Here is a 1,130,925-nt window from a genome sequence, read left to right as displayed (position 1 = left end):
AAGGATGAAATTAATTCCCTCCCAGAAGAAAAGGACACGTCTATACCCACAACTCACCAGGGCCCAGATGCTCACGAGGGAGGCACCACTGAGGTGGGAGATGTGCCCCTTGAACCAACCCCATGGGGGTCCTGGGGTTGCAAAGGCCGTCCTTCAGGTGTATTCACTGCTGCAGTGGCACCATCTATCCTACTGCTCACCCTGTGATTGTACAGAAAACGGACCCAAAATTGTCCTTGAGAGACTGGACATGACTCTTGCCAACTGGGTTTGGCTGGGAGCCCAGATAAGAATGAATAACAACCCAAGGCAGAGCGCCACAGTCGCAGGCTGGGCCAGACCCAAGGCCTCTGAGGCCATCGGTGCTACCTGGGAAGTGATGTCAGGCCATAGGCTGGGGGCGGGGATTGAAATGACTCCCACTTCCCAGTATTTTCTTTCCCCAAGAAAAGGAAGAAGAGTGATACTGGTACCTTTTTGCCTATATTCCTGGTTAGTGTGATTTTTGAACTACAGATAATCTCCATGCCATGGCTCTTTCATTATTAAAAATCATGGCCACATTCAGGACCTGGGACTTGGAAGAAATGCTAATCCAAGGACATTTAATCTGACCTAGGATAGTGTATTAGTTATCTATTGCTGCATAACAAATTACCATAAACTTTAGCAGCTTAAAACAATACATATTAGTATCTCACAGTTTCTCTGGGTCAGGAGCCCAGGCAGGGCCTAGCTGGGTCCTCTGCTCAGCGATGCTCACAGATGGCCATCAAGGTGTTGGCTGGGCTGCTGCCGTCTCAAGGTTCTAAGAGCGTGTAGTTGCTGGCAGGATTCAGTTCCTCACGGGCTGTTGGGCTGCGGGCCTCAGTTCCTCGCTGGCTGTTGACACAAAGGGGCCCTCAGTCCCTTGCCATGTGGGCCTCCCCACCATGGCGGCTTGCTTCATCGAAGTACACAAGCCAAGAAGGCAGTGGAGAGTCAGCTAGCAAGAAGTAGATCCAAATCCTTTGTAAATTAATCACAGAAGAGAGAGCCCATCACCTTTACCATATTCTATTGGTTAGAAGCAAGTCTCTAGACCACTCCCACTCAAGGGGAGGGGATTATACCACAAGGGTGTGCATACCAGGAGGGGGTCATGGGGGGGCCACCTAAGAAGCCTGCCTCCTGCAGATAAAAACAAGAATTCACCAGGGTAATCCACAATCGACTACAGTGGGTTTTTCATTTTTAATTTCAGTGCCTAATGAAAGCCTTAGAATAAAGATAATGTTAATAGAAAATATAGAAGTAAAACATTCCTCATTTATATGCAGGACTACCTATTGCTCCCAGTGGCTTTGGAGATAACAAACCAAACCAAAACAAAACAAAACAAAATCCCTGGAGTTAGGAACCAAGTCAGTGCTCTTAAGAAGTGAGGTGCAAAATCATGGCTGATTAGCAAAAATCAGTTCTCACATGTATTTATCCTTTCTCCCTCCCAAGACCCCACTAAAATGAGAGTGAATGAATGTCAAAGATTTCCCATTTGGCCCTTGCCATTTGGCCCAAGTTCAGAGGTAGCATCTGTGAGGTGGACAAGGGAATTCGACACATTTCTGGAAGGAGGAATGCAGGAGCACCGGCCGGGCAGCAGGAGCCCCAGCTTCAAATTCATGTGGAAGGAGCCTAGCCAAAAGGGTTCTGAGCGGGGAAAGGCTCAGGCCTAAGATCGGAGTTAGTGCCATGGGGGTAAACACGACAGCTTAGTCGAAAGTCAATATAATGAAACAGCCAAGCCCGCTTTGGGACCTCTCTGCACAGCTGCAAGCTGCCCACAGGCAGACCTATAGAAAGGAAAGGAAGCTAACTGAGAGAGCAGATGAAGCATCTCCTCTCCCTCTCTGGCCTCGCTAAAACACCAGTGAAGAAAGCTTTATGAAAGTCTTAATCCACAAAGGCAAAGAGAACATAAGAGGATTCAGCAGTGGACAAGGTTGTTTAACAAAGTGTTCAAAGGTGGAGTGTAAGCAACCAAGGAGAAGTCTTAACCTAAGACACTGCAGAGGGAGACGCAGACAGAAGATGAGCGAGTCCTCCCGGAGACTCAGTACTTAAGGGCAACAGGAAGGCAGGAGGGGAGCAGAAACTGGGGTAGGTAAAAGTTTCTACACAGAAGGGTGGGATACCAAGGTCCCCAAGAAGCCCCATACAGCTTGGCTACCTCCCCTCTGCCAGCTGCAGGAGACCAGGGGGCAAGTGGAGCCCCAGGCTCAGGGACCCGAATCAGAGCAGAGGGCCAGGGGGCGAGAAAAGGTCAGGTCAGTGGCCAGGACTCTGAGAGCCCCGGCTCCTTCCTGCTCCTTGTTCCCAGGAAGCCTACAGGCAGGTTACCTGGCTCAGGTATAGTCTCCCACTCAGGTGGGGACTCATCTCTGGAGAAACTGATCACCCCAGAGAAAAGACCCCTGAACAGTGATATTTAGGGCCCCATGAAAAAGCCCACTTGCCACCTAATACCCTTACAGCAGAGACCAGCAGGCAAGAGACCACTCATGAATGTCTTTCTCTGAAATATGGAGCCAAAACTTTTGAGTAAGGAGTTATTCTTTTCCTCCTTCTCCATCTGCGCTCGCTTTTTCCTGTCTAATGGTTTTGCAGCTGCCACATCCTGTCCTGCTGGATGGATATTCCAGAGTCTGGTCTTTGAATGGCAGTTTGGGGCCCTGGCCTAGGGGGACATAGGAATGTCACAGATCCAGGCCAGAACCAGTGTGATGGTTTGGCTTAATGAGTTTGCCTCCTTGGGCCTCCATCTTTCTCAAAGCCACAGCCAGGTACGCAACTGGTGCCCATCTCCCCTCCCTTCTGGAGCATATTTAGACCCCTTACCCCACGGCAGCTGAACTCTCAGCCACCACTGCCAGGCTCTAGGTGCAGCCGACCCACAGTTCGATCTTGCCCAATGTTCTGCATTTTTGTTTTATTTATAACCCATGGACTTATTTATCTTGTTTTTGAACCAGCCTTTTTTTCTGTCTTTTTATATTTTGTGTTCCCTTTTTATATTATACGTTTGGAGCCAAGAAGCTGATCAAGTCATGAGTTCATGGTACCATCTTGATGGAACCCCACATTTTGGTTTCTAGTACTATTTTACACCAAAAAGAACCAGGGCTCCTAGTGAGGTGGTTGATTCTGTGTTTGGGCAAGCGAACTAGTGTTGGGACTAGATGTCATGGAGACCATCAAGTATATCTGGAGAGGGGACAAGAGAGTCGAGTTGAAGAGGCCAAAACTGTGACAAGCATCAAAAAGAAAACAATGATCATTGTCACTGGGACCAACTGAGTTGGAGTGAGGCCCTGAGTCCATGATGACGTTCAGAAGGTACAAAAAACAGAAAGTGTGCCAAAGACAAGTCACGTGCTCCGATCTGAGTCAGCTGATTGGTGCCTGACTCGTGCAGCATGGACCACAGAAAAGTGACCTTGTGACTGTGAAACTTAAACCAACCTCAGAATCAGAGGGACGTGGAGAAAAGGGTATTGAAAACTAGACTCATGGGAGAGAGTGTAGGGAAATGAGCAGAGGTAATAACTTTGGGCACTGACTCAATTTTCTTCCCCAAGATGAGGCTGGGGCCTTGTTGTTGCCAAGTTTAGCTGAAGATCAAGAGCCTGCTATTTGTAATCATTCCTCTGAAAGGAAGCACATAGATCTTTAGTGTAAGTTTTTCTAGAAGGATGATGTGAGCCCCAATATAGAAGGGCAATGGGGTAGCAACAGCTGAGCTTTCCAGATCCAGTGAGGTCCCACCTTATATAAAGTCTTGAGCCCCACTGGGGACCTTGGGTGACAAAGGGAGTCATATTTGCTCTTCAGTTCCAAAATAATTTGTAGCTTTGGCTAATTTTATCAGGAACTTACTACAGCGTGTAGAGGTAGGGAGGCTTCCTGCTTGTCTAATTTAACTTGAAACACTTAAGAGTAAGAAAAAAAAATGAGGATACAGTAAAAACAAGGATCAGTAATTAGAATCCCTAGGGTGAAAGAGCTGTATGAGGGAGAAATAGTTGTACTACATTATACCATTTAGTTCTGGAGTAAACAGCATTTATATCATCATAGTGATATAAACATTTTTCTTGCTTTTCAGTTTTTTGAATAAACCTTTAGAAAAGTACAGACTTCATTATGGTTACAGAATAGAACATAAATGGGTTTTTTTAAAAAAAACACTACGATCATGTAAAAGCAAAAGGGCAGATGCCCAGAGTTAGGAGATGGAAAAGTGAAAAAAGAGCTGGAAGAACAGACAGGGGAGCTCATAGATCCAGTTCGCAGAGTGGGGAGGCAAGGGGTCCTCTCCATTGCTAAGGCTGGTAAAACAAGAACCTTTTTGAAGGGCAATTGAGTAGAATCTGTTGGGATTTTGAAGTCTATCTGGAGGGATCCAAAAGAAACCAGCAACAACAGTCGCCTCTAGAAGGTGATCAGAATGCCTGAGGAACAAAAGAGTGGGGCTTTTACTGTGGACCCTTCCTATCTTGGACTTCTAAACCTTTTTTACAACTTTGAAATAAAAATAAAGGTGCACAGTCAACCGTCCAACTCCAGGACTGCCCCCTCCCAGAAGAGCAGCATCGGTGCACAAGACCTGACCAAGAGCCTCCACCAGCAAACTGTTGGACACAAGTGCAATGCCCGTTAGGACAAAGATGGTTGTGTTACAGGACAACCATGACATGGGATATCACACACTAAAGAATTCACTGGACCTATGTTGACGAACATGGAAAGGTGTCCCTAATAATATCTCATTTAATGAGATGAGTTGCTCAATATGTGTAAGATCTCATCTTTAGTACATTTTAAAAGTATATGTACATATGATTTATACACACAAAAATACTCTGGAAGGACAGCAAACTGAAAAGCAGCTACTTCTGGGGATAAGAGCAGGGAGAACAATTTCAACTAGAGATGTCTTATTGGAATTTATTATGAGATGTCTGCATAATGTGTGGACTTTTGTCGATAGTTTCCTCAAAGTATAGCTTTGGTGCTAGGGATAGTGAGTTCAGCTGATGAACTCCAGGGAGGAGATGCTCTGCCACCTCTGCCTCCCTCGGGAAGAAGCCCGGTGAGAGCAAGGCCTGATCCAGGACAAAGTCATTTCCATGTCAAAAGCATCAAGACTGCACTGATGGGTCCTATCTGGACCTTCAAGTGTTCAAAAAAGTGGGCGGCAAGCCCTTGTCTGACCATGATGAGCTCAAGATCAGGGAGTCCCTCTATGATCACGGAACTCAAGAAACCCCAGGAAATGTTTCTCGAATGAATGATTGCCCAGAACACTGTCCCCAGGAGCCGGTGCCTGAAGCCGGTCCGACCTGCAGGCTCAGCTGTTGGTGCTCTGGCTCCACGGCAACTGCTCAGAGAAACCCAGGCCAAAAGGGTGCTGTGAGGCAACTGACCGAGGGCTGAAGCCTGTGACCCCCGGACGAGGACTCAGCCACCCACCAGAAGTGTGGCTGTCTTGGTTAATGACGCACACAATTCTCAAAACCAGCAAGGTCATGGAATGTCCGCCCCTGTCTGGACCTGGAGGGTCTGTGGGGCCTAGAAGCCTTTTGTCTGGAGGACAATAATTTTGGACACATCCACGCCAACACCACCCAGAGCTGCTGATTGTTTATTGCACAAGAAACTGGCAATACCGAGGCAAGGGGGTGGGCATTACAAAACAATCTGGTGACCAACTCAGAGCTACCAAAGGGCATTCCGTACAGACACCTCAGTTATATACACGTATGTACACACCCACACCCACATGACAACACTGCACACGCAAGAGCCTGAGGCTCCCAAAACCCGCAAGGCAGCTTGCACCCCAACCCCCAACATGGTGAGACACCGCAGGGAAGTACTGCCAACGATTCGAGGGAAGAAGAAAGGTTGGGCTGCAGTGAGCTGAGCCACTCGAATCAGCACACGCAACAGAGCCAACATGGGCCAGGGGGAAGGACGAAGACCTGGGAGCACGAGACTGTCTTCAGAAGACCCCACAGCCGGTCTGAGGGCCTGCACGGGGGCCCAGCGACAATCACCACTCCAGCATCCCAGAGGAGAGTATTCGCCTGGAAGATCTCAACACACAGCGGGATGCCCACGGCAGAGGCTGGCAGGAGCTCCAGCAATCAAGTCAGACTGTGGGCAGCAGCTCAGGGCCCTTCTGCTGGCTTCCAAGAGCATCGTTTCCTCTGTGCAGGTAAAGCTGCACTTCTAGGCAGAGTGAACACACTCTACAGTAGCTGGGGTGCACTTCATTCTCAACCCGGACGCATGTGCCGCCTGGAGGTCCGGGGGCTTGGCAGGTCAGCCCCACGTGCCCCGTCACCCCATCTAGCAAAGGGAGTTGTCTACTGGAGGCGGAGAGGTTGGGGTGCCACTCAGGACAACAACCCCCTTCCCTCTCTGTCAAGGGTCGGGGACAAGGCTGCTGGGAAGCTGAGCTGCCGGGTCAGGCCTGCCTGAGCTCATAGAACTGCTAAGCAGGTTCCTAAGGGGAGCAGCTGTTTGGGAAATTCTTGGACCAACAGTGCTGGGTCCCTCAGGGTCCCAGCCATGCCTGGCGCACCAGCTCCTTGACAGGAAGTGGTGACAGCAGCATACCAACAACAGAACGCAAAGCAGCCCTACACACAAAATGTTTCAAGTGTATGTAAAAGGGAAAAGAAAGTCTGAGGGGGTTTGCCGTTTCCATCCGCAACACCCAAGCAGCTGGTACAACCCTTTATCTGCTGGAAAGAACCAACTGGCCAGCAATGAGTGGAGGGGGGGGGCCGTGCTGCTTAGCCTCTGTAGCTGGAGATGGCTAGCGAGGGACGAGAGGTGACCTAGATCTGGAGCTCCGCTCCCTCAGACCGTCATTTATACAGATCACTGGAAAAGTTCTATACAAAACAGAACCTCTTTTACTGGCAAAGACCGTGGGCTTTGTCAGCCCAGAACACCTACCCCGAGTGGTCGGTCTCCTTCTCACCTAACCAGCCCATGAGGCCTAGGGCTTCGGCATGGCATGCCCCACCTTGCACACTCACACGCACCTAGGATTGGTCTCGGGGGAGAAGGAGGGTGAGCTCTACAGAGAGGGTCAGCCCTCCAGAATTTGCAGTGGTTGATGGGGCCAAGAGTGACATGGGGGCTTTATTCCAGACTGCCACCAGTGGTTAGGAGGGTGGGGTGGGCAGGGCCTCTTGAGGTCAGGCTCTGCTGCCACCAGCCTGATGACAGTGTGGTCCTACGCAGGGCCACCATCTGCAGGGGCCTCCCGGGCTGTGCGGCCAGCAGCTTCTCGGGCAGGCAGGACTCAAGACTACATATGTGCTGGGGGTGTGGGAAGGGGCAGCCTGAGTTACTCCTGTCCAAAGCCCTCGGTCTCCTCAACGGCATACAGCAGCTTCTCCTTCAGCTGTTCGTAGCTCTTGTATGGTGGCAGATCCAGCCGGTTGAAACTGTTGAGAAAGGAGAGCAGGGCAGTCAGCACAGGGAGGTCAGAGCTCTAACAGCCACAGGGTGGGGTCAAAAGAGTTCCCAGACTGTGGCTCGACCACAATGCCAGCCAGCCAGACACCAGAACAGGGTCCCTGAAGGCTGTGCTGTGTCCCTGGACCATGAAGCGGTCAGAGGAGGCAGGGCTGCAAGGGAAATGGGGAACTGCAGGGGGCAGGGGGTACTCAGGACAGCAGCTCTTTGCCGACTGGAATAGGAGCGTTTCAGTATTTCGTACCTGGTATGGCCGTCAGGGCACATAACTGCTGTCACAACTCCCAAAAGATCAGAGGCCCAGGCCCAGGCCCAGAAGCCCCTCCTCCCCAAACCCCAGAACTACACACAAGTTGCCCGGGTCAAGGCCTTGAAGCCACCTTGCCCACAGAGCTGCCCTCAGTGGCTCACCGGGTCTCAGGTTCTGGCCACCTCCCGCCAAAACCTGCGCACTCACCAGGTGTGGCTTCTGGGCAGCCAGGTTTCCTTGCCAACCTTGTCAATGCAAAACTTCTGTGGTCCGTTGCTACCTGTTACCCAAAGAAGAACACACTGTATGTAACAGGAGGGTCCGTTCCTCAGGCAGGGCCCTCCGACCGCACCGCAGATGGCTCAGCCCCCTCCCCCGACTTGCTTCCCGGACGACACCAGGTCCCGCTCCCGCTTTGAGCTGTCCTCACCGCCACCCAAGGGTGCCAGCAGGGCAAGGGAAAACATACCAATGAGCTCGGTGAATCCCCCAACAGGCAGGCGGCAGGTCCCAGTGACAAACTGCAGCAGCCGGATTCTCTTCTCGTTGTCCATCTCCTTCACCACCTGGAACCCCGCAAGCCAAGGCAGAGTCAGGGCCCCCATGGCCCAGCACTCCGCCCGGACCTGTCACTCTCCAGTCAGCCAGGGCCCCTCTTTAGGGCTGAGAACATGGAGCCCAGGCTGGGTGGGGAGGTGACAGCCAGTACCTGGGAAACCCCAAGGCTGCTCGAAGAGGCTGTGCTTACAGACCGTTCCCACCAATCTATGTGACATCTCTTGGTCTCAGGGACACCTCAGGCCAGGTAGTCTCCTTCCCATGCAAGTTCCACTTTTAAAAACACACTAAGGGGCTTCCCTGGTGGCTCAGTGGTTAAGAATCCGCCTGCCAATGCAGGGGACAGGGGTTCGATCCCTGGTCCGGGAGGATGCCACATGCCATGGAGCAGCTAAGCCCGTGTGCCACAACTACTGAGTCCACGCACCGTAACTCTGAAGCCCGCGCGTCTAGAGCCCGTGCTCCACAACAAAGAGTAGCCCCCGCTCACTGAAACTAGAGAAAGCCCGTGCGCAGCAAAAAAGACCCAACGCAGCCAAAAAATAATTAATTAATTAATTTTAAAAAAATTACTAAGGATGAGAGTGACTGCTTAATAGGTATGAGGTTTGTTTTTGTTTTTGTTTTTGTTTTTGGCTGCACTGCATGGCTTGTGGGATCTTAGTTCCCCGACCAGGGATTGAACCAGAGCCCTAATCTGGGCCCTCGGCAGTGAGAACTTGGAGTCCTAACCACTGGACTGCCAGGGAATTCCCTGTATGAGGTTTCTTTTAAAGGGAGATGAAATGTGCTGGAATTCGGTAGTGGTGATGGTTCCACAACATTGTCAAAAGCCACTGTAAAAGCCACTGAACTGTATACCTTAAAATGCTTAACATGGTGAACTTTTATGGTATGTGAATTTTACCTCCACAGAAAACCTATATACGCTCATTCTTTTTTATGTATGCTATACTTCAAAAGGACAACAACGGCAAGACCCACTCATATAAAGGAATCGATTCACTGTATCCAGGACATCAAGCTCTTTCAGCTTCTCTGGAGCAAGCCCAGGCTTTCCCACCCCACCTGGCGGGAAGGAGACCACGCGACCCACGAGAGCTCTCCCTCCTGCCTAAACCACCCCCTGTCCACACACACACACCAGCATTGGGAGCTGGCCCACCGCTGACACCTCCTGCCAAATGCAGTGGCCACGACCCAGCTGCAACAGCTCCTTTCGTCCCAAGGGTGGGTTTTTCATCTCCTTTTGCAAGTTGGGGGAGGTGAGGAGAGTGTCACAGACGAGGGAGGTGATAACACAAGCGTCCTCAAGTTTGCGGTCGAATTGGGTCTCGCTTTCTGTGGGGACTGCTCAAACATCCCTGGCCAGGCCCTCACCCTGACTGCAGGGACCAGACCCAGTACCCACCTGCCAGAACCACTGGATCTGCTTGCTGTTCTTGGTATAGTGCCGGTAGATAGTGTTCTTCTGCCAGTCGCTCATGTCTATCTCCTGCATGCCACACAGCATCAGCTGCGGTGGAGAGAGAGGGTGTCAGGCACCCGGCGCCAGCCCTTTCCCCATGCTGCGCCGTGCCTCATCCACTCCCTGGCAGATGAAAGCACCCCACACATCTTCAACTATTTCTGCTGGCAGTTTTAATAATATGGGTAACATGTGGACCCCCTGCAGACAAGGGCCCAGGTGAGGGCAGGTGCGAGACGCAAATCAATGTTATTCGCCCACTGCCACCGTCCTGGGAGAGTGCAGGGCTTTACTGGTGAGTCGCTGTGGGTGAGCGGCGAGGCTATCAAAGGGCAGGACAGGGGCAGGGGTTCAGGGTCCCAACAACCTCAGCCCTCACCTCCAGCTCTTTCTCGTCAAAGTAGCGCAACCACTCCAGGGGGGCCACCTCGTTGAAGCCATCAAGGAAGGCCTTGGTCTGCTCTTCCACGCCCCGGGTGAAACGCCAGTCAGTCAGCAGCCTGAAACCAAGACCGGCTGTCGGAGGAGCCCGAGACCCACTGCCTAGGAGGCCACCGCCAGGGCCTGCCTGGGGGCTGTTATCGGCAGCAAGGAGGCAGCTGAGAGTTGACCTCGGGCAGGCGGGACTCCCAGGCTGCGGCCGGCCCCAAGGGCACGGCCTTTAAAACCTCAGAGTAACCCGGAGACGCTTGAATCTTTGAAATCCCCCCCTCCTGCTCCTCTCACCACTGCTGCCTGAACCTCAGACGAGTGGAGGTTAAAAGACGAGACAAAGGGTCCTGAAGTAATGGGCACATTCATGCACAATCTCATGTGCGATAGTGGGTTTAAGCGGGCAGGACACAGACACCCTTTGAGTTAGGAGAAAGAAGAGGGATGCGTCGAAGCTTTATGCCTCTTCGAAGAAATTCAGCCTTGCGGTCTTGACGTCTACCACTTGGGAACAAAGGGCACCCAGGAGCTGGCACAGAGGGCCTCGGGCTCTGGCTGCCCCGGCTCTGGTCAGCACGTGACTGGCCATGGCAGCCATCTAAGGTCAGTGCAAAGTGAGAGGTTCTTTCCATCCCTGGTGACCCCGGGGCCACGCGTGGGGGCCTGGCTGAAGAGGGGGCCCCAGGATGAGAGCGGGAGACCCTTTCTCTGCAGCCAGCTGTGTCTCTGCTCCCCTTTCTCCAGGCCCCTGGCTCCCCAGCGCCTGAAACTCACATGATGTACTCTTCCTTGTTCTCCTCTGTCACTCGGATGCTCTCACCACCTTCCTTCAGCTCATGGGTTGTCACCTTGCCCAGGATCTCCATGTCCTGAATGAAGTACAGCTCTAGGCCGCACTCTTCCAGATTGTTCTCTCTGGGGGCACGAGAGACCAAGAGGGAAGATGTCTGTCTTAGAAGGGTCTTCCCTCCCTCCTGCTCCGTCACTCACTTTTAGTGCCCGTGGGACACGAGGACTCACAGGTGGCCTAGAACCCAGAAAGGTGTCACGGGACATCTCCCTGATGCAAGGAGAGAATTCCAGAGCTGCCCTGCAGGGGGACCTAGAAGCTGTGCCTCCACCCGCACTACTACCCACCCTGAGACTCCCTCTTCTCCCAGCACAGGGCGATGGAGGGGACTCACTTGATCCAGATGATCGATTTGTAGAATTCGGGGTCGATGGATTCCAGGTCTTTCAGGGTTGGTCTCTTGTTTAGCATCCGCTTGTAGAAAGGGAGGGTGAAGCCTGTATCGATGAACTTTCCATGGTACAGAGCCTGAGGAAGGAAGAGACATGGCAGAGAGATCTGGTTTTCCTAGGACGCCCCATATCAGCTACTGCCCAGCTACTGCTCCCTGCCCTCCTCAGCATCCGGCTACCCCAGGGGCCTGAAGGGAAAGCCTGCAGCACTCTTGGTCCCGCCTGCAGACCTCGGAGATGAGCAGAGCTGGCTGCTCAGGAACCCACCTCCGGCCCACTGCCTGCCTGCCGGCTCCCTGCTCTAGCAGAGATCTGCCCCCAGGCGTACAGAGACGACTCATTCAGCACAGCTCCAGGTGGCGGCCCTGACTCACTGCTGCTCTGAGCTGGGCAGCAGAGGCAGCCAAAAATAATGCAGACGCGGCTGCTGGCGGGCCAGTGGTGAGTAATAGTCTAGGGTTTTACTGGTCTGTCCTGTCCGCTGCAGGGCCAGGCGGGTCTCTAGACCGGGGAAGAATGTGCCCACTTCCTGAGCCCAGCACCTTGGCCAAGAACTTCCAGACAAAGGGAAGGGACATATTTAGTCATGGGCTCTTGGGTCCTCCTGAGAGGGGAGCGGGGCAGACACTCACTCGGGAAGTCAGGGGAAGAAGTGAAGGAAAGCTAGCAGTGAAACCTCTCAAACTATCAAATGTGGCAGCGGGACCGTGGCCCTCACGGGCTCCCGTCCCCATCCTGGTTCGTGATGCTCATGAGACACTCAACAGGATATTCACACTGTGCTCCTGTTTCTACGTAAATACAAATACCTAACTCCCCCCTTCCCTACTTTGCCATCCTCCTGACAGATGCCTCCTGCATCTTGCACCAACCGGTCTACTAGGGCTCTATTCTCAGCTAGTGTAGATTCCAAATCCCCTTCCAGAAGGCCTGAGTCTCAGTCGGACATTCCCAAACGCTGCCACCCAGCTTGTGGCAACACCCAGAGACAGGCAGCAGGTGGGCCGTGCCCGTCATGCCCCACCCTCAACAGAACATGTGCTGAATGTTAAGTGAAGACTTTGATCCAGGGACCCTCGGCTTTCGCTTGACAAATCCTACACAAATCAACACGAAAACCTTCTCAGCGCCCTGGGGTGGCCACTGAGAGAGCTCTGAACTATTTCCAGAACTCTCGCTAGCTTTTTGCATCTTTAGTGAGTAGTTCTGTAAAAGGATGAGGGTGGGGCTCAGAGAGGGGGGCGCCAGGCTGCAGCGGCTGCTGGTGGTGTATAGGGTCGCCGCCCTCCCTGGAGGGGTCGTGGCAGCGAATCTTACCATGGCAATGAATCTGCCAATAAAGCGGAAGTAGGTGAGGTGGTCGGGGTTGATGGAGGAGGCGGGGTTGATCTGCAGGCAGTAATTGTTCTTCCCGGCGTATTCAAATAAACAGTACATGGGGTTGAGCACCTCGTGGGACAGGAGGAAAAACCACTCTCTGTGAGAGAAGAGAGAGAAAAACGGAACTAATGGATCCCTCCCTGCACACCTGTTCTGGAGGTGCGACTCTCCTGTGCTGTCCTGTTTCACCTAGTCTGGAGACACGCGTCCTGGGGAGGCAGCCCCACTGGGATCAGCACCTGGGCTAACCTCTGTGAACAGCTGGTCAGTGAACGGGGCAGGGTCAGACCTAGGGTGAACCACAACAACTGCACTTGACGATGATGCTCAGGAAAACCTGCGTGCCTGCATGTTGGCTCCAGGTGCTGCATTCCAGGACTTTCCATCTGTTATCCAGAGCGCCTAATGGCAAAGGAGCTCCTTGCACCCGGAGCCACTATGCACAGTTGTGTAGGCTGTGCACTGCACAACGACACGATGTTACAGTATCACAGATCTGTACATTTATCACAACAATTTTCCTGCAAGTAGCAGTCAGGCTGCCTTTTTTCTGATAAAACCAGTATATCTCGGCCATATTCCAACACAGAAGTGTCTTGACAAAGGGCATCTTTTTCTAAATCTTGCAAAGGTGCTGTATGAACAGCAGTCACCCTGCTTCCACCCTACCTGAGTAGGCAGCATAATGTGAATACGAGGTAATACGTTACTAACTCCGTCTGCATGAAAACTCTGTAACCCGTGCGGTGTCTACACTTCACTCCCACCAGCTACCACGCAGGTATCTCACTGCCCTTGCACTTTTCCATCCCCTCACCCCAGACCCCATCAACCACACCCTTCCCCATATGTCCACGCATTCATCTGAACCAATGCCCACGCCTTAGCATCTCTTTGCTCCCTAGGTACAAGCCTCAAGCCAGAATTCAGAGTCCTTTGGGGCTTGGGCTAAACCAGCAGGGGGACGTCCCAAGGGGGCCAGTCCCTGGCTGCTGGGCTGTTTGTGGCCAGGCAGACGAGGAGTCCTTCGATGCAGAGGGTGCCCCGGTATCCTGTCCGTGGTTCTACCCTGTGGTAGAACAGCATGACGTAACCTACCATAGGGTAAAACCACTGGCAGGACACAGAGAGACAGACACACACGGGGCGGGAGCCACACCACCAAGCAGAGCCTAGAGAGGAGGTCACCACAGTCACCACGGAAAAAAGAGCAATCGATCCGTGGGTGCCAACACAGAGGGCAACGCCACCAGCACACAGAGGACCAGAAGCAAGTTAACCCAACACCAAGTGAGAAGACGTCCCCACACCATGAGAGGTCAGCAAGCTGAGCAGTCACCGCAGGCCAGGATGCTCCTTCTCTCTGCCGGGGCCCTTGTGCCCCATCGTCCAAGGCAACATTTTGCCAGAGAGTCTGTTAACTTTTGTAGGTGGGCTGGGGTAAGGGCAAGACAATGCTTTGAGCTCTTTTTAGGGTTATATCAGCTATTTTAATTTATTGACCCTGTGCACATGACACGCAGCTGAGTACTAATCAACGCCCTTTGGATTGTGACACAGTTTATACATGCCAGGTATACACCAAGACAGCCGACTTAACACGCCCCGGCTGCCTCAAGACGAAGTGAAGCCCAGGGTCGATTCTACCGGACAACCACTTAACACTGATATTTAGCCACTGACACTGGTGTAGCCGGAAATAATGACAGGTTGGTTGGTAAAGAGCCATTGTCCTGAGCCCCTCCCCCAGAAGCCCCCTAGCCTCCCCATGACCCAAAAACTAAAGGATTAATACCTAGCCCAGCAGGGGACCCCCGGACCCAGCTCCAGCGCCCCTTCGGACTGGCCACACCCCTGCCCACTCCTGAAGATGCAGGAGAGATCTGGCAACACTCTGAGCAAGAAGGAGGCAGCTTTCTGGGCGTGGGCCGTGTAGCCAGGGGAAGCGGGGTGCAGCGCAGCCTTCCAGGGCTCCCAGCTCACCTGGCAATGCCTCCATAGTCCAGGCCCTCCTCGCCGCGCATGATGATGTAGAGCCGGCGGCGCAGGTCATAGGGCTTCATGTTCATGATCTGGGGAGACAGAAGATCGTGGCCAGCCTGCCACTCTCCCTTCCATGGCAGGCTGGGGGGTGGGGGACAGGGGACTGCCAGGCCTGCTCTTCGGCAGATACCGGTCACCAAGGCCCACGCCTTGAGAACTCTACCATGTGGACTTAACAGACTACATGATAGAAGACAGGGTAGCAGGAAGGGACCTCCTGCCTGCCCCTGGTCTTAGACATGGTGATTATTCTCTAACCTGTTGGAAAGAATCCTCAAAAAGTGTCTGCCTGGAAACGCTGATCTTCACATGGCTGGGGAGAGCATTTGACTGATAAGAAAAGGAAAAAACAAACCTCAAATTGGGGTCTTGGTGGTAACTATTCAGTCTGGTCACCTGTCTGTCTGAACAGGCTTCCCCATCCCCCTGGGCTTGGGGAGAGAACTTGGCTGGCTTCCTAGAGATAACGTCACAAAACTGCTCGAGGTGAGACAAGTGACCTGCTCCCACCTAAGACACAGGCATTCCAACACCTGCTGCTGGGCTAGAAAATTGTGCTGAAATAACTCTACAACCCCAATCTCCGGGGGAGGTCCCAGTACCAGAACTCACATGGCAGAGGAAACGGAACTGGTGATACTTCCACCGAAAACTTCGGTCATAGGCACCAGGGGAACCTTGCTTCGTCCTGGAAAGAGCAAAGATTTCTGGAATCCATGTGATTTCTCAAAAATTAGCAACGCATCTTGTTAGTCCTAAGGAAAGCTGATGCTGTGTTAATTTAAAGACGAGTAAAGTAAGGCATAAAAGAAAGAAAGTGACTGCCATTAAGATCTTCTGAAGATTTGAAGACTAAAAAGAACTAGAAATAAAGCCAGGGGGACTTCCCTGGTGGCGCAGTGGTTAACAATCCACCTGCCAAGGCAGGGGACACGGGTTCGAGCTCTGGTCCGGGAAGATCCCACATGCCACAGAGCAACTAAGCCCGTGTGCCAGAACTACTGAGCCTGCGCTCCAGAGCCCATAAGCCACAACTACTGAGCCCACGTGCCACAACTACTGAAACCTGTGCACCTAGAGCCCGTGCTCTGCAACAAAGAGTAGCCCCCGCTCGCCGCAACTAGAGAAAGCCCACGTGCAGCAATGAAGACCCAACGCAGCCAAAAATAAATAAATAAATAAATTTATTTAAAAAAAAGAAAGCCAGACCTCTTGCTTTTAGAGAAAGACCACCAGTGTTATTCTGAGTAAATAGAGTAGCCCCTTCCCTCCACATCCCCACTAGTGTGACATCAAAACTGGTCACTAGAGGGCAGTAAGAGCAGCTATACCAGGCCTGTGCTAAGAGTGATGTCACCTGTGCAAAGTCCTTACCCAGACTCAAACCCTGGGCGAGGATCCTTAAAGGTGGTGGTGCGGGTATTGTGGTCCACGAAGTAACGCACCCCCTCGCTGGTGTACTTCATCTCCCACCCTGGGGGCAGAGCTGGTTCCTGGATCATCCTGGAAACATGGGAAGAGAGGGGCTAAGGGCTGGCCTCACCTTCTGGGCCTCCATGCTAAGGAGGCTGGGGTCCCTGAAGTGCTGCTTTCTCTCTGTTTTCACCCAGGCCCTGCAGAGCCCTTGAGGGTGGGCCTTGAGGAAATGTGCTTGGCAATACCCAAGTCCTGAGGATGGTTCTGCAGCAGAGAGAGGTCATCTACTGTCCCAGGGCCAAAGAACCAGCCCTGGGTGGATGGCCGTGGCCTGAGCGGGCACCAGCAATCCCAAGGCACCCAGTGCTCCATCCCAGACTAGCTTCTGGGGGGTGGGGAGTTGACAGTGCTGGGGCAGGGTTCTCAACCCTTCTGAAATCACACGATCGGCAGCCTGCACAATTGGCACAGAGACCAGCAGCACCTGCCAGCCAGGCCACGCTGTATCCACGAGGAAGGCCAACTTAAGGTGCCACTTTCAAGCTCTCAATGGGCCAACACCATATCATGAGGGTCTCAGGGCACCTGTGTGTGGCCGAAGGTCCCAGAACATCAGCCGTGGAGGACAAATGCAGTCCAAGGCCACCGGGCCAGTACTGGAGGTGCACAGGGCCCAGCCCAGACCCCTCCCGGCCTGAGTCCTTACCCCTGGGTCCGAGGGTCCTCCCACTGGGTAGTGCGTGTGTTATGGTTCACGTAATACACCCGTCCGTTGTCCTGTCTCTTCTCTGCCAGGGGAGAAGAAGGAGAAGCAGACTCTCAGATTGAGACGTCTTGAGCCCATGTCCTCTCCCCTCTGGCTCCCACCTGCCGGGTGCTGGGTCTGAATTTCTACCCCTGTTCCTAACCTGTTAGAGAAGTTTAACCAGCGCGAGCCTGGCTCACTCACATCTGTCACTGGCAAAAAGGACAAAGAGAATCTTGCCCTACTGGGGAGTAGGGGAGGGATATACACATTTTCAACTCCAGATCAAACACCATCTTTGGTTGGTTGATTTGCTGGAGGCCAGGGGGCGGTGTGGCGACACGAAGGGGGAGCAGCCCAGCTGAAACCAGAGGCATAACTGCATCCAGCTGTGTGCAAAGTGGAGGCACAGCCCAGCCTCCCCTGGATCCTGGTCCCCACCCCAGTCCATCATGGATGCTCTCTGGTTCTGCAACCCCTCCATCCACTGGATGTAGCCGACCCAGATGCCCCTGTCCCACAGGCAGGGTCACTGTGGGGTGGCTGCATTTTCCTTCATCCCTCTCTGATCAGCGCTCTGCACCACAGGGCCTACGTACCCCCCTGCTTAAAGGCAAAGTTTTGTTCTCAAACTCCTACATCCCAGCAAAACCTCTATGTTGCATACATGCCAAGAGACATCTGGGGTTGTGGGCACTTACAGTGCCATCTTGGTCTTATACCTAAGTGTGTGTTTCGAGATGGGGCAGTGTTTGGGGAGCTCAGACATACTTTCTATTCTCTGGACAACATTTACCCTCTTGCCCTTTTACTGGTGTACTAACAATGGCGCTGAGTTGTTTGAGGGAGAAACTCTGGGCTCCAGGGGCAAACTCAACTCCAGCTGGTGATTCTGATCTTTAAGAGGGATTGAAAGGGGCGCCCATCAGCTCCAGGTGGATGGCAGGCAAGACCGGAGCAAGACTCCGAACCCAAGAGCGGTCACCTTGCCCAGCTCAAAGTTCCTGGGCTTTCAAACCTGTTTCTGTCCTGAAAACAAACAATGCTCATGGCCCTCCCTCTTTTACGATGACAGGGAGAAATAAAGAAATAAAGAAATAAAAATAATTAGTTCCAGAAGCTACAGGGAAACCAAAAGCTGAAAAAGACACAGACTAGGGAGCCCAGCCCCCTCTCCTTGAGTAGCAGGCTGCAATGTTCACAGTATCAACCCCTGGTCCTGGTCTCTGTCTGACTTACCTGGTATCCACTACTTGATGGAAATTTCAAAAACAAGAGACTCGAAAGAAAGAAAAGAAGGTGACTGGGATTGCTACAGAGCTAGCATCACCTCAGAACAGCCTGTGGGACCGTCCCACAGAAGACCGGCTTCCCGACAGGGTTCTGAGGGGAAGAAGGAGCCGCTCCCAGCCCGGAAGCTTCTGCTTTGAACTAGATCCTCCCGCGTGTTCTCTGCCAAAGGCCAAAGCCGAGGTGGGTGGATCTGTCCCGCCGGGAAGTGCCCTTGTTGCTGCGTGGAGGCCTTTCATGGCCCACTGGAACCACCTTGCTGCATGCAAGGTCGTAGTCTGGGAGCTGGGAAAGTCCTTAGGTGACATCTAGCTTGACCCCATTTAGGAAGAAATGGACTCGGGAGCATTCAGTCACATGCCCAGGGTCAGAGCAGCTGAGACGATGTGGATCTTAAACTTCAGGTGCTCTGACCCCTGGGTCGGTGCTCAGGGAGAATGTGGGATCTCTCCTAGAGGAGTAGAAAGGGACCCAGAACTGAGCACAGGAGACTTGACAGCAGGCTTGCACTAAATGCAACTCTCCTTTGGTTTTGCTATACTTTCTGTTCAATCTTAACTCCCCCTGGGGAGATGACCCTGCCACAGCCCTGGGGAAGCTAACACAAAGCCCAAAGGATTTGATCAGGAAGGTTCCCTGGCCCTCGGCCAGATGTTCTTTTCCTCTCAGTTTCATATCATTACGGTCTTGTGTGTTCTCCTGATCATTTGTAAACAGCACTGACTCCGACCATGGCTCCTATTCCCATCTCAAATATTTCACACCTGGCTTCTAGGAGCTGTTTTCGAGACCCTATAAGCTGCTCTTACTTGGTGACCATCGATTAGCAGAACTGGTACAGAAATAAATCACTTGACTCAGATCCAGGAACAATTCTGGGTCCCCTGCTCTAGTTCACAAGGTCTGCCAGATAGCCTTACAGATTCTTATTTCATCTGATGAGTCTTCCCCTGCCCAGCCAGGGATCCTATGTTTGACCCTCTCACATTTGACTTGCTGCCGATCTCTGAGACAACAGTGAACAATGACCTTTCATCGGTTCAGGGAGCCGGGTGGATCAGCTGTGTGCCTAAGGGATTCCCCAGCTGAAAAGTCAAGAACTGTGTGGAGGCCTCGCTATCTGAGATTTTCCACTAGGAGGACCAGGAGGCCTTTCCAAGTGCCCTGGCACGCAGTGGTAACTGACTAACTGATACCCTGCAGGGCCATAGGGGTTGATGCAACCCTGTAAGTTACTACCAGGGAGTAGTTGTGTCTGTATGGAGAGATGGAGAGGATCCAGTTCAAAAGCTGCACTTTTCCAGGTGATGCTTTTCCTATCATTGTCAGCTTCTTCGTCTTTGTTGGGGAGCACGCCCCGGCCTATCTTAATACTATCTGTGAACACCATCAAACCAGCATTCGCTGTCTTCTGCTAGCCTAACAAACTAAACCTGACCCACAACAGTTCCTGCAAAAACGGCCCTCTTCAGCTCCCAGGGACTCCTGTCGTACATGCTGAACAAAACCCTGACCCAGCTCGGAGCTGCAGAATGTGCTGGGTCCTGCCATCTCTCATGACTCCTTTGTGCATGGCCACTCCTTCCCAGAATAGCCATAAGGCACACCATCTCACCCAAGTCATGGCTGTGCATCCCCCTAACTCATTATTGGCAAATCACACCAAGGACTTGGAGTTCTCCAGTGACAAGGAGAATCCAGTACAACATTATTAACTAGCAACAGTGCACTTTCATAACATCACCAGCCCGCACTCAACTCTCTTATCTGCTTCCCTCTGGCCCCCTTCACAGCCGTTATCATAAATAAAAAGGCGGCTGAAGTCAAAATCAGGCTGAAGTCCTCCAACATCTCAGCTGCAGAGAAAGGTTTGGTAAGGTGTCTAAGCAGACAGCCACGGACCTGAAACAAATGCATCTGGGAATCAGCCAGTGTCAAAATGCCTCCATCAAATAGGATGGATTCTTGAGGAGACACCTTGAAAGTCAGCACCACAACCCAACAGTCCCAAGGCTGCTGGGGGATTTCTCTCATAAGGTCACCCCCCTGGAGCTGTGGCAGGTGAGTGCTATAGGGGTGCAGGGGAACTCAGTTACTTTCCCAACCTTCCAGCTCCATCACCTGCAACTGCTCCAGCTGGGTATCCCCAGAGGGTGTGCTGGAGAGAATAGAAACGGGGAACCAAGGCAGGGAAGTGAGAAGATGTGCAGGGAAAGAGGACAGAGCACAACAGAGCATCAGCTGATGCAGCTGAGGGCACAGAAGGAGAATTCAGTACTTACCCCAGCCAGGAGGGAGGGGGCCCAGTGGGTCATGGTCAGTGGAAGCACTCGAAGACTAAACACAAGAAACACAGCAGAACACAGAAGTTAAAAAAAAAAAAAAAAAAAAGGCCACTGGTTAAAAATAAATCAATCGATAAAAGTAAAAATGCCAAGGACTGGTTTCCACATTTTAGCACTTTGCAGAGTATACGGTGGGGCCTTAGGTGGCATCTGCTCCTCTCGAAAGTCTTCAAAGAAGAAGAAAAACCAAAAAAGAACCCTGCACACTGAGGGCCCAGACGGGTTGTGGAGAGGGTGGAGCGAGGGGGAGGGAGAGGTGTGCAGAGGAAGGTGGGCCAGGACGCCCCCAGGCCAGGCCGGGAGCCGGCCCCAGGCGCGGCAGGAGGAGGGCAGGAGGAGGGCCCGAGCGGGGCTGCCCGGCAAAGCGCGGCCGGTTGGTGCGTCAGCCGCTCAGCTCCTGCTCAAGGCGGCCAAGGCAACTGCAATCACCACCACCTCCAACTTTCTCCAAGAACCACACACGGGAGGGGAAAAAATATCGCAGGCCTTTCCAATGAAATCATTCCCACAAGCCCTGCCCACGCCCAGAGCTTCCTGGCCGGGGGCTGGGCCCTCCTCCCTCCTGGGTGCGCAGGGAGAGGCAGCAGCGGTGTGTGACAGACTGAGGGCACATTCAGGCCCCGGGCCCCTCACCTCCCCCAGGAATGTTTTGCTTCCCTTCACAAAGCACCTTTCTTCTCCTCCGGCCTGAACCTGAAGTTGTTCAGTGTTCTGTGTGCGTCTGTCTGGGGAGGTGGGGCTGGGTCAAGATGACGAGAGAGAGACAGAGACAGAGAGAGAGAGACAGAGAGACAGAGAGAGACAGAGAGACAGAGATACAGAGAGAGACAGAGAGAGAGAGAGGGAGAGACAGAGAGAAGGGGAGACAGGAGAAAGAAGGGCAGCTGACTCCGGGCCTTCAGGGCCGCTGTTTACATTCGAACCTCCACCCCCAGCCTCATTCCGCTGCGGGGTCCCTGGGGCAGGGCTGCAGTGGCCCAAGAGTTCTCATAGCCTGCGGGGAACGGGGGTGCTGTCAAAGACTCTTCACACTGAAATAAAACAAGTATTGTTCCCCGCTGGCTTGCTTTCTCTCTCTCTCTCCTTTTTTTTCCTTTCTTTCTTTCTTTTTTTTTTTTTTTGTGCCAAAGCATTTTTATTTCACTTACTAAAATTTAATTGTTACATGAGGGGGATCAAGTTCTCACTGCAGACTTCGGGCTGCCTGGCGGGCCCCGTCTGGGGGCAGCGGAGCCACACACGGGCAGGAGGATGAATGGAGCTCAGTCTCGGCTTGAGAAAACATTGGTAGAACTCAACTGCCAACGAACCCCCTTCCACGGCCCTCCCTCCACTCCCCGCTGAAAGGACAGAGAAACTTTCTTTCCGAGGTGGCAGCCACAAGCGACTCTTCCAAAGCAAGTTCCAACAAAGACATTTCAGTCTTGAAACCATAGGTTCCTTGATGGGACGGAGCCCCCTTCCAGCAGAGGGCCTCCTAACCAGGCAGAGCGAAACTGCTCGAAGGTGCGGGAAGCTGGGCTGTCCTGGATTTAGGGCATGTTGCCCTCAGCCTCGAGGGTGTGCTTACGACCCCCCACCACCGTTCCGATTTGTCTGACGGCTGCTGAAAGAAAACTTCCCCAATTCACGGAGGTTATTATGGTGTGTGTGTGGAGGGGAGGCGAGGTGAGGGGAGTTGGCTTGTCATAAAACCCAAGCTCCTCCACCTTTTTCGTAGTTAATACATAACAAGAACAGTGGGTACAAAAAACACGCGGCAACAGAAGGGAAGGAACTACCTTGTGAAACAGGCACGCGCTTCAGACAATGAAGCCAAATAGAAGGCGGCGGGTGAGCGTTGAGCTGGACCAGTGTCCTCGCAAAAGGGAAGGGCTACAGAAAAGGTCATTCTAAGAAATTAAAAGAAGCAGCATTTGGTGCGATTTTTGGGGCTGATTCAGGCCTTTTTTCTCCCCCACCAGAGTAAGTGGATGATCTGCAAAGCATTCAGGAGCTCTGCTGGGAAATTAGCTCCCAACTGGTACCAACTGGGCTTCAGCGGGCTTACAGTCATCTCTTGCCTAACTCTACAAATCAACACACCAAAAGGTCTTTTTTCTGACAGCCTTCGTGACCTGCACTGAACTAGAAACAAAAAATGTTTAACGGCCCCTTTCTTAACCTTTGCCTTTTTTTTTTTTTTTTTTTTTTAATTTTATTTATTTATTTATTTATTTTTTGGCTGTGTTGGGTCTTCGGTTCGTGCGAGGGCTTTCTCTAGTTACGGCAAGTGGGGGCCACTCTTCATCGCGGTGCGGGGACCGCTCTTCATCGCGGTGCGCGGGCCTTTCACTATCGCGGCCCCTCCCGTTGCGGGGCACAGGCTCCAGACGCGCAGGCTCAGTAGTTGTGGCTCACGGGCCCAGCTGCTCCGTGGCATGTGGGATCTTCCCAGACCAGGGCTCGAACCCGTGTCCCCTGCATTAGCAGGCAGATTCTCAACCACTGCGCCACCAGGGAAGCCCCCTTTTTTTTTTTAATGTCAGAAATTAAATGTTCACACAGTGTTGGCTCTCTTTCATGAAGGTGGTTTTTTGAAAAATGCCTTTAGTATCCTCTCATTCTCATTCCTAGAGGTGGAGAGAAGAGGAGGCGGACAGGAAGGGAGAGAGACCAGAGACTCATAAACACGAGCGACACGTGAAATGGGTCAGTGGAAGTTGACGCTCATAATGATTTTACCTCTTACAGTTAAAGCAAAGCACTTGATTATTTTGGATATTTCTTCCCTAACGTATATAGTACAACTTGAAAAATGTTTAAAGGAAGTGAACAGAAGCCAAGAAGACACAAAAAATTAAAAGCTATATATCCTGGCCAGAAAACCAAAACCCAAAAACCCCACATCTCCAGTGAGCCAACCAACTTCCCCTTCTCTCCTGCCACACCTTCCCCTGAAATAAGAGATCCCAAGTGTTACCTGGAGCATGGCTGGAAAAGCACAGAGAAAGGGGTATGGCAGGGGAGGGGACTGCGGTCAGAAAAGAGATCCAGGGATGTGCAGGTGACTCTAAGAGACAAGACAGTTTCCTTTATTATTAAGAAGAGAAAGGAATGCTGTTGAATAGTTTTCCTGGTAACCGTCCCTGGGTTGGAAGAACTGGGGTGCAGGCCATGAGCCAGAGGGCTCACATGAGTTCAAGTCCCTTAGGGACTAAAAGCATTTAGTTCCAGTAATATTTTAAGATACAAACTCAGAAATAAAGAATGTCTAGCAAATACAGCCGAGGGCAAGACAAGCTCTGGGAAGGGCACAGAGGTTACAGTGTGGAAGGCAGGCTCCTTTTTTTTTTTTTTTTTTTTTTTTAAGGATGCACCCAGTGGGCACAGAACAAAACCCAGGTGCTTGAGAATTTGATCCAAGGGGCTCTTTGCAGAGCAAGAAACAAAGTTGTCTGTTTCTGGATAAAGCACTTTGGCGTCCATACGTTAGGAGCCGCAGGAGGATTTGCTTCAGTCTTGCCAACACTGGCTACACCTTTGATTATCAGGGGAGCATCAGGCAGGAGTGGAGGAGGAGTTGCCACAGAAATAGTAGTAGGCTGCAAGCAGAGTCCCGTCGCAATTACAAGATGCACACGACTGGGCTGGGCATGCTCGGCGGACCGCAGCAGGACCACAGAACAGAGGGCAAATCGAAACTGCAGCGGCCAAGCGCAAGTACGTGCACGATGATCGCAAGTAACAACGGCACACTGGGGCGTCAGGAGAGGGAAACGTGTCAGAGATAAGGGGATGATAACATCGAGACCGACAAAGGTATGCATTGAGGCAGGAAGGAATTGCAGGAGACTGCCATCTGGGATTCCCTTGATTTCCCATATTGAACTGTATTTCGTGTTCTCTGCAGGCAGCAAAGAAGAACAAGGTCTGGTTTCAGCCCAGCAGCAGCAGCAGGAGGAGGAGGAGGAGGAGGGGAAGCCAATGGTATAGTATCAGCTCTTAAGTCTTCCGAGTCAAACCCTGGGCCAAGGCCAAACCCCAAAATAACTCTATGAAAGCGACTCTTCTTACTTGTAACCAGGACATGGCACCATAGCAAACAAGAGGGGCAAACGAAACCCAGAGGGGAGGGAAATCAACAGACACACATTGAAAGCTGACCCAAAAAAGATTCCTACCACGTTTTTCAATACGAGTCTTGTTTCAGGAACAAAAGGGAACCATCACCTCCATCCAGAACCCTCCTGGATCCCCAGCCAAGCTGAGAAAACCATGTTAGAGGACTCAGAGAGAACATTTTCTTTCAAGCGCTGAATTTTTACTTTTAGGAGGCACTCCAAGTCAAAGTTCTACCTCTGCAGGCCTGGAATGATGTTGCTAAAATGAGAGAGACAGGAGAGAGGAATGAAGGCTCCAAAAGACCGAGCAGACGTGAGCTCCAGAATCTTCCCTTTCACACACCAAACATCTGGGTCAACTGACAGAACCTACACAGTGCATGGGAGGGTAGGAAAAAAAAAAAAGAGTCCTTCAATGGAGTTTTCTTTTTTAATTTAAGAAGTCGGGTAAACAGGGAGACAAAACCATGTGAGACTCCTAAAACGCGTCCTCGTCTCTAAGTCAAAGGACAAAGATGCCCCAGACCTTTCCAGTTTTGCAGCCATGACCACCCAAGAAAATGGCAGGGAAAGTCTTTGGGGCCCAGCTCAAAAGGAATAATTTCTGAAATGCAGAGAAGGACCAGATTCCACCCAATTTTGAAACATGCCAGAACCGGATGCCCGGCATGTATGAAGGGGGCTGTGGAGTGGGAGGCCAGATGCCCAGCAGTGCTGCACCAGGTAGACCACTGGGCACGGGTTGTAGACAGGCATCATAGCTACCTTGGAGGCAACTCAACGTGACAAACACCAGACTTTCTGCTCATCCATACTAAGGAAACACTGTATGATGAGCAATCAGCCCCAACAGACAGAAGAAGGAACAAGCCAGCCAAGGCCAATGCCACCATGCCTTCTGGTTGATGGGGTAGCTCCTGCTTTGGGTGAGCAGAGAAAGAGCTGGAAATGACGGCAAAGCTGATGATGAATGCTATTAACTGGAATTACAGGTTTTCTGAGCATTTAGAAATGGGTTGTGGGGTTAAAGTTCATTTCAAATAGAAACAATGTGAGTTAAACGTGGTGATGTCCTAGACCAGCTCAAAAAGTTTCCAACTTCCGACATACCACACCCTGTGCAGGTTCCACTGCAGGGGGAACAAAGCTTCATGTTCAAGGGGCTTTGAGAAAATGTAATCAGAGTTCCAACTTGGGAATCCCACTTCTCTCTGCCAAAGAAGTTGTGTGGCTGGGCTCCCCACCAAGCACCAGGCTGCTGGTAGGGCCTCTAATGAGAGAGAGACCCAGGAAGGAAGGTTCCTAAAGGGACCCAGTATGGGAGACCATTAGACAGTTAATTTGGGACCACAACACTCTGACTTCTGGACGAGAAGGTTAAATGTTATTCTGTAGGTAATGACCACAGAAGGTTTTGAGCCAGTGATTAATAATGTAGAGCAAAGCCCCATTCCTTAAATCTTCCACAGTGATTTATTTTAAAAGTGACAAAATGGGGAATTCCCTGGTGGTCCAGTGGCTAGGACTCCAAGCTTCCACTGCAGGGGACCCAGGTTCGATCCCTAGTTGGGAAACTAAGATCCCGCAGCTGCGTGGCACGGCCAAAAAATTAAAAAGAAAAAAAAAAAGTGACAAAATGACAGTGATATTTGAAGACTGCTCTGCTAGAAACAGGCAGTACAGATTGGAGGAGAGAGAATGACAGCAAAGAGACAATTCCAAGGCTGCCTTAACCATTCAGGTGGGAGGGACAGAGGAAAATCAGGAATCAGATAGAAGAAGGCTGATCTAGACCGGTGGTCAATACACTTTTTCTGTAAAGGGCCACAAAAATATTTTAGGCTTTATGGGCCACCTGGTCTTTGTTGTGGCTACTCAACTCTGCCATTGTAGCATGAAAGCAGCCACAGTCAATACCCTCACTATGGGGTGTGCTTGTGTTCCGATAAAACTTTATTTACAAAACCAGCTGGGGGCCCATTTGGCCCAAAGGCCATAGTTTGCCCACCCCAAATCCAGATGAACTTTAAGGTCCCTCCATCCTTCAGAACCTGTCAGATAATAAACATCTAAAGAAAACCAGTAGCAGCAATAGAAAGGGAAGGATTTGGGTGACTGCTTTGACTTGAAAAGGCAAGGTATGGGAGAGGTCACAGCAAACTTCAGGTCTCAAGTCTGGGTAAATGGACCTGGATGGAGGGACCAGAAGAGAAATCCAGTCCTGGAAGGAAGATGGGGGAATTCAGTTTCAGATACACGTCCTGAGTCCATAAACACAGAAGGTGGACATGAAGTCACTAAGTTAGAAACACTGGAGTTTGAGGAATTTCACTGTGATGAGTAAAATCTCCAGTGTCAGAGCACTGACATTTCTAGCCACCATTTTCCCTGCTCGCCAAACAGGTGGACGGAGAACGTGCGTGGCCGCTGGAAGGCTCCCCTCCCTCGCGGCTGGCCCCCGGCTCTCACCTGGTAGAGGAATCTCTGGCTGAAGTGCTGCATGGCGCCCTGGAGCTGGTTGCGCTGGGACTGCCACTGCTCATAGTTCCGCACGTACTCGGCCGTGGGGCGCTGCCACGTGGTGGTCCGAGTGTTGTGGTCCACATAGTAGAACCTGCCTCGGGGGTCTGTGCGTTTCTCCCAGCTGCAAACATCAAGCTCAGAATGAATACAGTGACCACCTCACCCCTCCGCTCAAATGCTAGAGAAATCTCAGGATGGCTGGCAAGGAGGAGGGTGAGGAAGGGTCTGGTGTGGGGTCTGGCACAGGAGTTTGGCTGCTCCGGGGAGGCACAGCCAGGTGGGCTCCAGTCACGGAGGCTTCCAGGGCTTAGATGATTCTAGCAGACATCTGTGGTTGCCCCCTCAGCCACCAATCCTTCTTTACCAACAGCTCCTGATTTCCATGTCAGAGATCCAAGTGGTTCTGGGGCACCTGACTGAACTCCCAACCCTGGAGTTGAACTGTTGACTGGACCAGGAGTGGGCAAGTGACCTATGCTGAGCCAATCAGGATGAATCTCATGGCTTTTGCTAGTTATGGTGGGAAGAATATAGTCTCTCTTCTTTGCCGGATATGACTGAGAAAGTATGCAGTCCTGGGACTGGCTACCATCTGGGACCCAAACACAATATGAAGTTGACCCAGTAGATGGCAGAGCAGAAAAATGGGAAAAAAGCCAGTCTCCTGGGGATACTTTGAGCCACTGGATCATGGTTCACTTGAAACCAGGATCTACATCTAGAATTTTTAGTTACATGAGGCAGTGAATTCTCTTCATTATTCAAGCCAATTTGGATCCCAATTTTTGTTCCTTGAAACTGAAATTATCCTGATATAAGGTGCCAGTGAAAATACGTTGCATGATCACGAGAAGAAGAGTTGGTGCAAATGACAGCAGGACTCTCCACATTATCTTTTGTTGAGGAAGCAATCTTTCCAAAGTTGGCCCTAAAATATCCATGGGCAAGGCAGGGCTAGAACAGAGAGTAAAAATCCTCAGCTGTGCTTGGTAGATGTAACTTGATTTCCACATACACAGGGAAGAAGTGATCAAAAGAAAGTAAGAAAGGGAACTCCGCAGGGTGATAGAAATATTTTACATTTTGATGGAGTGTGAGTTGCATAAGTGTACGCATTTGTCAAAGCTCAGTGAACTGTATAACTAAGATCTGTTTATCTCACTGTGTGTAAATTATATTTCAATTTTCAAAAATGAATTTGAATCTAATTAAGCCTCCATATCTAATGACCAGTTTACCAGGAGAGATAAGGAATAAAGGAACATATAACACAACACCAGGAGTCACAATCAGCCACATCCAGAATGTGAGAAATTCTACAAGACAGATGCCCAGGATCTTCGACAAATAAATAGCCAGAAAAAAACAAGGAAGGGTGGGGGAACTTATAGATTAAGAGAGACTTATGAGATCAGCCAAAAGCAATGTGTTGATCTTGAGTTTGGATCTGATTCAAACAAATCAAGTGTGAAAACATTTTTAAGACAATTGGGGAAAACGCAACACAGACTGTGTATGACATAAGTAAGGAAATATTGTTAATTGTGTTGGGTGGGATAATGGTATTTTGGTTATGTTTAAAACAAAACACTCATCTGTTAGAGGTGTATGTGATGTATTTATGGATCCAAGGATATGATGACTGGGATTTGCTTTACAATTCATTGGTCCCCTCCCCTGAAAAGTGGGAAGATCAGATAAAACAAAATGTTATTAACTGTTAGAACCAGGCAATGGTTACAAGGGATTCATTGTACTATTCCCTCAAATTTGCTGTATGCCTGAATTTTCCATTATAAATTTGAAAGGGTAAGGGGGAGAAAAGGAGTTTTAAAAAAATAAGAGAGAGATACCACTGAAGAAAACAGGGTTAACCCAACGGAAAAGGAACCCAAAATGGGTTACACTGTACGATTCCAAAGTGTTGGAGGGTCTTTGTTCCCTAACGACCTTCTCGTATCATCTCTGAATTCTGATCTTATTCACATGACTATGGCGCTTTGGTCTGATACTTTCCTCAGCTTTCAGGGTTAGCCTCCTAGCTGACTTTTGTTGCCACCCCTTCAACAATTCTTTCAAACTCAAAGCCTCCCTAAAAATGGCTTCTCCTCAAGTAGTTCCCAGTCCCTGTTCACAGACTGCGTCTGGATTCCTCTTGCTGGACTGCCTTGCCGTCCTGACCTGCTGTCACTTTGGATTCAACTAAATGCCATCCCTCTCGCCCCAAACCTGAGCCTTTCACCGTCCTCCCTGCATCAGTCCTCCTCCCAGGCATGAAACAACACCATCATTCCCGACTCTTCCTTTCCTACTGATGTCAGTAAGCCACTCAGCCCGAGGGCTTCATTTTATTTGTCTCCCTGCCCTTGACTTTCCATTTCTACGTCCAACTATCTCTGAACTAATCTCTTTATCCAATCCAGCCAACAAACTGCCATCAGGGTAACCCCAACAGACTGACTCCTTATGTCAGGCTCGAGTCAAAACCTTGAATCAGTATTCAAGGCTCACAATAATCTGGAACCTTCCCACCTTTCTCATAAATTCTCCCAACCAGTGATTTTTATTTATTTTTATTTGTTAGCAAAGGAATCATGTATCTATAGTTTGAAACACAAACAGTACTACAGGAGATACAATGAAAACCAGTGTCTCCTGCCTCCTTCTCCCCACTGCTGATTTCTGCTCCCCAGAGGCAACAACTACTTTCAGCTCTTGACTGCTTCTTCTATTGACAGTCGTACTTCTAAATAAATGCTTACTCCATAATTTCTTGATTTCTGCCAAATTAGATATTACTTATGGACTTTCCACTAGCAAAGCTGAGGATTTAGTTCTTGTACTCCACCCCACAACACACACAATGCTCTCTCCTCCCCCATCCTCCCAATTTAGAAAACCATCACTAACTCAATATTCAGAGTTTGGATTATGACTTTGTAGAATACTATACATACATTTCCTTACTTGTACACCTTTTTCTTTTTCTCTAGAGTTAAGAACTGCGTGTTTCATTCTGCTTGGTTTTCAAGGACCTATCACAAATTCACCCCCAGATTCTGACAGGGCTGGTGGCCTCCCAGGATCACTCAACTCTGGGCCTCATTTCTCCAGGCACCCTTTGTCCAGCGTGGACAGCTGTCCTCCAGGCCTGCCTGCTCTACATTCCTGCCCTGAGTCATCTTCCCTCACCCTCCTCTTGGCCCCTGAACTGAGTCCCCTGTGTCCTGCATCTCAGGACTTCTTTCTTTGTTTCCTCTTGTCTGGTAGAAGAAATCACCTAGGAGTTCCTGAGAAAGGATGCACCAAAGTTAATTTTTTGAAACCCTGCATGTCCGAAGATGCCTTTATTTCAACCCTCACACCTGAGTGTTAAAATGTCTAAAAGTTGATTTCTGGATTCACTCAGCTGTTTCACTAGAAGATCCCCAAATATCACAATCTGTAGTTTTCTTCCCTTAGACTGGTCACTTTCCCCAGCAAAAAAAACCTTCCAGTCTTTACCCTGGAGACAGCATCCTCACTTAATCCCTTTTTCCTGAGTTCATCTCTGCCTTCGGCTATGGCTGTGTTCTCCACGCTGGTTCTACTCTCCCAGGAACTTCTTACACTAGCAGCACTCACGTGGCTGTGCGTGCGTGTATGTGAACATGTGTGTGTGTGCATGTCTGTGTGTGCACACATACATATGGCAGAGGGTTGGGAGCGATGGCTGACAACCTAGAAATCTAGCTGTTCCCTGCACAAATTTTAAACTTCCAAGTTTTTTGTCTCATTACACATACACATACACATTCACACACACACCCCATATGTCTCTGATCGCTGAGGCTTTCCAGGGCTCCATGGTGCAAACTGGCTGCCTTCCGGGTGGAAACCCCACACCGGAAGCTTGGGTTTCAGCTTTCGCAACTCTGCCATTTATCCATCAGCAACTAAACTCAGATTACAATCTCCCATATGCTTTTTCTCCTCTTCCATTCCTTTATCATTATACTTTTTTATAACCTTTATTGCTATTTTAGTGGGTTTTCAGGAAGGAATGGAAATAAACACATGTTGGATCCATATGTTTCACTAGAAGTCCTCTGCACTGGTGAATTTCAAACCTCTACGCAGCATAATCACTCTTGGTTGCAGGTAGAATCTTACGCAGAGTTGCAGGTAGAATCTTACACAGAATCACAATCTACAAAAACAGAGCAGTGGCTGGAGGCCAGGTCAGCCCTTTCATGTTGTTTGGTTCCAGGGGGCATCTGCACCAAACCCAGGGGCCTTGCTGTACACACTTTGAGCATCTTTGTTTCACACAAACCCTCCACTCCAGCAAAACTGCTCCATGCATCATTCCCGAAACACAGCTTTTACATTCACACTGTCCTCCCAACCTGGATCACCCTCCTCTTCTCACTGAAGTCCACCGCTCAGCCTTTCCTAAAGACCAAGTCTAAGCCCCCTGTGAGGCCTCCCCAGTACCATGCTCTATGGTGATCACTCTCCCTGCTCACCTCAAGTTTGAGAACCACCTAAGAATGACTAAACAGCAAATTATTGCATTCATCCTTAACTACCAGGTCCAATACTTTTTTCTCCTGGATAAAACGACTGGTCTTCATACAAGTGTCCCATGGGTGGGACAGAAGGGGATGGCCATGATAAACTGAATCCTTTGGTTCAATCTCGCTCCTGGATGTCTAGGTCTGCTGATATAATGGCTCCATCTGTAGTTTCAAGGTTGCTCTCACCATGGTAATACTTCCCCAGGGCGGAACTTCTCCCATTAATTAACAATGAAACCTTGAGCATTCTGTTCTCTCTGGGTTCCCTATTACATAGCAGAACTAAGTGCCAGGGGCTTAAAGGTCTGGGTCTAAAACTCAGGAAGAATTCATAGGCTATAGGGGGTGCAGAGGCTGAGCCATCTCACAATAAAACATTAAAACTATCCTGAAAATAAGAAAGCTGGGTCTAGTATTCCACCTCAATACTTAAAGAAGAGTAAATCCTCAGCCATTCTTAGATGATACCATTAAATATCTTCATTTAGATTCCATTCAAATGTTCACCAGGTCAAGGTCTAAATAACTTATAGACCAGAGAGGTTAAGAGGCAAGCAACCAGCACACTTACAGAGTTACCACCGCTTTTAAATATGTGTGTCACAGGGAGATTGGTTCAAGATGGCGGAGTAGAAGGACGTGCGCTCACTCCCTCTTGCGAGAGCACAGGAATCACAACTAACTGCGGAACAATCATCGACAGAAAGACACTGGAACTCACCAAAAAAGACACCCCACATCCAAAGACAAAGAAGAAGCTGCAATGAGATAGTAGGAGGGGGCACAATCACAATAAAATCAAGTCCCATAACTGCTGGGTGGGTGACTCACAAACTGGAGAACACTTATACCACAGAAGTCCACCCACTGGAGTGAAGGTTCTGAGCCCCACGTCAGGCTTCCCAACCTGGGGCTCTGGAAACAGGAGGAATTACTAGAGAATCAGACTTTGAAGGCTAGCAGGATTTGACTGCAGGACTTTGACAGGACTGGGGGAAACAGAGACTCCACTTTTGGAGGGCACACACAAAGTAGTGTGCGCATCGGGACCCAGGGGAAGGAGCAGTGACCCCATAGGAGACTGAACCAGACCTACCTGCTGCTGTTGGAGGGCCTCCTGCAGAGGCGGGGCATGACTGTGGCTCACTGTGGGGACAAGGACACTGGCAGCAGAAGTTCTGGGAAGTACTCCTTGGAGTGAGCCCTCCTGGAGTCTGCCATTGGCCCCACCAAAGAGCCAGGTAGACTCCAGGGCTGGGTCGCCTCAGGCCAAACAATCAACAGGGAGGGAACCCAGCCCCACCCATCAGCAGACAAGCGGATTAAAGTTTTACTGAGCTCTGCCCACCAGAGCAACAGCCAGCTCTACCCACCACCAGTCCCTCCCATCAAGAAGCTTGCACAAGCCTCTTAGATAGCCTCATCCACCAGAGGGCAGACAGCAGAAGCAAGAAGAACTACAGTTCTGCAGGCTGTGGAAGGAAAACCACATTCACAGAAAGAGAGACAAAATGAAAAGGCAGAGGACTATATACCAGATGAAGGAACAAGATAAAACCTCAGAAAAATAACTAAATGAAGTGGAGATAGGCAATCTTCCAGAAAAAGAATTCAGAATAATGATAGTGAAGATGATCCAGGACCTCGGAAAAAGAATGGAGGCAAAGATCGAGAAGATGCAAGAAATGTTTAACAAAGAGCTAGAAGAATTAAAGAACAAACACCTAGAAGAATTAAAGAACAAACAAACAGAGATGAACAATACAATAACTGAAATCAAAACTACACTAGAAGGAATCAATAGCAGAATGACTGAGGCAGAAGAACAGACAAGTCACCTGGAAGGCAAAATGGTGGAATTCACTGCCGCGGAACAGAATAAAGAAAAAAGAATGAAAAGAAATGAAGACAGCCTAAGATAACCTCTGGGACAACATTAAACACACCAACATTCACATTATAGGGGTCCCAGAAGGAGAAGAGAGAGAGAAAGGACCCGAGAAAATATTTGAAGAGATTATAGTCGAAAACTTCCCTAACATGGGAAAAGAAATAGCCACCCAAGTCCAGGAAGCGCAAAGAGTCCCAGGCAGGATAAACCCAAGGAGAAACACATCAAGACACATAGTAATCAAACTGACAAAACTTAAAGAGAAAGAAAAATTACTGAGAGCAACAAGGGAAAAACGACAAATAACATACAAGGGAATTCCCATAAGGTTAACAGCTGATTTCTCAGCAGAAACTCTACAAGCCAGAAGGGAGTTGCACGATATATTTAAAGTGATGAAAGGAAAGAACCTGCAGCCAAGATTACTCTACCCCGCAAGGATCTCATTCAGATTCGATGGAGAAATCAAAAGCTTTACAGACAAGCAAAAGCTAAGAGAATTCAGCACCACCAAACCAGCTCCACAACAAATGCTAAAGGAACTTCTCTAAGTGGGAAACACAACAGAAGAAAAGGACCTACAAAAACAAACCCATAACAACTAAGAAAATGGTCATAGGAACATACATATCGATAATTACCTTAAATATGAATGGATTAAATGCTCCAAACAAAAGACACAGGCTCGCTGAATGGATACAAAAACAAGACCCATATATATGCTGTCTACAAGAGACCCACTTCAGACCTAGGGACACATACAGACTGAAAGTGAGGGGATGGAAAAAGATATTCCATGCAAATGGAAATCAAAAGAAAGCTGGAGTAGCTATACTCATATCAAATAGACTTTAAAATAAAGAATGTTACAAGAGACAAGGAAGGACACTACATAATGATCAAGGGATCAATCCAAGAAGAAGATATAACAATTATAAATATATATGCACCCAACATAGGAACACCTCAATACATAAGGCAACTGCTAACAGCTATAAAAGGAAATCGACAGCAACACAATAACAGTGGGGGACTTTAACACCTCACTTACACCAATGGACAGATCATCCAGTTAGAAAATTAATATGGAAACACAAGCTTTAAATCACACAATAGACCAGATAGATTTAATTGATATTTATAGGACATTCCACCCAAAAACAGCAGATTACACTTTCTTCTCAAGTGCACACAGAACATTCTCCAGGATAGATCACATCTTGGGTCACAAATCAAGCCTCAGTAAATTTAAGAAAATTGAAATCATATAAAGCATCTTTTCTGACCACGACGCTCGCTATGAGATTAGAAATCAATTACAGGGAAAACAACGTAAAAAACACAAATACATGGAGGCTAAACAATACGTTACTAAATAACCAAGAGGTCACTGAAGAAATCAAAGAGGAAATCAAAAATACCTAGAGACAAATTACAACAAAAACACGACAATCCAAAACCTATGGATGCAGCAAAAGCAGTTCTAAGAGGGAAGTTTATAGCTATACAAGCCTACCTCAAGAAACAAGAAAAATCTCAAATAAACAATCTAACCTTACACCTAAAGGAACTAGAGAAAGAAGAACAAACAAAACCCAAGTTAGTAGAAGGAAAGAAATCATAAACAACAGAGCAGAAATAAATGAAAAAGAAACAAAGAAAACAATAGCAAAGATCAATAAAACTAAAAGTTGGTTCTTTGAGAAGATAAACAAAATTGATAAACCTTTAGCCAGACTCATCAAGAAAAAGAGGGAGAGGACTCAAATCAATAAAATTAGAAATGAAAAAGGAGGGCTTCCCTGGTGGTGCAGTGGTTAAGAATCCGTCTGCCAATGCAGGGGACACGGGTTCGAGCCCTGGTCTGGGAAGATCCCACATGCTGCGGAGCAACTAAGCCCGTGCACCACAACTACTGAGCCTGCGCTCTAGAGCCCGTGAGCCACAACTACTGAGCCCGTGTGCCACAACGACTGAGCCCGCGTGCCATAACTACTGAAGCCCGTGCGCCTAAAGCCCGTGCGCCTAGAGCCCGTGCTCCGCAACAAGAGAAGCCACCTCAATGAGAAGCCCGCGCACAGCAACATAAGAGTAGCCCCCGCTCGACACAACTAGAGAAAGCCAGCGCACAGCAACGAAGGCCCAACGCAGCCAAAAATAAAAATAAAAATAAATAAATTTATAAAAAAAAAAAAAGAAATGAAAAAGGAGAAGTTACAATGGACACCGCAGAAATACAAAGCATCCTAAGAGACTACTACAAGCAAGTCTATGCCAATAAAATGGACAACCTGGAAGAAATGGACAAATTCTTAGAAAAGTATAAGCTTCCAAGACTGAACCAGGAAGAAATAGAAATATGAACAGACCAATCAGAAGCACTGAAATTGAAACTGTGATTAAAAATCTTCCAACAAACAAAAGCCCAGGACCAGATGGCTTCACAGGCGAATTCTATCAAACATTTAGAGAAGAGCTAACACCCATCCTTCTCAAACTCTTCAAAAAAACTGCAGAGGAAGGAACACTCCCAAACTCATTCTATGAGGCCACCATCACCCTGATACCAAAACCAGACAAAGATATTACAAAAAAAGAAAATTACAGGCCAATATCACTGATGAATATAGATGCAAAAGTCCTCAACAAAATACTACCAAACAGAATCCAACAGCACCTTAAAAGGATCATACACCATGATCAAGTGGGATTTATCCCACGGATGCAAGGATTCTTCAATATACACAAATCAATCAATGTGATACACCATATTAACAAATTGAAGTAGAAAAACCATATGATCATCTCAATAGATGCAGAAAAAACTTCTGACAAAATTCAACACCCATTTATGATAAAAACTCTCCAGAAAGTGCGCAAAGAGGGAACCTACCTCAACATAATAAAGGCCATATACAACAAACCCACAGCAAACATCATTTCTAATGGTGAAAAACTGAAAGCGTTTCCTCTAAGATCAGGAACAAGACAAGGATGTCCACTCTCGCCACTATTATTCAACATAGTTTTGGAAGTCCTAGCCACAGCAATCAGAGAAGAAAAAGAAATAAAAGGAATACAAATTCGAAAAGAAGAAGTAAAACTGTCACTGTTTGCAGATGGATTTGGATTGGAAGAATCAATATTGTGAAAATGACTATACTACCCAAAGCAATCTACAGATTCAATGCAATCCCTGTCAAACTACCAGTGGCTATTTTTACAGAACTAGAACAAAAAAATCTTAAAATTTGTATGGAGACACAAAAGACCCCGAATAGCCAAAGCACTCTTGAGGGAAAAAAACGGAGCTGGAGGAATCAGATGCCCTGACTTCAGGCTATACTACAAAGCTACAGTAATCAAGACAATATGGTACTGGCACAAAAACAGAAATACAGATCAATGGAATAGGATAGAAAACCCAGAGATAAACCCACGCACCTATGGTCAACTAATCTATGACAAAGGAGGCAAGGATATACAATGGAGAAAAGACAGTCTCTTCAACAAGTGGTGCTGGGAAAACTGGAGAGCTACATGTAAAAGAATGAAATTAGAACACTCCCTAACACCATACACAAAAATAAACTCAAAATGGATTAGAGACCTAAATGTAAGACCAGACACTATAAAACTCTTAGAGGAAAACATAGGAAGAACACCCTTTGACATAAATCACAGCAAGATCTTTTTTGATCCACCTCCTAGAGTAACGGAAATAAAAATAAAAAATAAACAAATGGGACCTAGTGAAACTTAAAAGCTTTTGCAAAGCAAAGGAAACTACAAACAAGACGAAAAGACAACCCTCAGAATGGGAGAAAATATTTGCAAACGAATCAATGGACAAAGGATTAATCTCCAAAATATATAAACAGCTCATGCAGCTCAATATCAAAAAAACCAACAACCCAATCAAAAAGTGCACAGAAGACCTAAACAGATATTTCTCCAAAGAAGACATACAGATGGCCATAAGCACAGGAAAAGATGCTCAACATCACTAATTATTAGAGAAATGCAAATTAAAACTACAATGAGGTATCACCTTACACCAGTTAGAATGGGCATCATCAGAAAATCTACAAACAACAAATGCTGGAGAGGGTGTGGAGAAAACGGAACCCTCCTGCACTGTTGGTGGGAATGTAAATTGATACAGCCACTCTGGAGAACAGTATGGAGGTTCCTTAAAAAACTAAAAATAGAATTACCATATGAGCCTGCAATCCCACTCCTGGGCATATACCCAGAGAAAACCATAATTCAAAAAGACACATGCACCCCAATGTTCATTGCAGCACTATTTACAATAGCCAGGTCATGGAAGCAACCTAAATGCCCATCAACAGACAAATGGATAAAGAAGATGTGGTACATATATACAATGGAATATTACTCAGCCATAAAAAGGAATGAAATTGGGTCATTTGTAGCGATGTGGACGGATCTAGAGACTGTCATACAGAGTGAAGTAAGTCAGAAAGAGAAAAACAAATATCGCATATTAATGCATATATGTGGAACCTAGAAAAATGGTACAGATGAACCAGTTTGCAGGGCAGAAATAGAGACACAGATGTAGAGAACAAACATATGGACACCAAGGGGGGAAAGTGGCAGAGGGGTGGTGGTGGTGGTGTGATGAATTGGGAGATTGGGATTGACATATATACACTAATATGTATAAAATGGGTGACTAACAAGAACCTGCTGTATAAAAAATATATAAAATAAAATTCAAAAATTCAAAAAAAAAAGACAAAAAAATATATATACATGTTATAAATTCACAAAGTACAAGTGTGCAATGTGTCCCGTTAAAAGTTGATGATTAATTTGTGAGACAACTGGAGAAATCTGACTACTCACTGGGTTTGATGGTGGTAGGTAAATACTGTTAATAATATAGTGGTTTTACTTTTAATAAGAGAACACTTTTTAGAAATATATACTGAAATTTGGATAAAATGATACGATGTCTGGGATGTGCTTCAAAATAATCTAGAACAAGGGTGGGAGAGGGGTGAGTGAGGATTACACAACAGGAGGTGGCAAATGTTTTCTACCAAGGGCCGAAAAGTAAATATTTTAGTCTTTGTAGGCTTTACAGTCTGTATCACAATTACTCAACTCGGCCAATGAGCACAAAAGCAGCCATGGACAATAAGTAAACAAATGAGAGGGGCTGTGTTCCAATAAAACTTTATTTACAAAACAGGTGGCAGGCTGGATTTTGTCCACAGGCCCACAGTTTGCCAACCGCTGGTATAGATGAAACAAGAGTGGCCATGAGTCGATAATTATTGAAGCTAAGTGTTGAGTGTGTGGGCATTCTTTGTCCCACATATTTGAAAAATTCAATATGAAAATTTCTATAGTTTCCATAATAAAATGCTTTAATTTTTTTCTAAGAAGTCAATGTTTATCTTTGGTAAGTTCCCTGGACTTAAAGTAAAAGGAGAAACAGAGTAAGAACTAAGGATGGCAGATTATGAGTGTGATTTCCAGAACGGTAAGGAAGAAAAGGAAAACACAAGCATTCCACTGGAAAACTGAAACTAAAAGCAGCCCATCCATGGAAACTTGTAGGACTGGAAAGTGAGGTGATATTTGCCCGGCACACGCCTGACAGGTGAACAAAACAGAGCACGGGGGTTCTCCCGATGTGTCCACCTCTGACATCCTCTCCCTCTGCAAGCTTCGGAGGGGGAAGTCAGCGTTCATGTTCTATGTAGGAGCCCTTCATGGCTGCTTTACTGGGAGGTGATTCTTTCCTGAGAGCAGAATGCATTCTCTTTCGAAAGCTCTCAGGACTGGGAGACACATGTGGAAAGAACTTTCTGTCCCTGGCAGACAGGGAACCAAACCCCTTCTCCTTGAACTTGGACAGTCTTCCCTCACTTGGAAGCCTCACTCATCCTCTGGTTTTGGAGAACTTAGCTACGTTCTCGCAAAGCCCGCTGAACGAGAAGCACACTGTCTCCAGGGGCTGGTTGGACACAGGGCGCTATGAAATGCATCAACACCCTCTCTATCTTGGCTTCCTTGTGCTCTTTTTTCCCCCAGAGATGCTCTAAATGTTCCTAGTCTGTCCTAGGAAATGAGAGCAGAATTAAAGTAAGTGAGTAGGAAAGGCAATCAAGGGACCCAGGATAAATGTCCCTGGACTTTGCTACCTCTGCAGAAAGAAACTGAAAATCGGGCCCTATAGGATATTTCTGTAGGTGAAATGACTGAGGCCAGTGAGACACCAAGGGCCCCGGAGGCCTCCCCAACCCTCCTTCCTCCAGAACCCAATATCCATGGGGGCTCTGAATACCACTTAAGAAAGCCCATGGCCAATACAACACATGTAGGAAGAAGGGAAAGTAGAAAGAGAGAGCAGAGAATGTAGAAGGGGATGACTGTAGGGGGAGGGGAAAAGAAAGAGAGAAAGGAGGAGAGTGGGGGAAAATAAAGAGATGGCCATGGCAGCGAGTGGTGAAGAAGCTGATGGGGGACTCTTGGTGCCAGTTCTAGAGCCTCGGGTCTTACTGGTCCAAGCCTTACCCTGGAGGAAGAGGCCGCTCCCAGGTGGTGGTCTTGGTATTGTGGTCAACATAATAGACACGCCCGTTGGGGAGCTCTCGCTGCTCCCATCTGCAAAATAAAGTCAAGGGAGGCATGAGACACACCGGTGAAAGGCATATGCCCTTGCTCAAAGGAGTCCTTCACTACTATTAGGCTAATATGAGAGGTAACATCAAAGTTGACATGCAAGACCAACCCGCTGGTCAGACAAGCTCCACGTTGTCATGGATGGTGGCACCCACGTCTGCTTCTTGAAAAAACTATAACAGTTCCCCTTTATGGATTCAAGGTACTAGATAACCCATAGATCATGCTAAATTCCCCTAAACAACCCATATGAATCTACATGGCCATGGATTTTTGTGAATCACTGTTTCTTGGCCATTTCGGGATCAAAGATCCCTTTAGGAATGTGATGAAAGCTTCCAAAATGCACTTACCAACAAAAATGTGTGTGCAATTTCTGGGACTCCTGGACCTCTCCTAAAGCTCATCCATGGGCCCTCCAGCCCTTGTAGCCTACTACCTCTTAAAGTCACAAATTATATGACTATCCCTGTTCTCCTAGAATCATATATATTCATGATCACATTTCTTTTTAAAATACAGGATTCATTTACAGAGGATCTTTAAAAGAGATCTGGATGAATCAAGAAACATAGCATACTGCTATTTATTGGCTGCTCTACCCCTAAGTCTGTGTGTGGGTTATTATGAGATCAGGGTGCGGAGGGTGGCTCATCTGTGCTAACGGCAGAATGACAAAGTAGCAGATGATCCAAAGAGTTAATACAAAGGCAAAATCACTACAAAATACAGCCAAGGACCACCCATCCCCACACTCCTGTTATTCCCACGTTCAATGCAATCTGACAATAACTCCACTTACCTAGAATACAGTAACCTACATATAAGGGATGCAAAGATTTATGTTTATAAAATGATTACCATTTTATGAAGGATGTTAATGGTCCCATTAGCCTTAACACTAGATGAACACAGAAGACTTCCCCCAGCTAAACCCAGTCATGTAGGAATACACAAAACCCACACTCATCTGCCGGCTACCTCACTTTACTGCGTGTTACACACCATACTCACCCACATCTGGTGTTACATCTCCCATCTGATTTCAGAAAACCCTCTTTGTACCACTTCATGACAACACTCACAAGCTCCAACCCTTCCAACACCTGCTTCCACAAGCAAACTTCAGGTCTTCTCATGGAAATGTGCCATATGTACTGTAGTGTTATGATCTCAACCATTTAACATGTGTAGAACTGTGCTACCATCGTTATTAGGTTCCTGTTTGTGTCACTGACAAATTTTTGACTGTTACACCCCTAACCCATTTTTCCCCATAAGCTCTGTGGTTTTTACTGCATGATTTGGCATAGCGTGGTGGTTTCTAGGAACACATATGTTATAGCAGAGTTGACTGTATACTGAAATAAATGTCCTAACTTCTGTTACTAAGCCTGGTGCGTCTACTCAAATAGACATCAGCTTTATTCGATACCATTTCTCACGTCTGATCAGCGGACTGCATTGATAAGCCCCTCTGAGGTTAATTCAGATACAGGTATACGCAAGGTTTTTAAGGCAAAATGGGAAGGGGGTAACCATCACCCACTGAACATCCACAATGAGCTGCAGGCTCATTTTTACTTCATTCAACCCTGCCTTCATCCTTCACGGTGGCACATGCCATCACCATCGAGGGAACTGAGGCTCAGAGAGGCTAAGTAACTCTTACGTGGCATTTAAACTCAGCTCTCTGGGACTTCCCCTGTGGTCCAGTGGTTAAGACTCCACCTTCCAATGCAGGGGGTGCAGGTTCGATCCCTGCTCGGGGAACTAAGATCCCACGTGCCTCGTGGCCAAAACACCAAAACATAAAAGAGAAGCAATATTGTAACAAATTCAATAAAGACTTTAAAAATGGTCCACGTCTGGACTTCCCCGGTGGTCCAGTGGCTGAGACTCCATGCTCCCAATGCAGGGGGCCGGGTTCGATCCCTGGTCAGGGAACTAGGTCCCACATGCCACGACTAAGAGTTCACATGCCTCAACTAAAGAGCCCACACGCTGCAACTAAGACCCGGCGCAGCCAAATAAATAAATAAATAAATATTTTTAAAGTTTTTTTTTTAAATGGTCCACATCAGAAAAATCTAAACAAACAAACTCAGCTCTGACTCTCTAGCCCATGAGTTTTACCACGTCACTCTGAAAGGAAAAAAGGAGGAAAAGGAAGGGCAACTGGAACTTATAAGGAACCCACAACCCAGCAGACAAGGTGCCAGGTGCCTTTCCAAAGCCCACCTCAACGTGAACAGCTTTCCCTAGCACAGGAGTCTGGGTAGGGGGACCTATAGGATCAAGACGACTGGGGAGAAATTATAGTAAGTCCACCTAGTTAATTTCTAGGCTCCATTTTAATCACAACCCTCTGCTCAGATACAATCTATGGGAAGAGGCTGCACATTTTGCACCACTGGGAGGCTTACGCCTCGGAGCAGTGAGGTCTGGTAGTTCCATACTCTCTCCTTTCAAAAGGGATCAACTACTGTGTTGAGGACCGGAGTGCTATAAACACCATTAAAATGAGCTCGAGAACATTTTCTCTCCTGGGTATTCCCACTCAAGGTTCTGGTTGAAGCAGATACTGGCGACTTGGCCCAGGTGCCCTGGGTTCCTCCCACTGCAAAAGGAAGATTCATGCACTTCAGTCAGTATTTTATTGAAAGGGCAGAATCTTCTGACAAAACTGACCAGGTGAAAATAAACACAGGGTAAAGTTAAAGCTCTTCTCCCTCTCGATGCCCTTCTGAATTAAGACAAAAGAGTAACAGATATTGCCAGCTCAAAAGACTGGTAGGGATCTGGAGGGGACCCTTCAGCAAAAAAGGCTAACATACTGTGATTTCACACCAGCTCTCTAAATTCCTCCTGTCTGCTGGGTGATCAAGCAGCAAATCCAATACCCTCTTTATTCATCTGAATTTGGAAATAAGGAAAGTCTTGAGAAAGATACTTGGCTTAAGGGTAAGTACTGAAATATGGAAGCTCCTCAGGGCAAGGGTAGCAAACCACTCTTTCATAACATTTGCTCCTAATAAAGACTTAAGGAGCTGAGAATTCCTCAGCATTTCCTAAGAAATTAGCTCTATCCTTCCTGTCCTTGGCAATTTTGTGGCACAAAAGCACCAATAAAACAACTTTGCTCATTTTGCAGTCACTAACTGGAAAACTGACCATAATTGGTGGGTGGGGCTGCCCCTTGAATGAAGACAAAATATGTGTTGTTGCAGTTGGAGAGAAAAGGTGCTAAAACACATTTTTTCTTTATTCCAACAATTCTTTTGTTACAAATTTCATCTTATAACTGGTCTCGACTTCTGGCTTCTTTTCTATTTCATTTGAGGCAAGGAGAAAACTTTGGTTTTATTATACTTTGGCTAATATTTTCATTTGAAGATGGAATAATTCTTAAAATTCCATGAATTAAAGGCCTTGAATTGACACAGTGGTCTTCCTGCACTGCCAGAAAGGAAATCGGTGTGAAGTCCTCTTTGCTTATATTCAAGAGTTATGATGGCTCCTCCCAAGCCTTGACAAGACCTGTCTATCCTGTCTTTGATCCCAGCTGATCCTAGAAATGAAAGGCTCTCTTTTGGGCACCGTTATTGTCCAGCGAATCTCAGTGTCCTTCTATGAACCCTCTCAACTGGCTTAGCTAGAAAAATAGTTACCAAGAGGAACGAGACCTTTCTTCCATTACCTTTTTTTTGATATCTACATTCTTCCTTTTAAAATTGGACTCCTGCTCGGATTAAATGTCCATGTGGGTCCTCCCTGATCCGTGACCTGGCCTAACTGCTTTTCTTAGAGAACTCTCAACTCCTCCCTACCTGCACGGCTCCTCAGAATTCATACAAATCCCTCCCCTCCATTTGTGTAGCAGAGTCGGTCGATTCTATCGTCAATCAAACGAGCCCCCGGATTCTCATTTCTCCTCTGTAACTGCTGACCCATATAGATTGAGCCTTCCGACTGTCTTGGTTTGGTCTCCCCATGCCAAGAAAGTGATACTGGCAGTGACCTTTCATCAGCACATCCCTGGCAGGGGTTAGGTTTCTGAACCTTATAAGCATCTTCTTCATGCTGAGATTAAAAGGCTTTTCAATCAAACTACCCATGGGTCTCGATACTGCATCCTGGTCACGTGGGTCATATCCTCTCCCACTGAATAGCTTTCTTTGATGCTCTCAGAAACAGTGTTCAAAGCACCAAGCTTGATTCAGGTCCCTTCCCAACACATTGCTCCTTGGCTTTCGATGTATAGCCTTTAGTTGGACCATGGACTACACAGGGTCTTTCTATTTTGAAAGTACTTAAAAAATCGTCTCCAATTTCAATTAATCTCTGTACTTTTTTTTTTAACCTAAATTCCCTTTGCTCCTATGGATTTTAACTGTCCTTTATTCAGCTTGTAATAGGGAAGAGCAAATCTGACTCCATATTAGATCAGTTTCTTTTACTTTAACCTTAGTGCTCTGTTGCCTGTGCTTAGTCATGCTGGCTCTGCACCTTTTGCAAAAGAATGTTGCCTATAGCCTAAAATATACAGGATAGCCCATTCTCAAGACTCTGACCTTTAAGAGGCCATTCATTTAGAGATTAAAAAAAAGTTGCAGAACAGAGAATAACATTTGTCTTGTTGGAGGTTTACAGGAACATTGTGACTTGACCTACAGGAACAGTGTGACTTGACCTAGCTGCAAAAACAAAGGATTCCAACACCAAGAAGCCTGAGACAACTAACCATGCCCCTCCCTCACCTTACCTTTAAAAGTGCTTTGCTGAAACCCTTTGAGGAGTTCAGGGTTTGCTGGGCACAAGCCACCCATCTCCTTGCATGGCCCTGCAATAAACCTTTCTCTGCTCCAAACTCTGATGTTTCGGTATTGTTTGGCCTCACTGTCCATTGGGCACACGAACTTGCGTTTGTTAACAAGTTGTGTATCTTCCATGCCCATGCCCCCATCCCCCCCACCATCATCGTTAAAAAGGTAAAGGATGGGCTTCCCTGGTGGCGCAGTGGTTGAGAATCTGCCTGCTAATGCAGGGGATGCGGGTTCGAGCCCTGGTCTGGGAAGATCCCACATGCCACGGAGCAACTAGGCCTGTGAGCCACAACTACTGAGCCTGCGCGTCTGGAGCCCGTGCTCCGCAACAAGAGAGGCCGCGATAGTGAAGAGGCCCGCGCACCGCCATGAAGAGTGGCCCCCGCTTGCTGCAACTAGAGAAAGCCTTCGCACAGAAATGAAGACCCAACACTGCCAAAAATAAATAAATAAATAGATAAATAAAAGATTACCATTAAAAAAAAAAGGTAAAGGATGAAAATCTCAATTCCATTATTAGGATGGCATCCAATCATTTCTCCCCTATGTTATTTGAAAGGAAATTGTCTGGTCACTTAACAGTGACCACACTTTTTTTTTTTTTGGATGCACCACGCAGCTTAACGGGACCCCGACCAGGGCCCTCGGCAGTGAAAGGACGGAGTTCTAACCACTGGACCGCCAGGGAATTCCCTGAACCACATTTTCTTGTGGAAGGTTTCCTAAAAGGTCTTCAGGAAATCAATTCTCAGTTACTTGCTGTTACAGTGTATATTCAACCATCCTGATCAACACACTTCTTGGTCAGATTCCCCTAAGTTTGGACAGAATCACAGTTTCACCAAGAGTCGGATTAAATTGGGAAGGAATTTAAAGCTGGACAATCCGAGGATTTCAGGCTAGTATCAGAGATGATATCACCACACTCACAAATTCTTAGTAAGAACATTATTAATTTGTATTATTTATAATTTGTTAATAAATTTTATTAACAAAAGCACTGGGCATTAGTAAAGCTGACTCTCATTCAAAATACACTCTCTCCATCAGAAAACAAAGTCATGCCAGAACACTTATGCACCAATAAAGAAAAGATGCCTTGCTGGTTACTTGGACAAAAACTAAACTTCAGAAAAATACACTGAAAGTATTTAGGTATTCTTAAAGCTGCCTATGTAGAAGTTCAACTCCCCTCAGGCAAATATTACAGGGAATTCATATTTTCTTACTTCATGCTCTTATAATAAATTCTAACTCTGAACCAAATCCTATTCCCCAACCTCTGGCCACTTCCTGGGTGAACGGTAAGATTTATTTCCCCTGTAGGGACATTGTCAGACTGTTTTATGAGTCAAAAATCTGTGTGCAGCGGAACACATCTCCTACTCACTGTTTTCATTGCTTCAGTAGGTCCTCTGTAAACTGGGTAGGAAGTGTGTTAAACTCAGACCTTCCCCCAAGAACCCTTCTTGAAATACTGAGCTTTCCTTTAAATCCAAGCACACTAACCCCCTTTTTAAAACTATCAACAACCAGCACTTTATGCCCCTTAATCACAGGGGGGCACAGTAGTAGCTACAGAGGACTCTGAATTAAGGTCTGTTTTTCTTCTCTTTCTTCTTCACCCATCCCATTTTCTTTGCCTTGGAAAAGTCCCCAAAGCTCTTCAATGGAAGATGGCAACTGCTTTCGGGACTTCCCTGGTGGCCCAGTGGTAAAGAATCCGCCTTCCAATTCAGGGGACGTGGGTACGATCCCTGGTCAGGGAACTAAGATCCCACATGCCGTAGGGCAACTAAGCCTGTACGCCACAACTATTGAGCTCGCACACCTCAATGAGAGAGCCTGCATGCCACAAACTACAGAGCCCATGCACCCTGGAGCCTGCGTGCTACAACTAGAGAGAGAAAACACACATGCCACAACTATAGAGAAGCCCGAGTGCTGCAACAAACAGACCGTACCCCGCAATGAAAGATCCTGAGTGCCGCAACTAAGACCCAACACAGGCAAAAAAATAAAGAAAAAAAAAAAAGATATGCTCTCACAGACAGGCAAGACAATTCCTAGAGACGGTGTCTATTAAAAAAAATTTTTTTAACATTATTGCCGATTTTAAAAACTGTGCAGATAAGTTTGGCAATGCAGGGAAATAGGCACTCTTAAAAATAGTGAGGGACTTCCCTGGTGGTCCAGTGGCTAAGACTCCAAGCTCCCAATGCAGGGGGGGCCCAGGTTCGATCCCTGGTCAAGGAACTAGATCCCACATGCTGCAACTAAAGATCCTGCACGCCGCAACTAAAGATCCCACATGCTGCAACTAAGACCCGACGCAGCCAAATAAATAAATAAATAAATATTTTTAAAAAATAGTTAGTGGGAGCAAAAATGGGTATACTCTTTCCTAAGGGTAATTTGGCAACTCAGTCAAAAACCTTTCCTACATGAATACCCTTTAATTCAGCAACTCTGTTTCCAGGAAATATCCTAAGGAAATAATTATGTGTCAAAGATTTAGCTTTAAGTGCATCCATCACAGTACATTGCAGCATGTTACAGAAAAACTGGAAACAACCTAAATGCTCCAAAGTGGAGGATTAGTAAAATAAATTATGTTCATTCTATAATGGGTATTCCATCATTTAAAATATCATTGTGGATAATATAGATTTGTACAGATGTTTACAATATATTGGGTAACAAAAATAAGTGAAAAAATAACATGCATAAGACAATCAAAATTTTGTTTAAAAATTATAAAAATATACTATTTTTCATTAAATCTAAAATGCCACCAATTGTTAAGATTTTTAACATACCACCAAGAAAGAAAAAAATGCTGCCAATTAAACTATGACACTCCAATGTTTGTAAATCACATCTTGATTTTAAAGAAGTTAAATGTGAAATAACATGCATATCAGAATCTACAAAACATGGGGGCAGGGGGATCATGTATGCGTGTAAAATTTTTACAACATCAGAGAAAGGAAGTATTTCAGACAGACACAAAAGGCACGTGAAAAAGATGAACAGATTTGGCTATCTAAAAATTTGAACTCCTGTACAATAAAAAGCAACATAAAAAAGTGAAAAGACAAGCCACAGACTGGGAGAAAATATTTGCAATGCACATAATTGAGAGGGGATTAGTATCCAGCATATATTAAGAAATCCTGCAGATTAAAAAAGACAGATAGCAAACAGAAAAATGGATAAAAATATATGAATAGACAATTCACAAGAAAGGAAACTCAAGAACCAAATTAAAAAAACATGTAAGAAGAGGTTTTCAAATTAAAACCAGCAAGAGATACCCTTTCACACCAATCAGACTGGCCAACATGAAAAAAAATCTGACAATTCTAAGTTTTAGCAGGAATGCTATGCGTGCTCACGGGAGCATGAACTGGTGAGCTGACTCAAAAAGCAATCTGGGGCTTCCCTGGTGGCGCAGTGGTTGAGAGTCTGCCTGCCAATGCAGGGGACATGGGTTCGCACCCTGGTCTGGGAAGATCCCACATGCCGCGGAGCAACTGGGCCCGTGAGCCACAACTACCGAGCCTGCGCGTCTGGAGCCTGTGCTCCGCAACAGGAGAGGCCGCGATAGTGAGAGGCCCACGCACCGCGATGAAGAGTGGCCCCCGCTTGCCGCAACTACAGAAAGCCCTAGCACAGAAACGAAGACCCAACACAGCAATCAATCAATCAATCAATCAATCTTTAAAAAAATAAAAAACATTAAAAAAAAAAAAAGCAATCTGATAGTGTCTACTAAAACTGAAGACCTTCATCTTCCTACAAAGAAGAAATCCTAGTTCCAGTACTTGCACTGAAGAAACGAACATGCACACAAAAAGGCATACACAGAAAAAACTTCACTGTAGCATTGTTTATAAAGGCAAAGATGTAATTATAATATAAATAAACACAAATATAAAATGTTATTTTTTATATTTTACATTTATATGATATAGAATATACACAGTAAATATAAATAAATTTTAATTATAACATAAATAAAATTTTACCTATTCATACAACAGAAGACCATATGGCAGTTTAAATGAATGTACCAAGTTCCATGTATCTCTGTATATAGGGAATGGGACCGGGGAGGGGTTCACAGGGACTTTCAACTTTATTGACAGTCTTCATCAAGAGGTTAAAAAACAGGGGGAAGGTTTATAGCAAATGCAGCATAATGCTAAAGTTTGATACGGCTGGGTAGGGGAGCCCACAGGTATTTCTTATATTACTTTCTATTCTTATCTGCATGCTTAAAATATTTTACAATTAGAAAATAAATTTTAAAAGCACATACCCTAAGACTGTCAAAAAATTTTGGTAGATGTGTGTTGACGTGTACATGTCTGTATATGTGGTCTTGGGCAAACTGCTTAAGGTTTCCTCATTTGCAAAATAAGGGTGAAAGTAGCTACTACACAGAGTGCTGTGAAGACCGAAATAACCCACGTATGAAACCTAGCACTCCCCAGCACTCTGGAAACATTTAACACATGTTAACTCTCACCAATGATCAGGCAAAAAAATACACAAGGTGCATGAAAAGCACCAGTGGTCAAATCTAGGTGGGTGTGTGTTTGTTATTGCTGTTGTTCTACTTCTTTCTTCTACTTTTTTTTCTAAGTTTTCCAAAAAAAAAAAAAAAAAAAACCTGTAAAAAATTGTAAGAGCTATTGAGAATGAAAATACTTATCCAGTCATTCAACAAACACTTCTCACTCCAGCTCCCTAGGAGCCAAATACTATGCTAAGTGCTGGGAATACAAAAACCCAATAATCCCAACTCCTGACGAGCTCTCAAGAAAGTGTAGTAAAAAATGAAAATTCCTAATTATACATGAATACATACATATAGCAGGGCGAGAACTTCTCACGGGCCAGCCCCAACAACAGTAGAATCTTTGGAAATAAGGCTTTTGTCCTGAGATGAGGAGGAGGAAGCCAGGAACATGTATTATCTGGCATTACCTAAGCATGTAATACTCCCTGCAGAGTCAAGAACTAAACCATACTACTTAGCAAAAAGGCACAGATTCTCCAGTATAATCCTTTAATCCTTTGCTACTAAAGTATGGTCCATGGCTCAAACTGTTACTATTCAGCAACCAGAAAAGTACAGAAGCTTCTAGATGTTTAGAAACTTTTGGACCAATTTGACATCGCCACAACATCCAAATATGTGATCTGTAGATCTGCCTCACTGAACAGAACAGAGGACAAAAGTAAAGGTTCATAAGAGATTGAAAAAAAAATTAAAACAGAACAAACAAAACCAGAAGGAAAAAAAAAAAAAAAACAAGGACTAGTTCTTCACAGACAGTTTCAGAAGCACTGCTTTAAAACTCCTTGGGTAAGGATCTTTGGCTAGCGCCAAAATTGAGTTTGGAATGAAATTCAATGGCAGCAGCTGGTTTATAACTTAGCAGAAAAGCTGCAAATTCCAATGTCTCTTAAAGTGTCTCTACAAAGAAAACATCAAAGAACTCTTACCAGGTTGTCATCCTTGATAGTGTGTCAAGGACCACCTGGAGAAAGGACCTCTGGGTCTCCATTACTGGGCCTGGGGGTAGGGGAAGATGGCAAATCAAACAGATCCAGAAATCACCCTCCTCAATTATTTCTACTCTGAGGCAGGAAACGGCCAGGGCAGCCAATGACTGCAAGAGGAGAGGGATGGTGTGAAGTGGCAGTGCTGAGGTAAGTCGGCAGAGTCCAAACACAACGGCCTCCCTTATGTAAGAAACCACAGCACAGCGCGGGCTGCCAGGGTGAAATAATGTGCCTCTGTGTGAGAGGGCCTGGGCGAGCTGCAGAGCCTGGGACGCACTTGGAGTTTATCTAAGCCATGTACACACGGTCTGTTAATGAGCATTTGGTCCCCAAAGTGGGCTCCCTGCTGATAAAAACCAGATGCAGGCCCAGCTGATCAAAGTGGCCTCCCTCCCCACTGCCCACTGCCTGGACCACTATCTCACCATGTCTCCCGAGCCTTCCTGGCACCCCCTCCTTTAACGGACATTTGCCAGCTGAAAACACCATGCCCTTCCAACTAGCTTCTTTCGTGCTAATTAAATTAAAAGGTAGGGAAAGCAGGAGGGTTTGGAGACAGGGAGAGAGAGGAAAGGGATAAAGGGTGTTCTATTTGGATTTATGTGGCCCAGTTTTTGGTGGCCTTCGGTCACTAAAACACACAGACAGACGTGACATCTTTATGTCCAGTCTCATCTGCTGCAAGTTTCAGAAAGGCAATGCAGCAACTGGAAAAATAAGCCCTTGGGATCCCCAAATGAACTGTGCCCGATCCCTCTGTAAAGGCGATTGAGAAGGTAAGGTTAGAAAGAGACAAAGTCAGCTGGATGCCATGAAAACGCAGTCTAGCATGGCTCAGAATGCCTTAGCAAAGGGGAGACATGGTCCACAGTGTCTCCCAGGGCGTGAGGACCCCTAGTGAGCAAGGAGGAGCATCCTGACCCTGTGAGAGATTCATACTTGAACCCAAAGCCAGACAACCTAGCCTAGTTAGTAACCCCTTAGGGTCTTGTTCTTGGGAAGAAAATGCAGTATTCCTGTCATAGTTCCTCTTTATTTGAGGCATCAAAGAAGCAGAAAACATTCATCCAGGTGGAGAAAAAAAAAAAAAGATGGCATTTAAATCGATTCATTAATTCACTACAAGTATGTCTTGGGGGCCGACTTTGTGCCAGGCTTCTTGCCATCTTGGCGTTTACAGCCCAGCAAGGCAGAGAGACGCAAAACACGCAATTACACGTGTGAGAAGTTACAGTACACAGGGTGGTCTGACCCTGTCTACCGGGGATCGAGGAAGGATTCCCAGAGGAAGTGCTGATTAATCTGAGACTTGAAAATGGATAGAAAGTAATGGACAAAATGGTGAGGAAGGTTTCAGAAAGGGTAACCAGCATGGCAGAGGGTCCCAAATCCAGAGAAAGTGGGGTACATCTGTCAAACTAAAATAAGTTATGGCTACAGCTTAGAGAGCAAAGCAAAGAATGTCTTCCATGGAAGGCTTGAGGGGTAGATGAGGTCCTACACTGCAGGGCTTTTTAGGTCTTATTAAGATTTGAGAATTTATCCCTGAAGACAATAGGAAGCCATTGCAGCATTCTAAGTGGTGAAATGTCATGCTCAGAGTTTTATTTAAAAAGGTTAAAAGTGGTCCCCTGACTCCTGAATGCAAGATACCAGAAATAACAAATATCATATATTAACGCATATACGTAGAATCTAGAAAAATGGTACAGGTGCACCTACTTGCAAAGAAGAAATAGAGACACAGATGTAGAGAACAAACATATGGATACCAAGGGGGGAAAGGCGGGGGTGGGGTGAACTGGGAGATTGGGATTGACATATACACACTACTAGGTATAAAATAGATAACTAATGAGAAGCTGCTGTAGAGCACAGGGACCTCTACTCAATGCTCTGTGGTGACCTAAATGGGAAGGAAAGCCAAAAAAGAGGAGATATATGTATGCATATAGCTGATTCATTTTGCTATACTGCAGAAACTAGCACAACATTGTAAAGCATGTATACCCCAATTTTTAAAAAAATTTAAAAAATAAAAATAAAATAAAATAATTTCAGAAAAGTAAAAAAAAAAAAAAGATACCAGGAAAAGAGGAATAACTCATCTTGTCTGAATCTCCTAAACTTGTAAATAAGCTAGGGCGGGGACGGTAGGTCTGTGAATTGGAAGGCTCACAGTGGAAAGTGCGCCCTTTCTGGCTTGCTGTCACAGAGCCGAGAACTGAAAGCCTGCCATCCTCACCGCCACACACTCAGCAGTGCCGGTGGCAATCTCCAGGCCCTGAGACAGCCCGCAAAGTACCCGAGCTTCCAGTGGGCACCTGGAAGTCCATCTGGGCTGGAAAACTGGGTCTCGGTACCCTTCTCTGGACCACTATACGTGTTCAAGTGGGGAGGGGCGGGGTGGGGTGGGTAGGAGAACAGGCTTCTCTGAGCTGCTCAATCGCCAGACTCAGAATAAAGGGTGTTTTCAAGGCCTGGAGTTTTCCAGCTGCCTGGAAACAGGAAGAGCCCAATCCAGGAGAACAGTAACCCTCACACACGCCCTACATAAAGACCCGTTGAGCCATTAGCCCTAATTGCCTGTGACTGACACCAGGAGTGAAGCCCGCCCTCCAGGCATTTGCTCAGTGGAAAGCAAACAAACAGCTCCTGGAGCACCCGGAGAAGCCATCTTCTCTCCTTTCTGCCAAAATGATTCTGCCCTGTTCCCCCCAAATTATATACAGATTTCAAATTATAAACCAAACAAAGGTCTTTCAAGTATTCCTTACCACGTAGGAAAGAGAAAAAAAAAAAAGAACGCCTCTGTAGGGAGGAGTTACACACAAGCAATTGCTTATGAATCTTTTCACAAAATCAAAAACTTCACAAAAGACTTTTTGGAGCCACCTCTCAATACCCCCAATTCTCTCCGGGTTTGAGGTATTAAAAACTATTTGCAATATTTTTCACGTGTTCATTGTGTTTTATTAAGAAATATAAGTTAAGTTGTGTGCCAAATGCTGGGGATCGCAAATGCCTTCGGATTTAGGATTTTTTGCTTAAACAACGGGGTTTTCTAAAGTGGTTTAAGAACAATACAGAATGTTATACATCAAGCAAGAAACCATCCATCCTTCCCTTTTCCTCTGTGAATCACCCACGCACCACCACCACTGGCCAGACCATGGTGACTGTGGTGATATGGACATTGGTTTCCTCAGTACCAACTGATAACCAGGATGGGCATTGGGACCAAAACGGGACTGGCCCTGAAAGTGAACAATAGTCCTGAGACAAGACTCTGTTTCCCAGTTCAGAACCGTCTGTTCCTTTATGGTTCCTTCATACCCACTTAAAAAATATCATTCACCAGGTATAACACCCACCATTGGGTGAGGGCTTCATATACACTGGCTTATTTGAGTCCCTTAACTTCCTGGGGAGAAAGATACGCATGATTATTACCTCCACCTTACCGAGATGGTAAGTCATGCAGGCAAAGTCATAAAGGGTTGAGTGGGCAGTTAAACCCAGATCTACTTGATTCCCAGGTCCATGCTTTTAATCTCCACTCGCTTTTGGCCTGCTGGGGCCGTCTTCTTGTCATCCAAGGCCTTCAGCATCAGATTTAATTCTGAACTAAAAGGTGGCTCCAAGAAAACCAGGAGCCCGCGCTAACGTCAGCCCCGGCCATGGGAATAACATACAGTAATATTCAGAGCCTGAAGTCCTCCATGGGCCGTTGAGATAAAATGCAAGGGAGAAAAGCTGTTTTCTAGGCAGGATCTAGGCAAATCCAGTGATGCTGGAGGGAAAAATGAGCTCCTTGTTCCATAAAAGCCACATTCTTTGAGTCAAGCTGTGCATTTCAAGTCACGGTATAAGGTACCATTGATTCTGCCCTAGATGATTTAGATCCTTTTCAAGATTTATGCAGAACGAGCAGTTCTCCCACACCTCCCTTGTTCCTATGCATGGCAGCCTCCCCAGAGACTACTAGCCACCAGGTAATAAATAACCATGTTGTTTCTGCCCTGGTGAAGGAGCCTCAGTTTTTTTTTATTTCAGGGGGTGGGGAGGGAGGTGCTGCTGTGGGACAGAAGGCTACTCACCCAGCAGGCAGAGCATCAGGGGCCTGGGCAGCCGCCGGGAGCTGCTGGGTGCCCGAAGTGCTGGCCTCCTCTCCTTCCTCCGGCGTGGCCATGGCAGGGAGAGTCGCGGTGGCGGGGTTGGGGACCGCACTGGATGCCACAGCAGGCGGGGACGCCACAGCAACAGCGGAGGGTCCTTCGGGGTCAGTGGCTGCAGTGGGTTCATCATTCACTGAAAATACAGGAACCGTAGTTTAGAGATCAACTCAGCGTTGTGTTCACATTCACCAGGTTTCTCGCTTAACGTGGTAACACAGTACCTACAAGGTGACTGTACATGTTACCTGGTGACGGCAAAAAGTTTTACAGAACGTAACTTTGGAAAGGACAGCAAGTCAGTGAGGGCCTGCCGGAAGAAAAGTGGGAGATGGAGCTGAAATAAATAGATTATTAAATATTACCTCTTTTATATAACTTCACTACATTTTTCTAACATGCCGTGGTTACGTTTACAGCGATAAAAGAGGAGCAGGAAAAATAATGTACCAGGCAAGTGTGTTAGTGCTACGTGGAGCAAGGCCAAGGCCAAAGCCAAGTTTATAGGGTTGTATACTTTTCTTTGTCACTTGTCTGCTAGGCACAAATAGCACCTTCCTTCAAAAAGCTCCATACACACTAAGAGGTAGAAAACTTCCAATAATGTGCTTGTTCTTTTAAAGACTCATGCTCAAAGTGGGGGGCAAGGATTAACACCCTAGACAGAAAAGATGGGGCTGTGAGAGAAGGGACTTGTCTCCAAGGTAACAACAGACAAAGAGACAGAAGTGAAATAAGCTGATTCCTGAGTCTCCTCATTTTTCCATTCCTTTGATGATCACTCATGTTCACAAGGATCCCAAGGCACTGCAATATCCTCTCACTCAGAAAGGGATCAAACATGGTTTCAAAGAATTAAAATTCTTTGAAAATGGATAAGCCATAAACAGAGAATTTTCTACATATGTGATTGCATATGTGTACATGTACACTAGAATTTCATAGGAAAACCCCTTGGTTTAGCCTCATCTTCCTAATTCAGAAACTCTTTTTGTGGTTCCCCTAACAAATGGCTATCCAGATTGAACATTTCTTCTGACAAGCACCTTGTTACAGAGGTTTCCACTGTTGAACAGATGTAGCTGCCAGAAAGATTTTTCTTATGTTAAGCTGAATTCTACTAGATGGTTTTAGTCCCCACACCCCAAGCAATACAAAGTAAGTATCCGGCCACCCTGTTTCTCATTCACCCTCTCTATTCCAGTAAAAGGCCTACTATTTCTTTAATGTCTCTAGGTTACTCTCTTCTTATGACCTGGCTGCCCTCTTGTAGATATTTTCTTCTATTGCCTCCCATTTCTAAATAATGGTATCATGAACTGAACGTAATAAACGAGATACCATCAGACCAGCAGGGTCAGATTTCCAATATAAATGATATTAGTTATAGTTATAGAACACCAGTATGTGCCAGCCAAAGTACACATCATTGCTTTTTGGATTATCTCATTTAAGCCTCATACACAAGCCCATTTTACAGTTGAGGAAGCTGAAGCTCGAAGAGGTTAAATAACCTGCCAAGGTCACAGGGCACCTAATTCACACCCCTGCTGTCTGCCTCCAGAGCCTGAACCCTCACTCACTACACTCTACTTCTCCCTCTCTGCGCATCCTCTAATGCAGCCCGGGATTATAATAACTCAGAAGCAACCACATGAGCCTGTTGGCTAACGTGAGACTGGTGGTCAGCTGAAACTAAAATTTCTTCACATGAGATGATGCCAAGCTTGATCTTAACAAACAGCAAAGAGCCTAGGAACTACCTACGATTAATTTAAATAATCTGCTTTCTCTTCAGTATATGAAATATTGTCTGGCACACAGACTAAATTAGTTGTTTAATAAATGACTATATTTTATGCAACTGATGTTTCCCCAACATAAATGCAAGAATTTTTATTTATATTCCTAGTCTATCTCGGCTGAGTTAGTAAAACACAACAGATGGCAATTCTTTTTATGCAAATCTATAAATTTTACTCAATTCCAATGAAAAAACCATCATGACCTTTTTGAGAACTAAATAAATTCATTCTAAAATTTATAAGTAAAACTAAACACAGAAGAATAGTCATAAAAATTCTAGAGACGAAGAGTCTTGTGTGCATGGGGTGGGGGAGAGGGGAGGAGATAGTTTTCTAAGGTATTAATTAACCCATATTATAAAGCTACAACAACTAAAACAATGTGGCACTGATACATGAATAGGCAGATGTCGATTAAATAAACAAGATAGTTCAGAAACAGAATTAAATACACATTGGAATTAAGGAATTTAGTATATGACAAAGGTCACATTTTAAATTCCTGCAGAAAAGACAGACTATTCAGTAAACAGTACTGTGACAAGTGGGTAGTGTACTGGACAAAAACTGAGATATATTCCTACCTCACTCCTTACATCAAAATAAATTCCAGATAGATCAGAGATTTTGACATAAAAAATGAAATCACAGAGGAACCAAAGAAAATGGAGGAGAACAGTTTTATAATCTCGAAGTGGAAAAGACAGAATCTAAAAGTCATAAAGTATTGATGAATTCAACTACATTAAATTTTTTTTTAAATCTAAATGGCAAAAAACCACCATAAGCAAAATTAAAATCAAAAGAAAAACAACAAACTGGGAAAGATTATTATCAATTCATATTACAGACCAGTTGCTAATTTCTTTGATATGAAAAAAGCCTCTACAAAACAGTAAGAAAGGGACTTCCCTGGTGGCACAGTGCTTAAGAACCCACCTACCAATGCAGGAGACACGGGTTCGAGCTCTGGTCCAGGAAGATCCCACATGCCGTGGAGCAACTGAGCCCGTGTGCCAAAACTACTGAGCCTGCGCTCTACAGCCCACCAGCCACAACTACTGAGCCCACGTGTCACAACTACTGAAGCCCACGCGCCTAGAGCCCGTGCTCCGCAACAAGAGAAGCCACTGCAATGAGAAGCCCGCGCACCGCGACAAAGAGTAGCCCCCCTCGCTGCAGCTAGAGAAAGCCCATACAGCAATGAAAACCCAACGCAGCCAAAAATAAATAAATTAATTTAAAAAAAAAAACACAGTAAGAAAAAGACCAAAAATATGCAGAGACACTTCACAGTTAAGGAAATACAAATTACCCCTAAACATACGAAAAGATGCTCAACCTCAATTATGAGACAAAAAATGCAATTTAAGACTATAATGAAATGTCATTTTTTAACCTATCACACTAGCAAGAGTGAAAAATATTCAACCACACTGATAAGAATGTAAGAAAAACTGGATTTTCACATGCTGCTGGTAGGAGGAGAAACTGCTAGAACCTCTGTGGAGTGCAGGTGGGCAATACCAAAAATTTAAATACAATAATTGGGAGGTGGGGGGAAGCTTGGGTGGGTACAGAGAAGAGAGGTTGGGGGGCCTACAGGTGAAATTAAAATGGCCATGAGTCAGTAACAGTCAAAGCTGGGTGATGGGTTCATTGTAATATTCCTTTATACTTTTGTACATATTCAATGTCTGTGGCACAGATGGAGTGTGTACTCCCATCAGGAGAGGCACATAATGTCTGGTCATTTCTCTTTTACAGTGTTAGCAGCCACTGATGATTATTGCCTAAATCCACTAACTGGTAAAGAACCGAAAAATAGTAATATTCTAATTCTATCACACCTCTAAAGAGAAATTTCCCCTATCAACTATCTGGTTACCTTGAGGTTCAGTTTGTAAAGAAAAGGCAAGAGAATTGCTTGAGTCTTTCCGTTCATTCACCAGTTTTCAGAAGAATGAGTTGATACTCTCATGTCCTCCAAAAACAAACAGTGAAATTCTGCTCTGCTTAAAAATCATTATGAGTTCTTGGATTTAAATATATTTAAAGCATTTCAACCTTTTGTGATTATTGTTCTTATTGAAACTAAAATTGTCCCCATCTTTGGCCGGGGTTAGCACAAGAGGGAAGGGCCAAAGATCTTCAAGTTGGCTTCAAGTTCTTTGGAAAAAATTCTAAGATAATAAGTGGGAAAGTGCAGAACACCATATATATTGTGCTACCATTTGTGTGTGTATGTTCAAAGAATATGCTTGTATATTCAAAGAATATCTTGGAAAGAATCATATGAAACACAACAGTGACTGCCTCTGGGGAGGGAAGGGGAAGCTGGAAGACCAGAATAGGAAGGAGACTTTCTTTACACTGTTTAAGCTTTTATACCTTTAAAGTGTTGACAACATATATGTGCTGCCTATTAAAAAATTTTTTATGAAATTGTCAACCAGGAAAAGAACAAAACCAGAGCCCTGCAGCGTGCCAGTGGAAAAGGCCGCCTAGTCAATACTATTTGGATCTGACCGTTCATGCCGCTGCAAATCTAGTTAGAAGGGTTCCCACCAGGACTGCATCTGTCCACAGAGCTATCCGAGAGCCTCTGATTCACCAGAGTAGTTCATCTGTTTAAGAGCTTTGTGGTATCTCGAGTTTAGATTTGGAAACAGAATGTGAAAGCCAGATATCCTAGCATTGAAACTCTATGTGTCCATGCTTATACTCTCTGCTCTCAAAGACTCTGTATGTGCGTGTGTACGGGCAGACCTCAGAGATATTGCAGGTTTGGTTCCAGACCACCACAATAAAGCAAATATCGCAATAAAGCAAGTTTTTTGGTTTTCTAGTGCATGTAAGTTTTGTTTACACTATATTGCAGTCTATTAAGTGTACAATAATAGCATGATATCTTAAAATACAATGTATACTTTATATTTTATTGCTAAAATGCTAACCATCATCTGAGTGAGTCGTAATCTTTTTGCTGGTGGAGGGTTTGAGATATTGCAAGAACTGGGGAATTCTATGGTGGTCCAGTGGTAAGGACTCCGCACTTTCACTGCCGAGGGCCCAGGTTCAATCCCTGGTTAGGGAACTAAGGTCCCACAAGGCACACGGCATGGCAAAAAAAAAAAGAACAGAAACATTGCAAGAGTTACCAAAATATGACACAGAGACACGAAGTGAGCAAATGCTACTGGAATAATGGTGCCGGCAGATTTGCTTGATGCAGGGTTGCCACAAACCTTCAATTTGTAAAAAACAAAAAAGAAGAAGAAAAAATGTAATGTCTGTGAAGCACACTAAAGCAAAGAGAGATAAAACAAAGGTGTGCCTGTATATACACACATGTTCTTAGAACATAAGGGCTTGAAACCTCAGAAGTTAAATCCAAACCATCGCAGCTTACAGTCAGAAGAAACCAAAGTTCAGATAATTCAGTTACTGTGCCATGGTCACCCTGGTAAAACAGTGACAGAGCGCCGCACTCGAGCCATGACTTCAAGTAGAGAGAAAAACTGGATTGACAAAGACGAGGAGTTACAATTTCATCGTGCCTTAGAAAATTGCTGTATTTTACATTTAAGCTCTGTTCAGTATAGCCAGTGTTCTCTATTAATCCTAATTATTTGATGTACACAACTTATCTCCCCCAAAAGACAGCATCCTTTTTGAGAATGAGGGCAAATTTGTTTTCCTTCATTTTTTGCTACTTCCATTCTCTACCTACTACATTCTTGTCCCCACCCCTTTGCACACTTCAGCCCTCCTTCCCTAGAGGCTCTCCCCACCACTTCAGCCCAGACGGATCCCTTTGCAGAGCCCACAGCACCTGTGGTCTTGGCTACTCAACCCCGTAGCCCCTGTGACATCTGCTGTGTTGGTATTTGGCTGACTGGGGCTTTTCAGCTTCTTCCCCTGAAACAGACTATAGGGCAGAGGCCTTATTTCATACTTTTTCACACTGTCATAGCGCTTAGCAAAATGGCATTCGATAAGTATTCATTGAATAAATACTTGTTTAATAGGCCTAATAATCTAGCAAAAGATATCTGAAATAAAACCGCCTCACATTTGGGTAACACTATCACTTACAAAGCAGGTTCTTTTTAAATTTTTTAAATTTTGGAATAGTTTAAAATTTACAGAAAAGTTACAAAGATAGTACAAAGATAGCATGCCTTTCATCCATGCCCTTCATCCATGCTATTACTACCTTGCTGAACTATGGCACATTTGTCAAAACTAAAAAGATAACATTAGTATATTACTATTAATTAAATTCTAGACTTTATTTGGATTTCACCAGGTTTTCCACTAATGTCCTTTTACTATTCCAAGATCCAATCCAGGATCCCGTGCTGCTTTTCACAAGTTCATTCTCATTAGCTCATTTATCTTCCTAATAACCCCATGAGGAAGGTAGTATTATTCCCATTTTACTGAAGGTAAAACTGAGGTTCCCAGAGGTACCACTCAGAGAGGTGCCAAGCAAGTAGCAGAACCAGCACTCAAATCCAGAAGACTATTAAACAAAAACAATGGAAGGAGGCGGGAGGAGGAGAAATGAAGATGGCTTAGATGGCTTCCCTGTGTGGGAAAGAAAAGCTGGGTACCAAGATGAGAGGCTAAATGGGGTAAAGAGGTAAAATGGCTGATTTCTGCAACTGTGGGTATTTCACAAGGTTCCCTCTGTGATGTTGGTTAAACATTCTAACTTTCTGAATCAGATATTCATTCAGGACTCAGACATACTCTAGTCACAGTTGGCCAAAAAAAGATCAGGAATTGGAAATTCTTCTTCTTAATCCTAGACAGGCTGCCAGCTCACTGTGTTCCAAGATCTTTAGGTGTGTGTGTGGTGTAGCACAGACTCTCACTGGACACACAGGTCTTTTCAGCCCCCTCACTCGGGCATGGAGAAGGCGACTGCCAACAATGGAAGCTTTTTAAACTGAAGATCAGCTCGTAACATATGATACATGGTAAAGCAGTCAGTATCTCTCATCCGTGAAACCCAAGCAATGCCTTCCAATGCAATCGATCAACTCAGCTCTTCAAGGGAGCGGACCAAAACTAGAAAAATATTTCATAATTAGCATGACACAGGGTGGGTGAGGATTATATTTTAAAAAGCAATTAACTTAGATGGAAAAAAGAAGAAAAACTTAAAAATGGATAAAGCCATACCATGTCACCTGATGGGAAAGTTCAATCTTTCCTTGGTCAATATGTAGATTCATACAGTTTCCACTTACATTCCACCACGCTTCTAAGCATTCAAAGTCTGAAATTTGTTTTGAAAATGTATAAACTATCAAAAAATATCATGGAGAAAAAGCAATAAGGTGGGACTAGCCCTTCCAGACATTAGAAAAACATCCTATAACATGTCGATAATCAAAATCACACAAGACTGGCTCAAAACCAGAAATAAATGGGATAAGTAAAGAGTCCAGAAATGAATACTCACTGCGTATAAGAATACAGTAAGTGATAAACACTGAGTAAAACCACAGAAAGAAAAAAAGTAATGAATGTTTACAGGATAATAGGACCCTGCTATAGAGAAAAATTGAAACCCAGCTTTCATTATATTTATGTATGTATAGATACAGATAAACCAGTATAATTTCCAGTGGGATATTTTTAACATGAAAAAAAAGTAAAGCAGAAAATATTTATTCCATCTAGAGACAAGAGAGAATCTTTTCACTACTGAAGCAAAAGTTAAAATTACAAATATTTAAAAAATGCTCAGGGACAATTTTTTTTAAGTTTTTAACTCCTTTGCTGCAAAAACCACAGAAAATGAGATAAAAGGCAAAACAATGATATAGGGGGAAAACTTATAATCATACAAATAATAGATAAAACTTGTACCTAGATACTTCACACCCATTAGGACGGCTAGTATGGGAAAAAAAACCAAAACAAAACAAAACAAAAAAAACAGAAAAAAACAAGTGTTGGCAAGGATGTTAAAAAATTGGAATGCTCATTCACTGCTGGTGGGAAAAGACAGTACAGCTGTTCTGGAAAACAGTTCAAGGGTTCCTCAAACGCTATACATAGAATTACCCTATGACCCATCAACTCTACCCCAAGGTATACAGCCAAAAGAATTGAAAGAACAGACTCAAACAGATACTTGGACACCCATGTTCACAGCAGCATTCACAATAGCCAAGGAGTGGACACAACCCAAATGTCTATCAACAGATGAATGGATAAATTAAACATGGTAAAAACATACAACAGAATATTATTCAGCCTGAAAAAGGATTGAAACCCTGACACATGCTACAACATGGATGAATCTTGAAGACATTATGCTAAGTGAAATAAGCCAGAGACAAAAGGTACCTAGAATAAGCAAATTCATACAGACATAAAGTAGAACGAAGGTTACCAGAGGCTGGGGCTGGGGGGTAGGAGGAAGGGAGAATGTTTTTGTGTAAAAGGTACAGAGTTTCAGTTTGGGATGATGAAAAGGTTCTGGAAATGGATAGTGGTAAAGTTGCACAACACTGTGAATGTACTCAATGCTACTGAATTATACACTTAAAAATGGTTTATATGGTAAATTTTATGTTATGAGCATTTTACCACAATTTTATTAAAAACCTGTACTTAGACTATATAAATCTCTAAAATAAACGTCTATAACTCCATGAGACAAATAACCGAACACCATGAAAAAAGTCGCTTAAGAGAAAAGCAACTGATAATTGTAGAAATGCAATGAGGTAAAACGATAAGGTGGCACCCAATACCTGTTAGCAAAATGACAAACCAGTATTTACAAGGTCAAGGGAAAAATAAACCTCATATGCCATGAGGAAAATTTTACAGTGCCCTGGGATGTATGATTATTTCAAACCTTTTGGAAGGCAACCTGGTAACACACTTCAGATTTTAAAAATTCGCATCCTTTGACTCAAAAGCTCCATTCTGGAAGAAACAAAGTTGTGTGCAAAGATGTTTACATCAGGATTTTGTTTTACAAAAGGGAAATACACAAGGACTGCAAAATGGTTATATGAGTTATGGCATATTAACTGTGAAACAGTATGAGGCCACTAAAAAAAGGTAAACCAGAAGACTGCTGATACATGGACACGTGTGACAAAAATAATGAAATGGAAAAAAGAATATCTATCCACGCTGTATAATTATAACCATATGAAATTATTCGTAGAGACAAAAGCTAACTTTGAGAGCTTACTGTGTCCCAGGCACTGTGCTAGACATGCTACATGTTTTATATAATTTATTCCTTATAACAACGCTATGAGATATATAATCTTGTCCTGATTTTATTAATGAGAAAACTAAGGCCCAACTAGTCCCCGGGTCTTACACACATGCTATACACCGGGGGCAGAATCTGACTGCAGTCAGTGTGACTCCCCACCTTACATGCATGGAAATCACATTTAAGGGAGGAGTGAGTGAGAGACGTAATTTTTTTGGGGGGGGGGGGTAAAGTTTTCAAGAAAAAATTAGAAAGTAAATCATTGCACACAAGTCTCAATAAAGTGCTATACCATTAGCCTAGCCCTTGATTCCACCACTTCTAAAACTCAGAAATATTATATTTATACAGACAGACCGCCATTCACTTTCTTTTTATAAAAACAGATACTTTACAGTTGTGACGTGAAAAAAACACCTGGAAGTCAGCTCCGTCTTTGCCCCAAATGTCTTTTTCATGCATAGCTGCAGAGCACAGCCAAAAAGGCTTGCTAAATAAATTCTGTATGTCTCTGGAAACGTTTCCTGGAAGCACGGCTCTCTACCACCACCATTCTGGAACTGGTCCTCGCAGTTCGAACAGCGGTACATGGAGGTGTCCATATACCTGTACGTCCACACAGGGACGGAGATGTCCTCAATCAGAGCCTCAACCCCCTTCTAGTTTTACGCTACCAAAGAGGGGGGCTTCTGTCTGCTCCCCAAAGGAAAGGTGAGATCTTTCTGTATCCCTTGGATAGACATTAAAAAGCCTACGAAGTCCAGGCTGGCTGTGAGCCAAATGTGAACCGTCATCAGAGCAGAAAGGAGAGAAACAAGATAGGGGCCAAGGCCTCAGTATTTTAAGAGGCAGAAATCCCTAACATGTAACGACTGTCCTTCACAGACAGGTTTGGGAACAGTTTGGGCATTCAGACACAGCACCACAAAACGTCTCCAAGGCAGTTTGGGGTTACAGATATTTGGCTTTCGGAAGACGCGGCTGGCACGTGTCTCGTCTGCTGAAATACATAATGTTCCTGGAGATGAGGACAATACACAAAGGTACCTAAAAATAAGAGTAGGGGAAACACAGACCTGTTTAAATGTCCAAGGAGAGTTACTCAAAGACCAACACCACAGAAAGGCAATTTACCCATAGGTTTTTTTTTGGGGGGGGGCGTGGTTTTTGGTTTTTTGGGGGTTTTTTTGGCTGTGCCGCGCGGCATGTGGGATCCTAGTTCCCCGACCCAGGATCAAAGCCGCGCCCCCTGCACTGGAGGCGTGCAGTCTCGACCACAGGACAACCCGGGAAGTCCTACCCATAGTTTTTGTAAGACAAGCAGAGATGGCTGGGGGAGACCAGCATCACAATAATGGAGGCCCCTGGAAGAACAAAGTGGCTGGTATCACGCGTGTGGCATCCAGGAAACAACGGGTTCCAAAGCCAGTTCCCCTTGCCCGTTTGTGAACACCGGCCCTCATCTATGAGTGACTTTTTGTTCTCATCACGCCACATGGCTTGTGGGATCTTAGTTCCCGGACCAGGGGTTTAACCTGGGCCCTGGCAGTGAAAGAGTCGAGTCCTAACCACTGGACCACCAGGGAATTCCCACAAGTGACTTATTTGCTTAAGAGAAACATGTTTACTGGTGCTTGCGGAGCTGCATACAGTATTCTGTAACTCAGTCCACGGCCACCACCTTGCCATCCCCGCCACACAAACGGGAAGCCAGGCCACCCCTGGCTTCTGTAACTGGCAGTTCCAGCACTTGGACACGGTGGTTGGCAAAGGAGCACCAGGCAGGCTGAGACGGCTACCGCTATGCTCCTCACCTCCAGCTCATCCTCGTCCTCAAGGCTCGGGGCGAGCTAGCTAACTCAATTCCTGCGGGCAGGTCCCGAACTCCAGGGAGAAAGTCAGGCCACTGCACACACAGTGAGCCTTGCAGGACACAGGCCACTCCGCCCTGCAGTCTGCCGCAGACAACAGTATAGCCGAGCGCCCTTAGCTATCAAAGGGGCTCTGCAGCCCTCATGCGCTGCTGCGACAGAACTAAAAGCCATCAGAAAGTAATCCCAATCGACTTCTCCTGCTCAATAAGTTTGTCACACAAAGGGCAGGAACAGTACCATGGTAACGCTTATGTGAAGAAGCTTTGTTGCTCTGAACTTCCCGTCCTTCCTGCCACACCTCTGCTATCACAAGCATCTACAAAATTATTTCAGTGTCTCTTACTGATTTAAACACCTGCATTTCCCCCACCTACAGCTTATCAAAGCAAACGCCCGAGTCCCTTCCCAACTGTCCCAAATTAAGACAAATTACCAAATGACCAGCAGTCACGAAAGATATGACAATCTTCAAGATGTTTAGGAAAAAAACCTTTTTTTTAGTCCTTTCCCCTTTTTGATTCAACACTGTCCGGATGAGACAGAAGGAAAGCATGACAAAAATGGATTTGTTCTGAAATAGGTCCTTCTCTTCCCACTTATGGGGAAGCAGGATCAAGTGCAGAGAAGTTCCATGTGGATGTGGACGCGCTATCTACTCTCAAATGGAACAAACACTCTCAATGGAACAGCCACAGGAGGCCCCCCAGTGGCAGCTGGGCTTTGCTCCTGGTCCGGCATCCCAACCTGCTCAACAGTGCCGCCATCTTCTCTAAGCCAGCTCTTCACAACAATACTTAGCCTTCTTTCTCCCTAGTCTGATTATCCCCTTAAATTAAGGAAATGAAAAAACGTGTCATGTGTAAGTAAGATATCGCCCCGCTCGCAAAGAAATCCAATGTTGATAAGAAATGAGTTTAACACTCTTGCACTGTTGGTGGGAATGTAGATTGATACAGCCACTATGGAGAACAGTATGGAGGTTCCTTAAAAAACTAAAAATAGAACTACCATATGACCCAGCAATCCCACTACTGGGCATATACCCTGAGAAAACCATAATTCAAAAAGAGTCATGTACCAAAATGTTCATCGCAGCTCTATTTACAATAGCCAGGACATGGAAGCAACCTAAGTGTCCATCATCGGATGAATGGATAAAGAAGATGTGGCACATATATACAATGGAATATTACTCAGCCATAAAAAGAAATGAAATGGAGTTATTTGTAGTGAGGTGGATGGAGTTAGAGTCTGTCATATAGAGTGAAGTAAGTCAGAAAGAGAAAAACAAATACAGTATGCTAACACATGTATATGGAATCTAAGGAAAAAAAAAAAGGTCATGAAGAACCTAGTGGCAAGATGGGAATAAAGACACAGACCTACTAGAGAATGGACTTGAGGATATGGGGAGGGGGAAGGGTAAGATGTGACAAACAGAGAGAGTGGCATGGACATATATACACTACCAAACGTAAAATAGATAGCTAGTGGGAAGCAGCCGCATAGCACAGGGAGATCAGCTCGGTGCTTTGTGACCACCTAGAGGGGTGGGATAGGGAGGGCGGGAGGGAGGGAGACGCAAGAGGGAGGAGATATGGGAACATATGTATATGTATAACTGATCCACTTTGTTATAAAGCAGAAACTAACACACCATTGTAAAGCAATTATACTCCAATAAAGATGTTAAAAAAAAAAAAAGAAATGAATTTAAATATCAATACTTTTTATTTCTGTACAAAGGAAGATTTCAGACGAGCACAGTCACGTGGAGAATGACCTTGGCTGTACACACTATGCCTGAGAGAAAAGAAGACGGGTCATGGAAAGACTGATGGATTCAAATTCCATCTTAGTGTGGGAGTCTCTCTCGCCCACCCTGCATCCTGACACAGCAGGCAGGGTCCCGACTCCATGTGAGAACAAGTCAGAGGCCATGCTTTGGTCTGGGCTGGTGCTCTGCGCTGTCACTCACCTGTGCCATTGGCCAAGCCACTGTGGCTTGGGTTCTTGAGGGGCTGGTGCTGCCGGCTGCTAGTACCGGGGCTCTGCTCACCGGTTGCTGTGGCTGTTCTGGCTGAACCACCTGAATGTCTGTGTGTCCTGGGGGTTCAAAATATAAAGCAGACAGACATAAGTCACTGTGAAAAAGACAGAGGTGTGCCCCACCTAAGTCACCGTATTCCCTCTCTTGCTATTTATGGGAAGTAAGCCGTGTAATAGTCCTTCTGGTCTTTGACTCGACAGAAGCTGGCCCTGAACAGAGAGACCCATGTAAGCTTCCTTCTTGGTAAAAGCACAGAAGGCAACTTTAGGTAAACTTTTCCATTTGAAGTAAACAAATCCAGAGTGAATTTCCCCCACATCTGAAATAATTGGCAAAATATCCTGTGACCATGACGTTATTTTTATTGGGCTTGAATGTAAGAAATAAACAAGAATCACTGAACAGGCTACAGATGACATGTTTCTCCCATTAGCCAAAAAAGAGTCCAAAACTTATCCAAATCCATTTTCTCTATGGCTAGAAACATGCTTGCCTTGGGAATAAAAGTCAAGGGGCATTAGACAACTTCAACCAATGTGTATGTTGACATGTTTTATCTAGAAAAGGTGATTCAACATCCATGCAAGTAAATGAGGAACAAATGCAGAGAGGGACCTGTACCACAAGGAGAATGGTGGAATCCAGCAGCAGAGGCTATCTAACATCTTCACAGGACACAAGGCAACAGGCAGTACATGTTCTCACGGTCCTGTCGTAGCTTGATTGCATTCACTCGATGGAAATGTCTAAGCTTCCCTGCCTTTCTCAGTTTTGTCACAGGAGATTATTCTACTTCCTACTCATTATATACTACTTTTCAACAGTGAGATGATTTAAGTACTACCCAGTGAAGAAAAGACCACCCCTCTCCAGGCAGAGAAACAGAGATCCAGAGAACAATTTACAACCACGGGACTCGGGGCAGTGACAATACCACCAACAATAAACGTGAAAACAATGACTATGGAAGAATTTAATATCCATGGAGCTGGAATATTATGTTCCAGGTACCTGTGGTGTGCTGTGCACTTTGCATATATTATCTCATTTAACATGGCAACCCTAGAGGTAGCTTACTATTATTATGCTCATTTTACAGGTGAAAACAGACACCGAGAAAGTGAGCAATGGAGCAAAGACTCGAAACCAGGTGCTCTAAGGTCAAGAGCCCATGCTCTCTGGTTGGAGGCTGGAGGTGGGAAGCCTGGACTTAAGCTGAATCTCTTCCAGGCTATTCATTGGTCACTTGGTCAATGGCGAGACGAAGACCTCTAATAGAAAGCTCCCAGAAATAGTCACAAATGTAAAAAATAAACTTATGGTTACCAGGGGATAAGCAGGGGAAGGGATAAATTGGAAGACTGGGATTGACACATACACACTACTATATATAAAATAGATAACTAATAAGGACCTGCTGTATAATAGCACAGGGAACTCAACTCAATACTCTGTTATGGCCTATATGGGAAAAGAATCTAAAAAAGAGTGGATAGGGACTTCCCTCGTGGTCCAGTGGTTAAGACTTCACCTTCCAATGCAGGGGGTGCAGGTTCGATCCCTGCTCGGGGAGCTAAGATCCCACATGCCTTGGGACCAAAAAACCAAAACATAAAACAGAAACAATATTGTAAGAAATTCAACAAAGACTTTAAAAATGGTCCACATCAAAAATATGAAAAAAAAAAAGATTGCATATATGTATAACAGATTCACTTTGCTGTACACCTGAAACTAATACAACTTTGTAAATCAACTGTACCCCGATAAAAATTTTTTAAAACATAAACAGCAACAATAAAAAAAAAAGAAAGACAGAAAGCTCCCCCCACTGGAAGGCTCCATACCCACCAGAACATCTCTGCTGGTGAGACATTCTGGTCCAGTATGTTGGGACAAACTTACAGCACAACAAACTGAGAGATTCCTAGAGGAATAAGAAGTGCCTCCACTGACTACCTTCTCCAACAAGATGAGTATAAACCAAAATGTTAACAGTGATTATCTTTGGACATGGGGAATATGGATGCCTTTAGTGTTTCCTTTTGTGCTTTTCTAGGTTTTTCTGATTTTCTTCATTAAGCATGTCTACTTTTGAGCAAGGAAGAAACACGATTATTTAAAAAGAAAAAAAAAAGTTTTTTCTTGGGGCCAAAACTGCAAAAAAGAAAAAAAAAGAAGAAGAAGAAAAAGAAACCTAGCAAACCCTGGAGTCCTTTGTACCTAAGGCTGCGTGGCAGTTAAAAACGGATAGAGAGAGTACGAGCTGTGGAAATAAAGATTTAATTTGGACTCTCTTTTTCCGTCTTATTTTTCCCTGAGCTAATTTCATAAATCAAAGCTGTCAGTCACACCTCAGTCAAGAAAAATATCTCAGAGTCCCCACTCCATGGGAAGGAATATTAATATTGAGCACTTCACCATAAGTCTTCTTCGAAAGCAGAATGAGTGCAGACTGGTTCCAAAGGGAAAGATGGTCTTTCGCCACTGGTGAATGTGCGTATATGTGTTGAGGGCAGAGAGCTTGAGAGAGACCAAATTGGTGAACAGAAGGTTTATTTCAGACAAGAATCCCCTTAAAAGGACAAAAGAAGGGCTTCCCTGGTGGAGCAGTGGTTAAGAATCCGCCTGCCAAGGCAGGGAACACGGGTTCGAGCCTTGGTCCGGGAAGATCCCACATGCCGCGGAGCAACTAAGCCCGTGCACCACAGCTACTGAGCCTGTGCTCTAGAGCCCGCGAGCCACAACTACTGAGCCCGCACGACACAACTACTGAAGCCCGCGTGCCTAGAGCCCGTGCTCCGCAACAAGAGAAGCCACCGCAATGAGAAGCCCGTGCACCGCAGCGAAGAGTAGCCCCCGCTCGCTGCAACTAGAGAAAGCCCACGCGCAGCAACAAAGACCCAGTGCAGCCAAAAATAAATAAATTAATTAAAAAAAAAAAAAGGACAAAAGGAAAAGTCTCTGTGATTTTGTACTCACAGCCCACAGCAGAGGGCTCACCCCCTCTGGGCGCAGCAGGCCACAGGGGGCAGCATAGAAAATGCGACACTCGTGTCACACACACGGGCTCTGACAGGCCCGTGATTCCTTCTAGGTCCTGGGCTCCTTGTCCCTCTGCAGAGCAGCTGGGCATGACAACAGGGTGGGTCCCATTACTCTCCTAGCCCCTCCCTCCCTTCCCCAAAGGGGCGTGCGGTCAGAGTTGACAGAGAATACTTTCAGAAATGTTCAACCACTAATGACAGCAGCACACCCTGAATGAGAGGCTGGTGCAGAGCCGGGATTAGCCTGTAAACCAGGGGCAGCTGGGACCACTTTGTGTGAATTGCCACCTCCCTGCCCGTGGCCCACGGCCACCCAGCTACCCACCCACCCCATACACACACACACACACACACACACACACACACACACACACACACACACACACACACACACACACACACACACACACACACACACACACACACACACACACACACACACACACACACACACACACACACACACCCTTCCCCCAGATTCTTCTCTTGCCCTAAATCTGGAGCTTCCACTTTTCCCCTCTTGAATTACCTTTAAAGTAAGACTCTTAGAAGGAAGAGAAGGCCTCAATGTTTGAGGACAATCTTCTCTTCAGCAGTTTCCTCTCTGGGAGGTCACTCAACCCTTAAAAGATGGGACTGTGTTGTGATTAAAAGCTGGCCCAAAAGCTGAAACCACACACCATAAGCCAAAATAGTACCAGGACACAAGCGGGGCGATGGGGTGGAGATGAGCTGGGCCCCACCACAGGCAGCCTGGCTTCGGCTCTGCCAGTGACTTCAACCTTGGCCTGATCCCTCCACCATCTTGGGGGTGGGAGGGAGGAGCTATGCAGCCCCTGGGGCAGTCAGAAGAAGGCGGAATGGCAAAATTCCACAAATGGTTTTAAGTCACCTAGTTACAGAGATTCAGCTCTCACTACACCACGTGCCTCTCAAAATGCTGGTGTGAAGTTACCTAAGTTCCTCCCTCAGATCAGAAACTAAGACCCCCCTAAGGAATGCCAGTCAAGGTCAGGGCCCTGGGATTCTCTCTCCACTCTGCAGAAAGAGAACTGATGCAGGTGAGGTCCCCAGGAGAGGGCTCTTGGCTGTCCCTTGCCATTCAAGCTTTGACATTCATAGCATTGGCCTCAGTCCTCAGCTGACCCTGAGAGCCACAGCCTCCAATGTTGTGGGACACCCTGCATTGCCCTGCATGAAGGCCAGAGAATTGCATTCAACCATTATTTTCTGAGCACTAGGCCCTGTTCTAGGGCTAGCAACAAAACAGAAAGAGTCGCTGACCTCAAGGAGCTTACATCTTAGTGGAAACGCAGTGATTTGTACTTCTGCTCAGAAACAAATTTGCATCACACCCTACAATGCCAGTGTGTGGGAGAGCCACTTGTCTAGTGAGTGAGCCTGCCTGATAACTTGGCATTGTCACCCAGTGCAGCTTTGTTGATCATCACATATGTAATAGTTTATGTGGAGTAATTAAACAAAACAAAACTTTGTTTAAAAAAAAAAGCCAGCCCTAGCATCAGTAATGCAAATGAAAACAAAATGAAGAGTCAAAAAAAGTGATGGCTCACAAGACATGAAAACAAAAACTTTTGCTAAATTAAAAAATGAAATTCTAAATTTGGTGGTCGCTCAGAATTTGGGATTGATAAATCTATCATATCCTTTATGAGGAAATGGATTTAAAAAGTAGTTGGTGGCTTCATCAAAATTTAAAACTCCTGCTCTTCCAAAGACACTATCAAGAAAATGAAAAGACAGTCCCTAGACTGGGAAAAATCATTTGCAAAATACCTATCTGATAAAGGATTTATTTCTAGAAAAAAAACCTCTCAAAACTCAATAATAAAAAGAATAAACCAATAAAAATAATCAAAAGATTTTAAAAGAGAAGATCTACAAACAGCAAATAAGCACATGAAAGATGCTCAACATCATTAGTCATTAAGGAAACACAAATTAAAGCGACAATGAGGTACCATCACAGAACTGTTAGAATGGACAAAGTAAAAACAAAACAAAACAAACCCAAAAAATCACACACACACAAACAAAAACAAAACAAAAAAAACCCTGACAGTAACAGTACTGGTGGGAACACTAAGCACCTGGGACTCCCAAACACGGCTGGAGGGAACACAACGTGGCACCATCACTTTGGAAAAGAGTTTGGCAGTTTCTTATAAAGTTAAACATGCACTTAGCATACGAACTAACAATCCTATGCCTAGGTATTTATGCAAGAGAAATGAAAACGTTTACACGAAACCTGTAGGCAAATTATAGTGACTTTATTCATAATTTCCAAAACCATAAACAACCCAAACTGGTGAATGAACAGACAGACTGTGGTACATCCACACAGTGAAATACTACTCAGTAAATAAAGGGATTGAACTACTGATGATGCAACAACATAGAGGAATCACAAACGCATTATGCTAAGTGGAAGAAGACAGACACAAAAGGCTACAGAGTATATCCATCCATTTTTATGACATTTAGGAAGAGGTAAAACTGTAGGGAAAGGAAGCAATTAGTATCTGCCAGTAGCTGGAGAAAGAAGTAGGGGCTGACTATAAAGGGGCATGAGGGAAGTTCTGGGAGAGATGAAACCTTCAATAACTTGATTATGGTAGTGGTTACCAGACACTATACTTTTATCAAACTGTACATTGCATAGGGGGCATTTTATTGTACACCTCCATAAACCTATCTTCATAATTTTAAAAAGCAATTTGTGTGTTTCAGTCACTGCAAAAACAACTCACCACGTGAGAAAAAATTAAAGTTTTAAAAGGCAGGTAACTTGGGACTTCCCTGGTGGTCCAGTGGTTAAGAATCCACCTTCCAATGCAGGGGACAAGGGTTCGATCCCTGGTCGGGGAACTAAGATCCCACATGCCGTGGGGCAACTAAGCCTGTGCACCACAACTAGAGAGCCCATGCGCCACAACTACTGAGCCCGCACGCTCTGGAGCCCACGCACCACAACTAGAGAGAAACCCACATGAGGCAATGAAGAGCCCGTGTGCCGCAATGAAAGATCCCGCGTGCTGCAGCTAAGACCCGACGTAGCCATAAATAAATAAATAAATATATTTTTTAAAAGGCATGTAACTTATGGTATGAGGATAGCCCCCTCCCAAAAATAAAACACCCAGAAAACAAGAACCTTGATGGGAATGTGATTCAGGCAATACTCAGTACTCTACAAACACTCTGTATTAATAAATATAGGGATTCTTCAAAGCCTGGGGACGCATCTCTCCCAAAGGTCAAGAATTCGTGGCTGACCGGATACCGGGTGCCAAGCATATTTTTCTATCTTGGTAAAAGAGGCCCAGGATACTAAAGGGAGGTTCTTTGACCTCAGAATTCAGGCCCATTAGCTCAGCAAAAGAGAAGTTTCAGGGTAGAACTACTGATAGTGGGGTTTTCCTCCATTTAAATTAAAAAAAAAACAAACCAAAAAACAGATACAGAAGTTAAAAATTGCCTAATAATCTTAAAACTCTTCTCACACTCCAATCCAGGGAATCAATTTTTGCCTGGATGACTAGAACCAAAAGGGCGGCCCCTCCTCCAAGTCCTCTTAACTGGGCATTGTCTTTTAATAGCAGCATGGAAACAAAACTGAGTGAGGCTGGGCTGGTTTCCAGTAAAAGAACCAGAAAAAGAAAAAAGAAAAAAACAAACAAAAAAAACCACCAGCCACTTAAAATAGAAGCATGGAGGGAAAAAAATGGGAAGCGGTGATGGGAAAAGAAACGGTTTCCACCATTCAGAGAGGCGTCACTAAGCAAACTTGCTCCCACCTACAGCCGCCTCAATTCTTCCTTCTCATTCAAATGTGGACGGGGGGGGGGGGGGGGGGGGAGGGGGAGGGGATAAAAAGGAGAGGTGAAAAGGGAAAGGCGCAATTAGAGTTAAAAATGGGGCCATTCGAGTCATTCCAAGGGTAATTTATGGCTCCATTCCACATCCTACCTCTAGCTGCCAGCCTCAGAAATGACAGGAAAGGTAAAAATAAAACTGCTGCAAGTCCATTCTACGTGACAGAAAGACAAGTGATTTACTTTTGCCCAACCTGGAATATAGAGCAAACTTCTCAATGGTGGCAGCTTTCTGAGACTAAAAAAATTCATTTTAAGAGAGAAAATACAATAAATTTTGACTCACCTCATCTCATTCCAGGTTGCATGTTGGGCTTCACTAAAAAGAACGCTCAAACGCCCTCCCAAACTTGAAGGAGAGATGAAGTCCAGGGGAAGTGGTCACTGTCTCGTTCCACCCCACCCCTGCTCGGGGCAGGAGGGGATGAGCTGAGGTTCCTTGAACACAGAGGGCAGCCCCTGACTTGTTTGTCCCGTGTCCTGAGATGGTACAAGCGCATGGGACGCTCTAGCGGCTCAGGAGACGAGCGTGGTGGACCATCAGCCTCCATTGACGCGCAGGAGGAAGCTGCGCAGGGCTGACCCTGAATACGGAGCTCCAGCTTCTGCTACAGGTGGGCCAGAAAAGTATCTCCACCTTCTTCCTCCCGGCATCACATCTTGTTTGAACCTGGCCCAGCCCAGAGTGTCCCTGTGCTACAGCCCCAGACCTGAAAGGACCACAGGGGACCCTGTGGTACCAGGGATGACAGTACACGGGGCGTTATTTCTAAGTGTTCTGACAACAAGTCGCAAAGGCAGGGATTCAGCAGGAGGGAGGTAAGCTCCTAAAAGAATATGTTCAACGGACATTCCTCCAAACCTCCCTCTAAACTCCTCCCAAGGAAAATTCAGAGCCTTTGCTGATCTACTCGCCTGGCATCCTCTTCTCTGGACTCTTCACCCGGTTGGCTTCTCATCCAAATCTTAGTCTAAATGTCCCTCACCTCTCAAGCTGCACTAAATTCCCTTGAATTCTTTTCACACAGCATTCTAAACTTTTCCTTTATGGCACTTCCATTTGTGATTATATGTTTATCTGTTTAATGTCTGACTTCAACAAGTCCCATGAGGGTGGGACCTTGTCTGTTTAGTGTACCTTTGTATAACCAGCACCTAGAATGTGCTTGGCCCCAGAGTAGGCATATAAAAACATTTGCTGAATGAATAAAAGAAGCAAGCTCTCAAGCACAAAAGCACTCTTGGGCCTGTAATCTCTAATACTTCCCATGTTCGTAGCAACCAGTCCTCTCCTCCCCATCTCCCTCCACCTTTTTAAAGAATGGAATCCGTGCTGAGAGATGGAATCCACAATCTACCAGGTATTGAGAAGTGTCAGAGCTAGTGTCTTCCAGAAAGGTTAGCCCTCAACATCATGTAAAAACATTCTCTAGCATCAGGGTCTACAAATAAAAATCATTTCATTAGACTCATTTCCTGCCAACACGTATACTAAAATTGCAAGACAATCTTCAAATCCAACCAAATTTTATTTACCATGGGTTTTTTTGTTCTAGCTATAATTTTCAAGTGCTCTCCAACAGGTGAAGACTAGGCAAGTGATTAAATATGGCATTTAAGAAAGATACCTTCTGTGGTCGGCAGAATTTCTAAAATGCCCCTCCTCCCAAAGACACCCCACCTTAATGCCTAAAACTAGGGAATATGATGATATATCACACCCTTGATTATATTATTATATGGCACATGATATTACCATAATAATATATGATATTATATGGCACAGCTGACCTTAAGAAAGGGACATGAGGGAATTCCCTGGTAGTCCAGTGGTTAGGACTCGGCACTTTCACTGCTGGGGCCCAGGTTCAATCTCTGGTCGGGATTGCCATGCGGTGTGGCCAAATAAAAAAATAAATTAAATGTATTTAAAAAAAAGAAAGAAAGGGACATCATCCAGATGGGTCCAATCTAATGACATAATCTCCTAAAAGCAGAACACTTTCTCCAGCAGTTGTCAAAAGTGGAGGGCAGAAGAGAAAATCAGAGAGATTCAAAGCACGAGGGAAATCTGACACACCCTTGCCAGCTTGATGATGAGTGGGGGTGGGGGGTACATATGAGAAGAAATGTGGATGGCCTTAATAAGGAGCTGTGTAAGGACCCAACTGAGAGCCAGCAAGGAAATGGGAACTCAGTCCTACAATGACTCAGTCAATGACTTGAATCAGCTTTGAAGCAAATTCTTCCTTGTCAGCCCTGCTGACACCTTGATTTTGGCCTTGCGAGACCCTAAGGAGACCAGTCAGCCAGCTATGGTGTCCTGGTCTTCTGACCTACAGAACTGTGAGCTCACAAATGATGCTGTTTTAAGCCCTAAATTTGTGGTGATTTGTTACACGGCAGCTGAAAACTAACAGATCCTCTCAGTACAAATAAATGTCAGTTTCCACAGAGGAAGATACTAATTTTCAAATATACGACTAGGTAATTCTTGCTGAGCACCCCACCTCACTCTGTTAGGCGGCCTTATACAGAGATGGAGATGCCCTATGGCATCAGTGCTCATCTCCTAGGGACGCATTTCCATGATCCAAATGTCCTTTATGAGACACGCATTCCTCACATTCAACCATCACTTGGGGATTTGAACAGCTATATATATGTGGGACATTACTGTTCTCAGAGGGTGAGTAAGTACCTCTCTTTCCTGGTAGAGTTCAGGCACATGGACTTCACACATTCTTTTTCCAAGCAAGACGTATTTATGTGTCAACTTATCCCTGATTCCAATGTTAACCTTAAAAGTTGCGAGGATTTGAGAAGAACAGTCCATGAAAAGGGTTCAAAGTGCAAGTATCAATCATGAAGAAAAAAACAGGAGGAACAGGAAAGACGGAGCAGGCAGTGGGAACCCACCACATTCTTGGTGGTCCGGCTAAGCCTTGGAAATCACAAGGCCATCCTGATAAAAAGTCTCCCCTGTAACCTGTGCCCCTGAAACCGTCACTTCTCAGGGAGTCAGGGTGCCAAGGAATGTAAACCAGTAGGAAGACCCACCCCGAAGTCCTGGCAAGTGAGAAGCAGGAACACAAGACTCTTTCAACTCAACAAGGATTTACTGAGCTGCTGCTACGTGCAGCAAAGCACTATTCTAGGCCCTGGTAGGGACACAAAGATGCATAAGGTCCAGATGAGTTTGGCTGAGAACTCAGCACCACTCCCCCTGTACCCCTCCCCACCTCCAAAAAAAGGAGTGCTGTAGATGGAAGAGGAAAAACTAACTCCTCAGGAGTCCCCAGTTCACCATTCTTTTCTAAGTGTAAAGCAAAATTGTATGATGTGATTTAAAGTAAAGCTTTTTGCTTACCTTTTTTAAGGTAAAATTTTTAAGGTAAAATTTTAAAGAAAAAGAACCATGTCCTCATCTCCCCTTCTCCTTCACAAAATAACAATTATTCATACCATCTCCTATTCTAGACTTTCGCTAATCTCATATTTAAAAGTGTTGTTGTTTTCTCATTTTAAAGTTGTACCTTCAAAGGCCATTTATAAGCACACAAAGTAGACCCAACACATAGATGTGCCATAAAAGTCCAAGTAAAGTCCAAGTCAAAACAGAAAATCTTCAGACAGAGAGCCTGGGTAGAAATTCTTGTTCTCTTTACACCGTTAGGTGCAGAATTTCACACTCCATTATCAAATAATCAGTGAGCCAAAGATACCTTCAACTCATCAAGACAAAGAAAAAGCAGGCCAAACACAGGCTTAAAGTGCAAAGTTAGCTTAGCAAAGGGAAACAACGAAGGCAGGACAGATAGCAATTAAAAGGCAAGAAGATAAAAAGACAGCATCTTTGGAGAAAACTCCAAAGATATCGAGAATCACAAGAAACATAAATGGACTAACCGTGAGAGCTTAAAGATAAAAGGTATCATATTGGTTTGGGTTTTTTTTCAACCTTGTTTTTTTAATTGAAATATAGTTGTCACACAAATTACATTAGTTTCAGGTATACGACATAGTGGTTCAACATTTACATACATTCCGAATTGATCACCAAAATATCTAGTTACCATCTGTTACCATACAAAGTGATTACAATATTATTGACTATATTCCCTACATCGTACATACGTCACCATGATTTATTTATTTTATAACTGGAAGTCTGCACCTCTTAATCCTCTTCACCTATTTTTCCCAACCTCCCACCCACCTCATACTATTTGTTAAAAATCCCATTAAATGCTGTTGCAAGCAACACCATCTAATATATAAGCATCCAAAAGGCTGAAACTAAATGTGTGGGGAAAAATATGCTGAGAAAATACAAAACAAAAGTAAGCTGGGGAAGCTATGTTAATGTCAAACCAAACAGATTTTTTAAATGATTTTTAAAATTCAGGCGTATTTATTAATACATATAGTCAAATTCACCCTTTTTAAGGGTGCAGTTCAGTGAGTTTTAACAAACGCATACAATCGTGTTACCACCACCACAGTCAAGACATAAAACATTTCCATCGCCCCCCAAAACTTCTTGGTGCCCTTGGCAGTCAATCCCTCCCCTCAATTCCCAACACCTGCTGACTGATTTCTGTCCTAATAATTGTGCTTTTTCCAGTATGTTATGTAAATGGAGTCACATAGAACGTAGCTTTTTGTGTCTGGCTTCTTGCACTTAGCATAATGCTTTTGAGAATCATCCATGTTGTTGTAGCCTGTTCCTTTTTATTGCTCAGAACAAATAAATTTTAAGAGAAAAAGCTCTAGAAAAAGAGAAGATCGTGAGATAAGGATAAAAGGTTCAATTCGCCCACAAGACGTACTTCAAATTTGTATTGTGGACAAAATAACCTTGAAATACGTAACGCAGAAATTCATGGGAATTCCCTGGCGGCACAGTGGTTAAGAACCAGCCTGCCAATGCAGAGGACACAGGTTTGAGCCCTGTTCTGGGAAGACCCCACATGCCGCAGAGCAACTAAACTCGTGCGCCACAACTACTGAAGCCCGTTTGCCTAGAGCCCAACAAGAGAGAAGCCACCGCAATGAGAAGCCCGCTCACCGCAACGAAGAGTGGCCCCTGCTCACCGCAACTAGAGAAAGCCCATGCGCAGCAACGAAGACCCAACGCAGCCAAAAATAAATAAATAAATTTATTTTTAAAAAAAGGAAAGAAATTCATGGATATAATCTGGCCCTACCTGTTACTGCTGTCACCTATTTTCCCTTCACTCCCTCCACTCCAGCCAGACTGGCCTCCTTCAACTCCAAAGGCACGCTCCCAGCTCGGTTCCTTTGCAAGAGCCATTGCTCTGCCCAACATTCTTCCCTGAGATAGCCTCATGGATAAATCTCTCACCTTCTTCATATCTTTGCTTATAGGTCACCTTCTTAATGATACCTCTCTTGACTGCATTATATAATTGCGCATCCTGCTATTGTGTAATACATTTATATATTTTTTTCACGTGGATCAAATTTGTTTTTTAAATAATGAACATCAATAAAACCAGAAAAATGAGGAACACTCTGGGATTCCACACTACTATAGATGCCAAGGCAGGTAACTTTTCCAGAAAGGACGAGTCCACAGGTGAAACCTGCAGACAAGTCAGCTGGGCTTTTGTGGCTGTAATTTTGGCAGAATGATAGAGGCGGATGCCAGAATGAAGCAAACTAATACACAAATAGAGATAAGGATGGGCGACCCAAAGAATATTAAGACTAATATCTTCATTATATTTTCAGTAAGTTATGGGTACATAACAACTTCAGGAACCCCTGTGGCATGTAGAGCGTAAAGCAATATAAATTATGTGCTTCAGTTCTGTGACTATTTTTACCTAACGCAAAATGAAAAACCTAAATATAGAATTGTTCCAGTGTTTGAAAGGAGTCGTTCTATTTAGGTTATGGAGCATGCCATCATAAAGACAGTCACTAAACCAAACCCCAAATCTCCACTTCCACAGACCTTGGCACTTTCAAAAGGAGACATCCAGTGCCAACAGAATCCTAAAGGAAAAGTCTAACCACCTCACCAAACCACAACCACAAACACCACGGCTTCAGCAACCCTTTCCCCCATCATCCACATCTGTCCAAAGCATTTGCAGTCAGTTCTATTCCAATCTTTGATCATCCCATACCCAAACTGCCCAAGCTCCCATGACTAAAAAATCCTTTCTCTGAGACCCATACTCTTTTTATTGGTTTCTCTCTAAACTCTTTCCCTTTCAATCACAATTTTCTGGGACTGAGAAGTGCTAAAATCCAGACACAGATCTAGTTAAAGTACAATAGAAATTTCACCCCGTCCCCTAAATCGTGGAGACACTTATATTGGCCCCGTTGTTCACCCTCAGGAATACACTTTGATTTGCTCTGTATCTCCTAAGTTTGTTTTGCTCTGCATTCCTCCTCCTATGGATACACTTTTAGAGGAATGACTCCGTCCCAGTTCCACAGAGCCTGCTAAGCACCAATCACAACCATCATGGGGGATGCCACCTTAAAGTGACAGCTTCATAAGCTGCTCCCCTCCTGCATTTCTTATTTCCATGAATGGCATCTCAATCCAAGAGGCTGGGAGTCCCCTATATGCCTCCTCATCCTCCACCCTGTCTCACTAGTGAGTCACCCAGTCCTGCTCAATGATTACACCTCCTAGGTCTTTCTCCTATTTCCTCCCTAATCTGCCACCACCCACAGCTAGTCATCCACTCCTATCTCACCAGTTCCCACAGCAGTCCTCTTATTGGTCCCTGAGTCTAGCCTCAACCACCACTGTGTCAGACATTCCTACCTTCTTCTATTCCACATGTGTCCCTTGTCCTGTCCCCTCACTGCATGAGCTAGAAAACTCTCAGACTACCATGTCCCTAGGTTCTGGAAGTGATTTAGGTTGCACCAATGAGAAGCTCTTGCAGGAGATTTGGAAAGCAGAAGAAAGGAAGAGACCACTCTTCTGGTGGCGGTGATGGCTGTCAGTAGTTCCAGCAGTCTCCCTGCTTCACTGCCTGGACACCACTTCATGCACATGCAATGGTTGGAGGGGCAGAAGTTTCCTGACATCTGTCTGGATTGCCACCACAGGACTATGACCCTGAAACCAAGGATGGGGAGGGGCTCATTTCTCCTCCAGCCCACCCAGTGACTTTTATAAAGACCTAATTCCCCATATTAAATCCCTTTCTGCTCAAAATACCTAGAGTGGTTTCTGTTTCCTGCAATGAACCCTAACTGATACAACTTCAAATTCATCCAGCAGATACTTACCTGAATAATTTACCACAGAAATAACACAACATGCCCTTGCTCAGAACTCAGTGGTTCCCTATCTCCAAAGAATAAAATCTGAAGTCCTCAGCAAAGCATAACCCTTTGTGAACTGGTCTCACCTTCTTACCATCTCCCACAGCTGGGATCAGCATTCTGTAAAGGGCCAGACAGTGAATATCTTAGGCTTTGCAGACCATATGGTCTCTGTCACACCTATTTAACTCTGCCATTGTAGCGTGAAAGTAGCCATAGATAATATGTAAATGAATGAGTATAGCTGTATTCAAATAAAATTTTATTTACAAAAAGAGGTGGTCAACAGAATAAGAAGACAAGACACAGACTGGAAGAAAATATTTGCAAAAGACATATCTGATAAAGGACTGTTATCAGAACTCTTAAAACTCAACAATAAAGAAAGGAAAAACCTGATTTAAAAAATGGGCAAAAGACCTGAACAGACACCTCACCAAAGAAGATATACAGATGGCAAATAATTATATGAAAACCTGCTCTACCGCGTACATCATCAGGTAAATGCAAATGAGATACCACTACGTGCCTATCAGAATGGCCAAAATCTGGAACACTGACAACACCAAATGCTGGTGAGGAATTCTCATTCATTGCTGGTAGGGATGTACAATGGTACAGCCATTTTGGAAGACAGCTTGGCAATTTCTTACAAAACTAAATATACTCTCGCACTCTTACCATACAACCTAGCAATTGCTCTCCTTGGTATTACCCAAAGGAGTTGAAAACACATCCACAGACAAACCTGCACAGGGATGTTTATAGCAGCTTTATTCATAATTGTCAAAACTCAGAAGCAACCAAGATTTCCTGTAGGTGAATGAATAAACCATGGTACATCCAGATAACGGAATTTTATTCAGTGCTAAAAAACAAATGAGCTATCAAGCCATGAAAAGACATGGAGGAACCTCAAATGCATATTACTAAGTGAAAGGAGACAAGTTTGAGCTACAAACTTTATGATTCCAATTATATGACATTCTAGAAAAAGGTAAAACTATGTAGACAGTAAAAGGATCAGCAGTTGCCAGGAATTAATAGGGAGGGAGGTATGAATAGGCAAAACACAGGAGATTTTTAGAGCCCCGAAAGTATTCTGCATAATACTATAATGGTGCATGCATGTCACTATACATTGGTCAAAACTCACAAAGTGTACAACACCAAGAGTGAACCCTAATATAAACTATGGACGTTGGGGGATAAAGTCCCTCATCATCGTTTGGGATAATGATGTGTCAATGTAGGTTCAACGATTGTAACAAAATGCACCACTCTAGTGTGGGATGCTGATAGCAGGGGAGGCTGTGTGTAAGTGGGGCAGGGGGTATATGGGAAATCTCTGTACCTCATACTCAGTTTTGCTATGAACCTAACACTGCTCTAAACAAACAAACAAACAGGTGGCAGCCTGGATGTGACCTGCAAACCATGGTTTGCTTCAGCTATCGTCCTGAATATCTATGTGTCAACATTACCAAATGACTAATATGTCCTCGAATATGCCAAGTTCTCTTTTTCTCCATTGCATTTTCCCACGCTGCTCCCTCAGCCTGAGTGACTTCCCTTACCCCCACTTCACTGGTCTGCGAACTCCTTACAAGTACAGCTCAAATGTGTGAGGTTTTCCCCTAAACCCCGCCAGGTAGATTTAGGTAAACTTTCCACTGTCTTCACTCACCATCACTATGGGGTCCATTGCACTAAAATGGAATTCTCACCTGTGTCTCTGTCTCCTACTGGATGCCAGTCCTCGATGTCAGGGGCCGTGGCTTTTCATCTTTTTATCACCGCAACCTAGCTCACAGCCTGGCACTCATGTCTGTGGAACGAATATTGCCTCCAATTGCAGATACTTCAGATACTTGCCTTACTTTCTGGCACATACCACACCTCTCTGGGCTCATACAGAAGAAATGCCCAGTAAAGACCAATGAAATAAATGGATCTGAATAAATAAACGTACAATAGAGAATTCCCTGGCGGTCCAGTGGTTAGGACTCTGTGCTTCCACTGCTGGGGGCCTGGTCGGGGAACTAAGATCCCACAAGCCTCGCAGCATGGCCAAAAGCAAACAAAAAAAATGTACAATAATGCATAATGCATAATTTTAATTAGCGCAGAATTAATAAGTTAATGTATAAATGAATGTGTAATTAATCTCCAGGATAACTTTTCGATGTCTGCCTTTGAGAACGCAGTGGGGCTCCTGTCCACAGTCTCAATCCTATTCCTTATACACCACCTGCTCAGAAGAGAGCCCTGAGAGCTCCTTGTGTGCAGGGACCGGATCTTAGTTATCAATGCAAGAGTAAATGAAGTACACGTATTCCTTTTCTTACTCCTTTCTCGTCCCCAGCAATCGTAGTGAGGCTACAGCTAGATTTTAAGTAACAGCTCTTGTGTGGGAGGCCTGAACTGTAAAGATGCTGGGTTCAATGTCATGCTGACAGGGTGACATCACCACATGACTACAGTTCCGAATCAAGTAGCCTTTAGTCATCTCAGTGGAAGGTCAGGTGACAGTGGCCAACAATGACAGAGAGTGCCTGAAGGCTCAGTTCCTATCCACCCCTCCTTACCCCATTAGCTTTGCTTCCCAGTCCCCGCTGGCACTCCCAGGACTCCCAGCAGTGTTCCCAGCAGTCTCAGGCCCCGTTAAGTTTATTTTTCTTTCCTTTCTGGGCTAGGCTGTCTGCAGACACAGCTGATGAGCTATTTAGAGCTCACCAGAGACCTTGCGCCTTTCTATGCCGCCGAGATTACAGCTCTTTTACATCTCAAGAGGTCACTGATGCCAAGGCAAGGGAGTCAATAAATCTGATATGTTTTCATCAAAGCAGGATAAAAAGGGAGAGAGGAAAGGAGGCTGGATGAAAACTTATTACAGGAGGGTCTGAACTTTCACATGTAAAAGAATCGTGTGGGAGCTTGTTAAAATCTAGATTCCAACCAACACTGCCCAGTAGTGACAGTTGATGGAGGACGGAGGCCTGCAGCCCTTCACACCAAACACATGCACACACTCACGCATTCACATATACTCTTACAGTAAATATGTACATAATACATAATAAAGAAAAATTAATTATTTAAGCCCCTATGTCTAGATTCTTAACCAAGATCCCTTTCACAGTTTTCAGACCTATTAATGAAAAACTTTAGGAACCTAAAAGCAAATTCAATGCATTTTTCCATTTGTTGGTACCATTTCCCTGTATGACGATGGAAAATCTACAGGGATTCTAGGTGGAGGAGCTAGTTACTCAAGTCAGAAGAAATCTTAAGGCTATGCTTGGAGCAGCAGCGGCGCTCGCGGGCAGTCCTATGGTTTCACCCATTGGGTGACATCACCTCAACTCCCTGCTTTCATGTAATAGTTGGGGAGGGGGGAAAAAAATCACAGGTCATGAAGAATCGGCAAACCACAGAGGGACTCCAAAGTCCTGGCTTTTCTAACCTAACGGTAGCTCTGAAGAGAGCTGCCGGTACCAGGGTGGATCCCCTTGCTGGGTTCTTTCCCCCTCCACGTCCACCACAGCACTAGCCTCTCTAGTTCACTAGTTAGCACCCTCACGAGTTAGCCCCTACGACACTGCACTGAACCGTCGGACAGTGGACAAGGGTCTCTCTGCAAAGCCACGCCCGCCCTCGCCTCAGTCTCTCCCTCTCCACACGCTCATCTCCCCTCTCTCTGAGCTTCCCGTGACGCGCACCATTTCATATACATCGTGTATGCCACGAAGGCTGCGCGCTCACTGTGGAGAGCAGACGCCATGCTTCTGGCAGGCCTCGTGCAAGGCGATGTGTGCACGACACCGGGCACACGTGAGAACTGCAAAGCCTGCATTGACTTAGGCACGGTTCCCAAGCTGGCCCTCATTCCAGCAAAATAAAATAAACACTGGGGGATTATTAAAGGGTGTGGTAGGCCCTCCCCGTGCCAACTAGCACACACTCTCCCAGGGGGCTCCGTAACACACTGGAATAAGGAACGCTGGCTGAGGACGCAGGGCAGGACGGCACACTCACAGACGGAGCCCTGGGTACACCACGTAACGGTCCCTGCTCCAAACACCAAAGGGTATCAGGCCGGCCCTCCTGGGCCCCCAAGATTAGTGCTGTTCTGACACATGATCTGGCAGTGACCAGCTTTCATCTGGAACCCTTTCCCAAGGCCCAAACTAAATTCTCCCACCTGAGATTTCTAAGTAACAGGAGCACAGCCGACAAGGCCAACGTGAAGCATCGCCTTAGAATCACTGGCTCCACTGCTATAAAGATAAACTGGGCAGAAGAGAAATGAGTGGTCATTATCGAGCCTGGAGAAACCCTAAGTTCTGAAATTTGTCTACCTCGATGGCACACAACAATTTCTCCAACCTAACACCATCACTATACAGTTTACCTAGGTTGGTGGATGACAGTTTTTGTATTATGAAATATACAGTGTAAACCAAAGAATATATTAAATATATAGTCAGTTGAAAAAAGAATAATAAAATGAACACCCAAGACCAAGAAATAGCATCCCCCATACCCAGAAGCTTTCACTGTGCTTTTTCCTCATTAAACCCACCAGTGACAACAGTCCTCCTGAATTCAGGGTTAATTAGCATTCCCTTCCAATTTTTATAGTTTTACCACCTATGAAGGTATCCATAAAAAATACATGGTTTCAATTTACATTTTTGAACTTTACATAAATGACATCATACTATATATTTTTTCTGTGATCTGCTGCTCTTGTTCAACATTATGTTTCTGAGATTCTACCACAATGATGCAACTATCTTTCCTCCATTTTTGTTATGGGACAGCATTTCAGTGTAGGACTAAACAACGATGTACGATATTAACTCTTTCTTTACTCAGCCAGACCCACCGACTGTATACGAACGTGGTCTGTCTGCTAATAAATTTATGCCATGGGTGGCGATCCCATGCTGGCTTCCATGTGGCAGCTCAGATGGCAAAACAACTAGAGATGTTTCACCTGATGATCCCTAAATAGTGAGAAAGATCCCAGTAAGAGACGGAGCTTTGAGGCCTTGTTTAGCAAGCACATGGTAGCTTTGCTGGATGAGCTTGGGTAGATGAACCTTTAAGATAAAACTCTTACACGGTTCCAGTTCTATGGCTTTATAAAGCAGGGGAAGGAGAGGAAAAGGCTGCTTTCACATTGTAATCTTCACCTTCACGGGCACATCAGAGCACCTTTGATCGTGGAGAATAGCACCCAAGTCCAAGAAAAACCTACCATTCAGACGGCGAAAGCTAAATATTTAGTCTGGGAGGCGGCAAGCAGAAGCCCGTCATTCTCTCTGCCACAGGAAACCAAGGACAGTGGAGGACTGTCCTTGAATCCTGAAGGTTAGATTCACCACCCTCCTAACTACAGTCTCCTGGACGGGAATGCTTCAGTAATGCTGTGCTTCCCGGGTTTGGGTGTGGGGATGTGGGGCGCAAAAGACAGTCTCCAGATGCAACTCCCGGCCACCTTCACTGAGCACTCCCAGTGTGCAAGGCCCTCAGACTGACAGAACTCATCTCAGTTAATTCCTACAATGACCCTGTGAGGCAGGCGATGTCCCCATTTCACGCTTGAAAAAACTGAGAGGCTGAGCATTTCAGTGACTTGTCCAATATTGTATAGCAAGTAAATGACAGGCCAGGATTCAATCTACATCTGATTCCAGAGCCTCACACTCATCCAGCAGACTACTCTGCTACCCCCTGTGTGCACGGTGACCTTCGTAAATGCGGCAACAATGGGGAAAGGGGGTTCTTAAGGATGCAGAAGAGACTGCCTTTGGGCCATACATCCAAAAGTGTTTGCTGCTGAATGGCAGCAGGTTCCATGCGAACACACAATAAATACTTAGCTGGCAGAGACCTGTGAAAATTCAGAGGCCATGCATGGAAAATGCTGCAGTAGCTGGGCAGGCGGAGGAGGACTCCCACACGGCTTCAGCTACCTAGAAGGAAATCTGCCCGCTAACAATTAACTAGCATTGAACGTCCGCCACGTGTTACGGGCAAAAATGCGTCCGATTTTCTGTTGAAGTCTGCCTGCTGCTGTAACACTCAAGAATCCTCAACACAAACATCAGCAAAGAAGGGCTATCCAGACATGTAAAGTTCAAGGTCTATCAACTAGAGAACTTCAGAGAGCAACAAATAGGTCAAGAACTTAATTAAGTCCAAACGTTAAGAGCTGAACACTGCCCTCCAGCCCCAAATTAAGTGACATCAGTTGTGTTTGACACCAATTTTCTAAGTCAGCTAAAAGACCAAGATGGTAGTTACTAACACCAGAGCTAAGAAGGCATCATTCTCAGAGTGAATGTCTGAGGTGTTCCTCTCCACCAGCTACTCACCACTGAAGAGATTTTCTTTTCTCTAGCTCTGGGCGCCAATCATGCCTTTCTTGACATAAGATTTGCCAGTTATATCGTTGGTCCTTACCCTGTGAAAGTCAACTACTTATCTCAACCTTCAAATCACTCTTCTCTGTGACTCACTAGATGACTAGTCTTCATGGTATGAGGTAATTAAGACCTTTGCAGAGGCTTGGCGAAAAGACGACAGGTAAATAGCACCTCTGCTTCTAATGATGCTATAGACAAAAGATCCAAACATCCAACCCTCTCTTGTTCCTGATGCCTGCCAAGCATCAAGACCTCACAAACCCTCAAAACAACCAAATCCAGAGAGGCTGAAGGCTGTCCTCAGAGGGGTCTTTCCAGACGTTGTGGGTATTGGCTAAAATATGCTTTGTTTCTTAAAGCATTATTCCCCCACTGCCCGGGATTTGTTTGGGAGGATTTTTACCAGTTATTCGCCTACTCTCTGCAGATACAAACTACATTCTGTATGATTCTTTTCCTTAAAATTTCCTTAAAATGTCTGGGGATTTTGTACATTGTAATAAACAATAAAACAGGTTCCCGGGACTTCCCTGGTGGCGCAGTGGTTAAGAATCTGCCTGTCAATGCAGGGGACACGGGTTCGAGCCCTGGTCCGGGAAGATCCCACATGCCGCGGAGCAACTAAGCCCGTGCGCCACAACTACTGAGCCTGCACTCTAGAGCCCACGAGCCACAACACTACTGAGTCCGTGTGCCACGACTACTGAAGCCCGCGCACCTAGAGCCCGTGCTCTGCAACAAGAGAAGCCACCGCAGTGAGAAGCCTGCGCACCGCAACGAAGAGTAGTCCCCGCTCGCCACAACTAGAGAAAGCCCATGCACACAGCAACAAAGACCCAACGCAGCCAAAAATAAATAAATAAATAAATAAATAAATAAATTTATTTATTTAAAAAAAAAAAGCAGGTTCCCAACCTCCTCCCCATCTCTCAAATACACTTAAAACTATTCCTCTGCCTGGGAATTCAGTGACCGTGGAGAGGAGTTTGCACCATTAACACAGGTAAAAGATGGGAATGTTGGTAAATAAAATTAAGTCATTTGGGATGTATATAACAAGTATAATACAGGTCAGACTCTGTGTGCAGGAGGTCTTAACTAACACTCCAAAGGGAATCATGGATCACCCCCGCAAATAGAAATGTACAGACAGAAAATTTCACATACAAGGAACCACTGCTCTAAGTGTTCCTATGTGCATCCTGGAAGGATAACTGTGGCTACCGTACCTGATGCATAAAAAGCCGTCAAGCTCTGTTCAACAGTTCCTCTCAGCCAAATAACCAACTGAGTCAGTCCCAACCTTTCTCAAGGCACCCTTGACCCTTCCGAGAATCCTGAGTTTTGTATTCCTCCCTGGGCCATCTTAACATACTTGTAAGTCTTATAAGTCAGTTATAAGCTTTCTGGAAATTTCCAACCGTTTCTAACATAAATTGTTCCTCGCCGTTTCCCAACATGTTTTCAAGAGCTCTAAGCAACTTCCAGGCTCCTCCTCATTCACAAGGAGGGAGGCGTCTTACCGGGATCTCCCACCAAAGCAGTTTGTGCTGGGGGGCTGGTGCCGGTTCTCTGGAGTGACAGCCGTCCCGCTGGATTCTCTCGAAGGTGGCTGTGAACCTGGAAAAGGGATCCATCACAAAAAAGACAGACACGTTGAGAAGCTCGCACCTCTGTCTGAGATGTGGGTACAGGAACAGCGCTAACTGCATGTTTTACAGTTACCCACCCCAGGGGGACACCAACGGTCCAGCAAGCTGCAGCCTCCAGCATGACAAGGACAGGGACGGCTGGGTGAGGTCTGATCGGGGCTGCGGAACAGAGGGGCTCAAACCTGGGAAACAGCTCTTCTTCCCCAAGACCTTCAAGAATGTCTAAGGCACTTACAAGCGTGTTGCCTTATATGTTAAATGAACCACACCCCGTGAGACAGAGGATAGATGCTGGCCCTGCAAAGTGGAGGCAAGGAATTGGGGCATCTCTCCACATCGCAGCAACCAGAGGGCTTTTAAAAAGCCAAATCAGATTCGATCCAAATCAAATCATGATACTCTCCTGATTAAAAACCCCTCGACAGCTTTCTACTTCTTAGGTTGAGGTTCACAATCCTTACCAAGGTCTTCGAGGCTGTGTGATCTGACTGGCCTCACCTCCCAGCCCTCTCCTTCTCGCTCCCCACGATCCAGCTGCCCTGGCTGCCTCTGTACCCACTGCAGGCCACGCTCGCTCCCACCTCAGAGCCTTTGCATGTGAGACCCCTCCACCTCTTACTCAGCCACCCCTATACCCCACACCCCCTCGCCTTGGCCTGTCCAACCTCCTCATACTCCAGCAGGACTCAGTTTCCTCAGGGAAACCTTCCCTGGCCCCCCAATTTAGATGAGATTCACCCTCAAGTAAAGGAATCTCATACCACCCAGTACTCTTCCTTCATAGATTTGTTCACAGTTACAGTTATATAATTATTTCTGCATTTACTCATTTGATATCTAACATCCCCTGCCCCTGCCAAGTAGATCACAAGCTCTAGGGAGTAGAGACCGTGTGAATTTTGCCCCTGCCGTCTGGCTAGCACCCGGTTCAAGAGCTAGTACATACCAGGTGCTCAACTGTGGATGTATGTGCTGAATGAGTGAATGATGCAGGTTTTTCTAGATGCACCAAAAGTACCCCAAGCACCATGCAGGCCAGTTGAGGGAGGATTCTCAGAAGTCAAGGCCCATCCAATCACTGAGACTCCACTCAAATGCCCTTCAGATAGAATTCAAACCCCACCCACTGAAGCTACAGAAAGACTGCTTGGGGCCTGGAAGGTGCCATAGTTACATCACGCTTAACAAGAAAAATTATGGAGAAAGCCAACCCGTTTTGGACCTCAGACTTCATGAAGTAATTTCCTGCTAGATCCAAAAGTGACTAATTTCAAACTAGATGAAAAGAAACAAACCGCCCACATTCAGGACAGAGCAGGAGACACTCCAATTTCCCCGCTTCTTGCCTGTATTCAGCTAGTGTGAATCTCTGAGACACACAGTTCCCCTTTTCCAACCAAGACCGTCTCATAAAAGACACTCTCAAGCTCTCCAGGAAGTTTAACTGGATTGGGAAGAAGAAAACCGGGCCCAAGTAACATTTAATAAAGATGTTTTATTTTACAAAGTCCGTGTGGGATGAAAACATGTGTTTCTCTGCTCTAGAACCAAAACAACAACACGCTTACAAAGGCTTGGTATTTATTTTGGTCCTTTAACAGAAAACAGTCCTTGAAAAATCATGTCCTGATTGTGATCCACAATGCTAAGAAGAGTCAGGGCTGGCTGTGCAGTACCCAAACCCAGGTACCTGGTAGAGAACCAAGATCTGGGCACCTCCCCTGCCCCGCCCTGCCCCGCCCTGCCCCATCCAGGCACAGCCCTGGGGAGCAGGGCGGCACTCACCATCCGTCACGGCGCTGCCATTAGGCACGCTTCCCAGATCAACAGTCGGCCCGTCCAGGAAAATTGTCAGCTCACCACCCGAGACAACACCGCCTTTGTTCTCTGTCTGCAGGTTCAGGGTCAGCTGTGTGTTCTCCACTGTTGGACACAAAAAGCAACATGGATGGACAAAAGCAAATGCACACCGAGTTCAGATTCTGTAAGTTATAAGCTCCCACTTCACCGACTCTGGCTTCCCTGGCAACTTTTTTCTACATCTTCAAACTTGTCTTGTGGCACGGAAAAAGGAACGGGAAGGAATATGCCTAATTGTCACCGCTGTATCAGGCTGGTGGGGAAGGCTGTGCTCATTTTTTTGTAAACATTTTATATAGTTAGGTTCACTAGGTAATTTCTACTTTATTTATTTGTTTGCTTATACCTGCAGGACTGTAAGAAAAGAATAAGAGATATTGATGGCATACAGAGGAAGAAAGCATTTACAAATAGCATCCCCCCCACCCATAGGAAGAGGGGTGGCAAAAAGAATCGAAACAGGTCAGGAGACCCTAAGGAAATGTTATCAGGAGTCATCTCTAGATAAAGGATTTCAGGGACTTATTATTTGGGCTAAAAAGTGGTTTTTAATTTTCAATCCGGAAAATGTTTCACTTTGAAATAAGGCGGAAAAAAGTTTAAAACAACAAAAGTTCAGCACAAGCAAGTCAGCCCCATAGTTACACGGTCCTGGGTAAGTCCCACAAGGAGAGACTAGTCAACACCTGGCTCCATCAGTGAGGTGAGAAGGCAGCTCAGAGTCACCCAGCCCCTGGAACACTAGGCAAATTCAGCCCTGTGGGCGAACAAGAAACAGAACTAACTGGCACGAGGCAGAAGCACCAAACCCTAGGCGGGCTGGAAACTGCTGCACACACACCCCTGACCCCACCCACCAAGCCTGCCGCACCGAATGGCCTCCGTCCAGTTACTGCTGAGGACCCGTAGCCTCCAGTTCAGAGCCGTTCAATAATTACCAAGAAAGAGCAGCGTTTATGAGGATTTCCAAAGAGTATGCAGCCCTTCCATGCCACCCCACATCTTACAAAGCCAGACCAGGAAAGTGCCACATATTCCAACCTCCTTCCCCACCCACACTATCCATCAAACCGCCACTTCATTTTCTCTCTTAGTTGCTACTGTATTATTATAAGCTGGTTTTCTAGAACAAGGCAGAGTATGTATAAATAACTACCTCCATGAGACAACCTCCCCTCACCAAAAAAGTCTGCCCTGCATCTCTCCAAGAAACAGACACAGCCCTTTAAGAACCTAGCAAAAAAAAAAAGTCTCGATCAATTCAAGGATCTACTATAATAAGGTAGAAACCAGTTTTCCCTCAGGTTTTCAAGCTTTTGAAGCATCTCTCCCTCCCCTTAACCTTTCTTCCGTGTGATGGATCTCTCCAAATCCTTTTGAGTCTGCTTTCAGTCAGTTTTACTAAGGGGCTTGGTGAGTTCCAAATATTTCTATAAAAGAACACTTGTAATCTGGAAACTAGCTCCTTCAAAAGTCCAAGAGAGGGAAAGAACTGAGGCCTTTCAACCAGCACCACGTGCCCGCCATGCAGATGAGCCACCTTGGAAACGGATCCTCCAGCCCTGGTCTAGCTCTCAGATGACTGCGGCCCAGCCAATGTATCGAGTGCAACCTCGTGGGAGATCCCAGGCCGGACTGCCCAGCTAAGCCGCTCCCAAAACCTGACTCACCGAAACTAGGAGGTAATAAATGCTTATTTATTTATTTTTCTAAAGTCAAGGAGCACCTCCCTACTCTATCATACCGAGATCCAGGGTATAAGTCCCTAGCAGGCAGGAAAGCACAGAGGTCGAGGGCGGGTACCAGTCAGACAGACTGCATTCAAATCTCAGTTCTATCTAGTACTATGCGGTACTACACAAATTACTTAACTTGAGCACTGGTCTCTCCACCTTGCAAAACAGGAGCAGTAAGAACACACTGTTCAGGGAAAACATGTAATGAATTAAACAGCACCTGATAAGTTCCCAATAAACTGTCATTTTTATTATCTCCCTGTTGACTCTCCTGTTTTTAGGCTGAAAAATCCTGATTTCTCTCAATCTAATTTGTTCATTGTATACTTGCTCTTCTCCTGACCTTTCCAAGCCTTTTTCAGCTTTCGACAACAAATTCCAAGGTCAGCAAAAATCTTCCAAGATCACCCACATACCTATCACAAGGACGTATGGTCCTCTCGTCTTGTACCTAGGACACTTCCTAAAGGTGTCCGGTACACCACTCTCAGGAACATGCCGGCATGAGAATTCTAGAAGGGCTCCTTAATTCCCTTCTTGATATCTCAAAGGCCATCACTTTACAAAGGGAGTGTGGGTACCTTTCCCCTCCTTTCTGGAAGAATGATAATGTTCAACAGGAAGCTGGAAGAGCCCAAGGCCTCTCGCTGCTAATTTCAACCTCCTAACAGCCACGCCGCCATGGTCCTCCAACAAAGCCAGGGGCAGAGCCCACATTTTCCTCTCCATGGTCTCAACTCAAAGCTCCAGCTCAGCTCTTCTGTCTGGTTTACCTGCTCATCATGTCCAGCGAGTCATTATATACATATAGGCTTGGAAGTTACCTGGCAACTCTTGGAGACACATCTGACCTTCGAAAAGAGCCAGTGACGGGGGAGGTTTTTTGTTTTTTTTTTCTTTAAACTAAGCTTTTGAGAACATAACCCTCTACTGTTCTATTTACTTAAAAGAGAAACAGTTCAGAGAGACCTCTATGCATCACTTCGATCGTAACCAAGTGATCGAAGTCAGAATCACTAAGAACAAGACAACCCAACACCCACATGCTTCCTGACATGACACAGGATGAAGTACACAACATCACTTTTAAAGTCTTCTTGCAAAAGCATTTAACCTGAATCCAATCAAGCCTCTAAACCTCCTTCCCAGTTTACATGAAATAAGGGGATAGAGGAATAAATTCAGTGATATCACAAGGAAGCAATCAGACCAACCCAGAATATGGGACATCCATACGGTAACCATCACAGACTCCTCGAAAAGTCAATGTCATTAAATAAATTTAAAAGGGGAGCGGGGGCAGGCAGGAAGAAGACTCTTTTAGATTTAAAGGAACATAAGTACCAAATGCCTTGCGTGAATTTTGACGAAACCTTGGTTTGAAAAATACATTCTTGGGACGATTGGAGAAATTTGCATCCAGACTGGATAGTGAATGATGTCTGAAATTACTGTTGATTTTCTTAGGTTCAGTAATGGTACTGTGGCTGTATTTAGGAATGGTCTCATTCTCGGGAGATCCTAGAGTATATTATAATGATACCTGCACTTATTCTCAAACTGTTTTGTAGGAGAATAGGCTGAAGTTTTCAGGAGTGACATGTCATGATGTCTGCAGTTTACCTTCAAATGGTTCAGGAAAAAACACACACACACACACCCACAGGCTCACACATACAGGTAAAACAAATGCAGCAAAATCTTAAGAAGTGTTGGCTCTCGGTGAAGGGCATTTGGGCATTCATTGTGTTATTCTTTCGACTCTTTTGTATGTTGGAAAATTGCATGATAAAACATTGGGAAAGGGTAGTTTTTTTTTTTTAATTGGCAAGGCTATTAAAGAATTAAACCTCTGAGAATAGAACACTCTATTAGTCTCTTAAAAAACAAAAACAAAAAGAACACACCTGAGCCAGGGGAGCACTACAGTGCATAATGGGACTAAAGAAACCATTAGCTAATTGAGTGACAGACTTGAGCATACAGGGGAGGCTGAAAGGAGCAAGTGTGGCTGGAAAACATATACTGGAATCTGAGCTATAAATAGCAGCATTAGCCACCTCTCCTCTGGGGCCCTCGGGTTTCACTGCAGCAACGCCATCAACTCTACAAAGGGCCTTTCTCTTGCACCAGGTCTTCCCCCGCTTTTTCAGGCACTGCTCAAAAATCAAGAAGCTGATGAAAACATGGGTGTAGTAAGTCAAGTTCCAGAACTAGAACCAGGTTGAGCGTAGGAGGCTCACCAACCTCCCTCCACCTCATCCGGCCCTGCCCCATCTGTAATCATGCAGTCCACACGTGCGTAGCGAGCACAGACTCTTCTGGTCAGTGAGATTCAACAGGCACAGAACAGACAAAAAGCTGTGCCCCTGGGTGTTTATATTCTAGTTGGGGCAAACAGACACTAGGCAGTGTTTTTTGTTTTTCAAGTAAATTGCATAATCTGTTAGTGGCAAATGCAGTAGAAAAAAAAAAATGAAAGGAGGGGAAGGGATGAAGAACGCTAGAGGTGGGAGGAGGGTCTGGGGTGGTGAGAAAGTCTCACCAGGAAAGTGACAACGGAGCAAAGACTTAGAGAAGGATGAGGCAGGGGAGCCACGTAAGTATCTGGAGGAAGGATACTCTAGGCAGAGAGAGAATAAGACACAGAGGCCCCAGATGGGGGCACGCCTGGCAGATCTGAGGAATGGCAGGGAGGTCAGTGTGGCTGGAGTGGATGAGGAAAGAGAGGAGCAGGAGATGAGGGTGGTAGGAAACTGGAAGCTCACAAGGAAGGCCTTGGAGCGCTGGCATGGTCGCTGGCGTTTACTCGGCGGGAGACTGGGAGCCACTGGAGGCTCGTGAGCAAGGAAGGGACGTGACTTCTGTTGCAGCGCAGTCACTCCAGCTGCAGGAGGAGCAAGAGATGAAGCAGACAAGACCAGGGAGGAAGTCACTGCAGTATTCCAGGCGGGAGCAGCTGGTGGCTTGGGCCAGGCGATGGCAGTGTCATCCGGGAGCAGGGTAGCAGAAGGGAGACTCGCCCTTTTCCCCCTTTCCAGCACGTGTTAGGAAAGCCCCATGGCTCCCCACCGAGCACACTGGTCAGTCCCCACAGGCCCACCGGGCTCTTGGAATCAAAGCTTTGGGCAAATCATAGGCAGGGGCTGCAAAAAGCACAAACGTAGAGCATGGCTGGGGGAAGTCAGATTCAATTACGACCAAGTGGAACATATATAATGAAAATATTCCGATGGCAAGAGACTTTAGTTCCTCCGAAAAAGCCAAAGTCCTGAGCTCATGCTAACTTCAGCAAATGCCCTTCTTCTCTTCTAAGTACCCACTGGTTACCAATACCTTGTTACGCTACTTTATGGAGGTCAACATACAGCAGTAGGGTTGGAGATGAGAAGCTAGGGGAAAAGAATTAGGAAAATCCTCAAGGACTGTGCCAGGAGATCCCTTTAAAAGCCGGCACACCAGAAGAGACAAGAAGACATAGCGTGCTTCCTGGTGGAAATACACACCACCTCATGAAAAAGAAAAAAATAAGAACCTGGATCAGATCAAGTCTCTAGATCTAGATCTCAACAGGTATGAGATTACAAGAAACACAGAGGGACAGAGGAACATGTTAAAACACATTTCAGGGACACAAACAGCAAAACCCAATATGTGGGAAACTACAGGACAAACTGTCCAGTTTCTTCAACAATGAATTGTAAGGGATAAAAAGAGGAAGGAGAACATATTGGTTAAAAGAGACTCAAGAAGAAATTCCCTGGCAGTCCAGTGGTTAGGACTCCGAGCTTTCACCGCCAAGGGCCCGGGTTCCATCCCTGGTTGCGGGGGGAGGGGGAGGGACTTAAGAGACTTATCAATCCTCTTTGGATCCTGATTCAAACAAACCAATGGTGGGGGGGAAATAATTTTGAAGACAGCTGGGGAAACATTAAAAACTCTCTGAATATTTGATGAGATTAAATAATTACCATTAAGCTTCTCAGGTATGAAGCTGGTATCATGGTTATGGTTTTTAAGAGCCCTTATCTTTTTTTTTTTTTTTTTAAGAGCCCTTATCTTTAAGAGATCTATCCTGAAATATTTGTAAATGAAACGTGTCTGAGATTTATGTGAAAATAACCCCGTGGAGGGTGGGGTGGGACTGGCCACCTGTAGCCCGCTGTCGATCTGAGTGATGGGCATATAGGGGTTCATGGACTATTCTTTCTACTTTTGTGTATTTTGACATTTTCCATAATAGTTTTTCTTTTTCAAGCCAGCATACCTAAAGAACAAGCAGTGTTCTTGTTTGTAAACTAAAACACTTACACAAATTCAATGTTACATACACATTTTGAAATATGAAAAGGTAGAAAATATACAATCCAGCTGCTTAGGGAGTAGCTCCGACGGTTATTTTCCCTTACTTCAAAGCCTCAGATTTGCAAGTGGCTTCAGTTAATAATTTCCTACTGGGAAGAGTTGTTACGTGCAACAGGGATGAGTAATATTTTTCTAAGACTTACTTTTTCCCTTTCCTGACATGGACTTTTTAATATGTTGTTTGCATATGGTACCAATAAGTATAGATAAATAGGGCATGGAAGCTGCCTTCCTCATTCCGACAGAAGAAAAAAACTACATAAACCAGAACTGCCAAACTGTGCCCCTATAATGCAATTCAGTTAAGTCCAGAAGCCCTGCCTGGACAGTTTCAATGCAGTGTATGAAGGAACTTTCTGCTTTAGAATCTTCTGTCATCACTGTCCCTCCCTGCTCTCACACCACCAAAATGTATGTGCATGTATACACTTATATCTTTTAAGAGAAAAAAAAATTTTCTTCCTCACTCAGAATACAAATGTAAGGATTTACCTGGAAATTTGAGAAAAACAAAACAGGACACAAAGTAGGATACTTTTAAGGGAGACCAAGTGCTCTCGGGCCAAAAGTCTCAGAAGCCCGAGGAAGATGTGATTGATTTGGCCTTAACAGAGCTGTTCAGTGGAACAAACAAACCTCCTTCTTCCGGCCTCCTTCTGCCCTCAATCCCATAGGCCCATCAAAAGAAAGTGAAAATAAACAGGGCATTCATTAACAGGTCAGTGTTCATTCTACACGTAGCTGTGAAACACTGGTGCACAGAGGAACGGAACGGGAGGAAATTCCAGAAGGGCAGAGAGTAAACAGTCTCCTTTCCCTTCCCTGGCTCCCCGTTAACGCAGACACACACAGGCTGGAGGCTACCCCAGGTTTAAAGAGAACACTCTTTCACGTTCCCTTCGCAGTAAAGAAAGCCACAGGCTTCCAGGATTTACTGTTACGATGTCTCTTTGGCTTCCAACCTTAGCCAGAGCCTAACAAGAGAAAGCCTCTTCTACCAAGCTAGAAGCAGGTTGTAGACACTGGAATTCTTGTTGGGGTACCAAGGTTGACTCTGCTTCACCCACCTTCCCTCGGCCCCCATCACTCAAGCCTTGGCAGAGTCTTCCCAGAACACATGGTGTAAGGAAGCGTCTACCTTGGCCTTGAAGCTTCTTCTGTAGGCTGCTGCTGGGAATCAACTCCAAATTAAAGTCTTGGCTGGGGCTTCCCTGGTGGTGCAGTAGTTAAGAATCCGCCTGCCAAAGCAGGGGACACGGGTTCAAGCCCTGGTCCGGGAAGATCCCACATGCCGCGGAGCAACTAAGCCCATGCGCCACAACTACTGAGTCTATGCTCTAGAGCCCGCGTGCCACTACTACTGAGCCCGGGCACTGCAACTACTGAAGCCCGCGCGCCTAGAGCCTGTGCTCCGCAACAAGAGAAGCCACCGCAATGAGAAGCCGCACACCACAACGAAGAGTAGCCCCCGCTCGCCACAACTAGAGAAAGCTCGCGTGCAGCAACAAAGACCCAATACAGCCAAAAATAAATAAATAAATAAAAGTTTAAAGTCTTGTTTGACTGAGAGTTGCATTAACTCCTCTAAAAATGAAAAGAGCTTCATTTTACAAAGCCAGTTTGTAAACTTTTATTTTTCTCCTTTTTTTCTTGTGCATTCATTCAAGAAGCATTTTCTGGGCATCCCTTATGTGCCTGACACTGTGCTAGAAGATGGGTTATAATGAAGAAGGAAAATAGACATGGTCTCTGCTTTTAGGAACCCCACAAGTCAGTGGCAGAAACAGAAGTAACTAAATAATGTCACAAAGAAATGTAAAGTTGCAACTGTGAAACAGATTTCATGCAAGAGACCTTACGGTCCCACCAGTGCTGGACATTTGGCCTGGTCAGGGTATCAGGAAAAGTTTCCTGAGGAACTGAAAGCTCAACTGTGATCTGAAGTTTGAAGCAAAGAGCTAGCACGTTGCGGGGTGAAGCAGGTTGGGGAAGAAGACCAGTCAGAGAGGCAGGAGGAAAGTCAGAAAGGAGTCCTGAGAAGGCAGGAAAGGGTGGGCTCCAAAGCATGGATGGAGAGTCTGCCCTTCACATGGGAGGAAGAGGGACGGCTTGCCTCCAACCACAAGAATGATGGAGGAGAGATTAGGCACATGCATCCTCGTGTCAGTACATGACAGATTCGTCAGTCATGATCGTCCTTATTTCTCTTGATTCAGGGTCCCAGTGTTCTACAGTCCAAACCCCTGCAGCTACACATGCTTTTCTTCATTTATTAAAAAAAAAAAAAAAAAAAAAATGCACTGACATAGACACTTCAGAACTGGCTATTCACCTGAGTCATCTATCTAATAAGGTTCATTATAGACAAAGAGTCCCTCTTGAATCAAGTGAGGGTCCCCTTCACAAAGGAAACGAAAAAAAGCCTCATCTGTCTTGGTGAATCTCACTGTCTGTAAAGCTATAGCCTATTTGTAAAGTGATTTAGAGGAAATAAATACAGATCTGGGAAAGTTGCATCTTTAGGATAAACTGTCAGTTCACATTAATTACTGCGGCCTTGTCATTAGAGCTCCTCTATCCCAAGGCGGGGGTGGTCCGCATCACCCATTAATTCAGAGGATTCCTAGACTAGGCCCATCTGAGCAGCTTATCCATTCTCTGCGCCCTCAGGGAACCTCGGTGACTATACCACCTCTCCCCCTTGCACAGAATTGAGAACATGTTTGTAAACACAGCAGAGAAAGGCTTTCAACGAACAAACCTCCTTTTCAATGGTCTCGGAATAGGAAAATCCAGGAGCCCAGCTAGAAGAGTGCTTTCATGGTTAAGGTTCTGCTTTTAAACAAATCAGCAGAATGGAGGAATTGGATGAAGGTAGTCAAAAAGCACAAACTTCCAGTTGTAAGATAAATAAGGACCAAGGATGTGATGGACAGCGTGGTGACTACAGTTAACACTGCTGTATGATCTACTGGAAAGATGCAAAGACAGGAAATCCTAAAAGTTCTCATCACAACAAAAAAAACCATTTTTTTTCCTTTATTCTTTTTGTATTTATCTGAGATGATGAAGGTTAACTAAACTTATTGTGGTAATCACTTCACAATAACAAAAAAGTCCCCCTTTTAAAAAATGGCTTTTGAAAAATTACAAATTTCAAATGAGTGAAATATTATGCCACAATTAAGATTTGGATTAATGATTACGAAGAGTGAACAACGTGGAATATCATTTACACTACAATGTTAATTCTAAAAAAAACAAGAACATGAAGTTATAAAAAGCACCCTATTATTAAAACCCTGTAAAAATAAGTTATGTAAAGGGGCAAAGAAATAAATGAAGCAGAGAAAATAAGTTGTGTTTGAAGAGTCAGATTATGAAATAAAGGTTTCACTTTTTAAATTTCCATTATCTGCACAGTGAATATGTATTTTTTCTCAATTTCCAATATCAGTTACACATGTATACAGAAGTGTTTACAAATGAAATGACATGATACCTAAGATTTGCTTTCAAATACATCCCCAAAAAGTGGGGGCTAGAGATGAAAGACAACTGGACACGTGGTCCTCATTGTTCAAAGTGGGTAATGGATACAGGATGATTCAGTCATTATATGATTCTCTCTACTTTTATCTACCTTTGAAACTTCCTATAATAAAAAGTTTAAAAATTTCCCCATTTATGCTATATAATATTTGCTCCACAATAAATAACATTAACTTACAATTTTTTAAACATGCTTATTATAAAAAATTCAAGCAGAAATTCAAAATATGAAAAAAAAAAAAAAAGAGATTCAAAAATGATGTAAGCACACACATTCCAAACCGTTTCCCCATGACATAGGTCACTGTCGTCAACTTTGTATGAAGTCATCAGACTTGCAAACACCAGCACAAAAACACACGTATAAACTACACATGCAAAAGTGAATTCACCCTGGGCCCACAAGTTGTGCCCTTTGACTTGTAAAGTATCCTAAGAATCTTTAAAAATATATACAGAAGCAATCTATCTGTTGAGGAGGGTTTTAGGATTGAGGGAGCAGCACGTTCTAAGGGAATTCAGCCTTTACCACAATGTCCCCGGCTCCAAAAGAATGAATTCATGTAATACACGTGGAAATAAACATGAATCAGTTAATTAAGAGCGGGAGGGAGGGAAGACACAGACATCATATTCTGAGAACTGTGTGCCTTGCTGTCCTGTACATAATAAACAGCATCCCCCAGGCCGGGCCTGACGCCAAGGTGAAAATCTCCGCTCTGTACCTGACCGTGGCACTGACCGCACCACGCATGTAACTGTGGCACTCTTACTCTGATCCAGGATCGCTTTCCCTCCCAACTCACCACTCTCCTACAAGAGTAGGTCTCCTGCTCTAAGAAAAATGCTCCTAGAATCCCAGAAGACCGAAGGAAAAGAGGAAATCATGTACTCCGATGAGCTAAAACGAGGTCTGATCTTCGTATGACCCCAGCAGCCGCGGTGTCTCCCCTGAAGAACCTGGGAGACTGGACGGGCAGGCAGGCGGGAGCCAGTCTCAGGGAACTGGCACAAGGAAGAGGCCCCGTCATCACATGCAATGCTTCAGGGTTGGTTTTTTTTCTGGCAAGCGGAAGGAAACTGCTCATATCCAGGCAACAGTCTCATTTTCCTATCTCCAGACTGAGATGTGCTGGGAGTGTAAATGACACACCAGATCTCATATGTTAAAATGATAACATTTGGTATATATTGGACTAAAGAAAATAGATCACTAAAACGAATTTCCCGTTTATTTCTGTTTTTACTTTCTCTAATGTGGCTACTAGAAAACTTTAAATTGTGTCTGTGGCTCACATCACATTTCTACCGGACAGCGCTGCTTGGGCGCCTCCTCCCTGCCGTTTTTGGTCATAATCTTGAGCAGCTGTCTGCCCAGGCCCGGCCGGTCCCGGGGGCCTTCTCTGTGTAACTTGACTGAACTAAGCTTTTTCCTGCCTCCAAGCTTCCTTCAGCCTGGAACGCTTTTCTCCTTGCTGGCCTGGATAATCGCTTGTCATCCTTCTGCAGTCCTGGTGTCACTTCCTCGGGGAAGCCTTCCTTGACACCCCCTGACCCCAGTCTAGGTTAAGTCCTGAATGATATACTCCCAGAGCACCCTGCACTTTCCTCCATCGTATCTGTCACAACTGGAACAGTCTGCACCAGTTATCTGTCCAACGTCTGTCCGCTTTCCTCTCTAGATCCTAAATTCCGACACTGTCTGCCTTAGTTCACGGCTGCATCTCCGGCATCTAGCCCAGTGCTCAAAGGGGTTTACTGTGCAAATGCTGGTAAATAAACTTCACACCCACCCTGCCCCCACCCCCGACCCCGCCGCAGGCCCCTCTCACAACCCTAAGAAAATGCCCGATAGAAAAGAAGGACATTTCCTGTCACACAAAACCCTGATCCAACACTGACAAATTCATAAGTCTAAAAAGAAAAAAAAAAGAAAGAAAGAAAGAAAAGAGGGGAAAACTGTCGGATCAAATACTATGGATTAAAATGCAAAAGTTTTCAATATACCATTAGAAAAAGAAAAAGGGGGACAGCCTCAGCCGGCGTTCGTGTTTTGAGGGGTGGAATCACTCTTTGTTCAAATAGGCATTCCCACGAGGCTGACGGCCCTCCAAAGCCAGTAAGTTTACAGAACACTCTGGAGGCGGCCTTAAACCCCAGGCCACACTGAGGCAGCCACGTACAGGGGATGGCTTTCCTGACAGAAAGCTTTTCTTCTTTTTTCAAGTGAGGTTTCACAAGGCAGCCTCTCAGCCGGTGACACAGAGAGCAGGTCTGTTTTACCCTGCGTTGCAGGGGCCTGTGTGTTTACTTTCGAGACTGCTGGCTAAAAGGACCTTTTCTTTCGACCAGCTCTCCACTGACACCAAAGCCGCGAGCTGGGACCAGCTGTAACTTTGAGAAGCTGGGGGTCTGGGGTCGGGGGAGGGGGTGGCTGTTGGCTTCTTCAGAAATTCCTTGAGGTTCCGGCTTGGCCGTATCTGCCTGAGGTGCACAATGATGGAAAGCAACACACAGGGAGCTTTTCAGAGACTATTAAAGATGGTTTTAAATCCCAATGCCTGGCATCTGGTGCCAATCAAGGAAGCAGTAGTCACTGATACAACTGCAACTGGATGGAGGTAAAATGAAACAAAGGCTTGCATTTGGAGGCTGGGGACGGATTCTGCCTGATGCCTCCCCAGAGAGGGCACCCAGCACTACCCTGGTCCTACCTCTGCCTCAGCGGTCAGCCACGACACTGGCCACAAAAACCACAGTCACATAAAAAGATGTTCATCCTCACTAATCGAATTAAATATGTATATCATATATATACTAATATCATATTATTACATTACATTGTATAATATATTATGTTTATATTATATTATATTATATTATATTATATTATATTATATTATATTATATTATATTATTAGTATCTTCTTTGTGTTCTGGGCACAGGAGTGAGGAGATGTACAAGAGTTAACAAAAAACCAAACAGGGCTTCCCTGGTGGCGCAGTGGTTGAGAATCTGCCTGCTAATGCAGGGAACACGGGTTCGGGCCCTGGTCTGGGAGGATCCCACATGCCGCGGAGCGGCTGGGCCCGTGAGCCACAATTGCTGAGCCTGCGTGTCTGGAGCCTGTGCTCCGCGGCAGGAGAGGCCGCGATGGTGAGAGGCCCGCGCACAGCGATGAAGAGTGACCCCCACTTGCCACGGCTGGTGGAAGCCCTCGCACGGAAACGAAGACCCAACATAGCCATAAATTAAAAATAAATAAATAAATAAAAAATAAATAAAAATTTAAAAAAAAAAAAAAAAAAAAAAAAACCAAACAGTGCCTGCCCCCATGGAGCTCACATTCTAGTTGTAGAGGCCAATAAGTCAGATAAATAAACAAAATATATATATACTACATGGGGATACTGCTAAAAAGAAAATAAAGCAGGGAAAGGAATAGGGAATGTTGTGTAGGGAGGAACTGAAATTAAGGTGGTTTGGTCAGGGCCACATGTATGATTCCATTTGTATAAAGTGTCCAGAAAAGGCAAATCTACAGAGACAGGAAGCAGCTTAGTGGTTGCCAGGGGCTGGGGGTGGGAACAGGAGCTAAGTGAGCAGGAGGGATCTTACTGAGGTGGTGGGAAAGTTCACGGTGATGTTGCACACCTTGGTAAAATTAAAAAAAAACAATCACTGAATTGATCAGGGAAGCCCTCACTGAGGTGACATCTGAGTGGGTTGGAAGGGGGTGAGGGAGAAAGGCAGGAGGACACACAAGGAGGAAATATTTTGGGAAGAAGGTCAGGGCGGTGCAAAGGCCCTGAGGCAAGAGCAGCCGTGGGTTGGAGGAAGAGCACACAGGCCTGTGGGCAGAAGGCGGTTTGGTGACGGTGGAATGATTGAGATGGGGTAACAGAGAGGTGACAGAAAGATCAGGGAAGGCTTTTTAGGCCGTTTGGGAAGGACTTCAGTTTTTACTTTTAGTGAGAAAGGCAACCACTGGAGGAGTGATGTGATTTGACTTATGGGTTGGATCATTCTGGCTGCTGGGCTCAAAAATGAAGTGTAGGGAGACAAAGGCAGATGATGCCGGGAGACCAGTTAGGAGGCCTTTGCCTCCTGAGTCGAGAAGTGGTGGTGAGGTGGACATGGGTGACAGCAGCTGTCAGGGTGAGAAATAGTCAGTTCCTCGAAGGTATCGTGAAGGTAATGAGGGCAGGACATGTTGATGGACCAGGTGTGGGTTGTAATAGAAAGAATGGCGTCAAGGAGGACACCCAGGTTTTCAGCCTGAGCAACACCAAATCTCCATCTCCGTTGCCTGAGATGGAAAGCTGATAGCTCAGCTTTTAACATGTTAATTCGAGGATGCTGATTAGACATCTAGAAACACGGTCTCAGGTTGCCCGGAGAAAGGCCCAGGGTGCAAGTCATAGGTGAACGGACCAAATTTAAAGCCATGAGGCTGGATGAGATCGTGAAAGGAAGAGGTATAAATTAACAAGTGGATGAAGGACTAAGCCAACTTGGGGTATCCCAATGCTTCTGGACCAGCGAGGAGAAAACCAGCAAAGGAGACTGGAAAAGAGTGACTGGAAAGATAGAACACCAGCCGGGCGTGGTGTCCTGAAAACCAAGTGAAAAGAGTAGGTCAAGGAGGAGGGATGGATTCCTTGTATCCAGTCTGCAAGGCAAGTGAGTTGGAAATGAGAACTGACCCTGGATGGAGTCACACGGAGGTGACCGGAGACCTGGTACAGCATTTGCAGCAAGGCAGCAAGGACAAAAGGTTACCCAGGAGTTCCTCAAGAAGGAAAGGGAGAGGAGAAAAGAAAAGAGATGCAAATTAAAATAACAAAGAGAAATCACTGTCGCGGCTGAACAGACTGGCAGAGGTTAAAAGACTAGCAATGCCCAGCGCCACTGGGGGTAAGGGAAACAAGTACACGTGCACACACACGGTGGGTTGTGTGAACGGGTCCAGTCTTTGCAGCAGGCCCAGGCCACGGATATCACAAAACTTGCAGCGTTGCCTGCCTTTTGACCCAGCAATGCATGCCTAGGAATTTACTACCCTAAGGGAAAAAAAGGACAGGAGAACAAAGATATCATTACAAGAATTTACTGAAAATTCTTGCTTGTAGTAGTAAAGACGCAGAAACGGCCAACAATAAAAGATCTGTTAAACTATGGTGCATTCATACCAAAAAAATGCTGTTGTAGCCATTAAAAGGATCTAGTTTCATTGAGGTAGAAAAACTGGGTGGAAAAAAAGCAAGTTATAAAGCAATATGTAGAGTGAGTTCCCAGTCTGGGGAAAAAGTTAGACACTCACACATACATATATATATATTATATATAGAATATATATAATATATATATAATATATATATAATATATATATGATTGACATACCCCCAAAAAGCTGAGTTGATATATAACAAAATATTAACCGGGTTAGCTCTGAATAAAAAAATTTCCATGTACCTTCTCAATTTTGCTGTGAACCCTAAAATTGCTCTAAAAAACTGTCTTTAAAAAAGGCATACATTCATTGGAGTTCATAATAACAGAACAAGATTTGCTAGCTTTGTGGGGGGAAAAAGAAGAATTTCCAGTGATTTTTAACCTTCTTCTTCTTTGGAAGGCAGTATATGCAGAGGGTGCAGGCAAAGGCCCTGAGACCAAAAGGCCTGGGTTAAATCCCAACTTGCCACCACCTACTATGTGATCTTGGGCAAGTTACATAACATCTGCCTATTTCCTCATCAAAGGGGATGGCAGTACAACCTACATTATAGGTATGCAGGAGGATTAAATGGAAAGAATAGATATAGACATAGATAGATAGATAGATAGGTAGAGATCAAGAATTCAGACTAATACCTGGTACATACTTAGCACTCCCAATGTTCTTTGTCTTTTTTTTCAATAAGCATAAAACAACAATAATAATCAGAAAAATAACAGTAACATTTTCGGTTTTAGGAGCATACGTTGCTTTTATTATCAGAAAAAATATTAATAGTCAGCCTCCCCCGCCACATATCCACATGCTCCATATTCTCAGATACAACCAAGTGTGGATCAAAAATATTCAGGAAAAAAAAATTCCAGAAAATTCCCAAAAGCAAACTTTGAACTTGCTGTGCTCCAGCAATTATTTACAAAGCAGTTACATTGTATTGGGTATTATAGGTAATCTAGAGATAATTTAAAGTATACGGGGGTATGTACATAGGTAATATGCAAATACTATGCTATTTTATATAAGGGACTTGAGCATCTGCGGATTGTGGTATGGGGGGTGGGGGGGGCACATCCCAGAGATACAATTATACTATTTTCAATTTGGGGAGCAAGAGAGAATTTCTCAGAAATCTTCTGTGAGTATTCCATGAGACTGAAATAACTAGGTCTTAGTGGTTTACCAGGTTCATAAAAGTAACTACTTGGCTATGCAGAACTGGTTTGGCCATTCTCCCATCAGGGCTAATCAAGGCACTGGAGTTTGTAGCTATGCCCTAAATAATAGCTCCCTACCAGCTTACAGGACTGTCACATCCTTCCTTTCACTTTTGTCTCTTGCCCGCCTCCTCCTCATCTGAAGAAACAGTGAATAATTTCTCAAACTTAAATTTAAAATTGTTTTTAACTTAGGAGCAATTTTTAAAAATTTTCTCTCTTCTCCCTCTGACTCAGGTTCCAAGGATCAGTGGTTTATTTCTCTTTCAGTTGAAAAACTGGAAAAACAGTGTGGTGTTTACTTTAAAATAAATGCATGCACTGTCTGTCATGCCTGCCTCCTTGAGATGCATGGCCCACCCACCAGAACACTCCATCCTCATGGAAGAGGGAGGGAGGTGGTGCAGCCCTCGTGACTGGCCTATCTGTTCTTGGAACATAAAGTGCAGTAACAACCCTCTGCTTATAAGATTTTTAAATAAATAGGGAGCTGTTTGCTTTTTCTCCCTCTCTCATTTTTTTTTTTTTTTAATATCTGGGAGACACACATGGGGAAAGAAAACAGACATGCATAGAAAACGAAGAGCATAAGCAAAAAGCTTTTCGAAGGTACTTCATTTTTCACAGTGGTCTGAGTACAGCAATTCTCTAACCGCCTCCTGTGCGTATAGAAATGAGTAAATATGTGGATGACGGTGAGAGCCAGGGTTCTCGTGTGGAAAGGAGGAAAGTTAGGAAGAACTCTGTGGGGTTGAATTAGAATTGGAGATTTCAGCATAAACTCATCACCTTGAATATACAGACACAGAATAGATATTTATGTGTGTGTGTGTATACATAAAGTCTTTCAGGAAAAATGAAGGCTCAAGAGCCAAGAAAGTTTTGAAGAAAAAGAGCAGTGAGGGGACTTCCCTGGTGGTCCAGTGGTAAAGAATCCGCCTTCCAATGCAGGGGACACAGGTTCAATCCCTGGTCGGGGAACTAAGATCCCACATTCCGCGGGGCAACTAAGCCTGCACGCCAGAGCTCGCGCACCTCAACAAGAGAGCCCGTGTGCCACAAACTGCAGAGCCCACACGTTCTGGACCCCCGCGCGCCACAACTAGAGGAAAGCCCGAGTGCGGCAACGAAGAGACAGTGCACCACAACGAAAGATCTCGCATGCCTCAACAAAGATCCCGCATGCTGCAACTAAGACCCAACGCAGCCAAAAAAATAAAAATTAAAAAAAAAAAGCAGTGAGAAGCGGTATGTCCAACCTGATACTGCCACTCCCTCTAGTGAAAACAGTGACACCGTAAAACCCATAAGGAAAAAATACAACTAGATCCTTGGCCTACACCATACACCAAAAAAAACTCCAGATTGATTAAAGGGTTAAACGTTTAAAAACTAAATAAAGAAAACCAGCACAAGTGTTAGTGTAAGGAAGGTATCTAACTGTATTTTTTCCCAAGTGGTAACTCAGTGGTTCTAAGACTTGAACCGGCATCAGAATGCCCTGGAGCATTTGTTAAAACACACATTGCTGGGCCCCATCCCCAGGTTTTCTGATTCTGTAGGACTGGGAGAGGGCCTGAGAATTTATGTTTCTAATATGTTTCCAGGTGACGCCTATGCTGCTGATCTGGACACCACACTTTGAAAACCACTGGGTTAACCAATGGTCCCAATTTGTTCACCTTTCTTTACTGATTTTAAATGCCACCTTTATCACATAGTAAATTCTATCTATGTTGGATGATGTTTGGAAAAAAATATATGATGGGGACATGTCAAAAGGATACAGGAGCAAGCTTGAAGAGGCATCCACTGGCCAAACCAGGGATAATTTGAGCATCAAAATAATGGCAGTAATAAATTATAACCCATGCATAAAATAAGAATCCATGAGTTGAGACTGATAATACATACCTACATAAAGGAAAAAGAAAAGCTCTTCCTTGCAGCAGTATGCCAACTAATAAATGTAGAAGGAATGACTAAATTGGAAAAACAATTTTGCGACCATCAGAATATTAACTGATTCAGACAAAAATCATTAATGAATGCAAAACTAGTAGGTGAAGGTGTGATGAGGAACAGATATTTACATAGTCTCAAAGTATGGTCTCTCCCCATAAAAACTTCTTAGTTATAAAGAGAAAATAGTCATTTTACAGTGGAGAACCTGGCAGACACAACCCTAAGCCAAGGGTCAAAGTTCACATCATCAATAATGAAACAAGCTGAGTTGTGTGCCCCCTGATCTGACACACTGAGAAGGACGCAACATCGCTTCTGGAATGCTCCTGCCAAAAATGTGTAGTACTCTGAATCCAAACTGAGGAGATTCTACAAAAAAGACAGCCTGGACTCTTTAACAATGACAGTGTCATCAAAGATAAAAATAGGCTGAGGAACTGACCCCAGATTTAAGGACAACCAAATGTAATGCACAATCTTGCATGGGATCCTGGAAACCACCTGAAGTGCATTTTTGCAACAATTAGAAAATACGAATTATGTAACAATACTGTAAAAATGTTAGATTTCTTGATTAGGTTCTTTATAGTGGTTAGGCAAGATAATATCCTTCTTAGGAAATACACATTTAAATATTCAGGGATAAAGACGTATAAGATTTATAATTTAAAATGATTCGGCAAATCACCATACATGCATATACAGACATACAGACGATGTTAAGGCAAATGCATCAAAATATCACCACATGGATGAAAAGTACAGGGGAGTTCTTTGTCCTAGCCTTGTAACTTGTCTCTGAATTTGAAATTATTTTAAAATAAAGAAGTTTGGATTTTTTTTTTTAATCTACTTCAAGCCATATTTCCCTCCTTGAAAGCAGAACAATCTGGCAGTGCCAAGATCTGCAGTGTTGATGAGTCCAACTACTAGAGAGGAGAGCTACAAGAGAAAAGTGGGTCTCAGCTCCTATCTGCTACCAAGCTAGAAAGAAATGAAGATCATCCAGTGGGCGGGTACGGATGAAACATGCTGGTGACTACTGGGGGATGGGGATTATGTTTGAAAATTCCCCTAATAAAAAGGTTTTTAGGGCTTCCCTGGTGGCACAGTGGTTGAGAATTTGCCTGCCAATGCAGGTGACACGGGTTCGAGCCCTGGTCTGGGAAGATCCCACATGCCGCAGAGCAACTAGACCCGTGAGCCACAACTACTGAGCCTGCGCGTCTGGAGCCTATGCTCTGCAACAAGAGAGGCCGCGACATGAGAGGCCCGCGCACCGCGATGAAGAGTGGCCCCCTGCCGCAACTAAGAGTTCGCATGCCGCAACTAAAGATTTTCCAGGCAGCAACAAAGATCCCACGTGCTGCAACTACGACCCAGCGCAGATAAATTAATTAATTAATTAATTAATTAATTTTAAATTGGTATTCATTCAATTTTTTAAAAAATAAATTATTTATTTATTTATTTATTTTTTTAAAGCATTGGTTCTTGCTTCGGGGACTTAACATTTTTTTTTAAGATTTATTTATTTTTATTTTTATTTTTATTTTTATTTTATTTTATTTATTTTTTCTTTATTTTTTGGCTGCGTCGGGTCTTAGGTGCGGTACACAGGATCTTCACTGCGGCATGAGGGATTTTTTGTTGCAGCTCGCGTGCTTGTCTCTAGTTGTGGCATGTGGGTTTTCTCTCTCTAGTTGTGGTGCATGGCCTCTGTAGTTTGCAGCATGCAGGCCCTCTAGTTGTGGTGTGCAGGCTCAGTAGTTGTGGCGTGTGGGCTTAGTTGCCCCGCAGCATGTGGGATCTTAGTTCCCCGACCAGAGATCGAACCCCTGTTCCCTGCATTGGAAGGCAGATTCTATACCACTGGACCACCAGGGAAGTCCCAAAAAAATAAATTTTAAGAAAAGCAATAGTCAAACTCAAAAGCTGGCTTCCACACAGAGATGACTAGAACCATCCTTAAGAGCCAAACCAGGACTTTTGGTCAAGTCCTCTGTGCAGCCACAGTCAGGTCAATGTCCCTGCGGAGTCAGCCAAGGCTGACCATTATGTAACTGCCGGACTTGAGTAAAACCCTCCACTGCAGCATCCCTCGGCCAGGGGGAGGCAGGAAACATCAGCTGGGTCTCCCAGTCAACCTCCAAGTCCACCCAGGGGAAAACAAGGGAGCAAATGAAAGAATGATGTCCCATGGAGCAGAAAAACACCAGGTGGGGCAACCGCTACCCGTCACTGCCTTTCCCAGGAAAAGTGGTTTCAGGAAGACCCGGCCACAATGAGAGGAGTCACCTCACCTACTGTGACCCACTACCCTACGAAACCGTATTCATACTTAGACACCACTCTGGAAACATTTCCCGCCCAGCAGCTCCCCAAGGAGAGCAGGCTCCAAGACCGTGGTGCTGAAAAATGTCCCATGTTAATAATGGCCTCCCCACTCCACACCCGCAAAGCTTTTGCATTTGTCCAGTCTTAGAATTCTCTCTTGGAACACCCTCAGGGCTGCCCCACATTTAGGCAAGGAGGTCCCATATCAGGAAACTGGGTCTCTGCTGTCCATCTCTGGGATTTGTACCTCCCAATCTTTGGGAAGGAAAGTATCAGAGGAGACAGAATAATAACTACCATTACTACTACTACTACTACTACTATAGTACGAACATGTGTCACATACTGTTGTTAGCTCGCTTAATCTCAAAACGATATTTTACAGACAAGGAAACAGAAGCACTGAGAAGTTAAGTGTCTGATGTACAAAGTTGGTAGAATCAGGATTCAAACCCCGGGAATCCGACTCCAGAGTCTACATGTTCTTAACCACTTCTCTACATGACAGATTTGCAATCATCAGAAACAGCCTTGCTCTATACAGAAGGCTTTAGGAAACACAGCCAGAATATTATCTATATTGTCATCCTAGATTTGTTTTTCTAAGAAAAAGCAGCCCACTGCCCAAATTTTCCATCAGATTCGGATCTGATGTGCCTCACTACTCAACCCAGCCACACAAAGTGCTAAGGCTGGCATCAGCAAGAGCACTAGAAGCTGCAGCCACTGCCACAAGCAACACAGCCCCTGGGAGCCATAGGAAACATCCTCCTGAATCACTCTGGGCTCAAAGAGAAAATCACAAGAGCAATTACAAAAAAGGAGCAGAACACAGCAAAATGTAGGGGATGGCAAATTGGTTCTCTACCAGACAGTCTCTACTAAAGCTAAACATACATCCACCCTATGAAACAAGTCCCCAAGATAGATATAGATAGATAGACACATTGATAGATTTAACAGAAGTGCATGTCTGTGTCTTCCAAAATACATGTATAAGAATGTTCACAGCAGTTTTCTCATGATGGCTAAAAACTGGAACTAACCCAAATGTCTACCAACAGGAGATGAGACAAATAAATTGTGGTATATTCATACAATAGGATACCATACCCCAGTAAAAAAAACAAACTCTCATTACATGCAAAAGCCCAGATGAATTTCACAAATAAAATGAAGAGCCAGGCACGAGAAAACATATTGATTTCACTGATATAAAATTCAAGAATAGGCAAAACTAATCAATAGTGATCAATAGTGATAAAATTCAGAATAGTTGTTATCTCAGGGCAGGGCAAGCAAGGGACATGGGGAAATTTCTGGGCTTCTGGGAATGTTCCATCTCTTGATCTGAGTGGTGATTATACAGATGTGAACACATGTAAATATTCATTGAGCTGCCTCACTTAAGATTCGTGCACTTTTCTTTAACAGAAAAAAATCTGAATACCAAGTGGGGTAAAAATCAAAGACAAATTTAAAGCAAGAATGTTTTTATTATTAAATAAGACAGGACAAAAATAAATGCACTAAGCTTTCAACTCAAAAAGCTATAAATGACTGACTATTGAATAAATAAATAAAGCAAAAAGATGAAAAAGGTTAACAAAGTTAAAAATAGAAATTAACATTAGAAAACATGGTATAATTGATAAATAAGTCCAAGTAGTTGTCCTGTGAAAAATAAATCAAAAGCCAAAAGTTAAAACAAAAATGTTTATGCCAGTCAAGAAAAAAAAATGGGGAAAAAACACACAAATACCAACATTTTTAAGTGAGAAAAATTTAAAACATTTTAAAAAATGAGAATGTTATCTCAAATCTTTATATTAATAATTTGAATATCTCATGAAACAGTTTTCTCAGAAAATATGAATTAACAAAATTGACACAAGATAAATCAGAAAAGCTGAACAAACCAATCATTATGGGGAAAAAACTGAAAAAGTCATCAAAGAATTATTTCAGAGAAAGCTGCCAGACCTAGTTGGTTTTATGCGTGAGCTCTTTCCTGCACTCATGGAACAGATAATTCCCATGTTATAGAGTCTATTCCCGAAGTTGGAAAGCACTTCAATTTACTTTATAAAATTAGCCTAGCCTTGATTCCAAAGCTGACAAAAATAGTACAAAACTACAAACAAATGTCACTTATGAATTAGATGGAAAACCCCCAAATAAAATATGAACAAGTAATTCTAAAAAAATTTTCAAGGAATAATCTACCATGAGCAATTAGGTATATTCCAGAAATTCTAAGGTTGTTACTACAAGGAAATTAATATAATACATTGAAAGGAGAAACATCATATAATTATCCCAATGGTTGCTTAAAAGCTATTTGCTGCATGCTGCAACTAAAAGATCTCACGTGCCACAACTAAGACCCAACGCAGCCAAATAAATAAATAAATAAATATTTTTTTAAAGATAAAATAAAAGCTATTTGCTCAAAATTCAACCCTTATCCTGATTTTTTAAAAAAGACAACAATGATTAGTAAATCAAGAAGACAGGTTACCAACTAATACCCAGCCTGACACCTAAAGAAGTCACTATAAGCTTGGTTATTAGGGGAGAATGCCCACTCCATCACCACTAAAACAGGAAGTTGTATACAAAGCAACTAACAAAGAAAAAGAAGTAAAATTATCTCCTAAGATGATCAAAATTATCGATCTTAGAAACCACATAAACGTCTACCAAGAAAATCCAAAAGAAACTGCTGAAAACCTATACTAAGAATTCAGCAAGTGACTGATTATATAAAAGAAAATACAGAAACTAATAATCATATACCAACAACACTAAGTTAGAAGACATAATAGAAAAAGATCCCACTGAAAATAATATCAAAGTTTCTTTAAAAACTAAAAGAATCTATCTGAAGATAACTTCAAAATGATTTGAGTGAATTTAGAGACATTCCATGTTCCTGGTATGAAAATTCTCCATAAAGAAACTTTACATATGATAGATTCCAACAAAAATCTCAAGGGATTAGGGGTAGGAGAATAGGAAGAGGGGAGAACCTGACAAAATAATTTAAAATTCATGTGATGGTGTCATCCACGCAAAGAAAAGAGGCAGGAAGATTTTGAAAAGAAGAGAAACTTGAACTGTCAGATATTAAAAACATAACAAAATGTTATACTAGCTAAGACAGAGTGATTTGAAAAGGCTGATAAAAAACAACAATGAATGGAAAGTCCCCAAACAGGCACAAATATACATATGTTTTTAATATATGCTTAAGGTAGCAACTCAGATCACTGGGGATATAGATAGGTTATTTAATAAGTAGTGCTAAAGTAATCGGTTAACTATTTACGAAAAATTAAATTAGATCCCTACTCACACTGTACACAAAAATAAATTCATTTGGATGAAGAATTAAATTAAAAAAATAAAATCACAGTGAACTAGGGGAAAATAGAGGTGATCATTTACCTGATCTCAGAACAAAGGAAAGCCTTCCAAAACGTAAAAGAAAAGGCTGAAACTATAAAAGGTAACAGACTTGACTACAGAAAGTTTAAAACATCTGTATGGAAAAAGGAAAAAAAAAAAAAGCCTGATAAATTAAAATGCAAATGAAAAACTGGGAAAACACAAATTACAAGACAAAGAATAACAGCCTTAACATATAAAGAGCTCTCTCAAAACCAAAAGAGAAAAATGCACATTTCAGTATAAAAATGAGCAAAGGACATTAATAAGGCAATAAACACACTTTAAAAACATTCAGTCTCCTTGAGTAAATTACAGCTTTAAAAAAGGTAGAGTGGAGGTGGGGGGACTTCAAAGACATAACCACCAAATGCCATGAGGGGACCTTGCCCAAATCCAGGTTGGGGCAAACCAACTGTAAAACAACACTTTGAGATAGATGGTGAAATAGAATACGAACTGGGTATTAGGTGATAATGAGGAATTCATGTAAATATTGCCAGGTGTGATGATGGTACAGTAATTATGTAAAAAAAGTCCTTTTTTAATGAGATGCATGCTGAAGAATCTATGATAAAAGGTTGAAACACCTGTAATTTACTTTAAATACTGCAACCAAAAAGAAATAGATGAAGCAAATCTGGCAAAATGTTAATTATAAAATAGGCTAAAAATATATATATATATCTTATATATATATATATATATATATATATTTTTTTTTTTTTTACAAATAAATCCAATAACTGCCAAAGTGCAATAGAAACCAGCCACCTCGGCTACAACTGATGGAAGGATAAATGGGTAGAACTTTTCTGGAGGGTAATCTGGCAATATGTGTCCAAAACCTTGAAAAATATTTCAATCCAGCAAGTCTATGTTCAATAATTTAACACAAATTTTTAACAATTGGTACAAAGATTTGTAAACTTATAAGTTTATCAAAATAGCATTATTTGTGCAATCTACAGATTCAATGCAATCCCTATCAAATTACCAATGGCATTTTTTACGGAGCTAGAACAAATCATCTTAAAATTTGTATGGAGACACAAAAGACCCCGAATAGCCAAAGCAGTCTTGAGGCAAAAAAATGGAGCTGGAGGAATCAGACTCCCTGACTTCAGACTATACTACAAAGCTACAGTAATCAAGACAATATGGTACTGGCACAAAAACAGAAACATAGATCAATGGAACAAGATAGAAAGCCCAGAGATTAACCCACGCACCTATGGTCAACTAATCTATGACAAAGGAGGCAAAGATATACAATGGAGAAAAGATAGTCTCTTCAATAAGTGGTGCTGGGAAAACTGGACAGCTACATGTAAAAGAATGAAATTAGAATACTCCCTAACACCATACACAAAAATAAACTCAAAATGGATTAGAGACCTAAATATAAGACTGGACACTATAAAACTCTTAGAGGAAAACATAGGAAGAACACTCTTTGACATAAATCACAGCAAGATCTTTTTTGATCCACCTCCTAGAGTAATGGAAATAAAAACAAAAATAAACAAGTGGGACCTAATGAAACTTCAAAGCTTTTGCACAGCAAAGGAAACCATAAACAAGACGAAAAGACAACCCTCAGAATGGGAGAAAATATTTGCAAATGAATCAACGGACAAAGGATTAATCTCCAAAATATATAAACAGCTCATTCAGCTCAATATCAAAGAAACAAACACCCCAATCCAAAAATGGGCAGAAGACCTAAATAGACATTTCTCCAAAGAAGACATACAGACGGCCACGAAGCACATGAAAAGCTGCTCAACATCACTAATTATTAGAGAAATGCAAATCAAAACTACAATGAGGTATCACCTCACTCCTGTTAGAATGGGGATCATCAGAAAATCTACAAACAACAAATGCTGGAGAGGGTGTGGAGAAAAGGGAACCCTCTTGCACTGTTGGTGGGAATGTAAATTGATACAGCCACTCTGGAGAACAATATGGAGGTTCCTTAAAAAACTAAAAATAGAATTACCATATGACCCAGCAATCCCACTACTGGGCATATACCCAGAGAAAACCGTAATTCAAAAAGACACATGCACCCGAATGTTCATTGCAGCACTATTTACAATAGCCAGGTCATGGAAGCAACCTAAATGCCCATCAACAGACGAATGGATAAAGAAGATGTGGTACATATATACAATGGAATATTACTCAGCCATAAAAAGGAACGAAATTGAGTCATTTGTTGAGACGTGGATGGATCTGGAGACTGTCATACGGAGTGGAGTAAGTCAGAAAGAGAAAAACAAATATCGTGTATTGATGCATGTATGTGGAACCTAGAAAAATGGTACAGATGAGCCAGTTTGCAGGGCAGAATTTGAGATGCAGATGTAGAGAATGGACATATGGACACCAAGGGGGGAAAACTGCGGTGAGGTGGGGATGGTGGTGTGCTGAATTGGGCGATTGGGATTGACATGTATACACTGATATGTATAAAATTGATGCCTAATAAGAACCTGCAGTATAAAAAAAACAAACAAAACAACTAATACTAAACTTTCATTGGGTTATTTGTATGGAAATATGTTAATATAAATGTTTCAGACATTACATGAAATTCCTAAAAATCTTATATTTGTATTTGTATGGAAATATGTATGGAAATATGTTAATATAAATATTTCAGACATTACATGAAATTTCTAAAAATCTTATATTTGTATTTGTATGGAAATATATATGGAAATATGTTAATATAAATGTTTCAGACATTACATGAAATTTCTAAAAATCTTATATGTTCTGGTATAATGTTATAAGTAATAATCCTAGTTATTACTTTAAAATGTATATCTCAGAAATAACTAATTTTCTTGTCAACTGCATTATTATGAACTTTCATCAAATCTTTTACCGTGGTCATTTTTAAGTCTTTTGTCATTTACAGACAGTTCTGGGTGTACTCTGATGATTTTGCAAATATGTTCCTATAAAAGGGTTTCATCTTCAAGAAATTCATGGAAAAGACTCTGACAAGTACAGGTTTCTGGTAACTGACTGTACTGCTGAACTGAATGAATAAGCATTTTCAGAACTCTGATGAAAAACTGATGAACTCATAAAAGTGCTAACAAAAGATCAAGATGAAAAAAAACAATTAATTACATGGGACTGAGTGAACTGATGAGGATGAGTATAATTTTTGTGACTTTCTGTCTGAATTAAAAAAAAAAAAAAATCCCACAAGGACTCAGAGGCAAAGAATATACAAATCAATTTTCACTGCAAAGTAAAGGAGCTGTTACAGTGGAGGATTACTGGACTGAATGTCAATATTATGACATAGTATGAGTGTGTTTCATGTTTGGTAATTGCAATCATTGTTGCTTTTGTTGTGGTCATCCATGTACAATGCTTGGTGTCAGTCTATTTATCTCTTGTAAAAATAAAATACAGTGTGTGTGTGTGAGAAAAAATAAAATAAAAAAAAAAAAAAAAAAAAAAAATAGCATTATTTGTGACTGTGAAATACTGAAAACTACCCAAATGTTCAACCTTAAATTTTCACACAGCCATCTGATAAGACTACTACCAGACAGTCATCAAAAACTGACTTTTGAGGAACAACTAAATATTTTATGGTACAACAGCTATGGAAAACAGTATGGCGGTTCCTCAAAAAATTAAAATAGAATTACCATGTGATGCAGCTATTCTACTTCTGAATATATTATCCAAAAGAATTGAAAGCAGGGACTTGAAGAGATATTTGGACACCCATGTTCACCAATGTCCTTGGATGGATGAAAGGATCAACAAAATGCGGCATACAATGGAATATTATTCGGCATTAAAAAGGTAATTCCGGGGACTTCCCTGGTGGCACAGTGGTTAAGAATCTGCCTGCCAATGCAGGGGACACGGGTTCGAGCCCTGGTCCGGGAAGATCCCACATGCCGCGGAGCAACTCAGCCCATGCGCCACAACTATTAAGCCTGCACTCTAGAGCCCACGTGCCACAATTACTGAAGCCCGCGCGCCTAGAGCCCGTGCTCTGCAACCGCAAAGAGAAGCCCGCGCACTGCAACAAACAGCAGCCCCCGCGCACAGCAACAAAGACCCAACGCAGCCATAAATAAATAAATATTTTTTAAAAGGGGATTCTAGGAATTCCCTGGTGGTCCTGCGGTTAGGACTCCGCGCTCCCTGCCGAGGGCCCGGGTTCAATCCCTGGTCAGGTAACTAAGATCCCACAAGCCGTGCAGTGTGGCCAAAATAAAATAAAATAAAATTTAAAAAGAAAGAAAAAAAAGGTGATTCTGATACGTACCACATGAAAGAGGCTTAAGGACATTATGCTGAGTGAAAGAAGCCAGACACAAAAGGGTAAATACTGTATGACGCCACTGGTATGGAGTACCTAGAGCAAGCAGATTCACAGGGACAGAGAGTTGAACGGTGTGGGTTGAGAGAAGGGAGGGAGTTACTGTTTAATGGGTACAGAGTTTGCGTTTAGCAAGATGAAAAAGTCCTGGAGACGGATGGAGGTGATGGCTGCAGAATCCTGTCAATGTACTTAATGCCACTGCACTGTACATTTAAAAATGGCTAAGATGGTAAGTTTTACATTATGTGTTTTTTTTATCACAATTAAAAATAAAGATATAGTAATACATTTTAAAGAGAAAAATGCATGTTGCAAAATAAGTTCATGTATGATCTCAATTTTGTTTCACTGATGTCTTAAATATTAATACACTGCACACAGGGAAAAAAAGCTCAGAAAGGCATATATCAAAATGCTAACAATAATTATCACTAGGTACTGTGCTTCTAGGAGAATTTTATTTTCTTTGTGTGTCTGTGTGCTTTTGTGTGATTCCCAATTTTTCAACAATTACTTTTGTAATTGAAAGCAAAAGTATGCCAACTGGACAAATGAAAAAGGAGAGAAAAGGACACTCAATGTCGGTTGCTGGTCCTAATGTGAGAATGCCCACAAGTCTATTTCCAAATGACATAGTAAATATAATCCCCCTTGAGAATCAAATTATAAAAGGCAGGCTAGCATTTGGGAAAATAAAGACCGACTCAGAAGACAGAGCAGCGGGGTGTTCCCTGCAGAATTAGAGTAGAGGCAGATCCTCATTTCAGACGATTCCAGAGTCCAGAGTGGGTTCACCACATCAGTGTGTGCCCAGCAGAAAGGAAAAGACCGGGGGAGCCTCACACACCACTCAAGAGGCCCATCAGAAAGGACAGGCTCAGAAAGGAAAGACCCTTGAATCAAGCAGCACTCTCCCTGGGACTCAGGGCTCCCCACCCACACATCTCTCTTAAACTAAATCCACGTTCAGAAAATATTTGCTAGACAGCACACGTCAAGAAAAGAAGGAGCCTTTCTTTCTGTGGCATTCCCTCGCCACATCTGGTACAGCTCTGAATAGAGGCTTTATGAGGGAGGATCCAGATACCTCGGCCATGAGTTACTCCACTGACCACAAACAGCAATAAACAGACGTGAGGATTCAGATTTCCGTGCAGCCGAGGCATGCTGAATAACCATGATAGAGCTTCCACTGCATTCCAACATCCAGGAAATGTTTATCGAGCGCCTTCTAAGCACAGGGCACCATTTGTAACACCATTCCACGCAGACAGGCAGGCACACGTGTACACACCCACCCACAGACGAAGCTCCTTTGTTGTGTTTGAGGGATCAGACTAGGAAAGTAATGATTTAGGCTGGAGGCATTTGACAGTTTGATTCTACACGTCACACATCAGGATCAGGAAAAGAGGGGCAGAGGGAAAGTATGCATCCCTGAGGAAGGATCAAGGGGGAGATATCAGTGCATCCCACCACTAGGGGCCCTGGACCAAGGGGCTGAGTTCTGCAATAGAGGCAGAGAGTAGCTCTCAGCCTTCCTAGAACTCCACGGACCACATCCACGGGGAGTACAGTAACTGCAGCCTCTGGTCCTGGAGGAAACTGCATCAGCAGGTTTAGCCACCATGTGAGAGAAATCCATGCCTTCACATTCTTTTCCCCACCCCCACAAATGAATGACGTCAGGTACCCCTTCCTTGTACATACTTTTGCCCCCATTGTTCTTCAGGACATTGGAGAGGTTGACAGAGGCGGTGCCTAGCAGTTCATTTCTCAAGGTGTGGCAGCTCCAGACCTTCAAATCTAAATGACTCTGGGCCGTGACATTCCTGGAAAACAAATACTTGATTCATCATACCCAAGCAGATCAGTCATTCCTGTAACTTAGAAGAAAACAGAGAAACTACACTGCTGACATCTTGAAGGTGGGGGGAACCCCAAAGAGGAAGACACTCACATATACCCTTTCCCCCCCAGAGCTGACCCTGTAACCATCCAGCTAACAATGAACACTCTGTGAGCTCGATGATGTAGAAACACCGGAAGAGAAGGTGCCTCGGGTACCAAAGGCGGAAGGACTAGAGGCGGCTACAGGGAACCTGGATCTCCCACAACCCCTTCCTCTATTCCCCCGGGGGGCTGCATTCGGAGAGAAGGGGTTTTCTCTTACAAAATGATGATCTCGTTCCAGAGAAGCTCCGAGCTCCCAATTCGCTTCCCAGTCTTCTTCGTCTCACTGGGGAGTCCATCCACTGCCACTTCCACAAACGAGTTAATTCGAGGTTGACGACTATGCACCTTGGGCTTTGCTGACACCACTGGACAGGAAAGACAGAAGTCAAGGATGAGTCAGAGGGCTCCCAGCTGCCCCCCTGTGGCAGATGTTCTCCCTCTTTTTTGTTGTTTCTTTTAAAAAAGAAATTTTGTCTTTTCCTCATTCTAAAAAGACTTCTTTTTTAATGTGAGGATATAAAAATAGCATAAGAAAAGAAGCATAAGAAAAAAAATCACTCCTAACCCAAAAACACTGGGATAATTATCATTAAGATGTTGGTAAATACAGACTTCCTAGACTTTCATCTTTTATGTCTCCAATTCTTTAAAAATTCCTCTCCCCCCAAAATCCATTTTAAAAAGCTGCAACATAAGCCCATTACAAGCATACACCATAATTTAGTCAACTATTCTTTCATTGTTGAATAAATTGCTTCCAACTTTTGGCTCGGGGAAAATGACCACAAACGTATATAGTATTTGCATGCATTTCTGAGTATTCTTCCAAAGGATATGAACATTTTTTAAAGTTCTTAAAACTGCTCAGTTCCTTTCTAAACCCATGTAGACACCTATCAGCACTATAGGAATATATTCATTTCACCAAACACTGCATAGCACTGAGTACTATGTTTTTTTCACCCTTTGCAAATCATGTAGGTAAAAAAAAAAATAGTATAAAGATAATAGCTAAGAGTTAATGAGCACTTATTACAGATACTATACTATGCACACATTATCTAACTGAATCCTTACAATGAGGCAAGAAATACATCGTCACTCCACTTCACCCACGAGGAAACATGCTTGGGGAAGCTAGGTCATTGCCCCAGGCTACACATCCAGGGAGCTTCGAACCGCAATGTGCACCCGGCAGCCTGACTCCACACCATGCTATATGCCATTTCCAGACTTTGCTTATTTGTTCTAATACTTTTCTTCAATTACTAGCCAGATTGAATAGTTTTTCCATGTACTTGTTAACCATCTGCATTTCCTCTTCTGTTCATTTCCTTCATGCGGCAGCATTTCTGATGCTTACACGGCACCAGCAAGCCAGGGGCTCAGCACCAACTAAGCAAGCATACGCCCAGGGCTGGATGCTAGACAAGCTCCTTTTGTAGCATTTATCAGTCATGGTGGAAACTCCAGATCACTAGGACAAAACCCATCTGGATGGTTTCTATCCTATGCCCTAAATCAGAGCATATAACTGACGTTCCTTACCCATGATGACAAGACTGCCTGAACCTTAGTTCCCATCAAGAGTTAGCAAACCTCTCTCTCCTAGACCCTTCTGAGGGATGACAGTCCTATAAGGGTCCACAACTTGGCAAAGGGCAAAGCCACCTCTGATTGTGTTTTAGCAATACGTGTCTTCTCCAGGACCAAAAGAACACTAGACAGAAAGTCAAGGAACAACAGCAACAAAAGCTGTCGTGAAGATTAAGAAGCAACAAGGGTTGGTATTAGGAAAAAAGGTCGTAGAGCTGGGAAATGTGGCCCAGAGTGGGAAAATGAAAATACTACACACATAGACCAAGGTTAACTGAGGCCACCTGGTGGTGCGAGAGCAGCTCTGCAGGCAGACCCTTAAATGTAAAAATACAGATAAAAAATAGGGACTAGTTATAGAGTCCTACCATTTTGAGCTAGACAGTTTCTTTGAAATCAACAAGTTCAAACCCTTTATTTAATAGTTGGGCCAACTAAGATCCAGGGAGGTGAGACATATCCAAAATCACAGAGCTAGTCAAAGGCAGTGCTAAGCCTGGAACCAAGTCTCCCAGCTCCCAGGCCGATTCTTTGAACTCTTCCATCATGTTTCCTTTTTGGTCCTTGTTTTTTTAGTATCTACTTTTTAAAAAGAATTTTTTGATATAATTTCAGACATTTAGAAAAGTTGCAAGAGTAATACAAAGAATTCTTATAAACCCTTCACCGGGGACTTCCCTGGTGGTCCAGTGGTAAAGAATCCCCCTTCCAATTCAGGGGACACGGGTTCAATCCCTGGTCAGGGAACTAGGATCCCACATGCCATAGGGCAACTAAGCCCATGCGCCACAACTACTGAGCCCACGTGCCTCAATTAGAGACAGAAAACCCACACAACACAACTAGAGAGAAGCCCACGTGCCACAACGAAAGATCCCACATGCCACAACGAAGACCCAACGCAGCCAAATAAATAAATAAATAAATAAATAAATAAAATAATTTCATTTAAAAAAACCCTTCACCCGAAGTCACCAAATATTAACTTTCTATGCTACTTGCTTTATTACTCTCTTTTTCTCTCCCTAAATACTTCAGTGTGTCTTTTCTAAGAACTAAGACATTTTCTAACATTACCATAGTATAATTATCAACACCGGGAAATTCAACATTCTTTAATACTATTATCTAAGGTACAGACCTTATTCAAATTTTGCCAATTACCCTATCAATGTCCATTATAGCAAAAGAGAAAAGATTTTTTTCTAGTCCTGGACTCAATCTAAGATCACATGGTGCAGTTAGTAGTTTTTTGTGAAGTTTCCAATTTACATAAAAATTGAAAGAATAGAATAAATAATTGCACATTATTTACTAACTGCTATCATTTTGCCACATATGCTTTTCTGTCTCTCTCTCAGCGTCTATCATCAATATTACCCAGAGAACTTCCGCAATAATAAAAATGTTCTACACCAGCGCTGTCCAATACATTGCCATGAGACACATGTGGCTATAAAGCACTTGATATATGGCTAGTGAGACTGAGGACTGGAGCTTTAAATTTTATTTAATTTTAATGTAAATAGTTCTATGTGGCTATACTTGCTACCCTATTGGATAGCACAGGACCCAGATATATATACGACATCTGTGTTTAAAAAAAAAAGTAAGTTGGAGACATCATGACAGATCAGCCCTGATTACTTTCAGAATGCAATTCCTAACAATAAGGGCATCCTTCCACCCACCACACCACCATTATTATACCTAAAAAAAAAAATGTATAGTCACTCCTTCCATCATTTGATATCCATTCCATATTCAAATTTTCCCAGTTGTTCCCAACTTTTTTTTTTTTTAATATTTATTTATTTATTTGGTTGTGCCAGGATTTAGTTGCGGCTCTCCAGCTCTGTAGTTGTGGCACGCAGGCTTCTTAGTTGTGGCATGCCAACTCTTAACTGTGACATGCATGTGGGATCTAGTTCCCTGACCAGGGATCGAATCTGTGCCCTCTGCATTGGGAGCGCAGAGTCTTAACCACTGCACCACCAGGAAGTCCCCCAAACATATTTTTATAGCTGTTTTTCTCCCAACCCAGGATCCAATCAAGATGAACAAACTGTACTCAACTGCTGTCTCCTTAATCTTTTAACACCTAGAATGCACTCCCTTCTTTTTCCATGACAATGATTTTTAAAGACTTCCACCAGCTGTCTTACAGAATGCTAAATCCTGCATTTTTCTGATTGTTTCCTCATGGTTAGATTTACAGTGAACATTTTTGTCAAGAATACTAACTACACAAGTTAGGTTGCATACTTCTTACTGTACACACCAGGCCATCCTCCTACTGGGGATACTAATTTTGATACCATGGTTAATGTGGGGTTTGCCAGGTCACCCCACTGTAAAGATACATTTTCCCCTCAGTAATTTATAATTAATAAGTGGGGTGATATTTTCAATGTTTCTTGTTCTTAAAAGACAAGCCAAAATAAAGGTCTCAAGTTTACCTAGAAAGTTTATTTACTATTTGATAAAATATAAATGCCAGTTTCTTATACATGGAGTCACATCTTCACATAGGATTTAGCTTTTAAAGTCAACAAATAAGGCAAAAAATCACATATTTCCAAAATTATACCCCTGAAAAGCTCTTAGGAAGGCAACAGAATAGAGTGTGGCATATTATCTTTCTATAGGTTCCAAACGGCCAGTTTTTTGCTTTGCTGTGCTGTGTTTTCAGTGTTCCTTCAGTTAAATATCAGATAAAATAGTTGGCTTACGTTTGAGGACCTTAGTGTATTTAAAAAGTGTATTGTAAAACTCTAGGACTGGGGGAGAGGGATAAATTGGGAGATTGGGATTGACATATACACACTATTACTATATATAAAATAGATAACCAGGGCTCCCCTGGTGGCGCAGTGGTTAAGAATCCGCCTGCCAATGCAGGGGACACGGGTTCGAGCCCTGGTCCGAGAAGATCCCACATGCCGCGGAGCAACTAAGCCCGTGCGCCACAACTACTGAGCCTGCGCTCTAGAGCCGGCGAGCCACAACTACTGAAGCCCTAGCGCCTAGAGCCCATGCTCCCCAACAAGAGAAGGCACTGCAATGAGAAGCCCCTGCAATGAGAAGCCCGCGTGCAGCAACAAAGACCCGACGCAGCCAAAATAAATAAATTAACTAAATTAATTAATTTAAAAAATAATAAAATAGATAACTAATAAGGACCTACTGTGTACAGCACAGGGAATTCTACTCAATACTCCTTAATGACCTATGTGGGAAAAGAATCTTAAGAAGAGTGGATATATGTATATGTATAACTGATTCACTTTACCATACACCTGAAACTAACACAACACTGTAAATCAACTATACTCCAATAAAAATTTTTAAAGATAAAAAATTAAAAAATAAATCTCTAGGACTGCACTATAAGAGGCAAAGGGAACTGAGGCAGAGAGAGGGGACAGCATAGCAACAGCTCCCAAATTACACCAGAGGCTCTATCCACGAAATGCACAGGAGGAAGAACCACCCACACTGTTTAAATGGTTGTTTCTCTCCTTCTCTTTCTCCCCCACCATTTTCCTGGATGGTATTATCAACTCCCTATAGCTTAAGTGCATATATAATGAGGTGCACCTGTATTATCAAGTTAGCTCTCTCCACACTAGTGAGAAAATACACATTGGGGAAAGGCAAGAGAGAAACCTTTGGAAGTCAGAGCATGTTCCTGAATAACATGGTCCCAAAACAGGGACCTCAGGATATCACCAGTTTCCATGGGCAGGCTTCTGTTCTGACCTAGCCCTGCTCATTATTAGATAAGGCAGTAAAGGCTGTAGTCTCAAGTTCAAAACCCTATCAGTTCACTCTAATCCTTCTCCCTTCTCAAAAGGGCTGGAGCAGCCATGAGACACCAAGAAAAGTAATTAAAATGTATGAAGACTATAAAAAAAATCAATAACTCAATAAGAAACAGGCAAAGAATAGACACAGGCAACCCACAGAAAAGGAAATACAAATTTACTTAAACATATGATAAGACACTAAACATCACTTATCATTTAATGAGAAGTAAAACTATGCTGAGAACACAATTTTTTTTTTTTAACCAACCAGACTGGCAAAGATAAAAAAAAAAAAATCTGACAACATATCATGTTGGTAAAGGTATGGGGACTACAGCCGTACCACCCTGAATGCCCCTGAACTCGGAAGCTAAGCAGGGTTGGGCCTGGGTAGTACTTGGATGGGAGACCGCTTGGCAATACTGGGTGCTGTAGGCTTAAAAAAAAAAAAAAAAGATGATGTGGGGAAAGGAGCACTCATTGATAACAATAGGTTCCCTCCAGGCGAGGGAACTGGGGAGCTGGAGGAACGGAAAGAATTGTAAACTATGTGAGTGCATTAAATAAATGAATAACATTTCCATTTTTAAAACAATAATTTTAAAATTTGGACCAAAGATACAATTTTGCCTCCCAATGATCACGTTGAGAGGCCTGAGCCCAGATACTGAATGCCACTCCTCTCTCCCCGAGCATCTTGTGGTCCCGTGACTCCTCCTCCTAAAGCTACTGGAGCAGCAGGCTTTCATCCGTGTGATATTTACTGAGGCCTCACTGTGTGTCAGGCACTGTTCTAGGCTTTGGGGCATCAACAGTAACCAAAACAGACAAAAACCCCTGTTCTCGTGGGGCTTACATTCTACAGAAAGAGACAGTGAATAAATGAAATAGATTCCAATAGGTCAAACATTAAATAGTGACAGGGGCTGAGAAGAAAAAGATAAAGTGGTGAAGGGGAGAGACATGAGGGAATCAGGGTAGGGAGTCTTTAGATGGGGGAATCAGGGAAGGCCTCGTTGAAAAGAGTGACTTTGGGGTAAAAACCTGCAGAAAGTCAGGAAGCAGACCAGGTAGATAACTCAGCCAAAAGAGCATTTCACTCAGCGGGAACAGCAAGCGCAAAGGCCCAGGGGTGGGAGTGTACCTGGTAGAGGCAATGAATAGCAAGGGAGGTCCATGTGGACCTGTGCATCTAGCCAGAGAGGAGTAAATGTGGAACAGGAAATGAGAAATGGAAGGGGTCGTATCAGGTGGGATCTTCAGCTTGTACGCAGAGTGAGATAGACAGTCCTGATGTGTTTGAGCAGAGGAGTGACAAGAGCTGGCTTACACTGTAACAAGACCACTGGCTGCTGTGTGATCAACAGAATGAAGCGGGGCAAAGGGCAGAAGTAGGAAGCCAGGTTAGGAGGCTACCGCCTTAATCTAGGGTGGAGATGATGCCAGCTGGTGGGTCAGTAGGGGTGGTGAGAAGTGGCTGAACGCTGCCCACATTTTGAATGTAGACAAAACCAGATTTGCTGAATACAGGATGTTGAGGAAAAAAAAAAAAAAAAATCAGGTCAGTTCCAGGCATGTCACATTTTAGACATTTACTAAGCCTTCAAGTGGAGATGCCAAGTGGGCTATTGGATATACAAACATGGAGTTCAGAGACAAGGCCAGGCTGGAGATACTAATGTGGCAGTGATCTTACTATTGGTGGTATTTAAAGTGATAAGGTTCGGATGAGCTCACCAAGGGAATGAGCGTAGATAGAAAAGAGCCCTGGGCAAGGAAGGATTTGCCATTTTATAGAATTCTTTCCAAAAGTTCCTTTTTTTCCCCCTCCTCTTCAAGAACTCCAGCTATAATATGACAACCCTATAAGAATGAATAGTTACGCTCGTAAGCCAAGGTGTGGTATAATTCCACCTCTTTCCCAAAGATGGGGCTGGACCTGAAATGACAAACTTCATACAGTGCCACTCACCTTTCAGAATAAGCTGAGACTTCTCAAAAGGCAGGGCCACTCCTGCCCGGCTGGAGCTGGCAGATGCCATGTCATCACCAGGAAACTGAAAGACAAACAAAGCAGCAGGTTTAGAGGATATCTGATAAAAAGAGACGGAGGAACTGAACCCAATTTTAATATCTGAGTTTAAAGAGATAGAAGCAAGAAAATATAAACATCCAGGACTTCCCTGGTGGTGCAGTGGTTAAGAATCCATCTGCCAATGCAGGGGACACGGGTTCGAGCCCTGGTCCGGGAAGATCCCACATGCCACAGAGCAACTAATAAGCCTGTGCGCCACAACTACTGAGCTCGTGCGCCACAACTACTGAGCCTGCGTGCCACAACTACCGAAGCCCGCGCACCTAGAGCCCGTGCTCCTCAACAAAAGAAGCCACCGCAATGAGAAGCACACGCACAGCAACAAAGAGTAGCCCCCGCTCACTACAACTAGAGAAAGCCCGCGTGCAGCAACAAAGACCCAACACAGCCAAAAATAAAAAAATAAATAAATAAAATAAATTTATCTTTCAAAAAAAGAAAATATAAACATCCAGGCAACTGCAGCCATGCTGCTTCAGGCAGAGTGGTGTCTGTCTCGTAATGACTACTGAATCTGGGTAGGACTTGGATGGACTAAGAAGGACACAGCACTGCTACGTCAACCTTTTAAGGAGGGAGAGCCTAAAATAATATCTCCAAAAAGAAAGTCACAGTTCAACAATTTTTTAAAAAGTAGGGACCTTCCTGGCAGTCCAATGGTTAAGACTACGAACTTCCACTGCAGGGGGCACGGGTTCAATCCCTGGTCGGGGAACTAAGATCCCAAATGCCTCACGGTGTGGCCAAAAAATAAATAAATAAAATTTTTAAACATTAAAAAAAATTTTTAAAGTAATATTAAACCAATTTTTTAAATGGACAGATTTTAATAAAAGTTTCTCCAAGAAGGTATACCAGTAAATGTGCTTATTGGCCAAGGAAATGACAGACCAGGATTCAATCTACATCTTCTGATTCCAAAGCCCAACATTCATCCAGTCGACTACCCTGCTATCACCTGCATGTGCACACGGACCTGGCCAACAAAGCACATGAAATAATTTTTGATGGACCTCATTAGCCATAAGGCATCCCCGTCACTCCATCTTGGCTAGAAGCAGAAGTCTATCTTGCATTTTGAGTGGCTCTTTTACTCATACATAATTGTGTAACATCGTCATTTGTCATTTAGAAAATATTTGGTTCACTGAGTTCTATAGATATTCCAAATGTTGACACATTTCATTATACCCTATCCAAAATATCACATTCGTGAATGTCACCACTGATCTCATCAGACAAGTTTTTGAATATTGGGAAGCTGTCAAGCTGTTTGTGGTAGATGGAAGTGTTCCAAAATTCTAATTTTCACTTAAAAAAACTCATATTTTATCATTGGCAACAAGCACTGTCAGTTGTTTTCCTTGAAGTGACAGGCTTACTTCATTCAACTTCAGGAAAATGTCTGCCAAACGCCCGAATCTATTAACGCTAGTTTATCTGTTGATTTTTTTTTAAAGTAAAAATGGTATTTCATGAAAAAAGCAACTATATAATACAGCTTTTAATTCAAACAGTCATACAAGTGCTTTTTCTCAACACAACAATTATACTTCAGTACGCAGGAGAAGTGCTTTAGGCGTATTTCCCATTTTCATCACATAGAATATTAAAAAGACATGCATGCACATGAGTAAAGACAATACAACCGGTAATTTTTACTGCTTCGTCAAGCACATTCTTAAGTGAAACTGGCTTTCTTTCCTTTTTACTGAGCGGGCCATGGTGAGGAACACAATGACAGCAGCCCAGGCCAGTGGTAGTGCCCTGATTCGTGCTATGGCACCAACAGTTTCACTGACCTTTGCTTTTGCACCATGAGTGCATGCGTCACAGTGAAAAAGGCAAAGTTATCATGAGAATAGTTTTGATCCTGCAAAACCCTAAAACTCTCGAGGGGCCACCAGGGGCCTGAGGACCACACCTGAGAACAGCTGCTGTAAAAACACTATGAAATTCCTGTTCTATTCAACATCATTTATACCTTCTTTCATTCTATTTGTATCCGATGTCTCTCCTAACTCCCGATTCTGAAGAGCAGTTCAGACTTAAAATGTGGTTATGAATGTACCATATTACTCTAAGAATGGAAGCCATTTGTATGAGAATTAAATGTAGCTACTGCTAAGTCACACTGATTTTGACATTTTCCACAGCTGAAGTCAAAGAATTCTATGCTTCGAGATTTTAGCCAAAACAAAACAAAACCATTTGCCTTATTTATGAGATTTCCAGTCCAAAAAAAATTTAAGGGACCAGTTTTTTCTGGACTAGTCCGTAACAGGCATTTTACTTACATATAAAGTAGCAGTGGAAACTTCTGAAATGTTATGGGTAACATATAAGAATACAATACTACAACTATTCTTATCAAGACTTCTAGAGACCAGACCTCCATGGTATTAAATCCAAGAGTGAATTCTCAATCCTTGTCTTAGATGACCTATTGGCAGCACCTGACACAATGGGTAGATGACTCTTTCTTCCTCGAAATGCTTTCTCCTCTTGGCTTCCAGGACACCACACCTGCCTCATTCTCTTCCTGCCTCTCAGGCTGCTTTTCCTCAGCCTCCTTTGTTTGCTCCTTCTCTGCTCCCGAACCTCTAACCACCCGAGTGTCCCATAGCTCAGGCCTTGCACGTCTCCCCTTGGTTATCTCAACCCGTCTCATGGCTTTAAATACTATATATTTGTGGACAATCCCAAATGGGTGTGTCCAGTACGAACCTCACCCTTGAACCTCAGGTCCTCTTTGCGCATTGACAATACTGAGCTTCTGATACTCGCCCTCAATCCTGTTCCGCATCTCAGTTAATGACAACTCCTTCCATCCAGTGGCTCAGGCCAAAATACTGGGGCTTATTCGTGCTTCCCCTTTCCCTCTCACACCCCACATTCAACCCATCAATAAATCCTATTGATTCTACCTTTAAAATATTTCCAAGCTCATCTGCCTGCCAATGCAGGGGACACGGGTTCGAGCCCTGGTCCGGGAAGATCCCACATGCTGCGGAGCGACTGGGCCCGTGAGCCACAGTTGCTGGGCCTGCGCGTCTGGAGCCTGTGCTCCGCAGCGGGAGAGGCCGCGATAGTGAGAGGCCCGCGCACCGCGATGAGGAGTGGCCCCCACTTGCCGCAACTGGAGAGAGCCCTCGCGCAGAAACGAAGACCCAACACGGCCATAAATTAATTAATTAATTAATTGATTTTAAAAAAAATTAAAAAAAATATTTCCAAGCTCAAACATTTCTCTCCATCTCCACTGTCACTGCCTTGCTCCAAACACCATCATCTCTTAGCTGGGTTATTGTTTTTCCTGCTTCTGCCCTCTGCCCCGTTCAAACGAATTTCTACGTTCAGCAAGAGTCCTGTCTTTTAATATGTAATCAGATCATATCACTGTGCTATTCAAAAGCTGGAAGCTATCCAGTGGCTTCCCATCTACCTCAAAGTCCTTGTAATGACCTTGGAGGGTCGGCGTGATACACTACCACACACCTCTCTGACCTTGCCTCCCATTTCTTTCCCCTCTCCCTACCTTCCCCATGGGCTTCCTCGCCGTTGCTTGAACATGCCAGCCATGTTCCCCCATCAGACTTCTACCCCTCTGTCTAGAACGCTCTTTTCCCAATTGTCCACATATACAGCTTATTCCTTCACTGCCTTCAGGCATTATCTCAAATGTTGCTTTCTTAAGGGGCCTTCCCTGACCGCCCTGTCAACCCCACCTCTCCACACACACTGTACCCATCCTTCCCTAGCTTACCTTTCCGCCTTAGCATTTATCACTGACACGGTTCATAGTGTATTGATTTCTTGTATTTATTGTCTCCCTCCTCTAGAATGTAAGCTCCATGAGGGCTGAGATGTGTGTCCCCCTCTTAGCCCTGTAGCCTACTATCTGGAATAGTGCCTGGCTCCTAGTAAGAACTCCACATTTATTGAATGATTGAAGAGGAGTATCAACTTTCTGAAATTCAAAAGGATAATGTTTTGACTCCCTTACAGTTTTTTTGGTAAAGCAATAAACATATCAACTCTTTTACCCATCAGATTAGCAAGAGATCAGAAGTCTGACAACAGTGTTGCTGAGAAGCCTCACAGGCTTCTGGAAGCAGTGCAAGTTAGATGGTACCTGGCAACCGCTGAGAAGTTAAAGATGCATATATTGTACTTCCCAGGATTCCACTCCTAGCTATTTGCCAATAAAGATGCATATATTGTACTTCCCAGGATTCCACTCCTAGCTATTTGCCAATAAAGATGCATATATTGTACTTCCCAGGATTCCACTCCTAGCTATTTGCCAGGGGAAAATCTTCCAACAAATGCAGAAGAAACCATGTTCAAAATGTTCATCATGGCAATGTTTATAACAGCAAAAATTTATAAATAACCTAAATGTCCATCAATGAGGGAATGAATAAATTGTGAAATAGTTATAAAATGGGATGCTATATAGTTCTTGAAATGTATGAATTCAACCTATATGTACAAACCCCAAACTATAATACTAGACCTAAAAAAAAAAAAAAAAGCAAGTGATAGCCTAAGCGTAGGGCAATGCCATTGGTATACACTTGAACTTTCACAAAACAATTGTATCTACTGTTGTGGACACACATGAATGGTATAAAAGTATAGAAGCATGGATGGGAAGGAACCACACCAAGTTCAGGACAGAAGTTACCTCTAGGGTAGCGGAAGAGGGAGCAGGGGAACTGGAGTGAACAGAGAGACCAAGGGAACTTCGACTGTATCTGCAACATTTCACGTTTTAAAGGAAGAAGTTCTGAAGCAAATACAGCAAAATGCTACTATTCATTAAATCCAGATGGTGGTTTTTATGACTGTTTGTTATCTTATTCTCTGAACCACTTCATATGTTTGATCTTTTTCATAATTTAACAATAATTTTAAAGGGGATAAAAAGATGATATCTTGAGTAATGAAGGAAAGATTAATGATTGTAAATTAAGCCTCGGGGCTTTTAGTAACAGAGGTTAAAGCACTAAAAGCTGGAAATCCATTATTTATAGACTTTAAAAAGAAAACAATTTAAAAATCTTTACATCTACTGGGACTCGTTCTAAGGGTAGTAGCAACTCGACTAAGGATAGTTTTTAAACTAGCTTGTTCTCCCTGAGCTTTAGCTGTTTTTAGCCTTTGCTCTGAACTAGAGAGAATTCTGGAGAATGAAACACAAAGCCCTCACATGGCCTGTTACATGGCAGAAAGACCAAACCTTTCGATCTATACTTCGTGGTTCCAAAACAAAATCAATCAGATAAATTCCAAAGGCGGCTCAGAACAAAACCAACAGGGAAAGCAGTAGAAATAGAGTAGATACGACTACCATGTTTTCTTCCTCCCATGTCTTTCATAATTACAGGCCACTGTTTACTAACAATAGCCCACGTTATTTATGCAGGGCTTTGTCTCCAGATCCATTAGCAAGATACTACCCTGACACTACAAGGTAGGTATCTTTTCTTTTCTTTTTTCTAAATAAATTTATTTATTTTATTTATTTATTTTTTGGCTGCGTTGGGTCTTCGTTGTTGCGCACGGGCTTTCTCTAGTTGTGGCGAGTGGGGGCTACTCTTTTGTTGTGGTGCGCGGGCTTCTCATTGTGGTGTCTTCTCTTGTTGCAGAGCACGGGCTCTAGGAGCGTGGGTTTCAGTAGTTCTGGCCCACGGGCTCAGTAGTTGCGGCTCACAGGCTCAGTAGTTGTGGCACACAGGCTTAGCTGTTCCACGGCATGTGGAATCTTCCTGGACCAGGGCTCGAACCCGTGTCCCCTGCATTGGCAGGCAGATTGTTAACCGCTGCACCACCAGGGAAGTCCGGCAGGCGGATTCTTAACCACTGCGCCACCAGGGAAGCCCCAAGGTAGGTATCTTGAATTGAACCTTTGCAATCCATGTATAAAGACAAATAACCATTACTGTTGAAGGGAAAGTACCCCAAAGTACCTACAATTTCTGTCTCAGGGCCCCATATTGGACAGGGCATGAGGTCCAAACTCCTACTAGTCACTTTAGGAAGCTTATGAAACCTGAGACCCAGATTTTACTCTACACCTGTCTCAGCAGCACAAATAGATGACTCTGTACATGCACACAAGTAATTTTTTCCCCTGCTAATAGTGATGAGAAGTATTTGCATTCAAATCATTTCCAAAAAAAGTGAGTTAGCAGAAGCCTGGGGCAGGCAGGGGGAGGAGAGAGAACATGTTTAAAACATCACCAAAGGTTATAGATGCACAATGAATTTCATTATTCAAGGAAGTCATGGATTTATCATGAGAAAAAGGGGGAAGCCAGAACTAAGTATGGTAGATCCACCCAAATTTCTTGAAAAAAAAAAAAAAATTATCCTCTGAACTTAACCTCTATGTAAATCTCGACAAGCACTTTTTAAAATAAAATATAAAATAAAAGAGTAGAAAATATTGAAGTACACCATACATAAAGGAAAGTATTATTTCATAAAAAGTTTGTTCAGATAAATGTACATTTACATCTTCATGTATACTGGGTCATGATATAAAATATGTATATGTCTTACTAAAGATTGTAGTCAAAACCTCTTGAGAACAACTGCTCTACAACAATCCTATCTTAGGGTTTTAGATTAGAGAGACACAAACACTAAGCAAACAGACAAACACTAGATTGGGGACTAACTAGTCACTCAGAGAAATGTCATCAGTTTATTATGATCATTTTAGGTCTGAGAAATTTTCCCACATCTATGTAAAACAGTATTTATTCAGTCATTCAATACGTATTGAGCATTTATTCTGTACCATTTACTGTTTTTGGTGCTAGTGATACATCAATGAATAAAACATTAAAAAAAATTCCTACCCTACAAGATTCTCCGGGTAAAGAGCCAAGAATGATCCTGGCTCTGGCAGGGGAATGGGAAAAGTAACCATTGTGATATATGCCCAGAGTGTTCTCGTAACAGCAGCCTTCACTCCAGGAAAAAGGCTCTACCAGGCCTTATGCCAACTGGGGGGAGGAAATTTCCCTGAGGCCCCCTCTAGACTTCTTATTACACTGAGAAAGGAAAACAGTTACTAAACACTTGTAAAGGTCACAGCCCAGGGACAGAGACCCACTAAAAGACTGAGATTTAATCATAAAATTATAAAATGCTTTCCCTCCCCCACACTCTGCCACCATATCAAGGGTCCAATAAAATAACAGTGGATTACAGCTGAAAGAGCTAAAAGGTGTATACTCTATTTAAGAAAGAGTTCTTAGGGAAGACCAGAGATTACAGGGGAGACAAAAACAAGGATACTAGCATAATTTGAGGCCTCTGGTACCTACAATTACATCAATCATTAAACACAAGCCAACTCCTAGCCAGATTACACAAAACTCCCAACTAGACAAAGGCCTATTCACCTCAGTTCCTATTACCTAATACATCCTGCCTGGCTTTCAATTAGAAATTATAAGTTATGCTAAAAGGTAAGAAAAAATAGTGTGAAGAGACAAAGCAAGCATCAGAATTAGACTCAGATAGGACAGATTTTGGAATTATCAGACAGGGAAATTTAAATAACTATGATTAATATGTTAAGGGCTCTAATGGAAAAAGTAGACAACATATAAAAACAGATGGGTAATGTAAGCAGAGACATGGAAACTCTAAGAAAGAATCAAAAGAAAATGCAGAACATGGTAACAAAAATGAAGTATGCCTTGATGGGCCATGAGTAGACTGGATGTGGCTGAGGAAAGAATCAGTAAGCTCGAAAATGTATTAACAGAAACGTCCCAAACTAAAATGCAAAGAGAAAAAAAGAATTAAAAAAAAAAGAAAAAGAAAATACAGAACTGCCAAGAACTGTGGGACAATTTCAAAAGGTACAAAATACACATGACTGGAATATCAGAAGAGAGAACAGAGCAAAAGAAATATCTGAAGTAATATGGTCAACAATTTCCCAAAATTAACGACATAACACCAAATAATAGATCCAGGAAGCTCACAGAACATCAAGCAGGATGAATACAAAAATCAAAAAATAAACTTAAAAAAGAAGCAAGGAGAGAGTGCAGTGAAATATTTAAAGTGTTAAAAGAAAACACCCGGGACTTCCCTGGTGATCCAGTGGTAAGGACTCCGTTCTCCCAATGCAGGAGGCCTGGGTTCGATCCCTGGTCAGGAAACTAGATCCCGCATGCATGCTGCAACTAAAGATCCTACATGCCACAACCAAAGATCCCGCATGCCACAACGAAGATCCCGAGTGCCGCAACTAAGACCTGGTGCAGCCAAATAAATAAATAAATATTTTTTAAAAGAAAAAAGAAAAAACCCACCAGCCTAGAATTTTGTATCCAATGAAGTTACCCTTTAAAGTGAAGGAGAAAAAAAAGACTTTCTCAAACAAAAACCTGCCCTGCAAGAAATGTTGAAAAGAAGTTCCTTAGAAAGAAGGAAAATGATAAAGGTCAGAAACTTCTATCTACACAAAGAAAAGAGCATGGCAGAAGGAATAAATGAAGCTCCAACCACTGGCTTCTTTATACAGTAAAATATTGATACTTAGGGGAAGGGCATATGTGGGAAGCGGATGCCAAATAGGGAACAAACGAGAACTAGAGAGGTGACGAGAGGTATGGGGAAAAACCATGCAGTGAAAGAACACAGGAATTTGGGAGGGGGTTGGAAGTAGAAATGTTAAACGTTGTGGACAAGGCAAGTCTCACTGAGAAGGTGACTTCTGAGCAAAGATCTGACACAGGAGAAGGAGGGAACTGAGGATATCTGCGTTAGAACATTCCAGGCAGATAAAAGGGCAAGAGCAAAAAGCTCTTGAGATGGTTGCATGTCTTGAAAGTGTAAGGAACGAAAGGGGGCCAGCGCGGCTGGAGGGCAGTGAAAGAGGAGGAGGAGGATAGTTGTAAGAGATGCACCTGGAGAATTCCCTGGCAGTCCAGAGGTTAGGACTCCGTGCTTTCACTGCAGGGGGCATGGCTTGGATCCCATAAGCCACACGGTGCAGCCAAAAATAAAAAAAAATTTTTAATTAAGAAAAAAAAATGCAACTGAATTTATCCTGTTAGGTAAAATCATCCTTAATCAACTATGAAATGCCTTGGAGCAGTGGTCCTCAATTCTTTCTACACATTTGAATACCTGGAGAGCAATAAAAACTAAATGCAACAAAAAAAACCCCACTGACAACCAAACCCTAACCTCAGAGATTCTCATTCGATTGGTCTGGAGTGGGCCGGGGACAGCTGTGTTATTTAAAAGCTACCCAAATGATTCCAAAGTGAAGTTGGGGCGAGAACCACTGGATCAGTGTTACTGAATCAGTTGAGGCTTCAACTAATTTGACTGCACTGAAAGTAGGACTTTACCTCTATCAGAATGCTCAAGGTTAAACTAAAATTATGTCCCAAAATTGCAAATGAAAAAGTGGGGGGGACTTCCTGGTGGTCCAGTGGTTAAGAATCCGCCTTCCAATGCAATGGATGCAGCTTCAATCCCTGGTCGGGGAACTGAGATCCCACATGCCGCAGGGCAAATGAGCCCACGTGCCACAACTACTGAGCCCTTGCACTGCAACTACAGAGCCCACACACTCTGGAACCCGCACGCCACAACTACAGAGCCCGAATGCCACAACTACTGAGCCCACGTGCCACAACTAGAGAGCCTGCATGCCACAATTACTGAGCCCACGCACTCTGGAGCCCGCATGCCACAACTAGAGAGAGGCCCGCGTGCCGCAAAGGAAGAGCTGGTGCACTGCAACAAAAGATCCCTCTTGCCGCCACTAAGATCCGAAGCAGCCAAAAAAAAGAAAAAGAAAAAGTGGGGTGACATGTAACTCTAGGAACAGAATACAGTGGAGGAGCTGTTCCAGGAGTGGTTCCAAGGAGACTAAGTATTGCACCACCTTCCTTGATGCCAACTTTTCCCACAGAGAGTCTTTCAGGGGCTCTCAATGAACATGACAGATTAAACACCTATATTTATCTCTGCTCCCTTCTCAAACCCTATCAAAATGTCAGGAAAGAAACACAAAGAACGTAAACCCACTAAAAAAGAATGGAAAAGGAAACAACAGAGATGGCAGCAACATTTTGGAAAGTGGCAAGTGAGTTGAAACTGAAATCTAACTGCCTGCGATGGGGGAAGTGGGGTTAAAAACAGGAGGGCTGGTAAAAACCTGCATGGAAAAGAGTCCCAGACTCCAGTCCCCACCCACTTCAGCTAGGCACTCATCCCTCCTTAATCCCAAACAGAGAGTTAAATTTTAATCTCTGGATAGGTTAAATCAGACCTGAGAACTTAAGGCATGGTTGAGAGTAGGGAAAAGGCACCATACTGATCCAGGGAGATAAGAGAAAGTCTATATCATGAACTATGAGAGGTTTCCCCATCCCCACTTACCTTCCCTCATTTGGGTCCTAGCACACTTAAACATATACAACTGAGGAGAGACTCAGACATAAAAGCCAAATATCAAAACAAAGAGAAAACAAAAGAACTCAATGGATAAGCTGATCCTCAAATTCATAAGGAAATGCAAAGGACCCAGAATAGCCAAAATATCTTGAAGAAGAAAGTCGGAGGCGTCACACTTGCTAATCTCAAAATTTACTACAAAGCCACAGTAATCAAAACTGTGTGGTACTGGTATAAGGAAAGACATATAGAGCAATGGTATAGAACTAAGAGTCCAGATACAAACCTGTTGCAGGAAGGGGGACCCCTTCCAGGGCCCGAGGGAGGGCTCTTGTCTCACACTCAGAAATGAATTGTCCAAGGAGACACACGTGCTGACAAAGCAAGAGACTATTGGGAAGGGGCACCCAGGTGCACAGCAGCAGGGTAAGGGAACCCAGCAGAACTGCTCTGCCACATGGTTCACAGTCTCAGGTTTTATGGTGATGAGGTTAGTTTCCAGGTTATCTCTGGCCAATCACTCTGACTCGGGGTCCTTCCTAGTGGCACACACATCGCTCAGCCAAGATGGATTTCAGTGAAAAGGAAGAATCCTTCTCACTGGAATCCAGAAGGGAGGTTGATAGGACATATGGACTGGAGTCTCCTCTCTCCTTTTGACTGGTTGCTGGTAGCTTGTTAGTTCCGTGTTTCTTACCAGGACCTCCTATTGTAAGATAACTCAGGCAAGTGGTTACTACTGTGCCTGGCCAGGGTGGGCAGTTTCAGTCAGTGGTTCCCTTAACAATCCCACACTGATGTTCAAGTGATTTTAGACACGAGTGCAAGATACAGTAAGTCCCCTACATACAAACGAATTCTGTTCCAAGAGCACGTTCGTAAGTCCAATTTGTTCATAAGTCCAACAAAGTTAGCCTAGGTACCCAACTAACATAATCGGCTACATAGTACTGTACTGTAATAGGTTTATAATACTTGTCACACAAATAATACATAAAAAACAAACAGACACAAAAAATAAAGAAAACATTTTTAATCTTACAGTACAGTAATCTCACAGACACGTGAACTAACTTACATGATTGGACATGCAAACGCACATTTGCATCTTTGAAAGTTCGCAACTTGAAGGTTCATATGTAGGGGACTTACTGTAATTCAATGGGAAAAGAACAATAGTCTTTTCAACACATGGTGCTGGGGCAACTGGATATGCATGTGTAAAGGAAGGAAGTTGGACCCCTCCCTCAAACCTTAGACAAAAATGAACTCAAAATGGATCAAAGACCAAAATATAGGAGCAACTATAGAAGAAACTATTGGTGTAAATCTTCATGACTTTATCTTGTTTTATTTTATTGAAATATAATTAATTCCATGACTTTATATTAAGAGATGGTTTCTTAGATATGATAGGAGAAACACAAACAATGGAAGAAAAACTAGATAAATTCAACTTCATCAAAAATTTAAAATGTCTGTGCTTCAAAGGATACCATCAAGAAAATGAAAAGAGAACCCAAAGAATGAGAGAAAATATTTGCAAATCATGTACTGATAAAAGACTTACATCCAGAATATACAAAGAACTTTTACAACTCAACAATAAAAGACAAATAATCCAACTAAAACAAAAATGGGCAAAAGATCTAAACAGACATTTCTCCAAAGAAGATATATAAATAAACAATAAGCACATGAAAAGATGCTCAAACACCATTAGTCACTAGAGAAATGGAAATTAAAACCACAATGAGATACCACTTCACACAAACCAAAATGGCCAAAATCAAAAAGCATACAATAATAAGCGCAAGCCAGAACTTGGACAAATTGGAATCCTCATACACTGCAGGCAAGAAATGAAAAATGGTGAGCAGCTTTGGAACAGTTTGTTCAAAAAGTTAAACACAGAATTACCATTAAGACCTAGCAATTCAATTTTTAGGTATATACCCAAACGAACTGAAATGTGTCCACACAAAAATTTGTACACAAATGTTCACAGCAGGATTATTTGTAGTAGTTAAAAAGTGGAAACAACCCAAATGTTTATCAACTGATAAATGGATAAACAAAATGTAGTATATCCATAAAGTGGTATATTATTTGGCCATAAAAAGGAATGAAGTACTGTTTCATGCTGCAATATGGATGAACCTTGAAAACATTATGCTAAGTGAAAGAAGCCAGAAAAAAAGACCCAATTATCATATTTCATTTATATGAACTATCTAGAATAGGTAAATCCACATAAACAGTAAGTAGATTAGTGGTTGTCCAGGGCAGAGGGTTGGGGGTCGGAGTGACCGTTAAGGAGTACACGTTTTCTTTTGGGTGATGAAAATATTCTGGAATTGGATAGTGGTGATGGTTGCACAACTCTGTAAAAAATACTAAAATCCACTGAATTGAACATTTCAAAATGGTGAATTTTAAGGTATGTGAATTATATTTCAATTTTTTAACTCATAGTTAAATGTAACCGCGGTCAGAGAAAACCTCAAAACAATTCAGATAGATAAGAGAAAATGTTGCATCCATGAAACAAGAACAGAATGTAATTTTAAAGGAAGAAAGGAGGGGAGAAAGGGAAGTTGGTTGGTTGGTTGATTCAGAGAATAAGAAAATGCTCTTGGAAAGGACAGTTCTCATAGCAGAAACGAAGTTGATAAAGTGAGGACATATTCTAAGAAATAGAACCAAAAGAAAAAGAAGATGGTAGATAGGAGAGAAAAGACTTTTTTTTTTAATTCTTCCTTTTTGTTTTTGTTTTGTTTTTTTGGCCATGCAGCTTGCAGGATCTTAGTTCCCTGACCAGGGATCAAACCTGGGCCCACAGCATTGGAAGCTCGGAGTCCTAACCATTGGACCACCAGGGAATTCCCAAGACTTTTTTAAAATAGTAGATTCGTTTAAAATGGCCAATGTCTGACTTAGTCCAGAAATAGAAAAGAGAAAAAAAAAAAAAGACAGCAAAGAAATGTTACAGATTTTTCTTAAGCTGAAGGATATACATTTCTAGACAGAAAGAACCTGAGTGCCCAGAACAATGAACGAAAAACAAAAACAAAAAAACACACTAAGACAAAACATCGTGAAAGTTCAGAACACGAGAACAAAGAGTATACACGCTTCCAGCCACATTTACAAAGAACAGGAATCAGAATGGCATCAGACTTCACAGTAATACTGGCTGCTACAAGACAATGCAATGCTTCCCATTTCAGATAAAATTATTTCCAATTATTAAATAAAATGATTAATCCCAATTTATAATTAAAATTATTTCCAATCCAGAATTCCACAACCATCAGTCAAGCATGACAGGAAAACAATGATATTTTCAGCTTTGTAAAGTCTCAAAAAAATTGCTTCCAAAGCTCATTTTCTTAGGAAGCTACTGAAAGATACGCTCTAGGGGAGTAAATGAGAAAGTTGGAGGACAGTGTGTATTCACATGGGAGAGGCAAAAGGAATTCCCAGATTAACAATGAAGAGAAATCCCAAGGCATTACTGTCCATGAGCCTAGAGAGCAACCAGTCCAGATGAGAGAGTTCATCAGTATCTCTTTCATCTAAAGACGACATAAGACGTGTCATCTTTAGATGAAAGAAAAAAACTGACAAAATAAATTAGATGAGGCATCTGATTGCACTGAAAGAAGTTATTATTTTAGCTCTATCAGAATGTTTAGGGCTGAGGTAGCGGTAGGTACACAGAAAATTATGCAAATGAAAAAATCAGGAAATACACAACTCTAGTAAAAACAAAAGCTATTATGAGAAAGGAAATGTAATCCTAATACACAGTGTGGCTCAGCTGTGAAAAATATTTATAACCAAAATAGCATGAACAATTTAATCAAAACTTGTGATACGGCTGTAATCAGAAGGTGGCAGTAGAAGAGTACATTTGTGGAAACTGGCCAGAAAGAGAGCTCAGTGTCCATCCTCAGTGGTTAAAAGGCAACAGATAAAACTGACAAGCTAAGAAATGATGGTGTACGGATGCCATTTAGAGAAACAGAAGTCTATACCAGAAAAGAGCTCAAAGAGTTAAAAAGCAATAGATAAAACTGACAAGCTACACTATTTACAACAGCCAAGACATGGAAGCAACCTAAATGTCCATCGATAGATGAATGGATAAAGAAGATGTGGTATATATACACAATGGAATATTACTCAGCCATAAAAAAAACAAAATAATGCCATTTGCAGCAACATGGATGGACCTAGAGATTATCATACTAAATGAAGTAAGTCAAACAGAGAAAGACAAATATCATATGATATCACTTACATATGGAATCTTTTAAAATGATATAGATGAACTTATTTACAAAACAGAAACAGACTCACAGAGATGGAAAACAAACATGGTTACCAAAGGGGAAAGGGCGAGGGCGGAAAGGGATTAAATTAGGAGTTTGGGATTAGCAGATATAAACTACTATATACAAAATAGATAAGCAACAAGGTCCTACTGTATAGCACAGAGAACTATATTCAGTATCTTGTAATAAACTATAATGGAATATATATATGTGTGTGTATATATATATAACTGAATCACTTTGCTGTACACCAGAAACTAATAGAACATTGTAAATCAACTATACTTCAATTAAAAAAAAAAACTAACAAGCTAAGAAATGACGGTATAAGGATGCCATTTAGAGATGCAGAAGTCTATACCAGAAAAGAGCTCAATGAGTTAAAAGTCATTGACTCTACAGAACAAGAACCAAGAACAAAAGGGAGTGAAACAAGGAAGTGCTGTTGCGTTATGAGCCGTGTAATGCTATTGGACTTTCTAAACTAAGTGCGTGTGTTATTTGGGGCATAAATAAAATTTAAATTCAAGAAAGGAAAAAGGGTCTCTCCAAATCAGGTCATAGGATGATGTCCTTATTTAATTTTTACAAGAGCATCCAGTCTACATTTAATTAGTGTAGTGGGTTGAACTGTGGTCCCCAAAAGATATGCCTAGGTGCTTACCCTCTTGGAACCTGTAAATGTGACCTTATTTGGAAATAGATGTAATTATGTTAAAGCTCTCAAGATGAGACCATCCTTTAGGGTGGGCCCAGTGTCCTTATAGGAGACAGAAGAGAGAAGACACAGACGCAGGGAAGAAGGCCATGAAGACTTGGACTGAAGAAATTCCCTGGTGGTCCAGTGGTTAGGACTCGGCACTTTCACTGCCATGGCCCAGATTCAATCACTGGTCAGGGAACTAAGATCCTGCAAGCTGTGCGGCCAAAAAAAAAGAAGACTGGGGCTGAGATTTGAGTCTCACAACCTCAAACCCACAAATGCCTAGAGCCACTACGAGAGGCAAAGCAGGATTTCTCCCCGAGTGCACAGAGGGATCTCAGCTCTGCTGACACAGTTGACACTTTGATTTCAGACTTGTGGCCTCCAGAACGATACAGGAACAAATTTCGGTTGTTTTAAACCACCAAGTTTATGATAATTTGTTACACACAGGAGGAATTGGAAATTAACAAGATTAAGGACAAAGGCTTTTAGAAGATGTGGATTTCATGACAGCAAGCTGAAACTGGAAAGCCTCTTCCAACAACACATCCTTGGGGCACTTGACTTCCATATCCACCTGGACCCAGGCCCCACTACAACCTCCCTTAAGAAATAACCCCTGCAGGGATTTCCCTGGTGGTCCGGGGGGGTAAGACTCCGTGCTCCCAATGCAGGGGGCCTGGGTTCGATCCCTGGTCAGGCAACTAGATCCCACACGCATGCCGCAACTAAGAGCCCATATGCAACTAAGAAGTCCACATGCTGCAACTAAAAGATCCCTCATGCCACAATGAAGATCCTGCATGCCGCAACTAAGACCCGGCACAGCCAACCAGTCAATAAAATAAATCTTTAAAAAAAAAGAAAGAAAGAACCCCTGCAGTCACAGGGGGCTGTGGTCTTGCTGAAATTGTCATCTGTTTCTTAACTGTGACTCCAGATACAAACCAGAATCCTAAATGTATCATTGTTTTATTTCATTACTTTTTAAAAAAACGAGTATTTTTCACACTCTACTCAGAACAATTTGTTGATGCCATTACTAACACCACCACAACTGATCAGCCTTTGAGAATTTGAGAAGAGTCTGTTTTAATGACAAGTGACAGAATGAAGCAAGAAGCGCCACAAGAGAAGAGTAAAAGGCAGCTTCTCTCTGGTCTTCACATGAAAGCTTTACCATCTTCCTCCTCCTCTTCACCTCTCTTTCCTTTTCTACTTTGCTAGGCCCTTCATTCTCTCTGATTTCTTCCTTTTTCCTATGACACAGGCATGCCCCAGGCCCTGCATGGGTACCAGAAGGGTAGCTGCCCTCAGCTCAGAGTTAGACTATGGTACAACCTCAACTACCAGCTGCCGGGGGCTTATCAGCTTTGCCCCAAAAGGAAGAAACAGTGCCCTTACACCTTTACTTTTAAACAAGAAAAAAAAAAAAACCAAAACTTTCTTTGCCTGTAATCCACTGGCTGTTAGAAGAAACTATTCTCTAGGGTAGTAATTCTTGAGTCCTTCTCATTAGCGAAATCAAGCATCTCAAGGGTCCACCTACTGGTTCGGTGTTCCCAGAGGCATCCAGAAAGACAACAAAGATCTATCATAGTCCTCTTTGGTTAAAATACTTGAAATGCCTGAGATCAAAAAGGCAGGGAGATTACTTTTCAACATATTCAACTGGGAATAATAGAGGAAGCTGAATAACATGTGGCACCCAGAAAATAAGGAGCTGCTGTCACCTGCATCAAAATATTGACTTGACCTGGACAGAACAAACAGGAGAGGATGCATGGTTGATTCTTTTTTATTTTTTATTTTTGTTGAAATATAATTAACACACTGTAAGGTCACCCTTTTAAAGCATACAATTTGGTGGGCTTTAGTATATTCACAGAGTTGTACAACCATCACCACTATCAGATTCCGGAACATTTTCATCACCCCAGAAGAAACCTCATACCCATTAAAAGTCACTCCTCATTCCTCTTGGCTCCCCAGCCCCTAACCACTAATCTACTCTCTGTCACTATGGATCTGCCTATTCTGGACATGTCAAGTAATTGGAATCATACAGTATGTAGTCTTTTGCATCTGGCTTCTTTCATTAGCATAATGTTTTCAACGTTCACCCACACTGTAGCATGTATCAGTATTTCATTCCTTTTTCTAGCTGAATAATATTCCAGGGACTTCCCTTGTGGTCCAGTGGGTAAGTCTCTGCTCCCAATGTAGGGGGCCCGGGTTTGATCCCTGGTCAGGGAACTAGATCCCACATGCATGCTGCAACTAAAAGATCCTGTGTGCCGCAACTAAGACCCGGTGCAGTCAAAATAAATAAATAAATAAATATTTTTTTTAAAAATAATAATAATATTCCATTTGTAAGGATAGACCACATTTTGTTCATCCATTCATCAGTCAATGGACAACTCAACATTTGTCTTATTAGGACGGGTTGATTCTTTTCTGTTGTTGTTGGCTGAGCCATGTGGCTCTCAGGATCTTAGTTCCCCGAGCAGGGACTGAACCCAGGCCACGACAGTGAAAGTGCAAAGTCCTAACCACTGGACCGCCAGGGAATTTCCAGTATGGGTTGATTCTTGAAGCCAGGGGACTATAACGGTCAAGGGCACCTTCAGCAAGAGGGCAGCCAGCCTTCTGACTGCACCTCTTCCAGACCCCTTTGATTCACCCCATCCAGTCCTGAGCCACGGTCAGTCTTTCAACAGATGCTCACAGACCCCACCCTCTGCCAGGCCCTGGAAATACAAAGCAGAATGCCACGGGGCCCCTGCCCTCTGGGAGCTCAGATATCTTACTCTAAGAGTCCCCCATTAAATAAATCCTCGAAGAGCTTCTGGCAGGAGAAAGCAAACACATGTCAGATTTAGCAAGTGACAGTTCTTACAATATCTGAAGTACCTGATTATTCTTATCACCCAACTTCGGCAAGAACCTTTCAGACCAGTAAATCTTTTGGAAACAAATAGGCTTCACCAGTCACTAGCCATTGAGTGGCACTACCTTATAAGATTATCGTAGGGAATAAATGAGTTCAGGTAAAGCAGCCAGCAAATACTAAGTGCTCTTCAAGTATTAACTACAAGCTAAACTTGTTCTTCTTTATGTTGAAATTCTAGGCTCTGAGATTCCTGAAATTCTTGACCCAGCTTTGAGTCAAGAAGTCACTGAACACTGATCTTGAGACGAAAGAACCTGTGTAGCAGATGAGGCAGGGAAGAGCAAAAACGACTCACCAGCACCAAGATTTTATTTCTAATTAGGCCACTGTGGAAACAGGCAGTGCTTCTTATTTATAAGTACAGATCTGCCCTGTATCCACTTCTTGAAAGATGTGGATGAGAAGGGTCTGTTCAAAAGATTCTTCCTTCCCTCCACCCTCTCATGCTTTTCCAACACTAATGCTTCTTTCTCCGCCTCTTTCCTCTGTTCAGCATTGAGTTACCTTCCATTCCCCGAAGGCCCATATTGAAAAACAATCAAACAGAACTGAACTTGGCCAAATGCCACCTGTACAAAGATCAAGCACATAAGAAGAGAGGGAGGGAGGGACATGGGAAGTCACAGCATTGGAAGCGCAGTGGAATTATAAGCTAGTAATAAAAGAGACTGGGGAGTTCTCTGGTGGCCTAGAGGTTAGGATTCTAGGCTTTCACTGCCATGGCCCGGGTTCAATCCCTGGCTGGGGAAGTGAGGTCCCACTAACCACACGGCACAGCCAGAAAAAAAAGAAAAGAGAGAGAGAGACTGGAAAAAAGAAAAGAGAGAGAGAGACTGGAAAGCAGTTCTAAGGACAAAACAGGAAGCAAAAGGCATGGGTGACACAGAGAGAAAGAGGACCTGCCCTAGGTCAGGGCTGCCAAGTCTTGATATTCGGCATATTCCTAGAAATGGTGATTAACACTTGACTGAAAGCACTGAATGTTTGTTTTCAAGCTGCTGGGGGTGAGGCAGGAACAGGGGACTACAACCTTCTCAAAAAGATTCAGTTGGTTCTTTTTAAGAGAAACAAGATCTTCCCTTTTGTCCCTACCTCTCAGAAATTCCAGAGTCTATATAATAGTCTGAAGCAACCCAAAGTCACTCACTGACTTGATTCCAGTGGAAGGTGATGTTCATGCATCCACTACTGCATATCTTAGTGACAGAAGCATCAGATCTGGGCTCAGAAGACTAAGATTCAAATGCCAGCTCCTCCATCTCTTGGCTACACGACCTCATGTGCTGGTCACTTCACCACAGTGAGGTTGTTTGTTTTAAATCTATAAAACAGCAGGATGCCTGGCAACAACATACATTCAATACATGTTAGGTAGAACCAATATTTTAAACATTAAAAAGCCATTACCCATCCTTCCAAGCTGTCTCTTTCCCATCCTTCTTGGAGGTCTCTAAATTGGTTGCCAACCCAGAAAGTCTGACTAATTCCAGAAACTGGGACTTAAATTGATTTCAGCGGCACTACAAAGATGCACGCTTGGAAAAGTAGCCTCCTTAGGAAGAAAAGAGACCCATTAGCTTGTGGTTTTCAAAACGGTCTTTAAATGAAAAGTGAAAAGGAGAGAAAACTAAGTTCACCAAGATATAATGCAATGCTTTGCTATACTTAAAATACCTACTAGTATAATAGTATAAACTGCAATTTTTGTCTCAAAATTGAACTTCTAGCACTCCTCTTGGCTATGTATCCACATTACGCCCTAAGTGACCTCCCTCAGTCTCTTAGCTCTAAATACCATCTTCGTGCTAACTGCTTCCACATGTACACCCCCAGCCCAGCCCGGCTCCAGACTTCCCTATCTAACTGCCCATGACACCTTCACTTGTTTTTCTACTGGGCATTTTACAATCAGTGTGAAAGAAATTCAGCCCCAGCCCTGTTCCTCCTAGTCTTCCCATTTCAGTTAATGGCAATTCCATTCTTCCAGGTGTTCACGCCAAAGATTGCAGGGTTGCCATGACTCCTTTCTTCCTCTCACATCCCACCTCCACACACCCTGTTGGCTGTACTTCAAAATATACCCAGGGCCCGACCGCTGCTGGCCACCTCCATCACTACCACCCAGGCCATCCTTCACCTGGATCACAGCAGGAGCCTCTAAACTTGTCTCCCTGCTTCTACTCCTCACTCCTCTTTGCTTTCTCCACAAGGCAACCAGAGTAAGCCTGTTAAAAGGCAGGATGAAACGCTCAAAACCCTCCAATGGCCCAGCTCACTCTGAGGGAAAATCAACATCCCCACGAGAGCCTTCAAGGCCCCCACGACCTGCCCATCTCTCCCTTACCCCCAACGCCTCTCTGACCTCATCCTCTCCATCCCCCCTTAACCACCCCCTCCAACCACCCCCTCCGGCCACACCGGCCTCCAGGCAGGTCCACCAACCTGCCAGGGGTGGCCCTTCCTTCGGGCTTTTGAGCTTGCTCTTTCCTCTGCCTGGACCACTGTGTCCCCATTTAGCCACATGGCTCATTTTCTCACCTCCTTCAAATCTTTGCTCAACCGTCACCTTCTCAGGAAGACTTTCTAAGGACCCTCTTCAAAACCGCAATGCCAGCCAACAACCCACATCCTGCCTCCCTCCTTTATTACAATGTAATGTGCATTTTACTTGGTTATTTTGTTTATTGTGCCTTTCCCCACTAAAATTTAAGATCCGCAAGGGCAGGGGTTTTTGCCTTCCTTGTGTACTATAGTCCTGGCGTTCATAATAGCACTGTCCAATATAATTTTTAATTTCCTAGGAAACATTTTAAAAACTAAATAGGGGACCTCCCTGGTGGCACAGTGGTTAAGAATCCGCCTGCCAATGCAGGGGACACTGGTTCAAGCCCTGGTCCGGGAAGATCTCACATGCCGCGGAGCAACTAAGCCCATGCGCCACAACTACTGAGCCTGCGCTCTACAGCCTGTGAGCCACAACTACCGAGCCCGCGTGCCGCAGCTACTGAAGCCCACGTGCCTAGAGCCCGTGCTCCGCGACAAGCCACCACAATGAGAAGCCTGCGCACCGCAATGAAAAGTAGCCCCCGCTCGCTGCAACTAGAGAAAGACCATGCGCAGCAACAAAGACCCAACGCAACCTAAAATAAATAAATAAATAAATTTAAAATAGGTACAGCTTTAAAAAACATTTTTTTATTAAAAAAATAAATAAAAACTACAAAGAAACAGAGGAAATTTCAATTCTATTGTATTTAACCCAATAAACTTTAAATGTTATGATTTATAGCATATATTTATATTATATTTATCATTTATTATATTTTTAAAAATCAATGAGATAGTTTACCTTTTTTTTTTCATATTAAGTCTTCAAAAATCTGGTGTGTATTTTATACTCATAGCCTACCCCCAGTGTTCAACACTGGAAAGTGACCACCATACTGGACAATGCAACTCCAGAACAATGCCTGGCACAGAGTAGGTATTTATAAATATTCATTGAATGAAAAAATGTTTTCCCAGGAAGAGGCAGCTATGATATAGCACAGGATTTTCTAAACTTCAGTTACACTCCATATTCACAATTTTTGCTGTAACCTGTACTATTTTTCCCTTAAAATGTCATACTTTGTCCACTTGAAAAAATATTTTAAAATAAAACTTTATGTTGCCTCTATAAATGGAAAAGAATGGGTCTAAGGATAAAATGCCTGGGCGTGAGTCCCTACTCAGTCACTCACTACTTCCAGACTCTAAAGCAAGGACTTCACTAAGCCTCAGTTTCTTCATCTGCAGAATAGGGACAATTCCAACCTTCACAGGATCATGGTGAAGATTAAATGAGATGCTGTCATAAGCTCTTTACAACTGGGAAAGTAGTCATTAAATAAAGGAGACCGAGAAGCCAACCCAAGCCTTTTCCTCATGCCTGTCATTTTCACATGGACCAATAACAGAAAATGGCAAGCTTGTCTGACAAGAGAAGAGCTAGGACTCAGGTTCAAATCTCTTGTCCTCCACTTACAGGTCTGTGACCTTTAGAAATTCATTTATTCACCAAACACCAAGTGCCCACAACATGACAGGCACTAGGCTAGGAGCCAAATAAGTCAAATAAGATATGAACCCTGCCCTTGAGGAATTTGCAGTCCAGCAGGGAGAAAGAGACCAGCAGACAAGAAAAAGCAAACAACTGTCAAAAAATCAAGTCATCTCTCTTAGGTCTGTTTGTTCACTGTGAAATGGGAATAACACCTTCCCAATCTAACTCACAGAGCTGCCACAAAAATCAATTTTTAAATGTTTGTCAAGTACTCCAAAAACCTGAACTCATTATACATTAGCAAAGTACTTTTCTTTTTCCTACTTGTAACCCAAAACAACTCCGGCTCCTGTAAATGTCCAGTTTGAACTTTCACTCCAATTGTACCACATCTGTGAAATTCATTCCACTTTTGCAAATGTTAGTAAACACAAGGAAAAAGAGGATAAACAGCTTTAGCACAGGTATTAAATCTCAAAATTATGATCCAGGTCACAGTTCTAAGGAACAAAACACAGACCTCTCAGTCAGCTACCTAGTTACAGTTTGTCAAGATAAGCAGTCACATGGTAAAGGAAACTGAATAATTTAAACTGAAGAAAGAGGAAAACTCATGAAGCAGGGTAGGTAGACAGTGTCCAAGGTTACAGCAGTCTCTGCATTGGTGAGGTAATGCTGGGATTAGGTCGTGCTCAACATGGTAGGCTAAAAGCCATTTTATGGCCAGAGCAAAGTGCCCACACTCTTTTTTTTAAGCCTAGAAGTTGATCTGATCTGAGAAAATCTCAAAGAAAGATGATCCCAAGGGCTAGGTTCCCAAGAAGTGGAAACCCTACCCAAGCAGGAGTAAGTGGGTGTGACGAAAGCAAGATGATCAAGATTCTGTGATCCTTCCTGAAGTTTAAAAACTGAATGGGACCAAAATCAAAGTCTCGGGTACCAATCATTTACAAAGAGGAAGGAAGGAAAAGACTCTCAGGTGCGGTTCCGGCTGCATCTTCATACTGATTTCTCCTTCTTTCCCTCCATGTCACTCGCCCAATCTCAGGCGACCCATTCCAACTCAGCCCCAAGTCGCCCCTTCCCCCTGTTCCGATCCCTGCACAAAGGTCACTCCTCTTCATCCCTGGCACCTAAGATGCTTTCCCCTTCCGGGAGGACTTGCTAGCCGCCGCACCCATGACTGCCTTCGCGCCCACCTCGGAGCAGCCCCCGCGCACGACCCGCGGCGAGCCCACCCCTCTCGGGCGGGAACCGGGACACCCCTCCTCGGAGGCCGGAACCGCCGCGCCAGGCCCCTCCCACAGGAAGCCGCCGCCCCCCAGCGCCCTGGCCGCGCCTCCCCCGGCCCACCCCGCGCCGCCCGCCACTCCCGGACCTCCCCGCGCCCCCGCCCGGCCGCCGCGCCCCCAGAGCCGGTGCTCGCTACCTGCTGCGGCCACAGAAGCGTCGCCCAACTCCTCTCCCACTTCCGCCTTCCACCGCCCGCACTCGGGCCAGGTCACGTGACCACGGGCGGTCACCTGACCCGGAAGAGGCTGGCCGGACCGCAGGTGTATGCAACCTAGGCCAGGCCTGAGAACCTCTGGCCAGAAGGCCTTCTTACCCTCTGTATGTTTAAAAGTGGGAGGGTTTTCCTCTCGCTAGATGGTCCCGGAGCAATCAAATAAATTGAGGGCTCGCTGAGTGCCAGGCGCTTTATATACTCCTCCCATCAACGCTGAGGGCGGGCCTGTCTTAGCCCCATTTTACAAGTGAGAGGAGGCGTTCAATCAAGTCAGCAGATATTTATTGAACTCAGGGTTACCATATAAAATACAGGACGCCCAGTTAAATTTGAATTCTAGATAAACAACCATTAATACGTAGGTGTGCCCCAAATACTGCCTGGTACAGTACATGTTTATACTAAAAAACTACTTGTTGTTGATACTCATATTTAATTAGTCATCTTGTGTTTTAATTTGCTGTATCTGACGACCCAAAGCCTACTATGTGCCAGGCACGGTTCTAGGCTCTAGAAACACAAAAGTGGCTTTTGTGGAGCATCCGTTCTTGTGACATAAAACAAAGGCAGAAAGGCTCCAAAACTCCTGCTGGGGGTCCACAAAGTGCCCCACCACACCAAACTAACCCCCATTTCCTTAGTATACAGAGTAGACAGACCTTTATGAACTAGAAAAAACATTTTAAATCAATATTCTTTACTGATGGTTGAGAACTTCAGCTTTGACAAGTTGAATGAAGGCTCAATTTTTCACTTTTAATCACCATTAACTAAAATTAATACTAATCACCTAATTAGCTCTAAGCACTGTGCACTAATTATTCTGTTATTTTTGGGTCTTCCAGTTTGGATGGATCCTGTTATGCGTACAAATGAAACTGGTCGAGCATTTAGTCTCTATTTTGCCATTCTAAATCCATCCAGGAGATGGCCTTTCAAGGAGCTACAGCCCTCTCTTAACACCTTAATTCCTATCTAAAAAACTATTAAAATTTCTCTAGTAACATTGATGGGAGTTGTACAAATTCTCTTCTAGGGGAATTAGGGAAGGCCTCTTTGATTGGTGGCATTTGAGTAGGTGTTGACCAAAAGGAAAAAAGGGACTAGGCAAGGCAGGCTCTCACTGTGCATTAAAGAAGTAAAAGCTAAATATATACCTGGACTTATAAAGGCCCTAGGTGATACCTCCCACCCCTCCCCTTTGTTTCATCTCATCTCCAACTACTCTTTCACTCAGTACCCTGCTTCAGCCACTCTGGCCTGAGGGCCTTTGGACTGGCTTTTCCCTCTTCCTAGAAAGCTCTTTCCCCAGGTAGTCAGTTGGCTCACCCCCTCATCTCTTTCAGATGTTTGCTTAACTGTCCCTTTCAGTGAAGCCTTTCCTGATCACCCTATTTAAAATTGCAACTCATCTCTTCCTTCCCCTCCTACCAGCCCCTTCCTGCTTTATTTTTTCTCTCCATATTTCCTCAACTTAGCACTATCTGACTTTCATATGAATATGTGTGTATGTATGTGTGTGTGTGTGTATATATATATATATATATATATATATATATATATACATACATACATATAAAGTCTGTTTCCCACTATAAAAATTATGAAGACAGGAGCTATAACCCAGCTCTCAAAGCAGTGCCTGGCTCATAGGAGGCCTCTTTAAACAATCTGTTGAATGAATAGACTTCATCAACATTTATTGAGCACTGAACTCATTGCTGTAGGTCCTACAATATAGGAGATTTTTTTTTAAGACACATAAAAAATCTGAAATATGTCATCATAAAAGTGCCCTGCAGGGGCTTCCCTGGTGGCGCAGTGGTTGAGAATCTGCCTGCCAATGCAGGGGACACGGGTTCGAGCCCTGGTCTGGGAAGATCCCACATGCTGTGGAGCAACTGGGCCTGTGAGCCACAATTACTGAGCCTGCGCGTCTGGAGCCTGCACTCCGCAAAAAGAGAGGCCGCGATAGTGAGAGGCCCGTGCACCGCGATGAAGAGTGGCCCCCGCTTGCCACAACTAGAGAAAGCCCTCGCACAGAAACGAAGACCCAACACAGCCATAAATAAATAAATAAATAAAAATTTTTAAATTTATTTAAAAAAAAGTGCCCTGCAAAAGTTAAAAAGTAGGGCTTCCCTGGTGGCGCAGTGCTTGAGAGTCTGCCTGCCAATGCAGGGGACACGGGTTCGAGCCCTAGTCTGGGAGGATCCCGCGTGCCGCAGAGCAGCTAGGCCCGTGAGCCACAATTACTGAGCCTGCGCGTCTGGAGCCTGTGCTCCGCAGCAGGAGAGGCCGCGATGGTGAGAGGCCTGCGCACCGCGATGAAGAGTGGTCCCCACTTGCCACAACTGGAGAAAGCCCTCGCACAGAAACGAAGACCCAACACAGCCATAAATTAAAAAAAAATAAATAAATAAATAAAAAATTCTTTTAAAAAGTTAAAAAGTAAATTGAAATGTTCATTTAAGGAGAAAGACCCCTAAAACACAGTCCCTGATTTCCAACCTACTTAAAGAAGACACACAATTAACTACAATGCAAAGCAGAAGTAATAACTGCTTATTGAGTGATAGAATCAAAATGTCTTAAGTATGGTGAGAAAGAAGGGTTCAAATCCGTCCTTGGAGAAAAATCTGATTTGGGTAATGAGGACCAGTTTACAAAGGAAACAATGGAGCTGCTTCTTGGAGACTAAGTAAGCAGGGATTGGCCAGCAGAGTTTTCAGGCAGAAGAGAAAACAAGGGCAAAGGCAGAGACAAGGAAGTCCAGGACACTCCCAGAAAAGTCTAGAGGAATTCTAGGGATACTTACTGATTGCATGTAGTTTTTCTCTCCCCTACCCCACTGTTTCAAGTTTTTATCTCCCCTACCCCACTGTTAAGCATATAGTTTCATAGCTTGTACATTTTCCAGTCCTGGAAGTGAAGTCAGCTCTTCACTGGCACACAAGCAAGACGTTTCTCTTTCATAAAGGGCCTCACATGTAAAAGTTGTCATTACCTCCAGATAAGTTATACATGGAGTTCTTCTACATATGTTTGAAAGTGTTAATTTGTTAAGGTAAACTGTTTCAAGTGACCATAATTTCATAACAATGTTTTAGATTTCTTCACTTTTTAAAAAACAAGGAGCTTCAAAAAATTGAAGTGTTTCAGGGTTCACTTCACTTCTGAGAGAACCTGTCCCCAGACACCCTGTGCTACCACAGGCACTACCCTCAACTCCCTGAACACTCCCTTTGGACTTTCATACCTCAATGCCTTTGCCCTACTCATCCTTCAAGATTTGGCTCCAAGGTCATAAACTCGAAGGTGCCCCTAGACACTATACAAAATATCACTTTGTTCATAACTGTTATATCACCCAAATTGTGGTGGTATAAATTAGCTCTCAGTACTTATTTGTTCACTAAATAAGAGTCCTTCTGGGCTTCCCTGGTGGTGCAGTGGTTGAGAATCTGCCTGCCAATGCAGGGGACACGGGTTCGAGCCCTGATCTGGGAAGATTCCACATGCCGCAGAGCAACTAGGCCCGTGAGCCACAATTACTGAGCCTGCGCGTCTGGAGCCTGTGCTCCGCAACAAGAGAGGCCGCGATAGTGAGAGGCCTGCGCACCGCGATGAAGAGTGGTCCCCACTTGCCACAACTAGAGAAAGCCCTCGCACAGAAACGAAGACCCAACACAGCCATAAATAAATAAAAAATAAATAAATAAATAAAAATTAAAAAAAAAAAAAAAAGAGTCCTTCTAAGGCTTCAGTGGACTTGAAGACTAGCGAGCCTTACAGGGAAACAGAAAAGGGATTGAAGTATTACAAAAAATGACAAAAACTACAAAATGTCAAGAAACCTTTTATAGTAACAAGTATTTTTAATATTTACTAGAAAGTGAATGGCTCAGAGCCTGATCTTTCTTTCCCTGGCTGTTCCCCTAAATCAGTGGTTCTCAAGTGTGGCCCCAGGTGAGCAGCATCAGCATCATCTGGAACTTATTAAAAATGCAGATTCTCCCGCCCTGCCCAGACCTACTGAATCAGAAACTGAGGATGAACCCCAGCTATCTAGTTTTCCAAGCTCTCCAGGTGATCCTATTTCACAGTCAAGTTTGAGAACACTGATCTAGATCATTCTTCACCCTAGTGTCTACAGAATTATTGCCGACTTCAATAAACCTCTTTTATTGTGGAGTCTAGTTTCTATATACTCCCTCCCTTTTTAGGCAACAGGAGCAATTGAGGAAGAACTTAGAGATAGGAATATTAGTGTTGAGTGGATTATATTTTCTAGGCTTGAAATAAAAACTTGATTAGAGTAATGAGAATGAATGGAGAGGAGACCCAGGCACCTCAAAACAATTCAGAAGTGACATCAGTAAAGTTTAGCAAGAGGAGTATGGGTTGAGACTGGGAATAAGGATGACTCAGAGATTCTTACCTTGAGTGCCTTTTTTGGTAATGCCATTCGTAAAAATAGGAACTCAACCAGAGAAGAAAGTTTAAGCGGGGGCAGGAGAGAAAACTACCTTAGTTTTAACCTTCCTCCTGAGTGATGATGCCAAAAATTTTCAGAAAGATGTGGCCAACGGCTAGTCTAGGGAATAAACAGGGATTGGACCTGTAGATTCCAAAGGCATTCCTATAATGCGATAATTGTGATAAGCCTTGGGGATAGATAGTATTGGTGAAAGAGAAAACTTAGACACAGCGGCCAATACAGTTCTGTGGTGGGTGCCCCGTGAGCAAGGCAGAAGAGATGGCAGTGAAGGAGGGCGAGAAATCATCAGAGACACAGGGGGACCAGGATAGTGATGTATCACCAAAGTGAGGCAAGGAGACAGTCCAGAAAGAGGAAATGGTCAGCATTGTAAAATTCTGCAGAGAAACTGAAAATATCGAGAAATAAGAACAAAAAAATTGATATGATAGGGAATTCCCTGGCGGTCTAGGCACTTAGGATTCAGCACTTTCACTGCTGGGGCCGGGGTTCGATCCCTGGTTGGGGAACTAAGATCCCGCAAAAAAGAAAAAAATTGAGACATCTGGGGAAGGAAAAGGGATTTGGGCACCTGTTAAAAGACCCCCCCCCCCAGGGCAGTGAACAATTTTTGGAGGTACGATGGATAAAGTATAACCAAGGGGTAAAAACTGGAGTGAAGACTTGACAAAGTTTAGAATAACTCAACACCTCTGAAGATGGATGACTGAAAACTCAAGTCATCATTCAGCCAAAATTCGCCAGCATGAATTTCTAACAGACCAGATCTCATAATTATGGAATCTCAGCAAGGAATTATGAGCCTTGTTTATGTAAGTCGCGTAAGAGATCCTGGACCCAAGTTGCTCAAAATGAAGCGGGGGTAAGTAAACAAGCAGCGGTCGGTATGGCACAGTAGTAAGAAAGCAACTCTGAGTCGGTTTGTTTCAGTGTTAATCTCGATACTCCACTAACTACCCATGTTAGTTGGGCCTAGTTTTCTTGAGCAGCTACCCCTTACCTGTAAAATAGTCCCTATTTCATAGGGTTGCTGTGATCTTTAAATTAGGGCATCTGTATTGATTGACTCGTAACAATGAAACTAATACAGACTATTTGCATTTAAGCGTAAAGAAGGCGCTAAGGAGCAGGCGCCAAAGCAAATTTCCTCGGGTGGCCCCCCCACCACTCCCAAGGTTTGACCCCGCCCACACCTCCCAGGCAGAGCTGGCGGCCTCACCGCGCATGCGCTGCGCTCGGGGAGCCCTGAGCCGGAAGATGCTGGCGCGGCCGCCAGGAGACGCCGCTTAGCCGCGGCTGCTCTTCCCGGCTCCCAGAGGCCCGGATTGGGACAGAGGGGCGGGCGCAATCTGCATGCGCACGCACGCTCCGGTCTCGATGGACCAACATGGCGCCGGTGGAGCACGTTGTAGCCGATGCAGGGGCTTTCCTGCAGGACGCGGCTCTGCAGGTACAGGGAGCTCCGGCGGAGAGGAGCGGGGTCTGGGCTGGTGGCCCCTAAAGGAGCTTGGGAAATCGGGCAGCCCGTTGCGTGGTGCGGGCGGGTGTGAGTTGGGCCGGTCTCCCCTCAGGACATCGGGAAGAACATCTACACCATTCGGGATGTGGTCAGCGAGATTCGGGATAAGGCCACGCGCAGGCGGCTCGCAGTCCTGCCCTACGAGCTGCGTTTCAAGGAGCCCTTCCCGGAATACGTGCGGCTGGGTGAGTGTCTCTGCCCGGTGTTAATGGCGAAGCTGGTTCCTGGGTTGCTGACTGAACCTGCTCTGGTTCTAGTCGGAGTCTGGATACTTTATCAGAGTTGATTTAGAAACTGCACGGTCGGTCAGAAATAGAGACACAGATGGAGAGAACAAATGTATGGACACCAAGGAGGGAAAGTGGCAGGGGGTGGTGGTGGTGGTGGGGTGAATTGGGAGATTAGGATTGACATGTATACACTAATATGTATAAAATGGATAACTAATAAGAACCTGCTGTATAAAAAAATAAATAAAATTCAAAAAATAAATAAGTAAATAAAAGAAACTGCACGGTCTAGGAGACCGTGGTGGGAGAGAGGAGTTCTGGGTCATAAGTCAGCCAGGCCTTGCCAGTTACTAGTTATGTGCCCTTGGGAATATCATTCAGACGCTCTAGGCCTTGGTTGCCTCCAACTGTAAAATGGGATTAACAATAGTACCTACCCCAGGGGTTGCTGGGAGCATTAAATGAGGAATAATGTCACTCAGCACAGTGTCCAGCGCTTTGTAAGTATTCGATAAATTTGTTTGGATTAAAAATAGAAGATGGGAGGGAGCTGCAAGAGGGAGGAGATATGGGGATATATGTATAGGTATAGCTGATTCACTTTATTATACAGCAGAAACTAACACACCATTGTAAAGCAATTATACTCCAATAAAGATGTTAAAAAGATTTAAGATTTAGAAGAATCCAGATCTCTTACTCTCGCCCATTTCTTTTCAGTAGACAAGAGTGATGACTGTTTTGGATATGGAGGCCAGCCTCAAGTCAGAAAAAGGGATGGCTTTTAGGCCTTACATTAGTCCTGAAAGAAAACTAAACAACTCTCACTTGGCTTAGGAGTCAGCGTTGTTCTCTTGTTAGGGATCAAGGCAGTGATCCTGCCCAGGAAAGGACCTAGGTGGTTGGAAGTGTTTTAGGGTTTAAAGGCTGATAATGGAGATGTTGTTACCTACACTATTTGTGACTTCTTTAGCTTTCTCCAGCATCCTAGCTGTGTGATCTTTGACAAGTTACTTAATCTTTTTGAGGAAATACTAACAGTACTTACTTCATAAGATTTGGCTGAAGCATTCCCACTCCTGGGCATATATCCAGACAAAACTATAGTAATTCAAAAAGATACATGCACTCCTATATTCATAGCAGCACTATTTACAATAGCCAAGACATGGAAACAACCTAAATGTCCATTGATGATGAACAGATAAAGATGATATGGTACATGTATACAATGGAATACTATTCAGCCATAAAAAAGAACGAAATAATGCCATTTGCAGCAACATGGATGTAACTAGAGATTATCATACTAAGTGAAGTCAGAAAGAGAAAGACAAATAACCATATGATATGACTTATATGTGGAATCTAAAATATGACACAAAGGAACCTTTCTGAAATAGAAACAGAATCACAGACATAGAGAACAGACTTGTGGTTGCCAAGGGGAAGGGGGTTGGGAGAGGTTGGGGTGAGCAGATGTAAGCTTCTATATATAAAACGGATAAACAACAAGGTGCTACTGTATAGCACAGACAGCTATATTCAATATCCAATGATAAACCATAATGGAAAAGAATATTTTAAAAAGGAATGTATGTATATGTATAACTGAATTACTTTGCTGTGCAGCAGTAATTAACAACATTGTAAATCAACTATACTCCAGTTTTAAAAAAAAAGGTTTGGCTGAAGGATAAAATGAAAAGTTTTAAACACAGTGCCTGATACATAGTAAGTGCCCACTAAATTTTAGCTGCTTTTAATTAATAGCTGCATTTTTAGAAAATGTGAGCCGTATACTTATTGTTCCTTGTGCTAGTGTAGCAGAAGACACCTTTCTGTTAATGTGTCAAGATATTATTGTACGTGTTTGTTATTGATGTCTCAGGAGAATAACAACAGCAACAGCTGGAGTTTACTTTGTGTTAAATAGGGATGTGGGTTTTCTTGTTGGGTGGGTTTACATAAAAAACTGTCTGATATTTGTTACAGAATAACCCAATATTTTTGTTTCATGATTGACAATTATTGGCTGAATCAGCTTTCCGTCCCATTTTGGAATCTGATCATTCTATTAATATGGATTGTTAGAATCAAAGAATTTTATTGCTGGGAGAGAAGAGACCTTCTATTCAAACATAATACCAAAGCCTAGATAAGGAACTCTCATTTGCAAATATTATGCTAACTTTTGTTGACTTTCTATTAACTTTGTTCTTCATCTGCACTCAGTGAGGACATCACTGTAAACCTAACTGGCCGAGATCTTGGTGATAGAGAATACAAATGTATCAATTGTGAATAGAAAAAGATCCGGAAAGGGATGAAAGTGTTAAGAGGTTTTTCTTGGGATACTGATCCTAAGTTCTTTTCATACTTCCATTATGGTTATCCAAGGTCATATAGCTCTTTGCTTTTAACTGAAGTTGGGAATCTCTTGTTTACAGTGACTGAGTTTTCAAAGAAAACTGGAGACTATCCCAGCCTCTCTGCCACAGATATCCAAGTACTGGCACTTACCTACCAGCTGGAAGCAGAGTTTGTTGGGGTGTCTCACCTAAAACAAGAACCAGAAAAGGTAAATAAGAAAGATTGTTGGTTTTATCTGTTTTAACTTTTTTATTATGAGAACTATCAGATGTACAGAAGTAGAGGGAATAGTATAATGGACCCAATGTCCCCATCATTCTGCCTCCACAGTTATCAACTCATGATCTGTTTTCATCTTTACCCAACCCCAGCCCTGAATATTTTGAACTCAGACATCCTAACATTTCACTGATAGATATTTCTTGGTGTGTCTCTAAAGATAAGGTATGTCTCTTAAAAAAATAACCACAAAACCAATATTACACCTGCACAAAATTAATAGTAATTCCCTGATATCATCAAATATCCAATCTGTGTTCACATTTCTCAATTATTTTATAAAATTTTTTTAATAGTTTACTTGTTTGGATCAGGATCCAGATAAGCTTCATACATTGCAATTAGCAAACATGTCTCAGTCGTGACCTGTAGGTTCTTGGTAAGGTTGGTTAAATTTAAAAATGCAGGGACTTCCCTGGTGGCACAGTGGTTAAGACTTCACGCTCACAATGCAGGGGGTCCAGGTTCAGTCCCTGCTCAGGGAACTAGATCCCCATGCCGCAACTAAGAATTCGCATGCCACAACTAAGGAGCCCGCCTGTCGCAACTAAGACCTGGTGCAACCAAATAGATAAAATAAAATAATAATAAATGCAGAAAGAGTAAAAACCAACTATATTCTCACTTTCTTTTTTTTTTTTTGTGGCTGCATTGGGTCTTCGTTGCCGTGGGCAGGCTTTCTCTAGTTGTGGCGAGCGGGGGCTGCTCTTCATTGCAGTGCACGGGCTCTAGGTGCGCAGGCCTCAGTAGTTGTTGCTCACAGGCTCTAGAGCGCAGGCTCAGTAGTTGTGGTACACGGGCTTAGTTGCTCCATGGCATGTGGGATCTTCCTGGACCAGGGCTTGAACCTGTGTTTCCTGCATTGGCAGGCAGATTCTTAACCACTGCGCCATCAGGGAAGCCCCTCTCACTAGTTTTTTAAAAATAGAATTCTTTTCCAGAAGCAAGCAAGAAAGAACACTTTAAATGATTACCATCTTTTTCAACTCTTGCTACCTTCAAAATTCTGGGTTCCTGTTGTGCTTTTAGGGACTTGTCCAGCTTGGCTAAGTTGAAGAGACTAATGGTTTTGTGCCTGGACCCCATTGCCTGTTTCCAGGCCAGAGGATTTTGAAAGATAGATTATTAACCTTATACTGTAATAAGTAATTTCAAGTAGTGTTTGCAAAGAATTACTTGATCTCCGCTGTCTAAGGTCATCAAAACTGTAGTGGGCTCATGATTCTATTCTAGTCAGAACTGCCTTCACTTGTTTTCAACCAAGTGTAGAGTCCTCCAATCCCAAGAAGTCTAAAAGTGATGCCTAAAATATAGACATCTGTGTGTCACCAGAATGTTTTGGGGCGATGGGAGTGAAGGGAATAGTTTTATATAAACTCTGACTTTGTGGCTCAGCTGGGTTTCTGCTTTGGCGTCTGTCAATTTGAGATTCCTAAAAATTGCCCTTTCCTGCAGTCTTTTGGGCAGGAGTTAGCTGTTTTGTATCGGAAGCTTTAAAACAGCCTGTCTGTTGACCCAGCAATTCCACTCTTAGGCATTTATCCTAAGGATATAACCAAAGATACTTCCAAGTTTTACACATAATGATGTTCATTAAACCTTTATGTCTAGGGACAAAAAAGAAATGTCCTAAAGTGGTTATTTGGTAGTAGTGGAATCCCTGAATAATTCTTTATGGGCTTCCCTGGTGGCGCAGTGGTTAAGAATCCACCTGCCAATTCAGGGGACAAGGGTTTGAGCCCTGGTCCGGGAAGATCCCACATGCTGCAGAGCTACTAAGCCCGTGCGCCACAACTACTGAGCCTGCGCTCTAGAGCCCGCGAGCCACAACTACTGAAGCCCATGCGCCTAGAGGCCATGCTCCGCAACAAGAGAAGCCACTGCAGTGAGAAGCCCGCACACCGCAATGAAGAATAGCCCCCCGCTCACCGCAACTAGAGAAAAGGCCGCGCACAGCAACAAAGACCCAACGCAGCCAAAAATAAAAATAAATAAATTTATTTAAAAAAAAATTCTTTACATATATTTTTATGTTTCCCACTTTTTAAAAAACATTGAATATCTTCTATTTCAATAACCAGGGGGAAGTATTTTGTTTTCTGTTTTTTAAATTACTCTTCCATGTTGAATTTTCAACCTGCATTTCTTTGCTTAGAGCTGTCACTTTTTTCTTTTCTTTTTAAAGGTTAAAGTGAGTTCATCGATTCAGCACCCAGAAACTCCTCTACACATTTCTGGTTTCCATCTGCCCTCAAAGGTAATTTCTTAGGCCAGGCTCTTCATGCTCTTTTCTGTTACATGTCAGATCTCCACAAATTGTCTGTTTAGAGGGAACCAAATTTACCTAGACAGATACCACAGTTTGTCCATCCTTGTCTGATCTGGCTTGTATATCGTATATCATTTCATCTATAACCCTCTCAATTTTCAGGTTTTAAAATTACTTTCCTTTTAACTTCAGCCTAAACCCGCACGAGGAACAGTAGAACATGGACACCCAGTCGGTGAGCCTGAGGACCTAGAATTCAGTTCCTTTGTGTTCTGGAGAAATCCTTTGCCTAATATTGATCATGAACTGCAGGAGCTGCTGGTAAGGCCCTGCTTTATGATCTCCTGATGACAACAGACTAGCGTCTCGCGGCTGCTCCTGTGGGCGAGAAGTTTGAATTCTGTTAACGTTTCAGATTGACAAAGGTGAGGCTATTCCAAGTGAGGAAGAGAACGAAGAGAATGGATATGAAGAAAGGAAGGACCAAGACAGTGATGAGGACGGGGGTGGGTGGATAACCCCCAGCAACATCAAGCAGGTCCAGCAGGAGATGAAGCAGTGTGCCATCCCGAAGGATGTGCAGGTCGGCTGTGTGACTACAGACTTCGCCATGCAGGTGGGTGGAATGGGCATCGGCTGGCCCTGGGCTTGGTGTCATACCTGTTACAAGCAGTGGTCCTTTGGAGGTTTGGGGGTGTGTACAGAGCTGTTGTGTAATGCTTCTTTTCCTGGCTCTGGAAACTTTGCCTGTGCTCTTTGGTAATTTTTAGTTTTGCTTGGAGGTTAGGGAATCATAGTATACCTACAGAATGTATATGGTCTATTAAATTTCTAATGTTCAATATTCATGATCTGTTGCTGCTTTTCTTTCAGTGTGCGTAACGTTCTGTGCTCAGTTAAGTATTTGGAGACTGTAGAGGTTTTCAGTCCAGAAATGAGTATACTTGCTCTGACACAATAAATGTCTCTGTAAAGAGAGATTGCTGAAGGAGGCCTTGGCGAAATGATGGTCACGGTCCATGGCACTTGAGATAAGAAAAATCTGGGTCCTTGTCCTAGTTTACGTGTCTTGAGAGGTATCCTAAGCTTGCTTTTCTTTAGCAGAAGCCCTTTATGAGCCAAACCAGGGTTTGGGAAGTTCTTTTAACTGTGATTATGCAGATATTAAACAATTCTTGGTTTTGCTATGAGTTCAGTTTCCCTTTATATTGTTGGCTGCAGAATGTCCTGCTCCAGATGGGGCTGCACGTGCTGGCCGTGAACGGCATGCTGATACGCGAGGCCCGGAGCTACATCCTGCGCTGCCATGGCTGTTTCAAGTATGTAGCCGATAGCCTGGGCTCAGTGCCCCTCTGTTGAACACCCCTCTCTTCCTAAACCTTCTACAGACTACTTGAAGGAGAGCCTTGCCTTGTGTACAGGCATTCCCTCCATCTTGTCATTGCTACTTGGGCCAGGTTCTGCCCCCACCAGGGCACTGAAAGCCCTGGGACAGAGGTGGCCAGTGACCTCCCACCTGACAAAGCCAGGGCGGGTGTTTTTTGTCCTTACCTTTGTGTATAGGATTAAGGGTGTGGGTTGTGGAGCAAAGAGCCCTAGTCGTTTAGCAGTAAGTGCCGAAATGTTTATGGATGGGATAATGTCTGGGACTTGCTTTGAAATAAAACAGCAGTGGGAGGAATGGGTGAGGGTAGAGATGAAGCTGGGTGATGGGTTCATGAGGGTTCATTGTGCTCTTTGGTTTACTTTATGTTTGAAATTTTCTATTTAAAAAAAAAGTGGACTCTGGATCCAGACTATGTGGGTTCCAATCCAGATTCTGTCTCCTAGTAGCTGTGTGACTTTGCAGAAGTTGGTCAGCTTCTCTGTACCTCAGATTCTTCTTATGTAAAATTAGAAAAGTAGTTGTGAGGAACTAGGGAGATCGTCACATAAAAGAGTGCTTGTTTGGCGCATAGGAAGTGCTCCGTTGAGGTGAACTGTTTAGTTCATTGACCATGCCCTCCTCCCCATTTCTTTTCTGCCTCATGAATTGGTTTTTCTCGTGGTGAGGGCTGGTGTTGTGTGGAGAGGCCCCCGGATCTGAGATCTGGTTGGAGTGGAAGAGACTATATTGCAGCCCTGCTGTTGAGTGAAGCGTGGCCCTGGGAACTTGGTGGCTTCCAGCCTTTCCACAGATTCAGTCTAGACATGGTGGCCATCATGTCGGGTATCTGGTGGAGCCCCTTACTGTGGAGGCCTGTGTGCACTGCTTTCCGAAGCAGTAAGGTGTCTCTCCCTGTGTCCCCAGTGCTGTTCCACTGACGGTGGAGTAGCCTGGATGAAGCCCTGCTCCCCAACGTGGCTCGGGGCGCATCTCTGTTACCGTCCTCTGCAGGTCTGCTGGGGAGCCACTCCTCAAAACTGCCTCTGCATTCTTTGAATCTTTAGTGTGTAAACGTGCCAGGCTCATGATGGTAAAGCTTTTTGCTTCATGAAATCTCATTTCCCCCATTGTCCTTTGTTACAAAAGCTCTAAGTTCCTCAAATTAACATTCGTTCTTAGAAACACTTGGAAATGTTCTCCATTCTTGTTAGATTAACCCCAGTGACTGAATGGTTTCTTGCACAAAATAATTATTTCCTAGCCCCTGTTGCTTAGTTCACTCGCAGAGACTTCAGGAAGGGGCTTGGCTTCTCTGGCAGTTTCACGCAGCGTTTGTGTCCTTACCACTGGGAACTGAGGGAGAATTCCTCAAGGACAGACACCAGGGCTCCTGCTTGGTCCCTGACAACAGCAGCTTTGCCTGTTCAGGGTCCATCGTTGGGCCTTGAGGGGGTGGGAGAGAGGCAAGGCCTGTGGGTCTGCCTCAGCACCCACACCCATTCAATCATAGCAGCTTTGATAGTGTTTCCTGTATGATTTGTTAGTAAATTCTCAGCACCTCCAGAGCCACCTCCTGGCTTAATGCCTAGGCTGATACTTGGGCACATGGTATTCAGAAGTAGTTGAGTAATGTAATAATATGACCCTTGAGAAAGTATGGTGGTGGTAAGAGCACTGACTCTGGAGCCAGATTCCCTGGGCTTATACCTGCCACTTAGTAGCTCTATGACCTTGAGCAAGCTACCTTACCTTGCCTCCGTTTCCCCATCCGTAAAATGGAGATATACCAACTTCATAGGGTTATTTTGACATTAAACTTGTGGAATAATGCCTAACAAAATTCAGTAAGAGCTCATTATTACTGTAACAACATTGTGCTCAGTTTTCTTACTAACTTGCTCCTTGTGTCATTTACCTTTGCCGTGGGAGCCGTGCAGCAGCAGTGTGCTTATATCAGCAGCGTGAGGGCAGGCGGCCTTGGTCTGGGATGTGTGCAATGCAGTTCAGCCTGTCCCCATTTCTTGTGTCTCCTCCTCTGAGGCCCGAGACTCGCCTTGCGCTCTGGGGATGGGGTTTGCTGCCTCTGGCTCCAGTGTGATGCACCTCCTTTGTTTCTGCAGGACAACATCTGACATGAGCAGAGTGTTCTGTGCACAGTGTGGAAACAAGACACTGAAGAAGGTGTCTGTGACCGTCAGTGACGATGGAACCCTGCGCATGCACTTTTCCCGCAACCCTAAGGTGCTGAATCCTCGGGGCCTCCGGGTGAGTGGTGCATCTCCTGCTCCCCTAACAGCAGGGCCCAGGTCGGGGAAGCGAGACCTTTTAGGACCAGGATCGAAATGATCAGAGAGGACAAACAAACCCTCCTGGTTTCTAAAGATAGTTATTGAAAGCCTGTGATCCAGGGACCAAGGCAGGAGGGGAGAGCTCACAACTCAACCTCCCTATGAGGTTTTTGAGGAGTTTGCAATCTAAGGAGAAATAACCAGTAATTCCACACGGTAAAAAGCAAGGGCCAAATATATGTGGGGTCACCAAGAGGGAGATGGTTTGCAGGATGGTGGAGGATGGATTTGTGTGGGAATTTGAGGATGGGTAGAATATCTAGAAGCTTCAAGAACCACAAGGGAAGGTTGTGTAAATACTCAGCACAAGAGAGTCCTGGGCTAGATACACAGTGGGGTTGATTTGTTTTGAGGAATCAGGAGAGAAGGGTTGAGAGACAGGCAAGTATGAGTGTGGTTGACCTGGCTCTGAGTTCTCCAGGTATGGTGCATGCCACTAACATGTGAGAAAGGTTGTTTTTTTTTTTAACTTTCTATTTTGAAATAATTTTTTTTAATGGTATCTTGTAGTTTTTTTTTTTTAATAAATTTATTTATGTATGTATGTATGTATGGCTGTGTTGGGTCTTCATTGCGGTGCGCGGGCTTCTCATTGTGGCTTCTCTTGTTGCTGAGCACGGGCTCTTGGCACGCAGGCTTCAGTAGTTGCAGCGCATGGACTCAGTAGTTGTGGCTCGCAGGCTCTAGAGCACAGGCTCAGTAGTTGTGGTGCACGGGCTTAGTTACTCCGCGGCATGTGGGATCTTCCCGGGCCAGGGCTCGAACCCATGTTTCTTACATTGGCAGGTGGATTCTTAACCACTGCACCACCAGGGAAGCCCCGAAATAATTTTAGATTTATAGAAAAGTTGCCAAAAATAGTACAAATAATTCCCATTTAGCTTTCACTTAGATTTCCCAATTTAACCATTCACTATATTTGCTTTATCATTTATATGTATATTTTTTCTTTTCCCCTAAACCATCTGAGAGTAAACTGTGCATGATGCCCTTTTGCACCTAGATACTTCAGTGTGTGTTTCCTGAAACAAGGACTTTGTCTTAGATACCCACAATACAATTACCAAAACCAAGAAGTTAACATTACTTCAATACTATCTAATCTATGGACCATATTCAGACTTTTTTTTTTTTTTTTTTTTTTTTCTGGCTGTGCCACGTGGCACGTGAGATTTTAGTTCCCCAACTAAGGATCGAACCCATGCCCCCTGCATTGGAAGTGCAGAATCTTAACCACTGGACTGCCAGGGGAGTCCTTAGACCATATTCAAACTTTGCCACAGATTTCCTTTACAGCAAGAGAAGGGGGTTTGTTTGGGGTCCAGGATCCAGTCTAGGATCACACGTTGCATTTCATTGTTGCATTTCATTGTCGTGTCTCCTTAATCTCTTTTAAACTGAAGTAGTTTCTCAGGTCTGCTGTCTTTCATGACCTTGACATTTTTGAACAGTTTTGAAGAGTACAAAGCAATTACTTTGTAGACTATCCTTTATCTTGGGTTTGTCTGGTGTTTCCTCCTGGTTAGATTCAGGCTGTGTCCAATTTACTGCTGATAACTTTGATCACTTAGTTGGAGGTTTCTCGTGTAACCACAATATAATTACCAAAACCAAGGTTACCAAATTTCCTGTAAGGTTATTATCTGTAATTAATAAGTAACTTAGAGAAAGATAGTCTGATACTGTGTGATTACTGTTTCTCATCAAACTTTTACTGGTTAAAGTCATCTGAATCAGTTTTTACAATGAAGGTTGCCAAATGGTGATTTTCTAATTCCATCATTTCTTCTCCATCATTCTGCTGTAAAGAGGAACTTTCCCATATATCATTTATATGAGTGTGGTCGCATGGATTTTTATTGTAGTCTGTAGGCTGTGATCCATTGCTATCCTTATTTATTTTGATACTCAAACTGTTCATGGAGCCCCTTCACGATGGCTTCTGTGTCTTTTTGATGTGCCCCAGTTATTCTTTGAACACTTTTACTTTCTGGCACAGCAAGCTGTTCCGACTCTTATACCTCCCTGCCTGTGCCCTCGAATCAGCCATTTCTCTAAGGAGCTCTTAAGTTTTTAGAAGCAAAGATCTGGGCACTGGACAGTGGGTGTGCTCATTGTCCTAGGGTGTCATTAATTCTAGGCCCACAGTGGACAAAGATGGGAAATATTGTATATAAATACACATATTAATATTTTTTCTCTTATCTGTATTAAAAATTGAATTTATAACTTCAGTTTCAGTTCCACACCACAGAGTTCATTCTAGCCCTCCCTCTAATATCCATAACACCCTTCATAACACCATTTTCCATAATTATAATTATTTGTTCAACTGGAGAGAGAGAGAGAGTGAGTGTGTGTGTGTGTGTGTGTGTGTGTGTGTGTAGTTATTTCAGAAGTGCTAACCTATACCATTATGAAAATGGTACCTGCCTACTAGGGTTCTGTGTTTTAGTGTAATTCTTTCTGTCTTTTGTTGAGGGAATGTAGTCAAAATACCATGTTGCTTTTCATCTGTGAGGTGAGAGTAGGCTCAAGTGGAAAGATGCTTGTCATGTACTCAGTGCACAGTAGGCAGTGACGATAGACTCCATTGGTGTCGTCTGCCCGCGTGCAGAGTTGTCAGGTAAGCTTTACGTTAACAGGATCTGATGTGTATAAATACGAATCCCCGTCCTCCTAATAGCCTTTCCTCGTCTTATTTGCAGTATTCACTCCCCACTCCCAAAGGGGGCAAGTACGCCATCAACCCCCACCTGACCGAGGACCAGCGCTTCCCTCAGCTGCGACTCTCCCGAAAGGCCAGGCAGAAAACTGATGTGTTTGCCCCTGACTACATAGCTGGGGTGTCTCCCTTTGCGGAGAATGACATCTCCAGCCGGTCAGCTACCTTGCAGGTCCGAGACAGCACCTTGGGAGCCGGCAGGAGACGGTTAAATCCCAATGCTTCCAGAAAGAAGTTTGTGAAGAAAAGGTGAAGTGTGAGCTCCACAGGCAAGCTGGACTGATGCTGTGACTGCCTGGGAGACCCATGTCTCAGGTCCCCAGCTGTGCCAACTCCACAACCACTTGGACACAGAAGAGGCCTGGCTTCCATAATGCTGCCTCAGGACTCACTGTGGTGCCTCGGGTTGGGTTTGTGGTGGAACCCGCCATCCCTTGGCCTGTGTGCATCCAGAGAGTCAGGATTACTGCCACGTTGAGGGGACTTTGATTAAAACAGAACAAACAGTGCCTGGAACAAATCTTCAACCTTTAAAGAAGGGAACTTCCAAGTGATAATGTATTTCTAGTAAATATAGTTGCAAGCTTCTGTGCATTTTCTTTTTTCTCTTTGTTTTTTTGTTTTTTTTTTTTTTGCTTCTTCTTAGGTAATTTGAGGCAAACACTTACTTAAGGTGTACACCAAAGATCAAGCATTTAGGTCTATCATCTTTTTGCGGGAAACTTTATCATAATAAAACTAAGAGCTACCATTTTTTAAAATAAATTTACTTATTTATTTATTTTTGGCTGCGTTGGGTCTTCGTTGCGACGTGCGGGCTTTCTCTAACTGCGGCTAGCAGGGGCTGCTCTTCATTGCGGTGCGCGGGCTTCTCATTGCGGTGGCTTCTCTTGTTGCAGAGCATGGGCTCTAGGTGCACGGGCTTCAGTAGTTGCTGTGCGTAGGCTCAGTAGTTGTGGTTTGCGGGCGCTAGGGCACGCAGGCTTCAGTAGTGGCTCGCGGGCTTAGGTGCTCTGCGGCATGTGGGATCTTCCCGGACCAGGGAATCAAACCCATGTCCCCTGCATTGACAGGCGGATTCTTAACCACTGCACCACCAGGGAAGTCCCTTTTTTTTTTAACTTATTTTGAACCATGTCAGTCATCCAGGTAAATTCAGTATTCAACTACCTAGAATCTCCCATTGTTAACATTCTCTCCCATTATTAAAACATTTCTCCTCATTTGCTTCTTCCCTTTCTATACACACAAGCACACAAAGGAAAACAATGTTCTTTTACATAATCACAACACAGTGATCAAATTTGGGAAATTTAACATTGATACTATTATCTAATATATAACAATTCAAATTTTACCAATTTGTCCCAATACTGTCCTTTCATAGCATTTTCCCCCAAATCTGAAGTTTCTCAGCCTTTGTCTTTTGAGAAATGGACTTTTTAATAGTATAAGTTGGGTTTTCAACATGTCCCTCCATGTGGGTTTGACAGGATGTTTCTTCAGGATTAGATGGAGGTGGTGCACACAGGGCAAGAAAGCTACATACGTGACCATTGGTCCTCAGTGCATCACCCTAAGTGATGGTAACTCATTACTTGTGAATAAACCTGCCAGGTACAAGATTTCTAAGTTCTTTACATCGACAGTGTATTCACAAAGTGGTAGCTTCAAAAGTTTCTTACATCGAGGTTTTCCTGTATGGTTGTCCATTTGGTATATAGTTAACTTTTTTGCTTTAAATTCAGTTTAAGATTTTTCCTGTCCTATATATTTTTTTAATTTGAAACTAACTCAGTTCCAAAAGTCAAAACTATATAACTGTATACAACAAAGGTATGCATAGAGCTAGATGCCCTTCCCTCTCATCCCGTTTCCCCTTAACCTCTAGATAATCCATTTCATTTGTTTCTGATTTATCCTTGTGTCTTCTTTTGCAAAAATAAGTGTGTGTGTGTGTGTGTGTTTGTTACATTTTGGAAGACACAAGGCTGGGCTGTATTTTGTTCACTGCTCTATATGCACGTAGATCAGTGCCTGGAACATGGCAGGTGCTCAATAAATATTTACTGTTGCATATATTTGGCATTTAATATTAACTTATTAAAAGGTGATATATATATCCTAACTCCCAACCCGTTACCTCAAAGTGTTTTGACTAGCTGGCCACGAATCACAACTTTCTACCAACTGGTTTAAGAATTCTATTTTCAGGGCTTCCCTGGTGGCGCAGTGGTTGAGAATCTGCCTGCCAATGCAGGGGACAGGGGTTCGAGCCCTGGTCTGGGAAGATCCCACATGCCGCGGAGCAGCTAGGCCCATGAGCCACAACTACTGAGCCTGCGCATCTGGAGCCTGTGCTCCGCAACAAGAGAGGCCGCAATAGTGAAGAGGCCCGCGCACCGCGATGAAGAGTGGCCCCACTTGCAGCAACTGGAGAAAGCCCTCGCACAGAAACGAAGACCCAACACAGCCAAAAAAATAAATAATTATTAAAAAAAAAAAAGAATTCTATTTTCAGTTATTGAAGACACAGCCAGAATACTAGCTTGGTTGTGGAGACATTTTAGGGTTGTCTTTAAACTTAGGATGGATTTTATAAGTCATAGAGTTTCACTCCTGGCCAGGAGGAAGTAAAGGGGTTCACATTTACCCTCTCACCCAAAACAAAAGATAAGGTACGGGAAATGACAGTTTTCAGCTTCTGGAGGTCAGGCAGGGCAGTGTGCTGATCCGTGAGAGAGGAGACAAATGAGGTGAGCGCCACAATTGCACTAGTTTGATGTCTAGAGAGAACTTCCAGAAGGAAGAGGTGTAGCCAGAAGTCTTGAGTTGCAGCAACAGAGCTGGGAGTCCAGGAGGGCCCAGACATATCGGAAAGGAGAGAGCATCACAGCACACGAGAGAGAGAGAGAGAGAACGCACACGCACGAGCACCGCAGGTTTGCAAAAGGGCCCCCACGAATCCTCAGGTAAGTACCGATCAGCGCATTATGTGAGGAGCTTCCTGAAGCTGGGGAAAGAAATACCCCAAAAAACAGGAAATAATCCTCAAAGTTCACCCAAGGCCAGGAACACTTCATCTTTCTGCTATGCAGAGTGGAAAACCTGCTAATTCTTGGGCATCAGGCAAGTACTCAGGAGCAGGAAACTATTATTTCCAGACTGAAGGCTCCTCTGGTCTAGCCCAAAGCAAACCTCAAAAGGATCCTACTCCTAGTTCAATGGCCAGAACTAGTCTTGTGGCCCCACCCAATCCCAGGGGAACAAGAAACACCATCCCAGTGTCTCGAAGGAGGGGTGCTAGAAATGCTGGGCGAACAGCACTAGTGACAACCACCATTGCAGAGATGCAGACATGTGGCCTTGAAACAAACTTGTGAGCAGGAACGTTATGATAAAGAGGGTTGTAAATGCATGCACAGCAAATTGTTAATTCCAGCTTTTCAATCCTAAGGACTAGAGGTTTTAAAAGCTTAGGAACTTCCAAAGGATTGCTTTCTTTCACCTGCCGATGGCTTTACTGTGCAGAAGGGGAGGGAGTTCTCTCCTAGTCCCCTTAGAGCTATATCTCAGAGTTGGGCCGCAGGGTTCATTTTTATCAGGAAGGAGCTAAGGCAGAGCACAGTTCTGATCTAATTCTGGAAAGAATAAGAGGCCCAAAGTAAAGAGAAGCAGAAGAAAACTTCATTAAGAAGACAAGAACAAAGTGGCCTCTAGAGTCTATTCCAGAAACACAGGAAATCCGAAACTCCCTGATTACGGCAGCATCAGCCAGGCGATGGTCACACGAGAGACCAACAAACCCACATATCCACGAACCCATTCACTTAAGTCTACTCCCCCACACAACCCATCTATTTTGCTTACATGCGAAGAAGCAAAACTCATACTAAAATGGTGTAAATAGTAAAAAGTGAACTATAGGGAGCTTTGTTTATATACGTGCCAAAACAGGGCTTGCCTTAACATCAAAGGACACAGGCAAATTTAAGTCCTCTGGCCTATGTGAGACACACATATGAGAAATAATAAAAGGCAATATTTGGGAGTCCCCTGGTGGCCTAGTGGTTAGGATTCTGGGCTTTCACTGCCGTGGCCCACGTTCAATACCTGGTCAGGGAACTGAGATCCTGCAAGCTGCGGGGCACAGCCAAAAAAATAAATAAATAAAAATAAAATAAAATAAAATTTGCTTTATAAGGGTGTAATAGAAAGATGCAAATGCTTGCCCTCACCAAAACCCACTAAATCAATCATCTAGGCAGGAATGACTGCCCAGAAATAAATGGATTGTTTCATATTATGTAGCCATATTTGAAAACAAAGATCTTTTAACTAAAAAATCTAAATTTCTAGCACACTATTATTTTAATTAAATGTGAAAAATGAAAACGAATCTTTGATTTGGGGTTTAATAGTAAAAAGATATAAACTGTGCTGATGTTCTATATTTAGCTTGCTTTCAAGAATACCAATGTAGGGGGCTTCCCTGGTGGCTCAGTGGTTGGGAATCCATCCGCCAATGCAGGGGACACGGGTTCGAGCCCGGGTCGTGGAAGATCCCAAGTGCCACAGAGCAACTAAGCCCATGTGCCACAGCTACTGAGCCTGAGCTCTAGAGCCCGCGAGCCACAACTACTGAATCCACGTGCCACAACTATCGAAGCCCACACGCCTAAAGCCTGTGCTCCGCAACAAGAGAAGCCAATGCAATGAGAAGCTCGTGCACCACAACGAAGAGTAGCCCCCGCTCGCCACAATGAGAAAGCCCGCATGCAGCGATGAAGACAAAATGCAGCCAAAAATAAAAAATAAATAAATTAAAAAAAAGAAAAAGAATACCGATGTAGGAAACACTTGTTAATGTAAGTAAGTTGTCCTTGAAAGCTTTGATTACTAGGTCAGGATATTCGGAACTCATATTTAACCAGAATTCTACTGAGGAACATTCCTTGCTTGACACTTCTGTACCGCTATCTTCTTTAATACGTGATATGGTTAAAAGCTCTGTGTCATCGACATTTCTGAAACACTCTCCCAAGGAAGCAGTGGCACCCTAATTCACAGCCAAGCAGCAAAACTATGGGGCATCTAGAAGAATACCCCACAATTATTAGCAAATCATTAGCAATTTTTACCCCAGTACATACAGACAGGAAGAAATCTAGAGTGGAAATGCTGAACATGTCCAGATCACTGTTTTGTTTTTTTTTTTTAATTTATTAACTTTATTTATTTTTGGCTGCATTGGGTCTTCGTTGCGGTGCGCGGGCTTCTCATTGCGGTGCCTTCTCCTGTTGCGGAGCACGGGCTCTAGAGCACAGGCTCAGTAGTTATGGCACACGGGCTCAGTAATTGTGGTGCACGGGGATCTTCCCGGACCAGGGCTTGAATCTGTGTCCCCTGCATTGGCAGGTGGATTCTTAACCACTGTGCCGCCAGGGAAGCCCCCTAGATCACTGTGTTTTTGTGTTCACGCATTCGGAGGTAAATTCTCATAAATGAAACCTTTTGCGTAATTAAGACAACGATGAGACTGTAGTTCTGTGAAGCACAGTGACAAGGAATTGTGCTGCACATTTACCAATAGCTGCTTAGACCTCTTCAAACGCTAGGTGTTTTCTTTCTACACTTTTCACAAAGCTCAGTGCCTGGATCTTGAATCATATTTAACAAATGCTTGTGGAACTGAATGTATGATTCAGACCAGTTTGGAGAAAATATTCAAGAGGCAAGAAATACTTTTTCCAAACTTTTCTTCTAGTTTGCTCTTGGAAATTATAAATGAGTTCCCTGTACTGGAGGTGTTCATGCAAAAGCTGAAGAATTACTAGTGACGTGAAAAGGATCAAGCATTGAAAATGGGTCCCTTCTGTACTTTAAGTTCTCTCATCTGGCACCAAAACTCAATTTGCTACATCAGATAAAATCTCTTCACAACACATGCATGCCATTTCAAGAGAAATTTGAGTTTAACTAAAGCGGTCTAAGCCCAACAGAGGGTGACCTACTTTACACAATATATAATATGACAAAATTCCAGCAGGACACACAGGAACACAGGGAGTCCAACATAACAGTGTGTGTTCTGGGCAGCAGTGATCGTGGCAGTGAGACAGGAGGGCAGGATGGGATGGAGTTTACAGTAGAAGAATTATCTCTCTCCTAATACCAAGGACCTATTCCCTCCAGGGATACTTGGATGGTAGCCACAGGAACCACTGAGGACAACAGATGCCCAGGTTCCCAGATAGGCCCAAGCACGGCTCTGAGCTGTTGTGCTAAGTCCATCACCTGCAGCTCAGAGAAAAGCATGGGGGCTTTGGGGACTTCCTGTGCAAAAAAGCAGCCACACGTGTGGATGCAGTGCCTTAGCAGGTGACTAAAATGAGGCTGTTTGTGTTCTTTCATCGAGAGGAGGAAGGGGACTCCTGAGGGTTCTCCTGCCCCTGCTTTTTATTTCTTGTTAATGAAGACAACAAAGCTTCCTACAGCTCCATGGTGCTGGCCTGCTCCCTGGGGATGTGGGGAAGGCCTTGAGGACACTGTTTTCAGTCAATACACAATGCCCAGGACATACACACACCTGGGACAGAGGCCTGCTCAGAGAAGATCATGGAAATTGTACAATCTTAAACTGACAGCAAATTAAAGCTAGAGGGACCTTTAAGAAAATGCAGCCCCAACCTGTATTTTTACAGATGAGGCAACCAGCCCTCAGAGAGATGAGCATTAGCAGTTAGCACTAGCACCTGGAGCTAGGTGCAAGATTTTGACCCTAGCTCTGATAACAAGGGGCTAGGAGCTGGCTCTGAAGTCCAAGGGCCTGAGTTTAAATTATGGACTACACCATTGACTAGCTGTATAGCTATGGACTAGCCAATAACCACTTGGTGCCTGTCTCCTTATCTGCAAAATGGGGGTATTAGTCCCTACCTCACAGTTTGGGAGTTTCTCAAATGTTAAAAATAGAGTTACCAGCAATTCTGCACCTAGGTATCTACCCAAGAGAGGGAAAAACATGTCCACACAGAAACTTGTATACAAATGTTCACAGTATCATTACTCATAATAGCCAAAATTGGAAACAACCCAAATGTCCTTCAGCTAGTGAATGGATAAACAAAATGTGGTTTATCCATACAGTGGAATATTATACAGTTGTAAAAAGGAAGGAAGTACTGACATGGATGTGTAACAGAGAAAACAAACCTGACTCCATCCTGGATCTATTCCTTTGTGCTTTGTTGCCTGTACTTAGTCATGCTGGATCTGCATCTTTTGTAAAAGCATGTTGCCTTTAGCCTGAAATATACAGGATAGCCCAATCTCAAGGCTCTGACCTTTAAAGGTATAACACTTTTCCATGCATATAGAGATAAAAAGTTGCAGAACAGAAAATAACAATTGTCTTGTTGGAGGTTTATAGGAACACTGTGATCTGACCTATGTGGACAGCTGCAAGAACAAAGGATTCCGTCACTAAAAGGTTTGCAACAACCGGCCACATCCCCTCTCCTTTTAGTGTAAAAGAAGCCTGAATTCTAAGTTGGGTAAGATGGTTCTTTGGGACACTAGTCCACCATCTTCTGGGCCTGCCGGCTTTCCAAATGAAGTCGCAGTTCCTTGCCATAACAACTTGTCTCTCCATTTATTGGCCTGTCGTGACAAGCAGTACCAGCTTGGAATTGGTAACAGATGAATCTTGAAAACATTACGCTAAATGAAAGAAGCCAGTCTCAAAAGACCATGTAATGTATGATATCATTTATAAGATACCTGGAATGGGCAAATCCACAGAGGCAGAAAGTAGATTAGTGGTTACCTAGGACCAATGGTTGGGGACAGGCAGGGATGGGGGAAAGGCAGGGGAAATGGAGAGTGATTGCTAATGGGTACGAGGTTTCCTTTGGGGAATATACAGGATAGCCCATTCTCAAGGCTCTGACCTTTAAAAGTATTACACTTTTCCATGCATAGAGAGACAAAAAGTTGCAGAACAGAAAATAGCAATTGTCTTGTTGGAGGTTTATATGAACATTGTGACCTGACCTACTTGGACATGGACAGCTGCAAGAGCAAAGGATTCCAGCACCAAGAAGTTTGTAACAACCAGCCACACCCCTTCCCTCTTTAGTATAAAAGAAGCCTGAATTCTAAGTTAGGTAAGATGGTTCTCTGGGACAGGAGTCCACCATCTTCTTGGTCTGCTGGCTTTCTGAATAAAGTTGCTGTTCCTTGCCCCAACAACTTGTCTCTTGATTTATTGGCCTGTCATGCAGTGAGCAGTAATGAGCTTGGACTCAGTAACTCCTTCTGCCTATAAAAGTCTTTTATTTTGTACAGCTCCTCGGAGCTCCTTTCTTTGTGCTAGATGGGATGCTGCCTGATTCATGAATCATTAAATAAAGCCAATAAGAGCTTTAAAATTTACCCAGTTGAATTTTAAGTTTTGGTGGTAGTGGTGGGATCTGAAGAAGACTCCTGATGACTTCATAGACAACAAGAAACACACGTGTTGATATCCACAAATGCTTTGAGGTTTTTTTTTTTTTTTGGCCACGCTGCGCGGTACGTGGGATATTAGTTCCCTGACCAGGGATTGAACCTGTGCCCCCTGCAGTGGAAGTGCAGAGTCTTAACCACTGGACCGCCAGGGAAGTCCCTGAGTTCTCTTTCTTTGTCACTGTTTCTGAGGGTCATGGGTAAGTTCCTCTTGATACGAGCTCCACTCTCTGCATTGAGCTCCCGGTCTAACTGGCTTTCCAGTCCAGGATTCATGGGTTGGTCTAGACTGACAGGAGTCTCTAACAGAGCACCAGTCCTTAGCCCTTGGTTAGTCCGTGGTCCCAGGACACAGCTTAATGGGTCAGTTTGAGCTGACACCTGGAACCCAAGTCCCCAGCCCTCAGTTAGTCTGAGGGCTCAGTTAGTCCCCCACCCCTTTTTTCTTTAAATTTATTTATTTATTTTGGCTGCATTGGATCTTCATTGCTTCGTGTGGTCTCTCTCTAGTTGTGGCAAGCAGGGGCTACTCTCTGTAGCGGTGAGCGGGCTTCTCATTGCGGCGGCTTCTCTTGTCGCAGAGCACGGGCTCCAGGTGCGCGGGCTTCAGTAGTTGTGGCACGCGGGCTCAGTAGTTGTGGTTCACGGGCTCTAGAGCACAGGCTCAGTAGTTGTGGCGCATGGGCTTAGTTGCTCCGCGGCGTGTGGGATCTTCCCAGACCAGGGCTCGAACCTGTGTCCCCTGCATTGGCAGGCGGATTCTTAACCATTGCGCCACCAGGGAAGCCCGTTAGTCCCCTTTTGTTGGGTTCTGCTGGTTCGGTCTGTAGTTCCACTTTGGGAACCATTTGTGATGAGCACCTAAGGCCTTCTCTTGGCCAGTCCACAGTGCCATCTCCTTGGTTACTGCAGTGTCCACAGTTCCGTTTCCTTGGTTACTGTTGGTTTCTGTTAATGTGCATATGGGGTAAAGGAATAATAGATCTATTGTTAATGGGCATCTTGAAGCCAAAACCACAAAATTGGTGGGCACAGGTTGAGCACTTAAAAGCTGTTAGAATGCTCGCCATCTAACTGTAAGAATCTTGTGTTAAGATAAATTGGTCATGGAATGGGATAGGTCAACACTAGGTCACCTGCCACCTCAAGAAAATTTCCATACAATGAGGTATATTGTAAAACACCACAAAATCCCCAGCCCCGTGGCACATCCCTCTTAGGTATTAATTTGGCTCCAAGAGACCCAAGGCTTAACTAAAGAAATGAGATCTTCACGTTTCAAAGAATTGAGCATGCACCACCTGGCACAACTGCTTGTTTTATGTCTAAGAACTGTGGTCCCAGAAGCTGTAGATATCTACTAAAATGGCAAAATCTTACTAAGGCAATTTAGAGTTGCAATGGCCATTATGGGCAATGTTCTAATTACACAAGTTTGTTCACTTTACGAAGTGCACTTGAAAGAATGGAACACTTATTTTAAGTGGTATGCAGAAGGCTCGGAAAGGCTTTAAGATTCCAAAATAACTTCACTGAAAGAGTCATTGCAAAAGGCTAATGAAAAATTAAAGGTGCAGTAGGTACTTAAAACAAAAGACTTTAAGACTGAGGTAGCTTCTACTACTCCTCTCTATCCTCCTTTCCCTGAGTACTCACAGTCTATTAGTCCTCTATCTGAATTGCCTTTCCACTCTGAATAAACTATAAAACTGTAACAAAAGTCGACCAAGTTAGTGACCTCACAGCTGCAACCAGTTCCAAGACCAGAAACCTGAAACACCTGGGACTCCCTCACTGCACCCTCCTAGGGGTCCATCAACAAAACACTGGCCCAGAATTGGTGTGTCATTTGCAATCAACCAGGACACTGGAAAAAAGATTGTCCTCAAAGGTTTTTGTCAAATCATTCATTCTACACCAAAGTGAATGGCCCCCATATCCACCCTTGAAGGAGGCCCCCAAGAGGGTGCCTCCCATGTGGATGGGACTCCAAGGGATTCTCTGGTAAACTCTACCAGTTATTCCCTTAAATATCCAAGGGGAAACTAAAATTAAAATTGGCGAAAAACCTTGCCAAATTCTGGTAGATACCTGGGCTACATTCTCTAATTTAAGCCCCATCTGCCCTGGAGCCTGCAGATGGGATCCTGGGAAAACTGACAGAAGTTGGCAAAAGATGAGAATTCTTACAAGAGCCAACTCTCCTGGATCTCTGTAGTGCCCAGTCAAGAGAGGAAGGTAAAAGTCCACATTGTCCCTTCCTTTCCAAATTTAGACTCTCATGAATTTGGTTTTGAGGTACCCATTGGTTACTGATCTTTCTCTCTCAGGGACAGCTATTGCCTTCTCATTTGTCTTGTTTTGTCCTGTGAACTTGGCTTGGCTTTCTGTCTGGTTGTCAGTCATTGCATAAGCAGGAAATTCAACCATCAGGTTGGGCGCCCCAAAATATGACTGGGCAGAAATGTGGATTTCACCCTGTTTTCTGCTAGACACGGCAGACAGATGTGGGTTGCACTCCATTTGCAGTGAGGATCCTACCAACTATTGGCAACTCTCAAGAGAATTGTCTTTCTCTCTTTGGGCTGTCTTTGGGAAGGTTCTGGATCTTGGGGGATGGAGGGGGGAGTACCCTTTGCACTCTCTTTGGAGACTCCTCTTGCATCCAAGTGGTTGTTTAATACTGACAGGAATATTTACTCTCTGTGCCGGCTGAAACCTGACAAAATATTTGAAAGGATTTTTTTTTTTTTTTTTTAAGGAGCGCTATGGTCAGAATTGGCCAAAACAGAAGCTGATATTCAGAGCCTGATAGGAATCTTGAGTGTTTTTTTTTTTTTTAAGGCCTTTTCCCCTAAGCTAAATGAAACTATGTACCCAGGGGGAAAGAAAAACATCCCAAAGACAAACAGCTCTAAATCTAGAACATAGGAATCCAGGAACCTTTTGATTTCCATCTTAGTTGAAGAGCTTCTCCTTGCTATAAAGAAGCAAATTAAAGATAATGTAGTTGGACGGGTGGATCAGACCCTTGGTGTCAAACAAGTTGCAACCCAATTTTTCCAGGAATTAAAAACAACTGTCCTTGTATTGAAAATTGGGGCTTTACAAGAACTGAAATGCAGCTCTAGAAGCAATTCAAAGCCCACCTTTCCTTTCTACCAATTCCCAAACCTCCCCTATCCATCTTAAAAGACTTACAGATATTGTAAAGCATCGGACTTAGGGAACAAAAGTCTTTCTGGGTGAAACTTACATTCTTTCTCTGTGCCTTTTGAGATGGAAATGTTCTACCTGGTCTCCTTTAGGAACCAAGGTAATTCTTATCAGAAGGGGGAAAAAGGTTATTTGAAAACTAGGCCCATGAAAAATCTTAAAAATCTTCACCACAAGTATTACTGAAAAGCTTTAGTTATCTGAGCAGGACACCTTAACTTATTCCATCTGCCAGAAATACAATTTAGATCCAATTGTTCTATTTTAAACTAGTAAATTTTGCATTATTGTACCTGTCCCATAGCTAAAATTATAAAATGAAATCTTTAAGATCCTATTCGCATCTGTCTGTATGTTTATGTATGTCTATATGTTATAAATGTGTAATTTTTTTCTACCTCCAGATGGTATTATTTGTAGAGTTCTATTCAAGTTCATGTGGTCTAGGATAATCTTTGGTAAATAAAAGCTAGTTTGTTTGTGGTTTAATTAAAACAGGCATGCCTTTAGAGTTGTCAGCATTAAATATAATACTTTTATTCTACCTAGGTTTATTAAAAGTCAAATAAGTTCATGTTATCTCTGTTACAGAATTTGTCAGCAAGAAAAAGAATTTAACATGATGGTTAGCTGTTTAATGTCTCATGAAATTTTCTTGAGTAATCTAAACATAATTTTTAAGAAAAAGTAAATTAAATAGATGTAAGATAAAATTTTAAAAATCCTCAAAAAACTAAAAATAGAGTTGCCATATGATCCAGCAATCCCACTCCTTGGCATATATCCAGACAAAACTATAATTTGAAAAGATACATGCACCCCTATGTTCATAGAAGCATTATTTACAATAGCCAAAACATGGAAGCAACGTAAATGTCCATCAACAGATGAATGGATAAACAAGATGTGGTATATACACACACACACACACACACATATACACACACAGTGGAATATTACTCAGCCATAAAAAAGAATAATGCCATTTGCAGCAACATGGATGGACCTAGAGATTATCATACTAAGTGAAGTTAAGTCAGAAAGAGAAAGACAAATACCATATGATGTCACTTACATGTGGAATCTAAGATACAACACAAATGAAGATATCTACGAAACAGAAACAGACCCACAGATACAGAGACAGACTTGTGGTTGCCAAGGGGAAAGGGGCATGGCGGAGGGAAGGATTGGAAGTTTGAGATTAGTAGCTGCAAACTATTATATATAGGATGGATAAACAACAAGGTCCTACTGTATAGCACAGGGAACTATATTCAATATCCTGTGATAAACTATAACAAAAAAATATGAAAAATACATATATGTAAAACTGAATCACTTTGTTATACAGCAGAAATTGACACATTATAAATCAATATACTTCAATACAATTTTTAAAAATTTATAACTGACCTTTTCAACAATAATTATGCTTCACAATATGTGTACTTAAAAATAGTTTCCAGGAATTCCCTGGCGATCCAGTGGTTAGGACTCCGTGCTTTCACTGCCGAGGGCCCAGGTTGATTCCCTGGTTGGGGAACTAAGATCCCACAAGCTGTGCGGCGCAGACAAAAAAAAACAGTTTCCAAAATCTTTTTGGTACTTGAAACCTTGAAGTTATGCTGAGATAAGTGATGGATATTCATTAAATATCTAGGTCATTTCCAAACAAGATAAAATACTGAAACATTAATTACTGGTGTATCCACTTTTGGTTTTCTTTTACAGAGAAACTAAAAATATTTGGGTCTATTAGTAAATACCTTGTGTGACACATAGAAAAATTTACTATGAGAAAGAATATACTTCTAGAAATTATAAAATGTATTCATAAATTTGCCAATTCATGGAATACTAGTGTAACAGACAGTCCACAGTTGCTTACTTCTTAGTTTCAGGAGGAATAAAAGATTCTAAGGGTTAAAAATTCTAATCAATATATGTAATTAAAATGACTTACTACAGCCATTATGAAAAACACTATGGTGGTTCTTCAAAAAGTTAAAAATTGAACTACCATATGAAACAGCAATCCCACTTCTAGGTACACATACAAAGGAATTCAAATTAGTATCTCAAGAGGATATCTGCACAACGATGTTCACTGCAGAATTAATCACAATAACCAAGATATGGAAACAACCTAAGTATCTGTCAACAGATGAAAGGATAAAGAAGATATAGTAAATATATACAATGGAGTATTATTCAGCCATGAGAAAGAAAGAAATACTGCCATTTGCGACAACACGGATGGACCTTAAAGGTATTATGCTAAGTGAGATAAGCCAGACATAGAAGGACAAATACTGTATTATATCACTTACATGTGGAATATCAAAAAACTGAACTTGTAAAAACAGAGAGTAGAATAGTGGTAACCAGGGGCTAGGGGGTGAGGGAATTGGAGAGATGTTGTTGAAGAGTACAAACTTACAACCAGGAGATAAATAAGTTCTGGAGATGTAATGCATAGCATAATGATTATAGTCAACTCTACTGTATTATAAATTTCAAAGTTACTAAGAGACTAAATCTTCACTGTTCTCAATACAAAAAGGAAATGATAAACATGTGACATTATAAAGGTGTTAGCTAATGCTACTGAATAATATTGCAATACATAAATGTACCAAAGCAACACATTGTACACCTTAAACTTACACAATGTCAATTACATCTCAATTTTTTTAAATTTTATTTCTATTTTTATTTTTTCATTTTTTGGCTGTGCCACACGGCATGCGGGATCTTAGTTCTCCAACCAGGGCTTGAACCTGCTTCCCCTGCAGTGGAAGTGCCAGAGTCTTAACCACTGGACCACCAGGGAAGTCCCTCAATTTTTAAAAACTACTTAGAAAAAATAACAGTTAAAGGGAACAACTGTATGAAAAGTAGATAAGGAAAGTAAAATGGTTCATTGTTTCAGAATGAGAAAAAGGAAAAAAAAAACAGGACAAGATCTGAATGGACATAAAAAAGTTATGAGGTTTATAAAAAAAGGAATCCTGGGAAAGGAACTTTATGTGTAGTCAAGCTGGCTAAGATAGGAATGAATTTAAGTTTTTCTAAAAAATAAGTTTTAATATCAACAGTACACTGGTGCAAAATTAGAATTTAGTTTTCTCTCTGTTAAAAGAAAAAAGTTTTATTGGACTTTTTGTCTGCTTTTGAAAGATTGTGGAAGTTTCCTTAAGTCTTAAGTAATCTGCCCAGACAGCAAAGATTTTGTGTCTTACCAAAATAATTTACTGTGCATGTTTTCTTAAGTAATCAAAGACCTGATAAAGACAACACTGTCTTCTCAAAAGAGCTAAGTTTTGTTTACATTTAGGTAAATTTCTGTATTTGCCTTTAACATCATCTATTGTCATTTTGGTTAAATAGAAAATTCAGTATTATTTCATAATGATCTGTGATCCTATTTAATCAAATGTTCAAACCTTTTGACATTTTCCCCAAATCAGATTCTAAACAGAACCACAGAAGACCCAGAATTGCCAAAGCAATCCTGAGGAAAAAGAACAAAGCTGGAGGCATAACCCTCCCAGACTTCAGACAATACTACAAAGCTACAGTAATCAAAAGAGCATGGTACTGGCACAAAAAACAGACATATGGGTCAATGGAACAGAACAGAGAAACCCACACACCTAAGGTCAATTAATCTCTGACAAAGGAAGCAAGAATATTCAATAAAGAAAAGATAATCTCTTCAGCGAGTGGTGTTGGGAAAGCTGAACAGCTGCATTTAAATCATTGAAGTTAAAACACTCCCTCACACCATACACAAAAATAAACCCAAAATGGCTTAAAGATAAATATAAGACAGGACACCATAAAACGCCTAAAAGAGAACATAGGCAAAACATTCTCTGACATAAATCGTAGCACTGTTTTCTTAGGTCATCTCCCAAGGCAATAGAAATAAAAGCAAAAATAAACAAATGGGACCTAATCAAATTTATGAGCTTTTACACAGCAAAGGAAATCATAAACAAAATGAAAAGGCAACCTATGGACTGGGAGAAAATATTGGCAAAAGATGTGACTGACAAGGGATTAATTTCCAAAATATACAAACAGCTCATACAACTCAATACAAAAAAACCCCAAACAACCCAATCAAAAAACGGACAGAAGACCTAAGTAGACATTTCTCCAAAGAAGACATACGATGACCAAGAGGCACATGAAAAGATGCTCAACACAGCTATCAGGGAAATGCAAGTCAAAACGACAATGAGGTATTACCTCACACCAGTCAGAATGTCCATTATCAAAATATCTACCGGGGACCTCCTTGGTGGTCCAGTGTGTAAAACTCCATGTTTCCACTGCAGGGGGAGTGGGTTCGATCCCTGGTTGGGGAACTAAGATCCCACCTGCCACGCAGCGCTGCCAAAAATATATATATATGTATATGTGTATATACATATACATATATATATATATATATATATATATATATATATATATATATATATATATACACACACACACACACATGCATGCACACACACACACACAAATAATAAATGCTGGAGAGGGTATGGAGAACAGGGAAACCTCCTACATTGTTGATGGGGATGTAAATTGGTGTAGCCACTATGGAAAACAGTACTGAGGTTCCTTAAAAAACTAAAAATAGAGTTGCCATATGATCTAGTAATCCCACTCCTGGGCATATATCCAGAGAAAACTCTAATTTGAAAAGATACATGCACCCCAATGTTCATAGTAGCACTATTCACAACAGCCAAGACATGGAAGCAACATAAATGTCCATTGACAGATGAATGGATAAAGAAGATGTGGTATATGTATATACAATGGAATATTACTCAGCCATAAAAAAGAATGAAAAAATGCCACTTGCAACAACATGGATGGACCTAGGGATTATTATATTAAGTGAAGTAACTCAGACAGATAAAGACAAATATCATATGATACCACTTCTGTGGAATCTAAAAAAAATGATACAAATGAACTTATTTACAAAACAGAGCCAGAATCACAGATATAGAAAACAAACTTATGGTTACCAAAGTAGAAAGGGAGATAAATTAGGAGTTTGGGATTAGCAGATACAGACTACTATATATAAAATAGATAAACAAGAAGGTCATACTGTAGAGCACAGAGAATTATATTCAATATCCTGTAATAAACTATAATGGAAAAGAATCTGAAAAAGTATAGAATGTATACACAAATTACTGAACCACTCTTCTGTACACCAGAAACAAATACAACATTGTAAATCAACCATACTTCAATTGAAAAAAAAAAAAAAACCTAAATGTAGTCTTTTGAGCTCAAACTTACTTTCAGGCTTTCCAAAAGGGCCCAGGAAAATCTAAAGGATTTGTCACTCACTGGATAAGATGTTGAGCTAATTATATTTATTTGACTTGTTACATGGGAAGCAGTATCAAATAAGAAGTGATGTTAAACCTTCTTAGATTACATTTGTATGGATGCATGTTATTAACATAGGTGTTTTAGAAATTATATGAAATTCTTAGAAATCTGTTATGTCCTAGTACATTATCAGTCCTAATTCCAGTTATGATCTTAAAATTTTCTATAGCACATAAATAACCAGATTTCCTTGTCAAGTCCATTATAATAAACTCTCATCCAATCTTTAAGCATGGGCATTTTAAAGTCTTTTGTCACAGACAGCTGTTTTACTCTGATGCTTTGCAAAAAAGTCTGATTCATGAAAAGGACCCTACCAAGTACTCTTGATCACTAATACCTCGGTCAAATTACAAGGTGTTGAAGCTTGGGTGTATATTTCACGACTGAAGAAGGTCCACCTGACATCTGGTCCTGTGCAAAGAGTGGAGACGTCAAAATCAAATTGACTAGGAAGAGAAGTAGCCAACTTCAAGGTGGACTGCTTCCTCCCAAGCTGTCAGATCAAGAACATTTCCACAACTCAACAACAAAAAAACAAATAACCCAATCACAAAAAACGGGCAGGAGGGACTTCCTTGGTGGCACAGTGGTTAAGAATCCGCCTGCCAATGCAGGGGGCATGGGTTCAAGCCCTGGTCTGGGAAGATCCCCCATGCCACGGAGCAACTAAGCCCATGGGCCACAACTACTGAGCCTGCACTCTAGAGCCCGTGAGCCACAACTACTGAAGCCCACACACCTAGAGCCTGTGCTCCGCAACAAGAGAAGCCACCGCAATGAGAAGCCCACCCACCACAATGAAGAGTAGCCCCCACTCGCCGCAACTAGAGAAAGCCCGTGAGCAGCAATGAAGACCCAACACAGCCAAAAATTTAAAAAATAAATAAAAATGGGCAGGAGTCCTAAATAGACATTTCTCCAAAGAAGACATAGAGATGGCCCAAGAGGCACATGAAGAGATGCTCAACATTGCTAATTACTAGAGAAATGCAAATCAAAACTACAATGAGGTACCTCCTCACACCAGTCAGAATGGCAATCATTAAAAAGTCTACAAATAACAAATGCTGGAGAGGGTGTGGAGAAAAGGGAACCCTCCTACACTGTTGGGAATGTAAATTGGTACAGCCACTATGGAAAACAGTATGGAGTTTCCTCAGAAAACTAAAAATAGAATTACTATATCATCCAGCAATCCCACTCCTGGGAATATATATATCTGGACAAAACTATAATTCAAGCACCCCTATGTTCATAGCAACACTCCATAATAGCCAAGACATGGAAACAACCTAAATGTCCACTGACAGATGAATGGATAAAGAAGATATGGTGTGTGTGTGTATATATATATATATATATATATATATATATATATATATATATATATATATATATATACACACACACACACACACACACACACACATACATGAATAATGGACTACTCAGCCACAAAAAAGAATGAAATAATGCCACTTGCAGCAATATAGATGCAACTAGAGATTATCATACTAAGTGAAGTCAGAAAGAGAAAGACAAATACCATATGATACCACTTATATGTGGAATCTAAAATATGACACAAATGAACCTCTCTATGAAGCAGAAACAGAGTTACCGCAGAAGAACAGACTTGTGGTTGCCAAGGGGGACAGGCGTGGGAGAGAGATGGATTAGGAGTTTGGGATTAGTAGATGCAAACTATTACATATAGAATGGATGGACGAGCTCCTACTGTATAGCACAGGGAACTATATTCAGTGTCCTGGGATAAGCCATAATGGAAAAGAATATAAAAAAGAATGTATATATATGGGTAACTGAGTCACTTTGCTGTACAGCAGAAATTAGCACAACATTGTAAATCAACTATACTTCAGTTAAAAAAAAAAACAAAACAGAACATTTCTTTCCATTCTTCCTTCCCTCTCTGTCCTTTTCCCAAATCTTTTTTTATTTTTGGCTGCACTGTGCAGAATGTGGGATCTTAGTTCCCTGGCCAGGGATTGAACCCATGCCCCCCTCAGTGGAAGGCCAGAATCTTAACCACTGGACTGCCAGGGAATTCCCTCCTTTTCCCAGTTCTTACACCATGAAGGTCTTTATGATTCTTTTGCCTTGCTCTGGCCTGGAAAGACAATACCACTATTCACATATCTCAGGCCATTGCAAAGGGGGATAATCAAACCTCCAAATGACTGTTAGACTTGCCATGCTGCTGGGGATCCTGTAGTTCTACCCTCACAAACGTCTCCCTAATTTCTTTTTTTTTTTTTAATTAATGAATTTATTTATTTTTGGCTGCGTTGGGTCTTTATTGCTGTGTGCGGGCTTTCTCTAGATGAGGTGAGCGGGGGCTACTCTTCACTGAGGTGCACGGACTTCTCATTGCAGGGGCTTCTTTTTGTTGTTGTTGTTGTTGCAGAGCACGGGCCCTAGGCGCGCGGGCTTCAGTAGTTGCAGCACGTGGGCTCAGTAGTTGTGGCTCGCGGGCTCTAGAGCACAGGGTCAGTAGTTCTGGTGCATGGGCTTAGTTGCTCCATGGCATGTGGGATCTTCCCAGACCAGGGATCGAATCTGTGTCCCCGGAATTGGCAGGCGGATTCTTAACCACTGCGCCACCAGGGAAGTCCCCTCCCTGATTTCTAATGCCTCAGTTTCCCTGGAACAAACTTAGCTCCCTCTCTATTGTGTCACACTCCCTAGCCCTGGTCCATTTCCCTGACTCTGGTTAACAACCCCAAACCTGGGGAAACTTGCATCCAGGCTTCATACAAAGACACAAGGTAAGGGTAACCAGAATAAAACTGCCTGTGCAGTCTACAGACCCTTAAATTTTCCTGGTTGTCACCTTTCCAGTCTCAAGTCACAGACTCATACAGAGATTACCAGGAGGCATCATGATTCAAACTTTGCTTCCTTTGGCAGATCCCTACTGCCCAGGCTAAGAGTAAGTACAAATGAGGCTATGATCAAGGATCTCTCCTTAACTCTTGAAGATATCACAGGATCTGCTGCTAAAGCAATATCTATCCAACAAAAATCCCTAGACTCTCTGGTCAAAGTTGTTCTTCATAATAGGAGAGTCCCTGACTATCTTTTGCTGAGCAAGGAGGTAATTGTGCTGTAGCCCATACCACGTGCTACACTTGGACTGACACTTCTGGGAAAGTTGAGACTCAGTCACATAAGACCATTGGATAAGCCAGTTGACTTTAAAAAGTGACTCCTTCTGGACTTCCCTGGTGGTCCAGTGGTTAAGAACCCACCTTCCAATGCAGGGGATGTGGGTTCGAGCCCTGGTCAGGGAACTAAGATCCCACATGCCGCAGGGCAACTAAGCCTGCATGCCACAACTAGAAGAGCCTGCACGCCACAATTAAGACCTGACGCAGCCATAAATAAATAAATGGATAGATAGATAAATATTTTTTAAAAAGTGACTCCTTCAAGAGGGTCTTTCTTTGACTTACATGATTCTGATTGGTTTGGGTCTTAGGGACCGTGGCTCTCAAATGCACTCCACTCCTGCTTATAAAAATCATAGTTGTCTCCTGGTGTACTGTATTTTCTCAGAAGTTTTTTTTTTTTTTAATTTATTTTTTATTTTTGGCTGCTTTTGGGTCTTCGTTGCTGCACGCGGGTTTTCTATGGTTGCTACTCTTCATTGTGGTGCGCAGGCTTCTCATTGCGGTGGCTTCTCTTGTTGGGAGCACGGGCTCTAGGCGCACGGGCATCAGTAGTTGTGGCGCACGGGCTTCAGTAGTTGAGGCTCACGGGCTTCAGTAGTTGAGGCTCACGGGCTCCAGTAGTTGAGGCTCACGGGCTCTAGAGCACAGGCTCAATAGTTGTGGCACATGGGCTTAGTTGCTCCGCGGCATGTGGGATCTTCCTGGACCAGGGATAGAACCCGTGTCTCCTGCACTGGCAGGCGGATTCTTAACCACAGCGCCACCAGGAAGCCCTCAAAAGATTTAAATGCATATTTGCAACTGCTAACCACCAAGCTAATGATTTCCCTAAGACTAGAATCTCAGAAGAGGATCAAAGTGAAAGACCGACTTTAAGAAAGTGAACATGATACAGCATTGTCAACTGTGAATAAATACCACACAGAGACTCAGCAAAAACTTCGAGCATTCCAGAGTTTAGTTGGGAGTAGCACTAAAGCCTGAACAATTTTTTTTTTTTTTTTAATCACATCTCTCAGGCTGAGAGTCTGATCAAAACGAGGCATTGTTTAAAACAAGACAACAGGGACTTCCCGTTTCTGAGGGCCTAGAGTGGAAGCATCCGGGAGCGGCTGTTTCCCTCTAGGCTATTCCTTCTTCAGCTGTCTGGAGGGCCCCAGTACCTCTCCTGAAATACTAGGGCGAAAACTATTTCCTGATTTTCTAATTCTACAGAATGTTCTGTATTTATTTGTAACTTAGACAAAAAAAGGGGGGGAGCTAGTGAGGGAAAATGGGAAGATGTAGATCTTGTATAACTAGTATTAGCCTACCCAGTTAACCAAATCTCGAGGTGAACTGAATCATCCAGATAATTTGTTTGCAAGTAACAGATGCATCCAACTGGCAGCACATTCCTTGAGGAATTCAGTGAGCCCAGAGGGTAGAAGCAGAATGCATGAAACTATTTGAGAGTCTGCCCTTATTTTATTTCCAATAGGTTTGCCTTGATTGCTTATTCTTCCTGCCAAAACGATCATGTGGGTAAGATGTCTATAACTGCTAGAGATCTAGACATGCTTTACATTGACGTGATGAACCACAATCCCTTTCTTTCTGTGCCAGCTTTATCTTTTTTGTTATTAAGTTCTATGTTGGTCATCAATGAAACTGCAAGTTGACAGAGTACAGTTTGATCTGAGAGGTTAGTAAAAACTCTTGGTTTCAGATTGGCCTGAGTATGAAGCCAGAGAATTGTAGGAATGTCAGAGCAATAGATGGGGCAGAGGTCAGCCCCCGAGAGACAGGATGATCTGGCCACCAGAATGTACTCTCCACAAAGACAAAGATTTGCGTCTCTTTTGTACACTGATATATCCCAAATGCCTAGAGCAGTGCCTGGTGTATAGTAGGTGCTCAATAAACCATGGTGGAGAGGCTGAGAGGATGGGTCAGTGAGAACATTAGCATTTCAAGGTGGGGAAAGAAGGTTGGCTTGTGTGGATGTGGGGTGGAAATAGAAAATGTAGGATGGTGGAGAAGGCACGAGGGCTTTCAGGACATAAAGAAGTGACAATGGATTGGGGGCATATTACTTAGGGCCTGAGACCTGAAAGGGAACCGGTGCAGGGAGAGAGAAGCACTAACAAGATGTGCTTAGCTGTGTTAGATGGTCGCTTCTGTCGACGTGCAGGATAAGAAAAACTGAATGATAAACTAGAGGTACTGGTAATAATCCCATTTGGTCTTTCAAGACAGCTCAAATGGCAACTCCTTCTGAAGGCCTTTGCTGAGGGGTCAGCCCTGAAGTGAACAGCTTTCCTCTATTAGTTATTAGTGTATGTGTCTTACGCCTTTCTTAGGGTAAATTTCAAGAAAGTAAAGCCTGTCATGTAGCTAGTTAAATGGCAGGAAGGGAAACTGAACCCTCCAAGTCCAAAAAAACTCAGATTTGGCCGTGAAAAATGACTTGGAAACAAGCGACTCAGGCTTGTGCTTTGGTAGTAAATCTCTTTCTTTACCCTTATCTCTGGCAAATACACATGACCGTTCTGTTAATTGCGAATGAATGCTCTGTTAATTGCCTATTCATAGCCTTTGACCATTTTTCTACTGTGTTGTTTTTAAGAATCTATATATTCCAGATACTGAACTTCGTTGGTTATATTTCTTGCAAATATATTCTTCCTGTTTGTATCTCGTCTTACTTTTTTCTTATTTTTGAAGGTAACTGTCATGCCTATACTGTAGTTAGTAGATGGTAAGCTCTTTGAAAGCAAGGGATAGATGTCCTGATTTTCTCATTTTCTAGGAAGCGCCTTTATGTTTTACTGCTTACAAAATGCTTGTTAGGGCTTCCCTGGTGGCGCAGTGGTTAAGAATCCGCCTGCCAATGCAGGGGACACGGGTTCGAGCCCTGGTCCTGGAAGATCCCACATGCCGCGGAGCAACTGAGCCCGTGCACCACAGCTACTGAGCCTGCACTCTAGAGCCCGCGAGCCACAACTACTGGAGCCTGTGTGCCTAGAGCCCATGCTCCGCAACAAGAGAAGCCACCGCAATGCACCATAACGAAGAGTAGCCTCCCACTCGCTGCAACTAGAGAAAGCTTGCACACAGCAACGAAGACCCAATGCAGCCAAAAATAAGTAAATTTATTTTTAAAAATGCTTGTTAATGTTGATAAGTGAAAAAATATATATATATAAATAAAAAATATATTTATATATATATATAGGTAAAGAGTAAGCCAAGAGAATAAAAATTGACAAAGCAGTATTTAGTAAACACTGATGTGACTAATGCAAAGATAAATCACAAAGAAAATGCATGTCAGAGCTTAATATACTCACATCGCTCTCAGTAGCGTTCAGTCCATGAGTTGATAAGAAAGGGGGGTGGGAATTTGTTGAGGCAGCCTCAGGAATTCCTTTCCATTTTCCCAGGCAGCGTCAGAAGCAGATATATCACTTCCGTAGCATTTAAATCCTCATCAAATTTATATTCCACCAAATCTGAGTTTATGGAGTCTGAAACGCCAGGACCAAGCTTGGAAATCCTCTTTTTTGGCAAGCGCCAAAAGCTTGCCTGAAGCTTACACGTGGCTGACGCTTACACGTGGCTGAATTTAAGCCAGTAGGAGCTGCCCACACCAGGTGTGGTTAATACTGAAAGCAGGGCGAGAACTGAAGGCTTACACATCCCTTTCTAGTTAATTTTCTTCAAACAATACCAAAAAAAGTTGCAGGTGCTTTCTCTCCCAGCTCCACCCACAGTCGCTGCTGTTCAGAGTTCTTAAGGTATGAAATTGTGGCACCAATTTTTGGGAGAACGGTGGTGGTAAACTTCCTTGCTCTGGTACTCCTCCCCACGCCCTACACGTTGTTGCATAGATTTACCTATGTCTATATATTTTTAAATTATTCCAGCTTCACCACTTAGTATGTACATTTGGGTAACTGCTTAAGGTTTCTGTGCTTGTTTTCCCATCCATAATATGAGGATACTAATTCTGTTTACCTCATAGGGTTGCTGTGACAATTGAAAAAGAATACAAAGCACTTAGAACAGTGCCTAGCATGTAGTTAGCACCCTTTACATGCTGTTATTGCAAAAGTAAAGCAGGTTCCTTCTAACAACTTTATTAACACAAAGAAGGTCCAAGAAAAAGTTCATCTTTCCCCTCTGCCTCTACCCTCTTGCCATCTCTTACTTACCTAAGGAAACTAGTAATGGTTTCATGTGATCATTCCACATCTTTTTTCCTCCTCATACCAATATACTGCAAATCTACCTACATATATGTAGTTTCTTTTTCTTTTTTTTTTAATAAAAGTGGATTCACATTCACTCATTTTATCATTTAACGATATATCCTGGATATCTTTCAGGGTGACTGTGTGTAGCTAACTCATTCTTGTTAAGGAGCATAATATTCTGTAGTATGTGTGTATCGTAATTTATTCAAATGTGCTCCAGAAATAGATAATTGGGGTTATATCTAATTTTTGCCAATGACTAGAATGGTTCAGTACACATCCTTGCTCCTTCATCCTGATGCTTTCAGTCTGTAGGACAGATTCCCCAAAGTTGGACAACTAGATCAAAGATTTATGTGCCTTTAAAATGTTTAAAGATTCAGCCTGATTACTTTCCCCAAAGGCTGAGGCAACTCATATTCCCACCAGCAACGTGACAGTTTTCCTGAAATCTTAATTGACCTTGATGTTATTTGTCTTAAATTGTTTTGCCAATTGATCGGTAAATAATGATGTCTCATTTTATTTTATTTATTTATTTTTTTGCTGTACCACGTGGCGTGTGGGATCTTAGTTCCCTGACCAGAGATCGAACCCGTGCCCACTGCAGTGGAAGTGTGGAGTCTTAACCACTGGACCACCAGGGAAGTCCCATGATGCCTTATTTTAATTTGCTTTTCCTTGCAGGCCTGACAGGGCACCTTCTCATTTGTTTATTGTTGTTTGCAATTTCCTTCCCTGAATCATGTGTTCATATCCTTGACTTTTTCTTCTATTGCATTGTCTTTTCCTAATTATTTGTAGGCATTCTTTGGGATTTTAACTCTTTGTGATGAGTTCTGGATATCTTCTCCTGATTGTCTTTTGATTCTGCTTATGGGACCTTTTGTTAAATACAAATTTTTGATGTTTATGTGGCTTTATCCTTCAGGCTTTTCCTTCATGGTTTCTGAATCTCTAGTCTTTCTTAAAAAGTAGCCTCTGTCCAGAGGTTATACAAATTCTCCCTTTCATCCCATACTATTCTTTTTTTTTTTTAAGGTTTTTAAAATAACATTTATGTCTTAAAAGTTAACATGTGCATAATAGGAAACCAAAAAACATTAGAAGCAACAAACAAAGTTATCCATAATCACAAATAGTTTACCGTTTGATGTGTCCTTCTAGGTCTCATTTATGTAGGTAGCTACACAACTAAGCATCCATTTTTATGTAAATAAGACCATACAGTTATGTATCATGCTTTTTCACACATCACGAATATCTACCATTTCAAAGTCCCAAAGCTATGAGTATTTTGACAACCAAGAATACACTACACCAACTCAGTCTGGAAGGGAAAAATGTAATCCTGCCTTACTTGGCAACAAAAATTTCATAAAAGACAAAAATGGCAACAGGCCTCTAGATAAAGATATTGGCAAGAGTTATGATTAAAATACTGCAGTCCCTTAATGTTCAATTAAAAATGAGACATAAAAAAAAAAGAGACATAAAGCAACAGAGTGCACAAAGCATCCTATACTATTCTGTTTTTTTTGGTGGGTTGTTGTTTTCTTTTTCTTTTTTTTTTGAATTTTTGAATTTTATTTTATTTACTTTTTTTTTTTTTTCTTTTTTTTTTTAATTTACTTTTGGCTGTGCTGGGTCTTCACCTCCGCGCGAGGGCTTCCTCCAGTTGCGGCAAGTGGGGGCCACTCTTCATCACGGTGCGCGGGCCTCTCACTATCGCAGCCTCTCCTGTTGCGGAGCACAGGCTCCAGACGCACAGGCTCAGCAATTGTGGCTCACGGGCCTAGTCGCTCCGCGGCATGTGGGATCCTCCCAGACCAGGGCTCGAACCTATGTCCCCTGCATTGGCAGGCAGACTCTCAACCACTGCGCCACCAGGGAAGCCCCTATTTACTTTTTTATACAGCAGGTTCTTATTAGTCATCAATTTTATCCACATCAGTGTATACATGTCAATCCCAATCGCCCAATCACACCACCACCACCACCCACCGCCGCTTTCCCCCCTTGATGTCCATACGTTTGTTCTCTACATCTGTGTTTCAATTTCTGCCCTGCATGCCGGTTCATCTGTACCATTTTTCTAGGTTCCACATATATGCGTTAATATACGATATTTGTTTTTCTCTTTCTGACTTACTTGACTCTGTATGACAGTTTCTAGATCCATCCACGTCTCAACAAATGACCTAATTTTGTTCCTTTTTATGGCTGAGTAATATTCCATTGTATATATGTACCACATCTTCTTTATCCATTCGTCTGTTGATGGGCATTTAGGTTGCTTCCATGACCTGGCTATTGTAAATAGTGCTGCAATGAACATTGGGGTACATGTGTCTTTCTGAATTATGGTTTTCTCTGGGTATATGCCCAGTAGTGGGATTGCTGGATCATATGGTAATTCTATTTTTAGTTTTTTAAGGAACCTCCATACTGTTCTCCATAGTGGCTGTTATCAATTTACATTCCCACCAACAGTGCAAGAGGGTTCCCTATCTCATACTATTCTAATAGTTTCATTTTTTTAAATGTAGATCTTTAATCTGCCAGCAAATTGTTGCTGTATGTGGTGTGTTAGTGGGATAGTTAAAACCCAAAACTTTAATACAATAGACACGCTGAAAAGCACACAAGTTCTAAGTGAATTTTCACAAATTGAACACACACTTGTGTAATCTGCACCCAGATCAAGAAACAGAATACGGCCAGCACCCCAAAAGCCCATTTGTCCCCTTCCAGTCACTATCCCCTGATGGAGGGTAACTGCTATACTGACTTCTAACACCTTACATTAGTTTTCTAAGGGGATAATTTTATTTTCATGCAGATGGCTGCTTAAGGATGCCAACACCATTTATTAAATTAGCTACTGTTTTCCCAGTGAGTTAAAATGCCTCCTTTGATTGCTGGTACTTGTAAGGAGAAAATATAGTTTTTGATGCAGTGGATGGATTGCATAACCCAATGTCTAACAAAGTCACGGCTTCCATTATGGATCCCAGCTGGGCTCCCCTGTAGCCGGAGCTTTGCTGGTTGGTGACTGATTTTCTCCATGTGCCTTGTGTGTGTCTAAATAGTTAGAAAAGCACTGATCCTACTGGCCCACTCAGAGAGGACATCCTTCAACTATGCCATGAAGGAGGCCGCCGTAGAGGCTTTGAAGAGGAAAGGATGGGAGGTCACTGTGTCGGACCTATATGCCATGAACTTCAATCCCGTCATCTCCAGAAACAACATCACAGGTGGGAGCAGCTCTCCCCTTCAATTAGGTCTTTGTGGAACTTCTCACCTGTGGGTTCTCTGGCCCCGCCTTGGCCCCTCTGGCGTCAGCCTCTCTTTTTCCTCTCTGCAGGTAAACTGGAGGACCCCGGGAACTCTCAGTATCCTGCCGAGTCTGTTCTAGCTTATAAAGAAGGCTGTCTGAGCCCAGATATTTTTTTTTTCTCTTTTTTTTTCTTCTTTTTTTAATTTTTAATTTTTTTGTTTTTTTATTGTTTTTTGAGCCCAGATATTGTGGCCGAACAAAAGAAGCTGCAAGCCACAGACCTTGTGATTTTTCAGGTGTGGTTAAGACATCAAAAGGGGTGTTGGGACACTTGCGTTCTTTTTGTCCTAGACCTGGCACCTAATTAGCTATGTAATCTTAGGAAAGTTAACATCCACTTGACCGCATTCTCTGTAGAGAAGGGTGATTACTTCAAAGGCCCAGTATTACACAGATTTACAGATGTCGTGAATCCGGCTGTATTATTACTCTTTGAAAATATGACTGTGATGGTAGAGATGACATGTGAGTCTTGAGCTTTTTTTCCCCAGTATGTTTAATCTTTTTCTTCAGTTAGTTATTTCTTGTGGAATCACTCAAGTTTGCAATTCTCCCCCGCCCCGTCTCCATAAGCATCCTGAAAATAGTTTGTGGAGCTGCTATCTGGAGGATTTGGACTCCATAGAAAGTTCAATTAATTAATTCCCCTGAAGGGTCACTGAAAACGAGATACCTGAATTGGGCAGAGAATGATATTCATGTCCCCGTGGATACCCTGCAGAGAGTACATGGAGCCACTGCCACCAGTGGAGATGGGAAGCACTGCCTTCTTATTCTGTAAAAGAAAAGTCATTACTTTCCACATCTCCTTGGTGACAGGAAGTTAATGAAACAGCCCCAGGGTAAAGAACACAAAGGTCCCCCTCCCATCTGCTGTTTATGTTACTTCATACATTGGCTCCTCTGAGCCTCACAGTATGACTCTGCAGAAGTACCAGCCTGGAAGATGGTACACAGAGGGGCAGGCCCAGGATTCCATACTCCTGGGTGTGGCAAATCAGGTGAAGGTTGTCATGGTAACACAAAATCAGTGCTGACTGCTGGTGTCTAGGTGGAGTTATTTGTTGTTTTTCTATCTATCTCCCCACACTGCTAGGCATGTATCTAGGCTTGAAATCCAGGAGGTCTCAAAATGTTTCTTGTATAGTTTTGGGTGTCTGGAAAATGAAGACAGACTGACTTTTTTATTATGGACAATTTCAAACATACATAAAGAAGAGAAAATAGTAAAATGATGCATCCACCATCCAGCTTTAACTCTCAGTATCCCCTCACCCCTGTTTTTTCCTGGAGTATTTTAAAGAAAATCCTGAACATCATGTCAAAATATCTATAAAAATATCTATTAAAAATTTTGGGAGAGACGTGCATCTCTCCCAAAGGGACCTGGAGCCTGATTTTGGTATCTAATTGTGCTCAAAACTCTGCCTCAGGACAGAATCTACCTAGAATCCAGGTGTTAGAAAAAGCAGAACCATCAACCTACCCGGAAAGGTCCCTTGTCATACACGGCAGCATACGAGTAAGCAAACTCCCCTATGAGCACTCGCTCAAACCAGCCTTTCAGGATGGCAGGGATTCCAAACCACTGCAGGGGGAACTGTGGGACAGAGGACAAAGAGGTCAGATGGGGAACACCCCCAAAATAGAAGACTTAGGGTGCTTAGCTGCTGCCCATGATGTCACCGAGGGGCAAACTTTCTTCAGGACCCGTCATCCCTTCTGGAGGAGTTAGCACATTCAAGAAAAGAAAATTTTAAAGAAAAGAAAATTATTGTCCTTGGTCAGTCAACTTGACACTCCTGTTTCTGCCTAAAAATACAAATATTGGGTGGGTGTGAAGAAAGCCACATGCAATAAGATTTGCTTCTATGAAATCACGTTTGGCAGCAAAGTCTGAACAGCAAGGATTGCAGGCAAAGTTGGCTTCAGTGTGTGTTGCCTAAATCAATATTTTCCCAAGAGCTTGCTTTTGTGGGTGTGCTTTCAAAAATATGAAACCTGTACCTTGTGCTCACGGATTTAAAATCCTATCATTTAGAATAAACAGAACCACTCACATATGCAAACAAATGATCAGTGTGACTTAAGTTCATCAGGGAATTGCCATGAGGAAGACCTATTGGGCCTCTTGTCCTGGTAAAAGCTAAGCAAGGACATACCAGTATTTCTTCTTTTCCTTGACTCACTTAAAGGCAATGACAACAGGAACATGCCCAGAGGTTAAAAAACAAAACTAGGACAGAGAAAAAATTTTTAAGACTTGATAGTTCTCTCTTTGAAGGGTGGTTGACCTACAGGAAAGGGGATAAGGAAGTAGAGTTTTAGGACACGACTGAGAATGAAACCTGTATTCTCACCCTGAATCTGACAGTAATTTGCCTCATCAGTAAAAAGAGGGGCTTGAGTTATCTCTAGTAGCTTCTCACATTCTCACATTTATGAGACTCCAATTGTGAGGGGCCAGATCTGCAGCTTTTAGGATAAATGTGCAGGTTGTTTAGGCAAGTAGATTTGGTCCCTTGTGAATGTTCTACAGTCAGGGCTGAAACAGAATTGGTTGGTTTGCCGGGTATTAAAAGTTTACTCTCTCAAGTTGTTCTTGGAGGGACTTCCCTGGTGGTGCAGTGGTTAAGACTCTGCGCTCCCAATGCAGGGGGCCTGGATTCGATCTCTGGTCGGGGAACTAGATCCCACATGCATGCCGCAACTAAGGGTGTGTATGCCGCAACTAAGGAGCCCGCCTGCTGCAACTAAGACCCAGCGAAACCAAATAAATAAATAAATATTAACAAAAGGGGCCACCTATAGGATTAGGGAATTAATATTAACATTGGAGAATAAATGGTAAGAATAATTTATTAAGACTTGTCTAGTAATGTGGGAAGGCAGAGAAATGCACATGTGCATGCCTTGGCAAGGGTCAGCTGCCAAGAAGCTGAAACTCACCCTTAGGTAATAGAACTTCGGGCACTTTTGGCAGAGAATGCCAGGCTGGCACAGTTTCAAGGTTTTCTTCATTCAAAGAAGAGCACAGCTGAATAGGTTAAAATAGGTAACAACTAGGTACAGAAAGCACAAGGTGAGAGGGTGGAGCTATGAACTAATTTTCCAGGGTGCCTCAGGCCTCCACATCAGGGTATTCTGTTGGGAAACCGAGATTAACTTTTGTTGTTTGTATATGGTACAAGGTCTGTGGGGTTTGATCTGTGACTCACTTCTGTGCTTTGTGTATCCTCAGAGTGGCACTCTGCATTTCTGTGGCTTCCAAGTCTTGGAATCTCAACTGACAAATAGCACTGGGCACACTCCCGAGGATGTCCGAATTCAGATCCTGGAAGGATGGAAGAAACGCCAGGAGAATATTTGGGATGAGATGCCACTGTATTTTGCTCCAAGTAGCCTCTTTGACCTAAACTTCCAGGCAGGATTCTTAATGAAAAAGGAGGTACAGGATGAACAGAAAAATAAGAAATTTGGCCTTTCAGTGGGCCATCACTTGGGCAAGTCCATCCCGACGGACAACCAGATCAAAGCCAGAAAATAAGACTCACAAGACTTGATTTCCTTCTAAAATATAGCCAAATCTAGATTTCTTTCTTGGGGTTCCTTGACTTGCTTTAGTTTTTAAGATTTGTGTTTTTCTTTTTCCACAAGGAATGGATAGAACAGACTATATTCATACATTTTTGTATAGTTTTGTTAAACATAACCGATTCTGTTTTTTTTTTTAATTAATTAATTTATTTATGGCTGCGTTGGGTCTTCGTTGCTGCGTGTGGGCTTTCTCTAGTTGCAGCGAGTGGGGGCTACTCTTCGTTGCGGTGCACGGGCTTCTCATTGCAGTGGCTTCTCTTGTGCAGCACGGGCCCTAGGTGCGTGGGCTTCAGTAGTTGTGGCACGCAGGCTCAGTAGTTGTGGCACGTGGGCTCTAGAGCGCAGGCTTAGTAGTGGCGCATGGGCTTAGTTGCTCCGCAGCACATGGGATCTTCCCGGACCACGGCTCGAACCCATGTCCCCTGCATTGGCAGGCGGATTCTTAACCACTACGCCACCAGGGAAGTCCCAAATGTAACCAACTGCTATCGTGGCAAAATCTGATTAGGCTCAAAAGGCCTCTCAGGCTTAGGACGTAAAGCCAGAGAGAAAGGTGTAGAAAGATTCCAGACAGTATTCTTTAAGGTCCTCTACACAATTTAATTCCTCTCTTTAGAGATACATTTTTAGGAATAAATCTGGCTAGAGAGCATTCAACTCCTCAATGATCTATTTTTCTTTTAATTACCTCTCTGTGGTTTATGGCAGAAGGGAATTGCTCAGAGAAAGAAATGACGAAATCTGTCTGACCTAAGGGACTTGTTTAGTAATTACTACTCTCTGCTTGTTTGTGATATATATTGGCTTTAATTACTACACAATGACTATTATGCCTAATATGAGTGTCATTCTCCTTCAGCTTCTGTTGTTTCTATACAGTGCACACAGACACCTTGAAATGAAAAGCTAAAAAAAACCTCTTTACTTCAATCTTCTAATTTAATGTCTGCAAATAAACCAACACCTCTAAACACTACATCTGCTACAATGAATGAATTCATAAAAGGAAACAGTACTCCCAGTACCTAAAAACAGCTTGCCACAAACAGTACTTTATTTCAGATCCATATAACTAACCTTCTGGAAGTTTTTCCTGTATCATTGCTAAACTAATGACTTGCCTTTTAAGGATGTGTTTTGGTTTCATGAATTTAGGGACAAAATTGTAAGCCTAGAGTTTCATTAACTTTGGTGAACAATTTTGGCGTAACATTCTAACTTCCTATTTAAATGATTGAGGTGCATCTCTACTCACTGTTGGTATAGCTTAAGTAGAAAATGATGAAAGAACACCCTCTTGTGGTGCATAGAAAGAAAACATGAGAAAATGATGCAAAGCAAGGTTGCATGAAACTGGGAACAGCCTCTTACCTGCCAAGGAAATAATGGTGTCAGGCTGGAGAACCTCATGTGCCAGATGCCAGCAGGCACTGGGTATTCTTTCCACAATATCCACAATGGCAGATGGCTGGGTGCTTCAGTTTGAAAACATCTGAAAATATTTACTGTTGCCTTCATCTTCACTGCAGTTTTATGTAAGTTTCTAAAAGTTCCAAATGAAATAAATAAAATCCATTTCTACAAAACAGACCCACACTCACTGGTTTCAGAGAAGCTAGTGACACAGGCATTCAGGCAAAAGTGGAATCTACTGGGGAAGAAGCGATCAGAGGATTCAGTGATAAATTGTGGCCAGAAGCCTATATGGTGACTTGGCTTGACAGCTTGCCCAATAGGGCTGCTTCATTCTGAATGGCAAGGGAACCTACTAAGATTCTCTCAGGGAATTTAAAGGACATTTAAGGAGATCCAGGAAAGAGAGTGGTATAGAAATCAAGAAAAACACAGAATGCAATAAATAAATGCCAAGGAGCAATATTTATTCTGATTTGCCTGATTTATTCTGATTTATCTAATCAATGGGCCAGGCATTCTTCTAGGCACTGGGAATACAGCAGACAAAAAACCTAGCCTCATGAAGTTTGCATTCTAGTAAAGAATGATAGAAGAACAAATGTCAGTCAGGTGGTGATAAACGCTAGGAAGGAAGAGCAGGGTAAGAGGGTTAGAGATGGGATACGAGTTTTATACAGGGTGGTCAAGAAAGATCTCTCCTATAAGGTTATATTTGGGCAAAGCCCTGATAAAGTGAGAGAGTGATACATGTAGGTCCCTGAAGGAAGAGCATGCCAGGAGTGATGTGAGTGCAAACCCATGAGGCAGCAGCATGATCAGTATGCTTTAGGGAGAGCAAGGAAGTTAGTGTGACTAAAGCACAGAAAGCAAGAGAGGGATAGGTCAGACACAAAGCTGGAATCAGACCACAAAGGGCATTACAAGCATTGTGAAATGTAGAGATAGGAAGTCACTAGAGGGTTTTGAGCAGAGGTGTAACATATGACTTATGTTTAAATCTGGCTGGTATGTGAAGAATCAAGTATAAGGGGCAATGATAGAAGCAGGGAGAATTGTTGGGAAGCTGTTATGACAATCTAGGCAACAAATGCTTTGGATCAAAGTGATAGCAATAGATGTATTGAGAAGTGGTTGGATTCTGGAAGTATTTCAAAGGTCAGAGTAACAGGATTTGATGATGGATTGGATCAAGGTCAAAAAACCAACCAACCAACCCTCAAAGGTATTTTGGCTTAAACAACTGGAAGAATGGAGATTCCATTTGCTCAGATGGGGAAGAATCTGGAAAGAGTACTGGAAGCAGAAGTTGGGAGTGGGAAGGGGAGAATCAAAATTTCACTTCAGACATGTTATTTCTGAGATGCCTGTTAAGACTGTCAAGTAGATAGTTCGATAGTAGGAACCTGGAGTTAAAGAACTTATGGCTGGAGATATACATTTGGAAATATTCAACACATAATCTATTAAAGCAATCTGACTGGATGAGTGCACCTAAAAATTGAGTTATGATAGAGAAGAGATCTGATGATTGACTTCTAGGGTTCTCCAATGTTAGTAGGTCAAGAAGACGAGAATGGAAAAGGCCAGTGAAGCAGGAGAGATGAGTGCGGTGTCCTGAAAGCCAAGTGAAGAAAGTGTTTCAAAGAGTGTCATATACTGTTGATAAACTGAGTGAAACAGCCCTCAGAATTGACTTTTGGGTGGCCATTGGTGATGCTGATGAGCTATTTCAGTAGAGCAGGGTGATAAAACCTGATTGGAATGGGTTCAAGAGGATGAATGAAAGGAGAGAAAGTGGAAATAGTATGTATGGGGGAATGTGTGGTCAAAGAAAATTGTTTCATATTTTTAAGAGATGAGGGACATTACAGAAAATTTATATACCAGTGGGTATGACTCAGAGAGAAAGGTTTTGATGCTGGAGAAAGAGGACAATTATATATGTATACGTATAACTGAATCACTTTGCTGTACACCTGAAACACAACATAAAATCAACTATAATCCAATATAAAATAAAAATTAAATTAAAAATTAAAAAAAGAAAGAGGACAATTAAAGGAACAGGAGCATGTATTTGAAAAAGCAAAAGGATATGGATCCAGTGCACCAGAGGCAGAAGAGCAAAGTAGCAACAGGACTGGTACACTTATTAGGCACATAGCTCCTGTGTGCCAGGAACTAAGTAGTTTTACACTGATTAATTTACTTAATTCTTGTAACAACCCTAAGAGGATCATTCATTTTTCTTTCCACTTTATAAATAAAGAAATTGAGGAATGGAGAGGTTAAACAGTAGGTATAGGAGCCAGAACTTCACCCAAGCAGGCAAACTCAAGAGCCTATGCTTTTGGACTTCCCTGGCGGCGCAGTGGTTAAGAATCCGCCTGCCAATGCAGGGGACACGGGTTCGAGCCCTGGTCCAGGAAGATCCCACGTGCCTCGGAACAACTAAGGCCGTGTGCCACAACTACTGAGCCTGCGCTCTACAGCCCCCAAGCCACAACTACTGAGCCCATGCGCCCTAGAGCCCGCGTGCCTAGAGCCCGTGATCCGCAACAAGAGAAGCCACCACAATGAGAAGCCCGCGCACCACAATGAAGAGTAGCGCCCGCTCGCCGCAAATAGAGAAAGCCCGCGCACAGCAACTTAGACCCAACGCAGCCAAAAGTAAATAAATTTATTAAAAAAAAAAAAAGAGCGTATGCTTTAAATACTATACAGGCAGGGACAATGACAACATGAAAGAGCACAAGAGTAGTAATCAATTGTCTTCCTGAGAGAAAGACCATTAAGTGTTGCTGTCGAGAAACTATAGCTTCTTTTATACTTCCAGAGTCCCTCTGTGTCCTGAGCAGGGATAAATGATGTTCGGTTCTTTTACAGGCCTAATTATATGGCTGCTGAGAATTGTCTGCTCCTCACAAGACAATACAGCAGGACTCTTACCAGCTTGGAGTAAAGCAGGACAGCTATCTCCCTTGTTCTGCACACTGTAACTTAAATTATGTAACCCAGGATTGCATCAGCCTTTCCGGCAGCCACTCATACGCAGTCCCATTTTCGGATCAGTCTTTTGCCCACATATGCTGTTTTTTGGACCCCAGTACTTTTGATATTTATACTTATTTAATTTCATTTGGTTTTTTTTAAAAAATAAATTTATTTATTTATTTTTGGCTGCATTGGGTCTTCGTTGCTATGCGCGAGCTTTCTCTAGTTGCGGTGAGCGGGGGCTACTCTTCATTGCGGTGCGCGGGCTTCTCGTTGCGGTGGCTTCTCTTGTTGCGGAGCACGGGCTCTAGGCGCGCGGGCTGCAGTAGTTGTGGCACGAGGGCTTAGCTGCTCCGCGGCATGTGGGATCTTCCCGGACCAGGGCTCGAACCCGTGTCCCCTGCATTGCAGGTGGATTCCTAACCACTGCTCCACCAGGGAAGCCCAATTTCATTTGGTTATTACTCCTTTCCAGTGCTGCTGAAGTCAATAAATGCCAAAAGACAACTTTTAAACATATTTAGAACAATGGCAGCATTGTTGTCACTTTAAACTCCTAAAGTGACAATTCATTTAGATATATACATTTGGATGTGTTAAAAAATTCAGTCACTTTCACAGAATCAACAGACACTGTCTATATTTGATAAGAAGGTATAAGCATACTGTTTAAAGCAGTGCTTCTGAAGCTTCAGTTATTTACATATCACATACATGATATTCATGTATCACCTGTATTAGTATTTATTTAGTATTTGTCTTTGACTCACATTTCCCCACAGTCTAGTAAGTAGACACATTATATATTTTTCTAATGTACATCCAAACCTTATATATATATGTTTAAAAATAATGTTTACCCACGTATCACCTGAAATCATTTTGGGTACCACTAGTGATATATGTACCACATTCTGATATATATAGATGTAAATTACTTACAGAAAAATAAAAAGAGATTGCCTCTGGATGTGGGACTGAGGGCTGGAGAGACTTGGTTTTCATCAAAAGTATCTCCATAATACAAGATTTGTCACCACATGTATATATTGTTTTACTAAACATGAAACATTTAAACTAAGTAAAACAAATAAAAATTCTATTACACTAAGTCACTTGGTACACTGCCTGGTACAATGTAACTATTCAAAAATATTTCTATATTTCATACCTTTTCCTACTGATTTTTTAAGTTCAATCACATACTCATGTCGCTCAAAACTGACATTCACGGATATGACTTCATTCATAAAATCTGAGGAAAAAAGACAGTTAACTACTACAAAATGAAAACTTTCAATGTTTTATTTTTGACTGCAGCTGTTTACAGAAATATAGTTGCAAGTATACAAATGTTCCAATAGAAGCAAAATATCTTTTTAATATTTAACAAGTTATCACAGATAGCTAAAAACATAGATGCAAATGAAATTCCCTCAGAGAATAAACTGAAAATATCTGGTGTCAGTGCTCTGAAATCCCAACTATGAAAGCCATATACACAAAAATGTAACCCTTACTTACATCATTGCAGGACAATGGAAGAAGGCAGTTCAGTGGTTGATCAGTGTGCTCAAGCAAATAAAATTAAATTAAAAAATTAAATGGCAGAATGGTAGCTAAACCACTTGAGAACAGGTTAATAACATAACTGTAGTATATTCATTAAAAGACTAAGTAAAAGAAATGAATGAACCAGTAAAAATTGTCAAAAAAAAGTAATAAATACTTGGAGCTTATCAATTCAGTGTAAGGGAACAAGGTGAGCAGATACATTCATTAGATCGAAGGAAATTAGCTCAGTATCACTGGAATCAGTTTGTCGCTATGAAAGTCATAAACACTTCCATGCAGGACAGTTCTTTATTGGACACAGTCTGATTCCAAAGCCACTCTCAAACATCTGAGATGTGTGTGTGTGTGTGTGTGTGTGTGTGTGTGTGTGTGTGTGTGTGTGTGTGTGTGTGTGTGTGCGCGCTGTCCTGAGGTTCGTTAGCTAAAATAATAATAATAATAATACAAACTATTTCAAATCAGGCAAGTTACTTCTGGAAAAAACAAAAAACAAAACAGGGTGATACGGTTAAACACAGAGCCTTTAAAGGAAATATTACAAGTCAGAGTTGAACAGAATTGTGGTATGGTATAATGCTTTGGATACACAAATACAGTATGCAATAAAGTGGGGAAGAGGGGAAGGGTAACAAGAAAGGAGGAATGTAGCTAGAGCATCTCCCAACAGCTTGCCTATGTATTTCCAGCACCAAAGTTTGCAGAGTAAGCCACTTGTATTTCCACCGCTAGTTTTAAGCAAAGACAGCAGTGGTGATTTTCATAAAGTGAGTATACAATTATTTTCATTTTGAAATGTTCACTATTCTTACATGAGTTTATTAATTGGTGATTTGTAAACACCAACAATTATGGAGGTACTGAATTATACAGGGAGATTAAAATGAATGAATAAATCTACTCATCTTATGGTTAGTTTACATTTAACAGGATGCATATAACTGGGAAGGGAGAAATGCTCAAATTAAATAATACAGTGTCTTGTTTAACATCTTGTCTGAAGCATAAGTTACAAGGATAGTTATATTTCTAGTGCATCAATTCTCATACAAAGCAAGCTATTTTAAAAGAAGATTTATCTATTAAAAAAAGAAATTAAATAAGGTGCTTTGTTGATCTGGCTAGCTATGTTGTTTAATAGCTCAGATACAAATGTAAATATAAGGAATGACAAATAATTTTGTTCTGAGAGTTGGTCTAGCTGGGCAAAAATTGTGGTCTGCTGGTAAAGTAAGAGGCAATGAAAAGAAAGCTTTTATTATCACTGCCCACAATGTATCCATTTCATGGATAAACAGGAGACTTTAGCACCCGTCAATTGTATTAGCTACTTAACTGTCATAATAGTTAAAATAAACACAGAACATTGCACCTATATATTTAAATCAGTCATTTAATGTAAACTTTTTAGTAAGTGGTATGAAAATGCCAAACTAAGTTAACTGAATTATCAATAACTAGACTAATTGTGTATGTACATAAAATATACTGTATTTCTATAGGCAGTACTGAGAATAAATTATCATTGCCAATAAATGATTATAGATAACCAGGTTAAACTGAATTTACATTAAAAACAATGTATAACTGTGTCTGTGTGAGTGGGAATAAAAAGCCCTTTCTAGATCTTACTGTATACAGTTTACACCAGTGGTTCTCAAACTTTAGCATGTATCAGAATCACCTGAAGGGCTTGTTAAAAAACAGATTGCTGAGTCCCACTCCAGAGTTTCTGATTCACTATGTCTGGGATAAGGCCCAAGATTTTGCATTTTTAACTAGTTCCCAGGTGATACGGATGTTGGCTGGTGGGCTGAGGACCACACTTTGAGAACCATTGGTTTATACATCCTATATATGTAGAAAACTATATACTATAATGCTATTAATATGAAACAAAAAATATAGGAAGAGGGCTGGTTTTAATTAACTCTCAAACATATAATTAGAAAGCTGAACATTTTAATGTTTCTAAAATGATTTTCTGAAGTGTAATAATTTCCCCTTATAGTCAGTTACATTTCAAAGTCTTAAGTCCTACTATACATTTTAGAGAATATTCCCATAACATACCAAGTTGGCTATCCAAAATAAAAAGGGACATAAATATTCTAAACAGTTAAGATATACTCATCAAGAAGGAATCATCACTATACAGCATTCCTGACTTCTTTGGAATGATTAAAGTGCATAATATCATTAGGGTATTGAGAATATTGCATAAAGGTTTGCAGTCTTTAGTGCCGCTAACAGTCACGGAAATACTCACATGGGGAAAGCAGCTCTATCCCTAAGCTACTACTCTCCTGACCTGTTTGTTGCTGATGGCTCTTTCTTCAGGCACCACCACTAAGGTAAGGAGCTGGAACATAGGCAAAATTAACAAAAAACAGAGGGATACTCAATCCAACTGTATTTGGCTGCAAGGAATTATTTTAGTTCTGGAGGGACTCAGATACAACTTCATTTCCTTTGACACTACTTTTCATAGGCAGATTTCTAAAGTTCTGATGGACAAGAAGTACACTATAATGAATTATTTGACTCCGTATGGTTAGAAAAATTGACCTTACTAAGCTTTACCTAAACTATGTGTTAGTGATTTATTTTCACCCATCTTATAATAAAGATCAGAGAAGGTGCTTCAAACACTTCCTCTCTGAAATACAACTATCCACATTTGTGTACATAGTCTCACATATAGTAAAATTTTTGATAGCATTCAGATAAGACCTATTATTAGTTGGTCAAGATGAAGACAAATTTAGCTAATTTCTATAAAGGCTAAATAGTATAATTTTGTGATCTTTTACTTAGCCTCCTTCAAAGAAACAATTCTAGTTATGTATCTTTTCTGTTCCTCTTATGCCAAAGGGCGTTAGAAAGTTATGAAGTTGTTTCTATTGTGATCAAGAATGGAGAAAAGAATGACTAAATAGAAAAAATGAAAGTTGAGACTATTAAAGTCATTTGCTATGTGTTTTTGGCAACAATGAAAAATGAAATTACAAGAAAGGGGCACTAACATGGTAAAAAGGCACTTTTCCATAAGCATTTAATCTAGATATAAAATATTAATTTAAAAAAATTTCCTGAAAGAGAAAGTGGAGTAAAAATAGAATTTTATTAATAAATGAGGCTAGAATGACACGAAAACAAATGGGGATTAAAGAAGTAATTAGAGGTCTGGGACAATTCACAAATGATATTCTAGGTATTATTCTGATATTTACTACAGTATGAACATTATCTTCATGATATAGCTCTAGTGACACAAATAAGCAGAGAAGAAAACCTTTTTTTAATACATGTTGTGAGATTCTAAAGCTGATGAACTATATACAGTCTCTCTCTCTCTCATTAAGGCTCTCCATATAACCAAAGGCATGCAGATATAATGTGGCTGTCTTGGTTAGGGATGAAGCCTGTGGTCATGAAGCAGAGTAAAGCTAAAAGGTCTCATATAATTTTCAATTAATTAGAAAAAAATCAACTGGAAAACAGATACTAGAACAGAAATTCTCACCAGAAAGATGAAACATTCTCAAATTACTCCTAGTGAATATTTATAAACCATGCTGAATTTGAGATTTTGATTATTAAAGCATTTAATTTCTGGTCTATAATTGTTGATGCATCTAAACAGATTTCACTTTTCCAAAATAAGCATTTATAATGGCTTAAATGGTCAAAAGGAATTATTATCTTAGTTCTGGAGGGACTCAAATATAACTTCTTTTCTCATTCCCTTTGACACAATTTTTCCTCGGCAGATTAACTGAGGTTCTGATGGGCAAGAAATGCACTATAATGAAATTCCCAACTACAGCATATATAGTATTACAAAAAAAAGAAAGGAAGGAAGGTCCCTCATTAATACTGCTTCTATAATAAACAAAGCCCTTTAAAAACCTGTTCTAGGGAGACTGGCGAAAACAGATTTGCATTGGTTAGATAACAACATGATACTCTATTTGTAATTAGAGTAAGGTAACATGATAAAGCTCAGAAGCAAAATATGACTTCTAATTATTTTCTCCCATGTTGGTGTGGATATATAATGGAATGACAATAAGGAATAAAACACACACACACACACACACGCACACTCATGCAGACACACAGGTAAGCTCCAAGCATTAATGTGAGTTGCTAAAAGCAAGAACAATTGAATGTAACAATAAAAAGGAATAAAATGTGGTTTATAGTTTATTTAGGTCCTTCTGCCGTAAGTAAATTTAATAAATTGTTGTTTCCAAGGCCTCTGTTGGCTCATGGAGTCTCTCCTGTATGTAGATAGAACTTGTAACAGTAATCTTGAAACTGCATTATTAGCACAAGTATCAACCACTGACCACTAAGCTAACTCTTCAATAAGAAGACGAACACTTTTTGTAACCAAATAGTATGTTCTGAACGCTATACTTAACATTGACCTTTTAGGGGTAAGGAACACTTAACAATGTAAAAAAAAAAAAATCCATCATTATTGAATAAGAATATGGTATCTTAGCACAGCCCTTGTACAAATAACCACAAAACTTATGAAAATAAAAATTGGGTTTTCTGCCTCCATCCAATCAAACCACTACAGTTCAGGTGTATGTTCTGTTCTAAACTTAGATATTATAAAACAGAAAATTGGTCCCTGGTGACTTGGCATTGGCAATCAGCATTTTACAATGATAAACTTCTTGCTAAATAACAGAAGTCAGCACCCAAGCCAGACTTCTTGCCACCACTTTATCCATACAGCAGTGTTAACATTCTAACTGGAACTTGATGAACAAATAGACTTCCTGAGTCTCCTGTATAATCTCTTGGGAAAAAATTCAGAAAACTCAGAAATAAACTTACAGCATTTTATTTCTACTTCTTATTTTTATACCAGTGGATAAGCTTACTGACATGAGTCAACCCTCTGCAGTTAAGAGTTTTACATTTTAAAACTGAAGCACTGGATTGTGTGGTCCTTCTCATACCCTGAACTATACTGGGTAAATTTTCCTGATGGGGTGGGGAGAGAGAGATATATTGAGGAAAATGCTTTTGGTTTAGAGAATTTATAAAGTAGCTCTGGATATTACAAGATGGGGAAAATGTTATTAAAATTCCAAACATGGGTTTTTTTTTAGTGTCTTTATAAATAAAAGGCATAGAATACAGAAAGCCAATTAATAATAACAATAACAACAATAATAAAATATTAAATATATAGTGAGCAAAGACTGAATGGCTCATTCTTGTGAAACTCCACTTGACACAACTGCCTGGATGGGTTTCCTTACTCTAACGTTTTGCTGAGTGAAAGATCCAGCGAACACACAGTGAGCTGCCTTTAGCCCACCAATCACATCAAGGAACCACCTGATGGAATGGCCACAGATGAAAAGGTCATTTGTTTCAAAAGATATTTAAATACTCAATAGAGACATAACAAACCCCCCCTCACTTTTATCAGACGCCACGTTGTGGTAGAACATCAGACAAACTCACAAATTTACCACAAAAATGTGTGGCAAAAAAAGAATAGTTTATATATATGTATATATATAAATTTCTATATTTATGCCAATGTACTCACTCAGTACAAATAGCAAAATAGTATACCATTTCCTAAATACAAAATATAGCTTTCCAAAAAAATGAAACACACATTAGATATAAACCATCCAAAACTTGAACGATTGAAAACTGTATTCAAAATTAAATGACCCAGAGTAGGTCTCTTTCTGAAAAGTTCCCTTCATATCGGCAAGAAGCCTGTACTACTGAAAACATAATTCAATGCCTCTCAATCAGAGAGAGAAAGAAAGGGTTGGGGGTGGAGGGAAGAATAAATGAGAACAAAGAGAAAAAACAAATTAAAGAAGAGCACAAAGAACTAAGGAAGACCATCACAAAAAGGGGGAAAAATCTGACTGTATAAACAAAACCAACACCACAATTCCACAAAGTTCAGCTAAATGTATTGGATAGAAAAAATAAAAATAAAAAGCAGAATTGTAGCCTTCAACAAACAATTAACAGGCTATTTTTTTGTACACTTAAAAAATAAATGAAACGGACAAGAATGCCAAAACATCTTATCTACATATAGAAGCCACACACAATTTGGCCTTAAACTGTATTAACAGCTTTCTACATGCCAGAAGGAGAGTAAGACATAAGCATGTGTCCAGACAACAGGTTGTAGAGAGAAGCAGGCATCCCATGGGTGGTGAGAACACCCAAATCTGTATAACTAATGCTACAACTGCAAGTTCTGGAGTGTGTTATTTTGCTCTCTATAGATGTAACACAAATTAATTCTTCATATTAAGTCAATGATATGACCCTGTAAAGCCTAAGGCTTGTGGGAACCATCAGGTAAGTGACCACTTCAAACTGTAAAGCACTGAGGTGACAAGTGAGTTACACTCACTGCAGCTCAGGGAGAAGTGATGTTTCAAGAAATTTTAGTTTGTCTTTTTTTTTCAGATTAACATTTATACTGTTTCCTATTAGAGGGAAAAATTTGAAGACTTCAGAACAGCACCGTTCATGGAAAAAAAATGCATTGTTTCTTGTTTCTCAGGAGTCAGCTCCCTTCATTCCTGAAAGGATACCCCCCGGCCTGTGCTGCAGGAGTTGCTGGGTTACCCCAGATCAAAGTGGTCTTTTCATTTAAGTTACTACAGGATCACAAAGCTAGTAGTATATTACTAATTGTCTAAAATAAAGTGAAGAAGAGGAGAAGAATAGTATCGCTGAACATAAAAAGGGAATACCAGTTCAAGACTGGGATAAGAAGAAAACAGACTTGAATTACTCTGTCAGTTTTAACTATTGTAGGAGGATATCAGAACATAATTTACCATATATTATCCCCTTCATTTTTAAATAGAGCAAGATGTTTATATTTTTCTACGCACAGTTATGGCTAAAACCCTTAACAGAAACACAGAGAATTAACAACTCTCTGAAAAATAAAATCAATAGCATTCCAGCTGTTCCCAGTTTGTAAGTGTGTTGTCTGTGATAAAGAGTCCTCTTATCTGTGTAGAGCTCTTAATACAGCTTACCTGTCAGAATGTTACCCCTTCAGTTTCTCTATTAAAAACTGAATAAAGATTGCTTCACTTTGGCCAATAGCTGTGCTTTTTATATTGAAAAATCACAGCCTAAGTTATGATTTGAACTTTCCTTTTTCAAAAGCCACTACTTGACTAAATGCAGGAAAGAAAATCTGAATGAAGAACAAAAGTAAACATGAAACATGAATTATTTTCTAATAGCAATAATAACTGAGTGATCCAGCTTATCAATTTAAACTGTATTTTTAAAGAAATAATGCCTAGGAAAATAGGAACAATTAATTCTGTCAGCTGGAAACTCAAATAGATTCTCAGTCATCACTGTTATTAGGAATATAAAATAAAAAGATGTTAACAATGGTGGTTAATCACTGCAATAGGCAGCATAGGTGTGCTCTTTTGCAGTCAGAGTAAAATCCATCCATTTATTCAATCACAGTTTTTCATATTTTGTTTTCTTTTTAAAGTAACAGTTCAATAATCCTCATGGAATCACAAGATCTCAGGGTATCTTGAAATTAGGATTTTCTTCATGGAATTTCTAAAAAAAAGAAGAAGTTTAATATAACTCAATAGGGAGGGAAAGCCTTTACAAAGTTCCCGTAGCCCTGAATGATCCCAAAGTATATTAAAGTACTACAAATGATACTTTATCATATTTATACTGTCAGACTTTTCAGATTCAATATTTATTTCCTGAGGAATAGAGATATGAGACATAATTATATCTGATATATAGTACATTCATCAGATGTTCTGTCATTCCAAGGAAAAGAAGCTTAGAGCCAGAAGGAATGCCCAGTATTAACAATATGACCTAAGCTATCATTCAGAGTAATTTATTTAGGGTAAAAAAGTACCACCTTGTGAGAAAGCCATATTTTAAAAGATCAGAGTCCTAACAGTGTTATTACTTAACTCAAATCTGCTAAGAATAATAAAATTTATTGATGCTTTTCAATAAGAAAGAAGCCAAAATGCAATACTCACATATCCAGTTAAAAGGAGCCAGTTAAGTTGTTCCCTTGGTTTTGCAATGAAACAAGCAAATCAATCTTTTCAATGTTCTGATTGGTGTTTATAGAGGATGCCAGTGGAGAATTCTCTGGCATTTGCTGAGAAAGAAGTGTTGTCACAGGTGGCTGGCCCTCGTTTTGTGGTTGGCCTGGCTGACTTATGGCCATCAACTGATCTGGCAATGTAGCTGGTCCAGAAGTTAAAAGCTGACTACAGTCTGCAGAGATATTTAAAATAGAGAAGCTACCTGATTAGTTATTTTCTGTTAAGATTCATAAGAAGGTATTTATTAGTGGCTGGGGTAAATTCATTACTGTGTTTGCTCATTATAGAGTTAAAAGCGAGGCACCTGACAGCCTCCAAAAAGGTTTTCATTGAACAGTAGTAGAATTCATCCTAGGTTTCCTCTAAGCAGTATAAAAATAAACAATGCTTAGTTATCACCATAAGTCCTATATAATTTCCTTGCTATATAAACATTTAAAGAAACATGGTTTTCTACCTCACTGGAAACTACTTACTTTAATTGGCTGAAAAATTTTCTGTCATTCTTACTTCATTTTCCTTTCAAGTTTATATCTTAAAATGGCAAACACATACATTTATATATGTTACCACATTTAATCCTTCCAATATCCTTTTCAAGTATGTAATATTACCACCACTTTAGATGTGGAAATTGAGGCTCATGCAGGTCAAATATCCTGTCTAAGGTCTCAGTCTGTAAGTGGTATAGCTGGGATTTGAAATCAATTCTGTCTAACTACAATCTGTGCTCTTAAAACCACTATGTTGTGCTTTCTTCTAGTAATAATAATGTGACCATTTCGACCAATAACATTTAAGAAATGAGAAATTAGAAAGAGTTTCTTACTATTTTGAATGCCAAATAAGAACATTCCTGAAGTCTGCTGAGAAGAGCCAGGAGAATTTTGTAGTTGGTTCATTGTGCCTCCTGTAGTGTTGTGAAATAAAGTAGCCTGTGGTTGAGGTGAAGATGTGGCTCCTTGGATTCCAGGCATGTTGTTCTGAGGGGAATAAAGGGGAGACTGTTGCATGTCTTGTTGGTTTATACTGTTCTGCAATGCAGACATGGATGCTGGAGAAAGGAAGAGTGTTACTTGCTGCTCTTGAGAACTGGGTGACCCTTGGACCAACTGAATCTGAGGAGAGCTATGGAACAAGGAGGTCTGTGATGATTCGGACTGGGCAGGGCCTGGGTTCTGAAGTGAGGAAACTGTAGGCTGGTTCTGAAATTGCATGGGCTGCTGTTCTTGATTCATTGGGGCCATATTATTTTGTTGATGAAAAATTGACTGGTTCTGCTGCTCTTGATTAGCCATTGGATTTTGACTTGGGTTGAATATCATGTTTGGTGGTGGCTGCTTCTGAGATGCCATTGGAGCCATGGTATTCTGATTGCTGAATAAAATGCTCTGCTGTTGCTGCTGCTGTTGCTGCTGTTGCTGCTGCTGCTGCTGCTGCTGCTCCTGGGATGCAGAGTTACTCTGGATGGCGACCATTGAGTGCTGTGACTGGAAGATTGTTCCTTGTTGGTTTTGAGGCATTGGATTAGGAGGAAGGGAGCCCAGGGAAACCTGAGGCTGAAATAGACCTTGCTGGGAGGGTTGTGCCTGTTCTTGGGAAAGCATAGGGGTCTGGATGTGTGATATTGGAGCCTGCTGTTGGAATGCAGCTTGCTGCTCAGTGTTTGATGTTGACTGAAGTGGAGAAATTGAATTCTGAGCTGCAAAAAATGAAATCTGTTCTTCTTGGGCTACTGTGTTAGTTTGAAGATTATTCATTGGACTCTGGGAAAGAAATATGTTGGCTGACTGCTGGTCTTGAGGAACAGAAGATCCCTGTAGCACAGCCATGGTATTTTGAGAGTGAAACATTGGAGGCTGCATTTGTTCAGAGGAGGTTGTAGAAGTCTGACTGTGGACAATAGGACTTGGACTATGAAAAATAGAACCTTGAGTTTCCTGGGAAAGGTTCTGAGCATCAGCAATAGGATTCTGAGGATGAAAGAGTTGAGCCTGTGAATGAGAAGACTGCTGCAAAAAATTCCCTGATTGGAGTGACATCATCTCATTACCTTGCTGGAATAAACCATTACCTTGCTGCTGGGTACCATTATTTTGAACGCTTATCATACTTTTCGTAGATGAAAAAAGGTTAACTTGAGGTTGACTGTCCCCACTATGCTGCATTTGGACCATGGTCTGAAAGACACTGTTCTGAATCTGTTTTGCTTGTGCTCCAGTTTCTTCTCCATCTGCTGAACTTGATGTCTGAAACATGGTAGTGCCAGGAGTTGCAACCTGCTGTGTGGTGGTTGTAGCAGTTTCATTACCAGAAACTGCAGGAGGAGAAGAAAACAATTCACATTGCATTTGCATGTCCTCATTGGCTGATAACGCACTCATCATATGAGAAGTCTGCTGGTAAACTGGAGACTGCTGAAGGTTTCCACTTGCTGAAGCAGTTGAAGGAAATAGCTCTGACTGAATCTGGGCAGCTGCCTGGCAGATACTCTGTTGCATCTCTATCACCATTGCAGCTGATGATTCCATCACTTGCTGTTGCTGTTGTTGCTGTTGTTGATTAGATAATGTGTTTTCATTCTGTGGGTGAACACTTTCAGCTCTTCCAGCTATTAAATTATCTGGTCTGGTATGGACTGCTGGCTCTGTTGAGGAAAACATTCCAGGGCTTACGCTATTTTGAATTTGACTGACTTGTTGAAAAATGTCTGCACTAAGCTGTTCTTGAACATTCTCATTACCATCTGGAGCAGAAAATAAAACTGAAGATAACTGTTGTTGTGCCTCTAAAACTTGTTGGACCAAGTCAACATTTCCATTGCTGCCACTAGTAGTACTGCCTGTAAAACTTCCTGCCTGCAGCTGTTGAATTGTATTCTGTAGCTGCTGACTCACACTATTTGGTGATGGGAAAATATTTGATGAAATCTGCTGCTGTAAAGTCTGTGCTTGTTCTTGTAGTGGTGACTGCTGCTGTTGCTGTGATGCCTCAGTCAGGTGTGACAAATTAACCACTGTACCATCTGACTGTAATACCTCTCTAGACTGAGTTTCTCTTGTCTGAAACTGTGTAGCCTGCTGCAGTAGTGCATCACTGTTGGGCAGCTGACTAGAAGCAGAAACTGCTGGAAAGGTACCAGGCTGTGAAATGTCCTGTGTTTGGATAGTTGTCAGGGTCTCTGGGTTGTATGCCTTGGGCTGAATCTGTTGTTGCTTTTCGTTTTCAGAAGGTAAGTGGGAAGATGATGATGATGATGAAAAAGACCCATTTCCTGCTATGTTAGAGATATTTTCTAATGTTTGTTGAGTGGATCCAACTGTCTTTGTAGTCTAAAAAATAAAAATCGCCAAATAACATGTACATATAAATATTAAATGAGCTCATATGATACTTCAAAAATTATTATTATTATAAAAACATATGCAGGGCCAATTTTCCCCTCTATATTATTATTTGGAAAACAGGAGTAAGACTGTGATTCTCAGTGATAACATTATGTCTTACTGTCATCGGGATTTTTAAATAAGTATTATAAGCAAAGATAGTCAAACAAGTAGAAGTAGAAGAATAATCAGCTGCTGGAGAGTAAGAACACAATAATTCTATGGCTCATGAATTAATAGCCAATTTAAAAATATCTCCATTTGTGGATCACTGGTAACATTATTGGGAGGGGGGAACAAAGGAAAAATGGAAAAGGAGTTATAGGAAAAGACTGGTGGAGAACAGGAAATAAAATGTCTGTAGTTTTGAAAATGCTAAAACCAGTACTTTCATTAATACCACACATCACAAAGGTCTAGCTAATGTATTAATTCCTCCCTTGTCAAAAATGTATATTGGCGTATAGCTGATTCACTTTGTGATACAGCAGAAACTAACACACTATTGTAAAGCAATTATACTCCAATAAAGATGTTAAAAAAAAATGTACATTGGAAGTTGCTTTGCAGGCTATTTTATTTGAATATAAAAATCATTACTCTGCAAAGCAAAATTCATTAAGTGAATCCGAAGAGAAACAGATATAAAAGAAATAGGAGAAGTAAAAAGCATAAATATGGGGAAAAGAAATCAAACTACTCAAAATACAGCAATTTTTATATTTGAGGTTAACATGTGGGGCACTAGTCAATGCAGCTCACCTTAAAAATAGGGGAAGATCTTTTCTCTGCTGTTACTTCCATTGGAGTAACATCTTCACTCTTAATCACACTGCTTGATATGAGTGGAGTGATCAGAGCATTAGGAAGAATATTTACCTGATCTAAGTTACATCCAGCAGTTTTCATTGCTGCACACACATCAAAAAAAGAAAGAAACATTTAAAATCACTGAAATCATCAACTATTTCATTCTACTGTGTGTTGACATTAGTCATGATTTAAACGTCTATTTTTTGATGCTATGATGGTAGCATGAGATACAAAACTGGTGTATCAAAATGTGCCCTCTTTTTTTTTTTTTTCTTGGTCATGCTGCGCGGCAGGTGGGATCTTGGTTCCCTGACCAGGGATTGAACCCAGGCCCCTTGGCAGTGAGAGCACGGAGTCCTAACCACTGGACCACCAGGGAATTCTCTGCCTTCCCTCTTTTTAAGTAGCAGTGCCCTGAGGACTCCTGGTAAGAGCCTGAGACTATGAGTTAAATATCAACAACTGAGCATTTCAGTTATCAAGTGATACTCCCCAGCACCCTTCCAAGGTGCCCTGAATTAATACACTGCTTAACATGACCATCATATATTATAGGATACAGCTTGGAAATCTCCAGGAGGTTCAAGCTACTCAATTACAACTGTTATGTTCTCTTACTATCTGGCTGCCTGGCAGTATAAAGCCAAACTTTTTAAAGGCCATAGAATTGTCTGAACATTTCTTTCCTCAACAAAACTCAAGTTTCTCATTAAAAGATGCCACCAATTAACCAAACAGATTTCACTTTTCTAAATTAATGTCTTAGAAAACTTGAATTTGCCAAGTTGACACATGAACACATTTCTCTTTTAGATAGTACTTAAACTTCTGAAAAGAAAAAATTTTAAGTCCTATTTTAGGTTTACCAATTAAATTTCCAAAGCAAAACCAGCAAGTATTTTTCTACTTCCATCTACTTCCATTTTCAGAAGTAGTTATAGATTAACAACCAAGGAAAGGCAATACATAGCAGATAGGTAAGTTCTACCACTTCATTATAACTATTTTTCCCCCTTGATGCTCTTTCTTCTTTTTTGTCTATTGAAGCCTGCCATTGGCACTTAGTGGAGCATACTGATAATCACTAATGGCAGTCTCCTAAATTGAACACAGAGCCAAATTCTGATCTAAAAGTTTACCACTACTTTGAGACCCTGTGTAAAGAAATATAGATTCCCCAGAAGGCTCAGCTGTTAAACTTCTTTTTCTATTGAATTATAATTAACATACAATATTATATTAGCCTTAGGTATACAACATAGTGATTTGATATTTTTATACATAGATTTCTTAATTTGATACTGAGAAGAAATCCTGGCTACAAAGAGGGTTTTAAAATGGAATATGGTATATGAGCAGGATAGTTATCTTTGTAAATATTTTGATTTCAAAATATTTGAAACCTTCTAGTCTTTATTCAACTTGTCTCACAGCCAGCTGGCTAGAAACAATTCCTATGGAAATTGATTATACTGGGGGAGGGAAAAGTGCCCATTTAACTTTCGATATTCTATGCTTTATTACTCTAAGAAATGAATTATTTACTCATGAGTTCTCTGGACCTATTTTCACCTAGATACTATCAATACCAATATGATTCAACTCACAATCCAATTCTGTCTGAGACAAAGCATCAGATCATGCACAGGGCAGGCATTTAAAAGTAATTCAGGCCCACCCCACAAGACAATTTGAAAGACCATTAGTGTTGTCTTACGTTGATCCTGTAATATCAACTGCTATTCTTGCTTTTGAATTCTATTAGAATGTGAGTTCCATGAAGGCAGAGATTTTGTTGTTGTTGACTGATGCATAGTACGTAATCAATAAATATTTGTTGAATGAAGAAATGAATGAATGAATTTTACTTTTCCTTTATCGTAGTCAATTTAGTTTGTTGTGGACTATTTGGTTAATCTTACAGTGTTACATATTTTCATTAATAGTATTTCTGGCCTAAAAATTTTCAGTATCTAAAAACAAGTTTATATTACATTTCAATTAGAAACTGCATATAAATATCCATTGACAAACAAATGCATCACCTACACAGTTACTGCTTAACAGATCTATATGCATATTTGCCCCAAATTTATTTAGGGAATAATTCTCTCCCTCTCCCTCCCCCTCCCTCTCTCTCTGTCCCCCCTCCTCTCCCCCTCTCTCCCCCTCCCCCCCCCTCTCTTGACCTCACTGCACGGCTTGTGGGATCTTAGTTCCCTGACCAGAGATCAAACCCCGGCCCACGGCAATGAAAGCCCAAGTCCTAACCACTGGACAGCCAGGGAATTCCCAGAGAATAATTCTTATTAGTGTGATTTTTCTTCTTCTGGAAAGTGAGAATAAGTGGAATAAGTTGAGCAGGAGTCTTTTACTTCTCCTAAGGAGACTATTCACAAATAGGTATGTCTACTAGCGTAGACAAACAAGGAAAGGACTTTTTGTCTAATGCTCACTCAAAGATACAAGTCTTTCTATGGCCATATGCACAAAGTCTTTGTATGGCCAATGATAATTTAGTTTTCTGAGCCCTATTCTAGTCTGTTTGTTGTGTTAGCTTTGCATGAGCTCCAGCTGGAATCCTGCTGGTGCTGCCTGCAGGAGTGGAAGGTGCTTCCCTGGGCTGCCTGGTGTCATTAGGTGGGGGTGAGGGGTGCTGGACCTGCAGGAGGGAAAACCTTTCTCCTGGTATGTTCTCTGGTCTCCTGGTACTAATGGGGTTCCCATTATATCACTGTTGGTGCTGTTGGGGAAGGGAAGCAACTACATGGGCTGTCTTTTGCCACTGGGTACAAGGTCAAGAACTGTGGGGTCTGGGCTGCATAGCTCTCTGCCACTGGGTAGAGGTTTGGGAGACCCTGGTCTAGTTTACCTTCTGCCCCTGGATTGCCTTCTGCCACTGGATGGAGGGTTGGGAGACACTTGGTCTGGATCTTACTATGGCCCTGGTGGAGGGCCAGGTGCTGCCAGGTCTAGGTCTCTCTCCACTGTTGGGGGAAGGATAGAGACACACAGGGCCTACTGGTACCACCAGTGCAGGTGGAGGGGGCCTGTGTGCTGCTGCCTGCTGTGGGATGGAGGATGGGTTGGCCCCCTGGGTTCTGCCCTTGCCACTCTTGCAGACATACTGACCTGCTGCTGCTGGCACATATGAGTTCTGTGTTTTGGGCCTCCTGGTTCCACTGTTGGCAGATCAGGTCCATTACTAGTTGGCGGATGTGGGGAATGGGGCAGGCTAACCCTTCCAAATTCTGCTGTTGCTATTGCAGGTTTGGGTAGGGGATGGGTTGGCCCCCAAACACTGCTAATGGGTCAGCTGCTGTCACTTGGTACGAGTCATCCCACTAAGTCTCTACTGGGCTTTCCCTTTCCTTATCTTTTGGCCAAAGAGAACAGGCTTTTCATGCTTATTTATAGATTTATTATTTTGTCTATGCCTGTTGCCAGTTCTGAGTTGCAACTGCTGCCCAATTCAGAAAAATGGGAGATAAAAAGAAAACCAGGTAACTCACTTGCTGTTGTTCTGTAAGTTCTAAGGTGTTCAGCCAGTCCTATTCCTTCTTTCTATATTTCAAAGTCCTTTTATACTGCTGAATATTTCCAAGGTATTAAGTAGATTTAGAAAGGAGGAACAGGGAAAAGTGAGTCTATACTATCTCCACCACCCACTCAGGAGAAACAGCTCTATTCGGACTGAGAGTTGGAGATGAGAGGAGGACCTGAGAGAGCATACTGAGCTAAGGAGTAGAGATTAGTTTCCAAAATGGCAGTCAGAGCTCATCAGCCAAATGGGCTCCACTTCCCAGCAGCCTTGCAGTAAGTGCAATCAATAAAAGGCCTGCTGGGAAATGTTTATTTGCCACTAAATCACCCAAGCATGCCACAATTACAAGAAAGGTACAGGTTGTTTTTTTGTTTTTTGTTTTCCATAATTAAATTTCCACAGCATCTCCTCAATCAAAAGTATTACAAAAAGAAGTAAAAAATCACATTTTACAGATCTTAGACTTGTCTTCAGCATTTTGCTCAAATTTCACCATCTTCAAAAAGTAAAACTCTTGTAAAACCATCAGCTAAAAGTTCTATCCAAGCAGTGAGAATACGGCCTTTGCTAGCCCATGGCAATTCTTTTCCCATTTTCCCTAGCCAGTTAGGGTTGAAAAGCAGAGTGAGGCTCAGACTGCACGGGTGCGGAGGGGAGAGACTCAAGGGCTAATTTCCCCCAGTACAAGATGGCATCTGAAGCTTGACGGGAGAGCACAACTGGAGGGACTTGAGGGAAGGGTCCAGGCCCTGTATTCAGTCAGAATCACTGCTGGAAGAGGAGGAGGAAGAGGAGAAATGCTTGCCATGTTTGTGGTTCTTTTTGTGAGCTTTCTTCATTTCCTTCTGCATCTTCTTGTCAATCACCACTCCTGGTCCTACCATGCCAGGAGCCAAAGGATTCACAGGATGCATGCCAGGGGAAGGTGGTGGGTATGCAGGGGGGTAAGGACCTGAGGGTTGGCATCCTGGATACGTGGTTGTGGCACAGGATGACAGGGTCCACCAGGGGGAAAAGCTGGATTCCCCTGGGGTGATCCTGGGGGATTGGGAAAGGGGCCTGGAGGAAAGGTAGGGTTGGCAGGTGGTGGATGGGCAGGATTGCAACCTCTAGGGTACCCGATGTTAGGGGGTATGGATTTGGTCCTGGCTGCCCAGCATTGGGATTCCACATGTTCAGGTGTTTCCTCCAATCCAGGAATGGAGAAAGAAGGAAACTGAGGAATCCAGATGTCCCGTCACCTTTACACCACCGCCTGGGCTAAGTCTGCACTATCTTGTCTCAGAACCCACAACTGTATCTTAACAGACTTGCAAATAATACTAAATGGCTTTTAGTATCTTTTCTTCCTACATTTTCACTATGTATTTATTGAGCCCTTACAAAGTTCCAGGCACTGTTCTAGGTTATGTGGATCCAGTGATGAATAAGATGGATAAAGCCCTACTACCTGGAGGTTACATTTTAGTGAAGGAGGAAAAACATACAAACAAGTAAAGTCTGTACTACCTAGAAGTTGGGGGAGAAGTTTTAAGCCAATTCAAAAAATCCAGAAAGTAAATTATTATTTTTTATTTTGGCCATGCCGCATGGCCTGCGAGATCTTAGTTCCCTGACCAGCGAATCAAACCCGGCCCCACGGCAGTGAAAGCGTGAAGTCCTAACCACTGGACCACCAGGGAATTCCCCAGAAAGTAAATTAGACAGACATATTTAACCATCCCAGTATCAATTTGAGTTTATGAAGAATACTGTTATAGATAGTTTATGCCAAATAATTTTTTAAAGAGTGTTCTCCTTCCATCCATGCCAAATAATAACAATTTTGGAAACTTAGAACAATCTTTGCTAAGTTTGTTGTCATCAAGCAGCACTTAGGTCATATACAAATACATTTGGTTAAAATATGAATTAAGATTTATAAGGGATGGAAATAATAGAGTAAAAAGAATATAGAGTTTTGGGGGAAATCTAAGTTGCAACCTCTGTCAGTTATTAGCTGTGTGACCTTGAGCAAATCACTTAACTTCTCTAAATTTTGGTTTATTTACCTGTAAAATGAGATTGAACTATATTATCTCTATGATTCCTACAAGCTCCTAAAACTTTTCACATAACTGCAACCAGTTAGAGAAAAACATATGCTGGCAACTATTTTTTCACATTCATCCAATTAACCACTTTTTACAAAGCTAAAACTGAGAGACTGCACATCAATACTCTATCCCTGGGTCCTAAACCTGCATCACAGAGTTTTTGAATGATCGATCTAGAACAATAGTTTACACTGTACACTTTATCTTATTTAATCTGTATTACTTTTGTATTAATATATACACAGTTGGGTAAAACTGAAAAATGAATCATGATGCTTTACCACTAGCCTTAATATCTCACTGAGCAGTTGTGCAGTTATCCCCCTTACTCTCCACCTCCCCCTGCAAACCCTCCCCAAGGAATGAGAAACTTGTTGCAGAGCGAAAGCTTTCAATGTCTGGCCATAATGTCATATTTGTGTATCAAGTTCTAAATCTTACTGTAATTGATGGCTATTTTAAAGAATGTTATGTGGAGGATTACGCCATAACACAAATTTAAAAGTCATTCATGTTGCTCAGTCTTCATCATTAAAGCATACCTAATTAAATCGCTCAGAGGGCACCTGGGCATTATACCAAAGCTCTGATTTCAAGGAATCACAAAAATAAGCTATTTGTCAAGGGAAATTCCTAGTTGAAAGTTATTGTTGGTTTAACTGATCAGGAATCTCCAATTAATGATACTGTATTTAAAAATGACAAATGAAAAATTTTAACTGATAAGATAGTTTAGTATTCAATTTAATTTTATATCTTCATAAAATTATTTTACATGATTTCAGTTGATAAAATTGTCAAAATAAGAAGGTCTGAATTGTGAAAAATAATATGTGTATGTGTGTTTCTTACCCATTTATTAGGCTTGTAAGATTTTGATCAAATGACTAAATCATTTTATTACCAAAAATTAAACATAGCATTTAAAACCTTTTAACCTTCATTATGAGAAATTTCACACTGGATTACATTAGTGTCCCACCAGCCTGATACTCTATGAAAGAAGCATGAAGGAATTTTTGGAGAAAAGCAGGAACACATCAAAGTTGGCAAAGGACAGACCACAAATGTCCCTGACTTTCTCTAATGATTGATTAATTATGGTACTATTCATCTAATAAACACCGTTTGAATTATTATTGCTTAGATGTTACCTTATACACTAAAGCTCGACCTGTCTTTTTAAATTCCTCTATGGAATCTTGATTTCCTCATCTGTGAAATGACAATCATAAATTTCCTACCTCATAGACTTTGGCAGATTAAATGAGATAAGGCTGGTAAAGAGTGTGGAATGCTGCCTAGCATTTAATATATGTTTGAGAAACATTAGCCATGGTTATCCCTAGCAGAGACTTGTAAATTTTCCTGTAGTTAAATCAGATAATTATGCACTTACTTGTGCATAATTCCTAATTAATCTATTTTGGAACTGTTGATAGAAATTATAATGGCAAGCTATACTGAACTGAATATATATATGAATGCTGAATTTTACTATGACAATAGGAAAAAAAATCCACTGTATTTGATAAAACGTATTAAGCATATTATGCCCCTTAAAAATATAAGTATACAAAATTTTAAAATTTAACTCATATGAATTTCATGGCAGAAAAATATAAGTAAAAGCTAGAATTACAGGAATAAATCAATGGCCATTATGCAATTGACATCTTCATATGTAATGGCACAAAAGCATCATAATTGAGAAACACATTATAACATCCTGAAGATATCTTCATTTTCTGTTTGGAAATAATGGTGTCAGAAGAAAGAATGGTACCTAAAGAACCTAAAGCAACTTTTTCAAATGCCAAGTTCCTATTTTGGTCTCTTTAGTCTCAATGTCAAGTACTACTCTTATTGGCAGCAAGAAGCTTTATAAAGCTATTTTATATACATTATTGTACTCTATATATACTTTTAAGATTTTTAATATTTGGGAATAAAAAACAAAACAAAACAAAAACTCCTCTACTCCAACATATGTTAAAAAAAAAAAGTTGTTTATATGGTAAATGAAGGGAAATATCAAGTTGGAAAGCAAATCTCTGCATTCAGTAAAGTCAAACAAGTATTTATTTTACAATATGGAAGATAACCTGCTAAGTGTTCTGAGTACACAAGAGAAAATAAAATAGTAAGGTTTGCTAGAGAAAATAAAGCATCACTAATTTACAATTTTTGAGCAGAATTAACTTGGTACCTTTCATGGCCTCTTCGAAAGAGCAAGGTCTTGCCGGACTAGATATTTCCTTCTTCACGTTTACATTCAAAGCAGCAGCTGCTGCTATTAAGACAAACAAAAAGGATTAATGTATTTATTTAAACTTATCCTAACAAAACGTGTATCTTAAAATTCTTTAACTGGAATATCTTCTCACAAAGCACTATTAAATTATTTGTTTAGCAGAAATTCTAGGTTCAGATGAGTTTTTATAATCACCAGTCTACGCTCTAAAATGCACCAGTCTCCCAGTGGGCAGAAGCATATGCTTACTTATTAAAACAAAATAAAAACAACCGCAACTTCAAAAAATCTTTCTTGTAACAGTACACATATTGATATGAGTAGAAGACTGATATGAGATTTTTTAAACTTACCAAATATACTGTAACACTAGCATGAAAAAAAAAATTCACCATTTACCTACATAAATGATTTATTTAAAATAATACTGATTCAGAGTCAATTGAGCTAAATTTTTTAAAAAACTGTGATGAATATACAAAATCTATAACATTATGATTATTCTTTTTAGCAAGCCCTGGAAAATATAATCTTTGCTATTATTTATGGAGAATTACTACACTACTATATCTATACATATCAAGTACATCTATTATGAAAACTTTAATGAGCGTGAAAGTAGAGATCAGTTCTGAATGGTAAAGTTAAATAAATTCCAAATAAACAGGTTTTTACTTAAAATGACTGTTTAATAATTTTATTTAAATAGATGTTAATTTCTATTTTTCATTGTATTAATTTTATTTATTTATTTTATTTATTCCCTAATTTATTCAAAATGGGAATTGAGTCAACTTATTTTCAATTTATTCTTAACATGACAATGCAAAATGATGGTTATAGAGAATATAAAGAGATAGTTGACTGTGAATAAAGAGACAAAATGTACACATCTCCTAAGAATGAAGTTAAAAAATTTATCTAAGCATGCTGTGCTGCACATGAGGTCCAACAAATGATAATTTGAATTAACTATCAATTGAATGAAATTATCAATTGAATAGAATTGATGAGAAAAGAAATCCATAGACAATTTTATATTTTTTTATTTTTTATTTTTTTATTTTTATTTTTTTAATTTATTAAATTTTTTTTAAATTTTTTTAAAAAATTTATTTATTTATTTATGGCTGTGTTGGGTCCTCATTTCTGTGCGAGGGCTTTCTCCAGTTGTGGCAAGTGGGGGCCACTCTTCATCGCGGTGCACGGGCCTGTAACTATCGCGGCCTCTCCTGTTGCGGAGCACAGGCTCCAGATGTGCAGGCTCAGTAATTGTGGCTCACGGGCCCAGCTGCTCCGTGGCATGTGCGATCCTCCCAGACCAGGGCTCGAACCCGTGTCCCCTGCATTGGCAGGCAGACTCTCAACCACTGCGCCACCAGGGAAGCCCTATTTTTTTAATTTTTATTTTACTTAATTTATATTTATTTTTGGCTGTGTTGGGTCTGCGTTTCTGTGCGAGGGCTTTCTCTAGTTGCGGCAAGCGGGGGCCACTCTTCATCGCGGTGCGCGGGCCTCTCACTATCGCGGCCGCTCTTGTTGCGGAGCACAGGCTCCAGACGCGCAGGCTCAGTAGTTGTGGCTCACGGGCCTAGTTGCTCCGCGGCATGTGGGATCTTCCCAGACCAGGGCTCGAACCCGTGTCCCCTGCATTGGCAGGCAGACTCCCAACCACTGTGCCACCAGGGAAGCCCCATAGACAATTTTAAAGCATAACATTAATTCTAATAATTACAGATTTAAAGATGGAAACTAATCTTTGAAAAATTTTTAAATTTCTACTTTTAAAACAAGTTTTAGTCATTTGTCTTTAGAGCAACAAAAAATTATGAATAAATATTTTATCCTCCATTTCTTATAGCAATTACTAATGCAGAGTCACTGCAAAAACTAAGGAGATTTCTGTGTCTTAATAGATGGAAGGGGCTTCCCTGGTGGCGCAGTGGTTGAGAGTCTGCCTGCCAATGCAGGGGACACGGGTTTGAGCCCTGGTCTGGGAAGATCCCACATGCCGCGGAGCAACTAGGCCCGTGAGCCACAACTGCTGAGCCTGCGCGTCTGGAGCCTGTGCTCCGCAACAGGAGAGGCCGTGATAGTGAGAGGCCCGCGCACCGTGATGAAGAGTGGCCCCCGCTTGCCGCAACTGGAGAAAGCCCTCACACAGAAACGAAGACCCAACACAGCCAAATAAATAAATAAATACATTTAAAAAAAAAAAAATAGATGGAAGTAAAACAAATTAATGGCTAAGCAATGCTTCAGTGACTAACTGGCAATGAAACAAAGGTTTTACGACTCTGCAAAGTAAGTGCCTAAGAGCATGTACATGCAATGTATTTTTGGCAGTATAGACTCAGAAGGCTTTAGAGGGGCTTGTGTCTGGCAGAGCATGCGGAGCCAGCCAGTTTATGTACACTTGAGCCCCGCCTCAATCCTACTTTTAGACCGTGTACCAAGTATACAAGATCCCAAAATTTTCTGCACAACTACTCTATAGACCATGTGTGAAATCTTAGGCCTATAGGGTGAACAGAGCTTACGAGCACTGGCCAGTGCATCAAGGCCCTCCAGGTAGAGGATGGAGCCAGGAGAGGGAAAAGAAGGATGCCAGCCTGGGGATTCCTCTTTCTTCATGTTGTCATATCCCAGTTTGGACCTCCAAGCAGTTTGAAAATCCTCAATTCGAATCTTCCAGGTTATTATGAAGGTATTTTGGTCAAATTAGGAGGATAGAATATACTTTATTTAATTATTTGTTATTTTTATCTATAACTTTTAAATATTTAGACAAAATGGTGTAGCAGTTGCCATTTCTACTCTTGACTTACAAAAATTATGCTGGGCCTTGTTCTAGCTGTTACAATTACTATACACCACTGATTATTCAAATGTTTAACCACAGTCCCTGGATGAATCACAAAAGCAATTAGTTTATCATAATGAGACAGTGCAAATTTTCTATAACCAAGTTTTCCTGAAATCATATTCTCTCACATGAACACCTAAAAAGATGCTCACATTTTATAAAATATAAAAAAGTGAAATTGTGGGAAGATTCTTTAATTAGCTATATCATAAAGGCAGAAACTAAAGCATTGGATCTCACTATAAAATTTGCATATTATATATTTATTCAAGTAAGAGTTTCTGAGGGCGACTGCTATCTATGATATATACGGTACAAGGGGGAAATACTTAAAAGAATAAACGTATGTTAGTGATTGCCTAAATGTGGCCAAATACAGCCAATTAGTGTAGGCTTTAAAACAGAACACTTAAAAGCTGTTTTATTTGGCAATTTATTAAAGGGAAATTTTTAATAATCAGCATTCATTACTAAGAAATGAAGATTCATAGTGCTGATGCTAAGCACTTCAAAGTTCTGAAGTTCTTTATTATTGATCATAAAACCAAACAAAAACAACAAAACCTCAGTATTTTCAGGATGGCGAAAACTTTAAGGTTATTCACACACACACACACACACACACACACACACACACACTTCCTTCTTCCCTTCCCACACAAATATTTTAATTACTGTATGCCATTTTTCTCCCCCTATGAGCAAACTCCTCCTCACATAAGTACTAAATGTTAATATTTAGTAACTAGCAGTTACTAAAATGCTTTAACTACCATTAGTTTTAAATCAAATTTTCTTGGATTTTTGAGGCCTTCTTAGAAAGAAAACAATCAACTATTTCATCTTTAAGTATAAACCAATATCCTCTTCCCTAGTTTTGTTGAAGCCAGTATATTATTTCCAAACTTTGTCTTTTTCTGTCTGAAATTTCTACTTGGGATCTTTTGTTCTGAGATAAATACTAAAAGGATTTCATTAGTGCTATACTGTGGCACACTTTTGTAGCAAACTGGTGGGAAATAACCAATGCTGTGAAACTCAGACATGATTAAAAAGAACAAAAAGGGAACAGATCGCATTAAGTGATAGAAAGTAATTATCAAGACTAGTTACAACTCTGTCCTAGCGACTGTTTCCATCACTTTTGTTGCCAGGGCTTTCTTTCCTTGCTACCATTTTTCACTTTGTACCTCACTGAATCCTGAACTATTTGGGAATAACATATCGGTAAATGTAAAGATATGGAAGAACTTCTACCTCTAAAGCATGCCTGAGATAGAATGGAGTAAACCATGGTAAGCATGGCAGAAACCAAGCCTAGGTCAACAAAACATGTGAAGGGTTTCCATTTCCAAAATGTTCTCTCTGCTTCTCCAGGAAAAGCCTTCTCTTCTTCAGGCAACTAAACTAATGCAGGCAAAAAACTCTTAGGACACTTCTTACCCAGAGAGCTAAATTTATAAGCAACTGCTCTGGTTTCTTAAGCACCTATTTTACCTAAATGCTTAAAATTATATATAAAATATTTATTCACCAGAAGTCTCTGATATTTTTGATAACACAAATTAGAAAATGTTACAGGCATATGATTCTATTTGTGATATTATCACTTATCATTCCAAGCTATCTCTCACCTCTCCCAAAATGCATCCTATAAGCCAGCCAGACTAAAAACTATTAGCAGTTTCTCAAAGTCGTCACTTTCATCTTTCTGCACATAAGAGGTACTCAATGAATGGTAATTCTTACCAAGGAGTAACTTGTATGACAACTCTGGAGAGCCTGACTTCAGAGCATTTCTAGCTTTTCTTTTATTATTAGAGCATAAGGCAGAAACAGTTCCCTTAATATAAGAGTAAAAGCAGTGTTTGGTGGCCATCTTCTTAGGAAATAATGCCATCTTCAAAAAATACTGATATCAATTCATCTTAGCACACAACTTTCTCTTTTAAGTTGGCTGGTCTTCTTCATATTCTTCCAAAGAACTAGAAGTTAATTATTCCTTTTGATTCAGAACTTTTTATTTTGACATACCTGGGTCTGGAGTGTAAGTGAATGGCTGAACATCATGAGATCTTCCAGCATTGGTCACTACGTATATTCCCACTGATACTGGCAAAGTTATATGTTGGTCATGATATGGGGGAACCTTCACAATAAGATGATTCTAATTGAAAGAAAATTACAAGAGTCAGAAAAGAAGTAATGTTTAAATTAAAATTTTGAAATAAAATATTATAATTAAGTACATTTCCTGTTAGTTGTAAAGTTTAAAAATTCTGACTAGGGGAAAAAATGTAGTATTTAAAAGCTCAGGTTCACGGGCATCAGGACATTAATCTTAAAACTGCTTTTAAGGTAAAATACCAATGTTTTACAATGGCTTACAAGGTCCCTGCCCTGTCAACTTTATCTCATTCCCCTTCTCCTCCAGCTTGTTACATTCCAGTCACACTGCCCTTCTTACACTAACACAGTAAATTCATTCTTTTAACACACTAAATTCATTTTTACCTCAGAGCCTTTACAACTTTCTGTTCTCTCTCACTGGAAAACTCTTCCTTTACCTCTTCAAATGGCTAGTTCCTTACCCATTTTCAGGTCTCATTCCAATGTCATCTCCTCAGAGAAGCCCTCTCTGACCATCCTATTTAAAGTAGCACCCCTCTCCAATCTGACCACATAATCTTGTTTATTTCTAAAATAGCACTTATCACCACCTGAAATTACTGTGATTATCTGCTTGTTTTTTGTCCCTCTCCAACCACAAGAATGTAACCTCCATGAGAACCTAGGATGTTCTGTTCTTCATTCTATCTCCATGGTTAAGCACCTCACACAAAATATACTCAAATATATTTGTCGAAAAAAAGAATGAATATATATTCAGGAAAAAAATATGTCCACCATGCATAATGTCAGTTACCATATGTTTTGTAAACCTTAACAGTGAGATGTATCAATACTTCGCAATGCAGTTCACTGCTTCCTAACCACTTTAATTCTCATTTAAAGTCAGTAGGGTTCAGCTTACCCAAACCTCAGGAGATTAAAGTCATTTTTTTGTATGTGAAAATAGTGGTAGAAGCATCCTTTTAAGAGAAAGGAAGAGTTCCATAAATGCTTCAGCAGCACTTATTCTTCTTAGAAGACACAATGAACCACATTTGACTTGTTCTCTTCTTCCCTAGTATGTTATAGTATTGGGAAGGAATATCAAGGGGTAGTGATTATCCTTTTTATACTGAGTATGTGATATGCAGGAGGCCAATGGTGATAGCTGAGGATGAAGTGAATGTGATGACATTTTTTACTTAGTTAGACTATGGTAGTTGGTTGACTCAGTTGAATAGAACATGTGACAAATGAGGCCAAGATTTTGATTTCTGAGCACTTAATTTGTTTCTAAGCCATCTTAAAACACTCTCTGAAATAGTCACATTATACATTTAAAAATAGCTTCTTATTTATGGCATTAATAGAATGCTTCCTGAGTCCAGTTAGCCATCTCAAAAAAAATCACACTTCGAGACACTGCCAGAAGCAGAGAGGAGCAGACACATTTCAGGAGACCACCTAATCTCCTGAATTCCAGCAAAGCAGAGTAAGTGCCAGCTCTCTTGCTCCTGGATTAGGCCCTGAGGCTGCAGAGGAAACTCAGAATAAAAATGGAGAAAGTGACATTTCAGGCTGAAATTACTAGACACCTCCAGGAAGTAGAGAAGGTAAAAGAAACCCAGGGAGAAGAACTGCCCTCAGACCAGTGTGTTAAACCTTGGAGCAACCATGAGATTAGGAGTTTCCTACAAGAATGGGAACTCCTTGAAGATGAAGAGTTAAAGAAGAATTATCACACAGCATCAAGAATAATTGCCAGGCATCTCAAGCAAACGGGCATAAATAAGAGCAGGAGAAAATGTCTCCAGATGCTAATAAACATGCAGGACTTATATTGGACCGTTCATGAAGCCAACCAGAGACCAAGGAGTGAACCCTTGCCATGTCCTTATGGAGAGGCCCTTCACAGGATCCTAGAACACAGAGGGGAGAACAAGGACTTCTCAGAAGTGGCTGATGTCCCACCACCCGAGTACCAGCCCCCTGCGTGTGCCATCCCTGATTGCTTTCAGGAGCTGCTGTGGGCTCCCCCACATATGATCTACATAGAGGATCCTCAGGTACCCAGATGGGAGCCCTGGAACATGTACCTTCCACAGTCAAGTCCATGCCTGTTTCCTGCATTTCTCCCCCTGGCCCCCAGCAACAGTGGTCAACTCTCTCTGACACTGAGTCAGATTGAGAACTTACAGTTGGAACCTGGATCCCAGTTTGATTCGAAGGACAGACAATGGACTAGCACAATTCTATACACTCATGACTTCTTTTTTCCTAGCCCAATGTAATGAGGGGAAAAAATGTGAAAATAAATGACTGTGACCCTCAAAAAAAAAAAATCACACTTCTAATTCAGGTGGAAAAACATATATAAATGTGTGTACATCCACAGGTATTAGGGGCCAAAAATCTGAATGCACATACTCAACTGCACATGAGGCCATCAAAAAATGTACCTGCAGTGATCCAACTTCTAAGAAACAGAATCTTAAAATCTTGCCCACCTGCCTTTGTTTAAACACTGCAACTACATCACAAAGCAGTCCTACCTACAGTTAAGGAGATGGTTGAATGGATGGACTTGTGAAGTATCTTCCCAATCTTAAAATTACATATTTGGCAAACTCAATAACTGAAATTATTCTTCTGAATAAAAACTTGTTTCTTGGTAATTAGTAACAGAATTAGTATCTAAAAGTCAGATGCATATTTTATTTAAACAAACCTTTTACTCCACTTGCTTTGGAGAGCATATTTAAGCAAATCTAATTTGAAACCTTTTATTTATTTATTTTTTTAATTTATTTTATTTTATTTTATTTATTCTATTTTTTGGCTGCATTGGGTCTTCGTTGCTGTGCGTGGACTTTTCTCTGGTTGTGCAGAGCAGGGGCCACTCTTTGTTGCAGTGTGCGGGCTTCTCATTGCAGTGGCTTCTCTTGCTGTGGAGCACGGGCTCTAGGTACGTGGGCTTCAGTAGTTGTGGCACATGGGCTCAGTAGTTGTGGCTCGTGGGCTCTAGAGTGCAGGCTCAGCAGTTGTGGTGCACGGGCTTAGTGGCTCTGTGGCATGTGGGATCTTCCTGGACCAGGGCTCAAACCCGTGTCCCCTGCATTGGCAGGCAGATTCTTAACCACTGTGCCACCAGGGAAGCCCCCGAAACCTTTTAAAAGCCAAATGAACCTATTTTCATACTAATTCTTCTTACTTCCTCAATCTGAATCCAGAAATTCTACAAGTGATTTGAATTAAAAACTAAGTAAATTGTAGGTAGTGATAGTAAGCTTTTTAAAAATACTACTCTCAAAAATTAAGAGCAATTAACTACCACTGAGCTAGGAGTACAATAGAGACAAAACATACAAAGGATTGGGAGACCTGTGGAGCAGGCAGAATGTTCTCTGAGGTAAAAAGAGAAGAATATTTGAAATTTAATTTCTTCATCTTTAAAAAATATTTATTTATTTATTTATTTTGCTGCACCGTGTTTTAGTTGCAACACGCGGGATCTTTTAGTTGTGGCATTCGAACTCTTAGTTGCAGCATGCATGTAGGATCTATAATACTTCCCTGACCAGGGACTGAACCAGGTCCCCTGCATTGGGAGTGCGGAGTCTTAGCCACTGGACCACCAGGAAGTCCCTGAATTTTAATTTCTTAGAAAAATCTGCTTGGATTCAAAGTAACGACTTTCTTTTTTCCAGCAGATAATCTTTTTCCGAGCTTATAAGCTCTGAAGTGGGAATGGTCTGATCAACAAGTTTTACAAGAAATCATAAAATGCCAGAGTTAGAAGGAACCTCAAATAATCTAGTAAAAGAGTTTATCTTATAGATTAGAAAACTGGGGCAAAAGAGAGACTTGTCTTACACAGGTAACACAGATTGTTAGTCACAAAGCAGGTACTAGAATTTCAGTTAAGACTAGTCTAGCAGACATTATCTGATGGTAAATGTGACAAAGGAATGGCTGCTGAGTCCTACTATCTCTTCTTGACAGCATGTAGTAGCATAGGCTAGAGGAGAACATTCTGCATAGCATTTGTCTAGGTATACAGGAAGCTCCACCTTACATGATACTATGTAGTGAAGAATTAATTTAACTCAAAGTGAGGTCTAGTCTTTTCCCTTGGCTACTGGGAGGTGATCTCTAGGCCCCTAGAATGTCCTGTCTGACAGAAGTATCTTTGTTTGTTTAGGGGCTTTGGCCACTGAAAAGTCTAACAATGTAATTTATGAAGACAGCTTTGAAACATGTCATATCATTTCCAACCTCTGGGGGAACTGGAGACTAAAGGTTAGCTGCACGGGCAGTATGTGATCCAACACAAATAAAAACTCTGAATACCAATAGCTTGGATGAGCTTCCTAATAGGCAGTACTCTGTATGTACTGCCTATGTTGTCACACATCAATGTGCTGAGAGGGTAAGGAATCCGTGAGGACAGGAAGCTTCACCTTCAGGACACTCCCAGACCTTACTTTATGTGTCTCTCCCTTTGGCTGGCTCTGATTTGTGTTCTTTTGCTTCTCTGTTCTTTATGAACTGTACTTATACATACCAGTCTTCTGCATATGCCTTATATCTGATTTACTCATAAGTTTGTCTTTCTCTTTTGTTAGTTTCAACTTCTATGAGGTTGGTCTTATCTGCTCTACATACTAATTCTTAAGTCAGTCCTTTATCCTTGTTTTCAAACTTTTTTCCTTGTTATTTGGAAAACAATATATAGCAAGGTCCTACAAATATAGACTCTTTAAGTGTAACAAGTAGCGCTTCTGAATGCAAAAAGGTAACTAACAAGTATAAAACACCTGGCACATAGCAGGTACTCAATAAATGTTTCCCTTTGATTTAACTAAATAGTACAGTTAAGATAATCCAAATCCTCAGAGCAAATAAATATTAGGAAAGAAATGTTTCATTCATTAACAATGGTAATTTGCTAACGCTCTTAACTTTTTCAAATAGAGAACTGTCATTTCTAGCATCAGTGGAATAAAACTATTTCAGTTAAAGAAACCCAAGAAAGAAACTTTAAATGATTTACATCAACCCCATATAAAGAAGAAATTTGTTAATGCAGGAAAATTTTGGAGCAAAACTCAATTTCTCAGAGAGTAAACAATCAAACTATAAAAAGTTTAAATTATACCTGATGAAATAATTCCATGTCGATTTCAGCTTCCGACTTCCAAGAGTTTTCATCTGATTGAAATAAAAACAGTGACTTACTAAAATTGTGAAAAATTTTTTACTTTGTAGCTACAACTATATCTTTATAACAAAGTGAAACACGCAACAATTTCTAAGGCAGTATTGTGCCTACTTACCAGAAACATTTTCTTGGAAAATAACTTTAGTTCCTTTCAGAAAGTTCTTGCCGATTAAAAATACTTCTTCCTCTCCTTTCACTGAACAGCTATGTAAGCTCTTCTTTAAGATTTCTGGCACTCCTGCTGGCTGAGCTGTAGATATATATAAGCATTCCATAAAAAGAACCACCAACACTTACTTCTTATCTAAAATCAACTCTCAATTATCCAGTTCTATAAGTTGTCTTTGTTGACCCCTGAATTTGACTTCTTTTATTCTGCATATTAAATTTTACCATAACAGAAAGCAAAGAAAAAACAGAAAAGTCTGTATTAATTTTTAATAACTATTGTAAGATTTTATAGGGATGGATTAATGTCTGTGATGACATTTTAATTTATTAGCTGTCATCTGTTTTCTCATTACATGAACAAAAAAAGGTGTAAAATATGAATTTGGTCATGTTTTTGTCTTAATATTTTTAAAAAATTCAATTTAGAAACAAATCTATCTCACAATCCTAACCTTAAAAATGTCAGCTATGCTATGCCATTACAAGACTTCTGAGGCAATGTGAGCCTATGGGTGGTATTGAGGGCATCTTTAAGGATCTAGACCCAGGACTCAGGCTCTAAACCAGAAGAACACCTGAAAACAGACTGAATGCAATTCAGAGTAATTCTTTCTACCAGGGTATCTCCTTGAACTAGGATACCCTGAGGTTAAAGATAAAATGCACTTGTTTTTCAATTACAAAGACTAACTAACCACTAGTACAATTAACAAATAGGTTGACTAGTACTGAGCAGGAGCCAGATCTAAGAAATTGTAACTGGCCTACCAACTTCCTCATGTCATGATTTCCTTAAGAAAATTTAATATGTACTGCTTAGTAAAACAGGTTCCAAAGTAAGTGTATCTGGGAATTACTGAGTTAAGCAAAGCTAAATGAACAATAGGATTTCTCCAAGCATTTCACATTCTGATGTACACTGTAAATATCCAAGAAGTGGGTATAGTACACAGTCCCCCCAACATATTTGACTCCAGAAACATTCTTCCATATTGACGCCTAAGGACTAGTTTTCCACCAGAATACTCTCTGGGATACTGGTTAATGCAAATACATACCTTTTAGGTACTCAAAAACCTGCTTCCTTAAGATTAAGCACTTTGAAATAGAATACACTATTTGTTGTTTTAGTACACCCTAACAACATATATACTGCAAAGGTAAACCTTAACATGGCTGTATAACTTATCAACTTCTAAATTAATGAGATAGTCTATTAAACTTTAGGAAAAGTTTAAGTTTTTTTCTCATTAAATACTTACATATTTAATACTTAATTTTATCTTTACAAGAAAGTAATATGGGAAATTATCCTTGTCAAAATATTTACTGCCCCTCTTTCCCTAGGCCTGCCGTTCCTTGTGGGAAGGCTCTTGCTCCACTCAACGTCATTCTTGCTCCACTCATGTAAGGACTGGCCATGTGACTTGTTCGTATAACGAAATGTGAACTGAAGTAATTAATGTGCCACTTCCAGGCTTTAAGAGCCCCACGTGGTTCTACCATCTTCCTCCACTACAAAAATGGCAATATCCCAGAAAGGGGCAGCTTCTAAAGCCTGGTTCCCAGAGTGAAGAAAATGGAGCTGCTTCCAAACTACACCCAATATTATCATAAAATGAGGAAGAAGTAAAACTTTGTTGTGTAAGCCACTTAGATTTTTTTGGTTGGTTGTTACCGTAGCACCATTTAGCCTCACTTGTTAATACAAACAAGTATCTTATCCTAATTCAATATCTGAATGGCAAATAATATTTTCAGCAATGTCTGAGTTTAAAAGAAATTGTGATTGAATAAACATATACACTGTCTGGAACCCACAGGGTTAATGTATGAACAGAATGGAAACAGTTACTGGTCGTACACTGGTAATTACATATCCTTTTAGAGAATTAAGTGAACTTAATTAAGTGAATTTATAACTTTTTGGAGTAACACTGGAACTAGATACTTGTTTTTATACAACATTCAAGAAAAATATGATAGATATTATTTTGATTAGAAAACAATAAGAGGTGCAAAATTATATGCACATATTGTATTAACAAAATGAATGGAAAGTCTATAACCTTTCCCCCCAACTTTCAAAATACTATATGGAAATTCCACTTCACTCATGATTATCAAAACTTTTTTCCTACCTCATTTTTTCCTTTTATGTATTAAAGGCTTAAGATGGCCAAATGAGGCCCCTCTGAAGGTACAATGTGTATTTATCTTTTATATATTTGTATTTACATTACACAAAGAACTAGTCTGTTCAAGATAATTTAACTTCTAACTTTTGACCTTAAAAGGTCTTTTCTATTAAAAAGTTTAATGGTTACCTAACAGGACATACTCCATACTAAACAGAACTGAAATCAGGATTATTTACGCATTAACTGTTTTATTTTTATCTTTAAGTAATTAGTAAGCTGACTCTTGAAAGTGATCACATTGCTTTAAAAAACTGTAACAAAAAAAGCAGGCACCTTTCTGGTATTATAAAAAACAATGTGCTTTTAGATGCTGTTCAAATAGTGGCCTCAAAAATAAAGCTGAGGGACTTCCCTGGTGGTGCAGTAGTTAAGAATCCGCCTGCCAACGCAGGGGACATGGGTTTGAGCCCTGGTCCAGGAAGGTCCCACATGCCGTGGAGCAACTAAGCCCGTTCGTCACAACTACTGAGCCTGCGCTCTAGAGCCTGCGAGCCACAACTACTGAGCCCTCATGCCACACCTACTGAAGCCCGCATGCCTAGAGCAGCCCCTGCTCGCCACAACTAGAGAAAGCCCTCGCGCAGCAACAAAGACCCAACACAGCCAAAAATAAAAAAAAATAAAAAGCTGAAAAAAATTAATGAACATCTGAATACTGAAAAATAACAAAGCAAATATTTCAACCTGTCAAAAGAATTAGTAAGGCTTTTTAATGTCTGTAAAGAGAAGAAAAGTTTACTCAATGATATTATCCCTTCTCTAAAGTTGTGGAAGAGCTAGAAATAAGGAAAGTAGGAACTCGTTAAATTCAGTAAGATTTAATACAATAAGCATTAGTAAGACAAAATCTAAAATACATTATATTGAAGAAAGCTATGATTAATTTTGCCACATTAAAAAAATTATTATAGAAGGGTGGATTCTAAAAAAGTATGAAAATTGATATTCTTAATTTGATCTAGTATATATGTATTGTCTGGAGACATCTAAAGGTGTGAAGAATATAAAAGGGGATGATTCTTCTATCCCCTTAACAACAAACAAAAAGACAATGGATCCAATGGCCACTGTTAAACCAACAAGTAGAAGCAGGACTGTTTTTCTAAGGTCACAAGGCACAACATGAATTCTGGCATTAGGCCTTCTTTCCATTGAATGTCTCTAGATGGAAGATCAAGTATCTGTTTCCTCTCCTCCCTTCCACCTCTAGAACCTTTTGGCCCCTCTTCCTTTTCTACCTCCCTCTCATCTTCCTGTTTCCTTCTACCTCCCATTCCAATTCTAACCCTTCTTACTAACCTATTTCCTTTTTACCTCTCATTCTACCCCAACTGCTCAAACCTGCCAAAAAGGTTATATTCACGGAAATAAACACAAACCATAAACCCATAATGGAACATAGAGTGGCTATGGTCATGCTCAAAGTATTAGATCATATAAAAGAAGAACTGCACATGCCCCACTAAAATTGAAACTCCATCCTAATAATATTCAAGTTGAGACATATTGTGATTTATAGTAAATTAGCACCTAAATTAGAAAAGCTTTATAACTCAATAAACCATCTACAGATTATTTATTCTGTCCCTATCTGAACATAATAGAATGGACATGGAATCTAGAAACTTTAAAAGCAGCATATTTATAACTGAACATTATCCAGAAATAGCCCAAGGAAATACTAGTATCAAAACAAATTTTTCATAATAATGAAAAATAGAGAAATCCAAATGAGCTCTCTTTACTTTAATTTTATTTTTTAAAAAATTTTTGGCTGCATTGGGTCTTTGTTGCCACGCGTGGGCTTTCTCTAGTTGCGGTGAGCGGGGGCTACTCTTTGTCGCGGTGCGCGGGCTTCTCATTGCAGTGGCTTCTCTTGTTGCGCAGCACGGGCTCTAGGCGCGTGGCCTCGGTAGTTGTGGCACGTGGGCTCAGTAGTTGTGGCGCACAGGCTTAGTAGCTCCGTGGCATGTGGGATCTTCCCAGACCAGGGCTCGGATTCTCAACCACTGTGCCACCAGGGAAGCCCCAAATGAGCTCTCTTGAGATCAGAAAGATATTTACTACTTTCTTTTTAAAATTAGGGTGTTTGCCAAGCTAACGTAGGGGTATAGTCACTTCTGAGATGAATTAGAAAGGAAGGGAAAAATAAGATTTACCAAGGGTGAATAATTTGACAAAACTAAGCTACAATTAAATAACAAAGGCTTTGTAGGTATCCTGGAGGTACCAAGGTCATAATACCCATAACGACCCAACAGGAAGTTCAAGTGAATGGAACTCAGTCTCTTCTGCTCTTTTGAATTCAGAAGCAAGGCCAAAGAAAATAATAGTTAATGAAAATCTTCTTAAGGGATGTACAAAGGAAAAAGTTTTCCTATTTATTACTTGTAATAATACTCATTACAGGGAAACCAGACTATATCTTGAAGCACATACAACATGACTGAATTTAAATACACACACATGGACTTCCCTGGTGGTGCAGTGGTTGAGAATCCGCCTGCCAATGCAGGGGACATGGATTCAATCCCTGGTCCGGAAAGATCCCACATGCCGCGGAGCAACTAAGCCCGTGCGCCACAACTACTGAGCCTCTGCTCTACAGCCCGCGAGCCACAACTACTGAGCCTGCACTCTAGAGCCCACGAGCCACAACTACTGAGGCCACATGCCACAACTACTGAAGCCCGTGCGCCTAGAGTCCGTGCTCCACAACAAGAGAAGCCACCGCAATGAGAAGCCCGGGCACTGCAACAAAGAGTGGCCCCCGCTCTGCGCAACCAGAGAAGAGCCCATGCACAGCAACAAAGACCCAACACAGCCAAAAAAAAAAAATTACACACACACATCATTTACTTTCTATGCCAAGGTTAGCAAAGTAAGAATTTCATTTCCCACTATACTATAATACTTTAATTTGTAATCAGAACTCCAACTGCTATATATTTACAAAGTTCTGCTTACCTTATTGTTTCTTACATTCTAATACAAAACACTTAGAATCACAGCGATTTATCACACTATGAAGATGCTGTGAAAATCCTGTGCCTTTGCAATTTACTTCAGGCAAACTGTTCAAATTACTTTTTTTTTTTTAATTAATTTATTTATTTTTGGCTGTGTTGGGTCCTCGTTTTCGCGCGAGGGCTTTCTCTAGTTGCGGCAAGCGGGGGTCACACTTCTCATCGCGGTGCGCAGGCCTCTCACTGTCGCGGCCTCTCTTGTTGCGGAGCATAGGTTCCAGACGCGCAGGCTCAGTAGTTGTGGCTCACAGGCCCAGCCGCTCCGCGGCGTGTGGGATCCTCCCAGACCAGGGCTCGAACCCGTGTCCCCTGCATTGGCAGGCAGATTCTCAACCACTGCACCACCAAGGAAGCCCCAAATTACTTTTTAAATCAGTATAGGATAAGAGGAAACTACAAAATGCTACATTCCTTTTGAATTTTATTAGAAATTACCCACCTTTAATTTAACCTAGAAAATTTAACTATAGCTTTGAAAATGTTTCAAATTTTTCGTGATCACAAGCTGGAGTATGAAAAACAACTGATATTTAGAGATATCAAAAGATTAACAGAAAAGGGAAAAAATTCCATATATTTAATATCTCCATATTTTCTTACTTACTACATAAAATCGGAGAAGAGGGTGTTTGCAGTGTCAAAGTGGAGCCATCTTTCCTTGTGATATTAACTCGAAAAACCAATCTGGCACGAGTGCTTTTTTTCTTGGAACCAGCAATTCCTATTCTGGCTTCAACATCAGCATTCCTCAATTTCAATATCCCTACGCAGTCCACCCTAATACAGAAAAAATATATTAACTGATATTTTCTGTTGTATAAATAGCACAATATTCTTAATCAAACAAGTTTTCTTTTTAAAAATAATTTGCTTCCTTGTTAATTTTTGAGTATGTAATATAATTATATGGTTCCAAATTCAAAAAACAGAGAAGGGTAAGTTCTGAATATTCATAACTTCTCATCTTGTCAACTTTTCATTTATAATAATAATGGAAAAAATAGTACAGAATTAAAATCACTATTTCAAAATCTGAACATAAGTAATGGTTTAAAAGAGGTATTTTTGCTTTAAAAAATTAAATTTATCCTCTTTCTTTTTGCACCTAATTCAGATATTAAAATAAAGAAATGGATTTTACTTGAAAAAAATTAGTAACTGTCTCCCCCCAAAATGTTAACGCTGCACAGCCATTAAAACATATGTTATAAATAATATTTAATGTTATGGGAAAATGCTCATGATAAGTGAAGAGCAGGTTACAAAGCAGTGAGTAGAGTATCATCGCAATTTCATCAGAAAAAAGGATGGAAAAAATAAATGTCAAAACAGTAATTAGTTCTATTAAGTTGGAAGTTGGCGTTTGAGGGGTATGTTTTTAGCTTTTTATTACTGCTCAATTTTATTGAGATTTTTATTAATCTGTATTTTCAACTTATAAGGAATAATTACTATTTTTATAATCAGTAACTCCCTATCTTCCACCATATACATTTATTTTTACAATTTCAAAAGTTAAAAATAAATAATCTTCACTAAATATGTTTCAAAATTTCCCTTTTCCAACTATACTCTTACTAACTTATTCAAATGGTTTTCCAAACAAAACAAAACAAAACAAAACAAACCTGAAAACCAAGTAGAGAAAAGTCTTTAGCTATCCAATACGGATAATTACAAAACAGGTCTATCCCATATCAATATTTGCTGCTGTTACGGTTACCATTAGAATTAAAGGTCCTTAATAAAAGGATTAAGGAAAAAAAATTAATTTAAATCATTTCTAATATATTTCAGGAAATGAAAATGCATAAGATGAAAAATAGGTAGTCTCAGGACATAATTTTTTTTTAACATAGGAAAACAGAAACAGAAGGTAAATTTAGACCAGCAATATGCTTTTTCATACCAAGATGGGTCAAGGTACCATGAATGATCTCTGTCAGTTTCTACTGCAAACACTAACAAAAGAGAATTTAGGAAAGCAAATCAAATTGTTTGTAATTTTATTTTTTAATGTTAATATTATTAATTCCAACATATAAGTCTGTATTATTTTCCAAAAAGCCAGCATTCCACCTGCCTTTTATATCCTTGTCTTTCACTATGGGAATTCTCTAGCAAAGGGCAAAAGAGTTCGTTTTCACCCATTACCATTCTGCAATAAACTATTATTTTTATTTGTTATGTTTAAAACATTTTAATACAATACTCAACATCTTTTATACATCAGAAACTAAAAAATTTTCCTGCCTACTGCAAAAGTGTAATGAATTAACAAAAAATATTTTTACTAAGTACTCACGCTAGTGTCATATTGTTGCTCGGATCAAGGCCGACTTCTATAACAGTAGTGCCTTCAATGTCCACTTCTTTGCAGGGAGTTGTATTTCGCCCAGTTACCCTGCAGGCCTGATAAAATCCATGTGGTTTCACTCGACCAGAGTCATTGCCCACAAACACCTGCAACACTACTGGCTCATTATGGCCTTCCAGCTGGAGTGAGATAACATGGAGCATAAACACTAATCAGCATTTCAAATAATCTAATTGTAAAATCAAACATTTAAGACCAAGTCCTATATTATTATATTTATAACTGGATTCAATAAAGAAATAACAAGTCTTCCAGAAAAACAGAGGTAAAATATTTTCATAAAGGAAAACTGGCTAAATTTTTGCAGAAAACTCTAAGTTTTAGTTCTGCAATAATCACATTTTAATTAAAATTTTAGATGTTTAATGATAAATTATCATTTGTAATTAATTTGTACAACCAGATGAGAATGAATACACAATCCTTTAAGGTATTTATAAATTTACGGACTGCCAAAGCACGTGGGTCACTCAGGATTTACCACCACCACTAATGGAAAATTCACTAAACTGTGCTAGTGGCATCATTATCATCATCAAATGAGAGTACATCTACTAAATTTTTACTCTGTTAAAGCTGTTTGAGTAGGAAAGTGTTTGAAGTGCAGCTATATAAATACTAGGGGGATGGAGCTCATTTTCATAGACTAGATACATATATACAACATCACAAAATCCTGGGCCAAAACATTATGGTCTGAAAAACTGCTGGTTCAAACCAGGACCTATGGGTCATTACAGATCTCTAGCAAGCCTTCATAAATTAAATTATAATTTGTATGCTGAAGAATAAATAAATATTTAAAAGAACACTTGGGAACAAATGTTTCCAATGCTGGTTCTTGATAAGGTTTGTAAACACTGAAGCTGCTAATACAGAATGCAGAAAATCACAAAATAACTTGTACAATCCACATCAAAGTGCTTAAAAAAAACGCATATATCTTTTCTATCCAAGAATAACTGTATCTCTGTATCTATGGGTATCATCATAATGAGTCAAATAAGCAGCAAATAAGCAGTCTACCCAAACTGTTAGCAGTACCTTAGAACAGTGTCTGGCACATAGAAGGGTACGATATTTGCTGAATGAGTGAATAAATAAACTTTTAAGATCAGCCAATTCACTCCTTATCACAGGCAATTAATCTAACTACTTCTGCAGACAAGTATTTAGACAAAGCATAACTTAAAGCCGGAGCAATTAGGTTAAAAATATTTACCAAACTATCAAAATGTCTGGTTAGACAAATATTTATACAAAGCATAACTTAAATTTCTCACTTGCCTGTTACTTGTCCTAAGATTGGGGGACTGAAGAAGGATTGGTGTGGTGAGTAGTAGAGGGGTAGGAATGATACTGTACATGTGACTATTAACAAACTGTATAATGGTCATGAGTAAGCTTCTTGATCCCAAGTTTCTACCATTATTTCTTTCAAGTATAAAACGAAAGGCAGTTCAATTAAATATTGTTCAACTAACACATTTACACAAACTGTATTTACAAGAATCTACCATGTGACTAGCCAAAATTCCTCCCTGTTTAGTATTTTGCAAGGGGTAGGAACATTTGTTAAATAAACATCCCCTACTCCACTTCTTTTGGTTTGTCTTCGAAGAGAAATAGTCTTTTTAATAAGGTATCCCAGGTGCTAAAATTTAAGTGCCCCCTCTTTTTTCTTTTAGTCTAAGTTCTGAAAAGATAAAGACTCAACTGATACCCTGTTTTTTAAACTGAAGACTTAAGTTACCTATCAACCAATTCTTTTCTGAGTTGAGTAGTCCTGATTGCTTTAGCCATCTCAAAAACCTTATTTTCTAAGTCCAAGATAATTTCTACAATATTTCTTTGGACTCACTTTAAAATTTCTTCTTAAATATAAGGTTTGGGAAGAATCTAAAACAGTTGCTACCAATGTCAAATATAAAGGGAAGATAATTCATGATTGCCATATATTTTACTTGTTAGAACACATTTTCATCTCTCCTTTCATTTAAACTAAAATTCAAAGGACATCAGAGTAATAATATTTGGCCTATAATTCAGTCAGACTTTTACTTTAATTTCTAATATACACAGCTATTAGTTTTATTTTAGGCAGCTCTTTTTTGGTTAAAAACAAAATAATAAGTAAAAGTAGATAAAATTCTTCATATATTGCTAACTAAAATAAGTACCTTTACTGTAGGAAAGCCTTGCTGTGTTCTGTCCTTTACTGAGCCACGACTACCCTCAGTTAGGTACCGAGCTCTGTGCTGGGTCTCAGGTTGTACAACTATCTTCAGCTCCTTTCCCTCACTTTTAACAGGATACTGTCCGCACAACATAGGGCTCTTCTTCACTCCAGTTCCTTTTTGGTTTTCCAATGTTCTGAGAAGTCAAAGCACAAAGTGGATAAAGTATCAAAAAGAGTTTTCTACAAAAGTCATCTAAGATAAAGGAAGAAAGAGAATAGGCAATAACATTAAAAACAACTGATTATCTTACTGACAAAATAAAAGACAGCCTAAGGGACACTACATTCCATAAGTAAAGTATCTTTAAAAATTTTGTAATTAAAAAGAATGTATATATGTATATAACTAAGTCACTCTGCTGTATAGCAGAGATTGGCACAACACTGTAAATCAACTATACTTCAATTAAAAAAAGTTGAAAATAAAATTTTGTGATAAAGTTGGACAGGGATGACAAAGAATGCATATGTGTGGCAGGAGGAAGGAAGACTGAATGCAATAAACCAAGAATAACAGGAAAGACAATAGCTAATGTCACTATAACCTTTCACATTGCACTTCATTCAAAATAAAGTTTAAAAATTACATATATGTGTGAGTGTTACATAAAGCTACAAGATTACTATTATTTTCTAATAGGACTTACAAAGCAAAAGAAAAGTGGGGGTAGCACAAAGACACAAACAAACAAAAAAACACAAAAGGCCTTAAAGAAACTGAAGGAACATGTACATATTCTTTTGGATATTTTCCTCAGTACATCAAACTGAGAAAATTATACTAAAAAAAAAAAAAAAATCAGTGATTCAATTTTTATTTGGAAATTAGCTTTACTCTAAACAATCTTTCCCAGAAGTTAAATTTTTCAGAGTATTTTAATTTGTGATTAATTAAATAATTAAAGCCCTTAGCATATAAAAAATTTATAATCTGGGCTTTACAGATAGGCAATCTAACTTATTTTTTTAAATTGGGTTTCTAATGTTTATTTGTATATCATGCATTAGCTATGCAGAATGTATGTTCAAAGAAAAATATTTCAAATGGTGGTTAGGACTTCAGGTCAACACATTTAATCTGAAGTACTGTAAATATGTGATAAAAATAAATAGAAAACAATATTATTAGTTTAAAAATTACCTATGTATATTTAAAAATAGAGTCAGGGCCTATAATGCTTTCTGTATGACTTTCCCAGTCCTAAGTTTACACTCACATTGAAAATAAAGGAGCCAAGAGATGACTGTGGACAAAATCCTGTCCAAAAGCAAACAGGTCCTAGGAGAAATATTATGACTTCAAACATAGAGGAGCAATGGTGGCTAAGTAGCCTTAAATCTTAAGCAGCTCTAATGTTTACCTCTTCATTTCTAACCAAGTTGTTGACTCAGTCATCAATAATAAAGAGAGAAAAGGCTATGCTCTCAATGGAATTTGGGATTGGGGTGAATCCATGGCTAGGATGCAGTAAGGTTTGCAGTAAGACTGACTGGGTGAGAGGGAAGGGTTCTGAAGGGAAGTACTTTGCTCAATCATCTTCATATTCCCTAAACCTTGCACAATTCCTGAAACAAAAGAGGCTGAAAAAGTATTTGTTGATGAAGGCAAACTTGTTGATGAAGTTTGACATAATTAAGTCAAAGATTACCTGTGTAAGTAATTTAAAAGGCCCTGGAAGAATAAATTCTATGAACAAAAGTATCAAGTCAAAGTCAGAACAAAGGGCAATAAATCCTATTTTTTCATCATTCTGGGTAGAAATTCAAATATTTGCACTGAATACAATGTGTAGTACTTTGCATACAAAATTCTATAATGATACTGTTTTATACTCATTAAAAAAAATCAAAGCAAAAATATTCACTTACTTAAACTATGTAAAAACATTCCCTAAATATGCACTGAAAGGGACTAAAAGAAAAAACAGCAAAATCTAATAGTTGTATTGATTTATTAGATTATAGGTTATTTATTTTCTTCTATTTTTCTGCATTTTTCAAATGTTTGTAATTAATATCTATTAATTTTATAATAGAAAAGGGAACACTTTAGTCTGAAAAATAAGGAAAATTTAGCATATCATTAATTTGGCAAGATGTGGCTTTTGTATTCATTTATGCTGGCCAAGCTAATATTTATGAGGGTAAATAGATGATATTGAGTTTTACTATTTCAATAAAACAAAATATTTCACTTGGGATGAAAACTTTAAGTTGATAAAGTATACACATTATGGCTTAAAGAAGAATAGCACATGTAATCAAATAATTTCTGAAATGATACTTTTAAAAGCCCTTAACATTAACTTTATTCTCTAGGCTTAAATGTAAAAATGGAATACATACATATTTAGATCCCTACCTGTGTAAAACAATAAAAACATCAACTAATTCTTAGAAAAGCAGTCATTCAAATTACTAATTTTTAAAGCATTATGGCTTAAGGAAAAAACAAGAAAATAGCAGCTAATTGTATGGGATTTTACTTCTAAGTGACTATCTAAAAAGAAAATCCACTGTCTTGGAATATTCTATTCAGAACTTAAAATGACACTAATTCCTTTGTGCTGCACATCCTTCTGGTTGCCTGTCACAAAAATAATTTTCACTATAAAATGCCTAAAACAGGTTTCACGTGCAGGTGACATCATATCTTAATTTCTAGGAATATCTAAAGAGACATTGGCTACTAATTCTCAGGACATTTAGGTGAAGAATTTAAGAAAAATATGGCTAGGAATGTTTAAATACTGAGTAGTTTTTAAAAAATGATTTTGTTCTCTTAATAAACTCTTTCATATAACATTTTATTTATATAAAAATGCTATTTCCCTCTCACCTGTCCCCAAAAAAAAAAAAAAAAAAAATGCTATTTCCATCTTGAAGATCAATAAAAACTGCTGTACTCAACATATTTGAGGGTACATTTTCTATAATTTAGCATTATATAAATAGAAATTTTATGGCAAAATTTCTTTCATGTTTCTAACATCTTTCTTATTGAAGAACATAGAACTTTAGTTTGAGATCCCCTTAACGATTGTTTTCAAAGGCCTATTTTTCTATATTTATATATGGTTTTATCCTTTCCTTAATATAGTTCTTATAAATTCAAAGTTTAAAATTCTTCTATCATTTTCATATGCTAGTGTCAAATATTTTTCCATTACCTAAGAAGCTGGACATTTCTTCTGCTGCTTGATGAGTTTCTGTTCCATGAATTATTTCATGAGAGATTTTGTCTTGACAAATGTTATTATACTTTCCCTGGGTAACCTCAAATCATTTCTAAGATATATCTATCATACAAAAGCAGAAGCAGAAAAGATGGAGGTCAAAATATCTCTTTAACAGCAACTGCAAATCATGTGTGTTGACTAACTGTAAGTCAAAATTTTATTTGTTCTTCATTCTGAACTTTAACATTTATTTCAGTATAAAAATGAAAATCTCTCTTACGGAACTTAAAAAAAAAAAAAAAACACTTTCTCCACAGAAGCCCGAATAAACACATACCTGTATTTAATGATAGACACATATGAGCCTTTTAAATCTGTGCTACTGCATTTCAGAGCATTTTTCTATAGGTAACAGTTCTACAGATATTGTTGACTCTGCTAATGGCAACACTTTAGGAAAGGGTATATGTTGTTTTCTTTTAGATAATTTCCTAATCTGGACTTTCTAAAAATGAAAAATATTTAAATGTGCATTTTAATTTACTATTATCACCCCAAAGGAGTTTTAAATGAAAGTAGAGAAGAAAGTAGTATAGAATAATCATTACTTAAATGGTAGATATTACTTTAAAAATATACTGAGAAAATATTTAAGGACAAGTTTAATACACATTAAGAATATTCTCTATAACTCTCAACCAGATTTTTAACTTAAAATATACCAATGATGTAATCAAATAGTGAAACAATCAAAAGCATCTCCATCATATTCTGTGACAACCTGAAATTGTAGGAGATCCTGGGTCAACTAAAGGACCATACATACCCTGCCACCCAAAAAAGTAATCTCTCAAGATCCAGTGAGTTAAATTCTATCAAACTATGTTGACTATACTGTAGGAAAATCTAATCAAAAGTCTAGCAATTAAATGTTACAATAAAAGTATTAAAGGAATTAGAAAGTTAAAAATAAGTCATAGTATTCTGTACTTCAGAAGTGAATATTCTGTAATACAGCTATTGAAATATATTTAGTGAGTGTTGTGAACTGGCAGAGATGAATGAAAACTCAAACAGGCACCATGATCCTGTTCTATCACCCTTTAGATATATAACCCAGAATCACAGAAAAAAAAAAAGTGATACATTTATTTTTTAAAAAATGCTGAATTGGCATAATACATTAAAGAAAAAGCTTAAAATAAATACATGAATCTAAGTCGATAATCAAACTATCAATTTAGTTTTTCTTGTTTTCATCAAATAAAAGAAAAAAGGGAAATAAAGTCTAAAATCTTCATAAAAATGGAAAATGACTGAATCATATGGGGAGACAACGTGAAAGGGAATACAAACTAGCCCTCTGTAAATGTTTGTTTTAGCTGGAGTCATTGCATCACTAGTTATTTCTATGAATAAAAATATTTTAAAATTCTTTTAAAGTATCAGTCCATTTGAAATTAAAAAATTATTTCTAAACAGATTATTTTCATTTTCTACTAAATCATACCCATACTAAGATAACTATTGGTAAAATCTACCGGTATTTTATTTTCTTCTCTAGTGAAACCTGATAATTTTAAGTTAAAATTTTCATGTTATTTCAATGATAATACTAGTATCTTTGCTTTAGATGCAAACTTGAGCTGAGCAATTAAGAAAAATGAGGAATGATTTATTTTTTTGTTTTGCATAATGGTGAGAGAACTTTAAAAAAATGTGAATACCAACCCATTTCCTGCTTTTGAGTTGCCTTTGTTGTCCGTGGTAAGCTGAGAAAGCACATAGTGAGGTGCTTTGGCACTGTCGGCATCAAATATATCCATATTAGATTCTTCACAATCTCGTCGTTTGACCCCCGGCCTCTGCTTTGGATTTCGTTTTCGTGATTTACGAGGTACCTCAGTGTTATCATTGTAGGAACTGGTGCTCATATTACTGAAGTTGGAGGGGGAATCCTCCATCCACATACTGCAGCTCTGCTCAGATTCCAATCCACACCCCTCATCCTGGCAGGACATCCGACTGTTATCCAGCAAGTCCTCAGGTGGTGGTGAGATGTACAAGACTGTGTGCCTCTTCGGTGTTGATGGATGCTGCTGAACTGTGTTACTGGTTAACTGCTTTTCACTTACCCCTCGGTTACTTACCCCCAAGGCTGAGGAGCAGCTCTCCACTTGCATAGCCTTGCTGTCGGTGACTGAGGTAGAATAAATGGTAGGGCTGGAAGAGGTGGTAAAGGAGCTGCAAGCACCGCCCATGGAGGAAGAGGAGGGAGCTGAAGAAGCATCTGCAGTGTACAATTTAAGAGTAAATACACTATACATGTTTTCACCTATGCTGGCTAGCAGTCCCATTGAAAATGTGATTTGTGAACTGATTGTTTTTCCCCAAAATGAATAGTTGGAATTTGGTTAAGTTTTCGAATATAAATGCTTCAAGCAATATAAGGCCTAAAAAATGCAATTTTTAAAAATGCCCAAATAGCATTATTTTACTTGTGTTATAATTGATAGATTTTTAAAAATCTAATTTAATGTTTTAAGCTGTAAAGCAAAAACAAAGCTTTTATTGCCTCAGCTGGATAGTTCCACTGAATTTTAATCATTTAAAATAATAAAAAAAAAACCCCAATATGAAATATATGCTTGTGGTCCACATTCAATGCCAATTAAATAATTCATTATAGAATTTGAAAAGTGGGACTGTGCTTAGCCACAAAATATTAAAATAAGTTTCTAACCTATGAAGCAGAGAACTACAGGTCATTTTTAATGCAGACACTCCCTGCTTCAGAGGCAAATCCTGGAATAAAAATATGAGAAAATAAATGAGAAAAGAGCTGCTGATTATTCCAGATATCAATTATAAAATGAGAAATAAATAGAAAAAATATATAATCAACTGAATTGGAGGCAAAATGGAACTGGTACCGTCACTATGATTGTTTTAAAATCTACAAGAATAAAAGTGAAGAAGGTTTGATTTGGAACATGCTGGGCTGTAGAAGATAAGCAAGTTAACCACTGAGGGTCTCCAGAAGTTGGAAGTGGCAGTTCAAAACCATGATCTCTAAAATAAATAAATCCATCCTTTATGGCAGAATGAAAAACAGAAGAAAGACGTATTATTAGATGGATTTTTCTTATTGGCAATTGGTTACCACTGTCCATTTCCTCTCTCTTTAAAAGGCCTCCTTGATTTTAACTATTAAGGGAATTTCTTCAGATGAGTAACAGTAAATTTTATTGGCTGAAGCCTAACAAAAAAGAGTTAAACAGAAAAAAATCTCTGGAGAGAACCAGAATTAGTTCTTATAAAAAGGTTTTTTATAAAACCATTTACCTATTATGCCTAACAAAAAAAGTCAAAAGTAGATCTTTTCAAAATGTGTGGCAACTGGCGTAACAACTCATTGAAAAATACTACTACTAAACCCTTAACAACATAATATCAAGAGGCACACTAATAATGTTAAAGTTGGAAGTTATCAGTCCTATACAATTTTATCTTGTATAAGATAAGGAAAGGTTTACAATCATAAACACATACAAAAATGAAAATAGGTAACGTGCCAAACAACTAAAAATATGTTTAAATCTAAAATTAATTTTTATCTATAGCCATGTATGCTACTGTTTTAAAGTGGTGTGATAAACTTAAAACTGTGATGTGCAGTTATTGGAACTGCAACATCCACATCAATTATATAAAGAGTGAAATGTCAGAATGCCAGTGTTTTGATAATCAAAAGCCAAGTGCCAAAGATCTATTTTTAAATTGAAAACATGCACCAAAACACTTAAATCATTTGAAAGAACTAAATTCACCCACAATTTTTCATTGCTGTCAAGGCTGAAGAGCACAGTTATTAATATTAGCCATCAATAATGAAATCTACATAATGCCACATGGAAAGATTTTTCTCAACTACCATGAGTTAAAGCACTTAGAGCATTTAGATGATACCAGTTCCATTTTCCAGTTTGTATCCTTGTCAAATGCAGTAGCTGAAATTGGAAAATTCAGTCACTTTAAACTGCATTCCAATTTAAAGAAAAATTTTTTATCAATTTCGTATCATGCATTAATGCAATGTTTTCTTAGTAAATAAATATTTTAAAAGATTTGTAAAAACTACAAAATCTAGATACTAATGTCAGTGACAGTTTAAGAGCTGATTTGTAGCCACTTTGGGTTTAAATAACAAGGTTTTTCCTTATTTTTTGAAAAATATTACAGAATTCATTTTAGAAAAAATAGAGAAGGTATTATGTCTAACATTCCTCCATCTGTTCCAACTATTGGCAAAAAAGAAACTAAACGTCTTTGTGTGTATGAGCCTATGTTCATCATTTTCAGAGAAATACAAGTATGCAGCATGCAGTATTTGCAGTGGAACACACAAAGCATGCAGCATGAATTCTGTGAACTTGTATTTCTATAAAGCAGCTTTCCCCCACCCACTCTTTTTGAATCTAAGTACCATGCACATGAGAATGCAGAATATGAACATCTCAGGGATCCCTGTCCATGACAGACGGAAAGTTAGGTGAAATGTAATCATGAACTCAAAAGCAAGTTATATATTTATGAATTTAATATGCAAGATATAACCTAGCATTGCTCTTTGAAGTATGTGTGATTTTTATCTTGCAAATCTTATTTAAAAATCATGGTTATAAAACCCAATTGATATAACTGTACATAAATATCTGTTCTGGGACAGGTATGCCAAACTGTGATCTCATACCCTACATAAGTTAAAATATTCTATACATTTTCCTTTGACACCTAACACACATTATGAATATTTTACCTGCAGTTTCCTGGATATACTTACTAAATAAAAAAGTTCATTAGCACAAAACTATAAAGCTGAAAACATAAACTCTGTCAAAAGACAGTAGTATCATTTAATTTTAAAAAAATTACTTTTTAAAGGTTACCTCAGTTTGATCCTAAATTACAAAAGTTCTACTCATTTTAAGAATATAATGAATATAAGACAAATTTTTTAAAACTATAAAACTCTTTACAATAGTATCATTATCCCTCTGATGATGATGAAAATGGTGTATAAAACCCTTCACATAAGCATGTTACATTCTGGTTAGCAAGACATCACCTAAGTGCATTAATAATGCCAGGTGAGGTGGTGAAGTAATAAGGGATAAGAACTATGGGCCCCTAGAGAGTATGGACAACATCTTTCTCATCTTAGACCCTCCTGACACCTAACATACTATGACTTGCATGTAGTAAAAATTCAATTTTTTAATTAAATTGATTTATGAGAAGCCAATATTTGATACGTATGTTGAGTTACATTAAAGTTAAACTGGTAAATAAATGTACCAATGTGTTCATAATGGACACATATCAGGTTAAAAAAAAAAAAAGATTTATACCTTACTATAATAGCATTAACTGATACAGGGAAGGTTCAGAAGTAACTTAAGAGTTTAATGGTAACTACTCACTATTTCTACAAAGAATGCGCTAATAACTTTCTTTCTTGAAACATACATAAGCCAAATTACCTACTTGTGTATTAATCCATAAATTCACTAAAAATAACAAATTCTTAATATTATCTATTAAAAAGTAAATGCATAAAATAATAGCAAGAACATTTTAGATTTCTAAACAGTAATTTGTCATTTCCAAGCATTCCCAGAAAAGCACAGTGAATTCCTGGGAATATTAGAAATGTTCTTAAAATATTTACAAAAACGTTTTAATCTATATATTATTAAATTTCAAGAAATAGCTTAACTGACATTCCATAGAATTAAAATGCTAATGTAATCCTGCCTCCTCTATATATTCCTTTATAAACAAAATATGCTAACTACCCCTCCCATCCCTTTTTGGTTTTGAATGTCCATCTTTATCTGTTAGGAATGTAGAGACTATGTTTAATTGCTGCTTATTAAAATAAAAAACTCCAGCATAAAAATGTTTTAATAATTGCTTTCATTTTCTCACCAAGCAGAATAGTCATAATGTATTCTATTTTATAACCTTATAATTTGTTTTTTAAATCCCTTACCAATCCTTCAGAAAGTTGAAAGTTTCTTCCTCTTAAAATTATTTTCTCACCTAAGTAATGTGTGAATAAATTTTTATTGATTATTTCTTTTATGAAAAAACTTATCTTTGAACTTAAAAGAATTTTATTATTTTTTTATATTTTTATAAGATTTTTCTTTCTTTTTTTTTTTTTGATGTGGACCATATTTTAAGTCTTTATTGAATTTGTTACAATATCGCTTCTGTTTTTTGTTTTGGGTTTTTTTTTGGTCACGAGGCATGTGGGATCTTAGCTCCCAGACCAGGGATCGAACCCGCACCTGTATTGGAAGGCGAAGTCTTAACCACTGGACCGCCAGGGAAGTCCCCAAAAAGAATTTTATTTTTCCATAGCTTTTTCTGTGACCACAGAGAGCACAGCAACACCAAAGAGAAAACTGATAGACCATTTTTATAACTTACTGACAGAAATTTATAAGCTCAAAAGAATAATTTTTAAATTTATAAGTGAAGAAAAGCATCACATCTATAGTGTTCTGTATCTAAATATAAAAATTTTAGATTTATTAGATTTATTAATTGGCAGTAGCCAATTACTAGGCCAAATGCCAGTAATGATGGTGAACTTAAACTGTATATTTGGCTTCTTTCAAGAATTGATGTAATCATTAAGGTTCACTATAAATATTCAAAGCACTTGGGATAAAAAGAATAGCTGATAATATCTTCCTGGATATTACAGAATTTGCAAGTGCAGTTTACCCTTGAACAACACAGGTTTGAACTGCGTGGGTCCACTTATTCACAAATTCTTTTTAATAAATACATACTACAGCACTATGCAACTTGTGGTTGCTTGAATCTGTGGATGCAGAGCCAAGGATAAGGAGGGATGAGTGCAAAGTAAGTAATACATGGATTTTTGACTGTGCTAAGGGACAGTACCCCTACCCCCCTTGACCCCGTGTTGTTCAAGGGTCAACTAGATTATTAATTTGATTGGAAAGATGAAAATGGAGTTTTAAATGGTACCACATACAGAAACCCATGTATAGTTTATAAACTGCTTTCTTAAACTGTATTTTAAAATTAAGAACTATTAGTTCTAGATTTGTAAACGAGAAATTATTTAAATTAGCATTATCATTTTAGTGCTTTAAATACCACAAAAAAGAGATGATACTTTATGTGGAACTAACTAAACTTTTAATAGAAAGCTTTGAAATTAGAAACATTCTTTAAAGTCCTCAAAAGAAACAAATACCTTTCACTGATTTAAAAAAATATGACAGAAATGACATTTAACTAAGCTTCCAAGATAAAAATGTGGTCCCTAGCATTTAAATATGCACTTATATTTTATAACTTCTCAACATAAGTGCAAAATCAGTTGAGTTACCTTAAAAAAGCTGTAAAAATTTGCAAGTGTGCTAAGTGAACCAATAGTGGAACGGAGAGGGAGTAAACTACTGACTGTTCAGAAAATAATAATAAAAATCAACACAGATCATTTGGAAACAATTTCTAGTCTAAAACCCTTACTATTCAGCCTCAGTAATTCTTTTTAAGTATTTCCATTTTTCTTACTGGTAACAATGACTTCAAATCTAAACATTTGTCTGATAAAAGTCACCAGATACAAGAACATATTTTCAGATCAAAGAAGAAAGACGTTGAGAGAAAAAAATTATAAGGCCAACATTCACGTTGCCAAGTGATTGAAAAATCTAGAACACACAAAGTGGCTGCAAACCTGCTTTGTCAACACCTTACATGCCAACCTTCGTTTTCTACTTTTCTTCTTCTTCTTCTTATAATATTAATGTAAAGTTTAAAACTTTACAAAAAAGTTTTAGTTTCAATCAGTATCAATCCACTATTTAGAAACAAAAAAAGAAAGGAAGGAAGGAAGAAAGAAAGAAAGAAAAAAGACTTAAGAAGAAGTCTGAAAACGAGACCGACCTATACCCTGGGTGAGATTGGATGGGTTAAATGTCTCTGGCACTATTTGTCTTCACTATTGACAGACACTGTCACACAACCCACCACACGATGCCTGTCTCTGAATGGCGAAGCTAGAATGCAAGTTAAGTGTATTAATAGAAAAAACAACTAGCATCCCAGCATATAAAATAAGCAATCCAGATTACTTTACCAAAAAACAAAAATAAAAACAAAACAAAAAAACCAAAAAACAAAAATTGTAGGGTCGATCATTTAATTTACATGTTTAAAACAGTTCCAATTTCCCATTTGTACTTTTCCCACCCAACATAAGTTTACATGCTACAATAAGCAACGTTTTAAAACAAACTTTAAAAAATTAAATTATTAACATCCAAATAAATGCATGTGGGTAAATTTCTTATTCAAAATTTTTGTTAACTCATATTCACCAATTTGTTCTCCTGCTTACTAATGCAATCTAATCCATAAGCCAGAATGTTCTCTCTAGGTGTTTTTAAACTGTGTCCTTACCCAAATTCCCTTAAAGAGTGTAAGACGATATGTTCTGACCAATACACTCAAGCAGTAAAAAATATCTACATTTTACCAGCAAAAGAGTAGTTTCATTTCTCAGGCCAACTTCCAAACACTTCCACATCCCACCCCCTCCAAAAAAGTTACTAATTTACACTTTTTAAAATTTTTTAAAAATTTTTGGCCATGCCACACAGCATGGGATCTTAGTTCCCTGACCAGGGATCAAACTCTTGCCCCTGCATTGGAAGTGAGGCATCTTAACAACTGGACTGCCAGGGAAGTCCTAATTTACACTTTCAAATTAGATATGTTACTGTGCATAAAACGTTTGATCCTAGAGGCTCTATTAAAAAAAAATAATTAGCACTATTGCTGAAGCTGAAAGGGTTGTTACTGATTTACTAGAGACCATCTTTCTCTCCTCCAGTCCATCAAACTGCCAGTCATAGATCTAATACTACACAATAATTACTCTCCCGCTTTTAATCTAAATTCTCCTAAAATAATTATTTTTACCTTGTCTGAGTGTCATTAATAAACATTCACAGAGTATTTATTAAAGAATGTTTCCTGAAAAATAAAATGCTTACAAAATTTGTAAGTGTCCTGACAGTGAGAGCAATGTTTTAAATATATATTTTGTCCTATTCAACCCTAAGTATTTAATCACAGTGTAAAATAGGTACTAGGTACATATTACACAATTTGTTTTTTAAATCCTTTCCTCTTAGAAGAGAAAGATGCTTTCTATGATCCAGTGATTTAAGTACTACAGGGTAGCATCAGTCACAGATACTGGGTGAAGAGACTAAAAAACCCAGAAAGAATCCTCACTCTCAAATTACTTAAACAAAAAAGGGAATAACTATATTAGCTGATGACTACATTTATTGTTGTCAAAGATCCCAGGAAGAACAGGGTTTTTTTTAACAAAAAGACAGCAATTATACTACTTGAAAGGTAATGTTTACTTTAAGACAAAAAGAGAGATTACCACCACATTAACTTAAGAACTGGAGAGAAAAAACAGTTCTGAGGGATGCTATTTGAAGGTCACTTCAATGCTTTATCATATAATACATTTTAAAATAGTTTAGATTAAATAATAAAGGCATTCCTGCCAACTCTAGTCCAATGTCTTCATATTTCTTCTTTTTTAGAGGTGACCAAAAAAGGGAAAATAGTATTTGTATCATTAAAATCTTCTGATATAATAATTCAGAATGGTTTTACAACTGGATCTGGATTACAGTGTACATTAGACCCAAATGTAGATAAAATGTCTAGACAAAAAACAGAAGTCATAAATTGCTCTACTAGAAGTTCTGATAATTGATCACGCAACTTTATCATTTCATTTTTTAAAAAGTGGGAAGAGAATTCTAGGAAGAATACTTAATCAGTCAACTTTACAGAATCGTCCCTTTGGGAAGTGTCTGTTCTCCCTATGATTCATCATCCTCTAGCAATGCTTCTTTTATTTACAAGGGCTCCTAGTGAGAGAGTGTCAACATTAAAGAGTAAGTCAGAAAGGAAATCCCATGGCCCATGTGTTGTCTGATATGCAAAACTTCAAAATGAGGTAAAAAACAGACTGAGAATGGAAAGAAAGAAGCAAAATAAAGCTAAAAAACTTGTTTTTATAAAAATAAGATCTATTTTTTAAAACCTTACTAACAAATGAAAGGAGAAATCCATGTGGGAGGGAGGTCAATGTTTACCAAAAGATCACTGATTATCAGGCAGTATTAAGTATTTTACATATTTACCTTCATAATAACCTTAAGAAAAAGTTGTTGTTACTGTCTACTTACAGGGGTAATACGAGAAATTTACTGAACTTCCACAAGATTCTGTCTATATGATAGAAATGATATGATAGCAATCAGATTCAAATTAGGTCTTTATGATTCCAAAGCTCATGCTAATTTTATTATATTTCACATATGGGAAAAGAGAAATAATGTCACAGAAACAGGTGAAGTCTTTTGTTGTATCCTACCCTAATCAATTCCCCTCACTCCAGTCCCAGCTGGAGTGTTTTTATACAACTTTATTACTATTATTTATACAACTAATTATTATAAAACAATTCGTTATGGCAATACTTTTTGCTTATTATCAATCTTATTGGTAGCATAAAAAAAGTAAGCCCACTTCTATGCATTAATTTCTTAATGTGAAATTCTACAAAACACATACATAAAAAAAGAAATTGTGTCTATTTGATGTATGTAATTTGTCTATGAATGGCTGAGAATCTGTGTGCAGTTTTAAAATGCTATTCTATAGACTAGGGTAATATAAAAATCTGCTTATTCTACCAGAAAATGAAAAAATCACAATATTTATAAAAGTTGCTAAAAATTAGTAAGAGGACCAAAAAAGGTAAACATTTAGGGAATAAACCATTAATAGGCCATGCGTACTTTTTTTGTCAGTGAAAATTTATAATATGGATAGTCTCCTGAATTGGTAATTGTTTCTGAATTAACCATCATGGCCCAAGTTTGCTGATGCTTTCCATTCTAATAACGCAGATGTTAGTAGTATACATCTATACATACATACATACACACATATTTCTATATGTATAAATGTATGTATTTAGATTTACTATGTAATTTTAAAAGTCAGAATGAGGAGTAGAGTTTTTAAACATGTTGCTTACTTGGCAACATGTTTGTAGCTAGGATCTGACTTCCTTCTGGAAGTGGTCCAGTTTTCCAGGAAAAGTAGGAATGACCATATGGAAGAACCAAGATCAATTCACACTTCAGCTCACAACATCAGTATGTAGGTTACATAGGTGAATTACTTTTCCTGTTAATGGGCTTTGGGTTTAATCTTCGGAATATATACTACATAAATGGCCAAAATTCTGAAATGTGTTAACCTAGTTAACCCAGGAGAGCAGTCAAAGGCAAATTTGCTCCTTAAATTTAGTCAACTCAAGAAAATAAGAATTACATAACTGCAAATATCTTCTAACACTAGTAAACAAGTTACAATAAATTCAATGAGCTAAGTACTCTGTTGCTGTAAATAACTTTTATAAAAAAATTTATATTCTTCTAGAAATAATATTCCTATCTTGTAGATCCTGAAACTTGCAGAAGAGAAGAAGGGGTATGGCTTTTTCAACTCAATATCCTACACACTGCCTAGTCCAGGATCTTGTGTTTCCCTAATTGAAATGACAGAACATTATGCTAAATTCCCTAAAGTATAATGGCAAGGAGAAAAGAACTTAGACCTTAGTGGGAAAGAAGAGAGGTATCTTGTGCCTGGAAGGATTGAGATATGATGATATGTAAATTGTCTAGTACAATTCCTATCACATAGTAGGAACTCAAAAATGATAGCTTATATTTTCTTCAACTCAGTTTTTGTATAGTTTTGTTGTTACGGATGGTCTACAAATTCCTATGATTTTAATTTAGGTGATTAAGGTGTCTGAAGTATTGGGATGGCCAAAAAGTTCATTCGAGTTTTTCTGTAACATCCTATGTATGAAAACCCCAAATGAACTTTTTGGCCAACCCAATAAATTAAAGCATAGCTGTTCTTTGATTATAGGACATTATTTAGTTCTCTAGTGTCCTCTCCTATAGTGTAAATAGCACACAGTTAAGTTCTTTCAGTATAGAAAATACCTGTTAGGTACTTGCTGTAAGCATAAAATTCAAAGCACTATTTAATAAGTCTCTTCCAACAGAAAAGTTTATTATATGGATCACTTGATGTAAAATTATTAACTTTAATTACAGCCTTTAAAAACTTTTGTATGTGCTTTATTAGTGTATATACCCATACATGTTAAAATCTGCTACCAAGTATTCATGTACTGAGATTATATTATTCCTGAACAGGACTAATATATAATTCCTGAAAGTAAAATAACAACTTTATGAAAACAAACAACAAAAGAATTACTAACTAGTTATTCCGAAGATTCTCTGGCTGAATTATAAAACCTATGGTTTGATTAATTCATTGTTTATTTCAAGAATTAGAATTAAAAAATTTTAAAGAAAACTGAAATAATTACCTTAGCAAAATATTTTGATATAAACTAATAAACATGATGCTACATCCCAAGATGAGGACAAACAAATAGAATTTAGGATAGAACAAGAAAATAATTTGATTTCTTAAAATGAAGATTAAAGTTTATTGTTCACTTCTGTGAAAGACTCCCTATTTTAAATAAATTAAGACAATCTAAGGATAAAACTGTAAACATATAAGTAGATTTTTAAAAATACTTGATTGGTATGTGAATTATACCTCAATAAAGCTGGTATTTAAGAAAAAGATCTGCCATATCTCTTTTCAAAAATCCAAAATTCTAGTGTAACTGTTTGTTTTAGTTCTCCTTAATAATACTTATATTTTAGTTCCTTCCAACCTATACTGTAGGATTAAAGAAACAAACAAAAAGAATACTTTCACAACTTTCATTTCTTCTTGGTCAACTCCTTATTTTGCCAGAATTTGTTATCAATTCATGTAGATAACTTTTTTTTTAATAAGTGATAATTTTTTAAAATATTTATTTATTTATTTATTTATTTGGGTCTTCGTTGTGGCGCACTGGCTTCTCTAGTTGCAGTGAGTGGACTCTAGAGTGTGCGGGCTCAGTAGTTGTAGCACGTGGCCTTAGTTGTAGCATGTGCGATCTTAGTTCTCCCACCAGGAATCGAACTCCGGGCTCCCTGCATTGGGAGCGCAGAGTCTTAACCACTGGACCACCAGGGAAGTCCCTGGATAACTTTTTTGTGTTAGGAAAACGGTCTCTGTCTTAATTACTAAGAACCTACAATATTCTTCAGAAAGTCTGTACTTCTAAAACTTTTATTCATTTACATATTGAACCTCAAACTCCTAAGAAACTTTCTTGTGGGACAAAAACAGATATCTTTTAAAAATGGGGAAGAGTACAGATTTCAGACTGTTGATTTTCAACTACACCTCCCAGATTGTGACATTTGGCCCTATGGAGAGGGGAGGAGTTGTGAGGAAGTAAACCTCTTTCCCCCATTCCCAACCCTGGGTCTTACCAGATAAAAGATGTTATTAATGAGAGTATGTAAAAGTGTGATTATTGTAGAGGCAGAAAAAAGGTTTAAGAGACATTCTTTTTACCCAGTATTCTGGATTGTGGATTAGCAGCATCATGTTTACTCATTCCTTCAGTAATACATAAAGGGAAAAAAATCTAGATTGGCGAATCTGAGAAACACATTTTTAATAATTAAATAATTTAAAATGTACATGAACACCTATATGCCCAGCCTCTAAATTTTAAAATTTAAATTGATTTAGAATTTGTGAAACACAAACCTTTATGGCAGAACTAGAAGTCTGTTCCCACCAGGCCCTCATACCTGATAGCAGCCAATCCGGCTCCTTCAAAACTCTGAAGAATTAACTACATCAAGAGTCATCATTTTTATGCATTTCATATTTAAACAGCAAATGCTATAGATTAAAAAAAAAAAATCAAAGAACTCTAAATTAATGTATCTTTCCCTAAACATCTAGTCTTTTGGCCAGGAAACACTGAGTAACTGGTAATTTACTCCAAATCTCTCTTTGACATCTATGTCACTAAGGACATTAATATGTCAAATAAGAAAAGCAACTCTAATTATACATACTAACTGATAGCCCTACTATAACTATTCGGCAATTTAAACTCTCTTACCTGTAACGTTACATGACAAAGACTCTATTCTACCAATAAGACATTAGAATTCTAGAATAAGACTAGGTTGGTTAAAAGTAAACGTGTAAAAAAGTTACAAATGACTTGGTTTTAGATCATAGAAACTTTCTGTTTGTGAATATATGAAAATTATCAAGGTCACCTCCTTACTCTCTTCACAATCTTTACAATGTCAATAACTTCTTGATCTAATAAGAATTCATTACTTCAGAATACTTCCTTTGGTTAATTCTTATTTTCATGATTTTTCAACTCAAGGCCTTCATTCTAATTTATCTGGAGAGGATTATGGAGGGAGGGAGAGAGGGAAGGAGGGACCTTCAACATTCCATTAGTGACTCAAATTCAAAAACTTTCAATATTTATATATAAAAACTTCTAAAATTGAGTTTGGTATTATTTCAAAGGAAGTGTCGTTTTTTTTCCAAACCTAGCTAACATTTTTTCAGCTTTTAAAAGGAACTGGATCTACTGTCAACAGATGTTAAAAAGCACAGAAGAAACAGACTTTTAGTTCTATACAGATTCAACATGTCTTTAAAAAAATCTCAAAAGATACAAAAGAAATCAGTTAGTCAATTTCTACCTGTGGATTTAAAGTGAAATATTTCATTAAAATTAAAAAATATATATTTTATTATCTGATAACTATTTTAAAACTGGATTAAATATTTAAATTCCAGAAAAAATATTCAGTGCATATAAAGTGAAACCAGGTCATCTTAACAATTCAATTACTAAAATGTTCACAATTAAATCCACAGAATTTGTTAGAAAATGTCTGGCAACACATGAACAGTGAGCAGGGCTGGTAAGTTTCTTGGCCATGTTTAAAGTTTTCCTGCCCTCAACCAGGAAGGCTGCACATTGCACTATACGGCTCAGGGGAAAGATTGGTACACAAGGTTAATTGGACTTAGGTTAATGCAAATAAGAAAAGTACCCAAAGTTCTACTATAGTACCAATATCCTCATTTAAATCACAACCTTCCGCTTCACTGTTCTTTTTGAAACAAAAAGAATTTACTGAAAACAATGTTCTGATGGATTTTAAGTACCATTTTAAAAGATGAGAGGTATCATATTAGGCAAGAAACCTCTAATTAGTAGAACAGATGAAACTTCAGAGTATATATATAATTTTCTAACTTTTTTAAAACACCAAACACACTTAGTAGTCTATAAACCCAACTAAAAAAAGAAATACAGTTGGGCAATCTAATATTACTGAAAGCATTCTTATTAATTTATCACTGATCAAGACATTTTTCAATTAGCTTGTCTGTCAATCTTTTAATTCAATCAAAATTTGAACCAATTTTATATAAAGTGTATGATTTGAGAGCTGATTAAAAATAAACTTGATAAATTTCAAACATTACTTTCCATACTTTTTCACTGACATAAGAAAATGTCTTTATATAAATATTACATTCAAATCTTCCATTTACTTTCAACTGAATTTAAAATAAGTATAAAGTCACATATGTTTCTAAATGTAGGGAAAAGGTTATAGTAACATGCTACAAACAGAAAAGACACTCGCGTGCTTGAGTCCTTTTTTCAGATTATACAAAATAAAACATTTTCCCCTTTGAGCAAATTTTTTAAAATAATTGTTTTATAGAGACTCAAATATAATTTTCTATCCATAGCTTGGTATTTAATAACCTTTTTATGTGCAGTCAACAAAAGAACTTTAAACTTGTTCCCATAGTTGAAGATAAGGTCCATTCTGGGAGACGGCACTAATAGATGTGCCAATGTGAAATTTTAAGAAATAACAGTTGTATCAAGAATATTGTATTGAAAGTTTTTAATGTTAAAAGTATGTAGTTTAAAACCTCCTAAAACAAACCCTCAAATCACACTCTTTGATATGAATTTTGCCAGCACTGTTCATGTTGACCAGATAATACTTTTTTTTTTTTTAAAGTAAAATGAAATGCATACCAGCAGCAACTACAGCTGGAGGAGGCGAGCCTGCCTCACCACCACTTGTCTGACTCATTGATGCTACAGATGGTTCTCTAGATGGAGGTAACTGTAACTCCTTTGGGAGAAGATCATAGACAGATTCTGTTGGGCGAAAGGGAAAAAACTTTTTTTAGAAAGAGTATAAGTCAATAACCTAATTATGAGCACAAAATTAATGTCTTTTCACTCTTAAGAAGAACTATATTATTCATACACACACACTAAACTTCATATAACTACTGTTGTAAAAGTTATTAGCAAATATTTTTCTTTTATTATATACTTTTATTGAACTGAATAATGAATTTTCCATTCATTCTAACCCCTGTTTTCTTCTTGGCTTTATCCCTCATACTTACAATGATGTACAGAAAAAGTTATTAAAATTTTAAAACTGTATAAAACTAGACAAAAGAGATGTCAAATAACCCAAGATGCTCCAATATCTTCCTTTGAAAAAAAAGAAAAAGAGGGTAACTTATCATCCTTTACATATGAGATGGCATATACTAGTGTATATCAGCTTTAAATTGGCTTCTCCAATTAGACCACTAGTCTACTGCTCTTTTACTCAGCACCTTTATCAAATATTTTAATTTGCTATCATAATGCATTTTTCCCTCCTAAAGAAGATAAAAAGAGGAATGTTATGGCTCAAGGAACTACTTCTTACTCTGAGGTATCTCCAACTCTGGAAAGGCACAAGTATAGGATACTCTTAAATCAGAAAGCACAAGTGCCTATATTAGATTATGATTACTTTTCTAACCCAGATTAAAGAGTACTGTATCTTTTTAATATATTTTATAATATTCTAATTGTCCATAAAATCAAATTTACATCTACTATTTAAAAATTATTTTATAGTTATTATTATATATGGTTTTTGGACAGAAATAATTATCAAGATATCCACTAAAGGTAGTAGAATCAATGTTGGAAGAAACTTCAAAAGACCAGTTAGAATCATATGTTTATTTTCTAAAGAATCGAGGCACAGAGTTTAAGGGACTTGCCTAGTATTCTAAGAAAAGCAACATTCCAACAATTAAAGAAGATTATTAACTATTTGTACTAAGTGATTAAAAAAATAAAGGTAGCACTGTAAGACATTTTATCCTTGGTAGCAAACAATACTGGTAGTTAACTGATTACTGAATTCATAAATACTTTGATCCTCCCAGTTAAAATATGTATCCTGACTTTCATGTGGATAGGAATAAGAAAGAATATCATGAAGGAAAGCTAAAATTAGAATTTGTAGTATTAAATGATCTTCGTTCACAGTAAAGAATCCACTTAAAAATTTTTCTTTCAAAAAACTATTACCTAACACTTGAAATTTTCATCTTCAAAGCATTTAGCAAATTTTACATCTGTCTGAATATAATATGCCCTGACTAAAATTTTTCAGCTTGTTAAAATGTTGCTAAAAAACTTAAGTAGATTACTTCCATCTTTCAAATAATATAGGGGGGATAGTACGGAGAACCTAATTAAAACAGAAATGCCACATCATCAAACATAGATTTTAATACAATTATTTTTCTCAATACATGTTGAAAACGAGACCCTTATACATAGAAGAAAAGCATATTCAAGACCTTTTTTTTTGGGGGGTGTAGGCAAATAAACAAAAAGGAAATATGAAAATAAAAATTAGCTTAGATAAAAAGAGAAAGGATCTATCAAAATGCATTTATGTCAAGGGAAAAAAAACTTAACCTCGTAAAAGCCCCATCACTAACCACATTTCACTTTCCCAAAGAAGGACATAGAGTCTAAATTAGAGGTATAAAAGCAATGTCAATAAAAATACATTGGGAAGTAACTAAATATAGAACTTGTTATATCTCAATCTTCCCTATAGCCTACCCCCAAACCAAAGAAATAAGCAAGTCAAGTGGAAGGTGTAGGAAGCATGGATTCATTCCTTCACCAAAGGGTATTTTCTGATTAACTGACTCAAGTATTTGGAAATTAGAGAAGTGAGAAGTTTCTTCCTATCTATCCAAGGAAAACAACAGGTAATACAGTCCTTACCATCACAGGCTCTGACTTCAGACAGAACTGTGTTGGCTCTGCTACTTTAAACAACTTCTCTAAGACTTAAATCCTCACTGAAACTCTTCTTTTACCCCATTATCTCAAAGAGATTCCCTCCAAGATATAACTGTACACCACGACCACATACATTGGTCTTACTCTCAAGCCTGCTTCCCATAAAACATAAAAAGATTAAAGGGATATAAATTATGCTGTTAGTACTATTGTCCTTTAGTCCTAAATTCAATCCAAATTAAACACTTATACAGACTCCACTAGCCAATGAGAGAACTCCTAAACAAGAGCATAGGTCCTTTAAATCCATGAAAACAACAAATAGTCCTCCCTCATGTTAAGTTGCCATATCTATTTTTCTTGTGTTATCTTTTAAATCAGTTAAATAGATAAGGGAGGAATGAAATTCTAGATTTATAAACAAAGAACATGAAGAAAGAGAATGGGAAATCTGTAATGGAAAGGCAGTTTCCTGAGAAAAGACTTCCTTAGAAAACAAAACTGTAACCTCTACTACATTTTTTTTTAAAAACCTACTAGATTTTAAAAGAATCTACTAGATTTTTTTTTTTTTTTAAAGAGAGAGAATGGTTACAAGGTTTCTTTTTGGGGTGGTAAAAATTCCAAAATTAGATTATGGCAATGGCTACACAACTCTATAAATATAAATAACTAAACACCACTGAATCTGTACATTTTATTTATTATTATTATTTTTTATTTCCTTACCTAGAGGAACTTACAGTTTAGCAAAAAGGAATATTATGTTCAACCCTCAGTGCTCAACTTTGTATAATTCCATTTATATGAAATGTCTAGAACAGACAAATTTATAGAGAAAGAAAGTAGGTTAGTGGTAGCCTAGGGCTGGGGGAATAGAAGAAAGGTGGGTGACAGCTAAAAAATATGGGCTTTCTTTTGGGAGTAGTGAAAATATTACAAAATTGATTGTGGTGACGGTTTCACAATGCTGTGAAGAGAATAAAAACCTTTCAACTGTATACTTTAAATGGGTGAGTTGTAGTACATGTGAATAAGATTGTTAACAAAAAACCTGCATAACCCAACATTTGTTATCTCATATTTTCTGTGGACCAGGAGTCTAGGCATGGCTTAACTGGGTACTTTGCTTAGGATCTCACAAAGCTGCAATGAAGTTGTTGGACAGGGCTGTAATCATATTGCTCAGTGTTCAACTTTATCTATTTTAAAAAATTTATTGTATTTTTTATTTATTTTTTTTATACAGCAGGATCTCATTAGTTATCCATTTTACACATATTAGTCATACTGACATACATATATGTCAATCCCAATCACCCAATTCATCACACCACCACCCCTCACGCCCCCCCCCATTTTCCCCCCTTGGTATCCATACGTTTACTCTCTACATCTGCGTCTCAATTTCTGCCCAGCAAACTCGTTCATCTGTACCATTTTTCTAGGTTCCACATATATGCGTTAATATACGATATTTGTTTTTCTCTTTCTGACTTACTTCACTCTGTATGACAGTCTCTAGATCCATCCACGTCTCTACAACTGACCCAATTTCACTCCTTTTTATGGCCGAGTAATATTCCATTGTATATATGTACCACATCTTCTTTATCCATTCGTCTGTCGATGGGCATTTAGGTTGCTTCCATGTCCTGGCTATTGTAAATAGCACTGCAATGAACATTGGGGTACATGTGTCTTTTTGAAATATGGTTTTCTCTGAGTATATGCCTAGTAGTGGGATTGCTGGGTCATATGGTAATTCTATTTTTAGTTTTTTAAGGAACCTCCATACTGTTCTCCATAGCAGCTGTATCAATTCACATTCCCACCAACAGTGCAAGAGGGTTCCCTTTTCTCCACACACTCTCCAGCATTTGTTGTTTGTAGATTTTCTGATGATGCCCATTCTAAATGGTGTGAGGTGATACCTCATTGTAGTTTTGATCTGCATTTCTCTAATAATTAGTGATGTTGAGCAGCTTTTCATGTGCTTCTTGGCCATCTGTATGTCTTCTTTGGAGAAATGTCTATTTAGGTCTTCTGCCCATTTTTGGATTGGGGTGTTTGTTTTTTTACTATTGAGCTGCATGAGCTGTTTATATACTTTGGAGATTAATCCTTTGTCCACTGATTCGTTTGCAAATATTTTCTCCCATTCTGAGGATTGTCTTTTCGTCTTGTTTATAGTTTCCTTTACTGCGCAAAAGCTTTTAAGTTTCATTAGGTCCCATTTGTTTATTTTTGTTTTATTTCCATTACTCTAGGACGTGGATCAAAAAAGATCGTGTTGTAATTTATGTCAAAGAGTGTTCTTCCTATGTTTTCCTCTAAGAGTTTTATAGTGTCCAGTCTTACATTCAGGTCTCTAATCCATTTTGAGTTTATTTTTGTGTATGGTGTTAGGGAGTGTTCTAATTTCATTCTTTTACATGTAGCTGTCCAGTTTTCCCAGCACCACTTATTGAAGACACTGTCTTTTCTCCATTGTATATCCTTGCCTCCTTTGTCATAGATTAGTTCACCACAGGTGTGTGGGTTTATCTCTGGACTTTCTATTCTGTTCCATTGATCTATATTTCTGTTTTTGTGCCAGTACCATATTGTCTTGATTACTGTAGCTTTGTAGTATAGTCTGAAGTCAGGGAGTCTGATTCCTCCAGCTCTGTTTTTTTCCCTCAAGACTGCTTTGGCTATTCAGGGTCTTTCGTGTCTCCATACAAATTTTAAGATTTTTTTGTTCTAGTTCTGTAAAAAATGCCGTCGGTAATTTGATAGGGATTGCATTGAATCTGTAGATTGCTTTGGGTAGTATACTCATTTTCACAATATTGATTCTTCCAACCCAAGAACATGATATATCTCTCCATCTGTTGGCATCACCTTTAATTTCTTTCATCAGTGTCTTATAGTTTTCTGCATACAGGTCTTTTGTCTCCCTAGGTAGGTTTATTCCTAGGTATTTTATTCTTTTTGTTGCAATGGTAAATGGGAGTGTTTCCTTAATTTCTCTTTCACATTTTTCATCATTAGTGTATAGGAATGCAAGAGATTTCTGTGCATTAATTTTGTATCCTGCAACTTTACCAAATTCATTGATTAGCTCTAGTAGTTTTCTGGTGGCATCTTTAGGATTTTCTATGTATAGTATCATGTCATCTGCAAACAGTGATAGTTTTACTTCTTCTTTTCCAATTTGTATTCCTTTTATTTCTTTTTCTTCTCTGATTGCCATGGCTAGGACGTCCAAAACTATGTTGAATAACAGTGGAGAGAGTGGACATCCTTGTCTTCTTCCTGATCTTAGAGGAAATGTATTCAGTTTTTCACCATTGAGAATGATGTTTGCTGTGGGTTTGTCGTATATGGCCTTTATTATGTTGAGGTAGGTTCCCTCTATGCCCACTTTCTGGAGAGTTTTTATCATAAATGGGTGTTGAATTCTGTCAAAAGCTTTTTCTGCATCTATTGAGATGATCATATGGTTTTTATTCTTCAATTTGTTAATATGGTGTATCACATTGATTGATTTGCGTATATTGAAGAATCCTTGCATCCCTGGGATAAATCCCACATGATCGTGGTGTATGATCCTTTTAATGTGTTGTTGGATTCTGTTTGCTAGTATTCTGTTGAGGATTTTTGCATCTATATTCATCAATGATATTGGTCTGTAATTTTCTTTTTTTGTAGTATCTTTGTCTGGTTTTGGTATCAGGGTGATGGTGGCCTCATAGAATGAGTTTGGGAGTGTTCTTCCTCTGCAATTTTTTGGAAGAGTTTGAGAAGGATAGGTGTTAGCTCTTCTCTAAATGTTTGATAGAATTCACCTGTGAAGCCATATGGTCCTGGACTTTTGTTTGTTGGAAGATTTTTAATCACAGTTTCAATTTCATTACTTGTGATTGGTCTGTTCATATTTTCTATTTCTTCCTGGTACAGTCTTGGGAGGTTAAACCTTTCTAAGAATTTGTCCATTTCTTCCAGGTTGCCCATTTTATTGGCATAGAGTTGCTTGTAGTAGTCTCTTAGGATGCTTTGTATTTCTGCAGTGTCTGTTGTAACTTCTCCTTTTTCATTTCTGATTTTATTGATTTGAGTCCTCTCCCTCTTTTTCTTGATGAGTCTGGCTAATGGTTTATCAATTTTGTTTATCTTCTCAAAGAACCAGCTTTTAGTTTTATTGATCTTTGCTATTGTTTTCTTTGTTTCTATTTCATTTATTTCTGCTCTGATCTTTATGATTTCTTTCCTTCTACTAACTTTGGGTTTTGTTTGTTCTTCTTTCTCTAGTTCCTTTAGGTGTAAGGTTAGATTGTTTATTTAAGATTTTTCTTGTTTCTTGAGGTAGGCTTGTATAGCTATAAACTTCCCTCTTAGAACTGCTTTTTCAGTGCTCTCTTGGTTATTTAGTAATATATTGTTTAGCCTCCATGTGTTTGTGTTTTTTACGTTTTTTTCCCTGTAATTCATTTCTAATCTCATAGTGTTGTGGTCAGAAAAGATGCTTGATATGATTTCAATTTTCTTAAATTTACTGAGGCTTGATTTGTGACCCAAGATGTGATCTATCCTGGAGAATGTTCTGTGCGCACTTGAGAAGAAAGTGTAATCTGCTGTTTTGGGATGGAATGTCCTATAAATATCAATTAAATCTATCTGGTCTATTGTGTCATTTTAAGTTTCTGTTTCCTTATTACTTTTCTGTTTGGATGATCTATCCACTGGTGTTAGGGAGGTGTTAAAGTCCCCCACTATTATTGTGTTACTGTCAATTTCCTCTTTTATAACTGTTAGCAGTTGCCTTATGCACTGAGGTGCTCCTATGTTGGGTGCATATATATTTATAATTGTTATATCTTCTTCTTGGATTGATCCCTTGATCATTATGTAGTGTCCTTCCTTATCTCTTGTAACATTCTTTATTTTAAAGTCTATTTTATCTGATATGAGTATAGCTACTCCAGCTTTCTTTTGATTTCCATTTGCATGGACTATCTTTTTCCATCCCCTCACTTTCAGTCTGTATGTGTCCCTAGGTCTGAAGTGGGTCTCTTGTAGACAGCATATATATGGGTCTTGTTTTTGTATCCATTCAGCGAGCCTGTGTCTTTGGGTTGGAGCATTTAATGCATTCACATTTAAGGTAATTATCGATATGTATGTTCCTATGACCATTTTCTTAATTGTTTTGGGTTTGTTTTTGTAGGTCCTTTTCTTCTCTTGTGTTTCCCACTTAGAGAAGTTCCTTTAGCATTTGTTGTAGAGCTGGTTTGCTGGTGCTGAATTCTCTTAGCTTTTGCTTGTCTGTAAAGCTTTTGATTTCTCCATCGAATGTGAATGAGATCCTTGCCAGGTAGAGTAATCTTGGTTGTAGGTTCTTACCGTTTATCACTTTAAATATGTCATGCCACTCCCTTCTGGCTTGTAGAGTTTCTGCTGAGAAATCAGCTGTTAACCTTATGCGAGTTCCCTTGTATGTTATTTGTCGTTTTTTCCTTGCTGCTTTCAATAATTTTTCTTTGTCTTTAATTTTGGCCAATTTGATTACTATGTGTCTCAGTGTGTTTCTCCTTGGGTTTATCCTGTATGGGACTCGCTGCACTTCCTGGACTTGGGTGGCTGTTTCCTTTCCCATGTTAGGGAAGTCTTTGACTATAATCTCTTCAAATATTTTCTCGGGTCCTTTCTTTCTTCTCCTTCTGGGACCCCTATAATGTGAATGTTGTTGCGTTTAATGTTGTCCCAGAGGTCTCTTAGGCTGTCTTCATTTCTTTTGATTCTTTTTTCTTTATTCTGTTCCGCAGCAGTGAATTCCACCATTCTGTCTTCTAGGTCACTTATCCGTTCTTCTGCCTCAATTATTCTGTTATTGATTCCTTCTAGTGTATTTTTCATTTCAGTTATTGTATTGTTCATCTCTGTTTGTTTGTTCTTTAATTCTTCTAGGTCTTTGTTAAACGTTTCTTCCATCTTCTCAATCTTTGCCTCCATTCTTTTTCCGAGGTCCTGGATCATTTTCACTATCATTATTCTGAATTCTTTTTCTGGAAGGTTGCCTATCTCCACTTCATTTAGTTGTTTTGCTGGGGTTTTACCTTGTTCCTTCATCTGGTACATAGTCCTCTGCCTTTTCATCTCGTCTATCTTCCTGTGAACCTGGTTTTAGTTCCACAGGCTGCAGGATTGTACTTCTTCTTGCTTCTGCTGTCTGCCCTCTGGTGGATTAGGCTATCTAAGAGGCTTGTGCAAGGTTCCTGATGGGAGGAACTGGTGGTAGGTAGAGCTGGCTGTTACTCTGGTGGGCAGAGCTCAGTAAAACTTTAATCCTGTTGTCTGCTGATGGGTGGGGCTGGGTTCCCTCCCTGTTGGTTGTTTGGTCTGAGGCGACCCAACACTGGAGCCTACCTGGGCTCTTTGGTGGGGCTAATGGCGGCCTCTGAGAGGGCTCACGCCAAGGAGTACTTCCCAGAACGTCTGCTGGCAGTATCCTTGTGCTCACAGTGAGACACAGCCACACCCTGCCTCTGTAGGAGACCCTCCAACATTAGCACGTAGGTCTGGTTCAGTCTCCTATGGGGTCACTGCTCCTTCCCCTGGGTCCTGATGCATACACTACTTTGTCTGTGCCCTCCAAGAGTGGAGTCTCTGTTTCCCCCAGTCCTGTTGAAGTCCTGCAATCAAATCCTGCTAGCCTTCAAAGTCTGATTCTCTAGGAATTCCTCCTCCCATTGCTGGGCCCCCAGGTTGGGAAGCATGACGTGAGGCTCAGAACCTTCACTCCAGTGGGTGGACTTCTGTGGTATAAGTGTTCTCCAGTTTGTGAGTCACCCACCCAGCAGTTATGGGATTTGATTTTATTGTGATTGTGCCCCTCCTACCGTCTCATTGTGGCTTCTCCTTTGTCTTTGGATGTGGGGTCTCTTTTTTGGTGAGTTCCAGTGTCTTCCTGTCGATGACTGTTCAGTAGTTAGCTGTGATTTTGGTGCTCTCGCAAGAGGGAGTGAGGGCACGTCCTTCTACTCCGCCATCTTAAGCCAATCTCCTGTACACTTTAAATGTGTGAATTTTATGATATGTAAATTATACATGGGTAAAGCTGTTTTTAAAAAAAGAGAAAGAGGAATAGAATAAGAACAACTGAGAACTGCACAAGAGTGAGCTAGGTCTCTCAATGTTCCTAATAAACCTCATGGACAGAAATATCTTTTCATTTAGTTTCTATTTGTGAAAAGTGAAATTATGAAGGCTAAACTGCAAACTAATCTAATTTGCCTTTTAAGGCTCATCTACTGTATCAGGAAAATGCTACAGGCAGAGGTATCCTATAGTCAGTAAAATATTTGATTAAAATCTTAAAAAGTTCTTACGAACAAGATAAGAAATGTAGATTTCATAAAACAGATGACTCTAAACAACAACACCCAAAAATGTATGGGTTCCCCCTTGAGGAATGTGGTTACTACATCAACAACTTGAACAAAGATACAGAATTTGCAAATGACATAGGCTTAAGAGGGATATATCATATGTCATAATTCATCACAGATAATGAAAGGCTGGAATACCTGTGCAAAGAAATAGTGAAATTTAATACAGATCAATGTAACAGCTGGTAAAAACTGCTCTTGTGCAATGTACTTAAACGCACTCACTCTCTTTCTCACTCTTTTTCAAAATCTAGGAGTGGTTTTACTTTTGTTTTCTAAAGAATTCTTTCCTTGGTCTGCCAGAATTGGGGTGACTGTTGTCTCATATTTTTTTCTATTAACGTTGCTAATAATTTGAGCAGTAATAATGCTTAATCAACTCACTTAATGGTTCATTATGAATTTTAGTTGACCAAAATCCCAATATAAGTGTACTGCTTAAGTACCCATGTAATAGACTTAGATAAAGTATGATAAAGTAAATAATTAGTTAACATAAATTATTATTTTTTTAAATAAATTTATTTTTTATTTATTTATTTTTGGTTGTGTTGGGTCTTCACTGCTGTGCGTGGGCGTTCTCTAGTTGCGGCAAATGGGGGCTACTCTTAGTTGCGGTGCGTGGGCTTCTCACTGCAGTGGCTTCTCTTGTTGCAGAGCAGGGGCTCCAGGTGTGCAGGCTTCAGTAGTTGCAGCACGTGGGCTCAGTAGTTGTCATTCGTGGGCTTCAGTAGTTGTGGCACGTGGGCTCAGTAGTTGTGGCTCGCGGACTCTAGAGTGCATGCTCAGTAGTTGTGGCGCATGGGCTTAGTTGCTCCATGGCATGTGGGATCTTCCCGGACCAGGGCTTGAACCCGTGTCCCCTGCATTGGCAGGCGGATTCTTAACCACTGCGCCACCAGGGAAGTCCCAACATAAATTATGAACATAAGTGTATGAAAAAAGCAATTAGGCAGAACAGGGAACAAGTTCAGATCAAGAATTTGCCTTATGTTGGTGCAACAGTGCAGAGCCTTGGGCGATTCAAGGAATGAAATCATTTTCAGATATTGAAAGCAAACTAATGCTTCCCAATGTTTGGTGGGAAGGTGAACAATGTAAAAATGGGCTGACTGGTTGGCGTATGTGTTCAGTCATTCAGTAAACTCTAAATGATCCTTTTATGTCACTGATTATTTCTCGGCGAATTTGGTCTTTTACTCTTCAACACTGACTATATGGGGAGGAGAGGGTGGGAGTCCCACCACACTGCATCAAATTCAAGGAGACAGAAATCCTATCCTGCCTTTCACAAGGCAGTGAAAGAGAAGGAAAAACTTGTAACTTAATACTGCAGCATTTTTTTTTTCTTCTCAATTAGAAATTCTGGTTCCCTAACTGCTGATCAACCAAATCCCACTTTACTGTTTTATTTTACATGTTGCTCAGTTCCAGAAAAAAATGAAAAGACCTCAAACCCCCATACTCCTTCACTTTCCCCCAGAAGAGTCCAGGGAGATAAACAAATGAAACAGCTGAGAAAAGGCATGCTTTTCTAGTTCTTCCCTTTGCAAAATAACAACATTAATAATACAGTTATAGCTACCATTTATTGAGCACTTGGAGGTGGGGACAGGCACTGTGCAAAAGCTCATTGTATACATATTCTCACTTAATTTCAAAACAATTATGTGAGGTCCATTTTACCCAAAATGTGAAACTTGTATAATAGTAAAAAAAAAAAGAAAGAAAGAAAAACACATGTGATAAAAGAAAAGAAGGGAATGATAAATATAAAGTTTAGGACATTAGTTTCCTTTGATGGTGAGACAAAGATACAGGACAAAGGAATAGCAGAAATAAATTGGTCTGGACACTGGGCTCATGAATGTTCTTTTTACTAAACTACATAATCTAGTCAAATCAATAAATACAATAAAAATTAAGGCTATGCATGGATAGTGCATAGCCTCACAGAGTTGCTATATAAGGCTTAAATAAGAAGATCTGTTAAAAAGAACTCTGTAGAGACCTCCCTGGTGGTACAGTGGGTAAGACTCTGTGCTCCCAATGCAGGGGGCCTGGGTGCGATCCCTGGTTGGTGAACTAGATCCCACATGCATGCTGCAACTAGGAGTTCACACGCCACAACTAAGAAGCCCACATGCTGCAAGTAAGACATCCACATGCTGCAACTTAAAAAAAAAATCCCACAAGCCACAACTAAAGATCCCAAATGCCGCAACTAACACCCAGCGCAGCCAAAATAATAAAAAAATAAATAAAATAAGTATTAAAAAAAAACTCTGTAAATTATTATTCCTTTTTTAGGAATTTTTATCAACACTTTACCTTTGTTGACCTGATAGCTAACAGCATTCAATATTTAGCTGCTTTAGGGTCAGAAAGTAAAGACCAGAATTGTCAGAGCCCACCTACTCTTTAACTTTTCTGAAGACTCTTATTAACTTTCAGGTAACATAACAATTCAAATGTACACAACTAATACCACAGACTTAACTTCATGCAGAGATGAGCAATAAAAAGGGCGGGGGGGAAGCTCTGTAAATAAATTGAATTCAATTGTCGAGCAAGCAGCTAAATGGAAGTATCTGTGGTAAAAAGGATGATACTTTGTGTTGGGAATGCTTAAAAAAACTAAAAAAAGGTGAATTAATGCTCAGCACAGATATTAGTTATTCAAATAATGAATGCTCCCTGATATTAGATGCAAACACTCTAATACTGGAAAATGTATTTATAAATGTTTGTATTCTGTTTTTAAAATGGGATATTACTTTTTTTGTTTTTTTTTAAAACTCTGTATACAGGGACTTCCCTGGTGGCACAGTGGTTAAGAATCTGCCTGCCAATGCAGGGGACATGGGTTCAAGCCCTGGTCTGGGAAGATCCCACATGCTGAGGAGCAACTAAGCCCATGTGCCACAACTACTGAGCCTGTGTGACACAACTACTGAGACTGCGTGCCTCAACTACTGAGCCCACGTGCCACAACTACTGAAGCCTGCACGCACCTAGAGCCCATGCTCCGCAATGAGAAGCCGCCTCAATGAGAAGCCTGCGCACCGCAATGAAGAGTAGCCCCCACTCACCGCAACTAGAGAAAGCCCGCTCACAGCAACGAAGACCCAACGCAGCCAAAAGTAAATAAATAAATGAATACATTTATATATATGTTAAGAAAAAGCAGCGCATTAAAGAATATTATAAAATAAATAAACTCTATATAAAAAGCTACTTTAGCACCCAAAAGAGTTAAAAGACTTTCAAAAAGTTCTTGCAAGTGGTTTGGGAACTAATTGCCTTACTGTTCCATGTCTCTATTAACTATCTCAATAAGCTGGTGAATCCCAAAGCTATGGTTTCACATCAGACGTTCTAAAACAAAATGCCTGGCACCTCCACTGTGCCAACATAGTTCTGCGTTGAAGAGAGACAGCAATCATTCTGTTAAAAACACTTTTAGGCTTGACAGTCATCATAGTTGGCATCATACTTGGAAAATGTACTGGCTGCAGGTCTACCGGATATTTGTTTTCTAAAAGATTAAGTCCGAAAATAACTTGTAGGTGATCTCTGTTTTAACAAATTTTTCTCAGCTAAGTTTAAGTCAATTTACTAGTTTGCTGTTACTTATTTACTTAATCACATCACCTCTTCCTGATTATATTTTATTACAGTTTTCCTCAAGCTGGTATTCTACAGTAATTTTAAACAATACACAGCAGCATAGATTACAACAATTTCAGGAATAAGAAAAATAAATTGAGTTCCACAATCATTTTAACATAGTACATCATATATTTTTTTCTAATAGGTATTACTTTTCACTTTAAAATTTCACAATTATTTGCTACATAACTTAACATTTATGATACAGAATGGAGTATACTATTTAACTAACCATTTTTGTTATATACTTTCTTAATTTATTTATATTATTCTCAGAAGATGTTATTACTTAAGTCTGTTCTAGACAGAACAAGACTTTCAAAGTCCTATCTATGATCTAACTATCGAGTAAAACCTTTATGGCTTATTAATAATTTTCAAAGATCTTACAAGAATACTTTTCAATAGAGCTTTAAGAACTGTAGCGTTCAGAGTCCAAGAGGAGTAAGGAGGACCAGGGTTGAGTGTCAGAAGCCCAGTGGAGTGAGAAGGGAATCCATAGTGGGGGTGGGGGTAGCAGAGGCCTGGCAAAGGGTTTCAGAGCCCAAGCAGGGTGAGTGGGAAAAGATAATCAGGTGCAGAATCCAAGAAATGTAAATAAAATATCCACAGCCTGGTGTGTGATGTCAGAGCCCAAGCAGAATGAAGAATATATCTGGGGGGAGTGGGGAGGGGTGGAGAAGAGTGGAAGGGTGGGATGGAGTCCAAGAAAGCAGGATGAGAAGAGGGAAGCCTGACACACAGAGGGAAAACCTACTGTGGTGGGTTAGAGCCCAAGCAAAGTAAAAGTCTCCTGGGATGGGTAGACCAAGCAGAATGAGGATGGTTATCTATGGGAGGGAACGCAGAGAAGCTAGCATAGGGTGTCAGAGCCAGAGCATGGTGAGAAATGTACCCTCAAGAGGATTGCACAGGGTATCACAGCTAAAGCAACTGAGGTGATGGAGGGTAGCCAGCACAGAGAAGCAGAGCCAGAGCAGGGTGAGAAGGGTATTTGTGCAGGGGCATTTGGCACTGGGTGTAAGAACCCAAGCAGTAAGGAGAATGTCCATATAGTAGGGCTGCCTGAGCTGGATGTCAAAGATTAAGCAGGAAGCAGAGTGTGCCCATGAGGAGTGTGGAAGTCCAGAACGGGGATTAGAAACCCAAGCAGGGTGAGGAGGGCATTCGTGTGAGGCCTTCGAGCCTGAGCAGGATGAAGAGGACATTCCCATGGATGGACAGCCCAGCATAATATGCTGGAGTTCCAGTGGGGTAAGCAAGACATCCATGGGGGTTGAAGGAGCAGGAGCAAAGGGCACCTTTAGGTAAGAGTATCAAAATCCTAGTAGGGTGAGAGCTATAGGATGATATCTGCCTAGCAGGGCTGCCCAGTGTGGGGAGTCAGAACCCAGGTCCTTTCTCAGGGTGAGGAGGGTGTCAACAGGTAAGCAGGAGGGCAGCTCTGGGTGTCATAGCACACATGGGATGAAGAGAGCATTCCTGCAGGAGGAAAGCAGTCACAGCCTGGAGGCAAGTCATGGGTGTCCAAGTTGGATAATTAGGTATCAACATGTACAAAAGAGGGAAGCAATGGCCATAGAAGCTTGATTACACAGAGGAAGATTGCTCAAATAAGTAAATATATTAAAATTAAAGGGAATCAGGTTTTGCAATGTTGAACAAAGGAGTTACAAACAGGAAGAAAAACAAGAAGGAACCCTATGGTACTGAGTTGCAACTGGAAGTATCAGTATGAACTCATGAGAGAAAGACAGAAAAATAAATAAAGACATAACTGTATGTATGTATATAAGCATACATATATTCCCTAGCTCTGTCTTCTGAAAGATTCTGTGAGCAGCAGTACTCCAAAAGCATACTCATGGAAAATAAGCACACCTAGTATCCAGATCTTGGTTTCTAAATACTCTTTTCTAACTAAAGTAGCTAGGACTTCTTTGAGAAATAGTTGATATCAGGACTGGGATACGGAAAGTACAAGATGAGCCTGAAATACATACTGTTTTGCTAAAAGTAAGGAAGTACTCAAAGAATTATGGGGGACATGTCAAAAGAATACAGAAACCATCTTCAAGAGGCTCTCACTAACCAATATGAGACAATACGAGCATGAAAATAAGTCATGGGAGTTCCCTGGCGGTCCAGTGGTTAGGACTCAGAGCTGTCACGGCCATGTCCCGGGTTCAATTCCTGGTTGGGGAACTAAGGTCTGGCAAGCTGTGCAGCACAGCCAAAAAAATAATAATAATAATAATAGTAACAGATTATAATCTAATGAAAACATAGGAGTCCATACTGACATAAAATAGTAATGAATAAACTGCACGTGTGATGAGGAATGAGATATTTAAATAGTTTCAAAGTACAACTCTTACAAAATATTGATACTTACTGATTACAAAGGAGAAATAGGGTACCTTTAAAGTAGAGAAGTTTGACAGATACCATCTTAATCAAGTGATCAAAGTGAGTAACATCAGTAGTGACACAAATCAAAATTTCATGCCACCCTAGAGGATTTGGTAAGAATACATCATTATTTCTGTGGTATTCGTGCCAAAGATGCATAATTTGAATGTAATCATGAGGAACATTCCACAAAATAATTGACTTGTAACCTTCAAAAGTATCAGAACCATGGAAGTCCAGGAAAGACCAAGGAACTATCTCAGATCGAAGGAAACTAACAAGACATGACAACTAAATGGATATGTAACTGTAAACTGAATGCTGATGTTATACAGCAGGGGTCCTCAACCCCCAGGCTGCAGACTGGTAGCGGTCCACGGCCTGTTAGGAACCCGGCCGCACAGCAGGTGAGCAGAGGTCGAGGGAGCAAAGCTTCATCTGCCGCTTCTCATCGCTCGCATTACCGCCTGAACCATCCGCCCCCCCCCACCAACCGCCATCCGTGGAAACACTGTCTTCCACGAAATCGGTCCCTGGTGCCAAAAAGGTTGGGGGCCACTGTTATATAGGACATTACTGGGACAACTGGAGAAACCTAAACGGGGGTCTGAGGATTAGATGGAAAAAATGTATCAATGTGAATTTTTTACATTTTGGTGGTTATATTGTAATTATGTTGGAGAATATCCTTGTTTGCTGGCAATACATACTAAAATATTCAAAGGTGATGGAGCAGGCATCATGTTGGCAACTTACTCTCAAATGGTTCAGGAAAAAAAAAGTTCTTTGCACTGTACTCACAACTTTTTTTTTTTTTAGTTGTTTTGTTTGTTTTTTTTTTATACTGCAGGTTCTTATTAGTCATCAATTTTATACACAACAGTGTACACATGTCAATCCCAATCGCCCAATTCAGCACACCACCATCCCCACCCCACCGCAGTTTTCCCCCCTTGGTGTCCATATGTCTGTTCGCTACATCTGTGTCTCAACTTCTGCCCTGCAAACCGGCTCATCTGTACCATTTTTCTAGGTTCCACATACATGCGTTAATATACGATATTTGTTTTTCTCTTTCTGACTTACTTCACTCTGTATGACAGTCTCTAGATCCATCCACGTCTCAACAAATGACTCAATTTCGTTCCTTTTTATGGCTGAGTAATATTCCATTGTATATATGTACCACATCTTCTTTATCCATTTGTCTGTCGATGGACATTTAGGTTGCTTCCATGACCTGGCTATTGTAAATAGTGCTGCAATGAACATTCGGGTGCATGTGTCTTTTTGAATTACGGTTTTCTCTGGCTATATGCCCAGTAGTGGGATTGCTGGGTCATATGGTAATTCTATTTTTAGTTTTTTAAGGAACCTCCATATTGTTCTCCATAGTGGCTGTATCAATTTACATTCCCACCAACAGTGCAAGAGGGTTCCCTTTTCTCCACACCCTCTCCAGCATTTGTTGTTTGTAGATTTTCTGATGATGCCCATTCTAACTGGTGTGAGGTGATACCTCATTGTAGTTTTGATTTGCATTTCTCTAATAATTAGTGATGTTGAGCATCTTTTCATGTGCTTCGTGGCCATCTGTATGTCTTCTTTGGAGAAATGTCTATTTAGGTCTTCTGCCCATTTTTGGATTGGGGTGTTTGTTTCTTTAATATTGAGCTGAATGAGCTGTTTATATATTTTGGAGATTAATCCTTTGTCCGTTGATTCGTTTGCAAATATTTTCTCCCATTCTGAGGGTTGTCTTTTCGTCTTGTTTATGGTTTCCTTTGCTGTGCAAAAGCTTTGAAGTTACATTAGGTCCCATTTGTTTATTTTTGTTTTTATTTCCATTACTTTAGGAGGCGGATCAAAAAAGATCTTGCTGTGATTTATGTCAAAGAGTGTTCTTCCTATGTTTTCCTCTAAGAGTTTTATAGTGTCCAGTCTTACATTTAGGCCTCTAATCCATTTTGAGTTTATTTTTGTGTATGGTGTTAGGGAGTGTTCTAATTTCATTCTTTTACATGTAGCTGTCCAGTTTTCCCAGCACCACTTATTGAAGACACTGTCTTTTCTCCATTGTATATCTTTGCCTCCTTTGTCATAAATTAGTTGACCATAGGTGCGTCGGTTTATCTCTGGGCTTTCTATCTTGTTCCATTGATCTATGTTTCTGTTTTTGTGCCAGTACCATATTGTCTTGATTACTGTAGCTTTGTAGTATAGTCTGAAGTCAGGGAGTCTGATTCCTCCAGCTCCGTTTTTTTTCCCTCAAGACTGCTTTGGCTATTTGGGGTCTTTTGTGTCTCCATACAAATTTTAAGATGATTTGTTCTAGCTCCATAAAAAATGCCATTGGTAATTTGATACGGATTGCATTGAATCTGTAGATTGCTTTGGGTAGTATAGTCATTTTCACAATGTTGATTCTTCCAATCCAAGAACATGGTATATCTCTCCATCTGTTGGTATCATCTTTAATTTCTTTCATCAGCGTCTTATAGTTTTCTGCATACAGGTCTTTTGTCTCCCTAGGTAGGTTTATTCCTAGGTATTTTATTCTTTTTGTTGCAATGGTAAATGGGAGTGTTTCCATAATTTCTCTTTCAGATTTTTCGTCATTAGTGTATAGGAATGCAAGAGATTTCTGTGCATTAACTTTGTATCCTGCAGCTTTACCAAATTCATTAATTAGCTCTAGTAGTTTTCTGGTGGCAGTTTTAGGATTCTCTATGTATAGTATCATGTCATCTGCAAACAGTGACAGTTTTACTTCTTCTTTTCCAATTTGTATTCCTTTTATTTCTTTTTCTTCTCTGATTGCCATGGCTAGGACTTCCAAAACTACGTTGAATAAAAGTGGTGAGAGTGGACATCCTTGTCTCGTTCCTGATCTTAGAGGAAATGCTTTCAGTTTTTCACCATTGAGAATGATGTTTGCTGTGGGTTTGTCGTATATGGCCTTTATTATGTTGAGGTAGGTTCCCTCTATGCCCACTTTCTGGAGAGTTTTTATCATAAATGGGTGTTGAATTCTGTCAAAAGCTTTTTCTGCATCTATTGAGATGACCATATGGTTTTTATTCTTCAATTTGTTAATATGGTGTATCACATTGATTGATTTGCGTATATTGAAGAATCCTTGCATCCCTGGGATAAATCCCACATGATCGTGGTGTATGATCCTTTTAATGTGTTGTTGGATTCTGTTTGCTAGTATTCTGTTGAGGATTTTTGCATCTATATTCATCAATGATATTGGTCTGTAATTTTCTTTTTTTGTAGTATCTTTGTCTGGTTTTGGTATCAGGGTGATGGTGGCCTCATAGAATGAGTTTGGGAGTGCTCCTTCCTCTGCAATTTTTTGGAAGAGTTTGAGAAGGATAGGTGTTAGCTCTTCTCTAAATGTTTGATAGAATTCACCTGTGAAGCCATCTGGTCCTGGACTTTTGTTTGTTGGAAGATTTTTAATCACAGTTTCAATTTCATTACTTGTGATTGGTCTGTTCATATTTTCTGTTTCTTCCTGGTTCAGTCTTGGAAGGTTATACCTTTCTAAGAATTTGTCCATTTCTTCCAGGTTGTCTATTTTATCGGCATAAAGTTGCTTGTAATAGTCTCTTAGGATGCTTTGTATTTCTGCAGTGTCTGTTGTAACTTCTCCTTTTTCATTTCTGATTTTATTGATTTGAGTCCTCTCCCTCTTTTTCTTGATGAGTCTGGTTAATGACTTATCAATTTTGTTTATCTTCTCAAAGAACCAGCTTTTAGTTTTATTGATCTTTGCTATTGTTTTCTTTGTTTCTATTTCATTTATTTCTGCTCTGATCTTTATGATTTCTTTCCTTCTGCTAACTTTGGGTTTTGTTTTTTCTTCTTTCTCTAGTTTCTTTAGGTGTAAGGTTAGACTGTTTACTTGAGATTTTTCTTGTTTCTTTAGGTAGGCTTGTATAGCTATAAACTTCCCTCTTAGAACTGCTTTCGCTGCATCCCATAGGTTTTGGGTCGTCGTGTTTTCATTGTCATTTGTCTCTAGGTATTTTTTGATTTCCTCTTTGATTTCTTCAGTTATCTCTTGGTTATTTAGTAATGTATTGTTTAGCCTCCATGTGTTTGTGTTTTTTACGTTTTTTTCCCTGTAATTCATTTCTAATCTCATAGCGTTGTGGTCAGAAAAGATGCTTGATATGATTTCAATTTTCTTAAATTTACTGAGGCTTGATTTGTGACCCAAGATGTGATCTATCCTGGAGAATGTTCCGTGTGCACTTGAGAAGAAAGTGTAACCTGCTGTTTTTGGATGGAATGTCCTATAAATATCAATTAAATCTATCTGGTCTATTGTGTCATTTAAAGCTTCTGTTTCCTTATTTTCATTTTGGATGATCTGTCCATTGCTGTAAGTGAGGTGTTAAAGTCCCCCACTATTATTGTGTTACTGTCAATTTCCTCTTTTATAGCTGTTAGCAGTTGCCTTATGCATTGAGGTGCTCCTATGTTGGGTGCATATATATTTATAATTGTTATATCTTCTTCTTGGATTGATCCCTTGATCATTATGTAGTGTCCTTCCTTATCTCTTGTAACATTCTTTATTTTAAAGTCTATTTTATCTGATATGAGTATAGCTACTCCAGCTTTCTTTTGATTTCCATTTGCATGGACTATCTTTTTCCATCCCCTCACTTTCAGTCTGTATGTGTCCCTAGGTCTGAAGTGGGTCTCTTGTAGACAGCATATATATGGGTCTTGTTTTTGTATCCATTCAGCGAGCCTGTGTCTTTGGGTTGGAGCATTTAATGCATTCACATTTAAGGTAATTATCGATATGTATGTTCCTATGACCATTTTCTTAATTGTTTTGGGTTTGTTTTTGTAGGTCCTTTTCTTCTCTTGTGTTTCCCACTTAGAGAAGTTCCTTTAGCATTTGTTGTAGAGCTGGTTTGCTGGTGCTGAATTCTCTTAGCTTTTGCTTGTCTGTAAAGCTTTTGATTTCTCCATCAAATCTAAATGAGATCTTTGCTGGGTAGAGTAATCTTGGTTGTAGGTTCTTCTCTTTCATCACTTTAAGTATATCATGCCACTGCCTTCTGGCTTGTAGAGTTTCTGCTGAGAAATCAGCTGTTAACCTTATGGGAGTTCCCTTGTATGTTATTTGTTGTTTTTCCCTTGCTGCTTTCAATAATTTTTCTTTGTCTTTCATTTTTGCCAATTTGATTACTATGTGCCTTGGCGTGTTTCTCCTTGGGTTTATCCTGTATGGGACTCTCTGCGCTTCCTGGACTTGGGTGGCTATTTCCTTTCCCATGTTAGGGAAGTTTTCGACTATAATCTCTTCAAATATTTTCTCTGGTCCTTTCTCTTTCTCTTCTCCTTCTGGGACCCCTATAATGTGAATGTTGTTGCGTTTAATGTTGTCCCAGAGGTCTCTTAGGCTGTCTTCATTTCTTTTCATTCTTTTTTCTTTATTCTGTTCCGCAGCAGTGAATTCCACCATTCTGTCTTCCAAGTCACTTATCCGTTCTTCTGCCTCAGTTATTCTGCTATTGATTCCTTCTAGTGTAGTTTTCATTTCAGTTATTGTATTGTTCATCTCTGTTTGTTTGTTCTTTAATTCTTCTAGGTCTTTGTTAATCATTTCTTGCATCTTCTCAATCTTTGCCTCCATTCTTATTCCGAGGTCCTGGATCATCTTCACTATCATTATTCTGAATTCTTTTTCTGGAAGGTTGCCTATCTCCACTTCATTTAGTTGTTTTTCTGGGGGTTTTTCTTGTTCCTTCATCTGGTATATAGCCCTCTGCCTTTTCATCTTGTCTATCTTTCTGTGAATGTGGTTTTTGTCCCACAGGCTGCAGGATTCTAGTTTTTCTTGCTTCTGCTGTCTGCCCTCTGGTGGTTGAGGCTATCTAAGAGGCTTGATGGGAGGCTCTGGTGGTGGGTAGAGCTGACTGTTGCTGTCTCACAACTGTTATAAATTGGCCTCTCTCTCTCACTTTTGCTACCATTTCTGCCTAAGATCAATCAAACAAACAAAACCAAATATTCTGGTAAAGAAAGGTAGTCTGGGTTACAAAATATATCACAAGTTATCTTCTCCTGGTCATACTCACTTGTTTGACACCTTATATGCCACTCACAGGCTCAGTATTTTTAGCTATGCCATCCCCTCTTCACTAACACCCTCAACCTGATAGAACAACAATTAATTTAAACATTCATTCAACATTTATTTCGCTCCTGTACTGGACTAAAGACACAATATAAGAGAAAATCACTCATGAAGTTCACAGTTGAGAGAAAATAAAATTAGTGAAGTTTAAAATAATGCAATATGCTATAGATGGGAGAAAATATTTGCAAATGATGTGACAGACAAGGGCTTAATCTCCAAAATATACAAACAGCTCATACAACTCAACAACAAAAAAACAAATAACCCAGTCCAAAAATGGGCAGAAGACCTTAATAGACATTTCTCCAAAGAAGACATACAGATGGCCAAGAGGCACATGAAAAGATGCTCAACATCACTAATTATTACAGAAGTGCAAATCAAAACTACAATGAGGTACCACTCTCACACCAGTCAGAATAGCCATCATTAAAAAGTCTAATAACAAATTCTGGAGAAGGTGTGGAGAAAAGGGAACCCTCCTACACTGTTGGTGGGAATGTAAGTTGGTACAGCCACTAAGGAAAACAGTATGGAGGTTTCTCAGAAAACTAAAAATAGAATTACCATATGATCCATCAATCCCACTCCTGGGAATACACCTGGACAAAACTATAATTCAAAAAGATACATGCACCCCTATGTTCAGAGCAGCACTATTCACAATAGCCAAAACACGGAAACAACCTAAATGTCCACCAACAGATGAATGGATAAAGATGTGGTACATATATACAATGGAATACTACTCAGCCATAAAAAAGAACAAAATAATGCCATTTGCGCAACATGTATGCAACTAGAGATTATCATACTAAGTGAGGTCAGAAAGAGAAAGACAAATACCATATGAGATCACTTATATGTAGAATCTAAAATATGGCACAAATGAACCTATCTACAAAACAGAAACAGACTCATAGTAGACATAGAGAACAGACTTGTGGTTGCCAAGGGGGAGGGAGGAGGGAGAGGGATGGACTGGGAGTTTGCGATTAGCAGATGCAAACTATTACATTTAGAATGGATAAACAAGGTCCTACTGTATAGCACAGGGAACTATATTCAATATCCTGTGATAAACTATAATGGAAAAGAATGTCTTTATGTGTATAACTGAGTCACTTTGCTGTACAGCAGAGATTGGCACAACACTGTACATCAACTACACTTCAATTTAAAAAAATGCAATATGTGCTTTAATAGAAATATGGGATGTTATGCAAGTGGAGAAGAGGGAATCCTTAACACTATCCGTAAAGGATCAGAGAAGGCTGCACAGGGTATGTGACACCTGAGGTCAATCCTGAACACTGAAATGGGTATTTGACAAACATATTTGTGAAGAAGGAGGGGAAACTTAAAAGCAAATCTGAACAGAGTATTTGTGTTTTGGTTACTTCGGTTTTTCAAGTAATTCAGTTAAATTAGAATACAGTAGTTACATGGAGGAGTAACATGAGATGAGGCTCCCAAAGACATGGAGGGGCTAGATCATGAAAGGCCTTGTATAATCATTCTAAGCAATAAAGATTTTATCCCTCAGCACATAGGGAGCTTTTGAGTGTTTCAAGCAAAGACATGATAAGCTCAGACTTATATTTGAGGATGATCATCCTCCCAGGTATATGCAAAATAGACTAGGTCCTAGAGGTGGCAAAGAGTAAGTTTTTTTACAATCCTCTAAGTCAGAAATAATGAGGTCCTGAACCAAGGCAGCTGCAGTGAGAATGACAAATAGGATACGAATTTAAAGGTGCTCAGAAAACTGATGAACTGAATTGGATGACTAGCGGCAAAGGGAGGGAGGGAGGGAGGAACGAAGGGAGGGAGAGGGAGAGAGGGAGAGAGGGAGAGAGGGGGAGAGGGAGAGAGGGGGAGAGGGAGAGAGGGGGAGAGGGAGAGAGGGGGAGAGGGAGAGAGGGGGAGAGGGAGAGAGGAAGGGGGGAGAGGGGGAGAGGGGGATGGAGAGAGTGAGACAAGAGAGAGAGAGAGAGAGAGAGAGAGAGAGATGGAGAGAGAGAGAGAGGGAGAGAAATAGTTCCAAACAGCACACAGGAATTCTGGCACGAGAAAATTAATGGAAGGTGGTGCAGTTTCCCATGATAGAGAGTTTAGGAGTAAGAGTAAATCTGGGAAGACAATGAATTCCGTTTTAAATGATGAGGCTGAGGTACCTATGGGGCATCCTAGTGAATGTATAAACAGGAGAGGGACCTAGCGATTGATGATGCTGGGTACATAGACTGCTTTACTTTTCTTTTTAATACAAATCCTATCCTAGAACTGGGGTAGAAAATTATTAATTTATTTAAAGTTATTGTTTGCTTGTAAAAATACAGATATATATGAAATAAAAATAAAATTTCCCATGATCTCACCACCCAAAACACTAGAATATTTATGTTTCCCTTCCCTATTTTTCTATGCATTTTTAAAAAGTTGAATAATAATGCACATAAACTTAATATCAAACTTTTCATTGAATATAACTTTAATTTCTCATATGTATGGTAACTTTGACACCCTCATATTGCTATGTATCATCTTTATGTCTATTTTCTATCTCTCCAATTAGTTGAAAACTCTTCAAGGGCAGAAACTGTGGTATGTCTTATTTGAATGACTAAAGTTTAGCAGTACCATACTTACAATAGGCACTCAATGTTTGCTGATGAGGTTATCAAAATACTAAAAAGTTACTGGGTCATAATTTTAAGTTATGAAATAAGCTTCAGGAAAATTTCTAATTTTCATATTATTTCAGAAACACTGCTAATAAATAAAAGAGGTAATAAATAACATATCAGTGGTGACAACACTGTACCCGCTAGAGAATGAAGCACAGTCAATAAATATTCTCATTCTTTTATTCATTCACTCAACAAATATCTACTGACTGCCTGATGTAAGCCAAGCACTCTCTTAGTTCCGGGGGATACATCAGTCATAAAACAGACAATCTGTGCCATGGACCTTCCACTCTAATGGACTTAAATTATGGTAACTGCTTGCTTGCTAAAAAGAGAAGGGGGCTCCAGTGTCCTGTAATTTTCTACCCTTACTAGACTCACATTTAATTGTAGCATTAGTAAAATAAGTTCATTTCTGGAATATAAGCAGTAGAAGCATCTCAACATACACTTATTTTAAAACTTTATAGTATATACAATATAATGTATACATACTTATAATTTAGCTTAATGTTTCCAAAACCAATACTGAACAGAGATCTGTTCCATTGCTTAACAGTCAACCATCTTATATAATCATATATTTAATAAACTAATGATGTACTTATCAATGTATGTAATAATCAATGAAAAGAAATAAATAGGATTTTTTTTTTCTTTTGGCTGCGTTGGGTTTTTTTTTTATTGTTGCTGTGCGTAGGCTTTCTCATAGTTGCGGCGAGTGGGGGCTCCCCCTCGTTGCGGTGCGCGGGCTTCTCGTTGGGGTGGCTTCTCTTGTTGCGGAGCACGGGCTCTAGGCGCACGGGCTTCACAGTTGTGGCTCGCGGGCTCTCGAGTGCAGGCTCAGTAGTTGTGGCGCACATGTGGGATCTTAGTTGCTCCGCGGCATGTGGGATCTTCCTGGACCAGGGCTTGAACCCGTGTCTCCTGCACTGGCAGGCGGATTCTTAACCTCTTAGCCACCAGGGAAGTCCCAATAAATAGGATTAATGTTATATTACTTTATGCATATTATTTTCATTTTGAACTTGAAAAGACAGTTAATAAATGATGATTTGCTCATTCATTCATAAAGCACATTATTTAACTGTTCATTATGTGCCAGGCAAAATAATAAAGTAAATAAAATAGAGTTCTTAACTTCAATGTTACTTCTAATTGCACAGACCTTGGATTACAAGGTACCTCAGGAGTTTATTTTCTAAAAGAAGAAAAACATAATTTAATCACCACTAATTCATTTTGTGTGCATAAGTGCAGACACTAAAGTGACCTGTATCTATCTCTGTTTTCAAACATTCACAGTCCAGTGAGGTAAACTGCAAGTAAATACATAAATAACCAATGGAATCAGTACCAAGCCACAGATGTTATGTGCAAAAAAGGAAAGTAAAAGAAAACAGATATAAAGATGGCAAGGGAAGAATGGTATGAATAGAATTAATGTAGTTTTAGGAGATTAAAGTTCACATAAAAAAGCATAGAGTTTTAGAGGTAGAAATGGTAAAAGTACTCAGTGTAACCCTCGGTTTTTACAAAGAAGAAATTATGTTCCAATTAGGTTATGATTTGCTTAGCACAGCCAAGACTGGTTAAAGCTGGGTCCTGAGCAGGAGACTAGCTGGCTGAAAGATAAATTCTTTATCCAGCATTCCTGTCTATGCAGTTAGAAAGAACACTGAAGTAGAAACTCCATCTCTTTTATTTATTATATTATTACTGTGTGTGGCACATAACGGGCACTTCAATAATGTGTTTAGTGAATGAATATACGAATGAATGAGTAAATCATCTACCTTGATTGATTCTACTCAAACAATTCTAAAACATCATTCTTATTTTTACACTCATAATCTTAGTGAGGGAAAAGAAAATAACAAACAAAAATCTACCTTTATTCCTTGCTATCATTACTAAAATGTCCTACCACCTCAACTAAAAATGTCATTTTTCTACATTATTTCTGACCCCAAATACCCTATTCCCTCATGTCCTTTCTTCCAACTTCTACCCTATCATCATCTAAACTACCATTTTTCAAATGAACAAATAAAAACTACTTTTCATGTTTTAGGGTATTCATTTTCAGTGATTAAAGTTATTTCCTATCAAATTTCTTCTCTTCTATTCATGTAACATGATTTTTTTTTTAATCTTCTTTTTTTGGGGGCTGCACCGTGCAGCATTTGGGATATTAGTTCCTCTACCAGAGATCGAACCCGCGCCCCCTACATCGGGAGCGCGAAGTCCCAACCACTGGACCACCAGGGAATTCCCCATGTAACTTGATTTTTTTCCTCCTTCAAGCCAATACTGAAGAAATCAACAAGGCTCACTTTGTCTTTTCTATTCTACACAAGGATTATCAACAACAAACAGGAGAAATGTGCAAACCTCATACTTTTAGACATAAGCTGATTGTTTACAAACATCAAAAATATCTGCCTACTGTTAGCGGCAATAAACAAATGACCAAGTTCATTACTTCTGCCTCTTAAGAGAGTGGTAATCAATAAGGAATATCAGAATTGCATATATAAATATGTTTTTTTTTTCCTGAATGAAGATGCCTGGGATTCCAGCATAGACCTACTGAATAAAGGTTTCAGTACGTAGGATCACATAATGCATATTTTTATGAAGCTCCACAGTTGACTCTGGCTAAGAGCCATTACTTTTTTATTTTATTTTATTTATTTATTTTTTAACATCTTTACGGGAGTATAATTGCTTTACAATGGTGTGTTAGTTTCTGCTTTATAACAAAGCAAATCAGCTATACATATACATATATCCCCATATCTCCTCTCTCTTGTGTCTCCCTCTTACCCTCCCTATCCCACCCCTCTAGGTGGTCACAAAGCACCGAACGGATCTCCCTGTGCTATGTGGCTGCTTCCCACTAGCTGTCTATTTTACATTTGGTAGTATATATAAGTCCATGCTACTCTCTCACTTCGTCCCAGCTTACCCTTCCCCCTCCCCGTGTCCTCAAGTCCATTCTCTACGTCTGCATCTTTATTCCTGTCCTGCCCCTAGGTTCTTCAGAATCATTTTTTTTTAATTCCATATATATGTTAGCACATGGTATTTGTTTTTCTTTTTCTGACTTACTTCACTCTGTAGGACAGACTCTAGGTCCATCCACCTCACTACAAATAACTCAATTTTGTTTCTTTTTATGGCTGAGTAATATTCCATTGTATATATGTGCCACATCTTTATCCATTCATCTGTCGATGGACACTTAGGTTGCTTCCATGTCCTGGCTATTGTAAATAGAGCTGCAATGAACATTGTGGTACATGACTCTTTCTGAATTATGGTTTTCTCAGGGTATATGCCCAGTAGCAGGATTTCTGGGTCATATGGTAGTTCTATTTTTAGTTTTTGAAGGAACCTCCATACTGTTCTCCATAATGAGAGCCATTACTTTAAAGCATGAAATTCAGCCTCAAACATACTGGCCTGAGTTTATTGTCTCTTTAAATATTGCTAGTGTTTTTTTTCCTAAACAGTATTTATATTTACATATCAAAAAGAGGAAGGAACGTTTATCTTTCCTGACTAAAATGACAATTGCTATTTCACATGGTGGTAGATAATTTTAGATATTTAGATTTGATACAACCATGTAGACTTTAATAGTACCTAAAATAATGAAACAGCTTAGCTCATCTGTCATTTTCAGCCTGAAATTATCTAGAAATACTTCTTAAGGGCAAAAACCAAAGAAATTCAATGGGTAAAACTCGCCCACTGACGGCATATGGTAGTCTTCCAGAACTCTCTTGGCTATTCTCTAATACAAATAATACTTGTTATTATATAAAAGTTTAATACTTTGTTTCTAGCAAAAAAAAAAAAAAAAAAAAAAAGCTTGATTGTGAGAACTGACCAGATGTCACTTTACTGATCAATGAAGCCACTCTTTTCATTAATTTTGATAATGATTTTCAATTGTCATTTTACAATAGCAAATGAAAGGGTAGCTTACACAAATCTTTGTGCCACAATGTGGTCCATAAACAGAAACAGCTCTAGAAAGTTGAAAACTGTTCTAAAAATAAATTATATCTAATAATATTACAGTTTAGAGCTTACAAAGTACTTTTATATTTATAATCATAGAATTGATATATGTGTAAAGTGCTTTGACTCTAAAGTATATATAAATAAGATGGATATTACTAATCTTAAAATTACTAATCATAACTTCAGAATAAATTCTTTTTTAGTGTTTTAATTTTTTATTAAAGCATAATATATACATATAGCAAAGTATACATATCTTAAATCTTGAACTTGAAGAATTTAAGCTAAGATTAAGCATCCATCATGCTTCCTCCCAGGAACTACCCCACGAGGTAACCAATCTTCTGACTTCTATCACTACAGATTATAGTTTTGCCTGTTTATAAACTTTATATAAAGAAATCATATAGGGTATACCTCTCTTTTGTACCTAGCTTCTTTCACTCAGAATTATGTTTGTTCAGTTTATCAGTGTTGTTATACTTACAGCAGTTCATTCGTTTGCACTGCTATATATTATTCTGTCAAGTGAATATTCAACAATTAAATCCATTCTGCTGTTAAACAGCTGAGTTGTTTACAGTTTTTACCTTTTACAAAAATACTGCCATAAACATTCTTGTATGTGCATATATGTACTTCCCTTGGATACATACCTAGAGTGAAACTGCTGAGTCAGAATGTATGTGTCTACTCAACTTTAATTGATACTGCCAAATAGTTTTCCCAAGTGGTTGTACCAATATACACTCCCAACATCAGTGTATGAAAGTTCTTGCTACTCTACAAGCTCAGTCATAAGAAAATGCTTTTATAATTTTTTTATAAGTGATCTGGTAGAGATGGAATGGTATGACACTGTGGTTTTAATTCACATTTCCCTGAAAACTAATGATTTTGAGCACCTTTTCATATGCCTATTGGCCATGTGGTTATCTTCTTTCCTGAAGTGGCTCTTCAAGCCTTTTACCCATTTTTAAATTTGGTTGTCCTTTTTTTAAAAAATCAATTTGTAGGAGTCCATTATCTATTCTAGATGCAAATCCTATGTCAAATATACATATTGTAAATGACTTCTCCCATATGTGGTTTGCTTTCCACCCCCTTAATGATATCTTTAATCAACAGGAGTTCTTAATTTTAATAAATTCAATCTATCAATCTTTTCATTTATGGTCAGTGATTTTTGTGTCCTGTTTAAGAAATCTTTGCATATCCCATGGACATGAAGATATTCTTCTGTTTTCTTCTGGAAGTCTTTTTGCTTTACCTTTCATATTCATATCTCTGATCCATCTGGAATTGGTTTTATTGTATTACTGAAGTCAAAGTTCATTGTTTTTCATATTGATACCCAATTGATTCATCAAGGAACATTTGTTTACACTCCAAAAATATAAGTCTCAGAGGCATTCACTTTCGGAAAGACGGAGTAGACACACTTTTCCCTATTCCTTCTACTAAGTTCAGCTAAAAACCTGGGACATTACATAGATTAAAAAAAAAAAAACACACCTAAGAAGACTGAAAGGTGGTGAAAAGAGGTAGACTAGCTAGGGATGGTAGGACCCAGGAATGATGCAGCAGTGAGTTCTCTGGGTTTTCTTTTTGCCTCATATATACCAGACTGGGTATCAGGGAGGCCAATAATCTGGAAATGCCAATGGGCACAAGCTAAAAAAGCCACAAGTCATTTTTAAATCAGTTTCAATTTATTGATTTTTCTCGTTATATTTTGTAATTTTCTGCCTCTTTCCATGACTGGTGATTTTTGATAAGATAAAACAAACTTTTAGAAACACGGTGATGATTTTTCATTGGATGCCAGACATGAGAATTTTACCTTGTGTGCTGGATATTTTCATATTCCTATAAATATTCTTGAGCTTTATTTTAGGATATGGTTAAGTTATTTGGGAATAGTTTGATCCTTTCAGTTCTTGCTTTTTTAAGCTTTGTTAGCCATGACAAGATCATGTTTAGTCCACGGTTAATTTTTCTTTACTACTGAGGCAAGACCCTTCTTAGCACTACCCAAGTCTTGTTTTCTCCTCTCGCTGGTGCAAACAGGCATCATATCCAGCCCTCTGTGAGGTCTAAGCACTGCTCCCTGGAATCCTTTCAGGTAGTTCTTTCCTCAGTCTTGGGTTGTTTTCCCACATGCATGTAACGATCACCACTCAGCTGAATACTCAAAGGACCCTCTGCACATCTCCAGAATTCTGTGTGTCCATTTCCCTCCTTTCTAATACTCTGCCCTGAGAACTCTAGCTATCTTGGCTTTCCCAGACTCTGAACTCTACCTCCTCAACTCAGAGAGACTACTGGGCTCTACTTGTACTTCCCCCCATTCACACCAAATCCTGGAACTTTCTCCAGGGAGTAAGCCAGGGCACTTGTAGGGCTCATCTCATTTGTTTTTTTCCTTAAGGATCATTTTCCTTCACTGCCTTATGTTAAATGTAAAGAGAACCATTGTTTCATGTATTTATCTGGCTTTTTAGTTGCTTCAGGCAAGAGGGTAAATCTGGCCCCTATTACTCTATCTTGGCTAAAAACAGAAGTCATTATATTATAATTTTAACCCATACTAGTTGTTCTTTACTTAGAACTTTTTAAGGTTATTTAATTAAATATTTGATAAATATTATATGTGCCCTATGTAAGAAATACTGGGTTAAGCCCTTTGAGGTTAAAAAAAAGAGAGTCTTAATCTTGTAAAAGTACAAAAATACTCTGTACATGAAGACACATACAAGTGTACCCTTTGTATTCTATGCACAAAGGAACATTTAAAAGAAATTAAAAACACGGTAGGCTATGCCCTCAAAAAACTGAAAATCTAGTTGGAATAAGGTAATAATATATATTAAACATTTAGAGAATAAGAATAGGTTATACATTATTGACAATGATTATAATTAAAGCTCAGAGATCAGAGGCCAAGGTTTTGAATAATCAATAAAAGAGTCTTTGAATCTTTTGCATCAGATCTAGTTATATAAGCAGCACAAACCTATCATAAGACCAGTCTACAGCAATAAGCAATTATCATAGACTCAGATATCTTCTAAAACCTAGTTTTGATTGTTCATAGCAGCAAGAGTGAAAACTAGGCTACTAAAGTCTATAATTATGTGGCAGTATAACTATAAAATAACAGCACTAATTAAATACTTGTTGAATGAATATTTATATGAGTGCTTACTTTATGGTCATGCACCCTTATCCCTCTCCAGTCTGCTCTTTCCCTCCACACTCTCAAGATACAATGATATTTCAATACTTCAGCAATGCACTCCCTTACCTTTATTTCTTTGCAAATGCTGTTGTTTCTGCCTGAAACACTGACCTTCCCACAGCCCCTTTCAACTATTACTTTTTCCAAAAAGCTTTTTCTAACCACTCCAGTTTTAGTTAGGTATCCCTCCTCTATTTCCTCTACCAGAACACTTATTATCCATCGTTCCACAGTTACCAGTTTATCTACCTGTATTTCTTATTATGCTACATGTGTCATGAGGACAGTGGCTATGTCCATCTCATTCACACTGTCTCCTCAGCAATAGCACAGTGCCTGGCACAAATAGGCACTCATTTGATGAAAGCATGAATGAGCAAGAAAACAGAAACTGGAAATACATAAGAATGCTGACAGACCATATAATGAATGAAGAGGCAGAAGGGTTAGAGTGAGAAAAAAAGCCAGGAAAAAAGCTAGAGAAGAAGAGTCAGAGGATAGCCTGGAGAATAGAGTGTCAAAAAGAAGAATCTTGGAAGTGGACGCCCCCAAATGAAAATGGCTCATTTAGTTCAAGTAAGAAAAAACTTGAACGAATGTGTTTACTTAATGTGGCAAAAGGTATTTCTTGATACCTTTGCCAAGGAAGTATCAAGGGAGTGACGGGGATAGAAGCCAGAAGGCAAAGAGTTGATGACCAAATGGAACTGAGGAAGTAAATGCAGTGTAAGCAGAAATATAGACTACTATTTCACAAAGCCCTTCCAAGGAGAAGGAAAAGAACACTTAAGGAGACAGGGCCAAATAAAGGGTTTGCTATTTTATTGTGTGGAAGAAGAAATTAGGTATGCTTGACGGTACAAGGAAAACAGCCAGTAATGAGGAAAAGCTTGAAGATGCAAGAGAGAACATATAGAAGAGATTTAATTAATTAAGATAACACCATCAGATCTGACAACTGTGAAATCATAACTGAATTTCCGAGAATGCCTGCGTGCTAATAAAGGGTTAAGGGACAATTAGATGGTGAAGAAGTTGAGATTAGCATAGCAATTAATATAATAAAACAGTTTTCTAGGGCAATGTTATAGAATTATACTACTATAAGGAATTTGTTTTCTTTCTTTTTAAGTATAATTTCTTTTGGAATTGTATCATGTGCAGTGGCAACTCCATAGAAATCATAGTTAAAGTTTGGCAACTACTGCTATGAGGAAACAAAAACATGACAGAAAATAATGAAAAAGAAGAGGTGAAAAATATTAAAGCAAGGTAAAGTATGTCATGAAATCAAGGCCAGGAGATTGAGGGTGCCTTAGAAAAAGACTGGGCGTTTCTTCTACTAACATGAAAGAAAAAGAAAACAGAAAATGAAAAGACCTAAACAAATTTTTGAGATGAAGAGGTAAAAAACTGAGGGACTTCGGTGGGAGAACATCAAAGTGCTCTAGAAGATAATTCAATTATATCTTTTTTGCCAATGGCTGTGCTCTAGAAGCAGATGCTTAAGAGGCATGTACAAAATCCTTCTATACCTATTAATGTTTAAAGGGCCAATTATACTATATAGAGGAATTAGGGATTAAGACTCAGGGTAGCCACAACTAAGACCTGACACAGGGACTTCCCTGGTGGCACAGTGGTTAAGAATTCACCTGCCAATGCAGAAGACACGGGTTCCAGCCCTGGTCCGGGAAGATCCCACATGCCGCGGAGCAAGTAAGCCTATGCTCCACAACTACTGAGCCTGCGCTCTAGAGCCCAGGAGCCACAACTACTGAAGCCCACATGCCTAGAGCACGTGCTCCACAAGAGAAGCCACTGCAATGAGAAGCCCGTGGACCGCAACAAAGAGTAGCCCTGCTCACCACAACTAGAGAAAGTCCACGTGCAGCAATGAAGACCCAATGCAGCCAAAAATAAATAAATAAATAAATAAATAATATTAAAAAAAAGACAGACTTGACACAGCCAAAAATAAATAAAGACAAACAAACAAACAAAAAAGACTCAGGGTATAAAACTTCTAATACTAGGGGGTGTTATTATTATTAAACAAAAGTACATGAATTCTCATTTGGCTTAAATCAGAAAGTCAGTGTCATGAGATACTATATATAGCAGATGGTTATTAGGTATTTCAAATATTATTGCAATCTTTTTTGCATGAGGGGGGTAGCGAGGAAGGAGAAAGCCACAAGGTTACATAGAAATGTATAAAAGCAGTATGATCCTTGTGTCAGGATACCAATTTGTTCACAACAAATAAGAGGTTAAGTAGCATGCCATAATGATAGAGCAAAGGTAGTGAGAACTGGGCTTTCATTACAGCTCTATCACTTATTTTCTGACTTTGGGCAAGTTACTCATCACAGTAAGCCTTTGATTGTCTCATTTATAATATAACAGTAATATCTATCTACCTTGTAGAGTTGTGAGCACTAGCAATAATGTGCGCAACATACCTAGAACAAATTGTCCAGCATAATGTAGGCATACAATATGATTACTATGCTGACAAGTAATTAACTCATTCAAAAGTAATTTACTGGGAGCCAAGGATACAAAATTGAATAACACAAAAAAGGTCCCTGTACTTAAGGAATTTTTCTGTAATGAGAGAAACAGAAAAACAAGGAAATAATTTTTAACAATTCAAAGTGGGATGAATGCTATGATGAAAACAAATAAGAATCTGTAATAAAGAATAATATTTTAAGAGAAGATAGTCAGGGAAGGCCTCTCTGAAAGGTTCCTGGAGATAAGAAGAATCAGCAACTCAAAGGGCAGGAAGAGAAGTAAAATAATCTGAGGTAACAACATGTACAAAAGTCCTTAGGCAGGAAAAGACATGGCATGTTTGAGTAACTGAAAGGTGCACAATGTGGTTAAAACATAGTAATCAAGAGAGTCTGCTTCCTAGCATGAGATAAGGTTAGTGGGGATGGTAGAGGGGAGATCTTACAGGGCCTTGGCCTCTTTGATAAGGTCAATATAATGTTTATTAAATGGATGGATAGATGAACAGATGCATAAAACAGAATTCAAACTTCATACAAAGGACTCAGAAGAGAGAAATACCTAATGATGTGGCCAGCACCTTTAAAAAACAAAAATAAAAACAATGAAGTTCGGGGCTTCCCTGGTGGCACAGTGGTTGAGAATCTGCCTGCCAATGCAGGGGACATGGGTTCGAGCCCTGGTCTGGGAAGATCCCACATGCCACGGAGCAACTGGGCCCATGAGCCACAACTGAGCCTGCGCGTCTGGAGCCTGTGCTCTGCAACAAGAGAGGCCGCGACAATGAGAGGCCCGCGCACTGCAATGAAGAGTGGCCCCCGCTCACCGCAACTAGAGAAAGCCCTCGCGCAGAAACGAAGACCCAACACAGCCGTAAATAAATAAATAAATAAAATAAAACAAAACAATGAAGTTCTACTTACGCAAATCAGTTCATTTTTTAGGGAAGCGAAACAAAGTAAAAAATACAGAAATAATTACTATCGTCCTAGTAAGGCTAAAAATATAAACGTGAGGGTAAACAAGAGCTAAACACACACTAAGAACACAGTACTACAGCTGTTTCCTCAACCTAAAATCTCCCAACCTAAAATGTGCCAAAAGTTTACACGTGAACTGGTTATAATCTGTGGTTGTTTCTGCCATAAATCTATAAACTTTGTTATGAAGGGAGCCACAGCTGCTAAAATTACATGCATTCAGTGAGGGATTACCAGGAACCAATGAGTTCTGGAGATATTAATTGGAGCTACTAACATAAATAAAAGTCATAATCCCTGTCCTCAACAGGGTGTGCAATGAGGAGGTGTTATTGAGATATTCTACGAGCATTATTTCTTTTACTCCAAAGGCAATCGGGTGAATACCTCATGACCAGTTCAAGGTGACTAATTTCACTTTGAAATGCACAGCTCTTCTTTCTGCAGGTCTTGCACTTTCTACAGTACATAACTGGACTTGCAGAAGTGTTCTGTCTGGCCTGCACAGTGTTCTAAAACATTCTGAATTAGTAGTCAACATTTAAAAACAGGATTTTACAAAATCCAGATTTCTGGCTTCTCTTGACAAATCACAAGATCTGGCAACATTAAGTATATATTCCCACAAGGAAAACTTATTTTTTTTTTTAGTCATCAATTTTATACACATCAGTGTATACATGCCAAACCCAATCGCCCAATTCATCACACCACCATCCCCACCCCCCCCACGGCTTTCCCCCTTTGGTGTCCATACGTTTTTCTCTACACCTGTGTCTCAACTTCTGCCCTGCAAACCGGTTCATCTGTACCATTTTTCTAGGTTCCACATATATGCGTTAACATACGATATTTGTTTTTCTCTTTCTGACTTACTTCACTCTGTATGACAGTCTCTAGATCCATCCACGTCTCAACAAATGACCCAATTTCGTTCCTTTTTATGGCTGAGTAATATTCCATTGTATATATGTACCACATCTTCTTTATCCATTTGTCTGTCGATGGGCATTTAGGTTGCTTCCATGACCTGGCTATTGTAAATAGTGCTGCAATGAACATTCGGGTGCATGTGTCTTTTTGAATTACGGTTTTCTCTGGCTATATGCCCAGTAGTGGGATTGCTGGGTCATATGGTAATTCTATTTTTAGTTTTTTAAGGAACCTCCATATTGTTCTCCATAGTGGCTGTATCAATTTACATTCCCACCAACAGTGCAAGAGGGTTCCCTTTTCTCCACACCCTCTCCAGCATTTGTTGTTTGTAGATTTTCTGATGATGCCCATTCTACCCGGTGTGAGGTGATACCTCATTGTATTTTGATCTGCATTTCTCTAATAATTAGTGATGTTGAGCAGCTTTTTATGTGCTTCTTGGCCATCTGTATGTCTTCTTTGGAGAAATGTCTATTTAGGTCTTCTGCCCATTTTTGGATTGGGGTGTTTCTTTAATATTGAGCTGCATAAGCTGTTTCTATATTTTGGAGATTAATCCGTTGTCCGTTGATTCGTTTGCAAATATTTTCTCCCATTCTGAGGGTTGTCTTTTCGTCTTGTTTATGGTTTCCTTTGCTGTGCAAAAGCTTTGAAGTTTCACTAGGTCCCATTTGTTTATTTTTGTTTTTATTTCCATTACTCTAGGAGGTGGATCAAAAAAGATCTTGCTGTGATTTATGTCAAAGAGTGTTCTTCCTATGTTTTCCTCTAAGAGTTTTATAGTGTCCGGTCTTACATTTAAGTCTCTAATCCATTTTGAGTTTATTTTTGTGTATGGTGTTAGGGAGTATTCTAATTTCATTCTTTTATATGTAGCTGTCCAGTTTTCCCAGCACCACTTATTGAAGACACTGTCTTTTCTCCATTGTATATCCTTGCCTCCTTTGTCATAGATTAGTTCACCATAGGTGCGTGGGTTTATCTCTGGGCTTTCTATCCTGTTCCATTGATCTATGTTTCTGTTTTTGTGCCAGTACCATATTGTCTTGATTACTGTAGCTTTGTAGTATAGTCTGAAGTCAGGGAGTCTGATTCCTCCGGCTCTGTTTTTTTCCCTCAAGACTGCTTTGGCTATTCGGGGTCTTTTGTGTCTCCATACAAATTTTAAGATTTTTTGTTCTAGTTCCGTAAAAAATGCCAATGGTAATTTGATAGGGATTGCATTGAATCCGTAGATTGCTTTGGGTAGTATAGTCATTTTCACAATATTGATTCTTCCAATCCAAGAACATGGTATATCTCTCCATCTGTTGGCATCATCTTTAATTTCTTTCGTAAGTGTCACAGTTTTCTGCATACAGATCTTTTGTCTCCCTAGGTAGGTTTATTCCTAGGTATTTTATTCTTTTTGTTGCAATGGTAAATGGGAGTGTTTCCTTAATTTCTCTTTCACATTTTTCATCATTAGTGTATAGGAATGCAAGAGATTTCTGTGCATTAATTTTGTATCCTGCAACTTTACCAAATTCATTGATTAGCTCTAGTAGTTTTCTGGTGGCATTTTTAGGATTCTCTATGTATAGTATCATGTCATCTGCAAAGAGTGACAGTTTTACTTCTTCTTTTCCAATTTGTATTTCTTTTATTTCTTTTTCTTCTCTGATTGCTGTGGCTAGGACTTCCAAAACTATGTTGAATAATAGTGGTGAGAGTGGACATCCTCGTCTTCTTCCTGATCTTAGAGGAAATGTATTCAGTTTTTCACCATTGAGAATGATGTTTGCTGTGGGTTTGTCGTATATGGCCTTTATTATGTTGAGGTAGGTTCCCTCTATGCCCACTTTCTGGAGAGTTCTTAACATAAATGGGTGTTGAATTTTGTCAAAAGCTTTTTCTGCATCTGTTGAGATGATCATATGGTTTTTCTGCTTCAATTTGTTAATATGGTGTATCACATTGATTGATTTGCGTATATTGAAGAATCCTTGCATCCGTGGGATAAATCCCACTTGATCATGGTGTATGACCCTTTTAATGTGTTGTTGGATTCTGTTTGCTAGTATTCTGTTGAGGATTTTTGCATCTATATTCATCAATGATATTGGTCTGTAATTTTCTTTTTTTGTAGTATCTTTGTCTGGTTTTGGTATCAGGATGATGGTGGCCTCATAGAATGAGTTTGGGAGTGTTCCTTCCTCTGCAATTTTTTGGAAGAGTTTGAGAAGGATGGGTGTTAGCTCTTCTCTAAATGTTTGATAGAATTCACCTGTGAAGCCATCTGGTCCTGGACTTTTGTTTGTTGGAAGATTTTTAATCACAGTTTCAATTTCACTACTTGTGATTGGTCTGTTCATATTTTCTATTTCTTCCTGGTTCAGTCTTGGAAGGTCTTTGGGTTGGAGCATTTAATCCATTCACGTTTAAGGTAATTATCGATATGTATGTTCCTATGACCATTTTCTTAATTGTTTTGGGTTTGTTTTTGTAGGTCCTTTTCTTCTCTTGTGTTTCCCACTTAGAGAAGTTCCTTTAGCATTTGTTGTAGAGCTGGTTTGCTGGTGCTGAATTCTCTTAGCTTTTGCTTGTCTGTAAAGCTTTTGATTTCTCCATCGAATATGAATGAGATCCTTGCTGGGTAGAGTAATCTCGGTTGTAGGTTTTTCCCTTTCATCACTTTAAGTATATCATGCCACTCCCTTCTGGCTTGTAGAGTTTCTGCTGAGAAATCAGCTGTTAACCTTATGGGAGTTCCCTTGTATGTTATTTGTCGTTTTTCCCTTGCTGCTTTCAGTAATTTTTCTTTGTCTTTAATTTTGGCCAATTTGATTGCTATGTGTCTCAGCGTGTTTCTCCTTGGGTTTATCCTGTATGGGACTCTCTGTGCTTCCTGGACTTGGGTGGCTATTTCCTTTCCCATGTTAGGGAAGTTTTTGACTATAATCTCTTCAAATATTTTCTCTGGTCCTTTCTCTCTCTCTTCTCCTTTTGGGACCCCTATAATGCGAATGTTGTTGCGTTTAATGTTGTCCCAGAGGTCTCTTAGGCTGTCTTCATTTCTTTTCATTCTTTCTTCTCTATTCTGTTCCGCAGCAGTGAATTCCACCATTCTGTCTTCCAGGTCACTTATCTGTTCTTCTGTCTCAGTTATTCTGCTATTGATTCCTTCTAGTGTATTTTTCATTTCAGTTATTGTATTGTTCATCTCTGTTTGTTTGTTCTTTAATTCCTCTAGGTCTTTGTTAAACATTTCTTCCATCTTCTCGATCTTTGCCTCCATTCTTTTTCCGAGGTCCTGGATCATCTTCACTATCACTATTCTGAATTCTTTTTCTGGAAGGTTGACTATCTCCACTTCATTTAGTTATTTTTCTGGGGTGATTTATCTTGTTCCTTCATCTGGTACATAGCCCTGTGCCTTTTCATCTTGTCTACCTTTCTGTGAATGTGTTTTTTGTTCCACAGGCTGCAGGACTGTCCTTCTTCTTGCTTCTGCTGTCTTCCCTCTGGTGGATGAGGCTATCTGCTCCAGGGCGCAGCGTGGAAGCGGCTGGAGGCAGAAGCGGCTGGAGGCAGAAGCGTCCAGGCTTTGTGTCGAAAAGGCTCATTTGCTCATCTTCAGGAAAACTCTTTTAGTGTGCTTTCCAATTACTGAAAGTACCATTCAGCCAATTTCACTGATTTAGATTACACTGAGTTCCGTAGGCATCTGAGTTTTCAGTATCTACACTAGGAGTTTTATGACTGAGATCTTCTTATGAAATAAGAGGAGGGAAAGATAAAAGATGAGTCTTTCCTGAAGAAACTTTGCAAGAGCTTAAAAGACTAGAACGGTGGTCTCAACTTTCTTGATCCTATAGATCATAACTTTCTTGATCCCTCTCCAGAGGCAAATTTAATATGAGAAAGACACTGTATATGATAGTCAAGGGCTGGGAAGTACCTGATCTTCCAGAGGGTGAAATAAAGATGCAGTACCAAAACATTTCGTATTTTTTTAAAAAGTATAGACTTTCACAGAACTTAAAAATCTGATTTTTAAAGAGTTTATTTAGTGTACTTCCTTATGTTATAGATATAGGAACTGTATCTATATAGTTCATAGATATATAAACTTTATCTATATAGGGCCAGAGATTAAGAATTTGCCCCAAATCAGATAGTTGACAGCAAAATCAGAATTAGAAAGCAGTCTCAAAACCAACATTTCAATTTAACATTTACTAAACATCTAATATTTGTAAGTCTCCATGAAAGATAATAAAGATATAAATATGCATGACAGCACTTTTTAATATATTGCTTTTCCACTTTCTTTTTTTGTTAATATTTTTATAGGATTTCAAAGAATCCTATAAAGGCCACTTTTTTTTAAAACAAAAACCCTACCCCAAAGAACTGAAAGCCAGTACTCAAACAAACACATGTACGTGCATATTCACAGCATGTGACTAGCAGCACTATTCACAACAGTCAAAAGGTGGCAACAACCTACCTGTCCATCAGAAAATGAATGGATAAACAAATTGTGGTATCCATACAATGGAATCATATTCACCCATAAAAAAGAATGAAGTACTAATAGATGCTACAAGGTGGATACATCTTGAAAACATGCTAAGTGAAAGAAGCCAGACACAAAAGGTCACATATTGTATGATTCCACTTTTGTAAAGTAACCAGGTAGATAAATCCATAGAGACAGAACACAGATTGGCAGTTACCAGGGGCTAGGGGGAGGCGGAGGTGGGGAGCAACTGTTTAATGCATACAGGGTTTCATTTTGGGTGATAAAAATGTTTTTGAGATAGATATATAGAGATAGTGGTTGCATAACACTGTGAATTGATCACTTTAAAATAGTCAATTTATGTGGATTTCATATCAATAGACTTTTTAAAGAACACTTCCTTATTTGACCACCAGGTGGAATATGCCACCTAAGTCAAAGTAATTGCTCATCCTATTAGGAAAAAATAAAACCAAAAAACAACAACCAGGGACTTCCCTGGTGGTGCAGTGGTTAAGAATCCGCCTGCCAGTGCAGGGGACACGGGTTCAAGCCCTGGTCTGGGAAGATCCCACATGCCGCAGAGCAACTAGGCCCATGTGCCACAACCACTGAGCCTGCGCTCTAGAGCCCACGAGCCACAACTACTGAGCCCGTGTGCCACAACTACTGAAACCTGCACGCCTAGAGCTCATGCTCCGCAACAAAGACAAGCTAGCAAAACGAGAAGCCCGTGCACCACAATGAAGAGTAGCCCCCGCTCGCCGCAACTAGAGAAAGCTCGCACGCAACGAAGACCCAACACAGCCAATAAATAAATAAGTAAATAAATTTATAAATATTAAAAAAAAAAAAAAAACAACCACCAAAAAATCCCACAACCACAGACCACCTACTAGGTACAAATGTGGTGCTAGATTTTTTTGTTGTTTTTAAGAGTTAGCTTTTATTTATTTTATTCATTCAATTTTGGCTGCGTTGGGTCTTTGTTGCTGCGTGCGGGCTTTCTCTAGTTGCGGTGAGCGGGGGCTACTCTTCATTGTGGTGCACAGGCTCCTCATTGCAGTGGTTTCTCCTGTTGTGGAGCATGGGCTCTAGGCGCACGGGCTTCAGTTGTGGCATGTGGGCTCAGTAGTTGTGGCTCACGGGCTCTAGAGTGCAGGCTCAGTGGTTGTGGCACACGGGCTTAGTTGCTCTGTGGCATGTGGGATTTCCCAGACCAGGGATTGAACTCCTGTCCCCTGCATTGGCAGGCGGATTCTTAACCACTGTGCCACCAGAGAAGCCCCAGTGCTAGATGTTTTAAATATAAATTATCTCAGCAAATCTCACCAATAACCAGGACAGATAAATTTATCATGGGGGGGAAGGGAGAGGCAGTTCTGGTACCAAATTGAGTACCATCTGAATGCCAGTTCTACTGCTTGCTACCATGTACCCCTGGACAAGTTACTTTCAGTCTGTTTTCTGATCTATAAAATAGATGAGTTATGATGCTATCTACACTTCACAGGGTTGTTCTGAGGATTAAATGAGATAATTCAAGAATTTAATGACCCAGCCTCTTTGAAAGAATTAAACAAATTTTAGCCATTGTTATTTATATAATTAGTCATTAATATAGTTAATCATTAATAGAGCTAATTGCATTAATTAATATTAATGCCATTGGAAATCTGTAACTGGTAGTTCCCTCAATCACCACAAGCTGCTTGTATAAAATGGTACTGACAAGTAAATTGTTCCAATCTCAAGTTCTTTTATTTAGAATATATACGAAGGAAATGATAATCCTGAAATTATTCACATAACAGAAGCAGACCTTAATAGCAAAATACATTCTAAGTCCTTTAATGCATTATATAAATGAAAAACATGAAGAGGACTTAGAGGGCTGTAATAAATGCAAACACTGAAAATTAAAATCTGTGAGGAAAAATTAAAAAGATGGTATCATAAAAGTTTCAGGTAGGGGTACTTCCCTTGTGGTCCAGTGGTTAAGAATTGGTCTTGCAATGCAGGGGATACTGGTTTGATCCCTAGTCAGAGAACTAAGATCCCACATGCCATGGGGCAACTAAGCCCGTGCACCGCAACTACTGAGCCCATGCCACAACTAGGGAGCCCTGTGCTGCAACTACAGAGCCCACGCACTCCGGAGCCTGCGCGCCACAAATAGAGAGAAGCCTGTGCACTGCAACGAAAGATCCTGCATGCCAAAACTAAGACCCAATGCAGCCAATAAATAAATAAATATTAAAAAGAAGATTTTCAGTTAGTTACAATGTTCTCTTGGGTTGGCCAAAAAGTTCGTTCTGGTGTTTTCCGTAACATCTTATGGAAAAACTGGAATGAACTTTTTGGCCAACCCAATAATACATGAAGCTTCCTATTTTAACGTTTTAATATTTCATTAAATTATAAAAGTGATAGACAAAAAAAGATATATAAAGGATATATCATTATGGAAAACGGGGATTTTTTAAGTATAAAGGAGAAAATTAAGTCACTTCAAATCCCAATTCTCCGAGATAACCATTCTAACATTTTAATCTATTTCCTACTAGACTTTTTTTTTTTTAGTAAAATTGGGATCATAGTTTCATATTTTCCTTTTTAAAAATGTAACATTCATCATGGACATTTTCTTTGATCATTAGCTATTCTTTGAATACATGATTTATAGTAATAGAATAGATCTTATGAACGTTTTATAGACAAAAGATAACAAAGATTTCTTTACCTTCCCTTAACTTAGAAAAGGAAATTCTAATATTAAATTGCATCCTGAAGGATTTTAATTAAATTTTTAAAAAACTAATTATTATTTCTTCTTAGTTATAAAATTTTCCCAAGAAAAAAAGGTATTCTGCTTTAAATGTCTTTCATTTAACAAACTGGAAAGCTAAAGTTTAGAGTCCTACAACTACAGTAAGTAGCACAGCAAGGATTTGAATCCAGATCTGTTCTGACTCCAAAGCCTAAGCACTTAACCAAAACATTATAGGATGGTCTGGGTGTGGTCTTATCTAATTACATGTGGGTAGTCTTATTTAGTTACTCCATTCTCAAGATGAAGCTAAAAGATGCACATCTGAAGGATTCCCTCGAAATTTAACAGCAGAACAAATTTAAAAATAAAAGTCAAATTTAAGTGCTTAGAATAGTGCTCGCCATAGACAAAACTCTACATAAGTATTAGCTATTATTACTCACAGGAAATAACCATACTAGTACAGAAAAAAAAGTATCCATGGTGTTCTTTATAGTGATGTTTATAACAGTTAAAAAGTAAAATAAAATAAAAGCCCATCATCAAAGATTGGCTGATTTAAGTATAATTTGTTATTACACTATGGAATACAGTCAGCTCTCGGGATCCCCAGGTTACACATCGTTGGATTCAACCAACCACAGTTAAAAAAAAAAAAAAAAAAAAAAAAAAAATCAAGAAAGTTCCAAAAAGCAAAACTTCAATTTGCTACAGGCTGGCAACTATTTACATAGCATTTACATTATATTAGATATTATAAGTAACCTAGAGATGATTTAAAGTATATGGGAGGATGTGTGTAGGTTATATGCAAATACTAGCTATTTTACATAAGGGACTTGAGCATTTAATTTTGGTATCCTTGGGGGTCCTGGAACCAATCCCTGGTGGATATTGAGCAACTACTGTACTTTGCAGCTATTACAATAATTATAATAGATCTATACATAATAATATCAGGAAGCAGATAAGAAAACAGGATGTACTGTATCCCATTTATGCAGAAATGTACAAATAAGTAGATGTGTATACATACATAGAGTACAGAGAGATATGGCTGAAAGAATAATTAACATGTTAATGGTGGTCATATCTAGATACAATGGGCTTTCATGTGATTCTTCCTTGTTTTGTACTTTTCTATATTTAAAAAATTCAAGATAAATAAAAATATAAATACATATTAATTATATAGATTAAACGTAAGGCAGCATTAACAGTGAAAAGAAACACAAATGAAAAAGACCAATGGAGGATAACTTCAAGGAATAGATGAGGTTGTATCTTGAAGAATTCCTTTACCCAGCCCTTGTTGTTTTTCTAACATATTCACCCTATTAATCATGCCCAATCCTCAATAACCGTAACCACTCATCTTCAATATTCCTGAATCATAGTGTCTATTCTTTTTTTTTTTTATTTATTTTATTTATTTTTGGCTGTGCTGGGTCTTTGTTGCTGTGTGTGGGCTTTCTCTGGTTGCAGTGAGCGGGGGCTACTCTTCGTTGTGGTGCCCGGGCTTCTCATTGCAGTGGCTTCTCTTGTTGCGGAGCATGTGCTCTAGGCGCGCAGGCCTCAGTAGTTGTGGCATGCGGCCTCAGTAGTTGTGGCACACAGGCTCTAGAGCGCAGGCTCAGTAGTTGTGGTGCACGGGCTTAGCTGCTCCGCGGAATGTGGGATCTTCCCAGGCCAGGGCTCGATCCCGTGTCCCCTGCATTGGCAGGCGGATTCTTAACCACTGTGCCACCAGTGAAGTCCTGGTCTATTCTTTAATGGAGAAAATAAAAACACACAGACTAGTACTACTATGAATTTATGATTTTCCTCAGAGTAGCTCAGGAAATCTTTTTTTTTTTTTTTTCTTTTTTTGGCCATGCCACACAGCTTTCAGGATCTTAGTTCCACCACCAGGGATCGAACCAGCACCCTTGGCAGTGAAAGCATGGAGTCCTAACCACTGGACTGCCAGAGAATTCCCTCAGCTCCCCCATCTTAAAGCCACCAACCTCTATCTATCATTCTTGGCAAATGAGTGTTTATTGCTCCAGAGAGAAAACAGGCAGGCTATAAGGCATGAATTCCCCATACTTCCTTTCCTAGACACGAATTATCCTTACCTGTGTCCCTTTAGGTCCAAGAGAAGAAGCAATCCTATGTACTAGATCCCTTTTTCTTCCTTGGTCCTTGAAAAGTTTCTTGTATTAATAAATTCCTATCCTTTATCTTCAACTCCCTCATTCCACAAGATTCCTATTCCTACTGTATCTCTTTCTAGCTTCCACTTTCCTTCACAACAACACTTAGTACAACAGCTGTCTTCACTAGCTACCTCTATTTTGTCTACTTAAAATTATTACTCAACCTACTACTACTTGGCTTCTGTTCCCACCAGTCCATTAAAATTTCTCTGTCATCAATAAACTCCTAACTGACTTATTTGCAACTTCTGACTCTACTACTGGAAACCCTTCTCTCCATTATCTTCTATTTCTTTTCTTCCCTCTTTGATTCCTCTTTAGTCTACTACTTTTTCCATTCCCCTTAAATATTTTGGGTGTTTTCCCCAGGGAAATGAATCCTCAACCTTCTTCTTTCCTATTTTTCTCCCTTGATTGTTAATTTCAACTTGAACCATAACTGCATGATATTCATAAGTTGACGACTATCAATGTTTGCTTCCAGTTCCAGATTGTTAGATATAAATACTGACTCAATATCTTCATTTGGATACTTATATAGACATTTCATCCTTAATGTGTCTAAAACCAATCTCTTCATTTACTTCTCCCCCACCCCACCAGAGTCTTTACCATCTCGTTAAATGAGAACTCCATTCTTCCAGTTTGCTCAGTTCAAAAATTTTGGTTATCATCTTTCACTTTTCTTTTTCTCTCACACTCCACACCTAATCCATGAGCAATTCCTGTCTACTTTTCCTACAAAATATATCCAGAACTCCACCACTTCTTGCTACCTCCACTACCACAATCCTGGTCTACTTGTCTCACCTGGACTAATGCAAGCGCCTCTTAACTGAATTACTATTTCACTCCTATAGTTTGTTATCTACACTGTAGCCTGAATAATCCATTTAAAACCTAATTCGGATCACTCCTCAGCTCCCATGTCAGAGTAAAACCTAAAGTCCTTACATGACCTCAGCACACCAACATCTCTCTCTACAACTCTCCTCTTTACCCACTCTGCTCCAGCCAAACTGACCTCCTTACTAGTAGTTTCTTGAACATGCCAAGCACCTTCCCAATCTCAAATCCTCTGAACTTACTATTCCTCCATCTGGAAAATTCTTTCCCTAGATATTACCATAGCTTACTCCCTCAATTCCTTCAGGTCTCTGTAAAAATGAGGCACCACTTCTTTGAGGCACTCTGACCACCCTATATAAAATAGCACCCACTAGCACTTTATTATCCTTCCTCATCCTGCTTTGTTTTTTTCACTCCCTGCCATTTTTTAAAAAATCGAGATATAATTTACATAACAAAAGGGCACCATTTAAACTGTACAGTTCAGTGGTTTGAGTTTATTCACAAAGTTTTACAGTCATCACCACTACCTAAAATTCCAGACCACTTTCATAACCCAAAAAGAAACTACATATCCATTAGCAAGTCATTCCCCACTCCTTCATGCCCCAAATCCCTGGCAACCACTGACTTTCTCTCTCTATGGATTTGCCTGATCTTACCCTCTGACATTTGATAATTATTTGTTTATTGTCTCTTTCCAACTACCAGAATATAAACTGGTGAAGGCAGGAACTTTGTTTTCTTTAATTCTGTGTTCCCAGCATCTAGATTAGTGCTTGGTACATAGTAGGTGCTCAATATCCCACAAGTGTCTTAATTTCAACATATCCAAAATGGAACTCATTATCTTCTGCTGCCTTATTTTTAGCATGAAACTATTTTGAAGTAGCACTTACTAAACTATGCTGAAATTGTGTCTGTCTGCCCTATTAACAATGGTAAGCCTCTTTAAAGCACTGAGCACAAAATATATTGAATAAATGAATAAATGGCCACCTCCCCAAATATCTTAATATTCAGTATATTAACGACCTAAATTCATGCTTAAAAATTAACTAAATACCATTACGGCAACAAATCATAATTTCCACCCCTCCATTCCTACTTTCTCCCTAACATCTTCTCTAGACAACAGAGATAACTATTAAGGTCTATCAAGGGTAATCCTCACTTACTTATTTATCCTCTATTAACTTTGGGTCCAAGACCTACTTTAGAAGACATTGGAGGAAGATTAACCCACACATACCATAGTAGGGAAGCCAGAGTAGAAATGGTTGCAAAAGAATCTCATAGCCAGAGCTGATCTCCAAGATTCACCATGGTGAAAAGTGCAGTTACCTGTTTTCAACTATTAGGATCATGTGATCTTCACCGTACAAAGAAAACACAAGACATATGTAATAACTGTATAAAATATCACTAGTTGACTATGATATCTCTATCACATTTATTCAGCTTTCTATGATACCTGAGGGTCTCTTCTCTGCATCGTGTTGCTGATTCAGGTTCTTATCATATCCACCCTTGGTTTACCACATCTTGCACAGCTATACCTTTGCCCTCCCTTATTCTACTCTTCCCCAATCTCTAGCTCTATGATCCAGCTATACTGAATTTCTTTCAATTCTCCAACATACTAAGCTCTTGCTCATCTCCAAATTTTCCAATATGATAGTCTCCCCTTTGCCTAAAACATTCTTCGTCCAACACAGCCCCTCCACCTTCACCTGATGAATTTTTATAATTTCAGGACTGAGTTTGGATGTCACCTTCTATCAAAAGCCCCTCTCTGATTCCCTGGCACATTGGCACCCTCTCATGTCCCACTTCATCAATCTGTATTTCCCTTTCAGAGCACTTAGCATACTATTTTTAACGGATTATTTATTAGTCTGTCTCCCCAACTAGAAGGTAAGTTCAGTTAGGGCAGGAATCATATTTTTGTCTTTTACTATTATATGTGCAGTCAGTCAGTAAATAAATGATCTTGGCCAAGGTTACAGAAAAAAAAAAGGAACAGATCAGAAGTCAGAATACCTTTTTTAAACCTAGCTGTTCTACTGATTAACAGTGCCAACTTGGGCAAGTCTCTTAATCATTTGGGGTTTTGGTTTTATCATCTATAAGATGTAGATGATAACTATACCTCTTAGGTGCAAAAAGATTAAATGAAGTAATGTATATCAAAGTGCTCTACAAAGTTGTGGGCGAAGTGTAATACAAAACTAATGTAAGCTATCTACTTGCCCACTCTCCTATAATAGAAATAATCCTACTTGTTGTTTATCATAACATGGTAAGTCAGTCTATTAAAGTTAAAAGGAACTTTTCTCAAAATGAAATCAGATTTGGAAGATATACTAGAAGCAGAGTAGTTCCAATTCCAGCTCTTAGCTGTTTCAACTAACAAGCAGTAGATTTTTCTGAACCTATTAGTCAAGTGCTAATAGGTTAATGAACAACTAGGTAGACTGGAATAAATTCAGCCCTCTAACAGCTACAGCTGAAAACAGCACCTGGGGAAAAAGTTCTAACATGAAAACAGGTTAAAATGCAAGTTTTTATATTTAAAAAATGCTGATAATCTTATATTCTTATACTGTACCAAAAAATGTCATCGTCTCTTATAATAATAAACTCATTTCAATTTACCATTTTCCTCCTCTAATTTGCTTCCTTTTCCTCATCCTATTCTACACACCTGCCAGTTTTAGGATTACAACCTTTATATCTATATTCTCAAAATTACTTTATTAAAAATGTAACTGTGCTGTAATACTAGAGGAGAATTAAAGTTATTGCAAATGCCATTCCAGTCTCCTTCTTAGATGTTATGTTTCACTATAACATCTTCTATAAAGACAGAGAGATATAGGAACTCAGTAAGAGTCACATTTTTAAAAACTTGACCAGTTAAAATAAAATTCTAAGATTTGTTGTTTAGGGACTTCCCTGGCAGTACAGTGGTTAAGACTCCGCACTTCCACTGCAGGAGGCACGGGTAGGATCCCTGGTCGGGGAACTAAGATCCTCCATGCCGCGTGTTGCAGAAAGATTGAATTCATTTATTCATATTTAGTAAAGGTATACACATATCTATAATCTTGAAAACACATTGGTAACCTAAAACTAGCTTATTCATTTTTGGCACTAATATAACTAGAAAAAAATGTAGTTAAATCTGGCATTTTCTCAACTCTTCACAAAAAAATAAAATTACCATTAATTTTGAATTTTAAAACTATGTCTGTCAAACACCCATTTCAGTGTTCAAGACTGACCTCAGGTGTCACATACCCTGTGCAGCCTTCTCTGATCCTTTACAGACAGTGTTAAGGATTCCCTCTTCTCCATTTGCATAATATCCCATATTTCTATTAAAGCACATACTGCATTACTTTAAACTTGACTAATTTTATTTTCTCTCAACTGTGAACTTCACAAAAATGATTTCCTCTTATTCTGTGTCCTTAGTCCAGTAGAGGAGCTAAATAAATGTTGAATGAATGTTTAAATTAATTGTTGGTCTATCAGGTTGACAGTGTTAGTGAAGAGGGGATGGCATAGCTAAAAATACTGAGCTTGTGAGTGTGACATATGTATGGTATCAAACAAGTTAAGTATGACCAGGAGAAGATAACTTGTGATATATTTTGTAACCCAGACTACATTTCTCTACCAGAGTATTTGGTTTTGTTTGATTGATTTCAGGCAGAAATGGTAGCAAAAGTGAAATGAGAGGGAGGCCGATGTAGATTACCTTTTTATGATCACGTATCCAAATATGAAGATGTGAAATAAGCTTGTTTTCTTTGATATATTCATTTCTTTGGAAATTGCAATTTTAAAGAGTAAAATTACTAGTTATGGAATTGAATATTTGGATTACATAGTAATTATTAAATTTTTAGTGAAAGTGTGTGCACATGTGCCTCTATGTACTTTTTGGAACAATCTTGAATTTATAAAACAGTTGTGAGTACAGTGCAAAGAACTTTCTTCTTTTTTCCTGAACCATTTGAGAGTAAGTTGCCAACATGATGCCACATCACCTTCGAATACTTTAGTATGTATTTCCAGCAAACAAGGATATTCTTCAAAATATTTTCTCCCATTCCACAGGTTGTCTTTTTGTTTTTTCTATGGTTTCCTTTGCTGTGCAAAAGCTTTTAAGTTTAATTAGGTCCTATTTGTTTATTTTTTGTTTTTAATTCCACTACTCTAGGAGATGGATCCAAAAAAATATTCCTGCGATTTATGGCAAATAGTGTTCTGCCTATGTTCTCCTCTAGGAGTTTTATAGTACCTGGTCTTATATTTGGGTCTTTAATCCATCTTGAGTTTATTTTTGTATATGGTGTTAGAGCATGTACTAATTTCATTCCTTTTTTTTTTTTGGCTGCGTTGGGTCTTCGATGCTGCGCATGGGCTTTTCTCTAGTTGCAGCGAGCAGGGGCTACTCTTCATTGCGTTGCATGGGTTTCTCACTGCGGTGGCTTCTCTTGTTGAGGAGCATGGGCCCTAGAGCGTGTGGGCTTCAGTAGTTGTGGCTCGGGGGCTGTAGAGCGCAGGCTCAATAGTTGTGGCACACAGGCTTAGTTGCTCCACGGCATGTGGGATCTTCCCGGACCAGGGATCGAACCCGTGTCCCTTGCATTGGCAGCAGGATTCTTAACCACTGTGCCACCAGGTAAGTCCCTAATTTCATTGTTTTACATGTAGCTGTCCAGTTTTCCCACCACCACTTACTGAAGACACTGCCTTGTCTCCACTGTATATTCTTGCCTCATTTGTCGTAGATTAATTGACCATTAAGTGTGTCGGTTTATTTCTGGGCTTTCGATCCTGTTCTATTGACCTATATGTCTGTTTCTGTGCCACCCCTATACTGTTTTAAAAATGAAAACATAACGATCTACTTGTATCTTAATCCTATAAAGCACATGTAAAGTACTCAAGATCTGTGGATCTTTGGAGTTGAAGATGATAACAAGCTTATAGACACTTTACCAATTTTTGACAGAAAAACATCAATGACAACTAATTACCACATTTCATGCAAAAGAAAATAATTATAATTTCCCTTTTTAGGAAATTTTAAATCAATTAGGAGGAAAATGAAGACTCCTATAGCAAATTTAGCAAAGGATAAGAACAGACAATTCAAAAAGATACACAATGGCCAATATATACATGAAAAATATTCAATTTTAATGGCTAAAAGAATAAGATAGCATAGCATATGAAAATGTAATAGTCTTTAAAAAATAATACTTGGTGCTGGCAAAGGTTCCAGGAAATTGGTATTGCTAATGGATATAAACGGGTAAAACCTTTTTGGAGGCAATAAGGCAACAGGGTCATTGTATTTCAAATGTGTACATGCTTTTTCCCAGTAATTATACTTTTATAAATTTAAATTAAGAAAAAAAATATAGTTAAGTTTGCAAATATATGCATATACAAAAAAGCTCTCTGCAGCATTGTTTATAAAAATGAAAACCAGAAACATCCTAAATGTCATCAATAGAGTAGTTAAATAAATGATGGCAATGATGGTACATCCATATTATGAAATGTAATGTAGCTATTAAAAATAAAGACACAGATCTATTTGGACCACAGAAAACATCTATAACATATTGTTGAGTAAAGGAAGCAGGCTATAAACAGTATAAAACCATATAAAAATAATTCCATTTACATAAAAAAATATATATATGCATAGAAATATAATAGTGGTTATCTATGAGAGGTGGGATCTTTTGTAACTTTTATTCTTTGTATTTGTTATATTGTTTGAAGTCTTTATAATTTAAAAAAAGCTACTTTATGTTCCATTTATTAACCTAGAGTGGTGTCCAAAACATTCTAAGAAAAAAAGCACAATATGATTCTATTTTAGAAAAAAATAAATAAATGTAAAGTGTCCACATAGCGCAGAAAAGAACAATACAGAATGACATACTGTATGTCAAAATGTGAACAGCTGTTATCTCTGTATGGTAGGATTATATATTATTTTCCTTTTCTACTCTATATGCTTTATACGTCATACAATGACCTACCTTTTTTGTAATAAGCATAAAAAGTATAATTGTACTATAATCTGAAAAAATTAAGTTTTCAATTTTTAAAAAATTTCTATTAAAAATATCTTAAACATCCCAAAAGAATAACTTGTCCTAAACAATTAACATTCTTTCCTTCAATATATCTTCGACTTTTCCTCAAAATATCCAGAGAGGGGCTTCCCTGGTGGCGCAGTGGTTAAGAATCTGCCTGCCAATGCGGAGGACACGGGTTCGTGCCCTGGTCTGGGAAGATCCCACGTGCCGCAGAGCAGCTGGGCCCGTGAGCCACAACTGCTGAGCCTGCGCGTCTGGAGCCTGTGCTCCGCAACGGGAGAGGCCGCGACAGTGAGAGGCCGCGACGGTGAGAGGCCAGCGCACCGCGATGAAGAGTGGCCCCCACTCGCCACAGCTGGAGAGGGCCCTTGCACAGCAACGAAGACCCAACACAGCCACAAATAAATAAATAAATAATTAAATAAAAGAAAAATCCAGAGAAAATTGGAGATTCACATTCAAATAATGTTTAAAAGCACTAGCATAATGAAAACCATTATTTCATATAAACTTCATAATAACCCTGTTAGATAAAGAGAAAATGAGGATAAAAGGATAAAAAGAAATACGACTAGCAAAACGTGAAACAGGTATTTTAAAATACTATGTTTCTTTTTTTTTTTTTTTAAAGAGCTTTAACTTAAGCCATTTAAAAAATATTTATTTATTTATTTATTTATTTATTTTGGCTGCACAGGGTCTTAGTTGTGGCCTGTGGGATCTTTAGTTGCGGCATGCGTGTGGGATCTAGTTCCTTGACCAGGGATTGAACCCGGGCCCCCTGCACTGGGAGCGAGGAGTCTTAGCCACTGGACCACCAGGGAAGGCCCAATACTATGTTTCCTAACTATAAATTCTGTACTTTTTCCCCCACCACAAAGGTACCTCTAGATTAACTGAATTGCAAATAAAATACAAAAGTAAGTTAATTTTTCCACAGAAGCCAGGCTGGTACCAACTATCTAAAGTTTTTTCCCTTCGTCTTATTCTCCCAGAATAAGAAAATGGAGCCTTAAAAAACAGACACTCTGGACAATACAATCATTAGTAAAGAAGAGATGGCTGGCAGCACAGTTTCTCTTGCACTGGCACAAATTCTTGTTTTCAAACCCAAGAAACTTTGGTACTCTTATAATTCCTAAAGTCAGATATATCAAGAAACCACCCAAAGAAATACGGCCATAAACACAGAATGCCAAAAAGACCAATACCAATGTTTATTCTGCTTTATTTAAGATGTGATGTCTTCCACTTTTTCTTGGCACTAATGACAGTAAAATAAAGGTATATTTTTTATTCCTTTCGAAAAAATATGTAGAAACTATATTCCAGTAATAATAACATCAACTTAAGTAGCCTATGCTAGGCACCCATTCTAAGTACTTTACTTCTATTAACTCATTTAATTCTCACAGCCCTATGCTGTAAGCTCTATTATCAACAGCACCTTACAGATGAGGAAACTGAGGCAAAGAGAGGTCAATGAACTTGTCCAAGCTGCCACATAGCCAGTGTATAATATAACCTGAACCTGAACCCAGGGAGTCTTGCTCCAAGGCCCATATCTTTAGCCACTATACACACTGCCCTCTCCATATTGTTAATATATTATTTTGGGAGAGAATATGGTAACAGAATGAGAAGAAAAGTTTTTTCAAATTGCCTTAATGTTTTTAAATTCTATATGGTCAGAGAACAAGAATATTGCTGTTGAACAAGAATACTGGCCCCAGGGGATTTCCCTGGTAGTCCAGTGGTTAATTAAGACTCCGTGCTTCCATTGCAGGGGGCACAGGTTCTATCTCCGGTGGGGGAACTAAGATCCCACATACTGCACGGTGCAGACAAAAAAGAAAAAAGGAAAAAAAAAAAAAAAGAATACTGGCCTCACAAAATGGGATATGAAATGTTCCTATGTAGTTGGGCATTAGACCTTGGAACTGGATCCGCTATAGAGAATAGAGTCTCACGACATAACTTCTGTGTGATCCTTATTTCAATGGAGAAATTGAGTGAGGCAATAGAGCACAACTACCTGACTGAAATGTTAGAAAACAACTCACCTTTGAGACAATGTCTCAAAGACTCAATGTCTTTTTATACCCTTGGCCCAAAGGCAGCCATTTAAAAATATGTTTAGCAAAACTGAAAAATAATTACAATGGGACAATCTTTATCCTGTCAGGCTAAGAGGGGAAAAGGCTAGAAAAAGATATAGAATACAACTTGAAATTTACAGAACATTAAACTTAAAATATGACTGTCTAAACTACTTTAGAAGTTATTTTCTCCTTTTAATCTTCTAACCTGAGACAAAATAACTGTGAACAACAACTTTCCAATATTTACAAGCTGAAATTCAACTGAGTTTTATTTTAATGATACGAAGAAGAAATAATACTGTTCTGTAAATGTGAAACACCTCTCCTGAAAAATCCTGAACTTTGACTAATATGGTTTTTTGTTTTTTAATAAATGCTCAAACCTAAAATTATTAGGAAACCATTCTGTTGTATATCATCACCTAATTGCCTAAAACAAGATTTGTCAATTTATTGGTTCATTCAGAATACTTGTATTAAGTCACCTGGTATTAAGCACTCATTAAAATCTGTACTGAGAAGACATACAAATGTCAAAGTAAGGTGCTCTTGAGATATCTGGGGTGTCAGAGTCACCTATGATGAAAGACAAAATACACAGAGAAAGAATAATGAAAAACAAAGTAACTAAGTATCAAAAAAAAACCCTTCCTGCTGCAGATTCAAAAAAAAAAAAAAGAAAGAAAGAAAGAAAAAAGACACTTCTCTTTTATTTCCTGGATTTGGAATTCAAGAGCCTTACCCTGAATACTCAAAGGAGAGATTTGAATCATCCTGAAGTTTCTAGTCAATCTTAGTTCAATACCAAAATTAGGGATATTGCTTTTTACTGTCTATTTATAGCTATTTTAACTCATAAAACTTTTTTACTCTCTTATTTTTATCCTTTGAATTTCCAAGTTGAAGTTTTATCTACATTTAAGGATCTTTAGGAATCCAAATGTGGATTTGCTTATCCGTCCTATTACAGCACATCCACATTTGGTTGTTACAAAGGTACTGTTCTCACAGGACACACCATCCAGTCCCTTCATGAAGAGCTATGCTTACTACAATCCATGATCTCTGCAATATGCAATTAATGGACAAGTAAATGAACAATATCCTACTAAAAAGGAAGCAGGAAAAGAAGAGGTCCAACACACTGGGAAGGACCCTCCCTGTAATGCTCTGATCTATCTTTGTTCCAGAACTAGACAGTGGTGAATATTCAAATAGTTCTTAATGGAAGAAGGCCTAGAACCTTTTTTCCCACCAATTTCCCTCTAAATTGGCATATCCAATGGATATGCTCTCTTCTGGGCAATATTATAGGGTCCAAACTACAATGATTTTTCCAAAAGACCTTACTTCTCATAGTTCACTTTTTCTGTTTTATTTTGCTCATATAATAAACGACTGCTAAATTTCACTTTTAAATCTATTTGATTTGGGAGATTCCAAAATATAATTTGTTTCTATGTTGGTTGACAGTTGATGTTTCTGAAAAGTCCTAACAAGTTCAAGAAATACTAGTATAGATGTATAGGAGAACAAAGCACATCTAAATTTAAGGGAAAATGCACTTTGGGTTTACACACAAATAAGCAAACAAGTATGGTGAGAACACAATGACTCGGTAGCTATCTTTCACCTCTAGGTTACCTTTCTATTTTTAGAATTAGCAGCCATCTCCCCTCTGAAGTTTGCCATCTCAAGCAGCCCACTGTAATTCCAACAAATGAGTAAAGGCAACCGTGATTACAGACCTAATCTTAAGTATTCTTAGGAGTAAGTTGGTTTCTATTATTAGGGGAAATATTAAGCTTATAGTGTACTCGAGGAATCTATGATGCAATTAGTACTCGGTAAGAGCGCTAGTCATTCTACAAAAATTATTGTATAAATTACCAAAGTGCCTAATTTATACCTAAAACGTTATTTATTCATAAAGCCTACTCATACACAGATTAATATGCCTTTACCAGTAAACATACAAGTACTGGTCAAGATAAATTTAACTTCACTAAACTGAAGTGATGTTCAACATTGAATCATGTTCAAGTTCTCTCACTTATTCTCAAACTTAAAACTTGAGCTGTGGCAATAATTTAAGAAAACATCCTTTTAAATAGAAAATATTTTAGCAGTTGAGGACCATAACAAAGAAAAATAAATTAAGCACTTTCATGTTCACACAAAACAAATACTAAACTAGCCAGCAATGCCTCTTACTCAGGAACTCTGATGAATACAGTTATACCTATATTTAATCTAGCAGTATGTGAAATAGATGCATGTATATGTATACATGAATCACTTTGCTGTACACCTGAAACTAACACAACATTGTTAATCAACTATAAGACAAAAAGTTAAAATAAATATATAAATAAAAGATACCATTAAGAAAATGAAAAAAAAAAATCAAGCAGTTATCCAGGGTCCTCATTATCCTCTACTAATGTCTAATTAATAATACAAAGAGAACGTTTCAAGACAGTAGGGTTTATAGTTTCCACAGCTACAGAAGTGCATCTCACTTCACTTATGCAGTTTTTCTTCCTCCTAGCTCACTGTCACAATTCTGTGACATTTATTAGAAAACTGCAATCCTCTTGCTACTATTAAATATAAACATTTGCTTTCAGGAAATCAACAAAATGAATCAACCATGCATATTAATAGTCAAAAAAATTTCCAAACTAAGCGAGGTTAATCTACTTCATGAATTTTTCAGTCATCTGTAGTCTAATCTTGCTCATCAAAATTTTGTTTTTGATTATTCAAGATGTAGCACACTCAGTATTTAGATCATCCTATCTACATTTAAATCACATTTAGATGATTTAGACAACTAAAATATACTGTTAAATGGGAAACTGAAAAATGTCTCCCTTCCATGTGCCACCGCACAATTACGTCTGTCTCAATAACTTAAAAAAAAAGTTAGTATATCTCAGTCTTAAAATTATTTTTTGTTTTTTTAACATTTTGTGTGTGTGGTAAAATATACATAAAATTTACTGCTGTATCCATTTTTTAAAGTCTACAATTCAATGGCATTAAGTTCATTCACAATGTTGTACAACAATCACCACTAGTATTCATTTCCAAAACTTTTTCATTGCCTCAAACATAAACTCTGTACCTAATGAAGAATAATTCCTCATTGCCCTCTCCCCATAGTCCCTGGTGACCACTATTCCACTTTCTGTCTCTATTCTAGATACCTCATGGAAATTTACAATATTTGTCCTTCTGTATCTGGCTTATTTCAATTAGCATATGTTTTCATATGCTGTAATCCATGTTGTAAGATGATATCAGAATTTCATTCCTTTTTAAGGATGAATAATATTCCACTGTATGTATATACCACATTTTATTTATCCATTCATCTGTTGGTGGACACTTAGCTTTTACTACACTCAGAGTTGTGCAACCATCATCACAATACATTTCAGAATATTTGTATCACTCTCAAAAGAAACCCCAAGCCCTTTAACTATAATCCCCCTCACTCCCCTCAACCCCAGGAACTACTAATCTACTTTCTGCCTCTCTAGATTTGTCTATTCTGTAGATTTCATATAAATAGAATCATACAGTATGTGGTCTTTCATGATTGGCTTCTTCCACTAAGCATACTGTCAAGATTCATCCATGTTCCAGCATGTATCAGTAACTGATTCCTTTTTATGGCCAAATATTATTCCATTAAATGGATATACTACATTTTGTTTATCCATCCATTCATTAGTTGATGGACATTTGGGTTGTTTCCATACTTTGGCTATTATGAACAATGCTGCTCTGAACATACGTATACAAATATACATGTATATTTTATGTGTACAGATGTTTTCATTCCTCTTGGGTATGTATCTAGAAGTGAGATTGCTGGATATGGTAACTCTATGTTTAACTCCTTGAGGAACTATCAGATTATTTTACAAAGTGGCTGCACTGTTTTATATTCCCACCAGCAGTGTGTAAGGTGATTTCTCCACATCCTTGCCAACACTTATTATTATCTGTCTTTTTGATTATAGCCATCCTACTAGGTGTGAAGTGGTATCTCACTGTGGTTTTGCTTTGCATTTCCCCAATGACTAATGATGTTGAAAATCTTTTTATATCCTTATCAATATTTAACATAGGGACTTCCCTGGTGGCGCAGTGGTTGGGAGTCTGCCTGCCAATGCAGGGGACATGGGTTCGATCCCTGGTCCGGGAGGATCCCACATGCCGCGGAGCAACTAGGCCCATGCGCCACAACTGCTGAGCCCGTGCTCTACAGCCCATGCTCCACAACAAAAAAAGAACATGATTCTGTTAACTCAGAGTAAAAAAAAAAAAAAAAAATTTAACATATTGTTATTACATCAGTGCTTTTATTTTAAAACATTTATATGTTTAGCAATATATTAAAGTCAATATGTTCTTAAATATAACAAATATGTTTAATAGCACAAGCAGTATTTTGCTGCTATTAAACTAAATATACAGAAATAGTTGTCCTAATCAATAAAATGAAGTACAGTCAGACTCTTCATATTGTATTTGTTTATAGCCAGTCACCTAAGTGTTTCTCTCATTTAACTGACATGTTTTTATTGAAATATAATCAATTCCTGTGCTCAAGAATGCCAATCAGGTGCAGCCACTACAGAAAACAGTATGAAGATTCATCAAAAAACTAAAAATAGAACTACATGATCCAGCAATTCCACTTCTAGGTATTTACCTGAAGAAAACAAAATCACTGTCTTGAAAAGGTATCTGCACCCTCATATTCACTGCAGCATTACTTACAACAGTCAAGACAAGGAAACAACAGAAGTGTCCATTAACAAATGAATGGATAAAGAAGATGTGATACACACATACACACACACACACACACACACACACACACACAGACATACAAGAATATTACTCAGCCATAAAAAAGAAGGAAATCTTGCCATTTAACACATGAATGGACCTTGAGGGCATTATGCTAAGTGAAATAAGTCAGAGAAAGACAAATACTATATGATCTCACTTATCTGAGTAATCAAAAAATTTTTTTCTTAAAAATTGAACTAAAAGATACAGAGAACAGATTGGGGGTTGTGGGGGCGGGGGAAGGTGAGGGTTATGAATGAAATGGGTGAAGGTGGTCAAGCTTCAAGAGAACCTTCTAATTTGAGTATTCCAGATTTAGTGAACAAATCCACCTCCATTTTCATCTTAATTACCTAAACCTTTGTCTTTACCGATTAAATAGTTCCAATTTTTTAAAGGTCTAGGTTTCCACCTATAATCATTTTAATCCAATTATTATTCCAATTAAAGCTTTCTACATGGTTGTATATAACTAAAGCACAATCCTCTCACACTTCCAATACCATTCCTTCCTTCTTTTCTGGATGTGGTATTCATTCATTCAAGCACATTTTGGATATAAGCGCTTGTGCCAGATGCTAAGAGAATGTGAGGTATAGTCCCTGTCCTTGAGAAAAATACCATCCAGTATAACTTTTTAAACAAAACTGGACTTTACTAAATGTTCTTTATGGTTTACTGCAGCTTTAATTCCATGGCTGATTCTAATATTGTACAATTACCTTACTGTGGTTTCGGTTTCATTTCCTGAACACACGCATAATCTAGTACTTTAATACCAAAGCTCGGGCTTGCCTGGTGGCACGGTGGTTAAGAATCCGCCTGCCAATGCAAGGGACAGGGGTTCGAGTCCTGGTCAGGGAAGATCCCACATGCCGCGGAGCAACTAAGCCCGTGGGCCACAACTACTGAGCCTGTGCTCTAGAGCCCGCGAGCCACAACTACGGAGCCTGTGCCCTAGAGCCCGCGAGCCACAACTACTGAGGCCTGCGCGCCTAGAGCCTGTGCTCCGCAACAAAAGCCACTGCAGTGAGAACCCCACGCACCACAATGAAGAGTAGCCCCCACTCAACGCAACTAGAGAAAGCCCGTGCACAGCAACGAAGACCCAACACAGCCAAAAATAAATAAATAAACTTATTAAAAAAAAATACTAAAGCTCTCCTAAGTTTTGAGAGACCTTTCTCCAAATTATTTCCATAATTTTATTAACACTTAAAAAAATGATTAAAAAGAATAAAATACTTAAATGTTTAAAAAGTGTAGAACTTATACACTGTTGAAAGAAATTAAAGACCTAAATAAAAGGAAACACATCCCACGTTCATAGAGGATAAGACTGAATACTATTAAGATGGCAATGCTCCTCAAGCTGACCTACAGATTCAATGCAATCCCTATTAAAATCACAGCTCTCTTTTTTGCAGATATTGAGAAGCTGATCCTAAAATTCAAATGGAAATTCAAAGGACCCTGAATAGCCAAAACAATCTTATAAAAGAAGAACAAAATTGGAAGACTCACTCTTCCCAATTTCAAAGCTACAGTAATCAAGACAGTGCGTTGCTAGCATAAGAATAGACATATAGATGAATAGAAAAGAACTGAGAATCCAGAAATAAACCCATATGCCTATAGTCAACTGATTTTCAACAAGGTTGCCAAGACCATTCAAAGGGAAACAATAGTCTTTTCAACAAATAGTACTGGGGGCAATTGGATATACACATGAAAAAGAACGACACACCACATACTGCACACCATAGACAAAAATTAACTCAAAATGGATCAAAGACCTAAATGTAAGAGCCAAGACTATAAAACTCTCAGAAGAAAACATAGGTGTAAATCTTTGTGACCTTGTATAAGGCAGCAGTTTCTTAAATATGACACAAAGCATAAGCAACAACAACAAAAAAGATAAAGTAGACTTCAAGAAAATTAAAAACATTTGTGCATCAAAAGACACTACCAAGAAAGTGAAAAGACAGCTCACAGAACAGGAGAAAATTTCAGCAAATCATATATCTAATAAGGGACTTGTATAAAGAATATATAAAGAACTCTTACAATTCAACAATGAAAAGACAAATAATTCAATTTTAAAATGAGCCAAGCCTTGAACAGACATTTCTCCAAAGAAGATATATTAATGGCCAATAAACATATGAAAAGATGCTCAACATCATTAGTCATTAGATAAATATAAATCAAAACCACAGGAGACTGCTTCATACCCAACTAGAGATGGCTATAATCAAAAAGATAAGAGTAAGTGTTGACAAGAATGTGGAGAAATCAGAACCCTCATACATTGCTGCTGAAAATGTGAAATGGTGCAGCCACTGCAGAAAGCAGTTTGGCAGTTCCTCCAAAAGTTAAATATAGAGTTACCATATGATCCAGCAATTCCACTCCTAGGTATATACCCAAGAGAAATGAAACACCTGTACACACAAAAACTTGTACACAAATGTTTCATAATAGCGAAAATAACCCAAATGTCCATCAACTAATAAATGAATGGATAAACATAGTAGTATGTATCCATCTAATGGAACATTATCCACCCATAAAAAGAAATGAGATACTGATACATGCTACAACATGAATGAACCTTGAAAACATTATGCTAAGTGAAACAAGAAGTCACAAAAGACCACATATTATATGATTTCTTTTATATGAAATGTCTAGAATAGGCAAATTCATAGAGACAAAAAGCAGATGAGTGGCTACCAGGAGCTGGGGATGTGGGAGGGAATGGGGAATGACTGCTAAATGAGTAAGGGGCTTCTTTTTGGGGTGGTGAAAATGTTCTGGAATTATATACTGGTGCTGGTTACAGAACACTGTAAATGGACTAAAACTCACTGAATTATACACTTTAAAACTGTTAAAATGGGGACTTCCCTGGTGGCGCAGTAGTTAAGAATCCATGTGCCAATGCAGGGGACATGGGTTCGATCCCTGGTCCAGGAAGATCCCACATGTCGTGGAGCAACTAAGCCCATGTTCCACAACTGCTAAGCCTGTGCTCTAGAGCCCACAAGCCACAACTACTGAGCCCATGAGCTGCAACTACTGAAGCCTGTGCACTCTAGGGCCTGCGTGCCACAACTACTGAGTCTGTGTGCTGCAACTACTGAAGCCCACATGCCTAGAGCCCGTGCTCCACAACAAGAAAAGCCACTGCAACGAAAAGCCCACGCACCTCAACGAAGAGTAGCCCCCGCTCACCGCAACTAGAGAAAGCCCGCACGCAACAACGAAGACCCAACGCAGCCAAAAATAAAAAATAAAAAAATTTTTAAAAACTGTTAAAATGATAAACTTTATGTGCTATGAATTTCACCTCAATTAAAATAAAAAGATAATCAGGAACCAAGTCTTTAAGAATGCGGATTTCACCCTAAAGCCCATGGACACCATTATAGGATTTTTAAGTAAGCAATATGATTTGATTTGTATTTTAGGAAGATTAATCCTGCACAACATAGTGCTGTGAATGCCTAAACCTTAGTATATAAATTTAGCAACATCTGATTTGGGTGTTCAGAAGCTTATGCATAGAAATAAAATCCTGGTTTCTTTTTTTTTTTTTTTTTTTAAATATTTTATTTATTTATTTATTTATGGCTGTGTTGGGTCTTCGTTTCTGTGTGAGGGCTTTCTCCAGTTGCGGCAAGTGGGGGCCATTCTTCATCGCGGTGCGCGGGCCTCTCACTATCGCGGCCTCTCCGGTTGCGGAGCACAGGCTCCAGACGCGCAGGCTCAGTAGTTGTGGCTCACGGGCCTAGTTGCTCCGTGGCATGTGGGATCGTCCCAGACCAGGGCGCGAACCCGTGTCCCCTGCATTGGCAGGCAGATTCTCAACCACTGCGCCACCAGGGAAGCCCAAATCCTGGTTTCTTGCTACATCTTGAGTAAGTATGTTTGCCAAATAAGTTACCTGTAGATATAAATTTTATTTTACTTATTTAACAAATACTTATATAGTGCTGTGTGCCAAGCATTATTCCAAGTTCTTTAGAAATATTAACTCATCCAATCCTCATAACAAATATATGAGTCTACTATCTCCACTTTATAGAAGAACAAATTGAGTCAAGAAAGGTTAAGGAACTTGCCTAAAATCACACAGCTATTAAGTAATGCGTGTTTTTGAAACTGGGTTTCTATTCACAAGCCAGATAAATAAGTGGGACTTTGATTTACTTATTATTACCTCTACCACTTTTAATTCCTAAGAAAAACTTCATATTCTTCAATTTCAACTCTTCTGTTTATTTGTTCTCAATTCACTATGCACTAAATTTCTTTTTCTGCGCAGAATTTACAGCGTTGATTCTATCCATTCTTGTGAAGTTTGACTGAAAAACAGTCTCAAGAAAGTTATTTTTTAGTTTTTATTTACTATACACTATAAACATGTTATTTATGTTTACTATAACAGAGTAGTAATTTGGTTAACTAATTACTTTCTGTTCTTCAACTACTTCATTACCCAGTTTTTTTTTTTAAGCAATGAGTTTTTTAAAGGAATTAAGTAGTAATTTTATCCAAAGCATGTTATTCAAATATTATATATAAATTTTCATCCTGTACTCAACATTATAGGTAAAAATAAACTAAGAAAATTTCTTCAAAAATAATTTTAAAATTATAAAATTCAACTATACGTTTATATTTCCGATTCATTCACTCTACATTAGCCTAATAGTCTAGAGAGTATGACCTAACAATAAAAATGAAAAAGGAATATAGAAAAAAGTCTTGGAGGTCACAATACAATTTTATAAAAACGTACTCAAGTAAACTTTTGATTTACAGTGTTTCCAAAGTACTTATAACTGCCCATTATCTAGGCGCTTATAAATTGAGCCTATAATGTTCACAAGTTATAAATTTATAACTTGTGAACATTAATTTATTATCATTAATTACCATTTACAGTAGTATTTTTACAGTTAAGCACAAGATAGTACTCACTTACATGGGACAGAAAGCTCATATTGTTTTTACCTAATTTATGCTTAACCTACAGAAATAATCAGAGTACAAATAAGTACATACCCCCTACCTACATACTCTTCAACTCTATAACCCTCTGAAGACTTAAACTATTTTAAAAAGAAAGTTTAAAGTTTTAAACTTCATTTTACAGTTATTAAGTATAGGGGCAAACTATATGCTCAGGTATACTTTGCACAAAAGTATTTTCCTATTAACAAATAGGAACTTCATATTAACTTCATTCTTCATTCCAGATTGAATTACAAAACCCTTTAAAACTCTGTGTTATCACTGTTTATTTACATACAATCTCTTTTACTAAACTATAAGCAATATGTGGCCAGGATATATGGGTAAATTCACTTTGAGTTAATGAATAATAATATTATATTATTACTATGTTATAACTATAATAATATTATGACTAAGCAACCTATAACCTTGCACATAAGCATAAAAAAATCATCTCTAAAAAACTATACTTGGCTACATTATAGAAAATAGGAATATATAAAAGAATAAAAAATGCCGTATTAACTTTATGTCCTTTAAAAAACTAGTTTTCCTTTCTAGAAGGTTATGGTGGTTGAACAACAAAAGTTAAAGACAAAAGAGTACACACTGTATACTGTAAATATAGTGTGTACTGTATAAATCCATTTACACAAAATTCTAAAAAAAGGCAAAACTAATCTTTGGTAAGGAAAAACAGATCAATTTTCCTGAGGGGCTGGAGTGGGCAGAATTTACTACAGAAGATCAAGAGGTAGCTTAGCTTAACGGGATGACTGAAATGTTCTGTATCTTGTCTGTAGTGATTACACACATGTATACACCTGTTAAAAACTCAAGGAACACTTGAAATGGGTGTACCTGTGTAGCTCTATAAGGATGGTTTGTTTTTCTAAAAGAGAGGGGAAAGACAGAAAGGATACAAGAAGTAACAGCAGAACCAACAAGCAAAATGTAGAGAGTACCATGAGAAAATGGAGACATGGGTAGAATGGGAAGATTGGGGAAAAAAAGAGAGACAGACAGTGGAAAGAAGAACCAAAGTAAATTAATAGGGCCTTATGCAAAATATCACTATTCGTATAGCATTTCATAGTTTTCAAAATCCTCTAACATTATTTCAGTTATTCTTCCTCACAACTCTTAGGTAAGCAAGACTGATGACAATGTCTCTGCTGAAGAAAAGGAATGCTAACATGATTTTCCACATGGTCTCAAGACTTAACTAGAATTAAAACGCAAATTTTCTACTGCCTAACAGAATTTTCAGGAAGTTCAGAAACAAACACCAACCACGACAATAAATAGAACTCCCAATGCTCTATGAGTAGTGCTTTTTCTGTTGCTCATCTCTTCTCAGGTTTAGTTACGCTCTGAAACGTACCAGCAGAAATAGGGTGCAATGACCTCTATGCTTCCATAAAACTACTGCCAAAGAAATCAAGAGCCCCATGGCATCTTCCATTTTTAAAGCAGTTCTCCTTAGGTGGTGGCTTGCTTACCCTTCCCCTTCCTTTTCACTTTTGAGCACCATCAACAGTCAAAACAGAGGTGGTTCAACCAGCAGTGTGCTTCAGCTAAATCTTAAAGACATGCACCAAAGCCAGGAAATGATTTGCTAATTTTGAGTGCTAAAATATTCCTAAAAAGGGTCATCATCATAATCTTTACTGATTTTTATGTGTGGCTTATAGAATTTCTCTCCTTACTTTATGGGAACTGTTAAGCTAAAGAAATCTACACAAAGTACTCTTTATATACCATCTGAACAGTGGTGTAATCTTGTTAGGGCCTGAAGTGTAAATGCCAATTATCAAATGTTTGTATTGTAAGAAAGTAAGTATAAACTCAAAACTCTGGGGTAAAATAGTCAAGTTTCAAATACCAGCCTCCTCCATTAGCTATGTAACCTTAAGAAAATTAGTGAATCCCTCTGTACCTCAGTTTCCTCATTTATGAAATAGGAATACTGATACTATCTCACAGGACTTTTCTGAGGATTAAACGTGGAAAATATCTGTAAAATGCTGGTACACACAAATTGCTCAAAAAATGACTTCAATTATTACTAACACTTAATTTATTATTCTTTCTTCTCTTTACCAACACTGTTTCTTTTGACATGTCCTACAAAGACTGCTTTACATAGATTTTTTAAAACTAAAACTAAATTTATAAAGATAAGAGTAATCAACTTGGCTCACTATTTATTAGTAACTTTTCTGTTCTTGTCTCACTTTCAAAACCAAGTACCAAATTTACTAAAGGACTAATAATAACATTTCTGAATGGGAAAGAAGTGATAAGGATTCATGGCTGGCCAGCAGTAATAATCAGTACCTACTTATCAAGTAAATATTAAAAATAAAAGCAAGAGAAAAAAATCTATTTTTAAGTTATTAAGAATAAATAAAAGTAACTGAAAAATCTCATGTATCACATCTTTAGTTCAAACCATCAAAAATATAGATCCTTCATCACAACATCAGGTTTTATTTACTTTTGGAAGCTGAAATCATTACCTGTAGTTAATCCATAGACTATTTCTACCTTTTCATTCAAATACATGTTTATAATTAGTGTATTATACCTCATTAGTTTTTTTAACCTTGATTTTTATTAAGGCAACAGGAAATAAAAGACATGACTCTCTTTCACGCAACTTGAAATAAAATCTTAGCAACAAGAAAAGAGCATAAGATAATAAGCAACATATCTACTGAAGAAAGTCTTTTATCTCTCATAAAGTTAGCAGAATTATCCTCTGTCACTACATAATCAGGCCCAACTGATATCTCAGATTAATTTGATCTTTATTTTTTTCTAATTACCTGTTATTCTTAATAGAAAATAATCTGATGGGTCAAGTTTTTCTAATAAAAAGTGGCTATTTTTATATATAACATTGATCACAATAAGAAATGTTCATTGTACTACCATTTTCAAGTTTTAGGGGACTCCTGGAATTAATACAGTAGAGTCAAGAATGAATCAAGAGCAGACCAAGGACCATCTGATTAAATATGAATTTCTATCCTCTTATTGTAACAAGCAATAGAATTCCAGTATTGAATAAAAATAAAAATTAAAAAAGCAGAGTTTAGGAAGAGACACAAAAACAAATGACAGGAAATCAGAGAGAGATGGATCCTAGAAACAAAAAGTTGGCATGAACTAGGTATGATTCTGTCACATGTTTGAAATTCATTTCCATAATTATTTCCTCAATAATATTTTTAGTTTATTAGGTATGGACCAACAGAGAATATTATAGATACTAAACAAGAAAAGAATCCAATAGATTACTTTTAATGTTGAATACTTTCAAAAAGTCCTTTCTAGTAAGATATCTTCATACATTTCATCATGTAAGAGTTAATGGCCTAACTACCTTACGAACACAGGCCCTAGGAAAGAAATAAATCAGGCTTAATGGCAATTCAGAAATATTCCATAAAATCAGTAAAAAAACTGTTACTATTTTTAGGATTTTCATTTTTGAACTATAAAGTAAAATTATGCATGGTACAACATCAAACAGATTGAAAGTAGTTAAAAAAAAAAGTTTATTTTCCCCTAACTCAATGTAATATTTCATATTTTCTTTTAAGTTGATCCATATGTAATTTCTTTTTTTTTTTTTTTTGAAGGCAAAGGAAGAAAGCTTTTTTGTTTGTTTTGTTTTTTATAAATTTATTTATTTATTTATTTATTTTTGGCTGTGTTGGGTCTTCGTTTCTGTGCAAGGGCTTTCTCTAGTTGCAGGGAGCAGGGGCCACTCTTCATGGCGATGCGCGGGCCTCTCACTATCGCGGCCTCTCTTGTTGTGGAGCACAGGCTCCAGATGCGCAGGCTCAGTAGTTGTGGCTCACGGGCCTACCTGCTCCGCGGCATGTGGGATCTTCCCAGACCAGGGCTCGAACCCGTGTCCCCTGCATTGGCAGGCAGACTCTCAACCACTGTGCCACCAGGGAAGTCCCACATGTAATTTCTTAACTCACACTTTTAAAAGCATTTAAAATTTTTAATCCATTGTTTTTATTACTTTATTTCTTCCAATTTGCTTATATTATTTTTCCTGTTTTATCTGATTTTTCTACCATCTTATCTTACATCTCTATAGGTATTTCTAGAATGACCTGTTATTATTTGCTTATTTAGTTTAATTTTTAATCTCCGTTTTTATATAGCAAACTATATATGCCAAAATCAACATTTTTTAATACAGAAAGTGTAAGAAATGGCACCTTTTTTTTTTTCCCTGTAGTTGAACATTTTTTCCAGGCACTCCAAAGTAGAACCCTAGCCTTAAAGTCTGAACACTGTAAGTGTAAACCATTTTATTTTTTTAAAAATATATACAAACTACCTTCTTTAAAGAAGGTAGGGAAAATGCAAAAATAGAATCAAAAAGTAAAAATCTGTAGTATATACTTTTGTCCAGGATTTTTTTCTATGCAAGCTATTTTTAATATAATTGCAACAATATCTTTTATTTACTTATTTTATTAGGAGTTTCACATGTAATTATGGGGTCACCAGAAACATTATTTTAATGGCTACATATCATTACATTAAATAGCTAGACCCTTTTCCCATTGTCAGGCAATCACCAAATTAAATAAAATGGTATTAGCAGAACTATGTAGGGTGATGGATGTTAACTAGACTTATTATGGTGATCACTTCCCAATATATATACGTATCAAATCATTGTTGTGAATTTGAAACTAACATAATGTAATATGTCAGCTATATCTCAAGTAAAAAAAAAAAAAAGAAAGAAAGAAACTAATTTCCTATTCTTGAAAAGGGGGAGAGGGAGTAGAAGGACCAGCATTGATATGAAAGATAAATGCGAACAAACTGAATAGTAAAGAGATTTTAAATCTATTTTTGAAGCTAAATACCCAACTGTAGGTTTTCCAACCTTGTCGTCCTTAAAAAAAAACAAAAAACAAAAAAACTGTAATTTGTAAAACCTGTGTTCTCTAAAAAGTTTAACAAATTGTATGATAATAATTAAATTCCCTTCACACTCGGCTGACTTTTTTAGTTATTAGATAGAAATCTAGACTACTGGACTTCCCTGGTGGCACAGTGGTTAAGAATCCGCCTGCCAACGCAGGGGACACGGGTTTGATCCCTGGTCGGGGAAGATCCCACATGCCGCGGAACAACTAAGCCCGTGTGCCACAATTGCTGAGCCTGCGTGCCTAGAGCCCGTGCTCCACAACAAGAGAAGCCACCGCAATGAGAAGCCCACGCACCACAATGAAGTGTAGCCCCTACTTGCCACAACTAGAGAAAGCCTGCGTGCAGCAATGAAGACCCAACGCAGCGGGGGGGGGGGGGGGGGAGGTTAAACCGTTAAAAAAAATACTTTGCTAAAAAAAAAAAAAAGAAAAAAGAAACCTGGACTATTGATGTAAAGCATACATACATAAACATTACTAGACAATACTTCATATTATATATCGTAGGGAGTCAGTACAGTATAGTACTTAAGAGCACAGATTCTGAAGTGAGGCTACCTGAGCTGGAATCTTGGCTCTACAACTTACCAGCTGTGTGACTCTAGGTAAGTTACTGAAACTCCCTAAGCCTCCTTAACTTCCTCATCTGTGAAATGAGGTAATAGTAACGATCTCAAACAGCTGTTATGAGGATTCAGTGAGTTCATATTTGTAAAGTTCCTGGCACACAGTAAGAACTATATAGATGGCTGTTTAAATTTTTTAAATTTTAAATTTAATTTTTAAAATTTAGCTAACATTTATAGAGCTTACTATACACCAGGTTAAATGCTTTCCATGAATTTGCCTCAAATAATCTTAACAACACCTCTGATGAAGATAATATTATTGCCCCCATTTAAAAAAGAGAAAATTGAAGCACAGAAAGATTAAATGACTAAGCTGAGGTCACACACAAACGTCAAACAAGGATTTGAACCCAAGTCTGACCACATAACCTACAAACTTAGCACAGATTGCTCTTATACACTAGGAGCAGTAGCCTCCTGCTGTACTATATCTTGCTGAAATAAATTAGAATTTTTTGTATTTCCTGGAATAGAGTATTTTAAACAGTAATATAAAAAATATCACTATAATACAGAAGTATTTATACATGAAATGATTATGATGTCTGATATTTGCTTTAAAATAATACAGCTTGGGCAGGGGGAGAGAGGATTAAAAAAACAAGAGTAGACATACTTTGCTAGCTATTAAAGTTTGGTGATGGGTACCACCAAACCCATAAATAAATAAATAAACCCATAAACCCATAAATAAATAAAATGATGTGTTCATCATTTTATTCTCTCCACTTCTGTGTATTCTTTAAAATGTCCATAATAAAAGGTTGAAAATAGAAATAGGGTACATAGATTAAATCCTTTCATCACACAAGCAAATAACTTTCTTATACCTTGTATCAAAGATATAAGAGAACATGACATATTTGATACTTATACATTTTACAATTTATATATAATCCATAAAGGGTGGTCTTACTTTAAATAACTGAGTATCCTCTCAACCAAAATGAAAAATCAGTGAAAGTATTTTGGCATAAACATGTAAATATACATACTAGATTGTTGCCTGCATTTCCATCAACTTGTTAAAAATATTTGCTTAAATAATTAACACTCGTTTTTTTTTCTTATCTTTCTCCTGCCTGATAATCTCTATGATTATAACACTCTGGTTTGCTGCCCAGAAAATGGATGAGTTTTTGTACAGACAAATATAACTCCACAACATGGTCACAAATTGAACAATACAAATAGAAACAACAAATCTGCTTCACCAAGAAACACTTCTAAAAATCCCTTGCCTCAAACTGTAGTTGATTTTTATACTAATATATACCATAGGTATATATATACCTATGGACTTTTTATAAGTATAAATATAATCAATAATTAATCTAAGAACTTTTATATGCTTTAAATTATAGTTAAAACAATTTAGCTGATACTTAAGGAAAAAAAATTTATTAAGCCAGACACTATACTAGGCATTTTCATACACATTAGCTCACTAAACTTGAGATTATATACATTTTTATAAAAGAACATTAAAGTTTAGAGAGGTAAAATCACTTGCCCAAGGTCACAGAGCTAAAGGTCACAAGTAGCTAAATTGGTATTCAAATTTAAGCTTAATTACAAAACCCACTTTTTCCCTTGACACCTACACTCAAGTCAAACAAATATTTAGGGCCTTTTTTAGTGGACCATAAAATGCTTACGTTACTGGTTACATATATATTTTACAGTGGCAGCTTGGGTTTGGGTAAAGAGCACCAACTACAACACAAAAGCACTGTTTGTTTCTACTATCATATGATTTTTTTCCCCCAAGTCTCTTAATTTCAGCCTCAGGTTACTCATCTTTATAATAGGAAAATTAATATTCTTGCTGTCCAGTTCCCAGGATTACATGATTCAAAAATGACATACGTGAAATCACTTCAAAAACTGCAAAAACAACAAGTAGTCCTTTTTTTGTCTTAAAATGCTAAAAACAACACAGAATAATGTTTTCTAAAGTAACTGTCAGCTGTTTAAATTATTCTACACATTCTAACATTTCCAGAACTTTCTAAAACCCTTTTTCTAAGCATAGCTCAATCATCATCTCTATTACTTGGCTTTCCTTATCCTTAAAAATGATGCAAGAGTAATGACATCAATGCTATTGTAATAAATAATTAATATGCCATTCTGAAATGCTCAGCATATTAAAGTTCTAAATTCTGACTTTCCAAACTAAATATGTGTTTGGTGTCACTCTTTTAGTTATGTTCATGATCTTAATGTTTGAGCCTTTTCATATTCAGTTTGTTTTGTAAAAAACTAGAATCAAGATATGGAATTTTAAAGTAGAACACCCAACACACAATTTTTAATAGTTTTGTGGGGTTTTTTCCCAAGGCTTCTCGAAACAGATACAATAGCTAACAAGGACATCAAACACACAAAATCCACTAAAACATTCAGCTGCTCTAAAAGAAGGATCAGGCTCTTTAGGAGAAAACTAGATTGTATGAGTTTGCAAAGTTTAACACTTTCTCATTTAAACTCCATTTCAGAGAAAGCCTTTGCATACTCACACAATATGCTTTAAAATGGCACTTTGCTGACCTTCCAATAGTCCAGCTCTATGAAAATTCTGTGATGGGTGTAACTTCAGAGAATCTGAAAAACACAAAAAGCATTAAGTACTTTTTATGCTGAATGACTTAAAAAAAAAAAAAAAAAGCCAAGGATAGCATACATCTCTTATATAATTGTCACGTATTTTTAAGAGCTAAAGTCCCTATTTGTGAATATATTCTTGGCAAAAGAAGGCTGAATTGCCTCTACACTGGTCTCTATACTAAACTTAGATTTTCATAAAGCATTTGTTTCATGGAAAATTATCTGGTGATTACTGCACAAACGGTGTTAATGTCTTGACTATTTTTAGCACCCAACTGTACCACATTAGCCCTTCTCTAAGAATCACCTCTAGATATCGTCTCTTCCTTTTTGACACTCAAAACTACAATATTTCCAAACTACTTCAGGATGGTGACTGCCAACTAAAGTCATCAGAGCAACAGACAATGGCTACAGTTACTAAGTAGGACTCTGTGTACAAACTCAATCGTCAGTCTATAAAGTCCAGCACCTTCCAGAGAAAACCACCTCACTCTGATTCACTTCAACGATTTTAAATACACGAATGTGAAGCTGAAGCCCCCCTTTTTGCAGGGGGGTGGAATCAGCGGATGGATACATCAAATCAAAAACTGAAGAAACCCTGAATTTCTCAGGAAGGAGGTTCACAATGGCACACAATGTTTTTTTTAACATGGTAAAATGAATAGCTAATAGCCCAGTTATGTCTTTTGCCCCCTCCCAGTGATTTAAAAAGTGACTAAGAGTGCAGTGGGAGCATTTTGGTTTGATGGCCCTTGCACAAGGAACCTGTTCTAACACATTCTTGTGGTGTCCAGTATAGGAATTTAACCCCAGTAGAGATCAGCTCAAGTGTTAATATTTTATATCCCGGGAATCCCCTTCAGGCCTTAGCCAAAAGAATTTTAAAACGGGAAACTGTGTCCGATGCCCCCTCCCTGCAAGGAGCCCTTGAACGGCAACGAAAGAGAAAATTCTCAAAGGACAGCGACTGTGCCTGAGCCGGTACCCCTGGGACAGGAGAGGAATAAAACTAATCCAGAGAGAGCGCCCCTCTCTTTGTAAAACAGAGGCAGAAGTAAGTAATTAGAATGCCACAGAAGTGCAAAGAGAGGGAAAAAAGAAAGAAAGAAAAGGAAAGAAAATTCGGGCTCTTTCCAGCCATAAGATGACGAGGAAAGAAGGACGTCTGGTCGAGGGGGGCCGTCCCAACAAGGGGAGGGAGTGGACTAGGCCGGAGGGAGAGGGGGGCAGAACGACGGCGCACAAACAACCTGGAGGGGGAGAAAAATGGTGACCCTGCACCCAGAACCCGCTACAGGCTACGCCACCCGTTTGGGGGCAACTTTGCCGGGGACGATGGTCCTGGTAAGAGGAGCCGCGGCGGCCGGATCGCGGCGGCCCCAGCGCGGGGCCCAGTCCGGGGTGATCCCCGAGCCGGGGAGGCCAGGGCCGGCCGCTCGAGGAGGGTGGCGGGGCCCGACCCGCCGAGGAGCGCTCAGAGCCACCGGGTCTGCAGAGACCTGGGGGCCGACGGCATTTGGGCCCCGTGCGGCCGGCGGCTCCGCGGGGGAGGGGCCGCCACTCCTCCCGGGCCCCTTCCACCAACCCCCGACCTCCTCGGCCTCTCCCCACCCCCCAAGACAGGCCATCCCGGCAGGGGCTCGGCAGCCGCCCCCGACCGGGACCCCTCCGGCTCCCCGGGGCTGGGCCTCCCCGCCCCCACGCCCCAGCCCCCAGCCTGACTCACCTCGCGAGTACAGGGACTTGGGCGACTCCAGGTCTAGGTCCGCGCTGAGCAATGAGATGAAGTCCGAGGGCATCGCAGCTCGACCCAGCCCGGCCCGAGGGCAGCGGGAGGGGGGGAGCGGCGGTGGCGGCGGCACCTCCTCTCCGGGACCGCGGGCACCGAACCGGGGGCGGCAGGCGAGGGCGGCTGCCGCTGCCTCCTCCTCGAGGGCAGTGACTTCCACCGAGCCGAGGACCGAGGAAACGGCGGTGGGGTGGAGGGGAAACTCCACGGGGACTAATTCTCGGCGAGCCAGGAGGGGGGTTCAGGGCGGGGAAAGGGAAGGGGAGAACCAACGGGTCCGTTTGGTGCTTCTCCTCAGCGAAAACTGACGGTCGCTGCCGCCACCGCCGCCGCCGCCGCCGCTGACAGGAATCTGAGCCCCGCCTCCCGCGGGGCACTGCGCAGGCGCGGAGGCGGGGGGCGCCCCAGAGCGGGGAAGAGCCCGGGCGGCGAAGGAGGGCGGAGAGGCGCACCACGGAACAGCATCAACAAGGGCTTCGCTTCCTGCGAACAGCGGCCTGGGGCTGCCGTTCCCGAGCAGGGAAAGGGCCCCGCCGGCAGGGAGAGAGGGAAGCTGGGAGGTGTCCGCGCCTGGGGCCCCGGGGAGGGAAAAGGTATTTACACCGACCTGGTGGCGGCGAGCCGAAGGCGGCCGGCCCAGCGCCGAGCTGAGCGCAGGAGGAGATAGACCTGGGGAGGGGGGGAGCCGAGGCGTCTTCGAGAAGAGGGGAAAGACCTCAGAGCCGGAACGTCCTGGGTGGGCAGGCTTGGGGTCTCGCAGGGGAATGGAGTGTCGTCGCTTGCACAGTCACCATCCCTTTGGGGTTTGCATAGCAATGTCTGAATTGAGTTGGTCAAAAGGCTGTCAAACTCATTTCTTAATTAGGAAATGACGGACCATATCCTGAAGACCTCGCGTTATTGGTTGTTTTTTAATTAAAGTACCCTTTCCCCTTACCTTTGCCTTTCCCCTTTTTTCTCTCCCCCCTCCCCCAACCTTTAGGAGCTGAAAAAAAATTTTTTTTTTTTAAGTCTTTCTGATTGTGCTGGGATGGCCGGGTTTATTCGGTGTGGGTGATAAAAGTCGATTTAAAAATTGAGTCATATGAATCCACGTGACTGTTGTAGAGGAAAAAAGCAAACTTAAAAACCATTCTTCCAAACGGTTTTCATTTTTTTACCTTTGCACTAGGCAAGGATGGGGGAAGAACACATTTGAGTTTTTGCTATTCTGTTCATGGCGGCCAAAAGTTTCCGTTGCAAAAACTGAAAATCCTCACCTACACCGCAGACCGTTTCCTGACTCTAATAGACTTATGAGAAATTTTTAATCAAGTTATTAAAATATCAGTTGGAGTGCAGGGTATGCTACTTGGGAAGTAATTTTAATCTTGTGTAGAATATTGATGCCAGCGGTCACTGGGGCAACATTTTTAAGCTATTTGAGTTGGTTTAGTTTCTCTTATTTTATCTACAAAGATAGTTACAAAGCTTAAAAATTAGTGTTTTATATATATGTATATATATATATATATGCATACATATGTATACACACGCACAATTTATAGAGCCTTTCCCCTAGGAATTTGAGCAGTTCATCTGGACTTGGAGTGGTGGGCATGGGGGAGAAGCTGTCAGCAAAGGAGGCCCCTGTGCAGGTGTATCTGCGGTGGGTCCCTCTGCAAAGCTTTACCTGCAGACTTAGAATTTAAACTTGTGTCATCGGAGTCTACCTATCTTTCCATCTGAACATCTGAGTCAGGTTGCCCAATTCTCTTTACTGCATTCTGTGTAGTAATCAACCCTGTGAACATTTTCTTCCTGTCAGAGGTAAGAAAGCTTTTCAGAACCACCCCAAGATGGCAAAGCAAAATAAGAAACTGTCCTCAAATCTACATCACCACTGTACGCTGTTGTAACAAGTCCCAACGGAAGTCCCTTCAAAACTGGTCCGAGTCCCACTCATTTAAGAGAGGAAGATTCAAACCCCACATTGCCCAACGGGCTAAGGCCTAGGCCAAAGCTTTTGAATCTGAGTAGGTGTAAACACCTGTTGGAGACCTCCCCCCTCCATTAGTCAATATATAATGTGAGGAGAGGAAATTGCAATGCACCAGGCAGAACCCCAATACAAAAAAAAAAAAATGGGGTGAGTCACTCTGAGTGTATCCCTCTTCCCCAGACCTATGTAATCATTCAACAACTTAGGGTATAGGAAATCCCCATTGCTGTTCTGACTCTAATTAACAAGTCAAGAATTGGCAAGGCCTCTTCCTTCCCCTTTCCCTCAACACTTCTCTGCCCTTTTGTGATTTTTTTTTTTCCCCAGGACTGATGCTTTGTTGTTTATGTTAATCAGATTTCCCCTGATTAAGTAAGAGCAAAGTGAATAGGGGTCTCCCAAAGAGTGACTTGACCTAGACTGAGAATTCCAAGGATTCTTTAAGCTCAGGCCCCACTCCATCAAGCCCTGCATCAAGCAGTGATTATATCTAAATGAATTTGAAAATTCAATGGTTAACTCCACCTCCCATCCTTTTACAGAGATACATTTTTTGGAAAAAACGCTTAAATGGATAGTTTTCATGGTCTTGCTTCACAATAGCATAGAGACCCAGATTTTCAGTTTGTACTTAAATTTTCAGTGACTGAAAACACACATAAATTCATTAGTAAACAGTGTTTGCTCTGCTCTGGTCACAAAATACAATATGATCTTCCTGATATTCAGGGTTACCAAAAATAACTATCTGATCATTGTGTCTTTAGTAAATTACATGCTACCTCAAGTTCCAATGATATTTCCTTCTCTGGTCATTAATATCTCATTTGCTTCCTTCTATATGATATTAGAAATAATCTTATTTTATACTTTAAAAACCACCCTATCACCAAATCGTATACCTTCATAAAACCTTATGCACAACAAAAAGTAAAACTTTAAGTATATAACCTTTGGAAATTTCCTCTCACTGAAAATTACAATAGAATCATGGAACAAAACATAAAGCAGATTTAGTAGTTTGTAGAATTTCTTTACATTACTTCCCAATTGTTGTATCACATTCCCTAGTTATTTGATTAAAAAGTCACAAGAAGCCCAGATTCAACTACAAGGTTGTGTAAATTATGCAATAGAGCGGCAGTTCTTATATTGATGGTGTGTTCTTTAACCCCTCCTGGACCTGTTTAGGCCCTTAGTGAATTGTGTAGCTGGTTCTGCTCTCAATGAAAGAGGTTCAAATATTAACCACTGAACAGGAATTAAACAAACTCATACAGAAGAGAGGAATGTGTTGTCACAAGATCTACAGAATCTTCATCATTGTAATACAGTTAAGGCTGTTGAAATAATTTTAGTCACATGTACATTCTAGAGAACCTGCTAAACAAACACAAAACCTGAAAGGAAAATTTCTAGAGAGATCCGAGTCATAGACCAAAAAAGCGTTTAGACCACAAATTATCTTTGCCCCACCTTGGGAGCACTCCTTAATAATGGAGAATTGGAACTTCCCTGGTGGCACAGTGGTTAAGAATCCGCCTGCCAATGCAGGGCACACGGGTTCGATCCCTGGTCCGGGAAGATCCCACATGCCGCAGAGCAACTAAGCCCATGTGCCACAACTACTGAGCCTGCGCTCTAGAGCCCGCGGGCCACAACTCCTGAGCGCGCAAGCCACAACTACTGAAGCCTACGCGCCTAGAGCCTGTGCTCCACAACAAGAGAAGCCCCCGCGATGAGAAGCCTGTGCACCGCAACAAAGAGCAGCCTCTGCTCAACGCCACTAGAGAAAGGCTGCGCGGAGCAATGAAAACCCAACGTGGCTAAAAATAAATAAAATTTATTTAAATTTTAAAAAAATAATGGAGAGTTGATGGTGGTGGGAAATAGCAGTGACTAAATTTGTGCTGAAATTGTAACCAAATTCTTATTTGATTGTGTTTATGTGTCTATCTTCACCCTTAGAACGTGTTCTAGCAAATATTTCTGAAGACGAAATTTGTTTCCATAGTTTTGCCATTGAGTTAAGAATATTCTCACCTCTTACATCTTTCAAAGTGCCGAAATCTGATAATCAAGCATCTAATTCACTTTGATGAAGTACTTTGGCACTTTATGAGTTGGTTGGTCTGAGTCGGAGTTTTCATTTGAAGTCTCATGGAGACAAAAGTCTCTCAAGATCTAGAATGATTTCAAGTCCTGAGATACAGTGCAATCAGTTTGAATCCAGCAGACTTAGCAGTGAGAAAGGAGGTAAATGCCAGAGGGATTCAAAGGGTGGATTAGGGAGGAGAAATTTTAATGGGAAAATAGAAACCCCTGAGTGCATTAAACCAAGAAAGGAAGACATCTCTAGGTCATCCCATCCCAACAGTAGGCGGGTTAGACTTATGCAAACTGCACAAGTTCTTATTCACACTGGTCTTGATACCACCACCTACGTTTGCTATGGTGCTCTTTCCACATCTAATTATAATATATGTTGAGTCTAGTAGCCCTACCTCAGCTGTAATATTAGTTTGACCAAGAGTACAAATTAGAAGTGGTTTTACAATTTGCCATTACCCTCTCTCAATTCATGGAGTTTTAACCTGAGGTCCATGTCCTTCAAGACATCTGTGATCTCCCTAAACTTGTATACAAATTTTTGCAACTGTGTACCTACATACATCTCTTTCTTTGGGATGAAAGTCTTTAACATTCATAAGCTTTCTTAAAAAGAAATCCATAACCTGGAAAAGATGAAAAACCATTCCTCCATATGAATCAAATCCATTCTTCCCTCTTTCCACAAATGGGCTCCTGGAACTATGCTAGGTACAGGAAACACGAAGATTTTTACAGAGACGAATATGAGAAGTTTACTCTCAGCCTGATGAGGGAGATGACCTGTAAGTAAACAAACTCGCATTGTGACAGGTGCTAAGCTAGAGTTCTGTACAGGTATCTAGAAATAAATTATCCTTTTGCTTTCTTAGCTGATAGAGGGGAAAATGAAGGAATGTCACCTAACACATCACTCTTTCTCCTCCGCCTGCTATACCCCACAGCTGATATCTCTTTACTCCAACCCCAATTTCCTAAAGTGGTTAAAAGAGGCTAGATAATTGCAGGGCAAAGTTCTAACATACAAATGTTTACATTGTGATGCATCACAGCTATTATGTGTTGATACAAATATTCCAAGAAATACCTGGGCTTCATTGGACTTTGTCAGTAGATGGTCAAAGAAGCAGTGTCTTTTTTTTTCAGCTTTGCTGAGGATTATGGCTAAATACTTAGGTTAAGGATGCAATGATAAAATAGTTGAATTGGTCATCCACAACTAAGCTCCAGAATTGAAGGGCTAAGTTGAAGTTATTGGATAAACTAGACTGACTTTAGAAATAATATATTCTACCTGAGAAACATTTGTTTCAGCCGAATAGAGAAAGGTGGACCGCTCCAGACATGGGAAGCAACACACAAGGGATCTACCCACAGGTGTTAGAATCTAATTATAAAATATGAGGCTTAGAGAGAATATTCATTTATTTATTCATTCAGTTTCTCTACCTGTAAAAATCCTACTTATCCTTCAAAGTCCAGCTCAGATATTAGTTCACCTGTGAATTCATCCTGAACCCTTCCAAGCAATATTAATTTTTCTCCCCTCTGGGTTCCCATAGCATTTTGTTCAAACTGTTAGTATAGCAATTATCACAGTGAATTACATTTCATGGATCCCTCTCTAATATATTGTGAACACTGGTTGTACAGTCTCTAAGAAGATCAAAATAAATAAAACACATCCTTGCCCTAAATAACTTATAATTGATTGTGAGCACATAATTTAGCACCAAGACAGAATGAAACAAACTCTCTAATAAGCCATTTGTAGATATTTTAATAGGAATTTGACACTGGGTACAGAGATGGATAGAATGAAAGGAGAAACTAAAAAAGTAAGAAAAGGGCAGAGGTGAAAGGCCTTAAATATTATGCCAAGGATTTTGTTCTTTATCCTATAGGCACTGGGGGGCCATTGAAGGTTTTTGAGGAGGTAAATGACCTGCCCGGAGCTCTATTTTAAATAAATAACAGAGGCAGCAGTGTGGAGAGTAAATTGGCATCTGAGAGCCTGGAAAGGGAACCCAGGCAAGAGTGAATGAGGCCCTAAAGAGAAGAGTCTGAAAAAAATGGAAAGAAGGCGTTATGTAGTATATATCGTGAAAGTGGAATTAGAGGAACTCAAAACTGCTTAAATGTTGAGTGAGGGAGAGAGAAATTCTGAGAATATTCAAGAAAAGGAGATAATGGGACAAAGGTTTGAAATATCCACCAATAGTTTCTTCATCGTTGGAGTCCAATAGCTTAACCTATCAAAAAAATATTTAACAGAGATGCAAACACCACTAAACATGAATTACCCCAAGAGACTTTATACTTAGTTATCTAGAGCAGCAAAAACTCTAACCAGAAAAGAAATTATCCTAGATTTACTTCTTACCAGTAGGAAATCCAAGTAAACAACTTGCTGAAACTCAGTAAAAGAGTAAACTGATAAGAAACAAATCTACATGAGCTTGCATTCCCAATTTTCACTCTAAACATACTTCAGCATTAACATTTAAGCCTTTAAATGCTTGCTTTCAGAGTAACTGCATGTGGAAGAATTTCAAGAATCCTAAAGGCCAACAATTCTTCCGAAAAAAAGAAAAAAAAAAGGCTTGTGGAAATAAAAAGCAGCCATGATGTCTTTAAAGAGGATCAGTTTGCAAACCTTCCATTCACGGAAGACTTGGGTAATAATGGACCTAAGGTTTACTCTGTAAGGCCTAGCCCAGAAGCATTTAAAAGCCAGGTAAAAAACAGGCTAAGGGAACTCTGCACTTAGCCCCAATTGTCTGAACTGGAGCCATAAGGAACAAATAGATCATCTGCCCTTTATAGCTATTAAATAAGTATCCTTTTTGGGTACAAGAGATATGAAAAGGGGGGAAATTCAGGAAGAGAAAAACAGAGAGAAAAACCCATGGAGGATTGATCTAGTAGATTTCCTTCAGAGGGAAAGAGGAAGATGTAACCTGTATCACTGCTCTTGAGCAGGTTCACCCTAAGCCCCAAATCTGACTTTGTCTGCAGAGTTGGGGGCCACCTTTAGAGTTCTCATTGCTTCTAGATAGACCTGGTATTTTCTCTGCAGTGTTCACATACCTCAGTGGTCAAAATCTACCCAAGGAGCATGTAATCACACGATCCAAGGAAATATCTGACAGATATGTATTACTCATGGATGCACACACCTGTTTATGATAAGTCTATCAGAGGCTATTTGATGAAGTGGCCAGTGAACTGACTCGGAACCAGGAGTCCTCTAAGTTCTAGTTCTAAGCACATACTAAGCAGAGGATGTGCACTTTTGGAATGCCCAGCAGGCAGTCACACTTCTCCTGAGTAGTGTGACTTTCCTCCAGGGAGGAGTTTTGGCTTTCCCTCTGGACTTAATCCTGGGTGGGGTAAGGCTGGACCGGCTGGCAACACCTCACCACAAAGAGGAAAGAGCCTGTCTGAAGTGGAGGGAGCAGAGGAAGCATTGCCAAGAGGTGGAGAGAGAGGAAAAACAGAACCTGAAAAAGTCATTTGAGTCTCTGGAGGAAGCCATGCCTGACTTCAATGATCTGAATGGATAAATTCCTTTTTTTTTTTTTTTTTCTTAAGAGGTTTGGGATTGGGTTTTCTGTCACTTCAAAGTGAGAAAGTCTTAACTTGATACAATCTGCCCAAGTTTATGGAACTTTTCTTGGGCTTTTGTCTCCTTTCTGTGAAATAAGTGGGTTAGATTACTTATCAGGCAGGCATTGTGTTTGGATGCTAGTAACACACACCAGTGGCTCACAGGTTTTATTTTTCTCATGCAAGGAGTCTGGATTAGGCAATCCAGGGCTAGTCTTGAAGTCCCATGATGCCATCAGGTACACAGGCTTTCTCCTCTGCTAGGGTTTGAGATTTGGGCCCTTGTTCTCATGTTTGCAAGACGGCTGTCACCTCCAGGCATCCTGTCTGCATTTTGGCAAGAGGAAAATGGAAGGGTAAAGGGCAAAAGAAACAACTCTGGTCCCTGGAACACCCACACGGTGGGTTCTACTTACATGTCACTGGGCAGGATTGTGTCACATGGTCATCCCAGCTAAAAGAAGGCTGGGAAATGTGTAGGTACATTAGATGGCTACACTGATGCTCTCTGAACACAACTGGGGGTCAGGTGGCAAGGAAGAGGGGGAGAACAGATGTTGGGTAGACATTTACAGACAATTACAGCACCTGCTGCAGACTGCATAATAGCAAAGGTAACCTCCCTTTCTGAAATTCTGTAATTCCAATCTTCTTTCTACTTCGTATTACCTAATCCTTTCTTTTTTCTTTTTTCTTTTTTCACCATGCCATGCGGCTTGTGGGATCTTAGTTCCCTGACAAGGGATTGAACCCGCACCTTGGGCAGTGAAAGTGCAGAGTCCTAACCACTGGACCGCCAGGGAATTCCCTCTAATCCTTTCTTAATGCAAAAGAGCTAAATATTTTGCATAAAGAGAGCACATTTTAAAAATCTCAAATTTTGGAGAAGTAGCGGTACATCTCATCAATGAAAAGACCGTAGGTACACATGAGATATCAGATTGTTAGTCAAAAACCCTTCACATTTATTTTCTCTTCTGTGAAACTTCCTTCAACTTTTAAATTTCAATCTTCAGGAAGCCTATTCCCACTCATCTCAACTATTCTGATGTCTTCTTTAATTGAACTAAGTTCTCTGATTTTTCCTTCATAGCTTCCAGTACTTCTCAAATGATTTAGAGCCTCATCTTTTATCTCTCCAACTAAATTGTAAACTCGTAAAAAACAGAGCCCAACACTTAGCACAATGCGGTGTTTGTAGAGAGCAATCAATAATGGCTGAATGAATGAATAATTGAAATCTGAATTTCTATGTCTTTTCTCTCCTCAGAACTCCTGTCCTCAATGCATGCTTGTTAACTGACTGCACCTCAGGGTCATTACCAAGGCAATTTGTATCCTAGGAAGCCAGCTTTAGAAAGCCTTTGATTTTCTACCTTTAAATCCTCTCCAGCATTGTACATTCAGGTCAGCCTCAGGAATCAGCACCCTAATCACCTCCCTTCGCCTAAGTGTTTCACCTAGACCCTTACTTTTTTTTTTTTTTTTTTTTTTTGCCACTTGGCTTGCAGGATCTTAGTTCCCTGACCAGGATCAAATCGAACCCGGGCCCACGCAGTGGAAGCACCGAGTCCTCACCACTGCACCACCAGGGAATTCTCTAGACCCTTAACATTTTAACAGATTAAAGGTCTTACCTTCAGGAAATTCTTCTTATATCTAAATTAAATTCTGTACACTGCCGTGTCCTCCCCCTTCACTCTCTAAGTTGACAGAGCATAGTAGGTAACATGTTCGCCAATGCTTTATACAGGGCTGAGTGGATTGTTTCTTTTTTTTAGTTAAAAAAAAAGTTATGTGGGGGTTTTATACTGCTAAAGCAATAAGTGTTCATTGTAAAAACCAAAAATAATAGCAGAAAATATAAATAAGAAAGTAATAAATAACAATTAGTCAAAAACTCCTAAACCACCACATAGAGACGATCACTTACCATGTATCTTCATGGAAATTTTCTATGTATATTTGCATTCTATATACAAAAATTGACTACACTATGTATACTATTATCCTGCCTTCTTGATGTAACTGTGGACATCAGTACACATCAATAAATATTTTTAATAATGTGTGACGGCAAAGGAGTACTTGACTGTAGAATCAATCTTAATTTATTAGCCAATCACTCACTTTTTTTTATGATTCTTTTTTTAAATTAATTAATTTATTTATTTACTTTTGGCTGCACTGGGTCTTCATTGCTGCATGCGGGCTTTTCTCTAGTTGTGGCAAGTGGGGGCTACTCTTCATTGTGGTGCACGGGCTTCTCATTGTGGTGGCTTCTCCTGTTGTGGAGCACAGGCTCTAGGCGCACGGGCTTCAGTAGTTGTGGCACATGGGCTCAGTAGTTGTGGCTCGCGGGCTCTAGAGCACAGGCTCAGTAGTTGTGGCTCACTGGCTTAGTTGCTCCGCGGCACGTGGGATCTACCCCGACCAGGGCTGGAACCCGTGTCCCCTGCATTGGCAGGCAGGCCAATCACTTACTTTTGTCATTTAGTCTATTTCCTTTCTTGAAAACGTTTGTAAATACCACTGAGATGAACATCCTTGTAGCTAATCTGTATTTATAGCCTTTTCTTAATTATTTCCCTTGGATATACCCCTCGATAAGTTTTACTTTGATGAGCAGTAAGGAAAAACAATGTATGAAATAAGAGAGAATGAAGCAAGTCCATAGTAGCTTTTCACCATTATTTTGGGACCTAAAATGTGTTTGGCTTGCAGGTTCGAGGGCTTACTCAGCATAACGTAACGCAGCGATTTTAAAATATATTCCTGTGGCTCAACACCTGGAAATCCGAGCTCTCTGCAAAACACTGCAGAAATGCTGATAGGGAAACTTAAAATCACAAAACACATAACTTCATGCTACATCAGAAACCATCCTATTCCAGCATCTAGTACAGACAAGCATGAGGTATCCAGTTAAGAAAAACACATCAGGGAGTTCCCTGGTGGCGCAGTAGTTCAGAGTCCGCCTGCCAATGCAGGGGACATGGGTTCAAGCCCTGGTCCGGGAAGATCCCACATGCCGCACAGCAACTAAGCCCGTGCACCACAACTACTGAGCCTGCTCTCTAGAGCCCACAAGCCACAACTACTGAGCCCATGTGCCACAACTACTGAAACCCGCCTGCCACAACTACTGAAGCCTGTGCGCCTAGAGCCCGTGCTCTGCAATAAGAGAAGCCACCGCGATGAGAAGCCCGCGGACTGCAAAAAAGAGTAGCCCCCGCTCGCCACAACTAGAGAAAGCCCGCGGGCAGCAACGAAGACCCAAAGCAGCCAAAAATAAATAAACAAATAAACAAACAAATAAATTTATTTTTAAAAAAAGAAAAACACATCAGAGAAAAATTTTTAACTGAGAAAGTTTGGCCCATTAATTAATTATTGTTCTACTCTAAACTGAAAAAAGGCTGTCATTATCTGATTTGGTGGAGCTCAAAAACTATTAGTGCAGATGGAAAAGCAGAATATTTTGTTTTGAGTCTCTACTCTGCCACTTATTAAATGCATAAATCTCTTAAACACTCTGAAGCCTCAATCTCCTCTTCTGCAAAATGGGTTTATAATAGTACCTTTGTCATTCACAGTGTTATTACAGAGAAAAAATGAGCTAAACTGTGAAAAAGCACTTTGTGAAGTGTAATATTGTAACACAAATGTCACCAGTAATGGTTATTGTAATTGATGAAGTGTTGAAAAATTCAGGCTTTCCTAGAACTGAGTTTGTTACAAAGATTGGACAGCATAAATATAATCCTAAATATAAGAATTTAATGATTTGAGAGCACTCTATCAAACCTGCCATAAAATAAATATCTTATAGAAAAAAATACTTAAATCAACCTTCAAAAGATGAGGTTAAAAAATTCCTTTCAGTTCTATAAGTTCTTTTATTCTGTGACTCAGGTGGGAAGGGACACTTATTCTATGAACTTTTATTGTTGTTCAGTAGTTTATTCTTACATGGAAACTTAAAGGACCTAAACTTTATAAAAATAAGTAGCTTTTCAGAATGGAAAAAATGTCTCTATACTAAAATCATAAGCGCAAAAAACAACAGTATATGAACAAGAACTGAAAGATAGTAGGCAACAATAAGAATATTTACACCAAGATGGCAGCTTTACAGATTTTTCTTTTCAAAATTCCTGTTATTCATAATATATCATTTGAAATAAATTTTTAAATGTATAAAGAATTGTCTTTCCTCTTTGTCTTATCTTTTTCCTTTCTATTTCTTTAAAGTTTTTAATTACATGGGCAAATCAATTTAAAGAAATTCATCCCATGTTAACAGTACTTAGATAGAGTTCTATGCCCCTGAATCAGTTTATTCTCATCCAACTTTCAAAATATTTATAATTAGGCAGGAAACATATCTTTCTAATCTATGTTCTAGAATAATAAAATCAATCTTCCTATCCTGGTTAGAAACAAGTTACAAGGTAAACAAATGTTATAGGTGAGGTGGAAAGAATATTGTAAAGGAGACAAAATTATGGTCATCTCAATCAATGTAGAAAAAACATTGTGTAGTATTCATTACTCAGTCGTGATGTAAAACAAAAGCTCTAAGCAAACTAGGAATAAAAGGGAATTTCTCTTATCAAATAAAGGTTTAATTAGGATAAGCTTACCTGCAAATGACAAAACAGAAACAGTGGCTCAAACAAGATAAGAGTTTATTTCTTACTCATGTGAATCTGGGTGATCCTGGCTAGCATGACAGCTCCAAGATCATCAAAAGATCAGCTATCTCCAATAAAGATGTTTAAAAAAAAAAAAAAAAAGATCAGCTATCAAGAAGATACAAGGGCTTCCCTGGTGGCGCAGTGGTTGAGAATCTGCCTGCCAATGCAGGGCACACGGGTTTGAGCCCTGGTCTGGGAAGATCCCGCATGCCGCAGAGCAACTGGGCCCGTGAGCCACAACTACTGAGCCTGCGCGTCTGGAGCCTGTGCTCCGCAACAAGAGAGGCCGCGATAGTGAGAGGCCCGCGCACCGCGATGAAGAGTGGCCCCCGCTTGCCACAACTAGAGAAAGCCCTCACACAGAAACGAAGACCCAACACAGCCATAAGTAAATAAAAATAAAATGACTAATACTCTTAAAAAAAAAAAGAAGACACACCTGTCGGGACTTCCCTGGTGGTGCAGTGGTTAAGAGACTGCGCTCCCAATGCAGGAGGCCCAGGTTCGATCCCTGGTCAGGGAACTAGATCCCACATGCATGCCGCAACTAAGAGTTCGCATACCACAGATAAGGAGCCCGAGAGCCACAGAGCTAAGGAGCACACTGCTGCAACTAAGACCCAGCGCAACCAAATAAATAAATAAATAAATAGAAGAAGAAGAAGGTATACCTGTCAACAGAAAGGAGGAGGAAAAGGAAGGGGGAGAGCATTTCCCCTTTCCTTCAAGGATATGTACCACCTCTGTGTGATACATAATTATATCTTCTTGGCTGAAACTTAGAGATAACCACATCTACTAACTGCAAGGGAAGCTGAGAAATACAGTATGCATTTCGGGTAGCTATATGCTCAGCTACAAATCTGGGGTTCTATCACTGTAAGAATAAAACAGATAATGGGAGACAACTATCTACCAAAAACCAACAGCAAACTTACAGCAAACATCATGGTTAGTGCTGAAAAATTAGAAACATTTCATAAAAATATGAAACAAGACAAAGATACGTTCCTTTCTGTGCTATTAAACATCGTCCTAGAAGTCCTACCCAATGCAATAAGAAAAAATAAAAAAGAGGAATAAGGATTCAAAAATAATACAGAAAAATCTTTGTTATTCGCAGTTGAAATGGCTGTCTATGTAGGAAGTCCAAGAAAAACATCAGAACAGTTCAGCAACTTGCTGGTAAAAACAACATCCAAAAATCAAGAGTGTTGTTAATGATAAAAAATATGATAAGAGCAACAAAAACTATGAGATACCCATGAATAAAGAGACAAAAGATGGACAAGACTTTTAAGGAGAAATTTACAAAACATTGAAGGATATACAAGACGATTTAGGTAAACACAGACTACACTTTGTTAGTGAATAGAAGGACTCAATATTAGTCTATAATTTAGCCTATAAATTCATTAGTCTATAATGTTAGTCTAGAAATTCATTGTAATAATCAAAATTCCAAAAGGCTGTTTTATGGCTCTTGATAAACTGATCTTAAATTTCACATGAAAGAACAAGTATGCCCAAAATAGCCAAGATTATTTTGAGGGAAAAAAACAAGGAGGAGGGAACTTGACTTACCAGACCAGATAAGAAAAATTTATCATAAAGCCATATTTAAAAAACAATTCGACTTTTGTTTAGGGATAGACAAACAGATTAAAGGGACAAATGGCCCAGAAACAGCTGAAATACATATGGAAACTTGGCATAAAATAGAAATCTCATTATAAATCAGTGGAAAAAGATTAAAAACTCAATAAATGATGCTGGAACAATTAGCTACTAATACAAAAAATAAAATCAATTTGTTTCCTACCTTACACTAGATAAAAAGAAATTCCAGTGTGATGAATTGGGTGATTGGGATTGACATGTATACAGTGATGTGTATAAAATTGATGACTAAAAAAAAAAAAAAATTCCAAGTGGATTAAGAATCTTTAAGGTAAAAACGTAACCTGTAAAAATTGTTAGAACAAGGAATATCTTTGTGACATCAGAATAGGGAAAGATTTTCTACACAAGACTCAAAAGTACAAAGATAAAGAAAAGCACTTGATAACATTAAAATTTTAAATATCTGCCAGACCATATTAATATAATACGATAATATACCATAGAAAATATCAAAGGATACTTATAAACTGAAGATATTTGCAACTCAACACAACAAAATTAATAGATGACCCAACAAAAGATTAATACACTGAATATATATAAATTCCAACAAACATTTAAAAAAAACAAGTAACACATTTTAAAAAATAGGCAAAGGTTGTGAACAAGAAATTCATCAAAGAGAATCCTGGATAGTCAATAAATATATGAGAAGATGCTCAATCTCACCAGTAACTAGAGGAATGAAAATTAAAATAACAATCAAATAACTGCAGGAGTAGAAAAAAATTAATAGACCTTATATTTTGAAATAGTTTTAGATTTACAGAAAATCTGAGAAAATAGTAGAGTTTCCATATACCTCATGCCCAGGTTCCCTGTATGTTAACATCTTATAAGTGTGGTACATTGTTACAATTAATGCACCAATATTGACACATCATTATTCACTGAAGTCCACAGTTTATCCAGATTTCCTTAGTTTACCTAATGTCCTTTATGTGTTCCAGGATCCCCCATCCAGGATACTACCTTACATGTGGTCCTTATGTCTCCTTAGTTTCTCTTGGCTTGACATTTTCTCAGACTTTCCTTGTTTTTGATGACCTTGACAGTTTTGAGAAATGCTGGACAGGTATATTGTAGGTTACCCCTCTACTGTAATTTGCCTGATGTTATTCTTGTAATTAGAGTGGGGCAATGTATTTTTTAGAGGAAGACCACAGAGCTAAAGTGCCATTTTCATCACATCATATCAAGGGTACATATCAACATGATTTATGATATTGATGTTGACCTTATTCACCTGGCTGAAGAGTAGAAACATTTAGGGACCTTAAAATTCTAAATTTAATTAGGACGAAAGGAAAGGAAATGAGAACTTTCATACACTGCTGATGCTGGTGGAAGTATAAATTGACAAAACAAAAAATAAGCAAATGAACAAACAAACCCCTCACTTTGGGTAGAAATTTAGCAATAGTGGTTGGAAAGTTGGAAATGTCTATACTCTTGACTTAGCAATTCCCCTTCTAGATTTGAGAAACTCTTACTCATGTATATAAGCATGCAATAACATGCTTATTGCAACATTATTTGTAATATTGAAAAACTAGAAAGTGGGAAGAGATGTCATCATTTAAAACGCTGGATCCATTGGTGCTTGAAGCCTGATCAGCTCCCCTGCAACCCAGAGTTTTTCAATTACATGGCCAAATAAAATTCCACCTTAAGCCTGTTTGAAATGATTTTTCTGTTACTTGCAAGCTTATTGAGTCCTAACTGATACGTCTAGATATTGTTGTCAAGTTCATTTAAATCCATGCCCAGTTTTTTAAAATAGGAAAAAGGCAACAACTATTAAGCAAAGCCTAAACGCCTAGACTCTAGACCCTAGAGGATAATTAAACCACAACAGCTAACATCCCTGGGTTTACAGTCTACAAACTATTCCAGACAAGTCTTGATCAAAGAGCAAAATCAATAAATGAAAGAAACAAAATAAAAATAATACTTGAAACTGAAGAAAATATTTTTATAAAGTGATGTCTTACAAAGTGGCATTCATATAATCAAGGTGAAGTTTTTCTTTTGTTTATTTTAAAATAGGAAATATTTCAAATATGCAGGAAATAGATGCCATGTATCCATCACTCAGATTTAACAAATTCAACTTTTCCCTATATTTCTCCATATTTTTTAGGAAGACAGAAGACATTATATATAACACTGAAGTCTCCTTTCCCATCCTTTTTTCCTTTTTCTCTTCCTATAATAACCACTATTCTGAAGTTGGAGTGTGTCATCCCATGCTTGGTTTTATACTTTTACTACATATATGTATCTCATTGTTTGAATTTGCATTTTCTTATTACTAATGAGTTTGGACATGTTTTCAGATATTTACTGACCATTAAAGGTCTTCTCCTGTTTGTTTCCTTGGGCCTTTTTTTTTTTTTTTCATTTGGGTTGTTTGTCTTTTGTTAGTCTTCCACATAGTCTGGATACAAATTCATTGTTGGTTATATGTGTTGCAAATATCTCCTCCTTATCCATAACTTGTCTTTGCCATGGTTTATGGTGTCTCAAGGACCTTTGAAAAACCTCAGACTTGAAAGCCAAGCCTTGGGTAAGGAGGGTCTCATCCATTATACAGAGACTTGCTCCTAGGTCACAAAACTCTGTCCAACATATGAATGATGAACGGACAACTGCCTCCAAAATAACTAAAGAAAGCTCTTTGTTACAGGACCAGTAATCTGTAGGGTACTCAAAACTGTCCGAGAATCTGAGAATTAGTAAATGGTTGTCAACACATATTCTAATTTATGCCAGTATTCTTACATCAGAGATTTTGGAGTAGCCAGCTAAGTTTCTTGAGTGAATTAGGCTTTCTTGAGTAGACACAAAAAAAAGGCCCCCAATTCAGATGCATTTATGTAATCTGAGGGAGTCATACCTTAAACCAATACTCAAAATGTGCTCCACATAGGACATTACTTATGGAGAGAGTTTTGCGATCAAGTATGTTTGGGAAATGTTGGGTTAAAACTCTTTTTCCCTTGGACTGGTTTACTTTTGATATCTTACTATGCACTGTGAATCAAGGGCTGGCTAGAATAGACAGGGTTTCCCAAACTCATTTGACCATGGAACATTTTTTCCATGGACTTATTTTCAGCCGTTAAGATTGGTTAAGCAGGATCAAGTTTTCGTTTTAAAGAATAAGGAGATAGTGGTAATGATAATAATAAAAGAACGAAATAATGCCATTTGCAGCAACATGGATGGACCTAGAGATTGTCATACTGAGTGAGATAAGTCAGACAGAGAAAGACAAATATCATATGATATTGCTTATATGTGGAATCTAAAAAAAAGGGTACAAATGAACTTATCTACAAAACAGAAATAGAGTTTCAGATGTAGAAAACAAACTTATGGTTACCAGGGGACAAGGGGGGAGGAGGGATAAATTCGAAGATTGGGATTGACATATACACACTACTATATATAAAAATAGATAACTAGTAAGGACCTACTGTATAGCACAGGGAACTCTACTCAATACTCTGTAATGGCCTATATGGGAAAAGAATCTAAAAAAGAGTGGATATATGTATATGTATAACTGATTCACATTGCTGTACACCTGAAAGTGACACAACATTGTAAATCAACTATACTCCAATAAAAAAAAGTTTTCATTTTAAAGGATAAGGAGATAGTAATAATAATAATAATAATAAATAATAATAATAATAGCTGTCAGTTCCTTAGTGTTTGCAATATTCCAGGTCCCATGCAAGGCACATTATTATCTCATGTCATTGTCACAACAACCTAGAGATATATATTACTATGATCTGCATTATAAATATGAGAAAAGCAAGGCTCAGGTATGCGGCTGAAGGTCACATAATTAGTAGTTGGACTGGAAACTCATCAAACAGCTGGAGAACTCTCAGTGCTGGAGGGAAATGGCAGGGAGCACATGTGCCAAGCACAGAGTGAGTCTCGATATTCATATTATCATTAAATCTCATCAATCATCACATCCACTCTGAGGCAGATACTATTACTGCTCCCATTTTACAGATGAGAGAACGGAGGTTTTATTCTCCTATGCTGCTCAGGATTCCTATTCCTCAAGATGGATATTAAGATAAAGAACAATGCTGTAGTATCAGTATTGATACATTGAAGCAACACTATATGTCGCCAGAAATTTTTTAAAAACCTATAACTAGGAATAAATTTTTTAAAAAGCCACTCAAAAGAATACCATATATTGTTCATATAAAATATACGTATGTATCTCTCTCTATATATGTATCTCTGTATATATATACTTACAAATACACACACACACACACACACACACACACACACACACACACACACACACATATTCAAGAATGAACTGAGGGGGCTTCCCTGGTGGCACAGTGGTTAAGAATCCACCTGCCAATGCAGGGGACACGGGTTCAAGCCCTGGTCCGGGAAGATCCCACATGCCGCGGAGCAACTAAGCCTGTGCGCCACAACTACCGAGCCTGCGCTCTAGAGCCCACGAGCCACAACTACTGAGCCCACACACCGCATCTACTGAAGCCCGTGTGCTCTAGAGCCCGTGCTCCACAACAAGAGAAGCCACCGCAATGAGAAGCCCGCGCACTGCAACGAAGAGTAGCCCCCACTGGTCACAACTAGAGAAAGTCTGCATGCAGCAATGAAGACCCAACACAGCCAAAAAAAAATAATAAGTAAATAAAAATAAAATTTAAAAAAGAAAAAAGAAAAAAGAATGAACTGGGGACTTCCCTGGTTGTCTAGTGGTTAAGACTCCGAGCTCCTAATGCAAGGGGCCAGGGTTCGATCCCTGGTCAGGGAACTAGATCCCGCATGCTGCAACTGAGAGCCTGCGTGCCGCAACTAAAGAGTCTGCATGCTGCAACTAAAAGACTCCGCACGCTGCAACGAAGATCCCGCATGCCGCAACTAAGAGCTGGCACAGCCAAATAAATAAATAAATAAATAAATAAATATTAAACAAAAAAAAAGAATGAACTGGAAGGGAAAATTCCAACCTCATGATAGGGGATGGTGGTTAAATCAGCCTTTAGCTTTATTTTCAATCTTTCTTTCTTTCAATAAAGAAACAAACAAAACAAAGATTGGGGGCTTCCCTGGTGGCGCAGTGGTTGAGAATCTGCCTGCCAATGCAGGGGACACGGGTTCGATCCCTGGTCTGGGAAGATCCCACATGCCGCGGAGCTACTAGTCCCGTGAGCCACAACTACTGAGCCTGCGCATCTGGAGCCCGTGCTCCGCAACAGGAGAGGCCGCGATAGTGAGAGGCCCGCGCACCCCGATGAAGAGTGGCCCCCGCTCGCCGCAACTAGAGAAAGCCCTCGCACAGAAACGAAGACCCAACACAGCCAAAATAAATAAATTAATTAATTAATTAATTTTTAAAAAAAGTGAACGCAATTAAAAATAAAAAGAAAGATTGGTAGCAAATATTACAAAATTAATGGTTATTTCTGAGTTAGCAGTGAGAATATAGGTCCGGTTTTTATTTTGTTACTCTTTGTACTTTTGTGTATTTTTGAAATTTCTCAAAATACAAAAGAATTTCTTAAAAAAATGGGAAGGAACTACACCAAAATAGTAATAGTGATCATCCTTTTATTCTTCCTTCTGCTTTTCTATCATAATTTCCAAAGATTTTGTAATAAGCAAATCTATAATGGGAGGGAAACCACCAAATCATTTTTGTCTTGTTCTAAAGTTTTGTTTTTAGCAGACATAATCCTAGTATCTGGAGGTAATGTCAGTACAGAATCAACACTGAGCTATCATCTTATGCATTTTTATATACATTCTTCTTAATATAATCCCCAGTACTGAGTAGCTACAATTAAATAGGTGATGGAAAAGCCCATACTGTCCTAATATATCCCCCACCCTGATCAGTGGGTTAAAGCCCTCTCATGAGCTTGGGAGTCATGAGGACATGAGTCATGGACAAGATATCAATGTCTATTGTGTCTTTAATTTCTAAGGAATATAATGTATATTTTCCTGCACAAGTGGTATTCTGATATCCTCAACTGAGGTTACTGACCAGAGACAATGGACACGTTCAAAATAAATAGAAGTAAGGTATTTATTGGAATTAGATAGGGTTCCTCTTACAAACTATTTTGTCATTCACTGCATTGATATTAACAGTTGGGTAACAGCAGGTGTGAGTGGGTAAAATGACTCTAAATCACAGTCACGTGGGACAAGTTAGAAAAATTGTGCATAGCATGGAAACCTTTTTACTTTTGTAACTCTCTGAACAAGCAAAGCTTGGGTTTCCAAGTCTAGTGACAGATTTATTTTAATGTAATTGAATAATTGGAGTTTTCCACTGTCAGAAACTTTTATCCACTTCATTACTTAGAGGATTAAAAGAAAATCTGATCTGGTGTTTTATGGAGTTTTCTCTTCCCAGGGACCTAGAGAGGGAACAACAGGGAACACATGACCCTGGATATTATCTGTTTCCGCTGCATCTGACTGAGCACAGTATATACGAGATAATTGCCAAGAGTTTAAAGTCTGCCTCTCCCCTCTATTGTCTCAGAATGATTGCGTTTTAGAGCTGGGGGGAAAGAAACCTTAGAAATCATTGAATCCCTCTCATTTTACAGGTGAAAAAATTACGGCATGATTTTGGAAGGAACCAATGAAATTAAACTTAGGCATTCTCTATGACCCAGCAATTCCACTCTTGAGAGCAAGCAAGGAGAAGCCTACAGAGACACTCAAAGATGTTCATTGCAGTATTGTTTGTAACAGAAATAATATTAATAATTAGAAACAACTAAAATATTCATCAGTAGGAGAGTGGCTAATAAAACATAAAATGGTCATATCATGAAGCACTATGCAGTAGATAAAAGGAATGAGCTGGAGTTAAGTAGACAGATGTCAAAACCAGAATGAATCCAAAAGCTAAGTTGCAGAAAACCGGAAAATTCATTTACATAAAAACTCATTAAAACAAAACAAAACAAAACAAAACTCATGGGACTTCCCTGGTGGTGCAGTGGTTAAGAATTCGCCTGCCAATGCAGGGACATGGGTTTGAGCCCTGGTCTGGGAAGATCCCACATGCTGTGGAGCAGCTAAGCCCGTGAGCCACAACTACTGAGCCCATGAGCCACAACTACTGAGCCCGTGAGCCACAACTACTGAAGCCCCTGCTCCACAACAACAGAAGCCATCGCGATGAGCAGCCCGCACGCAGCAACGAAGACCCAGTGCACCCAAAAATAAATAAATAAATTTATTAAAAAAAAAAAAAAACTCATACAACAAATGCATTTACCAGGGGCCTGACCTAATCTTTAAGGGGTAAATGAGGAAAGCTTTCCTGAGCATGTGACAATATTGCCTGCTCTTTTAGCCAAACATGGACGGAACATGCCTGCCATGGACACAATTCTGAATAAATAAGTTTATGCCAATGGTCTGCAGCAAAGGACATCAGATGTGACTTCTACTATCTAAAGCTCGCTCAACTGGCATAGCTTGGGCAGACTGCCATGAACTTAAGACTAAGCCAGCTGGTAAAAAAATGGAGCCCAGTACAGGTCCTGTCCTCCTCACCAGAGATCTGGAGGTCATAAATAATAAAGCAAATTGAGAATAGAGGATTTACCATGTTTCTTATTTCTCTAAGAATTTGGACAAAATCTCCCTCTCCAACAAAAATACATCCTAGTAGACAGAAATGGAAAAGACCTGTTAGATCACCAAATACCTCCATCCCCAGTGACCACGGGAGTCAGGTGAGTTCCCAGTTGGCAGATGTGATCAGATCTTTGTTCCTTTCCTTAATGAGGCCAAAAGGGACTCCTTGGAGCTAAGGCATCTATTTTAACATTTTGAGAAGTGTGTTTTATTTATTTATTTATTTTAAAAAATTATTTATTTATTTTTTGGCTGCATAGGGTCTTTGTTGCTGCGCGTGGGCTTTCTCTAGTTGCAGTGAGTGGGGGCTACTCTTCATTGTGGTGCGCAGGCTTCTCATTGTGGTGGCTTCTCTTGCTGTGGAGCACGGGCTCTAGGAGCGCAGACTTTAGTAGTTGCGGCACACACGCTCAGTAGTTGTGGCACAAGGGCTTAGCTGCTCCGCAGCATGTGGGATCTTCCCGGACCAAGGATCGAACCCGTGTCCCCTGCACTGGCAGGCGGATTCTCAACTGCGCCACCAGGGAAGTCCAAGATATGTGTTTTAAAAGTGCCTCTGCATCCCACTTTAACGTCCTGATTCTTTTCTCCACTGAAAAACGGTGTTACCTGGACTTAAGAGAGGGAGTTTAGCAATCTCTTGCCCTACGCATTTACTTTATACGTGAGAAAACTAAGGCCCAGAGAGGGGAATCATCTGACTCAAAGTTGCACAGCTATTTATGACAGAGGCATTCTCAATCCTCTTGATCTCCTCTTTCACCTACATTTGGGTGAAACATATATATTTTAACATATACTCTTTTGTTGTTCCCAAATTAAGAAGTGATACAGCTAAATGCAATGTGGGTGTGAGAGATCCTGGAACAGCAAAAAGACATTAGAGGAAAACCAGTAAAGTCTGAACAAAGTCTGAAGTTTAATAGTAGAAATTTACCAATATTGGTTTCTTAGTTTTGACAAATGTTCCATGATTATGTAAGATGTTACAGTAGGGGAAAGGGGGTAAGGAGTATAAAGAATCTCAGCACTATTTTTGCATGTCTTCTGTAAATCTTAAATAATTCCCCAATAATATTATTTTTAAAAAGTAATAAAGGTGCATTAAAATAAGTTCAAACAAAACAGAAGTATTTAAACAAAAACCAAAACAAGGCCTTGTAGAACCCCCTTACATTGTTGGTGGGACTGTAAATTGGTGCAGCCACTGTGGAAAACAGTATGGAGGTTCCTCAGAAAACTAAAAACAGAATTACCATATTATCCAGCAATCCCACTCCTGGGCATATATCCAGACAAAACTATAATTCAAAAAGATACATGCATCCCTATGTTCATAGCAGCACTATTCACAATAGCCAAGACATGAAAGCAACCTAAATGTCTGTAAACAGAGGAATGGATAAAGAAGGTGTGGTACATATATACAATGGAATATTACTCAGCCATAAAAAAAGAACAAAATAATACCATTTGCAGCAACATGGATGCAACTAGAGATTATCATACTAAGTGAAGTAAGTCAGAAGGACAAATACCATATGATATTACTTACACGTGGACTCTAAAATATAACACAAATGAACCTACCTGTGAAACAGAAACAGAATCATGGACATAGAGAACAGACTGGTGGTTGCCAAGAGGGGAGGGGTTGGGGAAGGGATGGAGGGAGGTTGGGGTGAGCAGATGTAAGCTTTTATATATAGAATGGACAAACAACAAGGTCCTGCTGTACAGCACAGAGAACTAAATTCAATATCCTATGATAAACCATAATGGAAAAGAATATTAAAAAAAGAATGAATATATATATATAACTGAATCACTTTGCTGTACAGCAGTAATTAACACAACACTGTAAATTAACTATATTTCAATTAAAAATAAATAAATAAAAATACAGACTTCCCTGGTGGCTCAGTGGTTAAGAATCCCCCTGCCAATTCAGGGAACACAGGTTCCATCCCTGGTCTGGGAAGATCCCACATGCCGTGGAGCAACTAAGCCCGTGCGACACAACTACTGAGCCTGCACTCTACAGCCTGCGAGCCACAACTACTGAAGCCTGCGCGTCTAGAGCCCGTGCTCCGCAACAAGAGAAGCCACCACAGTGAGAAGCCCACGCCCCGCAACGAAGAGCAGCCCCCGCTCGCCGCAACTAGAGAAAGCCCACGCGCAGCAACGAAGACCCAAGGCAGCCAAAAATAAATAAATAAATTTAAAAATTTAAATAAATACATAGAAATATAATATGTGCACAAAAAGAAGCCTTGTAATTCTGTCCCTAAATTCAAACCACTTTTAATAGCTCAGTGTGTCTCTTTCCAGACATTTTCTTTTATGTTTATTCAAACACACGCATACAGTTTTTAAATATTCTATCTCATTTAACCCTTCAAACAATTGCACGAAATTACAATCAAATGAGGAAACCGAGGCTCAGAGAGGGCAAGTAACTGTGCCCAGGGTCACAGCCAGTAAATATCTGGGACTAGCTTCAAAGCAGACGCTACCTAACTCCAAATCCATGCTATTCCCAGGGTCCACGAGGCTGTGCCCTGCACAGGGCACAAGGGCACTCAGCTCAGGGTTTAAGGGGGGCCCCCACTCTATGCTCTGTAAGTCATGCACACTGGCAAGAGCTGCATCTGCCCGGAGGGCAGGGGCCTCTTTTACTTGTTATTAAGGCTCCATATGGAGTAGCACCAGCCCTCCTTGTTCCCTCTCTCCCATACAAAGAGGACAGCGATGCTGGCCATGGCCATGATTCTTGTAGAAAATAGTGAGTGTAATTTTCGATGTGTTTTGTGTTGCCAGTGGTGAAGGGTGGGAAGAGAGGTGGATTCTGTAAATATCAGGAAGCACAGGGGCGTGGCATTCCATAATATGTACTGGCAAGCCCATATTCTGCCGATGATGGGCACACGTTTTGGGTCCTCTGATGTTAACTAATAGCAAAGGATTCAAAACACAAAATATGTTCAGCTGTCTTTCCCAAAGCAATGTGCTCCACTTGCCAGGAATGGAATTTTCACACATTTAAGGTCAAAGTGAAATTTCTGGGAGGGATCTCAGTGAATCATAAAGCCAGTCACCACGTGCAGGGGCTCTGAATAGGAGGAAATCGGAACAACAATATGCTGAGTTTTTCAACGCTGGCCTGTGGGCAGTTCCTGAGCCCTGTGTGACCTTCCCAACAGAAAAATCACCTTTGGTTACATTAGCACAGCGGCATTCTGAAAAATTCACTGGCAAAACAACGTGTAAGCGTTGCCCCTTAGAAAGGAAGAAACTACACCTCTGTGCCAAGTCCAGCATCAAGTGCTTTCATGTGCTCTCACTTAATCCTCACATCTCTCTGTGACGAATGTACTATTTTTTTTTTAAGTAAATGGTGCCTCATCACCAGCGGTTAATTTTTTTTAAATTTTATTTATTTTTGGCCGCGTTGGATCTTCGTTGCTGCGCGCACACGGGTTTTCTCTAGTTGCAGTGAGCGGGGGCTACTCTTTGTTGTGGTGCATGGGTTTCTCATTGCGGTGGCTTCTCTTGTTGCAGAGCACAGGCTCTAGGCACGTGGGCTTTGGTAGTTGTGGCGCACGGGCTTAGTTGCCCCGTGGCATGTGGGATCTTCCCAGACCAGGGATTGAAGCCGTGTCCCCTGCATTGGCAGGCAGATTCTTAACCACTGCACCACCAGGAAGACCCTGAATGTACTATTATCGTCCCCATTTTACAGGCGAGGAAACTGAAACCCAAAGAGGAGAGGTGATTCACCTAAATACCTCACAACTACTAAGCAGCTGAAAAAGGATTGCAATTCAGATGCGTTTGACTTGGAAGCAGGTACTTTTTTCTAAATGTTTCAAAGTAACTTTGCAAACAAACTATATATACATTTTTAAATCTCTGAAGCCTAAAAAAATAAACCACTTCTACAGCATATGCTATCCCCACACTGTGGTTTATATTCTGAGACCAGATGGTAAAATAACCAACAGTCCTTACCAGCACTCACACAAGTTCTGGTCACACTGTTCTACACTCAAGGAAGATCTAAATACATTGGATGTGGTACCCAAGGAACAGATTCCACATTTCAAACTTGGTATTATGTGTTTACCTTGCACCTGACTTTTTCTAAGATTTGCCCCATTCTCTCCTTAGTAAACAACCATGAGATCAACTAACATTACATTTATCTATGAAGCTTTCCTTTCCGAACATTTTATTATGAAAACCTTCAAACACATAGAAAAGTTGAAATAATTATATAGGGAACACATATACCCACCACCTAGATTCTACCATTGACATTTTACTATACTTAACATTTTTTACTGGTTTTAATAGGTGCCAAGAACTTTGCACGTCTCATCTCACTTATGCCATGAAGTTGGTACTATTATTACTCCCATTTAATGGATGAGGAAATTGAAGTTCAAAGAGTTAGTGACAGACAATGAGTTTGTCTACAAAACCACTACTCTGGTAGTAAAGAGGGAAGCCAACCTGAGCTGAATTTAATGGAATCTTATTAGTTCAGTTCATGTTGGAGGTTTTTTTTCTGAATCAGAGAAGGAATTTCCGGGTGTAAAATTCAGCAAAGGAGGCTATGTGTTGAGCAGGAAGAGTTTGTTCTTTTGAATTCTTTATTTTAAAAAGTGTACAGCAGAGATACATACACAAAGATGTTCACTGCAGTGTTATTTAAAATGAGAAAAAATTGAAAACGATCTAAATGCCCCAAATTAAAAAAACAGTTGATGAGGGTATGCTCAAAAGATGGCATACGATGCAAATGTTAAAAATTATCTTTCATTTGCCTCATAGAAATATTTGTCAGTCTAGCATAGGACATATGTGCACGATCCAAATGTAATGTGATAGTCAAGAATGTAAATGCTAAGATTTCATATTATTCTCTTTGGCATAGGAAAATAACAGATTGAATATCAGAATCTGAAAGGCACAGAACTCCAGGAAAAAAGGATCTGTGAAAGGCACTATCATCTAGGACATGTATTGGGTGCATTTAGTTCGGTCTTGAAAACCCTAATATAAGGTACAACAGCAAAAAGAACAAAAATCACCAGCATCTTTCATTGTGCACACATTTATCGAGTAATTATTAGATGCAGATCCTGGAGACTCCCTGGTGGAGAGAAAAGGTTCCTATCTTAGTGAGGACGACAGTCTATAAAGGAAGTAATTGTCCTACCTCATCTCTGGATCACATCAAATGACTGGTTTAGGAAAGACTCCTCCATCTGATAATACTTAGAGCAGTGGTTCTCAAACGGTTCTCAAACAGGGGCGATGTTCCCCACCACCACCACCCAGGGCATTTGGAAATGTCTGCAGACACTTTTAATTTTTTTTTTTTTTTTTTTTTGGCTGCATTGGGTCTTTGTTGATGCGCGCGGGCTTTCTCTAGTTGCAGCAAGCGGGGGCTACTCTTCGTTGCAGTGCACAGGCTTCTCACTGCAGTGGCTTCTCTTGTTGCAGAGCCCGGGCTCTAGGCATGCCGGCTTCAGTAGTTGTGGCTCACTGGCTTAGTTGCTCCGCGGCATGTGGGATCTTCCCAGACCAGGGCTCGACCCCGTGTCCCCTGCATTGGCAGGCGGATTCTTAACCACTGCGCCACCAGGGAAGCCCAATGTCTGCAGACACTTTTGTCACAACTTGGCAGGAAGTGCTACTGGCATCTAGTGGGCAGAGGTCAGGGATGCCGATTAACAACCTATAATGCACAGAACAGCTGCACACTCCCCTCCCCAAGCAAGGAATTATTTGGATTTAGAGAGACTCTCAGGATTCTTTCTTGGAAGTTACAGAGAAGGAGAAACATGGAAACGGAAGGATGTCCCAGAAGAAGATGGCAGCCTTTGGGGCATGTGTGTGCAGTGGGGGGAACAGGATTTAACTGGGTGATTTCAGAGATTGTTAGGCAAACTCATGGGTAGAGACAGCTCCAAGTTTTTGAGAATCCTACTCCAAAAGTTAATTTGTAAATGCTTCTTTGGCATATCTTGGATCCCCTGCCTGCCTCCCTCCAGAAGGAGACCATATGGTGAAAATGAAAGGCTCTAGAGATAAAATCAGAGGATCTGGGTGAAATCCCAATTTTGCAACAATGAAAATCACTTTTGAGAAATAGGGATGGAAATGCTCCCACCTCCCAGTACTGAGATGAGAAGAGGTGTTTGAACATGCCTGGCTCTCTGCAGAGGCTCAAAGGTGACATTGTCATCATTATTGTTTGTATGTCCACAGTGTATCAGTAAGTGAAAAGAGTGGTTATAGAACAGGACATATTGTATGTGTCCAATTTTTGCTCAATATGAATACCTACTGAGAATAGAGTCTAGAAATAATTGTATCAAATGGCTAACACACACTGTCCCTGAGTGAAGAGAAACAAAACAAAAAACAAAACAGAAACCAATCTATTACCTTTGGAATTAGATAGTGAATACATGTTGCTTAAACTCTTAAAATTCTTTTTCAAAAGATATTTTATGATATGAAAAAATACTTAGGATGCAATTTAAGCAAAAAACTAAGATAGAAATTTCATAGAGCTGGGCTGCCCAATAGGATTGCCACTAACCCCACGTGTCTGTTGAGTACTTGGAAGGGGCTAGTACGGATTGAGAGGTGCTATAGTGTAGCACATTTCTTTTTGGCTGTGCAGCAGGGCATGCGGGAACTTCCCCAACCATGGATCAAACCCATGCCCCCTGCAGTGGAAGCGTGGAGTCCTAATCCCTGGACCACCAAGGAATTCCCCAAAAAATATTTCAAAGACTTAAAAAGAATGTAAAATCTTTCATTAATAATTTTTATATTGATTGTATGGTGAAATGGCAATATTTTCGATTTACTGGGTTAAATACATTTTTAATTTTACCTGTTTATTTGCATTTTTCTTTAATGAGGCTACCAAAACATTTAAAACTACGTATGTGGCTCACATTTGTGATTCACGTATCTTCTGAATAGTGCTGTTTCAAATATAAACAATATAAACTTGACCGAAGAATGAAAAAAATACAGAGAAAAAAACTGAATGGAAAAATACCAAACTCATCACCATGACGGAGTCTAAATGATAGGATTATGGGTGAATTTTTTTTTCAGCTTCTTTACACTTTTCTGCGGTTTCCAAGTGTTCTGTGGTGGGCAGATATCTCTGTGATATCTAGAAATGGGCGCAAAGAGTCTAGACTCTCTCCTGTATTCCAGGACAAAAACTGTCCTTTCTTAAAATGATTGCATCATATGGGGACTGTTATTTTGTGGATTGGAAAATGACTTTGTAGCTAGCTGACCTCTCCTTCGGTCCTGGTTATAAAAGGGAAGGTCTGGCACACTGCTCCCCACTCTCCGGGGGGGCAGGGCGATCCTCCTGAGGTCTTCCCCACAAAAAGGGAACAGAGTGTGGAGACGTGAGGAGCAGCTCGGTGGATGCTCAGATCATCCCTGAGCAAGGAAATGAGTCAGCCGGTGAGTCGGCCCCGCTGCCCGGCTTTCGTTCTTCGTATTGTTCCACTTCACTGTTCCTCTCTGTCTATCACCCTTTCCCCCTAAGCCACACGTGCGCCTCGAGGTGGCCCAGGCAGAGCGGGCTGAGAAGGGTGCCTGGGTGCTGAGCACCTAAGGCGCATCCTTCACTGTGCTGCCTGTGGTCCCCACTTCATCTCCTCCCCCATTCACAACACAGGTGCCATCAGCAGTCTCACCTCAGAAATGAGGAAACTGAAGTACAGAGATCCTAGGTCAGGGGCTCACCGAGAGGAAGAGGCCAAGGTGAGATTCAAAGTCAGGCCTGACTCCAAAGCCGGTACACAAACATGGCAGACCCCACTGCTTGGCCCTTCCTGAAGCTCTCACCTAGGTCTACACCTGAGAAGACCAAGAAGTAATTAACTAGCGTCTTTCAATTGCCCTACATTTCAGGTGCCCTGAAGTGGCCCAGACACCTGAAATATGGGTGGTCTGCTTGCTCTCTTCCAAAATACGTCTCTGGGAAAGAGTCTAAGAGTCTGATATCATTTACACCAAAGCATGACTTCAGACCTATAATTACTCCTTCAGGGAGCACCTGTAGGTGAAGTCCTACTCCAGCTGTGGGGTGAAAGACAAAAAAAGGGATTTCTGCCACTGGGAGACACGTGGGGAGAGCGATCCGAGGGAGAACGAGAGTGTTCTCAGTTCTGCTCCCTCCTGAGAACAGGAGCCCACCGACCCAAAGAGCTAAGTCCTGCCTTCAGTCTATCAGCAGGGTGGGTGGGGTCAAGGCCGAGTAAGCAGATGCTCACGAGATGTGGCTGCCACAGAATGCCACCCCCTCACAGATTCCACTGGAGGACAGTCATGCCTAGGGATTAAAGATTTCCCCTTCTTTTAAGCCATTTTTACTATTTGTTTTGTAATTTAATGTTTTTATGGGTAATACGTTCACATAATTCAAAAACTTATACACCATTTATATAAATGTATATAAAATGATATACATTTTAAACCATGTGACTGTATTACACACACGTACACACACACACACAGAAGTTATACTGAAAAGTCTTTCTCTGATTGGGTCCCCCACCTGCCCAGTTCCTACCCCACTCCCACGGTCACCTCACCACTGTTATTAGTTTCTTGTGTTATCTTTTCATACACACAAATAAGTATAAATATACATTGGCAGGAACTGCCACCCTTCTTTCTCTACAAAAGTTGCAGGCTCTTTTTACAGAAGTAAAAATGCTGGAGAGAAGAACACACTGTTACTAACACTTTAGTGAAAAGGAGACTATAGCAATTTTCTTCCTGGGGGCACTGAGCCAGGCCCTTTTCCTTTGTTTTGACACAGAGCCCGTGCTCTGCAACAAGAGCAGCCGCCGCCATGAGACGCCCGCGCACGCACTGCAACGAAGAGTAGCCCCCGCTCGCCGCAAAGTCCTCGTGCAGTAACGAAGACCCAACGCAGCCAAAAGTAAATAAGTAAAATTAAAAAAAAAAAAAAAAGGTCTACTGAGGCATAACTTACATACAGGAAAATTCACCCTTTTCAGTGGACAGTCCTGTGAGTTTTGACAAATGCATACAGTTGTGTAGCCGCCACTGCCATCAAGATACTGAAAGGTTCTATCACCACCCCCCTCAAACAATTCTTTCATGACCCTTTGTACTCATCCACTACCCCCATCCCAGCCACTCAATTTACACTCCCCTCTCCAGCCCCTAGCAACCACTCATACATTTTTTGTCCCTATGGTTGTTCCTTTCCAAAATGTCATGCAAATGGAATCATCCAATATGTAATCATTTATGTCTGCCTTTTTTCACTTAGCAGAATGCATTTGAGACTCATCCCCGATATTGCTGTGTATGTGTGTGTATCAAAACAGTTGACTTTTTTTTTTAATTTATTAAATTTATTTATTTTTGGCTGCGTTGGATCTTCATTGCTGTGTGCAGGCTTTCTCTAGTTGCGGTGCGCGGGCTTCTCACTGCGGTGGTTTCTCTTGTTGCAGAGCATGGGCTCTAGGCGAGCGGGCTCAGTAGTTGTGGCTCGCGGGCTCTAGAGCACAGGCTCAGTAGTTGTGGCGCATGGGCTTAGTTGCTCTGCAGCATGTGGGATCTTCCCGGACCAGGGCTCGAACCCGTGTCCCCTGCATTGGCAGGGAAGCCACCAGGGAAGCCCCCAATACAGTTGACTCTTGAACAACACAGGGGTTAGAGGCACCAACCCTCTGCCCAGCTGAAAATCCGGGTATAACTTACAGTTGGCCCTCCGTATTTGAGGTTCCTCCGTATCCATGGTTCTGCATCCTCAGATTCTACCAATGGTGGTTAGTGTAATACTGTATTTACTATTGAAAAATTCTGCATGTAAGTGAACCAGCATAGTTCAAACCCATGTTGATCAAGGGTCAACTGTAGTTTATTCCTTATTTTCGGTGAGTTGTATTCCATTGTATGGATGTACCACAGTTTGTTTATGCATTCATCAGCTGAAGAACATTTGCGTTGTTTGCAGTTTGAGACAATTATGCATGAACTGCTGCAAACATTCAAACACAGTTTTTTTGTGTGTATGAACATGCATTATCATTTCTCTTGGGTAAATATATAGGAGTGGGATTTCTGGGTCGTATGGAAAGTATGTATCATCTCGTTTTTAATCCTTACAATAGCCCCGTGTCCTGGTCTTGTTATTCTCAGAGGGGAAGTCTGAGGGCCAGAAAGGTTTAGCAGCCTGTATCCCACATCACCCAACAGGTAAGTGGCAGAGCTGGGATCTGAACTCAGATCCGATCAAAAAAAGCCTCCTCTGGTAACTGTGAGATAATCCAGTTCTTTCTGCTCCTCTGTTAAAAGAGGTCAGAGACACATAAGGTATAAGGGCTCAAGGTATTAATGAAACACAAACCTTACTTTCTAATTTTGGCTCCTTTACAAGAATTCAGACTTCTAGTTGAGAGGAAATCCTAGCAGGGGCCCCTCTAGGGTGGTGGTACGCTCTATTGCCTCAAGAATACCAGCTTTCCCAAAGGGAATGATTCCTAATGTTTATGAGTGGGTCTGGAATGCTCTTAAAAGTTTATAGTTCACTTAACGTGCATCATCTCATCAGAGAACGATTTCATGAGGGGGTGGATCTGTCTCTCCCTGTAACCCACCCACAGAGCTACCGACAGCTGGCGAGCATTGTGCAGAGGGATCCTATTTGTGACCCTTTATTATTTCACTCTATCCTGAGTCGCACGCCCCTCCCTTTGTGCAATGACAACCTGGCAATTCCAAACACCCTCCTGGCATGCCTGGATTGGCAGGGTGGTGGCCTGGAAAGGGCATGGGTTTGGGACTCCAGTTCTTCCCACGGGAGTTTCTTGGGAGTTAGAAGGGCTATATGAGTGCCCAGCATGGGACCTGGCACCCAGGAGGCTGTCAGCAAATGTTGGTCCCCTTCCCTTTCCCTAATAGAGGAGACAGGTACCAAGTCAGCAAAGAAGACACTGGAGGTTAGCTTCTGCCACCAACATGCCGTGTGCTTCAAGCAAGTCACCTCCCAACTCTGCACCCTTGGTCTCCACATGCATACAAGTGGGCCAGGTCCAAGTTCACACATGTAATGTAATTATACATGGAGCCTTTCTTTCAGCCTAAAGAAGAGGGATTAAGGGGGAAACTCCTTAATCTCCTGGCTGCCCAGAGGGCCCTGTCTTCTCCAAGCAGAGATGAGATTTTACAGCCATGGAGAGGAAGCAGTAGGGAGAGGCCTCAATCTTATTGATCACATACTACCTTACTGGATCGTTCTGGGGTGAAATGAGGCCATGTGTGTGAGCCAGAGGTCTCACATGAGTTCTGTTTGGGCTACACATAAGTAACCAACCTGTCCTGGTTTACGATGAACGTTCCACACTCCCAGGAATCCCCTCAGTCCTAGGCAAACTGGGACAGTTGGTCACCCTACCTACACACCCACTTTTTAAAATCAAACTCATAGCCAAAGTTCAAAATTTAGAAGTTCACATTAAGCATCCCAAATGTCCAGAATCTCTTAAAAACTAGAGGATCTGGCAACTCTGTCCCCATATTTGTACATGGAAACAATGGGCTGGGGCTGAGTGGTAGCAGCCTTTTTAAGATGGATCAAGCACTCGCCACTTTGCCACAGTCCCCATCACTCCCTTTTGTCTTACACCATCCATCTACTTCACTCATTGATACTACCCTGCCTGGCTCCTGTAGCACTGAGGTATGCAACCCTTGGTGTAAATTCACTCTAACCTCTGAAGAAAAAAATTTAAGAGATGAAACTTGTAAACGTTGCCCCTAGATTGCTCCTTTTCAAATGGTCCAAGATAGGAACATTTTAGTGGCTACAAAGCACCATCAATCTTTTCACTAGTATTCTTTATTTTAAAACAAAGTAATGTAAACTGTAATAATCTATACTGTTTTGCCATAAAACAACGTATTGTCATTCTCTAATGTAAAAGAAAATGCAAACTCAGATGTTCTCCTCCTCAATTGACTCTCAAGCACAAATTCTAGTTGCAAGTAACAGAAATGTAATCTAAAGCAGTTTAAGGAGGAAGAGAGAATGGGAGGGGGGAAGAGCAAGAAAGGAAAGCGAGAATGAGAAAGGGAAAGAGAGAGAGAGAGAGAGAAATTAATTTAATGGCTTCTGTAATCAACCTACAGACAAGTGGGAGTGGGAGTTTGGATCCAGGGTCAACAGGATTCAGATACTCCAGCTCTGCCCAGCTAGGACTCTGGTCCAGATTCTCTCTGCAAATCAGCTTTAATCTCTCAGGCCAGCTTCTGTACACAGAGGTGGAAAGGAGGAAATGTAGCTCTGGGCTCCCATCTTTATCTTTTGAACCCCAAAAGGGGGGAGTGGTGAGTAATGATGATATTTGCTTTTCCACCAGTTAAAAGATCCAACTGGAAAAATCCTAGGGAAGAATTCTGATTGGTCTTGCTTGGTTTCTGTGGCTGTTCCTGGACCAATCATGGATCTAATCCAGAAGAAAAGAGGGATGAGTCTTAGGTCCAAATCACAGCCACCAACAGGTTGCTCTCTGTGGGTTTAAATGATCTCCAGGACTCTCCAGTCTGGGAAGCTCTTCTCTGCAGTCTAGTGTTTTGGTACCAATTATGGTAATAATGATTGCTTACTATGTGCCAGGTACTGTTTTAATTGTTTTTGCGTATATTCTCTCATTTAATCTCCTCATTGACCCTCTAAGGAGGGTTATTATTCCTGTTTTACAAATGAGGAAACTGAGACACAAAGTAGTTAAGCAGTTAAGCAACTTGCCCAAGTGGCAGACCCATGCTGTGAACCCAGGGGGTCAGGTCAGTAATCACATGGCCCAGTTGTATCACAGCTGCCTATCTGGAGACAGCTACCTACTAGACTATAAAATTTTTGTCACAAACGCCCATGTGCTGGCGGTGTTCAAAGGTGTGACCACTAATGGTGAGGCTTTCCATCTGTGAGTGTGGATGGGGACTGGGTGAGAGGTCCCCCAGATTCCTGCCATGCTTGCTGCCTGTGCTGGGGAAGCCAGGTTTGATCTGCCGCTGAGCCACTGGGCACAGGCTATCTGTTCATCTAGCCCTCTGCCAGGCACCTTGGCCCAGACTCTCCTTCTGCTGCATTTTTGCTTCTCATCAAGTCTTTATCCAGTGACCCAAGCCCTGAATCAGGAATCAGAAAAAATCATATTTTGATTTTTGTTTTGTTTTGTGTTCCTCGTCCTGGCTCCGACTTGAACAGAATACAAATAGCAATGTGTTCCTTGTTTGGGTTTTAGTGGAATTCTATTCAGTCCAACAAATGTGTAGTGAATTTCTACTCTGAGCCTAACTATGAGGCCAGGATTAGAGCAATTAAATGAGAAGCAGACTCTGCCCTTAAAAAATTTCAGGCTACATTTTTTTTTAATCCCTGTTTCTAAATTGCTCCATTCTGGATTAGGCAAAAGCTTTCTTGATGGTCTGGGTCCCTTCAGTTTCTCAACTTTTGGAAAAGTCCTGTGGACCACAGCCAGCCTAAACGCTCTAAAATGCTGCTTTCATCCACAGCTGGGGTGTCTTTTTTCCCCTAAGACTAAATCAGACCTTTAAATCAGGCCTTGCTTAAGAGGCTGATAGCCTTCTCTGTTTACCACCCCTACGAAGTGAGTTGATTTGCTCCCTGTATCTTTAACCTATTATTGCCTCCTGGTTCACATGCCTTCTTTGGAATCCTCCTTTATCCGCAGGTCTTGGTAGGCTTAGTCAAGTTTTAATCACCTACTTTGCCTCCTGACCACAGTTGATTGGTTCTGAGGGATCACCTGACCCAGGGTACCCATCCATAGGCTGAGCTGAGCCAATCAGCTTCTCTTTCCTGATGTTCTGACCTAAAAGGCTCAGAGAGCTGATAAGGATGACTGGCCCTGGAGTGGAAGGGTACTGTGGTGTTAGGTGTGAAGCTTGAGCCCGAGTAAAATCCTAGCAATCCTAGCAAGAGAGAGAAGCAAGGGAAGGGAGCTGCGCATGGAGAAAGTGGTAGACACAATCCAGGAGGCATTGCAGGGGGAAAGGAAGGGAGAAGAACCAGCTCAATTTACCACATCAAGCCTCCTGGTTTCCCTTTTCAACTCTACTTCCTAGCCTTGGATGTCTGGTACACCTTTCAATAGATACTCAATTAATTTGAGCAAGTTTGACACGGTCTCAGTTTCTCGCATCCCAACCAACTGTGATTAGAGCATCAAAAGATTTCTTCCATACCATCATTTGCACAGTTATTACAATAAAGTGCAGCCATTCTGCCCATCCCCAACAGATGGTGATGCCTTTTAATTCCTCTTTATATTTCCACTACTTTCCCTTGCCTCAGAACCTAGCAAATGGTCTGCGTTCAATAAAAGCTTGATGTGACCTCCTCTACATTTTTCTGCCTGGCTTTCCAGCCTTCCCCCGTCTGGCCCCGTATCTAACCTCATTTCCCACTACTCCTCACTACACACCCTTCACTGTGGTTAAACCGGTCTCACCAAGACATCTGACTCATTTTCTGGGCTTTTCCTCATGCTGGAATGCCCTCCTCCCTCTTCCTCACCTATTTAATCCTCCTAATATCAGCCCCCTCCTTCTTCATTCCTTTCCTTTACTATTTACTGAATGCCCACTCTGTATCAGGCATTATACTAAGTGCCAGACTACAGCAGAGAACAGAACAGATAGGCTTGCTTTCGCCATGGTGCTTCTGGTCTTGTGAACACTCTCTCTGAAGCCTTCTCCCACTCATCTCCCTCTTCTCTTACCTCTTGTAAGATTAATTCTTAGTACCTCACACTACTGTCAGTTCAGTTGCTTGGAGTTTGTTTTGCCCACCATGCCTCCTCCTGCTAACTGGATTTTATGTGCCCTGAGGGCTGGAGCCTCAATTTTGTACTTTTTCTATTTATATTTATGTGGCTCAGCATTGGGGACACCGTGGGCACCTCAAAAATAATTCTTCACTGCCTGGCTGCTTGACTGAAAGTGTCTCCTGCCCTCTTGGCCTGGAAGATGGAAGGACAGAGAGGTATTTGTCTGTCTTTGCAATCCCAGGAATAAACACCAGCCTGGGTTTCAGTTGATCCCAATAATCCTGGCCATAAAGCACCATCTAAATCCAAGGTAGAGACCAACAAATAGAGGTTTCATTTGTTCTGTTTAGTCCCAGATACTCTGGGGGGAGGGCTTCACCGAACTCCTCACCACAAACCCACGGTAACAAACAAGAAGCCACTTCTCTCTGGCAGCCTCCTCTACAGCGTCCTTTTACCTACGAGTAAACTCTCTCGTCTCCAGGTTTTCTGAAAGACACCTTTCAGCTCTGTGTCTTTACTGGGTGGGAGGGAAAAAAAATAGGGGCGCTAGATTTTATTCTCTCCCCAGACATAAGCAAAGGTGGTGGTTCATCCCAAACCGAGCCCAGCGAGCCCTTGCCACAGAATTTCTCTGTATAATGAAAGTTTTGAAACACAAAGTTACTCTTTTTACTCAGGAAGGGAAAAAATAATCCACCAACCAACCCCCAAACCTGCACTTGGCCGAAATCCTGAGGTCGATGGCAGGACCAAAGTGAATCATTTCTCTTTGCTCTGATTGCATCAGAGACAGGCGTCTGGGAGCTGCTTGGTCCCCAGCAGAGGCCTCACACCACATTTGTGCCTAATTCTGGTTCCCTTTTTGTTTGTAAGCAGGGCCAACTTAATCAACGCAGGACAGGAGTTAGGTTCAGCTCAGCTGGCTGAGTCCAGGGACAGAGAGTTCTGAGGAAGAAGCTGTTGTACACATTTGGGGTTGTTCCTCCTGAGTCTAAAAATCAAGCCCAGCTAGCTCCATCTCTCTGTCCCATTTGAGATGCTCCATAATGCCTTCAACATGACGTCTTAGTTTATAGGTATCTCTTCACAATAATAACAGCCAGCAATTTTTGAGCCAAGTGTTCCTAAGTATCCTACCCTTGCTAAATATCAATTGTATGTTATTTCATTAGTTCCTAAAAACAAACAAACAAAACAAACAACCCGCCCCCCCACACACACACACAAAAAAGCCCTATGAGGGGGGCTTCCCTGGTAGCACAGTGGTTAAGAATCCGCCTGCCAATGTGGGGGACATGGGTTCGAGCCCTAGTCCGGGAAGATCCCACATGCCACGGAGCAACTAAGCCCGTGTGCCACAACTACTGAGCCTGCGTGCCACAACTACCGAAGCCCACGCACCTAGAGCATGTGGCTTCTCTTGTTGCAGAGCAATGAGAAACCTGCGCACCGCAGTGAAGAGTAGCCCCCGCTTAGCACAACTAGAGAAAGCCCGCGCACAGCAACGGAGACCCAACACAGCCAAAAACAAATAAATAAAATAAATTTAAAAAAACAAAAACAAAACAAACAAACAAAAAACCCTATGATGTTCGTGCTATGGTTATCTCTACTTTACAGAGATAAAACTGACACCCAGACAAGTTAGGAGGCTTGTCTACAGCTAGTAACTGACCAACACAGGACTTGAACCCATAGCAGCTGACTCCAAAACCAAGTTCTTACTCACTATGATAATGTTTCTCTCTTTCTTCTTACTTTTCCAAGGACTCCCCATTCTTCAAAGAATGAAGAAAATTCCATCCCCTCCCAGGTATCTTCAGGCCTCTCTGGTCTTCCCTCATCTGACTTCCTCTTACCTGTTAGAACCTCTCAGGCCATTCTGAAGGAACCATTCACTCACGCAACAAATACTGTACACCTATGCAGACCAGGCACTGTATCAGGAGACTCAGCAGCAAGCAAAACAGATAAAAATCCCTGCCCTCGTGGACTTTACATTCCAGTGGGGAGAGACACATTCTAAAAATATAAATACATGAAAATATATGTATATTAGATGGCAAGAAGTGCTAGCGAGGCAAATAAGGCAGAGAAAGGAGAGACAGAGAAGACGTGAGAAAATGTACAATTTTAAGCAGGGTGGCCAGGGCAGGCCTTACTGAGAAAGGGATACCAGACTTAAGCTCTAATAGACAAGAGAATGAGCCATGGAGGGGGAAGGGCATTTGAAACAGAGGGAAGGGCAAGTGCAAAGGCACAGAGGCAGGAGTGTGGCTGGGGTGTTTGAGGAATGGCAAGGAGGCCAGTGTGGCTGGACCAGAACCAGTAAAGGCAAAGAGCAGTGGGAAATGAGGCGAGAGAGGTAAAACGAGGAGGCCAGGCTGTGCAGAGCCTTGCGGGTCATTGTAGGGATGCTGGCGCGCACGCCGAGTGAATCAGGAAGCCATTGGAGGGTTTCGAGCAGACGTGCATTTTAATAGTATCACCCTGGCTGCTGTGTTGCGATCAGGCTGAAGGGGGGATGAGGTTGGGAGGCTGTTGATAATCCAAGTGAGAAATGATGGTGGCTCGGATGGAGGGAGCGAAGGCAGTGAGAGCAGTCAGAGTCTGGATGTATTCTGCAGTGAAGTCAGCAGGATTTCCTGACAGATTGGAGGTGGGAGGTAAGAGAAAGAGAGGAGTCAGGAATGACACCCAAGTTTTTGGCCTGAGCATCTGGAAGAACGCAGTTGCCATTTACTGAGCTCACTGTGGGAGGAACAGGTTTGGAGGAGGGAAATCAGGAGCTCAGTATTGGATATGATAAATGTGAGATGCCTATTAGAGATCTAGGTGAGCAGGTAGTTAAATAAACAGTTCTGGAGTTCAGGGGAAGAGATCTGGCTAGAAACACAAATGTGGAAGTCATTAGGGTGTGGGTGGTATTTTTTAAGCCACAAAATTGAGTGAAATCAGGCTTCCCTGGTGGCGCAGTGGTTAAGAATCTGCCTGCCAATGCGGGGGACACAGGTTCGATCCCTGGTCCGGGAAGATCCCACGTGCCGCGGAGCAACTAAGCCGTGCAACTGAGCCTGAGCTCTGGAGCCCATGAGCCACAACTACTGAGCCCGCATGCCACAACTACTGAAGCCCGCATGCCTAGATCCCCTGCTCCGCAACAAGAGAAGCCATCGCAATGAGAAGCCTGCGCACCACAACGAAGAGGAGCCCCCGCTCGCCGCAACTAGAGAAAGCCCGCGCGCAGCAACGAAGACCCAAAGCAGCCAAAAAAAAAAAAAAAGATTATAAAATTGAGAGAAATCACGGAGAGTGAAAGTAACTAAAGAGGTGGGGTGTAAGGACCATGCCCCAGGGCGCTCAAACATTTAGAGGTCAAAGAGATGAAGAGGAACCAGCAGGAGACCAAGAAGGAACAGACAGGGAGATCAGAAGCCACCTGGAAGGGTCTTTCAAGGAAGAGGGAAAAATCAACTGTCAGACACTTCTGATGGGTCAAGTAGCAAGAATACTGAAAATTCACCCATCTGATCAAAAGAAGAAATGTTTAATTAAACAATTTTCTTGTTTTGTTTAGATGTGTATTCATTTAGACATCTCAACCAATCACAAGGGTGGGAGAAGCAGAGATTGATTTTCCCCGCAATATGCTTCTGTACCCTACTCCCCTCCCCCCATGCCTCTCCTCCCCTTCCCCCTGTTGTGCATCCCCACTCCTAACCCCACCTCTGACTTTGCTGGGGTCTAGGGGTTGACTCACCAGTCAAGGGAATCTTGGGCCTGACCTGAAACACCAGAACAATCTCTGAGGCAAGTCACTGCTTCACAGATTTGGTGAAGGGAGTAAGCTGCTGCCTCACTTTAAAAAGAAGGGGTATGAGGGATAAGGTGGCAGAAAAGGAAGATGCAGACACCTGTGTAAAGGGAAGACAATTTTGCTTGTAAAGGATGCCTGCAGCAATTTTGTTGTTGTTGCTATCAGGAAGCAAAGGAATTTATCTTGGGGCTGCATGGCTCCTTGGTTTAGGTAAAGTCATTAATGAGCCTTTTCTAGTTCGCTCCATTCTGGAGCCTAGAATAGGGTAGATGTAGAGAACTAAATTCCTCTGCACTGAGTTTTTCCCTGGCAGGTGAGGGAGACAGGTGTGTCAGAGCCTGGGAACTGAGAGAAGAGAGATGGGAGAAAGATGGCTGGCAATGAACTCCCAGGGGTGGGGTGGGGCTGAGGAGCCTGTTTTAAGAGGAGTGAGGTCTAACATTCATTTTTTTCTGGAACTTTTTTACCGAAGTAATAATAGATATAGAGATAAATGTGTACCACTTGATAACTTTTCACGCACCCATAATAACCAGCACTCCAGCCCTCATGTTCTCTTCCAATCATGACTCCACCCCAGGGCAATCACTATCCTGACTTCGAACAGCATGGACTAGTTTTACCTGTTTTTGTGTATTATTAAAGTGGGTCGCGCCTTTTAGTATCTGCCTTCTTTCCTTTTTTTAATATTTATTTATTTATTTTTATTTATCATCTTATTTATTTTAGCTGCGCCGGGTCTTAGTTGTGGCACGCAGGATCTTCACTGCAGCATGTGGGATCTTTAGTTGTGGCATGCGAACTCTCTTAGTTGTGGCATGCATGCGGGATCTAGTTCCCTTATCAGGGATGGAACCCGGGCCTCCTGCACTGGGAACGCGGAGTCTTACCCACTGGACCACCAGGGAAGTCCTGGTATCTGCCTTCTTTCACTCAACATTATATTTGTGAGGCTCAACCATACTGTTGCATACAGTTATATATCTTCATTGCTGTAGACTCTTCCATTTTAATGATTATAATGCAATTGATTTATCCCTTCGACTGCTGATGGACATAGAAGTTATTTCTATTTGGGGGCCATTGCAAACAGTGTCGTTACAAACATATTTGGAGAAATCTAGTATTCACTTTTTTTTCCAAGTTTTTATTTTGAAAATTTTCAAATATAGGAAATCGAAATAATTATATAGTGAACATCTATATATGAATTACTTTGGATGCATTTCAAAGTAAGTTGAACTTTCCCTAGCATTTCAGTAAACGTATCATCGACAAAAGTTTACTGCTTATTTATGGGTTTTCCTTTGAGGGAAGACTTGCACAAAGTGAAATGCATTCATGTTAACAGTATCATTCAGTGAGTTTGTGAAATGCATACACCTGTGTAACCCAAACCTCTAACAAAATCTAAGACATTATTGTCATCTAGAAAGTTCCCTCATGGCTTTTCCCGATTTTCCTGCACCATCATTGTGTTCTCATTTTTTTTCACCATAGATTAGTTTTGCCTCCTTTAGAACTTCATATAAATGCAATCACACAGCATGTACTCTTTTGTCTAAGGCTTCTTTCACTCAGCATAATATATCTGAAATTCATTCATGGTGTTGCATGAATAAGTAGTTTGTTCCTTTTCATCTCATGAATACACCACAATTTGTTTATCCATCCTCCTGTTGACTGACATCTGGGATGTTTCCAGTTTTGAGCTTTATAAAGAAAAATGCTATTACCGTTCTCATACTAGTCTTTTTGTGGACATAGGCTTTCATTTCTCTTGGGTAAATAACCTAAAACCAAAATTGCTGGGTCGTAGGGGTATGTTTAGTTTCATATGAAACAGCCAGACCTTCATTTCAAAGTGGTTGTATGATTTTACACTCCTACCAACAAGATAGGAAAGTTTATACTGTTCAACACCTTTGCTAACATTTGGTAGTGTTCGTTCTTTTTCATTTAAGCTGTTCTGGTGGGTGTGTAGCGGTACCTTACTGTGGTTTTAATTTGCATTTCTCTGATAACTAATGACATTGAGCACATTTTCAAGTGCTCACTGGCCATTCATCTAGCTTCCTTTGTGAAGTGTCTATTCAAATTTTTGCCATTTTTTATTGGGTTGTTTGTCTTTTTTGCTCTTGACTTATAGGAGTTCTTTCTAAGTCCCAAATACCAATCCTTTGTCAGATAAATGCTTTCTTTATAAATAATGTCTCCCAGTCTATGGCCTGCTTATTTGTTTTCTTGTCTAAAAAAAAAATCTTTGCTTACCACCAAGTCACAAAGATATTCTCCTAGGTTTGCTTACAGAAGCTTTATAGTTTTCGTTTCTATATTTAGGTCCATGCTCCATCTCAAACTAATTTTTGTACAGAAGATAATGTTTGAGGTTCTTTTTTAAAAATATGGATATCCAGTTGTTCCAGCATCGTTAACTGAAAAGACTCTCCTTTCTCTATTAGATTGCTTTGTTACCTCTGTCAAAAATTAAACCATCCTATAAGTGTATTTCTGAACTCTCTATTCTATTCCATTAATGTACGTGTTGATCCGTTTTTTAAAAAGATTTTTTATTTTATTTTATTTATTTTTGGCTGCGTTGGGTCTTAGTTGCAGCACGCGGGATCTTCGTTGAGGCATGCGGGATCTTTCATTGTGCCGCGCGGCCTTCTCTCTAGTTGTGGTGTGAGGGTTTTCTCTTCTCTAGTTGTGGCACACAGGCTCCAGGGCGCGTGGGCTCTGTAGCTGTGGCGTGTGGGTTCCAGAGCGCGTGGGCTCTGTAGTTTGCGGCACACAGGCTCTCTAGTTGAGGCACGCGAGCTCAGTAGTTGTGGCGCGTGGGCTTAGTTGACCCGCTTGCATGTGGGATCTTAGTTCCCCGACCAGGGATAGAACTCCCGTCCCCTGCACTGTAAGGAGGATTCTTTACCACTGGACCACAAGGGAAGTACCCTATTTGTTGATCCTTATGATAGAATCACACTGTCTTGATTACTATAGCTTTACAGTAAGTCTTGAGATCAAGTAGCATGAGTCCTTCTAACTTTCTGCTTCATCTTCTTTTTCTTTCAGTATTGCTTTGGATATTCTAGGTCCTCCATATAAATTTTAGAATCAGCTTGTCATTTTAAAAAGAAGTCTTCTAGGATTATGAAAGAGACTTTGTTGAATCTCCGTATCAACATGGGTAGAATTGACAGATTAGCAATATCAGGTCTTCCAAGCCATGACATGGTATATCTCTTCATTTATTAGGTCTTCTTGAATTTCTTTCAGCAATAATTTATAGTTTTCAGTGTGCAGGATTTGTCTTTTATTAAGCTTACTCCTAAGCATTTTATGATTTTGATACTATTGTAAATGGAATTGTTGTTTTAAATTTCATTTTTCCAATTGTTTACTGATGGTATATTAAAATACAACTGATTTTTAAAATAATAACACTGTATCCTGTGATGTCGCTAATTCCATTTATTAGTTCTGTTGTAGATTCCTTAGTATTTCTATATAGGCAATCATACTATCTGTAAATAGAAGTTTTACTTCTTCCTTTCCACTTTTTATGTCTCTGGTCTTATAGCAGTAACTAGGATCTCCAATACAATGCTGAAGACAAAAAGTGAGAGTAGACATACTTGTCTTATTCATCTTAGGGGAAAAGCATTCAATATTTCACCATTAAATATGATGTTAGCTCTAGATTTTTCATAGATACCCTTTTTCAGATTGATGAAATTATTTTCTATTCCTAACTTGCTGAGAGTTTTTGTCACAAATAAACGTTGAAAATTTTTTTTTACTACTTGAGATGCTCATATTTTTTTCTCTTTTTTCTGTTAATATGGTGAATTACATTGATTTTCCAATATTAGACCAGTCTTGCATTTCTGAGATAAACCCCACAGGTTATGACCCCTTCCTCCCCCTCTCCCTTTCCCCCTTTTTTTTCTTTCTTTTCCAATGTCTTTGCAAGTTTTGGTGTCAGAGTTATACTGGCCTCACAAAACAAACTGTAAAGCATTTCTTTCTTCTCTATTTTCTGAAAGAGTTTTTGTTACATTGGTAATATTTTTTCTTTAAGATCTGATAGAATTCACCAGTTAACAATCTGGGCATGGAGCTTCCTTTGAAGGAAGGTTTTTGATAATGAATTCAATTTATTTACTAGCTAAAGGGACATTCAGATTTTCTATTTTACCTTATGTCAGTTTTTGGTAAGATGTTATTTTCAAGGAATTTGTCCATTTCATCAACATGGTCTAATTTATTAACATAAAATTGTTTATGACATCCTGTTACTAGCCTTTTAATGTCTTTAGTATCTGTAGTGATAGCCTTTCTTTTATTTCTGATGTTGGTAAATTGTCTTCTCTTTTTGTGTGAGGTGGGAGGAAAGTTGTTGGTCCATCTAGGGGTTAATTTTGTTGGTCTTTTCAAATAACCAACTTTTGCATTTGTTAAATTTATTTACTGCTTATCTGCTCTCTCTTTTATAAATTCTGTCCTTCTCTTTATTATTTCCTTCTTATCATTTACTTTAGATTTACTTTGCTCTTCTTTTTCTAGGTTCTGAAAGTGAAACCTAAGCCTTTTTCTACTGTTCAGTTTTAAAGCTATAAATATATCTCTAAGAATTGCTTTGTTTTGTCTCACAGTTTGGTATGTCTTATTTTTATAATCATTCAGTTAAAATATTTTGTAATATCCCCTGAGGTTGTTTGGATTAATTATTTAGATCTGTGCTGTTTAATTTCCAAGTATTTGGAGTTTTCTACATATATTATTACTGATTTGTAATTTCATTGTGGTCAGATAACATTCTCTGTACAATTTTAGCCATTTTAAATTTGCTGGCACTTGTTTTATGGCTCAGCATACGATCTACCTTGGTGAATGTATCAGGGACACTTGAAGATAATGTGCATTCTGTTGCATCCATTGTTCTGCAAATATCAATTAGATCAAGATAGCTGATAGTATTGTTCAAATCTTCTATATCTTTACTAATTTTTGTCAAGTTGTTTTATAATTGCTGAGAAGCTGCTAAAATATCCAATTATGATAGTAGATTTGTGTATTTCTTTGAATTCTGTCATTCTGTTTTTCCTTCACACATTTTGAAACTCTGTTATGCATGATTGCTACATGCATAACATGGTGCTATTCCTATTTGTTATTATGAGATTCCCCTTTTTATCTCTGATAATAGTCTTTGTCATGAAGTTTACTTTATTTGATCTTAATTTAGCCACTTCAACTTTCTTATGCTTACTGTTTACAGGATACATCTTTTTCCATTCATTTCCTATCAATTTTTCTTGTGTGTCTTGTAGACAGAGTATAGTTGAAGCATGCATTTTTATCCATTCTGACAATTTCTGCTTTTTTTTTTTTTAAGGTTTTTTTTTTTTTTAAGTTATTTATTTATTTATTTTTGGCTGTGTTGGGTCTTCGTTTCTGTGCGAGGGCTTTCTCTCGTTGTGGCAAGCGGGGGCCACTCTTCATTGCGGTGCACGGGCCTCTCACTATTGCGGCCTCCCGTTGCGGAGCAAAGGCTCTAGACGCGCAGGCTCAGTAATTGTGGCTCACAGGCCCAGTTGCTCGGCGGCATGTGGGATCTTCCCAGACCAGGGCTCGAACCCGTGTCCCCTGCATTGGCAGGCAGACTCCCAACCATTGTGCCACCAGGGAAGCCCAATTTCTGCTTTTAATTGGAATGTTATAGACTATTTTTTAAAATAAATTTATTTATTTATTTTTGGTGGCGTTGGGTCTTTGTTGCTGTGTGCGGGCTTTCTCTAGTTGAGGTGAGCGGGGGCTACTCTTCCTTGCGGTGTGCGGGCTTCTCATTGTAGTGGCTTCTCTTGTTGAGTAGCACGGGCTCTAGGCATGCAGGCTTCAGTAGTTGTGGCACACGGGCTCAGTAGCTGTGGCTCACGGGCTCTAGAGCACAGGCTCAGTAGTTGTGGTGCACGGGCTTAGTTGCTCCGTGGTATGTGGGATCTTCCTGGACCAGGTATCGAACCAGTGTCCCCTGTATTGTCAGGTGGATTCTTACCCACTGCGTCACCAGGGAAGTCCCTGAAGTGTTACAGACTATTAACTTTTAATGTAATCATTGATTTGGTTGGATATAGGTCTACCATTTTACTATTTGTTTTCTCTTTGGCACCTGGTGTTTTTTTGTTTCTCTCTTCTTCCTATCTTGCCTTCTTTTGGGTTAATTAAATATTTCTTTAGAAATCTACTTTATCTTTTAGCTTTTTTTGTTATGCTTCTTTGCATTTTTAAAGTGGTCACTGTACCCTCCTACACTGTTGGTGGGAATGTAAGTTGGTGCAGCCACTATGGAGAACAGTATGGAGGTTCCTTAAAAATACTAAAAACATAACTACCATATGATCCAGCAATCCCACTCCTGGGCATATATCCAGAGAAAACCATAATTTGAAAAGATACATGCACCCCAGTGTTCACTGCAGCACTATTCACTATAGCCAAGACATGGAAGCAACCTAAATGTCTATCAACATAGGTATGGATAAAGAAGATGTGGTACATATATAACAATGGAATATTACTCAGCCATAAAAAAGAATACAATAATGCCATTTGTAGCAACGTGGATGGACCTAGAGGTTATCATACTAAGCGAAGTTAAGTCAGGCAGAGAAAGACAAATATCACATGATGTCAGTTATATGTGGAATCTAAAAAAAAATGATAAAAATGAACTTATTTACAATACAGAAACAGACTCACAGACTTCAGAAACAAACTTATGGTTACCAAAGGGGAAAGGTTGGGGGGAGGGATAAATTAGGAGTTTGGGATTTACATATACACACTACTATATATAAAATAGATAATCAACAAGGACCTACTGTATAACACAGGGAACTGTACTCAGTACTCTGTAATGGCCTATATGGGAAAAGAATCGGAAAAAGAATAGATATATGTACATGTATAACTGAATCACTTTGCTGTACACCTGAAACTAACACGACACTGTAAATCAACTGTACTCCAATATAAGATAAAAATTAAATTAAATAAAAAAAATAAAGTGGTCACTGTAGAAATTAAAATATATATCCTTAACATTTAACAGTCTATTTAGAATTAATATTGTGCCACTTTATATTAAAATATGTATTGTTACATTTTCATAAGTTGTAAACTTCACGATACAATGTTAAAAGTTTTGCTTTAAATATTCATAAGTATTTTAAAGAAATGAAGTATTTTCAAATGGTTTCTAATATTTATTCTTATATTTATTTGCCCTTCGTTCTTCCTGGAGATCCAAGTTTCTATCAGATATCATTTCCTTTCACCCTGAGAAATGTCCCTTTAGCATTTCTTACATAGCAGATTTGCTGGCAATGAATTATCTTAGGTCTTGTTTATCCAAACATATCTTTTAAAAATTTTAAATTGTTTCCTGTCCTGGACTGTGCTGTCATGCCCTTCTCTACTCCCCACAAACCTTCAGGAAAAGTCTGTTCCACAGAAAGGCTTGTTTCTGGTACCTTGGAGAGGTGGGGAGAGAAGCTGTCTGCATGGGGCAAAGAGCATTGCCCAGAGAGGACTACAGCTGCACGGGCAAGAAGTCCTGCAGGGTTAGAGAGTCAGTGTAGCACAAACTGAGAGCAGGAAAGGACAGAGACAGTGCAAACCATCCTCCTTTCCTCTCGGGAGCATCCCAAGTTTTATATGATGATGCCCAAGTCTCTCATTTGGTTGTTAGAAGAAAGGTAACCTCAGAAACGTGGAGCATTTGAGAACATTCAGAAGTTTAATTCAACTTGACAAGTATTATTAAGCTTATAGTGTGTACCTTTGGGCCTCCATTAGGACTTTCAGAAGCCTTACTTTTCATCCGGGGAATGTGAAGACTCAGCAGGAAGATTCCCTCCCGCATTGGTCTGTGGGGTCAGCTGACTTCATGACAACACCTGGGAAAGCTGCCCACTAGCCAGAGGCTGCCCCATGAACAGGTAAATGTCTCCAAACGGAAAGAGTTAAAAAAAGTTTCCTCTCACCATCAGTGATACCAGGGAAAGAAATTTTCCTGAGACATGTGTGGCTCAGCTCACCAAAGCCAGGCACATGTGGGGTGGGTGGTGTGCGAGCTTCTTTCCAGCTTTCCCTGGGAAAGGTATTCAGGGCTAGGGCGAGGCAAGAGAGGCATTCACCTCAAGTGCAGAATTTAAGGGGGTGCCAAAAAATTCAGCAATCAAGATAAATAATATTTTACTGCAATGTTTTCTTTTTAAAAAAGGAAATCTCTGTGATGAACAAAATATCAAAATTTTAAATAAGACAGAATCTGACTCTGCACTTGCAGAACTCACATCATTTGTCATCTCCTGATCCCAACTCTGCTGGGTCTTGCCTTTACTTATAATTTTAGCATTTTGTTCATCATGGATTCTTTGCATTAATTTTGATTTTTTAAAACTATTCCATTAAAATGGCATTTATCTTGATTGCTTTGGTTTTTGCCACGCCCTTAAATTTTGCACCTGCCTCACCCTCGTACCAGCCCTGAACATCAGTAAGAACCTCTTTAAAATCCTTCCTTCTAACACCCCCATCCCATCAAAAGAAATCCACCAGCATACCATGATGACAAGAAGGCATTTTTTTCATATACAAAAATAAAAGCTTTCCTGGTGACACCAATAACAGCCAAATGAGGAATCTGGGTAAGTTCTTGGCACAGTCGTTTAGCTGTTTTATAAGTGGGAACTCTGAAAGACTTCTGGATCCCAGAGTAAAAATTCATATTAAAATGATCCTAAATTTTCTCATTTCAACGTAAAAGACTAAGGGTTGAGGCTGAGAAATTAAAGAAATTTGAGTATATTTCATTACATTTCTTACAATGCACATTAATGTATTTGTTATGTATTCAAGGCTTCAGTTGGATAGAATAATTCAATCTCAGGTCAATACTTAGCGGTTGAGTATGGCCATCATGGGTGCCATTCATAACATATTGAGGGACTTCCCTGGTGGAGAAGTGGTTAAGAATCTGCCTGCCAATGCAGGGGACACGAGTTTGAGCCCTGGTCTGGGAAGATCCCACATGCCGCGGAGCAACTAGGCCTGTGAGCCACAACTACTGAGCCTGCGCTCTAGAGCCCGCAAGCCACAACTACTGAGCCCGCGTGCTGCAACTACTGAAGCCCACACACCCTAGAGCCTGCATGTCGCAACTACTGAAGCCTGAGTGCCTAGAGCCCGTGCTCCGCAACGAGAAGCCACCGCAATGAGAAGCCCGTGCACCACAACGAAGGGTAGCCCCCGCTCGCCGCAACTAGAGAAAGCCCGTGCCCAGCAACAAAGACCCAACGCAGCCATAAATAAATAAATAAATAAACAAATAGGAAAAAAAAGAGATATTGAATCCCTTTTATTCAATGCCATTACATGTGGGTATAGGCAACATGGAGTAACTGCAGAACTTGAGATTGAGAATCCCCACTATATTACCTGTATCAACTTGAGCAAGTCACTAAATGTCCTTAGGTCTCACTTTCCTCATCTGTAAAAGGCTGCTACAATTTACCTTAAATACCATGTCACTTAAAAAAAAACCAACAATAATACTTATCTATATGAGATGATGAATGTTAACTAAACTTATTGTGGTAATAATTTCACAATATGTGTAAGTCAAATCATTATACTGTGCACTTTAAACTTATACAGTGTTGTATGTCAATTATATCTCAATAAAACAGGAAAAACTTTTAATCTGAATGTTAATGATACCTAAATAAAAAAACCTCTACAAGAGTGTAAAAAAAAACCCTATAATTTCTCTGTCTTTTATTTATGCTAAATAATTACAGGCCATCTTGATTATGTCGATCTCTAAAATTATAAACGCTAATTTTGAAAAATAAAGAATTGTTTCTAAAAGAACATTTTGAAAAAGGAAACAGGAATAAGCAGAGCCAGATATTGTTTTAAAAGTAATGGGAGTTCCCTGGCGATCCAGTGGTTAGGACTCTGTGCTTCTTTCACTGCGTGGTCTCGGTTCAATCCCTGGTCGGGGAGCTAAGATCCTGCAAGCCGCGCAGCATGGACAAAATAATAATAATAATAATAATAATAATAATAATTTTAAAAATAAATAAAAGTAATGATAAAACTTTTTTGAGCCCAGCGTATAGGTCTGCATATGACAAATGGGAATAAATTTAATTAATTTATTTTTTTATACAGCAGGTTCTTATTATTTATCTATTTTATACATATTAGTGTATATATGTCAATCCCAATCTCCCAATTCATCCCACCACCACCACCCCCCGTCCCCCCCACTGCTTTCTCCCCTTGGTGTCCATACGTTTGTTTTCTACATCTGTGTCTCTATTTCTGCCTTGCAAACCAGTTCATCTGTACCATTTTTCTAGATTCCACATATATGCATTAATATACGATATTTGTTTTCCTCTTTCTGACTTACTTCACTCTGTATGACAGTCTCTAGGTCCATCCACCTCTCTACAAATGACCCAATTTCATTCCTTTTTATGGCTGAGTAATATTCCATTGTATACATGTGCCACACCTTCTCTATCCATTTATCCGTTGATGGGCATTTAGGTTGCTTCCATGACCTGGCTATTGTAAATAGTGCTTCAATGAACACTGGGGTGCTTGTGTCTTTTTGAATTATGGTTTTCTCAGGGTATATGCCCAGTAGTGGGATTGCTGGATCATATGATAATTCTATTTTTACTTTTTTAAGGAACCTCCATACTGTTCTCCATAGTGGCTGTATCAATTAACATTCCCACCAACAGTGCAAGAGGGTTCCCTTTTCTCCACACCCTCTCCAGCATTTGTTGTTTGTAGATTTTCTGATGATGCCCATTCTACCTGGTGTGAGGTGATACCTCATTGTAGTTTTGATTTGCATTTCTCTAATAGTTAGTGATGTTGAGCAGTTTTTCATGTGCCTCCTGGCCATCTGTATGTCTTCTTTGGAGAAATGTCTATTTAGGTCTTCTGCCCATTTTTGGATTGGGTTGTTTGTTTTTTTAACATTGAGCTGCGTGAGCGGTTTATATATTTTGGAGATTAATCCTTTGTCCGTTGATTCGTTTGCAAATATTTTCTCCCATTCTGAGGGTTGTCTTTTCGTCTTGTTTATAGTTTCCTTTACTGTGCAAAAGCTTTTACGTTTCATTAGGTCCCATTTGTTTATTTTTGTTTTTATTTCCATTTCTCTAGGAGGTGGGTCTAGGAGGTTGGCTGCGCCATGAAGCTTTCAGGATCTTAGTTCCCCAACCAGGGATGAAACCCACGCCCCCTGCAGTGGAAGCACAGAGTCCTAACCACTGGACCACCAGGGAAGTCCCACGACTACTTCTAATCTGTAACTTCAGAGAGTTCAGAGTACACACTCTAGGCTGAAACACCAGTGATCTGGATTGATTAAAAAAAAAGGGGAGAGGCTTAAAGCTTCAGCAGGGCTAAAGCTTCAGCAGGCAAAGGAAGAAGACTGCTCTTGACAGTGGTTGTCATTCTTAGAGGGTGGGAATATCACATTCTTAACAGGACTTAATTAGGAATCCAGGTTCTATTATTAATTTTCTCCCCAAAGTCTAATCTTTGTCAGGGTTACGAGTCATGATTCTGATTGTACAGCATTTGGTAGGTTAGAATGATTCTTTAATTATTTTAGCAGAACATTCCTTTTGCTCCTCCCTTTTAAGTCCAGCAGTTCTTTTCCACCATGTAGCCAGGTAAATCTCTTAGGACCTTCTCTAAGCACCTGGCAAAAGAGACACTAATATCTTAGTTGAAAAGAACAGGAACTAAACCCTTATGAGGTCCCTAGGATAGCTTGTCTCTTTATAATTTTTTTATAACAGCCTTATTGAGATATAGTTCACATATACAATTTACCTATTTAAAGTGAACAACCTCAATGGCTCACAGAGTTGTGCAACCATCACCACAACCAATTTTAGAACATTCTCATCACAACTCCACAAAGAAACCCTGTACCTCCGCAGCCCTAGGCAATGACTAATCCACTTTCTATCTCCATAGATTTGCCTATTCCGGACGTGTCATACAAATGAATCTTACAATATGTGGTCTTTTGTGGCTGGCTTCTTTCACTTAGCCTAATGTTCTCAAGGTTCATCCACGTTGTAGCATGTATCAGTACTTCATTCCTTTTTATGGCCCAATAATATTCCACTGTATGAATGTATCCCATTTCATTTATCTCTTCATCAGCTGGTGACCATTTGGGTTGTTTCCACTTTTTTGGGCTATTGTGAGTAATGCTGCAATGAATATGTTGTACAACTTTTTGTTTGAACGTGTTTCTAATTCTCTTGGGTATATATCTAGGAGTGGAATTGCTGGATCACGTGCCTCTTTACAATTTTCAATGGAATAATGTATCAATTATGTATTCCTGCACAGGAAATAACTCCCAAAGCTTCATGAATTAAAATAATAGTAGGGGCTTCCCTGGTGGCGCAGTGGTTGAGAATCCGCCTGCTAATGCAGGGGACACGGGTTCGAGCCCTGGTCTGGGAGGATCCCACATGCCGCGGAGCAACTAGGCCCATGAGCCACAATTACTGAGCCTGCGCGTCTGGAGCCTGTGCTCTGCAACAAGAGAGGCCGCGATGGTGAGAGGCCCGCGCACCGCGATGAAGAGTGGCCCCCGCTTGCCGCAACTAGAGAAAGCCCTCGCACAGAAACAAAGACCAACACAGCCATAAATAAATAAATTAATTAAAAAAAAAAAAAAAGAGAAGCCTCTGGCTTTTCCTATAAAATAATAGTAACTTATCTCTCTCAGTTTCTGTGAGTCAGAAATTTGGGAGCACCTTGAATAGGAGGGTCTGCCTCCAGGTCTCTCATGAGGCTGCAATTAGATGATGGTCTACGTGGCAGTCATCTGAAGGCTTGGCTGGAGCTACAAGATCCATTTCTAAGATGACACTCATATAGCTGGCAAGTTAGTTGGTTGGGGGCCTCAGTTCCCCTCTACATGGGCTTCCCCACTGGAATGCCTGAGTGTCCTCAAAGTAGCTGGCTTTCTCTAAAACAAGCTAGCCAGGAGACCAAGACGGAGGCTGCATTATCTTTTACGACTTAGCCTCATATGTGTCACTTTCACCGTATTCTACATAGGCCAGGCCTGATTCATGTGGGAGGGGACTAATTACACAAAAGGGGGGGATACCAGGGGAGGCAAGGTTGGAGCCATCTTGGAGGCTGGCTATTATGAAGAGGTTGACTTCAAAGCTCTATTCTCTGTTGTTCCTAAGGAGATGATCCAAATTTATAGACTCCAGGCAGGAGGTCAAAAAAATACATGTCAAAGTTTGTAGGATCCTAGCATCACTGTGATTCACTCCCTCCATGTGATGAATTGAACCTGCAATGGAGCTTCCTGACTCTCCTGCAGGGGAATTTGAGGAGGAGAGCGTTAGTGTACTTAGTGCCTAACAGAAATAAGATAAAGAACTCCAATCCTGCTGTTGTCCTTGGGTTAATGCCCCAGGTATTCACCTCTGGAAGTGCCAACACTTTGTCTCTCTAGCAAAACCTTCCTGGAATGTCGTTTGGGTTATTTAATCCACAAGTCAAATCCACTTTCTCTCCTGGCAAATCAGCAAGTACTTATTAGCATCTACTGTGTACCCAAGAGCAAACCCCAGGATCATTTGAGACCAGTGTAGATGGATAAGCCAAAAATGCCCAGGCGTTACCAAAATAGATTGTTGTCAAACCCACCTGTCTTGAGGCTTCAAAGGTAAGGAACTGAAAAGGTCTTTTTTTTTTTTCTTTTTGAGTTAGCATTTAGAGAAGTGACAGCCATGAGAATGTTTTTAGATTTAAATTCGTTTAGAAAACTCCTGAGGACATGAAAGACAAAGAAAGACTGAGGAACAATTCTAGAGTAAAGACGTTAAAGACACCTATCTATAAAATGTAATGCTTATCCTCGATGAGATCCTTGATAAAGGGAAAACAGCTATAAAATACATTATTGGAAACTGGTGAAACTGGAATACAAACTGTAGAGTAGATAATAGCATTGGATCAATGTTACCTTTTCTGAATTTGATACTTATATTGTGGTTACGTAATAAAATTATTTGTTCTTAGGAAACACAAACTGAAGTATTAAGGGGTAAGTGTGTCTACAACTTATTTTCAAGTTGTTCAGAAAAAAATTCTGTATATATACACACACATATATGTACACACATATACATGGAAAGAGATAGAATAAATGCAGCGAAATGTGAACAGGCTGAAGGATATATGGGACGTCTTTATATTATGTTTGCAGCTTTTCTATAAGTTTGAAATTATTTCAAAATAAAAAGTTTTTAAAAAGAAGGAAACTCCTAAGGGTCTTCTGTGAAGAACAGGATATACTGTGGTGTCATTGCTCCTTTGCAGAATATGGAACGGTAAATCGTCGAGGTCAGGTGGGTGCCAATTCCCCACATGACCGAGCCAACACTGTGTCTAGGGTGCTGGAGGTGACAACTGTCTGAATTGACATCTCCTGGCAGTTATTAGGAACCCCAGCATTACCAAAACTTTGCACGGTCCTTGTGACCCCACAGTCAGCCCCTGGAAGTGGAGGTCTCAGCTCACTCCACCCTTGACCTCTGGTCTGACAGCCATCTGTACAGCTCCTCCATCACATCCCAAGCTTGGAGAGTGGCACCACTTGGCCTCTTGCTCCCCAAGATTGAGTGCATCCTTCTGCTGAGTTGAGCCCTGGGTTGGAAGGCAGAAACGTCTCCTGTTCCCTCCAGATCAGAGGCAGCCTCGCCAGAAAGCCATAGTGCAAAATCCCGCAAGTTTCCAAGAACATCTCAGAGCCAGAGAGTTAGCCAAGTGTCTCTGAGCTGGCCCAGAGTAAGAAATGCTCAGTCTCAGATGTCAGGGTGCACACCCTGATTCCTTTTCTACTAGGTGGGTAGGAGGCAGCTGGGAGCTCCATTGACTTAGAAGAAACAGATGCAATCAAGGTCCAGAGGATGCCCAAGTTAAATGCATTGGCCCTTCGCCCTTGCAAACTCACTAAATCCGAATTCTACAAAATAGTTTCAATGCCAGCCAAGCCCAAGTATCACCATCTGCCTGCCAAAGCCAACCCACTGACTGCCGATTAGCAGTGAGAGGAAGTGGAAAGGCCATCAGTCCCAAGGGCTTCAAAGTGGAGGAGGTCAGGGAGCTTCCTGACAAGACTCAATCACAGAACCCACGATGGGGACAGGAGAAGAAGGTCTTTCTAGTTCTTATGAAAGTGGTTACTAGACTGTGATGGCCCCAGGCAAGCCCACAGCCCAGTGGCCACCTGCTGGGGACAAAGACCGTTTACCTCCAGCTTGAATTCTATGATGTGTGTGGGGCAAGATCAGCCTTCCTCTGTTCACCATTCTAGAGGATGTTCTCAGCCTTCCTGACTACCTGAGACCAGGCAAGTGAATCACAGGTCCAGCACACAAGTTGTCAAGAACAGCATACCTTTTCATAGTACTTACCAAGTGCCAGGCACTGTTCTAGTCGCTTTACAGATAACAACTTGTATAACCTCCCAGTAACCCTATGAGCATGGTAGTCTTATTATCCCTATTTGGCAGTTGTGGACACTGAGGCACAGAGAGGTAAAGTGACATGTCCCAAGGCACTGACCTAGCAAATAACGAAGCCAAGATTTGAACCTTGATGTCTGGCTTGCGTCTGTGCTTTTAAGCACTTCCTTATGTGAGGCCTCCTGGCTTGTTCTACATGCTGCTTCTAAAGAACCCATAAATGAGGAAATAATCATATTTCAAACATCACATATAGATAGGAAGAGATGGATAAGGGGCCTGTCCGCAAAGCAGGTTGATAGATGGCAGGAAGAAGGAGCGGGTCTCACCATTCCCTAGTACGCTTATCAACTGTACCAGATCATCCATCTGCCAACTCATTATTCACTCACTCTCTCATACTGAGGATTCAGGGCCTACTAGGTGTTACAGTGGGAGGGAACAAGAGGAGCCCAATTTAGTTAATGAAATGAAGTCTGGGCACACAAACAGTGAAATAATCAGAGAAGGAGGATTTTAGGCAGACTGAGTGGTGCTGACGTCAGGAGCAGCGTGGGATCGTGGGATCTTGGGATCGTGGGATCGTGGGATCGTGGGATCGTGGGATCGGGAAAGGAAATTTGGGCGAGTTGTACGGGCACAAGTCCAGGAAGTATACCCCAATCACCCCACCCCCCCAGGTTGGGGGACCTTCTTTAGTCCACCCATATCCACCCACGCTCAGCAACCTTTTTTTTTTTTTGGCCGTGCCACACAGCATGCAGGATCTTTAGTTCCCCGACCAGGGACTGAACCCGTGCCCCCTGCAGTGGAAGAGTGGAGTCTTAACCACTGGACCTCCAGGGAAGTCCCCACACTCAGCATCCTTATTTTAGCATTTCCCACACTGAGGTGAAGTTTCCTATTTGTTTCTCTGCCTGCTGTTAATTTCTGTATCCCCAGTGCTAGGCTTGGACTAGTCACTCAGTGTTTGTTGAATGACCTTCTGAACGAAAAAGGCACAAGGTCCCTGGACCTCACTTTGACTAGCAAGGTCCTCGATGATCCCTGGCCCTTTCCAGCCCCAAGAGCGCCTCATTCCACCCGAGGACTCCCTTTCTCTGCCCCTGTGCTTCTCCTAATGCCCTTCACACAGCCTTAGACACTGATCCCATTTTTCCTCCTCCTTCCCAAACCCAGACTTTAAGATAATCTACCAAATCCCTGCAGTTCCCACAAAGTGTGCTCCACTGGTCCCATGGGAGGTGTGGTGGGGTGCCCCCGTGGTCAAGGACATCCCCCAGATTACAAGTCACATCTCCCAGATTACAAGTCACATCCCCCAGATTACAAGTCACATCTCCCAGAACTCAGGGTCACAGCGCACTTTAGCATCTCCAAGAGGTTTCAAGAAGTCCTGGGAGGACAAAGGTTTGTACAGGAGCTGAAGGGATGGCTGAGATGGGGAAGAGACTTAATGCCCCCCATAATCCTCACAAGCACCACCCCCAGCTACTCAAATCTAAGTAAAGCCCCAGAGCTTGCTATGCAATAGCTATGGCTGTTTCCCATCCATTCAAATGACCATCCTTAGAGCCTTCTCATACGGACATTCCAGGGCCACCACTGGAAACAGGCAACGTTTGTTTTTTTTTGGGTGGGGGGATCATTTCCCCAGTCAGTGATGCTCTTTCCTTTCTAACACTTCAGCATCCTGGGCCTTAGTCTCCTTTCCCTCAGCTTCCTAAAGGATCTGATGCCCTTATTTATATTGAATTGTACATGACTGATAAAACTAGAATATGTCACCATTGAAGGTTTATTCTCGGTTTGCTCCCTCATTCCCACCCCAGATCCATTTTCTATCTTTCTTAGTTCTGGGGAGGCTGACCGCTGGGGACCGCGTTACCCAGGCCCCCTCACCCTGTGGTTTCTGGTTGGGTTGGCCAATGGAGCCACTGCCAGGAGATCTGAGGGCAAGAAGAGAAGAACATGGAGATATTTCATCTTTGGTGCAGCCTCACACCACTGGGCAGTGGCTGCATCTCTACAGCCTTGTCCCCCTCAAGGCGGCTCTTCCACAGCTCAGCTCTCACTGGGCTCCCTTTGGTTCTGCCACCCTAGATGCTAACAGCTGTCTGCTGTCGCAAGTCCCAGGGCGCCTTGCCATCCCTGCTGGTTCTTTCCATCCTGCCCGCTTCACTGTAAGTTGTCCTGCCATTAATTGCCTTATTTTATTTTTCAGTTACACCCTTTTGAGTGTACCGTCTGTTCCCTGCTAGGACTCTAATACAGAGTGTTCCATTTTTATCAGGTACAAGGTCCTAATTTGGCTTAAGCCAAAGCAATGAAGTTCTAATCGTAGAATCTGGGGCCAGAGGGAGTCCAGAGAGAGCAGGTATTTTTTGATGGGGGAAGTGTGCTAGTGTATCTCAGTGCCTTGAAATCCAACTATATCAAGGCCCGGAAGCTGGCTTCAGAATAATTTTATTCTGTTCCACTGCCATGAACTAAGAAGCTGCTGCGTTCCAGACACGGTGCTCAGGCTTATGGGAACCAAGGACGATGGAGACCAGGCCCTGTGTCCAAGAGCCTCACACTCAGAGACACTCGAGCCAGGGCAGAATGAAAGCCCTGGAATGGAATTGAATGTGACAGGCAGCCAAGCAGGGCAAAGCCGGCTGAGATAAGGACTTAATCAGAGTTCAGACAGAGAACAGTAGTGGAACAGCAGACGGAGGCTTTGTTCTAACGCTGGGGACCTGGGAGGACCTCACAGGGTGGAGGAGGAGGTCACACAGGACCTTGGAGAACCGTGAAGCCGGCCAATCAGCTGCCTCAGCACACAAGCCAGAGTGGGGCCCCTTTCTACAGCCTCCTGGGGGAAGCCTTCCTGGACGCTCAGGCAGTTTTATTTGCTCTGGATTCTAACTGCATATCTACTTTCCTCCTACGGCTCCCACTGATCGAGGGCTTACCCTGTGCATGCACTGTGCTGGGGGGCTTTGCACGCATGAGCCCATTCAATCCTCCAATCCCCCTTGCAGGGGGTGCTATTCATCCCATTTTATAGCTAAGGAAACTGAGGCTCAGTCCGAGGGACCAGCCCACGATTTTATGAACAAGCCCTGGAGGAAACAGGATTTGAAGCCAGACTGCCTGGCCCGGAAATGCACATTCTCAATCACTCTATTTTATCTGCATTGATTTCTAACTTGAGGCAGGGGTGGTACTGAGCACTTTGTATCAAGTGTCTCGTTTGCTCCTCACAGCGCCCCCATGAGGTAGGTCCAAGTATCACCCCCCACTTTAAGGAAGAAGAAACTGGCCACCAAGAGGGTCCTTTCAAGGTCATGGTGGAGTCAAGGTTTGAACCCAGGAGACCAACTAGGAATTCATGCCTCCAGCCACTACCTTCTTTGAGAGCAGGGCCTAGATTATTAACATTTTAATACACCTTATTTTGTAGAATGGTTTTAGACAGACAGAAAAATTATGAAGATAATACAGAGAGTTTCCTAATTGTTCTCGCTAGGACTTCCAATACTATGTTGAATAACAGTTGCAAGAGTGGGCATCCTTGTCTTGCTCCTGATCTTAGAGGAAGAACTTTCAGCTTTTCACCACTCAGTATGATGTTAGTGGTGGGCTTGTCATACATGGCTTTATCATGTTGAGGTACTTTCCCTCTATAACCACTTTGTTGAGAGTTTTCTTAATAAACGGATGTTGAATTTTGTCAAATGTTTCTTCTGCATCTGTTGAGATGATCATATGGCTTTTATCCTTCATTTTGCATCCCTGGAATAAATGCCACTTGATCATGGTGTACAATCCTTTTAATGTATTGTTGAACTCGGCTTGCTAATATTTTGTTGAGGGTTTTTGCATCTATGTTCATCAGGGATATTGGCTTATACTACAATTACCAACATTCTGCCACTCTTGCTTCATCTGTTCCTCTACCCACTTTCCACTCCTACTCTCTTCACTGCTTTTCTCTTACAGCCTCCACCCCCCGCCTTTTTTTCCGGGGAGAAGTCACACATATTACAATATGCAAATCTGAGGCTACACAGTTTTAACAAGTGGGCACAGCTGCATAACACACACCCCTTTCATGATAGGAAGCATGTCCATTCCCACTATTTTTTTTTAAGTTTATTTATTTATTTATGGCTGCGTTGGGTCTTCATTGCTGCACGCAGGCTTTCTTTAGTTGCAGCGAGCGGGGGCTACTCTTCGTTGCGGTGTGCGGGCTTCTCATTGTGGTGGCTTCTTGTCGTGGAACACGGGCTCTAGGCACGCGGGCTTCAGCAGTTGTGGTGCACGGGTTTAGTTCCTCTGAGGCATGTGGGATCTTCCCAGACCAGGGCTCGAACCCGTGTTCCCTGCATTGGCAGGCAGATTCTTAACCACTGCGCCAGCAGGGGTGTCCCACCCCAACTATTTTCTGTCCTATTTTCTAGGACCATCCACACCGCCCCCATCCAGAGATAACCACTGTCCTGATTTTTTCACCTTAGGTTAATTTTGCTTGCTCTGAAACTTCATGTAAATGGATGCATATAGTTTGCACTCTTTATTTCTTTTTTCTTTTCTGGCTTCTTTCACTGTGTATAGTGTCTCTGAGGTTCACCCACGTTGTTGTGTGTGTCGGTATTGTATCCCTTTCTATTGCCGAGTGGCACTGCATTGAATGCATTTGCTGCAACTTGTTTATCTGTTTTCCTGTTGATGGGCATTTGGACTGTTACCAGTTTGAGCTGCTGTGAATAAAGCTGCTGTGAACATTTTTGTCCAAGTCATTTTGGGGTGTATGTTCTCATTTCTCTTGGATAAACACCTTTTTGTATGTTTCTGTATCCATCAATGCTGACGATCTAGTCAGTACTCAGAAAAAGTGTGGTAAAATGAACTGAGTCATGGAACTAAGAGCTGCGACGTGGCAATAATCAATCACTTCACATAGTAAAGTGCATTTCATATAGTAAAGTTCCAAAGTTGAGGGTGAATGCCAACAGCAAAGGCTGGATAAAAAGAAAGGACATCTGAGGTAGGGACTGAGTGATTCAGTCAAGAATTTTGAAAAAGAACAGCCTTTGAAGAAGAGCCAAAATGTAGAGACAACAAGGAGACTTCCTCCTGCAAGGGACGGAGACTTTTCTCCGACATGCTGAGTGGACTGGAGTCCTGCAGGGTGTCTCTGCTGGGGTCAAAATGGTGCACTTGGAGCAAAATCACGACGCCCAGAGTTTGTTAGTGAGATTCTTCATGATGTTTTATATCTTGCTGAAGAGCGTTGATACCCTTTGTTTTGTCCTCCCTAAATCCACTGCTGAACTGCCACACTGAGAGACTTTGTCCTGCCAGGGATAGTCCAGAACAGGAGACCATCCAGCAATCTTTTCTCCTTGGCGCTGGGAGATGTTTGTGTGTAGCTGGGAAATCTGGGCTCCTGCCATTAATTAGCCATGTGCGCATTTGTCTCCAAAGTTCCTTCCAGCTCTGAAATATTACAACCTGGCAACTATACTTCTTTTTTCAATACATATTTTTTCTTATTACAAAGGTATATGAATTTACCATAGATAGTCAGAAAATATAAATAACAGAACCGAAGAAAATATAAAATCACTCACCATTTCACCACTCAGTGCTAACTCTTATTAACCTTCACTCATTCATTAACACATATTCATTGAGTGCCTACCATGTGCTGAGCAGTTTGAAGTGTGTCTTTCTAGACAATTTATATTTTAATGAAATCCTCCTGCTTTGTAACCTGCCTTTCACTTAATAGACAGTGGTGAACATAGTCTCACGTCAGTAAATATTTTTCTACAACGTTCCAGTTTTTCATGTTAATAAACACTCTCGGAGCTAGATTTTGAGAACCGTTACTTTAAGATAATTCCCACAAGCAGAACTCCCAGGTTATTAGTAATCACACTTATGAGGCTTCTGGCAGGTGATGCCAAAATAGCCTGCCTCCCCAGCCTCTCTTTACATCCATCCACTCAGACATATGCACTAAAAAGGGTCCAGAACTGCGCTGCCCATTACAACGGGCACTAGACATACAAGGCTGTATATATTTAAGTTAAAATTAATTAAAATAAACAATTCAGGTTCTCAGTTGCACTAGCCACATTTCAAGCACTCCATAGCATATGTAGCTAGTGGTTACTGTAATAATACAGAAAACATTTCCACTATTGCAGAAGGTTCTACTGGACATCACTGGTCCAGATGTGATGTTTTATTGATGTTAATTATTGTTATTTTGGGGTAGAGCCATTTGGGGTGATTTTCCTTTTTATTGCATTTCCTGACCCCTTTATTTTATTTATTTATTTTTCTGGCCGTGCTGCATCGCTTGTGGGATCTTAGTTCCCTGACCAGGGATTGAACCCAGGCCCCAGCAGTGAAAGTGCCAAGCCCTAACCACTGGACCGCCAGGGGACTCCCTCTTGGTCCCTTTATAATGAGCATTTATCAATTATTGTTTTACATATATCATGTTTTAAAGCCTTCTCCTCTTTGGAAAGGTGTACCTCGTGCCCACTGGCCCCCTGTAGATATGTCTGATTACTGGAAAACTTCAGAGCCCTTATGTCTGGTCATTGGGTTTGAATTCTAATTTCCAAATTAGAGCTCCAAAAAAGTTGCACTAAGAATCTCTATTCAAATTTACTTACATATGCATAAAGAAATTCTGGAAGGATACAAAAAAAAAAAAAATTAGGAACATTACTTACCTAAGGCACACGGAGTGGGTGTCTTTGCAGATGAGGACAAGAATGGGAAGGAGATTTTCCATGTGAATGTATCACCTATTTAAAAATAGATTAAAAATAAATTTAAAATATATCTCATTAAATTACACAAATAGCATATGATTGTAAAAAAAAAATTAATAGTAGACAGTGAAATTCCTTTCCCCGAAGGTTATTAACGGCAGGTTTGTGAGAATCCTTTCAGACTTGGGTCCGTTATGAACAATCACACATAATATCTTTTTTATATGAACAGGATCACGGGCACTTACGCTCTGCAGCGTGCTTCACACGTCTCTAAAATGTTATTCTGTCAGTGTGCTTTCATTCCTTAGACATCACCAGAGTCCTACCTCCCTTCCTGTTGATGACAGCTGGAAAAAGTGGGCTTTTAAAGCTCCAGGACTTTTTTCTCTTATGTCTCCAGGTGGCCCTTGATAACACCTCCACGTCTCCTTTGAAAGCCCGTGTGTCAGACCCGTTTCCAGATGACAGCAGAGCTGGCATCAGTCCGTCCAGGTCAGTCCCATCCTCACGGACGTTGCAGCTTCAGTTCCCTTACTTCTCACCCTCTCCCTTCCTCAGGTGTCTCCTTGTCTGCACCGTTCCCAGGCAGCGGGGGGGTGAAGGGAGTAAGAGCATTTCCAGGTGGAGCCTCGGGACAGGGAAGAGGCAGGGACATGGGGCACGAGTCACCTCCAGGTCCCCCTCTTCTTCTCCAGGCAGCCAGTAACAGTCCCCTTGCTTCCTCCTCCTATTTTTTTTTTTTTCTTCTTCATTTGTTTGGCTGCATCCAGTCTTAGTTGCAGCACACGGGATCTTTCGTTGCAGCGCGGGCTCTTCGTTGTGGTGCACGGGCTTCTCTCTAGTTGTGGCCTGCAGGTTTTCTCTCTCTAGTTGTGGTACGCAGGCTCCAGGGCACGTGGGCTCTGTAGTTTGCGGCACGCAGCTTCTCTAGTTGAGGTGTGCATGCTCAGTAGTTGTGGCGTGCGGGCTTAGTTGCCCTGCAGCGTGTGGGCTCTTAGTTCCCTGACCAGGGATAGAACCCACGTCCCCTGCATTGGAAGGCGGATTCTTTACCACTGGACCACCAGGGAAGCCCCCTTGCTTCCTCCTCTTGTCCACCCCCAGTTCCAAATCCACTTCCAGCCCCTACTGTGCTGGACACATTCCTGAACCTTACTTGCATCTTTTTTTGCAGTTCTGTGATGGGTTTCCCACATTGACCTTGGAGAGTCCGTTCCACACTCCTCCTTGGGTGCACCCTTGTCCAGATCTCCCACAGGAGGGGAGTGAGTGAGTAAGGGGCATTTCCAGAGGAGTGGGTGGGCCTGGAGTAAGTGTGGAGAAAAGTGGAGATGAAGGGTATGAGTCACCTACAGGAGTCACTGATGCTCCTGGAAGTCGCCCAATACCCGGACCTAAGAGAGAAATCCCAGTTCTGGGGCGGGGGGTGGTGAGTGTGCCCCTTCCCCCAGAGGCCCAGTAACTGGCCCAGCTTCAAAGACTCTGATCCTGGCCTCACAGGACTGGAACCAGCAAATCCATAGGGACAGAAAGTAGGCTCATGGTTGCCAGGGGCTAGGGTTGCGGGGATGGGAAGTGCCTGTCAGTGGGTACAGGGTTACTTTCTGGAGTGATGAAATGTTCTGGCTAGTGATGATGGTTGCTCTGTGAATATATTAATAATCACTGAGTTGTACACTTTAAAAGGTTGAATTTTATGGAATGTGAATTGTCTCAATAAAAAAGTAATTTAGAGGGCTGCAAATCTATTGAGATATAATTTACATGCACTAAAATGTAAACTCCCATCTTAATGTAGAGTTCAATGATTTTTGACAAGAACCCCCATGCCGCCACCACCACTCTAATCAAAATGTAGAACATGTCCATCACCCCAAAAGTTCCCCTGTGCTCCTTCAGCATTTTTTTTCAACAACACTGAATAGAGTAGAAACTATCAGAATTCATCACACATAGTAAGGGGTACTAGTTCATAAAATTTACATTGTAGTTATATTTAAAGATATACACACACACATAATAGGGTTGTGATGTGAGTCACAGTCAAAAGGACTGAAAGTTCCTATTGAAACATGCACCATGGAAGGCGTAAGGGGGTCGTGGCAGAAATGTCATGCACTTGCTCTGAGGGTTGCTCTGTGGCTGGGCTCTCTGCTCAGCACTTACATGCATCGTCTCACTCAAGCCTTACAGCCACTTTCTATGATGTGCCTCATCACCCCATGCTGCAGATGAGGAAACCAAGGCTTCACGATCTCTGCTGGAAGCCAGATCTGATTTCAAAACTTACTGCCCATAATGCCTCAGTTTTCTCTTTATGGGTTTATAATTCCAGCTGAAATGTCAAATCCTAGAGGATGAAGACAGTATCTGTCAACCTCCGTTCAGACATTCGAGAACAGCAAAAAAGATAAGAAGATGAAGAAGAGGACAAAAAGAGGACACAGTCCTCCCTGCATGGAGCTTGCAGTCGAGTCACAGGTGTGCACACCCACCGGAGAGCCTGAAGCACCAAAGACAGGAACACAGTGTCATGTTTCTCTTTGTAACCCTGGGTGTAACTCTGGGTGTGATGGGCTGGCTTTTCCTGTGTCCAGTTGCTGGGAATGTTGCCCCAGCCTTTCTCTGAGACACTCCTGGGCAGTCAGACCAGGTGGACCCTGCAAGGCCCATTCCCTTCTGGGTTGTTCTGGAAGGCCCAAGACCTGAAGGAGTCCTCGTGACACTAAGAGTCCTGAGGCTGCAAGGACCCCAGACCAGGGGTCTTGCTGGAAACACTGGAGCCCTCCAGAGCCCTCCTACCAAGCACTGGCCTCAGAGCAGCGGGGAGAGGATTACAGCACAGATTCAACATGAGGGTTTTTGTCCCTGAATTGCGCCTCCATGATACACTGGTAGCCGCCATCAGTCTCTCATTTCAAAAGTCAAGCCAGATGGCATAAATCCTACCTTCCAGTTAGCCCTAATTGATTTCACCCTTATTGATTTGTTGCTAGTTAATGAGCCTGTTTATCTCAAGACCCAAATCCTTCTTTCCCCCTTAGATTCTCTGGCATCATTAAATCTTCTAAACATTAGGAAATGTCTTTATTTTATTATTTTTAGGGAACGTCTTTAAATGCTAGTCTTGGACATCACTGTATTCAGCACACTGCATGTTCTAGAAAAGTCAGGGGACCCCCAACAGAGACCAGTTTTCATCCAAGGGGTAGCTAAAACCCTGGAGTCTCGAGGTTACTAGGGCCTCCTCAGTGTTTTCACCTGGGATGGTGTGGAAAGACTTGGAATAACACAGACCTGGATTTGGATCCCAGCTCTGTCACTTGTTAGCTGTGACCTTGGGCAATATACCTAACCTCTCTGAACGTGTTTCCTCATCTCAAAAACAAAACTAAACAAAAAACCCCAAGAGCCTTGTAGGGTTACTGTGGGATTAGATGAGATCAAGGTATGCAGTAGGCACCTAATACATACCAGCCCTCCTCCCCACCTCCTGCCTGCCAAGGAGATTAACATTCTGCAAAGACAAAAACAGCCAAGCAACTTTCTGTAAAGGAGGATTTATATCTTCGTTCTTGTTTTTCCTGAAAGGGCACGAACAGGAAACCTTGCACTGGTAAGAACACCCTAACTTTGGTCCTTCCGCGCAGTAAAGTAAGGTTCCCACGGGGTCTTAACCGCCGTGCATTGTCATATATTATGTGATATGAACCAAGTGTGTTCACTGGAAAACGGCTGTCTTGCCATCTGTACGGCCACCAAGAGGTCCGAGCCACCATCTCCCACTCACCTGGATCATTCATCAGCCTCGTACTGCTCCCCCTTCCGCTCTTGCTCTCCCAGAAGACACTTCTTTCCACGGAGGCCAGTTCTCAAAACGCAAATCCAATCACATCAGACGCCTGCCCCACACTCTCCGTTGTCTTTTCTGCAAAGCCCGACGCCGTCCATCCGCTGCCTACCTCTCCGTCCCAGCCCCGACCTCCCCTCTCCGGGAAGCTGCACCAGCCACACGTGTTTTCCTTTTCCTCAAGCAGCCCAACTGGTTCCAACCTCAGGGCCTTTGCAGCTGCTCCCTCCACCTGGAGCTCTCCTCCTCCTCCCAATGGATGCTTCATTTTCAATACGCAGGTTTCAGCTCCAAGGCACCTTCTCAGAGATATCTTCTCTGATCATGTCCCCACCGCCATCACGTCCATCACTTCACCCTATTTTATTTTCATCCTTGCGCTTGCCGCTAACTAAAACTCTCTGGTACCTTGTCTGTCTGACTCACCGTGCACCCCGGTGCCTAGAACAGTGCCCGGCACAGGACAGGGACATAATTCGTGCCTGTTAAATAAATTAACCCAGGGAATTCCCTGGCGGTCCAGTGGTTACGACTCCAAGCTCTCACTGCTGAGGGCCGGGGTTCAATCCCTGGTCAGGGAACTAAGATCCCACAAGCCACGCAGTGAGGCCAAAAAAAAAAAAAAAAAAAAAAATTGTCTTGCCATTTACAGTATAAATCAATGATCTTCGGGATGGTCTCTCCTCATATTAGAGCTTCTAGTGTGTAAGTGTCTAGACAGTCTTTTATTTTTGGCATTTTTGGCAAAGTGACTTGCTTCTGGAATTTAACAAAACCAGACAACGCCTGTCTCCCTAGTCTCATCCAAAGCTGTGCCACCTCTTCTAGAATCTGCCAAGACTCTGGCTGCCCGGCTCCTCCATAATAACCAGGCACGGATGAGACAGAGATTTTACAAATCCCACTGGAATATTCTGCTGCCTGAAAAATTGGAGCACCAGTGGACTAGAGACTTGAAACTGGAGACAGCCCAAATCTAGCCAGAGTCTCTGCTCCTCAGTGGGCTGGATACATGGGATTAATTCAGGCAGGAGCCAGGCAAGAAATGCTGGCCCCTGAGGACGGCTAAGAGAGGGAATTTTAAGATCCAGACGGAAAAGAAAGCTGGGGGCAGGGGGTGAGGGGTGGCGAGGTAGGGAGGACCCACCCCTCCGCAACCCAAGGGTTCTGAACCTGCTAGGACTGATATTAAATATTAAATTGGGCGTATTTATGTGCATGTGTATGTATGTACGTTTTGGGAAGAGGGTCCATAGTTCTTACCGGAGCTGCAATAGGGCCTATGCCCTGAAAGGTTAAGAACCATGGATCTGGAAGGCATGCAGTTAGGTTAGCGAGTCATCATCCTAAACATGACCTGAGCCGAGACAATCACGAGAAAGGAAAAGTGCTTTGTGCTCCAAAGAAAACAAAAGCTATTTCCAACAGGAACTGGCTGTCACATTCTCTGCACTTGGAAAAAAAATCAACAGAGCATCCGCCCAGCCTGCCCAAGGCCCATCCCTAAGCCCAGGTCTCCGGGGAAGGCTTTGAGCCTTTGTTTTCCAGTCTGCGGGCAACTGGCTGGGCAGAGAGCCAGAGGGGAGAGACCTTTATGGAAGAAAATACAGAAGCGTGCCATGTTGTGTGGGCTAGAAGCACCCGAAGGTGCTGACTGAAAGTGCTGACTGATACCGCAGGACCCACTAGGTGAGGAAGAATGTGCTAGTTGAGATTCAGTTCTCTCCTGACCCTTTGACTTGGCTCCAGCCACGATGTTGGGCCTGCTTTTTCCTCTGGGTGCCCTGGGCACCACAGTATTCATCACGGGCCTTGGTGCCTTTCTAAGTAGATTTTGGACCCTTCAGGGGTGGCAAGCCCACTTTTCTCCCTATGGCCACCCCAGCTATCAGACTGGAGCTCCTGCCTATTTAAGGCTATGTGTCACATCTGGTGTTCAGAAGGGACACTCCCTTCCCCTGCCCTTCTTGCCTTTGTAAGGGGAGGACCTGGGACGTGGCAGAAGGCCCAAAAAACGCTGGAAGGAGCCCCACAAGCAGGCGGGCGGGCCGGGAGCCAGAGCGCTGTGCCAGCACTTGGTGTAACCTCCAGGGAGGGTGCAGTCCACACACGTCCTGGCTTCCGAGAGGCAGGCACTGGGTGTCAGCCCGCAGCCATCACCTCTCCTGCTCAGCCTCTCCATGAGCCCCGTGGAGTCTCGCTCAGCCTTGTTATTCTTCTGCGTTTGTATAGGTTCTATCTTTAATATATCCCAGCGAGGTTTCTTGATTTCCTCCCCCAAATCTGATTCTCCTCCAAGCTTCCCCATTTCAGCCTATGGCACCTTCATCACCCTGGGGCTCATTCTTCAGGTCCCAGCTAAACAGCACCTCCTCCTTGGAAAGACCTTCCCAGGAACCAAATCTAAAGGTCCGTCCCCCCCGCCCAGCGCCACCAGCCACCCACCGCCCCAAGATGCCCTCCTTCATGTCATTCTGTTTGTCGATCATGTTTATATTTACAGTTCTATTAAGATATAATTCACATACCCGCTACGGCACACAATTCAGTGATTTTTGGTATATTCACAAATTTGTGAGACCATCTTCATCATCCCAAAAAAGAACCCTGTACCCATTAGGCTCACTCTCCGTTTTCCCTCCTCCCAGCTCCTGGTAAGCACTAATCTACTTTCTGTTTCCATGAATTTGCCTATTCTGGACATTCCATATAAGCAGAATGATATACTATGTGACTTTCTGTGTCTGGCTTCTTTCACTTAGCATAATGTTGTAGCATATATCAGTGTTTCATTCCTTTTTATGCTGAATAATATTCCATTGTAGGTACAGACCACATTTTGTTTATCCATTCATCAGTCGATGGACATTTGGGTTGTTTCCACATTTTGGCTATTATGAATAACGCTGCTATAAACATTCATGCACAAGTTTTGTGTGAACATATGTTTTCAATTCTCCTGGGTAAATACCTAGGTGTGGAATTGCTAGGTCACATGGTAATTCTATGTGTAACTTTCTGAGGAAGGATTCTGTGTTTTAAATGTGTGTCCCACAGCACTACACAGTACTTTCTTTATCTAGTAGCCCGAGGTATGGGCATCTGCATGGATAAAAACCCAAACTGACATGGATGTGGAGCAAAGAAAGTCTCAAACATAGCAGGTCTTCTCCCACTTACACATCCAAGAGACACCCTTGCACATATGCACCAGCATATACAAACAAGGATGCTCCCAGTCATACTGTTGGCCAAAAATAGGAAATAACCCAATGTCCATTCACAGTAGCTTGCATAAATACACTGTGGACTATTCATCAAAGAAAATAAATGAACTACAGCTACACATCACAGCATGGATGAGCCTCACAGTGTTGAAAGAAACAAGTCACAAGAAAATATGTATAGTACAATTTCATTTATATAAAGTTCCAAAACAAGTAAAATGAAATCATGTGCTTTAGGGATGCAAATGTGGGTAGAAAAACTATTAAAAGTTATTTCAACCAAAAAACAGGATATTGGTTACCTCTGGCACGGAGAGCGGGAGGGACACAGGAAGGTCTTCTGAGGGGCAGCCAATCTTCTAGTTTTTGTCCTGGGTGATGAATACACCAGGGTTCACTTTGAATTACTTTTAACTGTACATAGGTACTTACTTACTCACTATTCTGAAAGATTCATTTCACAATTCAAAGAAGAGACAGGGGACTTCCCTGGTGGCGCAGTGGATAAGAATCCACCTGCCAATGCAGGGGACACGGGTTCGAGCCATGGTCCAGGAAGATCCCACATGCCGCGGAGCAACTAGGCCCGTGGGCCACAACTACTGAGCCTGTGCTCTAGAGCCCACAAGCCACAACTACTGAGCCCACGTGCCACACTACTGAAGCCCATGCACCTAAAGCCCATGCTCCACAACAAGAGAAGCCACCGCAATGAGAAGCCCGTGCACCGCAACAAAGAGTAGCCCCCGCTCGCCGCAACTAGAGAAAGCCCACGCTCAGCAACGAAGACCCAACGCAGCCAAAAATAAATGAATAAATTTAAAAAAGAAAAAAAAAGAGAAGAGACAGAACAGAACCCAGATCTAGGGGTCAGGACACCTGGATTCCAGATCGTGTTACCACCAAAGAGCTGTGTGACAGAAGACAAATTGTCTCTCTGCCTCGACTTTCTTGTCTCTAAAATGGGAATGATAATAACAACTGACACTTATTCAGGACTTACTGTTCCCAGGTACCGTGCTAAGTGTTTTCACATGTGTCATCAGTTATCAGTAATACGTCCCATGAGCACAAGAAACACATAACTGAAGCCAGCTTAGGCAAGAATTATTACATGGTTGTAGAAATGGCCTCTAGAACCTAAAGGCAGGGTGCAGCGGGGAACAGACTCTGGGGACTCTGTCTTGTATTGCTGCTTTTCCCTCTGGAACTGTTGCATACTTCTCTTCTGCTATAAACTGGTTGTTTTTGCATCTCATTCACATGTGAGAAAATGACCACCCACAACTCCCAGGTTTATATCTTCTGCATTCAAGACACCAGCCAGACTAAGCCTGGCATCTCTCAGTACACATTACAAAGTTCATTGGGAAAAGAATTCTTACTGCTTTAGTTTGGATCCAGCCTCTGCTCTGATCCAATGAACTGTGGCCAAAGGGCAGAGTCATACCACGCAAAAAGGCTGCCAGGGACGAATATCATGAAACTGGGGACTACAGATGGTTGGCAGTTCAGCCCATGGAAATTTAACTCCGTAGCGATGTATATTCCTAAGACGGCAGCTCCTAGAATGGCAGGAAGAGGGGAAGAACCAACAACCCAACATCAATGGTTATTTCATCTACTCTATATAACAACCCAGTGAGGTATTGTGAAAATCCCCATTGTATGGATGAAGAGACTAAGAATCAGATTAGAGGCAGGGGTTTCCCAACAGCAGCGCTGTTGACCTTTTGGCCTGCGCAGTTCGTCGTGGTAGGGAACTATCCTGTGCATTGTGGTACGTTTAGCAGCATCCCTGGCCTCTACCCACTGGATGCTAATAGCACTCCTCCGTTTTGTGATGATCAAAAATGTCTCCATATGTTGTCAAATGTCCCCTGGAGGTGAGAAACACCGACACAGGCTGAGTAAATTTCACAACACCGCTCCACGGGTAAGACAGAGACAGGATTCAAATGCAGGTCTGTCTGACTCTAAAGGCTTCTCTTAGTCACTGTCTCTCTTATGATCATATCTAAATTACCTACCTCATAAGGTTTAGCGAGGATATACTGAATGTGCAAGCGCCTTGAAGAGTTAGGGGGAGCAGAAATAAATTATCATGTCTCCACATTCTGATGAGCTTCCAGTTCTGTGGATCAATACGACCCCTCAATCAGGACAGGGCTCCACAGCGCTAAGGAATTTGAATTCTATGGGTCTGACCACCAACCAGATTCCCTGTTTAGTATCGTGATGTGATTACTCTCCAAAGCCTCTCCCTCATGAGGATTGACATTCCCAATGACTTGCTATCCCATGTCCAATTCCACTCTCCAACCTACGATTTATGGTAACTTTTTTTTCCTTTTTTTTTTTTTTTTAACAGTAACTTTTCTTACCTGGTTTTCCCCTAGTGGTGCCAAGTCTTTTTCCAGATAATTTGGTCCCTAAAGCCTATATATTCTTCTTCCACAAACAACTAACTGAACATATTCCATCTCTTCCTCCGTGAACTAGAGGTCTTAACCTAGGCTGCATGAGGTTCCGTGGTGCATTTACCAAACTCCAGTGGTTTCCCTGGAGTGGACCCTCCCATAACTAGAACGCCTCTCTGAGAATGTTGCTTGACCAAGCCCTACGTGGACAGACGTCAGCCTGTTAGTTTTCATTTTGGTCTGTTCCTTTATATATTTATTAAATTTAATTAATTAATTATTTTTGGCTGCGCCAGGTCTTAGTTGCGGCGAGCGGGTTTCTCTCTAGCTGTGGCGCATGGGCTTAGTTGCCCCGCACCATGTGGGATCTTAGTTCCCCCGCCAGGGATCAAACCCACGTCCCCTGCATTGGAAGGCAGATTCTTTACCACTGGACCACCAGGGAAGTCCCTTCATTTTGGTTTTTAATAGTCATTGTGACTGAATTCTAAAAATGATGAAGTCCTTCATCTGCAAGGCTGTGAGGCCCTCCCATTGGAACCCTAAGGGAAAACATTTTGGCTGAGATTAGAGAAGGCTGGCCACACACTAGTGACAGGGGGTCTTTACAATGAGCTTCTGTAAGTCTATCAAAGAAAGCACATCCCTACAGCTGAGTTTGGCTGCCGAATAAAATGACCAGGGTATGTCATTCATATCCTTCCAGTCAAGATATAAACAGTCTGTTTGGAGGTCTGGTTACAATATAGTATCTTTTAGTAAACTTTTTTTTGTACTTGAAGTATAACCTACATGCAGAAAAGTACACAAATCGTAAGTCTACAGCTCAGTGAATTTACCCTGAAGTAAACACACCCATATAACCACCACCCAGATCAAGGAATTACCAACATTCCAGAAACCCCTCTCAGGCCCCCTCCCAGTCACCATCTTCACCCTCTCCTTAAATGTAACCACTCTAATTTTAATCTTATGACCTGCATATTTTTTGTGTATCTGATGGCCCAGATAATTATCTCTGGAGGCCAGAGTTAATCAGAAGCTGGGAGGACTGTTTCCCTATGAGTCATTCCTCTTAAGAATAGTTTATCAGCAAGGATGCTTCCAGCTGCAAGTAATAGAAAACCCAACTCAAATGGCTTAAACAATAAGGAAATTTATGATCTCCACACAAATGGAAGTCCTGCTGTAGGGTGTGCTTCAAGGTTCATTTCATCAGCAGCTGGAGGCAACAAAGTCTCATGTTCTCTCATTCTCCACTCAGCCACCTTCGTGTTTGCTTCATTCTCAGGCTGGAAGCAGGGCAGCCATAGCAGTTATTTCTGTGGCTCTGGAGAGGAAATGTCTTCCAGAGGTTTCATGCCACTGGTGAGAATTGGGTCACATATGTAACCATGTGAAATAGAACTGTCCCAACTGTCTCAGACTTACCACCTGGGATAGGATGGATGTTGAGAAGCCCACCCCAGTGCTCCCTACAGAAAGCCACAGAATAAAAACGGAAAACGTCTGGCTCCTCTAATGTATCAACATGCTTTATATTGATAAATGGTAACAAGGGTCATAAACAGCGGACATTTGTGGCTGAACATACTGTTGGAGATTCAAGGTTAGAGGTAAGTAACTATCTGGGAGGAGAGAATAAATTGACCGTGGCAAAATAAACACAGCCACTCCTGTCCCCCCTCCCCCGAACGTCAATGATCCTTCCTCTCTGAATTGCCCATTTGGGCACTGAGTCATAAACATATTCTTTAATGTTATTGGGATAGTGTCTGTTACCAGTGATGTTAAGCACAGAACATAATGTTTCAATATACTCTTAGTATACAAATCCTACCCCTTTACAAATCACATGATGACAGGCAGGGCACATGGAGCCCGTCATTTATTTTAGTTTAGTTTTTTAAATTTATTTTTGGCTGCATTGGGTCTTCGTTGCTGCACGTGGGCTTTTCCCTCGTGGTGAGGGGGGGCTACTCTTCGTTGCGGTGCGCAGGCTTCTCATTGCAGTGGCCTCTCTTGTTACAGAGCACGGGCTCTAGGCATGCGGGCTTCAGTAGTTGTGGCACATGGGCTCAGTAGTTGTGGCTCGTGGGCTCTAGAGTACAGGCTCAGTAGTTGTGGTGCACGGGCTTAGTTGCTCCACGGCATGTGGGATCTTCCCAGACCAGGGCTCGAACCCTTGTCTCCTGCATTGGCAGGTGGATTCCCAACCACTGCACCACCAGGGAAGCCCAACCCCATCATTTAAATGCTACAAAGTGAGTCAAGGCTCTTCAGAACACTCCAGTTCCTTCAGTTACCTCGATGATACCCCAGCCATTCGGTCCCCCTAGATGTCTGAATATTCTCTACACCACCAATTTTTGAATAAATATGATAAATATGAGACTCATATATATACATATGTATTAATATTCACTTGCTTACAGTAGCTGGAAATGTAACAGGTTTACATCCCTTTTTTCAATGTGCTAGTCACATATTATTCAAACAGAGATGAATACCTGTTGGTGAAATCTATCATCAGAGAAGATCTGGGTAGGTAAGCTATACACATCAGTGAAAAACAATCACAATAATGGGAGATACAAGAGTGATATTTTATGTTAAGTGGTAAAACATGTATGTCTGTGGATGATAGGACAGATAGATTTCAAAGATAAGGTATTAATTACACTGTATATGTATATACATTTTATATACATAAGTGTATATGTACCAATTATTTTATATTGTTTGAAAAAAAGGTCTCCAAATAATCATTCATACTGGATAAATACACAACTGATAACACTCTTAGCACCATCAAGAAAGGATGAATACAAGGGCAATTCCAACTGAAGAGTAAAAAACCCAGCATATCCTTCAGAAAAATATTTGCCACAAAAGTAACATTCTTGAGAAAATTTTTTTCTCACAGATGTTTCTAATTTTAATTGCTACTATATTTTACAAGGCAACGTATCAGCACAAATATTAAACTATCTAATATGCAAAGTTCTAATATAAGAAAGTACATCACTATAACGCACTAGATCTCAATGGGCTTAAACACCCTCATGTTTCAGAAAATGTACTTTTTACTAGAGTAAAAATATAATATCCTGTGAGTATCAATCATTTTACTTGCATTTTTGATATCTAACAGCCATCCAATATCCCCTGGATGTTTGAACATTCATTCTTGTTAGAATTCCAGTTTTCTCAAGAATGACACGAGGCAAATGTATTTTACTATTCCCCCTTATGTTAACTGGGAATGTATCTTATTTATAATCCAATATTACCCCAGTTTGCTTTTTGGTATAGGTTAGGCCATTTTGAAAGAAGTTGAATATGTCATGATGCCAAGACCCAATACAGTCAAGGATCTTCTAATGGGGACATGAAATGTTAGGAAAAAGCCTCTGTTAATTTGCTCCATAAAAATCATATCAAGGTTGTAGAGATTTTAAGAGGAATGCTCTTTTCCTTCCACACCTGCAGAGGGCACATTTTCCACTTCACTATTACTCCACCAACCAGTCAAATGTTTTCTGAGCATCTACTGTGTTAGAGCACTGTACTAGGTACAGTGGAGAAACACAAAATAATGCCAATTGCCCAATCTCTGTCCTCAAAGACACTCCACTCTAGCTGGGAAGATTAACAGAGGGACTCGTCTGATGCCAAAGAATGAAAATGGCCATAAGTGTGTGCCAGGCACTCAGAGACGGGAATAGTGAATAGTGAACTGGAGTGAGGTTTCATGGAGAAAGTGAGACTTGGGCTGGACTTTGCAGTCCGGGTATGATTCAGCTAGACCAACATGATAAATATGCTGCCTATCCCACTGCCACTCTTCATGCTTGCCAGTGTGGCTCCACTTCCCACTGAGCTTGGATCAAACACGGGGCTACATAGGGAGATCAGCCCGGTGCTTTGTGACCACCTAGAGGGGTGGGATTGGGAGGGTGGCACAAGAGGGAGGGGATATGGGGATATATGTATACATATACCTGATTCACTTTGTCATACAGCAGAAACTAACACAACATTGTAAAGCAATTATACTCCAATAAAGATCTTTAAAAAAAAAAAAACAAAACACGCAGTGCTACAAGCAAACAGTCTAGTCAACTGCAATCAAAACTCAGGACCAAAAAGAAAAAAAAAAACTCAGGACAAAACCCATTTGGGATGGGTGGGGGTGGAAGTTGGATATTATGGCTCATGGAAAAGAACTCTGAAGGGTACAAGAGACAGGAAAGGGCAAGGTGGAAGCAAAAGACAGTAGGAGGAGTGGCCAGCTGAGAGCAGATTGTCTAGGTAGGTAGTGTTGGGTCAAATCATAGAAGATATTGAAAACTAGGCAATTCTTGAATAAAGAATGTGTTTAAGAAAGAATAACTTGGGGTTTCCCTGGTGGTGCAGTGGTTGAGAATCTGCCTGCCAACACAGGGGACACGGGTTCGAGCCCTGGTCTGGGAAGATCCCACATGCCACGGAGCAACTGGGCCCGTGAGCCACAATTACTGAGCCTGTGCATCTGGAGGTTGTGCTCCGCAACAAGAGAGGCCGCGTTAGTGAGAGGCCCGTGCACCGCGATGAAGAGTGGCCCCCACTCGCCACAACTAGAGAAAGCCCTCGCACAGAAACGAAGACCCAACACAGCCATAAATAAATAAATTAATTAAAAAAAAAAAAAAGAAAGAATAACTTGGAAGGAATGTGCACAGGAGATACAGAAAATGACTGGGTACATCTGCTTAAAAAAAAAAAAAAATCTCATTTAGAAAAAGCCCAAGCCTCTGAACAGACTTATGGGTCATAATTTTTAATTTTCATGAACAAGAGATTTCTTAACTATCCAGAATTCTAGCTTAGAAGACATTTTCTTTCGGAAAGCATTGTTCCACTGGGTTCTTATTTACAATGCTGCTGTTGAGAAGTTGTGATATCACTTCCTGATTCTTCCAAAGTGATCTACTTTTTCTCTTTGGAAGCTTTTAGGACCATGGTTCTCAACCCTCACCATGCATCAGGTTCCCCTGAAACAGAGCTTTTGCTTTTTTAATTGATCTGTGGCAGGGTCAGATATTGGTATTTTTTAATGTTCCAAGGTGATTTCAAGATGATCCAAGATGTGGCCATGGTCAGTGGTTTTGGATTTTCTTATCCCTTCTGTTCTGAAATTCCACAATGATATGCCTTGGTAAGAGTCATTTTACATTATTGTGTTGAGCACTCAGTCATTTCAACCTCAAAAATCATAATTTGTTCTGAGATGTTTTCTTTACTTTTATTTTTTTATTTTTTGGCCACACCTCGTGGCTTGTGGGATCTTAGTTCCCCGACCAGGGATCGAACCTGGACCACTGGCAGTGAAAGTGCCGAGTCCTAATCACTGGACCACCAGGGAATTCCTTGGAATGTTTTCTTGTATTATTTCTGTGATAGTTTCTTCATTTTTCACTTCTAGATCTCCTCTTAATTGAGACAGGGTATCTCCTTGTATAAACTCTCATTTTCCATCTTTTCGTTTTTGTTCTACCTTGTGGGAGATTTCCTCTTTTTTATTTTCCATCTCTTCTACTGCTTTCTTTTTTTTTATTTCTGCTCTCATTAAAAGACTTTATTTTGAAATAATTTTAGGCTTACAAAGACTTGCAAAGGTAGTCCCCTAATGTTAACATCTTACATAATCAAAGTACAATTATCAAAACTAAGAAGTTAACGTTGCAACAATGCCATGAAGTACAGACTTCATTTGCATGTCACAAGTCATTCCACTAATGTCCTTTTTCTGGATCTAATCCAGGATCCCACACTGTATATGGTGGTCATGTCTCCTTAGCCTCCTCCAGTCTGTGACAGTTCTTCAGTCTTTCCTTGTCTTTCATGACCCTTGACACTTTTGGAGAATATTGGTTGAGGGTTTTGCAGAGTGTTCATCAATTTGGGTCTGTCTGATATTTTGTCATGATTAGATTGAGGTTACTAATTTGGGGGAATACAATAGACAGGATATGTTCTTCTCAGTGCATCATTTCAAGGGTACATGATATTGATGTGTTATTACTGATGATGTTAAACCGGACCGACTTCGTTAAGTCAGCCAGCTTTCTTCACTAAAATAACTGCTTTTCTCTTTTTAACTAGTAAATGCTTTGGGGGAGATACTTTTGACTATGTAAATATCGTTTCTTCTTAAGCTTTTGCCTACTAATTTTAGCAATCACTAGTAGCCTCAAATTTGTAATTTCTAGAATTCTTATCCTTTGTTCCTTTTTAAATAGCATCCTTGGTTTGTATTCATGGATATAATATCATCTCTCTGAAGTTGCAAGTTTTGTTTTCTTTTCTTCTGCATTATTTCTTCCTCTTTTTTTCCTATTTGTTTTGATCTCTATCTTTCGTACTAAAGCTTCCAAAAATGGTTGATAGCCCTTGGCTATCCGTTTATATTTAACTGTTAAGGGAGGCACTAAAAACCTTTTTGCATGCTTTACATCCGAAGAGCTGATTGATTGATTTCACTGCCAGGTGACCTTGTGGAAGCTGCCAGGTGTCAGCAGCTGTTGACCTCTTCTCTAGAACTGGTGGGTTTCTCCAGAGAGAAATCTTCCTAACCGCTGCCTGGGGGTATAATCTTGACTGTTAGTATTCTACAAGCCAAGGGGGTGCGGGTGGGGAGGTATCTCAGCAATTAGTATGAAATTCCACTTAATCCCCACTCACCATGGCCCTCAGCTTTGCCTTGTAATCAATCTCACATCAAGATCATCTCAGTTTACTGGTCTTTGATCTTCCAAAAATTTCCTGAGATCTTTCATTGACAGAGGTGTACTCTCTTATTCACTTTGTATCTTCGTTTATTCTTTACTCTCATTATTTATGTGGCTTTTGGAAGGGAACAGAGATAAGTTTGTCAAACTACTATGTTCAATCTGAAGCCCCTTACTGTTATTTTTTTTTAGGGTGGTCAAAACCCATCAATATTTATCAAGTATAAAATTCTATGAACCGAAAAATGGTACAGATGAACCGGTTTGCAACTCAGAAATAGACACACAGATATAGAGAACAAATATATGGACATCAAGGAGGGAAAGCAGGGGGTGGGGGGTGGAATGCATTGGGAGATTGGGACTGACATATATACACTAATATGTATAAAATAGATAACTAATAATTGACATATAACACTGTATTAGTTTTAGGTGTACATCATGATTTGATATATGTATATGTTGCGAAATGATTACCACAATAAGTTTAGTTAACATCCATCACCACACAGTTATAAAAATTTTTTTCTTGTGATGAGAACTTAAAGAAAAAAAAATTCTATGAACCAATCTCCCATACAGAAGAATTCCAAATGATTTATGTAGATACTCCACCCTCAAGGAGGTGGAGCGTGGGCTGCCCATAGTAACTTCCTCCTAATACGAAACAGTATGGAAAGTTCCTTTCAAAGAGTAACTTTATAGAAAAGAAACCTAATAAACACCTATAATGGAAAAGAATCTGAAAAAAGAATATATATATATATATATATATATATGTCAAATCATTTTGCTGTACACCTACAAACTAACACAATATTGTAAATCAACTATACGTCAACAACAAAAGAAACCCTAATAAACACTACCTCATCCTTTTGATCAAGGTCAGTCTCATAAATCGTATTGATAGTATATACCCTTGATATGATGCAATAATAACAAATTACATCTAGAGCCTTCCCCCACCCCAACCTCAGTCTAATTATAAGAAAAATATCAAGTTCCAGTTGAGGGCATCCTACAGTGTACCTGATCAATACTCCTCAAAATAGTCAAGGTCATCACAAACAAGAGTCGGAGCAACTGTCACAGTCAAGAGGAGGCAAAGAAAACATGATGACTAAATGTAAAAGTAGAACAGAAAAAAAGATATTAGGTAAAAACTGAGGAAGTATGAATAAATTGTGGACTTTGATAATAATGTACTGATACTGGTTCATTAACTGTAACCAATGTACCACACTGTTTAAGATGCTAGTAATAGGGGAAACCGGGTGCTAAGTTTATGGGAACTCTGTATTATTGTCCCAATTTTTCTAAATTTAAAACTGCTCTAAAAAATAAAGTTTATTTAAAATATTTCTAAGAAACCAATAAATACTGGCAGCTGAATTTATTTACAGAGAAAACAGAATGGGTTTGTGGGGATGCAGGAGTCAATGAGGTTTTTCGGTTGTTAGTGATGTGGGCAGCACTGGGATTCATCTCAGAATTCTACTTAGGAGTCCCAGATAATTCAACAAATTTGGATAGGTTGTTCGTTCAGACACAGCATGATAAACCATACTGAATCTGCTTAGCCCTTCCTATGGCCCAGCATAAAGCAGGGCACCCTGAGGGATGCAAAGACGCTTCCTTCAGAGGTTGTATAGTCCATTAATGAAGACACTTAAACAAAATACACAAAGTATGTGATAACAGTATCTGCCTTGGGTATCTGCTTTCCCTATGATCCACCCCTCCATTCAAAGCTGAGGAATGGGTCCCCCTGCCCTTGATGGGATCAGAAATGGACACTCTTGATACTATCTAGCCAATTGCATTCTCACTTCTAAGAATTAATTTCCATAAGAGGTTTGGACTGGAAACTAATGTAGCCACCTTGATTCCTATTGGTCTTCTGATTCCTGGTCCTAGTTCTCATGAGGTCCAGTTGTGCTTCCTAACCCTGAGTTCCATCAGATGCTCATTCGTAACTGATCCATAACAAGTAAGTTCCCTTTTACCTGTTAGCTTAAATAGGTTCCTTACTTATGTATCTTATTCTATGACAAAAATAATCTGAGTGTGTATCTTTTTTAAGTAAAGAATATTTCTTCTTTGCAACGAGACTTAGCACAGAATAAAAAAATGAGTCTCTGCCCTATGAGAGCTTAGGTATACTTGGAGAGGCAGAACCCTTTGTTACCAAGGCAGGCATTTTAAGGTCAGGTAAGCAGCAGGGGCCACTGTAGTTAGGATATGTTTTAAAAACTAAATCTGAACTAGCTTGAGACAAAAAGCAAATTTACTGACTCATACATGAAAAGGTCCAGTGGTAGACTTTTAGCCCTAAATGAAGGTCAATAAAGATGTTCAAACAGAACTTCACTAGTTTGCATGCATGGTCTGGCTTAAAAACAAATCAGCTTAATTTCTTCCAAATGTTTTCTACAACAGGCTAGTGGGTACATTTTTGGACCATAATACTTAAAAATGAAGAGGAGCGTGGCTAAGGGATCACTTATTGGTAAACCATGAGACAGAGTACTGCAGTTTAAAGGGGCAAGATGGAGTAGAATGAGTGTAGGAAAAATCCAAAAACTAAAAACAAACAAAAAACACCTAAAAAAAAGATTCAGAAAAGAAAAAGCGGGTCACATTGGAAGTCTAAGAAAGCTCATTTTCCTGTGCTGCTCCTTATTAGATTTCTTGGGTAATAAATCAGGGTGGGCAGGTTTGTGAGAAGATTCGTTTTTATTGTGGACATCATCCTATTGTTTTGTAAGTAATGCCACCTCCTTTTCTGAAAAACTTCAATGAGGAAACTAGAAAAAAAAGATCCCAAAAGTAAGCTTCTCTAAAGAAAAATGAAATTCAGGCACCCGGGTTTAAAAATTTTTCTCTTTCCAGGTCCATGGTGCTTCTAAAGTTAACACCAATGTTTCAGTCACAGATTAGAACCAGGAACAAACAGTAGGAAACTGCTCTGAGACTGGCACTGATGAATCAAAAATGCCACTTGTCACACTTGTAACAAACATTTGTATTTGCATTTGTTTCTTAATTTAAGGTAAGGTGTTTCTTACCTTAAATTTACATAATTGAAATGACAATCTTCGACCTCAAGTTTTCAGGAATCAACCAGGATTTGTCAAGTGCCTGCTAAATACTCAGCATCAGGAAGAGTGATGTGAATTATTATGACTGAAGGTTAAACATTAGATTCAAACACTAGTAATAAGAATGGGACTTTCCTTTCCTGTTAGTAATCCTCAATTCACGTGATAGTGAAATAACCAAGCCCTAAGGAACGACGTCTCATTGGTAATGTTAGAAGGCTATCAGTATGTTTTAAAGGTAATTATACAAATGGTTTATTTACCTTGTTTTATTAACATAGTCACTAGAACTTCGATCTCAATGTTTAATTTTCCCCAACAGTTTAGCTGTTTCCAAGAAAAACAACCATTTGAAGACTGGCATTACAGATAACAACATATTATTACCTTGAACTGGCTTCTCTTTACCAGATGGTTTCAGTAAAAACAGAACTCCCAACCTGTCTACCGGGTTGCCACTTCATATCCGTTAATACAGCAAAAGTCTTGATTTCTGCCTCTCAGGATTATCTAATGCGCAACTCACGTCAAGGAAAGAGCAGCAGTAAGAATCCTGAAAAACTGCATAACTCCCCATCTAGTTATACTAAACCCAGTAGTAGCATAGATATAGGTGACTTTTATGCTTCTCAAATTCTTTTCTCCCAGAACACCTGAGAATTACAGAACCAACATTTCTACTTTAAAAAAAAAAAAAAAATTTTTTTTTTTTTTTTAAATAACTGTAGGGATTTCCCTGGTGGCGCAGTGGTTAAGAATCCGCCTGTCAATGCAGGGGACACGGGTTTTAGCCCTGGTCCAGGTCGATCCCTGGACGTGGAGCAACTAAGCCCGTGAGCCACAACTATGGAGCCTGCACTCTAGAGCCCACGAGCCACAACTACTGAGCCCACGTGCCACAACTACTGAAGCCCGCGTGCCTGGAGCCCGTGCTCTGCAACAAGAGAAGCCACCGCAGTGAGAAGCCTGTGCACTGCAACGAAGAGTAGTCCCCACTCACCACAACTAGAGAAAGCCCGCACACAGCAATGAAGACCCAATGCAGCCAAAAAATAAAATAATAAGAGCAAAGCTAAATAAATGTAAAAAGAAAAAAATAACTGTAGTCAGGGAGAGAAAAAGAAAACAGTATCTTTATTGTGTGTAGTTCTAACAAACATTCACTGTGTGCACATTCCAGCAGAAAGAGACAAAGATCTTTGTTCAAAATATGCTGAAATAAAATAGGTAAACAAACTTCATTACTGAATACACAAAAGGAATGTTAATATTACTCGCTCAGAGGGTGAAGTCAAAAGGAAATTAAATAATCATAATAATGTTTTGCCTAAATAGCAAATGTAGAATATAGGTGTAGGCACAAAGCAGCTCCTAAAATTCATGAGTGGGATGCTAGATGTAGGGTAGGTGACTTGACAAATACCTCTCTACTTCTTGAAACCTCCCTTTGAGATCACCCCCGCAAATTCCAAACCCAAGCTCTTCCAGGGCACAACCATCAAATGTGACTAAACTTCCCATTACTTCTGTGGTATTTGGCAAAAGAACGAGATGGTTAAAAAAAAGAAGAAAAAAAAAAAGATCAATCTCCTGTTGAGACAAGACATGTCTGAATCCATTCCTCCTGGAGAAGGAAGTAATGAACATTCAAGTTCTGCGTTTCTAAAATGGAATTTCATCAGATAGGTATCACTTAAGATTTTGAGCATGAGATACTACGTAAGTAATGATATATCTGGCCTGTAAAGCATTTTTCACTGCTCCACTTGGGAACTGAGTATATACTCAACAATGTTCTTATTTCACAACGTGTGGATTTGTGACAACGGCTGAAAGAACTTTACGGCTCAAATTATAGGTTCCAATGGATTTTTGTTGCTGCTTAAGTGGTCAAATTAGAACTAAACACAGTATAAACTTTATCTGTACCACTTTCCTGTCTTTACAAATGTTAAGTCATTTGGAAAGCAAAACCAATTCCTGAGAGACAGGGGCAGGAAATTTTGGGACCCAGCACTAACATCCCTATTTTGGGGGCACTAATTTCCCCTCATCTCCTCCTCTTGTGCTCTCCAGCCATTATGTGTACAGTTTGGTGAGCGGCAGCAATGAGCCTTCCTTGGGAATAAACAACCGAACACCCCAGAGACATCCCAGGAGGCCCGGCTGGCCAACAGGGACTGGCTCCACTGTCTCTCCAGAGGGGTTTTCAGGACCCACCAATGTCGAGACTGTTTTGAGAATTCCTGTCTACTTCTTAAAACAAAAGTCCTTTTTGATGGATTCGGCTAACATACTATATTACTTTATTGTTTAGAAAAGAACCTCTGCAAATTCACACAAGCTCTACCTGGTTGTTTATGTAGGCAGCAGAATAATAGTAAATGGACCCAAAAGTGGTTTTTATAATACAAAGTGACATGATATTAGCAGGAGATCAAAAGAAGCCCTGGGTATTGGATGGATTTCATGGATGGTTGAGACAAAGTCTGAAAATCTTTTCCTCTGGCTCTGAACAAAAACAAGTCCAGATATAAACAGGAAAAGACAACCAATATGAAATAGAAAAACATACCTTTTGCAGTGGTCTTTACCCTAAAAATATCAAAAAAAACACAAATTTTACTTAAGAATATCGTTCTTTAACATTTCTTCTAAGCCAGATGTTTTTCATTCAATTTTGGGGACTGCCAACGCACTTTTAATTGACCCAAGTTATCTTCTGGCTTAGTTTTAGCTTGAATGTTCCCTTTCCAGCTCCTTAATACTCCTTTGTTCTTCTTCTCTACCCCAGTGTGGGCCCATGTGATCATGCAACTTAATGATTACAGCAATTATATACCAATTCTTATTCAAGGCAACCCTTCCTTGCCTTCCTGGAGGAGCATCAAGTCACACCACCTCTGTTACACAATAACCAAAGATTTTTCTTTCAATAAATTGTCTTACAGTGGCATCTTATAATACATACAAAACATTTTCTAAAGATATAAGTTTTAGGGACTTCCCTGGTGGTCCAGTGGTTGAGGCTTCGCCTTCCAATGCAGGGGGTGCAGGTTCGATCCCTGGTCGGGGAGCCAAGATGCCACATGCCTTGCGGCCAAAAAACCAAAACATAAAACAGAAGCGATATTGTAACAAATTCAATAAAGACTTTAAAAGATGGGCCACATCAAAAAAAAAAAAAAAAAAAAAGATATGTTTAAAAAATTTACCCATATCCCTGACATATAAAAGTCAGCCAGAAAGCCCCTAAAATTTCTCCATAATGTCATAACCAAGTGTGCGATTAGCAGGTTGACATGATTTTTACAAACTGTGAATTCATTCAACTGCTAAATCACAGGATACAAGACCTGGGTTGAACTTTTTCTTAAACAGTTTGCATGGGCAGACACTGGTGTGCTGTGTAGCCTCCTGTCCTGTCAAGTGCCTGGCAAGCAGGAACAGGGGAGGATGCTGAGCAGTGCCCGTGGTCCTTCCGGAACCACGCTGCTTCCTGCTGCATGTGACGATGGCTCAGAGTAGACTGGTCATCCTCAAAGGATGGGGAGAAAAATCACCACAGTTGTCGGCAGAAAACCCCCAGCAGACGGTCTCCTCAGGTGCTTCCACGGGGGCGGAAAAAGCAGTCAAATACACCAGAGCAAGTCCGAATCAAGGAGAAACAGTAACATAACTCTAAATAATAACCTACTCCTCAATGAAACAGTCATCTGAGAAAAAAAAAAAAAATACCAGTTTTTTATTCTCAATGGAAAAAACAACAAAACCACAAATTGGAGCCATGGAGGTAAAATACACATGAAATGGAAAACATTCTCTTGTCCTGATCTTCCCCCTCTGAATGCCGCTTTACCATGGGAGTTATTTTACTGGGGCAAACAGAAGATTAAATACTGTACCTTTGATCAATTTGGAGTCTCTTACTTCTGTAAAAAGGGGAATAAAAAATTACCAGTTGATAAACAAAAAAAGAGCAAAATCCTTTAACAAAACTGTAAAGCTCTAAACACATACTTATAAATTTATATTTTACCAATACAAGATGGTAAAGGGTTTAAAAAAAAGAAAAGAAAAAAAGATGGCTAGGAACTGGTGCCAAAGTAAAGGATAAAGTTTTTTGGTGCCTTTTCTAAACTCCTGTCCTAAAAGTAGTGTTTTTCAATATTTTTCAAAAAGAAAGATTACCATGAATTCACTCTATCATCCCAATTCATCTCTTCCTCTCCCTGTTTCTCTCCACTCCCCATAAACAAAAGGGAAGCAGAGTTCTGCCCAGCACCATTTGGTGGCCTTAGGAGGTGGCAAGGGCTCCCTGCTACACTCAGTCTTAACAAATATAAACAAGGAACAAGATCATTCTGCAGTTGTGTTTTAAGTCGCAGGTGTGCAACCTGACTTCATGAATTAAACCTCTTATGATAAATAATTAAGTCATAATTTTTAAAATAATATTTACTTAAAAGAAAAAGGGAAAAAGAAAAGCTTCAAAACCAGACTGTGATGTCCTATTAAGTATGTCTAATGTGCATTCAAAGTACTGGAAAGCAGGCAATTTTACCAAAGGGCAATGTCACTAGGACACGTAGACTATAATTATAAAAGAAAGTTTTGAAACATAAAGGTGCTCGTGGAAAAGAGTAAAGAGAGGAAACAAAGGCAAGGACACAATGAGCAGGTGTTTTGAGAATAAGGCTCTGAGAAATGACTTGGACACTGGCCCCAGGGCTGAGGTGGATGTCTGGCCAACAGTCTGGGGTCCGAGGGAGAAGAATACAATTGGCAGGATTCGAGAAGAGGGCACCGCTGCAGCCTCCAAACAAGTGTCTAGTTCTCACTCCCAAGTGGATGTGCTTTCCAGATTTCAACAAGGTCTCCTCAGGAGGACTTGCTCTCCGCCGTGTAGTAACGATACAGAAAACCTAAGAGAATAGCACCTACGATGGGGAAGATCCAATACGACCAGTAGCTAGACGTTTGGGGGGGGAGGGGGGAGAAGCAATAAAATCGTGAACATTTCATACCAAATGTTCCCTATCTTTCAACATTCACATTTTAGTATTTTAAACATTTTCCACATTTTAATATTTTTATAGCAAAGAATTTTATTTGGGGAAATAAAAAAATCCAAAGATCTGGACTGAAGTTAAACAATAATTTTAAAAGGATTAAAAACGGAATGTATGGTATAATACCAAAAAAATATATACATACACACCTAAGTATATATGTTTTCACAAAGACATAAAGTGGTTATTTCTGGGTTATGGGATTATGGAGAGCTTAAATTTTTCTTTATGCTTTTTCACATATTCTACAATTAACATCTTTAAGCAGGAAAAAGCCACCATTTTATGTATATAATTATAAATTTAGAACCAATGATACCTAATACAACTGTTGACGATATTACATCTGCCCCACATGTATTTTTAAAATTTAATCCTCACAACAATCCTATGAAATAGGTATTATTAGTCTCATTTTATATATGAAATACAAGCTTTGCACCCAAAATCACAAAGGGAAGTTGGTCAAGCAGTCTAATTCCTATCCTGATTCCCATCCTCTTAATCCCTACTTAAGTTCAGACACTAATAAGGACACACACACATGCACACACACAACATACTGATAGTTCTAATAAAGTTAAATAAATGGTAGTTGGCTTAAAAAGTCCTGTAAGAAACTTTCCTCAGAGTTTCAGGACAGTCATTATTCTCCTTAAAATAATCCTTCCTGGGGATTCCCTTGGCGGTCCAGCGGTTAAGACTCTGCGCTTTCACTGCGGTGGCCCAGGTTCAATCCCTGGTTGGGGAACTAAGATCCCGCAAGCCACACAGCTGAAAAAAACCTTCTTCTCTAACAGAGCTTATTAGTACTGCTGGTTTGAAGTTCTAATTCTTCCGTGATCCAAATGACCTGGCCGCCCCTCCACTATGACATACGCAGTCTAGGTATTAAAAGGCTCTGAAGCCCAAAAAACCAGCTGAGGCTCAACAATAAAAATGATTCTCTTTGCCTAAACATGTCTAGCACTTTGTACATTTAAGTATGGCAGAAAGCTGTTCTGGACAAGTTTAGAATGTCAGCCAGGCAGCTTTGTTTAAAGACACAAGCAAGTTGGTCAGTATGTACAACAGCAATATGGCACAGGGAAACTTAAAAAAGTAATCTCCCCAGAAGAGTAATGAATTCAGGTATCTTCCAGAACAGCCACAAGGGACAAAAGAGTTCAAAACACGGAAGATAAAGTCTACAGTGCACAAGACTGAGAATGGTTGACCACCAATCCTCATATAATCCTTTGTAACTTTACGGCCACTGAGAACAGAACCAGAGGAAATGCACCTATACTGCACCAAAGGAGATACAGGTTCAACGACAACTTCCTGGACATAGACAGAACTCTCTTCATTCAGATTTATTCAGGTTATTGCACATAGTTGTGACTCAGTTATTTTTATTGCTTTGAAGTATTCCACTATATGAATATCCCAGAATGAATTCATTCATTTTACTAATGAATGGCTATTTGGGTTGTTTCCAATATTTTAATATCTTGAATAATGTTGCTATGAGCATTCTAGTACGTGTTCACTGGTATACTTGTACACACATTTCTCTTGAGTATGTATATATCCCTAGAAATGGAACTGCTGGGTCAGAAGTTATTATATTGTCAAATTTACTTGATAATGCCAAATTGTTTTCCACAGGGATTGTACCCATTTACATCTCCCTAAGACCCTAAAGAGGGCCTAAGAATATTGGTAATACACTTCCTAAACAACTCCTCTTATTTTGAGAACTTTAAAAAATTTTCGCCAATCTGGCAGGTGTGAAATATACCCCATGATTTTAATCTGCATCTCTCTGATGACAAATGAAATTAAACCTTTTTTTTCCCATATGCTTATATTTGTGCTTCCTCTTCTGTAAGGTGCTTGTTTAAGTCTTTTTCTCATATTCTACTAAGTTATTTTTTAATTTATTTGTAAAAATTCTTCATGTATTCTACACAGTAATTTTTAATCAGTTTTAAGTGTAGTGTAAGTCTACTGCAAGTTTATGGCCTGTATTTTCAAATTCTTTATGGAGCTTTTGGCTGAGCATAAATCCTTAATATTAAGAAAGCTGAATTTACTAACAGTTTCCTTTAATTTCCACTTTTTAAAAATATTCTGTCCGTCACCTCAAACAAAAAAGACATGGTACTTTTACGGGGAAAAAAGACACATTTTCTCTCTCTCTATGAAATGCTTTAAGTGGGATCTCAGAAAGATAAAATAGCTCTATATAATCTCTATAAATTTTTACAAGCCAAGGATTCTACAGTTATCTCAAGTAGAGACACTTAAGGGATGATAAATGTATACCTTTCAGGGCTAATACTACTGTGTTAGTAACATTACTGCAAGGGATAAGTAAACCTTTGAGAAAACACACATTCCTGAACATGACTGCAATACACAATTTTTTTCTTCTGTAAAATGTAATAATACATTTTTACATTTATTATTACATTTATAATATGTAAGGTAGGTGCAGAGTGGTTGTGAGGATTAAATGAGATTAGAGAGTGGTTGTGAGGATTAACTGGGATTAAGTTTTTAGTGGAAGTTGTATAGCTTGGCTGAGCTGCAGAGACTGTGGGCCTGAATTAACAGTAGTACTTGTCCATGCATACTTACCTCTTACTACACGTGATTCTAATTTATGTCACAACAAGATTTAAAAATTACTCAAGGCAAGAACTTTGTTGAGATTACTCAAGATGACTAAAACTGTAAAAATTAATTTTGCTAAAGCTAAGGAACTACTGAATTTGCAGTAATTGTGACCAAAAAAGAATGAGCTGTCAAACTGTACTCTAAGTTATGTTTCACATGTATATTTATGGAAGAACCTCTTTGCCACACAGTAAGTTGAGCATAAGGAAATCTATTAAGGGAATACCAACCTTTTGCACGTATTATTTTTCGGAGGGTCCTGAAGAAGATGCATGTTCAAAAACAAACAAACAAACAAACAAGATTAACACAGAGTATATAAATCTCGAATAGTCATGCAAACTCTGAAGCTAATAGAACTTCATCTTTCATGCAATTTGATGTTTACAAATCCATCTGCGATGGGAGGACTAGGAATTCTTTTTCTGATAATATACTGGTATTCCCTAGTAAAGAACCACTAATGAAAGCGTAGAGAAATGACCTAAACTCATTTTATTTGTAAAAATCAAACAAACAAAAAAAGCCACTGGTACAAACTATATTGCAATGAATTAATTTGCAGTCACAATGGTAAGCCTGGTTCACTGGGGCTTGCCACTGGCAGTAGCTAAGATCACATTTTGTGAAAACACATTTAAAAAATAAAAACTTCTGTCTTGTAACATAGAGATCAACTGGGAAATGCTCAAAAGCATGCAGATGACTGCTTTGTGGCTTAGAGAAGTGAACTGCTTTACTCTCTGAAATCATAATAATTAAGATTAGAGACCTTAGGGCTTATTTCACAATGAAAACAGCAAGAATGGAGTTAGAGGAAAGAAAATACCAAAATAACCTTAAAAACAAAAATTTGGCAGTAATAAGTAACGAGGTATTTATACATGCGACAACACTGATGAACCTTAAATGTTACGTGAACTGAAAGAAACCAAAGACCATGTATTATATAAAGTCCATTTACATGAAATGTTCAGAATAGGCAAACTGAGAGGCAGAAAAGTAGATTGGTGGTTTCCTAGGGCTGAGAGAAGAGGAGCTGGAGGGAAATGGAAAATGACTGCTAAAGGTTACGTGGTTTCTTTTTGGAGTGATGAAAATGTTCCAAAATTAATTTGTGATTATGGTTGCACAGCTCTGAATATACTAAAAACCCTTGACTTATACATCTTAGGTGAACTGGATGGCATGTGAATTATACCTTAATAAAGCTGATACTAAATTTTTAAATTCAATTTATGTAAATAACAAATGAAGTTATGGATTTCATTAATCAGTTGTATAGTACAGAAAAGCCTGCTAACTTACTGCCACAGGACAATAACCCATTAGCGTAAGTTACTGCTGCCCGAAAGATCATCTCTGCCAATATGCAGTAATATGCCAGGGTATGGACACATAACTACAGACTGCAGTAACCTCCGAGATTCCCAAAAACCCTACATACATACTGGCCTAGATATTTTAGAGCAGACCATGAGGTAAGTTTTAATTTCATATATCCAAAACATTGTCATGCAAATGAATAACATGCCCCAAACCTGAAAGAAATCGCCTATAGGCAAGTAAAACTTCTAATAAAAAGTTTTAGATAAATCCTATTAATATACTACTACACTTCTTTGAGACCCCGATGATAACAATCTGGGACATTTCTCCTTGAATAGAATGAGTCAGGCTAGCTAAAACATGTTACGGTCAATCTTTGAGAAATACAGCAAGTGTTTTGCAGATTTGGAAGGCTGGGGTGGTAATGACGGTTGTGTGTGCATCTCACAACGTTGCCTTTTTAAAGCTTTTTTTTTTTTAAACTAATTTATTTATTTATTTATTTTTGGCTGCATTGGGTCTTTGTTGCTGCGCACGGGCTTTTCTCTAGTTGTGGCGAGCGGGGGCTACTCTTCGTTGCGGTGCACGGGCTTCTCATTGTGGTGGCTTCTCTTGTTGTGGAGCATGGGCTAGGCGCATGGGCTTCAGTAGTTGTGGCACGCGGGCTCTAGAGCTCAGGCTCAGTAGTTGTGGCGCAGCGTCTTAGTTGCTCCGTGGCATGTGGGGTCTTCCTGGACCAGGGCTCAAACCCGTGTCCCCTGCATTGGCAGGCGGGTTCTCAACCACTGCGCCACCAGAGAAGCCCAACGTTGCCTTTTTAAATATTCCACTACAGTAGCCAAGAAATAATTGAATTCTATCAAGAAAATTCCATGGTCTTTTATGCTTTCTTTATCCACACATATACCAATGATTTTATGAAACAAAAAATGCAGACTTAGTATTAAAAAAAAAAAAAGCAGAGGTAATCTGAAAGGCTTATGTGAAAGCGAAACGGAGTAATATACGTATTATGATGTTTAATCTATAACCACATTAAATCTGTTAGTTCATATAAATGGATTCCCTAGATTTCAGTTTTTAGCCTCTTTTACAACCAAAAGCACTGCTGTGTGCTAACTAGACTGAGCCTCAGACAACATAGTAAGCAAGTGAGAGAAGAAAGAGAGGGGGAGAGAGAGAGAGACCAGACGAATCAAGACCGTAATATACTGAAATTGTAATAGTTCCTAGTAAGCAATAAAAATTTTAAAATATACATGGTTTCCTTCCTTCCTTCCTCCCTGCCTCCCTCCCTCTCTTTCTTTTAACTAAGTACCTCAACCCCTGTTTTAAGAGCAATCTAGGAAAGAAAAGAGAAGGAAGCTTATCCTCTTTAGAATACCAAGAGCCAAATAAATGCCAAAGTGACTCCGCTTTTAATCAACTATAAACGAAAGAGTTTTTTAAGGCACTGCTCTTGTAGCCAAGTGTCTCAGCCAAGTTTGGAAAGAAGCCAAATAAGTTATTTTTAATTTAACAAAATTAAGAAGAAAAGGGTTCGATTAACACAAAACCTTCCTTCATCTTCACCCTGCCATTCTCTCCGTGCACAGCTCCCCTGTTCTCATTTCCACTCCAGAGCTCTGTGCTGAATCTAACAGATGCTTAGGTGAAATTCCTACAGTTTATGATTGACTTTAATTTACCCCTGTGGGTGTTCAGGCATATCTTGGCTGGTTATGTTCTTGCCCACATTTTAATTTACATGCAAGATTGGTCAGGAGAAGTGACTTCTCTCTATCTTTGGCATGGATAGTAGTAATTGCAATACTATATGATTTTAGTTACAAGAGAGCAGTTCAAATCCAGAGTTCTACCAAAAGCCTTACCAAGTGATTAATATGCATGCTTCTTTATTCTCCAATGAGTCTGGAATCCACTTCCAAACAACCAGATTGCTTTAAGTCTACTCTGATTTTAGTCCAAAATTAACGGAAATCAACTGTTTAAATACGGTGGTTCCTAAAGTTCAAGATTCATTAAGCCTTTAATTCCCTCATAAAATAAATAAGTAAATAAATATATTTATATACATACAAATACTAACATGGACTTTGTAGGACAAGAGGAAATATTTCATAATATTTGAGTAACCTTTTTATTAAAGCTGATTATAACTGAAATTATGTCTAATATCCTCAAGCTCAATGATAAATCAGTTTCCTCACCTGTGAACTGAAAGGCTCAAATCAGATGAACCTGAATTCTAAAGTCATATTCAATTAACTCAACACAATTTTCCGACCCAAGGGCATTTTAGCAAAACCTACAAGAGCAGACTTCTAAAGATTAGAGAGAAGTTAATACCATTCTCCCACGTCCAAGAAGGAAGACTGAAGGAGCACAACCACACAGAGATGTTTCTGTTTTCCAGCACGTACGTAAAGATGTGTTCTTCCAGATACTCTCCCGAGAGACAGTGTGCCATGAGCACTAACCCTCGCTGATGTGGTTAAAAGAATGACAAAGAAATGTCATAATTGGCAAACATACGGGAAGGGATTTGGGGGTCAGTGGGGGGTGATTTCACTATGAACCCTGTTTATGAAAAAACATGGGAGGAGGGCTTCCCTGGTGGCGCAGTGGTTAAGAATCCGCCTGCCAATGCAGTGAACACGGGTTCGAGCCCTGGTGCGGGAAGATCCCATATGCCATGGAGCAACTAAGCCCATGCGCCACAACTACTGAGCCTGCGCTCTAGATCCCACGAGCCACAACTATGGAGCCTGCGAGCCACAACTACTGAAGCCCACGCACCTAGAGCCCGTGCTCTGCAACAAGAGAAGCCACCACAATGAGAAGCCCACGCACCGCAATGAAGAGTAGCCCCCGCTCGCCGCAACCAGAGAAAGCCCACGTGCAGCGATGAAGACCCAACGCAGCCAAAAATAAATAAATAAATAAATAAATTTATTAAAAAAAAAACATGGGAGGAGAACACATGCTTAAGGAATGGCGTACTTTGTCACCAGAACATAAACGTAGGAAACAATGCGCCAAAATTATAGTTATGATGCATTCAAACATATAGACAGAGCGTTATGTGTATCTTCAGCCTAAACAGTTTATACTTAGACTTTCAGAGGTTTAAATAAAAGGGAAATATAAGGTATATAAGAAGCTTATGTTTTAATTCCTAAATTGAATGTTCGCCATTCCAAGAGGATTCCAAGTATTTAAAATTGGAAGAAGTGGATTTTAAACCACAGGACACCTTCAGCAAATTTAATGAGTATTTGGGTGGTCTGGTAGTTTTTGCAGCTTTTTATTTAGAATAATTTGGTTTCTATGTGGCCAGAAACTTACGAAAAACAACTTGGGAACTTTGGGCTTCAAACACTACTGCAAAGGATTTTTCCCCCATAATACAATGGACTGTGTAACATTAGCTAACACTATGTAAATTTTAGTTTTAGGTTCATCATACAACCTAAAAAGTCTGAGTTTTGAAAGTATATGATTTCAATATTTTCATGGCCATGTGGTGTGGATCTTGAGGACAGCCTTCTCATGACGCTCTAATGTACTAAAATTTCTTTCTAGATGAGAATACAGTTTAACAATTACTGTATTGTAAAGCATAAATCCCTAGAGTCAGCTCAGTCATATAAATAATATTTCCCTGTACATAAGGGCAAATTCAAAGATGAAAAACACCTGCTAAAACAAATTTCTATACAACTCTCTCAAGAACCCATTATGATAAGATACATAAGATATCACTGAAGAAAAAAAATTAAAACACTCAGACACTAATTTACTGGGACCCAAGAAGTGAAATACTTGTTATAACACTGGAGGGCTGATTTGCAAAAGATGTTACCTTGTCCTTCCGACATCTTGCTTTGCAAAACTACACATCATTTCTAAATAAAGCATTACAAGAAGACACTAAGCCTTCAGATTCCTCAGGAAAGGGTATTTTGTCTTTCAAGAGTGATCTTGCCATTACATTCTATGCTTTATTTCAAAAGATTACGTTACAAAATACACATGTTAGGGAAAAAGAAACAGGCAACAATGAAACCACCATACAAAATTCTTTGGTAAATAGCAAGCACTACTCATCTAAAGGGCATCTGCATACCCATTTTAAACGTTAATAAATTAGGTTGTAGATATGATAGGAATATTTAACAATTCTTAAAAGGAAATTTTTAGTATGGTGCAACCAACTAACTACATTACATAACTATAAAGCATGCATTCTTTTTAGTTTCCCTCCCATAAAAGAGAAGGTAAACTGAATGCTATGTATGTATAATACTTTACATACATGTAATAGAAAACTGTATAACAAAAGTCTGTAGCACCTGGGAGAAAAAAATGTATCTGCCTTTAAATGCAAGTTATAAATTGCTTCTAACACAGATGGAGTTCACTAAATTTCAAAAGTTAAATTTTTTAAGTTAAAAAATGAAGTTTAAGAAACACGTTAAGGGACTTCCCTGGTGGCGCAGTGGTTAAGAATCCGCCTGCCAATGCAGGGGACATGGGTTCGACCCCTGGTCTGGGAAGATCCCACATGCCGCGTAGCAACTAAGCCCGTGTGCCACAACTACTGAGCCTGTGCTCTAGAGCCCGTGAGCCACAACTACTGAGCCTGTGTGCCACAACTACTGAAGTCTGCGTGCCTAGAGCCTGTGCTCCTCAACGAGAAGCCACCACAATGAAGAGTAGCCCTTGCTAGCCACAACTACAGAAAGCCCGTGTGCAGCAACGAAGACCCAACGCAACCAGAAAAAAACCAAAAAAAAAAAACCCAAAAATAACCATGTTAAGCCTTTATAGAGACAATCTTACTTCCTTAAAAAAAAGAAACAGATCAAATCCTGTTATAGCAAATGTCATCTCATCAAAGCTTTTGTCTATGGAATACTAAGTATTAAAGAGAATGAGAGAGATCTTTATAAATTGATAAGGAACAATCACTAAGATAAAATTTTTTAGTAGAAAGAAGCAAGGGGCAGAACAGCACCTATGAGATGTTTAAAGGAAGGGATGGTTGGTCTGTCTACTGATCAATCAGTCTATCTATCCATCCATCCACCTATTTATATGTATGTATGCACAGAATCTCTTTGGAAGAGTAAACAAGAAAATGGTAGCTGGTTACCTCAGGAGAAGGGGAACTGGGAGACAGAGTTGGCGATGGCAGTCATTTTTATAGTACACTTTTTGTACTATTTGAATTTTTAACCATGTACACCATAAACTACCCATTCAAAAAAGTTAAATGGAAAAATGGTCAGGTTATTGGGTCTATGCACTGTAATGAGATTTGACTAGTGAAGCAGTTTAACTGTCACCTAGATAATATCTGTTGAATAAATGAATGAAATGGTGCCACTTTTTTTAGTCAGGTTAGCATTTGTATGTTCCTTATCTCCTGAACTGAAGGTAGACTGAGTGATAAAAATGTTAACCAAGAAGTAAACCCATAATCCAAAGAGAGACCTCATGGACCACAAATGTGTCTAGGTTACTTTAGCACAGTAGGCAGGCAGGCAAACTGGCACAGAAAACACTGTTTCTAAGGTGAGTTTCCATAACCCAAAGCAGACCAGAAAAGTGTTAACTTAAGTATGAATGGAAGATTGATGGCTCTCAGCATGGGGACTAATCCAGCCAGGTAGAGATTTAGAGACAAAAAGGTTTTTTAATTCTAGTTAGTTATCTTTGACTGAAGCAGGTAAGAAAAACATCTGTTGCCAGATCTGTAGTTTTTAAGCTTTTAAGTTTTAGTACTGTAACAAACATTTCAGGGTCTTGAACCTCAGGCATTATCAGTCTAACAAGGAAACAATGGTGACCATCAATTATTTATTTACTCATGTCATAGCAAAAGCAGTATGAAAGGTAGTTTCCAAAATACTGGGAAAAAGTTTCTGATTTACACTCTAGAATAGCATGTTTTGGGTGTTTTTTTTTTTTTAAAGTTTTTTTGAGGGGGTGGGGAGGTAGTTTCAGGCAGGGAAGAGACATGGAGCTTGGAGCTGTGGAGGGAGGAGAGAAGCAGAAAAATAAAGGAAGAATGAAAATGAAAACTGTCGCATAAGGCAGAAGACACCTCTTAATTAGGCATTAAAAAAAAAAAAAATCACTTCCTCACAGAGGTTCTGAAACCTTAACCAAAAGAAAGTATTAATGAAATGAACTTTACATTTACTTCTTCATGGTGAATGTAAAAAAAAATAAGAAAAGAGACACCTGCAGCCTAGACACAGAAGTGCCTCTTTAAAACCCATGTAAGAAATAAACGTGAAGGATCAAGAATTTCTTCCTGGAACTAAAATCAGGCTGGACTATAGCTCAATGACAACCTATGTAGGTGGTCTTGGATCTGCCTGAAGTACAGCAGTGTGACTGGAAACACTCAATCATCAGACTCACTATTTAATGGAGACTATCCTTTGGGTATAGCAGACAAGATAAAAACAGCCTTGAAAACACTGCCTTTAATCACTCTTTAAGCCAGGCTGGGGCCAAACTACATTTGGAGACTTCTAAATTTTTACAGAATTTCACCAAATCTCACCAGTTAAAAGGGTTTCTTTTTCTTTATTTCTTACAAAAAGTCCAAGGCTCAACAGTTTTAATTTATCTGAGACATCTCTAGTTAATTCTTTGGCCTATATATAGAAGGCAGACAGCGCTTTCCACAGAAGAGAACTAAAGTTCCCTAAGTTTTCAAACAAAAAGATGGGCATGTCATTCAGCACAGTCTGGTGTTTGGCTATCTGGGTTACTTTAAGCGCAAATTCCCACCTCCAGAGATCATGAATCAGTAGTAGTAATGGCAGCCCAGGAAATATACATTTCAGAAAACACGCCAAGAGATTACAATATAGGTGGTACAAGGAATAGAATTTGAAAAACACTGCTTGCTCTCCATTCCTAAGAATGGTCCTAACTACATACTACACTACCAAGGAAGAAAAATGGCAACAAGAAGCAATTGGTAGACTTCTAGACGTTATAACTCCCCCACAATTTTATTTGTCTTAAATATAATGGGTGCTCTCACAGTGCTGTGCAGAAGTGGGTTATGCCTCCTGGATACAAGGTGCTTCTCTTGTACAAATGGGAACATCCCTTGAATCAAATGTTGACCTCTGAGAGCAATGGTTTCTGGACATGTTCAATATACCAAACAAGCCATGCTTAGTTCAAATTTTACCTTAATTACACAAGTGAAGATTCAAGAATGGATAGCACATGTGTTAGGAGGGGAGGACAAAGAAACCAACAGTGCTCACAAAGCATTTAAAGAACTATTTCATGCCCCCTTCATAAATAATTCAACAGTTCAGAGTAGCAGAGTGCAGCAAGACGGAAGAGTTAATTTACACAAGCACTCTGGATGGCAGAGCAACAGGTGGCAGATACCATCAAGCAATCTCTTGAATTGAAAGAATTCTTGTGTCTAGGTCAACTTTAATTGCTGTGTCACACGTGTTCAGTAATACCAGCTCAATGAGGAAAGGGAAGCAAGAAGCTAGAAGGAGGAAAAGAGGAGGGAACATTGCCTCCATGATGTTCTGGGTGACAACTAACTGCTGTCCCTTTAAATTACAGGGTAGGGGAAGAGTCAAGGAAAATGGCGAGAAAAAAGTGGGGGAATAAGGGAGATGAACCATCCAGCTTGTGGGAAGCAAAAATGCTTTCATATTTTCTTCCTGGTACATTATGCAGTACACATTAAGGTTTTCAAATATTTAATCTTTTGTTTTTACGGTTATCACTGTGTGAATGGGAAGGGTGTGCAGGCCTATTTGAGCCTACACCATAGGGGAATAGGGACAGAAAGGCCTGTTCCAGTCAATTACTCAATTGTTCCAGTCTACAACTCATTCTAAGACTTGCAAGAGTAAATCGACCTTCCAATTCTTTTTCCAACACAGAAGCAATTATTATCATCTATACTATTAAATGTAAGAATAAGAAATACTTTTCTACAACTGAACCTATACACTAATTTCTTCCAAAGCAATACGGGGCATGGCTTTAGAGTTTCAATTTTTTAAAAAAGCAAATAGAAGCATGAACACAATGTTCCTACTGTTCAAGACTCAGCTATTCTTTTTTCCTGAGATGGTACTGAGCCCAAATTCCTGAAAAACAGGATTTTTGTTTGGGGGAAAAGTAAACACTTCTCTTGTTACAATACACTAAAAAAAAAAAAAAAAGCAATTTTATTTGAGTAAATAGAAATATAAACACTTGAAAGACACAAGAGAAATAGAGGACTTCTTACCTTGCCATCACTTCCGGGTTTAAGGTCATTCTGTTTAAAGAGGAAAACAAATAATATTTTAAGACACATCTAAACGAACTCTCACTACCTGCTTATTTATAACTTTGGAACATGAGACTACATTCTGGTAGTAGTAATTCCCTGGGAGATGCCAGGGTCTACAGAAGGGTACTGCCCACTCCCCCACCCCTGCATCCCTGACTCTGAGCATATCAGGGTCCCCTGTAAGAATGGTATGGTTTTAAAAGTCCATAGTTACCACTTTTAGCAATGAATTTGCAAGAACAACCAAACCACTATTTTAGGTAGAGATAATAACTGCATTACAAAAAAATCGATCAAAAATAACCCCACCTCCAAAATCAGTTCCTTTTCATAGACACTATATGTGTTGATTTACAGACAAGAAGCTCTATCTTAGCACAGTAAGGTTAGATGATTTTGGAGAAAATTTAGCCTGATGGCTGGGTTGAATGAATTTCCATTTTAGTAACTCATTCCCTCATCACGATCTGTGGCTGTTGGATAGCTTCCTCTCTCTACAAGCACTCCTAGAGCTCAGCTAATTCTTACCGGATGCACATCACCAATATAGTACTGTTTGAGCATTTCTCTGGCATCAGAGGAGTGGCCTACATCTTCAAAACTTTCAGTTGCATCTCCACCAGCTTGTTCCAGCAGAACCTCTTCTCCGCCAGGATGCTACAAGGAAAAGATATTTACTGAAGACAGGGCTATCTGAAAAGCTAACTAATGTAAGCTACTTCCCCTTCCCCTCTCCTCTTTTCCCTTTTCTCCCTTTAATGGCAGCAATGGGACGAATCAGCACTGCATAGCCCACGACAGGATGCAATGGGGAGAAAACAACGTAACTCCTGTGTCTTTTGGCCAAAAATGCATAATGTGGGTTTAACTGTGAGGAAACCTAGGACAATCGCAAATTGAGGGATATTCTACAAAACGACCAGCTGTGATCTCCAAAAATATCAAGGTTAGGAAAGCCAAAGAAAGACAATTATTCTATTCCTGCAACTTTTCTGTAAGTTTGAAATGGTTTCAAACTTTAAAGCTAAATAAATAAATAATACCAAAATAACTGCCTCTATACCTAGAAAGTAGATTCTATCTATAATTACATGCTATATATCTTGGATAAGTTATTAAGAAATTGAGATGTCTTTGTTTCCTTATTTGTAAAATGGAGACAATATGAGAAGCTATCTTAACTACTATTGTGAGTATTATATGAGATAAGGATAGGAAATACTCTGTACTCAACAAGAGAAAGGTATAGTTAGTATAATGTGTTATCATCTATCATTTTAAAAAGCAGATATACATATGCATGCATATGCATGCATATGCATAAAATCTCTCCAGAAACATTTAAGGGAACCTGGTGGCTGGGAGACAGGTGCAAGGAAGACTTTTCACTGTACACCCTTCCGAAATTGGTTTCCCAAGTACAGTATTACCTACTCAGAAAACAATTTTTTTTTTTTAAACATCTTTATTGGAGTATAATTGCTTTACAATGGTGTGTTAGTTTCTGCTTTATAACAAAGTGAATCAGTTATACATATACATATGTTCCCATATCTCTTCCCTCTTCCGTCTCCCTCCCTCCCACCCTTCCCTATCCCACCCCTCTAGGTGGTCACAAAGCACCGAGCTGATCTCCCTGTGCTATGCGGCTGCTTCCCACTAGCTATCTATTTTACGTTTGGTAGTGTATATATGTCCATGCCACTCTCTCACCCTGTCACATCTTACCCCTCCCCATATCCTCAAGTCCATTCTCTAGTAGGTCTGTGTCTTTATTCCTGTCTTGCCACTAGGTCTTCATGACTTATTTTTTTCCTTAGATTCCATATATATGTGTTAGCATACTGTATTTGTTTTTCTCTTTCTGACTTACTTCACTCTGTATGACAGACTCTAACTCCATCCACCTCACTACAAATACCTCCATTTCATTTCTTTTTATGGCTGAGTAATATTCCATTGTATATATGTGCCACATCTTCTTTATCTATTCATCCGATGATGGACACTTAGGTTGCTTCCGTGTCCTGGCTATTGTAAATAGAGCTGCAATGAACATTTTGGTACATGACTCTTTCTGAATTATGGTTTTCTCAGGGTATATGCCCAATAGTGGGATTGCTGGGTCTTACGGTAGTTCTATTTTTAGTTTTTTAAGGAACCAGTAGTTACTTTTTATAACAACCTTTTAAGCAGGAATAATATTATCATCCCTACTTTAAAGATGAATTCAACGGAAGCACAAAAACTCTAAGTGTAACCTCCCAGTCAGTCACTTGCCTCTGAGCTCCCTGAGGATAAGGAAACTTCTATTTTTGTCTCCTAAAAGGTCTCCACCCAGTGATGGGTCTCCCACCCCAGCATTAAGCATGCTGTTTTGAAGCAAGAGTTAGACAGCTGCCACTCAACTGTTGTTACATCTGAACCCTCTCAGCCCTGGTAAGCTATTATCTTTGGAATTGCGTCCCAACTTGCTCTATGTATCTAAACTATGGAAGATATTTTTTCCTTATGACACATCCCAACTATTATGCTGCCTTTCAGAGTAAAAGGATAACAAAATGTCTTAGTGGTTTGAGATACTCCAGAGAATGGATGAGTTTGACTCCCTACATAGCTCTTTCTACAACTATAAAGTATTTTCATTTTCACCAATCTCTCATCATAAATAAATAAGCAACCCTTTTATACTTTTTTTTCCTACTGTATGAGAAAAAAAAAGAATAACGAATCAACTATAGCTTTATAACAGAAATAATTACAGTTAGTTAACATTTTGGTGCATAAAACTATTTTTCCTGTCCATTCATTCAACCATTTCAATTGTTATGCTTCAATTTTTATTGAGTACTTACAATTTAATGTACTAGGCAGTGATGAAAGGTTTTGTGTCTTCATAAAAATGAATTCATATGGTATATACTGTTTTATAGCCTGCTTTTTTTTTTCACAGAGGCAAGGAGGATCAGAGTGGTCAAAAAAAAGGGTTTAGGGCTTCCCTGGTGGCGCAGTGGTTGAGAATCTGTCTGCTAATGCAGGGGACACGGGTTCGAGCCCTGGTCTGGGAAGATCCCACATGCCGCGGAGCAACTGGGCCCGTGAGCCACAACTACTGAGCCTGCGCGTCTGGAGCCTGTGCTCCGCAACAAGAGAGGCCACGATAGTGAGAGGCCTGCGCACCGCGATGAAGAGTGGCCCGTGCTTGCCACAACTGGAGAAAGCCCTCGCAAGAAACGAAGACCCAACACAGCCATAAATAAATAAATAAATAATTTTAAAAAAAAAAAGAAAAAAAAGGGTTTAGTAAAATAACTCTCACTCCAAAATGTGGTCTTAATACAGATGGTTTAGAGCAAGCAAAAATATTTCAGGGAACCCTTCGTTACTGTTTTAGAACTCTATAAACTTCAGACATTATTTAAAATCAAATAGCAGCCCAGCCAGAGGCAATGCACTAGGCCTGAGGCCACAGCAAAGCCCAGGCCAGCCCTGAGCCAAGATAATGCCCAGGCTGCAGGATGGAAAAGTCCCTGAGGAGAATCCCAAGAGGAGCCCCAGTGCCCCAGGGAGGAGAAGCCCCGTGACCCTGGTCGGACTGGCTCTCAGTGAGCTGCTGCTCAACTCCGACATGAGCCTCTGGGTGGTCCAGCCATCTTTATCATCACCTGGGGGTGTGATCCACCACTAGGTGTCTATCCTACTGCAGAGTGACAAGAAGCTCACCCAGGAGCAAATATCTGAAATTAGTTAAGTCCTAATTCACAGCACAGTCCTCAGGGAAAATGGAAATTATATTCCCAAACAGTCCTTGACATAAAAATGTTACTTCAACAACCCAGAGGATGGAGTTTTCAAAAAAAAAAAAAAGGGGGGAAAATAATACCACCTTCTCCTACAACTGATCCCACGATGCTCACAGACGTGATGAAAGAGAATGTCACAAATGTCCTCGCTGTGATTCTTATTGGTGGATGGATCAACGTGACATTCTTAGGCTTTATCACAAAGTGTTATTTCCAATGACCCTATGTAAGCCTACGCTACAGAAAGGAATCGAACTACCCATTATTGATAGCTGCATCCTGGTACTTCTGCTGTGTATCTGGGCTTCAGAGCATTCACTCTCCAAATGTGGGCCAAGATAATGCCAATGACCAATCAGGAATGATGGAGACACAGATGACTAGAGCAGCCATGGCCATGCCCACCACAGATACCAAGAAAGCTTTCAAGACAAAGTGAAAAGTGTTGGAGCTAACAGATCACCAGAGGGCACCAGGTGATGTCAAAGAGGAGCACATGGCCAAACGCCTCCACTTGGAAGGCATATTCAAAAATGAATTACAGACCTCTTTTTGAAGGCCAACCAGGGATTAGCTCTTGGGAACTTGGAGTAGTCCTTAACCTTTTAGCTTCTGTTTGCACTGGAGACTCACAGAATAAAAAGGAAAATGCAGGGCTTCCCTGGTGGCGCAGTGGTTGAGAATCTGCCTGCTAATGCAGGGGACACGGGTTCGAGCCCTGGTCTGGGAAGATCCCACATGCCACGGAGCAGCTGGGCCCGTGAGCCACAACTACTGAGCCTGCGTGTCTGGAGCCTGTGCCCCGCAACGGGAGGGGCCGCGATAGTGAAAGGCCCGCGCACCGCGATGAAGAGCGGTCCCCGCACCGCGATGAAGAGTGGCCCCCACTTGCCGTAACTAGAGAAAGCCCTAGCACGAACCGAAGACCCAACACAGCCAAAAAAATAAATAAATAAATAAATAAATAAAAAGTAGCTATAAAAAAAAAAAAAAAAAAACCCAGCCTTCTGTGAAAAAAAAAAAAAAAAAGGAAAATGCATGAACTGATGGGCATGCAACAAGGATCATTCTTGTCTGACCCAGGTTCTTTTTTATATTTGAAACTAGAAGAAACGAGGCCTGTGTGCTAGGTGACTTATAAGGAAAGAGCTATTTTTAAAATGTTTTAAAATTTCCTTCTGGTGCCTGTAGAAATGAAAGGCAGAGAAAGGGGGAAACTCAAGCTAGTGATAATATATAAAAACTTAGCAAAAATTCAATCTTTGGAAGAAACATTGCCCATTATAACTAATTATCATGTGCAATCAGCCTGACTTCTAGACCACAGTAAACTCCCGTTTTCTTGGGATCCGAATACCCTGTATTTTTATATTTAATTTATGTGCTAGTATTTTTATAACTTCCTTTAAAAAACTAATAATTTTCATTACTGAAAATTTAGAAACTATGTATGAGCAAAACAAGTCTCTCTGTATTGTTCATTTTGAGCCTACAGAATGACATAAAGAGCAAATGAGTCAAAACTTTATTCAAATAAACTCTTTTTCAGAGTGAATACTCAGGGCCAGGACAGACTTAGCAAACTTTCTATATCTCTTAATACTGTCCAGGGAAAGCTAATGACCCTGATATACTGCTGGATTCTCAAGTGCCTTCAGGATGACCAAAGATAGGTTAAATATGGGAGATTCTTGATCTGGATCTCAGAATATAGTAAATACACAGGGGTGGAAGAAAAAAAAAATCAATGGTTCTGTACTGTATGTAACCACTCAGCTGAACTAAAGACCCAGTTATTCTGGATATGAGAGTTTACATACTGTTATAAGAAGGAAGATAGGGCAATTGCTGGCAGATACAAATATAACGGTTGCCCAGGGATAATTCTGTCTGAATTAAATGTCCTAGGGAAGTAGCAGTGTGCCATTCTATACCAACAGTTAAATGTAATTTGCATGTTGAGTACTGTACTCAAGAATGAATGATTCTTGACTCAACAAATTAAACCATCTTGTTTTCTCTTTAAGATCAGTTCTATGAAAGTAAAACTGGGGAAGTCACAATAATATCTGTGGATTGTATCAGTATCAATATCCTGAGTAGGATATTGTACTACAGTTGTGCAAAATTTTACCAGTACGGGGAAATGGGTAAAAAGTACAAAGGGGGCTTCCCTGGTGGCGCAGTGGTTAAGAATCCGCCTGCCAATGCAGGGGACACGGGTTCGAGCCCTGGTCTGGGAAGATCCCACATGCCATGGAGCAACTGGGCCCATGAGCCACAATTGCTGAGCCTGCGCGTCTGGAGCCTGTGCTCTGCAACAAGAGAGGCCGCGATAGTGAGAGGCCCGCGCACCGCGATGAAGAGTGGCCCCCGCTTGCCACAACTAGAGAAAGCCCTTGCACAGAAACGAAGACACAACACAGCCATAAATAAATTAATTAATTAATTAAAAAAAAAATTATAAAAAAAAAAAAAAAAGTACAAAGGATCTCTCTATTATTTCTTTAATAACTGCATATGAATCTCGTTATCTCAATAAAAATTTCATTCTAAAAAAATAAAATCAATTCCCTAAGTATATACTCGAGAAATGTGTATAGATATATGAACTTATACACACATACACACACACAAATGATCATAGCATCATTATTCATTATGACCCTAAACCTGAAACAACCCAATATCCATAAGGAGAATATGAATAAACTGGGGTATAATCATACAATAGAATCCTAATCAGCTATGAAAAAGAATGAAGCACTGCAATATGCACAGAAGAATATAATATATTGAACCAAAGACGCCAGACACAAAACAATATATACTGTGACACTCATTTGTAAAAAAGTTCAAAAATAGGCAAAACAAGGGATTTCCCTGGCGGTCCAGTGGTTAAGACTCCGAGCTTCCAATGCAGCGGGCACAGGTTCGATCCCTGGTTGGAACTAAGATCCCGCATGCTGCACGGTGCTGCCAAAAAAAAAAAAAGAAAAGAAAAGAAAAGAAAAGGGCAAAATGAATCTATAGTGATAAAGTCAAGAGAGCCAGTACCTCTGGGAATGAGGAAGGAGGCAGTGATTGGAAGGGTCTACAAGGAGAGGTTCCAGGATGTTATAATGTCCTAGATGGTGGATATCCAAATGTGGTCACTTACTAGAGTGACACCATATGGCTAAATCTTAGGAATATATAAATAGTGGGAAAATAATTTCCAAAATATCATAGACACAACTACCTTTGCGTATACTCTATGTATAGTCAAATGATCTTTGACAAGGGTGCCAGGACCACTCAACAGGGAAAGGACAGTCTCTTCAACAAATAGTACTGGGAAAACTGACTATTCACATGCAAAAGAATGAAGATGGACCCTTACCTTATATCATATACAAAAATGAACTCTTAATGGATTAAAGATCTAAACGTAAGACCCAAAACTATAAAATTAGGGGAAAAGCTTTTATGACATTGGACTTAGTGATACTTTCTTGGATATGACATCAAAAGCAAAGGCCACAAAAGCAAAAGTTGACAAATGGGATTACCTCAAACTTAAAAAGTTTTATACATCAAAGGACACAATCAGAGTGAAAAGACAACCAACAGAACAAAAGATATGTAAATCATAAGGGGTTAATATCCCGAGTATATAAAGAACTCCTAAAATTCAACAGCAAATCAAATAACCTGATTATACAATGGGCAGAAGAGTTGAATAGACATTTCTCTGAAGATGACACACAAATGACCAACAAGCATATGAAGAGATGCTCAACATTAGTAGTCACTGGGGAAATGCAAATCAAAACCACAATGAAATACCACCTCCCGCCCATTAGGATGTCTATCATCAAAAAAACAGAAAATAACAAGTGTTGATTTGGATGTAAGAAATTATAACCCTGGGAATGTAAAACAGTGCAACCACCAGCACCATCTATTTCAGAACTTTTTGTCTTGTAAAACTAAAACTCTATGGGGACTTCCTGGCAGTCCAGTGACTAAGACTCCTTGCTCCCAGGACTTCCCTGGTGGCGCAGTGATTAAGAATCCACCTGCCAGTGCGGGGGACACAGGTTCAATCCCTGGTCTGGCAAGATCCCACGTGCCGCAGAGCAACTAGGCCCGTGCACCACAACTACTGAGCCTGCATGCTGCAAGTACTAAAGCCCACATGCCTAGAGCCCATGTTCTGCAACGAGAAGCCACTGCAATAAAAAGCCCACGCACCACAATGAAGAGTAGCCCCTGCTTGCCACAACTAGAGAAAGCCCACGCACAGCAACGGAGACCCAACACAGCCAAAAAAATTAATTAATTATTTAATTTTTAAAAAGCCTCTGTGCTCCCGATGCAGGGGGTATGGGTTCAATCCCTGGCCAGGGAACTAAGATCCCACAAACCACAGGGCATGGCCAAAATAAAACAACTCTCTGCCCATTAAAAGCTTTTTTTTGATTTAATATCTCTTTCATCTAATATTAGTATAGCCACCTCTACTCTTATTTTGTTATTATTTGCATGGAATATGATTCCGTTCTTTCAATTTCAACCTATTAGTGTCTCTGAATCTAAAGTGAGTCTCCCACAGATGGCATATAGTTAGACCATGTATTTTTATCCATTCTGCCAATCTCTGTCTTTTGACTGGAGAGTTTAATCCATTTACATTTAAAGTAACTGCTGATACGGAAGGACTTACTCCATCAAAATGTCAGAGGACATTATCAAGAAAGTGAAAAGACAACCTACTGAATGGGAGAAAATATTTGCAAGTCACATATCTAATCAAGGATTAATATCCATAATATATAAAGAAATCTAACTTAACAACAAGAAGACAAACAATCCAATTTAAAAAGGGGCAAAAAACTTGAATAGTCATTTCTCCCAAGAAGATACACAGAACGAATAAGCACATGAAAGGATGTTTAACATCATTAGTCATTAGGGAAATGCAAATTGAACCACAAAAAGATACCACTTTACACCTGCTAGGATGGCTATGACTGAAAAAAAGAAAAATTACAAGTGTTCCATGGAGAAGTTAGAACCCTCATCCATTGCTGGTGGGAATGTAAAATGGTACAGCTGCAGTGGAAAACAGTTTGGAGTGTCTTCAAATATCTAATTATAATATAATTACCATACGACCCAGCAATTCCACTGCTAGGTATATATCCAAATGAACTGAAAACAAAGACTCAAACAGACACTTGTATGCCAATGTTCACTGTAGCATTGTTCACAATAGCCAACAGGTGGAGACAACCCAGATGTCCACTGAAGAATGGAAGAACAGACAAACAAAACGTGGTATACACATATCATGGAATACTTACTATTCAGCCTTAAAAAGGAGTGAAATTCTGATACATGCTACAACATGGATGAACCCTGAAGACATTATTCTAAGTGAAATAAGTCAGATACAAAAACAACAAATACTGTATGATTCCATCTACATGTGGTACTTAGAACAGTAAAATTCACAGAGACATAAGGTAGAACAGTGATTACCAGTGGCTGGGAGGAGGTGGCAATGGGAAGTTATTGTTTAATGGGTACAGTTTCAATTTGAGATGATGAAAAATTTCTAGAAACAGTTGATAGTGATAGACACACAACAGTGTGAATGTACTTAATGCCACTGAACTGTACGCTTAATGTTACGCTTAATGGTTTTAAATGGTTAAAATAGTAAATTTTATGTTATGTATGTTTTACCATAATAAAAATAAAAATTTAAAAACCTAACCATGCTAAGTAAAAGAAGCCAGATACAAAAGGACAAATATTGTATGATTCTACTTATATCAGGTAGCTAGAATAGGCAAATTCATAGAGACACAAAGTAAATTAGAGGTTGTATCAGGGGCTTGGGAAGAGTGATGAGAGGGTAGTTATTGCCTAATGGTTACGGAGTTTCTGTTTGGGGTAATGAAAAAGTTTTAGAAATAGACAGTGATGTTGGTTGCACAAACTGTGAATGCGATTAATGCCACCTAATAGTACAGTTAAACATGGTTAAAATAGCAAATTTTTATGTTATATATATTTTACCCACACACAAAAAAAGCTAGGTTTACATACCTATAATTAACGTAAGCCCAAAAGTTTACCTTTGTCTGAATCACAGCAAAACAAAACAAATAAGACCAAGGAGTCTGGAGGTTATCCTCAGTCACCTAGATTGGTTGGTTATCAGTGCTACTCAAATCTATTGGACAATCATAAGTTTCTCCCTGTTTTTATTAAGTAAACGTAATATAAGGCAGTACACATTTCCCATTTTTTCTAGAATCTGCTTTGCTTTTAAATCACATATGAATTTGCAAAAACGATTCTTCTGAACTGGACAGCCTTTGTGTTTTAAGACTAATGGATCTTGTCTCAGCTTTTAATGCATAAGCAATTATATAACACTATAAATATTTCAAATAAACTATATGGCAACCAAGATCATAAACTTTCAATTGATGAAACAATGCCTGTGATCGATTCATTTCTATCTCAGTCCAGCAATAATCAAGTGAAATACTTTACAGATACAAAGGAAACTTTGTAATGTCCCCTTGGGACGGGTTTTAGTCGGTCAATTGTCCACGGAACATGTGGTAGGGAGCAGGGGAAGCCTTTTGGCTTGTGGTAGGGAGCAGGGGAAGCCTCTTGGCTTTTCCTTAAGTTCATTTACTAAGTATTACTGAAAGGAGGACAGAAACTTTATGTTTTAATATAGAAAAGAAAGAGGACAAATTGCTAACAGAAAATAATACTTCCAGATTACTAATTCTATGGAAAGGATAGGGGACAGATGGGCAGAAAAGAGGAGAATGTGAAGAATGACAAACAGTTACACAATAAAAATCTTGCTGGGAAAAAATTACACAAATTCTCTGTGAATGGAAATTCCATGCTGATGTAATAAAAATGTAACAAAAGGGATATGCTAAAGATCACCTGACTTGGAAAATGAAATCTAGAAACATTAAGATCATGGAAGCTGCAAAATTAGGCCAGCCTACCCAAACAGATTAGCAGAATACCTCATCAAAATAAGATATGGATGTGAAAGTTTTGGAGAGGAAAAAAACTACTTCCTAAAAAAACGGTCTGACAACACAGAGAAAGATAATAGACCTGGGTGGTGAACAGCAGGAAATGGTGCAGATCCATAGGTATTTGCATTTGGATTAGAAAGAACCTAGTAAGGCAGGGGTGTCACCTAGGAGAGGTTAACTTGATGGCTGCCAGAAATGGTATAACCTTGGCAGTCACAATTGCTCACGGTCTGAATTTCAGGTCTGCAGATCCAAACATAACTTATTCCCACCAGATTACATACCCTTATCCCCACTATATTAGGTACCACTGCTACAGATTCTCACAATTCCTTAGGCATCTTCATGGTACTATCACAATTGCAATTATTTATTTAATATCTTACTTCTTCCACTAGACTATAAGCTCCCTAAGAACAGGGACCATGGTTGTCTTATTCATGGCTGTATTCCTGAACACAGCACAGAACCTGGAACATAGTGAGATCTAGGGGGCACTCACTCTGCCCTCCTTCCCGCCCACCTGCCCTCTCTCCCTCTCTGGCATGAATAAACCAAGGTCGATTTGTGATCAGGGCAGCTCACCTGGACAGTGCTGGAGGTTAAATTTTGCCTCATCTTATTTCTAGCCTTCCCTAGGACCAACCACTTGAGACCGTTCAAGGAAAGAAAGCATACTTGCTACAGATTTGGTAATTCCACAAGCTAGATAACAATCAAATTGCACTTTCTTTTGACCAGCCTTGGAGAAATCCAGTAAGAATTGTTATTAGTTAGACACTGAAGCTTTCAAGGGGTACCCTAGCGTGGCACCAAACAGAGCCTGCATTCTCCATCTTTCCAAAGGCAAGACCACTCTACCTTGCACGACAATTGCTTGTACACAGATCTCATCCTCCCAGCAAGGCCAAAGCATCTAATTCACCTTTAAATCTTCAGAGCATGTGCTAGTTAGTAAGCACTCAAAAGATGCTACAGGAAACAATTTTTTATTATTAATAAAAATAACCACTAACACTTACTGAGCTCTTTATGCCAGGTACCATGATAAGTCTTTATATGAATTACCTAAATCAACTGTCTCAACAACAACCCTGTGGAGTAGGTACTATTATCTCCCTTGAAGAGATGGGAAAGGCCTTTACAGAGCACAACTGCCCAAGGTTACGGTAAAGTAGGAAACTAAACAAGACTCTTGAACCCCAAAGCCCACACCCAGCCATTAAAATGTGTTATATATATATCACCAAATGTGTGTGTATATATATGTATGTATGTGTGTATATATATATATATATATATGCGTGTGCGTATATATATATATATATATATATCACCAAAATTCTCTTCAAAAGACACTTAAGAAAATGAAAAGGCAAAATACAGACTGTAAGAAAATATTCGCAATACATATTTCTGAAAGGACTTGCATCCAAAATATATAAAGACTGCTTTCAAGTCAATAATAAGAAAACAAACCAATTAAAAATGAGCAAGACTGAACACACACTTTACAAGACATGCAAATGGCCAATTAGCCCATGAAGATACTCAACATCATTAGTCATCAGGCAAATGCAAGTTAAAACCATTATTATATACCAGCACACACCCATTAGAACGGCTAAAAGTAAATCACTGACAAAACGTGTCAATGAGGATGTGCAGAAACTGGAAAACTAATGCATTGCTGGTGCGACTGCGAAAAGGTCTGGCAGTTGCTTAAAAACAAAAACAAAAAAATATGACCCAGCAATCTCACTCCTAGCTATTTACCCAAGAGGAATGAAAACATATGTCCACACAAAGATTTGTACATGAAAGTACATAGCAGCTTTATTCATAATAGCCAAAAATTGGAAACAACCCGTGTCAATCAACAGGCAAACAGCTAAATTTTAGTATGGTTACAATGAAATAAGAAGCACTAAATAGGAATAAATTGGTGATACACAGAAAAAATATAGATGAATCTCACAGATATGTTAAGTGAAAGACGTTAGACAAATAATACATACGGTTCTGCAGTGTTAGAAATCAAATCAGTGGTTGTATGAGAACATAGATGGTAGAAATGTTCTATACAGTGATTGTGATGGTGATTACACAGATGAGACATTTTTCAAAGCTCACTGAACTCCACATATAAAATCTGTACATTTTATTGTATGTACATTAGATCTCAATAGAGTTGACTTAGGTGGGGGAAAAAAACCTAGATAGCAAAATATTACTAACAACCCAAATGTTTATAAATATGAGACTGCTTGAATAAATTATAATCAGTCCAACAAATTCTATGAAGAATAAAGGAGTATTCCAGGTATGGATATGGAAAGACTCCTGAGACATACAGTTACATGAAAAAAGCAAGGCATATTTCAGCGAGTATTGTATGCTGTTACCTTATGGGTGAAAAAAAAGAGTGGGAGGAACTACATTCACTTTTGCTTGTATGTGCAAAACAAAACTCTGGAAGAATTCACAAACAACAGTAGTTAACTTTAGGAGGAGGTCGACCTGGGCAGATGGGAGGAAGGCTTTTCACAATGTACCCGTATGACCTATTCAAAAAATGAAAAAATTACCTGGGTTCCAGAAAAAAGGTACTAGTTCTAACTTCCCTCTATCACATTCCCAATCCTTCCAAATTATATCTAAGATGTGGAAGAAGGTGGTTGTAAAACAGACCTAATTCCATACTCTATAGCCATGAAAAAAAATTGAGGCAAATCCTAATGTAATGGGCATAGGTTATCTGGTCAGACTGCCTGAGTTCAAACTCCACCTGTACCACTTAACATTATGACTTTGTGAAAGTTATTTCTCTGCTCCTCAGTTTTCTAATCTCTAAAATGGGTTGTTAGGAGGGTTAAAAAAGAAATTACATGTAAGCCGTCAGAATAATAAGCACCCAAGAAATACTATTACTATTAAACCAAATCAATTAATAGACACTCTAATTCAATTAAGGAATACTATGATTCTATTTCTACTTATACATATCTGTATACATTGGTATATGCGTGGAAGATGTAGAAGGATTCAAACAAATTCTTGGGGTTTAAAGAGTTTTACTTTCTTCCCTTCTGTATTGTTTTTCCCTACAACCTAGTATTCCCACTTACGCCAACAGTCACTAAAAATTACATAGAAAGCTTTAAAACAGCACTATGTGTTAAGCTTATTACTCTTTTCAGAAATGGTTAATTATACATAAAACAATGGCTTCCAAACTTTTCTCACTTGTGATACAGTAAGAAAACAAGAATATTAACTGAAACAAAGGTTCACAAAAACATGCTTTGTGAAACAAAGGTTCACAAAAACATACTTACCCTTGCTAAGAGAGATGCACTTTGATATGTTTTAGTCAATGTCGTAAGATATTGTAACCATTTTTATGTGATTTTCTTTCTAAACAGAGGTTCACAAAAGCTGTACTTGACCTGTCCCCTCCTTGATCATGCTGACCTCATCTAATACTCTCCAGCCACCATAACCTCCCTCACTGTTCGTCAAACACACTAGATATACTTGTACCTCAAGGGCTTTGAACTTGCTCCCTCTGCCAGGAAAGCTCTTCCTGCAGATATCCACATGGCCAGCTCCCTTAACAGAAGGCCTTTATTCTAGTCATCTTCTTAATCAAGCTATTTCTGGCCATCATACCTAAAATTTCAACCCCTCATCTTCACGCCCTCACCCCATACATGTCCACAGCCCTCTTCTCTGCTTTATTTTTCTTCTCAGCACTTACCTCTTCTCTGCTTTATTTTTCTCCTTAGCACTTAACATAGCATATATTTTAGTTATTTACTCTGCTTATTTTCTGCTTCCCATAGATGGTAATCTCCACGAGGGCATAAATGTTTAACTATCCGCTGCTGCATCCTCAGCACCTAGAACAGTATCTGGCACTTAGTAGACACTTGATAAATATTTGAATGAGTAAGTGAATGAATGACTAGACTTGGAGTGAAGAAGAACACAGGGACAGAGACGCTGGAACAGGTAAGTTAGAATGGCTAACTGCAGGTAAAGATTGGCAACTCAAGCTTGAAGGGCCGCCCCTGGCACACCTGTGATGTCTCTGGCTCCATCAGCATGTGGTAAACCAGGCTGGCAACCACTATTCAAGATTAAACTAATGTCCACTACACGCACTGAGTGTTCCTTCCAAGTTCATTATCTATTCTGAATCAATCAAGAAGAAACTGGGGGGGAAATGAAACCACAAATGAAAAACATTACTGGCCCATTATGAACTATGCTTTACCATGCATGCTACAAGCCACACTTGAAACTTATTATGAGGCATACCTCAAAGGACATACCTAAGTCTAGAATTCCAAAGTAATACTGTGTAGACAAGAGAAACCAAGGTATTTATCTAAAGCACACCCTGCCACTAATCAACTGTCTGACCAAAATCTCTCTGAACCTGTTTCTTATATCCCTGTTAAAATAAGGCTCACTACTATCCAACTTACTCTCAACTAGTTATTTTGAGGCTGAAATAACGGGAAAGCACTTTTAAAAGCATAAATGCCATACACCCCACAAATACAAGAAGTTACTAAATTCTAAGATGTTAACTTATTGGCCACTAGAAAGATTTACTTAAAACAATGTCCTTAAAAAAAAAAAAGGGGGGGACCAAAAAAAAAAGGGACTTCCCTGGTGGCGCAGTGGTTAAGAATCCGCCTGCCAATGCAGGGGACACAGGTTTGAGCCCTGGTCCGGGAAGATCCCACATGCTGTGGAGCAACTAAGCCCGTGCGCCACAACTACTGAACCTGTTCTCTAGAGCCCGCAAGCCACATCTACTGAAGTCCACGCACCTAGAGCCTGTGCTCCGCAACAAGAGAAGCCACCACAATGAGAAGCCCATGCACCACAAGGAAGAGTAGCCCCCGCTCTCCTCAACTAGAGAAAGCCGGCGAACAGCAACGAAGACCCAACGCAGCCAAAAATAAATAAAATTTTTAAAAAATTTATTTAAAAAATAATAAAATAAAACAATGTCCTTTTCGGGAAACTTTACGTTTTAAAAGTTTTTATAGATTTATGAATCAGGATGTAGAGCTTTATCCCGTAGGCCCCAAATTAGTAGAAAACAAATTTTACTAGTACATTTGCTTCAGAAAGAGAACGAAGAGAAATAAAACTTTTTCTCAGTTATAGTAGAGTTATATTATGCAAAAACGTACAAGAAATTAACCATAAGATTGTTAATCTATTACTCAAAATAAAATAATACACACCATAAATAAATAAATAAGCATTTAAAATATCCTAAACCCTCAGGGATTGGGAGTGAGGGGAATGACTGCAAAAAAGCAAGAGGGAACTTTTTAGGGTGATGGAAATGCTCTTTCTTAATTGGAGTTGTGATTACATGGGTGAATACATTTGTCAAAACTCATCAAACTGTACATTTTAAATGGGCACAATTTATTGTACGTAAATTACACCTCAGTAGAGTTAAACAAATTGAAAGTCTGTTTCCTTGCAAACAAAACAAAACAAAAAAAATCACTCAGTTGTACCAGGGTCTTGAGAACTTGTAAAACCTAAAAAAAAAAAAAAAAAACCCTAATACAACAGGCTTGATTTACAAAAGAGGGTGACAGAACCTGAGTCAATGGCCAAAAAAAAAAAAAAAAAAAAAAAAAATCAACTCATAACCTCTGGACTCAAGGTCAACTCAAAATAGAAAAAAGAAAGGCAGCATAATGGGGGGAAAGGAGGAGGCATCTCAGCTTCTTCTCAAGAAAATGAAAAGCAAAAATGGTATCACTTCAGAAGGCATAGTGGAAAGAGCAGAGGTTTGGAGCTTTCAGACCTGGGTTCGAATGGCTCTAGGTTGTTAGGTGAGAGGCCCTGAGGCTCAGCTTCCCTTTCCGTAAAGTGGGCATAATGGTGACTCAGAGTTTAGCCAAGCACACAGTAAGTGCTCAATATGTGACGGAGGCATGGTATTACTGAACACACGAGAGTTTAGTGACGGCTGGAAATGCATGCACACCTAAGGCCCCCCAATCTCCGTCTCGGAGTGTCGTGCTCCCTTCCGTACGCCTCTTCGCCCTCAGCCAGGCCTCACTTCCCTCCCACACACACCCTAGCAGCGTTTCCGGGCCCGACCACCCTCGCCGCTGCAGCTCCCAGGGGCCGCCCACCTCCCGGGCCCCACCTCGTTAAGGAAGCCGGTGACATCGTAGACTCGCCCGTGGATCACCAGCCAAATCTCCTTCGGGGAGTTGCGTTTCGCCACCTCCTCCAATCGGTAATACGTGACGCAGGTCTCGACCCCTCGCCCTTTCCCATCGCTGCCACTTGCTTCCACAGTCGCCATGGGCCTGAGGTACCTCTTCTCCACCGCTATCCCGGTTGCCGCTGCCAACTTCCTGCAGGTAGACCTCGCGCTTAGTCCACCCCGGCTTCCGTAATCCGGGCCCATAAGGCCAGCGGCGGCTCTTGGCAACAACCAATTACGCTTCCTAATAGTTCCTGGTTCGTTTTCTTTTCACCAATGAAACGGGGGATTCAATTTCAAATCCCACCCACTCCTCGCCCGACCCTAGGGGCGTAGGCCTGGTTCGAGGTCCAATTTACCAATCAGGACCATCCATCCCCTCTAATCTCACCAATCAGATACCGTGATTTTGGAAAGGCGCCTAAGAGAGACACGTCGTCTGAAAGAGAAGTTTCTAAACTCGTCGTAAGGACCTGCAGAATTCTGGAAGATGGGGCCGAATCACCATTTTCACGTTTCCCTTCCCTTTGCCGTGGATCCCTCCTGAATCACGCGGAACTCGTTTCCCACCCCCCCACTTCCGGCGCAGCCTCTGTTCCAGCCCCAGATTTACATTTTTGCAGCCTCCAGGCTGTGATATGGCAAATCCATTCTAAGGCTCAGTTTCCTCCTCACCAGTAAAATGGGCATGATACACTCTACCTTGTAGAGAAATCTGGCCGATTAAGTGAGAGAGAGTGTATACACATACATGCAGAGCGCTTGGCACATAGTAATCAATACATAAATAACAGGCGGTGGACCGAGGCCTAGAGACGGTGATTGGGGGTACGATATGTAGTATCCCAAGTTTGTGCCACTACTAAGAATCTGATATTGTTGTATGTCAGTTTTATCTTAATAAGGCTCAGGGCGGAGTGGGAGTGGGGGGATCTGATTTTTAAGCGAATTCTTCAGTGATCAGGACAATGTACACTGTTTTTGTTTCTATGTGTTCTAAAATAGTATTCGCCTCAACTGTCGCTGGCTAGAGGTTCCGGCATTTTCGAATTATGAGTTTGGTTTCTATGCAGTGTTGTTAGCTACTCATTTTTAACTGCCATTGCAACTGACAAACTGGTCATGGTGAGATGTCATTTTCACCGTGTCACTCTCGCATACCCATAACCCATCCCCAACCATTTCAACCATTCCCTTTAGTCTTGTGCACCAGGCACTGACCCCTAAACCTACTGGTATAAGCCCACATCTGTGATCATGCCAGGTCCACCCACTTAAGATACCCCCCTTCCTTCCAATGCCTACTCACCTTTCAAGGTCCTGAAATTCCTTCTTTTTCACAAACTGCTACCATTCTGAGCTCCGGTGATTCTATCTCCATATAGTACCTAAGCACATTACTATTTCAGAAATTTCTGAAAGAAACAAAACATTTACATATATATAAATTTAAGTGCTAGCAATACAGATTTGTAGCAAATGCAAAGGGACACAGCTCTGTACACATATATGTGAAATGAACAATTCACACTTAACCCCGGTGTGCGTGAGTCAACTGAGAAGGCTATGTTAAAAAAATGCAGATTCCTGGGAATTCCCTGTCGGTCCAGTGGTTGGGACCTGGCGCTTTCACTCCGGGGCCCAGGTTCAATCCCTGAACGTGAAGATCCCGCAAGCCACGCGGCACGGCCAAAAAAAAAGAAGAAAATGCAGATTCCCTCCTGCCCAGACGTGGAGTGTCTTCCTCACCTTGAATGTTGGCTTGCTTTGTTACTTACTTTCGCCAGCAGATTGTGGCAGAAGTGATACTGTGCAAGTTACGTCTAGACTTCAAGAGGCCTTGAAGTTTCCATCTTAACCATCTTAGAACGCTTCATGATGCTGTGAAGAAGCCTGGGATTAAAGATGTCACCTACAAATTGGCATTTGCCATCTACCTCTACAAGGATCAAATTATGAAAGTCAGCAGCTGCTGACCTTCAACACCCATTGAAAGGAGTTAGGCTGGAGATCAGGAATGAGGCACTCTGTGCTCTGGGAAAAACTGGCAGAACAGGTCTTCAGATAGATATTTTCAGGAGACAATTTTATGAGCCCAATTCTTGCATCTCCTCGAATCTAGAAAAGCACTAAAATCCTTCATGGTGACGTCTGCTCCTCATGACTAACAGTAATCTTCACGAGACTAGCAGAAAACTTCTGCAAAAAATATGTGCTTGATTGCGTGTACTCCCCCTTCACCAAAATCACATATATACTGACCTTCCCCACTACCTCTTTGAAGCAGTTTCTCAGAGCTATCTGAAATGCTGTCTCCCAGGCTATAGTCCTCATTTTGCCCCAAATAAAACAACTCACAACTCTCACCTTGTGCATTTTTTTTCAGTGGACAAAAATCAGCCATTTAAGCTGTCTCAGCTGAGCCCACCCCTTAATCAACTTGTTAGCTGAATGCCAACACATGAGTGTGTTCAGGCTATATCAGCAGAATGGCCCCATCAACCCAAAGAATCATGAGAAATAATAAAGCATTGTTTTAAGACACCAAAAAATTTAAAAACCAGATTCCTAGCCCCATTTCCAGAGATTCAGGTTCAGTGGGTCTGGATATAGAATCAGAATTTAACATTTTTAGCAAGTATTTTGAATGACTCTGACGCAAGTGGATATGGATAACGTTGGGAAACACTGAACTTTTTTTGGAAGCATTTTTTATACAATTTTTAAAGGTTACACTCCATTTACAGCTATTACAAAATATTGGCTATATACCCTGTGGTATACAATACATCCTTGTAGCCTACCTTACACCCAATAATTAGTACCTCCCACTCCCCCCCCCATATTGCCCCTACCCTACCCACCCAAGGGTTACCACTAGTTTGTTCTCTATCACCTGTGAGTGTGTTTTGTTTTTTTTTTAAAGCCTTTTTTTTGGCCACCAGGGATTGAACCTGGGCCCTAGGCGTGAAAGTGCAGAGTCCTAACCACTGGACTGCCAGGAATTCCCTGTGAGTCTGTTTTGAAGCATATTTGATGTCTTTTCTCTCACACAGTGAATTAGTAAAATCACACAGCATTCCCTTTTCTACTTCCACCTCCAGGAAACTGAGTCCAACAGCTAAGAGGATAGCATGGAGGAAACTCTCAGCAAAGGGAGGGGTTGGACAAATATATCTGGAGTACCATGAAAGCAAAATCGGGCTTTCTGAGACTTGGAAGAGGAAAGTGGTTTGGGACTCCTCCAACAGCAGGAACCCCACAAGCGCTTTCCTCAGAGGGACCTAGGCCAGTGACAGGATTTTGGAGGGGAAGGGCTACATGATACATGCAGAAAGATTGGACCCTCAGTGCCAGGGCTCCAGCTAGCAGACAGACTCAAGCTACAGTGTGGAGGCTGTCAGCTCTGCAGCAGATCTTCCAGGAAGTGACCAATGTGGACTGAAGACCAGAGGGCCCTTCCTGAATGTTTTGCACTATTACGTAAAACCCCTAAGGAGGAGGAGAGGAATGCTCATAAGTGACTGAGACTGAATTTGCCACCATCGTGGCAACTGGAATTAGAATCAGATGAAAGTGGTTTTTTACAATGAACATTTATGGACTTCCCTGGTGGCGCAGTGGTTAAGAATCCGCTTGCCAATGCAGGGCACACAGGTTCAAGCCCTGGTCAGGGAAGATCCCACATGCCGCGGAGCAACTAAGCCCGTGCGCCACAACTACCGAGCCTGCGCTCTAGAGCCCGCGAGCCACAACTACTGAGGTCTACACACCTAGAGCCCGTGCTCCGCAACAAGAGAAGCCACTGCAATGAGAAGCCCGTGCACCGCAACGAAGAGTAGACCCCACTCACTACAACTAGTGAAAGCCTGCACGCAGCAACAAAGACCCAACGCAGCCAAAAAAATAAGTAAATAAATAAATAAATTTATTTTAAAATAATAAAATAAAATAAATATTTAAATTTCTTTTTTAGGGACTTCCCCAGTGGTCCAGTGATTAAGACTCCGCGCTCCCAATGCAGAGGGCCTGGGTTTGATCCCTGGTCAGGGAACTAGATCCCGCATGCCGCAACTAAGAGCTCACATGCAGCAACTAAGGATCCCGCATGCCACAACTAAAAGATCCCGCCTGCATCCACAACTAAGACCCGGCACAGCCAAATAAATAAATAAATATTAAAACAAATAAATTTCTTTTTTAAAATTTCAAACAAATAAGTTGAAAGAATAATACAATGAACTCCCATTTTAACTTAGATTCACCGATTGTTATTTTTCCATATTTGATTTCTTCCATATATGTTTACTTTTATTGTGGTCATTAGTAATGTTAAACCAATCCATTTCAGAGTAAGGTACAGACATCATGACCCTTTACCTCCAAATAATTCAGTATCTTCTATGAACAAGAACATACTCTTACATAGCCTTCGTATGATTTTCAAGTTCAGGGAATTTAACATTCATATAAAACTATTATCTAACATGCTGTCCATATTATTTTCCAATTATTTTAATAATGTCCTTTGTGGAATTTTGGTGTGTCTGTGTGAGCCAAGATCCAACTCAGGATAATGTATTGCATTTATTTATGTCTCCTTAGTTTCTTTTAATCAGGTGCATTTCTTCAGCCTCTATTTTTCTTTCACGACATTGACATTTTTGAAAAGTATGGCTTCAAATTGAATTTGATTCAGGAAAATACTGTGGCCTAAATGTATTATAAATTCATATTCATAATTTATAACACATGATAGCCAGAAAGTCTAGCTTGGAATCCCTGTCCCGGCTACTCACAAACTTGGTCACCTTAGCCAGCTTTCTCGGTCTCTTTTTTTCCAAGTGGATACCCACTTGTTCCAACACCATTTGATGAAAACAGTTCCCCATTGAATTGTTTTCATGTTTCTGTTGAAAATTGATTGACCATGAAAGTGTGGGTCTTTTTCTGAACTTTCTATTCTGTTCCAGTGATTTATTTGTCTATGCTTAATGCCAATTCCACACTGTCTTGGTTACGATTGCTTTATACTAAGCCTTGAAGTCAGTAATGTAAGTCCTTCAGCTTTGCTCATAGGTTTCAAAATTGTTTCTGCTACCCTAGATCCTTTATATTTCCAAATAAATTTTAAAATCTGCTTGTGGAACCAAGTGATCAAGGTTAACATCACCAGCGATAAATCATGTTGATAGCATGTACTCCCTGGTATGTGCTACAAGGGCACTTCCCCACTGTGGCATTCTTCCCCCAAACCCATAATCCCAGTCTAAACATGAGAAAAACATTAGGCAAACCCAAATTGAGGAACATTCTACAAAATACCTGACCTGTATCAATCGAAACTGTCAAGCTCATTCAAAAAACAAAAACAATTGGGCTTCCCTGGTGGCGCAGTGGTTGAGAATCTGCCTGCCAATGCAGGGGACACGGGTTCGAGCCCTGGTCTGGGAAGATCCCACATGCCGCGGAGCAACTAGGCCCATGAGCCACAACTACTGAGCCTGCGTGTCTGGAGCTTGTGCTCCGCAACAAGAGAGGCCGCGATAGTGAGAGGCCCGCGCACCGCGATGAAGAGTGGCCCCCACTTGCCGCAACTAGAGAAAGCCCTCGCACAGAAACGAAGACCCAACACAGCCATAAATAAAATAAATAAATAAATAAATAAACCCAAAGTTTTTAAAAAAACAAAAACAAGGAAACAAGAAATTGTCACAGACCCAATTTGACTAAGAGACACAACAACTCAATGCAAAGTGGCAACCTGGATTGGATCCTAGAACAACAACAAAAAAAGACATCAGGGGAAAAAACAGTGAAATTCAGATTAAAGTAACAGTAATGTACCAGTGTTGATTTCTTAGTTTTGACAAATGCACTATAGTATATTTACGATGTTAACTTTATGGGAAGTGGGGTGAGGGGTATATAAGAACTCTGTACTATTTTGCAACTTGTCTGTAAATCTAAAAGTATCCCCAAAATAATAAGGTTACTTTTTAAGATCAGCCTGTTAATTTCTGTACAAGAGCTTATAGATGAATTTATAAAGAATGAACACCTTAACAGCCTTGAGGCTCACAATCCACAAACATGGTATACCACTCCATTTATTTGAATCTTTTTTCAATTGCTGGTTTGCAGAATAGAGGTATTCTACATCTTTTGTTAATATTATTTCTAAATATATTATGGTTTTTATGCTATTATAAATGGAATCATTTCATTTTCCAATTGTTTGCTGCTATAATAGAGAAATATAATTGATTTTGTACATTGACTTAGTATCCTGTGACCTTGCTAAATTCACTTACAGTTCACTTACAGTGGTTGTTTTGTAGGTTCCTTAGAAATATCTAGGTAGCAATCATGTCATCTGCTAATAGAGACTGTTTTACTTGTTCCTTTCCAATCTGTATGCCTTTTTTTTTTTTTTTTGCCTTATATCACTGGCAAGGACTATTTTACACTAGCATTTCTAGTAGAACACTGAATAAAAATGGTGAAATGAGCAACTCTAGCTTGTTCCCAATCTTAGGAGGAAAGCGTTCAGTCTTTCACAATTAAGTATGATGTCTAGATTTTTCAGTAGATACTCTTCATCTGAGAGAGGGAAGAATTCCCCTATCTACCTTGTTTCCTGAGGTGTTTTTTTTTTTTCTCTTTAAATCATAAAAGGAGATTGAAGCCTGTCGAACATTTTTTCTGCATCTATTAGGATGATAATCGTTTGATTTTTCTCCTTTATTCTGTGAATATGGTGAATTACTTTGAATAGTTTTCCAAAACTTAACCATCTTTGCATTTCTGGGATAAACCTCACTTGGTTACAATGTTAGTCTTTTTTATATATTGTTGGGTTCAATTTGCTACAATTTTTTTAAGGATCTTTGGGCTTATACTCATGAGGAATGCTGTTCTGCAGTTTTCTCTTCTTGACTGTCTTTGATAGTTTTTTTTCAAGCTCTTTGATAAATATTTACTGAGTAAATACAGCTAAGTACTGTGTCAATATATTAAACAAAACTCAGCACAGTGCCTGCCACAGTGTCCTCAGTAAATGCTGGCTAGTTTGGAGCTATAATTTCTAGGTGCTATAAATGAGACCCAGCTCTCAAGGAAATTTACTAAGAGGAAGATGGCATTTACCATATAAAACATTTTAACATTAACATTTTACTACCATATAAAACATTTCAACATTAACATTTTACTTTCACTGTTTTTACATATGTATTAGAAAATCCTCTCCCCATTGCTGTCCAACTGTGTGCTCTGAAATTTATCTCAGATAACAGGCTGGTGTGTGAGATGCTGCTCCAGGGGAGTCGTTATTTACCTTGCAAGCTCATTTTACTGCTTTTGTATAAATGGTGGAAATGGAACAGGAAACTGTCAAGAAAGACACTGTACATGCTCCTTGAGAACAGAGCAAGGAACGAGGATTCTGTCCCATTTTTTTGCAGACGTCAAACACACTTCCTGGGTTCTCACACTCTTTTTGAGGGGGAAGTTCCCCTTTCCTGTTCCAAGAATGGAATACAATAAGGTAGCCCTCAAATCTGTTCTCGCCCTTCTCAAGGTATTATGTCCCCTGGCAACCTATTTTCATCCCCTGCCAGTGGGAAGACAAACTCTTAAAGCCATCACAGTCCAACACTCTCCTTCCCTTTCCAGAGCCAGGCCTGGCCATCCAGTATCAGGGAAGCTTCAGGAAACTGCAAAGTTAAGAGCCCATATTGTCCAAGATGTGGCCTCAGGGAGAGTTACTTGATTCCAAGCATCCTAGTGTTGTTCCAACCCCCAGGCCAGCCTGACCTCACTGGCCTGTTGGGCAGCCTCTTCTGGAGCTTCCCCCAGAACCATCCTATTGAGTTTCATGACTGTGGGGCTCAATCCCCGCAGCCCAGCCCAGTTTCTAGAATCAAAAGAAACTGTAGCTGTGCAAACAGCCATCCATAAGGATGCTTTCTACCCTGGATTTTGGTTCCTGGCTTCAGTACACCCACTTTTCTTCCTTTTAATGTTTATTTGTTTTTAACACGTAGTAAATATTCATATGTTTCAAAAACAAAATTTATGTATATCTATATATATATGCACATAAATATATATATCTATGTGTGTCCTTACAATGAAATATAATTCAGCAGTAAAAATAGCATGCTAAAACATGGATGTACCTTGAAAGCATCATGCTAAATGAAAGAAGCCAATCACAACAGACCACATACTGTATGATTTCATTTATGTGAAATTTCGAGAAAAGGCACATCTGTAGAGACAGAAAGTAGATTTAGTGGTTGTACATGGCCGAGGGGGTTGGGAGAAATGGGGAGTGACCACTAATGGGTATGAAGTTTCTTTTTGGGGGGCGGTGACAATGTTCCAAAATTAGACTGCAATGATGGTTGCACAACCCTGTAACTATGCTAAAAGATACTGAATTGTATACTTTCAATAGGTGGTTTGCATGGTATGTGAGTTATATCTCAATAAAGCTGTTGAGGAAAAAACAGACAAAGCTTAGAGTGTTAGAAGTCTAATTCAGTGGTTAGGGGAAGGGCATAAGGAGGGGACTGAAAAAAGTAAAAAGGCTACAATACTTCCCAGACGTGGAGCCAATGAAAAACATGGATGTGAAAAGACGTTAACACTTAGAAGTTCTTTATCCTGTGAGAGGTTCTTTTTGATAAAGATGATCTAGTTCAGAGACTGGATGATGCCATTGTTTTTACTACAGTCTGCTGAGCCAAAGGCCACTTTGAAAAATTGTAATGTTTTATCCATAAACACAAAGTTTTCTTTAGGCTGGTTTTGCCCTCAGGATGCTTCAAGTTGTCTTTGGTCAGTGACCTTTATCTAGTCTGTAGAGGATGAGTAGCAAGGCACAGAAAGCTCCTCCATGACTATATTAATCTCTTCGTTGCTGCGCGCGGGCTTTCTCTAGCTGCGGTGAGCGGGGGCTACTCTTCGTTGCGGTGCGCGGGCTTCTCATTGAGGTGGTTTCTCTTGTTGCGGAGCATGGGCTCTAGGCGCGCGGGCTTCAGTAGTTGTGGTACATGGGCTCAGTAGTTGTGGTTCGGGGGCTCTAGAGTGCAGGCTCAGTAGTTGTGGCGCATGGGCTTAGTTGCTCGGCGGCATGTGGGATCTTCCCTGACCAGGGCTCGAACCCGTGTCCCCTGCATCGGCAGGTGGATTCTTAACCACTGCACCACCAGGGAAGTCCCTAAATCAGATTTTTAAAGATATAATTTATATGCACTAATGTACTTTTTATAAACCATCATCCACATTCATTTAAGTAGACACTTTCTCAGGGGAGTGTCTGAGAGGAGTGAACAACGGTTATAGATTAAGTGATAAATTAATAAAGATAAGGGGTAGTAGAGGGAACAAGTTTTAAATTTAATTTTTTAAGTCCTTAATACTTCACAAGGCTCAAAACTAAAAAAAAAAAAAAAAAAAAAAATTAAACATCTCAATAAAAAGTCTCTTGGGGCTTCCCTGGTGGCGCAGTGGTTGAGAATCTGCCTGCCAATGCAGGGGACACGGGTTCGAGCCCTGGTCTGGGAAGATTCCACATGCCGCAGAGCAACTAGGCCCGTGAGCCACAATTACCGAGCCTGCGCGTCTGGAGCCTGTGCTCCGCAACAAGAGAGGCCGCGATAGTGAGAGGCCTGCGCACCGCGATGAAGAGTGGTCCCCACTTGCCACAACTAGAGAAAGCCCTCGCACAGAAACGAAGACCCAACACAGCCATAAATAAATAAAAAGTAAATAAATAAATAAAAATTAAAAAAAAAAAAAAAAGTCTCTTGACCACCTTTTCTATATACTTTCCGTTCCCTTCCACTCACCCACCCCAGATAATCACTTAATAATTTTTTGTGTATCCTTCCTGAGTTTCTCTATGCAAATGAAAGTAAATATAAATATTTATACTTAGTTTTACTCACATATATAAAAGGTGCTAAACATCACAGTTCTGCATCTTGCTATTTTTACTTAATGACATCTTAGAAGTGTTTAGATAATAATACATAAAGTGCCTCCTCATTTACTTATTTATTTATTTAAATTAATAGCTACTCTATTTATTTATTTATTTATTTATTTTTAGCTGTGTTGGGTCTTCGTTTCGTGCGAGGGCTTTCTCTAGTTGTGGCAAGCGGGGGCCACTCTTCATCGCGGTGCACGGGCCTTTCACTATCACGGCCCCTCCCGTTGCGGGGCACAGGCTCCAGACGCACAGGCTCAGCAGTTGTGGCTCACGGGCCCAGTTGCTCCGCGGCATGTGGGATCTTCCCAGACCAGGGCTCGAACCCGTGTCCCCTGCATTGGCAGGCAGATTCTCAACCACTGCACCACCAGGGAAGCCCACCTCATTTATTTTTACAGTTGCATAGTTTCCCATAGTTCAGTATTCATAGTTTGGTATGAATGTATCATAATTTAACTAGTCTCCTACTGATGGAGATTTGGGTTTCCAGTGTTTTGGAATTACAAATAATGCTGTAATTAATAACTTTGATCTTATATCACTGTAGACATGTACAAGAAGAAATAGGACTTCTAGGCCAAAAGCATATGCATCCGTACTGTTAGCAACTGCACCAATTTATATTCTCACTGCCCTCCATAGCAATTGTACCAATTTATATTCTCACTGGCAATGCATATGAGTGCCAGTTTCCTCACAGCCCCACAGAGTGTGTTATCAAAGTTTCTGGAGTATAACAATCAGACATTTTTAAAACTGTATCACACTGTAGGTCTGACTTGCATTTCTCTTATGAGTGAGGTCAAACAACTTTTTCTATACTTTAGAGTCAGAAAGGAATTTATCAACCTTCCATCTAGATCAATCTGAAAAATAATCTTAATGGCCAAGAATCTCTTTTGAGTTGCAATGGTTTGATTTCTACATGCCGAGCACAAGCTTACTTTAGGGGTATTCTCTCCGCCCAACTTCACATTTAGATTTTATCATTCTAATCTCTGGTTAAGTGTCAACCCCTGGGTGAAGCCTCGGTGAGCCACCACATCCTAAGTGGAAACTTGGTCTAACGCATCATCCTGTTTTCTTTCTAGAGAGTTCATGGCTACATGATATTTTTCTTTTCTTTTTTACTCTCAAAATCAACTTTATTGGCATTCTGGAAACTAAGCAAAAGATTATAACAACCAGGTGAATGCTTAATCAAGGAAAAAACAGTTGAATCTCAGAGAGCTTTGTGGTGTTTTAACTTACCCTGTCCCATCCCCTACTCTTCAGTTTGGCAGAAGCTTTGACAAAAACAGCCCCCATTCCTAGTACAAGTTCTTAGTCCTGGAGGTAGTAGAAGTGACCTCATTCTTAAAGAATTGTGGTTGTTCATTTCAACCAGTCTGGTGGCTCCCTGAAGGGCCAGCTCAAAAGGCTTGCCCTCATTTTGCCTAACTCAGAACTCTCCCAAGTCTGAGGCAGCTACTTGGGGGGCATTTAATAGATTTAAAGGCAAATGTATCAGCCACTGCCTCCCAGGACAAGGACTAACGGTTGGGCAAACAACAGACCAAACAAAAACAATAATATTTAGGTGTAGGTCTCTTTGAGACCCTGATTTTAATTCTTTTGAGTACCTGGAAGTGAAATTGCTAGATCTTATGGTAATTCTATTTTTAACTTTTTGAGGAACTGTATACTGTTTTCCATAGCAGCTGTACCATTTTACATTCCCACCAACAGTGCACAAGGGCTCCAATTTCTCCACATTCTCACCAATACTTATTATTTTTTTATTTTTTCATAGTAGTCATCCTAACTGGGGTGATGAGAAAAGAATTTGGCCTTGCCACTGGCCTGCTCAGGCAGCCCCAAACCCTGAACCTTTATTCTTAAAGCATTTTAACTTCGCATTAACTTTGAGCAGTGGACGTGAGACCCACCCCCGGTTAAGTTCAGGTTAGGTTTGGGACACTGGGATATTTTCTTTCATCCATAATCATTGGATCTGGGCCTATAAATCAAATAGTTAAGACACAAAACACAAACAAGGTCGTAATTTGTTTCTTCCTGCCCTCTGTTTTTCTTGGCATGGAAAAACTCAAGCTTTTCCTGACTGGGGATGGGTAGTGACACTGGGGGGTGATTCATTAAAAGTGGTCTGAGTAACTGGCCTTTCATTTCTTCTCATTCTTTCCCCTTATTGTCCCAACTAATGTAAGGAAACACATTGAATAAAATAATTCTCCTGCTGATAAAGAACTTTCCCCTGACTCTTTGTTCACTTGCAGCTATATGCTCCCAGAATCAAAATCTTGGAGCTGGGGAGGCCACTGTGGTAGATGTGATGGGTATTTCTTTTTATTTATTTATTTTATTTTTGGCTGCCTTGGGTCTTCATTGCTGCGCAAGGGATTTCTCTAGTTGCGGCGAGCGGGGGCAACTCTTCGTCGCGGTGCGCGGGCTTCTCATTGAGGTGGCTTCTCTTGTTGTGGAGCAGGGGCTCTAGGCGCGCAGGCTTCAGTAGTTGTGGCACGCAGGCTCAGCAGTTGTGGCTCACGGGCTTAGTTGCTCCGCGGCACGTGGGATCTTCCCGGGCCAGGGCTCGAACCTGTGTCCCCTGCGTTGGCAGGCAGATTCTTAACTACTGCACCGCCAGGGAAGCCCCTTGATTGGTATTTCTGATAGAGAAGGAAGGTCAAGACCCCTGGCGTATGGAAGCCACCTTTTTCACTCCCTTTTCTCAACAAAGGTATCGATTATGTTAGGAAATTGTTTCTGTCCCCTGTGATCCTGGCCACACAAGCAGGAGTTGGGTGTGGCTATGGGTAGTCACAGTTCCCTGTCTCTAAAATGGGTCTCATGACACCAGTACTTTCCTCTCAAATAAGTGCCATTAATGTCAACCATTCCTAAGGCCAGGAGAGACAAAAGGAAGTGGTAACAATAAAAAATATTCACTTAATAGTACACATAGATCATAGTATTAAGAGAAATAGCATAATATACTATTTTCATCTTTTACACTACATGCCGCTATTTTATTTAAAATATTTCTATAAATTTTTTAAAGAAATAAAGAATACATTTAAGGACTTCCCTGGTGGTGCAGTGGTTGAGAATCTGCCTGCCAATGCAGGAGACGCGGGTTCGAGCCCTGGTCTGGGAAGATCCCACATGCCGCGGAGCAACTAGGCCCATGAGCCACAATTGCTGAGCCTGCGCGTCTGGAGCCTGTGCTCCGCAGCAAGAGAGGCCGCGATGATGGGAGCCCTGCGCACCATGATGAGGAGTGGCCCCCACTTGCCACAACTAGAGAAAGCCCTCGCACAGAAACGAAGACCCAACACAGCCAAAAATAAATAAATTTTTTAAAAAAATTAAAAACAAACAAACAAACAAACAAAAAGAATACATTTAACATTATGTAGAGAGAGAGAAGGCTGGACAATAATAGACTAAAAAGCTAACAATAGCTATCTCAGGGTTGAGGGCTTCGAGTTGATTTTAGTTTTCATCTTTATAATTTTCTGTATCTTTTCAGTTCTTCTCACAGATTGTGTATCACTTTTGTAATCAAAAAGAAATTATACTATAGTGTTATTTAAGTTGATTTGTGTGCCTCCTACACCTCTGTGGAAGTGGAACAATTTATTTTCAAAGAGGTGGGCGTAGAAGGACACAAGTGGGATGGGAGAGGTAAGAGACAGATGTGACTATGCTCAGGGTCAGGGTGAGGCTGTGGAAAAATACCAGTGATGCCACACCCTCAGCATGGTTCTGGTCAAGGCTACCCCTGAATCACCCCACCACTGGCTTTTTTTTTTGGCCCCTCCAAGTGAAATAATCCCAGTTTCTCTCACCTATTGTGGTAAACCTAGCTGCCTTGCCTTTGATCATTTTTGTGGCCTCCCTCTGCGCCTGCTCCCAGCACTCCACGATCTCTGTGGATTCCCAAGGAGACAAGCTCCTCCTGTGGGGGACCAGCCAGGAAGGGGAGAGTGAGAGGATGAATCTGTGGGTCCCTGATACCCTAAGTGGATGGTTCTTGTAGACTTTTGAGAAGGGGCTCAATAAACAGCATGCCTCCTCCCTATTCAGGCTCTGAATCAATTGGCGGTCTGGGTGGTCAGGAGATGAATTATCTTCTGATAAGGCTATCCGTTGGAGAATGTAGCTGAGCATGTGAGCTCAATAGGCTTCCCTGAATCCTAGTTCAACACACTTTCCCACAGTCCCAGGCAACAGTGGACCAGGGTGCCCTCCCCATGTGGAGGAAGAGAACTTGTGTTCCTTCCCAGCATCTCAATCCTAAGAGACCAGGAAGAGGATGACACTGGGAGACGCATGCCCAGCTTCTCCTAACGCTCTCCTTCCCCTAAGTGCAGGAGAGGGAAGGCATGAAGAGGAGCCTGGAGCATGATGACCCTCTACAGGAAGGAAATATTTGGAGTGAGGAAAAAGCATTTTCCTCTCCCAAAGTTCTTACTATTTCTTGGATTATAGAACATTTTGAGGATAGGAAGCAAGCTATAAACCACCACCTCAGAAAAGTGCATATAAGTGCTGGGCTTTGGTATTAATGATTTATATCTGCCTGCCTTTCCCTTTCTTCTGGTCTCTGTGCCCCATCTTCCCTGCGAGGAATTGTTCCTATTCTAGCGTATGTGAAGCTAGTGGGGCTGCCAATCAGATGCTCTGCCTCCCCTCCCTACAGATGGGGCATGTGATCCAATCTGTCCAGTGAGAGAAGCTCATTTCTCTGGCCCTGTTGTTTTAGAAATGGGCACTTGATTGAAGGCAGCCAATCAGGGAACAGGACTAAGGGCAGGAAGATTGCTTCTTTATCTGAATACTGAACTGGAAAAAAAGTAAAGCTTGGAGCTCTCCACAGCTGTTTCGTCTGCCAAGTGGCAAGACTCTAAAGAATGGAGCCCAACAAAGCAGAAAGATGCCCTGGGGATGTTTTTGACCCTTTGATCTAGTCAGAAACGAAATCTAGTCTTGTGGTTACATAAGCCACTAAATTTGCCCTTTTTTGGCTCAAGCTAGTGTCAGGTATGTGTCTATTCCTTGCAATGTATGTGCACACACAGAACTTGGCCTCCACTTTCCAGGGGTGCTTAGGCTATGAAGCCCAAACATCCATTGGATGTTCAGAGCCCCTTCTGTTAGTGGTGCCCTTTATAAATTTGAAAATTGATCAAGTATTATTCTAAAAGATTCAGATAGCTCTGGCTACTGCATTTGGGGCACCAATACTTGTTTCTTCATGTTGGCGCCATTTCTGCTTGCCAGCAACTTGGAAACCATACTAAAAGCACAGGCTGGAGGGCCTATAGCTTGAGAGAAGACAAACAATATGGGTGTGCTGGAATGCAGAAAATGCTAGGAGAAAGTGAAAGTGACTGACCCTCTTTTCCTTTATATGTAATGGATGAGAGTTGGAGGTAGAAAGAAGAGAAAGACAATCCCACCCAACCCAAAGAGGATGTGTGGGCATGTTAACATGCAAAATGGTGATAGGAGATTGATGCAGGGTGGTATAGAAAAAGCTATGGAAAAACAACAGCTCACTTTTTTTTTTTTTAAATTGGTTAATGGTTTGGGGTTTTTTTGGTAAATTTATTTATTTTAATTTTTGGCTGCATTGGGTCCTTGTTGCTGCATGCGGGCTTTCTCTAGTTGCAGCGAGCGGGGGGCTACTCTTCGTTGTGGTGTGTGGGCTTCTCATTGCGGTGGCTTCTGTTGTTGAGGAGCACGGGCTCTAGGCGCGCAGGCTCAGTAGTTGTGGCACGCGGGCTCAGCAGTTGTGGCGCACGGGCTTAGTTGCTCCTCGGCATGTGGGATCTTCCTGGACCAGGGCTCGAACCCGTGTCCCCTGCATTGGCAGGCAGATTCTTAACCACTGCACCACCAGGGAAGCCCAACAGCTCACATTAAATTAAATTAATTAATTTTATTTATTTATTTATTTATTTTTGGCTGTGTTGGGTCTTCGTTGCTGTGTGCAGCCTTTCTCCAGTTGCTGCGAGCCGAGGCTACTCATCGTGGTGGTGTGCGGGCTTCTCATTGCGGTGGCTTCTTTTGTTGCAGAGCACAGGCTCTAGGTGCACAGGCTTCAGTAGTTGTGGCACGCGGGCTCAGTAGTTGTGGTTCGTGGGCTCTAGAGCACAGGCTCAGTAGTGGCGCACGGGCTTAGTTGCTCCGTGGCATGTGGGATCTTCCCGGACCAGGGCTCGAACCCGTGTCCCCTGCATTGGCAGGCGGATTCTTAACCACTGCACCACCAGGGAAGTCCTCACATTTTATTAAGCATTTACTCTAGGCTAGACATTAAACACTTCACATGCATTTTAACAATTCTAGGTGGGGGGTACTACTATTATTCCTACTCTACACAAGGTTAAACCGAGATGAGAGAGTTAGAGGTTGTAAGAGCCTTCCACAGCCCCTGGAGGCAGGATTCCACATCAGGGTCATGGGAATCCTGCACTTCCTAACCACCATGTTCCCTCTCTAGTTAAAGACCCGAGTTAGAACCTAGCTTCTGTCACTTGCTCGTTGAGTGACCTTGGACAAATCAGCCTCTCGTAGCTTGTTGCCTCACCTGGAACATTCAGATATTATACTAGATAACTTTTTTCTTAAAACTCTTTCAACTCAAAAATTCAAAAAAAAAAATTCAAAAATTGCAAAAACTTTTAAAACACCCCAACTCCCCAATCTAGGATTTATATTCTTGGCCTGAGCTTTGCCCCTAAAGACTGTATAGATTGGTTTTTCCCATGGATTTAGGATCAAAGGGCTCCTTTGGGTTATGTGTTCCTTTGAAATGGATTCAAAGGCATGCGTTTTCAAAGTGAAGGGGAAACTGGAAAGCCTTCATCCTTGCTGAGTGAATCAGCATCCCAGAGCACAGGTGACAAGTCCTGACCTATCCCTTCACTGTCTGATAAACCCACAGGTCACGGTTCTGAACTCAACCCCACTTTTCCTTCTTCCTGCCCCCTTTGTGGGCTTTCTGATAAGGTGCCCCAAGTCAGCTGTGACAGTGTTTTCTCTCTCTGCAAACAGTCCCCAGGGCGTGCACTCTGCCTGCAAGCTCCCCAGCTGCTTCCAGCTCTCCCTCTGCCCAGAGCCCTTTAATTGCTGCATTCCAACAAATTAGCCATGTGACAGAAGATTATTTTTAACTTCAATAGAGCAGCTCCCTCTCTTTTAATATATCATGCTTGGCCCGCATTCCCTCGGTGAAAAGGGCACCATCGGCTACTTCTGAGAACTTTTAATTACTCCAATTGTTTGCAAAACCCTTAGAAGATTAAAAAATTTTTTTTTCTTTCTCCTTTCCCAGTTTTCCCATTTGCTATTTAATGAAAGCTGAGGCTGAGTCCAACTTGGGTATTTACCAGCTTTAATGGATCTCCCCAAATCCTCTCTAGCTGCCCCCATTCTCTGCAAGATAGTTTTTTTAAAGTGCGAACCCGCTGGGGGATGAAGGGAGGGCAAGTTCCAGAGGAACAATCCCACATAGAGCCCCAGAAGGTGGCAGGACGGAGGTGGCGGGTGGCCTCAGGAAGACTGAGCGCTAAACATCTCTTAGGTCTTGGGACCCTCCAAGAGGATCCTGATGATCGAGCCCAACACTGAATCTGAGCCTTTCACCTTCAAGTAAACCACACAGAACAATGAGCATCTCAGGGACCACCATGTGGACCAAAGGCCCTGCTCCAGTTTTTCTGAATTTCCTAGACCCCAGATACTTCTTTAATCTCATGAGGCCAAGTGGGCAGTGTGGCCAAAAATGATTGAGGTTGTATCACCCACCATCACCTGGAAAGGTAGAGATAGAGTTGTATTTAAGTTTGACTCCTGCAAAATTGAGAAATCTGCGTTTTCTTATACCTGAGTTTTGCAAAGTAATTCATACAGGTTATAACAGTATGCATATCATTCCAGCCATTTTCTATGCTATCCCCATCCGTTATCCACGGTTTCGCTTTCCACCGTTTCAGTTACCCGCAGTCAACCAAGGTCCGAAAATATTACATGGAAAATTCCAGGAATAAGGAATTTATACGTTTTAAATTGTGCACCATTCTGAGTAGCTTGATGAAATCTCATGCCATCCTGCTCCACCCCGCCAGGGTCGTGAATTATCCCTTTGTCCAAGTATCCACTGTCTATATGCTACCTCGTTAGTCGCTTAGTAGCCGACCCTGGTTATCAGATTGACTGTCATCGTATTGCAGTGTTCAAGTAACCCTTATTTTACATAAAATCGAATGTCGACAATTTAGTGCAGGTCAGTGAATCTCGAAAATAGCAAACACTCGTGTAAACTACCACCCAAATCAAGATATAAGTGTTTGCATCTCTTCGGAAATTTGCCTAGTACCCCTTTCCAGTCAGTGCCCCCGCAACACTGGGCAGCCGCTCTTCTGATTTCTGTCACTTGGTTTGTCTCGTTTGATTTTGGAATCACACAGGGTGTACGTCTGTCTTTCTATGTTGTGTTTTTGAGATGCATCTGTTGTTCCAACAGTGTCAACCTGGGTGGTGGTTTTCTGTTGGATTTGCAGGAATAAGTGGAAGTGGTAAATTCAGGCCTAACCGGAGCAATTTCATTAATGACAGATTTCCTTAGAACAGGCTTACATCGACTGCCATGCACCACAGTACCATAGTTAATGCTATTTAGACATGGCAAGGTGCTTTTGATTAAAAAGAAGTCAGCAAAATGTACCTCACAGCTCGCCCTTTGACCCAGCTCTTCTGCATTTAGGAGTTTCTCTTACAGATAGATATAATCACACATGTGTGACATGATGTTTGTACAAGGACATGAATGTCAGGACTATTTTTCAGAGCCAAGGATTAGAAACAAACTAATGTCCATCAGTAGGAATCTGATTCAATAAATCATAATGAATCCAGACAATGGAACACTATCCAGTCATGAAAATAAGTGAGGAGGCTCCCTATGCACTGAAATGAGATGATCTCCAAAGGGAAAAAAGCAGGAAGTGGAACAGTGTGTGTTTATTCACTATTCAACAAATATTTATGGAGAAACTATCAATACAATATGCCAGGCACCACTCTACACGCTGAGGATATAACATTATACCACATAAAATCCCTCCCCTCGTGCAGCGTCCATTCTAGTGGCAAGAGTAGAAGAAAAAAAAACAAATGAAAATTATATTTGTATGGTGTGTTATCATTAATATAAAATAAAAGAATAAAAGGGGAAAGAAAACAAAAATATCTTATTTTATTTTATTTTTTTGGCTGTGCCTCAAGGCTTGGGGGATCTTAGTTCCTCAACCACGGATTGAACCTGGGCCCTGGCAGTGAGAGCGCTGAGTCCTAACCACTGGACCACCAGGGGATTCCCAGTGTGTTCTTTTAAACATGCATAAAGTCTCTACTTTGGAGAAGATACTCCAGAAACTGGTAGCACTGGGGAAGGGAACTGGGAAGCTGGGGGACATGGACAGAGGAACAAATGTCACTTTATGCTCTTTGTATCTTCTGAATTTTAAAATTTTGAATATGTTACCTAACCCAGAATTAATGGGTTAGGTATTAATAATAATAATAATTATTAATATAACCCATAATTATAATCCAGGATATAATTACATTTTTTTAAAAGTTGGAAGAAGTATTTGGCAGTATTTCCAAGCACCTGGGCCCTCAAGTTGTGGGAAACGCCCTACTGTTTTTTAATCAGGGCAGGAGGAAAGGGCTAGCTCCTAGCTGTCACTCACTGCAGTCATGAACCGAAGTCATAGCATCACTCTGGGAAGATTAAAGAGGCACCAGGAGGACAGAAGGAAATAAAATCAATCTTGAGTATTTATAAAAGGCTTAAGCAGCTCTTTCCTAAATGTGAATTAATGTCAAGAGAGAATCATCTCAGGAAATGCGAGTTCCTCTCTTCAAACTTTTTGGGACCATCCCATTCGGGAATGAATTGCATAGAGCCAAGTTCTTTCACAGGGAACATCTGTGTGTAGGGAAGTGGAGGGATGGGGAGAATAATAAAAAGACCATCTGACACTAAACTTGGACACCTCTTATCTTTTTTCTCAGCTTCCCTTGGGTTGTATGGGAAGGAAGTTCTGTAAAACACTTACGGTTTATCGTTTGGATTTATTCATATAACATGTGAAAGTGGCAATATGGAAGAGGAGCCTGATTGAAATCTGTACTCTTTGTGAATGTTTGTATTCCAGAAGCTTCCCAGAGTTGTTGGATGATGGCTCTATGATTACTGTCTCCTTGTGGCCTCTAGTCAACCAAAGTGGAAAAAAAAAAGTTTGGCTTTGAATAACAGGTCTATAATTATTTATCTTCTCTCACAATAAATTACCCCTTTTAAAATCCTACCATTATTTTTCTTATATTTTTATTAACTTTTAATTACTAGTTAATATAGGAATACATTCTTCTTTTTTGAAAAAAATTAGAGTATTGCAGATAAAGTTTTGGTTGTCTTTAATCATTTCCTACAACGCTAATTTAATTGGTCTGGAGTGTGGCTGGCAAGTAGTTTCTTTCTTATAGTGATTCTAATACACAGCAAAATATGAGAACCACTTGTCTAACTGATACAGGACCCCAATATTTTTGGAACTCAATACCTAGATGTTATGGGAAATATGTATATGTATTTTTAATACAATAAATGGTTTTCTTTCTCTAAGTGAAAGCTGAGATTTGCCTGTCAAGACAGATTGCATTTTAGCAAAAGCACTTCCATAAATGTTTGGGTTTTGCAAATAAAAAGCCAATTTGCAATCCTGGAATGGAGTTTGGGACAATGAGACCCTAAACTTGTGTCAAAGTTGTCATGGTTGCAGGCATGTTGAACCTCTGTAGATTATCAAGATGTGGCCTGAGAGTGGGGATTGAGGAAGAACTGATGAAGAAGTTTCTTGGCTAGAGACAGAGAAGGCTGTCAAGACCCTTCTGGAAGGTAAGGCTGAGACACTTGAGGACTATGCTGTCCAACACAGTAGCCACCAACTTCATGTGTTATTTATTTTTTAATATAAGTGAATTAAAATAAAATAAAATTAAAAATTCAGTTCCTCAGTCATAGTAGCCACACTTCAAGGGCTCAATAGCCACATATAACCAGTGGCTACCATATTGGGTGCAAATATAGAACATTTCCATCATCAAAGAAAGCTCTTTGGGACAGTGCTACTGTAGAAATCATTTTACATGGTCTTATCCAGTTGCTAGTTTAAAATTTCCTTCCTGGGGCTTCCCTGGTGGCGCAGTGGTTGAGAATCCGCCTGCCAATGCAGGGGACATGGGTTTGATCCCTGGTCCGGGAAGACCCCACATGCCGCGGACCAACTAAGCCCGTGCGCCACAACTACTGAGCTTGTGCTCTAGAGCCCGTGAGCCACAACTACTGAGCCTGCGTGCTTCAGCTACTGAAGCCCGCGTGCCTAGAGCCCGTGCTCCACAATGAGAAGGCACCACACTGAGAAGCCCGCGCACCGTAACGAAGAGTAGCCGCCGCTCGCCGCTACCAGAGAAAGCCTGCGCACAGCAGCGAAGACCCAACACAGCCAAAAATAAATAGATAAAATAAATAAATTTATAAAAAAATAAAATTTCCTTCCTGAAATGTAATTACTTGCTCTTATTACCAAGTCTTCAACACGGTATTAAAATAATAGTAACAGCTAACATTTATTGAGCACCTACATAACGGTCAGTTTTCTTGGTCACAGACAACAGGTTCCACTCTTGCTAATTTAAGCACAAAGGGATTTATTAAAGGGTATGGCTAGCTCACAGAATCAGTAAGAAAGTTAAGAAATAGACTCTAGGCTAAACATCCAGGAATGACTCCTAAAATTATACTGCAGAACTCGTTGACAAGCAAGCCACAGGCTCTGTCACCATCCAGAAGCTTCAGAACTGCTAAGCTGCCACCACAGCTGACGTTCTAGGATCACGTTGCCTTTGCCATGATCGGCCTCAGCAAAATGGATGCTTCACACCTGCCTGTCCCTCCACGTAGCTCATAGCTCTAAAGTCTCACACAAATGGAATCTAAGTCATAAACAGAACCAGAGCCGCAAGGGAGTTTGAGAAATGTCGTGTTTATCTCTCCAGCCTCTGCAATTCGGGAAGCAAGCTAGGACGGGGCTGGAATGGATTTGGAGCAAACCAGTCAGTCCAAAGTATCTGCCATGACCTGCTGTATGCCAAGTCCCGTGAACATGCGCGATCGCATTTCTTTCTTACAAGAATTCAGGGAAGAAGGGCCTATAAATCAACCCTCCTTGACAGAGAAGGACACTACAGGAAATGGTGGGGCACACGTATGGTCTTAGCTGTGCTTGGGGAAGTTAGAAGAGGGCCCTCTGTCCACTCTGGGAGAGAAGGAAAGTGGAGCAGGGAGGGGACAGCTGCCTGGAGAAGCCAGGATGGAAGACGACTTCACAGGAGAATAAAGCAGCAGTCCCAAGGTGACAAAGGACAGCCAGAATGAATCTGAGAACTCACGAGTGGTGCTGCTGTACAAATTCATGCCAGATTCCGGAGGCCCTGCCCTCTCCACAAATCCATGCTGCCTCTGGTGGAAAGAACCAGAACTTACACACGCAACAAAGACACAAGAACACTTGCCTGGCTACATCCCAACAACCCCAGTTGCACCTGTGGCACGGAACAGGACTGCAAAAGTAAAGAACTCAGCAGGAAAGGCTTCCAGAAGGAGGTGAGTTTTTAGTGGGTTTGCGAGGAGAGGTGTTAGCGTATGCATGGCTGTCAAGAGGCAGAGGGTTTCAGATGAAAGAACTCATCTGTCCTCACGCCAAGACTCATGCCAAGGCTGAAAGGGGCAGCCACTGTAGCATATCAAAGCAGTGTCCTTGACTCAGGATGAAGGAGGTGAGTCAGTGTTTGGGAGAAAACAGTAAATAAATGTGCTGGGAAGGGAACTGATTGCAGGATAAAATCATGTGAAACCCTTCCTACGATTACAATTATATTCAAAAATTAGTAAAGTATGTATCAAAAATCAATTTGGAACAAAATGAAAATCTCGGGAGTGGGTCCTAGACATCTTCTAACAACCACTCGGGGTTGATTCTCCTGAGTTGCCTGTGTTGAGGGCTGTTCCCAGTCTCAGCTCTCCTCCCCTGTGATGTAGCTCAAGCTTTTGGTGTATGGGGGCTGGGGCCCCTTTGCCACATCATTCCTTCCTGGAGACATCCTAGTAGGATCAAAAGGTACCTAAGCCAGGGAAAACAATAAATCTCAAGGAAATGGGACTCTTGGAGCTGGGAAATTCAGAAGAATTTGAGAAAGGGGCATCAATACCCCAGAAACGTGGTGGCATGCATGATTCTTATTTTGCTTAAGCTTTATCAAACAATATATTTTAACAAGTCTTTCCATCTGCCAGGTTCAATGTTAAGCAATTTAATAATACATTATAAATAAATAAGTAAATTCTCTTTCAGTTTAAAAAAAAAAATACATTACATCATTTAACCCTCAGAGCAATTACCTAGACTAAAGGCTATCCTCATTTTACAGATGAGAAAAACGAGGCTTAGAGGTCCCACAGCTAAGAACTGGACTCCACAGCCCACTGATTTAACCATCCTGCTATGCTGCCTTGATCTCTTCTTCCTTATTTGTGTTTTCCTATTATTTTGCACATGTTATGTTTGTATACTTGTCAGCTCCAAAAACTAGAAGTTTCTTAAAGTGCAATGATCAAGTCTAATTCATCTTTTGACACCCTTACCCCCAGCACCTGATGGAGACTAGCAAGCACATAGTAAGTGCTTAATATACGTGAGCTAGACAGAGCTTTGTGACACAATAATCATTCACCTTGTATACTTAAACCCAACAATTCTTGCAGGTATTCAGTTTCCAGCTAGCAAGTAGATGAAGTGAATCCTTTCATTAATACAGGACCATGGTCAAGTGTGAGGGTCTTGGAGCCCAATAGTCACAGGTTTGAATCCTGCCCCAGCCACTTCTTAGGGGTGTAATCTTAGGCAAATGTTAAAAGAAAACAAAATTTTTTTACAATTTATTAAGGGTTATCCATTAAAAAAAAGCACTGGTGTTGGGGCATGAAAAATAGCTGAGAAAGTTTATGATTCAGATGCTTAAATATATATATTAAATATGTATTTTACAAAAGTGGTAGATGCGTTGTTTCCCAGAAGAGTTCAGTGTCTTGCTAGCAGGCCTGCTGACCCTCTCAGGCCCCGCCTACTGAGAAAGACCCAGCAGCAAGAACAGGGACTAGTGGTTAAATGTTAACTTGTGTTTATTTCTCTACAACTGCCTGCTGTTTAATTTGGCCAACCCAGTGAAGATTCTTTCGTAAGCCTGTGTGTAATTTCTAAACACCAGACCTTCGACCTTTACACACATGCTAAACATTTATAGAGTGGGAGAGTTCTCCTTTTTCTCCATCAGTGGAGTGAATAAATACCAACATCCTCCCCTCCCCCCCGCAAAAGTATTCTTTGATCTACACTACAGATAAACCGATAATAATTCATCCTGATCAGCTAAGGGCTGTAAAGCAGATTCTTTGATAAGCCAATTAATTTCAGAGGGCACTGGGGCTTGTTTCTTCCTGATGCTGATTTAGATTCTTAAAGTCATAGAACTTTAGAGCTGGAAAGAGATCTTTTAAATTAGCTCGTCAAACTGTCCGATTTTAACAGACAGTTAAAATCTGTTAAAACCAGATGAGAAAACTGTGAGCTGCAGGGAGGGAAAAGGCAGTGTAGACACATGTACAGATGTTAAAGAAGAAAGAGCCATATAGGAATTGCTTTGTCACAACAATTTCTACAGCATTTTAAGTTTTCTGTGGGATTGCTTTTTGTTTTCCTTTATAATCTGGTGATGCAAGTATAGTGTTTGAGCCTGGAATTGGAAATCCGTGGACACTGATGCTGTTTTGCACTGACGTCAGAAATATCTGAGAATCACTGCTGCCCCCTGCTGGAAATTTAAAATCTCCAGGTTATGTGGACTTGCTTTGAGTCAAAAAAATTAGAAAAGTAATATTTCCTTAGGTTAAGAAGTTTAAAAAGCATGAAAGGGTATTAAGAGAAATATGAACTCTGCCTCCTTTCAATCATATTTCCCAGTGATAACTGTCGTTAACAATTTTTTTGGAATATTCTTCCATATTTTTTCTACTTATGTGTATTTGTATATATCTATGCATAAGTATATATATTTTACACACAAATAGGACAATACTATATGCACTGTTTTGTAACATGCTTTTCTCTTTTTTCCTTAATTTATTTTACTGATTTTCAATAGGTAATACATTCAAACTAATCTAATCTAATGTTATTTCAATTATACCTCATTATATTTATTTCTATTTATTTATTTATTTATTTTTTGCCGCGTTGGGTCTTTGTTGCTGCGTGCGGGCTTTCTCTTTGTTGCGGTGCACAGGCTTCTCATTACAGTGTCTTCTCTTGTGGCTGAGCACAGGCTCTAGGCGCGCGTGCTTCAGTAGTTGTGGCACATGGGCTCAGTAGTTGTGGCTTGCGGGCTCTAGAGCACAGGCTCAGTAGTTGTGGCGCACGGGCTTAGTTGCTCTGCGGCATGTGGGCTCTTCCCGGACCAGGGCTCGAACCCATGTCCCCAGCATTGGCAGGCGGATTCTTAACCACTGTGCCACCAGGGAAGTCCCCTCATTTTTTTAAAAAAAAGACATATATCTTGAACATCTTCTCAAAGCAGTATATATTGACCAACCTTGTTTCTTTCAATGACAGAATAATATTTCATTGCTTGGGTGTATCATAAATTATTCATTCAGTCCTCTTTTGATGGAATAAAACGTAAATCTCTATAAAAGTAAGGACTTTATTATTTTTCTTGTTGTTACTGCTGTCTCTTGTAATGAGAATAATGCTCAATAAAATTTGTTTAATGAATGAATGGACATTCTCCTAGTTTCAAGTATTTTTCTGTTTCAAAAATGCCGCCCCGAGCCAGCAAGCCGCAACTAAGGAGCCCACTGGCTGCAACTAAGGAGCACAAGTGCCGCAAATAAGGAGCCCACCTGCCACAACTAAGACCCGGCGCAACCAAAAAAAAAAAAAAAAATGCTGCCCCAAATAACTTTGTGTCTATATTTTGGGGCATAGGATAAAATCTAGGAAGAAGTGTAGGTTCAAAGGCATGCAAATTTTAAATTTTGATAGATGGTCAAATTGGTACTTTTAATGAAGAATGGGTCCAGAGGTTTAATAATCCTATCATTCCCATCCCTGACTGGGCATCAAAACCATAATCTCCCAGATAATTTAATTTAAAATAACTCCTTTCTGCACATTCCTTCTCTGTTCTAATTCATTAGCTGGGGGGAGGGAATCTGTATATTTAACAGCCCTCCCCCCCCCACCGTGATTCCAATGCACACTCAGGACTGGGGACAGCACATTACCTACCCACTTCTTGCTACACTGCAGCAGATGGAAATGTGCTCCTCTATCCTAATCTTAATATGGTTACTCATTTGTTATTCACCTGATGCTTATCGAGTGTCTACTGTGTGCAAGACCCTATGCTCTCTCTCCCAGAGGTAAGATTGTACAGGGGATGTGGTATGGATTTCGCCACTCCCGTGGGTGGTAGTGCTGGGGGTGAGCGGGTGAGTTCCTTGGCAGTATGTGTGTTGGCTGGTGGCTGGGGTTTGGGGAGGGAGCAGTGTGTGGGTGAAACTCAGGAATCCTGCAGCACTACAGTGGCAGGAATTTTTAAAAGGCCCAGCCCTGCCCTGGGCGACATGTCTGTGTCTAACAAACATGGAGCCAGCCCAATTCTAGGTCTTCTTAGGCAACTGCTACTGGGGGTCCCCACAAGCGACGCATGGGGCAGGGCACAGTGCTTTCCCTCTGGGCCCTTCTAAGCCAGATAAAATATAATGCAGATGAAACACACATGGGAAATGCGCCATGGACAGCCAACAGATTGCGGTCATGAAAAAGGATGACAGATTCCACCGTCATTCGCGACCCACCCAAATGTCACATCCTCTGGCAGTTCCTGACACAAGCAGGTGTGGTTTCCATGTACTCCATAGCACTTGAAATATAACAACAGAAAGAAAAAAGGAAAAAAAAAAAACCAAACCTGCTACTACTGCTACCTGAGGCTTATTATGTCAAAACTTCTAGCTGTTTTACTGGGCGACCCCATTATATTCTCCCAATAGTGCAGGGAACTCAGGGAAGTTAAATGACTAGATAAAGGCCACACAATTTGTTTAACAGAGTGGTCTTCATAATTTTTCTGCTTGCACATGCCATCAAATGATTTTGAAAAATGGTGTATCCCTAGAAACAGACACACTTATATGGCCATGTAATTTATAACAAAGGAGGCACCATAGAGAGTAGGAAAAGATCTTTTTAAAAAATGGTGCTGGGATCCCTGTATACCTACTGGGAAAAAAAAACGAAATTGGACCTTACTTCACGCCATACACAAATATCAAATCCAGGTGGATAAAGACTTAAATGTGAAAGGCAAAAATCTACAGCTTTTTAGAAAATAGTATATATCTTCATGACTTATGAAGGAAAGGATTTCTTCAACAAGCCACTGACAGCGCTCATGATATAGGAAAAGAATGATAAATTCAATTACACTAAAATTACAGAGTGGTTCTTAAGTATACTCCATAAAGAGTATAACAGATAAACCATAGAGTGAGAGAAGAGATTTGCAACAAATATAACAATATGCTCAACAGACGGCTGCAATATTAGGCTTAGGCACCAGTGTTAAATGGAACTGCTTTGGAAAGCAGCTCGGCATTCTTTGAATGTATATTATATTTTACAAGAAAAAAAAGAAAAAGAAAAGAAACTACTGCCTAAGAATATGTATCTCCTTGCACAATTTAAAGTTGACATCTAAAAGTTTTTCATCTTATTTACTTTTTTTTTTTAAACTTGTTAAAAGAATGCCCATAGCAACCTTATATGTAACTGCCCCAAGGTGGAAACAGCCCAAATATCTATGGAGAATGGATAAATTGTGTATTTTCATACAATGAAACACTACTTAGCAATAAAAAGGAACAGGGATGAATCTCAAAAACATGGTTATGCAAAAGAAGTCAGACACACAGAGTACCTACTACATGATTCTGTTTATATTAAATTCAAGAACAGACAAAACTAAGATGTATGAAACCCAAAGAGCAGTTGAGGATGCAGATTGACTCGAAAGAGGCATAACAGAACTTTCTGGAGTGGTTCATCATGTATTAACTAGATACAAAAGATGTAATTTCTGCACATTACAGATCTTAACATTTAAAAATAAAATTGTTATATCACTGTCATAAATATATCCAATGAAATATAAATACCATAGTGACTTGATATCCACTATCCATTTAAAAATAAAAAGATATGGACAGGGACTTCCCTGGTGGTGCAATGGTTAAGAATCTGTCTGCCAGTGCAGGGGACAGGGGTTCAAGCCCTGGTCCCGGAAGATCCCACATGCCGTGGAGCAACTAAGTCTGCGCACCACAACTACTGAGCCTGCGCTCTAGAGCCCATGAGCCACAACTACTGAGCCCGTGTGCCACAACTACTGAAGCCCATGCGCCTAGAGCCCGTGCTCTGCAGAAGCCACCGCAATGAGAAGCCCACGCACCGCAACAAAGAGTAGCCCCCACTTACCGCAACTAGAGAAAGCCTGCGTGCAGCAACTAAGACCCAATGCAGCCAAAAATAAATAAACAGATAGATAAATAAATAAAAAGATATGGACAAGCCCTTATTGAACAGTCATTTGGTTTTCTGTTGTTGTTGTTTTGCTGTTTTGGGGGGAGTTTTTTGGCCTCGCCGCGAGGCACGCAGGATCCTAGCTCCTGGACCAGGGACCGTATCCGTGCCCCCTGCACTGGAGCGCAGAGTCCTAACCCCTGGACTGCCAGGAAATTCCCCTTTTCTTTCCAGGTGTTTTTTTTCCCATACATTTTAAATCATTCTTTTTCTCCTTGAAATCCATGTCTCCCACCAAATACTACTCTGATGTAATATATTTTTCTGTTTGAAAGTCCCTTATTCATCACCTTATTATTCTGCAACAATGTACAACTTAACCTTAAAAAATATATTATGCCCACAAGGCTCTAAATATCAACAATCTTCTTTGGGCTTAAGTTAGCATTATGATTATTAGTTATACATTAATAATATTGATCAAAGCAGCATAAAATTATTCCCACTGAAAATTCATCTCTTAATGAAATGAATAAGAGAGTAGTTAATGGGACCTTAGTTAGTCTTTTGAATTATGCCTTTATTTCCATCTAAACTCGGATTCTAAGCTAATAACATACATCACAGTAAAATTTAGATGGTAATGCCTTATCTTTTGCAAAGTGAGAGAAAAGATGATTGGGACAGGGAAACACTCAGGATCTCTGACCTTGGTGTGTTCTCAGATAGATTAGTTTTAAGAATGAGAAAATATGAAGGCTGATCCCTCTTGAAAAGGCTTCATGCCCAGGGATACATGAAATTCCAGTCTGAAGACCTCCAGTTTAGAGTGCAATGGAGATGGAATTCTAACCCAGGTATGTCCGACTCCCAGCCTAGATTCTTTCAACCTGCCCCATACAATCATAATTTATTCCTTATCACTTTGGGTTGAAAAACCATTTCAGAAGAATTTATTTGCAGGGCATGGGGTAGTGGTGGGACTATAGAAATAATACATAACCATTGCTCAGAATTAAAATATAGTGTCATTATTTTTACATGTTGGTCCCCCCCATCCAGACCTTGAACTCCCTGAAGGCAAGATTAGTGTTTTATCTATAGAGTTGTATCCCTAGAACCTACAGAGCTTCTACTCACAAAGTAAGACCTCAATAAACGTAGAGCAAATGCCCGTGGAGGACAAGACCATTTTTGAGTCTCTGACCTGCATGGATAAGAGGTGAAGCCAATGAGTAGCTTGGCTTTGCAGTTTAAGCTTCCCATTGTTTCCAACAGTTCCTTCCTCCATTCTTGGTTACGGAGAGTGTTTTCCCAAGCTAACATCCAATGCTTGGTGCCCTTGGCTTCAAGACAATTCCCTCGCTTAGCCTCCCAACTAGACTGCCTCTAATCCCACCTCAATGCCCCCCTCTATTGAATTTCTGTCACTCTCACTGTTGACCACAGAGAACTTTGCCCTGGGGGGGTTGGGAGGGACTAGCCAGGTGTGTGCTTGACACAAACGTCCCATGTGCTGAATCAAAAGGCCTGAAGAACTCCAGTCCACGCTGGGCTTCATTCCCTCTTGCTGTTCTCCAGCCCACAGAAGGCAGAACAGTATTTTGCAGACCTTTAGCACTCACATGTCACCTTCACAATATTTGGTACCTCCACAGGCCACCTGTACTCACATCACATTTTCTTTATATTACTCATTTTTTTTAACCTAAATACCTACTCTACTTAAGCTTTGTCCTGAGCAATAATATCCAACAGTAACAGGCTTGATTGATATGTACATTTCAAGTGCATGTTTTCAAAAATTCATCATTATTAATACTTTTAATGTTGGTGCACCATGCAAGACAATCTCATGTAACATATGACAGAAGATGCTGTCCTAGACAGGAAGTTAGACTCTGGAGCTCTCTTGAGCTTCTTCTATGAGTCAGGCACCATACTAAGGCTTCATAAAAGATAACATTATTGGAGATCTTTTCCCCCTACTCATTGTAGAAAATTAGGAAAACACAGAAAAGTCTAAGGAAGAAAAACTTGAAACCTCTTGTCATTCTATCTTGGTTAATAGCAAACATATCTGGATCTAAAATCTGACTCAAACATATTCATTATGATATCTTAGACAAGTCACTTAACCTCCTGGAGTCTCAGTTTATTCATCTTTAACACTGGTAAAATGAGACCTCTTTTATAGGATTTTGGTGAAAATTAAATGAAATGACAGATGTAAGGCACCCTAGCATAGTAAGTGATAAGTAGTAAATGTGCAAAAAAATTTTTATATGATTATTATGTCCATAAATTTGTTGTCACATTATATGTTTCTACCTTTTTCTCTTCTCATTATATCTTGAGCATGAAATAATCTTTGGGTCCATAATTATTTATTTATTTTATGGGGGCATAGTTTTTATTACCGAGTAAAATTCCTTACTATGAATGACTTAGTAAATAATTTTATTATCAGATTGTTTCAGTTCTAATTTTTTGTACATAATAAGTAATGCTGTGATGAAAAATCCTTGTACTTAAATCTTGGTGCTCATTTATGATTTTTCCATAGGATAAGTTTCTAAAAAATGGAATTTTTATGGCTCTTGCTTTTTTTTCTTTTTTCTGGGTTGGTCTCCGGAAAAGTTGTACTGATTTACCTTCTCACCGGCGTTGGCTGAAAGTGCCTGTTTCACAGCACCCTCCCTGACACTGGGTATTATTTATTTGTTAGAACCTTACTGATTTAACTGGAATATATCAGGCATTGTTTATAGGCCTTATTTCATCTTCACCACAACCCTCTGAAGGGTCCATTTGGTAGCCTCTTGTCCTTGATTGGGAAAACAAGGCTTCCAGAGGTTAAATTCTTACCCAAGCCAGTACAGGTATACATCGTTTTATTGCGGGTCACAGATATTGTGTTTTTGGCAAATTGAAGGTTTGTGGCAACCCTGTGTGGAGCAAGGCTACAGACATCATTTTCCCAAGAGCATTTGCTCACTTTGTTTCTCTGTGTCACATTTTGGTAATTCTTGCAATATTTCAAAAATTTTTATTAGCATTATATTTGTTATGGTGATCTTTGATGCTACTATTGCAAAGAGATTATGACTCACTTAAGGCTCAGATGACAGCATTTTTTAGCAATAAAGTACTATTAAAGGGGATTTCCCTGGTGGCGCAGTGGTTAAGAATCTGCCTGCCAATGCAGGGCACAAGGGTTCGAGCCCTGGTCTGGGAAGATCCCGCATGTCGTGGAGCTACTAAGCCCGTGTGCCACAGCTACTGAGCCTGTGCTCTAGAGTCCTTGAGCAACAATTACTAAGCCCACATGCCACAACTACTGAAGCCCGCGTGCCTAGAGCCTGTGCTCCGCAACAAGAGAAGCCACCGCAATGAGAAGCCGGCGCATCGCAACGAAGAGTAGCCCCCGCTCGCCACAACTAGAGAAAGCCCACACGCAGCAACAAACACCCAATGCAGCCATAAATAAATAAATAAAATTAAAGAAAAAAAAGAATGCATTAAAAAAAAGTACTATTAAACTAAGGTATTTTTTTTTTGGCATAATGCTATCGCACACTTAATAGATTACAGTATAGTGTAAACATAACTTTTATATGCGCTGGGAAACCAAAAAATTCGTGTGACTCACTTCATTGCAGTGGTCTGGAACCAAATCTGCAATATCCCTGAGGTACTCCTGTTAAGTTGTTGGGCCAGGATAAGCCTATTTGGTCCTTAACATGCTGACTGTGGCTTTTCCCCTATACCACACTGCCTCCTGCTGGTGCCCATGGAGAGGGCATGAAGTCCTGAAATTCCTCAAATCAGATTCCTTAGATGAGAGTTAGGTATTTGTGATAAGGAAGAGAGTGATGTTGGGACAACCATATAATGGTCGGACTTTGAAAAATGGGGAGAAAATTCATCAAGCTTTTCACTTAATATTTATGCAATTTATGTGAGTTATACCTTAACTTAAAAAAAAAGAAAAATGAGAAGATTTTTGATAGAGAAGAGGAGGAAAGACTTTCCAGGCAGGCAATGGGTGAGTTAATAAAAATAGCTCACACTTACTGAGTCCTCACAACAAGCCAAGCCCTTCACTAAGGGCACTGGAAATAGTAATTCATTTAATTTTCATACAATCACCATGAGGTACCTCTATTATTTGTACTTGACAGATGAAGAAACAGGGGCACAGAGATGGTTAAGTAACTTGCTCAAAGTTACACGTCTAGCAAATGGAACAGTCAGGATCTGAGGCAGGTAATTTGGCTCCTGGTTAAGGCAGGCAGACTGGGATCACAAAGTAGCCACACTCACCAAAGATCTGTCAGACTGACAGGCCTCTTCCCCTATTCTGGAATGTTCACCATACAAAGATTTTGTCAGATCAGGAATACTGTACAGATTAAGGTCCGTGTCTAATTCATTCAAGGATCCATCATGTCATTTCACGTCCTCATTGATGCTGCCACTTGCCCTCCTGAGTTGTCCTTTAGTGACCCCAAACTTGATCTTTGCTGATTCTAGTCCAGTGGGGTTGGTAGAACAGCTTTTGAAGCTAGACCAGTTACTGGGCCTCCCATGGAGGGGGCACACCCACCCACCAGAAATGGGATTTCTCTCTTTAGTCCAGATACTGGGTGGTGAATTCCAAGAGCATCAGACATACTGATAGTTGGCTTACATCCTATGTCCCTACTTCCTTCCTACACCACTCAAGGCCTATCCAGTCCTTTGGAAATGCCCCTTACTCACCCACTCTTCTGCCTGTGGAAGATATGGTAGATGTGGAAGATAAGTGATACACACAATTAAGAAGTGGGGAACAGGCTCTCCAAGGTCAGTGTGGCAAACCCATCACAGAAATGCAAAGAAGTAAGTAAGGCTCAGGAACACGTCCAGTAAGGTGGAGGATGGAAGTGGATTTGGAACTGGGGTTGGACAAGAACAGACTTGAAAAGGAGAAAGGGACCTCTCCAGGCCTATCTACAAGGATAGAAAGGGAGAAAAGAACTCAGGGAAAGTATCCTGTGCAGTCATAAGATTATGTAGTCAGCTGTTCTGTATCTAGAAAATCATGACACAAACACCTAAGAAATGGGAAGCAGCTGTAAGAATGTTCCTGTTTGAGTAAATGTAGTTTGTTGGTGGACATGAAATTAAATTTCAGTAAATATAATTTGCTGGTGGTACGGTTTTTCAACATGTATCAAAATCCTTACTCACGTGCCTATTCAATTCTATCCAACCTCAAGAAATGTGACAGGCCCGGGCCTAGGTTCTGGGATGCAGGGTAAAAAAGAAGACAGAGTACCAGCCCCCAAAGAAGCTAACTGTGAAGAACGTATTTCAGGAAGGGTGAAGTAGGAGGTGCTAAGGAGGGAGCAGCAAGGGGATTTAACCTAATCCAGAAAGTCAAGAAAGGGTGAAATGTCTTTTAAGTGAGGCTTGAAAAACGAGAAGGATTTAGTTAGGCTGGAATGGACAAGATGAAGGCTCTGGGCAAATTGAGTAGTAGGTGAAAAGGAAATGATAGAAGTTGTATACACACACACACAAAACGTGAGCCCAAAATGAGGTTGGCAAATAGGCGAATTCTTCAGGCTTTAGAAGTCATTTTAAGGAGTCTGCACCATGTTCAAAAGTAAAAGGGAAGAGTGATGAGTGATGAGTGAATGTTCTGATCCGTGTTCTACTGTGTATTCTTCGACTCAGTAATTCTACTTTAAGGAAATTATCCTAAGGAAATAATTATGAATTTCTGCAATGATACAGTTAAAAGGATGTTTCTAATATTGAGACCGTCTAGAATTGCAAAATTTTGAAATAACCTAAACGTCTTACAGTAGTGGTTTAGATAAAGAAGACGTTGGTTCATCCATATATTGGAATGCTATGTAGCTGCTAAAGATACTGTAGAAAAAAAAATTAATGACATGGAGAAATGCAAAATGAAGGTTATATAAAATATACATAGTATAATCTCAGTATTGCGTGCGCACACGCACACACACACACACACAAATAGGTATACAAGACACTGGAATGCTATAAACCTAAATGTCAACTTACCTTTTCATGTGGGATTATGGCTGATTTAAATGTTAACGTGTTTATTATTTTTTCTAACTGTTCTAAATGTGCTATTTTTGTAATTTAAAAACTGTCTTAGAAAAAAGAATTAAAAAAGAAAAAACAAAAAACAAAAATTTAAAAAGAGAAAAATTTTAAGAAAAAAAATTTTTTTTCTAATTATACATCTTATATGTCTTAGAGGTTCCTGCGGTGCCGGCCATATTCTATTTCTTGACCTCGGCTGGGTTAACACTGGCCTTTTGCTTTACTTGTTAAAATGTTAACTTGTTTAATAAAGTTTCCTCTCTGCATTTTACATTTCACGATTTTAAAAATGTTTAATAAGCTTCACACATTTATCTTTCAATATTTTATACACAGCCCAGCGTCTCTAGTATAGCGTTCCACAATTTCGGAGCAAAGTTGACACCGCCAACCGCCGTTGGTTTACCCGTCTAGGCAGCATGGACTTCAAGTCCCAGCAGGCATTGCGGCCGACACACCGGGAACTACGGGGTCCGAGAGGAAGGCTGGGAGCGACCGGTCCTTGCCCTCCCAGAAGCCCGCGGGCGGCTCGGAACGCCGTCCATATCATGGCCGCGGGAGCCGGGACGGCGGGCTCCGCTTCCGGCCCGGGCGTCGTGCGTGACCCGGCGGCGTCACAGTCGAAGAAGCGTCCCGGCAGGGAGGGCGCGCAGCGATCGGACGCGATGGCGGGAGGAGGCGGGAGCAGCGACAGCAGCGGGAGGGCTGCAGGCAGGCGGGCGTCCCGCAGCGGCGGGCGGGCTCGGCGGGGGCGCCACGCACCGGGGCTGGGGGGCGCCGCGGAGCGGGGCGCGGGGGAGGCGCGGCTGGAGGAGGCAGTCAACCGCTGGGTGCTCAAGTTCTACTTCCACGAGGCGCTGCGGGCCTTTCGGAGTAGCCGGTACGGGGACTTCAGGCAGATCCGGGACATCATGCAGGGTGAGGGCCGGGCCTGGGGAAGGAGGCTGGGGCTCCTGGGAAGGTGATCTGTGGGGCCCGAGTGTAGCGGCTGGGGGTCGGCGAGCCAACGATGTCTTCTTTCCCAGCTTTGCTTGTCAGGCCCTTGGGGAAGGAACATACCGTGTCTCGGCTGCTGCGAGTTATGCAGTGTCTGTCGCGCATTGAAGAAGGGGAAAATTTAGGTATGGCTATTTTTTATGTTCTTCTCTGGGCTTTACTTATTTAGGGTTACGTTGTTTTCAAACTTACATCCTAGACTGAAGGGTTCAGGGTTAAGGTGGGCTACTATGTTTCAATCACGGTGTTTATTCTCTGGCCTTAGTTTTCTCCACTTAGTATTCTGTTGGCTGCTTTTCTGTGTTTTTTATTTCCTCCCACCTGTTTCTTGCTCGCCCCAACTTTGTTGCTATCTAAAGTGAATTATGTGAAGATGGCCATTTTTCCTCCATAGTAGAGTGTTTTTAAAGTACGAGCACTTTTTTTTTCTTTTCCTAAATTGAACTTGACAGCTGTTTAGCAAAATGATCTTTAGCTTCTGGCCGTTTGTATCTGATCCTGCCATTTGAGATACAGATGCATGTATTAAAAAATAACTTTTTACTTGTCTTGAAAATTAATCACTTGAAATTCATGGATTTGAATTTGGACCCTTAACATGTTTGTAAGCCTGTAGCCAGTATGTCAGCAAATTAAATGCAAATCTTACTATATTTGCATGTTTCTTTTCTATATATATATACATATATATATATATTTGAACATAATTCTTCTGCTCTTTAGAAAATAGGTTAAAGTGAAAATTGTGCTCTTTGTCCTAGACTGTTCCTTTGATATGGAGGCTGAGCTCACACCACTGGAATCAGCTATCAATGTGCTGGAGATGATTAAAACGGAATTTACACTGACAGAGGCAGTGGTCGAATCCAGTAGAAAACTGGTCAAGGAGGCTGTAAGGCTCTATTTTAAATTTTTTTTCTTTTACCAAAGATCAGAGGTCTTTGAGGATCAGTGCTTATCTTTTTTGTGTGGGGTGGAAGACAAACAGGGATGGAGAGAGAGCAAGTGAGCACACTCAGAACACATAACTCACACACATAGATGTTATTTCATCAGGTGACCCCTTCCTAGCCCAGACTTGGAAAGAACTGTTAATGGCAGGTGCTCAGCTTTTGTGATTTTGGTGGTCTCCCTAGTGGCCCTGGCAGGAGGGGCCACAGTACACAGGAAGTGAGTTGGCATTGAAGAATGGCATTTTGTAGGTTATTATTACCATTCAGAGCAGCATCGTGAAAGGGCTAAAAGTAACTGGCCTAGGATCTTGTCACCTTTGTTTATTATAGACCAAGGAGAATAGCTGGTGCCTTGGGAAATGTGGGACTGCTTTGAGCTCTTTCATGCAGTTGCAGAAAGAGGCTTAGGGAACATTCCCCTTGAACAGACAGAATCAGAGGTGCTGAGATATCAGCCATTTCGAAAAACAGTAGTGGTAGAAGGCTGGCGCAGGCAGTATTCTCGACAAGAAAAAAGCTTGTAGAGTGTCTAGGAATTTGGGACTGGAACTATGTCATGGCTCAGGTAGCTTCAAGTAGTGGAACTTATTTATATTTAAAACATTGAAGCAGCCATGGAAACCAGTCAGAAAAAGCTTTTTCTTCTCCAATAACCAAGGCTGGGGGTGTGGAAGCAGATGCAGAGGTGGGGACTGAAGGACAACAGCTCAGCATTGCCTTGGCGGTAAAAGTAAGGAAATTGGTAAGAAAAGATAACAGCACCTCGTAAAAGGATGGGATCTTGGGGGCGGGGGCGGGGGTAAGGGACAAAACCTTGTTTAGCAAAGACTTTCTGTCCCTTGGCTATGTGCTGGGTAGTCAGACACCCTGTTTAAAAAAACAACAGTTAAAAAACTGTGTGTGGGGTGCAGATATTTTATTTATTCAGTTAAGGACCTTGGGCAGGAACTACTGTTGGTCTTACAAAGAATGCTTAGAAAATTCCAATTCCAAGGAGGAATGATTGCAAGAATAGATTTTTAGTATAGGTAAGTCAGGTTTGTGTTAGAGGTAAAATACCAGAAAAGACATATTAGCAAGGGAGGAGAAATCCAGGGCTACTTTCAGAATAGCTAAGGATATTTTGGATGGGAAGAAATGGTACCAGTTCAGGGTAATTCATGTAACTACTGTTAAGTAGCCAGCTAATTCAGAAATGTAACTCCTTCAGAACACAAGGGGTATAGATCTGTCTTCTGGCTGCTCTTCTGGTAGAGTCTGTGGGCTTTTATCTTTCAGTTGAATATTTATTATTTAAGTTCATAGATCTCTTGTTTGGGGGCTTCATTAGGAAAAATCTATTAGCAAAATCCAGATTCCCTTAAAATAGTCAACCATTTTCTTATGTTGACTCCCTTCTGCTTTTTCATTTTCCACCAGGTACCAGATCTCTTGTTACTATATTACTGTTAACTGCTGTGTAACAAATTAACCCCAAATTTAACAGCTTAAAACAAATATTATCTTTCAGTTTCCAAGAGTCAAGAAGCTGGTAGCGATTTAGCTGTGTTTCCTACTCGAGGTCTCTCATGAGGTTATAGTCAAGCTGCCTGCCAGGGTTGCAGTCATCTCAAGACTCAACCAGGGCTGATGGGTCTGCTTCCATGCTCCCTCACATGGATGTTAGCAGGACTCACTTCCTCGCTGGCTGTTGGCTGGAGACTTCAGCTCCTCGCCTCTCCGTAGGGCTTACAACGAGGTAGCTTGCTTCCCCTAGAGGATCCCAGAGAACAAGAGCCCAAGACAGAAAGCTGTAGTCTTTTATAAACTAATCTCAGAAGTGACATACCACTTCTGCCATATGCTCTTGGCCACACAGACCTGACCAGCTGGATTTGTGGGTGGAATGGCACTATGCAGGAGGTGGGTATCATTGGGAGCCATCTTAGAGGCTGGCTACCATAGTTACCTTGATATCCAAGTTATTAAATGATACCGTATCACATGTCTCTTTGATTTATTTTTTTTTAAATTTCTCATTTAGTCATAGAATTTGTTACCTTGGAATGCATAGGCTCATTGAGGCTTTTTGATGCATTTTTAAGATCTCTAAAGTATCACAGCAATTTATCTTAAAGTTTATTAAATTTTTTAAAAAGTTTATCAAATAAGTTGTTTGTTAAGTTAGAGCTTCTCAATGTATGATCCAGGGATCTTTTGCAGGTCTTCAGGACCCTTTCAGGGGTCAAAACTTTCTTTATAATAATGCCAAAATGTTAGTTGAGGTTTTCAGTGCACTGACATTTACACTGATGATGCAAAAACAGTGATGGGTAAAATTTCTGGTGCCTTAGCGTGACCGTGACCAAGGCAGTGGTAAATTGTACTGGTAGTCATTGTATTCTTCATTGCCACATGCTTGCAGTTTAAAAAATAAAAAACAGCCAGTTTCAATTAAGAATGTCTTTGATGAAGCAGTAAAAATTACTAATTTTATTAAGTCTCGAGCAGACGTTTTTCCAGTATTTCGTCTGACAATATAGGAAGTTTTTCTGTAGCATTTCTGCTGCGTACCAAAACATGATGGTTTTCTTCCGGATAAGTACTTCTGTGATTGAGTTGCATGCTGCTGATCTAGCTGCTTTTGTAATGGAATACCATTTTTACTTGAAATAACTGACAAACTTTGGTTATTCAGATGTGGTAATCTGGCAGTCACTTCAAGGAAAACAAGTGACAGTATTTGTTGGCAGAGGTAAAATTCAAGCTTTCAGGTGAAAATTAGAATTTTGGAAAACTTATATTCATGTGCTTGGTAGCTTCCCAATATTCAGACTTTTCTGATATGACTGATGGTGATATTAACAACTGTGATTTTAAAAAGATTTTTAACGAATGTATCAACATTTGGAAGATCATAACTCAGTAAACCAGTAATTTCCAAATGATCGATGAATTGTATTGCAAAATCATTCATGGGTAACAGATCCATTAAAAGTGCAAGACAGACTAACAGATTCTAGTGTAATAACGATGAAGAGTTCACTTGCCAAAGTTTGGTGTAGAGTCAAAGAAGAATGTCCACATTTTCTGAAAGAGCTATTAAAATACTACTCCCTTTTCCAATTTTATATCTGTGTGAGGCCAGATTTTTTAATATATTTCAACCAAAACAACATATCACAACAGAAGAAATGCAGAAGCAGATATGAGAATACCATCTTTCTTCTATTAAACCAGATATTAAGGAGATTTGGAAAAATGTAAAACAATGCCACCCTTCTCATTAAACTTTTGTCTCATTAAATAAGTAATTTTTCATAAAGATATGTTATTTATGTTAACCTGTAATGAGTTTGTTATTTTTTAATGAATAATAAATATTTTAAATTTTTCTCAGTTTTATATTTCTAATACAGTGAATACAACGGATATAACCCACATAAACAAAAGCTCTTTGGGGTCCTCATTAACAGTTTACAGTATAAAGAAAGAGTCCTGAGACCAAAAAGTTTGAGAATTGCTTCTGTAAGCTGATAATAATATTGAGACTACGTTGGTTTTCTTTTCATAACGAAAAGAGAGATGCCTCAGATTTCTGTGAACGGGAGAGAGTAACATATATGGCATGTTCTTGGGAAGCATTTAGGTGTTGCTTTTGCTGTGCACCTTTGGTAATAGCACCTTGATTTTCTTTGAGGACCTTACCACATTTGAGAGGCTGGTGCATCAGACACAATGTCTTAAAACTTTAATTCTTGAAACAAAAAGCTTTGTCAAGGCTTTTTGAGCATCTGTGCTTCCCATAACAGCCTGGTTTCTTTGGTGAGTTTGCTTTTTTAGCCTTTCTTCACTTCTGTGAGTTTGGTTTTCTCTTCTTATGTCCTTTCTGGCCTTGCCTCCAACATAAACCTATCTCACCTGTATTGAAAATCTGTGCTTGGAATTTCCCTTTTGTTTAAGTTAGCCAGAGACCATTGCTATTGCTTAGATGGTAAGAACCTTAACAGAAACATAAGAGAAGAAATTATACTTATTTCAAAAACTTTCAAGTTTTCAAAAAGCAAAGTTTGATCTCTTAAAAAACAAAAACGAAAAAACTTCCCAGGAAATTAATGCATAGTTTTAAAAAAGCTCACAGTACAAACTTCGGAGGCAGACTTTCAATTAAGATTTTGAAAGCATTCACATTTCCTTTCTTGTTTCACAAATTAAGCATAGTAGGAGCTGTGTTCCAGTTCTGGGAAAGATAGATAAGCATATTCTTCTTTCTTTTTTTTTTTTTTGGCCACACCACATGGCATGTGGGATCTTAGTTCCCTGACCAGGGATCAAACCTGTGCCTCCTGCAGTGGAAGCACAGAGTCTTAACCATTGGACCCAGGGAAGCCCTTCTTCTGTCTTTCTTAATGCAAGCATAAATCCTGGACAGAATGAATGGAGAACTCAGAAATGTAAAGGGCAGTAAGCAAATGGAGAAGACCAGAATATGAAGGTCCACCAAACTGGTGATGAGTAGATTACCATTTTTTCCCTTTCCAGTATCACCAGGCCTAGACTTGAAGGATCCTGAAACCTGGAAGTACACCCCAGGTGTGGATAGAAAGAACTCCAAGAGAGGCTCTCTCTGGTCTGAAGAGCAGGAAAGGGTATCTGCTAAGGGTCAGAGAAGGTGGAAGAAATCTCTTTTTTTTTTCCTTTTTTCCCTTCTCTATCCTAGCACCCAGGCAATACTACACTGGTAGCAGCAGTGACCCAGTGATGACAGAGGCAGGAGGGCAGGCACCTAAACGTAAAGGAAGAGAACCCTTTCTCTTTAGCAGTGGAGCTGTGATTCCCAGAAGTTGAAGTGGATTCCATTCCTTTTTTTTTTTACTGTCTATCCTGAAGCTTAGTCCTGGATGCAGATGCAGTTAGTGTGTGGCAGAATAGGGAAACTAAGGCCCCAGGAATGCAAGGCTGGTTCAATATTTGAAAATCAGTGAATGTAATTTACCCTGTTGGTCCAAAGGAAAAACCATATGATCATATCAATTGAAGCAGAAAAAGCGTTTGACAAGATTCAACATTAGATCATGGTAAAAACACTCAGCACACCAGGAATAGAAGGGAACTTCCTCAACCTGATAAAAGGCATCTACAAAAAAAACTACAGGTAACATCATAGTTAATGGTGAAGAATGGAATGCTTTGACCTTAAGATCCAAAGTAAGGCAAAGGTGTCCGTTCTCACCACTTCCACTCTACATCATACTAGAAGACCTAGCCAGTGCAGTAAGTCAAGAAAAATAAATAAAAGGCAACAGATTGGAAAAGAAGGAATAAAATTGTCCCTTTTCCCAGATGACATGGCTATCCATACAGAAAATTCCATGGAATATACCAAAAAAGCTATAATAAGTAAGTTTAGCCAGACTGTAGGATACAAGATCAACACATAAAATCAATCATATTTTCATATGCTAGCAGTGAAATGAAATGAAAATGAAAATTCTGCAATGAAATTACCAAAACAGTCATTTACAATAGCTCAAAAAAAGAAAAGAAAAATACTTAGGTATAAGTCTAACAAAACGTGTAGGATCTGTATGTGGAAAAAAACAAAATGCTGATGATGAAATCACAACCTACTAAATGGAAAGACATACCCTGTTCATGGATTGGAAGACCTAATATAGTTAAGATGTCAGTTCTCTCCAATTAATCTATGGATTTAATATAATTCTAATCACAATCTCAGCAGGATTTTCTGTAGATACAGACTGATTCTAAAAGACATATGGTAAGGTTAAAAAAAAGACTAAACTAACGAAAACAATTTTGTAAAAGAAGAATGAAGCTGGAGGACTCACTACCCAATTTTAAGAATTACTATAAAGCTACAGTACTCATGACTGTAGATATATAGATTCGTGGAACAGAAGAGAGTCCAGAAATAGACCCACACAAATATGACTGATCAATTTTTAACAAAAAATGTGAAGGCATTTCAATGGAAAAAGATATTCAATGGAAAAAGGATAGTCTTCAACAACTGGAATTAAAACAATTGGATGTCCCTATGCAAAAAATAAATGAACCTTGACCTACAACTCATACCAAAATTGATTCAAAGTGGATCATAATCTGAATGTAAAATGTAAAGCTATAAAACTTTTAGAAGAAAACATGAAAAAAAAATCTTCATGTCCTGGACTTAGGCAAAAAGTTTTTAGATATGACACTAAAAGCAAGATCTACAAGAGCATAAAGTGGACTTCATCAAAATTAAGACTTCTGAGAAAAACACTGTTCAGAGAATGAACTCTCAAAATGAACAAGGAAACAAACACCCCTATTTAAAAAACAACAACCAAAGAGAATACACAGATGGCAAATAAGCACATGAAAAGATGCTCATCATTTAGTCAATAGGGAAATACAAATTAAAACCACAGAGAATACTGGGACATATCTATGAGAGGGGCTAAACTTTAGAAACTACTAACACTAACAAGTGCTAGTGTGAATGTGGAGCAACTGGAACCCTCATACATTGCTGATGGGGTGCAGAATGGTATAGCCATTCAGGAAAACAGTTTGGCCTTTTCTTATAAACATGCATTTTCCAAATGACCCAGCAGTCCCACCCCTGGGTATTTACCTTAGAGAAATGAAGTTATGGTCACACCAAAACCTGTACGTAAATATTTTAACACCTCTATTCATAATCACCAGAGTTGCAGACCACCCAACTGTTTTTCCAGTGGGTGAATGGATAAACAAACTGGTACATCCATACAACAGAACACTGCTTCATCAATAAGATAGCAGGAACTACTGATAATGCAACAACACAGATAGATCTCCAGGACATTATACTGAGGGAAAGAAGCCAGACTCAAGGCTACATCCTTTAAAAATTAAGCTGTGTGATTTCATATATACTGTATGATTCCATTTATATGACATTCTGAAAAGATGAAACAGTGAAAAGATCAGGGGTTAGGGATGGGGAGGAGGTGACTACAGAGTGCAGCACAAGGGAGGTTTATTGGATCCATGGTTTTCTGGTATCATTGTGGCGGTTACAGAAGTTGATACATGTGTTAGAACAGTATGCCAAAAAAGAGTTAATTTTACTTTATGCAAGTTAAATAACATTTTAAAACATAATAGGACCTGGGACTTCCCTGGCGGTCCAGTGGTTAAGACTGCCTTCCAATTTGGGAGGTGTGGGTTCGATCCCTGGTTGGGGACCTAAGATTCCAGTGCCTCGTGGCCAAAGAACCAAAACATAAAACAGAAGCAGTATAGTAACAAATTCAATAAAGACTTTAAAAATGGTCTACATCAAAAAAAATCTTAAAAAAAAAAAAGTAGTAGAACCTAAATGATTTATAAAAAGTAAAACCTTTGTATGCTTCAAGAAAGTAAGTATAGTCTTAGTATCGTTTTTCTGCTGAAAATGATGTAAAAGTGAATATGATGATCTGATTACAATGAAAAGACTTATTTACTTTGTTCCCTCCCTGGCAGTAGGAACTTAGTGTTGTGCCTGTTCTTCAGAAGCGTTTGACATCACTTTCCTTTGCCCTTTATGGCTGTGTTCAGCATGTGGAGGACAGAAGCACCAGAGATTTGTACTTTCTGAATTCCCTTGCTAGTCCTCCTTCTCTTGGTCTGTATGTTTCTCCTTAAATTCTTCCCTGTGAAGACTGAAAATATCTATGGACCAGTTTTCCTTCGCTTTTTCATGTGTGAGATAGGTTTCTTTGAGACTGGATTTAAGGTAGCTACTTTATCCTGTTAGATAACTCCAGGTGGTCCCAATTTTTCCTCGCTTTTCTAATTTTTAAAAAAAGTGCACATATGTTTTTTAAATATCCTTTTTATTTTCAATCACTGTTACTTGCCCTCTACATATGTTCTCTTGGGGTTTCTTGACCGAAGGATTCTCCTTTTTCTCTGTGGCTGATGAGACCTTCTCATCCTACCTGAAACTCTGTCCTCTTTCTTTGCTGCTTGTGGCTGAGCTGGGTTTGTTTGTCTCAGCAATTCCCTGCACACTTTAACTGGAGTTGGCCCGCTGGGGTTTACAGTCATGAGAGGCTGTGCTGGTTCTCCTAGCGAACTGGCCTCAGGCCTTTCCTGAATGGAACTAACAGAACTCTGTGGTCAGCAAATTATTCCCCTCCCCCCCACCACCCCGCAACAGTATCTCCTCCTCTCATTCCCCCCATTACATCAAAGCTTTTGCATCCAAAAAGAACAAAACCAATTGTTCTGGGGACCTGGGATGACTCCTGTCCATTTTGCCTTTCCTTAGGAGGCCCTATTCAGATTGGGTAAATGGTCTGTAATCCAGGAGATCAGATTTTGCTTTATCAGCTATTTTTTTTTTTAATCCAATGTAACGTTGAAAATCTACTATCTTACACACTGAAAGAGAGGGTACGGTTGTTCATACGCTTGAATAATAATTGTTAGTTTTTAAATACAGGAATTTGATAGAATATGAAAAAGTTCTTGGGTATGTAAGACTCAGTTTTACTTTTTAGTTGAGCTTATTTTGATATTTGATATTCTAATTACACCTTTCATTATTACAACAGTTTAAAAAAAGTCTTTTTCCCCCTTTTGTAGGCAGTCATTATTTGTATCAAAAACAAAGAATTTGAAAAGGCTTCAAAAATTTTGAAAAAACATATGTCCAAGGACCCCACAACTCAGGTAAGTTTGATATATTTTTGCTCCCATGACCTAAATCCAGCTCATTGCCTCTTGTGGGGAAACAGGGAAAGGGTTCTCTGTCAGGAATGTTATCTAAATATTCGCCTTTAAACATTCAGCACCTTAAGCATGTTGCCTTTTATATCCAGGATAACTTACTGTTAGAATGGCTTTTCAAAAATTTGTTTGAAAATTTACATAAATCATTTACTTGCCCATTTCTGTCAGGTTTCTGACTGAACTTTAGTAATCAGCACTGGTATTAACACTTCTGACTTCACATAAACGCTGATCCTGCAGACTTAAGAATCTGCCTTGGTGAGGACTTAACTCCTCTATTTTCTGGTGTCAAAAGCTCTGTTGGTACCCTGCTATTATTTTTTTTCCCTTATAAATATAAATTTTCAGTTTTTGAAAAGGTAATACATATATGTAATACAACATTCGAAAGGTACAACAAAAGAGCTTAGTGAAAATTCTCTCATGTCTGACTCAGCCGTCTCGTTCCTCTCCTTAGAGGCAACCAATGTTTTTTTCTTTTATTCTTAACAGAGATATTCTGTGCATATGCAAGCAAATAAGTATGCATGTGTGTATATATACAGACATACACATATATCCATTCTTCCTGTTCTTCCCATATACATATGTGAGCATATTCTACACACTAATTTGAGCATTTTGTGAATTGCTTTTTCCCTTAATATATCTTGGAGATCTTTTTATATTAGTACATAGGGAGCTTTTCATCCTTTTTGGTTTTCTTTTTTGGAAGTTTAAAAATCTTTATGTAAAAGTATAAAGGTACTTTAGATCCTAAGTTCTTCATCCTTTTTTTTTTATAGCTATATAGTAACCTACTGTGGCTGATCAGTAATTTTTTGACCTGTTCTACATTGTGGTAGGCTTCCCTTCTTATATGTGTACCAGTGATATTCATTGACAGCATTGTGAAAGTTCTGATAGCATTGTTTTAACTCATCATCATTGAATTTTTACTGGAGTTTTTCTTTCTCACGTTGCAAAAATTGGTCCTTTGTGTAGAAGCTGAGAAATGATCTCCTGAACATTATCCGTGAAAAGAACTTGGCCCACCCTGTTATCCAGAACTTTTCCTACGAAACCTTCCAGCAGAAGATGCTGCGCTTCCTGGAGAGTCACCTGGATGATGCAGAGCCCTACCTCCTCACGGTGGGGCTTGGCCTTCTCTTCCCATAACTGTGATGTAGCCTGGAGGATGTGTAGGCAATTAGAAAAGGACAGCTCTTTTTTAAAGTGAAAAGAGTAAATGTGTAGAAAAAACTGAATTATATGTGCTATCTTTCTTAATTAAATGCCTTAAATATTCAGAAGCAGAGATCCTGGCAGAGGCAAATGCAACATTCCTGGTTTCCCTCACCTCCCATTTTTACTTCCTCTATGTGTGATTCATCTGTGTGGTTAAAGTAGGAGAACATTCAATTACAATTGATGGTGGTTCTCAAAGGAGATGAAATCTGAGTTAAGTTTGGGAGAGGAAGAGTGGTTTGATAGATGTGGTATGATGGGGTTGTTAACAGGAAGGAGGCATAACTGGAGAAAAGTGTGACTAGAGTATGATTAGCAAGAGAGGCCAAATGAAGACATACTTTAACTGGATCAAAGGGATAAGCACAAAGAATGGATGCAGTGAGGCTCAAGACAGCACAGGGAAGAATTAGAACCTAGTCTGTCATAGAAGGTGGACCATGAACTGAGTGAGAGGGTTTTTTTTTTTAAACAAGGATTTTGAGAGTGTTCAAATTATCCTAGTTCCTAACAGTAGATCTGCAAGGCCCATATCAGGATAGTGTCAGTGATCCTAGCAATCATTTGGCAACTCTCAAAATTATTTGTAAAGCAGATAGTTTGGAGTGTTCAAGGAGCAAGTGTCAGGATACTTGAGCCGGCCTAGGAACCCTTCCTTCATATTCAGGTAACTGGAAAATAACCTGTCACTGTTTCTGTTGAGAACAGAATTCTCAGCTCTTAAGATACCACTCCTTACAGACATGCGATCTAAAATGGAATGACACTGGACTGACTGGAAATGTGTAAAACTCCAGTCTGAGGGTGACAGAGGAGCAGCTGGAGTTAGAGTAAGATTGGCCTACTCAGGGCTTCATGTGGTACAAGTAAGGATTTTCAAAGAGTTGTTAATAGGCAAAACATCTGTGGAAACAGAGTCATGAAAAATTCTATACACAAACTAAAAGACATTAATGTAGACATCAGTCATCCCTAAGTTTCAAAAAAAAGAAGATTTGACTTTTGCATATGACCCCAAAGGTCTATTAGGTATTCAGAAACTAAATTAGGGATGAGATTGGAAGGATGGAAGAGGAGATACAAAGTAAAATCATTTAAGTATTTGTTGTCCAAAATAACCTTTCGGAATTCTTGTAACGTCAAGATGCTTTTAGCACCACTCAGATTGAGTTCTCCTTTAGTACAGAAAACTGTGAGCCATTTTTTGAGGGAAGGAAGGGAGGAAGAAATTTGGGATAATTCTTGTAAGTTCTTTCCCTTTTTATGTCCTCCTCTAGTCTATGCCTAAATTGGATTTGTAAGTGAACATGCTTGCATATTGAGTATGTTCATGGTGAAAGAAGCAGAGTTAATGAAATTCTGTGACTTCCTCTTCCTCACGACATCTTTCCTTTCCCAGATGGCCAAAAAGGCTTTGAAATCTGAGTCTTCCACCTCAACCACAGTGAAGGAAGGTAAACAGCCAGCACCAGAGCCTGTGGAAAAGCCACTCAGAGAACCTGCCAGGTGAGAGAGATGCCCTTTTGTGATGTTGGCTGAGACACTGGGGTGATGTGTGGGAAGCATAGTTGTCTTCTTGGAGCAGGATTAGTGGTTTGACCTCTTAACATGTTACTGGGTTACTCGTAGAAGGCACTGTGGGATATACGGAGAACATCCTGGGAAGATGGGAATATTGAAAACGGGATGTCAGATCCTTGACAGAAGTTCCTGACTGGCTATTCCTCAAAGGTTCTTTCCTTCTGTTTCTCTCTCCTTGCCTCACCTGTATCTACTCAGTACTTCCCTGTTGATACCTTATCTCTTAATGCAGTGTTCAAACTTGTGAATCAGATTCCCAGGACCAGTTAACAAAGCAGAGGCCACACGTTTAGATGTCTTTGGGGGCCCAGTAGGAGATGTAAAGGAGCAAAGTGGGTCTAGGATAATACAGTTGAGAGCATGGGACTGGGACACAGAGAGGGCATGCTTTCGAGCTTCGTGTGATTGTTGCTATGTGAGATGTCCAAAGATGTCCAAACTTCAGTTCAAATTTTTATGTGAGACGTCCAAAAAAAATTTTTTGAGATTTCCCAATTTTTGAATGTTGGCAGTTAGTCCAATTTAAAAAAAAAAAAAAACTTGAATAGCTTAGACAAGACACATCTGCCAGCTGGGTTTGGCCTGCAGGCTGCCAGTTTGCCCTCTCCTAACAGTTTTTACTTAAAACGTCCAAATGATAGATGAACTTTATTTTGAAAAGGCAGTTTCTCATTGTTCCAAGACTGTGTGGCACTATTCTCACTCTGAGAAGTCTCAAGATCCCATTTATAAGTGCATTGTAGGAGAAAGAGGGCAGAATGGAGACCAGTCTTTTTTACTTCTGTCACATGAAGGTTGGACTAGGACAGCTGGAAGAAGAGTTTAGACTTCAAGGTGAGATTGCTGGATTATCAGTTGGTTGTCCAGATGGACTTGTAGTTGTTAGGCACTACACAGAGTTCTTGCATTGTGGAAAGCACCGCTTTAGTCCATGCAGACTAATGGGTTAGACAGCACACAGGCTGAAGCGGTCTCTGGAGGGAGTATCATTGGCCCTAGTTCCTTTAGGGTTCTCTTACTTGAAGTTTAAGCTCCATAGTTCAACTTACATATCATATTTAAAGCCTCTGCTTAACACACTTATAAATGGAAGCTTTTATAAATAAAGCTTTTATCACGCACCCTCTCTGTTTTTTTTTTAAATAAAGAGTTCTCAACGTGAGGAATTTCTAATTTGAAGCTTCCCACTTTGAAAAAGTTGTGGCTGCTTGGACAAGCATCCACAACGGTGAAACTGATCTCTGTTATGTTTGTATTATTTGTAGGCAGCTACAGAACACTCCAACCACCATTGGAATTATGGCTCTGAAAGCAGCTTTCAAGACTCTGTCCAGTGCACAAGATTCTGAGGCAGCCTTCTCAAAACTGGACCAGAAAGATATGGTATTTCCTAATAAAGTGTGCCCACCATCACCAGCCCTCAAAAACAAGAGACCGAGAAAAGATGAAAACGAAAGTTCAGCCCCTGCTGAGGGTGAGGGTGGCTCTGAACTGCAGCCCAAGAACAAGCGCATGACAATAAGCAGATTGGTTTTGGAGGAGGACAGCCAGAGCACTGAGCCGAGCGCAGGCCTCGACTCCTCCCAGGAAGTCATTCCTGCTTCACCATCCAAGCCCACCATCCTCAACCAGCCCCTCCCTGGGGAGAAGAATCCCAAGTATGAAGACCTTCTTTGTAGAAGTTTTGGGGCTGGTTGGTGGTCCTGGTTATGCCTGGTATTGCTTCCGGGAATGAAGTAACTTTCAGCTAAGTTATTCACCACCAAGGCTTGCTCAGACTGCTAGAATGTGACTCAGGGTGGGGAGTGACGTCGTAGCCATCCTGCCAGTTCTGATGCCCCGCATGTGGGCTTCCAGGCATTGCACTAGGCAGGAGTGAGGGTGAAAGGGTGTCCGAGCCTCGTACTCACCGCTGCTTCCATTTTTAGCAAAATTCTGAGTGCCTTGACTACTAAATATTAGTCTTGTTTGTTAAAGGAAGTTTGTTTGAATTGGGCCACGTTATACTTTGATCCTTAAAAGAGATTTATGAATATTTATAGTTTTGCACGTTCTATGAGCATTTGAGACTTGGCAAATTCAGTAATTACTAATCTCTCACATTCTGCTAGGTTCTGTGGGGCAGTGGTTAGAATGCTTTCATTTTGCTCCCCATCATGACCCCCAACCTGGCTTTCAGTTTTGCTACCCTTTGTGCCCTCTTGTGGATCTTTCCTCTAGGCAAACTGGTCTGCTTGCTCTCCCTGGAACCCTGTTTCTACTACTGTACTCTTCTTGCTGCCTCTCATTCCCCACATTCGGACTATCATTCCTCCACCATTGCTTGTCAGAATCCCATCTGTCTTTCAAAGAGAAGAGAAGCTGATGTTGACTAAATACTTTCTGCGGGCCAAGCACTTTCACGTATTATCTTACTGAATATCTACACTCCTCAGTCTGTGAGTGATTTACTAGCCCCACTTTATAGGTGAGGAAGGTTCAGAAAAGTTACTAACTTAACCTGAAGTCACACAGATAAAAAATGGCAAAATTGGGCTTTGGGATTTTTAATCCCAGTCTTGACACAAAAGCCCATGGCCTGTATGCCATGTACACCAAGCTGCCTCTTAAAACTCTGCCTCCTCCATAAATTTCCCCTGGTCACCCTGCTGTAAGTGATCACCTCACTGATCTCCCAAGGTCATTGCCATCTCTACTGCTGCTCTCTGTTACAGCTGTTTGGGGACCTGTGCCCTGGCATGCTTGTGCTGGGTGCCCTGTAGGGCTGTGGCCTCTGATAAATGATTTATACTCGGGCACAAATCTGCACTATATGCACCACTTCCTGCATTTGGAAGTGAGTGAGTCATTGGCTGGGCAGGCAGATGCAGTCAGCACACTATTACTCTCATTTGATACCTGATCTCCTCTACCCCTCACAGCAATTCTATGAACTATAAGTATTGCTCCCATGAACAGACAAGGAAACTGGAGAGAGTGCATGATTACAGTGGTTTTATAAATGGGAGACTCTGTGAAGGTTTCAGACATATTCACCTCTCTCATGTGTCAAGGGTATGAAGTATGATGGGTACTCTCAAGCAGAGGTTGGCAAATTATGGCCCCTTGGCTAAATCCACCTGCTGCCTGTTTTTGTGAATAAAGTTTATTGGAACACAGCCACACCCATGAATTATGTATTGTCTGTGGCTGCTTTTGATGCTACGTTGAGTTGAGTAGTTGCAACAAAGACAGTAAGGCTTGCAAAGCTGAAGGTACTACTGGCCCTTTACCAAAAAAAGGGATCCTATGACCCCGGCTCTAAACGAAGCATATGTGAGGTGCCTTGGGTGCTGCAGGGAAGAAGAGCTGGGCCTGGGCAGCAGAGTTGTGGGTGGAGCAACCTTGCAGAGGAGCAAGTGTTGAGCTGGCCTTGAAGAATGAGTAGGAGGTCATCCAGCAATATTGGGAGGTCGGTTCTAGGAAACAGGAGCCTCTTGAATTACAGCACGAGAAAGCCTGGTATGAGCAGGAAAATGTCATGTAGTCTGTATGGCAGAATACAGGACACAGAGAGGATGAAGGGAGAAAAGTCTGGATCGGTAGATGGGCCAGATTTTGAGTTCCTATTATATTCTATCAGGCAGAGGTTCTCAGGGGGGCTTCATATCACAATTACCTGTGCAGTGTTTAAAAAATATATATTCCCAGGCTCCTGTCTACTGAATTAGAAGGGACAGGGGAGTGTTCTCTAATCTGCTTTGCTAACTGTGCCCCAGATAAGTCTAATACACCTAATCAGAAAGCCTCTGAGCAGACACCACTGAGGGCTTTTGAACAGACACTGAGGGAAAGGAGAAGAGGAGGGTGGCTGGAGACTGCTGCCCGGTGAGCAGTCAGGACCCAGGGGAAGCTGGGCCAGTGGAATCGGAGGAGGGGAAGGCAGGATTAGGGTCTATCACCTAGACGGGAGGGCCACCACTACTAGATTTTTATATCCCCCACAGCACAGAACTAGTGCTTACTAGATAGTTTATTAACCAAACAAAGTAACAGTTCTTGGTTCTTGCAATTTAAGGGGCCACATGCAAAACTTCTATAAAAGGCTAGCAAAGGGTAAACATTTTAGGCTTTGTGTCTCTGTTGCATATTCTTCTGTTTTGTTTTTTTTTTTACAACCTTTGGAAAATGTAAAAACCATTCTTAGTTCAAGGGCTATACAAAAACCAGCAGCCACAGGCTGTAGTTTGCCAACCCCTCTAGACCACTAAGTTTTAACTTCACCAGTTAGGAGCGCAGTGAGCCAGGAAGTGACCCAGCTTGCCCGCACGGCCACCTAACAGTTAAGATGAGGACCGAGGTCTCAGCCCCTTCCACAACATGAGAAGTTAAGAAATACCAAAATGTTTATACATGTAATAAATGCTGAGTTCAGAGGAGGAGCAGAAAGTTACCAAGTGATCTGCAAAGATTGTCTGCAGGAAGAGTGAATAGCCACTTAGGTGAAAGTGATGGACCCTGAGGTTAAAATCAGTTTTTATCCCAGGACTTGGATAAATAGATGGAAAACTTAAACTGTAATGCTGTCTGACCTGTATTTATGAATAGTAATTGACACAGCTAATATCCTGAGAAGGAAAATCCTCGTGTAATTTTTTTTTTTTTTTTTTTTTTTACTTTGTCTCAAGCAAATCAGTTATTCTTAGAAATAACCCTTTGGGGGATATGATCCAATTTAAAATAAATAAAAGTAAAGGGTCCACCATTTGTCCCAGCCACTTAGGTAACTGCATAGAAAACTCATGGAACTCAAGGAATTTTTTCCAAGTTTATGCACTTATTAAGCAAACTGCTTTCATTACTCATTTGCAAAATACCCAGACAGCCTTAAAAATAAATTTTTTTTATAGCGGGGAAGGAAACAGCACTTTGTCTCTACTCTCTTGGTCAGGTTTTTCGGTGACTTTGATCTATGTAAATTCTTCAAAACTTAGTTCAGATACTTTCCATGTTTGTTTTGTAAAGGATGTTATAATTCTGAGGTCAGATTTGTGCTATGTTCTGTAAGAGTGACTATAATTTTCATTTATTTAATAACTTGGGTTTTGGATTATTTTTCAGGTTTGGGACTGTTTTTGGTTGCACCCAAGTACTCAAAATTTCATGTTCACAGGAATGATTCTTGTTTGCTTACTATTCTAATCTTTGATGGTATAAGTCCTTTACAGCTCTTTGATAATCTCATTATTAGTTTAGCTAGTATCTCTCCAGCTTCTATGAGGGTGTGTGTTACTGTGCCCGGTGTTTGGAGTAGACAAATGAGGATATGGTCCCTGCCGTCAAGGTGCTTATGGTTAAGGGTATGTCGTGATACGGTTGTGTAATAAAGTGGAAGCACTATCGTAAGGGCAGAGGAGCGGGGGCTTTTTGTATGTGTTGGGCAGGCTTCATTGAGAATGATGGCCTTGAAAGATGGGCAGGACTTCACCTGGCAGGGAAGGGAATCCCAAGGAGAGAGAACAGCAAATAGAGAGGCAGGAAAGCACAGAACTTATAGGAGGAAGCAGGAGCAGAGGGCAGTGTGGGTGTTGGTGGGGACAGGAGGAACTGATGAGAAATTGATGGGCCAGACTGCATGATCTTGATTCCCCCATATGGGCATTTAGGCTTCACTGTTTAGGCAATGAGGAGCCATCACTTAATAGAGGAGAGATGTGATAATTTTAGGATGATTGTTCAGGTGGCTTTGGAAGGGGAAGGGGCTGGGGGGACAGACTCCAGTTAAGAGGCTAGTGTAATACTGGTGAAAGGAATTGGACCATGGGCTTGGACTAGGGGAATGGGGAGGGAAAGGAGAACAGTCCAGAGATAGGAATAGAGCATGTCTGTGATGGAGGGGAAGGAGTTTGCAGCTCTAGGTTAGAAGAATGCTGAAATCTGTAATAGAGTCCAAACCAAACAACCAACCAACCAAACAAACAACAGGAAAATGAACAGATCGTTGAGGGGGATGGTGATGTATCCAGTGCTGAGTGTGAGAGATGGTCCTGCAACCTGGGGGATGTTGACATGGAGAGGCCTGGCCAGGTCAAGATTTGGGAGTTGTGTGTAGGTGAATCTCGAATGTGGTCACAGCAGAACAGGGAGGAATACAAGGCCACGAGTAGAGCTAAGGACAGAGTATGGGATGACCTGGGATGACTTTGTTTTACACTTTGTCCTCTCGCTGATGTTCCCTCAGAGTACCCAAAGGCAAGTGGAACAACTCTAATGGGGTTGAAGAAAAAGAGACTTGGGTAGAAGAGGACGAACTGTTTCAAGTTCAGGGTAAGCCAGATGATTCTCATTGGTCTCTCCTTGACACTTGCTGAAGTATAGGTGCATGTTACTGTCACATCAGTGTTCCAGAAATTGCTTGTCTCCAAACTAGAAAAAGTTTAAAAGTTCCTCATTGTGATTCATGAGGAATCAGTTTTATGTCTTTTCCCATTAAACAATGGAGACTATCAAAGCAACGCTTTATATTTAAAGAAAACTCCCGGTTTGGTTTACTAAATCCTATATTTAATTGTAGTTGATGTTCTTCCTAAGGTTTTTTAATTAGAAAAGGTAGAAGTGGTCATTCCTTACATATCTTACTTAAGTAAATAATCTCTTACCAGTTTCTATATATAAGTGTTTTTTTCTAAGATGAGAAACTTTACTTTTCCTTAATTAATATTGAACTTCATAGTATTTGCATTAGGATCTCTCCCACCACATATTTTGCACTCTGATGGAAATATATACATGCTAAACCTTAGTTTTGGAGATTCTGAAGACTTTTGTAACACAGCAGCAACAGTAATCCTTTGCCAGCCTCAAAGGTTTTGCCCTTAAAAATTACCTTTCATTGGCGAAAACATAGTTGGCAAAATCAAGATTACACAGAAAATGGGAGAAGTAACAATAAAAGTGGCATTAAATATTTTAAAAACAGGATATAAAAGTTCTAGAAAACATCCACTTCTGATGCAGTCCAGATTTGTCAGTTTCAGAAATCGGCTTCTACTATATTATGAAATACTTCATAATTTAAAAATAATGTGCTCCTGTAAGTATCCCTTTTCCTGAGTCACCTTTCTTCACTTTTCAGGAAGCATTACTGGGACAGTGGCGTCTGCTGAGGCAGACACTGTAGCAAGTTTCACATTTATGCAACTTTGCCTTTTCTTGCAGCTTTTTAACTGGCTCTTGTTGGCTTGAGATGCCATGTCCATTATACTTGTATACCCTACTGTAGCCCTCTGGTCCTTTAAAATATTATCTTGGTCCCTGTTTTTGAGGCCTGATCTATTTCCATAGGATGAGAGGGTAGAGTTTGACCAGATCTCACATGGTCTGTTGGAGTGGGAAGCAATAATTATTACCCCGTTCTTTTTGTTTGAAGAATTGAGCCAAATTTTTAAAAAATGTATTTATTTTATTTATTTATTTTTGGCTATGTTGGGTCTTTGTTGCTGTGTGCGGGCTTTCTCTAGTTGTGGCGAGTGGGGGCTACTCTTTGTTGCAGTGCGCGGGCTTCTCATTGTGGTGGCTTCTCTTGTTGCGGAGCACGGGCTCTAGGCGCACGGGCTTCAGTAGTTGTGGCTCATGGGCTCAGTAGTTGTGGCTCATGGGCTCTAGAGCGCAGGCTCAATAGTTGTGGTGCATGGGCTTAGTTGCTCCACAGCATGTGGGATCTTCCCGGACCAGGGCTCGAACCCATGTCCCCTGCATTGGCAGGTGGATTCTCAACCACTGCGCCATCAGGGAAGCCCCCATATTTTACTTATATCTAACAATCAGGGATTTGGAAATTCAAAAACAGTAAAACTGTGTTATTTCAAAGCAGTAATTAACAAGGGGTTATGAGCAGAAATTATATATATACACACACACACTCAAATATGTGTGTATATATATACACATAAATACATATATATATTACATACACATGCATATGTATATATATGCGTGTGTATATATATATTAGGATTTTAAATACCACAGTTCCTCAGTAAGTTTAGAAAATGATAGTGGTTTTACTAAAGAGCCTGAAATCCATGATTAACCAACATTTATTGAATGCCTGATTGTAAAGTATTTGTTTTGTACAGATTCTCATGGACTGAAATGATTGGTATCTTGCAAGCAGAGGACAAAACCAAATTATCCTTTAGTGATGTCCTTTCTTTTCTCAAAGTTTGTAAAATTTGAATCAAGTTTTCCCTTTGGGGACGCTCTATGTCTTTTTCTTGTGGTTTGTGCCGAGAAAGGTAAGCTCTGAAATGAGTCTACTTTTAATGTTTTCCAGCAGCACCAGATGAAGAGAGTACAACCAATATAACAAGAAAGCAGGTAATTTTAAATTCTCTTTTCTGGTTGTGTAGGCACAAGAGAGAGAAAATAAGTACCCACGTCTCACAGGCATAGACTACCCATGCACCTGGTAAAAAATTTTATTTGTAATTTTCAGATAATCCAAACTAAGTTAAATATTTACTCTCTGGAAGAAAAATCTAGGTGGTCAGAAAGCTGACGCATTTCCTAACCATGAACAACACACGTTTGAAATTTTGAATGCAGAAATGGTTATCAGTTGAGGATGAAATGGCAGGACACGAAAATTAGGAAATGTCCAAATCCATGGTGTTAACTTATATTCTATATCATGTTTTAAAAGTATAAATCCTTCCTTTGGGTTCAGATCATTCTCCTAGGATTGAGTTTACCTCTTTACTATATGAAAATATAAATAAGTGGAAAGACAGGTTGTGATAAATCCTTTGCTTTTTTGTTTTTTTTGCAGAAGTGGACTGTAGAGGAAAGCGAGTGGGTCAAGGCTGGAGTGCAGAAGTACGGGGAAGGAAACTGGGCCGCCATTTCTAAAAACTACCCATTTGTTAACCGAACAGCTGTGATGATTAAGGATCGCTGGCGGACCATGAAAAGACTTGGCATGAACTGAAACAGGCCTTCATTTCCACAGAATTCACAGGAGCATGGTTCCTAATAATAGCCCCTGGTAGTCTGCTGTTTCTTTCAGAAGCTGGGCTGGGATGAGAATTTTGGGCATCTTCCTCCCATGTGGGGGAGGTCCCAGTTCCACTTCATCACAGTTGGAGATCATGGAGCTGAGAAACAAAGCCAAGTCCACCCCATGTCCTTGACAGAGATGACAGGCACATAGCTTGTACAGTGCCAGAATACCATTAGTATTTCCCTTCTTTAGTGGTTTGCTTGAATTTAAATCCCTGGTAATCAGTAGAACCTTCTCCTAGGAAATGGTGGAGTCTGTTAGGAGTCACTTTTGACTCCATGACCTGTTAAAACCAGCAACATGAGCATTATTTGGAGCAAACTTGTTCCAGGTAAAGCTTTGGCCTTCTGATGCACATGCAAAGGAACTTCATCTGTCATGAACCCAGGTTGATGAGAGACCAGTCCTGGTGGAATCAGAGTCCCTTTAAAAACTGTTTAGCCAGTTGTGACATCAACTCCTAGACGTGACTGCCTTGGCATTTGCTCTATTTGCTGGGCTATGTAGGCAGGTTTAACCTCCACTTCTCACGTGGTTGAACCAGTGTGTTTTTTGGTAAAATGGTGATTGTAGATAAGCTTAGCCCCTCTCCCCATCCTCTCTTCCCAATTCCCCTCTTTATGCTGGACTTTTAAAGCTTAAAAAAATCCTGATTGAGTATAAATGCCTAATTCCATTCTTTGTGAAATGGTTGCTTCCGCCTGATTCCCTAATTGTGCTGTGTTAGTGTCTTGCACTGGAATTCAACATTCCCTTCTCCTTTTGTACTGTGTTGTGCTTGCTGTCTCTCAGACATCCTTAAAGACTGTCTTTTTAGGAAAAAAGAATTTCAGTAAAGTGTTTTCTGTAATTTTTTAAAAATGAGAACTAATTATTGTCCATAACTTGTAGCATTCTTCATTAAAGTCTTGCTTCTCTCAAATTTAAGTAGCTGTTTAATTGCAGCTGAAAAGACGGAGGTAGCAAAATGTTGAACAAGCTTTGCTAAACCATATTGTTCATGTTAAGAAGCTGATGTCAAACTGTATTGGATGTTCTAATCCTTGGAAGCTGTGCCATACAGAGATGTGAAAGTTTCCCCTTAATTTGTCCATTTCCTCATATAACGTACCTCCGGGGACAAAAGAATTCCTTTTTTCTCACTTTTGAGTGAGTGAAAGGCAAGATGTAAAGAAATGCTAAAGTTTAAAAATTCATCCTGTAGTTGAAATTTGTAAACTTTGTACAGCTTTATTACCTATTAACTACGTGTTTGGGGGTTGGGTACTGCTGTTTTTCTAGCAATTAACCCCAAATGAAACTACAGTGAGAAGGCAAGAACTTGATCTCCACTCGATCCGGTCGTAGCTACTTGTGATCTCCCTCCAAACCAAGCTTTAGGATCCAGAAGCTTTTTACCTTCAACTCTCACATTGTTAGATGGCGCTCTCCAGGTAGAAGAATGACACTGTGATACATTTAAGGAAGCAAAATATCCTAATCGTGTTTCTCAAAATTTGAGACATGCATAGATCCATTAACATTTTTTAACATAACTTCGATGCTATCTTTATTATAATGTTATAAAATGTGTACAGACATAAAACTCTGCCTACGGTTTCTATAGAACTATACAACTTACCATGAACTGATGACTGTTTTGCTGAATCTAAGTCACTGCTCACCACATGAGTAGTGCTAGGACTGTGGCAGTGGTGGGACTCTGGTGGGGATGCCTGTGCCACTATGTACTGAGAAATGATCCCACTCTCTCCCACCTTCACCTTAGTGAGACTGCTGCAGAGCCACTGTGCCTCCAGACTGCTGTGATGTCATCTGGCCTTTGCTGGAACTGAACACAATTATGAAGTGTGTTCTTCATAACATAACACATAGCTTGTGACAGTTAAAGTATTACCACTTGGAGTCACTGTGATGCCTTCTGAAGCAATACTTGGTTAGAAGGTACTCATGCTGTTTTAAGATTATGGCTGAGATAAAAACATTTAGACACTGTCAGAACTCAGAGACTGACAGACACACTGTCCTGATGGGTAAGAGTGTGAGGCCCACTCAGGGCCCCAGCTGTGCCAGCTGTGCTTGGAGATGGTGGGTTAGCCACTGGAATCTCTGGATGTCCATTTCCTCATCTCTAATGTAGTAGGTAATGGTACTTCCCTTGTAGGCTGTTGTGAGAATAAAATAAAATGCACGTAAATGTCTCCGCCATGAAGTCAGCCTTTTTCCCCCTGTGGGTGCTGAAGAAGCCACAGATAAAAGAAAGATCAAGGGTTTGAACAATATAGTAGTCTTTTTTAAATTTATTTATTTATTTATTTATTTATTTATTTATTTATTTATTTATTTTTGGGGGCTGCACTGGGTCTTTGTTGCTGCATGCGGGCTTTCTCTAGTTGCGGCGAGCAGGGCTACTCTTCGTTGCGGTGAGCGGGCTTCTCATTGCTGTGGCTTCTCTTGTTGCAGAGCACAGGCTCTAGGCATGCGGGCTTCAGTAGTTGTGGCACGAGGGCTCAGTAGTTGTGGCTCGCAGGCTCTAGAGCACAGGCTCAGTAGTTGTGGCTCACGGGCTTAGCAGCTCCGCGGCATTGTATCAGTCAGGTGGAAGGTAGCAGAATGAGGAGGATTATCACTGTCTCTTGCTCACTCTTCATCCATTTAAATTTTTACACACACTTCCATGCTGTGCTCTGCTCTCCTAAGCTGTAGCACCGGGCAGAAGGAGGTCTGTTGAAACAGGTGTTGCCCCTCACATCTTATAGGAGCGACAGGTATCATCTAGCAATTTGATACGAATGAGAAAAATCTCCCCAGCCACTGTGTACCGAGAAATGAGTCCGTACATTCAGGTGGTTGTAAATAAATTTGCCGAATGTTTACCCCCAAGAGGCAAGAACGGAAAAACGACAGCCCAAAGGAGGGGTGGAAATCTCTCTTCTGAAGTAATAGATTCTACCTAGCACCCGTGAAGTAGGTCTGGTAAGCCACTGAGTTTTTGAGGTGAAAGCAAAAATCCTTCCTGTGAGCCAAACGTGGGGTACCATGCCAGTTCTCTTCTGGAATATCTATGTGTGGCCCTGAGACTGGCCTACGTGTGACTTGCAGAGTTAATGATTATCCCAGCAGTTGTCTGAACTGCTTGCTTCCACTGGGCTGCTGCAAGCAGTTAGAGCGGTCTCCAGAGAGCAGCATGTTCCCCTTGCTCTTTGGGGCTGGACTGGTGGTTCTGAACCTAGTGAGCTCTGCAAGGAGCCAGAAGACAGAACCTCTTAGTGGCTCTGGGGACCAGCCCCTCTTCCGTGGTGCGGATCGATACGACTTTGCCATCATGATCCCTCCAGGAGGCACAGAATGCTTTTGGCAATTTGCCCACCAGACTGGATACTTCTATTTCAGTTATGAGGTGGGTACTTGGTCATACTGGGGGCTTGTTTTTCTTGTTTGTTCATTTCCTTTTGTAAAGGGGGTCAGGTTTTAAATGAACACAAGGTTCTAGTTGTCTTTATTATGCTGTGACTCCCCACCTGTTAATGAAACAGACCTGCAGCTAAATGGAAACTCTTGATGGATGAATAATCACTAAAACATATGGCTTGGCTTCTCAAATTGGGGGCTGTGGAAGTGTGCTCAAAGTCATGGGACAAACCGGGTGCCTTTTCCTGGAGAGGTAATCATCACACTTACTCGAGTTTAGAGATGAGAGGGGAAAGAATCCATTTTTTAAATATTAAAATAATATGGATATGGTACCAAGTTGAATGAAAAGTCACATGAACTTTGGAGACAAACCCAGAGATTTCAAAGACGCTTCAGTTTATGAGGTTGGGGGAGCAACATTTACTCTCTTGCCTTTAGGGGTAATTCCAGCAAATTGGAGAATCAGTAACTCAAGGCTTCTCTATGCAGTCAGACAGACCTGTTGCTTTTAGGAAGGTAAATGTTTTCAAGTTGCCTGTTCACAGGCCAAGTACTTTAATCCATGCTGTGCCCAAGGATGGTCTGCTCAACAGTCAACTTGGAAGCTGTTCATTTCCTTTGTTCTTTATCTTAGAAACCTATTAACTTTCTAAATTTTGTTTACAGAGTAAAAGACTATGTTGATCTTATTCCACTCCAATGTAACTTAAAATTTGTTTTAAATTAACCTATCAGAGATTTTTCTTATCTCTGAATTTATAATAGAATAGTAGCTACTAGTCAGCTCACTGTAGCCTGGGCTTATCAAGACGCAGCTTGGAGGCAAGTACCTATTGAATGCCTTATTTATTTACTGTCAAGCATCAAATAAGCCCAAATCTGGTATACCACTGGGGAGGTCAAAACCAAGTGAGTTCAGCCAAGAACTCTACAGCCAGATTCATACATAACCAACATGTCAGCTGCATGGTCTGAGACATGTTTTCTTACCAGGGGTGCTATTGGCATTTGGGTCATTTCTTTGTCCTGCTTACTATTCTAACACGGCAGGATGTTCAGCATTGCTGTCCCCGCCCCCCTTCCCCTACTCGCAACACCAGGGCAACGTCTCAGCCCAAATTCAAAGTGGGGGTTGGGCAGTACCATCCCTGATTGAGAACCACTGTGCTGATGGTCACTGGATGTCAATCTTACCATTCAGCTAGCTTCCTGATGATGCAGCAGGAGCTTTTCTCCCTCTTTAATGTGTCTCGGCAGGTTCAGCGGACACTGGGAATGTCACATGACCGGCATGTTGCTGCCACTGCACATACCCCACAGGGTTTCCTTATAGACACCTCTAAGAATGTTCGGGGCCAGATTAACTTCTCTACCCAAGAGACAGGTCTGTTTTCGTCATCATGGCTATTATAATAATCATACGTTTCTTTGAAATTGGGAAAATAATGAGGAAATATTGAAATTAATTAAGTACCTGAGATGTAAAAGCTCTGGCTTTTTCACATATGGATGGTGAAATAGTAAGAAAAAGATTTAGCCTTCAACACCAAAAACCAAATTTCCTGGAGACTGCCAATGGCCAAGGACATTAATCAGCGGTCCACTGGCAGTTTGGAAGCGGTCTCCAGGTGACTAACTATTATAACTCCAGGGTCCAGAAGCTCGATTTTATCTTATCATCTCCAACGAACCAGATTATTGGAAAGTGATCAAAACAGGCAGACCCATTTATGATACAGAATTCCAATTAATAAACTTTATTATGCGATAGTATTTCTTTCCAGCCATGAAAACACTTGAGCCAGTTATCAAAAAGCAGAACACAAGGAAATGCATGGCCATGAAAAATATCCACATTCTACAACAAAGCACTTCTCCAGTCACCAGAAAATTCCTACAGCCAGATCGAGCCTGTCCTCACCCCGGACGGCACCAGTTTGAACTGTCCTCTCTACCAGCCAGGTGCACAAAAAAAGACTATTTCTCAACAGGGACATAAGAGAATCCTTCACTGCGTGGCACAGGATGTTCAGCATTATTATGCAGCATCTTTGGCCCCTACGTGACATGCCAGTAGTGCCTTCCAGTCATTTCGACAATCAAATACACTGCCACACCTTTCCAACCCTGCTCCTCCGCACTCCTCCCCCATCACCACACGCGGGGAGGTGACCCCAGTTGAGAACAAGCACCAGTACATACCCCAACCATCAGGCCCCGTACAGACCACCTTGCAGGAAGTTACTCCAGTAGGATAGCTTCTTTCATTCACAAAGCATACATTTTTTCCCTACTTTCAAATTCAAGATGATATCCCAGCTCTAACGGTATGCAAGGAGCAAACACTATGCTCTTAATATGCTCTTGATCAGAAATTCCTTAAGAGATGTGGGAACTATACGCTGAAAAAGAGGAAGAAAACATTTTCTATCCAACACAGAGCTAAAGCTACTAATATTTGGCAAAACAATATTATTGCAAATAATATTTAGTAAAATAAGTTTCATGTAAGATCAGTATCTTCCACATCAAAAACTGGATTTTGTACTTCCTAAGTAAAAAGAAGGTGCTATAGTAGCACATTTAACACTGGAGAACAGTTATCTCCAGGGAAATCTAGAGGGTGGGAGGATGGGAGACCAAGACTTGGTAATGATCTAGGGATTCCTACAGGTTTTTATCAGCTTTGTCTAACAAATCAGCAAAATCGCTTTGGTTCTGTGCAAGTATACCTCAATTTTGGAGTCTTCTATGAGGGGCCTGAGATGGACCACAAAGAGAAGAATGAAAGAAAACAACTGAATGATACTTTGGATGCAATTGAGGTAATTGTTTTGTGGGAGAGAAACATCCATGGAAACTGACTTTAAATTTGGAGGAAAGATTAGAATTATGGGAGTAATATCATCTGAGTGAGGGCTCATTTGGGGAGAAAACAAACAGGCAAAGGGATTTGAAGCCTTTAATTAATTTTGTGACTTGGAGCTCTTGAAATTCCTCACTTGTTTTATACCAGGAATTGGCAAATAACGGTTCACAGGCCAAATCTGGCCCACTGCCTGTTTGTTTTTTAACTTAGATACAATTCACCACTTTAAGTGTACAGTTTAGTGGTTTACAAGGTCCTGCAACCATTACCAGCATCTAATTCCAGAATAGTTTCATCACCCCAAAAAGAAACTGCAGACCTATTATTCACTCTGTGTTCCCCATGCCCCTCAGCCCTGGGTAATCCCTCACTAATCTACTCTGTTTATATAGATTTGCCTGTTCTGTACACTTCATGAGTGGAATCATACAATGTGGCCTTTTGTCTTTGGCTTCTTTTATTTAGCATGTTTTCAAGGTTCATCCACATTGTAGCATGTATTAGTACTTCATTCCTTTTTCTGGATGAATAGTATTCTATTGTATATTTAAAACACCACATTTTGTTTATCTACTTATCAGCTGGTAGACATCTGGGTTATTTCCACTTTTTGGCTATCATGAACAATGCTGCTGTGAGCATTTGCCTACAAATTTTTGTGTGAACATGCTTTCATCTCTGTACACATATAAGCGGTATACTCTGCTGGCACATATGGTAACTTTTTACCTTCAGTGAGGAACTGTTATATTCCACAGTGGCTAAACCATTTTACACTCCCACCAGCAGTGTATGAGTGTTGCAATTTCTCCATATCCCTGCAAACATGTTATGGTCTTTTTTGCTATAGCAATCCTAGTGGGTATAAGTGGTATCTTGTGGTTTTTGAGTTGTGTCCCCCTAATGACATTGAGCATCTTTGCATGTGTTTTTTGGCCTTTCAGTTATCTTTTTTGGAGAAATGTCTATTCAAATCCTTTGCCCATTTTAAAATCTGGTTATTTGTCTTTTTATGGTTGAGTTCTAAGAGTTCTTTATATATTCTGGATACAAGTCTCTTATCAGATATATGATTTGCAAATATTTTCTCCCATCCTCTGGGATCTCTCTTGACTTTCTTGATAGTTTCCTGGATGCACAAAAGCTCACTGCCTGTTTTTGTAAGTGAAGTTTGACTAGAACACGGCCATGCTCATTTGACAATTACAGCTGGCCCTCTGTATCTGCAGATGCAGAACCTGCAGATGTGGAGGGCCGACTATGGGACTTCAGCATCCTCTGCAGGTCCCGGAACCCATCTCCCCACTGATAATGAGGGACGGCTAACTGGACATAATGTCTATGGCTGCTTTTGTGCTACAGTGGCAGAGCTTAGTAGTTGCAAGAGACTGTATGGCCTGCAAAGCCTAGAATATTTACTGTCTGGCCCTTCAATAAAAATTTGCAGGCCCTTATCTTTTACCATATACAAAGAACAGAAGACATCACCCAAAAGGGCAATGATGTGCTGAGTACATGTCTAAATCTAGAGATAATCTGGAGGAACTTTCTAGTTTCAGCACTGAAGTTTTTCGTTACAAAAATTATTTTTTTAAAACTGAAGTCCAGGCCATTTTTTCATAGACAACAAAACTAGCATTTATCAACAACTCCAATAGCCAACTTATTACATGTCATAAAATCATATGTTACTCAACTTCCAGATAAACTAGGTTAGTGCTGGTGGGTACCCAGGTGAGGCTAGATGAGGTTAGGGAGGAACCCTTTCTGTATTTCATTTTCTGTCCTGCAGAAGAGTACACGAAAGGTGCAGAACAATATCTTTCACATGTGGCGATACTACAACTTCGCTCGCATGAGAAAAGTGGCTGACTTTTTCCTACTCCAGTCAAACTATAACTATGTGAATTGGTGGTCGACAGCCCAGAGCCTTGTTATTATTCTTTCTGGGATCCTGCAGCTATATTTCTTGAAGCGTCTCTTCAACATCCCAACGACTACAGACACAAAGAAGCCAAGATGCTAAGCTCGAACAACTACAGTGCCCTGGCTCTTTTCTTCTGGGGCACAAGCTCTCTCAAATCTTTGTAAAGTTATTGGGAAAAAATCAATTTTTCTTGTTAGAAAGTTGTAGCCTATTGCTCTCATCTACACAGGCAAAATCGCAATAAATAAAAAGCTGTAAAATTTTGACGTTGACTGTTTCTAAAGTACACACTAAATGCTACCATCAAAATACCGTCCATCGTACTGCAGCCCCTTAACCTTCACTATGTCTATTTAGAAATTAACAGAGAACCTTGGAAGGGAGACAAGTTGAAAAAAATGGGACAAAAACATATAAAACTGGGTTTTATATGTTGCATACAAAAACAGGAGTTGATAGAGTGCTTTTTTGTAATTGAAAAATGATTTATTTTTAGAGATGTCACCTTTAGAATTTAAATTAAGCAGTATATGCACTAAAGAAATTGCTTTACAATACAGGTACTTAAAAATTTTTTTGTCTGTGATATGTTTTTCACTAAAAAATATTTTAATAATTCTAAAAATAATTTTGGAAGGCATGGGAGAAGGATGGAGGAGCTAAATTATTATTTCAGGGTCTCTGATTAGTGCTTTTTGTCCAGTCCAGTCAGGTAATTAAAGATTTGTAAGAATATATGTATAAATGAATCACTTTGCCGTACACCTGAAACTAATCCAATATTGTATGTCAACTATACTACAATAAAAAAATTTTTTTAATTAAAAAAAAAAAACAAGAGATTTATAAGAGAAATTGTTTTAGAAATCAAGGTGATAAAAATAACATTCAGCCTGGGATCATACCATTCAAGAAAAAGAGCGAGAAAACTGCTTGTAAAAGCCAAGATAATATAATCAAATTATATTCATAAGATCCTACTCTTAGTAACAGAAATACTCAGTATAAACATTACAGAAATAATTCTTACCATTTATTCAACACTATCACTTGCCAGGCACTGTGCTAGGTGCTTTACGATCATGATTTCTACTTCTAAAAACTATTCTTAGGAAGACGGCTAGGCTGCTTTTTGAAACAGAAGGAAATGAAGCTTATTAAAGTTTAATGACTCATCTAAGGCCATACAGCTGGTAGATGTGAGAACTGGTATTTGAATCCAAGTTTTTTTTCCACACTACACAGAACCTACCGTAAAGAAAATTGGCAGAATAAACTGCTCTTACTGTTTTATCCAAATTTCATTTGTAAAATCCCACACATGACCTACTATTCTGATGGCAATATCTATCTTTCATAGTATTAATAAATAATTAAGAAAATTCATTAGGTTCTTATCATGTGTTTGGAAAACAGTGTTATCACAGATAACAATAATACGCTATTCTTGTCCTCAGTTCCAACAATTTAGAACCTGTTACTCAAAACAAGAAGCCCTCTGATTCAAATATAAAACACAGTATTCTAGTTAGTCAAAATCACAAAGATCCGAAACCCCGTTTTTGAGCCACTTCTGCATAATAAGAATCCAGCCTGCATTTGTCCATAATAGAATATTAAACTAAGAAGTCCCTGAAGAGGTCACAGTGTTGACAAAATTCAACATGATGGTGGAGCCTACACAGACACAGGAAACAAAGCTAGGCCCTTCCACACAGCCACAAGTCCTCGCGATGATTTCGTTTTAAGTCAATGTCTCTTCATGCCGCACATATTCCCCAATGTCTGCTTGATGAAATACCACAATCGCCATGGGGTCTACTTTCCTGCAGTCTTGTGTAGACTTTGCTGCCACCCCAAAACCCTGGGATTCAAAAGAAGAGACACTGATTCACTCAAGTCATTCCATAAGTACGTATTGAGGTCTGGAAACAACAAAGACGGAAAGATACAGTTCTTTGAAGAATTCGAAAGGTGCTGAGAATTTAGTCTCTCAAGCGCAGACTGAAAATACATCCATCTTGAATAAAAAGATACTTGATTTTTTAACAGCAACCATCTCTACTCACCAAAGGGATGTCTGCCATGGAGTACACGACGACTCCCTGGTACTGAGAAGTATTTTCGGTGATTCGACCAAGTCCAGATTTCAGCACATGGTTCCCATACAGGAAGGATTGCTCTGCTCCAGGTTTTATCCACACTTTATACTGTAATAAAGAGAATTAAATCCAAGAGACATAAAAATGCTAAATAGTTAGACCCCTGCAGATAGGCTAACTGCTAGATCTATGGTTAATTTCTTTCTTTTTTTTCCTTATGAACTAAGTTTTTTTGGTTCTTTAATTTACTTTCTTTTCAGCTGAAGTATAGTAGTCTACAATACTATGTTAGTTACAGGTGCAAAACATAGTGATCTGATATTTCTATACATTACAAAAGGATCACAATGATACAAAGTTATTGTATCTGTGTCGTGTCATCTGTCTCCATACAAGATTATTAAGATATTACTGACCATATGCCCCGTGCTATATATTTCAGCTGTGAGGTTCGTTTGTCTTGTAATATGAATTTTAAAGAAAAGAGAGAAAGACTCATGCTTCCCTTAATATGTTCACCCCCTTTAGACACCTGCCAGGATGTTCTTACCTCGACTCTACAATCAACTTCTCCCATGGGCAGTTTAACAGCTCTTTTTCTGTACCCCACTACGCTCCTCTTCACAGCCACCTATTTGCTTTTCGGTCTTGAGCTGGGTCTGCATAGGCTTTTCAGTTTCTGCTGGAGATAACTACCACTACGCGGCCACACAGGGCTCCTACTCCTGAGCCCCGACCACGCCCAGGCAGCAAGATGTACACACATCTCCAGGTGCTGGCACTGACCCTAAGCACCGTCAGGGACTCCGTCCCAGAAAAGGTGCCCAATTCTGCCTTCTGATGTGGCCCTCAGCCTAGACTTCCTCCATCCCTAGTGGCGGACTGAAACCACCCCACAAACCTTGGCATACGGTGCCAGGTAATCCAGAGCTGTGATGTGCAACCGAAACCTGTGGGTCTTCGTGAATTTTCCGAAGCACGTCCCCAGCGACACCAGCTTGTCACCGGAGATATTGGCGGCCAACTTCAAAATCTTCTCACTGAAGGGATAAAGAAAAAAGCAGTGTCAGATGAGGCAGGCTGGAGGGACCCAGACCCCCACCCGGCTCCATGCTGCCTACCCGGCCCCGCGCCGCCTCACCTCACGTAGTACACCCGCTCGTTGTGCAGCCTGAAACAGTAGGTGCCGTCGGGCCTGTCGACCAGCAGCTGCAGATTCTCCCCGATGCTGAGAGCAAAAGGAGGACTGGAGGCCGCGCCCGGACTCGTCCCGGCACCGCGGCCCCCGCTCCACCCACGCCCCTCCCCGCCACCCACACACTCCCGCTTCTGCCCCGCGCACTCTTACTATTTTGCTATCTTCTCAAACATTACACGCGTCTCCTCTTCAGTCAGAGGCCGCATTTTCCCGCTGAGTTGGAACGCCGGATCCTCGTGCCTCAGTTACCGGAAACGGAAGATCAGCCGCCAGCCGCTCCTTGGCAACCTCAAAGCCTGCCTCTCTAGCTGCTTTCCAGTCGTTCCCCACGCTAGCGCCCCGTAACCTGGACGACTATCGGAGAAAGAAAGTGGGCCTGATGAGAAACCATAGAGACCGGAAGTGCGCCCCGGCTGCTTTGGGTTCTACGGAGTCAGCGCCCTCGCTGAGCGGGAGGGGAAGTGACGCTGCTGCTGAGAAGATGGCGGCGACGGCGACTCTCCCACCCTCGACTACGGCCTCGACTACGGCCTCGGCCTCGGCCACGGCGACGGCCACCGCGGCTGCTCTCGGGGAGGTGGAGGATGAAGGGCTCCTGGCGTCGCTGTTTCGGGACCGCTTCCCGGAGGCCCAGTGGCGGGAGCGGCCCGACGTGGGCCGCTACCTACGGGAGTTGAGCGGCTCGGGGCTGGAGCGGCTGCGGCGCGAGCCCGACCGCCTGGCCGAGGAGCGAGCGCAGCTGCTGCAGCAGACGCGCGACTTGGCCTTCGCCAACTACAAGACCTTCATCCGCGGCGCCGAGTGCACCGAGCGCATCCACCGCCTCTTTGGCGACGTGGAGGAGTCACTTGGCCGCCTGCTCGACCGCTTGCCCAGCTTTCAACAGAGCTGCAGGTGCGGCGGGTCCGGTGCTAAAGGGGCTTTTAATACCTGTAATCGCTATCATTTACGACGACAGAAATAGCTAACACTTAGATAGCGCTTACGATATGCCAGGTTCTCCTCTGAGCATTTCATTAATCCATTTAAACTGCACAGCAGCCTTCGAGGTAGGTATTGTTATTTGCATTTTGTGTATGAGGAAGTTGAGACACACAGGTTAGTGACCGTCCCAGGGCACAGCTAGTAAGTTTCGAAGTCAGAATTGGAACCCAGCAGGACGTCCCCCCCTCATAGGGCTGTTGTGAGCACTAAATAAAGAGAATCCATGCAAAGCACTTATCATTGGGTCTGACATAATTAACAGTCTACAATTGTCAGCTTAATATATGTGCATATTTATGTAAACCTATACACACAACAGACACGTACACACAACAGCTTGGACCAGAGGTCATCTGCTCTAAACCGTTCATTGATAGGAGGCTGACAAGGAAATCCTCCCATTTGGGGGCAGTAAAAATCATCATCAAAAAAAAAAAAAAAAATCTTCCTTTTTGACCCATATTCTCCCTCCCTCGACCCTCAATCCATTATCCCTAATTCTGCCTTCCAGCCTTTTGTGATAAAAGTTTAAGTTTTCTTTTGAGTCTTTGCATATTTGAGAATAGCTTTAATACTCTTCCAATCCCCTAGAATAGATGGAGGCCTTCACAAAGCAGGTGTCTGCAGTTACGGAGAAGAAATGGAGACTGTAGCAGGAACTGAGGTTGGACCATAGTATAGGAGAAGATTAAGAGGCTGAAGGAACTTGGGGGTAAGGCTGTAGTTCTAGGCTAGTTAGGGCATTATGAAAATAATAAGAATAGCTGTTATTAAAGGAACATTTACTCCATATCAGGTCCTGTGTTAAATGCTTTATACACGTCATCTCATTTAATCCTCACATCCTTATGAGGTGGGTCCTGTTACTATTTTACCAATGAAGAAACAGTTCAGAGAGCCTAAGTACCTTGCCACAGCTTGTTAAGTGGCAGATCTGGGTTCAAATCTTTTTATCACTTATTAGTTGTGTGATCTTGGACAAGTTGCTTAAAATCTCTGGGATTAAAATTTCCTCAAGGGTAAAAGTACTTACCTAATGGGGTTGGTGTGAAGATTAAATCAGATAAATCAGCCCAGTGCTCAGTTCATTGTAAGTGCTTGGTATTTGTAGCTAAGGTTTGGATACAGAGAAGTGAACCACCAATGTACTCGTGATTGTTACTAGGAATTTTGTGAAAGAGGCTGAGGAGATCAGCTCCAATCGCCGAATGAACACCCTGACTCTAAACCGGCACACGGAAATCCTGGAAATCCTGGAGATCCCTCAGCTCATGGACACCTGTGTCCGGAACAGCTATTATGAAGAGGCCCTGGAGCTTGCAGCCTACGTACGCCGACTGGAAAGGAAATACTCCTCCATCCCTGTCATCCAGGTAGCCAACTTGCCCAGAGAGGACTCAAACTGATGTTCTCGTTATCAGTAATTCTGTGGTCATCACTGACCCTTTAGGCAGAAACCTTAGGGAAACTCCTTACATTTTTCACATCAGTTTCTGCAAGGCAGGCAGGCTTGATCATAAAACATACATTCATTATTCAGTCAGCTGATAAATATTAATCATGTGCCAGGCATTGATCTAGGTGCTGGGGATACAATGTGAACAAAGACAAGGCCTTGGCTCTCATAAGCTTCTAGTTGGCAAATAAATAAATAATATCCTTTCAGGTAGTGTTAAGTATCTTAACAAAATAACCAGGGAATGGGGCAGGAGGCTAAGGTGGGTTACTCTAGGTAGAGTGGTCAGGAAAGGCTCTTCTGGTGAGATAACATTTAAGCTGAGACCCAGATGACGAGAAGGAGCCAGCCACATGAAGATGGGGGGGGAGAGCAAACCAGAAAGTGGTACGAACAAGTATAGCAGGCTAAGGAGGGAAGAAGTTGGAGTGTCTTAAGTATAAAGATAGCCATTCTGGCTGGATTGCAGTGAGCAAGGGGAGAGCATTAGGAAGCAGGTGAGGGCAGGAGAACCAGGCAGGGCCCGTAGGCCACAGTGAACCAGATATTTGCTGGTGAACCTGTATGCATCAGTTTTAGGAAATCTACTTCGTATGTCAGAACAGCAGTGGGAATGTTGGTCTGCAGTATTCAAGGTTAGTGGAGTGGGTTCCAGGGAGTGTCTTTCCCGGCGTGGTGACTCACCCCCTGTGTCGTCAGGGCATCGTGAACGAAGTGCGCCAGTCCACGCAGTTGATGCTGAGCCAGCTGATCCAACAACTGAGGACCAACATCCAGCTCCCTGCCTGCCTCCGTGTCATTGGCTTCTTACGGCAAATGGATGTCTTCACCGAGGCTGAGTTGAGGGTCAAGTTTCTTCAGGCCCGAGATGCTTGGCTCCGTTCTATCCTGACTGCCATCCCCAGTGATGATCCCTATTTCCACATCACGAAAACCATCGAGGCCTGCCGTGTCCATCTGTTCGATATTATCACCCAGTACCGTGCCATCTTCTCAGACGAGGACCCGTTGCTGCCCGCTGCCATGGGCGAGCACACCGTGAATGAGAGTGCCATCTTCCATGGCTGGGTGCTGCAGAGAGTCTCACAGTTCCTGCAGGTGCTGGAGACCGGCCTTAACCGAGGGATAGGCAGCCGTCTGGACTCGCTGCTGGGCCAGTGCATGTACTTTGGGCTGTCTTTCAGCCGAGTAGGGGCTGATTTCCGGGGTCAGTTGGCTCCTGTTTTCCAGCGAGTGGCTGTCGGCACTTTCCAGAAAGCAATTCAGGAAACGGTCGAGAAGTTCCAGGATGAAATGAACTCCTACACCCTCATCTCAGCTCCAGCCATCCTGAGCAGCAGTAACCTGCCTGCTGCTGTTCCAGTCACTCAGCCGGGGACCCTGCAGCCACCCATGGTGCTCTTAGACTTCCCACCCCTTGCCTGCTTCCTCAACAATATTCTGGTCGCCTTCAATGATTTGCGCCTCTGCTGCCCCATGGCCCTGGCGCAGGATGTGACTGCGGCCCTGGAGGACGCCCTTGCCAAGGTGAGCACATACTGTTGCCTCTCTTCTGGGGCCTCCTTTAGTAACAGGTGGCCAGACTTCTGTAATAAACCAGTCTGTGTGACGGTGGTGCCTGCTGACTTAGGTTTAGTGTGGTTTTAGAGGTTTTTCTGGTTGAAAAGCTCTGGTTAGTCCCCTTTCATGAAGTGTCTCACCTGTAGTAATGGTTCAGTAATATATTGATTTTCTATTGCTGTATAACAAACTCACACAAACACAGCAGCTTAAAACAACACACATTTATCATGTCTCAGTTTCTTTCGGTCAGGAGTCCAGGCACAGCCTAAATGGGTTGGTCCTCTGCTCACAAGGTTGCAATCAAGTTGTTGGCCAGGCTGTGGACTCATCTGGAGCTCAGGGTCTCCTCCTTTCAAGCTCACTCACAGTGGCAGATTTCTGTTCCTTACAGTTGTAGGACTGAGGCCCTCAACTCCTAGAGACCAGCCCACTCCATAGGCAGTTCAGTGTGGCTTTTTGATTCTTCAGGGCCAATGGGAGAGCATCTCTCCTGCTAAGTCTCCTTTAGGGGAGTCGTCAACCCTCTTTTAAGAGGCTCATCTAATTAGGGTAGGCCCACCCAGGATAACCTCCCTTTTCATTAATTCAATCAGCCGGTTAGGGACGTTAATTAAAACTGCCAAATCCTTCACCTTTGCCATATTCTGTGGGTTAGAAACAAGTCAGAGATTCTGCCTGCACTCAAGGGGAGGAGAATACACAAAGGAGTGGATACCAGGGGGCGGGGATTACAAGAGCCATATTAGAATTCTGCCTAATACAAGTAATACTACCAGTATTGCTAATATCTGAGTATGGTGCACATTTTTACACATTAAATCTTTAGATTGGGCTTCCCTGGTGGCACAGTGGTTGAGAATCTGCCTGCCAATGCAGGGGACACGGGTTCAAGCCCTGGTCTGGGAAGATCCCACATGCCGCGGAGCAGCTGGGCCCGTGAGCCACAGTTACTGAGCCTGCGCGTCTGGAGCATGTGCTCCGCAACAAGAGAGGCCACGATAGTGAGAGGCCCGTGCACCGCGATGAAGAGTGGTCCCCACTTGCCGCAACTAGAGAAAGCCCTCGCACAGAAACGAAGACCCAACACAGCCAAAAATAAATAAAAATAAATAAAAATTAAAAAAAAAAAAAAATCTTTAGATATTGGGTGCTGCTTATAATTGACGACATCTTACAGTCGCTGTCAACCAGGTGGCAGTTGTGACGTGGTTGTATAAAATCTTTCTGTTGATGTCCTCCTGTAAGAAAGAACGAGGAAGCGTGAGCAATGAAGCTTTTTAGGGTCAGTGAAATTCAGATAATAGTAATTAGCTAATATTCATCTAGAGCTTATTTCATGCCACGTAATTTATCATACTTTACACATATTAAAACTTAATTCTCACAACCCTATGAGGTTAGGTCCTGTAGCTGGCCCTACTTTATAGATGAGGGAACTCAGGCACAGAGGGCGTGGGGTGCTTAAGTAATCCCTTAGAGGCCACAGAACCAGTGAGTGGCACAGCTGGAGTTTGAGCCCAGAACGTCTGGCACCAGAGTCTATGTTTGTTATTTATTTACTTATTGGTTTGTTTGGCCGTGCCTCTCGTCTTGTGACCAGGGATTGAACCTGGGCCCTCGGCAGTTTTCACAGAGCTCTAACCACTGGACTGCCAGGGAATTCCCCAGAGTTTATGTTCTTAACCCAGTCACTGTGACACCTGCCTGTAATGTCAGCTAGGCTGTTATTTGTATGTGGAACTTCTTTTCCAGCTCTATTTTTTCCTCCTTTACAATTTTCTAGTGGTTCTAGCATTGTGGAACTTCAGAGGCCTTACTCAGTAGAAACCTTTTATAGTGTTGCTTCATCTTCCTGGATCCACCATAGTTCTGGTCCATCTCCCATGGGAGCCAAAAACAATGTATTCTGTGTATAATTTCATGATGCTCCTCCACTGGAACTGGAAACTGCACTAGTAATAAAACCAGTTGGATAAGAAATACATCAGTGAATTGACAGAACTGTGAAGATTGACCACAATTGTGAATTTAAACAAGATAATAATATCATGTACTGTTTGGAACAACTTTCTTCATGAAAACTTGAGGGGTGCACATTTGTACCTAGTTTTATACACTGCTGATGGTGATAGACTAACCCAGTGATTGATGGTGCCCTTGTCTCTTAGGTAACAAAAGTAATCTTGGCCTTCCATCGTGCCGAAGAGGCTGCCTTCAGCAGTGCGGAGCAAGAGCTCTTCGTCCAGTTCTGCACTGTCTTCCTGGAAGACCTCGTTCCTTATTTAAATCGCTGTCTCCAAGTCCTTTTTCCTCCAGCTCAGATGGCACAGACCTTAGGTAAGAGAAGGGAAAAGATTTTTAAAACTATTTTATTGACATAATTCACATACTAAATAATTCACCTATTTGTAAAATTCAAGGTTTTTAGTAAGTGTACACAGGTGTGCAACCATTACTATCATCTAGGTTTAGAAAGATCCCCGGTGTTCATTTGTGGTCATTCCCCAATCTTGCCCTTAGCCCCTGGCAGCCACTAATCTACCTTCTGTTGCAGTAGATTTGCCCTTTCTGGACATTTCTTAACAGAATCATACATTATGTTTATATCTGGCTAAGTGGAAGAAGCCAGTCACAAAAGAACCACATAATGTATGATTCCATTGACATGAAATGTTTACAGATGGTGTTTTTAAAATATTTTTTCAAATTTGCCTTCCCTTCCCTATGCCCCCTCTCTCTGTGCCTGTGAAGGGGGTGTGGGAGGCACAATTTCCCAAAGGGTAGTGGGCCAGTGATCCCACCAGCAGAGTGGCTGCTCTCTGCTCCCCCAGCTTTTCCTTGGGCCTGTCCAGGGAAGCCAGTGTCTGCTGCGGCTCTCCTGGTGCTTTCTTTCTCTATCCGTCCTGCACTGTGCTGTTCCCATTACCTTCAAAGTCTGGCTTTACCGCATAGGTGACTGTCCCGTATCACAAAGGTGATTTTTCCTGTATTGAAATATGGTAACTGTGTTTGTTACTTCCAATAAGTGTTTTTTTTTTTTTTTTTACCTGTGACACATCAATAATTAAATTTATTAAACGCTTTTTCCACTTCTATTCTTTACCATCTGGGCCAGGCATTCCACCCACTCAGCTCTCCAAGTACGGAAACCTGGGGCATGTGAACGTCAGCGTCGTCCAGGAGCCTCTGGCCTTTATCCTGCCGAAGAGAGAGATGGCCTTCTGTCTAGACGACAAGGCGCTAGTCCCCGAGCTCACAGCTCCAGCACCAGAATCCCCCGCCGAGGGGCCAGTCCTCGAACCTGTCACCCCGGCTTTCCCTGACGGGGGGCAACAGGAGGTGGGATCCGCGGGACCGCCGCAGGCTGACGAGCCTAGTGCAGGCACTTGACAGGCGCCCCCTGCGCCCGGGCCGGTGCGGCGGTTACTGGGGCCCCGGCGGCCGAGGGGCTTGCTTACTGCAGCGCCCGGTGGGAACGGGAGTTGCCGCGCGTGGGAGAGGCTGCGAAGGCATAATTAAAGGGAGAACCTCCTGGTTATTCTTGTAAATGCTTGATTAAACTATCAGAAATGGAATTAAATAATAAAGGTGATGGACGCCACCCAGAGGCAGGCTGCGAAGTGTGAGCGGCGCCGGCGTTCCCGGAAGGCCCGCGGGAACTGCGCTTCCCGGTATCCCTGGGGGCGGGAGCTTCGGCTACGGGAGCCGGCGAGGGACGCGTGCGGGCGGGTGGCTAGGCTCCACGCGCCACGGGTCAGCTAGGGGCTATGGGAGCCGGCGAGGGACGCGTCCGGGCGGGCGGCTCTGCTCCACGCGCCATGGGTCAGCTGGGGGCTGGGCTGCTGCTGCGGTGGCTGCTGGCGCGTGGCTGCGTGGGGCCGGCCTTGCAGTGGGGAGAGCGGGTAGCGGGCGGCGGCGCCCGGGCCTGCAGCTCCACGCCCCCCCCGGATGGCCTTGAGGGCCCGGCGCGCCGGCGCTCCTACTGGCGCTACGTGCGGCGTCTGGTGCAGGGAGCGCCGGAGCCGCCGTACCCGCGCGTGTGCCAGGTCGGGGACCCGGCGCTGCGGGCCGTGGCGGCCCCAGTAGAGCCGACGCAGCTGGCGGGACCCGAGCTGCAGCGGCTGGTGCAGCGGCTGGTGCAGGTGATGCGGCGCCGCCGCTGCGTGGGCTTGAGCGCGCCGCAACTCGGAGTGCCGCTGCAGGTGCTGGCGCTCGAGTTCCCCGAGGCGCTCTTCCGCGCATGCGCTCCGCGCGTGCGCGAGGCCCGTCAGATGGAACCCTTCCCCCTGCGCGTGTTCGTGAACCCCAGCCTGCGTGTGCTGGACAGCCGCCTGGTCACCTTCCCCGAGGGCTGCGAGAGCGTCAGCGGCTTCCTGGCCTGTGTGCCCCGCTTCCAGGCGGTGCAGATCTCAGGTGTGGGGCGGTGGGTTCCCTGGGGCGGATGGGTAAGTGCGTGCTCCCCTTTAACCTGCGGAGGCGGCGGCCTCGGATCCCACGAAACGGTTTCCGCAAAGTTCCAGTTACAGCGTAGACATGTTGATGGCTGATCAGCGGAGCCTACCTACCCACGAGCAGACCCTGGAGTGGAAAAAATTCAGGACTGACGGAATGGGATGGGGCAGGAGGCGCCTGTGAAAGCAGAGCCAGCTCAAGTGGGGCACAGGGTTGGGGGGTTGGGGGTTTGGGAGGGTGGCCTGGTTCCCCTGTTAGCTCACACCACGTCCTCTGCCCTGTCGCTCACCTTGTGTCTGTTTCTGTCTTACACACACACACACTCTTACAACCTTGTGTCTGTTTCTGTCACACACACACACACTCTTACTTCTGCGCCAATTAGATCTGTCATGGTGGAATGGGAGAAGTAGAACCCAGCTTTGCCTAGCCCAGAGTGATAAGCCATTACCTGTCATACCACAGGATGTTTTGCAGTGTGATTCTTTGCTGGGGTTGGGATGATTGTTCCTCTTGAGCTAGTCACTTGGGAAGATCATCTCATTTCAGCCCCATAGCGAACCCAGCAACCTACTTGTCAGAGTTGGGAACCAGGTTGAATACTTGGTAAGAGGCAGAGTTCAGACTTCTTTTCTAGGAAGGATAGGGGCTGCTGTCTGCATTCCCTTCTGATAGTGCCTCTTGTAAACAGGAACAGCCAGGGGCAAGGAAAGGCTAAGTAGATTGAGAATGATGCAGTTCAGCATGTCCTCACCCAGGCTGTACCTTCCTTTGCAGGGATGGACCCCGGAGGAGAGCAGGTGGTGTGGCAGGCCAGTGGGTGGGCAGCCCGCATCATCCAGCATGAGATGGACCACTTGCAGGGCTGCCTGTTCATTGACAAAATGGACAGCAAGACATTTACAAACATCCACTGGATGGAGGTGAATGACTAAAGCTTTCCTGCTGCATCTGAGGACCCTGAAAACCAAGACGCAAACACTTCGGCTTTAAGCTGGGCATGTCTTACCTGGCATCGACTTGGTATTGGCTCTGCTCCGACAGAAAACAATGGCCTGTCAAAGCATGCCTTCCTGAGTTGGAGGAAGATGTTAATGTCTGCCCTGAAATGAGCTATGGACAATGTATTGCCTTCAACTTGAGAAGAAAAATAACTCCCCTGAAGGAGTGGACATTTCCTGGCAATTTTGTATGGAGATAAAGACAGGGCGGGGCCAAGTAAATAGCCACTCTCAGTAGACATGATTTCAGAAAAGCTGTATCATCTGTTCCCAAAGCCAAGATTAGATAATAATGTAGTCCCAAAACACCTGAAAGCTGTGTTTAAAAATGCGGATTAAAGCTGTGGTTGATCGTCTTCACCAAGTTCTTACGTTTACAAAGGGCTCATGTGTGTTACCTGCATAGTCTCCGTTTGTTTTGGATACCAGTTTGCCTGTGGAAGTAAAACACAGGACAGAATGTCCCCAGTTCAATGACAATATTAACGTAACTGAGTATTCATACATTTTAACAGGTTCAGATACAGTTTAGGTCTCCAGCTTTTGCTTTCCACCTTTAACAGACCTGGGGAAGACTTTTCTGCTGAGATCTCTTAGGCAGCTGGTACTTGGCTCATTCTTTGGATGGAGGCCGTGGAGCAGGGCTGGGGGAGGGGTGATATAGGTTTCCCCCACGATCTGAAAGAAGAGTGTTCTGATGAAACCTTTCCTAAGCTGAAATAGCATAAATTGAAGAAGCAGTTACCTTAGGACACATCTTGCTAACAGATGCACAAAATAAGTGGAGATAAAGCACAGATGCTCACAGATACAGTTCAAAGCTATGGTTGCTTGACGCTGAGCGTAGCTCCCAGGGAAGGAGCTTGGCGGTGCCACTCTGGCAGCTCTGAGTGCGCACTGCTTCTATAATGGCTCACTGCAAAACAAAAGCTGAATGCTGTTGCAGCTTTCACCTTTTTCGTAGAAGTGAAAATCCTCTTCAAATTTCTTTCCATTAGTGAAAACAGGTACTAATACAGGTCTTTCATAAAAGCAATGCAGTGTAAAGTGAAGTTTCAAAAAGTGGGGGATGCCTGTGGTTGAGAAGGCGCAAAGAGCCTCTTCCTGTCACAATTAGGGCAGAAACAGAAAGCAGAACTTGTGCTTCCTTGTCACCACACTTATTTTGAAAAAAATAAATTAGCATCATGGTGACCAGTGTTTTAGCTTTAAGATTCTGTCACAGCTTTGTCAAGAGGTTATGGAACTCATTTCTTTTGATACTTGTCTTACCTCATTTTTATGTTGAGTTTTGCCATGCAGGTACTCTTACCAAAGTCCTCAAAATCCAAGTACCCATAGTGTAAGAAGTCCAGTGAGTTGTTTAGAGAAAATGTTTTTAAACAGTAGTTAATTAAATGACCCCAGGAAAGACCCATTTTCCCCCATGGCTTTCTCTAAACAGCCAAGCCTGGGGGCCTGTGAGGCCAAGCAAAAGAGAACTGGCTCTCTGTGCATCACACTTCAGAGAGAAACAGGGCCCAGCACTGCCCTGAGGTGAGGACAGAGACTCAGCCATCTGGGAATCTGTAGTAAGCTCTCACGTATACTGAAAACATGAATCCTTAGGAAAATTAGAATTCAGTGAGCCTCCTTTCTATTGGACAGTGTTCAGAAGCTCCTGCAGGATGGCATCAAAACATTCTGAAGATTCCTTACCGGCTCTGCGGTTAACAGTCCTTAGTAATGCCCTTGTAATGCAGATCAGTATTTGCCGGAAGCTTCCTGAATCAAGGCCTAAAAGTAAATGATTGCCCAGAGTGGACTGTGGAGAAAGCCTGAGACTACGCTGCTGACAATATATGAAATTTACTGTTGTAACCAAATCCACATACAAGGAAGGATTTGATCAACTAGCCCAAGACACTACAACCGAAAGACAACAAATTCTTGCATTTACAAGAAAGAAAATCTCTCCCACCTTGGCCAGATATATCAGCTGCAAAACCACACACACAGATCAGCACCTTGAGCTAATAAAAGTTTTAGAAGTCAACTTCCACAGCGAAAATCAATGTACGCAGAAGGTTTAGAACAGAATTCCCAGGTAGGGAGGAAGTGAATTTCAGAGCAAGCACTTAGGGAAGGAAATTCCTCTGCACATATTAGCCACATTGAGCATAGCCACCGTGCCAGCCTCAGTAGTGAACAGAACATTCATTTTCCCTGTTACTGGTGGTAGAGAGAGAAATGGAAAGGCAGGGCAGCTGTGAAAGCTGTGACTAGAGCTGTGAGGATGAGCCACAGCAGTCCTACAGTTTCTGCTAACCCCTGTGACTCGCCAAGGTGTTCAAGCAGTAGAAATAAGCAAGCAGGTTAGGGGAAAAAAAAGGCAAGAGCCTTCTGATTTAAGTAAAGGTAACCAGACACAATTAACTAAAATGAAGCAGTACAAGGAGGGGGTGGTTTATAGACCAGCAATTGGTGGCTGAAGGCACATAACTAATCAAGAATATAATGGGGGAGCTCCTGAGTGAGTGACAAAGATCCCAGCCACAGTGACATCTGGAGGTCAGGCCTGCTGATGCACCAGCACTGGAGAGGAACACTGGGCCTAAGCCTTCAAGGAACTAAGCAAAAGTTGGCTCAATTCAGCAGATGCTCCTAACCAGATCAAAGAAACACCACAATGCAAAGCTAACAAGATCAAGAGGGGCCACATAATCAGTTCTGGACCATTCTGGTTGAAGATACAAAGGAAGAATGCTAGGTTTTGGAGGGGGAGGAGAGCTACAGCAACCGGATGCCAGGCTGCTTCTGCTGCCCCTCAGATAGCACTCCCAGGGCTGCTAGCTCTGGAGCCTTGACTGTCTCACTATCAGGAGTCACAGATTCAAATGGCCACAGGGGCTGGACAGGAAATGCAAAGGAGTGAGGCAGTCCAGGTGGGGACGGGTGGGCTGGAGACCACAGTCCCCCTACGAACAAGGCAGCCCCTGCTCAGCTGCAGCTGATAGGCTGCCCCATGGGGATTCAGGTCCAGCGTTCCCTAAACTACTGTTTCAGAAGCCAGAGATCTAAATTTTTATGTCAACTCTTGACTTTAAATGTTGGCAGCAGACCAAACCAAAGCACAACTGCAGGCCACGTCTGGCCCACAGGCTTCCCAGTTTGCAGCTCCTGATCTGGAGGCTGAACAACAAGAATCGCCCAGGTCCCTTTAACACCCCCACCACACTTCTGAGGCCTTGGGGGAAGAAAGGTCTCGTGAACCTGACTGGAGAACAGGCCCGGGAACTGCAGCAGCTGGTGACGTTCCAGTTTACTTGCTACTCCACTGAAAAGAAGAGAGCAGACACCAGAGGATCTTTCTAGTAGAAGCAAGTGTGGCCTTCAAAGAGCCCCAGACAAGAGTCAAAGATGAGATCACTCAGGTGGCTCAAGAAAGGAAAAGGATTTATTAGCCCATTTCCAGGACAGGGACCCGGGGGCAGTGGCCGGGTTCAGTGTTCTCACATTCAGAGGGAAGAAAAGGCAGCAGGGAAACCCGCCTGACTGCCTTCACTCGTTCTCATCTATACAGCTTTGTGCTCACAAAAACCATCCTCTTCTCCTGCAGGGAGGACACAGGGCCCGGAGGGAGAGAATGGCTTGGCTTTACTCTTGGCCTTTACAGACAGAGCCTGGGCTGGGGACCCAGGGCATCAGCCATTCTGTTCACACGGAGCAAAACTTGGGTCTAGAAGGGATGGGCAGCGGGGCTCTGGCCAGCGGTTCTGAAGGTCTGCTGCACCAAGCCCAGAGCACGGGCTGCTCCCTGCTCCTTGACGCTTCAGGCAGATTTTAACTTTATTTATAAACAAGACGAAAATCCAAGCAGCATTAATTTAGGGGAACAAAAAATGGTTTAAAAAAAAACCATGGAGGGGCAGGACAAGGAGGTGGTGAGCATCCAGAAGAGGAGGAGGAGGAAGCAGGAAGAGCCAGTATTCCACTGGGTGCCGAATGTGCTTCTGCGTCTCCGCGGCTGGGGAGGCCCTTCCTTCCTGCTCCCCCAGCTGATGGCCAGACAGCAGAGGGGACGCCGTAGTGACTTTAGGACAAGCCCTGGAGCCCTGTCTGGCCACTGACGTGGGGAGTACCATGGATTGACCCCAGTCAACTCCCACCTTCACCATCACGCATGTGAAGGTTTTAACTCTCCTGTCCAAAGTCCTCTGAGAATTTCTTCACTTTCAGGAGGTCATCTGCATTCACGGTGGGCCGAGTGGTGGCCAAAGACCGGAGCATGTCCGACTGCAAAGACAAGTGCTTGCGGGTGAGGGAGGCTGGGCTCCAGGGCCTCAGCCTGCCTCAGTCTCAGCCCCATGCAGTCCAGGGTGGGAAGAGCCCTGCCTCCGAGGTCACCCCCCAGCCCCTAATGCAGAACTCCCGTTGCCTGGCTTCTGCCTGAATGCCTCCTGGGACAGGGACGCTCCCCTCCTGAGGCGGCTCATGTCATTTCCAGACGGCCTACTTCCGGTTGAGAGAATCTAAGTTTCCATTATTTCTTAACTCGTGTGAGAAGCTCTTTTCTAACTGCACGCCCACCACACCAGGCCCAATGGCAAACACTTGCCTCACAGAACAGGCAAGACCAGGATAAGGAGAGGCCAAGAACAGTCAGATGAGAGGCTGCCTATGCAACTGCACCAAATCAAACCGTGCTGACATTTACTGGTTCCTTCTGCGTACAAAACAAGCTCTGTGTAGTCCTCTCTCCCAGCTGGCCACTTACCATGCAAACCACAGGCTCTAAGAGTTTGTCACTGGGGACATCCATCCAAGTCATCTCCATGGCCCCTGGGTCCCCTGGTGAGCATGGGGTCAGGAGGTCGTCGATCATAATGCTAGGGTTGGTGCGGGAAGGGCCACAGACCTGAAACCAAACAGGAGTCTGACTGGCTGGAGGGGTTGCCCCTTGGCATTTGGGGAAGGGGCAGGACGTGTCAGGTTTCTGAGTCCTGAGCAGAAGGTGATAGCATGGTATGAACAAATGCCTGGGTTTCTAGATCATCAGTCTGATCTGACTGATGGGCTCCTTCAAACCCTTGGGCTGGGCAGTCAGTGTGGCTCCAAGTCTGATTTCAGAGGTTCGTGATCAACATGCTATCCCAGCTACTATTCTCTGGAATCTCAATCTGTGGCCCAAATGCCTAGAAAGCTTCCTCTTCCTCACCAATTCCATCAAATCTCACCACAAGTGCAGTGACATCAAAATGTTTTTCCAACCGAAGGCTGTGTGCTCCATTGGCAACATCTCCCCAAATATCCCCAACGCTCAATCCCTCCCATCCTTCAACTCTTGACTCAGTGTCACCCAGTATGGCCTATCCTTTAAGAGTGAAACCTACCCACACCCCCTCCAAATCTCAGAAACACCAGACCTCCCTCCCCGGCTCTGTCTTCCCCTCATCACCCTCTAAGAAATGAGTCGTTATTTTGTTTGTCTGTCTCCCCCACTAGAAACGAGGCTCCTGTAGGGCAGGGATTTTTGTCTGCTGTGGTCACAAGTGTCTCCCCAACACCTAGAACAGTGCCAGGCACACAGTAGGACCCTCGGCGACACCTGACAAACAACTGCTGCGTGAATGGAGTTCCTCTTCATGGTGTGTGATTTTGTACCCATTGCTTTCAGACATGCAGCACGGTCTACCACGTGCATCAGCACAGTGCTGACTGCAGGGGTGGCAGAGGTGACAGCCACGGTGCCCTGTCCTCTAGCATCACACAATCTGAGATGGTCGCCCTCCAGCCAGAACTGCAGGGGAGGCGGAAGCAGGTGCAACCCCAGCCCCTGGAGTCAGAGAGCTCACCATGCACTTACCCTTGGCTCCCCAGGAGACCCAAAATGTGTCACCCAAGCAGCCAGAAAGCCAATATCCCCTTTCCTGTGACACTTTGTAAGCAATTCCTCGCTGGCCCGCTCACCTTTTTGAAGTGTGTTGCTGACTGCACCTTCCTCACGGGCTGCATGAGGGAATCCCGCACGATGATGCTGATGTCTGCGCCCGAGTAGCCTTCCGTCTTCCGGGCCAGCTCGTGGATGTTGGCGTCTGTGAGGTTGTGAGGAGTGCTCCCCAGATGCAACCGGAACATCTGGGCACGGGCAGCCTCCTCCGGCAACGGGATATAAATTCGCTTTTCAAACCTAGAGAGCCAAGCACATGGCAGGACTTGAGAGCGGATGGCGGGATGGTCTCAATGGAGAGGCTCGGGGGGCCCTCCAGAAGCCGGCTTCACTAAGGGCTCTGCAGACATGGAGAAGCCGCCAGAGAAAGGGGGTCAGGATGCACCCCCTGCTGCCAGCAGCAGGTTGACCACGGCTGGAGACAGATCTCGGCCCCTGGCTCCTACTGGGGAAGACTCACCTCCTTCTAATGGCTGAATCCAAAACCCACGGGATGTTTGTGGCACCAAGTACCAGAGTCCCATCATTGTTATTCCCCACCCCTGTGGAGAAAGGGAAACAGACGCCAACTCAACACCTGTAAGGATCAGTCAGAACCTGTGGGAAGGACCTCAGGGACTTTGCATCCTGAACTGGAGCTGTCCCTGTGACACCACCGGCAGGGACCCGGCTGGCTTTACTTGGGTGAAGAGCCCTACGGCCCTGCCTGCCTTGGGAGGGGCGGAGAGGTGGCCGGCCAAGGCCGCAGTAACCTCTCCTCAATGAGAAGGAGCTAAGAATTGCTTCTCTGATATCCCCTCCACCGAAAAGACAGTCAGATCCAGCCACAGCTAAATAATGACGCCCTAGGCTGGCTTTAGGGGGGGGACGAGAACCAGGGAGGGGACCCGGGACTGGCACACACCCTGCATCTGGACCAGGAACTCCGTTTTGATCCTTCGGGCGGCCTCACTCTCATTTTCGTTGCGGGATCCGCAGAGCGAATCCACCTCGTCGATGAAGATGATGGAGGGCTTGTGCTGCCTGGCCAGCTCAAACAGGTTCTTGACTAGCCTGTGAGGGTGAGACACAGGCTTGGGATCCAGACACCTGCACATATGCCCAGCCGGGGTCCCAGCACCACCTCTGCTCTCGCCCTTCCCTCAGAGAGGCTGAGACGACAGAAAAAATGGTGGTAACAAATCCTCTGGCAGCACTGCACCGAGAGGAAGAGCAAGCCTTGGCAACAACTTCAAATCCTGGCAGCCCCGTTCATTAGCTCTGGACTGAGGACAAGTCACTTCCCTTCCTCTCCGCCTCAGTTTGATCGTCTGCAAAATGGGAGCCGGTGTGGGGAATAAGTTAACTGTATAAAGTCCCCAACAGAGAACACTCAGCTGAAACCCAGTTACTGTGAGCGCCTTTCCCTTCCCTTCATGAGGACTCATGGTTCCCAAGTTCCCTTCCAGTCTCCGTTGGCTCTGTCAGGACCGTGTCCCACCTGACGAGCTAGCAAGATACACCTCTCCCGGCTACCCTTCCCTGCCATCCACAGCGGCTCCTCTGGGAGGTGATTCCAAGGGCAGGGAAGCTGGACCACGAGCAGCTGCCAGGGTGCCGGGAGAGTGGAGCCTGGCGGCTGACTTACTTCTCACTCTCCCCCAACCACTTAGACATCAAGTCTGAGGAGGACACAGAGAAGAAGGTAGAGTTGTTGGCCTCCGTTGCCACTGCTTTGGCCAGGTAGGATTTCCCTGTGCCAGGGGGTCCAAAGAGCAGTATTCCCCGCCAAGGGGTACGCTTGCCTACGAGAAAGAATGAACTGAAGTAAGCTTCTTCCTGATTGGGGAAAGGGAACAGAAAAAAGCAGACGGGCCTTAGTCATGGTAAACACAGTCAGAAATGAAAAGTTCTACATGACAACTTTGCTCTAGGAGCAAAGGAGTAAAGGGAACTAAATCACCTGCCGAGGGCTTGATCCTAGCCCTGGCTCATGACCCCCAGGACCTGGCAAAGTGACACTGGCTGGCACTGGTTCCTGACCCTGCCTACCACTGAGATGGTCGAGTCAAAGTTCTAGCCACAAAGGTGTTTCTGACACTGGAGAGAAGCCAAGGAGTAGATGACCGTGATGAGCAGGCCCTGGGCCCTTGCCTGCTAAGGGCAAAAGGGAGCCGAGTCACCATCTGCCACCTGGACACCTTCATAGTGGGGGCCCTCAGCTGGCGGCCTCAGAAGCCTGATTTTTCTTTTTTTTTTTTTTGGCCACGCCACACGGCTTGCAGGATGTTAGTTCCCCGACCAGGGACTGACCCGGGGCCACAGCTGTGACAGCGCAGAGTCCTAACCACTGGACTTCCAGGGAATTCCCAGAAGCCTGATATTTTTGCATCTGGGCCTAAAGTGGCTCAACTCTTACCTGTGAACAAGTGTGGGAATTTAATTGGCAAAATGACAGCTTCTTTGAGGGCCTCCTTGGCCCCCTCCAGCCCGGCCACGTCATTCCACCGAATGTTGGGCTTCTCCATCACGACAGCACCTGTAAGATGAGGGCAGAGCCTTCGACCTGGAGCCCGACTCACCAGGGGGTCCTTGCCACGTCCCCCTCCCGTCACCACAGGCCTCAAGCCTCTTACCCATCAGCTGTTCTTGCAATTTCTTTTTCTCTGGATTATCCCCTTCACTGTCACTATCGCTGCTGGGAAAGGAGACAGAAGATGACAGGCTGGAGCAAGAGGCAGTTGGCAAGGGGGCTCTCAGAGCAAGGCCAGGCTCTGGCTGCCAGCCTGGTGCTAAAAAGATGCTTTCCCTGCTCAACAGTGGTGAGAGGCCCACAGACAGGCACCTCGGGGATGCTGGGGCCACACATCATCAGCACTCCCCTCTGGATCCTCCAGGAAACACTCTCACAACCCACCCTCGCTTCTTCATCAAGGGCATAAGAATCGCGGCATGTGTCCTCTCTAGAAGGCTGGTGAGGGACCTGTGCTTTGGCTGGACTTCAAGAGCAGCCAGGCAAGCACTTGGAGCTGTTACTGGCCTTTCACAGGGACTCAAAACAGGACAGCAAGTGGCTGTGCCTCCAGGGCCAATCCCTATTCGGACATAAGTAACTTGCCATCCTTAAAACTCTTCCATCCCTCCTGGAGGTGCTTGCCCTCCTGCCCCTACCTCAGTGTGTCTCATACTCTGGGGAGTCTAAGCACAGGCGTGTCCTCTCCGTCCAGGAGCAGGGCCTCCCCCTCTGGGGAGGCAGCTGACACACCACCTTCCTCTCTCCTACTCCCCAGCTGGGCACCCTCCCCTCACCTCCAGGACACCACTGGCCTTTGTGCTCAAACCACAGATGGGAGGTGACAGGCTGTAGAGGGAACACTGGCTTTAAAGTCAGAAACAGAGGCCCCGGGTGTGGGTCCAGACTCCATCAAGTACCAGCTCTGTGGCCATCCCTGAACCTCTCTGAGTCTGCTGCCATATCTGTCAGATGAAGATGAGAATAACAGCAGCTGACATTTATTCGATCCTAACTGCGTTCCAAGCCCTCTTCTCAGGGACTTACCTGCATCATCTCACTTGCTCCTTAGAGCAACACTAGGAGGGAAGTCCCACTACCTTCCTCCTCCTACAGATGAGGAACCTGCAGGCCCAGGAGGGTCATGGCACTTGTCCAAGGTCACACGGCTAGGAAGTGGCAGAGCCAGGCTAGATCCTGAGAGTCTGGCTCCCCACCTTGCCCACAGCTTTTCAATACAGATCCAATGAGATGATGTATTGATAAATGGAAGTTTCCTGTAAAGTGCTTGACGAAGGCAGCTGCAGGTATTATCACTATTATGAATAGGATTTCCCAAAAGGAAGGTGCCGGGGAAGTCCACAGCAGCATCAGCACCAAGATGACGGCGACACAGGAAACAGACACCTGTTCGTGGGGGCTCTGGTCCCCACCAGGTCCTCCGCTCCTCCGTACTCACCCCTTGCTCTCGCTCTGGTTCTCTTTGACTGGCTTCTTGCCATGCTTCTCTTTATTTCGTAAATAATCCTTCAGCTTCTCTGCCCGGTCTAGGTACTGCATGCACTTGGCTCGAATGCTCTCCTTGGCCTTGTCGCTGTGTGCCTCATCTGCAAAGAGGAACCACGTAGGGGCCCCTTCGAGCCCCCGTGTGCCCGCCCTCCTCTCGCAAGGGCTCTGCGGCTGGGGAGGACCCCATGTGGGACTCACATTTGATAGCGTGCAGGAAATACTCCACAGCATGCTGGTAGAGCCGGAGTGCCTCCTCGTAGTTCTTGGCTTTATCCTCTTCTGTGGCTTTTGTCACCAGATCAATGGCTTTCTGGAAAGGCAAAACATATAACCCAGTGCTTCCCAAGAGATCCAGAAAGCCCCTGGGTTCCAGGCAGCAGGAATACACTGATAAGAGATATTGTCAGGCCCGGGAATCTGTTAGTCACAGACCTTTATGTTGGCCTACTTGTCCAACATCAACTAGAAAGGCCCTGAAAGGAAGATTTAAAACAACAGCCGTTCCTCTTCACAATACACTCATACAGTTAAAAGCAACCTCCTTCTCAGTCAAGCAGAAGCCTGATCAAATATCTCAGGTTAGGGCTCAAAGGGAGAGTTCACTTTCTATTTCACAGCTTCGGGGGAAAGAGAAATAGACCTGGACTGAGAGCCTGCAACAAGGCAAACCCCAGAACCAACTGATTGCTGTGCAGTTCAGCATGGAGGCCAGAAACTGCCTTTGACCTCATGGGCCAGAGAGGAGCCAGCCAGCTAGGAAAGTCCTCCATCGACACAAGAGTTTTTTTTTTGTTTTTTTAAAAATTTATTTATTTATTTATTTATTTTTGGCTGTGTTGGGTCTTCGTTTCTGTACGAGGGCTTTCTCTAGTTGCGGCAAGCGGGGGCCACTCTTCATCGCGGTGCGCGGGCCTCTCACTATCGTGGCCTCTCTTGTTGCGGAGCACAGGCTCCAGACGCGCAGGCTCAGTTGTTGTGGCTCACGGGCCTCGTTGCTCCGCGGCATGTGGGATCGTCCCAGACCAGGGCTCGAACCCGTGTCCCCTGCATTGGCAGGCAGATTCTCAACCACTGCGCCACCAGGGAAGCCCAGACCCAAGAGTTTTATGAGATGGACTTAAAGGGATCTCTGCTTCTTTCTACTGGCCCAACTCACTTCTCTAGGCTGAAAAGAGAAGATAGTTTCCCTAAAGTTGAGACCTAGGGAAGGGATGCTTAGACGTGTGATTCAATACACCAGTAGATCCAGGAGGAAAAGTGTGTGCTTACTCCAGAGGCATATATGAGCTGCCAGTGGAGGGGAGCGATCCTCTGGAACCTCCTAAGAACTCTGTGAGAGTCTCTGTAAACCTCTTAAACCCTGTAGGCCTGTACTCTGCACTGAACTTAAAGCACGCTGGATTTTTCAGGCAGCTGCCCCACAACTACATATCCAGTTTTAGAAACCACAGCTTTGCCAACCCGGGAAGCACTACCAGAATTATCCTCTGCAGGCTGATACAGCACTAGACACCAGGCAGGCAGAACCCACTGCATACACACAGTTCCGTCCACAGTGAACAATAAGCCTCCTGACCAGCTCTTGGCAGGGCCTGGGCATCTGTGCAGCCCTTTCTCATCTGAAAATAAGAAGTCTCAGAAAGACACAGGGAGTGCTACAGAACAAACAGACTGGGATAGATTAGGCCAGGCTGATGTTAAACAAACTCACCAGGTTGAAGAGATGAGGAAAGGTGAGTGTTGGCTACTATTTTCAAGCTTCAGCTCCCTACAATACTTACAAATAGATAATGGCTAGGCACCCTGAACCTTCCTGCATAACTAGTTTAACCACAAGCTTCACATGTTTACTCTCCTCCACGAGGCCCTTCCTCCAGATAGACATGAAAGCGGTGCTCCTATCACCAGTGGCTTCTAGTTTCCAGAACACACACCCCCAGTTCCTTGGACTTTTCCACTCTATACACTTTGCTTGGGTCTGTCCTTTTGAAAGGGGGGTTCAGAACGATACTCCAGGTATGCCCATCCCCTCCCTCCTTCTAGATACTCTATTAATTAATGCACCTCAGAGTACATTCGGTTCTTCTGGCAACCATAAATAGTTTTTCATGTACAAGAGGACTGAGTTGCAACTTGGAGACGAACAGTTTTGCATAACAGGATGGAAAGGTGACAAAACTACCAGCCCTGCCAAATCTCTAGTAACAGGTGTGCCAAAGGATGAGGATGAAAGAAAAGGGTAACAAAGATGTGCTAACAGAGGAGGTGGCAAACTTTCTGTAAAGGACCAGAATGTAAATATTTTAGACTTTCCTGCCATACAATCTCTGTTGCAACTACTCAACTCTGCCTTTGTAGCCCCAAAGCAGCCACAGACAATATGTAAACGAATGAGCAGAGATGTGTTCCAATAAAACTTTATTTATAGATACTGAAATTTGAATTTCATGATTTTCACGTATCATGAAATATCCCTTTTTTCAGACACTTAAAAACGTAAAAACCTAGGACACGATGTTAAGTGAAAGAAGCCAGTCACACTGGACCACATATTATATAATTCCATTTATATGAAATGCCTGGAATACGGAAATGCATAGGGACAGAAAGTAGATAGTGTTTGCCTAGAGTTAGGAGGAATAGAGGGACCGGGAGGGGGGATGTGTGACTGCTAAAGGGGCCAGGGTTTCTTTCTGGGGTGATGAAAGTGTTCTAAAAGTGATTGTGGTGATGGTTGCACAACTATGAATATACTACAAGCACTGAACTGTACACTTTAAATAGGTGAATTGTATGGCATGTGAGTTATATCTTAATAAAGCTGTTCTTTTTAAAAAAGGAAAAAACATTCTTATCTCACAAGCCCAATAAAAACTGGGCAGGTGGGATCTGCAGGCCATGTTTGTCGACCCGTGTGATAACAGCTTCTGCTGGTGGATGGTGGGGCCTGGCTTTGGACTCCAGCAAATTCCTGGCTTAGCACTCCACTGTATTCCACGCCTCTGTTCCTCTCTTTTTGTCCACCTGGAGTAAACCATCCCTCCTCCACCTCCGGGTATCTGCATGCCCCCCCATCCTTTGACCACCCAGCCAAATGCCTCTTCTTCCATGACCTCTTGCCCAACTCCCCCAAGTACTGTGTCTGTCATCACTTAATGAGCACTTAGTTTGTAACCGACACTGTGTTAAGAATGTTTTACCTGACTTAATCTAGAGCCACTGTCACAACAACCCTATACAGGGTATTACCCCACTTTACTGACGGAAAACCCGAGATTCCAAGATCAGCTAACGAGCGCCAAAGGTCACATGCTAGTGAGTGGCAGAGCCGAGATTCAAACTCCAGTCTGAGGCAAAAGTTTCTGTTTTCCGGCCCAGCAAAGGCCGGCAGCACCTGGAGGATGGGTCAGTCATGCATCCAGGTGGCGCCACCCCAGCACCACCCGACGCGATCTAGGGAATGAATGAAGGGTCTTTGGCCGAGAAGAGGAAATCGGAGACCGTGGAAGGAGCGGGGGTTTGTTCGAAGGGAAGCAGGAGGAGGAGGAGGGGAAGCCAGCGGCCCGACCGCGGGCCCGAGCTTCCTGGGTGTCGCTTGTGAGGCCTGGGTGAGGCTGATCCCCATGGCAGTCCCGGGGCGCCGGCTACACGTAGCGGCCTCGGGGCCCTGCGCGGCCGAGGGAGCCGGGCATTCTGGACGGGAGGCGACCCTCGGCTCCGAGCGCGAGAAAAGAGAAACAGGCGGAGGCGACGACAGGGCGACGGGGCGAGGGCGCGAGGCCGGCGCTCCGAGGAGGCCGCCCGCCCGCTCGCAGGCCCCGCCGCGCCTCCTTCGGCCTCCTCAAGCCGGGCCGGGCCGGGCCGCGCCGCGCCGCGCCGAGGTACCTGGAGGGTTGACGTTGTCATTTCATCTCCTGGGTCCGCCCCACACCCCGCGGCGCTGCTTGCGGCCTCGGTCCGGCCCCGAGAGCCGAGGAGCTGGTCCGGCACGGGGAGCCCGGCGGGTCGGCGCTGGGCGCGGGTAGGGTGGCCGCTTGCAGGGGAGCCGAGTCCGAGGGCGAGCGAGTATCGCGGCCCAGAGCGGTCGGGCCCGAGCTGCGCGGCTGCCCCCCGGCGGCCACGACCGGCACTGCAGGCGCCGCTCCCCGCCGTGGCTGTGGGACTAGGGCCCGGACGGGGCCAGGGGCGTGTCGGGGGTGGGGCGGGACTGGGAGCCCGAGGGGGCGGGGCCAGAAGCAGAGCGGAATGGAATCCTCAAGTCCTAGATCCCACGTTGAATAAAACAGCACCTATTGGGCAGTTTTTACTCGCACAATAAGCCTGACTTCCCAGAGCTTTGGGTTCCTGATGTTTAATAGGGTATAATAATAATTAGTATCTACCTTGTCTACCTTTCGGAGAAAATGAATGAGCTAGCTAATGTAAACAGTGTACACCACACTGGGGCTCAGTCCCTGGTAACGGTTATTATGATGCCGGTGGCTCTGTCTGAAGCCAATTCTGTTTTCCTTTATACTACTTTTCTCCTTAGGAAAGTGATTTTCTTAGGCCTCCAAAGCTGGGGGCTCTACCCAGGTGAACTTAAGCAGAGCAGATTGGTTGTTCACATTCATTGAGTTCAGCATGTTTAAAAAACCAATAGGAAGGATCTAGTAAAGAAAGCTAGTCAATGGGAATAGGACCAAAGCCTAGGTGGGTGGATTGGCTGCAGACATTACAGTGGGAGCAGAGAAGATAGATGCCTACCTAGGCTGGCCAGAAGATAACAAGAAGTTGGGAGAGTACCTTTGGATGAATTCTGTTTTCTTGGTTCTTGGTGAATTAGAAGGAAAGAGAATCTGCTGAGAGAGAGGGAGAGAAGGTAGAAGGCCTGGGGTGTGAGGAGAGTAAGGATGGTTTGAAATCATTTCAAGTGAACTGTGTTAAGGGAAAACCTGGTAAAGGGTGGCAACTTCTATAAATGTATAGAGATGACAATTTGCTTTGGATTTTTTCCCCGGTACTCAGCCGCTCGAGTGCGTGTTTATCCATGAGGCTGCCATGAAGATAGAGCAGCAAGGGAATTCACAGGTTTGGTGAGTGTGGTACTGCAATGGAATCAGAGCCAGGTAAGGTGGGAAGTGAATAGGGAGAAAGTAAAAGTGTCAGTGGACTAATTGAGGACTCCAAAGATTGAAGGATAGTCACAGTGGGAACACACTGGAGAGGGATGCTTCAGTTTTTAATTTTGGAAATGGCTCTGTTTCAGGTATAACACAGTCGAGGGGCTACCACGGGAGCTGGAGGATGGGTAAGATGGAGCGAAGGGGCCATGATCACACATGGGGAGTTCAAGGAACCAAAAGGCCCGGGTGCTGAGCATCCCTGTGGACACTGGAGTCAGGATAATGGCAGGAGTGGCAGGACAAGGCCTTTGAGGAGTCTGGGTGAGATGAGGAGGCAGACACCCTCCAAATCATGGCTTCTCAGCTTCTACCCTGAAACACTGCTCTTTTAGACACTGATGGCTGAGTGGGGAGGCTTTCATTTGATGTCTGGCACCAATGATGTTATGTTATAGTCACTATACTTTTGCATCATTGAGAGCTCAGGGCTGGGGCTTTTCCAGGGGCCTGGCACAAGACAGATACTCAATATCTGCTGGAAGAACTAATAATTAACTAAAGAATTAATAAGCAAACAAAAGAGAGGGACCTAACTGGTGGATAAACGTGAAACAGAGCAACTGAGAACATATTAACTCCACTTATTTGATAGGCTGTTCCAGCTGGAAGACAGAATTAAAATGAAAAGTCCCTACAATTAGAGAGGTTTGTATTAGCCTTCTAGGGCTGCCATAACAAGATACCACAGGGTGGCTTAAACAATAAAAATATATTTTCTCACAGTTCTGGAGGCTAGGAGTTCAAGATCAAGGTGCTAGCAGGGTTGGTTGGTTTCTTCTGAGGCCTCTTTCCTAGGCTTGCACATGGCCACGCTTTTGCTGTGTCAGAGTCTTTCCTCTGTTCACATGAGCCATGGTATCTCTTTGTCCAAATTTCCTCTTCTTATAAGGACACCAGTCAGATTGGATTAGGATCCATCTTAATGGGATCATTTTAACTGGATCACCTCTTTAAAGGCTCTATTTCCAAATACATTCTGAGGCGCTGAGGGTAGGGCTCAATGTATGAATTTTGGTGGGATACAGTTCAGCCCATAGCAAGGGCTGGCGGGGTTGAGATCCACTGGCTGTGTTCATCTTCCCTTTGTGCTGCCTACTCTGCTCTGACCTCTTGCTTAGCTTGTCTTGCGTGAGCCTGCTGTCCAGACACTGACTGCTTTACAAGGCAGAGCTTCCGGGAGGAAGCCCCGCCTCCTAGAGGAAGTTCTGTCCTGAGCAGCCGCTTCTGATGACACGAAACCAGAACTCCTCCCCATCCCACTTGATCACTGGTCGTTGACCTTCTTCTAGGATGCTAGCTTGAAAACAGGCTCTGAGGACACCTCAGTTCTGCAGTGGTGTTGCCATTGCTGGGGATGGAGGTGTGAATGGAGGAGGGAAAGGGGGAATAAAGGCACTAAATCTAAGTTATTTGTGGGCTGGCACATGGAGCACGTTTAGGCTTGATTCTGAATCAGATCAATAACTTCATGTCCTAACTTTTTCACTAGAGCAGAAATCAGATTCTCAGCTCCCACATTTTAGGTAGAAAGTCATTGACTTGCAAATGCCCAATTCCATTTGCTCTTTTTATTTTTATTTTTAATTTAATAAGTTGATTTACAATGTTGTGATAGTTTCAGGTGTACAGCAAAGTGATTCAGATATATTTTTTTTTCCAGATTCTTTTCCATTATAGGTTATTACAAGATATTGAATATAGTTCCCTGTGCTATGCAGTAGGTCTTTGTTGTTTATCTATTTTATATATAGTACTGTGTATCTATTAATCCAAAACTCCTAATTTATTGCCCCCCCCTTCCCCTTTGGTAACCATAAGTTTGTTTTCTATGTCTGTGACTCTGTTTCTCTTTTGTACATACGTTCATTAGTATCATTTTTTTAGGTTCCACATATAAGTGGTATCATATCTGTCTTTCTCTTTCTGACTTACTTCGCTTAGTATGATAATCTCTAGGTCCATCCATTTTACTGCAAATGGCATTATGTCATTCTTTCTTACGGCTGAGTAATATTCTGTTGTATATATGTACCACATCTTTATCCATTCCTCTGTCGATGGACATTTAGGTTGCTTCCATGTCTTGGCTATTGTAAATAGTGCTGCTATGAACATTGGGGTGCGTGTATCTTTTTGAATTAGAGTTTTCATCTTTTCCGGATATGTGCCCAGGAGTGGAATTGCTGGATCTTATGGTAAATTTATCTATAAGTTTTTTAAGGAACCTCCACACTGTTCTCCATAGTGGCTGCCCATTTGTTCTTTCTTGCACAGCACTTTTCTATATTGGGTTCTGTTGATGCTGAGAATGTGGCACTTGTTGTAAACCCAAGCTTGGACCAGTGAATCAACTCTGCTTAGCCAATACAACCTCATAAAATCAGACTATACAAACTCCAGCATTCTAGGGCTCATGCCAAGAAGTAGATTCTGAGCAATTTGTTAAGGAGCTTCTTGGTTGGGGGCATGAACAGTGTGGAGGAGGAGGAATAAAAACAAGGCTCAGGGCTTCCCTGGTGGCGCAGTGGTTAAGAATCTGCCTGCCAATGCAGGGGACATGGGTTTGAGCCCTGGTCCAGGAAGATCCCACATGCCATGGAGCAACTAAGCCCTTGCGCCACAACTACTGAGCCTGCGCTCTAGAGCCCGCGAGCCACAACTACTGAAGCCCATGTGCCCAGAGCCCGTGCTCCGCAACAAGAGAAGCCACTGCAATGAGAAGCCCATGCACCGCAACGAAGAGTAGCCCCCGCTCGCTGCAACTAGAGAAAGCCCGCGTGCGGCAACGAAGACCCAATGCAGCCAAAAATAAATAAATAAAACAAATAAATTTATAAAAAACAAGGTTCAGGTGAGTAACATTGTGGAGAGGTAGGGCCAGGGCAAAATTCTGCTGAGATGTCACACAATGTGACTGATACCGAAATAAATGGAGCACTGATCTCCCAACATGATTCTTGAGAAACCACTTCTCACCTGCCCCTCCTCTGTGTGACTCAAAGTTTGATAAAGCTCAGATTGATCCAGTAATTAAGCTCCCATCACACAGATGGTCAGTGGTAGAACTGCACCGAAACTAAGTTTTTAAGAGTTTGGAGTTGTCCTAAATCTGTTTAAAAATGGCACCAGAAGAGGCTAAGATGTGACAACCAAACACATGTGATGCTGGATAGGATCCTGTGCCAGAAAGGAAAAGGAGACATTGTTGGGACGATTGGCAGCACTTAAATGGGGTCTGTGGATGGGTGGTAGTGTTGTACCAAAGTTGACTTCCTGATTGGGAGGGCTGTAGGTTGGCAATACAGGAGAGTGTCCTTGTGTTTGTAAAGTACACACTAGAGAATTTAAGGGTGATGAGCATCATGGCAGAAAAAGACAAGAGAGGGTAATGGAACAAATGTAAAATGTTAACAACTGGGATATTTGGGTGACAGGGATGTAGGAGTTCTTTGTACTGTTCTTAAACCTTTCCTGTAAGTTTCAAAGTATTTTAACATTAAAAAATGAAAAAAAAAATACAAGTCTAAAAGCAGTTCTTTTATTTACAGTATAAAGGTTACAAAGGTATATATGTATTTATATATATAATACCCTTAAGTTGCAAATTTCATTGTAATGTACAATGCTCTATGTTGATGTGCAACTCAAGGGAAAGTGTTGTCTATGCATTATACTTACAGAGTACACATAAAGCTTTTTTATTATTACGAACACAAATACTGCCCTGTTTTATGCCATGGGTTTTGATTTGGTAGTCTGGTGATGCCAGAAGACTTGAGACCTAAATTTTAAACAACACTTAAAAAAGAAGTCTTGTTTAAATACAGGGTTCCAAAAGGAAGGAAAACACTAGAATATCACATACTTCTAACTCTTTGTAGAAGTGTCATCCTAGCTTTCTAAGTCTTAATACTTAAAAAAATGAGAGTTGCGTAGGACAGAATACATACAAGAGGGTATAATCAAAGTTTGCACAGATTAGCCAAAACAGGCCTTTATAGGTAGTGGTTTGCCACATTATTTTCTAAAGGACCTTGGGTCTGGTACCACAAGGGAAACAGATTCTTTGGGCACCCAGGTCTTATCACGCTGAATCCACCCAACAGACTGTAAACATAACACTGGAGTCCTAACTAGAGAAAAACAATCAGAAATGGGTTCTTATGATAGGGCAGACTTGCTTTAAGGTGTGAAGAGTATCATCAAGATTGATGATTGTGCCAAACCCAAAACTTAGTTTAAATCATTTCTCCTCCTCCAAATTCTGTTAATTCACAAAACAGAGGTGAAAAAATGTAACTGACACCCACCTGAACAGGACTGAGATAGAAGGAAAGCACTTCTTCCAACCTAGGAGGAACAGACACTTAACATGACAATACTTATGTGCTGGTTCCAATAGTATACAATCATTAGCACCTGAATGTCAAAGGGTAGGTTTAAAGTAAAGACCAAGACATTGAAGGCATGACCTAATTTGTGTGCACAACTCCAGGATGCTGAAAACCAAGGGAAAGGAGCCCATGAGACTGTGTTCCCTATGCCATTCCTATCACTGACCTCTCAGGGCCTTTCCGGGCATGACAAAGGATGTTGCCTGAAAGGCTGCCTCTAGTGATAGATGGAAGGCAAGCTGGATAGAAAGGGACTGTTACTGAAGGAAAATATGGAAAAATTCACACAACTGCTCTTATTTTTTTAAGGTGCCCTTTCTACTGAGTTTGAATGTCCGAGTGTTCTAGAATAAGTGGAATTTTGCTAAGTTTTAAATATCTTCATTATTTTGATCTCTCAGATGGAGCAACAGTCCATCTACCACATGTAAGGACTTTCAGCAAATGAGATGTTTAAAGGCTGTAAATGTGAAAATGACTGGGTCAGCACAATCTATAAAGTGGGTAGATGAAATATACATTTATCTTTTCTGCTTACAGTGAAAAGAAACTTTTCTTTAAAAAGACTTTCTCACTGATCCACTTTGAGCAATAGAACTAAGTTTTTGTCGTTGTTGTTGTAATTTATCTTACTAAGGATATTCTACACTAGTCTCCTTCTCAAACTAAAGCCTGATTATGAATTAAAAAATGATGCATGATGAAAAGACCAACCTACTAAAATGTGCTTGGAGTTCTTTCATGCTGGCATGGACCAAAGACTGAGCATCCTTTTAAACATTTTCCAGTTTGCCAGATAAGCAGAACTGCAGATATGCTTTGGTAAGAATATGAGGTGGTTAATTACTTAACCTCTGACTGATAAATAGATGGCATGGTGTGATTGAGAAGTAATGGATTATGTGCTACTTGAGGGCAGGAACTTTCTTTTGGACCTTTCAGAGTGCCTGTGAAGAACTGTACATTAATAAATGCTTATTAGATGAAAGAATCCATGAATTAATATATCATAAACTAGGTTTGCAGTTTCAAAAATTTCTCTAGGGTCCCAAAGAACCTTTTGTCTATTCATAAGAGACTTCTATCACTTTGGAAGAGGTGATAATCAAGTTCCAAAGGTGTACATGTGACTAGGATAAAGAGGGACTCAAAAACTTTTGCATTTGTGTCAATGGCAGGGAGGTAAGATTATTACAAAACTGAGTAAAGTACTTATAGGACTCAGAAGTTAGAAATCTACCAGAATACCTAATCTTACAATAAAATGAAGTGTCATTTCTCTGTTATATCCTTTTAGTTTCAACCAATGTATTTTGTGGCAATTCAAGGATTACAGTTCATTTGGTAGATTTTTGTTGACTACAATCAAATGTTCATTGGAGAGCAAGCAATCATTTACAAACGGCATATTTATGCATTACATCAAATGTAGATTCACTTTTAAAACCAGAATATGCTTTGGTTCAGTCACCTAAAATGGAAAGGAAGAATAGAGGTGACAAGAAATTAAGCTCACGTTTATCAAGTTTATAAAAGAAGAAATCTTGTTAAAATATTTTTCAAGTTAATACATAACAACCATTCTTCCAGTTGGCAGTTTAACTAGTGTCAAAAAGAGACAGATGTGTTCTGTGTGTCTATTAATTGTACCTTACTTTAACTTGAAATTATCACTGATCTGCTAGATGTGTGTATGTGTGTGCTTTAGAGAAAGGGTTTCAAATCAACCACTTAAGTAGTCTATTACTAGTGTAAAATAAATTTCACTGAATATCCTTATACCATAGGAATAGCTATATTGCTCAAAAACACGTAATCCTGATATACAGCATAATTATTTTAGAATTGTCTGTCATCACACATTTATTGTCTCTATGCCCAGCACAGTGAAATATATAGCTTAAAAAGGTGGGCAGGTGTTGGGGGACTGCTGCTGTCAGTTTTTAAAGACAGTATGTATAACAAAATAATTCTAGATTACCAAAAAATTAAAATAGGGACACAGAGAGAATGGTAGCAGATGTCAGATTCCTCTACTTTGATCTAATGGAGAAAAAAAAAAAAAGCCACAATAAGAATTCAAATTTAAATGAAAGAGATTTCCAATCTCAAGGTAGGATATAATACCACCTGGCACGTAATATACCTGATAGAGATATATAAAACAAATGAATATGACTATAATCAAATTCAACTTAAAGTTTAAGCAGAATCCCAAAGAAGTCTCTTTCCCTTACGCAGATATGCAGATCTCAACATGCTTTGAGACCAAAGAGATCCGGCATTTTACTTCACTGGATATTGAAAAAAAAATGACCTTTGGCTTTCTAACCAGCCATTTCATTCATGGCATCAACAGTGGATGGCAGCGACATGGAAATGTATGCTGGATATTTGGATGGTTTAAATATTATGTACAATCAATAGCTTATAACCAGTGAAAATAATAAGAACATAATTCAGCATAAGTGTCTAAGATACAAAAAAAGCAGAGAAAGTGCTTAAGTCTACAGGTCTTCCCTGAAAGCTTCAAAAATGTTTAACTCTTTGAGTAAGTAGGGCTTTTAACAGATTTTGCATAGCAGCTTACAAGATAATTTGAATTAAAAATATGGATATAAATTAAACAAGGAGACCTGGAGGTTGTCTCAAAATTTAAAAAATCCAATATAACCTTTTCTCAAAAGTGGACACACTTTTGTCCATCAAAACCATTTACAATGAAATGTGTTTTTTCTAGGAGAAACATAGTCTTGTCCAGATTCCACACAGTTTAAATTTTTTTTAAAGAGTAAATTTTGGTTTATTAGCTAAGTGCATTTAATCGGCTGAAAAAAGCTTTGTTACCATTCTGTTAGGAGGATAAATTAAGAAAATAATCAGTAACACCTTTAATCATTTGTTGGTTAGAGAGATTTTTCCACTTATAAAAATATAAGAAATAAATAATTTGATCCCTCCTGCATGCAATAATTTTCAATAACAAACTCTGTGAGAGCACAGATGATAAAAACAAGCACTATCAGACTTTAGCTAGCCTAAGAAGTGCTAAAACATGGCTTTAAAATAGGTGAATGACATTTAAAGTAATATTTTTGATTCCTGTACATGTCCCAATATTTAATCTGAAACTCTACTAGGTAGCTGAGTTTATAGTTACAACTACCTAATAAATACTGTATAAACATACATTAAAGTATTTCTTCATATAAAATATTAGATACTAATTTCCAGGTAAGATTTGTTTGAAGACTTCAGGAAAGGACTCACCTTTTCCAGAAAAAGTATAATTGAGCCTTTTCTTCCTTTCCTTTTTTTTTTTTTTTTCGGTGGGGAGAGGGAGCGGAGACGTTTTAGAGAATGAGGAGGAAGAATTTTCACACACCAATTGGCTGCTCGTAGGCATCTGTGTGGAATGTGGAGAAGACGTCTAAGCCCCGGGTCCCGAGGGCACAAGGAGTGTCCATCGGAATGAGGGGGCACTACTCTGCAGCTCCTTTCCACTCTACACATGGAAGCCCACCACATTCTCAACAATTTTCCTATTTCAAAATGAAAAAGAAATGAAAAGTCAGCTGTTCTATAAAAGATGTGAAATATCAAAAATGCCCCTCTTCAGTTATCACTTGAAAATAATTTGCCACATTTTGGCGTCTTAATACAAAATACTTATTTATCAAGGCTGTCCCATTCATAAAAAGCACATTTGTGGTTTGAAAATCCCACAAACACACTTAATTAAAGAACAACCTGGTCACCCATGATTGGAGAGCTGCTGAAGTATGTTAAACAAGCAGCTGAAGGGCTCTTGCTCTTGGGGCGCTAGTGGTCAAAGGAAACCCTCCATACACTTTCATTTCACATCAAGACTCAAAAGATACTAGAAACCTATGGATCTTGGTGCTATGACAGCTAAAGCTTGAGCAAAATGAGCCGAAATGCACACAATGCTTACCTCTCCTGCCCACATTTTAATCATACCTTTTAACAGATCTTTTTCATATAAGGAACGAGCACCGTGGCTCAGAAGTTCTCCCAGAAAATATTCTCAGTGGCTTAGCCTTTCATACTAACACAGAAAACCTCACCAAATGGCTTTGCTGCAAAAGTCTGTGACTGCATTGTTTGACTTCTCAGATTAATAATACTCTCACTGCCAAAAGTGTCTAAGCTCCCTTATCTGAGGGTATTGTGTGTTGAGATTCTGCTTCCAGAAATCACAGCTGGATCTTCAAGATATTTTCTTTCTTCTCTGATTTGCAAATGTATCCCAGATGGAACCAAACTTAGATTTATGAATTTTCAAATCATAAAAAAGCTCTTAAAAGATATATTCTAGTCTAGATTTCAATTTCCAGTTTTAAGTAGATCAGACTTTGGGGACTGGAGCTGGGGGAAGAACTCATTTATGGGGCAGAGGGAAGACAATGAGGTTACAATGTCCAACTAGAACTCTCTCTGCTCATGAGTCTGCTCTTTTATATGTCCCACCTATAGGTCAGTCTGCACTCAAACCAAATAGCTCTTGCTTTGCAAATAGTACATTTGTGGGTTTTTGTTTTTTTTTTTTTCTTTTTCATCTTTGGACTGCTACCCTTCTCCACCCTCCATAGTGCTAATGTCCTCTTATGGCATTCCTGATAACTCTAGTAAATAAGAACTATTCCTAGAACTTTCTTCAGAGAGCAGAGAGAACATCAAAGTCAGTGTTGCCTTTTCTTTCAGATCTGGGGACTGTGATAAACTTGACATTTTATATAGCTATTATACTATTTTAAATGTTTTCAGATATATACTCCTTCATAATTAGGAAAAAGAAGCTGAGTTCTCCAGTACCACAAAATCAGCAATCTTACTGCTGCTATGTCCTACTGATGATATCTGGCAATGCTTAGCAAAGCCCAGATAGCTGTTTCATGGTCTCATCACCCTGCCCACTGTAGGATGCATCACTGAGCCAGCACTGAATTAGAGTTGCTGACGGATGCCACTCTGCTGCCACAGAGGGAGAGGGCCAGGGCCAGGATCCTGCATGGGCTCCCACAGCTCAAAGCAATGTGACATGATGTTTGTGCTAAACAGCGAGCTGGCTTCACTGACAAAGGGTACTCTTTAAACAAGCTGGCTCTCCAGGATTTATCTTCCTTAAAGAGATCTGCCAACTAAAAAAGATACCATACTAAGGAAACCCACCTCAAAAATTATTGTTCAAAATTAGATAGATGATCTCCCTGGAATGGCAGTGATATCCAGTCATTCAAACTAATAAAGCTCCACTAACCCTAACCAAAGGCACATTTGGTAAGCAATAAAAAATGGCTTAGGCTAAAATGAGGATTTTCTTTTAAAATAAATCTTATCCCCTGGCTCCTACCAAAGATAAAATCAGAAAATCCTAAAACAAGCAAAACTGTTCTTTCAAAGCAGTGGTTTCCAACTTGTTTTTCAAGTTGGTCACTACTAGAAAGGGAGTGGAAGGCAAGGTAAATCAAATCTTGCAAGTTCTAAGTCTTAAAGTTAGCACTTATGAGTGGCAAAGCTTGTGATGCAGTGGGAAGTGATGGCCAGGGTGGGATGCAGGGAGAGCCATGACAGATGAAGAACCCTTTGGTGATGCAATTCAAGGACTTCCTAGGGTAGAAGGAGTAAGTGAGGACAGTAAAATCCAACAAAATGTATAAACTATATGGAGTGACCAAGAAGCACAGGCTGCTGCAAACTAGCACCTGGTAAGAGATAGTTGTCCTTAGCAAAAGATCAAGGCTAAGCCTGAAACAAATTCTATTGGAAGAAGAAGAAAAAGAAAAAAAAAGAAACTCTTAGATGTTTGATTATGTCCAAAAAGAAAAAGAATGAGCCACCCCTCTTATCAAGGGAAATAAACCTAATTACTTAGAAACCACATTAGGAAACTAGACAATAAATCAACAGCCTTATTTTGGAGCTTACTAGAGTCCTAGAATTTCTGGCAAGGTAGCTTGAAAAAGGCAAGCTCTTCTTTAAACATGGTTACAGTTCAGCAGTGATTTGCAGGTCCTTGTCAAGGCACTGTGCTGGAGGAGAGAGCAAAGAGCTTTCTTTTTGTGCTTTTCTTTTTTTTTTTTTTTTTTTGAGGTGGAAATACTTCTTGTGACATTCAAGGCTCTTTACTGATTTTTTTGCTGCTCATACAAGCAGTCCCATGCGAGTGACTTTGGCCGACAAGAACGTGTGCAACACAAATACTATCGGCTTCGGACAGGAGTGCAGGTCCATGGTCTGTGGAGAAAGGACATTAATTATCACTGCTATATACAGATGCTTTAATAAACAAACATGCAAAATAAACAGATTTGGACACGATGTTCTACTTTTTAAAAAGAACTTGGATAATGGATGTGCCAGATTTATGGCAACTCTTGGGAACTTAGAGCCGCAAATGGAAGTGTACTCTGAAGTAAGGTTATTCTATGTCATAATTAAACACCAGTGTGAAATTTCACATCCACAATTAGGACACTATTGGTGGTGTATTAGATTCCACCATGCCACGTAGGAAGATGTAAAGGAAAGAGGAATATCCTATATGGAAACCACTGACTGTAAGTATATTTCCCAGGGGGAATCACAGTGAATTCAGCTGAAGTGTAACCATCTATGTGTATGATTTTTGATACCCCTTATCGGTTTGTGGTGGGAATGACAACCCTTGAAGCTAGTTGGGAGGGCTAGTTATACCTTTCTAAGCACAGGTCTCTAATTTGGACAGCTGACACCAGATGAACAGGCTTTTGAAGTCCATGGCTATCCATAGTTTCCTAAAGGTTCATCATTTAAAATAAGATTTCTAGCCACAGTTTTCTCATTTGGAGTTTGAACTTCATTATCCCTAAGATCTGTTTCAGTTCTAAAATTTCAAGATTCTGTTTTCCAAATTTACACCTATCGTGACTATGTCAATGGACATAAGATTTCACGTATAAGACAAGACTTGAACTACTGGCTCAATACTGATAAGAGAGAAAAGGCATGACTTTGACTTCTTTATCATGATTTCTGATTTCTGAAGTACACTTGACACACTTCCCTAGTTCTCCAAGGGGACTCATGAATTCCTGTCGATGTTTCCTTTAAAGGACAAGGAAGTCAAAAAAGATGATGGCTGTATGTACATATCTCCATATCTTTTTTTTCTGATCAGCAGAATTTCTGTAGCAACTGTCGCTTTATTACTTTTAACTCTTATCCCAACAAATTGCTGATAATATCAATGGACAGAATTCATTTATTAAAGTTTGCCAGGTTTAGTATTTTGTATCTTATATTTGTTAAAAGCCTGTTTCTTAAAACGGCTATCTATCTTTTCTTTCTAAAATTCAAACAAAACTTTTAAAAAAGGGAATGATTTCCTAATCTGGGAAAAAGAAAAAAAACAATGAAACCCCAAAAACCAAACCCATGCATCTTTGAAAACTGAAGAAGAATTTCCTGGCTCCAAATGGAATATCAGTCTGTAAGCCCATAATTTTCTATAGAAGAGGTAAGAAGTAATAAGGACGAAAGAGAATACCTATTAGAATAAACATGTTTTTCAGAAACACACTTACCAGTTCTCCCTCAGGACCACCAAAATCCAGATACAGATTTCTGATGCCATCATCAGCAGACATTTTCAGCCTTTCGAAGGGGTAGCGGTACAATATGCTGCTGGAACCTCCATTTTCCCTGGAGATAGTGAACCCACTTTCATAGTGGACAGTGAGTCTTACCTCTTGGCCATTTAATGTGCAGCCTATTGAAGACAAGAAAAAACATCATTAATAAAGTTACTACTTCAGTTAGAAAGTGATAAAGGCTTCTCCTGACTTCTAAAAAGGGAAAAGAATCTTCTTGAGAATGTGTGATACCTAACCTATTTGGAACATCCTGAAGTGAGTTTTGTCTTGGTCACTCAAGTCAACATCTTGATTGAGATGAGGAAGAATTTCCATAACTTTCCTTGACATCTGATCTGATTCAGTTCAATTCAGTGAGTACCAAGTGAATACTTGTGCTGACAGTAGGCTGGAGAAGTAAGAGGTATGGTCCCTGCTCTCAACACCTCACAAACGATAGGCATAGACATGAAATCCCTAACTGCTTAAGGTAGATGGTATAGAACATGACTGAACACCAAACTGAATAAGGCCAAAGTCAAGGAAAGGTTTCCTGGAGATGGGACTTGAGAAAGGCCCTAAAAAACGGTCACACTTGATAGGTAGTGAGGAGTAAGAAGAAGGTTTCAAGTGGGCAAGAAGGAGGAACAACCAAAGGAGAAACAGCAGAGGCGCCTTTCAGGGGCAGTAACATGGATTGGTTGGTATTTGAGAAGTCACACTGTCAGTCCTATCAAAGATAAAATTCAAAAGATATATCTGAATTGATGGGACCAAAAAAACCGATCATCAAGACTGGCAAATGTCTTCTGTCAAGACTGGTGAAGTCCCTGTTTCACTAACGCTTGAGCAGTTTTGTTGTCAGTACAGAGGCTACAAGTGAAAGGCCCTCTGCGACATGGGAATTAACAAAGTCCTCTGAGAGCTGAGTTTACAATCACCTAAAGGACCAGAGTCGAGCGAGGCTTGGTCACTGTGAACAGGAAGAATGGCTCCCAAACAAGCAAGTCCTCATACTCAGACCAATGTATCCTTGCGCTGGACATGAAAAACACTCAATTAGTCAAGGCAGCTGGCATGTTCAAGAAATAAGGAAAAGGAATAACAAATATTGGCAGTGTCCCTTTTCAGCACTACTCAAATAGGAGAGTTTTGAACAGTGAACTTTGAATATTAATTACCTTCAGAAAAGGAACCTGGTCGGCGGGGACATGGATAAAATTAACTACCTGTGGAAGTAATCCAATGCAATAATCCCTAAATGACTGGCTGAGGGGTTTGGAAGAAGAACAAAAAGATCCCAATCAAGGCAACCCGGGTACAGTTTTCAAGAGAATTTTATTCTATTAATATCCCTGAAGCTATAGCTTAGTAGGGTATTGAGGTCTGATGAGAAGAGAGGGGTCAGTTCTAGTCTACAAAAGAAAAGCTCAAAGAATGAGGTCCACCCAAGTCCTTACAGCACTGGCTGGAGAAGGTCCAGTGCAGGCGGGCGAGAATTTCTGCCGCCTGCAGCTGTGTCCCTAGTGGAGCGAGATCTGGCCATCACAGCCAGCAAAGGCAAGCCATTAGTCCTCAACAAGCTTTTTGTATAAGAGATTTTTTAAATGTTCTGCTTAGGATTGTTTCCCCTCAGGAGGGAAGGAAAGGAAAGGAAAGCAAAGCAAATGTCAGTGTCTGTGTGTGTTACTTTAAAAAAACAGAATACTGTTTAAGATTACCTCAACTTTGAAAAGGAGAAGTAAAGGTCATACTGAGTAGGCTTAGGTTTAGAACTCAGTTTGTCTAAAACTTATAATACCAGATAATTTTGAATGAGAATATGAACTGGCCATAAAAATGTTGTGCCTAATAGTCTTAGTTAAATGGCTTCTCCCTGAATAGTAATAAAACAGTTGAGGCAATGTGATTGCCTCACCCTCAGAGGGTCTCAGGAGTAATGAACCAAAGAGAAATAAGCCTCTGACTCTGATTTTAATGGGGGCAGGTGGGTGGGGGAGGGAGGGAGGGAGAGAGGGAGAGAGAGAGAGAGAGAGAAAATGTGTGTGTGTGTGTGTGTGTGTGTGTGTGTGTGTGTGTGTGAAGGGCAGGCACCTATGAGAAGTGGCCCTATTCTGATGGGACAGAATCTGGGCCTCACTAACAAAGCTCTGAGCTGGTCCAGGTGGCTTATTATAACCATCCTGATGTCTTTTTTTAAAAATAAATTTATTTATTTATTTATTATTTTGGGCTGCGTTGGGTCTTTGCTGCTGCGCGTGGGCTTTCACTAGTTGTGGCGAGTGGGGGCTACTCTTTGTTGCTGTGTGAGGGCTTCTCATTGCGGTGGCTTCTCTTGTTGCGGAGCACGGGCTCTAGGCACGCAGGCTTCAGTAGTTGTGGCACACAGGCTCAGCAGTTGTGGCACATGGGCTTAGTTGTTCTGCGGCATGTGGGATCTTCCCGGGCCAGGGATCGAACCCGTGTCCCCTGCATTGGTAGGCGGATTCTTAACCACTGCGCCACCAGGGAAGTCCCCATCCTGATGTCTTGATTCAACTAAAATCCTTTTGGAGGGCTATAAATCCATTATCCACCTCAATTTAGAGATAAGAAGTGCTAAGAAATTTTGTTTTTTGGCTGCGCCTCATGTCATGCACGATCTTAGTTCCCAGACCAGGGATCGAACCCGTGCCCCTTGCAGTGGGAGCACAGAGTCCTAACCACTGGACCACCAGGCAATTCCCAATGGTAAGAAATTTAATATACTAATTTTATTGACAGGGTAGTTATTAGAAATATTAAAAGACATACAACAGCAGCATTCAAGGACAATCATAGGACATCAAATATTGAAGTTTAAAAGAGAGGAAGAAACTACAGTTTTTGAGGTAATCAAGGGAGGGAGATAAACAGTCAGCACTCACAAGTGGGCGCTGTGTGCTCCTTGTGTCGGGTACATCATGGATTGATGGTGGGCAGAGCTGAAGATAAGGGAAGCAACTTCATGAGCCTGGACTCAGAATAATCTGAAAACATACATGAAGACTAACGCAGTGGAATTGTGAATTATGTTTTAGTTTTTTGGTTTGTTTGTTCATTAATTCATTATTCATATTTTTAAAAAATTCTCTGCTCTCATAAGGCAGCAGAGAAGACAGACAGGTAATCACAACCAATCTATACAGGAAAAAAAATGGTTTTGAGGACTTATTATGTGTCAGACACTGTGTTAGGTGCAGGGAGATACAGAGCTGAACAAAAGATGGTTCCTGTTTAGACAAGTGAGAAAGAAAAGGAAATATGGATACAGCAGAATGAAGTAAGTGCTATAATAGAGAAATGGACAAAATACTGTGGGAGAACAGAGGAGGGGGAAGTAGATAAACTCTGGGGAATTGGAAAAGGCTTAATAGAGGTACTATTTCAGTTAGGTTTAATAAAAAGTACTTTGTTGGGTGTGTACTGTACACAAGCATTAGTTATCATGAATTTAAACTCATCTAAAAATGAAAATAATAAACTTTCAGGGTTTTCTGGAAAAATTTATTACCAAATAATATGCAAAACAGCCAACCTCATCTCTTCTCTAATCCCTCTCACCCCAAGACCTTCAATACCCACCCACAATCTGGGGTAGGGATCAGGAACAAAGTGATGATCAGGGGTGGGGTGGGAGACAGCAGAGGAGCAAGGCCTATAAAACCACATAAAACCAGGAATCTCGAGTTTCCCACATGTACTCATCCAAGCTCAGGCATTCTAAACAAAGTTCACTGATGAGACCTTATATGATGAATAAGCTGCACTTGAAAATTCTCTGACTTCACCTTTAAGGTTTCAATTATTGTACCCATTAATTTTTTAAATAATAGCTTTACTGAACTGTATGGTATCACTTATATGTGGAATCTAAAAAATACAACAAACTACTGAATATAACAAAAAAAGAAGCAGACTCACAGATACAGAGAACAAACTAGTGGTTACCGAGGTGTGGGGGGGCCACATAGGGGTCGCGGGGTGGCAGGCACAAACTACTGGGTGTAAGATGGGTCCAAGGATGTACTGTCCAACATGGGGAATATAGCCAATATTTTGTAATAATTGTAAATGGAAAGAAACTTTTAAAATTGTATAAATTTTTTTGAAGTTAAAATAAAATAAACAGACTCTTGGGAGAGCCGGGGCACAGAAGACTGAGTGAGGCATTGAGGGGAACCCTAGAAACAGATGGAGGCAGAGGATGGAGGTTCAGAAGAGGGAGAGGAGGAGACAGAGGGAGACTGCAGGAGTTAAGCCCTGAGGAGGGCTAGGTTCCAGCTTGCTTGGAAGAAGACCCAGGAGGACCACTGGTGAGGTCACAGCGCACCCAAGGACTGTCAGAAATGAAGGGGCTGCTGCATGGTGACCCCACGGACCTCACCGAAACCCAGGACAGATGACAAGGGTCACTGTCACGCCTGACACTTATTTCCCTGTTTGCTTCCTGACGAGTCTGTGACAACTTGAGGATAGTGAGTAGCTATTCTATTTAAAATGTTCATTAAACTGAATTCACTAAATTTTTTCCCTTTTCTCCCTCAAAATGTAGAATGTCACATGGTATTTTTAAAAAAAGCTTTATTGACACATAATTCACATACTCTACAATTTACCCATTTCAAGTATAAAACTCAATGGTTTTTAGTGTATTCAGAGTCGTACACACTCATTTATTTTTAATACATAGTTTTGACTGCTTAATAATATAAACGATTCTGGACGCAGTCTTCGCAGAGAGTCGCCGCGGTTTCCTGCTTCAACAGTGCTTGGACGGAACCTGGCACTCGTCCCTGCTCCGGCCGGCTGCTCCAAGCCAGCCCGCGCCACCACCTCACAGCGCCCTCCGACCGCCCCAAGGTCCCCGCCGCCGCCTCTCTTCGGCCGCCCGCCAGGACGACCGCGTGCCCCTCGCAGGTGCGCCAGCACTACCACTAGGGCTCGGAGGCCGCCATCAGCCTCCAGATCGACCTGGAGCTCTACGCCTCCTATGTCCACCTGTCCGTGTCATACTATTTTGACTGCGATGATGTGGCTTTGAAGAACTCTGCCAAATACTTTCTTCACCAGTCTCGTGAGGAGAGGGAACATGCTGAGAAACTGATGAAGCTGCAGAACCAACGGGGTGGTGGAATCTTCCTTCAGGATATCAAGAAACCAGACCGTGATGACTGGGAGAACGGGCTGAATGCAATGGAATGTGCACTACACTTGGAAAAAAGTGTGAATCCGTCACTACTGGAACTGCACAAACTGGCCACTGACAAAAATAACCCCCATTTGTGTGACTTCATTGAGACTCATTACCTGAATGAGGAGGTGAAATCCATTAAAGAATTGGGTGACCAGGTAACCAACTTGTGCAAGATGGGGGCCCCCGAATCTGGCATGGCAGAGTATCTCTTTGACAAGCACACCCTGGGAAACAGTGATAATGAGAGCTAAGCCTTAGGCTGGCTTCCTGTAGCCATGGGGATGACTTCCCTGGTCATCAAGGCAGTGCATGCATGTGTGGGTTACCTTTACCTTTTCTGTAAGTTGTACCAAAACATCTACAAGTTCTTTCCTTAGTACCATTCCTTCAAATAAAGTAATTTGGTACCCCCCCCCCCAAATAATAATAATATAAACTATTCTGTTTTTCATTTGAAAATCTAGAGTAGCGGTTCTCAACCCATTAAAGTTCCAAAAAACCTTTGGACCTTTTAATGCCCTAGCCTACTGAATTAAAGTCTATGGAGGAAGCAGAAACTAACACACCATTGTAAAGCAATTATACTCCAATAAAGATGTTAAAAAAAAAAGATAAAATAAAATCTGTGGAGGTAGACCTTAGGTATCGATATTATTAAAAAGCTCTCCAGGCTATTTCACTGTGCAGTTGGGGTTGAGAACTACTGATCTAGAGCATTAACACCTGTTTTGGGGGTACAATTCTAGATGATTATGCTGACCTTATTTAATTGGGTAAATATAAGACACTGGGATTGGGAAAAGAGGGCCAATCTTTGGGCCCCAGCACAATCCATTATTTTCAGCCCTAGACTTCCCAGGAAATCCTCAAACTAAAATTCTAATATTTTTTCCAGCTTCTCAGTAATATTATATTATAAAATTCTTTATAATGACGGTTTTGGTGTATGGGACTAATCAATGGTTCATGAGGCAAAAAAATAAAAATTGTTTTTCAGGTTATACAAGTATGATACAATTTTAATAATTCAAACAACATAAAAGTAGCCTGCAATTGCACTTAGTGTTAGGGATGGAGTAAAAGCCGGGGGTGTCTTTGGCACAAATTACTCAGGAATAAAAGGCAATGCCCACTTCAACAGCTAAGATAAGGGTGTACATCTCCACCCAGTTCCTCCTCTCTCCCCTCTGTCCCTCTTCCAGGCTAAGACCAATCCCTCCACCTGTGTTTTGGATCCCATCCACTGGGATCCCAGATCCCAGAAACTGCCCAAGGTTGATTATTCCTTCTTCCTTTTGCATTTTCAACACCTCCCTCTAAGTCAGATCCCTTCCATTAACTTTTTTAGATGTTCAGGTCTCTCTCATTATTATAAGAAATGCCACTACTCAACTCTTTACCTTCCTCTTTCTACCACTCCCCTCCCCTCCTCTTCACAGCAAAACGTCTTAAAAAAGCTGTCTACACTCAGTTTATCCATGGTTCACCTTCCATTCAACCCTCAGCCCTCTGCAAGCTGCCAGTGCCATCACACCCCTAAGCGTCTCTCTCCAAGGGCGCCAATTATTTCCATGTACCTAAATCTGACCCACGTCTTTAGCTCTTGCCTTGATACTTGTAGGACTCATTGTTGGCTGTCTACCCAGATTTTATTTCTCCATTATTCCTTTACAGCCAAACTCCAATTTTATTCAGGTTTCTAGTCTCTCCTAATGTGTTTCAGGGAAGGACGACCTCAACTTCAAGGGAAGATAGCCTCTGGGCCAGTCAGAGCACAGCTTTCTCCTGGTGACTGCATTGGTCCAGGGTGTGCATATGAACCTATGACTGGGAAGAGAAGGCCCACCCCCCCGCCTTTAGGCTTGCTTTCTCTCTTCTATCTAAAATATATTTCTTAAATGTTTAATCTAATTTTAGCGGGCATTTTCTCTTAATTCCAGCCTAAACCATCCAACTGATACATTTAACCCTACTTGCTATTCCTCTCCTTGAAATCCTCTTCCTTAGGCTTCCGTGACACTTACTGTCCTCACCTGCCCTGGTTTTCCTTCTACTGCTCTGGCTACTACTTCACAATCTGCTAAGTGGCAGGGACATTGGCTTTTTCAGACCATGGGGATATTGTTGAGTGTAATTACGTATATTAAAGATTTAAGTAGTTCCCTACTTAAGTACTTTAAGTAGTTCCCTAATAGTAAAAAATTTAATAAAGCTAAGAGGAAAAAAAGGCTCATTAACTAATAATAAATAATAATAAATCTCATTGTTACACCAAGATGAATACTGGTAAATACAATCTATGTTTTCTACTTTGTGTCTTTTAAAATGAGAGACTGCTGGTGATTACCAGTGTATCATGAAGAACAAAGACTCTAATGTTAGGACTTTCCTTGTGGTCCAGTGGTTAAGAATCCGCCTTCCAATGCATGGGACACAGGTTCGATCCCTGGTCGGGGAACTAAGATCCCACATGCCGCGGGGCAACTAAGCCCCGGCGCCACAACTACTGAGCCCACGCACTCCAGAGCCTGCGTGCCACGCTGCAACGAAAGATCCCGCGTGCTGCAACTAAGACCTAATGCAGCCAAAAATTAATTAATTAATTAATTTTGAAAAAAGGACTCTAATGTCAAAGTAAGTCTATGCTGCAAGTCCTGTTTCTGCTGCTCTGGGGCCAGTTACTTGGTAGGAGGGCTCTGGGGGCTCCAATGTTTCCAGTAAGACCCTTTAGCGGCTGCAGAGCTGTGTCACCCTGGGCTCCTCTGGGCCTTCCAGAACAACCCAGAAGAGACTGGGTTTTGCAGGGTGGGCTTTGAGTGGGCTGCCCAGGATGCTTTCAAAGAAAGCTTGAGGTAGCATTCTCTGTTACTGCATGGAAAAGCCAGCCCATCAAGTATAATCAGTGGGCTAATCACACTCAAGAGTTAAAAAAGAAGAACATGACACTGTGTTCCTTTCTTATAGCTATTTGGTCAAAGGCATGAAGCAGGTCTTGTTTGTTTCTATTTCTCTCATCACAAAGCATAGCACTTTGTAAACAATTAAACACTAAGCATTTGTTGATTTAATGAATTAAGAGAAACTGATAATGTATATGTCCTCCAGGAGTTTAATCTGCCCATAAGAATAAGTCATTTAGAGGAGGAAACGCAGGGGCTTAAGACACTGCATTTTGAAAAGATCCCAGTTCAAGTTCCAGCCACACTAACCCAAATTCCTTTATCTTGAAAATGGAGGTAATAAAACTTGCCTTACAGAGTTGTGTGTTAGGGTTAGATGACACATGTGTCTCATTTATGACTTATAACAACCCCAACATGTACTTATTATTCTTTTTGTTTCTGTCTTTCCTACTTGAAAGGAAGGGGCTACACCTACCTTATTTATTTTAGTATAGTCAGTAAAAGCAGAGTATATACTCAATCAATATTTGCTGAGTAGAGGAACAAAAAGGATTTCAAGAGAATTTCTATGAAATTGAGAACAACATGGTTAAAGCAAACTTTTTTCATATATGCTAACACTCTAAATACTTTAAAATGCCCATTTTTCTTCTCCTCTTGCACATTCTCTGCATATTTTTTAATGCAACTCCTACCTATATCTTCTACTTCTTATTCTTCATATCACCAAGCTACAGAAATATAAAGTATCTTCATGAAGTTCATGTATGATTTAAAAACTTTAACAGCTTGGGTAATTGTTATGATGAAATTAAGCTTTTAAAAGCATACTTATTAAAGTTCAAACAACTACACACACTAAAGTGTATGTATTTTCATATTTTCAATTCCTGTGACAAATGGAAAATGGTTTTATGTACCTGAGCGTGTTAACTGCATTCTCTGCCTAGTCATCTTAAAGTTATATTTGCTAGAAGGAAAAAGTCCTTGTGTACCAGAAGGATTACTGATCAATTCTACTCTAAGTATAATCTAATAAAGGCTTAAAACTAAATGCACATTATAAAGATAATGTATGGCATTCACTAGTCAAACCTTACAAGTAGTTATTGAAATTCTTCTAAATGCGTAAACTATAACCAAACACATAAGAGACAAAAAAAAGCTCAACTGATTTCTTTTTGTCAACTTCCTGACTTTCTTTAGACCATAAACACCTGAATATGTAGTACGATGTGCCTCAAATATAGTTTTAAATAAACCTTTCTGAATCTCCCAATAGTTTAACAGAAGGTGATAACATGCATCTGAAGGACATGCTGGCTTATGCATGTATGTGCACATACATGTATGTGTACACTAAGCATAGACATCACGTTAAGACATAACAGACTAAGTGCCTACACGCATGAGTACATGCATGCACGCATGTACGCGCACACACACACAAACACATTTTAAAGAAATTCTGGTTCTCATCAAAGCAGTTTACTTTCAGCCAGTTTAATATTTCTGGCACAGCTCTAAATGCAGAGTAAGTGATTCATAAGTACATCAATTGGTCTGAATTGTGGAAATGAAAGTATTACCAAGGTAATATTAAGATAGAGCTGTGAATGAGAACAAAAAAGTTCAAAGTTACCAAAAATTATGTTCTTTTGTCCGTTTAAAAATATAAGGAACCAGGTGGTCCTTATTCTCCCTCTCCTCAAGCCATCTGTATTTAAACAACTGTGAGCCAAGGACTGAATAGATTTTGGTTTCCTGTAATATGAAGTTTAGCTGCCAGACACCAAAGAAACAACATGAAACTAAAAAGTGTTAAAAAGCCACGTTGCACTCTTTGTTTTGGGAAGCATATCTCTCAGGATCCTTGAAGAAGATTATGGTGACCCCATATGCCAGCGATAAGTGTGCTGGCCTGACCCCTGGGACTCCACACAGGAACACAGAGCATCCAGACTTTCCAACTGAGGATTTCCCCGTCCCAGAAAGCACATTCTGAGGCCAAGACAAAAACCAGAGCCCCACAGTCCTTACTGTGGTGACCAACCACTCCATAGAGAAAATGGGTAGGAGACAGACCAGTGAGAAAGACACTGCTGATGTGGTGGCTTTGGTCAAAATCCAAGGTGGGATCTAGGCATTGGTGTCATTGCTTGAATCATCATTGTGGTTGTGAGGAAAATATAGAGTAGGTACTAAATAGTTGAAGAATTGTGCTACTTTGACAACATTGAAAAAGCTGTCCTTGTGCCAGTGTTAGAAGATGACCCATGGAAATGCTGCCCAGGCGGTTCTAAAGCCATGGAGATCCCTAACTTTCCAAAAGCAATGGAAAGGAATATAAATCACAAGACATTCTGCTCTCAAAACATTTTCTCTTTTTGTATAGATTTTGTAAAACTAGGTTTATAAAATAAAATACATAGAAAACAGGAGCAAAACTAAGTAAACCAACTTGCAATCAAGATATTCAAAGTAACTAAAACCATATTAGAGGGGCTTCCCTGGTGGCGCAGTGGTTGAGAATCTGCCTGCCAATGCAGGGGACATGGGTTCGAGCCCTGGTCTGGGAAGATCCCACATGCCGCGGAGCAACTAGGCCCGTGAGCCACAATTTACTGAGCCTGCGCATCTGGAGCTTGTGCTCCGCAACAAGAGAGGCCATGACAGTGAGAGGCCCGCGCACCGCGATGAAGAGTGGCCCCCACTTGCCGCAACTAGAGAAAGCCCTCGCACAGAAACGAAGACCCAACACAGCCATAAATAAATAAATAAATAAACCCAAAAGTTTAAAAAAAAAAAAAAGTAAATGCTATTAAAAAAAAAAAAAAACATATTAGAAACTGTAACTGTGTCTTCATTTTGACTACTCTCTGTTCTTGTTAAAATGAAAAGCAATCTGGAAATATCTATACATAACCATATACACAAATATACATGTATGAAACCATACTTCCAAATTCATATAGACAAGCCACAAGAGGGCGCTTCAACAATGGAAAGAGACCATGAGGCTTACTTCCTTCAGACGCTTATTTCAGTACCTACTGGGCAACACATTTTCAAACTTTGGAAAAGAGACTCCTATTCCAAATTCTCTTTATTTTTCTACAGCTATAAGCTTTGCCAGATGCTCATATTTTTAAGGGTGTCTATCCATGTTGCAAATCTTCTTAACTAGAGGGTCAATGCACCTAGTATTTAGTAAATGAGTCCTTACACTATAAAGATTTAAATAATGAAGAGTAAAACTACCATGTTGTACAGAGAGTGTTGTAAATGTGTTCAGAGCCACATAAAAAGCTCATGAAAACTTTGCTACTGAAACAGAGAAACACAGTTTCTTTCCATCGTGATCACTTTAAGGTGCCTTATTTCAGAACATTTTTAAGTCTGGCATACAGGATAATGGTTTTTACTTTAAAATAAAGTATAACAGTTCCATTTAATTACTATTAGAAATGAAATGCTAGGATTTGTACCTAGAGAGACTTCCTTGATCAGCTCAGCAGCAGCATGGCAACCCTGAACAAGTATCCGGGTCCAGGTCGATAGATCCCGATGCGTCTCCACCCGGAAGAGATGCATCTCAATGCCCTGCCGAGAGCCTGTCCTGGTAGCAAACGTAAGGTCAGATCCAAGTGAGGGTGATCGACATCCGGAGCCAGAATGAACCAACCTAGAACCACAAACAAAGATCAAAATTAATGCACTGTCAGAGGAAAATGTCAGCAATTTATGCTGATTAATAAGCAGAAAATTATAAAAGCCATCAGCAGTTTTTAGATAAGTATATTTCAAAACAAGATTATAGTCTTTGAAGTAGATACCATTCTGTTTTCCCATAAAATGACCCTTGGTGTCACAGGCAGAACACTAGGCTGGATGGCCCAAGGCCCCGGTTTCCCATTAGCTTTTTTTATGCTCCCAAGAGGCCACGCGTATCAAAAGAAGATTCAATTTTGATTAAGAAATAGGCCCCCACACATGCGTATCCTCCCCCATTATCAGTATCACCAGCATGGCACTTTTTTACCAAGGATAAACCTATACCAACACATCATAATCACTCAAAGTCCAGAGTCTAATTTAGGGTTCACTCTTGGTGTTGTGTATTCTATAGGTTTTGACAAATATATAAAGACATATAGCCATCACTATAATATACAGAGAATTTTCATTGCTCTGAAAATCCTCGGTGCACTGCCTATTCATCGTCCCTCTCCCTACAACCACTCATCTTTTTATTATCTCCATAGTCGTGTTTTTTCCAAAATGTCACAGTATAAAGCCTTGTCAGATTGGCTTCATTCACTTAGTAATATGCATTCAAGGTTCCTCCATGTCTTTTCAGGCTTGATAGCTCATTTTTTTTTAGCGCTGCATTGTCTGGGTCTACCACAGTTTATTTATCCATTCACCTACTGAAGGATGCCTTGGTTGCTTCCAAGTTTTGGCAATTAAGAATAAAGCTGAGTATACCAGAAACTAACACATTGCAAATCAACTATACATCAATTAAAAAAAAAAGAATAAAGTGGCTATAAACATCTTTGCATAGGTTTTTTTTTTTAATATAATTTTTCAACTCCTTTGGGTAAACCAAGGAGTGGAATTTCTGGGTTGTATGGTAAGAAAATGTTTGTAAGAAACCACCAAACTCTGTCAAAGTGGCTGTACCATTTTGCATTCCCACCAGCATTGTATGAGAGTTCCTGTTGCTCCATATCCTCGCCAGTGTTTGGTGTTGTCAGTGTACCGGATACTGGCTATTCTAATAAGTGTGTAGTGGTATCTCGTTGTTTTAATTTGCATTTCCCTGATGATATATAACGTGAAACATATTTTCATATTCTTATTTGCAATCTGTATATTTTCTTTGGTGGGGCGTCTATTCATGTTGTCCTTGGCCCATTTTTTAATGAAGTTGTTTTCATTTTTTTTTTTTTCTTTGGCCTGTGCCCCATGGCTTGCAGGATCTTAGTTCCCCGACCAGGGATCGGACCCATGCTCCCTGCAGTGGAAACATGGAGTCCTAACCACTGGACGGCCAGGGAATTCCCAAGTTGTTTGTTTTCTTACTGTTGAGCTTCAATAGCTCTTTGTATTATTTTGGATAACATTTATCTGATGTGTCTTTTGCGAATATTTTTTCCTAGTCTGTGCCTTCTCTTCTAATTCTTTGACACTGTCTTTCACAGAACAGAAATTTTTAGTTTTAATGAAGTCCAGCTTATTATTTCTTTCATAAATCATGTCTTTGGTGTTGTATCTAAAAAAGCCATTACAATACCCAAGGTCATCTAGGTTTTCTCCTGTTACCATCTAGGAGTTTTATAGTTTTGCAATTTACACTTAGGTCTATGATCCATTTTGAGTTAATTCTGGTGAAGGGCAAAATTTTTTTACATGTGGATATCTAGTTGTTCTAGCACAATTCGTTGAAAAAGACTATATTTGTTCCATTGTAGTGCCTTTGCTCCTTTGTCAAAGATTAGCTGATGATATTTACAGGGGTCTATTTCTGAGCTCTCTATTCTGTTTCACTGATCTATATATTTGTTCTTTCATCAACACTACACTGTCTTGATTACTGCAGCTTTATAGTAAGTCTTGAAGGTGGGTAACATCAGTCCTCCAACTTTGTTCTTCAATTTTGTGTTGGCTATTCTGGGTCTTTTGCCTCTCCATATAAACTTTAGAATCAGTTTGTCAATATCCATAAAATAACTTGCTAAAATTCTGACTGGGATTGCATTGAATCTATAGATCAATCTGGGAAAAACTGACGTCTTGAAAATATTGTCTTCCTATCCATGAACAGGGAATATCTATTTATTTAGTTCTTCTTTGATTTTGTTCATTAGAGTTTTGGAGTTTTCCTCATATAGATCTTGAACACATTTTGTTAGATTTATATTTAAGTATTTCATTTTGGGGAGTGCTAATGTAAATGGCATTGTATTTTTAATTTCAAATTCCATTTGTTCATTGTTAGTATATAGGAAAGCAATTGACTTTTGTCCACTGATCTTGTATCCTGCAACCATGCCATAAGAGCTTATTAGTTCCAGGAGTTTTTTGCCAATTCTTTTCAATTTTCTATATAGATGATCATGTCTTCTGAGAACAAAGATAGTTTTATGTCTTCCTTTTCAATCTGTGTACCTTTTACTTCCTCTTCTTGCCTTACTGCATTAGCAAGGACTTCCAGTATGATGTTGAAAGGAGTGGCAAGAGGGGAACATCCTTGCCTTGGGCCTGATCTTAGTGGAAAAGCTTTGTGTTTCTCATCATTAAGTATGATGTTAGCTGTAGATTTTTTGTAGGTAGTCATTATCAAGTTGAGGATGTTCCCATTTATTCTTAGTTTACTGAACGTTTTAATCATGAATCGGTGTTGCATTTTATCAAATGCTTTTCCTGTATCTCCTGATATGATACGATTTTTCTTCTTCAGCTTGTTGACGTGATGGATTACACAAATTCATTTTCTTTTCTTTTCTTTTTTTTGTGGTGGGGTGGTCACACCATGCAGCATGTGGGATCTTAGTTCCCTGACCAGGGATCAAACCCGTGCCCCCTGCAGTGGAAGTGTGGAGTCTTAACCACTGGACTGCCAGGGAAGTCCCTACGCAAACTGATTTTCAAATGTTGAACCAGCCTTGCATATCTAAAATAAATCCCACTTGGTTGTGATGTATAATTCTTTTTATACTTTTTTGGATTAGATTTGATAGTATTGTTTTGAGGATTTTTACATCTATGTTCATGAGAGATATTGGTCTGTATTTTTCTTATAATGTCTCTGTCTGGTTTTGGTATTAGCATAATGCTAGTTTCATAGAATGAGTTAGGAAGTATTCCCTCTGCTTCAATCCTTTGAAAGAGACTGTAGGGAATTTCTTCCTTAAATGTTTGGTAGAATTCACCAGTGAACTCATCTGGGTCTGGTGCTTTCTGTTTTGGAAGACCTTACACTCTTCCCAAAAATTAACTCAAAATCGATCTTAGAGCTAAACGTAAAATGTAATAGTAAAACATTACATTAAATGTAAAACTTCAAGAAGACTTTTTATTTTATATAAATTTATTTTATTTTAGGCTGCATTGGGTCTTTGTTGCTGCGCATGGGCTTTCTCTGGTTGCGGCGAGCAGGGGCTACTCTTCGTTGCGGTACGCAGGCTTCTCATTGCGGTGGCTTCTCTTGTTGTGGAGCACAGCTCTAGGCATGCGGGCTTCAGTAGTTGTGGCACGCAGGCTCAGTAGTTGTGGCACATGGGCTTAGTTGCTCCGCGGCATGTGGGATCTTCCCAGGCCAGGGCTCGAACCCGTGCCCCCTGCCTTGGCAGGCGGATTCTTAACTGTTGCGCCACCAGGGAAGCCCAAGAAGACATTTTAACAGAAAATCTAAGTAATCTAAAAAGATACAACACCAAAAGCATGATCCATAAAGGAAAAAAATGATTAAGTTGGACTTCATTAATTAAAAACATTTGCTCTTTGAAAAACACTGTTAAGAGAATGAAAAGACAAGCCACAAAGTAGAAGAAAATTTATGAAAACATATACCTGGTAAAGGACTGTATCCAAAATACACAAAGAACTTTTCTTTTTTAAGAGATCACTTTTTAAAATAAATAATTAATTAATTAATTTTATTTTTGGCTGCATTGGGTCTTTGTTGCTGTGTGCGTGGGCTTTCTCCAGTTGTGGTGAGCGGGGGCCACTCTTCGTTGCAGTGTGTGGGCTTCTCATTGTGAAGGCTTCTCTTGTTGTGGAGCATGGGCTCTAGGCATGCGGGCTTCAGTAGTTGTGGCAAAAGGGCTCAGTAGTCGTGGCTCGTGGGCTCTAGAGCACAGGCTTAGTAGTTGTGGCGTACGCGCTTAGTTGCTCCGCAGCATGTGGGATCTTCCTGGACCAGGGATTGAAACCGTGTCCCCTGCACTGGCAGGCAGATTCTTCACCACTGCACCACCACAGAAATCCCCACAAAGAACTCTTAAAACTCTACTTGCCTATTCAATATTCATTCTCTCATTCTTCCTAAAAAAATAGAAAGCTGCCTTTATCCCGAATGACAACATGCACAGATAAAAGAGTATTTCCCAAACTTCTTTGAAGAAAGAGATGTCCAATGAATTGCAAGCTGTTAATGGGTAGGATTACCAGAAAAGCCCCACAACTGGAGAACAAGGCAGCAGGTATGTGCCCCTTCTGTTCTTTTCCTCTTCTTCCTCCTGCCTACAATTTGGATATGATGGCTAAAGCTTCCAGTAACCATCTTGAGCCATGAAGCAACCTTGAAGGGTAGAAGCCTCTTGCTAAGGACGGCTGTTTTCTTTTACATAAGAAAGAAATAAACATCTATTTTATTATTTTATGTTACTTTTGCTACAGAGTGTGCTTCCTAGTGATCATAAATATGCAAATGATGTGTTAAATAGGCAGTCAGAATATAAGTCTGTGATTCTGTCTGGAGACATAAATTTGGGAGTTGTCAGTGTATAAGAGATATTTCAAGCTATGGTAACAGATACAATCACCAGAGGGACAGGGTAGTTGATAGAGAAGAGATCTGAGCCCTGAAATAAGCCAATGTTTAGAAATCCAGGGGACTTCCCTGGCGGTCCAGTGGTTAAGACTCTGCGTTTCCAATGCAGGGGGCCCGAGGTTCAATCTCTGGTCAGGGAACTAAGATCCCTTTTTTTTTCTTTTTGGCATGGTGTGGGCCAAAAAAAAAAGAAAAGAAAAAAAGAAATCTGGAAGATAAGGAGAGATCAACAAAGGGGGATAAGAAAGTGTGGACAGGGAGTTTAGTGGAGAACTGACAGAACCAGGAGAAACCACTAAAAAAGTACAAAAAAAGGAGCTGCAAAAAATTTTTTTCAACTACTTTCAGTAATTATACTGTTGGTGATAATGTTGTAGTAGTAATAATAGTAGTACTATTCTGATATGTAATGTGGGATAAAGCAAATGAGCAATTATGGGATGTTCTAATGTGATCATCTCTGGTGTCCTTAAGATCTGCAATTCTGGATATGGGAAAAAGGAAAACCAGATGTAAGACAGAAGACGTTAAGTGATTACACTGTAGTCTCAAACTTGAAATGGAGTATCAGTGTGAACTCACTATGTATTTTATGTTTAAAATATATATATATATGTATATATATACACTTACACATACTTCCTACCTCTGTCCATCAACAAAGGCCTATAAACAATAACTAATCCAATAGCAACAAATGCAGTTAGTGCCCAAATTGAACCCCCATCCCCTCAAAAAAAAAAAGAAAGTGAGGCTTCTTGGAAAATGTCAGATCTAGAGCAGAAAATACACAAGTTAAGTCCAGAGTATTCTATCATAATGGATAATATGGGAATTCTCAAACACTTTTATATAAAAGTCCTGTCAAAAAGGCTGAGAAGTCCACCTGAAGAGCTACCACTGGCTAAAGATAGGACCATTTTTGAGCATCAACAAGGACAAACTACAATGGATATTAAACTTATAATTTCACAATGATTTTTTTAAAAAATTGACTGGTTCCTCCAAAAGTTAAATGTTACCGTATGATCCAACAATCCCACTCCTAGGTATATACCCAGGAGAAATGAAAACATATATTAGCATAAAAATTTGTTCACAGAAGTTCATAGCAGTATTATTCATAATAGCCAAAAAGTGGAAATAGTCCAAATGTCCATCAACTGATAAGTAGATAAACAAAATGTGGTATATCCGTACAATGGAATATTATTCAGCCATAAAAAGGAAACTTTGGAACTACTTGGTTACAACTCTTGACTTCCATTCACTTAAAATATGATACTACTCTACTACATTAAAAAAAAAATGATGCGCCATCTTTTTACTTTAAAAAGTGAGTTCTAGGGACTTCCCTGGTTGCACAGTGGATAAGACTCCGCACTCCCAATGCAGGGGGCCTGGATTCAATCCCTGATCAGGGAACTAGATCCCACATGCATGCCGCAACTAAGAGTTCGCATGCCATAACTAAGGAGCCCTCGTGCCGCAACTAAGGAGCTGGTGAGCTGTAACTAAGGAGCCTGCCTGCTGCAACTAAGGAGCCCGCCTGCCGCAACTAAGACCCAGTGCAACCAAATAAATAAATAATTTTTTTTTTTTTTATAGTGAGGTCTAGGAACCCCCTGGCGATCCAGTGGTTAGGACTCAGCACTTTCACTGCTGTGGCCTGGGTTCAATCCCTGGTTGGGGAACTAAGATCCCACAGACTGCACAGTGTGGACAAAAAAAAAAAAAAAAAAGAGTTCCAACTCATTTGGCGGGGGGATAAGTAATAACGCCCCTTGAAATACTTTTACATGTAACAAAATGAGAGCTTGAGCTAAGCATTTTGGGGAGAAGATTCAAATCAAGTACGGGACAGCAATGAAACAAAGTAGAGAAGAGAAAAAACATTGGGAAACATAAGCAAGAAAGACCCTTAGAGTTTCTATCATATGTCATACATATTCTGCCCCACGAGATGTTCATGAGAACAGGGTTTCAAGGTCAAAGATAAGAAATGTGACATTCATGAACTAAAAACCATTTTCAGATAAAAGGGAAAGAACAGAGCTTCATGTGCCGCTCCCCATTGCTTGCATTACCACCTTAACCATCCCCGCCCAGTCCACGGAAAAATGTCTTCCACAAAACCAGTCCCTGGTGCCAAAAAGTTTGGGGACCACTGGTTTAAAACATATTTTAAAAATCCCTTCAACTAACAGTGAAAAACTTGCAACAAATAAAATCTTAATCCCAGATGGCTTTGCTAATGAATTCTACCAAATATTTAAAGAAGAATCAATGCCAATTCTTTATAAAGTCTTCCAAAAATACAGAAGAGGCGGGAATACCTCCCAACTCTTTCTATGAGGCCAGTAATATCCTAACACCCAATCCAAAGATATCTCAAGAAAAGAAAACTACAGACCAATATCATTTATAAATATAAGACACGAAAATCCTCACCAAATTATTAGCAAATTGAATCCAGCATGACCAAATAAGATTTATCTCAGAAGTGCAAGGTTGGTTTAATGTCCAAAAATCAATATGTAATTGATTTATAAATTAATTTGATTTAAAAAATTATTTTTAAATTGACTGATTTATAAATGGATAAGTAAAACCATATAAATAGACTAAAGGACAGAACCCACATGATCACTGTAATAGACATGGAAAAAACATTTTAACAAATCCAAAACCTTTCCATGATGAAAATACTCAACAAACATGGAATAGAAGGGAACTTCCTCACCTGGATACAGTGTATGTATAAAAAAAACCCCAGAGCTAACATCATACTTAATGGTAAAAGATTGAATGTTTTCCCCCTAAGAACAGGAAAAAGACAAGGATGCCTGCTCACGCTACTTCTATTAAAAATTGTACCGTGGACTTCCCTGGTGGTGCAGTGGTTAAGAATTTGCCTGCCAATGCAGGGAAACATGTTCGAGCCCTGGTCCAGGAAGATCCCACATGCCACGGAGCAACTAAGCCTGTGTGCCACAACTACTGAGCCTGCGCTCTAGAGCCCTGAGCCACAACTACTGAAGCCCGTGCGCCTCGAGTCTGCTCGGCAGTAAGAGAAGCCACTGCAATGAGAAGCACGTGCATCGCAACAGAGAGTAGCTCCCACTAGCCACAACTAGAGAAAGCCCACGAGCAGCAACTAAGACCCAACGCAGCCAAAAATAAATTGAAAAAAACAATTGTACTGGAGGGAATTCTGTGGCAGTCCAGTGGTTAGGACTCAGCACTTTCACTGCTGTGGCCTGGGTTCAATCCCTGGTCAGGGAACTAAGATCCTGCAAGCTGCACAGCACGGTCAAAAAGATACATACATACATATATACATACATACATATATACATAAATAAATAAATAAATAAATAAATAAATAAATATTGTACTGGAGAGTCTGGCCAGAGCAATTAGGCAAGAAAAGGCGCCTAGAATGGAAAGGAAGTGGTAAAAACTATCTCTTGTTTGCAGATGACATGATCTTGTACATAGAAAGTCCTAAGGAATCTACTAAAAACCTATTAGAATAATAAACAAGCTGAGCAAGATTGTAGGATATAAGATCAAGATATAAAAATCAATGTATTGATGGAATACACTAGCAATGAACAATTCAAAAAGAAAATTAAGAAAACAATTCATTTACAATAGCATTAAAATTTAATACTACTTAAGAATAAATTTAACGAAAGAAGTATAAAACTTGTACTCTGAAAACTACAAAACATTGCTGAAAGAAATAAAAGAAAACCTAAATAAATAAAAAGATATCCTGTATCATGGATTGGAAGACAATATTTTTAAGATGGCAATACTCCCTAGATTGATCTACAGATTCAATGCAATGCCTATCAGAATTTCGTCTTTTTTTGTTTGTTTGTTTGCAGAAATTGACAAACTGACCATAAAATCCATAGGTAAATGCCAGAGATTCTGAATTGTCAAAATAATCTTGAAAAAGAACAAAGTTGGAGGACTCACACTTCTGATTTCAAAACTTACCACTAAACTATAAAATTGAGAGTCCAGAAATAAACTCTCACATTTATGATCAACTGATTTTTGACAAGGATGTCAAGGGACTTCAATGGAGAAAGAAGTCTTTTCAATAAATGGTACTGTGATAATTGGATTTTCACATGCAAAAGAATAAAGTTTGACCACTACTTCACACCATATACAAAAACTGACTTCATTTGGATAAAAGAATGAAATGTAGAGCTAAAACTATAAAACTTTTAGAAGAGAACACAGGATTAAGTCTTTGTGACATTGGATTAGGGAAAGCCTTCTTAGATAAAACACAAAAAATGCAAGCGATATAAGGCTGATAAATTGGACTTCATCAAAATTAAAAACTTCTGTGCTTCAGATGACACTATCAAGAAAGTGAAAAGAGGGACTTCCCTGGTGGCGCAGTGGTTAAGAATCCTCCTGCCAGTGCAGGGGACATGGGTTTGAGCCCTGGTCCAGGAAGATCCCACATGCTGTGGAGCAACTAAGCCCGAGCTCCACAACTGCTGAGCCTGTGCTCTAGAGCCCGTGAGCCACAACTACTGAGCCTACGTGCAAAAACTACTGAGTCCACGTGCCACAACTACTGAAGCCTGCTCGCCTAGAGCCCGTGCTCCGTTACAAGAGAAGCCACCGCAATGAGAAGCCCGTGCACCACTCACCACAACTAGAGAAAGCCCACACACAGCAACAAAGACCCAACACAGCCAAAAAAACAAAAAAATCATATGTTCACACAAAAAGTTGTACCTGAGTGTTATAGCAGCATTATGCATAACAGTCTAGTCAAAAAAGTGGAAATAACTCAAATGGCCATCAACTGATGAATGTGCTATATCCATACAATGGAATATCATTAAGCCTTGAAAAGGAATGAAGTTGTGGCACGTGCTCCAACGTGGATAAACCTTGAAAACATTACACAAAGTGAAAGAAGTCAGACATAAAGGGCTATATAACATGATTCCACATATATGCAATGTTCAGAATAGGCCAAATCTATAGAGCCAGAAAGTAGATTTGTGGTTGCTTGGGCCTGGGGGAGGGGAAAATGAAGAGTGACTATGAACGGGTGGGTAAGGAGTTTCTTTTTGGGGTGATAAAAGTGTCCTAATATTGATTGCGTAACTCTGTGAACATATTAAAAACCATTAAACTTTATACTTTAAATGGGTGAACTGTATGGTATGTGACATATCACAATAAAGCTGCTAAAAAAGTAACAGTGAAGTATACATATGGAAAAAAAGAAGAGAAAGCAGTTCTCTTTAAAGTCATTAAACTATTCAACACTTTGTTTCATGACAACCATTTAATATAGTTTAATTTATTCACTTCTTCCAAAAATATTTTCCCTATTTTTAACAAGTTCAAAGTAGATCAGTATAACAGAACAAACACACTACCTCACTATAAGGAATCACTCAGCAGATAATGTTTTCCACATAGGATTTTTAAAAACTTGGGTGAGAAATGTATACCAAAGAGAAATAAATAAAATGGTTTGTTCTTAGCTTCACTGTAGGCTGTATACCTGTAATATTTTTCTACAAATTTGCTGGTTCCTTCCTGTACTCCTCTAGCAGTAACCTGAGCAAGATGACATCTAAGAGTAAATGGATGCGCCTTCACATTTCCTTTCATTGCCAGGGAGTCACTACTGGTTCAGATAAAAGACAAGCGTGTGTCTCTCAAGGAGAAGGCAGTTTCTTCTGATCTACCAACTGGTTTAGCCAAGTTAATTACTATAGTTCTCAGCCCTGGCTCTACACTAGAATCACCTGGTGCACAGCTTTTAAACATTACTGATGTCTGGCTCCCATCCTCAAACATTCAGATTTAACTGGTCTAGGGTGGGGCCCAGTCAACCTTATTTTACTAAAAGTTCTCCAGATGATTCAAATGTGTAGCCACAGTTGAGAAGCACAAAACTAATGGTTTGCCAACTTTTTGGTCCAAGGACCCTTCAACACTCTTAAAAACTGAGGGGGCTTCCCTGGTGGTGCAGTGGTTAGGAATCCTCCTGCCAATGCAGGAGACACGGGTTCAAGCCCTGGTCTGGGAAGATCCCACATGCCGCGGAACAACTAAGCCCGTGCACCACAACTACTGAGCCTGTGCTCTAGAGCCCGCGAGCCACAACTGCGGAGCCCGTGTGCCACAACTACTGAAGCCCACACACCTAGAGCCCGTGCTCCCAACAAGGGAAGCCACCACAATGAGAAGCCCACGCTCCACAATGAAGAGTAGCTGCTGCTCGCCACAACTGGAGAAAGCCCGCGCTTAGCAACAAAGACCCAACACAGCCAAAAATAAAAATAAATGAAATAAAATAAATTTATTTTAAAAAAAAAGTGTTTAAAAACTACTGAGTACTCCAAAACACTTTTCTTCATATGGATTATATGTACTGATATTTACTATAATGAGAAATTAAAACTAAGAAATTTTAAAAATATTAATTTAAAAATAAAAAATAACAAACTGGTTAGATAATATAAATAACTTATTTTTATTAAAATAATATTTTCCAAAACAACAACAAAACATTAATGTGAAGAGTAGCATTGTCTTAAATTTTTTGCAAATCTCTTTAATATCCAGCTTAATAAAAGAGAGCTGAATTCTTTTTTTTTTTAAATTTATTTATTTATTTATGGCTGTGTTGGGTCTTTGTTTCTGTGCGAGGGCTTTCTCCAGTTGCGGCGAGCGGGGGCCACTCTTCGTCGCGGTGCGCGGGCCTCTCACTATCGAGGCCTCTCTTGTTGCGGAGCACAGGCTCCAGACGCGCAGGCTCAGTAATTGTGGCTCACGGGCCCAGCTGCTCCGCAGCATGTGGGATCTTCCCAGACCAGGGCTCGAACCCGTGTGCCCTGCATTGGCAGGCAGATTCTCAACCACTGCGCCACCAGGGAAGCCCAAAAGCTGAATTCTTATATGTGCTTCTGCATTCTGCTGCAGTATGCAGTCTAAGTATGCCGAGCCTCACACAGCTAGGCAGTTGGACAAGGAAGGAGTATTTAATAGCCTTTTCAGATAATTGTGGTTATCTTTCTGTCTACCAAACCAAAACTCAACAAGCGGATTCTTAAAGGTTAGTTGCAATGTAGGATCTGAAAACTTATCAATAAAGTTTTCATATCCTGTTACATTAAAAATCCTTTGGTCTCTCTTGCAGCTTGAATAGATCTTTCTTATCCTTGCATGATTTTGTAGCATCATGTATTGGTCATTTGGAATATATTTTTTCATTGAGTTATGCACATTTTCCAAATGTTAAAAGCATTTTATTATATCAAAAAGTCACATATGCTAGTATCACCAATGATCTCATCAGACAAGTCTTTAAGTATTGGGAAGCTATCAAACTCACAGAGACAGATACTAGTTTTCCAGAATTCTAATTTTTGTTTGAAAGCTAGAAATTTATAATTGTTAACAAATACCATCAGTGTTTTCCTTAAATGATAAATTCATTTTGGTTATTTTAGGAAAAAAAATGTCTGACAAATACCCAAGTCTGACCAGCCACAGTTTGTCAGCCAGTTGTTTTTTCAAGTGAAAAATGGTGTTGCATGAAAAACCCCGCTAGTTCAGCTTGCACCTCAACCACACATGCTTTCCTCTGCAACAACTCTCATACCTCAGTATGCAGCCGAAGTGGACTCTGAGCACTTCTCATTTCATCTCACAGATTATTAACAAGATGAGTACTCAAGGGTTGAGATTAAATAAAACTAGTAATTTTTACTGCTTCAACAAAGACATTTTGAAGTTAAACTGGCATGTTTTCTCCCTGCAAGTCCACACAGTTTGGTGCCAACTGCCTTGATTCATGCTAAGGTACCAGCAATTTTACCAACCCTCAGTGCAAATGTCAACAATGAAAAAAGCAAATAACATCTTAGTATTACTGTGAAAATAGTTTTGAACTTACAGACACCCTGAAGAAGGAATCCCCAGAGGTCCATGAAAGTATAATTTGAGAACCACCTCCCTGGGCTGATCCCTGTAGAACCAACATGCCAATTACACATTAGCTATCTCAGCAAGAGTTAAATAAGTTTCAAAACTACTCCACATATGATCCAAGTAAGACAAAGTATGAAGAAAGTGACAGGGTGTATTCTACCATATTCAGTTTGATTGCTAATCCCAAATCAGACATTAAAAAATATAAAGTCCAGGAGAATTTTTCCTACATATTTGATTATGAAATATTTGGCAGAGGGAATCTAATTCAAACCAGCTGCTGGACTCTTGCTGCACAGCAGTTGGTTAGAACACACTGCCAAAAGGCCCCTTAAGTGGGGAGGCCAGATGAGCTCATGCAAAGGCGTTTCAGCAGCTTTTGCCCCATAAGTCCCATAAGCACACCACCACTCAATTTTCCACATCATAAAGTAGCCACACTTTCTCTGGATCATTTTCTTTTCCAGTCAAAGAAAGATTATAGGAAAAGACTACAAAATTCACATCCTGCAAAATCCACGGCACCTATATCTATTTTTCTACCTGTATCCTGTACCTGGCTTTAACCTCAAGAAATGTGTAAAATAAAAATCCTCTTCATTTATCACTTTCATGTTTTTACTTAATTCCTCAACCATCCCGAAATATCAGCTATTAAGTAAACACACACACACACACACACACACACACACCTTTGGTTTCCAAAAATCTATAAATGTGCAAGCCAATATAAATGGTTAACTCATGTTAATTTATATCACCCTAACAGTGTTCTTTGATTTTTAAAATTTATTTTATTTATTTATTTTTGGCTGTGTTGGGTCTTCATTGCTGGGCGCAGGCTTTCTCTAATTGTGGCGAGTGGGGGCTACTCTTCGCTGAGGTGCGCAGGCTTCTCATTGCGGTGACTTCTCTTGTTGCGGAGTACGGGTTCTATGTGCGCAGGCTTCAGTAGCTGTGGCACGCAGGTTCAGTAGTTGTGGCGCACGGGCTTAGTTGCTCTGCGGCATGTGGGATCTTCCTGGACGAGGGCTCGAACCCGTGTCCCCTGCATTGGCAGGTGGATTCTTAACCACTGCGTCAGCAGGGAAGCCCTTCTTTGATTTTTTTTTTTTTTTAATTTACTTATTTTATTTATTTATTTTTGGCTGCACTGGGTCTTCGTTGCTGCGCGCGGGCTTACTCTAGTTGCAGCAAGCGGTGGCTTCTCTTGTTGTGCAGCACGGGCTCTAGAGCGCAGGCTCAGTAGCTGTGGCGCACAGGCTTAGTTGCTCCACAGCATGTGGGATCTTCGTGGACCAGGGCTTGAACCCATGTCCCCTGCACTGGCAGGCGGATTCTTAACCACTCCACCACCAGGGAAGTTCCCTTCTTTGATTTTTGAACTGCAATTAATTCTTAATTTATCAGGGACTATCTACCTTTGCTATTGGATCATCAGAGTCCTTAATCTTTTCCTTCTCTATATGTTTATGTTACCCTTGTGTGTGTGTGTGTCTCATCCACTCATAAGAACATGTTCCAAAGTACTAGAATTAGTGAAAGTGAACATTCAGCCCTTTCTCATTACTCATATGTATCTCAAACTGCCTCTTTCCTCCACACTAAAATGACATAAGCACACCGCTTTCTGGCTTTGCCTCTCTCTACTGGATACCTTCTGGTCTGGGTTCCTCCTCTGGTCTCTTTCAGTGGCGATACTCTAACCCCTCTGGGAGGCAGAGGATGATTAAGCCCCCTTAATTCTATCAAGAAGTGACTTCAACCAATTCCATCTGGCCCACACAGCGCATGGAAAAACTAAACCTCTCATCTGCCTGTCACCTTTGCTCCTAATCCACCAGTACTTCCTGAGCAAGGAGTGAAGAATCCTTGCTGTTTCATTAATTAATTAAACATATTAAGAGGAACTTCCCTGGGCTTCCCTGGTGGCGCAGTGGTTGAGAATCTGCCTGCCAATGCAGGGAACACGGGTTCGAGCCCTGGTCTGGGAAGATCCCACATGCCGCGGAGCAACTGGGCCCGTGAGCCACAATTACTGAGCCTGCGCGTCTGGAGCCTGTGCTCCACAACAAGAGAGGCCGCGATAGTGAGAGGCCCACGCACCGCGATGAAGAGTGGCCCCCGCTTGCCACAACTAGAGAAAGCCCTCGCACAGAAACGAAGACCCAACACAGCCATAAATAAAATAAATAAATAAAAAAAAAAAAAAAAAAGAGGGACTTCCCTGGTGGTGCAATGGTTAAGAATTCGCCTGCCAATGCAGGGGACACGGGTTCGAGCCCTGTCCGGAAGATCCCACATGTCGCAGAGCAACTAAGCCCGTGTACTACAACTACTGAGCCTGCGCGCTAGAGCCCTTGAGCCACAACTACTGAGCCCGTGTGCCGCAACTACTAAAGCCCGCGTGCCTAGAGCCCGTGCTCCACAAGAGAAGCCACCACAATGAAAAGCCCGTGCACCGCAACGAAGAGTAGCCTCCACTCGCCGCAGCTAGAGAAAGCCCACGCGCGGCAATGAAGACCCAATGCAGCCAATAAATAATAAAAAACAAAAACAAATATATATATCTGAATTCCTCACATTTAATGTGAAACTTTCACTACTCGTAAAAACTGTTGGTTTAGAGCTAAGCTCTTCTTTTAACAATGTCAAAAAACCAATTATACTTTTTACACAAATTCTTCCTTGATATATTTTCACTTAATAATAAATAATTATTATAATTAAAGAAGCTAACACTTACTTGAGCACCTACAATGTGTCAGGTACCACTGTAGGCATTTTAAAAGTATTGACTCATTGAATACTCACACCCACTCTATCTCATTAGGGTCCACTTAACAAATGAAAAATCTGTGGCACAGAAAGATTAAGTAACAATGCTCCCAATTACCTAATATAAGTGGCTATTAGGAACTCAAACTCAGTTTAAGGATTGGTCTTATTCCCTTCTATTAAATCTTGTTGGCTTCTGGGGTTTGTTTTATTTATAACAGCTTTACTGAGATATAATTCACACACCATATACTTTACCACTTAAAAGTGTATATAGTTCAATGGACTTTAGTATAATGAGAGTTTTGCAACCATCAGCACAATCTTAGCACATTTTCATTACCCTAAAAAGAATCCCTATACCCACTAGCAGTCACTCCCTATTTCTCCCACCTCCCTCCCCGCCCCCCGCCAAAAAAACCCCTGGCAACAACTAATCTGCTTTCTGTCTGTATAGATTTGCCTATTCTGGACATTTCATATAAATGCAATCATACAATATGTGGTCTTTTGCATCTGGCTCCTTTCACTTAGTATGTTTTCAAGGTTCATCCATGCTGCAGTGTGTATCAGAACATTTTTTTATTGCTGAATAATATTCCATTGTATGGATATGCCACATTTTGTTTATCTGTTCATCAGCTGATGGACACTTGGATTGTTTCCACTGTTTAGGTGTCATGAATGATGCTGTTATGAACGTTCATGTATAAATTTTTGTGTGGACATTTTTCATTTCTCTTGGATATACAACCTAGGAGTGGAATTGCTGGGTCATATGGTGACTCTATGTTTATCCTTTTCGGGAACTTTCAGATTTTTCCACATCAACTGCACCATTTTACACCCCCACCAGTAGTGTATGAGGTTCTATTTTCTCCTACAACCTAGTCTACTCTTGCATACTATCTTTTTAATTATAGCCATCCTAGTGGGTAGGAAGTGATAGCTCATTGTGGTTTCAATTTTCAAGTCCCTGATGGCTAATTATGCCGAGCACCTTTTCATGTGCTTACCGGCCATTTGCATGTCTTCTTTGAACAAACGTCTACTCAGATCCTTTTCCCATTTTTTAATTGGGTAATTTATCTTTTTATTATTGAGTTGTAAGAGTTCTTTATATTTTCTAGATACAAGTCCCAGATTAGATATATGATTTGCAAATATTTTCTCCCATTCTGTGGGTTTTTTCACTTTCTTAATGGTGACATATGAAGCAAAAAAGTTTTTAACTTTGATGAAGTCCTATTTATTTATTTATTCTCTTGTTGCTTGTGCTTTGGTGTTGTATCTAAGAAGGCACTGCCTAAGCCAAGATCATTAAGATCTACTCCTGTATTTTTTTTCTAAGAGTTTTAAATCTTATTTATATCTTTTCCTTAGTTGCAAATTAATACCACACTGATAGTACCCACACAACCACCCCATTTCCTTGTTTAGTACCAAAGTACTTTGGTGGTCTAGGTCCAGTCTAGTCAATGTCCAGAAATTATTTGTTTATGAGATTGTAATTTCTATATTGAACAAAGGCTCATCTAGGGAATGTCATAGGTTTCTGCTCCATCCCTCCAGTAACACCCAGTTAAGGAAATGTCTAAGGATATAGCTACCCTCCTTGCATTCTATGATCATAACTAGAGCATAAGCCTCTTCCATAAAATTTAAGCTTAAGAGATCTGGACAGTCATATTCATAAGCTCTAACTCTTTAGAAAATATAAATTTAATTGCTCTAATTATATCTACTGAGACATGTCTGCATGTTTTGTTATAATTCCTGTCATGCTCCCAATATAACTAAGACAGAGAAACTGTGATTTAAGTAAGAGAATTTATCTCAACTAAGATTTATTGAAGGCCTACTATACACGAAGCATTATGGGAAATGCTGAGCTAAGTCATAGTTCTTGACCTCAAGGAGGTTATAATTTAGTGAGAATTTTAAAAATAAATAAATAAAACCAGAGAAACTGATGGTTAAATTCAGTCTTTTTCTTTTTTTTTTGATGTGGATCATTTTTTTAAAGTCTTTATTTAATTTGTTACAATATTGCTTCTGTTTTATGTTTTGGTTTTTTGGCCGTGAGGCATGTGGGATCCTAGTTCCTCAGCTAGGGATCAAACCCGCACCCCCTGTATTGGAAGTCGAAGTCTTAACCACTGGACCGCCAGGGAAGTCCCAAATTCAGTCTTTCTGAAGGATCATTATGTCCTGAAGGAATTAATGAGGGCACACTTCCCTAACTCTGGGGCTCAATAAATCCTTTATCTCTATTCTGTGATCTAAGGGCTCCAGCTCTAAATTACACAGAAACTCCTGAAAAGCTATGTGAAAATTATATTTTTACAAAAAGAGTGATATATGTAAGGGAACTTGGCAAATTGAAGGAAATCCTACATAACATAGAAGCCTTCCTGGAATAGAAGAATACTCTGCCTCACGTGACTCTCTGTCTGCTGAAAGCAGGAGCCCCCATACTGTTGCCCGTGGGACATACCAGATGGCTCCACCATTTTGCCTTTCTGACTACCAAGTATTTTCTGTGGGGCTCCCTTTTAATGTGTAGTTTTTGAGCTAGATCAAAACCTGATTCTTTTTTAAGCCCAAATAACACCGAATGTGAACATGTTTTCTAGTTTCACACTAGATAACTACTTTCTAGTTATTTCTTAAGATATCTTGGCCCCCAAATCTACATTTCTCTATTCTTTTCCCTTCCAACTCCTCACATTGGACATGCTAGAAACATCCTGTTGCTTCAGGTCAAATAAATGTTTATTTGATGGAATCAAAATTATGTACTCTTATACTAGAAAGAGAAGTTGAAGAATGTTTTGGTTGAGTTGTGTGGTTTATCCACAGTACCACAGTCTTGTTTAAATGATTTCATCACTCAGTCAAAATGCTGCCACAATTTCAGTGGTTTTCTAGTCACAGTCAATAAAGTAAAGGAAAAAAAAAACACTATTTACTTATCTTCACGACTAAGCAAGTCTTGAAAAGAGCAGTTAGGAAGCTGCTTCAACAACTTAAAAAATACACACAAAAATACTAGTGACAGAAACCATTTATTTTGAGCTAGGAGCTGCAAAATAATAAGGTTGTGAAAGAAAGGTTTTTGTCTAAATCAACTGCATCAGCTACTTAAATGCTATTTTAGCCACCTAAAAGATAATAGAATTCATTTTAAAATTCTTTAGTAGATTTAGAGGAGGATAGACATTTTATTTTTTTGTCTTTAGTCTTACCTTGTGGCAACAAGAGGATAGCTATGACACGGTGATGCCCAGGCATCCCTTGTCCACGGCATACAGTCATAAAGCAGCAAATCCTTCTCAGTCACAGCCATGAGGACAGGTCTCCACTGTTGTCTTCCACCATCTAGTTTTGCCTGTTACAGTGGTGAAATCCAGAAAGTAGAGCTAACTATAGTGATCTGTAACTGTAAAAGTTCCTTCAGTGACGGCCTAAGATAGTGGGTCTCTATTCTGCTTCCCCTTCCTAACAGATGTGAGGAAAAGGAAACATCCCATCAGGTTCCTTCCTTCCCACTGGCAGGGATTCTCCACTGGGAGGTGTGAGGTGGATTGTGTAGTTTGAGAAAGCTCTCCCTGAGTGAGTTACAGACATTTTCTAATGATATGACACAGTTTTTTCCCTATTCCACAATAACTAATTATCACCAATTCTAATTAAATACATAGTACTCTGTTCAAAATGATAATAGTTTTAATATGTCTGATGTGGGAGTAACATCTTCTAAGTACAGGATAGAAACTATTACCAAATGAGGCTGTATAATATAAACATCATTGTTTTTCAAATATTTTTGATCAAGACCTACAATAAGAAATACATTTTACACTGCAACTCAACACATACATATAAATACTGAATTTAAAAATTTCCAAAACAACACAATTCCTATACTTTGTGCAACGTACTCTGCTAATTTCTATTTTACCTTTTTTAAATGCCGATATGACCAACTATGCTGCATTTTGGAAAACACTGATATAAACTATTGTCACAGAGTTCCCCATTATAGTTCAGGAAGTTTATGTTTCAGTTTCAAGTGTACCATTGCATTTAATTGCATAAAGCTCAGTTATCTCTATGATGGTTTAAAAATGTAGGAAAACAACCACTACTTATACATATTGTCAAGGATCCAAGACTAAAAAACAAAAGACTATGTTCAAGAAAAGGCCTGGTATCATCAAAATGTTTGCCTTCATAAGATGAGACCTTTGAGCAGGGAACGCTTAACAACAGAGTATTTTAACCCTCATCTTTTCTGCTCACTATCATTGATGGCTTCAAGGTGAATTTAAATTGATGAATCACTTGTCTCTTACTTGTCTTCAGATCTGCTTTTTATTTTCTCTTCCTTAATGACTTCTGAAGGTAATTTGAACATGTCAGGGCACCTTAAGAATACATCTATAATCTGAAAAGTGACCTGAGTGGTTCGGTTCTGTGCTATAACATCTACCACTGGGACGCTTTTCTCCTAGCTAGAGCCATGAGCTGATTCCAGGAAGGGGAAATGAATTCCAGCCAGTGAAGCTACCCATGTTCGACCCTGTGCTGAAAGCACAAAATATATGACTCAACCCTGAGAATTCAAGCAAAGTATGGTAGAAATAATTAATACTTTCCTTACCAGTGAACCCAAGTTTTCTAAGACTCTATATTAGTCTAGAGTAATGTCTGGAGGGAGAGTATCAGCTGTAAAGAGGTTCTCCTGGATTCTTAAATTTTGGGGTGATAGATACCCCGAAGGGATTTCTAGTTTATGTGCACTACCAAGTCTTTGTCTCTGAGATTGTTATGGATAATATTTCATAGGGAAAATAATGTAAAAATGTATCTTCCCAAAGGGATAAAATGACTATCTGATTTTTTTAATTAATTTTTTTTGCTAAGTTATAAGAGAGATTTTGAACACTAGATCAGAGTATATGCATTTAGAAAATCTAAATTAAATGTATTTCTTCCCAAAGAAGAGAAAGGAAAACTGCTAATGCCAATACAAGCCATATGCAATTTCAAGACACAGAACTTTTTTTTCAATTAACAATTTTTAAAAAGTGTTTATTCTTTAGCTCTTTTGAGTCCTTAGTTTTTGGAGAATATCTTTTCCCTCTTCTACTTGCCATTGGAGAAAAATAAAACCTCAGTTTAAGTCATTCTGTTGCCTATTTGCCTTAACTTATAAGGATAATGTTTGCTTTCACTGGAATCAAAATGCAGCCTGCTGTATGTAGTATGTGTTTTTGGTTGTGGTATCAGTACAAGCAGCCTTGGGACTCCACTACTGAGGTGTTTTTTTTCCCCACTATCGAGTTTTTGGCCAGAGAAAAAAGGGATACTAAAGTTAGGGTTCTGGTTTGCTTGTGTTTCAATAACCACACATGCATACACCTGGCCAAACAATAGCCTTCTCCAAATTTTATTTTCTAATAACTAGAGTTGACTAGCACTAAAGATGAAAAATTAATAATAGTTATTATTCATTCCCTAAATCTCTTCATCCCACAAATCTTTTTAAGAGGTGATGTACTTCTGCTATTTACGTATTTTATTATTACAATAGAAAACATAGAGCAAAAAATAAATTGTTCCACTAATCCTGATTTAGTGTATATGTTCCTAATTTGAGTCTTTACACAGTTTGAGAATAACCAGGGACAAGGTAGGAACTGTGAAAACAAAGCTTTCTTTGCCTGTCTTGGCTTTTCTACCAACACTCAAATGCTTAAAAATACTTATTTCGTAGGTAACGTATGTCCCCTCATTTGTTGGACTTAAAGAAGATTCCCTCTTAAGAATATAACCAACTAAAAGGTAAACTATCAGTCACATAAAAATAAGTATCAGTAAAGAGATAGAAGTGCCTTGCACAGAACAGATTATCTATTGGTTACCAAACATCTGTAGCATAGGTTTTCCCTATTTTAAGCAAACTCAATTTATGACAATGTGAAATAACAAACAGATAAGTTAAGGAGAGATCATTTAAAGTTAAATAAATGATAACTATCTTTTCTTTACAACTGAAACAGTTTCATTCATATGCAAGCTTTTCAGGAAACACATCTATTGCTAAAAGAAATGCTTACTTATTTTAAAAAGATTACATGATCTCAAATTATCCTGACCATTTTCATACTCATAGAATTAAACAATCTTACCGTTAAAAAAGGCAACTCTTATCAAATATGTAAGTTCATTACAATACCTCTGAGAAATGGTATCCAGTCTTGCTTGAACAACTTATTCTAAGTGTATTTGATTTGGGTAACCCAAACAACTACTTGGAAAAAGTAAAAATCATGAATAGTTTAGAAACAGCACTTTGGATTAGTTCCGTGATACTATTTTTAAAGAAGTTGAAACTTTTTGACTTAGTATTATTTTCCAACCCTGAGCTTGTGTTCTTGGACAGTATTTTATAATTAATGACTTGTTTGCTTGCTTTTTGCATGTATATATGTAGACAAAGGAAAAAATTAGTGAACATCTACTATTTACAAAGCATTAGGCTAAGTTCTCTGGGGGCTAAAGATTTGGGAAAAATGTGCTCCTATCTTCCAAGAGCTCACAACTGAGTGGAGGAAACACACACATAAATACAGTCCATAAAGGGCAGACTGTGATGAATTTGTGGCTTTATTTTTCTCCTTTCTACTTTCTACTTGTCTGTATGTAGCATAAACCAGATTAAGTTCACTTTAAAGGTCTGGCAACCCTCATACGTTGCTGGTGGGAATTTAAATTAGTTCAATCTTGATGGAAGGTAAATTTGGCAATATTTATCAAAATTACAAATGCATATACTTTTTGTGGTAGTTTAAAAAGATGTCCACAAATTCTTTACCATTCTTCCCTTTAAGAGCCAGAGCCCTGGGGTATAGACTGGACTTAGTAACTCACTTCTAATGAAAAGAATAGAGAAGAGACTAGGTCATAAAAGGTATTGTGGCTTCCATCTTGTTCTCTCTGTCAGATCACTTGCTCTGACAAAAACCCACAGCCATGTCTCGAGGACACTCAGCCAATCTTGTGGAAAGGCCTGCATAGAAAGGAACTGAGGACTTCTGCCAACAAGCAGGAAGAAACTGAGACCTCCTGCCAACAGCTATATAAATGAATCCTGTTGGAAGTGGACCTGCCAACCCAGTCAAGCCCTCAGATGACTGCCACCCTTGCTGACAGCTTGACTGCAACTTCATGAAGCGTCCCAGGCCAGAACCAGGCAGCTAAACTGCTACCAGATTCCTGATCCTTAGAAACTGTGGGAGGTAAATGTTATTTCAAAGTCACTAACTCTTGGGGGTAATTTGTTTTATAGAGATAGATTACTAATATACCCTTTGAACCTGCGCTTCTGGGATTTATCCTACAGGTATAGAAATATCCCCTGTTCTATGAACTAACAATCAAAGTTCAGGAAATGATGTAAAACTTTGGATAAACCCCTTTCTAACCAAAGTTTTACTGCTCACTACTAGAAACTTAAGAACCAAATACATTCAGATAATGTGTTCCCTTGTTATCTGATCTATCTGAACTCAGGAACCAAAGAGTTTGGAAAGCACATGTGTGAAAGGAAAAACTACAAGGTTATTCATTATAGCATTCTTTGTAATGGCAAAAGATTATGACAACAAAACTGGGGGGTGTGCTTATTTAACTACAGCCACACAATGGAAAACTATACAGTTGTAAAAAAGAATGCTCTCTGTGCTTTGATATGGAAAGATCTCCAGGATATATTGCTTAATGAAAGAAACCAGCAAGGTATAAAGTAGTGTGCAAATATGCCATCTTCTTTTATAAAAGAGAAAAAGAAGAATATATATTCATAATTGCTTTTATTTGCATAAAGAAACTCTCAAAAGACTCAGTAGAAAGGAATGAAAGTGATTACTTCTCTGGGCGCAGAGGGGTAGGAATTAGGTGGCTGGGGGACCAGAAGGAGAGTAAGACATCACCTATTAACTTTTTATTCTGACCTTGGAACTATGTAAATGTATTACCTTTTTAAAATCATGAAGATTTCTAACATTGCTGAAAGCACAGAACAATTACCACTCAATCGAGTTTTTCAACCAGCATATAAAAATATAAACAATGATAAACACAACTAAAAGACTAAAACTTTCAAAGTCGTAAATATTTATACCATGATTTTCATTAGTTTCTTCTGCTTAGTTACTCTAATTATGCCTCCTAGAAATCATCACAGTACTAATTCTGTGTTCTAATTTATTAGAATCATTATTTGGAATGTTCATAAAATTTCACGGCTGAAAAAAAACTAAATCAGTGCAGTCCAAAATCCACTACACAATCACCTGGGGAGTCAAATGAGATTTCCAGGCCCCACCATCGGTCTACCAAATGTGAACTCTTGATGGGGAACATGAGAAGCCAGACCTGGGAAACTGTATTTAAAACAAAACAACAACGCAAAAGAACAAAACCTTCCTGGGCTGATACTGATGCAATCCCTGCTCCCTTGCACACACGAAGGAACTAGGATGCAAAGATATGAAGGCACTTTTAAAAAGATCTAAAACCAGTGAAAAACAGAGCTAGCACTTGAACACTCATCTCTGAATCCCTATTCTGTCTTCTGTTTTCAACTCCCTCTGGCCCAGCTGACAGTGAAGGCCCAGAAAGAAAAAGGATGTATTGTAACATCATGTAGAACTTTTAGTCTCCCTTTTGCCAAATTTGGATCTAAACTAACTTGGATTATATCCTTCCTTTCCCTTTACCCAACATCTACTTAGGTTTTCTTGTTTCTCCTCTTTTCATTTTTCAGTTGTAGACGACAACTACACGTGTTTAATGGCTTGTAAAGTGTTTTGTATATTTTATAATTTTCCCAGACCAGGGGAGTAAGCCTGTTGTCCCTGAAACTCTGTCAGTAGACTAGTACAGGAATTGGGAAACTATGACTTGTGGGCCAAATACAGCCCACTACCTCTTTTTGTAAATAAAGTCTTATTGAAACACAGTCGCATCTATTCATGTTCATATTGTCTATGACTGTTTTCTTGCTATAATGGCAGAGTCAAGTAGTTGTAGCACTAATAGCCCTTTGCAGAAGAAGTTTGCTGATCCTATTCTAAAACCGTGAAAATTATCTTCAGTCATTAAGGATACAGATGTTACTAAGAACCCCTTTTAAGTTATGTTATGATGATGATTATCATGACAGTCAGTTCTTCTGGTGGAGGTGATAATTAGCAACAAACAACTAAACACTAGGGGAGGAGAAACAAAAGACTAACAAAAGATCTGCAAGCTAGACATCCAGGGCCTGACTGCATGATAAACATTACAGACATACGAAATGGGGGAACCATCCTGGCTCTGAGTAGTGACCCGGTGAGACACTGCCCTGCCTCCCAGCCTACCTGTTCTGCCAGCCAGGCAATGTGCTTAACCTCCTTGCTGCCTCCTGCTGTACTGGTTGCACCAAGCATGGCATTGAGTTCAGCCAACACCTGTGGGAGGAGAGCCATTACGTTGGTGTGGATAGCTACGAACCAGGAGTGTGCTGTGGCTGTATCCTTGCAACGTAGGATCAACGTGTTCCTGCTATCAGGAGAATGTAGCTCTATCAATCTGTGTGGAAAAAGAAAAAAAAAAGTGAGCTAGATCAGAAGCCATCAAACCTGCCACGGTTTAACATACACAACTGAAAATCTACTTTTACATTCCAGAATATAAATACTTTCTCTTAATTCCTTAGGGTCCAATTCCAGAGAAATCCACATGTGGAAAGATCATCATTGGAAAGACTAACTGCTGGGTCTGTTGTTTCAGTATTAACGTAATGATCTAAGATAAGGGAACCTACTGTAGAGTCTGTAGTAGAACACTGCACTTTGCCTTAATTTCCATGTCAAAGAAATGGAAAGTGTGCTTGCTGAATCTCATAGGCACATTGTAAAGAAAGAACTAATATTTTTTTAAATACTTAGAAAACTCTGGTATACAGTATTGCTAGGTATATAGAACCTACTGCCAAACAGTGAACTGAAATTTCCACTGTGTGAAATAAAGAAAATAGCTGAAGAATGACTCTTTACAAAAATTTGAAATTGTTTTTGAGGGTCTGGGTAACATTATATGATTAAATCATCCACTGAGTCATGGTAGAAGAATAGTTAAGAGATCTTCAACTCTATGACTATTATTTGTTAATACTCAACTGTGAACAATCTATACTTCAAAAGTAACTTTTAGGAATTATGTAAATTTTTTAAAAAGTACACTCAACAAATTCCTTATAAAGCAATTTGTTGGGTACTATTTTGTGTTTTGATCAAAGTTTTTGCCAAGATGAATTTTAAAAATCATTCAATAAATGACTAACATATATACACTACTGTGTTCTAACAGTGAACACACATATCTTTTAAAATGGAAAAATAATTTGGTAGGCTGGAAACTGACAAACTGCCACTGACCAAGGAGAGATCTTTTTATTCTTTCATCTTTCTGAAGATAGTTTTTGCTTCCTTGCAGCACTGTCACCAGATCCCACACCACCTGTCAAAGATGACCAGTTTACATGTACACTAGCATTTCTGCCTTGAAGTTTGCATCCCTCTCTTTTGTCCTGTTTAGAAATTCCTTTACAATTCCAAATTTTAATTTGCCATACTTAATATGGCAAATAAATATTCATTCTCATTTGAACTCTGGTCAGTCCACCCTTTCTTAAATAAACATTTATTGAGAACCTACTGTATGCCAGATACTATGCTTGACACTGTGTTAGAGATACAGCAGTGAAAAAGATAGGCAAAAAAACTAGTCTCTACTCTCACTGGGACTATCATCTAATGGGGAAGGCAGAAAATTTATAATTAACTAATACACAATTACAGGTTACAAAAACTACTTCTATAAAGAACTGTGATGACTACCACAAAGTTCCTGGCTAAAAAAGGCACTCCCAAGATGGTAGTAGCAAAGCAGGACTGCAATGGAGGCCTCTACACCGCTGGGGCACACTTACCAAGCTGGTGTCATGCTGTGAGACAATTTATAAACACATCTACCTGGTACCTACCTACTTACCCACTCAATGCCCTCCCACTAGACTTACCCTTCTAGCTACCTGAAGGTCTAGCCACCAGTCTATCCATGTTTTATATGCCTTCACAGTTCTAGGGCAATAGCCAAGTAGGCCAGAAAGTTCTAGAAAATAGTCAAAACATAAAATAAAATCTGTGACCAGCCAAAACACTTCACAAAGCCCACACCTGAGGTATCTTTAGACAGCAAGTCATAAGCTATCCTGCTTTCTGTTTTAGTTACAGTTTGGATGAATTTATTTGATTTCCTATCCTATAGCTAAATACAGTGAGAAGTAGCTTGGGATTAAAATTTAGAGGGTTTTGAATAGCAGGTTAAGTCTGAATATTAATTGGTAAGCAACATGGAATCACTGAGGATTCTCAACAAGGGAACGATATGATCAAAACAATGAATTAAAAATAATTTTATGAGATATCTGTACACCTAGGTTCACAGAGGCATCATTCACAATAACCAAAAGGTGGAAACAACCCAAATGTCCATTGATGGAATGGATAAACAAAATGTGATATATATATATCCCACAAGCCACTTGGTGTGGCCAAAAAAAAAAAATAATAATAATAATCATTTTATGGTGGGATGTAAGATGGCTTACAATAGAGAAATGGCCTGGGGAGGTTTAATTGGACCCAAGAAGGATGAGACTACACAGAGCTCACCAGGAGGACCCACTCCTAGTCAGGAGGAACACCTCCATCCTAAAAGCTCAGCAAAAGTAGAAGAAGAAAAGAGATTTCTGACAAATAGCTTAACATTCATGTTGACCTTTATTTAGTCCTCTATATTACTTTATAATGTTTTTCTTTTTAATGTTATTTTCCACTATATCAATTGTTGCCATCATGGTCCTTAACATAAATATTTGTTGGCTAAAAAAATGATTATATTTTCTAAAAGAAAAATAGTTATACATTTATTATGGGAAGATTTAAAATAGTATATTACACTCACTCCCTGGCTCTGAACTCCTGGCAACTGCTGATCCTTTTACTGTTTCCAAGGAATCATACAGTAAGTACGTAAGCTTTTCAGACTGGCTTCTTTCACTTAGCAATATGCATTTAAGGTTCCTCCATGTCTTCTGTGGCTTGACAGCTCACTTCTTTTTATCACTGAATAATATTCTACTGTCTGGATGAACCACAGTTTGTTTATCCATTCACCTATTTATTGAAGGACCTCTTGGTTGTTTTCAAGTTTTGGCAATTACGATTAAAGCATTTGTGTGTAGGTTTTTGTGTGGACGTAAGTTTTTGACTCCTCTGGGTAAATACCAAGGAGCACAACTGCTGGGTCACATGGTAAGACTACGTTTAGCTTTGTAAGAAACTGCCAAACTGTCTTCCAAAGTAGCCGTACCATTTTGCGTTCCTACCATCAATGAATAAGCCTTTCTGTTACTATACATCTTTGCTAGCACGTGGTACTGTCAGGTGGATTTTGGCCATTCTAATATGTGTATAGTGGTATCTCATTGTTTTAATTTGCAATTCCCTAATGGCATATGATTTGAGTACCTTTCATATGCTTATTTGCCCTGTAGTTCTTCTTTGGTGAAGTGTCTGTTCAGATCAGACCTGTTGTCCATTTTAAAACTGGGTTGTTTTCTTATTGTTGAGCTTTAGGAATTCTTTGTAAATTTTGGATATCAGTCCTTTACCTGATATGTATTTCACAAAGATTTTCTCCCAGTCTGTAGCTTATCTTTTCGTTCTCTTAACAGTGTGTAACGGTTAATTTTATGCGTTAACTTGACTGGGCTAAGGGATGTCCAGGTAGCTGGTAAAACATTATTTCTGGGGGTGTCTGTGAGGGTGTTTCTGGAATAGATTTGCATCATCAGTAGACTGAGTAAAGAAGATGGCCCTCGACAATGCAGGTGGGCATCATCCAATTCACCGAGGGCATGAATAGAATAAAAAAAAGCGGTGGGGGGGGGAAGTTTGCTCTCTTCTTGAGTTGGACAACCATCTTTTTCTCCTGCCCTCACACATTGGTGTTCCTGGTTCTTGGGCCTTTGAACTCAGGGTGAATCATAAGACTGGCTTTCCTGTTTCTCCAGCCTGCAGACAACAGATCATGGGACTTCTTGGTCTCCACAATTGCATGAGCTAATTCCTATAATAAATAAATAAATCTATCTAACTATCTATCCATCCTGTTGCTTCTTTCTCTGGAGAAGCCTAGTACACAGTGTCTGTTACAGAGCAGAAGTTTTTAATTTTAATGAAGTTCAACTTATGAATTTTTTCTTTTATGTACTGTGCTTTTGGTGTTGTATCTAAGAAGTCACCACCAAACTTTAAAGGGAATTTTTAAAAAGCATAATCCTACAAGCTCAGGGAGAAGAGGAGAAGAGCGACTACAACAAAATTTTGGAAGCTGGCAAACAGACAGAGCAGACCTAAGAAAAGTGGGGAGAGTCAAATCCAAGCCGATCCATGTTGCAGAATCCTGAAGAGGCTGGGGAACTGGAGGCACCAGTTACCTCTGGAAGTGGGAGTAAAGCACTCAGCTAAAATAAAGAGGCCGGCTGACTGTTTCAGCATTCCCCACCCCCAGCGGCCAGTGACTGCCCCACCCTCAACCCAGAAGAAGATTCATATCCACCCTCATTCCACCAAACTGAGCGCAAGAGCCAGTGATGTCCTTAATTTAGACCCTATACCAGGCTAGTTGTTTTCTACAGAGGCTATTTATTTCCAGCTGGTTGCTTTGGCACTGTAACCAGCTTAACATCCTTAATCGCATGCTAAAAGTTGTTGCAAAACCATGACAAAAAATTTCTTTCACTCCTCCTACTGACCTACTTAGCGCTAAAGGCAGGAATCAGTTCATCCTTCTCCGGACACAGAACATTCACCTTCTGAAAAAGCCTTTATACCTCATACAGTTCCTGGGAGAGTCTCTCAGACACAGCTCCTTTGCCACAGTTTAAACTCTGAAAATCCCGATGTTAAAGATCCTACTTATTAATAACTGAAAGAAAGGAAAATAAGTCTGATATAAAATAAACTTAACCTGATTAAGCAGGAAAAGATCATGGGACCACTAGGCTGGAAAAAGACGAAAACAGGAAATAAAACAGTTCCCAGGACAGAATCACCAATTTTTCATGAAAAGAGAAATTTTGCAGTGTTTCCTAAAAAGTGATTATAAAATAGAAAATTAAATTAGAAGAAACAGAAAATAAACTCCAAAATAGGACTAATGATTCTAGGATCCAGAAGTCTGCCTTTGAAGAAGCAGCCCCTAGAGCTGATAAAGGGGACAAAGTGTTTCCTAACGTCTACTGCTGTTTTAAAAGACAAATTCAAATGAAAATTCTACAAATAAAAGTTCGGAGGCAGTCTTCCAGTCATTGTTTGGGCCCACAGGAGAGAGGAGGAGACAGCTACAGTGTGAAGAGTTCTGGCCTCTGGTCAGACCACTGAGGATTTCCTGAGAAATGCAATTACATTCTGATCAGATGAATCAGATCATGTTTAGGTCCACAGAAGCATAGGATTCTTAAGTTTAGCCTGCTTATTTCTTCTGCTTAGTAAAGTCTATGACATAACTTATGTGTTCAATTTAGTAATAATCATGTTGTTTTATACATCATAAAGCCAAAATTTACCTTTTACATGGAAAACAGCCAAAGTGAAGATGACCCAGACATTGAGAACCAGCTCAATGATAACAGATTTACGTTTCCGAAAAGCAGCATTTAAGAACACCTTGTCCTCGCTAAACTCCGCACTGCCCACAATGCTGTTTGCTAAGGAACAGGCTCATGTTCTCTCCCTGGACTTTGTCATTATTTATTTAGCTTTCACTTTCCACAATGAACCGCTTATAACTATCAGAAGCATCTAGTGAGGTCTTGAGGACTAGAGGTGGAAGAAGCGAATAAACTTCCTCCCCCTCTTTACTTATTCATTCTGATGGTCAGCACTTTTTCTCAGCTCTAGATAGTGAAACTGAATCAATGTAGTAAAACAGAAAAAAAGGACGCTTTCCTCTCATGTCAAATAAGTTTTTTATCTAGAAAGTGAAGTCTTTACATTAAAATGAAGGATGAACCACAAGGAGATTCCACTACACACCCATCAGAATATTTAATATTAATAGTTAATATAGTTAATATTAAAAAGACTGACACTACCAATGCTGGCAAGGATGTGAAGCAATGGAAACTCTTGCACACTGCTGGTGGGCATGTAAAATGGCACAACCACTCTGGAAAAAAGCCTGGCAGTTTTTTAAAAAACTAAACATACACCTACTCTTTGAGCCAGCAGTTTCACTCCTAAGAATTTATCCAAGAGAAATAAAAATGTATGCCCACAAGAGTTGAACAAAAATATTCACAGTAACTTTATTAATATTAGCTCCAAACTGGAAATAGCTCAGGTATCCATGAATAGGAAAATGGATAAAGAAACTATGTTATATTCATAAAACATAACACTACTCAGCAATAAAAGAGAAAGAGCTATTGTTACATGCAACAAGAAGAATGAATCTCAAAATTCTTACGCTGAGTTAAATAATTCTATCACAAAAAAGTACATATGATATGACTACATTTACATGAAGTTTTAGAATAGTTGAAACAGATCTATGACAGCAAGTCAGAACAGTAGTAGCCTTGGAAGGTGGGAGAGGGAATTGACTGGGAAGGGGCAAAAGAAAACTTTCCAAGGTAACAGTAATGTCCTGTATCTTGATAGGCTTGGGTTACATAATTTTATGCATCTGTCAAAATTTAGGATTTGTGTATTTTATTGTATGCAAATATTGTCTCAAAAGAAGAAAGCTACAGCGAAAACACTGAACTCTATATGCATGCTTGAGTAGAGAGAAGTATTCTAATGTGTGCAATTCACTTTGAAATGCATCAAAGAAAATTAAGATGGATTGACAGATGGATAGGTGGGCCAATCCATGATAAAGTATATATAGTAAAATGTTAATGGTAGAATCTATGTGGTGGAAAAATGAGTGTTGACTATAAAATTCTTTCGACTTTGCTGTATGTTTGAAGATTTTCATAATAAATTGTTAGGGAAAAAATGAAGAATGATGGGAATCCACTTGCCTATGTACGGCTTAAATACCAGATTCATAATTATTTTCCAGATTAGGGAACATCTAAGCCTATTCCTTGTCAGAGTTTTACAAAAGACTATGTGGAAGATTAAGATTTTCAAATAGAAATATGGTCAGTTATATAAGGCTGCAATGTGATAAATATCTTGGTGACAGATGTCCCGATGAAACTTATTTTTGCTATTCATAAATGAACTGTTTTTCTCCATGGCTTTAAATGTTGCAGCTGTGTTACCTGTCATGACATTTCCTTTGACAGAGCTGAGATAAATTTAAGGATCAAAGAGCTCCAAGTGATTTTACAGATACTATCTTATTTATCCTTGAAGTAAAAGAACAGAGTTGAGCAAGCATTATTATGTCCATTTTACAGAAAGAAAAAAATAGGAGGACAGAGAAATTAAGGGACTTACTTCAGGTCACAAGGACACCAACAGCACCTATAATAATAATATATTGAGAGCATACTATGCCAATTTTATAACTGTTCTCTTATTTAATCCTCATATAACCTTTCATTTTATACAGGAGGAAACCAAGGCTTACGAAAACAAATAGTTTGCCTAAAGTTACAAAGTCCATCACCCTAACTTCAGTGTAATTAGTCAATGGCTCTGAACATTTTTTTCTACCAAGACACTTAGGATAGATGTTCACATTCCTGTGGGTATAACCAAAGTTACATATAATTTTGCCAGGTACCTGCAATTCTACTGCTTTTCTTTTTCTCTAGAAAGCACACTGGAATGCAAGTAAGAGTGACATAAGAATAACCTTGAATCTCTTCCAACTTCTATTTTACAAAAAGCAGATCATTTGCAAATTTGGTATTGTTTTTTCTTTTTTTGGCCACACCATGCAGCATGCTGGATCTTAGTTCCCCAACCAGGGACTGAACCCATGCCCCCTGCACTGAGAGCACTGCACGTGGAGTCTTAACCACATGACCACCATGGAAGTCCCCAAATTTGGTATTTTAAGTAACTTTGGAAACAAATTACTTTGCAGCATTAAGCCTGATAATCTGCAAAAGCCTAACTCTTCTAAGACCTATCCTTGTATAGTAATAAGTAGACTGATCATCTTACTGAAGAGCACGGTGATGATACAACTCTTGTAGCCCAAACTGCCCTCTCCTGTTGGTTCTGAAAATCTATTTCAAACTTGACCATCCACCAAATGTCTTTAGCATATACGCTAAAGAGAATGCAGCCCCAAGTTTTAATAAAGGTCAAGGTTATTGAGCTCTAAAAGATGTCTTAGTGGATGATAAACTAGCACCACTTTCAGCAATACAGCCAAGTCATATCACCTTCCTCCTTCCTTCTCTCCCTACTCCCACAACCCCAGCGTGCTATAGAAATATATCAGCAGCACTACAGGTGCTGTAGACTGAATGTTTGTGTCCCTGCCTCAAATTCATATATTAAAATCCTAACCCTGAATGTGACAAAATTAGATGATGGGGCCTCTGGGAGGTGATTAGATCGTGAGGGCAGAGTCTTCACAGATGGGATTAGTGCTCTCACGAGAGAGACCCAGGGAGCTGTCTAGATTTCTCTGCCATGTGAGGGCATAGCAAGAAAATGACCATCTATGAATCAGGAAGTGGGCCTTCGCTAGACACTAAATATGCCAGTGCCTTGATCTTAGACTTCCAAGGCTTTTCCCTGTGAAAAATAAATTTCTGTTGTTTATAAGCCATCCAGTTTATGGTATTTTGTTACAGCAGCCTGAACAGACTAAGACAACAATCTATTCTCATTCTCAGAAATGACTTATAGGGACTTCCCTGGTGGCACAGTGGTTAAGGATCCGCCTGCCAATGCAGGGGACAAGTGTTCGAGCCCTGGTCTGGGAAGATCCCACATGCCGCGGAGCTACTAAGCCCATGTGCCACAACTACTGAGCCTGTGATCTAGAGCCCGCGAGCAACAACCACTGAGCCCGCGTGCCACAACTACTGAAGCCCACGCGCCTAGAGCCTGTGCTCCGCAACAAGAGAAGCCGCTGCAATGAGAAGCCCACACATTGCAACGAAGAGTAGCCCCCGCTCGCCGCAACTAGAGAAAGCCAGCACACAGCAAGACCTAAAGCAGCCAAAAATAAATCAATAAATTTATTTATTAAAAAAAAAAAAGAGGGCTTCCCTGGTGGCGCAGTGGTTGAGAGTCTGCCTGCCAATGCAGGGGACACGGGTTCGAGCCCTGGTCTGGGAGGATCCCACATGCCGCGGAGCAACTGGGCCCGTGAGCCACATCTACTGAGCCTGTGCATCTGGAGCCTGTGCTCCGCAACAAGAGAGGCCGCGATAGTGAGAGGCCCGCGCACCGCGATGAAGAGTGGCCCCCGCTCGCCACAGCTAGAGAAAGCCCTCGCACAGAAACGAAGACCCAACACAGCCAAAAATAAATAAATTAATTAATTAATTAATCAAAATAAGAAATCTCTTTATAAAAAAAAAAAAAGAAATGATTTATTATGAAGGGATTTAGCCTGAATACTTTCCTCAGCCTGACAATCAGATGACAAATTTAATGGCTATTTGTTCTCTTTATCACATGGTAACTCTATTCTAATTCCTTCTCTATAGTCCTAACTACATAATTTTTTTTAAGTCCATGATTAACAGATCACAGTCTCTACATAAATATATCTCATTTGAGAAAAAAATTTTAATTTGTATTTAAGAGGCAGAGTTGATTATTTACTTTACAAATTAGATTCTTTTTTATTTTTTTATTTTTTTATTTTTCTTTTTTATTTTTATTGGAGCATAGTTGCTTTACAATGTTGTGTTAGTTTCCACTGTACAACAAAGTGAATCAGCCACACATATACATATATCCCCTCTTCCTTGGATTTCCTTCCCACTTAGGTCACCACAGAGCATTGAGTAGAGTTCCCTGTGCTTTACAGTCTATTCTCATTAGTTATCTATTTTATACATAGTAGTGTTTATATGTCAATCCCAATCTCCCAATCTATCCCCATTGCCGACCCTGGTATGCATAAGTACAAATTAGATTCATACTGTATGAAAAAAATAAAAAGCATTTCTTTAAAGATCAAGCTGTTCTGTATTTATATATGACTCAATATACACACAATCTTTCACAAATAAACCTGTATATAACAAGAAGTAATTTCTATGTCTTGAAATTTTAAAAGAAAGCAAATAAAAACAATACAAATATATCAGAATGTAATTTTCAAAATATGTATACATGGGAATTCCCTGGCGGTCCAGTGGTTAGGACTCCGCACTTTCACCTCTGAGGGCTTGAGTTCAATCCCTGGTCAGGGAACTAAGATCCCACAAGCTGCATGGCGTGGCCTATATATATATATATATATATTTATATATATATATATATATATATATTTATATATATATATTTATATATATATTTATATATGTATGTATGTATACAAAGTTAGCAGTTAAGACTTTTTAAGCTACTATTTCTTGAGAACCTACTATGTGTTTGGCTCTATGCAAAGGGCTTCATGTGTGTTATCCCATTTAATCTGCACACTGAGTTAAGCATTATTCTTATTATTTTTTTTTTTAATCACTGAGAATATGGAGGTTTATAGAGGTGAAGGAACTCGCTCAGAGCCTTCCTTGGAGCAGGTGACCTAGTTTGGATTCAAACCAAGGTCTGTGTGATTGCAGAGCTCAACTCTTTCCAGCATACACATAATATATTATAGAGCAGGAGCTTCCATGTCCCCATGGCCTAAAATGCCCAAGAAGGTCATTCAGCTTCTTGCTGTCTTCTGTGAACCATCCCATCCCGATTAGGCTGTGCATTCAGATCAGAGGAGACCATAAAAGCGAAAGTATATTATAAAAAGTTTGTCCTTAACTATGTCTTTGGACTAGTTTCTTTATCTCTTTTTTTCCCATCTCTAACCTAACACTAGGTTTACCAGTACCACATCATGGCATTAATGAAGACAAAGTCATAGAACCCAAATGGTGATAGAACTAGGAGGGACATTAGAAATTATCCAATCCAATGCTCTCATTTCACAAACGAGGAAACTGAGGTCAAAAGAAGCTAACCTGCCACAGTCACGTTACTAGTTGATGCAGTCTGACCTATAATGAAGATCTCTGATTCTTTACACTAACCATAGTATAAGGAATTTCCTCCTAGGAGATATTTTTTAAAATTTCTTGGACAAGACTTTTTCAATTATTAAGTACTATTCATAATGAATAAACTAATAATAACACTCCAGAAAGGTTTAAAATGAAAAGTAGAAGCCTCTTCTTTCCTTCTACCTTCTAATCCCATTTCATTCCCCAGGCATAACCATCATTAAGCTTCTTGTGTGTTCATCCAAAATTGATCTATATATGTACATATATGTGTGAAGTAAGTTAAATATGGAAGTCCAAAAATGATTCTCTCATCTCAGACTGATGTTTTCCTCTATATAATTTAGTCAACAGTCATATTATTGCATAAAAATACGCAAAGGGAGAAAGTAATATTGCAACATATCTGTAAGTTTGCAAAGCTGTGAGTACGATGTTCTCCTTAGGTACAGCTCACCTGTTTTCCAGGTCCGGCATGCTTAGGTTTCTAGCAGCAAAGCACATTTTGAGAGGGATGACCTTCCTGTCCTTGGTGCTGTTCTGATGTTTTGGAGAACCGGAGTCCTCGCTGCCACTAAAGCTCGGTGACTGGGGAGCTGCACCTTCCCATGGCAGATCTGATACTAACGATGGCTTCTTGATATATGGCGTTACTTCTCGGATGAATTTAACTAATGAACAAAAATCAAAGAAGAAGGTTAGTATTTTTGCTTCCTATGAAAAATAACAACTGAAATATATACATACACGAACTACCTGGCATGAAGTGAAAAAATACACGAAGTTAAAGAGCCAGCACACAGAATCTTAGGATTGGAGGGTGCTTTAAGAACATGTAATCCAAATGATATACCACTGCTCTATCCTAAAAACTTTAACTCCTGAGTCTTTGCATATTGTTGCTTCTGCTTAGGACTCCTTTCTCCCTTTGTCGGCCTGGTCAACTCTACTCAAGAGTCACCTCCTCAGCAGCCTTTCCTGTTCACTCTCTCCCGGGTATTACCATTACTCTTCTGTAGCAACCTCTAAGCACCCTGGGTTGTAATCCTTTGTTAATACTTCAGTTCCCCTGCTGGCTGCGAGTTCCCCAAAGGCAGGGTTTACAATTTATTCAATCGTGGTGTCTAACATCCAGACCAGTGCCTACTCAGTAAATGTTTGAATAAATGAGTGAAGGAAAAAATGAACAATTAAATACCTGAATTATCTCAGTAGTTGGCCATCATGAATGAATCTGGAGATAGATTCAGTACCTCCTGAGACAGCCCCATCTAGCTTTAGACAACTCAATATTTAGAAACTTGAAACTTCCACCCACTGGTTTGCTGACTATAGAGGCCATATAGAACAAACTTAATCTCTTCCACATGAGAACCCTTCAGATATCTGAAGACTGAGATGATCTCTCTCTTCTCCAGACTAAGCTATGTATCTCTATTTCAGTTTGATTCAACTCAGTCAACATTTTTAGCTACCTTCCAAGTATCAGGCATTAGGCTAGCCACTGAGAATACAAGAGTAACTTAGGCATGGACCCTGCCTTCAAGGAATGCCCAGTCTAGTAAGGGAGACAGCTATGGAAACAAACCATTATAGCTTTGAAAAACAAGTACAAAAACATAGTCAAAAACAAGGTATTTCTATTAACGGTAGCCCCAAATTAAGATATAGCTTTTAATATATGCAAAATGTTTTTCTTTTAAGTTCAATTTTAAGACATATAAAATACTTCTTTTACCTCATTCATGACTGGCAACTACTATCATTTGAGGCATTGTGCTCCTATTTCAAAAACTAGATAAACTGAAGATTATTAAATCCTTTTTTAGTAAAATCTTAAAAAGCATTAAAATGTCAATAAATCATTGAATGTAGATAAATCGGTCACCATTTCCTCTTCTAACATCAATATATGTTACATCAGTAATCTACCTCCTCTCAAATTCCACTGTGGTAGGTCATTAGAGTAGTATCATGGGAACTGAAAAACTAGAAAGATATGATCATTATCAATGCTTATCAATGTCATAATAGCTAGTATTAATATTTTATAGCATTAGAAGCTTTACAAGCCTATGAAACTTTACTAAGAAATAGATTACTAAATCTAAAAAAATAATCAGCTGTGTTTCTAAAAACATAGCTAACAAGTCTTTAAAATATTGTTTCTTTTTTGAATAGGTAATACATGCATATAAAACAAAATTCAGGGTTTCCCTGGTGGCGCAGTGGTTAAGAATCCGCCTGCCAATGCAGGGGACAAGTGTTCGAGCCCTGGTCCGGGAAGAGCCCACATGTCGCAGAGCAACTAAGCCCACGCGCCACAACTACTGAGCCTGCGCTCTAGAGCCCGCGAGCCACAGCTACTGAGCCTGTGTGCCACAACTACTGAAGCCTATGTGCCTAGAGCCCGTGCTCTGCAACAAGAGAAGCCACCGCAACGAGCAGCCCGCGCACCGCAACGAAGAGTAGCCCCTGCTCGCCGCAACTAGAGAAAGCCCGCACACAGCAACGAAGGCCCAATGCAGCCAAAAATAAATAAAATAAATAAATTTTTAAAAAAAGAGAGAAAAAAACAAAATTCAAAAGGTATAAAAGGTTTTATAATAAAGAGTATGTATTTCTAGCAGCCCAATTCCCATCCCTGGAGGCAATTACTGTATGGTCTTCCAGCAACAGGCTAAGCATGTATGAAAATAGACACACATACGTGTATATACATAAATACACACAATGGTAGTATATTATGCTTACTGTTTCCACATCTTGCTTTTTTTACTTAGTAATATTGATAATAATCTTTTATAAGCATAGCATCCTACCGCTCACTCTACATGATGTGGTGACAAAGAGGCCTTTGGAATCAGACCTTGTTCAAATACTAACTACTAACTGTGCTTGCTACTTCAGAGCTATGTGACCTCACTTGACAGTTCTGAAGTCCTCATCTATAAAATGGCAGTAACACTAAGCAAGTAAAAATTCTAGGCACATGCTAAACATTCAATAAGTAGTAGGTGACTTTCTTCTCCTTCCCTAAGTTAAAAAGCTAGAAAAGTTAAAAATTTTAAACAGCAATCAGTAGAAGAGGCAAAATTATTTCCGTATAAGTTATTCAAGAAGATCTGCTGAAGTTAAGCATAGTTCTAGAAAATATAATAATGCTAATGCCAACATTTGGAAAGAGTTTGTATGTGTGTGTGCTTTCTATGTATAGTTATAATATGTGTATTTCTAGGTGGAGAGAGTAAAAGCTAACTGCTTCAGGTCACCAAGGAGATTTTTTTCATCCTAGAAAAATGAGCAGGGGCGCAACCAGTGTATCCTTTGAGCAGCTGACTCAGGCATTCAATACATGCTTTAGTTTAGCTTTGTGCTTTCAAGAGAGAATTAGATCACAATAACTTTGGCAGAAATTCTTACAGTTTCTAGTCACTGCCAATGGCAGAGAGTTACTTTTCAAACATTTAAGGCAGTATACTAACTTTTGGGCTACTAATTGGGGGAAACTAAAGACATTCTAAATGACTACTCCTGAATACTACAGTGGTTAGAAAAGCCCCCTTTATGATATACTCAGAAGTTCGTTTGATCACAGAGTAGCATCAATGAGTTGATTACTACACATATTTAAATAAAACAGGCATACACACATAGCCTATTGCATGGCCTTATTAAAAGAGCAATGAGTTTCACTTGAGTTGATGACAATGGCACCCATACCCCCATCTAATTGGTTATCCATAATGGCTGGAGAACCATAAATAGACATCTGTTTCTAATTTACCTGAGATTCCGGAAAGGTGAAAAGTTAAGGGTGCTCTGTCTGAGTCCTGTTCTTAGACCTCCCCAGTTGCCACAGTGCTTTAACCTGGATACCCGGCTGGATAAGCAAAGTCTCTACACCGCCACATGGCATTCAGGTCAACTCAGAAACCGTGATATGGGGACTTCCCTGGTGGCGCAGTGGTTAAGAATCCGCCTGCCAATGCAGGAGACACGGGTTCGAGCCCTGGTTCGGAAAGATCCCGCATGTCACAGAGCTACTAAGCCCGTGTGCCACAACTACTGAGCCTGTGCGCCTAGAGCCCGTGCTCCGCAACAAGAGAAGCCACCGCAATGAGAAGCCTGTGCACCACAATGAAGAGTATCCCCCGCTCGCCGCAACTAGAGAAAGCCTGCACGCAGCAACGAAGACCCAAAGCAGCCAGAAAGAAATTAATAAATTAATAATAATTATAAAAAAGAAACCGTGATATGGGACTTCCCTGGTAGTCCAGTGGGTAAGAATCCATGCTCCCCATGCAGGGGGCCCGAGTTCAATCCCTGGTCGGGGAACTAGATCTTGCGTGCCGCAAATAAGACCCGGCGCAGCCAAATAAATAAATAAATAAATAATCTTTAAATAAATTAAAAAAAAAGAAACTGTGATATATTTCAGAGTTATTTCACTTTTCCTGATAGTTAAAGATCATCCTCAACATGCTTAAACTCTGATGTTTATAGTATTTTAGGTGTTTAGTTGCTGAAGTTAATCTTTCTTTTACGCACTGCTCGCTCTTACTGAAAATGAAGGGGGTTCTCCCCCACCCTAAAAGCATCACTATAATCCCTTCTCTTTAGAGTGACAAAAAACATATACATGTACTGTACACACTCCTGGAAAGACATCTGGGGAGATTTTCAGCAAAATATCAATAGTGCCTAGAAATATGCATAGGACTGCCTTTTTTTTTCTTTATGTAGTTGTGTATATTTGAAACTTTGATGAGCCCATATCATTTATACAAAAAACAAAAAACCTTATTTAAGAAAGGAAGAAAATTTATTCCGAAAACTTGCTCAAACTTTAAACATGGAACCACCTTAAACTAAAACCTTGTTGAACCTTCTAAAACTATAATGCACAGGATAGGATCCAAGATCCAACTGATTCTTACTGAATTCCATGCTCTAATGAATAAGGTTACAGGGGTCCATGTATATTAACAAGGTACACTGCTATCCTGGTTTGGGGCATTAGGCAGCATCTGATTTTAAACTGAATGCCATTTATGTGGCTTTTAAAAGCTTATCCAAAAGATACTTTATAGTGCAGAAGTAGCCTATGGCTGTGAACACAAGTATTCTGGTATATCAATCACCTTCCCTTATAAACATCAATCTCTCATATAATCATTATTTTCCTCTCTAATTTCTAATGCTTATCGTTTTCTTATCTCTTCAAGTGACCTTTACTATGAGTTTAAGTGAAACTAAATGGATCAGACAATGTAGGGAGAATCGTGCCAATATTTCCCCTGCTTTTGCCAACAAGTTTGTTTCTGACCTATCTTTAGGGTGGAAGAGCTGGCTTTTCATTTGTCTCACAAGTGAGTTACATTGACATCACTGTTTAAGTATTCTCCCGAGAAGTTTCTCCTCGACCTCATCCCAAGCTCCTCCTCCAAATCAGGAATCTGATAGATGGCCACCAAAAGCATTAGGGAGGAATTACTTATTTTTCGTAAAAAGCCTTTTACATTCTCAACTTGCAGGTGCCTTTCAGCTCAAGTCTCTTGCCATTTAGGGTCTGAGTAGGCTGCACAGTCTAGGGTTTGGTGATGTAAACCTTACACGTGTTCAGAGTGACTCTGATTTCATTATACCTTTCCATTTTAAAGTATCAATAACATTGCACATTCTCTAATTTATTGAGCTCCTGCTATGTGCCAGGAACTGTTTTGGGAACCTAGAATAATATATCCATGAACAAAACATGCAAAAATAAAAAAGGATAAATGTAATGAATAAGTAAATTATATTCTAGAAAAACAAAAACTTACATTCACATAAACTTATGTTCATATATGTTCACATATATGAATGTTTTTTATCAGCTCTATTCCTAAGTGCCCAAACTGGAAACAACCCAAATTTCCTTTAATGGGTGAATGGATAAATTGCAGTACAGCCAGGGAACAGAATATTACTTGGCAATGAAAAGGAAAATGGGGGGATTCCCTGGTGGTGCAGTGGTTAAGAATCCGCCTGCCAATGCAGGGGACACGGGTTCGAGCCTTGGTCCGGGAAGATCCCACATGCCGTGGAGCAAATAAGCCCAAGAGCCACAACTACTTAGCCCACGTGCCACAGCTACTGAAGCCCACGTGCCTAGAGCCCATGCTCCGCAACAAGAGAAGCCACTGTAATGCAAAGCTCGCAAACCGCAACAAAGAGTAGCCCCCACTCGCCGCAACTAGAGAAAGCCCACACACAGCAACAAAGACCAATGCAGCCAAAAATAAATAAATAAATAAATAAAATTTAAAAAAAAAAAAGGAAAATTAACTGAGCAACTTGGATGAATCTCAAAGGTATTATGCTGAGTAAAAGAAGCCAGTGTCAAAAGGTTACATACTGCATGATTCTATTACTGAAAAGACAAAACTGTATGAAGACAGGCATGGGGAAGATGTGATGAGTTTTTTTTGAGCGTAGAACTAGCCTATATCCTCATTGTGGTGATGGTCACAAGAATTTATACATGGGTTAAAATTCACAGAAGTGTATACCATATGGGGGGTGGGGGGAGCCAATTTTACTGCATAATTAAAAAATTAAAATTAAAATAAGTAAATTATAGAGTAAGTTATGAAAAATTAAGTGTTATGGAAAAGGGTAAACAGTAAGGGAAGGCGGATCAGAGTGCTGCAAGGGGGTCAATTTGCGACTGTAAATAAGGTGGTTAGGTGAGCTGCCTTATGAAGACGTTTGAGCAATGACTTAAAGAAGGCGGGGAGTCAGTCAAGGGAATATTTGGGAGAAGCATTCCAGATGAGAGAAAAGTGTTAAATTAAGTAAGGCCAGTGTGACTAGCACAGGGTAATAGAGGGGGAAAGAGAGAAAACAGGGACATAAGGGTAGAGGGAATGGGAGGCAGCTCATGTAGGTCACTGTAAGGACTGTGGCTTTTATTCTGAATTGGGAAGCCATTGGGAGGTTTTAAGCTGAGCAGTGATATGATCTAACTTGTATTTTAAGCATTCTCACTACTTTGTTGAAAATAGAGTGAAAGAGGGCAAGGGCAGAAGCAGGAAGACCAATTGGGAGGTTATTAAATGTGAGAGATTATGGTAGTTAGACCAGGGTGATAGGAGTGGAGGTGGTGAGAAGGGTCAGATTCTCTACTGAAGGTAGATCTACTCAGATGCCCTGATAGACTGGAGAAGGGGGGTTGACTTACCCTTAGGGTGGATAAGGGGGCTGGGGAGAAGAGAAGGAACAGCAAAAGAGACAGGAGACCCATGAGAGACAAGTCTTCCATAGCAATACCGGCCTAAATTAGTACCAAGTTTACTCAAACTGGAAAATGCCTTGTCTTGATCTTACTCTCCCTGACTTGGTTCCTTCCTCTCTTTACCACTCCTTGAAAATAAAAACTTTATGCTTGCTGTTTCTATTTTTCTCCTTTTGCTCCTTAATCTCTTCTGAATAAAACTGCATTCTAAAGACTAGCTCATGTTTTCTTACTCACCCAATCTAAAGGCCCTTTTTCTCAATCCCTATTCTTGACCATTCCAACATCTGACAATACACTCTATCAACTGTTTTTACTCCTCCTTTCTGACCATTTATTTTCTAATACCTGCTTCCTCCTCCTAGCCCTACAGTGTATTTGTTCCCCAAGGCTCTGATTTTAGCACTTTCTGCTCACTTTATCCTCTACTCTCTAGCAACTTTTTTTTTCTTTAATATTCATTTATTTATTTATTTGGCTGCACCGGGTCTTAGCTGTGGCAGGCGGGCTCTTCAGTTACGGCTCCAGGGCTCCTTAGTTGTGGCTCACCAGCTCCTTAGTTGTGGCATGTGGGCTCCTTAGTTGTGGCATGTAAACTCCCGGTTGTGGCATGCATGTGGGATCTAGCTCCTTGACCTGGGATCGAACCCGGGCCCCCTGCATTGGGAGTGTGGAGTCCTATCCGCTGCGCCACCAGGGAAGTCCCTCTCTAGCAACTTTCAGTGCTGGATCTTTAGATTTAACATACATCTAGAGAACCAATTTCTCTTGTTGGCCCTGATTTCTTTCACCAGAGTGCTGCCCCAACCCTTCAAACTTAACATATGCACATGTGAACCGATCTTCATTATCTTTAATCTCCTCCTGTGTGCATTGCTTTAGTTATTAGCATTAGCAGCACCATCTTTCTAGCCACACAGTGGCTAAACCAGTAGTGTAGCAAGTCTGGTGTAAAGCCCAATAATCTGAATTTTATTAAAGCTCCCCCAGGTGGCTGATTCTCATGCCCACGATGCTTTGGGAACCACTTCTCTAAACCTTTGTAGACTCCTCCCTCTCCCTAGCCCCCACATCCAATCAAGTGCCAAACCATCTCATCCCACCTCTGCAATTTTTCTCTAATCTACCTACTTCCCTCAATTCCCACTACCGACATGCTCTGGATCACCCAAACCATTGTAATGGTCCCCCCCTTTTTTGGTAATTGTGGTAAAATACACATAACATAAAATTGACCATTTTAACTGTTTTTTACGTGTACAGTTCAGTGGCATCAAGTACTTTCACACTGTTGTTCAACCATCACCTCCATCCATCTCCAGAACTTTTTCATCTTCCCATACTGAAACTCGGTACCCTTTAAACAATAACTCCCCATTCTCTTTCCCCCAGCCCCTGGCAACCATCATTTTGCCTTCTGCTGGCCTTATCCTTTCCCCTCAGATAATTACACTGGCAAATACTGAAAAGAAAATGAAAACAAATATAAAAATTCCTGATTCTACCCCATTTCCTTCCACATGTTTTAGTCCTTTACTTAACATGGTAACATACATCTTCCCATGTTAAACAAATTCTTCATAAGCATCATTTAAAAATAGCTATAGAGCATTCCATCGTGTTTACCATAATTTATTCAGGCGTTCCCTAATTTATTGGGCACTTACTTTAAATAATGCTATAATAAATACATTTTTCAGGAGAGAAATTACTGTGTCAAAGGAATATTTAAGACTCATGATAAATACTGCAAATTTCTCCCCAAAAGGATTATACCATTTTATACTCCCACCAGCAGTATATGAGCATGTCCACGTCAGTAGACTTGTCAACAGGAAGTAATCTTATTTAAAACAATCTTTGCTATTTTAATGGGTGAAAAATGGTATGAATATATGGCAACCCAATCTTGATCTCCTGCTTCAACAAATGCAGGATGTTATTATTTTCTTCTCTTTAAAAGCAGGAAATTCATGTCTCTATACTTTTTTGTCTGAAGACATGGAAGGAGTGATTTGTGAGTTACGACAGTGAGGAGTTACAGAATTATCACCAGAACCTTAAATCTAACACAAATTTGAGCAATACTTCTTTGGATTTGTTGTACTAGTATTTCCAAAGTCATACTTAATTTCCCATTATTGCCTTATCATTTAACTCTGTGAAGTTAGCTCCTTTTTTCTTGCTAGTCATCAGGAGGAAAAAATCCCCAGCAAAGAAACCAAGCATGTCCTCAGAAGCTGTACACGTGCTTATGTGATTTCAATGTTCTGCTTTAAAAAAATAACTATAGTTTGTGTTTGTCCTGAGATTTTCATTTCACTTCATTACCCATCTTTCCTTCTCCATTTCACTCCAAGGTCTGTCCAAGTCAATAAAAGTAGGAGATGTATTCTTTCTGAGGATCTCAAATTACTACTAAGATGACATGGAGAATTCAAGTTTCCTTTTAAACCTCTTAGCTACAGTGGAATAAATCCAAACAAACCAGAAATAAGGTATCTCTGAAATTCGTCCCCAGCAATTAAAATTTCAGGATTTTAAAATTATGGCCCTTTATAATAAATTTATGCAAACTGGCAAAAAAAGATATTTTTTTGGCCTCAATCAAATTCTAACATGGATATCTATTACTTTTATTCAAAAGTATTAGCTTTCACGCTTTTATGTATACAAACATAGAACCAACTAGATTGAAATAATTTGGGTCTTTGGACTCTTTACTGTATAATTTCTCCTTGGTAGTCTTCTTCAACTACTAATCTTATATGGTAAAACCAGTTGTGGGTCATTTATAAAGTAAATATTTAAAAAATGAATTTAAAGTGATTTTCTTTCAAATGTTTCTTCAAACTGCAAAAGAATATGCAAGCTTTTCAATTTTTTATAAAAAAAAGTTTTAAACACCTTAGGTTTGCATTTTTAAATGTTTTTGTAAGGAAGACAGCTACCGGCAGATTTCCCTGTGGAAACTACTAAATAGTAATTATGTATGTTTAGAATCCTTTATATAACTAATCCATAAACAGGAGACACTGCATTTGAAAAACTACTTCAAATTACATATTTTTCTTTTCCTTTTGGTGTTGAGATTTATATTTATTTCCTATGACAGATCTCTGTTTTTATAAGTCAATTCTACTTTTAGTACTTCTCCCTCCCCTGAAAGGAAGTACTGCTTTATGTGAAACAATGGTCCAATCTGTTTCATACCCTTTTTGCTTACTTCAAAACATACAAAGCAGAGGACTGTTGACAACAGTAGAAAAGTCTTGACCATCTATAGGATTAGAAAAAATAGAAAGATAAAGACTTTAATTTCATTTTCACTAGAGTAGAGGCAATGAGAAAGGCAATTTGCGTAAGGCTGGTTAGGAATAATTTATATTGCTTCTTAGTCTCCTGCTGAAATATGAAAGTAGAGGCTAGTTTTGCTTTTTTTTTTTATAAACCCTATCAGATTCTTAAAAACATGGTAAAATGACTCAAACTCTATAAAACCAAAGGTAAAACTAAGGGTATCAGAGTTGCTAAGTGAAAATAGTAAGCTCTCAGTTTTATGTTTTAGAAAATTATATATACATTTGTATGTTCATAAAGTACTCAAGAAAAATATGCCAATTCGCACCAGGACATGGAAGCAACCTAAGTGTCCATCGACAGATGAATTGATAAAGAAGATGTGGCACGTATATACAATGGAATATTACTCAGCCATAAAAAGAAACAAAATTGAGTTATTTGAAGTGAGGTGGATGGACCTAGAGTCTGTCATACAAAGTGAAGTAAGTTAGAAAGAGAAAAACAAATACCATATGCTAACACATATATATGGAATCTAAAAAAAAAAAAAAGTTCCGAAGAACCTAGGGGCAGGACAGGAATAAAGATGCAGACGTAGAGAATGGACTTGAGGACACAGGGAGGGAGAATGGTAAGCTGGGATGAAGTGAGAGAGTGGCATGGACATATGTACACTACCAAATGTAAAATAGATAGCTAGTGGGAAGCAGCCACATATAGCACAGGGAGATCAGCTCAGTGCTTTGTGACCACCTAGAGGGGTGGGATAGGGAGGGTGGGAGGGAGATGCAAGAGGGAGGAGATATGGGGATATACGTATATGTATAGCTGATTCACTTTGTTATAAAGCAGAAACTAACACACCATTGTAAAGCAATTATACTCCAATAAAGATGTTAAAAAAAACTAAACAAACAAAAAAAAAAATGCCAATTCGCTAATAATGGTTATATCTACATTTCAATTACAGTGACTTCTATTTTTGAAGTTAACTATTTCTACAATGTTTGAACTTTTAAATAATAAGCATATGTTCTATTAAATAATAATATTAAAATTAATTTTAAATATATGCCATCAAATAACAAAGAAAAACATGGATTAGAACGTAATTTCAGAAAAAGATTCAATAGCAGAAACAACGACAGTGGGGGAAAAGTCACTATTCAATAAATGCTGAAAGAACAGTGGGGTATCAGTGTGCAATTGTCTTATATCTGTATCTCACACCCTACAATGCATTTGCTAACTACAGTTGATGCCCTTTGGATAATTTTTGTAAAATCACTGAAGTGTAAATACAGAGCAACAAATTTTAAAGTCAAATGAATCTCAGTTCAAGTCGTGATATTACCATTTAAATTTTGAGAGGTTTGAAGCACATAATTTACTTGCCTGAGCCTCAGTTTCCACATTTGTTAAACACTGAATACCACCTTCAAATGGCTGTTGTGGGAATTAAATGAGATAATGTATGAAAAGTGCCTAGGCCTGTGTTTGAGTGTTGGAAGTACTGAATATCAGTGCTTATTTGAGTGTACAATTAATACAATATACTCTGGACAAAGTATAGTAGAGTAGACAGAGGCTAAGATATGAAATTGAATAGACCAAATTTGAATTTCAGTTCTATTAATTATAAACTTAATGATTTGGACAAATAATTTAACTTTTCAATCTCAATTTCTAATCCACAAAACTCTAATACAAACCCTAATACCAATTGTCCTGAATAACTGAGAGGATTAAATAAGATTAACTGATAAAATAAAAGTAAACTGGTTAAGAGAGCCTGGAAGATAGCAGGCATTAAGCATACATAATCTACAGAATGGGATCATTATGCAACATCAAAGAATATCTGGAAAGGGTAGTTATCTCCAGAAAGACAGCAAGTCAATTGTTCTTTGTCTCCCCTTTCACAAAAAGACCAATTTTTGACAGCACATAGCCTACCTCATTTATATTTCTGTAACATTCCACATATCACTATTAAGGCACTTCTCATATGTCACAGTTTCTGTTTTGCCCGTCTTTTCCATTTGACCAAGGGTCTTTGAAGGGATTAAAAGTCAAGACCACAAAAGTCAACGATAATTACAACACATCACTTCTATACTGCTTATCCATCCATGGTTCTTCACTTTCTTCTAGTTACTCCTCAGAACTGTGTTGCAGTCTGTGCAGGGCTATTTAAGGTCCTGAATACATTCTCTTGCACATTCATGAGGCAAAAATTCTTGTATTTTTCTAGCACACACACAATCTTTCTATGACTCTGGCTTGACATTACACTTGCTTCCAACCTTTCAGAGCAAGTTTTATCCCACTCCACATGACATCACTATAACAATATGCATACTAAGTTTTAGCACAAATGAATGTTATACACTGGTCAAAATTTGGCAGTATAAAGTGTTTATAGCAGAAATCACTAACATACAGAAGATGAACTGTAAATATTGGTTGGATGAATTATGAAAAATTCTGTCACAAATATAGACGTATTTTGTAATCCTAATTTCCCTGTCCTGGGGAGATCATGAGAAATATTTATGGCATGGGTAAAAAAATCTAGTTAAAAACTGCTGCTAATAGCTCTAGATAAAGGATTTTTGCAGATATTTGAATAAAGGGTCTGTGTTCAACACCATCATCTGCTTTTTGAATAATATGTGGGACCGGTCACTCTCTCTATAGACTGAAGGTTATCACATAAATCGTATATGAATGATCTTTGTTGAGGTTCTCTTCAACTAAATTTGTTATTAGAACAAATCTGTCATTAGAACAAAAGTCTATTTAATAAACTATTATCTACTTAAATACATGGTTTATGGATGAGCAGTTTGCTCTTGCAGTGACGTGAAAATTTAATCTTATTATAAGGAGTCAATAAGGGATTAAAACGTTCTTCTATAAGTAAAGAAAATCCTTGTCTCACAAATCCAATGTATATACTTTTATCTATTCCTGACATAAATGGTAGGAAACAATTTTTTACTCTTAAAAAAAAACTGTAATGTTCCCCCCTCTTCAACAACAAAGAACTCTCTCCTATATGCAAAGCATGTAGGATATTTAAAAAGTTTACTATACAGACTGTGTCCTCAAGTTGTTCAGTTGAGATGGAAAAGGAAGATATGTACCCTCTGCCCCAAATAAAGACCAATTAATAAAGGAGAAACGACAAAAGGTAATATGTGATAAATGCTATAAAAGAAGTATAAATAAAATATTACACATAATTGGATGTAACAACAGCAAACAAAATGAAATAACTGAAAAATACTTAATAAAAACACTAATAATGTTTTTCCACTAGACCAAAAAAAAAAAAGAAATTCTAGCAGTTTAAGCACAAGGAAATCCTTATCCGTTGCAAAGTGGATGTCCCGGACTAGCTGGATACACCGGATGGTTTGTTTTAGATCGGCACTCCAAGTGATAAACTATAGACGGAAACACAATATTAACCCAGCACAATAGCTGTGTTCAAGGGGTCAACAAGCACTCCATCCTGAACATCCAGTCAGTCACCACTGGGGAACAAGAATACCATCCAAGTTTCCCTCTCTTTAAACACTTTGTAATTTTTCTTATTGTACAAAAGAACTGCTATTAGTAACTGCCAAGCTTTTGTTGTTACTAGGGATTTTCTGACCAGATTGGCAGAATTAACTGAGTTCAGGAAGAGAAGAAAAGACAAAGATGTGTTCATGTTCTTTCCCTCCTCATTCTTATGTAACACATGACTAAGGAGTTCAGCTGTAGTGGACTGAGAATTGTCAGAGTGCACAGAAACCAGCTACTGTACTGAATGTTAAGCGATAGTGTAATGCACTGGTCAACCCACAACAAATTACTGTTTTCACTTATAATTTGTTTTATTACTTTTTAAAATTAAGAGGTAATTTTTAAAAAGCTGGAACAATTTGAACATCAAAAAATAACAGTGGTATGGGATTATAAATATCCATGAGCCCACACTGATATAAATAACTGAATAAATAAGTAAATGGGAGAGATGGAACAGCTCTTATAGAAGAATTCCAATTAGGGAATTCCCTGGCGGTCCAGTGGTTAGGACTTTGCGCTCTCACTGCCAAGGACCGAGGTTCAATCCCCGGTCCGAGAACTAAAATCCCACAAGCCATGCGGTGCAGCCAAAAAAACAAAAAGAAGCATTCCAATTAGTAAGTGTCATGGGACTTCCCTGGTGGCACAGTGGTTAAGAATCCGCCTGCCAATGCAGGCAACATGGGTTCGATCCCTGGTCCAGGAAGATCCCACATGCTGCAGAGCAACTAAGCCTGCGAGCCACGACTACTGAGCCCGCATGCCATAACTACTGAAGCCCGCACAATCTAGGGCCCGTGTGCCACAACTACTGAGCCCATGTGCTGCAACTACTGAAGCCCGCGTGCCTAGAGCCCGTGCTCCACAACAAGAGAAGCCTGTGCACTGCAGTGAAGAGTAGCCCCCGCTTGCCCCAACTAGAGAAAGCCCGTGCGCAGCAACAAAGACCCAACGCAGCCAAAAATAAATAAAAAACTTAAAAATAATATGTTTGACTGTATATAATTTTTAAAAAGTGTCAAAGGAATGAGAAAAAGAGAAAATCATCATTAGAACACTACAATAATAACTGTTGCAGGCCAGACCCACTGACAAATGCTAAAATTAGTGAAGAGTTTAAAGAATAAAGGGTGAAAGTTTAAATAGTTATAGGATACCTGCAGTCTCAACAAATCTCCCCCAAGATATTTATTAATTACAAAAGGGAAAATAGTAACTTTATGTGGAGAAATTCAACAGTAATCAAGGTTTACATCACTAGTATTAAGACATATTGATGTCATGCACCCTACCCTCCCATATATACTGAGAAGGATATAGCACTTCTGTAGTATTCTTGCTCAAAAAATACATAAGCTCTGTGTATTCATGATAAACCAAGAGACAAATCCAAATCGATAGACATTTTGCAAAATGATTCAAATGTTTCAAAATTGATTACCACAACAAGGTTAGTTAACACATCCATCACTTCATATAATTGCAATTTTTTGTGTGTGGTGAGAACAGTTAAGATCTATTCTCTTAGCAACTTTCAAGTATATAATACAGTATTGTTAACTATAGTTACCAGGTTGAATATTAGATCCCCAGAACTTATTCATCTTATAACCGGAAGTTTGTACCCTTTGACAAACACCTTTCCATTTCCCCCGCTCACTTTTACTTTTACTTCATTCTTAGCGAGTCAGAGTAAATTTGAGAGGTCAGAATAATGACAAAACCAAAGAACAGTGTCATTCTACAGGTATCTATATTTAATCCCAAAATTAATTCCAAGACAAATATTCTTGTCAAATAATATTAAGTTATATTGTAGAGCAGCTTTGGATACGTGAAAGTTTGCCCTTGCAATTGACAGCCAATTTGTGTCAATATTTGCTTCCTATAATCAGTAAGAGTGCTTATCGTGAGATTATATTTATCTTCATGCATGCTAAATCCACCTCTCTCCTGAAGATTATTCTAGGAAAGGAGAAAGATTCACCAGTGTAGTAAGTACATTTGAATCATAGAGCTAGAGTCAATATAGCCTAAGAAAATTATCATATTTGAGAAGATTAATGAAATAGCTATCAATTTCAAATGTATTATGTTTGGCCCCCTATACACACACACAGCCATCCAGAGTGTCCTGTGGACAAATACTAATCTAAAAATAGCTAACTTACAAAATTTCAGAGATAGAGGAGAACTTAGTGATAATTTTGTACAAACTGTTCATTTTTAAAGATGCTAAACCGAAACCCTATGAAAAATGAGGCTCAAAGAAATCAGAAAACTTCTTGCAAGTCACAGTCTGTGGCAAAGCCATGGCTAAAAACCCATGTCATCTTTTCCTGAATACACCCTTAACTTTCAGTTTGGTTTTTGAGATAGTGGAAAATCATAAAACACTATTTGTATAGATTACTCAGCCGCCAGTACAAATGAGTCATCACTCAAACTTGCTCACTGGGTCTGTATAGTTAAAACATGGAGTAATCAGGTCTTATCTAAGATTAACATGATACTCTCACGTGTGTGAGAGCAAGTGAGCACTTCAATTCATGTTTCAAGAATGGGAAAAAAGAAAAAGGGCAAAATACGATGCTGGCTAACAATCTCACAGAAGGGTACATTTTATTACTATTACTTTGCCATTAGCATATTTTAAAAACGCAGGTCAGAGTCCTTTCACCCTGTGGTAATTCACTTTTTCTATATCAGACACAAGACTTTAAAATTAATAATCAGGGATCAATATTTAACTCCCTAGCCTGCCCACACTGAAAGCAAATGGTGCTCTCTGAGCCCTCAGCAGCACAGAGGAGACTGAACAGTCAGAACCATTGTGTCCTTCCCTGCCGTGGGCATGGCAGCAACGGCATGGGGACAGGGTGGTTGGAAAAGTGGCACGGTAGCCCCAGCCAAGTTACAACTAAATAAAAAGCTAAGATAAGAATACTATTTTTCAAAAGAAAATTATTACTTTTTGGAAGAGACTGTGCTTCCGTGTGTCCATCCATTCAGAACTTATATCCATACTCGTGGCTTAATTTCATTTCTTTGTATTTGTTTCTTTATTATAAAATCATAAAACCTATCCTTAGGGGGTTATTGTGAAGATTAAATAAAGTATGGAAAAGGATTTTAGATATTACAAAAGCCATACAAATTTGAAACATTACTATTATGACCTAATACAGAACCTAACAATCATTTTCACCAGTTTCAGAAATTAACACTGCACATGGCAAAAAGCACGGGCTCAATAAGCGTTGGTTAAATGAATTAGTGTACAAAGTGGTTAAGACCTCCTCCCAAGGAGCCCTACTATATAACATAATGGATTACATGAGGTGGGAATTCAGAAAAATGACCACTGTGCCTTTCTGAGTCTGACCTAAGCATGGTGGAGAGCTACTATGAGGGTGAATGAGATAAAGCTCACAAAGCAGACCAGGGCTCCGAGGAAACAGGCTCCTCTCAGCACCACCATCCCTGCATGATGAATAAAATACATCCCATGTCTTCAAGAAGCTCTAGAGGACACAAATATTCAATCACCATCCTCACTACTCATTTAATGTTCAAAAACAGATTAAGTGTTTTGCTTTATGTGTATAATTTCATTTAACCTCACAATAACCCTATGAGATAGGTACATTATTACTCCCATTTTACAAATGAGGAAACTGAGGTCTAAGAGAAAAAACTTGCCATGTGCTACTCTGCCGTTAAATAGCAAAAAGAAAGACCAACCATGTAAATACTATTATTTTACCAATGAATAAATAATTACAACTCAGTATATTAAGCACTATTACAGAACTATATATAGAATGTATTATACAAAGTAATAGGAGACTTGATCACTGAAAGATAGCAGAAGTGCCCCAGGCAGACAAGGTGGAAGTGAGCATGCCTGGCTGGGGTTATAGCATAAAGTCGAGGACACGAAACATTCAGAGAAAAGTAAGTAGTTAGGAAAGGCCAGAGTGCAGAGTTCAATGTGAAAAGCTGTGATCTGTTCCCGAAAGGTTGTTGATATTTAGTTAAGGGTTATCAGATACCATGAAAGGTAGCCCTGGCTGTTATGGATTATTCCTCCTTAAAGAGCTACCAAGGTAATTATACAAAAGAAAAGAAGTACTCTAAAAACTGTAAGACTTTTCCCCTCAAAGCAGAGCTTGAGATCACTACTGAAACACAGATCACTAACTTCATAATATAATGGATAAACGTATATTTTTTAAAAATTGAGTTAAAGAAAGGATACAACATAGATCTCGCTCACGCACTATACACATCACTTGCGCTGTGAGTAGGACATTAGTAGAAGTTGTGTGCTACAGAGCTCCTGCCCTCAAGTAGTAAAATGTAATCAGGTCAAAGGGTTGTCTGTTTGCACTCCAAAGATACCTGCACAGGATATCTCAAATTTGGCCCTAGCGTAAGCTACGAACCTATGTAAAAAAATAACAAAAGCCACATAGGAAATCTTTTTCAGTGCAACTTATTTATTTCAAGTTTATACTGAAGAGTAGCTAAAGAATGATTTAACAGCATTAGGATCTTTACATTTGAAATGGTTAATTAAACAACCTTAAAAAAATACACATACACACACACAACTATTGCTGACATTTACTTAAGAAAACAGAAGTTGTTTCTCTCCAAAGTATCCCAGAATATTCTCCTAAGCACTGGTCCAATGAATGTAAGATTTCTTTTTTTTTCTTCTTCTTCTTCTTTTCATTGCTTTAAAACAACTTAACCTTTATTTTATTTTATTATTTATTTTATTATTATTTTTTTTTGGCTGCACCGCACAGCATGCGGGATCTTAGTTCCCTGACCAGGGATGGAACCCGCGTTCCCTGCAGTGGAAGTGCGGAGTCTTAACCACTGGACCGCCAGGGAAGTCCAACCTTTATTTTTTTATTACAAAAGTACTCTGTAAATATTTTAAGATTATAGAAGTACATAACATAGTAGATGAGAGGGCTCTGTGAAACCTCCCTAAACAGAAACAAGTCTGGGGAAAGGTGGAATCTTTAATTTTATATATTTTCCTATTGATTAGGTTTTTAAAGTATTTGATTATTTTGTGATAAAAAGCTATTAAAAATAATTAAATAATAAAAATGCAGCCAATTCCTAATTAACAAATGCTTACAGAAGACATTTTTCTGTAGGGAAATTGGAGATTAATTACCTACATCTTGCACAAATAGTATTACTTACTGGAGAGATGAGTAATAATGATTGCTAAGCAAAAAGTTAAAAGGTAGGAGCCAAGAGTGGCTTCCCATACTCCCAACACTCCCTAACGAGCATAGTTTAAATGGTTGCATTTAAGTATTTTTAAGAAGCATTATTAGAAACTTCAGTTTTATTTGAGGAAAAGTCATTATCCCACCTTTTCCTCTCTTAAATTCACCTAAAGTTACTGGAACCTTAAAATTCTTTTGGGGGGATCACTAGGGAGCCATGTGTGTAAAATCTGAAAGAAGTAGGCTGGAAATGCTAGATACTGAGAAGAGGAAATGGGAAGGAAAATATTATCCAATTAAAAGAAAAAGCCATGATGTTGCCTCTCACAGACAAGATGCCAGAAGCACCCCCCACCCAGAAGGATCAGTGGGCAAGAGAAGGAAGGAAAGAGGAAAGATAAAACTGGAGGTCTTTCTCCCTGCCTTACTAGGGGTCTGTGAAATATGAATTCTGGTAACAACCTCTTCCCTGGGATGGGACTGAGGACAAATGAAGAGGAAGTATTTCATATTACTTCCCTTGAACCCTAAGAAAGTAAATTAGGTCATGCATATGAGGATTCTCCTTTTGCTAAAAGGTCTGACTCTGTAAACAGCCAATTAAAAATATAGCTTCAGGGAAACAAACTGTATAAATACCATGACCATACGTGAACAACGCAGCAGTAACATCACAAATAATTTCCATTTCCACTTCCATAACTGAATTCAGCCCAACAGTCAAACTAACGATTTGAACTAAGTAGAAAGGTAATTTGATGCCAAGAAAGATGTGGTAAACTGAAGAGTAGAAAAATACTTGTTTAAACCACAGACTATTTAATTGAGATGGATTATTGAAGGGGCCGATGTTGCAAGTTTCCATATGTTGGTAGAGCATTGAAAATATCTTGCTTCAGTTTAAGACCGGATGTTCTTAAATATGTTTTAGGTTTCCCAAAGCTTAAATCTGTAGTCAGTTCATTTAGGTTGTGGGCAATGTATTTAACTTGAGATCCTTCCTTTCCATAGAGCAAAATTAATAAATTATCTGTCCCTGTGAAGAATTCGTGTTTCTGAAAGAATTTTAAATCTAAGCTAGGAAAGGCCTGAGGTGCTACGTCTAAAAGGGATTGTGGCAAAGTCTGACTTCTTAGAAACTACTGTCTCAACATGTTTTTCTTTTGAGGAGCAATAAAATTCCATATATGGAATAAGACCTGATGGCATGAATACAACCCAATGAATCTGGTGCCAGGTGGGAGATTTCTGGTGCTCCTAGTGACCTTATGGAAGCACAAGGACCGAGCAGCAATGCTATCTACTTCTGCTTCCTCATACTCTGAGCAAAGCAGGACAGTCCTCACCATTCTCTAGCTTATAAGACAACATTAAGAGAAGGTTCTCAATAAATAACAGATTCCTATTGCAAAAGAAGAAGAAGAAGAAGAGGAAGAAGAAGAAGGAGGAGGAGGAGGAGGAGAAGAAGAAGAAGGAGGGGGAGGAGGGGAGGAGGAGGAGGAGGAGGGGGAGGAGGGGGAGGAGGAAGAGGAAAGGGTTTGAGGAACTGTTTTAAATGGAAAATGCAAAAATCCAAAGGTTAACATTTTTAGAAATTCCAATAGTGTATCAAATTCACAACCTACATTTAGTGTGAATAGTAACCATCACACTATCTTCTACTATAAGCTCTTTAAAGGTAGGAATTTTTGTTTGTTCAAAATAACTCCAACTAACCAGGGAGACGTGAGGACTTACTCCTGCCATCTTCATAAGCCTTAGGTGAAAACTGGGAAGGATAAGAACAACAAGAAAGTCTCTAAGCCAGAGAGGAGAGGAAGGAGACAGGGCCAGCAGCTACACACACTTAAATAAATAAGTAACTGCAAAGAAATTTGCCTAGGTCATGGTTGAATTTGATATGCTGGTAAGGGATCACAGAAAGACTGGGAACAAAAAGATGTAGCTAAACATTATAGATATTCAGGTAATAGCTGAAATTATAGGAGCAGATGACCTAAACACTGGGTGTGTACGAGGGAGATGAATCAGGGCCTTATCAGCTCCTACTGCTTTGTTGACCTGCTCCTAAACTAGCTAGCACCAGTTTCTCCAGACAAGCAGAATGAGATCCTAAAATGATCCAGGTATGAAGCATAGAAGGGAAGGAAGATTAACATTGTTTGAACACCTATTATGTGCTGGTTACTTTATATAATATATTTTATATAACCTTCACAATCATTTGACTGAAAAAGAAACTGAGGCTTAAAGAGTGTAAATTATTTTCCCCACATCATGCAGAACTCTAGGTCTGCTTGGTTCCAAAGCCAATGCTATTTCTACAATACAACGCAATTATCCACATAGATTCAGTCGGGTGTATCCTGCTCAACAGTACTTTTTCCTGCCCTGGAAGAGAGGCAATGCTGGCTTTCTGATCACCTTACTTTGTTGACCCACAGATTTCTGGACCTTTTATTTTCTACTGGACCATAATAAGCCACTGATCCCTAGCTCTTGCCTTGATGATAGCCCCCAGGCTGTGCCTATATTGGCTCATGACAGCAGTACAGCTTACTCCTATAGCTGAGGAGACACTGCTGAGACAGGATCATGAAAAGGCATGCATGAACAGCCAGCAAGTTAAAGACATGTAAAAGCAGAATTCTATGGGGGTCAAGACTTCTAACTCTACCATTCTCACTAGTGGAAGGGATAAGGAAAGAGTTCACAATAGTGGATATTTCAGAAATAATTTAAATCTATGGGGATTTTTTTGTTATTTTGTAGCAGCAGCTTTATCTCCAATTACATTGCGCTCAAACAAATATTAAAATTCATCTTCCTTCTCACAGTAAATGCTGCAGATTATCGCAATTCACTCTCCACCCAGAACCAGAGAGGGCAAGAGAAACCTGACTTGAGATGAAATATTTTAGGAAAATAAATAGCAAAATTGATCAATCGCACATGAATAATTAAGAGTTGATTGCTCAAAGAAAATGTTTTAAGACAAACTCAAGATTATTACCCTCCAAATAAGAAACCTAAAATAACTGTTCAAACTTCTTCCTGAAAATCTGAGAATAATTTCAGGTTGGTATTTTTTTTTTGGTAGTGTTCTTGTGGACAATAAACACAATCTAACAGGATTAACATTCCTTCCAGCTGTAATCTGTACCCTAACCTGGTTAATAACCAATGATTCAGCAACTGTTCCCCACCCCCAAATTAAAAATACATTCCTTTCATAAAGAATTTCAGATTTCTTCAAATGGATAAAATGAATACCTTACTAAGCAGTATTAAAGGATTTTATGTCCTTGCCTCCTTAATCCTTTCTATTTTGCCACTGCCCCCCCCCCATTCAGTATATCAACATCACAAAAATAAGTTAGCCTGCTGCTTTAAGTACAGATTTGCATTTAAGAAAGTCTTACAAGTTATAAAGACTGCTACTTTTGGTTCAGTGCATTTTCTCCCATTTATTAGTGCTAATGAGTGGTCCTTCCAGTTCTGTGACATTAATAACATTACAATGCTAATACTGTACAAGATGCTTAAATAAAAGGTAAGGCATCAAAATCCTTTAACTAATCATGCATTCACATATAATACTTCATTATGTCAATGGCAACTTTTAGGCCAGGATGCTATTTTCCTGAATGGAAAATATGGCTTTCCTGAATATTCCGCTTTAAAATCAGGCCCTTGGAGGCCCTGAAGGTGTAATGGCGGGCAATTACAAAAACCAGAGAGAGATGACTCAGTTTGTCTCAGATTCCAATGACACACCACTGAAGAGGGAACATACGTAAATAAATAGGCAGCAGTAGTGTTTAGTAAAGGGTTTGGTAAAAGTTACAGACACTCTCCTGCCATTACCCCTCAAAGAGAAATAATGAGAATCTTTAAGGTAGAAGAAACTTACCAGTCAGGTGAGGGCTACATATAGCAAAGAAAAGTAGTCAATATACAAAAAATTATTTCAAGATGACTCGATTGTAGGTCTAAACTTGAAACACAACCATGAAGCCTCTGGAAGAAAACATGGAGCTTTGTGCCCTGAAGTAGGCAAAGATTTCTTGGACAGGAAACACAATACTACCATGAAAGAAAAAATTTCAGCTCATCTAAATCCACCGTTGAGAAATTGAGTAGACAAGCTACAGGATGAAAAAAATAGTCACAACACACACATCTAACAACAGACCTGTGTCCAGAATATATAAAGAGTTCTACAAACCAACAACAAAGAGATAAACAACCCAGTAAAAATGTAGGTAAAAAGACTTGAACAGACACTTTTGATTCCATTCCAATAAATTTCAAGAATAGACAAAACTAATTTATGGTGAAAGAAATTTTAAAATGGTTACATAGGGTAGGGGTGGGGAGAGGAATTGACTGGAAATGGCCATGAGGGAACCTTCTGGAGGTGATGGAAATGTCCTATAGCTTATGTAGTGGCTACACAGGTGTATACAACTGTCAAAATTCATTGAAATGAACACCTAAGAACACATTATTGTATGTTAATTATACTTCAAGTTTTTTAAATGTTAAAGAGCCAGAATCAATCAAAGTGATAGTTAAGTGATCCAGCATAAAGAAAAATTGGACTTTTAAATTTTATCTGAATTTTTAAAATTGAGAAATATTTAAAATACACTAAAAATATAGAGTACAATATAATGAACATTCATGTAACTCAACTTTATCAATCTCAAAATTCTGTCCTATTTGTTCAGTTTTATTTCCTAACAAAATGCCCCCATGAACCTCTCTCCCCGACTCCATTCATCTTCCCTGTGCCCTAGCATTAATCACATCCTGAATTTGGTGTACAAAAAATTTGTTATTTTTCTTGCATTTCTAGGTCACCTATATTTTAAACGACCTTTTCATACTTGAGGTTTGATGCTCTTCTTTCATTTAACAGACATACATAATACCAGTGATGTGATTGGCACTTTGTTAGGTACCAAGAACACAGTCTAGAAGAGCAGAACGGCTGACATAAAGATAATTTCATGCCAATGTGCAGATGCTAATAGAGAATATATTAAAATTTTTTGCATAAGAAAAATTCCGAACCTTGTCAAAATATTCCCAACATCTAAATTCCCAAATCATTGTGAATAAATTTGCTTGACAACAATGGCCAACACAAATAAATGTAATACACGTGTAAATAATTTCCCCCTTTCTCTAAAAGGGCACACTAGGAAGGGCAGAGAGGAAGGCTTTATTTGGCATCTAAGTCCCAGGCTTTGGCTTTTCTTTGCAATATTCATTAAGAGAGTCTTGCCCCTCATGCAGCTCAATATCAAAGAAACAAACAACCCAATCCAAAAATGGGCGGAAGACCTAAATAGACATTTCTCCAAAGAAGATATACAGATTGCCAACAGACACATGAAAGAATGCTCAACATCATTAATCATTAGAGAAATGCAAATCAAAACCACAATGAGGTATCATCTCACACCGGTCAGAATGGCCATCATCAAAAGATCTACAAACAATAAATGCTGGAGAGGGTGTGGAGAAAAGGGAACCCTCTTGCACTGTTGGTGGGAATGTAAATTGATACAGCCACTACGGAGAACAGTATGGAGGTTCCTTAAAAAGCTAAAAATAGAACTACCATGTGACCCAGTAATCCCACTACTGGGCATATACCCTGAGAAAACAATAATTCAAAAAGAGTCATGTACCAAAATGCTCATTGCAGCTCTATTTACAATAGCCAGGTCATGGAAGCAACCTAAGTGTCCATCAACAGATGAATGGATAAAGAAGATATGGCACATATATACAATGGAATATTACTCAGCCATAAAAAGGAACAAAACTGAGTTATTTGTAGTGAGGGGGATGGACCTAGAGACTGTCATACAGAGTGAAGTAAGTCAGAAGGAGAAAAACAGGGGTTCCCTGGTGGCGCAGTGGTTAAGAATCCGCCTGCCAGTGCAGGGGACACGGGTTCGAGCCCTGGTCTGGGAAGATCCCATATGCCGCAGAGCAACTAAGCCCATGCGCCACAAGTACTGAGCCGGCGCTCTAGAGCCCACAAGCCACAACTACTGAAGCCTGCGCGCCTAGAGCCTGTGCTCTGCAACAAGAGAAGCCACCGCAAAGAGAAGCCTGCGCACTACAACGAAGAGTAGCCCCTGCTCGCCACAACTAGAGAAAGCCCGCATGCAGCAGCAAAGACCCAGCTCAGACAAAAATAAATAAATTAATTAATTAATTAAAAAAAAAAAGAAATAGAAAAACAAATACCGTATGCTAACACATATATATGGAATCTTTAAAAAAGAAAAAAGAAAAAGAAAAAAAAATTGGTCAGAAAAACCTAGGGGGCAAGACGGGAATAAAGATGCAGACCTACTAGAGAATGGACTTGAGGATACTGGGAGGGGGAAGGGTAACCTGGGACAAAGTAAGAGAGTGGCATGGACATATATACACTACCAAACGTAAAATAGATAGCTAGTGGGAAGCAGCCGCATAGCACAGGGAGATCAGCTCGGTGCTTTGTGACCACCTAGATGGGTGGGATAGAGAGGGTGGGAGGGAGGGAGATGTAAGAGGGAAGAGATATGGGGACATATGTAGATGTATAACTGATTCACTTTGTTATAAAGCACACACCATTGTAAAGCAATTATACTCCAATAAAGATGTTAAAAAAATAAATAATTATTGATAAGGGAAAAAAAAAAGAGAGTCTTGCCCTTGTTCACTAAAGGACAATGAACAAACCTCAAGTTACACAGTAATCAGTGGCAAAATTAATTGCAATCTAGATTGCTCAATATTCCTTCTTCCTTAAGTGATTCTCTTCTGCTTGGAGAAAAAGATAGCTTTATAAACGCTGCCTGCGTTAGTCTAAAGGAGATTAGTTACTTGTTGTAATGAAGGGTAGGAGAGCAAAAGCTGATTTATCTGCAAATCTACAACATAAAATCTTTAATCTGGCACTTCTGTGTATCTCTCTCACAACAATAAAGTTCAGGGAATTCCCTGGCGATCCAGTGGTTAGGGCTCCACACATCCACTGCAGAGGGCACGGGTTCGATCCCTGGTCGGGGAACTAAAAAAGCCTGCCTGCTGCGCGATGTGGCCAATAAATAAATAAATAAATAAATAAATAAAGTTCAGAATAAAGTATTACAAATGCGGAGGTTCCATCTGAATGATCAAAGAGAGATTTGCTATATTTTGAATATCTTTAGTATTAAAATTAATCTGATTACATTCTAATTCTCTGACAATCCATGTATTTTTTATATAGTCACTTTATAGTAACTATAACTCTTCATTCTCTATCTCATATTTAGAACTATAAAATATGAGAACTAAAACGTATCTTATTTTTAATAGATAAGAAATGTAAGGCTTATAATGCTAACATTATTTAATGCTAACATTATTTTTTCCATTTTTCTAATGGCCATCAGAAATACTTTGCTTTTTTTTTTTTTCTTTCCAAAGTATTTTGTCCCGTCATGCTTCAGTTTGGGACCGAAGCATTTTTGGTACAAGACTCAGTTTCTGTGACTACACCCCGAGGGGTGGAGACACTTAAAGATCCCAAAGACTTCCTCTGAGTCCCAAGCATAGAGGAAGTAGGAAGGAATATGAGAAATAAAATGAGAATAGTGGGAGGAAACTGGTAGGTGGTAGAATAAGAGCAAATTAGATCTTCTTTCTCCAGCCACAATCTCCTTAGAGAGAGCAGAAGAAAAACATGCAAGGAAAACATGTTTCTTGTCAAAATATATATGTGAAAATATACATACAAATATGGCTGTCTGAGAATACCTGCCAGACCTGGCTGCTACAATCCAGCTTGGCAGCATTTAAAACTATTTCACTTCTTTATTATCCAGTATAAATGCTTTACACTCATCTTGTGAGGACTGCCATTATTCTGTATCCTAAGATGAAATTAATGACTATTAAAATCAGCTCTATTGCACTGTAAATGGACAAAGCAGATCAATATTAAAACCTCCGTGGTGAGCAATGACTTTTAGAAATTCACTTTAGTCTTTTTTTTTTGTTTTTCTGCAGAATTTATATTGCCCAGAGTCAGCTTAATTTTTTCAGTTACTTTTACTTTATGTTCACTGTAAAAATAAATGCAGTTATGGAATTCCCCAGCGGTTCAGTGGTTAGGACTCTGTGCTTTTACTGCCCACTGGGGCCTGGGCTGAATCCCTGTTTGGGGAACTAAGATCCCACAAGCCGCACGGTGTGGCCAAAAATAAGTAAATAAAAATAAAGCAGTTTTATTCTAGAAGGTAATCAATAATCTTTGAAGAAACTAATACAGAATATTTATCCTTAGTTTGGCTAGAATAATTACAAAAGAAAAATTGATTTTTCCATTACAAAGCAGTGAGCAGATAACGAATAAAATTGTTACAAGAATATCTAAGAAGTTGGTTTATCATTTTTACTAATACATTAAAATTATTAAAAAGTCAGTGTTTCAGAGTCTTGAAAATCAGCTATTTCATTCAATGTGTTTGCTAGAGTTTGATCACCTGCTTGTTCCCATCTTCGTCCTCTGGATGTGCCATTCCCCTCACATAGAATACCTCCATCCTCCAGACTTCCCACGCCCATTCCATGGCCTGCCCTTCTCTCACCTGAAACACATTCCTAACATTCGTCACTCCTGCACCGCAAGTTCTCTCGCATTTGTCTTTCACTTGTATGACACGTATGAAACAATTTGGATTAATTTATGTGCAGCTTATTAGCATTCATAAAGCCATTTGGGGTGCTTCTTAAAAGTACAGTTGTTGGGCTCGTGTTTTCTTTCCATTTCTCCCAGAGTGCCTAGCAGAATGTGGGTATTCAATGAGTTGAATAATCACATACAGCTATCTATTTGTGCCCAGCATGGAAAATCAGAGACAAGGACTGGGAGACACTAACAATAACCTTCAGACAGATGCAACAACACAGAATCCAGAGCACGATTTCCTGCACATTAAGCCAGTCATAGTGGTGTTTAGACTTGCTAGCTTCTTAACCTAAACTGATCCATTGGAGAAGCAATCTATTATAATGGTAAATAACAGGAGCTGTGCAGTCTGATAAATCTGAGTAACTACTGTGCCTCTGCCACCCAAGTGCTGTGACCTTGGGCAAATTATTTAATCTCTACAGGCCCCAACTTCTTCATATTTATGATGGGCATAATGACACCTGCCTCACAGGGCTGTTAAAAGAAATTGTGACAATGCGTGTAAAGAGCTTAGCAGAGTAAAGCTCTCAGTAATGTCATTTATTTCTATTGTTTTTAACTTTTAAAACTTTACAGTTTAGCTACAAAAATATTTCAAGCACTATGGCTTCAATGTCTGCATTATTAAGAGTGGACATAAGTTTGCTTAGCAACCACTCCATTCCACATTTCATAGCTTGGTGGTGCTGCCAATCTCAATACACTAAGGATGGGTACACGATGCAGGCCTAGATCATAGTCTCCACCATCTTGGAAATAGTGATACGTCCAAGGGGTAGACAAGGCAGAGTTAATCAGAGTCCTTCCCAGAGACTGAAGGTGCTAGAAAAAAATTTTCCTTTTTTAACAGGGGTTATTAAGTTAGGGCAATATATTCCTAGAACTGCCGGCGCCATCTTAGCTGACTACACAGAATTAGATTCTCCACAGCAGATGTTGCAGCCAAGATAATTTGAGCCTTTGGATCCCTCTGGACCTAAACCTAGATCCACCCCCAGTCTTAGGAGTTATATGAGGCAATACTTTCCAATTCTGCTCAGTTTGGTTTGGGTTTCTGCAACCAAAATAATTCTCACTAAGAAAACCGTGTATGTCTATTTTGATAGACAAAGATTTTTCTCCATCCCATTCTATCTCTAACTTCAGCGCCTGTCATAAGCTCTATATAGTTTTTTTGTCTAGTTATAAAATGATAATCATAATGTAATCTTGAGAAGTTGCTTGAAATGTATACAAAAATGATGTTCAAAATACCACTAAAAGAAATGCTGAGAATAATTTATTATTCACTTCAGAGTTTAAAGAGTCTTTGAAAAGCTCCGCCTAGCTCACCTATACCCAAGCAAATGTATTCTTCTTGCTTTCCTTTTACAGCTGTCTGTAAAGTTTCTAAATCTCTCAACTAATACGGTAGTTTCTTGTTTAATCTCTAATACCATCTTCTGATGTTTTTGGAACATTGTAGTGGATGTCTGTTGTTTATGCCTGCCTTCCATCCATTTCCCTTTCTTTTGGTAACATCACCTTGATTATCTTTTGAGAAACCCCCACTTTCAGTCCATGTGGAGCCGGGGGAGTTGCCCTATTCCCTGGCTCCGAGGTGAATACGTGACTTAGGCCTGGCCAATCAGAACGTCCCAAACCTCTTGCCACATGCTTGAACATGTATGAGTGAGGTCCAATATTTCTGGCAAAATGATTGGGAAAGAGATATTACAAGGACCTCAGTTCTCTTCAAAATTAATTTATGGATTTAATACAATTTAAATCGAAATCCCAAAGGATTTTTTTAAAGAATGATAAAATCATTCCAAAATTTATCTGGACAAATAAGTAACTATACCAGCCTGCAATTGTTTATTGTTATTTTTCAAATTCTTCTTGACTGGTGTAGTCCACTTGAATTATCAATTATTAAATGTTAAAGTTACAACATACAGTGTGGTTACAAAACACTCAAACAGAAAATCCAGAATCAGACTGCAGAATATAAAAAATTAAATATATACAAAATGGTGCAGTTCAAATCAGCGAGGAAAGGACAGGTCATTCCTATGGTGGCAGATACGTAGCATATTGTACCTCACCCCGGCACATTCATTGCAGACATCACTAATTAAGCATAGCCTTTCCTGCTGAACCCAGATATGACTTTGGAATCTTTCCCCACATGGCACTCCAGGCAGCCCCACCAATCTATCCGACAATGCATCCAAGAGGATTATTTGACAAATGCTGAGATAATCAGCTATTTGGAAAAGTATATAAAGTTAAATCTCTTGCATACCTATGTTAAAATAAACTCCACGTAGATTAAAGAGTTAAATATGAAAAATGAAACCATAAAAGGACTAGAGCAAAGCTGCTGCAAAAGAACATTCTCAGAGAGAAACAGAGAAACTCTAAGATGAGGAGACGTGAGCAAGAGTGGAAAGCAGAGTCTCAGCACTGCCTGGGTTCGTGACATTTCTGAGGCCTGGCTGCTCAGCTTTTTCTGGAGTCCTGAGACCTGTCGGTATCTTTACAATACCTCCACCCTTTTATTTGAACTAGCTTGAATCGGTTTCTGTGCTTTGAAACCAAAAGAGCCTTGAATAAGGCACATGCATTTCTTTAAAAAAAAAAAAAACCTGTTATCAACTGATTTACTAAAAATAAATAAATAAGTCTTTAATTTGTCTGAGTCTCTTTCAATGAAAAATCAAAGCTTCCCATTTTCCAAATGTGAGGTGTAATATTTTATATACATGACAGATTAATTAAATTGAAAGATAAGGATTTAACTTTCTCATCTCTCTATCCCATCAAGTTTACTTTCATAAAGCATTCTAAAAAACTTGCAGGGGCTTCCCTGCTGGCGCAGTGGTTAAGAATCTGCCTGCCGATGCAGGGGACACGGGTTCAATCCCTGGCCCGGGAAGATCCCACATGCCGTGGAGCAACTAAGCCCGTGCGCCACAACTACTGAGCCTGCTCTCTAGAGCCCGTGAGCCACAACTACTGAGCCCACGTGTCACAACTACTGAAGCCCACGCACCTAGAGGCTGTGCTCCACAGCAAGAGAAGCCACTGCAATGAGAAGCCCTCGCACTGCAAGGAAGAGTAGCCCACGCTCACCGCAACCAGAGAAAAGCCCACGTGCAGCAACAAAGACACAACGCAGCCAAAAATAAAATAAATAAAATAAAAATAAATAAATTTATTAAAAAAAAAAACCTTGCAAATTAAAAACAAGAGGGTAAAAGGCGGTAGAAAGAAAGAACGTTGCAGAAAAGCCAAAGTAATTTTTTTTAAAAGCTGCACTTTGGGAATTCCCTGGCAGTCCAGTGGTTAGGACTCTGCACTTTCACTCACAGGCCGGGTTCAATCCCTAGTCTAGGGAACGAAGATGCCACAAGCCACGGGTGCAGCCAAAAAAAAAAAAAGGCTGCACTTCGCATATTCTTAACTAGTTATATGTCAAAGCATTCTAGCAACGTCTTGGGAGCCGGATCATAGAAACCAAAACAAATTTGAGTTTCATAACTCTTTACTCTTCCTAAAAGGTCAATCTACTGATACCATAATCACTGGTACTTTGTTTACATACAAAATTATTTCACGAATTTTGTTTTTACACTGAAATCAAGCACAAATTTTATGAAGGACTCAAGTGTATACTCCTTAGAATGGCAGTTAGTAACTAAATCAACTGTATTTCTCCAGACACAAAATATTAAACTCACCTGAATATACCATCATTTCTGCAGAAGAAGCCAACAACTCCTTTCACTAACCTAGGGAAAAAACCCTTTAAAGGAAGAATATGCTCTCATGCTGTGTGACTATGTAGTGTTTATAAACTAAAATTTTTCTTCTCAATCCCCATAGCCAGCTGACAGAGTTACACTGCCTAAGTGCTTTATAACAAAGCTAAGTGCTGTCCCTGGAGAGAAATCTCAGGGCTAATTCACTATATCCAACCTGCCCCCACATCCTGTCATTTCTTCCTTTGAAACAGTGGCTCTCAATTTTCCACTCCAACATCTCTGAGGCATCAGATGCCCGTGCTAGTAACAGAGGCCAGAGATTCTCTACAGGTATGCAATCTTTGGGTGCCCCAGGCAGTCAGAAGGAGGCTGTCTGGGTAGGAAAAGGTCCCCAGTGGATCTGCTGTCCCCTGGCAAGAAATCACCTGCTTTAAACTGTTTCTTGAATTGAATCTTCCTCTCTATTCTCTGGGCCACCACCATCACCCCCCTCAATGGTTATCACCTCTGCTTTGGATTGCTTTTCACTACAACAGCTGTAGTTTTTCCTACATTTGCTCTTTCCTCTTTGCATTACATCAAGCGCATCCACTGCTGCCAACCCAAAATTCTGTTCCCATCATGTCACTTCCTGGCTCAAGAATGGACTGCATCAGTTCCCCATCCCTTCTATCTCTCCAACCTCTCCCTTTCTCGGCCAGCCTTTTCTCCTTGCTGTATAAATATGTCCCAATTCTTTCCCTTAAAACAAAACAAAATAAAAAACAAACAACTACAAAAGTAAAATCCTTCTTGGATACTTTATTCAACTCTAGTTACCACCTTTGCTTCTTTTGTTTTTCTGAGAAACTTTAAAAAAGTAAGGTCTACTCACTGCCCTCTGCTCTTGTCACTCCGATGAAACTGCTCTTAACAGAATTCTAACAATCCTGTTCTCTAATCACCAAACCCAACGGAATTCTCTTTCCTTCTTGACTTCTCCAGCATCCGAAGATGTTGATCACCCCCTTCTTTTTGAAACTCTTGCCTCCCTGACTTCCACTCCCTGGACCATTTCTTTCCAGATTTCTCTTCCTCCACTCTCATTTTAAATGTAGGGGTTCTGCAGGGTTCCATCCTGTTCCTACTTCTCTTTTTAATTTGCACTCTCTTAATGATTACAGCGACACTTATGGCATTAATCACCACTCCTACCCTAACATCTCATAAATCTTCAACTCATTTCTGACATTTCTCTTGACTACAGACCTGTACCAGCCTTTTGCACCAGGTTGTCACACAGGTTACTCAAATTCAACATGTCCAAACCAAACTTCTTCTCTTCACCCAAAAAACTAGTTCCTCCCCCATTCGTTTTGGTTTCATAGATACCCACTTTCCCAAGCCAAACATCTAGGAATTATCCTCCCTCTCTTTTTCCCTCCCCTTAGGTCCCCAAACTGATCATTTAGACCTGTTGTTTCTATCTCCTTAATATCTTTCAGCTTCACACTGTCCTATCCAGTCTCACTATCCTAATGGTGTCGCAACAGCCTCCTAACTGCTTTCCCTTACCTCATGTCTTGAGCTCCTACACTCCCCATCTGCCACTCTTTCTAAGAGATTGCTTCTTTGTTTAAAGCACTCCTCATTTAAAGCATTTTAAAACCTGGGTGGCTTGCCAGGCCTAAAACTTTTTTTTTTTTAAGTGTTTTTTTTTAAATTAATTAATCTATTTTTGGCTGTGTTGGGTCTTCGTTGCTGCGCGCAGGCCTTCTCTAGTTGCGGCGAGCGGGGGCTACTCTTCATTGAGGTGCGCGGGCTTCTCACTGTAGTGGCTTCTCTTGTTGTAGAGCACAGGCTCTAGGTGTGCGGGCTTCAGTAGTTGTGGCGCAGGGGCTTAGTTGCTCCGCAGCATGTGGGATCTTCCCAGACCAGGGAATGAACCCATGTCCCCTGCATTGGCAGGCGGATTCTTAACCACTGCGCCACCAGGGAAGCCCCTAAAACTTTTGGTAGTACACACTCATCAGCAAACATGTGAGTCTACACACTCATCCTACAAATATTCATTAATGCATACATATTATAGAATATATACAAAATGTAAACATCAAGAATGAATGCGATAAAGATGAAATACATACACTAAATATATACCTGATGAAGTCATACTATCTTAGCTACTGTATGATTCAAAGTACAATACAGTCTCATATAGTTCATTATTCATGATAATGTATTAATCCACATTTCAAATAGTCTTCTTGACAATTTCATTTTTTAGGCTGACTTCTTGACAGGCTTACCTTGAAATGTGACAAAGAGCTCCTACTAGGAGAAATGTAAACTCTACGTTTTTATTATTTATAGTGTTAGAATTATCTTCAATCCACGGTTTCTCTGTGCAAATCTTTAAGCCACTTGCTCATTTTGTGAAGATTAATTTAGTTAAAAGCAGATAATATATCATAAATCCACTCAACCAGGCTCAAGTAAACTGCAATAAGTTGCAATATGATAACAGCAGACAAATTAATAAGGTCACCACATTCAATTCCTGTGCTTTGTGAAGCTTTCACTCTTCCCTTGAGACATCACCTTGTGTATTGAGTGTGTAATGGCATTGTCTTATAAGACTGAGGAAGAGAACCAGGGTTTTTTATACATTAAATATTAATAAAACTCAAGTTCTTTTTTTAGGTTGAAAATATAAACCCCACTAGTGACCACTGCTTGGCACTGCACACAAGGCCCTTGATGATCTGGCCTCTGCCCACCTTTCCAGCCTGCTCTCCAGCTACAAACTTCCCGCATCTTCCCACGCTTTACCTCTCAACACACCAGCTACTCATCACTTTCTTACCTCTGACATGCTGTCTCCTTTGCACTTCTACCTCTGCTTCCAGGGCACCATGTTCTCATCACTTTTAAAGCACTTATCACAGCCTGCTATAACTGTTTCCCTACTAGCCTAAAGGGCAGGGATTACTCCCAATTTTGAATTCCCAGCATCCACCACAACACCTCGTTTGCAGTAGGTACTTAAGGTTGACTGATTGAATGAAAAAGCTCCAAATTCCTCTGGCCTGCTTTCAAGGCCTTGCATAATCTGGCTCCAATTTATCTACCCAGCTTAATTTTCTTCCCCCAAGTCCATTCCTGTTCTCCTTACTTCCTATCGTAGGTCATGCTCATTTTGGCTTTTGCTCAATTTGCCTCCTCAACTTGGACTACCTTCCATCTACAGAGAAGCAACTTGTCCTTTAAGCCTCAGACAAAATTATCCCTTCCCCAATGAAGTCACACTTGACTCTTCCATCCCCCAACTGATCACCTCTTCAGAGAACTCTTGAAGAGTGAGTACTACACATTTCAGCAATTACTCTCTATGTGGTGGTTTTCTCTCCCCAATTTCAGTCTAAGCTCTTTGATGCCAGGGACCACCTTGAACTTCTTTTGCACACTGATCTCTCACAACACACTGCAACATGATGATGCATAGGAGATGCTAGAAGTTCTGAATGACTGGTTGTAGATATCATGGTACAAGGGAGACAGCAGTGAACTGGGTTCCAGTCCGAGTTCCACCACTGATTACTTAGGTGACCTTAAACATGCCACTTAACCTCTTTGGTCATTAATTCTTCATCTGGAAGATGAGACTTTACAATTTTTTAAATTCCAGGTAAGATTTTTCCTCTTGCCCAAAGGAAACAACATTTTTCCCCCTAAAAATCAAGAGAAATTCTGAGACCTTCGGTAACTCACTTAACATTAATGAACTTCAGTGTAATCAACAACAGCCCACTACCTCAAAACTGTGTAAAGGTCAAATGAGAAAATACACATAAAAATGCATAGATAACTTTAAAATCTGGATAAAAACAAACTTAAGGCACTGTCATACTATTTAGTGGGAAATGCAAGCAAGCAGCATCATTTGTTGTTCAGCTGGGTAGGAGAGTATGCTAGCCTAGCCAAGGACAGTGATTGGATCCTTGAATGACTCAATCTGCTCAGCACAGCAGAGCACTGTTCCATAGCCAACAGGCTGCACCTCATCCCTTAGGTACAGAGATACACATTTGATCACAAAGTAAAGTAACCTTTATCCCGTAAGGACTACATAGCAGGGAATACATCAGTTGAAGTTACTGAGTTATCAATTGAGATCTAAGTGAAAGCCTGGTTATGGTTTCTAAAAATGCTCTTAGAATTTTCATAACCACTCTGTATTAGAACCAATAAATTTCTCATATTTTTCTAATAATTTAGAGGGCATATTTTAGCAAGAAGGGGAACTCTATAAGAAATAATCTGGTTACAAAGACATGGCTTCTCATATAAACATGTCTAATCATTCAAGTGAAATACAAAGAGGCTAGTTAAAAAGAAAAAACAGAGAAACACAAAACATCCTGACAATTTAGTGGTTCTTTAAGAGATAGACTGATGAATATACATGGCAAAGTCTCAAAGAAAATGTAAAATGTTTTCTCTAGGAGACTCTCAACTTTTCCAACATACAGTGAAGAAAGTGGCAGTGTAGGAACCCAAACTAGCTTCTTCAAATGAGCAGCCTAATAATGTCAGCAGTATTCGTTACACGTCCCCTAACATACACAGAGCCAGTCATATTATATAAGACACTCAAGATCTCAATCTATTCTAGATATAAAAATTGTTTTCAACTCTGAAATTAAATTTCATGTCAGTCCACTTCCTCTATACACCTAACCATTTTCTTTTCAATAGATTTGATAACAATACTTTTAGAATCATATTTACACAATAAAAGATGATTTTCCAACAATATTCCAATGAGAATTGCTTCAAAAATGTATTGATCTTTTCTCAAATATCAAACCTTAAGCTGGGGACTTCCCTGATGGTCCAGTAGTTAAGACTCCTCACTCCTAATGCAGTGGGCCTGGGTTTGATCTCTGGTCAGGGAACTAGATCCCACATGCCACAACTGAGAGCCCGCATGCCCAGACACTATAAATATCTTAGAGGAAAACATAGGCAGAACACTCTATGACATAAATCACAGCAAGATCCTTTTTGACCCAACTCCTAGAGTAATGGAAATAAAAACAAAAATAAACAAATGGGACCTAATGAAACTTAAAAGCTTTTGCACAGCAAAGGAAACCATAAACAAGACGAAAAGACAACTCTCAGAATGGGAGAAAATATTTGCAAACTAAGCAACTGAGAAAGGATTAATCTCCAAAATATACAAGCAGCTCATGCAGCTCAATATCAAAGAAACAAACAACCCAATCCAAAAATGGATGGAAGATCTAAATAGACATTTCTCCAAAGAAGATATACAGATTGCCAGCAAACACATGAAAGGATGCTCAAGATCACTAATCATTAGAGAAATGCAAATCAAAACCACAATGAGGTGTCACCTCACACGGTCAGGCTGGCCATCATCAAAAAATCTACAAACAACAAGTGCTGGAGAGGGTGTGGAGAAAAGGGAACCCTCTTGCACTGTTGGTGGGAATGTAAATTGATACAGACACTTTGGAGAACAGTATGGAGGTTCCTCAAAAAACTAAAAATAGAACTACCATATGACCCAGCAATCCCACTACTGGGCATATACCCTGAGAAAACCATAATTCAAAGAGAGACATGTACCACAATCTTCACTGCAGCACTATTTACAATAGCCAGGTCATGGAAGCAACCTAAATGTCCATTGACAGATGAATGGATAAAGAAGATGTGGCACATATATACAATGTAATATATTACTCAGCCATAAAAAGAAATGGAATTGAGTTATTTGTAGTGAGGTGGATGGACCTAGAGTCTGTCATACATAGTGAAGTAAGTCAGAAAGAGAAAAACAGATACCACATGCTAACACATATATATGGAATCTAAAAAAAAAAATGGTTCTGATGAACCTAGGGGCAGGACAGCAATAAAGACACAGACGTAGAGAACGGACGTGAGGACACAGATCGGGGTGGGCAGGGGGGAGCTGGGACGAAGTGAGAGAGTAGCACTGACATATACACACACTACCAAATGTAAAATAGATAGCTAGTGGGAAGCAGCTGCACAGCACAGGGAGATCAGCTCGGTACTTTGTGACCACCTAGAGGGGCGGGATAGGGAGGGGGGGAGGGAGATGCAAGAGGGAGGGGATATGGGGATACATGGATACTTACAGCTGATTCACTTTGTTATACAGGAGAAACTAACAAAACATTGTAAAGCAATTATACTCCAATAATGACATAAAAAAAAGAAAATGAGAGCCAATAAAATATGTATACACATTAGAAAAAAAAAAGAGCCCACATGCTGCAACTAAAAAGATCCTGAATGCCACAATAAAGATGTCACACGCAGCAACGTAAGAACTGGCACCGCCAAATAAATAAATTAAAACAACAACAACAACAACAACTTAAGCTGGACACGATGCTCTTTCCTAACCTCCTCTTGAACACTTTTTGATGTGTAGTCTAATTCAAATATAAATTCTAGAAGCTTTCTGGATAGACCCCATTTCCAGCACACAGGATACAGTAAATTCAACATACAATATGATAGAAGAGTAGTCACCCCTTCATGCTGAGAATCTGTGAATTTCAGCATATCTTAATATCAGTGCTAAGAGACATTAGTCAAAACTACTAGCACACGGTTATTAGCAAGTTTTAAGGTTCTGAACAGCAAGTGTGAAGGAATAGGGAAAATCAGAGGGATGAAAAACTAAATGTAAAACTTAAGGATAAAAAAGTTGGCCTATACAAGAGATGACAGGAAAACAAGATTAGAAAAAGGTGTTTGCACGCAAGAAGTGCAAACTCATTCTTGAAGTGTTCACCTAAAACAACTTATTCTTGTCATGTATGTCTTTTCAAGTAAAATGGAGCCTTGGATTTTAACAACATGTTATCCTGGTTATTCTGAGAGTGCCTGTTAACTCACAGCATACCTTCATGACCTAGTCCTACCCTCCTCATTCAGACTTTGTTTTCATTACTGTTGTTTACTGCTGTATTCCCAGTCCCCAAAAAGGCTCCCAGCACATAAACTGTCAAATGAATAACAACCCTGTGAGGAGGTATTATTACTATGCTGGTTTTACAGATGAGGAAACTAAGGTGGAGCAAGGGTGAGTAACTTGCCTAGCGGTTACAAACCACTAGCCAGAAACATACCCAGGTCTAGCTGACCACAAAGTCCTCATTCGTCCTCTACCCTCACTGGGCAAAATGACTTCTTCCTGTCTCTCACTTGTGTCTTTACTGGTGGCAGCTTTCTCCTTAGGGGAAGGCTCAATTCAAACTTCAACTTCTCCATCAGCCTTTTCCTGGGCATCCTCAACCTCTGATGCCCACGACGGTCTTCTATAGATCTCTCCTTCTTTTGTGCTGCGCCCTCTCCAGAGTTCTATTCTCACACCGCTTTTAGCCCTTTGCTGTACTATTTCTTAACTCTCTCTTACCTCAACTCCAAACTTCTTGAGGGCAGGAATCAGATACTATCTTCAAGCACCTCTGGCACGTGGTAGAGCTGAATAAATGTTTGATGTATGAATGAATAATCCCTACAAATCCATGAGATAAAAAAAACCCTTAGCTCACTCAGTTCCCTAACCACAGGCAACCAGAGACTAGTTTTCCTTTGCTGGGGGGTGGTAAGGGCATGCCTGAAATTCCCTGCCCACACCACAAAAGAGCATCACTGTGCTATGTTAAGGCAGTTTTTCAAGTTTTGAGACATCTAATGGAAGGACCATACAGTTCCAAAACTTTAAGGGCTAATCATAAAAATCCATCTTTTAAAAGTAGCTTTTGGATTTCCCTGGTGGCGCAGTGGTTAAGAATCTGCCTGCCAAGGCAGGGGACACGGGTTCGAGCCCTGCTCCGGGAAGATCCCACATGCTGTGGAGCAACTAAGCCTGTGCGCCACAACGACTGAGCCTGCGAGCCACAACTACTGAAGTCCGCACGCCTAGAGCTCGCGCTCCACAATGAAGAGTAGCCCCCGCTTGCCACAACTGGAGAAAGCCCGTGCACAGCAACTAAGACCCAACGCATCCAAAAAAAAAAAATAGTAGCCTACCTGGGACTTCCCTGGTGGCGCAGTGGTTAAGAATCTGCCTGCCAATGCAGGGCACACGTGTTCAAGCCCTGGCCCGGGAAGATCCCACATGCCACGGAGCAACTAAGCCCGTGCTCTAGAGCCCGCGAGCCACAACTCCTGAAGCCCGAGCGCCTAGATCCTGTGCTCCCCAACAAGAGAAGCCACCACAGTGAGAAGCCCGTGCACAGCAATGAAGACCCAATGCAGTCAAAAATAAATAAATAAATAAAGTGGCCTTCCTGGATGGGACACTAGCTCTCAATTTTACATGTTTGGTTCAATTAAATCACTGTTTTCAGTGATTTTACATATTCTAAGCAATTTTATTTTTATATCCCTTGGCTTGAAAGTTCAATTTCATACTTCCTGACACATATAAGAACAAAAACTACTTGTCTTTTACAAAATGGGAAAATAAAATAGAACCTGTGTGTTAGGTAAATAGGCATTCAATAAATGTTATGCTGCCATTTGTAAACCCTCCTTCTAAAAGCACATGTGGCCTATTTTAGGCTAATGAATATTGGGAAGCATTTACTAGATGGATGACTTTCATTTAATTGGTATGAATACCAGGTTCAAATTATATCTAAACAAAAACTGGATTTTTAAAAAAATATGGGGTAAAGAGTTGAAATGTCTGCCCACCACCACTGAGCACCACATAAGGAGTACTACAGTCAATATTCTGGCTCTAAGAATTTATAACCGAATTCTTAGCTAGCCCCATTTCAAGGTACACATTTATGGTAACAACTTTTTTACACACATACCACCCAAGCCATGATCTATAATTTTACTCCTTTTATTTGCACTAATTTCTGAGCAATGTCTAGCCCCACCTAAGTGAGATATAAATAAGATTTATAAATAGGATATTATAAAGGTGGGACACTGGAATTTCACAACTGGAGCACATTAAAATATTTACTTGGAAACTAACATTTTCCCAAATATTTACCAGCAGATTTAGAAAAAAGTGACAATCACTTTGCCAAGCTGGACTTCTGGCCTCTCAGTTTGATGACTGGCTCCTTCCTACCTCCACTCCACACCCCTTCCCTTCTCTTCTTCCTCTGCCAGGAATACCCTCCTGACTCATCTCTGCCTATGTCCATCACTTCCTTGGAGACCTGGCTCAAGATTCAGCTCCTTGAAAAATTCCTCCCTGACCAATACATTTTCCACTAACTACTTCCTAACTTTGCGTTCCCTTGGCATTTATATAGTTTGCACTCCGTAATCTATAACTTGTAAGTTGTTTTGCACTTTTCTATCATTTCCCCAACTAGACACCAAATAGACACATCATCTTTTATATTCTGTTCTATATAGCCAGCAATAAATGCTTCTTGAATGACTGAAATCATCAGTGAAAGAAGGCCGATTGCTCAAAAATTTCTGAATATTACCTCCAACATGCATGAGTCCTTCAAATAGATGAGATTTAATTTTGAGATTTAGTAAATCATAAATTTAGTAAATCCATAAATTCATCACAAAAGACCCAGGTAACAGATCACATGCATACTTAAAGAATAATCCTAGCTATTCAAACATAACTTGAGATTTAACATTTCAGGCTTCTAATAAGCTTAAAGCCTTGAGGCCTGTGAATGGTAGGAAGCTGGCACCAGTCTCCTGCAAAAGGGGCAAAACTCTAGTTGGCAGTAAATGTTCAAACACGTGAGCCTCCACTGTTAAACAAGGCTCATTAACCACACAAACTTGCTGTTTCAGCTTTCTGGCTTCAATGAAGTGCTATGATCTCCTTTGGTTATTGTTGAGAGCCAATGATGGGTTAAATTCCCATAAATTAACCAGCGTTTTGGTGGTTTGCCCAAGCATACCGCTGGCACCGGTGTGGATGAATTTTTTTTTTTTTTTTTTAACAGACCCGCCTGCCCTGGGGAGCCAGAGGTGAGCGAAGAAAGCGCCAACCCGGCACTTCTCAGGAGGCAAACGGAGACCTCCAGAGCTTCGTTCCGTCCCCCTCTAGTTCTTAGTGTCAGCTTATCGTGCAGAGGCGGGGCTTCCAGCACGGCTGCTTCTTACTAAATCTCAACCGAGTCTTCCTTGGGGATTGCAAGCCACACTTCGGCGGCTGCCCAACTTTTCCTGTAGGGAGCATCAGTTTTTCCATCCTCAAAGCCCCAGCAGACGGGGTTTGGGGAGAGCCGGGCTACCAGTAGAGAGGAAGGTGAGGACCCGGGGGGCGGGGGAGAGGGAAGGGGCTGGCCCAGCAAAGCGGGTAGGGTGGCAGAAACAAAGTGAGCGCCGGGTTAGCCCAGCGCCGCCCGCCCGCCCGCCCGCCGGCCCCGCTCACCCTCCAGCAGCACCTCCTTGCCCGCGCGCTTCAGCGCCTGCACGGCCTGGTCGTGGGTGGCCTGGCGCAGGTCGGTGCCGTTCACCGACAGGATGGCGTCGCCCAGCCGCAGCGCCCGGCTCTGGTCGGCCGCCAGTCCCGGGAAGATCTTGGAGATGAGGATCGGCATCCGGTTCTCGCGGCCGCCCTTGATGCTGATGCCCAGGCCGCCCGCCTCCTGCTTCACCACCCGCACCCGGCGCACGGGCGGTGACGCGCCCGCCTCGCCCGCCGGGCCCCGCGGCGGCGCGGGTGGGCTCGGGGGGCCCAGGCCGCGGCTCGGGCTCCCAGGCAGCGAGTCGCCCGCGCCGCCGCCGTTCGGGAGGCCGTTGAAGGCGGCTGCCGCGGGCCCGAGAGCGGGTTCAGGCTCAGCCGCCGCGGCGTCGCCCGTCAGGCTCAGGCTCTCCCCGCTCAGCTCGGCCACCACTCGGACCCAGCGCTCCCTCAGGAGCAGCTCCACCAGCCCCGCTTTGGTGGCCCGCGTCCACACCGCCATGGCCGGCCCCGCTCCCGCCGCCGCAGTCGCCGCAGCTACCCTCATTCCAGTCAGGCAACCTCGGCGCTTCCCCCTTCCCGCCCGAGGGGGCGGGCCCGCCGCCCCCCTTCACCGCGGTGATTCATTATTCATGAGGGGCCACGCCCACCTTCCGGAGGGGCGGGGAGAGGCCGGCCGAGCTGCTTCCGGGAGGTTAAGGAGTTGACCGCAGTCCAGTGGGTTACAGTTTACCGGACGTGGGCAGCTCTAGCGAAGTGGGGCTTGGTCTCACCTTCTCCCTCCTACGCCTCCGATCTCCCCACCCCCAGCTCCTGACCTCTACCGTGCAATTCACCAGAGCTGCCTGGGCACGGAAAGCAAAATCAGCTTCGAGAGGCACTTTGCAATCCTGCAAGACCGAGTTGCACGTTCACTTGCATTGACTGGTTCGTTAAGTATTTGCAGAATGCTCCGCAGTGTGCTCCCTTTGAGGCCTGGAGAGGAGCTGGATAAAACGTGCCACAGGTGAGAGCTGGCGGTCTAGTGGGGGAGGAAAACGGAGAACCAACCAACCTGATGTGATATTATGTGGTTAAGTGACATGTAGAAAACGCCCTGAGAGCAGAGTAGAAGAAACATTTAGTTGGGCCTGGGGACAGCTTCACAGAGGTGACAGTGGAAGCTCAATAGTCCACCTAGGCAATAGGTCCAGAGGCATGAACCAAAGCATTTGTCACTCTGCTTTGTAATCCCGTTTACTTGCCAGTAATGCCAGAGGAGACCATATCTTCTTTAGCCCTGCAGCCACAATAGGTAGGCCTCAAAGATATTTGTCGAATGAGTTACTTAGGAAGATGCCAGAATTCCAATGTGAACAGAGTACAGGGTCAGTGGCGATGGCAGAATATGAATGTAAAAAGCCTCATAGAACCAAATATTGGAGTGTTTGGACTTGAATTTGTAGATCTAACTTTCTCACCCTGGAGGCCTTGGCCTTATGTTGGAGCAAGTGCATATGAGCCTCCCCAGAACTGCACACTGCAGGGCCTGCAGCAGCTTTTATACAAAGACATGGGTGATACAATCCACCTGGTTCTTCCAGTTTCATGGGCTTGAAGAGCTGAGGAAACTGAGGCCCAGAAAGCCAAAGACTCTGGCTGGAAGCCCACAGTGGAGAAACAGAGACAACTCAGGTCTCCCATCCTCCTGGTTCAGGGCTTTTAAAAACAGACAAACAAAAAAACATACCCCAGACCTCAAAGATGAGGGTCCAGAAATCACGCTGCTGAGAGAGATCTCAAAAACGTGACGTCAATGAGCCCTCTTTCCTTTTTTTTTTGGGAAAGAAAAGCAAAATCCCCATATTTTCATGTGTGGGGGGGTGCCAGCAGAATAAGCGAGTACCAATTCCTGTAAAAGGGGCTATATACCTGCTTGCTCATGAAGTACATGTTGAAGCTTGTAAGCCATGTCCATGCACCACTCTGAATGCACATTCGTGTGTGGGCGGAAACTTTCAAACAGCCTCCTATACCAGGAGTTAAAACAATAGAAATAGAGACTGGAAATCACCCAGAGCCCAAATGAAGAAAGAATTCAAAATGAGAAAAGTATCTTACCCAAAAAAATCATTACAGCAGAATCCTCTTTGCAATTAGCGGAGCAGAATTTTCCAAGCTGCAAGTGTCAGGAGAAGCTCAACCCTCCAGCCCTCTCCTAAATCAATTGCAGTGAGGCCAGCTCGCTGTTCCGGCAGGTCCCAATGTGCTGAAGTGCACCTGCAGTCACAGACATTTCTGGCTTTGCTCCAGCTGAGGCGCGAACCCCCAGATGCCTGAGTTATGTGAAATTTCTGCTTATTAGAGAGCACCTGGCAGTGACTCCTTAGAGGATGAGCACAACTTTGAAACTTTTACATACATAATTGCCCAGAGATTGGGCACTTGAGGACACCTTTATTAGCAAAAGGGAAGTGCTGGAAATTCTTTCCAAAAGTGTCAAGACCTTTTGGTCAGTAGAATTGAAGGAAGTCAGTGATCTTCCAAATAAATAGTAAGTGAGGGCACTTACATAAGGTAGTAATTTAATCCTGGGAAGAGGAAAGGTAATCGAGATTGATATTGGGATTACTTGGGGGTATTTACTTTAAAAATTATTTTCAAATATAGCCATAAAAGTTTTCCAAACTATTGAGCTGTTTTGACAAGGTCTTGCATCAGAACCTAATTTTCCACATTCTCTTTCATCACTACAGATTGGCCAAACTCATCCAGTGTCTCCCGATGATGCCTTGCACATTCCTGCCAGAGTCCATCCTTCCAAACACTTCCTGCCCCTTTCAACCACTTTCCCACCGAGCAAGATCTCATCCCAGTTTTCCCTGGCTGCCCAATTTGCTGGGGTTTTTCCTTTGAACAATTTTATTCTATGCCTCGCTTGTTCGTCCAAGTAGATTATAAAATACAGGAGGGCAGGAACCACCCATTGACTTCTTTTTGTTCCCCAGTCTTCCAAAAATACCGCCTTGCAGAGAAGGAACTCATTAAACATGTGATTGATTGAAATTCAGTGCCTCCTGCACTGTAGTCATTTCAAATAATCCCTCTGAAGGTTACTGGTTCCTTGCAGAGTGAAAATTACCATCTAGGAAATCTCAAGTAGTCAGTGGAAATCTACTTACTGTGGATAATGAAATCTGAAATAAAAAGGGTACACATCTGTTCCCACGGTTTCTTAGGGATGGCGAGACAAGCTTAGATAATTCTTTGAACAGGCGTGTTATTTTGTCTACCTCTAAAAAAGGGAATGGCTGAGGTAATTCCCAATCACCTTCCATTCCTGTCACCTATCAGTAGGTATTCTCCTCTGCTCAAGCTGTTATTTGTTTTCTCAGAACAAGGCAGGCATCATTGCTACTTCAAAATGAGGGGGTTGGATTAGCTCTCTCAGTTCCATGATTTCCTACAATTCTATTACTCAGGCTCTGATTCTATACTCTCTCAAAAGCCAGTGGTCTTTTTTTTTCTTCTCCCTCATAGTAGACGTACAATATAGCATGGTAATTAAAAGCACAAGGTTCAAATTGTAGTTTGGCCAATTACTAGTTATATGACAATGGTCAAGGGCCTGAGGTCATGGGCCTCAGTCTCTTCTTCAGAAAACTTCAGACACCTTCTACCTCCAAGTGTGGTTGTAAGGGTTGACTGGGGTGATGTCTGCAAAGTGCTTAGCAACACTGTACCTGATGCACTGTAAGAGTTCCATTAAAAAGTACCGCTGCTGTTATATTATTACCTGTTGACCTTTAGCAGCAGCAACAATAAAACCTTTGGTAGAAACTCTCTAGCTGAGAGTCTATACTTTATCTAGGAATGAGTCTGCCATAATACTATTTGACTCCAGGCTTAAAGGGCAAATGGCCAAATTAATTTCGGTGACAAACAGATCTTGTGTAAAGCTACACTTTGGCTGAAAGGGAGTACATATTGCCAAAAGTCCGTCAAAGGAAAGAATTAGTGGATCTGGGGCTGCTTCCAAGGTTTGAGTGTTGTGTAATTTCATAAGGAAAGAGGGCCCCAGGCAAAACTGCAGCCCTTAGCAAGCCTGAAGGTCATACCACAAAGGCGGCCTGATGCCAGAGGAACAAAAGAGCTGCTCAGTTACTACTAAAGAAGAGGCCAAAGGGAGAAATAAACTTGTAAGATAACCAATCCAACATCCAACTCTGAAAAAGTACCCATGCATTCTCTTCCCCCATTAGAGGACAGTGAGATCAATTGTCCCTTTCAACAGTACTACTTTGCCTTCCAGGAGAAATATCCTAAAACGTATTTTTCTCTCCAGCACAAACATGAAGTGAAAGAGGAAAAGGTGCATATATCCTTTAGCTGATGCAAGCGCATTTTAAAATTCATCCTGCCAAGATAAATCACTATCCATCTGAAACCCACAAAAAGGGATTAACTATCTCAGTGCGTTATAACTATGAAAACCCACATCTGCTAACCACATTCCTAATGAGAAGCAGCTGGTGACAGTTTTGTTGCTCTGTGACTTTCTTTTTAGGAAAATATTAACAAGGATATAACAAGAAGAAGGTTAGTTTCATTGAATTCACCTAGTTATGGAAAATCACTGGTGTTTTTTATTGACAGTCATGGAAATTACATAATTTCCCATGAAATTCAAATAAGGTCCAAAAATAAAAATCCACTTTCCTCCCATACCAGTTCTAACAGAATTTCCAGTGCCTCACAATAACACTTGTAGTCTTCTAGTCAGCGTAAACTCTCATTCTTCATATACCATTGAACACCAGCTTGTGTTTATTGATGCCTATGGCATTTCCAGGCCTTCGTCTGACATCTTTAACTTCCTCCTGAGTAAGTTAATGCAAACAGCCAACTGGGGAGGGATCACGGACCCCTTTGGGAATCAGCTGCCTACTGTGGACCCACCTCAGACAAATGCACATTTGTGTAAAACTCAGCATTCAAACTTGGGGGCTCACAAAGCTCCTGAAGCCCTTCCACAGACTCTGTTATGGGCTGAACTGTGTCCCCTCAAAATATACAGGTTGAAGTCCAGACCCACAGTACCTCAGAATGTGACTGTGTTTGGAGATAGGGTCTTTAAAGAGGTAATTAAATTAAAATGAGGTCATTAGGGTGGGCCCTAATCCAATATAACTGTTGGCGCAGAGATTAGGACACAGACACACACATAGATAGGGAAGACCATGTGAAGACTCAGGGAGAAAAGGGCCATCTACAAGCCAAGGAAGGGGGCCTTAGAAGAAACTGACCCTGTTAATATCTTGATCTCGGACTTCTAGCCTCCAGAATTGTAAGAAAATGAATTTCTGTTGTTTAAGCTACCCAGTCTGTGATACTGTTATGGCAGCCCTAGCAAACTAACACAAACCCCCAAGTCAAGAACCTACACAACAGCCTGTTTTTTGCCTCCCTAACTCCCAGTCTCTTCTGTCCCTTACTTACACAAATGGGCATTTTTACTGTGCCATTCCTTTGAATCTGAGTGGTTCGTAACTATATCTTCTACTGAGTGATAATTCTTAACCACAGACTTCAAGGCCCATTCCTACCTGGCCTTATTTCTCACTATACATTGACTTAAGGGCTCTTTATCCAAATCTACTTATCTAAGCTACTTAGCTTTCCTCTGTGGAAACCACTCTACACTTACCTTTCCTAGGAACCTCCCCTGATTCTTAGTCACCCTCCCAGGTGCACCCAGTACTACGGCCTGCCCTTCAGCCTCATTTTCCTCCATTTCCGATCTGTGCTGTGTTTCAGACACATGGAACTACTGGTGAACCCTTGGAGAGGCTATGCTCTCGCTTCAGACCTTTGCACTGAGAATGCTGCAGGAAGGCTTCTTTTCTTCTCCTTTCCACGTTGCTAATTACTACCCAATTCTCAAGGACTATCTCCTACCTTCAACCCACCGGTTAGGTGCCCCTTCTCTGTGCTCATCTCTAATGTTGATCGGCTTGTTTCTCTCCCCGACTAGGCTGTGAAGTTCTTGAGGGCTGAGATCATCTTAGCAGGCACTCAATAAATGTATGTTAAGTGAGTATTAAGTTCTAAAAACAAAGGACTGACACAAAGCTAAGCCTCAATATCTAGATTTGGGTACTTCCCTGGTGGTGGCGTAGTGGATAAGATTCCAAGCTTCCAATTCCAAGCAGGGGGCCCAGGTTCGATCCCTGGTCACGGAACTAGATCCCACATGCATGCCGCAACTAAGAGTTCACATGCCACGACTAAGGAGCTGGTGAGCTGCAACTAAGGAGCCGGGGAGCCGCAAATAAGACCTGGCACAACCAAATAAATAAATAAATATTAAAAAAAAAATCTAGATCTGTGCTGTCCACTAAGAAATCCACTAGCCACACATGGCTATTTAAATTAAAATTTAAAAAAAAATTTTTTTTTGGCTGTGCCACACAGCTTATGGGATTTTAGTTCCCCAACCAGGGATTGAAACTGGGCCCTTGGCAGTGTGAGCACAGAGTCCTAACCACTGGACCACCAGGGAATTCCCAGATTAAAATTAAATAAAATTTAGGGCTTCCCTGGTGGCGAAGTAGTTAAGAATCCGCCTGCCAATGTAGGGGACACGGGTTCGAGCCCTGGTCTGGGAAGATCCCACATGCCATGGAGCAACTAAACCCGTGCGCCACAACTACTGAGCCTGCGCTCTAGAACCCGCGAGCCACAACTACTGCAGCCCGTGCTCCACAACAAGAGAAGCCACTGCAATGAGAAGCCCATGCACCGCAACAAAGAGCTGCCCCTGCTCGCCGCAACTAGAGAAAGCCCACGTGCAGCAACAAAGACCCAACACAGCCAAAACTAAATTAATTTAAAAAATGAAATAAAATTTAAAATTCAGTTCCTTTGTCACACTAGCCACATTTCAAGTGCTCAAGAGCCAAAAGTGTCTATTGTACAGCACAGATACAGAACATTTCCACCACCATAGAGAATTTATTGGACAGTACTGATCTACATCATAAAATGCCTTGAGATATGATAGAAAAAGATAACACATTAGGAGAAAAAGAAGAGGTCATGCATATGTAATTTACACAATTAGTCAAATAGCCAAAACACATAAAAAAGTGAGCAATCTCATTAGTAAACAGGGAAATGCAAAGTAAAATATAATTTTTCACCCATTAGATGGGCTAAAACTAAAGACTATCACTACAATGGCAAAGTATAAGGAAATGAGTGCTTTCAAACCCTGCTGATGGACATACAGCCAACTCCAAAGGACAACTAAAAGTGAAAGAAAATGAACACAGTATGAGTTAGCAATTCCACTCCCAGGAATTAACCCTAGAGAAATACCCCCCCGTGAGCACTGGCAGATAACACACTAGGTTGTTCATTACAACACTCTATATGGTTTACACATAAGACTGCCCACAGAACTCACCCTTAGAGCTAAATCGAGTGCTCATCCAGAGCAAGAAATGCTTAAACATCTTCTCTGCAGCCTGTGGAATGGAAGATCCTTTGCATACCATGCCTGCTAATCATATTTACTGGGTCCCTACAGCCAAGAGACTGTGGGGGAATAATTATAAGAATGCCACCTGGGCTTCTAATGAACCATTGTGTGACAATGGGAAAAATCCCTTTCTTCTCCTCTTGGTCTCCATTTCCATGAGTATAAAAATGAGGCCAAGGGCCACACAGTTTTCTTTCAGCAACCTTTGTGCCTCCCTCCCCCACTCCCACCCCCAACAACCTGAAGAGCTCTTCTTTTATCTGTATCGCATGTTTCCGTTCAGAACAAAGTTCCATTTGAAGAAAGTTTCGATGCTTAAAAAAAAAAGCTTTAAAACCCTCCAAACTAGACGATCTCTAACTTTCTTCCAATATTCCAAGATTTTAGTTTCTCTCAGTCTAATTTGCTGTAATCTCCCTGGTAAAGGTTGCATTATCCATTCAAAGATCCGATTACTAGCTACTATATGAGAAAAGTGAATTTTTAAAGCATTTGAGTCAGGTTAGCAAACATGACCTTTCTCAAGTTGGTCTCAGACCAAAATTTTTCTGTAAAATTCGAGTATGAGCAGCAGTCTGCAAAATGCCTGAAAAAGAAACATAATGCGCCTAGGTTACACAAATCCCTGAAGTAAAATCACCCTAAAACACATGCAACGAAGTGTCCTCTTACTTATACTGCTTTGCCTTTCCCTTCCCCCAGTTTCTCTAACTTGCCCCAATCAGTTTCTATTTCATTTGTATTCAAAGTTCTCTACTTAGGAAGAATTTCAAGGCCCAAAGCTTTTACTTCCCATACCATTTATGGAAGTCCAAATGACTGGCTGGAAATGTTGCAAAGGAATGCTTTCTACTTTCAGACAGTTTTACTTCTTCACTCAGATGATCTGTGAGCCCTCTCCGTCAGAATTACACCCAACACAATCCACAAGGTTTCAGAATATGTTTAAAGTTAAGTAAATCAAGTCTTAAACTATATTCCAGTTAATAAAGAGTCTCTGAATTTATAGCTCTACAGTCAGGGAAAAGCAAGTGAGTTAATATTTAAGGCATCCTAGCCTCCCTCTGGTCATATTCACTGTAGATCAGTGACTTGAACTTTGGTTTCAATCACACAAAAGAAGACCTAAAACATTTCTTAGAAAGGGCAGGATCTTCCAGTCCAGTCTATTCGTAATAGATTATTACTGTTTGTAATAGTGCAGTCTAATGCAGACTGGGAGAATATGTCTCACTAAGAAAATTTATTCAAGCAAGAGTAAAGGTATTTTACACAAATGACCTAAAAAGTTGCAGCTATTTGTTTAAATTACTCTTATCGCTGTAAAAAACATATACAGGTGGGGTAGAGAAGTGGCAACCATTATAAACCTTGCTGTCTCTGTTCTCTCTTAGCAAACCTGAAATAGGCTGTCCTTCATATTATAAATTATTGGGCTCTGTTTCTCTCTCTTATCACCTCTGTTAATTCTCCTCCTACACACCTACTTTAAATTCTCACATTTTTTTTCCCTTTCCAAACTGGAGGGTGGGGTTCATCTCAGCAAAAATGTTTTTCATCAGCAATTTACCCATGATGTCATCAGAGCCCTCATATTTCTGTCTATACTACAGCCCTTCACCCCCGAAACAAACAAAAAACCGCACATACTGGGTTTCCACAGGCATGCAACAGAATACATCCACTGAGATGGGAAAGAAATCTATCTGCTTAGTTCAGGTTAACTTAGTTCTTCACTTTCTAATTTAAAAGATCACATTAAAACTAGTCAGTTGATAACACCCACAGGAATAACAATGTCAAAGCAAGCAGAAGAGAACAGAAATGGTGAAATATATAGCAGGCTGTCTGGTCCCCACCTCCACTCCCACTCCATAAGAAAATGCCCAATATTTCCTTAACCTTTAGAACTGGCATAGAACATAAAAAGATGGTTACTGGGGCTGATATCCCAAAACCTGATTTTTCCTTTCAAATAAAATCATTAGCTCTACCAAAGGCCAAGGGCATCTACTTTTCAGATGGAGCACTACAGTTAATATTCTTTCTTGAAACATAAGGCTGATTATCGCTGTCAGTAGTTAGGCTATCTTGAATAAGCAAGCATAATTTCCCTGTCCTCAAAGGCAACTTGAGGCAAGTCCCCATGACTTTGCACAGGCTGCAGGCTGGAGGCTGGCAGACAATGAAGGTCATCAGCTCTCTGAAGCCTCAAGCATGTGTTAGGGAATAGAAGGTAACTATTGCCTTTTTCCCCTGAGAGTGTGGTCTAAAGAACAAACAGGACCTAAACAAGTTGGATGACTTTGTAGCTAATTGGAACACTATCTCAACTACAATATACCTTGGAGTTTCTGTTCGGTTTCAGTCAATGAAGGGAAATTCCTGTCCAGCATTTTAGAAAATAACATTCATAATGACTAGTCCTAAAGAATAACTTTGTTTTATTATCATGATTTGTGAAAACAGGTTAGACAATTCAAGAAAGGACACAGATAGTGCCCTGTTTTAGGTCCCAAATTTCTTCTTTTTGATGGGTGGTGGCAGCTGAGCAATGATGTCATCCAGAGGCCGTTCTACTGCCACTAGTGTTCTTTCATCCAAAAGATCCATGAAGAGTAGAGGCTGTAGAGAGATGGTAATGATTACACCAGGAGTTAGGTTCCGGGGCTAGTCCTGAATAGACTAACTAGAGCTAAAAGGTTAGCCTCGTTCAGGCTGGAGGGGTATAAATCTCTGACAATCCTTCCTGCCATAGGACTTAAAAGACTGGAAAAGTTGGGAGCTTTTAAAACTGAATTCCATCATTTAAGATTTCAGCAAGATTTTTCATGTTTCTCTGTATGGAAAATCTGCGATTCTCTAATTTCTTAGGAATCAATGTTAACAGAGGGGTTTGGAGCCTAAATTCTTGACAAATGGCAAGTTACAAATGCATCAAGAAGTTAATCTTACTTGAATAATTTATAACACCTCCCCCACTTAAAAAATTCTGCAGACCCCCAAGAAAATGTTCCAGGGTGCCCAAGGAACTCTGATCTGAGAAGCATGAATATGGAACTTGTGAGTTGGCACAAATAGCTGTAGTATCATAAGCTCGATGGATATCTGTTCTAGTACAGTGAAAAGCTGAGCCCAGAAAGGAACATCTAATAAATTCAATGACTTCCATTTGCTCGAAATTTATCTTGTGGAACATTCTCCACTGGAAGTCAAATTTAAAAGCCAGCTTTAACACAAAGACCCCAACTGAGCTCCACCATCATTTCTCACTACCCATGTATTTCATTTTGGTGAAGGATGATGTGCCTGCCTCTAATCTACTGAGGTGAGAACAATGAACTACAAACCTAAGGGACAGACAGTCTCAGAAAGGTCACTGGTTTCCCAAAACCAGGTTCTTTGCATGTAAAATGAAGGCACTCTTGTCTATTGTGGGACTTATTACATTTTGATAATATCACAAGGAACCAACCACCCAGAACGTAACACAAAATGTATTACCTTATATTTCTTAGAAATTTTAAAGGCATGAGCTGTGCGCCTCCTGATGATATCTGATTCATTTGTGGGAGGCAGTGGATTGTAGAGTAAGGTTTTGTCATTTGGAAGAGGCTAAAAAGACAAAAATGTGTTGTTTAAATCATTATTTTTTTTATTGGGTCTCTACAGAACAAAGGACAATAGTGATTTTTTGGGGGAACACAATCTTCTGTCATGTTATACACTTACTACCTCCCTGACTCTTCTTACTTCAGGAAGAAAGCTGGAGCCACTCCTGCGGCTCTGCTGTACGTGGTGGTGGTATGTGGCAAAGAGAGCTTGGTACTCTACGCCAGCAAGATTGAAGGGCCCAGCCGGGGCTTCTGGCCAATCTCGTCAGTAACACTTTGTGAGACACAAACAAACTGGCATGTGTAGGAGCTCAGTCCATGAAGGCTCTGCTTTCTAGACTCTCCCCCAACCAGGTCATAGACTGGCCAAGTGGCTGAACTTCTCCGCAGGCAAAAATGCAACACAAACCAGCCCCACTGATGTCACTGACACCTCGAGAGACGGCCTCTAGCCAAGCAAGTGATATTTTATCTCTGACTTCCTTGGGAAATAGCTCTGCCCTGCATGAGGAAGTGATGGACTTATCACCAACGCTTGGGGAAAAATATGGGCTGATCTAGGCTGAGTTATAAAGAGGCAAACGAATGGGAGGGGCCCTTCCTGTATCACTCATCTCACAGAAGGCACTTGTCAGCCAGCTCTGCTTCCCACACCCAGAGGATGGAGGGCCCATGAGATGAGTTCCAGTGACACATCAGCATGCACACCTCCTTTAGAGCCATCTGCTGCTTTCCCTGTGTTCCTCCTACGCCCACCTTCACAGATACACCAAAACACTGTATTGGCTGTAATCTAAGCCCAAAGTGTATTATAGGCATGGCCACAGCTCACACTGCTCCTAGGAAAGAAACTGCCTGCCCAGAAAAAAACACGAAATTTGGGGTGAATCAAAACTGCAGCTGGCAGAGGCTGGACTCTAGAATGGAAAAGAATGCTCACATCCCACCTAAATCACAGCCTTGAAGAATGGAATTTTCCTAACTGGTCATTTTTCAAAACACTAAGACCAACCCCTCAAGCCTGCAGATAGTGTTTCAGTATATTCAGCCAAGGGGCACAAGTGGTCAAAACCCCAGCCTGTATCTCCTTTAATGAAATCATGTCAGTCATCCCAGGGTGCAAAGGCGGAAGTGATTCAGCCAAACCAATGGTATTCCCTGATTATGGTCACTTTCCGAATACGGACCTAATCTCTTTCCTACTTAAGTTTATGTGCTGAGAGGCAAAGCAGAGAAATAGTCAAATCAGCAAAAACTAGTACACAAGGGGCTGCCCCTTCCCTGGGAGCCTCATGAGACTGGGTAGGAAAATGAGGAAATCTGCAAAACAAAAGCTCCTCTCCTCCAAAGAATGTACTAGCAACCTTTATTCTGATTCTCCTTCCTGTAATTTATTGTCCTCCTTTGCTTTTAGAATGGAAAGATTCCTAAGTAAAGTAGAACCAGCGAGAGCAGAGGTGGTAGTGGTGAAGAACTCACCAACGACTTGTCGATGATGCAGAACATGTACGCATCATGGAGAAGGATGTGCATTGGTCTCTTGGGATGAAAACTGATATGTGTGATGGGAGTATCCCTTTGGAGCCAAAGATGATGAAACCCCTGCTTCTGGATGGTCCGGCTCCATTGTGTATACTGTTTGTCTGGAATGCTGTACTCAAATACCTGAGGAAGGATATGACACAGAGCAAGTGCAGGCAGGTACCCAGAAAGACCAAAGAAGGGTCAGCCTGAACCAGAAAATAATCTATACAAACCTTGACTGTATCATATTCAGCCATATGCATTTTCACTACTTTTTTTTAAATAAAAAAATTTTAAGGTAAATTACAGAATAAACAATTCAAACAGCACAGAAAGGTTTATAGAGAAAAACCACCTGCAATCGTAATATCTCTTTTCCCCAAGACAAAAGCAGCCTGTTTCTTGTTTATATCTTTTCAGAGATATTTTATGCATACAGTACACATTATTCTGTATGTTGCATTTTTCATTAGCATTATACCATGGAGACTGACCCATATCAATGTATACACACATCACTCATGCCCCTTTTGAAGAACATGTAATAATCTACTCACTTCTTGGATGTACCAGGATTTATTTACCTAGTCTGCTTAATGAGCATTCAGGTATTTGCAATCTTTGGCTACTACACATAAAGCTATAATGATTATCTCTGAATCAATGTCTTTTTGCACAACTAAAAGCATATACCTATGGGAAGAACTTCTAGAACTGGAACTTCTGAATCAAAGATTATGTGGATTTAAGGTTTTTTTTAGATATCTCCAAAATGTCCTCTAAAGCGGTCATACTAATTTATGCAATATATGAAGTGCTGTTTCCCTAGCCGCACTGTGTATTATTAACTCAATCTCTGTTAATTAAACAGGTACCAAAAAATTTCTCGCTAGTTTTAATGACAGAAGAACTTAAATGAGAGATTTCATTTTCTGGATATAACGTGTATGTGTGTGCATGTGTGAGTGTAAAAACTGCTAATCAAAGTAGCAAGCATCATCTGCCTAGTGGTCTATTTAAATGTGCTTCTTGGATCACATTTAATCTTTCCAATAGCTCGGTGAGGAAGGTATTATCAAGCCCATTTTACAGATGAGGATATATAAGTATTGACAAGTTCATACATAATATGTTCTGTAGCTCAGATTAAAGATCTTCTTACAACTATATTCTCCTTACAACTTGGTTTGGAAAAGTGGCAGACAAAGAACTAATTTTGCCCATTGTATATTCTTGCCTCCTTTGTTGAAGATTAACTGACCATAGGTGTGTAGGTTTATTTCTGGGCTCTCTAGTCTGTCCCATTGATCCATATGTCTGTTTTTGTGCCAATACCATGCTGTTTTGATTACTGTAGCTTTGTAGTATTGTCTGAAGTCTGGGAGGGTTATGCCTCCTGCTTTGTTCTTTTTCCTCAGGCTTGCTTTGGCAATTCTGGGTCTTTTATTTTTTTAATTTTTATTTATTTTTATTTATTTTTTAAAAATAAATTTATTTATTTTACTTATTGTTGGCTGTGTTGGGTCTTTGCTGCTGCGCACAGGCTTTCTCTAGTTGCGGCGAGCGGGGGCTACTCTCGTTGCAGTGCGCAGGCTTCTCATTGCGGGGGCTTCTCATTGCGGAGCATGGGCTCTAGACGAGTGGGCTTCAGTAGTTGTGGCATGCAGGCTCAGCAGTTGTGGCACATGGGCTTAGTTGCTCTGCAGCATGTGGGATCTTCCCAGACCAGGGATAGAACCCGTGTCCCCTGCACTGGCAGGCAGATTCTCAACCACTGCACCACCAGGGAAGCCCCGATTCTGGGTCTTTTATGATTCCATATAAATTTTAGGATTATTTGTTCTAGTTCTGTGAAAAATGTCACAGGTAATTTGATAGGGATCACATTAAATCTATAGATTGCTTTGGGTAGTATGGCCATTTTAACAATATTAATTCTTCCAATCCAAGAGCAGGGGATAGCTTTCCATTTCTTTGAATCATCTGCAATTTCCTTTATTAATGTCTTATAGTTCTCAGCATATAAGCCTTGGTGAGTCGTATTCCTAAGTACTTTATTTTTTTGATGCGATTTTAAAGAGGATAGTTTGTTTACATTCCCTTTCTGAAATTTCATTGTTCTCCCATATCCACTCTTAACACCTGAGTCCATTTCATCGCTAGCCTAAAAACAATCAGTAAAACGAGCCCTTGAAAATTCTTCCTCCTTCTCATACCTCTTTATTCTAGAATCTCAGTATTTCACCATTCCATTGTGCCCCATCAAGCCAATGAATGTTACTAGCCTATGATGTGCCCAGGCCATACATGGAAGCTTTACTACACATAAGAGAAAACTACCTTTATATTGTCCAGTACTATCAAAGAAAAGCTCCTCCAAAATTGTCGTTATCTCAGCTTCCAAGTTACTATCCATTTGGAGGGAATTAGAAAGCACTGGGATCTCTTACCTGCTGGTCAGAATGAGCAATGACAAGGTTGTTGGTATTGGGGGCGATGGCCAGAGCAGTCACAGGGAAATTGTAAGCAGGCACTGTGCAGTGAAGCTGGGAACAAATAACAGAAACAGAAAACTAAAATAGGATTCCTTCCCTCAGGAAAGACTGGATGGTCTAGGTCAGTAGTTTTAAAATAATGCTCCTTGGAACTCAAAAAGTTCTATTCTATGGAAGTTCTGTAAACGTCAGCCATTTCCCCAAACAATAAACTTTAACTGCATTTTTTAAAAAATGCAAGTTTAACTGTCAACAAAACTAACAGCATTCACAGAGAATCTCAGAAAAAAGCTTTCCCTGCTGTCTCTACATTTGTATGAATTGCTCATAAACATGTCATTGAACAGGGAATCTACAGCTCTACACTGGATTTAAAAGAAATAAATGCCTAGGCATGGAAATTTATGTCCAATCACAAGGCATGTGCACTAGTACACAGGACCACCTTTAAATGCCAGGCAAGGCTCAAAGAGCAGTACAGGCTTTTGCCACAGTGCAGTAAAGATTAAGTCATGCAGTAACAGGCAAACCCATTAAATGCTGCAGTTTGATATCGTTCTCTAAACTTTCAATGCTTATTGTAAGTTTTCGTAGTTCTTATTTGACTTTTAGATGACAATGACAACTTGTAAGGGAACATCAGTGATTAAACCTGTGAATGGCAATATCATCACTAATTATTGAAAAATGTTTTCCTGCTATTCCTATTTCTGTTTAATTTTAAAATACCTTGAGATTACAAGGCAAGCTATTAAAGGAAATTGTTACTATCTGCATCTATTCATCTGGGTAAATCAGAATTTTCCTCCTCAAAATACAGACATAATCTGGATGTAGATTCATTACTCATAAATCCTTAATTTCAAATTTCTGTGCATGAGTGGTTTCACTGTTCCCATTGACTGATTTTAACGTTAGATTATAGCTTTTGGGTTCCAAACAAGTAAAACAGGAAAAATTTTTGGTTAAAAAAAAGTCCAGCAATTTTCCGGGTCATATCAATGTGCCTTAAGTCTTAAAACTGCAGAGCTAACTTCCTCCTGTTTTCTGCTACTAAACCTCATGCTCACCTTTAGTTGTTTCACGTTGTACACATGGACTCCAGCACTGGTACCTGATGCAGCTAGCCAATTTCCATCTGGACTGACTGCCAAAAGACACATGGACTCCACTGTCCCTGTGAGGACAAAACAGTAGTTAAGCCTCTGAATTCAGTGTCCACAGTCAGCCAGCCCTGACCTAAAAATGATGGCGAAAGCCAGCAAGAGCCTCGGTTTTAAATTACTCATAGGACAATTTCTAGATAGTTTTGCAGATAAGTTCTAGATGCTACACTGTCTACTATTTTAATTTAATTAGCCATCCTTCATGGAAAGAGGAGCCAGAGAGATAAACCAGAAAGCAGCACCTGCTCAGAACTACCATGAGAATGGAGAATCAGGGTAAGAGCTACCACCAAAATCTATACCTTAATTGTTTCAAACTCCTTTCCTATCAGATGTTTTTTATACAAAGTTACAAACAGCAAATAGGCTTGAGGCACAACTTTTTTTTTTTTTTTTTGGCTGTGTTGGGTCTTGGTTGCTGTGCACGGGCTTTCGCTAGTTGTGGCGAGCAGGGGCTACTCTTCGTTGTGGTGCGCGGGCTTCTCATTGCGGTGGCTTCTCTTGTTGCAGAGCACGGGCTCTAGGTGAGCGGGCTTCAGTAGTTGTGGCTTGCAGGCTCTAGAGTGCATGCTCAGTAGTTGTGGTGCACGGGCTTAGTTGCTCCGCGGCATGTGGGATCTTCCTGGACCAGGGATCGAACCTGTGTCCCCTGCATTGGCAGGTGGATTCTTAACCACTGCACCACCAGGGAAGTCCCGAGGCATATCTTTAATTTACTAGCTGTATATTTAGCACTAAGGGAGCATGGGCACATATGAGCCATCTTTGTCATTAAAGAATTTTAAACCAATCTGGCATCATGAAGACCCATGTGGGATAAAAATCAGACAGTGATGCTATATGCCAAAGTAAGTGCTGCATGTAACAACCCCAAACAATGAAAAATCTTTATAACTAGACATAAACCAGATGCTAAAGGATGAGCGAGGTGGGTAGAAAAGGATGGAGAACAGCGTGACCTAAGTGACAAGGACAGGAGTACATAGGTTTGAGGGCTGTGAAGAAACCAGCCTGACTAGAAGGGGAAGTGAGATGAGATAGGAGGAAGAAATAAAGTTATATACATAATGCAGAGCCCAAATTTAAAGGAGTGCTAAATGCAAGGTAAAGAATATAAGTTTTATAATAAAACCATATACAGGTACTCAATAAATACTGTCAGTTTACTTCATCTGACTCCTAATTTGTATGTTTCTTTTCCTGTTTGCTTCTGGGGCAGCTTATGAACAGTGAGAGTTTAAGTTGATTTTAAAAAGTTGATTTTCCAGGCTGATGGAGTCTAAATAACAGTGAAGTCACTACAAGCCAGAAAAAGGGAGAAGGAAAAAGGCCCATGGGAAGTACTGGGTACTAAGTCCTTAGTAGTTAACTCATCAGTAGTTATCTATACACAGTCACTCATTCATGCATACTTATGTTCTCAAAACATATGGAAAAGTGGTCATAAGCATTAGGACAGGTAATGAAACTGTATGTATAAGCTCATCATTGTAAAAACAAACAACCAAAAAGATTAACATGTCCATAAAATACCTACATAACCAGCACCTACTGGAAATATATAAAATAATAATGGTAGTTATTTCTGGGTGTCAGGATTACAGATGATTTAACTTTCTTCTTGCTCTGCTAACAGAACTCCAAGAAGAGTGATGAAACTTCTCTGGCCCCAAATAAGGAATCAAAAACCCAGTGAGAAAAGAGTAGGTGTGAGCAACACTTCAGATTTCATTGAGCGTTTTCACTTGCCAGGTATCTCCTTCTACTTTAAATCGCAAACATGTGAATGAAAGTGTAATTTTTGTAGGGCAGAGAAGAGCATTAGTGAACCCCCAACAACTGAGGTTTAAATGGAAAAAAAGAAACATCGAGACTGACAACTCTCTCCCATGGCCAATTACCAACTTCTCACCTGACTGAGGCTGAAAAGTATGCAGGTGCTTGAAGCTTCCCTCCAGAAGCCGAATGACATGCAGAGACCCTTGATTTGATGCCACAAAGAGCTTTGCTGAATCCTCAGAAAACAAAATCTGAAGGGCAGAGCGAAGGAACGCTGGCATTTTGGAAACCTTGGGGGAACCAGTAACAAAAAATCAGAGAGAGAGAGAGAGAGAGAAGTTAGACCCAGAGCCCATCAAAAATAATCACAGTCAGGCTTAAATCATATGAATGCTTCCTGTCTCCAAGGAAGCCAATCAACCAAGGGCCTGGAACACAGATGTGCCTACTGTAACCTATCCACCCCCCTTGTCATCTCCTCAAAAGCCTAACCTTTACTGCCACTTTCTGGCATTTCCCTATCCTCCAAAAACATAATTTTAAATGGCAATAGGAGACTGTTTTATAACAGGTTTCTCCAAATAGCTTTTCACTGAACAAGGATTCATATCCAGGATGTTTCCACTTCACACAAAAATCGCCCACTTATAAGGTTTCTGCTTATTCAACCAGACTTGGGGTTAGCACTTACCCTTTGGAGGTTTATGTTGTCATGTTCATAATTCAAACGATAGAGAAAAAACCGAGAAGCTGTAGAATAGGCTATCCAACTTCCACATGGGGAGATACAGCTGCAGATAATGTTCTCAGGACCCTGGTAACGTTAGGAAGCAGGATGAACAGTCAAGTAAAACTTCATACAAGGTTCACTATAGCATGAATCCTCAAGCTCCTGCCACTCTGAATGTACCCACAAATACCGACACATAATCCTGACACTCATATGCTATGTGTCACTATGATTATTTCAAAGGTAGAACATCTAAGTGGTGTGGCTTTGATTTCCAAAACCCAGAACAGAGGTCTCTGAATCCTATGAGTTTATCTCAGCCCTTCGCGTACTTCATGGGTAGCTTCATAATAAACCCTAACTTTAGAAACCTGAGCAGGGAGGCATTTAATGCAGTGAAGCTTTGGAGGCCCAGTGACTTGGGGACTGATTTTCTGTTTTGGTCCATGACAACCTGCTTTAAAGACCTGTAAGAGATATTAAGTGAAAAAATTTGCGTTACACTGGAAAAGTTTAGTGTAACATTTATGTAATTCAAAAAACTCAGGGCTTCCCTGGTGGCGCAGTGGTTGAGAATCTGCCTGCCAATGCAGGGGACACGGGTTCGAGCCCTGGTCTGGGAAGATCCCACATGCCGCGGAGCAACTAGGCCCGTGAGCCACAACTACTGAGCCTGCGCATCTGGAGCCTGTGCCCCACAACAAGAGAGGCCGCGACAGTGAAAGGCCCATGCACCGCGATGAAGAGTGGCCCCCGCTTGCCACAACTAGAGAAAGCCCTCGCATAGAAACGAAGACCCAATACAGCAAAATAAAAATAAATAAATAAATAAAATAAAAACTCAAAAAACATCTGAGTGTATGTAAGTACGTATATATACACACATACGTATTCTCACACACAGAAAAAGATCTAGAAGGGTATACAGCTAATCAATTAACAGTAATTATTGCAGGAGAGGGGACTAGTATTAAAGAGCTGGGCAAGGATATAAATTATCAATATTGTTTGAATTCTTCATAGTAAGACTGTATTCACAAATATTTGTGCAATTAAAATAAAGCTTTTTAAAAAGGAAGACACAAAGCTGTTTGTATAGTATAGTCCCATTATTGTAGAACGAAAGGATGTAAACACATGCACGCATGGGTGAAAATTTTTTCTGAAAGAATATATAAGAAACCACTGGCAGTGATCATCTCTGGGGGGGGTGGGGGTTAAGAAGGAGGTTCATTTTTCATTGCATACTCTTTCGCATTATTTGAATTTTTAAAAACTATGCATGTTATATTCATAATAATACCAAAAGAAGAAAAACGAATTTCTTGTATTCATTCATCCAATAAATTCTGAATGCCTGACTTACAATCATAGGAAACCCAGCTCTTTTGACAGTACTTCATTCAAATAATTTTAGATTTGAAACAGTTTATGATGTCAACTAAGAAACCCTCAAAATTCAGAATGAGAAAAATGTTCTGGATTTCAGAGTCTGAACACACAGTTAAATTTCTTTACCTTTGTCTTGAGGTGAAGTAAGTGATCTGCATTTTTAGAGAGTGGAAGGGTATCCCCATTCTTTCCTGGAACAAGAAATATCCCTGATATTTTTCTTCCCAAAGAAAGGTTATTCACACATTTTTTCTTCTAAAAAGTCATTCCTGGGTAGAAAGAAATCTCTACCACTGGAAAATCAGAAAAATGTCTGACGTAGTAAGCTTACAGTTTTTTGGGGGTATGTATACGAAGAGGAAAGCAGCGAGCACTTCCTTAGCTTCTACTTGGGTGCCCTGGATACAGCCTAGGGCACACCACTATTTCTCTGAAGCCGCTCCCCACAGCCAGGCATGCAGGTGGATGGAAGTGAAGTTTGTGTGGCCTCGACTTCAACTTCATTTGTTCATTTTGGAGCCTAAAGCAAAAGCCTCTAACCTACTATAAAACAACAGGACCCAAACAGGTATGTCATACTTAAGGCCATGAGGCTGTCACCCTGGTATGATCCGCACAACCTTCTTTTTCCTGCAGGCCCGTCACGACCCCACATTAAAACGTGTCATTTTTCAACAGCCTGTTTTGATCCCAGTCTAGCCACGGAGAACTTTGATTCCACTACCCTCAGCACCACTATATCCTGCAGTGCACCATACCGAACTGGAAACTTTTCACCGATGATTCAGTGTCCTGCTAACAATTTTAACACTCTGAGGAACTCCTCTGCTCTATCTAGTGGGTGGGAAACCATAAGCTCAAACGGACACAGACAAATCTACTTCCATTTTTCCACAAGCAGAATTTCAACTGCCATTTCTGGCTTCTATCTCCAGTTTTCTTATTGGAAAAAAACTTTCTCCCATCTTACCTGTTGCAACTGTGGATCCCAGTCGCCAAAGTTCCAAGTGATGAGCAAACTGGAAGAGGAGAAGCTGCTTCTTTTTTGCACAGGAAACGAGACGTCGCTGTATCCAAGAATCAAAAAGACATAAATAAGCCGGAGTCATCTATTGCCTCAGTACTGGATACAGCAGCAACATCTCAGAACACTTTTTACCGTTAAAATCCATTTACTTGATAAATATTTCCTAAGTATTACCATTCGCCAGGCACTGTCCTAGGATCTAAAAACATAGTGGTAAATAAAAACCTAGCTACTGCTCTCAACCTTATAGTTTAAAGGGTTGACATAAAATTAAACAGGCAATTACATTAAATGTGCAAAGAATTCTAACATGGCTAAGCACAGTACGTAATGAAAACAAGTAGAAAGGCCTCATGGCAGTAAAGACAGGCGCCCAGATGAGGCTCACTGGTAAAGAGTACTCAGGCGAAGAACGTAGGGCAGGACGTTCCAAGCAGAGGGATGGCACGGGAAATAGCTCAAAGGGAAGACAGCGTTAGAGGGAATAAAAAGGAGTCTTTCAGAACTGCCAGACTGAGTGCAGATGGGGGTGGGGGTACTGCAAGTGCGTGAGAGCAGAGGTGAGGGAAGAGCCTGTCTTCTCTGGATCAAGACAGGTTTCATAAGCCATGCTAAGGAATTAGGTCTTTACGCTGAGGACAAGGACCAACAAAGGCATTTAAGCATGGAGGGATGAACAAAGTTGCTTTTTGAACGGATCAATGGAGAACAGGCTGGAATGACACAAATCTAAATAAAAGGAGATTGTTAACAAACTACTGTAAAGAAATCCAGAGAAAAGACACTGACCCAAACTAGGCTAATGGCAGTGTAGACAAAGAGAAATGGCTAGATTCAAGAGAGAACGAGGAGGTAGACACAGTAAGGTTTACTGGTTGAATGGAATGTAGAAGCAGGTAGTGGGAAGAGAGTTTCTAGCCTGGAAAGATGACTGATTTACCTAGAAGGAACACTGGAAGCCTGGATTCTCCTGCTCCCACCCAGAATAATAAAAAGTCCAGCCTTGGGCTTCCCTGGTGGTACCGTGGTTGAGAATCCGCCTGCCAACGCAGGGGACACGGGTTCGAGCCCTGGTCCGGGAAGATTCCACATGCCGCGGAGCAACTAAGCCCATGCGCCACAACTACTGAGCCTGTGCTCTAGAGCCCATGAGCCACAACTACTGAGCCCACGTGCCACAACTACTGAAGCCCGCGCACCTGGAGCCCGTGCTCTGCGACAAGAGAAGCCGCCACAATGATAAGCCCGTGCACCGCAACAAAGAGTAGCCCCTGCTCGCCACAACTAGAGAAAGCCTGTGCGCAGCAACGAAGACCCAATGCAGCCAAAAATAAATAAATTTATTTTAAAAAATTAAAAACAAACAAACAAAATCCCCATAAACCACACCTACTGGGAAAAGGGAATGATTTCCCCAGAAACTGAACTAGGAATGCTGCTGTAAATCGCTTGGCCCCTGTAAATATCTTTGCCAGAGGCTTGCCTTAGAAAGAGAAGGAAGAAAGAAGAAGAAGGTAACTACAGAAGGCCAACAGATCTGCCCAAGAAGAGTGAGCTGTGCTGTCTTATGGGACAGGCAGACCGGGAGATGAGGGCGTGGTGGGCATTAGAGGATGATACTTACATGGGGAAAAGTGATTTTTCGGAGAGCAGCATCATAATTCTTTACCTCCACCTTCTCCATGAGAGGACGAATGACTAAGTGGGTGTCTGTGCCTGGAGCGGGAGGGAGAGGAGAAAAAATACCGGAATTAGAAAAAGTCCCACATGAAAATAACCAGAGCTGGGCAGAGTAATGAAGCAGCCCCGGCCAAGACTGAAACCCACCTCCAGATATCAGTGCTATGGGGCTGTGGGCCACGGCTCGCACGTCGTGAGTGTGATGCTGAAATGGCTTTGTCCGCACCCACTGCTTCTCACTGCTGTTGGAAGTCACAGAGACCAGCTGAAAATGGAACACTGTCCCCTCGGCTGTGCCCACCACGAAACTGTCTTCTTGCTGAGAAAGTAAATCATTAGGGAGGTACATTTGAGCAAAACAGGGCCCAGTTTTAAAAATATTCCCCGAGGTTTTCTGTCTGGGCAGCTTAGGGGGAAAACCTATGCCCAGAATTGGAAGGGAGGTTGCAGGGGTCTTTTTCCTCCAGAAGCTAACAATTCCATCAGGGGAGCAAGTTCGCGCATAGGTAACAAAGCGCCCCCTACTGACAAAATTAACAGTAAGTACTTCAAACTGTTAGCGTGCTTTCATATAATGCAAACCAGACCTCATTAGAATAGCAACAATACTGGGGAAAGGGGAGGGGTCACAAAACTGGCAGTCAAAAGACTGAAGCTTAGAAAACCCTAAAATTCACTGTCCTCTTCTTAGAGATGAAGAGAGGGTGGGCTGAGGAGGGGAAGTGGCCTGATCAATATCACAAAGATGCAGGTTCCCTGGTCCCCAGTTTAAGGCTCTCTCTTGTCAGCATGTTGAGCACGAGGATTTCTGTTAGTTTTAAAAGGTCTTACTGTGTCTACAGCTACTTTTTAAAATTCCTCTATAATCTCAAAACCATTTTCATTTTAACTCGTTTTTAAAAATGCACATAACTTTGAGTAAGAAAACAAAACAGGAGGCTTGATACGGTAGTGAGAAAAATCAGAAACCTGGATCAGTAGTTAACCAATCAAACAGTGTAAAGAGTAGGTGAGCCAGTCAAGAAAAGTGAGATGTCTGAACACCTGTGAGCATGTAGCTTCCATCAACTACACACTGACTGTGCTAGGAACGTTGTATGTCATATCATCTCTAATCCTTCAATAACCTGCAAGGTTAAGTATCATCTGTCCTATCAGGAGAAACTATAAAAGACTGAAATGAGCATAACAAGTACTGGTGTCCTTATCTGGTGAGCCCTTTGATTGTCCTAGAGCTACTTTACAACTCCATAAATTGTAAAAACACTGAGAGTGATGCAAAAGATTCTCTTGCATAGAGATGCAAAAGAATTTTGCTTGGTAGAATGCAGCTGATGATTGTCCTGTGGACACTGAGTCCTGCAACAATTTGTAAATCATTTCAGCATTCCTGATGGCCTTACATAACTGTGTTCTTTGATTTCTCCCTTAGAACTGCTTGTAACTTACTGGTTCCCTCATTAGTTAATGAGTTACAGAAAATCTCTGACATACTTCCATTTCATGTTTGGATGAGTTATGATGTTACTCTTTTTCCCCCCTATTATCATTTAATAGCCCTTTACACAGATAAGGAAACTGGAATTTCAAGAGTTTACCTGTCTGTCAGTTTACAGACGTGTATCTGCCGCCAAAGCCTTTGCTCCGGGCACAGGCCTCTCCCTCACCTCCTCTAAGGATACTATTTGAAAACCATTAGCTTAAGGCAAAAGTGGAAATACTGAGCCGCTTAGGAATTCACACACTCTCTCCATCACGTCCACTAAACAGTTCAAGTGGCTGTTTGCTCAAAGTACTACCTACAGAGAAGAACTGGGAAGGAAGGCCTATCACTCCACATTCTCCTTCCCTGAGGTGGAATCATAAAAGAACTGAAAAGCAAACAAAAGAAAAGGGCTCTCTTGGGGTGCAACAGGAATGAAGCAAGGGAAAATCAGACCTGGCGGGGGTGGGGTGGGGTGGGTGGCGCTCAAGTGCACGCACGCACGCACACACACACTAACTTAATCAAAGAGTGACTGCTTCACATGGAACAAAAAATCTCAGGACTGACCTCTAAATGAATGCAAATTTTCCCTACAACTCCCTGCAGGAATCAGTACTTGCCTACTTGATGGAGGTGAAAGGCTTCTAAGAAGATCAAAGGACTGGGTGTTTGCCACAATTCACTCTTTAGTCAATGAGAAACCACTGAAAAGAAATCTAAATATAACCATCTGTTCTGGCAAGAGAGTATGGAGAAAAGCCTTGAAATTAGGACTGGTGTCAAAAGAGATGTGAAAATGGCAATAGCACACTCGCTGTGCCAGACACTCTACTTAGCACTTTACAAGCACAACCCATTTAATCTTTCCTCAGACGCCATGCAGCATGTATTACTAACTTCCTTATTCTCACAGAGGAAGAAACTGAGACTTAGAAAGAAGCAACTTGGGCTTCCCTGGTGGCGCAGTGGTTCAGAGTCTGTCTGCCAATGCAGGGGACACGGGTTCGAGTCCTGGTCTGGGAAGATCAGGCTAGGCCCGTGAGCCACAGCTACTGAGCCTGCGCGTCTGGAGCCTGTGCTCCGCAACAAAAGAGGCCGCAATAGTGAGAGGCCCGTGCACCGCGATGAAGAGTGGTCCCCCCGCTTGCCGCAACTAGAGAAAGCCCTCGCACAGAAACAAAGACCCAACATAGTAATCAATCAATAAATAAATCTTTAAAAAAAAAAAAAAAAAAAAAAAAGAAAGAAGCAACTTGCCCAAGGAAGACACGTGTAGCTATTAAGTGGTATGACTGGGATTCAAACCCAAGTCTGCCCAACTCCAGAGTTTGTGATAAGCATTTTTGAGGACTGGAATTTGTACAACTGCATGTTTCAATTGAAAAAAAAAAAGTACCACAATCCCTTGATTCCCAGGCACACATTTTCCCACATCTTAACATCTCTGAAATCAAAATATTTATATCTGTTAACCTGTGTTATGTGACATCTTCAGATAAAGAATGAACATCAAAACTTGCAGAATACGGATTTCCCTCGTGGTCCAGTGGTTACGAATCCACCTTCCAATGCAGGGGATGTGGTTTGATCCCTGGTTGGGGAACTAAGATCTCACATGCCACGGGGCAACAGAGCCCATGCGCCACAACTAGAGAGAAGCCCGCACCACAACTAGAGAAGCCTGCACGCCACAATGAAGAGCCTGTGTGCTGCAAGGAAAGATCCCACGCGCCACAAGGAAAGATCCCGCAGGCCATGACGAAGATCCCACACGCAGCAACTAAGACCCGATGCAGCCAAATAATAATAAAACAAAACAAAACAAAACAAAAACAACTTGCAGAACAGTTGTCAAAAGCCTAAAAGAAAATCTTGGGACTATATTGGAGCATCTTCTACCAACACTGTGGATGGCTGGGAGGCATGTGTGAGAAACATGGACCCCAATAACTGAGTTCAAGTGATTCAGAGTCCAACTCTGAACGTGAAGAAGTTCTAGGAATACCCTAATCATTTTATTTCACACATACTTTCCTTTTTATATACACGTAAGAGTGATATAACAAAAAATTTCTGTTTAAGTCTCAAGAAGCTCTTCAATAAGTAAAATATAAATTTTATGTTTAAAAAAGCATTGTGGGGCTTCCCTGGTGGCGCAGTGGTTGAGAATCTGCCTGCCAATGCAGGGGACACGGGTTCGATCCCTGGTCTGGGAAGATCCCACATGCCGCGGAGCAACTAAGCCCGTGAGCCACAATTGCTGAGCCTGCGCGTCTGGAGCCTGTGCTCCGCAACGGGAGAGGCCACGATAGTGAGAGGCCCGCGCACCGTGATGAAGAGTGGCCCCCACTTGCCGCAACTAGAGAAAGCCCTCACACAGAAACGAAGACCCAACACAGCCATAAATAAATAAATAAATAAATAATTTAAAAAAAAAAGAATTTCTAAAAAAAAAAAAAAAAAAAAATCCATCACTTAAAAAAAAATAAAAAATAAAAAAAAATAAAAAAGCATTGTGTCAGTTTATATTATAAAAGCTTATATTACATGCTTATAAAATATGAATTTTACATTTAAAAAACCACTCTTCATAGTTTAATAAAAGTATTTCTTCTTTCCCATGATAACAAAATTATGCCATGTTACAATCATTTGTATCTTAAGACTTAATGCAATAGATGGGCTTCCCTGGTGGCGCAGTGGTTGAGAATCTGCCTGCCAATGCAGGGACACGGGTTCGAGCCCTGGTCTGGGAAGATCCCACATGCCGCAGAGCAACTAGGCCCGTGAGCCACAACTACTGAGCCTGCGCGTCTGGAGCCTGTGCTCTGCAACAAGAGAGGCCGCGATAGTGAGAGGCCCGCGCACCGCGATGAAGAGTGGCCCCCGCTTGCTGCAACTGGAGAAAGCCCTCGCACAGAAACGAAGACCCAACACAGCCAAAAATAAAAAAAAAATAAAAAAAAAAAGACTTAATGCAATAGAGTAATATAGGCACAAGGTAGAAGATCAGACAGTATAAAGTGGTACACAGTACAAGTTACACCTGTCTTCCACCTACCCCCCAAAAACTTTCTTCCAGAAACTGTCATTATTTGCATTTTCAATATTTCCAGAGATATTCTATGTATATACTAGCAAAACTGTATACACATAGAATATGTTTCTTTTCTTTTCTCTTTTTTTTTAGCCATGCTGCGCAGCATGCAGGATCTTAGTTCCTTGACCAGGGATTGAACCCACGTCCCCTGCAATGGAAGCGCTGAGTCTTAACCACTGGACTGTCAGGGAAGTCCTAGAATATCTCACATATAAATATCTAATATATAAATCTGCTCTACCTTTCCTTAATACACTATTATATACTATATTATACACTGTAATACTGTTCTGCTTTTTCCCCTTACCAATATATCCTGGAAATTGTTCCATAGTAATAAATATACATCTTCGTTGGTCTTTGAACAGGTGCATAATCCTTAAATAATTACACTTTAAATAGTACGAAATTTAATAATTAAGTCTTACTGTCTAATAATTACAACCACTTTGGATCAAAACTCTATTTTAAAAGGAGAATTCCTCCCACTCATTTAAACCTTGACTTCAATTATAGTTTATATGTGACATCTACATGTTTTATAGGGCTTTAGCACTAACAAATTGTTCTCATGGAAAAACTGTGGAAATGGGATAGGAACATTCTACAGGCAAGAAAAGCAAGCAGGAGTGATCTCTACACTAGAAACACTTAAGTAAGAAAATAACACTCAAACTAATTACGTAAAGATAACAGATCTAGTCAACAAACCTCAAAGCTCAGACAGAGAGACAAATATCATATAATATCGCTTACATGTGGAATGTAAAAAAATGGTACAAATGAACTTATTTACAAAACAGAAACAAAGTCGCAGATGTAGAAAACAAATTTATGGTTACGGGGTGGGGAGAGAAGTGGGGGTGGGGATGATAAATTGGGAGATTGGGATTGACATAAACACACTACGATATATAAAACAGATAACTAATAAGGACCTAGTGTATAGCATAGGGAACTCTACTCAACACTCTGTAATGACTTATATGGGAAAAGAATCTAAAAAAGAATGGATATATGTGTATGTATAACTGATTCACTTTGCTGTACAGCAGAAACTAACACAACATTGTAAATCAACTATACTCCAATAAACATTAAAAAAAAACCCAAAAAACCTCAAAATCACTTCCTGTGCCTCACTGCTAAAATATCCAAAGGTTTCTGATTAAGAATTCATGTTACAAGATGGCAAGAGGCACACATGTTCAATACAAATCTGCTTTAACTCCTATACAAATAGGAGAAAAATCAGTATTTTTGAAATCACTATAAAATTACCTTCTAATGTTCCAAGATAGGAAGCAGAGCAGTCAGGCAGAGAGAGGAAATAGCACTTCTCAAGATTCTTCTAGAGTACTTGTGCCCTATCTACAATCAGACGGGGTTAACTGGGGACAGGGAGTGTCTGAAGAAAACCTCTCTGCTAACTAATCGTTCAGAGAATATTCTCTAACTAACTGTTGGAGAATAAGTGGTCAGGAAAATTGTGTGGGTTTTCAGATGCATTGTCCTAAACTCAATCTTCCTCCACTACAACATTCAGGATTAGGGAACAGTGTCTGTGGCACACCACTGACACGGCCTTCTCTACTCATGCCCCAGGGTGTACAGGAACTGCTCAAAAAGGGACTATACTCACATCAGATATGGCAATGGACTGCACGTCAGCATTTGCGATGAGATGATTCTTCACAAGCGTCCCAGTAGCTGAGTCCCAGAACTGCACCTTCCCAGCAGAGTCCACGCTTATGACAGTGCCATCGGACAGGAAGGCCACGCCCCATATGATACACTTCCGCTTAGACACACCCATATACTGCCTATCCACAAGCATCTTATGAATAGCGCTCCCTGAAAAAGAAAGCAAAGCCCGCACGTGAATGGCACTTATTTCTCCTCAGTCTTCAGAAGCTGCCTGTGGTAGGCATCTGGTAAGTCAGCTGCCTGAGCACAGACCACAGAGAGCCAGTAAATAGTGGTTATGGTGAACTCAGTTTTGGAACACCAAAATGGTTCCCTGAAGTAGAAGGGCAGCGGTGGGGGGGGTGCAGACAAAAGGAATTTTTGGTGGGGAGGTGAAATGGAAACGAGACATTTGAGGCTTCACTGAAAAGCAGCCAACTGCACACACACATTACACTCTGCTCCCTTCCAAATCCCCATGAGAAAGGGAGAGAAGACAATAGTGCCAAAATTTGGGGAACTGGAAAGCAGACACGGAGTAGTAACCGACTTAGCAGAACCCTAAAACTTAGTCCAAATCAGCAGTAGGAAAAGCCAAGAAACCACCTGATTTATACCATGGAATCCTCAGAAGACTCAGCAACTGGTGACTCCAGATAGTCTGGAAACAGAGGTGACGCACGGAACACAGATTAAGTGAAATGTTATAACTCTGTATTGAGAGCACCAGCTTTCTTCTTAGAATGCTGATGGCTGGGCTTGTTATCACCAGGCAGGAGAACAAAAAACATTTCTGAGAAATATGACCAGCACAAGAGAAAAGATCTAAAGAGCCTGTCTTGAGAGCATCCCCAAACTAACAGTCCAGCCAGACCACTCTTCAATGAAGCTCAGATGTGATCAGCGCCACTCGTGTGGTGATGAGAGGAACCTCCAGACACGGGAGGAAAGCCTCAAGGTGAAAGGCAGAGGCCCAACATACGACCAGAAAAAAATAAACAACAAGGTGGGAAAAAGCCAGGGCGAAGAACACTTCACAAATATTACCATGAATAGTCTTGGAGAAGAGTTAGTATACTGTATAATGAAACAAAAAGAGAATGCTGTAAAAAAGAACATTCAGGAAACAAAAAAGAACTCTGGAAATGAATGGCAGAAATGAGAACCTCAATAAAAGGACTGAAAGATAAAAATGACAAACTCTCCCAGGAAGCAGAGTAAGAAGTTAGAGATGAAAAATAACAAGGGGGAAAAAGAAAAAAAGAAAGAAAGAAAATTAGAAGAGCCAACATTCCAGTAATAAAATTCCAGAAAGGAGAAAATGGAGAGAAACTCCTTTACAAAATAATTATAAGAATTTTCCTCAGAAATGAAAAACATGGGTTTTTGGATTAAAGGAACCTACCAAGTTGTCCAATACAATTGATGTTAACAGATCCACACAACAAGAAACATAATTATTACATTTCAGAACAGTAAAGATAAAGGGAAGATCTTAAAAGCTCCCAGGAAAAACCAACCACAAAAACCCACATAAAGGATCTACCCTCAGAAAGGCATCAGAGTCCATAACAATACTAGAAGCTGGACGACAATGGAACCACGGCTTCAAAATTCTATGGAAAAATAATTTCCAACCTAGAATTCTTTCTCAGAAACCCTTTCTCAGGATCCATCAAACAAAGTGATAAACTAAGAAAGTGAATGACTTGGCAACAGGGAACTCTACTGGAGAAAAAAGCAAAGGGGATCTCCAGAATGGTTGAAAAACCAGAGTTCAAGATCTCAGAGTTGTGCAGTAGGCCCAGAAACTGGCTCCACTAAGCTGGAGCAGGGCAGAAGGCTCTGGGAGAGAATCCTTCAAGGAGATAAAAGTGATAGAAAGAAAACCAGATGTGGGAATTCCCTGGCGATCCAGTGGTTAGGACTTGGCACTTTCACTGCAGGGGCCCAGGTTCAATTCCTGGTGGGGGAACTAAGATCCCGCAAGCTGCGCAGCGTGGCCAAAACAAACAAACCAACAAACAAAAAACAGGAAAAAAACCCAGATGTAGCTGAGCCTAAATCATACAACTGGAAGAATGTGGAGATGAATTAGTGAGATATATATATATATATATATATATATATATATATATATATCTCAATCACACACACACACACACACACACACACATACACACAAGAGAGACAGAGACAGACACTCAGCATTAACAAAAAGCATACAGGAAAGGAAAAGAAATTTACTATGCAAGTTGTATCTATATAGTCTAAAAATAAAAGCATCAACTGCTAATCTGAACAAAGTTAGAACATAACCATACTGGGAGGATCAGGAGGAAATATTGCTACATGTGGCAAAGGGCAGAGAAAGAGGGTTAAATAGTGGAAGTCAATAAATAATGGGCTAAAACTGAAAAAAATTAAAGCATTTTAAGCGTACTATGTATAGCATAAAGATAAATACCAAAAGAATTAGCTAAGAGTTGCAGGTGGCTGCCTTTGAGGAGTGGGAGAAGGGATATAGGGGGACTGCTGCTTTTTTGTAACAAGACTTAAGGAATTCTTTGACTATATGCATATATAACTGATAATAAAAAACTTGCTCAAGCACTAAGGAAAAAGAAAAAGGCGACATGCCTGGCCTGTGTTTCCTCTCATCTTAGCGGGGAGTACAGACACAGCCACCTAACAAGTTGAAGTCAGTCTCCTCACTGAAGGAATCCATCAGCCAATTCTCTAGGCCAAGGACAGAGGAAGCACGTTGTTCTCTATCTTTCTGATCTCAAGTCTCACCAACTATGTTACCAAGATCTTACGTTCCTTAAATACAGACACCCACTTTTACAAAGAATTGGTATATATAAATAGGTATTCTACTGATTGCTCATAGTAAATGTCTCACCGGTTGAGGGCAAATTTTAGTGTGAATTCTTATGATGAAAAATACTGTATTCCATTGAAGAACCAAGATTCCCCTAAAAGCAGCAGTAGTAATCCAACAAAGAAGTGAAATTCATGGTGGCATCTCAGAAGGTTCATGAAAGCATAAGATCACAAGCTTCTGGAAACCCAGAAATGTGACTCTGACAAACAAGACCCACACCCCAAATGAACTGAGAAAAACAGTCACCTGATTTGACATCAAACACACTAATGTAGTCTATGGAGCCAGCTGCAATGTGGGTACCAGCAGGATGCCAGCTGAGGCTCAGTATTCGACCTTGGGAGTTGTACAACAAAAGAGAAAGTGACATACATATAAATATACAGCAAAGGGTAACTGAGCTCTCCTTCCACAAAGATCTACAGGGCTAGCATTCTATAGTCTTAAAGCTCATTTACTGCACTCTTGCAAAGGACTGTTTTATAACAGGTGAGGGACAACTTTGCCCTGGGACCCACGATGACATATTTGATACTTACTTTTAATAATGGATAAATGGTTGATGGGAGTATAGATAAGCACAACCTTTTGAAGGTGATCTGGTAGTAACCTAACAAAATTTAAACGTGCAAATTTGGCATGGTAATTGCACTGGGAATTTAACAAAACAGAAATATTTACAGGAATGCCCAAGTGTATATAAGAATGTTCATTACAGCACTGGCTATAGTAGTAAAAACAAAATTAATATCCATCAATAGGAGTTTGGTTAAATAAATTATGGAACACCATAAAATGAAATGCCATGCAGACTAGCATGACTGACACAGAAAGATGTCTGTGATACATCAAATGAAAAAATAAGCTGAAAAACAAGTGCAAGCACTCCTGTGAATGTATTTGTCTATCTGAATATACAAAAAAGTCTAGATTAGTTCCAAAATGTTGCCTACAGAGTGAAATGAGACACTTATTTTCTCTTTCACACTTGGCTAAATGCATGACATTTTTACCAAGCATTATATCACCTTTGTAATTAAAAAAAGAACACCCAGGAGATATTAAAAACAAACAATACAGGGATCTGATTAGCAGAGGATAAATATTACTATTGGATACAGAGAACACATCAGACACTACTCTCTAGAAAAGGAGTCAGGGTGGGATAGGGAGGGTGGGAGGGAGACGCAAGAGGGAGGAGATATGGGGATATATGTATATGTATAGCAGATTCACTTTGTTATAAAACAGAAACTAACACACCATTGTAAAGCAATTATATTCCAATAAAGATGTTAAAAAAAAAAAAAGTGGATAATAGAAAAGGAGTCAGCAAACTATGGCCCAAAAGCCAAATCGGGGTCACCACCAGTTTTTGTAAATGAAGTTTTACCAGAGCACAACCATGCGCATTTGTTAAGTATTATCTAGGGCGACTGTGGTGCTATAATGACAAGAGTTGGCAGAGACTTATATGGCCTGCAAAGCCTACAATATTTACTAGCTGGTGTCTTCACAGAAATAGTTTACCAGCCTCTGTTCTGGATGTCAGTGTCAGTCAGTCCAGGTGGAACAGGGGTAATTGTTTATAAAATTCCCCCATTCAACTTGAATGTACCAGTAGAACTGAGAACCACAGCTCCTAAAGAAAAATCCGAGTTTTGAGACTTTATGCACATTTGTTAAAACTTCACAAAAATAAGTGAGAACTAACAAATTGATTTACACAGAAACACTCGCTTTCCTATTTTGGATTGTTAGTTTCCTGTATTATTACTTAACCAGGCAATCATAGCTATGCTACACAACGGAGAGGACCTGAGCTAAGGATAGCACCTAGCACATACGCTGCACTCACAGAAAGTTAGCATATAGATAAAATATTACCTGGACCCATGGGAAAATATCCCATCCCCAGTGGCACAGAAATATAACTTCTTGTTAAGACTACTCACTGCCCCACCACAAATAACCCTTACTTTTCTGACGATCAAAATTTCTTTCAAACTGGATTTTGTCTGGGGTGATCTGAAATAGTTTCACAGATCCATCTTCACAGCCAACCTATTATGGAAAAGGGGGTAGAAAATAAAGAAAGCATTTTGTAGAACTAAATATATATATTTACAAATATATACATTTCCTCCTTCAAGCTAACACCTGTTCTGAAAGAGAAAAATAGTTTGTGAGAGGGAAAAAGTACTGGTAGCAAGAAACTAGTAGTGTGTTCCTGGCAGTCTTCATGTCCTAGCCAGAAAGCAGGCCAATTAGTGGCCCAATTCCTGAATAGGACATGGAGGAGAAATAGGATTTCACAGGATGTCTCTGCTAGACACCCACGGCCTAAATAAAAGACCCATTAACTGTGTCACCTAAATGGAGATATGTCAAGATATTACAAAATAGTACAAATTTTAAAAAAATCATAAACCCATCACAGAAAACTAAAACTCTGAAAGTACCCAGTCTAATGGTAAGAATGGGGGGCGGGAAGTCTTTCCATTGTATATATGTACCACATTTTCTTTATCCATTCGTCTGTCGATGGACATTTAGGTTGCTTCCATGACCTGGCTATTGTAAATAGTGCTGCAATGAACATTGGGGTACATGTGTCTTTTTGAATTATGGTTTTCTCTGGCTATATGCCCAGTAGTGGGATTGCTGGATCATATGGTAATTCTATTTTTACTTTTTTAAGGAACCTCCATACTGTTCTCCATAGTGGCTGTATCAATTTACATTTCCACCAACAGTGCAAGAGGGTTCCCTCTCCACACCCTCTCCAGAATTTGTTCTTTGTAGATTTTCTGATGATGCCCATTCTAACTGGTGTGAGGTGATACCTCATTGTAGTTCTGATTGGCATTTCTCTAATAATTAGTGATGTTGAGCAGCTTTCCATGTGCTTCTTGGCCATCTGTATGCCTTCTTTGGAGAAATGTCTATTTAGGTCTTCTGCCCATTTTGGGATTGGGTTGTTTACTTTTTTAACATTGAGCTGCATGAGCTGTTTATATATTTTGGAGATTAATCCTTTGTCCGTTGATTCGTTTGCAAATATTTTCTCCCATTCTGAGGGTTGTCTTTTCATCTTGTTTATGGTTTCCTTTGCTGTGCAAAAGCTTTGAAGTTTCATTAGGTCCCATTTGTTTATTTTTGTTTTTATTTCCATTACTCTAGGAGGTGGATCAAAAAAGAACTTGCTGTGATTTATGTCAAAGAGTGTTCTTCCTATGTTTTCCTTTAAGAGTTTTATAGTGTCCAGTCTTACATACAGGTCTCTAATCCATTTTGAGTTTATTTTTGTGTATGGTGTTAGGGAGTGTTCTAATTTCATTCTTTTACGTGTAGCTGTCCAGTTTTCCCAGCACCACTTACTGAAGAGACTGTCTCTTCTCCATTGTATATCCTTGCCTCCTTTGTCATAGATTAGTTGACCACAGGTGCGTGGGTTTATCTCTGGGCTTTCTATCTTGTTCCATTGATCTATGTTTCTGTTTTTGTGCCATTACCATATTGTCTTGATTACTGTAGCTTTATAGTATAGTCTGAAGTCAGGGAGTCTGATTCCTCCAGCTCTGTTTTTTTCCCTCAAGACTGCTTTGGCTATTCAGGGTCTTTTGTGTCTCCACACAAATTTTAAGACTTTTTGTTCTAGTTCCGTAAAAAATGCCATTGGTAATTCGATACGGATTGCACTGAATCTGTAGATTGCTTTGGGTAGTATAGTCATTTTCACAATATTGATTCTTCCAATCCAGGAACATAGTGTATCTCTCCATCTGTTGGTATCATCTTTAATTTCTTTCATCAGTGTCTTATAGTTTTCTGCATACAGGTCGTTTGTCTCCCTAGGTAGGTTTATTCCTAGGTATTTTATTCTTTTTGTTGCAATGGTAAATGGGAGTGTTTCCATAATTTCTCTTTCAAATTTTTCATCATTAGTGTATAGGAATGCAAGAGATTTCTGTGCATTAATTTTGTGTCCTGCAACTTCACCAAATTCATTGATTAGCTCTAGTAGTTTTCTGGTGGCATCTTTAGGATTCTCTAGGTGTAGTATCATGTCATCTGCAAACAGTGATAGTTTTACTTCTTCTTTTCCAATTTGTATTCCTTTTATTTCTTTTTCTTCTCTGATTGCCGAGGCTAGGACTTGCAAAACTATGTTGAATAATAATGGTGAGAGTGGACATCCTTGTCTTGTTCCTGATCTTAGAGGAAATGCTTTCAGTTTTTCACCATTGAGAATGATGTTAGCTGTGGGTTTGTCGTATATGGCCTTTATTATGTTGAGGTAGGTTCCCTCTATGCCCACTTTCTGGAGAGTTTTTATCATAAATGGGTGTTGAATTTTGTCAAAAGCTTTTTCTGCATCTATTGAGATGATCATATGGTTTTTACTCTTCAGTTTGTTAATACGGTGTATCACATTGATTGATTTGCGTATATTGAAGAATCCTTGCATCCTTGGGATAAATCCCACTTGATCATGGTGTATGATCCTTTTAATGTGTTGTTGGATTCTGTTTGCTAGTATTTTGTTGAGGATTTTTGCATCTATATTCATCAGTGATATTGGTCTGTAATTTTCTTTTTTTGTAGTATCTTTGTCTGGTTTTGGTATCAGGGTGATGGTGGCCTCATAGAATGAGTTTGGGAGTGTTCCTTCCTCTGCAATTTTTTGGAAGAGTTTGAGAAGGATCAGTGTTAGCTCTTCTCTAAATGTTTGATAGAATTCACCTGTGAAGCCATATGGTCCTGGTCTTTTGTTTGTTGGAAGATTTTTAATCACAGTTTCAATTTCATTACTTGTGATTGGTCTGTTCATATTTTCTATTTCTTCCTGGTTCAGTCTTGGAAGGTTATGCCTTTCTAAAAATGTGTCCATTTCTTCCAGGCTGTCCATTTTATTGGCATAGAGTTGCTTGTAGTAGTCTCTTAGGATGCTTTGTATTTCTGCGGTGTCTGTTGTAACTTCTCCTTTTTCATTTCTAATTTTATTGATTTGAGTCCTCTCCCTCTTTTTCTTGATGAGTCTGGCTAATGGTTTATTAATTTTGTTTATCTTCTCAAAGAACCAGCTTTTAGTTTTATTGTTCTTTGCTATTGTTTTGTTTCTATTTCATTTATTTCTGCTCTGATCTTTATGATTTCTTTCCTTCTGCTAACTTTGGGTTTTGTTTGTTCTTTCTCTAGTTCCTTTAGGTGTAAGGTTAGATTTTTTATTTGAGATTTTTCTTGTTTCTTGAGGTAGGCTTGTATAGCTATAAAATTCCCTCTTAGAACTGCTTTTGCTGCATCCCATAGGTTTTGGATCGTCGTGTTTTCATTGTCATTTGCCTCTAGGTATTTTTTGATTTCCTCTTTGATTTCTTCAGTGACCTCTTGGTTATTTAGTAACATATTGTTTAGCCTCCATATGCTTGTGTTTTTCACGTTTTTTTCCCTGTAATTCATTTCTAATCTCATAGTGTTGTGGTCAGAAAAGACGCTTGATATGATTTCAATTTTCTTAAATTTACTGAGGCTAGATTTGTGACCCAAGAAGTGATCTATCCTGGAGAATGTCCCGTGTGCACTTGAGAAGAAAGTGTAATCTGCTGTTTTTGGATGGAATGTCCTATAAATATCAATTAAATCTATCTGGTCTATTGTGTCATTTAAAGCTTCTGTTTCCCTATTTATTTTCATTTTGGATGATCTGTCCATTGGTGTAAGTGAGGTGTTAAAGTCCCCCACTATTATTGTGTTACTCTCGATTTCCTCTTTTATAGCTGTTAGCAGTTGCCTTATGTATTAAGATGCTCCTATGTTGGGTGCATATATATTTATAATTGTTATATCTTCTTTCTTTGTCTTTAATGTTGGCCAATTTGATTACTATGTGTCTTGGTGTGTTTCTCCTTGGGTTTATCCTGTATGGGACTCTCTGTGCTTCCTGGACTTGGGTGGCTATTTCTTTTCCCATGTTAGGGAAGTTTTTGACTATAATCTCTTCAAATATTTTCTCTGGTCCTTTCTCTCTCTCTTCTCCTTCTGGGACCCCTATAATGCGAATGTTGTTACGTTTAATGTTGTCCCAGAGGTCTCTTAGGCTGTCTTCATTTCTTTTCATCCTTTTTTTTTATTCTGTTCCGCAGCAGTGAATTCCACCATTCTGTCTTCCAGGTCACTTATCCGTTCTTCTGCCTCAGTTATTCTGCTATTGATTCCTTCTAGTGTAGTTTTCATTTCAGTTATTGTATTGTTCATCTCTGTTTGTTTGTTCTTTAATTCTTCTAGGTCTTTGTTAAGCATTTCTTGCATCTTCTCGATCTTTGCCTCCATTCTTTTTCCGAGGTCCTGGATCATCTTCACTATCATTATTCTGAATTCTTTTTCTGGAAGGTTGACTATCTCCACTTCATTTAGTTGTTTTTCTGGGGTTTTATCTTGTTCCTTCATCTGGTACATAGCCCTCTGCCTTTTCATCTTGTCTCTTTCTGTGAATGTGGTTTTTGTTCCACAGGTGCAGGCTGTAGTTCTTCTTGCTTCTGCTGTCTGCCCTCTGCTGGGGGGAAGTCTTAAGTCTGTGCTCAAAAATTTTTTGAGGAACACTGGAAAAACATGGTTCCACAAGTTGACTTGTAGAAGGACCTATCAGAAGTTTTGATATACTTATGTGTGTTGTGAATCTACAGAAGGATTTAGTATGCTGTATTTCTGAAACAAAATTTATCATAAAACACAAGGCACAACAAAACAAAAAACAGTTTCTACATCTCTCAATTCCAAAGAACACAGTTTGGGAAATGCAGAACCAAACTGAAACCTATGGTTTCATAAATGAATCAACAAGGTCCAAAGTAGCAGCAGAAAGAGTGCCAAAGGACAAGGGATTTTTAAATCCCCAATAAGAACCCCAATCTTGTATCTCGTATTGGAATCCAGATACACTTGCTTGCTTAGTTGCTGGAATCTAGCTTAGACTGGAGTTGCTACATGCTATAATATAATTTCACCTTCCTATGAACATAGGGAAGCAAGTTTAAGTGGGCACAAGAGAAATCTTGGTTTGAATTACCAGTAGTTGCTTACTGACCAAAAGTTGAGAGCCATTGGGGCTGGCAGCCATGCTCCAGATGGGTCCTCCAAAGGCATCCATAGCATACTTGATGTTTAACGCCTGCAAATCATACTCAATAATCTCTCCATTGAGTCCAGCACTAAACAGTCGCTGTCCGTTTGCCCAGCACAGAGCTTCCGTAGCCCGAGACTCATGACCTGGGAAAAACTACAGAAACACCATAACTTTTCAACCCACCACGAATTCATCAGCTACTAGCACTGAGTGGTCACAGGCAAAAAAGGGAAAATCAAAATGCTTCTCTAGAAATAACTAGTGTGGGGTTTGTTAGTCTGAAGATCATGTTACTGATATTTTCATTTTTTTCAGGTTCACATTTTAGTTACTTATACAGTTGGTTTTGTTTCTTTTACTAGGACTTGCTCTGGAAAACCTTTTCAGACAATAAAGTTTCAGACAATCCAGTTTGTATCTGATGTATCTAATTTTTAAAAATCATCACAATTACCTTGATTGAGTGATAATTTCAAAGGTGTATACATGTCAAAAGTTATCAATACGTACACTTTGAATACATGTTGCTTATTGTGTGTCAATTTCATCAATTAAAAGCTGTTTAAAAAATTAAAATAAACGAAGGCAGCCCACTCCAGCTTTTCATTCAAGTCTCAGATTTCTAAGTGTTTTCTTAGCACTCAAGAAGCATTCATACTATCAAGGAATTTTATTCTTATATCTGCTTGATACAAAAGGTATGAGGAGGTATAATTTTTCCTATCTGAACTTGAAAAGGCAAAATATTCGTTAATTAAGTGGCTTGCCCAAAGGGCCAAAGTCAACGACATGAAGAGAATGTGGGTCTCCTTACTCCTAGGCACTACTCTTCACTCTCAGAAATATAATGTTTTCTTGTTCTGAGAGTGATCACCAGAGCTAAGCAATCTTCAATAGCAGCGAAGGGAACATGGAGAAAGTGGAAGACTAGACTGAATTAATTGTTCAAAAAAAAAAAAAAAAAAACAGATGGGAGAGGAAAATAAGAGGTACTAGGTAAAGAACAGCCATGAATATCACTGACAAGGTCCTTGTTTTCATAAAATTTGAAGTTCAGCAGGGAAGAATACATTAAACAAATATATATGAACTATTATATAATTACAATTATCATAAATGACAAGAAAAATCACAGTATGCAACAAGCATGTACCACAGCACGTTTTTCATTCTACGGAATGTGACCCATTTGTGGTGACTAGCAATTTCTTAACTCCTATTAGTGCTTCAGGGATCAGCTCAGTAAGTCATCTCTTTCCAGGAATCCTAAACCCACCTCATCAGAGTAAGGCACCTCTCCATTAAGATTCTATGCCTCTGCTTAGGTCTATCATAAAATTTGCCACACTGTTGGGAAACTGTATACTCATCTTCCCCCCACTGGATTTTGAACTCCTTGAAGGTAGGGCCTCTGACATTCATCTTAATGCCTAATACTTGCCACTCAGTCATTTAGAAACACTTACAGAGTGCCTAAATTCCAAGTACTAAGCTGCTGGGCACTGCATTCATTCATTTTTCCTTCTATTCATTTATATCATGGTGCTTAGGGCATGTAAGGCACTCAATAAATGTGAACTGAATTATTTTGTTGCACTTGAAATCAGTAATCACCGCCTTTGAAAAATATGCTGCTGTAACAGCCCTTTACATACACCCAAACAGTACTTTACCTAATTTAAAATCTTTACTCCCAAACATAAGGCATATAAATCTACCTTCTCTCAGACAGATGAACTTAGGAATCCATCTTCCTGATATCACATCACCAAAATGTTTGATATTAAAATGTCTCATTTTTTCTGAATTGACAATGAAATGGGTACTGACACTTATAGCAGGAAATGCCACTTTACCAAAGTTACAATGGTGCAGAGACTGATATGAAGCAATGGTCTTGACAATTTCCCTTCTTATTGTGCCCAACAGATCTAGCAAACCTCAGTTTCCAAATGACAGTGAGCATTCCTAGGTAAGATTCCTAGGTAGGATCTTTCTAACCAACATCACACAGATCAAAACTCTAAGCACATCGGTCAGACAAGAGATCGCATATTTGTTATGTGGTTCTAAACAACTCCGGAGAGAGTGGGGGAGAGTTACTTTCTTTTGATCTCTTTGAATACAAAAAACATAGACGATTTGGCAGAATTGAACTTAAGAAAAAAATTAACATCAAAAACACCAAATCAGGCTCCCAAATGACTTACTTTCTCCTGAAAGTAGTTTGCTGACAAATTATAAATTTCCACAGTGCCATCTGTTCGTGAAACAGCCAATCTGTTTGACTGGTTATTGTAAGCCACACAGCGGATCCCTGATGGAACATAATTAAAGAAACGTACTCGATGGACCTTAAATTCACCCATTCCTGGCGGGGGGGGCGGAGAAAAGAATCATTGTTAAACAGCAGTATGTCACACCTCATGTTTCTTATTACCACTATTCTAGGTGGAACACTCCAACTATATCTTATCGAGGTTCATTTCTATTTTTTTTCACTTTTTTTTTGGAGGGAGCCGCGCCGGGTGGAATGTGGGATCTTAGTTCCCCAACCGGGGATGGAACCCGAGCCCCCTGCTTTGGAAGTGCCGCTTCTTAACCACTGGACCGCCAGGGAAGTCCGACGGAGGTTCATTTCTAAATATCCAACTAATGATGCTTTCAAGGCCCATACAGAATCTATCAAACAGTCTCCAGAAGCTCAGGATTCTTCAGCAACAAAATTAAAAGATCAACACGTACAGCATCACCCAGACTGCCAGCAATCCTGACAACTGCCTGAAGGAAGTGGTCCAGGAAAAGAGGGGTGAGAATTTAAAACGTGATCTTAGAGCAAAAGACTGAACATAACCGCATTCTCTAACTGGGAGTGCGCACTTGAACGGAGCCACATGGAGCTGACCGGATGTATTCGAGGCAGAACTAAGGTCTCCTTTGTATTTTGTGTGTGAGGTTTCTGGGGGTGGGGGTGGTGAAGAGAAGGATAAATACCACGACCACTCTAAAGAAGCAAGAAATGTGGACAGTCTAAAGGAGTCTCTCAAAGTCAGGTCCGCAGTACTCCTGTATCAAAATCACCTCGAAAAATGGTTTTTAAAAATGCAGGATTCCGGGTCCTATTCCACAGTTCCAGAATTCCAATCTTTTGGGGCGGGGGGATGGCTAGCAATCTGCATTTTGGCAAACACCTCTATCTCTACTGCATGCTAAGTTTGCAAATCACAGACTCAACTACGGTACTGACGGTGGGGCTGATGGGGCAGGAAGAACCGAGAGCGTCTCAAGGTGAGGAACGACAGGACTGGTCGGCATCTGTCAACTACTCCCTCTACCTGCCGCTCCGTCGCCGCCAATATACGCACTCCGCTCTGGGTCGCCCCTTACTCGTCTCCTTTCAAGGTGAGGAACACGTCTGCAGAGCAGACGCGTTCGGCCGGGCCGGGCTAAGAGTGCGTACAAGGCGCGCGCGAGGGCTCCACCGCCCCTTCCCTCTCCGGGGATCTCCGGAGTAGCCCCCACCGGCCTCGGCACAAGAGAATCGGCGAGCTCCGCCGGGCGCCGACCTGTAGCAGGCCTCACCCGCTCGAACTCCCCCCACCCCGTCCCATCCCTGCTCCCCACGCCCCTTCCCCAACTCACCAGCGGATGGGCTAGCCACTCTCGGCGCTCGCCTCTCTCCGCCCCGGCCCCACGTGCACGCGCGCTCGCGTGCTCTGCCCCGGAAGTGCTCGCGCCGCAAGGCCGGAAGTGCGCAGGCAGTGCTCGCGGCGGCGGCGACGGCGGCGGGAGGTTCGGTTGTCGCCCGTTGGCCGCGCGGCGCCGCGCTCGGCGGCCGCCATTGCAGGTCAGGCCGCGGGCAGGGAGCGCGGGAGGCCGCGGGGAGCGAGGGCCGAGCCGGGAATGGGGACGAGGGTGCGAGGGAGCGGGAAGCTAGGGAGCTGGGGCCGGGCGGGGCACGCGGCTCGAGAAGAAGAATGGCGAGCCGAGGGGCGGGGAGCGGGGGAGCGGCGGGCGGGGGAGGGGAGGTCGGGAAGGGGGAGGGGAGCGGGGAGGGCCGTGCAGAGGTGGGGGCGACCCAGAGGGGCCCCCTGGTAGGAGGGCCGGGAATTGTGGAGAAGGGAGCAATGTGGAGTCGGAAGGCGGAGGGAAGGAAGGGAGCGAGCAGGGCGGAGCGGGAGAAGGGCGGAAAGAGTGGCCGAGCGCGGGCGGAGGACGGAGAAGGGGGCGGCGCGGGCCGGAACCTCGAGGTATGTGCGGAAAGGGGCTCTTCCCTGGGTGGGGAGGGAATCCAGCACGGGATGCTTGCGAGAGTGGGGTAGAACTGGAACCCAGGAAGTAGCGGGAACATAAGAAATGGGACTTAGCGGGGGATAGGACTGTGAGGTTCCTTCAAGGGGACATTTTAAGTCGTGGGGGAGAGGCTGCTGGGAGCGGTAATTGAGAGGGTGGTTGGAAGGAAGAGAGTCTGGAGAGTGATCCAGCTTCATTTGTGGGCGGAGTGAGAGACGAGAGAAGAGTGGGGTGGAGTCGGGTCCTGGAGGAGAGAAGTACTTAAGAATTGAGGGGGGGAAATAAGGAACGATTTGGAAAATGAGGGTGGTAGAGGAATAACGTTTAAAGACTAATCTTTGGGAGGAGGATGAACAGTTTGGAAAGAGTATTCCGGGGGGTTGGGAGGTGGAGGAAGGCAGTTGAAAGAGTAGTTTCCTTGGGAGGTAGGAGAAAGGGTTAAACAGCTTGGTGAGCGGTTCTAGAGATAGTCTGGGGGTAGTTTGTCGGGGGGGGGGGGGCGGTGGTGGGAAGCGGATGGAGAAGTCCCAGAAAGTGGGCGGGTATAGAAATAGGAAGTGTTTGTAGCTCAAATTGAAGGGAGGGGAGTGGGTCGGGGAGAGGGTGGAGAAGATGGGGGCTGGTGGGAGGGGAATCCAGTACAGAGGGAGACCTCAAGTAGAGCTATAAAGGAAGGGGCTTTGGGGAAGATAGGGTGCCACAGCAGTAGGAGGAGGAAGGGTAGAAGGGGCTGCAGAGTAGCAGAAGATGGAGAAAACTGGAGTAACTCAGATCGACTGAAGCCATCTTTTCTACCCATTGTCTACAAATACCAGTAATTGATTCCCTCCATCATGGGAATCTTAAAATGTGATGGGAAAGTACCACATGTATGCATAGTGTCCACACACGTTTTTGAACCCACTCTTCACTAGTGAAAAGTTTGGAAGCATTCAGTTCCACCTACTCTCCATGGCCCCTTTTTGGAGGAGAGCAAGCTTCTCATTTAGAAACTGGATTTTAGCACTTAATGACATAACATAAGCCTGTCAAGAGACAAGATCTTCCCTTTGAAACTTAGACTCTCCCCATCAGTCACAAAATCACAACACTGCTAATAAAAATAATGTATTGAGTTGTATATAAAAGTTCCTGAATTGTTCATTTGATGGAAAGACACACAGAGAAATAGTTATCATGCTTAGAGGAAAAAAACGTTCCAGAACTTAATCCCTGAAGCAGTTTGGTGAACCCTGACTGCCATATTTGAATTGTTCTCCCATTGTGTAAACTTGATTTTATTCTAACATGCTGCTTTTATAGGATGTTTTAGTCCCCTGTAAACATTAAAATAATAAGTACACAGTAGTATAAAGTCATTCTATTGGACATGTACTAAGAAAATGCCATGTTCCTCCAGGTAATCAATAGCTTGACCCTAAAGGTTTACCATGTTAGGTACTGTGCTGAGGACTTTACATTCATAACTTCATTTAATGCTCACAACCACCCTTTGAGATGGGTTCGCTTTTATGCTCAATTTATTGGTGGAGAAACTGCAACATGAGATTAAATTACCCCCTGTCATACGCAGGCTAGATAAATGGCAGAATCACAGAATCCAGGTCTGATTCAGTTCTCACTGAATCCCTAAACACAAAGAGTAGTTTCTGGGACCGAATAAGAACTCAGTAAATGCTAGTTGTTGGCCCAGTAATTTGCAAACATTTTGTGTCATATATTTAATTTTTTTAAATAAAAATGAATTTTTAAAAATTAAGAATTGTAAAGTTAAAGCCTTTATTCCGTTTAAAAAGCAACAAAAAAAGAAAAGATGAAAGGGCCAATGTTTATTACAGCTAAATGTTGTATAGCTGTAATAAAATTAATTATGTGTAGTTAGGTTAAACCATTGAGTCAAAGCCCCTGTTTCAGTGAAAGCTGCATATTCTGTTTAATACGATACATACCACGCTTTCTTCTGCTACATTTTATTTTGGGGGCAGTTACCATCATGAGGATCATTGCTCATGATGTTCTCTGTAAGACCTTAGTAATATTAATTTAACGACTCAGAAACCAATGGATAAGAAATTTTGTAGGAGGTTAGATGAATCAGTGACAAAGAATGTGCTCTGTTCTTTTGACTTATTTTGCCTTACGCAGGCAGGAAACAGGTTTAGGCTGTAGTTTTGAATCCTGGAGGTAACCTTGAGTACATCTCTAGGGATTTCAGAAACCTAAATCTCATCAGTTGGATATGATGAAAAGCAGGCTCATTTGTTTTGAGTTGCCTACCCCACAGATGTGTTAGTTACTTCGGTGGCAAGATGTAACATCTTCCTCATAGGTGGTTTATTTGCCATCTTGTGGGAGATGTTATGAGAAAGGCTAATGTTTGTAAAGCAAGTTCCTATACTCATGTCCTGCATGAGAAGGGGCTGTGTGAGAGGACTGCAGGACAGGCCGGATTGTGGAGGAGTTAGAATTCACATTCCCTGTCTACCACTTACTAGCTGTTCCACCAGTTACTTAACCTTTAGCTTCTCTAAGCCTGTTTCCTCACTGTAAAGTGGGAGTGATAGTACCTGTATCATAGGATTGTTTTCAGGATGAAAAGAGAGAATCCAGATAAATGTTCAAAAAGGTTTAGCTATGTGAGAAATGAAGGTTTTTGTATTACAAAGATAATGCTCTGCCTGAACTTTTCTTCCTAATTAAGAAATTGTGGTGGCACTTTGATTTTTCAGGTTTTTAATGACTTTCAAAATGACAGTTAAATAAGATGTATCCCAGATTTGGTCTGATTTCAGACAGACCTTTTGAGTTTTGATTAGGGCTCCCATTGTGAGTCTTGGTTGATTCTGAGAATGTGGGTTCCTTTGCTGTTCTGTGGTTTGTTCAGGGGTCTTGAAGTCATCTGGACCACTGTCTTGAGAAACAACAGTGTCTTGACTTTACTCAGGATCTCTAAAGTAACTCCAGGTCTCAAGACTGGGGATGATCTGGGGCAACCTCAGATATTTCTAGAAATTTCTTAGATAATATTTCTAGAAATCTTGAAGTCCCCCACAAAGGGGTTTTTTTTTTTTTTTTTCTTTAAGGGAAAAAAATAGTTAAAACATACAAAGTGCTTTTTAAAAAGTTTCGTTTACATAGCTAAAGTCATTTGACTAAGTTAGGAATATAGAACTTATGTATTTAGTTTGTTTAGCTATGTAAAGGCCCCAAAAATTGAGTAGTAAAACATTTCCCCCTTTTGTAAGGGGAGGGGTAGGGAGTCCAAATAATTCATTGCAGGGGAAAGGTGTTTGGTTTTTTCCACACCTTCCTATCTCTCCAGGTCTCCAAGTCTGTACTGTAATTGTGGCCTGAGAGACTCCGCTCTGAAATATATTGAATTTAAACATCTTTTTGAAAAGTGGCATCAGTTCTTCCTGGCTGTACAGGAACTTGGAATTATTATTCTTCACCAAAGACCAGTTAGTTGGTCCTAGCTAAATCTGGGATTAAACTCAAGGCTGTTGAGAGTGAGGTGCTCGGCAATCTCTTCCAGTGACTCCTTTTAGTGTCATGATTTGATATGGTGCATTCATCAAACCGTGCCTTCAGATGTTGCTCTTGATAAAGCTGCAGTTTCTACACAAGCAATACCTTAGAACAAGCACTTAGAAATTGCTCTGCTTATTTTTAAATGTTCGAATGAGTTGAGACTGAAGACTTAGAAATCTTTTTGTTATACAGAAAATTTTCATTATAATGTTACTTGTTACTAATAGGATTTGACTTGTATTATACTTCACCTCCTTGTTTTCCTACTAACTTTTTCTGCCTACTTTCAAGGGGATGAGGACAGATTGGGCTGCATGTTCTCATTATCTTTTTTAGTCATCTCCACACTAAGTGAAATACATATTCACTGTCACCTCCATCAGGTGTGTTATCAGTGACGTACTCAGGTATACATACCTACTCTTGAGAATAGTTGCCTAAAGCAAGGAGCAAGAAGAAGAAGAATCTGATTCAGCCAATGGGATATTTTAAGGTGCTAAAGTAGAATTTTAAAATTCACCAAAGGGATGCCTTCCCCTACATCACTTACTAACTTGGTAAATACACCCTCGTGTACATAAATATAGCCATATCAGTCCACAGGTTCCTGTGAGCTAGACTCTTGTAAGCTGGGTGTGAACTTCATTTGTATTCACATCTCTGGCATCTCATTAGGTCTAGCACAAGTTTTTAGGGCACAGAATTCTTATTTTTACAAGAATTGCTAGATGTCTGCCAGTATCAATAGGTGTACTCAGGCAGGGCCTCCTACATAAGTGGATAGAGAGCTGTGTATGCTCATTGAAGCACGGCTACAAGTATGGAGGTGCAGCTATTCTGACCCAGCTACCAGGCATCTGTTTTCCTTTATCCACTTAGGCCACCGTTTTTTCTGTTTTTTTGTTTTTGTTTTTATTTTTTGGCTGCGCCACGCAGCTTGCGGTATCTTAGTTCCCTGACCAGGGATTGAACCCAGGCCCACAGCAGTGAAAGCGCTGAGTCCCAACCACTGGACCACCAGGGAATTCCCTTTAGGCCACTGTTTTGAATTCCTGTTCTGACAGGAGGCTGTCGAGGAAATGGGGAATGCACTGAAAATATTTCTACATCCCCTTTGCCTAAACAGTCTGCACATTCCTATCTCAAACACGTGGTCAGAGGTCTTAAAGATTAATCTCCTTCCCTGCCATGATTTTCCTAAAATTTGTATCTGTGTGAACACCCTATTACTTCTCTGAAACCACCTGTATTTTACACTTATCAAGGAAAATATACTGTTTCATCAGTCATAAAAAGCTTATTTACAAGAACTCTTTCTCAATCTATATGCATTTATTAACCTTTAGAAACTTCACAACTTCAGTTTCAGTTATTGAGCCTTTTTTGATTCATGGCTAAAATGTACCTACCATTCTCTGAATTTTACTCACAATTATAGTGTGGAAATGCTGATTTATTTATCCCATTCTTTAAAAAATTAGCTATATGTTAGTCTTCAAAGCATTTCCACATTTTTTTTTTTAATTTATTTATTGGCTGCGTCGGGTCTTCATTGCTGCATGTGGGCTTTCTCTAGTTGCAGCGAGTGGGGGCTACTCTTTGTTGCGGTGCGTGGGCTTCTTTGTTGCGGAGCACGGGCTCTAGGCGCGCAGGCTTCAGTAGTTGTGGCACGTGGGCTTCAGTGGTTGTGGCTCTAGAGCGCAGGCTCAGTAGTTGTGGCGCAGGGTCTTAGTTGCTCTGCGGCATGTGGCATCTTCCCGGATGAGGGCTCGACCCCGTGTCCCCTGCATTGGCAGGCAGATTCTTAACCACTGCACCATCAGGGAAGCCCTCCACATATGTTTTATTTGGTCTTCATGATAGTTAAATGAGTCAGACAATCCAGGTTTTAGCCCCATGGTCATTAAGTGACTTGTGTATGATGACACTGAAAGCGTTCCACACTTACAGGCTGGAACCTGAATTTAGGCCTTCTAATTCTAAATTATTAGTCTCTCCTTCAAGAAACTTTGGAAGAATATTAAAAGTGCTTTTGATTGTTCTGTTGATGGTGGAGGTGGGGCCTTCTTATCTGTCAGAAGACCTTTGCCCTCCTGAGCCAGTGTATTACGTGTTGTCAAGTGGTACCACACCTGGTACTGCTACAGCAGGTCTGGCTTATTCAAACATGACTTCTTGATTCAGCTCTTGCTGAATGCATGTACGCAGTGCCTGCCTGATGCCTTCATGTCTTTTTATTCTCACTTGGTTTTCTCCTTTGAGAGGGTATTGATTATGAGTGTAAAGTTGGATGACCTAGGTTCTTGTGTTGGCTCTACCACCTGCTAGCTGTGTGTGTACACATAAAGCAAATGTATCCCTCAGTAACTTTATCTGCAAAATACGGATAAGTCCCTATCTCAGAGTGGTTGAATGAGATACCACCCATGATATATATGCACAGCATCTGATTCATAGTAAAAATTGAATAAATATTAGCTGCTCTTTATATTTGAATTTGAAGTCCAGTGATTGACCAACCTCATGTTTCCAAAATGTGTTTGGTGCTCAAGAATAAGAGGTTCTGCTGTCTTACAGGGCTGCTGGCAATATACTTTTCACTGGAGATCCAAAACGAAGATTAACATGTCAGTAAGGAAACCTGTTTAACTTTAAGCAGGTGTTTGCTAATCATGAGCACAATTATAATTCCTATTAACTTGCTGTTCTACAGTTGGTAAACACTAATCTGATAACCTTCCACTAGGCTCCATCTATTCATTGGAAAGATTTGTACAGAAGCTATAGTTTAGATCCCCCATCCCTTCAGTCTCCCCATTAATCTATGCTTCTCAGGAAGACAAAATACAAGAAGCCAGTTGTTTCAGGAAAAAATGTCCCATTTTAACTCATTCTTGTAGAGTGCCGCAAACTTGCCACCAGGTGGTGCCATTGTATAAAACGAAAGTAGATTGAGCGTTGGTGTCCTTAGTGTCTAAATGATGAAAGATGGGCAAAGTGTTTGATGAGAATCACATCAGAAATCAGCTTACCGTTCACTAAAGTTGTCTGGAAGACCTTTTCCGTTCTCTTGGCTTTTAGTTAAAAGAGATCATTTGAACCTTGAAATATAAGATAACCAAAGTGGCAGACATGAAGCTTATGTCATCACCAAAGGAAAAAGTAAAATCTAAAAGAATTCCTTAGTTTTTTAGAACCATGCAGAATGGAAAATATAATATCCTTGAGAAAGGCAATTTAGCATACTGGCCAAGAGTGTGGGCTCTGCAGTGTATGTCTTGGGTTCAGATCCTGGCTTGTAGACTAGTAGCTATGCGACCTTGAATGCAGTTGTGATACTTATTAACTTTCCACACTGTAGTTGACCCTTGGTGATCTGAAGCAATTTTATATGTACAATGTCAGTTTAAAAATTTTACATGTTATAGAGTTGTTAGGGGATTGAAATTAAATATGTCTAAAGCACTTAGAAAAGTGCCTAGCACACAGTAAGTGACAAATGTTAGCTATTGTTATTATCCTAAAGAAATTCTTTTTCCTCTACAGCTTATTTTCAGTTGCTTTTTAAAGACGGGAAGCTCATGGTGCAGATCATTATTTCCAGGTAAGTACCTTTTGAGACTTTTTAAAATTTAGCTTGAATGATTAGGGCTATATAGGTTTGAAATTTCCCTGGAAGAATTGGGGTCCTTAGGTGCATCTTGCACAAATCCTTGCATTTCAATTTCTAGTTCAGTGTCTAGCACTGCCCAGTTTCCCAAGAATTCGTGCTCAACAAAGAGATCTCTTGGGCCTTGAATGGTGGTGTAGGACACTATTATTTATCCTTCACCCCTCCAAAATATTGTAACCGCCAGCCCTTTGCTTGCAGTGCTGGGGCTGGAGGCCTGGCAGAATGGGTGCTGATGGAGCTACAGGGGGAGATCGAGGCTCGCTACAGCACTGGATTAGCTGGAAACCTCCTGGGAGACCTACATTACACCACTGAGGTGAGGGGACTTTTCTTTCCCTGCCTAATGCTTCAGGAAAGCAAGCTACACCAAGGTGGTGCTCCCAGGACCCAGAGTGAGGACTGCCCTCAGGTTTGTTATTCAAGGTCTAGCTAAGCCATTGCTTGTTCTCCCCCCACCTCTGCAGTAGCAGGGAAATTTAGCTTTGGGGAATCTGGAAAGGTCACAGTTCTAAAAGTAGAAATTCTCTTACTTGGGGCTAGAAAGAATAAAAAGGATATGAGGGTGGGTTGTCCTTCGTGGCTTCTCAACAGTGGTTGAGGGAGTGGAGGTGCCAGCATTGCCTCCCAAGAGCATCTCTAGAAGGCACCTGAATGTTACGACCTTGCCCTGAACCTCAGGCATCTCATTCTTGTTCTGCCAAAGGGAATCCCTGTGCTGATCGTGGGGCATCATATCCTGTATGGGAAAATCATCCACCTGGAGAAGCCTTTTGCCGTCCTTGTTAAACACACTCCCGGGGAGCAGGATTGTGATGATCTTGGCTGCAGGAGTGGCACCCAGTACCTGGTAACAGCACTCATCAAAAACAAGATCCTTTTCAAAACTCGCCCCAAGCCCATTATCACCAACGTCCCCAAGAAAGTATGAAAGAACCCCGGATTTTCCCTAGAGAGCGGCCAACTCCTTGGACTCGTGCTCCGCTGCCACCTCGAGGACGGATGGACAGTTCCCTGGGACCACAAGGGGGTCCTGCTTTAAACACAGGCCACCCGCTGGGTATGAATTCAGATCCCTTCCTTATGGCAACCGGCTCTCTTGGTGGAAATTTGGCCCCATTTCCAAGGAACCCGTCTCCTTTTCCAACTTCGTCAGGCTCATTGGCTTCAAATCCAGCACCTTTCCCTGCTGGTGCTCGTGACCCAAGCATGGCTTCTTTTCCAAGAGGGATGAATCCCACTGGCACAGGTGCAGTTTCTTTCCCAAGGCCGGGTGGTCTCTTGGGCCCAAGCCCAGGGTCAGCTCTAAATCCTAGAGCAGGGGCTCTTCCAGGCCCAGGGCCTCTGTCTAACCCAAGGTTAGGGGGTCTCCCAGGGCCAGGTCCTATGTCCAACCCAAGGCCAGGTGGTCTTCTGGGAACAGGTCCTGACCCCAGAAGTGGTGGCCCCATGGGTCCTGGATCTGGACCCAACCTGAGAGCAGGTGTCCTGTTGACTTCTGGGAATGGTCCTCCCAATCCTAGACCCGTTGGCCTGGGCCCCGGACCAAGTCCCAATCTGAGATCAGGCTTTGTAGGTACAAACCCTGCCCCAAGGTCAGGTATGTTTCCAGGCCCAGGCCTTGGGCCCAACCCAAGGTCAAGTGGCCTGGGCCCAGGCCTTGGGCCTAACCCAAGGGCCGGTGGCCTGGCTCCAAGCCCTAATTTGGACACCAGAGCAGGTGGCCTTTTGGGCACAGGATCTGGTCTTAACTTAAGAATGGCTGGACCTCAAAGCCTAGATCTTGCACCCATTCTAAGAGCAGCAGGTCTTTTAGGAGCAAATTCAGCTGCTTTCTCACAGTCTTCTGGAAACATGGGCACAAGCCCATCTTCCATGGCCAGAATACCTGGCCCCATAGGCCCAAACTCGGGTCCTGGCTCTCGGGGAATTGGCCTTCCAGGGCCAAATCCATCTCCCATGTCGAGGGCTCCTGGCCCCATTGGCCCTAATTCAGCTCATTTTTCAAGGCCCGCTGGCCCCATGGGAGTAAATGCTAATCCTTTTCCAAGGGGGACAGGTTCAGGGGGATTGAACCCAGTTGCTTTCTCTCAGTCTTCTAACACATTGGCTTCAAACCCAGTTAACTTCCAGAGGTCTGCTGGCCTCCAGGGCTCAAGTCCGGCAATTTTCCCAAGAGCCTCTGGGCCACTAGGCTCCAACCCAGCTAACTTTCCAAGGGCCACTGGTTTACAGGGTCCAAGTCCAGCTACCTTCCCAAGGTCTACTGGCCCATTAGGCCCTGGTCAGGTTACTTTCCCCAGGTCAGCTCCTGGGCCCCTAGGCTCTTCGCCAGCAGGCCCTGTGGGTATCAACCCAGCTCCTTTTGCAAGGCCAACTGGGACCCTGGGTCTAAACCCAGCTTCCTTTCCAAGGATGAATGGCCCTGTAAGCAAGACCTTGGTCCCATTTCCTAGAGTGGGGAGCCTCCCTGGCACAAACCCAGCTGCTTTCCCCAGACCAGGGGGTCCAATGGCTGCAATGTACCCAAATGGAATGTTACCCCCTTAAACACCATTTTCTCTCCAGGACCACCTTGGTTTCCAGGCACTGTGGTTCTGGGCAGGGGCTGTGTTTTAGGTGAAAGGGTAGATATGGAGCTACAGTCTGAAGTACATAGCTGGGGCTCAAGTTCAAATGAGCCTTTTTCCCCCCTCTGCGTCTTTCTTGACTGAAGGTGAAATGTTATCTGTGGGACATGGACTTTGGCAGGTGGGAATGATCCCGCCTTTCGAGAAGGAATCTCCAGCCTTCCAGAAGCCTGCTGTGCTTTTGTCCCACAGCTTTCTGCCCCTTGTTTCTTACTAGTTTCTTGAATTGTTCTTGTGGACTTTTCCTCAGGGATACATTGGCCTGCAGGTTCCAATTCATACGCGGTCCCCTGCTCACCACTGGAGAATCAGCTCACTGCTGTCTAGAAATGTTGCGTTGGTGAGCGGACCATGCTTCAGCAGCACTGACCTGGTCACCCTCTACTGCCATACCTTCCCCTGGGGGCTGGAACACAAAACAGGGAAGTGCAACCACTTCAGAGAGCCACCAAATTTCTGCTTGCCTGACCGGGCCTGCAGCTCCCTTCTCCTGGGACTTACTTAGAGGAAGCCAGGATCAAGGCTCCACTGCTCATCCCACTCCCTCTCCACTGGTACTCCCAATCAAAGAACCTCAAAATTCAACTGATGTGGATGGGGTTATGGGAATTGGGGTGGGGGTGGGGGGAATGAAGGGGAGAAATCACTGTGCTTCGTTCAGCCTGATGTGAAAGGATGGTTGGTGTTTTCCTGCATTGTACCTTTTCTTACTGTTTCTTTAATAAATGGGACGAGAGGGCTGTTGATTTCACTCCCTTTTTATTACCTGTTCCACAGGGAAGGAAGTTTACCCACTGCTTTTCATTGTTTCAGCTTGGCCACAGTCCTACATTACCTTCCAGATAATGACATTTTCAAGGAGGAAGCAAGCTTTGGTTTTTAGCCTTAGCTGGTTAACTAGGGCTCACTCACTGGCTCGTAATTTCACCAAAAAGACCCCGTCCACTCTCTACAATGAAAAATTAAGCCACCATAGGTGTGCAGTTATTGAGGTAGACCTACTGTATTCCCCAGGTCCAGAGGCAGCTGTGACAACTTACCTGCTTCTGAGTTCCACCGGAATTTCCTTGGCAAACCTAGTTCTTCCTCAAGTACCAATCTTGAAACTGGAATAAAGAGCTAGCTTTTGTTAAGTACAAGGAGGGAGGGAGGAGCTCAGAGGTACCAGCATTATGTGAGAATCTTTATTTTGACAAATAAGTGCAGTATAAAAAATCTGACCTGAAAGTTTAAAAAAAAAAAAAAAGTAAAAATAAATACGTTTACAAATTATTGTAGAAATAATACAAAAGAGGATTAAAATTCTCATTGAGGAAAAACCAAAATGTGTCCAATTGTATAAAGGCTCTTCCCTTACAAGAAACGGGAATAAAGCTGAAGACCCAGTTTGGTTTCGCTGCTGAAAAACGTACAGAATAACTTAGAAAAACCAGTTGAGGTCAAACGTTGTGGGCCCACTACTTGTACCTGCCTACTCTTGATCTGGAGAAGGTTGACTGTCACAGAGCAAGGCAGAGCTGATGGTAGGACAGCCAAGAGTTCTCCATCTGGGAGTCCATCCTACATTAACCTTCAAGTAAAAGCTGAAGTAAAACAAGCCCTTAGTGAAGTCTGAGCTCTGCAGTTGGCTGACCAGATTTCTTCCATTGTAGTGCTCAAAATAGTTTACTTCTTGGCCAGCAAAAACACGGAAGAGCCTGGAACAACTGCCTTCAGCAAATGCCTGCCGCCTCTTCCCAGCCTTCATGGATTAGGCCTGATGTCAACCAGCCGTCGTCTTCTTACAAACTCAAGGTCTGTGTGATGCAGCAGTGTTCGCTGCAGCTGGAAAACCCCTGAGTTCATGGGAGATGAAGGGAAGCACCAGGGTTTGCCAGTCTGGCTCAGAGCACACTTTGTTCCTTCGTAGGAAGCACCTGGGCACACTAGAGGCTTGCCCCCTCGACTACTCTCCACCTTATTGCTGGTTCTGAGGGCTCAGCAGGCCCCTCTGAGAGTGGATGTTTGGCGAGAAAGCACACTTGAGCAAGCAACCTCTTAAGTCAAAGGCTTAGTCAATATCGCAGTTTTCAAACCCAAGAGCTCAGAACAGTCTGTGGATTGCAAATCTGTAGACAATGGCCTTCCCTCACTCCCCCTCCAAAAAAGAGGGAAATCAAACAGCGTCGAGAGGCGTGAGAGAAGAGAAGAACCTTAGGATTTAGATACCAATTCCATCTCCTAGTTTGGTTTCTGGACAGAAGCAAGCAAATGCAGTAGTGACTATCCACAACTTGGCTGTAAGAATTCCCTGGAGAAGCCACTGAAGAGAATGGACAGTCTCAACGATGACCAGCTTGGATTGAGGGTTCCCTTAGGGAACACTGAAAAGCTTTCCATTAGAGGTGATTGTCAGCAACCGTAGCCTGAACGTCATGGGTACTGCTCGGCTGCCAAGGAATCTGTCCAGGCAGTTCCAAGACTGTAGCCAGTGTGGTCAGAGGCTCCTCATAGTTTTTCCCCACGTGCTGAGGGCAGGCTTGCCTATTGCAGAGGGGCCTGTGAAGAGTCCAGGCTCTGTGTCACTCGCCACCTTGAAAAACTTACCTGATGAGGAGGAGGGTGGAATAGGTGACTATCACTGTGAAGTGAAGCGAAGCGAAGTGAGGAGGCTGTTTTAGACTCAGTCGGAGGTGAATTTGAGAGCGGAATTCAGGAGTGTACAGGTTGAAATACCCAAGCCCTCACTTCCTTTCTGAGCATGTTGGGGTTTAATTTTCCTGGTAGATGACGAAAACATTTTACCTCCTCAGCAGAGATCACAGACAAGACAATCTAGATATCTGGGCAATTTCCAGGTAGAATACATTCAGCTCAAGGCCTCCATAGAGCCTTGAGCTATGGCCTTTAGCACCACCACCACCGTTTGTTCCTCCTGGCAAACTTTCCTTTTTAACATATATATAGACACACACACTTCACACTTAAAAGCAGTCCAGAGCTAACTCCCTGCTAGTTTGGCTCATCCTTGGGATGTTGAGATGTGGAATGCAGTACTTCACATAAGAAAGCACCATTCCTGGACCCTGTTTTCTGACGCCCAAAGATCAGGCTTCTGGGCCTTGTATTTCAGGCACAATCTTATTGCATTGATAACTAGATCGAGGCGGGGACATGTTAACTAGCTGGCCCAGATCTCAGAAATTCTCCCACCACCTCTGATTTTGTTCAGGTGGGCTAAGAGAACCGCTTCCCACAGGCCCTCCTTGCTTACTCACCCATCAGAAGCTGCCACTGAATGGAACTTATTGTTTGGTTTAGCACACTTCTGAGTTCCCTCTGGATCTCAGGGGAGGAAGTGGAATCTTGCCCAGAGGCCACCGTGTGCACAGAGGCAAGCAGACAGGCGGCCTGAAAACATACATGCCTCCTCCATCACCCTGAGCTGGACTTGCCTCTAAGCAGAGCTGGCCCAGGCCGTACTACAGTCACCATTCTTTGCACTTCACATTTGTCCTTTGGACCATTAAAAAACTAAAACAGCACTCCCTCCTCCCTCCCACCCCATCTTCTCCATTCCCCTTCCCTCCCTTACCCATTGCACTTTTCCCGCTCTGCTTGAGGGCTACGTCACACCTCAGCAAAAGCTAAGCTATACTGCTCTGGCTTCTTCCCGCATCGCCGGGCAATGATGGCCAGATACAACATGAGGAGGGCCACCCAGTAGCAGCCGTACAGGATGGCCCCAGAGACAAGGAAGGCTAGCTCCGTCTCACTGAACAGATCCTGGCAGTAAGCTGTGTAGGCCAGCCCCCCAAGGAGGACTGCCACCCAGATGGACACAGGGATGAGGCCAATGAAGTTCACCACAATGGTTTTTCGACCAGAGGTACCCCAGCCAGACTTGTTGATGGTAGCAATGGCAAAGATCTTGGCTGGCAGGAGGCTGGACATATAGAGAAGGGAGTAGAGTGACATGAAGATCATCTCTGCGTTGCCCCGAAGGAAGCAGGCGTATGTAGCCTTGATAATGCCCACCAGCTGCACTGTCAGCAGGAAGAGAAGAATGTTCCAGATGCGGCCACGGTAGAAAAGCTGTATGACCGTGGCGATAAGGAAGAAGGGGAAGAAACCCGTGACCACTGATTCGTAGGTCATCCAGAGGTGGTGCTTGTGGAACCACAGAGAGTTGTAGAGCCACTCGCGGAAGTAAGACTTGCTCCAGCGGGTCTGCTGGTTAAGCCACCGGAGGTACTTGGTGGGGGTCTCTGTGAGGCATTTAGAGCGAGCTGTGTACTTAGTCCTGTAGCCGAGACTCAGGACTCGGTTGGTGAGGTGCCGGTCATCCCCAAAGCTGCACTTGCTGCCTAGGAACTTCTGATGGTACCAGTCCTCCAAGAATTGCTGAAGGAGGCTGTTACGGTACATGCCCAAGGGCCCGCTAATGCACTGCACACAGCCAAAGTAGGACTGGCAAGCCCGCTCCACGTTGAAGGCCATCCAGTACCGCACACTGCTCAGGAAGGAGATCCATGAATCATATTTGTTGAGGATCTGCAAGGGAACCAGAGATGCTGGGCCTCCTTGCCTGAGGACATGAGCCCCAGGAGACAGACACCAGAGACCACGAGGCCTCCCTACACCCCAAGTTCTGGAGCCCATTGCTCCAGTTCCTGGCCGTTGAGTCCTCGCCCAGCCAGAGCTGGGAAACCAGAGGCTCAGAGGAGGTGACCATACCCAGTCACTCTCCCCAGCACCAGCCCCACCTCTCCTCTGTGTCATCTGCACCGACTGTCCCAATGAAGTTGCTCTAGCAGTCAAAGCCACCTTCAATCTCAGGAGGCAGCCTGTGGTCATGGCCAAGAGAAAGGCTTGAGAAAGAAGCAGACACCCCAGCCACCCATCCTGACCCTTTCTGCAGTTGGAAAGCTTGGGAAGACATGGTATGTTGCCAGCAGTACCCTTGGAAGAAGATCTGACCCTTTATTTGTACCATACTGCCCGGAGCTCTTCAGTGCAACGTCCCTAAGAGCAAGGGTTTCTCAGGGGTCTAACTTCGGAGTTGCTTGCTGCACCATTGGCCAAAATGGAAGCCCCCTCCAGGATGGATGGCCTCAGAACACTGTGCCCCTCCCAGCAGCATAGGCTCTCTATATACCTGTTAAGTGATTTCTCCCCACTTAAAAGAACAGGAAAGGAGTTGGGTAGCAGGTGAGCCCTTTGATACCATTGAAAACTGTCAAAGAGGAAACACCCCTCCAAAACACTAGGAAGTCAAGATGCCCATTTCCCAAGCATATCCAATTAGATTAAGAAGCAGAAAGAATCCAGACCCCCCCCCTCCCCCAGTAATCCTTGGTTACTTCTTACTTGGACATCTCCCCCGACTCCTCCTACTTGGGGGTCCTCCTCCAGGACTCGAAGCATTTCAATGGTGCAGGCTGGATCCAGCACAGTGTCAGAGTCACACACCTGCAGAGGGAATGCACTGTCAGTCCATTTTGACCTCAGGTCTACACACACACACACACACACACACACACACACACACACACACACACACACACACACACACACACAACCCCCTTTCACATGATACACTTCAAGCCACTAACAGAGAAATCTATGCTAAATAGAAGGGGTGAAATGAATAACAAAGGAAAGTAAGAAAACGAGTTCAGGTACCAGGCTTGATAGCCACTAGACCGAGAGAGAGATCTCCGGGAGACTTTCAGTGCTGGGCCCAGAAAGGGAGAAATGCTTAGCACTGGACAAATCTTTAGCCCCTTACAGAGCCAGGCTCCTCAGAAGTGGTCTTAAAATATTTCTCAAAATATTATTTCTCTTCAAAATAATATTTTTTCTTCAAAAAGTCATTGAAATCAGATGACAAGCATTGTGGCTAGACCAGGGCCAGCAGACATTTCTCAGAAGGCCAAGAAATGGCTCCTGCCAGAGGCTACTGCCCAAAGCTTGCTCATAGGATTATTAAGAACAGGGTCTTCCCTGTTTTCAGCCTCTGGCCTCTTAGACAACCAGCCTAAGTGGAGGGTGTATTTAGCCCAGTCACAGGACCTCTAATGAGGCTGCCAGGCCTTCTGTGTTCTGTTGGCCAAGTCTCCCAGATCAGAGCACAGCATGGCCAAGGGCTGCTCTCACGTAGATTCTACTCTGGATGGGCCTGGAAGCTGGCACCAGCTACCTCCAATCAGGACCTGGATCAAATCCTGCCCACCTGCCTGCCTTTCCTAGGGAGACTCCTGGTTTATTTCTAACAGGTGGCCTGTTATTGTTATTAGTTGAACCTGGGCTACGAACACTTACCCTGGTGGCTGATTCCTCTGTTTTCTAGAAAATTTAGATGATACAGAAAGCCCAGATAACCACTGAGTAGAGGAATTGGTTTCCTGACCCCTGACAGAGCAAAGAACAGTATCCACAGATAAGCCCAAACCCTGTTCTGCAAAAGCCTAAAATCCTTTTACTAAAGTTGCTGAGAGCCCATTAGCCTTCAGGAAGGGGGCTGCCCTCTACACTCCAACCCTATGCTTTCTCTCTCCACGTTGGAAGACTCAGTGGCCATAGACAAGCAGCAGGAGGCAGAGGGGGAACCAGGCAGAGCCATCACAGCCACTCCCTCCTACCTGCACAATGACACATCCTTACAATCCTGGCCCAGACTGGGAAGGCCCCAGGGAGCCTCAGGCCAGACTCCCAGAGCCCCCTCAGCTTATAGGCCAAGCTTCCCAGGGCTGCTGGTCTCAAGACTACTTCCTGCCATGACCCTATCTCATTCCTCACGCTGCTTGGCTTCCCTCACCCCAGGGAGGTCTTTCCAGCTGAGCAAGGTTAGGAAAGATAGAGCTCTTGGCTGCCTGAGTTTCCCCACTGGCTGGAGCAGGGTTATCTCCCGAAGAGAGAAAGACACCTTCAGCAGGGCTCATGAAGACAGGCAGAAACCCAGAGTGTTCAATGACTGGCGCCCAGGGCTGCCCCAGGCAGTGAGCCCAGAGCCGTCAAGAGAAAGGCTGGCTCAGGTGCATGAGCCTATCTGCTGATCCACCAGAGCACAGAGGAAAGGAGGAGGTGTGGTAGAGCAGGTCTGGGGGGATCCTGTGCTTCAAGGGAGTAGATGACAGAGTCACGACAGCTTGAGCATGTGCCACGGCTCAAGGGCTTTTTCTAAATCTTCTGAGTCCCCAGGCAAGTCTCAGAGGCCCCTTGACCCTAGGTGAACTGCAGAATCAAGAACTGTCTCACATCCCTCCCTCTCCAAGGCTGAGAAGGTCCTTGGGCCTAAGAAGACAGAAAAAGACAAATATGCCAACTCTCACTGCAACTTTCTAAACAGCCAAAAACAAAAAATCTGTGGCAAGCTAATTTTAGGTGGGTACAGTATAGAAAATTTGAATATTGGAGTACGCAACATGCTGTCAGCAAGACTGCTGGCACGTAGTTGGGCTACTGCAGCAGCCGCTATCCATTCAAGCGATAGAGAAGGGCAGGAACAGAGGAGTGGACAGTGGATGCTGGACCAGAAATCTGGGGTCCTGGGTGTCAGTTTCTACTTGGTACTGAAATGCATGACCTCTCATCAGTTTTCTCTAGCTTCTGTTATTTGAAAATTGGAGCAGGGGACTTCCCTGGTGGTGCAGTGGTTAAGAGTCCACCTGCCAATGCAGGGGACATGGGTTCGAGCCTGGTCCGGGAAGATCCCACATGCCGCGGAGCAACTAAGCCCGTGCGCCACAACTACTGAGCCTGTGCTCTAGAGCCTGCGAGCCACAACTACTGAGCCTGAGTGCCACAATAACTGAAGCCGCGCACCTAGAGCCCACGCTCCTCAACAAGAGAAGCCACCACAATGAGAAGCCCGTGCACCACAATGAAGACCCAACACAGCCAACAATAAAATTAGTTAAAAAAAGAAAAAGAAAATTGGAGCAATGTTAACCTTGTCAACATAATAAAATTTCCAGGCTGGTGTCAATGCCTGGTTTGGCTGGAAGCTAGGCAGGGTCTGTTCAGGGTCCTGGCCCTGCCAAGATGGCTGCAAAATCGGGCTGGGGGATGATTCGCACGTGTCCCTCCACCTCACAGATAAGAACTTGACACCGGGAAGAGTTGGACTTTTTAGCCCATAACTAAAACTATTTGAGTGCTTTGGAGCATGTTTTTTTTTTTGCTCTTCCCCACACTTCTTTATGAAGAGGCTCATCCCCATGTTGCCAATATCGAGGCAGTATTGCACAGAGGACAAGGACAGACTGCCGGGGCTCAAATCCTGGCTCTGCACCTTACTGCCATGTGACATTAGGCAAGTTACTTAGCCTCTCTGTGCTTCAGGCTCAGTTTCTGTAAGTGGAAATAATAATAGTACCTATCTCCTAGGAGTATTATGAGGATTAAAAGAACTAAAATGTATGAAGTGCCTACAACAGTGTCTGGTATAAAGTAAATGCTATACACTTTACACTCATTTGCTATTACTGGGATACCAATCCATAGACCTGCCCAGAGTCACAGAGCTAAGTAACAGCAGAACCAGGATTCCCTCCCAGGTCTTTTTGACCCCAGGACTGCTGTTGAGAACCATGGTGCCTACTGCCTTCTTAAGTGCAGAGGAGGAATGTGCACAACACAAAGGGCCTAGACTGGACCTAAAAGTCCCCAGGAGAGTATGCCTGCCTGGCTGGACACATCCACATGTCCACACACACCTAGGGAGGCACGCTTACCTGGATGTAGTCCACTGAATCACCAAGGGCCTTGAAGGCCGTGTACATGACCTCTCGCTTGCCTCCCCACTTCTGCATGATGCACGAGAAGGTGCTGGCCCGCACCACGTTGCGCACGCGGTCCATGCCCTCCTGAAGGCTGGCCTCCGTCTCGCCCTCACCCGCCTCATGGAAGTTGCTGCGCCACACAAAGAAGCCGGCTTGCTCGGTGCCACCTAGCACCTCATGGAAGATGTCCAGCATGTAGGCATCCTCCTGGCGATTGCCATCCACCACCATGACCACCTTGAGGTCGGGGAAGGCGATGCGCTGGGCTGAGCGCAGGCACTTGCGCAAGTAGTCGGGGTCCTCCTGGTATGCAGCGATGCAGAGCGCCACAGAGCGCCCCAGCGGGGAGGGCAGCTTCAGTGGCCGGCCTGCCCGCCGCATGCGCCGGTGCTCCAGGAAGGCAAACAGGCTCTGGATGAGCAGGTGCAGACCCAGGATGGCACCGTACAGCCCGAAGGACAGGTAGTGTTTTTCTGTGTGGATGAACTGGTAGCCTGTCACATAAGCTGCCAGGATGCCACCCAGCACTGCCAGGGCAAACAGGCTGGTGCCCACCACACGCAAGGCTGTTGTCAGCTGCACCGGCATCTGGTGGGAGAAGGTGGGAGATGTGTGTCAGGCGGAGGCAGCATCCCCGGTCAATGGCAGTGGGGGCATTTTCTCTGGGCCTGGCCCAGAACCGGGAAAATGACCCACTAATAAAAACAATGACCATTTATTGAGCATGACTAAGACTGTAGACTCAGAAGCCAGACTACTGGGGTTCAAATCCCAGCTCTGACACTATCTGTGTGACTGTGTTCTACCCCTTAGTTAATTCATCTGTAAAATGTGGGTTGCAGCACTAACTTCCTAGCATCTTTGAGGATTAAATGGGTTACATATGTAAAGCACTTAAAGTAGCATTTATTATTGTTAGACAAACCAAAGCCAGAGAGAGCTGTGTGATACCTAGCTGGTGGCAGAACTGGGATCTGCCTGACCCAAAGCTCTCATAGGCAAGCTTCAGTAGGGGTGAGCCTGAGGCCAGAGGAAGCTCTGAGCACCTGAGGGGCCACGAAGAGGGAGGAGGGGGGGGGGCAGGGGCAGGTAGGCAGCCTCTACCTGGCCTATACCCACTAGGGGATTACACCAATGAGGCCCATGAAGAAAGTGGGGAAGGAAAAGATAGGAAACAGAGATGCCAGAGGAAAAAAAGAAGGAAACAGCTTCCCTTTCTCAAAACAGCTAAATCGGTAAGAGAAAGTTTCCCTATGTTCTCTGCTTTCTCACCTTTTTCTCATTTATTTGAGAGGCAGGAAAGAAAGGGAAAGCAATCAGGAAAAGCAGACAAGGTAAAGAAGAGGAAATGAGCGCTGGGGTGTGGACGGCCCTCCTGGAAGCCCAGCACTGGGGCACCAGAGGGAACTGCAGCCACCACTGCAGCGGCCTGGGAGGGGTGGCTGCCTGGGAAGCCCCATCTACTTGGTCCTAGCGCCCACATGGAATCTCTGTCCACGTCCCCCTGCCCTGCCACTCCTGAAAATGCTGCCAGGTTTTGTTTGCAACTAAGTCAGGGCTCCTAGCATCTGCCCAATTGGAAATAGCTTTTTTAATGAAAAGAGCCTAGCACTCGGAACCAGAAGTCTTGTGCTTGAGACACAGCTCTACTACCTCCTGGCTGCCTGACCTTGCCCAAATTCTCTGGGACTTAGCATCCCCCCCAGGAGGGGTTCCAATGGTTTCTTGCTCCATAGGTCTCAGGTAAATCATTTTACTGATTAGTAGCCCTGAAAGACTACCCAAGTGGGGAGGTGGATGGGGATGGGAGAAGGCTGATGAGGCCAGCTCCCTGCCCTCCATTCTGAGGCCTTCTCCCCATCTCCCCTCCTTGCCACCTGCCTGATCTGGAGAATCCTGTTTCCTCCACCACCACCACCACCCACCCTTTGCAGACAATGAGGTTTCACTTACAAGCTTGCTCCAAGTCTAAGTCTCACTAAACCCAACTCCTGACCCCCACCTCAACACAAACACACTTTCTTGCCGGGGGTCTGTTCCCCTGCCACCTCTCACATAGGAGGGGTAAGGAACACGCAGTTAGTGCCTCAATCAGCCGGAGACTCAGGCCTCAGCATTCCAGCAGCTTCGGTCCGGAAAGTGCTGTTGGCAGCCTCGCCTCTCCGGGAAGCGCGGCCTCTGGGCGCTCTGCCCCGCCGTCCCGGGGAGCCTGCCGCGTACTTCCTCTGCACTCCCGTCCTTCCTTCTCTCCCCCGCCCCCCCAGCCCGCAGCCATCGCACGCGCTTGCGGCCCAGGGGTCCCTAGGCCCTGCATCCACCGCCCAGGAACGCCCCCGCCCCCCTCTAGAGCTCACATGCCATGGGGGCGCTGCGGGCACTACTGCCCGCCTGCTCTCTGGGAAAGGGCAGGGGGCGCCGAGGCCAACCCAGCGACCTGCCGGGCGCTGGCGCCCCACCTCGGTGCAGTGCCGGAGGCGGTGCCCACCAGGTTAACGCAGCCGGGAAGGCACTGGCCAGGCTTCTCGCCCACGCCAGAGCCTCGCCTTCTGGCGAAGGCGGTGCCGGCCACACCCACGTGCGGGTTTCCCAAGACCCAGCCTGGAAGGAACGGAAAACCCAAGGTATCAGTCGACCCAGGCCTCACTCATCTCCTCGGGGGCCCCAGCTACCTTGGCAAAGTGTGCCTGCAGACAAAGACGGCGTCCCCGGTGTCGCCGGCCCCCTCCTTTCCCAGGCGGGACACCCTCCTCCCCTGCTCAGGAAGTGGAGACATTACCTCGGCACCCCTACGCCACACAGGACCCAAGAAGGTCCCGCAGCTGGAGACCCCACGTGCAATCAGGCGCTGGTGCGGGGCTCTGCCTCAGGTGGCCCTGCCCAGACAGGGGGCCGTGTCACCCCCAGGCCGGTGGAGGGAGCTTCTTGCCCCCCATACCCTTCGCTCGGAAGGGATCCACGAGAGCTCGGCCCCGGTAGGCTAACGCGCACCCGGCTTCAAGGGCAAGAGGTTGGGGGCGCTCCCTAAGCCCTCCCCCCACCCCCAGAGATGAGGGAAAGAAAAAATCCCCAGACAAGGATGCACGCCGCCAATCTACTCCCAACACTTTGCGGGGCTGCCCAGTCTGCAGCCTCTCCAGCTGACAGGTGCGCCCTGCTGCGGGGCCCACACGCGTCGGGGTGGAAACTTGCGCGCGGGGTAGGGGCTCCTTCCTTTGCGCCCGGCCGCCCTCCCGGCCCCTCCGAGCCCGCAAGGGAAGGGGAGCCCAGGCCGCGGGTACGTGCGGCCGTGGCCCGGCTGACCCGCAGAAACCCGGGCGCCGAGCATCTCGGTGCCTGGACAGGTGCGAACCCCTGGGCGGGCCTGGGGCAGGGAGAGACTCCAGCCAGCCTCGTGCCCCTCACCGTCGCCCGCCTCCCAATCCATTCACAAAACAGGAGCCACAAGGGAGGAAGGGAGGAGAGGCTGGAGAAGGAGGATGGAGGAAGAAAGGGAGGAGGGGTCAGCGGGGAGGGGGCTGCAGGAACGGGAGCCGGGAAGCTTGGAGATGCCGCAGCCCTCAGCCCGCCTGCCGGCGCTGGACGCCGCGCCCGCACGGCCCTGGGAGCCGGCGGGGTCCGCGGGGCTCAGCAAGAGACACCCCTGGAGCCCGGCGCGCCCGGGTACCCCGCGCAACCCGCCCCTCCTAGGCAGCCGGCCGGCCGGCCGGGCCTGCGCTCACCGTGCCGCCGGCTGCCCGCGCTCCGGTGCTCAGCAGGCCCGCGGCGGCTCCATGCCCCTCCTCCCGCTCCTCGCCGCCGCGCCTCGCTCCACCGTGCGCCGCCGCCACCGCGCGCTCCGACTGAAGAGCTCCGGCCCCGCCGAGCCGCCTTTAAGTACCGAGCGCGTCCCCGCCGGGAGAGGCGCCCTCCTCCGGCCCTGGGGCCGGGAAAGTTGGGGAGAGTGGGAGGGTTCCCCCGAGGGCCGCGAGGTAGCACCTCCTTCCCGGCTCGGCCGGAGGTAGCCCCACGCGGCCGGCGGGCGGTGGGACGCAGGGTCCCGAGTGCACGCGGCTACTCCAGTTCGCAAAGACTCAAGAGTCTCCGCACCCTCCGAAACTGGGTTCCCCAACCGGGGCCGAAAGCCGAGCTCCTCCGCGCTCGTTCCGGGACCAACTAACTGCCCAGGGGGAGGTGGTCATTGTGCTCAACCTAGAACCTGAAGCGTAGTTAACTTCAGTATAACCCATAAGGGCTTCCAAAATTGTGACTCTCAGTTGCCCCTCCTCTGCAAAGCAGGCGAGCGGGTAGCGAAGGGACTGTGCGCTGTATAGGGTACTCCCTAAAGCCCAGAGCCCAGAACCCTCCTGCCGGCCAAAAAAAAAAAAAAAAAAAAGGCGCAGAAGAGAATACTTGTTAAATACAAAAAGACTGGTCAAAGGTGTTAACAATTGTGAAATTGTGACAAGCTTAACTTTGAATCCCGCAGTGGGGCGCTGATGACTTTAAACGCTTTTTCAAAAGCTGCAATGGTTTTCCAAGAACCTTGGAAGTTCCGGTGTCCTAAAGCCAAAACCAACTCTCCTCTCCTTTTTACACCTTTATTTCCGACATCCATGACCTCCTATATTCCCAACTGATCTCATCACCAGAGGTTTCCAAGCTCCCAAAAGCTGGTGCTAGACTTGGGTGAGGTGAGGTCGCATGGGGTTGGGGGGAGGTGGGGAGTTCTTAGCAGAGGAAGTTAGTTTAGAACCAGCTGAACACGCTGGGTTTCTAAATCTCAGAAAATTTTGGAGGTATTATAATTGAAGACTAGTAAAAAACAAATTTACATATCTTCCAGATACACCTGGGACAATTTCCATCACTTTTTCCAAGCTGCAACAAATTTATAGGAACCTGAGTTGCAATCTGTAAGCCGCTCCTCTCAGAAGTCTTAGGGGCTCACCCTGACTCACTCTGGGCCACAGAGCTCACCCCTCAGTCCCCCAGGCAAGCAGAGCCCTGGCACACCTACTCCACCCACCCGCATCTTGTGTTACATAAACCAAATCATTTCTGGCTTTTGCTTGAGAAAATCATCACTAATATGCTACATGGTTTAAACATTCTTTGTGTGCTTTTTAAAACTAGTATTCGCAATGGGAATGTGTTTTGAACCTCAGATGGCCCCTAATAAGAGCAAACAATGCACAGGTGGAGAGAGAAGCCCTTGGTTAAGAGGAGGACTCTGGAGTCAGTTCTGCCACTAGCCGTGTGGCACTAACCTCAGTGTCTTCATCCCAGAAATGGGATTGAGTATCTACTTGACAGTGTTGTCACAAGGATTGAAGCGACTGACTGAGAGTAAGTGCTCAATAAAGGTTAACTGCAGCCAACTTCAACCAGAGAATGGCATCTGCTTGCCGATGCTATGGATTCTACATGCCTGTCCCTCTAGGACGTGACACTTGGTGACAGGAAGTTCAGAGATCAGTGTTCGTGAAAAATGCCTTGTCTCAATTGCATTACGGACTCCTTGAGCTCTAGGCCACCGCCTCTACATCCAGGGGCATCACAGAGCCTGGAGTTGCCAGAGACTAGAGGAGCTATCTGATTCTACCTCCCACCCAAATTTGCCATCTGCAAAATTTTAGAACAGGGAAAACAAGCAGGGGCTGGGCGGCAACAAAAATGAGTGCATCGGCCTGGTGGGGAGCCAAGGTCCCATTTAAAGGAGATGTCCCTTTGAGAGGGAGGGCCCAACGTGGCCAGGTGCTCTGTTGTTGAGAAGCCAGAAATCCAGATTTTTATGTGAAATCTCCTCATATTGAAGTGTTAGCTACTAATTCAAACGTTAAAAAACACTCCACAGGCCAGGCCAAATGTGTCTGTGAGTCAGATCCAACCAACTGGCTGCTTGCAAGTGACCTGTTTAGACGCTCAAGGAATGGAGCAGCCAGTTCGGAAAGGTCCCGTCTGCCCTCAGCAACACAGCAACATGACTTCTTGGGTGCAAGTTTCCTGGGGCTGCTGCAGGATCATCTCATGCCTAGTTAATTTCTAAGGCCCCAAATTTGTCCCACAGGCTTAGTGCCTGTCTCACTCAGCTGGTTCCAGGGAGGTTTATAGGGGGTGCGCTGGTACAGCACAACCTCACTAGTCAGTTAAAACCTCCGAAATGAACAGCACGTCCAGATACAGTATTATGAGAACAGTAAACAGTCTGCCCATATCAATTGCCTTGGCCCCCTAAATGGCTTCCCCCGGGGAGCAAATTCTCTTTTTCTGGTCTGCAGGGCCAGCAACCTGGTGTTATCAGGCAGCTTGGAGAGCCTTTACCTTTGTGGCCCGGCAGGATTTGCCTGTAATTAACATCCACTTTGCCCTGTCCTATTTGCATTCATCTCTTCAGGGGGAGATGGGTAGGGGAATCCTTAAGGGGCTGATACAATAAAGCTCACGTTTATCTCTGCTTACCACTGGGGATTTAGAAATAGGACTAATTCCATACCCAATTACTTAAAAATGTGAATTCAGAGGTTGCTGAATTGGCTTTTACACAGGTTCCAGAGGGTAAACCTCCTATTCAGCTCTGTAGCAGAAGATTCACGCGGCATTTCAACATTCAGTTACCAAACACTGAAGACCTGCTCTGAGCAGAGAAGGATGCTTTGGCACTGCGAAGTCTCAGGCTGGTCCCTGCCATCTAGATGGTTATCCGTTTTGAAGACAAATATACTTGAAAAATTAAGTCACCGTACAAGAAAGTTTATAATTAAATGTTGACGAGAGAATCCAACTGCAAGAGTTTGAAGATTTCGGGAAAGAGATCTCTGTGAGCTGGTATGGGCTGGGCAGAGTTTCATGGAGGACTTGAGCTGACTGTGTAGAGAGACAACAGCATTCTAGACAGGAAACAAAGCTTACGAACAAGAGTAGGTAGAGGAATGGGTGAGGTGTGTTTGAAGGCCAGCAAAGAGAGGTCTGGATGAAACAAGAAATTTACACTGAAGAAGTTGCAATGGTGCCTGCTCTGTAGAAAGTGCCTGATAAAGTCTAGCTGCAGAGAAGAAGGAAGCTAGGGATGGATTCTGGAAGGCCTTGGATGACTGAATAAGGAGTTTGGATTTTATCCAGTAGGTAACAGAGAATACTGAAGATGTCAGAGCAAGGTAATAAGAGGTTAAAAGTATTGTTTGGGGATGGCTGAGCCAGTGGTGTTTTGGGGTAAGGACTAGGAATGGGGTAGGAGACCTGTTAGGAGGCAGATAAACCACAAAAAAGGGATGAGAAAGGGCAGCTGTGAGAATTGTTGGTGCTGCCCTCAGGAAGTGGAGGTGAGGGCAGGCAGTGCCAACTATCTTGGGCACAAGTGAGAGTACAGGTGGAGGAATAATCAAGGAAAAGAGACTTCTACAGTTCGGAGGGTGGAGGGTGCCATTCTCAAAGCTCTGGAGGGTTTGAGATGACTGAAGCTGACAGTACCACACACATATATTTCACCTTTCAACTAATTTTCAAATCCAAACCCATGAAATACTCAAATACCTTTGTGCCAATAGGAGCCTGCCATTCGATCCTTCTTGTCATCATTCGTGCTTGAAGCTGCGGGACAACCCTGCCAGCCAGTAACCAGGAGTCGCTTTGCTCCGCTGGTAGCCTAGTGAATGACTGGGCGGGGGAGGGGCGGAGGGATGTTCTAGCTCCACAGGCTGCCCCCTCCCCGTCTGACCTCACGCTTTAGTGCTCCACCCTGGCATCCAGCCCACAGCCTCTAGCGAAGCCAAGCAGAATGGGGGATGGCAGCCAAGCCACCAGGTCTCCCCCAACCCCTCCAGTCTTCATCCCATCCACTTCCTCTGGGCTGACCACAATCAAAACCTCTTGAAGGTAATAGAGGTGAATTTAAATTGGCCCCCAGAGAGTAGCTGGTTATGCCCCCCAGCTGACCACACAGGCCTCCTCCTCAAGGCAGCCTAATCTACCACACTCGTTCATACATAATTCCAAGTGGAAAGTGTGTGCCTTGACAACGGCAAGGCAGCTACTACCAAACAAAGTTACCCTTTCATAACTCTTCCCTCTTACCGACAAGTACTCTGTAATCAGTACCATTTCTAGGTGCTACGTTTGAAGAAGCAGGCTTAAGGACTTTTCTGTCCTGCAGTTACAATGGTCAGATTTTAACTCCAGTCTCTCTCCTTGGATAGAAGAGTCATTTTCATTTCAAATTAAAGGGCCTCTGCTCTGCTGGAGGCAGAGCTGCCAGCTCCTACTAAGGGGCTAGGTTCTTTTATGCTGGCTTGAAGGTCAGGATTAGAAGGGCACACAGAACGATAACCAAGTGTCAAGCCAGACCTGGAGATGTTTTCTTGAAATCTTCAACAGGAAAAGCTCTTCCTGGCCATCTTTCCTTCCTCTCCCTCCCCCAGGTGAATGCAGAAAGAAATCCAGAAGGCGATTTTAAACCATAACCTACCTTCTTGGCAGAATATTGTGCAGCTACTAAATATAATGTAATGTTCGGGAAGAGAATGTAGGAATAGGCAAAAATGCTTATAATGCAATGCTAAGTAAAAAAGGCAGGATACAAAAATTGTCATGTATGAATGAGTACATTTACGTTGTTGTTTTCTTTTGAATCCTATGAATTAAAGGGCAGGAGAGAAATTAACCCAGATATTAAGATCAGGTTTGTTTGGATGGTAGAACAATGAGTCTTTTCTCTTTGCCCTTTTCTCTGTATTCTCCAAACATTCTATAAATAAGTATAATAGTCTTGTAATAAAAAGATTATTTTAAAATGATATGAATTGTAAATTCACAGAACTTCCTTCTCAACTAGCGCTGGGTGGGATACAGCCCATGTCACACACGGGCTCATGTGAAAAAGTCTGGCAACCTCAGTCTACCGAGAAAGCAGGAGAGTTGGGAGGGCCGGGATATAGGATCAGTGGTAGCCAAAACTCCAGCACTTTGCTTTATTTAAATCCCTCCCACTGTTCCTTTGAGAAAATTTTTGCAGGGAAGAGGGCAGTATGTAGAGCTGTGCCTGCTCATCCAGCAACTCTGAGTGAATTATAAAAAGACTCCTTCTTCCTTCCTCCTGGCAACACAGCCCAGAGCCAGGGCACCGGCTTGCCTGGCACGGCCCAGCCGGTGTCAGCCCCACTCAGCCCCTTGTCCAGGGTCGCGGTGATCCTGGGGAACGGAGGCAGGTGCACTAAATGTGGGCTCTAGTAGTACCCTGAAAGGATGCTTTTCCTGAAAAAAAGTATTTCCAAGAATGATGATGTCAACAGCATTGCACTCCTGCCCGGGGAGAGGCTGTCTCCTCTGGGTGCTGTAAACCCACCCCCATGCCAGTACCAGTGGGTACGTCCACACCCACACGTGCGTGTAACATACTGTACACAGAACGGACACACGCATACTTGCTCGTTACACAAGCGCACACTCACTTTCCCAGACTTGAGCGGGATGCAATCCCAGCCTACAGCCCCAGTTGCAGGATCAGCAGGAGAAGAACAAAGCCACTTAAGGTAACCTTGTTCCAAATTCATTTGGCTTCGTTACAATGACATCAACCACAGTTCTTAAATGTGCTGGCGCTTCTGCTTCATGTCCTTTTTCTTGATTAAAGACACTGTTAGTCACTGTCACAGAGGAGGTCTGAAGCTGGATCCTCCAAAAAAGCAATTAGAGAAGAGCTGAGGGTAGAGGCAGTTCCCGTCGGCTCCTTCGTGGGGAGAGACCCCCCAAAATATGTCCCACTCTCAGATTCTTTTTGTTAGGATACCCCCCTAACACACTCACACTCTCTCTCTCTCCCTCCCACTCCCTCTCTCTCTCCCTCTCTCCTCTTTTCTCACCAGATAAGCTAATGTAGTGGTCCTCACGTCTGGCTGCTGCACATTAGACTTTTAAAACCTGGGGAGCTTTTTGAAAAACACTAATGCCTGGACCCTATCCCAGATCGATTTAGTCACAATCACTGGGGGTGAGCCCCAGGCTTGAATTTTTTATTTAATTCCCTAGGAGATTCTATTACACATGCAGCAGTGAGAACACATCCTGAGGATTCTCCTCAGCTGGGTTTGCAAGTGCATTTCTGGCACTGGGAGGACAGCAGACAGACAGCCAGTCCCAGAGGTGAGCTCCAGAGCGTACAAGTATCTGTCCATTTTCCTCCAGCACCATGCCTGCCACACTTGTTTGAATTAAGTGACCTTAAAAACTTAACAACGAACCAATGAGCTATTAAGCCAGAAGGAAAAAAAAGAAAAAGGAGATAAGACACTGATTTGAGATGGAAATTAGGAGGGAGAGCCAAGGAGAAACAGAGGCGGGCAGACAGGACCAGCTGGGCACGTCACTCCCCAGATCTCCGAATCTACCTGGAATTGGGTTGATATAATCTTTTTGTTGGCAAAGGTGCTGCCGGCTTTTTCCAGAAGAACTGGGGGAAAGCCATGGAGGAGAGAGTTGCCAAAAACAACTAGGATTAGTTTTTGTTCTACAAAGGACAGGACTTCTGCACACTGAGGGCTCTTCCTACCTAGAGGATGGGTTAGGGTAGTGGATCTGGGCCGCTCTCTTTTGGGGCATGGAGTCTCCACGACTCTCTCTCACATGGTCCTGGCCTCGGCCACAGAGAAACACCCACATGGCTGATGCTGGAGCCTTGTTCTTTGCACTCTCTGAACAGCACTGATACAGTTTCTTTGGAAAGTGGCAGGGGGACTCACCCCAGGCCCAGCTCTTCGAAGCATCAGCACCACTATTCTTTTAGTAAAGACAGCCTAATTTCAGGTTGGCCCTTCCCTAAGATTAACATGGTCACCATAGGTTTTGAAGTTTGGAAAGTGGTGTGCGGTCTAATAAAGGGGTGTGTGAATGTGCCCCACCCAGGCACTGTTCTGAGCAGGTTTTAGCTCTTAAGGCAGACAGTGAAGATTAGATTTTACATCATTTAATAAACCACTTAAATGCCCGGTAGCTCTTCCTAGTTCCCCAGCAGAGAGGGTGCTCCTGCAGCTCCGAAGCTGCCCCGCAAACTGCCCTCCTCTCGTAATACCAACAACTCTCACCCTCAGCCCCCTTGCATCTCTGAGATGGAGTTAGGTGCTGGCTAACTGGTTCCTATAAGAACTAGCAAAGCAGAAGCAAAGACTTCTAGCAAAGTCAGAAGTTTCTCTGCTCTAGTGCACTCACTCGCTTCTCCCTTTTTCTCTTCCCATCTGCAAGAACTTATCTCTCTGGACCTTTTTTTTCCCTTCTGCAAAATACAGCCATTAATTCCAGTCTCATTATTTTCTCTGAAGGAATGGTATGGAATAGAGCTATCAACGTATATATGCGAGAAATACATACACAAGCATTAAAACGATCCATTGTTATCACTCTGAGATACCAAAATCTGAGAACCGAAACCCTGCTTACAGGAGGTAAAAGGGTAAAACAAACAAAAAACAACAAACCTTCAAAGGAGACATTTCTGGGCTCTGACTGGAGTTCATGGGAAGCCTTACTACATTTTCTATGTTCCCACACACGACGCGGCAGCTTCAAGGGTCTACTACCTTAGCCACCCCCAGAAAGAAGAATAGGCCTTTCAATGAGCAATTTACAAAACCTGCCAAAGTACAGGAGCAGGTGGGCTGGGGGGCTTTAGCAAATATCATCTCTGGCTGCTGGGCAAACTACAAGGTCAAAAACAAGATTTATAACAAGTTCTGGTGTTTGAGGTTAGGTTTTGATGTACGTGGACACTATCTGGAGGGAATCGGGGCTGAGGTTTATCTTGACATACATGGTCCATCTGAACAAGCAGGGAACCACTGTCTTTATCCTCACTTATATTAACAGTTTTTTACCACTTGGAAATATAGTGTCTATTGGGTGGTAAAGCACAGTGGCTAAAAGCTCAGCCTTGGGAGCCAGACTGCCTGGGTCCAAATACTGGTTTGGTTACTTCTCACTAACTACGTAATCTGGAGCAAGTAATTAGCCTCTTGTGTGCCTCAGTTTTCCCATCTGTAAAACAGGGATAATAATAATACCTACCTCGGGACTTCCCTGGTGGTGCAGTGGTTAAGAATCCGCCTGCCAGTGCAGGGAACACAGGTTTGAGCCCTGGTCCGGGAAGATCCTACAATGCCTCGGAGCAAGTAAGCCCGTGCGCCACAACTACCGAGCCTGCGCTCTAGAGCCCGTGCTCTGCAACAAGAGAAGCCACCACAATGAGAAGCCCGCTCACTGCAACAAAGAGTAGCCCCCGCTCGACGCAACTAGAGAAAGCCCGCGTGCAGCAACGAAGACCCAACGCAGCCAAAAATAAATAAATTAATTAATTAATAAAAATAATAATACCTACCTCATGGGCCCAGTGTGAGGATTTAGTGGATTAATATATGTCAAGTGTACAGAAGAGCACAATAAGCTCTTTATAGTGTTAACTGATTATGATGTACAGTGATGTAGAGCTACAGCAATCATTCATCCTGGGTTTTACAGGATGAACCTGATACTTTAAGGGGCCGTCAGACCCGATGTCCTGAGTCTGGTGTGGAAACCGTGGTCATTATCCTGGGGACACCTCAAACCCCATGAGAAGGCATACCCTAACACTCAGGACGGAGTCTCAGAGCTGAGAGCCTAGTCAGAGCTCTTTTGAATACACCTGCTGGAGCTCAGGATTTCTCTCCAGGACGAGTACTCGTAGCTGGACTTCGGCTGCCGGTGAGCATACTTGCAAAGTGGTATTGTGCCCCTACCGGTGGTTTTGATACACAGAAAACTCCATCCCCTGAAGATTTCCTGGGCCTGAATTATTTAGAGAATGGTGTTAACACTTTGCTGTGGTGACTGAACCTGCACTGCATGGCTATTAAAGCAGTGTCAGCTGAGGATGGCGGAACGTAGATCGGCACAAGCGTGTTGCTGGAAGGAACACTGAAAATGTTCATATCTTCTGGATCCAGCCTTCCAACCTCTTAGGACTTATCCTATAGAAACACTTCAGTATGCAAAGAGTTATGCTTGAGAATCATTGAAGAATCACTGGAACTTAGAAATAATTCAACTGACCATCAAGAGGCAAATGCTTAAAGCAGCTGTGGCTCATCTATACAATGGAAGACACGCCACATCACAGGGGAGAGGGGGCTGTAAGTACTGAGTGTCTCCAAGGTATGTGACTAAAAAAAAATCTATGGGACACTCTTTATGGTGACAATCCCATTTTTGTTTTTGAAAGCAGTAATGTATATTCGTGTTCGTTTGGGAAAAGGATGAAAGGAAGGAAAGATCTGGAGGGATATACACCCAACTGCTGGTCGGTGGTAACCTTGGGGTAGGAGTGGAGGTGAGATTGTGCGAATTCTTCTTTGTTACATATACTTTAAATTTGTTATTAATTCATAAAACATATAATCTGCGCGCACGTGCGCACACACACACACACACACGCACGCAGCCAGGGCATTTGTACCTGAGGGCTCTGCCGCTCCTCAGCACTCTGAGGGCAGGGGGCCAGCACAGGGTCGGCATCCCTCAGCTCGTGTCAGCGGAGTTCCAATGACTGCTTCGTGGGACCCACATGCCGGGGCTCCTGTGTGTATATGAGCTCCGGAGTGCTTCCCAAACTGTGCTCTAGTTGAAAGGGCTTTGCTGCTATACTAATTTTGGGGGGAGAGGCTCCATAGGATTCAAGAGATGTTCAAAAGAGTCTGCCTCAAGCCCCCCAGGAGACTTGGGCCAAATTCCACCAAAAGGGAATAACAATAGTTTGCCTCTCTGTTCCACGATGTTGTTGTATCATACAAGTTCATGGGTAAAAAACGACCTTCCAAACTAAAGGAAACACAGAGTAACTGATCTTGCTATTCTATGCCCCCAGGGACTGCAGAGTGTCATGGGGGTGGGGGCAGGTAATACCTGAGCCTCCTGGGAGTACGGACCTACCTGAGTCAGCATGAAGAACACTGGGGAGGGACAACAGGGATGACCCTTCAAATAAGTGGGTGCAGCCCCTTCCAGGGCTGATGGTGCGGGTCTGCGCCGCCTCTACACCTGCTGGCAGGCACGGGGTACGCTGAGCACAGCCCTGAGCCCCGCCAACAGGGAAGAGTGCAGCAGCCGGTGTTCTAAGAAGACAACTCCCCAACCCCCAAGTGGCCAGTCAGCTCCGAGGAGAGTGGTGCGTGGAAGTGAGGTGCCGCGCACTGCAGGGAGGCTGCCGTGTGTGACTGCAGAAGCTCTGTGGCTGCACAACTTGCTGGAGGACACAGCAGAGCCCTTAGAGGTCACGCCTGCTGCTGTCCAGGGGGCAGTGGAAGAAGACCACCCCCCACGCCCCCGTCGTGGTCAGGGCAGAGTGGCTTGCCTCCCACAGCCCACCCTGGAACTCAGCTCCCGTTTTGACTCTCCCTTGCCACCGAAATTCCAGCTGAGCTTTTGGATTTCTGTGCAAAGAGACTCCAGAAGCCAATCTGGTTTTGTACAGGTCAGGTGAATCATCCCCCAACCAACTGATCAACTTTCACGTGTCTTGGCCATCCCTCCACTGCAGGCGGCAGGCAGGGCTCCCTTCACTCACAGCCTCACAGACAAAGGGATGGAGCAGAGCAGGGACGGAGGCCAGACCAACCCGTCTGCTGTCCTCTTTCTTCTGGGGCCAACGAGGGGAAACGGCTGCTGCCAAAGAAGGGGTTGGTGAAAGGGGATGGGGCTCACCGCTTCCAAACTGAGAAAAAACTGTGGTTGGATGTGAACTCCTTCTGGCTCAATATATTTCCCATTTTATAGCTTTTATCATCTTGGCCTCAAAGCACTTTCCAAAAACAAGCTGAAGGGGCTTCAGGTGGAAACAGGTCTGTGGCTGCCCCCTCACTCCGAGCGGTGCACAGGCCCCACATTGCTCGGCACGTCGCCCCCTGCGCCCCCTCTGCTCCACTTCCTGCCCGCTCACCGGGCTCAGCAGCACTGCCCCTCCTCTCTCACCTCCGGGCCCTGGCACTTGCCACTCCCTCTGCCTGGACCGCTCTTCCCTCAAGTACCTTCATGGCCGCTCCTTCACCTCCTTCTGATCCTTACTCAAACTTCAACTTCTCAGTGAGGGCTGCTCTGGACAACTTATCCAAACTCACAGCTCTCACCCCATACACTCCTCACCCCTCCTTCCCAACTTGATTTTTCCCTAGAGCATTTATCACCATTTGATAGCCTGCTTTATTCTTTATCTTACTTGTTGCCTGTCTCCTCCTGCTACAACGTAAGCTTCCCCTGAAGGTAAGCATTTTGTTCACTGCAGTGTTCTCCGCACCTGGTGCAGCGTCTGGCACATAGTAGGTGCTCAACAAATTGTTGTCGTTGTCTGTGATTCGCTTTCCTACCCTCCTGGTCCCTGGTCAGCCCTTAAACGTGGATGGGTCGGCAGAGCCATAGGAAAGTGAAGGAATGGAGAAGAGAGGTGAAGAAAGAAGAATATGAAAATATGGAAAAGTATGTGTTTGGAGAGATGATAAGGAGCAAAGTGCAAGTTAAGAGATTTTTGATTAAATAACAGAAAGCGTGCAGAAGGGTAAGTTTGTGCCAAGGAGGAAGGACAAAACAGCAGAGAGGGAAACTCTCCAGAATGTCCAGTAAGTCTAACCTGATCAACCAGTCGACACTTGGGCAGAGAGCCTGGGGTTTGGCTGCAGCCACAGCTTTGGGCCCCTGCCTGTCTCTTGCCACAGTGCCATCCTCTGGAGACCAAGGGAGATGTGCCGGTGGCCTAGAAGAGGAGGAAGAAGCAGGGAAGGGAAGGGGGGCAAGTAAAAGACCAATGAGTGATACAGGGGGCGTGGGACAGACTGCTATGCAGTGGAGGGGACTGGAGGTGCGAGGCCAGGAGAGCTTCTGCGGCAGAGACACAGGGAGGAGACCGGAGGAGCAGCAGGAGAAGGTGGCCTCACAGGGAGACGAGACGGGCGGAGGCGGGAGGCAAGCACAGGACGCCGCTGTTACACACAGCCAGACACACCTCACGGGCCTGTGCAGGAAAGTGGCACTATTGCTCCTGCCATCTGCCCCTGGAGTTCTGTGCCTTTTTCTTTTTTTTAAGTTTTGCGTTTTTATTATCGTAAAGCTCTCAATTCTCATGCTCTTTCTCAAGGATGGAGACATATATAGATATAGATATCTATATATCTATATACATAAACATGGGAGATTATTTTACAATTTGGTAATTTTTAATATTTTGGTCATATCTGGTGTTTAGAAGGGTTACATTAAGGTATCCTCCCCTTGAGTTTCGTAACAAGGACAGAAAAGGTCACTCTCTGAAACTGAATCCATCAAAATCAATAAAGAACAGATGCTTTTAGCCAGTTGCCAAATAATTCAAATTAAGAGGCAATTTATAAATGGAGATAAGGGGACCAGAATGCTTTGTGAGGCGCTCCCTAGACTAGGTGTTTAGAGAGTGTCTCAGTCTAATCAAGTTGATCAATTAGGATATGTCCTCAGAACTGAAATACATTTAATGCAAATAAAGTAAGTTAAACCAACCGTCTAACATACCTAATCTGATTATCTTAAGTGGGTTTTATGAGGTTTAGTTAGAGGAAGGCCAAGAAATAAAAACTTTTAGTGTATATCCAGCTGGTCCAAAGGAGATTCTTCTCTGATTTGAAAGCCCAATCCTGATTTTCTAGACATCCTTGATTTGGAGAATGGAATAATCCAGCTACCTTAGCTGAACGGAAATATTCCTTGAAAACACCTGACTGCCTTTGTTCACTGCTCTCTAGGCTAACCTGGGGGCCACAGCTGTCTGTGAGCTGGCCTCTTTAAACGGATGCTCATCACAAAGGTTCTAAGCTAAGGACGCGTCTGTAATCTGGCCAGAAGAAAACAGCCTGATGTTAACTGACAAGTGGGCCTGCTTGTAGACAGTCCTTCAGTCACCTGAGAGTTTTGGGAAATTGTGTTTTGGTTCTGCTAGGCCTGGTCACCAGAGAGTGGGGATAGAACCCTGTGATAAAATTCAGCCCTGCAGAGCTGAGGACTGGTTAAGGACTCTGGGTTAGCCTCACCAAGGTGTTGACGACTGGGAGGGGTTGTCTGAAGCAATCATCCAGTATGTCCTCTTTGTCTTCTCTTTTAGCTGCAATCAAAATTCAGTAGCCAAAATATATAAATAGATAAAAAGACGTCTAGAGTGCTACCTGTGAAATGACTTCAGTAAACCTGGCATCAGGTCACCAATACACAATGCACTTTCCAACAGGCATTTAGTACGAACACATTGTCTAAGCATTCCTCTTTCTCACGGAGCAGAAGACTGAAGGTGGGATATAAACTCTCTCATCTGAGATGTTTGTGGCTCTTTTCTCCTATAATCAGGGCAACTCTGTGCTAACAGTAGCAGAGGGAGTGAAAGAAAATGGCCTGGGAGGGCAAACACAGCACTTACCTTTCTTCTCTGGAAGATTCAACCAGCTTGATTCTCTTTTCTGGAGATCAAATCCTCAGCGCCATAGCTTTCCATCTCAAAAGCAGAAGACCAGATTCAGACCTGTTATTCTTTCCAGCCAAGATAGTTTTATTCCAGTTTTGCATGTTTTGATAACAATTTCCTTTCCCTCCCTACCTACAATTGCATCTCTGTACCCTGAAATGCCTCTTGAGCATCCAAGGATGACAAGCTCTGGCTGCTCCTCATTACAAGAGGGACAATCTCACCATGAAAGAATATCAAGACATGTGACACATGGGTGGGCCAACCTCTTCTACTCAAGTCACAAGAGAATGGTCAATTAATCAAATTCCACCGGTTGTGTTAAAAATATACTGCCATCAGGTAGACATCCTTCTCTAAATGCTACAGGACAGTGAAAAATGTGCAGATTAATGAGATCTGTAATCTTTTTGTCTTTTATCGGCACACACTTCAGGCTGGATGCAGGATGGCTAAATAGATGCTTTAGGAAGGTCAGCCTGAAGACACACATGACCAGAGACATAAAGCCACCTCCAGGGGCAGCCATATTGCCAGCACCAAAGGGGCAGTGGGGCCACCTGCTTGAAGGCTTGGGCACTGCTCTGGCTGCTTGGTCCCTCTGCCTCCTCCATGTCCTTTGAGGTTGGTCTATGGCAGGACCATGATCTTTTTCTCCAGCTTCTGTGGTGGGAACAGGAAGTTTCTCATTATCTCATCCAGCTCTTCCAGGGCCAGCTGGGCATGGAGCTTGGCCACGTCATCGGGCTCCAAACGTACCACGTGCTTCAGCAGGTGGTAGAGATCCTTGAGGACGTCCCTCAGCACCTGGATGAGAGAGACAGAGTCATGGCCATCTGTCTACTGTGCCAACATTTCTCAGAATGACCTAACTGCCTTCTCCTGTCTGAGGAGTTCTGTGAGGAAACCCACAGGCTCCTTTAAGAAGATAACGCATGGCCCTCTCAGGTTGGAGATCGAGTGGGGCAGCTGTACTGAGGTGGGCTTCCTTTTGGGCTTCTCATGCACTACTGACCCCTCACTACACTGGCCTTGGTGCTGCTGCTCCCTTTTAGCCCCAGACCCAAGTGATCCCAGACCCCTCCCTTCAGTTCCAAGGCATGGCACAGACCTCAGGACCACAGGCAGGCAGTACTGCCCAGATGCGGCTGCTCCTAGAGCATGTTTACCAGCATTCTCCTCTCTAGCTCCTACAAAGCCCTCTGTGACACCCACAGAACAGGCACCTATCTTATGAAACACAAGAGGCTATTTCTTCAGCAATCATGCTTTTCCTTGCCACTACTTTAAAAATTTTCCACCATTGTTTCATGTCTGTGTCAGTCCCTCAGTCACTATAATTTTTTTTCAACTCCAACTCTGCAATGGGAAGCAAGAGAGGACTCCATAGACACAGTCACACCCATTTTTTACATCCAATACTCTGATCTGATGGTCTGATATGGAATTGGGAGGGTGCCAGAGCACCTACTCCCAGGAGCTTCTAATTTTGTCCCAAGTCCTCCTGGCTTGGGAGCCAGAACTTCTAGCAAGAAATGGGTTCTTCTAGCAGAAGAACAGGGAAACTCAGAGTAAGGGGCCTTAGGGATCATTTAGTCAAACGAGGGACTGAAGACTCCAGGTCACAGGGGGTCACATGTCTTGTCTGCAGCCACTTTCAAAGTTACTTCTGGTTGAGGGCTCTTTGCCTCAAAAGTTACTATTTTTTGGGTCAGGTACTGCACTAGGTATTTTCCATATATTATCTGATTTTTATGCCAGTCACATACAGAAAGGAAAGTTATCAGCCCCACTTTACAGATGAAGAAACAGGATTAGAGGGTTAAGTAACCTCCCAAGGTTACTCTGCTAAAAAAGGGGTAGAGCCAGTTTTTAAACATTCAGAGCTTGTGTTCTTGTTTAGTTTTACTGAAAAGGTAATACAGTACAAAAAGTACATATTAAAAAAATAAGTCTAGGGACTTCCCTGGCAGTCCAGTGGTTAAGACTTCGCCTTCCAATGCAGAGGGTGCGGGTTCGATCCCTGGTTGGGGAGCCAAGATCCCACATGCCTCGCGGCCAAAAAAACCAAAACATAAAACAGAAGCAGTATTGTAACAAATTCAATAAAGACTTTAAAAAATAATAATAATAATAAGTCTCTCTTCTACCCCAGACTCCTACTTCCCCTTCTCAGAGGATATCATTCTTAATTTTGAGAAATATTCTAGGTATTTACAAGCATATATATATATGCATGTGCCTTTTTCCCCTTTCCCCCCTTTCTTTTAAAAAATTTATTTACTTTATTTATTTTTGGCTGCGTTGGGTCTTCGTTGCTGCGTGCGGGCTTTCTCTAGTTGCAGCGAGCAGGGGCTACTCTTCGTTGTGGTGCGTGGGCTTCTCATTATGGTGGCTTCTCTTGTTACGGAGCACGGGCTCTAGGCACTCGGGCTTCAGCAGTTGTGGCAGGTGGGCTCAGCAGTTGTGGCTCACGGGCTCTAGAGCACAGGCTCAGTAGTTGTGGCACACGGGCCTAGTTGCTCTGTGGCATGTGGGATCTTCCCGGACCAGGGCTCGAACCCGTGTCCCCTGCATTGGCAGGCGGATTCTTAACCACTGCGCCACTTCCCTTCCCTTTTTTAAGCACAGGATTATATGCTACACCAGTGGTCCCCAACCTTTTTGACACCAGGGACTGGTTTCGTGGAAGACAATTTTTCCACAGGTTGGGGGGGATGGTTTTGGGATGATTCAAGTGCATTACATTTATTGTGCACTTTATTTCTATTATTATTACATTGTAATATATAATGAAATAATTATACAACTCACCATAATGCAGAATCAGTGGGAGGCTTGAGCTTGTTTTCACTTGCCACTCACTGATAGGGTTTTTTAAAATAAATTTATTTATTTATTTTTGGCTGCGTTGGGTCTTCGTTGCTGTGCACGGGCTTTCTCTAGTTGTGGTGAGCGGGGGCTACCCTTCATTGCGGTGCACGGGCTTCTCATTGCAGTGGCTTCTCTTGTTGTGGAGCACGGGCTCTACGCACGCGGGCTTCAGTAGTTGCAGCATGTGGGCTCAGTAGTTGTGGCTCGCAGGCTCTAGAGCGCAGGCTCAGTAGTTGTGGCGCACAGGCCCAGTTGCTCTGCGGCATGTGGGATCTTCCTGGACCAGGGCTTGAACCCGTGTCCCCTGCATTGGCAGGTGGATTCTTAACCACTGCACCACCAGGGAAGCCCACTGATGGGGTTTTGATATGAGTCTGCAAGCAATTGATTTATTATGGTCTCTGTGAAGTCAAACCTCTCTGCTAATGATGATCTGTATTTTCAGCCGCTCCCCAGCCCTAGCATCACCTCCTTAGCTCCACCTCAGATCACTGGGCATTAGATTCTCATAAGGAGCGTGCAACCTAGGTCCCTCGAATGCACAGTTCACAGCAGGGTTTGCGCTCCTATGAGAATCTAATGCCACCGCTGATGTGACAGGAGGCGGAGCTCAGGCGGTAATGCCAGCAATGGGGAGTGGCTGTAAATACAGATGAAGCTTCACTCGCTCGCCAGCCACTCACCTCCTGCTGTGTGGCCCGGTTCCTAACAGGCCATGGACCGCTACCGGAGGTTGGGGACCACTGTGCTACACTGTTATGTACCATGATTCCCCCCATACCCAACATATTTTGAAGATCTTTTGCTATTACAAATATTGCTGCAATAAACATTCTGATACCCAATCTTTGCAGACATGTACAAGTGTATCTGTAGGACAAATATCCAGAAATGGAATTCCTAGGTCAAAAGGTAATGCACACTGAAAATCTTGATAGCTAGGTCAGAGAAGTTGTAATAATTTATATTTTTACCTATCACTCTGAAAACTCCTATTTCCCCATATTCTCATAAGTGATATATATTGCAAACTCTTTATCTTGGCTAATTCAGGAAGTGAAAAATAGCATCTTGCTGTTTTAAATTTGCATCTTCTTAATAGATACATCAACTACTTGTATTTTTTTTCTGCTATGTGTAATCAAATTTTCCTTATTGATTTGTAAGAGCTCTCTGTATATGAAAAAGAAAGGTCCATTACCTATCATATGAATTGCAAATATTTTTTCCCTAGTTGGCACTTTTTCTTTGTGAAATTTTTTTTTCCAGTGAAGAAATTTACATTTTTGATGTAGTTAAATTTATCAGTTTTTTTCCTTTATGGTTTCTGGGTTTTGTATTTCGCTTAGAAGAAATGGGGCCTACAATGTTAGCCACTACGCTATGCTGTGTTCTATTTATTAATAATGTGTAGCAAGTTGGGTTTGTTTCATCATATGTAAACATCTCTGACAATAATTGGTTCAAATGGATTTAAAAATTTTTTCTCTCACTACTTTGGAACTTCAAGAGTTGGCTGTATATTGAAGGCTGTGCCAGTGTGCAGTGTGTAATTTCAAAAAAGGAGGAAGATCAGAAAAAAAAAGAAATAGGAGAATGGAGACATTCATTCTTTCACTTTTATGGCTTTTCATAAAAACAATGTAATAAATATATATAACAGCCTATATACTATAAACACGGACTACGTCTGCAAAAGTACCGATTGCCTTCAGCAAGCGACACTGGGGAGACATGGGGGGGATTATATACCCTTTTGTACCATTCTATGAATATATAACCTATTAAAAAATAAATATGCTTTTTATTAAACTGAATTAACTACTAGACAAAGATTTTCCTAAGGCCATTTAATAGGTAAAAGAGATATAGAACCTGCCTGTAAAAACGCTTACGCTCTGGTGGGGAGGATAAGTCACGTACATAAGTGAGGACAATACAGAACAGGACACGGTACGTATCCTGAGAGCAGAGAGAGTGTATGAAGAGAGGTTCGAGCAAACAGAGGTCTCATTTTAGGAAAAGGAAGTGAACTGAAGGTGGTGAACAGAATGCTGGGAAGTGGTTACTTCAATGGGTAACAAGTACACTTACATCTGTGATGTAGTTAAATTTATCAGTTTTGGGGGTGGATCTTAGCCCCACAGTCCCCTAAGCATTCCACACAAGTACACTAGGTGTGTAGCATCACACATCTTGGACTTGCTAAAGAATAGAGAAAGAGCTCTTTCCGTCGTTTGATATTCTCGAATAGCACAGGCACTGGGGATTGGATGGAGGAAGGTAGGGGACGGGGTACACAAAACCAGCTCCCCAGGTCACTGTCTGGTCTCCCTCTTGTTCCCTGGGCTCCAGCTGTGCGGGCCTTCTTCCTTTCCTTGTCTGAGCAAAGCTCCCCTTCCCAGCTGAAGGCCTTCGCAAAGGCTGTTTCCTCAGCCTGGAAGACATTTCGCTTCCTCTTCACCCTACAACTCCTACTCACCCTCAGCCTGAAATGCCACTTCCTCAGGGATGCCTCCCTAGCTCCCATCTAGGTAAGCTTTCCTACCCTGCCTATAGCTCTGTTTGTAGCCCCTATCACAATGGTAATTTAAATATTTATTGTGTAATTAAAAATACATTTTCCTCACTAGCTCACACGTACTATTGACACTGACACCACATCTTGCCTTGTTCACCCTGGTATAGTCCCAATGCCTCATATAGTGACTGGCACATGGCAGATATCTAAAAAATATTTATAAATGAAAGAAGGCATGCATGCATGCTATTCCTGGCCAGTTTCTTACTTGGTAAAAACTAAAACTTCTAAGAACATCCACTGAAACAATGTTGGGAAACCAGGGAATACATATGCATGTACCCGCTACAGAATACAAACTGCGTAATTTCGGGGACTCCACATATGAGTTCAACACGCTCACATTTGCATTTAAAATCAGCATGGCACAATATAAGGATGAACAGTAAAATCCATGCTAATAGTCTAACATTTAAAAGGTTCTCAACTTAGAACAACATTAATAGCAAATAATAAACACCTTGACAAGTGAAAGGAGAGACTGGAAGAAAGGAAAAAAACTATATTTAAAAACCTCAAACGGCACTTTTTCCTTGTTTTTCTGAACAAGGGACCCCACAATTTCATTTGGCACTGGGCCCCACATATTATGCACCTGGCCCTGCAGACAACTCTCCATGCTCTTTGCCCAATGTCGCAGCATTAAGTGCCTGAGTCCTATGGGCAAACCCCACAAAGATGCTGCCCCATCTCTGCTGTGCAGCTGTCTCCTGGGTTTTCTCCCAGAGCTGCTGGGTCACACAGGAGTCAGGTCTCCAAGCGCAGGCGTCTGCCTCTGACTGTGCACTATGCCCGACTGCTCTTTCATAACCTAGCTTTCTCTTTCCTCAAGGCCAGCAGTGTGAAAAGGAGAGACGATTCTGGAAAGAGGATGGCTCCCCACAGCTACTGACTCATGATTACTCACTCACTCAGTAATCGTTATCAAGGGCCTACTTCATGCCCAGGCAGTGTGCTGGTGATAAAAAGGTGAATAATGTGCGAACCCTACCCTCTGGCAGCTACAGCCAGCGGGGAGGCAGACACGCACACCAGGCAGCGTGATCCTCAACCTAAGAGAAAGTGTAGGTGATTCTGCGGAAGCAAAGGAAGTGATTTCCGCCTGCAGAGGTGGATGGAGGAAGAACGTTTCCCTACCATGTGAAAGGGCCTTTGCCCTGACTTTTATCTGTAGCCAATGGGTGGCACCAAGGAGTGGCCTGGGGAAGTTTTACTGTCCCCTCACTCTCAAACCACCTCAAATAACTGCAGAGTCTAGGCAAACCCAGCACGCTTGTTATGTGAATAGAGCTTAAAGACAAGGCTCCTAACACTCTCTCCAATAAATTATAGCCCAGTGTCTCTTATGTAGAAATTCTAGTGTTTCCACTGTTTATTACAAGGTCATCTTTTTTTTTCTTCTTTTTCTAGAGGAATCTTTCTCCTAGTCAGAAATATCTTAGAGATTTTTTGCTAGAGCATCCTAACATTCAAAGTAAGGTTAGCTTTCTTTTCCTTGTTAAAAAGGAAAGTTCTAAGGCATTCTGGTCTGCTAAGGTACTCTGTTCTTTCCTGGTGTGGGTAGGAATTTTCTCCTTGGCACTGCTGTGTCCTTAAAATAACAATGATGCTTGTGCAAACACCACTTTGTACTTGAGGGGTGCTGAGTTCCTTGTTATCAGTTACCGGATCTCCTTTTTTTAGGTACTGAGTGTTAGGCAAAGACTCCTTCTTAATTAATGGGTCTATCTTAGCAACCCACCCTGGAACGGCTTCTCCCCAATCCTTGTAGCGCTTGGGATCCCACACATCACAGGACTTCCTCTGGACTCCCCAAGGATCAAAGCTTCCCGCCAGCCAGGGACTGTCACCAAATCCCGTGGATCAGGGGCTGAATACAAGGAGAGTTCAAAGGTAAAGTTACTCACAGGAGCCTCTGTGGTGGGTAGGATATAGGCAATCCCACAGAGGAAACCTCTCATTAAGAGTTCAGCACACCTGCTCTTCATCCCCCCACGCATCAAGGCCCCAGGACTGCAGGGAAAGGTGGAGGTGGAGGGTGTGAGTGGGGTGGGCCGGGGATATCTTAGAGAAGTACCCAGATTCCTAGTCTGAAAACTCTTTGGAAAGGGGTGGGGTTCAGGTCCTTTATTAAAAGGATTTAGAGTGTGAGTGCAACATGCACACACACACTTTCTCTCCTCCTTCCCTCTCCCTCCCTTTCCAGGTGCCAGTTCCCCAGAGCACACAAAGCTGATGCTTCAGGGACAAGGGCAGTCTTTAGGGTTAGTTGTGGCTTGGCACAACATACTGAAAAGGGGACCGTGTGAGCAAAAGACTGCCTTGGGCACACAGGTGCACTTACAATGGAAAAGCAGGAAAACAGTGTTTGACTTTCAATGAGCTTGACCCCAAACACACCCAGAGTGGTTGTTGTATCTCTGCATTAAGACCTAAAGAAGAGGGCTTCCCTGGTGGCGCAGTGGTTGAGAATCTGCCTGCCAATGCAGGGGACACGGGTTCGAGCCCTGGTCTGGGAAGATCCCACATGCCACGGAGCAACTGGGCCCGTAAGCCACAACTACTGAGCCTGCGCGTCTGGAGTCTGTGCTCCGCAACAAGAGGCTGCGATAGTGAGAGGCCTGCGCACCGTGATGAAGAGCGGCCCCCGCTTGCCACAACTAGAGAAAGCCCTCGCACAGAAACAAAGACCCGACACAGCCAAAAATAAATATAAAAATAAATTAAAAAAAGAAAAGACCTAAAGAAGAAATACATGGCGAATATCTTTCTTCTCTTTAGTTCCTAAATTTATTTATTTATTTGATTATAAAAACAATATTAACCACAACCCAGAATATCTGGGAAACAGAGGAAGGAAAAAAAATCTTTAGTCAAACTACCTCTCTAACACAAACTCCATTAGTAAAGACATTTAGCAATTAGTAGATTTATTTCCATTTAAAATAATTTTAATATTTTAAAAGTCACACTTCTAGGTGATTTTACAAATGGAACTTAGGTGAATGAAACTGCTATTCTTTTGTATTATTTTGTGAGATCAATAAGACACAACACAAATGGTGATAGATGAGACATTTACAGAAATAAGAATTCTAGAAAGCATGATCTAGCAGAGGACTGCCCACCTATACTTTTGTAATATTTAAGGAAAAAATGGGTTACTAAATATAAAAGAATTAAAAAGTTAAATGCTAGCATACACTAATTGTCCTTAGAAATTCAGTCTTCTATAGAGCTAATAGAATTGTGGCTCCCTTTGCGGCTAAGAAGTAAGTACTGGGCACAAGACAAAAACAGAGAAAGAACAGGGAAGTCAGACATTGAAATAAAAGGCAGGAGCCGACACGAGAAACAAGTGAGCTGGAGTTGGTGGCTGGAGACCAGCCTGGCAGACAAAAAGATTCTCTAGATTGGGGCCCAGAAGAGGAGGAGACCCCAGAATCCAAATAATTCTGTTTAAAGACATGCTGAAATAAGCATTAGGTATGGTATAAGGAAGCTGTAGGTCAACCTCTGAGAACCCTCATTTTGACCACTGTGCTTGCATGTTATAACCAACATATGGCTTGGTGGCTGAGGGAAGTGAGAGTGATGAGAAGAGACTAGTTATGGGACAGAGTCAAGGATCATAAACAGAGCACAAGTCGGCCGACATTTCCCGAACTGTATGCAGGAGACCATGCTCAGCATGCTGGGTGATGAGGGCCAGCTCCAGCCTTCAGGAGCTCACCACTATCTGGGGGAGACAGACATGGACAGTTGAACCTAATGGTCTGCTGGCAGGCGAATCGGGTGAAGTGAATCCTGACACCCCAATTACCAGCTGGGGAATCTTGAGCAAACCACCTTGGCTTTCGGAACCCCTGAGATCTCCTCTGTAAAATGGGAATAACACTGCCTCCTTTGAAGGTTGTTGTGAGAATTACTGTCTATAAAGATCCAAGCACAAGGATTTGCATGTGATGCCTGCTGCAGAAGCGGCACTAATACTGTGATCTCTATGAGGGCCAGGACTGTCAATCTTGCTGCTCTTCTATCACTGAGGCCTCGAGCAGAGCCTGGCATGCAGCGGCTCTGGCATGTAGTAAACCTTTGACGAACAAATGAATGAACGAACGTATGATAACAATAGCTAATCCTCACACAGTACCTATTTATTATGTGCCAGGTGTGGTTCTAGGCATTTTATCTACAGTAACTCAATCCTCACAACAACACAACGAGAGAGGTACTGTTATTATCCCCAATTTGCCCACACAGCTAGTGACAGGTGGAGGCAGGATTCAAACCCTGGCAGCCTGACTTGGAGCCAACGCTCGTTATTAACCACTATATTATTCTCCCTCTCCAAGTGGTTATTATTTTCACTACCATGAAGTGGGGAGCATAAAGCACGTATACTGCCTACCTTACAAGTTTATTGTGAGATCAAAAGAGATAATGCATATGAGAGTACTTTGCTATCACAGCGTGGTGATCAATAATTCAAAGTATCATTACTACTATTATCCTGACACTGAGGTAGTTGGGTTTACCACCAAGCGGCTAAGAAAATGAGGGGAAAGGCACGGCTCTCGAAATGAAAAATAGAGAGCAGGAGCCAAAGAAAGAGTGCTCAGGAAGATGAATCAATGGAGGAGAGTTAGAAGAAAAGGGAAGGGCTGTAAAAGAGGGGAAGAGATTCAATGCGGTGTGATGTGGTATCAGGGCCAGAGTCGGTACCTGACAGTCGGGAACACCGTCTGTGCCACTGCACAGAGCTGAAAGCACCAGCAAGGACTCTCCTGGGCAAGCAGAGAGCAGCTAGGCTCTGAGGTCTTGGAGGCGAGCAGCCTCTCTAGGATAATGGGCAGGAAACAAATAAATTGGGGAAGTAGAATGGAGGTAGACAATCTGGACCTCATTCAGGGAGCTCTGGTCTAAAGAAGGATAAATGCTTTACTGATAAAACCCCAAAGTTCACTTTGATGGGTCTGTAAAAAAGAAATCAGGACCAATTCAAACAGCAAGATGGGGCTTTTGAGACACTTCATTGAAAAGCGTTGGGTGCGTCAGCAAAGAAAGACAGGATTACTAATGTCTAAGAGATTCCTATCCATGCCTGACAGATAGAGAATCTCAAACATGCTGAAGTTCAGGGTGGCATTCTTGTTAACTGGAGGTTACTGAGCTTTCCAAAAACCTTTTATTCCTAAAGTGTTTTTCTCTGCTAGACCTAGAGATAAATGGCATTTTTACCCTTTCCGGATTGTGTCTGGCTGTTAAATAAGGAGGGCATCTCAAGTGCAAGTTGGAGATGGGTGGGGAGGCGATGAGGGGGTATCATGCGTGATTTTCATTGAAGAATAAGGGGGAAAATTTAACTGGTTATGTGCCCAAAATGCTACAGGGATGTAGACAGTCTGGGCAGTTTATGGACAAAGACCAAGACGGCCTTCATGGTTAACCCCTGGGAGGGGTGACAGCTCAGGGATCCTAAACAGAAAGTAGGTGCTGAGCGTCTCCACTCGCTGTGGCAGGGACGGGCGCAGCAGCCGCGGTGGCTCTGGGAGCAGCGGTGGCAGCATCTCTCAGAATGTCTTTAAATAGCAACCTGAGGAAGGCAGCAGCTTTCCTACACCCCCACAGGCATGGAAACAGAACAAAGAAGGGAGGGGAAAATGGCCGGAGGACGTGCAGAGGCAGCAGGCTGCTGCTTGTGGGAGAGGTGATGGGGTGCTTTGTCCTTAGAAGGTGATTACAATCCCAGCTTTCAAACTGTACTCAATTACCAGGTCTGGGGGGAAAGGGCTTCATCTTTCTTGGCCCTCGAAGCTTCCCTGCTGAGGAGCACAGTTCCGCTCCCTTTCTGCACCTAACGCCTCCCACAGGGGATTAGACAGCGCCTGCAAAGGCTCACTGCTACCATTTACTGAGTGTTTACTACGCTTCAGTCACTGCGCCAAGCCCTTCACGCACATTATCTCATTTAATCCTACGAGGTAGGTGTTATTAGGCCCAGTTTGCAAATTAGGGAAAGGGGATTTAGAGAGGTTTAGTGATTTGCTCAAGGACACAGCTAGAATTCAAACCTGCATCTGTCAGGTCTAGCTGCAAACCCTGTTTTTAAACACGTGCAGTTACTAGGAAATCCAATACGCAGGAGGATGCTGTGGAGAGAATCTGACCTTTTCCCTGCACCATCAAAGCAGCTGATTTGGATGGGGCCTGGTTAGGGAGGAGGGGGAACAGCAACTGGGCTACTGGCTGACTGCAGGGTTTGGGTTTCCTCTGGGGCACTGGTTTGCTTGGGGCATCCTGCATCACCCCAGGCTCACCCGGCTCACACAGCCTCAGGTCCAGCTTGATTGGCCATGAGGGAAGTGCAGGCCACTCTCCTTAGGGGTTCTGCTTAGTGGAATTCAGTGCTCTGTGCAAGATGCCTCAGGAACAAAAGGTTATAGAGTTAGACCAAAGGTCAGAGAAAACCACAGTCACTGACACATCAGAGGCTCTGGTGGGGTTGGTAGTATGTGCTAATATACACATAGCATAGGATAGACGTGGACTAGGCCGGAAAAAGCAACCTGCCCACCCACACCGAAGTATGGCTACACAGCCCAAACTCTGCCTCTGAGCGACACCATCATTCTAACATAGTGATTCTCTACCTTTGCTGCACAGTACGATTCCATGGAGAACTTTTAAAATGTCTGGGCCCCCACCTCACACATAAGAATCAGAATCTTAGGGGTTGGGGCTCAGGGCTTAAAAAAATTTTTCTTTTAATTGCTTTTTATGCTCTCCAGGTGACTCTAACGAGCAGCCAGGATGCAGCAGTGCAGCATGTTAGGAAAAAACACTGGGTAGGAGACAGTAAGAGATATGTCATGGTTTCCAAAGAAGAGATCACTACAGTGACTCTGCCCATGAAAAATCTAAGTGCCAAGAGCAAGGGTGACAGGATTGGGACATAACCTGCTGCATTTCTTGGAATTTTCTTAACTATGGACAACCAGGTTTTTATTTTCCAGCAAGGGGACTGGGTCAAAATCATTTTTGATGCACAAATTAAGACTACATCTTTTTTTCTGAAATATTTAAAAAATATGTTCTTTGAGACTTCCCTGGAGGTCCAGTGGTTAGGGCTCTGCACTTCCACTGCAGGGGGCACGGGTTCGATCCCTGGTTGGGGAACTATGATCCCACATGCTGTGCGGTGTGTCCAAAAAAATAAGTTCTTAAACATGTGTATTGGAGTGCAATTCTCAAGACAGAGAAAGTTACAGGCTCCCAAAAAGCATCTGTAAGAAAGTGAAAGGATAAAACGCAGGCAGCTGCCTCCTTTACTAGGTTAGCTGTAATTATGGCAGAAACCTTCACACAGATGGGAGGAATTAAGGGAAATACATGTGCTAAAATTTTGACAGCAATGTACATATATATATATATATACATTGTGTGTGTGTGTGTGTGAAGCCAAGTTTTGAAATGCAGACAGTTCTGGCTGCTCGTCAATATTCATTCTGTCACTGCGCCTCAGGACTCCCTCTCCCAGCTGATTTGGGGACAGCATGTCTACAACCCAACTGCAATGAAAACTTTAGGCGTTTCCAAGTAAGGAAGGTAAAATTCCCTCCTAACGAGAATTTGTTTGGACAACTTCTGTTCTTGGGAAACCTGAACAGAAGAGCTCGGGAACTGGAAGAGTTTGGAAGCCCCAGAATTTCCAGTTTAAGATCTAAGAAGTCTTTATTGCAAAGGCAGGTACAAAGAAATTTAAGAGATGTATTGTCCCATGTATCTTAGAGAAAAGGTTTCATGCACTCTCTCAACAAACATTTATTAAACATTATTCTGTGCAAGACAATGTGCTAGATTTGGGGAACATAAGAGTGAATGGAAAAGTAGTAAAATTCAGAGACAGACAGGATGGTGACTGCTAGGGGCTGAGGGAGGGGGAGAGTTAGTATTTAATGGGTACAGAGTTTCAGTTTTACACGATGAAAAGAGTTCTGTGGAGGGATGGTGGTGATTGCATAATAAAAACATGAATGTACATAATGCTACTGAACTGTACACTTAAAAATGGTTAAGATGGTATATTTCATGCTATGTATATTTTACCACAATTTTTTAAAAAACTGACTGGTGTGTTCAGGGGCTGTTGACATCAGATGTGAACAAAGCATTACAATATCTACGCTAGTCTTGAGCTGATATTTAAAGTACTGTAGAGCCTGGAGAAAGGAGGATTAATTTTGCCTGGGAAATGAGAAAAGGCTTTTAACATTTAGAGTCCTAAAGGATGAACAGAAGTTTTATCAGATGGACAGGCTGCGGGCAGGAGGAGAAGGCATTTGAGGCATAAGAAACAGTATGGACCAAGATCTGGAGGCAAGGAATAGTACACAGACTAGGTAGGGCTGGCATGAGGTTCTGAGGGCTCATGAGAGGAAGTACGGGAGAGACAGTTATAAAGTCAAGCAGGGTCCAGATTATAAAGGGCCTTGTATGTCATGTTAGGGAGCCTGGTCTTTATCTTAGGGACCACAGGGAACACTGAAAAAAATGTTACCTGAGGACTGGACTTCAGCAGATTTGCATTTCAGAAAGATCTCTCTGGCTGCTCCCTTACCATGCTGAGTAACTGAATACCTGCTGATCAGGAGAATTAAAGAGTAGAAGAAAGTCCAGTGGTTAAGGAGACAGAAGTCCTAGGAACCCAGGTTTGTCCCAATATACTTGTAACAGTTTACCTCTTCCTCAAGTATAGTCTCAGGCCTGTTCTAATTAGTTCCTTCAGAACAGCCAAGCTGGCAGTAGAACAGCCTGGGTTTGTACTCAGCTCTCTTCTGTCTGACCTGGGCATCTAAATGTAAACTTTCTGGATCTCAATTTTCTTACCTGTAAATAGGGTTATAAGCATATTTATGTCACAGGGTTGTTAGGATTCAATGAGATAATGCATGTAAAGAACTCAGTGCTTTGCCTGGCATACAGTAAGCCCTTAATACATGTTAGTTACATTATTAAATACTAAACCTCAGAGAACATGAAATTTATTTGGAGCAGATTTACTAAGAGCAAACAAACCGTGGGGCGATAAGCGATGAGCTGCAACAGACCCCAGAGCATCAATCCAGACTGTCATTTTAAGTCACCCCAAGGAGGGTACACTTAGTCAGAACTCCTCCCTTTCAGAGGATAGAGCAAAGATAAGTGGGTTTTGCAATCCAGAGGCCCAAATGATTATTAGCACAATCACTCTCAGAGGAAGAATAGATTCCTGATCAAGCTGCAGAGCAGGAGGAAAGTCCCAAGACTCTCACTTCCCAGCCTGGCAGTCCCAGAGGCATTTGGTCTCCTTCAGTTTTTCTCAGCTCCCTGCCTTTTCAGTTCTGTGTCCATTATGGGAAGTTGCTGGATGGCGTAGTCCAGTTTGGCCCGTGATTTTGGCAAGGGCTAGTGGAACATGAGGAAGAGTAAAAAGGAAGCCAGGGCTGTTTCCTGTCTCTGCTCTCTGAACAGTTCACACTGGCAGGTCCTGGGAGGTCAGGGCATCTGGGTCCAAGGCTGGCCTCAACACTCCCCTCTCCCTGCTCCATCGTTCTTGGGGACAGACAGTAAACAAGCTGTAAGGAGAGAGTCTGACTTGTTTTCCTTTTTGGTATCAGGTTTCCAGGATCTGAAGCTGCCTTCTGTTAGCCATGATCTTTGCAGGAAATGCCCAAGTGACTCAGTTCCTGAGTCCTTCAGATGACAGTCACAGAACCTGTACACACAAGTTCTGGAACCATACTGCCTGGGTTCATCTACCGTGCTGCCACTTACTATAGTTGTTGAACAAGTTACTTATCTTCTCTGTCTTAGTTTCCTCATGTGTAAAATGGGGATATTAGTCATACCTAAATGGGATCATTATGAAGATTAAATGAATTAATTAAAGCACTTAGATATACGTGCTACCATATAATAAATGCTCAATAAAAGTATTTTTGCCAGGTTTTAATATACACTGAATTTTTCAGGAACGCAAGTACCATATGAATTGAGAGGAGATAATACTTTGATTTGTTTGGAATTTTACAGAGAAAGTTTACCATTTTGGAAAATCAGGCTACTCAGTGTACTTCTGAGTTGCCAGTACAAGATATTTATTATTAATTTGTATTTGTAGCTGTTACATTCATGATGATTCTACATATAAGAGCAACTGAATAGTTCATTATATCTTAGAGTTGGCCTAAACATTTATATATTAAAATATGTTATTTTATTATAAACTAATATTCTTTTATTCCTTCTTTATATTATAGTTGGGACATTATATTGATTTTTAAAATACACATGTAGGTTACGTAGCCATACCTTTCATTTCAGGAGAATAAAAAGGGGAAACTCTAAAATATTCGTTATAATAATTTGTTACAATAAAAGTATGTTGGGTCTGATCTGATGCTGATGTTTCCAAACCTGGTGCTTATCTTGTGCTCCAGCTCACCCTGATGATGTTACCTAAGACATCCTTGATAAAAAGATGAATCTTGTTGCAGGTGGATGAGTGGACTAAGGAAGAGGAAGAGGGAGAGGTACTATACTTCCAAGAGCACTTGGCCAATGTAAGCTCCCAGCAACAACGAGTGCTAATTCTTCCTGGCATTAGCTTTGGAAAATGAGAACTGCAGTCTCTTCATGAACTTCGTTTCCTCAATTCATAAAATAAGACGGTTGGATTATTTCCCAAAGTATGTTCCACGGAACATTATTACTTGGCATGCTAATAATGAAAACAGGGTTCCTTGGTAAATGGCCGAGGAGCTGAGGAAACTGTTGATTTTAGCTGCAGGACTTCTCAGACCCCCTAAAAGGCAAACATGCACCAAATGTCAAGTGGAGTGTACAGCTGTACACAGCATTTTCCAAACTTATTTGACCATGGAGACCTTACGTCAAAGAAGCAACTCATGGGGTTAATAAGCCAAAGGAAATTTTTGTGAAATATAAATGAAATAGTCTCTAAGGCTTCTTCCAGCTGTAACATTCCAAAATTCTGTGCTTAAATGACAGTACCTTCTTCTTGGCCATTTTATTTTTTATTAATTTATTTTTTTGACTGTGCCGCGTGGCATGTGGGATCTTAGTTCCCCAGCTAGGGCTCGAACCTGTGCCCCCTGCAGTGGAAGTGTGCAGTCCTAACCACTGGACTACCAGGGAATTCCTTCTTGGTCATTTTACATCAGATTAAGAAGGGTAAGGAGAAAGCTATCCTACAGAAAATAAAATAGCATCTGATGCAGAAGAGGAAGACGAACCAAGTTCTAACATATGTAAATCTATGTAAATGATTATGTGCAAGAGGCAGAAAGGGAGCAGTTTTAAATGCTAGGTCTTCCAAACTGTCACTTATGTTATCACTAGAAAAAGCTGAACATTTATATTTTAGCAGAAACAGCAGAATACTGAGTACTAATCTTTTCAGTTTTACTTCTTAAATCCATCACTAATGTCATACGGATTTAGCCAAATTACTGTTGAGGAAATCTACGGGACTATGCCCTACTCCTAGGCACCGGCCCCAGGCTCTCCCTCTCACAAATGGCTATGGTGGAGGCTGAACACGGTTTTACACAAACCAGCAACCCCATACACCCCACCTGGCCCAGCCAAGTTGGTTGACTTGGGGATGGGCATCTGATCTTAGCTGGAACATTATGTTTCTTCCCTGGAATTTTTGCATTTGGGGCCAGAGAGGGAATCTCTGAGTGTTGGATGTAAGATGCCACAGTGGGCCATCGTCAGTGGTCATGTTGCTGTCATAGGAAAAAACTGGGCTCCAGTGTGAGAGAATGAAGGCGAAATGCAGGAGGAGCAGAGACAAGAGATGCAGCATTTCAGTTCCTGATTCTAAGAGTCACTGACGACCAGATCTATCCCAGCTTTTCCCACAACAGTGTTGTTCGGCCCTTCTTTGGATTCGGTAGGCTAAAATGTTCTCTTTGCTTAAGCTAGTGCAGAGTAGGTTTCTGTTGCTTAAAACCAAAAGAGTTCTGACTCTTGTCACACATGTCCTCCACACCTACTTTCTCCATCATTAGAGAGGGAAGAATGGAGGCCGCCTCCTGAAAGCTGGCATGTTAAACACATACAACTTCCTTGGCAGTCCAGAGGTTAAGACTGCACGCTCCCAATGCAGGAGGCACGGGTTCGATGCCTGGTTGGGGAACTAAGATCCCACATGCCACATGGCGTGGCCAAAAACAAAAACAAAACAAAACACATTTATGGGACTTCCCTGGGAGTCCAGTGGTTAAGACTCCATGCTTCCATTGCAGGGGGCGCGGGTTCGATCCCTGGTCGGGGAACATAAGATCCCACATGCCACGCTGTGTGGCCAAGAAAACGCCAACAACAACAAAATACATACACACACCATTGCTCCCTCCTTCCCTTTCCTGTCAGGAAAGGGATTAAAAAATGGCATTAAGTTATCAGGACAAAAAGAACTAACAAGGCAATGGCAACACAAGTTTAGATCCTAGAAAGCAGCTGAATGAATCCTAGGGTCATGGTCCTGATTTGCCTAGGTTAGTATGGTTTACATCTGCTGTGCTGGTATAGTTATTAATAGTGTCCTCTTTCACTCTCAAAAGTGTCCTGGTTTGGATGGTAAATTGATTCATTAAACCTAAGAAGCCCAGAAGCAAGCCTAATGTACCACAGAAACATTTAAAAAAGCAGCTAATCAAGTTGAAAATAGTAGTTGCTGATGGGGAGTAGGAATGGAGGGTAAGAAAGGAGGATGGGGCTATGGATCTTTGAATTAGCTTTGTAATACTATGTATATGAATAACTTCTTGGGAAATTAAATTAAAAAACAAATACACTAACAATAAAAAGACAAATAACCCAATTAAAAATGGGCAAAGATTCTGAAGAGACATTTCTCCAAAGAAGATATAGAAATGGCCAACAAGCTCATGAAAAGATGCTCAACATCTTTAGCCATCAGGGAAATTCAAACTTAAACTATACCACTTTACTGAAAGCCTTCTCACTAAACTCTGGAACAAGACAAGGATGCCCACTCTCACCACTTCTATTTAACATACTATTGGAAGTCCTAGCCAGAGCAATCAGACAAGAAAAAGAAATAAAAGGTATCCAAACTGGAAGGGAAGAGGTAAAACTGTCATTATATGCAGATGACCTGGTACTAAATATAGAAAACCCTAAAGACTCCACACAAAAACTATAGAACCGATAAGTGAATTCAGCAAGGTAGCAGGATACAAGACTAATATACAGAAATCTGTTGCATTTCTTTATGCTAACAATGAAATATCAGAAAGGGAAAGTAAAAAAAAAAAAATCTCTTTTAAAATCACATCAAAAAAAAACCCCAAAAAACTTAGGAATAAACCTGACTAAGGAGGTGAAAGACTTATATGCTGAGAACTATAAAACACTGATAAAGAAAACAAGATGATTTAAAGAAATGGAAAGATATTCCCTGTTCTTGGATTGGAAGTATTAATATTGTTAAAATGGCCATACTACCCAAAGCAATCTACAGATTTAATGCAATCCCTATCAAATTACCCATGACATTTTTCACAGGACTAGAACAAATAATCTTAAAATTTATATGGAATCCTAAAAGATCCAGAATTGCCAAAGCAATTCTGAGGAAAAAGAACAAAGCTGGAGGCATAATCCTTCCAGACTTCAGACAATACAGCAAAGCTACAGTAATCAAAACAGCATGGTACTGGCATAAAAACAGACACATAGATCAGTGGAACATACTAGAGAGCCTAGAAATAAACCCACACACTTACGGTCAATTAATCTTCAACAAACTCCTTCAAGAATATACAGTGGAGAAAAGATAGTCTCTTCGACAAGTGATGTTGGAAAAGCTGGACAGCAGCATGCAAATCAATGAAGTCAGAACACTCCCTCACACCATACACAAAAATAAACTCAAAATGGCTTAAAGACAAATATAAGACACGACACCACAAAACTCCTAGAAGAGAACATAAGCAAAACATTCTCTGACATGAATTGTAGCACTGTTTCCTTAGGTCAGTCTCCCAAGGCAACAGAAATAAAAGCAAAAATAAACAAACAGGACCTAACCAAACTTATAAGCTTTTACAGAGCAAAGGAAACCATAAACAAAATGAAAAGACAACCTACAGGATGGAAGAAAATATTTGCAAATGATGCAACCAACAAGAGCTTAATTTCCAAAATATACAAACAGCGCATACAACTCAATAACAAAAAGACAAACAAGCCAATCAAAAAATGGGCAGAAGACGTAAATAGACATTTCTCCAAAGAAGACATACAGATGGCCAAGAGGCACATGAAAGGATGCTCAACATCGCTGATTATCAGAGAAATGCAAATCAAAATTACAAGGTTAAAAAGAAAAACTACAATGAGGTATCGCCTCACACCAGTCATAATGGCCATCATTAAAAAGTCCACAAATAATAAATGCTGGAAAGGGTATGGAGAAAAGGGAACCCTCCTACACTGTTGGTGGGAATGTAAGTTGGTACAGCGACTATGGATTAACAGTATGGAGGTCCCTCAAAAAACTAAAAATAGAGTTGCCATATGATCCAGAAATCCCACTCCTGGGCATATGTCTGGAGAAAACTATAATTTGAAAAGATATATGCACTCCAATGTTCACTGCAGCATATATAATAGCCAAGACATGGAAGCAATCTAAATGTCCATCAACGGATAAATGGATAAAGAAGATATGGTAACATATATACAATGGAATGCTACACAACCATAAAAAAGAATTAAATAATGCCATTTGCAGCAACATGGACAGACCTAGAGATTATCATACTAAGTGAAGTAAAAGCCAGACAGAGAAAGACAAATATCATATAACATTTACATGTGGAATCTAAAATATGATACAAGTGAACTTATTTACAAAACAGAAACAGATTTACAGGCATAGAAAACAAACGTATGGTTACCAAAGGAGACAAAGGGGAGGAGGGATGAATTAGGAGTTTGGGATTAGCAGATACAAACTACTATATATAATATAGATAAACAACAAGGTCTTACTTTATAGCACAGGGAACTATATTCAGTATCTTATAACCTATAATGAAAAAGAATATGAAAAAGAATATATATATGTATAACTGAATCACTGTGCTGTACACCAGAAACTAACACAACTATACTTCAATAAAATTTAAAATAAATAAATAAATAAACTACACCACTTTATACCCATTAGGATGGCTATAAATCTAGTAAATGATTGACAGTAACAAGTGTTAATGAGAATGTGGAACATTTGGAACCCTCATGTATTTCTGGGGGAAATAAAAAATGGTGCAGCTAGAAAACAGTCTGGCAGTTCCTCAAAAAGCTAAACATGAAGTTACCATATGACCCAGCAATTCCACTCCTAGGTATATATCCAAGAAAACTGAAAACATATGTTGCACAAAAACTTGTACACAAATGTTCATAGCAACATTATTTAAAATAGCCAAAAAGTGGAAACAACCCAAATGTCTATCAACGAATGCATGGATAAACAAATATGCTAGATCCGTACAATGGAATATTATTCAGCCGTAAAGAGTAATGAAATCCTGATACATGCTACAATATGGACGAACCTGGACCACATTATGCTAAGTGAAAGGAGCCAGACATAAAAGGCCGCATATTGTATAATTCCTTTTACGCGAAATGTCTAGAAAATGCAAATTCATAAACAGAAAGTAGGTTAGTGGTTGCCATGGGTTGGAGGGAGTGGGTAATGAGGGAATGACTGCTAATGAGTATGGGGCGTCTCTTCAGGGGTAATGAAAATGCTCTGGAATTAGATGGTGGTGGTGATGTTGGCACGACTTAAAGAATCTACTAAAGCCCCTGAATTGTAGACTTTAAGGATATGAGTTATAGCTCAACTTAAGAAATTATGTAAGAAAAAACTACAAGGTGATGGGGAGAAGGGGCTATAATGCTACCGATGAACAGAGCACACTCATTCTACCCTCCTTGGGGCAGCAGCAGCGGCCTTGCAGAGGTGTCTTTGTGTGCCTGGACCTGGCCTTGCCTCTCTTCTGTTCACCAACTTCCCTCAGGTTGGGTCTGTCTCCAGCCTGGTCCTACTCCTCTCTTGACACCCTTCCAGTCCTGCTCTCTCAGATCCTGGCTCGGATCCTGGGAAAAATATGCCACTGAAAAATGCCCCTGATAATCTCCAGGGTTATCTAGCTGCAAATCCTCTTTACCTCAGGGGTTTAAAGGCATGACTTCCGAATTGCTACCCCATATAGAAATCTTGTATTTGAGAGATGGTAGAGATCCTTAGAAAAGCAAGCATTAGCATTAATGACTAAACATCTGGTTTTTAATGTGTCAGAATGAACATCTGAAAAGTTGTGCTTCTGGTCTGACTGGGTCTTAGGAAGTAAAGAAAGTCATCACGATTTTTTGGCAACACCTTGCCAGAGAGAAGTGATGAGAGCTTGCTATTTACAGAGAAAGTATATGGCTAAACAGGAACTGGAACTCAGTACAAGTCTGTATTCAATTAACCAGAACGTTGCTTTAAACGTTCCCAGCATAGGAAATTTAACTGGTGACTGCTTATTGTATATTTTCACCTATTACTGGTGTAATTCTTTGCCTTAAAAATAATCTTTATCTGCTCTTTCCTTAAAAATAAAATAAGCAGTTTAAGGTACAGAACATTACAGCCAGCTAGAGCACAGGCCTTAGAGACACAGAGTCAGGGTTTAAACCATCTCTGCCACTTACTAGCCATGTGAGCGTGAGTGGTTTGCTTAACCTCTGAGGGGCTTCCTTTAGTCATTGGTAAAATGTGGGTAACAACACCTACCCCTCAGAGTTCCTGAGAGAATCAACTGAGACAACACAGTAACTCAATAGCTCAGTGTCTGCTTTATGAGAACAGATAGCATTACTATTGTTATTTTGTGGTACCTTATCCACTGCTTCCTAGTGGTAGGCAAAAAAGGGGGAAAACAATAGTGTTGGAGGTCAAATCAAGTCCAAACATATAAGTCCTTTTGGTTTAATATCTACAAAGCTTCTAGGTTCTTATGCATTTTCCCAGTCGAGTTGGTGTCCATCATGAGGAGGAACAAGGTGACGTATGCAATCATGAGATGCTTGCAGAGTTGAAAGGCTGGATTCCATGTAACAGAGTCTGCCTTCCAAAATCTGAGATGACCAATGGTGAGGGCCTGGCATGATAAAGTGTAAGGTTCTAAAGTTCCAGCCATGAAAGAAATTGCCTATTCATTTAGATTGAATATAAAATTATCTTTGGTGGGTTTTAAACAATCATTCAAAAACCTAGCAAATCTATGGACCAGACAGTAGCAGTGGTTGTGGTGGTGGGAGTGATAGTAATAATAACAACACCTCCACTATAATCATCATCGTTGTTGTCTTTTATATTTGAGACACTCCACTCAGAACAGGCTCTTCTCAAGATGCAGCAATAATGAACAGATGGAGAAGCATAAGCACAAGACAGAAAGGACTATGGAATCCGAAGGGTCTGTTATGGGTTGAATCGTGTCCCCCGCTCCCGCCAAAAAAGTATGTTGGGCTTCCCTGGTGGTGCAGTGGTTAAGAGTCTGCCTGCCAATGCAGGGGACACGGGTTCGAGCCCTGGTCTGGGAGGATCCCACATGCCGCAGAGCAACTGGGCCCGTGAGCCACAATTACTGAGCCTGCGCGTCTGGAGCCTGTGCTCCGCAACAAGAGAGGCCGCGATAGTGAGAGGCCCGCACACCACGATGAGGAGTGGCCCCCGCTTGCCACAACTAGAGAGAGCCCTCACACAGAAACGAAGACCCAACACAGCCATAAATTAATTAATTAATTAATTAATTAATTTTAAAAAAAAAAGTATGTTGAGGTCCTAACCCCCAGTACCTCAGAGTGTGACCTTACCTTATTTGGAAACAGAGTTGTTGTGATGTAACTTGTTAAGATAAGGTCATACTGGAGCAGGGTGGGCCCCTAACCCAATATGACTGGTGTCCTTACAAGAAGAAAGCCATGTTTACATGACAGAGACACACAGGGAGAATGCATGTGACCACAAAGGCAGAGATTGGAGTAACACAGCTGCAAGTCAATAAACACTAAGGACTGCCAGCAAACCACTGGAAGCTGGGGAGAGGCAAGGAAGGATTTCCCTACAGGCGTCAGAGGGAGCATGGCCCACCTTGATTTTGGACTTCTGGCCTCCAGAACTATAAGACAGTAAATTTTTGTTGTTTTAAGCACCCGATTTGTGGTACTTTGTTACGGCAGCCCTAGGAAACTGATAAGGGGCCTAAGAGGATTTTTTTCTTCTAAGATTGAAATACAGCAACAGCAAGGTGAATGTCTAAGAGTGAGTCAGAGGGAAGCGTCTGTGGGGGAAGAAACATTTATAAACTTACAATATATTTTAAAATCCCTCTATGCCTCTGTCTCTACGGCATCGTAAACGATGTCCAAAAATGCTAAATTCTCATTAAATGCCATTTATTAATACTATCAATGTGTAAACACCCAAGCCTGGGCCAGTAGCGGATGACCAACAGAACTGCTGCCTTGGTCAACTGGCCGTAGCTTGATGTTCCTTAATTTCGGTCTTGAAATGACTCTCCCAAGCACTTTTTCAAAGTTTACAAGAGCAGTAATTATTACCTGGATCCCAGTCATTTTTATATAAATGTTCTTTTCATTTGCTCCTCACATGGAGCCTTCGATCTGTTAAAAGGAGCAGTGTCTGTGGAACTAGCTCTGGGAAGGAAACTGGGCTCATTTAACTATATCCATAGCACACACACACAAAAAAACCCCACAACAAATGCTCTCAAAGTAACTTTCAGGATAAAACAAAGCCAATAAAAGGAAGGAAAGTTTCCATTCAATCTGTCCCTTCACTTATAACTTGCTGTTTGTGCTGTGTCAGAGATTAAGTGTCACATCCTCCTCAGGTCTTAGTTCTCGGTCTGGACAGACAAGCACAAGGTGAACCCAGGACGCACGCACTAATCTTTTCGTATGGACCATGTGTAACTGCTGTCATTAAACAAGCATAACATCATACACAAACCATTTTCTTTCTTTCTTTTTTTTTTAGCCACAGTTTGCCTTCTCTCTCACAAAGAAGTAGGAGAGTAACTTCCAACTGCACAAAAGTTAGTGAAACCACTATTCCTAATGTTACTAAGAATAGGCTTCTATCAACAGAGTCCAATATTGGACTCAAAAGAAGGAATTAAAAACCATTCCTGGGTGGAGGCCTGGATTTGGCTCTGAACCTGATTCAGCCATCAATTAATAATTAATCCCAAACTCTTCCCCCTGAAGATGCTTCCAGGTTTTGCTTATTTTTGAAGATATGAGATGGTGTTAGGGTTGGTTGTCATCTTGAAGGAATGAATTCTAAAGCCTACTATTTAACTCTCACTAGACAGAGTAGAGAATAGATTATTCTTTTGTCATTTAAAATTAGGGATTAGGGACTTCCCTGGTGGCACAGTAGTTGAGAATCCGCTTGCCAATGCAGGGGACACGGGTTCGAGCCCTGGTCTGGGAAGATCCCACATGCCGCGCGTCAACTTAAGCCCGTACACCACGGCTACTGAGCCTGCACTCTAGATCCCGCAAGCCACAACTACTGAGCCCACGTGCCACAACTACTGAAGCCTGGGCGCCTAGAGCCGGTGCTCTGCAACAAGACAGGCCACAGCAATGAGAAGCCTGCGCACCGCAACGAAAAGTAGCCCCCGCTCAACGCAACTAGAGAAAACCTGTGCGCAGCAACGAAGACCCAACACAGCCAAAAGAAAAAAAAAATTTTTTTTAATTAAAAAAAAAAAAAAAGCAAGGAAGAAAGTTTCAATATTAAAATGTCACCATACTTCGTCACTACAAACCCTTGTGTGAAGTTCTCAAGTATTTCACAGTTCTTCTAAGAAGTCAACTTTCAGTAAACTATGCAGAGGACTGTGGTAGTAATTACCTAAATAAATCTAGAACTATGGTCAACCCCAAATCACTCATTCTTAAGATAATCAATTTTTTTTCCATTGTATATACAGTTGATTCTCATTATTTATGGTAGTTATGTTCTACAAAGTTGTGTGAACACTGAATTAATGGATACTGAACCAGTGCTCCTAAGGGAAATACCAGGTTAGGATTCTGAGAGCCTCTGGTCACACCAAATCACTCATTCAAAAATCTTTTTCTTGCAAATCAAAACTACAGTGAGGTACCACCTCACACCAGTCAGAATGGCCATCATTAAAAAGCCTGCAAATAACACATGCTGGAGAGGGTGTGGAGAAAAGAGAACCCTCTTACACTGCTGGTGGGAATGTAAATTGGTGCAGCTACTATGGAAAACCAGTATGGAGGTTCCTCAAAAAACTAAAAATAGAGTTGCCATTATGATCCAGCAATCCCACTCCTGGGCATATATCCAGACAAAACTATAATTCAAAAAGATACATGCACCCCTATGTTCATAGGAGCACTATTTACAATAACTAAGACATGGCAACACCTAAATGTCCATCAACAGATGAATGGATAAAGAAGATATGGGGTATATACACTGGAATATTACTCTGCCATCAAAAAGAATGAAATAATGCCATTTGCAGCAACATGGATGGACCTGGAGATTATCATACTAAGTGAAGTAAGTCAGAAAGAGAAAGGCAAATAGCATATGATAGCACTTCTATGTGGAATTTAAAATATGATACAAATCAACATATCTACCAAACAAAAACAGATTCACAGATACAGAGAATAGACTTGTGGTTGCCAACAGGGAGGTGGGGTATGGGAGGGAAGGAATGGGAGTCTGGGATTAGCAGAGGCAAACTATTATATATAGGATGGACAAACAACAGGATCATACTGTATAGCAAAGGGAACTATATTCAACATTCTGTGACAAACCGTAATGGAAAAGAATATATATATATACACACACACACACACACACACACACACACACACACACACATATATGTAGGTATATATATATATATATATATTTAAAAAACGGAATCACTTTGCTGTACAGAAGAAATTTACATTGTGAATCAACTATACTTCAGTAAAATTAAAAAAAAATCTTTTTCTTTTCTTTCTGTTCTCCACACTGGATAATTTCTATTGCTCTACCTGCAAATTCACTTATTCTTTCCTTGGTCATCTCCATTCTGCTTTTAATTCCGTTAAATGATTTTTAAAAAACCACTCAGATATTATAGTTTTAGTTCTAGAACTTCAATATGGCTTTTAAAAAAAAATTGTTTCTATTTCTTTGCTAAGATTTCCTATCTTTTATTTAACTGAAGGCACATTTTTCTGTTACTTCCTTGAGGATAATTACAATAGCTGCATTAAATTCCTTGCCTGATAATTCTAACATCAGGATTATCTTGGGGTTGGTCTCAGTTAATTTTCTTTTCTACTGAGACTATGTTCCATTTTCCTGGTGTTTTATATATTGAGTATTTTGGGTTGTATCCTGGACGTTATGAATGTTACATTACGGAGACTGGACCCTGTTCTCCAATTAGTGCATTTTTTTTTTTTTTTTAAATCAGGTAATTATCTTGCTTGGTTTAGGGGTCAGCCAGAGATGTGGGCACACAGAATTTAGGAATCCTCTCTCTGGATCTTTCCCTTCAAGGATCCCCCCTTTCTCTCCTGTAGCTGTGGTTCCCCCAGATTCAGTCTTCTGGTTCCCCAGCCCAAAAAGACTGTGATTTCTCCACCAGTACCTCTAATGCACTGCACGCCTCCCTAGACATAACTTGCCCCTAGGGTGAAAGCCAAGAAAATGGGAACTTACTCTATACAGCACCTCTCCTCTAAACATGGACACTCCATGAGAATCTGCCGGCTTCTGACCACTCTTCAGTGTCCCCGGCTAACTACTTACTATATTATGTCCAGAGTTCATAGTTGTTATCTGAACGAGGGCCAGTCTGGTAGGCTGTTGCTCAGTCATTACTGTCCCAGTTATTCATTATTGTCTTTGGAATGAATTTAGGAATATGGATGTCCTAAACATTTACAATTCTTAGAATAAACAAGTCACCTTGCAAAGACTTAACTTGGGAAGAGCTGGATAGTTAGGCACAATTTTCTCATGCTGCCGCCCAGCTCATCTCCTCCACGATGAGGAGGGCTGTTCTTAACTCTGAGGCCAACAGAAAGTACAGGTCTAAACATACCTCCTTCTCCTGGGTGTTCCTCATAAATTCAATTTTCAGCAAAGGTAAGGTAGAATGAGCTTAAAGGGGGTTCCCTTCTGGCTTCAGGCTATACTTGGGAATCAGTGAATAAACAGATACGATCATAAGGCCAAAACAAGGCTATGCAGAGAAAATAAGTGTTTCAATAAGACAGTGAATGCTGTATTTCCCTCCAATGTGGATATTCTGGCTATTTGCAAATGGGAAAGAGGTAAAAGCTACCTCATCAGTTGGGGGTGGTAATGTCTTCCCCCTCTCTGATCCCAATCGATCTCCTGATTTTCTGGACCTCTACCTCTTACTGGGCTCTCTGCTTTCTTTTCAAGCTGCCAGAACCACAGAGTTTCTTGGTTGGCACATCTACAAGCAACAGATAATTCACTGAAACCTAGGATTATCTTTTGGCACTCCACAGCTTGAGAGATAGTGATTAGAAGGAAAAAAACAAAACAAAACTTCAACAACAAGGTGGCATTTTCATTTCAGCTGTTCCTGGGGGCAAAATGGAGCAGTAAAGAAAATCTTAGATTGAAAGCTTTGTGGTTATCTCTGCTTCTCGTTAGAGTGCCCCTGATTATAATCACACCTAGGATTACAAGATTTAACACACCTGGTCTCAAGGGTGCGACAGGAAGAGGAATCATACCCTCATCCCATCCCATTTCCTTTTCTTTATTCACTGAGTAAGCATGATTTATAAATTCCAGTGAGTGAAGACTAGAGGTGGTTTGGAGAACAGAGGTTTTTTCATTCACATGGCTTCTTCAAAGTGGCAAAAATCTTCCATGGCCACAAATTATTTTAGTACTGGTGAGACAAGCAGTGTTGCTTTCATTGGCTACACACCGATGTGAGAAACCTGGACAGAGTTTCTATTTCTTCTCTCACTTTACTAACCAGACAGTTTGCTCTGCTATGGACACACAGACACACGCACACACACTTACTGAGTAAGGGTGTGTGCACTTAGAGTTTCTAAGATTTATTTTAAGAATGTTGTAACTCAGATTTTAAAATAAATTTTGAAATAATTTTAGATTTACAGAAAAGTTGCAAAGACAATAGAGAATTCCTGTATATTCCTCACCCAGTTTCCCCTATTGTTAACAACTTACATAACAATGGTATATTTGTCAAGAGTTTTGTAGATCTTGACAGTGGGTAAAAAACACTGACTTTTTTTTTTTTTAATAAATTTATTTATTTATTTATTTTTGGCTGTGTTGGGTCTTCGTTGCTGTGCATAGGCTTTCTCTAGTTGCGGCGAGCGAGGGCTACCCTTTGTTGTGGTGTGCGGGCTTCTCAATGCAGTGGCTTCTCTTTGTTGCAGAGCACAGGCTCCAGGCATGCGGGCTTCAGTAGTTGTGGCATGAGGGCTCAGTAGTTGTGGCTCACAGGCTCTAGAGCACAGGATCAGTAGTTGTGGCACACAGGCTTAGTTGCTCTGCGGCATGTGGAATCTTCCCGGAGCAGGGCTCAAACCCGTGTCCCCTGCACTGGCAGGCGGATTCTTAACCACTGCTCCACCAGGTAAGTCCCTGACTCTTTCTTAATTCCATTTTGTACAGCAGATTCTCAACAAGAGCAGTGTGTACCCTAAAACAAGTATCTGAGATATCAAGTTATGATCTCTATGTCCCCCACTGCTACCAAGGTCCTAGATAATTACTAGGGGATAACGCTTGTACAAAAATGGTGTCAGGAACTTGATATGGCAACATTCTAGCATGAGCAAAGCCATGTGTCTGACAAAACACTTTCCTAATGGCTTCAATGACACTTAGTTAAATACTGATGTGCCAGCCACAGACGAGCATTGTGGATGCCAAGAAGTGAATTATTAATGCAAACTCTCTTTATAAAGTCAACTGGGAATGAATTTCCATTAAAATCAAGAAGAAAATTAATTTAGAGGTCACTCATTCTCAGCATACATATGGATATATAAACCTTCTTCCTGGACTGTCCACACACTGGGGAGAAATCCAGCCAAACCCACTTGGAGGAGGATTAAAAGTTTAATTTATGCAACAACTAAAATCTCATGGATTGAACTCACAGCTAGAAAGGAAACATCTGAAATGAGGCCCTTTAATGATTCTGTATGAACAATGAAATGAGTCAGGAAGACAAATCACTCAAGTTCAGGCTATAGAGGCAGGCTTGGTGCAGTCCAGCTAGCTCACCCTGGCACCTGTCCCTCTGAGCGGAATGCTGGGACCCAGAATCTCAACCTGTAAACTTGTGCCCTGGTTTTTCTGCAGTGGTTAGTGTGCAGTCTGCCTAATATGATACAGAGGAAACAGAGACTCATTGAAGATGCAAACAATACAATCTTCCTGCAAACAATACAATCCCTGCTGACTGATTCATCCGCATGAATTCACCCGGGAAAAAGGGTCAAGGCCTGCCCTGGTGAAAGGAAGATGGATAAATAGATAAAGAACAAACAGGTAGGGAATTTGCAAACGGTAAGAGACTGACGTACCTCAGTAGCTTTCTGGCTGAGTCCCCGAAGCAGCAGCACAATCACATGGACAGCAGCCCTGCGCACCTCAGCTTCATGGTCTGTTTTAGCCACAGCAATCAGACAAGCTGTTACCTAGGAGGGTGAGGGAAGAAGAAGTCAATAAAAATCAGGATTGCACAATTACCTAAAACCTTTCAACTGTGTTCCATATTCTACACATTCATCACAAACAATTTGGCTTAGAGAGGGGTGGGATGCTTCCTCATTCTCCATGAAGAGGGAGAGATATAGTGGTAGAGATCTTGATTTAGTCTGGCTTTTCTGGAAAGGGGCAAAATCTGGTTTGGAATTCAGGAGGGAGACTAGGGAGTGGGAAGGAATACAGGTATATAATAAAGGTATGGTCAAAGGTGAATATTTCCTCAAAAGTGGGAAGAACTGTTACTTGCCCCACTCTGGGGACATCAAATTGAAGGAAGAAAAAATGGTCTGAAACACAGTGGCTTCTAGGGACGGAGGACCATGGAGATTTAGCTAAGTAGGCTTCAGAGTTCAAGGTCTGGCATGAATATCAACGTGCCAAGTGATGAAAGTTTCAGCCCAGGGATAGAGAAATACATAAATATTCAAACTGATCTTCCTCTAGCGTGTCCAGACGTCCCGGTCCTACAATTCTAGTGTACACCCACGTGAGTTACCAGGGGCCAATTGCTGAGACTCCCTGCCTGGGCTTCTTCATTTGTGGAATGGGTCTTTCAGGGCTCGTTTACTTTAGAAGACAGCTCTATAACAGAAAGGACTTAGAAATTACTTGCAAAACATGGTAATGTTTACTTGCACATATATAGCTGATAATTATATGTCATAAAATGAGAAAATTTCTATATCCTGTACCAGCCATCCTTCCCCCACCCTGCTCCGGGTAGGCACAAAAATATTCTAAAACCTCCATAAAGAGATACCATTAGAAAACAACAACAACAAACAGCAACAAACCTTTCTAAGGCATATGTGCAAGAATGAAAAGGAAAAAACAAAAATTTTGAAAGTGTGACCAATGACAGCAAAAATCTGAAGGTAAGTCTACATTCTTCAATTGGTCTCTCACATACTTTGTTATGTGATTTACTGTGTGAGTGTATATCTTGGCCAACTGTGGAAGGCTTTCTAACCATGATAAGAAAATAGCCAGATTGTGTGCTTGGGAACATGTATAAATACATATTATGTTTAAAGAATGGTTTTTTCAAAGGTTTAAAAAAAGAATACAGGCACAAATGAGGAAATAGGCTTGTGCAGAAATTTTAACTATGCAGGTTGTATTTTTCACAGCTTTCAAACAGTTGGGCATAGTTCAAAGTGTCTAATTAATCAGTGATGGCAAAGGGATTAGAAGAAGTAGCTTGTTCTTAAATATAATTGCATCTGTGATGCACTGGCATTTAATCAAGTTGTACATCTATTAGACAAACTTGACGCTTACAAGTGAAGGGAAATCCCAGAAAAGCTCAACTCTTTGGGGGCTGTTTTTCAGTAAGACCCAGCAAACTGCTTCTGCTTTTGACCTGGAACCCTGACTCGAGGTCATCAGTGGCTTCCATGCCTCTGGCATTAACAGTAGAAGCAATTCAGTCCTAGGAGGAGCCTCTTGGGTGACCTCCAAACAGGCAACAATTTAATAGGTACCTCCACTTGCAGGCTTAGTATTTAAGAGGTAAGAGCTGAAATCAGAGAAACAAGTTAGAGCTAGGTCTGAGTCCTTCCTGACACATAAAAGTTTAGCTTATTCAGTCTGATAACTAAAGTATGAAAGCCAGCCCAGGGCCATGTAATGCTCAGACTCCCCCAAGCCTTTTGCCTGCTTCCCTCTAGGTTTAGTTTTGGGCCCGTGTTTCCACATTTGGCGGGCAAAAGGTTCCGAGCCTGGAATCCCACCGGTGCCCAGCTTTGCCACCTCTGTTCTGCCTCACTATGCTGGTGGGCCATGCTTCTGCCTCAGGGCTCAGTGTAGCACCAGCTGTGACTGTCGGGCATTTACTCCACAATCAGGAGAGGCAGAAGCATCCTGGCTGGAAAAGGGCCTCCCCTGCAAGGCCAGTCCTTGAATCCCAGGGCCACCCTGCAGGTGTGACTGAGAGGAGCTGGTTGTTACAAGCCTTACTGAGATCAGCTGGAATGACCTCCTGCTCCCAGTGATTTATGCACCAGATTGTACCACGTCCACCTGCAATCAGCCATCCAGGACAATCAAGAAGAAGCCTGTGAACAGAAGAGTTCCTGGACCTTCCTCAACACCTCTGTCACAGGATCAAATCCCATGAAAGGAATAATGTTCGGTTGTGCAAAATGTTTTTAAAGCATCAGAATTTTAATATGGTCTTGCAGATATCATTGAGAGATAAGAAGAGCCTTCTGTTCAGGTCAAGCTCCCGCAACCAACTCGTAACGTTGCTCTCCTACGAGACAGTGGGGTAGACTCCTCGTCAAACACCAGAAGCGGGGAGGTCGCATGGCCGCTCTCTTCTAACTGTCCAGTCTGAACAAGTCGCCCCCATGGCCAGTCTCTCTCACCTCCAAGCCCAAGGACATACTCAACACTGCCTTCCACCCCCGCCTAAAAGCTTTGGCGGATAGCTAGATGATGTAAGGTCTTTACTAATGTATGAATTGGAAGTCTTCCCAAAGGGCAGAAACCCATTCCATGGGATCTTCATGTTACCTGCCCTAAGGGTCAATGTACCTATTCTAGTAAACCAAACTATGGAAGGATTTTTTTTTATTGGCTAAATTATATAAATCATATCCATTTCTGAAAGCCATGCAGAGACAAAAATGACGACTGCTTTGGAAACACTAAAGGTCAGTTTAAGAAATTTGACACTTGATAGGAGCCAACAGAAATACAGAAAACATCACTCCCCAAACAGCTGGCATGCACCAAGCATAATCAGAAATATAAATAAAGATAAAACAAATGGCAAGAGTACCAAAAACCAACTTTGGAAAATTCCAGAAGAGAGGTAGCAGAATTGAGGTATCAAGAAAGCATGATTTCAACTTTCCAGCTGCACCTTCATCCCTTTCCCTAAAATTTCCTGCTAAAATTCAGTCAGTCTGCTAACTTGTTCAAAACTAGACCATCTGTCCTTCTATTTTGTAAACTAAGAAACTTTACCAGCAAAGGCAAGGTGGCCTCTAATTCCCACAAGCTTTGCTTTACCTGACGTGGGGGACTTCCCTGGCGGTCTAGTGGTTAGGACTTTGCCTTCCAACGCAGGGGGTGAGGGTTCGATCCCCGGTCTGGTAGCTAGGATCCCACATGCCTCAGGGCCAAAAAACCAAAACATAAAATGAAGCAATATTGTAACAAATTCTATAAAGACTTAAAAAAAAAACCTGACGTGGAACAGAACCATGGTGCCTCCGTTCGCTTCCTTGAGGTTTCCCAGGACATCTACCCGAGCCCTCATCTCAGTGCATGAGGCCTGCCACTTAGGAAACTGCACTGATTGTGGCAAATCTGGTAATCAATTCAGATCATTTAGTGGATCAGAGGTGATAGCTCTGCATCAGACCCCAAAGCTCGGGTTCGTGGAATTCTGGGCACTACCTTACAAGTGGCTTGCTCCTGCACTTGTCACCTGGGGCGTATCTTATTTGCTGTACCGGGGATGGGCCTCTCGCTGTGGTTTGCTTAAATCATATTTACTTTTCATGGAGAACGATAAAGATGAAAGAGCCTATCAAGATTTGGTTTTAAGCAATACAGTTCTTGACAAGAACAAGGAGAAATCGGAGAACAATAATAATGCTCTCCAAACAGGTTAAATCTTGACATCAACAGAGAGGAAAAACCTGAATTCCTAGTACAGAGACTGTGGAAGGGTTGGTCCTATCCCTTACGTTCCTTCCCTACCAGCAAGCACTGTCATGGCACAGACAGGGCCCAAGTCTGGACCACCCATCAGGGAGGACAGGTTTCTTCAGATGCCCAAGAACCACAGCTATGACCCCCAGATCAGATCACATCAGAAGAGCCTATGGTGGTTGGTTTGTTCAATTTTACATCAAAACAAGTTACACTTCCCCTCTTTCTCTGCCTGGCTAACACTTGATCAATGTGACTTTCTTGCTGTCAGGTAAACCCTGACAGTTTACCTGAGGGTCCCAGCTCCGTGTTCCCTCAGCACCTTGGGCTTGTCCTAGGAGATCACTCTAGTCCACTGTTTATTTATTCCTCTGTGTTTCACACTCTACTGAGATTTCCTTGGGGGAAGAGATTGGGCCCTTTGTCTGTGTCCTCTAACATACCTGGCACATGACAAACACTCACGAAGAAGAATTCCTTCAGTTTGCAGCCAAAGACAAGTTTCCCCAGAGTTAAAGCTCCTTTTCCACCAGTACACACTGAGGCCAAGCATTTCTGAGACTACAAGAGACTTCAAGAGTTTTCATGAGACACTGAAAGAACTGTCGTAGAAGAAGACACAATGATCTTTCAAAATAAGTTAGATCATTTCATTCCTCTGCTTTGGCTTCCCATCTCACTCACAGTAAAAGCCAAAGCCCAGAATGCTTTCTCCCCATGGATCTGCCTGGATCAGCTCCTGCTCCCTTCATGGCTCTGCTTAAGTCACTCATCAGTGAAGCTTTTCCTGTTCATCCAAGTTCACATACAATAGCAAACTCCCTCCATGTCCCTTGCCTTACTAGAGTCATCTCCTTAGCACTTACTCCATCTGACACAGTATGTATTTGTTTACACACTTGCTTGTTAGTTACCTAACTCTCCTCTCTAGAATGTCAGCTGCACAAGGACAGGAACTTCACTGTGTTCAGAGCCGGATCCCCCCCATCTAGCATAAGGCTTGGTTGCAGTCTCATAACTGGCACAGAGTAAGTGCTCAGTAAGTATTTGTCAAATGAAAAACAAATGAATGAAGAATTACTTAAAAGCCAGGCCAAATCTCCCACTTTTTCAATGAGAATGGACAAGAGTGGTCTGACTACAGGAGGACTCAATGGCTGAAATACTAAGACTGTCAGGTGTCCAATCATGTTCAAACTTGCAGTCCACCCAAGGCAGCTGGTTTGGCACTGATGACATGGCAAGTGTGGGATGCTACATAAGAAGGAACATCTAAAAAGAAGAGACAGAAATTATGTGGGATGGAAACACCTGGTTTTTCAAATCAGTGGGAATATACTGTCTTCTGAAGTTTCACTGCCAAAAGCAAGTGCTATTAAAACAGAGCTACATGACCCTTCCTGTCAGTAGCTTTTCTCACATGGCAACTCCCTTCTTTTTCAAGGGCACAAAAGTAATCTTATAAACGAATTGAAACATTTATTGAGAGACAATATAGAGGAGTGGTTAAGAGCACAGATACAGGAACCAACTGCCTGCATTCAAATCCCAACTTTGCCACTTCCAATCAGCATGAACTTGGCAACTGATTTAATTTCTCTGTGCCTCAGTTTCCTCTTTGAGGATTGGATCAGCTGACTTACGTAAGGCACTAAGAAGAGTGTTAAGTGCTTGCTATGATTACTATTTTTTTTGGCCACACCACGCAGCATGTGGGATCTTAGTTCCCTGACTAGGGATCGAACCCATGCCCCCTGCAGGGGAAGCACGGAGTGGACTGCTAGGGAAGTCCCAATTACTATTTTTAAAACATGTAGGAACTAGTCTTCCCAAGTAAGCCTTATCTTCCTCTTCCTTCAATATTAATCAGTAAACACTTACTGAGTACCTACTCTATGCCAAATGCTGTGTTCGGCGCTAGGCGGTATACAAAGGTAAATAAAGACTGGTTCTGTCCTTGTTGTGCTCACAATTATTAATGATAATAAACACTCCTGGGATTGACGTTACAGAGTGTCCAGGTCTCTAGAAGTGGGGCAGGGTCACTGGACAAGGGGTTTGCCTGACAGGTGCCCCCAGGGCAGCAGCTCCTCACATTCAATTCTAAGGTTGAAACAAAAGGAAGGATTCTCTCTTTGTGTTAGCACCCATGGTAAGCAAACAGTCTACTACCTATTCATACTTCATTTCTGAGGGCTTAATAAGCAACGCTCAATTCTCACCGTGAGCCAGAAGGCTGTAAAGCTAACAAGGCCCTTCATCATGTAGCCTCTGCCTGCTCTCTTGTTTCAGACCTGCTACCAGCTAACCGCTCGCCCCACCCCTTCACTCTAACCTTTTGGATCTTCCTATAGTTCTTCAAACATGTCAGGCTGTCCCACACCACAGTGCCTTTGCACAAGCTGCTCCCTCTGCTGAAATGCTCGCCTCTGCTTTTTTGGGCTACCTAATTTCTACCTGTTCTCCAGATTCAGCTCTAAGAGTCTCTTCCTCCAGCACGTCTTTGACAACACCCAAACTTGACTGAGGGGCTCCTAACATGTGCTCCCACAGCGCCCAGCACAATTAACTGGACTGTAGCTGTAATCATTGCCGTTTGTATCTCCCACAGGTTACCCACGCCCAGGAAACAAGGGAGTATCTTTCGGGTTTTGTATTCCTGGCCTGTAACAAAGGGGCCTGGAACACTGCAGGTGTTCGGTAAATGTACGACTGAGGACATTTGAAGGACACTGGTTACCCCTGTTCTCATCTCCTTGCTGTCCATCCTCATCACTGTCATCATCAGCTCCCTTCAAATGACCAAAATGCTCCTTAAAGAAAAATCTTAATACAGAAAAGTAAAATTTCTTCACTCAAAAATCACCTTCTCAGTGGGGCTTACCTTGACTACCCCATTTAGACTGCAACCTCCCCTCCACCTAATGCTATAAATCCTGGTCACCCTTACTTGCTCTACTTTTTCTTATTTTCCACAGAACTTATCATTGTCTACCATGCTATATATTTTACTATGTGTATCACTTACTGTCTGTCTCCTCTCCCTAGAACGTAAGCTCCATGCAGGTGGGAATCACTGTCCATTTTGAAGAATGATATGTTGTAGGTGTCCAGAGTGCTGCTTGGCATATAGTAGGCTCTCAGTAACAATTGTTGAATAAATCACTATATTACTCATACACATTATCCCTACATCCTTGTAACAATCTTGCATTATAGATATTTTAATCCCATTTTCTAAGTCAGGAAACCAAGCCCAGAGTCTAGGTCATCTGACCAAGTGAATACAGGTAAGTGGGTGGTGGGATAGGGCCTCATTTATTCCCATCCCCAAGTGTGCTTGGAAATTTGGTTCTCTTTCAACAGGTCAAGTGGTCTCCAGAAAGATGATACTTCTTAAATGTTACCAAACCTGCTTTAGCTCAATCTTTCTAATTAACCAAACCAAGAAATTTTTCCAACACTTTCAGCAGGAAATCATATGCTACCAGCGTGCAAGAGTTTCCTTAAGAGAGAGAAAGGAAAGAAGATCTAGGAACTCAAAAAGAAATACGGTCTCAGTTTTTGGTTCAGAGAAGATCATGATGTCAGGCGTAGTTTGAGTTCACTGGCTTTAGAAAATGTATGAGATACTGTCAAATCTGAGCTGATTCACTTGGAGATCTGGGGGAAATTTTTATTCAGCTCATGGCCATGTTTAAAAAAACTGGGGGGGGGGGGCTTCCCTGGTGGCGCAGTGGTTGAGAATCTGCCTGCCAATGCAGGGGACGCGGGTTTGAGCACTGGCCTGGGAAGATCCCACATGCTGCGGAGCAACTCGGCCCGTGAGCCACAATTACTGAGCCTGCGCGTCTGGAGTCTGTGCTCCGCAACGAGAGGCTGCGATAGTGAGAGGCCCGCGCACCGCGATGAAGAGTGGCCCCCGCTTGCCACAACTAGAGAGAGCCCTCACACAGAAACGAAGACCCAACACAGCCATACATAAAAAAAAAAAGAATGTAAGCAGACAAGAATCTCATTAAAATATTAAAAAAAACAAAAAACAAAAACTGGGGGATGCTTACGCAACTTTGTGAATACACTAAAAACCACTGAATTATACCCTTTAAGTGGGTGAATTGTATAGTATGCGAATTCTATCTCTGTTATTAAGAATAATAATATTTGGGTTTGGTTCAGATCATGGTCCATGAGTTTGTTTCAGTTCATGGTTTATGGTTCACTTTGGGTTGAGTCATGTGAACAGATCAAATAAACAGAGAAAAAAAATGTGGGAACCATTTCAAAATATGACCCAGATTATTTATAACAGACTGAAATCTTTAGCTGCTATAACCAAATAGACCTGCAAAGTCCTTAAGTGTTACAAGTTAATACACTAAAGAATAAGAGATTTGCAAAGTGCCATCCAAAACAAATAAAAATCAGGCGCCCAATGGTTCATGTATATTAGAGCACTGAAAGGTTTTAAGTTGGTAGTAATCATTGTTTCTAAGTTATTAAAAACAGATACAGAAAGTTGGGCATATGGCTGTGTCCCTCAAGTTAGAGTTAAAGGAGAGGAGGACTTCCCTGGTGGCGCAGTAGTTAAGAATCCGCCTGCCAGTGCAGGGGACACAGGTTTGAGCCCTGGTCCGGGAAGATCCCACATGCCGCGGAGCAACTAAGCTCGTGTGCCACAATTACTGTGCCCGGGCTCCAGAGCCCGCGAGCCACAACTACTGAAGCCTGCATGCCTAGAGCCTGAGCTCCACAACAAGAGAAGCCACCACAATGAGAAGCCCGCGCACCGCAACGAAGAGTAGCCCCCGCTGGCCACAACTAGAGAAAGCCTGCACGCAGCAACGAAGACCCAACGCAGCCAAAAATAAATAAATAAATAAATAATTTTTTTTTTTTTAAAAAGAGGAAACAACTGATGTATAACTTTGCTAAAAGTCCTAAGTTGAAAATTAACGATGAGTAGCCTTTATAATCAATTAAACAAAGCATATAAAGCTCAGGAGTCAGGCAATACCATAAATTCAAGCATATGTATACATCCATGAGCATGTTTCTCTGCTGTTGATAAGACACAATCACCAAACACTGAAGAAAATTCCTTTTCAGTAAATACTTCTTAAGATTTGATGTTCAACATGGTCAGCCCTAGGATACCAAATAATGTGAAAGAAGCCAGTATTACAAAGTTACTAAGTTTTTGTTCTTGTAAACTTATGTGCTCTATATGAAAAATCTAGTCTCTCATAAATAATAAGGTAATATAAACTGTATTTTATTTACATATTTATAATTTATAAGCCATCTTCTTCCTTAAAGATTTAAGATGGTGAAGCCCACTGAGTAAAAAGACACCTGGCAACATATTAACTAGTCTTCTTTTGCCCATCATCATCTTTAAATAGCAGAGTGTCTAGTACATAGTATGTACTTGAGACATATGTTCATATATTGATGACTAAGTAAACACAAGGGCAAAGATAAAATTTAAGAGGCTAAAGAAAGATATTCATAGAGGACAACAGTGCAATGTACCTTTCACTAAATCTTTTTTTTTTTTAATTTTTATTTATTTATTTATTTATTTATTTATTTATTTTTGGCTGTGTTGGGTCTTCGTTTCTGTGCGAGGGCTTTCTCTAGTTGCAGCGAGTGGGGGCCACTCTTCATCGTGGTGCGTGGGCCTCTCACTGTCGCGGCCTCTCTTGTCACTAAATCTTAAACTCTGAAACCAGTTTAAACCTTAAACTCTAAACACTGGAGACGTGTCCAGTGCCAACATCTTGTATGGCTATTATTTTGGCTGCTCATTTATCCTTTACCTACTATGTACCAGGCACTGGGTATAAGGCAGTGAACAAAACATGGAACTTAATTACTCTTTTCTGGTAAGACCCCATCTCCCTGAATACAAGGCACCTCCAACCGAAGAGGGCCAATTAGATTATGTATTTGCCTGAGAGTTTTCTGTAAACAGAGATGAGACTCACAGATGGCCCAGAAAACTAGGGTAAACTTCTGTTTGCACTTCCTCAAAGCTTCTTCAATTCTGTTATGTTTCCTTGGAATCTTTATAATAAATCCCCTTTTATGGCTTAAAGTAGGTTAAGATGACTTCCTGTCACTTGCAATTAAAAAATTCCTACTAAATCAACTTTCAATATATATATGAGACTAGCGATGCTGAGGTAGGTTAAATGACTTACCGGATCTAGAAAAAGAACACAGGTCTCCTAACTCCCAGTGCTGAGCTATATCATAGGTTCAAGTAAAAACAAGCTTTAGAGAAAGGAATCAACATGCAGTACCTCGTGAACCACAGAGCCCAGCATGAAGTCCAGCCTCTGGCACAGTTCTCCAAGGTTGGATAAGCTGCTGGCCCTGTGAGCACTATCTGGATCTCTTGCTCCCCTCAGGAAGGTGTGGATCAAAGGTTCTCGGTACTTTGAGACCATGTCCCCTGTAGAAAAAGGGAAGAAATCAAAATACTTCCAAACAAACTTTCAATTTCTTAAAGAAGGAATAACATATCACCATGGCACACTGTATGGTGTTTTATACTTTTCAAAGTACTTGCATAACCATTAAAAATCATGCTCTGGAAGAATAATGTTAGGGAAAATATTCATGATGAATTATTTTGTGAAAAAGCAAGTAGAATCCCAATTATAATCTAAAAACCTACATGTGGAAATAAAATAGTTGAAGACTTTAAAATTTATATATATATAAAAGAGAAAAATGTACATATCATAAGTGCATAGCTTAATAAACTTTCACAAACTCAATACAACTGTCACAGTCACACAAACAGCAAGTATGGTCCTAGGCTAGAGCCTGGTCATTAGCCCAGTACTCTTCCTACACTATCACCCTACCTACTCAAGCAAATTGAGTGAAAGACAATCAAGGCATTTTGGGTCCTTGTCAAAGAGAGATCTATGATTCTTCTCTCATTTGGCAGATCTTTACTGAGAGTCCTACTATATGCTAAGCACGGCTCCTGATGCTTGGGATATACTGGTGAACAAAAGAAGCAAAGAGTCTTGCCCTCTTGGAGTTTCCACTGTAGTGTAAATTACACAGTATGTTAGAAGGTAATAAATGCCATGGGCGGGGGGCAGGAGGAGGAAAGCAGGGTGAAAAAAAAAAAAAAGGAGTAATGAAGATGGTGGCAGACTTCAGTTTTTAAAAAGATGGTCAGGGTTGGCTTCACTGAGATGGTTGAGACATTTAATCAAAGGCTAGAAGGTGAGGCTGTCGCCCATGTGGACATCTGGGGGAGGAGCACAGCAGGAAGAGGGAACAGCTAGTGTAAAAAAAAAGCTTGTGGGGGAGCATGCCTGTGGAGGAACATCAAGAAAGCCCAAGAGGAGGCTAGAGGGGTGATGGCAGGGGTGGGTGCTGGTGCAGAGCTTGTAAGCCTTTGTAGGCCTCTGTAAGGACTTGGGCTTTTTCTGAGTAAAATGAGAGGCCTTTGGAGGATTTTGAGCAAAAAAGTGCTAAAAGATTACTCTGGCTGCAGTGCTAAGAACATGCAGTAGTGTATGTGTCTGTATGTGTGTCTGGGGTGGAGCAAGGGTACAAATTAGGAAGCTACTGCAGTAAGCTGTTTGAGAGAGGATGGCGACTTGAACAGCAGAGGGGGTGAGAAAAAGATTCTGCATATATTCTGACGATTACACCAACGTGACTTCCAGAGGACTCCAATAATGACTTCCAGGATTTCTGCCTTTGTGCCCGGAAGGAGGGAGTTACTATCAACTGAGGTGGGAAAGTCTCCAAGTGAAGCAGGCCTGGGGCAGGAGAATTCAGTTTTAGTATGTTGAGCAAGTAGTGGAAGATATATAGAGAGTTCAGAAGAGAAGTCTGGGTTGAAGATATACATTTTGGAATCAATGGAATGTAGATTATATTTAAAACCTTGAAACTAGATGTATAATCAAGGGAGTGAGTTTAGGCAGGGAAGGGAAGAGGACCGACGACCAAACCTGTACCCTTCCTTCAACATTACGTCTGGGAAGGGTCTGGGAAGGGAAGAACCAGCAAAGGAGACTGAAAAGGAATAAACAGTCACGTAGGAGGAGAATTAGCACGGTATCCTAGAAATTAAGGGAAGAAAATGTATCAGAGAGGAAAGAATGGTCTGCATCAAATGCTGCTAATAAGTCAGGTAAAAGAAGACTAAAAATTGACCATTAGATTATTGAGTAACAATGAGGTCACTGTTGACCTTGACAAGAACAGTTTGGTTTTTTTTTTAAATAAATTTGTTTATTTTTGGCTGCGTTGGGTCTTTGTTGCTGTGCACGGGCTTTCTCCAGTTGCTGTGAGCAGGGGCTACTCTTCATGGCGGTGCGCGGGCTTCTCATTGCGGTGGCTTCTCTTGTTGCAGAGCACGGGCTCTAGGCGCATGGGCTTCAGTAGTTGTGGCACGTGGGCTCAGTAGCTGTGGCTTGTGGGCTCTACAGCACAGGCTCAGTAGCTGTGGCGCACGGGCTTAGTTGCTCCGCGCCATGTGGGATCTTCCCGGACCAGGGCTCGAACCCGTGTCCCCTGCATTGGTAGGTGGATTCTTAACCACTGAGCCACCAGGGAAGCCCGACAAGAACAGTTTTGATGGACTGGTAGGGGTGAGTGAATGATAGAAGTGGGTTTAAAATATAATGGGAGAAAAAGAATTGGAGACAGATCACTTAAGGAGTTTTCTGAACAGCATATCAAAGAAATGGGGTGATAGCTGGTCAAGGAAGTGGGGCCAAGAAAGGTTTTTGTATTATTTTATTCTTAAAGAGAGGAGAAACAGCACGCCAAGGCACTCAGAATTGACTTTTTTTTTTTTTTTTAATGGAAACAACTTCTTCCTCCACAGATGGGCTGAGAACTAAAGCTGCTTTGACTTGATCTTGGCTCTGAAGCCCTAGTTCCAGAACCCAAGTATAACACTCCACTTCCAGCCTTTTTCTGTAGCCCTAAGGTAACATGATATCTAAATGGTGACAAAATGGTTTCTGAAGCATATGTTTAAAGTCACCAAAATGATAACTTACATAGAAAAGTCACCAACCTGTCCTATCAGGCCCAGTTAAAATGCCTCAAATGCCACTTCCTTTGTGAAAACCTCCCTTAATATCCTCAGTCAGCCTTAATTAGTCCTCCTTGGAAGTCCCACAGTACTTTGTACTTAAATCACATTTGTTACTAATGCCTTGATTCCTAGATGTTTTCAGCCTATATCTATTTCTCCCATTAGACTATAAATTCCTTGAGGGTAGAACTTTGCTTCATCTCTGTTCCTATTGGTTCTTAGTAATCTTTGCACATACTAGGTACTCAACAAATACCAATGTTGAACTGAATTCACTCATTTATTCAATAAAATGTAGTTATGCACCAGTATCATGCTAATGTTCTAGGGATACAAAAATTGATAAAACATAATCTTTATCCTTTAAGCAGCCCAAAGTTTAGGGGGTGGGTATAAACAGACAAGTACCAACAATTACAGTACTGTGCAGTTAAAGCCATCACAGAGTCAAGCAGAGGTTGCTTAGCATAATTTCACTAATCTTAGTCACTTGGAAGGGAGAGGAGGAAGTTTATTTTTTGTTTTCCCTCAAAGTCAGGAACACAATGTACTTTCCTTACAATACAAGAAAAAGATGAGGACTAATTTCTCTAAAATGCTCCCAGTTCCTAACACAATACATGCAGTCACAAGACTCATCTCCTGCTCAGTTAATATCAACATATATTGCAGAAATTGAATCAGTGATGACTTAGCCATAGCCTATTTTCAGAATAGAAAAGAGGGGACTTTGTGCCTACTAGTATTTGCATTTCTGAGTATCAGTCCTAGTGAAGGCAGTCACATGTATGCACAACAAAATCTGCATAAAGGCTTCTCTGCAGAACTGTAACAGTAAAAAATGAGAAGGTATAAATTAAATATTAATGTGGAAGTGGTTAAATAACCATACATATTATGGAATACTATGTGGTCATTAAAAGGAACAAGATAGAATTAAGTGCAACAATATAGAAAGGTTCCCCTGGGACTTCCCTGGCGATCTAGTGGTTAATATTCTGTGCTTCTACTGCAGGGGGCATGGGTTCGATCCCTGGTCGGGGAACTAAGATCCCACCTGCCGTGCAGCCAAAAAGAAGCTATTAAAGAAAATTTAATATTCCTTAAGAAAATATTTCTTAAGGAAATATTTAATTTCCTTAAGACACTGTTAAGTGAAAGAAACTAATAGAACCAGTATTATTCCATTTATGTATGTAAAAATGCACACACATAACTTCTCTCAATATTAACAAACCACACCTACAGATTTAAATATGTATATTAAATATACAAATGCATAGATAAAAGAGAAAAAGGATTTACTAAGATAGAAAGGTTAAATAACTTGTCCAAAGAGTAAATACAACCAAGATCAAACTTAGGTAGTCTGACACTTAACTCCTATGATACAATGCATTTAAGATATTTCCAACTAAGAGGAAAACATATCTTTCTACTTTTGTTATAGTACTTTCCCTTTCTGGAGCTAGAAAGGGGCTTGCTCGTTCTGCAGTGTGAGCTGTGCATCCAGAGTTAAGAGCTCTGTGTTCTAATTCTGGCCCTGCTGCCAACTAGCAGTGTCACTCAGGGCAATTCCCTTCACCTCCCCGGACCAACTGGAGATGAGTCAATTAGACGAGATGGTCTCTCAGGCCCCTTCCAGTTGGCAGTCTATGAGGTGATGAGTCACCTTTGGCTTAGCCAACAGGGGAATGAGATTCAGGAGACTTAGAAAGGAAGAAAAGGCACATATTCATGAGCACTGGAGTGGGAGGCTGCTGTGGTTAAAGGAATGAAGGTCCTTGATGGGAAGGAAGTCACTGAGAAATGAAGGAAGTCTGGAAATCCATAAGGAGGGGAAATTGCAGGTTGAAAAGGTAAGAGCAGATGACAAACTAGTGAATATTTACTAATGTAGGGATTTAAAGTTAAAAATAAGTGGTAAACTAACACAACATTGAAATTAACTATATTTCAATTAAAAATGGATTAAAAAAATAAGTGGTAAAGAAAAGATACTACGTGCCAGGTACTGTGCTAGGCACTATGGACCATAAACAAGAGAGACAGAGTCCCTCCCCTCATGGCATTCAAAGCCTACTGGGGAAGAGGAAAAAAACTGACCAAGCAATAACAATGGAGTGAGTTGTGCCCAAAATGGTGACAGAGAAAGATACTTTTATGAGTAATGTTTTGATCTGGTACCAATTTCCATTAACAACAGCTCCAGTATTCTTTTTCATCCAGACTCAAAAGCCTGGTGTTCTTTTTTGACTTCTCCCAGTTACCCTTCAGTCAATCAGTCAGTTCATTTATTATTCTTCAATCCTCATTTACTTCCCTATGGGATTTGAGGCAACTTACAATAAAAAATATTGAAACTGAATTGAATATTTTTTAAAAGTTCTATAGTAATTGAAGAAGTACACATATCCCAACCTAAGAATGGTTATTGCAAATGAACCCCAAATTTAGTTTAGCAATTCTGGTAGCTGAGGCAAAAAAGGAAACAGAAAACATAGTTCCCATTACTCAATAAAAGAAAGAACATAGATTCGTTACGAGATAAAAATTTTAGGAAGAATACCAAGAGGTATCTCACTCATTCATTCAGCAAATCTTAACTGAGTGCCTACAATATTCCAAGTATGTTCTCAGTACTGGAGATAATATAGCATGAACAAGAAAGCAAAGTTCCCATCTTTATGAAGCCTACTTCTAGTGGAGGAGAAAGACAATAAATAGTAAATAAACTTTCCAACAGCAATAAGAGCTATGAAGAAAAATAAGGAGGGGGGAGCAGTTAAGAGTCAGGGGTGAGAGCTCAGGGAAAAGCTGTCAGAGGAGAAGAGCTGAAGGAACAAGTCATGTGAAGACCTGGGGGAAAAGGGAAGAGCAGAATGGACAACAGAATTTTTATATTCAATGTAGAAATCATATGGCTGTTTCTTACACTGACCTACCATAAAAGTCAAGGGCATACCATTACATTAACAAAACCAAATTTTAACATTCCATTTGTATAAATTCCTGCCCTGCCAGAGCTTCATTACAACTTTCCAAATGAGCATCCATTTAACTGCATGCTCCACCAACCCCACTCCCAAGCGTACCTAAGAGGAGCCAGTGGAGACTTGGATCTCAAGAGCCCTGTACTGTACCCAGTCAGCTGGCTCTGGGCCCACTTGCTACCTTGTTTTCCAGGTATTGGACTGGACGATCTGGGACACTCCCTGCACCCACTCTGCATGCATTTCTCAAAGTGCCCTGCTGTCACGTTCTCCGCAACCTGACCTCCCTTAGACCTCACATACACAGTCAAGATTTGCCACACCCTTGCTCAAACCTGGTCTTCTTCGGGGATTTACAGCTCTGCCCCCATTTCGTGGAGGCTCTGCTAGCCTCTGACTGTCCTCCTTCTCCCTAGCTCTTGTCATGCTATGTGGCTGGTTTCTTAAGACTGTACTGGATCCTAGTCTCCAAGTTGGGGGTCAGCAGTGACCAGGTTTCTATGCAGAACAAAATGAATGCATATGATCAGAGAATACAGCTTCAAGGGCTGCAATAACAGAATTTAAAGATCCTACAAAAAGGGTTCTTAATTTGAGCTTTAGGGATCCCTACATGTCAAACTTTGTTGTGTACATATCACTGGCATTTTCCCATTCTTCCTTATAAACAGCACTCTAATTTTGTTCAAATATCCACCTTCCCCCCTGCCCAACCATCACTTATGTGATTCAGGCTAAGGTCTTTGTTGCTTTAAATGAATCACGGTGGACATATCCCCTTGCCTTAATTGCTTTGGGCATGTGACCCAGTCTGAACAATGAGATGTAAGGAAAATCTGTTGGAAGACCCTAAGAAAATATTTTGCCTCTGGTTATGATAAGAATATGACACCTCGGGCTTCCCTGGTGGCGCAGTGGTTGAGAATCTGCCTGCCAATGCAGGGGACACGGGTTCGAGCCCTGGTCTGGGAAGATCCCACATGCCACGGAACAACTGGACCCGTGAGCCACAATTACTGAGCCTGCGCGTCTGGAGCCTGTGCTCCGCAACAAGAGAGGCCGCGATAGTGAGAGGCCCGCGCACCGCGATGAGGAGTGGCCCCCACTCGCCGCAACTAGAGAAAACCCTCGCACAGAAACGAAGACCCAACACAGCCAAAAATAAATAAATAAATAAATAAAAGAACGTGAATTTCTTAAAAAAAAAAAGAATATGACACCTCAAAAAAAAAAAAGAATATGACACCTCAGAGCTGCTACAGCCAAATGAAACTATGAGGAACCAGGGGATGAGACCAATAAAGCTGAGGCTGGCAGAGTAGAAAGATGAAAAGATTTTGGATCTTGAATGATGTCATGGAGGCAAAGAATTAACCAGTGCAGAACTTTCTGTCATATGCAATGATTCATTCCTTATTGTTTAAGCCAACTGAGTTGGGAATTTCTGTTACCTGCAGCCAAAAGCATTCTGATATGACATATGAAAATTTAACGCTATAGAGTACTTCTATGTCAGTTCTATGTTTATCAATACAAAGCCAGAGAGACTTCCCTGGTGGCACAATGGTTAAGATTCTGCACTCTCAATGTAGGGGGCCTGGGTTCGATCCCTGCTCAGGGAACTAGATCCCATATGCATGCCACAACTAAGAGTTCGCATGCCACAACTAAGGAGCCCGTGTGCTGCAACTAAGGAACTGGTGAGCCACAACTAAGGAGCCCGCCTGCCTCAACTAAGACCCAGCGTAACCAAATAAATAAATAAATATAGTAATTTAAAAATAATACAAAGCCAGAAAAGTTAGATTTGCCAAAACAAACTTAAAGTAGTATATGTTTTTAAAAGGATTCAAAAGTCAATTTTATAACATATAAAAGAAAAAATTAAACCCAATAATTTTCTTTCTTCTAATTACAATTTTAATTGGGACAATAGCCTAGTATACGGCATGACTCAAAATATCAGTGTGTGTAATATATATATATATATATATGCCAAAGAGCAGAGTCATCTTTATACATCTGCCAACCTATTAAATAAAGAAAGGTGAGTAACTATTTACAGTAGGAGCTCATGTGAAGGGGTTATATGCTGAGTATATTTCGCAACTACTGACTAACTAGTTCATTATAAACTAAAACCTCAGGCTCTGGGACACCCACTGCTATTCCTTAGTTTCTGATTAAGCAACAAAACCTCAATTATATCATCCAGGAGGGGTTTTGGTTAATATATATATTTTTGGCTTTTGCCTTTTTGTGTTTTTCTTTATCCAGATGAGAAGTTTGTATTGCTTCAGTTGAAACTTATCTGAACCACGAGGTTCCAAGATTCTAATTCACCTTTTGTCAGAAAAGGTGGCATACACTTGCCCCCTGACAAGGGCAAATATTCATTACCATCCTGTTGTCTCCTTAAAAGTATACATATTATATAGCTTCTACAAAAAATAGTATTGATTTCTGAACTCCCTCACCCCCATTTTCAGAAAGTGTTCACAGTAGACTACAATATTTAGACTAAGAGATACCCATGGAACTGAAGTTGGAGAGAGCACCATCTTTTCCTCAGGTGTTCAGAAACAGCTTCAGGGAAATGAACACAGTTAACCCAAGACTACTTTTAGAAACTTACTCAAGTTGATTCTAGTCAGTGGGGCTTATCCTAGTTCAGCTCTAATGGCTTTTCCTTTGTGCAATGACAATGACAACACCTGGCTATTTGCATCTCCATATTCTTCTCAGGAAGTCAGCAATAATCAACCTTATTGAGAAGCAAACAGCTGTGTGTTCAAGGAAACAAATGAAGGATCTAGATTTGTTTGAACAAACTTGACAAAAAAAGAGTTGCTTTGGAAGGTGAAAAATCAAGTGCATAGTGAAAAGAGAGCTGGAAAAATTTTAACCTGCCTGTGACTTGTTTCTATCAATTATCGTATATATGAAAAGATTCCTTCAACAAATTAGGACTTGGAAGATTTTTTTTTTAGTCAAGCTTTGCAATGGTACTTTGAAGTCTACATTGATAGATTCATTTATGCCTATCAGATCCCACCTTCCCTCATAAAGGATCCGAGATGACCTGAAACAAGAGACACTTACATAGTGAAAGAGCACTATCAAATCTGAGCTGACACAATAAACTACTGGAGTCAGGGGACCTGCTGATTTCAAGGGCTTGACTACTCTTCTAGTTCAGTGAAACAGGTCATAAAAGTGTAATCGAGAAAAATCAAGTGAGAAAGAAAATTCCACTGTTGGCCAAATCTTTACACCATCCTTTCAAAACTCCGCAATTAATGTCTGCAGAGCCCTCTATTCCTTCTTTTCTTCTTCTCTTCCCTTCTTTCTCTCTTTCTACCCCCCCTCCTTTTTTTTGAGACATAGAAGGGAACACTGATAAAAAATCATTCTTAACTACTCTCTTCTATCTACCAACAGGAAATAACTAAGAAATATCCTATCCTGCTGGTTAAGGTGCTGCTGGGTAAAGGCAATTATATTTTCCAAAGACTGAATGATCACTTACAGCCAGTACTCCTCTGTAATCAGAAGTTTACATACATTCTGAGTAATGTTTTAGACCAATGTTTCTTAAACACAAACATGGGCACTGAAATTGCGCAGTGCAACTTGATTATAATGTGGATCCAGGTGATTCAGAATTATCATTAAAATGAAAACACAATATTTAAAAAATTCTTTTATAGAATTCACAGACCCCTGAATTATATCAGAATTTAATCTCCAGACTCCAGCTCTTCCATCTAGCTAATTCAATAAAAACATTAAAACATTTAACGTGCACTACAATGTGCAAGGGACTCTAACGGGCACTAGAGATTTAGAGGTAAAGGAAATTTTGCATATATATGTCCAGCTGATCCAGTACAGCTGATAATTTGAAAAGACTGATAATGCTTTTTTGAGCAAGGGAATGGCTTAACTAGAGATATATTCTTGAGTTTGGTGAATCTGAATTTATATGTGTGTTCAGAAAGGACAAAAGTCTTTGTTCTATGATGTAGAATGAGGTTTGTATCATAATAATTAATCTCCAGCTGGATCACTTCTACTGCAATGCCTTCAGGACACTCTTACACTCTGTTAACTGGTTGCAAAGTCACAGTCAGCCAAAGGATATGATAATCTTTTAGAGATCAACTTTTTTTCCCAAATGAATAATGATTCAAATAGTACGGTGTTTTCTCTACACAATTAGGGTAGTAAATAAAATGTTAAGCCGCGTGGAATGATTGAAAATTTCTACATTCTTTAGCAAGAGAAAATCTTTTTCTATGATAGTCACAGAGGAATCAGGTCATTGATAGCACAGTCATTGTAGGGTGTGGCCTCACCAGCTCAGAAGTGCTGATGCCTACTTCACTCTCAATGCAGGCATGAAAGTAATTTACTCCACTTGAAGCAACTGATGCCTCCTAACCTACTTTTTAGCTCTTGCTACCAGGTGTCAAAAGTAGGTATTGAGACTAGCAATTAATACTCTGAAAATGAAATTAAGAAAACAATTCAATTTATAACTGAATCAATCAAAAAGAATAAATGCTTAAGAATAAATTTAACAAAAGAAGTGGAACACTTGTACTCTGAAAACTACAAAACATTGTTAAAAGAAATTAAAGAAGAACTAAATAAATGGAAAGACATCCCACATTCATGGATTGGCAATGCTGCCAAAATTGATCTATAGATTCAACGTAATCTATATCAAAACCCCAGCTGCCTTTTTTTTCCCCCCAGAAGTTGGCAAGCTGATCCTAAAATTCACATGGGAATGTAAGGGATACAGAATAACCAAACAATCTTGAAAAAGAAGAACAAAGCTGGAGGACTCCCATTTCCTAATTTAAAAACTTACTATAAAGCTACAAAAATCGAGACAATATGGTACTAGCCTAAAGACACACTTGCAGATCAATGGAATAAACTGAGAGTCTAGAAATAAACTCTCATTTTTATGGTCAATTGATTTTCAACAAGAATGTCAAGATAATTCAATCAGGAAGAGAATAGTTTTTCAACAAATGGTGCTAGGACAACTGGACATCCACATGTAAAAGAGCTGAACCCCTTCCTTACACCATATACAAAAGTAACTTCAAATGATCACAGATCTAAGTGTAAGAGCTAAAATTATAAAACTCTTAGAAGAAAACACAGGAGTAAATCTTTGTGACTTAGGTTAGGCAAAGGCATTTCAGGGACTTCCCTGGTGGTCCAGTGGTTGACAATCTGCCTTCCAATGCAGGGGACGTGGGTTCGATCCCTGGTCGGGGAACTAAGATTCCACATACCGCAGGGCAACTAAGCCTGCGCACCACAACTACTGAGACCCCATGCCTCAACTAGAGAGCCCGCATGCCGCAAACTACAGAGCCCACACACTCTGGAGCCCGTGCGCCACAATTACAGAGCCCACGCACTCTGGAGCCCATGCACCACAACTAGAGAGAAGCCCGCATGCTGCAACAAAAGATCCTGCATGCCGCAACGAAGATCCCACATGCTGCAACGAGACCCAACACAGCCAAAAAAAACAAAAAGGCATTTCACATACAACACCAAAAGCACAAGTGGGAAAAGAAAAAATAGGTATGTTGGACTTCACCAATATTAAAAACTTTTGTGTGTTAAATGTCACCACCAAGAAAGTAAAAAGACAACCTATAGAATGATGGGAGAATATATTTGCAAATCATGTATTTGATAAAGGGCTTATCTTCAGAATCTATAAAGAACTCTTACAACACAATAAAAAAAGACAAATAGGTCAAATTCAAAACGGGCAAAGGATCTGAACCGTATATTTTCCAAAGAAAATATACAAATGGCACATATGAAGATGCTCAATACCATTAATCATTATGGAAATGCAAACCAAAACCACAAGATACCACTTCATACCCATTAGGATGGCTATAATCAAAAAGACAAGAACAAGTGCTGGTGAGGAGAAGAAACTGAAACACTAATACACTGCTGGCTGAAATGTAAAATGGTGCAGCCACTTTGGAAAACAGTTTGGCAGTTCCTCAAAAAGTCAGAGTTACCGTATGACCCAGCAATTCCACTCCTTCATATATACTCAAGAGAATTTAAAACACATTCCCACATAAAAACTTGAACATGAAATGTTCAAAGCAGCATTATTCATAATAGTCAAAAAGTGAAAAGAACTCAAATGTCCACCAACTGATGGATGGATTTTAAAATGTGTTATATCCATACAATGGAATATTACCTGGCAATAAAAAGGAATAAGGTACATGCTGCAACACAGATGAACTTTGAAAACATGTAAGTTAAAGAAGCCAGTCAAAAAAAAAAAGTATGATTTCATTTATAGGAAATATCCACAATAAGAAAATCCTTAGAGACAGAAAGATTAGTGATTGCCAGACTGGTAATGGGTACAGGGTTTATTTTGGGGTGGCAAAAATGTTTCAAAATTGATTGTGGTGATGGTTGTATAACCTTGTGAACATACAAAAAATTTTTGAATTGCACACTGTAAATTGGTAAATTGTATAGTATATGAAGTATACCTCAATAAAGCTATTTTTTTTAAAGTAAGTTTTGGGCCGGGAGGGGTTAAAGGAGGGCTACATAATCTAGTTCACGTTGAAGCTGGAAAAATAAATAACATATAAAAATCTTCACATATTAGAAGAGAAGAGGTATATGTGTGTAAGCAGAATCTGATATGAAACACACCTCTGCCTTCCAATAGCTCAGAGACCAAAGGCTTGGGGGCAGATCTCACAGACAATTCACAATGGTTGCTCCCTTCAAACATGAAGTAGGAGATCCGGATTCTTTCATGATATGCCCACTACAGGAACCGGGTCCTGCCCTTGACCACCAGTCAAGCAGAACCCAGAGCTTTCCCACTGCTTTGTGAATGGCATTGCTTCTGCCAGCTCTTTGCTTCCTTATTTGTCAGTAAAAGACGGTGCCAACACAATTTCAGTCTTTACTACTTCCGAGCTGGCAGTTTAATGGGTAACATTTTTTAAACCTTCTAAATTAATTTTCATTGCATCAGCTTTAAAAAATATTAGTATAATATAAAAGTCTCTTAAAAGAGGCAAGAAAAATATTGAAGATATAGACTCAAAGGTTCTTACATACAGTTACAGCCATTTGGCCCAATATTCCATCTCTGGGTATGCCAAACCACATCTGACAAACATTAACCCAGGGATAGTTAAGACCTCCTACTAGTATTTTAAAACTTTTGTGCTCCAGCCTTTTTATTATGTCCATCCCAATCTCTTCTGCTCTTTATTTCATTTCCTCTTAAGGACCAGACTCAAGTGGAGATGGAGACCTGGAGTCTTTGTCTGCCTATCTATGAATCTTAATCTTATCTTTCCAGGCTCCTGGATCTCATTTACATTGAATTGCCTCTGTAATCTATCCAGTTCAAGTAGGCTCTTCCTTTTCCAAGACAGTACTTTTTGTACTTTCAGATTTGATATTAGATATTTTGGGGAGAAAAAAGAGAGTAAAGGTATAAAAAGGTCAAATGTCACAATACACACTTCACTCACTAAAGCTGTTACTGAAAAAAGGAATCCAGAGAAACTATTTTTCCTCCCATTTATTTGGGAACTAAAGTAAATAGATCCCTGGGGATGAGTAACATGGTGGAGAGCCACATGCCCTCACAGAAATATTCCTGCTGACCTGGTCAATAAGGAAACAGGAGACAAAATATAGATCTGACTCTCTGCATGGACCCTTTTATGTCCTCAATAATATCTAGTAATTTTTCCTGCATTTTAGGGCCTGGAACTCTATTTCACTACTGAAAGGAATACAGTAGAAGAATTACTTGTTTTTTGTAACATTTCATGAATACAACTTATTGCCGCGACTGGACCAGAGTCAACAGAGACAATAATTTCTGTCAAGGTCAGAAGGAAATTAGATTGACGTGGCAGATCCTGACAGGCAGGATTTCCTTTCCAAAAGCCATTTAGAGAATTAAATAATTTAAATGCAATTAATTTTTTATGAAATTCATCATTTAAAAAATTCATAGGTAAATTCTGATCTATTAACAACAATTACTTTTCAGCCTTGAATTTCCCCTGCAGCTCTGGGAAAATCATCTCTTTTCTGATTTTCGTTTCCCTTCTCCACATAGCCCTTTATGGACAGGGGAGAGATTTTAGTTAAGATAGAATATGCAGCTACAGTACAGTGGAATAAAAAAATGTTGTGTCCATTTGTAAGCCTCTTTATCTGCAAAGCACTTGTACGCCTATTACCACATAAGAATTTGAGTTTGGTGGAAAAAAATATTTTTAACTCTGTATTACAAATAAGGAAAGAGAAATTTTTAACGGGCTGATCCCAGGTCACACAGCTACTGAAAGACAGATACATTCTCTTGTCTCCCAAGCAGAGGGCTCTTCCTACTGCCATCAGGACATTTACTTGGCGCTCCATGAAGATCAGCAGGAACTTCTGTTCTAAAACAGCACACATCAATGTGGCCAGCTGCTTCTCCCACACCTCTGACATTTCACAGTCCTTACAATTTTCATTCTTTCTCTGTTTAACCTCATAAGATATGAATGGAAGAGAAGTCAGGGATTTATATCTTACAAGAGGGCATAAGCAACAGGGCATAATGGGAATAAGTTCCTCTGGTCCATGAACAAACACCAAAATTGTCACTTAATTGTCCTTTTGAAGGGCTGGAATCCTATTAATTCTATCCTGAAGAGGAGAACAAAAAAAATTCCCCTCTTCTTTACCATCTTCAAAGTGGTAACACTTCTGATTTCCTAACAGGAGGAGGTGACTGATAAATAGCCTTGTGAAAGCTGCTAAAGCCATATACTTGATGTACATTAGGGCATTAGAGGACTGAAGCCAAAGCCACCTTCTGGTCTTGATGGGGCTTGCCAGGCAGGCAGGTCGCAGTAGTCACTGGGCAAGAATGCTGAGTAGTCCCTGGATAGAGTCCCCCCTGCTGGTGTCTACATGTCAGGACCCACTTTTCTCCCTCAGGCTAATTGTTGATCTGCTGCTTCTGGTGTTCCATTCATACTGTTATCCTTTTTAAGGTAATGTAACCAAGAGGTGACTCTGAGCTAGAAGTAGGTTAGCAAAGATTTCAGGGCCTCTTAGCCCTCCCTTTTCTGGTTCTAATTTCATTGTATCTCATCACACAGACCACATAGGCATGGATGATTTGGATGCAAGTTGCAGGTAGACAAACTTTGACAGGCTTAGATGTAACCAAGGGACGATCTCTGGACAAGTTATTAAAGGAAAACAAACTTGTTAGTAGGACTATTGTTGGTGCAAGTGAATTACCAGGTATGCTTTAAAGAGACACACAGACCTTCTTGCCTCCAAATATTTCTTCTATTAGCAATCTGTATTGCTTCAGAGTCTATTTAATCATTAGAACTTTATTTCTTTAGACTAAATAGCCTCCTTACTCAAAATGCAAAACCACCCCAAGAAGGGCAGCATAATAGGAGGCTGTCATCCACACCTTAGTAAATATTAATATACCTGCTACCTCTTTTTTACAAGCTGGGAAGGAACAAGAAAGATATGAAATAATTTCTGAAACTTGATGAGTTTCTAGTCGAAGAAAGTTTTAAGTGGGAGGGGAGAAGAAAAAAAAGGTAAGCGAGGGGCACTGAAAAGAGAGGGAGAAGACCGTACTTTACACTTTGACTTGCAAAAGGATGTTTTCTTTCCATGTCTTCAAATAAGAGCGATGTGCAAATAAGAACCACAGATAAATATTTTTTGGACAAAGTAAAACAATGTACAGGAAATGCTTTGTACCACTGGATTTTCAGCAACTCAATGAACTAAAGTAAGGTAGAAACAAAGACAGTGTGAAACAGAGGATGCCAAGACTTCTATAGTTATGTATTAACTAGCTTACTCATTCCATCTCAACAGCTCATTGAACGCCAAGATTGGTTTAAAGGGCATATAAACTTTCAGTTTATACAAAGTTACCCTATAAGGAAAATCTACAACAAATGACTCTACCTTAGTGTGTTACTGACAAGAAAAAGAGATTAGTTCTCCTGAAAAGTGTGCTTGAGACAGTAACAGACTTCAGAAACATGGTGGAATTTTCTTGAAGGGCGGAATTAACAAAGTAAAGCCCAGAAATGTGATCACAAGAAAGGAAAAGTTCCAGGTTTATGGCAAGCTATTTTAAAAGATGAAAGAAGATAAAAACTAGATATTTTAAATGAAGGAGACTCTCTTTACAATTCTGTAATGATGAAAGTAGTAAAACCATTCCAGTGACTTAATTAATTTAATTTGCTACATAAATGTTCAAACTTGTTAAAGCAGGCCCAAGAGTTAGTTAGCCTCATAATATTGAGAAACATAAATCAGGAAGCCTGTGGCCTGAGAATATAACTTTATGTTTAAATTATTAACAGAAGATCTTTCAACTGCTATGAAATCAGTCTTTACCACATCAGGTCCAGCAAAAAGAAAGTGAAGTTACAACTTCTTTTAATGGGAACATTATATTCTAATTAGTTGGTTTACTCTCTTGCAAGCCCATAAGTCAAAGTGAATGCAAGAATCTATATCAAATCCAAGAATCTATTTTAAAACTTGTAAATAAAAGAGAAAATCAGATGTTTCACTGTCCTGTGTCCTTTCAGGGACACAATAAAGGATCCAAATTAATGCTTTAATTTACTCTAAATTGGAATTAGGGGTGTGAGATGAGAAGACAAAAGTATGAAGACACTGAAAATAAAAATAACAGCAGAATTAAACACTGAAACATTCAAGTATACAGTTGTCCTTCAATATCTGTGGGGGATTGGTTCCAGGACTCCCCAAGGATATAAAAATCCAGGGATGCTCAAGTTACTTAGCTGGCCCTCTGTATCTGCAGGTTTGCAGATAAGCAGGGCCAACTGTAATTGTGTCATCTTTAAAGAATGGACTCTGCCAATGGCATCTTCTATCTCCTGAGCTAATAACTGCAGCTGGTGATTTCAGAGAAGAAATGCAATATCTACTCAAATCTATTTAAAGAGGTTTAATTATAAAGGGTAAAAGTTTAAAGTAGGATACAAAGCTTGATTTGAGGGGAAGAAAAACTTAAGAATGATTTGGAAAGATTAGTTACTTCCAAAGAAACTTTGTTGAAAAAGCAAGCAATGAAGGGCTGCCAAAGAAATACATATACATGTACTTGAATAATGGTTACCTTAGAATAGGGCCAGCAGACTTTTTCTGTAAAAAGCCAGACAGTAAAATACTTTTGGCTTCGAGGGCCAATTTCTGTTTGTCATTGTAACTACTCAATTTTGCCACTGTAGTGCAAAAATAGCCATAGACAATACATAAATAAGCATGACTGTTTCAATAAAACTTTATATGGACACTAAAATTTGCATTTCACATCACAGAAAATTATTCTTCTTTTGCTTCCCCCTTCCCCCAACCATTTAAAAATGTGAAAACCATTCACAGCTCATGGGCTATACAAAAACAGGCAGCAGGTCGGATTTGGCCCAAGGGCAGTGGTTTGTCAACCCCTGTAATTCCCTAACATAAAAGCCCCATGGAATGTAAATTGGTGCAGCCACTGCGGAGAACAGCATGGAGGTTCCTTAAAAAACTAAAAATAGAGCTACCATATGATCCTGCAATCCCACTCCTGGGCATATATCCAGAGAAAACCATAACTCAAAAAGAAAAACGCAGGACTTCCCTGGTGGCACAGTGGTTAAGACTCCGCACTCCCAGCGCAGGGGGCCCAGGTTCAATCCCTGGTCAGAGAACTAGATCCCACATGCATGCTGCAACTAAGAGTTTGCATGCCACAACTAAGAAGCCCACGTGCCGCAACTAAGGAGCCAGCGAGCTGCAACGAAGGAGCCCACCTGCCTCAACTAAGACCCAGTGCAACCAAATAAATAAATATTAAAAAAAAAAAGATACATGCACCCCGATGTTCACAGCAGCACTATTTACAATAGCCAAGACATGGAAACAACCTAAATGTCCATTAACAGAGGAATGGATAAAGAAGATGTGGTATGTATGTGTGTGTGTGTATATATACATATATAAACAATGGAATATTACTCAGTCATAAAAAAAGAATGAAATAATGCCATTTGCAGCAACATGGATGGACCTAGAGATTATCATACTAAGTGAAGTCAGAAAGAGAAAGGCAAATACCATATGATATCAATTATATGTGGAATCTAAAAAATGGTACAAATGAACTTATCTACAAAATAGAAATAGACTCACAGACATAGAAAACAGACTTGTGGTTATCAAAGGGGATAGTTGGGGGTGGGAGAGAGATAAATTAGGAGTTTGGGATTAACATCTACACACTACTATATATAAACTAGGTGGACAACAAGGACCTACTGTATAGCACAGGGAACTATACTCAATATCTTGTACTAACCTATAAAGGAAAAGAATCTGAAAAAGAATGCATATATATATATTTTATATATTATATATATATAAAACTGAATCACTTTGCTGTACACTTGAAACTAACACAACATTGTAAATTAACTATTAAAAAAAAAAGAAGCCCCACAATTTTTTTGTTACAGAAATTAATTTCCTGTTGCTACTGTAGTCACCAAGGTATATTTTACCTCTAAGAATTCATGCCAATATCAGACAGCTGATTTTCTAATATCACAGTATAATTTGGCTTTTACAGTCTTCATATTAATTAAAACAAAATTTTGGATTAAAGCAAACAACTGTTTTTTACAGTTGTGATTAGGGGCATGATCTTTGCAATCAGAGAAATCAGGCTTTGAGTCCCTGATCGAGCACCAACTAGCAGTGTGATCCTGGGGAAGTCACTAACTACTCTGAACCTGTTACCTTTTCTATAAAATGGTAATAATAACAAAAGGAATCACCTTGCAGGGCCATTTCAAGGATTATGTGAGAGCATGCACATAAAGTGATCAACAGAGAGCCTGGAATAAAGTGCGTACTCAACTGTGATTTGTATTCTGCAACAGGACAGGATGATCACACATTTTACTTGTCTGAAGAGCTATTTACTCCAGGTTGGCTTTTGCCTTGGGAGAATGGAGGAATACATGGTACTCAATCAAAAATGACAAAAAGAAAATAATAGCAACCAACATTTATTCACCCCTTACCATGAAAGATGCTGGTTCTGAACACTTTACATATATTATCTTTTAAATTTCATAACCACCCTATCAGGAAGCTACCATAATTATCCCCATTTTACAGATAAGGAACAGAGAGGTTATGTAACTTGTTCATAGCTATTAAATGTTAGAGTCAAGATAAAAACTTAGGAAGTTATGACTCCGGGGGTCACAGTGCATACCTCTGACAGAGAAAGGTAAAATGTGTCCCAAGGTTAAATCTATACATCAATTTCCTATTTACCTGCCTAATGGCTGCCACTGTAGGTGGTCCTACCTCTCTACTTTAGTCTCTGGCAACCCCAGTACAGGAATTAATACAGTCGTAAATACATCTCTATAATGACACTCAAATATTTATATTTATAATGACACAAATATTTCATTTTATGTATATTATTTCATTTGAGCCTCTCAACATTACTATGAGAATAACTGGGTGGATTACACTTGGTGGAACTGCCAGGTGGATTATAACTCCATCTCCACTCAATGTTAAAAGAGGTGACAGTCTCTCATTTTTTCTTCTGAATTGTCTACAATGTCTACTTTTTCTCACCATTCTCACAGACATCCCTCTAATCAAAGTCTTCATCTCTTTATGCCGAAGAATGCCAAAACAGCCTCCTAGCTATCTCTCTGGCTCCAGCCTCTCCTTTCTTCACTCACGTTTCATGCCCCTGCCAACCATACCTATACATCTGTCATCATGTGGCTTCCTTTCTTAAGAATCCATAGTGATCCCCAAATGCCTGTCACATCAAGTCCTAACTCCTCTGCCCAGTCTTCAAGGCTCTCTGCGGTCTGTCCACCCTCCCTATCTAGCCTTACTACCCAAGGCACCCAGCACAACTTGCTATAGGGAGACAGGCCAAGTCCTCCATTCGCAACACAGGCATCCCACTTTTGTTCTCATGCTTTCTTTCCTATCTGGGGACATCATTTGCCTTCTTTCACACGTAAATCCTCATTCAATATCCATCATCATCTCGTTCCCAGATTGCCCAACAACATCTTATGAGTCTACCTGCTTCTAGTCTTGTCCCACTCTCATCCTTCACATAGCAGCCAAAATGATTTTGCTAAAATGTAATTATGATTAATTCTTCCCTCCTTAAAATCTCCCAGTGACTTCCATTTAAAGTCAACATAGGGCTTCCCTGGTGGCGCAGTGGTTAAGAACCCACTTGCCAATGCAGGGGACACAGGTTCAAGCCCTGGCCCTGGAGGATTCCACGTCACAGAGCAACTAAGCCCATGTGCCACAACTACTGAGCCTGAGCTCTAGGGTCCGCGAGCCACAACTACTGAGGCTGCGTGCCACAACTACTGAAGCCCACGTGCCTAGAGCCCATGCTCTGCAACAAGAGAAGCCACCGCAATGAGAAGCCCGAGCACCACAACAAAGAGTAGCCCTCACTCGCCACAACTAGAGAAAACCTGTGCGCAGCAACAAAGACACAACACAGCCATAAATAAATAAATAAATAAATAAATAAATTTATTTATTTAAAAATTAAAAAAAAATTAAGTCAACATAAATTGAAATCCCTTAACAGAGCACATATGGCTCTTTATGATCTTGGCTTCTTGAGCTAAGCCAGGCCATAGAAACCTGGCCGGAATTTGAAAAAGGATGAGAATGATGACTTCTTCTCTTGTAACTTTATTTACTCCCACAGCAGTAAACAAGCAGGACACATTATGAAGAAGATAAGGATTCAAGTGGGTGAATATAGTCTCCCATTGTCTCTCCTGGACCTCAGGGAAATGTGCTGAAATTCAGTATGTGAAGACTAGACTCAAAGCAGCTTGTAGCTAAGGCTGAAAGACCTGAAGTGAGATTTGAGCTACAGCTAAGACAAAGTTTGAAGTTTGAGTCTAATTTAATTGCCTGCTAAAACAAAAATTTAACAGTTTGGAGTACCATGACAGAACCTATAGCCTTCCCAACATAATTTAATAATGTCCAGGACATAATCCAAAATTACTTGTAAAACAAAAATATGACCCATTCTCAAGGAGAAAGATACTCAAAAGAGGCCAAGACTGAATAATACAGACATTTCAATTATCAGAGATGGATTTTTTAAAAATTAATTAATTTTATTTATGGCTGTGTTGGGTCTTCGTTTCTGTGCGTGGGCTTTCTCTAGTTGTGGCAAGCAGGGGCCACTCTTCATCGCAGTGCGCGGGCCTCTATCGTGGCCTGTCTTGTTGCGGAGCACAGGCTCCAGACGCGCAGGCTCAGTAAATGTGGCTCACGGGCCCAGTTGTTCCGCGGCACGTGGGATCTTCCCAGACCAGGGCTCGAACCCGTGTCCCCTGCATTGGCAGGCAGATTCTCAACCACTGCGCCACCAGGGAAGCCCCAGAGATGGATTTTAAAGCAGCTATTATAACTATGTTCAATGAGGTAAAGGAAAATGTAATGAATGAAAAGATAGGAAACTATTTGAAGTTTAAACAAAAAACACCACATTTCTAAGTAATCCATGGTAGAAAAAGAAATCACAAGCAAAGTTAGAAAATATTTTGAAATGAAAACACATCAAAATTTATGGAGTGCCACTAAAGTAATTCTTATAGGATAATTTATAGTTTTTAATGCTTTCTTTAGAAGAAAGGTCCAAAATCAGTGATCTAAGCTTTCACCTTGAGAAACTAGAAAAATAAACAAGTTAAACCAAAAGTTTATAGGAGGAAGTTGTTGTAGGCAACCCCTAAAATGGCATCCTATGATCCCCATCTCCTGATATTCATACCTTATGTAATTCCCTCCTGTTGAATTAGGGTTGAACCTAGTGACTTGCTTGCAAAAAACAGAATGTGGCAAAAGTAATTGGGATGTCAATTCTGAGATTAGGTACAAATGACGCAGACTCTCATCTCGTTTGCCCTCTCCTGCTCTCTTGATTGCTCACTCTGGTGGAAGCTAGCTGCCATGTTGAGTTGCCCTGTGGAGTGGCCCATGTGGCAAAGTGCTGAAGGAAGCTGTGGTCAACAGTCAGCAAGGAACTGAGGCCTTCAGTCCAACAGCCTGAAAACAACTGAATCCTGACAACTATGTGAGCAAGTTTGTGAACTGCTCTATCCTCAGCTGATTCTTCAGATGAGACTGCAGCCCAGCTAACACCTTGATTTCAGCCTTATGAGAATCCTTGAGGCAGAGGCACCCAGTTAAGGCATAACTAGCACCCAGTTAAGGCATAACTGAACTCCTGAATTACAAAAACTATGAGATAAATGTTTGTTGTTTTAATCCGATAAGTTTTGAGGTAATTTGTCATGTAGCGATAGATAACTACAGCAAGAAATATTAAAGATAGGAGGGAAAACCAATGAAATGGAAAACCAAAAAACAATAAAGAAAATTAATTAAACTAAAAGCTTGTTCTTTGAAAAAAATGTTAATACAATTGATAAACTTCTAGTTAGATTGACCAGGTAATGAGTAGCACCGTGTAAAGAGAGAGGACTAAGGACAGAGCCTTAGGGGACTCCGAACTCTGGAGATCTGGTAGTGGGGAAGGAGCCAGAGAAGAAGACTGAGGAAGAAAAGCCATGAGGTAAGAGCCATCAGGCAAGTCTATTGCATGGGAGGCCTGGAGAGGAAGGAGTTTCAAGAAGGAGGCAATGGTCAAACATATCAAATGCTACTGGGTGGTCAGGTAGTATGAGGACGAAGAACTGACCACTGGCTTTTTCAATATTTTGGTTGATAAGGGAATGCTGGGGATAAAAGTCCCCTCGGAGTGACTTGGGAAGAAAATGGTAAAGGAGGTAGTGCAACCAGCACGTTCGGACAACTTTTTCTAAGAGTTTAACTGTGGAAGAGACCAGAGAAACAGGGCTATAGTTTGAAGGGGATATGGGGTTAAGAAGGTGTTTTGTTTATTTGTTTAAAATATATTCAGTAGAAAGAAGAAACTGATGGTGCAGGTAACCCAATTGAGAAGCAGTTTTACTTCAGGGTCTTTCAGCCTTGAGAAATAACAGAAATAAGTCCTAGTTGCCAGGACCAGGGTCTGGTGGTGGGTGTGCCTTCTTTCATCTTCCAAGAGAGAAGCTTGTTCCCAGAGGTAACTGTAGCTTTCATCCTTACGTGTGTTGGGGGTGGGAGGGGGTGGGGGAGGTAGTACAAACCTGATCCCTGGCTTTACGTAAGAAGCCTGGTTTGAGTTCAGTTCCTGTTTTCTTGAGGCAGTTGAAATTCTACCCAAAACTGTCTGGTGTCCCTACAGAGCTGAGGCTTTAGTCCTTGAAGAGTTACTGAACAGAGTTTGAGGTAAAAAAAAGGTAATAAATAGCATTAATTGAGTATTTACTATATACCTGGCACTTTACATTTATTAACTCCTGTAAGCCTCACCACAGCTCTATGAAATAGGTCTTATTATGATGATCATTTTACAAATGAGGGAACAGGGACAGAGATATTAAGTAACTTGCATATGGTCACATATTCAAGACTCAGGAAGTGGCAGCTTTGGGATTTGAATGCAGGCAGCCTGACTTCAGAACCCAAGGGTTTTGTAATAGTTTATACAGAGGGACAATATGGGAGTAAGGATTCATCATACAACATATAATAACTTGGGCATGCTGATCTAAAAAAAATTCTCTACCTTAACATCAGAACCATACGCACACTGTGGGCAGTGATTTTATCTCATTTTAGCAACACATAATCTATCATATCAAAATAATGTCATCAATTTGATTTTTTTTGTTGGCATTAAAGTTTTATTTTATTTTCTAATTTTTAAAATTTTTTTATTTTTTAAATATTTATTTATTTATTTATTTGGCTGTGCCGGGTCTTAGCTATGGCATGCGGGATCTTCGTTGCAGCATGTGGGAGCTTTAGTTGCGGCATGTGGGATCTAGTTCCCTGATCAGGGATCTAATCTGAGCCCCCTGCATTGGGAGCACGGAGTCTTAGCCACTGGACCACCAGGGAAGTCCCTAAAATTTTAAATGTATATGTTTTTAAAGCTGTAAATGAGCTAAAATATATAGTTAATTTTGTTTTTGCATATTTACTTAATATTATGATAAATATTATTTTAACCAGAAAAAGTGATGTCTGCTCCTCAAAAGACACCGTTAAGAGAAGACTGGCTGATGCTGCAACTAAGAGTTCACATGCCGCAACTAAGAAGCCCGCATGCCACAGTGAGGAGCCCATGTGCCCCAACTAAGACCTGGTACAGCCTAAATAAATAAATAAAAAGAAAAGACTGGTAGAAACTATTTGCAATACATATATGTGACAAAGGACTTGTATCTACTCCATACAAAAATTCTTACAACTTAATAAAGACTTGGAGAAATAAAGAGAAATAATCCAATGAAGAAATGGAAAAAGATCTTAACAGTTACTTCACAAAAGAGATACAGGAATAGAAAATAAGCACTTGAAAAGACATGAGCTAAACACAATTAGTCATCAGGGAAATACAAATTAAAACCGCAATGAGATGCCATTACAGATTCATTAAAACGGCTAAAAACTAAAAAAATAATATTGATACCAAGTGTTGGAAAGGATATGGAGCAACTGGAACTCTCATACCTTGCTGGTCATAATGTAAAATGGTACAACTACTTTGGAAAACAGTTTGGTAGTTTCTTATACACCTACCATATGATCCAGCAATTCCACTCCTAGGTACTTACCCAAGAGAAACATATATCTATATCTGTATCTATATATATATATCTTCACACTAAGACTTGTACCAGAATATTCACAGCAACTACACTCATAATGGCTCAAAACTGGAAACAAGCTGAATGTCCATCAACAGGTAAGTGTATGAACGATTGTGGTATAGTCATATAAAGTACTACTACTTAGCAATAAAAAGTGGTGAACTATTAATATACACAACATGGATGAATCTCAAAAACCTTTGCTGAGCAAAAGAATTCAGACATGAAAGGGTATACACTTTATGATTCCATTTATATGAAGCTCTAGAAAAGACAAATCTAACCTATAATAGCAGAAAGCATATCAGTGGTGGTCAGGATTGGGGTGTGGAATGGGAGATGATCTGGGCACAAAGGAACTTCCTGAGGTGATGAAAATGTTCTATATTTTGACTATAGTGATGGTTACATGAGTTTATATCAAACCTCATTGAAATGTGTACTTAAAATGGGGAGGGGCTTCCCTGGTGGCACAGTGGTTGAGAATCTGCCTGCCAATGCAGGGGACACGGGTTCGAGCCCTGGTCTGGGAAGATTCCACATGCCGTGGAGCAACTAGGCCCATGAGCCACAATTACTGAGCCTGCGCGTCTGGAGCCTGTGCTCCACAACAAGAGAGGCCGCGATAGTGAGAGGCCCGCGCACCGCGATGAAGAGTGGCCCCCACTTGCCGCAACTAGAGAAAGCCCTCATAAAGAAACGAAGACCCAACAAAGCCATAAATAAATAAATAAATAAATAAAATTAAAAAAAAAAAAAGTTACTTTTAAAAAGAAAAAAAAAAATGGGGGCATTTTACTGTATGTAAATTACACCTCGGTAAAGTTGATTTCAAAGAAAGCAAACTGCAGACTAATAGTATGTAATAACAGTAAGAGTAAAATAGTATGTTAATGTTCTGTTTTTGTAAAAGAAAAAAAGCCCATATAAAAAGCCCATATATTTTTGCATACCTATAAGAACACAGGGAAAGGTGTGAAAGAATATATACCAAACTACTATCATTGTTTACTTTAGGAGGTAAGAATATTAAATATAACTAATATTTGGGAGAGACTGGATTTTTCTTTATATACCTGTGTATTGTTAGGCACGTGGCAATAAGCTTGCACTACTTTTGACCGTGTAGTAGTTAGTATGCAGGTATGCTGCCAACACACCATCCCTGAGTGCCGTTTCTCTCATCAAGAGTCAGAGGCTACTTCCCTTCCCCCTTGAACCTGGGCTGGTTTGGGGACTTACTTTGACAGTAGAATGTGGCAGAAGTCATACTAAGCCAGTTCTAGGTTTAGCTCTTAATAGGTCTGGCAGCTTCTGCTTTCGTTCTCTGGGAAACCATTCACCATGCGGAAAAGAAGTTTGACTTAGACTACTGAATGATGAGTATCCACACACAGGGACAGACAGAAGCCATGTGGAGGAGCACTAGGGTGCCCCAGTCAAGATCCCACCTGGATGCAACCTCCTCGGTGAGCCCAGCCTACACCGCATGCAGTAGAACCACCAGCTGAGCCCAGACAACACCATGTGGAGCAGATGAGCTGGCCCTGCCAAGCATGACCAATATTACAGAATTCTGAACAAATAAATGGTGGTTGTTTTAAGCCATTATGTTCTGAGGTCCTTTACTACACATAAGGGAACCAAAACATATGTTATGAAAGAAAAAGCCATTACATTAAAATTTTTTAATTAGTAAATTAGAAGTTTAAATATTTCTGGAAACTACCTAATTAGAATGCCCTTAAGTTGATTCATTATAATGCTGCACCTTTAAACAAATTTTGTTGAGTAAGATACTTCTAAAGGCGATTTGTCATTCCTTGACTAGTCTTATACATTACTTAATAGCAAAATGAATTAATAATTTATTACTTTTTTTTTTTTGGCTGCTGCCACACAGCTTACAGGATCTTAGTTCCCCAGCCAGGGACTGAACCTGAGCTCCGGCAGTGAAAGCGTGGAGCCCTAACCACTGGACCACCAGGGAATTCCCAGTAATTTATTACTTTAAACAAGACTTTTTTTCCCACTGCCATCAAGACAAACAACAAAATAACACAAAAGAGAACTTTTTTTAGTCCATTCACTTTGAAAAACACAATCTTCAAAAGATATTTTTCTCTATTTGACAATGGACACAGCAGGGGGTTCAAAAAGCCCTATCTCACCCACAATTTCAGGAAGTAATCTGTCAGTATATAAACAATTTAAAATATAAACAGCCTTTGAGTGAATCCACTTTGGCAAATATCAATCTTACAGAAATAAAGGTCCAGTTCTTTAATATGTACATATATATGAAATATGCATATATACAGATATATATTTCCATTAGCACACAAATATGAGAATTTATATTGCAGTACTGCATGTCATAGGAAAAAAAGTGAAGTTTCATCCACAGAGGAATGGTTGAATAAGTAAACTGTGGTGTATCTATACTATAAAATATTATGCAGCTGTTTAAAAGCTCCTCTCCTCATCTTAATTCTCAGGCCAACCCAACTGGAACTCACAGTAGCCTGCTAGACAAATCCAATTATTCCATTTTCCTTTGTTTTCTACAACTGGCTAGAAGAAGGTGTTTGTCAGAGCAGAATTTGGGGCTGAATTTGCCCCTCTCTGGGCAGGTATCATCAGGTTTTCTACAATCAGATTACGGGCTTCATCCTGGAGCTGGATGGGATCATGGGTTGCTCATCACTTGGATGAACTCTGAGGTGGCAAAGTGAATGCTGAACTAAAACATAAAAATTAAGCAGGTGATATGGAAAAGAGTTGACAAAGTGCATTAAGTAAGGGTGTTCTGCAGGTTGTAAGAGTTAGAAATATACCCTAGAGCCTAGGACCTACCCTTCTCCTGGCATATAGAGGAATTTGAGAAAAGGTACCTCCTAACCTAGAAGTATAAGCTGCTTTGTCCCTGCATTCCCAGTGTCATTCTAGTTGCCGTGGCACACTGCAACAGACCTGAGATTTAATTCTCTCCCCTCATTCCTCTTTCCAAATATTAATTCCTGATCTTTCTTACAGAGTTCACTGAAGGTACTCTTAAGATGAAGCAACGTGAGTGAATATGGCTTTCTATTCCTGCTCTCATTTTTAGAAGTTTCTGACCTAGAGTAAACTAGAACTTGTCTGAGCTTGCTGATTAGAAGACTACGTTCTGCCTCTAAAAATAAGTGCTGTGCTTTGTATGTCATGGTGACACTACCAGATCTGAGTTGTTCTTCTAGGGCAGCAATGGGTTCACACTGAGTCACGCATCCATCAGTCCTTCCCTGACCTCCTTCCCTTCATCCACCCACCCACCCCCAACATTCTCTGACAGGCTCCTCCATTCCTTCTGGGAGCAAAGGTACACATTTTAGAGATAGCTGGTCAGGGTTAGAGGATAGGTCTGAAGCCATGGAATAATTTTTCTCTGTGAGACATTAGCAGTCTCACTCACTGCTGACAAGAGGATCCCTTTCTGGAAGGCAACTTAGCACTAAATACCAAGAGCCTTAAAAGCAGGCACATACTGTGACCTAGTAATTCCTTTCTAAGAACCAATCCTAAGGAAAGAATCAAAGATTCACCAAAGGATTTACGTATAAGAATAATCAATAGCACACTTCTTATAATCTTCATAAAGTTCCTCATAAAGTAAGGAACTGGAACCACCTAATTAAACAATATCTTTCTAGAAGATAATTAAATAAAATTATGATAAACTCAGGTTATTAATTAATAACAACCAATAAATCTTATATTTTCAAGAAATATTTAATGACATGGAAAAGTGCTTATAATGTTAAATTTTTTAAAAAGCAGGATACGTACAATGTAATTACAAGTCTGAGAAAGAAAAAGAAACTAGAAGGAAACATCAAAATGTAAACAAAGAATGGTTACTTCTGAATGGTGAGACTATTAGTGATTATTTTCTTTACACTTTTTAATATTTTCCAAATTGTCCAAAATTATCACGTATTACTGATACAATTAGGAAGGGAAAGGTCTATGAATAGATTTTAAAGTTATATCTCTCAGAAAAATTGACATGAGGAAGAAAAACATAAGGAGGAAGAGAAGAAAAAAAATTTTTCGGCCTGGGCTCCAACTTTCAATTTTGGCCAGATTAGTATTTCCAATTTATATTAATATAAGTATTTGTTGAATTGAACTATACTGATGCTAACCTAGGCAAACTTGGCAAGAAGCATTTCATTTAATTCTCTGAATTTTGCTGAAAAATTCTCCTTTCAAAGTATGTGAACTCTAATCCTTGACTGTTGTTCATTGCTGCTGAAATCTATGAATGCTGAACTCCCAGACGAGTACCCAATTATTCACACATCCAACCCACCTTTTTTTTTTTTTTAATTTTTATTTATTTATTTATGGCTGTGTTGGGTCTTCGTTTCTGTGCGAGGGCTTTCTCTAGTTGTGGCAAGTGGGGCCCACTCTTCATCGCGGTGCGCGGGCCTCTCACTATCACGGCCTCTCTTGTTGCAGAGCACAGGCTCCAGACGCGCAGGCTCAGTAATTGTGGCTCACGGGCCCAGCTGCTCCGCGGCATGTGGGATCTTCCCAGACCAGGGCTCGAACCCGTGTCCCCTGCATTGGCAGGCGGATTCTCAACCACTGCGCCACCAGGGAAGCCCCACATCCAACCCACCTTTTCACCTTCAGGCTATGCTGTGAGTTGAAAATCTCTGAAAGCTAACATACAAAGCCATTTTTCAAAGACTGACCTGCTGTTCTTGATAACGATGAGGAACTGATGTAGCCCCAAAGCACTTTGCCACATTCAACCGCAGGGTCCCAAAGAGAAAAAGACAGACAAGACCGTTTCCTCTGAGCTCCCATAATACCCTACACAGGCCTCTCTCTAAATCAGCAGGTCACCTTAGAAGATCTGTGTATGAGTTGATGGCTCTGATTCAACTATAAGCTCCTCGAAGGAAGAGACGGTTGCTTTTTCGTGCTCCTATTTCCAGCCCCAGGCACAGAACTGGCCATTCAGTGCCTACTCAAAAAACATTTTTGAACTGAACTACATTGATGCCTCTGCTCTCAAGATTAAGAAAAAAATAAACATATTCAAGATAAAAAACTAATGAGAACCTGCTGTATAGCACAAGGAACTCTACGCAGTGCTCTGTGGTGACCTAAATGGGAAGGAAATCTAAAAGAGAGGGGATATACGTATACATACAGCTGATTCACTTCACTGTGCAGCAGAAACTAACACAACACTGTAAAGCAACTATACCCCAATAAAAAAAAAGAAAAGATTAAAAAAAGAGCTTTGAGCATTAGAAAGAGCTACCAAATAACCCAGGAATTTATATGATTTAGACTTGACAAAAGCAGGAGATTAGAATTCAGAGAATGTCTGGGTATTACTATGGGCAGAGGAGGAAACTTGTTTTTCCATCAAGGACTTCTGATCCAAGCTTGAAATTCAAATGAGAGCCACAAACAAGTAAAAAGCAATTTCATTTATTATTTCTCTTTTTCCTTAGAATGAGAAATAAATATCAGCAAAGGATATAAAACATTCCCTAAATACAAGGGATAATTTAAAAATATACTTTAGTTCATATTATGGTCCATTAAATGTAAAAGGAAGGCAAAAAAAAAAGGAGGCATATGTAATCACTTCAAAGGTGGCCACAGGCTCTATAATAAGGACACACTCCTATATTCAGCAGATATCAGAAAAGGCTATCCACTAAAAAGTATGCTCATAAAATTGGTATAAAATAGATAAGATTAGCCATGTGCAGAACCTCCCACATCCAAGAGGATTTGTAATTACAAGAAGGAATGAATAACTTTTTCAAGCTCTCTCCAGTGAGATGGCAATCTAAGATATAACTGAGATGTAGGATAGGGTAGAATTCAGTCAAGGCCACCAGGATGACTGCACAGGTGAGTACTGTACAGCTCCAGGCCCTGCCATTCATACAATACCGCCTCTTGGACTTTTTGAATCTGAGAACAACCTGCACAATTGTATGTGGCAGTCCTGGATGTAACTAACATATCTGAGTGATGTTACAAAGCAGAACATGAGTTCTACAACAGGGTGCATCAGCAGGAGCCCTACTGACATTCTGGGCCAGATCATTCTTGGTTGCAGGGGGCTGTCCTGTGCACTGTAGGATGTTTAGAAACTTCCCTGGCCTGTACCCATTAAATGCCAGTAACGTACCCCCTGCCCCCAGTTTAACAACTAAAAATGTCTCTAGACATTGCCAATGTCCCCTGGGGGGCAAATTCTTCCCCCCACTCCCCCATTTGAGAATCACTGGCCTAGAGGAACAAAGAACTGGTAGTGCTTGTCCAGCTCTGCTGAAGAGAGAGAAGATACTTCATCTGGCATATGTGAGAAGAGTGTAGTCTATATCAGATCAGGAATAATGCTCTAGGCAATCTCAGAAAGAAATACCCTTACAGATGTACTCAATACCCTTTGCTTTAATTCCACTTGTCAGGTATTGTCCCAATTACCAATTCAATATCTTGGGCACAGTTATTTAATGTTATACATTTAAAAGAAGTTTTAAAAAAATGCAATGACATATAACAGCCCACAGGTTATTGTCAACGTCGACATTGGGCCATATAAGAGGAAACAGATGGAGAAACATTTGGAGTGACTGGTAATTTAGCAATGCATTAAGATTAAATTTCTAAAAGTACAATAAAAAAACTAAATAGTTCCTTAAATAAAAGAAATGAAACCAAAATCCTTCCACCATATTTTCTATGTTGAGGAGTAGAGATTAAAATATATAGATTCATACTTATAAAATGTTGGTTTAAGAAAGCCTTTCTATATAAGAAACCGTAAAAGAAAAGATAGATTTGCTTACATCAAAATTAAAAACTTCTACATTTCAAAACAAATGAAACAGAAAATATGAACAAAACTAAAATGTAAACAAACCAAAGAAAATATTTACAACATAAATGTTAGTGGTTCAAGATCTGTAAATATATAAAGCTTTTACAAATTAAATAACAAAATCAACACCCCAATGGAAACATGAAGAAAGGATAGGAACAGTCAATTCACACACACACACATACACCCTCCACAAACACAAAAATTTAGCCAATAAAAATATGAAAAATATTTAACCCTGTCAATTGAATAAATGGAAATAAAAACACAGCAACATTTCTTTATATATCTGCTTGATAAAAATAACACATAGCATACATAGTGCTGATGAGGGTACAAATATTCTCAAACATTAAAATATAAACTGGCACAATCTCTTGGGAAGATAATTTAGCAATAAATATGTTTAAAAATATGCACATGCTTTTAAGAAATTCTACTTTTAGAAATTTTTCCTCGGAAATTATCGTGGATCTGCACAAAGATTTAGCTACAAGAATATTCATCTTAACGTAATTCATAATAGTGAAAAATTAGAACAACCTGTAAGCTGGTCAGTTGAAAAAAATTATGATACATTCAAATGATATAGTCTAATGCAATCATTAAAAATTATAGAGGATATGGAAAATGTGTGTCAATGACAGGAAAAAGATGCTTAATGACATGGGAAAATTTTCAGGATACAGAATTGTGTATTGGGTAAGAGACTGGATCTGGAGTCAGATTGTCTGGATTGAAATTTTGGATTCATCATTAATTAGCTATGTAACATTAGGCAAGTTAGTAACCGTCTCTGTATCTGTTTCCTAATGTGTAAAAAAATGTAACCTCTATGAAATAACAGCAACAATCTAGGCAACAATCACCAGTGGTTACTTAAAACCAATAGGAGGAAGGTTGATGGGGAAGTTTATTATGGATGTATCCTACTAGAAACACCACTGATCAATCTTCACATCACTAAAATGAGACACCAGACATCATACGCCTTGTAATGTGAGACAACAGGAAATACAATACACAGCACAGCCTATGAAATATTCTTGCCCCCTAAAATTTGACCCAAATTTACCCAAGTGTCCGTATCTATCAACTTACTGGAAACATGGGGATTTAATTCCATTAAAATGAGGTTCAGACTTCCCTGGTGGCGCAGTGGTTAAGAATCCGCCTGCCAATGCATGGGACACGGGTTCAAGCCCTGGTCCGGGAAGATCCCACATGCCGCAGAGCAACTAAGCCCATGCGCCACAACTACTGAGCCTCCGCGCTAGAGCCCGCGTGCCACAACTACTGAAGCCCACGCACCTAGAGCCCGTGCTCCGCAACAAGAAAAGCCACCGCAATGAGAAGCCTGCACACCGCAACGAAGAGTAGCCCCCACTCTCTGCAACTAGAGAAAGCCCGCGCACAGCAACGAAGACCCAATGCACCCAAAAATAATAAATAAATAATTTTTTTTAAAAAATGAGGTTCAAGGACAATCGAAATAAACTGATGCTGATAAAAAGTCAGAATAGTGCTTACCTCTGGGGCAGGTATAGCTTAGGAAGGGAAAAAAGGAAACTTCATGGGTTATTAGAAGTTTCTCTGTACTGATCTGGGTGATGGCAGATATGTAGAAAACCATAAAACTACACTATTAAAATTAGTGTACTTTATATACTTTTCTATATGTATATGATACTTCAATTTTTTTTTTTAATGAAAAGAAAAAAAAAACTCCTGTTGATTTTTCACCATTGTCTAGCGGCAGGATGAAAAGTAGATGTGGTTAGGGAACTGAAGCCAAGAGGAAGCGGTAGTACTGCACCTGGCTCCTACCTATGGGCCTGTGTTCCCATGGAAATCCCCCTGCTGCAAAGAAGAGCTGGGGATGGGGAGAGTACAAGGCCTGGACCACTGAAACTAGGGTACTTATTAAAGAAGTCTTATAAAGTGGCTGTCACAAGGATTTCCACACCAATAGTAAACTGAGGACATTGGCTATGTTGTAAAAATGGGCTTTAATTTCACTTAAAGGATTTCAGTCAGCCATCTCATCTATGCACCCGGACAAGTTGGTAAGGTGAATTAGAAAGTAGCAGTTAAAGCTAAGGCAATGTTTACAGCTGGATACTTGTTAGAGTAGGCTACAGGAAGATTAGAACTTTGAGAATTGATGGAATACGCTTTGAAATGCCAGAAGGCAGTTTTGGAAATTGGGCTAATTATGGGACTATGTAAGGAGGAGCAAGGCCTCTCTCCCACTCAACCTAGTCCTTCATCCCCACCTTCAATCTCACCACAGGAAATGATTTGGACTGCCCCGTGCAGATGGAGAAATGTGCCTTTTCAGCGTTTATCACGCCAATGATAGCGGTCTACCAGAAGTTACAGAGAACAGACATGTTTTGTTGATGCATCAGACACATCCTTCTCAGATCGATGATCACAATGATACACACAAATGGAAGTCAGAGGTGCATCTGATCCTGTAATACGTTAAACTTAACACTCACACCTACTGTGAGAGAATCAATTCTCATAATGGTGCACTTGTCTGGTATGTTTCAGACCCATATTTAAGACTAAAGCAAATATAGAAAGTTCGCCCTTCTTCAAAGGGCAGAAAAAAGATCTTTTAATTTCACTCTCATGAGATTTTCCTTTCAGCGATAAAAGAATTTAAGTGGTTGGAGATCTAGGTTCTATCTTCTTTAGCCAGAGGGTCACCCAGAAATTAGGAAAATTAAGGGCTACGTCCGTGGAAATGATGCATGGCTATGTGGAATCTTTGGAAATCCTTAAAAATGTTGGTGAAGGAAGAATTCAACGTAAATTCTTGATACAAGAGGCAAAAGCTAGTTTGTTGTTTTTTTGGGTTTTTTGGCCATGTCGTGCAGCATGCGGGATCTTAGTTCCCTGACCAGGGATCGAACCCGCGCCCCCTGCATTGGAAGCGCAGAGTCCTAACCGCTGGACCGCCAGGGAATCCCAAAGCTAGTTTGTTTTTCAAAATCTTCCCCTAGTGGGTAAAGAGTAAAATTTAATCCTTATAATAGCCATATGAGGTAAGTGCTATCAATATCCTCTTTTTATATATGAGGACACTGAGGCACCAAGAGGTTGAGAAACATTCCCATGATCACAAAGCTGATAAGCAGCAGCTTGGGATTTGATCCCAAGCAGTGTAACTCTAGAGCCCATGGCTTTACAACTCTCAGCTTGTGTGGTTTTGAGCAACTTCCTTCGAGTTGGTAGGTTCAGTTCTTAGCACTACTATTTACCAGCTGAATGAGTCTTGAACAAATTGCTGAAGGTCCCTGTGCTACAGTTTCCTCATCTATAAAATGGGCCTAACAACAGCCTCTTTATAGAATTTCTTGGGAAAATTAGATGAGATTACATACACGTAGAGGACCTGGCACACAGAAGTCATTCAACCAGAGTTAGCGCTCTTCTTTCCCTGTCTGACATTCCCCTTCTTTTTCATGGTTGCTGCTGCTCAGCAAGTGGGAAACTTCTCATTCCAGCTCTGAGGAAAATCAGGGCCCCAACATAGCTCAGGGGAGGAGACTAAGCAGTTGCAGAAGAACGGGCACTATTGCTGCCAATCTCTTGGTGCGCGCTGGACATTTGCTAAATCCTTGAACAGGAAGTAACTCACCTCAGCCCCCAAATTGTCCTCACCTTGCTAGCATAACAAGACTCCAGGTACACAGACTTTGGTTCCACAGCCATACTGCTCCCTGACCCCATTCCAGATGCTGGAACAAGAAAACTCACCTAATGCCCTGACAATTCGCATCAGGATTTCCCCGACTTTCATTCTGGTCTCCAGTGTGTGCTTGTCTTTACCGCCATCATACTGTGCCAACAGGCCAGGCAAGATTTTCTCAGGGTACACATCTGAGAGGAGGGCAACCCCTAGGGTTGAAAATAAAAAGAAAGGATTCATTACTGTTCAGCACTGAAAAGAAAATAAGCCCAGACAGCCTATGATGGGATGAAAACAGAGACGTTTAAACCCACCTCTGTCATTCTACCAGCAAGGGCTGCCCTGTATTTGGAGTGACAACATTGTGAGTGGAAAGAACATGGGTCTGAGAGTTCACACTCCTGGATTCTTCTAGTCTCAGGCCTATATGATCTCTGAGATCACTTTCAGCACTGACATTCTATGATCTATGGATTCTAGACTCTGGAAGCAGAGGCTAGATGATTACATATCATGGCAGGGATTTACACAGCAGTAGGAGAAGACCGGATCAAATGCCCTCGAGGGAGCCTTCCAAGTCTGAGACACTAAGGTTCTATGACAAGTATCGTCGCTGCCCACACATCAGCCTGAAGCACAGCCGTGCTTCCTGTCTTTGCTGCAGTTCTCTATCCCAGTATGAGTTTTCTCTGTAAAACTGTCAGTGATGAGAACAACTTCTGTAAGGAAATAAGGAATGCAGATTCTGGGCATGATTAGTAGTAGACCATGCTTCCGGCTGAGTTCCCTGATCAGAAGTAGAGAACACCCTGCTCTCGAGTCTCCCTTCCTAGTATGTCCTGATCCCCTCTCCCATCACGCCAGAACTCCTAGATGTAGAATCTGCAGCAGTGTTATCATCATCTGACCCCAACCCCGTATCGAGTAAACTTTACAGGGGCTGACAGAGGAGGCGAGATACGACTAAGACAGGACCAGAAATAAAGCCCCTAGTCTCAAAACTATATAAATACAAATTCCATTACTTGGGGGGAGGGGTTACGTACTATACTCTAAAGAACAGTGAGGAAAAAGGAAAAAACAAATGAAGGAAGGAAACTCAGGTCTCAAACTACACCCAGGGTGAGAATGCTTCTCACCACCTCTACCTCAACCACTCCTGTCCATCATTTCTGGCCTGATTTTTTTCAAAAATCTCCTGATTGGTCTCCGTGCTTCTACCCTATTCCTGCACTGCAGCTGGAACTATCTGGTTAAAACGAGTCAGACCTCATCATTCTTCTGCCCAAACCGTCACTGGTTTCCCTTCTTCCCTTAATAATGAGCAGCCCCCATCCCCCACCTGCCTTCGCTCTGCCTCTGACCTCACCTCTTACCACGCTCTCCCTTCCTCACTGTCCTCCAGCAACTGTGGCTGGAACTCCTAGCTGTAGACCAAGCTTCTTTGGACCCAGCATCTTCGCCTTACTTCCCCCTCTGCCTAGGCTACTCCTCCTCCAGGTAGCCCATGGCTTGCTCCTAAAAGCCCATCATGTATCTGTTCAAATACCACATTCATCGTATATAAAATGACAGCCTCCTTCTTCTACCACTCTTTATCCTTCTCACCCTGCTTCATTGTTCTTCTTAGCAATTAATAGTACCTGAAATGATATATACTTGTTTATTTATTGACTGCTGTCCTCAGAATGTGAACTCTACAAAGTCAAGGATTTTGTTTTGTTCCCCACTGTAGCCTCAATGCCTAGAAGAGTGCCAGCACATAACAAGTGCTCAATAACTATTTGTCAAACGAATGAATGAATAAAAGGGTTCAAAGATACAGTCTTGACATAAATTTCAGGAATTAAGAAAGAGAAGATGGAGAAGGAGTAATATAAATGCTTGAGAAATCTATAATTATTTTTTATCTGAGTTTACCATTCTTCCATTTAATTTGACAATCTTGCAGGCAAAGTCTATATACTGTTTTCTATGTTATAGGTTGGGGTTCCATTCTCTTATAAATAGATATACACCAAGGCGATGCAACTGCTGAGGGCTACACCTGCTTGTCCATCCTCTTTTCTGCCCTCCTCACTCTTATACCTTTTCATTGCCTGAAAAGCCTGGGAAGTCTCTGCATATGGGTCTTAAGCCACATCTGTCTTCCTTTATGTGGCCTCCAGTTTTACATAAACAGAAGCTCTGCTCTTTAGGGAGTTTCAGGCTGTGGTAGAACCTGAATTAGACAGCTTCCCTGTTGGCAAAATGTGACACTGCATTTGTAGGTAGCTCTATTATGCAAAACGAGGGGTAAGTTTTTGGAGGTCCAAGGTGGAGTTAGAGACCTCCTAGCATAGGAAAAATGTCTGCAGCTAAGAAAACGATAAATGAAGGAAACAGCTTCCACATTCTAAAAGAGCCCAAAGGAAAAGTGAATTGATAGTTGGTAACTGCAACGCTGGCAGATGTTTTATCACTGATGTATCACAAGGCCTGGTACGTATTATAGATCTGTAGCAGTCATAACTATTTCTTCATCAGAAGTTCCTAACTCGAAATTCAGTGGATTTGTTTCCTTTTAGGAATATAGTTGCGACTTCATAATGGAAATCAGTCGTAAAATGGGATTTGCTCTATAAAACTTTGATCTATATCTAGCTTTTCTGAAAAACATCTACTACTAAAGTCCCTTCTACTGTCATTTATGCCTATTTTTACCTCACTAATCTTTAGCAGAGAAGTTATTTACTTCCATGAGAATATCCTGCTGTATACTTCAAAACCAAATGAGCTCTTGATTTCCTCTCTGTAGCAGACAGGCATTTTGGTTGCACACAGCATCTACTCTCTCTTCTGGTAACAACACCTGCTGTTCCTTTGGGAAATACCCCTTCCCTACTCTCAGTCTATGTAGTTTGCGTGGGGCTAACTACCCACTTTCTCTCTCTTCATGTGTTAACAAACTCATGTCAAGGCTGCCTTAGGATATTCCATGCCATCATCACCACAATGTCTGGTTCAGGAATGGGGGAAGAGACTCAATCCTGGAGCCAATTTTGGAACTACTAGGAAAGATGAGCTCCTAGAGTCTGTGGGGGGGGGGGGGGGAGGGAGGCGGGATTGTTTTGTTTTGTCTTCTTGTTTTTGCCTGTAGAAGTGATTAACCTGGAGCTGCCAGTGGCCATCATGTGGAGAAAGTCAACCCCAAAATGGTGCAAACACAGAGGAGGGTCAAGCCAAGAGAGGAAAGGAGAAAAGGAGAGAACTGTGTCATGCTTTGAGCCCCAGGATCCAATTATACATTTACTCACTAGAACCTTTGGATACATAAGCCAATAAATATCCTTTTATGCTTATGCCAGTTTGATTTTTTTTTCAACCAAAGGAATCATAATATATCCTTCTTCAGGTTAAAGAAACAAATTCAGATTTTTTAAAAAACTTTTCCTATAATGTCAAACTTTTAGTTCCACCAGGGAGCATTAATTCTCCCAATCTTACATAAAAAGGTTGCCAATAGCAAAGTACAATTTCCTTGCTTCCCACAGTCCCAGGTTAGCAATTGTTTATCTTCCTGCTGGCTTGCTCCACAGGCTGCTGCCAAATGGCTCTCTGACTGTCTGAGTTAACCTTCTCAGGATACAGTTGCCACCTATGACTTTATGAATCCCTAGAGGACAATGGTTCCTTCCTTACTCTTAGACGGAGCAGTGAAGAGAATCACATATGATGGTTAAGACTATATAGCAATTTAAAGGGATGAGATTTTGTGTGGCTGTTTTGTTTCTTCTTTGAAAAGTTTTTTGAATTTTGACAACTGAGGAAACCTGACCATAACCTTTATATGCCCCTTGGCCCCTTCTTTGTAATATGAAAACAGGGTAATTTCTGGGTCAGCACTGGGTTTAAGGAAACATGACACATCAATCCCTTTGGCAATAAGGACCAAATGATTGTGTGAGAGATACCTCTCCTGCTCTGATCACAGGAAAATGACTATGCATTTCAAGATGTGGTGTAACAGATAAGATACAGAGAAAGCAAAGGTGAACCAAATCTGGCAGCAGTTCATGAAAGCGTTCTGATCTGTGTTTTGGGGCAAAGCACGGGATAAGGCAAATTAACCAACTGAAAAAATATTATTGAAAGTACTTTATGCGACAAAATAGAGACAGTCAATTTTGTAAAATAACTGTTTTTTTTCCCCCAAAGACTTTCATTACAAAGCCAGAAATGTATTCTGATCCAGTGTTGACTTCAAGATGATCCCTCAGCATGCTGCTCAGTGATTCTGCAGACCTTGGGCAGTCACCATAGTTTAGGTCTCACTTTACACAGTGCTCTTGCATTGTAGGAAAGACAGTCTAATCCTAAATGTCTTTGCTGACTGGCTCTATCCCAGGAATCTGCTACATCATCCCCACTTTAAAACTAACCTGACTTATTCCCCTGGGCAGACAACAACCTACCTCCCAAAATACCCACATCAACTTGGAAACCACCTACTCCCTTGAATTTCTCAGGTATTTCTGCAGAAAATTGTAAGAAACACAACTCCCCACATATTGAATGATTCCATTTATATGAAAATGTCCAAAATAGGCAAATTTACAGACAGAAAGTAGGTTCAGTGGTTGCTTAGGGCTGTGGGAGTCGGTGGGGGGGAATAGGGACTGACTGTTAACGATATGGAGTTTCTTTATGGCGGGTAAAACATTCTAAAATTAATTATGGTGATGGTTACACACTCTGTGAATATAATAAAAAACACTGAATTGTATATTTTACATGGGTGAATTGTATGGTATATGCATTATATCTCAAAAACTTGTTATTAAAAAACTGTAAGAGTCGTACAACTCAACAGCAAAAAAAAAAAAAAAAAAAAATCCAATTAAAAAATGGGCAGATGATCTGAATAGGCATTTTTCCCAAAGAAGACATACAGATGGCCAAGAGGCACATGAAAAGATGTTCAACATCACTAATCATCAAGGAAATATAAATCAAAACCACAATGAGATACCACCTCATACCTGTTAGAAGGCTATTATCAAAAAGACAAGATATAACAAGTGTTGGAGAGGATGTGGAGAAAAGGAGACTCTTGTGTACCATCGGTAGGACTGTAAATTGGTATGGCTACTGTGGAAAACAGTATGGAGGTTCCTGAAAAAATTTAAAATAGAACTACCATATGACCTAGCAATTCCACTACCAGGCATTTATCCAAAGAAAACAAAAACACAAACTCAAAAAGATACATGCACTCCTATGTTCATTACAGCATTGTTTACAATAGCCAAGATACGAAAACAATCTAAAAGTCCATCAATGAATGAATGGACAAAGAAGACATGGGTGTGTGTGTGTGTGTGTGTGTGTGTGTGTGTGTGTGTGTGTGCGTGCACAAGAAAGAAATCTTAACATTTTCAACAACATGGGTGGACCATGAGAGAATTATGCTAAGTGAAATAAGTCAGACAAAGAAAGACATCCATAAAAAAAATGAAGAAGCTTTTAAAGAACTTTTATGGAATAAATACTAATATCTATTGTTAAGTAGAATGCAAGGTGCAAAACAATGTGTATAGAATTCAACAATTTGTGTACAAAGGGGAAATACATACACACATTTATACACTCATAAATAGTTCTGGAAGGATACACAAGTAACCAATGATATTGGTTGTTTCTAGGGAGGGAAATGGAGTGACTAGAGGATAGATAAGAGAGAAGAGACTTTTTACTCTGTATCTTTTGGTACCTTTTGAATTTTGAACCATGTAATGTATCAAATATAACTAAATAAAATATAAGTTAAAAAAATTGTGATAAAGGGCACAGTCTTTTAAATAGAACAGCCCCTTTTAGAGATGAAAATGTAAAAATAATTTTCAATCAAATATAAAAGAATGATCACAAACATCTTCCTCCTGAAACCTCACTAAAGTGATAGTCAAGGAGTAAAAAAAACTGACAAACAAGGATAAAAAGAACATAGGTATCAAAGGCTGACATCTGGGACTTCCCTGGTGGTGCAGTGGTTAAGAATCTGCCTGCCAATGCAGAGGACACAGGTTCGATCCCTGGTCCGGAAAGATCTCACATGCCGCAGAGCAACTAAGCCCAGGCGCCACAACTACTGAGCCTGCACTCTAGAGCCCACGAGCCGCAACTACTGAAGCCCACGCGCCACAACTACTGAGCCCACGCGCCACAACTACTGAAGTTTGTGCACTCTAGGGCCCATGTGTCGCAACTACTGAGCCCACGTGCTGCAACTACTGAAGCCCATGCACCTAGAGCCCGTGCTCGGCAACAAGAGAAGCCACCGAAATAAGAAGTTCGCGTACCACAATGAAGAGTAGCCCCCTCTCGCTGCAACTAGAGAAAGCCTGTGCGCAGCAGAAGACCCAATGCAGCCAAAAAAAAAAAAAAAAGGCTTAAGTCTGAGTAAAGAGAGTAAAGATGGGACAAAATAATGATATGTATTTGATAGAGCTGTTGGATCATTTGTAAAAAATTAGCAATAATTACATAGAAAACTAAGCAAATATACAAGAAAGGACAACTGAATTAGGCTTAGCGATGAATAATATCCAGAGTCAGCAACAAACACTGCCCAATGATTTAGCCAAAAACTGTGATGGGGAAATGGCAGAAGGAGAAGGGGTAGAGGCGTGCATGTGCAGGCATGTGTGCATGTAGACGTTAAATCTTCATCCAACATACAGGAAATGAGTAGAAAATATGCAAAATTTTTAACATCGAGATCCATGAGAACATTTTATTTATAAATAGGGAGGTAATTACTAGAAGAAACTACTTAAACGGGGGTAGAGGGGATGGTTATCTCTGAGGACTGTAACCGTGAGGGGGTAAGCAGGGCAGGAGACAAGCTTCTTGATTCTTTACAAACTATGTTCAGAGAAATTAACAGAAATAAGTTTGTTTTAAAAACTAGAAAGAAGGTAAAATGTATATTAACCTGGGAGGAAGCTCTAGTTTGAAAGAACAATGATGGTGAAGAGGTAAGGCACAAGGAAATTTTCCTTCTGATGACAAAAAGATAATCACCAACCTGTGATTGTCCTTTCTTGTTGCAGCTCAAGGACACAAAGATAAGAAAGGTAGAACCTGAAGAGAAGGAGACTACTACCCTCTAGCAGGGTACTTCAGTTGTTACATTAGAGACGGCTCATTATAATGGAAACTAACAATCATTTCAGCTCCAAGAATGCAGGAAGCTGCACAAACTGGGGAAGTTGGTTATTAAATCAAGGAAGTATGGGGAACTCAACTGAATAGCTGGGCTGTCCTTGTAATCACAGTAAATGATAGCGTCTAGCATGCCAACGTGATGTTAAGTTTCTCTAAAGCTCCAAAGTTGTGTTAAGTGTGGACAAGCCCCAACAACTTTATAAAGATTCAAGATGAGCAAGTGTTACTCAGGCCTGAGGAAAAAAGAGGGTTAGACTAAAAGTTGAAGATTTGTAAGAATGGCAGTACAGTACCCAGTGTCTGCCTCTTTAAATCAAGATCTAAATAATATACTCAAACACTAAAATAAGGCCAATATATTTGCTTACATTGTTCTCTAATTCCCATTTTGGAGGGCAAAAAGTTGAAATTAGTAATAATCTACATTTACCGACAGTTAACTATACTTGCCGGAAGCCATTTGGATCATGAAATATTTATTTATTTATTATAATAAATAAAAACCCAATAGCAAGGACAGTAAAAATTCCTAACATTTAATGAGTGCTTTCAATATGCCGGGCATGGTCCTAAGCACTTTATATGCATCATCCCTTTAATGCTTCCAACAATCCTTTGAATTAGATGCTATTTTCATTCCTAATTTTACTGAGGGAGAAGCTGAGGAACAGAAGGGTGAAAAATATGGCCCAAGATCACAGAGCTGCCACATGACCGAGCAGGACTGCAAAGCTTCAAATGCTACCCCGCCACCCACCCGGCAGCAGTGCCTAGGAGAATAACTGCTGGAATAGCACTAGCTTTGCAAATCCTAACCCAAAGATAGCAAATCTTATATTTTCAAGTATTTATCAGCCATAAAGTTTACTTTCTGTTAGACTCCAAGGTCAGAGGAAGGAGAGGCACTCTGCACACTGCATCCCGTATGAACAAGGCAGAATCCTCTTGGGTCTAGTTGGGCTTCACAGGGACTGCCTTGTTCTTAATTGGTGTATTTATTTATATTTATCTTTATGTGGAAAAGGGAGGTAGTAATGTTAATGAGATTCACAGACGACTTTAACTTGAGATGCTGCTAACATTAGTGATGACAGAGGAGGCATACAAAAGGAAATAAAAAACTTGGATTTTAGTGAGTTTCAGTTTTCAATCAGTGATTCTCAAACACCTCCACTCCACATATTTATGGCTATTGCGAGCCCCCTAAATCTCTTATTCTATTACCCTCCCCCAATAAATAAAACCCAAAACAGCACCAAAAAGCTTAGAGTCCACTTTGTCAGGACTACCTCTATCAAATACTTCTGCATGATTCAGAACAGAGGTGAGAAAAGTGAGCCTCAAAAACATGATGATCAAGGGTCTGTAGCACATACAGAAATATGAACAAAGCTGCCCTAACTGACTGAAGGCATAAGTGAGGAAGGAAGGAAAACAGCAGTTACCACTGCTTTGAGAGTAATCACTGCCCTATGCATTTAGAGAAACTTGCATTTCAGCTGGTCATGGGGGACAAATAAAGAACCAGGATGTTATTCATTTAGTTCTCTTTATGTAGCTTTCAAAGAATGAAACATTTTGTATAGTAACATTCTCTTTATGCTATTAAAAGAAACACTTACTGATAATATGAAAAGAGGGGCTTCTGATTTCCCAGAACACAGTATGTAGTTCTCTTTTAGCTGAATCTAGGTAAGAAAATAAAACAGTCTTAAAGACCCCTAGCTAGGTGGTCCCAGTAGAGGGAGTACCACCTGAACTCCAGGTTCATTTTTTTGTAAGTTTTCTACTGGCCTTTCACCTCAAACCTATGCAAAGAGAAGCTGCAGGATCAGCAAAGCTGACTGATGCGTCAGGTTCTCACTAGTTTTGAGAGAGCCGAAGCCTCCCAGGGGAGTGGTCACCTGGCCTGAAGCTCTAACAAGACAGGGCTGATCTTTCACATGATCCAGTGTCTTAATTCTCGGAGACCTGCTCTGTGCTTTGGCTACTAAGCAGTGATACAGGCAAGTTCAAAACTCCTGAATTCTCCCATTTTTCCTTAAACATAGCAGATGTCCTAATGAGATGATTAGGCAAGTCTTTGTGACAGGTGCTCTGGGCTAGGACTGGCTTAGAAAAAGTGATTGTTGTGAAATTAGCAACCATGACATGCAGGACTTAAACTGTAGTTTCATATGGAAACCAGGCAGAGCTACTATAAATTGCCCTGATAAAATGCACATATACACATAAACACCCTGCCTACAATTTTGGCAAGTAACCAGATCTAGTCATGGCCCCCTTCAGGGATCTACACAGCCCTCAGGTTAAAATCCCTCTGCTAAGCAGGGCACCTATAAATAGAGGGGAAAGGAGAAGACTTGAAAAACTGTTTCCACAATCAAAAGAACGTGGCTTTTTCCCCCTGACGATACATAAATAATACATGGTCACTGTAAAAGAGTCAAATACCAGAGAAAAACGTAAAGAAGAAAAGAAAAATCACTCATGGATGTATGGGAGGATTGAGGAGTGAAGGCTATGGGGAACCAGTTTCTTTTTAGGATAATGAAACGTTCCAAAATGGATTGTGGTGATAGATGTGCAACTCTGAATATACTCAAAGATATTATATTATACGCTTAAAAGGGACAAGTTATATGGTATGTGAATTATATCTCAATAAAGCTGCTTTTAAAAAATCACCTGAAACCTAAAATCAACATAAGCATTTTAGTGCCCTCTCATCCATACACCACTCTTTGAAATAAATATATACACACACACACACATATACACAAGCACTGTTTTTATAGTGGACAACTTTGTTTTATTTAACAGTCTTCTTTTTTATGGGAGGATGAGGGGGGCTTATTCCCCCAGATGTCTTGGCTTTCACAGTAGATCATTTGAGGTGGTCTGACAATAACATTGAAAACTTTAATAGCAATATTATTACTTAGGATGGAGAAATATTAAGGATTCTTGTCAATTTTACTTCTGTTAAAAAGACGGGAGGGAATTCCCTGGCAGTCCAGTGGTTAGGACTCGGCGTTTTCACTGCCGGGGCCTGGGTTCAATCTCTGGTCGGGGAACTAAGATCATGCAAGCCGTGCAGTCAAAAAAAAATTCAAAATTAAAAAAAAAAAAGAAAAAGAAAATCTCTTGCTAAAAGAAGTGTGGGGGGAAAGGAGTCAACTAAAGAAAATTACAAATCACTTATATAAAAGTATATAACACCACTATAAAGCAATTATACTCCAATAAAGATGTTTAAAAAAAGAGTATATAGAAGTAATCTGCATCTATGGCATAAAACATAAAGCTTGGAAAACAACTTTAGAATTAAGGCAATAGAAATCATTCTTTCACTCATTCACACATTAATAGGGTGTCTACTCTGTGCTAGGTACTAAGTGTTATAAACCTAATAGGACAGCACCTGTCTAGAGAGAGAGACAAATTAGACAATGATTACAAGACAGTGTGGTTAGTACAGCATGTTTGGGTGTAACGAGAACACAGAGAGAGAAATTAAAAAAGGGTGTAGGAAGGGGTGGGGCTTCCTAGAGAAGGGGACAAGGGAGCTATGCTGCAAAAAGCTCAGGGTTCTTCAATTGTGAGCTGCCCCTGGGACCAAGAGCCATTTGCATAATTATTCACGTGTGGAAAAATTTCATAAACTTTTAAAGACAGAATTAGTATAGGCAACTAACTCCCATTTATACTCTTAGGGTAGATTCCCCAAAGAAAAAGAACTGGCTGCAAGTGTATAAACATTTTCAAAGCTGCATTCCAAAAATGTTCCTATTAATTCTCCTACCAAGAGTGTTCAAGTGTGTGCATTTCAATACAATTGGCCAGCACTGGATAGTCCCATTAAAAAAAAAAAAATCTGTGTTTTTTGAAATGGTACAAAAAAACCTGTATTTCATTATTATTTTAATCTACATTTCTTTGCCTATTAGAAAAATTTCTCAAATTTTTATTACTTATACTCCTCTACTATGAATTGCCTATTTTTTTATCCATTTATCTACTGGATATTTTTCTTATTAATCACTATGAACTCTTTATATATAGAGGCTTAACTGCTTGTCCTTTAAATAAAAAACAAGTTTATTGAGATGTAATTCATATACCATAAAATTCACTCTTTTAATGTATATGATTCAGTAGTTTTTAGTATATTCACATAGCTGTGCAACCATCATCACTGTCTAGTTCTGGAAGATTTTCATCACTCCAAAAAGAAACCTCCTACCCATTAGCAGTTACTTTCTTTTTCTGCCCAGACTCCCAGTTCTAGGCAACCACAAATCTATTTTCTGCCTCTACAGATTTATGTTTGTCCTTCTTGCTGCAAATCTTTTTTCTTTAATTATACTTTGCATTTTAATTAAGGTTAAATTATTTTCGACATGAATGAGTTTTAAACTTTTAAGAGATGAAATCTATTAATCCTTCCTTTTTGACTTCTCCATCCAGAGACTAAATATTGTCTCTCTGTGCTGCATTCTGCATAATGTCTTCCTTTCTACCTTCTGGTTCATTAATTCTCTCTTAGCTATGTCTGCTGTAAAACTCATCCACTGAAATTTTAATTTTAGTTATTCTACTTTTTATTTTTAGGCATTCTATTTGGTTTATTTTTCAAATCTGCTACATCAACTTTGATTGTTTCCTATCCCTGAAGATATTTTCAAGGTTGTCTTGTTTTTCTATGAATACAGGAAGCCTGGTTACTTAATAATTTGTGTGTGATAAGTCCAACATCTAAAGTCTTCTGGGACCTTGTTTCCTTGTGCTTGGTTATTTTGTGAATATATTTTAATTGTACATAATTAAATATACAATAATTATTAAGTAAATAATATTATGAGAGGAGGAATGGGGAGTTATTGCTTAACGGTTAAGAGTTTCTGTGTGGGGTGATGAAAAAGTTTTGGAAATAGATAGCAATTATACAACATTGTGGATATATTTAATGCCACTAAACTGCACATTTAAAAATGGTTAGTATAGCAAATTTTTTGTTAAATATTACCACAATAAAATTTTTAATCATTAAAAATTTAAAAATAAAAGTAAAAATTAAAAAATTATTTTGAGGATTCTTTGGGGTCTAGGGTGAAGGTCCCTTCTTCCACAGAGATATGCTTTTGTTCTTGTAAGACATCCACAGACACTACCAGTATATAAACATTTTAAACTCTAATTCCCAGCTTGAACTTTCCTGAATCCCAATAATGCAAATCTGCAGGAAAGGTGGACCATGCTGTGATTACACTGTCTCTAGCGACAAGACAATGCCCCTCTCAGACCCTAGGGATGAGGTGAAGGGGTACCATTTTTACTTCTGATTCATCTGAAGGTGTATTCCTTTGGGGTCTAAGCTTAATGTTAGAGGTCTTCTATTAGACTCCCCACTTCAAGTTGGGACTAGACAGGCTTTCATTTATGCAGGTTTGACCTTCAAGAGCATGAAACTAAAACTGAATTTCAGCAGATACCCTGAGGGCAAATGCAGGTTCTTAAGCTCCCTCTACCTTTTAGGGTCCAGCTTTCTCTTAAGATGTTTGCTTGGTAATTCATTGCTTTCTTGTTAGCTCTTTTATGCTTTTAAAGTGTTTTAAGTATGTTACCCTGCATAACAACTGTTTTCAGCTGAGGTATCTCATCATTACTGGAAATGGAAGACAGAAATGTATTTTCTTCTAGATTTTTGTCTAGTTTGAATGTAAGATTTAATGCACCTGACGAATATGGCGCATACTGCGGTTTCTTTGTTGTTAGTAATATTTAGCATGTTAAGATTTTCCATTTATCAAATCTGTCATCTTAAACAAGCACCTTCACTCCTGAGCCTTTCCTTTACACTGCTGTCTTGCTGAGCTCAACTTGAGGTTATTTTCACATTTTCACATACAATTTTTGACCCACTGACCTAACTGATCCTCTCAGCAACCTAATAAGTGTTACATGTAACAGCTTCTAACACAAATTGGTGAAAGAGCAAACACATGGTGCCACTAGAGAATCATATAGTTAAGAGTAGAGCAGGATGGCTCTATGAGCTCTCGTTTTCCTTATATGTCTTTGTTATGAATAGCATCTGGATAGACACATCTGGACAAAATTTTGCTGCTAATTTAACCATTCGGTTGCTCAACTGCAAGACAAGAAGTAATGGATATATTCAATTTTATCTAATTAGTATTCCCTGACTTAGTAATTTTGCAAACTGAATCACTTTACAAACTAAATATAGAAAAGTTATTATTATGGTCTGGTTTCTAAGCAACCATTTCATTAAGAAAAGCTCCACTTGGGAAAAACATCTGTTCGTCAGTAAGGTTTCTGCTGTTATCATATAATTTCATGGAGAAATAGCCACGGTCACCCTGTGCCTTAGTAATCCCTAGTTGTGAAAAGGTCAACAGGGGGTACTGTAACAGAGGGAGCCATCTGTTTCAATCTGTGCTGGTCCCTGAAACTTGTTATCATGAAACGATTCAGTTTTCCTAAACGGCTACATAATTTAAAATCCATTATCTTCTGATAATAAAAGCAATCAATGTTCATGCTAGAAAACATGAAAAATATAAGAAAAAAGGCACAAAGAAGAAAATAAAAATCATTTGCGGGTCTGATGCCTTCATGTTAGATCTCAATTGAAAAATGGATTCCGCTGCTTCAAAAAATTATTTGAAAACCACTGACCTAAAATAACTCCATATGGTTTTACCTTTGTCATCTGCAATGAGAATATTTTTCGTAATGGTTAGGGGCTGTGTGCTGGACAACTGAGTTCAGAGATTTGTAGAGACAGCCAAACATACTCATTGCATTTCATGAAAACAGGCTTAAAGAGAGACAGCAATCTGACAGGGATGAGAAGGTGACGAAAGGTATGTGTCACATGACACATCACCTGTGATACGGGTTATAAAACTTCCTTGAGAGGTCAGGTAGATGGCCTAAGACAGGGATTTTTCAAATCCTTTGTTGTTGTTTTTAAAGCAGCAGAGCCTTGTTTTTACCATGGTATTTTTAGAGAAGGCTCAATGAAAGAGAGAAAAAAAAGAGCCTACCCAGTCCACCCCTTCTTCACTCATCTTCAGGGTCCTTCCTGTCTGCAGGCTCCTCCCCCTGGCACGGCATTGCTTCTTTGCTGTTCCCTCAGTCTGGATTACTGTTCCCTCGCTCCTTTACTAGGTTAATTCCTAATCATCTATTAGATCTCAGCTCACGGGTCACCTCCTCCTGCCCCTTTCTATCAGGTAAAACGTCCCTAACACAGGCTCTCATATCACTGTACCTTTCTTCACAGCACCTGTCAAAGCCACATTTCACATTTGTTTGTGTGACTTTTTGATTGGCATTTGTCCCCCTCCTCCTCCCTGCCTCGGACTATATATTCCAGAGTAGGTGGTCAATGAATATTTGTTGAGTGAATGAACATTTAAAACCATTAAGAAAAAAACCAATGGCCAAAAATATTTTACAAATCTTTCTGTCACTGTCTAAAGTCAGGTTACCAATAATGGAAAACAGAAGTTGGACATAAAGTGTAAAAGTGCTTCTGAAACAGCCTTCTCCTATGGAAGAAAACTTTAGCAATCATGCCCTGGCAGGTGGACGGGAGAGATGACCTAATTAGGTCTTTAGTAGTGCAGAGTCTGTGATCTATTCCCTGATGCTCAGTTCATTCCCAACCTTCCAGCCTCCTCGGGGACAGCAGAGATGCCACAAGGTCAGGAAACAAAACCAAGTGTAAACGTCTAATGTAAAAATCTAAAAATGAGTTGCCCAAACTGTACACCATTTAAGTGCACTTTTCCACCACTGCCCAAGATCTCGACATGACCACAGAGGGGGAAACTGATGCTTCAATCAGTTAAAAATGTTAAACCTATGATTCAGCAACAAAAGGAACTATGTCAGGATAAATAAAAAATATAATTGGGCTTATTAAGTGTGTGAACAGCTTTAAGAATCATCTTAATCACATCTGGTGAGATTAGGAATTTTAATTTGTATTTGAAATGAAGGGTAAGGTAAGCACTTTAGTCTGGGAGGGAAAAGCAAGAGCAGGGTGACCCTCCAGCTGTTGACTCAAAGTAGTTCCAGTAAAATGGACTGATTCCTTAGAGTAAAGGAATACTGTACTTAAAGGTAAGTCTAAAGAGGAACTTGCTATTTTAGTTGAGAGCTCTTTTGCTATTTTATCCTTCTTAACTTGTCTTCAAATTCCAACTTTACTAAAGAAAGGGTGGCTCCAGGGCAAAATTTAAATAGCTGTTCTGCAGGGAAGGTACTTACACCTTCTTAATAGCTTGTAAAGTAGACATGTAAGCAACTGACTTTTTATCCCAAGGTGTCTCATAACTGCCTTATAGGTAACGAATCCTGCCTTTGTGACGGCTAGCTTGCATGAATAGGAGGTAAAAAATTTGAAATGAGCCCTGGAAACCAAGAAATTAAGTATTTAATCGCTTAGCAGAAAATGTCAAGATCCACTGGTTCCATGACTTAATTTTACTATCTGTAAGAGCAGAGGCCATGGTGATTTGAGACAGGTGGGAAAATAGACTGGAGAGAGTAGGTAAGTGCAGAGAGGTATAAGGCCTTGGCTCTGGAGTTGATGCCAGACTCCATCACTCACTGGTTGGCCTTTTACTGGTAACAACCTTTGAGCTTTGGTTTTTTTTGTCTGAAAAATGGGGAGATAAAGATATTGACTCTTATAGGGTTGTGATGAGGAGTAAATGAATTAATGTAAGTTACATCTGATATGTGGCTGGTGCTCAATAAATCATGAATGAAAATACGAACAAAGGGAATAAAAGTAATAACCATCAACAAGCACGTTGCTTTCAAATCCAGGCAGCCCATCACCAAGACATTACTGGTGGGCTGGCAGCAAGCCGTTAAAGCCCTCCTAGAGCCCACACAGAAAGCTCAGATGCCTTGTCTTGGCATTTCGACAGCTTCTGCATTCCAGCCCAATCCCACTTCTCCCCTTCCTGCCCACTTTGTTCCACTAACAATTTGAACTGCTTACCTTACCTGTCTTTATACTTGCCCTGCTCTTGAATATCTTCCTACTTTCACTTTTCTTTCAGCCTCAGTCCCCTCACTCCATCTCCACATTCTAAATCCTGCCCATCCCTATTCACAGTCCTAAGAGCTCCATGAAAAACTACTGTTCTGGTTTTCCTAAGTTTATTTTTTATTTCTAAAATATTTGCAAATGAAGCAACTGAGAAAGGATTAATCTCCAAAATATACAAGAGCTCATGCAGCTCAATATCAAAGAAACAAACAACCCAATCCAAAAATGGGCAGAAGACCTAAAGTGACAATTCTCCAAAGAAGATATACAGATTGCCAACAAACACATGAAAGGATGCTCAACATCACTAATCATTAGAGAAATGCAAATCAAAACTACAAGGAGGTATCATCTCACACTGGTCAGAATGGCCATCGTCAAAAAATCTACAAACAATAAATGCTGGAGAGAGTGTGGAGAAAAGGGAACCCTCTTGCACTGCTAGTGGGAATGTAAATTGATACAGCCACTGTGGGGAACAGTATGGTGGTTCCTTAAAAAACTAAAAATAGAACTAGCATATGACCCAGCTATCCCACTGCTGGGCATATACCCTGAGAAAACCACAATTCAAAAAGAGTCATGTGGGCTTCCCTGGTGGCGCAGTGGTTGAGAATCCGCCTGCCAATGCAGGGGACACGGGTTCGGGCCCTGGTCTGGGAGGATCCCACATACCGCGGAGCAACTAGGCCCGTGAGCCACAACTACTGAGCCTGCGCGTCTGGAGCCTGTGCTCCGCAACAAGAGAGGCCTCGATGGTGAGGGGCCCGCGCACCGCGATGAAGAGTGGCCCCCACTTGCCACAACTAGAGAAAGCCCTCGCATAGAAACGAAGACCCAACACAGCTATAAATAAATAAGTAAAATTTAAAAAAAAAAAAAAAAAAAAAAGAGTCATGTACCACAATGTTCATTGCAGCTCTATTTACAATAGCCAGGACATGGAAGCAACCTAAGTGTCCATCGACAGATGAATGGATAAAGAAGATGTGGCACATATATACAACGGAATATTACTCAGCCATAAAAAGAAACGAAACTGAGTTATTTGTAGTGAAGTGGATGGACCTAGAGACTGTCATACAGAGTGAAGTAAGTCAGAAAGAGAAAAACAAACACCGTATGCTAACATGTATATATGGAATCTAGGAAAAAAAAATGGTTCTGAAGAACCTGGGGCAGGACAGGAATAAAGATGCAGACGTAGAGAATGGACTTGAGGACATGGGGAGGGGGAGGGGTAAGCTGGGACGAAGTGAGAGAGTGGCATGGACATATATACACTACCAAATGCAAAACAGCTAGCTAGTGGGAAGCAGCCTCATAGCACAGGGAGATCAGCTCGGTGCCTTGTGACCACCTAGAAGGGTGGGATAGGGAGGGTGGGAGGGAGACGCAAGAGGGAGGATATATGGGGATATATGTATATGTATAACTGATTCACTTTGTTATACAGCAGAAACTAACACGCAATTGTAAAGCAATTATACTCCAATAAAGATGTTAAAAAAAAATTAATCAGGAGAGGGAAGAAGTGCCTCCTGTTGAAAACAGCACTTTGGATCTGATGTAGACAATACAACGCTTCTACCAAAAATCTCAGAGATCCAGATTTTGGGGCCTTCATGTTGATCTTTGCTACTACCTCCTCTGGACTCCCTCAATACTTTCATGCAGTTTTATTGTAGTGCTTTTCATTATCTTATAATTATCTATGTGACCATCTCTACAATGTATTAGTGTCTTAAGAGAGGAATATGTGATTTACTTTTGTATCTCCCAAACCTAGCACAGAGCCTGGAATAGCTGGTGGCACTAGAGGTGTATTTGTTAAATGAAGCAATGAATGGATGCAAGAGAATTAATAAACTATTAACACTGAAAAAAAAAAGTATATAAGTCAGTGATCTTTAGTATATTACAAGGTTGTGCAATGACCACCACTATCTAATTCCACAATGTTTCATCATCTCCCCAAAGAAACCTCATATCCATTATCAGTCACTCCCCATTCCCCTTTCCTCCCATTCTCTGGGAAGCACAAATCTGCCTTCTATCTCTATGGATTTGCCTATTCTGGACATTTCATACAAAATGCGGCCTTTTGTGTATGGCTCCTTTCATTTACCATATTTTGAACATTCATCCACTTTGCACTATGAATCAGTACTTCATTCTCTTTTCTAAGTAATTTTTTCTTTTGGCTGTGTTGGGTCTTCATTGCTGCATGTGGGCTTTCTCTAGTTGCGGCAAGCGGGGGCTACTCTTCGTTGCATTGTGTGGGCTTCTCATTGCAGTGGCTTCTCTTGTTGCGGAGCACAGGCTCTAGGCATGCAGGCTTCAGTAGTTGTGGCACGTGGGCTCAGTAGTTGTGGCTCATGGGCTCTAGAGCACAGGCTCAGTAGTTGTGGCTCACAGGCTTAGCTGCTCCATGGCATGTGGGATCTTCCCGGACCAGGGCTCAAACCCATGTCCCCTTCATTGGCAGGTGGATTCTTAACCACTGCGCCACCAGGAGAGTCCACTTCATTCTTTTTTATCACTAAATAATATTCCACTGCATAGATATGCCATATTTAATTTATCCATTCATCAGGTGGTAGATACTTAGGTTGCTTCTACTGTGAATGAAAAATACTGCCTGCCCTATCAGTAAACAAAGGATGTTGCAGCCATCAAGCCATCACATTACAGCCTCCCTGATGGTGAGCCCTGAGGAACAAAGGATAGAAACAGGAAGCCCGCCATCTAGCAGTTAACTGCTGCAGCCACCCCAGCTGCAGCCACCCCTTACGGTGCACCCTGAGGAGACTCAGGATGAGAAAGCACAGGATGCTGGCCCCAGATAGTTGAGGTGCATATCAAGGGAATGATTTCAGTGAGCCCAGACTCTTGCATCTTCCTATACATAGAAAAGCACTAAATTCCATAACTTGACGTATCTGGTTTTCTTTAATTAACAGTAATCTTTTGATGTTCCAACTACCTGCTCTTTGTTGCAAAAACTCCTATTTATCCTGGCTCTTCCCTTACCTCTTCAGAGCAATCTCTCAGAGTTATCTGAGATACTGTGTCCCAGGCTTGGAGTCCTCAGAAAGTCCAGCAAATAAAACATAATTCTTAACTTTTAGGTTGTGCATTTTTTTCAGTCGACACTACTTTTTGGCTATTATGAATAATGCTACTATGAGTATTCACATATAAGCTTTTGTGTGGATATATGCTTTCATTTCTCTTGGGTATATATCTAGGAGTGGAATTGGTGGATCATACAGTAACTGTGTTTAACCTTCTGAGAACTGCCAGACTGTTTTGCAGAAGAGCTGCACCATTTTATGTTTCTACCAGCAGTGTATGACGGTTCCATTTCTACACAGCCTCATAATTTGTATTATTTTAAAGTAAGTAATTTTAGGGCTTCCCTGGTGGTGCAGTGGTTAAGAATCTGCCTGCCAATGCAGGCGACACGGGTTCAAGCCCTGGTCCGGGAAAATCCCACATGCCACGGAGCAACTAAGCCCGCGATCCACAACTACTGAGCCCACGTGCCACAGCTACTGAAACCTACGCGCCTAGAGCCAATGCTCCAGAACAAGAGAAGCCACTGCACTGCAAGGAAGAGTAGCCCCCACTCGCTGCAACGAAGACCCAACGCAGCCTAAAATAAATAAATAAAAAATTTAAAAATTAAAAAAAAAGTGTATCCTTTAAAAAACAAAAAGTAATTTTAAAATGTAATTTATTGGCATCAGAAATGTAACAAATATCAAAAATTCTATACAGAAAGCTACATGTTTTCCTAATCCACAACCTCAGTAAACTGCGTAAATCCCAAGATTGTTCTGAGGGCTCTTTCCTGATACTCCTAAAATGATGCTGATGTCTCCAGTGCTGAACCAGCAGTGGGAAGAAGGACAGTGTGAAGTAACATACTTATTCCACTAATGGAAGATGAGTTTCAAAGATACACACATTGATTGCTTAAAAAATAATACTGTGCTCATTTGCTAAATGAGTAAAACCACACACACGTCAAATCAAGCAAACGAGATCAGCATATTATTAAGCTATAGGAAGAGTTCCTTCGTAGTGAAACCATTTCTCATAGACAGGCTTGGTTCTCCTATACCTTAGACCATCTGAAAACTCAGCCCTGTGCCTTGGAAATAGGAACAACTATTTTAGGATTAATTATTTTTCCCTGTGGCAAGAGCATAGTCTTCAGAGCTGGATAGACTTAAGATTCAAAATCATGGTATTGACACTTGGTATCTGTGTCACTTTGGGCCAGTTCCTTAACCTCTTTGAGCCTCAGTTCTCTCACCTGTAAGACAAGGATAAAAATTCCTAACTTGTAGAATTACTATGACTGGCACACAATAATAAGTGGTGACTTCTACAATACTTATTTCCATTTCTCTTATATGGCAATTATCCTGGGAAATCTTAGAAAGTGAAAATAACTAAACCTGAAGTAGTCAGTTATCTTTTACTTGCAGGTAAAAGTACTAAATTGCTAAATATTCTGATGTAAATCTGAGTGTATCAATCTTCAACTGATAGAGGAAACCAGTGGACAGATATTTCAAAAATGAGCTCAGGGGCTTCCCTGGTGGCGCAGTGGTTGAGAGTCCGTCTGCCAATGCAGGCGACACGTGTTCAAGCCCTGGTCCAAGAAGATCCCGCATGCCGCAGAGCAACTAGGCCCGTGCACCACAGCTGCTGAGCCTGAGCTCTAGAGCCCGCGAGCCACAACTATTGAGCCTGCGTGCCACAACTGCTGAGGCCCACGCGCCTAGAGCCCGTGCTCTGCAACAAGAGAAGCCACCGCAATGAGAGGCCCACGCACTGCAACGAAGAGTGGCTCCCGCTTGCCTCAGCTAGAGGAGGCCTGTGCGCAGCAACAAAGACCCAACACAGCCAAAAATAAAAATAAATAAAATAAATTTATTTAAAAAAAAAGAGCTCATGTAAAACACAAGTATTCTGGGCTTTAAAATACAATCTCTGACTTGGAGAAGGGGAGGAGGCATAATATATTTCACTTGGGCTGTAGTTAAGATAAGGTACAGTGGACTGGGAATCCCTGAGATATGGGTCTGGTCCCAGCTCCGCCACTCTCCCAACTTCTTTGGCTGTAGGCAAGTCAATTCTTCATTTATAAAAAAATTATATCTGCTTTTATTATATTTAAAGATTGTTGACAGAATCAAAGCTTTATAGATGATTAAGCATTATTCACTTTTAATAAATATTGATAATCATAATCATAATATGTTTTCTATCTTTAAAAGCACAACAATAGGAGCAAATTCTATCATTATTTGAAAAGTTCTAGAGTAACCAAGTGTATTGGAGAGGAGGGGGCAAGATTTGAAGGTCAACAACAAGGTTCAAATTACTTGCTATGTAATCTTGGAAAGGGGACTTAACCTATGTAAGTCTCAGAATTTTTAGCTATAGAAAGAGGATATCTCTCATCACACCTAAAAATTAACTCAAAATGGATCACAGACTTAAATGTTAAGAGCCAAAACAATAAAACTCTTGGAAAAAAACACAGAAGTAAATCTCCATTATCTTGGGTTAGGCAATGATTTCTTAGAAATGACACCAAAAGTGAAAGTACTAAGAGAGGAAACTGATAAGCTGGACTTCATCAAAAGTACGAAGTTTAGGGGACTTCCCTGATGGCCCAGTGGGTGGGACTCCACGCTCCCAATGGCAGGGGCCTGGGTTCGATCTCTGGTCAGGGAGCTGGATCCCACATGCAGCCACAACTGAGAGCCTGCATGCCACAACTAAAGATCTCTCATGACGCAACTAAGACCAGGCGCAGCCAAATAAATAATAAATTTAAAAAAAAAAGAAAAAGAAAGTAAGAAGTTTAGTGCTTCAAATGACACCATTAGTAAGAGAAAAGACAACCCACTGAATGGCAGAAAATATCTCCAATCCGTATACTTGATAAAGTACATGTTTCCAGAATATATGAATTCTTACAACTAAATAATGAAAAGACAATCCAATTTAAAAATGGGCAAAGGAAAAAAATGGGCAAAGAATCTGAATAGACATCTTTCCAAAGAAGATACAGAAATGCAAAATAAGCTCATGAAAAGATGCTCAGCCTCATCTGTCATTAGAGAAGTACAAATCAAAATCACAATGAGATACCACTTCACACTTACTAATATGGCTATAATAAAAGGACAGACAATAACAAGTATTGGTCAGGATGTAGAGAAATTGAAACTCTCATACATTGCTCGTGGGAAAGTAAAATGGTGCAGCCACTTTGGAAAACAGTTTGACAGTTCCTCAAAGGGTTAAACATAGAATTACTATATGACCCAGTAATTCCATTCCCTCATGTATACCCAGGAGCAATGAAAACATATGTCCACACAAAAACTTGTACGTGAATACTCATTACAGTGTCCCTCATAACAGCTTAAAAGTAAAAACAACTCAAATGTCCATCAACTGATGAATGGATAAACAAAATGTGGTTAATCGATAGTACAATGGAATATTATTCAGCCATAAAAAGGAATGAGGTCCTGATACCTGCTACAACATGGATGAACCTCACAAATGTTATGCTAAGTGAAAAGAACCAGACAAAAAAGTCCACACATTCTATATTATGAAAAGTCCAGAATAGGCAAATCCATAGAGACAAAAAGTAGATTAGTGGTTCCCAGGGGCAAGGGGGAGTGAGGAATGGGAACTGACTGATAATGGATATAAGGTTTCTTTTTGAGATAAAAAGTTCTAAAATTAGATAGTGGTGATGGTTGCACAAATCTCTAAATGTACCAGAAACAACTGAATTGCACATTCTAAATGGGTGAATTTCAGGTGTGTAAATTAAATCTCAAATAAGAAGTTTAAAAATGGCGATAATGTCTATTTCCCAGAACTACTTCAAGAATTTACTGAGCTAGCATATATGAGAGACATTCGCTAAATGCTCATTTGTTAATTAGGTGGTACAAGGTCTGGACACAAAAGAAATCTTCCCATTTCAAGGACATAAATGGAGATGATAAACTTCACAGGACTACATTCCAAATTTCAATGCCCGATCCAATTAGATGGTCCTTCAGGGGATAGAATTATTTTCAGTTAATGGTTGCCCAACTTAGTTTATTTGAAGTAGAAATCTGAGAATGGATAGGGAGTTCAGTCTCTGACAAGTTAAGACTTGTAACCCTGCTCAGTTTGAAACTCTGTAAAAACAATTTCACCTTGTATCTACTTTCCTCCCTTCCAGGCCTTTTGCCTTCCCTCCCCTTGGCTCTTTTGCCAGAAATGAAAACTCTTCTGTGAAAGGAAAAGGGTAGAAGAGTTAGTGCAATTTGTTCAAGCATGTCAAGATGTCTAGATTCTCTTCACTACACACACTGGCATACTTTCCCCTCCCATGCTTGGCTCAGAACTTAGGGTTTCTTTTCTTTTTGCCACGAGCCTAGTAGTTTCGTCCAAAGATTCTTTTGACACCGATGGGGATCACTTGGATCCCCGAAATGCAGCTATCACTGCTGTTGCTTTCAAAATGTTCTTTAAATAATTAAAAGTGACTGTGAGGACACACAAGCAGATGCACACTAAGATAAATAACTTGGCTATAATATCTTATTTGAAGATCATGTATTTATTTATCACATTCATTACTGAACATCTATTTTAAGACTGAAATGTGAAAAATGCCCCAAACGTCAAATATACATTATGGGACTCTTTTTTTTTTAATTTTTAAATTAATTTATTAATTTATTAATTGATTTTTGGCTGCGTTGGGTCTTCGTTGCTGCACATGGGCTTTCTATAGTTGCGACAAGCAGGGGCTACTCTTCGTTGTGGTGCGCGGGTTTCTCATTGTGGTTGCTTCTCTTGTTGCGGAGCACGGGCTCTAGAGCGCGGGGGCTTCAGTAGTTGTGGCACGCGGGCTCAGTAGTTGTGGCACGTGGGCTCAGTAGTTGTGGCTCGTGGGCTCTAGAGACCAGGCTCAGCAGTTGTGGCGCACGGGCTTAGTTGCTCCACAGCGTATGGGATCTTCCTGGACCAGGGCTCAAACCCGTGTCCCCTGCACTGGCAGGCAGATTCTTAACCACTGCGCCACCAGGGAAGTCCCCATTATGGGACTCTTAAGGACATATTTTAAATCCTATTTTGGAGAAGAGAAAGACTGCCACTTTTTATCTTATACACTTTCTTGCCATTTAAATGTTTTTAAAACAATAAGAATGTATTAACTTGTATGATGATGATAAAACAATGAGAAAAAGAGTATACAAGAAGTCTAAAAAGGAGAGACACTTAAAGGACACAGTCTAAGATTAAGTGTTCTATTTATAAACTCTGGATTGTAACTGGAACTCAGCAACTTGTATAAAATTCTCTGCCGTAAGAAGCTGCTATTGAGTGTCTGGGAGCAGCTGCTATGAGAACTAAATCAACCATCACTTTCTCAGTAGGACTAAAAAGAGATGCAGTATTTCATAAAATTAAATTTTAACTCACAGGGAATTTAGTTCTCAGATTGTTGTGATGTACAGATAATACGTACATCAGACATTCCTGTATCAGGCATCAATAAATATCTGTTGAATGAATGAACTTATTTAATTCCCCTCTGCTCTGTGCCTTGACTGCAAACAAAGTTGGTGAGAAATTACAAAAGAGATCCAAAATAACAAATAAAGCAAGCAAAGGATACCTTGTAGCTTTTACATGGAAACATTCAGTCAGCCTAGAAGAGTAAGACTTTATACACACACTTACTGATACTCCCCAAAACTAATGCTACTCAAACCACAGCCAAGACCCCTTGTACTACAGGACATTTACACATGGGCTGGTCTTGTCTGACTGTCTGACTGGACATCCAGAATGGCTTGGCTCTGGAGTTTTAGGCCTGGGCAAGTGAAATTGGCAATGCAGGTGGGAAAATTCAGCTCTTTCCTTTCTTAATGGGAAATTCACCTAAGGCCTTGGCCTTTAGGTGCATGTTACAAACACCAAAAACATCAATTAATTCAAACTTGTCTGCCATGGGGAGCAGAGAACAGATATTAGACCTCTACCTCCCATGTTCTTCATCCCCAAATTAGCTACTAACTGATTAGCACACCAATTAAAAGTAGTAAAAACAAACACAAAACCAACAGTTGTGATTTTTATAGCAGACCCTAGAGGCTAATGAGCTCAGTGGGTTAATCAGCTAAGAGACTTATGCCAAACAGCAATGTTGCTGTATGAGAATGACACACCACCGCTTCCTGAAAATCTTGTGCAAAAAAAAAATTAAAAAATCAATGAGAAACATCTCCTTGACAGTATTACAGTCTCCTGGAAAAAAGTACAGGATGACTTGTTTTCTGACTTATTATCAGCACTTTAGGTTCTTGCCTCATTGATTTATTTGATTTCCATAAGTGCCACTCATTGTCATGTGGCTTCCTGAGCCCCATCGAGCCCTTAGGCTTATCTCAATTCTTGGTCTCTGTGACCTCTCAGCTGCCAGTAATCACTTTCTCTCTCGACATGCTCCACTCTTCTGCTCTGGCCTGGCTGTCCTTTTATCTCTGTGACTGGTTATTTTGTCTCCTTTGAAGAATGTCTTCGTGTTTTTTAACTAAGTCATGAAACTCACTGTGAAAGTGTTTTGTACTATATAGTAGGTGCACAATAAATGTTTGTTGAGTAAAGAATGAATTCCAAGGCTCAGGCCTTCATTGCTGTACACCTTCCCCTCTGAACTCTCTCTTAAGTTTCAACTTCCAGGTCTGCATAGAGGATACCCAAACTACACCAAGAAATAAGTAGCCAGTAAGGAGCTGCATGTGCCTTTGTGCTCACAGAGGAACCTTGCCTGAAGGACTGCATTACTGGCTTCAATTCTTCACCCCTCCCTGCATCCATGTCCTTTGCTCCGTGACTTGGCAGTTTGTCCCACTAAAGGGACAGAGTATATTTCTCCATCCCTTGACTTTTGGGTTGGGCCACATGACTTGCTTTAGCCATCAGAATGAGGCAGAAGCGATAGGTTGTCAGTTCCAAGCTTAGGCCCGAAGAGGCCTCTCGAGTTTATTCTTGCTCTCATACACTTCTGCCATCACCACACGAATGCGCCCTGGGAGGCCCTGGACCAGCGACGATCAGTAACAGGTGCAGCAGAGCTACTGCAGCCCACCGACCTGCAGGGAGCGGCAGGGCTGCCCAGCCCAGACCAGGTCAACTGAACCCCATTTGTCTACAGATTCATGAGTGATAATATATGATAATAAATAAATAAGACTGGGTGTTGCAGTAATCTATCATGTAGCAGGAACTACCTGACAGAATCGACCTACTCAAGCTTTAGCTCTGAGAAGTTACACATATCACCACATTATTACCTAGCAATCTAACAATAGAAATAGTAGTGATATGATGATGATGATAACATTAAAATCATAATAGCTAACATATCGAACACTTAATATGTACTAAGCACTTTCAAGATATTAACTCATGTAATGTTAGCCCCCTTTATAAACTTTTAATGATAGAATAGTTTTAGATTAATGGAGTTATTGAGAAGATGCACAGAGGTTTCCCATATACTGCATACCCAGTTGCCCCTATTATTAAGTTTTACGTTAGCATGGTACATTATCACAATTAATGAATACTGACATTTCATTATCAACTAAAGTCCATAACTTACTCAGATTCTCTTAGTTTTTCCCTAGTGTCATTTTTCTGTTCCAGGATCCTATCTACCATATTATATTTAATCTCCTTAATCTCTGACAGTTTTATCCCTCTCCTCCTCATTAGATTTTTTTTAACATCTTTATTGGAGTATAATTACTTTACATTATTGTGTTAGTTTCTGCTTTATAACAAAGTGAATCGGCTATACATATACATATATCCCCATATCCCGCCCCTCTTGTGTCTCCTTCCCACCCTCCCTATCCCACCCCTCTAGGTGGTCACAAAGCACCGAGCTGATCTCCCTGTGCTATGCAGCAGCTTCCCACTAGCTATCTGTTTTACATTTGGTAGTGTATATATGTCAATGCCACGCTCTCACTTTGTCCCAGCTTATCCTCATTAAATTTTATTTTATTATTTTTTTGGTGATAGCTTTATTGAGATACAATTCACATACCATAAAATTCACCAATTTAAAATATACAATTCAATAGTCCCTAGCATACTGACAGAGCTGTACAAACATCACCACAATCAATTTTAGAATGTTTTCATCACCCCACAAGGAAACCCTGTACCCTTTAGCTATGACCTCCCAAACCTTTCCCCTTTCTCCCTAGCCCTAGACAACTGCTCATCTACTTTCTGTCTCCATAAATTTACCTATTCTGGACATTTCATATAAAGAAACCATACAATATGCGGTTTTTTTTGTGACTGGCTTCTTTCACCTATAATGTTTTCAAGGTTAATCCATGCTGTAACATGTCTCAGTACTTCATTATTACTTTTGGCTGAATAATATTCCATTGTATGTATATACCACATTTTGTCTATCCATTCATCAAATGGTGGACATTTGGATTGTTTCCACCTTTTGGCTATTATGAACATTCATGTACAAGTTTCTGTGTGGAATATGTTTTCAGTTCTCATGGGTGAATACTTAGAATTGCTGGGTCAAGTGACAACTCTACATTTATCTTTTCAAGGAACTGCCAGATCGTTTTCTAAAGCAGCTGTACCATTTTACATTCCTATTTAGCTCCCTTTTTACAGGTAAGAAATTGAAGCCCAGAGGGATTAAGTAATTTGCCAAAGTCCACACAGCTGAGAAGCAGGGGAAGGGGTGGCGCATCCCGGTGGTCCATGTCCAGCCCCTGAGGACTATACGACACTGATGGAGCCAAGAGAAACTGTGAGTTAATTCTGCCTTCTCACCGTGTCTGCTTCTGACCCTTTTGGGAAGGGTGCCTGCTTCTTACCCCTTTCCATGAGGTCTCTCTCTGAGAGGAGAAATCCTCTGAGGATTTGAAATCCACAAATTAATGGAGATGAGAACAACAAAGAATCACAAAAGAGAAATAAAATTATTGCAAAAAATGTTTTGATGACGAAATATTATATATTCTGAGATTCTTTTAGCTTAAAGACAGAGCAGGGCTTCCCTGGTGGTGCAGTGTTAGGAGTCCGCCTGCCAATGCAGGGGACATGGGTTCAAGCCCCGGTCTGGGAAGATCCCACGTGTCGCGGAGCAGCTGGGCCCGTGTGCCACAACTACTGAGCCCTCACACCTAGAGCCCGTGCTCCCAACAGGAGAGGCCACCACAATGAGAGGCCCGCGCACTGCAATGAAGAGTGGCCCCTGCTCACTTCAACTAGAGAGGGCCCGTGTGCAGCAATGAAGACCCAACACAGCCAAAAATAAATAAATAAATAAATAAATAAATAAATAAATAAAAAGACAGAACAAAGGTGCACAGTGACAGTAGTCAGGTTCCTAAAAGGCCAACATAATGAGAGCTCATGTGTGAGCCATTCTTTACCTCCCTGAATTAGAGGAAATGGGATTTAATCTATAGAATGATAAGTAAACATAAATAAAGGCTTCCTTATCATTATGAGATACTGAAACTCTCTAGGACCCCTTTAGGAACTCTCTAGGAATATTATTATCATGACTGAAATCAAGTCCTAGCTAGGAGACAGGAAGAGGGACAAAATGTCCAACAGTCTGTGGCTCTAGGAATTTAGAGATTTTGTGCAAACATACATGATATAATCTTTGGTCCACAAACTCAAAGTCCTTTAACCAGGACTAACTTACCCTGAATAGCAGACAGATATATAAAGGTGTCTTCATGCTCCAAGTTCTCCAAGAATATCTGGAACCACAGAACACAGTAGTGATATGATTCACAAACAGCAAGCAAGATTTAAGAGACCTTTAGAGCAGCCTCAAAAAGATAAATGCTTTTCTTCCTCTTTGTTATAGCGAGATATCGGTCTGACTTTAGAATCTTGTGGGGAAAACAGTATATACGTTTGAAGTCCCATTGTTACAACAGCTAAAAGAGGGTAGCGATTATAGGGGAGATACTTCTTGAAGTTGTTGAGTATACACCAAGAACAGGCATGGAAGCCAGAATCTGGAAGAACAATCCTCAACATTTTTTCCACTAGAGCCCAAAGTAGATAGCCCATTCTTAGATATGACATGACAGACTACAGGCCCTGACACACAGAGGCCAGGTTTGGGGTTATGTACAATTAATGGAACACCTGCTATAATTTGATTCTTTTCTCTTGCACTCAGAAAGCGTATGGAAATGCAAGTGCCAAGACGGAGATGTTATTATTGGGATAACCTTGAATCTGTTCTATTTTTTAAAATCTTTTGCAAATTTCAGCACTTCAACTGACATCAGTAACAAATTACTCTCAACACATCTCATAATTTAGGAACCCACCAGGGCACGTCAACCGCAGTGGGTACTGCTTATCTAGAAGATATGACAGTTGACATGTTAGGCTTAGGCCCTAACACAAGGGCCAGAGGAAGACAGTGGCCATATGCCCATGTCCCTCCTGCTTGGTATCTAGAAGACGGGGGGTGTCTTTCCATATAAGGTGATGTGTCCTTTACAGGAACAGCAATTCTTGATATCAACTTGATACTGCTGGTCTCCACATCTGTGGCATGTTAGGGAGAGCCCAAGATTAGTTAAGTTGGGAAAATGGCCAGGTTGGAAGGGGTGGAAATCATGTATGGAGTAAGAGAAGCTTAATCCAGGGTAGTAGCCATGGGAATGAAGAGGAACAGATAGATTTGAAAGACTTCTTGAAAAAAGAATTGACAGGACTTGATGACCAATTATGTATAGCAGATGAAAGTTAAGTTACCTAAAGAAAACTCCAAAGATGTTCATAGCATTAACCATCTAAATAGGTGTGTGAAGGCATATTTTTAATGATTACTCAAAGGAGATATGTAATTTGAGGTTTTCAGCAACATTTCAATGACAGCAAATCCTTGGCACATTTCTGTGCCTCAGTTTTCTCATCTATAAAATGAGGATAATGTTAATATTTTGGTCGTTGCCAGGATTAGAGATAATGTCTGAAAGGCATAGGGCCTGGCTCAATAAACAGAAGTTATCATTACACTACTGGTTCTAATACTTTAGTGACTAAAAATAAATGTTTTCAATCAGAATTATAATTCTTAGTCTAATGGCTAGAGTATATGGAAAAGATAATAGTAATATAATAATAATAATACTAAACCTTTATTGGGTGCTCATTATGTGCCTGCCACTATAATTCGTGCTTTACATGGATTATTTTATTTACGTATTTATTTGTTTAGGCTGTGCGGTGCGGCTTGCGGGATCTTAGTTCCCTGATCAGAGACTGAACTCAGGGCCCCGGCAGTGAAAGCGCCAAGTCCTAACCACTGGATGCCAGGGAATCCCCAAATTATTTTATTTTAAATCTTTCAACATAAAGTGCGTCCAGTTACAACTATCCTCACTTTACAGACGTAAAAATTGAGGCTCAGAAAGTTTAAGTGACTTTGTCCAAGAAAATGATCTGTAATTTTATCAGTCGTCTCTAGACCCTTGGCTCTTAATCTCTAACCCATATTGAAGTCAGGACAATTTCCACAAAAGGGAAAAGATCCCCAACTAAGCATATACAGTCTCCCACATAAATCTACGCTATCAAGAACAGCCTTTTCACTGTGATGGAGGGAAAGTGGGGAGGGGACCCAGTTCTGTCCAAAGCCCCTCTGAAAGGGGCCCAGAAAAAACAGGTGGCTTATCTTGGCTGGTCACAGTGTTGAAAGTGGCCTTATCTACCAGAAAAGGAATTTGCTCTGGGAATTTGCTCAGGGTCTTCTTTCACTGGCTCAAACGTTACTAGTTTGTGAAGCCATGTCAAGATTTACTTCCTCCAGATTTCAACTCTCTCCTTCTCCTGACTGTCCACAGGGTTTCTTGGCTGTAAAAGTTCTGACACCCTGCTCGTGTTCAACTGAGTCTCATGTGTATCTAAGTCTTTCCTGTGTCTGAGTCTTGCCTCCATAGAACAATCACAATTTCCGCAAGGGTGGCCTAGGACAGTGCTTGATACAAGTCAAGGCTCCTGGAAAGTGGTCTCACCGTGTGTGTGTGTGTGTGTGTGTGTGTGTGCGCGCGCGTATGCGTGTGTATGGTGTTCTACTCACCTTGAGAAGCTTCTCCTGCATCTCAAGGGCTTTTGGTTCTCTCTGCTCTATCCAGCGAGAAAGAGTTCTCAGGGCAGCAGCCCGTGTTGGAATTTGAGGATCATAAGCTGATAAAAGAGCTTCCTGGAGCTGTTCTGTGGTTATGCTTCCTGATTTCTGGTTTGTAGTGATGCTGGGCTCACGGACTTCCTGAGGAACAAGTGGAGCATTAGGTGTCAGGCTTGTTTGGTTGGATGTGCAATGGCTTCGCTGTTGTTCAAGGTGGTTATAAGACACATTGCTGTATCTTTCATAACTGGTTTGTTGCTGCTCTTCCCTTTTCCCTTCTGGATCCTTTTTGTTCAGGGTACTCTGGGCAGCCACACTGACAGCCTCAGTGGAAAAGGCTCCGTGGGTAGAGATGGTGATGCGGAGATCAACGGCGAGTTCCTGGATGACAGGGTCAGGGTATGTGTTGGAGACCTTCTCCAACAGAGGCAGCAATTGCTTCAGAACGGCAAATTCACTTGACTTCAACTACAAAATGAAATGAAAAATGCCAAATCCAAATTAACACAGCGGATGTTAAAATGACCTGAGCACAAGGCAACAGATCCTGAGAAAAAGGGGTAGGAACAAAACCTTGTTCCTGGTGTAATCAGCATATAGCCTGAGTCTGGTACTCTAATACTATGGTTGAATAATTACAGCTAACATTTATTGAATACTTACCTTGTGCAGGTACTTTTCTAAGTTAAAAAACATGTATCAGTAATGCAAATTATTACTCTTTTCTTCCCTCCCCACTCCCCCACATATTATTAGTCTTAATTTTTACAATCTGATGGGCAAAACATGGCTGATTATTTTAATTTGCATTAACCAGACTAACAGTGCTGTTAAGCATTCTTCCATGTTTATTAACTGTCTGCATTTCTTCTTCTGTGAATAGCCTCTTTTCATCCTTTGTACCCACTTACATCTTAGACTGTTTGTCTCTTACAGCTATTCTTACCATAACATATTTTAATACCCAGTCGTATGGTGAAATTCTTTTATATTTTGATTTTTATTGTATTACTGTATTTTTTAATTTCATGTCCCTTTTGCCATAAAAAGATGAGTCAATATTAGCAAAGTACTTAGTGCCTGATACACAGTAAGTGCTATGTGTATGTTTTAAAAATAAATACAATAAACAAAAAATACACATACATGTTCATGGCCCTATGATCTAGTTACTATTATTATTTATATTTTAAATGGGGGGAGGAACTTCCGTGGTGGCACAGTGGTTAAGAATCTGCCTGCCAATGCAGGGGACATGGGTTCAATTCCTGGTCCAGGAAGATCCCACATGCCGCGGAGCAACTAAGCCCATGCTCCACAATTACTAAGCCTCCGCTCTAAAGCCCGCGAGCCACAACTGCTGAGCTCACACGCCACAACTACTGAAGCCCACGTGCCTAGAGCCCGTGCTCCGCAACGAGAAGCTACTGCCATGAGTAGCCCGCGCACTGCAACGAAGAGCAGACCCTGCTCTCCGCAACTAGAGAAAGCCCGCGCGCAGCAACAAAGACCCAACGCAGGAGAGAGAGAGGGAGAAAGGGATGGGTAAACAGGGGAGAAACTGAGGCACAGAACAGTTAGGTAACATGTCTAAGGTCACACAACTAGAAGATGGTAAGATGTGAACTCAACAAGTCTGGCTCCTGCAGGGGGGATGCATTCAATCCCTGGTCCGGGAACAAAGGTCCACATGCCACACAGTGCAGCCAAAAAATAAAAAATAAATTTAAAAAGCATAAAAATATATATACTTGGGAATTCCCTGGCAGTCCATAGGACTCTGAACTTCCATTGCCGTGGGCCCAGGTTCAATCCCTGCCCGGGGAACTAAGATCTTGCAAGCCGCATAGTGCAGCCAAAAAAAAAATAGCAAACAAGTCTGGCTCTAGAGTCCACACTCTTACCTAAACCTTACACAGTCTCACTTGAATGAATAAAGCTCTTCTTATAAAGTGGCTGGTTAGCATACAAGGGAATCGTAGGTCTGGAAGGGACTGAGATGGTAACTGGCAGAAGGGAATTTCTCCTAGAAAACGGGAGTGAAAACTACGCAAGATCTTATTCTCTCCAGAAGCTCTGTTCTAATCATGCCTTACTAGGAAAGGTGCACAAGAGGTCAGTGAAGAAACAAGAATCAGTGGTGATCCTTTTCTGTTTGAGAATACTGGAAAAACTGTCATATGAAGCTTCATGAAGCCCTGATCATTTGAAAACCTTGCATGCCTTAAATCCTTTTTAGAACAAGGCAGGGTATTTATTACTTACTCATTCATGCACTTCATTATCCAACCAACCAATCAATTAACCAACTGTTTTCATAGGACCTATGTAATATTCTCATGTTATACTTCCACAGAATTGTTACTGTTCATTTTCTCTATCACTTTCCTCCCAAGTAAATGAAAACTTGAGGTATATGTCAGGTTTGTACCTGTAGAATTTCACCATAAAAATATGTCACCTAAGAAAAGGGTCAATTTTATCAACAATCTATGTGGAACTGGAAAAGACATTTTAGAATAATTATGCAAGTGTTATCATTATGCTAGACTTCGTTCAATGCCTCTGTAGTATCATGGACCTTTGTTTTTTCTTTAAGCATCTGAAATGGGAATATCTACTTATATCTATAGTGTATGTAAAAAATATGCACATTTTTTTATGTACATATGTATATAAAAGTGTATGTATAAAAGTATCTTCTTTTTCATTTCCTTTTTTTTCTTTCATAATTGAGATTTTACTGGTTGTTTTGAGGATCAGTACACAGACATTTCAATTTGTACACAGTTCTCAACATACATACCAAAAATCTAAACAATCATGTAGTTGTGATTCTTTTCTGAACAGTTACTCCAGTGACTTTCCAGCTTAAAATTTGGACGCAAATTTTCCTTCACAGGATATCAAGTACCAATATCTTCAAATATTGATATGCTGTTACATCGTAAGTCCCACTAATTCACAATTTAATATCATATACACTACATACTCAAATTGTCAATCATTCACAGCACATTAACAGTTACTAGAAGAACTGGACTACTACGACCAAAGATGTTAACAGAGTGCACAAAATTCTGCCGAGGAGAGCCAAGATCAAGGGGTGAATGGTTTGCTTTAGGAAACAATTCTACCAAAAACAACATGGGAAGAGAAGTAATTTAAAGTGTTTAAGACATTAAACGCAAAACTGACTCCAAACTGCCATTTAGTATGCTTTGTACTATAGGATAGAAAAGCTACCCTCCATCTGTGGAATGTTAAGCTGACACCCAAGACAATCAAAGCCTCCCATATTCAATATCCCACTATTTTCTGGTTGTACCAAAAAATAAACAACCAGCAAATGATCTCACCTCTGAAAGAAAAGCATTTACACTTAAAAAATGGGGTGAGGTGGGATTCCCTCCTTTTTATAAATCTTTCTAGAGCTACTAAAAAAGTTGCATTTACAAAATAGTTGATAAAAATATTCCTCTGGATTGTACAAGAAGGGAGACAGGGACCACTGACAGGACCAGGTGTCTGATATTAATCAGACGGCCTCTTTCTCTCCTGCTTCATCAAAAGTTGGGCTCTCCTCGTTTTTAGTTTCTTCATTTTCTGCATGTAAGTCTTCTTTAGTCTCTTGGTCAGCCACTTCAGCCTGTTTTCCCTTTGCTCCCCTTTTCCCTTTTGTTTGCACTTTTTTGTCTGAAGATTTATCCTTTCCTGCCGCCTTTTTTGGCTTCATTTCCACTTTTGCAGGAGTTGGTTTAGCTGACAACCTCGCCAATCTCCTCTTGGGCTCCTCCTTCGCCGCCCCCTCGGCGGCACTGACCTTCCTCTTGGGCATCGTGACACGGGGCGGGAGCGTGCCGGGCACATGCCGGGTGCCTGCGGGCTGCGGCGCGCCTGAGAGCCTTCGCGAAGCTGGGCTGCCTGGCCGCTGCCGCTCCTCCCGCCGCCCCTTCTTTTTCATTTCTGTTACAACAATTTCTTCTTAAAAAGATACAAATAGACCAATGGCACAGAATAGACAGCCCAGAGATAGACCTACACAAATATAGTCAACTAATTTTTTTTTTTTTGAAGGATCTCAAAGATTATTTAGTCTGACCTCAGGACTTCCTTGGTGGTGCAGTGGTTAAGACTCTGCGCTCCCAATGCAGGGGGCCCAGGTTCCATCCCTGGTCCGGGAACTAGATCCCACATGCATGCTGCAACTAAGAGTTGCATGCCACAACTAAGGAGCCTGTGAGCCACAACTAAGGAGCCCAACTCCTGCAACTAAGGAGCCTGCCTGCTGCAACTAAGATCCAGTGCAACCAAATAAATAAATAAATAAAACCTAAAAAAAAAAAAAAAAAGGTTATTTAGTCTGACCTCACCATTTACAGGCAACCCAGAAAGGGAAACTGTTTAGCTCCAGAAACTGAGAAATGGCAGAGCTGGGCGTGACCTCCTGACTCTCATTCCACTGCTCTTTCTCCGACATAGCTAATTTTCCTGATCTCAGACAAGGATGACATTTCTTAGCTAGAGTCTGTTGATGGTTGTTAGAGCAACCGGTGGACAAAGTTAATTATCCAAGGAAATATTCTTTATAGCAGGCTTTATTCTCCTCTCAGCAAATATTGTGCCCAAATGAGTGCTTTCAAGTTGATGGCCCTTGGCACCCTCTTGCCTTCTAATAATTGCTTTATAAATTAATTCCTTATAAATTGCCTTTTGATGCATTGAGTGCCTGGGTAGACGCCGAGCACTGTGCAGAACTTTGCAACAATGAGACGCAATGCCTAAAACTGCAAAGAAGGATGCTTTGGACTGGTCCCCAGGGGACCTGGATTCCAACTCCCTGATCCTGCCACTAACTCCCTGTGCAACCTTGACAGGGTATTTCCATCCTCTGAACCTCAGTTTTCAAATCTGCAAAATAAGGCTGAACTCCTTCCCAATTTCGGTTCTGTGAGATGAACTGGGATTCTGGAATGCCCACCTGACAAGAACAGGAAGTTGCACCCAGATTTATTTTCTTAACTCAGATGTCACTCATAACTCAGATAGTCAACTGACCTTTGACAAAGGAGCAAAGGCAATACAATGGAGAAAAGACCAACTTTTCAGCAAATGGTGCTGGAACAACTGGACATTCACATGCAAAAAAAATGAATCTAGACACAGACCTTACACTATCACAAATGGATCATAGACCTAAATGTAAAATGCAAGACTATAAAATTCCTACAAGATAACATAAGACAGAAAATTTAGATGACCTCAGGTATGGTGATGGCTTTTTTAGGTGAAATACCAAAAAAGTCCATGAAAGAAATAATTGATAAGCTGGACTTCATTAAAATTAAAAACTTCTGCTCTGCAAAAGACAATGTCAAGAGAAAGAGATGACAAGCCACAGACTAGGAGAAAGTATCTGCAAAAGACACGTTTGATTATTGACAATTATCTAAAATATACAAAGAATTCTTGGGACTTCCCTGGTGGCACAGCGGTTAAGAATCCACCTGCCAATGCTGGGGACACAGGTTTGATCCCCAGTCTGGGAAGATCCCACATGCCGCAGAGCAACTGAGCCCGTGCGCCACAACTACTGAGCCTGCGCTCTAGAGCCCGCGAGCCACAACTATTGAGCCCACGTGACACAACTACTGAAGCCTGCACGCCTGGAGCCCATGCTCTGCAACAAGAGAAGCCCCTGCAATGAGAAGCCCACACACTGCAACGAACAGTAGCCCCCGCTCGCCGCAACTAGAAAAGATCAGTGGTTGCCAGAGGTTAGGGGGAGGGAGGGATGAATAGGCAGAGGATTTTGGGGTTAGTGCAACTATTAGGTACAGCACTATAATGGTTGATACCTGTCATTATACATTTGTCAAAACCCATAGTGCACAGCACCAAGAGTGAACCCTAATGTAAACCACAGACTGTAGGTGATGATGATGTGTCAATGTAGGTTCATGGATTCTACAAATGTACCACTCTGGGGCTGGATGTTGACAGTGGGAGAGGCTGTGCGTGTGTGGGGGCAGGGAGTGTGTAAGAAATCTCTGTACCTCTTGCTCCATTTTGCGGTGCACCTAAAACTGCTCTAAAATATAAAGTCTATTTTTAAAAAAACCCAACCATCTTTTCTCCCTGTTTTCAAACTTCTTAGTCATTGTGGGATTCACCTTATTCAACTAGGTAACTTCTCTAATCACCATGGGCAGGTAGGTGGATTCTGAGTCTAATAGTTTCTAAGGCAATGAAAGTTATGTATTCCTTCAGCTTCATAAGCCTACAGATTTCCCACTGTAAGAATAATCAGGGAAATCTAAGACTACAGGTGCCAACTATTTGTTTATAAATGTTCAAAAAAAATTTCTGAGGTATAAAGTAATATTCACTTAACTGGCAGATGACAAAACTGAAGCACTAAGTATTAATTATTTTTCAAGGGTCACCAAGGACCACTATCAAAATTGAGAAGTGACCATAAAGCCCTCATTGCTCCTCCTGTCACTGCTTGTCAGCACAGATCTCACATCCAGACCTCAGAATTCTGTGTAAAAGCCCCGAGGCCTGAAGGAGCAACCCACAAGTGAGTGACAGATTCCTTTATCTGGCTGCCTCGCTCCCAGAGTTCCTGGAATGCTTCAGGAACAGAATGAGCAGTGTTATGTCAGCTCACATCTGTGATTTCTTTCAGGGTGTCAGGAGTGGAACAGTTAGATGGTGAGTTGTTATAAATTTCTGCAAGTTCTCAAATTTAAAAACTGGGAGTTGGGGCTTCCCTGGTGGCGCAGTGGTTGAGAATCCGCCTGCCGATGCAGGGGACACGGGTTTGAGCCCTGGTCTGGGAAGATCCCACATGCTGCGGAGCAACTAAGCCCACGAGCCACAACTACTGAGCCCGCGTGCCACAGCTACTAAAGCCCGAGCACCTACAGCCCACGCTCCGCGACAAGAGGAGCCACCACAATGAGAAGCCCATGCACTGCAACAAAGAGTAGCCCGCCCTCGCGGCAACTAGAGAAAGCCTGTGCGCAGCAACGAAGACCTAACGCAGCCAAAAATAAATAAATTAAAAAAAACAAAAACAAAAACAAAAAAACCTGGGAGTTGGACCAGCTGGGTGGTGGGAGAGAGTGTGTCTTCGCAGGGAAGCAGAGGAGAACTCGGGTGACAGCCAGAGGAGGGCATGTGTACACTGAAAAAGCCCCACATGAGACTTTACAAAGCTTCCCTGCGGAGGCATACACACCCTCATTCTGCCTTACCCTGCTGCAGTGAGAATCACTATTTTGGAAGAATCCAAGAGTCTCTTCCAGCAATAAAATGCTGACCTAAAAATTCCTAATTCTGAAAAACATTTACATTTATTTTGTGTTCTCCCTTCTGTATATCACCTATGTTTCTTCAGATATTTAGCTGAGCAGCTTGTATGTCTGGGTCCTTATATACAATGTCACTGAATTTATTTTACAAGTGGTACTTTTACTTTCGTTTGAAGTCAGCACGTAGTATGCTCTGTTTTATAATGAGCCATATATAAAGATACAAGATATAGAAATATAAATCTTTTTTTAAAATTAAGAATTCATCAGATTAATCACAACCACTAGAAGGTAAACTCCATGAGGGAAAAGAGACACTTGATAAATAGTTCTTGAATGAGTTCATTCTATGATACTCTCAGAAAAAGTGGCATGAGATCTCAAGATCTGTGTTCAAAGTCCCAGCCCCACCAAGATCAGGTCTGTTCCACGCAGCAGTGCTTCAGAGGACACTATGGGCCCTGGAACATCATGCAGAAACTGCTTCCTGAGTGGACAGGCAAGTTACCAACATCATACTTTTACTGGTGACCGATCCTGACATTTAGAAAATAAGTTTGGAAATATGGTTGTCTAGTTAGCAGTCTTAAACCTACACTTTCTCCAAATCAACTCCTCTTCCTAGACACTAGTTCTAATAATCATCTTAATTACCTAAATTAGAAAGGAAAGAAAGAAGCGTTCAAATTCTGTTAGATCCTGTTTCATTAGTTAAAACAATGAATCCTAATCAGGGATAGGTATTGAATACAATGTAATCTTCTAGACTCTGAAGCAACAACCTAGCCAATGATCATCTGAAAACATAATTCAGAATTGTGACTTTTTTTTTAATACCAAGACAGAAAACCTAGCATTACTATAGAAGCCACTTATAAATCCTTGAATCAAATGGAAAAAAATTTAATAGATCTAGGGCAAAAGTATAGGAGTGACGTGTTTATGTTCACTTTAAGTGCCAAGTCAGAGGAATCAAGATATAATCAGTGAGTCAGGATGGCTCATGGAAGGGCAGGGACAGGTAAAGGATGTACATTTGCATCAGTCAGGTGAGTCTCTGTTAGAATATGAGTAATTTACATAGCCAGCCCCCCAACAATGGGCTTCTCGAATAGGAAATGGAGATTTCTGTGTTCTATTTTCCGTTTGGGATATGGTCTGAATTTCTAAGTGTTAAATAAGAAAAAAGAAAAGCAGAAAAAAAAAAAAAAGCACACTCTCAACTATGGAAATAAAGACTATTCAAATCAATATTCTACCAGAAAAACACAAATCAATCAGGTCAACTAAATCCAATAACAGTACAACTTAAGAAAAACTATTCCATTGGGGAACTTCTCCTTGACAGTTCTAACAGCAGGACTATAATATGACCCTAGCAACTGAACCAACAATGTTTTTTTCAAACTACATGGGAAATATAAAATTAGGAGTGCTAAGTAAATCTACCAAGAAATGGGTTTCACAACAGGCCCCAATAAAATTTCTTTTCTTCTTAAGGACAGGCTAGAGAGAGTCAAATTCTAATACACCAAGCATCAGTATCAGATTTTAATCCTCAAACGCAAAAATCCATTCCCAGAGGGTTTCCCTACTCATTGCTAAGAGTTATGTCCAGTTTGACTTCAGGTCAGATTTCATAATACTTGCACTAAACCTATTCTGCTTTCTTGCAGTGTTCTAACCTAATGTGGTATGTCACACACACATATGTGCCTACCTTTCCACCTTATTCTGACCCCTGGTCTCTACAACTCAGCTACTCAGGCCTTCTATCAGTGTCTTAAGTATACCAAGCTCTTTCCTGCTTCCCAGCCCTCATACATGATGTTTCTTTAATTGGGAGAGTTTCCTCCGTCTGCACTGTACACACCCCCAAACTCCTATGCAACAAGTCTTAGCTTAGACTTATATGTGTGTCCTCAGTGGAAACCTTCCCAGCCTAGGTTAGATGTTATGTTCTCTTGGTACCCTCCACTTCTCGTTTGAGGTATTTCATTCAATTCTAAGTATATTTTTTGAAATAGTTATTTAATGTCTGACTCCCTCACTGGCTTTGAGTTTCATGAAGGTAGGGACCATGTCTATTTGTCCACTGCTCTATTCCCAGCACCTTAGCTCAGTATGTGGCATATAACAAGTAGGCAATAAATATTTTTTGAGTGAATAAATTTAAAAATTATAAATTATGTAAAAGATACATGCACTAGAAACAAAGCTTTAACATGCTACATGATATGAGTTGAACAATGGATCCTGTGCTAAAATGGAACTATTCAAAACATGGACTCCTAAGCAACCAGCAGGTTACAAAGGTTCTCCCCTGACTACAGCAGTAGGGACAAGGGCTGAGCTTTGGAGAGCCACTACAGTGAGGGCCAGAGAATCTAGCGTTCACCACAGATGCAAAACACTGTGCCAGGTATTTCCAAATCCAGCTCGTGCCAGGTCAGAAAGGGCCCTGCCATGCTGATGGGGAAGTCTACCCAGGTAACAAGGTAGAAGTGTTACAGTTTTCTTGTCCTCCACTTTGGAGAGAATCCTTATTAACAACCTGACTTGTTTATCCCGGTTTTCCTGTGTGCAATATCCATTCTGATTTCTCACAAGGGTATGAAAGGGAAGCAACAGATTTTTCTCTTCTCTTCTCCCTCCGTTCAAGTTTGGCTCACGTCTGCAACTCACCTGAATGGCTCCTCCCAGCATGACGGCCACCAGCCCCATGGACATGCTCAGTGTCTGTGATTCCACAGTGCTCTCTGCCTGGTGGGCCAAGCTTGCACATGCTCGCTGCAGGGTTGCTGCTACAAAGTCCACAACCTACCACAGAAATGGAATTTAGAATCAGCAAGGAGTAAGGAAAAAAAATCTCAAAATTCTCTTTACATCTTACGTCTACCTCCTCATCTTTTTCCTCATCAACATCACGATAGCAAGAAGCTTCAAGAACAACTGCTACGATGTAGCAGGCATGGTGCTCAGTGTTTTACATGCACAAGTTCACTTAGGTCTCATATCAACTTTAGGATGTACTCTTGTCCTCATTTTCAGATGAAGAATCTTAGGCTTAAAGAGGCGATCTGCTCAAGGCCATACAGTCAATAAATGAGAAAGCCCATTTATACTCTCTCAGATCTTTTAATATACCAATCCACCTTCCTTTACTTTTCATGAATTTTGCCAGGAAATTAAAATGAAAAATGATTTGTTACTTTCTGACCATCTTAGAGTGTCCTAGATCTGCTTCTCCTAATGAGCATTCCTCTTCAATGATTCCTTCCCCCCGTTTTGACAGTCTAGTTCTAGTAAGCAAAGAAAGGGGGAAGAGGCATTAATTTTATTTAGAATTCAGTGTCCTCAAACAATCTACACAAACAATCCAGAGTCATTTTTTAAAGTATCCAATAGTTTTAAAGGATTAAGATTATTCATATATAAGATTTTACATAGCATTTGGCTAACAACTAAGCCTTAAATGGAATTAATTTGGTCGGCACCATTTTAACTGGGCTTGGATTAATCATCTTAAGTAGAAACACATTTGAATAAAAGACAGCCTACACATACCCATACATGCACACGCACACACGTGCACACACTCACATGCACATTTAGGATTAATGGCTCAAAAGGGAAAAATCACTTTGAAAATGGGATGCAAGCTTGCATGTTTAACTCTCTGGGCAAATCACATGCTAGCTAGAATCTTTATTGCAGGCTCAAAGTCAGGAGAATGGCTTGTTAACACTTGTCTTTTGGAGCAAGGCAGGAAACTAGAAAGGTTATTAAAAGTTCCACTTACTATAATGAACCATGCTGGTTATGGCAATTTTCAACACCCTCTCTAGCCTAAGAATTTATTGATTACTAGAAGTTAAGGACATTGGCTTTTCCCAGAGAAACTGGCGGATCTACCATCTTGGGCCACCTATTTTGCCTCCAAAGAGTTTTCTAAAGCACTCCTTGATTATAGGAAGCTTCTATTTCACACAAATATACTGTTAAATTGCTGGAACAGAACACTATCTAGCCTTCCAACTTTTTCTAAATTCCTCTTCTCTATCTATCTATTTAACATTGCTAAACAAGTAGTATGATCCTATTTTTGTTAAGAAAGAAACTTTCAGTTTGTATGTGTAATAAAAAACCTGGGAGCTGTTAACTGGTGTTGACAGCCAGCTGTAATTGTCATTTATGAAGTACCCTTTCCCCCAAACCTTGTAACAACGAAACCTCTAACCCATTTGGACAACAGCTCCTCCCCTACTATTCATTTCCTGTGATTTTATGGGGCTGCCAGCCACAAGGAAAGGTATGTGACTGATGGTCTGTCCTAGAATTTATGTATATTGAGGAGACAATGGGAGACACTTTTACTTTTTACTTAAAATTTTTTATAAAGCTACATAATTCTAAAAGCCAAATATTCCTGAAAGTTTATAATGAAAAATGGCAGTGCCCTACCCCATTTCTCCCCACCTGATTCTGATTCTAGAGGCAACCAGTTTTAATTATTTAGCTATTTAATTTAGTGATAACATTAAGCAGTTACTATTTACCAGGTACTGCTCTGAACATATTACAGGTATTTACTCATTTAATTGTCACTATAATCCTATGGGGATGTGCAAACCTGCTGCCAACACTCTGGCAACTGAGTGCAAGGGAGCTGAGGCCTTACTGCTGAGTCTGCAGGCATCGGCTTAATCCTCCCGTTCTGCAGTATGCTACTACCACCCAAGTTCAGAGTCTTTGGGTTCAACCTCTCTAAAGAATAAACCTCCAGTCTTCTGCTGCGGAAGGGAGGTAGTTGTACAAAGTTAAGGAAGGAGTCAAAGGGTTTACTGACTCTTGTGGAGCCTTTCAACCTGGTTTAAGCTCTAAATTCAGCTCCATCTTTAGAGCTTATCTGGTGCCCCGAGTCCTTCTAGGGTTCGGCAAGGAGAAGTGACTTGCTTCTTTTTTTTCATTTCAAAAAAATTTTAACAGCTCTATTGAGGCATAGTACTTTGCTTCCTGACTTCCTCCATGCAGGCACTTAGCTTTCCATTTTCTGAAGTTGCTGAATCAGCTACTACTTTCCAGTTTCCAAACATTGGTATTCTCTTCTCTAATGTGTCTCCTCTCCTGCTCTGTTGGTCCCTGTGGTTTCCAGAGGGAACAGATAAACACTTTTGTTCAATATACCATCTTTAATCAGAAGTCCCTACTTTTTTAAAATTTGTACTTCTGTGTTGCTTAAATGTTTTTACAATGAGCACGTGTTTCTTATGTTAAAAAATTTTATCATATGAAAAAGACCACAGCACGTAGAACCCCTTCTATTCTGCCAATTACAGTGATCCAGTTACAGAAGGGTGCAGACAGTGGCAGTTTCCTGAAAGACCAGGAAAAATCGTGCTCATTCCACTCCATATACACTGGCGCCTTGCTGATCCCTCCACACTCCAGGCATGCTCCCTCTCATCTGGAACACTCTTCCCCTAAGTATCTCAATAGCTCCCTCCTTCCCTGCTTCAGATCTTTGCTCAAAAGTCACTTTCTCGGTGAGGTTCTCCATGACCACCCTGTTTACCTTACCACACTCCCTTTATCATCCCCTTACCTTGCTTGATTTTTCTCTCTGGTACCTATCACCGTCTAACGCCCTCTGTGTTTCTGCCTACTTGTTTACCATCTCTCTCTCCCTCTATGTAAATGTAAGCTCCATGAGAGCACAGATATGCGTCTGTTTTGTTCACTGCCGTGTCTCTGATACCCAGAAGAGCATGTAGCACATAGTAGGCTCTCAATACACATTTGCGAAATGCAGGAACTTGGGAATTGGAACAGGGCTCTGCATCAGTACAGACCGTTCCACGCCTCATTCCTCTCTGCATCGTCTCATATACTAATATGCCATCTGCCAACACACTTTATTGAATTTTTAATCTCTCACCCATGAATACTTCTATATGCATTTCTAACAAATAAGAAGATTTGTTTTTTATATAACTACCATACTACGACTACACTCAATAAAAATTCCTTATATCTTCTAATACCTGGTCCATGACTGTCGCAAAAATGTCTTCATACAATTGGCTTGTTTGAATCAAGATCCACACACTGCATTTCGTTGATATGACTCAAGTCCCCAACAGTCCTGCTCCTCTTTAATGTCATTTCTTTGATGAAGAAGCTGGGTCATTTGTACTATGGAATTTCCCACATTATGGATTTGGCTAATTGTTTCCTCATGGCACTTAATTTGCTCCTCTATCCTGAGTTTCCCTGATCAGATTTAGGTTCACATTTTGGGGGGTTTGTTTTGTATTGTTTGGGGGTTTTGAGGGGAAGAACCCTTCCCAGGTGATGTGGCATACTTCCTATGGCATTACATGAGGAGGCACATAATAATGTCTGCTTCTCACGGTGATGTTAAGATTAACTGGTCCAAAATAAAAAAAACTTTTTTTAAATGAAAAAGGATTAACTGGTCCAGGCTGAAATATTCAGGTTGACATTACTGATATTTGCATTAACCCTGAAATCCACCAAAAATAAAATGTATAGACAAATGGAAACATAGATAAATATGTGATAAAGCATGTATAATAAAATGTTAATTGTAAAAACTAGGTAGTGGGTATACAGGTACTCACTATAAAATTCTTTCAAATTTGAAAGTTTTTGTAATAAAATGCTGGAAGAAGAAAGGAACAGTTGGTTTGGGTGCCAAATGGCCTAATACATTCATTACAAAGTACCCCTAATGGTTTTAGCAACATTGATGATTGTTACCTAGATCCATTTTGTTATTAGGGGATTGCAAAATACAATTTTCTAGTTCTCTTTTTGAGTTTTTCAGCTGTGGTTCTTATACAAAGAAAAAATTTTCTTCATTGACTAGTTACACGGGAAAGATAAATGCTTTATTCATTCCCTTCATTTATCAATTTACAAAACAGTGAACTCATGCCTCAGCAACCTCAAACATGTCCTACAAGAGATTTGTGGGGGGGTGGGGGGGTACTTGACGTGTTTTAATCCACTGCAGGTATTATTCTTTGTAATGCTCAAATTGTCCTACCTGTGGTCAACAGGAGCCCCTCCAAGGTGGCTCCTGAATGCCACTGACATGAGCCCATTAACCTCGGATTGCTTCAAGATGCCCTGAGGCTTACAGTACAATTCCCGCCCTAGACCCGAATGAACCTTTAATCCAATGAGTTTTGTGTTCTTTTCGTAGGAGATGGTATTCAGAAACTATAATCTGGTACTGGGGACAGTTATTGCTACTGGATTGTCATTGCTGCTTGGCATTGACAGTGGACTGAGCTAGAAAACACCTGCTTTTTAAAAAGAGAAAAATAAATTATGAGTTCATATAAACACTTCCAGTTAGAACTTAATATTATAGGAGTTTTACTCAAGTTCTTTAATTTTATGTTTATAACTCTCTTTCTTATGCTGAAAATCTTGTTTCCTAATTATGTTAACAAAATAACTTATTTATTACTTATAACATATCCATATACGTGTGTATTTCAAAATAATATACCAAAATTATCACTAGCAGTAAGACTACCAAATGCAGTTCAATGATTTTTTTGTGTGTTTCTTTTTGTCCTGATATGTTTTAACCTCAGCTGACGATAATTTAATGGGACAAATCACTTTTGTATCAGCCTAACACCACTGTTCCTTAATTAGGAGTAAAAGAAGGTAAGTGGGAAGGCTTAAGTCATATCAGTTTTTAGACCATTTTCCTTTCCAACTAGCATCCTGAGACAAAAACATAAAGTCTGGATGAAAAAGTCTTTAGGGAACTGATATAAACACAGGAGAAACAAATCACCCTACTAAATAATATGGGGTCAGTGAACTGAAGGAATAAGAGGCCAGGAAAGAAATAATGAGCATAATTCTCATTAAACAGGCACGGTAAGTCAGAGCTGACAGGCAGCTGCAAATTTTCTCAGCGGGAGCTGTAGTGAAATGCTGCTTAGCAACACCGGAAGGCAGATGACAATGACGATGATACAAAGAGCTGGAGAGTCAGATTTAAGCGTGACAATCATACCATGTTACAATTGACTATTCACCAACCGAGCAACAACTAACTGTGGTAAAGTGGTAAAATATGATGACTACACTACCTATGCTTTAGTACTTTTATTTCCTATTTTTTAAAAAAGCTGGTAAAAATAATGTCTGAGCCATTAAATTCAGGCACTGATTCACATAGTTACTCTACTCTGAAAGCATTAAAAAAAAAAAATCTGGGGGCCAGCGTGAGCGCCCTGCAGCGCCTGGTGGAGCAGCTCAAGCTGGAGGCCGGCGTGGAGAGGATCAAGGTCTCTCAGGCGGCTGCAGAGCTTCAACAGTACTGCATGCAGAATGCCTGCAAGGAAGCCCTGCTGGTAGGTGTTCCAGCCAGAAGCAACCCCTTTCGGGAGCCCAGATCCTGTGCTTTACTCTGAAGACTGTAGGGAAGAAGTCCGCTGAGGAATTCTTTCAAGCACCAAGTGATGAATGACTGCCTCCAAATCTCAAGAACACACTTCTCCAGCCAAATGACTTTTAGATATTTCACAGGACCTTTCCTGTGGCCTGGTCCTTCAGCCAAAATTCTACAGAAATTTATAAGTTTCTACTCAAGGAAACTGGGTGAAGGAGTAGATTTGAAATAATAATGGCCTGGTTCTTTGCTGAAGTGCTTTATACTTAAACAAAAACCTTACCACCAAATATACCAAAATACACCTCTTTCATTAAGTGAATTACTAGTGTTTCTATACCTGGAATGTTACGTATGTTTTATTTACTAGATGTTTACATTTTGGGAAGGAAAACAGTATTGTTTGTTAAAAAAAATTAAATATTTGTAATTTGTTGTTTCCGACTAAGATTTTTATACCATAACAAAATTTGTTCTTTTCTCATGAATTTATAATTTCTAAATGAAGACAAGCAAGTATAAAATTGGGGGAAGAATGGGCTTTATTAATCAAATGATATCTTGACTTTTCTAAATAAGATTGTTTTATTTTTAACACTAAACATGGGAGCTGTTTCTTAGCAAACTTGTTTGAAAGGATTAATGTTGTATTGTGTATTAGATTGCCCCATCCTGTATATGAAGCAGATTTGATCTTTGTCTTCTTAAGTTCCTCTACTTTATAATGGTGGTTTTACTTAAAAAAAATACTAAATTATTTCATGTCTTTAAAACAATGTTTAAATGTGATCTACAGAATATTACAAATGATTAAAAAAAAAAGTGATGTGAAAATATTACAACCTAAATGAATACTCAATGTCACAAATGTTTTACTTTGATGATGTGCCTTTGATTTAATTTGGGACACTTAAAAGAATACTTTGTGCTTGTTATAACCTTTGAAGAGCTTGGAAATAAAATTTCTGCTAATGACAGAAAAAAAAAAATCTGAAAACTTCACAGGCAAAACAAAACAAAACAAAACAAACACTCAAAAAACACTTCACAGGCTGTTGTGGAGATAAGCTGTGAGTTAGAGGACCTATACAATTCAAGGTGATCTTATCATTAGTGATTTTTTTTTCAAATTTGAGTTTAATCATTCTCAACTTTTAATGCACATTAGAATCATCCACGGAGCTTAAAAAAATACATATGCCCAGGCTCTAATGCAGATATGCTGAATCAGAATCTCTAAAAGTGGGCTAGGCATCAATATCAGGAAAAAGATCCCAGACAATTTTATTTGCACCAAAAGTTGAAAACCACCGTGATATATAAATATTTTAAATAATTCTCAGTTTTATGTGCATGAGAATCACCTCAGGAGCTTGTTAAACATGCTGATTCCCAGGACCTATGAAAGCACTGATTCTCTTAGCCTGGTGTGGGCTCAGTAATTTACGTTTAACCTGAATTCCAGGTAACACTGATGCAGGTGTCATCAAACCACACTCTGAGTAACATTTCTTTGAACATTTGGGGGAAAGAATGAAAGAAACTGAAATAGACAAATACCACCAGGCTGGGAACCGGCACGTGGCCGTCACTGACCTGAGTGATGTTTGTGAATATCTGCTCAGACATTCTCTCACACAGAACAGCCGTGAGCTGGAGGACCAGCAGCTTCCGCTCCGGACCTTCCACAAGAAGAGTCTGGTGCTGCTCTAATTCCAAGAGGCTTTCGCTGGAGAATGGCTTTGTTTTTAACTCTGCTTCATTTTCCACAGCCATGTGAGTCAACTCCTATCAGTGTGGGAGAAAAGAAAAAGAGAAGAAAAATCCTGTAGAACTAAGGATTTCAGAAACAGCTAGAAAACTCTGTTTGAAATGTGGATATAGAGAACCAGTCTGTTTTCATTACAGCATTAAGTACAATAGCCAAAAACTGGAGACAACTTAAATGTACAGCAATAAGCATAAATTGTGATGTATTTATTATATTGCAGCAGTTGAGATAAATGAACTAGATCTATATGGATATCAATATAGAGGGATCTCAAAAACACAGTTGAATGGAAGATGTAAGTTGCAGAATAATACATATATCATGATACCAAGTATACGAAAATTTTAAACTTCATAATAAAAAACATACATACACACAAAGAACTAGTTTGACAGATTACTTACTTTATCACTATTTTTATGATCTCTACCACTAGCTTCCCTTGAACTGAGGTCATATAACACTTCCAAACCTTTTTTAGAGACTATTAGATGCTTTCAGCACCACACCTCTTTTTCCCTAAGATATTTAGAACTAAACTTCTACTAATAGATAATTCATTACTGTGGGTTTTGTAAGCTTTTCCTTAGCTTTCACACTGTAAATTTCCTTGGGAAAGGAAAACTTTAGGTTCCTTAAGAATTAATGCTTTACCATAGTAACTGACAGTTTAGAGCAGTGGTCCTCAACTGTTTCTGGGCAATTTTGCTCCCCAGGGGGCTCATAGCAATATCTAGGGACATTTTTGGTTGTCATAATTGGGAGGTGACACAGACATCTAGTGAGTAGAGGTCAGGGATGCTGCTAAACTTGCTACAAAGTACAGGAAGCCCCCACCCCAAGAAAAAATTATCCAGGCCAACACGTCAATAGTACAAAGGCAGAAGAACCTTGGTTTAGAGCAAAGCCCTCTGACTTTTTGTTTTTTAAACAAATTTTAAAGAAATTATCCAATTAAGAGGGTATTTTCTTGGAATGTTATTTACAGTGAACGGCTGGGCAGGGGGATGAATGTGAACATGGGAGGTGAGAAACATCGAAAAAGTATCACCCACTTCAATTCTAGGAACGTTAGCCCTGATTCCCTCCTTGCATTCTCCCACACCTACACCAACCTTAAACTCCACAGACATTCTCTTAGAGTTGACACTTTATTTAGGGAAAATACTAAAGAAGGCAGAGATGGACAGGGAATCAGAGATACCGGCTTATGGTCGCTAGCAGTACAAACAAGGAGTAACAGTACGGGGCCTAAGTTACTGTCGGAGGTTAGGGCAAAAGGAAGCACAACCACCAGGCTAAGAAACAAACCCGGAAAAGGTTTCAAGTGGCTACAAAATGAAATGAGAGAGGCAGAACTGATAAATCTCCTTTGCAAATACCTGACAAAACAATTGTCAGAAAGGATAAGGGATTACTCTATAGCTGTAAAACCTACTATTAACTTCAAAAGAGTTCTTACTGTCAACAAAGAGCAAAGATTAACCCTTTAATAGATCAACAGCTCTGCTCTGGTCATCTCTAAAATTTCAGTGCAGATTATCTTGGAAAGTAGTTCAATCATATGTGTACTGCTGAAGGTAAATTTCTTTTTGACCAAACCAAAGGCTACTAAAAAATAAATTACCCTTATGTCCTCTATTTCTCCTAAATTAAGACCTAATTTTAGGACCTAAAATTATGACTGCCTTGAAAATTCAAAGGGGCTCCTGGTACTACCCTAGAATAAAGCTGACCATGAACTATACATAGTTCTTACCTTCAAGCAGAAGATGAAGAAGTCTCCTGCCAAACCACATTCCTGGCAGTGCGACAGCAAGTCCCCAAGGTGCTCTACCTGGCACTGCTCTGAGGACACCTTCTGGTATAGGGCTTCATCTTCATCTTCATCACTGCAATGCAGGGTAAGATTTATCACCCAGAGAAACTATTTTTTTGGAAACCCCATTAATAATCTTCTAAAGTAACATGTTATTTCCATACAGTAAATCATTATAAAGAGCTCAAAAATTTGTTTAAATTATTTTCCTGTTTCTCCATGCTGAAAAGGTATTTATTCTCAGAAGCTAGGCTATCATGTCCTACATAGTCATTTGCTCAAATGGGGAAGATTCATTTTAAGATGGATGTTGAAGAATTACTATTATTTCAATAAGTTGCAAAAGCAAGGAGGAATTAAAGTATAGGTTTATGCAGATATTCTGGTTCCTGAAGAAAAGAAGAGAAAGAGAAGGCTGAAAAGCAAGGGCAGATCAGAGAGCCTTGGATGCCATTCAAAGGAACTTGGACCTTTTTTCAATGAGCCACTAAGGGTTATGGGCAGTGGAAAAAGACATGATCTTCATAGGAAAAGATTCAGTCAATCTCAGTGAACCAATTGTTGAGTTATGAAAATGCATAAAGGCGCAGAAAACAGAGGAGGCCAAATTTCCAAGTAATAAAATGTGGCTAAGTTATCAAAAATGGTGCCATGATTTCTGCAAAAAGTTTCAAGAAAATTCTCATGAGGTAATAAGGCTTCTAGCTTTCATTCATCGGATAAGTGAAAAAGCCAATATACAGTATTCTTATACTGTATCACGTAAATAAATAAGAAGGTACAGAAGATACACTAGAAAACAAAACACTAAAATAATGTAAACAGTGATTAGGATACTGGTTGATTTTTGTTTTCCTCTTTATGCTTTTTTGTATTATACAAAGAACATGTATTACTTTTGTGATGAAAGAATAAAATTTCTGGGACTTCCCTGGCAGCGCAGTGGTTAAGAATCTGCCTGCCAATGCCGGGGATACAGGTTCGATCCCTGGTCCGGGAAGATCCCACATGCTGCGGAGCAACTAAGCCCGTGCGCCACAACTACTGAGCCCATGTGCCGCAACTACTGAAGCCCGCACGCCTAGAGCCCGTGCTCCGCAACAAGAGAAGCCACCACAATAAGAAGCCCGTGCACTGCAACAGAGTAGCCCCCGCTTGCCACGACTAGAGAAAGCCTGCGCGCAGCAACGAAGACCCAACACAACCAAAAATAAATAAAATAAAGTGGTTAATTAAAAAAAAAAAAAGAGGGTTTCCCTGGTGGCGCAGTGGTTGGGAATCCGCCTGCCATTGCAGGGGACATGGGTTCAATCCCTGGTCTGGGAAGATCCCACATGCCACGGAGCAGCTAGGCCTCTGCGCCACAACTACTGAGCCTGCGCTCTAGAGCCCATGCTCGGCAACGGGAGAAGCCACTGCAACGAGAAGCCCGCGCGACGCGATGAAGAGCGGCCCCGCCTCACTGCAACTAGAGAAAGCCCGCACGCAGCAACAAACACCCAACACAGCCAAAAATAAATAAAAATAAAATAAATAAATTTATTTTTAAAAAAAAAGAATAAAATTTCTTTCAGATTAAATTGAGAAAAAAATGACAGATGCTGCTTCATTTCATTGAAAATACAATTATTGCAGTTAATTTGGCAAACCGTCTAACTGGGCAGTATGTCCCAATCTGCCAGTTCACTTAATAACATACCCTTTATACTCCTTTAGTAGAATGAATAACCTAGAAATTACGCTTAGAATTACTTCCTATATTATCCTAGAATCTTCCAGAGTCCGTCAGATCAATCATGTTATCTCCACCACATTTTATGTTAGAAGAAAAGCTGAAATAGCTTCTAAGCTTCTGTGAACCGCCCCAACTGTCAAAATGAAGTACCGTATTCAAGTATTCTTTTAAAAAAAAGACATGACAACAACTACCTTAAGAAGCATTATTTTATTCATTCTTAAAATTTCAATGAAAGAGTCAATTCCAAATAGTTATATTTAGTTCCAGAAAGGTAAAAATTCTGGATCCAAAGATCATGAAATCTAAGCTGCTCCTTTAGAGTTTCTTTAATCAAACTTCTTATTGATAACTGGTGCTGCTGGGCAGAATGGTAGAGTGAAAGGTAAGTGGTGATAAAGACCAGGTGGTGATATGTACCCTGCTGTTGGGGCACTAGCACCATGAGCAGGATCTTTAGAACAAATCATAAAATCACAGACACACACACACACACACACACACACACAAACACACACACACACACATTTCTTTGGTATGGTGTCAACGTTTTGGAGACATGGAGCATCTTCAATACCTAATGAAAGCTATGGACCCTATTTTCAGCAAAGAATCCATGTTTGCATATAAAAAAATTTCTTGTGTATAATTTCAAGGGGATTATAGATTCCGAGAAGTCCATACAGAGACCCCAGGTTAAGGATCCATTGCTTCTAGCAGTGTATGGAGATCCATTCAATCACTGCCTATCCACTTTTTTTCCTACCAAGAAGAGAAACTGTAGTTTCAATAAGAACTGTTGATTTTGACATATTTGCACTAAAGACTTGTTAAGACAGCAATAGGTTTTAACTGCTGATAAGTCACATACTATAAAATCCTCTATCTAGTCCCTAAATTGGTCCCAGGATAAACTGTTCCAAAGGGTTTTTAAATAAACATGCCAAAAAATATTAAGCTCCTTCAGTTCGGGGGCATAGTTATAACTGCAAAACCTACTAATGCTCAACAACTCTCAGTAAATTAGTAGCTTAAGTTTGTACTGATAATTCTGTTTGCAATGTGTTTTTTCTATTTTCCTCAAGACTCTCATATTGAATAAGTGTTTTAAAACTTAATCAAATTAACCATGAACTTAAAGAGTTACTTAAATGTAAACACTTTAACAAACAGCAGCACTTTGAATGTGGTGTGACATCTGAGTGGCTGCCGCCAGGTAAGTATTACATGGACTCTGATCAACCAGAACTGATGTTCGTAGGTAATGACATCTACACGTATCACCTAGAAAATGGAAATAATTTAAAATACACTTGTGAGATGCAGGAGAAATAAGTTATCCATTCCACTAACACTTGTTAGCCGCCTTCTAAACAACCCCTAGGAGAAACAAACCCCCATCATAAAATTACCATAAAAGAGAGCTTTGAGACAATTTCCCTTAGGATTAAGTCTGACTCTGAACACACACACCATTCTGAGTGTCAGAGGGAGAACTGGATTGTTATGGTGTTGAGGGTGAACATGTGTCTGCCTTTTACTCTGATTCACTGGCAAAGACTTTGTGAAGTAAGTGGGCTTGTTGTGATGCAGAGCTGTGAGGCTCCAGTAAATTGCACCTATTAGCTAGCATCTAGGAAAAACCTGGAGGATTATTTAAGGCTCACATTTCACTTACAGATATCAATAAATAGCAGCACCTCAGCTGCTTGAGTTTCTGGTTTCCTTTCTATCAGCGCCCCTTAGTGGACGAGTCACAGAATGGCCTTTCGGGTACAATTAAATCTGAAGAGAGATAGCAAAGGATGGGTGGACTCACCAAACGGCCTCTTTGATGGTAATCATAATGCCACCTTGAGTGGCAGCTCTAAAGTGGCACAGAGAATGGAGAGAGGGCACAGTTTTGTCCAACCCTGCAAATCCTTGCAGGCTAGTAATTGCCTTTTTCCTCTCCAGTTTCCCCAGCATCCATAATAAGATCTCTTGGCAAAGTGACCTGGCAGAAGAAAGCAGTTATAAATGAGCTTGTCATCTTACTCTACACATTTTAACAAGCGAACATAAAAAAAGAAAGAATGACAGTCAGGTTCCATGCACTCTAAAGGCTGGCACAATCACCTAGTACTACTGAAGTGCGGGAGTGGAAACTATGCTTCTTGTGAATTTCAGAATGCAAATATCCTGAAATTCAGTGAGTGACTGACTAATCTCTGGTTGTAGAAGCAGCCCTGATATGACACATGAGCCCCACATGATTTTTTTTTATTCCAAATGAACTCATTGCCTTTGAATCAGGCACTGTGAAAGAAAAGTTTACAGTGATCAAACCATCTAAGACCAGTGGGACCAATAACTGGAGACCAAGAAACGGCACACCAACAAATTCTTGCTGATTCCTTATCCCCTCTTATCCGTGCCAATCAACTAGGACAGGAATGGAATAAACGTTTGCTTCTTCCTTCTCAGTCTCTGATGAGGATATGATAGTGCTGTGAGGACTTGGGCTTCAAAACTAAAACAAGAGTTATTATAGGAATGGTCTTTTGAAGCCAAATTCACATATTTATAGCCTCCATCTTCCACTGCACTTTCTTTTGTCACTTCCCTCATGTCTGTGGGCTTCAGTGATCCACTGACCAAAAGTTAAGAGAGTTAAAGGCAATATGTAAGCTTCAAATAATATGCAAGACTGAGCACTTCGCTTTATCACTTAATGATGATAGTGACTATTTATTGAGCTTATTATTTGCCAGGGACAGTGCTAAACACTTCAATGCATAGTTAGTCTTCATAATAACACTATGAAGAAGATACTATTACTGAATATGAGATTACATGTGGGGGATTTCCAAACACCAAAAATCAGAATTCTGTAGGATCTTTTTTTTAAAATTTTTATTGGAGTATATCTGATTTACAATGTTGTGTTAGTTTCAGGTGTACAGCAAACTGAATCAGTTATACATATACATATATCCACTCTTTTTTAGATTCTTTTCCCATATAGGCCATTAGAGAGTATTGAGTAGAGGTCCTTGTGCTATACAATAGGTCCTTATTATCTATTTTATATATAGTAGCGTGTATATGTCAATCTCAAACTTCCAATTAAAGTCTTAGAAGGAGGAAGAAACAACATAAATCACTGTGAAAACAGAGCTGATACAAAATGAGTCCTACTTAAATTCCAATACAAAGATTATTTTCTGGATGACTAAGGAATCCCTTCATTCTCAACAACACTGTACAGCACTAACACCAAATCCAAGCCTAAATTACAGAGTGCCACATTCAGATCCAGATTTCCCCAACTTGATTTCTAACTACTCACAAGGTATTTATGATCCAATCTCTATTTCTTCCTCCCTAGACATGTAATTCCAGTATTTCTCACTGATCAAACAGTGGCATGTTCATACATGTAAACGGAGATTTCATTTCTGATGTCTAAGACAGAGGCTGAGGAAAGTCATTCTAAAAACTAGATCCAATCCCGTGCAATCTGCAAAGCTCTCTTTCTTTTCTAGAGGATTGTCAAATGTTTTCCTGACTTTGAAAGAAAAAAAAAATTATAAAGTGGCATAAGTCATATTCAAAATAAGAACAACATACAAGAAAGATTTCAGTATTTACAAACAATAAGGTTCTCTAGATTGTTTACCTTATGTGAGACACACTGTGCTTGGTAAAACAGTAGAGAGAAAAGAGCACTCCCAGGACAGGAAGCAGGGAATCCACCAAAACTGTTAAAGGTTCATTCCCGACCACGTACACCTAGGGAAAATGAAATGGTGGTACACTGAGTGCAAGGCCAGAGGAATGGGAATCAAACACCATACACGAATTAGCAGGGCTTGGAGGCTTATCTTAAGCAACACTCTAGCCCTGAGGTGAACAATTGTAGCTCTAAGCCTAAGGAAACCATCTGAGATTAGCAGACAGGCTGAATCAAAGGGAGACTAAAAAGGGAGCATTGCTCTTTCATGCATGCAGCCTGAAGAACTGCTGAGTGAACCAGGTAGGTGAACCCGTTTTCTGACCCCTTCCTTTCCTACTTCTGACTACCTCAAGAGTCTCTTCATCTATTATTCATCAATACAATAATTATCTTACTGCTAAAGGCCCTGTTATTAGAAACTAACAAGCAATGACCACCAAATAGAAAAGCTTAAGACTAGATTTGAAAGAAAACAAAGCAAAACACAGCTTGCTCTAGCTTTGTCATTCTTAAGATGTAACTGTCACATGGGCATGTCCTATTCTCTCCAGTTCAATAAATGTGCACCTAGATCTGCACTGGCTTTACAGGGTTAAGTGTGTGAGGATTCTGATGTTTATTAACAATAACTATGTTAACTGTTTTATTTGTACCTTTTAAAAAGGATTCAACAAACTCTTCTGAATCTACTGGAATCAAAGTACTGTTCTAGGCACGGTAGTGAATATAAAAGTGAACAAGAATTGTTCTCTCTCATTGCTTGTGATTTAACGGGAAGAATAAAACAAATAAACCAATAATAATAAGATTAATGTTAATATTATTATTATTCAAGGTGGATAATTTAAAGTATCTTATGAAGTGCCAAAATGCTATTCAAAACTCCAAACACAATAGGATTTTATTTCATTTTTTTTTTAACTCTACAAGCTTACTGTTATTTATTTATTTGTTTACTTATTTTATGGCTGCGTTGGGTCTTCGTTGCTGCGCGTGGGTTTTCTCTAGTTGTAGCGAGCAGGGGGTACTCTTCATTGTGGTACGTGGTCTTCTCATTGCGGTGGCTTCTCTTGTTACGGAGCACGGGCTCTAGGCGTGCAGGCTTCAGTAGTTGCAGCATGAGAGCTCAGTAGTTGTGGCTCGTGGGCTCTAGGACGCAGGCTAAGTAGTTGTGGCGCATGGGCTTAGTTGCTCCACGGCATGTGCGATCTTCCTGGACCAGGGATTGAACCCGTGTCCCCTGCATTGGCAGGTGGATTCTTAACCACTGGACCACCAGGGAAGTCCCCACAATAGGATTTATAGGATTTTAAAATGCAATTCTGTTCTAATAAATTAACTAAAACTTGATGGTGTAGACAATAATAATAATAAAAGAAGAAAGAGGATCTGACAATGATTACACACTTAATATGTGTTCCAGAAACTATGCTGGGATTTTTATCTCCCAGGTACTATCTTAGATTTGTTAAAGAGTCTGCACATTGAAATTATAACTATCTCATGAAGTCTGTATTAGCAGACCTATTTTAAAGGATGAGGAAAGGGAAACTTCAAGAGGCCCTAATTTACAGAAAGAGCATTGAGGTAGAAATCAATGATGTTTACGGGAAATTAAAGGTCATGGAGGCACAAGCTGGAAAAATCTCTGTGCTTTTCTAGAGAACCCTGTCCCTTTAAATCAAACCTAATTTTTCACAGTCCTTAAGCCTCCCAATTCCTCTGTGGAGCCTGATAACGAAGGAGCCAGCTTCCTGTGCATGATCTAACCTCCATAAGCCCAGCTAGATGAGGTGCATTGTATGGCAGCGTTCAGAAATAATATGTGGGGCTAATTATGATATCACCAATTACAGGAGGTAAAAAAGAGATTCCCCCAGATAACGTAAGGGCCTACTGTTTGCCTCTGGATTGTGTGTTCCAGAGGTAATCCCTAAGGAGCCATCCTTCCTTACCAGCATCTTTAGTACAAAAAAAACAAACAAACAAACAAAAAAAATGAAGCTAAATCTTTATTATTTACTGGGCTAAAGCACTTCAAACTTTAACATGAATTCAAATCAAGCACATTTCTCAGAGGTATATGCTGTTGTTGATAAACTCCAATTTTTAAATTCTCTTCTTGTACTTTTTTGTATTTTCTTACAAGGAATAGAAAAAAACTGCACAGCTATTTATACATATACATATGTGATTCATTTTTATGTAAAGGTTCAGCGTATGTTTACTGAGTGCCAACTGTGTGCCAGACACATTTGTGGTTCTGTGGATACAGTGGGAAACAAATTATCTGCTTCAAAGGAGCATACATTCTAGTGAGGGGACAGAAAATAAACAAATATATAATATCAGACAGTGACAAGTGCTAGAAGAACAACAAGTTTAAAGGGATAGAGAGTGATGAGGGGAAGAGCATGTGGAAAGAGGGAGAAATTAAGAATAACTTATCAATTGACCAATAATCCATTAAGTTCACAGATAAGAATAGAGAAATTTTTTTTTCAAAGTGGAAAGATTTAAAGTCTCCTTTGGCTCAAACTGATCAATGAGTTTTCTCTATGAGAGCTCAAAGAACTTGAATGGCCTCTGCTTGACACATACAGGATTGTCACCTCCCTTTCAACACTGATAGTTAAAATTCCTCCTTGGAGTGAGCCCTACTAATGTATTTTTCTTTAACCGTCCTTAATGGAAGTGTATCTATTTTCCAAAAATTTTGGACTGGCCATCTATAAACAATCATCAAAATCCAGTTCTATTATCCACCTTATGGATTGCTCTGCATCCTAATGACAAGATTGCACTTTATAGATGAAAGACAGGCAGTGGTACTTATTAAACTGACCCAGCTCAAGTTCTACCTCTTCCATAGGCCTGCTGTATCATTTCACTGTTGAACTGTTCATTCATTCTCTAATTCAAATATTCATTAACCATCTAACCACCATTAATGACTTTTCTCCTATAAATTCCAAAAGCATTTGAGAGCTTGTAACACATAATCAGTTCTTGAATATATAGTTCTCTGACCTCTTTAACTAGCCTGGCAGGCAAAAGTCAAGTTCCCTACTTCAGCACCTGTAAGAGTAGGTGATTAACTTGTGTTACCTGAGTTTTTGGTAAATAAGCAGTTTAAACGCAGTTGTATACAATTTAAAGGAACACCACTGGGGGACTTCCCTGTGGCACAGTGGTTAAGAGTCCACCTGCCAATGCAGGGGACACAGGTTCGAGCCCTGGTCCAGGAAATTCACACATGCCGTGGAGCAACTAAGCCCATGCACCACACCTACTGAGCCTGCGCTCTGGAGCCCGCGAGCCACAACTGCTGAGCCCGCATGCCACAACTACTGAAGCCTGCACGCCTGGAGCCCGTGCTCCACAGCAAGAGAAGCCACCACAATGAGAAGACCATGCACCACAACCAAGAGCAGGCCCCGCTCGCCACAACTAGAGAAAGCCCGTGCGCAGCAACAAAGACCCAACGCAGCCAAAAATAAATTAATTTAAAAAAAATAATAAAGGAACCCCACTGTTATTGCTTTTATAAAGCAAACAATAACTACCATTTATTGCATGTCCACTTAAGAATGAACCAGGTATTCAGCTAAACATTTAATATACAACCAATTCTCACAGGAGTCCTGCAAGTTAAGCATTTTATTCTCATTCTAAAACTGTGGAAAACTGAGGATCAGAAAAGCTGTGTTAGTTGAGCAAAGGTAAACTGTCAGTAAATGACAGGGCCAGGATGAACCCAGACCTGTCTGACGTAAAATCCATGCACAATCCATAGAGAAAGAAATGGAGTAGCAGTTGCCAGGGCTGAAGGGAGGGAGAAATGAGGACTGAATGCCTAATGGGTATGGGGTTTCCATTTGGAGTGACGAAAAAGTTCTGGAACTAGACAACAGTGATGATGGCTGTGCAACACTGTAAACGCCACTGAATTATACACTTTAACATGGTTAAAATGTTAATTTTATGTCTATTTTACCACAATGTAAAAAAGAGCAAAGCATGTACCCCATGGCCTCCCAATACTAACCTCCTCCTGTACACAATGATATGTTTATTTCTTCAGTCTCTAACTTTATCCCTGCTGTGGCCCCTCAGATTCAGTGGATCCCAGCTTGTCAGACTATTAATGACCCTATTCCTGCAACCTCTGTAAAGTAGGGCTGAAGTTCCCAGTGGCACCATGGACAGCACTCCTGTGCGGCCTCCTCTTCCTCCTACTGAGACTCTTATATAGCTCCTTTCTACCAAGTCTTCCGGTAGCTCTCCAGGGTCACAGTGTAGCCAGTCCTTTCCAACGACAGTCCCCTCCTTCTAATCTCTTGCCTCACACTAAACTCACATGCAGGTTAACAGTTTGGTCTGCACCTGACATCTAACATTACCCGCTGCTTATACTCCCAAAGTGGAATCTGGTCACTTTTCCCTTAATGTGGATTGCCTCACATCATTGACTTGTATCTGGAGTTTAGTGACCCATAAAGGGACATGGGAGGCTGGACTGATTCAGTCAATGCTGCACTGTGATCTCTTGGTGCCAGCACTGACAACGACCAAATGCCCCAGGAAAAAAGAATCTTCCAATGAAGTTACACCACATACGGAAAAAACTGTTGGGGCTAGTTCCTCCCAGTCTCCTGCACACTAGGCTGGTGACAGTACCGACTGAAGAAGCAGTGAAGGCACAATAGGTAAGTTGTTTCTGCCCCACTGAGGGGAGGGCCTGCCTGCCCCGCCTCTGGGCCCTAACACCCAAGTGTTGCGGAATTTCTTTGGACTGTGCTTATGTGCAGTCTCTTTCTAGGAGGGGGTCTTCCCTGCTCACTAGGAGGCAAAGTGGGGTAGAGATTCAAGTTCTGAAACACAATCTAATACTTGGTATATTATTTCTACCTGTTGTAAAGATGTTCCATATCATTTGGAAGTTTCCTTTTTTTAGCAGTATAACTATCGGGCATGTTTCACATAGGGTTGTTTGTAAATAATTCCACTGAGCAGTTGAGAGGCTTAACATGAATCAATTGACTTCTCTGAGTCTTAGTTTTCTTATCTGGAAAATAAAGAGGTTGGATTAATCAAGCTTTAAAACTCTTTCCTATCTATTCTAGCATTCTCTGACTTGACTGCAAGTTTGCTCATGGTCTTCTATCCTTTTCTGGTACCTCAGCCATTAAGAGGTAAGACTAGTTGAAAAAAATGAAGCATCCCTCCCCACCCCAAAATTTTTGAAACACTGAATCTTCAACTTGACCAAGATGTAACAAATTTCTAACCCATCCTCAGGAGCTTTCTGTTCCATCAGTTCTGAAGTTAATACTCGAGAGATGAAATCCTGTTTAGCTGAAAGGTTTTCTGGTAACTCAAGGTTACTTGAGGTATCTGTGCAACTAGGGATCACCAAACAAAATACCAAGAGATAGGAAAGCTGAAGCAGAGAGGGATAGACAGACTCTCAAGGTACCTTTTTAATTCTTTGGTGTGAAAAAGCCTCTCTGAGAGTAAGTGAAATGGTGCTTTGAAGAAAAGTGGAATTCTTATAACTACCTGTGGCTTTTCCAGTATAAATGCGTAGGACAGGACTGAGGGGCAAAATAAGAGGCCAGTATGGATCTAGGAAAACCAAAACGGCTCAGAAAAGATTAGACAAGGAGACACATGGGTACCAGTGACCCCACTGGGAACCTGGGGATTTCCTCATTTCTTTCTGGGGATGTCCACGTTCATTTATGAATGCATCTTGGCTTTCTATTACAGATCCAGCCCTGAGAAGAGGCCTCTGTGGTTAAGCCTCACTATCCTTCATCTAAACTTAGAGGACTGGTGTTCTAACAAGTAAGAGAGGCATGTTTCTTGGTACTCTTAACTATGAGTCATGCTCTATTGTAACTCTTTGTTTGCTTTACTGGGAATCAGGTAGCAGCTGATTCTTAATCATTTCTGTATTTGTAAACCAAGCAGAGTGGCAATCAGTAGGTACTTGGTAAATTTTTTGGTGACTGATTAACTGAATCAAAGAATGAATGAACAAAGCAGATTGACTGCTGTTTACTTTCTCAAAAGTTCTATTTTTGTGGGGAAGTTACAATGCCCTCTCTATTTTCATTTTTTCTTAAAAAAAAAAAAAAGCTGCAGCTAGAAGTTATCAATCAATGCAAATTATCTGAACAGAATCACAGAACTTCGGCCATGGAAGGGAGAGCAGACTGAACAATAGAAGATTTGATTTTATTATATTGGCTTGTTCAGCATCTGTCTTCAATGTCTGGAGGACTGAGTTTCTCTGGAAAGACTGACTGTAAATTTGAATTTAAGAAGAAAGGAAAAACTCGGAGGAATCAAAATGGTCAAAAGTATTAAGAACAGGACTTCCTGGTGGCCCAGTGTGTAAGACTCTGCGCCCCCAATGCAAGGGGCCCAGGTTCGAGCCCTGGTCAGGGAACTAGATCCCGCATGCATGCCACAACTAAGAGTTCACATGCTGCAACTGAAGATCCCGTGTGCCGCAACAAAGATCCCGTGCCCCAACTAAGACCTGGTGCGGCCAAAATAAATAAACAAATAAATATATATTTCTTATAAAGTATTAAGAATAAATATGTGTTTCTGTTTCAAAGCAAACAAAACCGAAAGCAGCCCTCACGTGCTCATTTCACAGACTCCCATTATATTGTTAAACACATCCTTTAGAGACCACTGCAAAGTCACCGAAAGAGCACTGGGAAGTCAGGAATCAGGAAATGTGGGTGTGAACTATGTTTCTGCCACCTATGTGGTTGCCCAAATCCACATATTAAATGAGTGAACAGGGATAAGACATTTAAACCTCTCTAGGTCCCAGTTTCCTCATGGATAATATAATGTAGGCGTTAAGCTTTTAGCATAAGGACCAATTAAGATAATTCATGTTAAAATATTTTGTAAAATATATAGCCATATGCAAATGTTAAGTTTATTCCTAAATATTCTTGTTGATGCTACTGTGAATGGAACAGTTTTCTTAATTTATGGCCTTATCTTCTGCAGGGATGTACGTGTATGGAAATAGAAACATGATGAGCCTATTCAGAATCAAGCTGACTAAATCCTAACATTGAAATTCAGTACAGGCTGGAACTTGATTTTACCCCAGTTAAAGATTAAACTAGTCAAATGCTGCCTTCTAAAATATCACAGTGATCCTTTTGACAGTAGTGTTCTAGAACTTCTAATGCACTTACTGAGTTTAATTAAGACTTATGAGAAGCAAAAGAACCAGGCAAGTTTTACTTAATATAGTATTTTGTACTGTGCATGCTTTCAGAGCATAATGCATAAAACAGTCTTTAAAAAAAAAAAAGAGTTTCCCTGAACCAAAAAGGAACTGACAGTTTTTTGAGCACCTATTAAATAATGCAATGACCCAGGCTTCTCTGGTGGTGCAGTGGTTAAGAATCTGCCTGCCAATGCAAGGGACATGGGTTCGAGCCCTGGCCCGGGAAGATCCCACATGCCGTGGAGCAACTAAGCCCGCGTGCCACAACTACTGAAGCCTGCACGCCTAGAGCCCGTGCTCCGCAACAAGAGAAGCCACAACGAGGAGCCCGCGCACTGCAACTAGAGAAGGCCCGCGTGCAGCAACGAAGACCCAACGCAGCCAAAATAAATAAATAAATAAATAAATAAATAAATTTATTAAGAAAATAAAGAAAGAAAGAATGCAATGAGTCTAACAAAAGTTACCTTATTCAACCACCCGGCAACTCAAGTGACACATTTAAGTCACCTAAAGTCACATGGATAGTCAATCCTGGAGCCAATCTAGGTCCATCTGACTCAAAAGGCCAGGTGCTTTTCACTACACTATACCACAGAATCTGAACTGCAGCATTTAGAAAATCTAATGCTTAAATCTCACACATCCTTGAAGGATACTTCTTTTAGTCCTTTGCATGTTATTCAAAGTCACAGCTCAACAGGAGACGGAAACATCCAGAAAGAATGATTGCCTTTAGGGAGGGTCCACAGGTGAGAGGGAGACTAACTTTTCACTGTAGAGCCTTTGGTACTTATTAAATTCGTACCATGTGCAAATATTATCTTTTCTAAACAAAGACAGTGAGAGAAAGAGAGACAGAAGGGAATGTTGGTCCCAGGACCAGCTCTGCCACTCACCAGTGTGATTTGGGACAAGTCACTTCACAATCTTTTGGATTTTGTTTCCTTTACCGTAAAATGAGGGATTAATTTGTCAAAACCCAAAGAATATACCACATCAAAGGTGAACCTTAATGTAAACTATGGACTTACAGTGATATTGACATGTCAACATAGGTTCACGAACCGTGACAAATACACCGTCCAGTGTGGGACGCTGATAGTGGGAGAGGCTGTGCACATGTGGGGGCAGAGAATACACAGGAACTCTCTGTACTTTCCACTCAATTTTTCTGTGAACCTAAAACTGCTCTAAAAAATAAAGTCTATTAAAAAAATGAAGGATTATACTAAATTATTTCTAAAGTTCCTTCCAGCTCTAAGATTGTATTATTCTAATTTACTCTATACAAATAATTAAAAATTCGGAAGGAGGAGTCAACTAGTCAATCTGACAGGGAAACTTTAATTAGAAATTCATTAAGATTAGATGGGGGGAAAAAAAGACTTGAATAATTAAAGTCAAGATTTCCTAAACCTGGAAACAGAGAGCGAAAATGGAAATGAGAATGTAGAAAATAAACTAATTAGGTACCTTCTAGCCTTTCCTATCCTAAAATTTCTTCTGCCTTTAGGGAGTCTTGGGCCAGTACTGTGAGGAATACTAAAAGGCAACATCTCTCCACACCCAGTATCGAATTCTGGCCAGTTCTCTTAAGAGCAAGAAAATATCCAAATCAGAAAGAACTGGAATTCTTTTATCCTGCCCTACCCAGAAACAATCTCTATGCAATATGGGCCACTCTTCACCTCTGTAAGCAAAGAAAAAAACACGACTCCCTCTCATACCGGGGAGGACAAAAGAATATAAACATTCTACAGATTAGGCCCAAGACACTCAGAGGCAGAGGAGACAGAATGGGAAGCCACTGGACTAAAAGCTATTTGAACAGCATATGCCCTTTTTGGCTTAGATAATTTTACTAGAAATAAGGTACACACATAGAAATGACAAGAATTATTTATGCAGATGAAGTACAAGTGGCTATGCCAAGTTTTCATTTCAATTCGACTAGCACTTGTATATATACCTGTACTGCTGAGAACTTTCCACGTGGCCCACCAGAGCCACACTGCTCCACTCCCTGCTGTATGTGAAGGATGCAAGTGTAAAAAGCCCTTCCCTTGTCATTGTTTCTGCCATAAAATTTTCATTCAGAGAGCTGAGAGTTTATTCCTTTAAATACCAAAATGTACTTATATTTTAACAATTTTGGAAGGAAATATTTCTAACATGAATTATATGCAATCCCTGCCTTCTTAAACAAAGTATACTGAACACACTGGCCCCAACATACTTTGCTTTTCAACTGATTATGCCCTTTGGGGGTATTTTTTCTGTCTCCTTTCTTGGTCCTCTCTGCTCTTGTCATTGTGCCTTAGTTAGTCTAACTAACTTCTAATTTGTTACTTCTAGTTCTGCTATGGTCTTAAAAATCAGATAACCAGTCTGACCAGGACTGTGTATAAAGCAAAGAAGAAACTGGCTCTGAGGACTAAGGGGCTCTGCAGTTAGACTGAGAAGGCAGCCAGATGGACAGCTGTCATAACACAGGTGACATGGGATGTTAAATTGGAAACGTCAAGTGAAGCACCAAGATAAAATAGACTTAAAACTCCAAAGTAAGACACCAGACTATGATGAGATCAAGACTATAAAAACTCCTCATTCAGAAAGAGGGTAGAGAAGATCAAAGGTGTAGAGACTGAGAAGAGACTGATGAGGAGGATTTCTTTAGAGAAAGCTGTTGGTCAGAGTGAGTCCAATCCCACAACACACCAATGATAAAAAGACAACCCAATTTAAAAATGGGCGAAAGGGGCTTCCTTGGTGGTGCAGTGGTTAAGAATCCGCCTGCCAATGCAGGGGACACGGGTTTGAGCCCTGGCCCGGGAGGATTCCACATGCCGCAGAGCAACTAAGCCCGTGCGCCACAACTACTGAGCCTGTGCTCTAGAGCCTGTGAGCCACAACTACTGAGCCCGTGTGCCACAACGACTGAAGCCTGGCGCCTAGAGCCCGTGCTCTGCAACAAGAGGAGTCACCGCAATGAGAAGCCCACGCACCACAACGAAGAGTAGCCCCCACTCGCCACAACTAGAGAAAGCCCGCACGCAACAACGAAGACCCAATGCAGCCAAAAATAAATAAATAAAATAAATTTTTAAAAATTTTAAAAGAATAAAAATAAAAATGGGCAAAGGTTCTTAACAGAAATTTCTCCAAGGAAGACATCCAAATGGCCAATAAGCACATGACAGGCTATTCAACATCATTAGTCATTAGGGAAACGTAAATCAAAGCCACAAGGAGATACTACTTTACTCCCACTAGGAAGGTTATTTTTTAAAAAAGGATGATAACAAACGTTGGCCATAATCTGGATAAACTGGAATTCTCATAGATTGCTGGTGGGAATGTAGAATGGTGTGGCCACTTGAGAAAATGATCTGGCAGTACCTCAAAAGGTTAAACATAGAGTTACCATATGATCCAGCAATTCCACTCTTAGGTATACACCCAGGAGAAATGACAACATACATACACACAAAAACCTGTACATGAATGTCCACAGCAACACTGTTCATAACACTCCAAAATGTGGAAACAACACAAATTTCCATCAGCTGATAAATAGGTAACAAAATGTGATATAACCATACAACAGAACACCATTTGGCATTAAAAGGTATGAAGTACTGCTTCATGATAAAATACAGATGAATCTTAAAAACACTGAGGAGCCAACTACAAAAGACCACATATTATATGATTTCATTTATATAAAATGTCTGGAATAGGCAAATCTACAGAGACAGAAAGTATATTAGTGGTTGCCTAGGGCTGGGGGCAAAGTGGAGAGAATGGGAGGTTACAGCTAGTAAGTATGGAGTCCTTTCAGGAGGGATAAAAATATTCTAAAATTAGATTGTGGTGATGGTTGCACAACACTGTGAATATACCAAAAACATTGAACTGAGCACTTAAATCGGTGAATTGTGAGGTATGTGAGTTCCATCTCAATAAATCTGTTAAAAAGAAAAGAAGAGAGAGAGAGAACACCAGAGCTGGAAATGTTCCCAAATGCCTCTCTAAAATTAAAACACCCTCTTGTACCCTCTTGTTACTGAGTGAGTTGCTGGATCAATTCAACCACCCCAGATGTTTTCCTTATTTCCTGCCTTTGAGCTGTACTCTATAATTTAGTATTAGCAGAAAGTTAATAAAGACAACATACTCTTTGTTGCTAAATTTTACACAATGTTTACCATTTTTCTCCAATGTACACATTTCCTCTGTTTTCCCTCTGCAGCTGAGCTGCCAAAACCTTGTAGAGAGAATAAACCCCTTCCTGCTTTCAAGACAGTCCCAGTCCTTGTGCATAACCAAGTGTCTACACCAAACTAATGTTTTGCTTGTCTCTCCAGGAGGTTTTTAATTCACTAAACTGTTCACCGAACAATGAGGGTTTTTCCCGCCTTATGGGGGGCAACAATAGGAGAAATGGCAAGGACTCACTATTTCTCAATCTCTCTGATTTTTAGAGGCTAATTCACTTGCCAGAAAGAAGTTGTTTTGCTTTCCTTTTCTCCTAAAAGCAATTTATTGACGTCTACCTAACACTATGAGGGGTTTGTACCAAAGTTTAAACAAAATTAGTCCTACTCCTACCAGCACTTTCAAGTCTTTCTAACATTCCACACCTGGCTATTTTACAATTTTTCATCATGATATTTCTTAGATGGAACATGACAGAAGATAACCTTTCTAAAAGTTATTTGGGCTTTATTCTCTAATTCAGAAAGTCTGCTTTCTAGATTGCTCTGTATAATTCCTTGTCTTCATATTATCTGAAAAGTCCTTGCCTACCAACAGGTAGAACAAGATATAAGAACTTTCTTTTCATAAGTCTCTAAATGAAGCATTAAAAAATAAAAACAGCATTATAGCCACTAAGTCATCAGGTCCTGTTTTATCTATGAACAATTTAATTCTACACTTGTGTACCAGGTCAACATTGTAAAGGGTGTACTCTGGTTTTTTTAACAGCAAAATTAAATAAAAGGGTAGTAAATACCCAACTTTAGTAAAAAGTGAGTGTTATGAGAATGAGTTTTGAATTTTTAAGCAGCATATATTTATATCTATAAATTTATTAGTATCATACATAAAGCTTAAACCAAACCAAAGCAAAAGCTCTTTCTTATCTGAAAGAACATGATTTAAGATTTACTTTACACCCTCATACACTGCTGGGGGCAATGTAAAATGGTGCAACCCCTTTGAAAATGATCTGACAGTACCTCAAATGGTTAAACATAGAGTTACCATATGATCTAGCAATTCCACTCCCAGGTATATACCCAGGAGAAATGAAAACATATGTACACGCAATCACTTGTACACAAATGTCCATAGCAGCATTATTCAAAATAGCCAAAATGTAGAACCCAAATGTCCATCAAATGGTGAATGGACAAACAAAATACGGTACATACCTACAACAGAATACTATGCAGCAATAAAAAGGAGTGAGGTACTGCTTCATGCTACAATCGAGATGAACCTTTAAAGCATCATGTTAAGTGAAAGAAGCTAATCACAAAAGACTACATATTGTATGATTCCATTTATATGCAATGTTCAGAATAGGCTAATCTATAGAGACAGAAAGTAGATTAGTGGCTGCCTAGGGCTGGGATGTGGGGAGTGGTGCGGGTTTCTTTTGGGGTAATGAAATGTCCTAAAATTGACTGTGATGACAGCTGCACAAATCTGTGAATATACTAAAAGGCCATTGATTCGCACACTGCAAATGGGTAAATGTACGGTACATAAAATATATCTCATGGAGTTGTCTAAAAAAAAGGTTTACTCTACATCCAAATGTCCATCAACTGATGACAAATAAACAAAATATGGTATACATTCATAAAGTGAAATATTACTTACAATAAAAAGGGACAAAATATTGATACATGCAACAACCTGGATGAACCTCAGAAACATGATGCTAAGAGGGAGAAGCCAGTCACAAAAGAATACTTATTGCATGATTCCCTCATATAAAATATCCACAAAAGGCAAATCCATAGAGATACAGAGCAGGTTAGTGGTTGCTTGGGGATGAGGGGTGGGACCAAGGAGTGACTATAAATAGGCACAATGGATCTTTTTGGGGTGATGGAAATGTTCTAAAACTGTACTGTGGTGATAGCTTCACAACTCTGTAAATTTCCTGAAAAATCACTGAATCGTGTATTTAAAACATTATTTTTTGATCTGTGAAGTATATTTCAATAAGGCTGTTTTATTTAAAAAAGATTTATTTTAAAAATATTTTAAAGAGGCAAATATCTCAAGTATTAAAATGGGTAAAAAACAAATGAACAGGCAAGTTAAAGAAGAGAATATATGAATGAACCAAAAGACAAAAAAAGTTCAACCTCACTAGTAATAAGAGAACTAACTGCTAACTAAAACCACAATGCACCTAACAGATAGACAAAACTCCCTGAAAACAACTCAAATGTCTACCAAGAGAAGAATAAACAAATAAATGGTGATACAGTCATAAAACAGAATAATAACTGACAGTAGAAATGAGTGGATTAAAGTTAGATATATTACAATGCCATTTAAATAAAATTTAAAATCCTGCACAACAATACTAAAAACAGCTTAAGGAATAATAAATACAAATTTAGGATCGTGGTTCCCACTGGGTGAGGAGCAAGGGAAATGTGATCAGGGATGGGCTCACAGAAGATTTCAACTGAATTGGTAATGTGTAATTTTTTCAGCTGAGTGGTGGGTACGTGAGTGTTTTATTCTTCATTTTTTATTTGGTTTGTTTGAACCATTTCATAACAAACTAAAATTTAAAAATTTACTCTAAAATGTTTAATTTACTGCCATAGAAAAGAAATAAGAAATGTGGAATAAAAATTTTTTAAGTCTTGAAAATATAATTCACATACCATAAAATTCACTCTCTAAAATGTACAATTCAGTGGTTTTTAGTATATTCACAAAATTGCACAACCGTCACCACTGTCTAATTCCAGAACATCTTCCTTACCTCAGAAAGAAACCTCATTTCCACTATCAGCCACTCCCAACTCCCCAGCCCCAGCTGCTAGCAACCACTAATCTACTTTCTGTGTCCATGAATTTGCCTATTCTGAACATTTCATTTAAATGGAATCACACAATGGGTGGTCTTTTGTATCTAGCTTCTTTAAACATTAACAAATCATAATTTTAAACTGTTTATCCACTTGCCTCTGTGCATTAAACAGAAGCAGCATCACTGGCTTTCCTCAGTGTTAGTGGGCAGAATGGCAGTGGTCCCCTCCTGTGGCCCTTGGCAGACCAGTTCCATGTGGCTCACCAGGGTCCCAAGGGATGGGGAGGGTCCCAAGGGATGGGGAGTTTCCCCAACTCAGAGGGGCTGACTGTGGGGTCTCTTCCAATCACCCCTTCAGTACGTGGTGATGAGTCTCGGGTGCCTGACTACGTGGACTTATAGATGGCAGTATCCGGTTATAATCAAAGGGCTCTCACAGAACGAACAAGGGGCTTAAGCTTCCTGCCAAGAACCAGCCGGCTGAAGAGGCCAATGATGCAAACATAGGGGAGGGTGTGGCAACGAGGGAACGGCAGCGCTGACAGTGCTTGCTCCCCTACAAGTGCTTCAAGTTACTGAAGCACTTGAACCAATGAACAACTAGGATCGGCAAAAATTAGACACTGCCAAGAACACTACTGAAATATAGATTTAAGAACATTACAGAAACCATGAACTGTGGCCCCAGGGCCCACTGTACACCTAGGTACACAGAGTGATTAGCAACAGATTCTTTTCATCTGTATTTAATATGTACTTAGCATTCCCTTTTGTACACTGTACTGCGGTTTATGTAATATATACCTAAATAGGAAAAAAAAAAAAAGTGTTCATCCATGTTGAAACGTGTATCCATACTTTATTCCTTTTTATGGATGAAAAATATTCCATTACATGAAGATATCACATTTGTTAATTCATTCATCAGCTGATAGACATCTCAGTTGTTTCCACATTTTGGCTATTATGAATAATGATGCTATGAACATTTGTGTACAGGTTTTATATGAATATGTTTTCACTTCTCTATAACTAAGAGTGGAATTGTTGAGTCATATGATAACTCTATGTTTAACTTTTTAAGAAACCACCAAACAATATATTCCCAAAGTGGCTGTACCTTTTTACATGAAATATAATTCTGAAAGTTGTTTACTCTTGTAAATGTTTTTAATAGTAAAATATTATTATAAATGTATTGAGGGACTTCCCTGGTGGCGCAGTGGTTAAGAATCCGCCTGCCAACGCAGGGGACACGGGTTCGAGCCCTGGTCCGGGAAGATCCCACATGCCACAGAGCAACTAATAAGCCCATGTGCCACAACTACTGAGCCTGCGCTCTAGAGCCCGCGAGCCACAACCACTGAGGCCGCATGCCACGACTACTGAAACCCATGCACCTAGAGCCCGTGCTCCTCAACAAGAGAAGCCACCGCAATGAGAAGCCCACACACTGCAACGAAGAGTAGCCCCCGCTCACCGCAACTAGAGAAAGCCCGCACGCAGCAACGAAGACCCAACGCAGCCAAAAATAAATAAATTAATTAATTTTTTTAAAAAAATGTATTGAAATAAACTTTAAAGAAGAATATTTACCCCAGTGCCATCTGGGCTTGTGCACAATGGATTTCATTTTTGTCTAAAAATACGTATTTCATATATATTTATAAGATTGCAATCATAGAGAACATATAATTTATATAAATATTTTTTCATTTTCAGTATGTATTTAGGAAGTCATTTCTATGACTCATTTATTCCAACTTCTTTATGATGATGATTCTATCAAAAATTATAAAGTAGATTCAATATTATCATACACTAAATTTTAGGAAGCCTACAGTATTGCAAATGCCTTTGTCAATTCCTTCAAAGACATACTTTCATCAGTGGCATGTGCCACTTAGAGAATCTGAACTGTTTAAGATTCAGAGTAAATGATGAAATTGACAGAGTTTCAAAATGTATCAGTTTTTTCACTAACAACTTAGTTTCCAGTTTTCAAGGTAAAAAGATTTTGATGGTTTGGAATTTAAGATTAGTCATTCCAATTCTTGAAGTACCAGTTTAAAAGGCAAAATTATTTCAAAAGACTAAGTACAAATATTAACTAAAAACACTAGTGACTCAAATTACCAACCTTATATACATCCTCAATACATCTACTAAGTTCTTCTTCTGTCACCAAAATGGTCCCTGGCACCATGTCACACTCTGAAACCTCTAAGGAACAAAAAACAAAATTACCCACACTCAGCACCTCATTGAACAGAAGAAGCTGGGCCTAAGGAAAAAAGTTTTACTAGAAAGTTCAGGAAGTAACAGCTAAAATTAGAAAATCAACATAGTTACAATACAGCACCATTCAAATACAATATTTCACAGAATGTTTCATTGATTATAAACATACATTGTTATTTTATGTATCACTAAGAAAGAAAAAAACACTGCCAAGTAACCTATGAAACATTATCACTTGGGATTTTAATTTTAAATTAATGAATGAAAAGTTGGAGATTAAATTAAGTGAAAATGGCAGAATCAATGGTTGTGTCTGGGTGACTGGTACACAGGTGTTCATTATACTATTCTCTGTACATGTGTTTGAAAATTTCCCTTTAAAAAGTTTTAAGGGACTTCCCCGGTGGTCCAGTGGTTAAGACTCTGAGCTTCCACTGCAGGGGGTACAGGTTCAATCCCTGGTCAGGGAACCAAGATCCCACATGCCGCCTGGTGTGGCCAAAAAAAAAAAAAAAGTTTTAAAACAGAGCTTTTTAAAAAAAGTATTAAGAGAACTCTCCTAGATTTATTTTATACAGTATTGTTATATGTCATTTTTTTTTTTCCTTTGGCCACTCCATGCAGTATGCAGGATCTTAGTTCCACGACCAGGGGTTGACCCCATGTCCCATGTAGTGGAAGTACGAAGCCCTAACCACTGGACTGCCAGGGAATTCCCTATCATTCTTGATATAAGCTAAATAATTGGAATAAACAGGATAAGGAATTAAAACTGCACATTAAGTGTCCAACTCTTCTGAAACATTTCAACACCATTACCGGTATCTGTGTTTTGCCATAATATATCATCCTCTGTGCCACAGAGTACAGTGATGTGATATCCTTAAGAGTCCTCCACTTTACTATTGTCTTCACGATTTTCTTCTAAGTCACTGGCATCCATTCTACAAGTTTTAACGCTCATTTGCAGGCACAGACAATGCCACGATTGCTACCTGGCCAACAATGATTGTGAGATGCATCTAGATATTAGAGTTGCTAAAATGTGAAAAAGATTTCGAAAATAAAATTTTTTTTAATGTGAAAAGAAGTGCATCTTGGCATTCATAAAATACGATAATTCATCATAATTGCCACATAGTCCTAAAAATGTGATGCAATATGAAAAACAAAATAAGAAAGCTTATAGTTTAGAGAATGTTTTTCCAGTGGCAATGATGGGGTATATATATAAGATCAGTCATATTCTTACCCAGTCCTTTTTGTTATCAATAGATTGTATATGCAAAACATGTAGCTGGTGTTACAGATGTAACCTAACACATGAGAATGCAGGGTAAATAGGTGTCCAATAAATATTCTTTGAATGAATGAACAAGGCCCAGGACAAAAATAATTGACCCACAACTGGACTGAATCTAGGCCTCCCAAGCACAGTGCTCTAGACCAGGGGTCAAACTTGAACACACACTTGAATTACCCAAAGGGCCTGTTAAAACAGTGTTGGGTCCCACATCAGAGTTTCTAATTCAGTAGGTCTGTGGTGGAACCCAAGAAGTTGTATTTCTAATAAATTCCCAGGCGATGCTGATGCTGCTGGTCCTGGGACCACACTTTGAGAACAACACTCCAGACTAAAGGAAATACCTAGCCAGTCACAGACAAGAATATAAATAGATTAGTATTGAGGTACAGTCTTAACACATGAAATTAGATATAAATGCTAGGCCTTAATGACAAGGGCCAACAGAAATAATACTTCATTTTTTGAATCATTTTTTGAAGAAATACTAATTCTAGACTAGATTTCTATTAACTGTATAAAGGAATTTTAATTATTTATTCAAATACGTTTATCATGTCTGAATAATCACAAATTTCACTCCACCAAAGCTCAATCTGGTGCTTACTATGCACAAGAATTAGATTTTCTCCATTCTCACCCACCTAAACCCCTCCACACACACTCAGAAAAATTTATACTGTAAATGACTTTTATACAAAGTCTACACAGAACTAAATTGGGCTTAACCACAACATAAATTTTTCTCTTTATTTTTAACCTCAGAAACGACTATATGGAAAGGTTTTTTTTACTCACTAAGAATGCTGAAATGATACCCTGTATCCCAGCACTAATCTCAAAGAAGCATGAACACACACTGAGGGAAGTGCTGAAAATGTCAATCTTTTAACACATTAAAACTGGCCAAATCTGGGAAAATTTAAGCTTCAAAATGAATGATAGGAATGTTCAATCACCCACTGACTAAAAAAAGAACCTATGAATCTGTATTGATACTTAAATAATTATTTTTTAAAAAGAGATGAGGCAAGGAGAAAAGAAAAGCTCTTCCTTAGAGAAGAATACCAACTAACAAATTAGAAACAATAAAAAAAATAGAAAGTCACCATTTTATGAGCAAAAATCATCAGTGGATACTAAACCACAGTATGAAGGACTGTTGGGAAACAGGATATTCACACTGTCTCATACGTCTATCATCCCACAGATTATTATTAATTACAAAGGGAGGAAGGTATTTTTACAGTGGAGAAATCTGGTTGCTACCACTTTAATCAAATAGTCAAATTTAACATCACTAATAATGGAATAAACTGATAACATGTGCCCCTAATCTGATGGACTAAAAAAAAAAAAAAACCATCATATGTAGTATTCCTGCCAAAATGTTAACCTGGATCTAATCAAGAGGAAACAATGAGACAAATACAAATTGAAGAACATTCTATAACCTGGGCTTCAAAAGTGTCAGAGTGAAAGACTATTAGGGATCTATTCTACATTACAGAAAACTAAAAAGACATAACAAGTAAATGCAATATAATTTTTTAAAAACAGCTATAAAGGAAATTCTTGAGACAAATAAGAGATTTGAATAAAGTCTGTATATTCGATGTCTGCAACTAACTCTCAAATGCTTCAGAAAAAAAATACGTATGTGTGTAGGAAGAGAGAAAGAGAAAGCGAACACGTGAAAATGTTAACTATGTGAAGTATATAGGGGTAGGACACTGCATTCTTCTTAGAACTTTTATGAAGTGGATTTTTCAAAATAAAAAATTGGGGGACAAAAAGTAAAATTAAAGACACTGAACTACCACAGACTTAAGTTATTTAAATCCAAAACACGGAAGAAGGTCCTTTAGAGGGACAGCAAACCACCAGACTTCCTGCTTTACCTGCTGTATTTGAACATCGATGAAGAGGAGCTAACACTGGCTGAAGTAAGTACTTTGCTGCCAGTTGTGGCCGTTCTCTTGACATAGCTATAAAGGTAGTGGTGGCAACTCTCTGAAATTGTAGTCCTGTCAATTTATCTTGAAAGTGAAATAAATCCAAAACCTAAAAGAAAAATTACATGAAGTAAATACCAGGCTCTTTGCAAGAAGCATTACATTAACTAAGAAGATAACACATTAATTTCTTTATGCTAAAAAATAAATTTACTGCAGTAACACTGATCCAACAGAAGTTTTTTTTTTAAATTTAACAACCCAGTGTCAAAGGGTATGAGAACTGAAGGAGCTATGTTTTTATTAAACAATTTTATCAGATTTATAAAACACATGCTCACTGTAGGAAATTTGGAGAATAAATTTTTAAGAAGAAAATTAAGTCTTCCCAAATTACTATAAACATTTTGGGTGCATTTTTTTCCAATATGTTTCCTGTATAATTCTTTTTTCTTTTCAATTAAGACCATACTTAATATTCAGTTTTGTGTATTGCTGAAACCTTCTCATATTGTTATAAATTCCTCAAAAACATTATTTCCAGATATTCAGTTTTTCCCCAAAATTTTGCTATGATAAATAGCAATTATGGGGTCAAGGCGTATAAATATATTCAGAATGTAAAGAGCCTGTCAGGTCTGAACAAAAGTCTACTTTATTCTCAAAAATAAACATTGATCTCTTGTGCTTGAGTTTAAGCACCCAACTGAAAAGCACATTCTGTTCCTGGCTTAAAACTGACTCTTTTACTTTTTGTAGACAGGAGAATCTTCTGTTCAAAAACTGTATGTGACCTCTGACACTGCCAAAGAGAGACTCAGTAAGATTAAAACCTATGACTTGATTTTATCATTTCCTTAAGTGCCCAAACTATAGCTACTAGTTTTGGAAAATATTTACTCATCACTGCAAATGATAACTTTATCCTGTAAGATAATTTATACTTAATATTTTCCAATATAAGATTTTGCATTGTGATATTTGTTCCCATGCCTGCCTACCCATGAGAATCCTGAAGACCAGCATAACAACTGAATGACTTTCTTCACACTGTACTCCAAAAGGCATATCTTACATTTAAATGCATGGGGAGTGCTGACTAAGAACACTCCTTCCACACTTTCACCTATTAGATTAACAAAGAAAAGTTTTGTAACACATTGCATAGGCAAAAGTGTGGGAGAACAGATACATAAATAATATCAATCAAAAATTTAAATACACATACCCTTTAAGCCAGTAATGTCAATTCTAAGAATTTTCCCTGTGATAATACTTGCACATAGGCAAGATTTGTAGATATTAACTGGAACATGGTTTGTAACAGCAGAAGAATGGAAGCAACTTAAATGTCCATTAATAGGAAGCTAGGTAGGGCTTCCCTGGTGGCACAGAGGTTAAGAATCCACCTGCCAATGCAGGGGTCACGGGTTCGAGCCCTGGTCCAGGAAGATCCCACATGCCGTGGAGCAACTAAGCCCGTGTGCCACAACTACTGAGACTGTGCTCTAGAGCCCGCGAGCCACAATTACTGAGCTCACGTGCCACAACTACTGAAGCCCATGTGCCTAGAGCCCATGCTCCACAACAAGAGAAGCCACCAAAATGACAAGCCCACACACTGCAACAAAGAGTAGCCCCTGCTTGCTGCAACTAGAGAAAGCCCGTGCACAGCAACAAAGACCCAATGCAGCCAAAAGCAAATAAATTAATTAATTTATTTAAAAAAAAATAGGAAGCTAGTTAAATAAATTATGGTACATAATATGATGAAATACCTATGTACCCAAGAAAAAGATGATGAAATGATCTCCAAGGTACACTATTATGTGAAAAAAGCAAAACTGAAAAACAGTGCGTGGAGCATGTTATCATCTGGATAAAAATTAGAAGATATACACACATATACACACATATAGTTGTATACACACGATACACAGACTACCTCTGCAAAATAAATAAGAAATTGGTACAGAGATGGGACGGAGACTTACTTTTCCATTTACTCTTTTGTGCTTTTAAAATTGTGTACCATGTTAATTTATCTTATTTAATACCTATTTTTTTTAAAACTAATAAAAAACACAGAAAAGATAATGAATATGATGAAACTGCAGTTTCATATTCCAGCTCTGAGAGCAAGCTAGTCAGTTATTAATGGTGAGGGGTTCTTAAACCTAACAGGTCAGTCTCTCCCACAGGTTTTTAATCAGTTATTAAGAAGGCCCCTCAATGAATAATAAACTTAAACATTATATTGTTTTTAACTCAATATTAGATGAACATTAAAAGCCCTCTTTTTATAAATAAGTAGATAATCCTCAAACAGTCAAAAGAAACAAAATGATTTACCTGGGGGCAGATATCTCTATAATAATCCTCTGGTGAAAGAGACTGCTGGGGACAAGAGGCCAAAATCTTTGCAATCAGGTCACACTTCTTCCAATCAGCAGCTGTGGCCTCAGCATCACTCCCACCAGCTGCCCCGGCTGTCAGCAATGGATAGAGGTGTCAAAAACTCATCGCAGTTCACCACAGAAGGTCCTTAAAATTTAGAGTAAAAACTATTTTTTCCCTACTGAAAGTTGTTAATTTCCTCTGTAAGATAATCTATCCCTCCGTACTTTCCTTTTGATGTTGGTTTCTGGGAGGTTCAGAGAAAAAAGTAGCACTTAACCACTGTAATGATATTATTCATACGACTTGAACACTAGCTTCTTCTTAGTATTTATTACCTTTTAAATGATTAATATTATTATTATTCTCTCTCTTTATATATATCATGTATTTCAAACTTTTTTTTTTTTTTGGCTGTGTTGGGTCTTCGTTGCTGTGCACGGGCTTTCTCTAGTTGCGGCGGGTGGAGGCTACTCTTCGTTGTGGTGTGCGGGCTCCTCACTGTGGTGGCTTCTCTTGTTGCAGAGCACGGGCTCTAGGCATGCGGGTTTCAGTAGTTGTGGCACGTGGGCTCAGTAGTTGTGGCTTGCTCGCAGGCTCTAGAGCGCAGGCTCAGTAGTTGTGACGCACAGGCTTAGCTGCTCTGCGGCGTGTGGGATCTTCCTGGACCAGGGCTCGAACCCATGACCCCTGCATTGGCAGGTGGATTCTTAACCACTGCACCACCAGGGAAGCCCTCAAACTGTCTTCAACCAAAACTATGGAGTAACAGGTCCCAGATTTACCTTACCATCTTAGATGATTAGAAAATGGGACAAAATACATAAACAATGGTTTTCAGACACTGGACAACAAGCAGCCCAAGACACTGAACCCTAAGAGAATGGAAGCAAACAAGGTGAGTCCCATGAATACCCTAGCCTATTACCTAGAGAGAGTTTTGAGGCTACACCACAGCTAAGGAGAGCCCAAACGAAGCCTGCCACCTTGTTGAATTAAAGAAACACAGTTCAGAGTTCAGGGAGACCAACACAGTTAGAATTCTCAGGGCAAAACACCAGAGAAGTGACAGCTACACAAAGAGGGAGCTCCAGAGATCTGCAGAGGAATCCTCTCTCAAGTCTTTCATGGAGTATGATCTGTGTATGTGTGTGAGAAAAAAAACCCAAGGCAAGAACCACAGAAAGGAGTAGGGGGAAAAATCCCCACAGTTCACACAGGGCTTGGAATAGTTAATGTTCCCACTAGTGAGCATGGAAAAGCCTCCTAATACACAGAAATCAGAAAGGTATTACCTTAGTAGTGGTGCCAAATTACCTTGGGTTAAAGGCTGCTCTAGACCCACAGTAACAAGGCTTAAAAGCCAGGATTGAAGGGGTCAAACTGATCCCAAGAAAATTAACTGCATCCCAGAACAAAGCCCAACAAAGGAATACAACAAAATCTAGCACCCGACAATGTAAAATTAAAACATCCAATATACATTAAAAAATTACCAGGCAAGGGAATTCCCTGGTGGCGCAGTGGTTAAGAATCCGCCTGCCAATGCAGGGGACACGGGTTCAATCCCTGGTCTGGGAAGATCCCACATGCTGCAGAGCAACTAAGCCCGTGCACCACAACTACTGATCCTGAGCTCTAGAGCCCACGAGCCACAACTACTGAGCCCACATGCCATAACTACTGAAGCCCACGTGCCTAGAGCCCATGCCCCACAACAAGAGAAGCCACCGCAGTGAGAAGCCCATGCACCTCAATGAAGAGTAGCCCCCACTCGCTGCAACTAGAGAAAGCCCATGCACAGCAACTAAGACCCAACACAGCCAAAAATAAAATAAATAAATTAAAAAAAAAATTACCAGGCATATCCATTCAGTGAAATATTTTCAGTCATAAAAAGGAACAAAGGACTGATTCATGGTATAACATTATGCTAAGTGACTCAAACCAGACACCAAAGACCACATATTGCATGATTCCATTCGGATGAAATATCTAGAATAGGCAAATCCATCAAGACGGAAAGTAGATTAGTGCTTACAAAGGGCTGGAGGAGGGGAGAATGGGGAGTGATTGCTAATGGGTAAGAGGTTTTTTGGGGGGAATGATGAAAATGTTTTGGAATTAGATATTGGTGATGGTTACACAACTCTGTGAATATACTAAAAACCATTAAACTGTACTCTTTAAAAGAGTAAATTTTATGGTATGTGAATAACTTCTCAATCTAAAAAACCTACTAGGTATGCAAAGAAGCAAAAAGGAACATAACAAGAAGGAAAAATCAGTAAAAACAGACACATAAAAACAGAGATGACAATTAGGAGACAAGGACATTAAACAGCTATTATAAACTTATTCTCTATTTTCAAAAAGGTAAAGAAAAGAATGATCATAATGAGGAAAGAAATGGAAGATATTAAAAAGACCCAAAGTGAACCTCTAGTAATGAAAAAAAATAATAAATGAGGAAAATTCCCTGGCAGTCCAGTGGTTAGGACTCTGCACTCTCACTGCCAAGGACCGAGGTTCAATCCCTGTTCAGGGAACTAAGATCCCACAAGCTGTGCAGTGCAGCCAAAAAAAAAAAAAAGTCTGAAATGAAAAATATGCCAGATGGAATTAACAGCAGATTAGATACTGCAGGATAAAAGATTAATAAACTTGAACATGTAGCAATAGAAATTATCCAAAATGAAACACAGAGAGAAAAAGACTGAAAAAAATCAACAGAGAACAGTATCTTGTAGGACAATATTAAGTATAATATTAGGTATAATTCAAATTACAGAAAGAGAAAAGGGAAGACAGAAAAAAAATATTTGAAGATAATATCTGAGAAATTTCCAAATATGATGAAAATTATAAACCCCCAGTTCCAAGAAGCTTAAGAAAACTTAAGCAGAAAAAACATGAAGAAAACCACCCACATCAAGGCATATCATAATCAAATTTCTAAAAACCAGTGATAAACAGAAAAATCTTAAAAGCAGCTAGAAAAAAAAGGTGTATCAGATACAGAGGAACAAAGACAAAAATGGCAGTAGACTTTGCATCAGAAATCATGCAAGCCAGAAGACAATGGAGTAACATCTTTAAAGCACTAAAAGAAAAAGCAATCAACCTAGAATTCTGTATCCAGCAAAAATATTTTCAAAAAAGATGGTGAAATAGACTTTTTCAAACAAACAAGAGCTAAGGGAATTCATTGCCAGTAGATCTGCACTATAAGAAAGGTTAGAGTTCTTCAGGCAGAAGGAAATTTGAATTAAAATTTGGATCTACACAAAGAAACGAAGAACACCAGAAATGGCAAATATGCGAGTAAACATAAACTGCCTCAAATCATTGAGAATAAACCATATATATATTCATATATGCATAAGTAGCAAAATTAGGGTCCTAAGTTTCTTATAGCAGCTCCCCAATTTGCATGCCCTTGGGTGAAGTCTAAGCTTTCTCTGGAAAAAAGATGCAAGGACCTATCTGCATGTGACAACTTCTCACAGGTAACTGTTAATTTTCCATTTCATTGGTCCTAGAAGCCACTGCAGGCAGAACTGGGGAGGCAACATTACAGCCACTGCCGACCAAATCTACCAATGTCTGCCAACCACACCGACCTCAATTTTGTCTGACAGGACCAAGGTACATTGACCACCCCAGAAATGGAAAGTCAAGATCGATTCTCTCTCTCCTCCTCCCTCCCCACATATCCAGCCCTTCATTAAGTGCTGGCAACTCTTCCCCTTAAATACATCTTATATTCATTCATTTCTCTGCATTTCCACTGCCACTGCATTGATCCAAGCCACTGTGATCTCTCAGATGACTGCTTCTTCTTAACTGATTTCCCCGCTTCTGCTCTTACTCAACCCATTCTTCACAATACATCCAGAAATATATTTCTAAAATGTAGATTTGATCCTGTCTCTCTCCTTAAAAGCCTCCAGTGGTATCTCACTGCCCTCAGAATAAAGTTCAAAACCCTGAACTAGGCCTAAATGCCTCCATGATGTGGCTCCTGCCCGCCCCTCCACCCTCATTTCACACCCCTCCCTCATCTCATACCACTTTCCCTGCACTCTCTACCCTCCCTGCTCTACCCATACCGAAATTTCCTCAAAAACACTGTTCTTTCCTATGTCAGTTCCTTCATATATGGGTCCTCTCTAACTACACAGTCTTCCCTCACTCTTCAATGAACATACTCCTACTCAGCATTTAGGACTCAGTTTAAATGTTATTTCCATCAAAAGGCCACTAAGTTTTTGGTAATTTGTTACAGCAGCAATAGGAAATTAACGTGCAGGGGATACAGGAGACAAGGGACCAAATACAAGAGAAAGCCAAGGGGATCACCAGGAAAAAGGTGAAGGGAGATCCTAGGATGACAGCTCTGTGGAGGTAATTAGTCCAAACAACAGAAGACTCAGAGACAGAGGTGTCTTCAAGAAGCTAAAACGGATAGAACAACTAATGTATTTGAATGTATTAAAAGGAGATTTAAACAACTGGGACAGAGTCTGAAAACAGATTAGTGATAAGTACATACAAAACTAAGCAGACAAACAAAACAGATAGCTATTAACTCCAGGAAGTACAAAAGTGTGTAAAAAAGGAAAAGTATACTACAGTAGCTCAGCTGTATATAGTAATCACACAGAAGAGTATAAACACTGAATACTGATCTAACCAAAACTAAGATATGACTATATTAAGGGGATGGGAAGTATGCTTGGGTGAATGATGGTAGGGTTGTGAAAGAGAACAAAATCCTTTTTCACTCACGGTGAGTTGATAGATGATGCCTAAAACTGAAAAATTAAGAAGGTGCTGTAACCGCATTATAGTTAGAAAAAGAGAGGTAAATACCAGAAGAAACCTGCTAAAAATGATCAAAGTGGTTGCTTCCGAGGATGGGAAATGGAGTGAAATGCTGCCAAGAACTGCTATTTTTCTCTAAAAGCCTTATAGACCTATCGACTCTTTAAACTATGTGCATGTATAATTTTGTTTAAAAATCAAAAAATATAAATTAAAAACTACTACCATACTTAACATGATAATGAACCTTCTTTCTATTAATGAGGACTAAGGGAATATAATTGTGGAAATGAATCTAAAATTTCATCCCAAAGTTTGCATCTCTTGGGTATCTCCAGCTTCAGGAGAACTGTTTCGTATTTTAAGTCCTGAGGTGAAGTACTCTTAGCACCCTGACTCTTTTCCACAGAGAATTTCACGTTTTCTATAGGGTTTTACTTAAACTTTTTGTGCAATGTTTTCCTCTGATTGTGTAAGTTATTTGAAACAGTTGACAATATTAGTCAACAACATGAGCAGTGTATCACAACTATTTTTGGAAAAATGGCAAGAAAATGAGTTTCTTTGGAAAAGGAGCTCATTAAGGTTTAACCTCCTCATTCTCCACAAAGTCTAGTCTCCATCAGGTTTTACAGTCAAATGCTAAAGACCAATATTTCACTGTGACTCAAAGGAAAGTGGATACCACAGTAACAAACATCTATTTCTTACCACCAGCTCCTTCCAAAATGCCCCGGACTACTGCCTGAACACCACTGGGTCTCATCAACCTTTCAGAGAGGAGCTGCCCACATAGACGCCGGAGCCAAGCTGGGGCCCGACACATAACTTGTGTCTTCCCGTCTGTGCAGGACTAAAAAAGGAAGGGAAAGGTATGAACTGAATGTCAGTGTAACAGATATGCAGAAATTAAAAATATACAAATATACTGAGTCATACTGATGATTAACAGTATGCTATACAGACTTCAAAAGAGCAAAATTTTTCCCTTAAAAAGAAAAAAAGACTCCTTTACAAAACCTATTTCAGCATCACTTTTAAGAAAGTAAAAATATAGTGAAACTTCTTCAAGTGAAGTATCAAGTGAAATTTCAAACCCAGAAATAGACAAACATGTCTGTGAATAAAATACAGATTTGGGGGACACAAGGTTAATGTAACCGATCTGAATGCAGTCCTTCCAATCAAATCTAGCTTCCAAAGAAGACTCCTACGAGCATGACTCACCAAGAGGACATTCACAACGCTGAGAGGACACTAGTCCTTGCCTCCATGGTCTCAGCTGCTCTGATTCCTTTTGACATAGCAGTTTCAAGAAGAGTTAGATTTCTTCAAGAACTCCTTTTTGAGAGCTCTGTGGAGCCACCATGAACAAAACAGACTTGGTGTCCCTTATTTTGGGCTAGAACGCAAACTATGGTGTGGTCACTCACTGTGTCTAACTATGTGAGCATAAAACTTAGTGAAAGAAAAACATTTAATCCCAACTAGCCTGTTCTCTCTCTTTTATTTAAGGAAGATCAATAATTACCATTTATTGAAGGGGTTATGATGTGCCATGCACTGTGGTGAGCACCTCCCCCACAATCTCAAAAGGAACTTATAAGGAAGGGTCTGTTGTCATCCCCATCCCCATTCTATGGGTAAGGAAACTGAGGGATGGAAAGGCTTACTAATTCAAACAACTGCACGCTGGGGTTGAATTCCAGTGTGCCTAACTCCAGAGCCTCTGTTTCTCGTCATGCTCTTATAATGTATTTGGTTTAATCTGGCAAACTGTGGACTCATTCAGAGAAGCAGAGTATGAGCCAGAGGAGCCCAATGTGAGGCTACTGTAACATTCTAAGGACGAGATGAAAATGACTTCAACTAGGAGATATCTTTGTAGCCAGCTTCAGCTGGTCCTACAGCCAATTCCTTTGGCCCTTCATGCTTTACTCACCTAAACTCATAACTAAAATTTAGGTACTGAAAGAAAATAGATAAATCCAGCTACATCATCAAATTAAATCATTTTGGACAAATAATTATTTTTAAGGAAAAAAGAAACTATCTTATGCCTAGCAGAATATATACTATTACGTTTTTCAAAAAAGGATCTAAGAATAGTCCATTAATTGCTCTAATTTTAATTTCTTGACTTCAAATACTCCATTCAAAGAATAAGATGTCCGAACACTTCTGCCAGAAGAATGTTTTGTCAAACAGCCAAATTTTAGTTTAAAAAAAAAAAAAGATCCAGTTTGAGAATGAATAAAATATATTTTTGTCATAAGCCTTAAAAAATGATCACAATATTCCTGGGAACAGTGTCCATCATTCCACTAAAAGAAAAATCCTTTTAAATTATCCCAAAGGTCAGTGTAATTTAGCTCTACAAATACCATTTAACAATGTAAAAGATGAAATAAGACTCAACTAGACTAATTTCCCAGGAGAAGAAGACAGTACACCACACATTATCATTAAAGATTCACACACAAGAGTCCCCAGGCATGCATACCTGGGGTGGTCCTCCCTGGAGGATAAGTAATTCTCGGACTGCTAATGGTTGATACACTTGATCCAAGATGTCTCTCAGAGCCTTCCTAGATAGGGCTCTTTCGTCTTCGGTTAACACCTAAAAGAAACACGTATTTGGCTTTTGTGGAATACAAACTAGGCAGGCAATAGAAGGCAATGCTTTGCAATACTGAACAAAGATGCTTGTAAGGGGAGAGGGAGGCAAGCTTCTTTTGCCTCTTGATTTCCTTCTACCTGGAGGAAGCTATAATACTGAACCACTCCTGGCCCTCTCTCCATCCCCTCACCCACTTCCGGGCAGGAGATCGCACTGATTTATCTGATTGGTGAGTCCTGGCACGCACAGATGAGCTCGCTCCTCTTCTATCTCTTGGGAGCGAGCACACGTTCTGTTCTGCTCTTCCCTGCCGTAGACTTTTTCAGGGGCATGTCCCCTGCCAAGGGGCAGAAGGCGCTGCAGTTTTCTGGCACTCTTTAAAACTGGGTGAGAAGTGTGTCTAATTCTGGAATGCACTGTTAGGAGACCCATTTGTCTCCCTCTATATACCTTCCAACTCTGCCTTTATGAGTAATAAAGGGGACATTTTGACTTGTCATCTCATACTGTTAACTGCCTTTTAATTGATTCAGAACTTGGGCAGCAAAGAAGGGTGATATTTAATTGGGCCCCGTCTCTGAGCCTCAAGAGACTGTCCCCCTTTGGTAACCTCACAGTCAAGCCCTCAGAGAGCCCTGCCCCTTACAATTTAGCAAACTGCAGTACAGGTGCTGCTTAGAGCAGCAGCTATTGCTGGGCCTTGTCCAGCTTCGTAGTGTACACCCGCCGTGTCTCCCCTTCTCCTCCCACCCCCTCACTTGGTCCTTTCTTTGTGTTTCTCTTTTCTTTTCTCTCCTCTGTCTGAGACCCCTGGGCACTGCTTAGCGCTAGCAATAGTAATTCCAGAACCCCCATCTCAAGGAAGTGCAAGCAGCAGGCACTGATAGAGCTGTCAAGATTCACACCCTGCTGTAAAGAGCACAGAGCTCTGCTCCACAAAATGTAAGTGCACTGGGGGAGCTCATAATTTCGTGTCACTACTCGGGTGACAATGGCTTTTAAATGTTTTCTGTTTTGTTTTGTTTTGTGAGCATAGGCAGAAGAGGGAATAGAAGAGGAGAACAAACAGAAAAGGAACAAGTTGGAGGGTGACACAGAAAGGTGACAGAGAAATGAGGTGAGTGGGCATTATGAAATATGGCTGCAGCAGCAAAGGAATTACCCCACGTGTGACCCTGGATACATTTATATCTTAGCAGCTTCTCCTGGTTAGGCTCCTGTGCTGATGCTGGTGGTCCTCTCGTGGGGGAGTAGTGGTCACTGCTACGTTATACTTGTGAGCCTTGTCTCCCCAATTACTGGGTGAGCTGTTTGAGAAAAGGACCACGTCTAATGCTTCTGTAACCTCCACAGCACCTTTATAGTCCAGACACTCAAATCCTTACTGACTGTCAGCAAAACACAGGCACATACCCTTGTCATCTAATAATAACAATGAACACTGATTGGATTGTGCAGTGTACCCAGTGCTTTGCATACTTTATCTCCCTTAATCCTCCCAAGAACTTAATGAAGGAGGTGTGAATAGTTTAATGTTAATATTAATGGTAATAACTTTTTGATGAGCACTACTGGGGATTGGGCTAGGTACTTTACACACATTATCCTTAATCCTCACAGCCACCTTGCAATTATTAAACACATTTTACAAAAGAGGAAACAGAGGCTCAAAGAAATAGCCTGCAACAGCTGTTTCAAAAAATGGCTAGAAGGGACAGGTGAAATGGACTCCCCAGGTGTGAAAGGACTAGTATTTAATAAATGAAAGCTCCAACCCCCTATAAAGATTCATCTATCCACCAGAGCTACTTGGACATTTAATAAAAATTCTAGATCTTTCCATCAGCACTTTTCCAAAGAACTAAGACTGTCTTTTATAGCAACTACACACAAGTATACACACATATTCACACAGACTCTCACACACTCTCTCAACGTATGTTTACCTCTTCCTCGGGATTTAGCGGTTTTCTCTTGGTTGGGCAGAATCCCAGCTGGCACAGACCTGCTGCGATATCCCCAAAATGGCGGCAGAAAATCAAGCTCCCCAGAGATGCGTGCTGAGCAACATTTAGGAGGACCTTGCAGCTGGTGTACAGTCTCCGGGGTGCACTGGGGGCAGCACCGAGACACACCACGTCCTGAACAACGGCACCAAACTCAGTCCTGTATCTCACAGGGACTCCAACACCAGGCATAAGATAGGGGCAGACACCCAAGGTAACTACAAACTGCAAAACTGACTGGACAGTCTTTTGCTGTGAGATACTAAGTGTATCCGGGCTCAGGGCAGGAGCAGCTTCTGGAGTCCTCGGGTTGGGTTTACCTGGATTGAACTCAACTGCAAGGCGGATCATGGTTTCCTTCAAGCACAACAGCAACAGTAAGGTTTGGGAAGTAAAACGCCAGGTGACATCCATACAGTCTTGTCGCCATTCTACCTCATTAGCAATTTCATCCCTTAGGAGTTTCAATTTCTTCCAGTGAGGATCCTTCAGAAACTTGTCCTCCAAAGCAGACAGGTTAGATTTTAAAGTAGTCAACAGGACATCATGTTTTGTGATCTGTAGTGAACTTGAGCCTGATCCTTTTGAAGAAAGATAAAGGAAATTACATACATGGAAAACAAATTGTACTTCCCTCCATGTGGAATGCCTTGCCCACTCCAGTTCATCCTCTGAGGCCTGGCTCAGATGTCATTATTTCTAGAAAGGTGTCCCCAGTTGTGCCACCCCAGCCTAGGCAGAATTCAAGACCACATTCCCTGCCTTCCCATAGCACTTTGGATGTAGTTAGGATAGTGTACCTAACACATTATACCTCTTCTAGTTTGTTTCTGAGGGCAGAGGCCAGGTCTTAATCAACTTACTGGACTTAAATTGTAGCCAGAACAGAAATCTAAAAAGCTAAACATTTTACCACAGAAGGTTCATTCAGTCAAACTGTTCTAGATCCCAGGGATAAAGGACAAAACGAAGTCCTTTCCCTCATGGAACTTAAATTCTAGTGAGGCAGATCACAGAATATAGGCAAAGGGTGCAGACAGATTAATTTAATCACATTCCCCCCAAAATATATATTCTCAATTTTTCCTGAACTTTCTTAAAATGGTCTTTACTGCCCTCTCCCGGTGAAGGAGCTCATACACACTCTCAGCAGTTGACATCCTTGCTGACTCACTCCTTGAAACACTCCTCTCTCGGTTTCTGGGACAGCAAGCACCCTTTCCTGGTTTTCCTCCTACCTCCATGGCCATCTTGCAATGTCTCCTCTGCTGGCTTCTTTTCCTCTACCAGATATCAAAATGCTCCAAGGCTGGTCCTGAACTCTGCACTCTCTTCCTCGACAATCTTATTCAGGCCCAGGTCTTCAAAAATGATCTATAAGCTAACAGCTCCCAAATTTACATGTCTGGCTCATGTCTACCCTCTAAGTTCCAGGGACATATTTCCAACTGCTGAATGAAATCTCCACTTGGATGTTTTTAGGCATTTCAAATTCAACAAATTGTTGATTCTCACGAGTACCTTTCACTCCCTACTACAATCTAACCAGGTTACTAACTGGTTACAACTCCATCCTTTTCCTTTTCCCTTTTATCCAATCCATCACCAAGTCTTGTCTGTTCTGCTTACTAAATGTTTCTCAAATTCATTCAATTTTCTCCACCTCACCACTACAACCTTTCTCTAAGCCATGAACATCTTTAAACTGAACTACGGCAGCAGCCTCTTAACTGGTTTCCCTACTTATACTCCTCCTCTCCCAAAAGTCTACTTTTCACACATCAGATTTTCTTAATATTTAAAATAGATTTCTCTTGGTGGAAGTGTGCACATACACTCCTGATGTGTATATACCTTAAGTGGAAATGCTGAGTCATAGGTATCTAGAAGTCTCAATCTAAATATTATCTCCTCAGGGGTGGCCTTCCTTGACCAATCTAAAAGCCATGCCCCACACTATTAACTCTGTGATACCACCCAATTTCTTTTCTCCGTAGTACTTATCACAATCAGTAATTATTTTATTGGTGTTTATTTTCTTTCTTCTCTATCAGAGTTTAAACTTAATGAGGGTAAGCACCATGTCTCTCTTGTTTGGTCTGTGCTTTGCATAGTACATAAAGTAAGCTCCAAATGAGTATTTGTTAGTTGATCGAGTAAAAGAATGAATGAAGAGAGTAATTAATAAAGATCTCCTTAGGACTTCCCTGGTGGCACAGTGGTTAAGAATCTGCCTGCCAATGCAGGGGACATGGGTTCGAGCCCTGGTCCGGGAAGATCCCACATGCCGTGGAGCAACTAAGCCTGTGCGCCACAACTACTGAGCCTGCACTCTAGAGCCCGTGAGCCACAACTACTGAGCCCACGTGCCACAACTACTGAAGCCCGTGCACCTAGAGCCGGTGCTCCACAACAAGAGAAGCCACTGCAATGAGAAGCCTGTGCACTGCAATGAAGAGTAGCCCCCGTTTGCTGCAACTAGAGAAAGCCCGCATGCAGCAACGAAGACCAAATGCAGCCAAAAATAAATAAATAAATTTATAAAAAGTAAAAAAATAAATAAAGATCTCCTTAAAACTCCTATAAGACCAACCCTCCCACCAGATAACAACTATCAACTCTGGACAAAATGTAAAAAGCAAATATCTTAAGGTGCCTGAAGGCGACAAAAGTGAGCAAAAACTAGGGAAGGCACTCAGAAGGGAAAAACAGCATTGAGTAAGTTTCCTGCTTTTTCTTGCCTTTTAGTCTGGGGTTAGGTCTCAGCATAGCTAAAATTCTAAGAGAAACCCATTGTCTTATGGGCTTGAGAACCAAAGCACAGAATTCAGGGCAACTACAGCAGGTGGAAAATAAGAAGAGAAATATCAGAAAGGATAGAACCAGAGAGGAAGAGCCCCCAATTCTGTATAAACTGTGCCCAAATCTCTGGCTAATCTATGAACTAAGCATGTGTGGGAAGAACTTCAAATAGGTCAGCTAAGATTAAAAGAACTGAAAAGAGTTGCTGCCCACCACAGAAGAGACAGAGCTTGGAGTACGAATCAGTCAAGTTAATTGCCTACTTTAAAACAAAACAGGGCTTCCCTGGTGGCACAGTGGTTGAGAATCTGCCTGCCAATTCAGGGGACATGGGTTCGAGCCCTGGTCTGGGAGGATCCCACATGCTGCGGAGCAACTGGGCCCGTGAGCCACAACTACTGAGCCTGCGCGTCTGGAGCCTGTGCTCCACAACAAGAGAGGCCGCGATAGTGAAAGGCCCGCGCACCGCGATGAAGAGTGGCCCCCGCTCGCCACAATTAGAGAAAGCCCTCACACAGAAACGAAGACCCAGCACAGCCAAAAATAAATAAATAAATTTATAAAAACAAAACAAAACAAAACAAAACAGGGATTCTCTGGTGGTCCAGTGGTTAGGACTCTACACTTTCACTGCTGAGGGCGCGGGTTCAATCCCCGGTCGGGGAACTAAGATCCCACAAGCCACGAGGTGCAGCCAAAAAAGAAAAACAAAACAAAACAAAAAAAATCAATACTCTCTGGAGGACTATAACAGAATCCAGAGTTTCAACAGAATATCCTACACGATGTCCATTATACAATCCAAAAGTTCTAGACAGATAAAGAAACATGAAAACATGACCCACCTCAAGAGAAAGACAATCAATGGAGACTGATCCTAAATGACCCAGGTGTCAGACTGAACAAAGACTTTCAAGCAGCTGTTATAACTATGTTCAAGGATATGATGGAGGGACTTCCCAGGGGTCCAGTGGTTAAGACTCTGCACTTCCACTGGAAGAGACATGGGTTTGATCCCTGGTTGGGGAACTAAGATCCCACATGCCACACGGCACGGCCAAAAAAAAAAAGGATGTGATGGGAAGTACTCATTATGAATGAACAAATAGGGACTCTCGGCAAAAAAGTAGAAAGTATTTTTAAAAACCCACATGGAAATACTAGAATTTAAAAATAAAATACTGAAATTTTTTAAAAAATCAATTGATGTACTTAACAGCTTTGAGATGACCAAAAAAAAAAAAAAAAAAAAAAGTGAACTTGAAGATATATCCCTAGAAATTATCCAATCTGAACAACAAAGAGAAAAACATTTTAAAGAAATAGAGCCTTAGGATCTGTGAACAATATCAAATGATCTATTTGTAATAAAATAGATAACTAGAATAAAAGGAGAGGAGAGAAAATGGAGCACAAAAGGATTTGAAGAAATAATGACCAAAAATTTCCAAAATTTAGTGAAAAAAACATAAATTTACAGATTCAGTAAGCTCAGTGATGCCCAATCAGGATAAGTAGAAAGAAAATAACATCTACACATATTATAGTCAATTGTTAAAACCAGAGATAAAGAGAAAATCTTGAAAGCAATGAATGCTAAAAGATAGCAGAAAAACATCTTTAAAGTGCTGACAGGGGGGAAAAAACCTGTCAACTCACTCTTCTATATCCAATAAAAAGTAACCTTCAAAAATGAAAGTAAAATGAAGACATTTTCAGAACAATGAAAACTAAGATAACTGACTGCCAGCAGATCTGGAATACAAAGAAATGTTAAAGAAAGTTCTTCAAGCTGAAGGAAAACAGTACCAGATGGAAACTTGGATCTTCAGCAAAAAAGGAAAAGCATCAGAAATGGTAAATATGTGGGTAAATATAAAAGACTAATTTTTTCCTCTTAATTTCTTTAAATATATGTAACTGTCTAAAGCAAAATTTATAAAATTGTATTATGGGATTTATAACTTACATAGATAAAATAAACATGAAAACTACAGCATAAAACCTAAAAGGGGTGGGGAGCTGTAAAAGAACCCTTATAGTTGCAAGGTTTTTACGAGTTCTGTGAAGTAGTACAATATTAATTCTAAGCAGATTGTGAAAAATTAAGGATGTACATTGTAATCCCAGGATGACTACTAAAAACATAATATGAAAAGGTGGGTTATGGTTATAAAACCATAATAAAATGCTGAAAATATAAATGAATTCAAGCAGCAATAGACTTCAAAACTAAGGTTAATATATCTTCTAAGAAAGGATCAAAATGCAATTGATGGTAACTAAAAGGGTGTTCAACAATGCGTTATTTATAATAGTGTAAAATTAGAAATACATGTTGAGTAAATTATGGTCTACCTGTATCCAACGTACTATGTGTATATGTAATATTTATTTTGTTTATTATTGTCTCTCCACCAACTAGAATAAAAACTCCTTGAGGACAGGGATGTTGCTGTTTTGTTCACTGCTCTACTCTTGCCTGGAACAAGGCCTGTCTGACACACAGTTGCTGTTCAAAATAAGTAGTTACTGAATGAATGAAAAATGGATTATTTGAAGCCATTAAACTATGTTGAACATTATTTAATGACATGTTCACTAAATATATTCTAAAGTGAACAGAGTATGAAACACTACATGGGCAAAAGATATGAACAGTTTACAGAAAAAGAAATGCAAATTGCTCTTAAACATGAACATATGATCAACTTTGCTCCTAAGAGAAAAGTAAATTAAAACTATACTGAAATATCACTTCCCATCTATCAAGTGGCTAAAATCCAAAAGTTTTTATAACACATTTTGTGTTTTACAGAAACACACACTCTCATACATGGCTGGTAAGGGGCTAAAATGGTACATCCCTAAGAAGAGAAATTTGGCAATATCTAGCAAAATTACATAAGCATTTAACCATTGGCCCAGCAATCCCTCTTTTAGGAATCTATCCTAAGATAGATACACAGGCAAAAATGCAAAGTGACATATACACAAAGCTACTCATTGCCATATTGTTAGTTAGGCAGCAGTAGGGGAGGGATGGGGTTGAATCAAAGTGTGCTTTGTTTTGCAGAAACTGACTGTTAAATCATTAAATCTCAGAAAGTTCCAGATACCAGCTGTCCTAAAAAGGTTACAACACATCCAACAAGATACTACAGTACAAGCAAACACCCAAGCACCTGCTTGCCTGCAGTTTTGGGCAACCTGGAGTAACCGCTGCCTCATTATAATGCTTATGGATGATCATGCCTGCCGTTTCATGAATATGCATGCCCCCCAGGCTTAAACCTTCCCTGGTCCAGGGGTTAGGGGAGACAGTACTTTGAGAACTACTGTAACAAAGAACAAACCTGACTCCATACTGGAGCTATTCCTTTAGCTCTAACCTTTGTGCTCTGTTGTCTGTACTTAGTTATGCTGGCTCTGCACCTTTGTAAAAGAATGTTGCCTATTGCCTGAAATATACATGACAGCCTTTTCTCAATGCTCTGCCTCCCAGGCTTGACCTTTAAAGGTATAACACTTTTCCTTTCACATAGAAATAAAAAGTTGCAGAAGAGAAAATAACATTTTTCTCAGTTGGAGGTTTATAGGAACATCATGACTAGACCTATGTGGACAGCTGCAAGAATGTGGGTCTGGCCAGCACCAAGAAGTCTGCAACAACAAGCCACACCCTTTCCCCTTTTAGTATAAAAGAAGCCTGAATTCTAACTCAGGTAAGATGGTTCTTTCGGACCCCAGTCCACCATCTTCTCAGTCTGCTGGTTTTCCGAAAAAAGCCGCTATTCCCTGCCCCAACACCTGTCTCTCGATTTATTGGCCTGTCATGGGAGAGCAGTGAGCAGTAAGAGCTTGGACTCGGTAACACTATCTCCCTGACTCCTTACTTGTCTTCTGCTTTAAGAAAGTACTTGGGACTTCGCTGGTGGCACAGTGGTTAAGAATCCGCCTGCCAATGCAGGGGACACGGGTTCGAGCCCTGGTCCGGGAAGATTCCACATGCTGCGGAGCAACTAAGCCCGTGCGCCACAACTACTGAGCCTGTGCTCTAGAGCCGGTGCTCCACAACAAGAGAAGCCACCGCAATGAGAAGCCCTCGCACCGCAACAAAGAGTAGCCCCCGCTCGCCGCAACTAGAGAAAAGTCCCCGCACAGCAACAAAAACCCAATGCAGCCAAAAATAATAGATAAGTAAATAAATAAATTTATTTTTAAAAAAAAGTACTTGGTGTGTTCACTGGCTAAGCACCCCAAGCGGTGGACCCACTGAGTCCAGTAAAAGTATTTCTTACATTAACAAAAGGCTTAAAACAACCCAAATATCCATTAATAGAGAATCGATGAATAAACAGTAGCATATCCACATAATGGAATACCCTGCAGCTGTAAAAGGGAAAGAGGAAGACTTCTGTGTACCACTATGCAGTGATCACTAAGACATATTGAGTTTAAAAAGTAAGGTGTAGGGGGCTTCCCTGGTGGCGCAGTGGTTGAGAGTCTGCCTGACAATGCAGAGAACACGGGTTCGAGCCCTGGTCTGGGAGAATCCCACATGCTGCGGAGCAGCTGGGCCCGTGGGCCACAATTGCTGAGCCTGCGCGTCTGGAGCCTGTGCTCCGCAACAAGAGAGGCCGCGATGATGAGAGGCCTGCGCACCGCGATGAAGAGTGGCCCCCGCTTGCTGCAACTAGAGAAAGCCCTCGCACAGAAACGAAGACCCAACACAGCCATAAGTAAGTAAGTAAGTAAGTAAGTAAATAAATAAATAAATAAAAAGTAAGGCGTAGAAGAATGTATATAGTATGATAACTTTTGTGTTACAATGGGAAGGAACATGAAATATATTATTTGTTTTTATTTTTTAAAAAAGCAGTGGAAAAACAAATTAAAAATTAACTAAAATGAGTTGTCTATAGAGAGAGGGAGAGATCAGTGGGGAGGAGACAGGGATGAGTTTTAGAGTTTTCCTTTTGGAGCCCTGCATTTTTTTTCATAGTTAAAAAAATTAAATCAAAAAGAAAATTCAAAATATTCCTAAAAATAAAAAACAAATGAACCTAATCTATACTTTATGTCCAAGGTTGCCAAACTACAATCTACAGGTCAAATCAGGCCCACCACCTATTTCTACAAGTAAAGTTTTATTGGAACATAGACATGCTATTTATTTACATATTATCTTTGGCTGCTTCCGAGCTACAACAGCAGAGGTAAATAGTTGTGACAGAGACAGTATGGATCACAAAGCCCAAAATATTTACTGCCTGCTTCTTTACAGAAAAAGTGTGCCAACTCCTACTCTAAGCCAAGTCAGCAGCACAGCCACACAGAGAATTATTGCAAGTGACTTGAAATATAGAACTTTGTACATCCTGAGGACAAAAGCAAACAAACAAAAATCCCTTAGAAACAGCAGGTGTGTTGATGATAGTAATGTAGGATTTGTTTTTTAAAATATTATATGCATGTGTGAATATATTATATATGAATATGTAACTATATATTTGTGTGTATATATATGAAATAAGTAAATAACTACATTAATTTCATTAGGAACCAATATTTTCAGATAAGAGAAAAAAATACAAAGATAAAAATATAAAATATAGTAAAGAAGAATGGCTAGGTGGACAAATACATGTTAAAGAATCTAGGTCATGGTATACAAATTTTCAAGGTAAAATTCCTTCAACTTTTCTATAAGCTTAAAATTTTTCATAATGTTAGGAAAAATTTAAACTCTATAATATTTCATTTTAATTGGGAATATCAGTACGAACTCTCGCTTTGTTTTTTGTCTTCGGAAAATCCACATATTTCCTAGTTCCAATCATTGAAAAAGTCTGGAAGCAATGACACTTCAGTAGCAATAAATGTCACTAGTGTCTATCTTGTGGTCTCTAAATATCACTTTTTCTTAAAGAGATTTGTTTTCAAGAATGCAGCAAGAAATGTATAAGACAAGTCTGAGATATCTTATGCCTGAAAGCAAAGAAGCAATCAAAGACTACTAGGGTTACTAGGGTCACATCAAAGAGTCCAACAGCCAACCTGAATGGGTCCCACAGGCCACAAATGGAACAATGAGAGTATCAAGAGTAATGAGTACAGGACTTCCCTGGTGGCGCAGTGGTTGAGAATCCACCTGCCAATGCAGAGGACACGGGTTCGAGCCTTGGTCCAGGAAGATCCCACATGCTGCGACTAAGCCCGTGTGCCACAACTACCGAGCCTGGGCTCTAGAGCCCGCGCGCCTACAGCCTGTGCTCCACAACGAGAGAAGCTACTGCAATAAGAGGCCCTCGCACCGCAACAAAGAGTAGCCCCCACTCGCCGCAACTGGAGAAAGCCTGCACGCAGCAACAAAGACCAACGTGGCCATAAATAAATAAACAATTTTTTAAAATAATGAGTACAATAACTGAAACATGTATATACAAAAATCTATTCATAATAAAACAAAACAAAAAAATCACTCCATTGGCTACCTTTGGAGACTGCTGAGACACTAATGTATTATTCTGAAAACTGAACAATAAAAGAACAGAAATGAACCTAACTTTATTAAAATATATACATGTGTGTACATGCGTACACACATAGAAAAAGACCTCAAAAGCTATACTTCAAAGTATTAACAGTGATAATCTCTGGATGGTAGGGTTTTGGGTGATTTTTCTTTTTTGCTTCATTATGTTAAAAAATTTTTTCCACAGTGACTATGTATTGTTTCTGTACTAAAAACATATTTTAAGGTTATAAAACAGTATGCAGTATATGAGATCATTTTTGTAAACAAAAAATATATATAATTCCCAAAATGTAATCTCTGGATAGTGGGATTAAGGTCATTTTAATTTTCTTCTTTTAGTTTCTTGAATATTTTTTAAAGCTTTACTACAAGGAATATTAACTATCTCTATGAAAAGAAAAACGAACAATAACACTTTTTTTTTCAACATAGTGAGAATCAGAAGAGTAAGATTTTTCCAGTATTTCTCTAGGACTGTTCAGGGCAAGTGTTCTGACCCACTGGCATGAATATCTGGTTTGTTTGGGTAATATATACCTAAAAAGAAAATGAGTGCTTTCATAGCTTGTTGCCACTAACCATTAAGATCACTAAACAATCTCTAGGTGACCTCCTGTGACTTTATAAGATGTTGGAACCCAAACATGGGACACAAAGAAAGTGACTTAAAACAAAAGCTATTAACTGTTTTCCAAGAGCCCCTTAATAAAGTAGTCTCCTCTGCCCTCTACTGGTGACAAAAATAAAATCTACTTGAAAACAAATAAGGCATTCTCTGAGAGCAGCAGTTCTCAAAGTGTGGTATAGGGTCTCAGGTTTTGAAGCCCTTCCCAAGATTCTCTCAGAAAGTCTACAAGGTCAAAACTATTTTCTTATTAATACTAAGACATTATTTGCCTTTTACGCTCTCGTTCTCTCTTGAGTGTACCAAGTCTGAAAAGTTCACTGATATGAGTTCAGATTCCATATTATAACTAACCTTTTAAGAAATTACCTCTTGTTGAGTTTTAAAGAGGAATAGACACAATTATCTGAAAAGATGATGGAAATCGCCTCCCTTTCCAACTACATACCTATGTGAGTATAGATTTTCTTCATCTATTTCAATCAAAATAACCTGTCATGACGAACTGAACACAGAAGCAAATACAAAAATCCAGCTCTCTTCTAATAAGACAGACATTAAGGAGATTTGCAAAAATGTAAAACAATGCCACTCAAATGTAAAACAATGTCACTCTTCCTGCTAAGTTATTTTATTTTGCAAGATAATTTTTCATTAAAAATGTCATTATGTTAACATGTAACAGGTTACTGTTATATTTAAATAAAGTTAAAAGGTTTCTCTTGAAGTCTTAATTTCTAATACAGTAAATATTGATACACATAACCCACATAAAAGCTCTTTTAAGTCCTCAACACTTTTTAACAGTGTTAGAGTGCTCAAACCAAAAAGTTTGAGATCTGAGGCCTTAAAACAATGTTTTCCAAATTACAGTCATATAGCACTTCCACGATTTTTGCCATTTATCTGAGTACCAGGTGTATTCTTAGCTTTACTTGTTTATTTCTTCAAATTAAATCATTTTTTAAACTTAAATTAGTAATAGTTAATATACTGTCCTAAGGGCTTTGTGTATTTAATTCAATCCTCACACCAACTCTGTGAGGTATGGAGTATTATATTATTATTCTTGTTTCCAGATGAGGAGACTAAGGTTAAGCTATTTGCCCCAGAGCATATTCAACTCTGGCAAGCTGGCTCCAGAACCCAAGCTCTTGATCACTACTCGATGCTTTTCAGCCTCAAAATATTTCTCTACCTACTGCCTAAAACCATCCGTATCACACTTTGGGAAATGCTGCCCTCATAAACAGTATTATTTATTCTTCCCAATCACCAATGTAAATGTCTATGCTTTGTGACATTTAAAAGCAGACTTCTTAATCTGTACAGTAGTTTTTATTAAGTTCAAAGTACAAAGCAATATGGTGTGCAAAATTAAGGGTGATACAGCTTCATTATTTACAAATCACCAAAATTTCCAGCCCCCTACCACCACGTAATTCAAATTTAATGACAGAGTTCAACAAATATATATTTAGTGTGGAAAGTTATTTTAGGAAAACTACTGCTGAGATGACCTCAAGCAAAACTTCACCAGAACTGAAAAACCCCTTTCAAATTCTGCTTAACACACTTCCTAATAATGGAAGTGAAGATGTTATTCTTATTTGCCCCATAATTGAGAACAGAAATGGAAGGCAGGGGAAGAGAAAACACTTAATGCTGTAGAACTTTTGATGGCTCAAAAGGGAAAGACTTGGTTTCTTCCCACCTGGACTGAAGCCTTCTTTCTCTTGTAGCCTTCCCCAGCCCCATCCCTGGATAACTCCTTCTCTATCCAATTGCTACCTGTACCATCCATTCACCAACAGTATTATCCTGCCATGTTGAATATCTTTGGTCTATATGTGGAGTACCATCTCCCCAAACAAACAAGATGCTTGAGAGCACAAGTCATTAAATAATATTTCTATCTCCAAAAGCACTGATAGAATACTACATACAGTTGACTCTCAGTAAATATTACCTCAAAGGTAGTCAAAGGCAGATGAAAAGACGTTTAATCTAGCTGGATATAATTTTAGCAAATACTTTAATCTTGTCTCAACATCCTCTGTCCATTGGGAACATTTGAATACTTATTATGCACAGGTATTTTTTTAATTCCCTTAGCAGCTGATATGATAAAATAGCAGAAAGACTCACACAATATATAATAGCCTGTCTGTGCAAAATAATATCATTTTACCAAGTTACTTAAATTATTCTTTTTCAAATAGGAATGCTTGAATTCTCCTAAGCTAAATGAGTAGATGTATGGAACTCCACCACATATTTCAAATAGGAATGCTTGAATTCTCCTAAGCTAAATGAGTAGATGTATGGAACTCCACCACATACTCTTTGAGAGTTAAAGAGGGTCTTCCGATGAAGTGTATATGCTTTGTGACAGATGATTACTTCCAGACTTTTTAACTTATTTATTCCTGTTCTCAGTCATGTTCTAGACAGTTTCAGTTACTGGACAAGTAACCTCTCCATTAGCAAGTTAAAATTGTATTTTGCACAATTTTAATTGTATTTTAATTCTTCATTTGGGCAAAGTAATATAGTTACCATACTGCAGTTGAAGGTGTCTGAATTCAAATCCTAACTCTATCACGTAGGAGACTGGCATTGTGCAATTTCTAATGTACCTGAGCCTTGGTTCCTTCATCTGTAAAATGGAATAGAAGTAATACCTATCTCATGCGATTGTTGTGAGGAAAAAAAGATACATACATAAACAGCACACTATAGGGACTGACACTTAGCAGGCACTCAATTACTCTTATTAATAACTTTTTTTTTTTGCCTGCACCTCACGGATTGTGCGATCTTAGTTCCCCCACCAGGGATTGAACCCGGGCCCTCCGCAGTGAGAGCGCTGAGTCCTAACCACTGGACTGCCAGGAAATTCCCCATTAATAACTTCTTGTCACTTGCCGCAATTATGGTATAATGTTTTGGGAGTTTTCGTAGTTTGGGGGGCGGGGGGGGAATCTCAAAATCTGAAACTGGGAACATCACCTTCATGTACCTTATTTTGCTCACGCTACAAACCCCTTCCTCCAAATTATACGCTCTAATTTATAAGTAGGGCCCTACTTCTTGCGTATCTTTCTCAAAGCTCCAGATAACATCAGAGGCTCCATACTGAATAATCTGCCTTGGTCTGAGAAGAGGGTTCGGCAGACCTTGGCTCTAGGTTCGTGTTCTGCCTCTAATTTGACCATGTGATCTTGGTCAGGTTAATCTCTTCGGTGAGCCGTGGGCGTCCTCAGCTGTAAAAGGAGAGTGCCCAGGCTACACCACTCCCAAGGTCCCTTCTAATTCTAAATTGGGAAGATCTTATCAACTCACCAGGAAAGATTAAAAGTGACTGTAAATCCCTAAATCCTCGCCCCAAAACACAGCTCAAACGTCACTGCTTCCTTTTTCTGGACTCCTTAGCACTTTGTACGAAACTCTAGTGTCCACATCTGACCCTGCGCCCTCAAGAGGCTGGGCCCTCTCTGAGGCTGTGTCTGCAGTCCCCTTACAGGGCTGCAGCAGGGACGGCTGAAATCAGGCACCCGAGATGCTTAACACAGCGCCTGGCCCAAGGTAAGCGCTCGAAATATTGTACTTGGTTAGTATCAGTATTCAACGGACCCCAGCCCTTCCTGAACCTCGGTTTCCTCAAGGGTAAAATGAGGCTGGACAGACCCTGCGCAAAGCCCCCAGGTGCGGGGCTGGGCGGCCTCAGGGCCAGAGGGGTCCCGGGGAGGGCCTGACGGGCGCAAGCCGCGGGAAGAAGGGCAGCCCTGGAAGACCGCTGGCCCTGAGAGTCCCGGGTGCAGCCAGACGCCGAGATCCGTCCTCTCACCTCCCGGGCTCAGCAGCAGCTTCAACGCCTCCAAAATCCGCTCCAGACCACACGTTTCCAGAACCCCGCTGCCCGCCGTCTGCCAGAGGGCCGCCATGACTGGAGTGGGACGCGCCACATGCGACCTGCGCAGGCGCCTCGGCGGACCGGCGTCGCCGCCACGTTGAGCGTGGCCGAAGCCCTAGGGGCGGGGCCCGCGGCGTGGGGCGGGGTCGACTTGGTTGGGACGGCGACCTGCACGAAGAAATCTTTTCTCGGGCCACCTGTACTCCCCGGGGGCGGGGGAAGTAAACATAGCTAACACAACTTACCTACATGCACGATTTCAGAAACAACATGTTTAACCTCTATATAATGAAAAAGGATGAGAGAAGTAGTTTAATTATGACATAATATGAATTTCAGTATGAAAATATTTGAGTACCGGAACACTGAAGGTCATAGTGAAGCAATCAGTTGCTGCACCTTCTTATAAGTAAGTTTGGGTATGTAAAACAATATTCAACCGTTGAATTTCTTCATTAGTGATATTTAAAAATAAGTACTAAACACATCCATTGTGAATAGCTACAAATATTGTTATTGATGATATAATTTCTTAAATGGACTCAGTTCCCAATAAAAGCTCGATCTTGGCCCTATTTACAGGCATTCCTGGAAAATTCAATGGCTATTAAAATCGTGCCCCATCAAAATTGAGTTAATATGTAAAACAGAATGCGTTGGAGATTTATATCATCGAAACAGGTTTTCACCTACATGAATCCTGGTGGGACATTCAAAAGTCATGTTGTCTGAAAGGCATGCTGCAAATCCAGGACAATGCTTCTGAGAGCAAGACTTTAGCACGCCTGCCTCTCCCTTCACTCAGTCAGTAATTTCTCCTGTCATTGTCACAACCAGCTCCAATACCCACTTCGTGAAACTGCTCCCAAGAGGCTGTCCTGCATCTCCTTGAGATCCCCTGAGCTAACCTGAGTTCATGACTGATGACTGCTCTTCAGCAGTTAGCTGCTGGAAGTCTTGGGAAATGGGATGTGCTCCATATGCAAGACCATGCATGCCACTGGGGGAGGACATTGTTCATTTAACTCTTCTCAGTGAGTCAGGCCCCCTCCAGGTCACTCCCATTTCTCTGGGCTCCAGCCCTATTCCATCAGCCATTTCCTCCTCTCTAGAATGAGAAGATAACAGAACCATTTTCAGTAGGCTATTTTAGGGAGTTAAAAGTGATACTGCTCTCAAGTATTTAGCAATGTCTGCAACAGAAGGGATGCTTAATAAATTTTACCTGGATCTACCTCCCCATCTCTTCCTCAAATAAAACCTGCCAAAATATCTATAAATTGGAGGAACATTTTTGAAGCAGAAATAAATGACCTACAAAATTTCCTAGCACTCTTTTCATTATATCCCACCCTAGGTTTTGTCAATAGACAGTTTTTCAATAATGTGTGGACACAAGTTCATTTTGGAGAAAAAAAATTTTAAGGTCATTTCAAGGTGTTAAACATTTAGCAAAATGGGTGTAGGGCATCATGTGGGAAAGGCCAACCCCTCATATTTGTGGGGATTAGTGAAAAATACAAATGGAGGCCCTCATACCATATGTCTAAATATTTCAAAGTATAAATCAAACCAGTAGACAATATTTTATTAAAATATTTTCTATCCTCCTACCTTGAAAAATACACCAGGTTTGAATTGAGCATTCTCAGTCCTCACCTCAGAGCTCCATACCGGACATGGCTATATGGGAAGAGCCAGCCCCCCACCTCTGGCCTGACCCCTTTTTATTCTCACTAGTGTCTCCATCCTGCACACACACATGCAGACACCCCAGCCTGGATGTGCACATCCAAGCTCTGTTCACACACCTCCAAGAAACTACCACTTGGCCTCCCTAGGGCTAGGTGCGCACACACAGGGATCATGGTGCACCTTCCAGAGGGCAGACCAAGTGAAGAGGCCCACAGAGCCCTGGAAGCAGACTCAGGGGTGGCTGGGCAGGAAATTCGAGGGTCCCAGAACCTGGAGGGTGGTGTGGGAGGAGGGTGAGGTTTTGGAGTGAACAAGCCTGGCCATGGGGAGGGGCATGGTGGAGGAGGCCAGGTAGAGCATGGACCCAGGGCTGGGGCCTTCCTAGCCTAAGCCTAAGGGCAGTACTGATGTGGGATTTCCACAAGTTTAAGAGGGTTCCCAGAACTGAGACTCCTTTATACCAAAGCATTATGGCACCAGATTTTATCTTTCAGGCTCCATAGCCTCAGATACCACAAAGTGATGTGCATAATCTTAAAAGCAATGTCATGAAGAGTCTATAAAATTTTTTACAGCAAGAAAATATATCCTACATGGAACACTGGGTGCATTTTAATCCGTGTAATGGGATGTTAGAGGAGTGCCTAGGGCCTATAAGGCTGTAATTAGGTCCTGCGTCTGAAAAAGAAGCATTCTCAGGCTTCTCCAGGCCTAAAAAATTATTCAAATGGGCTTTTAAGTACCCTATGTCCCAAGAGTCCAGTATTTACACTCACAGAATTTTAGTTTGTAGGAATTGAATGCTGGTAGCCCCTTCCTCAGTTTGCTTTGGGCAGCTTTGTTAAAAAACAGAAGTACAGCTGGGAGACCCCCTGGTAATATGCTATTAAACATCCATCACAACCAATACCCTCAAGAGCTACATGGAGAGGGCGCTGCTTCTCTGCAATGAACCATATGGGGTTGTTCAAGACACACAAAGAAGTCTGTATTGATGTAAAACATGTTTAGTTGATTTGAAGTTAGCCAAGGGACCCAACCTTGTCAGGAACTTTAGGGTCAGCAGCTGAACAAGCGATTTAAGCAGGCTGGGGGCTGTTTGCCTCAACCCAGACCTAACAAGCCTAAAGCAACCAATAGTTATCAATGGCTGTTTTTATAGAAACAGAATTCCCATCAAAGACTCCAGCAATTGAAGGTTCTTATAGGTTCTTATCTTCTAAAGTCACATGTGATTACTGGAGTGGTTGTATTCCATTTTCCATAATTGACCCCCACGTTCTTTATGATATTGTATATACACATAATGGAATATTATTCAGCCATTTAAAAAATGAAGTTCTGGGCTTCCCTGGTGGTGCAGTGGTTGGGAATCCGCCTGCCAATGCAGGAGACACAGGTTCGAGCCCTGGTCTGGGAGGATCCCACATGCCACGGAGCAGCTAAGCCCGTGCACCACAACTACTGAGTCTGCGCTCTGGAGAGAAGCCACCGCAATGAGAAGCCTGCGCACTGCAACGAGAAGTAGCCCTCGCTCTCCGCAACTAGAGAAAGCCCGCGTGCAGCAACGGAGACCCAACACAGCCAAAAATAAATAAATAAATAAATAAATAAATTTTTGAAAAAACTTTTTAAAAAAATGAAGTTCTGATACATGCTGCAATATGGATGAACTTTGAAGACATTATGCTAGGTGAAATAAGCCAAATTTAAAAGGACAAATATTAAACGATTCCACTTATTTGTTTGGGATGATGAAAAAGTTCTGGAAATAGAGGTGATGGTTATACAACATTTTGAAGGTACTTAATACCACTGAATCACACACTTAAAAAAGTGTTTAAAATGGTAAAATGTTATATTTTACTAGAATTTTTAAGTCTACCAAAAATAGTCATACCCCTCCAGCAAAGGAAAGTTGCAAGCCCATACCAAGATTTCTCAACAGCAGCACTACTGATATTTTGCGCCGGATAATTCTTTGTGGAGGGAGGCTGTCCTGTGTGTTGTAGGATGTTTAGCAGTGTCCCTGACCTGGACTTGATGCTGGTAGCACCTCGCCAGTCATGACAACCAAAAGTATCTCCAGAAATTGCCAGCGTCCCCTGGGGGAGGGGGCCACAATCTTCCCCAGTGGAGAACCACTGCCCTGTACTAACTTTGCTGACCTACAACGTTATTTGAAGCCCTGCTTCTTTCTATCCCTCGGCACAACCCACAGTAGCCACCTGACAAGGAGATTTTATTGGTTTCACTACATGCCACATGGATGGATATCCTTCAAATAAAGTGGCCTTAGGTGCACAGTTTCCCCGCTATTCTGCCCCAACAGAATGACACAAAGTTCAGGGGAAGTCATTTTAATATGAAGCTTCTTTCTCCATGTTTTGAATAAGCTCACCTAACCATTTGTCTGTCTGGCCTGGAATTGTGTAATCAAATAAAACAAGTTTGACAATGGTGTAACAAAATTCTTTAATAAAATTTATAAAAATGAATATTTAAGAATAATTTTTCCACCTTGAATTGTTTTCCTTTTCCCAAAGAAAATACAAAATTATCAGCACCCACACACATATACACTCAAAACTACAGTGACATTCTCTACACAGAACTACATTAGAGTTTAAATTGCTGAAAAATCAAGACAGTTCTAAGAAGTGGTTGCAGGGATGGGTTTTTCTTCCAAAAACAGCTGATAGATAGGGAAGCAATTTAGATAAAGTTCTGGTCTATGGTTGTCAAAAGTTTCTTAAAGGTTGCATTTCAACTAAAAAAGGATCCAAATTAAGGTTCTCCCTACCCTCACCTCCCTTTGCTAACACCCTTCCAAGGAGTGTTTTCTTCCTGCTCCTAAGAAAAAAAAAATTTTGGATTTTTAAAACATTCTGAAGTTTTCATGCACAGTTGGAATTTCGGGCAAATGTGTCCAGACCAGCCAGCATTTTCTATAGACATCAACAAAAGCAGGCACTGGGGATTCTGTGCTTTGGGTACAAACCACGGTACAAGGATCCTGGCAGGAAACACGTGTTGAGATTCCTCTACTCTTTCAGAATTTTCAGGGCTGGAGGTAGAGCCACCTCAACCGTCTTCAGCCTCAGTTGGCTCAATTTCCAGGCTCAGTGACAATCTCACCTGCCATCTCCACGGCCACTTTTCACATTTCCCCTCTGCTGGGATGAGCCAGCTTCTGTCTTTGGCTGCAGCACTTCAGGCACTATTCCGAGTCCCGGAATATATCACTCTTTTGTTTTAGGGATAAATGAACATTAAAAGTTCAGTGGCACCTGAAAACTCACCACCTTTTCTGGTCCAGGCTCCCTGTTTAGAACCAAAGCACCCCATAACGACATTCACATAACAAACACTCTTACTCAGAACAAGTAAACTGGATAGATGCCCATTTCAAGTTACGTGTTCAGGAGATGGAAAAGGAAAACCGTTAAAAGGTCTTAGGAGCACACAATACCCACTCAGCATACGGCCAGACTAAGACATAAACCTCTTTCCCTAAAAGAGCCCAATAATTTCTGCATCAGAGAAATGTAATAGAATTCAGAGGGAGTAAGAATGGATATTAGAACATGGGACACCAGTGCAGTGACGGGAGGAACAAAAGCACACAAATTAATTTCTTTATATCTACAATAGGGAAATTGACCCCTCACCTTCCTTTTAAAAATGAGACAAAGCCCTTAAGGAAATCTGCCAGTTGCCAGCAGAACCTTCTGAGGCTGAAGCTACTCTTCTGAAATATTAAAATTTGGGGGTCTTCTGGACATCGTCATCATGTAAAGAGTGATGAAAGGGAAAAAAAGATTCATGGAATAAGTCAAAATCGTTCTAACACACAGATTAGATCTATAAAGTGGAAATCATAACTATCCTATCACTGATCACGGGTCTCTTCTCCAGAAACCTATCTCAAGTGAAGGGAGCTGGAAAACCACCAGGAATACTATTCCCGCATTTCCCATCACATGAGTGTAGGGACCCATCTGTCTCATCGGTCTTGAGTCCCCTAGTCGTCCTCGCCGCCTCCATACATGTCCGCCAGCTTCTTGAAGCGATTGCCCCATTCGTTCAGGTACTCATAGTCCTGGTCTCGGTCTGACTCCGAGGAGTTCAGGGAGCTCAGACTAGCAGCTTCGGAACCGCTTCCTTCATAATCAAACACCAGCAGAGAGTCATAGGGTGGGGCGGTGGGGTCACTATCCGCTGCCTTCAGGTTCTAAAGAAGGAAGACAATAGGATCTTTCATTGAGAGGAATCGCACACCTGTCATCTTAGGCAAGATGCCTTCTTTTGGTGCGTAAAGCCAAGCGTTACCGCACAACAATGAGACCGTCCTGCAGAACGCCAGGAGCACTGAACACCAACAAGGTAAATGTAATACATACTGGAACGGAAGATGGACGTGATATATTGTTAATGAAAAGAGAAAGTATGCAGAATGTTTTCCCCCTAAACGAAACTGGTAAATTATATGTAGGCAGGGGAGATGAGCACCAACCCATCAGGATGGAAAAAGACTAAAAACAATGAAGACAGTCCTACCAGGCTGCACAGCCTGCATTTCAGCCCGAGAAGATCTGAAAGGATGAATGCCAAACTGCTAAATTAACTTTGGTGATTATGGTCAGGGGAACTGAGGGAGGACTTGCACATTTTCTCTTTATATACATTTTCATAATTTATATTTTTTAAATAGCAAACATTTTATTTTTGTAATTAAGAAATAGCTATAATCAGATATGATACACAAATGAATGTGAATGGAGGAAAATACCTGAATCCAGATGTATCTAAAAGGGATGGTTTAAAGTGGCCCTCCCTGTTCTCAGTTTTCTCTAAGATCCAGTGCCTAGAATGGATCTGGCTCGATCACTTCCAACACTGCCGTGCTTTATATAGTCCTTGGTGACAACAACTCCCCAGGGAAGCTAAAGCAAAACCTGCCCCCCACCGTGAAGACTTGCTGAAGGCCACTGGACCATCAGACAAGCCCTGAAAATCATTCCAGCAACTGAGCAAGTAATCAGGTAACATAGTTTAAGGAAATAGATCCCACTGGACTATTATTATCTTACTTGGTTCTTTGCTTAACCCCACCAGTTCTTCCTCATCTTACCCTAAGCTAGTTAACTTAATGCCTATTTCCCATCCTCCCTTGCATATACGGACAATCCTGGCCAATAACATGTAGGATGAACTTCCTTCTTGCCTAACAGTTTGCTAGAAGAAAGTTTTTGCCCTCTGCTCTGCCCTCCCTACTTCTTGACAGGAAAACAGGCTCAAGGCCTGGAAGTGTGGCCGCCATCTTGTGATCATAAAGCAACAAGCATGAGAACAGGATCTGCTTAGATCATGCAGCAGAAAGGTAGAAAAGGGTGATGCACCAGCCTAGACTGCTTACCCTGGTCTTCTATTTGCATGAGGTAAATCTACTCATATCTATTTAAGCTTCTGGTATTTATAGTTGAATGCATTTCTGATATATACAATATGGAAACTATTTTTCTGGCCCTCAGGTAGCCTTGTGATATACATTTAACATTACATCCCAATGTAACGCAGGGAAAGAGAGACCCATTAGTGAAACGAAACTGAATCTACTTTGAATCTCTTTAGTTTCATTTCTTATTCTATTAAACCTTTTCAAGCAAGTCTTGGTTTTGCTGTATGAACGCTACAAATTCCCTAAGACTAATTCAAAGTGCTATTAGTTCTGAAATTTAGATGAAGCACAAATCAAAAAACAAATAGGGCTCAGGGGTGAAAACATGGTAAAGGAAAGACTCTAAAGATTTTTTCTCATTTTTGACACACTGCTCCTTTCCAAGTTTAGAGATGAGTTTGTTGTGTCTTGGCTTTTGACTCTGCTTACTTACTTCATCAATAAAGTTTCCAATTTCATCAGGATTGGCAGGTCGGGGTCGATACTGGGGCACACTCAGGAGGGTTGGCGCCACATCATTGCGAGTTACTTCAGGCCGAGCATCCAGGCCCCTGTGTAGCTGACTCAGGTCATAGTCCTTTAGAGAAAAAGGTAAAAGCATAGCAAAGAGTAAAACAGAAACAGTCATAAACACAGGGTCATATTTGGTTTACAGACTATGGTACTGGTTAAGGCCTTAACAGTCAGCTGTATGATATCTACAAGCATGTGCCAATGTAATCTGAAATGGCAGCTGGTTTGTTTTTTTTTCTTTTCTGAAATGGTAGTTTTCAACCTAAGAGTCTCCAAATAGCACTGGAAGGAAATATAGCATAAAAGCCTTGTGAGGAACATTTGTGGGTACAGATGTAGACTGTTTTACCTTATTAACTTTTCATAGGGTATGATTATTAGATTATTATTCTGCAAATATTCACTCCTTTCCCACCCTATCCTCTGTGAAAAGAACAGAAATCCATTAATGTAGGGCTATGACATTTGACTTGCTTTGACCAATGGGACATTAATACATGTGACACAGGCAAAGGCTTTAAGTGTACTTTGGTCTTACCTGCTGGGACAAAGAAGATAGGAATTACATGGAACATTCCTGGACACAACTCACAGCACACAGCCATCCAGCCAAACGCAGCCTATATCAGCCTAGCCCCAACCAACCCACACTTTCTTCTGAGCCTAGATGCCATAGACTGTTTTTGTCCCCCCTAAATTCACATGTTGAAACAATGTGATGGCATTTGGAGGTAGGATGTTTGGCAGGTGATTAGGTTGTGACAGTGTATGGAGCCTTCAGGAATGGGATTAGTGCCCTTATAAAAGACACCCAGAGCTCCCTTGCCCATTCCACCACATGAGGACACAGTGAGACAAGGGCCATCTATGAACCAGGAAGAGGGCCCTCACTAGGCACCGAATCTGCCAGCACCTTGACCTTGCATTTCCCAGCTTCCAGAACTGTGAGAAATAAATTTCTGTTGTTTATAAGCACCCAGCCTATGGTATTTTGTTACAGCAGCCCGAATAGAGTAAGACACTAGCTGAGACCAGCAACTGTCCCAGCTAACCCACAAACGCATGAGAAAAACATGCTTATTGATGTGTGCCACTGACATTCTGGGGTTGCCTGTTATACAGCATTATTGTGGTAATAGCTCAATAATACAGAGTAAGGTAAACTCAAAGGAAACAAAATATTAAAACAGATCAGTCCTTGTGCTCCGCAACAAGAGAAGCCACCACAATGAGAAGCCCGGGCGCCGCAACGAAGAATAGCCCCCGCTTGCCACAACTAGAGAAAGCCCGCGCAAAAGCAACGAAGACCCAACGCAGCCAAAAATAAATAAATAAAATAAATTTATAAAAACAACAACAACAACAAAAAAAAACAGATCAGTCGCTCTATGTCAAAGATAATTTGAATAAAGTTCATGTCCTGGAAACAGCAGTGAGGAGAGTAGGCTCTGGAGTCAGACCACCTGGTTTTATTGCTTCCTAGCTCTGTGACTTTGGGCAAATTGCTTAACTGCTCTGTGCCTCTGTTCATTCATCTGAACAATAAATAAATGTTAGCAATGTTGTATTGATGATGATGGTGGTGGTGATGATGATGGTTAATGACAACATCTATTTTCTTGGGTAGATGAAAGGTCTTTAAAAAATTACGCAAAGTGACACAGAGCTATTTCAAATGTCTGTCTTCCCCTAATCATTGCTTCCTCCAAATAAAGAGATTGCCATTAAGCTTTCTCCCATGGTTTTAAACACCCACCTGGTCTTCTTCTCCACCTCCTTCTTCATCATAGGAATAAACGTTGTCCCGGGTGTCGTCTTCTGGGGGCAGTAAGGGCTCTTTGACTACCCTTCTCCTCCGAACAAGTAGCAGAAGCAGCAGAATCAGGACTGGAGTGGGGAAGAGAGAGATGAGAGCCACCGGTCAAGAAGGCCATAAGCAGCAGCTGGCGCAGAGCACCACTGCCTTGCAGACCAGACAGATGGCTGTAAGACAACTCACATGTCTCACATCCCTGAGGTTAATATATGCAGCACTACACAGTGGACAATTACATGAGAACTCAATTGTGGTCTTTAACTGGACCTTAAACCAATCAGTCATTTCCCAAAATCTGGAGCAAAGTACTCTAGGCAGCAGAAATGGTCCAGGCAAAGACTCCAAGCAGATGGGTGTGGTTAAGGAAAGACAGGGTCAGCGTGGCTGTAGCAGGATCACCAGGGGAGAAAGAAGGGGAGAGGGGGTCAGAGGGGCAGCAAGGACATGCGGACCTCTGGAGGGACTCTGGCTTTGATTCAGAGTGAGTTGAAGCCATTGAAGGTTTGTGAGCAGGGCTGGGTCAGCCTAAATGTGACTAACACATGCATATTATTCTTATTCAGTTATGGGGGGGGGGGCACAGACTATAAAATCGCCTGGTACACAATGAAAAAACACCAACAAATTTTAAAATTAAAAATAAACAACAGCAAAAAAAAAAAAAAAAAAAGCACTTGGTATACTCCTTATCTTCTCTTAGGATAAATCATGTAAGCGTGCTTTAAAATCTATTTTCAAGGGTTTCATCTGATCTTGGGGGCTATGTCTAGGCTATATACGATTAATATTTAATTTTTTAAAAAATTAAATAATTTATTGTGAATGGGAAAAAAATATGATTCCGTGTGTTTTCTAATAGGTCCTTATACCCAAGTACCTAGTGAAGCATCACTGCACTGAGACAGGAGGTGGCATACACTTGCAAGTACCCAACCTACCTGTTTCTGAAATCAGAAAGATTCCAAGATCTTATCCAGATAAACAATATAACCCCCTGGACCATGACTAAAGAACAGAAATACTGAGTGAGTTCTTGCTAGGTGGGCCAGGCCTGTCTTGGCCCTGAGGACACAGCACTGAAAACAAGGGAAGCTGCAAACAGCCCCCATCCCTGTGGAACTTAGGGCTGAAGAGCCAGAGGAGGGCTATCGTTTCCAAAAGGATGCTTCTTATCAAACATTACTTAAATGTTATGTAAGGGAAAGTAACGAAAACATGGCATATTGTTATCACCTCAGGAAGCACCACCCAACTCAGCTGTCCTGAAACCCCCCAATCCCCAGTGTCGGAGACAAATCCTGCACAAAGTAAGCAACCAAATATTGGTTGACTACACAAAAACTTTCATATCCTCTTGTCTCTCTAGAACATTCTTTAGACGCTTAATTTCGATGTCTGCCCATAAGGAACAAGACACTGGAAATCTGCACACTGGCATTGCTTCTGCTGTAAATGTTGCACATTTGAACATTCCGAAATGTTGTTCTCAGCCCCTGTGTCTAATGAAATACACCCATAGCAAAGTTAGATAAAATATTGACTTTTTTTATAGTAGCTTTAAGTATAACTGCGTGGTGGCAATAAAGCCACGTGAATCCTGGAGGAAGAAAGGTCCAGAAAGTTCACTGAATTGTAAACAACTCTCTCCTTCCTTTTCAATTTTGAGAGGATGCAGCAGAGGGCAGGAGCTAAGGGGACACACTGCAAACATTTCCTGAAGGCCAACAGGTAATCCCTTCTTCAATCTGTTGAAGCAGCAGAATCAGTAACACTGCTGAATCTAAACTGAAAGCCCCCAGGTGGTCCCATTGCTCCCCTCTAAGGACTTTCTTCTACTCCAGCAAGGTCGGCCTCTCTGCCCTACACAGTCCGTCAAGCCTTCCTCTCTCTGTGCCTTCGCTAGTGTGGGAACCACCACAAATGGCCCTCTGGCTGTGAGGATTCCCCCAGTCCTGTGGCCCAGCTATCCTGTCTTCCACCAAACCTTTCTCAAGACTCAATCAACAGCCTCCTCGTCTGACTGCAAGGACCTTCGTGACCTGAACCACGTGTCATAGCTCCTAATGATTAAAAAAAGCAACAACAACACCATCTTTGAGGTTTTCTGACTTGCCCGCCACTAGCTTTTAGAAACCATAACAGCACCTGTGTCCACCCTAGGGCTCAGTCTACAGGTAGGCTCAGGTGATATCGGTTTTAAGGACTGTGCCAGAAACTGCCAAATTTTCCCCAGTAACCTTTTTCCCCTTCATCCTTTGAGTCACTGATACTCACCGTGCACCCCACACTCCACCCCTACTCTCGGCACCAAGTTTTAACTGGACACATGGTCACCCGTTTAGAGTGGGAGGTGCCAGGTGTGGCTGTGTTTGGGCCAGTGGGATGTGAGTGAAGGTGATATGCTCAGTTTCCAGATATGTGCCTTCCACTTCCTCTACACCCTCCTCCAGGGTGGGATGTGGAGGAGGTGGTGGTGAGCTGGCACTGACCAAGGCCTCGTTGCTCCGAGCGTGGTCCAAACACCTGCAACATCGGCATCACCTCAGAGCTGGTTAGAAATGCAGAGGCTGAGGCCCCACCCCAGACCTACTGGCTCAGCATTCTCATATACGGGTGATTTGTGTACACTCAAGCTGGAGAAGCACTGCCCTCAGAGGCTGAAAGAACAAAATAGAAGGACTGGGCAGCCTTCCAGTCTTGGACCACTTACCCCTGAAATGCTCAGTAAGAGAAAAACCTCCCCCATTTCAGAAGGTAGAGGCTGAAACACTTGCCAGCTGCACTTACTCAGAAAAGCAAGAATGCCTCCAAGAATCCCCAGAATGGCGGGAACTTGCAATCCTGCTTCGGCGTAAGGCCTGGCCTTCCTACAGTTGCTGACGACCCCTTCACAGTCACACACGTGCACATCTAAGGTGGTCACTTGGTCTTTGTTCTGGTTGTCTATGAGCTTGAGATTGATTTTGTAGTCACCCACCTCTAGGGTTTTCTTTGGCTTAAAAATCAGAGATTCATGTTCTGGAGGAAGCAACAAAAATGAGGGGATCAGGAGAGATAAAAAGTTCATTCTAGATTAAAATTATTAGGGAACTAGAGACATTCCAAAGCTGAATGAAGATAACAGCTGCTTGGGCTGTAGATTATTGGGCAGTATGTCACGGACTCAGACACCAGAAACGCAAAGGGATCTTTGGTTCAATGCCACAAATGTAGAAGGGACAAGGAAACAAGCCTTAAAAGGGATGACAAGTGGGGAATTCCCTGGCGGTCCAGTGGTTAGGACTCCGAGCTTCCACTGCTGGGGGCCCAGGTTCGATCTCTGGTCGGGGAACTAAGATCCCACAAGACGTGTGGTGCAGCCAAAACAAAACAAAAACAACAACAACAAAAACAAACAAACAACAACATAAAGGGGGTGACAAGTGGATATTGAGAAGGGAAATTCAGAAGCGGGAGGCGCGAGGGAAGCACGGGGTCAGAGCAAAGTTTCCAAAATAAGACTCAAGTGCCCACCTTGGTCATTGTACTCAATGGTCCAGTTGACACTTGCCCCATGTGTTAGTTCTGCTGTGAAGGGAGAAGTGTTGGGGGGAAGATCAGGATCAATGATGTTGATGATATAAGGCTGTGGATTCCTCTGGCAGAAGTCCATGATCCGAGGTTCTGGTATGGGGCCATTGTCATTCACGTCATCGAGGAATAGGAGCAGGGTTCCCGTTCCAGTAGCAGGTGGAGAACCTAAGAAAATAGACAGGAAATGTCACAGCTCAGGACCACTGATGAATCCCTAGTGCCTCCCATCAGACTGAATCCAACTCTTCTCCTGGCTCTTCAGGGCTCCCTCGCCAGGCCCCACCCTGCCCACAGAGCCACCCGTCCTGCCGGTTCCAGGCCATCCTCATTCCTGGCTGGGCAGACCTCTGACATGCCTATTCCCCACTTTGATAACAATTATTCAAGTTATTCCTCACACCAAGGACTCCTTCCATCTTCACACATAACTTTATTCATCCATTAAATTTTAACATCCCTATGCCAAGGGACGGGGGGAGGGAAGGAATGGGAGTTTGGGATTAGCAAAGGCAAACTATTATATATAGGATGGATAAACAACAAGGTCCTACTGTATAGCACAGAGAACTATATTCAGTATTCTGTGACAAACCATAGTGGAAAAGAATATGAAAAAGAACATATATATATATATATATATATATCTCTGAGTCACTTTGCTGTACAGAAGAAATTAACACAACATTGTAAATCAACTATACTTCAATAAAATTTTTTAAAAAACACAACTTTTTTTAACCACTCTAAGAAGTCCTCCTCACCCCCTACTAGTTCTCCTTCTCTGAACTTCTAAGGCTTTAAGATCGTTATCAAAGGATTCAGCCTTTTACAAATGCCGCAAGTTGCTTTTCAAATTAGATTCAGAGATTTATACACACGTCTGTTTGTATTTCTTTTACATCCTGACATAGCACTTGATAATAGAAAAAGTAGACCCTCAAGGAATCATCATCATCAATATTAGTATATTGCAGGGAAAAAAACCCCAGAGGAATGTATCTCAAACCCATAAATATTTATACCTGGGCGGCTATAGTGATTATTTTTTCTTTTTACCTGTGAAAATTGTGGTTAAAAGAAATAGCATAAAACTTACCATTTCAACCATTTTTAAAGTGTACAGTTCAGTAGTGTTAGTATAATCACATTGTTGTGAAACAGCTCTCCATAATTTTATCTTACAAAACTGAAATTCTGTACCCATTAAACAACTCCCTATTTCCCCCTCCAGTTCCTGGTAACCACCATTCTACTTTGTTTCTATGAATTTGACCACATTAGTACCTCATCTAAGTGGAAACCCATAGTATTTGTCATTTTGTGACTGCTTTATTTCACTAAGCACAATGTCCTCAAGGTCCATCCACATTGTAACACATGACAGGACTTCCTTCTTTTTTAAGGCTGAATGATATTCCATTGCGTATGTGTATACCATATTTTGTTTATCCATTCACCCATGGATGGATCTTTTTACTTATCATTTGAATTTTCTTGTTTTAACAATGAGCAAGTATCATTTAAAATTCTTTTTTTTTTAAATTTCTTTATTTTTGGCTGTGTTGGGTCTTCGTTGCTGTGCACAGGCTTTCTCTAGTTGCGGCGAGCAGGGGCTACTCTTCATTGCAGTGTGCAGGCTTCTCATTGTGGTGGCTTCTCTTGTTGCGGAGCACCTGCTCTAGGCACGCGGGCTTCAGTAGTTGTGGCTCGCAGGCTCTAGAGCGCAGGCTCAGTAGTTGTGGTGCATGGGCTTAGTTGCTCCGCGGCATGTGGGATCTTCCCGGAGCAGGGCTTGAACCTGTGTCCCCCGCATTGGCGGGCGGATTCTTAACCACTGCCCCTAAAATTCTTTTTAATTAAAGAAAACTTTAAAAAATGTTTTTTAATAAGATAATAGATTTTCTGAAGAAACTTCATTCTCCTCTTAGACCTACATCAAAAGTATTGAGTCATGCACAAAGTAACACTTGAAGGAATATATTCAAAAGTACCATAATTTAGCCATTAGTATTAGGTCAGGGGTCAGCAAACTAAGGTCTTCTGCCCAAATTAGGAACACAGCTATGCTCATCCCTTTTCAAACTGTGTATGGCTGCTTCTAGGCTATGATGGCAATAGAGATTGTACGGTCTACAGAGGCTAAAATATTTACTCCCTGGCCCTTTACAGGAACCTTGTCAACTCTTGGTTACCTCCAGGCCAGGCTAGGGAACTCCCGTGCAGCCAGAGACAGATGGCCAGCATAGCACTGCTGCCCAAGCAGTGGGTTAGCTTCCCCTTTATGCAAAACATTTCTGCAAATGGAGCCCCATCATGGCTCTCTGCTGTTAACCTGCTGCCTCCCAAATGACAGCTCCAGGAGCAGGTTTTAGATTCTAAATGACTAAGCCAGGGTTACCCCTCCACAGCATGCTCAGAATGTGATGAAGGCTACATCACTCCATTAGCCACCCATCCAGCCCCACCACGGGCTTACTCGCCTTGCCCTTTGCTTTCCGGATTGTCAAATCTGGAATTACTACCTCGGGAGGTTGGGGAGGGAGAGGGGAACAGATTTAATCACAGGAACTAGCAGGTCTCTTTTAACAGTAACTCCACTTCTGAATATCTATCCATGGGAAACACTTGCCCACAGAGGCATGTACAATGATGTTTACCTATCACTCACAAAAATAATGGAGAACTGGAAATAATCCCTGTGTTTTTTAATGTGTGAATGGTTAAATTATGCTATATGCAGATAACATCATTTAATTGAAAAGAGGTAGATCTATAATGTGCCAAGATAGATCTCCGTGTCTTTAAGACATATGTTCAAGGAAAAAAAATTAAACATGCATAAGACAATGGTTTTTATAATAAAAACAAAAATAGGCTATAAACCAGATAGTGGCTTTATAATAAACCATATTTCTATATGTTTATAAATGTATCTGAATACACAGAAACAGTCTGGAAGGAGCCACACTTCACTAATAATGATGATGATGATAAAGATAATAACAGTCCTTACAGAGCACAGACTAGGTAGCAGGCACTCTTCCAAGCACTTTTACATAAATTAACTCATTCAACCTAGATGGGGTATTATCATTTTGTTGGATAAAGGAACTGAGGGACCTAAAAATTAGGTAATAAGTCCAAGTTCACACAGGTATTAAGCTTTGGTTCTGGGATCTAAACCCAGGCAGTCTGGCTCCCATGGGGTTCAGGTACAGAGGGAGCAGTAAAAAGGAACTTCTGCTTGGCCTAAACTCTGTGCATTTTGGACAATGCTTTGAGAACGCTTTGTTGAAGAATGAAAGAAGAAGAAAGAATTCATGCCTCCAAAAGGATAGGGGCAAGGCAGTGAGCTGGTCAGGAGGGTGAAGCAGCAAAAACCAAATGGTAAGGGCATCCTCACCATTGTCAGTGGCTATAATGAGGGCCATGTACGTGCTGTTCTTCACATGCTCGACGTTCTCTCTGTCCAACTCAGCCCGAGTGGAAATGGCACCCGTGTCCGGATTAATCTCCAGCCAGTTGGCAGCGTCCCTCCAAATCCGATACCTGGAAAGACACAAGCTCTGATTTAGAACGGGAACAGCGAACGGTAGGTAGCTGAAGAAGGTTAAGGTTCCTCTTTGTTGATAGATACTTCTAACTTCCTTATTTCAAAAAAATAATGACTCCTACAGAAATTTTGCCAGAAAGGTTTGATGAGCATCCATGTACCCTTCACCTAGATTCATCCACTGTCGATATTTTGCTATATACAAAAGTTGATACACACATATACATAATTTCTTGTTTTGCTGAACCATTTGAGAGTAAGTCGCAGACATGATGTTCCTTTACTCATGAAAATGTCAGTGTGTTTTCTCCTAAGAACAGAGGCATTCTCTTACATAACCACAATTTGATTTGCAATTTCAAGAAATATAACTTTGATATGGTACTACCACTTCATACATGGTACATATTCAAACTGTAGATTTCTCCCAAACTGTACCACCCTCCCCACACCCCTGCCCCAATCCAATCCAGAATGCAATCCAGGATTAGGCATGGCATTTAGACGTCAGATTTCTTTAGTTTCTCTCAGACTGACCCCCCTAAAGCGTACAGCAGTTCTCAAATGGTCACAGTATGGCACCCAACACCCCCGCCATGAGCATTTGGAGATTTGGGTTGACATGGTGACTTGGGAGTATGCTGCACTATTGGCATTTAACGGGAGGTGCCAGGGAGGGTAAAGCTCCTTCTGGTCTTACACAGCCACCCCCCAAAAAATTATTCAAAATGCCAAGAGAATCCTGTTAAGCCACACCTTATTAGGAATACCAGAAACAGAAGAAACGTAAGCATGAAAAACAGAGATATACTGCCCAGTTATCTATCGAGGTCATTGAAAGGCTCAGAAAGGGAAATAAAGAAATCGAAGGAGGAAAGGGTCCTGGATACCTGTGGGCTTATCCTCATGTTCTTAGAAGTGCAAAGCAATGAACTACATATATCAAGTGGTCTTTATTCCAGGGGTAAGGGTCTCTGCAAACACTGTTAAGACTTGGTCCTTGAACTTCCCCAAATAGATGCTTTGAACTATCTATTTCATTACTACAAGCTAAGATATCAACACAGCATGGAAACCATACAACCCAAGGCTTTAATCACAAAACAAAAAATCCTACAATATCACAATGCCACTAACACACCTAGCAAAAATAATAATTACTTAATGTCAAGTCTATGCACAAGTTTCTCTATTTGCCCCAAGGGTGTCTTCTATAGTTGGATTGTTTGAATCCATCTTTAAGCATAGTCTACACATTACAATTGGTTGATTCCTCTCTTAATCAATACCCTTAATCTAAGCAGTCACCCTCACCCTTCTGTCATTATTTGCTAAAGAAATTGGGTCATTTGACATAGAGCCCCCATATTCTGCATTTGGCTGACTGCTTCCTCATGGCATTTAACTTGTTCGTTCTCTGTACTGCATCAAAATCAAATCCTAAGGCTTGATTAGATTCTGTTTCAACCCTTCTTTTCTCCCCCAAATATAATATTTAAGTGGCACTGTATACATGCTGTTGAATCACTTCGAGTGGCACTTAATATTGGGCTGTCCTTGCTCTTCCAGCAGATGTTAAAATCTATCAGAAGGTTTGGATGGTCCCAGCTTGGTTCCTCCATTTAAAAATTCCTCATCATCCTTGACCTAATGACTCTGGCAGCCATTAATATCACTACCTGGATCCTTTATATCCGTATGGTGCACATGCACAGTTTAAAGCTATTTATGAGCCCTTCCAATCAGGATAGAATTAGCACTTCCCAGAATAACTCAGAAATTGAAGCTGCACTTAAACTTCATGTTTGTTTTACGTTTAATAAGTCACAGGCACTGATACTAAAACAAACACCTCCCCCTCCAAACAAGAACATGCTCAATTTATTACCAAGTGGGACTCTACACTGGATTTGCATAACCTTTTCTCTAAATAGTTCAGAGCATTCTAATAGTTTCCTCTAAAGTAAATATTAACAGGTAGGAATCCCTCTCTGAGAAGACGAAGTGACCGAGGCCTTTGTTATCCCTGGAAATCATGCTATTACTAAAAAGACGCAGATGTGCCATGCTTGGATTTGTGCTTAAGAGTCTTCCCTTTGAGTTTCCACCATTGTCACACTGGAGCACCAAGTATGTAATCAGACCCAGCTCTCAAAAGAATAAGAACATCCTTTATCTTACATGGCCACAGTGGTGTTGCTGTTGGTTGGTTTGTATGTGTGTTTTCAGCGTCTGTGGCTGTGATCTACATTACAGAAGTGCCTTCAAGTTTACAAAAAAAAAAAAAGAAACAGTAAGCTACTTATAGCACAATACCATGTACGTAAATTAAAACCACATTCCTACTACACTAAGTGAATTCAAAGAGAGGAAGCACAGTAAACCGACAATGGCTGACTATGGATGGAATGGACAAGGTGCGGGGAATGGGGATAAAAATATAAATAAGTCAAACAAGAGAAGGATCTTCCACAGACCAATGATGATAAAAATGCCATGAACAAAATATCTTATACATACACGTACGCACACAGCCAGTTGCTGCCAGTCAGTGGAAAATCCCTCACACTTACGTGATCTTCTGTTCCATAAATTTGTCTGGCTCCTGGGCGGTGTAGGACGTGATCTCCAGGCCCAAGCCGAAGTCCTCGGGCACTTTCACTTTCTTCTGAGGAGGCATGAAGATGGGGGCTTCGTTCACATCTATCACGTCCACGGTGACGGTGGCTGTGGAAGTGGAGAGAGTGACCTCAAAGGGGACCGCATTAGTCACTGCCACATACAGGATGTACTGTTGCTTGGCCTCAAAATCCAAGCCCTAAAGAGCAGAAAAAATACATTTTATGTTAGGGAAAAAAAAAAAACAAAAAAAACATTAAATCCTTAACTAATGTTTTTTGGTTAGCAATATATCAGTGGTTCTCACATCTGGCTGTATTAAGAAGAACTGACTTGAGAACTTTTAAAGAAAACACATGCCTGGACCCTAACCCCAGAGCCAGTGAATAGGAATCTCTGAGGTTGGGGTCTGGACGTCAATATTTTTTAAAAAGTTCCCAATGACTAACATGCAACCAGATTCATGTTGAGAACCCCAGGAAAAGAATAAAGATGAGCTACATGAAATCTCAAGTGGCAAGCCTCTATTAACAAACGTAGCACATTAAGTCATTTATGTACCTGAGACCAGTAAGAATGTTCACATCCTATGTTGACATGCTGCCCGTGTAACAGCAAATGGACAAACGACCCCAGCTGTCCACCTCCCTAACCCCAGTAAGTTTAGTGGCAAGAATATGAAGCTCAGAATCAGTTGGCAGTGAGCTCAAATCCCGGCCAGGCCATTTCCTTAGCTGTGTGATTTGGGCAATGGAACCTCTGGGTCTGTTTCCACACCTAAATAAGTAGGAAAAGGAACTATCTCACAGAGGCACTGTAAGGGATCAACTGGAACTTTTATGAAGGACCTTGTGTACGGTGGGAACTTAAATTACTACCTTTTTTCTTTTGGTGATAGAATAATAACACAAAACACTGACATCAAATGTTTAGTGGGAGGACTTCCCTGGCGGTGCAGTGGTTAAGAATCTGCCTGCCAATGCAGGGGACATGGGTTCAAGCCCTGGTCTGGGAAGATCTCACATGCCGCGGAGCAACTAAGCCCGTGTGCCACAACTACTGAGCCTGCACTCTAGAGCCCGTGAGCCACAACTACTGAGCCCACGTGCCACAACTACTGAAGCCCATGCGCCTAGAGCCCATGCTCCGCAACAAGAGAAGCCACCGCAATGAGAAGTCCATGCACCACAATGAAGAGTAGCCCCCGCTTGCCACAACTAGAGAAAGCCTGCACACAGCAATGAAGACACATCTCAACCAAAAATAAATAAATAAGTAAATTTAAAAAAAGAAATGTTTAGTGGGAGTTAAGATGACATACTAAGTGATTCAGAAATGAAGGGTCTGCTCACTTGCTCAAGGGGAAGTCAAACCTCTGGCGCTAAGCTAGGGATCCATTCATTAACTCTTTGACTAACTTCAACAAGGAAATCACTCAACTTCTTACTGTTCAAGTTTCCTAGACATCTTTCACAGGCTTATTTGCCCTTCTTCTAAAATCATCCAGCAAAATAGCAGAGACCATAAACCATTTTTCTTCTCATTTGCAAAATGGACATGGCGGGGTGGGCAAATGTTTCAGAGAAAGAACATATTAAAACAGATGGTACAGACTTCCCTGGTGGTGCAGTGGTTCAGAATCGCCTGCCAATGCCGGGGACACGGGTTCGAGCCCTGGCCGGGAAGATCCCACAACTAAGCCCATGTGCAACTAAGCCCATGTGCCACAACTACTTAAGCCCGCGCACCTGGAGCCCGTGTTCCTCAACAAGAGAAGCCACCGCAGTGAGAAGCCCGCGCACCACAACGAAGAGTAGCCCCCGCTCGCCGCAACTAGAGAAAGACCGCGCGCAGCAACGAAGACCCAATGCAGCCAAAAATAAAAAAATAAAATAAAATAAATAAATTTATAAAAAATAACAATAATAAAAATAAAACAGATGGTACTTCCTTTTCAATTTTAGGGTGCGGTGTGGGAGCGTCCTAATTTCCCACATGAGCCTGAAGAGTCACTGCAAACCCCACCAGAATCTGGGAGAGCTGCCCTCCCCCACCCCACCAAGGCCACGCTAATCTACTTCAGAGAAGACACCAGGGGACAAGGGCCTCTGGCTGCGTTGTCAATTTCTGCATCTTGCCAGGAACCATACAAACCTTAGCCGTCTTCAAGATGCCATCATTGGTTACTGGGTCTGTGATGACAACAAACTGCTTCTCGTTATCGTTTAATATTTTGTAAACGGCCTCCCACGCTGGGGTATTGGGGACGTCGGCATCGGTCACTGTGAGTGTGGTGATGACCACGTTAGCCTCGTTCTCAAGCACCGACCCCACGTACTGCAGAGCAAAGAAAACGATGTGTCACTTAGGACATACTCAGACCCAGCAGTGGAGCCAGGGTTCAGGGGGCTTAGGGAGTCCTTTCTTGAGCCCAAGCTTTGAGATGAGTCTTGGAAGAAGCACCCACCCTACCAGCATGGCCCTTATTTCCTGTTGGTGGAGCAAGCCAGCACCCAGGGGCCCTGTGAGTACCTGAAAGAGCCAAGGCCCTGGCTGTCCACGCCCCTCAGCATACTCTGGCCCAACTGCTGACACTGTAGTTTATCCCCCATTCCCGTCTTCCCCATCACTCTCAGTGGTACCAGTAATTTTCATAAATGTCTGGTCATTACAGTCTTCTACTTAAAACCCTTTGATAACATCCCACTGCACTCAGGATAAATTCTGAAATTCTAAATTCAGTCCACAAGGTCCTGTAGGACCTGGCCTCATTTGGTTCACTACACTGACTGTTTTTCAGTTTTTGCTATTCATCAAGCTTCCTTTTGATGTGGGGCATTAAACTGTCTTTCTTAAGCCTCTTGTACTCACAGTGGCTAGGTTAGAGTGGCAGACACTGCTAATTGTCTACTGAATATCCACTCTCCTCTTCTTCACTAACTACATGGTTGATGGCAGCAACGTGCCCAGAGAAAATACTGTATTTCCAGTCTTCCTTGCAGACAGCAGTTGCTAGTAAGAGGTAAATGAAACTTGTGGGACGGGTCTTCACAGAAATAAGAAAACTTGACTTAACATCAAGGCCTTATGCCCCCTTGCCTTTGCCTTCTTCCTGAACGAAGCACAGATATGGCTGGAGCTCCAGCTGTCATCTTGGGCCATAAGGTGACATTGGGGATAGAACCCATGTACCAAGGACGGTGGGAAAGCAGATAAAGGAGGCTTGGTTTCTACTGACTGAGTGGACTATCTACCTCTGGGCCATTTGTGACACAAGAGAAAAAGTCAACCGTTTGTTTAAACCACAAGAGTCAAATCTCTGTTACTAACCATTAAGCTGATTTCTAAGTAACACAGTAAGGTTTCAGGTTCTTTCACACAGCTCTCAATACCTTCTCCTTGACCGCATTTAATATAATTATACACAATAATCAGTATAAGTTGTCTAACATACCCCTAGCTAGACTATAAACTCCACAAGAATAGAAGTGTCGTCTGTCTTGTTTGTGATAATATCCCCAGTGTCTAAGACAGTGCCTGGTATAAACCCAGAGAATATTTTTTCAATGAATAACTAAAACCTGGTAAGATCTGCTACCAAGATGAGGACATGGAGTCAATAGGTGCTTTTTTTTTTTCCTCTTTTTTTTTTTTTTTTTTTAACATCTTTATATGGAGGTTCCTTTAAAAAAAACCTAAAAATAGGTGCTTTTTGCAACTTCAGAAATCTGTGTCAATAGGCCCCAGAGTGAGGAGGGCAGAGACAACTGACATCCCAACCTGCTTGCTTTTTAGCTTCAAGTTTACTAGTCTGGGAAACGTTTCCAAAGGGTTCACCCATGAGATACTGGGAAACAACCAAGGACCTTTGGAGACTCCCTAAGGAGGTGCAGGGTTATTACCGTGGTTGGGTTGAAGATGGGAGGGTTATCGTTGGTGTCAGTGACTGTGATCACAGCTGTTGCGGTCGTGCTTAAGCCGTCACCTTGAAGGTCTGCAGCTTGAACCACCAGGGTATACGTGGGAAAACTCTGTAGAGATCAAACACACCCGAGTCAGGACTGACAGCCACATCAGGCACAGCCCAGCCCATCGCATAGAAACAGATTATTTTCTCATCTGCTTAAATGCCAACCTGCCTGCCTGCCTGGCCCCAAACCTCTGGACAAATGTTTCGATACAAAGCTCAGAACCATCACCATACTAAGCAGCAACTGGCCTCGGCAGAGTTTTACGTCATCCAGACGATCGAGCTATTTGCCCTCAATACCCTCTGGATCCTCTTGACCCCTGACCTCCCGGTCCAGCCCGGTGGTGAGCACACTGATGACGCCCGTGTCCCTGTTGATGGTGAACATTTTGTTGTGTGGCAGCACAGGCTCTTGGCTGAGGATGGAGTACGCAATGGCAGCGTTGTAGGTGTTCACATCATCGTCTGCGTCTGTGGCTGAAACCTCCATCACGGAGGTCCCTGGAAGCAAAGGAGAAGATTTAGTCAAGCTACACTTTAATTTCCAAAATTCTGACCAAAGCGCTAGGGGAGGAAGAAAGCATTCCACCAAACGAGCAAGTGGTGTTCCCAGAACCCAGCTTTTCCAGAGGATATTTTGGGTGGGGAGTGTGGGTGAGGAGTATGGGGAATAAATAACCTTAAACTAAAACATTTTTGCTGTGTCTCTTATACTGAGTGAACGGCGTATAAAATAGGAAAAATAGCAGAAATTTCCGTAATTGGCTTCTTAGCCACAGCTCCACCTGAGAGAATGGTCATTTGAGATTGTTGCCTTCAGGGTAGAAGGAAATATTTACAACACTTGTGACAGACAAAGTACTAGTTCCCAGAATACCTAAATAACTCTTCAAGAATCAATAGGCAGGGCTTCCCTGGTGGCGCAGTGGTTGGGAGTCTGCCTGCTAATGCGGGGGACACGGGTTCGAGCCCTGGTCTGGGAGGATCCCGCATGCCGCGGAGCAGCTGGGCCCGTGAGCCACAACTACTGAGCCTGCGCGTCTGGAGCCTGTGCCCCGCAACGGGAGGGGCCGCGATAGTGAAAGGCCCGCGCACCGCGATGAAGAGCGGTCCCCGCACCGCGATGAAGAGTGGCCCCCGCTTGCCGTAACTGGAGAAAGCCCTCGCACGAACCGAAGACCCAACACAGCCAAAAATAAATAAATAAATAAATAAAATTAAAAAAAAAAAAAAAAAAAGTAAATCTCTTTATTAAAAAAAAAAAAAAAAAAAAAAAAGAATCAATAGGCAGGGCTTCCCCAGTGGCGCAGTGGTTGAAAATCCGCCTGCCAATGCAGGGGACATGGTTCGATCCCTGGTCCGGGAAGATCCCACATGCCGCGGAGCAACTAAGCTCGTATGCCACAACTACTGAGGTTGTGCTCTAGAGCCCGTGAGCCACAACTACTGAGCCCGTGTGCCGCAACTACTGAAGCCCGCGTGCCTAGAGCCCGTGCTCCATAATGAGAGAAGCTACTGCAGTGAGAAGCCCGCGCACCGCAACGAAGAATAGCCCCCACTCGCCTCAACTAGAGAAAGCCGGTGCGCAGCAACGAAGACCCAACACAGCCAAAAATAAATAAATTAATTAAATTAAATTTTAAAAAAAGAATCAATAGGCAGGGACTTCCCTGGTGGTGCAGTGATTGGGAATCCGCCTGCCAATGCAGGAGACACAGGTTCGATCCCTGCTCCGGGAAGATCCCACATGCTGCAGAACAACTAAGCCCGTGCGCCACAACTACTGAAGCCCACGCACCTACAGCCTGTGCTCCACAACAAGAGAAGCCACCGCAATGAGAAGCCTGCGCACCGCAACGAAGAGTAGCCCCCGCTCACCCAAACTAGAGAAAGCCCATGCGCAGCAACAAAGACCCAACGTGGCCAAAAATAAATTAAAAAAAAAAAAAAAGAATCAATAGGCAGGCATGCGCAGCCCCACGAGTACGCGCCTCAGGATAGCCCACACTATGGATCCACTGGCAAAGCAGATCTTTAAAGGAGTTTTAGTAGCTGAACTTGTGGGCATTTTTGGAGCATATTTTTTGTTCAGAAAGATGAATACAAGCCAAGAGTTCAGGCAAACAATGAGCAAGAAATTCCCCTTCATCTTGGAAGTTTATTGCAAGTCCACTGAACACTATGGAATGTACGGAATCAGAGAGAAAGATCAAGAAAAGTGGCTGAACAGCAAAAATTAGGAATTTGACCATCAATCAAGGTTTGCCCTATTTTACAGTATTAGGCAAGATTAAAACTCCAAAGCTGACATGGATGGATTTTAGAATATTTAAGGTGAAATGTAAATTCTAATTAAAGCAGTTGTTCTTTGGACTAACCGTGAAGAAATTGATGGAACGATTGTTTATTATGTTATAAATGGAGTTTCATTTACTACTCATAATAAAGTGGTTCTCCTTTAAAAACAAAAACAAAAAAAACAACTCCCCTATAATTCTGTATAAACCTTTCAAAATAGATAAAATACTAAAACATCTATTTTTAATATTTATTACATTTTTTCTTTTCCATTACAGTTTATTACAAGATGTTGAGTAAAGTATCCTGTGCTATACAGCAAGACCTTGTTGTTTATCTCATTTATCCCCCTTTTCTCTCCCCTTTGGTAACCATAGGTTTGTTTTCTGTCTGTGGGTCTGTTTCTGTTTTGCAAATAAGTTCATTAATATTTATTACATTTTAACTCAAACATTTAAAATCACATTATCTAAAAATATATTAACTAGAAATATTGCTTTTATCCATTTTCACTTTACCTGAAACAATATTCAAACTCTACATCAATGTCTCTGGTACTACTGGAGCCCTTCTGGAATAAAATTTGTCATTTAAAAAAAAAGAAAAATCAATAGGCAAAAGACAAACAGCCCAAGAGAAAAAAAAGGGCAGAAGACTTGAATAGACAAGTTGTAAAGAAACCCAGCTGGTCAGCAAACATATGATAAGATGCTTATTTAGCCCATTAATAATCAGAGAAATCCCATTTTAAGTTATGTTGAGATATAACTACACACTCAACAGATTGGCCAAAAAAGAAGTTGAACAATTCCATGATATATATTGCTGGTGGGAGTATAAATTGGTTCAGCCACCTTGGAAAACAGTTTGTCACCAAGTAGAAAAGTAGGCAAAACTAACAAGACATTATCCAGGGGTAAGTACACACGTGGTAAAAGATAAATGAAAGCAAGGGAATGATTATCACAAAAGTCAGGGTGGCGGCTGTCTTTATGGAGGAGGGAAAAAACGTGATCAAGAAGGATTGTACAGGGGCTGTAAACTACTAACAAGGATCTGTTACTTAATCAGGGAAGGTTATTCTTAAACTGCTCCTTGCTTAAACTGGGCCGAAACATTTTATACATATTTCTATAGGTAGGATGTTTTACACACACACAGTGTCTTCCAAAGAAGTTCTGTGCATATGAAGGGCCTGACCCCAAACGCCAGCCCCAACACTTGGGGGTGCAAAGAATCTAAGTGTCTTCATGGGTGTTGATCTCCTCGTTGCTGGACGTACCTGGAAGAGCGCCCTCCATGACAGACCCCTTGAAGACCTCCTGGGTGAACTCAGGCTTGTTGTCATTCTGATCAGTCACGGTGATCACAATCTCCATCGGCTCCTCGATTGCTTGCCCGTTCGAAGACACAGCATGAGAGAAGAGCTGCAAGAGCCAGGTGAGGGTTACTCGGGAAGACGAGGTGGGAGAAGTGGTCCAACCAGAGCAGAGTGGGCTCCACCCGGCCCCCACTCCCTCCCACTCAAGTATGCACCGCCCCCCCCCCCAAGCACAGAACTTCTCCCACACACGTGCTGCTGCTTCAATGAGGTCATGACACTGGTTAAGACCATGACCTGTGAGACCATGGGCTGGAGAACACATCCACCAGGTCAGAGCCCCATTTCCCACATAAGGGCTGGGGGCCAGGCCTAGGAGATAAAGGTGGAAGCCTAAAACACTCTGACTGGTTCCAAGCGGGGTCGAATTTGCTCTGGCTGCTCGAGTCTAGTGTTCCCCCTGCAGACCTCCCTGCGTTTGGCATCAACGCATTACCTCCCAGCTTCCCTAAGCTCACACTGCTCTCAAGGCCCAGAAATAGTTTTTGTTCCCCAACATCATCACCAGCCTCTGCCTTTGTGTCAGGGACTTTGAGTCCCAAGAACAGGTTGACACCTTGGGTCTAAAATCATGTCTGATGCCTCAGGACTCTCCCCACTTTACTCCTAACAAGGAAAACATGAACAGCCCCCAATTTTTGCAGGTTCTCCTGTCATTTCTCCTTATCAACAGGTCTAAAGTTAAGCTCTTCAAATGTCCAGAACATCTGATCTATGATCAGCGTGAGCTGACCATAAAAATTTTGAAAGGATGTAACCCCATCATTAACAGGCTTCTAAGAGACACTCACAATGTACTTGGCAATGTCTTCTCTATCCAGAGGTTCCGTCACCTTTAGCCATCCTGTTTCTCTTTCAATAATAAACACATGAAGAGGGGGTGTGTCGGCTCCTTGGCCAGTGATGCTGTAGAAAACTTTGGTTTCTTTGTCCCTGTTAGATTTGATCTGAAGACAAAACAGAAAGAAATGAATTAGCAAGGAAGGATTCTGACATTGGCTCTTTTCCCTTTCTCTCCTTGGTCCTTCTCTGCCAAATTCCTCCCAGAGAAATAGAGAACTTCCTTCTGTACCTGAACCAGAGCCTTAGGAAATGGGCCTTTCTCATTTTCTGGGCAGCTGATAGGAGGAATAACCCAGTCTCTCTTCTGTCTCCTGAGACCATGGTGGGAGCTGGGAAATGTGAGCACTTCTGTCTGGGTTCCAGAGGGAGAGTCCTAAAAGGAAAGAAGATGAGGAACAAAATGAGATAATTCAGGAAAGATAATACGGGCCGAACAACCTAGGCAGTCAGCATCTCCAGCCTTCTGAGGGCAGGTCATGGTTTTCGTTTAACAACAAAATAAAACAGCCAAAACAAACCCCAACAGACCCCTTTACCATATCAGAAAGACGGTTTCCTCTTTTGATCCTTCTTAGTGTGCAGAGTTCAGTAATCATTATGCACACACGATGACAGGTTTGAGGGTTTGACATTATTTAAGAGTTATTTCAAGCTTATATCTCATATCTGTCATTTTTTAAAATATTTTATTTATTTATTTATTTATTTATTTATTTATTTATTTGGTTGCACCGGGTCTTAGTCACTGCAGGTGGGCTCCTTAGTTGCGGCTCACAGGCTCCTTAGTTGTGGCTCACCAGCTCCTTAGTTGCAGCACGTGGGCTCCTTAGTTGAGGCAGGTGGGCTCCTTAGTTGCGGCTTGTCAGCTTCTTAGCTGAGGCTCACCAGCTCCTTAGTTGTGGCATACGAACTCTTAGTTGCAGCATGCATGTGGGATCTAGTTCCCTGACCAGGGATCGGACACAGGCCCCCTGCATTGGGAGCGTGGAGTCTTATCCACTGTGCCACCAGGGAAGTCCCACACCTGTCATTTTTAATAGGACATTATGCTCCAATGATTTACTATCAGAGCTTATTCAAAAATTAGATATTCAGGTGTTTTTAATATTCTTTTCTTTTATATTTTTCCTAGTGATATAGGTCTCCAAAGTAGAGTTAGCCTAAGTGGGTAAGTTTTGGGGACTTGCTACTTTGTGATCAATACTAATCCCTTAATCTCACTGTGTTAGTATATCCGTATGGTTTCCATTTGTTCTAACAGAAGTTGTTTGGATGGGAACCAAAAGTGCCCTTTGAGACTCGTATTGAACAGTTTTCATGTGCGATAACTTTATGCATACACAGGGAAATAAGATAGCTGAAGATGGAAGGAAAGATCTTCCAAATTGTTTAAGTGTTTTAAAGTGATTGGTAGTAACACAGTAAAGGTTCCAGGACAATTCCATCTTCCATCCTCCACAGAGTCACCCATCCCTGCCTGTCAAGTGAGAGTCAAGCCTTGCTTCCTGGGTTTTAAAATGTGACTCAAAATGCACAACACAGACATGAAATATGACCAGATATCATCACAAAATCCTTCCCAATCCTGCATTCCTGTGTACTAGTCACTCACACACCCCTTGAAACACACCCTCTGCATTAACCTCCTAGAGAAGCAGTCCTGCCCTGGCCAAGGGCAGGCTCTGGAGCCAGGCTGCCTAGCTTTGAATCCTCACTGTGACACCTCACCTTCCTGGGCTGATTATTTAACTTCTCTGTCCCACACTTTCCTCATGTCTAAAATGAGGATTATATTAGTATCTGCCTCATAGGGTCCTTGGAAGGATAAAACGTGATACTAGTATTGCAGTAAAGCACTTAGAATAGTGCCTGAAACATAGTAAGTGCTCAATAAATGCTAATGATGAAGATGATAGTTGGATTGGTTGTAAAACACTGAGTTATGGTTTTAATGAAGTGGAATTTGGGATTTGACCTGAGCACAGGAATAAATACTAAACTGATTCTCAACACGGTATCCTAAGCCTAAAAATGACCATCTTGCACAGCCATGGTAAAAAAACAGGCCTTGATGAATGAATGCAAATTCATTTGCCATACTGAAGAGGAAGGCAAAGAGCACACCTTGCTGACATCAGGACTATGGAATCTTTTCAGAGAATGATAATAAATAATGATGAACATTGTGCTGGCAAAACATAACATTAACATCTTCATGTGTGAAATTATTATTATTTTTAAATGATGATATTTATCTATCTATCTATCTATTTATTTATTTGGCTGTGCCGTATGGCTTGTGGGATCTCAGTTCCCTGACCAGGGATTGAACCTGGGACCACGGCAGTGAAAGCCCAGAATCCTAACCACTAGGCCACCAGGGAATTCCCCACATGTGTGAAATTAAAGGGAATCGTGCCTAAACTTACTGAACATGGGATCCATCCCTCAGAAAAAAAGGATACCAGACCAAGAAAACCCATCCAGCCAAGGAGACAAAACTGGAAAGTTAGATCTACTTATATTTTTCCCCCAGCTTTCTTAAGGTATAACTGACAAAATAAAAATTGTTTGTATTTAAGGTGTACGATGTGATGTTTTGATATATATAGGATCTATTCTCATATGAATTAAAAGAGAGGTAAGATTATGACCCCTTCCAGTGTAGGGCCACCTGGCACCACAAGGGTCCCTTGAACTAGGGGCAAACCAAAGTCAACCTCAAACCAGCTGTGGGAGAGTTGCCACTTACCGCTCAATATCCATTCTTTCTTATTTAAAAACAAAAATCTCTCTTTCTCTCCATCTCTCTGTCTCTCTCCCCATATATACATAAATTTCGTGTCCAACAATGTACCTAAGTAAAACTACATTTCCTATACTACACTTGTAGCTAGGTGTGACCATGAAGCCAAGTTCCAACTAATGAGATATAAGCAGAAATATTGCTTCAAAATTCCACAAAGCCTTCTTTAAAAGGTAGACAACTAAGTGATACATTTTTGGGCTTCCTCCCTTCCAACTTCCTACCATCCAGAGGAAAGGTATGATAAATGGAGATCCAGCAGCCATCTTGGGTCATGAGGTATCATTGAGGATGGAAGCCGTATGCTGAGGATGATAGAACAGAAAGGAAAGAAAGAACCTAGCCTCCTGATGACTGCAAGAGTCTCCATACTGGCCACAACTTACCACTGAATTGCCTTAACTTGAAAGAGAAATACTCTATTTTACATAAACCACTGTAATTTGTGCTTTTCTATAATATGTATTTGAACATAATCATGAAGGCAGATGGCAAAGGTGAAGAGGAAAAGTTGAAAAACCAACTTTGTTTACATCTGTGGATCATAAGAGGTTTCCACACACAGCTGCCCAGCAAGAACTTACCAGGCTGGACTTACATGAATGATGGAATTAATTGGAGACTTAAGTCAGGAAGCCATGTTAATTTAGTTCCCCACATTTCTGGTCTGGCCAATTACACCAGGGAGAAAAATCAGATCTATCAGGACTATTAAATTCCTAGAATCTCAACAGTCTTCAGGGAGAAAGACAAGAGCCAGCCTGAAAGGCCTTGGCATTTACAGTACTTCCACACTCCCAACGCGATAGCGGGATACAACTAGAATGGCCCTCCAGAGAGACATTTCAGTAGGCAGCGCCATGGGAGCAGTTTAGAAACTGGCAAAGGCATTTGGCTTTGGGTAACAATTTCCAGAAACATTCTTGCCAAGAACCTGGGCAGACATGTATCCTTTCATGTGTGGCCAATGCACCCATCTGTCCACTAAGTATTTACTGCGCTCCTGGTACGTGCCAGGCCTAAGGGCCAGGCACTGCAGATACAATGGGGAAGGATCCTGTGGAGATTATAGTCCAATCAGGCGAAAGCTTCCTGCTGATTCTTCCCCTTCTTTGCCAAGGCCCTCTCCACTAGAGACACGAAGAGCAAAATGACCAGAGAACTGAACTCGTGTTCATTGTTCCTCTGGGAAGGGAATGAGAAGAGCAGTTAACAATTACTGAGTACTTATCATATGCCTACCATAGTTCCAGCATCTCACATGTAATAATTCATGGAGTCATTATTATCCCCATTTTACATATAAGGAAAGTCAAGCACAGACAGATTAAATAACTCCCCCAAGTCTACTCGGGTAGTAAATAGAAGGGCTGGTACCCAATCCCAGACAGAATCCATGCCCTTACCTCCTATTCTACACTACCTGCAGAAATAAGGTAGTGTATCTTGCCATCCACCCAACAACAAAAAAAATCCACAGCAAGAACTAGTTCAGTTAGACCAATGGTTCTCAACTAGGGGCTATTTTGCACCCCTTCCGCCCACCCCCAGGGGGCATTGGCAGTGTCTGGAGACAATTTTGGTTGTCACAACTGGCAGAGTGCTGCAAGCATCTAGCAGTTAAGGCCAGGGATGCTGCTAAACATCATATAGTGCAAAGGACACACCCACGGCAAGAAGTTATCCAGCCCCAAATGTGAATAGTGCCAAGGCAGAGAAACCTGGATTAAGCAGCAAACTAAAATAATAGTGAACTTCCAAGAAACACTCCAACGTACATGATGATGGTGGTGGCGATGGCGGTGCACTACTGCCTTCAGGGTCACTTTGGTGGAAAGCTTCCTGCGGGTGGAGTCCCAGGCGTGGACAAGAAAACTCATCTCTGGATGATGAAGGTGTAAAGGCCGTTTGACTGTAACCACGCCATCTGTGCCCACTTTGAATCGGGTGTCATCAGAAACATAGACTGTCCTTGGTAGACCGGTGCATCCTTCAAAACTCACTGCAGGGCATAAATCACAGTGATTAGGAAACTGAGGAGATTAAAGAGCATTCCTTCTCTAGAAATCGAACTTCATTCACCCACCAAAAGCCTGACTCACACAAAACAGTCACAAGTAAAACAGACCACAGTCAGGTGACAGAAGAGCAAAGATATCAAAGTAGTGGATGCCATCATTATGTTCTTCACAATTACAGGGCGACTTAATTGTGGTCTGATTCTTTTCTCATCTACTTGGAGACTGAAAACAGTAAGCTGTCTAGAAAGTAACTTCTCCTTTTCAATAACAAAAAAGGGCCTCTCCTTCAGATGGCTCTTGACGATATGAAAAATAACTGAGATAGAATATCTATTGAGTCCAAAAGTTTGAGACCTAGGTACAGTGAGATGCTGTGGATTAACTACATTTAAATAAACAGTTTCCATTTCAGTAAACAGTGGCAGATAATAAGAGGGAGGCATCACAGTTACGTGGTTAAGAGTAAGGACTTAGGCAAATTTTTTAACCTTTCTGAGCCTCAGTTTCTTCATCTTCAAAATTAGGGTAATTATGGTGCTTACCCTCCCGCCCCCAAACATGGTCTTCTTTTCCCTGGCAAGGGTGGGGCTCAAGTCCCAGCTCTGCTTATTAGCTCTGTGACCTTGGGCAAGTCATTGAATCTCTCCGTGCCTCAGTCTACCCATCTGTAGAATGAAGTCATCGATAGCAACTACCTACTAGGATTGTTTTAAGATACATAGAACATGGGAGTTCCCTGGCAATCCAGTGGTTAGGACTCCACATGCGTGACGTGGCCAAAAAAAGATACATAGAACAGTGCCTGGCACATAATAGACACTATTAAATAAAAATTTTAAAACAAATGTAGCTTTGGTTAATCATTTATTCAATTTTCCACAAAAGACATGGATAATTGTGATATTCGTTAAGTACTGATTATATGCTTATTTTCCGAGGCACTGAGAGGTAATGCGTGCTTGCAATCTGAGGCCCAGTGGAGAAACTCATCACTGTCAGTTAGGAGAGACAGTGAAGATTTCATAGGAAAGTCTTCTACCTGAACGTACAACACAGCAAGACAAATGCAAAAGACAGAAGAGAACTACTTGGGTGGGGGAACTTAGGATCAGTGGCTTAGAGACAAAACTATTTAAAGTTTTATAGTTATTGAAGTATTAAAACTCTAAAAGTATTAATACCCAATGCTGGAGAAGCTGTGGTGAAAAGTGTCTGCACTAAACATCAGAGTCCCAAAAGACTCACTCGTTCAACAGGCTTCCATCAAACTATTTGTCAGAAACTGTGCTGGGCTCTAAGGATGAAAAAAATTCTGTGAACAAATAGACAAGGCACCTGCTCCCCTTGAGCTTACACTGTTGTGGAAGAGATGGACATGTAACAAAACCAAATCTCAGGTAGTGACAAATGCTAGATATAAAGGAATTAAAAAAGGTGATACAAGAGTGACAGGGGAAGGGCTTCCCTGGTGGCGCAGTGGTTGAGAATCTGCCTGCCAATGCAGGGGACACGGGTTCGAGCCCTGGTCTGGGAAGATCCCACATGCCGCGGAGCAACTGGGCCCATGAGCCACAACTACTGAGCCTGAGCGTCTGGAGCCTCTGCTCCGCAACAAAAGAGGCCGCGATAGTGACAGGCCCGCGCACCGTGATGAAGAGTGGCCCCCACTCGCCGCAACTGGAGAAAGCCCTCACACAGAAACGAAGACCCAACACAGCCAAAAATAAACATAATAAATAAATAATAAATTTTAAAAAATTAAAAAAAAAAAAAGAGTGACAGGGGAAGAGGAAGGTGTGGGGAGGGTGTAACTTATACTGGATGGTGAGAGCTGGCCTCTGTGAAGTTGGAGCCGTCTTAGTGGGGACCTGAAGGAGCCAGCCTTGCAGAAACCTGGCTCAAGGGCCTTCAGGCAGAAGGAACAGTCGATAAAACAGTTCTTTCTGGGAAATTCTCAAGTTGGCCTGTTCTCCTCCCTTTCAAATAATTGCCCCCTCATTCCTCCAGTGGAAGTTCGATTTTGTCCAAGAGATCTTTTATAAAAATTCCTACTTTTGTGCCGATTTTGCACGGCTAGGCACCTCTACATGCATAAGGATCAGGTCTCTGCCAGAAAGCCCTATAGCCAGTTATGATGTCTAGACTGCAGTTTTCATTTCTTCCACTAGGGGCCACCCTTGCAAACTTTTCTGAAACCAACAGCCCCACCCTTGCCAGAGAAAGTTAAGACCATGTTTGGGGGCAGCAGGATATGTACCATGATTAGCCCCAATTTGAAGATGAAGAAACTGAGGCTTGTGGGATCTTAGTTCCCCGACCAGGGATTGAACCCGTGCCCTCAGCAGTGAGAACACGGAGTCTTAACCACTGGACCACCACGGAATTCCCTGCCATGTCCTTACTGAGTGGCCTTAAGCAAAATGCTTAACATCTCTGGGCCTCAGTTTTCTCTACTGGATCCTGAAGGATTCCACCGAGTGAGCCCACCTCTTCCGGGTTTTGTGAGGATTAACTAAGACAGTGAATGTGAGCACATTTTGAAAGTGAAAGAACAAAGCAAGTGGAAGGGGATGAGGATGATTTCTGTGCATTTGAGTAGACAAGCTAGAGGACAAGCATTTGCTACATGAACAGATGAACCAAAAAATGACAACAGAAGCAAGAAGAAACACAAAACCCTTAAAGGATGGGCAGATACTACCCTTTAAGTCTAAAATAGGAATTTCTGGGGCTTCCCTGGTGGCGCAGTGGTTGATAATCCGCCTGCCAATGCAGGGGACACGGGTTCAAGCCCTGGTCTGGGAAGATCCCACATGCCGTGGAGCAACTAAGCCCGTGAGCCTGCGCGTCTGGAGCCTGCGCATCTGGAGCCTGTGCTCTGCAACGGGAGAGGCCGCGACAGTGAGAGGCCCGCGCACCGCGATGAAGAGTGGCCCCCACTCGCCGCAACTGGAGAAAGCCCTCTCGCAGAAACGAAGACCCAACACAGCCATAAATAAATAAATAAATATATATATAAAATAGGAATTTCTTCTCAAACTAGCAAAACAAAATGTTTTTCCAATAACCTTCCCCCAACCCCACCCCAGCAGAAGTAATGGGGGCACCGGACTGTGTTGGGGTCTTGTCATATTAGCAGGTAACAAAAGCTGCCCTCATTTTTCACACTGAATTCCTTTTCCCAGCCAGCCCAAATCTGGGCAGTTGGGACAAGCATGATTGGACTTGCCAAGGGTGGTGGCCTGAAAAAATGAAAATGGTTTTGCAAATAACTTAATGCAAGGCTCTTAACCTGCTCTGGGGCATCTCGTCTGAATGGTGGTTAAGCTCCGCCCTTTGAGAAGTGACAGAAGTAGTGTGCCCACGACAGGCAGGCTCAACCTGAATTTCCAGGTGCTCATTATCTTTCTGTGCAACCTGAGCCTCTGGGCTGACAAACTAGAAATTATAGGAAAGACCAAGGGGATCTCCAGCTCCGGGAAGGCTCTGGGAAGCTTGCTTCCAACTCTGGCAAGGGCTAGGCAGCATCTCAGGGTACGGTGAACACCAAGGCCAGCATGTAGGAGTAAACAAGAATGGCGAACTGTAGAAACCAGAGGATCAGTACATGGGAATTAGGTATATTTGAACTTTTCTACAATAAAAAGTTAAACAAAAATAAAGCTAGCAAAGGACGAAGTCAGCTTTGTCCTTTCCTAAACTTGTTATTTGGTCACTCGGTTTAGAAACCTAATCCCGAGAGCCAAGAACCCAGTGGCCATCTCTAAATGGGAAGATCTTTTCAACACCATATCATCATTATCGCCATCAAAAACTACACATTCAACTAATAGCTTCAACTACCTTTTATTCACTATTTTCTTAATATTTAAACAAGTGACAACACTATGTGTCAGGCCCTCTTCTAAGCACTTTACAAATATTAACTCGTGTAATCCCAGAACTCTTCGAGGTTGCTACCAGCAGCATCCCCTTTTTAGAGATGGAGAAACTGAGGCAGCTAGTTAAGTGGCAGAGCGAGGACTGGGACCCAGGCAGTCTGAGAGTTCAAGTGCCTGACCATTCTTCCTCGTGCCTGTCTCTACAAGCCAGACCCTTGCCCTGTGCTCTTTAAGTCCAGTTTTCAGACTGAATCCCCCGCCCGCAGTCACCCTTTGGTATTAGGCATCACCATCCCCATTTTCTTTGCCCTGAATTAAAGGCTGGTGGGAGGAGGGGCCAGGCTGTCGGATCCCAGAGTGAATGTTCTTCACCACTGTTCCCATATGCAAAATGGGGATGGAATACTTATTATGGAAAAACAAAAATGAAAAAAGACATTATAGAACAGTAGGAATTCTACCCAGCAGGAGGTTAGCAGTAATTTGAGTGGAGGTGGAGGGAAGATTGAAAAAAGTACGATTGGAGGCAGTTTTTTAAAAGGTGCTTTCCTTAAATGTTTTTGTATTATATGGTGTGTTACAATTACAGTAAATTAGGGGCTTCCCTGGTGGCGCAGTGGTTGAGAGTCCGCCTGCCAATGCAGGGGACACGGGTTCGAGCCCTGGTCTGGGAGGATCCCACGTGCCGCGGTGCGGCTGGGCCCGTGGGCCACAGCTGCTGAGCCTGCGCGTCTGGAGCCTGTGCTCCGCAACGGGAGAGGCCGCGATAGTGAGAGGCCCGCACACCGCGATGAAGGGTGGCCCCCGCTTGCCGCAACTAGAGAGAGCCCTCGCACAGAAACAAAGACCCAACACAGCCAAAAATAAATAAAAAAAAAAAAAAAAAAAAATTTTACAGTAAATTACTTTTGAAAACGACAAAAGTAAGAGTGACTTAAAAAGTATCTTTAACGCATTGTGACTCTTGTATGTTGTTATTCATCCTACAAGTGCCCCATTTTCTCACGAATTCTGGCAGAAGTAGTAGCTTTAATTACTACTTCTTCACTCTGCAAGAGATGACTGAAGTTCAAAGAAAAATTAACCCCAAGTCCACGAAAAGCTTTTTGGTCCTGGGACAGGCTCTGAGCGCTCAGCAACATTCTTTGCTTGGAATTACCATTGTGCCACGAACAGTCCTGCGTGAAGGATCCCGTTTCTTCTCCCACCCCCACCCAGCTGGAATGTGAGTGGGTAGGAACAAGACAGTCTCCTAAGCTTCCATATATTTCAGGGAGATAGAAGGACAGGGCCTGCTATCAAAGCCAGCTAACCATAGTTGAGTTATCTGGTAACGAGTGGGATAACCCAGTCTCTTAGAAGCAACTGCTTGAAAGTAGTGTTTCCCCCACACCACACACAAAGGGGTACCTTATGGGTTGTCTCCCACTCCTCAGAAGGCATTTCCCATAGCTAACACCAAAGAACACTGAATTTACCTTTGTTTCAAGGATCACTGGACCTCAGCGTTGGAAGAGAAAATTACACACACAACCTCGAGGGCAAGATCAGAGAGCCTTCTGAGGCTCCTGGAGGTCCCGGGGCCACACTGCCATAGTGTACCCCCAAATCAAGGGCTTTGGTTTCTAACTTAAATACTCAAGATAAAGGACAAGAAGTCTAGGTTGATGGATGAAAGGCACCCTGAGGAGACAGACGTGTGTCATCTAGCTGGGCAGGAGTCCCTTCTCGCCAGTAAGTAGCACTGTTTGTAACTCCAGCCACAAAGCCACAGTTCTCCACGGGTACCATGTCCTAGAAAATTTCTTTCTAGGTTCCATTTTCTTTGATGGCACTGGGCGATTCTAGAATGTCTTCCTTTGGTGGGTGTCCACAAATTTACTAACCATTCCAAGTTTAATGGGCACTCATGCTCAGCAGAACAATACTTTTATGTTTAAAAAACGGGAGGGAAAGGATGATGAGGCCTCCAGTTTGTCCACACTCAGGGGATGTTGAAGAGATTCAAGGTGCACTAGGAAGACTATCTTCTTAGCCCCGATAAGTCTCCAGTTATGTGTGTCCATTTGCTACTGAGAACTATGGACAGTAACACAACCTAATAGACTGACTAGACACAGCAGCTCTGGGTGGTAGACTCCAGCAGCCCTAGCTTCTAAACGAGGAAGCAGTCTCTCAGAAGCCTCAGTGAAGAGACTTGGCCAAGCCACACAGCTACGAAGTGGCAGAGGCTGTGGTCTGATGCCCCATCAGGACTTAACCACCAGGCAGCCTGTCTCTTGGTTTGATAAGCCATTTGAGAGACTAGTTGCTAGCTGAATGGCCACAGGGAAGTTAGTTCACACAACAGAATGGGACAGGTGGAGAGTAACCAGAATAAAAATAGCCAAGTTTCCCTGACCCCCATCTTCCCTGACACACACTCCCTCCCTCCCTCTCTCTTTGAATGAATGCGGCACCTTGGAAATCCAGTTCCAGGGCCTCAGAAAAACGTAAGGACAGTCAGACAGCCAAGCAAAGGTGGAAGTTTTAAACTTTAGATGTAAGAATGTTCCCCCTTAGGCCACCACGTTACATAAGCTGAAATAAGTCAGAGTTCCTCTGATCAGCCAACTTAACTCCCAGACAGTTTTCTGGGGAAGATGAGCAGCTCAGAATATCACATTGTACAAGCACAACTTGCAGGTGTGTCCACAGAGCCCGTGCATTGTGCTCCCAGGGCGTCCTCGGCTGAGGCACCCGCACCCCGTCAAACTGCCCTTGTAGACCGGCAGCTCCCATGGGATCCCAGGGATGAGAAGTTTACTTTCATGAAGCTTATCGAGTTCTTTCTCCCAGCCCCCCAGCATGTCCTTGCCCAGAACAAATTATAAGTGGGCTCCATCTTCATTTAACTCACACCCTAAAAACAGATGTCAACAACAGGCGTTGCCTGGGTGGGACGCAAGGACCAAAGTCTCCTCCACTTCTGTTTCCATCAAAACAGACTGGGATGGGGCTTCCCTGGTGGCGCAGTGGTTAAGAATCTGCCTGCCAATGCAGGGGACAAGGGTTCGAGCCCTGTTCCGGGAAGATCCCACATGCCGCGGAGCAACTAAGCCCGTACGCCACAACTACTGAGCCTGTGCTCTAGAGCCCAAGCGCCACAACTACTGAGCCCACGCACCCCATCTACTGAAGACCCCGTGCTCTAGAGCCCGCGCTCCGCAACAAGAGAAGCCACCACAATGAGCAGCCCGCACACCGCAACGAAGAGTAGCCCCCCCACCACCGCAACTAGAGAAAGCCCGTGTGCAGCAACGAAGACCCAACGCCCAAAAATAATAAATAAATAAAAATAACTAAATTAAAAAACACTGGGGTGGAGAGGGGGGCATCAGTGCGCAGAGAAAACAGTGAGGTTGCAGATGAAGGACATATTAGCCCAGGCCCCTGCAAGGGGGAGCCCACAGGATAAAGGGGTGATCCGTCACCCTGGATTTTTCCCCCTTTGTCTTAAGGTTACTCATGCCGCCTGGGTCACTCCGGCAGCGCATGTTTGCTCCCAGATCGTGTTTCTGCTTGGGCTAGCACTGTCTTAGTTCTCGGACAGCAAACACCATAGATGTTGATCGTAATCAGCCCGATGAAAAATGTCATAAATGGCACTTCCACAGTTGGTTAAAAGCCAGTGCAAATACTTTTATGGTTTTACATCTGTGTGAACGGGGTCAAACAGAGTTAAGGTCACATCCCAGCTTCGCTTCTTAGGTGCCACTGTAGGCAAGTTACTTTGACTTCCCTTGAGCATGATTTTCCCCATTCTGTAAAATGAGACATCCTCATTTCCTTCAAGGGACTGATTCAAGGATTCTTCAACAAATATTTACAGAGCCCTTACTCATTGCCAAGCATCATTCTAAGGCCTGGGAAATACAGCAGTGAACAAAGCACAGTTCTGCCCTCGTGGGGCTTACATTCCAATGGGGAAGAGATAATTAACAAATAAATTATTAAGTGTCAGGGACTTCCCTGGTGGTCCAGTGGTTAAGACTCCACACTTCCAGTGCAAGGGGTGCGGGTTCAATCCCTGGTTGGGGAAGTAAGATCCCACATGCCGTGTGGCACGGCCAAAAAAAAAAAAAAATTATTAAGTGTCAGTAATGAAAAGTGTTAACAGAGAAAAATAAGCAGGTAAGGGGGTTCCAAGGCTCTGTGCAGCAGCAGGGCTAGAGGGGGCAATTTAATAAAGGGCATTTAGGAAAGGCCTCAAAAAGAGGCATTTGAAGAGACGGTCCCAGCTCCTGGCTGCGTGCCAGAGCCAGGGACTGAGCCACACGGCAGCGTGGGGCCGTGGGGCGGCGAGGAGCAGAGTGCCGTGGCCTGCTCGGCACTGCACGCCCCCTCGTGCTAGGCCCCGTTCTGGTGCTGAAGACCCAGGCGTGAACACAACTGGTAGTGATCTCTGCCCTCCTGGGGCTCACATTCTAGTGGAATGAGAGTAACACTAGCATGTGGGTCCCACTCAGGCCTGGGAGTGGCGTTGGCTCCCGTCCTTCCAGTCTAGAAGGGCCACAGGGCCTCCCCAGTCCCCTTCCCCTCCTTGAGATAAAGGCCAGAAAAGAGTTCAGTTTTAAATCCTTTGCCTCTCCAGGCCTCTCCTGGACGGTTCAGAAATGAGCCCATTGATAAAACCGCACTCTGCTTAATCTCAATATTCCTGCCTCGGTGGGGCTCTAGTGGCTCCACTGGAGAAGCAAGGGCGGCTCCTCTGCTCAAGTCCGAGACCGAAGGCTTGGCTTCAGTCTTCCAGGGTGGACGCTAACTGCCAAGGAACCTCAACTCCATTCACTTAAAAAAGGGAGGCAGGGGAAGCAAGTGAATACCACCACCTGCCTGCTGCAGAGGCGGACAGGGACCTCTTCGCGTCACAGGGAGCGAAACTGGTTTGGTTTCATCAAAAAGAACAAGAAGCCCTCTGGCTTACACACTAAATTGGAGGAGTTTTATTATCCTGGCGCTGCGTGTTAAATACACAAACACCCCACCCACCTGAATAGAGGTGATAATTGATCATTCCCACTGGCTGCAACCCAGCAAACATTCCTGTGGCCAGGTTGGGCAACTCCAGGAACTGTTTGCTTATTGATTAGAAAGAAAAGCCTCCCTTCCACACCACAGATACTGCCCGCTTTTCCTTTCTGGTGGGTTCCCCAAGGCCAGGGAGGGCCCTTCTCCCTCCCCCTCCTGCTGGCCCCTCACGGGAAGGGGCGGCTGACAGGCCTGGGCTGGGGAACTGGGTCCTAGGCCCCAGTGCACCGGAAAGGGCTCTCCAGGTTTCGGTTGCCCACTTGTGAAATAAAGTGCTTTGACCACAATACCTCTAACCTCATCTCCATCCAGGGTCTAGTGTAATGTGCCCTACCCAAGAGACTCTCCTGGGGAGCTTTTTAAAAATATCCAGGCCTGGGCCATGCCCCAGGCTAACTGTTCTCCAAGGCTGGTAAAGCCCCAGCATGGGTATGTTTTAAACCTTCCCCCAGGCGCTTGGAACACCCAGTGGGTGGAGAATGATCCTACAGAGGCTTCCCTAGGAGAGGCAAGAGGCAAAATAACTTATCATAACAACCAATGAGGGAAGTATCACTCTCTCAGGGTTTATCAGTAAAGTCTCAGAGATGTTAAGTGACTCTCCCAAGGTCACACAGCAATGAGTGGCAGAGCTGGGATTCAAATGCAGATCTGGCTGGTCCGAAGACCCACAGTCGGAACCGCTGCATTGTCCTGATTCTCCTCGGCCTGGTCTGGTCTTCTGGGTTCCAAGGCCTCTTTCTTTCCCCACCTCTGTCTCTCTTACAGTAGGATGCAAGCACACTCAGTGATTTCCCTTCCCTTTACTCTGGGCTGTTGGATGCGAACGTGATAGGAAAAAACACACTCCTCACGTTCCTTAGTCACTTCTTATCAGGGTGCTTTTGTTACCCACATCTTTCTTTCCCCCAGATCTCAGTCTTTTGTTTTGAATTTCAAAAGCAGTACCTTGCATATATTAGAGGGAAAAAAGTGACAAAACACAGATGACATAGCAGCATTATTCATTACAGCCAAAGACTGGAAACAAACCAAATGTCCAACTGAAGAACAAACAAAATGTGGTATATCCATACAACAGAATATTACTCTGCAATAAGTAGAAATTAATTACTGCTACAAGCTGCACCATGGATGAACATTGAAAACATTACGCTAAGAGAAAGAAGCCAGTCACAAAAGACCACGTACTGTACGGTTCAATTTATATGAAATATCCAGAATAGACAAATCTATGACTGAAAAATAGATTCCTGGTTGCCTAGGGCTGGGGGGTGGAGAGGGGGAGAGCCAGGGGGTGGCAGGTAAGGGCAAGGGATCTCTTTCTGGGATTATTAAAATGTTCTAAAATTGTTTGTGGTAGCACAACTCTGTGAATATATTGAAAAGCCATTGAATCCTACACTTATTTTATTATTTATTTATTTATTTTTTAATGAGCATGCAGCCCGGCAAAAAGTGGCACCAAGGAGCATTCTGTTTTTTTCCTTTTTTCTTTTTTTTGGCAACTCATTTTATTTATTTTTATTTTTTTATACAGCAGCTTCTTAGTTATCTATTTCATACATATTAGTGTATATATGTCAATCCCAATCTCCCAATTCATCACACCACCACCACCCCACACCGCCTTCCCCCTTTGGTGTCCATACATTTGTTCTCTGCATCTGTGTCTCTATTTCTGCCTTGCAAACTGGTTCATCTGTACCATTTTTCTAGATTCCACATATATGCGTTAATATATGGTATTTGTTTTTCTCTTTCTGACTTACTTCACTCTGTATGACAGTCTCTAGATCCATCCACGTCTCTACAAATGACCCAGTTTCATTCCTTTTTATGGCTGAATAATATTCCATTGTATATATGTACCACACCATCTTTATCCATTCATGGGCAATTAGGTTGCTTCCATGACCTGGCTATTGTACATAGTGCTGCAGTTAACACTGGGGTGCACGTGTCTTCTTGAATTACGGTTTTCTCTGGGTATATGCCCAGTAGTGGGATTGCTGGGTCATATGGTAATTCTATTTTTAGTTTTTTAAGGAACCTCCATACTGTTTTATCAATTTACATTCCCACCAACAGTGCAAGAGGGTTCCCTTTTCTCCACACCCTCTCCAGCATTTGTTTCTTGTAGGTTTTCTGATGATGCCCATTCTAACTGGTGTGAGGTGATACCTCATTGTAGTTTTGATTTGTATTTCTCTAATAATTAGTGATGTTGAGCAGCTTTTCATGTGCCTCTTGGCCATCTGTATGTCTTCTTTGGAGAAATGTCTGTTTAGGTCTTCTGCCCATTTTTTGCTTGGGTTGTTTTTTTAACACTGAGCTGCATGAGCTGTTTATATATTTTGGAGATTAATCCTTTGTCTGTTGATTCGTTTGCAAATGTTTTCTCCCATTCTCAGGGTTGTCTTTTCGTCTTGTTTATAGTTTCCTTTGCTGTGCAAAAGCTTTGAAGTTTCATTAGGTCCCATTTGTTTATTTTTGTTTTTATTTCCATCACTCTAGGAGGTGGGTCAAAAAAGATCTTGCTGTGATTTATGTCAAAGAGTGTTCTTCCTATGTTTTCCTCTAGGAGTTTTATAGTGTCTGGTCTTACATTTAGGTCTTGAATACACTTTGAGTTTATTTTTGTGTATGGTGTTAGGGAGTGTTCTAATTTCATTCTTTTCCATGTAGCTGTCCAGTTTTCCCAGCACCACTTATTGAAGAGACTGTCTTTTCTCCATTGTATATCCTTGCCTCCTTTGTCATAGATTAGTTGACCATAGGTGCATGGGTTTATCTCTGGGCTTTCTATCCTGTTCCATTGGTCTATATTTCTGTCTTTGTGCCAGTACCATATTGTCTTGATTACTGTAGCTTTGTAGTATAGTCTGAAGTCAGGGAGTCTGATTCCTCCAGCTCCGTTTTTTTCCCCTCAAGATTGCTTTGGCTGAATCCTACACTTTAAATGGGTATAATGTATGATGTGTGAATTATATCTCAAAACTATTACCAAAAAATTAAAAAGGGAGAAATAAAAAAAGAAGAAGAGCCAAAAGCACAAAGCACTCGAGAGAAGCCACTGTCAATGCTTCAGATCCTGGTCCACCCCTTTCCTGATTCGCTTACTTCCCCTGATCTGCATCCCATGATATCCTCTGCTTTTCTAAAATTAGGGTATGAACACTACTATATTTTTAAAGATCTTCTTTCCCAATTTTCTTCTTTCTCCCCATTTTCCCATCAAAAAAAAATCCAACTATATAGTTATTAGGATAGATAAAATATGGTATAGCTGCTCAGGAATAAAAGGGAACAAAAGGGACTTCCCTGGTGGCGCAGTGGTTGAGAATCTGCCTGCCAATGCAGGGGACACGGATTTGAGCCCTGGTCCGGGAAGATCCCACATGCTGCACAGCAACTGAGCCCGTGTGCCACAACCCCTGAAGCCCACACGCCTAGAGCCCGTGCTCCACAACAAGAGAAGCCACCGCAATGAGAAGCCCATGGACGGCAATGAAGAGTAGCCCCGGCTCTCAGCAACCAGAGAAAGCCCGTGCAGCAACAAAGCAACAAGACCCAGCACAGCCAAAAATAAATAAATAAATAAACAAATAAAATTAAAAAAAAAAAAGGGAACAAAATACAATAGCATAGATAAACTTAAAGGCATTATGCTAAGTTAAAGAAAATGACAAAAGACTGCAGAAGACTATCAGCCCTGGAGATAGGATTCAGTTAGTCTGGGGCAGGGCCCAGGCCTGGGTATTTTTAAAAAGCACACAAAAGACATATTCCATTTATATGAAAATTCTAGAAAACTAGAGACAGTAAGCAGATCAGTGGTTGCCTGGAGCTGGGGTGGGTGTGGGCTTGATTGCCAACAGGCACAAGGGAACTTGGGAGGTGATAAAAGTATTCTAAAACTGGGTTGTGGCAACGGGCCCCACAGCCGTTGTACATTTATAAAAATCATCTGCCTGCATGCTTGCAATGGGTAAACTGTATGGTATGTAAATTACATCTCAATGAATCTGTAAAAAATATAGTTGCTAGGATTTCCTTTGAGGACTCCATGAGTCTAAGGCCCAGGGTTCAAAAAAGACTCAATCCATTCACCTAATAACGCAAGGTCAGAGTTATGAAAAAGTGGAGAGGGAAAAGACAGGCCATAAATAATTCTTAATTAACAATCATTAGAAGAGTAAGTATTCAATCTCATGATAGTCATTATGTGCGGGCATTGTGCTGAGCACCTCACAAACACTCCTAAATTGCTATGAAGCCGGTGGGGTTTTTTTAATCCCCTTGATCCTGATGAGCCCCTGAGGCCCAGAAAGGCTTGAGTCACTTGCTCAAGGTCAGAGAGCCAGTCTCTGAAGTTACAGTCACACAGCCAGGACCAGCCAAGGCTGGTTGATCCACTAGGCTAAAACTGTTCTGCCTTGCTGACCTAAATGGGAAGGAAATCTAAAAAAGAAGGGATGTACATATACGTGTAACTGATTCACTTTGCTGTACAGCAGAAACTAACACAACATCGTAAAGCAACTATACTCTAATAAAAATTAATTTAAAAATAGATAAATGATTAAAATAAATAAATAAAAATAAATAAAACTGTTCTGGCTTGAGGAAGGAGAGAGGTTCCAGGGGAAGTTGAGAGCAAGGTGAGATGGGCGCAAACCCACGCTGGGCACAAAGGTAGGTTGCTGAAACCAGAGAGTGACTCTCTGTACAAGAATATAACCCAAAGAGAAGCATGCACCAATCTGGGTGCAGTATTTCCCGAGCACTAGCTGACATGGAAACGCGCTGACACCGGCTGTGGAAACACGGGAAGCCGGCGTGGAGCTTGGAATTTTGAATCATTCAGTAACTCATGAACAAGGTCTGGAAACCTCTTCTCCAACACAAAGAACGAATATGAGGCTTGCACCATTTGCAACTGTGGGCTGTGCTAGAAAAGCTTGGGCCCTCTGCCTCTGACATTTGGAACACAACCCCTCAAACGGCCCCAAAGAACAGCTGGACGCCAAGGCTGCACAAGTTAGGCATTTCCCACAGAGTCTCCAGGTCACATGCATTTGCAGATGACTCCAAAACAAGTGCTCGCTTGTCCGAGAGCGCTTACAAGAGGAGGCTTTCTCTTTTTCGATGGAGGCTAGCATCATTTTGCATCATCAAGAACAAATAAGCATTGATGGGAAAGGCAGTTGCTTCCAAGAGTGTTTGCTAAATCTGCTCAACTGGCTCTAAAGGTAAACGCTCAGCGTCCCACGCCCACCACCGTGCTCCTGGGAAAGAAATCCCACAACCAATCCAGCGTCCCTCCGAGTCCTGGGAAAAAGCAGAAACTTCTCAGACTAGCGTGCTCACACCAAGAATTCCAAGTAGGCAAGACAAAGAAAGAAGAAAAGAAAATTACATGAAGACCACCAGCCCACGGGTCCCAGGTGCAAGCAGGTGCTGCACAGAACCAGAGTCACGGGGTAACTCTCGTAAGACTCTGGGGTACACTTGCTGCCACAAGGACCTGTGGCACCTGTCCCAGCAGCGGTTCTCAAACTTTATTTTTCTGGTTGCCATTCTTACAAGACTCTGTGGTTTCCCTACCTGGCTTCATCCCATTTTCCAATCAAAAATTGGAAACTTGCACACATGCAAAATGACATATGTACAAGGTTATTCACTAAGGCATTGTTTGTAGTAGCAAAACATGGGAGGGAGAAAACCCAAGCATCCATCAAGAGAGGATTAGTTAAATAAACTATAGAATTCCCTTACAATGAAATACTATGTGGCTGTAAAACAAATGAGAAGGCTCTTGATGCACTGCTGTGAATGAACTTTAAGAAATTAAAGTGATAAAAGCAAGTTGCAAAGTAGTGCAGGGGGATAAGAACACATGTTCACCTTTGCTTGTATTTGCATAAAGAAACTTTGGAAGAAACCAATAACTGAGATTACAGCTCTGGGGGAGGTGCTGCTGTTGGACCAAAAGAGGACAGGGGGAAGAGTAGAACTTTTCATTGTATGATTTTTTATATTGGTTGATTTTCCAGCCATGAACATATTATCCATTCAAAAAGTTAAAAACAAAAAACAAAAAACCTCAGAGGGACCAATTGCTTACTGTTTACTCTGTAGGAAAACATAAATTTCTGCAAATGCTCAGAGGACTTGTCCCCAAGGGACCGCGACCCCCATGAGAATCCTAGCAACCCAAATGCATAGGGAGGGGGCCATGTGAGTGGTGGGAAAGAGGGGGGATGACCCACATGTGACTGGAGAAGGAAGAGGTGCTGGGGGGGAACTCTGGTCAGCTGATCTAGGAAGAACCACCAAGTCAGGTGACAGATTCTCTCTGGGGTTTGTCAGGAAGACGAGGGCTCAGGCAAGTCCCTTTCATTCATTCTGGGTTAGTTTTCTCATCCGTGACGCATAGGTTGAACTGTAAGATGTGGGGCTCAAAGGCCTTCTTGAACAGCGTGGCTAGTAGAACGCGTATGACTTTTTTTTGGAGGGCATCCTGACCATGTGTATAGATTTCACCTGCTTACATTCTCTCATCCAGCAAAGCCCACCTCCAGGACCTCAGCCCACAGATGGACTCACACCTGTGTACGAGGACAGATGTACAAGGAGCCTCACTACAGTGGCAAAAGAGAGAAACAGCATCAACAGAGGCCTGGTGAAATAAACAATGGGCATCCACTCAATAGAAAACAGTGCAGAAATTTAAAAGAACGACGTAGCCACCAAAAAGAATCGAGTAAATCTACATGTAATAATATGTGAGGAACTTGTCTCTAAAAAGAAAGGCAAAAAGCAAAATGGGATGGAGAATGTGCTTAGAACATCTTCCAAAGGATGTAAGAATCTGGTACCACTGGTTGTCTCAGGAGGTGAGCTGCTGGTGGAGGGAGTAAACGGTGGGAGGCGCGTTTGCTTTTATGTCCCTTTGTACCACTGGAATTGCTTCATGTTTGTTTTCCCACCTTCACATAAACAGACATTTTTCTTTTCTTTGAACTGAAGGAGGGATGGTGTTCGGTTGACTGACTTCAACGGGTAAGCCCTGCACTCGGGCTCCCCAAACCCCTAATGCCGACTTCAGTTGCACTATCAGAAATAAGACACCCAGGATATGGGAGGCTATCTGGTCCTGTTCTGTTCGATTCTGTTTGTGGTTTGCTAAGTACACTCTCAGGGTTACAATCTAATGGTCTAAATGATGAATGCTGGGGTTTTTTTGTTTTTGTTTTTCCCCCCAAGAGTCACGCTTTAAGAGGGACATTGACCCATGGAACCGGTCCAGAGGCAAAGGGGCAAGGAGGGTAAGTAAGTTGCAGAGTGAGGGACAGACTGGGAGAAGAGACAGACTGGTCCTCAAGATGTACAGGGCTGAGTCGTTCCGTTCTAGAAGGGTCGGTGACAAAGGCACCAGAGGGCAAGATAAGGGCCAGTGGAGAGTAGAATTAGTGAGGCCACCTGAGAGGAGAAGGAAATGTTTTTGCTGACCCCAAACACAGAAGGGGGCTGCCAGCCTCCCCAGTGTTCCCTCTCACGTACACATGGCTTCATCGGGTGTCGCCCTTGTACAGCCCTGAGGTTCAGTGTATCAGATTGGAGTCTAGATAGATCTGGATTTTAATTTCATCTGTGCCTCTAGCCATGTGACTTCAGGAAAATTAAACCTTGAGTCTCAGCTTCCTCTTTCTAAAGAATGGTCCCTGCACACTGCAGGATCTTTGGGCAAGGTAAGTGTTCTTATCAATTGCTCAGCCAGAGCCTCCTTTGTGGTTGTTCATATTATAGATTTTCGGAACTACAAACTTCTGCAGCTGTCTCTGAGGTCACCCTGCCAGAGAGACAGGGCCACCAAGGTGGTGCAGACCCTGGGGCGCACTCAGTAAACCAAAATCCTATAAGTGCCTCCCTCTGGCCCCATCCACACCCCTGATGATCTGCCACTCCTGCTTTTGGATGTGGTGGCCCCGTGCCTGTGGACAGGCTCTAAACTTGGGGAGGTCAATCTGCTCCCATCCTCCCGACCAACCTTTTGGGCCCAGAGGAGCAGCATCTGCCCCTTCGCAGGCAACTGGAAATCTCTCTGTGACCATGAAAGGAAGTTTCCCACATTACTGTTCTGCTCTGCCTGACCCCCTCCCTGAGGACTTAGCAGTGAGCACCTCTGACTTGAGCCAAGGTTCCAGGTATGGGAATGGGCATCAGAGAAGGCAGGAGTCCCTGGAATTGAGTAAAGATGTGGAGACCTACGGGATGCTCCGTGGTCTTTGATAGTTTCTCAGAGGCCTGAGATCCCCAAAGAGGAGCCCTGGACTAGACATGCTTAGGGCTGAACATCGTGGGTGCTGGGAGGGAGGAGGAGGGAATGAAGGGGCTCAACCGAGGCCACAATGACTGGTTGCTTCCAATGCCTCCCAACCCCAACCCCCTGAGCACCAGCTGACAAATCACTCCAAACCTCTTGCTAGCACAGTGAAGTGCTGTGAATAATAAAAACAAAGCACACGTGACAGGTGGAGGGCAGGAGGGGTCAAAATGGGGCATGAGAGAAGAACATGGACACGACAGAGCACCCAACCCTTTTTTCCCCATAGACCCACTTCATCTCTTGATACCTGGACTATTGCAGTAGCCTCCTAATGTCTTCCCAATTCTGGCCCAGGTCCCCATCGCTGCTTCTCTGCACAGAAGTCCCAGTGAGCCTGTTAAAATCTCAGGTAGATCATGACATGCCTCTGCTCTACTCACAGCCCTCCAGAGATGACCCTCTCTCCTTTCCTTCACTCAAAGGTCACCCCACTGCCTCCACACCCCCTCCTTATCCTTCTTCCCTGCTTCACTTACTTGGTATATCCTCCCAAGAGAACATAAGTTCCACGAGGGCAGGGGTTTTGCCTGCCCCCGCAATGTCGTGTTCATCCCTGTATATCTACCCCATCTATAGCACTGCCGAGCACTTAGTAGGTTCTCAATAAATGTTTACTGAATGAATAAATGGTACCTTTGTCTCCCTCAAACAACCAGCCAGATCCCAAGGAGGCCCCAGATGTCTCCAAAGCCAATCAGAGAGCAGGCCCTTCAGATGAACGTGGACCAGCAGAGGTGAACACACTTTCCAGAGGCCATGGTGGGGGCCCAGGAATGGCCGGGAATTGAGGGCTTTGAATCAAGTCAGTTTAGATGCTGACTAAGGGGCCTGTGGTCAGCCCCCAACAGAAGAGAGGAAAGGATGCTCATGAGCCAGAAATACCCACATAACTTCATGAGCCTTTGCAAGCAGGCTAGGATGACACATCATCCTAATGATTTCATGCTCATGGTTCCCAGCGAGTGATCAAGCATGAGAAGCATCATGGAGAATCTTGGTCAGTCCTCACAACCCTGGGAGGCAGGTACTGTGGCCCCATTTTACAGGTGAATAAACCTACAACAAGGTTTACACAGGTGAAGTGACTTGCCCAAGGTAACGCAGCCAAGCAAACAGGCAGAGCTGGAAAATTGAACTCAGGCCAGCTTAACCCTAAAGCCTGTCACCTAAACCTCCACCTTGCCCTGCCCCTCTGATCTGTTCTGTCAGTGTGTCTCCTCCCTGGTTGTCTCTGCCTTTTCTTGCAGGGCAATAAGTCACCAGAAGGGAGTGTTGGGTTGCAGATGGGAGCAGTCTGTTCCCGAGACAGCCCCTGGGCATCTCATTAAGACCCACAGTGCAGGTGGAAGGCTAAAGTGCTGACAGGCAGGCAGTGTGCCGACAGCTGAAAAGGCCCATTTAGACGAGGTCTTTGGGGAATTTCAACGGCAAAGGAACTGGCTCTAAGAGCTGCAGATAAAGCTGGCTCAACACCCTGGCTGGTAACGGGGCTCGCTGGCCCTGGCAAAACCTGAGGAGCCACCTGGCCATCCCCAAAGGCCTTAATTTGCTTAAATAAGAGCACCCTTAAATTAGGGTGTTAATTCCCAGAGAACTTCCTGCCTTCTAACATAAAGGAGTTAGGGCTAGGCGTGCCAGGCAAGGGAAAAAACCCTCCCTCCCTCAGTCAATTCCACAGGAGAACCGTGCAGTAACGAAACCCCTTACAACAGGGCAAACACATGCCACTGATGCCAGCTTGAATACTTTCCTCTCATTCTTAATGTGCCATTTCTGCTGACTGGGCAGGAGACTGGACCAGTCAGGCTACAGCTTGGTCTTTTCAACACCCTTTTAAGCCATTAGCTTAGGCTCATCTGGAAAGCCTGCCTGCCTGCCTTTTGATTACACAATAGGTCAAACTTATCTGGGCGTCCGTTTTCTTCAGCAGGTGGGTGGCTATGGCTTCCTGGAATCCCTTCTGTTTATGAGAAGCCTGCAAACCAAGCTTCTTCAGATAGCCGGGCTGTGCAGACTCACCCAGCAGCTTGAGGGTGTTGACTAACAGCCCAGGGCAGGAGCCCTCCTCCAGCAAAGAGCTTCTGTTTCACCCATGATCTTATCTTCTCCCCCTCGGCATTTTTTCAAACTGAGATATAATTCACATAAAATTCACCAATTCAAAGTGTTCAATTTCAGTGGTTTTTAGTTATTCCCTATGTTGTGCAACCATCACTATTTAATTCTAGAACATTTCCATCATCCCAAAAAGAAGACGTGCCCATCAGCAGTCAGCTCCCATTCCTCTCCTCTTCCCTGGCCCCTGGTAACCACTCATCTATTTTCTGTCCCTATGGATTTGCCTCTTCTGGACATTTCATATGGATAGAATCATACAATATGTGGCCTTTTGTGTCTGGCTTCTTTCACTTAGCATGATGCCTTTAAGTTCATCCATGTTATAGTGTGTATTAGCATTTCATTCCTTTTTGTGACTGACTAGTATTCCATTGTGTGGATATACCACATCTTGTTTACCCAGTTACTGGTAGATGAACATTTGGGTTGTTTTCACTTCTTGGCTACTAGGAGTAATGCAATGAACATTTGTGTACAAGTTTTTGTGTGGACATATGTTTTCAAGGCTCTTGAGTATACACCTAGAAGTGGAATTGCTAGATTATATGGTAACAATGTTCAACTTTTTGAGTAACTGTCAGGGGTTTTCCACAGTGGCTGCACAATTTTACATTCCCACCAGCAGTGTATGAGGGTCCTAATTCTTCCATATCCTCACCAACACCTGTCATTTTCTGTTTTTTAATTATAGCCCTCCTAATGAGTGTGGAGTGTTATCTTACTGTGACTTTGCTAATGACCCGTCTTTTTTAATTTATTTTTTATTGAAGTGTAGTTTAATAAAATGACTTTTTTGGGGGGGTTGTGCCACGCAGCTTGTGGGATCTTAAGTTTCCCGACCAGGGATCCAATCCGTCCCCTCGGAAGTGAAAGCGCAGAGTCCTAACCAATGGACTGCCAGGGAATTCCTGCTAATGACCTTTTAAGGAAACATGTCACCTCCCCTAGAATATTACCACCTAACAAATACTACTTTGAAGGCAACCCCGGCTAAAGCCTTTGGTGGTGATGGTAGTAGTAGTAATAATACTAATACTAATAACAACAACAGCTACTACTACTACTACTATTACTACTGACACTTTCTATATATAGCACATACTATGTGGCCAGGCTCATTTTACTAGACGTTGAATCTTCACAATAACTGTATGAACTGAGTACTATTATTTTCTCCATTTGACAGGCGGGAAAATTGAGGCATGGGGGTTGAGCAACTTGCTCAAGGTCACATAGCTTGCAAGTTACTGGTTTGAAGCTGGAATCTGAGCATGAGCACTCTGGCCCCAGAGCTCTGGAGCACTGTGCTTTCACAGGTTGTTTTTCTGGAACAAAGTTTGTTGAGAAAGCCTGGAGGTAGCACAGGAAGCACAATATCGGCATACCTGAACACCACCCTCAATAAGCCCAGGGTAATTCTGCAGCTCCAGTTATACTATATACAACAACATCACATCTATGACAGGCAGGGCTATCAACATAGGATGTGGGGGACTTCCCTGGTGGCGCAGTGGTTAAGAATCCACCTGCCAATGCAGGGGACACGGGTTCGAGCCCTGGTCCGGGAAGAGCCCACATGCCGCGGAGCAACTAAGCCTGTGCGCCACAACTACTGAGCCTGTGCTCTAGAGCCCACGCGCCGCAACTACTGAAGCCCACACGCCACAACTACTGAAGCCCACGCACCTAGAGCCCGTGCTCCACAGCAAGAGAAGCCACTGCAATGAGAAGCCTGAGCACTGCAAAAAAGAGTAGCCCCCGCTCGCTGCAACTAGAGAAAGCCCGCATGCAGCAACGAAGACCCAACGCAGCCAAAAAAAACTTGACACATAAAAAAAAGAAAAAAGAAATGTAAAATAGCTCTATTGAGGGACTTTTTATGACTTTCACTGCTAAATTCCCCCACTTTTGGGGTCTGTGGAAGACAGATGAAAAGTAGAAAGGGGGATGTAAAACTAAAGCTAAAGTATCAGGAGTGAGAGCTCTGGAAAATGCTCATACCTGAGCTTATACCATCTTGACACTGAAGTCTAGTTTCAGGGTCTATTAAATCATAACTCTTTGTTCCTTTCAAAAGCAACCTGCTGACACCATCAGCTCTGTTTACCCCTACAAGCTTCAGACCTGGAAATGCCAGCTATGCTTTATTACAGGGGGGGAAATATAATAAGTCTTTTAAAATTACAAACTTGAATTCCATGTGTGGCCTGTGTATACGTGGATATAGCTTACATGAAACTCGTGTGCTTATCAACACAAAAACAGAACCTTCCAACCCACACCTCCTGACATCCAGCAGATGCTTCAAGTTCTACCCCAAAGCTGGGGAACAAAAGAAGGCCAGCAGGCTCTGGCTGGAAGACAAGAAGCCACCTTTCTTCTCACAATTCCCTGCCGTGCACACAGCGGCGGCTGTGATCACTGGAGCCAATGCTTTAAATGGCTTGCGTGTAAGATTCTATAATAAATAAGAGACATTCTTGAGATACTTGGGGATATTCGAATCTGGAGTAGATGCTTAGATGTTATTGTAAATTTTCTTTGTGTGATAATGCTTCAAAAGGAGAACGCCCTTACTCTCAGGAGATGCAGGCTAAAGTATTTAGTGGTAAAATGTCTGTAACATACTTTCAAGTGGCTCACAGACAGTGTTGATTATAAAATGAGGGTATTCAGGTGTTCGCTGTACTATTTCTCAAGTTTTATGTATATTTAAATTTTTATTATTTATTTATTATGTTTATTTTTGGCTGTGTTGGGTCTTCGTTTCTGTGTGAGGGCTTTCTCCAGTTGCGGCGAGCGGGGGCCACTCTTCATCGCAGTGCGCGGGCCTCTCACTATCGCGGCCTCTCTCGTTGCGGAGCAGAGGCTCCAGACGCTCAGGCTCAGTAGCTGTGGCTCACGGGCCCAGCCGCTCCGCGGCATGTGGGATCCTCCCAGACCAGGGCCCGAACCCGTGTCCCCTGCATTGGCAGGCAGACTCTCAACCACTGCGCCACCAGGGAAGCCCAAGTTTTATGTATATTTAATGTTTTTAACAAGTAAAGGTTCTGGGGAGGTGGGGGAAGATTCTATAATAAGAATGAACCAAACTAATTGACCATGTATTAATTGAAAATGTATTCAGGACTGATTGATATTCAGCTAGTTTGCAGTGACACAGACGTGAAAATGGTTCAAATGTTGAAGGAGCCCCCTGTCAGTTGGTGAGGAGCCTCTGCCCTGAGCCTCCTGGGGGCTCCCCCCATCCCCACCCTCTAGCTGCTGCTCAGGACCCTGGGACCTGCTTGAGCACCAAACTGCAGGTGTTCCCTTCAATCACAAAGGGTCCATGCTGTCCGGGTCATCGCTAAACATTTCAAAACATCATTTCTGCATCTTCTTAACTACTGGCCATTCATCACAGACCATTCTTTCTCCTTATTAAGGTTCCAGAATCTCTCCTCCTGGCCAACCCTGTCAACATAACTCGCTTCCCAGGAATGAGGACAGGAGAGCCCTGGGGCATAGAGGTTATGTGAGGAGGCGGACCTGAGTTTAAATCCCAGCTCTGTGCCACCTCTCAGCTGTATAACCCTGTGGCCAGTCGCTTTACTTTTCCAAGACTTGGTTTACCTCACTGCAAAACAGAGATAACAGTCAGTTCTTCTCTAATGCTGGTTTTGAAAATGCATTTTTTTCCAACATGAATGATTTATTAGAGAACAATTTGAGCATAACTCAAATTTCAAGTTTGCGCATGCGCATGATTTTGTCTGCGAGAAGCACTAGGTGAACGCAGAAAAGTGTGCTCGCCTCAAGTGGAGGAATGCACAAAACACACGTATCTTCCTACTACCTCAGTTCCTGGCATGGTATGTGCCACACCCATTCCATCTGGGGTTACAACCTTCCATTTCCTTAAAGATTATCCTCCTTCCGCAGTAATTCACAAAATGCAACCCTGCAGACTTAATGCCCATAAGCAGACTGTTTTTTTTTTCTAAAGTATCACAATGGGGACTTCCCTGGTGGTCCAGTGGTTAAGGGTCCGAGCGTCCACTGCAGGGGGCATGGGTTGGATCGCTGGTCCAGGAACTAAGGTCCCTCATGCCGCATGGTACGACCAAAATAAATAAATAAATAAATAAATAAATAAATAAATAAATTTAAAGTATCACAATGAAGTTTCTGAGTGCTGTGCCCCTAGCCACTTCCCCACAAGCCCTGGTTTTTATTGGGTGATTTTGCGTAGCGTGGCGATGTTTAGGAAGGCCTCTGTCACCTTACAGGGGAGCTAAGTGTGGTTCCTACCTCCCAGAGCGTGGTGAAGTCTACACAAGGCTTATGCAGGGAGAGGTCAGCCCAGTTCTGGGCACACTGTAAGCACTCAGTCAATGCTGGTCCCTCACTCTGAATGCAGACAGAGCCTGGTGCATAAAAGATGCTCAGTAAACACTTACTGAACTTTCCTTGAGAGGTCTGTGGCTTACTAATCTTAGTGGACTAATTAAAGAGACTTCTCCTTCTCTTTATTAGTGGACTAATTAAATAAAGAGACACATCCTCCTCTCCTAAGAGGTTGGGAGGGGCAGCCATTGTCAAACTGTAAATTTGAGATGGGGCTTTAGAGAGCTGATGGAGCCCTGTCCTTCGTGCCTGGCAAGAGGAGGATAAGAGCTGTGAAAGACAGTGACCTGTGCGCAAGGAGTCCAGGACTACTGGCCACCACGGGGCAATACAGGGCCAATTTTGAGACAAGGAGCCTAGACTCTGAGTCCTTAATTCAGAGCCACAGTAGAGTATTAAGTGGTTAAGAGCCCAGGTGAGAGGTCAGATGACCTGAGTTCAATCCAAGCTTCACCCCTTATCAACTACGCCACCTCAGGCACGTAATGTCACCTCCTGCCTCCCTCTCTCACCTGTAGAACAGAGATGTTGACGGTCCCTATTTCCTAAGGGGGTGGGATGATTCATTAGGTTAATCCATGTAAAGCCCTTAGCACCGTGTCAGACCCAGCAGGAAAGTTCAATGAATGTTAGCTGCTATTTCAGAGCTAGGAAAAAATGAGATGCTGGGGCAGGGAGCCGTATGTACGAACAAGCAGCAAGGGGAGGTCTGATTTAGGTGGAACTGAAAGGCAGGATACTGTGGACAGGGACTCATTTCTATCAACCATCCACCCCAAATCCCTTCTGACACAGAGCCCACACTCAGCTAAGCCATGTTCACTGAACAAACTTAATGGTCTGGTCTCCTGCTCATCATTTCCAAAAGAAACAGACAGAGCCTCCTCCGGCTGAGGGCAAAGGTTCCCTGATTAACCAGAAGGATGCGTCGGCCGAATGGACTGGTTCGCATCACTTCATCTGGCTAGAAGCTGATGCATAGGCATTTCTCTGTCCTTCAGAAGAGACCGTCTGGACCAGAGACAAGATCTGGCCTCCTCCTGCCCCTCCAGTGTCGTCCCCCACCTGTCACCGCACACCCGCACCCACCAGGCCCTCGCCACGCTGGCCTCTCCGTCCTCCAGCACACTGCGCCCTCCGGCCTCAGGCGCTTGGCCCTTGCTGTTTCCTTCCCTTAGGATTCTCTTCCTGCAGTTGTTTTCACGATGTCATCCTTCCCACCACTATGCACCACACACACTTCCTTGTGACCACTTGTCTGACCCACTCTTAGCTAGAGTGGCCCCTCCCCACCCAGTTACTCCCCACACCATTTCCCTGCTCTGTTTTCTTCATAGATGTGCCACGCCCTGAAATCCTATTTATTTACTCGTTAATGTCTATTTAGACACTAGAACTGAAGTTCCCTGAAGGCAGAGGCCTGGTGTGTTCCCCTCTCTGCGGTACCCGTGTCCTGGGACCAGTACCTGGCACACGCAGGCCGTGAATACACGTGGATTGACGGAAGGCAGGTGTGGAGCTATTCATCCATAAACAGTAGAGGGCAGGGTACTGTGCATGGGACGTGGTGGGGAAGAGGGGATAGAAAAGAGACCCAAGCCCTAACCTCTGAGGTCCTTCCAGCCCCATGGGAGGATGTGGTCAGAGCAGGCCTAGCCGGGAGTGGTGTCCATGGGAAGCAGGCCTGAGTCAGGAAGGTGACATTTTTCGGGTGGGAGGCAGTTCCCCAGAGCACTCACCTGGTAGTGGCAGGCGCGGCTCTCAGGCCGGCAGGTAGGTAGGCAGCTTGACCATGTAGGCCAGAGAAAGGGCTTGACCACATGGCCTCCAAGAGCCTTTCCAGCTCTGAAACTATGATTCTCGGGCAGAGGATCATAAAAAAAATCAGAAGAATGACCAACATAGGACATGGAACTGATTGGGAGGAAAGGTCTCTAAGATGGACTATTACCTGAAAAAAGCCAGGTGCACAAAAGACTCCTCACAGGAATCTGGAAGCAGCCAGCAGGCGTTAAGTAGGCACAGCATAGCAAGATCACAGTTTTGAACTACCCACACGTACACACATCTCTATCTATCTATGTATCTACTTACATAGGCTTTTATTAGTAGTTACTGGTAGAGATCATATCTGTAATAAACACAGAAATAAGAGAGATGTATAGGAATTCACTCATTCAAATATCTGAAGACCTACTATGTGCACGGTAGTATCCTGAGCCCTAGAAGTACAGCAATATATAAAACAGACTAAGCCTCATCCTTAAGGGGCTCACGTTCTAAGAAAGGGACACAAGTAAATAAAGTACAATATTAATTTGAATACTAGTAAGGACCATGGGGGAAAACACACACACAGGGAAAGAGGGTACAGTGACAGGGTACGGGCATGCACTATTATACAAGATGGACTCTGATGAGGGTGAAATTGGAGCAGTGACCTGAATGACCTGAATGCAGTAAGGACCAGAGCCACGGGGACACCTGGGGGAGGGATGTCCCAGGCTCAGGGAACCGCAGGCACAATGGCCGAGGCAGCAGAGTGCTGGGGAATGATACGTATTAGTAAAATCTCCACCATTACCTATTATTGCTACAATATGCATTTACAGTATATTACAACCTGTAAGATATAGTAACAGAAACCTTCTAGAAGGATATACACCAAAATGTTTCCTGTGGTGATTATCTAGATAGTGATACTATGCACAGTTTATATCTCTTTTCCCTTCTTAGTTATCTACATTTTCTAATGTTTCCCTACAACAAACGTGTACTAGTTGTATAATAAAGACAAGTACAAATGGGAAGTATAAGAGGTGTTGCCACGGGAATTCCCTGGCAGTCTAGTGGTTAAGACTCTGCGCTTCCAATGCAGGGGACGCAGGTTCAGTTCCTGGTCGGGAAACTAAGGTCCCACATGCCGCACAGCATGGCCAAAAAAAAGAGGTGTTGGGCTTCCCTGGTGGCGCAGTGGTTAAGAATCTGCCTGCCAATGCAAGGGACACAGGTTCGAGCCCTGGCCCGGGAAGATCCCACATGCTGCGAAGCAACTAAACCCATGTGCCACAACTACTGAGCCTGAGCTCTAGAGCCCGCAAGCCACAACTACTGAGCCCACGTGCCACAACTACTGAAGCCTGCGTGCCTAGAGCCCGTGCTCCGCAACAAGAGAAGCCACTGCAATGAGAAGCCCCTGCACCGCCACGAAGAGTAGCCCCCGCTCACCACAACTAGAGAAAGCCCACACACAGCAACGAAGACCCAACACAGCCAAAAATAAATAAGTAAATAAATAAATAAATTTATTAAAAAAAAAAAAAAAAAAAGAGGTGTTACCAGAATTTCAGGAGGGAGCTCTCTGGAGCAGCCAGGTTCCTGGCTAAAGCACTGATTTATGCTTAACACATGTAAACCCAATCATGCAACTAATCTTATTTCACTCTTTGTTTTGACTGGTAGGAAGCTCAGAGTCAAATTTGTGGTCTGCTTTCAGCAGGGATAGAGGATTTGTGGCAAGCATTTGGCTACTCAACTTTCCTCCTGTCCTCATCTTTTATCCTTATTTGTCCTTTATCCATTTCCCTCTCCCTATCTGAGATAGGCATATTATATATCTAGGTACCTACCCCACACCTTTAAAATTCTTCACTGGAATGAGGTGGAAATGAACAAAGTGAAGAAAGAGACCAACAGGGACAAGAGGTTCTTAAAGAAGTCTTGAAAGGGACTTCCCTGGAGGTCCAGTGGTTAGGACTATGCGCTTTCATTGTCGAGGGCTGGGGTTCAATTCCTGGTTGGGGAACTAAGATCCCGCAAGCTGTGGCACAGCCAAAAAATAAAAAAAAATAATTCCTTCATTCAAAAATGGAGTCTAGAACTTACTACTCCCACAGAGTGATGGGGAGAATTATATATTATTAATGCAAATGTTCAGGGCAATGCCCAGCATATTGTAAGAGCTATATCAATGTTAATAATAAAAATAGCTATTATATTTTACAAATATCAATAGTAAAAAACTGCTACTATTTCTGAGTGCCCAGCGAATGCCTGACACTCTATATTGTTCATCTTGTTTAATCTCCCCAGTAACTTTGTGAAGTAGGTACTACTAATCCCATTTTGCAGAGCCTCAGTCTGCTCATCCACAAAATGGGAATAATTATAATACCGTTGGTATGAAAACTAAATGAACTCATATATGTAATACCAAGTGCGTATCAATAACTGAAGGGTTCTTGATAACGCCCTTTAATTATGTGACACTTACATTGAGGAAGATTAGCTGAGAAAAAGGCATAAGATATAAGGAGAAACCAGATCCAATTACAATAGGGAACTTTCCCATGAGAGTAAATTAAATCTTTAAAAAGGGTTAAATATCTGAAAGTCATGACATGTCCCAAAATACTTGTAAAAAAAGGAAAGAAAAGGAGATGAATCACCTGTTTTAGGGAAAGCCTGTTTAATAGCAAGCAAAGACAACTCAATAGTCCTCAGGTTCATGATTAATTGCCCTCTCTAAAATTTCAGGAGTGCATTTAGTTTCAAATATCTGAAATGCGTTACATAGTCACTGAATCTGTCATCAAACTCCACATGATTAATCATAAACCACACCCACCCACCCCCCAAAAAATAGAAAAGCAACCTTACTCCCTGTCCACAGCAAGGAAAGTCCCTGAAATTCCTTTTTGGCCCGACCTAAACCTGAAACTGCAGCTGCCATATTTCCGTGTTGGATCTGTTTTCTGCTCCACTTGAGTTTCACGCTGGCTTCGCCAGGACAGCAGCAGGGCTTGGCAAGGCATTTTAATATTGGGCTGGGCGACTCATAAATTAGGGAACTGTGTTTGCAGACTCGTAAGTGACACCTCGGTCCAAAACCAAGTCAGCTAATTTCTCAAGTCATCCACCAGCTTGAACTATCCAGGCTGCCCTGCCTGCCCTGGCAGCCTGGATTGCTGAGTTCGTGGATACGGCAGATGCTCAGTGACTATCCGAATGGAAGAATGAATAATGGGTGGATGGCTGGATGCATAAACGATAGTGAGGGAGGGAGGGAGGGAGGAAGAACGAGCCCCTTGGCCATCCAAGCTCTCCTCTCCAAATACACTGGAATTCTTCCTCCACCAGAGTTTTTGCTGTTTGTCAGACATCTTGCATATTTTGCTCATATTTGCTTCTGCAAGGACACGCGGGGAGTTTGCAGCCCTCAACATTAATTTCCCTTCACTCCTGCCTCAATGGACCTGGAACAGGTTCCCACTTCAGACTGATTCTTCTGCACAGAGACAAGGCAGAAAAATCCTCTTTCGAGGATTTCCTCCTCTTTGGGGGAAACCTGAATGCCTCAAAATATGATGAAAACTGTTGACTCTCTGAGCCAAAAAATGCTCACACACACACCCTCATCTTGTCTATAGCTTTGGGTGGGTTTATAGACCCCCCTCACCACCACCACCAAGAATCATTTGGGGAGGGTGTTTCAGGGGAAAAATCCCCCACGTCCCCTTAGACTTCTTCATCTCTGGAGGGAAGGACCCGCAAAGTCTGTTCTTTTAAGTCTTGTGGGTGAGCCTGACTCTAGCCCAGGTCTGAAGTGCAATCCTGTGACCTCCAGTTCAAGGAGAGTTGGGCTTATTTAAAAATTCATAGTCCTGGATCCCACCCAGAGTTATAAATTGGCATCTCTGAGGGGGTGAGACCCAGCAGTCTGCATTTTTAATTAGTTCCGCAGGTGGTTTTGAAGCTAGTTAAAAGACGGAGAACAGTTTCCCAGAAAGACAGTTGACACTCTAGGGCTGAAAGCCTGTAAACAATTGCTAATTAACTCATCAGCATTTCAAATGGCAGAGCCAGGGTGACCACATTCCAAGGAGTGGGGAAGGGGAGAGGGTGACACACCCCTGAATGTTTACACCCCCCTCCTAGGTCCCACAACCCTCTTCCAGTTCCCTCTCCCCTCCTCCGTGTTTTCCTCACCCTCCCAGCCATTTCTTCAACTGCCCAGGCACCCTAGGCAATGCCTATCATTCCCTCTCTAAACCCCAACCTCTCAGCTGTGCAATGGAAATGGGCCTGGGAGTCAAAAGGTTGTGGCCACAGCAGGATTACAGGTGCAAGCCCACCCCCAAGACTCCTCTCCGGTCCACCCTGCTTACTCGGCCTTTTTCCCCAGGGGCGTACCAACCACCTTCTAACATTCTATTCTGTTTGTTGTCCCCTCGTCTCCCTTTCTAGAATGGACATTCTGCACAGAGGATGGGGATTTTCACCTGTAGTCCAGCTTCCCAAGGTCCAGTCTGAATGCCCGGCACAGGGCAGGCTCAAGAGGCAGGAAAGTTAAGTTTTGGGCTCAAGTGGCTGGCTGATGTTAAGCACTCAAAGCAGCAGCTATCACCCTAATTTCCCTTCAACGTAAAAAGCAGGAATTGAACACTTTAAATTAAGCTGCTTTTTACAATTGATTTATCTTTAGGAAGCAAATAGCCATGGTGGGAGGGGGAGGATGAAACTTTTAAAGCTCCCATTATGGTTTAAAAGGATGACCAGAGGGATAGCCATCTAAGCTCAGCTGAAAGTGGGGTTTTTTGGTTTGTTTTTCAGAAGAGGAAGAGCAAAATCCGATGGAAAAAATAAGAGATCTAGGAATCTGGCTTCCTCGTCCACATTATAATGCACTACACCCCAAAGTCCCCAACAGATACATAGGTCACCCCCATCCCCAGGGACCCTGCAGCCTCATTCTCCACAGCAAAGAGACAGTTGACTACTCATTGAGTGTCAACTACCTTCTAGGTGCCATGCTGAGGACACTTCACAGGGCATCCAGCCTGGTGGGTGGGAAGAAAGGAGAACTCAGGGAATCCCAACCTGAGAAGGTATTGGGAGGAGGGGGAATGTCCTGACCCAGGTCTTGGGAGCGGAAGATCAGGGAGGGCTTCTTGGAGGAAGCATCCACTGAGCTGGGCTTGAGAGAGGAGTTAGCCAGGCAGGGAGCACAGGAAAGTGTCCTGTTGGAGGTGGGAGAGAGACTAGCCACTCTAGGGAGGGACGGACAGCACCATTAGAAATGTGAATCCGTGAGCAAGGCCACCCTGGCCCAAGTCGCCGAGAAGCCCGGGAGAGGCCCCAGGCCTCTGTGCTCAGCTACAGAGCCTGAGCAGTCAGAGGGCAGGGTCCAAGCTATTAACCACCAGCCTAATCCTCCCCATGGAAGGAGCCTCCTCAAACTACCCACTGAGTATTCCACTGCCCGGAATGGGGGTGGGGGAGGTGTGTGGTGAGGAGACAGAACTGGCAGGACGTGGGGGGTGGATCTGGACTGAAGGGAAGAGACAAGGCCCTCCGCACTGACCACCTGCCCCTACCCCTGCCCTCCTCCCATCACCCCTGCCTCGGATGCCTGGAACTCTTGCACACGGGCCTCCTGGCTCTCCCACTCTGCCTCAGGCCTCTGCCTGCTGCTCCCTGGGTCTGGAACACCCTTACCCACATACATCCTTATCCTTCACTTCGCTTGGATCTTTGCTCAAATGTCCCCTTCAGTGAGGCCCTCTCAGACCACCCCACCGCTTCCCAGCAACTCCTCACTCAGAGTCGTTCTAAATATTTGTCGCCACCCAACACCCTGAATGTTTCACATATTTATGTTTCTTGCCTGTTCCCGTCAACACACTAGAATACAAACTCCACATGGAAAGAGATCCGTATGTGTCTGGGTCCCTGCTGCATCCTCGGTCCTAGAACGGCGCTTGGTACATAACAGCTATCATTATTTATTCAATGAATGAATGAACAAACGAACAAATGAATGGCAAAGAACAGGTGGCGCCATTTGCTGAGATGGGAAGCAAGGCTGGGGACGGAGGAGTGGGTTTTGGATAAACATTTGGGGTGGCTGAGGTGGGGCGGCCCCAAGTCTGAAGCGCCAGGCCGGACCACGCTGGCCCGAGGGCCGCACGGATGGGGTGGCTCATTTCTGGTTCTCCACGGCCGCTCCAGATGGCCCCAGCAGGGCCTGGGACGGACTCCGTCCAGTGGCCCCAGGGCAGACAGAGGGAGGAGAACCTGCTGCGCCTGTTCCCCAGGTTCTCCCAGCTTGCCTGGGTCTCCGCCCGCAGGGCCCCAGCAGCCAGCCAGCAGCAGACACATTATACAGTCCTTCTACGGCCCTGGTAGGCCCTGTCGGCCTCAGAAGGCCAGGCCGGAATAGCCATGGTGCTGGTGGCGGGAGGGGGTTTCCTCGTAGCCCCCCACTCTCCTGGTGGACTCCAGGGCGGGAAGCTCAGTTTCACCTCAGCTACCTGCGTCACCGTTCAAACATCCCCTCTGTCACATTTCTGGTCCCCAGAATCTGCACGGGAGGTCCCTCCCCACCCACCACGGCTTCTGGCATATCATCCCCGCCGCCACCTCCTCCTCCCCTTCCTACTCCCAGCCGCCCAACGTCCCAGACCCCCCAGACCCGGCTCCCCGGCCGCCCCTGCAGAAGCTCCGCCAGCGGCTCCAGCCCACACAGGTCTTCCCCCACCTGGGTTCTGAATGCGCCCATTGTCTGATAACTTGGCATCCCAAAGTTTTGATGCTCCTCCCCTCATTTCCAAACCCCTCACCCCTCGCCTGTCTCCAAAGCCCCTCGGGACAGGAGAAACCTCGTGACTTGACACAGAGGACACAGGAGGCACTCAAACACTGTACTGAGGGGACTTGGTTGGCTTCTGTGCTAATAGGAACACCTTTCTGAGGTTAGAGGGAATGAGGGGGGAAAAGTTCCATGGACTAACGTGCAAAATTTTCCAGGGCATATTGTAAAGGAGAGGCGGGAGATGGCTACATATTACAGTGCCATTTGTGGAAAACTCCAGTTTTTCAAAAACCCACAAACATGGGCACACATGTTCTGTAAACGCTTAGAAAAATGTCTGGGAGGATGCATGCCAAATCGCTAATGTCAGCCACCTGAGAACAGGAGGGTGTTTGAACTTTCACTTACAGATCATTATTCAGGTTTCCCTTGAATGATTTGTTTAAGCTTTGTAACAGAGAATTTCAAACATATCTCGAAGTAGAGAAAATAGTATGATGAGCCCCACCTACCTACAACATGACGCACGGTGGTCTTATTACATTTACATCCCCATCCCAGACCCCTTATCTTTCCATCTGTAAATAATATGTCCCTGTGTATCTCCATCGGATCAAGACTCCTCCCTCCTTTAAAAAAACAAAACAAAAAACCCAATCTATTACTACCATCGAGACATTTCTTAAAAACAAAATACTTTCCCTCACATCCAGCTTGGTAGGGAGGTCAAGCAAGCTCTGGCAAGTTAACTGGGTTACCCTCCGCCCTGTGCCCCTGCCCCGGCCCCAGCCCCAAAGTGGAAAGGAAGAAACTTTCCGTGGCAGTTTAAGAAAGAAAAAAAATGACAGTAATTAAAAAGAACCTACAAAGCTCTGAAATGGTTGCTTGCAAACGTTAGTCTCCGGACACAGTTCACCATTCAGATTTTAAATGGAGCCCAAAGTGTCCAGGAACACCCCTTTAGTCTGTGTTTCCAAAGGAGCAGGCAGGATCTCCAAGCTTTTTACCCAAAGGGCTAAAACTGGTAAAGGACTTTGGGGGCTGCGTGGGGGATCCAGAGGTTCCTTTCTAGGCCAAAGTGAAGAATCTAGAATGCAGATATTCTCAGAAAGGGAGCTGCTGAGCTCAGGGAGGGGTAAAAGCAGGCCAGGCTGGGAGGCACGGCTTTTCCATCCCACTGTCACTGTCACCAGCCATGACCCTGGATCGGTCAATAACCTCCAGAGGCTCTGGTTTTATTATTTGAAGATGGAACTGTCATAGCACCTACCTCACAGTTTGGTGCAGGGATTAAATAATGAGATCCTACCTGAAGAGCTTGAGTACTCAATAAATGGGTGTGATCAAATTATGGTTCCTGTTTAATCACAATATTATTATTATTCTAATTCTGGCACCTATCAGCTGTGTGACTCTGGCCCAGTCACTTAACCTCGCTGAACTAGCCAATTCATGTATAAACTAAGAAACTAGATGACTCTTAAAGCCTCTTCTAATTCTGCCCCCAAAGAATGGATTTCTTTTTCAAAGAATGGATTTTTATGAATGAATCCAACTCTAGCTGTTCTTTCTCATCTAAGAAAACAAACAAAAGATGATGAAGCACGGATTTTTTAAAACATTTTCTTTCGCTGTGAGTTTAGTGCTAAGCAATTTTAACTCTTCCTCTAGGTGGAGGGCCTACGAGGGTTTACAGAGACCTTGGAATTCCCTGCATGGAACAGGGCTGCAGCAGCAAGGGAGTGAGGTGGAGCAGGCAAGATGCTCCCGGTGTGACCACAGGTGCTTTTGGTGTCAGAGTCGGGAAAGGGCTGTCTGTCTCCAGAAATGCACTCCCTGGGCTTCAAACCAACCTCAGAAGTCTTACCCTAGTCCCTCCTGCTGCAATTTCTGCCCCATTTCCTTTTACTCCATTCTCCATGGGACCACGTGGAGGAGACCCTTTGCAAGTATTTAAAAGCAGATTAATTGGTTCTCAGCTTTCTCAAAGGCCAACTCCCAGCCCAGGGAGGCTTAAGGTTGCTGGCACATGGGGAAAGAACAGAATTATTGAACTATTTCATTGATGGGCACAGCAGGAGGACCCCTGCAAGGACCCCTGCAAGAGTAAACACATCAGTTTTGGTGAGACAAGGTGCCTGTGATTTGATACCAATGCTGACCCTATTTCATGCATCATCAGGAAACCCTGAAAACCAAGCGCACCTCTCCAATGCCCAGGACTGGCTGCGGGAGGAATCTGCCCTCTGCGATCGGTAACCATCCCAGAGGCCAGGCATCTCCACGTCACAGGCCCTCCTGCTTACACCATCTAAAATGCTCTTGACATTGCTTGTAACAGTGAAAAAATAGAAACATCCAGTATCCATCAATAGGGGACTGACTATACAGTAGAACACTATACAGCAGTTATAAATGAGCAAAACCTCCAAGATATATCAAGCCAAGAAAATAAGTGCAGAACAGTATGTTAAAAAGGGGGTGCGGTGGGGAGCAATAAGAATCTACACATACCTAACTCAAAAATATGGGGAAAAACATATAAAATAACAATGGGGAAAAAAAATAAATAAATAAAATAACAATGGGTTATGAAAGGGATCTGAGAGCAGTTGGAGTTCACAGAAAAGCACCAGCCAGGTACAGGTACACTGGTGGTGGCATAAGCGTTGGGGTCAGTGGAACAGGGCTCAAATCCCTGCCTGCCATTTCCTAGCTTTGTGGCCTTGGGCAAGTCACTCTCTCCGAGCCTCAGTTTCCCCCTCTGTAAACTGAAGGTAATACTAGAATCAAGTTCATAGGACAGTTGAGCCAAATAGGTGTGACTATCAATCAGTGCCGTCACTTGGCGATGGTCTGCCTGCCTGGACAGCAGCACTTGACCTGTGGACAAACAATTTGCATTTGAAGCAAAGTGACAAGGGGATGTAACCCTTCTAATCCTTAGTTCTCTCTGGCTCCTTCCGCTCTTTAGCATTTACACATTTTTTTTTACCCCCTTGACACAAGTCTAAAGCAGAAACGTCTAATAATAAAAACTCAATACTTAAAGAGTGTTTGCTATGTGTCGGGCACTGAAAGCACTTTACGTCCGTTAACTCATTGAATTTTCATCACAACCCTGTGAAGTAGGAACTACAATTTTATCCCCTTTTTACAAGTGAGGGGACTGAGGCACAGAAAGGTTAAGTAACTCAAGGCAAGAGTTGAGTCAGGATTTGAACCCAGGCGAACCTGTTTCTCATACTACCCTCCCCAATTCATCTTCACTCTCGGAGGCTTAGGGAGGCTGATTCCTTCATTTCACAGGTTAAAAGAGAAATGAATGCTGAAGATTAAAGCCACAACCTTGACATCAAATCTCTGTTGAAACTAGGAGTAAAACCTCACACCTGGTAAGTTTCCTAGGCTGAACAGCCTTCCCAGGTATTTAATTCCCGAAGTCTTAAGTACTCCCATGGCTCAGGCAAGAGGATTAGAAGGGGGAAAAAAAAAAGAGAGAGAGAGAAAGAAAGAGAAATGATAACTAAAAATTCCAAAGTCCAAAGAAAAATCAGCACAATTTACATGGAAGTTGCAAAATCAAAGACTCTGACGAGCTCTGAAACACCCATCTGCAAGGCATAGATGAGCATTTCTTTATAAATGCAGACTTGAAAAGGCAAAAGGTACAGGAAGTACACCCACAAATTCTCATTTCTCCAGAGAGTTTAGTCATGATTACTAGCCCAGGAGGTGGGGTGGAAATGAAACCAATCACATGACTCTAACCAAGCAGCTGTTGAACCCAGTCATTCCTGCAAGACCACGGGCTTCTTGTTAAGAGTGCAAAGATCTAGGGCCAGTATCTCCCGGGATGTGAGTAAGAGCAGGCATCTAAAGTACCTGTGACCATGAAAGGGTGATGTCACGGAGTCGAATCAACCTCTGATACTGATAACCTCACCAGGATGGCAGTGATTCAGGGCCCCGCCCCACCTGTCAATAGGGCCAAGGTTATTGTCCCAAGCTGACTCAAGTGGTGACGTTCTCTATGGAAAAGCCACAACTTTTCCACAAACAAGTTGGTCAAATCATTCCCTTTCAAAGACTCCCACACAATTGTGATGAAGAATTTGCGGGGGAGGAAGTCTGCTGTCTGAAAATCCTCATACTGAAACCAGGCTTCATTCTAACTAGCAGGTCCTGGGACACAGGTATACATGTAACCCCTCGGCCCCGCCGCCCCAAAAACATTCTGCCCGAGAAGTCTCATCCCTCTGCCATGAGGAAGTTAAGAAAACTAGACATAAAGCCATACTCCTCTTGGGCAACAGGCCAAGGGGAGGGGTAGCTTGGAAAGAACACTGGATCCTGGTTTGAATCCAATACCCTTTAAAGGAGATGTGGTAACAATTAGCTCTCAGGATTATTCTAGAAAAATGCCTGCCCAGAGTATTGTCTTTAAATGGCACCAAGGGACTTCCCTGGTGGTCCAGTGGTTAAGAATCCGTCTGCCAATGCAGGGGACACGGGTTCAAGCCCTGGTCTGGGAAGATCCCACGTGCCGTGGAGCAACTAAGCCCGTGCGCCACAACTACTGAGCCCGCGCTCTAGAGCCCGCAAGCCACGACTACTGAGCCCACGTGCCACAACTACTGAGCCCGCACACCGCAACTACTGAAGCTGGCACACTCTAGGGCCCACGCACCACAACTACTGAGCCCGCGTGCTGCAACTACTGAAGCCCGCGCGCCTAGAGCCCGTGCTCTGCAACAAGAGAAGCCACAGCAATGAGAAGCCCGCGCACCGCAACGAAGAGCAGCCCCCGCTTGCTGCAACTAGAGAAAGCCTGAGCGCAGCTATGAAGACCCAGCGCAGCCATAAATTAATTAATTTTTTTAAATGGCACCAATATGGACTTCAAGAATGTGGGAAGTCCAGCTCTCTCAAGAAACAGCCCAATCCTAATTACCAATCGAGCATCTCACTTCTTCAGGTCTTTACACAAATGTCATTCTTCTTAGTGACAACCTCTCTCCAATCCCTCCAGCCCCCAAATCCCTCCACCCCAACACACATAATTCTTATCACCCTTCCTGCAGTATTTTCTTTCCCTTCCATAGATCACCATCCAATTGCCTCCTCCTGTCTCCTCCAATTAGAAGGGAAGGAAGTCCAAGAGGACAGGGATTTTTGTCTTTTGTCCCGTTACATCCCCAACACCTAGCGCAGTGCTAGGCAGGTGCCCAACAAATTTATTCCTTGAACAGACAAACAAATGCCTCCGTCGTCCCAAGGGACTTCTCTCCCCGAGACATTCAGAGCAGGAACTATCCATCGCCTTCACCTGGCTGCTCACAGACCATCTGGTTAGTTGGCTTTTCTTGCGGTAAAGAGCACAGACTTTGGAGTCCAACAGCCACTGAACACACGGCCAGGCTCTCCCACTTCCTGTCCTAGTGAACTGCACTCTCTCATGCAGCTGCTCAGGGTCTGTCACTTCTCAGTGGTTTTGTGAGGTGTAAGGGAGAGAGACAGCATCTGGGAAGAGTTCTGGACACATAGTACATACTAGTACTATCTGTACAATGTTGCTTATGATAAGAAGAGAGGATGAAGCAATTTTTTTAGTATGTCTCAAATATTGCATGGGACATACTGATACTAAAAAATCAGTCATTGTTTGCCTGAAATTCAAATGTAACTGGGTACCCTGTATTTTTTTTTTTTCCCGTTTGCAGATAGTGGCCACTTTAATTTGAGCAATGATTGATACAAACCATTTGAAGGCAAATAAAGCATCCTGTATTTTTGATGTTCAATCTGGCAACTCTGCCCATTAGGCATTATATTGCTGAAGGCGAAGTGATGCATCTTACATAAAGATTTATAAGATACTACCCTATAATACTCTCTCAGTGAATATTTATTGATCAGATGAATTTCGGAGCTGTGAGATTTTTGTCTTGGCCATGACGTGATTGAGTTAGCCGTAGATTGAGTTTTTTGCATCTCTTTACAAGCTCCCTTCAGGCTCCTGTGCATTGCCAAAAGCTGGAAGAATGGAAGCCGGGTCTTGAACAATTAATGGGCCTGAAGGATGCTGCCGATACCCAGGAGAAAGGTGTTGGGTGTATCTGGAAGCCTTGCTCAAGGAAGGTGTCACCAGACAATAGGAAACCAAACAGATGGCCCTGGCGGCTCAGATCTCTGTTTAGATTTTGATCTGGTGCTTCCTTACACCAAGAAGTGTGGGGCAGAAATGGCTCATCTGACCTTTACACTCTAGACTGCAAGCTGTTTTGTGACAAGACAATGAGGTAAGGTTACACCAGCAGTGTGCAGGGCTCTGAGAAACTGGGGAGTGCCAAGTGGAGACACATGCCCTGAGAACATCCCCTTCTCCTTGTGTCCTTTCTGTGGCTGGTACTGAGAAAGTTCCCTCTTTTCTTTAAAACAGAAAGCACAACAACACCTGAAACTAGTATGTTATATGTCAATTAGATCTCATTTTATTTTTTGGAAAAAGGCACAGTGGAATAACTTCTACAAGCAAAAGATATGTATGGACCTATATAGACACTCTGAAACCTCATTCCTTCATTCAACAAATAGTTACTGACACCTACTATGGGCCAGGAACAGTTCCAGGTAGCCTGTGAACTCAACAAGACAAAAGCCCCTGGCCTCCTGGAGTTCTTTTGTTGTTTGGTTTTTGTTTTTAATATTTATTTATTTATTTGGCTGTGTTGGGTCTTAGTTGCGGCACGTGGGATATTAGTTGCAGCATGAGGGATCTAGTTCCCTGACCAGGGATCGAACCTGGGCCCCCTGCAATGGGAGCACGGAGTCTGAGCCACTGGACCACCAGGGAAGTCCCCCTCTTGGAGTTTTTGTTCTAGTGGGAGGAGAAAGACAATAGACAGGTGAAATACATGTATAGATGGTGAAAAGAGCTACAGAGGAAAACAAAGCAAAGAAGGGGGAAAGGGTTACTGCCTCAAATAGGGGGTTCAAGAAAGACCTCATTGAGAGGGTAACACTTGAGCAGAGACATGAAGACATAAAGGAGTGAGCCATGCAGCTAGCAGGGGGAAACTATTATTGACAGAGGTGATAGCCAGTGCAAAGGCCCTGAGGTAGATATGTGCCTGATGTGTTCTAAGTACAGTCAGAACAAGAGGTAAGGGGTGGAGGTGGGCGGGGAAGCAGATCATGGAAGGCTTGTAAGTCATAGAAAAGACTGGCTTTCGTTCTGTGTGAAATGGGAAGTGACTGGCAGATTTTGAGTAGGAGTGATGCTTTCTAACTTAAATTTTAAAAACCATCACTGACTGCTGAGTGGAGAAAAGACTGTTGGCAGAGGGGCAGAGGAAGCAAGAAGACCAGAAAGGAGGCTGTTGCAACATCGAGGTGAAGACACTCAAAAACATCTTTTGGGAAAACTCTCCTGGGAGTCTGAGTGCCAAACCACACAAACAGGTGTTCTTCTTAGCCTTCAACTTGCCCAGGTATCATAAATCTGAAAGGCTTTCGGATTGTTACAAGCTCTTCTAATTACAAAGCCCACTAATTATTATCTAGACCTTGGCCAGTTATCCCACGGGGTCCTGTGCTGGCCACCATTTATGATTTTCCTCATGGGAACAGGTTCAACTCTTCAGGCAGACCCCAGAAGTTCCCAGCAGTAACATCTGAGCTCACAGGGATCTGGGCATGCTCCCTCCATTCCCAGTGTGGACAGATCCACAGCCGGACCTCTGCCTGGTGCCCACTCTTTGAGTTGGTCCCACTTGGAACATGAGTTTGTTTAGGACAGGTTCCCCCCCAACCCACCTTGAATGCCAGTATAATTGCATTTTCAGAGACTCAGAAAGTCGAAAAGAAGAAAGGAAAAGAAGTGCAGTTCACCTAGCATTTTTAGGAAGTGAAAGTCAAAAGGGACAGAGGCTGAAAATGGCTGAGGCGAAAGACAAAAGAGGTCCTTCAGAGGCAAAAAAAAGCCTGAATTCTAGCAACACAATTAAAAGTAGCAAGATGCAAAAGGTGTAAAGACCTCTTTTCCAAAGGGCAGGAGGAACTCGCCTTAGAAAGGTGAATTAGTTTCACTGGAGATGCAGTTTGGCAACGAGGCAGTCGAGGGCGTGGGAAAGGGCACGGGTTTTAGAAGGTAGAAGTCCAGCTCTGCCACTACCTGGCTGGGTGACCTCAGACAAGTTGTCCAACTTCTGAGTCTGCAGGAGATAACGACAGTTCCCGTCTTGGGCCACCGTGAGGCTTAACCAAGCTGTCAGGTCTGTGAGGACCCACTTTTGCAGGCCCCATTCCTGACACTGGTTAGAAACAAATACTTGTATTTTTATTTGTTGGCCGCCTCCAAATAAATACTCTCAGCATAGCCCTTCCATTATGTTCTCCTCCAGTGTGTGGGGTCCCTGCAAAACCTCTGCATCTACTGACACAAGACTAAGGAGAAAAAGACCACTGTCCTATACAAATTCCTACTGAAACTGGTGCCTGCTGTTCTCCCAAGCTCTAGACCTGAAATTCTCAAATACCCTCATGATGATGCCACTTCTGGGTTCTTCAAACTTAACACTTTCCTAACCAGGAATAAATTTTCCTTCCCCAACTTGCTCCTCCCTTCTCCTCTATTCCCAGCAAGGACGTCCTCTCATTCACCAAGATCCAGGGGGTAAAACTGAGCACTCCGCGCATCCTCTGAATATGTTCCCGCCCCAGTGACATTCTCCAGTATATTGGAATTAGCCACTGACGGAGGGGGGTCTCAGAGAATTTCTGGAATCTCCCTGAGGGCCCCCAGCCCTGGGTGCGCACCAGGGAGAGGTTTGCACTCTGGCTACTTCTCCGGGCAGCCCCCATCTCCACCCCGTCTGCTCTAATTTGCGCCAGCAGAGCTCTCCTTCACCAGCACGGCAGATCGACCAGCCTTATCCTTCCCCGATCAAGGGTGCCCTTGGATCCCTGGCCTCAGGATGGGCAACCAGATGCCCACACCCTGGCTGGCACTGGGTATGTATGCATCAAACATTCCTGATCTCGCCACTGGAGTTGTCCAGGGCGATGAATCAGGTGGCAGCAGACTCCTGGGGAGCTTTTAAAAATGCCATGTCAGAACCCCACCTTCAGAGACTGCAGCTCAGTGAATTTTCAGGTTTTTGAAGTGCTCCAGGTGATTTGATGCTTAGCCATGTGGGTAAACCATGGTCTCAGAGGCTGGGGCAGAGCGTTTTTTGGCAATGGGGAAAAGACAGGCACCCTTAAGCCATGTGTATTATGAAATATGTTTAAAAACCAAGCAAAAGCTGCCAGGTTCAAGGTCACCCTGATTTCCTGCACCTACCCACCCGGACCCAGTTGTACCTTGCCCACTCCTCCCACCCCAATGCTGAACAATATTCATGGGCAGGTCCACAGACAACACCACTCCAGCCCTTCCCAAGCACACTGCACAGTGGCAAGCAAGAAAACACCACAGCATTTCCTTTCCTAGCAAAGGGCACTTTGGTCTAGTCACTGTTTGCTGTTTGCAGAGCAGTGTTTGCTTTAACACAGAAACGGGGAGAGTGAGGAAACTGGTTTGGCTGGTTTGCTAGGTGGGAGAGAGCACAGGGAAACGTCTGAACCAAAGGTAAAACAAGGGAGAGTCTCAAACAGAAGGCACCAAATACTCCAGGGGCTTTAATATGTAATATTCATTGGGCACTTAATACACACTGTGACATGGGTACTATTATGCCCATTTTACAGAAGGGGAATCTAAGGCTCAGAAAGTCCTTGGCCAATGTCCCTCAGCTGTAGGCAGTCTGACTCAAGAACTTTCTAAATGTTCTTGGGCCTTGGGAGGTGGGGGAGTGGAGGACTGAGGTAGATACAGGAAGGAAAGGGAAGAGGAAAAATGCAGAAAGAGGGGGCTTAAAACGCTCCCAACAGTAACAAGCAAAAGCTGAAGTATATAAGAGGAAAACTTACAACAGTAAGAGAGAAAAGGCGAGGGGAGAGGGAGGGGAGAGGGAGGGGAGAGGGAGTGGAGAGGGAGAGAGAGAGAGAGAGAGAGAGGGACGGAGAGAGAGGGAGGGAGAGAGAGAGAGAGAGAGAGACATCACCACAATTTTTTTTAAATGGACCAAAGACAAAAAAACACTTTAAAATGTCTAACTGCCCTTCCATTTCCAGAATCGGGTTTGAGGTCTCCCCTCTCTGACCTCCATGGCTTTCAGAGGGAAGCAGTAAGTACACTGTATCCCTGGGACACACTTATCACTATAGTCTGGCTTCAAGAGCCACTGGCTGGGCATGCAGCCTTCACAAGCATCTTAGAAAGTTCTAACAGATGCAGCTCTCCCTGCCAATTACAATCAACGTTGAGTGCTGGCCCAAGGCCACAGTGTGAGAGGAAAAAAATAAGCCAAGGTATAAGGTAGTAAATATTCATTCATTCATTCATTTGTTGAAAATAATATGAGTGCCTACTCTGTCCCTAAGAAATATGAGCCACCATTTAATGACTCTTTCCTGTTTCCTTAACATCCTTCTCACTCACTTTATGTTCAGCCTACATCGGCTTTATTCATTACTGTAATCCCTTTATGTTCAGCCCACATCGGCTTTATTCATTACTGTAATCCCAGGGTCCAGCCCAGTGCTGACACTCAATAGGCACTCACGTGTGTTGACAAGAGAATCCAAACGAATAAACAAATATGCATATTGAATCCTCACAACAAACCTGTAAGTATTATTGCCTACCCCCCCCCCCCCAGTTTTACAGATGGGAAACAGGCTCATAGAAGCAAAGTGATTTACCCAAGGTCACACAACTAGTAGCTGAAATTCACACCTGGTCTCTCATACTCATGGAACTATCCTGACCGGCCCTAGCCCATTCCCTTCCTTGAAAGCCTGAAGCCCTGAAGGAAGATGGGGGTTGAGGCAGAGTGGAAACCCAGAAAGTCTGGATTGTGATGGGCGTCTCTTAGGGATTTTCGGGTTTGGGCGGCTTCTGGGAGATGTGAGAGCTGATTGCTTCAGCATCTGGCTTATCTGGGGTTGCGCTTGGAAGGCTTAGAAGGAGCATTTCGGAGGAAAAGGCTCACCCAATAAAAAGCCCCAGAAAGCAAACAGGGATTTCCATAAACACCTGGCAGGGGGGATAGGCAGGTCTAGAGGCCCCGTACAGAAGCAGCAGGTGCCAGCCTTCCTTAGATGGCCTTGCAGGGCTCAGGACTTTCCTGCCACTCCTTGTGAGACACAAAGGCAAGGGCAGGAGAATGACCCATTAGTCTCTCTCCCCAGGGAGATCTGCACCAACCCTTGACACAGATGTGAGTAACAGGGAAGTGATGTTTCGGAGTTGGAGGGGTGAGGGAGTGGGGATCCTATGATGTAAGGTGACCCCAAAGCAGGCTTCTGTATTTGTTTTTTAAAGCCTACTTTAGGGACTTCCTTGGTGGCACAGTCGTTGAGAATCCACCTGTCAATGCAGGGGACACAGGTTCGATCCCTGGTCGGGGAGGATCCCACATGCCGAGGAGCAACTAAGCCGGTGCGTCACAACTACTGAGCCCGCGTGCCTAGAGCCCGTGCTCCGCAACAAGAGAAGCCACTGCAATGAGAAGCCCTCACACCGCAACGAAGAGCAGCCCCCACTCCCCGCAACTAGAGAAAGCACGCACGCACAGCAACGAAGACCCAACGCAGCCAAGGAAAAAAAAAAAAAAAAAAAAACTTAAAAAGCAAAAAAAATAGTTTGAAGAGAAGACACCGTAGTGAGAAGCCCGCGCACTGCAAGGAAGAGCAGCGCCCAGAGCAGCCCCCGCTCACCGCAACTAGAGAAAGCCTGCATGCAGCAACGAAGACCCAACACAGCCATAAATAAATAAATAAATAATAAAGCCTAGTTTAATTCGGGGGCCTGCATACTCTTTCTATCACCTTTCAGCACATCTTTTAGAAGGAGGAGGAAATGGGTGTATTTAATCCTTACAGCTGGATGCCTGGGAGCAAGGTCAGTCCATCAAGCAATCAGAGCTCAAACCCAAAATATAAGCCCTGTTTGCCCAAGGTCAGGTGTAGGAGGAAGCAAAGCAAGGAAACCATCGGTTTGAAAGCCTGCTTGCTTTTTTTCCCACCCCTCAATCAACTGAAAGCTGAGTGCACAAGTATTATCCTGAGATTGGAAACTGTCTAACAGCCTGGGTTTTTCAAACCAGTTTGTGCTTAAAAAAAAAAAAAAAAAAAAAAAAAAAAAGGAAAATAATCAGAAACTCTAAAGAACCAGTTTATAGTTGTGGTTTTGGTGTCGTTTGTTTGTTTGTACATTCCCCATTCGAAAACGTAGAGAGGGGCTTCCCTGGTGGCGCAGCGGTTGAGAATCTGCCTGCCAGTGCAGGGGACACGGGTTCGAGCCCTGGTCTGGGAGGATCCCACATGCCGCGGAGCAACTAGGCCCATGAGCCACAATTACTGAGCCTGCGCGTCTGGAGCTTGTGCTCCACAACAAGAGAGGCCACGACAGTGAGAGGCCCGCGCACCGCGATGAAGAGTGGCCCCCGCTTGCCGCAACTAGAGAAAGCCCTTGCACAGAAACGAAGACCCAACACAGCCAAAAATAAATATAAATAAATAAAAATTAAAAAAAAAAAAAAAGCTTTAAAAAAAAAAAAAAGAAAACGTAGAGAGAAATCAAAGGAATAAATACAAAGCTGAGTGAGACTGTGAGGTTAGCCATCTCACAGGGCACAGGAATGACCCCAGAAAACCACCCCAAGATCCCCTAAGTTTAATCAAAACCCTACTTGTGACACTCTTCAGCCACCTGTGGACATAACGCAATAGGCTCCTTGTTCCCAGACTCCCATGCAGCAAATTCCCCACAGGGCCAATGTTTAAACCTGGTGCTAATGTTGCATGCCTCCATCTTCCTGGACTGCCCAAAGAGAATGAGGTCACCTCCCTAAATCCTGGCTGCCTTTTTAAATCACAAAGCCAATTCCCTGAGATCGCATGTGTGATTTTACCAGAAGGGCACTTTCATCTGAGTCCACATTGGAGTGGTAGGAGACCCCATGGTCCAAAAAGGCCAAACAAATTAAACATCAGGAAATCTGTTGATTGGGGCTGGGTATGTGGACATAAAGGAAACTGGAACCAGCCACACAAGCAGCTTCCAGAGGCTGCTTCTCCCACAAACACTACCAGCCATAGGCCCCTTCCACTTCCCACCAGGTCTGGCCCACCTCCATCACCACCAGCCCCCCTCGGGTCCCGCCCTATCAACACCTCTGCTCTCCAGGGTACATAGAGAGGACAATGCCTATTTCACGATGGACACAAATTCCCCAAATACCCTCTTTCCTTTTTTTTTTTGAGATTACTGAGAAGCGTAAAGAATGGGAGAAAGACTGGCTGTGGCTCCCTGAGCAGATCAAGAAATTGCCTTATGCTTCAGTCTCCTCATCTCAAAATAGAAATAACAATGGTACCCACCATCACAAGGTTCAATGAGGTAAAATATGTGAAGCACTTGCCCCAGAGTCTGGTTCAAAAGCGAATAGGTGGGGCTATTAATAATAATATTTATGTTATCATTAACATGTAATAATATTATTACTGGTCAGGTACAAAAGCTTGGTGGTGGTGGTGGTGGTGGTGGTGGTGGTGGGAATAAAAACTAGACTAACCCACCCTTGGTGCTACCAGATGTCTTGGTGAGGGAAAACAAAGTGACCAACACTTGTGTTGCAACACCTCATACACAGATGCACACACCATTTCTAACCCTTGCCCCGAATTCAAGGTTCAGTCAACTTTGCCTCCTCCCAGAAGCCAGTCTTCATTGCCCACTGATACCCATCAGAACACCCCAGGGTACCCACACTCTGCCACCTAAGTGCCCATGTCCCACAGTGCTCTCTAAGCGGGTCCTGGGACATTTCTTAGCAACCTGCTGGAGTGTGAAATACCAGGGGCAAGGATGAAGTATCCCTGTATCTCCTCAATCACTCCCGGGGGCCCAGCACAGGGCCGGGCAGAACATCAAGCAGACACTGGCCAAGTAATGGTGGACCCACTGCAAAACCAGGCAGACAACACTTCCTTTCTGACCCAATAGAAAGCTCCACACAACACAGACGGGCCTCAGAAAAGCAAATATGTTTAATCAATCAAGCTGCAGTTTCTCTGTTTAAAAAAAAAAGTCTCAAAAAAAAAAAAAAAAAAAGTCTCCTACTGTTGGAACGAATTTCAAAGTTCAAAAAAAATTTCAGACAACAGCATGATTGCTGTAGATTTTTCACATGGCCAAAGACTGGAAGAATAAACAGTGAATTGCCTTAGGGGAATTGTGGGTGATTTCACATTTCATAAAGTGTTTCTTCTTATTGTTATGATACTTGCCCTATCAACTAAATCAAGAGGGAGGAGAAAGTCCTTTGGTAGGAAATGAGCACCTGGGAATCAGTGAAACCAGAAGAGAAACCAACATTCCCTTGCTCTCACTCCTGGGCAACAGTGAAGTGAAACAAAGCAAACTCTAGAATCCTGATTATCACAGTGATAAGACCCAGAGGCACACTGTGTCCGTTTTCATTCCCTGAGTCACAGCTACCAGGTTTTTGAAAAACACACACACACACACACACACACCATTATTCCTTGGAGGAATGGTACCTGTATCAAAATGTTTTCATCTCTGAGCAAAAGCCACAGTCTGGTGACTAAGAGAGGGCTCCTCAGTCATCCCAGAGATGTTGTAGAATGGGGCCTAGGAGTCAGATCCTAGCTCAGATTCTTGCTCTGCTGAACCTGGGGCAAGTGGGCTCCACCCTCCTGAGCCTCACATTTGCTCATCTGTACCACGGGAGTTACCACCCACCCCCACCCTCTTCCCACACATCAGGTTTTTGCAATGATAGACCGTCTCAAAGTGGTCAGGATGGGCTTCCCTGGTGGTGCAGTGGCTAAGAATCCACCTGCCAATGCAGGGGACATGGGTTCGAGCCCTGTTCCGGGAAGATCTCACAGGCCGCAGAGCAACTAAGCCCGTGTGCCACAGCTCCTGAGCCTGCGCTCTAGAGCCCAGGAGCCACAACTACTGAGCCCACGTGCCACAACTACTGAAGCCCGCATGCCTAGAGCCTGTGCTCTGCAACGAGAAGCCATAATGGGAAGCCAGCGCACCGCAACAAAAAGTAGCGCCCGCTCGCCGCAACTAGAGAAGAGCCCTCGCATAGCAATGAAGAACCAATGCAGCCAAAAATTTAAGAAAGTAAAACAATAAAAAAATCAGTGGCCCTGAGAAAATTATATATATATATATATAAAGTGGTCAGGACAATATGAGACACACTGAAGGCCTCTAATAAGTGCCCCCCATAACTAAGTCAACCATACAAGCTAGCCCCCTCAACCCCAACTGCTCTATCATGGCAAAAGTTTAGATCCCTGCATCTGTGTAAATTACAAACGGGTGTCACCTGAGCCAGGGAAGAAGGGGCTCGCCCAGTCCAGCCCAGGAGCTTGGGAGCGCAATTTCTCGGACCCTTCCCACTCCCACCCCACCCCGCTCAGGGACAACTGCGGCGCGCCCTCACCTCTGCCCAGGACTCGGCCTCTCTCCAAGTGCAGCCGGGGCACGGCGAACGTGTAGCTCTCGGCGCCAAAGCCGGGATTGCAGGGCTCCGGCTCCTGGCAGAGCCACGATGAGACCTGGGGTAGGAGAAAGATATGGAACCCGGGTGACTTGAGAAGGTCCCCTCCCGGCCACACCGAAACCAACAGTGCCTCCCCTCCCTCGCTCCCGGCGCCAGGACTGTGGGAGTGACCCACCCCCATGCCCATCCCCATCCCTCCGGGCAGGCAGCCACGCCAAACTCTTTCATTCGGAAACCTGTGGCCGCCAAGCCCCCAGGACTTCCCAGGAGAGGGGGCTGCTGGGTCACCTTCTCCAGACCTAGCACCCCTTTTCTTCCAGTCTCCTTTTTAATTTCATTGGAGGCATCTTTACGCTTCCCAATTCCACTTTCCCTATACTGGGAGAGCTCCCACTCTTAAGTCCAGTTCCTCAGACCGAGGGGCGTTCCAACCCCTTTTGACCCTACTTTCTTGTCCCGGGGACGCCCCCATACCTATTTACTACCCTTTCTTTACAGGGCAGGTGCCTTCTTCCCCTTTCCTTACCTCAGAGGTCGTTACCACTACTCCCAGCTCCCCCCGGACTTGCACCAGGGCTCCCCTATCCCATACCCCGACACCCACCCTACTCCATGCCCTCCTCTGCCCGCCCTTAGCCCACCCGAGTCCCCGGAGGCTGCAGTGAGGCGCGCCCCCCCACCTCGGGCATTTGCGGGAGGCAGTGGGCAAAGCCGCGCTCGCCCTTCACCCTCACCCGCTCCCACTCCCTTCTCCGTGGAATCCAGAGCGCGGCGCAGTTTCCAGGCCATTCAGGCCCTTTGTACCCAAACTTTCTTGGAAGAAGAGGGACTGGGGAATGACAGGAGAGAGGAAGGGACGACGAAAGAGAGGAAGGGGCTGGGGGCCGGGGTGCGGTTGGTGGGTCCGGAAGGCGTCTCCTGCGAAGTCAGGGGACCCAACGTACCTGCAGCAGCAGCAGCAGGAGCGCAGAGAGGCTGCGGCACGGAGGGCCCATGGCGGGCCGGGCGTGGGTTGAGTAGGGTCCGGCCGAGCTGGGCAGGTCTCGAGTCTGGCAGAACTTCCGCGAATTCACAGGTGCTTTGGGGTTCCGGACGCCACTGAGCTGGGCAGAGCCGCAGGAGCCAGGTGAGCCCCGACGGCCCCGCCTCCGGAACCGCTGATTGGCTGAGGATGCACCTGCCCGGCCGCAGCCAATGAGCGGCGCGGCAAGGCCTCGGGCTTCCTCCGCTGGCTTGGGCGGACGCTCCGCCCCCGATCCCGCCCCCCAGCCTCATGCCGACCCGGTCACCGGATTGTAGAGTCAGAGCAGGGGGTAGGGCTCCATGATTCCTATTACCATCAGGTTTGAATACCAGCCTTGCGGTGGCTCACTAACACCTGGGGCCAGAAAGGATTTTACTCTTTAACTACTTCTGTCTTTTTAACTTCAGGTCTCCATCGGTTCGTGAATCTGCAAATCAGTTCACTGGGCGGGACCCCGACCCCCCCCTCCTCCGCCCTTCAACGCTTCAGTTTCTCCACCTTCCAAATGGGAATAATAATCACGGAGCCTTCCTGTGTTGTTGTGAAGTTGTCATACAATTAATAAGACCAATGTTTCCTGCACCACAAAAGCTCGATACAGAGGTGAGGGATGATAATAGTTAACAATAGGTGCTGGGCATTAAAAGTTACTGTGCCGGGCTCTGTGCTAAGCATGACATTAACCATCTCATTTAATCTCATCTCAAAACAACACAAGAGCTGTGTTATTTATTCCCATTTGATAGACAAACAACTGAGGAATAAAGACTTTGAAGCCAGTAGGAAGTGACAGAGGACTGGAACCCACCTCCCTCTGATTCCAGAGCCCCTATTCTATTAGCTTCACCTCATGTGGCCCCACAAAATCGCCAGCTGGAGCTGCGGTTTTCAATCTGTCCTTTTTTTTTTTTTTAATTTTAATTAATTTATTTATTTATTTATGACTGTGTTGGGTCTTCGTTTCTGTGCGAGGGCTTTCTCTAGTTGCGGCAAGTGGGGGCCACTCTTCACCGCGGTGCGCGGGCCTCTCACTATCGCGGCCTCTCTTGTTGGAGCACAGGCTCCAGACGCGCAGGCTCAGTAATTGTGGCTTACGGGCCTAGTTGCTCCGCGGCATGTGGGATCTTCCCAGACCAGGGCTCGAACCCATGTCCCCTGCATTGGCAGGCAGACTCTCAACCACTGCGCCACCAGGGAAGCCCCAATCTGTCCTTTAATGTTGACTGGAAGAGATCCATTAGAGATCACCCAAACCTTTCATTTGCAAATAACTCTTTCAATGTCCCATGCAATGGACACCATCTTTCCCTTTACCCTTGAATCATGATCAGAACTACAGTGTATGTAAAAAGAAATGGTAATTATGTGATATGATGGGGGTGTTAGCTATGAGTTAGGTATGTGTTAGCTAAGTGTTACTTTGGTAGTAATCATTTTGCAATATATGTAAGTGTATCAAATCAACATTTTGTACACCTTAAACTTACACAATGTTATATGTCAATTATATCACAATAAAGCTGGAAAATACAATAACAAAAAACAAACAAACAAAAGAACTACAGTGTGTGGAGTCAGCCACTCACTAGCTGTGTGACTTTGGGCAAGTCAGTATTTTCATCTGTATAAATGGGTCCTTAGGAGCTAATATAAGAAAATCACTAAGCAGAGTGCTTGTTGCCTGGTAGCAACTGCTCAGTAAGTGTTGGGTGTGGAGGTTGTTCTTTGGAACAGACCACCCCCTTTCCCCCTTGCTCACGGGGAAGACCATGTTTAGAATATTTCACCCAGAGCTAAAAGTGAATCTGAGCCCATCAAGGCTACTTTCTCAACCCCAGAGGAGAGGCACTGTCTCGAACCAAGACACTGTTTCAGGTCAGTCCAGCCACCACCCCCCAACCTGTCCCCTCAGTTTTAATGGGTTTCCCCAAACTGTCCCCTCCATTTTAATGGGTTTCTGAGCACACGCCCAGGCCATTTGGATTTCTGCATCTTGGCTCTCTCTCTGCCTCAACCCACCAGGAAACTTTGAGGAAAAAGGCTCCAGTATTTCCTTTCCCACTGAGGCTCCTGCAGGACAGTGCATTAAGCAAGATAATGGAAATACAGAAAGAGGTGTTTCCCCCATGGGGCGGCTTGTCCGTTTATTTTTTTTCCCCTCAGTTATGTAAAAATTCATGTTTTATACCATCACTCGGCCCAGGGAGACTTTAGGGCTTTACTTTCCTCCTCCCAGCAAGCCCTGGCCTTGTAACTCCACAGCGGCTCTCATCGACTCCTCCATTACACTCTGAGAATTCAATAAAAAGCATCTTAGAAAACAGTTAGGGGCAGTGAGGACAGGTCGGGCATGAGCTCGCTTCAGACTTCTCGGCAAGCCCTTCTCCAAGCTCCAGGGAGCGGGCCAGGAAGGGCTGCCTGCCCTCAGCGGTCCAGGGTGAGCCAGGGTGAACAGAGGACACACAGGGGTTCCCTGTGGAGACAGGGCATTGTGTGGTCCTCAGTGAACTGCCTCAATTTCCTCTTCCATCAAAAAAGGATACCTCATTGTGAGGATCAAATGAGCAGGTGAAGGTGAGCCTCTGCTGCCTGATCGCAGGCTGATGGAGGGTTAAAATTCCTGCTCTGCCACTATCTGGGTAGCATGTCCAGTCTCAGTTTCCTCATCCATAAAATGAGGATGTTGGCAGCACTTAATTCACAAGGTTCGTATAAGCGCTCCGTGAAGTTAGCTATTAGCACTCTAGGCTCAATACATTCCCCTTCCAGTTCCAGGCAAAACTGTGAGCCCCCATGGAGCCTCCCCACCCCCAGGCTCTCCTTTTCCCAGCCCTGCAGTTAAAGTCTCTTAGGCTATCTCTGGCCTCTGCTTGGAAAAACTCTTTCACGGGGGCTGTTTAGTCATTGAGACCTTCCCAGGGTCATTTGCATTTTAAAGAGAGCTCTGGGGTATAATTCTTTCAAAGGAAGGAAATCTTTGGAACCAGTAAACTCCGCCCAGGGTTTTTAACCTGGTTCCTATGGATGGGCTTCATAGCGTGAGTGGTCGTGAAAGCCCTGAGATTGTTAGCAGACCTGTTGGTGCAGGTGGTAAGGTCCACTGCTTTCATTAGCTTCTCAACTCTGGGAAAGAAAAATCAAAATCTTGGAAGTTGAGTTCTCTCTGAGGGCCAGTCCAGTGTTAATGGTAGAATTTCAGGCATTAACCAGGGAAAGAAATGTTGACAGGAGGCCTTGCGGGTACCATTCTAGGTGGATGACAGACCCTACTACTGCTGGTGCTAACCGGGCTTCCGTCATTGGCATGACCAACACCAGATTTCCTTATTGCCTGCAGGGTGTGTCTCTGACGACTTTCATTTCCTGGGTGTCCTGGCAACTGGTCAGCTTGGAGGCTAAAGATTAACTCCCCAGGCGGTCCTGCTCCTTTCATCTTCCAGCGAAGGGGTGGTAATAAAGGCACTCAGACTGGGAGGGGCACCCCTCCCCCAGCCTCAGCCAAGAAGAGCCCAACCCCCTAGCCCGCTGGGGAGGAATCCCAGGGAAAGTGGAATTGCTGGGGATTGCAGCCAGATCAGACTCCCCATTGTGTGGGGAGAGGAGGCTCCAAACTTGCTGCTCCTGGGGGCTCCTGACACCTCTGCTGGGCCGGGCTGCCTGCCAGCGTGCCGGGGAGGGAACTGGATATCCCACTTCAGCCTCCTGTTAAAACGTGGTGACTGATAGGGGTAACGCCCTTTGCAGCTCAGCCACTCACGTCTGCAAGAAACATTTTTATTTCAAACACAAGGAAAAATAGTATAATGCACACCATGAATAGTTATAATGAAACACCGTGTATCTATCATGTAGTGCCAACAATTATTTTTCGCAATTTGTATAATTTTGTAACATGTGAACGTTGTACCAAATCTTGTTTCATATTTTCATCCCTGAGTTTTAAAAAAAAAAAACTAAGACTATTTTTTTAAAAGTAGTTTTAGGTTCACAGCAAATTTGAGTAGGAGGTACAGAGATTTCCTAAATACCCTCTCCCCAACACATACATAGCCACCCCCATCAACATCCCCCGCTAAAGCAGTACATTTGTTACAACTGATGAACCTACATCGACACAGCGTAATCACCCAAAGTCCATAGTTGACATTATGGTTCACTCTGGGTGTCGTATGTTCTATGGGTTTGGACAAATGCATAATGATGTGAATCCAACATTGTAGTACCATACAGAGTCATTTCACTGCCCTAAAATCCACTGTGCCCTGCCTGCCTATTCATCCCTCCCTCCCCCCCAACTCCTGTCAACCACTGATCTTTTTACTGTCTCCAAAGTTTTGCCTTTTCCAGAATGTCATGTAGTTGGAATCACATTACATGACATTCTGGAAAAGGCAAAACTTTTGGTATGCCTTTTGCAGGTATGTAGACTTTCAGATTGGCTTCCTTTACTTAGTGACATGCACTGAAGGTTGTTCCATGTCTTTTCATGGCTTGATAGCTCATTTCTTCTTAGCGTTGAATAACACTCCATTGTCAGGATGTACCACAATTTATTTATCCATTCACCTACTGAAGGACATCTTGGTTGCTTCCAAGTTTTGGCAATTATGAATAAAGCTGCTATAAATATCCATGTGCAGTTTTTTGTGTGGATGTAAGTTTTCAACTCCTTTGGGTAAATACCAAGGACCATGGTTGCTGATTGTATGGTAAGTATACGTTGAGTTTTTTTAAGAAATTGCCAAACTGGCTTCCAAAGTGGCTGCACCATTTTGCATTCCCACCAGCAATGAATGAGAGTTCCTGTTGCTCCACATCCTCGCCAGCATTTGGTGGTATTAGTGTTCCATTCTGGGCATTCCAATACATATGTACCCTTGCATTTTTATTTTTGCAGACTATTTTAAAGTAAATCCCAGATAACGTAATTTCCCCTGTAAATATGTCAGTCTGCATCTCTGAGAACATGACCATCATCCAATTAAGTAATAATGCCTAATAAAATTCACAATAATTCCTCAATATTATCTAATGGCTAAGAAATGTCTTTTTAACAATTTGTTTGGGGGCTTCCCTGGTGGCGCAGTGGTTGAGAATCTGCCTGCCAATGCAGGGGACATGGGTTCGAGCCCTGGTCTGGGAAGATCCCACATGCCGCGGAGCAACTAGGCCCGTGAGCCACAATTACTGAGCCTGAGCGTCTGGAGCCTGTGCTCCCCAACAAGAGAGGCCGCGATAGCGAGAGGCCCGCGCACCGCGATGAAGAGTGGCCCCCACTTGCCGCAACTGGAGAAAGCCCTCGCACAGAAACGAAGACCCAACACAGTCATAAATAAATAAATAAATAAATAAAAATTAAAAAAAAAAAAAGCAACAGTCTTTAAAAAAAAAAAAACAAACAATTTGTTTGTATCAGGATTCAAGCACGAGTCACATTTTGCATTGGGCTATATGTCCCTTGAGTCTCTTTATATTTGTAAAGTCTCCCCATCCTTTTTTGTCCGGCTTTTTTTTTCTACTTTTTGGCTGTGCGGCGCAGCACGCAGAATCTTAGTTCCCCAACCAGGGATGGACTCTGCACCCCCTGCGGTGGAAGTGCAGTGTCTTCCACTGGACCACCAAGGAAGACCCTTGTCCAGCTTTTTTGAAGTATAATTGACTGCACATGTTTAAGTATACAGTTTGATGTTTTGGCATATGCAAATACTGTGAAGCCATCAGCACAATCAAGAAAATGAACAGATCCCTTTTGTTTGTTTGTTTCTGTTTTTTTTTTTTTTTTAAAGAAATTCACGTTCTTTTTTTATTTATTTATTTATTTATGACTGTGTTGAGTCTTCGTTTCTGTGCGAGGGCTTTCTCCAGTTGCGGCAAGCGCGGGCCACTCTTCATCGCGGTGTGCGGGCCTCTCACTATCATGGCCTCTCTTGTTGCAGAGCACAGGCTCCAGACGCGCAGGCTCAGCAATTGCGGCTCACGGGCCCAGTTGCTCCGCGGCATGCGGGATCCTCCCAGACCAGGGCTCGAACCCGTGTCCCCTGCATTGGCAGGCAGACTCTCAACCACTGCGCCACCAGGGAAGCCGTGTTTGTTTCTGTTTTGATATAATTCCAGATTTACAGAGTTTGTTTGTTTTTAAGTGGCATTTATTTTTTAAGATACCCGGTCATTTGTCCTGTTGGATATCTTGCATTTTGTATATTGATCAAATGCATCCTCATGGTGTCACTTACCATGTCCCCCTCTCCCATATGTCATGTAAACTAGATCTAGAGGTTTGATTTGATTCAAATTCAGTTTTTTTTAGGCAAAAATATTTCATAACTGGTACTGAGTACTTCCTATAGCATCACATCAGGAAGAAATTGTCTGGCTGACTCACTTTTAGGATACTAAGATTCAGCTGGTGTCAGCTGACCTTTCCCGTATCAAGTTCTCCGTCAGCCTTTCACCTTGTGGTTTTAGAGTCATGGATGATGGCTGCCCAGCTCCATCATCTCATCAGGGAAACAACAGACATTTATTAAGCACCCCCATGTGCCAGGTACTCTGCTCAACAATGGGGACACAGAAATAAACAAAATCTGATTCGTGCTCTCTCACTACATCCATTTTACAGATCTAGAAGCAGAGGCTCGAGAGGTAAAGAGATTTGCCCAAGGTGACATAGTAAGTGACAGAGCTGGAATTTGATGGGTTCAAAGCCTCTTCATCTCCATGCTATACTGCTGAGATCAGGGCAGTCTTTTATTTCCAGGTGCCATTTGAAATGAGAGGCAAACCTTGCTTAATTTAGCAAGAAATGGTCTGTTGAGTTGAACTGAAATTCCAGACCCCGGGGCAGCCAAGAGAAGATGGCAAGAGCATAGCCTGAACTACTGGTTTTTCAGCCAGGCTGGAGCTTCCAGTACATGAGGGGTAGGTTGGGGGTAACGATGAGAGCTGGAACCAGAGGGCTGGGTCCTGGGTCGCATCATTTGGTCCTCCAACTTGCCCACAGAGCAAAAGCTATTCTCCCCGTTTTGCAGAGGAGGCGACTGATGCTCAGAAAGATGAACAGCCAGGTCATGGCAGGGGCAGGCTTGAGGCTGGTGCTCTGGCTCCAAGACCAGTATGGCAAAATGGTTCCCAGCACAGATGTTAGTGCCTCGCTGCCTGGGTCTGAATCCTGCTCTTCTACCTGCTAGTCCTAAGCCTTTGAATGAGTCACTTTAAAGCATCTTTGGACCTCAATTTCCTCATCTGTTTAAATGGGGATAATAATAACACCTACCTTGTCGGGTGGCTGTGGAAATTAGGTGAAATAACCTAAGTAAATGTGGCAGACTGGAAGTCCTAAATAAACATTAACTATTATTATTTCCACATTCCACGATGCTCAGGCGCTGGGGTTTTCACTGAGAGGAATCCCTGAGTCCCTGAGTGCATGGGCAGCAGGATTCCTCCAACCTAACTCTCACTCTCTCCTAGACTCACTGAAAGAGAGGGAGCCCGCTGTCATGGGGCTCCATGGCTGGCTGGGTGCCCTCTCTTGGCACAGATACCTTTGTACCTGGTGTCTCAAGATAAGGTGCTACAGAATAGCTACAGAATACGGAACCTCAAGATAAGGTTCCACAGACCTGTGCTTCCTGCCTCCCAACTTCGAGCAGAGAAGGCCTCATCCCTCCTCTCAGAACCAAGGACCTGTCCACATGGTGGGATGGAGAGAGAAAGCTCTTTCTAGTCTTGCGTCCAGGTTGGACAAGACCAACCCTCTCCAGGGTCAGCAGCCAATGAAATCACTCTGTGCCAAATTCAGCCTGGCCCCAAGTCAAAGAAATTTGGTGACAAACAACTTATTTATGTACCAAATTCCAGGGGGTAGCTAGAAGACAGTGTAGGGAACTGACCTTGTCACTTGAAGCAAAATCTCTTTCCTTCCCTAAGTCTTGGTTTCTTGTCTGTAAAATGACTCAGCTGGCCTGTAAGTATCCTTTATTTTTCTTCTGCTCTAAAAACTATGACTTTGAACGTCTTGAGATTGAGTCAGTGAGCGCTGTGTGTGTGTGCGTGTACACGTGTGTGCTCACCTACTTGTGGGTTCATGAAAGGGGTGCATCTTGGTCCTTCTAAGCCCAGCAGTTCTCAGCGAGAGTCCAAGTTCTGCAGGAAGGGAACGTGAAGCTGACCAGTCTCAAGCCAGACTGTGGCAGTCGGAGAGAGAGAGCTTCCTGCAGGGGTGGAGACCAGCAGAGCAATAAAACCTGGGCAAAGAGCAAGGTTTCCACTGCAGGCCTAGGAGAAAACTCCAGAGTCCAGACTCAGGATGGGGCTGCCCATAATTTTCTAGAGAGACTCTCCAACTTTTCAGGCAGCAGTCATTCATTCACTCATTCATCCATCCATTCATTCATTTGATAAGCAATCACTGGGCACCCAGCTGTGCCTAGTGCTTTGCTGGTGAGGGAGGTGCCTCCCTGCCCTCAGAGGGCTTTCAGTCTGGTGCAATAAACAGACAAGGGAACCAGGTATTTATAATCCAGGGCAATAAGCAAGGATGATACTAATATTTAACAATAGGTAAAGCATGGGCACCAGGCCAATCAAAATGAACACCAGCCATTAACACCAGGGTAGGGTCCCCAGGCCTCCTGCTGTGCCAGGCTTTATCCTTTTGGTTGTTGGGTGGTGGGGAGGTGTGGGCATGTGGGAGGGGCGCTTTGCGGGGAAGTGACATCTAAGTTGAGTTAGCCAGAGTGTTCCTGGCAGAACCTGGGCAAAAGTATTTTCCCAGTGGGAGGAGGGCTCAGTATTTTCAGGCGGTTCAGTCTAGCTGGAGGAGAAAGAGGCGGGAGATTAGACCCAACAGACAGGTAAGGAGAGTGTGTGCTGTAGGGTTGGGGGAGGGGGCTGTGTTAATCATGCTCAGTGGCTTGGACTGTGTCTCCAGAGCAATCGGGAGCCACAGCAGGGTTTTAATTAAGATCAGGGGAGTCACCTGATCCAGTCTGCAAATCCCCCAAGTGACACCAAGGAATCCATTTTTCCAAAGACAGGAACCAAGGCTCAGGGAGGTTAAAACACCTATCAGATGTCATGCCACAGGCTGGACGTGGCATAAACGCAACTGCTCACTTCTGGATCCCCTTCTCTATTGAATACCATGTGCATCAGAGGCTGCCCCTTTGTGTATGGAGCTTTAGAGTTCATAAAGCACTTTACAGTTTACAGAGCACTTTCCCATCCATGCTCATTTGATTTCCCGCCACAGCACTGTATTACAGTGATACCATTCCCATTTCACAGTTGAAGGGCCTGAAATACAGGGAGGTTTCAAAATGTAATAAATAGTGAAATTTTGACTCAAACCTAAACCTTGAGACTCCTTGTCCAGTGATCTTTCCCCTCTACCATGCTGTGTCTTGGCATTTGTATTGATCACTTTGGGTTATAAATGCCAGAAATATACGTGCCTAAGCAGAAAAAAGGAATTTGGGAGCTCACATACTAAAAAGTCCACGATGGATGAACTTCAGGCATGGATGGCTCCAGGTGGTCAAATTACATCATCACAGATCTGTCTTGCTCTGTCTTTGCTTTCCTCTATGTTGATTTTCTTCTTGGATTCTCTTATCAAGGCAGAGACAGGCTGCCAATCTACCACTTTAGCAATCCCAGCCACAAAGTACCATACTTTTCCAACAGGTACAGCAAAAGCCTCAGGTTTCACCTTTATGCCTTGACTGGGCTCATGTGCAGACATGAACCAATCCTGTGGCCAAAGAGATGGCTAGGTGGTTCTGATTGGCCAAGACTAGGTCATGTGTCCAGCCCTGGAGTGATGCAAGAGGAGTCAGCCTTCTGGGACCACAGGGACTAAGAGTAGGGGAGGTGTGGTCCCCTAAAGAAAAATGATGGTGCTGTCACCTAGAGAAGAGCAAATAGATACTGGGCACATAAAAACTAACCTTCAAGCTACATCATGAACCCTCAGCATCAGGAGGCGGCTACTCACCTGGGGGAGGGTGGTCTTCTCTGACCAAGGAGCTCAAAATGCTGGCAGGCATGGTCTGTCTGCAGCCTGCTCCTCGGGGCAGGAACCCTGCTCCTCTGCAGAGCTCCACCTTTCAGGAGCCAGCCAGTGAGCTCCAGTGCAGCTTGGAGCCCCCAAAGCCACTTCCCTTCTTCTTAATGCCAAGTTTTGGTCTGTGACTCCTGGGGCTGGGGTGGGGGGTGGAGGCTGGGTTCCCTGCAGATGTTCCTCTTAGTAGACAGAACTTAGTCATGGTGTGACCTGAAATTTTTAAAAAGAATATAAATAAAATTTAAAAAGCCAAGAGCCCAAAATATCCTGGCTATGGATAGATACTGGGGCCAAGTTTGCAATAAATTCTCCCCACTTGTGAGCCTCTCTTTCCCCCATCCCATCCCTGGTGAGACTTGTTGCTGGGCTGTGGTTTACACTGCAAAAACCACCCAAAAGGCAGAACTGGGTAGTGCTTAAGAATACAGACTCTGGAGGCAGGCTGTTTGTTTGGGCTCAAATCTCAGCTCTGCCACTTACCAGCTATATGAAAGTTACTGACCCTGTGCCTCAGTTTCCCCACCTATTAAATGGGTTTGATGATGTTGATAGTAGAACCTCCCATGTAGGGTTATCTAGGAATCAAGTGAGCTAGTACATGTTCAGACCAGTGTCTGGCACAGAATAAGCAATATATATAAGGGGTGGCTATTATGTGCCATATCAGCTGCTTTTTATTCCTCTGAGGAGACAGGCCCCTGGAGGACAGGGCCTGGTCCGTCTTGTTTGTCACTATATTCCTGGTGCTTAGCATGGGGCCTGAAACAGAGCAGGCCAAGGTAAATATCTACTGAATGAATGAATGAATGAATGATTGAATGGCTAGTGCCATGGGAGCCAGCACTACTGGACTCTAGGCTGGCTGTGTGACCTTAGGCAGTTGGCTTCCCCTCTCTGAGCCTCAGTCTCAGCCTCTGTAAAATAAATCAGATCAGTCAATGTTACTCAGACTTTTCCAATCAGGCCCCCATTTACATCGTGCTGGGACACACACACTGAAATTGAATTTTCACAAGACAACACTTACTTTCCTATGTGCAATATACTCTGATATATTCTGTTTTCTTGTGTTCTACTCTACTTCACTCTTTTTCATTTTTTAAAAATGTAATCCTTACCCAGTGAATAGATTCGAAGCCTCACTAACTTCTGGAGACCTGCAGTTAAAAAACTGAACTAGAGGGCTTCCCTGGTGGCGCAGTGGTTGAGAATCTGCCTGCCAATGCAGGGGACACGGGTTCGAGCCCTGGTCTGGGAAGATCCCACATGCCGCGGAGCAACTAGGCCCGTGAGCCACAATTGCTGAGCCTGCGCGTCTGGAGCCTGTGCTCCGCAGCAAGAGAGGCCGCGATAGTGAGAGGCCCGCGCACCGCGATGAAGAGTGGCCCCCGCTTGCCGCAACTAGAGAAAGCCCTCGCACAGAAACGAAGACCCAACACAGCCAAAAATAAATATAAATAAATAAATTAAAAAAAAAAAACTGAACTAGATAAAAGGCAAGGTCTGTTCTGACCCAGACACTGATGATGTTATAAATCTTACCTAAGAAGCATCATTTGATTTCGTGTGATGGTTAAGAGCTTGGGCCCTGGCGGGAGAGGGTTGGGTTCAAGTCCTACAGATACTGGCCTGTGCTGATCCTGGTAAGATATGTAACCTCTGGGTGCCTAGGTTTCCTCCTTAATGCAATGGAGGTAACAATGATTCTTTCCTCTGAGGAGTGGTGTGAGGAATGAACTGATAAATGAACTGATACCTGCAAAGCACTAAATACTTCTAAATGCTCCATGAAGAACTTTTAAAAAACATTACTGTTATTTGAAAGAACACATATAACACTTTGTGGGTAGCCTGGCAGGGAGTCAGAGCTCAATAGATGTTTGTGCATTTTTTGGAGATTATCAGAGCATTCCTCTACCTCTCCGGGGAAAGAAACTGAGTTTCCAGGAGGGAAAGGTACTTGCCCAAGGTCACCAGCAAGTCAGAGACAGAGCTTCAGGCATCAGGCCTCAGATTTTAAGGAGGTTCTATAAATTGTTGATTCAGGGAATGCAAGGGAAACCCCCTTTCCTCACGTCACCACCCAGAATTCACAGATCTCAAGCCCTCTTTCTTTTTCTTTGTTTGAACCTTTTCCCCCCATTTTTAAACACTGAGGTATGCTTTACATATAGTAAAATTCACCCCTTTTGGTGTGCAGTTCCGTGAATTTTAATAGACACAAACAGTTATCGACCCCTATACTCAAGATATAGGACAGTTTCCATCATGCCAAAGAATTCCCCTGCTCCCTTTGAGGACAAAATCTCTACCCACCCCTAGTACTTGGCAACCACTGAGATATTTTCTGTCCCTATAGTTTTGCCTTTTCCAGAAATACTTTTGAGATTCATCTACTGAATATGTTGTTTTGTATATACATTTTTGTTTAGCAGTATTCCATTGTATGGATACCACAAATTGTTTATCCATCTACCAGTTAATGGGCATTTGGGCTGTTTCCAGTTTCGGGTTATTGTAAATAAAACTGCTAGGAACATTCATGTGTCTTTATGTGGACATATGTTTTCATTTCTCTTGGGTAAATACCTATGAAAAGAATTGCTGAATCATATGGTTAGCATATGTTTAACTTTCTAAGAAATTGCCAAACTGTTTTTCCAAAGTGACTATGCCATGCTGTCACCCCGTCAGCAGTGTATGAGAGTTCTAGTTGCTCCACACCTGCTCCAGCAGGCGGTGTGGGCAATCTTTTAAATTTTAGCCATTGTGACAGTTGTGTAGTGATATCTTATTGTGGTTTTCATTTGTATTTACTTAATGACTGATGTTGAGCACCATGTATCTCCCCTCTTTGGTTTATTTATTTATTTATTTATTTATTTATTTATTTTTGGCTGTGTTGGGTCTTCATTTCTGTGCGAGGGCTTTCTCTAGTTGCGGCAAGCGGGGGCCACTCTTCATCGCGGTGCGCGGGCCTCTCACTATCTTGGCCTCTCTTGTTGCGGAGCACAGGCTCCAGACGCGCAGGCTCAGTAATTGTGGCTCACGGGCCTAGTTGCTCCGCGGCATGTGGGATCTTCCCAGACCAGGGCTCGAACCCGTGTCCCCTGCATTGGCAGGCAGATTCTCAACCACTGCGCCACCAGGGAAGCCCCTCCCCTCTTTCTTTAAAAAAATTATACAAGTAGTAAATAGCCACAGTAGAAAAAATTAATGCAGAGATAAGCAAAAAGAAGAAAAATTAAAATAAAGATCACCTGTTACCCTAGAGTTCATCATAGCTGACATTCTGAGCCATATCCAACCTCTGTCTCTTCAGACAAACATATAACTGACTTTTATTCATTTATCTGAGAACGTAATACATGCACCTGGTACGAAGTTTGAAAGGAATGAAAGGATAAGTATTGAGAAATAAGCCTCCCATTCATTCGGTTGCTGAAGTTAAAAAGTCTAACTTAACGTAGGATAGCAGAGAACATGCATTAACCGCATCCCTTTGATGTGTTGGTGAGAGTGTAAACATGTACGAGCCCAGTAACACTGAGCACTCAAAAACCCCAGGCCACAGAGAGTCCATTCCTCAGCCTTTAACCAGAGAAAACAGCAGAAACATGCGCAGCAGGATACCCGCACAAGAATATTCATAGATGCATCCTTCATAATAGCAAAAATCTGGAAAAAATCCAGATGTCCATTGACAGGATAATGGATTTTTAAAATGCAATATATTCATACAACGGATGAATACATAGCAATGAAAAAAATGAATGGACTGCCACTATGCACAACAGCATGAATGAATCTTCATAATATGATGCTGAATGGAAAAACTAGTTCCAAAAGGTTCCATACAGCATGATACTCTTCTTATAAAGATTAGAAACAACTACAAGTACACAATATATTATTTGGACCCTAAGTATATATGTATCAACTACACAAAAGGAGCAAGGGAAGGAAAAGCACAAACATCAGAAGACTGGTTACCTTTTGGGGGATGTAGGGGCTTGGGATAGAAAAGGATCCCATGGGTACTGTTGTTCTATCCCTTGGGTTGGGTGGAGAGTTAAAAAAAACTAATCAGTGAATCAAATTGAAAACTGGGTAGGCACAGACCAATGATACAAGTGTATCATTAATCAAAGGATTATGATTCATCTAATTCTGAGCACATGAGGTGCATTAAAAATTAAAAAGCAAGTCTTCCTCTCTGATCCCCCAGGCACTCTGTTCCCCTCTCTAAAGGCAACTACTGTTACCACTTTCTGTGTTTCCTTCAGGAAGAAACTACTTTACCTATTCTATTGAGTAACCTGTGTTTTTACTCAACAGCAGTTCATGGACAACCTACCACGTCAATAAATATAGATTCCCAATAGCATTTGAATGGCTGTATAATTTTCCACTATTTAGATGCCCATATTTTATTTTATTTTATTTTTATGTTTTTATTTTTTTTAATTAATTAATTTATTTTTTGGCTGCGTTGGGTCTTCGTTGCCGCGCACGGGCTTTCTCTAGTTGCAGTGAGCGGGGCCTACTCTTCGCTGGGATGCGCAGGTTTCTCATTGCAGTGGCTTCTCTTCTTGTGGAGCACGGGCTCTAGGCGCACGGGCTTCAGTAGTTGTGACTTGTGGGCTCTAGAGTGCAGGCCCAGTAGTTGTGGTGCATGGGCTTAGTTGCATGTGGGATCTTCCCGGGCCAGGGCTCAAACCCGTGTGCCCTGCATTGGCAGGCGAATTCTTAACCACTGTGCCACCAGGGAAGCCCTAGATGCCTATATTTTATTAAACTAATTCCTTTTTTGATGGACCTGGGGTTTTTTCCCCCAGTGTTTATTCTCATAAACAATGTTATGAGGAACTCCTTTATATACACGCCTTTGATGAATTGTATGGAGAGGTCTTTAGGATAAATTTCTCCAAGTAGAGTTACTGGGTCAAAGATTATATACAGTGGAGAAAAGACAGCCTCTTCAATAAGTGGTGTTGGGAAAACTGGACAGGTACATGTAAAAGTATGAAATTAGAACACTCCCTAACACCATACACAAAAATAAACTCAAAATGGATTAAAGACCTAAATGTAAGGCCAGACACTATCAAACTCTTAGAGGAAAACATAGGCAGAACACTCTATGACATACATCACAGCAAGATCCTTTTTGGCCCAACTCCTAGAGAAATGGAAATAAAAACACAAATAAACAAATGGGACCTAATGAAACTTCAAAGCTTTCGCACAGCAAAGGAAACCATAAACAAGACCAAAAGACAACCCTCAGAATGGGAGAAAATATTTGCAAATGAAGCAACTGACAAAGGATTAATCTCCAAGATTTACAAGCAGCTCATGCAGCTCAATAACAAAGAAACAAACAACCCAATCCAAAAATGGGCAGAAGACCTAAATAGACATTTCTCCAAAGAAGATATACAGATTGACAACAGACACATGAAAGAATGCTCAACATCATTAATCATTAGAGAAATGCAAATCAAAACTACAATGAGATATCATCTCACACCAGTCAGAATGGCCACCATCAAAAAATCTAGAAACAATAAATGCTGGAGAGGATGTGGAGAAAAGGGAACACTCTTGCACTGTTGGTGGGAATGTAAATTGATACAGCCACTATGGAGAACAGTATGGAGGTTCCTTAAAAAACTGAAAATAGAACTACCATACGACCCAGCAATCCCACTCCTGGGCATATACCCTGAGAAAACCATAATTCAAAAAGAGTCATGTACCAAAATGTTCATTGCAGCTCTATTTACAATAGCCAAGACATGGAAGCAACCTAAATGTCCATCATCGGATGAATGGATAAAGAAGATGTGGCACATATATACAATGGAATATTACTCAGCCATAAAAAGAAACGAAATGGAGGTATTTGTAGTGAGGTGGATGGAGTTAGAGTCTGTCATACAGAGTGAAGTAAGTCAGAAAGAGAAAAACAAATACAGTATGCTAACACATACATATGGAATCTAAGGAAAAAAAAAAAAAAAAAGGTCATGAAGAACCTAGTGGCAAGACGGGAATAAAGACACAGACCTACTAGAGAATGGACTTGAGGATATGGGGAGGGGGAGGGGTAAGATGTGACAGGGTGAGAGAGTGGCATGGACATATATACACTACCAAATGTAAAATAGATAGCTAGTGGGAAGCAGCCGCATAGCACAGGGAGATCAGCTCGGTGTTTTGTGACCACCTAGAGGGGTGGGATAGGGAGGGTTGGAGGGAGGGAGACGCAAGAGGGAAGAGATATGGGAACATATGTATATGTATAAGTGATTCACTTTGTTATAAAGCAGAAACTAACACACCATTGTAAAGCAATTATACTCCAATAAAGATGTTAAAAAAAAAAAGATTATGTGCATATTTCAGGGTTTTGAGCCATATATTGCCCACCAGCAAGGAGAGAGGGGACTGTCTTTGAGAAGTCTGGCAGCTGGCCTGGTGCTGTGAGGTCTTTTGTTACTAAAGCTACCGCAGAGGTTATTCAGCAGCAAAGCACTGTTAACCATTCCCAGGACCTCCCTGTGGGACAGCAGGAAATGGGGTGGCTCCTCGGGCAGAGGAGAACAACAAGTCTTTATCAAAATGCTATTCACCAAGAACGCATTATTAGCACAGATCTTGGTCTTGCATTTGGGTAACTCCCTGCAGACTGGCGTGCAACTATGTCTCCTGAGGGAAGATGAGCAGGAGTTCAGGGTGTGCCGGGCTTCTTAGCATCAGACCCCACTTCTGTTCACTAAATTATACAATTAATAGTGTGCAATGGGGAATAGTTGGCACTAGAGTCAGATGGCCTGGATTAAAACCCTTGTTACTCCGCTTCCTAGCTGTGTGACTTAGTTTGCCCTTCCATAAAATGGGGCTAATGCGGGACTTCCCTGGTGGTGCAGTGGTTAAGAATCTGCCTGACAATGCAAGGGACACGTGTTCAATCCCTGGTCCGGGAAGATCCCACATGCCACGGAGCAACTAAGCCTGTGCGCCACAACTACTGAGCTCGCGTTCTAGAGCCTGCGTGCCACAACTACTGAGCCCACGTGCCACAACTACTGAAGCCCGCACACCTAGAGTCCGTGCTCCGCAACAAGAGAAGCCACCACAATGAGAAGCCAGTGCACCGCAATGAAGAGTAGCCCCCGCTCGCCGCAACTAGAGAAAAAGCCCACGCGCAGCAACGAAGACCCAATGCAGCCAAAAATAAATAAATAAATTTATTAAAAAAAAAAAATTTAAATGGGGCTAATGCTACTTAGCTCATGTTTGTTTTAGCACATAAATGAGTTAGTATACATAAAGTGCTCAAAACACACTTGGCGTGCTGAAAGTTCTCTATAATTATGAACTGGACTAGACTCACAGCCCCTGCCCTCAAGGCATCCTCAGACTGGTGGGGAAGATGGAAGCGTTTACAATTCAGGGCGATGAGTACATTAAGGCAGGTGCTAAGGAAACTCATAGGAGGGATGACAAATCTGGAAGGCTTCCTGGAAGAAGTGACATCAGGGCAGGAACCAAGTCACTTGCAGACTAAAGGAGAGGCAAAGCGGCCAGCCATGAACTCCCTTTACTGGAAAGGTAAAGGTGGGATTCAGAGAAGGTTTTCAGTCTTGGATTTCAATTCAGCAACTTCTCAGCACCAGCCTGGGTCCCAGGTACTGTGCTCAGTGCCAGGGGTGAGTGTGGGCTGGAGATAATTAGGCAGAGGCCCTCAGTAAGCTTACGATTTAACTGGGGAGAGGAACATGAAGTCTAGCTTAAGCGCTAGACTCCGATGAAATCTACTAGAGGAAGGAACACAATGTCAAGGGAGCAACTAATTCTGAGACTCCAGGATTGTGAAAGGCTTTGCAGAGGAAATGCTTGTAAGAACTGATTACACTTGGGGAAGGATGGGGAGGAAGTAAGGCACCCACATAGGGGGAAGAAGCACAAGCAAAGGTGAGGCAACAGGAGAGCCTGTATCCTAAAAAAGATACCACGTGGATTGCGGGGCCCGGACCAAGGGAGAGGTGAGGGGTGGGCAGGACTAGGCTGTAAATGTCAGCTGAGGCCAGGGCCTGGAAGGCGTCACATGACATGCTACTTGGACTTCATCTAGTAGGTCATGGGAACAGAACAGAAGTGTTTAAGCAGAGAAGTGACACGATGAGATCTGAAGGGTTACTCTGGCACAGACGGGGGAGGAGTCTTGGAAGGCAGCACAGCTCGAGGGCCACTGTAACTGTCTAAGCGACAGATCTGGTGGGCACAGAGGGCAGGCACGGGTGGAACGTTTGTAAGCAGCCCTCTGAAACACTTGAAACCCAAACCCTGAAGTTATTCCCTGGTGGCTCATGAGTCGAGATGTCTAATATCCCTGGAAAAATAAAACTGCTCCTGACGCCAGCCAGCAGGAGCAAGAGCAACCCGATACGCTTGTTGATTAAGATGAGGGAAACTTTTCCCGCTTTATGAAGGGTCAACCGAATTATTAGGGAAAATAGAGTGACATACTAAAGTGAAATGACTTGATTTTACTGTTTTTTCCTTCGTGGAAACAATACATGAGATCATCCTTTAAAATATTTCTCAAGGATGGTAAAAGTGTAGTCCACCAAAACCAACCTTGACTTCATTTCCATAGAGACATAGAGAAGGAGGGAGAGGAGGGACAGAAGGGTGGGGAGATCTCAGGAGAAGGAGGAGAGGGAATGTGGCCAAGTGGGAGCGGTGGGGCCAGGGGCGGAGGGAGGAGGAAGATGGCACAGAAGGGAGGCTAATGTGCTGGGCCTGGAGGTGGAGTGTGCATGAACCTCGGAATCGGAGGCCCAGCCAAGTTTCCCACCTTTCTTAGCCCTGATTTCCTTACTTGCCAAATGGGGGTCATAACGTCCTTGTCATTTGGCACAATGAAATGTTATTGGATCTGTATATTAAAAGGATTCCATTGCCCTGGCCACCCGACTGGAGTGGGATAAAAGAAAGTGCTCTGCAGACTACCTGGCTTTTAAGAGTTTTCTTAAGAAAGTTTTTTTGTGTGTGTTTTGTTTTTTGTTGTTGTTGTTGTTTTTGCTGCACTGCATGGCTTGCTGGATCTTAGTTCCCCCACCAGGGATTGAACCTGGGCCCACGGCAGTGAAAGCGCCGAGTCCTAACCACTGGACTGCCAGGGAATTCCCAAGAAAGTTCTTAAGGTAAGGGGCTGATGATGATGATAGCTTTACTTACTATCATTTCCTTTTGGAGTTCTCATTGGCCCCATGTTATTCACAGCAGTTAGGCTGCTCTTGTTTAAAACCTCTCTCATGGGGTCGTCCAGGATGGGGTGCTCTCAGAGCTTCAGGACTGGTTGGTCCAGTGGCACCCCACTTCCTCCATCCCCAGCCTTCTCACTGCTGGGCCTTCCAGGGGTAGATGCCGTGACTCATTCCTCTTACTCCCCGCCGCCCACAACTGCCTGGCAGCTCATGAAATGACACATGCAGGGCTCCTGCAGCTCTCTCCTTCATGCCCTGTGCTCAGGCCTCGCCCCTCAGCTTTTACTTCTATCCAGTAAACCACCCCAAGGGAGGAAATGAGGAACGTGAAGTAAAGGACGTGGGTTCCCTTCGTGATATGGTGCCACCACTTCTCCTTCACTCCTCCTCTTCCTTCCTCTCTAGCTGATGGCAACTTCCCTCTCCCATCTCTAGTAGGAAGGAGAACAGACGCTGTGAAGCTGGCACCAATGCCCCTCCCTTCCAGGGTCACCTGGCCTGTGTGCCCTCTCCAGAACCCCACACCTGTAGAACCCTACTTCACCCGAACATCTCCACTTACATGTCCAATAGGCACCTCAAAGTGCTCAAAAATACAGGCAAGTTCAGAACCAAATGCATCATTGCCCTTCTCCAACCTGCTCCTCTTCCTGTCTTCATTTCAGAGAATGGCACCATTATCAATCCAGTCAACCCATTATCAACCTAATCTAGTGCTTAGACGAAGACACCTTGCAACCCTGCCCACCACTCTGTAAACAGTACCTCCATTAACTCTGCTCAGTTAATCTTTTGAGTTTGCCTCTGTTTCTCGCCAGCATCCTGGCTGATACATCTGGTCTCCCCTTTTACTCCTTCTCCCTCTCTAATCCGTTCTCCACACAGCAGCCCGAGGGCTCTGCCTCCCTCCCTCATTCCTTCTTTTCATTTTTCAAGTCTAACTTTTGAGATGGGTAAGGCATTCACCTAGTTCAAAAATTACAGGACACAAAAAAGGTATAAAGCACAAGTGCCCCTTTCATTCCTGTTAGCCATCCGCCTAATTAATTCCCTCCCTGCGGTTAACTAACTACTGTTAGGAGTTTCTTTTGTATTCTTCTAGAGCTATGCTGTCCAATATGGTGGCTACAAGCCACATGTGGCTATTAGATTTAAATCTAATCATTAAGTTAAATTAAAAATTCTGTTCCTTGGTCACTCCAGCCATATTTCAAGTGCCATGTGTGGCTAGTGGCTACCATGTTGGTCAGCAGAAATACAGAACATTTCCATCATCAGAGAAAATTCTATTGGACAAGGCTGTTCCAGAGTTTCTCTCCACATATTTAAGTAAAAAAATTCATATAGTCTCATTTTCCTCCTCTTCTTTTACACAAAAAGTAGCACATGTTCCGCATTGTTCTCCAACTTGTTTTTTCACTTGACAAGATACCTTAAGGATCTTTCCACATCTGTGCGTAAAGAGCTTTCTTGTTTGTTTTCAGTTGTGGAATATTCCATGCTGTGACTGTGGCAGAGTTTATTTAAGCAGCCACCCACTGATGGACTAAGAGTTGTTACCAACCTTTTGCTCTTACAGTCAATGCAACAACGGTGAATGGCCTTGTCCATCTGGAATTTTGCATGTATGCAAGTGTCTATAAAGAACACACCCATGAATTATCATTCTAGAGCACAGATTTGGTCATGCCTCTCCCCTGCTGAGCACACACTGCTCCTGATCTCCTTCTCCAGCCCACGGCAAACTCCTACGCAGCCCTCAGGTCTCAGCTTGGATGTCACCTCTTCTGGGAGGCCCTCCCCGACTCCACATCAGGTCAGACTAGTAATCACCTGCCCTGTAATTGCCTGGTTCTTCCTGGTCTCCTCCCTCAGTCTGGAGCTTTATAAGGGAGGCACGGGGTGGGGCTGTCTTGTTTTTCCATGTATCCCCAGGGCCTGGCACTCAGTAGGGGCTCAATAAATATTTGCTGAATGATGAGTGGGCACCAAGTTCCAGCAGTGGTTCTTTCCAGCACTTCATGGGCCCCCAAACCAAGGAGCTGGTGAGGAGAACCCCCAGCAAGCAGCTGATTCAGATGCGGAAACTGAGGCACAGAGGTGGCAGCCTTTGGATCAGTCCCCCTGTCTCCAACCTCTCCTTTTTGTAGCCCACCTTATAGTTAATAACAACAATAATAATAGTAGTAATATTACCTGTAAGGTTAATACTTATTGAGTATTTCTATGTGTTAAGTGCTGCTCTAAGTGTGTTACATGAATCAACTTATTTGATTGTTGCAGCAATTCTGTGAGGCATGTACTCCCATTATGCCCATCTTATGGGTAGAGGAACTGAGAGCTTGTGTCACAAATGGCAGAGAATGACTTGAACCCAGGCAGTGGGGCTTCACAGCCCACACTCTTATGCACTCTGCTGAGCTATCGACTATTCTTGGCAGCTTCTCGCTTTTCCAAAGCTCACTGTGGCTCCTCACTGACTCAAGCCCAGAGCTTCTTCTCTTGTCATCCCCATCCCCCCACCCTGCCACCCTGGGTCCCATCCCTCCCAGCTTGACTTAGTTTATTTTCTACTTCATTGGCTTCCCCCTGGAACAAGATCCTGAGACTGGAGCCAGACTGGGCTCTTGTATCCACTTGCTATAGCTACCTTCTGGGTCTCAGTTTTCTCATCTGTACAACAGGTCAATGGCAAGGGAAAGCATGGTACTCTCCTTTCTTTTAGCCCCTTATCCAACTCCCATACATCTTTTAAGGACAACTCAAAGGGCTTCCTCCTTCAGGAAGTCTTCCCAGATTTCTCCAGCCCCTAAAATTCCCTCCCACTCTTCCCTGAAGGCAACTTTTAAGACTCAGATTAGCACTTAATTCTTCTTTTATTTTCTGGATTGTAAATTTTCCCCCACCCCCTCCCCACCAAAGAAAGTGATACTCTTTGAAAGAAGATATAAGATAAAAAGTAGAACACAGATTTCAATTTTCGAGCTTCAGTCTTTGAAGTACCACCTTCATTGTTATTGGCATACCTGAGTTCCACCTTCACTAACCTTCACTTAATATTGTTTCTTTAAATGGACTCACTATTTAAAACATAAAGAAATTTATTTTAAGTGAAAAACTAACAGTATTGTAAATGAAAAACCAGCATCACTTGCCGTAACTAAAGTAAAAATAAATACAATGATGACATAACAGTGTCATTAATTTCTAGGCCCTCCTTCTCTGGTTAAGAGAGAGAAGCGTAAGGGTTAAAGTCATTAAAGACCTGCTAAGCACAATAAAAGGGGGACTCTTCCCTTGATGCAAGCAGAAGGATTGAAAGAAAACTGAAAATGTAACAACTTTGTGTGATTCAGGATCACGTAAGACTTTAATACCTTGCTCACACATCACCTCACACCATTCCACATCCCACCACAGGCCCGAAGCCCACACTCCAGGAAGCAATGACTTGATCAAAACAGACGGAACCAGCTTCATCTCCCATCTCTGCCCCTCTCTAGCCTCAGTTTGCTCCTCCGTAAGATGGAATGAGCATAACCACTCCAGGACTGATGCAGGGTTAAATGAGATGTCACAAGTGGCGTTCCTGGATTCTCTCAGCTCTGCTGGTAACCATCTGGGCATGACCATGGGTGACTTACCCTGCCTCCCTGGGCCTGAGTTTCCTCATTTCCAAAAGGTAAATTATAGCGGAATTCCCTGGTGGTCCACTGGTTAAGACTCTACGCTTCCACTGTAGGGGGCACAGATTCGATCCCTGGTCGGGGAGCTCAGATCCCGCAGGCCACATGGCACAGCCCCTCCCCCCCCAAAAAAAGAGGGAATTTATAAAACCTGCCTTGAGGGTCGTAAAGCATGTTTATTAAACAACATTTGTTGAATGCCTACTATGTTCCAGGCACTATTCCATGGGTTAGGGATGTAGCAGTGAAGGAAAGAAACAAAAATCCCTGCCCTCGTGGAGCTTATATTTAAATGGGGGGCAGGGGACAAATAGATAAAATATATAGTACAGTATGGTGAGAAGTAATAAATGCTATGGAAAAATAAGGCATGGTGGGTGGGGGCAGGGTTGCAGTTCTGAAGTGGGACAGAATCTCTGACAAGTGGACATTTGGGTGATGCCTGAAGGAGGTGAGGAGCCATGAGATATCCGGGGGAACAGCATGCCAGCCAGAGGGCACAGCGAATGCAAAGGCCTCAAGGTGGGAAGCAGCCTGCACGACTCCCAGAAGAGCAGGAGGCTGACGTAGCCAGAACCACGGTGGGACTGAGGTAAGAGCAGTAGGAGGCGAGGTCCCAGGGGCAATGGGGTCAGATCCTGCAGAGCCCTGTGGGACATTTTAAAACTTTGGTTTTGATTTGGAGTGAAACTTTAGCGTATTGTCTTACACATGGTAAGTGCATAATTCACAGAAGCTCTAAAGGTAGTAATTCCCATACTTACTTAGCACTGTCTCCCCAGAAGGCCTCGGCTGTCAGGTTCCAGGGTGACAAGAGACCTGCCCTTCCCTGCCCTATTGGCTGGCCCTGGTTCACTGGAAGGCAGTGGGAACAGGAATGGACGGAACCCAGCCCAAGCATTCCTGACCCACCCATCCCCTCTCAGATTGCTCTCCAATCCCTGTCACACCCCTGCCGCTTGCTGGGCAGTGGGCACAGGAATGCTGAGGCAGCTGAGGGCTGGGCTCCACCCCTAACTTGGAGAAGGCCTAATAACAAGCAACAACAACAGTAATGATGGCAGCTACCACTTATTAAACCCTAACTGCCAGTCAGGCAAAGCACTGAGTACTTTTCACATGTCACCTCCCAGTGGCCTCTTTTCACCCCTTTGAGAGAGGTGTGGTGTTGAGGGAAGGGAGGCTGTGGGTCACACCCACCCCTCTAGGGGCCTCTAGGGGCTGCACTCTTCACCAGGGCTCTGTGCCCGCAGACTTGGGGCTCCTTTCTGACAGGCTCCCAGCTCAGTCCGGGGACCCCCGAGAGAGAAGAATCTTGCAACTCCTGCCTGCCAGCTCTGCAGCTGCCCACAGGCCCGGACAGGTCCAGGCCGTCCCCTCAGTGGCTGAGAATGGAGCAGAGGAGGAATCAGGTTTCTCCAGCTCCTGGATGGAGGCGAGATTGCTGAATCAGGCCTTTTCCCAGGGCTTCTGGAACCAGGCTTTGTCATGAACTCAGCCTCCAGGCCGGCTGTGGAGGCGGCAGCCCAGGACTGGGCACCTGGGCCTCACCCCGTACCTGTCCGACCTCATCTCCCACTGCACTCTTGCTCGCTCCCTCTGCTCCAGCAGCCTCCCTGCTGAACTCGGCTGAAATCCCTGCAGCACACTCCGGCCTCAGGGCCTTTGCACTTGTAACTTTTACTAGACATACCCGCATACTTGCTCCCCAGTACCCTCCAGTCTATGCTCAAATGCTCCCTTCTCAGTGAGAAATGGAATAGTTCCTGCCATATCAATAAACAAAGGATGTCACAGTCATCAATGATTGCAGCCCTCCAACTTGAGCCGGTGAGCCCTGAGGAAACTCAGGAAGTGAAAACACAGGATACTGGCCCCAGATGGTTGAGGTGCATATCAAAGGAATGATTTCAGTGAGCCCAGACTCTTGCATCTTCCCATACATAGGAAAGCGCTAAATTCCTTAACTTGAGATATCTGGTTTTCTTTAATTAACTATAATCTTTTGATGCTCCCGACTACCTGCCCTTTGTTGCAAAGCTCCTAAATATCTTGGCTCCTCCCCTCGCCTCCTCGAGCAGTTTCTCAGAGCTATCTGAAACGCTGTCTCCCGGGCTGCAGTCCTCATTTTGCCCCAAATAAAACTTAACTTGCGGGAGCTTCCCTGGTGGCGCGGTGGTTAAGAAACCGCCTGCCAATGCAGCGGACACAGGTTTGAGCAGTGGCCACGGGTTCGAGCCCTGGTCTGGGAAGATCCCACATGCCATGGAGCAACTAAGCCCGTGTGTCACAACTACTGAGCCTGCACTCTAGAGCTCGCGTGCCACAACTACTGAGCCCACGTGCCACAACTACCGAAGCCCGCGCGCCTAGAGCCCGTGCTCCACAAGAGAAGCCGCTGCAATGAGAAGCCCATGCACCGCAACGAAGAGTAGCCCCCGCTCGCCACAACTAGAGAAAGCCCATGCGCAGCGAGGAAGACCCAACGCAGCCAAAAATAAATAAATAATAAATAAATAAATTAAAAAAAAAAAACTTAACTCGCAACTCTCACGTTGCACATATTTTTAAAGTCAACATCAGCAAGGCCTTTCCTGACTACTAGAACTGAACCTTCACCCTGACCCCTTACTTCCTATGCCCCATCCCAGCTTCATCTTCCTCTATAGCCTCACCTTTCACTTGTACCGTCCATTTCACTGATTCATCTTGTTTATCGTCTGTCTCCCACTGAATGTCAGCAGGATCGCCCTTAGACTGGGCAGGAAGGGCCTTCGCCCTGTGCATTAAAAGGCTCTGCTCTGGCCCTCCTGCCCCTCCTATGGAGCTAAGGAGCTGTGACTGCTAGAACCTGTGCCCCCCACCCTGCTCTGTAGACCATTCCCTGCAAAAAATTGTGCCAGGCCCTCCCCAGGTCTGTCCTGAGGGCAGCCAGCACAGCCCAGGTGTGTACTCCTAGGCCCAAGGGGTGGTCAGTGGAAAGCTATTTGTGTAGATCGGTGGACAGAGCTTGGACGGGTGGGCTGGGGAGTACATACACACACACACATGTGCACAAGGACCCTCATGGTGTAGGATGGAGCCCGGGGTGGGTAGAGTAGTAGGCTGACCACCGCTCCTGGGCTGGGGGCTAACTCTGCCCACGCAGCCGCATTCTGCCTAGTACTCTAGGTGTCTGGGAATCCAGATTAAAACCTGGCCTTCCAGATCGCCATGAAGGCATGCTGGTCTATGTAGGAAGATAGGATATCTTTTATTTAACAGTTTATGACCTAGACTCACATGGAAGGTGGGCCCTACACACATTTTTTTTCCTGGAGCCCCCCATATATTAGGGCTGGGATTTTTAAGTTTTCTGCATTTCTGTATCCCCTGCAACCTAGAACAGTGCCTGGCATAGAACTCATACTCAATAAACAGTTGTTAAATTAAGGAATAAAGAAGTCCTGGGGTGATGCCCCACATGCCCCCGATGCAGTTGGAAATGCTGTGGCTTTTCTGCGTCAGGACCTTAGAGTCTCAGGGTCAGGTGGGGCCAGCTCTGCCGTGGAGGGGGTTAGGCCATACCTGAAGAGCCTCCTCCACTGCCTGCCTGCCCCATGCTCCCAATGTAGCTGGAGTTTTTTTATTCCTACTGGTAAAAAGAGCCCATACTAGGGAATTAAGGAGACCTGGACCCCAAAACTGTCTCCGTCACTTCCTGGCTGTGCATGGTCGTTAATCTCTCTGACCCTCAATTTCCTTTAAAAAAGAGAACCGTAAAACCTCTCCCCGCAATGGTTGTTGGCGGGAGAATGGATGTAACTGACGCCACATGTGTGAAGGGCACGGCCACTCACCACCCGATAAACAGTGACCGCCTCCACTATCACCATCACCGTCACCATCACCATCACAGTGTCCAAGGCAGCTCCTGCCACACGGCAGCCAGTGTGGCTCTTCCACCCTCAGCTTCCCTTGCCCGCAGCGGTCAGGCTGGGAGGCGCTGGCCGCGCTGTGGTTTGAGTGGATGGTGCCCTCTGCTGGGTGCAGAGGGGAAGGGCCTTCGGGGAAGCCACAGCCACCCTAACCACTGACATCCCTTTCTGCAGTCGGAACGCTAAGGGTAGGAAGGGCTGTTTCCGCCCAAGCTGGGAGTGTGGAGATAAAGGAGCAGGACCCGACGCTGTCAGTCTGTCCGCCACCACCACAGCAGTGATGAGAACAGCACTTATGCAGCGCTCCTGTGCCAAGCCCCTTCTAAGCACTTCAGATACTGACTCATTTACTCCTCCACCTTCCAGGTGAAGAAAGTGAGGCACAGAAAGGTTAAGTGATTAGCCTAAGGCATCGTGCCTGGAGGTGCTGGGATTTGAACCTGTGCCCGGAACCACGCCTCCCGGGTGGAGAGGTGGGAGGTAGGCTCTGCCTTTAGCCAGAAGGAGTGGAGCCCCCAGTGAGTCTGGAACTGGACACAAAGGGTGTGGGCTGCCCAAGGGGCTTCCCGGGGTGACTGCCCCCACCCTTTCAATGGCAGGACCGTTGCCTGGCTGACCTCAGGGCCCTCCCTTACTGGCCATCCCTCAGCATCTCCCTACCTGGGTCTTCTTGCTGCATCCCTCTGTGGGCCTGTGGTTAAGGAAAGTCCATGTCTAGCATAGGAAGCCAGGAATTTGAGGCCTCGGCTACTTGCCAACCTTCTGGGGATGAAAGCCATCCCCTCAGGCCCCTTCAGGGACTGGCAAAGCCCACCTGGTGAGATGGCTCCTATCTTCAGCCTTTTGGGGAGGAAAAAAAAAGATTGTCAGGTCAGCCACCAGGGAAAAGGCATGGTGAGAAGTGAGGCCTGGGCTCTGCCCATCTCTGACCAGCTGGAGAGACCTTGGGGAGTCCCTGCTTTTGGAACCTCTATCTTTTCCAATCTGAAAAATGACAGGGGTAGATTGGGGGCAATTTTCAAAATGCTCTGCATTTGGGTTCTTAAGGAGAAACATTGGGAGGATGAGGCCAAAGGCAGGTCTCTGGGCGCCCTGACCCCTTCTTCCCACAGCTTTACTTCAGTTATTTTCTTCGTTGGACTTGGGTTCTGCAACTTTGGCTTTAAGTCTGGGGGGAAAATCATTTAATAGAATGAGCCTGAGGGGTCCTTTCAGCACCAACCCGTCTGAACCCTCCACTTAGAATTAGGCGGCCTCGATCACAACCAGGACCACAGGCCCCCTCACACCTCCCCAGTTGTTGGAGGGCTGGCTTTTTTCTTTTTCGGCTATACTGCGCGGCACGCAGGATCTTAGGTCCCCGACCAGGGAGCGAACCCGCACCCCCTGTAGTGGAAGCGTGGAGTCTTATCAACCACTGGACCGCCAGGGAAGTCCAAGAAGGCTGGCTTTGAAGCATCTGCAGAGATGGATGCTCCAGGGAATTTATTTTATCATTGTTAAGGGCAAAAAACTAGAAGCACTAATGTCCATGGATGGTAGTAAGATTAAATACATGCCAGCACATCCAAACTAGATGTGATGGAGACAGTAAGGCAATCCTTTTACATCCTGTTATGAAAAGATATAATGCAAAATGTGTATGTAATGCACAGGGGGGAAAAGATTGGAGGGATGCACGCTCAACTGTTAGACCTCAAAACGTGAAAGATTCACATTCAGGGTAGGCAAAGCAAACATGCAGGTGGTCCCCATTGGTCTGGCGGGCCACACTGGGTATTTACAGTTAGCGCTCCCTCTGAGTGGTTAGCACTGGAGACCTACCAGCTGCAAATAGTTTGACTTATTATTATAGGCCCTAAAGACCAGAGTCCATTTTGCAGATGAGACGCAGGTCCCGAGTGAGAGAGTGACATAACATCCATCCCCGTCACATAGCCCAGGCTCGTTCCTTCCAAATCACTCAGAGGCTGGTGGTGGGTTCCATCACCAAGGGAATCCAGATCCACCCGCAGAGACGAGGCTTGGCTAGGAAAGGCTGCTTTTGCTCCTCCACTCCCTCCAAAAATCTCAGGGGAGGAAGGCCAGCCTGGACAGGGGCTCCTTGGTTTTATTATTAGTCTCAGCTGAAGATAGGGTTTCAGGCTTTATTCAGGCTTCTCAGAGAGGCGTTTAAGATAAGGGGCAGCAGGTGTTTGCTGGTTGAGACACCTAATCCTCCCCGCACAACCTTAGCAGCAGTAGCAGCAATAGCAGCAGGGCCCTGGTAGAGGGGAAGCTGAGGCTGCGGGAGCCAGAGGCTGCAGCTTGAGGGAGAGGCGGGAGGTGCTGTGACCGTGGGCTCAGGTGCTACGGACCAAGGCCAGGTGAAGAGCTTTTTTAGCAGACTCAGTTCCCTTTAAACTTCCCCATCCAGGGTCTGAGGCTTCAGGACACCCACGGCCTCACGCTTCAGAGCCTTGGTCTTAAACTCACACGTGCATCAGAATCACCTGGAAGGCCTGTTAGACAAGATTGCAGGGTCCTGCTTGCGGAGTTCCTGATTCGGCAGGCGATGCTGACGCTGCTGGTCCAGGAACCGCGCTTGGGGCACCATTGCTTTAAAGAATCAGTCCCTCCTGCAGGAAGGACACATTGATTTCAACTTCAGCGACACTGTCAGCTTCACTTTGGATTCTTTTCTTCTGGTTCATTGCAAAGACAAATTTAAAACTTCGCTTTAACAAAGACACACATGGAATCCCTGCTGCCTCTTCATCCTTATTCCTACATCTGTGCCCTGGTGTTGTCAGGAATGTTCCAATTTCATTGACATCCTGGGTGAGTTCTCTAATTTTCTCTCTGGCTTGATTTTGATGATCATCAGGCATCATTTAAAAAAAATACGGGGCCATTCTTTAAAGGAGGAAGATCCGGGACTCAGAGGGTGACTGTGAGGATTTGTTTAAAGGAAGTAATTGAAGTTAAGAGCTGTTTGGGTCTAAAAAGTACTGAATAAATGGTAGCTGTTACCAATGAACACAGATAGCACTTACCATGTGCCAGATATTAATTCACTTAATCTCCATAAAAACTCCCCATTTTATACATGAAAAATCTTGAGGCAGGTAGAGGTTAAGGGACTTGTTGGGAAGGAGCGGAGCCGGATCCTCCCCAATCCCTGCCTTTCGACACAGAGCCCACAGCACAGGAGAGGAAATCTTCACGTACTGCACCACGTACGTGTGCGGCCACTGGTCCAGAAAAGACATCGCCTGCAAAGGGGTAAGCAAGTTAACGGTTCTCACACAGAGAGAGCAGTTCTGAATCTGTAGGGAGGCGCGCAGAAGGTTTGCCCCTACCTGGGCCTGTAAACAGATCCTGAGCTTCCTCTACCATCAGGAGGAAGCTGGGGGGAAGCCTGCAGGGCTAAAAGCATTTTCTGCCCCTTGCACAACTCTGAAAGTTCTAGAAAACCACTGAATTGTACACTTTAAATGGGTAAATGATATGGTGTGTGAATTATACGTCAATAAACTGCTATTAAAAAAAAAAAGAGTCCACTCCCCTGGCACCTCTGGGAAAAGTTCCTTTAATAAAAAAGTTCTAGTACATTTACAGCATTGTCATCACCCTTCCTCTACAGCAGTCAATAGGGAAAGTAAAAAATAAAGGACCACCTAAACACGCTCGGTATAAAAACGCGGTAATCCATTCAAACGAGGCCTCGGGGCCCAGAGATCAGAGAGAAATGCAATGCGTGAGGGCACGTGAGCCAGCCAGCTCTGGCCTGGGCCTCTGGAGGACCCCAGGGGCGCCTGAGGACCTGGTTCTAACTTTTTGAAAATAGCATTTAAAAAAAAATTAAAAATCCAGATTGCAGTAAGAGGCCTCTTTCTAAGGAGAAGGGTCCATTCCAGAGAGAACGTCAACATGCGGGAGTCAGAGTCGGTCCAGGCCCGGTACACAGGGCTGAGCATCTTACGGCAGGGGAGAGACTCCTGGAAATTCGGCAACCTTGGCCGAGGCTAAGAGGTTTTCACTGTTGAAATCAAACTGCCCGGGTCCCTCCATGCTGAAAGGCTTAGAAACCTGCCCCTTTAATGTCACGCCTCTTCCCTCCAAGTTGCTAAGGCTACTTCTCAACAAGCTCCGAAGTCCCTGGCCGAGGTGGGGACGGAGACCCCTTGGAGATGCAGCTGCGGGCCTGGTGTTTAGGCCCCTGGCGCTGCAGGCAGGGAGGCCTAGTCGTCCTGGCCCCCGCCATACATGTCTGCCAGCTTCTTGAAGCGGCTGCCCCATTCGTTCAGATAGTCGTAGTCTTGGTCCTGGTCGGAAGCTGAGGAGGTGAGCGAGCTCAGGGAGGCGGCATCGGAGCCGCTGCCCTCATAGTCGAACACCAACAGGGAGTCATAGGGCGGGGCCGTGGGGTCCGTGTTGGCCGCCTTCAGGTTCTGGGGGACAGAGAGCAGGGGTTAGGAGCTGCGGGATCAGACACCTGGCAGCTGTGAGAGCCCCGGCAAGTTAACTGAGCCTGCATCTCTTCATCTGCGAAGCCAGCTCTCCCCTCCTTTAAGGTTTTGAAGGTTGAAAATGAAATAATGCGCATAAATCCTCAGCACAGGGCCCAGCCTAGAGCGAGCGCTCAGTGTGACAGGCCAGCGGTTCAGGGTGGGGACTCTGAAATCAGACTGCACACACGATGTGTAAACGTAACCTCTCCATGCCATTTTTTCCCACCTCATCTCTAAAATGGGAAGGCTTCTTATAGTTTTAGAGGAATAAATGAATATACGTATATATAAAAGCACTTATTAGCATAGTACCCGGCATATAGTGGAAGACTATTTCCTCGTTTGTGAAATGAGGAAGACAACAGGATTCCTACTCTGCAGAGTTGATGCAGGCAGGCGTTAATTGAGACAGTATCTGCAAACTGTCCAACACAGATATTCTGGAAACTGTCTTCATCTAACTGGAGGGAAAATCTGGTTATTTGGCTCCAAGGCAAAGTTGCCCTGAGCAACTTTCCCCAGATGCTTTTGTTTTTGCACAGGATTCTCAAATACGCTCAGGCTAAAGAACAGAGTCTGACCACCAGGCTATTTCTAGAAAGCAAGAAAGGTAAGAAGGGTTCAAGCCAAAGTGAGGTATCCTGACCACCCACTGAGCCCTGTGCCCACTGCTGCTTCCTTGAACTCCCCAAATCCATCCATCCTCCCCTCCTTCCTTCTCTCCTCCCTCCCCTCCCATCTCTCCCTCCTCCTCCCCTCCCTTGTATTAAAAACCTCCTTTTACTGACTGCTATCAAGGTACCAGGCTGTGCTAGGTTCATATCGCTCATCTTCTATGTACCTAGGTTGTGGTTCTCACAACCCTGGCTATGTATCTGATTTCTTTGGGGAACTAAAAAAATATCAGAGCCTAAAAAAAAATGAATGTCTGGGTCCCAGGCATTGATATTTTTCAAAATTCCTCAGATAAATCAAATATGTGACCAGAATTGAGAATATCAGAGACACTTAGCTATTAGCAACAATAGCTATCATTACCTAATACATGTTAGGTACCAGGCCAGCGGTTCCCAAACTTAAATTATCTGGGAATCTTTAAAAGAATTCTGAAGCCCCAGCCACATCCGGATCAATGAAATCACGGTCTCAGGGGGGTGAGTCAGAGGCACCCGTTTTTGATGTTCCCTAGGAGATTCCCTGTGCTAGCACTGTTCCAAGTGATTATGCCTCCAATCCCTAAAGCACCCTACGACAGAGGACACCAACTTTGCTCCAGATTGGAATCACCTGAGATCTTTAAAAATTCAAATCCAGGGAGTCTGGCTCCAGAGTTTTCTCCTGACAACCACTATATTTGTTGAATAAAGAAATAATTCCTAACCTATTCCTAACCGCTCTGAAACTTAGGGTTTTATGGAGGACGAACAGAAGCCCAGAAGTTACTCAGATATGCCAGAGGTCACACAGCAGGTTGGAGGTAGAGTTAGGATTTGAACCCAGAGCCAAGACTCCAAGCCTATCTGTGCTCGTGCTGCTGATGCTTGAATAAAGGGCTGCCCTAGGATGGCCCCCGATGCCTCACCTCGATGATGAAGTTGCCGATTTCATCTGGGTTGGCTGGCCGTGGACGGTATGTGGGTGTGGGGATGAAGGCTGGCGCCACATCGTTGCGGAGAACCAACTCAGGCCGGGCTTCCAGGCCCCGGTGGAGTTGGGTGATGTCATAGTCCTTCATGAAAGGGGAAGGTCACGGGATGGAGAAGGACCCTTCCACTCCCCCCGTTTACATTTCACCCCAGTTCTGTACCATTTGGATGTTCTGGTTCATGGGCAGGTCTTAGAAGACAGATAATGTCAGAGATCTCTGAAAGCCCAAGTTTACAAACCCCCTCCTCCCCAGTTAAGCACAGGTTCAAGGTCGAGGTGGCTGGGGCCAAAGACACTAGAGCCATGGACCAGACACCCTCTCAGAAGACGGATGCTTCAGACCGGGGTCTGGTTGACGCAGCTGACATGGTTAATTGGTGGACCCAAAACCATCCCTGCCAGTGGCTGTGGGGGCCATCCACCTCCCGACCCCCAGACCCGCCAGTGCCCCACCTGGTCCTCCTCGCCACCCCCCTCTTCGCCGTAGTAGAAGACGTTGTCACGGGTGTCGTCTTCTGGGAGCAGAAGGGGCTCCTTGATCTTCCGTTTCTTTCTCACCAAAAACAGGAGCACCAGCAGGAGGACTGCAAGAGATGGGGAGTGTGAATATTCACCCCCCAACAACCACACGGCTGGCCAGGACCCGCAAACCCCCAGAGCCCCATCTAATTCTAGACCCCTCCACTCAGCAGCCAGAGCTTAACACACTTCAGTGGCCCCCTTGCACCTAGGAAATTCCCTGACTCCTCATCAAGGCTACAGGACTGGCCCCTGCCTGTCTCCAACCCTCCCTGCCACCCAAGTCTAGTCACATTGGCCTCCTCGGGGTTCCTCAGATATACCCGGCAGTCTCCCACTTCAGAACCTTCAACCAGGCTCGTGCCTCACCTGGAACACTCTCTATGCATATGCATGGCTCTCACCCTTGAGCTCTCAGCTTAAAATCGCCTCCTCCTACTGGCATTCTGACTTCATTCCCCCACCTGTAATTCTGTATCATTTTACTGTCAGTCTTCCCATATTGGTGGTACTGGTCCTTAAGGAAATCCTCCTTTGTGGGGATGGGAATCTCCCAGCAGATGTTACTTTTCAACATGACTCTTTTTCAGTCACTAGGTGTCCTCTAATAGCCATAGACTTTAAGTTAAAAGCAAGACAGTGCAACTTTGATATAATGCAGTAATGTGAACTTAGGTGCAAATGCTATTTAGGAATTTTAAGAGAGGGACTAGGTTTTAGTACTATGGTTTGAAAGGCTGACAGTCTATTTGGACACAGTGGGGACTGGCCAGCTAGTGCCTAGTTGCTCGCCTTACCCCCAGTTAATCCCATATGAGGAGGGTACCCCCTGGCCCTCTCTGTGGCTGTTTAATGTAAGAGGATACAGCCACTGTTAAGCTTTATCCCTTTTTTTGCCTGCTGATGGAACCACGGTCACCCTCTGGCCAGACAAAACTGACCTAGCCTTCTCTGGGGACCATGGGTTCTCGGGAGACACACCCTCTGTGGGCTAGACTGTGACCCCTCCCTCACCTTTTCCTCCCGCTGTGGGTCTGGGGAAAGGCAGGAGGCAACTCGGATTTCTGACCTGCACCCAAAGCTTATATAACCAGCTGCCTACTGATACCTCCATTTGGACTCATCCCACGGTCCTTCCCAAACTGGTTAATGGAAGCTCCATGTTTCTACTTGTTCAGGCCTTGGAATCATAGATGGCTCTTTTCCTCATACCACATATGAATCTGAATTGATTCTACCTTGAAACATGACCACCTCTCACTCCGCCACCCTGGGTCTGAGTCACAACTACCATCTCACCCCTAGATTATGGCAGTAGCTCCATATGGTAATCTGCCCCCACCCTTGGGGCCCTCTACAGTCTGTTCAGTAGGAATCCTATAAAATTCAAGTCAAATCACATTGCTTCTCTGCTCCAAACCCGATGACTTCCCATTTCAACCAGAGTGCTTACAATAACCTGCAAGGCCCAACACACTGCTCCGCCACACCCATCACTTCTCTGACCTCATCTCATCTCATCTCTTACTCTTCTCCCTCTTGCTTTTTCCATCCGAGTCATTGCTGTTTCCACACATAAAGTACAGAGCTGCCTCAGGGCCTTTGCATTTGATGTTCCCTAGATATCTGCATGATTTGCTTGCTCACCTCTTTCAGGTCTTTACTCAAATATCCCCTTCTCTGTAAGGATACTTCTTGCCCACCCTACTTAAAATGGCAGACCTCCTCCCCCCACTTTCTTTTAATCCATAGCAACACCTATTTCTCTGCCAGATTATTTGTTGTCTGCTCTCTGCACTGGAAAGTAAGCTCCATGAAGGCAGGGACTGGTCTGTTTTGTTAAGTGTTGCACCCTCAGCGCCTAACACAGTGCTTGCTACACAGTATGATGACTAATTAAAGCTTACTCTTGTATTCATATGTGATTGAATGCATGTTTTCTGTGTAAGGACAATTCAGAGAGTGAAAAAAGCAAATGTGATAGGTTCTACCTTTAGAGCAAAGAAATTAGTTTTTAACTAAACATTTCTGCTCACTAGACCAATGGCTCTCAAGCTCTAACATGCATCAGAATCCCCTGAAGGGCTTGTTAAAACACAGATTACCAGGTCCTACCCCTAAGCTTCTGAATCAGTAGGTCAGGAGTGGGCCAGAGAATTAGCCTTTCTAACAAATTCCTGGTGATGCTAACGCTGTTGGTTGGAGACCACGCCTTCAGAACCTCTGCTCTAGCCACTAGACGATGTGACAGCAGGGTCGAGTCTGCTCCCCAATATATCCCCAAAGCCTGGCACCTTCCAGAACCTCCATAAACATCTATGGATCGAATGACACTCCCGGAATTAAGAGTATAAGGAACAGATGCGCAATGTTGGTGGCCCCTTAGTCCTTGAAGTTCAGGGTCGAATCAGGTCTTCTAACTATCCTGTCCTCAGAAGGGGAAGGGTGCCGGCACTCACACAGCAGAGCCAGGACAGCACCCAGGATGGGGAGGAGGAAACTCCCCTTCCAGCGTTCGGGGCAGGTCTCCACGTGGCCGTGGCAGTCGCACACGGTGGCCCTGATCACCGTCAGCTGTTCCTTGTTGCCGTGGTCGGACAGAGAAAGGTGCACGTCGTATGTGTCTTGCTTCAGGAACTTCTTCAGGGACAAGGCCACTGTGTCTCCTGGAGTGGACAGATAATTATTCATCTCAGGAGACCGCAAATGGTGGGAACCGAGCACACCATGACGGAGGTTTGAGGAGGCAGCCTCTGCATCTGGGCAACAGGAAGCAATATCCCCAAAGCACACTATACCAAGTGTTAAAAACTGATATTCGGCCAAAGCCAAATTTTCCACTGTGGAAAGGATTATTTGGATAGAAGAATAAATTCATCACTTTATTTAAAATAAATCAATAATCACAGCATTTTTTAAATACGATGTTTTTCAAAAGTCATGGCATGCAGAGCCAATAATTTCTCAGTACCATTAGCTGCTAGATTGCTCCTTGCCACAAAACAAACAAACAAACATTGTTCTTCCTAAAAGATAGCTAACCCAATCTTTTAATATTTACATTAACTGGCCACCTGTTTTCCTATTTGAAAGTTCACTACCATTTATTATTGCAGCATTTTGCTCTTGCAATAGTAAATATAATGTTTATACCTCAACTGTATGATAGAATTTCAGTATCTGAAACACAGATATTCTGAGTGAGCATCAATTATTAATAAATCCAAATGCATATGACTTGGTGATGTAACTGATGTTGTTAAGCAGATCAGAGAGGGTGCTAACCTGTGTTATCCCAGCATGAGTGACTGCACACAGGTTCAGAGATGCCGGCAGTGAGGCTGCAATGGGCACTGCGCTAACCAGCCTTCAAAGGCCCGGGGCGGGCAGCAGGCAGCCACAGAGCAGAAGCCAAGCCTCAGTGCGGCCTGCACACGGGTACCACTCTGGGGAGGGTGTGCAGCACTCCTGGAGTGGGGAGGGGGGCTGTGTTTGTGGGTGAGAAATATAGGGTCAGAGGCCTCTCTGAAGAAAGGCCTTCAGTTTAGACCCAAGTTTCTCAAAGAGGGCACTATTAGCTTGGGTGGAACTATTCTTCATCATGAGGAACCTTCCCAAGCATTCAAGTCCTCACCGCTAAATGTCAGTAGTGTCCCCCCATCACTGGGACATTCAAAAACAACCCCACGTTTCTAGCCCACCCACCCTCAGGCTTGCTGGCCTATTTCAGCAGTGACCTCAAGCCATTTTCAGTTCAAAGGCGCTGCACACTCGCTGGGCCCCTCTTAGTTAAAAGGCCAGAAGGGAGAATTCACCCTGTTGCCATTCAGCAGCGGCAGGCAGAGAGAGTTCTGTAGGCTGAATGTTTGGTCTACCAAGTGGAGAGGCCAACATGGGGTCTTTCACCCAAACATCCCTCCCGCTATCCTGTTCCCACACTGGAGGGCTGAGGTCTCAGCTGATGATGGTGCTAGTGGCGGTGTCGTGACTAAACTGACACTTACTATGTGCCAAGCCCAACTCTGACCTCCACCCCAACTTTAAGAGGCAGGTTCTGTTATCCTCATTTTACAAATGCAGACACTGAAGCTTAGGGAGGTCAAGTAAGCTGCCCAAGGTCACACAGGTGTAGAGTTTGGATTAACTCCTCTGACAAAAAAACACGGTCAGATAGACAACTAAGTCAAAATCAAAAACCAGGTATCAATGCTAGTATCAGGTGTTGGTACCACTGAGCTTTGGGCATAACGCTCATACTTGACAGGGCCAGATCTGTGATTGTTTGAGAAACAGTGGTGGTGAAGATGGCCACTGGCATCTACCGAGCACTGATATACCAGACAGGATGCCTTTCAGGCACTCATTTAATCTTCACAGTGATTGTATGGAGGTAGGTACAATTATGGCAGCATTCTACAAGTAGGGAAACTGCAGAACAGTGAGGTTCAGTAACTTGCCCACAATCACAAACCTGGTAAATGGAAGGGTTGGATCTTGAACCAAGGCATTCTGGCTCCAGAGTCTACGCTTTGTAAACGATACAGTCAGGGAGGGGAAAAATTGGCTTCTAGGCCACAAGGGGGTGACAGGAGACCAACTTGGGTTCCCTCAAGGAAAGGTGCTGGATATACATCCCCAAATCACAGGAATCATAAAAATGAGACAATATGTGTGTCTGAAGCAGGTCTCCCCAGTCCTTTCTGGGCGGGGCTCAGCAGCAGTAATAGGTACCAGGCATTTCATTACTTCGGGGCAGAACCTGAATGTTCTGGCTCCCCATTCCCCTCCTGGGGGACTCTAGTCCCAAGAGGAAGAGGAAGATGCTTTAAACCAGAGTGAGCAGGGTTTCTCCAGGGGCCTTATTGGCACTTGGGCCTGGATGCATCTTTCTCACACACCTGGGTCCTTGCCCACCTGATGCCAGCAAGTCCCCTCTCCAGTCCTGTGACAACTGAAAAACCACTGAAGGCTGAGGAGCCCCAGGGGGATGGGAAAGAGGAAGGATAGGGAGGTGGCTGGGAGCAGGATGTGGGGGTGAGGGACCCCAGCTTCAATTTCTGCTCCACTGCTTATCCACACTGTGCCCTTGGGCACACTATTTAACCTCTCTGAGCCTCATTCTCATCTGTAAATGGGGATAAAAATACTGACCACAGAGGATGGTAGAAATATTAAATATGGAAAAGTACAAAAAGCATCTTGCATATCGCCAGGGTTTGATAAATGGTAAGCTGCAAAGCATCCTGGTATGGCAGACTGCCTGCATTCCAATCCTGGGGCCGTCAGTTTCTAACCATAATGCCCTTGGCAAGATATTTAAGCTTATGTAAGCCTTGGTTTCCCCATCTGTAAAATGGGTGCACATGCATGTATGTGTGAGATAACAGTACCTTCTTTACAGGGTTGTTGTGAGGATTAAGTAGCCGAATCTATGTAAAGCGTCTGAAGCGCACATAGCACACAGCAAGCACGCTCAGGCATGTTAGCTGTTATCACCATGCTGGAGTTCTGACTCCCTCATTATGTGAGAGGGAGAAAGGCACATCCCATCTCTCTGGACCTGTTTTTCCAATTGTATAGGCAGGTGGTTGAGCTAGAATGGTCTTTAAGGGTTCCTGTGGAATTCCAAAGGCTTACACTAAGTTAATAAGCAGCATTTAACTGACATTCTTGAGGAGACTGGTAATTCGGTGACCCACAAGACACTGGGGCAGGAAGGTGTGCTGGGTCTTGGTAGGGGGCAGACACCCATCTGCCACCACCACTGAGTTACCTTTCTCATTGACCTCTGCCGTCCAGTAGATGTCCGAGTCATGTGTGAGCCAGGCCCGGAAAGGGGAGGTGTGGGGGGACAGGTCCTTGTCTGTGATGTTCAGCACCTGAGGCAAAGGGCTTTGGTTGCAGATGGTGATCTGACGGGGCTCAGGGACCGGGCCATGGTCGTTGACATCCATCAGTGTTAGCAGGAGGGTCCCCGTGCCAGTGGTGGGAGGGCTCCCTGTTCATAATCACATACATGATCTCTTTTCAGCATCTGCCCTTGGTTGGGTTGATGAATCAGTGTTAAGCTCCCCCAGGACCTACCCAATCAGCCTCAGGAGGGTCCTATTTACTGTCTAACTGTAACCTTTCAAGAGCCTCTGTACACTAGCTTCATTATAGATCAAACCAGTGATGGCAAATGCATGGCATACATACCATCATTCTCATTTTGTGTCCATGGCAGACATTACTAACTGATCACACCACAGTTGCAGCCACTTCATCCAGACAGCCACTACCAATCTATTACAAAGAGAAACCTATTGACCACCTCAGGGCTGATGCAGTGTTTGCTGATCAGCTTCAGGGAAGTTTTGCTTCCCAGCCCTGCAGTAACCTCTCGCCTGCCTCCAGGCCTTGGTTCAGTATGTGTCAAATAGAGATGGTAGGGCTTCCCTGGTGGTGCAGTGGTTGAGAATCTGCCTGCCAATGCAGGGGACACGGGTTCGAGCCCTGGTCTGGGAAGATCCCACATGCCGCGGAGCGACTAGGCCCGTGAGCCACAATTGCTGAGCCTGCGCGTCTGGAGCCTGTGCTCCGCAACAAGAGAGGCCGCAATAGTGAGAGGCCCACGCACCGCGATGAAGAGTGGCCCCCACTTGCCACAACTAGAGAAAGCCCTCGCACAGAAACAAAGACCCAACACAGCCATAAATAAATAAACAAATAAAATTTAAAAGAAAACAAAAAAAAAACCCTTAATCTTTAAAAAAAAAAAAAATAGAGATGGTAATTACATCATCACCCCCAATCCTGTCATGGTGTGACATCACTAATCAATCATGACACTTTCCAGGCAGCCCCTTTCAACCATTCACAAGGGGAAACCAACAGGCCAATTCAGGGCTCAGTGAAACACAAACTTAGGCTGAAAGGAGTCTTCAGGATACCTCCTAACTCCTGGGTCTTAGGGAAGTTGAAACCAGTCAACCCTAGGACCACCCTTTAAAAGACCCCTCTGAGAGACCCCTTTGACCTCCCAGCTAGGATTGCTGACACCGCTTCCCCACACCACACTCTGTCTGTGGAGGGGATGTGCTGTGTCCTTGGCTCCAAAGGTGCTCATGTGGAGGGCCTGGGAGGAAGCTCTCACCATCGTCTGTGGCCAAGACCATGACTTCGTAGATGTTGGTCCTCACAAACTGCTCATCCTCACGGTCCAAGACCCCTGCAGCAGTGACCTGCCCACTGGCTGGGTCCATTGCTAGCCACCCTGCCGGGTCTCTCAGGATGTGGTAGCTGGAGCAGAAAAGTTGAGAAGAATCACACTCAGAATACTTAGAGTTCTGGAGTCATCATTCAAAGCTTCCTCATGCCAACTGGCAGAGGGTTTCATAGGACTCAGGGCTCCTAAGCAGGATGACGTGGAAAATGCATCTCACCCCCAAATGGGAGCCTGAGCAGAAGGTGGGGGGCCCAGCAGGGACACATGAGAGGGAGCAGGAACACCTGTCCCCTGGACTTCAGCCATGTGGAGGGTAGGAAGGGAAGGCCCTGTACAGGGGTGACGTTCAAAATATTTAATAGTCTTTATGGCAATTAGAACAATTTCTGGTCATAATAAACAACCCATCCAACAGTACCCATGCATTTAGCTGAATTTAAGCCCAGCTCCTATGTACCTGATCTTCTGACTCCCCTTGTCCGGGTCCTGCGCGGTGTAGGTGCAGACAGGCTCGCCGAAGGGGATGCCCTCCTGGACCTCGATGACTTTAGAGGGTGGGACGAACACGGGCGGCTCATTCACATCCTCCACGTGGACCACTATGGTGGCCGTGGAGGTTGGGAGCTTCACCACAAAGGGAGCCTCGTTGATCACTTCAACGTACAGGGTGTGCTGGGTTTTGGCCTCGAAATCCAAGCCCTGGGACAGAACAGGAAGGAGGACCTGAGCCGCGAGTTTGTGAGGAGGCCCCATGCAGTGCTGTGATGCCAGAAGAAAAGGGCCCACAACGAGGGGCTGGAGGCTCCCACCAGCAACAATACTGCCCCTTCCCTACCCCATAGAGCCTCCTGCATTTCCTGAGTGGACATCCAGCAGGGCCTCTCAGACCACCACCCCAAAGGCAACTAGACTAGTAAGCCCTAAGCCGAGAACTGGTTCCCTATGGGGTGATGACACCCCCTAGGGGGTGTTGTAGAAACTTGGAGGAGGCATTTTTAGGTGTCCTAATGACTGAGGATGCCACTGGCATTTACAGGCTGGGGCAGGGGCACAAAGAACTGTCCCATATCCCATGTGACTTGCCAATATCCCCTTGGACATTCATGTATTTATGGGTGTGATGTTCTGTTTATATTTATAGTCTAGAATGTGTTTTACATACAAACCGAGTTTTTGGTGTGGTTTTAATTTATACTGAATTTTCCAGGAATGCAACTTCTGAGGAGAACTTGTAATTTGATTTGTTCAGGCATTTCCCAAAGTTGTTTATTTGTTGTTCTGGAAAAACATCAATACCACTCGTGATATGAGTCACTAGAGCGACATATAGTATCTACTACATCTGGACAATGCACAAGAAACTGACCACTTCATTATGTTTTCTAGTGTACTTGTGCCCAAAGGTTTACATATGGAAATATTTTATAATCAGTAACTTTTCCTGTAAAATTCTCCTTTATTTTACAGTTAGGGCATTCCATTTTTCTAGAAATTACATAAGTTAGAGAAGTTATATTATAAATGAAACTCATTTCACAGTGTGAAAGGGTTGTTACAAAGTTTTGGTTGCCAGGAGGGGAAAGCCTTTGAAGTATTATATAAAGCCCTGCTTCTCAAACTGGGCCATTCTTCATAATAAACCAGGAGGTAAAAGAAATCAAAGAAAGATTGGACCCATCTTCCTGAAGCATCAATTTTATTGAAAGACTTTTTGAGAGGCAAGGGTATGCCTAACTACTAAGTAATTTAAAACATTTTACTATCCAAACACCTAGATGTGAATTATGGATTGAATGCAAAATTAGCAAGAATTCCAATAAAACAGAGACCCTCTGTGTAAGACTGATTGGAAGCAGCCACTGGACACTGGGATCTGGGAGGAGGGGCCCCACTGATCTGCCTCAGTTAGATCAGCAACTTTGTTTTATGAATCTGTTTTATGAATTGGGTCCCTGGGTAAGGTTTAGTTTGAACAAAGGAATTCCTCAACCCAAGAGGAATGGGAGAGTGTTGGAAGCCACTGGCCTGGTACACTCCCTGGTGAGTGGTCCAAGGTATGTCTCCCAAGGCAGGTGGTACCCCCTAGTCCTGGAGGCTGCAGACCTGACTGTCCCAGGTGTGGCCCTTGTACAAAGCCCAAACCAACTCACCTTCTTGGTTGTCAGGATACCCTGGTTGCTCTCAGGGTGGGTGGTGACGGTAAAATGGTCCCCGTTGTCACCTTCCACGAGGCGGTAGGTAGCCTGCCATGCCGGTGAGTTGGGGGCATCCAGATCGGTCACAGTCAGCCTCTGCAGCTCGTGGCCCACTGCGTTCTCAGGCACACGGGCCTCGTACTGTCAGCGTGGGAAGCACAGCACAGTCAGAGCGGAGAGACGGACCACCTTGAGAGGCTGTTCCACTCTTCACCAGCTGTGAATCCTCCATCCAACTCCAGGGGCGCCCCATGCCGCTCGCCCTTTCTGGGACCGCCCAACCCACTTATTGGGCTTTCAGGGCACGCATGGATGCAGAACATCCCAAGAGTCAGCCTCACAGCTGCTGGGACAGACCACAGCAATCTTGGGCCTGCTTTCCCTACACCCAGGGGCCTGACGCTCCAGGAATCTCACTGATCTGGGTGCCCAAGGCCTCGCCATTGAGTAGTCAACGTATATCTAGCTGAGATCAGAAAGGCATAAGGAAGGTGGCAAGAAGGGCTAGGTGTCTGACTGCTCTGGGGCACTGACCAGGAACTTTTTTGGAAATTCTGGAACAGGTGGCAAAGATGGGGAAATCAGCTGTTGAGAACAAATTTTTAATCAGGCCTAAACAATGCTTAGCAGTCAGAGTTACCTACAGATGGAAGGGGGTGGGTGTCGCCTTGACTGGCACTGAGTCCTCTGTCACTTGAGGTGTACAAGCATTCACTGGGGGAATGTGGGCAGGTATAGGTGTGAGGTAAATTAGGACTTTCCATATCAACCAAGATTTTCGTATTGAGCACTTGTGTACCTGGGATTGTGTTAAGAACTGTACATAGATTATTTCATTTAAAACTCAGAAAAATGCAGCAGGAGACAATGGAGCACCATCTCCATTTCACAGATTAGGAAATAGGGCACAGAGAGGTTAGGTAGTTCACCTCAGGTCACACAGCTCACAAGTGCTGGGAATGGGACTTGAAGCAATGTAGGCTGGTTCCGGAGTTTCATCAGAAAGGAGAAACTTAGTCCTTCATCATCTGACGAGGGAAGAAGGAAGGAAGGGGCATTACCTTCTGGGGCTCAAACACAGGAGCGTTGTCATTGGCATCGAGGATTTCCACTACGGCCATAGCCGTGGTGCTGGAGCCGTCCCCGTTCATGTCCGTAGCCTGGATGGTCAGTGTGTACTCAGGGACTCTCTGGGGAGAAAAGGAGAGTGGAAGTGGAAGGCCACTGCGCATTGGGCACAGCCTTGGGTGTACGTGGAGGGAAGGGGAATGTTTCTCCCTCTCAGTGTTCTCTTGATTCCTGACCCACTGCTCACCCACTGCAGGAAAGACCAAAAGCAAAGGGTGGAGGGGGAGGGGAACCGTGGATCCAAACGGTTCTCCTGGGCCTGTCATGGGATGAAGCCTGGGCATTGCCTCCTGACCCTGGGCGGATGCAGAATGGGAGCTTTGAGTGTGGATTTGGGCAAAGGTATTAATTAGGGAACAGGAGGCAACTCCAATATCCATGGAGCTAATTCTGCTTTGTGGCACACACGGGACAAATCTGGGCAATGTGCGTGCTAAGTGAGCCATTCCGAGAGGAAATGAGAAAACCTGCAGAAAGTATTAAACGTCTGCGTTTTACAGCTGCCTCCTCAGCCTTAACGAGATGGTTTGGCAACGTGCCACTGGCCCGAGGGAGCTGCAGGACATCAACGTGGGACATAGCAGCAGCCATTCCCAGCTGACTTGGGTCCCCACTGCTCTGCCCTGGGCTTTGGGGGCAGAGGCTTCTGTTCTGAGTGTCAGACCCCAGCCTGGGCTAGCCTGGGCAGGCAGCACCTTCCCGAAGGGCCACTTACCTCCCGGTCCAGGCCACTGGAGACGACGCTGATGGTGCCTGTGCTCCGGTGGACCGTGAACATGAGGTCCTGTGGCTCTTGACTATGGATGGAATAAGCAACCACCCCGTTGTAGGTGTTGATGGCATCGTCCTCATCCGTGGCTGTCACCTGCATCACAGAAGTGCCTGGAGGAGAGAAGGGCTGATAAGTGAGCAACCTTCCCTTCCGGCTCCGATTCCAGCCTTGCCCACTTCTGGAACTCCGAGAGGCTCCACCCTGCTCGCTGGCTTGGCCCCACGTTCCACTCGTGGCAGAGATTGCTAATTGGTGCCCATTTCCCATTCTCCCCTTCCTTCTTAGAAGCATAATCCTCATAATCATTCTAGGCTGAGCACAAGCCCACCGGGAACCAAGACTATTTCGCTTCTTGCAGCTAGCTGTGGCCATGAGACTGAAATCTGACGAATGGGATATACAGCTTTGGGGGAAGCGTTTTTCTGAATTAAGGGGCTTATTCTTCCCACCCCTTCCCTCCTTCCGGATGTAATGGCCAGAGCTCCAGCAGCAACCATGAGGTAATCTTGGGAATAAAGCCAAAACAGCAGAGCAACGAGATGGAAGGAGCCTAGTTCCCCTACACGTTAAAGCACCATTCCAGCCTGGCTTGACCACCTCTAGGCTTCCTGAATACAAAGGGGGAAAAGGTTCCATATTGTTGAAGGTACTGTTTTTCTTCTGGAAATGTCTGTTATTGGCAGCCTAACCAACTCACATTTCTCTGTAATTCTCCACAACTCAAGAGACAAAGGGAGAAGAGGAGCCCTCCTCACCAGCACCTGTCTCTGAGGTCATTAATGTCACCCATTTCTCTAGTCTTTTGCCAGCCCCTCTCACCCTCTTCCCCAGCCTGACAATTCATTTTCTGCTCTCTGTAAACCACATTCTAACACCTCTCAGCCTTTGCCACCCTCCTTGCAGCTGCCATTTCCCCAAAGATCCTCATTTCAGGTGCTTCATATCACACAGCAGCAGGCATGTGTTATTTCTAATCTTCACAGTTCTTTACGGTTGATATTATCCCCATTTTCAGGTGTGAAGATTGAGGCTCAGAGGTCAAGACCTTGCCCAGGGTTACAGCAGATAAAGAGACAAAATCCAGATTCAAATATAGGTCTCTGCAGCTCCAAAGCTGCAGCTGGCTGATCATCTGAAGCTTCTGGGAAATTTTCAAATACACAGATTCTGGGGCTCTACTCCAGGATCATTCTTATTCAGGGATCTTGGGATGGAGTAGGGGAATCTGGACTTTTAAGAAGATCCCAGGTGATCTGAGGCACAGCCCGGGAAATCAGGTATGAAGGGTTCTTCCAGCCTTTAAGAGTCTGGGCTGATTCCAGACGTGGACCCAAGGCCAGGTCTGGGCCCAGCAGACCTCTATAGCTGTGCCCTCCCCAGTCCTCTTACCGGGTAGTACCCCTTCCAAGACGCTCCCTCTGAAGACATCCTGGGTGAACTTGGGCTTGTGGTCATTCTGGTCTGTTACAATGATGGAGATGTTCATGGGCTCTTCCACGGAGGCACCGTTCTCCGACACAGCGTGGCCAAAGAGCTGTAGGTACACAGGCCTGGGGTCAGCCTGGCACTACCCTCCCTGGGGCCCTGCTTCTCGTTGGATGCTAAAGGCTACTTGCCTCATACTCGGCAATTTTCTCCCGGTCCAGTGGTTTATTCAACAGCAGCCAGCCCGTTTCCTTCTCTATGGTGAAGACACCCTCAGGGGGGCTGTCTGCCCCAGGCCCCGTGATGCTGTAGAAAATCTTGGTGCCTCTGTCTTTATTAGATTTGAGCTGGAAGCAAAAGAAATGGTAGCTGACAAAGTGACAAATATCTCATTATTGTAGCGAAGAACCCTCTGTGGGGAGGGGTGGAGAGGCACTGCCTGATTAGAAACTGCTCCCATCAGAGTTTCCCTCTGCGGGTCCCAGGGCTCAGCAGCAAGAAACCTCATATTCAGGCCTTCGAATGAGAGTCCCTGAAGACACCAATGACTCCCAGGGAGAAGGTACAGTCATACCTGATGCAGCTTCTGGGGGAAGGGACCCTTGCCATTCTCAGGGACAGATATTGGCGGGACCACCCAATCTCTCTTTCGTCTTCGCAAGATACGTTTGGATGGGGAGATCTTCAATGCTTTCCTTTCCTGCAAGGAGAGAAGACCCCTTAACCCAGATGTGCAAACAACTGGAACATACCCAACATCCTCTCACCTACAGGGGCTCAGGGCAAGGATAGAGGCGCAGATGGGTTTATTGTAAAAGAAAATTTGGAAATAATCTAAGTGTTCACTTATAGAGAAGGCCCAATTAAATACACTATAATACATCCATCTAGTGGAAATTGTATACAGCTTGAAAAATGAGGAATGTCTCTCTGTGCTGACATGGAAAGATCTTTGATATATATCCATACTTAAGTGAAAAAGAACAAGGTATGGAACAGCTTAATGTAGTTTAGTATTTTATCTAACAAACACTTACATAGGGCTTAATATGTGCCAGGCACTGTTCCACCTTTTGTGTAAAAGGGTGGGAAAATAAGGCATATAGTCACATCTGCTTACATGCAGACAAAGTCTGGGGGATACTAGAAGCTTATAATGGCGGTTATCTGTGAGAAGGGGATAGGCGGTGTACTGATGTATTTTTCAGTGCAAAAAGAAGGTGCAGACATGTGAAAAGTATGTTAGTTTTGCATAAAAGAGGACGGAAAAGTTTATTTTATACCTATATATAATGTATATAAATATATTTAATATATAGAACAAATACATAAATTAGAAGGAAAGAAACTAGTAACAGGGTTACCTGTGTCTTCTCTTGGAGGGGTAGAGAGGGCATTAGACAGATGGGGAGAAAAAAGGGAAGGTTATTCTGTAACTTTTTAATATTTAAAATTTTGAACCATGTGGATATATTAGCTGTTCAAAAAATTAAATTAAACAAAACAAAGAAATGTGGCCAAGAGCCTCAGGTCCATCTTCCCAAAGGTTCATGAGATGGGCAGTCCTGTGTTGGGATGGCCTTCACTTGCGGTTTACCGGCATGATATGGGAAAGAAGGAAAGGGAGGTGGGACAGGGAATTCGAGGGAGGAAGGGCACTGGGCCATTACTCACAAAGCAGCTCTGGGCCCTCCTGGCCTGACTCTGGCGGCCGCTACTGGGCAGCTGCAAGCACTACCCTGCTTAGATCGGTACCCACGCACACAGCTATGGGCAACTGAGGTCTAACCCTGCGTCCTCTGCAGGGGTAACATGGCTCACAACAGCCACGGCAACCTTGGCCTCCTGGCCAGCAGCAAGCTGGGCATGCACAGAGAATGTCTTTCTTCTCTCCTGAAGGTAGACATGGTGTTTTACCTGGACTGTTTTGTTGTTCAGAACAGTGAAGTCATCATCAGTCAGCAGGGCCGACTCTCGCCCAGGGCACTCCATGAAAACTACTGTGGGGAAGGGAGGAAAAGAGTATTAGGAAGGAGGGGCTTCTGGAAGATACCCCATGGGAGCGAAGACCTGACAACAGCCCCCTGACTGGATCAAGGACTATTCCAAGCCACTGCAGAAGGAGACTTGGCTTACTTCCTCTGACCAGCAATGTGATCAAATATGAGTTTCAGATGGGCTTCTGACTTTGGTCTCAAGAGGGCGGATCACTTCGTGGTCTGTGGGCCAAAGAACCAAAGTCATAGATATTCAGCGACATTAGCCCCATGGAGTCTCACGAGACATAGAGTTGACCCAAGGTCATAGCTGGAGGCAGAAGATTTTAAGCATTTCCGAAGGCTATGAGTCTACACATGCGTTGTATGCATCCTGCTACACCGTCACCCACACAGATCATTCTGGATAACCTCGGGTTGTTTCAGTCTGTCATGCTCCTTCTGAATCCTCCCTGCTTGGCTGCCCTTTAAAGAAGCACTCTGAGTTAATAACTACCATTCGCTAATCCAGAGACTGGGCCCATTTCATCTTTACAACTATGCTGCCAAGGTAGGCATTAGCTCCTTTACAAAGATGAGAAAACTGAGGTTCAGAAGCCAGGTCAGCCTGACTCCAAGGCATACGCTAGAGAGTATTCACAACCAATGTTCTTACCCACCCTTCCTTGTGGCCAAAGCATGGAGTCAGGAAACCTGCCAGGGGCTACAACTGGGCCCATCGGCAACATGCCCTGTCCCAGGGGTTCCCTTAGCGCTGGCCCAGACACCAGCACTCATCAGTTTACTAGACTGCAGCACAACAAGGACCAGAGGGATAGTGCTGAGCCATGGAAAGGTCAGGGTGAGCTCTCCCAACTATCCTTTTTTGAAAAATTGTCCTTTAGTTTCAGATGATGATGACAATTGTTTTAAATAATCCTTCCCTAAAATAAGAAAGGATAACAGATGAGGGTTTTTAAACTACAAAAGTAATGTGACAGAAGCAAGAAGAACTACAGTCCTGCAGCCTGTGGAACAAAAACCACATTCACAGAAAGATAGACAAGATGAAAAGGCAGAGGGCTATGTACCAGAGGAAGGAACAAGATAAAACCCCAGAAAAACAACCAAATGAAGTGGAGATAGGCAACCTTCTAGAAAAAGAACTCAGAATAATGATAGTGAAGATGATCCAGGACCTCGGAATAAGAATGGAGGCAAAGATCGAGAAGATGCAAGAAATGTTTAACAAAGACCTAGAAGAATTCAAGAATAAACAGAGATGAACAATACAATAACTGAAATGAAAACTACACTAGAAGGAATCAATAGTAGAATAACTGAGGCAGAAGAATGGATAAGTGACCCGGAAGACAGAATGGTGGAATTCACTGCTGCGGAACAGACTAAAGAAAAAAGAATGAAAAGAAATGAAGACAGCCTAAGAGACCTCTGGGACAACATTCAACGTGAAAACATTTGCATTATAGGGGTCCCAGAAGGAGAAGAGAGAGAGAAAGGACCAGAGAAAATATTTGAAGAGATTATAGTCGAAAACTTCCTTAATATGGGAAAGGAAATAGCCACCCAAGTCCAGGAAGTGCAGTGAGTCCCATACAGGATAAACCCAAGGAGAAACATGCCGAGACACACAGCAATCAAATTGGCAAAAACTAAAGACAAAGAAAAATTATTGAAAGCAGCAAGGGAAAAACGACAAATAACATACAAGGGAACTCCCATAAGGTTAACAGCTGATTTCTCAGCAGAAACTCTACAATCCAGAAGGGAGTGGCATGATATACTTAAAGTGATGAAAGGGAAGAACCTACAACCAAGATTACCCGGCAAGCACCTCATTCAGATTCGATGGAGAAATCAAAAGCTTTACAGACAAGCAAAAGCTAAGAGAATTCAGCACCACCAAACCAGCTCTACAACAAATGCTAAAGGAATTTCTCTAAGTGGGAAACACAAGAGAAGAAAAGGACCTACAAAAACAAACCCAAAACAATTAAGAAAATGGTCATAGGAACATACATATCGATAATTACCTTAAACGTAAATGGATTAAATGCTCCAACCAAAAGACACAGGCTTGCTGAATGGATACAAAAACAAGACCCATATATATGCTGTCTACAAGAGACCCACTTCAGACCTAGGGACACATACAGACTGAAAGTGAGGGGATGGAAAAAGATATTCCATGCAAATGGAAATCAAAAGAAACCTGCAGTAGCAATACTCATATCAGATAAAATAGACTTTAAAATAAAGAATGTTACAAGAGACAAGGAAGGACACTACATAATGATCAAGGGATCAATCCAAGAAGAAGATATAACAATTATAAATATACATGCACCCAACACAGGAGCACCTCAATACATAAGGCAACTGCTAACAGCTATAAAAGAGGAAATCGACAGTAACACAATAATAGTGGGGGACTTTAACACCTCACTTACACCAATGGACAGATCATCCAAAATGAAAATAAATAAGGAAACAGAAGCTTTAAATGACACAATAGACCAGATAGATTTAATTGGTATTTATAGGACATTCCATCCAAAAACAGCAGATTACCCTTTCTTCTCAAGTGCACACAGAACATTCTCCAGGATAGATCACATCTTGGGTCACAAATCCTCAGTAAATTTAAGAAAATTGAAATCATATCAAGCATCTTTTCTGACCACAGCGCTATGAGATTAGAAATGAATTACAGGGAAAAAAACGTAAAAAACACAAACACATGGAGGCTAAACAATATGTTACTAAATAACTAAGAGATCACTGAAGAAATCAAAGAGGAAATCAAAAAACACCTAGAGACAAATGACAATGAAAACACGATGATCCAAAACCTATGGGATGCAGCAAAAGCAGTTCTAAGAGCGAGTTTATAGCTATACAAGCCTACCTCAAGAAACAAGAAAAGTCTCAAATAAACAATCTAACCTTACACCTAAAGGAACTAGAGAAAGAAGAACAAACAAAACCCAAAGTTAGCAGAAGGAAAGAAATCATAAAGATCAGAGCAGAAATAAATGAAATAGAAACAAAGAAAACAATAGCAAAGATAAATAAAACTAAAAGCTGGTTCTTTGAGAAGATAAACAACAACAACAAAAAGTAATATGAACATGATGAAGTATTCAAACAGTATATAAGAGTATAACATTAAAAAGTAGAATTCCAAATAATATCCAGACTATACAATGAACTCCTAAAACTCCAGAACAACAAAAAACAAACAACCCAATTTTAAAAAAATAAATAAAAAGGCAAAGGAGTTGAAAAGACATTTCTTCAAATAAGGTATACAAATGGCCAATAAGCATATGAAAAAATGCTCAATATCATTAGTCACTAGGGAAATACAAATCAAAATCACAATGAGATACCACTTCATACCTACTAGGGTGGCAAAAAAAAAAAAAGTAAATAACGAGTGTTGGCAAGAAGTAAAGACATAGGAACCCTCCTGCACCAGGAATGTGAAATGGTGCAGCCACTGTGAAAAACAGTTTGGTGGCTCCTCAGAAGGTAAACATAAAATTACCACATGATCCAGCAATTCTACTTTTAGGCGTATACCCAAAAGAACTGAAGTAGGATCTCAAACAGATACTTGTACACATATTTTCATAGTATCACTATTCACAATCGCCGAAAGATGGAAACAACACAAGCGTCCATCAAGAGATGAATAGATAAACACAATGTGTTCTATACATACAATGGAATATTATTCAGTCTTTAAAAGGAATAAAGTTCTGACACATGCTGCAACATGGAAGAATCTTGAAAACATTATGCTAGGTAAAATAAGCTAATCACAAAAGGCAAATACTGCATGAGTCCACTTATATGAGATACCTAGAATACTCAAATTAATACACATAGAAAGTAGAAGAGAAGTTACCAGGGCCTGGAGAGAGAGGGGAATGGGTAGTTATTGTTTAATGGGTACAGAGTTTCTGTTTGGGATGATGAAAAAGTTCTGGAGACGGACTATGGTGATGGTTGCACAACAATTTGAACGTACTTAACGTCACCGAATTGTTTAAAATGGTTAAAATGGTCAAATTTTATGTTATGCATATTTTACCTCAATAAAAAAAAAAGTAGAAGTCTGATGTGGGAGTGTAAAATGGGATAGTCATTTTGGAAAACTGTTGGGTAGTATTTGCTGAAGCTAAATATACACGTTCCCCAAGACCCAGCAATTTTACTTTGAGGTATAGACCCAACAAAGATACATCCACTAAAAGACAAGTATTATAATATTCACAGCAGCACTGTCTATAATAGCTAAAGACTGGAAATAGCCCAAATGTCCACCAAGGTAGAATGAATAGAAATATGGTGGAATATTCATATAATGAAATGAGTCAACCACAAGGACATACAACAACATGAATGAATCTTACAAACACGGTTGAGTGACAGAAGCCAGATACAAGAGAGGACACGTGTATGATTCCATTAACATGAAGTTCAAAAGCAGGTAAAACTAACTTGGGTGAAAGAAGTTAAGACACTGGCCATCTTTTGGGTAGAGGGTTAGTGCATGGAGGGGAGGAAGATGGAGGGCTTAAAAGCATACAGGGCTGCCTTCAGCTCCCCAGAGCCCCAGAGCTCACACACAGAGGCAGGTTCCTTCGTGGGAAGGCTGGAGTGTGCCCCTGAGAAAGAGAAGATTGCTTAGATACCAGCCCTGCCTCCTTGACGACATCCCCACTGAGGAGTCATGGGCTGTGACAACATGCTCGGCCGGTGGGAGGAGGGGAAAGAGGGATCTCGGCCTGAGTCAGTTCCAAAGGGTCCCAGGGGCAGGGAGATTCCCAGGGTGACCCTGCCCTTTACCTCCAGCACACAGCTTTGTACTCTCATCTTCTGAGGAATCTTGCTTTGCCTTTGGGCTAAAAAAGACCAGGAATGATATGTGGCAGAGTTTAAATCATCTTAATATAGGGCAAAAGTTAAATAATCTATGGGGCATTCACTCCATGGATTTTTTATCCAGCTATGCAAAATGTAAGCAGAATGTAGAACTGCATATATAGTATATGTAACTATGCACAGGAAAAAATTTAAAAAAGACTGGAAGGAAGTGAAGCTTCCCTGTGACTGGGGTTACCAGCTACTTATTATCTTTATTTTTCTGTAGGTCCAAGTTTTCTCTTAACATGAATTGTGTTCCCCCCTCAAATTCATGTGTTGAAGTCCTAATACCTCAGAATGTGATTATATTTGGAAAAAGGGCCTTTAAAGAGGTGATTGAATTAAAATGAGTTTATTAGGGTGGGCCCTAATCCAGTATGACGAGTGTCCTTATAAGAGGAGGAGGAAATTTGGACACAGACAATTACAGAGAGAAGACTATGTACAGACACATGGAGAAGACAGCCATCTACAAGCTAAGGAGAGAGGCCTCAACAGAAACCAGCCCTGCTGACACCTTGGTCTTGGACTTCTAGCCTCCTGAGTTGTGAGAAAATAAATTTCTGTGTTTAAGTCCCCAGTCTGTGTTCCTTTGTTTCAGCAGCCCTAGCAAACGAGTACAGCAAGCACCAATCTCAAGAGTCGAGAGTCCTTTCCATCATGAATTACTATTATTAACAGCTAACATTTGTTTGTTTTTTTTAATCTGTATGAATTTTAAAAATAAATTTATTTATTTATGGCTGTATTGGGTCTTTGTTGCTGTGTGCTGATTTTCTCTAGTTGCGGCAAGCGGGGACTACTCTTCGTTGCGGTGCGCGGGCTTCTCATTGCGGTGGCTTCTCTTGCTGTGGAGCATGGACTCTAGGCGCGCGGGCTTCAGTAGTTGCGGCACACAGGCTCAGTAGTTGTGGCTCGCGGGCTCTAGAGCGCAGGCTCAGTAGTTGTGGTGCACGGGCTTAGTTGCTCCACAGCATGTGGGATCTTCCCGGACCAGGGCTCGAACCCGTGTCCCCTGCCTTGGCAGGCGGATTCTTAACCACTGCGCCACCAGGGAAGCCCTAACGTTTGTATACTTTCTCATTTAATCTTCACCAAGCACCCAATAAAGTAGATTTTAACGCCCATTTTCTAAATTGGGAAAATGAGAGGTTAAATGAATTCACTGAAGTTACATAGCTAGGAAATGGAAGGGCCAGAAGTGGTACCTAGACCTGTCTAGATTGAGTCGTTTATATAATATGGTTATATTATCTTTCTGACACACCTGAGAGTTTGTTTTCTTATCTCCTCCCTAACCCCCACTACCTGTGGTCCTTCTCCATCTATTGAAATAGCAAAGGTTGATTTTTAGATGCTCAGTGAGGCAGTGTGATATTTGGAGAAAAGTACTAGACTCGGGGATAATAACAGTAACTCTCTTACAGGTAGTTGTGAGGATTAAATGAGAATAAATGTAAAGAACTGACAAATAGGATGCATTATGGCCAGGTCTGCTGTTAATACTATTAATAGCGATGGAGACCCCATTCTTGTGCAGGCACTGACCTTAACTTGATGGGTGATCCTGGGAAAGGCACTTGAATTCTGTGGGCCCCAGAATCAACTGTTTGCTGAAGTTTTTGTTTTGTTTTGTTTTGTTTTTTGGCCATGCCGCATGGTTTGCGGGATCTTAGCTCCCCGACCAGGGATCAAACCCGCGCCCTTGGTAGTGAAAGTGCGGAGTCCTAACCACTGGACCTCCAGGGAATTCCCATGTTTGCTGAAGCTTTGAGCCTAAGGCCTGTCTTCCCTTGGTTTGAAGGGAGAGAAGCATGTTATTAAAAGATGTATTCAAGAATAGTAGGGGCTTCCAAGGTGGCGCAGTGGTTGAGAATCCGCCTGCCAATGCAGGGGATACAGGTTCCAGCCCTGGTCCAGGAAGATCCCACACGCCGTGGAGCAACTAAGCCCGTGTGTCACAACCACTCAGTCTGCGCTCTAGAGCCCACGAGCCACAACTACTGAAGCCCACGTGCCACAGCTACTGAAGCCTGTGCACCTAGAGCCCGCACTCCGCAACAAGAGAAGCCACAGCAATGAGAAGCCCGCACAACGCAACGAAGAGTAGCCCCTGCTCGCCACAACTAAAGAAAGCCTGCACCCAGCAACCAAGACCCAACGCAGCCAAAAATAAATAAATTAATTAGTTAAAAAAAATAACAATGGGACCAAAAACACTTTCTCCTTGATGTAAAAAGAAGACGAAAAGCTTAAAAGGGAATACCTAAACTCACTAGGTGATTCAGCATTGCTTAAAGCTGTGTTAAGGACACATGCAAAGGTCCCTCAAAACTCTGTTAGTTGGAACCATCAGCATGTTGATACAGAACTTGAATTAACTTATTAGGAATTTAGGTTTTCTCATTTGGAAGATGAAAATTAGACTTCACAGAGTCATCTTGAATATCAAATAAGATAAAACCACAAAACCACAAATTTGTATACCCCAGAACTTTATACGGACTCATACCACATGAGGAAATGGGGGTTCAGAGGTGACATGGCTTGCCCAACATCATACAGCTAGTGAGTGGAATTAGAATTAGAACTTGGGGTGGTCATAGTCTAAAGTCAGGTTCTTCAACGCAGCATCCATCAAGAACTAGTAGAGGGGCTTCCCTGGTGGCGCAGTGGTTGAGAATCTGTCTGCTAATGCAGGGGACACGGGTCCGAGCCCTGGTCTGGGAAGATCCCACATGCCGCGGAGCAACTAGGCCCGTGAGCCACAACTACTGAGCCTGCGCGTCTGGAGCCTGTGCTCTGCAACAAGAGAGGCCGCGATAGTGAGAGGCCCGTGCACCGCAATGAAGAGTGGCCCCCGCTTGCCACAACTAGAGAAAGCCCTCGCACAGAAACGAAGACCCAACACAGCCAAAAATAAATAAATAAAATTAATTAAAAAAAAAAAAAAAAAAAGAACTAGTAGAGTGTTTCCTAAGTGCCCAACATTCTTCTAAATACTAGGGATGCATCAGGGAAAAAAATGTGTATCTTCAAGTACCTTTAAGTTCTTATAGGATACTGCCTCCTGTCCAAAATCACCTTTCCACAACCATCTACCAAACTAATCAATAATGCATTGATTGTAATAGCAAAAGTCCAGACAACCTAAATGTCCATCAATGACAGATTAACTTTGTGTAATGATAACATCTATACGAGAACACTACGCAGCCATAAAAAGCTGTAAAAGATAAGGAAGCCCCTATGTGTTGACATGGAAAGATCTCTAAGACATATTGTTAATTAAAAAAAAAAAAAGATATGGGGACTTCCCTGGTGGTCCAGCAGTTAAGGCTCTGTGCTCCCAATGCAGGGCGCCTGGGTTTGATCCCTGGTCAAGGAACTAGATCCCACATGCCGCAACGAAGATCTCCAACGCGGCAACAAAGATCCCATGTGCTGCAACTAAAGACCCGGTGCAGCTAAATTAATTAATTAATTAATTAATTTTTTAAAAAGATATGGAGAAATGTAGTCTATGATAACATTTGTATTTTAAAATAAATACTTCTGGAAGGTGACCCAAAAAAACTGGGCTTATGGGTGGAGAAGCTAGTAGCTAAGGAACAGGAAAGATACTTTTTACTGTGTACCCTTCTGAATTTTGACCCACATGAATGCATTAGCTATTCAAACACTGATAAAAAATAAAAATTAACTGTCACTTTTCCCATTCTTAAAACAGCCCTCTTCCTAAGGGAAGGTCTTCAGCTAGCAGAGGGGCTGGCCAGATAAGCCTGTCAGGTTTTTCACTTAATGAGTGCCTCTCAATGAACTCTCCAATCCTCTCCCACCAAGTTACCCAGCAGGGGGCTAATGCCTTAATCCCCCAAACTCTAAAAGCTGCCAGAAACCCAGAAACCGTCTTCCTGCTGTCCACAAAATCTGCCCACCAGGAATGTACGGTACACTTCACTACCCTGTTTGCTGGCACATTTCCATTGTTTTATGGGTCCAAACATTTGTAGCACAGTATCTGGGCTGTCCATCTATTCTTAGAGGGGACAGTGCCAACAATCAAGGAGAAGTCAGTAGTCAGGTACTTCAATTGTACGTGCCTCCCACGCAGGCTGCACATTCCAGCTGCCCCATCAGCCCTCAGCCACGTTCAGCTGGATGCAGAATACAACCAAGGGGCATGAGTCAGGCAGGCAGGAACAAGCTTCAAAGACCCACTCTGCCCGAGACACCCAGCTAAGTGCTTTTCTTATCCAAGTCCTCAAAAAATAACCCACCAGGTAGATACTACTCCCCTATTCTGACAACTCAGGAAACAAGAGACTGCCCTGGGGTTGAAGTGCCTCAGGAAGCAGCTTCAGAGAGGAGAGCAAAGTATACGAAGCCCCGCAACTCGGAAGCAGCAGGACCAGATTTCAAATCCTAAAGGCAGAGGCAGATGAGTGATGAAGAATATGCGATTTGGAGTCCAAAAGACTTGGGTTCACATCCATGTCGTGTGAACGTACATACAGAAGCTGTTTTCTCATCTGGAAAATGGGAATAATACCTACCTCATAAGATTATTGGGAGGAATAAGTGGGATAATGTTCACACAGCACTGAGCACTGTGTCTGGCCCAGAGTAAGCCCTCAATACAAGCGACTTTTAGCCTACTCACAATTAACCAGGGCTTCTGACTCCAAGTCCATGCCTCTCTCTACACCATAGAGAAACCATCTCTCAGAGTGGGCATGGGGTGAGTTACAGCCATGTGCTTTACCTAAGGGCTGATGCACGGAAGGGAAAAGGGGATACACAGCACCAAAGAACATAACGGGGAGCTGGCTCAGTCTGCATCTGGACAGGACTGTTTCGTAGGGGGTGCTCCATGGTTTACTGGGAGAGGCAGAGGATGGAGATCTCACAGCCAATCTGACCTGCCCAGGGAAACTCGCTGAGGCACCTGTAGAAACATGAGCAGTTTTCTTTGTAAGCCATGAGTCACACAGAGGCTGGTAAACGGTAAGCCCTGGGGCAGATCATTACAACTTCCTCCCAGATGCTTCTTGGCTCTACTGGCTTGTATCACTGGTTTCAAAATGAAGTTGATCCGAAACCAGGTCTCATCATTACTCACCCCCCTTCTACCGTACCTTCTCACAGCTAGTGAAGGAAGCTGATTCCCGTTCCTGACTGCAGCCTAGCTCCACAAGGCCACAAATCTTGGCCAAGTCATGGAGGCATGAATGGGCTCGTGTCAAACTCTTTCTGGGACAAGTTGGTGAGCACTGACGAGCACATGGGGCAATAGTTCAGATCTTAAGGCTGAAAAACAGAGACGTAAACATAGCTCTTACTTCTACACCCACCTAAGACCTTAAAGTCATTTGACAGCTTTAAACTCAGTTTCTTCCACAGAGGTTCTGAACCATAAAGTCGATGAACCTGATGAAGATGTAGGTATTTGTACCAATATAAACTGATAGGTTTCAGCACTGAGTCTGAACATACAATTCCTACAATACTGTTGGGGAAGGGAGTTAGTAACCTGAGACAGCTTCTAGAGATTTTTTTTTTTTTTATAAATCAGAGCTCTGTGTATCTGCACTAGATAGAAACATACAATGGAACCAGGAGTCCCTGGCCTGTGCTCAGAGCTCCTCTCTAAAGACCATCCTGCCAAGCCTGGCCTCAGATCCTGAGCTGGCGCCACTATAAAACTTGGGCAAGAAGGGTTGAGTCCCTGGAGTACTAGAGCTGTTGAAAGAAGAAAGCTTTTTAAATAGACTTTTAAGAATTAATGGATATTAGGCTGGGAACTCATCCCAGGCCTGCTTTTAGGTTGGAATTGCCTAGATACTTCCAACTCTTAAGGAAACACCCATGAAGGTCAGAAGCTTGTCTTCTCAGCCATGACATAGAGGTGCTATGTAGTCCCAATGTCCAACCTTACTGGATGTTCTGGCAAAATAAAACCACCATCTCTCAGGGGTAAATGTCCTTCAAGTGATCAACACTTGATCACTTGATCACTTGACAGTTTTCCTATTGATCTTTGGGCATTTTAATGAGAAGGGAAGAGTAATATCAGTTTGAAAGTGTTGTGGCCAAAAGGCATCTTGTTGGGGAATGAGGGAGACACTGTCAAAAGTGTTTCCATTCTAGCTAGGTCTAGAGACACACCTAGCTTATAAAGTAAACAAACCTGTCCTTGTAGCTATCACTACTTTCTGTTAAGGGAGTGGGATAAGAAGGTGCAAGGGGAAAGTATGTGGCATTGCCTTGAAAGAAGATTCTGGCATTTTCCTGAGTACAACTACCCGTAGAAAAAAGTTCACTTACTAAGAAATACAAATTAAAAGGACAAGTGTTGTGAAATACTTAGGGAATGGATGCTGCTATATATTGTAAGGGGGTGGGGGAAACGTAGATCGACACAAACTTTTGGGCAATTAAGGCTTAAACAAGTCCTTCGACCCAAGAATTGTGCCAGGAAGTCATCCAAGATGTGACAAAACCATACCTGCACGGATGTTCATGACTGTTGCTTAGTGTTTAAAAAAAAAGTCTCAACAACTTAACTTTCAACAGAATACTTAATTACGTGTGCTACAGTCACTCAAATGCCTCACCTACAGCCTTAAATACTGTAAAAAAAGTATCAAGGAAAAACAGTGCTCTGCTCAGGGGGAAAAAGTCACAAAACAGCCATTTATTTATTTATTTATTTATATTGGAGTAAAATTGCTTTACAATGTTGTGTTAGTTTCTGCTGTACAATGAAGTGAATCGGCTATATGTATACCTATATCCACTCCCTCTTGGACCTCCCTCCCCACCCTTTCCCCCCATCTAGATCATCACAGAGCACCGAGCTGATCTCCCTGTGCTATACAGCAGGTTCCCACTAGCTATCTATTTTACACATGGTAGTCTATTTATGTCAAACGTAATCTCCCACTTCGTCCCACCCTCCCCTTCCCTCCCTGTGTCCACATGTCCATTCTCTACGTCTGTCTCTAGTCCTGCCCTACAAATGGGTTCATCTGTACCATTTTTCTAGATTCCACATATATGCGTTAATATACAATATTTACAAAATAGCCACTTATAGTTTATAGCCTGAGCCTGACAATCATAAAATATTAGTATTTTTATACTCGTTAGAAGAAGGGGGGGGGGTGGTGGAGCCTTGGCACCAGGAAGGCAGACTAGCTCTCCCCAGAACCAATGACTTTCCAGGCCAAAGAAGCCCAAGAGGGACTTCCTGGTGGCGCAGTGGTTAAGAATCCACCTGCCAGTGCAGGGGACGTAGGTTCGATCCCTGGTCTGGGAAGATCCCATGTGCCGCAGAGCAACTAAGCCCGTGCACCACAACTACTGAGCCTGCGCTCTAGAGTCCGCATGCCACAACTACTGAGCCCATGAGCCACAACTACTGAAGCCCGCACGCCTAGAGCCTGTGCTCCGCAACAAGAGAAGCCACCGCAATGAGAAGCCTGCGCACCGCAACGAAGAGTAGCCCCCACTTGCTGCAACTAGGGAAAGCCTGCGCGCAGCAACGAAGACCCAACACAGCCAAAAATAAATAAATAAATAAGTTTATTAAAAAAAAAGAAGTCCAAGGTGGTGGAGGGTGAGCAGAATCTGATCTGAGGAGACTAATGGGCAGCGGCTGCAAGGCATGCGGGCGGGGGCGCGGAGGGGGGACATGGGGAGCCCGCGAGGCATGCTAGGACCCTAAGGGGCTATCCCGTGGCATGCCGGGAGATAAAGCACCCCACGTGTCCTGCCACAGCCGTTTGTCGCCCTCAGAGGAGCCAGACTGATTCCCTAAAGCAGAGAGCAGTGCAAGTGGACCTGCCTCCCTGGGTGTTCGTGACGATCCGTCACCACAAGATCACCACCTTGGGGGATGCTAGGAAGTCAAGCACAGTGCTGGAGCTGAAGCGCTTGGTGAAAGGCATTCTTAAGTGGCCACCGGCGGCGCAAGGAGCAGCTTTACACAGATGACAGCTCCTGGACAAGAGCATGACCCTGGGGGAGTGTGGCTACGCCTGGCAGACGCCTCCATCTATACACCATTCACCCTGGACCTGGATCTTCCTGCAGATGGCGCCGATGGGGCATTTGAGGCCCTCAGCCTGTAGCCCTTCTCTGATCCACTGAAGTAGAATATGAAGCTGGATTGTCAGGAATGCCAGGCAGGAGGGCGAGCTGTGGGGCAATGAAGCAATGGGACTCGGGCCCTCTCCTTCAGATCAGATATCTTCAAGGAAGACTTGATTACGGAAATGGACCTGGAAGATCTATTAAAAATGTTCATTTGAAATGACTAAGGTCCTTTATGGGTGGTGGACCTCCATTCTGCTTCTCTTCCAGTTTTTCCATAGTAAACATGTATTTGATTTGCAATCAGAATGAGACGTTGTGATTTTTCCCCCCTCTGACTAGTATATGGCAACCCCATGTTGTTAAGGAGAAAGCAATTCTTTCTAGGGGAGTTTTGCCTCTCTGCAGAAAGCTCTTTGGAAAGATCTCCATTACTCAGGTTCTTCCTCATGCTTGGGAGCTGGGTCCTCCCTTATAATCCCCAGAGAGAAACCCAAGCTGAGCTATACTTGACAGCACTCTGGGAGTTCCAAACATGGCTGACTCAAAGCTCAGTGTTAGGTGCTGTCAATGATTCCCACCCTCAAGAATGAGAGCAGAGATCCCAGCGATCAACCTGGGACCTCTGGGATACCAATTAAGGGTCTGGTGGGTTAAACTGCTGCACATTGGCCCGGCAGCTTTGGGCAAGTCACTTCATATTTAAGCTGTTAACAGTAAGCACTCAACAAATATAAGCCCTTGGTAATTTCCAGTATCTAAAATGGGAACACACACACACACACACACACACACACACACACACACACCCACCCACACCCAGGCTCTTGTTAGGGCCAAATAAGATGTATTGCGCTTTTTAAAGCACAATTAAGTATTCAAAACCAGGGATGGTAATTTAAAAAGCAAAACAAAAGAACAAGAAGGTAAAGGTCATTCAGAATCCTGAGGTAAGCGGAAAATTAAGGAAAAAAAAAAAAGGCTCAACTTCCATTGAGACAAGCATTGGAAGTTAAATTTAAAATGCCATGCTTTCAGGAATTCTCTGGCAGTCCAGTGGTTAGGACTTGGCACTTTCACTCCCAAGGCCCAGGTTCAATCCCTGGTCAAGGAACTAAGATCCCTGCAACCTGTGGGGCCAAAGGGGGGGTGGAATGCCATGCTTTCATTCACATTTCACTAGTTTGTTCCTTCTTTCAGATCCTCTCTAAAAGAGATATATTCACCTCTTCACAGTGACCTTCATGATATCACAGAGCAACAGTTCCCAAATACAACTGATAAAATCACCTGGAGAACTTTAAAAAAAACCCAGATTCCCTGCTTCCAGCCCACCCATCACTTCTACTGAGTCAGTTTCTGGAGGTGGATTTAGGGAAGACAGTTTATCGTTTGTTTGTGTGTTTGTTTTTTAATAAATTTATTTATTTATTTGTTTTTTGGCTGCGTTGGGTCTTCATTGCTGTGCGCGGGTTTTCTCTAGTTGCGGCAAGCGGGGGCTACTCTTCGTTGCGGTGTGCGGACTTCTCATTGTCGTGGCTTCTCTTGCTGCAGAGCAGGGGCTCTAGGTGTGCGGGCTTCAGTAGTTGTGGCTCACGGGCTCTAGAGCGCAGGCTCAGTAGTTGTGGGGCACGGGCTTAGTTGCTCCGCGGCATGTGGGATCTTCCCGGACCAGGGCTCGAGCCTGTGTCCCCTGCATTGGCAGGCGGATTCTTAACCACTGCGCCACCAGGGAAGCCCAGTTTATTGGTTTTTTAAAGTTCCTGGTTCTCACCTTCATTTCTTGTAAGCAGGTAAACTGGTATGGATTTTTGAGGGCACTTCAGAATATGTATTAAAATTTCAAATGTCCAGATTCTTCCTCCGACCACCATATATATCTGTCTTTTCAATATCTCCCCCTGGATGCTTTAAAGGCATAATTCATAATCTTAAAATCATGTCAAAAGCAAATTCATGATCTTCTTTACTCTTGCCCTAAATATGGTCCTTTTCCAGTGTATCTCCCAGGGAACAGTACATCAATGCACTCAGCTACACAAATCCAAAATCTGGGCCTCAGAAGCAGCCCAGAGGCTGTGTCTAGAGTACCCGGACTCAAATTTTGGTTCCAGCGACAGACTTTGGGCAAGTATGTTTCCATACCTAGAAGATGGGAATGATGCTAGTAATACCTGCCTCAGTTAAATGAGTTAATATTTAGCACAGTGCCTAGTGTACTGTTATCTAGCATCCTATTCCTTGACCATTTCTCCCTCAGACTCCCCTTCACAGTCAATCACCAAGACTCATGCCTCTCCATCTCTACCTCCCCAACCTTAGTACTTACTACATCATTTTTAGCCTAAATGAATACAAAATTCTCCATTTTAAAAAAAGGATCTTTTAAAAACACAACAGATACATTTGAGAAAATAAGATCACTTCCTTGTTTGAAACTCATCAATGATGTGCCATTGTTCTCAGGATAAAACCCAAAATCTATAATGTGCCCAATCCTTATCTCCATTGTCTAGCCACAATGGTCCTCTTCTTAAGTGCATCATAACCCCTTACCACAGGGCCTTTGCGCACGCTGCTTCTTCTGCCTAGAACAGTGTCTCCCTACATTCCCATTCCAATTCTAATTGCCTATCTCCCTTACTAGTCTCTATAATGCCCAAAGGCAGAGACTGTGTTAGAATCTGCTTATCACTATATCCTAACACCTAGCACGGTGCCTGATACAAAGTAGGCATTCAATAATTGTTGAATGAACTATGAAAGTCCTTTGACCCAGCAATTTTTCTCCTAGGAATACAGTCTAAAGATGTAAGTATACAAACTAGTCTAGCTGTAACACCACTGTTATTATCACTACCACTAACACCTGACATTTATTTATTTACTACATGCTTTTTCATACCCTAACTCATTTAATCCTCACTACAGCCTATGAGATCCCCATTATTACCCCTGTTTTACAGATGAGGAAACTGAAGCATAGAGGTTAAGCAAATTTACCCAACCCTTACAGCTAGTAAGTAGACAAACAGATTTAACCCAGGCACAGTGGCTCTGGAACTCCAGCTCAGACACTCTATACATTATAATACAGTTATATTTTATGCAAACTTCAATTGTCAAAATTTGAAATGGTGCTGTAAATATTAAAGTCTCATTTTGTATGGAGTTTGAAGAAATGCAAATCTTCCAAATTAAGAAAAAGTGTAAAAAGTCACATTATTTCAATACAAGAGAGACTAGGGCTTCCCTGGTGGTGCAGTGGTTAAGAATCCACCTGCCAATGCAGAGGACACGGGTTCGAGTCCTGGTCCAGGAAGATCCTACATGCCACAGAGCACCTAAGCCTGTGCACCACAACTACTGAAGCCCAAGTACCTAGGGCCCGGGCTTCACAACGAGAAGCCATGGCAATGAGAGGCCCACATACTGCAACGAAGAGTAGCCCCTGCTCGCCGCAACTAGAGATGGCCTGCGTGCAGCAACAAAGACCCAACACAGCCAAAAATAAATAATAATAAACAAAATAAATATTTTAAAAATCTTAAAAAAAATACAAGGGAGACCAGTGAGTTGTAAGCATCCAATTCCCTTATTCCACACACATACACTTCACATATGTTCATAAGAGGACATAAGTCTTGAATCATAGGAGTTATGAATTATTTGAGGTTTTCAAGGATAAATCTTTTACATCGATGCAACTACCCTGTGCAAGACTGTTTATTGCAGCAATATTTGGGTTTAAGAAAATACCCATAAGCCCCTCTTGGAAACTAAGATCAGAAATGAGTATTCTCTTTAAGAATGGAAATCAACTTTTATTCATCAAAATGCTTGCTAACTAGATTTTGAAAACTAAAGAGAAACTTGAGAAAAAATGCATTTTCGCTTTGACTGAATGGCACACTCTCAAGCTTTCAACACCCAAGGAAAATAATGCAAGTGCTAATACATTTGATAGTGCACTTCTGAGTTATGCAATTTAAATTAAAAAAATTTTTGATTTCAAATACTTTTGAAACATTCAGATAACTAAACCTTAAAACAATGGTTAGTGTGAAAACTAATGATTTTTAAATGGTACAGTAACCTTATTAAGCTTACCTCAAAGCCTGTCTTGAAGGTATTGTTCAAACATAAAAATTTAATTTAACTGAATGGGGTTAAGAGGAACAATTCATTCAATCATCTTTCTACAGCAGTCTTTCCTAATAAGGTGATTCCTGACAGATTTCTAAAAATTCAAACACTTCACAATTTTTACGTTAACTCCTCCCCACTTCCACATCTGTAAAAGATAAAAATAGGGGGTTAGCTAATAAATCATGGTATATCTACCATGTAGAAGACTATGGAGCTGTTAAAAGCAAGATAGATGTGTACTTACCAGTCTGGAAAGATGCCTGTGATTCAGTAAGTTAAAAAAAGTAAGTTGTACGATAACGTTTGTTAAGTATGACATAGTCCAATCCTTGTTTTAATAATTCCTGTGTGCATACATAAGTTCTTTGTCAAGAAAAAGGTCTACAACAGATGTAGAGAACACACGTATGGACACCAAGTGGGGAAAGTGGTGGTGGGTTGTTGGTGGTGGTGGGATGAATTGGGAGATTGGGATTGACATGTATACACTGATGTGTATAAAATGGATAACTAATAAGAACCTGCTGTATAAAAAAATAAATAACGTTAAATTCAAAAATTAAAAAAAAAAGAAAAAGGTCTACAAGAATTCACATTAAACTATTAACTGTGCTTACCCTAGCGGAGCAGAACTGAGGAAGAGAGAACTTTCACGTGTTTATTTCTGATTTGCTTCTGTTGAGACGCAATGGAGTTCAATGGTTAAAGCTCAGGCAGCTTAGATTTGAATCCAAGCTCTGCTATTTATTATTTGCATGATCTTGGGCAAGTTACTTAACCTCTCTGGCCTCAGATTCCTCATCCATAAAATGGGGATAGTAATAGTACCTACTTCAAGGGATGTTATGGTGATTAAACAAGGTAATACACGTAAAATGCTAAGAGCTGTACCTGTCACATAGTACATGCTATTATTTTATTGAAAAACATTGTTTTTACAGTGAATAGATATTCACGTATTAATGTGAAATCCCAACCAACGAGCCCAACTCTACACAAACTATATAAAATAGTATACATGAAAGAAGGTGTGATAGAAATAAAAAGCTCCCTAGGCAATCCTGATAGTCAGCCAAGCTTGCAAACTACTGACTCAAAGGCAGGGGTAAACCAGTTGGAGTGTGGCTGCGTTCCAGTTGGGGAACACAGGAGAATTCTGGAAGCAGTAAAAGACCATAAAAGACAAGAAAATGGCAGGTCTTGAAGCCCTGGTGGGAAGCCCTGGCTGAAGCTGACTCCACAAGGAGAGGGAAGGGTGTGGGCCTGGCATCTTGTTCTGGCTTGTGTGTGGGGAGCCCACAAGTACCTGCCTTTTCTCTCTGCCTGAAGCTACAAGATGGGGCTCGTGAGAAGGCAGGCAGCCTTAAGCAAGACACCCAGGTTAGTAGCTGAGCCCTCCAGCCCTGCTCTCTGTCTGACCAACCAGCAGTCCACCTCCTCACGTCCAGGGCCACAGAGGCACTTCCCACACAGCGGAGTTAGAGCATCAAGGCCGAGGAGCTGGGACCAGAGTAACTTGCCTCAGGCCTACAACCCCGTTTTCCCTTGCCTGTGCCCAGATGTACACCATCAGGCCTGTCCTCACTGCTGGCTTTGACAAGAATCTGAAGAACTTCCGAGTGAACCTGGACTTGAGGGTGGGAGAGAGTGGGGTTGCCAATGTGGGGGGAGGAATCTTCTTAGAAAAGCACACATACACACAATTAATTCCCAGGGAGCAAAGACTTCTTAAAGTTAATGTGAGGCCCTGAAGTCGGACCCCCTGGGCAAGATCAACCTACTATTAGTCTCCAACACAGGTCTGAGGCTCGGTAAGAGAGATGTAATTTCGAACTAATCTTATGTGCTCTTGAACAAGCAAAAGTGGGGTAACTGAGATTGAGGAGGAAGAAGAAAGCCTGGGGTCGTGCCTCCCCAGCCCCATCTTGCCCCTGAGATACCTCAGAGTCCTGAGGGAGAACAGCTCTCTCCTCCTTCTTGGGTTCTGTGTAGCTCAGAGAGGCTCTCATGAGGGGGAAGCGGGCACCAGCCCTCCCACCTCCTGGCGGTGTGGCCCTGGCTCCGAGCCCTCTCCTCAGATGTCAGCGACAGAGCCAGAGCTACGAGCTCAAAGGTGGGGTAAAGGGAGGAAGGAAAGTGTTCATTCGGCTTTCCTTCCCAGGATAAGGCATTTTGGTTCGCTGAGCAAGCAGCAGGACCCCCGTACCCCGAAGTCCATCGGGACTGTGGCAGCTGCAGCCTGGAGGGGATTTTGTCACCTTGAGGAATTTGCAGGCTACTGATGCTCTAGGTAAGCCACAACCACATGGGTGCCCAGATTTGGCTGGGTGGGGAGGAGGGGGCAGAGCGTATCAAGCTCCTCCACTCAGAGCAGGGCTGGGGGAGGTCCTCAATGCTGGCAGGAGGGGGTGGGGTGAGGAGAGGAAGAAGATGAACAGCCAGAAGCAGATTCTCTGCTGAGAACTGACAGTGAGAGCACTGTCAGCTATTGGGCCTGGTATCTGAACCCTCCCTGTTCCCCTACATCCTAAAAGGGAGGCTGGGGTCCTGGAAAGACGTGTCCCCTCCTCCTCCCCTCCCCCATCACTCCAGATCTTGGTGATTAACGGAGGCCAGTGGAGGGAACAGCAATTCAAAAGTCTTGGGTCAGATGTTAACTATTTCCAATCTTCCTCAGCTTGGCTGAGGCCAGAGGACTCACAACTCTGACTCCCAAATGGTTAGTACCTTGCAAGTAGGAGTCCAACCTGGTTCAAGCCCTAACTCCACAATTTACCACCTGGGTGAACTTGGATAAGTTACAAAGTTACAAGCCTAGGTTTCCTATCCAGTGAAATGGGGCCAATTCCACTCCCCTCATGGGGCTTTTAGGAGGATTAAAGGGGCTTATTACATAATGTACATAGTGTAGTTTCTGGAACTCAGTAAGCTCTCCAGTAAATGGTATTATTAAATGTGTTTGTTTCATTTTGTTTGAAAGCCCTTCCTTGCTGCCCCTGCTGCCTGGTAATGCCAGGTTAAATGAAACCAGGGGGAATATTCAACTGCGGCTGACCACGTCATCCTTGGGTCTGGGAAAAGTCGGGAGTCGAGAAGGGATGGTGGATGTGGGCCCAGGGTCCTGGATCCAGAAGAGACTTCAGAGACAGTGGCCTGCATGAGGGCACAACTGGAACGTCAGCCACATCTCCTGCCTTTCCCAAACACCATGCTGCCTCTGTTCTGGAGTGAGGGAAGTTCCGCACTGGACTGGACCCTGCCTACTTCCCTTCTGTTGCTCCCCACCTCACACTCCATGGTCCAGCCAAACTAAACATACTTAAGTTCCTGGACCCCATATGCTGTTCCCTTGGCAGGAACACTCCCTGCCACCTCTCATGTCCCAACCCCTTCCCCGGCCTCTGGCTTGGACATCACTTCTGCCAGGTGCCCCCCACCTCCCAGAACATGTCAGCAGCCCTTCCTATGTGACTCTATATTTTTCCTCCCACTTGATTACATGCATATATTACTTATTTTGTCCATCTCCCTCCACTAGCAGGTGAATGGCCCACAAAGCCTGGGTTTTGTGCATGTTTTGCTCACTAATGTATCCCTGGCACCTAGAACAGTACCTGACACTTGGGAGGTGCTCAATAGATATTTGCTGAATGAAGGATTCACTAGTAAAATTGCCTGGTGACTGATTTGCTTCCTCCTGTGGTCAGGGAGCTCACTGAGGTTAAGGAGCTGTGGTCCTTGCTTGCTTCTCAACTTCAAGCTCCCAGTAGGTACTCAGATGTTTGTTGGCTGAATGACCAGTCAGCTTGGCCTTGAGTCTCAGACACCTCACTACCTCTATAATGAGGGAGGAGCTGCATTCGACCACCTTGGCCATACGAGGCTGCTGCCGCCCACCCACACACCGGCCAGGATGAAACATCTCCACCCATGAAGAAGTTCTCACCTTAGAAATTCAGGGCCCTTTCCAGATCCCCTTTCTACTTTGGGGAAAGTAACAAGCATTAGCTTAAGGACAAATAAAGGGAAGGACTTCTCCCCCCAAACAAAGGACGTGACCAAGTACCTAATAAAAAATTGCTGTCTCTTAGCACAGGGCCAGGTGGGAAGCAAGAAGCCAGAAGGGACGGGTCTGGTAAGGAGACTGTTGGGAGAGGGGGATGTGAGAGTCCAGAAGAGACTCAGCTGCTTCAAGACACAGAAAAGCTGACTTCTCAGTACTCGGCCACAGCACTGAGATCCCCAGGTAATCCTCAGTTAACCCAGCAATTACGCTCCCAGGGATGTACCTAACTGATCTGCCTATGCAGTTTCCCTTGCACAATGGTGTTCACGGCAGCACTAGCTGTAATAGCCAAAAAAATGGAAACTCCCCAAACGCCCATCAACAGCCGAAGTGTGGATGGTCACATGATGGAAACTACAGAATGACAATCAACCACAACTACATCCAGAACTGTGCAAGAATCTCACAATGTGCAGTGAAAGAAGCCAGATCCAAGAGGATATTCTGTATGATTCTTTTACATAAAGTTCAAATATAGGCAAATCAATCCATGGTATTTGAAGTCCAGATAGTGGTTTTCCTGGGGGAGGGTAAAGATGGGGAGGGAAGTGGCATTTGAGGTGCTGATAATGCTGTTTCTTGATATGTGTGCTAGGTACATGGGTGTTTTAAGTGTGTGATGTCCATCGAGCTGTATGTACACTTATCATCTGGACACTTTCTTCCACATATGCTATTCTTCAATAACAGTGGTTCTTTGCATGGAGATCATTCAGCCTCAGGACCGAAGCCTCCATTGATTTGGGGAGACAGGCCCTTCTGTCCCTCCTCCTCCTCCATCATCCTCCAAATGCTTTGCAGAGCTATCGTTTCCTAGAGACTCATTGCTCATGGTAAGCCATGCTTTCCTCACACAGCAGGGAGGTGAGGGCACCCTGCATGGGTAACCTAGGAACGGAGTGCCATGTGAGGAGATGAGAAGAGAGACTAGAGGTTTGAGACCTGCTCCCCAGACACCAGCTAACAGTGATGTACGTCGGGCTTTGGCAACCAACCCTACTCGGCTGCTGAGCCAGGAAGGCAGCTGGGTGGGCTGGAAGCCCCAGTTCCCAAATATTCATTCCACAGAGGCAGATTTATTGGGCACCATGGACTCCCCCTGGCCTTACTGCTGACTGCCCCAGTGACCTCACACCAAGTTTCTTACCCTCATTTTACAGCTGAGGGGGAGTTACCACCACCTGCGCGGCAAGGCTCTTATAAGCATAAAAAGTAACTAATAGACAGTCAGCTCCACCAGGGCAGGGTCTTAGTTTTGTTCATTGTTTTAGCCGCCATTCTAGAATAGTGCCTGATACATGCAGATGCTAAATATATGTTTACTGAAAAAATAAAATGTAAATAGAGGGCATAGCCCGGAATGGGAGCTCCAAAACAAAAGGCAATTTTTACATGAGTTGAAATAAGCAAAACCATCTTGAAGTTAACTCCTGCTCAGTCAGATTTATTACTGAACTTTGAAGTTTTCTACCAAAGCTAATGAGGGTTAGCTTTAATCTTACCCAAACGCTGACTAAGGGTGAGTTGAACCTGCGGAGGGGGCCATAATGAAGTACTGGATTTCTTTTACTGTAATTAAGCTGCTTCTCTCAACTGTTCTCCATAAAGGATGTATAGAACACTTTAGGTCACTCACTTTAATCACTGCACTAATACCACGAAAGCTCCTTCCTCCCACCTCTCCTTTGTCTTTGCTCCTAGACCACAGTTGAAGGCAGACCCCAGACTGTGGGGTTGGGGTGGGGGAACATTCCTGCTCTACCTCCTTCCAGATTAACCTCTCACTCTTGGTTTAGGCAAGCCTGGCTTCACCTGACCCAAGCCCCCATCACTAGGACACTTAAAGAGACTGTATTCAAGCTGGTTTCCTCTGCAGGAATGTTTCTGGAAAACCCTAGGATGAAAAGGAATAAATGACTAAGCGCTCTTGGGGCAGGGGGTTGCTACTGGTGGGATTTGGTGCTCCAACATTCCACTTCTTCATTTCATCCACCTCCTACTTTCTGGTGGTAAAAAAAAGGTCAGGGAACTTGGGAGTCAGAAACTTCCATTCAAGTCCCATCTGGTCACTGCAGAGATGACTTTGGGGAAGCCACAACCACTGAGGTTTCATCTGTAAAATGCGCAGAACTTCACAAGATTGTCATAGTTCACACAAGTACCTACTGGGACCTATTAAGCACCAGATCCTGGGCATAAACCTAGAGGTAAAAGTCATGTCTGTGACCCTCAAGGGAGCTCACGAGTTTAGCCTAGGGAATTGAATCCATTAAGCTGTTCCTGTGTTTCTCCACCTCTAAAACCTCCAGCAGGGCTGGGCTACAGGGTTTCTGAAGTCCCAACTCTGGGATTAAGAGCTCAAGTTGTTTAAATGTACAGCACCAGCTTCAAGAGAATGGCAGGAGGATAAAGCAAGCTCAGAGTTGTGCAAATGCTTTGAAGAGGAAAGTGCACATACAAACAAGGTGTTAATTATATCAGATAATTTCTTTGAGCTCAACTTCATGGACACCTGTGAAATTCATAACCCAGGGGCGAACAACAAGGGCAACTGTTCCTTAGCTATAGGGAAACTGTTGTCTGCTTGGCGAAACTTGAGAGTTTGTATGTACCCTCAGGACAACCCTTTCAACATGGCTGGATCCAGGCTGGGGCTCCTGTTTATGGAGGATAGGGAGCTGGGGTGGAGGTAGAAAAGAGGTCAGCTGCTGAGGACTAAGGGGAGAAATACCACTATTTTTTGCCGGGGAGTCCCAATTTATTGGGACAAATTGGGCTCAGAAACTTGCTTTTATTTAAAAAGAAGGCAGCATCCCATTTCACAGGAAGACTGCTCTAAGAACTCGGCATGTTGCAGGGAGCTGCACTCAAGGTTAGCCAAGCACATTAACCCACCTTTTGTTTTATAACCTAGGTGCGCTCCTGGCATGAACCCACCATTTTCACAACCATAAACCAGACATCCGAGAAAGCAGAATTTTCTCAAAAGGTTTAAAATGCCTGACGTCACCGAGAAGCACTTGCCAACCGGACTGTGAAATCGAAAACCTGATCACTGCTTCCCCCCAAGAACCTCAAGCTTAGTGAAGTGACAGTTAATCTGATATTTCTTGCTTCAGTAAGAAAGATAAGGCACAGACAACACTCAGAGCCATAGCCTGCTCTCCCAGACTGTAGTCAGAAAACTTGACAATGAGGGGGAGGGTGTACAGATTTGGCAGAAGTCTGGTTAGCAATAAAGCTTCCTCAGGGAGCCGGAATTGGATTTGGGGCCCTGCCCAAGTTAACATTTTTACAGGTTGGCTGAGTTGCAGTTTGTTAGCCAGTCAGTAATAAACCCAAGTGCAAGAATTTAAAGTTTATGAGGCATGGCCTCTTAATGCCTCTCCTCAGCTCCCTACAGCCAAGAGTTTAAGGAGCTTGGCCTAGCCTGGGTGTTAATTGTTTTGTCAATATGCAGAGTTATTTGGGGGGAAAAGAAGAAATAAAGGCTTCTACAGAACTCAAGGCCCCCTCTCCTCTTTTGGAGAAACAAAGGAGAGCCATTCTGTCCCCTAGGCAGCTTACCCGCACATTCAAGCTGCGGGAATTTGTACCTGGGGTGAGGGGTATGCTGATGGGGGCATTAGAAAAATGCTAGGTGGCATAGGTTTTTAAATTGCTTTGAAATTTTTAAACTTTAGATCCCCTACCCAGAAAAATGCATACAAGTTCTTAAACAATTTCACAGGTTAAGGACCCTCTGGAAGCCCACCCAAGGATCCTGGGATACACCTCTGTTTAAGAACTTGGGTTTGATCCGGTGGAGGAACCCGCCCTGTCCTGGATGAAGGGAAAGAGCCCCCATCAGCCGTCAGCTGCCTGGATCTCATAACACACTGGTTCTGAGCACCAAAGTAAACCCCACCCTCTCAAGTTTTTAAACCGGAGAAGAAACTGTGAGATCAAAAATGTGCTTTGATCCCCCACCCACAGCCCCTACAGCTCAAGACCTTCTGGCTCCTGGACGCCCACTCCCTCAAGGGCCCTAACATTTCAGTCCCAGTACACTGGGGGTCGGGGGGTGTCCCCAGTGCGTGATGGCCCCAGTCCAGGTGTGCCAGGCCCAGTTTTCAGGCAGGCTGCAGGGGCGCGGGCCCTCCGGGAAGGGCAGGGTTAAGAGTGCATTCCAGCTGCCGGGCAAGAAGGGGGGCGGGGGAAGGGAGCGCGAAGAAGAGAAACAGACCTGGTCTGTCAGTCGGAGACACAAAGCACGGTACACAAAGGGGGCCCGAGAGGGGCGAAGGGGGCTGCCCGGGGCACGGCTCATCCCCACACCTGTGCGGGGGTTGGGGGAGGAATGTGGAAGGCGCATTCCTCCGCTGGGGCCCCAGGCGAGAGCTTCCCACGTCCGGGCTGGGTGAGCGGCTCAGCCGCCCCGCACCCCGAAGGAGGGGGTCCAGGTCAGCCGCCGCAGAGGGGCAAGGAGGGGCTGGACGTCAGAGGGCGCTAGGCTCTCCGGCCTTTCTCTCCATACGCCCACCCCCATTCCAGCCCCGGGGATGCTTTCTGCGCGTCCCTCACACCTGAGGAGGCGCCAGGAGTCCCCCCGCCGCAGCCCGGACACCCCCAGCGCAGACCCCGCCTCGAAGTTCCGCCCGGCGGGCCCCCGTGGGGGGAGTCTTACCATTCCCCCGCGCCCGGCCCGGCTCCAGCTCCGCGCCTCGCGCCTCCAAGGTCACTTCAGCTTCCCCGAAGCCTGCCCGGCACGGCTCGGAGGCCGCGCGCGGCAGCCAGTAAACCTGCGCCTAAGGGAAGAGGGGTAAAGAGGGAGGCTGGGTCACAGGCGTGCCCGGCCCTGCATACCCATCCCAGGGAGTCCTCTCAGGCTTTCCCGGACAACCTTGGCTCCAGGCAGCCCAGTCCGGCTCTCTCCCCGACGCCACCGCCGCGTGCGGATCCCGCCCGCCCTCTGAGGAACGTCCCGGCAGGGGTCAGGGCAAGGCAATGGAGTACCTGGAGTAGGAGGAAGAAGCGGAGGAGGAGGGACGCGAGAGGCCCACTAGGGAGCCCCATGGCTGGAGAGAGAGGGGTGAAAAGCTGCCGCGACGTCGGGCTAGTGCTCCGCTAAGCTCAGCGCGTCCCTTTGAGAACCGCGGCTGGCGGGAGCCAGCGGGAGGGGGGGGGGGGCCAGGTGAGCGCAGGTAGGTGCTGATTGGTCCAGCGCCGCAAGGTCCCGCCTCCTCGCAGGTGGGGCCGGGGCTGGCGCTCTGGAGGCACCCCGAAGCCCGCCCCCCACCACTGTCCTCTCCCGCGCCCCTCCTGCGTTCTCTCGGGTTTTCTGGAGTTGCTCCCGGCAGAGACCCAGGCCCTGTCTCGCAGATTCTGGGTTCGAGGGGAAAAAAAAAAAGGCAACCCACTCTCCGCCGCACAGGAAGAAAATTGTTTCTGTGCCTTGTGGAAAAGAAAGTGGAGATGCATCTGAACCCGACTGGAAACAGGCGCCCCATTCATGCTCCCCCGAGGCTCTCTGTTATCCAAAGCTTTGATGGAGGCCGGGTGTGTCCGCCCCACACCCGGCTACAGCGGGGGGCGGGCGGGTACCTCCTGCCTCTTTCCCCACCTCCCACATCAGCCTGCCCCCAGGACTCCGAGTGTTTAAAACTGGCGGTGAGGTCCCGAGGGACCATGTTACAGAATCTGCTACAACTTGCGGAAAACTCATTACTTCCCTGGCACAGCCGAACAAAAGGAGGCTGGGAGAGAAGATCCCAGAGTTCGAAGCCGTGGTGACGCCAAAAGGTGTGAGGTAGAGGGGTGGTTATTAGCCCCATCACCTCCAGCAAGCTTCCCACCCCCCACGTAGGATATAAATAATTAACAATTTCTCAACTTTTGTAAAATGCAAATAAAGGCATTTTAAAAATCGCGACTGTTTTTATTGGTCTAAAATAGCTACTATAATCTAAGTAAAAACTGCTGGCTGCGAGAGAGGCAACCTTCCAGTGAGGCTCCCTACGAAGCAGCTCTTCTGTATCCTTACTGGGGGACATGCGACGGAGCTGGGATTCGTTCCTCTACTTCAGACCCGAAGCGCTTTACCCGTGGCGGCACACAAGTGGGCCCCGGGCCCTGAAAGGGTCCTGAAACTCAGTCGCTCCACACTGCACGCCCTCTCCCCACCGAGCTGAGTTTTCCCAGCCAGTCACAACCTCCTGTTCCCTGAGGCCTCCCCACCTTCCCTAGCTGTCGTGAGAATCTCAGGCTGACTCCTCAACACTTTCCTTCCTCCTACCCATCTCAGATTTAGGGGTTTGAGGAGGATACTGGAGTCTCTAATTATAGATTTTTTGGCTCTCAAGGGCTAGCCTGGAAGCCTGCCTGTCCTTCCCACCACCAGGCCTGCAGCTAAGAGGAGGACAGTTTGCGTTGCGACCGTGGGAGTCCTCTCTCTAGCCGAGCATGGGCTCTGGGGCCGCACCGCTTGCGTTCAAACCCGGATTCCATCACTTATTAGCGCTGTGACCTCAGGCTAGCGAAATAACCCCTCTGAGCCTCAGTTCCGCATGCGTCTAGTGGGGCTATTATGATATCTGCCCTCTATAAAGTACTAGGATTGAATGAATTAATACATATAGAAGAGGATTAAATTAGCACGTTTAAAACGCTAAACTCAGCACTTAGCACAGAGCAAGTGCCCAAATGTTGCCTGGTATTATTGCTTTAGGATCCAGCTCATTTGTCCTCCGCCTCACGAACCGTTTCTTTCCTCTATAGCACCCTCACGTTCCCCAAACTAAGAGAATGAGAAACGCTGTAATCCTTCAATTTCACGGCTGATGGTAAAGCGAGCAATTGGCATCTGGTACCAGGGGAGCGCTCCGTTATCCCGCCTGTGGTCCCGGCAGCTGGGGTCTGCGGATGCACGACGCGCAGGAGAAGCCCGAGGCTGCTTGCTGAGCTCCAACCCCCTTCGCCTCGCTCTCCCGCAGGGGGCGCTTTCCGTGCCCGAGGGGAGGTTACATACCCGCGCAGAGGCTTTTCGAGGCTGCGCAGGCCCCGGACAGTATCTGGTGGCCCCGCCTGTCCTCGCCTCGCAGGTTCCTTTGCGCCCGCCGGGAACCAGATGCAGCCATTAGGCGGACAGTCAAACACCAACGTGCGTCGGGATACAGGTCCTAATTAAGTAAACACCTGGCTGGAGGGCAGTTGAGCACGCTCATTTCCGCCTCCTTCCAGGGCACTCAGCATTCCGGGCGGGGCCGGGGAGGGGAGAGGAGAAATTGAGAGTCAGCTCTTCTGCCTGCACCTTGGACCACACTGCTGTCTTCTCTGCAGCTCCCTTAGTCGGTCGGCGGTTCATTCATTCATTTAAGAGATATTTGCTGATAGCCTGTTGTGTGCCAAGCACTGGAGATACAACAGTGAACGAAGCAAACATCCCTGCATCCTTGGACCTTCCATCACAGAGTGTGAGGGTTCAAGGAAACTAAATAAGTAACTATATAGCATGTTAGATAATATGTACTATGCAGAAGAACAGAATGGGAAGTGCCAATTCACGGAACAGAAGGTAGGGCTGGAAATTGTAAATAACATAATCTAGAAGGTGTTTAGGTCAGGGTCTAGTGGGAGACAGAATCCAGCTTGGATGGTTCAAGTCTTAGTGAAGGGACCAGAGGAACGGGCAGGGTTCAGGGACCAACAAGGGTGTAGAAGGTCCAGAGATCAGCAGCAAGCAGAAAAGCAGTTACAACTTGGAGGACTGGGGGGCAAAGGGAGGAAATGGTATCACTGGGAGTGGGGGGTTGGAGGGGAGGGGGGAGCTGGAGAGCTGAAGCGGAGGACCACCCCTCCCAAATGCAGCTGTGGTCAAGGAGGGACAGGCCACTGCCCAGAGCACAGCAGGGAGCATGTGGGGGGGAAAATAACTCAACATCTCTCTCCTTTCACCCTTCATCTTCTGGCATTGCCTGCCATGGACCAAACCCACCCAGAAGCCTGAGGGCAAGAAAGCCCAGGTGGTGGTGTCTGTAGGGGTCATCCTCCCAGGCACAGGGCAGAGAGGAGAAAGGCAGAAAATGGAGGAAGGGCTGATGAGCAATGGGGAAAGCCCAGAGGCCTCCTTGAGAAATGAATAAAACCTGAAGGAAGTGAGGGAGAAAATTACATTAAGCATATCTGAAGAAAAGAGTATTCCAAGCAGAGAAAATAGGCAAAGGCCCTGAGACAGTAGATTACTTGGGACAGGAAAAAAAAAAAAAAGGCAGTGTGGCTGGAGTGGAGTAAGCAAGTAGGAAATGAGTCAGATTTGGGAGGGTGAGGAACAAATCTTGTACAGCCTCATAGGCTATTGTAAAAACTTTGCAGGAGGGGAGGAAGGCACTGGAGGCTGTGAGTGGAGGAGTGGTGTTGAGAAGACTACAGGAGATGAGGGCAGAAACAGTGAGGTCAGTTGGGATTCCACTGCAATAAGCCAGGCAAAAACTGAAATGGCTTGGTTCAGGGTGGTCATTGTGGAAGGGGTAAGAAATGATCAGATTAAAACAAACAAAATAAAAAGTGTTGGTGAGGATGTGCAGACATTGAAACACTTGTGCACTGTCGGTGGGAATGTCAACTGCTGCAGCCACTATGGAAAACAGTAAAACAGCTACTAAAAAAAATTAAAAATAGAATTGCCATATGACCCAGCAATTCCACTTCTAGGTATATACCCAAAAGAATTGAGTGTACGGACTCTAACAGATATTTGTACAATACATCTATGTTCATAGCAGCATTATTCACAACAGTCAAGAGGTGGAAGCAGGGCTTCCCTGGTGGTGCAGTGGTTAGGAATCTGCCTGCCAATGCAGGGGACACGGGCTCGAGCCCTGGTCTGGGAAGATCCCACATGCCGTGGAGCAACTGGGCCCGTGAGGCACAACTACTGAGCCTGCGCGTCTAGAGCCTGTGCTCCGCAACAAGAGAAGCCACGACAATGAGAAGCCCGCGCACCGCGATGAAGAGTAGCTCCCGCTCGCCGCAACTAGAGAAAGCCCGTGCACAGAAACGAAAACCCAATACAGCCAAAAATAAATTTAAAAAAAAATAATAAAATAAATAAATAAATAAATAAATAAATAAATATTTCTAAAGAGGTGGAAGCAACCCAAGTGTCCATTGACGAATGGATAAACAAAATGCTTAATAGGTACAGAGTTTCAGTTTTGCAAGATGGAAAGAGTTCTGTGGATGGATGATGGTGATGGTTGCACAAAAATGTGAATGTACTTTATGCCACTGAACTGTATGTTATGTGTACTTTACCACAACTTTTAAAAGTTACTTTAAAAAAGTGATCAGACTCTGGGTATATTTTGAAGGTATTGCCAACGAGATTGGCTAAAGGATTGGATGGGGGTGTGAGACAGAGCAGGTCAAGGATGACTCCAGGGTTTGGGGCCTGAGCAACCAGCAGGATGGCAATACCATTTCCTGAGATGGGTAAGGCACATGTAGTGGACACTGTCAGGGCACTGCTCAGATCCCCTGGGATCCCTTTGTTGGTTTCTGAACTCCCCATGTTTGGCTTCTGTGTGTTGATTCTCCCAGCAGCCTGTACATGTGAAGGGCCAGAGGCTTGCCCTTCCGCTACTGGGGTCCCTTTGCCCTTGCAAGGAAGTGCCCAGGAGTTCACTTTCCCAGCCCTTAGCCAATGACCAAGTGGTGCTGGAATGTGGAAGCTGAGCACCGGCCCGCCTCCCCCCAAACTCCCAGGGGTAACTTACATCCAGCATCCCCTGCTGGATCAGGCTGAAGCTACCCTCCAGGGACTTGGTCTGAAATCACACCCTTGCTTGGCTTCTTGCCCTCTTTATCTTGCTTCTCCACTCCCTCACCAGTTCCTCCTGGGAGCCCTTCCAAATTTAATAAGTCACTCATGTACATGAATCCTTGTCTCAGGGTTAGCTTCTTGGAATCTCATTGCAGGTAGAGCAAGCTTGGGATTAGGGGAATATCAGGACTTCAAGGTGGGGCATGTTCAGAGATGCCCAGTAGCGGCATGTTGAGGAGGCTGTGGTTGGAGACACGGGTCCAGGGGAGGCGTCCTGCCTGGGATATACCTTTGTCAGAATGGAAAAGCATCTATTTGTGGAGAAAGACTTGCCCAGGGAGAACCCTGAGCCTCTGGGGGCCTTCCCATCTCCGCCAGAGCATGGCCTTTTTCAACACAGATGTTCATCCCGTCCCTGATGCCTTCCACCCAGAAAGGGCTGGGACTCTTTCACTCATTTTGCTCTTTCAAAAAGAAGTGCACCTTCCCTGTGCTTCTTGTCTGCATTTCACATTTAAACACATGCTACTTACTGCCTTGTGGGATCTCTGGCATTGTTACTTTCTCCTGAGTGTCCTTCTGCCTCACTCTCCAGTACCCCTTCCCCCCCTCCTTGAAAGCTCCTCGGGTCAGGGATCAGGATGAGCAGAATATCACCTCTGCAGATTTCCCCAAAGCACCCTACCAGCCAAAGGCCTGTGGCATTTAAGTTAGGGTTGGCAGACCTACGTCTGAATCTTGCCTCTGAAAACGACTGCCTGGGTGATCTGGGGTGAGCTATTTAATCTCTCAAAGTCCTATGGAATGAGTTAATTCCTATTTGGTGAGTGATGGTGAGAATTACCCCAAACTGAACTGACCTTCCTCTGCAAATCTGCTCCTCCCACAATCTTTCCATCTCAGCCAAAGGCAATTGCATCCTTCCAGTGGCTCAGCCTGCGCCATCTTTCACTCTCTGACTCATCTGCTACCACTTGCTCACTCTGCTTTTTCAGCGTTGGCCTCCCTGTGGTTCTCTGAACACACCAAGTGTGGGCCTTTGCACAGTGCTTCCCTCTGCCTGGATCGCCTTTGCCCAGATGTCCACCCACCTTTCTCCCTCACTCCTTCAGGTCTCTGCTCAAATGTGGCCCCTCTGAGAGGCCTTCCCTGACCTCCCTACATAGAGAGCCCTCTCTCATCACCCTCTTTCCCCTGCTTTATTTTTTTCATAGCACTCATAGCACTTAGTAGCACGAATCTATTAGTACATATATATATATATATATATATATATATATATTTTTTTTTTTTTTTTTTGGAGGCAACATACAGTAATGATTAAGAGCAAGGACTCTGGAGTCACACTGTCTGGCTTTGAATCATTAATGCAGCTCTTCCAAGCTGTGAGACCTTGGCCAAGTGACTTTCAACTCCCTTGTGCCTCAGTATCCTCATCTGTAAAATGGGATAAGCATAACAATACCTTCCTCATAGGTTATGAGTTAATATTTGTAAAGCACTTTGGAACATAGTAAACCTAAGTATTCATTAAATTGTATTTATTGTCCCTCTCCCCTCACTGAGTGTATCCTCCCTGAGAGTCAGGGATTTTTGTCTGCTTTGTTCATTGCTGTACCTCCAGTACACAGAACAGCCTGGCATAAAATAGATACCGAAATATGTATTGACTGAGTGAAATCAAGAAGATAATAACTGTTAAGCATCTGGCAGGGTGCTAGAAGCAGAGTAGACACAAAATCAATGTGGGTTCCCTGACCCACCTCACAGAGCTGATGTGAAATCCAATGAGCTAATAGGCAGGAAAGTGTTTTGCCAAGTGTCATACAAATAATACAAGTCACAATAAAGTGAACTACTAGCACACTCTGGATTCAGACTCTAAGTATTTTCATGCATGATCTCACTCTCATCCTCTCAACTCTACACGCTGGTTTCCTTTTCACAGACGAGGAAACAGGTTAAATCCCTTGCCCAAGGCCACACTGCTAGGACAGAGGCAAAGCCACAGTGCAACCCAGTTCTGTCTCACTCCGAAACTCATTGCCTGAATCAGTTTCCAACCTACTATTCATCAATGTTTGCTGGAAGAATGAATTTGGGGAGCAGGTCTTTGGTATATTAGGAAGAATTCCACAATATCCGATCCCTTCTCTTAAGAACCTCTTAAAATAAACATGTTTGCCTCTGGTCCAAGGTTAAATTCTGGGTCCTCCAAGAAATATTTAGAAAGAGCTTTTCTGCCCATTTTTGGTAGCAAAATTCCCAGAGCTCCACTCCCACATAGCACACTTACAGGGTTATGTCCCAAAGACAAGCGGGTATTTTCCAATCTTTTCTAGGAAGTATCCTTAAAACTGGGTGCGGCCCTATTTCCTGCTCCTCCCCTCCCCTGCCCAGTGCCCTTACAAATGCTTCCACAGTCTTACTTCTTTATGTCTGTTCCCGAGCTTTCTGGGACGCTCCTTTCTGCCCAGTAATGTCTCTGGCCAGCTTTCCCATCTATCACTTCTGAATCCTTAAAGGTGCCGAGGCAGTTGATCCCCAAAAAGAAACCTGATCCACATACCTTCCCTTTCCTTGAACCTCGGGCAGGGCTCCGCTGCACCAGTGAATTTTTGCCAAGGCCTGAGCTGTCAGTTTCCAGAGATAAGAGGCTAAGCATTTATGTATGTGTATACACTGAAGGCACAGAATTGATTAATCAATAAGCACTCACAAAGCCCTGAATCCCTGTGGTTGGCTAAGGTCTAGAGACTTTGAGAGCTGTAGGGCTCAAAAAGACCTTAAAGAAAATAACAATAACAACAAAATATTAATAACCTGTCCTCAGAGACATTCTTCATCCTTCCCCTGAAAGGCAGGGGTGATCTCTGCAGATGAGGTTTCCCAGGCTCACTTGAGAGATGACTTCCTGCTGGGTTCAGCCAATGGGAGGCACTAGTGGGAGACTGGAGGGTGGGACAAAGGGAAAAGCCAGGGTATGCCTCCTCCTTCAGCTGTTTTGATAATGGCTGTGTTTAATCTGTAGCTACAGCTCGTGCTGTCGGTCCAGGTTCTGCCAGACTCTGGGCTCTGGAAACACCATCATTTTCCTCTCTTTCTCCTGCTAAGGGGTGGATGACTTCTTGCTGCCTAATCTCTAGGTTGTATCACTGCCCCCTGTTTGGCTTCTTAGCCTCTCCATCACCTATGCATTAAGTTCCCTCTGCTTTAAATACTCCCAGTGGTTTGTCTTCCTGATTGGACCTCGACTGACAGAACAGTTAAAACTTACCCAGTACTTACTATGGGACAGACACTGTTCTAAGCACATTATGTAAATTAACTTATTTAATTCTACCATCTGAGGAATGATTATATTTTACAGATGAGAAAACTGAAGCACAGAGAGTCTGATCTACCCTAGTGAGATACCAAACCTGGATACGTATCAAAAATTAACTGCCCAGGAAGCTAATTAAAGATAGAGGAGGTGATGGACGCCATCCTGGCCCTACTGAGTCGGACTCACCAGTCCATGAGGCCCAGGAATCTGGAGATTTAATAAGCTCCCTAGGTGATTCTGATTCAACTAACCCAGCACCCCTCCATGAACTGGTAGTCAGGAAACCCCGACCTCATTTTGGCGATGAGGACAGTAAGATCCAGATCAGTTGTACAGCAAGCTCTGTGGTAGACAAAAACACCGCCAAGGACAGTGCTTTCTGCTACTTCCACTGACTTTTCCTTCAAGGTCACATGGCTGGTTCTGATGTTTGGACTTGCCCTCCCCAGGAGCCATCTGAAGGTACTTCTTATTAGAAATGTTTTGGAAAATTCAGTATATAAACAGATGTGTAGGGCTTCCCTGGTGGCTCAGCGGTTAAAAATCCACCTGCCAATTCAGGGGACACGGGTTCAAGCCCTGGTCCAGGAAGATCCCACATGCCACGGAGCTACTAAGCCCGTGTGCCACAACTACTGAGCCTGCACTCTAGAGCCCGCAAGCCACAACTACTAAGCCCGTGTACCACAACTCCTGAAGCCCACGCATCTAGAGTCCATGCTCCACAACAAGAGAAGCCACTGCAATGAGAAACCTGTGCACCCAACGAAGAGTAGCCCCCGCTCGCTGCAACCAGAGAAAGCCTGCGTGCAGCAACGAAGACCCAACGCAGCCAAAAATAAATAAATAAATAAGAGGGTTAACATAAATTATAAAACAAAACAAACAAAAAAACCCACAGGGGGCTTCCCTAGTGGTGCAGTGGTTAAGAATCTGCCTTCCAGTGCAGGGGACACAGGTTCAAGCCCTGGTCCGGGAAGATCCCACATGCTGCGGAACAACTAAGCCCTTGCGCCACAACTACTGAGCCTGCACTCTAGAGCCCGCGAGCCACAACTACTGAGCCCATGTGCCACAACTACTGAAGCTCGTGCGCCTAGAGCCCATGCTCCACAACAAGAGAAACCACCACAATAAGAAGCCCGTGCGGGCTTCCCTGGTGGCGCAGTGGTTGAGAATCTGCCTGCCAATGCAGGGGACACGGGTTCGAGCCCTGGTCTGGGAAGATCCCACATGCCGCGGAGCGACTAGGCCCGTGAGCCACAATTGCTGAGCCTGCGCATCTGGAGCCTGTGCTCCGCAACAAGAGAGGCCAATAGTGAAAGGCCCGCGCACCGCGATGAAGAGTGGTCCCCACTTGCCACAACTAGAGAAAGCCCTCGCACGGAAACGAAGACCCAACACAGCCATAAATAAATAAATAAATAAAATTTAAAAAAAAAAAAAAGATGTAATAAAAAAAAAAAAAAAGAAGCCCGTGCACCGCAACGAAGAGTAGCCCCCGCTCCCCGCAACTAGAGAAAGCTGCACGCAGCAACAAAGATCCAATGCAGCCAAAAATAAATAATAAATAAATAAATTAAAAAAAAAAAACAAAAAACCACAGATGTGTATGCAGAATTGCTGAGTGGTGATCAGTATTTGGGAAAAGGAAAAGGGAGGCAGTTTAATCCACCTAATCTCTTATTTTCAGTCCTTTCTGAATAACTTTGGAGAGATAGTTAACCCTCCCCTCATTCTACCTTCCCCATTCTGACCAAGACTGTGGTCAGGCCAACAATCTATATTTTTCAACAGGGGCCCAAGGTGAACTGCCAATTTGGAAAATACAATCAAAATCCAAAATGTTCAGAATCTGAATGGACTCCTGTTGTTGCCTTTCCCCCCATGCCACTGTTGTATCCCCAGAACCAACAAACAGTGCCTGGTACAGAGTAGGTGCTTAATAAATATTTACTGAGTGAAATAACAAATAATTATTCTTGCATTGTGAAAATATTTTCTGTACAGTTATTCACTGATCCTCACAATGGACAGAATAGATATCAGAGTCCTCATGTTACAGAAAATGAAACTGAGTTCAGAGAGATTAGGTGACTTACCAGGTCACACAGCTAATGAGAAGTGTCAGAAGCTCTCTCCGTGAAATTCTTCCCTCCCAGATGATGGTGGTAAGAAGGAACACAGGTGGAAGAATGCAAATATGAATGCAAAATAAATTACCAAAATAGAGGTCAAATTAACTCGATAAGGATAAGAAATTCTAGCATTTATCACTGGATGAGGAGATTAGAGATTCAAAGATTCCAGGGGATACACAAGTCCCTCTATCTCTGGACTCTTAACTTTACCGTCATTAAATTCAAGCAATCCTTGCTTGCCTGCTATATTGGTAATAGTAATGCCCCTCTCATCCCTTATGGTTAAATGCTAAGTGCTTTGTACATCTTATTCCATTTAACCCTATCATCTCTCTCCTGAACTACTGCAGTAGCTTTCCTTCGTCACCCTCCAATCTGTTTTCCCCACTTCTGTCAGACTGATCATTTACAACTGCCAAGTCTGATCACTTTGGATCTCTGATTAAAATCCCTAAATGCCTCCCCACGCTGCTCTCTCAAGGTCCTGCTTGGTCTAGGCCCCACCTACCTCTTCGTTCATTACATTCAAGAAATATTTATTGAGGGCCTACTACGTGTCAGATGCTATTCTGAGCACTGAGGATGCAATGGTGAATCAAATAGACAAGATCCTTAATATCATGGACTTTGTAATAAAAACGTAGAGAAGTAAACAAGATAATTACAGACTATTGAAAGTGCTAAGAAGGAAAAAAAATAAAACAATAAGATAGTTACTGGGGAAGCTCATTTTTTTAAAAAAATTAATTAATTTATTTTTGGCTGCGTTGGGTCTTCTTTGTTGCATGCGGACTTTCTCTAGTTGCAGTGAGTGGGGGCTACTCTTCGTTGCGGTGCGCGGACTTCTCATTGCGGTGGCTTCTCTTGTTGCGGAGCATGGGTTCTAGGCACGTGGGCTTCAGTAGTTGTGGCATGTGGGCTCTAGAGCGCAGGCTCCGTAGTTGTGGTGCTCGGGCTTAGTTGCTCCACAGCATGTGGGATCTTCCCGGACAAGGGCTCAAACCCATGTTCCCTGCATTGGCAGGCGGATTCTTTTTTTTTTTTTTTTTTTAACATATTTATTGGAGTATAACTGCTTTACAATGGTTAGTTTCTGCCTTATAACAAAGTGAATCAGCTATACATATACATATATCCCCATATCTCCTCCCTCTTGCGTCTCCCTCCCACCCTCCCTATCCCATCTCTCTAGGTGGTCACAAAGCACCGAGCTGATCTCCCTGTGCTATGCGGCTGCTTCCCACTAGCTATCTATTTTACATTTGGTAGCATATATAAGTCCATGCCAGTCTCTCACTTCGTCCCAGATTACCCTTCCTCCTCCCCGTGTCGTCAAGTCCATTCTCTATGTCTGTGTCTTTATTCCTGTCCTGCCCCTAGGTTCTTCAGAACCTTTTTTTTTTTTTTAAGATTCCATATATATGTGTTAGCATACGGTATTTGTTTTTCTCTTTCTGACTTACTTCACTCTGTAGGACAGACTCTAGGTCCATCCACCTCACTACAAATAACTCAATTTCATTTCTTTTTATGGCTGAGTAATATTCCATTGTATATATGTGCCACATCTTCTTTATCCATTCATCTGTTGATGGACACTTAGGTGGCTTCCATGTCCAGGTTATTGTAAATAGAGCTGCAATGAACATTTTGGTACATGACTCTTTTTGAATTATGGTTTTCTCAGGGTATATGCCCAGTAGTGGGACTGCTGGGTCGTGTGGTAGTTCTATTTTTCGTTTTTTAAGGAACGTCCATACTGTTCTCCATAGTAGCTGTATCAATTTACATTCCCACCAACAGTGCAAGAGGGTTCCCTTTTCTCCACACCCTCTCCAGCATTTATTGTTTCTAGATTTTTTGATGATGGCCATTCTGACCGGTGTGAGGTGATACCTCATTGTAGTTTTGATTTGCATTTCTCTAATGATTAGTGATGTTGAGCATTCTTTCATGTGTTTGTTGGCAATCTGTATATCTTCTTTGGGGAAATGTCTATATAGGTCTTCTGCTCATTTTTGGATTGGGTTGTTTGTTTTTTTGATATTGAGTTGCATGAGCTGCTTGTAAATCTTGGAGGTTAATCCTTTGTCAGTTGCTTCATTTCCAAATATTTTCTCCCATTCTGAGGGTTGTCTTTTCGTCTTGTTTATGGTTTCCTTTGCTGTGCAAAAGCTTTTAAGTTTCATTAGGTCCCATTTGTTTATTTTTGTTTTTATTTCCATTACTCTAGGAGGTGGGTCAAAAAGGATCTTGCTGTGATGTATGTCATAGAGTGCTCTGCCTATGTTTTCCTCTAAGAGTTTGATAGTGTCTGGCCTTACATTTAGGTCTTTAATCCATTTTGAGTTTATTTTTGTGTATGGTGTTAGGGAGTGTTCTAATTTCATTCTTTTACATGTAGCTGTCCAGTTTTCCCAGCACCACTTAGGCTGTCTTTTCTCCATTGTATATTCTTGCCTCCTTTATCAAAGATAAAGTGACCATATGTGCATGGGTTTATCTCTGGGCATTCTATCCTGTTCCATTGATCTATATTTCTGTTTTTGTGCCAGTACCATACTGTCTTGATTATTGTAGCTTTGTAGTATAGTCTGAAGTCCAGGAGCCTGATTCCTCCAGCTCCGTTTTTCTTTCTCAAGATTGCTTTTGCTATTCGGGGTCTTCTGTGTTTCCATACAAATTGTGAAATTTTTTGTTCTAGTTCTGTGAAAACTGGCAGGCAGATTCTTAACCACTGCGCCACCAGGGAAGCCCCGGAACCCCATTTTTGATAGACTGGTTAGGGCAGATGCTCTGAGGAGGCAACAGTGAAGTTAAGACCAAGGTTGAGAAGGAGCCAGTCATGGAAAAGCTAGGAGAAAGTGTTCCAGACAGAGGCAACAGCATGTGCAAAGGTCCTGAGGTAGGCAACTTCTAGAAACCAGGGACAGAGGAGAAGTCAGTGTGGCTGAAGCAGAGAGAGTCTTCAGGGAAAGGGAGATGAGGTCAGAGTAAAGAAACAGGTGAGAGATACATACCATATAGGATTCTATAGCCACAGAAAATGGTCTTTTATTCCAGGATAAAAAGGAATCTATTGAACAACTTTAATCAGAGGAGGAATATGGCCTAATTTATATTTTATAACATTCCTTCTGGCTGCTGTATGAAAATGAATTGGGGGCAGGAGGAATGAAAGTAAGGGAAAAGAGAGGAGGCTGGTGCTATGTCCAGATGAGACACAATGGACCTGGCTAGGACTACTGCAGAGGAGACAGAGAAAAGTGGTCAGATTCTCGATAGAGCTTTGGGGTAAAATTGACAAGACCTGCTGAGAGACTGATTTTGAGACTGAAGAAAGGAGAAGTCAAGGCCTTCTCTTAGGTTTGGGGCTTGGATAGACAGTGGTGCCATTTAGGGAGGTAGAATCAGGTGCAGGAGGAATCAAGAGTTCCACCTGGACTGTGAAGCTGCAGGAGCTGTGAGCTTGCTGGGTGCAGATGTCGAGTTGGCCATGGGCTATTTGTATCTGGTGCTAAGAGGTTAGGCTGGGTTGGAGATACTAATGTGGGTTATCTCCAAACATGATCCTTAAAGGTACTGGATTAGCCCCGAGGCACTCTGACATTTGAAGTCTGGGTGGAGCAGGAGGGACTAAGACCTGTCAAAGGAAAACCAGGGCTTCCCTGGTGGCGCAGTGGTTGAGAATCTGCCTGCCAATGCAGGGGACACGGGTTCGAGCCCTGGTCCAGGAGGATCCCACATGCCACGGAGCGACTGGGCCCGTGAGCCACAATTACTGAGCCCGCTCGTCTGGAGCCCTTGCTCCGCAACAAGAGAGGCTGCAATAGTGAGAGGCCCGCACACTGCGATGAAGAGTGGCCCCCGCTTGCCACAACTAGAGAAAGTCCTTGCACAGAAACAAAGACCCAACACAGCCAAAAAAAAACCAAAAAAACAAAAAAAAACAAAAACAAAAACCACCTACTACCAGACATAAACTCTGGGGAACATGTCTTAGAACATTTCTTTTTTTTTTTTTTTTAATTAAGATATAACTTGCACTTAGTTGAGTGCACAAATCTTAAATGTAGATCTTGATGAATTTTTACATATGTATATACCAGTGTAATCATCACCCAGCTCAAGATATAGAATTTTCCAGCAAGGCCAGTGCCAGGCTTTAAACGTAACAGATAAAGGCTGTGTTCTCATGGAATTTATAGTTAGCTCCTCCTGATACATATACCAAATGCCTAGTATGGTGGTAGGACATGGTAGGTGGTCTCTTTCTTTCTTTTTTTTTTTTTGGCTCATCTATATATATTTTTTCTATTAGTTTTCTATAAAGAGTGTGCCTTATTTGTGAGTTAAAAACCAGTCTTGAGGGGGAGGAGTCAAGATGGTTGTGTGGGAAGACATGGAGTTAGCATCTCCCCACAAGTAGGGTGCCTGCCGGCTGCTGGCGGGGAACTCTAACCCCAAGGAGACAGGAGGAACCCCACAGTGAACCAGTAGGACGTAGGGGGAGCAAGGGGGAAGGAGAAGTTGAGGCCAGACAACACTGGTGCCCCTGAGGCAGGGGAGATCAGGAGAGGCAGGGGGGAGAGGAGTGGAGGGCGACTGCCCTGCCCACTCGGACACGGGGAGCCTGCTGGGCTCCCAGGTGAGGTCCCCTGCGTGCTGATATCAGGGGTGGGGGGCACACCTGGGCTCCTTCTGTCCCTTGAGCCTAAGCCCCACCCCCCCACAGCCCTCGGGGTTTTCCAGCCCTGTGAGTCCTGAGCATTGGCCCCACCCACCACCCAAACCTCGCCCTTGCTTAGGCCCTGCTCTCCACAGCCAAGGCCTTTCGCCCCCCCCCTCCTTTTTTTTTTTCCCTTTCCTTTTCCCTCCTCCTCTTTTTCACTATTGCGGTACTGATGTACCTTCTGGTTGTTGATTCATCTATATTTTTATTTTTACATTCTTTCTAACATATCTGTTAGTTTCCTAGTCTAATTTTATTTTTTACTTTGTTATTGTTCTTTTTTTTTTTTTTTTTTGCCACCCCACGTGGCTTGCAGGATCTTGATTTGCCAGCACGGGGTCGGGTGGAAGCTCCTGCAGTGGGAGCTCCGAGTCTGAACCACTGGACTAACAGAGAACCTCAGACCCCAGGGAATATTCATCAGTGTGAAGTCTCACAGAGTTCCTCATCTCAGCACCAAGACCCAGTTCTACCCAATAGCCTACAAACTCCAGTGTTGGAAGCCTCAGGCTAAACAACCAGTAGAACAGGAACACAATCCCACTCATTAAAAAAAAAAAATGAGACAGCAAAAAAATATGTCACAGATGAAGGAGCAAGGTAAAAATCTACAAGACCAAATAAATGAAGAGGAAATTGGCAATCTACCTGAAAAAGAATTCAGAGTAACGATAGTAAAGATGATTCAGAATCTCGGAAATAGATTGGATTTATTCCATTTAAATAGAATGGAAGCACAGATTGAGAAAATACAAGAAATATTTAACAAAGATCTAGAAGGACTAAAGAACAAACAGAGATGAACAACACAATAACTGAAATGAAAAATACACTAGAAGGAATGAATAACAGAGGCAGAAGAACAGATAAGTGAGCTGGAAGACAAAATGGTGAAAATAACTGCCAAGGAGCAGAATAAAGAAAAAAGAATGAAAAGAATTGAAGACAATCTCAGAGACCTCTGAGACAACACTAAACACACCAACATTCGAATTATAGGGGTTCCAGAAGAAGAAGAGAAAAAGAAAGGGTCTGAGAAAATATTTGAAGAAATTATAGTTGAAAACTTCCCAAACATGGAAAAGGAAATGGTCACCCAAGTCCAGGAAGCACAGAGAGTCCCATACAGGATAAACCCTAGGAAAAACACACTAAGACACATATTAATCAAACTAACAAAAATTAAATGCAAAGAAAAAATATTAAAAGCAGCAAGGGAAAAACAAAAAATAACATACAAAGGAATCCCCATAAGGTTATCAGCTGATTTTTCAGTGGAAACTCTGCAGGCCAGAAGGGAGTGGCAGGATATACTTAAAGTGATGAAAGAGAAAAACCTACAACCAAGATTACTCTATCCAGCAAGGATCTCATTCAGATTCGATGGAGAAGCCAAAAGCTTTTCAGACAAACAAAAGCTAAGAGAATTCAGCACCACCAAACTAGCTTTACAACACTAAAGAAACTTCTCTAAGTGGGAAACACAAGAGAAGATAAAGATCCACATAAACAAACCCAAAACAATTAAGAAAATGGTAATACAAACATACATATCAATAATAACCTTGAATGTAAATGGATTAAATGTCCCAACCAAAAGACACAGACTGGCTGAATGGATACAAAAACAAGACCCATATATATGCTGTCTCCAAGAGACCCACTTCAGACCTAGGGACACATACAGACTGAAAGTGAAGGGATGAAAAAAGATATTCCATGCAAATGGAAGTCAAAAGAAAGCTTGAGTAGCAATACTCGTATCAGATAAAATAGACTTTAAAATAAAGACTGTTACAAGAGATAAGGAGGGACACTACATAATGATCAAAGGATCAATCCAAGAAGAAGATGTAACAATTATAAATGTTTATGCACCCAACATAGGAGCACCTCAATACATAAGGCAAATGCTAACAGCCATGAAAGGAGAAATCGACAGTAACACAATAATAGTAACGGACTTTAACACCCCATTTACACCAATGGACAGATCATCCAAATAGAAAATAAATAAGGAAACACAAGCTTTAAATGACACAATAGACCAGATACATCTAATTGATATTTATAGAACATTCCACCCAAAAGTGGCAGAATACATTTTCTTCTCAAGTGCACATGGAACGTTCTCCAGGATATATCACATTTTGGGTCACTAATCAAGCCTTGGAAAATTTAAGAAAATTAATTGTATCAAGCATCTTTTCTGACCACAACACTATGAGACTGGAAATCAATTACAGGAAAAAAACTGCAAAAAACACAAATACATGGAGGCTAAACAGTGCACTACTAAATAACCAAGAGATCACTGAAGAAGTCAAAGAAGAAATTTTAAAAATACATAGAAACAAATGACAACAAAAACATGACGACCCAAAACCTATGGGATGCGGCAAAAGCAGTTCTAAGAGAGAAGTTTATAGCAATTCAGTCTCACCTCAAGAAACAAGAAAGGGACTTCCCTGGTGGTGCAGTGGTTAAGAATCCTCCTGCCAATGCAGGGGACACAGGTACGATCCCTGGTCCGGGAAGAACCCACATGCCACAGAGCCACTAAGCCCATGTGCCACAACTACTGAACCTGCACTCTAGAGCCCATGAGCCACAACTACTGAAGTCCATGCACCTAGAGCCCATGCTCCGCAACAAGAGAAGCCACCGCAATGAGAAGACAGCACACTGCAACGAAGAGTAGCCCCTGCTTGCTGCAACTAGAGAAAGCCCGCACTCAGCAATGAAGATCCAACACAGCCAAAAAAATAATAAAATAAGTTAAAAAAAAAGGAAACAAGAAAAATCTCAAATAAACAATCTAACCCTACACTTAAAACAACTAGAGAAAGAAGAACAAAGAAAACCCAAAGTCAGTAAAAGGAAAGAGATCATAAAGATCAGAGCAGAAATAAATGAAATAGAAATGAAGAAAACAATAGCAAAGATTAATAAAACTAAAAGCTGGTTCTTTGAGAAGATAAACAAAATTGATAAACCCTTAGCCAGACTCATCAAGAAAAAAAGGGAGAGGACACAAATCAATAAAATTAGAAATGAAAAAGGAGAAATCACAACTGACACTGCAGAAATACAAAGGATTATAAGAGACTACTACAAACAACTATATGCCAATAAAATGGACAACCATCAAGAAATGGACAAATTCTTGGAAAGGTACAATTTTCCAAGACTGAACCAGGAAGAATTAGAAAATATAAACAGACCTATCACAAGTAATGAAATTGAAACCGTAATTAAAAATCTTCCAACAAACAAAAGTCCAGGACCAGATGGCTTCACAGGCGAATTCTACCAAACATTTAGAGAAGAGCTAACACCGATCCTTCTCAAACTCTTCCAAAAAATTGCAGAGGGAGAAACACTCCCAAATTCATTCTACAAAGCCACCATCACCCTGATACCCAAACCAGAAAAAGATATCACAAAAAAAGAAAATTATAGACCAATATCACTGATGAACATACGTGCAAAAATCCTGAGCAAAATACAAGCAAACAGAATCCAACAGCACATTAAAAGGATCATACACCATGATCAAGTGGGATTTATCCCACGGATGCAAGGATTCTTCAATATACGCAAATCAATCAATGTGATACACCACATTAACAAATTAAGTAATAAAAACCATATGATCATCTCAATAGATGCAGAAAAAGCTTTTGACAAAATTCAACACCCATTTATGATAAAAACTCTGCAGAAAATGGGCATAGAGGGAAACTACCTCAACATAATAAAGGCCATATATGACAAACCCACAGCAAGCATCATACTCAATGGTGAAAAACTGAAAGCATTTCCACTAGGATCAGGAACAAGACAAGGATGTCCACTCTCGCCACTCTTATTCAACATAGTTTTGGAAGTCCTAGCCACAGCAATCAGGGAAGAAAAATAAAAGGAATACAAATTGGAAAAGTAGAAGTAAAACTGTCACTATTTGCAGATGACATGATACTATACATAGAAAATCTTAAAGATGCCACCAGAAAACTACTAGAACTAATCAGTGAATTTGGTAAGGTTGCAGGATACAAAATTAATGCACAGAAATCTCTGGCATTCCTATACACCAACAACGAAAAATCAGAAAGAGAAATTAAGGAAACACTCCCATTTACCACTGTGACAAAAAGAATAAAACACCTAGGAATAAACCTGCCTAAGGAGGCTAAAGACTTGTACTCTGAAAACTATAAAAGACTGATGAAAGAAATCAAAGATGACATAAACAGATGGAGAAATATACTATGTTCTTGGATTGGAAGAATCAATATTGTGAAAATGACTATACTACCCAAAGCAATCTACAGATTCAATGCAAACCCTATCAAACTAGCAATGGCATTCTTCACAGAATTAGAACAAAAAATCTTACAATTCGTATGGAAACACAAAAGACCCCAAATAGAAAAAGCAATCTTGAGAAAGAAAAACAAAGTTGGAGGAATCAGTTTCCCTGACTTCAAACTATACTACAAAGCTACAGTAATCAAGACAGTATGGTACTGGCACAAAAACAGAAATATAGATCAATGGTACAGGATAGAAAGCCCAGAGATAAAGCCATGCACATATGGGCACCTAATTTATGACAAAGGAGGCAAGAACATACAATGGAGAAAAGACAGCCTCTTCAATAAGTGGTGCTGGGAAAACTGGAGAGCTACACGTAAAAGAATGAAATTAGAACACTCCCTAACACCATACACAAAAATAAACTCCAAATGGATTAAAGACTTAAATGTAAGACCAGACACTATAAAACTTTCAGAGGAAAACATAGGAAAAACACTCTTTGACATAAGCCACAGCAAGATCTTTTTTGACCCACCTCCTAGAGTAACAGAAATAAAAACAAAAATAAACAAATGGGACTTAATTAAACTTAAAAGCTTTTGCACAGCAAAGAAAACCATAAACAAGACAAAAAGACAACCCTCAGAATGGGAGAAAATATTTGCAAATGAAACAACAGACAAAGGATTAATTGCCAAAATATACAAATAGCTCATGGAGCTCAATATCCAAAAAACAAACAATCCAGTTAAAAAATGGGCAGAAGACCTAAACAGAGATTTCACCAAGGAGGACATACAGATGGCCAAGAGACACATGAAAAGATGCTCAACATCACTAATTATTAGAGAAATGCAAATCAAAACTACAGTGAGGTATCACTTCATGCTGGTCAGAATGGCCATTATCAAAAAAGCTAGAAACAATAATGCTGGAAGGGGTGTGGTGAAAAGGGAACCCTCCTACACTGTTGGTGGGAGTATAAATTGATACAACCACTATGGAAAACAGTATGGAGGTTCCTTAAAAAAGTAAAAATTGAACTACCATATGACCCAGCAATCCCACTACTGGGCATATACCCTGAGAAAACCATAATTCAAAAAGAGACATGCACCACAATGTTCATTGCAGCTCTATTTACAATAGCCAGGACATGGAACCAACCTAAATGTCCACTGACAGATGAACAGATAAAGAAGATGCAGTATATATATATATATATATATATATATATATATACACACACACACACACACTGGAATATTACTCAGCCATAGAAAGAAACGAAATCAAGTTATTTGTAGTGAGGTGGATGGACCTAGAGTCTGTCATACAGAGTGAAGTAAGTCAAAATGAGAAAAACAAATACCATATGTTAACGCATATATATGGAATCTAAAAAAACAAAAAAATGGTACTGATGAACCTAGTTGCAGGGTGCAGGACAGGAATAAAGAGGTAGACACAGAGAATGGACTTGATGACATGGGGTGGGAGGGTGAAGCTGGGGCGAAGTGGGAGTAGCATCGACATATATACACTACTGAATGTAAAATAGTTGGCTGGTGGGAAGCAGCAGCATAGCACAGGGAGGTTGGCTCAGTGCTTTGCGATGACCTAGAGGGGTGGGATAGGGAGGATGGGGGGGGAGGCTCAAGAGGGAGGGGATATGGGGACATATGTATGCATATGGCTGATTCACTTTGGTGTACAACAGAAACTAACACGGTATTGTGAAGCAATTATACTCCAATAAAGATCTATTAAAAAAGGGAAAAAAACAGTCTTATCTGAACTTACTATTTTCCAGAGTGCCTAATCCAGAACCTATCAATCAAAACCAGAAAGAACAACTGCAGGATCTCCCTTTGGATATAAAACCCAGGCCTGAGAAGACAAAAGTGTCCAAACAGAAGAATCCAGGAACCATTCTGTTAGAGAGGCAAACAATTCTCTTGATTCCCAATTTCCACCTGGACCCCACTAACCTGTACTCTGTAGGCCCTGCAACAGCCTTTACTTTCACACCCTTATACACAATAGTTGAGAACACCAAAGCCGATTTGTCTGCCCTCCTCAATAACATAGTGACAGCAAGACAAAACATCACCAACAAGTCTTTAAAAATTTAAAGAGCCCGATAAAGTCCTCCATTCGGCATCTGCCATGAAGGAAATCGCCTCTGGCGTGTGCCTCTGTTGTGCTCCCCCCTTTCCCAGACACCTCCTGTACAAACACCCCTCCCCATGGTTTCCCTTCAGCTGCTTGCAGGAGGGTGCTAGGGCCCCTTGCTGGGGGAGCTGGAGGAAGGGGAACCCCTTAAATTCCGATGAGCGAAACTAAGGAGCCGTTCTTCGAGCACGTTAAGGATCAAAGCCTGAGATCTGAAGCCTTGGCAAGAATACAGCCACCTGTGGGCCTGGGTGGGCCCGAGCAGGGAGGCCTTGGATAGCAGCGCCAGGTGCTATGCACACTGGGCTGAGCCTGCCTGTGACAAGGCAGATGTCAGGACTGGCCCGGGAGATCAGGTCCCCAAGCGGATGCTGCAGAAAAGGAAGGATTCGGAACTATTGTAATTAATACAGGAATTCGGGTAGGGGCTGGGGAGGCAGTAAAGAATAAGGAAGAAAAAAACACTCATATTCTCACCAAACCAAATTAACCAATGTTGGCATTTTAACTTCTTTGCTTCTAGTCTTTTTCCTATGCATAACTTTTAAAAAATTATACAACTAGTGTCTTTTTGTATAATAAGAAAAAAGAACATTGTGATTAAAGCAAAAATCCTTCCTGGACTTCCCTGGTGGCACAGCGGTTAAGAATCCACCTGCCAATGCAGGGGACACGGGTTCAAGCCCTGGACCAGGAAGATCCCACATGCCACAGAGCAACAAAACCCGTGCACCACAACTACTGAGGCTGCGCTCTAGAGCCCGCAAGGCACAACTACTGAGCCCACATGCCACAACTACTGAAGCCCGCGTGCCTAGAGCCCGTGCTCCGCAACAAGAGAAGCCACTGAAATGAGAAGCCCGCACACCACAATGAAGAGCAGCCCCCGCTCGCCGCAACTGCAGAAAGCCTGCACGCACAGCAATGAAGACCCAATGCAGCCAAAAATAAATAAATAAATTTATAAAAAAAAGCAAAACTCCTTCTTGATTTCTACTTAGATAGCCATTCCTATCTTTGCCTTCAAAGAGGCAAATGCTCTGAGGTGTATTTATGTCCTCCTCCCTGTATTTTAAAAATACCTTTACGTAAATGTTATAGTCCTATGACTTGCTTTTTCCAATACAATCATATATTTTTGAGAATTGTCCAAGTTGGTATACAAGAAATTTACTCCTTTATCGCCTACCACATATATATATATATATATATATTTTTTTTTTAATTAATTAATTAATTAATTAATTATTTTTTGGCTGCGTGTGGGCTTTCTTTAGTTGCGGCGAGCTGGGGCTACTCTTCGTTGCTGCGCCTGGGCTTCTCATTGCGGTGGCTTCTCTTGTTGCAGAGCACGGGCTCTAGGCGAGCGGGCTCTAGAGCGCAGGCTCAGTAGTTGTGGCGCACAGGCTTAGTTGCTCCACGGCATGTGGGATATTCCCGGACCAGGGCTCGAACCTGTGTTCCCTGCATTGGCAGGCGGATTCTTAACCTCTGCACCACCAGGGAAGTCCCTCCAACACATACATAAACCACACTTTGTTGGTGACCATATCAATAGCCAATACCAACAGTCAACACTTAATAGTATTCCTCTCTACCAGAAACTATTCCAAGTCCTATAGGTGTATTAACCCCTTGAATTCTTACAAGGACCTAGGAGGACATAGGGATAAATCAAATAAATTTATCATCACACAGCTGGTAAGTGGCAGGGTGGGATTTGGGGCCCAAGTCAGAGGCCAAACTTCAGGCTCTTACCCACTACACCATCCAGCCTGCACTTGGGTTGCTTCCTAGTTTTTTGATCGTGCAAACAAGACCTCAGTATTGTATCAGTTAGCCATTACTGGGTAGCCAAGCATTCCTAAAACGTTGTGGCTTAAAGCAATAACAGTTTGTTATTTCTCATGATTCCGTGGGTTGACAAGATGGTTCTTCTGATCTTACCTGGACTCACTTAGTGGCTGTAGTCAGCTGGCAGCTTGGCGGGATGGCCCACTATGGCCTCACTCACATGTCTGGAACCTCAGTTGTGATGTCTGGCCCTCTTTTTCCAGCTGGACTTTGTCCTATGATGGTGGAAATGTTCCAAGAAAATAAGTGCAGAAGGTCTCCTGAGGCCTCGCTCAAAACTTGGCAATAGTCACTTGTGTTGCATTCTATTGGTTAAAGTGAGTCAAGAGACCAGTTTAAATTCAAAGGGTGGGAAAAGAGACCCCACATTTTGAAAGGAGGGACTGAAGAGAATTTGTGGCCATTTTTCATCACTGAAGTAACCGTGCTTATATGCATTCCTGGTGCATAGGGAGTGTGTGTGTCTCTAGGCTGTGTACCAAGAAGTGGAATTGCTGGAACTGGATTTTTCAATTTCAGTTTTTTAACTACTCGCAGAGTTTTTTAAGTTGATATATAATTCACATACCATAAAATTCACCATTTAAAAAAAATTTTATTTATTTATATTTTTGGCTGAGTTGGGTCTTTGTTGCTGTGCGCAGGCTTTCTCTAGTTGCGGTGAGCGGGGGCTACTCTTCGTTGCAGTGCATGGGCTTCTCATTGCGGTGGCTTCCCTTGTTGCGGAGCACGGGCTCTAGGTGTGCGGGCTTCAGTAGTAGTGTCTGGCTTCTTAAACTTAGCATAATGTTTTCAAAGATCATTCACACTGTAGCATGTATCAGGACGTCATTCCTTTTTTTGGCTGAATAATATACCATTTTGTTTAGCCATTCATCAGTCGATGGACATCTGTGTTTCTGCTTTTGGGCTACTATGAATAATGCTGCTATGAACATTTATGCACAAGTTTTTGTACAAACACATTTTCAGTTCTCTTAGATATATACCTCAGAATGGAACTGCTGGGTCATATGGTAATTCTATGTTTAATTTTTTGATGAACTGCCAAAATGTTTTCCACAATGGCTGGACTATTTTATACTTCTGCCAGCAATGAATGAAATTTCCAATTTCTCCATATCTTTGCCAACACTTGTTATTTTCCATTTTAAAAAAATTAGCCATTTTGGGGGTTTCCCTGGTGGTGCAGTGGTTTGGAATCCGCCTGCCAATGTAGGGGACTTGGGTTCGAGCCCTGGTCCAGGAAGATCCCACATGCTGCGGAGCAACTAAGCCCGTGCGCCACAACTACTGAGCCTGCGCTCTAGAGCCTTTGAGCCACAGCTACTGAAGCCCACGCGCCTAGAGCCCGAGCTCCGCAAAAACAGAAGCCGCCACGATGAGAAGCCCGTGCACAGCAACGAAGACCCAACGCAGCCATAAATAAATAAATTTATTTAAAAAAAAATTAGCCATTTTTAAAAAATAGCCATCCTAGTGGGCGTGAAGTAGTATCTCGTGATTTTGATCTGCATTTCCCTAATGTCTAGTGATGCTGAGCACCTTTTCATGGGCTTGTTGTCCATTTGCATGTCTTCTTTGGAGAAAAGTCCATTTGAATCCTTTGTCCATTTTTAAAATGGGTATTTGTCTTTTTATTGTTGAGTTGTAAGAATTCTTTATATATTCTAGACCCTAATCAGATATATGATGTTCAAATATTTTCTCCCATTCCGTGGGATGTCTTTTCATTTTCACAATAGTGTCCTTTAAAGCACAGAAGTTTTTATTTTGATGAAGCCCGATTTATCTATTTTTTTCTTTGGTTGCCCATGCCTTTGGTGTCATATCTAGGAAATTGTTGCCTAATCCAAGGTCATGAAGATTTACACCTATGTTTTCTTCTAAGAGTTTTACAGTTTTAGCTCTTACATTTAGGTTTTCAATCCACTTTGATTTCATTTCTGTAGATGGTGTGAGCTAAGAGTTCAGCTTCATTCTTTTAGATATTCTGTTGTCCCAGTACCATTTGTGGAAAAGACTATTCTTTCCCCATTGAGTGGTCTTGGGACCTTTGTTGAAAATCAGTTGCTACCGTTATAATATCAAATAGTAAGAATGATAGCATCCTTGCCTTGTTCCTGGTTTGGGAATAGTTCTATTGTTTCACTATTAAGTTTTGTTTTGGGACTTCCCTGGTGGCACAGAGGTTAAGAATCTGCCTGCCAATGCAGGGGACACAGGTTTGAGCCCTGGTCCAGGAAGATCCCACATGCCACGGAGCAACTAAGCCCGTGCGCCACAACTACTGAGCCTGCTCACCTAGAGCCCATGCGCTGCAATAAGAGAAGCCACGACAATGAGAAGCCTGCACACCGCAAGGAAGAGTGGCCCCCACTCGCCGCAACTAAAGAAAGCCCGTGCACAGCAACAAAGACCCAACACAGCCAAAAATAAATAATAAATAAATTTTTTAAAAAAGTTTTGTTTCATATGGGGAGATATATCAAGAACAGGAATTTCCCTTTAGTTCTGGTTTACTAATGTTTAATCATAAATAAGTATGAGTTTTATCACCTATTTTTTCATGCTGGTATTGAGATGATCACATTTTTCTCCTTTAACCACACAGTGTGGTATATTCATAAATAGTTTTTTTGCTGTTGAAATGCCCCCTGCATTCCTGGGATAATCAACTGCAGTTATTTTCTGCTTTGAGTTCCTTTTCTAGTTCCCTGTCTTAGAATATGCTTTGGAGGGGCAATGGCATTTCCTGTCTGGGGTCCTCAACAAAAACTCCAGTTTCTTAGCTGAATGTTCTCCTAGGAGCTTCCGGAAGCTTGGATTTTCTCATTAGTGACTCGGGGGGGCGGGGGGGGCTGGCAAAGAGGCTCAAGGGCAAAGTCAGTGCTTTAGGCTGTGTGAGTATTTGCTACAGAGGAGCCAGGTCAGGGCAAGTAGCAGTCTCCCAAAGTCACCTACTCTTGTCCTTAAGCAACAGAATTCAAATTTTCTGTCCTTATCTGTAAAGTTTATTCTGTCTCATAAACATTTTTTCCTGTGAAAAGTATGACTTTAATCATTCTGGGACTTCCCTGGTGGCGCAGTGGTTAAGAACCCACCTGCCAATGCAGGGGACATGGGTTCGAGCCCTGGCCCAGGAAGATCCCACATGCCACGGAGCAACTAAGCCCGTGCACCACAACTACTGAGCCTGTGCTCTAGAACCTGTGAGCCACAACTGCTGAGCCCGTGCGCCACAACTACTGAAGCCCGTGCACCCTAGGACCCACATGCTGCAACTACTGAGCCCGCGTGCTGCAACTACTGAAGCCCGCACGCCTAGAGCCCATGCTCCACAACAAGAGAAGCCACCGCACTGAGAAGCCCATGAACCACAACGAAGAGTAGCCCCTGCTCGCCACAACTAAAGAAAGCCCACGCGCAGCAACAAAGACCCAACACAGCCAAAATAACTAAATAAAATAAAAAAGGTAATTAAAAAAAAAACCATTCTGTGTTTTGAGTGCTTTTTATATGCCAGGCCCTGTGCTCAGTGCTCTTTACACATTATTAACAATAATTCCAGCTACCATTTACTGATCTTTTACTTAGTTCTAGGCACCGTACTAATTGTTCTACAAAAGTATTGCATTTAATCCCCTTAACCTCCCTATGGGGTAGATATTATCATCTCTTATTTACAGATGAGGAGACTGAGGCTGAGAGAGGCTAACTTGCCAATGGTCATAAGACAGAGCGGAGGTTCAAAATCAGTTTGTCCCATTGCAGAGCCTGTGCCCTTAACCACCGCTGTACATGCTATGGGTAATTAATTAGCTTTGTCAGCCCAAACTCCCATGATCAGTATTAAGTACTGACAGTTCCCTGTGACCAGCGCGTGACCGAGCATTGCCAAGTGTGATTGGCTGGAGTCATTTGTGGTCTGATTGGTCTCAATGTCAGGCCGTGACACTTGCTCACATGAGGTGTTCTGCAGTAACAGCTCCCTTAGGGAAATTAGCGTGGGCATTTTCAAAAAAGCTTTTAAAAAATAACAGCTTTGAGATGTAATTCATCTACCATACAATTCCCCAATTTTAAGTGCACAATTCAGGAAATTCCCTGGTGGTCCAGTTGTTGGGACTCTGCACTTTCACTGCCAGGGCCCAGGTTCGATCCCTGGTCTGGGAACTAGGATCCCGCAAGCCATGAGGCACAGCCAATAAAATAAAATAAAAGGTTTAAAAATAAATTAATGAAGTGCACAATTCAATATTTTTTGTATAGTCTCAGACTTGAATAATCACCATAATCAATTTTAGAACATTTTCATCACCCCCAAAAAGCTCTGAACACATCAGTAGTTATTCCTCATTTTCTCCCAAACTCCCCACTACCAGGCAACCACCAATCTGCCTCTGTCTCTACAGTTGTGCCTATCCTGGATATTTCATATAAATGGAATTATATAATATGTGGTCTTTAGTAACTGGTTTCTTTCACTTTGAATAATGTTTTCAAGGTATATCCATGTTATAGCATATGCCAGTACTTCATTTCTTTTTATTTTCAAGTAATACTCCATTGTATGGATACATCACATTTTGTTTATCCATTCATCAGTTGATGGATACTTTTTGGCTATTGTGACTAATACTGCTATGGATATAGAGAGAGATGTTTTTAGGTGGACATACGTTTTCAATTCTCATGCTTCATTTTTTTATGTGGCATTACTTATTTTAAGGCAATCTTTGTCCATGTCCAATTCAACCTTTTACAACTGAAAATGCTCAAGAACAACCCATTTTAATGAACAGCTGAAAAATGTGCTGGCAGTGGGTTCACTTACCAACTACAAGTATGTGAAAGAGGTGGAAATGGTTTCCCAAGCAGGGATCACCTGTTCTGCGTTCTGGGGCTGTTAACTGCACCGTGGATTAAGTCAGACCCTGGCACACCAGAGGCCCAGTTACCTTTGAGGTAGAACCCCCTCTGGCCCTTGTAGCTCCTCCTAGCGATTCCAGAGTTAGGCTTCGTTCTGCTCCTGCTGCAATCCTCCCCATCTCAGTAGCGGCAATTCAGTGCAGGTGCTCAGGCCATAAACTTTGAGGTGGTCCTTCTCCCCTCTTTTCTTTCTCTCACATATCAATCCAGCAAATCCTGTTGGTTCTACCTTCAAAATATATCTAGAATCTGACCCCTTTTCACCCTGGATTATGGCAATGGTCTCCACTGGCTCCCTGCTTCTGCCTTTGTGCCCAATCTGTTCTCTCCACAGCAGCCAGATGACATCACTGCTCCTCTGCTCAAAACCCGCCTATGGTGTCCATCCTCCTCAGTCCCTGCAAATGATTACAAGGCTCCATGAGCTCTGACCCCCATTACCTCTCAGATGTCTTCTCCTACTTCCACCTCATTCATTCTTTTTAGCAGCCAGGCCTTGAAACTGTTCCTCAAGCTTGCCAAGTATACTCCTGCCACAGGACCTTTGGCCACGTTGCTCCCTCTGCCTGTCACAGATCACATTTCTCCCTCAGATAGCCACAGGGCTCCCTCCCTCATGTCCTTCAAATCTTAGCTCAACTTCCACTGAGGCCTTCCCTAATTCCCTATTGAAAGCTGCACCCCCATCACACACTACTTTCTAACTCCCTCACCCTGCTTTATTTTTTACCTTTGCACTTCCCACTTTCTAATGTAATATATATACCTTTTTATTTATTTTTATTTTTAAAATTTATTTATTTCATTGCACTGTGTCTTAGTTGTGGCAGGCGGGCTCCTTAGTTGCGGCACATAGCTTCCTTAGTTGTGGCATGCAAACTCTTAGTTGCAGCATGCGGGATCTAGTTCCCTGGCCAGGGATCGAACCTGGGACCCCTGCATTGGGAGCGCAGGGTCTTAACCACTGCGCCATCAGGGATGTCCCCTATACACATTTTTTAAAGTGTTTATTGTTCTTCCTTCCTCCTACACTGCCATCCCCACACCTGCCATGTCAGCACAAGGAGGGCAGAGATTTTTGAGTGTTTTGTTCCAGAGTATGGAACAGTGCCTGGCATGTAGCAGATGCTCAATAGATATTTAACCAAGCTGCATGGTTGGCTCAGCCCATCCCAAGTTGCTCCCTTTCCTCCACTTCTCTCTCCTGATGCAAATAGGTCTTGGGGACACTCTGGTTCTTTGCTCCCTGCCCCAAAATCTCAGGCCAACTAATCTCTTACATGGAGGTAGTGTCCGAAAGGTCCTTTCAAGCTGCACTTTGGGTTAACATTGACATTCGAAAAGCCTCACATTTGTGTTCATCATCTGCCTCTCCTGTGGGCATGCCAGGTACACAAGAGTGACTAAGACTATCACATCCAGAGCCTCCTTCTGAGGAAGAGGCCCTGGGGTTCTTTCTGCATAAATTTCTGTGGACTAGAACTTGGGCTCATTCATTCATTCACAGGCAGATCCACGTTTCAGGGGGCTGAACGAGGTACAACTGGGGAGGTCCCCTTAAGGAAAAAAAAAACCTCACAAAACTTCAAGTAAAAAAATTAGATACCTAAATTAGTATTTATTTAGAATAAGAAAATAAATCACTACAAACCACAAATTTTAAAAAAGTGGTAAATACCACAAACATCACAAACATTCAGAAAATATTTTTATTAATTGATGGTGTCGACACCTTTCTCTGATACCTTTTTTCATGCATTTTTTGGCTGCAAACTCTTCAGTCATCTCTTCATATGACAATGATTTTATAATATTCCCTGTTGAGTTTCTTTCTCATTTTTGATGAGTGAAGTTTTATTCTTTTACATATATTAAAAATTTTTAATGTATTTTTATAACTAAAAAATGAGTAAAATTTTAGAGCTTCCCTAGTGGCGCAGTGGTTAAGAATCCGCCTGCCAATGCAGGGGACAGGGGTTCAAGCCCTGGTCCGGGAAGATCCCACATGCCGTGGAGCAACTAAGCCCATGCACCACAGCTACTGAGCCTGTGCTCTAGAGCCCGCGAGCCACAACTACTGAGCTCACGTGCCACAACTACTGAAGCCCACGCGCCTAGAGCCTGTGCTCCGCAACAAGACAAGCCACCGCAATGAGACGCCCACGCACCGCAACGAAAGAGTAGCCCCTGCTCACCGCAACTAGAGAAGACCCACGCACAGCAACGAAGACCCAACACAGCCAAAAATTAATTAATTAATTAATTAATTTTTAAAAATGAGTATAATTTTAGATTGTCAAATTTGGGAAAACGCCTATCAGATTTCTTTCATACGTAAGCTGAATAATTTCAGGGCACTTTGCATTTTCTTGTGCAGTGACTAATATTTTTTTTTTTTTTTCAATCAAACAATTTTAATCAAGTTAACAGTAAGCAGTAACGGTGCAATTACACAAAAAGCCCTATATTTTACATGTTTAAATTGTTTTTCATTGTCTTTACTTGTAAGGTATTGAAGGTGGGACCCGCTCCTGAATCTTCTTTCTAGCGGTGGAATAAGGTATATATTGTTGTGGAGTGCCTCTCATGTTGAATTTATGGTTTGTCCAAATGAATGTACAAGCAGTAGGTGGTTTTGCTGTTGGGGGATCATCACTCATACAGTGGAGTCAACGATACCATTCAGGGGGCACCATGCTTCCATCCACATCCCAGAATGTGTTTTTGCCATTCATTTCAGTAGTATATATAACCCACTGGTGACAGCCAAAACACTTCTTGCTGTCTTCATAGTATTTATTTCCATTTCTGTCTTCCCCCACTAATGTACCAACCCTCACATCATTTGTCCTGAAGAAAATCTGTAGATAGCCATGGAGGCTGCCCTGGCCACTGACCTGCTGCAGCCCATGCTTAGTGACTAATCTTTGAATTGATGATACTCGTTAACCAGTTGAACACTGATGTCCTCATATGCATGTTATAAATTTTAGGTTATTTTCATCAATGTCTGTCTATTATGTCAAACAGCAAGAGATTTAAACACAGAAACTCTGATAAATTTTATTTCACCAGATCCTCATAAAAAAGAGAAATGTATGGTGTATTTGTATGTATATGCTGTGCATCAGTTAATTATTATTGTGTAACAAACGGCCCCAAAATCCAGTTCTTAAAACAACTAATATTTTATTCACTTATGTTTCTGTGGGTCAGCAATATAGACCAGGATCAGGTGGATGGTTCTTCTGCTAGGGATCAGTCATGCAGCGATAGTCATCTTCTGGCTGGACTGAGGCTGGATGGACTGAGATGGCCTCACTCAGATGTCTGGTGGTTGGTGTTGGCTCTTGGTTGGGTTCTTCTCTCCATGAGGCCTCTTATCCTCAGGAAAGCTGGTTTGGGCTTCTTTATACAGCAATGGGAGAGCTTCTTTATACAGTAAAGGCTGAGAGCAGAAGCTGCAAGGCCTCTTGAGGTCTAGGCTTGAAAACCCCACATCATTTCTGCCACATTCTATTAGTCAGAGCAAGTCACAAGGCCAGCTCCAGCCAAGAGATGGGGACAGACTCCACATCTTGAGGGAAAGAGCAACAATGTCACACTGCAAAAGGCATTTGTGCAGTGACGGGAAGAATGACTGTGAACATCTTTCCAAATGATCTACTACATATTGCGTTACTCAGTATATTCTTGACAGGAAAGCACTTCTGCTTTGGCTACACAGTGATGAGAACTAAAATTGTCTGCTTACCATTTTATACGTCTGATGAATGGAAGAATTTCCCACAGACTAGCTTCTGCTTCTCTACATTTGAAATCTTGTTTTCTCTACCACCACATACTTCCAGATGCCACAGGATCTGCTCATATCGCAATAGGACCTCTGGCCTTGCAACCTTACATTACAACATTGGGCAGCTGTAGTATTTCTGGAAACCACTACTGTACCAGGAAGGCTAACACTAACTTAACTATACATGGAAGTTACTACAAACCACATAAACATATCTCACTAAACCCAACTCAACTTCCTCTTAGTGACTATATCCCCCAGATGCCCAGGTCTATGCCAATGCCACCCAACAGGAGCAACAGTACAACAGAGGGGAAGTCAGAGTGGAAAGAAACAGAAAACTTAACCAATTACAGTTAAAATATCTTACTTTTGTAAATTTTCAAAAAAACATATGACCATGTGAACAGATCACTAGGGCCCTTTCCTGGGTCTTAGGAGGGGCTTGTGTTAGTGGGCTTGAATTGAAGCTTCATTAGTTTCTTGGTAAATACCTGTGGTAGGCAAGATAATCACCCCTCCAAAGAGGTTTACATCCTAATCCCTGGAACCTGTCACTATGTTACTTTTCAAGGCAAAAGGGACTTTGCAGATGTGATTAAATTAAGGATATTAAGAAGGTAAGATTATCCTAGATTATCTGGGTCAGCCCAATGTAATCACAACGGTCTTTATTCATGAAAGAGGGAGGGCCTGAGATGGAGAAGGAGATGTGATGATGGAAGCCATCAGAATGATGCCCTGTGAGGAAGACTCAATCAATCATTGCTGGCTTTGAGGATGGAAGGAAGTCATCATGCAAAGAATGTGGGCAGCCTCTAGAAGCTGGACAAAGTAAGGAGACGAGTTCTCCCTGACAGCTTCGCTGGCAAGAATGCAGTCCTGCCAACACCTTGATTTTAGCCAGGCGAGACATGGTTTTTTTTTGGACTTCTGATCTCCTGAACTATAAGATAATAAATTTGTTCTAAGTCACCAAGTTTGTAGTAGTTTGTTACAGCAGCAATAGAAAACTAATACAATACACTTCTGCTTTCATTCATTCAGCAAAACTATATCGAATACGTTCTTTTTGATAGGTAATAGGCACCGGAGATCCTGGAGTGAATAACCAGATGAAGTCCCTGTCCTCATGGAGTTTATACTCTAATGGGAGAAAACAGATAAAAAACAAACAAAGAAAAATGTAATATGTCAGGTGGTGTTGACTGCTGTGGAGGAGTCCAAAACAGGGTAAGAGAGCTAGAAATTGATGGAGCTTGGGGTTTGGGTTGGGATGGAGTAGTGGGCTCTATATGACCAGGGAAGGCTTCTTCAATAAAGTGACATCTGAGCAGACACGTGAAGTGAGTTATGTGAGTCTCTGGGGAAGACCATTTACACAGAAGGGAGAGTAAGTGCAAAGGGCTTGAGATAGGAAGCCAATTAGTTTATTTAAGGGACAGAAAAGAGGCTACAGTGGCTGAAACAGGGTGAACAAGGGGGAGAGAGAAGAAGGCCAAATCATGTGGGGTCTTGAGGCCACAGTAAAGATTTTAACTTTTACTCTGAGTGAAATGTGAAGTCCCTGGAGTCCTTTGAGCAGAGGAGTGATGGGATTTGACTTAAACTCTAAAAGAATCGCTCACTGCTGGCTGGAGAACACGGTGGAGGGGAGCCAGGGTGGAAGCAGAGAGACCAAGGTGGAGGCCCCTGCAGTAATCCAGGCAAGAGATGATGCAGTTTGGCGCAGTGTGGTAGCAATGGAGGTGGTAAGTATAGGCGTCTGGATACATTTTGAAGGTAATGATATATCATTTGCTGAAGGATTAGATGAGAAAAAGGGAGGAATCAAGGAACTCCAAGTTTTTTGGTGTGAGCAATTGGAAGAATGGAGGTGACATTTACAGAGATGAAGGCTGTGAAGGAGAAGGTATAGTGGCAAGAGCGGTGTTTCAGTTATCTATTGCAGAAAAAAAAAAAAGCGCAAACTTAGTAGTTTAACAACAATTTATGATTTCTCTTGACTACATGGGTTGGCAATCTGGCAGTTCTACTGGTGATCTTGCCTGGGATCAGTCAAGTGGTTGAGTTATCTGATAGCCCGTTTGGGGCTGGAAGGTCCAAGACGGCCTCCTCTACATGGCTGGAGCCAGGACCAGCTGCTGGCTGGGGTGCCTCACTCGGCTCTCCACAGGGGCTCTCATTTTTAGTGAGGCTAGCCTGGACGTCTTTGCCATGGTGGCCTCAGTGTTCCAGAATGGGAGAGTAAAAGCTGCAAAGCCCCTTATGGCTTAGGTTCTGGAATTCATACTCCATCACTTTCTACTGATCAAAGCCAAGATACAAGGCCAGCCCAGGTTCAGGGGTGGGGAGTGTGTGTGAAGAAACTAATGCTCACACTGCAAACAGGCACAGACACAAGGGAGGTGTGATTCACTGGGACTATTATTATAACAACTACTACAATGAGGAATTAGTTTGTGGGCACATTAAGTCTGAGATACCTCTTAGACTTCTGGGTGGAGATGTCGAGCAGGCAGTTGGATAAATGAGTCTGGAATAGAGGAGATGGGTTCAGTCTAGGGATAGTATAAATTTGGGAATAATCCTATAGTAATTGGATCCATGAAACTGCAGGAGATAAACAAGAGAGGGATTGTAGATAGAGAAAATGTTTTAAGAACTAAGTCCTGATGCATTTCAACCTTAAGAGGCTGGACAGATGAGAGACCAACAAAGTCAACTAAGGAGATAAGAGAAAATGGAGGAGAGAGTGCCATTCTGGAATTAAGGAAAGAAAGTTTTGTAAGGAGCAAGGAGTAACTTAATGGAGTCAAATTCTGCAGCTGATAGACTGAGCAAGATTAGGACTGATAAACGACCACTCCATTTCCTACAGTGGAAATCACTGGTGAGCTTTATAAGAGACATTCTCGTGAACTGCTGGGGCAAAAGCCTGATTGCAGTTGGTAAAAGAAAAGATGGGACACATGTTCAGACAAGCTTTTCAGGAGTTCTGCTGGGAAAGGGAGCAGAGAAATGAGATAAAAGCAAGAGGGAGATGTAGGGTCAAGATAGGAATTTTTTCCCAACATTTTATTAATGAAAAATTTCAAACACACTAAAAAGTTGAAAGAATTTTATACATTGAACACATAGACCCCACCACCTGGATTCTTCTGCTAACATTTTCCTATACTTGCTTTATCACATATATGTCCATCTATCTATCTATCCATCCCCAAGATAGGTTTTAATTTTTTTTAACACTGACACATTACAGCAAGACTGAAGGTTTCTGGGAAAATTCAGTGGGTGGAGCAGACTGATGATGCAGGAGCAAGTTAGGGGAAGGATTATGAACACAACGGCCTGAGAGGGAAAGAAGGGCTGGGATCTAGCGTTAAGTAAGGGGTTGGCCTTCAAAAAGGAGCACAGACAGAACAGTCATTGTTACAGGAATGAAGGCAGGGCACAGGGGCATAGATGCTGGAAAGTAGGTGCGTGAGGGTGTGGGAGCTTGTGGAAGTTCTCTTCTAATGAAGTCATCAGCTGAAAGTGAACACAGGGGGCAGAGGAAGTGTTGTAAATTAGAAGAGAAAGGAAAGGGGCTTCCCTGGTGACACAGTGGTTAAGAATCCGCCTGCCAATGCAGGAGACACGGGTTCGAGCCCTGGTCCGGTAAGATCCCACATGTCACGGAGCAACTAAGCCCACGCGCCACAACTGCTGAGCCTGCGCTCTAGAGCCCACGAGCCACAACTACTGAAGCCCATGCGTGCAGAGCCTGTGCTCCGCAACGAGAAGCCACCACAATGAGAAGCCCGGGCACTGCAACGAAGAGTAGCCCACGCTCGCCGCAACTAGAGAAAGCCCGCATGTAGCAACAAAGACCCAATGCAGCCAAAACAAATAAAATAAATAAATTTATATTAAAAAAAAGAAGACGAGAAAGGAAAAAGGTGTGAAATAACCTTCTAGGAGAGTGGGATGGTGAATGGTCTAAGAAATACAGGAAGATTGCCAAGCGAACCCGGGGGGGTCCATCTGAAGTTAATGGTCAGGCATTTGAAATAAGAAGTTTTTGAGTTTTCCTCAGCCCTATTCAGCTGCGTGGGTGCAGGTGCAGGGTCGAAGAGTTGGATTTAACAATTTTTTTTTCCAAGTGAATACAGCAGAGGGGCAAAGAAGTTGAGGATATACATAAAAGAATGACAGTAATGCTGGACCATGGAATTTAAGCCACACAAAGAGGGAAGTGAGAAATGATAAGGGTAAGAGACAATGGAAAGGTGGTGGGATAAATGGATGGCAGGTTCCAAAAGGGTCAAAGAATTGCTGGAGTTGGAATAGTAGAAGAGCGGGCTGGAGTTGGAGGTGGCAATTAGTAAGCAGGATGCTTGAAATTGAGACTTTGGAGGGGCTGAAACTATTGGAATGATAAGGTCAAGGCTATGGCCATGGGAGTGAGTGGCTGAGGTGAGGTAGAGGAAAAGTTTATTGGGGGAAAAAAGATCAGGGAGCTGAGCAGTTTTTAAAAACAGCTTTACTGAGATATACTTCACATATCATATAATTCATCCATTGAAAGTGTACAATTCAATGGTTTTTAGCATATTTACAGAGTTGGGCCAATCCATCACTAAATCAATTTTCAAACATTTTTACTACTCCCCAAAGAAACCCATACCACTTTACCATCAATTCCTATCTCCCCACATTCCCCAGCCCTAGGCAGCCACTACTCTACTTACAGTATCTATGGATTTGTCTCTGGACATTTTATATCACCGGAATTTTATAATATGCTGTCCTCTGTGACTGGCTTTTTTCACTTAGCATGATGTTTTCAAGGGTCATCTTCATTGTTAATACTGGAATGATTAAAAAATTATTATTCTTGGTGTTGGACAGAAGGACAGTGATCCAGAAGTTAAAAACCTTCACGGAAAGAGGAGTGACCCAGTGTCTGTAGATGTCTGCTATAAGGAGGGGAAGAGGATGGTACAGTCTGATGAAATCAGTCAAAGTCAGCTCAAATAAAGAGAGGTTTACTCCGGGGAGTCCAATGAGAGAAGATGACAAGGCTGGCTATAAGGAACCAGAACCAGAAAGTCAAGAACCAACGTTGTGCCCCCAGGGCTACCAGGCTCTCTCATGTCTGCCTCTCCTCTGGCCACCCCTTCCCTCTCCCTCACCTCACCCGCCATGGCCTCCGAAGCTCCGACACTCCACAGCCTTTCCTTTCATGCATGTTACGTTGTCATCTAAATGACTTTATCTCCAGGTCCTAAATTTCCAGGACAGGGAATGTGATTGGCTTGACCCAGCTGGTGTCCCCCTGGATCTGCTGTCCATTCCCGGTTCAGTCAGTCATGGCCTGAGTGGTCATGGTGGGGTCATGAGACAACACGGCAGCTCAGGCAGTGGGTTGAGATCCTCTCAGAACTGATGTGACTGAGGAGAAGAGGAGCAGCCTCACTGCTCCCTGAGGAAGCACAGACACCAGAGAAGAAGGCAGGGCAGCTGCGCCCAGATGTCCCCGGTGATGCCGCGGTGGAGCTCAGTGCTCCGTGCTGCCTGCGGGATACCCTGGCCTGGGGAGCAGTTTCTGGCTCTTCCACACCTCCCCATCCATCCCGGCAATAAACCCTCACTGCTCCCACACTGTCATCTGGGCATGCAGGATTCTGCCTTGATGCCTGAGAAAGCCTGACTAATACGCTCTCCTCTCACAAACCAGTGCTGGGGGATTTGCTGAGGCCTTTTCCTCTCATTTCACAGAAACTTCTGGAGAGAGATATTGAGGTCAGTCCAACCACAATCCTGCCAAAGCCCCTGAGCTGATTCTCATGGAGGAGACAGTAAGAGAGAGAGGAAAATAAGAAAAGAGGAAAGGACTCTCCAAATTTGGGGTGGGGGGGAGGGGTGTTGAGGGTTATTTTATTTTTAGAAAGTATTATGATTAAAAAATAAATATACAACTCCAGCCAGTTCCAGCTTTCCACGTGGGAGAAGGGAAATGCCCAACTCCAGTCCACCCCAGCCGTCATGTCCCCAACTAAGGGGGGAACAACTGAGAAGCACTTGAAGTTCACAGTCCAGATGTACTGGCTCATGAAAAGACTAAGACCTAATCATGGGACTAGGGACAGAATGCTTCTCCAAACCCCACACCCTACCACCTCATAGCCTATTTACAGGAGTTCCTGCTACCCAATACATCATGTCCATATATATATATAATATATATATATATATTATATATATATATATATATATATGTGTATATATATATATATATATATATATATGTATATATATATATATATATATATATATATATATAAGTCTCAAACTAAAAGGCAAAAACATAGTTTGAGGGACTTCCCTGGTGGCACAGTGGTTAGGAATCCATCTGCCAATGCAGGGGACACGGTTTCGATCCCTGGTCTGGGAAGATCCCACATGCCGCGGGGCAACTAAGCCCATGCGCCACAACTACTGAGCCCGCGCTCTAGAGCTCACGAGCCACAACTACTGAGCCCGCATGCCACAACTACTGAAGCCTGCGCACCTAGAGCCCGTGCTCTGCAACAAGAAGCCACCGCAATGAGAAGCCCGAGCACCGCAATGAAGAGTAGCCCCAGCTCGCCACAACTAGAGAAAGCCTGTGCGCAGCAACGAAGACACAATGCAGCCAAAAATAAAAATTAATTAATTTTAAAAAAAGTAAATGGATGGAGAAAGATATACCATACTAACACTAATCAAAAGAAAGCAGGGGTCGCTATATTGATTTTGGACTTCAGAGCAAGGAAAGTTATCAGAGATAAAGAGGGGCATTGCATAATGATAAAGGGATCAATTCTCCAAGAAGATATAACAATCCTTACCATATAGATCCTAACAACAGAGCATCAAAATATGTGAGGCAAAAACTGATAGAAATGTAAAGAGAAATAGATGAATCTACTATTATAGCTGGAGACTTCAACATTCCTCTATCAGAAATAGGTCCAGCAGGCAGAAAATCAGTAAGGACATAGTTAAACTCAGCAACACCAACAATCACCATCAATATGATATATATCTATAGACTACTTCATCCAACAACAGCAGAATATATATTCTTCTCAAGCTCATATGAAACATTCACCAAGACAGACCACATTCTGGGCCATAAAACACATCTTACTAAAATTAAAAGGATAGAAATCACACAATGTCTGCTTTCAGACTCCATGGAATTTAACAAGAAATCAATAATAGAGAGACAGCTGGAAAATCCCCAAGTACTTGGAGATAAAACAACACACTTCTCAATAACACACAGGTCAAAATTCAAGATAAATTTTAAAACATTTTGAACTAAATGAAAATGAAAACACAACTCATCAAAATTTGTGGGATGCAGCAAAATTCGGCTTAAAGGGAAACTTATAGCACTGAATCATATGTTAGAAAAAAAGATTTAAATTCAATCATCTAAGCTTTTACCATAGGAAACCAGAAAAATAAGAGAAAATTACTGTTTTGTTTTGTTTTTTTTTTGCTGCGCCACACGGCATGTGAGCTCTTAGTTCCCTGACCAGGGATCGAACCCGTGCCCCCTGCAGTGGAAGCGCAGAGTCTTAACCACTGGACCGCCAGGGAAGTCCCTAAGAGAAAGTTAAATCCAAAATCAGGAGAGGAAAAGAAATAATAAAAATTAGGGCAGAAATCAATGAAATTGAAAACTAGAAATCAATAAAGAAAGTCAACAAAACTAAAAGCTGGTTCTTTGAAAAGATCAGTAAAATCAATAAACTTTTAGCTAGACTAAGAAAAAAAAGAGAGGATATAAATTTCTAATATTAGAAATGAAAGAGGGGACATCACTACAGATCCCTGGGACATTAAAAATAATCAAGGAATACTATGAACCAACTCTGTGCCCACAAATATGATAACCTAGATGAAATGGAACAATTCCCTGAAAGATACAATCTGTCAAAACTCACACAAGAAGAAGTGAGCAATCTGAATAGGACCATATCAATTAAAGAAATTGAGTAAATGATTAATAACCTTTCAAAACAGAAAGCATCAGACCCAGATGTATTCACCAGTGAATTCTACCAGACATTTAAGGAAAAAATACCAATTCACTATAATCTCTTTCAGAAGATAGAAGCAGAGAGACTACTTCCTAACTCATTCTATGAGGCCAGCATTAATCTAATACCAAAACCAAAGACATTACAAGAAAAGTACAGAACAACATCTCTTATGAACACAGACGCAAAAATCCTCAACAAAACATTAGCAAATTGAATCCAATAATGTATAAAAATTATACATCATGACCAATTGGGATTTATCCCAGGTATACAAGGCTGGTTCAACATTCGAAAAGTAATTAATGTAATCTATCACATCAACAGGTTAAAGAAGAAAAATCATATGATAATATCAATAGATGCAGAAAAAGCATTTGACAAAATTCAACACCCATTCATGAGAAAAATTCTCTATAAACTAGGAATAGTGGGGAACTTTTTCAACTGAATAAGTAATATCTACAAACCATCTGAAGTTAACATCATGCTTCATGGTAAGAAACTTGAGGTTTTCCCACTAAGATCAGGAACAAGGTAAATGTCCCCTCTTACCACTGCTTTTCAACATCATACTGGAAGTCCTAAATAATGCAATAAGACCAAAAAAAGGAAATAAAAAGGATACAGATTGTGAAGGAAGAAATAAAACTGTCTTTGTTTACAGCTGACATTATCATCTATGTAGAAAATCAGAAAGAATCAAGGAAAAAAAATTCTGGAAATAATACGTGATTATAGCAAGGTTGCAGGGCACAAGGTTATTATTTTTTTTAAAGTCAATCACTTTCCTATATATTAGCAATGAACAAGTGGAATTTGAAATTAAAAACACAATACCATTTACATTAGCACCCTCCAAAGTGAAATACTTAGGTATGAATCTAACAAAATACGTACAAGGTCTAAAAGAGGAAAGCTACAAAATTCTGATGAAAGAAATCAAAGAAGTAAATAAATAGAGAGAAATTCCATGTTCATGGATAGGAAGACTCAATATTGTCAAGGTGTCAGTTCTTCCCAACTTGATCTATAGATTCAATGCAACCCTAATCAAAGTCCCAGCAAGTTATTTTGTGAATACTAACAAACTGACTCTAAAGTTCATATGTAGACGCGAAAGACCCAGAATGGCCAACACAATATTGAAGGAGAAGAACAAAGTTGGAGGACTGACACTACCCAGCTTGAAGACTTAACATTAACCTACAGTAATCAAGACAGTGTGGATTAGCAAAAGCACAGACAAATAGATCAACAGAATAGAATAGACAGCCCAGAAATACACCCACATAAATATAGTCAACCAACCTTTGACAAAAAAGCAAAAGCAATACAATGGAGAAAGCAACAGTCTTTTCAACAAATGATGCTAGAACAACTGAACATCCACATAAAAAAAAAAAAAAGAATATAGACACAGACCTTACACTCTGCACAAAATGTTAACTCAAAATGGATCACAGACCTTAAGGTAAAATGCAAAACTATAAACTAGTAGAAGATAACATATGAGAAAATCTAGATGACCTTGGTTTTGGCAATGACTTTTTAGATACAATACCAAAAGCATGATCCATGAAAGAAAGAACTGATTAGCTGGACTTCATTAAAATTAAAAACTTCTGCTCTGTGAAAGACGCCTTCAAGAAAATGAAAAGACAAGTCACAGACTGTATCGCAAAAGACTTAACTGACAAAGGACTGTTATCCAAAATATACAAAGAACTCTTAAAATTCAACAAGAGAACAAATAACCCAATTAAGAAATGTGCAAAAGATGTGAGAAGATATACAGACAGAAAATAAGCATATGAAAAGATGCTCCACATCACGTCATGAGGGAAATGCAAGTTAAAACAATGAAATACCACCTATTAGAATGGCCAAAATCCAGAATGCTGATAACACCAAATGCTGACAGGATGTGGAGCAACAGGAATTCTCATTCATGGCAGGTGGAACCCTAAGGGCAGGGGAGTCTGGGAACTGTAGGAGTCAGCTTTCCTACATCACCAACTAGAAGAGGGTGAAATGACCCAGGTTGAGAGAGCCAATCCATAGTATTCACTACACCCTCCATAGAGGTGGTACCAAATTACACTCCCAGAAACATAGGATCTTAGCAACTCTTTGAGCTTTGCCAATTCAATAAATGAAAAACGTTACCTTATCATTTTAATTAGCATTTCTCTTATTTTTGGAGAGGTTGAGGAGCATCCTCTCTTACAGACCATTACAATGTGCATCTCTGTGAATAGAATTCAGTGGGAGTGCTGCCCCCTGCAGTTGTGCAACATGGTGAGCCTGTAATATAGTTACATACAATTTGAATTTCCTTCTGTGAATTCTTTAGATCCTTTGCCCACATGCTGGCTTTTTTTTTTTTTTCATGATATATTTAACTGGAAACATACACGGGACCTGAACATATGGCAACTTCAGTGCCAGTTTTCCAAAACTACACCTTACCTAGTGTGATGGTTAATTTTGTGTCAACATGACTGGGCTAAGGGATGCCCAGATAGCTGGTAAAACATTACTTCTAGGTGTTTCTGAAAGAGATTAGCATTTGAATCAGTAGACTGAGTAAAAAAGATTGCCTTCACCAATGCTGGTGGATATTATCAAATCCATTGAGGGCCTAAATAGAACAAAAAAGCAGAGAAAGAGTGAATTTGCTTTCTGCTTGAGCTGGGACATCCATCTTCTGCTGCCCCTGAACACCTGAATTCCTGGTTCTCGGCCTTTGGACTTGGACTAAGAATTATACCATTGCCCCTCCCCACTCCTCCCCTTCTCAGGCCTTTGGGTTTGGACTGGAACTACATCTCTGGCTTTCCTGAGCCTCCAGCTTGCAGACAGCAGATCGTGGGACTTCTTGGCCTCCATAATCATGTGAGCCAATCTCTCATCGTAAGTCTCATTCTATACACCTATACCTATCCTATTGGTTCTGTTTCTCTAGAGAACCCTGACTAGTACACTTAGTGACCCAACAACTTTTTTCCCTTTGTGTCATCTCCCTCCCCGGAGATGGTCCCAGTGAAGGGTAGGGAGAAACAACCTCAACTTGAAATGTCACAAGCATTTCAAGTTCTGGAGCTCTAGAACTTTAAAATTAAATTGTATTCAAAGTGCTTCTCCCACACAGGTTTACGCGAAATTCTATTTTGCCTCCTGCCTGCTGCAGATTTAATTATGAATCATGCTGGATGGATGCATGAGGACACGGTGTGCCTAGGGAGCTGGGCAGCCATTCCCTCCTGCTGGGCTTGCGTTCTTGTGGTTTATAACGACTTCTTAGGTGAATAATAACCTCACGTTCATGCCAGGCCTTTTGGTCTTTGCTGATGACCTATAGAGGCTGGAAGTCTGAGATTTCAAATTCATCAGCAGGCCTTTTAAGCCTGGTCAATCAGTCAGGCCACATAGAGCCACAGAAAGTACAAGCTGCTGATGCAGAAGGACCCAAGCACTCAGAGGACTACACCATTTGCCTAGAAGTGTAAGGTTGAAATTTTTTTCTTTAAAATGTCCACTTGCTACGGGGCTTCAGGTGCTCAGTGGCAAGGCCAGCTAACAAGGAGTGCACTTATGGACTTTCCTCTAAGCCCTGATCTGATGCACCAAATTCCATCATTATGTATTCATTCCTTTGGCTTAAACCTTCCCACAGTAACCTGGCACTCCCTCCTGACTTGCTGATTATTTTTCACTTGGTCAGGCTCAAAGTGTCCTAGGCATTTTTAATTCCTTCTTCTCTTTGTATCCTCGTCCCCTCGCCCATCCAATTAATCATGAAGGCGCCTTGATTATTCCTTCAGAGTGTCTCTGGGGAAGGCCTGCTGGAGTGGGAAGAATACTGGTTGTGTGACCTTGAGCAAGTGATTCAAACTCTGACCTTCAGTTTCTCCATCTATAAAGTGGAGCTAACAACATCCTACTTCACAGGGTTTTTAGTAAGGATGGAAAATAATTCATGGTTTTATTAAAACACACACAGACACACACACACACACACACACACAACACCACTTCCCTAGAAGCCTCTTTGGCTGACTAGTGTCAAGCCTAGTGATTTATAATATTCTTTGCATATATTATAAGACGTACAAATAATGTATGGTTTTATAAAAATGAGATCATATTCCATATTTTGAAAAGAGAAATGTGGCCCAAGTTATTCTTTTCTGTTCCCTCCTCCACGACCCTAATTCAGGACATTATTCATTTCTGCAAGAGCTTCTTAACTGTCCTTTCTATAACCAGCCCCCCTCCCCTGCCCCACCTGAAGTTTCCCTCTCTCCAAAACACCCTCCTCCCCGCTGCTGCTGCTCAGATTAATTTTTCTAAAACACTCTATAGATTATAACTTCCTCATGCTCAAAAACCTTCAATGGGTCCCACTGCCTTTGAGTACTGAGTCCAAACTCTTTAGCCTGGCAATGATGGTTTGGGACTGACCCAAACCTAGTCCTGTTCAACAAGCATTTCCCCAGTGCCCACTGTGTGCCAGTCTCAGGCTTGGCACAGGGATGGGGATTTGGCCATGACTAAGACTTAGTCTCCTCCACCACCTAGTGGGGAGGCAGACAATGAACAGATATTTTCTGTAATGCATGGTAACGGTAGGATAAAGGGAATCCCAAGGAGCTATGAGAACTTGGGAAAGCATCTACGTTTCTGGTCATGTCCTCAACTCCTCTCATCCAAATCATCCCTATTCTGTGTCCTACACGTATCATGGCGACTCTTTACCCCCAGGTGGGTAGGGCCTGGTGACTCAGATAACAACACTGAAAAAGCACCTGCTGTCCATTATTGCTTTTGTTTATTGCACCCTTGCCAAGACTGCATACTCTTCAAGGGCATCAACAGCAGAATAGATAAATCAATTGATTCATTCACCCCGAACACTGCACAGTAATGGGAATGAATGGGCTGCAACGACAAGGAACAACATGGATGAATCTCATGGACATAATGTTGAGTGAAAGAATCCAGACACAGAAGAGTACATAGCATTGTGATTCCAGTCACATGTAGTTGAGTACAGACAAAACTAATCTATGGTGTTAGAAGTCAGGACACAAAAGTTTCATGAAAAAATGCTTACTCTTGTTACGTATGATGGGTTCTATTGCTTCTTTTCTGTTCTTCTTTTTTTTTTTTTTAAGTGCTGGTTATCACTCACTGAATTGACCCAGTGAAGGATCAAAACCTACAATCTGAAAAATACACTGCTCTAGCATCTCCATTAGAAAAAGCAAACTAGGCAGCCCACCTACAACCCTCACTTTTTCCTCGAGCTACTGCCTCATGCCATGCTTTCCCTCCACAAGAGAGCTTCTGCCCACACTTCTGTCCCTCCTCTCTCCTTCTTTCTTCAACCCCCACCAGCTAATCTTGACTTACCCACTACAGTGAATCCACTCTGGTCACCAACAACCTCCACGTGGCTAGTCCAGAGGTCACTTCTCTGCCAGCTCTGACTCTGCTCTTCAGTGGCATTAACCACCTCTCTTGGCGTTTGTGATGGTTAATGCTATGTGTCATCTTGGCTGGGCCACAGTGCCTAGGCATCTGGCCAAACATTGTTCTTGATGTTTCTGTGACGGTGTTTTTGGATGAGATTTACATTTAAATTGGTGGACTTTGCGTAAAGCAGATTGTCCTCCATAATGAGGGTGGGCCTCATCCACTCAGTTGAAGGCCTGAAGAGAACAAATGGTTGACCTCCCCTGAGCAGGAGGGAATTCTGCCAGCAGACTGCCTTTGGACTTCATCTGCAACACTGGTTCTTGCTGGTTTGTCAGCAGACTGCCTTTGGACTTCATCTGCAACACTGGTTCTTGCTGGTTTGTCAGCAGGCTGCCTTTGGACTTCATCTGCAACACTGGTTCTTGCTGGTTTGTCTACAGGAACTACAACTCTTTCCTGAGTCCTCACCTGACTGGTCTCCCCCATCAGATTTTTGGATTCACCAATCCTCTGCAATTGTGTGAGCCAATTCCTTCAGATGAATCTCTTTCTCTATATATTCACATCCTATTGGTTCTGTTTCTCTGGAGAATGCTGACTAACACAGCATCTAACTCTGTACCTTTTGGTTTGCTCCTGATTCTTATTTACTTAATAAATATAAATAAGGTTTAAGAAAAGAACCAATATTTATAAATTGAATTATTATTATTATTCTGTCTCTTTAAGCAACCCATTTCCCCAGAGTACCACTCTCTGACTGAGCTCAGTGGGGAAGTACCTCCATCACCAGGTTTCTGAATGCCCATCTTCTGCCCCCAGAGGGCTCACAAGGTAGCTTTCTGGACTCCACTTCCTGCTTCCCACATCTTGACCTGCTAATTGGTGGAATGCCTGCCAATTGGTGGAATGCCTGCCACTTACTAGTTATGAGATTCTGAGCAAATTATTTACCACTCTGCTTCAGTCTCCTCATCTGTAGGAGATAAAGTTGTTGTGTGGGTTAAATTAAAATACTTAGCACACAGTAAACATTACACAGATGTTTGCTAAGTCAGAATTCTTTCCTCTAGAACACTGGAGTCATCTCAACAGCCTCCCACTTTGTCTCCTCTTTAAAGGGCTGTATTAGTTAGCTATTACTGTATAATAAACCATCCTGAAACTCAGTGGCTTGAAACAATTGCTCATGAGTCTGTGGGCCAGCTGGGTGGTTCTGCTGCTGTGAGCGGGCTTGGCTAATCTCACCTGGGCTCACTGATGTATCTACAGTCAGTTAGCAAGCAGGTCAGCGGGTGGCTGGCAGGTCTAGGATGGTCTCATTCACGTCTGGCAGTTGGCTGGCTTTTGGCTGGGCAGCAGGCGTGACTGGGCCATGATGTTCCAGCAATCTAGCCTGGGCTTGTTTTCATGAACGAGGCAGTGTGCCAAGAGAAAGAACAGAAGCATACAAGGCTTCTCGGGGCCTAGGTGTGGTCCACCTTCACTTCTCCTGTATTCTACTGGCCAAAGCAAGGCTGGTCCAGATTCAAGGCCTGGGGAAATAGACTCCACGTTTTATTTTTTTATTGTTTTGAATTTATTTTATTTATTTTTTGGGGCTGTGTTGGGTCTTCATTGCTGTGTGCGGGCTTTCTCTAGTTGCGGGCTTTCTCTAGTTGCAGCAAGCAGGGGCTACTCTTCATTGTGGTGCGCGGGCTTTGCATTGCGGTGGCTTCTCTTGTTGTGGAGCACGGGCTCTAGGCGCGCGGGCTTCAGTAGTTGTGGCACGTGGGCTCAGTAGTTGTGGCTCGCAGACGCTAGAGCACAGGGTCAGTAGTTGTGGTGCACGGGCTTAGTCGCTCCACAACACGTGGGATCTTCCCTGACCACGGCTCGAACCCGTGTCCCCCGCACTGGCAGGTGGATTCTTAACCACTGTAATACCAGGGAAGTCCCAGACTCCACCTTTTAGAGGGAGGAGCTGCAAAGTCACATTACAAAGGGTAAGGATACAGGGAGTGATGAGCATGGCCAGTTCTGATATAAAACTACCACTAGAGCATTGATGCCTGGTGTGGAGAGTTCAGAATATACTTGTCAGTTGAGAAAGTAGGAGTATCATCTGCCAGTTTTGAGGCCAGGTCAAAGTGGATTCAAATGCCAGCTCCACCAACTATCTGTGAGGCCTTTGGATGATTTATTCCACCTCCCCAAGCTTCAGTTTCCTCATAGGGTTGTTGGGAAGATCGAACAAGGTAATGTAGGGAAGGGGCTGAGCACACGCAGTTGTTGAATATTCACTCATAGAGTGAATTCAACAACTAGAGCTCAGTCATTCTTAGAGCACAAGGCACATCCTGGGCTCTGCTGAATCCTGCCTCTGCTTCCCAAGGCTGAGAAGGAGATGGAAACCAGGCCAAGCGGGAGCATGATTTCAGATTGGGAACCATGAAATGGCAATTACAGAGTAAAACCTTAATTATAGTTCTTTGGGAAAAGAAGTGAGGAATGCAATCTGGTGGGCAGAGGGGAGGGGGCTGAGGGGGAGGATGTCGGGGGAGAGGAGAGATACAGAGAGGTCCAAGAGGGAAAAGCTGAGCCATCAGATTGATGTTTTGTTGTTGCTCTGATTACAAAATTACTGTGTGTTGACACAGTTTAAAAAATACACAGATTGAGGGCATTATGCTACGTGAAATAAGTCAGACATAGAAAGACAAATAATATGTGTTCTCACTTATATGTGAAATCTAAAAACAAAACAAAACAAAAAACCCAAACTCATAGATACAGAGAACAGACTGATGATTGCCAGAGGTGGGGGTGGGTGAAATGGGCGAAGGGGGTCAAAAGGAACAAACTTCCAGTGATAAAATAAATAAGTCATGGGATGTAATATACAGCATGGTGACTATAGTTAATAATCCTGTACTGCATATTTGAACATTGCTAAGAGTAGATCTTAAAACTTCTCATCACAGGAAAAAAATGTGTAACTATGTGTGGTGATGAATATGAACTACACTTATTGTGGTGACCATTTAACAATATAGACAAATAACAAATCATTATGTTGTATACCTGAAAGTAATATAATGTTAATGTCAATAAAAACAAAACAAAACCAAAGGAGAATACATAGACTTTTCCACTTATAATCCCACCAACCAGATATTATAGCTGATATTTACATGAGCCTCAGTGTGTGCCCACACTCTCACCAATGCTCCATACTCCCATGACTCATGTGATAACCGCATGAGCAGGAACTGCTAGCCCCACTGCATAGGGGAGGGGTGGAAACAGGAGCACAGAGAATTTAAGTAAATCACCCAAGCTATCACATCTGGTAAACAGCAGAGTCTGGATTCAAATCCAAGCTACCTAGTGCCTTAAGTCTTGCATGTCACCAGCAGGGCACAGCACCACCTGGGCACAGCTGACACTTGGTGTGTTTCCTTCCATTTTCTTTCACTTCCTGGAAACTGTACCACTATTTTATTACTTTTTTAAAGGCTATTTGAAAAATTAGTACTATTTTATTTTTAGTACTAATCCCAGAAGAGTGAGAGTTTATGTGGCTGTCTTCCCCTTCCCATCTTTTTTTGTAATTTGTAATTTTGATATATAGTCAGCCCTCCATATCCATGGGTTCCCCATCCAAGGATTCAACCAACCACGGATTGAGAATATTTGAAAAAAAAGTCCAGAAAGTTCCAAAAGCAAAACTTGAATTTGCCACGTGCCCAGCAACTACTTACATGGCATTTACATTGTATTAGGCATTATAAGTAATCTAGAAATGATTTAAAGTATATAGGAGGATGTGAGTACATTATATGCAAATAGTGAGCCATCTTATACAAGGGACTGGAGCATCTGTGGATTTTGGTATCTGCGGGGGGTACTGGAACCAATCCACTGTGGATACCAAGGGACAAGTGTAACTTCAAACTTATACAAAGGTTGAAAGACTAGCACAAGACGCTCTCAGAAACTCCTTACCTATATCAACCAGTTGTTTACCATTTGCTTTCTCATTTTCTCTCTTCATATAATTATTTATATGTGTGTATGCATTTTTCTGAACAATTTGACATTAAATTGGAGACATTATGGTCTTTAACCCCTAAATGCTTCAGTGTGTATTTCCTAAAAACAAAGGCATGCCCATCCATAACCACAGTACAAAGAGCAAACTCAGGATATTTAACATTGTAACAATACTATTATCTGTGGTCCATATTTAAATTTATCAATCAGCCGTGTGTGTGTGTGTGTGTGTGTGTGTATGTGTGTGTGTGTGTGTGTGTGTGTATGTAATTTTTTTCCCAGTCCAGGATCTAAACCAGGATCCTGCACTGCATGTAGCTGTCCTATCACTTTAGCCTCCTTTAAACTGGAATAGTGTCTCAGTCTTTGTCGTTCTTTTTTTAAATGAAGTGTATTTGATTTATAATATTGTGTTAGTTTCAGGTGTACAATACAGTGATTCAATATTTTTGCAGATTACACTCCATTATAGGTTATTTCAAGATAATGGGTTTAATTTCCTGTGCTACACAGTATATATCCTTTTGCTTTTTCTTTGTCTTTCTTGACCTTGACATTTTTTATGATCTAGGCCAATTATTTTATAAAATGTCCCTCGATTTAGTTTCCTTCTATTCTTTTTTCTGTGCAAATGCATACATACATATTTTTAAAATTAGGATCATATAGTACTGCTATGTTTTTAAACTTTTCATTGAAGTATAACACAAATACAGAAAAGTGAGCAGATCCTAAGTGACAATGAACACACGTGCTACCAACACCCAGAATAAGGGACAAAACATGACCTGCCCCCGAAGAATCTTTTTGACCTCCATCAGTCCCTAACCCCCCACCCAAGGGTAATCATTATCTTGACTTTTAAAACAGAGATTAGTTTTGCCTAATTTTGTGCTTTATATAAATATATTCAATTTTGACTCTGCCACTTTCTCTCCTAAAAGAGAGAAGTTATTTAACTTATTTAAATCCACTCACGAGGCTGCTGTGAGGACACAAAGGTGCCTGGGAAACCCCTGCAGAGCGCCAAACACATGTAGGTTCACTATTGCTGTTATTGTTCATGTTATCAATCTTTGCCCTGAATTAAAGTATGAGGAAATTATAAACTCTCATGCTGGCGTTATTATTGAAGTCAAGAGCATGAGCTCTTAAATAGAGGGATCTTTGGCAAAGAAAAGCGCGTCAGGGTGAAACAGCAAACGACGGAAAATAAGGGTTTGTGGAAGGGTATAAATAAGAAGCAAAATGTTTCCAGGTTGGACCAGCCTTATTCCCAAATTTGCCTGATTATAGGACTCATCTGGAGAGTTTTTAAAAATACAGATTCTTATCAATGGGTCCGAAGTGGGGCCTTGGAATCTGTATTTTTAAAAGATGCTCCTGGTAATTCTTATGATCAGGCAAGATTTGGAAACAGTAGATTCTGAGGAAAGTGGAAGAGCACGGACTCACTCCCTGGGATGGCTGGGAGGAGTCAGGTAACTCAATGTGGAAATAGTCATCATCATTCACTAGGCATATACTAGGTGTCAAGTACCAAGCTCAGCATGTTCCTACAGTATTCACTTAATTGTCACAACAATCCTAAGAGACAGAGATTACTGTCCCAATTCTACAGATGGCCTCAGAGTTAAATGACTTGCCTGAGATAATGTACAGGAAGATATCCAGGTGTCTCCAATTTCAAAAGTCTTAGGAACTACCCTAAACTGACAGGTCAGAATACTCAGCTCCATCCATTATGACAGGTCATCTGTTATGCATGTGAGTAACACCATACTCATCACTTTACAGTTTTCAGAGCACTTTTAAAAAACAGTGTTATTGGGGTATAATTTACGTACCATAAAATTCATCCATTTTAAGTCTGCAATTCAATGTTTTTTAATATATTCACAGAGTTGTGTAACCATCACCATGTTCAATTTTAGGACATTTCCATCACCCCACAAAGAAACCTTGTGTCCATTTACAGTCACTCTCCATATCCTCCACAGCCCCTGGCAACCACTCATCTCTTTCTGACTCTATGGATTTGCCTATTCCGGACATTTTGCATAAATGCAGTCATACAATATGTGGCCTTGTGTGTCTGGTTTCTCTCACTTAATGTAATGTTTTCATCCATTTTGTAGCGTGTATCAATACTTCTTTACTTTTTATGGCCAAATAATATTCCATTGTAAAGATGTGCCACATTTTATTTGTCCATCCATCAGCTGATGGACATTTGGGTTGTTTCTGCTCTTTGGCTATTTTGAATAATGTTGCTACGAACATTTGTGTACAAGATTTTCTGTGGACACGTTTTCGTTTCTCTGGGGTATATACATAGGAATGGTATTGCTGGGCCATATGGTAACTCTACATTTAGTCATTTGAGGAACTGGGAGGGTCCCTCAATGGCTGTGCCATTTTACCTACCCACCAGCAGTGTATGAGTGTTCCTTTCAGAACACTTTTATGAATACAAACAACCCCAGAGATAGGCATCATTACTTGTATCTTCCCGACAAAGACACTGAGGGGCAGAGAGGGGACATGACTTCTCTGCTATGAGGACTGGGCTCCAACCCTGGAACTGCCCTCCTTCCTTCAGGAAACCTGACTTTCAGGCCAAAACAGTAGGTCTTTGAGAGGTGATGAGGTGATGGGCAGAGAGAAAGAATCTGCGGGTACAAAGCCTAGCTATGGAGATGGAACCTTCGGTTTTAGGAATGGAGACATCAAAGCCACTTATGTTTTTGTTTTATTAGGCAACAGCCAGAGCCAGGTTCTGACTAATTAATGATGATCAAAGTACTCTGACAACATGGAGTGATTTGCAAACATTAGCCATGAATTATTCACAACTGGGTGTTCTTAGCTGAAGGTGAGGAGGCTGCCAAGGAGTAAAAGAAATCTAGGCCCTCACTTCCCCCTCAGTTTGCATGAGCCTGAGCCCTCCTGCAGGATTCAGTTTCTCAATCCAGAAAATGGGGCTAGATAGGAGCTCTCATCCCTTTATGCTCATAGGCCAGGACCTGGCAACCTGAGTCCTGTTCCAGTCAAGGCAGCATACCCAAGCTGCCTCCACCAAACAATAATTAATAATACCAACACACAGTTCAGGGGTCGACAAACATTTTCTATAAAAGACCAGATAGTAAATACTTTAGGCTTGAAGGCCAAATGGGCCTCCTCATCTCTGCCACTGTAATGCAAAAGCACCATAGACAATACATAAATGAATGAAAGCAGCTGTCCAGTGAAACTTTCTTTGTGGACACTGAAATTTGACTTCTGTATAATTTTCACGTTATAAAATATTCTTCTTCTTTTGATTTTTTCCCTACCATTTAAGAACATAAAAACCATTCTTAACTCCTGGACTATATAAAAACAGGTGTTGGGACTTACCTGGTGGCGCAGTGGTTAAGAATCCACTTGCCAATGTAGGGGACACAGATTCAAGACCTGGTGTAGGAAAATCCCACATGCCGCGGAGCAACTAAGCCCGCGAGCTACAACTACTGAGCCTGTGCTCTAGAGTCCGCGAACCACAGCCCGTGCGCCACAACTACTAAAGCCCATGTGCCTAGAGCCCATGCTCCGCAACAAGAGAAGCCACCACAATGAGAAGCCCGCGCACCGCAACGAAGAGTAGCCCCCGCTCGACGCAACTAGAGAAAGCCCGTGTTCAGCAACGAAGACTGAACGCAACCAAAAATAAATTAAAAAACGAAAAAAAAAAAACAGGTGTTGCCTCAAAATGTTAAACATAATTACTATTTAAGTTAGCAATTCTGCTAAGTATATACCCAAAATAAATGAAAACATAAATCTACACAACATGTGTACATCAAAGTTTATAGCTATTCATAATAGCCAAAAAGTAGAAGAAATACACAAATGTCCATCAACTGATGAATGGATAAACAAAATGTGGTATAACCATACAATGAAATATTGATCAGCCATAAAAAGGAACCAAAGTTTGATATATGCTACAAAACGGATGAGCCTTGAAAACATGCTAAGTGAAGGAAGCCAGACAAAGATGGCATATGTATGATTTCATGGATATGAAATGTCTCTGGAAACAGAAAGCAGAGCAGTTGTTGCCTGAGGCTGAGGGGACTGGGGCGGGGGAAGGTGATAACTAAAGGGTTCTTTGGGGCATGACGAAAAATCGATCATGGTGATGCTTGCACAACTCTGTGAATACACTAAAATCTGCTGAAGTGTGCATTTTCAATGCGTGAACTGTGTGGTATTTGAATTATATCTCAATAAAGCTGTTAAAAAGGAACCACAGAAGTAATGCCGTAGTTTGTTGACCCCTGACATAGCACACAGTTGCTTAGCCTCTCACAAAGCACCTTTCCTCATGTTGTCACAACCAGCCAGGCATTTGCCTCTTCAATGGCTGAGAAAGCCAAGGCTCAGAAATGGGACTGACTAGGACACAGGTAACCAGTGGGGAGGTGTGAGCAGAACCCAGGTCTTTGGACTCCCTGTCCAGTGCTCACTGCAGCACAGACTTTCCCAGAGTTACATTCAGAGACTGGGTAAGTCACTCCTCAAAGCCCCAGGGGAGAGGAGATGACAGGAGGGGACCCCTCCCTAGACCTGTCCCTCCCTGCTGCACCTCTGGCACCAGCTTCCTCCTCTCTGCACCCCCCCTACCCGACCCCCGCCCCCGGCCCCGTGCTCTTCCCTGTCCCTTTCTCTCCTTTCCTTCTCAGAACCACTGGGCAAGGCTGTTCCTCCTTACATCTCACTCAGGGTGCTGGGAGGGCAGGGCTGGGGGTGGGGAGGAGGACAGGGAGGCTTCTCCAGAAATTCAATCCATGTGACGTATTTGGAAAAGGGCTCCAAAAGGGTGAGGAACCAATCCAAGGTCACACAGCAGATATCAGACCTTTGACTTCCTTGATATTTTTGAGAATGAAAAGAGAGAGGGTTTGGGGCTTGGGTAGGGTTTGAGGTGAGCCAAGCCCCATCCCGTTCCTGATTTTTCTCTACACAACACCTCCGCCCCAAAACTCTCTCCTCTTTCATAGTTTCAAAGGCACCAACCACTACAAGAGGGCTTTTAAAAATATTAAAATATTAATTGTAGAAAAATCAGGAAATACAGATAAAGGGAATAAGGATCATCTTGGTCTCACTCCTCAGATGCAAACACGGAGGTGACCATGGGGACTATTTTGGGTGACTCTGGAGCCAGCACCTGGCTTCAAATCCTGGCTTCATCACTCACCATCTGCGTGACCTCTGGCAGCTCATTTCACCTCTCTGACCTCAGTTTCTTCACCTGTAATATGGGAATAATAACAGCACCTACTCAGAGTTGTGTGACAATTAAACGAGGCTATAAAAAGCACTAAAAACAGTGTATGGCCCATAGCAAGCACTCAATACATCATTGTATTTTCCCAGTGATTTCCTTCATACATATTTTTTCCCTAGAAAAATGAGATCATTCCGTATCCATCATTTTATAATGGATTCCTCCCCTCCCCTCACCTTAACTGAATTATTAATATCTTTCCCTAGCATTAGAAATCCTTCTATAGAACATCTTTTTTTTTTTTTGGCCTCGCTGTGCATGGCTTGTGGGATCTTAGTTTCCCCACCAGGGATCAAACCCAGGCCCTCGGCAGAGAAAGCACAGAGGCCTAAAGACTGGACTGCCAGGGAATTCCCTAGAGCATCTTTCTTAAGATAGCATATGCATATGTAGTATTCCATCTCCTGAAGTGGGATACTTAGGTGTGATTTTTGTTTCCCCACCACCAAACACGTTCCTCATCTTTGACCAATTACTGCTTCAGGACAAATTCCTAGGGAATTCGTTGAGTCAAAGGATGTGCAGGCATTTCAGGCTTTTGGCACATAATCATCAAACTGCCCCTAAGAAAAGTTATGAATAGTTTCACTTCCACCAGCTTGGAAAAGAAGGCCCCATGCTCTCCAATGCCTTGTCTCCTCTTATCATTTAGAAACATCATTTCCAACTTGACCCAAGAGAAGTGTTGTTTGCTGCCATATTTTGATTTGCAGTCCCAACTCTTCCTAATGGAACTCAGTTTAGGCATCTGCTCAACCCCATGACTCCTCTGGGTGGGCCTGGACTGGTCATCAACCTCTCTGAACCCAGAAGTCTCAGTTATAATTCCCAAATAAACCCTTGGTTTCTTAAATGAGATAATATATGTAAAAATTCAACCCCAAGCCACATTCTCATTATTTGAAATAGGCTGTAGGGATTTCAGAAACAAGGATGGCACTTCAGGAGAGCCCTGTAGGTAACTGTGGTGCACATGGGGAAACTGAGGCCCAGGAAGGGGAAGTCTTCCCAATAAGAAAAAGTCAGAAACATCTAATAGAAAAATGGGTGAAAACATGAATAGGCAACTTAGAGAGGAAACCTTAAGGTGTGCTACTAAGCAAAGAGATGTTCAAACTTATTAGTTATCAGGGAAATGCAAGCCAAACAAAGAGGAGAAACCAAGTCACGGACTAGTAAACATTAGGAAGTTGGATAACATCAAGTGTTGGTAGGGTGTGGGGAAAATGGGACTCTCATGTGGCACTGCTGAGTGTAGACTAAGTAAGACCCTGAAACCCAGCAATTCCACTCCTGGACAAATATCCCAGGGCCCTTCCCACAAGGCCGAGGATGTTCACGGCAGCTGTTGTCTGTGGTAGCTGGGAGTAGGAGATAAACTGAATGCCCCTCACTGGGAGTAAATATGCAAAATATGGTGAAGGCACATTATGGAACAATTATGCAACAATTCAAAACAGCGAAGCAGACTGTGAGTCAACAAAGGCCTGTGAGCCAAATGTGACACATCACCTGTTTTTGTACAGCTCGGCTCAAGCTGAGAATTTTTACATTTTTAAATGGTGGGGGAAAAAAGAATATGTTGTGACACATGAAAGTTAGATAAACATTATTATCTCACAAGGCTCCTGTGGGTCAGGAACTTGGGAATGGCTTGACTAACTGGCTCTGGCTTGGGATCTCTCATGAGGTTGCAGTTAAGATGTTGCTGGGGCTGCAGTCGTCTGAAGGTTTGACTGGGGCGGGAGAATCATTCAAAATGGCTCACGTACATGGCTGGTAAGTTGGTAATAACTGTTGGCAGGAGGCCTCAGCTCCTCTTAGACCACTCCATAGGGCTGCTTGAGTGTCCTCACAGCATGGTAGCTGGCTTCCCCTAGAGTGGGTGATCAATGAGACAGAAAGAGGATACTGTGATGTCTTTCATCCCCTAGCCTTGGAATTTGCACACTGTTATCCTTGCAATATCCTATTTGTTGAGTAGGGTCACCTCTATGCAATGCAAGAGGGGACTGCTGAAAGATATGAATACCAGGAGTTTCTTACTGGCTACCACAGGAAGAAACAGAAGTGATTTATAGTAGATCCTTTTTAATTAAAAAATTAAATTCACATTCACATGAGACAACACTATACATTTGACAAAGGTACACACAAATTCAGAGGTATTTTATTAAACGGAATGGGGGAGGAGGGTAATGGGAGTGGAGGATAGGGATAAAAAGAAATGAATGAATGTGTGAACTAATAAAACCAGAGAGAAGCCTTATACAAACCAACTAAGACAGTGGGCTGGGAACTGAGATGATTAATTCAATTCTTTTTACTCAAGCCCCCATGGTAGCCAACCCCCCCACCCCAAAAAAAGGGAGAGAGAGTAAGAAAAGTTTCCTTGTCCAAGATCACAAGAACTCAGCCTCCCTCATCAAGTACTGCTCTCTCTGCCTGACACACCTTACTCAATTCACGGTTGACCTGCAGGGTCTTCAGAGAGCTCCAGTTCCTGGTGAAATAGAGAAGATTTTTGCCTGCGGGAAGGGCTGTGGGGAGCAGCAGAACAAGCCTGGGAAGAAAAGGCCTAGTTATTACCCAAATAGTGGTGCTGGTGGATTGCTCACCCCTCCTGCCAGGGTTCCTCCTTCTCTGGAGACAAAGGGCTCTCAGAGCACAGAGCCCTGTGAACACCCCCAGGTCCAGCCTGCGAGTGGTGGGAGAATCGAAACTCTCATTTCTTTAAAAATATATCCTGTGGCTCTGGGCCTTGTGATTTCTTTTATTTCTTTTAATCTTCGTAAGCTCACCATGCAAGAATTGCTATTTCAAGATGCCCAGAGACCTGAGTTAGATTGTTTTTAACTGTTTTACCTCCCTGTAAGGTCATTCATTCATTCAGCAAATACTTATTGAGCACCTACTATGTGCCAGTATTAAGGATATAGCAGTGAACAAAGCAGGCAAAGCCCTTGTCCTCATGAGGGGTGGGAGTAGTGGGAACAGATGTTAGACAGTAAGCAAACAAAAAATACAACATGTAAACTAAAATGGGTTAAAGAGACAAAAAGTCATTGTGTTATCAGGGAGGCCTTGTATTTGAATCAAGACCTGAAGGGTAAGGAGCCAGCCCAGTGAAGAGCAGTTTTGGAGAAAAAACAGCAGGTGTAAAGGCCCTGAGGTAGGAATAAACTTGTGTTTGAGTTGATTAGGGGGCAGGCAGGGCTCAGATCAGAGAGGCCCTTGTAGCTCTTTGTCAAAAGAACTTGGGCTTTGGGCTTCCCTGGTGGCGCAATGGTTGAGAATCTGCCTGCCAATGCAGGGGACACAGGTTCGAGCCCTGGTCTGGGAAGATCCCACATGCCGCGGAGCAACTAGGCCCGTGAGCCACAACTACTGAGCCTGCGCGTCTGGAGCCTGTGCTCCGCAACAAGAGAGGCCACGATAGTGAGAGGCCTGCGCACCGCGATGAAGAGTGGCCCCCACTTGCCGCAACTAGAGAAAGCCCTAGCACAGAAACGAAGACCCAACATAACAATCAATCAATCAATCAATAAATCTTAAAAAAAAAAAAAAAAAAAAGAACTTGGGCTTTATTCTGAGTGTGAGATGGAACTGACTCCACCATTATTAGCTACATGACCTTGGGCAAATTATTTCACTCCTGTGAGCTTAGTTTACCTATCTATAAAGTGGATACTATTGGGTTGGCCGAAAAGTTCCTTCGGTTTTTAAGTAAAAATAAAAGACACATTTTTCATTTTCACCAAGAACTTTATTGAATAACGTATTCACCATTTTGTTCCACTACCTTCTGCCATTTTTCAGGCAACTTCATAATTCCATCTTCCCAAAACGTTTTATCTTTTTGAGCAGAGAACTGTTCCAGGTGTCTTTTACAGTCTTCCAGGGAATTGAACATTTTTCCATTAAGAGAATTTTGTAAAGACTGAAATAAATGGAAATCTGAAGGTGCAATGTCTGGTGAATATGGCGGATGAATCAGAACTTCCCAGCCAAGCTGTAACAGTTTTTGCCTGGTCATCAAAGAAACATGCAGTCCTACAGTATCCTGATGGAAGATTATGCGTTCTCTGTTGACTAATTCCGGACGCTTTTCGTCAAGTGCTGTTTTCAGTTGGTCTAACTGGGAGCAGTACTTGTTGGAATTAATCGTTTGGTTTTCTGGAAGGAGCTCATAATAGAGGACTCCTTTCCAATCCCACCATATACACAACATCACCTTTTTTGGATGAAGATCAGCCTTTGGTGTGGTTGGTGGTGGATCATTTCGCTTGCCCGGCGATCTCTTCCATTCCACATTACCGTACAGTATCCACTTTTCATTGCCCGTCACAACTAGTTTTAAAAACGGAACATTTTTGTTACGTTTAAGTAGAGAATCCCATGTGGAAATACGGTCAAGAAGGTTTTCTTCACTTAACTTACGTGGAACCCAAACACCAAAACGATTAACGTAACCAAGCTGGTGCAAATGATTTTCAACGCTTGATTTGGATACTTTGAGTATGTCGGCTATCTCCTGCATGGTATAATGTTGATTGTTCTCAATTAATGTCTCGATTTGATCGCTATCAACTTCAACTGGTCTTCCCAACCATGGAGCATGGTCCAGCGAGAAATCTCCAGCACGAAACTTCAAAAACCACTTCTGACACGTTCGATCAGTCACAGCACCTTCTCCATACACTGCACAAATCTTTTTTTGTGTTTCAGTTGCGTTTCTACCTTTCTTGAAATAATAAAGCATAATATGCCGAAAATGTTGCTTTTTTCTTCCATCTTCAATATTAAAATGGCTACACAAAAATTCACCAATTTTGATAAGTTTTTTTAAAATGCTGCCACAGTATAATCTAACAAAATTGTTTTGAATGAAGTTAAAGACAACTAAGCCCTACTAGAGTCATCTTACTGAAAAAACCAAACGAACTTTTTGGCCAAACTTTTTTTACTTTCCCATCACATTTTAAGATTCCCATGAGGAAGGAATCAATTACTGGTATTTGTAGACAATGGGCAGAAAAGATGGCTTCAGTCGATCTGAGTTACTCCAGTTTTCTCCATCTTCTGCTACTCTGCGGCCCCTTCTACCCTTCCTCCTCCTACTGCTGTGGCACCCCATCTTCCCCAAAGCCCCTTCCTTTATAGCTCTACTTGAGGTCTCCCTCTGTACTGGATTCCCCTCCCACCGGCCCCCATCTTCTCCACCCTCTCCCCGACCCCCTCCCCTCCCTTCAATTTCAACTACAAACACTTCCTATTTCTAGCCCCGCCCACTTTCTGGGACTTCTCCATCCACTTCCCCTCTCCCCTCCCCACAAACTACCCCCAGACTATCTCTAGGACCGCTCACCAAGCTGTTTTACCCTTTCTCCTACCTCCCAAGGAAACTACTCTTTAAACTGCCTTCCTCCACCTCCCAACCCCCAGAATACTCTTTCCAAACTGTTCATCCTCCTCCCAAAGATTAGTCTTTAAACGTTATTCCTCTACCACCCTCATTTTCCAAATCGTTCCCTATTTCCCCCCCTCAATTCTTAAGTACTTCTCTCCTCCAGGACCTGACTCCACTCCACTCTTCTCTCATCTCTCACTCCGCCCACAAATGAAGCTGGATCACTCTCCAGACTGTCTCTTCCTTCCAACCACCCTCCCAATTACCGCTCCCAGCAGCCTCTCCCCCACGACTTAAAATGTCCCCTCGAAGGAACCTCACAGTCCTATCCCCCGCTAAGTCCCATTTCTGATGTTCCCACTACTTCCTGGGTTCCAGTTCTACCCAACTCTCGAAAGCATCCCGTGCTGGGTTCCCTCCCCACCCAGGTAAGAGCCCCTTTCCGTACATACCTCGAGGTTCCGGCCCGCGCCGCCCCCTTCTTCGTCCTCCGCCCACGCTTGGCCACTCCTTCCGCCTTTCTCCCGCTCTGGCCTGCTCACTCGCTTCCTCCCCTCCACCTTCTGACTCCACGTTGCTCCCTTCTCCAAATTCCCGGCCCTCCTACCAGGGGGCCCCTCTGGGTCGCCCCCACCTCTGCACGGCCCTCCCCACTCCCCTCCCCCTTCCCGGCCTCCCCTCCCTCGCCCGCCTCTCCCCGGCTCCCCGCCCCTCGGCTCGCCATTCTTCTTCTCGAGCCGCGTGCCCCGCCCGGCCCCAGCTCCCTAGTTTCCCGCTCCCTCGCACCCTCGTACCCATTCCCGGCTCGGCCCTCGCTCCCCGCGGCCTGACCTGCAATGGCGGCCAACAAGCACGGCGCCGCGCAGCAATGGGCGACAACCGAACCTCCCGCCGCCGTCGCCGCTCCCGCCAGCACTTCCCGGGCAGAGCACGGGCGCACGTGGGGCCGGGGCGGAGAAAG

General features: G+C 41.9%; 20 protein-coding genes, 7 long non-coding RNA genes and 4 pseudogenes across 71 annotated transcripts; 14 read left to right on the top strand and 17 right to left on the bottom strand.

Annotated features, from left to right (window-relative positions):
• Positions 1-5,670: 5,670 nt before the first annotated feature.
• Positions 5,671-153,974, bottom strand: WWP2 (WW domain containing E3 ubiquitin protein ligase 2). The gene is made up of 24 exons (XM_082436155.1): positions 153,840-153,974; positions 129,795-129,879; positions 122,635-122,782; positions 122,172-122,293; positions 92,156-92,293; positions 90,242-90,338; positions 67,941-68,068; positions 54,948-55,158; positions 40,337-40,426; positions 27,278-27,452; positions 20,643-20,697; positions 17,032-17,113; positions 16,284-16,412; positions 15,522-15,597; positions 15,168-15,239; positions 14,850-14,938; positions 12,804-12,963; positions 11,429-11,562; positions 11,019-11,159; positions 10,192-10,312; positions 9,756-9,860; positions 8,256-8,352; positions 7,994-8,066; positions 5,671-7,505 (listed from the first exon to the last, which is right to left on the bottom strand). Exons 2-24 carry the CDS (start codon positions 129,862-129,864, stop codon positions 7,406-7,408), a joined length of 2,613 nt encoding a protein of 870 aa, XP_082292281.1. The 5' UTR covers positions 129,865-129,879; positions 153,840-153,974; the 3' UTR covers positions 5,671-7,405.
• Positions 153,975-159,667: 5,693 nt separating this feature from the next.
• Positions 159,668-172,115, top strand: NOB1 (NIN1 (RPN12) binding protein 1 homolog). Of its 2 annotated transcripts, XM_082436165.1 has the most exons (10): positions 159,711-159,868; positions 159,990-160,122; positions 162,618-162,748; positions 162,871-162,984; positions 165,005-165,076; positions 165,281-165,409; positions 165,504-165,704; positions 166,310-166,407; positions 168,575-168,719; positions 171,511-172,115. In XM_082436165.1, the coding sequence occupies exons 1-10, from the start codon at positions 159,806-159,808 to the stop codon at positions 171,778-171,780; spliced, it is 1,356 nt and encodes a 451-aa protein (XP_082292291.1). In that variant the 5' UTR covers positions 159,711-159,805; the 3' UTR covers positions 171,781-172,115. The 2 variants fall into 2 exon arrangements, with proteins under 2 accessions (XP_082292292.1, XP_082292291.1); XM_082436166.1 differs by lacking the exon at positions 162,871-162,984 and having other exon boundaries at positions 159,668-159,868.
• A 27,101-nt stretch (positions 172,116-199,216) lies between these two features.
• Positions 199,217-203,187, top strand: NQO1 (NAD(P)H quinone dehydrogenase 1). Its single transcript, XM_082436178.1, is given in 4 exon segments — positions 199,217-199,399; positions 199,402-199,564; positions 199,643-199,697; positions 202,598-203,187. Coding segments are annotated over 4 exon segments (759 nt in total). The 5' UTR covers positions 199,217-199,267; the 3' UTR covers positions 203,007-203,187.
• Positions 203,188-208,753: 5,566 nt separating this feature from the next.
• Positions 208,754-428,863, bottom strand: NFAT5 (nuclear factor of activated T cells 5; the record flags this gene model as incomplete). 11 transcript variants are annotated; one of them, XM_082436144.1, is made up of 17 exons in its annotated part: positions 208,754-216,655; positions 217,105-217,348; positions 218,006-220,508; positions 221,325-221,473; positions 229,225-229,308; positions 234,170-234,302; positions 239,406-239,458; positions 239,584-239,718; positions 245,471-245,643; positions 247,172-247,362; positions 249,424-249,616; positions 254,393-254,951; positions 268,866-268,991; positions 406,351-406,425; positions 413,775-413,843; positions 428,348-428,369; positions 428,783-428,863. In XM_082436144.1, the coding sequence occupies 16 exons, from the start codon at positions 428,861-428,863 to the stop codon at positions 217,113-217,115; spliced, it is 4,782 nt and encodes a 1,593-aa protein (XP_082292270.1). In that variant the 3' UTR covers positions 208,754-216,655; positions 217,105-217,112. The 11 variants fall into 11 exon arrangements, with proteins under 11 accessions (XP_082292270.1, XP_082292273.1, XP_082292274.1 ...); XM_082436147.1 differs by lacking the exon at positions 413,775-413,843; XM_082436148.1 differs by lacking the exons at positions 406,351-406,425; positions 413,775-413,843; positions 428,348-428,369; positions 428,783-428,863 and adding exons at positions 341,666-341,719; positions 343,455-343,821.
• LOC309648073 (proline-rich protein 13-like) lies at positions 223,534-229,217 on the bottom strand. Its single transcript, XM_082436177.1, is given in 3 exon segments — positions 223,534-225,895; positions 225,898-226,053; positions 226,056-229,217. Coding segments are annotated over 3 exon segments (414 nt in total). The 5' UTR covers positions 226,093-229,217; the 3' UTR covers positions 223,534-225,674.
• LOC309648072 (uncharacterized protein) lies at positions 341,727-344,453 on the top strand. The gene is made up of 2 exons (XM_082436176.1): positions 341,727-343,072; positions 343,816-344,453. The coding sequence occupies exons 1-2, from the start codon at positions 342,995-342,997 to the stop codon at positions 344,182-344,184; spliced, it is 447 nt and encodes a 148-aa protein (XP_082292302.1). The 5' UTR covers positions 341,727-342,994; the 3' UTR covers positions 344,185-344,453.
• CYB5B (cytochrome b5 type B) lies at positions 426,886-460,522 on the bottom strand. Of its 2 annotated transcripts, XR_014256454.1 has the most exons (6): positions 460,248-460,522; positions 443,710-443,838; positions 443,137-443,166; positions 433,739-433,767; positions 428,348-430,744; positions 426,886-426,985 (listed from the first exon to the last, which is right to left on the bottom strand). XR_014256454.1 is itself a non-coding variant. In XM_082436171.1 (5 exons), exons 1-5 carry the CDS (start codon positions 460,512-460,514, stop codon positions 430,654-430,656), a joined length of 546 nt encoding a protein of 181 aa, XP_082292297.1. In that variant the 5' UTR covers positions 460,515-460,522; the 3' UTR covers positions 426,886-430,653. The 2 variants fall into 2 exon arrangements, 1 of the variants encoding a protein (XP_082292297.1); XM_082436171.1 differs by having other exon boundaries at positions 426,886-430,744.
• Positions 460,523-461,591: 1,069 nt separating this feature from the next.
• Positions 461,592-529,561, bottom strand: NIP7 (nucleolar pre-rRNA processing protein NIP7). 4 transcript variants are annotated; one of them, XM_082436175.1, is made up of 5 exons: positions 529,427-529,561; positions 529,220-529,306; positions 528,980-529,118; positions 528,046-528,186; positions 461,592-461,725 (listed from the first exon to the last, which is right to left on the bottom strand). In XM_082436175.1, the coding sequence occupies exons 1-5, from the start codon at positions 529,480-529,482 to the stop codon at positions 461,711-461,713; spliced, it is 438 nt and encodes a 145-aa protein (XP_082292301.1). In that variant the 5' UTR covers positions 529,483-529,561; the 3' UTR covers positions 461,592-461,710. The 4 variants fall into 4 exon arrangements, with proteins under 4 accessions (XP_082292301.1, XP_082292299.1, XP_082292298.1 ...); XM_082436173.1 differs by lacking the exon at positions 461,592-461,725 and adding an exon at positions 521,171-521,287; XM_082436172.1 differs by lacking the exon at positions 461,592-461,725 and adding an exon at positions 522,922-527,840.
• Positions 482,666-518,688, top strand: TERF2 (telomeric repeat binding factor 2). 5 transcript variants are annotated; one of them, XM_082436161.1, is made up of 11 exons: positions 482,666-483,055; positions 495,555-496,136; positions 496,244-496,339; positions 496,976-497,106; positions 505,772-505,858; positions 506,903-507,049; positions 508,545-508,651; positions 509,992-510,384; positions 514,947-515,032; positions 517,041-517,084; positions 517,536-518,688. In XM_082436161.1, the coding sequence occupies exons 2-11, from the start codon at positions 495,638-495,640 to the stop codon at positions 517,692-517,694; spliced, it is 1,749 nt and encodes a 582-aa protein (XP_082292287.1). In that variant the 5' UTR covers positions 482,666-483,055; positions 495,555-495,637; the 3' UTR covers positions 517,695-518,688. The 5 variants fall into 5 exon arrangements, with proteins under 5 accessions (XP_082292287.1, XP_082292289.1, XP_082292288.1 ...); XM_082436162.1 differs by lacking the exon at positions 482,666-483,055 and having other exon boundaries at positions 494,644-496,136; positions 517,044-517,084; XM_082436160.1 differs by lacking the exon at positions 482,666-483,055 and having other exon boundaries at positions 494,650-496,136.
• Positions 520,816-526,239, top strand: TMED6 (transmembrane p24 trafficking protein 6). The gene is made up of 4 exons (XM_082436170.1): positions 520,816-521,166; positions 522,438-522,564; positions 523,854-524,005; positions 525,842-526,239. The coding sequence occupies exons 1-4, from the start codon at positions 520,831-520,833 to the stop codon at positions 526,073-526,075; spliced, it is 849 nt and encodes a 282-aa protein (XP_082292296.1). The 5' UTR covers positions 520,816-520,830; the 3' UTR covers positions 526,076-526,239.
• Positions 529,562-529,652: 91 nt separating the features above from the next.
• COG8 (component of oligomeric golgi complex 8) lies at positions 529,653-539,096 on the top strand. Of its 4 annotated transcripts, XM_082436158.1 has the most exons (6): positions 529,653-530,170; positions 531,426-531,633; positions 532,416-533,243; positions 535,448-535,616; positions 536,395-536,570; positions 538,490-539,096. In XM_082436158.1, exons 1-6 carry the CDS (start codon positions 529,656-529,658, stop codon positions 538,664-538,666), a joined length of 2,073 nt encoding a protein of 690 aa, XP_082292284.1. In that variant the 5' UTR covers positions 529,653-529,655; the 3' UTR covers positions 538,667-539,096. The 4 variants fall into 4 exon arrangements, with proteins under 4 accessions (XP_082292284.1, XP_082292282.1, XP_082292285.1 ...); XM_082436156.1 differs by lacking the exon at positions 538,490-539,096 and having other exon boundaries at positions 536,395-536,884; XM_082436159.1 differs by lacking the exons at positions 535,448-535,616; positions 536,395-536,570 and having other exon boundaries at positions 538,509-539,096.
• LOC309648077 lies at positions 534,416-536,474 on the bottom strand. Of its 3 annotated transcripts, none has more exons than XR_014256460.1 (4): positions 536,383-536,474; positions 535,418-535,611; positions 534,984-535,231; positions 534,416-534,517 (listed from the first exon to the last, which is right to left on the bottom strand). It is a non-coding gene; the product is annotated as an uncharacterized lncRNA (long non-coding RNA). The 3 variants fall into 3 exon arrangements; XR_014256461.1 differs by having other exon boundaries at positions 535,108-535,231; XR_014256462.1 differs by having other exon boundaries at positions 534,984-535,226.
• A 3,054-nt stretch (positions 539,097-542,150) lies between the features above and the next one.
• Positions 542,151-552,704, bottom strand: VPS4A (vacuolar protein sorting 4 homolog A). The gene is made up of 11 exons (XM_082436167.1): positions 552,547-552,704; positions 548,860-548,971; positions 548,612-548,759; positions 547,277-547,338; positions 547,060-547,179; positions 546,289-546,445; positions 545,566-545,714; positions 545,122-545,203; positions 544,682-544,901; positions 543,489-543,629; positions 542,151-543,007 (listed from the first exon to the last, which is right to left on the bottom strand). Exons 1-11 carry the CDS (start codon positions 552,565-552,567, stop codon positions 542,906-542,908), a joined length of 1,314 nt encoding a protein of 437 aa, XP_082292293.1. The 5' UTR covers positions 552,568-552,704; the 3' UTR covers positions 542,151-542,905.
• A 4,638-nt stretch (positions 552,705-557,342) lies between these two features.
• On the bottom strand, positions 557,343-656,698 carry SNTB2 (syntrophin beta 2). Of its 5 annotated transcripts, XM_082436083.1 has the most exons (9): positions 655,996-656,698; positions 614,101-614,314; positions 602,740-602,950; positions 596,554-596,696; positions 577,461-577,657; positions 565,807-565,991; positions 564,170-564,478; positions 561,491-561,762; positions 557,343-559,691 (listed from the first exon to the last, which is right to left on the bottom strand). In XM_082436083.1, the coding sequence occupies exons 1-7, from the start codon at positions 656,573-656,575 to the stop codon at positions 564,386-564,388; spliced, it is 1,623 nt and encodes a 540-aa protein (XP_082292209.1). In that variant the 5' UTR covers positions 656,576-656,698; the 3' UTR covers positions 557,343-559,691; positions 561,491-561,762; positions 564,170-564,385. The 5 variants fall into 5 exon arrangements, with proteins under 5 accessions (XP_082292209.1, XP_082292208.1, XP_082292210.1 ...); XM_082436082.1 differs by having other exon boundaries at positions 557,343-561,762; XM_082436084.1 differs by lacking the exon at positions 561,491-561,762.
• On the top strand, positions 639,451-664,781 carry LOC309648050. Of its 2 annotated transcripts, XR_014256439.1 has the most exons (3): positions 639,451-655,869; positions 656,868-657,034; positions 658,764-664,781. It is a non-coding gene; the product is annotated as an uncharacterized lncRNA (long non-coding RNA). The 2 variants fall into 2 exon arrangements; XR_014256440.1 differs by lacking the exon at positions 639,451-655,869 and having other exon boundaries at positions 656,732-657,034.
• Positions 664,782-665,977: 1,196 nt separating this feature from the next.
• Positions 665,978-699,084, bottom strand: UTP4 (UTP4 small subunit processome component; the record flags this gene model as incomplete). The annotated part of the gene is given in 17 exon segments (XM_082436065.1): positions 665,978-666,175; positions 667,055-667,165; positions 668,644-668,829; positions 671,139-671,234; positions 672,254-672,360; positions 674,262-674,418; positions 674,820-674,942; positions 676,377-676,441; positions 677,221-677,317; positions 678,902-678,993; positions 679,105-679,276; positions 685,186-685,397; positions 688,363-688,452; positions 690,096-690,180; positions 695,204-695,395; positions 698,885-699,021; positions 699,024-699,084. Coding segments are annotated over 17 exon segments (2,100 nt in total). The 3' UTR covers positions 665,978-666,058.
• CHTF8 (chromosome transmission fidelity factor 8) lies at positions 698,979-707,667 on the top strand (the record flags this gene model as incomplete). Its single annotated transcript, XM_082436139.1, has 4 exons — positions 698,979-699,089; positions 706,613-706,670; positions 706,938-707,055; positions 707,443-707,667. The coding sequence occupies exons 2-4, from the start codon at positions 706,648-706,650 to the stop codon at positions 707,665-707,667; spliced, it is 366 nt and encodes a 121-aa protein (XP_082292265.1). The 5' UTR covers positions 698,979-699,089; positions 706,613-706,647.
• DERPC (DERPC proline and glycine rich nuclear protein) lies at positions 707,664-710,117 on the top strand (the record flags this gene model as incomplete). The annotated part of the gene is made up of 2 exons (XM_082436081.1): positions 707,664-707,985; positions 709,617-710,117. 2 exons carry the CDS (start codon positions 707,664-707,666, stop codon positions 709,691-709,693), a joined length of 399 nt encoding a protein of 132 aa, XP_082292207.1. The 3' UTR covers positions 709,694-710,117.
• HAS3 (hyaluronan synthase 3) lies at positions 710,109-735,679 on the bottom strand. Of its 4 annotated transcripts, XM_082436079.1 has the most exons (5): positions 735,557-735,663; positions 735,177-735,247; positions 718,084-718,719; positions 714,716-714,817; positions 710,109-713,899 (listed from the first exon to the last, which is right to left on the bottom strand). In XM_082436079.1, the coding sequence occupies exons 3-5, from the start codon at positions 718,717-718,719 to the stop codon at positions 712,976-712,978; spliced, it is 1,662 nt and encodes a 553-aa protein (XP_082292205.1). In that variant the 5' UTR covers positions 735,177-735,247; positions 735,557-735,663; the 3' UTR covers positions 710,109-712,975. The 4 variants fall into 4 exon arrangements, with proteins under 4 accessions (XP_082292205.1, XP_082292206.1, XP_082292203.1 ...); XM_082436080.1 differs by lacking the exon at positions 735,177-735,247 and having other exon boundaries at positions 735,557-735,679; XM_082436077.1 differs by lacking the exon at positions 735,557-735,663 and having other exon boundaries at positions 730,159-735,538.
• Positions 735,662-916,465, bottom strand: TANGO6 (transport and golgi organization 6 homolog). Of its 4 annotated transcripts, XM_082436039.1 has the most exons (18): positions 913,216-913,406; positions 899,338-899,978; positions 897,275-897,391; positions 895,483-895,624; positions 889,900-890,036; positions 887,494-887,656; positions 884,189-884,271; positions 867,650-867,762; positions 865,808-865,984; positions 862,194-862,326; positions 860,260-860,451; positions 852,906-853,040; positions 842,854-843,369; positions 840,451-840,508; positions 811,393-811,533; positions 776,013-776,164; positions 765,855-765,968; positions 735,662-736,408 (listed from the first exon to the last, which is right to left on the bottom strand). In XM_082436039.1, exons 1-18 carry the CDS (start codon positions 913,310-913,312, stop codon positions 736,232-736,234), a joined length of 3,288 nt encoding a protein of 1,095 aa, XP_082292165.1. In that variant the 5' UTR covers positions 913,313-913,406; the 3' UTR covers positions 735,662-736,231. The 4 variants fall into 4 exon arrangements, with proteins under 4 accessions (XP_082292165.1, XP_082292167.1, XP_082292166.1 ...); XM_082436040.1 differs by lacking the exons at positions 735,662-736,408; positions 765,855-765,968 and adding an exon at positions 799,146-799,271 and having other exon boundaries at positions 776,088-776,164; positions 913,216-916,464; XM_082436041.1 differs by lacking the exons at positions 735,662-736,408; positions 765,855-765,968; positions 840,451-840,508 and having other exon boundaries at positions 776,028-776,164; positions 913,216-916,463.
• Positions 736,415-883,610, top strand: LOC309648052. Of its 3 annotated transcripts, none has more exons than XR_014256444.1 (3): positions 736,415-742,025; positions 742,828-765,819; positions 873,479-883,610. It is a non-coding gene; the product is annotated as an uncharacterized lncRNA (long non-coding RNA). The 3 variants fall into 3 exon arrangements; XR_014256445.1 differs by having other exon boundaries at positions 736,415-742,949; positions 743,263-765,819; XR_014256446.1 differs by having other exon boundaries at positions 736,415-765,819.
• Positions 774,893-776,004, bottom strand: LOC309648056. The gene is made up of 2 exons (XR_014256450.1): positions 775,600-776,004; positions 774,893-775,543 (listed from the first exon to the last, which is right to left on the bottom strand). It is a non-coding gene; the product is annotated as an uncharacterized lncRNA (long non-coding RNA).
• On the bottom strand, positions 843,377-852,895 carry LOC309648044 (non-histone chromosomal protein HMG-14 pseudogene; annotated as a pseudogene). Its single transcript has one exon. The product of its transcript is annotated as a non-histone chromosomal protein HMG-14 pseudogene (transcript).
• LOC309648048 (guanine nucleotide-binding protein G(I)/G(S)/G(O) subunit gamma-10 pseudogene) lies at positions 857,247-859,563 on the top strand (annotated as a pseudogene). The gene has a single exon. The product of its transcript is annotated as a guanine nucleotide-binding protein G(I)/G(S)/G(O) subunit gamma-10 pseudogene (transcript).
• Positions 916,466-917,432: 967 nt separating the features above from the next.
• Positions 917,433-995,052, bottom strand: CDH1 (cadherin 1). 3 transcript variants are annotated; one of them, XM_082436046.1, is made up of 16 exons: positions 994,868-995,052; positions 993,873-993,987; positions 945,588-945,811; positions 941,233-941,376; positions 940,952-941,107; positions 940,062-940,206; positions 936,807-936,982; positions 936,414-936,542; positions 934,666-934,848; positions 932,466-932,710; positions 929,743-929,888; positions 926,280-926,504; positions 925,554-925,784; positions 922,707-922,837; positions 920,871-921,014; positions 917,433-919,210 (listed from the first exon to the last, which is right to left on the bottom strand). In XM_082436046.1, the coding sequence occupies exons 1-16, from the start codon at positions 994,925-994,927 to the stop codon at positions 919,001-919,003; spliced, it is 2,664 nt and encodes an 887-aa protein (XP_082292172.1). In that variant the 5' UTR covers positions 994,928-995,052; the 3' UTR covers positions 917,433-919,000. The 3 variants fall into 3 exon arrangements, with proteins under 3 accessions (XP_082292172.1, XP_082292173.1, XP_082292171.1); XM_082436047.1 differs by having other exon boundaries at positions 994,877-995,052; XM_082436045.1 differs by lacking the exon at positions 994,868-995,052 and having other exon boundaries at positions 993,873-994,140.
• On the top strand, positions 936,989-939,810 carry LOC309648047 (protein CEBPZOS pseudogene; annotated as a pseudogene). The gene is made up of 2 exons (XR_014268686.1): positions 936,989-937,384; positions 937,769-939,810. The product of XR_014268686.1 is annotated as a protein CEBPZOS pseudogene (transcript).
• Positions 995,053-995,137: 85 nt separating the features above from the next.
• On the top strand, positions 995,138-1,025,762 carry LOC309648054. The gene is made up of 2 exons (XR_014256448.1): positions 995,138-1,000,707; positions 1,001,039-1,025,762. It is a non-coding gene; the product is annotated as an uncharacterized lncRNA (long non-coding RNA).
• On the bottom strand, positions 1,025,462-1,126,425 carry CDH3 (cadherin 3). Of its 2 annotated transcripts, XM_082436049.1 has the most exons (17): positions 1,126,327-1,126,425; positions 1,124,465-1,124,518; positions 1,069,203-1,069,323; positions 1,043,210-1,043,292; positions 1,041,867-1,041,992; positions 1,041,484-1,041,639; positions 1,041,257-1,041,401; positions 1,039,811-1,039,977; positions 1,039,029-1,039,157; positions 1,037,923-1,038,108; positions 1,036,230-1,036,471; positions 1,035,701-1,035,846; positions 1,034,339-1,034,563; positions 1,031,025-1,031,231; positions 1,028,500-1,028,630; positions 1,027,982-1,028,128; positions 1,025,462-1,026,339 (listed from the first exon to the last, which is right to left on the bottom strand). In XM_082436049.1, exons 2-17 carry the CDS (start codon positions 1,124,465-1,124,467, stop codon positions 1,026,130-1,026,132), a joined length of 2,424 nt encoding a protein of 807 aa, XP_082292175.1. In that variant the 5' UTR covers positions 1,124,468-1,124,518; positions 1,126,327-1,126,425; the 3' UTR covers positions 1,025,462-1,026,129. The 2 variants fall into 2 exon arrangements, with proteins under 2 accessions (XP_082292175.1, XP_082292174.1); XM_082436048.1 differs by lacking the exons at positions 1,124,465-1,124,518; positions 1,126,327-1,126,425 and adding an exon at positions 1,069,532-1,069,689.
• LOC309648055 lies at positions 1,049,200-1,053,456 on the bottom strand. The gene is made up of 2 exons (XR_014256449.1): positions 1,053,363-1,053,456; positions 1,049,200-1,053,172 (listed from the first exon to the last, which is right to left on the bottom strand). It is a non-coding gene; the product is annotated as an uncharacterized lncRNA (long non-coding RNA).
• Positions 1,070,038-1,074,819, top strand: LOC309648057. The gene is made up of 2 exons (XR_014256451.1): positions 1,070,038-1,070,317; positions 1,071,293-1,074,819. It is a non-coding gene; the product is annotated as an uncharacterized lncRNA (long non-coding RNA).
• Positions 1,095,844-1,106,852, bottom strand: LOC309649606 (NADH dehydrogenase [ubiquinone] 1 alpha subcomplex subunit 12 pseudogene; annotated as a pseudogene). Its single transcript has 2 exons — positions 1,106,797-1,106,852; positions 1,095,844-1,100,745 (listed from the first exon to the last, which is right to left on the bottom strand). The product of its transcript is annotated as an NADH dehydrogenase [ubiquinone] 1 alpha subcomplex subunit 12 pseudogene (transcript).
• Positions 1,126,426-1,130,925: the final 4,500 nt, after the last annotated feature.

This window comes from Balaenoptera physalus (genome assembly GCF_965194825.1).
Source record: "Balaenoptera physalus genome assembly, chromosome: 19".
Classification (NCBI taxonomy): Eukaryota; Metazoa; Chordata; class Mammalia; order Artiodactyla; family Balaenopteridae; genus Balaenoptera; species Balaenoptera physalus.
This window is presented reverse-complemented; position numbering and strand designations above follow the sequence as displayed.

Excerpts from the sequence above, each read along its gene's own strand:
- WWP2 (XM_082436155.1), bottom strand. The coding sequence starts at position 129,864 with ATGGCATCTGCCAGCTCCAGCCGGGCAGGAGTGGCCCTGCCTTTTGAG. Across the intron at positions 92,294-122,171 it reads GAAGAACAATGGGGGCAAAA|TGGAGAACACACAGCTGACC; the intron begins GTATGTACAAGG and ends TGTGTCCAACAG. Across the intron at positions 8,353-9,755 it reads AGATCCAGTGGTTCTGGCAG|GTGGTGAAGGAGATGGACAA; the intron begins GTGGGTACTGGG and ends GCGGGGTTCCAG.
- NOB1 (XM_082436165.1), top strand. The coding sequence starts at position 159,806 with ATGGCGCCGGTGGAGCACGTTGTAGCCGATGCAGGGGCTTTCCTGCAG. Across the intron at positions 165,705-166,309 it reads CTACAGACTTCGCCATGCAG|AATGTCCTGCTCCAGATGGG; the intron begins GTGGGTGGAATG and ends TGTTGGCTGCAG. Across the intron at positions 166,408-168,574 it reads CGCTGCCATGGCTGTTTCAA|GACAACATCTGACATGAGCA; the intron begins GTATGTAGCCGA and ends TTGTTTCTGCAG.
- LOC309648072 (XM_082436176.1), top strand. The coding sequence starts at position 342,995 with ATGGTGACCCTGCACCCAGAACCCGCTACAGGCTACGCCACCCGTTTG. Across the intron at positions 343,073-343,815 it reads TGCCGGGGACGATGGTCCTG|CGAAAACTGACGGTCGCTGC; the intron begins GTAAGAGGAGCC and ends GCTTCTCCTCAG.
- CYB5B (XM_082436171.1), bottom strand. The coding sequence starts at position 460,514 with ATGGGCCCGGATTACGGAAGCCGGGGTGGACTAAGCGCGAGGTCTACC. Across the intron at positions 443,167-443,709 it reads ATATTGGTGATGTGCATCCG|AATGACCTTAAACCCGGAAG; the intron begins GTAAGAATTAGC and ends CTCTTTAAACAG. Across the intron at positions 430,745-433,738 it reads AAAAATAATACGTGCAAAAG|CTACTGGTCGTATTGGATCT; the intron begins GTTGGTATTCCC and ends CCAAACGTCTAG.
- TERF2 (XM_082436161.1), top strand. The coding sequence starts at position 495,638 with ATGGACTTCAAGTCCCAGCAGGCATTGCGGCCGACACACCGGGAACTA. Across the intron at positions 505,859-506,902 it reads CCAAGGACCCCACAACTCAG|AAGCTGAGAAATGATCTCCT; the intron begins GTAAGTTTGATA and ends TCCTTTGTGTAG. Across the intron at positions 515,033-517,040 it reads CGAACTGTTTCAAGTTCAGG|CAGCACCAGATGAAGAGAGT; the intron begins GTAAGCCAGATG and ends AATGTTTTCCAG.
- TMED6 (XM_082436170.1), top strand. The coding sequence starts at position 520,831 with ATGTGTGGCCCTGAGACTGGCCTACGTGTGACTTGCAGAGTTAATGAT. Across the intron at positions 521,167-522,437 it reads ACTTCTATTTCAGTTATGAG|GTTCAGCGGACACTGGGAAT; the intron begins GTGGGTACTTGG and ends GTGTCTCGGCAG. Across the intron at positions 524,006-525,841 it reads ATACTTTGGATGCAATTGAG|AAGAGTACACGAAAGGTGCA; the intron begins GTAATTGTTTTG and ends TCTGTCCTGCAG.
- NIP7 (XM_082436172.1), bottom strand. The coding sequence starts at position 529,482 with ATGCGGCCTCTGACTGAAGAGGAGACGCGTGTAATGTTTGAGAAGATA. Across the intron at positions 529,307-529,426 it reads TTTGAGAAGATAGCAAAATA|CATCGGGGAGAATCTGCAGC; the intron begins GTAAGAGTGCGC and ends TTTTGCTCTCAG. Across the intron at positions 527,841-528,045 it reads CCATGGCAGACATCCCTTTG|GGTTTTGGGGTGGCAGCAAA; the intron begins GTGAGTAGAGAT and ends TTTGAATCCCAG.
- COG8 (XM_082436158.1), top strand. The coding sequence starts at position 529,656 with ATGAGAAACCATAGAGACCGGAAGTGCGCCCCGGCTGCTTTGGGTTCT. Across the intron at positions 531,634-532,415 it reads CCTCCATCCCTGTCATCCAG|GGCATCGTGAACGAAGTGCG; the intron begins GTAGCCAACTTG and ends CTGTGTCGTCAG. Across the intron at positions 535,617-536,394 it reads TCAGATGGCACAGACCTTAG|GCATTCCACCCACTCAGCTC; the intron begins GTAAGAGAAGGG and ends CATCTGGGCCAG.
- VPS4A (XM_082436167.1), bottom strand. The coding sequence starts at position 552,567 with ATGACAACGTCAACCCTCCAG. Across the intron at positions 547,180-547,276 it reads ATTGCAAGAACAGCTGATGG|GTGCTGTCGTGATGGAGAAG; the intron begins GTAAGAGGCTTG and ends CTCATCTTACAG. Across the intron at positions 543,630-544,681 it reads CAGCAACACACTTCAAAAAG|GTCTGTGGCCCTTCCCGCAC; the intron begins GTGAGCGGGCCA and ends GTTTGGTTTCAG.
- SNTB2 (XM_082436082.1), bottom strand. The coding sequence starts at position 656,575 with ATGAGGGTAGCTGCGGCGACTGCGGCGGCGGGAGCGGGGCCGGCCATG. Across the intron at positions 602,951-614,100 it reads ATGCCGGACCTGGAAAACAG|ATTGATAGAGCTACATTCTC; the intron begins GTGAGCTGTACC and ends TTTTCCACACAG. Across the intron at positions 564,479-565,806 it reads GTGGTCCTGAGGGAGAACTG|ACCATGGACCTGCACTCCTG; the intron begins GTAAGTGTGTTT and ends CTTTCTCCACAG.
- HAS3 (XM_082436080.1), bottom strand. The coding sequence starts at position 718,719 with ATGCCGGTGCAGCTGACAACAGCCTTGCGTGTGGTGGGCACCAGCCTG. Across the intron at positions 714,818-718,083 it reads ATTCAGTGGACTACATCCAG|GTGTGTGACTCTGACACTGT; the intron begins GTAAGCGTGCCT and ends TTCCCTCTGCAG. Across the intron at positions 713,900-714,715 it reads GAGTCGGGGGAGATGTCCAA|ATCCTCAACAAATATGATTC; the intron begins GTAAGAAGTAAC and ends GTTCCCTTGCAG.
- TANGO6 (XM_082436039.1), bottom strand. The coding sequence starts at position 913,312 with ATGGCGGCCCTCTGGCAGACGGCGGGCAGCGGGGTTCTGGAAACGTGT. Across the intron at positions 860,452-862,193 it reads TCTTCATCTTCTGCTTGAAG|GAGTTGACTCACATGGCTGT; the intron begins GTAAGAACTATG and ends CCACACTGATAG. Across the intron at positions 736,409-765,854 it reads TCAGCCAGAAAGCTACTGAG|GTGCTGAGGGACGTCCTCAA; the intron begins GTACGTCAGTCT and ends TCTCTCATCCAG.
- CDH1 (XM_082436045.1), bottom strand. The coding sequence starts at position 994,125 with ATGGGGATGGGCATGGGGGTGGGTCACTCCCACAGTCCTGGCGCCGGG. Across the intron at positions 936,983-940,061 it reads CATGGAGGGCGCTCTTCCAG|GGACCTCCGTGATGGAGGTT; the intron begins GTACGTCCAGCA and ends CTTTGCTTCCAG. Across the intron at positions 919,211-920,870 it reads TTGGAAACTTTATTGATGAA|AACCTGAAGGCAGCGGATAG; the intron begins GTAAGTAAGCAG and ends TTCCTTCTTTAG.
- CDH3 (XM_082436048.1), bottom strand. The coding sequence starts at position 1,069,591 with ATGGGGCTCCCTAGTGGGCCTCTCGCGTCCCTCCTCCTCCGCTTCTTC. Across the intron at positions 1,041,993-1,043,209 it reads TGAACAACAAAACAGTCCAG|GAAAGGAAAGCATTGAAGAT; the intron begins GTAAAACACCAT and ends CTCTCCTTGCAG. Across the intron at positions 1,039,978-1,041,256 it reads CTTGGAAGGGGTACTACCCG|GCACTTCTGTGATGCAGGTG; the intron begins GTAAGAGGACTG and ends TCTCTCCTCCAG.